The following is a 1,153,433-nucleotide window of genomic DNA, read 5'->3' as shown; positions in this document are numbered from 1 at the left end:
CTGCCTACGAAATAATAACGTCAAAGCTGTTCTTGGACAACACCACGTATTGTGTTCCCTGTAGGGCTTCTGTTATGAGTGATGCAGGATGTTTCACAATTAGCTGCACGAAACACCCTTCTCTACTTCGCACTGTATGGACTGGATTGTTATGTGTTAGCATTAGTAGAGTGCCTTCCATCTCCCATGCGAGGCACTGCATTTTTGTATTTTGTATAATGCATGTAGATTAGATCAGAAACAAAAGCAATGTCAATGCAATACTGAAGTCATGCAAAATAGTCCAATATAGCCAGCCGTAGTGAGCTATACCGGCCATTAAAGGCTCGCTCGAGTGTTAAAGACTAGGGCCATAAACAAGGGAGCAGGCCTTTAATGCTGGTATAGCCCAGCTACGGAGGGCTCTAAGGCTAGTAGAACATTCCGCCACTAGAGGGCAGAATGTTCTGACAAATAAAACAAAGGCCTCATGGAGTCCGAGGGGATTGAAGCTGCGAACAATAACATTGGAATGTCGGAGCTCCGGGCTTCTACCGGCCATTAGAAGCCCGGAGCGTTTCACTGTTTTCAATGGAGCTCCCAACATTCTAATGTTCTAATAATGTATAATATTTGCAACCAAACATATAATCCAAGATAAAAATAGACAATTAGATTAGGTCTCCTCCCCTGCTACCAAATATAACTTGAATGGGTGACATTTCTGTCCAGTGATGTCACTGTACCTTGGATTATGTCCATGCTCACTCTGGTTCTCCAAACCGACAGCTGTACGTAAAGAAAAGTGTTTGGCGCTTGTATCCGGGAACTAGCGTGTCATCAACTCTGGCTAGAGGATATACACATGATGTGGCTTCAGGCTGTGGTAAAAAGGAATGTCAGTTGTTACTTTGTGGGACTTTACATTGCATTTTTTCACTATGCGTTTTTTCTTTTAGATGCCTTCACATCAAATTATAATGTACTAGTATGTAAATTAACACTGCAACACATACCATTACATTGCATTATATTTGAAATATGCATGTTTCTAAATAGGTAGTTCTTAAAACATAAAATACCTAAAAACAATGTATTCCATACACGTCCATAAGTTAAATTAACATGGGTGCTATCAAAATGTTTTAAGTAATGTTGAAAATAAGAGCAATTAACGAAAAGCTCAAATATGTAGATTAAACAGTAAATTTACAACAAGAGATTAAAAATAGATGTCTGTCAGAAATGTACCTGCAAAAATAAACAGATGACGGTAAACATTTCTGATTAGAAAACAGTGAAACATACAAAAATATGCAAATGATCAACCATATTCTGGCCACGCATCCAGAGATCACTCTCAGAGGTGAGACTGTGTCACAGAACAGTGCCTTCTGTTTCCCTCTGAAGGTAAGATTAGAAAGGTTAAAAAGGAACATTTTTCGAAATTACTGTAAATTAAAGTACCTATTAGCAATTCATTGCATTTTTTTGCACGTGCCCCTTTTCTTCTGTGGGAAAATACTTTAACTATGGTAAAATTGGCAGACAAACTAATAAGAACCAGTAACATCAGAAGAGGAGAACCAAATTACAAACCTCGACATACATCTTATAGTGGCAGCTGGTGAAATTCGAAAGTGGTGAGGCGTAAAAGTTTGAGATGAGAGGCCGGTGGTGAGCGAGCGCAGTGAGCGAGCCCAACAGCCATAATGGGAGTTTGGGGGGGTTCTGCACCCAGAAAAGTTTGAAAAAAGAGCAGGCCAATGGTGCATTTTTAAGCATATTTGAGAAAGCAAGAAGGTTAATAAAGTAATTGTTAAATTCTAGTTATGACATCAATAATGCTCACTAATATTACTGCAAATAATCTCTGCGACGCACTCACATTTCTCATATGTGAGGTCCTGTTTTGATCTAAAACAAACTTTTTATATTGATGTTGCATGAAATAAACACAGCATTTCACTGAAAAACGTCTATAATAGCCTCTCACACCATCTACATTCAAAATAAATTAATGGAAACTCGTATTTAAAACAGTTTGTTTAAAAATTATTCATTGTCATTAGGGCAAGAATCTCTGCAGGACAGAGCTGGCTCTATGAGGGGACCCATGAAATTTTGAGGCCCTGGGCCAGAGCTGAGCCCACTTTGCCGATTAAAACGTCTCTGACGAGGCTTGGTGTTTTGTTTATGTCCTGACACATGGCTTGCATTTTATATCTTTCATTTGGAAGCCCCTGCTTTCATCAAACCAATTCGTAGGCTGTAAGCCATTTTTAGGCCAAAAACAAACACAGCATGCATGTATTTGTTGCCACTGGTGAGGCACAGGATCAGGAAGCACTGCACAGGGAGGGTTAATGGAATAAACACCCCCACGAGGCACAAGTATGAGTCTGAGTATGTAATATATAATAGATACCAGGCTGCATCAAACATTGAGCTTGCTTGTGACATGACTCTGCCTGTGGTCTCATCCTATGCGTTGTCACAGACATTGTCAGGCGCTCTTTGCAAACAGACATGCATCTTACAGTTCCAGGAACAGTATCCTGTGTTGTCATTACACTCAAGGAGCCGAAGTGGGATAGCCACAGAAAGGATTACCGTGCATGTGAGCTACTGCTCGTTTACAGAGTGTAATGCAGTAATAGTATTACCAATAGCGTGTTTCATTCTCAGGCATTAATGAATAATCCACACATCATTAGCAACTCATTCATGGCATCCATTCTGATTCTACATACTTGGAGGTGGCATCAAATCTGTACAAATGGGATTTATCTGCGCATGGCACCTCACCGGCCTCAGTGATCTGTGATGTCTGAAGCGAGGCAGGATGTCACCGGGCACCTACCTGCGCGCTACATAGATTGACAAAAGGCTGTTAGATCTTAGTACCAAACAGTTACATTTACCAGTTTGTGACATGATTTTAGGCAGCTTTTACTGAGAAAGAATCAAACACAAATAACAATCACTAATTTGAATTAATGCAAAACATGTTGTCAATGTTTTCAGGTTTTTTGCAGTTTTATATAGATTGAACGTGGCCCGAAGGTATCAGCGCACTCTATATGAGAGCAGTTACGTTACACAAGGATATATTCTTTTTAGGTCTCGCTGAGCCAAAGGCTCGAAGAGACATTTTGTATGTGGGATTTTCAAAGTGCTACCCACAGTCTTTTGGCTGGCCTAAACCTTGAGTGCACGACCACATGCACGTGCACAGCTGCTCCCACTCCCCCCTCCCTTCTCTATAGCTTTCTTTCACTTTAGCCGCTTTGACCCTTGCATTCCCCCCTCCCTTCTCACCCAGCCCTTAGATGCTCTGCTCGATTACTTTCACTTTCGCCGCTTTGATGTTTGATTTTTATTGCCTTTGTTTATGTGACGGAGATCCATTGCATTTGGCAGAACATTTCTGGGGCCGTATTGCATGAAATACACCAGGTGGCGCTAACGTGTTTTACAGAGCACCATACAGCATTTTGTTCTGCGTTAAAAAAAGACGCTTTAGGAGCGGAAAGGAATTATCCCTTTTACTTGTATTAAAATGTATTTTTAAAGGTGTCTCAAAGGATCCTGAACATAGTTTATACTAGCATGCTCCAATACTGTCCGTATTTCACTCCTGATTGCACTGGCCTTCCAGGTCCTAAGACTCAGACTCATGATTTTACTGTTATTTCAAAACCAATCTAACATTTGTTTTGTTTTAGGTATTACCTTAGTAAAGCATACCTATGTGATCTTACTCTCCTTGGTCAGTGTTTTATTATGGATGACAAGATGTTTTCTCATTAGGACTCGCACCATAAGCCTCTTTCATTCCAAACATCTGGAAACGCAATCCTCTCTGTAACTATATAGTAATGACTTTCAGTTACAGCTGGCGGAAATTATGCTACACACCTATTTATTGCCTTCACCAAACGATTCTGCTTTCACTGGTGTGACCATAACTTGCCAAAATATTTTACTGATGCTTTCGGCAGTGTCTCCACTTCTGTCTGATCACTCCTCAAATGACACCTTCCTTAATCCCACCCACAAGCAAGGTAAGCCACTCAATTTTATGCTAATTTCAAACACTTTATCCAAATCTAAACCCATCATCGCTCCATCTGACATCACACATTTCACATGCAAATCAGTTCGCCTCCTTGTAGATCGCTCTCTCATGTACCCATCTGCTGTAGAAAACAGGACCCCACTGCTCTCACTGCTTTCCACGTGATCTTCATAAAGACCTCACTTCAGTCTTGCACTACAGCTCATACAACTGCTTCATTATCCACCTTGTACCAAAGATAGGCCTCAGCCATGAATTACACTTGAAATAAGAGCGCATAACAGTAAATGAGGGCAGCAGTACATAAATGGCGAAAGCACATATTCACTGCTAACTTCTTGGTTAATAAGCAAGCCCTTCATACACTGCATAATGATCTAGGAGGTGTCAAATCTATCTATTTCCAGGACCTCATTACCTCACCACCCACAAGCGCTCTGTGCAAACCTTCAGCTCTTTACTCTCTCCATCATCTTCAATTATCAGCATTCTATTGCTCATCCTTACCTGCTCATGACTTCACCCTGCTACATCTGCTCCAAGATTAACACTATAATTAGTCCACAGTGCTCAAGTCCTCACTCGCCTCAAGCCTGCGCAGTTACATTATTACGATTTAACACAACATCCTCCTAACAAACGTTTCCTCTTATGAAAGTAGCTAATCCACCCTGTGCCCCCCCCTGTAACCATTTCGTCCTCCCTTCATCAAATCTTTGCCTCTTTCATCCAACAGTTTCCCCTGCGTTTCCCTTCGCACTGACTGCCTGTCCTGTAACCGACTACTCAACCCTCTCCTGTGTTCGGGACCCTTCATTCCACTATCCTATCCTCTCCTCTGTTCTTGTCTATGCTCATACTCTTAGATCGTTCTGCCTCTCCTTTGATATTGCTGGTCACCCCACACTTTTCTCAATGAGCGCACGGGGCATTAGCTGGGTACCAGCCCTTATGCTCCTCAATAAGCAGCAGCAATCGTTTCAGTTTCACCAAGGTGAGTTTAGTAAAAGTTTATTTTACTACTTTCGATAACACATTTGTTCTTAAACGACATCCATATCTTAAATCACACATTTTATGATTTTGACATTTGGAATTTCATGTCATACCCTTCACTTGTGCCCATTCCCGACTTCTTATACCCTTGTTATCTTTCAACACCACAGACCATCAAATTCTGGACGGAACGGCCCTAAACGGTTTCGCCCATACCTCTATAATCACACTCAAATGCTAACAAGCATTGGCATAGCCAATAGGTCTCGCCTTTGGGACAGTTTAAGTGTTTAGTTATCCAGCACAGTATCCTTGGTGCAGTAACATTAACTGTTGCATAGCTAAACACTTATAAGGTCCCAAAGGCGAGACCTATTGGCTATGCCAATGCTTGTTTTTTTTTTTTTTAGTAGGCACGGGTAGATTAAGTGATCTGCCCAGAATTATCTCTGCGGGAGGAATGGGTGCACACTGTTTTGTTTTGATCAGCTAGACTGCTGGTGGGGTGGGGGTTGAAAAGACACATGGGGGTCTGGGGACTCGGGAGGGAGGGAGCTGAACATAATTAATACTACAAGAGGAGAGAATAAGGCAATCAAGGACTTTGTGACTGGGAGAGGCGTCGCATCAGGCTCTGCGGCTCAGAGCAGGGGGTCAGTCGGGTTTCCTCTTTCTCTGTATCTGATCAATTCTAAAGTGTAACCTCATTATCATGATCATCATGTACTTGGCAGAAAAATGATGAAAAAATAGAATCTATAGTATAATGATGGCATTTGCACACTTTCACGGCCAGCAATGTGTAGAGCAAAGCAGCACTTTGCCGGAGCCTGCACGTTGCGTCAATGGAAAATGTAAAGGCCATTGCTCAGATGCATCAATCCAGCAGAAATGTAAATAATTTATGAGTGGATGGGTTAACTAACTTTAAGGCATGCTGCTGCTGCTATCAGTGTGCTATGGTCAGTCACTCGCCACTGCCTACCACTAGGCTATCACCGGGTCGGCCTTCTCTCTCCCAGAGACAGGGCCCAGGGGGTTACATTATGCATACACTGTTTTGATCTGAAATGCGCAGCGGGGGTGAAATGACATGGCGCCAGTGGGTGGTGCCAGGGACTTGGGAGGGACGGGACTAGACATAATTAGACTAGAGTAGTACTTTACTGCTAGTACAACCAGGCTAAACACAGACTGCTTAGCAGCCCTTCCCATGCGCTGAGTCCAAACACGCTGCAAAATGAAACGCAGAACAAAGGGCTTTGGTGTAGGGGCGGATGGATACTTATAGCTAGGGGTGCTTACACATATGTTCAAGCACCAGGCCTCCTTCTCACACGTAGGCACACACACGCGCAATAACAATCTTTTTAACTTTTCCACCGATCCTGCTCTGCCTTTACTTCTCACATTTCACCCAGACCTGCACTGTCGATCATCACACGTAGTGTGAGTGCGTGACCAGGCGCTGCTTTGATCCTGGACTTAACGTGTGCTGCGTGAGAGTGGAAGTCCCCAATTTTAGGCCTCAGGTGTGTCTCAGAGTGCTGTGCTAGTACCCACACACCAAACAATTTTTTTTTTCGAGCCGGTAGCCCTGTTCAGGGCTGCACCGTCAGCAAAAACGTGTCCGAGATCAGAGCCAGAACAATCTCTAATGTCGGAAACAGGACAATTCCTGACTTACCAATAAATAGGGCGATTGTGGGAATGCAGACAGACAAGATGGCGCAGCAGCTACTGATCACGGAGGGAAGTCGCGCAGGGGATCGCGCGCGCAGGGGAGGTTAATTTAAATTAAAAAAATAAATAAACATACCTTACCAGGTCCCGCGGCATCTCAGCTCCTGGCCGGTCACGGGAACAGGAAGCAGGCAGCCTCCCTCCCCTTCCCTAAGCCAATCACAACCCTGCAATGGCAGCGTTGTGATTGGTGGGGACGGCGCCCAGACGGCCGCCTGTAGGGAGGCCATTTTCTCTATGTAGGCAGCATGCAGCCTACATAGACAAAAGGGGGAGTGCGCATGACTGCTTTGGTCGGCCCCAGAGGGCTGACCAAACAGTCTGGGCCCACAACAGTGGGCAAGCCACCCCCCCCCGCTCTCGAGCAGGACCACCCACCTGCTCACCCCAACCAGGCACTTCTGCTTTCTCACAGTGCGAGAAGCAGAAACATAAAATGGTAGTTTTACCATTTTACATTTCTGCTTCTCGCACTGCGAGAAAGCAGTGGAACGACACTCCTCACATCTTATCATCAAGACACAATATAAAGGACAAATTATAGTAAATTATACAATCATGTGAAATTTGGATGATGGCTTGGACATTTAAACAACACTCCATCTGTACACCCAAATTTACACTGAGCATGCTAATATAAACAACACTCACATGGCACTTACACACAGATTACTGTCAGACAATCACTCTTCAACATGTAATGACATTTTAACAGTGATTCAAGAATAAACTGACCCTAAAAGACCTGGGAAAATTATAATTTACTTAGAATTGGCAATGATAACAATGATTAGAAAAGGCTACACTAACACCCAAATTCAGGGATTTTTTTCCACATTACCCAGAGTATCTGGAGGGGAGGGGCTGGGAGTAAACCTGTTTTGGCAGTCTTCCCGCCCGCCGCTGTGGCGGTCTGCCTGCCTGATTTGGTTGTTGGTGGGTTGTGGGAGAAAAGACCGGTGCAGTCCACTGCCTCCACTGAGACTCCTGCTCCCCTGTCAACGGCGGCGGTGCCAGTAGCAGCTTTTGAAGGCAGCCCGACCACCTTCCCACCATCCAGATTACGATGTGCTTTTCTGACGAGCCATTTCTGGAGCAGTCACCGCCATGCATGAGTCAGCATAATGGAAGGAATAGAGGTGAAAACTCACCTTTTTCCAGGGTCCCACTTTGGAATCTGTCTTGTATACCATTTTCCAGGTCCTTCCTGTGCTGCTTCTTCCTGACCACAACGCTCAGCAACACGGTTGTCATTGGAATCGAAAGTAGGCTTCTGTGTCACTTGTCCCATGCAGTCAATGTTAACATTTACTTTCGCCTCTTGATATGTAACATGCAACAAAATGTACAGTACACATTACCTACATATACATTCTGACACATACACAACATATACATGTGTTTTAGGATACTGATACGTAGTACTTACCTGTTTTTTCACGAGCAGGACCTCACAAAATCATGACTTCACTGCCAGGAGACCGCCAGCAAGGCTGTACATCTAAATAAGCCTGGCTGGAAAACTTCAGCCCGACGGCAGCGGAATACTGTCAGCCAGAAGAGACGACCGTGCGGGAAGCTGGCTATAGCGGCAACATCTAAATACAACGGTCGGGCCGCCATGGGCTTGATGATGTACTTGGGACCATCACGGTGGTGGGACGGCGGTAAGACCGCCAAGATCTAAATCAGGCCATAAATGACTGATGTTATAATGCAATTTGAATTTAAAAAATCCTCTCTGCTTTAGCTTTTGTACCTCCTGAACAGGTAGATGATTTCTACACAGCAATTATACAATCCAATTACTTTTCAAACAATGCAGAAATATTGGCACCTCTATATTAAAGATGAATTGGCCATCTAAACAAGTCAGGAAACAGGAGAATTGCACATTTCCATTTTGTGTAATGTAATTGGTACTTGACCTACTTAGAGGGAGGTGTAAAAACTAATAATGCCATTGATGGTTGGAATAATTCATTTTCATCTTCTATAGGAAAACCACATCCCACCTTCTATCATTTACTGGAAATGTTTTAATGTCCAGAAAATGCAACAACACAATCTACATCAGGAACTCTACAAGCCAAAATTTGTCAACCAAAAAACCCTGTAAGAAATGAGGGAATAACTACTTTATAAGGATCAACAATTTTGTATGCTTGGGGGTATATACTACCTGGAAAATATTTCATATTTGTTATATTATTAATAAGCCATTGACAATTGTCTTACTCACCTGTCTTCACCTTTTAAAACGCAAATTGTCTAAAAAAGCACTCTTACTTCTCCCCCTTTCCAACTCAATAAGGCATACATACTACAAAACGCTGTTAATTTAGAAAACATTTTTTAAGACAAGTTTTAGTTCAAAGTGTCTTCTTTCTTTCACTGAAGGTGGTTTTAGCATACTCCTCTCACCTCCACTTTTGAGCCCAAATCAGAGATGCACAATCCAAAGTGTAAACTATACAAACCCTGAAGATATGTTATTATTAAAAAATAAAACTGCTCCAGGAAAAGCTGTAAAAGAAAATCACATTTAAATAGAATGTATATTTTGGTGTTAATAGCCCTCCATCATTCCTCAATTATTATTTTTTAAACAACTCCACGCCTTCATAATGCAATCCATATACGATACCATTAAAAAATCTGAATACAAATTTAGTCCTAAAAGACTATATTACAAAATGCTTCACTATAAATGGAGAAAAGAAAGTGGAGAGAAAAAAAGATTGGTTTAATACAGACACACCCTAAAATCAAATCCAACATGCCAAGAAATCAGTACAAAACCATGATAACCTTTGGGAGAAAAAATATCAAATAATACATAAAATCTGGTAAAGAGTATAGGAGAAGCATAAGGTGAAATAACCCTTCCCTGCTGACTTTACCAAAAAACACTCCCAAAAAATGTGTTCAGGCAAGATGTCCGGCAACCTTGATAAGGAAGAAAAGCAACACAAAACCCCCCAAAAATAGTAAAACTGCAGTTACTAACAAACATGACCGCTCTTATCTTTGCCCTACAATAAAGGTACCCCTTATAACTACTAATCGTTATTAAAAAAAAATTGTTTCTTATCTGACGGCTGCAACCACATTTCTCCATCCTACAACACTCCATTGACTGCAGAAACACTTGCGGCAGCCGGAAAACATAAATAATTGTGGCATTAAAACAAAAAAATTCATTTTCTGAGTAGAAAATCAAAGGTAAACTGAGAAAAAAGATCAAATAAATATTTGAAAATGTTATTTGTTTAAAAAAATCTACAATTAAGTATGACATTTTTTAAACGTTTTATGTTTTTAGAAAAATGCTTATCAATGAATGTAATTTTTCAAAAATATTTGCTAATATTAATGGTAACAAAATAAATTTAAGAAAATATAAAGATCATGTGTGTTTACTAAAATTAATAAAGTATGTTCTACATTAAAATGTATAATGCACAATATAAAGTTTATTGTATGTTCATAAAGAATGCATCCGCTAACCTTAAAATGAAAAAATAAAAAACATCTTAAGAAATAAGGCTCAACCCTCCAATGATGAAAAATACAAATTTAAATCAGCCCCCACAAAAAATAAATACCCACCCTGAGTTCTTAAAATAATTAACCCTATACTTAAATATTAACCCTCTCTCAAAATAGCTATACAAAAGTAATACACAACCCACCAAAGACCCCTGTCACCCTTGCAACCAACCTCTAACACTTAACACACTAACTAAAACTTATATAACATAAATACCTTTGCCAATAAAATAACTACCACTAAAACCTACGAATATATCACCCCCAATCTTAGATTCTAACCCTCTCTGTCACACAGCTACATAAAAATAACACTATCCATCTAAGGCCCCTATCACCCTTGCAATTCCTAAAACTTAACCTACTAACAGAAAATTAAAAATAATACACACACAAAACAAATACCCACCCTGTACACTAAACCCCCCAACAATCCCCTTAGTACCCCTATACACATACCAAATCCTTTTTTTAACATATTTTTATTGAGAATGTTAACTTCAGCACGATTGTACAAGCATAACATAAAAATAATTTGGTATATTTTTAATTGACATTTAGGCAGGTCTACATACATTTCACTCTGGGGGCAAATTGCAGCTTCCCACATCTCGTGGTAGAGCTTAGTTACTTCTATTTCCAGCTTGGCTGCTAGCCCCCAGCCCACGTTTGCCTACTGTACCCACGTCCCTTACCTATCGCTTCTTCCCCGCCCTGTCTCAGTGGGCATAATCGGCAGCAGACCTGGGTCCAGGTATTGTCCTCATCTGATTTACTCAAATTTAAGTAATCATGAACATTTACACCAATAAAAAAAAAGGGAAACAAAAAAAGGAAAAGGAAACCACTAACGGAACTATGTGCGTAATGGGGGAGCAGGTGAGCCGGTTCTGAGGATGCATATGTTATTCAAAATAATGAAGTGACTCTTCCTCCTTCAGTGTATGTGTACCATGGTAAGGTGTTGGGGGGAGGGGATTTGGGAATTTGTTACCGCTTTTAGGCCTTAATCTACAATCCTGCAATGGTCTATCTCACCTCTAGGACTGGGCACTCATGCCCCTCTCAACAGTAGTCTGTGTATGTCCCATTCCTCCAGGGTCTTGTCCTCCTATATGGCTATGTATGGATCCCAGTCTCCTCCCCTATATCTTGCTCTTGTTCTGGGTTTTCCCATGTCACCAACGCCTCCTTCCAGCGATCCGCTATCGGCCGTCTCCGGATGCCTCTTGTTTCCTCCCAACTCAAGGCTCTGCCCTCTGCTCCTGCTCAACTAATAACATCCCTGTTCCAGCTGACTACCTGTGGCCCAGAAGGGGATTTCCACGCCAATGCTATTCATCTTTTAGCCAGGCCTAAGGCAAGATCAATTTATCGATTCCCCACTTTTCATTTAGGAGGTTGTGGGAAGAGCTCTAGTAAGCATGCCTCTACGGTAGGCTCCAACTGTCTCCCCGGTGCGTCCTTGATCTCAGCCACGATCCCTTCCCAATAAGCCTTTACGATGCTACAACTCCAGGTCATATGTATAAAGTCCCCGTCTGTGTAAGCACACCTTGGGCAAACCCTCACTTCGCCCCCATATGTAACATTGAGTCTATGGGGCGTCATATAGATCATATGGATTTAGTTAAACTGCGTGGACTTAAGTCTGGTATTCCGTGATATTTTCTTGTGAGACCGTAGGACCTTACCCCATTCTCCATCTGTGAATTCCCTGCCTACTGCCCTTTCCCACTTCCCCCGCAGAGACCCCATGTGGCTGGTAGCCGCAGTGACCAGGGCCCATGGTGCCACCTCACCTGGTGTCTTGCAGAAACAAGAGTGATCAGCACCTGCATCACCGGGTGGATTGCCGGCTCATCCCTACCCATTCCCCATATCTGCCCAAAGGTACGAACCAAGGCTTCATACCGCAGGAACTGGCAAGGGGGAAGACCGCAACTTTCCACCAGATCCGCAAAAGGGACTAGTGATCCATCCTGATATCAGTCCTCCACCGTGTCTAATCCCACCTCTGTCCATGACTCCAGCTGCTTGGGCGTAAATGTTGTCACCGGACTTCCATGGGGGAGCCCGACCAACGGCAGCAAGGGGGAATACCACGAGGTCCCGCCCAGCCTACGCAAGCAATGTTTCCAAGTGTGTATAGCTGTAAGTTGCAACACTGACCTGTATGGGGTGACAACTGTGGGTCTCTCCAATTTGGCTAACAGTAAATCCGAGTTACCATTTGGCTCCGTCAACCAGGCTCCTTCCTCGTTCACGCCCTCTACCCACTATGCCAGCCACTGCAGCTGAGCCGCCAACATGTACAACTCAAAATCCGGCACACCCAGGCCGCCCTCCACCATCGGACATTGTAATGTCCGCAGGGAGACTCTTCGTCTACCATCGCCTATATCAGGGCTCTCATCTGGGCATTCAGAGGTCTAAACCATCCCCGGTGCATCTGGGTCAGCAAGTTAATGAAAAAATACAATAGTCTAGGCAACATAACCATCTTAAGCAAAGAGGTCCAGGCAATAATCAGCAGTTGCAGTGTACACTGGTCCGGAGAGACCTCAGCGCCCTGCCCAGGTTCCCTTCCTTTAAGTCATCCAAAGAATGAAAGCCATGTATTCCTAAATATTTAAATGAGTGGGAGGCCCAGTTGATATCAGCTGGTCATAGTGTCAGCCGGGGTGCCGGTCCCACCAGTGGGAACAAGTAGGTCTTTTTCTTGTTAACCGTAAGCCGGACAGTGTCTCAAACCGCTCTAAAAGCGCTAGAGTTGTTGCGGTGCCAGGTACTGTTGTTCCTAAGTATACCAGCAGATCGTCCGCATACAACGAAATTATGTGCGTCTGCCCAACTTTTCAAAGACCCATCCCCTCTCCACCCTGCCGAATCAGCTCTGCAAGGGGTTCAATGGCCAGGGCGAACAACAAGGGTGAGAGGGGACACCCTTGCCGGGTTCCCCGTTGTATGCAATACCGAGAGGACACAAATTTCCGTATCCTGACCCTCGCCATAGGTGATGTATACAGCAGTTGGTCCCACTTCACCCAGTACTCCCTGAGGCCCAACCGCATCATGACCTCAAAGAGGTAATCCTACCCTACCGTGTCAAAGGCCTTCTCTAGATCCACAGACAGCGCAGCCGCTGAAGGCATAGACCTCGTCTCTTCATGGAATGGAACATAGTACAACCTACGCAGACTATAAGAGGTGCTACGGGAGGGGATAAATCAGTTTCGGTCTTCATGAATGATGGAATGCATGTGTGGGAGCAGCCTGAGCGCCAGTGTCTTGCTAAGGATCTTAAAATCGATGATGAGCATAGAGAGTGGGCTGCACTCTATTACTGGGGCATTGGCCTCTTTAGTCTTGGGAAGGCGTATCACCAACACACTTTAAGTTGACTTGGGGAGGCCTCCCCATTCCAGGGCCTGTGCATATAGAGTCACTAACCTTAGCGCGAGTAGATCTACATATGCTGTGTAAAACTCTGCCGAGAGTCCATCAGGACCTGACGTCTTCCCCCTTCACCACATCCTCAATGGCAGCTCTGACTTCATGCAGGGTTACTGGACCTCCCAAATTGTCTTGTACCTGCTCGACCAGCGTGCGCATAAGCAGTGTCTCCAGGAAATCCCGGATAGAGGAACGAGTAAGTAAGAGTAAGTGCGGAACAGTGTATTAATGGCATCAGGATAATAGACCAGTTCCCCGGAATCCGTCTGGACCTGCGTAATCGGAGCCCCTCGACTTTCCGGCTTAATCAGCATGCCAGTATGCGACCTGCCCTCCATTCTTCTCTCTGCACCCTGTCTAGGTATTCCTTATAATAATAAACAAACGTATAAAGCGCATGGCTACACTAACTAGTGTGTCCCCGCGCTGTGGCACAAAGAAAATCAAGTCCAGGGCAGAAGAATGAAGACAAGAGAGATTAGACGGGGGCTTAAAGAGGGAAAGAGCCAGGTCTTTAACTTTTTCCGAGATTGTCTCCGAAGCCTCCAGCCGGAGCTCCGGGGGGAGTTTATTCCAATGTTTGGCTGCTAAAAAACGAAAGGAGCGACCACCCATCCTTGCTCTCCTGATGGTCGGAATGCTAACCTGCCCCGTCCTACTTGATCTCAGTCAACGGGTCGGAGAGTATGGGGTAAGTAGGTCAAGCAGATAGGTGGGCCCCTTTCTCTGTAGGATGCGGTGGCTGACACAAAGAGCTTAAAAAGAATTCGCTCCCTTACCGGAAGCCAGTGAAGGGAAGCTAGGGCCTTATTGGAAGGGGCTCTCCTGGGTAGCATTAAAATGAGACAAGCCGCTGCATTCTGAATGCGTTGGAGTCTCTGTACACATTTGGTACTAGCTCCCAAGTAGAGGGCGTTCCCATAATCCAAGCGCGACGTCACCAGAGCGTGGACCATGGTTTTCCTCCCTGTAACCGGCAGTACTTCTAGAGTCTTCCGGAGTCCTCGCAAAACCCCAAAACATTTTCCCGCCACTCGCCTGGTGTGGTTCTCAAAGGAAAGCTTGGTATCCAGCCACATCCCTAGATTCTTTACCTGATCACAAGGCAAAGGGGTTGGTCCCAGTGTCTGAGGCCACCATGCTAAAGACCAGATCGAGGGAGCTTTGCCTATCACTAGTACTTCAGTTTTGTTACCATTAAGTTTAAGGCAGTTGTTAGCCATCCAGGATGCCAGTCCTTGTAGGCACGTTGAGAAATTGATGGCTGCCTTCTCATGAGCTTGTGTTAGGGACACCACCAATTGTGTGTCATCAGCATATGGCACAACACTGACACCAAATTTTTCAATAATCTCTGCCAAGGGGGTGATGTAGAGATTAAAAACGGTGGCGCTGAGAGTACAGCCATGTGGGACCCCTTGATTCAGCTTAATACTTTTAGAATAGTAAGACACCTTGAAACTACGATCGTGTAAGAAGGACTCCAGCCATTCCATGGCTCGGCCCGCCAAACCTCCTTTCCTAAGGCGCTGAAGTATGGTATATTGGGCCACAGTGTCAAATGCGGCACTGAAGTCTAATGGGACTAAGGAAACCATCTGTCCCTCATCTACATATTTGCGAATGTGGAAAGGAGCAGAGCTGATTCGGTGGAATAGGATGCCCGAAAGCCCAATTGAGTGGGATGAAGTAAGCTATATTTACTAATGTGAGCTGTCAATTGGATGTTAACCACCTTCTCTGCAATTTTGGCAAAGTACGGCAGCAATGAGATTGGACGTAGGTTCTCCAGTTGGCTCATGCTAACTTTCGTTTTCTTTTTTAAGGGGAGAACGATCGCTTCTTTCCATCTTTTAGGGACAGTTCCTGAGGTAAAAGAGAGCTCAAGGAGGTGTCTCAAGTATCTCAAGGCTTACTCTTAGCACCTTCGGCGTCACAGGGTGTCTGGGTGAGCCTGACTTGATGCTTAAGGCTACATTATTGAGAGTGTCACATGAGGGAACAACAAATTCACAAAGACATTCTGCCTCCACTATATTGGACGTCTCTTCACCATCCAAGCGCACGTTGCGTGCTGCATCAGGGAAGGTAGAATAAATCTTCCCCACCTTCTCCGCAAAGAAGTCGGCCACCAGATTGCAAGAATCCACTGAGCTGATGTTAGGAGCTGTGGCTCTTGCTAGTGACGAGATCTCTTTAAAGATAGTGAAAAGTTACTTTGAAGAGTGCTGTCCTGGTCCTCTCATTGTAGTAGGTGGCCCGAGCCTTCCTAATAAGAGAGTGATAGTTTTAAAGACTGGATTTACATGAACTTTTCCTAAGATCTGAGAAATTTCTCCTCCATGATATTTCAAGGCGTTTACAGGCTGATTTGGCTATTCTAAGTTCACTGCTAAACCAGGGACCTTATAGCTGTGGCACCTCAGCCTCACCAGCGCATTACTATATTTAGCGTGGGACTCTTGTAGACGCGCTGCAGAGGTGGCCTCTTGTCCCTGAATATTGTCCAGTTGCCTGATCTGAGACTCCTTGTCCAATAGTTCTTGCCTGATTACTCATTGCACGCCAATCGATTGCCCTAGACAGTGTCCCCTCACCACCACTTTAAATGCCTCCCACTCCACCAACACCGAGGATGCAGAGTGAACATTCATTGAAAAGTATGTCTCAATAAGGGCCCTCAAAGAGTCGCGGAAGGGCGCATCTTCTAACGCAAGGGGAATCAATCTCCACAATGGGATCGGGGGCCGTCTCCCAAAGTGTTGTTGTGTCAACAGGAGGGGACTATGAACTGAAAGTGTCCTACCCAGGTACTCTGTTTGTGTAACTGAAGCGCCGGATTCCAGCGTGCACAAGAAGAGATCTAGCATACTATGTACATGATGCAATGGTGAGAAGTATGAGCATTCCCTATCATTTGCATGCTGTACCCTCCATATGTCTTCCAATCCCCAATGCTTAATCCAGACTCGGAATCTCGCTGCTACCCGGTGAGTCTGCGCTCCTGGGAGAGGTGGATGTGAACGATCTACTGCGGGGTCCACCACACAATTAAAATCACCTCCAATAACAGTGTACCCTCCCATATATTCAACCATCTGAGCTGAGAGGGAGGTAAGGAGCGTCACCTGTTCTGTATTCGGTGCATACACACTCCCAAACATCACTTCTTTCCCTGCCAGTCCCGCAGCTACTAGATCATGCCTGCCTTCACTGTCAACCTTGGTACAGATGTGCTCAAAAGGGACCCAGGGTCGTACCCCGCTAGCAAATTCACAGTTGGTAGCAGCGTATATTCGGCCCATCCACCTTCTGCGCAGTTTGTCCAGTTCGCTACTAATCAAATGTGTCTCTTGCAAGAGGGCTACATGCACATCTCTCTTCTTTAAGTAGGCGTATATCTTATACCTTTAGGCCATGGACCCCATCCCTGTTATATTCCATGGTACAAACTTGAACGGGTTATGCATTAGTTGGGGTGTTATCTGGACCCCCCTTGTCAACCCTCACCGCACCCCGGCTGCCAACACTCCAGGATTCACCCCTTCAATCCCCTGTATACGCACAGAACAAAAATGTATAACAAACATCCCGAATAGGGCAACTCCCCAATTCCAGGACGGTCTAGCAACGGCTATCCGCACAAACCACAGACAGAACTGCATCAACAAGTTGAGGCCCAACGCTACTAGCGCAAGGACCTGAGGGGAGCGCGGCTGTCACCACAGGTGCCCCTACAGCAGGTTCGGTATGGACACATGGCGCGTCGGCCAAAGGTAGCCAATCCAACCCTCACCCAGTGGCGCACCCGGCCGCCCCGCCCACCTTCCTCAGAGCCCCCAATCAAAGAGAAGAAAAGGGGGTTTAAAGTGTGGGAGAACACAGATGAGAGAGGAGCGAAAGGGAAAGAGGGGAAGGGGTGAGAGAGGAGGGTGGGATTGGCAAGTCTCCAATTATACAATCTCATCATCTGTGTTCGGGGGCACAATTGGCATCTTAACACGCACTGAGATGTGTCTGAGTCCGACCCATCAGTCCCTCTCTTTGATCCAGAGCCTCTCTCCAATGACGATCTTCGTCCCTGCATCATGGCCTCCATCGCCTGTAATGCCTCTGCTCTTTCCTTTTCCATCTGTGAAGAGCTCTGCTTCTTTGGAGCCCCACGCCGTTACCGTCTCCGAGGTCTTTTCCCTGATTCCCGTTCGCTAGACTGGGTTGTCGGTTTTTGGGTTGCAGGTGGACCCTCTGTTTTGTAGCTTTCAATCCAATCCCATGCTGCTTTGGGATCATCACAGAAGTGTGTCTGCCCATCTAGCATTATCCGTAGTCGGGCCGGGAACATCAGTGAATATTGGATCCCTTCTTCCCGCATGGCCCTCTTAACTTCGAGGAAGGAGGTGCGACGCCTCTGAACTTCCAGGATAAACTCAGGGAATAAAGACACTTCACTGTTTTTGACCATGAATGGCCCATTAGCGCGTGCTTTTGGCAATAACGTGTCCCTATCTTTAAAGTGGAGCCGTCTAGCCACCATGGGGCTCCGGGCCTCCCTTGGGCCGGTGGCCTGGCAGGAACAGGGTGCGTCCTTTACAATGTGTAAAACTGGGACAAGCCCTCTGGCGCCACCACGTCACAAAGCCAACTCTCTAAGTACAAGATCATGTAGTTGCCCTCCACTTCTTCCGGTAAACCCAGGATCCTTACATTATTCCTCCGATTCCGCCCTTCGGCATCCTCAGCTCTCTTTTCCAATATATTAACTCTGTTGGATATTTCCCCCATCTGTTTGGGCAAGGCCTGTTGTGCCGGTGTAATCTCTCCCAGAGAGGACTCGGTCCGTTTCACCCTGTCTGCTAGTTTGGCGTGTTCCGCTCTCAGCAGACCCAGACCCACTGCCACAGTAGTTATGTCTTGATGGAGCGTCATCTTGGTGTCGGCAATGGCCTCTAGTATTTGGGTCAGCTGTTGCTGGACTGGGTTTTCCAAAGGTTCACGACTTGGCTCCTTCTGCATCTGGTCTGGTGCGGTTTCATCTAGCTCCGGGAGAGACCCTGTCTGCTTTCCTCTGGGCTTCCCCATCTCCAAATGGTTATAATATCTGACTAAGGATCTGGTTCGCCCCTCTATGGACCACCGGGAACAGATTATTAGGGTTTCAACCTGGCTCTACGCCTCGCACCCCACCAGAGACGAGCCACCACACTTTTGTGGCGGCCTGTTTCGTCCCCACTGCCTGTGTCTGTTACACGTTCTTCTCCAGTATCACCATGGGGGGCCCGCTAGTTCTTTTTTATCTATTCCCCTCTACAATGGCCCGTATGGGCAGTGCCTGAGCCCAGGCTTCGTCCGCACAATCGACGCCTTCTCCCCTTAATGGATTCATGGAGGGCCTCACACTTCTTCCATACCTCCCAGCGTCTTCTTGGTGTAGCTCCTTTTTGGCCAAGTGGTTAGGTTGCGGCCTACGTGCCAGGTCAAGGACCCCACACAGTCCTTAGTCCACCCTACAGGCCTCCCGGGGTCACAGATCGAGTCGTGGCCATCTCTTCTCCCTAGGGTCTCCAGCCCCCTCAACAGCTGCCTTCGCTCTAAGCCACAGTTCAACCGGCCTCCTGCCCTCTGCGGTCCTCCAGTTCTACCGGTTTGACCCCGTCTCCCAGGGGTTACTGGTCACTTCAGTGCCTCCTGGCGTGCTAGTATCTGCCAGAAATTGTACACTAAGCGCCTCCAGCGTGGCGTCCCCTGACTCGATCGGACCCACCTGGCCTCTGGATGCCGGTGCATTGCTTCTGCGCTCAGGGTTCCTAGACAGGACCAGTTTACTCCACTCTCCAGCCCCAGCGCAGTTCCCAGCAATGATACCACTCCCCACTCCACTAGTTGTCTTCCTCTGGTTGCGTCCTGCTGTTGCCACATCTGTACTTGTCGCCTCTCCTGCCAGGTCCTCGGAGCCTCAGGCCACCATCTTGTCCGGTCCGCGGCACCTCACACACTTTTGCTGCTCCACTCCACCTATCGCCCCTCAGCCTCAAAGTGGTAGACTTGTGTTATGGGGCACCTCTGGCACGCAAGGCCCACGCAAGCACCCCCCCCCCCCCCGGCCCCGGCTGTCACAGCGGCAAACAGGGAAAGGCACTCTACCGGCAGGTTGCCTCAGTCTCACCAAAAGTGCAGGTCACCCTAGCGCCTCCCGGCATATTAGTGCCTGATGGGAGTTCTATACCGGTCTCCTCCTGTCTGGGGGCTACAGACGGCTTCGGCGCTGGTAAACACCCCGGTGGCAATCTCCGGTGCGGTGTTCCCAGACTCGTCAGGGCCCACCTGGCCTCAGGATGTCAGCACGGGTCTTCTGTGCTCAGGGTTCACAGCCAGGGCCAATTCGCTTCACTCTCCAGCCACAGCTTGGCTCCCCGCGGTGTCATAGGCCTCCGGTGCCCCTCCCCACTCCACCAGCTGTCCTCCACTGCTTGCGTCACTCTGTTGCCCAGTCTGGGCTCGTCACCTCTCCTTTCAGGCCCTCGGAGCCTCAGGTCGCCATCTTGCCCGAGCCGCCGTGTCGCACATACTTTTGCTGCTCCACTCCTCCCGTGGCCCCATGGCCTCAGAGGGGTCGGTTTATGTTCCGGTACACCTCTGGCGAGCGGGGTCCACCCTTGCATGCCCCCAGGCTTGGGCCGTCACCGCGTTAAGCAGGATAATTTACTTGGCTGGCGCAGAGCTCTCGGCTCACATGTCCGCCATCACTGACTCACAAGCCACTATACACATTCCATTCCTGAGAGCTAAAACTCTCTTACTACCCAATACTCCACAATACCTTAACTCTATAAACCCCTTACTACCCCTATTTGCAACCCATTCCTTAGCCCTAAAAACTCACTACCCTTATACACGACCCACGACGGAGCCCCCTATGCTCAACCCATCGCTGAGCACTAAAAACTCCTTACTGAGCTCGACCCATCCCTGAACCCTACAAAGTCCTAACTAACCCTATAGACAACCCATTTCTGAGCCCTAAAACAACCTAACTAGAACTAAAGACACCCTATTCTTGAAGCTCAAAAGCTTAATGCTATACTTACCTTCATGAAGTAACAGCTCACGATGTAAAGTAAAGCAATTCCCAAAGTACAAGTTATTGTCATGTAAAATATCTAGTTAATGGTACCACAATGTAATGACTGCGAAGTAATGCTAGCACACCAGTCATCCAAAGCGGTTGTGTGAATACAGAGAATACATAGAAGGACATTCGTATTATGCGGTTGATTGAGTGGCTGGAAGCTGCAAACATGGGACCAGCCCTTGAGGTTCTGCTGGAGAGTGGAGGATAATGAGTGAGCACCCATGTGTGCAGAGGATAGACACTGCCTACAGTAGGCTTACAGTGATCTGTTAGCAGAAAGGAGCACTGACGTGTACACTTAGGATGAAGATGCCTAGAGTGCAATATTGGAGCTTTGGACCTGCACCCAAGGAAACTGACACTACAAGATGGAGGCCGTGACCGAGTCTTGGAGATAGAGAATTACCATGAGGGTTCCTTCATGTTCAATATCGAAACGTCGATCTAGAAACATCACTCTGGTCTTAGTGCACACGAAAGGGAAGTGCATGTGGCATTTAAATGTGCTATCGCCCTTTTCCTGAGCTGATTGTTCTTCATGGCACAGCCCTGTGGAGTATTTGCTGCAATTCAAATGCTCTGAGACGACGCCTGTTGAAGTTTTTAGACTGAATTGTTTAAGCTACCTTCTCTATCTATTGAAGTTCGAGGTCTTAATTGACTGGTGATTCAATCATCAAAGGGATCCCCCCAAAAAGTGATGAAAGTGAAAACTACAGAAATAGTCTATTTCTTGATCACGGTACATGATTCGTACTGTGCCTTCAGTCCAAGCTAATGATCATCGGTTTTGCACCGAGTGGCAGGTCAGATTGGGAGGATCTGGCTCATAAAACCCCAGGGTGTTCCTCCCAGTTGGTGGTTTTCTCTGGTTTCTCTGGTGCTGCCTGGCTTGTCCACAGAACCACCCACCTCTGTGTCCAAGGCCGTGACACTGCCACTCCTGTATGGTCTTGTGGCCCATCCCATCCTTCCCCTTGCTTGACATGCAGATGGCACACAGTTTAATTCAACACAGAAACTGATCTGCATAGGCAACAGAACTCTTAGAGCTGGATAACTAGCAGGTGTCTCCATAGTTCTCAAAAGACCCACCTTCAAGTACTGCTATCCTTTCTGAACTATTGCCATTTAATGGCCAACTTCCAGATGTGATCCTTCAAAACATGTATCTTTTCATAAACGCTTGAATTAGTAAAGCATATAATCACCTGAAGGCAGCCGCAGCCATGCAGGTAAGAGCGGTGGGACCGGGTGACGGGGGGATTTCGACAGACGATGAAGAGGGAAAATTAAATAAATAATACATTTTTCCTCGTCGTCGTCTGTCGAAATCCCTTCCCCCCTCCCGACCCCATCACTCTTACCTGCACGAGCCGCGGCTGCCTGAAGGGGCATATTGGCAGCGACAACCCAATATATATTGCCATCCACCTCAACTGTACTCATTTTATAGATCTCATGAGGACGACAATTTTAATTGACCTCCGGGTTTCGAGCTGGTGATGATGAGGTTAAAACACATTTTTGCAGAAGATGTATCAGTCCACTTCAATTGACCTTGCCAATGCATGTTGATGGAAATATCGAACTGGGCTAGCATGTTAATGTCCAAGGACTCGCAAATGTTGAAACGTTGAAAGCTTTGTACATGAAACTACAAACATGCAGAAAGAGCTACTGATGATAGCCCGACCCCACAAACCAGGACAAGGAGATGAACTCTAGAGGGACAGAACTCTTTTCTTAAAGTTACTTCCTCTAAGGGGCCTTCGAGGATTGGGAGTCTGGAAAGGGCATGAAATTCTGCATGGACAACACATTAATATCCTAGATAAAAATAGCACATACCAACGGTCCTATTATGGGAAATAAAACCATGCTCTGAGTGCAGGGTCATGGTCTATGAAACAACATGTGCTCGTGAATCAACCCTTGAGACATTATTAACATTATTGAGCACCACGCAAGAACATCTTCTACAAGAGTGAGACGAGCAGGCGAGCCAGGAAGCAGGGTCAAAATGTCAGCTCCCAGCGGCAGCAGAGATGTTAAGAACTGCAAGTCCAGGCCCGAGAGACCAGAATCATGAGAAAGTGCAAGAACTACACACTGCAGAGTCAGCTGAGCTGGGCTCTCAGCCTGAACTTGATTTCTGTGTTCAGCAGCAAAATAAGAGGCACACACAAGTTACCTTCCTATTTCATAGCCACATACACTATTGTCCAGTGCACGTTTTTGAAATGTAAGTCACGAAGGCCAGGATCCGCGCCAGATTTGCAAGATAACCAATATGTAAAGGACTTCCATTTAGATTCACTGTATGTTATAGTGTCTTAGATTTACTGTATGTTATTGTGTCTTAGATTCACTGATGTTATTGTAGATTATGTTATTTTAGGATGATTGGAAAATCTAGCTTGGATCCTACACTCCTGGATTTGCGTTGGACACCCCTGGTCTAGTTTCATAGACACGCTCACAAAATTAAATTTAAAAGACTTACCTTACGACGTCCTCCGGAGCTCTTCTTTTATTTTTTTATTTGAAGAGTTTTATATAGCGCTGAGGTATCAGAGCGCTTTACATGAGGATCAGTGAGTTACAAGTTACACGTTACATCTATTACAAGAGCATAGTTAAACATAGGACAAAAAAAAGCAATCTTACGGTAATTCGTCGGTGGGAGGGGGAGGAAGGAGACAACAGGGAGACGGGGAGAAATTGTGCCCAATATCCGGCTGGGTAGGTGACGGTCGAAGGGGTGAACCAGGGCCGATCTCCTCTATAGCTGTTTAGGCATCTCCACCGGGCATCAGCCATATTGCTCGGACTCCGCTGTCAGGATAATGATCAGGGTTAAACATAAGACAAAAACAAAAGCAGTGGTACGGTAATTAGTAGGAGGGAGGGGGGGAAGGAGACAAAGCAGAGAGATGGGGAGAAACTGTGCCCAATGTGCGGCTGGGTAGGTGACGACCGAGGGGGTGAACCAGGGCTGATGTCCTCTAAAGCTGACTAGGCAGCTCCACCAGGCATCAGCCAAGTTGCTCGGACTCCGCTGTCAGGATAGTGATCAGGGTTAATCTGAAAAAGTCGAGTTCATACGTGGGAGTAGGAGAGATGAGAACCGCAGTCGGATCTAAGCCCAGGTGTGAGTGGGGGTTAATGTTTTGATGTTATCAAGGCACTGTCAGCGGGAGTCTCGACGTCCGGGAGTGGTAGCCGCCAGAGAACCAGAGAAGACTGCGGGCAGTACGGAGTCAAAGGCGCGGGCACCATCTTAAGGTCAGGTGTTGTCCAGGACCGTCCTTACAGTGGACACCCCGGTCTTGAAATGCCCCAAGAATAGAGCACCATCGCAAGGGGGGATCAGCTAGAAAGCCCCTAACGCTAAGTTTGGGAGTGCCCCGAAGCCTCAGCAGACCCCGCGGTGGTACTCAAAACTGGCCCCATCCGCTATCTTGAGGTCAGGCACTGCCCTGAGAAGGATCCTCGATGAAAAAATCGGCCTCATACAAAGTCCCCGGGCCAGCTCGCTAAGTCAGGGGGGATTCCCTGTAATGCCCCCACTGCTCAGAACAGAGGAGCTATATATCATACAATGTTAATTTTCAAAAATGTTAGGTGCCTGCATTTACATCCATATATAGTTAAGCTATATAGGTTATTCAATCCAAGACAGGATTTAGACTAAATTACACTGCCAACACACCTGAAATCGTTCAGCTTTACTGAGGAAATAAGGTGTTGGTAAACAAGATTGGGGTCCTTTTCCAACAGATACTTTTTCAAAGAGTGAATAATTATTAGGAATGTATCCTCTTCCAATTTGTTACTTAAGAGGATTGGCAAATCCTTTGGTTCAACTGTTGTTAAAAGTTTTGCACAGGCAGCTGTATTTTTCTCTGTCTTTATTGCAGTCATAAGTTGTTTAAAATCATATGCATTTGTAGGTTGGGAAACAGTCAGTTTCATGGCCACAGGGTCCTTGCTGTTGACTCCTTCACTTTCAAAGTAATTTACAAATGTCTTCACTTCTTCTTCGCCATTTTCATCCACCTCTTGTATTTGTCTCTTTTTTTTGGCTTTTCGTGGCTGTTGGCTGTGATGTTTGTTGCTTCTGTGTGACCTCTTCCAAATCCTTTTGAGCTTCAGAGACATTTGGATCCAATTGGAGTACTTTACTGAGATCATTGATACTGGCTTGGTAATTCTGTAATCCTTTCTGAGCAAGAGCTTGTCTATAAAATGCTTTGACATTTACGTCATCTAGCTGAAGAGCACGATCACAATCCTGTCTGGCCTCATCAAACTGGTGTAACTTCAAGTAACAGAGGGCTCTGTTAGTGTATGTAGAGCTCTCTTCAGAATTTAACTCCACACATGAACTATACTTTCCAATTGCTTGCTTATACTGTGCCTTTTTCACAAATCCATTCCCTTCTTGTTTGAGTGTCAAAAACATCTCTTCAGCTTTTTTACTTCTAATCTGTGGGTGATCTTTAGCTCTACTGGAGGAATTAGAATTTCCAGTCCATCGATGTGACTGATCTGACACAGGTACAGCTGAAATGGGGGGGTAGCTTTTCTTTCCAATTTATTCCATCGAGGTGCATTCAAGTTCTTGTTATTCTGTTAATACTATCATTTGCAGAATGGATTCCACTGTCTATTTGTAGAACTGTTTTAAAATCAACAAAGGCTTGCCTGTATTTCTCCACAGATTTGTATGCCATAGCTCGACGAAGCAGAGGTTTAATAGAAAATGGCTGGAGTTCCAAAGCTCTGGTGCAGTCATAAATGCAGGACCCGCAGTTGCCATCCTTCAAGTAGCACGCTGCTCTATTGGAGTACAGGATGCTCAGCTCTTCCGGGATTGCCACTCCGGTGCTCTCCAGGCTGTCGATGGCCTCCAAGTACTTGGCCAACGCCTCTCTGAACTGGCCGTGCTGGAAGAGCTCATTGCCATCGCTCTTGAGAGTCTTCTTTCCCTGACGCCCACAGGAACTGGATGCTGGAACTCCCTTAACCAATCCTGGTGCTGCTCTCATGCTGTGAGAGCAGTGCCAGTATTGGTGGGAGCAGCCTCACTCGGTGCTCCACAGTGTCCTAGAGGCCTGCACTTACTCCGACCCAGCTGTTTTAAGACAGCTGGGTTAGATGTTTCAAATTGCCCATGTCTGGCTGGCCGTCTCAAGACGGCCGGCTCAAGGGACGTGCACACTTTGACAGTGCATTGCCAGGCCACCTATCTCCCTGCTGCTGTCACTCAGCAGCAGCCCTGCCCCTGTCATGACACTCTGTTCGGGACGGGGGATGAAAAATAAAATGGTAATAGCTATCTTCATTTTCCTCACCCTTTCTTTTCAGGCCTCTGCAGCCCAGGTTATTTTATCAGCCATCCACCTCACAGTGCTGGGGGCTTCTGAAGATTTCCACGCCATTGTGGCCCATCTGTTACCTAGTGATGAAGCACTGGGCCTTCCAACGTAATCTCTTAGTCAAGTCATCAAAGATTTTTCCCCATTGGTCGTAGGGACCTTTGTTAGCCGACACAAAGCATTGAAAGGGAGGAAACATCAACAATACATTTTTAAAACTTGTGAAGCCTATGTAACTCCACAATAAGAACCAGGAATCGCTTAATTTAGCTAAGGGTTTTATTTTTGGAGACTCAATCGATCCAATACATATACAAAGCAAAAGTGCGTTAAATAAATGCAGGAACACAAAAGGTACGCTGAAATTTCTCAGTAGGTTGGGGCACAACTGAAAGACAAATCAATATGCAATAACCACAATTGTATAGACACAGATTTAAGCAAACAGGTGTTCCATAAAGAAACTTCGCCTCTCTCTTTTAAACATAAATCAAATATAGGGTCATCTATCAAGTGTCTCTAAATCAGCAGCATAGAAGGTGTCAGCATAATCAGATTCCAGTAGAAATCTTTGGGAAAACATCTTTGGGAAAAAAGGATATAAGTGTTTAACATAAAGCTTCACACCTGAAAGAATACAGCATGCAGAGAGGTCTGTACCTCTCGAAGCCTAGAGGGACTCACTCCTGACTCTAACTGGGTGAACACCAATATAAGTCTAGTTTCGAGAAGAACTTGGCTCCATTTAGGCGAGTGATCAAGTCTCGATACATTACCACTTTCACCACACATCAAGAACTCTTCCGATACAAGTGCCTCAATTTCGGAATTTCCTCGGCAGTGGGAATCTTTCAAGAGGCGGTATGGCGCGTCATTCAGCATATCCCGAACTGATTCAATTACAGCGACGATATCCTGGTATTCATCGAAACTCGCAAGGAACATGACAAAGCACTTGATCGCGTATGCCATGCCCTCCTCAATGCCAACCTCACACTCAACCAAGACAAATGCGAGTTCCACAAGTCCACTCAAAAAATCTATGGTCACATCTTCTCCAAAGATGGAATGAGATCAGATCCTGAAAAATTCTCGGCGCTAGCTGACACGCCACAGCCCCGAGATGTCAGTGACATATGATCCTTCCTAGGCATGGCTAGCTACTGTGCACGCTACATTAAACACTATGCGACCATCAGCTATCCGTTGCGAGAACTCACAAGACAAGGTCAAAGTTTCACTGGTCAGCCAATTGTGAGCACACCTTCAATCAAATCAAAACAACAGTGAGTACCGCCATCAACCTAGCATACTTCAACCCTCGGAAAAAGACAGAGATCACAGTAGATGCGAGCCTTGTCAGACTTGGAGCTATCTCAGCCCAGTCACATCGTGGCAAACGCTAGTCGCAGCATCACCGACACGGAGAAAACATGCTCGCAGCCTGAAAAGGAGAACCTGGCGGTCGTATGGGCGAGTGAGCATTTCCATCGGTTTGTCTATGGGAAACACTTAACGATCATCTCTGATCATCAGGCCCTAATAACAATCTTCGGAAATCCCTGTGCGAAGATGCCACCACGTATCAAAAGGTTGGCAATTCACCTTCAAGACTACACGTACACCTTCATTCACAAACCGGGGAAGGCAGAAAACTCGGCAGATTACATATTGCGACATCCGCAGGACTCAACGCGGACAAGTTGCTCACTGGTAGAAGAATATCTCCATGTTGTCATTGATCAAGCACGACCACCTGCTGTCCCACTCAATGCCATCATAGAAGCCACAGCCAAGGATGTCACGCTCCAAAACGTCATGCATCGAATCCGCAAAGACTCGTGGAGACATCTAGAGAGCTCGCCTTGTGAAAACACGGTTAACATGCAAGATCTCATATCATTCAGACAGGTCAAGGACGATCTCACAATCAGCGCCAATGAACTACTGCTGAGAGACAGGAGAATCGTCATTTCTCAACAACTGAGACAAGAAACTGTCAATTTAGCACACGAAGGACACCAAGGTGTGGTGGTGACAAAGAAAGTGTTCCGGGAGCGAGTCTGGTTCCCATCCCTTGGCCAGATGATAGAAGCCACACTCCAAAACTGCCCTAAATGTCAACTCGTAGGACGTGAAGAACTGCATCCCTCGCTGCAAATGTCCGACCTCCCAGACCAGGTGTGGCAACAAGTAGCTGTCGACTTCTTTGGTCCACTGAAGTGTGGGAAATACATCATCGTCATCATGGATGAACATTCCAGTTTCCTATTGCACAACAAGTCTCATCCACAAGAGCAGCTGCAGTCATACCAGTCATTGATGAAGCGTTTGCTGCGTGGGGAATCCCCGCAGTAGTAAAGACAGACAATGGGCCACCATTCAATGGGCATGAGTTTGCAGAGTTTGCTAATCACCTGAACTTCAGACACAGAAAGATCACTCGCCTGTGTCCTCAGGCCAATGGGATAGTCGAAAGGTTCATGGCCACTATAAAGAAAACGATACAACAAGCCGAATTGACTCAACACTACATCCAACCAGCGCTGACTGAAGTGTTAAGAGCATACAGGACCATACCACACAACACCACCAACAGTTGCCCCGCCACTCTGATGCCTGGAAGAATGCCACACACCAGAATACCAACTGCAGACGTTGCCATGCAAGCCAGATCCCCGACCTTGGACCACGAAACCCTAGTGCTCATTGACAAGACCAAGAAAGCAGAAATGAAAGAGTATGCAGACGATCGTCGACATGCCAAGGTATCCGACATCCGAGAAGGAGACTGGGTACTAGTAAGACAGGAGCGGAAGACCAAGGCCGACAGTCGATACGGTATCCAGTCATTGCAAGTGACAAGGCGGAAAGGAACCATGATCGTAGCCGCCTCTGGAACCAAGAGAACACGAAATGTGTCACACTTCAAGAAATGCAATCCTGCAGTGTATACCCAAACAAACGAACCTGAATGTGACACAGACGAATCAAACAGAGAAAGCGAAGAGCAAAAAGAATATCAACAGATGGTGAATCCAAGTGAGCTGAGAGAAGGAGGGCTCTCTCACCGACCACGGAGAACATTCCGTAGACTCCCCGGCTTATCGAGGAACTGTAAGAAAGCACAACCTAGAAAACTTAAAATAAAAAAGGAGAAGATGTAGTGTCGCTGTGCCTGACCTGGCATGTGACATCATGGTTAGGCATGGCCGGAAGGGGAGGAGAAAGAGCGGGGGAAGAAAAGGCAGATAGGGCTGCCGAGAGCTAGAATGAAGACGTGTTGAAGCGCAGTTAGTGTCGGCGTCTTTCTTTAAAGCACCCGACACGAAACTCCCCAACTGATTTCACATGTGAAATACTTCCTTGTTCATTCTATCAGATCAGATAGACACATCCAAAGAGCCAGTAGAAACGAGCATTTGCACAGCAAATAGGTCTCTCCTATTTGGGAACTATTGGCTTTGTTAATGTCTTTTAGCCATATTGTACAGCCTGGTGGCTATTGTTCAGCATGGATACAAAATTAGTGGCATGACCTAGAGGAGAGTGTAGTACAGTGCCATGATGTGGAGTGGCATATAGTAGCTTACAGTGGAGTGGAGTGCCATAGAGCCAGTGGTATAGGGAATAGTGGAGTGGCATTGAGTGGAGTGGCGTACAGTGATGTAGACTGGACTGGAGTGGTGTAGAGTTGTGTGGCATACAGTGAGATGTGAAGGGTGGAGTGGTGTGGCATGGTATAGAGTGCAGGGGAGTGACAGAGTGGAGTGGCTTGGAGCAGAATGCTGTAGATTAGATTGGTATAGAGTAGTGTGGTGTAGAGTATAACGGCATAGAGTGGGATGTAGTAGAGTGCTGTGCAGTAGAGTGACTTACAGTAGAGTGGGGTGGATTACAGTGGCATATAGTGGATTGGCATAGAATGCCCTAGAGTTGCATTGTGTAGTGTGGAGAGGAGTGGAGTAGAGTGATGTGGTGTAGAGTAGAGTGGTATTGCACAGAGTGGAGTTGACTGGTGCAGAGGGGTGTAGAGTAGTGTGGCATAGAGTAGAGTGACAGTGTAGAGTTGTGTGGGATAGAGTGGGTGTGGTGCAAAGTGGCATAGAGTGGAGTGTCATAGAGTAGAGTGGGATAGAGTAGAGTGGCATGGAGGGTAGTGGTATTGAGGGCAGTCGAGGGGCTTGGAGTTAAGTGGCATAAGTGAGATTGGTATAGAGTAGTGTGGCATAGAATAAAGTCGCATAGAGTGGGATGGAGTAGAGTGGTGTACAGTAGAGCGGCATACAGTAGATTGGGGTGGAATAGAGTGGCATAGAGTGACGCATAGTGGATTGGTGTAGAATGCTCTAGAGTGGCGTTGTGGCGTATTGAGGGGTGTGCGTTGCCATAGAGTGGGTTAGAGTGGAGTACTGTGGTGTACAGTAGAGTGGCATAGAGTAGAGTGGTGTCGAGTGACTTAGAGTGTCACTGTGCAGAGTGGCATAGAATAGAGTGATGTGGCTCAGAGTGGCATTGAGTGGAATGGAGTGGCATAAAGTGGAGTGGCATAGAGTAAAGTGGAGGAGAGTGGAGTGCAGAGGCGTAGACTGGAGTAGCTTGGCATAGAGTGGAGTGGCGTAGAAGGGAGTGGCGTAAAGTAGCATGGCATATAATGGAGAGACATAAAGTGGAGTAGCATGGAGTGGCAAAGAAGGAAGTGACACAGAGTGGCGTAGATTACATTGGTATAGAGTGGAGTGGTGTTACACCTGTCATCCTTAGAGTGTTCTTTCCCCCAACTTTTTGCCTCCCATTTTTGCTGATTCTTTTTGTTGGTCAAATGACTCTGAGCACTTTACCACCCCCTATCAGTGCTAAAGTGCAGAAAGAAAGGAAAGAGAGAGGGATGGAGTAAGGATTGATTTTTAAGAGCGAGCAGGAAGGGAAGGGAAGCACGAATGGTCTTGATTTTGTTCCTTTGCGGTCGTTTTCGGCATTTCTCATCACTTCATATGAGGCATATTTCTTGCACTGTATCCTTGTAATGTGGTATACCATATACCCAGGGCCTTTACTTCAAATGCTAGTAGGGGGCCGGCAGCACTCATTGTGCCACCCACAGATGTAGCCTTTCAAACCTGTCTCAGGTCTGCCATTGCAGTGACTATGTGTGCAGTTTACTGCTACTTCGACGTGCCATTTAAAACTACTTGACAAGCCTTAAGCTCCTCTTCTATTACATAGGCGTCACCCCAAAGGTAGGCCCTAAGTAACCCTAAGGGCAGGGTGCTATGTAAGAAAAAGGTAGGACATGTACCCTTATGTTTTGCATGTCCTGGTAGTGACAAACAGCCTATTTCATTTGTTTACTACTGTGAGGCCTACCCCTCTCATAGGCTACCATTGGGAATTCCTTAATACACTTTTAAGTTATAATTCCTGATCAGAGAGGAATAGCTTTTTCAAGTTTCATATGTTTGGAATGATAATGATAAATCCTCTTTATTGGTGAAGTTGGCTTTAACATTACTGTTTTAGAAATGGCACTTTTAGAAAGTTGAATATTTCTATGTACTTACTGATCTTTGTACCTGACAGCCTTCCTCAAATACACGTCTGGGCTGGATGACAGCTACACTTTGTGCATTTCCCCTAGACCACCACAAACACAGGAAGGTGAGGCTCATCTGCATTCTGAGCACTCATCTGCATTTTGATGGGTCTTCTTTAGGAGGGAGGAATGGGAGAGGCTGGCACTTACATTTCAAAAGGTAGTGTCCTTTCCACACACAAAGCACTGATTTACCCTCCAGGGTTATCCTGGCAGACAGGACTGGGCTAAGGGGGATATGTGGGCACTTCAGAGAGTTCCTATGAAGTCACCCACTACATCAAAGTCACTTTTCAATATAGATACTGGGTCTCTGATGCCCTAAAATAAGACACTTCTGGATCTTGAACTGAACCTCTGTCAGAAAGACTTCTGTGCTGCTTAAAGGGCCAAACTGGATTGCTTTTCTAAAAGGACTGCGTGTTGCCCTGGTGCCTGCTGCTCCCTGACTCTGCTGGAAGGACAGTTGGACTCTGTCTTCCCTCCAAGTGATTTTCAAGGGCTTGCTGGCTTGCATCTTGTTTTCTGAATCTCAGGGACACAAAAGACTTTCTACATTAATGCTGCAATAATGCTCTGCAGTCTGTGAGTCCTGCCCTTGTCTAAGGTGCCCGCTCCAAGTTCTGGGTTTCAGAAGGGGGTTCTGCAGCTGTTGTTTACAAAAGACTTTCAACTTATCACCTACAGCTCCTGGGCTTGTCTTCAGCTCGCCCCTGACCCCCAAGAGGCACCTCCACTGTCCTGGGCCCTTGGAAATAGGTTTTGGGCCCCTGAACTCAACTTTTTAGGCTCTCCGTGACCGCAAACAGGCCCGTTCACACTTGGGCTGGGCCGGCTGGTCGAAGGATCAGCGTGAGCTGCCACAGCATCATCTCCTCGCACAGCAGTCATCTCCGCCTGTGACCGCCAGGTTCCCGTCTGCTGTCCACGACGCATGGCCCACTCTTAAAGCCCATAGGATCACCACTGACAATGCTCTACTTGCTCCCGGCAACCGTATCCCTGCTAACAGGGCTCTTGGCTCAGCTTGAAAAGGTAAAATTTCAGCAGGACCTGTCTAGAACTGTGTCCGACCTATGGTCCATCATGATTGGCCTGAACTGTAGATTTACCCTGGAGCGACCAAAAGTATCCTTTTAGCGATATTGCCTTCTAAGCACTGTTTTTGGTTTATTCTTTAAAAAAACCATAACTCCATTTCTACTTATTGGATTTTTGTTGTCTTGGTCCTACTTTATTAATAAAAATACCATCTATATTTTTAATCCTATGTGGAGTATTTCTGCGGTGTATTCATTGTGTTACTGGGTGTGTGTGTGTGTGTTGCACAAATACTTTACACATTGCCTTTGAAGACAAGTCTGACTGCTCTGTGCCAAGGTCTCAGAGGGTGAGCACAGGTTATCTTATTGTGTATCTAGCTTACCCTGACTAGAGTGGTGGTTCCTGTCTGGCCTGGGTGCATACTTCAGCCAACCAGGAACCCCATTTTTAACAAGTGACAAAGAGTGGAGTGGCATAGAGTAATGTAGAGTGGAATGGAGTAGCATAGAGGGTGGCATGGTGTGGAGTGGAGTGGCATAGAGTGGAGTGTAGTGGCATACAGTTGCGTAGACAGAGAAGTGTAGAGTTTAATGGCATTGAGTGGGGTGGAGTAGAGCGTGGTGGAATATGTTGCATAGTAGAGAGTGGCACAGAGAAGACTGGCATAGAGTAGATTGGTATATAGTTGATTTGCATTGAGTCGAGTGACGTATAGTGGAGTGGTGTGGATTGGAATGGTTTGGGGCGAGTGACATGCAGTGGAGTGTCGTAGAGTAGCAGTATGGAAATTAGTTGTAATTAAGAATTATTATTTCTGTGTTTGTAATTACTCCAGTTATATTGAGAATTAAAATATTTAAGACAGGTTTATCTAGTAACTTTCATCTGATTGCAATGTGTCTATATAACTGGAAAAGCGCATATAAAATGAGAAAGTGTACTTTAGATTTTCACTTGTGTTGCCTAGGGATGGCAATGGAGAAACAGAGGTTCTTGTGGCGGGCTCCCAGCCATCCACCCTCCCTGGTCCCAGAACGGGGCAGCTCTACTGATCAAAGGAGCCAGGACAAGGACGCTGCTGTTGTGCTGCTGGGAATGCCAGTTTCAGCATAAGGATCCAGAAGAGCATCAACTAAAAGGTGGTCAAGATAGAGCTGCACATGTGCGTGAGCGCACAGCCCTCTCGAAGCTGTGTACAAGCTGACACTGCAGATAATCCCGCAAAATCAGAGTGCTGCCAGCAGACACTGACTGCAAGTATTAACTTATTTTGCAGCCGTCAAATACTTCTTTCTCACAACTGCTACTAACAACAACTGAGGGGGCGATTCCGATTCTGGCCGCAAAACGTACTGACCGACACGGACCCGGAACGGAGACCGACCGACACGGACCGGTGCTGTACGACCCGTGCAGTACGATGCAACGCGTGTGAATTACAACCGACACATACGGAATACAAGCCGTACGACCGAGCCGTAGGGAAAACAGTGCCTCACCCGGAAAACGGACGCGATTTGCACTGACCGTCACGCACCAGAAATGAACCCGACCGACACATACCCGCGATGTCCGATCCGCGCAGTATGATGCAATGTGTGTAAACCCAGGCCGACTCGCACGGAGCCCAAGCCGCATGACCGACACGCACAGAAAACAGGGAACTGAAGCAATAGAGATCTCTGCGACCGACGCATATGAAACACAGAAGAAAGTCAGCGTGAAAGAGCCAGAGAAGCCCGCACGAGCCAACATTAGCGTCCGTCTCGGTCAGAAGAACGTCTCCTTCATGCCTAGAAAACCCAAAGGAAAAAATACAAAAAAAGGACCAAACAAGCAATGACAAAGTCAATAAATATCACCCAAAAAAAATTGGAACAAAGACACACCCACAACTGCACCTATATAAAGGACACCAATCACTACCATGATCCTTTGCAAATTGAATACAACAGCCAGCAGAAAACACCATCACACAGCAACCACAGACACACTCACAACTCACCCATCACACAACTTTCACACCATTAGCACCTCACCAAAAGCACCCACACATACAGCTGGCAAAACCGACACTCACCCACCCTCACTTGCACCCTCACACACACATCACTCACCACCACCACCCATCACCATGCCCCCAAAGAAGAATCCAAAGTTCACAGATAGTGAGTTAAGAAGTGCTGGTAGACGAGATGATAAAGAGTAGAGCAACATTTGTTTGATACATTGGCCAAAGGACCCCTATGTCACAGAAAACAAAGATGTGGGCGAGGATTGTGGACAAGGTGAACGCACAAGCACCAACGTTGTGCACAAAGGACGATATCCAGAACAGGTGGTATGACGTGCGCAGGAGGGTCAAGAAACTCATCGAGAAAGATCATGCCTTGAGTCAGCGCACTGGTGGTGACCCTCCTACCAAACCAGTATACTTCAGGTCCTGGGAGGAGAAGGTGCGGGGCATCCTACCACCAGAGAGCGTCCATGGTCTAGCACACATACCAGAGCCTGGTGAGTACACAACCAACATATTCAATATTGTGTGGCTAGGGGACAGTGAAACCATGCACCGTTAGCAAAGCCACAGTAACCAATAGATAATCATCCCAAGATGTGTATGCTAGTCAGACAAACACAATACCTGCTATCTCATAGTGACTTGTAACTGTGTCATGACATGTACAAACCTACCAACAAATAGAGCAAGGCAGTGGCACAAAGCCTAATAAACACTGTCAGACAGTTTGCCACCACAAACACACTACCTCAGAGTGCAGCTGACTGACAGGAAGGAATAGTGGGAATGCAGGTGAAGTGAGTGTATCCAAAAGCATGATGGGGTTTGTAGTCACAAATAATGCTCCCCCTCCAATTTGGCCCATCAAGACCTCTCTGAACCATGCCCACATCACAGGGAGTGGAAAATGACTGACAAGACGGCTGACATTGGGTCCTGCTGTGGGGAGCACAAGGCCCTGGTAGGGGTTGTGTGCAAATCAGAAGCAGGACACCACTGACTGACATCCTGAAAGACAACTTGCACGCCCTCCAATGGAAGCACGTTTCATGGTGGGATGTCTGGCCGGGTGGGAAGGAGGACTGACAGCTCTGACCATACTTACCAGCATGTGGAGACACACACACCCCTCAACACAAACTCCACACAACTCACCGGGTAGAATGCATTGACTTACACTGTAGTGAAATATCACCCAAATATGCACCGCACTGGGTGCTGCTGTGTGAAGCACAGGGGCTCTCTTTAGACTTGTAGCCAACCAAACACCAGGAATTCACAGTCAGCCATCTTGCCATTGCTGTCACACTCCCTCACAGGGAAGCAGAGTCAAAAGGAAGGCAGTATGGGCATGCTGGGAAGGGGGTTGTAGCCAAGAGCATGATGGGAGTTGCAGTCACAGACATTCCCCACCCACCCACATGGCCCAGCAAGCTCACACTGAACCATGTTCACCTCTCAGGGAGTGGGAATGGACTGACAAGATGTCTGACACTGGGCTCTGTTGTGGGGAGCACAAGGCCATGCTGGGAACTGGCACCAACAAACACCAGGAGTGCACAGTCAGCCATCTTGCCATTGCTGTCACACTCCCTCACAGGGAAGCATAGTCAAAAGGAAGGAAGTATGGGCATGCTGGGAACAGGGGTGTAGCCAAGAGCATGATGGGAGTTGCAGTCACAGACATTCCCCACCTACCCACATGGCCCAGCAAGATCACACTGAACCATGCTCACCTCACAGGGAGTGGGAATGGACTGACAAGATCTCTGACACTGGGCTCTGGTGTGGGGAGCACAAGGGCATGCTGGGAACTGGGCACCAACAAACACCAGGACTGCACAGGCAGTCATCTTGCCATTGCTGTCACACCCCCTCACAGGGAAGCAGAGTCAAAAGGAAGGAAGTATGGGCATGCTGGGAAGGGGGTTGTAGCCAAGAGCAAGATGGGAGTTGCAGTCACAGACATTCCCCACCCACCCACATGGCCCAGCAAGCTCACAGTGAACCATTCTCACCTCACAGGGAGTGGGAATGGACTGACGAGATGTCTGACACTGGGCTCTGTTGTGGGGAGCACAAGGCCATGCTGGGAACTGGGTACCAACAAACACCTGGACTGCACAGTCAGCCATCTTGCCATTGCTGTCACACTCCCTCACAGGGAAGTAGAGTCAAAAGGAAGGAACTATGGGCATGCTGGGAAGGGGGTTGTAGCCAAGAGCATGATGGGAGTTGCAGTCACAGACATTCCCCACCCACCCACATGGCTCAGCAAGTTCACACTGAACCATGCTCACCTCACAGGGAGTGGGAATGGACTGACAAGATGTCTGACACTGGGCTCTGTTGTGGGGAGCACAAGGCCATGCTGGGAACTGTGCACCAACAAACACCAGGACTGCACTGACTGACATCCTGTAAGTTAACCTGCACCCACTGCAATGGTGGCATGCTTCATGATGGGATAACTGGCCTGGGGGAGAAGGAGGTCCTGACTTGAAAACAAATAACACCGATGCTGGCCATACACACACCTTTTATGTTTAAACACATTGCACACGTGGTACCAGTCAATCACAAAGATGATGCTCGGGCAAGATATCTGACATGTGGGCCTGATAAATGATGTGGCTGAAAATCACACATATGCACTGGCCAAACCAAACACGGTCGCACACACAGCCATTGCAACCATATGTTTAAACTCACTCTATGGGGATGCAGCATCCAGGGGTGCCCCCTGGCCTGGCTGTGAAGGTGTGTCTTGCAGATGACAAGTGTGGAGAGCCATATATAGTACATTGCACAAAACACACAGGAACTCACATATACATCATTGACAGGGAACAACCGACAGTGAATGGAATGGACACACCAATATATCCGACACCATAGCATGGTCTCATTCACACTCGGTGCTGTTGTGAGCTGCATTCCAATCTTACATCGTGCTGCAACATATGCATCCTTCACACAACACACTACTGACTGACATAGACACTGTAGACACAAGGTCTAACCTGGACTGCATTGGAGGAGACATGTTATTCACAGCAGCCAAACTGTAACACACACACCACCGGCTCTCACTGTCAGGAGCATTGAAAAGTCAGAGTGCTACCTTGCCCAATCCATGTCACCATGGGGAACATTGACAAGTCAAATCACATATGCACGTACAAAGCTCAGCACCAGACTCATTAACGATGGTGACATCATCACTTGTATGAAATGAGATGGGAACTAGGAACACTGTAAAAAAATACTTTCTCCAAAGAGATCACAGGCATACCGGACTGTGACCATGTCGTACCAATACACCAATGTGACACACAAAGACTAGCAAAATCTGCTGCCACACATGCCCCAATCTTGCAACATCTACTCAGTGGAATTGCACGTATGTCATTGTTAAAGGTCAAATGTGTACAGGGATGAGACACCTGTGTCAGCAACGTGATGACCCTTGAGTAGTAATGAGAAATAAGAAAAGAAGAAAAAGGTTGAGCCTGCAGGCTCAACCTTTTTCTTATTTCTCATACCCTAAGCCCACCCTTGAACCAGCCCCCACCAATTGAACATGTCATTCAAAGACATAGCAGACCTGACATCCAACCAGGCGGACACCAAGGCATATTCTACAGATGAAGCCGAAACAATCTATTCTTTAATACATGAAGTACGAACTTTTGGTACCATCACTGGAACTACAACCCAATTACTCAAACAATTGGAATACACCATGAAAAAAGAGATTAACCAACGCCTCCACGCCACCACTCTCATCGAGTACCATAAAGTCAAGCGAATTCCTAGGGGACTAAGAATTGCCTTAAAACCGATGCTATTTAAATTTAATAAAACATTCATGGCAAGATGGTATGCCATTTTGAATAAACGTTCCTTAGACCTCATCTTATTAATTATTGAAGAATTATCAACCATACTTACAAAACTCACGCAAGACATCAACCAACTCAAGGATGACATACAAGAAAAGATGGATCAAGAAAATTGGTCTAAAGTTCTGGAAGAAATCAATGGGAGATTGGACAACTATGCTAGAGAAGTCCATGAACGCAAGATTCGGAAATTTAGACGAGACACTATCGACTACAAATTAGACGAGGTGTATACATGGGCTGAAACCTACGCACAAAAACGGTTCTTTCGGAAACCAGACCACACTTCCTCCGAAGAGAGCGTAGTAGAAGACCAAGAACTCTCTACACGGAGACCACGGGCCAAACAAAGCACCCAGATGGATAAATCAAATATGGAAACAGCATCAACCTCAGGGGTAAAACTGTCTTTTTTAGCCGAGGGACAGTCATCCAATCTACCTCCAGACAGGAACATTCAACAACCAGACACCGTATCCGGAGGGGACAAAACAAAAAGAACAGTAGAAACAGGCAGACCACAGAGGAACCCGAAAAAGCCAACTCCCTCGCGAGAAACATTTCTAAAAAAAGTTTGAGTACAGAAGAACTACGAGTACTTAACAAAGGCATGTCCTTTGTGCCCACATACACGTCAAACCCACTGGAGACCGAAATATCACTATTCAAGTTCATGCGCAAGTTGAGATTGAGGTGGTTCTTTTCTCATAATACTCTAGAGGAGAGACCTACAGAACGTTTTCGACCAAAGAGCAAATTCATGCCTCCATTTTCACACAAAACTTTAGACAGTTTCGAACTACTGGTGAAAAAAGATTTGCAACAGATCAAATACGTCATGCCGAAACACAGTAATCTATCTAAAAAGGAACTTAGGACCTTGAACGCATTACAACAAAACACGGAAATAACCATCCAACCAGCAGACAAAGGGGGAGCTATAGTTGTCTTAGACACAGACTTCTATGAAGAAAATGTGAACACACATGTACACGATGGAGACACATATATACAATTGGACAGTGATCCCACCAAACAATTCAAAGATCTCTTAGGTACCCTGCTAACAAAAGCTATGGAGAATAGCTTGATTACTGAGAACACCAGAAAATTCTTACTGGTTGAAACACCTAAAACACCTCACATATACATGTTACCTAAGATACATAAGAATGCGACTAAACCACCCTTTCGCCCTATTGTGGCAGGGTGTGGATCTTTACATGAACCAATTGGACAGTTCTTGGATTTTCATCTACAACCACTAGTACAATCATGGGAGACCTACGTTAAGGACACAACTGACTGCCTACTTAAACTGGAGACCGTAAAATACCAAAATGAAGAAGATATTATCCTATGCACAATAGATGTGGTAGCCTTATACACATCCATAGCTCATAACGAAGGTCTCGAAGCGGTGGAATGGCGACTTTTGGAGTCTACGTTAGAACAGGACATGAGTGTGTTCCTATTGGAACTTTTACACTTTTCACTCTATCACAGTTACTTCAGCTGGAAAAAACATCATTACTTACAAAAAACAGGAACTTCAATGGGATTCCCCGGGGCACCGGCGTATACCAATACCTTCATGGCACATTTTGAATACCAACACATTCTTCAGAATTCCACATGGCGGAAGCATGCAATTCTATTGCTACGGTATATAGACAACTTATTGGTCATTTGGAAGGGACCAATACAAGTGTTAGAAGATTGCATTCAAGATTTGAATCAACATAATCCCCGCATTCAGTTTACCTCAAAAATTCAAACAAATGAAATACATTTCTTAGATATTGAAATTTCCAAAACACCAACAGGTCTTCAAACAAGGGTATACAAGAAACCGACAGATGTTAACAATGCGCTACATTTTTTTAGCGCACATCCATATTCCTTGAAAAAACATCTTCCGATGTCTCAATTTATAAGGATCAAGAGGATAACTTCGGAGGAAATACAATGCACCAAACTAATAGAGGAGCAAAAAATGAGATACATGGAACGTGGATACACGGAAGAAGTGCTTTCACAAGCCCAAAAGACAGTGACACTCAAAAAACGAAAGGAACTTCTCCAACCCTCACAGAAACAGACGAAACAACGCGAAGTGTTCGTCTTAAAATACTCAGCACAAACCTCTCAAATAAAGAAAATCATCCACAAACGTTGGGAGATCATCTCACAGGAAACGGACTTCGAGGACTTGTATAAAGGCCCTCCCTTGTTCGCCCACACTCTATCTAAAAACATTCGAGAATTATTGAAACCGAAAGATTTATCCAGAAGACAAACCTATAAAGGCATGCAAAAATGCCATAACTGTGGCCAATGTGGCAATGTCATCGTGGGCAACTTATTCTCACACCCACAATCAGGACAAAAAATCACTCTAAGACACTCCTCGGATTGTAACACTGAAGGCGTCATTTACGCAATTCAATGCCCTTGTGGATTAGTGTATGTAGGGAGAACTTCCAGGAAAATAAAAACAAGAATTGTGGAACATAAAAGCACTATACGCAATAAAAATTTCAAGTCATGCCTAGCAACACATTGGGTAAACACCTCGCACACAATACGACAATTATGCTTTACAGTGTTAGAAAAAATACAATCCAAGCCAGGCACTGATTTCAACACAACCTTAGCACGAAAAGAAACTGTTTGGATAAAACAACTTGGCACCCTAACCCCGGGGGGCCTCAATGACCATGTAGAATTGCTATGTTTTTTGTAAACAGCTCCTCTATCATTAACATCATAAATCAAGAGGCTTTTCCAATACAAACTCAGTATAGAAGAGGTACCTATCAATTGTAAAGGATTTGCACTCTCTTAAAATTTCGTTTAATCCCTTACTTTTCCTTTCTTTTATTCATTTTACTTCAACTCAACTTTCCTTTTATTCTCATCTAATTTTCATTTATTTTTCGTAATTCTGTTAATGATCCATAAAGTTTTTCAACTCGAGTTGTCTAATTGAAAGGAAGGCCCCTTTAAAAAAGTCTCGGGAACATATGCGTCATCGCGCACGTTCTCTGGAGACGACGGATTCTGCACTCGGCCGGAGCCTGCCTAGATCAGCTGGTAAGCGGCGTCCGTGTAATACGAAAATTCTGGTTTTGAGCCCCTAAATCTCTTCTTGAGTTTCATTGCATTTATATTTAATTCTCCACAGCTTACTTTTCTGTGAACGTGTGGAACGTGACCATTATTTAGGTAAGACTTCGGTTTAGACACTCGGGTGTTTGTTAAAGGACAACACAGGTCATAAGACTTAAGAGAGATTACATTTCGTATTCTGCTTCACAGATATTTACTTCCTGTGAAAGCGACGTATCCCTTAGTGACACTTATCCACTATAGACCTCGCTGTAAGTATATTACTCAGGGACACTATATTTTGTGCACTGGATCACTCAGTACACCAGTCTTAAGTAGCACTTTCCTTCGTTTCTTCATCATACCCACCATTGGCGTTAATCACGTTTTTACACGCGCATACTCTTGGCACGTTTGGGCGACTTTCCTACAACTAGAGCTTTTTCTTTACTATCTCCTTCTTTAAAAACCGCGCACTTTTTCACGGCTTGCTTTCACGAGTGTTATCAAGAGTGCAAATCCTATTCTTAGAATGTTGTATGTTCTTATACTTAGCCAATCAGACTTTCTGTTTCGTTGTAGCTCTCAGAATGGTGGACCAGGTTGAAAATTGACTTCTCCTCTACAATGTGTATCCCCTGAAGAAGGGTTTCGTTAACCCGAAATGCATTGGGAACTTTCATTGTAACACAAAAGAATATCATTCATGTTGCTTCTAGAGTCAGAAATTTACATGGATCGAACATGTTTATGATTCTTCATATTCTTAGAATTTTTGAAAAACAGTTGTTTGTACTCACAATGGCCATAATATGTTTTGACTATAATATGTTTTAACAAGTTGGCACATGTAAAAGTATTTACGTATTTTGATGTTTGAATTATTTAGAAGAATATTAAATCAAGGATATAGACTTTTACAGTCTTGTGTAGTGCGTCATGTAGGTTGGGGTCACTCCACTCCTCTACTTTTGACCTTGAGTAGTAATGGCCATGTACAGCCAAATCTATACATGAGCTGGGCATGCACACACTTCGACATGCACATTGACATTTTTCATTTTGGCTGGGCAATGTGCTACAACAATATCAATCTGTGTCCGTGACAACCTTGGACAAAGCAGTGTACACGCACGCATCCTGACGTACAGTAGAAAATGTCATGTATGTGAACCATTGATGCCTGTAGAAACATAACTTACATTGTGTGTCTGTTTCTTCCAAACACAGGTGGTGCTGGGGACACAGCTGCAATTGAAGAGGAGTCCCTATCCCAGACTCTGGTGGACCCTCAGCTCTCTGGTGTGGATCGGTCTCTGTCCTCTTTGGATGATGACGAACAACCTGGCACCTCCAGTGTGAGTCATCATGCAGCACCAGCAGTACCAACATCTGCACCCCCTGTACCCACGCCTCCAGCATCTGGCAACAGACAGGGCACCCCCGCCAACACGGACTGACCAGAGGCCAAAGAACACCGACAGCACAGGGACACTGGACCCCCAGGAAGCTACGGACAACACCACCAGCAACAACACCCAAGGGGGCCCAGTGTCACCTGTGCGTGCCGCCGCAGGTCCTGCCCGTGTGGAAAGGGGTGCTGGGAGGGGTGGTAGGCAGAGGGTGCGCCTTGCAGAGGGGTCTGGACTGCATGATGACCCCCAACTGGCACGCATCATAGATGCGTACCAGGATAGCACCGGAGGATTCGGCCAGGTAGTGGGGATCCTCAAGGACATTCAACAGGAGCAGGCTGCCCATCATGCCCGCATGGAGGCAAAGTGGGATGCAGTTATTGCGGGCATCGGGACATACTCCAATGCCTCCGCCAGATAAGCACCAACATGTCCACACCTCCCTGTGTGGCCACAACATCTGTTGCTGCACCATCTGCAAGTGCCACAGGAAGGGAGGATGACTCTGGCGGAGAGTCCTCTGCACCGCAGACGCCTGCACCTGAGGATCCCCCCCGCCCCCGAAGAAGAAGAGGGGTCGTCCGCAGAAAGACGAGTGAGACGCAGATGTCCCTGCACATCCCCCAGGGCCTCTAAACCTGTTCTGGACAATGTTCTTTGTGCGCAATCCGTTCACCTTGTCATATCTAACACAACTCGCCTACATGACATGGAGGGTTCATGTTGGTCCAATGTAGCAGATGACTGTGGACTTTACACTGGACATTTCAGCCACCAACACTTCCAACTCTACTGTGAACTTTGGATTCAAAACCCAATGTACAGCACCCACCATCCTGTGCACTATCCTCACACATGTTTGTAAATAAACTCACCAGTACACTATACTTGCCCCTGTTGTGATTCCAACTTGTCATGTGTCATGGAGATGTTGATCTGCTAAACAACACAGTGCATGCCAAATACTACAACAATGTGAGCACCGTTATGTGAGTCATGGTGATGTGACATATGTGAGGGAGACACACCACTATGGCACCACAACACATACTCACCATGTCCATGTATCTCATCCCACACAATGATGTTGACCTGAAATACATTGGTATGCAAAGACACCACACCTATCCACAGTCAGTGGTAAAAATCCCACAGGTGAGGTAAGCAAATGTCAGTCAGATGTGCGAAGACAGACAACACACCTAACAAAGCATAGCACAAGTTCATAACACATCATCAACATGTTTATTCCACAATAGTTGCAAGGTAATTCTACGTTACAGTGGACACACGTTCACAAAGTGTCCGAGAATTGAAGTCCAGGGGTGCGTGGCACATCACTTGATGGGAATTGACAACTTCCACACTGGTGTTAGATTCTGGATGTTGGGGGTCAGTGTTGACCAAACAACAGGCAAAGTACCCTGGGAAGGACAGACACAAGACACAGTCAAAAGCACAGCAGAACAGGAGATAAATGCAATACACATGCACAAAACATGTCCAAATAAACCTTACCAGAAACAAGTTAGCAGTTCGACACTATTGTGGAGTTCAGACCACCTGAAAGGAACATCACTGCACTCATCCAGTCAAGTGGCACAAGACACACTAAAACAGCAACAGACCAGCCCCAACACATTTCAGGCTAACTCAATACATTGACATAACAACCCTGTAAACTCACATTCAGGTGAAGAAGTTGTTGATGAGCTGTGTGCGGACGTCACCCTCATCATCATCATCACTGGCCTCGTGGCCCAGGCCTGGATCCTCCACAGGTGGCGGAGGTAGGTCATTGTCATCCTGGATGAGAGGCAGCTGCCATGTTGTGTAGCATGCAGCATACAAGGATAATTTTGCACACCTTTGCAGGGTCATATGGGAGGGCCCCTCCGGTCTTGTCCAGGCAGCGGAAGCGGCTTTTCAGGAGACCAAATGTCCGCTCAATCACCCTCCTGCTCCGACCATGTGCCTCACTGTAGCGCATCTCGGCTGGTGTCACAGGGTTCCTGAGGGGAGTCAGCAACCACGGCATGTTGGGGTTTCCCGAGTCACCTACATACAAACAATTGAACAATTAGCTGAGTTTTGAAAGAGGGTGGAATACAACATTGTCAAACACACACAATGGTAAACAGTCAGTACACACCGACAAGCCAGGCACGCTGGTCTTGCATCTGTGACATCAGCGTTGCAATGCGACTACTCCTCATGATGTTTGCATCATGCGCAGAACTGGGGAAACGTGCACACACATGTGTGATACACATGTCTGCAAGACATACCACCAGAGCATTGATGGAGTGGAAATGTTTCCTGTTCCGGTATGCCTGCTCATGTGCCTGTGGTGGTACCAGGGCCTCATGTGTACCATCACTAGATCCGATGACGTTCGGCATCCTCCCCAGTGTATAAAAAGCATCCTTTATTTCAGTGAGTTGACCTGGGCTAGGAAACTTGATGTACAGGTCAAGAAAATGCAACATCCCCTCCAAGACATCGCGTAGCACACGACTGAACATAGTTTGCGACATACCACCAGCAGTAGCAACAGTGTACTGGAAGGTACCAGTAGCAAAGAAGTGCAGGGCTGCCATCACCTTCACCTCTGGGGTCAGTGCTGTAGGGTATGTTTGGCCAGGTAGCAGATGTGGCGCCAACTGCTCCGCCAACTCCTCAATCAGTGGCCTGGTGAAGCGGTACCGTCAGATGCAGTCGCGTTCCTGCATGGTTTCAAGGTCTGGGAACGGTCTTTGGACAGCTGGTGCCCTGCAGTACAGAGATGAACAAAGGAAGATTGTCGATTTATCCAGCCATGTGGCTATGATCAAGCAAAATATCACATGATACATCATGACAATACACAATGTACTGAGGTGTGTGCTGTTGGGTATGGACACATATGTCACCTACATGCCCATCACCTCACATCTCAAGTACACATGTCTACATAAGTTACATGTAGTGCAATGACCAATCATTGGGCTGTGTCACAGTACCTATGTACTGGTGTCACGTTACAAACACACACCACAGTGACAAGTGAGGCCTGATGTCTCCCAGGCATCACAGATCTTTGACATGCAGATACCCAGGGTCCCTGTATTGCCACATGGACACTGGCATGACATGGCGTATCATGTACACGCCACAAGACAACCGTGAGTCCCACAGGTAATGGCCACTGTTCTCTCTGCAGGCCCTACATGTACGTCTCGTACACACACACACAACATCAATGTTGATACACAAACCACATGGATGTGGAGACTGTCTCCCATTAGGCACATTTGATCAGCCACATCTGAGACACAACATGCACACAGACTGTGGGTGTGCATCAGAATTGTGGCTATAGGTCTCACTGTGACGTACATACCATCACCCCCAGGACTCAGGGTGTATGTGACATGTCCTAAAAATATCCAACCTGAAACTGTGTCCATGACTCATGCCCATAACTGTACAGTTGCACATCACAGTGGTAATGTGCACAACACACAAAGGATTCTGTCCTCATGTACACGTGCACAGCCTGGGAGTGGCTGCACAAAAGATGCCCCCCCCTCAAACACACAGGGAATGCAGCCTTACATGCCATGGGACACAGTGTGGCACATGCTGTAGTGTGGTAGGTGTGCACCTGAGTCCCTGGCAAGTAATTGTGTGTGGAAGCCATCCAAAAGTCACACCAATGTTAACCGACGCGGGTGACTTCTACAGAGATGCATTGCACAGTTCAGGACCGAGCCGTGCGTACGCTTAGCCATTGACTTCAATGAGAACCGATGTTGGTGATTATCATGCATACGCGTTGCGCATGCATGGACTGAGCCGTGCGTACACTTAGCCATTGACTGCAATGAGGACCGATGCGGGTGACTATCATGCGTACGCATTGCACAGTTCAGGACCAAGCCGTGCGTACGCTTAGGCATTGACTGCAATGAGGACTGATGCGGGTGACTATCATGCGTACGCATTGCACAGTTCAGGACCAAGCCGTGAGTACGCTTAGGCATTGACTGCAATGAGGACCGATGCGGGTGACTATCATGCGTACGCATTGCACAGTTCAGGACCGAGCCGTGCGTACGCTTAGACATTGACTGCAATGAGAACCGATACGGGTGACTATCATGCATTTGCGTCGTGCAGGCATGGACCGAGCCATGCGTACGCCTTGGCAATTGAATCGTATGGAGACGGGTGCGTGGGTATTTTCAAACTACGCGTTGTACAGTCAGTTGACCGAGCCGTGCGCACCCATTGGCTCTAGACTGTCATGGAGACAGATGCGGATTCAAAACTTGTACAAGTCGTGCGCTGAAAATTCAGTTGGATGCCTACAACAATGTTGCAATTACTAGGGTTTTATGAAGGTGAAGATTTGAACGATGCGGAAGACGTGTACGAGTCGTACAATTCCATGGATTGGCCAGATTCATAGAATGCAACCGTGTTGGACCTATCACTTGGGACACATGGCACAGATTCTGCCTCTGCAGCACAGATATAAGGCTGGCTGGCCCCCAGGGAGCTCACTTGCCTGCACTACATGCTACTGGACCACGTCTCTGATACCACTGCTGCTGTCTCTGCATCCTTTGGCTACTGCTATGGCACGTACTCTGGAGAGGGCCCCAGCCTTCACTGAGGAGGAGAACCAGGCTCTGCTGGACGGGCTCCTTCCACAGTACAGCAAGCTGTATGGGAAACCAGGGGAGCAGGTGAGTGTGCAGTCCACTGCCTTCCTAATTGTGCATTTTGTCTGACTAGCAGTACTAGCAGTGTGTACACCAGTGGCAAGCATACTCACTGAGTACTTTTACCCAAAGTGTGTAGGTACATGTAATGAACAGGTGTTCTGCAGATAAAGTGCATTTGTACAAGCTTAAACTTCCCAGGCATTTTTAACATGTCAGACATGCAGGGCATTTGTCCATTTCCATGGGTGTACTACCTGTGTAACTCATTTTCTTTTGTGATGACGACATGTATATCCAACTGTGTGCAGCACAAATATGGGGCATGTGTGTTAATGGACTTTTAACTTTGTCATCCTCACAGGTTGATGCCCACCAGAAGCAGGAGATATGGCTGACCATCGCCCAGGCAGTTCTATCGGTGGGGGTCTACAAGCGCTGGATCCTCAACTGCCAGAAGAGGTGGCAGGACCTTCGGTGCTGGACCCGGAGGATCGCAAGGGTCCAGCTGAAGCTGTCACCTCCTCGTAGGAGGGGCGGACATCAGACCGTGACCCCCCACATGCTCAGGATTCTGGCAGTGGTCTTCCCGGACCTGGATGGGCAGCTGAAGGTCAGACAGCAGCAAGGAGGGGGTAAGTCCATGCATAATCTGTGTACTATGTCTGACATGCTATTTGCAGTCTTTTGGCCTGGTCACACTTCCACATTACGTCGGTCTTGTAGTCCAGGACTCATGTCCCTCAATTGTGTGATGCACCCTCCTCATCTGATCCACAAGTGTGGACCCTACAGTCTGTGGCTTGTGTCACTAGGGCTCTGTGTCCCTGCAGTCAGTTATGCTTCAGGTTCCGGACAGCATCTGTTACTGTGACTCTGTTTTGGGTTTCATGGGTGGGTCAATTGTTTACACAATGCCTGAGATCTGACATGTGATCTGTGTGTGCCCTTGATATGTGTTCCAATTGCTGGTCTGACTCACCACATGTGCCTGGGGTATTTAAAACACACCCATGCAGCAGGGGACTCCAATTTGTGGGCCTCAGTAGTATGTATGTCAAGTGTGTTACACTTGCTTAGCCACCTGACTACTGTCCAGGGCTATACACTGTTTCACGTAGACCTGGGCAGTCATGTCTACTCAAGGGCATTTAGAAACACTCTGTAATCCCACACCTGTGTATCAACTTACAGGATGTGCTTAGTGACATGTGCCTTCAGGTGTCTGCCTCTGTGTCATTGTGGTGTGGCTTCCTTTTCCGGACAACTGGGGTGTTCATGAGTTTGAGGGTCAGCAGGACATCTGACAAGACCTGTGTGACATATAGGTGTGTGATCACTTGACAGTGCATAATGGTATATGCAACTGTGAACTTCAGGCAGTTGTGTTTCATGCACAGCAGACTGTTATGTGCTCATGTACAGGGAGTTGTGTTCTCAGAGACTCATATGTCTGTTTTGTATGATGTGGGGTCTTCTGGGTCCGGGATATGTTGTTTGCAGGGGATGGACAAGTGCACTTGTCAGCTGCAGAGTTTGCTTTACCCATGACCCAGGATTGTGACACAGTGCATACAGTTGTTGTATGGATGCCCTGCCCCTGTGACAGGAGAGAGCGATGACTGACTTTCCAGGCATGCCAGTGCCATGGCATTTAACTTGCTATGAGTGATCCTGCATTGTGGTCAAATGTGCTCCATGCAACCAATTGTGGCATTGACTATCAGGACATGAGAACATCATAGTGTGTGTTGCTGGTATGCATCACAAGCATGTGAAATGAGACCCTGGCCATCCCTTTATCCTGACACATGTACTGAGTCAGTGGCAAGAGATGTGATGTGTATATACTAACATACTCCTACATGTTCACTTGCATGTTCAACAAATGTGTAGGTGGTGCATGTCTGCACATTGGGTTATTAGCATCCAACATGCAACAGACATATGGGTGCAAGTCCAGTAGGTATATGAGTGCCATGGTTGATGGTGAGACTGACAATTTGCTTATTCTAAACAGTGTGAGCACTTTGAGCATTGTTCAGCTGATGATGCCAGGGCTTGCCCTGTAATGTGCTGTACTCACTGTGGTGTGTGCGGTCAGTGCAGGTGACTGATGTTGTTCTGTGTTTCCTAATTCTATCCAGATACATACACGGCCACAGGAGGGGACAGCTCCACGGACCAGGAGGAGCCACAGAGCCTGACTGGGACAGAAGGCGAGGAGTCGGAGGGACCCAGTGGAAAGGAGGGCGAGTGGAGCCACACCGAGGAGTCCTCAGCACCATCCACCCCAGCTGAGGACCACAGCAACTCGGAGGATGACTCCCTTGTGGAGGCGGGTGTCAGCAGCCACCAAACCCCAGCTAGTGAGGCTGACCCCACCACCGCCACCACCACCACCATCTCCACCCTCCCATCGGCTCCCATCCCAGAGGTTTGTGGAGGCTCCCGTGTTCGGGAGCATGTCTCCTTTGTGCCAGGCACTGCACCCCCTGCCCCTGTGTCCCCTGATGCCCTGAGTGTGGAGGCTGTGGACTTGCTTCGACAGATCCATGTAGGGCAGACATCAATGCTGAGTATCCTCCATGCACACACCAGTCTGTTGACACAACTGGTGTCGTTCATGGAGGGCATTTCATCGGGCATGTCTGCCCTACAGAGGACAAATCAGTCCGTGGCCTCCTCCCTGACGGCAGCAGTGTCCCTCCTCCAACAGTCCTGCACCCCTCCTACCCCTGCCCCATCCACGATTCCTTGCACCCTACCTGTCCCAAGCATACATGCACCAGCACATTCACCCAAACCCACAGACACGGGCAGCACACAAACACCCAAACCAAGGGCTAGACGTGCACACAAGCAACCTCAGGGGACTGATACCACACTCTCAGGGGATGGTTTGCAAACACACACACACAGTCATCCACAACCACTCCGCAGTCCTCCGATACCTCTCCCTCCCAGCCCCCTTCCCTTGCCTCACCTGCAACCCCATCTCCCCAGAAGTTCTTCCTCTGTGACCTTGGACTTTTCCCTATCGACCCAGCAGATCCAGCTTACACACAGAGGGGAGTGCCCCTCACACCCAGACACCCTCCCCCAGGCACAGTCAGACTGAGGCCCCCACCCGCAAGTCCCCCCGGAGCCGTAGGAGCAAGATCCCACCCCCGCCCCGCCGCTCCACGACAAAGTCTCCGTCCTCCATCCCCCAGGCCACCACTCCACAGGTTCCACTGCCACACCCTGACCCAGGTTCCCCCACCCACAGTTACACCATCCCCAAATGCTCAGGCCCTCCCTCCCTACCACTTGCTCTTCCACCCCCACCACCCCCGGTCAGACAGTTTGTGCCACTGATGTGGGGACCGTGTCCCCCCACTGTCCTGCCGACCTCACCTGAACCCCATTCCGCTCCCATTGAGTTAGGTACTGCAGTGGAGTCCACGGCCACCACGCCTGACTTGGGCACTGCAGTGGGGACCCAATCCACTCCATCTGACCTGCCCACTGCAGTTGTGCCGGCACCCACCCCATCTGACTTGTGCCCCACAGTTGTGACTGCACCCACTACTTCAGTCAGCTCCACTGCAGTTGCCAGTGACTCTCCTGCATCCACCACCCCTTCACTGCCTCCTTCTGCTGAGCCCTGTCCCTGCGGTGCCTGGCCTGCCCCCATGTATGCCCCTCCGAGTGGATGTCCCCTGTCCTTATCAGTGCAGGCAAGCAACGTGTGACAGTTGTCACTCAAATCACATTGTTGACATTTGGATATGGACTGGCCATTGGCCTTTGTTTTGAAAGGACTTTGCATTTAAAAATTGCTGAATAAAGCATTTTTCTTTATCCTTGTGAATTTGATTTAGCTGTACGTTATGTTGATGATGTTTAGCATGACCTTGCAGTTGTAATGCTGGATTTCCAATGTTGAATACTGAGGTGTTGATGTGAGGTACTCCATGTGGTCCATGAGATATGTATCCTATTCTGGGCGGTATCCATGTCATCCTTTGCAGCTAACTGGGTGTGTCATGAATAACAATTTGTGAACATCTATGTAAATATTTCATTTGCATGGTCACATCTGTGGCTTGCACATATGCACATATGATGTGCTTCCCATTGTCCAATTTGTCTATTTCCCTGACTGTGGGCGCATCTCCACTGGACATGTAGGTGTGGGCATCATTGGTGTAGGAGCAACTGGGTCCTCTGTGCAACTTGCTGGACATATGTTTGAGTATGTGCAGATGACTTAAGAGACACTCCCGTACCCAGGCTGTTGTGACCAGAGCATTCATTGTGTGGTAACTGATGGCTGACTGACCAAGTGTTCTGCTGACATGACTGAGACCTGCTGGGACTATGTTTGGCACAGCTGAGCTTCCACAGGAGTTGAGTCCCCTCAAGTAAGTGTGTTGTTCTGTGACATTGCCTGGGTCCATGTTGTGTGTTGTGTGAGCATGTGTGTGTGTGTCCACATCCATTTTATACACAGGCAGTGTTCCCTTGATATGTTCCTGTTGTTGATGCTTGCTGAGTTGTACTGTGTTCATCCTACATCTTTGCCATGGGCTACCAGATGTGTGTGTGCATGACACACTACTGTTAATTGGTGTTTCATCATTGGGATTTGTCAGTTCTGAGTGGTGATGATGTGGTCAAACGCAGATGGGACACAGTCAGAGGGCCCCAAGGCACTTCTTTGTTCGCAATATCATGTAGTTGTCCCTAGGTGGTACCTTTCAGTGATTGAGACGTGTATGTGTGTGTGTGACTGCTCCCACTAGTCAGGTTCAGGGCTCCAATGTTGGCAGGTGTCAGCATGTGTGCCTTGTGGTTCTCCTTGGCTTCTGCATTGTCCTGGGACTGTGGCAGGTTTTCCGAAGGTTCGGGAGCTTTGACGTCATGGCCATGTACCGCATACTGTGCAGTATGTCTGTCATTCACCAGGGTTGTAGACTGTCCTTGTGTGATGAGTCTGTGCAACTTAGTTCCTCCCAACATTACTGTGTTTGTGATGGGTACATATGCAATGTCACCTGTCCATGTGGGCTTCACAGATGCACATTGGTGCAGTTCAGGGTGTGTGGTGTTGAGGGTTGACTGATGTAAATGTTTGCATGGATGGGCCCCTAGCTTCCGTTTGTCCATGGATGACGGGCCATGCTGAAGGATTTATGTTTGTATAGGTGTGATGTACGTTTGTGGCACAGGACACATGTCTGGGTTTCACAGTTTGTACGACATCTACCTTTGTCATCACAGTGGACGTATCATGCATGCTTGTGTCACCCCAATGTCTGGTCCCTGGGGATAGTGCTGTTGTGTGTCAGTCTCTTGCTGTGTTAGTTGCTGTTCATTCCAGCTTGTGTCACATGTGTCTGTTGTGCTCCCTCTCATCTCACAATGCCTGATTGCCCACTAAGGGGGGGGGGGGGTCAATGATGGGTTACTTTTGTATTGCACTGTGTCCACATCTGTCTCACTGTGGTTCAGCCCCCCTCATGTGTTGTGTAGTTCCCTGTGGATACTGAGACACACACACACATGTTGTGTCAGATGTGCAGTGTGGGGTTGACTGTTTGTGTTTGTGCATCTGCACCAGTGCATTAGTTTTGCTGTTGTGGGGCATTGTCTGGATGTTGTTTTTGTGATTTTCCCTGCTGTCCCTGTGAGTCATATCGCATCATTCGGCACATTCATCCTGGTTGTTAGGTGCCATTGCTGCCATGGAATGTGAGTTTGTGACCTGACACCTACAGTCTACACAGGATGTTTTGATTTGTGTGTCTATTTTCGAGATGTGTGTGTGCTTTTTGATGGTCACTTCTGCTTTTGTGTCATTGTACACTGTATGCAATGTCAGCCCTCACGGGTGGTGCTTGTCTGCACATGGCCGAGAGTATGTTAGTGTTTCACAGCACTGTTAGCCTCACCACATCTCTGTGGGTATGGGACACAACCACTACTTTGCCACAAAAGTGTTTTATGTGTTGGGAGCAGGAATCATACATGCTGTTTGGCATTTGCAGCTTTGACCATGATGACACTTACATTTTGGTCACTGTGATGAGGGGGGTATTAGACCCCATCACCACAATGCTCAACATTTGCTGCAGTTTGGAACTCCACAATTAACTTTTGTTCTACACAGTGAGGGGGTGTTAGTTTTACATTGACACAGTGCTATAGTGATGCCTGCCTTGTGTAGGTCACACTCAGTTTTTGGTCACACATGTGATGGTAGTTACATTGTATGTTCGAAGTCATAATCACTGTTGTGGGCATTTGTCACAGACTACACACTGTTGTCAAGATGTTTGGGCGGATGTATTTTGCTGAGATACCTAATGTTGGTGTGTGATGGATGTGTGGCGCATCACCCATCCTATGGGTGGGGGAGGCAGGGGTGATGGGCAACAGGTCCCCTATGGGTGGGGGTGGCAGGAGTGATGGGCAACATAAGCCCTATGGGTGGGGATGGCAGGAGTGATGGGCAACATAAGCCCTATGAGTGGGGGTGGCAGGAGTGATGGACAACAGGTCCCCTATGTGTGGGGGTGGCAGGAGTGCTGGGCAACATAAGCCCTATAGTTGGGGCTGGCAGTAGTGATGGGCAACAGGTCCCCTTTGGGTCAGATGGCAGGAGTTCTGGGCAACATAAGCCCTATGTGTGGGGGTGGCAGGAGTGCTGGGCAACATACGCCCTATAGTTGGGGGTGGCAGTAGTGATGGGCAACAAGTCCCCTATGGGTGGGGGTGCAGGAGTGATGGGCAACATAAGCCCTATGAGTGGGAGTGGCAGTAGTGATGGGCAACAGGTCCCCTATGTGTGGGGTGGCAGGAGTGCTTGGAAACATAAGCCCTATGGTTGGGGGTGGGCATAGTGATGGGCAACAGGTCCCCTATGGGTGGGGGTGGCAGGAGTGCTTGGCAACATAAGCCCTATGGGTGGGGGTGGCAGTGGTGATGGGCAACAGGTCACCTATGGGTGGGGGTGGCAGGAGTGATGGGCAACATAAGCCCTATGAGTGGGTGTGGCAGTAGTGATGGGCAACAGGTCCCCTATGGGTGGGGGTGGCAGGAGTGATGAGCAACATAAGCCCTATGAGTGGGGGTGGCAGGAGTGATGGGCAACATAGTCCATATGGGTGGGGGTGGCAGTAGTGATGGGCAACATAAGCCCTATGAGTGGGGGTGGCAGTGGTGATGGGCAACAGGTCCCCTATGGGTGGGGGTGGCAGGAGTGATGGGCAACATAAGCCCTATGGGTGGGGGTGACAGGAGTGCTGGGCAACATAAGCCCTCTGAGTGGGGGTGGCAGTGGTGATGGGCAACAGATCCCCTATGGGTGGGGGTGGCAGGAGTGATGGGCAACATAAGCCCTATGAGTGGGGGTGGCAGAAGTGCTGGGCAACATAAGCCCTATGAGTGGGGGTGTGTCAAGAATTCCTGTCATGCGAGGGGAGGAAAACGGTACCAGCGAAAACGGACTACATCTCCCAGGATGCTTAGCGGTTGAGAGGTTATGTAAACAGGAGAGCTGTTACATAACTCAAGGAAAACACGCCCTTATGTAAACAGGAGAGCTGTTACATAACTCAAGGAAAACACGCCCTTATGTAAACAGGAGAGCTGTTACATAACTCAAGGAAAACACGCCCTTATGTAAACAGGAGAGCTGTTACATAACTCAAGGAAAACACGCCCTATAAAGGGAGGAACCGGGAGGTACAACGCTGTCGGATATTGTGTTTACACCGACGTACCTGCTTAGTGAAGAGCAGTGTTCCGGAGTGGTGCTCCAGTAAGGCAAGAACGGAGGTAGGTCGAGTCGTTACTCCCTGGGCCGTGTCTTGCCCCGTTGTCACCTGTGAAGGACCCGGAAGCTCTACCGGATAACCATTGAGCTTCGCTTTTTGACTCGGCTGAGTCAAAGCGCAGTGGCGCTTTTGCTGGTTGGAGTCGTAACGACCAGAGATACAGGGACTGCCAGCTGTAATGCACACCAGGAGGTGTTTGCCGCGTTACAGACTCTGAAGTCCACAGGATCGATCGAGCGGCTGCTCTCGGTTCAGTCTTCTTTGCTTGTGATTGGGGTATCGGTGACGCATCACCAGGAGGTGACTCCGCGTCCCGGTGCAGTCTGAGGAAGAGGTTGAGCGGCTGCTCCCTTCAGGTAGAGACCCCGGCTGGGTGTTTCCCTGACTCCTCGATTCTCCCCAACACTCTTCGTGCCCCTCACAGCCTACCGATTGGCATTGTCGGCCATTTCATTTCTGCCCTCTGTTGGCATACGCCGGGATCGGCGTATATGCAGAGGACGGTTAGGACCATCCGTGCTGTGGGCTGGTAACGTACTTAGCCTGGAGGATTCCAGTGACTATAACCTTTGTTTATTCCTTGTATTATTTTTGCCTTCATTAAAATAACTAAACCTTCACAAGTGGTTGCGTTCTCATTATCGTGTCTGTTAAACGATCCTGAGACGTTCAGGGCGTTACAAAATATCCGACCTTAATAACACTAACTGTCTCCCGGTCGATAACAGACATGGCAACACTTGATGATGTGCTGGCTGCTTTAGCGACCGTGCAAATTGAATTGGCTGCCTCCAGGCAAGAAACAGCCGATGTAAAAGCCAGACTGGATGCTATCCAATTGGACCCGCTCACGCCCAGCACCTCCCTCACGAACCAGACCCCTGCGGTAGTAGTGAAAATGCCGGTAGCCGTCCCCTTGGCAACACCAGAGAGGTACAGTGGGGATCCTAACACAGTGCAGGTATTTCTCACACAAGTGGCGCTACATTTATCGTGCAAACCAAGGGCGTTCCCCACGAGTCAGGCTCGTGTGGCTTTCCTTATATCCTATTTGGCTGGAAACGCGGCACAATGGGCCGTACCTCTGGTGAGCAGGGACGACCCCATCTTATGTGATTGGGGTGCTTTTCGCGAGGAATTCCTGAAGGTCTTCGACAGAAGGGCTGACTCGTACACGGCGGACCGTGAAATGCTTGAGTTGAGACAGGGATCCAACGACCTGGTGCAGTATCTCAACGCGTTCCGAAGGCTGGTTGCGGAAACCAAGTGGCCTGTTGCTAAACAGACGGCGCTCTTCCATCACGGGCTGTGCGATGAGCTCAAGGACGCCGTGGCTCATATTGACCCACAACCCAAGACATGTGAGGGCCTTATCAACCTGGTATTACGGCTGGAACATAGGCTAAGTGAAAGAAAGGGGGATCATGGGAGAAAAGGAAAATCCCTTCCATCCTATGTGACAGTGGGAAGTCCTGAAACTCCCACCGCATCCAAGGGAGAACCCATGGACATCGGCGCAATACGAGCAAGCCTCACAGCCACGGAGAAAGAGTCACGCCGTAAACAAGGATTGTGCTTATATTGTGGCAAAAAAGGCCACTACGTACGTGAATGCCCTGCCAAACCGAAGACGTCACGTTATCGGGCCAACCGGTCGGTAACAGCCGTGGTGGACGTACCGGCGGAAAACTAGAGGACTCCCAGACCAAAGAAGGGGCATCTCGGAGTCACTCATCCATCCCTTCACTTTCCAACTCGGTCACTAAGGGACAACGACACCTGTTTCTCACGGTGCACGTGGGAGTGCATGACCAGTGGATACCCGTTGTGGCCATGGTGGATTCAGGGGCCACTGGCATGTTTATGGACCACAACGAGGCATGCAGGCTAGGGCTAGTGCTTCTTCCCAAAGCTGTACCCGAAGACGTCTATGCTGTAGACGGAAGGCGATTGGTGACGGGGCCCATCGGGCAGCACACGGGGGTCCTTCCGATGAGATGTGGGATGAACCATTTGGAACAAATCGATTTTAACATCATCCGAGCGCCCCAATATGGCGTCATATTGGGATTGCCGTGGCTACAGAAACACAACCCCTCTGTGGATTGGCCAACACATCGCATCGAACTGACGTCACCGTATTGCATCCTGCATTGTGGAATAAGAACGGAATCCCTTGACGCAGATGAGAGCGGGAGTCAGACGGTGGCTACAGCGGCAGAAAAAGATGTGGCTCTCCCCCAGGCTTATCACAGTTTTGAGGATGTATTTGATGAGGTGAAGGCGGAAGTGCTACCACCACATAGACAGTTTGACTGCCAGATCAACCTGGTGCCAGGGGCCAGCGTTCCCAGCGGCAGGCTGTATGCCCTGACGGAGCCTGAAAACGTGCATCTCCGGGGGTACCTGGATAAACTCCTCAAGCTAGGATTCATCCGCCCGTCCAAGTCTCCGGCCGCCTCGCCACTCTTCTTCATCCCGAAGGCTAATGGGGAGCTGAGAGCCTGTGTGGACTTTAGGGCATTGAATGCGATGACCGTAAAGAATCGGTACCCCTTGCCTCTCATCAGTGTACTTCTGGAACAGGTCAAGAAAGCTCGTATCTACACCAAGTTGGATTTGAAAGGGGCATACCATCTGGTGCGCATGAGGGACGGAGACGAGTGGAAGACCGCCTTTAAGACCAGGTTCGGCCTTTTTGAGTACCTCGTCATGCCGTTCGGTCTGTGCAACGCCCCGGCAGCCTTTCAGTACTTTTTGAATGAGGTATTCAGAGAGGAGTTGGATATCTACGTGGTCGTATATATCGACGACATCCTCATCTATTCGTCCAGTGTGGAGGAGCACGTACACCACGTCAAAGCTGTGCTCCAAAAACTGAGGGAAAACATGCTGTTTTGTAAACTCAGCAAGTGTGACTTCCACGTCACATCCGTGGAATTCCTCGGAGTGATGCTGAGTCCAGAGGGACAGGAGATGGCAGAACGAAAGATCAAGGCGGTGAAAGAATGGCCGGTGCCCCAAAGCGTGAAGGACGTCCAAAGTTTCATTGGCTTCGCCAACTTTTACAGGCGGTTTATAGATGGATTTTCAGGATTGGTGGCCCCAATCACACAGCTACTGAGGAAGTCCAAGGAGTTTGTCTGGTCCCCTGAAGCGAACAAAGCCTTTGAGGCCCTGAAAAGCGCCTTTGGTAAGGCGCCGGTGTTGGCTCACCCCGATCCGGATCTCCCCTACGTGGTGGAAGCGGACGCATCGGATGTGGCGCTGGGGGCTATCTTGTCCCAACGCAACCACGACACAGGGGTGCTTCATCCCGTTGCGTACATGTCCCGCAAACTCAACGACGCCGAACGCAACTACCATATTGCGGAGAAGGAGCTTCTCGCAATCAAGGACGCCTTCACCGAATGGAGGCATTGGTTGATGGGGGCAAGACATGTGGTATCGGTGTACACGGACCATCGGAACCTACAGTTCATGATGGCCACAAGACACCTTTCTCCCGGACAGCTGCGGTGGATGATCTTCTTCGCGGGGTTCAACTTCCGCATCACATATCGGCCGGGGACGGAAAACCGGAAGGCGGACGCCCTGTCCCGTCAATCTGCAGTTAAGGAACCATTGCCTGCGACCGAGCATTCCATCATTTCCCCGAGGATGGTATTGGGGGTTATCCAACCGGATACTTTCCTGAGGGGAATAAAGAGAGGGATCAGGTCATTCGCATGGCGGAGGTGGCTCCTCAGTCACAGAGAATGGCAGCTGAAGGACGGGATACCCTTGAAGGGCAGGTGCCTATTGATACCCACGCCTAGGCTAAGGAAACAAGCATTCATCTGGTGCCATGACTCTCCATGCGCAGGTCATTTGGGCTTTGAAAAAACGGTGGCTAGCATGGGACGGCATTTCTGGTGGCCAACCATGAGAGTGGATGTCAGGAGGTGGGGACAGGAGTGTCCTACGTGTGCTACCATGAAGGCCGACCATGGCCGAACCCAAGGGCTCTTACATCCACTTCCGACCCCGGATAGACCATGGGATAGCATATCACTGGACTTCGTGGTGGGCCTACCGGTAGACCAGGGGATGACGGCAATATTGGTGGTGGTGGATTACTTGACGAAAATGGGGCACTTCATCCCCTGCAAGAGAGTCCCTACGGCCGGGGAATTGGCGTCACTACTCCTCAAGAATGTGGTACGACTGCATGGATTACCTGGGGTGATCGTGTCGGACCGGGGGTCGCAGTTTACTGCGCAATTCTGGAAGACTTGGTGCACTGCGCTGCATGTTAAGACCGCCCTGTCCACCAGCTACCACCCTCAAACGGACGGCCAAACCGAGCGCCTGAACCAAACGCTCAAACAGTATCTGCGATGTTTTGTGGACCAGGGCAGAGAAGAATGGGTCGACTTGCTATGGGTTGCAGAGATAGCCTATAACAACGCCACTCACAGCTCCACACAGTCATCTCCGTTCTATAGCAACTATGGCCAACATCCCAGGTTCTTGCCATTTCTACATCCGTTCAGAGAGGACAGGATTCCCGCCACAGCTAACAGGGTGGCACACATAAAAGACACGTTGATGCGCTCAAGGGCTGTCCTAATAGAGGCCAAGAGAAGATACAAGGCTGCGGCAGACAGGTAGAGAAGGCCCGGGCCACTGTACCGCACTGGAGACTACGTCTGGATATCCACAAGAAACATGAGGTTTCGAAAGAACAGTGTGTTCCATCCCAAGTACATGGGCCCCTATCGAATTACCAAATGTATGGGTCCCGTGAACGTGAAGGTGTGCTTGCCCCAGTCATTGCGGATACACCCTGTCTTTCATGTATCATTGCTCAAACCAGCACCCTCCAAGCCGTCTGGGACACCTAGGCCGGTATGCGTGGAGTCGGAGGTGGAGTATGAAGTGTCGGGCATACGGGCGTCCAAATGGCGCAGGGGGAAGCTGTGGTACCTGGTTGCGTGGAAAGGCTATGGCCCGGAGGAGCAGTCATGGGAACCGGCTGAAGGGGTTCATGCTCCGCGCTTGGTCTCCTTGTTCCATCGGCGTTTTCCTGCCAGCGCTGGACCCGTGGGGAGCCGCTGAGAGGGAGGATGTACTGTCAAGAATTCCTGTCATGCGAGGGGAGGAAAACGGTACCAGCGAAAACGGACTACATCTCCCAGGATGCTTAGCGGTTGAGAGGTTATGTAAACAGGAGAGCTGTTACATAACTCAAGGAAAACACGCCCTTATGTAAACAGGAGAGCTGTTACATAACTCAAGGAAAACACGCCCTTATGTAAACAGGAGAGCTGTTACATAACTCAAGGAAAACACGCCCTATAAAGGGAGGAACCGGGAGGTACAACGCTGTCGGATATTGTGTTTACACCGACGTACCTGCTTAGTGAAGAGCAGTGTTCCGGAGTGGTGCTCCAGTAAGGCAAGAACGGAGGTAGGTCGAGTCGTTACTCCCTGGGCCGTGTCTTGCCCCGTTGTCACCTGTGAAGGACCCGGAAGCTCTACCGGATAACCATTGAGCTTCGCTTTTTGACTCGGCTGAGTCAAAGCGCAGTGGCGCTTTTGCTGGTTGGAGTCGTAACTCCCAGCCCGACCAGAGATACAGGGACTGCCAGCTGTAACGCACACCAGGAGGTGTTTGCCGCGTTACAGACTCTGAAGTCCACAGGATCGATCGAGCGGCTGCTCTCGGTTCAGTCTTCTTTGCTTGTGATTGGGGTATCGGTGACGCATCACCAGGAGGTGACTCCGCGTCCCGGTGCAGTCTGAGGAAGAGGTTGAGCGGCTGCTCCCTTCAGGTAGAGACCCCGGCTGGGTGTTTCCCTGACTCCTCGATTCTCCCCAACACTCTTCGTGCCCCTCACAGCCTACCGATTGGCATTGTCGGCCATTTCATTTCTGCCCTCTGTTGGCATACGCCGGGATCGGCGTATATGCAGAGGACGGTTAGGACCATCCGTGCTGTGGGCTGGTAACGTACTTAGCCTGGAGGATTCCAGTGACTATAACCTTTGTTTATTCCTTGTATTATTTTTGCCTTCATTAAAATAACTAAACCTTCACAAGTGGTTGCGTTCTCATTATCGTGTCTGTTAAACGATCCTGAGACGTTCAGGGCGTTACAGGGTGGCAGTGGTGATGGGCAACAGGTCCCCTATGGGTGGAGGTGGCAGGAGTGATGGGCAACATAAGCCCTATGGGTGCGGGTGGCAGTGGTGATGGGCAACAGGTCCCCTATGGGTGGGGGTGGCAGGAGTGATGAGCAACATAAGCCCTATGAGTGGGGGTGGCAGGAGTGATGGGCAACATAGTCCCTATGGGTGGGGGTGGCAGTAGTGATGGGAAACATAAGCCCTATGAGTGGGGGTGGCAGGAGTGCTGGGCAATATAAGCCCTATGAGTGGGGGTGGCAGTGGTGATGGGCAACAGGTCCCCTATGTGTGAGGGTGGCAGGAGTGATGGGCAACATAAGCCCTATGAGTGGGGGTGACAGGAGTGCTGGGCAACATAAGCCCTATGAGTGGGGGTGGCAGTGGTGATGGGCAACAGGTCCCCTATGGGTGGGGGTGGCAGGAGTGATGGGCAACATAAGCCCTATGAGTGGGGGTGGCAGGAGTACTGGGCAACATAATCTGTATGAGTGGGGGTGGCAGTGGTGATGGGCAACAGTTCCCCTATGGGTGGGGGGGTGGCAGGATTGATGGGCAACATAAGCCCTTTGAGTGGGGGTGGCAGGAGTGATGGGCAACATACCACCTATGAGTGGTGGTGGTAGTGGTGCTGGCCATGCAACCCCTATGGTGGCCTGTTGCTAGTGGCCAGGATATGGATCCTCTGGGTGTGTGTGACATTTGGCGGGTACATGTCATTTGTTTGTGTGGTGGGTGTCTGACTTACCGTCTGCGCCGTCCGGGTCTGTCCTGATCCGGTCATAGATGTACAGTACTGGAATGACCTGCGCGATGGGATTAATGATGTGTTCATCTCGTACACGCTGCTTGTTGCTCCGTCTCGTACCTGTTGCAAGCTGGTCCGTCTCGTAGCCGTGGATTGTGTTCTGGCGCGAATCGTACCTGATATTCTTCTTTTCTGGATGCTGTGACATGCTGTACGTAGCGACCCGTCCGGCGTGTATGATTTGCGCATCGTACTTATCCGGCCAGAAACTGCTGTGGATACTGCTTCGGGGCGACTCGGTTCGGCGTTCGGAGGTACGGCTCGGACGGAGAATGAAGCTTGAATCACAGGCTACGTGCCGGTCAGATTTGTGTCAGTTATGCGCATCGTACTTCATCGCCTGGACAGACCGGCTCCGGGTACGAGTCGGTCGCAAGGTAAGGCTAGGGACAGCTCTCAGAGAGCTGTCCGACCCGGATCGAAATCGACCCCTTAATGTTTTGCTTTCCCTCATTGATCAACCTTAAGCTTGTTGCACCCACCCCAAAAAGGGTGCTCAGACTTCCTAAGTAGCTATTTCTCACTGACATGCCAAACTAACTATACCAACATTCCATGACAAAAGACTAAAGAATTAAGTTGAACTTTAGTGGCCACCCAGCTGTAGATGTAAGAAAATGTTCTCGCTACTAGTAGTTAGTACGTCTTTGTGAATGGTCTGCTATTTGTTTCAGTGTGTTCTTGATATTTGCACTTCTTTTACATAGACTTTGCCTTACAATAGGTGTGTAGTGTTGCCAACAGAGGACATTTTTCACTTTAGGTGCCATTGTGCCTAAACGTTGATTGATTAAAGTTTCAGTGCCAAAAAAAAGCACCCAATTGTTTTATTTATTTTTAAAAATCACACTGAAGCAGGCATGCTGTTTTTAATGTTAAAGTGGCACAAGGAATAAATATTACCCACTGAGCTGATGCCAGAGGAAAAACGAGGCAATGTTGGAAAGAGGCAAACAATAAACTAGCAATTCTAGTCTTCTGTTAGTACGCAAATATAGCAAGTGCATATTTGAAGGATTTACACTGCTTTTTGAAACTATTGCTGTTCTGCTGGTTTATATGTAGAAGATGTAGCTTAAAGCGACATGGTTCCAAAATGTATTTATCTGACCTTGTTGAGGAACAATGACGCTTTAAAAAGATATAAAGGACAAGGCAGAAGGAGGAAAAGGAAGGTAGAGAGGAAGCAAAATAAATGTCCCATGTGTTTTTAAATATATATGAAATACGATAGGAGTCGGAAAGGTAAGTTGCATTGTGTATAAAGCAATAAGCAGACATTACAGCGCACTAAGGTGTTAGTTGAGCTTCTGAGTTAGGCAATTGTTAGAATTAACAAAATGGACTTTAAGAACAAGACAAAAAACATTGTCCAAAGTAATAAATTTTTTTGCATAGCTGTTGCCTTTAACAGTGATTTAGATATATGATACAGTACTAATGGTAAGATGCAACATGGCTAAAAATATGCTAAAATGTGGAATGGCTTTGTCTTTTTGTTTTATGTTTTAAAAAGCGAGAGGAGGTGATGTGAGTGACACAGAAAGCACAAAGTAAAGTGGGAGGGTGCATGCTGGAAGGAGGAAGGGGAGAAGCAACAGCTGGCACAAGTGTGGAAATAACAGGCATTAGCCAATGACCTCACAGCAGGTGTTCTCTTTACTGTGCTCTTTTGGTGTAGGAAGACCTATAAACAGTCTGATATAGATCTACATTTGCAGGAAGTAATATAATATACGTGATAAGGGAAAAAAGGAGAAGATGGTATCCTAGTGTAAATTGTTAGTGTTAACAAAAGCAACATGCTGTGACAATGCTGCTATTCAAACATTTAAAGATGCACCAACCGTTCATGCTTTTGGGAAAATACCAAACAGATGGTTCTTGGTCGGTTCATCTCTCTCCCTCACTATTGTTGAGGGTTGTAATGCATGAGTGCAATGTGTGAGTGCATCATTTGCCCTTGGTCTGAGATTAAGGATCCCCTCACAGTTCTTAAAATAAGGATTGCAAAAGTAGCAGGAAGGGACCAGCAGAGGCATTCTTCCCGGTTCGCCGGCAGTACTTGTTTACCTAAAGTAGTGTTCACAGATAAACGTTGTCATCCATCTTCATCACAAGTACCTTAGGGGCCGATTACGATGGCGGGCGGATCGCCCCCGCCGGGCCAGCGGTGGGGTAAAAATTACTATTCCCACTCCAATGAGTGCAACAGTAGGGAAAATGCTGGATGGCGGAGGGGTACACATTACTATTCCCACTTCAATAAGTGCAAAAGTAGGAAAAGTGTTGGATGGCGGAGGGGTAAAAATTACTATTCCCACTTCAGTGAGTTCAACAGTAGGGAAAGTGCTGGATAGCGGAGGGATAAAAATTATTATTTCCACTCCAATGAGTTTAACAGTAGGGAAAGTGCTGGGTGGTGGAGGGGTAAAAATGACTAATCCCACTCCAGTAACAGTAAGGAAAATGTTGGATAGCAAAGAAACAAAAATTAATAATAACATTTAAACAATTAATTTTTTTAATAATCTTAAAAATAAATAAACAATATTTTAAAAATATCAGATTAAATATAATAAACATTCACATTAAATATATTAATTACACATAACAAAAAGGTACAACTATTATCTAAAATATAATAATAAATACATTTATAAACAATTTTATTTAAAAGAAGCAAATATTAACAAACAAAAAAATATTTAAAACATAAATGTATTTATTTTATTTCCTACCTTATAACACCACACCAATAAAAAAGTCAACATTTTTATTTCAATTTATTTCCATAATTAACATAATTAATAATGATTCTAAAAATTATTATTAATGAAACAAATAATAAACATTCATTGAATACGCATTCTTTAAAACTATAATATGCACAACACACACTAAAATGAATTACACAATTACCATAATTAATTACTAATTAATTAATTTTAAATAATCAACAACTAATTAATAATTCATCAATTAAAAATAAATTACTTCCCACCCTTCCCACCATTTACACCTATGAACACCAAAACACACACCTAAAATTAATTACACAATTACCATCATTAATAACTAATTAATAAATTCAAATTAATTAATGACTTATTAATTCATCAATTAAAAATAAATAACTTCTCACCATTTTCACCTATAAACACCACAACACACACCTACAAAATTACAGAATTAACATGATTAATTGACAATTAATTATTTAAAATTAATTAACAACAAATTATTAACTCATCAATTAAACGGCACAGGGAACTGACCGCCAGAGGTGCGGCGGTCCCACCACGGCAAATAGGATGCCACCACCACGGTGGCATCCTGCATATATGACATTGAGGCGGGCGGTGCTGTAAGCAGCAGCCGCCACAATGCAATATATGCATGTTGTGCATTGGCATTCACAACGTAACAGGCACGGGAGCCCCCCACCATTCGACCCCCCTGGGGGCCCACAACGGGCCCCCAAAGTGAACTCCGCATGCCTTTCCATGGCGGAGTCTCCGCCATGGAAAGGCTCTAAAAATGGCACATCCTAATATTCAAGGCCTTCTCTGCCCGGCCGGGAATCTGACCGGCGGAAAAGTGGCGGACAGTCTTTCCGTTCGCCATGGTGCCCCTCGCCATGGTAATACGACGGGATGAAGATGGGTCATTTGGCCGGCAGTGGCGATCCGTCTGCTATGCCAATAGGCCCCTAAATTACTTCCCACCATTTTCACCTATAAACACCACAACACACAATAAAAACTAATTACACAATTAACATAATTAATTGCAATTAATTAAAATTATTTAACAATCAATTATTAAATAATTAGTACAAAATGTATTTACACTTTTAACACTATAAGATCTCCATTCAACCACTATTCCCCTATAAACCCACAAACCTCTACGGTACTAAAAATGCAAAATTCAAATAAAAAAATATAATAACTCCTAAAAATAATCAATACATTTTATATAATTAAATTACTTCCCACCCTATTCCCCTATAAACCAACAACCTGCTACGAAACTAAAAACGCAAAATTCAAACAAACATAACTTCATAGCTACTAAAATTTTAACACATAAAAAAAAACAATTCTTATACAAAAAATACATGCATCAGACACATATAAAATATATACTAAAATACATAACATTAATAAAAAAATCGATATTTTTAACATCTATACTTTTGCTAACGATATTAAGCACCTCGATATTTTTTTACATCGATATTACCTCCCAAAATCGATATTTTTGACCTCAATATTTTTTCTGTCGATATTATTGACCCACTATATTTTTACCAAGTTATTTGTGCAATTTGAAATTTCTCACTCAATATTCTTTCTCTGCACCCATGGTATCCATGCGCAAGGTAGGGATACATTATTTAGCCCTGACGAAGGCCCCAGACCCAGACGGGGTCTCAGTGTAGGCCAAAATATGTTGGCTTTGATGTGTTAGGGTTAATTGAACAATCAGAGTCAACAAAAAACCTGAAAAACGTTTTATTTATACCCCAGGTACCCTACAAATAAAGGAATCCTTTGGGTATACTTGTAGGTATTTTTAACTTCTCACTCTTTATCTGAATGCCTCCCTATCCAGCCAGATTTTATCTAGAAACTCCCATTCTTTTGGTTGAGTCCACCCTAGTGGTACAACCCTACCAGGGTGTGGATATGCGCTAATGATGAAGCATGTCACGATAAAGTGAGTGAGGCATCTTTTCTAATATCTTTTGATACCCAGGCAGACCTAGGAAGCAGCATCTTCTCCGGTTTGGGTCCATCTCCTTTCTTTTTTCGCCCATCTGCTCTTGTGTGTGAATAATAAATTCAGTGTACTCTTAATATAAAAAAAATAGGAGAGAGACAAGCATTAATTATTAAAAATAAACAATGCATGGAAACAGGCTAAAAAATAAATATGTTTACAGCTAAGTAATTACTCAAATTCGATCTGGCTGTTAAGTTTCTGTAGAAAGAGAAAAAACCTCAAAGCACACCTTCTTTATTGCATAAAACATTGTAATAAAGGACAATACATCTGAAAAATAGCAAAACTCAAATAACAACTTCATTACCAACTCAAAAAGTGGTTACTTAATATCTATAGCGCAAAATCATTAAAAAATCAGGAAAGGAAAGAACGCGGAAGGGAAGTGGGTAAAAGCAAAAGCACAAAACACGACCGACCAAAACAAGGAGGAGCAAAAAACAACACACACAGTTAATAAATTCTGCAAACAAAAACAAAATGTAAATTCCCAAAAACAAATGACAATAAAATGGAACACACATAATTTTGTCAATAACAGAAAATACGTTTATTAGACATCTTTGGGTCTCCCTTTGCGTACCCCAAAGGTACCAGTGTGCCAGGATTTGGCACAGAAAGGGATTGCCCGAAAAATTGAGAGTAGGCTGTTGATCTACTGCCACCGACTTTGGACAACAGTAGCTCTGCAATCATACCAGGTGTGATTAAAAGATCTTATGTCCCTTATATGTGTCCACAGAATCCCATGGTTGAAGTTTGTAAAATCACTGTTGGGGAGACTAGGGGGCTCATTAGGATGGCAGGCGGAAAAGCATCCCGACCTCCGCGGTCGCAAAAAAGTACCGTCCGCAGGTACCGCGGCAAAACCGGCGGTCAGATTAGGATGCTCTGCCTGAAACACCCTACCGCGGCGGTTGGATTCCAGGATTCACCGGCGGAAAAGTTGACCATCCTTCCGCGGCGGACAGATTTGCCGTGGAAAGGCCAAAGACCGCCGGTTATCCAGCGGACGCAAACACATGGAGCTATCTGTAGTGTTGCCACCGCCATCCCCGTATAGCCGGATTCTCCACAGCAGTGTGATGGGCTGTTTGAGGCATCATGATATGACCGGCGGTCTTCACCGCATTCCGCACGGCGGTAACTCTCTATTGGTTCCATCCGCTACCGGTGCAGATGGAGATTTCTGGCGGAACCACAAACACTGCAGCGGACGGGAAATGGGCTATCAATGCCCATCATAATACGGCGGTCGCAAAGACCGCCGATGGAGTGTGGAATAAGACATTTTCCGCGCCCACCAGCACTGCGGTCATGCCTCCGCCCGCCATCCTAATCACCCCCTAGGTTTGGAGAAATTCCTGGCCAGTTCTATTTCCAAAGCAGGTTTGAAAGAAATATAACGGAAATATGTGGTAGCTCAACGGGTAATTAATTGCAGAGGGACTATGACCTCGGAGTTTTTGGATGTGAAACCTTTCCCACAGGATGATTCAACAATAGATTGAATTATGCCCCTTCTTGCTCAAAAATTGTTTATTCAGTTCAGGTACAGAACTCTTCCAACAAAAGCTTCTGCATCAAATAATCTGTAGCTGGGCCTGAGACTAAACTTTATCCTGCTTGTGCAGAAGCATCATAAGCCTTAATCCATATTTTATTGTTCTGCCCAGCCTACCATTACCAAAGCATAAAGTGGATAATACCCCTATGTAGAAACTTGGGCATTACTCTGCATAAAGAGGATTTTATGATTCTTAACTAAGATACAAGTAGAGTGGTGGTTTATTTGATTGCCATTTTCCGTTTGTCAGCTTGGATCTAGTGATGTAAGTGTATTATAGCTAGTGATCAATTGGTGTAATTCTGTATATTAAGCAGATGACAAGTTTGTTTTTAATTTATATTTCCTTTTCAGAATTATTGGAGACTATTGCCAGTTCCAGTTTCCTAAATCGTGCTTTTTGCACAGTGTTTGGCATTATTTAAAGCTATGCTATTCTCCCACAAAACTGAGATCATCAGCTAGTTTCACGCCATTTCTGTCATTGCACTTTATTACCTTTTGCACAGTTTAAAGCAGTTGTGACATTGGAAGATAAGAATTATTGCATGAGAAACAATTTAAGCTAGTAGCCTACTGTTAGAATGGATGTAACTGTTTGCTAACTGAGGGGCTGATTACGATGGCGGAAGGCCCGCCACCGACAGCCATTTGGTGGCGGGCCTTCCGCCATCGTACTACTGTTTTCTCCCCGCCATATTATGATGGCGGGGGTAATTGTTGGGTATGCGTGGCGGTTGTAAAGACCGTCCGCCACGTTTCTGACAGGTGGTCCTTTTCCGACCGCCTGACGGAACAGAAACATAGCCCAACATTGCGGCGGTGCCTTGCAGCTACCGCCGTAGGGATTATGATATCACTTTCCTCCATTTGTTTTGCGGCAGACAAACAGCTGCAAAACGAATGGCGGAAATGGATTTGGGGGCCCGTAGCGTGCCCCCCTTAATCCCTGGGACTGGGTCAAGGGCACTGGGGGCACCTATGGTGACCCCTTACATATCCCTGCACCATGTAGCAGGCACCGCATGGTGCCTGCCAGGTTGTGTAGGGATCTGCAAGTGCCTTTAATTTTGCATTGCGGCAGAGGCTGTCGAACGCATCCCCGCCACAATGCAAAATATAGGTGATGCGACCGCCATGGTGGCAGTCGCATTGTAATTCTGACTGTGGAGAAGCCGCCTCATGGGTGGCCGGTCCCAAATCCAAAACGATGGCGGATGGACGGAAGTCTGTCCGCCATCGTAATGAGCCCCTTAATTTTTTTTTATATAAGCTGTTCCTCAGGCTATTGGATGTCTGTACACAGCTACTTGTTCTGTGTTCTCAAGCTCTAGAAGATTGATTTCTATACATTTGCACTTTCCGTCTTTGGCCTAATTAGATTATTTTAACTATGTTCTTGTATTTTTATATGAGGTTATTAGATATCTTTGTATATAAACCTAAAACTAATGAACTTTAGCTTTTGCAAGGGAAGGTATGAAATATTCTTTGAAACATGAACTATTGTTGATTTTACCTACCAAATTGCTGAATTTTTTGATTTGTATAAATATCTTTTCTAATTAGATTTTAACAATGGAGATTTGTATTTAAACAGCCAAACTGAAGTATCACCTGAAGGAGACATATGAAATTAGTATTACTGGTCCACTGAATTATGATTTGTGCAGGTGTATAGTATTGTGAACATTTTATGTTTGGTTGTACTTTTATGATAATTTTGATCAAATTAAAGTTAATATGATGATGAACAGACAAAAGCCAAAACAGGAAACACGACCAAAATTAAAACAGGCTACAAGCACACACACACTCTTAATAAATGCTGAAAGCACAACAAAAAGTTAAATTGGGATATACAAAAAACAATAAAAAAAGATGGCGGCATTGAGTAGCGCTCCGGAGGTCAGCAAGCCCTTTCCATCACAGCAGTGGCTCCTCCCTTTGCCGCACGCCATATCCTCATCTGGCGGTGATGTGGTCAGAGCACTGTTCTAAATCATTTTGCAGCCAAACGGTATCCACAATATATATTTTTTCATGCTGCACATCTCTTCCTCACAGTGCCCGCCATTTTCCTCAGTGGTAATGACGGATCAATGAGGCAGACAGAACGGGTTGCTTAGGGAACATACATTAGTAGCTCTTATACACACCTGCTTGCCCCAGCATGTAAGTTTCTTGTGATGCATCATTTTTTCAATACTTCTGGCACTTTGAACACAGTGTATTTTCTATGCATAGCTCAATATGCCTATTTCTGTCGTACATTGTTTCTACTCCAGTATTCTCCTCAAAACACTAACACACACAGCTTTGTGGCACTTGTAGACTGAAAACAACAGTGCTTGTCACTTCTTTTTCTACATGGGCCGACAGAAAAATTATCTAGAGCACTTTCCGAGTACCCCTCTGGTTCTTCGCATGAGTTTATTTCTTAATTTCCTCATTATTCAGTGTATTTGGAGATGAAGGAGCCCTGGTCTTCAGCGACTCGTAGTTCGCATTCCTCCTGTTGCCATTATTCTACCATCCATGGCTGGGAAAACCTCCACTAAGAGACTAAAAAAGGACCCTCCATCCTTTACTAAGCTGCCTCCTATAAAAGGTCTCAATGGACCGTTTATTGGGGGAGATTAGAGCATTATGTCCTCACACGGAAAAAAACAATGCTAAACTCAAAACCCATGATTACAAATAGAGAATCTTGACAGCTGAACAACGTATTTCAACCTTTAATACTACTACGCCTGTAGTTAATAATCTTCAAACCCAAGTCCCCTTGCATTAAAAACAAGTAGAGGATTTGGAGAATAGAAATAGAAGGAATAACCTACATATTTATGCACTGCCAGAGGATTTTGAAGGATCCAATTTTATTTATTTTTCAAAACATTACTTTTTAAACTACTTCATTTACCGGAGTCACCTTCGCTAAATATACAGAGATCCCACAGACTAGGACACGTTCCTACTACTGCGTCTACCTCTAAGGAGCCCAGAGTCGTCAGGCATTACTTTATTGAATATACTGATTTGTTTAAGGTTCCCTCAGCAGTCTTGACATTGAAAAGGATCTCTTGGTCTGGTAACAGCGTTTACTAAAAATACTACAGACAGACGCAAAGAATTTTTATCAAGGAGTTCAACTCTCCGAACACTCTGCTCTCATTTTGGTCATTTCCATCCATGTCTGTTTAAAGTGGCATCTAAAAACAAGACGTCTACCTATGAGGACGCTTCTTAATTGAAGGTATTTCTTCAAGACTGTAGACTTGAAACTATGGACATTTCCAGATCTGTTAAACCTTGATATTCTTAGTTCAACCCAGTGTTAATCATTTAAAATTGCTCTTCTCTTATTGTGTTGTATGCTCTGGCTTGCATGCGTGGTATAGGAATGTTTCTTAATTTTTGGGCTATAAAAGTTATCCCAAGTCCTTTTATACTAATATTATTCTTCCTTACACAGGTATTAGCTTTTCTGTTTGAACTGTGCTGTTCTTCGTTTACCCATTTTCAACAAGTCTCCCTGTTGTCCTCTTCTTGGAGCCCAGTTATGTCATCTCTTCCATGTGGGCTCTCCATCCTCATCCTCCTTTGAAATCATCCTTGGGTATGTTTCCCTTCTATCATGTGTTTTACATTTTGATCTCAATTATCATTATCTTTGATACCCGTGGTTACTTCCCTCCTCTCTTTCCTTTTCATTATCTGTTCTCTTATCTTTTATCTTTTCTTTAATCCTTTCTATCTTTCTTTTCCCCAATTATTTCTCCATACTTGGTTACTTTTTTACTTTATGTCACTGGACATATTTCTCCGTATTCCCTCCCTATATCTATAAGAATTGTATCTGTTAACATCAAGGGACTGGGTTTGCCAATTAAACATCAACGTGTTTTAACTCATCTCTCACAACTTAACACTGACATTGCTTTCATACAAGAATCTCGCCTTACAAAATCAGAATCCTTGAAATTAATAAAACGGGGTGGAATGTTAATGTTTTCTTTTCACCAGGTGTTGAGTAAATCCAATAGTCGTGAGTGGAATTAAAAGAAGATTTAATCCATTGGTAAGAAAAAGGAAGCACCGCTGGTTACACAGCTTCCAGCTCCAACAGCACTCCAACAACTGTCGCCTCTTGGTTCATGGGACCGATCACATGTTCTATTCTAGAGCACTGTGATCGTGCCATGAACCAAAGGGTTTATAAAATAACATGATCTCGTGCATGCAAGCACGAGATAAACAAAGGAACAGGTTATTACATGTAACACATCTTCCCCCTAAAGTAAAATAAACAAAAATTTAAAACATTTAATACACAAATCTGTTTCTGATAAATGAAACAAAATCAGCCATCCACCCTGGTTTTTTCCGCTGTCGCTTTCTAGAATCTGCATCACATTCCTCATCATTGGAAACATTCACAAATTCGGCATTGCTGATAGGACAATTGACAAGATCTTCATCTTCGAAGTTGTCAACTGACTTTGTTTCATCCACAGAATTGGAATAAATACTTCTGTCCCCTTTGAGAACAGCAATCCTACTCAAATTCCAAACTTTATTATTGGTAAGTTTGACAGAGTTCTTAAGTACCTCCTTTATTTCAAAAGGACCCATAAATTGGCTTTCACCTTTTTTGACCCTCCAGGGTTTTTTTACTTTAACAAGCATCCCTACATTAACAATAGGATCATTAACAGATCCTCTTTTCTTATCATACCGTTCTTTATTAACATCATGATTTTTGATGAGGTTTTCCTTTACAATCTGAAAATCTAAACTAGACATGGTGGACGGGGCTAACCAAGCAGGATTGCATTTGGTTCTTGGAAGTCTACCCCTCATTATTTCAAACGGGGAGTAACCCGTCATAGCATTAGTGGAGGTTCTGTACATCCAGACCGTTTTTAAAATTTGTAGTTCCCATTTATCATTTCCAATTCCCGTAACTTGGATAGCACTTTTGAGAACCCTGTTAAACCTTTCAATGACACCATTACCACTAGGGTTGTACAGAGAAGTGGTACAATGAATTATGCCTACTCTATTGAAATACGCTTTAGCTTTATTAGATAGAAATTGAACACCATTATCTGTGATTAACCGCACTGGTAACCCCTCCTCAGTGAAAATTTCGTCCAGAAACAATAAAACCGAATCAGTGTCCACCTTATCTACAATTTTGACCACCGGCCATTTAGAAAAAACATCAATGGTAGCAAGAACAAATTTAGAGCAAGGACCAACAGGACCCATAATATCCATGGCAATAGTATGCCAGGGAAAATCCGGAATGTTATGTTCACCTAAATTAGGTTTGAGAGTAACCAAAGTCTTGTCAGCATTCGCACAAGTGATGCAATTCCTGATAATACGTTCAATAAAAACATCCATGCCTGGCCACCAAAAATTGTTTTTCACTTTTTGCTTGGTCCGGACAATGCCACAATGACCCTCGTGACCATGAGAAACGATATTATGTCTTAATTTGCATGGAGGAATGGCACGATCACCTCTTTTTAACACGCCATCCACCAAAGAAAGTTCATCCTTGATCTCCCAAAAACCTCTAAGGTCGGAATCAATGTTCTTTTTATTTGGCCAACCTGATAAAATGTACCCCTCCACTTTTTTAAAAATGGGATCACTTTCAACTTCCTTAAACCAAACCTTTCGGTCAATTGGTGAAAGTTCTTCATCATGCACTAAAGCAATATGATAATCATCCCACTCATTGTATGTGCTTTCTCTCAAAGGCAAAGGCATTCTTGATAGAAAGTCAGCCGTTACATTATCTTTTCCAGGAACATACACAATGGTGTAAATAAAATCCTGAAGACGCATAGACATACGAGCTATGCGTGCTGAAGCTTTCAACAAGCCTTCAGTGGTTAAGAGGCGTACTAAAGGTTTATGGTCACTTCTCAGTAAACACTCCTTGCCCCACACAAACACCCTGAAATGCTCAAGCGCCCAGACCCACGCTAAAGTTTCTCTTTCTATAGTAGAATATTTCTCTTCAGCAGGTGTGAGTGCCCTGGATGCATGCGTAATGATGTGTTCATACCCATTATTAGATTTCTGGGACAGCACTGCTCCTAAACCCTTCGAACTAGCGTCTGTAGTGATAATACTAAGGAGCGAAGGATCAAAACCTGAAAGTGCAGTAGCCGTACAAATGGCATTCTTGACATCATTAAATTCATTCTCGCAATCTTTACACCACAAAAATGTGCTTTTGTTTTTAATCAATTGTCTTATGTTAAATGTACGACAAGAAAAATGTGGCACATATTTTGAATAGAATTCGGTAAGACCTAAAAAAGATCTAACGTCATCCTTGGATTTGGGATGAGGAGCAGATCTAATAGCCTCAACCAAATCATTTTTAGGTTTGACTCCTTCCTCACACAATTCATGACCTAGGTAAGTCACTGACTTCACTCCAAATTTACATTTGGAATATCTAATTGTCAACCCATGGTCAGAAAGAACTTTGAGTACATTCTCCAGTGCTGACAAATGCAACTGGAACGTACTACCAAAGACAAGAATGTCATCTTGAAAACAAATCGCATTTTTGCAATTTTTGAGAATATCCTGCATTACGCGTTGGAAAATGGCAGCGGCAGACGCCAAGCCAAAAGGCATTCTGTTGTATCTGAAACATCCAAAAGGAGTGATAAATGCTGTGTAGTCCTTGCTATTCTCATTTAATTCAATTTGGTGGTACGCTGCTGATAGGTCAATTGTAGAAAAAAACTTTGCCCCCCCAACGCTACTCAGCATTTCAGAAATGCGTGGTAGAGGAAACTGATCAATAATGATGTTATTGTTCAGATGGCGTAAATCAATACATAACCTAATTTTCCCATTGGCACGTTTAGCAACGTCAATGGGCGAAACCCACTCAGAAGATTCAATTCGCTCAATGATGCCATCTTTCACTAATGATTCTAACTCTACTTTAACTTCCTCACGGACAGCTAGAGGAATGTTGCGTGCTTTATGAATTCTTGGACATGAATCTTTTTTTAAACGGATCTCGTGTTTAAAATTGTTTAATTTGCCAATATCAGTGCTGAAAACACTGGGAAATGTTTGTAATAAGAGTGCACTAAGGCCATTAGACTCATCAACTACCATGACTGGTTCAGAACTATTGGGGTTAAGAATAATATCTAGTCTGCCCTGATCGAACCAACTCAAGACAGAAGGTCCTTTTTTAGACACGTATAATTTGGTGGTGCACTCCCTATTTTTGAACCTGAAGATGAGCGTTCTATAACCCAGAATGTCAATTCTTTCACCTGAATAACCCTCTGGACTGATGTCCGTCAACTCCAACGTGCTACCTAGTTTTGGCACGAATTGCGATTTCCATACATTCTCATTCACTATGGAGTACGGGGAACCTGAATCAGCATACATCTTGGTATTAACACCCCCGATAACCATATCACACAAAGGTTTTTTTCTGATGACTGAATTGTCAATATTCAGAATAGGATTATCTGAGTCCTTAATATTGAGAAGATAAGAACATACTTCACTGTAATCGGAGCTAGATTCTTCGCCCTCACTATCATCAGTTTGATCAATACACTTTACTTTGTTGTTAACCTTCTTTTTGTTGCAAGCTTAAGAAAAATGACCAATTAAACCACAATTAGAACATTTCTGCTTGATAGCTGGACAAAGTTTGAAATTAGCCAAATGGGTTTTACTTCCACATCTATAACACCTCAAATTATCTTTTTTTTCCTCATTCTTATTCTTAAAAGAACTAGAGGTTTTATTAGATTTAACGTCCTGTTCTTTGAAGCGAGTTTTAGCATTAACTTTAGCGATAGTATCTTTATTGGCACTACTAGATTCCCCCTTGACCTGTTTTGCGCTTCTGCATGACATTTCAGATTTTCTTACGATGGCTAGGATATTCTCCAGATCCGAATCCCCATTGACCCATAACCTTTCTTGAATAGTATCATTGTTAGCATGCATTACTACCTGATCTCTAATGAGTTCCTCTTGTAAATTGCCAAACTTACAATCTAAAGACAAAGTTTTCAAAATGGAAACGTAACTATCCACAGATTCATCTGTGAGCTGTTTCCTTTGAAAGAATTTGTACCTTGAAATGCCAACACAAACTTTAGAGGAACAGTAGCGATCAAAATCTGAAATAGCTTTTTCAAACACATTACCATCACCACTGCTTTCTACTCTGGGTAATTGATTAAACGCTTTGAGTCCTTCAGGACCCAAAGAATGCAAGAAAATGCCTTTTTTCTGGAGGTTTCATTTTACCATTGGAATCTAGCGTCTCAATATAGTTTATGAAATACGCTTTCCATTCTACCCAAGGCATACAAGGAGAGCTACCAGCTGACCAATAAGGTTGGGGAGGAGCAAGAGTATAACCTTGTGCACACATGTTAAAATTTTACAGAAAGAAAAAACTGTAAGTGTAAGCTATAAGTACCAAAAAAAGGACTGTAAATGCACAAAAGCAAAAAAGATAACGTTCTTATATCTAAAACACACTTCAAATTGTCAAAGAAAACATTTAAAAGGAGAAAAAAAAAATTGAAGGAATCATCCCTGAAGACTTTGAAATGCAAAGAAGAAAGATATCTTACATGCAAAATAAATTACCATTTTAAACCACTAGGTGGCATAAATGGTTAATCCAAAATCAAACAGAAAATAATATAAGTAACAATCTGTTTCACGAATACGAACCAAACCGGAACAGAATGAATTAGAATACTGTTCGATGGTAATCCTTTCACAAGGGTGAATTAGTCTCCTTAATGATGATATATTTTTTTATATTATAAAAAACGAACGAACAATACTGAATCAGGTAGACAGAATGAAGAAATCCGTAGGCTGTTGAAGTTCTGCCGATCTACGAGTAGCGTGGCACGTGACCTCACGACGCATACGCCATCACCGTGGTTACGTAGTCAGAGCTGGAAGAAGAAAAGAACTCTGGACGGAAGAACGACGCTGGAGCTTCTGGGGCGAATTCGGTGAGAGGAGCGTTGGTTATGTTTTAAAACATAACAAATACACAGATGCTAGCTACAAGTGTTCCGCATGTCCTAAAGAACGATGCTTCAATTGTAGGTTCCACAACTCTGTAAAGTACGAAAAGCTCGTCCACCTTTTTTTTTAAAATGTGTTTCCCCGCTCTTAGTCAAAATCCGTTCAGACCTGAATACAGCATTAGAGGGAAATGAACTCGAGAAATGAATACTCGATCTGCTCAACTCCCACGAAGTGGCCAGGAACTATGTAAATCCAAACGAGATAGTCAATTAACTGGAAACAAGGCATATAAAACGATGAAATCCTTGAAACATGTTTTCCAAGAAAACAAAATCCAGCTCGTAGGTTCGAATAAAAGTACTTCCTTAGGTCGTCGCCAGTTTTGTTGAGTAAATCCAATAGTCGTGAGTGGAATTAAAAGAAGATTTAATCCATTGGTAAGAAAAAGGAAGCACCGCTGGTTACACAGCTTCCAGCTCCAACAGCACTCCAACAACTGTCGCCTCTTGGTTCATGGGACCGATCACATGTTCTATTCTAGAACACTGTGATCGTGCCATGAACCAAAGGGTTTATAAAATAACATGATCTCGTGCATGCAAGCACGAGATAAACAAAGGAACAGGTTATTACATGTAACACCAGGTAATGGTAAAAAGAATGGTATTGTAACCCTATGTCATAATTCTCTCAAAGCTATTTTGATTAATCAGGAAACAGATACTGAAGGATGTTGGTTGCTTACTAATGTTTTGATAGACAATGTGCTAATATCTTTCTTTAACTTAGTTGGTCCAGTTAACACTGAATGTTCAGAGGATCAATTCGTTCTTGCAGAAGATTGTGATCAGGTTGTCGACCATTAAGTGACAGAAATTCTGACTTAATTAGTGTACCTAATAAGTCTCAAAAATTGTTTGTTCATACCCTCAAACAGCACACACTGATTGATGCATGGCAAATTTCTAACCCCAGTTTACGTGAATATACTTATTTTTCCCCTGCTCATCATACACAATCGCGGATTGACTATATTTTTATCTTGCATACCTTATCTCAAACCCTACACTCTGCTGACCTAGGTTCCATTTTAATATCCGACCATGCCCCTGTCATGGTTTAATTGGTCACTTTGCCTAACACTTTTAAATCTAACAGGTGGAGATTTAATAATTCCCTTTCACTAGATACTTTCTTCACCTCTGCCTTGCCCTCTTTTTCCATTAATTTTTCCATCTTAATTATACTGATGAACTTGCTTTTCACACCATGTGGGATGCCTTGAAGGCATCTGCTCGCGATTTTGTTATAAGGTTTGTCTCCAACAAAAAGAAAGCTCCTACTATCAAAACCAATGAAAGTTTTGCAAAAACTACCACACACGTTTTACACTTCCAAATCTAAGGATTGTCTACAAGAACTTGTCATTGCCGAACTTCAGGTTGATACATTTTCCATTAATAGTGCATCATAAATCCAGTGCTAAATACAATGGCGGCCAAAATAAATCAGGAAAATTGTTAGCGGATTAGCTTAAAACCAAGAAGAATAGGAATAAAATATAATCCATCACAGACGTTGGTTGAAATTTGTTACAAAAAAAGACACTGACATCTTAGGAGAATTTGCTCGGCTTTTATAAAACACTGTATAACCCTGATTGCACCCCTTCAGACTTAAACATCTTGAATTACCTTTCTTCAGCACAAAAATCCTTTAATACTCAGTTAGATTTTCCATTTATGGAGGCACTTATATGTCTTATTCCCAAAGATGGAAATGATCCACAACTTTGCAAAAATTACAGGCCTATTTCTCTTGTCAACATCAACTATAAGATTTTCCCGAAAGCTCTATCCTTTCACTTGCAACCCTTTTTACCCAAACTTCTTTGAAAGGAGCAGTCTGGTTTTGTGAAAGGGAGAAATATATCTGCCAACACTCGTCTGTTGTTCAAAGTTTTATCAAGTCCACACATTTTCCTGATTCTCTAGCAGCAACTCCATTAGACGCTGAGAAGGCCTTTGATCGTATAGATTGGCCCTTTATTTTCCATACTCTTCATTGGTTCGATTTTGGGATGAAAATCATTAAACTAATTTCCCTTTTATATACTACTCCTCAAGCAGCAATTTTGGGAGTGGACTTACTTCCCATTATTTCACTTTGGGCAAGGGTTTTCATCAAGGTAGCCCTCTTCCTCCCTTCCTCTTTAACCCAGCTTTAGAGCCCTTCCAGGATCAGAAATCGCTCTGACATACAAGGCCTTTAATGAAATACTCAGCAGATTAAAATGGCCCTTTATGTCGATCTTATTCTTTTATTTATTTCACATCACCAAGGATAGATTCCAGCCTATTTCCACAAAGTAGCCTCTTACTCTAGTATCTCCAGCTATAAATTAAAACAAGACAAGTGTGAAATCTTAACTTTCAGCAAATTTACTTTTACATTTTTCTACCACCAAATTCTCCTGGAACACAACAAAAATCTAATACCTAGGATTATGATTCTCACTTTCACTCAAAACTTCTATCTCATTAAGCCTAGACAAATGCATAAATAAATTAACATCCTTAGTTAATCGTTGGCACCCTTTGCAATCTCTCCTGGTGGGGTTGCCTCGATACTATAAAGATGGTATTGGTACCCATTGTTTTATACACCATTTTCAACATTTAATTATCTATCCCCTCTAATTTTTTTTAAACAAATCAATTCCATACTGTCTTCATTTTTTATGGCATGGGAAACAATGCTGTATTTATCTACTGAAAATAAAACGTCGTAGATCAGATGGTGGTGTTAATTTCCTTGATTTTCTTAAGTATCACTCAACTTTTCTTTTAAAGCAATCAATTACTTGGCGTTTAGAATCCTCTGAATTTTCTCCTTTATGACAGACTTGGAGAAATGCTTTCTCTTTCTTTTCAGGTTTCATCAATGCTGGGCTTTCTCCAGAAAACCTCAGACTGTCTCTATATCTCTTTTAACCCCTTCAGCGAGGCGCGGATTTCCGCGCCACGCTGAAGGTTCTGAGCGCGGGCGGGGCCATGACGGAGCGGTTCCGTCATGCGCACAGCGCAACCGACGTGCATGACAGAACCGCTCCGTCATGCGCGTCGAAGGGGTTAAAAACATATGTGCAATTTACTAGAACCTTCATTGTCATATACACCAATTGATGTTACTTCTTTCCTCAGTTCTACAATTTGGCAGAACACTTCATTACTACATATTAGAACATTGGAATGTTGGAAGCTCCATTGAAAACAATGGAGTGCTCCGGGCTTATAATGGCTGGTATAAGCCCGGAGCTCCAACATTCCAATGTTTCTTTGTTCACAGCTGTGGCTGTGAACAAAGGCTTCAGGGAGCCTGAGGGGATTTGAATCCCCTTGCGCTCCCTGAAGGCTTCGTTTTATTTGTTAGAACATTCTGCCCTCTAGTGGCAGAATGTTCTAATAGCCTTATAGCCCTTCGTAGCAGGGCTATACCGGCATATAAAGTCCCTCTGCTTTGTTAAAGTCCCTCACCTTCGGCTCGGGCCTTTAACGATGCAGCGGGCCTTTAATAGCCGGTATAGCCCGCTACGGCAGGATATAAGGCTATAATAGCAAACCCCTTTACTGGAAATCATGGAGAAAATCTGGACTAATATGGGTCAACCAGCTCTTTATCAATAACTCCTTTCTGATCTTTCCACAAGCTCAAAGTATTTTTCATCTTCCATTCTCCTTTCAAAATATACTAAAAACATTATAACTACTGCTCACAATCATTTCCAATCTTGTATCAACCAATCTGCATCACCCTTCTCCACATTAGGTAATCTTCTTCTTACAAATCCAAAAGCTTCCACTATTTATCGATACTTACACGAATTCCGATGACCAGGCCTAAAACTGACATTGAATTAGCCAGGGAACATGATTTAGAAGTAATTTGGCCTGTCTCTAGTTGGTGATGCTTCTGGATAAGATTACGGAAAACGCCTTGTGCTGCTAACACTACATAAACATTATTATACATCTACAACAGACTTTTCTTTTCTCCTACGAAACTTCACCACGTGTACCCGGATATACCTGACAGTTGTTGGTCATGTCAATCACATTCTGCAGACATCAACCATTTATTCTTCACTTGTCCCCTAGCAAATTAACTCAATTTTTAACTCCACTCTACACTTTTCCACAATTAATGTTTTCTTGGGAAGTCTGGCGGGAATGCAGATTCCACACACACAAAAATTATAGATTTACTGTTAGCAGTGGCATTTCAACAAATAACAAAGATCCTTTCAAGCTTGGTGGTAGCATTTTTCATAACCATAGACTTGACACTTCATACTGTCATCCTCTCTCAAAATTTTCTAAACGCTCTGTTTTGTGGTCTCTTGTCACAATTTTCTTTGGATAAGCAAGCACAATCCTCTTTTTAACATCACCCTAATACAGAGGAAGTTCTTAAACCTACCTTTATTTAAACCTTAGAATGATGATTTGTTTCTGTCTCTTTACTAGTACTTATTAATGCATAATAATATTTTATATTATCCTCAGATTATTAAAATTGACCAATTATGACTATATGTTATATTATCCCCCTTTTCTCCTCCTTTTTCCCTCAAGACCATCTTTCTTATTAGTTTGAATGTATTACTATGCTGTAGTTTGTTTACTATTAATAAACCAACTTGTAAACTAAAATAAAACAGGTAAATGGCAAGGCAAGGAATGGAATCGAGGAAGAAATGCTGCAAAAGCTCAAAACAAATTAACATTAAAGAATGCAAACACGGAAAAAATTGGGAGCATGTAAGCGAACCATGCAAGGGGACCAAGGCAAACTACAAAGACTTGCACTCCTAATGAATGCTGCAAGCAAAACACACAAGTGCTATGGAGGAAGCAGCAGGCAGGCCAACTGAGAGGGGAAGTAATAGTACCTGAATCACGTCGGGAGCAGTGGATGGGCCCTTTTTCAGTTTGAATAATCTGAACTTGGTCCCTGCTCCACAGAAAGGATCAGAAATGACACTTGGCCAGCACTGGCCAATTAAGATGGCTGCAAAGAAGGACGCTGCAGCCAACAAATGGTAAGCAATAGGTGGGCTTCAAGCCCTTTGTGTATACAATAAGGTCTCGTAAGCGAGACGCATGCACTACGGCATGCTCTCGCAGGCTCGACCCTAAAAGGGTGAGACTAAAATATTCTTGTGGGCTGATTTAAGAGGTGCCTAACAGTGTCCGAAGCAAATGCCTGAAGATTTGAGACCAAAAGAAGCCAATGACAAAAGCTCCTCAAAGTATGTAAAGAATACAATATGTTTGCCATGAACGCCAAACCAAACAAAACTGTCATTTAAGAATTCAGGAAACAATGGTCTTTACCATCATTTGCAATTTCAGAATTGTTGTAAGTCCAGCTCTGGCAGACTACAGCAGAGATTTGTGGACTGAAATAGGAAAGGCCTTTCTCCTGTCCACGTCTAATTCACCCTTGTGACAACCATCAGACAGTTCTCCTCAGATTTGACCTGTCTGGATGGAGGTCTGAAGGAGCGGTCCCATGATGCCCTATGTGCAAGAGTAAGCCATATGAGTGAAATACACCCTTTAATTCATTGTTATGCATAGCCAATGAAGTAGGTTTTGTATCAGATAGAGAGAACGTGGTTTGTGTGTCTGTGTGTGCATGCATGTAGCATACCTTTAGTCATGCTTCTATACAGTTTGGTGTAATAATTCAGTGCTGTGCCAAAATGTGTGTGGGGAAAGCAGACAAGTGATTCTCAGATGAAAAGGGTTGACCCTTTTGAGATGTTTTGTGGGGTAGTGTCTGTGATGAGTGTTGTGCATCACTGCAGCATACACCCTATTAACTTGTCTAAAATCAGAGTGCACTGAAGCTGAGCTAGGGGTACAAAGTGCTATATAAATTATTAAATCAAACCAGATGCTTACTTGACCATTCTGAAAGTCACTTGGGTAATCGGTACTACTTGGCTCTGTTTAGTTACCCCCTGGACACTTATAAATGTAAGAGTACAACAGGCATTCTGACCCATCTTTCAACAAATAATGTTCTTGGTGTTTAGGGGCTTGGGGTTCACTAATAGTCAAAGAAAATGCTTTAAAAATGTTTTGTAAGTGCAAAACCAAAGAACATGAGTTACACATTGGACCAGCCTTTAGGGAATATGTGAAATAGTTGTCCACACCGCTGGTTACTCATAATGATAATTTGTTTTACACCATGTTTCATACTCCAATTTGTGCTTATCCACACACTCTAAAATAGAGGTGTTTCTATTATTCACTTTAAATGTACTCAATTTACTGATGTCGGAGGGATGAAAGGCTGAGTTGGGCTTACTGGGATTTGAACCTGTAAGCAGTAGGCCACAGAATAAGTCAGCACTGGCCATTCAACTCACTGGAGCCATCTTGCTGTCTGATAGATAGGATGATCACACAATTCCAAGTTTATTAAAAACAAAAACATAGAACATAAGGTGACAAAGGTAAGTTGACACTGGGCACATATCGTCTTAGAGGATGAACTTCACTGCTGAGACTGCTGCTCTTATTTTAAGGCTCACTGTTTTTCCAGCCACAAAGTGACAAAACTTGAGACTGCTTCCAAAACCTGTTTGCCAAAGCCTATGCTTTGCCTCTGCATGCGTATGTGGCCATGCCCCTTGCCTAACCTAGATTTATACGGTACCCCTAACATTGTGTTCACCAAGGAGCTCATTTGTGTATTGCTCTGAAGATGGTAGAAGATTTAGTGGGAGTGAATTGGAGATAGGCGAGCCTCACAAACTAGGAGTAACAGAGTCAACCTGAAGGTAACCTTACTCTTAATCTAAGTCCTGGCTCTCTCTTCCAAGAAGCGACTAAATATCCAAGCAAGAGGAAGAAATTTACAGAGGAAAATACAAGGAAGCTTCTGACAGTCAATGACCTTAGTCGAACCTGTTTCTGAAGACTTATTGGTGGACTTGTCCATTCCTCCTAGATGCCATGCATACAATGGCCATTGGCCTGGAAAATGCCACTAAAGCCGCCTTGCCTCTGCAAGAGTGTGCATAGATGTTTGCAGAATTGGATGCAATCTTTGCAGCAGGATAAATCATTTGGCAGAATATGATGACCACTAATAACATACATTTCTAGGAATTACGAGGTAATCTTTGGCCCATCTTGCCTTAGAGCACTGCAACTTTTCTCTTGAATGCCAAAATCAGGGGCCAAAATCTTAAAACATCACAGCATTTACATGCATGTAAGGGCAGACTATACTTTCTAATCAATATGCATTGTGAATAAGGAGGAAGAAGGGTCATTATTTTATTTAGGTGTATGTCTAATCTGTTGCCTTAAATCTCTTTCTGCTTGCCAAACTAAGGAGTGACTCCTCTTGTATGGTTTTGAGTTATGACAATAAAATTCAGTGAAATGTTTGAAATCAAGTTGCACAGCTTCTCTTGAGGTTTGGCAATCTATGAACTACTGTTTGTGTTCAGTGCATCCCTGTTACTAAGCATGAGGTGCTATATAGAGGCCAAGTCCAACCAATGAGTAATGAGGATCTAGGGTGGATGAGCTAGATATAATTGTTTATCCAAAATGTTCACCTTCAATCTAACCTAAAACGTTCAACTCTGCATGCAATGATCCAACTCAAACTAAATCTACCTGCAATCCAGGTGGCTTTTTTGTCTCCAAAAATCAATTTCTTCTGTGACTGCACCTCTACGAGTACAGAATCTTTGGGAGGTCTGATCTACCTTGAGCTCACACAGAAACCTAGCAGCAGTTTTTCTTTGTCCCAGGCTCAAATTACCACTGCATTTCAGGTCATAATATACCACCAGTACCAGACCTTTTGGCCATGCCAAAGTCTACCCACAAACATGTTATTAGAAATGGCCAACCTGAGTCCTAGCGAATAAGAGACTTACTGAAGTAACAGAATATAAACTCACAGGGCTCCTGTTTAAATGTTACTTTTAATTCAATCAACAACACTTTGAGGCAAGGCAACATTTTTAAGATTCCACCTACTATATATTCCTCTGAAAGAATTTGAAAGGTCCTGGAATTTTAATTCCCGCTCTCACACATGCAGGCTTTCTAGATATTCCAAAGAGACTCTTGAGCATAATTTATGCCCGTGCTTGGGCTTGTATGATCTACGTAGTAAGGGGCAGATTGTTCAAGCACTTGTGTCACCCATGCGCCATGCAATTGGAGTGCAGGGTGGACGCAACTGCTAAGTAAGATTTATCAAACCACGCAAGGCCACCATGTGTGGCCTTGTGCGAGTTGATAAATCTAGAGTAATGCAGCTCAGTGCAAATCACGGCAATGCGTTACCCTGTCCCAGGGAGCCATTCCATGGGTGCAGCGTGGGTGTTCCCACACAGCCACTCATGGATTTTGGCACATTCCCACATTTACCATTAGTAGACCTGGGACTGTGTCAAAATACTACGCCTCCCTAGGTGAGGTGTAACGAAGAGAAATATGTTTACTTCTCCTTGTTATTTCCACTTTCTACGTGTGCTGCTTTGTACAGCACCATAGAACAAGCATTGGCATAGCCAATAGGTCTCGCTTTTGGGACCTTATAAGTATTTAGTTATGCAACTGTTGCATGGCTAAACACTTATAAGTTCCAAAAGGCGAGACCTATTGGCTATGCCAATGCTTGGTTTAAATAGTGGAGAGACCTTCATTGTTTTTAGGCAGTCAAGGAAAATGCCTTGTTGTAAGGAGATGTTTATAATTTTAAACAAGTGGGGCATAAGGGCATTTCACATCTCTTTAGCTAAACGGGTGCAGAGTCAAGGAAGTGGCTGGAGGTGTTTATATGAGCGATGGTGTTTCTAAATTCAGAGTTGGTAATGTCTCTAAAGTTTTAGAGGATTTTCTGGTCGGAGTGGCACTCATGTTGATTATCTGCACAGGAAAAGAGGCTTTAATATATATATATAAATATTTATTCATTTTTATGTCGAAGATGTGTGCAAATTCTTCACATCTATCCAGTACCGGTGGTTTAGGATTGGGGTCAAAGTTTTGACGCTGCTTTAACTATACTTTCTACATCTATTTTGTGCAGACTAACATTGTTTGGAGTCAAGGACAACTAGTGTTCATGTTTGTTTTGTTCATTGGACAAGTAGACCCAACCGCCTGCAGAGCAAACCCTTTGACTGACAATTTACAGTAGCACAGTCTGTGGAAGAGAATGGTCTGCCACTAAATGCAAGATTTGAGTTCATACGTACAAGTTCTTCAAATTGCATAGAAGTCATTAACACAAACGTTTTCACTACCAGCATGCGCACTCTAAGAAAATGCTGTGAGCTCAACTTGCTAGGCATGTGGTTACTTGCTCATGCGAAAAGCGCGGAGTGATTGGCACTTCTGACTCCTCTATTTGGATTAATAACCCCTTCCAAAGTCCATACATTTCTGGAGTAACAATCAGGAAAAGAGATGATCTAAAATCTTAGCTTTACACTTTAGACATGGGTCCTAACCCCAGTTTTCACTCTCAAATTATGTGATTCAGGACACTTCCAAGATTCCCCAATCTGCCTAAATTTTAAGTGTCTCTGGAAATATTGTCCAAAATATGTACTATGGACAAAAAGATGAGGGTTTATGTATTTTATGGGACTATTTTTAGACATGTTATGTGAATGTATATTTTAAATAGGCAGACTCTTATAACTTAAAAGATGAAAGAGATCGCTTGATATCTATCTGACCATTTTGTTTAAAAAAGAAAATGTTTTAAAATGCAACAAACATAAATTGCTGTATTGTTTAAAGGCCAATGGTCTAAATAACGATATCTTTTGATTGATTGATTGACAAAGATAGACAATTACTAAATATAAAAAATAGTTCACATGAAATCTTCTATCACATATGCATGCTCCAGTCTGCAACCAACCAGACAAGGAAAAGAAAAAGTAACAGACACCAGTGGGCGAAGTGCGCAACAAAATGACAAACAACACAGCAACAAAAATATTACATTTGACAGTGTATTGGAATTACGCAAACAACAAAAACAGTGTTTATTCTACTGAAATCAGTTGGTTTTGTAATGACAAGTCTTAACAGATAAACCTTTATGTAAGCATTTCAGAAAGACCACCTGCAATTCCAGTGACTCTTCCCAAGTGTTTGTAAGCGATGCACAATCAATCAATCAATCAGGTCATTTGTAAAGCGCACTACACACCCGGGCGGGTTTCAAGGCGCTGGGGGGGGTGGGGGGGGGAGGGGAGGAAGTTACTGGTCGAAGAGCCAGGTCTTGAGTTGTCTCCTGAAGGTCAGCAGGTCTCCGGTTTGGCGTAGGTGCTGTGCATGGCCTGTAACAGTGGAACATGTGTACCACATGGATGTTACTAGAACACTTCAACATCTTGAGCTGCTTCCAGCCTGTGTCATAAAAGCTTTCATATGCCCCAAAAGGCCATGCAAAGGGGCCTTTGTAGGCTCCAAAAGTGTTAAACTTTTCCCAAACGTGCCATCAAATGTCCTTTAAGTGTCACTGTTGTCTCCAAAAGTGTCACCATATGGGCCAAAACAGAGACCCAAAGTGCCATATATCCCAAAAGTGGCATCCTGTATATCAGTAATAAGGCCATCGTATGTCTTCACAGCTCACTGTACTGCGTACATTTCAAGCCCCGATGAAGAGGTGGTGATTTCCAATGCAGGGAACTTCAGTAATTTAGTCCTGCGTGGCACCATCAGGTTATTTTACATGGATTCTTTTATTCGGCTAGCAAAAACATAGGGTGTTAAAATACAGTACCATTGTAAAGCATCTCAGCCAATCCAGGCATTGCGCAGGAGCCGGGATACAATGTAGATACCATGGTGGGGGAGGTGTAACATACAGACCCGGAGGTAATTTGGCCAAGTGTGGTCTGCCAAGGTATTGGCAGCATCTGGACAGTGAGAATAAGGATGCCACAAGCTGAAAGATATATTTTTGAGGCATTAGCACTAGTCTTACAACAATAAAAAAAAAGTTACTGAGAGGTCATATTGTTGGACTTGGCCCTTCTGGCCGGTTCACCCCGAAACTTTTTGCTTAATATTGTGACTTGGTTTAGTGATTTTATTGACTTCGGCGCACTTTACCGCTGTGTCCCAGGGTAAAGTGCGTGCGTGTTGTGAGGTTGGCCTGCCCTCCCATAGGAATGCATGGGGGAATGTATGTGTCCCGGTAGTTCCTGATGCGTGGGGTGTGCAGGCCCGTGTTTGGTATGTGCGGACTCGTGCGAGTGAATGCTGCGCGATGATGTGTGCGGCGTGCATGTACCTCGTGTGGAAGTGCCACTTCTAGAAGTGGGCACTTCAGTGTGCAGTCTGAAATGTGTGGCTTGTCTGGCGATTGGCTGGTGAGGTCAGGTGACGGACTAGGGAATTCCCCAGAGTCAGGAGGAGTCACCCAGTGGTGAATGGGGAGTTAGCATGTTGATGGCTGGGGAGGAGTGTACCTGGGTCCTGAATAGGACAGGGCTTCCCCCACACAATGCTGGCGCCAGCCCCTGTGGTGCGTCTAATGACCCTAGCCCTGCCAGTGAATAGGGAGAGGGGCTGAGCAAAACAAAGTGCTCAGGAACCAGATGTAACTGGTTCGCCCCTTCCCTGCACCTTAGACAAAGCCTTGTACCGTATAAAAAGGGGCTGTGTCCCCTTACATAGTGTTCTCTTGCAGGATCCACTTGAGGGGGGGCCTGCTGCTGCTGGGCGCCAGGAGAGACCGCCACTGGGGACTGCCTCCCTGCTGGAGGGCCCTGTGAGCTGGCTCTGGGCCCAGCCTTTGCCCCCCTGCTCTCTGAAGGAACTTTTGATGGCTGGACGTTGCTTATAGCGCCTGGGAGCGCTTTCTGGACTTCGTAGCGCTGCGCGCGCTGTTTTCCTGGACTTTGCCATCTTTATAGCGCTGGGAGCGCTGTTTTGCTTTCTAGCGCTAGGAGCGCTTTTGATTCTGCTTGCGGGTGTCCCCCCCTGCTTATTTGAGTACTCTTACGGCGGGTGCCCACCCCGCCGTACATCGCACCTATCGAGGGAGCCTACCCCTCTTATCGCCGGGAAGATCACCGCCGCGGCCCCGGCGAAACAGGAAGTCAGGCGGCCGAGGGCGGGCCTCCGGGACAACCGGAACTTAGAGAAGGAGGGCGGGAGCCTACCCCGCCTCCTACCAAGCGCCGCGGTTGCAGTCTGCTCGGGGAAGTCAAGATCCAGGCGGGAGCCCACCCCGCGCTGGACCGTGAGGAAGGAGGACGCGAGGCAGCGAGACGCTGCTGCCCCGACCGGAGTGCTGACGAGAGTAAGAGGACTCCCGAGGAGCGGGAGCCCTCCTGTGCCCGGAGCCGAGAGAACGAGGAGACGACGCGGGAGTCCCCAGAGCAACAGCCCGGTGAGTGTTTAAAAGGGCTGGGGGACTCCGCGCATGTGCTGGGGGTGCGGGGGCAGTGTCCACGAGCCCCGTGAGGCTCCACCAGTGGGGGCATCTCTGTCGTGCCTGCGCAAGGCACCCGGGCAGTGCTTACGAGCCCCGTGAGGCTCCAACGTTCTGAGGGGGCAGTGATTGGGTCCCAGAGCCTACGAGGCTCCACTGTATACGGGGGCCATTCCTTTTTGTGTGACCAGAGCGGCCCCGGAAGGCAGCGGGCCGCTCCAACATAATTGGGGTCAGTACTCTTCGTTGGTTCTCGAGCCTGTGAGGCTCCAACGTGCCCCTCATTGATCAAAACCGAGCGCGAGTGCGCTCCAGTGGGAGAAGGTTTGTGTAGAGCCCCGTGGCTCCCACAAAGGCCATATTTGTTTTCCCAGGCACAGTGGTGCCCACGCTCAGTTCTACAGCTGCCCAGCACTTAGTGGGCAGCTGCCACGTTTAGGTGGGGGACCATTTCCGTCGTAGTCTGCGCAGCTGGCGCAGCTTGACTGAACACAGAGCGTCCTAGCCTGGACAAGGCCAGTTGGCCTAGGAATTGCCACAGGTGGTGGCATATGAGTTCTTGCGCAATTGCTCCTTTCCTTGCACCTCTGAATGTGTTTTGATGCGTCATGTGCCATTGCTTTACACCTCTGAATGTTTTAGGCATCATGTGTTTTCCTTCCCTACACCTCTGAATGTGATGCATCATGTGTAACGTTCTATTACCCCTACAGGTATTGTAATACTCAGGTGGTTGTTGCTTTCTCCTAGTGCAGGTGGTGCTAGTGAGGTTCTAGTTCCCTGCGTGACAGTCTCCTAAGGTAGTTAGGGTTACGCAGGTGGTACTTCCCCGATACCAGTAAGTACTGGTTGTGTGCTATATAAATATTATTTTTGTGCTACAGTGATCTTATATATTTTTGTGCTACGTTCTAAAAAGTGCTAATTCCTGACAGTGGTCCAGGTGGCCCTGTCTTGTACATAATCCCTTGTAAATTCTGCCCGTGCCTGTTGGCACATTGTAAAGTGTGTGTTTTTATCTAATGTGTTGTGTATAATACAAAGGTGATTTTTATAGAATACCTTGTGTGGAGTTTCCTTTGTGGTGGGCCTTGGGTGTTGTTGCTGGGTGCGCGCGCAAACGCTTTACACATCGCCTCAGAGATAAGCCTGACTGCTCGTGCCAAGCTACCAAGGGGGTGAGCAGGGGTTATCTTTGGCGTGTAACTTCCTTGCCCTGACTAGAGTGGTGGTTTCTGCCTGGCTTTGGCGCAAGCCCTAGCCAACCAGAAATCGCCAGGTCTAACACATATTCAAACCTATACTAAAATGGCATAGACCGATAAAGCATAGACAATGCAAAGGTGTGTGATGCCATCTAACAAAAAGTCAAAATAGAAGGGATGTCAACAAGCGAGAGGGCAGGAAGGACAGTTACATCAGGTGCTGATAAAGAAAGGGCGAGCAATGCGACCTTGTGACCAGGGAAGGCAGAGTGAGTCACCATGTGCCAAGGCCAAAGTGATGTCATTGGCATCAAGACAAAAGTAAGTTATTTCACCAAGTGTAAGTAGTTCTACCATAGTAGGCACGGCTTTGTGATGCTCCTGCGAGCAAAGTAAGTGAAGAAAAGGGTTTTTTACCACCTGGCATCAAGCCAAGGGGGAGCGGTTTCATCAGGTGAACAAGTGTTCATACATGGGGGTATCACTGAAACCCAGTAGCAGGGTGACTGGAGATTAAACAGCTAATGGCATTAGAACATCGCTCTGAGAATGATGAAAATGACAACTCCAACATCACATCGTAGGATGAATTAATTACTGATGCTTCAGCCGTGGGAAATTCGTTTTAGATTATGTGCAGCATATACTAAAAAAAAAATATGAAATTCCACAATCTAAAATAAAGGATGCCACAATCCAATACTTTGATTTTAATGCACTACTAGCTCAGCAATTCATTTGCTTTTACTTCCGCTTGGCTTTAATCATAGCGCCAAGATGCTCCTTGGAGTGGAGGTAGCGCTTTACAAATAAATTCATTTATTCATTCATTCATTTACAAATAAATTCATTCATTTAATGATTAGATAGGAGACCGAACAATCCAGTTTCGAGAAAGTGTCTAAGATGCTTCACGTAAAGATTCCTTCCTCCCCTCGCCCTCACTCCAGTGCATCTCTCGTCCCTTCCAATTACAGATGGAAAACAAACTTTACTGAGCCTTCCAAATATTTAAACCAAAACTCCGATCCGTAGCATCCAGGATGAAAATGGCTAAAAACAAAGTTGGCAAGGAGTATGCCATTACAGGGGTAAAGTACAGAGAGTGTTTTAATTAGAATCATCCGGAGGCATGTGTACAAAACGCCGAATGAGTCTGAAGGCAAACTGTTCGTGGGGACATTCAGATCCTATAAAAACATCCCGGCTCTAAAACCACGGGAAGGAAATGGCTAGCATTCTTTAACAAGCATTTACAATGCAATGGTCTCGGCAATATTATAGGTAGAGCTATTGGTATTGCTCATTATTTTTTTATCATTTTTGTATCCCTAAATAAATGGCATTGTCATTTCTATTGGCATTAGCTTTTTTTTTGCATATGTGATACCTATTGCATTAGCAGAGATAGAGTGAGGTAGTGAGATAGAGAGAGAGAGTGAGGTATTGAAATAGAGAGTGAGGTAGTGAGAGAGAGTGAGGTAGATAGAGAGTGAGGTAGTGAGGTAGAGAGTGAGGTAGATAGAGAGTGAGGTAGTGAGATAGAAAGAGTGAAAGTGAGTTAGTGAGATAGAAAGAGTGAGGTAGTGAGATAGAGAGTGATTGAGGTAGTGAGTGAGAGAGAGTGAAGTTGTGAGGTTGTGAGCTTCTAATTCTGAACTCTGCATCTTATTGATTTTCGGTCAATGCATATACGCTGTTCTCTTAAACCTACTCTGCACATTTCTTTGAAACCTCGCTGGATTAAGGTCGTTCTGTGTAACACAATACATTCATAACATAAATTAAGCAGTGTGTCCTGCTAAGGAGATCACGTCCGAAGGCCTCACTTGGAGCAGTTTGTTCTGCTCTGTAGTGTTTATCGGCAGCATTGCCTCGTGGTGTTTTTTTCGGATGCCCATCTGAAATACTAGCAGTTGGTAAAGCCGGCGACCATGTAAAGCCTGTGCGTCGCAAGGCTGCAGAGAAATTAGCCAATTGTCTTTCTTTTTTGGTTTCATGCTGCCGTGGCTTGCGTGCTATTGTTTTTACTGCACTGACATTTTCAGAATTCTGCACATTTCTTTATCGATCTGAAAGGTGGGCCCTGCCACCCTTCAGAGTCGCTGGGGTGCTTAACTTGCTAAAATAGTGCAAAGGTCTAAAGTTGTTCTTAGGAGCCCGCCGCTGCCGAATGCCAGGGCTGCAGACTAGTACTATTCATGCCAGTTCTTGATTCTTTCTTCCCTAAACCCACACGTCCTCTCTTTTTAGTTCACTCTTGCATGTTCTTTTCCCCCTGCTTTCTCCCCACGTAGCTGATTTATGTTATCGTTATCTGCGTCCTTCTTTCAAACTCTCTTCCTACGCTCCTCAATTTTGCTTTAGCTCGGAGTCGGATACTGTAAAACAAACCCGCTCCCCAAAACTGCTCACCGCCTGTCCAACGTGAGCACCGGACAGAGCGGGCACGTTTCGTCATTTCTGAGGCAGGCCCCCACTGCCCCAGCGCGCGGCGTTGCAGTGTCCTATTGTCCTCACTTTCAGCCCTTAATAGAAGACTCCGGCCTGCAGCCTTTTGACGCTCTGTTGCATATCTCTCAATATGTAGAGCACACGCAACAACAGTACCAACTCGCCTCACATGCAGAACAAATGTATTGCACCCAGAAGCAGTGACACTTCCCACGCACACGTGACAGTGGCAGCCGTTGCACCAGATTCTTCCAAAACAGACAAGCTTCCCTCCCGCACAACAGACTAAAGTGGGCAACAGAAGCAACGCAAGCATCATTCATGGGGTAAGCGCAGCATGGTCACCCGCACACAGCACACGGACCGAGCAGATATTTTAAGTCCGTATATGTTAAGTTCCTGCGTTGCGTAGAGTTTGGTTAATTGTCAAGTTTTGTCATCTGCAGACTCAACACATTTTCAATCGAAACCCCAGTTGAAGCCAAGTTAATCCCGTCAGGCTCGATTCCTCTGCGGCTTGTCTTTGTTTTCTGCTACGGCCAGCAGTCACTTACGAAACGAACTTCGCCGCCGCTTTCCTGCTGCGGCGTTGCAAGAGCAGTCTCCCGCCTGACGTTTTCCGTGGGAGTGGATTTGGGGCGGGGGAGAGAGCCGCTGTCTAACTCACTACCAGGCTCACCTCTTCTCCGGTGTTCTTTCGAATGGGGTCCAAGTTTGCGCCTGCGCTGCCCGGTTCCACCAGCTCTACAAAACAAGATCCTCACAGCCAGAGAACAATCGTCACAGCTAGAGAACAGCAAAACAATGGCGGCTGGAAGAATCGTATCTTTTTCGGATTGGGGGCGTGTTCATGCTGTTTTAAAAGGGCGTGGCTAAAAAGTGGAAAGAACAGCAAGGAACACGCCCCCGAATCTGAAAAAGACGGAGCCTATTTGGAGGGACGGCTCTCTCCTCCAATGCCTGGCCTCCGTTTAGGAAGCCAGCCAATGGAGGAGAGGCAAAAAGAGAGGCGGGCTAAGGAGCCACTCTAGGAAACATTAAATCTCGACTTCCGGTTCTGCCTTCGGCAGACCGGTAGTCCTCGACCTAAAAAGCATTGGCTGCGCGGCCGTGAAAATGACACGACCACGCGGCCCGCGAAAGAGAAAGTGATCGCGGTCGCGATCAGGCGCGGCGGAGGAAAGACACATGGTGGCTGCGCACGTGCACGCTCACGTGCACGCAAGATTTAGGCCACAGGCAGCACTTTGAAAATCTGCACATAAAATGTCTCTGCCAGATCAGCGCATGCGCTGGATCAGACGAGACCTAAAAAGGAGAATGCCTCAAAGTATTGTTTTTGAGCAGGAAGGTACTCCTTCCTGTACAAAACCAATATTGCCTGCAAGGGTGCTTGCGTTGGTGCGAGGCAGCAGTTTAGGCGCCAGTGCAAGGAAAGGACAGGTATGTGCCGCATAATGTGGCTTGCTGCGCTGCGTGGAAGTTTGATAAATGAGGCCCTAAGTTTTTACTATCATCTTTTAGGCAGGTCTCACTCCAAACAGTAAAAGAAACTACTTCAGCACGTTTTGTGACACAATCGAACGCTTTTACCAGAAAGTTGACAAGATTGCTGGATAAAACCTACGAGACATCAAAATCAAAAGACCCTGTCACCATAGAATCTGTTGAATAATTGTTTTAAATAGGTTTTAATTAAACTCCTATGTATTTTACCAGTAGATGTGGGACAGCCCAATATGAAACTCACATTGTTTTTTCAATGGTTTTAACAAACAATGTGGATATTTTATCATTCGGTTCAGGCCATAAATTAATTTTTAATTGATTTTATAGCAGTGTGTAGATGTAGTTTAATAATTACATCTGCTTGAGGGTCTTATGGATATTGTCTCGAATTTTATAAATGTATACAATAAAGCAATTGGTTAATAATATAAGCCGCAGAGAGGCCTGCATGCCCAGTTGAAATGCAATGCTGAGAGGCTGCCTGACCAGGTATTTTAGTTCGGCTGTCAGTACGGTATCAGAGATAAATCCAAATTGGCTGGAGCAGGAGTTTTTGCCCAAATCAGAAATACAAATACAATTGTCACAGAAACGGCCCAGAATGAAGGAAATAGCACAGGAATCACGTGCCTAAACACTGATTTCCAAGGGAATTTCCCATTTTTGAGTACTGAGTGCTTCCCGCGCTCCTCTCTGTTTTCTTATGGCTTTCCATGTTTAAATCTTATCCACCTCCTCTATTGCTCCTCCTCTTTTCCTTGATCTTGTCCCTGTTGTCTTTTTTCCCTTTTTTAGAGGGCCTTGCAGCTGCAATTTGCTGCCACCCGCTCCGTTAGAAATGATTTGCTTTTGTGCACTTTTACATTTTTCTAATTTAGCGCTCCAAGATGCGCTTCCACTATATTGAAATGGCACATTTAAAAAAGTGATTGCCAAACCATCCTGAAACATATATGAGTGCATGTGTAATTTTTATACATCAACGTGCTGTGGCTTTGCCACTGCTTGTTTAGATCAGCTTAACAGTGCAGCTGTCTCCATGGCCTACTGTTACCAATGCTTTAAAACCACAAAGCATTCTCTTTGGCTCTGCACAGAGGAATATCACTCCCTCACCTCAAGCTATTAGCAGTTTGGTGTCTAATCCTGGAGTGCTTACATTGTTGCATGCGGGACAAGAGTAAATGGAATTGTCACAGAAAACATTCTCTGGGTCTTATGTACAAAGAATACATTTGGTAAAAAATTGGGCAGAGTTTCCTTACCGACTTTTACCGCATTCATTGATAGTTTACTAACTGACCTATGTACTAGTAGGTTGGTTCACAAGGTGCAGAATCCTATTGGGTCACAATGGGACCTACTTCATGACATCATTACAGAGATGGTGGCCTGCTGGTGTCAACAGGGAACCTTGTCTGTGATTGCTTTTAAATAAAGCAATATTTTTTTTATGTAGCCCATTTTGTTAAAGAAAAAAAGCATGCTATTAAAAAAAACTACTTTGACAAACTTTGTTCAGGAGTATGCAGTGATCCCATTGACCACTGCCTACTATTAGAAATGGTTTGTCAACATTCACAAAAGGGAAGGCATCCCTTGATGATCCCTTCCCAATTGCTAATGGGTTACCACCTTCTTTGGGTGTCAATAGCCTACCAAGGGTTTATGACTGCAATTGCTGTTTCAAACCATTGATGCATGCCTTAAGACATTGTTAATTGGATGGGATGCCCTAATCACGCCCCTTCCAATTTGTGATTCAGTTTCCACTCCGAAACCTACTGAATTGCAATTTAGGTTTTGCGCATATCCAAGCTATTTTGGAGTCTCTTTTTAATTTTTTTTTTTATTATTGAGATTTACTGGTGTCATACAAAAAATATATACATATTCATTACATTACATGAGTGTTCCTTTTAGACATTGAAACAAAAGTTTAGACATTCGAGCTCCTCCAAATTGCAAGTGGTGCCCAAATATTCCTACCTAATTCCCTTAATTTTTTACCTTTTAACTCATATAGGCAGGATTCTATATTGTGCAAACCAAGCAGCCTAGTAATCCACATTTGAAAAGTGGGAGGGGAGGAATCTTTCCAGCCTGCAGAAATAAGGATACGCAGCACAGCCGTAGATATAAAAACCAAGGCTTCGGCAGCACTGCCCAACTCCAAATTCCTGTCCACGCCTAGCAGCATCAGGGTAGGGGATAGAACAATCCTACATTCTAACAACCCCTCCAAAAAATTAGAGATTTCCCTTAACATCATAGCAAGCTTATCACACTGATAGAACATGTGGATTAGATCCGCAGGACCATTTTCACATCTAGGACAATTATCATTCTCCACCAGGCCCCAGACATACAACTTTGCCGGAGTAAAATACAGATTAAACACAGTTTTGTAGTGCTGAGCCCGTAAATTAGAAGATCGAAACAGTCTCTTATTTAATGCAAGTGCTAGATCTACATCCACATCGGGATCACCTAATTTCCCTGCAATTGCAGATTCTGTTTTCTCCAAATCGTCCTGCAAACCTACCAATAGATGCTTATAAACAAATTTGATTTTATTACCCCCATTCCCTAAATATTCAATCAGGGGGAAGCAGCTTGTTACGGAGATCCTTGGTCTAAATGCCATCAGCGTTTGGACTAACTGTCCGTACAAAAACCAATGATTAGACGGAATCCCAAACTTAAACTGAATCACTTCAAACCTAAGGACCTCCCCACCCTCCATAATATCCCCTATGGTTCTAATTCCCAGTTCTTTCCAAATCAGGCAATTCCTATCCATACCCAAATGAGGGAACAGATTAGAATTCCAGAGGAGGAGATGTACATTGATCTTAGGGATTCCTAGCAACTTTTGAATAGCCTTCCAGGTCCCCCAGACCCCACCCAGAATCTTAAACCGGGCCTTCTTATAATATCTCCGGTCCACCTCACTTAAAAGTAGCCCAACAGCCTTCTTCCCCAATAAAAGCTCAAAAATAGAAGGGGGATCCTGACTCTTTCCTTGGGCCACTTCCGAGCTAGGGACTGAATAAAAAAGTATTGACATTTGAGCCAGAAGGCAAGATAAATGGTATAAACGAAGATTTGGTAGAGCCATGCCCCCCCTTTCATACGGGAGCGACATAAGGTTCATGGAGCGCCTTGTCTTCCCGTATTGCCAGATAAACCGGTTAAATATTGGTTCCAGCTTTTTTAATAATTTTTCCTCCAGCAGTAATGGGATAGCCCGAAACAAATAAAGAACCTTCGGGAATATTGACATTTTGAGGACGTTTACCCTCCCTACCAGAGAGAGGTGTAAAACATCCAACCTTTTTAATTCTGCTTCAATCGATCCCATAAGCGGACAATAGTTTTCTATGATGATCTTATCCACTGAAGCGTTAATTCTTACCCCTAAATAAACTGCTGAGTCTACATATCTACTGTCTGATTTAATAATGTTCTTCGTGCAGATAATCTGGGTCTTCCCCTCATTTAGAAGATACCCGGACCTACTGCCGAAGTCATTCGCCAGCTCTGCAAGTACCAGCATCGCCTGCTGCGGATCGGTAGTGAAAACCGCCAAGTCATCGGCATATGCTAACAGTTTATTTTTATACCCATTCACCATCACTGGACTGATCTGAGGGCAGCCCAATATTCTTTGAATCAGAGGGTCTATATAAAGTGAGAAGAGGATCGGAGAACAGGGACAGCCCTGACGTGTTCCTCTCTTGATTACAATTTTCTCCGAACTCTCTCCCATTACTGACACCCTGGCCACCGGATCTTTATACATGGCTCTAAGGGCTCTCATAGCCCTAGGGCCGAACCCCCTGCCTACGAGGATACCCACAGATACTCCCAGACCACGCGGTCAAACGCTTTCTCCGCATCAAGGAGGATCATGGCCATTTCTCCCCCCCGGCAGCATGGGCATCGAACAGTGCTATAGCTCGGCGAATGTGGTCCGTTGTGCCGCGCCCCGGCACAAACCCATGCTGCCAAGGAGAGACAAGACCGCCAATGACCCTCCCCAGCCTTTTGGCCCAGATTTTTGAATAAAGTTTGGTATCCGCATTAATGAGCGAAATAGGCCGGTAAGAGCCTGGGTTCTCCTTGGGTTTGCCCTTCTTATGAAAGATAATTATGTTGGTCTCTTTCCACGAATCTGGAATGTCCCCTGTGCACAGTATGCCATTGAAGAGATCCAACAGGATAGGGGCTATCTCAGATTCGATACTCTTATATACTTCCAGGGGGATTCTATCGGGCCCCGCTGCCTTACCGGCAGCCAGTTCCCGTAGGGCAGCCTGAATCTCGCTTCCAGTTATATCCCTATCTAACTCTTCTCTAGATAGTGCGTCCAGCATTGGGCCACTATTACCATTCTCCGGCGTTTGTTGTCCTTGACTGCTCTCTTCTTCATACAGTTTTTGATAGAAATTTTTAAAAACCTTTAAAATTTCTGTTGACTCCGAGTAGTTCTTGCCATCCTCTTGTATACTCGAAATGATGTTCCTCGTTCTGTCTTGTCTGATACGGAGTGCTAGTGCCCTGCCTGCCTGCTCCCCTGTCTCATACCGCTTAGCTCTTGATGCCTGATAATCCCCGACTGCCTTCTGTGTAACCAGTTTTTGAAGTTCAGCTTTAATAATCGCCAGACTTCGTTGGCTCTCCGTCCCATCCACTCCGCTCCCGATGTCCCTAATATGCAGTTCCTCCGCCTTATTTAAATCTCCCATAAGCCTGTCTAGCTCTCCCCTGTCCCCCTTCCTTAGTCCTGCTGAGCAGCTAATGGTTTCCCCCCTAAGAGCCGCCTTAAAAGTATCCCAGACGCTGTTTCTGGATGTACTATAGCGGTTTGCGTCAAAGAACTCCCCTGACCATTTTTTAATATGTTCCAAAAATCTTTGGTCTGATAGTAGCCTTCTTTGGAAGGTCCAACTAGTATGACTTTTTGCTGCTAAATCTATTCTCCAAAATAAGATCAGCGGATTATGGTCGGAGATTACTCTTGGGGCTTTCTTTATACTAACCCTGCTCAATTCTGATGTCGATATAAAAAAATAGTCTAATTTAGAATATTTTTGAAACGGGTATGAAAAATACGTATACCCAGGGTTCTGCGGCTCTTTTTCACCCCAAACATCCTTTAGCCCGTGTGAATTTATTAGAGAGGACATAGCCCGAAAAACCTTTGGTTTCCGTCCTATATAATTAGAGACATTATGCCAGCCAGTGGATATGTTCAGATCGCCACAAACAATCATTGGGGTTGACCAGCCAGCTAACTCTTCTTCAAGGAAGTCAAAAACATCAGGATCATCACAGTTTGGCCCATAAATTGAACAAATTGTATACCCTAATCTCATCTCTACAATGACCCACCTACCCAGACTATCGCTTTTAACCCGCCTCGACCCCCCTAATGATGATCTACCTAGAATTGCCACCCCCCTGGTTATAGATGTCTGTGATGTACAGGCTAGCAGGTCAAAACCCCTGATGCAGAGTAGGTTCCGTCTGGCCCACGGCAGGTGGGTCTCTTGCAGACAAAGTACATCAATCCCATTATAATTAACAAAGTAATCCAACTTTTGACGTTTCTTCCAATCGTTCAAACCACTAACATTAACTGTACAAATCCTAATGTTTGACATTATATAATTTTTGATTATCCTTGCCACTGTATACCCGGTTTGTCTCAAAAAATTCAAACATCGCCATCGTCATCATCCCTACTAACAAAATTACAGCTCTGAGCCAACCGAATTCGTACCTACCAACCTCCATACAACACCATATGACCATACAACACCAGCTTATCTCGTTTTTCCCTTTTTTCCCCCACACCCAATAACCCCACCCCACCCCCCCCACACCCCCTCCTACCCCCCATCTCCCCGACCCCCCCCCCACACCCCCCCAAGACCCCCACAATCGAGGCGCACAGACCTTGTCTGTGCATATGATGTGAAGCAGTGATCACAATGAGAATTCATAGAAACACCCATCACCTATAACCTATAACCAAAACATCCTCGCTAGGGAAAGTCCACATATGAATCAAAGAAGATGCTGAGGCCTATATACCCCAACCTAACATAGTAGCCAACTAGTTCACCAATCCCGCAATAGCCTAAATGCCCAGAGAGTCAAGATACTCCTTCGCCTTTATCTCGGAAGCAAAATAGTTGATCTTCCCCTCATTGATGACCTTTAGCTGAGCGGGGTTTATCAGGTAGGCCTGTAGTTTCCATTCCTGGAAGGGTTTAATGAGCTGCCGAAGTCTCCATCTCCTTTCTACCGTAGCGTGGCAGAAATCTGGCCGAACGAAGAAAGAAACTCCCTCACTAGACCTCCTCGCATCCGGTCTTGCCTTCTCTGCAATTAATTGCCTCAGTACAAAATTACCAAAAAAGATTAGTATAGCCCTTGGCTTATCTCCTTCCCTCGCATTTTTCCGTACTTTAAAAGGAGTACGATGTGCCCTCTGTATTTCACAGGACCATGAGGATGCGGTTGCGGTCCAAGTTTTAGATCGGAGCATATAGGAGGGTCAAGTCAGCATGGTTTTACGTGTGGATCAACTACCATCAACGAAGGAATGATCCTTTTGCTCACCTGTAGCCGCTACGAAGGATTATTTCTCCGGGTTCTGGCGTCGGCTGCAACGGCTCTCTCTCCCTGCCGTAGGCGTTCAGAGATTGCCTGTGGGCGGGGCGCCCATACGAGGAAGCGGAGTAGAGTGGAGTTCCGCGCAGTGTTGAAGATCAGGAGCGGAGTTAGAATCTGCGACCTGGATCTAGGCTCTAGTAATCCCTGGAGCTTCATGACAAAGAAAAGAGGTTGCCAGTTGAGATCAGACGCAATGGCTCCAAAAGTAATGAATACTAAGACAGTGGCCCCTAAGAAGAAAGGAGGGGGTGAGGGGGGAACGGTGATATCGGATGGAACTGATTTACAGAAACAACAGTCGCCCTCAGTAAGGAAACAACAGCAGCTGGCCATTAAGACACGTCAGGCCACCGCTTCGATTGCAGATCTGTTTTCAAAGAGTGGCAAGGAGAAAGGGGCAAAGGAGAATTCACTGCAGGCACCTGCTGGGGGAGCACAGGAAGGTGGGGCTCAACCTGCGTTACCCATCAGTTCTGATGGCATCAAAGAAAGGGCGGATGTGGCATTAACCCAGCAAGTCCCAGTTGAAACTATGGTTAAAACTCCTCCAGCCAGCAGCAGCGGGCAAGTTGTTAATTCTATCCAGGCAATTGCAGCAATAGCAGCGGGAGGAACGCCTAAGAGTCATGAAACCCGGGTAAACAAAGCAGGTGCTACCTCTAAGGCAGTCCAATATACCAGCAATGGCCCTCCCCACGGGAAAGAGGCTGAGCAGTCCGAGATGGGTGACCCAGCTGTGAGCGAAGCAATTCCAGGTGTAATGGAGGGGGGTCAGGCTGAAAAGGCCCCTAGTGAATGTTTCTTCTCAGTGTCTGAGAACGCAGAATCGACAGACGAGGACGAACACAGCTCCTGTCTGGAAGGCAGCATGCAAGATACAGAAAGTGATTTGGAGCAGGAGCCCCCTACTACAGCTGTCAGGTCTGCGGCGGGTTCAAAGGACCAAGCACACTATGAGCTGAGTTGGGATCATTCATCAGCTATGCCATTGCAAGGGAGCCCTATTACGGAAGCATCTCAGATGTCGCTCCTGGAATTGATACATCAGGAAATTATCGCTCATCGGGAGGAGACTCGCCAAGACAGCAGGAAATCACAGGCTGCTATGAGGAAAATGCAGGGGGTTGTGAGGAAGCTGTCTAAGGCATGTACGACCCTGGGCGACAGGGTTTCGAACCTGGAGGAGAGGGTTGTCTCAACTGAGACCGAGGCAGCTGCTGCTGTATCTAAAGTGGATGCCCATTGTTCACAGGTGGCAGATATACAATGGAAGCTCGAGGACATGGAGAACAGACTGAGACGGAATAATCTCAGGGTCCTTGGGATCCCGGAGGGGGTCGAAGGCTCAGACATCAGAGCGTATATCATCAAGCTATTTGACTTGGCATTCCCAGAGATATCTAGCTGGAAGCTATTTTGGAGTCTCAAAGGCTCCAGATTTGCAAATTGGAGCCTTTGCAACCTCAAAATAACTTTGTACATAAGGCCCTAACTTCTTTATCGCATGGATGCACTGTACACAGAAAATAATCTATTTTTGCTTTTTGCACTGCTGCAGGCTAATTTAAGGCTTGCCTAAGACAGCGCATTTGCTGTCTGTTGCGAGACATTTTGTGTGTTTACAATGGACTTAGAGCCTGCCCATTGCATGCCAGAGGTTGGCTTTGTTGGCTTTGTTGTCACTCTCATTTGCTTGCATCTAATTTGCTACCGAGTGTGGCTTCCCTTCCTCTAATCTTTGGTTTGTTCCTCCTCTGGAGCAAGGACCCCATTACTTTTATCGTTCTACTGCTCAGTTATCAGGCGCTACTTTTATCTCTTTATTTGAGCACTCTATGAGAGCGTATGTGTTTTCCTGCTGTCTTCCCCGTGTACGTCTCTCCCTCCATTGCACTGGCTGCTCATGTGCGTCCACCTGCCCTCATCTGCTTATCCCACCCCCAGCGTTCCTTTTACACCTGTGCACTTCTCCCCACCTCCGCTCTCTCATTTGTTTGCTTCCCAAACATTTCTCTTTATCTACTGTTGCTACCCCTCCTCATGTTACTTCCTCGCACCCTTCATGTTTCTTCCCCACCACCCACGCCCCCTGTGTTACTTCATGCAGCCCCTCCTATTGCTTCCACTTTCTAGGTTGCCTACCCTCCCTCGCTGTTGCCCCCAACGTGATGCTTCTTCCTCCGCATGTTGCCTCCCCCACACACACACCACTTTTCTTTTTGTTTAACAATATAATTCGAATTACCAAACAAATAAGCATTGGCATAGCCAATAGGTCTCGCTTTTGGGACCTTATAAGTGAATAGCCATGCAATACTTGATGTTGTTTAATGAAGGATATTGTGCTGGATAACTAAACATTTATAATGTCCCAAAGGCGACACCTATTGGCTATGCATTGGGGGGCCTTATAAGTGTTTAGGTAGAGCTATTGACTCTTGCAATGTTACTAAGCTGTGCTGTAGAGAAGTGTGGCTGCTGTGCAGTATGCTGAGAAGTTGTAATTAAAAAGTGTAAGAAGCACTGAGTGATGCTGTGGTGTTGTTGAGTGATGATGTGCTGGCCCTGAGTTATGCTGTGGTGGCGTTGAGTGAAGCTGTGTTGGCCCTGAGTGATGCTGTGGTGGCCCTGAGTGATACTGTGGTGGTGCTGAGTGATGATGTGGTGGTGCTGACTGATGCTGTGGTGCTGCTGAGTGATGCTGTGGTGGATTTGAGTGATGCTTTGGTGGTGCTGAGTGATGCTGTGGTGGTGCTGATTGATGCTGTGGTTGCGCTGAGTGATATTGTTGTGTCCCTAAGTGATGCTGTGGTGGTGCTGAGTGATGCTGTGGTGGTGCTGAGTGATGCTGTGGTGGTGCTGAGTGATACTGTCATGTTGTTGAGTGATGCAGTGTTGGCCTTGAGTGATGATGTGGTGTCGCTGAGTGAAGCTGTGGTGGTGCTGACTGATGCTGTGGTGGTGCTGAGTGTTGCTGTGGTGGCGTAGAGTGATGCTGTAGTGGCGCTGAGTGATGTTGTTGTGGCCCTGAGCGATATTGTTGTGAACTTGAGTGACGCTGTGGTGGTGCTGAGTGTTGCTGTTGTGTATGTGTATATGAAGTATTCGTTCGTATTTTGGGTATGGTTTTTCTTTGTGGTCCATGCCACATTAAGCACATAGATACCCAGCTATTCAGCATGTTCTGTGCACTGTTTTTAGTATTGTGGATTATAGTGGAAAATAATAAAAATCTGACTGTACTGGGATGTAATGAGCAGATAGGTGTCGTATCCCACTATATTCTGCGTCTTTAAGTAGTTTATAAAACCGATTTCCCGCCGGGAAGCATTTTTAATTTCTCAGATGATCATCCTTTCCCTGATGCTTTGAGCCAAAGTCCAGTGGTTCAACCTCCACTTGCCAGAGCATGCGAATGGCTGAAAGCCTACAGATTAGGTCAGAGATTGGTGGAGGACCACGTTTACAAAGGGGTTAAGGAGCCCCTCAGAGATTACAAACTAAAATCATTGGTTTAAGACTTTTGTATTGAAAAAGCGTATTGGTAAAACGTAGAAAACAGCACTATAAGAGCAGCAGCAGTGAGAGCTTCAGTCGGTTTGTAGGAAACGTAAAACCACTCTGTCACGGATGGTGCAGCAATATCACGGATGCCGGCAGCTAAATGCTTATTTCCAGCTATGCTCTCAGTAATGGTCAAGCAGAGAGCAAAAAATAAAGGCACACACGCACATAGCCACTAAACAAGCACTAAAACACCTGGGTAAATAAATTTTAAAAAAGCAGAAAAGGTAGAAGGAAAGAGAACAAGCTGTAGCCCGGTAACTAACGAGGAGGGAAGGGGAGAAGGGAGGGGTTAGTAGAAGGGAGGGGTTAGTGAGAGCAGAGAGCAGGGGGTGGAGAAGCATAGAAGGAAAGAGAACAAGCTGTAGCCCAGTAACTGACAAGAAGGGAGGGTGTAGTGAGAGCAGAGAGCAGGGGGTGGAGGAGCATAGAAATAAAAGTGATTTGTGCGCTGTAAGGGTGGTAAGGCTTAATGAACAATGACAGAAAGCCAGATGGCGGCTCTGCGCGTAACCGCGCACATAACCACAAGCTTGAGGCCAGCAAAAGCGTGTGGTCGGACTTTTAAAAGCCCACTTACTAAATGTCTCGCCAGTGCAGCACATGTGCTGGCTCAGGCTAGACCTAAAAAAAGTGTACCTCATTTTGTAGTTGTGCACATGCTTGTGGTGCGTGCCTACAAAATGACATTGCTGGCCGCAATTATTTTTTTTGTTTTTCATAGCCATGCCGCTCAGCATCGGTGATGTACTGCATGGTTAGAACCATTGGCAAAGCCAGTCGCTCCCAAAGGGGGATCTATTGTATTTGCCAATGCTTGCTAATATTTTAGTCAAGGCTCAAAATGCAAGCCAGAGCCAATAGTATTGGCAACGCAATGCTTGTGTCTTTGATTGAATCTGGCTCATTGTTTCGATAAATAGCGCCAGAAGTTATATTTTTTTTAGAAGGGAGGGACTTTTAGCCTCGGGTACAACAGAGGGCGCTGACAGCCTCGAGATCCATGCATCTATTTATAGCCCTGGTTTTCCTAGGTTCTCTCTTGTGTACTTTTACTTTTTGTGTGGACTAGTTTGAGTTTCCCCGCGGGTCGCCGGGATTTCCCGTATTCCGTCTCCCAGGCCCTTCATAAGGCGCGAGCGCTCTTCTCTTCACTCGCAGTCTGGTCACCTCGCGCACTCCACGCCCCTGGTTACCGACTCCCGGCTCCGTGCGCCTTCCCTTGTCAAGAACATGAGGGTTGCTCGGATACCAAGGGCATCTTTAGCTCTCTACGTGTTCCTGCACGGAATACTAAGCGGTGAGTTTGGGTATTTTAAACAGGCACACATTTAAGTTAGTTTCTGATCAGACGCCCTTATTGATAGAATCATGACTTACTTCTTTATGTACAGCCTGGTGTGGTGCTAATTCCTTAACATCATATTAACCCTTTAAAACCACGCTGAAGCAAAATGTGTCCTTTACATTCTTCGCTGGAATGAACTCTTAGTGGGCTGAGCACTGTTCTCTAAGAATGTAGGGTTAAAGTCCTGGCTCCCTATGGGCATTTTGTGTGAGCTTCAGCAGGTTGGTTTACTATGTAATGATCAGTAAACGTTCAACTCTTAAAAGCTGCTGTTAGTTTCTCTGTTCAAGAGGATAAGGAGCTGGTATTGTTGCTCACCACATAGGAGAATGTTGTGTTATCTTGGAAAAATCATGAAAGGCTACAAAGGAATATTTAAGACATTTTAATGATGCGATTAATGAGCTCATGTTTTACTTTTCACGTACCTGGATATTGTTATTTTTTGTATTTTGCATTGGGTTGCATCACCCCTTTCCTTTATGTTTTCCGGTTAGTGTTCCGTTTTATTTGTATTTTAAACAGAGATTTAAAAAAACTTGCAAGACAAATTGCCTTGTGCATTAAGTCTTCTGTCCTTTTTTGTGCTTTTAGCGGAGGGTTTTAAGGCCACGTTACTGCCGAAGAGCTGGGTTGCTGTCCCTCGTGGAGGGACGCTGGTGTTGGTCTGCACGGTGACCGACTGCGAGGCCGACAAGCCCGTATCCTTCGTCTGGAGGGGGGCCGGAGACTCGTCCCTCGGCGGGGCCATCAGCACAGTGGAGCGCCAGTCCACCCTCACCGTGGCCCCCGTTGGCTTCGATAATGCTCAGAGGCACATATGCCTCGCCTCCTGTGGGTCGGAGACTGGGAAGCGCCAAACCAAAACCGACGTGGACGTGTACTGTGAGTAGGATTGTGAAGACATTGAAGTAAATATGCTAGACGCCTGTGTATAGCGCCCAGTCTGCCAGCATCCTGTTTTTATGAGCTTGACACATTCTGACTATCCCTGGTTTTTAGTGGGGCAATGGCCGTTTGATCGGGGAGCAGTGGTCTGGTAGCGCTGCTGATGATTTTAAGGTTTCCATATTATGTTATAATGTTATATGCCTCTATAAGGCACTCATTCTGCTAGTCGTATAGCCGTGCGATGGCATTGCTGTTAGTAAATTCATGCCCAGGTTTTGAAAATTCCATCACAGAAGTGAACCCGTTGTGAAATGCAGTAATTGTTATCGTGGGAATATTTGATGTTGACAATTAGATGTTCTACCGTCGGGTGAGATTTTGCTACAAGTCTGGCAGAGTGATTCGTTGTCATCTATGTTATTTGACTCCTGCACTGACCAGTGATTTTGTATGTGTGTGAAGTAAATGCAAATAGGTATGAATTCTGGTTAGTGGTGGGCGGTTGTGTAAGTGGTATGTGGTGATTGGATGGGTGAATTCTGTTGTCAGTACACCGATACCTAAGTAGTATATTGACTGTGTATGGTGGACTGTGTATGTGAGCTTCGTTGGATAAGGTGTTGGAAATTCATGTAGGTTATTGTAAGTGCTGTTGCGACCAGGTTGACTCCCATCCGTGTGGCATGTCTGCATGCGTCGTTTGCTTCTGCAGAGTTCTGTCTCATGCCATAAAGGGCTGTGGTCGCTTTGAGTGCTGCTGAGGGCCCAGGGCAGTTTTTTATGGCATGTCTGAGCGGTGTTCTGTGTGATGCACTGGTCCTGTACAGTTAAAATAATAAAATTACAATACGAACATGGTCAAAATGACACATGGCATACATTGGGTGGTTAGTCGGGAGGAATCTTTAAAAAGGTTGCAGCCTCAACACATCTTTCTCTGCCACCTACCAGTGCCAGTTTGGTGGGGGCGCTCATGCAGAAGCATGCCCACAATATTTGCACTTACAGACTTTTTCTTATTAAAAAGCAAAAGTGATGCCAGGATGAATTGTTGCATTTTGACAGAGGCAACAAAGTTCACAAAGTAGCATTTACCAATATAATTTACTGTACCAAAAGATAACACACAAACACATTATTGTGAAAGCGCCAGTTTATTACATGCAGCCATTGTTCACTCTCCTACACAACGTCTATTCATCTTGTGATATATTATAACTGAGAACCCAAGTATTAGTATGATCCGTTATCCTCATTTTCAGTTGGCCAGTGTTAGATCTTTCATGCAATCACGCTCAAAATAATGTCCATTCATGTTGCTCTCCAAAAGAATTTCCCTGCATGTTGCTCTCCAAAAAATTGTCCATGCGTGTTGCACTCCAAAAGAATTTCCCTGCATGTTGCTCTCTAAAAGAATGTCCATGCGTGTTGCACTCCAAAAGAATTTCCCTGCATGTTGCTGTCCACAAGAATGTCCATGCATGTCACTCTCCAAAAGAATGTCCATGCATGTCACTCTCCAAAAGAATGTCCATGCATGCCGCTCTCCAAAAGAATGTCCATGCATGTCACTCTCCAAAATAATGTCCATGCTTGTTGCACTCTAAAAGAATTTCCCTGCATGTTGCTCTCCAAAAGAATGTCCATGCGTGTTGCACTCCAAAAGAATTTCCCTGCATGTTGCTGTCCACACGAATGTCCATGCATGTCACTCTCCTAAAGAATGTCCATGCATGTTGCACTCCAAAAGAATGTCCATACATGTCGCTCTCCAAAAGAATGTCCATGCATGTTGCTCTCCAAAATAATTTCCCTGCATGTTGCTGTCCACAAGAATGTCCATGCATGTCACTCTCCAAAAGAATGTCCATGCATGTCGCTCTCCAAAAGAATGTCCATGCATGTCGCTCTCCAAAAGAATGTCCATGCATGTTGCACTCCAAAAGAATGTCCACGCATGTCGCTCTCCAAAAGAATGTCCATGCATGTTGCACTCCAAAAGAATGTCCATGCATGTCGCTCTCCAAAAGAATGTCCATGCATGTTACTCTCCAAACAATGTCCATTTATGTTGCTCTCCAAAAGAATGCCTGTTAATGTTACTCTCCAAGAGAATTCCCATTGATGTTGTGTTTTCAATTGGCCATGTTATATCTTTCATGCTGCCACTCTCCAAAATAATGTCCATTGATGTTGCCTTCCAAAAGAATGTCCATTGATGTGGATTTCGATTGGCCAGGGTTTTATCGTTCATGCAGCCACTCTCCAAAAGAATGTCCATTCATGTTACACTCCAGAAGAATGTCTATTCATGTTACTATACAAAAGAATGTCCATTCATGTTGCTCTCCAAAAGAATGTCCATTTATGTTATTCTCTAAAAGAATGTCCATTCATGTTGTGTTTTCAATTGGCCATGTTGTATCTTTCATGTAGCCACTCTCCAAAATAATGTCCATTGATGTTACTATCCCAAAAAATCCATTCATGTTACTCTTCAAAAGAATGTCCATTGGTGTTGCTCTCCAAGAGAATGGCAATTGATGTTACTCTCCAAAGAATGTTCATTCGTGTTACACTCCCAAACAATGTCCATTCATGTTGCCCTCAAAAATAATGTTCATTTATGTTTCTCTCCAAAAGAATGTCAATGTTTCTCTCCAACAGAATGTCCATTCATGTTACTCTCCCAAAAGAATGTCCATTTATGTTGTGTTTTCAATTGGCCATGTTATACCTTTCATGTAGCCACTCTCCAAAAGAATGTCCATTCATCTTACTCTCCAAAAGAATTTCCATTCATGTTACGCTACAAAAGAATGTCCATTCATGTTACTCTCCAAATGAATGTCCATTGATGTTGCTCTCCAAAAGAATGCCCACTGATGTATTTTCAATTGGCCAGTGTTATATTTTTCATGCAATAACACTTCAAAAGAATGCCCATTCATGTATTGTTGTTGGTTTCCCTGACTCTGGCTGCAGCCTTTTCCAGTGATCCAGTGATTTCCAGCACCCCGCTTCTGGCCGGGGTACCTGCTGTCCTCACCTGTGAAGTCAGAGATGTCTTTCCTTCTCAACTCTGTACTTTGCGGCTCATAAGGAATAGCCAGGAGGTGGAGAAAACGACCGACAAAGATATAGATGACTCTGTGGAAGACACAACAACTACTTTGAGGCTGGAGCACCAATTTACTCCTTCCGTGGAAGATGATGGCACAGAAGTTTTGTGTCAGGCACAAATGTCTTTTAAAGACCCACGTATGGAAATGAAACCAAAGAAAAGGCAACGCTCAATGACGCTCAATGTGAACTGTAAGTAGATTTTAACTTGTTTTGCAAGTCAGTTGCCAAAATCTTATCCACCAAAATGGAATCTTCTGTGACCCCCCCAAATAATAGTTAGAGCATTGACTGAAGTGTATTTTCTGCATACAAAGCATTCTGTGAACTTCTCTACCTATAATCTTGATATAATGACCAAGAAAATTTGAATGTAGGGAGTGGGGTGAAAGGGAGCGGGAGTGGGTGGTTTCTCTGAAATGAAAAAGGCAATGTTGACAAGCATCATTATAATATGATTGGAGTAAGAGTTTCTTGGTAATGTGGTTTCATTATTAAAAGGAAGAGCACATGCTAATGCCAAATTTCAAAAGTTCTGCTATATAAATGTATCATAACATTATCGTATCCGGTTCTTGTCTGTGATGAATAGTACTGCAATCTGAAACACCGTGTCACATCAAAGCTCAATATTTGCTTGTATCAGGGGTAAATAGGCGTTTGTCATTACTGAGAAACAGCCTTTACCACGCATCCTTTACCATGCGTGCCTTTACCACACAGGTAAGTACCACGCAGTGAAGTATTTCTAACTTTACTGTGCAGTACTATAACATGCATACTTTTTATGTTATTTAAAAAAAAAAGTGATTTAGGTGTGTGTAAAGGGAGGTAATGGTAGTTGTATGGTTTGGGGTGGGGTGGGTAGAGGTAAATCAAGGCAAGGGTGGATTTAGGGTTACAAAGTGGTTAAAGGTGAAGGGAGGAAAGGGTGGTTTTAGTGATTTGGGTGGAGAGAGGTGAAGGGAGGTAGGAGTGATTTTAGGGTTTACGGGTGGGTAGATGTAGAGGGGATGAGGGTGTCTATAGGGTTTAGGGGTGCGTAAAAGTAGATAAGGGTGATTTTAGGGTTTAGGGGTGACTAGAGGTAAATGGAGGGTAGGTTAATTTTACGGTTTATGGGGTGGGTAGAGATAAAGCGAGGTAAGGGTGATTTTAGGGTTTAATGGTGGGTATAGGTAAAGAGAGGAAGGGTAGTTTTAGAGTTCATGGGTGGGTAGAGGTAAAGGGAGGTAAGTGTAATTTTAGCATTTAGAGGTGGGTAGAGATAAAGGGAGGTAAGGGTGATTTTAGGATTCAGGGGTGGGTAGTGATAAAGGGCAATTTTATGGTTCGGGGACGGAATAAGTAATGGGAGATAAGTATGTAAAAGGTAGCTTTTTCATAGAAAGAGTGTTTTTTGCTTTACTAATAACTTTGGCGAATCGTCATAAAACGTTCCAAAAAGCAAAAAGTTTTTCCACCTCAGCTCCATATCCGTCAGGCGGGGGCCGAGCAAAAAATGGGGTCCCAAAATGCAAAATTCCCTTGCATTTTCCATAGATTTCTTTAAGGTGGGCTACAGTAAAAACTGCTGAACGCAATTACACTAAATTTGGACGAAAGCTAGATCTTGGTCCATTGATTGGGCTTTTTGTGATTTGATGTAAATCCTTTCAGTAGTTTTTGAGAAATGTAGGATAAAAATAATTGTAGATTTTGGCATTTGGGTAAAAAATAATTGTAGATTTTGGCCGTTGGGTGTGCGAGAGTCTTGCAAGTGTCCAGTGAGAGCGCTAATTAAAAAATGGAGCCCTGTGATTGGTTAAGAGGCACGTTTTTTCATTGAGCCTTCACACTCTCACAGGAGCGAGTGCCTCATACGAGATCCACAAGTGGTCTGATTGGCTGGCTGTTCGAATTTTGGAAATGAAATGGCCACCATTACTGTTTACTGTGAAAAATTGCAGGTGTTGTGGGAATGAAGGTAAAAAGCTATAAATGGGAATAGCAGGAACGCATCCTGTCTCTCTAGATTTGGAGAGGAGGTCTCTAAGGCATAATTACTGTGATAAAAATATATGTATATTGTTATAAAAAAAAAAGCTTACGATCTCACTGGACACTTGTGGGATCGTGCATGGTAAAATGGAGTAGGTGAGTTCTTAATACACTACTAGTAGAAATGCGTATTGTGATCCTTGTTATTGAGAGGAAGTTTGAAAGACATAAGTACTGTGATGAGTAGAAGGTTAATTCTTTTTTTAAACATTTTTACGATCCAGTAAGACTCTTGCAGAATCGTGAAGAATAGGAAGGAGTATGTGATCTTTGAATACATTCTGGTATGCACACTTGTTACTTTAGGAAGGAGTCTGATTGGAAATTGTGTTTATCAGAGTCTACTGTTCACACCTATTGGCTTGGGAAGAGTTGCAAGTAGAGTTAAGACTCTCACCACACCCTACTACATACAGCCATCATACAATAGAGGGGTCTCAGTGAAGAGGCCAGTGTCTCCACACACCCTACTACGCACACCCGTCATCCGAAACAGAGGTCTCAGAGGACAGGCCAGTACCTCCCCACACCCTACTATGCACACCTGTCATCCAAAAGTTAGGTCTCAGTGGAGAGGGTACTTTCGCAAATCTCAACCACGCACACCCGTCATTTCAGAGAGAGGTCTCAGCGGAGATGCCAGTTCCCCTACACACACTACTATGCACACTGGTCAATCAAGAGATGGGTCTCATTAGAGAGGGTACTTTCTCTGCTCACCCTACTATGCATATCTGTCATCCCATCGGAGAGAGAGGTCTCAATGGAGAGGCCAGTTCCTTTACTCACCCGACTATGCACACCCATCTTTAAGAGAGAGGTGTGAAAGGAGCGGCCAGTCCCTCTTCATTCCCTACTATGCACACCCGTCGTCCGAGAAAGGGGTCTCAGCGGATAGACTAGTCCCTCCCCACACACTACTACTTATGCTTATCTCACTGTGGAGGGGTGTTAGTGGATTGGTTACTCCATTTTTATACCCTACTACATACACTCGATGCCCTGGGAAAAGCTGTCAGCAGAGAGGCTAGTCCCTCCACACACATTACTATACACACTCTTTATCCTAGAGAAAGGTCTTAGCAGAGAGGTCAGTATCTCTCTACACCCTACTATGCCGCCCGTCGTTCCAGAGCGAGATCTCAGTGAAGAGATCAGGCGCTCCCCACACCCTACCACGCACACCGGTGTGGGGGGTTGGCTCTGCGTATGGTAATAAAATATTACTTTATGTTAAAAAACCACAGAAATGCACTGAAAAAACCCAAAGGTTGAAGTAGCGTTAAAGTTATATGTGATAAAAAGATATGTTTGATGACATCACTGATGACATTATCCAATGAGTGCGTTAGTTTGTTTTTCTAGTTTACATAGTGGTGGGTAACTACCATATCACTTTTCTGGCTAATTTTGGACAGCTTGGGCCAGCTAATGAGTGTAAGTGTTTGCAAAACACATGTGCTCCTAATGCCCCATAGGTGGGTAGAGGTATTGTACATGTTACAGATATTTGTATTCAAGAGTATCTCTGTGTGCAGGTGACAGTTGACTTGTGTTCATTATGTTCCACACAAGTATTTTTGTTCTGTTGAAAAAGTTGTCAACAGGAGAATTATTCAAGATAGTTGATACACAATTTTGTAAGTAGCCTTGAGTTATTAGAAAGAATTGTAACAATATGACAATTTCTACAAAAAAGCTGTAAGGCAGGCCAGAATTGCTTACCTCGAGGAGAATATAAAGACTACCCCAATTCCTCTAAGGAAATATTTAAGGTACTCAATAACCTCATGACTCTTCCTTCATTTTCCATGGGCCCCCGCCTTCAAGCGAACGGTGCAATATGCTCGCTAGCTTTTTTATTAACAAAATATAAAACAAATTTGGATCTTCAACCTCCAGCTATTATACCTAAAGTCAGTACTCTAGGAATGCAGAGGTTTGGTCCCATCCTGTCAGATTTCCCCGCTCTGAATCGGGAAACTAGGGCTACACTCAAATGGAAATTAAATCAGGATTTTCTTTGGACCTGGCACCTCCTGATATTTTCAGTCAAGGTGGCAATTCTTTATTATCCTTCCTTATGGATATTCTTAACCACTCACTCAATACCGGCCTTATTTGCCAAACATGGAAACACACAATAGTTGAGCCACTTCTGAAAATATTACAGTGAATCCCAACTTGGCAGACAGTTACAGACCCTTCTCCCTTCTTCCGGTAGTGAGTAAATTACTAGAAAAGCATGTTAATATACATCGGTCCTGCTTCTTGGAGACCCATGACGTCCTCCACCCCACCCAGACTGGGTTGCAGTACAAAGACTGCACTACTGGTAGCCACCGAGGAACTCCACTCTAGTCTAGATGAAGGTGGTTGGTTCAGCAGCAATGATAATGCTGGATCTAAATGCTTCTTTTGACACGGTATGGCTCTCCATGCTTATCCTGAGCATGATGGAAGTTTTCATTACTGGGGATGCCATCAAGCAGCTGAAAACCTTCTTGAGGAATAGGATCTTTTGAGCGTTCAAAGGTCCATTTATTTAATCTGTTCACTCTCTGCAGTGTGTAGTCCTACAGGGATCCTCATTGGGCCTATACTTTTTAATAGGTATGTCCTCCCTTTAGCAGAAATTGTACGGTCTCATGGTCTCGCATTAGTGTCGTATGCAAATGACACTCAGATCATCTTGGCCCTTACACCCAATGTTAGCCAAACCTCCACCCAACTAAACTCTTGTCTTAGGGAGGTCACAGACTGGATGTCTGCAAACAGTCTGAAACTTAAAGGTGACAAAATGGAGGTACTGGTGGTAGTTAACGATAGCTCAAGGTGTCTGGAACTGTCCTGGCCAGAACAACTAGATGAGCTACCACGGCCAGCCAAAGTAATAAAAATTATAGGCGTCTGGATAGACGACATGCTCATGATGGAGACTCAGGCCAAAAAATTGTCCGGGTCCTGTTTTGGCATCCTGAGATCTCTCAGGAAAATCTTACAGATGGTACCAGCATCCACAAGGAGGGTAGTGGTACAGTGCTTAATAAATTCACTGCTAGGTTATGGTAGCTCCATCTCTCTAGGGAGTCCTAAATATGAGATAAAAAGTCTCCAAGTGCTAAAACCACTGTGAGAATTCTGCTCAAAATACCCCAGCACCAATCACACGATCTGGTCTATCAGCCCTGCATTGGCTGCCAGTCCAAAGGAGAATTCACTTTAAGGCTCTATGCATTGCACATCGGGCCATCCAAGCAAAGTCCCACTCATCATCAGGAACTTACTCACCTGTGTGTTCCGGGTAGGTCTCTGAGATCTACTAATCATAGAATCTGGCTGGTGCCAAGATCAAAAGTGTGTGAAACCGAGGCTGCTCCTTTGTGCACCTTGTATCTGTGCCTTTGGAACGCCTTTCCAACCTTCTTAGAAGTCATCAGTCAGAAGTATGTTTTAGAAAATTTTAAAAACACATTTTTTCTGAAAAATTGACTTAAGTTAATTGATTCATTATGTAGCTATGTGCTATTTAAAAACAATTGAATTGAATTGAATACTGAACAAAGAAGCCTGTGTGCTAATCTATGTGCATGTGCTTATTTTGATTCAGAATATGGGATATCTGTATAGTTTTCACCAACATATGAGAGGGTGCAGTTAGTATGATCTTTAGCACTTTCAGATCTTGGATACTTTTTGCAAATAGTATATTTTTTATAACTGTTGCATAGAGTGTACACTATCATTTGTATATTATCTTTAATACTCTTGGGGTTTGCAAAGTGTGGTTTAGTATAAACTCTCTCCATAGAGTAGATACTGGTTAGACTACCCAGTTCTCTACTGATAACTTCATTTCTCAATATAGGTTCACTGAGTGTCAGGGGTTTGATGCAGGTAACAACTGTTCATAGTAGGGCATTTGTTTTGGATCTGGCATTCACTATTTTTTAGAAACTTTGCTTTCTGTGAACAGATGTATACAGATTGAACACCATAGTCCATGAGGGCTTCCCATATATATGTGGTTGATTGTTAATGGGAACTATGCTACCTGTAAAGTGTATGGTATGGGGTGAATGTTGCACATAATGCTTGCTTTCTACACCTAAGGGAGTTGTATCTGTGATGGCACTAATGATGCCTGATATTCTACTTAGGTATTTTGTACTTACTGTCAGGCCTTTTTTGCCATAGTAATTTATAGAGCAATGTGCAGGAAAGTAAAGATTCCATGATGTCATTGATGATGTCATTTGAGATGTTATCAGTGATGTCGTATATGATGTCATAGAAGATGTCATGAGTGATGTCATATGTGAGGTCAGAAGCAGTGCATGGCGGAGGTGCAAGTTATAGTTACTACTGTTAACTATAACTGGTGAATTTCTGAGTCTTTTTATTGGTTTAATAGTTTATTGGTCCATGTTTTATTGACAATTCCTAATCAGCTTTGAGCATAATGCAACTCTAGTATTAAGGCAGCATAGTGGGCCATCTTGCCCACTTTGGAATAGGCATTGGCTTTTGATGGCTTGGATTTCTAGGCGCACCTATGTTTAACACATCTTTCTGATTAATTTTAGATTATGGTTTGAAGGATTTTTTTTATTAAGCTAATAATGCATTCAGTCTGTTTTTAATCGCTTGTATGAACTGTATTGCACTTGCACTTTTGTGGTCTTCGGTCCGAAATACAGTTTTTATGATGATGATGAACTTCTGTGTCTTTTTAAGTTCAAAAGATTAATATTGAGACTGACAAACCTAACTATAAAGTTACTTTAGTTTTTTTCATATATATATATATATATATATATATATATATATATATATATATATATATATATATATATATATATATTCACTGAAAAAACCATAGGTTTCACACATGTTATAGTTAGCGGAAATTTTACTGATAAAAAACCAATGAAATTGCCCCGTTATAGTTAGTGCTGGCAACTATAACTCACACGACCGCAATCCTCTGCTGATGCTAATACTGTATTTAGACACTTATTTGCCCATGTCTTCTTCCATACATTTTTAGCTATACATATATTACAAATATTTTTTTTTCATAAAGACACATATGTCATCAGCAGAAGATTGCGGTCGCGTGAGTTATAGTTGCCAGCACTAACTATAACGGGGCAATTTCATTGGTTTTTTATCAGTAAAATTTCCGCTAACTATAACATGTGTGAAACCTATGGTTTTTTCAGTGAATTTGCAAGGTTTTTTAAATGCTAATTCCTAACTATAACGTGTGTGAAACCTATGGTTTTTTCAGTGAATTTGTACGGTTTTTTAAATGCTAAGTGACTTTACGCCATTCGTGGCGTGCGCGCCCACTTAACGCAGTTCGTTCCGTGCGCGCACGGTGCGCTTCGCGCACCGTGCGCGCACAGTGAGCACGCGGTGCGCTTCGCGCACCGCGCACCCACTTTACGCAGTTAGTGCCGTGCCCACGTTACGCTAGATGGGCCATGTACGCACGATGCGCTTCGCGCACCGTGCGCACATGGAGGACATATTATGCGCTTCCTTGTGATAGGTAATCTGTTGAAATTTTTTGGGAAATTTCTGTGCTCTGATAAGCCATGCACAAATGGTGGCCTTCGGCCACCATTTGCACAAGGGGTGGAGAAAGTGTGGATAGTGTTTTTTTTATTTTTATTTTTTTACCGTACGCTTACGGTAAGCGTACGGTAAGCGTACCCCGCGAAATTGCCGAAAAAAAAATAATGCCGTTTTTGCTCTTGGGGGATGTTTGGGGACTCCCTCAACATGACTATGTGAGAGGGAGTTGTCAAAACATCCCCGTAACATGTTTTTGGCCATCATGTTTGATACATAACACTCAGTGCGGTAGACAAAATGGCGGACGCCGCTTCCTGGTTTCTGCCGATTCGAATGTTTACTAAGATCTAAGAGCCAATCAGAATCGCGCTCGCGCACGCCACCGTACGCTTACCGTAAGCGTACGGTAAGCGTACCGTAAGCGGGCTCAGATATATATATTGATTTAAAGGCTATTTTCTCAGAATCTACTGAACAGATTTACACCAAACCTACAAAAGGCACTTCCTTGACCTAGGGACTACCTCTCTGCCAAATTTCTAGTAATTCTGTTCAGCCGTTCGGGCTGTAGCTCGTTCTAAAGGTCCTATGGAAAAATGCATGGGAAAAACGCGTTTTGGGACCCCCCTTTTATCTCAGCCCCCGCTTGACGAATCCCCCCGAGACTTTCAGGGTAGGAGCGGAGCGTAGCGCCCCACCTATTTTGAGAAATTCGCGAGGATTCGTCGACCGGCGCCAAAGTTATTCAAAATAGAATGTTGAGGTTTTCCTATGGAAACGTGGTCCTAACTATAACTACCTACTGGCGACCGCCAGTAGGTAATATATATATATATATATATATATATATATAGGAAATTCATTTTTTGTGTTGCTAATACCTTTGGCACTGTTTGATGAATCTTCAAAAAGTTTGCTCTGTTTTGCTAAGTGTGTGTTTTTAATCGCTTGTATGAACTGTATTGCACTTGCACTTTTGTGGTCTTCGGTCCGAAATACAGTTTTTATGATGATGATGAACTTCTGTGTCTTTTTAAGTTCAAAAGATTAATATTGAGACTGACAAACCTAACTATAAAGTTACTTTAGTTTTTTTCATATATATATATATATATATATATATATATATATATATATATATATATATATATATATATATATATATATATAGGAAATTCATTTTTTGTGTTGCTAATACCTTTGGCACTGTTTGATGAATCTTCAAAAAGTTTGCTCTGTTTTGCTAAGTGTGTGCATGGAAAGTTTCGGAGTAATCCGTCAAGCTGGGCCCTAGAAAACAAGGGCACCCCAAAAAGCGAAATCCCCGCGCATTGTAGCAACCGCTCCTGCAAAAAATGCTTAACAGAATTACACCAAATTTGGCAGAAAGCTAGATCTTGGTTCATTGGTTGCGCATTTTGTGGTTTGGTGTAAATCCGTTCAGTAGTTTTTGAGAAATTAAGGTTTACAAATATTGGAAAATCTCAATCGTGGGGTCCGCGAAGGGCTCTCGAGAGTCTCCAGGAGCAACAATTTAAAAATAGATTGTTCTGATTTGCGCAGGGATCTTTTTTAACCTTAAGCCATCTTGCTCCAACAGGAGTCAGACTTCTGCAGGAGGATCGCTCTGACTGGCTGTCAGCAACATGAGAAAAATGTTGCTGGCAGTTATTAGAGGACTCGGTGACTTAATCCCCTGTCCTGAACCTTTTTCAAAAACAATGATATAAGGGGCTGGCTAGGGATACCCTGCCCACCTAGGCCTCATGGGGACCCATAGGGACATCCCCTTCGGCCAAAATGAAAAAAGCGTCTGCGTTTTTTCATGCAATCCTGCAGGACTCCCACAGGATTGGGGCAAAAACAAAAAAAATAAAGAAAATGGCAGACACCATTTTCTTTAATATATGTATGGGAAGGGAGCATCGGTGATGTCATTAGTGATATCCTTTGAGATGTCATCAGTGATGTCATGAGTGATGTCACTGATCATGTCATGAGTGATGTAATATGTGAGGTCATAAGCAGTGCATTCTGGGGGCATAAATTATAGTTACCCAGGTAACTATAACTGCCAAATTTCACTGGTTTTGTATGAGTGAAATCTGAGCCTAACTATAACGTTCCTATAATCTTTGGGGTTTTTTCAGTGAATTTCTAAGGTTTTTTTAAATTCTATTTGCTAACTATAACGACCCTGTAACCTTTAGTTTTTTAAGTGATTTTCTATGGGTTTTTTTAACTAGTAGTCGAGTTAGCAGAGTGGGGGAGAAAGGGGGCAGGGCCTTTGACCAGCTTTCAGGAATCCTGCTGTGTCGGACTTACTAGAGATAACAGGAGGGCTTTTGGGACCCAAAGAACCCTCAGCATCCAAAAGGACTTCATCCCCAACCAGCAGTGCACCAGGATGCACATTTGGAGAGGGGTGGAGAAAGGGTGCATGGCCTCCCAAGAACTCTCAGCAATTGTGCTCTGTGGGACTTACTGGAGGTAACAGGAGGGCGTGTTGGCCCCCAAGGACCGTCAGCATCCAATGAGACACCATCCCCCAACCAGCAGTGCGTCAGGAGGCGCGTTTGCAGATTGGTGAGGAATGGGGGCGTGGCCTCTGCAATCCTGCTCTGTGGGACTTACTGGAAGTAACAGGAGGATCTGTTGGCCTCCAAGGACCCTCAGCATCACAGGGAACTTCATCCCCCAACCAGCACTGCATCAGGAGGCGCGTTGGCAGAGTGGTGGAGAGAAGGAGCTTGGCCTCCAGCGACTTACTTTTTTATTTATTGGGAGACCACTCCCCTCCTTGGACTGATTTTGGCCCCATGGACCCCATCCTTGGGCCTTGGATTTTTAAAAATTTATTTTTTAACATTAAGGGAGGGGATCGAGCAGCCAACCCTCCTCGGGCCAAATTTAGTCCCAGGGGCCCATGCCCTTGGGTCTGGCCTCACTTGTGGGTGCCCTGGTCCCACCCACGGTGCCCACTCTGCTGGGGACTGTGGGGAGTCTCAAGGCCCCCGTGTTCCATGCCTCATGTGGGAGCAGGCATTGCATTGACATATAGGGAGCTGCTAACATGGAGCTCCCGCTCTGTCAAAGCAATTGTGCTCGCTTTCAGCATGGGAAAGCGTTTTCAATGCTCTTGCTTCCTGAAAGTGAGCACAGTTTACCATGGCCTTGCGGGAGCAGTAAAGCTCCCGCCAAGCCATAGCAGACAGCTAAGTCCTGAGGCTGGGTACCCCAGGACATAGCAGGAGCCGGCCCTGGGGGGTGGCGGTCCCCAGGGCCATCTATGGCTCCACGAGGGGTGCCTTGTGGCCCTCCACCATTGTTTCATTTAGCCCCGGGGAGATGGCATCCCCGAGGCTTTGGGGGTCTACGTGGCCACACCCGCAATATTTAAAATAAAAGCACAAGGGAGGTGGCGCCTCTAGGGCTGTGGGTGCGGTCCACACTGCCCCACCTGCATTATTTAAAATTTAAGCCACTGGACGGAGGCACCCCTGGGGCTACAGGGGTCCTCCCATTAGTTAAACACAAAACCCAGGGGAGGTGGTGGTCCCCTTAAGCCCTACCCCGCATTTCTTTTAATAACAAGCCATGGGGAGGTGGTGGCCTCTGGGACATCAGTAAGCCCCAGGAGGGGGGCCATGCACCCCCCTCCTATAATTACAAATGACCCTGGGACCTGGCCCACCCGGAGGCCGATTAGAAATGAAGCATGGAAGCCCGCTCAGGCTCCGATGGACGGCAAACCTGCAGACTGAGGACAACATTGATGAAATGGGACCCCTCCTTGAAGGCTGTGATGCTTCCAAGTACCTGCTGGTGGAGCAGTTTCAGCCTTCCCTCTCGTGCTAGGACTCCCATCTTACAGGAGTGTTCTGGAGGCCCTTTTTGCCGGGCTGTCACACGACTGTGTGGACTGTGCGGGCCACTTGTAGGCCACGCAAAGGCGTTGCAGAGGAAGTGCCGACAGGACCACAACCAAGTCACCCTTGGAGCCACAAAGAGTGGTTGTCACAGAGTCTGTGTGCTCTGGCCATCAAGAATCAGGTGCACGGACTTTCATAAGGTAGCCTTTGGATGACCAGTCTCTGTCGTCGACCTCTATGCTTCCTGGTGCCTGTCATGGAGCTGCTGCAGATGCACCTCTGGATTCCCCTTTCACCTGAATTCCTTTGAGGCCCATGCCCCTGGATTGCTAGGTGACTGTGTGGGCTATGCTGGGCCTCTCGTAGGCTGCGCAATGGGGTCACTGCGGAACTCCCACATCCAATCCTCGTGCACCACCAAGGGTGGATGGTCTAATGGGCCAGTATGCTTTCTTCTGCAGGCTTTGGGTTTACTGGCCTCACAGAAAGTTCCTGGGTGGCCAACCTCCTATGGTGCCAGGGATGTGTTATTAGCCTCTGGTTGATTTGCAGGTATACAGCTCCACCCGGGTGGTGTGATGCTCCTGAGATGACTTAGGGTTATGCACCTGTAAATGATGACTATCATCACTGGACAACCCGTGCTGCAGGTGACAACGTCTTATTTGGTGCGATGACGCTTGTCGCTCTTCTTACTTCCTCCTGCACACCTGTGGTTGTCAGGATCTTCCATGTGACAAGTCTGTCACACTCTTGTCTCACCTCTTCTTCTTTCCCAGTTCTCTTTGCGAGTTGTTGCTGTGGCCTTGTGCCACTCTTTTCTCCCCTTCTTTCATCTTCTTCATGACGTGGCAATGTAACACCTTGCCACGCTTTTCACTTGGATTCTTCCATGATGTGGCATCGTGCCATGCTCTTCTCTCTTTTCTTTTGCACTGTGGCATTATGCCAAGCTCTTCTCTCCTTCTCTTCGACTCCTTCGCATTGTGGCACCATGCCACGCTCTTCTTCTTTGCGCAGAACTCTCGCAGTTATATTCCCTTCCTCCGGGATCCTCTTGGTGCATCACTGCCTGGATGGAGGGTCACCTTTCCTCCTTCTTCTTTGCTCAAGGACATTATGCTAGTGCCTTGAGCCTGAGCCGTTGTGGTGTCTGTTCCTGCCTCCATTCAGGCATGCTTGGCAGGGTCGGTCACTTCCTGTGACATACTCAATTTTGTGCCAACAGTGGCCATTCTGTGCTGGGGTTGCACACTGGTGCAGCCTCTTCCATTCATCATTGCTTCTTCTTTCGCAGTGGTCGCTCTCTCCTGAGGATCTGCCCCTGCTATCAAGTTTCTGGATTCAGGCTTCTGCACACCTCTGACTTTGCCTTCTTGGTCCTTCTTCAGGGCGCCCTCTTCTGGCACTTGGCATGCCCATTTTCCTGGCTTGCAGTGGTGTCCGTTTACCACTGGGGGCGTGTGGCACAATCTCCTTACTTGCAGTGGCAGCAGATAGCCACTGGGGGCGCGCACCCTCCTCGTGCCTTTCGTGGAGCTTGCTGCCTTTTGGTGGGATGCTTTGGGCGGGGGTTCACAGTCTCTCCCCTTTAAAGGATAACCCACTCACAGGGGTGTGTGGTGCATTCTTGGCAGTCTCTTGCTGCGGTACAGAGTCTCTTTTCTTGTCCTGCTTGTGACTCACTGCTCTTGGGGCAGTGCTGCTTCTCATCACGGCAGGCTAGTTCAGTGGGTAGCCAGAGCATAGCAGGAAGGACCAGTTCCTTTTTTCTCTACACTTAGCAGAGGCAGTAGGCAGTGATCTCGTGTTCCTCTTGCAGATTCCTGGTTGTGGAGGGAGAGTAGCAGTGGCCTGTTGCCATTAGGGGGCCTGCTGTACTCCTGTTCATACTGGGCAGAGTGGCTGCACACTCTGACGTGTACACAATATTGCTGCTGCAGACAGTGCTAATCCTCCGAGCCCACCCTTCTCTCCCTCCCCCTGTTCAGCGCCATGGCTTCTCCCTCCCCAGTTCTGTGCATTACCAAAAATAGATGTACATTGTACCCTTGTTTAACCTACAACTATATTTAATGTCACTTCCAACCTTTCTCTGTATTGTATTTTGGCCACGTCTGTGTGTTAAATGGAGATCTAGTCAGCTATTCGGTTTGAAATAGGAACATTAGTGCTAACACATCTCGCATTTTGTTTTCTTAAGATGCTCCCCAGAGTGTGGTTATCTCTGAATCTCCGTCCGCCACTGTGAGAGAAGGAGACCGTCTAACGCTCAACTGTGCCGCTAAGAGCAATCCTCTGCCAAGGATGACGTGGACCAAAGAGTCTGAGAAGGGGCGGCCGCCCCTCGGAGAAGGCGATACCATCACCTTCAATCGAACTCACATGAGTGACTCTGGAGTGTACATATGTGAAGCAAACAACGAAGTGGGGAGTCTCTCTACCAGCACGGAAGTCATTGTAGAAGGTATATGACTTTTGGCGGGTTTATGTTTCCATAACTTTTAGAACCGGTGAGATGACTGAGACAAAACAGGGCCCAGTGATGTAGAGGAACTTACTGTGAGATTCTTAAAATGACTGTATCCCAAGCACCTATGTTCAGTGGCTCTAACATACCCATCGTAGCAGCTATTAGCATGTCACTGTTCATTCAGTCACATGTCACTTCTAGAAACCCTCACGTATAGTAACTATAGTAGTACGTTTTTACCAGTGCCTGGGACCCTCACTTTTAATGACAGTGTAGTTCTGGCCAACATGCATTGTCTGGTGCCCTTGAGTGGGACCTATGAGTACATGCCCCTGAAGGGTTTAGCTTTACCCCCTCCCTCCAACCATCGAAGTAGTGTATGTTCTCCTACCCTAGGCTAGCAAAAGTGCGAGAAAGAGCAGGAGAGTCAGAAAGGAAGGAAACTCGAAATAGCATAACGCATGTTGGAAGTGCCAGTAACATTTGGAGTCTAGCCTGTGCTTATGATTTTTTTATTTCCTTGCCATTTTATATAGCGCAAACTCACCTTTCTTAGGCACAGGGAGATTAAGCGATTTGCCCAGAATCACAGGATGTCGAGCTGATGCCGAGACTCAAACCTGGTTCCCCAATTCCAAAGTCAGTGGCTCCATCATCACAAACACCTACCCTCATTGCTTTAAATCTGAGGTTGTTATGTCCCTTTAAAAAAGTAATCATTAGCTCCTCTGCTAACTATCGCCTTGTTTTTCTACTTCCATTCTTCCCCCAAAAAAACATCCAACAGTTTTTGAGTGGGATAACCTCCTTCCTCACTACACACATTGAACACTTCCAATCTGGATTCAGGACACTGTGCTTCACAGTATCCGCCCTCTCACATATCCAACTTTGTAACCTGCGCCTGCCACAGTCATCTCCTAATCTCATACTCCTTGACCTCCCGCACCATGTTATACTGTTGACCACCCCGCTTTGCTCGCTATTCTACCCAATCCCGGGATTACAGATCCAGATACCACAAGGTTTTCATCCTATCCCTGAGAAACATTCTTTCTAGTCTCTTGGAGCTCCCAACTCAAGTTCCCTGCCAATTGGAGGTCCATTACAAGTTGAACGATAATCTTATTTCGGACGAGAACTTCTGTAATCTGCAAAAACAAAAAAAATAATGTACATGCATAACAATCCCTGTCCTCTATCCGACCCAGCTCAATCTTCTTACTGTATCCATCACTGGTGTTTATAATTACATACATCAAGACCTGCTCAAGTTAAACATTCTAACAATGGAGAACATCTCTACACCCCAGTATGGTAGCATTCATTTGAGAACATGTAATTCTGGGTTTTTGTTTTCCTTTTATTTATTTTACCCCACTCTGGTGGGGTCAATTCCATCAAGTTGTTGCGATACGGGAGAAGCGTGCATCTCAAGCAAATAACTCTTGAGGGGACACCAGATTTCTTTTGGGCGAGACACCTGAGGCTGGGTGACAGCGTAAAGCTCACTGTTCGTATTGCATTATGTTAGGCTGTGGAGCCAGGCCTTCACTGTAGGCGAGGATCTACAGCCCCATTTAAGAGCTATCTCCATCTTCGCGAGTAAAAAAGCTAAGGCAGTGAATTTGCATACCCCCTTGGGGAAACCAAGCACATAACCCAACAGTGCAGACTCAGGTGCAAATTTTACCTCTAAATTAATCATCTTAGCTATTTTGTTGCACTCCGATCGCCAATAGACCCCAATCTTAACACAGTTCCAGACAAGGTGTGCAAAGTCAGCATGTGGTCCCCCACACTTAAAGCAGGTATGCGGTCTGTCGGGGTCAATGGTGTGCATTTTCTCCAGAGACATACACATTCTCCACAGAAATTTGAAGTGTAGTAATTTGTGTCGACTGTTTAAGGAGACCTCCCTGATTTGTGTGCCGCAGACAGCCCAGTGTGACTCCTGAATTGAATACCCTAAATCGCGCTCCCACGCCTCCCGGATCCTGTTGTCTCTGATAGGGACTAGAGCAATGCACGCACAATACATTTTAGAAATTAGGTGTTCACCCCCGGGGTTCGTAATCACAGTGGTTAATGGGCCAAAAGATATGGGCTCCTAGGAGATCTCGGCAATCTCCGCTGGTAGTGCACAGTGGACCAGATTCAGGATGAAATGATCCATAAATTTTGCCTCACTGAATCTTCCCTCTTCTGTACTAGAAAAAACGTGACTTCCGGTGTAACGGTGCCCGACTTTGCTTGTTGGGTATTTTTTGAGCCTGCGGTGTACTATCTTCTCTTGCGTAATGGGGATCCACATGTTATTTAATATTGGGATCTCAGGAGAGTATAACCAGTTTCTGCCATGCCCAAATGGTAATAGACAATGTTTGAATATCCCAGGAGTCTCTTGGACATCCCCGCGGTAGCACGGTGTTCAGGGAAGCGGGCAAAACTAAGGCAGCTTCAGGTCTAGTGTAAGGAATCCAAGCATCACGATGGTACCAGGAGTATGCAAAGCTGCACTGCGCTACCAGGTAATATACCTGAAGATTAGGTACACCGAATACCCCTCTGTCATAGGGCATGGTCATAGAGTCCCAACTGACCCTGGGTCTCTTACCTTCCCATACCAGTCTGATAAGGTGAGAGCGCAGTGTAAGGAAAACACTGTTTGTAAGCGGGATGGGAATGTTGTTCAATAGGTACAAAAACCTCGGTAGCACAATAATTTTTATTAACGCCACTCGACCCGCGAGTGAGCGGGGGAGTCTCAGCCATCTTTCTTCTTGTATTTTTTTTTGTAAACCTTTTTATTAAAGTTTTCTTATGCGTACAGAGTATACAAGCAGAAACAACATCATTTGCAGTTTGTCATCAAACAGTTACATTAAATTGCCAACATGGTGAACAAGTGGGTATGTTAAGTGTTTGAGCCCGCTTGTTGTCTTCTATACATGGCTTGCATGTGGCTGGGTGCATTTGAACTGTAATGATGCGCTTGGTTATGAGGATCTCATCTGAGTAGCTCCACCGCAGTCCTGGGAGCATGCAGGTGTCGTTTTTAGCACATCAACTAGGGGAGTAACTTGGGGCGGTGGAATCAGGGAAGGAATAGCCATCTTTACACTTGTAACTCTAATATATGCATCGCTGGGCCATAGTTCAATCGAATAATTTGTTCTGGGTCTTTGTGGATGTGGATTCCCAAATATCTCGCCGAGTCCACACACCACTCAAGAGGGAATTCACAATTCCATTTCCTGGCACATGGAGTAAGGGGAAATATTTCTGATTTGCTCCGATTGATGCCCAGGCCAGAATAACCACCTAAAAGTATAATTTCCCTAATTAGAGGTTCAAGATTCTCTTGAGGGGCGCGCACATAGAGAATAATATCATCCGCATAGAGGGAGATGAGGAGAGGGCCCGTCTTAAACTGAAGTCCTATATGCATGTGTCGCTCTTGGAAATGCCTAACCAGGGGGTCCATAGCTAGGCTGAAAAGTAATGGGGAGAGTGGGCACCCCTGTCTAGTGCCACAAGAGAGTCGTAATGAACGTGATAATGTGCCATCTAAGCGAAGTCGGGAAGTAGGGGCATTGTACAGTAAAGCTGTGAGGTCAATAAAACCTATTGGCATACCTATCCTTCTCATCACTGCAAGGAAGAAAGGCCACTCCAAGGAGTAGAAGGCCTTTTCAGTATCAAGCAGTATTACCGCTGCCGGCACCTCAGGCAATATTCTATGTATAATTGCGAACAACGTCCTCAAATTGAGGCCAGTCAACCTATAAGGGACAAATCCCGACTAGGATCCGAGAAATTATCTGGTCCAGCAACAAGGCCAGCCTTAATGCTATCATTTTGGCCAACATTTCATAGTCAAGGTTTAAGAGTGAAAGAGGTCTGTATGACCCACAGTCTATTGGATCCTTCCCAGGTTTGGGCAGTAGTATTATTCCCGCTTTTCGCAAAGTAGGGTGCAACTCCTTAAGCTCAAGGGCCTCATTGTAAACCTCAAGTAGGCGTGGTGCCAACAAATCCTTGTAAGTCTTATAGAAGTGACCTGTAAAACCGTCTAATCCAGGGGCCGTGGACGTTATTAAGCCCCCTGACATTCCAAGTGATGAGCTACAGGTCAGTAAATGTGGATAGGTTATCTAAGACTGACATTTATACTAAAAAACAGTGATTGCTGTTGTGTGTCAGAGCTAGCCCTGATCAGTGTACAGTGAGTAATCTGTAATGTCAACGAATGTAACCATAAGTTGTGAACTTCCCTTCCACCACCCCCCACCCATCCCTTCACCAAACCTTCGCAGGGAACAGCCCCATAGAATATACAGTCACATGCATCATGCAAACATTTCAACAACGTAAGTAGGTGATAAGCAAAATACAATACAATCATATGATACATTTAACAAGCTAAACAGGCAGGGGGTGGCAACGCCATGCCGGAGACCCAACTTTGCAACTAACTATATTGACTAATAAACATCCCATCTCAACCTAAGAAGAAGCTATACTTAAATGAGCCAAAGTAACCTGGAGCGTAACACGTGCGTCATTCAGAAGAAAAAAGTTCCACACTGGCCACTGAGCCGCTGTGAGGGGGAGAAGACCTGACTGTGTCTTTACTCCTTTGGCTGCCACTGCCTTTATAGTCCCTACAGAACTCCTGAATCGCTGTGGGGGAATAAAAGATTCAGGATCTGCCCTTGACGTCCACCAGAAGTGGCGCTGGGTTTAACATACCATCTCTGAGTCCCAGATTCCGAAGTGTTGCCATGGCACCATTATATTTGCACCTCGCCTCCTGCACCATTGCTGTAAAGTCAGGGTACAGGGCTAACGCAGATCCCTGCCAGGTGATAGCGCCCAGCTCTCTTGCTAGGCATAGCACAATGTCCCTGTTGTGAAAGTTTAGGTGGCGCGCAATCATGGGCCTTGGTGGACAGCCTGGGTTAGGGCGAAGGCCCAAGGACGGATGTGCACATTCAATAATGAATCCAGGGGTGAAGGCATCTCTTCTGAATATGTCCGCCAACAGAGTTTCCACAAATAGGTCTATAAGACCGGTATTGGCCGATTCGGGGACTCCTAGTATGCGAAGGTTGTTGCGCCTGCTGCGCGCTTCTAAATCTTCATTTTTTATTGCTACCTCCTTAAGGATCTTTTCAACTCGGCCCAGACATTTGACAGACTGGGCAGATCCATCTTCAAGGTCAGACACCCTACCTTCAACTGTGTCAAGGCGTTTGTCACGCACATCTATTTTAGTGCCCAGACTGTCCAAGCGCTTTTCCAAGGTGTCAAATCGGCTATCCAAAGCCCTGAATCCAGATCTCAATTCCTGCAATAGCGAATTTGAGCCTGTACGTGGGTCCCCAGTGGAGGCTGCATCTAAGCCCCCCTCAGCCATGTTAGTGCTCGTCTCTGGCACTTTCTCAGTAGTTGTACTAAACTGCAGCAGCCGTTGTTTAGGGTCCTTATGCCCCATACCTCCCTGCCCTCACCCACTGAACTGCAACATCTGTCACAGGCTGGGCACTGCCAAGGCGGCCAGGGAGCGCTGTATTCTGTTCAATTCAATAAACCCTCAGAGAACAATGCTTGCGGGACTGGAGGTTCCTTTCGCCAGGTATTAAGAATAATCCGACCCTGACGAGTCCACCATGTGCACTGGGTTACGTTCTTTGCTGTAGCTACAGCCGCCAGTAGGAGCTCGCTGTGTTGGCTCGCTGTGAAATCTTTACAACACTCATGGGGCTTTCCTTAAAATCATTTGCCATGCCCCTTGATATGTGATATCTAAACAAATACTGGTTTTTCAATGTCGGGGCACAGGCGATGTATCCTCTGTGCATCCCCCCCCCCCCGCCCAGCTCGATCAGCCAGATGGCTGTTTACCAGGCTCACCCGTGGCCCCTATCACCGCAGGGCCTTCGGGAACATGACGGGCTGTTAACAGCAGTTAGAGCCTGTTGTGGCGGGCAGCAGAGGAGAGGAGGGGGGGGAGGGAGGGAAATCCGTCACGCTCACCTGGCCGGAAGGAAGCAGTATATCGCACCAACTGTGACGTTTCACCGAAATCCTCTGCCTGGAGGTCACGGTCGGCGCAGCCTTCTTCCAGGCCTCGCTCCGTCTCAGCAGTCGGCTCCGCCCATGAACGTTCACAGGCCTTGGAACAGACCGATTTCTTAAGGTTTGGCTACACAATAAGGCTCCGCTATCCCGCCACTTCTTCTGTTACGTGGGCCCACAATGCTTTATGGTTCCATTAGTCCGGATAGGATGTGTTTGTCGGGATCCTCCGGCGGAGCATTAGCTTTGCGTGGCCATCTTGTTCGGCAGCCTGGCCACGCCCCCCATGAAGAAGAAAAAAGAGTTTTGGTGAAATAAAATATTTGCCCAAAATCACACGATTTAAGTGGGGAAAGTGCTATTTATCCAGGTTTTTTTAGTTTCACTTTACGCAAATCAACCAGGAAATAGGTTTCTATTTGTCAGTCCTTATGTTAAGGCTTTGTCTTACCTCTGAGCATTTTGTCTGCAGTTTATATATAAAGTGAATTTGACCCAAAGGCAATGGAGCATATTACATGAGCACTAGTCAATTACACAAGGTCACATCGATTGTTTATAGGCATGAGGAGATTAAGTGAGGAGTCCAGAATCAATGGATTCAAAAGTCATATCGCCACATCCTGAGTGGGGTAAGGCAGGTAAGAGCCACATGAAAGCTTGGCTCGTTCAGTGCTCGAGGTTACAATGGGACCTCAAGCTGAGCCAGAGCCAGGCTTCAGGTTCAAGCCTGGCTCGAGCTTTCAGTCGCTCGCCCACTTCTACTCCAAACTGCCTCACAGTCATACGCCACTGGATGGCTATCTGTTCACATAGGTTAAATTCATCCAAAACATTAACAGATTTTCTGATGCCTCTGCATATAGGTCCCTACACCCTACACTATTAATTTCCCATTAACCATTATGACCACTACACCTTCATCCAGGGACCTTGGAGTACACTTTAAAGACTTCAATGATTACAAATAACAGCCAGAGCAGCCAAATTCCAACCACTGAACATACGGAAACATTTCCTTCTAAACAGCCTTTCTTCCTGCATTTGCTTGTAAACTGCCAAGACAGTGATCACCTCAATAGTGCTTAGTAAACAGGACTACTGTAATTGTCAATTAGTAGGTCTCCTTCTGTATTCTTTGACCCCACTGGATAAAGTTACACATTTTGCCACAAGAAAACTCTGTAGCTCCCATGAAGGCCACACTTTAGCAGCCATGAGGGTAACAAAATACAGACCTGCTTCTTTTACTTTTTAGAAGCTTACTGACTTACTGAGGCCTTTCCTCTTGCTCAGCAAGTAAGGGAAGTTGAGCAGCTCCCTATTTTAGGTGCAGCCTGCCAGACATTCCTAAACACCTAATGTCAGTGTACCAGCTCTTACATAGGGCGTACAGCTTGCCCACTGCTTACCATTGGTTGACATTATCGTCACTCTCATTTACTTGCTGCAGATTTGATGGCTTGCCTTGGCCATCTTGTGTCTGTTCCTCACCTGGAGTGTAGCCTCTTTACCTGTGCTCTTCCACTGATCACTTTTAGGGAACTACTTTTTTCCTTATGCTTCACCGCTCCACGAGATTGTTTCGCTCCTGTGTTCCTCCCCTGCTCTGTATTGCTCGCTCTCATTTGTGTGCTTTTATTTCCAACCGCAAATCCCTGCCACACTCCAAGTTTCTTGTGTGCTTTTCACCCCTGCACCACCGTACTGTCTCCTTTTTCTTTTGTCCCTTGTGTGCATTACTTCCCTCAAAACACCCACCAACCGCCTCCGTGCTCCGTTTTCCTCTCTCTCTCGTGTGCTTTTTGACCCAGGAGATAATGTGGCCTAAAGCCTAGAGCTGCCACCTTTGGAACTGGGGAAGCAGGTTCGAGTCTCGGCGTCAGCTCAATTCTATGATACTGGTCAAATCACTGAATCTCTTCATGCCTTAAAAAAAAAAAGTGTGTCCTTTTATAATGTAACTGGTGCTCATGTAAAGCACTCCAATACCTTTGGGTCGAGTTCGTGCTATATAAAAACTGGAGAAAAGTAAATAAAAAACTCTCGCCCTTGTTTGCTTCTCCCGCTCCTAAAAGTGTGCAGCAATAATTAAAGTTTTTGATTGAAGGGGAAGTTGTGAACTTCAAATTACAAAAATTGCTTTCAGTTCCTTATGACTGTACAGAGCATGCACTCTGCTGCACAGAAGGGAAGGACTGTTCCCATGAGGCACAGGGTCAAGACTGATTTGCATATGGCTGGGTCTAAACCAGTGCTTAATTTGAGCCGGAGCTTTCCGGTGCTCAGCACCGCCACTTAATTGGTTTCCGGTGCTCGGCACTGGCACCTAATTGTCAAAACCACACTTAGGGCAGTCTGCCACAAGGTGGCGCTGCTCATGTAATTTAGAGATGAGCAGTGTAACAGTTGTTAGGAGAACAATATACATTAAAAAATGACTAATACCTGCCTCCTAAGTCATTCCTTTAGCTTTGGGGACCTGGAATAATCGGAACTGTCGCATTTACAAGTGAGAGAGATGGTTAGTAGTTGTTTTGGCAGCAATGACAGCGGCGATGGGAGGTACAAGCTGCAGTGGCCTCCTGGTCAGAGCCCTGGCACTTAATATTTTACAAATTAAGCACTGGTCTAAACTGGGGTGGTATAGTGAGCAAAAAATATGGATTTAACCCAGATCTCTTGACTCGGGGTGAATGTATGATGTATTCAGCATTCCATCCATCATTTGTTTGTGTAGCACAATGTTTTTTTTTTTATCAACGTCTTTAGTTCGACAGTTCTTTCAGCTTGGGCAAAACGTAGGACTGGCTAAGCCATCAGTCAGCAAGAGGAGTCTTACTAGCTTTGACAATGCTTAGTTTTTGCTTTACTTGCTTGAAGGAAACAGCTGCTTGATACTAAGTAATGTAGGCGGGACAGAGATGTGTGCAAAGGCGCTGCGGCTGAAAGGCTGTGGACGGGAATCCAGAGCACTGTCTACCATATTGTTACATATGGTGAGCAGGGGCCTCGATATCTTGTACGCAGGAGTGGGTAAAGGTGTCAGTACTTGGATAAGCTGTAGAAGGGAAGTCTACGCCACCCCTGTGGGATTTGTTCTAAGCATTTGAACCTAAATTAAATTGTATTCGAAAGCAGAAGTACTGTATTTTACTGTTCCTTACTGCAGAACGTTTCTTTTCTACTTTACCCCACAGTGGGTGTATCGGGTTGTCAGATTTACCAGTAATATGTCTAGTTAATATGCGTGCAGCCCACTCAAATTCAGAAGTAATTATAAAGAGGGTATCTTGTCCTCCAATCTTGTGGTGCTGATGTGTTGACCGAAAAGTAGTGCTGGGGATAGTCGACACAAGCAGGGAACTCATCACAAGCTCTCTGAAGCAGGCGCTCAACCAAATGAGCTATCCTATCAGCATACATGCCAACATTTTGGAGCAGGAAAGTGGGAGATTTAAAAAAAATAATCAGGGGAATGTTTTTTTCCCATTGACTTCTGTTGCGGCCTGCATAAGATCGATTGGCACATATGGGATTTACAAGTGCACTGCTACAGGATCGGATATGAGAAATACAAATATATGTTTTTCCTTACCTGTCACGACCTTGGAGAAAGCGCTATGGCAGGCAGAGAGAGCGTAACAAAAATGTGGTGCACTGGCTTGCAGGAGCAGGTTACTGGCAGTGCATAATCCGAGTTACTCAAGACCAGTGCCTGCAGTCAGAAGCCCGCCGAGGAATCGGGTTTTGCATGCAGGAATTGGGAGACGGGATAGTAGCCTTGAAATCGGTAGTCTCCCACCTGAATCGGGAGGGTGGGCATGTATACCTATCAGAAACCGATATAGGCAAGGCGCACCATCCCTGCCGAGGTCCATTTGTTTGTTTTGGGCACCTGCTTCACAGGGACCTGTTTTGTAAGACAAACTTGGCAAAAAGGGTTTACTTCTATGCCCTTGTGTAAGGTATTCAGGTGGGAAACACAGGGAAGGACAGTGAACTAGAGCCCTCCATAGCAGACCAAGCTTTCTTCTTACCCTGCTCACCAGCGAGCTCCTCGGATGCACAGAGGTAGCTGGGCATCAGACTCCTCTTCCATTCTTCGCTCAGCCGGGCCCTCTTTGCTGCGATGACAAACACATGTGCCACATTTTGCCTTTATGATGACGATTGAGATAAACTTGGCATATTCCAAATTTAGACAGGCGCCATGAAAATGATTTGAAAGCCTACTAATGACTACGAGCCACTTGGGCTCCAGGCCACCGGTCACAGATCACAGTATGCAAGTGATGTCATCAGGGTGAGCGAAAGTAGAAGTCTGCATGGGTTCAGGACGGTGGACTCAAAACCAGGGATGGTTGGAAACATCACATGGTACGTGGCCACATGGCAGCACTAACTGAGTTACTGTCTGAATCTCAAGTACAGCATTTCCTGTCTTTAGACAGGTTACAGATGATGATAATGCAAGTGGGGGAGGTGAGGCTCCAGGGGATCTCACACCATGCCAAGAGCCAAAGCCTCTGTTCCGCTAGAGGCTCATTATGAGCATGAACAAGAAGACTGGAGAGGAGGATTTATTCAGGGCCGAAATAATCTGACATTTTTCAACTTTTGAGAAAAAAGTAATTCTCATATCATTACCTGATTCCCAGGGTAGGGAGGATTTCTTTTTGTATTGCCTTAAAGTTCTCATATTGCATGAGACTGTTTGAAATGTAATGCCTTGTAATGCCTTGTGGAGTGGAAAGAAGTGAAACCTTCTTATGCTGCACGTTTCTGTCGAGGCATTACCCTTTGGAGCAATTTACAAGGAATTTCCTTCAGTTGTGACCCTTAATTTTGGAGGATGCCACTCTCTCTGTTGCAATTGGTAAAATGAGAGCAGTGGGAATAAAGAGATTGTATTCTGCATTAGTATAGAATTTTGGTCCGCCACTTATTTGAATTATACAGTGTGGAGACTTTCAGATGCTGTCAGAACAAATGCAACAAGGAAGAGACTGTTCATCTGTTTTGCCAATCACTGAAAAGAAGGTCTGATTCCTTTTGGATATTTTATTGGGTGAATTGTATGTAGCTGCTGCTGCCTCAGGGGCTTCCGTGGTGGCACAAAGACAAAGTTGGAAGGCAGGCGCATCCCAAAAGCCTTCGAATACACATCTTCCTTTTACCAGAACTAAACCGTCTGATCATTAGCTAGAGTACCTGGTTAAAAAGTTCATAGAGAATCGTAAACTTATGGTACCAGTTTCTTCTATTGGAAGGGGGGATGTGTTTGACTCCGAAAGATATTTTGGTCTTTTTATCAACTCCTGAGGGTATGAATCAGCCCTCTCAAGGAAGTGACCCAATGGCCCCTTCTCAGAAGAGCCCAGGCAAGCTCCAGCCTCTCCACTTCATGCCTCTTCAAAAGTATGATTATCTGCAGGGTCCAATGAGGCTTGTGGTAGGACATCTTATAGGAGTTTCACAACTTGGCAAAGCCTGATTACAGACAGTTAGGTGTTGCAGATCATGAAGCCTAGCTGTTAAATTCTCTTCTTAGAACCTCTGGCCCAGATCTTCTGATCCACCCCATTAACTCAGTGTCCTCTTTGTCATCGGGTTCTGTTTGGAGCCATTCAAGACTTGCGGAACAAAGCAGTCTCTGACTCAGCCCCTTGTTCAGAACTCATGATGTTATTCAATTTTATTTCGGGTTCAAAGTCCATCTGGCTACTTTAGCTGGAGGGAGACTTGAACAAGGTCAAATCTTTCATCAGTCATTAAACATAAAAGAGAACTACACTGCAGATGATTATACCAGTGGTCATACCAGGACACTATTTAGCTTCTATGTATAAATTAGATGCATACCTGCATGTACCCCTTTATCTGGACTCTAAAATATTCCACAGGGTTTATCTTGGTACATTTCCTGATTCAAGTGCTTTTGTTTGAGCTAGCTCAACTCCAAGAGTTTTTACAAAGGTCTTTGTTTCATTGGTAGGTGTATTGAATTCTCAGGGAATACAGATTAATCCTTTTCTACTTGATTGGTTGATGTATGCCTCTTCTTTCCCAAATTCTTGTGAGGATTGTGCTAGGGTTATCCAGAACCCTGGAACCCTGGGTCTCCACTTGGTGGCCCTCAGGACTCTGTCCAACTCCATCACCCACCAACTATGCACGAAACATGGGGATAATATTACAAATATTGATAAACTCAACTTGGCTACACAGGTGAATGCCGTAAGCTCCTCCTGCTTCCACAAGCTACGCATCCTCAAACAAATCTTCAGATGGATTCCCAAGAGCAGCAGACGTACTGTCACTTAAACTCTCTAATCACCAGAGACTTGACTACGGCAACGCACTCTATGCCGGACTCCCCAACCACCTACACCACCGTCTTCAGTCCTTTCAGAACACCGCTACCAGACTCGTCCTGGACCTCCCTCAATGAACCCAAATCATGCCTCACCTCAGAGATCTCTACTGGGAGCAGATACACAAACGTTATCAATTCAAACTCCTTGCACACACATACAAGGCACTGCACAACACTGAACCAGCAAACCCCAACTGCCACCTTCACTTGCACCAGCCCACCAGCCCACCAGCCATCTACACTCTGCCTCTCCCTTTCTTGCACATACACCCCGCTTCCACAAAAGCAGAATAGGAGTTCTAGATTTCTCATACCTCACACCCAAAACTTGGCACAACCTCTTTCTACATCCAAGGGTCTCCTCCTTGCTTCTCTTCACACCTGCTCCAGTGCCTAGATACCGCTGGGGTGAGAAGTCATGCTTTACAAATCCTGCTAATATAACATAACATGCCTTCAGGAACATGGTTATCTTCGCAATCAACAAACGTCTCAGCTTCTGTTAACTCAGGACCTTCAATTCTTCATAACAATCTTTGGAACTGACTTGGGTTGAGTGTTTCTGCCTCCCTCAAGAAAGATGAAATTGCCACCCAGAATGTAACCTTTGTTGTATCACAGAGAAGCAAGGTCCAGGGGCTGGTTGTGGGTTTAGGGCGAGATGGATGCTTCCCTACTGGTGATCCCATGGGCTCAGCTGCATTTGTTACCTCTGCCCAGGCATCAGTTGAAGCTGTGAATTCCTACTTTAAAGAATTACACAGCCTGGTCAGTGTAACAAGTCAAGGCTCTTAAACGTTTCAATTGGGGGAAGACTTTGGTTGCCTCTGTGGTGTCAATGAGATACATGAAGGGCAAAAGAAACATAATACCCCATTGACGAGGAAAGAATCCCCCGTATCGCAAAATGGACTAGGGGAATGGATCATTGTGCCAAAAGGGAAGAACTGGTATACAAAAGCTGGGGTGTGTTTAGGAAATACATCAATATATGGATCCACTGACTTGAGTTTGATTCTGTTTTGTAATTTACTATTGGCGGATAATGGTTTTTATGTGTTTCTGTACCACAGACATATCTTAACACTAACATTCCCTACGATTGTGTCATTACACACTGGACTGAAATCCAACATGACCATGTTTTTTTTTAATGCTGGGAAACCAATAGAGTTTTAACAAAGGTTGCAATTGGGGTTGGTTCCTGAGCATCTGGACAAGGGTTTGCCCGTAGTCATTCCGCCACCTCTGATAATCACCATGGACACAAGCACATTCGCATGGAGGTCAACCCTCAGAGAACATTCAATCCAAGACCAAGAGGAAGTGGACAGTTCCTCCATTTGGAGGGAACTAGCAGCAATTTATCAAGTGCTTTAGCACTTTGCCCCTCTAATGCACACAGCATTTAAATGTCACAACAGAAAATCAGATAGAGAAGGCTTATATCACCAGAAAGAGAGGCATGCAAGTTCCAAGTTTGGTAGCCCTAGCTCAGAAAGTTTGCATATGAGCGTAGTCCAATCTCCTTTATCTGATGGCAGTCTATAATCTGGGGAAAGGGAATGGACATTCAGACCAGTTGAGCCTGGTGTTTCCATCCTCAGTAGATCTTTGCCTGTGCCTTATTCTTTTAAGGAGTGTGAATTTGGTACAGCTGCCCTTATCTGGATCTGTTTGCCACAGAGGAGAATGCTCTTCTTCCCCATGTGTTGCAGTCTTGTTTCATCATCAAAAGCTTTGATGATCTATGCTTTATACTTTTAGGGTCCTTGGGGGTCTTTTGTTTGCATTCAATCCATTCCCATTGGTACCTCAAATGCCTCAGAAATCAGGAACAGGCTAAATCCTTCTCCTCCCATGGTCCTTGTAGTGCTAAAGCAGTGTCTTCAGAGGCCAGATTTGTGGGGTTGGCACTTGAAAGGTTAAGCCTAAATGCTCTGGAGGGTAAATGAGGTTGCTTTAAGTATTCCAAATATCCCCTTCCCCGACTCCCACCTCCCCATCCATACATTCTTAATTGAAGATAATTCTCAACATGATTTTGAAGTCTGGTGTATATCAACAAAACTCCAAGCTGCCTCATGTGAGCCTGTTGACATTCTTGAATTTTTTTGGAAATGGGTTCGTCTTGGGGGTTAGCAGTTTCTACCCTGAAAAAGAAGTGGGCAGTTTTACAGGCCTTTTGGTGTCAGAAATATCTTCAGTTTCAGATTTGTTTTTTTCATCTACTGAAAAGTTTTTTTTCTTTTGAGCTCTATGGTTCAATCCCCATACCACGACGGGATTTTCCTTGGTACTGAAGTCTCTCCAGTGTCCTCCATTTAAACCACTTCAGCAGGTTGATCTGAAATTTTCACAGCTAAAACTTTTTTTTGGTGCTATTTGCTCAGATGGGTGATTTGGACAGTTAGCTGCTCTTCTTTCCTCCCATCCTTTTTTATGATTTTGCATGTCAGAGTCATCTGCACTCTGAGGCGACTCTAGCTTTTGGCTTAAACCGCCAATTTCTCTTGCTCATAATTCAGCAGCTGTTGATCTTCAAGCTCCTGTTCAGGGATTATTTACCAGTAGAGAATCAAACTCCTGGCTTCCCTGTAAGACATTTGCAATGCTGCCACGTGGCCCTCAGCACTCTATAGATTACATGATCCAGGTTCTTAGATCTAGGAATTGGTATTTGTAAAGCTTACAATCACCAAAGTATCTTGGCGCTCCCATTTATGGCAAAATCTGGTATTATACTATCGGACAGCCGCTAGTTTGTTAAAGCCAATGGAAATATTATCAGCAGTAATTAAACAGGTGTGTTTTCAGTACCATTCTGAATTGGAAATAGTTTTGCTCAGCCTGGAGACCAAATGAAAGGTTATTTCAATATTTAGATGCTGTAATAGAAAAAGCCTTGTCATCCAGCTTACCTGACTTGGACTTTGAGGTCTTTAGACAATATTGTTGGCTGTAAATTTAGACTTCAGGTCCAAAGGTAGACTTTTGGTCTAGCGTTACCTTTGTGAATCGAACCATGGTCTAGAGTGATAAAGATGCAACCCGTTTTATCACTTTTTAATCCATAGCTTTTTTTTTTATAGTACATATATATATTTGGTATTATCTTTTTTATCTTTTTATGTTTGTACACTGTTACCTTTTATGGTATTTTATGAACCTAAATAAAGGAAATGAATGAATGATTAAGATTTCTGGTAAGTAACCTGTTTATTTGCACTGATCACTGCACAAACAAATTTTTTGCACCAGGCAAAGTTAATTTCGTTTTTCACAATCAGTCGGTGTCAATATCCTTTTTGCAGCAATCGGTCTGTGCTAATTCCGTTTCGCACTAATCAGGTGGGGCCAATGTTGTTTTTAGGTCGAGCATTCAAGACCTCTTGTATATACTTTAGTACATACTTATATGTGTATGTACTTTGTGTGCTCTGGAGATCAGCCCTAGGACTTGCTGCTTCCACTTAGAGACTTTTTTTTCTGTTCAACTGCCTCTATTTAACTGTCTTAATAGAAAACGACCAGCAGAGGTCAGTAAAATACCAGAATTGCTTCCGGCTTAGGGACTTTCTATTTTTAATTTTTCTGGCAACTGCCTCTATTTAACTTTTTGATAGAAAATGACCAGCAGAGGTCAGTAAAATATCAGAATCACTTTAGCATTCTCTAGATTCCAGTCCATAGAAATTGTCTTCCATGAGCACCAGAAGACAATAATATTGTTTTCAAATCTTGTATTTTCAGTGATATGATCACCGAAGGCCCTGATTTTATATTAAAAACAGAGCTTTGGACTATACCATTTCCAGCTGAAAGGCAATATTTCTCTCTATGTGTTCCCATACCTGGCGTGTCACGCAGTTTTGTGCTTATTTTCCCTCCATGTTAACGAACAGTAGATGTTTTAGCACCCAGGCTAATGTGCTGCATATCTAAATACATATAAGGTCTCAAAGGCGAGACTGATTGTATTGCAAATGCTTGTTTCACAACTAGTTGGTGCAAATTCTAGTGGAAATCCTGGTGCAAAAGTGAACTGCACCAGTGCAAAATGTATGTAATCTGCCCAGTACCTTCACTTTCATTTTATTGTACAGTAAATATAACTTTCGAGTGCTAATTTCATCCTTGTTGTTTTAAACATTGCATTCTTTAGGTCCACCAAGAAGCACAAAGCTTGCAGTATATCCTAATGCCACTGTGAAGGTGGGTGACAAAGTGACCATCACTTGCACGTCTCTCGGGGTGCCTGCTCCACACATCACCCTGAGGAAGAAGAGCGAGGCGGGATTCACCACTGAACAGCATCCATACATAGTACTCAAGGCTGAAGAGGAACATACCGGGGTTTATGAGTGTGAATCATCCAACGACCTAGGAAGTCAGAGAACAGAACTGAAACTTGTTGTACAAGGTCAGTAACTGTGGAAATGCGTCCTAATCTGGTCATATAGACAAATAAAATGTGCTGTTTAAATAACAAATGTGAAAGCACAAAGACCAAGTTCTGCATTCAGATGTTTTTTACAGCTGGGAATTTTAGGTCTTGTCAATGAGCCTTTATGGATAATATGCATTTGCACTCTCTTCCACATTGTGCAGTTAGCATACAACATAATCTTAAACCTGCACTTTCTTGCTGTGATTGCACTCATCATATATGTGCAACCTCCATTTGTAAGGCAATTGGTTATACACATTTTTAGAATGGCTTTCAGACCTATAGATTTCAGTGATACAAAGTGTTACATTCTATTGTAATCATCCACTCCACATCCACATTGTTCCCTGTCCAGTTCCTATACTTACATTTTTTGAAAATGTTGATCAGTGTTTTTATGGCCTTTGTTTCAATCAAATAACGTTGACGAAATGAAAGACACCTTGATTTTCAAAGTTATACACTTTGACCTTAAATATTTAGTTGAGCTTTTCCATAGTCTAGTGTGTATAAATACTCAGAAGTACTTACAGGTGAAATACTCATACATCAATTACTGGGATATCTATCGGAGTTGGGATCAGGTCTTTACTATTTTGTCTCTCTTCCTTGTCCAAGTACTCATGAATTGATGTTCTCCACCCTAGGGACAGGTGCCTCTGTTGCCTCATAGATTAGAAACACAACTCTTGCAAAGATGTTTTTGTGAGCTTCCTCTGTTGGGCAAGTGTGAAACAACCAACTCCCACTTCACTTCCTACATGTTCGTGTTTCCAGTGGGACAGGGAGCTACACAGTATACATCACAGGTGTTTGCATCTAAGCAGATGTAGGTATAGATTGCTAGTTATCTCAGACTTTTTTCTTTCAGCGGGTACTACTTTGTAGAGCACACCCCTAATGATGAAATAAGAACATACATGCTTGAAGGGGATGTCTATGTGGTTACAAATCGAGTGGCCTTGTGGGCGATGTTGTCAGGCACCCCAAGGGAAACGCAGTTTGGGTTTCCATCCCCCTCCATCCACCCTGTGGGTTGATTCAGGAGCAGCAGTTCACCAGGATGGTTGGCTGAACTGATGTTATCCTGTAATAGCACAGACCAGCAGCCCATCTAGCGTTGATGATGACTGCCTCATGTAACATAACTGAGGCTGAACCAGCATGCATATACGTCATTCCTGTAAGATGTTACAATGAAAACCCACCTATTCTGCGCCACTGGAGAGTATTTTACAGAGGCTGTTTCTGAGGGTCTGCCCCATTTACAGAATGGAAGTCTTGTACAACAAAAAGCCATGGATGCATGCAGTGATGGAGAAGGCAAAGGTAAGGGGCAATGCCTGGTCTCCAGTATGCATGCTTCTCCAACCTCAGCAGATCTGTGAACAGAAGAGGTTGGTGAAAAAGCAAACAAAGCACAGAAAAAGGATGGGACTTCTCCACATGTATCTATTGACAGTGGCCCATGCAGGCTTGTCAACTGAGCAGCTGAAGACTATGATTGGCAACACAGTGAATACAGTCATCTTCAGACTCTTCTCATGTGAGCCAAGTCCAAATATCCAAACATGAAATATTAGGGCCGGAGACATAGTGGATGGCACTATGGACTCAGGAAAAACCATTTTAAACAGAGGTCCTGCATGAGTGTTTGGAATACATCAAGCAAAAATAGCCTATCTAGTTAGCTCCAGCCATCCGTGTTTCAGAGGAATATTTACCTGAGACAGATATACTCACTAATTACAGGATTGCCAAAGCCTCCATCAATTAAAGACATTCTTCAAAAAGCTGTAAGAATCCAGATAATGTGTCTTCTACTTATTGATCTAGACTGTGCACCATGGAAATGTTTGACAAAGACTTTCCTGAAGCAGCAAAATCTTTACTTTTGCTTATCTACTCTTTCTGTGTGCACCTCTGTAACATCTATGGATGCATTTCTGTAGCATCTGAAGATGCAACCATGTAGGACCACCTAGATAAATGTGCTGAGGTGGCATGATAAAACGTTTGCTGTGACACTGACATTCAGACACTGCTGAAGTCCACATTCTTGAAGCTGCCATTCTAGGACCACAGGTAAATTGGACCTCGACCTCAACTGAAGAAAACGGTGGACCTCCCATATATACTGCAGGCTTCAGCACAGCCTTATGACTCCAACACACCTCTTGTTACTCCCATCTATAAGGTATCGTGCCTCACAATCATCATTTTCAAGGTCAAATCATCTGTCAGTATTTGATTGATATGTTGTGCAGTAGCAACTCTATCAAGTCGTGCTTCAAAATCATCCTTCCTGACTACACATGAGCCCTACGCTCAGACTCTGCTATGGGACAGCTGGTTGAAGGCTAGATTTGAAACCTAGACCCAAATGGTTTTCGAAACAATGGGTCTTTGAAATGATTCAACTGGATAACATGATTATCGTTGCTTACTTTCCGCCTGACTGCTGATTGCTAATATGTCATCTTCCAAGAACCCACAAAGGAGATGAGCTGTGTGGAGTGAGGTGCAAGATCTTCTGAGGAGCGACTGATTATCCAAGTACCAGTGAGAAACAAGAGTCAGGAAGTCAATTTCGCCTGACCAGTGTGGTGAAACGTTATTTATTGATGGTATCATTCAAAAAAACAAATCCTTCAAAGGATTCGTATTGTGGTAATACCTGTGATATTTTTGAAGTTTGCAAACCTAGAAGATGCATCTTTTTCCACTTTCCCATTCAGACTTTCCAACTGAAATTCCAGGATTTGCAGCACATTGGCGCTACTCCTAATTTAGGTCCAATTGCGCCCTTAAGTTGATTTCCTGCATATTAACAAAGGTCCTTGCTCCTTTGGTTAGTCTGTTTCATTCACACTGAACATACCTTCATCCTAATCTTGGTAACTGTTTTGTCCATGTGGGGGCACCAAACCATGAATTGCTGTGCAAGCAGTGGGTTGGACACATTTTACAGGACCATAGCTGAACAATGAATTCGAAAAAGTCAAAGAAAACTGTGCCTTCTGCATATCTGGAGTGTGAGAACTTTGGGCCTTAGGCTAGCCTATCCCAAATATTTTGCCTTAATCATCCATTTTAATTTGCTGTTTCGTTTTGGTGGCCTTAGGACTCTGAGCACTTTACCACTGCTAACCAGTACTAAAGTGCATGTGCTCACTCCTTAAACCATGGTAATATTGGGCTATCCACAATTGCCATATTTATTTTCCTTGTAAGTCCCTGGGAAAGTGGCACTACATGTGCCCAGGGCATGAAAAATTAAATGCTACTAGTGGGTCTTCAGCACTGGTGTACCACCCACTCAAGTGGCCCTTTAAGCATGTCTCAGACCTTCCATTGAAGCCTATGTGTGCAGTATCAAACTGTCATTTTGACCTGGCAAAATAACCCTTTCGCCAGGCCCAAACCTTCTATTTTTAATACACATGTCACCGCTAGGGTAGGCACTGGACAGCCCAGAGGGCAAGGGGCAATGTACTTATAAGGTGAGACATGTCATTTTAAATGTTACTTGTCTTGGTAGTGTAAAACCCATAACATTTGTTTTTCACTACTGCAACACCTACCTCTCCCATGGACTGACATTGGAGTTACCTTATTACATTTAATAAGCTGTAATGTCCAAATGGGAGCAGGTTACCAGTTCATGTTTGGTGTCTTTGGAATTGTAATGAAAAATCTCAACTTATGGTGATGTCAGATTCTAAATTACAATTTTGAAAATATCACTTTCAAAAAGTTGACATTTTCCTGCTTTATTCATTTAGTGCCCAAGGTCTGTAACTGAGTCACATGACAAGCTGTAGCTGGTAGTTGAGCTTTGTGTATTCCTCCTAAACAGCCACACACAACAGGGAGCTTAGGTGCTGCTGGATGAACAGTCACTGGCATAATTGGAGGAAGGATCTGGGTACTGCCCCACTTAGACTTGGTTATTTAAAATACTTTATTAAATTCATGATATACTGCATAACAACAATACAATAAGATCAACAATAATAATCAGAGGTGCATATGCAGTATTAAACCCTATCAAGAAAACCATAAAAGTCTTTATAATTTTAAGAGGTAGGAGAAGAAAAGGAAGGAAGGGGAGGGGAGGGAGGGAGGGAGAAATTGAGGACTTAGAACAAATCATAAGTGTTTAATGTAAATAACAAAATATTGCCTCTAGGTTAACCTTTTATGATAAACAATATATCTATAAACACACCATAAAATGTACTATAATATAAAAGGAGGACAGAGAGAGAAATTCATAGAGGGCGGAAACTTTGGTAAAATTCAGAAACAGTATGTGATACATCACTATCAACTTGGTAAAGATATGAGGTAACCATACCAATTGCACATTGTAGGAAGATGTGCATTGTATAGCATACATAGTAGCTAACTTATGACAATGAGCACACCGAATCCCACCATGCTTTATAGGATAACTTATCTGATGATTTCAAGTTTAAAGGAATCTGCTAACAGTATATCTAAAAGTTTGTTATTAGGGAAAGATGGAGTGAGCCAACTGAACAGTGTTCCCAAAAAAAGATAAATAATATTGAAAGGGCTATCAAAATTAAAATCCTCTTAATCTGAGCCCAAATTTTGTACCAGAAATTACGGGTATTGGCCCAATTGAATAAGATATGCATTAAATATGCATCAGGAAAATCACAAGACCAACATTTAGCAGGGGTATCGGTGGAGAATTTGGAGCACTGCAAGGGAGTAAAATATAGGCGATGATAAACAAAAAATAGAGATTGTGTAATACCAGCAGACCACAAGATTTTTATATATGCGTTCCCATACCATATTCCAAAAAGGGATTGTCCAAGAAACTCTCAGATCTCTCTCCCATAAAAACTCAGACTTGGATTTGGTTCTGGAGGGATCAGCAAGGGAGAAATACTTATAAATCGCTGAAGCCCTAGGGCCTGTTTTCAGAAATATTCAGTAATGCCAGAAGAGAAAGGAACCTTCTTCGAAGAGTTTTGTAGGGAGAAGTCAACATCAAAAACCATGTTCATTAATGATAAAAAGTGAGTATAAAAGGACCTAGAGCAGTAATAAATAAGACAAAATTGAGGAAAAGAGATAGGGGAATCTTTATTAAAAAAAGTTGAGATACCCACATTAAGCCTTTATCCTTCCAAGTACACCAATCAAAGGGTCTATCATTTATCTTGCGTAAGGGGTTGTTCCATATCGGCATTTTCAAAAACAAGGTCGTATCAAGAGTAAGTGGAAGAAAAGTGGATTTGAGCAGCAACACGCTGTTGCATAATATAGGGAAATGAAGAAGCGACCTCCTAGTAGTAAGAGATAGGACCTCTTTAAAGCTAAAGGGAAGAAGAGAAATACGCTCAATATCTAGCCATAAAGAAGAAAAGGATGAGGATAAATCATAAGTCCAAAGCGCCGCTTGGCGCAAAGCAAAAGCTCTATGATAACTTTAAAAGGGAGGAAAATTAACCCTCCGCCCCACCAATTTCAGTTATTGTAAAGTAACTAATACTACCCTTGACTTTTTATGTTTCCAAAGAAATTTAAGGAGTAGCGTGTTGATTTAAAATAGAAAACTATTTGGAAATATGAACTGACAACATAGAAAGAAGATGTAACAGTAAGGGAGAAATCATCATTTTAATAGAGTCTAAACAGCCCCACCATGATAGAAATAGAGGATTCCAAGAGGAGAGAATCTTATCAATTTTGATACTAAGTTCCGTAAAATTAATTTTAACCGTGTCAGGGATGGAGTTGGTAAACCATACCCCCAAGTATTTAATTTTTGCAGAAGTGGACCACTGATAACCAGTAAAAGAACAAGAGTTACTGAATGTGTATTAAGTAAGTAGGAAATTTCCGTTTTATCCTTATTAATTTTATATCCAGAGACAGTAGAAAATAGAGAAATTTATTGCAATAGAGAAGGTAGCGACTCCTCAGGAGAAAAAATAAAGAAAATAATATTGTATGCATAAGCAGAAAATTTTAAACGCCGGTCTCCATAAGGAAAGCCAAAGATCGAAGGATTAAGACAGATCTGAGAAAGAAAGGGCTCAAGAGCTAAAACAAATAATAAAGGAGAAAGTCAGCAACCTTGTCTAACCCCCCTATTAAGAGGAAAATATGAGGAAATCCTGCCATTACCATTACTGATGCCCGGGGTGCATGATTTAAGAGGGAGATAAGAGCTATAATTTTAGTGCCAAATCCATTGCCATTTTAAAGAATGAAAAAAAAAATCCCAGTTTACTCTATCAAATGCCTTCTGAGCATCAATTGTTATGGCTGCGAGAGCAAATTTAAAAGAAGGAGCTTTACTAAGAACATTCAGAAGCAACCTTGCATTATCCGATATAAGCCTTGCTTTGATAAACCCTGACTGTACTTTACCTATAAGGTGGGGAAGAAAAGCTTCTAACCGAAGAGCTTAGCAAAGATTTATAATCAATGTTCAGCAAAGAGATAGGCCTATAATTTTTACATTCACGAGGGTCTTTACCATCCTTATGAATAAGACATATTATAGCTTCTGGAAAGTGCCCGAAGTAGAAGAAGATGTAGTAAAATGAATAAATAAGTGATACAGATGAGGAAGAAGGATATTGGAGAAGTGAAGATAGAATTCTACTGTGAAACCATCTGGACCAGGCGCTTTCCCTAATTTAATTGTTTGTATGGCTGCAGCATTTTCTTCAGTAGAGAGGTAATTCTCTAAAGAATCGAAGTCCAAATCAGGAACAGCAGAATGAGGGGTGTGATGTAAATAATCCACAATCGCAGAGGAAGGAGGAGTTGATTAAGGCGTGTAAAGAGATTTGTAAAACATAACAAACTCTTCTAAAATAGCCTGATGGCTAGTAATAGATTTATCGGTCGATGTGGAAACTGAATCGATAATGTGCTGTTTTTTTCATCCCTTGAGATAATTTGCTAATAACTTGCCCAGCTTTATTTTTCCCTCCATAATAAAGTGCATTTTTCCGAAGAAGCACAGAAGAGGCCTTTTCAGTAGAAATAGAATTAAATTGCAATTTGGCTTTAAACAGGGCATTAAGGTCAGATGGCAGTTTAGAGAAGAAATGCTTCCTTTCTAAAGATTTAATCGATGAGAGAAGACTAGTATGTTCTTTTAGCCACATCTTCTTCTGCCTAGAGACATAGTTTAGAATAAAATCACTTGCCGAGGCCTTGAATTTATCCCAGACCAAGGAAGGTGAAACTTCTGTTTTGTCATTGAAGGAAAAAAAATCTGAAGCAAAAGCGATAAATGAACTAGAGAACTGAGCATCTTGTAATAAATAATTGTTGAATTTCCACTGATGCAAAGGGGGACAGGGAGGAACCAAATACAAGTCTTTAACAGCCATAGCGGGGTCAGAAAGCACAATTGGAGAAATATATGACTGTATGATAAACTGTACAAGGGACTTAGAAATAAATATATGGTGCAGTCATAAAAGTGAACCATGAGAAGAGTAAAAATGTAACTCTCCGGCATTTGGGTTAGACAGTCTCCAAGAGTCTACCACTGCTCCCTTGTGAATAACAGAGTGAAATTGCTTATGCATTTTATGGGACGAAAAATGAACTGAGGATTGTCTATCTAAAAATGGGTCCATTATTTGATTACAATCTCCTCCAAGAATAAAGTAAGAGTCATGATATTGTGTACATTTTTGTGCAATGGAGGGCCAAAAAGCAGTATCAGGTTGCGTAGGGGCATAAACATTCATTATAGTAAAGGGGACATTATCTACATTAAGGCTTACTACTATCCACCTACCCATAGCATCTATTTTTTGAGAAACTAAATTATTATTGAGGGATTATTTACCCAATATCACAACCCCATTCTTCTTATTCACCGATGGGGAAAGAAACACATAACTAACCCAGGCTCACTTAAATTTCAGAGCTTCAGATTGTGTAAAATGAGTTTCCTGGAGAAGAACCAGATCAGGATTAGATCTACCTAGATGGGATAACACTCTCTGTCGTTTAATCGGCGTTAGCAATCTTTTAATATTCCATGTGATTACTCTGAATTATATACAACGAGAAAATAAAATAGCATTGGAGAACAATGAGGCGTATATAAAAATTCCATCAGATAAGAAGGAGAGGAGGAAGGGAAAGGATGAAAGAAAATACAGAATAGAAAAAACAGGTAAAAAAGAAAAGAAAGAAGCCAAAAGAAGAGATAGTGCATATCCATGAAGGACGACTGAAAGAACATACCTGTAAAAGACAAGAACGAAATAGACCAGGGGTGGTGACGACACATAAGACGATGACACGCCAGAGGGTCGGGGAGACCAAGCCACACCAGGACCAAGAACACTTAGGAAAACGGACCGAACGTACTGAATTACATCAGACGAATCTGCAAGGAGAAAAAATGAACAATATAAGACATATCATATACAATAAAACATATGAAGAATTACAGTCTGAGATATATTAAGGAGTTACAAAAAAATACAATTCAAATTCTTTGATGAATCCAACAATGAGAGCAATAACAAACAAAGACAAAAAGATCAACCATTAGATGGGCCAGCAGTATCCATACTACTCAAAGTATAGGATTGAATAAACTTCTTAAGTTCCACTGGATCTTTAAACATCACAGTGTAATTTTATAAAGTTACTTTAAAAATGCAGGGTTGAAAAATACCATAGCTTGCCTTAAGTGAACGGTGCGGTGCCAGAAGATTGAGAAGTTTTTTTCTTCTGGTTGCAGTGGCATTGGAAACATCCTGAGAGAGGAACATCCTTTGACCTAGCCAAGAGACTTGACGCTTAACCTTGGCTGCAGTAAGAACTGACAACAAGTCAGTAAACTTGAGAAAAAGAAAAATAATGATAATAGCTCTCTGGCTATTGAGTGAGGTTGAAGAGGGCCTATCCAATAGTTCAGGCAGAAAAGAGGTGAAAAAGGAGACAGGGTCATCCCTCTCCAAAGCTTCTGGCAGACCGTAAATGCGTAGGTTGTTCCTTCTATTCCTGTTTTCCAAATCCTCTGTATGTTGTTGAAGCTTGCGCACCTTTTTTTCCAGGGAGTGAATTTTTATAAGTCTCACTCTGTACCAGCAGAAGTTGTTGCTCTATCACAGATATGCCATTTTCCATTGATGACCATTTGTCATCTAGAAGCTTCATTCTATTGTTAGTTTCCTCTACGAGAGGGCACAATGCCCGAATCTCCTCCAGCAACAACTCTAAGGAGATAGGGGATCCTGATTTATCAGGTGTGGTTGGGTCTTGTTTCAACCATTTAGATGCAGAACAGGGCGTTAAAACCTTATTAACAGCAGAATGTAGCGAGGACCTGCGAGCAGGGGTCGAGTGAGCCATTTCTCCAGCAGCTAGGGACTGACTTTTGGTTGATGAGAGTGATGCAGGGTTGTTATTCAGACCTGCCAAGGGTCGCCCTTTGGGTGGAAAGGCAAATTGTGGTTTCCTTAATTTCCCCATACTAAAAGAACCAGTGTTAGATGACGACACAGGTGTTCCTCAAACTGAATCTGCACTAAGGAATTACAAAAATTCCAAGCATGAAGCCCTTAAAGGCAGCATTAAAACGACCTTGAGTCACATTAAATCATACTGTAAGGGACATTGGTGAACTTCAAAATGCAGAATATGCTTGTCAAACTCTGCATTCTCCAACTAAGCCTGCATCAAGGAATTGCCACTTCAAAATGCCCAAAACCTCCAGAGGTGCAAAACTTTCAACCATGAATCCATAAAAGCCAGCATTAAAACAGCATGAAGTTACATTAAATCATGTTGTAAGAGTCATTGGTGAATTTCAAAACACTGGATATGCTTGTCAAACTCTGCATTCTAAACTGCTGCATACACAGACTCTTACTGTGTGAAGTGCGAGTGCAGGAAGACGAGTTTCAGGAATCCAAAATGGCGGCTGCTCCTGAAGACACCGCCATGACAACTAGAGGACGAAGAGAAACTCACTGCACTTCACATAAAAAAGTGGCTTGCCTTCATCCCGATAGACTCCTTCCTGGTACCTAAGATTTGGACCATTGAAACGGTGCCGACAAGTACCAAAACGCTGTGACTCGTCAGTGGTGCGGCGGACCTCCTCCACTGGGCGGCCATCTTGAGTGACGCCAAAGCCATGTCCCTGACCCACTTACACTTGAATAGGCTGTGTCCTGCCTCCACACAAAAGGCTGCATAACCCCTGTATCTACTCTGGAGCCAAGACTGGGAAGGCAGTATGCCTAGATGACTTAAAAGGGAAACCTCTAGAAGCTTCTCCCCCACTTCAAATTCACAACTGGGTATAAAGAGTGGACCTAGGACAACACCACTTCAGTACACTTCTGGACCTGTGGATACTCTGCCAGGAAGAAGGACCGCTGTGCAGCTGAAAGGACTGCTACTCTGCAGGATTGCTGCCCTGCTCTGTTGACCTGCTGCCCTCTTGCCTGGGTGAGAAGGACTGGACATGTACCTCTTGAACCCAAAACTCCAAAGTGACTCCAATGGGCTAGTTGGCCGGTCTCCTGATCTGAAGCCTCAGGGACACAACTGGCTCCCAATAACCTTGTACCTGGGCTCTGCCATCTGTGAGTCTACCCTTCCAAGTGGTGCCATCCCAGTCCTGGACTCTTGGAAGTGGGCCTAAGATGCTCTGTGAGTGTTTGATTGGTTCTGATGCTCCGTCCATCACCACCCCCTTTTGTACCGCTTTGTTCGCCATAAGTTGGCAGGGTATGCTCAGACGCGAGTCGCTAGCTCACTTTGCCACTGGATTCAAGCAAGCTTGGCTGAAGACGGCTGAAATGCCAGAACCAGTCCTAGGAAGCTTGTTTCCGGTCCAGGGAAGGCATGGCTTGGCAGTTCGGGCTGGACTGTTCCCATGAGGCACAGGGTCATACTGATTTGCATATGGCCATGTCTGAACTGGGGTGGCAGAGTGGGCTAAAGAACGGTGATGGATCAAACCCAGATCTGTTGAATGGGTGTGAGTGTTTGATTGGTTCTGATGCTCCGTCCATCACCACCCCCTTTTGTACCGCTTTGTTCGCCATAAGTTGGCAGGGTATGCTCAGACGTGAGTCCCTAGTTCACTTTGCCACTGGATTCAAGCAAGCCTGGCTGAAGACGGCTGAAATGCCAGAAACCGGTCCTAGGAAGCTTGTTTCCGGTCCAGGGAAGGCATGGCTTGGCAGTTCGGGCTGGACTGTTCCCATGAGGCACAGGGTCAGACTGATTTGCATATGGCCATGTCTGAACTGGGGTGGCAGAGTGGGCTAAAGAACGGTGATGGATCAAACCCAGATCTGTTGACTGGGTGTGAGTGTTTGATTGGTTCTGATGCTCCGTCTATCACCACCCCCTTTTGTACCGCTTTGTTCGCCATAAGTTGGCAGGGTATGCTCAGACGTGAGTTCCTTGCTCACTTTGCCACTGGATTCAAGCAAGCCTGGCTGAAGGCGGCTGAAATGCCAGAAACCGGTCCTAGGAAGCTTGTTTCCGGTCCAGGGAAGACATGGCTTGGCAGTTCGGGCTGGACTGTTCCCATGAGGCACAGGGTCAGACTGATTTGCATATGGCCATGTCTGAACTGGGGTGGCAGAGTGGGCTAAAGAATGGTGATGGATTAAACCCAGATTAGTTGACTGGGGGTGAGTGCTTGCAATGTTCAACACTCCGTCCATCATTTCCTTTGGTTTTTACTTTGTTCGCCATAAGTTGGCAGGGTATGCTGAGACGTGAGTCCCTTGCTCACTTTGCCACTGGATTCAAGCAAGCCTGGCTGAAGACGGCTGAAATGCCAGAAACCGGTCCTAGGAAGCTTGTTTCCGGTCCAGGGAAGACATGGCTTGGCAGTTCGGGCTGGACTGTTCCCATGAGGCACAGGGTCAGACTGATTTGCATATGGCCATGTCTGAACTGGGGTGGCAGAGTGGGCTAAAGAACGGTGATGGATTAAACCCAGATCAGTTGACTGGGGGTGAGTGCTTGCAATGTTCAACACTCCGTCCATCATTTCCTTTGGTTTTTGCTTTGTTCACCATAAGTTGGCAGGGTATGCTCAGACGTGAGTCCCTTGCTCACTTTGCCTTTGGATTCAAGCAAGCCTGGCTGAAGACGGCTGAAATGCCAGAAACCGGTCCTAGGACGCTTGTTTCCGGTCCAGGGAAGACATGGCTTGGCAGTTCGGGCTGGACTGTTCCCATGAGGCACAGGGTCAGACTGATTTGCATATGGCCATGTCTGAATTGGGGTGGCAGAGTGGGCTAAAGAACGGTGATGGATTAAACCCAGATCAGTTGACTGGGGGTGAGTGCTTGCAATGTTCAACACTCCGTCCATCATTTCCTTTGGTTTTTGCTTTATACATCTAAAACCAGCCAGGACTATTGGCTTTGTCAATGTTTGTTATCTGTTTAATATAAATGAGTAACAACAATAATAGTGTTGTAAATAATATTGAAAATGTATTCATTATGAAATTATTAGACGGTGAGTTAAACATTACTAAGGCTGGTGGAATGGATATTGGTCTTTGCAGTGTGTCAGTCACTTCTGCTATGTTCACTTTCGTAGGCATATACACCCTTTTTCCAGTCGCTGCTTCTGCCTCGAATCAATAGTGGGGCAGGGAGAGGATGGGTGAAGGGGGGAGAAAAACAAATTGCCTCGCTGCCAGCCAGGCTGGCTGGCCGCCACCTCTCTTCCGTCCTCTTCCTGGCTTCTATTAGAACAGGAAGCACGATAGGCTCCCCAATCCAATCACAAAGCTGCAATGCAGATAGGGAATGAGAGCTAGGTTATGTTCTACACCAAGTCTGTAATGCAGCCTGGGTGGAGAACATGCAGAGTGTGTATCAATTTTTGGCCAGCCCCAGAGAACCGGGCCAACATCCTGCACACTCAGGAGGGTGCCACCACTTGTATCCCCTGCACAGCCTAGCCCCGCCCCCAAAACTGCCCCACCAAAGAAAAAGTAAATGATAATAACATTGTGTTATTATCATTTTATTTTTCCTTTTTTGCCGTGCTGAAAGGAAGTAGGGCAACGCTCCTCCACTTTACCGGAGGAGCCACCCTGCCTTTTTCTCTACACATCTCCTCCATCTGCATATTTTACACCTTATTTCTTTCCTGTTCTGCGTCCTCTTTTCATGCTCTTCTGAATGCACTTCTTCGCATCTACTTCACTTCACCATCCCCCAAACAATCACTGCTCACCTGCAAGCAATGTATTTTCTTTTACTGTTGCTTTGTCAATATTTTGACATTGGCGTACCTCCTTCGCACACTTTTGCACAGAATCACAATTGCAGCTGGAATAGGTGATCATTTCCTTGTGCACCCCGCAGGAGAGCCAAGGATTGGATGACCATATATTCTGAACACCTTTTTGACCCACTGACATGCACTGTGTCATCACTTCAGAGCTCTCAATTGTGTCCCGTTATAAACACTTGGAGGCGACTCCGTCCATGGTATGCACTATACCACTGTAAAATGCTACTTGAAAAAATAAAAGAAGCATAACATCCTAGCAATAGGTAACATTATAATTAAGTCCATGAATATAGGGCCCAATAAGGACCCATTTTAATGTCCATTTTTAATTTTTACCGGGTGTGAGACCCGGGCAGACCGACCCAATTAGGCCGATGTTCAGGCTCTCTGGTGCAGGGGTTTCCTGGATGATTATCCCCTCATTGAGCAGTCCCCATTTCCCAATAGGCTGGTCAAGAAGAAGGTGGTCCTCATAGTGGATTTTGATTCTCCACCCCCATGTTTCTTTCTGTGGATGCCAGCATTTTGTGTTGAGTTAGGTCATTAAGTTACTAGTCAACTCTGACTTTGGTCACCAACAGAGGTAGTGAGTTCCTCAAATGTATGTTAGTTTTTACCTTTTCACAGTGCTTCTGACATTTGTTTCATCTTTAGAGGGAATGTGGTAGCTGATGAGGGTGAACAGTTACCAAGTGTCACATCAGTAGGATAAGGGAACAGCAATGGACGAAGTAGTTCAAATACTGGGTATGTGGTTAGAAATGACCATCCAGTTCCTGAGTGCAGTCTCCATTTCCAGAATGGAGGATGCTCAAACAGTTCAATTAAGTGGGATCTTTCTAATTCCCCCCGGAAATTTTTCTAAGAATGAATTTGTTTATCTACATTTGACAGTGAATATACTCCACTGGTTGAAAACATTTGTAGTCTGAGAACATCTTCTCCCTCAGTACTGTCTTATCCTCCTATTAAATATCTCACTGCAGAGGCAGTTATACTTGATTATGCTCTCTTTTACCATGTGCCTCTAAAAAAATTTGAAACTCCACATTCCTATTTTACCTACCACAATCCCAGGAAATGCCTCTTTGAGACAAAGTAGTACAGAAATGCAAATAGCACCATTGTGCATTACTTTAGGCAACTTTCCAATTTAAATCCTGATTTGCATTTAAAATTAAATCCCAACACAACACTTGCCCCATGTTTGCATCACTTTTGTGAAACAAGCCCAGGACAAAGTTTTAGTAAACTTCCCCCAAAATCCCTTTGGTTTCCATCAAAATGCAGCATGGAAGCCATTACTTTCGAAATAATGGATGATATACTCAGAACCTTGAATTGAGGAAACTCCTTTCTCTTATTCATGTTAGACCTTCCATCAGGATCTGATACTATAAATCATGAAATCCTTTTAGCCATTTGATCTACTGGAACAGAATTTGAAGGTCAAGGTCTGAAGTGGTTCTCCGTCTTCTCATCTAGATCTTCATTTGTTCAAATGGTATCATTTTGCTAGTTGAAAATACTCTTCCACTACTTGTGCTTCCCTGCTTACCTTTATTTTCCTTTAAGAACTTCGTATGGGCAACTGTGTTTTAGCTCAGTATTGGATGATTGTCCTGGAGGTAGAAATGGTTTCAGTTTAGCTATTCAACACATTTTGTTTTCATGCCATGTGTGTTGCAGTGTATCTGTCAGTCAGAAAACTTTATTTCAGTCATACTACCATAAAAGTGTAGAGTGCAGTACAGCTCAAATATAAATACATTAAATGTAATAACAAATAAAATATACAGTAAAATTGATCCACAGTGAGTTAAGACAGGATTACAATTAACATAGTGAACAGAACTCGCTGAAGGCCAAATAGGGCAGTGGCAACAAAAACCTCTAAAAGCAAAAAATACTAACAGGGTCCACAATGTTGTCAATGATCTCCTATTGTACAATTGCTGCAGATTCTTGGATTCATCCACAATTAAAATCTTAGAATCATATAAGTTAAACAAATAAAAACAGTTAAGATCATCATTATCTCGGTTTCATCAGCTTCCGTCTGATATACTACATGTGACCCAAAAACTTGGCAACAGAACAAGCAAACATGGGTCTTGGGTCGGATCGAAGAATTTGGAGAGCTTCACCATAGTTTTGTGTCCCTAGCAACTTGCATACTGTCATAAGCCACTGAGTTCTTGTGTATGCATATGTAGCCTGGGCAAGCAAATAATACATGAACAGGTGATTCAATTGCAGTAGTACAAATATAGCAAAACTTTGTTAACGCCGATGTGCTGTGCCAAGACCTTATGAGGGAGTTCAGGCGGAGCATGCCAATCCTGAATTGCATATATAATGTTTCCTGTCATTGGGAACCTACATGATATCAAGGTAGCTTTCCAAAGAGCTGACTGACTTGAAGACCATAAACTCCAGGGTTAGACGACCCCATGATGGATTGGTAATTTCAGACTTAGATACCCAATCCCAATATTGCCCTTTGATGAAATCTTTGGTAGGGAGCAAAGTTGAATCCTTTTTTACCCAATAGCCCTCTAGCCCTATGTCTGCCAATAAACATTTCACATTTCTTAGCCAGCTTATTTTGTGACACTTATTTAAGGAGTTGACTTCCTCAAGAGCAGAAGCCTAAGAGCATAGTCCGGGGTGGCCCTGATTCTCTGCCAAAACAGCAACGGTCTCAGCCTAGCCTTTTCTGTAATGGATTTCCTGCCCAGATCTAGCCTTAGGGGGAGAAGGAGTGTACTCTGGGGTAACAGTACTAAGATCCACATGAACTTATTCTCAGATCTAGAGAGGTCGTTCAGCTTATCAAAGCCCCACAATTCACCCCCATGTAGGTCTGAACTTACTGCTTTAAACTCATATATCTGCAGTGCTACTGCAGCTGGTTTACTAAAGGACGTGCTGTGTTCTTTACTCAAGGCCCCAGATATTTGCATGTGCTTCAGAGTCGAATTAGCCAAATGGGGCTTCCAGGTCATATCTTCCAATAATGTTATGTCCAAATAGTCAAAGGTTTTTATTCTCTCAAGAGGGATGCCTCCCAAGGTTGTCCTTCCTCTATATGATTTGTGAGGGTTGATCATCAAAAATGTTGTTTTAGATGTGTTGATCTCTAACCCTCGCTCGCCACAAAGGTCATTAAAGCGATTGAGGAGTATCTGGAGTCCCCTGGTATTTTAGACACTAGCAACGTGTTGTCTGCAAACAGAGGTGCCACCATTTTTTCTCCTCCCAACGAGGGGTCATCAGCTGGTACCTGTAATAAACCCTGCACTACATTAATAATGGTGAGGGAGAAGAGTGTGGGAGCCAGAACACACCCTTGTGTATTTGTGTCTGTGTCATTTATCATGTCAATGGTTTCTGCTTGGTATAACTCATTTATTTGGTAAGGATTAGTAGGAGGAAGAATATCAAATTAGTCGTTCCCTGATTATTTACCAGTAATATTCAGTACAGAGAGGCCTACATATCAGTACTGGCTCCTTTCATCCTTTGAGTGCTTTTAGGCAAGGATGATGATTCTGTGGCTGTGGCAAAAGATAGATGAAATGTAGGAGGGAGACTATCATATATAGTATTCAGCAACAAAAGGCAATTTCACACCAAAGGCCAAACATTGAAATGTTGCCAAAATGAAGACCTAAAATGCAAAGTTTGAATTTCATCACTCAGTCACTTAGCACTTCTTTTTGAAATGTTTTATGGCTGAAGGCTATAAAAGGATGGCTAGTCTGAAACATTTGATCCTCTAGGCTTCTTCTGCGTGAGTCGTGTCACTGAAATTTCCATGATGTAAGTTTTATAACTTTGCATTCAAGTTCTTTTTAAATGTGTATACCATACAGGAATACCTCCTACACCAGCAGTTGTTAAACCTTTGACTTCTGTGGACCCCACTGAATTATTGCTGGAAGTCGGGGACCCTAGCCTTAGCAGTTTCTAGGATCTGCTCCTCAAAACAATACAAACAATAGAGAAAAACGTAAACATCAAACAAATATGCAAATGATGAAATATTTTACTTAATTCACAAATAAGAAAATCTTCAAAAATCGAAATTCTAATGGAAAGTATGGAGCCTCTGAAAATGTAGTTTTATGTCTAAAAGATTACAAGATATGTTAGATTCTAGCATATCACTTTGTGTTTTTCACCCAAATGCATGGTCTCCTTTCGCCCGTGCTTACCAGTGCTTCAATTGAGGCCACCAATGGCCCATACTAGATTCTGTTTGCTGTACGGGTGCCAACTTAGATTTAGCCTCCAATTTCAAATTACTTCACATTTACGGATTGTTCTAACATTTTCTATTTTGCTTTTTATATAATTTACTAATCGACTAATATTGTTCAGCTTGGCCTGGACCGCGGTTTAAGAACCGCTGCCCTAGACTAATAGGGCCTGAGTCACAGACATCTTTTTGTCAATTGATCATACCATGTTTGGCATACCCTCTTTAAGTACATCAAACACATTAGTTCTAATTCACAGATCGCCATGTGAAAATGTAGGTACACCACCCTACCTCCCTGGAGTAATGTTAAGCCCTAAATGCATAATATAATGCATTCAAATGTTACTGCCAAGTTGAAAATGTAGATATTTCAAATTTATTGGGCTGGAAAATCTTGAGGAATATCATCTCCAGAATGTGAGTGCCATTGGGGAAAAAGAAGCATAGAGAGAACATTGAAACCAACTGGCCTGCCCATAAATGAGCAGGTTTGCCAGTAGGAAGCATCTTTCACCTAATGAAAAACACTTATCTATTCAAGTACCTCTCCAAGGCTGGCTTGCTAAATATTACCACTGCCATTCCTTGAAGTAAATCACACACCACACAGCCCACGCAGTGAAATTACAAAGGTGTCAAACAGATACAATACCTGCATTGTATTTCAGCCTGCAAGTAGAAAGAAGGATTCAACAAACTGGACAGAACCTGCGTCTTTCCAATAACATCACACCTCTAGAAATAGCATATTATAATAATAGCAAAAAAGGGTTCATTCTCACAAAATTTCTTAAAATAACTGGTTATATCAATGTAGACTTAGAAAGGACAACGGCACACCGTTCAGACTTCATGAACAAAGCCTTATTGCATGTCATTGACACACAGCTACACCCATCATCATATAAGTGCCAACATGCTAAGTTTGAATATTTCTGATATGCCATGTCCAAAGAAACCACACATATCAAAATTCTAGAAAGATGGGGCAATAAAGTCTCAGGTTGAACACCCGATACACATCACAATCCAGCTGCTGCAATCTACATACTGACCAATAACAGTGGTAATGACCATAAGTAAGCTACTCCCCCCAATCGAAACAAAGGTTCCATTATGTCAGCAGGCTTTACAGCAATGATCGTAATCATAAGGAAGATAAAGCTGAGGAGGCAGGGAGCATAAAGAGGCGTAGGCTCATACTCTTAGAAATGACTTGCTAAGAGGAGATAGGGAGAAATCTTGTCCTTCCACATATGATCCTGGACATGTTTAGGGAATGGAAGTTGAAGCTACCCTCACCAAAGCCAGTTCCCATGCCAACCCTACTCATGTCAAAGGTTTTGCTGTACTGCATTACCTCACTAATAAGATCATTACATGTGACCAATGGCATCATGAATGGCTTTCAGCCAATCAGGGTGTCTGCTCCAGGTATTGAGACCATGCTGCAGCCCCAGCATGAGGAAATATTTGACATGACATTTCTATGTCATGGCTTATTTCCTAAGAGTTTCTATGCGCTCCTATGTAATATTACAAACGTAAGGTCATCCTGTATGGACTGGCATAAAGCAACATCGTGCAACACACAGCAGACCAGGCTAATCATGCACTCCTGTGTGATTAAGATATCTGATTGTGACTTCAAGACACCACAATTCTGTTCCGTGATACCACATGTTTGTGAGTTTGCTCAGTTGAACCTCAATTGAGGTACAATGATTGGCCAATGGAAGGGAGTTGAGTGATGCAGAGACAAAATGTCTGAAGAATGACCTGCGTACAGAAGAAATACATTAGGTAAGCATGAATCACTGTGATCAATCACTAAATGCAAGATTACAGAAATATTTGATTGTGACACCCTATGAATGAATACAACAGTGTGTCCGTGACCATAATTGAATGCATTGTGTGCAGTCATTAAATCCATGCACCTTGTTCAAATTAATAGGGAGTCCCTTAATAAACTGCTTTAAAACCTTGAAACGAAGGTTGGTATCTTTGAGGCATCTGTAAAAGCTGTACAGATTGATAGACTGTGCAATAGAGTTACAGTAGTGGAACAGCAATTACCAAAGACTATGAATAAAATACAAACAGTGGAAAGATAGAAGCTGGAGAATAAAGTATGTTAGGAAATTAAAGGTTTCAAAAGTTGTGCAAAAACTTTTAGGCTGGGCTTAAGTACAGAGATGTTTGATAACCTAAGGTCAAACGTACAGTTCTCAGTATTGTGGTTACCACCGAAACGCTAAGCAGTGCTGCTTAATTCTCATTTACAATAGGTTATGGTGAGTCTGGTTTAGCTACAGTAAGGGGTGGGAACACACTGATTCCCCTCCCAGCACAGTTCGCCCCTTAGCATTATGGTAAATGTGGTTCATGTTACATGCTTACTTGAAAATTTCTTGGAGTATTCCACCAAACTTGGTGTAGGTTAGTGCTTTAAATCTCTAGACACAAGTTTCGGGATATCATCCATCATCAGTAGAGATAAAAACAAATTCAATCTGGGGTTGCTGAGCAGGCTGCCACAATCCTTTCAGGTCTCAGTACCTCTCACAGGCGCACAGGTGCATCTTCACAAGCTTGTCATCTCAATGGCTCAAGGGAGCCTTTTCAAACAGGAAGGGGTGGGAGCTCACTGCTTCAACTCCCAGCACAGTTCGCCCCTTAGCATTATGGTAAATGTGGTTCATGTTACATGCTTATCATTATTATGTATTGTGACATGTCGTACAGTTGTAAGTTTGTACAATACATACCATGCCCCCTCGTGCATCTTTGTCTCTAATTTTTTGCAGCAAGAACAAATCAAGCAGGGGAAACTACACAATCAATTGGCGGGCAATGGAGGATAACAACCCATTTGCAGGCAACCACCACTATGGGTTCAAAGCAAGGAAAGGAAGGCAGAAATGAAGAATGGCACCAGCCCACAAGTAGCACAACCAGGAAGAGCAACAAGCATCTCCAAAACTCAGAAAACCAGGGAAAGTTGGCCATCAATCGCACCAACCAAGCCTTTGAGGAAACTGACGAGGCAGAATCTATTGTTTCAAAAGGCACTGTGATACCAACAAGTGAGGTCCCAACATCCTCTCACACTATAGGCAGTTCTCCTGTCCCTCCTCCTCCTCCTCCTCCTGCACCTCCACAACCATGTGCCCTCCCCAACAAAGGGTGCCAACTGCTGAAGGCCTTCTTTTCACCTGGCACCTCCACTGCCTGTAGGGTCTCTGCCCACCCTTGTAGCCATCCACCCCACCAGAAAGAAGTTGAGGAAGGACTTAAGAATTTGACATATGGACAGCAAGCACTCCTGAAAGCCATGTTAGATCTTACTAAGGAGGTTCATGATGGTTTTGCTGGCCTTCTGGAAGCACAGGCTGCCCAGCATAGGAAAATAATATGCCTATTATCCTTCTGGACTGCAACCTAGTTCTCACCTAAATTCCACATCTGTGCAGTATATCAGCCCTGCCTGTCACTTAACCATGCCTCCAAACTTTGTGTTTCATTCCCATGGGAAGGTGCTGTGGTCAGGTTATGGAAGTGCCTTTGTCTTCTAAACTGGAATTGGTTGAATTTGCTGTCGGTGACTTTGCAGATGATGTCATCAGCCCACACTGGGGCACATTCCTACAAGAGGAAGTGGACTGACTTTGGTTTTATTATTTTTCCTTTTTTTTATGGACTTTTGTTTACTCATATTTGAACATATTTCTACTATCAATTTTTGGACTTCTGAGACTGCCTGGTTTACAACCCCTTTTCAAACTGTGAATGTATTCCTGTTTTTTCCAGGCTATTTTTATATTATTTAAGATTATGCATTCTGACCCCAAATCCTTTAGTTTTCTTTTCTGAACATAACACCTTGCGCTGGTAAACTTAGATAAAATGCTTTAATATTTTCAAACTCTTAAAATGTCTCTGTTACCCAAGTGTAATAACCATATCTATGTTGAAATATGGATCATGGATGGTCTGTTTGCAAGTAGGTGTACCTTGAGGGAAGGTTACATTTTGGACACAACCCTTCCTACATATACTGATACATTTGAAACATCTCAGTCACCTTAGACAATGTCACATTTTATTAGCCAATGGCTTTTAGAGGGGTTTGCAGGTTTATTTTCAATCCATTTGGGAATAGGGAGTGATATACAGGATCAGTGTGGCATGTAGGATTATATATGATAGTTATTTCAAGGATATTTTACAAATGAGTGGCATATATGTTCAAGGGGTTGAGGGTCATCCACTTTTTCATGAATATATCCAGTGTCTTAGGGTATGCAAGACAGATTCAGGTTGCAGAACCTTTTTCTTCCCGTTCTAAACCATTCGAGGGCCCCCACCATTTGAAAGAGCTGTACAACCTCATTGTCTTGTGTTCTGCTCCTTTATCATTACAAGTGCCCACTGCTGCTCCACTTTAGCATGAAGGATTTGGGTTGATCCTACATACCGATGTACATTCTTTATTATTGGACTAGGGCCCACTCCTTGGTCTTCTAGTCAGGTCTCGCTACTAGTCATAGAAATCCTTCTCCTGAGGTGTGTCCAGCATCTAGCCCCAGCACCACACATGTATGTATGGTAGCCTGTGATGATTAGAGGGCAGCACAGGGTTGAGGTGACCAACCGGTCATTGAAGCTATGGGGAATGAAGCATAGTAGATGGCCATACCTTTCCTGGGGAGTCCTGTTTCGGAGATGTTGGACTGAACAAAGGAGTTTAAAAATGGAAGATATGGGAGGTAGGGAAAGCATTCTGGTCCCAGTCAGGAATGGGAGAATCAACAAATGAGTCTTGTGTTGGGAAAAAGGTCCCATTGAATGGCAATCTGAAAGATTATCTACCCAGGAAGACGTTCATACTAGCTATCAGCACTGTATCAATTGGCTGCTGAATGAGGGCTGAGTGGTGTGATGACCCTCATCGTTTGCCTGAAGCAGCTGAAGCACAATGCCCTTTTTATCCTGCCTGACATGTCTTGCAGGGATGGAGTGGTGGAATCTCTTCCAGGATCACTAAGCAAACCCCTCTGACATAGCTGCCAATGTTTCAGATTGCTGTGTGACATTTTCATAACTTCAGTCCAATTATGAGTGGCATTTCAATAACTATGAGTAACACTTTCTCGCTAGCAAAATCAAGCAATGAACATATAAATATCAGAAATTACACCCATTTGAGCAACAACTTCTGTTGTAGTAGCAATCATGAAGTCAGTCAAAGTCTATCTCGAGTCACAGCTGCTGGCTAGAGGAGCTGCTATTTGTTGCAGAACTGGTGGCACTGTGATGCAGATAAGGATTAAGAACTACCTGATCAGCTCTCTCTCAGGCTCAGGGCACATGTTTTTAGGAATATGTTGAGAAATGTCTACAGTTGCCAGGCGAAAGCACCTATTCTGGAGAGGGGGTCCAGGCTGGGGCACACTAGCTGAGGCAGGAAAACATTGAACCTGGGCTGCACAGCCTAGTGGGACATCTCTGTGTTGCTGGGTGGGCTGGCTGAAGCAGATGCTGCCTTAGCCAGCCTTTGCCGACTGGCCCCTCCCTCACAATTAATGATGCTGTCCCATGTGGTACCCGACCCAATTCCAAACAGGATATGAGGCCCCAGGACAAGCCACTCTTCTCACTGGTGCCTGCCTAGTGATGCTGGTCGGGCCGGCAGAAAAACAAATTAAAACAGAATGCCAAACTTTGCCCCCGTCTTCCTGTCGGAAATCAATCAAGAGAGCATCAGGACTCCAGCCCCTCTCTCTGTCCACAAGTTGTTGGGACCCCTAGCCCAGCAGGAAGGATGTGCAAGGCCCCAACATGAACAAGATAAGTTACACACGGATCCAGGCATCTCAACTGCCTCAGTGTCACACAGTGTAAGTCATCTGACTCGCGAGCGGACAGGCTGAGCATCATTTTGCATTATCCTCACAGGCTGAGGATGGCTCACTAATCTCCCAGACAACATAGCTGAGTCTGTCAGAAACCTGTTAAAATTACTCCCTGCGGTTTTGAGAAATAAACCTCAAACGTAAGGGGGCCAGAATTTAAACACACACGCTTGTCATAGCCCGGGCGACGCATTAGATGCAGGCACATTCCCAATTCACTTGCCAGGGGCACGAGACCGAAGTGTTACATGAGGACCAGCCCTCATAAAACGTGATCACATCAGGTCAGATCTTACCCAACAGCACAGCAGTCTGAGACGTGCTGTTTCATTCTCCCAGCCTGAAGGAAATAATTATTAAACAAAACACACACACTCGGGTGAGTGGCTGCACTCCACACTGACTCTGTCTCTGTGAATTACCAACTTCACTTGCACCGCGACTCACTCCCTTTCTTAACAATTGAATTTGGCATGGTCGGAGGTCAAATTTACTGCAGCTGCAGCTGAGACAGCTGAGTCATGCGGCGGCGGCTGGCGGTGCAAGCAGGCAGTGCTGCCGGTGCGCCATCATGATTTGCCACAAAGTAGCCCACCAGGCCCTCAGCCTCCTGCCTTCCACAAGTTAATTGAACTCCGGCAGCAGGACGTAACGTCCGGTCCCTGTGGCACCTAAGTCAGTGTTATATCACACAACCTGACTTGGCTGTCATGTCTCAGCAGTAGCCATTGGACACTACCGATGTGATGTCATCTGAGAGTCGCAATTGGAATCACAATAAAAAATGAGCTAGCATTCGCGCCAAGTATTTTCAATTCTATTAAGGACAGGGAGACAAGGATTATGCTTTCTCTTTCTGTTTATTGCCACTCACAGCAGCCAATCAAAACTTTTTTATATGCACAAAACACTACACATCCCATGATGCTTAGGATACATCACTTCCTGTATGACCCTATAAAAGCCACCATAACTTTTACATGAGCCTCTTTCTTTGCTCGAACGGTTTAGTCCCAAGAATAATACAAGTCCAAACAAAAATCCTCCAATGTGGAAGAACAAACTGGGAAGTTAACGTCTTCTTAACGAGAAGTACCGCTACTCCATCTTCTTCTCAGAAGCTGGAAGGAAGGAGATACAAGAAACCCGTAATTTCTGCCAAAACAGAATAATCAATACATACGGGTAGGTAAACATTACATATACTGTAATACAACCGGGTGGGATAATCCTCGCCTCCGTGTCCTCAATAGAAATGAAAATTCTTGACGCGAATGCTAGCTAATTTTTTATTCTATTACAGGACCGGAGGCTTCGGATTATGCTAGTTTAACGCTTATCAAATATAACTGAAGCTATATCACCCACCGGTTTATAATAAAACTGTTTAAAAGTTGATTCAGTAGACCAATCAGCAGATCGCATGATATCTTGGACAGTGGAACCCAACATAAAGGTTTTGGAGGCCATAGCCCCACGCATAGAATGCACACCATACATCTGGGTATCAATACCCGCTTCCTGCATGATAGATTTTAAGCATAGGGCTATAGTAGCCGCAGATACAGGTTTATAAGATTTCTGCAGTGCAATTAGCAATTGAGCCACACCATCAGGTCTGACCGACCTTGTACATTCTTCATAAGTTTTAAGACATTGAATAACACATAACTTTGCATATACCATGAAAATCATGATATTCGACACATCTTGACAAAGTCTTAGTTCTGGCTGTAATGTTAAAGGAGACTCCTTCCGGAGTAAATACTCTACCTGTAAGGTCCAGAGCTTTCACTCACATTGGAAGATCACCGACAAGCAGATAAACATAAGAGCATAGCTAGTTTACACGATAGTTGTTTCCGCGTCAACATGTTATTATGAGGCCATTTGTCAAATAAGGAAAGGACTAGAGGTACATCCCACAGAGAGGAATACTTAGGTTTAGGTGGATTTGCTACCCTAATACCTTTTAACAACTTACAAATTACTGGATGCATACCTACCGGTTTGCCATCTATCTGAGAGTGACCAGCTGAAATGGCCGAACGAAAATTATTAACCGAACGGTATGCTAGACCCTCTGATGCTTTTTCGGACAGGAAATTTACAATGTGGGGTAAGTCGGCCCCCACGGGATCCACATGCCGTTCCATGCACCAACAAACCCAGCCTTTCCAGGCCGAAGAATATCGTTTCCTGGTGGAGGGAGCCCAGGCTTGGTTGATGAAAGCCGCAGCTGCGTCCGAAAATCCCGGCAATTGCCATTGTTGCATGAAAGTCTCCAGGCCATCAATGACAACTATCCTGTTAACCTCATCGGATGCATCTCTCCATGAGGGCCCTGGAGCGTCATCGAGGATGACGGAATCATCCTGGGGCAGTCGCAGCTCATCTCCAATAATATTGGGAACCAAGGCTGTGACTTCCACATGGGGGTTACTAGAATCACTTCCGCCAGATGGTGAGACACCTGGGTAGTCACCCTGGAGATAAGTATGAATGGGGGAAAGGCATAATTCAGGCCCTTAGACCAATCCTGATAAAACGCATCCATCTCCAGTGCTAACAGATCCGGTCTCCAGCTGAAGAACTTCTCCAACTGCCGATTCAGTCTGGACGGAGATAGGTCTATTTCGCAAGTGCCCCAGATCGTTTGCAGCCATTGGACTATCTGTGGCTGGAGTTGCCAATCGCTGTAACCCTTGAGGTGTTGGGAATTCCAGTCCGCCACTATGTTCGACTGTCCCAGGATATATTTGGCAATCACCGATATCTGATGACTTAGGCAGTAATGCCAGACGTCCTTCGCAATCTCCGCCAACAGAGAGGACCTTGTGCCTCCCAATTTGTTGATGTGCTTCACCGCCGAGATGTTGTCCATCCGAAGCAGGATGCAACAAGAGAGTCTTTTGGGCGATAGAGTTCGGATCGCGAACAATCCCGCTAAGAGCTCTAGGCAATTGATATGCAGATCGAGTTCGCATAGGGACCATCGTCGGCCTGTAGAGATATCTCTGCAACGCGCTCCCCAACCCCAATGGCTGGCATCGGATTCTATAACTACTTCTGGCAGACAGCCAAAAATAGCCCTGCCGTTCCATGTCTCCACATGACTTAGCCACCACTGAATTTCTTCCCGCACTTCCTGAGAGAGAGGTACGACGTCCGTGTAGGAGTGACCTCTCTGAAGATGTTGTATCTTTAACCTCTGAAGGGCTTGATAATGAAGAGCACCCGGGAAGATTGCCTGAATGGAGGATGCCAGAAGACCCACGATCCTGGCAATTACTCTGAGTGAGACTGTTTGTTTGGAAAACAGGCTAGAGAGCTCCTTTCTGATTGTCTTCAATTTGGAGCGGGAAAGGCTCAACTGGGTCGTCCTAGAATCTATGACGAACCCTAGAAAATCCACAGTTTGCGAGGGTGAAAGGGCTGACTTGGGTTCGTTGATCACGAACCCCAGGCTTTGCAAAATAGTTATGGTCCTTTGTAAATGATGGGCAGCTATCAGAGACGAGTGGGCAATGATGAGTATGTCGTCTAGATACACTATCATACGAATACCTTGCTCTCGTAGGTGAGCTATCACCGGTTTCATCACCTTGGTGAAGCACCATGGTGCGGAGGAGAGCTTTCAAAAGGAAGGACCAAGTACTCAAATCAATAGTTCCGCCACTGAAATTGGTGGAAGCGGCGGTGAGGAGAAAAGATAGGTATTGACAGATAGGCGTCCTTCAGGTCCAGCCGGACCATCCAGTCTCCCTCTTTCAGGAGATCCGCCAAAAGATGGATGCCCTCCATCTTGAAGTGATTGTAGGTCATGAATTGGTTGAACTCCTTCAAATTCAATACTAACCTTTGACCTCCACCCTTCTTCTGTACTAAGAAAATACTGCTGCAAAAACCACCGAGGGCCCTCGTCGCAATGTGCTATCGCGTGTTTCCGCAGCAATTCTTCTAGTTCGGAATCGATAAAATCGCATTCTAGTTCGGAAAAAGAAAGCTAAGGTTTCTGATAGAAATCTAGGTGGAACCCCTGAATCGTTTGCAGGATCCATGCATCCTGAGAGATTTGACACCAATTATGATAAAAAAATTGAGTACGACCCCCCCAAGGGTAGTAGACGATTATTGGGAGCACTCACCTGCAGTATCCGGGGTTTGGAAACCACCTCGATGGCCACCTCTGTGGAAACGTCTCTGATTGAAGCGTTGCTTGGTAAGGTAGAGGTTTCCCCCACTGGTGGAGTCCCACTCTCTGCAGCCCCTTCCGTAATCTCCTCGATGAGGACCTTGGGAGAATTGTCAGCCTGGCGAGCGTCCTCAGCCTCGCCCGGCCTGGCGATAAAGGCCAGCCTGAAAGACTCGCTTGATGCCAGACTGGGCCTTATCCAGAGTCGTGAACGTGCCTACGTACTTGGAGACATCTTTGACAAAGCGTTCTCCGAAGAGATTGCCCTCTGCCAGGGACCCAGGCTCCGCTTCCACCAACTAAGTAAGGTTGGAGTCCATTCTCATGAGAAGCGACTTGCGATGTTCCGTCGATATGGCACACTTCGCGTTACCCAGTAAGCAAATTGCCCGTTGGGTCTATCCTGCAAGGACGTCTGGGTCCACAGCTGTGCCCGACTCCTGAGCCTCTAAGGTCATCTCTAAGATTTTGGCGAGAGGGCCAGCCACGTCCAGGAGTTTGTCCTGGCAGCCCCGCCAGGCCCGGACAATACCTTTCTTCGGGTCCTTGGCGAATTTCTTGAGGAAGGTAAGTAGGCTTGTGTCGATATCCGGGGTATCAGCAACTTTGTCCAGGATATCTGGTCTGGGACATTCAGAGCGCAGTCTATTATGCATATCTTTATCAAAGCTCCGTCGGAGGTTATCATGCAGATATGCCGCCACTTCAGGTGCGGGACCCCAGTCCGAAGACTTAGGGTGGACTATGTCGGAAGGATTGAAAGTGAATGGAGTAGACATAAACTGAGATAGGTCTTGCTCTGTGTTGGCCTTTTTCTTCGGGGGGGGCTTCATCAGGGGTGTCAGTCCCTGTCGTATCAGTACCCATGTCCGTATCAGTGTCAGGGCATTTGACTTTTCCAGAAGAAGGTAGGGAGGAAAGAGCATCGGCATGCGGCCAAGACTTAGACTGAGGTACGCTAACTGCGGCGTCCTTAGTTGGATCATCATGGGAGGTAAAGCTGTGACGTTTAGCAAAGCGTTCCAATGGTTTCGTTATCGGCTTCAATGCAGCAGCCAGTGCCTGCTGCACAGTCCCAGGGACTGCTTTGTCAATGGCCTTATTCACAGACTCCTGGACTGTAGTGTCTAGACTAGGCCTGGGCTAAATTTCCGTTCCGCTCGCGGAAATTGCGATAATTTGACATTTTCGCGTTCCGCTAAGAGCGCGAAAATGTCAAAATTTCCGCATTCCGCAGCTTAGCGATAATTTGTTTCTTGCTCGCGCTGTAAAATAATACATTCTCGCGCGCGCGCGATCGCCTTACCTGAATCCCCGCGTTCGCCGACAAGATTTCCCGATCCGGTCGCGTTCTCCACGAGATTGTTGGTAGCCATTTGCGCTGTCTCGCGACAGTTCGCGCCCGCAGTAATGTCATTGGTCGCGCGATCACGTCTTTCTTCTCGCGATCATGCACTGCGAGAAGAGTGAAAACAAGATGGCCGCGCCCGCGAGCAACCGCATGGGTAAGTTGGCGAGCCGCGACCACGCAGAAAATACCGCGAACGGTCGGGAAAAAAACTTCTGCATCTTCGCGATATTTTCGCGTGTTTGCGGAGATTCTTAACATTTTCGCGATAATTTGCGAAAGTCACTTTCGCAAATTCCGCCCACCCCTAGTCTAGACTCCACAATATTATCCTCCAAGGAAGGTGTAGACACTTCCTCCTCATATAAATTATCATCCTCGTAACTGACCCAATCATCCATTGTAAGGAGAATTAAACTCAAATTGAACAGATCAGAGGAGTAGCAGGGGGAGCCAACCCACGAACAAATAAAGAAATAAGAGTACCTAGCTCCTCAGCAAAGCTGTATAAGTATTCTTACAGCCCACAGGGTTTAGGGAGAGTCAAGAGCCAAGTTCTAAGGAGTTTGTGCTCACTCCAAGACCAGATATTTCTTGCAGCCACCTCAGGCGTAAAGCAGGGTGTCTCTAGTATAAATATTGCCGAGCTAATAAGCTTCGGAACAATTCCAAGGAAGAATACGATGTGTGTAACCCAATCCTCCTAAAAATAGCCCAATTGGTCTACGCATGTTAAATCTGCAAGGCTCTCAAAGATCAAACGCACCAGCTATTAGGGGGGGGCTGTAGCGTCAGTGTGGGCACTGCTGACGGCAGCGCGGTACCCCAGAGCCTTGTATAAGCACAGTATTGCCCGATCGGGCCGCCCGCATTCAGAATACAATTTGCGCCACTCAGCGCGATCGGCGGGGCGCCCGGGTCAAAACCGTAGGGGGGTGATCGCGCTAGTCTGAAAAGAATGAAATACCCCTAGCGCAAGTCGCGCTTCAATTGTGAACACACCGCGTGAGTCGCGCTTCATGAAATAAACTCACAGCGCGAGTCGTGCATAATAGGGGTTTAAAATAACAATGCGAACATAAATAGCACAGTGCTGTGCACGCGCGGAAAAGAGAAACACATTAAGCCATCAAGAGCGCAACGCATGCAGTAATTAGGCCATATAAAACATAATAGTGAAATAAATCATTGAGCATTTAACTTTCTGCTTGAGCAGCAAAGAAAGAGGCTCATGTAATAGTTATGGTAGCTCTTATAGGGTCATACAGGAAGTGATGTATCCTAAGCATCATGGGATGTGTAGTGTTTTGTGCATACAAAAAAGTTTTGATTGGCTGCTGTGAGTGGCAATAAACAGAAAGAGAAAGCATAATCCGAAGCCTCTGGTCCTGTAATAGTAGCTTCAAGAACTCAACTTCATGATGATACATTGTAGCAGCATTAAGCAGCAGAGCGAGCGCCAAGCCTGCGAGAGCAGCGTGTGCATGCCACAGCAGTATATGTTTCACAGATGTACATTATCCAAATCCAGAACTAGGTGGCATAATGCATATGTTGTCGTGGTTCATATAGTCAATATTGGTAACATGAGATTGAGATTTGATGATGGGGTGTGAAATCTGAGTAGACCATATAAGTGTATGAACATGAAGATAAACACCTATTTCACTCTGCAAGAATACTTCACTGTAATGGCAATTGCATCTGCACTTTGTGTTAACACCCCTTGTGGTAACAATGTGGTCCCACCTTTGCAGTACAAGAACTTGAAAAGTACATATAATTTCAGAGGTGCTATTTATGCTAACACAGTTTTGAAGGGATAGCAGATCAAATATATCACACGGTATAACATTCAAACAATGATAAATGATGTGTAATTCTGTGCCAACAACATAGGAGGCACATTAGTGCCAGTTTTGGGAGAAACCCTTTTCTTGTGAGACAGTCTTGCAGTCAATTTAGGTGGCATTTTCCAAGCTGTCATACAAAACTGAAGTATTCTGTTGTGGCAGGGGCGCCACATCTGACACCACAGATGTAGGATCTCGGCAGTGTCGTCAGCCGCAGAAGTTGACATATTTCTCTGGTACAGCTACATGTCCATTGCAGTAGGCTGTTTGTGGGGAACCTACAAAGACAGGTTTCTTTCCCAGACAGAGAGGCATGGATAAAGCTTTAGCACTTATTAATGTCTAGAAGATGTAATCCAGAATTGTGGAACTTCGCCATAAAACACAATCTCATGGTCCCACAAGTGCTGGGGTAGAGGCACAATATGCTAGTGCCATTTGCAAGTGTTTCGGTAAAGACTCACCATGATATCACTGTCAGTAGAAAACAGCAAGTCTGACAGAAATGTTGCATATGTGCCAATACCCTCAGTTGGGTAGCAATTCTGATCTCACTTCTGTCATCCCAAGTAATACACAGTCGCGTCTTCCAATGGCAGAGCAACTCTGAACATTCCACCAGTGGATAACTTCATTCTCCTTCAACACAATTGAGTGGAGGAACATGCAGGTAGGAACACAGAACATTCACCAATATTTGTAGGATGTTGTTAGAAATTGGGTCTCTAGTTGGCAGAGGTATGCACCTTGTGCAAGTAGGGACCACAATTCTAGTCAGGGTAAGCTAGATGCACACTAAAAGATAACCTGTGCTCGCCCTCTGGTAGCTTGGCACAGAGCAGTCAGGCTTATCTAGAGAGGCAAATGTGTAGAGTATTTGTGCAACACACACACACTAACACAATGAAAACACCACAAAAATACTCCACACAAGTTTAGAAAAAATAAAATAAGTAGAATTGGACTTATGATTTTTCAAAGAATAAACCAAAAATAGTGCTTTGAAGTCAATAGCGCTAAAGGTTAACTTGAGATCGTGCCGGACTGGGGTAAAGCTAAAGTTCGGGCCAACCGCGATGGAGGGCAGGCCCTGCGACAGGACTCAGCCAGGTTCTGCTGACAAAGTACCTTGGGTGGAGCAAGCGTCGCATCGAAGAATAGCTGCGAGGAGTTGAGGAGGCACCATATCGTCATTAATCCTATGGATGGAGGCGAATCATCTGCACTGATTTGCGCAGTTGATGAATGCTCCAGTTCCGATCGGTGCAGAGCTGTCACTGCACCAATTGTGAAGCAAACACACCTGCAGAACCAACTTCTGAGGTCCAGCACTGGATTGGCACTTCTGGCAAGCGAGGCAGATGGCAAAGTCTAGCAGCAGCTGGAGGGTTGTATGAAGTCTTTGATGGCCCTGAGACTTCAGAACAGGGGGCAAGCCATTGGAGTCACTCTGGGTTCAAGTGAGATGGGTCCAGTCCTTGTCCGCAGGCAGAGAAGCAGTTCCTCCAGAACAGTCACTCCAGTAAACTGGCAATCCTTGTAGCACAGCAGTCTTTTGTTCCTGGCAGAGTTCTTCACAGGTCCAGTAGTGCACTGTCTTGTACAGTCTTGGTAGGGTCAGAGCCCCAGTACTTTTACCCAAATGTGCCTTTGAAGTGGGGGTAACTTCAAAGTAAGCCCTTGCAGTGCACAGGTCCCCTTTCATCCCAAACCTGGCTCCAGACTATCAGTAGGGGTTATCAGCCCTTTGTGTGCAACACATACACTGCCTATTAAGGTGTAAGTATCAGCTCCTCCTCAGGAAGAGAAATCAGAATTTAGATTAATGAAGATGAGTTCTCGTTCACACCCACCCTTTCTGTGCTTGTGGGCTGTATAGAGGGAATTCAGAAAGTGTAGCTGTCACCCACCCCAGGGGTGTATTGGAGACAGGCTGCCAAGCACACAGAGCAGTAAAAGCAGAGAAATGTCCACTTTCTAAAAGTGGCATTTCTAAAATAGTAAGGTTAAACCCAACTTTACCAGTAAATAGGATGTATCATTACCTTTCCAAAGATATGAATCATGATGCAGTTACTTCTTTCTACATACGTATTCTATATTTTACTTACACAGCATCCTACCCTTAGGGCTCCCTAGGGCCTACCTTGGGCGTGCCTTATTTGTAATAAAAGGGGAGTTTAAGGCTTGGCAAGTGGTGTTAAATGCTAAGTCAAAGTGGCAGTAAACGGCACACACACAGGCCTTGTAATGGCATCCCTCAGACTGGTTCGAAAGGCTAGTTGTCTGGGTAGCACAACCAGTGTACCAGGCCCACTAATAGCATTTAGGTTACAGGCCTTGGGTATATGGTCTACCACTTTACAAGAGACTTATAAGTAAAACTAAATTTGCCAATTGAGTATATTTCAATGTCACCATGTTTAAGGAAGAAGGACATACACTTTAGCACTGGCTAGCAGCCGTAAAGTGCTAAGAGTTCTACAGCCAACAAATAGAAGGTATGAAAGAGAGGAGGAGGAAGGCAAAACGTTTGGAGTGACCCTGCAGAGAGGGCCATTGTCCAACAGATGTTCCATAACTGCCCACTTCTAAAGGACCTCTTTACATGAAATATTGAACTGACTCACACAGCGATGGACTGCATGTGCAGGCTCAAAGTCAGTGCGATACCAAAGGGGATGATGGACGGAGCGTTTGAGCAAATCAAACACTCACCCCCAGTCAAATGATCTGGGTTTAATCCATCATCATTCTTTAGCTCACTCCACCACCCCAGTTCAGACATGGCCATATGCAAATCAGTCTGACCCTGTGCCCCATGGGAACAGTCCATCCCTAACTACCAAGCCATGTCTTCCCTGGACCAGAAACAAGCATCCTGGGACCGGTTTCGGGTTCATAACCTTCATCAGCCAGGCTATCTTGAATTCAGTGGCAAAGTGAGCAAGGGACCCACGTCTGAGCATACCCTGCCAACTTAGGGCGCACAAAGCAATACCAAAGGGGATGATGGACGGAGCGTTTGAGAAAATCAAACACTCATCCCCAGTCAACTGATCTGGGTTTAATCAATCATCATTCTTTAGCTGAGTCAGTGTCATGAGACATGCCTTAGTGGTGGTTTTCAATAAAAGGGGATTAAACAGAAGTGCATCTTTGTAATGGAACAAGAAGTGGATATTGTTTGGATAGTGAAGGCATTTCACTATGTTTACATAAACATTGATGCCACAAAGAGTCGGGAATATGGCTTGTTATTTAGAAGTGATGGTAAGCATCAGCAACACCCAGGTGACTAAAAATGGAAAGATTTAGGAGTTGAAGGGAAGTGAATGAAGAATATTACATGATGTTGAACCCCTGCAGGTTCTTTGTATGGCCTGTTGCTGTGATAAGACAATAGTAGTTGATGGTGGGCACCTTTAATGCAAGGCAGATACATGCATATACTCATGAAACATTGCAGGCTACAGACGACACATGATGTGTAAATAAGAGTAAGCGAAGTAATGGAAGGGTCAGAAAATTTGTTGAGGGGACATGTGTTCTCTTTTTTGACATATTGGGGTTAAGTGTGTGGATAATGCAATGAAACCTCCACATCTATTGGGCTATGTGATAGATGGGACATATGGCACGTCTGATGTAAGTTGGTGCTTCGGTGGGAATTTGCAAATGCAGATGGTACATCATAAACTACCACTGTTGTAAATCGCCATGCATAGATTTAAGCAGATACGGGGTTCACAATATTATGCATCTTTAATATTGTGCTCACAGATTTTTCTTTGTGTATTGCAACCAAAATATTTTAAAGGCTGTAAACTTTCTTTTAGAGTAATAATTTCAATACCACCATAGTAAATTCCTTTCCTGCACGAATGTGATCTATTGCTGCACCACTATGATTGTGGTAATCTGTTTATTTCTCAAATTGTCCTGTTTGCAGCTACCTACCCAAGTACCACCATAAGATTACCACTAGCTGAAAAAGACCCAAAAGAAAAAAGCATGACAGTGGCCCCTTCAACAATTGTATGGTCAGAAGATGAAGCACTCATCGTTTCCAGGAACTCCACTGTTGCATCCTTTGGTGTGTTGAATGATGACGTGGGCACCAAAACCGCTGACATTTACAATATACCTGGGAATGAGACTCAGGAGGTTAAAATACTTCTTTCAGGTGAGTATCACATGCACCTAGCTTTGTGTCTGGCCCTAGTGACCTCTGTTAACTTTATACTTGACTTCACTGAATACCACAGAGATTTGATACTCATTTAAAATCTTAAGGATGCTGTGGTATACACCGAGCTACAGGACACTGGTCCCCAACTCTACACATGGCCCCATGAAGTATGCATTAACGGAGGTGCCCTTGACAACAATTTTCATGTTCAAGGGCAAGCTCACAACACAAAGTAAACTCCTCCTCACCTAATGGGTGGGCATTTCGAGAAAATTAGAGGTCAAAGTGGCTAGAAATCCGGAAACTTTAATAACCCCCTCTACATCATTTGATTTCAAAACCTCTCCGGGACATCTATGTGAAAAGAAATTACTCGCCATTTTGGTTGTTTTCTTTAACCAATTAGGTGCTGAAAAATAAAGGCATGTACTGTGGAGTGGTTGGAGCAAATGTCTTCCTGTGATGAGGGTGGTATTAGTGGGGACGGTTGTAGGATAGATGCTGTGTGCGGGCAGTGCTTAATTTGAGCAGGTGGTTTCCGGTTCTTGGCACTGGCACTTAATTGTCAGCTCTGGTACTTATGGCAGTCCACTACATGGTGGCGCTGTCTGTCCAATTTTGAATGAGCACATCAACAGTTGTTAAATAAATATATATATACATTAAAAATGACTAATACGAGCCATCCAAGTCATTCTTAAAGCTTTGGGTGTGTTGGAATAGTCCAAATTGTCACCTTTATATAAAAGTGTCATGGTTAGTACACGTTATAGCCAGTGTAGGCAGAGGCCACGGGTGGTGCAAGCTGCCTCCTGACAAGGGCCCTGGCACTTCATTTTTCAAAAAATTAAGCACTGTGTGTGAGGGAGGGGCATTAACAATGTGTTGAGGGTGAGGAGCACCTGAGAATTAATTAGTGAGAAAACAATATTGCGTTGCTGGGGAGGTTGGGGTAGGTGATATATTCTATCACTTTAAGCATGTGCCCTTGGCAGAAAAGGGTGTGTGTCATGCCTGCAGGGAGTTTATCCCCATAGCTTGCAGTTTAAGCGTAAATTGGTGCAGCTGGTTCCCATCTGTGTTGTACTTAAACAACTTTTATGAAAAATAATCTGAGCACCTCAGGGCTAGTTCACTATATAATTGGCCAAAAAAAAAAAAAAAAAGATTTAGGAAGAGAATGCAACCTAGAATTTTAAGTTTTTTGCTAATGAGTGGATTCAAAGGCACCTGCTTTGCTGCCCTACGTCAAAAGAAAAGGGCAGGAATGCACTGTATCTATGAGACATGCATGTCCTCTTTCACAGCGCTGGCACACAAATGGCGGCCATGCGCCAACGCAGGGACCCTTGCACCGTGCAAGGGTGTCTTCATTGAAATCAGGTTGTTTTGTGGCGGAAGGGACACCTTCCTTCACAAAAACAACCCTTACACCACCCCTGGGGAGGCATATGCTTTTGATGCAAGTCAGGTTTACAGCATGTTGTAAATCTGGGAATGTGCCAAATGCCATGGGTGTTAACTGGGAACACCCACAGTAACACCCATGGCATGCCTCCCCATTGCAGTGTGAGGCAACGTGGCGACTTGTGCTACATTGCCTCACACCATATCTACAAGGCTGTGAAAAGCCATGCAGGGTGGCTTTACATTGCCTTGCAGATATGGGTAAGCCAAGTGTACCGCCGCAACGTCATAAACAGTGATGTTCCGATGGTGCACTGGTCTTGTAAATAAGCCCTGCAGTGCAATATACAGTAAGAGTGGGCAGTGCTTTCTAATTATTTTATTTTTTTGCAGAACAAGAATCACTGAAAGACGTCTACGTGGGGATTTCTATTCTTACCTGTATTGCAGTGATGTCAGTTATGGCCATCATAGCAGCTGTACATTTTTCAAAGCAAGCTAAGTCGAAAGGATCATACAGCCTTGCTAATACTCTGAAGACAAAGGTGTGACAATCCCATGCAGTAAGAGGAGGATCTGAGAAGGAGAGTATCTTCTGTGTGCCAGAGTGCTGCTCTACCCCAAACTTGACCCCATTGGAGCTGCATTGCAGAGTCTCTGGAGTTTGTCTGGATGATGTTGAGTACATCACAGATGAAATGCATTGGATCATTGGAGCATGCGAAGGACTGTCACACTGCAAATAGAAACAATGTTCAGTGTTAGAGATGTGTACATATTTAGTAATGTATAAATAAGTACATGTATGTGTGTACATTATTGTAGTAACTGTGAAATGAATTAGGCACTCAAGAATCTGAAGTTACTAGAATTGCTCTACATTTAAGCATTAACCTTCCACTGCCAAATGATATGCGAAGAGCAAACAATTTAAGGCATGATTTCATATGGATCACAGTGTTCACCAGGAAAATGTAGTAGAAAACTGATAGAAGCTTAGGGTTATAGCAAGGCCTACCTTGTCAAACAAACACTAATAATAGCCTACAGATGCATTCATGGAGAGGAGCATGACCATTCTGTTCTCAGTGCTGATCTATAGCCTGGAAGCTCCAAATCCTATATTTCGTTTCCCCAATATGATTATGTCTCATTTGTAATGTCCTGCCTTTTGTAGAATGAAATTCCTTTAAGTAGGAGACACTGCTCCCTTCTCCCACCCTATACACTTCTGTCACTTTTCTTTCTTCTTCCCCCTTTTATCATCTCAGTGCCATTTCAGTTATTCCACTTGCAGTGCTGTTCCTACCTTCACCTGCATCGCCTCTCTCCCCACCATAATGTTGTATCTATTCACTTCCCCCTTTTTCATGCACCTATCTTTCTTTTGCATCCTCCCTCCTGGGTCCCATAATACTCTATCCTTCTCTGCATCCACCCCCATCTCAATATCCCTGTTCACTTCCTGCAGACTCATCGCATCTGCCTGCCCTTCTTCTTGCCCACTGCCATATTATGGTTCCCTTCCTCTTCACAACCAGTACCCACATCTCCAAGCCCCTTCTCACAGTTGCCTCTTTTCTGTGCACTTTGCTGCCTTAGGGCCGAGCCCCATACTGTCTACTCTTTCTGCCACTTGCTTTATCTTCTGTCCCATGTCTTACACGTTTCTCCCTACACGTATGGCTTCCATCATGACTAGGGCACCTGTCAGCTCCTGGGTGTTTACCCTCATTGCCACAAGTGGCAAGTGCAGACTCTTTCGGTAGCAGAATAGAGAAGTCAATCCTACCAACGGATCCGCCGAATAAGACTGTAAAGATTTGAAGGCTTCAGTTCCATAAATTGGTCACCTGGTACCTATGAGATTTAACAGATCCTTCTGTACACCCGCTATTATCTATTCAGGGACAGTCTTAGCTACTCTGGAAAAATACACAGATCCAGCACTCTTTAAGTCCGTGGCCTCTGTGACTGTGAAAGCTAATGTGCCAATTGATTGCTGCACTGAAGCTCTGGTGGTGGCACCCCTGGCAAACAAGCTTAAATTATGCTTAATCCATAGAACAAAATTCAGTGCCGATCTCGTTTGATCACATCTACCATGGGAATGCTTTTGATCTAGTGATCTAGAGGTAAAGGCATTTTTACATCTTCCTAAACTTGTTTATCCATAAAATGAGCAGCCATGGTTTTTAACATAGAATTGTGATGGTGGAAAGAGTTTCCACTGTGATGTCAGTGATTCAAACAATGGGTGAGTAAAATAATACTTTCAGTATTGTATAACATGCATACGATCTCCTACTCCTAAGCGTTTTTGATCGAAATGCCAATAAGTTATTTTGTGTGTCCTTTGTGAACAAATAGGGTATTAAAACACACCTGCTTATTTTATGATCCAATAACCCTAAGATTCTTAGGTCAGGTTAACTACATGTTGTGAGGTTGCAAGTCTAGCAGTGTGTGTATACCTTACTTCAGAAGATCTCATGCCCATAGGAACTTGCAGTGTTTATTATTAAATAAAGGTTTGTATGACAGAGGCACGCATGGCTAAATCATGTGTGCCTCTACTACTCTGCTTAAACACATAATGCATCTGAACAATGCATGCCTTTACCACGCATGCCTTCAACATGCAATTTTATGGTAAAGGCATGACTGGTAAAGGGATGTGTGGTAAAGATCACACCCAAGGCCACCCACCCTGAGTCCTAAAAAGTATCCGCCCTGAGTCCAAAAAAGTATCCCCCGAGCCCTAAAATCTACCCAACCCCACCCTGAACCCTAAAAACTACCCGTGCCCCCTCCTGAGCCCTAAAAACTACCCCAAACCTTAAAAAACACCCCGCTCCTCCCCATAGCCCTAAAAACGACCCCGACCCCCGAGCCATAAAAACTACCCGACCACCCTATGTCCTAAAAAGTACCCCAACCCCCCCAGGAGCCCTAAAAGCAACCTGACCCCCAGCCCTAAAAACAACTCCACCCCTGCAGCCTTGAAAACAATCCAGACCCCCAACCCTGAGCCCTTAAATCTACCCCAACCCTTAAAAACTACCCCCCCCCAAAACCCGGCCTGAGCCCCGCTTACTAGTCCTCGTCATCTCCAGATTCTTCCTCTTCCTGTGCCTGACCATCCCAGCATCTAGACTGCACACTGCCTTAACCACGCATATGCGTGGTTAAGATAAGCGTGATTCCGCTTGAGGGTAAACGGCACATATGGCTCAGCACGTGTTGTTAAGGCCGTTTCCCTAAATAAAGATGTAACGTTAGGACCGGGCATCCATCGGTGGGCATTGATTTCATTCCCACCCACTATTTGCACTTAGTGTTGTCAAAATGGAAATGAATTCCCTGCCTTGGGCATTTTTGATTTCTACTCTTCATTCGACAGTGGATAAGTTGGTCCTACTTTTTTGACACCTTCTAACATAGGACATCAAAAGTTATCAGCCTGTCAATGAACTTGGTTACAACTCTCTTTCACTGTATCATATCTCAGGTACTATTAAATACATTTGTGACTTTGCTTTTATGTTGGATATATGATAAAAATAGCAATATTTTTGTAACATGTTCCAGTTACCGTAGCACGCAAATAATAAACAATAAAGATAAAGGGGATTTCAATATTTTGTTTTGTAATCTATATTTTTGTAAATACACCTGTAAGGTACCATTGTGTAACAAGCCTTTATTACTGAGAATAAAATCCAGAATTTGTTAACTGTTAAACTGCTGTACAGCCTCCTTCTCCCGCTTCCTCTCTGATGATCTCTCATGTAGACTGCAAATGTATTTGGTATCATGGTGTTTCAGTGATACCATCCACTTGAGCTCATGGCCCATTCAAAAGAATAGCTCAGATTCTGACATGTGACCTGCTCCTTGTTTTTTTTTTAAGTTTGATTTATTAAACGATTGCAAAACAAACAAACATCAATAAAATTGACAAATCCATCCTATTTAACAATAAAATGATTACTTAAAATAAGAAAAAATATAGGAATGAACTTTATACCTATATATAAAGAAGAAGAAAATATTTGGGAGAACAAAAAGGGGGGAAAGGGAGGAGGGAGGGAACAAAAGGGGGAGGGAACAGAAGCTTTTGATATAAAACAGTTAGAACATCATATAATTATACAGATAATATAACATTGCAAGCATATCAGTAAATGAAAACGTGAAAAGAATACTGTAATAAACTATCAATAATTAAGAAGAATCAACTAAACAAACATGCATAAAAAGGCAAAGCAAACAAAATTAAGGTGGTTTCCGAATGTCATCCGGTATATTTTTACGGGCGACAAAAGAGGAGGCAGATTGAGATAAATAGGTTGTTAATGGGAGCCATAAAAGATCTCTTTTAATTGCTAGAGATATGGGAGAAACATAATTAGTATCTAGTCTGTGATGAAAACAAACAGCATTCCACCATGCTCTAAAGGTGACCTTATCAGGCTGTTTCCAATTGGAAGTTATTAAATGGAAGGCCATAGCTATTAATAAATCCAAAAGTTTAAAACATAGTGGCGTTTGAGGCCATTGGGGAGATAGAGTACCTAAAAATATATTAGTAAAGGAAAAAGGGATTTGGACCTTAAAAATTACCGAAATTTAGGACCAGACTAATTGCCAAAACTGATGGATTGAGCAACACTCAAATAACATATGTTTTAAATCTGCATCAGGGCAGGGACAGGACCAACATGCAGAGGATGAATCTGGTGAAAAAGAAGCTAAAGACATAGGGGAGAATAATAATCTGTGGTAAATGAAAAAAAGGGTTTGTGTGGTGTTTGCAGCTTGAGGGGTCTTATGGAGTTTAGACCACATTTTATCCCAAGTAGCAATCGGCCATTCTTTAGAAAAGTCCTTTTCCCACATTTTCTCAGTTTTTGATTTACCCCTTTCTGAGGAGAATAGTAAAGATTTGTAAATTTTAGATGCTGAAGGAGAACCTTCTAGAGTTGAGAGTAGAGATTCAGAAGATATAGGAGAAGCAGGAGAAGCAGGTAAATTTGGGAGAAAATGGATGAGGGAAAAATGAAGAGCATTATATTGAGATCTAAAGGATGGCAGTAAAGAAAATTTAGATTGAAGATCAGAAAAAGAAAGGGGCTTGTTGCCAGATATGAGTTGTGCAATCCAGCTTAAGCCTCTAGAATGCCATGTTTTCCAATATATAGAGCAGTTACGAATCCGTACAGATTTATTATGCCAAATAGGCTGATTATGAAGGGAGGTAACGGAGGGAGGTGACGAAGATAACAAGGGAGATACGAGTTTACGAGAGTGAGAAATGACCGGGGAACGAAAAGAGGCAATTTTGGCAGTAAAAATTAAAATTTCTTGATAGCCAAAAGGAGTAATAAGATCTTTTTCTAATTGTAGCTAGAGAGTTGGATGTAAGGGAAGATCCATAGATATCCATTTAGCAGTTTGTTTTAGTGAGAAAGCAGAATGATAAGTCTTAAAGTTGGGGAACTTGAGGCTGCCACTAGGTCTATCCTTTTTGAGAGAAGATAAAGCTATGCGCGAAGATTTACCTTTCCATAAAAACTTTATTAAAATTGAATCAATTCTTTTGAAGTAATATTGAGGGATATGAATAGGAATCATCGAAATAATATATAGCACCAGAGGGGAAAGCATCATCTTGATAGAGTCTAACTGATCCCACCAAGAGAGAAATAGAGGATGCCAACGGCTAATATTATCATTTAATTTTTTAATAATGTAATCAAAATTTACCTTAAGCGTGTTGGATAATCAAGGTGTGAACCATAAACCAAGGTATTTTAGTTTAATGGGCTGCCAGAAAAAAACAGATAAATTAAAGAGATGTTTTGGACAGAGAAAATTTAAAGGCAAAATTTCGCATTTATCAGCGTTTAGACGATAACCCGAGAGTTTAGAAAATGAGGATACCTGCTAAAGAAAAGGATTAAGGGAGGTTTCAGGATTGGAGCAATAGAGAACAATATCATCATCATAAACTGACAACTTAATTTGATGGGAATCAGATTGGAAGCCTGTGACACGTTCATCTTGTCTAATTTTAGTTAGGAAAGGTTCTAGGCATATGACAAATAATAAAGGAGACAGAGGGCAACCTTGTCTCACCCCCTATGAAGTGAGAAGAAGTCAGAAGTGTTGCCATTAGCGAATACGGAAGCACGGGGGTCTGAGTACAATAAAAATATTAAAGTTATCAGTTTAGGAGGAAAACCGGCTCACCTTAAAGCTTGAAACATAGGGCCCGATTCACAGAACTAACTTAAGACAAAATCCTAAACTTACTACTTTTGGTATTCACAGAAGTTAGGATTTTGTCTTAAGTTTGTCTTAAGACAACCTTAAGACAAACTTAAGACACACTTAAGACAGACTTAAGACAGACTTAAGACTGACTTAAGACAAACTTAAGACAGACTTAAGACAGACTTAAGACAGACTTAAGTTAGGATTTTGTCTTAAGTTTGTCTTAAGTCTGTCTTAAGTCTGTCTTAAGTTTGTCTTAAGTTTGTCTTAAGTTTGTCTTAAGCCTGTCTTAAGTCTGTCTTAAGTCTGTCTTAAGTTTGTCTTAAGACAAACTTAAGACAAAATCCTAACTTCTGTGAATACCAAAAGTAGTAAGTTTAGGATTTTGTCTTAAGTTAGTTCTGTGAATCGGCCCCATAGAGTCCCAACCAATCCTATCGAAAGCTTTCTCAGCATCTAGGGAAAGTGCTGCAATCGGATGATCCAAGGAAGAGGCCTCGCTTAGAATATTGAAAAAGACTCAAGAATTGTCAGAAGTAAGTCGTCCTTTGACAAACCTGCTTGCTCAAGACCAATGAGAGCAGGCAAAATGGGATTGATGCGTAAAGCCAGAATCTTCGCAAAAATGTTGTAATCAGTGTTAACTAATGAGATAGGTCGGTAATTCTTACAAAGAGAGTAATCTTTATCATCTTTGGGAATTAAGCAGATCAAAGCTTCCTGAAACGTACTACTGGAGGTGCCAGTAACTCCAAAGGATTGAAAGAGACATAAAAGCTTAGGTAAAGAATATTTGCAAAATGTGAATAGTATTCGATGGTAAAACCATCGAGCCCAGGTGCTTTCCCACGGAGCAGTACTGAGACAGCCTGAGTTATATCTGCTAGGGAAATGTCAGCTCCTAAAGAATCAAAATCTATGTGATTAGATGGTGGAGAAGGAATAGTCCAAAAGTAGAAAGAAGATCAGAGTTATCCGGTGAAGATTCAGGAGTATAGAGATTTTTATTAAAAGAAACAAATTAATTTAAGATGTCCTTATCTTTATAAATAGGGGTACCAGCAGGGCCTTGCAAAGATTCTATTTTAGTTCTATCCTTCCTTACTTTTAGATAATTAGCCAATAGTTTACCCATCTTGTTTTGACCATCATAATAACGAGAACTACTTTTCAGGAGGTAGTTGGAAGCCGCATCAGTAGACAATTTGTTAAAAGTAATTTTGGGGTCAAGAAGATTTTTCAGATCAGATTCATTTTAGAATGATAATACGAGTATTCCAATTGTTTAATTTTATTGACTAGTTAAGAAGACTGAGCTTCAAAAGACTTGTGATACAAAACTCATAATAAAACCTCTGGCGGCTGTTTGAAGGAATCCCATACCATCACAACTCAGGAGTGTTGTTGGTGGCAAAACATTCCAAGGCAAAGGATTTAAACTGTTGACAAAAACTAGGGTCGAGGAATAGGGAATTATTAAAACGCCATCTACCAGGGTGAGAGGAAAAGGGGACCAAGTCAATATCAACAAAAACAGGGGCATGATCAGATATTAGGATTAAACCAATCTCTGAGCGAATGGCATGTTGGGACAGGGATTTACTTAAGAAAAGGTGATCAATACAGGATTGTGAGTGGTGAGCAGCTGAATATACACTGTACTCTCTAAGGTCAGGATGGCATAATCTCCAAATATCAACTAATGCTTTACGTCGAATTGAGGAAACAAATTGAATGTGCATTTTAGAAGGTGTAAACTTAACAGTAGAGTGTCGATCAAGAATGGGATCTAGAATTTGGATGCAATCTCCACCAAGTATAACGTAATCATCTTCAAATGTGAGTAATTTCTCTGATAAATTAGGCCAAAAAAGTTTATCAATCGAAGTAGGACAATAGGAATCTTATCTATAAGCAATTTAACAATAATCCTACCACCCTCAGTATCAACTTCTTGATGAACTACAGAAACATTCAATTTCTTGTGACATAAAAGCAAAACACCATTTTTCTTACCTAGGGCTGGGGAATTAAACACATGACCCACCTAGCATCTTTTTAACTTGGAGGCTTCATTATCAGAAATGTGAGATTCTTGAAGTAACGCAATGTCTGTTTTCAACTTTGCCAGGTGAGATAGCACCCGTTGCCTTTTAATGGGATTATTCATGAGGATCAGGAGGAAACAAAATTGTTGAAGGAAAAACACCTGAGAGTGAGAAGAAAGAATTAATGGAAAGAAATATTCACAAGGCAATAAATGTATGAAAATGATGAAGAAATAAAAGTGGAGAAAAAGAAATAACAGTATAACATCATAGAGGCATTACAAATATCTAAACAGAACTAACAATCACTGAAACAACTTAGAACAAGTAAAAAGAGAAAATAGCTTAACATGAAACATATATAATATTCAAGCAGGTCTCGAAGTATCCATAGTATCAGCTCCATGAAGAGTAAGAAACTTCTGCAGCGCTGCGGGGTCATCAAATGTTGTAGTCCTTTCTTTATATGTAGACTTGAACATACATGGATGAAGAAGGCCATATTTGGCGTTGAGTGAACGTACCAGAGGACGAAGATCAAGAATTTTTTTCCGTCGATCTGCTGTGATTTTAGCTACATCTTGGGAATGAAGAGACAATGACTTTCCCCAAAAATCTGTTTCTTGGACTTGACCGCTGAAAGAACTTGAAGAAGATCGGTGTACTGCAGAAAAAGCATAATCACACCACGAGGTTTCGCTGACATTTTCGGACCAAGTCTGTGAGCTCTTTGAATATTGAGCAAAGTAGTAGCAGGTAAATCCAAGAGTTTGGGCAAGAAGGACTGAAAAATGGTGGTGAGACTGGAGCCTTCAATATTTTCAGGAAGTCCATAAAGTCGAAGGTTGTTTCTACGACTCCAAAGAGGACCATTTATCGTTTAAGAATTGTAAAGTTTTATTGGTTTCCTCTATGAAGTGTTTTAGAGCTCGGATTTCTTCAAGTATAACCTCCATGGCTGACGGGGAGGATTTTTCAGGAGAAGGAGGATCTTTTTTTGGGTCTTTTGGTAGAAATTGCAGGTAGTTTACTAGAGAACTGCGCCTTTGAGATAGCGCCTGAAGAAATATCAGGATTTTGAGAGAAAGGGCCCTCCATTTCAGAGCTGTTAGGGTTTGAGTTGGTATCCGAACACATAGACACTTTAGAAACTTTAGAGGATGCAGCAAGTTTAAGATTCCTCAACTTCCCCATTAAAGATGTGGTGAAATGCAATAAATGTCCTTAAAGCACTTGTGAGTGAATGGGGAAAAAAAATCCATAAATAATTATCAGTAAAAGAAGTAACACTAGCTGCAGGCTGCAAGCTGTAAAGTCCAAAAAGATGCATTCAGTAATGCGGAATGAGAAACAGCAAGCCAATAAAATCCACCATGGAGGTAGTGAAAACCATCTCATGAAGAAAAATAGGCAGGAGTTAAAATGAAGGTAGCTCTGTGACTAGGTACAAAAAGAAAAACATTTTCCATATTTAGATTCCAAGTTTAAAAGGAAAGTTCCAACATTCATGAGAGGAGAAGTCTAGTTGTGACAGGAAAAACGACCCTCTGACTTAAAGGAACAAATATGAGCAAAGTCAATGTGAAAAAAGATACCAATCATGATATCTTTGGCAACAATTAGAAAATGGTAAGTAATTGGAGCTTGTAACACTGCTCAGAGCACAACAGTGCAAAAAACGGCAATAAAAGATCACAGACGCGTGTTTCCTGAGGCGTCATGCAGGGAAACTCCTCAGCGCGGAAAATAAAACAAAGTCGCATAAATAATGGAGCCACCTCGCATCTTAAAACGGGAAAAAGGGCAGCTTACGGGTTATCCAAAGGAATAAAAGTTAGCTCAATGTGTGCCACCTCTCTTCATGAGGATATTCTTTCACCCCGGGTTCCACATGGGAGCCGGTTACCGCGTTAGGTCCGCCAATAGCTATCGCTGTCTCCGCAGAGTCAGGGACCAGCCACCATCTTCTCTGGGCGCTAGCCACGCTCCCCATGACCTGCTCCTTTATCAGATTTTTTTCAACCTCAATTTATACAAAGTGGATCCAAAACTCCTATCTAATAAACTCCACAAAGGTGCCCAAAATATTGCATTTACTTGAAGCAGATGTATTATCATCAGCATCGGTTCTGGGAAAGATTTACTTTTCACCTTTGAAATTCCGAATTTTTTAATTCAAATCTTACATAATAGACATTATGGTCTGGGAAGACTTCTGGTGTAAAGAAAGAGAAGTCATTGTCACTAATCAATTTGGGTACTTCTAGTGTGTACACCATCTCACCAAAGAATAAATTGGTAAGTGCATCCCAAATACTCTTGTTAAATATTGTCTGAGCAGGGACTGCTGATCTTAAGCCATCCTTCACTCCAGTGTCTTGGCAAGGTTGTATAACATTGCAATCAATGCCTTTAACACACATGCCTTTTTCACACATTAAAAGTATATTTAAGGTAAGTAAAACCCATATGTGTGTGTGTGTATGTGTGTATCTGATTTTAATTTAATATTAAATGTAATTGTTTTTTTTTTCTTTTTGGAGGGGGTAACCTCCACACACCTCCATTTTTTATATTACTCTTTCACTACCACCATCTACCCCAAACCCCAAATGTAATACTAGATTTTTTTTATTTGTTGGGGGGGGACCTCCAAGCCCCTCTTTATTTTAATCTACTCCTAAACTGGTACCTACCCCTAGATCCTGAAATTACTTACACTGCTCTTTACCACCACCCACCCCTAAACCCTAAATTTAATATTTAATGTAATTCTTTTCTTTTTTTAGGGGAAACCTACCAAACCCTTCCTATTTGAATGTACTTCCAAAATACCTTTACCACTATCCACCACTAAACCCTAAAAGTACCCACACCCCCTTTATCAATACCCACTCCTAAATCCTAAAATTGCTGTGCACCTCCTCTACTTGAAAAGGAATACAGCACCCAGGGGATTGGGGTAAACTGGGACTGTAAAAGCATGGAGAGGGGAAGCTGCGTGCCCCCCTTTCCCATGAAAAAGAATACAGTCTGGGGTTGGGGTCCGCTGGGCCTGTAAAGGCTCAAGGAGTGGGGTCACATGCCCCCTCTCCATTATCAATAAAAATAATGAAAAAAGAATTGCCAGCTCCCGCTGGCACCCACGATGGATGCTGGCAAGGGAGCCCAAATAATATCTGGGTATCTTAATGGGCACCAAGACACCTAAAATATGAAAAAAGACAAAAAATTGATAATATTTGAGCGTTCAGAGCATCTCAACTCTTATTCTCTACTCCAAGCAAGGAGCGCCTCATAATGCCCTAGGGCATTTTAACATGATATATTTTCATGTTTGTGGTGCTTCTATAAGAGGACTGGTCAACACCCAAAAACTTTTTAATGTTGGCCGGCTGCAGGGAGTGCAACATCCCCCAAGCAACATTAAAAATAAAAACAGTAAGTCTCTTGGGTCATTAAATCCATGAACCTAGGAGAGTTTATCATATTTTTTAAAGCACTCCTAGCTGGAGCTCGTCAGCCTTAGTGCAGAGCCCCCTTTTTGAAGGTTCTGTAGCTGAACTTTGTAACTTAAAAATGTTTAAACAAAGAGTCAAAGACATGTGAATGTTTTTCTTTTTAATAAAGCTTTAATAAATGTTTCAATTACAATCACTTTTATTAAATATTGAACTGTGTGAATTAATCAAATCTACAGTTTATTTTAATTATTGGCTTTTTTCTGTCAAAGGCAATACATATGCTTTATATCTGTTGATATTCTGATTCGTTCATAAAGCCAATAGGCCCACATTAGATATTTTGGTTTTCTGACACTTTGACAAAGTCAGAAACTCTGCCTTACTTAAAATGACACCTCTTACATTCAGTTATGTGTCCCTGTGGGAGTTTGGGTACCAGGCTATGCACCCTACCACCTGGGGGTTGCTCTCCAGACCTGGCTCTTAGCCAACCCCTCGCATGACTGAAGACCATGCAGGGTGTGGGTTGGCTGCCAGCGAGGAGTTGGACATCGGACTTGGCCTCAGTCCAGGCCCTTTGGCCAACCTGACACTGCGCACAGCAGAAGGCTATGTGCGGCGTGGGGTTACCTGCCCGTGAGGGGTTGGTTGCAGGGCCTGGCCATAGGCCAGGCCTTGTGGTAAACACCATAACAGATCACGGCCAAAGGTCACGCGTGGCGTGATGTTGACGTTACTTATAGTGATAAAATATTACGTTACCTTAAAATAAAAATAGAATTTTCACATAAAAAACAAAGTTTCAAGTGATGTTATAGTTAGGAAGGGTAATAATATCTTACTTTACATTAAGAAACCCTTGGAAAGTCATTGAAAAAACGCAAAGGTTAAGGGAACCTTATAGTTAGGTGAAAATGTAAGTTAAAACATACAATTCCAAACTAATAAATCCACTGAAATGTACCAGTTAGATTTAGCTCAAGTAACTATATCTCATGCTCTAGTCTAAAGTAACTATAGCTCATGCTCCCACCATGCACAGTCTTGCTGTGATGTTATCAATGATGTCATAGATCATTTCATGAGTGATGTAACATGTGGGGTAATTAGCAGTGCATGGCGAGGGCGGCACAAGTTATAACTACTTTAGGGAATGAGTTATAGTTATAGTTACTTTACATAACTATAATTGGTGAATTTCAGTGGTGGTTTACTTAGTTTTTAAACTATATGTTTTAAATAACATTTTCACCTAACTATAATATCCCTTTAGCCTTCTGTTTTTTCAGCGACTGTATATACACTTACTATTTAGCATGGGTGGTAAAGACATCTGCGTGGTAAAGGCATGCCTGATAAAGCCATGCATGGTAAAGGCATGTGTGGAAAAGAGTGGGTGGATACCCAGAAATGATGCTTCCTTCTTGGCAATGTTTTGAATGCACAACTTGTGCTTCATATTTTAGTGAATTGTGGTGGATTCTGGTACTCTGTGTAGAAGTGTGTTAAACGTTGAACTTAAAAATACCTTCTATATAAAGACAACATGGCCTCATCTGACATTTACAAATTAATGACTAATCCTCTTTCTTACTCCCTCTTGCCAATGTTTAGGGAGTTATTGTAAAAGAAAAAGTCAAAGACGTGTGTTACTTGGTAAAAACTATTTTCATATCACTAGATGTAAAAAGATTTAGATGCACAATTATTTTACTGCAATAAATGAAGAATGGAAATGATGATTTAACTAACCTTATGTATGGTTAAATTTCATGAGTTTCTTAAATAGAGTAGCTCCATTCATTATGCAATCCGTGAAAGGGGCTCAAATACATGTTTTATGGGCTACAAAAGTTGCACAAAGTGATCCAATTTACAGATACCGCACCAATTTAGTTCCATCAGGGGTATTTTTCATGATATGCATGGTATGCAGCCTATGAAATCTTCTATGAAATGGGACACATAAGCTACTTGAGAATTTTAGATACATTACTTAAATTAAGAAATAGCTGCATATTTTGCACTGAAACAAAACTATATATGCTATGGCCCAAAGGAAACACTTCCAATTTGACCACATCAGTGGAAGAATTCTTATGGGGCATTTTCTGTGTCTTTGCCATTCTGTCTAGTAATTGTAACTCTTAGACTATATGCCAAAATTGCACTGTGGCTACATCTATGTGAAGCAGAAAGGATACTTCTGAAAGTGAACTTAGGGAGTGAAGAAACTAGAGTGTGATGTTTAACACCTCATACTTTACCTTTCGAGTGTAGTAGTGAACGCTAAGCTTAAAAGCTACCAGTGAATTAGATAGTATAGCCTTGCCTTTAAGAAACAAATGGTAGAGGAAATATCTAAAATATAGACTTTTCTTGAAGATGATATTATGGGTTTCATGTTTCTTGGCTACATCCTGTTTTGGCATGGTAGAAAGCATATTGGTCCTGCCATACCTTAAAATAAACTAGAACACAGTAAAAAACAAATGGGCTTGATTCCTACAGCTACTTGTGTATAAAAGCCAGAATTAAGGGAGGAGACATCTGCCTCATGTTTATAAAATGACTTCAAGCAGGCACGTTAATTAGAGACTCTTGACTTGATAAAATTTACCCAGTACTGTAGATGATTTCTGTCTTAGACGTTCTACAATATTTGACCGATTTTCCACTTAATTCTCAAATTTCAAAATAAACATGATGCAGGAACAAGCTATTAAGGTTCTCAGTAAATCATGTTGTGAGTTCCTAATGCTAAACAATAACAAATGCTCTGTTTCAGATCAAAGCTATGTGGTCATCTGAAAGAAGAACTAGTTCCAAGACAACATTGACCTCTGAATGGATCCTTCCCCAGAATCCAATAAGAAAGCATGGAGTTGTGTTATCAGTGTGGTCTGCAAGGGAACATGGCATGCTGCAAAGATTGTTCAAGCCATAAAAGTCAAATGTGGAATGAGAAGTCATTTATGAAGTACTTTAGAATGGGTAATTAAAACAAGAAGAGAGAAGGTGTGAAGGAAGTTTGTTATGAAATAGTATTTATTTATTCATTTGAAGGTTTTATATAGCACAGAACAAGGCCATGACGGGTATCAGAGTGCTTTACACATGTTAAAGAACAGAGAAATATACAATCAATATTATAATAGTCAGGAAACAGTACAGGATTTGGCAGATCTCCTATGAGGGTGGGATCACCTCAATGACAGGACAGATTGCGGTGACCATATCCCAATCGCAATACAAAATATAGGGAATACGACAGCCGTGGTGGCGGTTGCATCGCAATATGGTATGTGGGACTGCCGCCTTGTATGCGGGTGGTCCCAAATACGAAACGATGGCAGACGGACTTCAGTCCGTCCTCCATCATAATCAGCCCCTTGGTTATTTTCATAGACCCCTATGTCAATTCTCAAGTTTAAGATCATATGAATGATGATGGGTGTATTGATGCAGACAAATTGTATCCTGAAGTGCTTAAAGAGGATCATGAATGTCTTTAGTTATACGCAGTTGTCAATAGCAAGGGAACCTGAAAGTCGGAAGGGTGGATTGAATAAACAATTATCTCACAATAAAGATGGTTCCTAGACATAGAAAGTAAGTGATGTTTTCCAACCAAACGGTACATTTATTACCAGTAATCAAAAAGGCAATTTCAAGAAACATAAACGACGGTGCAGTGGGTGCAGGTGAAAAATCTGCTCAGTGCTCTCTCATGTATTATACACGCATGTGACAATGGTAATCAGACAGCATATCTAAAAACAAGAATAGCACGTTCACCAATTATAACCAATGTAGGAAAGGTCTGCGATTCAAGACACAGTTTGATCCCAAAATAAATATCAGTCTCATCATCCGGACTCTTGGCATAACTGAGCCTAAGACCATGAGATGAAAAGGGTCTCTGACACAACTCTGGGAAGGAGTGCACGGCAAGTCTGCACTAATTATGGAGGGTTCAGAAGACTGATAACCTGAACATATCTGTATCCTTGGATGGCTCCAACTGCCCCCAAAAGCCACAAAGCAAAGTGGGAAAACTCTTGCGACTGAGGAATATATGGCTGAGGAGAGTGGCTGGGCCAAAAATGGTGCGGACTGTGCTCCATCAAAAGAACTTGTGTGACCGGGTAAACGATATCACCACCAGAAGAAATTGCAGGACCTTTACAGGAAGGACAGCATTTGGAATATGCTTACAAATACCCCATTTGCTATGTTTAAATGTGACAGTGTTTCTATATTACATTTGTTGGAAGGCCTTGAAGTCTTGTCAGTGTGAACTAATATCGTGTGTACACCACGAAGGCAGTAATGCCTGATATTAATTTGTTAGACAGTGGCCGTGAAAGTTATAAAGACAGTTGAATTCAGATAAAACAATGTCGTTTAACATTTCATTTCACTTACTTTTAATACTTTGAATATGGTTTAATGGTGGACATTTGGTAGTATTGCTGGATCTGGACCATCAGTAGAAAAGAAGGTAACCCATCACTCTTAGACGTAGATAAGAAGTTCTGACTGATCATCTGGACCCATCTGAAGACAGGTCTTCTAAAGTTCAGATGTGTTGCAATTATGACTTGATACTGTCAGGACAACACAGTAATTCCTTCTACCACAAAAAAAAAATATTCAGCTCTTAGCAAGCATATACATTAGAAGATGCACATAGGAAGGTTTACCCGTTTTATCCAAGATTGTTTACTTTGGCGATAACGGTGAAAAGAAATCGCCTAAACGTTCTGTTTGAGGCTGCAATAATTTTCAGCACCACATAAATTAGATGTATTTGCAAAAAGCATAATGTGCATATTGTTTTCATAATCCAGGACTCTTGCTCCTCATTCCCCGGTGTGCTATAGGAGCTGGAGCACTTCCAACAAGACTCTGGGCCATATTATCAAGAACGGCGCAAACATTATCGCAGCTTTAGCGGCAGGAAACTGCCGCTAAAGCAGCGATAAGGGGCTTGATAATATGCCCTAGAGAATTCCAATAGAAGCCCAGGTTTGATGTCCTTGACTTCAGAACCTGGGCTTCTATTGGAATTCTCTAGGGCATATTATCAAGCCCCTTTTCGCCGCTCTAGCGGCAGTTTCCTGCCGCTAAAGCGGCGATAATGTTTGCGCCGTTCTTGATAATATGGCCCTCTGGGTCCAAAACACGACACACTGTGATCAAAAGCTTAAATCACACTCAATAAAAACAATTAATAGAAATTTCTAAAACTATCCATTTTCTTTTGTAAGCAGAATTATTATTATTATATATTATTTGTGAGTAAACATGGGGTGAACATGAAAGGCATAAGTGGCCAGCTCAACCTATTATCTTATAAGGTCATTGCAAGAAATCCCCATTAAAAATCTTTGATGAAATGTGTCAAGACTCTGGGCCCGATTCACAAAACTAATCTGAGACAAAATCCTAACTTTACGACTTTCAGTATTCACAGAAGGCATTTAGGAGTACTAAAGTTAGGATTTTGTCTCAGTTAATTTTAAATTTTGGTCTTAAATTAAACTTAAGACAAACTTAAGTTTAACTGAGACAAAATCCTAACTTTACGACTAGGATTTTGTCTTAGTTAATCTTAAATTTGTCTTAAGTTTAACTTAAGACCAAAATTTAAGTTTAACTGAGACAAAATCCTAACTTTAGTACTCCTAAATGCCATTTGTGAATACCAAAAGCCGTAAAGTTAGGATTTTGTCTCAGATTTGTGAATCAGGCCCTCTGACTGCAGGGGGTCGGTTCTTATCTGTCGGTAAACTCATTTAGAGTTTGGAGGAGCTGCCGTTCCACCAAACGTTTGGTTTCCGCCACATGACTTGGTGCCCTTTCACCAGAGGTCATGGTTCAATGAACAATGGAAGCCCACTGAGCATTTTGACATCCAATTTTTCCTGCCTGGGACCACCATGCACTGCATGCCAGACTCAGGCAGTAAAAGACCGAAACCTCCCTGGGACATTTCCTTTTTTTTTTTAATCTCAGACGCAACCCCCTACTTTATACAGTTTGTTTCTGATGAAGAAAAATTCATATCATGTGGGCCACCATGACATGGTGGCCTGCCCTTCAAGCATTTTAATTGAATTTGCTACTTCTGCGTTGGTGGGAGAGACTTTAACGGAAAAGTCTACCATGGGCGATGTGAAGTCTAGCTACAAAAGGATTTAAGCACTTAATATGATCGTATTCCTTATACAATCAACATTATTTAGCATCTTCTTTGGAAGCAAAGGTAGAAACGGTCTTTCCTCACCTGTATCTACTATACATCCCTATATTACAGTGTTAAGGCTCATGGAGATGAATCACCGAACAAAGTCGTGTATGCCACCTCTGTGCCCCCTGCTTGGAGACCATAGACCATCTGACATGTCTTATCCTGCACTATTAGATTTGTGGAAACATTACTTCGATTAGCCTTCACTAAAGAGGGATACAGCACCATCCAATCAAAACACCTGTAACATCATTCAAGTACTGACATTTTGAAAGGTTGCCACACAGACACTCAGGTGCCAATTACGATCCGGTAAAAAAAATTCCCGTACGACTCGTATCCGGTCTTTTTACCGTACGAATCGTACAAGTGCCGTACGAACTGGCAATCACGATTCGCATGGTAAAAAGTCCATACGAACCGCCTTGGGAATTAGTCCCCACACGTCCTCGGGTCGGAAAATGTGTCCGACACGTCCTCGGACGATTTACCGTACAAACGTGAACAGTCAAGTCCGACCGAGGAATCACGATCCATCCCGTGCGTCCGATGTCACAACCGTATGGCTAAAAGACCATCCGCACCGAACTCCAATAGCAACCATGGAGACGTCCAAACAGGTGCCCGGTACGCGCCGTACCCCCCCCCAGCCCCCGCATGTACGCGCCGTCCCCCCCAGCCCCCGCATGTACGCGCCGTACCCCCCCCAGCCCCCGCATGTACGCGCCATCCCCCCCCAGCCCCCGCATGTACGCGCCGTACCCCCCCAGCCCCCGCATGTACGCACCGTCCCCCCCAGCCCCCGCATGTACGCGCCGTACTCCCCTCCAGCCCCCGCATGTACGCGCCGTACCCCCCGTGTATGTACACCCGAGTACGTGTCGAACCCCCCGTGTATGTACACCCGAGTACGTTCGAGTCGTACCCCCCCGTGTATGTACACCCGAGTACATTCGAGTCGTACCCCCCCGTGTATGTACACCCGAGTACGTTCGAGTCGTACCCCCCTGTGTATGTACACCCGAGTACGTTCGAGTCGTACCCCCCCGTGTATGTACACCCGAGTACGTGTCGAACCCCCCGTGTATGTACACCCGAGTACGTGTCGAACCCTCCCGTGTATGTACACCCGAGTACGTTCGAGTCGTACCCCCCCGTGTATGTACACCCGAGTACGTGTCGAAACCCCCCATGTATGTACACCCGAGTACGTGTCGAACCCCCCGTGTATGTACACCCGAGTACGTGTCGAACCCCCCCGTGTATGTACACCCGAGTACGTTCGAGTTGTACCCCCACCCGTGTATGTACGGTGCGTACCCCCAGCGCGTAGCGCTGGGGGTACGCACCGTACATACACGGGGGGGTTCGACACGTACTCGGGTGTACATACACGGGGGGTTCGACACGTACTCGGGTGTACATACACGGGGGGTTCGACACGTACTCGGGTGTACATACACGGGGGGTACGACTCGAACGTACTCGGGTGTACATACACGGGGGGGTTCGACACGTACTCGGGTGTACATACACCGGGGGGTTCGACACGTACTCGGGTGTACATACACGGGGGGTTCGACACGTACTCGGGTGTACATACACGGGGGGGTACGACACGTACTCGGGTGTACATACACGGGGGGTACGACTCGAACGTACTCGGGTGTACATACACGGGGGGGTTCGACACGTACTCGGGTGTACATACACGGGGGGGTTCGACACGTACTCGGGTGTACATACACGGGGGGTTCGACACGTACTCGGGTGTACATACACGGGGGGGTACGACACGTACTCGGGTGTACATACACGGGGGGGTACGACTCGAACGTACTCGGGTGTACATACACGGGGGGTTCGACACGTACTCGGGTGTACATACACGGGGGTTCGACACGTACTCGGGTGTACATACACGGGGGGTTCGACGCGTACTCGGGTGTACATACACGGGGGGTACGACACGTACTCGGGTGTACATACACGGGGGGGTACGACTCGAACGTACTCGGTGTACATACACGGGGGGGTTCGACACGTACTCGGGTGTACATACACGGGGGGGTTCGACACGTACTCGGGTGTACATACACGGGGGTGTTCGACACGTAATCGGGTGTACATACACGGGGGTTCGACACGTACTCGGGTGTACATACACGGGGGGGGTACGACACGTACTCGGGTATACATACACGGGGGGGTACGACTCGAACGTACTCGGGTGTACATACACGGGGGGTTCGACACGTACTCGGGTGTACATACACGGGGGGTTCGACACGTACTCGGGTGTACATACACGGGGGGTACGACTCGAACGTACTCGGGTGTACATACACGGGGGGGTTCGACACGTACTCGGGTGTACATACACGGGGGGTACGACTCGAACGTACTCGGGTGTACATACACGGGGGTTCGACACGTACTCGGGTGTACATACACGGGGGGTTCGACACGTACTTGGGTGTACATACACGGGGGGGTACGACACGTACTCGGGTGTCCATACACGGGGGGGTACGACTCGAACGTACTCGGGTGTACATACACGGGGGGTTCGACACGTACTCGGGTGTACATACACGGGGGGGTTCGACACGTACTGGGTGTACATACACGGGGGGTTCGACACGTACTCGGGTGTACATACACGGGGGGTACGACACGTACTCGGGTGTACATACACGGGGGGGTTCGACACGTACTCGGGTGTACATACACGGGGGGTTCGACACATACTCGGGTGTACATACACGGGGGGTACGACTCGAACGTACTCGGGTGTACATACACGGGGGGTTCGACACGTACTCGGGTGTACATACATGGGAGGGTTCGACACGTACTCGGGTGTACATACACGGGGGGGTTCGACACATACTCGGGTGTACATACACGGGGGGGTTCGACACGTACTCGGGTGTACATACACGGGGGGGTACGACACGTACTCGGGTGTACATACACGGGGGGTACGACTCGAACGTACTCGGGTGTACATACACGGGGGGTTCGACACGTACTCGGGTGTACTTACACGGGGGGTTCGACACGTACTCGGGTGTACATACACGGGGGGTACGACACGTACTCGGGTGTACATACACGGGGGTTCGACACATACTCGGGTGTACATACACGGGGGGTTCGACACGTACTCGGGTGTACATACACGGGGGGGTACGACTCGAACGTACTCGGGTGTACATACACGGGGGGTTCGACATGTACTCGGGTGTACATACACGGGGGGGTTCGACACGTACTCGGGTGTACATACACGGGGGTTCGACACGTACTCGGATGTACATACACAGGGGGTTCGACACGTACTCGGGTGTACATACACGGGGGGGTTCGACACGTACTCGGGTGTACATACACGGGGGTACGACTCGAACGTACTCGGGTGTACATACACGGGGGGTTCGACACGTACTCGGGTGTACATACACGGGGGGGGTACGGCGCGTACATGCGGGGGCTGGGGGGGGACGGCGCTTACATGCGGGGACTGGGGGGGACGGCGCGTACAGGCGGGGGCTGGGGGGGGACGGCGCGTACATGCGGGGGCTGGGGGGGACAGCGCGTACATGCGGGGGCTGGGGGGGGACGGCGCGTACATGCGGGGGCTGGGTGGAACACGGCACATACATGCGGGGGCTGGGGGGGGCGGCACGTACATGCGGGGGCTGGGGGGGGTACGGCGCTTACCGGGCCACCTACTCTGGTCATTTCGCGCCGTACTTCGCATTTCCGGCACTTTTTGGGTGCCGTAAAAATATTGCCGTCCGGACTGCTGTCGGTTCGAATCGTAATTCCTGGTTCGTGAAACGCGGCCTGAGAGCGTCCGGACGTCACGTCGGCGCATTCCCCGGATCCCATTTGTATGTATCTTTTCGTCGGCCGGTGTTTTGTACGACTCGTACGGAAATGGTGTTTCCGTGCGAATCGTGATTGCATGTTTGTAAAGTTTTACGACCGGGTACGAGTCAGACGGAAAAAAGCCTCCGTCCGACGGTTCGTACCCGGTTTTTGCTGGATCGTAATCGGCACCTCAGTGAAGTAAAGAAAGTTGAGATATATTCTCCTTGGCAGCATCTCCTCTATAGGAACTAGTCAATTGGGACTTTTATTTTAAATGTTTCGTCTTGTTTTGGCTGATTGATTTCAAACCAAGCATGGAATAACAATTGTATTCTTTTCCTCTTCTCTTATTCCATATTTGAACAGTTTTAAAATTTTATTTTGAAGGCCTAACATGTTCGGGCTTCTAATGATGCAATTTTTTTAAAACAATTCTTTAATAATTTTTTGTGTTATATAAAACCAACTACAGTTTCAAGTTAAAGTATATACATGGCCTGATTTAGATCTTGGCGAATGGGTTACTCTATCACAACAGTGACGGTTATCCCGTCCACTGAAATATAAATCCGATAGGTTATAATGGGATTTATATTTCGGCGGACTTGATATCCGTCACCATTGTGACAAAGTAAGCCATCAACCAAGATCGAAATCAGGCCCACAGTCCTTTGATAACAAACGTAAATCCTCAATAACTCCTTAATATGTATCTCGTACATTACCATTAGTTTCCAAACATGAGTGTCCATAACACCCTTCCCTGATCTTTCCAAGGAAATTCCAATCAGGATAGGCCAGATGCATATGCATATGCAAGTCATATGCATCACAGGCCGTTCTTGGCCCCGGTGACCACCCCTTTCCCCGGGGTGACCTGTGAACGAGAAAGGTGAGGGGCTGCGCTCCTTGAGCCATACATTGCCCTGGGTACCACCACACCCCAGGGCCTTCTCCTGCTATGTCCCAGGGTGCCCAGCCCCAGGACATAGCTTATTGCTTTTGCTTGGCTGGAACTGTGACTGCTCCTGCCAAGCCAAAGCAAACACTCCGGTTCCAGCGGACAGGAGCTGTCAAAGGGCTCACACTCGCTGGAAGCAGAGGTTGCAAAGATTGCAGTGATATTATCAATGATGCTATAGAGAAGATGTCATGAGTGATGTAATATGTGGTGGTAATTAACAGTATATGGCAAGGGCGAGAGTTAAAGTAACCTTATGGCATGAGTTATAGTTACTTCAGATAACTCTAACTATAACTGGTGAATTTCTATGGCTTTATGTGTGTAAAATCAGAACCTATCTATAACGCCCTGTAACTTTTGTTTTTTTCCAATGAAATTTTGACAGTTTTTTAATGCTATTTCATAACTATAACATCCTTCTAACCTTTTTGTTAATGTAAAGTAATATTTACATACCATACATTATTCCAACTGCTGCCGCTTTTGGCCTTGGGTACCCAATCCCCCGGGGCCCGGTAACATATTTCAAGGGGAGGGAGGCACATGGCCGCCCTCCCCAGGGTGATTTCAGCCCCAGGAATATATCCCCTGGGTCACGGCACATTTTGTGGAAGACGGGGGCACGCATCCTCCTCCCTGGGCTGAGTTTGGCCACATTACCACATACCCTGGAGATTGTTGCATTTTTTTAGGGGCGGAGGTATGTGGCCCCCCTCTGCTGGCTGTTTTTGGCCCCAGGAACATCCTCCCCTGGGGCCATCACTATATTTTCAGGGGAGTAGGGCACGCTGTCCCACTCCACGAAATTATTTTGGCCCTGGTGATGCCATCTCACAGGGCCCAGTCATAGTCTAAGGGTGGGGGCATGCAACCCCCTCCTCAAGTCAGTTTTGGCCCCAGGGACCGCTTCCCCCTGGCCCAACCAACAAAGGGTGGGTGCTCTGGTGTCCACCCAGGGCACCCACCACAGTATGGTTGGGGGTGTTGGGGGGGAGCCCTAAGCCTCCCACAGCCCCAGCAGATTCAACGCCTCCAGCGGGAGCCAGCATTCCTCCCGCCTGCAGTGAATAGCTAAAAACGTTGCTCCCTGCGGGCCGCAGCAATTTTCCTGTCCATTTTAGACAGACAGACAGACAGAGAAACAGATGAAAAGTCCGCTCCCAGCGGGTGGGAGCATTTTTCATGTTTCCTCCAGCTAGGAGACGACTTGGTGTTTTCTCCCACTTGGCCTGAGTTTTGAAAGCGAGAGCAAACACAAGTTTCCCTGCCCACGCCAGTGCAGGCAGGGAAACCACTATGTCCTGGGGTGGGGTTCCAGGGACATAGCCTGAGCCGGGCCCTGGAGGATGGGATCCCCAGGGCCACTAATGGCTTTGGGAGGTGGGCCCCATAAACCCCTCCCCATTTCATTAAAAGCCGGGCCCCAGGGGTTGAGGTCCCCAGGGTCGAACGCAGTCCGGGGAGGGGGCCTACATGTCCTCCTCACCCTCTATTTAGCGCTTTGGCCCCGGGGGATGGGGTCCCCAGGGCCAAAAGTGGCCGGGTATGGGGTCTTCCTGCCACCTTACCCTTACTTTAGTGGTTGGGCCCCAGGTGATGGTGTCCTCTGGCTGAAATCCACCTGCAGAGGGGGGTCACTTGATTTTTTCCCCTCATTGCTCCTGGTACTGGGGGTCAAGAGGCGCGCTTTTCGATTTCCTGCTTGGCACCAATCACAGTGCTTGATGATGTGCGGATATGCCCTATTCTCCCCATCTATTTGAGAAATAATAAAGTATACAAGGACTTTGGATTAATTGATGGAGGAGATGTTGTTAATTCTCTAAATACCTTAATGGAATAATCTGGGAACATTTATGCCTGGATCGACAGTTCAAAAAGATGTACCTAATAAGGGTGGATTACACATTAGACTTTTTAACTTTTTTTTGCCCTGAAGAAGTCCATTTGTATATGGATGAAACGTGTTGGCTGGCTTTTTACTGTGTACATATGAAGCAACCTTAAGAAAAAGATAATAAAGATAATACAAATTCCCTTATTGATTTTGGAACATTTTTTAACACATGTATTGATTGATTATTGTTATTTGTTGTAAATGTGGTGCACCTCTGTTTTTCATACTCATAAAAATAGATTATATTGTACATAAAACCAGACCAAAACGACATAAATGATATATACTTTGCACACTATGTAGTTGTTCAGATAGTACTCATTATGCTGCTCAAGGCAAGACCAAAACAACATACATCATACCATTAGTGCATGTAATGCAAGTTAGGTTAGAGAAAAGCACATGAAACACAATATGCAACCATAAAAACATAGGGCACAGCACACCTATTACATTTTATATGGTAATCAGGCACAAAACGTAGGGCACAGAAGCACCTGTGTGTCTACTACCTTTAATATGTTGATCCAATGCCTCCCTAAGTAATGCATTTCTTAGCGGCGGTGTTTCTTTGCACTCGAGGGCCTCCTCTGAGGATTTACCGTGCAATGTCAGAAACAGAGCAAGTGCTCCCAAAACTCTTGTGAGTCCAGGTCCCTCCGGGCCGCTCGACACATGCTGTCTTGCTGAGTAAAGCAGAGTTGCCCTTGAAGGAGCACGGGGTGTGGGTACAGGGTAGCCGGGCTTGAGGAATTGGCAACGGCCCAGCGAGATAGAGCCGCCCATGAAGGAGGATGTGTAGGTCTCACCCCTCTTCCGAGATGTCAGCACCCGCGTCGTTGGGCTCTGGGATCCTGTGTGGGTGGGGCAAGACAGTGCTGAGGTCGGCAGGGGCTTCCCCATATGCTGCGGCAACTCTCAGCCTTCTGGAGAGTGCAGCACAGATTGGGGGACGACATCTCCAAGAATGGTGGCAGGTTTCAGGAATTGAGACCCGCATCTTTGGATTCCAACCCTCCTGGGCCGGATACACACAGTGCTGCCTTGGGGGGGGGGGGGGGGGCAGGCTGACAGGTATCGCGTTCCTGGCCTGCCCTGGGTTACTAGGCAACACATCTTCTCTCTGAAAGGCGGCTCGGTGTGTAGTTTGTGCAGCGTGAAGGGGGCATGCCGGTCCTTGGTGCCGTACTTCACTCTTCATTCAGAGTGCTTGGTGACACCATAGTGCTCAACAGCGCTGGCTGGTAGCTTCTTTCAAAAAGTGACCACACTTCAAGTTTCCACAAAACTAAGGACTCCATACGAGCTGTATAGAAATGAGGCACTCACCACTCGCTGACTCTGAAGCTTGGAGACATTAATCCCAGCTCCTGGGTAGAAGGTACACACTACGGCAGGACTCTCCAGTGACGGAGCACCACAGCAGAGATATTCCAGTGCAATATTTTTTGGCCCTCAGATTGCAGGAACAGGGGGCAAGCCAACAAGCCCTTGGAGAACACTTGGGGCACAAAGGGAGGTGGCAGGCAGCAGGCCAGCACATAAAGTCAGATTTCAAAGTGGCAGTCTCTCCTGCAGCGCAGCAGTCTGTAGGCAGCAGGCCTGCACAACAAAGGAGGTAGCCCAAATGTTGGTTCCTCCTGGCAGCACAGCAGTTCTTTTGGCTTGGCAAGTAGTTTTACATGCCAAGTCAAAGTGACCGTAAACTGCGCACACATGCCCAGCGATGGCAGGCATGCGACCGGTTTGAAAGGCTACTTCTGTGAGTGGCACAAGCAGTGATGCAGGCCCACTAGTAGCATCTAATTTACAAGCCATGGGTATATTGGTTGCTACTTTACAAGGGACTTACAAGTAAATAAATTATGCCAAACAGGAGAAAACCAATCAAACCATGTTTAGAGGAGAGAGCACACTCCAGAAATGACTTCAGCGCATACAGAACGCCTCCGCACGACTCATCCTCGACATCCCTCGCCACAGCCACATATCCGCCCATCTGAGACACCTGCACTGGCTCCCCGTCAGCAAGAGGATCACATTCAGACTCCTCACCCACGCACACAAAGCACTCCATGACATGGGCCCCGAATACCTCAACAGCCGCCTCTCGTTCTACACTCCCACCCGCCAGCTCAGCTCCGCCAGCCTCGCCCTCGCCACCGTCCCTCGGATTCACAGAACCACTGCAGGAGGAAGATCATTCTCCTACCTGGCAGCCAAGACATGGAACTCCCTCCCCGCACACCTACGACTGACCCAGGACCATCTTGCCTTCAGGAAACACCTCAAGACCTGGCTATTCGAGCAATAGCGGCCCCCCCCCCCCCCCAGCGCCTTGAGACCCTCACGGGTGAGTAGCGCGCTCTATAAATGTATTGATTGATTGATTGTTTGTTGTGCTTTAGTTTAGCACTGATTGCAGGAAAGAGATGCTTTTTGCTTTGACTTGATGTACCATGGAGCCCTGCCAATCAGGTTGCCAGGGCCTGTGTTCTTTCCCAAAACGATACCTTTTTACCAACAATTGACGCATCTCTGGCCACAGGTAAGCCCCTTGTAAAAGGTACCATGGGTACCAAAGGCACTGTGACCAGGGAAGGCTTCTAAGGGCTGCAGCACCTATTGTGCCTCCCTTAAGGGCCCTGCATCTTAACACCCACACACTGCCATTGCAGGCTGCTTGTTTGGGTGCAAAGAAAAGTGAGGAGTCGACATGGCACACATTCCAGTGAGTCATGCCTGCAATCCACTGCCTGCGGCCAAGGAAAGTCGCCCCTCTAGCAGGGTGTACTAGACCACAGGTGAGGGCGCAGTTGTAAGAGCACTGTATCCCTACAGTGTCTAAGTCCATTCTTAGACATTGTAAGTGCAGTAAAGCCATAAAGATTATATGGTCTGGCAGTTGGTCACTATGAACTCCACAGCTCCATAATGGCTCTACTAAAACCTTGAAAGTTTGGTAGCAAACTTCTCAGCACATTAAACCAACACTGAACTCTGTGGGTTTTAATGTAAAATGCACTCAGAGGGCATCTTAGAGAGGCCCCTGAAAAACGACCAGGCCTGGTGTGGTTCCTGAATGGCTACTCCCCATTTGTCCCCACCAGACAGGTTTCTGGACCCCTGGGTAGAGGGCCTCTGCTCTCAGGGTGCAGGAACAAAGCACATCCTGGGCAGAGGTGTCATGCCTCCTCCCCCAGGATGGGCTGGGTCCATGAAGGGGAAGCTTCAAAGGCCTTTGTGAGCTGACCCTGCCTTGTGCTGGCCCCAGCTACTGGCTCCCACCGGTTTTGACCCCCCACTTTAGGTGGGAGAATCGTTGATAAAACCAAGTGCCCACCTTTGTCAAGACCACTCCTCAGATGGGGGAGGCGAGGTAAAGCAAACATTTCAGTTCCCTCCATCTTGAAGATGAGGGGACAAAGCTAATTCCCTCCCACTGGAGAGTGGCATAATAGGGGGTGTACTCACCCCAAGGAAGAGACCTGTTGGTCCTGACCTGTACAACCCTGTAAACGCTCCTAAATTTTGTATTTAGGGGCAACCCTGAACCTTGCCTCCTCAGATTTGAAGGAGAAAGAAAAGGACTGAAGAGCTGTGCTAACCCAGGAAGAAGAGGACACCAACTGCTTCTACCCCAGCCCTACCGGCATGTCCCAACTCTGACCTGCTGACAGCGAAATCCCCGCGTGTCCAGCAGCCAGCAGCCATCCAGAGGCTGGAGGACCTGCCCTGCCTTCATCTAAAAGACTCTGTCTCCCATTAGCACCGGATTTGCTCAACCAAAGACTCCAACACAGAACCCGGATTCAGGCGGCTCTTCATCACTCTGCACCAAATGCCCACGGCCCGAGTTTGAGTGGCCCAACACCACAAGGAGGTCTCCCCAGCAAACCTGACCTGGGATCTCGTGATCTCTGACCTACCTCGAGCTTCAAGCCGATGCCTGCAACCTCAACCTGAGGGGTCCTCCCCAACCACAACCGAAGCTGCTAAGAAGATCCGATGCCTAAAGACACACCTGCACCCGATGCCCCACAGCCTTGGGAGTCCAACTGATGGTGAACAGGCATCTCCCAAGACCCCAACTTACCTCTCCTGCTGGTGGTCGCCATCAGGAAACTTCCATGGCTGAGCCTGCAACATCTTTTCTGAACTGGAGATCTCCAATGCAAACCATAGGCTTCCCAATGTCTTCTTGGCATTCTGCATCTGGCTGCCTCCATGCTGCTGGTGGTACAGCTCCTGTGCTGATTGTTGGCCCCTGTAGTGCTGATCTTAACGCCAGGAGCTTTGCTCCCACAACCGAGTTTCCTGCTCAAAAGCATCGCCTGACCGAAGGCCCCCTAGACCCATTGGCTAACATCGGGCCCCTGCACTCTGCACCCAGCCGCCCTACTGCCGCTGGTTGTGTGATTTGAGTGCCTAACTGACCTTGGGGAACCTTGGTTCTAATCCACAAAAGCTATTCCTACTTACTTGCTAACCGATAATCTTCTTTTCTCCAATTAGAGCCGATGTTATGATTTTTGTCCCAAAAATGTTCCAAGTGTTGAACTGACTTTTTGCATGAAAACCAAAGTAACTCTCTTTGAACCAGACACTGTGGTACTTACCTGTATTTTGTAAGACCCATAGTGTGATATTGTGGCATATCACCCAAAGTAGTCAAAGTACCAGAAAAGTTATCTAAATGTAATCAAATGTAATTTCTATGTATTCTAAAAGGTTTCAAAAGCAAATGCACACCTGTAACTATTCCAATTCCATTCACAATTGCATTTCCTTGTACAGTTTTGCATTTGAAAGTATATTCTTCTTACCTGTGCCAAGTTCTGCTTGGTTCTAGAAATAAAACATAAGTATACCTTTTTATACTTACCTAATTGGTCTGAACTCTGTCTCTAAGTGTGTGCCAACAGTTTTGATGGAGTGAATACAATAAATGCTGAACACACCCTCCTGATAAGCCTAACTGCTCGACCACACTACCACAAAGAGAGCTGTTGGTGATTATCTAATTTGTCCTCTGCTGTACCTCTGGAAATTCCCTGGACTCTGCACACTATACCTTACCTTGATATAGTATATACAGAGCCAACTTCCTACACTGATTAGCAGTGGTAAAGTGCCCGACAGTCCCAAAGCCAACAAAAAGGTCAAAAAAGTAGGCAGAGGAAGGCAAAATGTTTAGTGATAACCCTCGGAAAGGGCCATGCCCAACATCCCCCAACCTCCCTTTGCAGTGGTCAGGCTCGCTCGCCATGCATGTAGTATGTGGACTGACAAAGTTGGCCAGGGCTACTTTGGATTCTATCCCTGCATACTTGTGCATTTGGTTCATTCAGCCTTCCAAGAACTGAGCTTTGAGAAAGTCACCTGGTTCGTATATTTCTGGAAATAAATACGGAGAAACACTGCAGTCACGTTTGTTAGGATAAGCAAAGAACAAGTTAATGCCAAAATAATTTGTATAAATAGCAGTGGATGGAGAGATGTGAGGGCGCACGGGGGCGCACATTAAATTCCAACACCTCGTTTAATTTCACCGTTAATGCGCTGCAGAGACAGCTTGTGATAAGGCGCCATTTTGTTTCATTGTGAGCCATTGTCCAGCACACTCTATTTTAAACACGCGCTCCAGCAGAGCAACAGCCTCGCCAAATCCTAAAGTTAGTTACATATTTTACAGTTCTTCATAGATTCAATGTCAGAGTAAACGTTGTCGCAGTTAAAGCAGCTCAGTCGTTTCCACAAGGACGTGACATGTTGGATAGCTTTCAGATTTCATAAGTGTTGAAGGGCAGCAGCTATATCAAGTTGGCAACATATCCTCGGCTACTTATCTATCCGCATGGCTTTTCGGAGTGGCTGACCCCTACTGTAAGAGAAACAGTTGAGGTGGTTATCAGACGCCTTTCATCACCAGGGCTGCTTACAGGGAGCACGGATAGCGGTGACCTCTGTGGGAATGCATTCTGCGCTCAGTCACCGTGTGCTGTCACCACCTGGCTGCTCGGGTCGCCCTCACCGTTGAGATCTCACTTTGACACTCACGCCGCCATTTTACACTCTTGACTTCGTTGGAGCCCGTTTCCATCCATATACGTACCCAACAAAGCCTTAGTGTAATTAATTATGCGCTACTTATATTTTTCCACCCTGTAGTAACTGAAGCAAAATGTTTTATCAATTGCAACAGAAGTCGGGCAAAAGTACTCAAATCGCAAGGTATGCTGTGCCATCCTGGACAATTCAACTCCATTACCACTGTATTTATTCTTTAAAGCTCTCAGATCTGTCCGTGGCTACTGGTGGGAATTGTATTTCTATACTTCCCGTGAAAATTGGAGGAGAGGTATGGAGGTAAATATACAGTCAAATATCTGAGGAAAGGATACGTTAATATTCGACCTCCAGTCCTCACATATTTGCGAACAGAGGGGCAGATCTACAAGAAACTAACGCAGCGCGGTGTCGCAAGTCATTTTGCTGTGCCACGCTAAGTTAGTTTCGAAGCACAGGGATAGGACATATTTACAACAATATGTTGCATCTCTGTGCTTCCCCTTGTGCTGGCGCACAAACTGCTGCCATGTGCTGGCACAGGCACCATTGCACCATGGTGCAAAGATGCCTGCGTCGTGGGGCGATTGTTTTTGTGCAGGAAGGGGCACCTTCCTGCACAAAAACAATACTTTGAGGTGATTTCCTTCTCCAATGTGTGCTGTAGAATGCAGCACGCATTGAAAGAGGAAAGAATTGGGGGGAAAGGAAAAAATCTCTCCTCTTTGCACCTCGCTACGCCACCCCCAGGGTGTTGTAGCATTCTGACACATTGCCAGATTAACGATTCCTCGTCAATCTGGAAATGCATCAGGGGACATGTGTGTTGCGTGGGAACACCCACATCAACACCCATGTCACACCCCTAACAAGCAAAGTGTTGCATGAAAAGGAGCGATATTTACAAGCATAGGTAAAGTCACGCAGGGTGGCTTTACCTGTGCTTGCAAATATCACTCAGCAGGTTGTGACGCCGTGCGTCACGCAGCTTGACACACCGGCGGTGCAAGGGGCTTGTAAATTTGTAAATCTGCCCCATTGTGTTTTTGGGACTCTTGGCATACCTGGCTGAGTGGGGAGAGTGAAAGTCTGGACATATCAGCAGAAGTGGCGTAGCTAGGCACTTTGCCGCCTATGGCGGTCCCTGCGTTTAACGCCCCGCGGCCGCGCTGTAGAGCGGGGGGTGCTGCCCGGGGTGGACCGACCCCCCGCCACACCTTGCTACGCCACTGATCAGCAGTGCTGAAATCGGAAAAAAATTACACTGGGCACCCATAATTTATAGGGCAAAGTGTGGCAGAGGAAAGCGGGTAGAGTTACGCGGGGAGGAGCTTGAATAGCAGGGCCTGACAGTCATTATATCTCTTCAAGCTTAATTGGTCACAAACAGGTTGTTTTTTATTATATCTTACAGGGTTAAGACAACCACTGCAGAGATCTTTGCGCACCTTGCAACTTTGAGGGGATTATAATAGAGGTAAAATAAGTCTGGAGAATAATGCAGTTCTGAGAGAGTTCTGTGTATTGTCCAATCACAGTTTTGACTCGTAAAGTAGCACAGATTATTTGCTGCAAAGAACATAGTGTAACACTCAGATCACAGGTTTGTATTTTATGTAGGTAGGTAAGTGGGGCTACTGCTTTCGACAATGATATTATTTTGTTACTCCCAGTCCATAAATTGCAGTTGTTCTAATATAGCACAGTTATCTATTAACCAGCATCAAGGAGTTGCATATAAACTGTATGTCATGGCTTTAGATCATCATTGTTTTTTTCTCAATCTGTTTTTATACTAAGATTGCAAAGAAGGGCTCCTCTAGGAATTAATAAAGTCTCGTTAGTACAGAGAACCCCAAATACTGTGTTATGCTTTATATCCTAACTTTGTGTTTCTCCCGACCTTATTCTCTTAACATATGTCTAGTAGTCTCTACAAAATTGGATTCCTACACCTTACACCCCGTATTGTCCAAAGTAACATTTTCTGTACATTAATATATATACACTTGTGTGTTTTATTGTGTATCTGTGTGTGATGTACAGCGCTCTGATGCCTTACACTGGGAGGAGTAGCGCTATAAAAGAACTAAATAAAAAATACATGAATAGTAGCCCTTTAAATCCTTATAAGTGAAAATACATATACACACAGTTAAATCTTGCATTCTTACAGTGCATGCACATCTCCTACATGGGGTGTTGAACAAAGTTAAAAACCTACCTCCAAGTCATAGTTTTACTTGTGTGCCTGTTTCCTTCTATTGTATTGGCATGTAGGCACCAGGCTCCAGATGACTCCAAGCCAGAATGAAACTTGAACAAAAGAAGCACTAATGACCCTTTAAATCAGGCCTTTGTTTGTGCCCAGCTGGATGTTAAAATAAAAAAGCCCCGTCACTGTCTACAGGTTGCGGCACCAAAAGGATGCAGATAATGTGTGTGTGTTCTTGAATTATGTTCTGTGTTGGAAAATGCCACCCGAACAGATTCAACATATTTCCCTGGGTTGGTCGAGTCCCAGATGCGGCCCAGAAATTGCTGCTGGAACGGGAATCTGGCGAGATCACCCTATTTTCCCGCACTGCAAGTCAGTACCCATGCTCTCAATGCTCTTGCATGCACAGCAGGGGAAATGGAGGACTGCGCCACCCAGTCCCAATAGTATTTCTTGATCAGTGCTTTGCTGGGAAGAAAATCTGGATTATTAATGTCCCATGCACCTTCCATCCCTAGAGTGGACATCAGAGACTTCACCTTGGTCAGCCAGCCAATTTCTTATGACGGTCCAGCACATAGACCTCGTCCAGAGCAGCAGCATATGGATGTAACTCAGGGGAAGTTTTTACGCATTGCCAAAAGAGCAAGGGGCGTATCTCGGCTTTTTTTCACAATCGAAGATCTGCCCATATCTCATCTCAATGGATGCAGGGGAGTAGTCTGGGGGAGAGAACAAAGTGATCTTAAAAATTTGTTTTTGGTCACAAGTAGCGCATCCAATTTTTCAAACCCCCAGAGTTCCGCCCCATAAAGAGCAGCAACCGCTGCTTAGTGGTCATAAATGCAAAGGAGGGCAGCTATTGGCTTGCTCGATGAGATCTTGTGTTCTTGGATCAGAGCCCCTGTGATGTGCCTAAGCTGGAGGTTCCACCTCGTGACATGATGCTTCCAAGACAGGTCGTCAGAGAGAGTGACACACAAATAATCAAAGGTGCTCACTCTCTCAAGTGGTTTCCCATCAAGTAACAACTTCCCCTCAAAAGATCTGTGTGGATTTATCTTTAAAAGTTTGGTCTTTGAGGTGTTGATGTCAAGGCCTCTTAATGCACAAAAAGATTCAAAGCATTTTAAAAGGGATTGCAGGCCACTAGGGATCTTGGAAACTAGCAGAGTGTTGTCTGCAAAGAGTAGAGCTGTCACCTTGACCCCCCCCCCCCTAGAGTCGGTGCGTTGGCTGTGCTCTAAGTAAGGTACTGAACGGCACTGTTGATGAAGAGTAAGAAAAGAGTGGGGGCCATTACGCACCCCTGGCAGACGCCCTGTCCACCCTAATCGGGTCGGTCAGTTGGCCTTGGTTACCCCAACGAACCCTTGCATAGTTGTTCTCATGAAGGCGAACAATCAATGCTAGTATTTCGCAAGGGATGCCCATTCCCTTCGAGACACACCAAAGTTTATGTCTGAGAATGAGGTCGAATGCAGACCATAAGTCAATAAAAGCTACGAATAGGCTGCCCTGACAGATGGTCATGATCTTCCAAGCTAATAGTAGGAAGCGGAAGACCTGACCGACAGTGCTAACTTTCTGTCTAAACCCTGCTTGAAAGGGGGACAGAATATTTTCACCAATCCAAGTTTGGATTTTCATAAGAAGTGCTCGGGCAAAGACCTTTTGAGAACTGTCGATCAGGCTGATGGGTCTATAATTCGAGGGCAATGAGCGATCACCCTTCTAGGACAATGGAAATACCTCAGCTCCTCTCCAGGAAGACGGAATTGGGGAGCCAGTGGCTATTCCATTGGCCAAAGCTAGAATATACCACAACCAGTTATCAATGTTGCTAAGAAATACTTAGCCGGGGATGGTGTCCGGCCCGGGGGCTTTCAATCTAACAATTGCATTGATACTGGTTATAATTTCGGCTAAGGTAAAAAAAACCATTAATCTTGAGACTATTATAATCAGCTGTTAAAGATTCGTTGGCGGGGTCGAGCTCTCCTGTGTAAAGTGACGGTAAATGAAGGTGCCACGCCTCGACAGCAATGTTGTTATCGGGTGGCTGGGGTCTATCTCTATCTCCCCTTGTTACTAATAACCTAAAAAGTTGTGTTGTGTTTTGGAGCAAGCTTCACTGATCAGTGACCAACGCCCAATTTCCCAGTCCTTTTTAGCCTTGAATATCGCTTTCTTGTAGGTTCTCCTAGTTTCCCTCACTGCAGCCACATTGTTTGTTCGAATTGCAGTAGCCAGTTTAGATCTAAGTTCCCTACACTCTCGAGTGAACCAGGCAAACTGTGGTTTTAAGCTTTTAGTCACACCCTGCATACGTCGTGGTATTTTAAAATAAGAGGCCAACAGGTTAAAAAAATTGGTGTGACAGTCAGCAATATTAGCCAGATCACCCGAGGGTTCTAGCAGACTAAGAATCTGCCTGTTACTAGCCTCCAAATTGGTGTTATTTAAGTCTAGCTTCTCCGAGTCCATAGCTACGCGTGCCCATTTAAGATGCCTGTTATCATTGGTGGGGAAACCACCCTAGTGGTAAGAGTAGTAATTGGAGAATGTAAGTGTCTGGCCCAAGGTGAAATTATAATGAGCTCAAGGGGGCTGTGGTCGCTATCCGTAGTGGTCCCTATAACCATGTTAATTACTTTGGGCCACAACCTCAGGTCCAGCAAAAAATAATCAATACGGCTCATGTTGGTGGTCCGGTTAAAAGTGTTTGCTCCTGACTTGTCAGAATTGGTTGGCCCATTTGTGGCCCTCAGGCCAAATTCAAGGGTTGAATACAAAAAAGAGGGTTTTCGTAGACAGGAAGTAGTGGCGCTCAGGCTATCTTCACGTATGGTAGTTTAGATGGCAACAATTTGGTATGGTGCTAACAGGAAAGGGGAGACCCTAAAACCCCTTAATCTGTGAAGGAAAACCCTAACACATAAAATCTAACAATAATCCCGTGCACTCATACAATATTATAATACATCGTGTGGACGTGTATTGAAAGTGAATGGAAATAATCCAGCGTTGCAGTCTTTCATTCCTTTAATTAGTCATCATGTAAAAAGCACACAGCCAGCCGACACGTGTTTCATCAGAGAAACAATAATCTCTGACTCTTCAGGGCTTGATAGCTGTATCCAAAATACGTAGTGTCCCCAAGCCGGTGATAATTCCAACCCGGTAGGGTATGATAATTCGCTTGATAAATACGAGAAGGCGAAGAATTCAAATGGCACTCTTGTCAGTCAAAGGCGAATTTAAGTTGCGGTATTATCTAATAATCTATTCCGAGTATTAGTAACGGTCTCGACGCCAGTACGGGCCCACAAAGGGAAAGTCCTCCCAAATTACACAATTACGTGTCCAAAAAGAAATACACCGTATTAGTCCTATTTAAAACACGTGTGTGTGTTTCAAAATGATTTTACTCAAAAGGCAGTCCTGACGTCCTGGCGTTTACAATTCAAACGGGAGTGAAGAACACTACGGGCCATATGTAGGTAAATTATTTTTACCGATTCTTAAATACCGAATTTTACCGAATCGGTATTTAAGAATCGGTAAGTTATATGTAGGTCAACAATCGGTAAACATTACCGAATCGGTAAAATTCGGTAAACATGAATCGGAATTTACCGATTCGGTAAATACCGAAGCGGTATTTTCCGATTCGGTAAATACCGACGTGGTATATTCCGATTCGGTAAATACCGATTCGGTAAATACCGAATCGGCAGTTCAAAAACACATGACTTCAAGCAGCCAATCCTGTGCAACCTCAACCCCACCCAACCAGGGAGTGGCCACACCCAGGCAGGTGCACACAATTAGCAGACTCTGGAGAGGCTGGGAGTGCTGAGGAGAGGAAGAGAGCAACTGCCAGATTCAGACCTGGAGACTGCAAGAATGGCCAGCCAGGACACAGAGAGGGAAGGAGGGGAGAGGAAGCGAAAGCTCAAATTCAGCCCAAAGGAGCTGCAAGTTCTGGTGGAGGAGGTCGTGAAGCAGCACCAGAAACTATTTGGAAAACTGTCACAGCAGAAAAAAGAAAGATCTGGCTTGGAATCCAGGCACAGGTGAATGCCGTGGGAGTGACCCCCGGGACATCAATGTCCTGAAGAAGCGGTGGTATGACATCCGCATCATCACAAAGAGGAAGGTGGCAGATTTAAAAAAAGAGGCCAGCCAGACAGGAGGTGGACGCAATAGAGCACCAGCCCTGACAGAACTGGAGGAGCTAGTGGAGACAACGATTGAGCCAGAAAGCATCGTGGGGATTGGGGACGCTGACAGCTCCGCCAGAGGCACCTCCAAACAAGGTAAGACGCTTGCACAGCAATGTGCCCCCCCTACCCCTATCCCAACTCCCAAAATGTGCCATGAGAATCCCACTCCAGTACAGGTATTAGTGCATGCCTGCAATGCATCATGGGAGATGTAGTCCCTGAAAGGCCAAACATGAGACGAGGACATTGATATACTGTCTAGAAATTGTATTGTCATGTCATTCTAGAAAAAGCTTCAGGTACACTTAGCTGCTGTCGCTTTTCTGTCCACAGGCACTACTGCGCACAGAACTGGCCATGAGAAGGGAGAGAGGGCACACCACACACCCAGCACAGAGAAGGCCACCACCAGTTCCGCCCAGGGAACGGCACCACAGGCAGTTACACCACCCCAGCCAGCATCGCCGCTCCTGCCAGCATCCCCAGTCCTGCAGGTTTCACCACCATCTTCACCTCCTGCATTACACAGGTTGAGGAGGCGTCCTGCAGCCAGGTTGGATGTGACCGACTCATCATCCGAGGAGTCGAGGGGCCCGGAAACGTCCACTGTACCCCAGAATTTAACCCATGCCAGTGTGCCTTCCGAGTCTGAGGGAGAACACACAGTTGGCAGACGGCGCCGCAGGGCTCGGCCGCAGAGTCCACCTCCCCTTGGACAGGGCCATGGAGTGTTCTCAGGTCTTGAGGGCACCATGGTGAAGATACAACGCGTCCAGGCAAGGGCAATGGTGTCCGTACAGCGACAGATGCGTGGCCTCAACAACACCTTTGGTAACATTGAAAAGGGCATCACCACCATGGCAGGGGGCATTGCTGATATGGCAGCGGGCATGCGGGACATGTCCCAATCCATCATGCTGCTGTGCTCGAAGTTCGATGAGGACAGGGCCACACGGCGCAGGGGACATCAGAGGAAGGATCAGACCTCGAGGGCAGTGAACCGGCTGGCGACTGCCACATCGCTGATCTGCAGGCGCTCTGTGGCGATGCAGGAGGGCCTTGCACAGTGCAGCACAGATGTGTCCAGGGGGATGGTTAGGGTCACAAGTGCACTAGAAGTGCTGCTCACCAGCCAGTCTGCAGCAGCTGGCGCTTTGGATGCTGGCGACACAGAAGACACGACCAGCAGGAGCAGCATAACCCCCCCTGTCCCAGACACTCGTCGGAGCAACAGGCGTCAACGTGGTGCCACTGGTACCCCAGCCAGTGAGGACGACCTCTCAATTCCATCCCGCACTGCTGCGCGTGGGCGCAAACATTAATGCGTCATGAGAAACAATGACACATTTGGGTGAAGTAACCCTTAACTCAAAAAATTTAATTTTTCATTGTTGTTGGAATACAATTTCCTTAGTGTTGTGGCGTAGTGCTGCCTGATTAAACTACGTTATGGCATCCAACTACAGGCTGTGTCCCCTTACTCATTCAGAAATAGTTGCATGTGATCTCTGCCCGTCTCACTCTTCCATCTGTTGCTGTATGTACTCCTGCTGCGTTGGCCTCTGCATGTGCAGACTCATCATCAGTGTCCTCAGTATATGTAATTTCGACCTCTGTGCCTCTCTTTGTGGCAAGGTTGTGCAGCATTGCACAAGTGGCAATAATCTTGCAGCAGAGGATGGGTGTGTACTGGCGTGCACCTCCACTCTTATGGAGGCAGCGAAACCTGCTCTTCAGTAGTCCAAACGTGCGCTCCACCACATTGCGAGTAGATTTGTGTGCCACATTATATCGTCTCTCACTCTGGGTTGATGGGTGTAGGTAGGGAGTGAGGATGAATGACCGCACGGCATATGCACTGTCCCCTAGGTGAGTAAAAGGGAGACATCAGTCACATGCCTCAATACACTATGATTTGCACTGAGTACTATGTAGCGTCACTGTTACTTACCTAAAAGATATCCTTCTCCAAATTCTCCCGCAAGCAGTCGTGTGTAGATCCCACTGTTCTGGAAGATGTAGGAGTCATGGGTGCTCCCAGGGAATTTGGCAACGATATCAGTGATGATGTTCCCTGCATCGCAGATTACCTGCACATTGATGGAGTGGGTGGACTTTCTGTTTCTGTAGATGTGCTCAGTGGCAGCTGGTGGGCAGATTGGGATGTGTGTGCCATCTATACAGCCAATGACATGGGGGAACTGTGCCATGTGATAAAAGTCAGTTTTAGTTTTCTGCAGTTCAGCCTGTGTGTTTGGAAAGCTGATGTAGTGGTGCATTCTCTGCATCATGGCATCCAGGAACTTCCTGAAGAAACGGGACAGGCAACTCTGGGATACACCGCCCACCGCAGCTATCACCCCCTGGTAACTGCCAGATGCAAGTAGGTGTAGGCTGCAGAGCACCTGCACATGTGGTGGTATGGCATGCGCCCTTCTTGTTGGCTGGTCCAGGAGTGGGTGCAGGTCCCTTATCAGGTCCATGCTGGTTTGGGGGTGTAGCCTGTACCTTTCATGTATCTCTGCGTCAGTCAGTTGGAAGAGTGTGATGCGCTGTCTGTAGATGCGTTCCTCCCGTCTCCATATCCTCAGTCCTGCAGCCTGTAGACGTAGCCGCCTTGCAATGACATACAGAGCGGCCATGTTGTCCATGCTGTTGCATTTTGGGATTGCTTAAATGCACTGTTGAAAATTACCACCTGCTTTCTATCAGTGTTAATTACCGACTCTTATTTACCGAATTTGAAGGATTTCTTAATTACCAAATTTACATACATATCATTTTTCCGTATTACCACTTCATATTTACCACTTCATATTTACCGATTCGGAAAATATGTATTCGGTAAATTTGAAGCGGTATTTTTGAAGTCGGTAAATTTGAAGCGGTATTTACCGATTCATATTTACCGAATATGGGTTTTTGGCCTCCTACATCTCAACTATCTAAATACCGGTCGGTAACGGGTTTTTTACCGAATTTCGGCCGTTACCGACCGGTATTTGGCTACCTACATGAGGCCCTTAGTATTTTAGATACAGCTATCAAGCCCTGAAGAGTCAGAGATTATTGTTTCTCTGATGAAACACGTGTCGGCTGGCTGTGTGCTTTTTACATGATGACTAATTAAAGGAATGAAAGACTGCAACGCTGGATTATTTCCATTCACTTTCGATACACGTCCACACGATGTATTATAATATTGTATGAGTGCACGGGATTATTGCCAAATTCAAGGGTTATTGCATTAAGTTGCAGTGCCGTTTGAGACCATTTTTTAATGGGAGTAAGGTCTAAAAGGGGAATGTGCCACAACTCCTCCTCCTCCCCACTTCCCCATAGATCCTCCTGCCCTAGTTATTCGAAGGTGAAATTGAAGTCACCTGAGACTATTAATGGGGAATGGGTATCTCTAGCATCTAGAAGATTCTCCAACTCCTGAAAAGTGGATGATATGGTTCCCGCTTTGGTCCCTCTGGCATAGAGATTAAAAAGGTCCACCCATAGCTTGTCTTCCCCCCCTGATCTGAACCGCTAATATGTCTGGGATGTTGGTCCTAAGCTCTTTGACAGAGCAATGAAGGTCGATTTTAATTAGAATGAGTAGGCCCCCGGTTGGACGGCCGAACTTGTTAATGATCGCAGGGCGATGAAAAATGACGTGCCCAGGAATAAAAGTGGGGGATGGAGACCATGTTTCTTGTAGGATACAGATGTCGTATTTTTTTTTTCGTATTGGATGCAATGATCAAGGGTGACTTTCGACCTCACCCCGGCCATGTTCCATGATAGTTAGGTGAGCTTTGTCGAGTGGTCTTGATCTCTTATGAGGAGGGGATTTTCACCTTCTCCCTGATCCCCATCATGGGATCCTATCCGGTGTCCCAAAGGACTACCCCCCTCACTGTGGCTATTTGTTGAGGTTGAGCACCATTCATTGGCCATAGGGAGAGGGATCAAGGCTGAGGATGGGGTTGAAACAACATGATAGCTGGTTTCATAAGATGGGTATTTGAGATAGGAGGATATAATATGGAGCCTGATGAAGAGGTTTGATGTGAAAGTCAATCATTTGTATCGAGCAGCGAACCAGGGCCCTGCTGAGGTACCGAGCTATGGATGGCTAGCAACAGTGGGAGCATAAGTGGGCGATATTTCAACTGTAACCCAGTATAAGTTGGTGGATTAGTCCTGGCCTCCAGTGCAATTAAGTTGTGGGCCAGGTTCGGATCGCCAAGGTGCAGCTCCATGCAGTCCGTCTGCGAGTTGACTCCGTTAATGCTTTTTGCCCCAAGAATATCCAACCCGTCACATGGTGGATCCTATGTATAAATTTATTGATTAGGGAGTCTTAGTTTTTGTGTCTCGTGGGTGTCAGCAACCTGGGGACGTTAGTCATGTAGATGCTCGTGGTGGGTCCTAGTGGTTTGTCTCGTCTACCAAATAAATCTCGATGGAAACATTTGTCAGTGGGGGAAAGCGTGGTGGGCCACTGGCTGGTAACAGGCCAGGTGTGCGATAGCGGGAGGGATTGGCGTAAGATGTAGTGTTCCTAAGGATAAGGTTAGAGGATTTCTTGTGAATGCTATTTTCAGCCAATCCTAGGGACATTACAGTTGGGCTGTCAGGGTTAATAGTACGGGTCAGAGGTTTTGCAGGAAGCTGCTTAGGTGGATCAGCTTCAGGGACACCTTTGTTTATTAGTGATTTAATTTGCTCCATTAGATCTTGAACTGCCCTTTTTAAAGAATCTACCTCGGTCCTCAGGTCAACTATAATCTTCAGGGTATCCTGACCCTTCAGGACCTGGTCATTAGCATCATGCTCGCTTGTGGATGATGCTGGAGTGCCTTGGGGCCCTGTGTCGACTCCCAATTCCTGTCTCCCACGTCCTATGTTGTGAGACACGCCTAACCCCTCTACCACTAGAGGCTCGAACATATGCTGGAGTGGGAGAAACGTATTGGAAAGGGTAAGGTCAGTAGCTAACTTGTAGCAGCTGTGACATTGTCTATAACCCTAACGGGGAGGTCAAGAGAGCTTGTCACCTCCTCTTCAGCAACGGTGGTTGGGATTTGGGACACTATCGTATGGTTGGGAGAACAGTTTTTTGCGCTACGCATTTTAGGCTTCCTAAACATCGATGGAATGCGTTTTGGCTGGCTGGACTTTGAACTACTAGAATGATTAAGTGAACGAGGGGAGCAAGAGGTCATGGGTAAATCGTCTGGTGGTGCTAAAATATCCTTGCACTCGACGAGGCGATCGTCTATGCGATCAAGGACACAATTCCTCCTACAGACTTACGAACTTGTTTAGTTTTGTTAGATTTGGGTTGAAACCCCTCCGTCCCCACTTTCAAAGTCCCTGGATTTCCTTTTCCCCATGGTGATACGTAAAACCTTGACTGAAATAGGGCTAAATCGCTACTAGGCTCACTCCCCCGAATCCTTCCCTGCCACAAATTAACAACTGTTCTGCACAACAAAAAGACTGGGGATGGCACCAGCAATGCCCAAAAGCAACGATTAGGACTAGCAATCATTTAGTTGTCTTTGCACCCACTCAGTGAAGAATCAACCCTGTGCGGGTTCCAACATAATACAGAGTTGTGGGACAAAAAGCCTGAATGTTATTTATTGGAACAAATACCAGATACCAATCAACCCAAAGCAGCCCAAGGGCCAGAACCAAATACCCGAAGGACTGGGCAAATGACAAACGGGGGGGCCAAGGGCAAAGTCAAAGTCATAGTCAAGATAGTTCGTAAACTCACACTTTTGATTCCATGCCCCCGAATCAAAGGGGGTGGACCTGCCTTGCCTCTTCCTGGCAAGGACGGGCAAGGACGGGCCTGCTCTTGGCCCGGGCTCTGCCTGTGCATCGCCTGGGCGCGTCCGGTGCTGCGGGAGCCCTGGTGTGCTTTTATGCAACTCCTGGTGTGTTCTGTGTGCCGGCGGTGGCGCCCAGCCCTGAGGAGCTCTAAGGGATGTAGTTCTGCCCCACCCCACCATCAGGATGGAGCAGTGGAAGAAGTGTTGCAGCAGCAAAATGGAAAACTGGTGTCCCGTGCTGCGGGAGCTCTGGTGTGCTTTTGTGCGCCTCCTGGCACGTTCCCGGTGTCGGCGGCAGCTCCCAGCCCTGAGGAGCTCTAAGGGATGTAGTTCTGCCCCCCCACCATCAAGATGGAGCAGAGGAAGAAGTGTTGCAGCAGCAAAATGGAAAACTGGTGTCCCGTGCTGCGGGAGCTCTGGTGTGCTTTTGTGCGCCTCCTGGCGCGTTCCCGGTGTCGGCGGCGGCGGCTCCCAGCCACGATGAGATCTGGGGAATGTAGTCCAGCCCCCCCACCCCACAATCAAGATGGAGAAGAGGAAGTAGCGGTGCAGCAGCAAACTGGAAAACGTGTGGCACTTAATATAATTCTTACCAAGATTGATGTTCCAGGACTACTTGCTGCTGTGCTCTCTCTCTGTATCCTGCATGTTATAGATTTAAACCCTTGTAAGCTGAAAGACGTTTTCAGTGCCTGCTGCAGGGATCTTGGTTTACTCTGCAGATCACGGGCTACAAATCTCATTAGATGGGTCACATGGCAAGTGTGAAAGCAGTTAGCATGTGTATCTAACCCACATAATAAAATGTTAAGTCCCTAGAGGGCAAACTCAAACTTTCAGCATTTAAATGTATGCAAAAGGGTATGAATGCAAAACGTCGATGTTAGATTAGCGTATGACATATATATTGTCATAAATATCGATTACAAGAGTATTACCTAACTGGAGTAAATAATACAAAGTCTGAATCCAATGGGATGATTTTTTTGTAAATGATATGTGGTGTTCTACCATGTTGTATTTTCATCTATTATTTGTTATTCGTGTGCCTCTCTACTGCTTGTTTTACGGTTCAGAATGTAAGCACTCTGTTGGTGCTTCTACTATGTGTTTTGCTGTATTAAGAATGTTGGGTTCAGTGGATCAGAATTCTGATGTTCAGTTGGTGCTGATCCTCTGGGCCCATTGTACACATATGCTGATGAACTGAACAAACTTCAAGGAAAAGTCTTCACGATTTGTATATTTTATATTTATTCTTTTATAGAGCGCCTGGTTACACCAACGGTGTGTCCCCGCCCTGAGACACCTAAAAGAGTAGACAGCTGTACCTACATGGCTGCGAGAGCCGTTCAGTATTCTATTTTGTGAACAGCCATGTCTTCAGATCTCTGCGAAAGGTATTTTCGCTGGGTTCTGTTCTCATGGTAATTGGCAAGGTGTTCCATAGTTTAGCTGCCAGGTACCTGAATGAGCTCGTCTTTACAATTTGGCGACAAGCTTAGGATCAGGACTTGTGTTCTTTCCCGTGTTCAACCTGCCTTTACGCTTCATCAAGGTACTGTTTTTTTTTTCTCTCGTTATTTTTTTTAAATTCCGCTGACGGGCCCAGGGATCTACTTTATCACCCCTTCTCCAGTTATTCCATTTCACCCAGCGGCTTATTTACTGCTATATGTTTTCTTCAATTTACCGATACAAATAGAAAACCTCTATCTAGACCTATATTTCTTTAGACAAGACCTCTTCAGGTTCTATCCTGCCAATGCATGATATGTATCTATGAAATCATAAAAAAGATACAAAAAAAGTTTATTTATTTTAAACTCATTTGTAGTTTTTATTATACAAAATATTTTTTCTTTTTGTGTATTTTTTAACTTTAAAATTATGTTTCTAATAACACATTTCTCATTAGTATGTTATTTTAATCAATTAGAAGAACAATGTATTTGTGTACAAATAAACAACATCTACAAATATTACAAGAAGAGAAACATCAAAAACATATAATCCCAAATTTTAATTGTGATGACCCCACAACTAGAAAAACTAAATAATATACATCATACACACTACTTCATGCATTCATCAGTCATCCTCATAATCATAAAAACAACATGGCGTAAAACATGCCTTCTGAGCAGATGCGTCACTTTGTAAACCCCTGCGCTACATTATACCTGCGTCAGGTATAATGTATGCAGGGTGGGCGTTCCCACGTAATTAAGCCTCATAGAAGTGACACAGTGAAATCTACGAGATTTCACTTCACCACTTCTAGGGTGCTAATGCGTCAATATCTTACGCCTGCCACACAGCAGGCGTAAGACTGACGCAGGCCCTATCACATGAGAATTGCCCCGTGTGAAAGGACACATTGCTGGAGTTGCGTCACTTTTGTGACACACTCCAGCAATGCGTCACTTTTGCGCCTACATATACGTCAGAAATACTGATGTATCTGTAACTCCTTGCGACATGATGCGTCATACAGTAAATATGACGCATCATTGGTGTGGCAGGGAGGGCGCACTGAGAAGTGACGCATCGCTGCTTTCATGCAGCGATGCGTCACTTCTCATAAATGAGGCCCTTAGACTTTAATACTACTGTAGCCAAAGTTAATCTTTCTGGTAACAGTCCTCAATCTTCTAGTTCCAGTGATGTTAAGCTAAAGAAAGGAAAATAACTTGTTGACAGCAGCACCAGAGGAGGAAACATTGTAGAGCCTCGACGCAATATTTCTGGTTTCCAATGTTTTAGATGTGGTTCTCCATCTCATTTATCTAATTATAAAAATTGTCCAGCTGTCTCTCAAGAATGTTGGAAATGCAAGAAAATTGGTCTCTTTGGAGAAGTATGCAGGGGTGGCAAGCGTTTTCTGATTAGAAGTGTTCATGAGAATTTAATCTCGGATATTCAAGATATTGTCGAAAAAAGAGTGGAAGAATTAGAGCTATCTGTGGTTTCTGGTGAATACTTAGAGATCAATAACGTGTCCACGGAAAAGAGATATGGGGATTCTTTAGTAAATATTAAAATCCAACAGGCTGATATTCCCTTACTCATTGATTCTGAATCACTATTATTTCAATTGACAGGTGCAAACAATCTTGGTCACATATGGTTCTGCTATCCCCCGATGTTATGATGACTGCATTTGAAGGCAGCAGAATTGATTTGGCTGGCTATTTTTGGGCTGACATCACTTTTGAAAACAAAACCATTCATGGCAAAGTTTATGTAGCTTACAAAGGCATTAATGTATTAGGATGGTGGCACCAAGCTGAGTTTGGTATGATCATCAGACCAGGCCAGAAAAACCCCGTCTCTTTAGTGAATTATGTTTCTGTTGGTAACCAATGGATACAAACATTTGAGAATGTTTTTCAGGATAATATTGTCAAAGTCAGTGATTTCGTTCATATCATCAAAGTTAAAGATGGTGCTTCTCCCATGAAACATAAACTTAGAAATGTACCACATAGTATAAGGAGTGAACTTACAACAATGCTGAACAAAATGCTGAGCGATGGTGTTATTGAAAGAGTTGATGCTACTCTCTGGTTATCTCCTATTGTTTTGGCCAAAAGGAAATATGGGGAACTTCGCGTATGTGTTGATTTAAGATCCCTCAACAAGGCTATTTGGGTGGAGAATTTTCCCTTACCAGATATCAATGATTTGATTACAGCTGTAGGTCGGTCCAAATGGTTTTCGAAGTTGGATTTGCGGTCAACGTACCATCAGGTAGTTCTAGATAAGCAGTCTCACATTCAACAGCTTTTGTAAAGCCTGATGGTATGTTTCAATTTTGTCGCATGCCATTTGGACTGGCTTCAGCTGCTTCTGTGTTTCAAAAAGTTATGACAAAAATGTTTCAAAATGTAGCAAATGATGTAGTGTTTCAAGACAATATTCTTGGCCACACTGAAACAGAATTTGAACACAACCAAGTTTTGGAGCAAGTTTTGCAAACAATCCAAAACAATGGTGTAACGTTGAGGGAAGACAAATGCATTTTTGCAGTTAATGAAATTGAGTATTTAGGCCATGTTCTCACTAAGAATAGTGTAAAACCCAAACCCAGCATTATAGAAGGCATTGTTAATGCACCACATCTTGTGGGTAAAGATCAGTTACGATCTTTCCTTGGATTGTGTTAATTTTATGCAAAATTCATAAAGAACCTTTCCTCTCTTACTGAGTGTTTTAGGAATCTCATGAAAAAGAGATCTGATTTCATTTGGACAACCAATTGTCAAGAACATTTTATTCTTATCAAGGAGTGCATTTTATCTGCACCAGCACTTCGGGCGTATGTTGAGGGCAGGGACACTTACGTTACAGTAGATACCAGCTCTTATGGTATGGGTGCGGTATTATCTCAAATGATCGTGAACAAGGAAGTGACTGTTGGTTTTGCTTCAAGGAGAATGAAAGATGTGGAATTGAGGTATTCCGTAACTGAAAAGCAAATGCTAGCTTGTGTGTGGGTTAAAAATTTAAATCATATGTATGGGGAAGGAAATTCTGGTTGAGAACCAACCATAAACCTTTAGTTGACATTCTCTCTGGTCTCAAAATTAAGAAATCCACAGCTGGACTTGCTAGGTTGGCCACTAAGTTATTAGGATTACATTTTTCTGTGCATTACATTGCCGGTGGCAAAAACGTTAAAGCTGATTTTCTATCCAGGCTTCCTGTTGATAATGCTGATTTGAGTATGGAAGTACTAGAGGACATTGAAGAATGTATCATTGCCAACGGAGATGATACTGTGATCTGTTCTAACATGGAGATTTGGCAAGATGTCTTAACCAATGACTCCATCTTGAAACAAGTCATGGAGTATGTAGTCAAAGGTTGGCCCAAGGAGAAGTCTTTGGCGACTGAATTACAACCTTATTCCAAAATTGCGGATGAGCTTTCAATCGAAAATAGTTTACTAGTGAAGGGAGGTAAGCTCATTCTTCCTAATAAGTTCAAGCTCAGAATAATGGAAATAGCTCATTCTGGTCATCTAGGTATGACTGCCACCACACGTAGAATTAGGAATGATTTTGGTGGCCCAGTATGGATCATGATGTTGAATCCATGGTGAGAGATTGTGTACAATGCTATTATAGCGATAAGCATTTGACAACATCTACGCCTGTGCCTTAACCAGTTCTTTGTCCAGACAGAGTGTGGAAAAGAGTTGCTGTGGAGTTTCTTGTTCCTTTTCATATTCTACCCAATTGTATGAAAAATGTTATTGTTTTAATTGATTATTTATCTAGATGGGTGGAAGTAAGAGGCATTTCTGAGCCCACCACCAAGTCTGTCATTTGTTTTTTGCTAGATGTGTTTAGCAGAGAAGGGATGCCAGAGGAATTGCTCACAGATAATGGTGTGCAGGTTACTTTGTCATGTATGCAAGAGTTTTTAATAAAGTTAGGGGTGAAACATCTACACACTCCTCTGTACCACCCACAATCTAATGGAAAAGTTGAGAGGTTCAATAGGGTTTCTAGTTGAATGTATACAAAGCACAGTCAAGGCAAGAGGAGACTGTGAGACAGTTGTCAGAGATGTGGTTTGGGCGTCTAGAACCACTCCCCATTCTGTTTCAGGTGCGGTACCATTTGAATTAATGAGAGGAAGAAAAGCTTCCTCTTCTCTTAATCAATTTTGGAAAACAAGGGCACTTGGAGGGGTTTGCGATGTTTCATTTCAATCTAGAAAGGCTAAATGTACTAGTGACCATGTTATTTGTGAAAGATATGAATAGAACAGAATTATAAGGAAAGGTAAAGAGACAAAGTTTGCAGTGGGTGAGTACGTTCGAGTCAAAGATCCTTTGCTCCTCCAAAAAGGAAAGTCTAAGTTCAGAGAACCTAGTTGCATTGTGAACATTAAAGGCCACGCTGTCAAACTTGGTAATGGACAGTGGTGGAATGTTTGTTGTTTAGCTAAAATTAAACAGTGCAATGATAATTCAAAGTCAGAATTATCTAATTCTGATGTTGAAAATGTACGAAGGAGTTTCAGAATGAGAATTACCAAGAAGTTTTATGACTAGGTTGTTTTGTTGCATTCTCTTTTATTTTTTTTTCTATTTTATTTATTTGTTATTTTTTTTGTTTCTCAAAAAAGTGGAGATATGTGGTGTTCTGCCATGTTGCATCTATTATTTGTTATTCGTGTGCCTCTCTACTGCTTGTCTTACGGTTTAGAATGTAAACACTCTGTCCTTCTACTATGTGTTTTGCTGTATTAAGGATGTTGGGTACAGTGGATCGGAATTCTGATGTTCAGTTGGTGCTGATCCTCTGGGTCCGTTGTACACATATGCTGATGAACTGAATAAACTTCAAGGAAAAGTCTTCGCAATTTGTATGAGCTCGTCTTTACATGATATTTAGGACGCAATATTATATTAGGCAATATTTCTTTAGATAATATTCTGATCTACAGCCAGAAGTAAGAGTATGCTAAACACAATATGGACACCACTTGGTTTTAGTAGTACATAAAAACAAAAGAGCTGTGTTTTCCCTTAAAATTCAGTTGTTCCTAACTTTTTTATGTTAAAAGCAACAGACCTTTCGGTATACAATTTCCTCTAAAATGCATTGCTTGTGTCCGAAAATGTTCAAAGAGGATACTCACACTAATGTAAAGGAACAGCTTCCAATCGTTTATTTAATTTATTTTCCATTTCTTGAATAGCGCATGGCTACCCACATGAGCAGAAATGGTGAGCAGTGCAATGATGCAATAAAATTATATCAACAGGATGGTTTTCAAATGGTTCCTATAGTTGAGCAATTCCCAAATGAAACACAATGGTGTTGATTCTGATCCGGGTGGGACAGCTCTCCGAGAGCTGTTCGTAGCCTTACCTTGCAACTGACTCGTACCCGGAGCCGGTCCGCTCGGACGATGAAGTACGATGCGCATAACTGCCAAAAATCCGACCGACACGTAGGCTGTGATTCAAGCTTCATTCTTTGTCCGAGCCGTACCTCCGAACGCCGAACCAAGTCGCCCGGAAGCAGTATCCATAGCAGTTTCCAGCCGGACAAGTACGATCCGCACATCATACGCGCCGGACCGGTCGCCACGTACGGCACGTCATAGAATCCGGAAAAAAAGCATATCAGGTATGATTCGCGCCAGAACTAAATCCACAGCTACAACACGGACCGGCTTGCAACGGTTACGAGACGGAGCAATAAGCAGCGTGTACGAGATGAACACATCATGAATCCCATCGCGCAGGTCATACCAGTACTCTACATCTATGACTGGATCAGGAACAGACGCGGACGGCGCCGACGGTAAGTCAGACACCCACCATACAAACAAACAACACGTACCCGCCAAATATCACACACACACAGGGGATCCATATCCTGGCCATTAGCAACAGGCCACCATATGGGTTGCATGGCCAGCACCACTACCACCCCCACTCATAGGCCCTATGTTGCCCATCACTACTGCCACCCCCACCCATAGGACTTATGTTGCCCAGCACTCCTGCCACCCCCACCCCTAGGGGACCTGTTCCCCAGCACTCCTGCCACCCCCACCCATAGGGCTTATGTTGCCCAGCACTTCTGCCACCCCCACCCATAGGGCCCATGTTGCCCAGCACTCCTGCCACTCTCACCCATAGGGCTTATGTTGCCCATCACTACTGCCACACCCACCCATAGGGCCTATGTTGCCCAGCACTCCTGCCACCCCCACCCATAGGGGACCTGTTGCCCAGCACTACTGCCACCCCCACCCATAGGGGACCTGTTGCCCAGCACTACTGCCAACCCCACCCATAGGGGACCTATAGCCCAGCACTCCTGCCACCCCCACCCATAGGGCTTATGTTGCCCATCACTACTGCCACCCCCACCCATAGGGGAACTGTTCCCCACACTCCTGCCACCCCCACCCATACGACTTATATTGCCCAGCACTCCTGCCACCCCCACCCTTAGGGGACCTATTGCCCATCACTTCTGCCACCCCCCATAGGGCATATGTTGCCCATCACTACTGCCACCCTCACCCATAGGGCCTATGTTGCCCAGCACTCCTGCCACCCCCACTCATAGGACTTATGTTGCCCAGCCCTCCTGCCACCCCCACCGATTGGGGACCTGTTGCCCAGCACTCCTGCCACCCACACCCATAGGGGAAGTGTTGCCCAGCACTCCTGCCACCCCCACCCATAGGACTTATGTTGCCCAGCACTCCTGCCACCCCCACCCATAGGGGACCTGTTGCCCAGCACTCCTGCCACCCCCACCCATAGGACTTTTGTTGCCCAGCACTCCTGCCACCCCCACCCATAGGGGACCTGTTGCCCAGCACTCCTGCCACCCCCACCCATAGGGCTTATGTTGCCAAGCTTTACTGCCACCCCCACCCATAGGGCCTATGTTGCCCAGCACTCCTGCCACCCCCACCCATAGGACTTATGTTGCCCATCACTCCTGCCACCCCCACCCATAGGGGACCTGTTGTCCGGCACTCCTGCCACCCCCACCCATAGGGGACCTGTTGCCCAGCACTCCTGCCACCCCCACCCATAGGACTTATGTTGCCCAGCACTCCTGCCATCCCCACCCCTAGGGGACCTGTTGCCCAGCCCTCCTGCCACCCCCACCCATACAACTTATGTTGCCCAGCACTCCTGTCACCCCTACCCATAGGGGACCTGTTCCCCAGCACTCCTGCCACCCCCAGCTATAGGGCTTATGTTGCCCAGCACTACTGTCACCCCCACCCATAGGGCCCATGTTGCCCAGCACTCCTGCCACTCCCACCCACAGGGCTTATGTTGCCCATCACTACTGCCACCCCCAACCATAGGGCCTATGTTGCCCAGCACTCCTGCCACCCCCACCCATAGGATTTATGTTGCCCAGCACTCCTGCCACCCCCACCCATAGGGGACCTGTTGCCCAGCCCTACTGCCACCCCCACCCATAGGGGACCTGTTGCCCAGCACTACTGCCACCCCCACCCATAGGGGACCTGTTGCCCAGCACTCCTGCCACCCCCACCCATAGGGATTATGTTGCCCATCACTACTACCACCCCCACCCATAGGGCCTATGTTGCCCAGCACACCGGTCACCCCCACCCATAGGACTTATGTTGCCCAGCACTCCTGCCACCCCCACCCATAGGGGACCTGTTGCCCAGCACTCCTGCCACCCCCAACCATAGGGGACCTGTTGCCCAGCAGTCCTGCCACGCCCACCCATAGGACTTATGTTGCCCAGCACTCCTGCCACCACCACCCTAGGGGACCTGTTGCCCAGCACTCCTGCCACCCCCACCCATAGGGCTTATGTTGCCCATCACTCCTGCCACCCCCACCCATAGGGGACCTGTTGCCCATCACTCCTGCCACCCCCACCCATAGGGGACCGTTGCCCAGCACTACTGCCACCCACACCCATAGGGGACCTGTTGCCCAGCACTACTGCCACCCCAACCCATAGGGGACCTGTTGCCCAGCACTCCTGCCACCCCCACCCATAGGGCTTATGTTGCCCATCACTACTGCCACCCCCACACATAGGGGACCTGTTGCCCAGCACTCCTGCCAATCCCACCCATAGGGCTTATGTTGCCCATCACTACTGCCACCCCCACCCATAAGGCCTATGTTGCCGAGCACTCCTGCCACCCCTGCCCATAGGACTTATGTTGCCCAGCACTCCTGCCACCCCCACCCATAGGGAACCTGTTGCCCAGCACTCCTGCCACCCCCACCCATAGGGAACCTGTTGCCCAGCACTCCTGCCACCCCAACCCATAGGGGACCTGTTGCCCAGCACTCCTGCCACCCCCACCCATAGGGGACCGGTTGCCCAGCACTACTGCCACCCCCACTTATAGGTGACCTGTTGCCCAGCACTACTGCCACCCCCACCCATAGGGGACCTGTTGCCCAGCACTACTGCCACCCCAACCCATAGGGGACCTGTTGCCCAGCACTACTGCCACCCTTACCCATGGGGCTTATGTTGCCCATCACTACTGCCACCCCCGACTGAGGGGACCTGTTGCCCAGCACTCCTGCCACCCCCACCCATAGGGCTTATGTTGCCCATCACTACTGCCACCCCCACCCATAAGGCCTATGTTGCCCAGCACTCCTGCCACCCCCACCCATAGGACTTATGTTGCCGAGCACTCCTGCCACCCCCACCCTTAGGGGACCTGTTGCCCAGCACTCCTGCCACCCCCACCCATAGTGGACCTGTTGCCCAGCACTCCTGCCAGCCCCACCCATAGGGATTATGTTTCCCATCACTACTGCCACCCCCACCCATAGGGCCTATATTGCCCAGAACTCCTGCAACCCCCACTCAAAGGACTTATGTTGCCCAGCACTCCTGCCACCCCCACCCATAGGGGACCTGTTGCCCAGCACTCCTGCCAGCTCCACCCATAGGGGACCTGTTGCCCAGCACTACTGCCACCCCCACCCATAGAGGACCAGTTGCCTAGCACTACTGCCACCCCAACCCATAGGGGACCTGTTGCCCAGCACTCCTGCCACCCCCACCAATCGGGCTTATGTTGCCCATCACTACTGCCACCTTCACACATAGGGGACCTGTTGCCCAACACTATTGCCAATCCCACCCATAGGGCTTATGTTGCCCATCACTACTGCCACCCCCACCCATAAGGCCTATGTTGCCCAGCACTCCTGCCACCCCCGCCCATAGGACTTATGTTGCCCAGCACTCCTGTCACCCCCACCCATAGGGGACCTGTTGCCCAGCACTCCTGCCACCCCGCCCATAGGGGACCTGTTGCCCAGCACTCCTGCCACCCCAACCCATAGGGCTTATGTGGCCCATCACTACTGCCACCCCCCACTCATAAGGCCTATGTTGCCCAGCACTCCTGCCACCCCCACCCATAGGACTTATGTTGCCCAGCACTCCTGCCACCCCCACCCATAGGGGACCTGTTGCCCAGCACTCCTGCCACCCCCACCCATAGGGGACCTGTTGCCCAGCACTCCTGCCACCCCAACCCATAGGGGACCTGTTGCCCAGCACTCCTGCCACCCCCACCAATAGGGCTTATGTTGCCCATCACTACTGCCTCCCCCACACATAGGGGACCTGTTGCCCAGCACTCCTGCCACCCCCACCCATAGGGGACCGGTTGCCCAGCACTACTGCCACCCCCAACCAAAGGGGACCTGTTTCCCAGCACTACTGCCACCCCCACCCATAGGGGACCTGTTGCCCAGCACTACTGCCACCCCAACCCATAGGGGACCTGTTGCCCAGCACTACTGCCACCCCTACCCATGGGGCTTATGTTGCCCATCACTACTGCCACCCCCACACAGAGGGGACCTGTTGCCCAGCAGTCCTGCCACCCCCACCCATAGGGCTTATATTGCCCATCGCTACTGCCACCCCCACCCATAAGGCCTATGTTGCCCAGCACTCCTGCCACCCCCACCCATAGGACTTATGTTGCCCAGCACTCCTGCCACCCCCACCCATCGGGGACCTGTTGCCCAGCACTCCTGCCACCCCCACCCATAGGGATTATGTTTCCCATCACTACTGCCAGCCCCACCCATAGGGCCTATATTGGCCAGCACTCCTGCCACCCCCACTCAAAGGACTTATGTTGCCCAGCACTCCTGCCACCCCCACCCATAGGGGACCTGTTGCCAAGCACTCCTGCCAGCCCCACCCATAGGGCTTATATTGCCCAGCACTCCTGCCACCCCCACCCATAGGACTTATGTTGCCCAGCACTCCTGCCACCCCCACCCATAGGACTTATGTAGCCCATCACTCCTGCCACCCCCACCCATAGGGGACCTTTTGCTCAGCACTCCTGCCACCCCCACCCATAGGGGACCTGTTGCCCAGCTCTCCTGCCAGCCCCACCCACAGGACTTATGTTGCCCAGCACTCCTGCCACCCCCACCCGTAGGACTTATGTTGCCCATCACTCCTGCCACCCCCACCCATAGGGGACCTGTTGGCTGGCACTCCTGCCACCCCCACCCATAGGGGACCTGTTGCCCAGCACTCCTGCCACCCCCACCCATAGGACGTATGTTGCCCAGCACTCCTGCCATCCCCACCCATAGGGGACCTGTTGCCCAGCCCTCCTGCCACCCCCACCCATACGACTTATGTTGCCCAGCACTCCTGTCACCCCCACCCATAGGGGACCTCTTCCCCAGCACTCCTGCCACCCCCACCTATAGGGCTTATGTTGCCCAGCACTACTGTCACCCCCACCAATAGGGCCCATGTTGCCCAGCACTCCTGCCACTCCCACCCATAGGGCTTATGTTGCCCATCACTACTGCCACCCCCAACCATAGGGCCTATGTTGCCCAGCACTCCGGCCATCCCCACCCATAGGGGACCTGTTGCCCAGCCCTACTGCCACCCCCACCCATAGGGGACCTGTTGCCCAGCACTACTGCCACCCCCACCAATAGGGGACCTGTTGCCCAGCACTCCTGCTACCCCCACCCATAGGGCTTATGTTGCCCATCACTACTGCCAACCCCACCCATAGGGGACCTGTTGCCCATCACTCCTGCCACCCCCACCCATAGGGATTATGTTGCCCATCACTACTACCACCCCCACCCATAGGGCCTATGTTGCCCAGCACACCGGTCACCCCCACCCATAGGACTTATGTTGCCCAGCAGTCATGCCACCCCCACCCATAGGGAACCTGTTGCCCAGCACTCCTGCCACCCCCAACCATAGGGGACCTGTTGCCCAGCACTCCTGCCACCCCCACCCATAGGACTTATGTTGCCCAGCACTCCTGCCACCCCCACTCATAGGGGACCTGTTGCCCAGCAGTCCTGCCACCTCCACCCATAGGACTTATGTTGCCCAGCACTCCTGCCACCACCACCCTAGGGGACCTGTTGCCCAGCACTCCTGCCACCGCCACCCATAGGGCTTATGTTGCCCAGCACTCCTGCCACCCCCACCCATAGGACTTATGTTGCCCATCACTCCTGCCACCCCCACACATAGGGGACCTGTTGTCCGGCACTCCTGCCACCCCCACCCATAGGGGACCTGTTGCCCAGCACTCCTGCCACCCCCACCCATAGGACTTATGTTGCCCAGCACTCCTGCCATCCCCACCCATAGGGGACCTGTTGCCCAGCCCTCCTGCCACCCCCACCCATACGACTTATGTTGCCCAGCACTCTTGTCACCCCCACCCATAGGGGACCTGTTCCACAGCACTCCTGCCACCCCCACCTATAGGGCTTATGTTGCCCAGCACTACTGTCACCCCCACCCATAGGGCCCATGTTGCCCAGCACTCCTGCCACTCCCACCCATAGGGCTTATGTTGCCCATCACTACTGCCACCCCCAACCATAGGGCCTATGTTGCCCAGCACTCCTGCCACCCCCACCCATAGGATTTATGTTGCCCAGCACTCCTGCCACCCCCACCCATAGGGGACCTGTTGCCCAGCCCTACTGCCACCCCCACCCATAGGGGACCTGTTGCCCAGCACTACTGCCACCCCCACCCATAGGGGACCTGTTGCCCAGCACTCCTGCTACCCCCACCCATAGGGCTTATGTTGCCCATCCCTACTGCCATCCCCACCCATAGGGGAACTGTTGCCCATCACTCCTGCCACCCCCACCCATAGGGATTATGTTGCCCATCACTACTACCACCCCCACCCATAGGGCCTATGTTGCCCAGCACACCGGTCACCCCCACCCATAGGACTTATGTTGCCCAGCACTCCTGCCACCCCCACCCATAGGGGACCTGTTGCCCAGCACTCCTGCCACCCCCAACCATAGGGGACCTGTTGCCCAGCAGTCCTGCCACCCCCACCCATAGGACTTATGTTGCCCAGCACTCCTGCCACCCCCACTCATAGGGGACCTGTTGCCCAGCAGTCCTGCCACCCCCACCCATAGGACTTATGTTGCCCAGCACTCCTGCCACCACCACCCTAGGGGACCTGTTGCCCAGCACTCCTGCCACCCCCACCCATAGGGCTTATGTTGCCCAGCACTACTGCCACCCCCACCCATAGGGCCTATTTTGCCCAGCACTCCTTCCACCCCCACCCATAGGACTTATGTAGCCCATCACTCCTGCCACCCCCACCCATAGGGGACCTGTTGCTCAGCACTCCTGCCACCCCCACCCATAGGGGACCTGTTGCCCAGCACTCCTGCCACCCCCACCCATAGGACTTATGTTGCCCAGCACTCCTGCCACCTCCACCCGTAGGGGACCTGTTGCCCAGCACTACTGCCACCCCCACCCATAGGGCCTATTTTGCCCAGCACTCCTTCCACCCCCACCCATAGGACTTATGTAGCCCATCACTCCTGCCACCGCCACCCATAGGGGACCTGTTGCTCAGCACTCCTGCCACCCCCACCCATAGGGGACCTGTTGCCCAGCACTCCTGCCACCCCCACCCATAGGACTTATGTTGCCCAGCACTCCTGCCACCCCCACCTGTAGGGGACCTGTTGCCCAGCACTCCTGCCACCCCCACCCATAGGACTTATGTTGCCCAGCACTCCTGTCACCTCCACCCATAGGGTACCTGTTGCACAGCACTTCTGCCACCCCCACCCATATGGCTCATGTTGCCCAGCACTACTGCCACCCCCACCTATAGGGCCTATGTTGCCCAGCACTCCTGCCACCCCCACCCATAGGGCTTATGTTGCCCATCACTCCTGCCACCCCCACCCATAGGGGACCTGTTGCCCAGCACTACTGCCACCCACACCCATAGGGGACCTGTTGCCCAGCACTACTGCCACCCCCACACATAGGGGACCTGTTGCCCAGCACTCCTGCCAATCCCACCCATAGGGCTTATGTTGCCCATCACTACTGCCACCCCCACCCATAAGGCCTATTTTGCCCAGCACTCCTGCCACCCCTGCCCATAGGACTTATGTTGCCCAGCACTCCTGCCACCCCCACCCATAGGGGACCTGTTGCCCAGCACTCCTGCCACCCCCACCCATAGGGGACCTGTTGCCCAGCACTCCTGCCACCCCAACCCATAGGGGACCTGTTGCCCAGCACTCCTGCCACCCCCACCCATAGGGGACCGGTTGCCCAGCACTACTGCCACCCCCACTTATAGGGGACCTGTTGCCCAGCACTACTGCCACCCCCACCCATAGGGGGCCTGTTGCCCAGCACTACTGCCACCCCAACCCATAGGGGACCTGTTGCCCAGCACTACTGCCACCCCTACCCATGGGGCTTATGTTGCCCATCACTACTGCCACCCCCACACAGAGGGGACCTGTTGCCCAGCACTCCTGCCACCCCCACCCATAGGGCTTATGTTGCCCATCACTACTGCCACCCCCACCCATAAGGCCTATGTTGGCCAGCACTCCTGCCACCCCCACCCATAGGACTTATGTTGCCCAGCACTCCTGCCATCCCCACCCATAGGGGAGCTGTTGCCCAGCACTCCTGCCACCCCCACCCATAGTGGACCTGTTGCCCAGCACTCCTGCCAGCCCCACCCATAGGGATTATGTTTCCCATCACTACTGCCACCCCCACCCATAGGGCCTATATTGCCCAGAACTCCTGCCACCCCCACTCAAAGGACTTATGTTGCCCAGCACTCCTGCCACCCCACCCATAGGGGACCTGTTGCCCAGCACTCCTGCCAGCTCCACCCATAGGGGACCTGTTGCCCAGCACTACTGCCACCCCAACCCATAGGGGACCTGTTGCCCAGCACTCCTGCCACCCCCACCAATAGGGCTTATGTTGCCCATCACTACTGCCACCTTCACACATAGGGGACCTGTTGCCCAGCACTCTTGCCAATCCCACCCATAGGGCTTATGTTGCCCATCACTACTGCCACCCCCACCTATAAGGCCTATGTTGCCCAGCACTCCTGCCCCCCCCGCCCATAGGACTTATGTTGCCCAGCACTCCTGTCACCCCCACCCATAGGGGACCTGTTGCCCAGCACTCCTGCCACCCCCACCCATAGGGGACCTGTTGCCCAGCACTCCTGCCACCCCAACCCATAGGGCTTATGTTGCCCATCACTACTGCCACCCCCACCCATAAGGCCTATGTTGCCCAGCACTCCTGCCACCCCCACCCATAGGACTTATGTTGCCCAGCACTCCTGCCACCCCCACCCATAGGGGACCTGTTGCCCATCACTCCTGCCACCCCCACCCAAAGGGGACCTGTTGCCCAGCACTCCTGCCACCCCAACCCATAGGGGACCTGTTGCCCAGCACTCCTGCCACCCCCACCCATAGGGCGTATGTTGCCCATCACTACTGCCTCCCCCACACATAGGGGACCTGTTGCCCAGCACTCCTGCCACCCCCACCCATAGGGGACCGGTTGACCAGCACTACTGCCACCCCCACCCATAGGGGACCTGTTGCCCAGCACTACTGCCACCCCAACCCATAGGGGACCTGTTGCCCAGCACTACTGCCACCCCTACCCATGGGGCTTATGTTGCCCATCACTACTGCCACCCCCACACAGAGGGGACCTGTTGCCCAGCACTCCTGCCACCCCCACCCATAGGGCTTATATTGCCCATCACTACTGCCACCCCCACCCATAAGGCCTATGTTGCCCAGCAATCCTGCCACCCCCACCCATAGGACTTATGTTGCCCAGCACTCCTGCCACCCCCACCCATCGGGGACCTGTTGCCCAGCACTCCTGCCACCCCCACCCATAGGGATTATGTTTCCCATCACTACTGCCACCCCCACCTATAGGGCCTATATTGGCCAGCACTCCTGCCACCCCCACTCAAAGGACTTATGTTGCCCAGCACTCCTGCCACCCCCACCCATAGGGGACCTGTTGCCAAGCACTCCTGCCAGCCCCACCCATAGGGCTTATATTGCCCAGCACTCCTGCCACCCCCACCCATAGGACTTATGTTGCCCAGCACTCCTGCCACCGCCACCCATAGGACTTATGTAGCCCATCACTCCTGCCACCGCCACCCATAGGGGACCTGTTGCTCAGCACTCCTGCCACCCCCACCCATAGGGGACCTGTTGCCCAGCTCTCCTGCCACCCCCACCCACAGGACATATGTTGCCCAGCACTCCTGCCACCCCCACCCATAGGGGACCTGTTGCCCAGCACTCCTGCCACCCCCACCCATAGGACTTATGTTGCCCAGCACTCCTCTCACCCCCACCCATAGGGTACCTGTTGCCCAGCACTTCTGCCACCCCCACCCATATGGCTCATGTTGCCCAGCACTACTGCCACCCCCACCCATAGGGCCTATGTTGCCCATCACTCCTGCCACCCCCACCCATAGGGGACCTGTTGCCCATCACTCCTGCGACCCCCACCCATAGGGGACCGTTGCCCAGCACTACTGCCACCCCCACCCATAGGGGACCTGTTGCCCAGCACTACTGCCACCCCCACCCATAGGGGACCTGTTGCCCAGCACTCCTGCCACCCCAACCCATAGGGCTTATGTTGCCCATCACTACTGCGACTCCCACCCATATGGGACCTGTTGCCCAGGCACTGCTGCCCCCCCACCCATAGGGCTCATGTTGCCCATCACTAATGCCACCCCCACTCATAGGATGGGTGATGCTCTACACATCCATCATACACCAACATTAGTTATGTCAGCAAAATACATCCCCCCTAACATCATGACAACAGTATGTAGTCTGTGACAAATGTCCACAACAGTGATCATGACTTTGAACATACAATGTAACTACCATCACATGTGTGACCAAAAACTGAGTGTGGCCTACACAAGGCAAGCATCACTAGCACTGTGTCAATGTAAAAATAACACCCCCTCACTGTGTAGAACAAAAGTTAAGTGTTTGCTTCCAAACTGCAGCAAATCTTGAGCATTGTGGTGATGGGGTCAAAAACCCCCCTCAACACAGTGACCAAAAGGTAAGTGTCATCATGGTCAAAGATGCAAATGCCAAACAGCATGTATAATTTCTGGTCCCAACACATGAAACACTTTTGTGGCAAAGTAGTGGTTGTGTCCCATACCCACAGAGATGTGGTGAGGCTAACAGTGCTGTGAAAACCTAACATACTCTCGGGCATGTGCAAACAAGCCCCACACATGGGGGCTGACAATGCATACAGTGTACAATGACACAAAAGCAGAAGTGACCATCACAAAGCAGACACACATCTCGAAAATAGACACACAAATCAAAACAACCTGTGGCGACTGTAGGTGTCAGGTCACAAACTCCCATTCCATGCCAGCAATGGGACCTAACAACCAGGATGAATGTGCAGAATGATGTGATATGACTCACAGGGACAGCAGGGTAAATCACAAAAACAAAATCCAGACAAAGGTCCACAACAGCAATACCAATGCACTGGTGAAATTGCACAAACACAAACAGGCAACCTCACACTGCACATCTGACACAACTTGTGTGTGTGTGTGTGTGTCTCAGTATCCCCCATCAACTACACAACACATGAGGGGAGCTGAACCACAGTGAGACAGATGTGGACACAGTGCCATACAAAAGTAAACCATTAATGGTCCCCCCCTTAGTGGGCAATCAGGCATTGTGAGATAAGAGGGAGCACAACAGACACATGTGACACAAGCTGTAATGAACGGCAACTAACACAGCAAGAGACTGACACACAACAGCACTACCCCCAGGGACCAGACATTGGGGTGACACAAGCATGCATGACACATCCACTGTGCTGACAAAGGTAGATGTCGTACAAACTGTGAAACCCAGACATGTGGCCTGTGCCACAAATGTACAACACAAACACAAATCGCTCAGCATGGCCCGTCATCCATGGACAAATGGGAGCTAGGGTCCCATCCATGCAAACATTTACATCAGTCCACCCTAAACACCACACACCCTGAACTGCACCAATGTGCATCTGTGAAGCCCACATGGACAGGTGACATTGCACATGCACCCATGACAAACACAGTAATGTTGGGAGGAACTAAGGTGCACAGACTCATCACACAAGGACAGTTTACAACCCTGGTGAATGACAGACATACTGCACAGTATGCGGTACATTGCCATGACGTCAAAGCTCACGCAACCTTCCGAATACCTGCCACACTCCCAGGACAATGCAGAAGCCAAGGAGAACCACAAGGCACACATGCTGACACCTGCAAACATTGCAGCCCTGAACCGGACAAGTGGGAGCAGTCACACACACATACACATGTCTCAATCACTGATAGGTACCACCTAGAGACAACTACATGATACCCCTGACTGTGTCCCATCTGCATCTGACCACATCATCACCACTCAGAACAGACAAATCCCAATGATGAAACACCAATTAACAGTAGTGTGTCATGCACCCACACATCCAGTAGCCCATGGCAAAGTTGTGGGATGAACACAGTATCACTCAGCAAGCATCAACAACATGAACATATCAAGGGAACACTGCCTGGGTATGAAAAGGGATGTGGACACACACACACATGCCCACACAACACACAACATGGGCCCAGGCAATGTCACAGAACAACAGATTTAGTTGAGGGGACTCAACCCCTGTGGAAGCTCAGCTGTGCCAAACATAGCCCCAGCAGGTCTCAGTCATGTAAGCAGAACATTTTATTAGTCAGCCATCAGTTACCACACAATGAAGGCTCTGGTCACAACAGCCTGGGTACGGCAGTGTCCCTTAAGTCATCTGCACATACTCAATACATATGTACAGCAAGTTGCACAGAGGCCCCAGTTGCTCCTACACCAATGATGCCCACACTTACATGTCCAGTGAAGATGCGCCCACAGTCAGGGAAATAGACAAATTGGACAATGGGAAGCACATCATATGTGCATGTGTGCAAGCCACAGATGTGACCATGCAAATGAAATGTTTACAGAAATGTCCACAAATTGTTAATCATGACACACCCAGTTAGCTGCAAAGGATGATATGGATAACGACCAGAATAGGACACATATTTCATGGACCACATGGAGTACCTCACATCAACACCTCAGTATTCAACATTTGAAATCCAGCATTACAACTGCAAGGTCATGCTAAACACCATCAACATAATGGACAGCTAAATCAAATTCACAAGGATAAAGAAAAAAGCTTTATTCAGCAAATGAAAAATGCAAAGTCCTTTCAAAACAAAGGCCAATGGCCGGTCCATATCCAAATGACAAGAAGTTAACTTGAGTGACAACTGTCACACGTTGCTTGCCTGCACTGGTAAGGACAGGGGACATCCCCTCAGAGGGGTATACTCGGGGGCAGGCCAGGCACTGCAGGGACAGGATCAGGGCGCAGCAGAAGGAGGCAGTGAAGGGGTGGTGGATGCAGGAGAGTCACTGGCAACTGCAGTGGAGCTGACTGAAGTAGTGGGTGCAGTCACAACTGTGGGGCACAAGTCAGATGGGGTGGGTGCCGGCACAACTGCATTGGGCAGGTCAGATGGAGTGGACTGGGTCCCCACTGCAGTGCCCAAGTCAGACGGGGTGGTCGTGGACTCCACTGCAGTGCCTAACTCAATGGGAGCGGAATGGGGTTCAGGTGAGGTCTTCTGGAAGCAATTGGGGGGGGACACGGTCCCCACATCAGTGGCACAAATTGTCTGACCGGGGGTGGAAGAGCAAGCGGTAAGGGGGAGGGCCTCAACATTTTGGGGATGGTGTATCTGTGGGTGGGGGAACCTGGGGCAGGGTGTGGGGGGGGAACCTGTGGAGTGGTGGCCTGGGGGATGGAGGACGGAGACTTTGTCGTGGAGCTGCGGGGCAGGGGTGGGGTCTTGCTCTTCCCTCTCTGGGGAGACTTGCGGGTGGGGGCCTCAGTCTGACTGCGCCTGGGGGAGGGTGTCCGAGTGTGAGGGGCACTCCCCTCTGTGTGTGGGGACTTCCTCTTCCCCTTGTAAGATAGATCTGCTGGGTCGGTGGGGAAGAAGCCAAGGTCACAGAGGAAGAGCTTCTGTGGAGATGGGGTTGCAGGTGAGGCAATGGAAGGGGGCTGGGGGGCTGGGAGGGAGAGGTATCGGAGGACTGCAGAGTGGTTGTGGATGACTGTGTGTGTCTGCAAACCATCCCCTGTGAGTGTGGTATCAGTCCCCTGCGCTTGCTTGTGTGCACGTCTAGACCTTGGTTTGGGTGTTTGTGTGCTGCCCGTGTCTGTGGGTTTGTGAGAATGTGCAGGTGTGTGTGTGCTTGGGACAGGTAGGGTGCTAGGAATCGTGGGTGGTGCAGGGGTAAGAGGGGTGTGGGACTGTTGGAGGAGGGACACTGCTGCCGTCAGGGAGGAGGCCACGGACTGATTGGTCCTCTGTAGGGCAGACATGCCCGATGAAATGCCCTCCATGAACAACACCAGTTGTGTCAACAGACTGGTGTGTGCATGGAGGACACTCAGCATTGATGTCTGCCCTACATGGATCTGTCGAAGCAAGTCCACAGACTCCTCACTCAGGGCAGCAGGGGACACAGGGGCAGGGGCGTGCAGTGCCTGGTAGGAAGGAGACATGCACCCGAACACGGGAGTCTCCACGGACCTCTGGGATGAGAGCCGATGGGAGGGTGGTGATGGTGATGGTGGGGGCGGTGGCAGGGAAAACCTCACTAGCTGGGGTTTGGTGGCAGCTGAAATCCGCCTCCACAAGGGAGTCATCCTCCGAGCTGCTGTGGCCCTCAGCTGGGGTGGATGATGCTGAGGACTCCTCGGTGTGGCTCCACCCGCCCTCCGTGCCACTGGCTCCCTCCGACTCCTCGCCTTTTGTCCCAGTCAGGCTCTGTGGCTCCTCCTGGTCCGGGGAGCTGTCCCCTCCTGTGGTCGTGGATGTATCTGGATAGAATTAGGAAAAAAGAGAACAACATCAGTCACCTGCACTGACTGCACACTCCACAGTGAGTACATCACATCACAGGGCAAGCCCTGGAATCATTAGGTGAACACTGCTCAAAGTGCTCACACTGTTTAGAATAAGCCAATTGTCAGTCTCACCATCAACCATGGCACTCATATCCCTCCTGGACTTGCACCCATATGTCTGTCGCATGTTGGATGCTAATACCCCAATGTGCCGACATGCACCACCCACACATTTGCTGGACATGCAAGTGAACATGTAGGAGTATGTCACTATACACACATCACATCTCTTGCCACTGACTCAGTACAGGTGTCAGGATGAAGGGATGGCAGAGTCTCATTTCACATGCTTGTGATGCATGCCAGCAACACACACTATGATGTTCTCATGTCCTGATAGTCAATGCCACAATGGGGTTCATGGAGCACACTTGAACACAATGTAGGATCACTCATAGCAAGTTAAATGCCGTGGCACTGGCATTCCTGGAAAGTCAGTCAACACTGTCTCCTGTCACAGGGGCAGGGCATCAAGACAACAACAGTATGCACTGTGTCACAATCATAGCTCAGGGGTAAAGCAAACTCTGCAGCGGACAAGTGCACTTGCCCATTGTAGGAGAGTAGGATCTGCACTTATGTTGCCCCCACTTTTTTTCTGATGTTAAGACTGGTTTCTGGCTATATTCTGGCTGGGTCCCTGCTAATCAGGGCCCCAGTCTCTCTGTTCTCTCTAAACAACTTTGAGTGCATACTAGATGCACTAGTGATTGGATACTGTGGTACCTTATGAGCCCCTAGTATATGGTACCCTAGGTACCAAGGGCATAGGTACTTAACAGGCCTACCAGGGGCTGAAGCATGTATTATGCCAACCCTGGGAAGCAGACTAAATCTGGCACCACAGGCCTGCTACTGCAGCCTGGGTGAGGTAGTGTTAGCACTCCTCACTGAGGTATAGGTTCCTATATCTCACCATACACACACATATAAACCTATCAGTCACCCCTAAGGCAGGCCCTATCAATCCTGAGGGCAGGGTGCTTGGTTCACCAAGTGAGGGGGTGCCTCTGCCTGAGCAGGGCCCCTGTGCAGCTGGCAGGGTCTATTCCCTGTGGCTGTTTGTGGATGCGGTTATACCATATACTCTTAAGTGCATTATAACCTCCCGGTAAATGCTAACTTTGGAATGACTGCATCAAAACATGTTGTGTTTGGTGTCAAACAATTTGGAATCATACCCCAACACCAGTAACTGGTGTGGGAGTATGATCCCACCCTTCTAGAGGGGACGACATGTACCCACTGTGGAAACACGGTAGAAATCTGAAAGAGCCCTGGCATCACAAAATGGATGCCACCAGCACAGACACTGGGCTGCCCTCCTGCTGCTGACTGAAACTTGCAGCGGAGGGGTCCCAACAATAGGCATCCTGTCACAGGGAGGTGTTACCACCTCCCCTACCCTGACCCTCCCAGAGGAGTGGTCATAGAGCTAGTCCCTCCCTGTCTTTTAGTATAAGATAGGGAACCCTTGCCATTGCAAGTTAGATATCCCTGGACAACGCTTTACAAGAAGAATCCTGGTCCTTCGACGTTCCACTACCTTTGGTAGACGGAAGAATCTCCCTTGGAGTCAAGGAGTGACTCCCCTGCTTGGCAGGCACCAAAACTTTGAATCAACGGTCGCAAATTTCCCGCTCCCGCTGGAGCCCGAAGTCCCTGCAGCCCCGGAAGCGGATCTCCTGACTTCTCGACGGCCACTGTGAGTCCCCAGCAGAACTGAGTGGACCCCACGAGTGACAAGGAACAGCAATACCCGGGTACCGTGCACTATTGTCGAGTGCAACCCCTTCACGACATTCTACGAACTTGGGCTTTGGACCATTTGTGGCCCAAGTCTCTAGCAGGTAGTGCACCGAAAATCAGAGGCCTACCCCATCCTGAGTGACCGTGGGCTCCTGTGAAGCATTTCCTCACGAGGCGTCTTCGCGATCCCTTGCCCATTGGCTTGTGGGTCCCCTGAAGACTTTCTGATCAAACCAAAGGGTTTCCCTGGTTGCTCCAGGCCTGCCCTCACTTACCCTCGCTGGGTGAGTCCCTCAGACCTTGCTGGTCTGCACCATTGACTTAATTCACTTTTCACAAGACTTGCTGTTGGCAAGGCTTGTTGGCTCCAATCCGGTTGCCGACACTGCAGTCAGCTGCAGACGTCATGGGACACTCTGAATCCAGCTGCTGGTCATCGTCGATCCCTCCTGGTCCTCGTGAGAGAAGAGTCAAAACACCCTTGATTGCCTGAAATCACCCGACATCCGTGGGCATCCATCTTCCTGGCCCCGGGTCACTGGCAAGTGACTGTGAACACTGTCCCTTCTGCTTTTAGGTCATCTTCATCTTGAATCCAGCCTTGGATTCCACCGGACACTTCTTCAGTCTTCGCAAGCATCAAATTTTCTTTGTCTTCCATAGAAAACAGCGACGCGACCCGACACCAAAAGACACCTATGCACCCGGCTTCCCTGGGTGAGGTAACTCGTGCACTCCAGTGCCCTAGTGTGTGTTGGTCTTCGAATTACTTACCTTGTAAGTGGCTTGCTTGTAGACTTCCTCGAAGTACCCTAAACCTTTAAAAATCAAACCGCGACTTGCTCCATTGAAATCAATAGGGAACCCGCGGCTGTGTTCTCACACTGCACGCGCCACCCGTGGGTCTGTTACTTACCTGCGTTTGCTGCATTAGAGAAGCCCCAGCGATTCTACAGGCCCTAGGCCTTGTCCCCTTGCAAGTCGATTTTCCTAAACCTCTTTTTTAGTATATGGTCTGGTACGCCCCTAGGGCTCGAGCCATATTTGTGCTTTACTTATTGTGAAACGTTGATATTTGAATGTGTTCCTGACTTCTAATCTCATAAAGAGATTAGTAGAGTGTGTCTAGAAATAAATACATATATATTTGCTATATATACCTGTGTGGTGTCCTTTCATTTGGTAATTCAAGAGATTATAAGGTAAAACAAGCTGCTTTACATTCCTCTGAGACTTAGCCTGAAGGCTGATCTCCACAGTTACCACTAGGATAGCTTTCTTTAAAAGGTTGTCTTAAACCTATCTACCATAAGAGTCGAATTGGACTGGTGCAAGGTGGCCACTATAACTAGTGACCAGCATTTGCCAGGCCAGCTTCTCACACCCATCCCCTGCAAACAACATATCCCGGACCCAGAAGACCCCACATCATACAAATCAGACATGTGAGTCTCTGAGAACACAACTCCCTGTACATTAGCACATCACAGTCTGCTGTGCATGTAACACAGCTACCTGGAGTGCACAGTTGCATACACCATTGTGCACTGTCAAGTGATCACACACCTATATGTCACACAGGTCTTGTCTCTCATAGTCACATCTCAGATGTCCTGCTGACCCTCAAACTCATGAACACCCCAGTTGTACGTAAAAGGAAGCCACACCACAATGACACAGAGGCAGACACCTGAAGGCACATTTCACTAAGCACAACCTGTAAGTTGATACACAGGAGTGGGATTACAGAGTGTTTCAAGTGCCCTTGAGTAGGCATGACTGCCCAGGTCTACGTGGACAGTAGTCAGGTGGCTAAGCAAGTGTGACACACTTGATATACATACTCCTGAGGCACACAAATTGGAGTCCCTGCTGCATGTGTTTGTTTGAAATACCCCAGCCACATATGGCAATTGTAACACATATCAAGGGCACTTACAGATCACATGTCAGATCTCAGGCATTGTAAAACAATTGACCCACCCATGAAATCCACAACAGAGTCACGGTAACAGATGCTGTCCGGAAGCTGAAGCATAGCTGAATGCAGGGACACAGTGCCCTAGTGACAAAAGCAACAGACTGTAGGGTCCACACCTGTGGATCAGATGAGGAGGGTGCATCACACAATTGACAGACATGAGTATTGGACTACAAGACCTACGTAATGTGGAAGTGTGACCAGGCCAAAAGACTGCAATTAGCATGTCAGACATAGTACACAGATTAGGAATGGATTTACCCCCTCCTTGCTGCTGTCTGGCCTTCAGCTGCCCATCCAGGTCCGGGAAGGCCACCACCAGTATCCAGAGCATGTGGGGGGTCAGGTTCCGGTGTCCGCCCCTCCTGCGAGGAGGTGACAGCTTCAGCTGGACCCTTGTGATCCTCCGAGCCCCGAAGGTCCTGCCACCTCTTCTGGCAGTTGCGGATCCGGCGCTTGTAGACCCCCACCGATCGAACTGCCCGGGCGATAGTCAGCCATATCTCCTGCTTCTGGTGGGCATCAACCTGTGAGGATGACAAAGTTAAAAGTCCATTAACACATATGCCCCATATTTGTGCTGCACACAGTTGGATATACATGTCATCATCACAAAGGAAAATGAGTTACATAGGGAGTGCACCCATGGAAAAGGACAAATGCCCTGCATGTCTGACATGTTAACAATGCCTGGGAAGTTGAAGCTTGCACAAATGCACTTTAGCTGCAGAACACCTGTTCATTACATATACCTACACACTTTGGGGGATGAAAGTACTCAGTGAGTATGCTTGCCACTGGTGTACACACTGCTAGTACTACTAGTCAGACAACATGCACAATTAGGAAGGCAGTGGACTGCACACTCACCTGCTCCCCTGGTTTCCCATACAGCTTGCTGTACTGTGGAAGGAGCCCGTCCAGCAGGGCCTGGATCTCCTCAGTGAAGGCTGGGGCCCTCTCCAGAGTTCGTGCCATAGCAGTAGCCAGAGGATTCAGAGACAGCAGCAGTGGTAGCAGGGATGTGGTCCAGTAGCATGTAGTGCAGGCAAGTGAGCTCCCTGGGGGCCAGCCAGCCTTATATCTGTGCTGCAGAGGCAGATTCTGTGCCATGTGTCCCAAGTGATAGGTCCAACACGGTTGCATTCTATGAATCTGGCCAATGCATGGAAATGTACGACTCGTACACGTCTTCCGCATCGTTCAAATCTTCACCTTCATAAAACCCTAGTAATTGCAACATTGTTGTAGGCATCCAACTGAATTTCCAGCGCACAACTCGTACAAGTTTTGAATCTGCATCCGTTTCCATGACAGTCCAGAGCCAATGGGTGTGCCCGGCTCGGTCAACTGACTTTACTCGCGTAGTTTGAAAATACACATGCACCCGTCTTCATACGATTCAATGGCCAAGGCGTACGCCGGTCTCGGACCATGCCTGCCCGACGCATATATGTATGATAGTCACCCGCGTCGGGCATCATTGCAGTCAATGGCAAAGCGTACGCACGGCTCGGTCCTGAACTGTGCAATGCGTATGCATTGTCACCCGCGTCGGGCCTCATTGCAGTCAATGGCAAAGCGTACGCATGGCTCGGTTCTGAACTGTGCAATGCGTACGCATTGTCACCTGCGTCAGGCCTCATTGCAGTCAATGGCAAAGCGTACGCATGGCTCGGTCATGAACTGTGTAATGCGTACGCATTGTCCCCCATGTGGGACCTCATTGCAGTCAATGGCAAATCATACGCACGGCTCGGTCCTAAACTGTGCAATGCATACGCATTGTCACCCGCGTCGGGCCTCATTGCAGTCAATGGCAAGGCATACGCACGGCTCGGTCCTGAACTGTGCAATGCGTACACATTGTCATCCGCGTCGGGCCTCATTGCAGTCAATGGCAAAGCGTACGCACGGCTCGGTCATGAACTGTGCAATGCGTACGCATTGTCACCCGCGTCGGGCCTCATTGTTGTGACTACTTGACGGCTTCAACACACAATTACTTGCCAGGGACTCAGGTGCACACCTACCACACTACAGCATTGGCCACACAGTGTCCCATGGCATGTAAGGCTTCATTCCCTGTGTGTTGGGGGGGCAACATTTGGTTTGTTGTGTGGCACTTTTGTGCAGCCACTCCCAGGCTGTGCACATGTTCATGGGGACAGAATCATTTGTGTGTTGTGCACATTACCACTGTGATGTGCAACTGTACAGTTATGAAGCGGTACAAAAGGGGGTGGTGATGGACGGGGCATCAGAACCAATCAAATACTCACACCCAGTCAACAGATCTGGGTTTGATCCATCACCGTTCTTTAGCCCACTCTGCCACCCCAGTTCAGACAAGGGCATATGCAAATCAGTCTGACCCTGTGCCTCTTGGGAACAGTCCAGCCCGAACTGCCAAGCCATGCCTTCCCTGGACCGGAAACAAGCTTCCTAGGACAGGTTTCTGGCATTTCAGCCGTCTTCAGCCAGGCTTGGCAGTTCGGGCTGGACTGTTCCCATGAGGAACAGGGTCAGACTGATTTGCATATGACCATGTCTGAACTGGGGTGGCAGAGTGGGCTAAAGAACGGTGATGGATTAAACCCAGATCAGTTGACTGGGGGTGAGTGCTTGCAATGTTCAACACTCCGTCCATCATTTCCTTTGGTTTTTGCTTTGTTCGCCATATGTTGGCAGGGTATGCTCAGACGTGAGTCCCTTGCTCACTTTGCCACTGGATTCAAGCAAGCCTGGCTGAAGACGGCTGAAATGCCAGAAACCGGTCCTAGGAAGCTTGTTTCCGGTCCAGGGAAGACATGGCTTGGCAGTTCGGGCTGGACTGTTCCCATGAGGCACAGGGTCAGACTGATTTGCATATGGCCATGTCTGAACTGGGGTGGCAGAGTCGGCTAAAGAACGGTGATGGATTAAACCCAGATGAGTTGACTGGGGGTGAGTGCTTGCAATGTTCAACACTCCGTCCATCATTTCCTTTGGTTTTTGCTTTGTTCACCATAAGTTGGCAGGGTATGCTCAGACGTGAGTCCCTTGCTCACTTTGCCACTGGATTCAACACTCCGTCCATCATTTCCTTTGGTTTTTACTGTACAGTTATGGGCATGAGTCATGGACACCTGGGGGTGATGGCATGTACGTCACAGTGAGACCTGTAGCCACAATTCTGATGTACACCCACAGTCTATGTGCATGTTGTGTCTCAGATGTGGCTGATCAAATGTGCCCAATGGGAGACAGTCTCCACATCCATGTGGTTTGTGCATCAACAGTGATGTTGTGTGTGTGTCTAAGAGACGTACATGTAGGGCCTGCAGAGACAACAGTGGCCACTACCTGTGGGACTCACGGTTGCCTTGTGGCGTGTACATGATACGCCATGTCATGCCAATGTCAATGTGGCAATACAGGGACCCTGGGTATCTGCATGGCAAAGAACTGTGATGCCTGGGAGACATCAGGCCTCACTTGTCACTGTGGTGTGTGTTTGTAACGTCACAGCAGTACATAGGTAGGGTGAAACAGCCCAATGATTGGCCATTGCACTACATGGGACTTATGTGGATATGTGGACTTGCGATGTGACGTGATGGCCATGTAGGTGACATATGTGTCCATGCCCAACAGCACACACCTCAGTACATTGTGTATTGGCATTATGTATCATGTGATATTTTGCTTGGTCATAGCCACATGGGTGGATGAACCGACAATCGTCCTTTGTGCATCTCTGTTCTGCAGGGCACCAGCTGTCCATAGACCGTTCCCAGACCTTGAAACCATGCAGGAACGCGACTGCATCCGACGGTACCGCTTCACCAGGCCACTGATTGAGGAGTTGGCGGAGCAGTTGGCGCCACATCTGCTACCTGGCCGGACATACCCTACAGCACTGACCCCAGAGGTGAAGGTGATGGCAGCCCTGCACTTCTTTGCTACTGGTACCTTCCAGTACACTGTGGTTACTGCTGGTGGTATGTCGCAAACTATGTTTAGTCGTGTGCTACGCGATGTCTTGGGGGGGATGTTGCATTTCCTTGACCTGTACATCAAGTTCCCTAGCCCAGGTCAACTCCCTGAAATAAAGGATGCCTTTTATACACTGGGGAGGATGCCGAACATAATCGGATCTATTGATGGTACACATGTGGCCCTGATACCACCACAGGCACATGAGCAGGCATACCGGAACAGGAAACATTTCCACTCCATCAATGCTCTGGTGGTAGGTCTTGCGGACATGTGTATCACACAAGTGTGCACTTTTCCCAGGTTCTGCACACGATGCTTACATCATGAGGAGTAGTCGCATTGCAACGCTGATGTCACAGATGCCAGACCAGCGTGCCTGGCTTGTCGGTGTGTACTGACTGTTTACCATTGTGTGTGTTTGGCAATGTTGTATTCCGCCCTCCTTTTAAACTCTGCTAATTCTTCATTTGTTTGTGTGTAGGTGACTCCGGATACCCAACATGCCGTGGTTGCTGACACCCCTCAGGAACCCTGTGACACCAGCCGAGATGCGCTACAATGAGGCACATGGTCGGAGCAGGAGGGTGATTGAGCGGACATTTGGTCTCCTGAAAAGCCGCTTCCGCTGCCTGGACAAGACCGGAGGGGCCCTCCCATATGAGCCTGCAAAGGTGTGCAAAATTATCCTTGTATGCTGCATGCTACACAACATGGCAGTGCGGAAGAAGTTGCCTCTCATCCACGATGACGATGACCGACCTCCGCCACCTGTGGAGGATCCAGGCCTGGGACACGATGCCAGTGATGATGATGATGAGGGTGACGTCGGCACACAGGTCATCAACAACTTCTTCACCTGAATGTGAGTTTACAGGGTTGTTATGTCAATGTATGGAGTTAGCCTGAAATGTGTTGTGGCTGCTCTGTTGCTGTTTGAGTGTGTCTGTGTGCCACTTGACTGGATGCGTGCAGTGATGTGTCCATTCAGGTGGTCTGTACTCCACAATAGTGTAGAACTGCTAACTTGTTTCTGTGTAGGTTTCTTGTGACATGTTTTGTGCATGTGTATTGCATTTCTCTCCTGTTCTGCTGTGCTTTTGACTGTGTCTTGTGTCTGTCCTTCCCAGGGTACTTTGCCTGTTGTTTGGTCAACACTGACCCCCAACACCCAGAATCCAACACCAGTGTGGGAGTTGTCAATTCCCATCAAGTGATGTGCCACACACCCCTGGACTTCAATTCTCAGACACTTTGTGACCGTGTGTCCACTGTAACGTAGAATTACCTTGCAACTATTTTGGAATAAACATGTTGCTGATGTGTAATGAACCTGTGCTATGCTTTGTTAGGTACGTTGTCTGTCTTCCCACATCTGAGTGACATTTGCTTACCTCACCTGTGGACTTGTTACCACTGACTGTGGATAGGTGTTGTGTCTGTGCATACCAATGTGTTTCAGGTCAACATCATTGTGTGCGATGAGTTACATGGACATGGTGAGTATGTGTTGTGGTGCCATAGTGGTGTGTCTCCCTCACATGTGTCACATCACCATGACTCACATAACGGTGGTCACATTGTTGTAGTATTTGGCATGCACTGTGTTGTTTAACAGATCAACATCTCCATGACACATGACAAGTTGGAATCACAACAGAGGCAAGTATGGTGTACTGGTGAGTTTATTTACAAACATGTGTGAGGATAGTGCACAGAATGGTGGGTGCTGTACATTGGGTTTTGAATCCAAAGTTCACAGTAAAGTTGGAAGTGTTGGTAGCTGAAATGTACAGAGTAAAGTCCACAGTCATCTGCTACATTGGACCAACATGAACCCTCCATATCATGTGTCAGATACGACAAGGTGAACGGGTTTCGCACAAAGAACATTGTCCAGAACAGGTTTAGAGGCCCTGGGGGATGTGCAGGGACATCTGCGTCTCACACGTAGCTTCCTGGGGATCCTGTGTCCCTGTGCTGTCGGGGTTCTGTGGCCTTGGTCTGTCTGTGTTGGGGGGGTGCACTGTCTGTTTCCAGATGCTGGAGGCATGGGTACAGGGGGTGCAGATGTTGATGCTGCTGGTGCTGCATGATGACTCACACCGGAGGTGCCATGTTGTTCGTCGTCATCCGAAGAGGACAGAGATAGATTCAAACCAGAGAGCTGAGGGTCCACCAGAGTCTGGGACTCCTCTTCATTTAGTGCTGTGCCCCCAGCACCACCTGTGTTTGGGAGAGACACACAATGTAAGTTAGGTTTCTACAGGCATCAATGGTTCACAAACATGACATTTTCTACTGTACATCCGGATGCCTGCCTGTACACTGCTTTGTCCAGGGTTGTCACGGACAGAGATTGATATTGTTGTTGCACATTGCCCAGCCAAAATGAAACATTTCAATGTGCATGTCGAAGTGTGTGCATGCCCAGCTCATGTATAGATTTGTCTGTACATGGCCATTACTACTCAAGGGCCATCACGTTGCCGACACAGGTGTTTCATCCCTGTACAAATGTGAGCTTTAAGAAGGACATAAGTGGTATTCCACTGAGGATATGTTGTACTATTGGGGCATGTGCGGCAGCAGATTTTGCTAGTCTTTGTGTGCCACATTGGTGTTTTGGTACGACATGGTCACAGTCCGGTATGCCTGTGATCTCTTTGGAGAAAGTGTTTTGTTACAGTGTTCCTAGTTCCCATCTCATTTCATACAAGTGATGATGTCACCATCGTTAATGAGTCTTGTGCTGAGTTTTGTACGTGCATATGTGATTTGACTTGTCAATGTTCTCCATGGTGACATGGATTGGGCAGGGTAGCACTCTGGCTTTTCAATGCTCATGACAGTGAGGGCCGGTGGTCTGTGTGTTGCAGTTTTGCTGCTGTGAGTAGCATGACTCCTCCAATGCAGTCCAGGTTAGACCTTGTGTCTACAGTGTCTGTGTCAGGGAGTGGTGTGCTGTGTGAAGGATGCATATGTTTCAGCACGATGTAGGAGTGGAATGCAGCTCACAACAGCACCGAGTGTGAATGAGACCATGCTATGTGTCGGCTATATTGGTGTGTCCATTCCATTCACTGTCAGATGTCCCCTGTCAATGATGTATATGTGAGTTCCTGTGTGTTTTGTGCAATGTACCATATATGTCTCTCCACACTTGTCATCTGCAAGAGACACCTCCCCAGCCCAGCCAGGGGGCACCCCTGGACACTGCATCCCCAGACAATGAGATCGAACATATGGTTGCAATGGCTGTGTGTGCGACCGGGTTTTGTTTGGCCAGTGCATATGTGTGATTGTCAGCCACGTCATTTCTCAGGCCCAGTGTCAGACATCTTGTCAGTCCATATTCACTCCCTGTGAGGCGGGCATGGTTCAGTGTGAGCTTGATGGGCCATGTGGGTGGCTGGGGATTGTCTGTGACTGCAACTCCCATCATGCTCTTGGCTACAGCCCCCTTCCCAGCATGCCCATACTTCCTTCCTCTTGACTCTGCTTCCCTGTGAGGGGGTGTGACAGCAATGGCAAGATGGCTGACTCTGCAGTCCAGGTGTTTGTTGGTGCCCAGGTCCGAGCAGGGCCTTGTGCTCTCCACAACAGAGCCCAGTGTCAGACATCTTGTCAGTCCATTCCCACTCCCTGTAAGACAGGCATGGTTCAGTGTGAGCTTGATGGGCCATGTGGGTGGGTGGGGATTGTCTGTGACTGTAACTCCCATCATGCTCTTGGCTACAACCCCCTTCCCAGCATGCCCATACTTCCTTCCTCTTGACTCTGCTTCCCTGTGAGGGGGTGTGACAGCAATGGCAAGATGGCTGACTGTGCAGTCCTGGTGTTTGTTGGTGCCCAGTTCCCAGCATGGCCTTGTGCTCCCCACAACAGAGCCCAGTGTCAGACATCCTGTCAGGCCATTCCCACTCCCTGTGAGGCGAGCATGGTTCAGTGTGAGCTTGATGGGCCATGTGGGTGGGTGGGGATTATCTGTGACTGCAACTCGCATCATGTACTTGGCTACACCCCCCTTCCCAGCATGCCCATACTTCCTTCCTCTTGACTCAGCTTCCCTGTGAGGGGGTGTGACAGCAATGGCAAGATGGCTGACTGTGCAGTCCTGGTGTTTGTTGGTGCCCAGTTCCCAGCATGGCCTTGTGCTCCCCACAACAGAGCCCAGTGTCAGACATCCTGTCAGTCCATTCCCACTCCCCGTGAGGCGAGCATGGTTCAGTGTGAGCTTGATGGGCCATGTGGGTGGGTGGGGATTGTCTGTGACTGCAACTCACATCATGCTCTTGGCTACACCCCCTTCCCAGCATGCCCATACTTCTTTCCTCTTGACTCTGCTTCCCTGTGAGGGGGTGAGACAGCAATGGCAAGATGGCTGACTGTGAAGTCCTTGTGTTTGTTAGGCTACAAGTCCAAAGAGAGCCCCTGTGCTTCACACAGCAGCACCCAGTATGGTGTATCTTTAGCTGATATTTCACTACAGTGTGAGTCAATGCATTCTACCCGGTGAGTTGTGTGGAGTTTGTGTTGAGGGGTGTGTGTGTCTCCACATGCTGGTAAGTATGGTCAGAGCTGTCAGTCCTCCTTCCCACCCAGCCAGACATCTCACCATGAAACGTGCTTCCATTGGAGGACGTGCAAGTTGTCTTTCAGGATGTCAGTCAGTGGTGTCCTGCTTCTGATTGGCACACAAGCCCTACCAGGGCCTTGTGCTCCCCACAGCAGGACCCAGTGTCAGCCATCTTGTCAGTCATTTTCCACTCCCTGTGATGTGGGCATGGTTCAGAGAGGTCTTGATGGGCCAATTTGGAGGGGGAGCACTATCTGTGACTACAAACTCCATCATGCTTTTGGATACACTCACTTCACCTGCATACCCACTATTCCTTCCTGTCAGTCAGCTGCACTGTGAGGTAGTGTGTTTGTGGTGGCAAACTGTCTGACAGTGTTTATTTGGCTTTGTGCCACTGCCTTGCTCTATTTGTTTGTAGGTTGGTACATGTCATGACACAGTTCCAAGTCACTATGAGATGGCAGGTATTGTGTTTGTCTGACTAGCATACACATCTTGGGATGATTATCTATTGGTTACTGTGGCTTTGCTAACGGTGCATGGTTTCACTGTCCCCTTGCCACACAATATTGTGTATGTTGTTTGTGTACTCACCAGGCTCTGGTATGTCTGCTAGACCATGGACGCTCTCTGGTGGTAGGATGTCCCGCACCTTCTCCTCCCAGGTCCTGAAGTAGACTGGTTTGGCAGGAGGGCCACAGCCAGTGTGCTGACTCAAGGCGTGATCTTTCTCGATGAGTTTCTTGACCCTCCTGCGCATGTCATACCACCTGTTCTGGATATTGTCCTTTGTGCGCAACGTTGGTGCTTGTGCGTTCACCTTGTCCACAATCCTCTCCCACATCTTTGTTTTCTGTGACATGGGGGTCCTTTGGACCAATGTACCAAACAAATGTGGCTCTACTCTGATTATCTCGTCTACCAGCACTTCGAACTCATTATCTGTGAACTTTGTATTCTTCTTTGGGGGCATGGTGATGGGTGGTGGTGGTGAGTGATGTGTGTGTGAGGGTGCAAGTGAGGGTGGGTTAGTGTTGATTTTGCTAGCTGTATTTGTTTGTGCTTTTGGTGAGGAGCTAATGGTGTGTAAGTTGTGTGATGGGTGAGTTGTGAGTGTGTCTGTGGTTGCTGTGTGATGGTGTTTTCTGCTGGCTGTTGTCTCCTATTTGCAAAGGATCATGGTAGTGATTGATGTCCTTTATATAGGTGGAGTTGTGGGTGTGTCTTTGTTCCAGGTTTTTTTTTAAATTTATTTATTGGCTTTGTCATTGCTTGTTTGGTCCTTTTTTTGTATTTTTTCCTCTGGGTTTTCTAGGCATGAAGGAGACGTTCTTCTGACCGAGACGGACACTGATGTTGGCTCGCGCTGGCTTCTCCGGCTCGGTCACGCTGACTTTCTTCTGTGTTTCATATGCGTCGGGCGCGGAGATCTCTATTGCTTGAGGTCCCTGTTGTCTGTGCGTGTCAGTCATCACAGGTACGTGTCGGTCGTGTTCATTCCTGGTACGTGTCGGTCGGTGCAACTTGCGTCGGTTTTCCGGCCGAATCACTGTTTTTCCTACGGCTCGGTCGTACAGCTTGTATTCCGTACGTGTCGGTTGTAATTCACATGTGTTGCATCGTACTGCACGGGTCGTACGGCACTGGTCCGTGCCGGTCGGTCTCTGTTCCGGGTCCGTGTCGGTCGGTTCGTTTTGCGGCCGAATGGGAATCGGCCCCAATGTGTACAATGAGGGCCAGATTGCCTAAAATTTTACACAACGCAATGCAGCAAGGAAAATTGTTGTGCTGTGTTGCGCCACAGGCAGAGAGCAGAAATGAAGCAGCTCTATGAAGATATGGCACAGTTCTGCTCTCTCCTGGCGCACTCCTGGCTGCCTAGCGTCAATGCAGGAACCTTTGAACCACAATGTAAGGGTATCTTCATTGAGGTCAGAATAACCCTGCGCAAAAACTATTCTTAAAGGATTAGTCTTCTTTGTTTGTACTGCAGAAAAAAGATATTTCTCTTTGTTAAACCATCATTGTGTAGATTCAGCATTTTGGGGCAAACTCAAGTTTACTGACTTTAGTAAATAGGGGTTTTCGTTAAAATACAAAGGTTGATGCACCGAAACGCCCATGCTCCATGCACATAATGCTTCCCCGATGCATGGTAGAGCGAGGCAGCGCTTTGTGCTGCGTTGTTACTTTTGGGACAAATTCCCACACATGCCTTGATTTGCGTGGCTTGATAAATCCCAACATGGATTTTGCATCGGGGCTGCAACCACAAAAGTATTTTTAAGTAGAACAAAGAAGTAAATTTTGCAAATTGTGCTCATTATAGGTCTGAAAGTACAGTCTGTTCCTCCTAAAGAGAGACATCGTAGACGTATACACAAATCTTTGCTTTACACTAGGAGTACAAAAAATACGAACTGGCTTATTTTGAGCCTTACAGTTACTCAAAATTCGGGTGCATGTGGTGTTTATGCCCAATTCCGGATTCTGAGTTGGGCTAGACATGTTTTTGTACCAGTGGTATTTCCCCAATCAGATCTCTCTATGCATTACCTGGAAGAATGTTTGCAGGAAAACAGGTCAGAAGTGTCAATTGGATGCAGTTTTAGTAAAAGCAAAATCATCCAATAAAATACCATGACCATGCAGTAGTGAATTTGGAGGTAAAATAGCTCGAGGTAATGCCATAATATGCAGTAACAGTAATTTCACTGGGCAGTTTTAACACCCGATAACTTCGACAAACTCAGAATGTGGAACAACCTCAACCCTATCCTGAGAACACAATCACAGGCCTTCCATAAAGTTCTGAGGACCAAACTATTTAGACTTGCTTTTTGTTGAGCTCTCCTCTAAACAGACGTCACAACTGGAGAATATTGGACATGGTAATTTACTCATCCGACCTGGTTCTAACTTCCCCTATCACTAACACACTCTTTAATTGCATTCTCTATCATTTTCTGCACTATAAAGTAACTGCAAGGCTATATGTAATGCTTTATTCAATCCCAACATAAATGTATAAGCAAATAAATAAACAATAAATAAATTGGTCCTGTGGATGCTGCACTTAATGCATTCTGTGCTGGGCCCATACTTTCAGGAGATCTTTCAAAATATGGCGGGGTAAAGGAGTCAGGAGGGTTACAAAATGGGTAGTCCATACAGAACAATTGTAAGGAACTCTCTTCCACCTCTTTCCTAAATGTCACCAATGGTGCAGACACAGAATATCGATGCAAAAATATTGACATGCACAAATATCTAGGTAAAAATATCGTGGGTCAGAAATATCGACAGACAAAATATCGTGGTCAAGAATATCAATTTTAGGTAAGTAATATCGATGTTTAAAATATGGAAGTGTTTAATGTCGTTTGCAAAAATAAAGTCGTTAAAAATATCGATTTTTTTTATTAATGTTATGTATTTTAGTATATATTTTATATGTATGTTATGTATGTTTTTTGTATAAGAATTGTTTGTATTTTAATGATATGTGTTAAAATTTTAGTAGTTATAAATTTTTCTTTATTGGAATTTTGTGTTTCTAGTTCCGTAGTGGGTTGTGGGTATAGAGAAATAGGGTGGGAAGTAATTTAATTATATAAAAAAAATGTTATTTTTAGTTGTTATTAATATTTTTTTATTTGAATTTTGCGTTTTTAGTTGTGTAGCGGGTTCTGGGTTTATAGGGGAATAGGGTGGGAAGTAATTTAATTATATTAAATGTATTGATTATTTTTTTATTTATTAATATTTGTTTGATTGAGGTGTTATAGTGTTAAATGTGTAAAGTAATTTATTATGAATTAATTAATAATTTGTTGTTAATTCATTTTAATTAATTAATTGGCAATTAATGAAGGTAATTGTGAAATTAGTTTTAAGTGTGTGTTGAGGTGTGTATAGGTGTAAATGCTGGGAAGAGTGGGAAGTAATTTATTTTTAATTGATGAATTAAAAATTAGTTAATTAATTTTAAATAATTAACTGGCAATTAATTATGGTAATTGTGTAATTAGTTTTAGGTGTTTTTTGTGGTGTTTCTAGGTGTAAATGGTGGGAAGGGTGGGAAGCAATTAATTTTTAATAGATGAATTAATAATTTGTTGTTAATTCATTTTAAATAATTAATTAGTAATTTAAATATAGTCATTGTGTAATTAGTTTTAGGTGTGTTTTGTGGTGTTTATAGGTGTAAATGGTGGGGAGGGTGGTAAGTAATTTAGTTACAATTGGTGAATTAATAATTAGTTGTTAATTAATTTAAATTAATTAATTAGAAAGTAATTATGGTAATTGTGTGATTAAGTTTAGGTGTGTGTTTAATGAATGTTTAATATTTTTTATTAATAAGATTTTTTTGGTTGATTATTAATTATGTTAATTATGGAGATACATTTAAATAAAACTTTTTAAGTGTTTATTTATTGGTGTGGTGTTATAGGGTAGGAAATTAAATAAATACATTTATGTTTTAAATATTTTTATTGTTTGTTAATATTTGCTCCTTTTAAACCATTATTGTTTATAAATGTATTTATTAATTTATTTTAAATATTATTTGTAGCTTTTTGTTATATGTAATTTATATTATAATATGTGTTCTTTTTATATGTTTAATATATTTAATTGTATATTTTTTATATATTGTTTCTTTATTTTTCTGATTGAAAAAAAAATTCTATTGTTTAAATGTTATTAGTAATTTTTGTTTCTCTGCTATCCAACACTTTCCCTAATGTTGCACTCATTGGAGTGGGAATAGTAATTTTTACCCCTCCGCTATCCAGCACTTTCCCTACTGTTGCACTCACCGGAGTGGGAACATTCATTTTTACCCCTCCGCTATCGAACACTTTTCCTACTGTTGCACTCACTGGAGTGGGAATAGTCATTTTTACCCCTCTGCTATCTAATACTTTCCTTCTGTTGCACTCACTGGAGTGGGAATAGTAATTTTTACCCCTCCGCTGCCAACATTTTCCCTACTGTTGCATTCACTGGAGATGGAATAGTAAATTTAATTCCTCCGCTATCCAACACTTACCCTACTTAGGCACTCACTGGAGTCGGAATAGTAATTTTTACCCCTTGGCTATCCAACACTTTCCCTACTGTTGTACTCTTTGGAGTGGGAATAGTAATTTTTGCCCCTTCGCTATCCAACACTTTCCCTTCTGTTGCACTCACTGGAGTGGCAATAGTAATTTTTATCCCTTCGCTATCCAATACTTTCCCTACTGTTGTACTCTCTGGAGTGGGAATATTAATTTGTACCCCTCCGCTATCCAACACTTTCCCTACTGTTGCACTTACTGGACTTGGAATAGTAAATGTAATTATTTTGCTGTCCATCATTTTCCCTACTGTTACCTTTATTGTTTTGCGAAATGTAAGTATTATTTTTTTTAAATAATTTAAAGTTTTAATTTATTATAGATTGTCTTTATTATTAATATATATATATATTTTACTTTTATATAATTTGAAATTTTAAAAATTAAACAAGATAATAGTTAAATATATGTATATACATAAATTATTGTTTGTATGTTTATATTATTTTATTAAGTTTATTTGTTATATTTAGTTAAAATGTATAATACATTTCTTGTATTTTGTTAAAAATAATATTAAAATGTAATATATTTAATACATTTTATTTTATATATATTTTTAAATCAATATTTTTTACATCTCTAATTTTTTACTTCGATATTTTTGATTCAATATTTTTGTACTTACCTGTTTAAATATAGGGAGTCGATATTTTTGTATTCTATATTTTTTCATCAATATTTTTGTCATCGATATTATGTCAATGAATTGTCACAAATGATTGCAGCTAAGATTATTGTGAGGGCCACACACATTTTTAGCCCCTGGAGAAGAGGACTTTACTAACTTTGTCCATGTTGTAGTTATTCAGCCAGCTATAATTGAGGTGTGTGTATGTGGTGTTGTTAGACATGGGAGAGCAGTTTTTTCTGTTTGTATTATAAATGTCTTGCAACATTGGAAGAACATGTGTAGAGAAGAAGGTCCTCACATGGTTGGCAAAATTGCGCCACACACCCTTAGTTAATGTTTCCCTTATCTGCCTTATGATTTTTACCTACTTAACACTACACCCTGGGCATCTGTTGGAGGTGTGGCATGAGTTTCGTGATAGGCATCAACAGAACAACAGGTTCTGCTGCAAAGACATTACAAACAGCCTGTACCACATTCACACTGTTGGTTGGTTATTGCTCCCTAATGCCAGGCTGAAAACTGAGACTTGGTGGCAGATGATCCCGTTATCTAGGTATGGCTTTCCTTGTGACACTGCCTGAACACTCTCCCCCCACCCCTAGAATTGCGCTGGATGTTGTCTAGAAACCTATTAGGCCCCGATTTAGAATGGTTTGTTTCAGTCATGTGTCCCCTCAGCAGGATAAACGCTGACCTGGTCAAACCAGTAGTAGCTTTTTTTCTGGTCTCGGGTGGATATTTGTTTTACCAGCAGATATTTTTTACTTAGGAAAGAACTGTGATTATTTTGTTACCACCTTGACAGCAAGAGTAAGGACTAGGAGCTAAAAGAAACCCCAAAGAAGAGATCTTTTGGAGAGGAGCAGGCCGCAACCATGAAGATCCAGACGCGAGGCCTGGTAGACAGAAGCCTGAGCAACTCAGCTGGCCTGACCCAACCGATGAATGCCTGCATCACTCAGTGAGTTGAACACCTGCAGAACGCCTTCCAGGACTGTGAGACGGCGACCCTGTGATTTTCTGGAAGAATGTATCTGCCCCTTTACAGCTTGAGAGTGGCAAGGGTTTTCTCTCCAGACTTTGCCTTTGAATAGTGGTTAATTTAAGGAGGACAGTGACTCTGGTTCTAGTACCACTGAAATGATCCTTAAAGTCCTTCTGGCTGTAAAGTTATCATCTTTTGAGTTTTTGGTTGGATTGCAATTCTACTGTCCCGGTGGTGAATCAATGAGCCCAGTTGGTTTCCTAGTTCTGTCTTGTGCTCACCAACCAAAAACCTTTACTGCGGATAAACAATTTATGGAAACAGGCCTGGTGCTCCCGGGGGTATGTGTTTTGCATCCTAGTCACCTGACCAACTGTCAATGTGTGGCTAGTTTGACTCCTGGCATGTCTTCTCTAAGCTGAGCCCAGTGTCTCAGGTACAGGCTACTTAATCTCCTGTATCTCAGACACACCGGCAGATCAGCACTTTTGCTTGGGTGTGGTTGTGTTCATTTAGATGATGGGGGTTTGGGTGGCTTCATAACTGTTTAGAAAAATGTCAGCTACCAGGAGTTAAACACACTGATATGTCATGCCTTTAACTCAAGGTTATGAAACAACTATGGCAAAGGGCAGATGGATGAACAAATCTGCTACATTGTAGCATTCTGTTCGGCACCCCCACACACCGTAGACACAAGCGCATAGTACTACATTTGAGACCAAAGAGCTTCTAGGGACACCTGAGGAAAACCAATCCTCTGGCTGTTTTAAATTACTATACACAGACACTTACTGCTGAGAGCTGTGGAGTCACATCGAGAGAACCTTGGGGCAGATTTACAAGCCCCTTGCGCCACTTTCACGTCACTTTTCCCATGTTAAAAGTGACGTAAAAGTGGCGCACAGGGCTTGTAAATTTGCCCCCTTGTGTTTCAAGGAGGCAATGTAAATCTCAGAGGAAAAAGATGAACCAGATGTGGAATGGAAATCTACATTTTATAATCCATACATTTCCACTTGCCTCGGGGCTGATGGCCACTTGCTATATTTTTCACCCATAAACGTTATTTGAATGAATTTCATTATTATTTGTTTGAAAGGATCAAGACCCATCCATATCAGTGGGGCGGACAACTCTGATGGATACAAGGGAGCCGTCAAACACAATGATTCAGTTTCCCTCTGTAGTCATTCTGAGAACCCTTTAATGCTGAGGACTTTTCTACATTCTGGAATTAATGTATGTGTAATTTAGTTAGCATGTTACCCTCCTCTCACCTACACTTATTTGGTAACCTTAAGAGCTGACCTTATCTTGTTTAATACTGGGGTTGTATACGTGAGACTTATGGAATTCTTTAGATGTTGAGGAGGTAAAATGGATCAGACCAGGACTTCTGTTTGTAGTTCAAAAAGAATATGTTGCAATTGAACAGCAATATGTGATGGTGAAGTGACACTGGGAATGGGTAACCACCAGCATTATTATACGCTAACGCAGAGTGGTACGATTTCTTGAACATCCTGATCCCTCCGGCAACATTGCGTCATCCACCATTGTTGGTCAGAGGGGGCTCGAATTATACATCATATGTGTAGTTGGGCAGATCACAACCACAGCTATAGACCACATACTACACTGAACCTCAATGACGGTATACACCTAGGGGTTGGCAGCAAGCCCTGTACCCAACTCACTGCAGGTGGGCTCACTCTCACTTTGGCACAGCCTTGCATCCAAACCTCTGCAGGTGGCCGCCCCATGCTGCACATGGCCCTTGGCTTAGCCTGTTTCCTGGCCCTGTAATGTTTGCTTCATTTATTTTTAAGAGTTTGCAGAACCTGTTTTGGGTCAGTGGTCCCCAAAACTCCTGTACCCTTGGCATCCTGTGAGGTTCATCGACCGTGCCACTGGGTCCTCGAACCACCACTGGATGTCCAACAAAATAGCCCAGGACCCCTTGATGGGTGGTCTGTAAATCCCATGGTTTGGAAATCAGAGGGTCTTTCTCACCCGAGCCAGCAGATCAAAGGATGCTTCCCGTAACACCTTATGGCTCCTTCAATTTCTTTTTCAAAACACAGTGACTGAATCCCCGGTTCTTGTAATGTCAGATGGAACATGTTTGTCCAAGTTGCTGCCAGCCACAAAGGGAGCTTTGGGTCCACAGATCCAACTTTAGGTTTGCAAAATGGTTTGTGGGAGAAGAAAATCCTTCGGCCAACTAGATTTGTTTACCTTTTCAAATGTTGTGTCCACTGATGGTCTGTGAAACCAGGATAGTGGACCATCAGCAAATTAACTGTCCAGATAACTGTATTTTGATTGACAGACTGACTCAACTTGAAGGCTGCAAAACACTTGTTTAATGCTAATTTCTTGAAAACAACAACATTACACCACACTAAGCAGAGGCAATTCTTTGAGTAAAGTCCTGCTTTCATGCCGACTTTGGTGTATTTGCATTCAGCCGTTGTTCTGCAGTCAATTCAATTATATTGGAATTAAAATACGAAAATTCACTTTTTTGATTTCCTCTTTTTTGCCCCTCGCTTGAAAGATCTTCACAAAGCTTGCAATGCCAAAACCAAATCTGACAAGCATTTTTTTGGAAGGTTTCATGCAGATTTGTGAATGGCGCCAAGTGTATTAGCAAAACAAAAATTCCTTTTCAATGGAAAGTGTGACATAGCCATAACTACAGAGGCGCTATCGCTTTTGACTTTTGAAACTCTGAGATTGTTGTTGATGAAATGGTTGCAGCATGTATAGATCATTATTTCAATATTTATACTGGTGCATATTACGGATCCTAATCCCCCACTCTATGGATTTTGGCGGGAGGCCATACTGAGATTGCTTTGTAAGTGGTGGGGCCAGGGCAACATTCTGTTGAAGGTTTATTTATGCAGAAACGTTCACATCATGCAAGCAAAATGTTCCATGAGAAGTGTGCAGTGTTGACTGCTACAATGATACAACAGGGGGAAATGAGTGCAACAATATTTTTTGTGATAACAAGCATCAGCGCTGTCCTTCCATATGCATCTCTGTTTTATTAACTGTTATCATAATCCCCAGCAATTACAATAACAGCAGCATCCTATGCGCGATAACATGGAGGAAGTCTGGAAAAGGAGCTTGTTCTCTTCAGGAATCATGTAAGATACACATGGGGTTAAGTGTAACAATGGGGTCTTAACTTTAGGAAAACATTCAGAACGCAATTATATTCTGCCCCATATGCCTTTCTGAAGTAATGATGCAGTCAAACTTAAAAATTAGAAAGATTGGAATCCCAGAGTAACATCCAGTCAGAGAGTAACCAGTCACTCAGTAGTGATGGGCAACAAGAGAAGTTGCACAGTTCTGACGTCTGCAAAGGGTTATTGCCTACCATGATCTATGTCTTATCCTATGGCTTATTATCAGATATTTCCACTAAAGTTCTGTTCTGGAAAGGTTGGCCCACCTGCAAAATCCAGCTACATGCAAATCACGTTCCTAAAACCTAGAAACAGTAATAGTAGTAAGTAATTTATTGTATTTGATTATTTAAAACCATTACAAAAATACACATAAAAAAATCATACTTATTAAGCCAAGAGAAATGCATTTCTAAAAGCTTAAAAGTCTCTATTGTAAAAGCACCTTGTTCGGCTCATTCTGAAAAGGTTCAGATGTCAGTGCTAAAAGTTTTCAGTTGTGTGAGGAACAGGGAATTTGTTTTTAAGAAACGTTCCATTGAGGGCCTTTGCTTCTATTTTCTGATTTCATTCTTGAAAGTATAAGGGAAGGTCTACACAAAATTCATGTGAGGATTGGACTAAAGAAATCGACATTTTTCATGTAATCAGGCAGGAATCCGCCCAGTATTTAGTCCCATCAATCACAGGTAAGTAAAATGTTGGGCCCTACATGTGATTGTTTAAGCTTTAAAAGAGGCTTTTAACGCAGTCAGTGGGTCAAAACTCTGGACAAATGTTGACCTTTCAAATGTTTAATCATTCCTCTTGGGTCTGACTCGATATATCTCTACAGACACCTCAGCATCAACTAAGTGAGGCAGGCTTACCAAGGGGCATATCAACAAGCGGCTAGCGCTGTATTACCAATGCATAGCGCAATGGCGATAATTATTCCAGTGATAGCGATGTTTTCTATGGAACACGGCGATATTCTTGGTGATAGGGCCTGTGGTCTTAGTCAAACAATCAACCCCCCCATGGTAGGTATGCCTTAGTCAGGAATTTAACAGACGTTAAACAGGCATACTTAACGTGATTTTAAATATCGCTAACCCTCGTTGTTAATATGAGGAAGCTGGGTTAGCGATATTTACCCAAGGGAGTTTGGTCAAGCACACCTCCTTTGCATCTCATTAGTGATGCGATGGGAGGCGTGCTGAGAAGGGGCACTAATGTAAGGATACACGCGCTAGCGTGTCCTTGTTGATAATGCGATAATATTATCGCAGCTTTTCGCCCGAAAACGGGCTCTAAAGCGGCAATAATATTATCGCCGCACCTTGTTAATATGCCCCTAAGTCTCTGAATTCTTGAAGGTAACCAGGGGTGTGAGAGGGCTTTCCATTAGTGCTCCCAATTCTGTATTATCCTTCTTGCAGATTTGGGGCCCGATTCACAGAACTAACTTAAGGCAAAATCCTAAACTTACTACCATTTTGGTATTCACAGAAGGCACTTACTCATTTCGGTATTCACAGAAGGCACTTACTCATTTCGGTATTCACATAAGTTAGGAGTCCTAACTTTAGGACTCCTAAATGCCTTCTGTGAATACCGAAAGTCTTAAAATTGGGATTGTTCTCAGTTTAGTAGTAGTATAGTTAGGACTCCTAACTTTAGGACTTCTAAATGCCTTCTGTGAATACCGAAAGTCTTAAAATTAGGATTTTTCTCAATTTAGTAGTAGTAAAGTTAGGACTCCTAACTTTCGGACTCCTAAATGCCTTTTGTGAATACCGAAAGCCTTAAAATTAGGATTTTTCTCAGTTTAGTAGTAGTAAAGTTAGGAGTCCTGGGTCAAGACTGATTTGCATCTGGCCATGTCTGAACTGGGGTGGTGGAGTGAGCTAAAGAATGATGATGGATTAAACCCAGATCAGTTGACTGGGGGTGAGTGTTTGATTTGCTCAAACGCTCCATCCATCATCCCCTTTGGTATCGCTTTGTTCGCCCTAAGTTGGCAGGGTATGCCCAGACGTGAGTCCCTTGCTCACTTTGCCACTGAATTCAAGATAGCCTGGCTGATGAGGGTTATGAACCCGAAACCGGTCCCAGGATGCTTGTTTCCGGTCCAGGGAAGACATGGCTTGGCGGTTCGGGCTGGACTGTTCCCATGAGGCACAGGGTCAAGACTGATTTGCATATGGCCATGTCTGAACTGGAGTGACAGAGTCGCTCAGGTCTATAGTGGTTACGATTGAAGCACCATTATAAGATGCGCCAACGCTGGAAGATTTGTAGACCCTACAGAGGAATGCTCACTTGCCCTGCCCAGGAGAGTGTCTTCGTCAGGCAAGGGAAGAATTTTTGACAAATGGGGTCATGATCGAAAAGGTACCAGCATCGGTAACAATTTTAAGAAATATGTCAAGGACAACATTCTATGATAAATGCTTTTGTGGATAGAAGCCACTAGGAGGAAAGTGCAAGCTGTATAATGAAAGAATGGGCAAGGGAAAGGAGTAGGGAATGAGATAGGAGAACGGTTATTGCAACTGACAGATCAAGAATTTCTTTTTTTTATCAGGCAAGTTCGACGTGTGTATCCGTTTTCATCTTTAAGCTGTTTGGGGCCATTGTTATGACGCTCTTCATTGGAGCGTTAAGCGTTCCACGGTAGAGGGGCCTAAGCTGGTAAACACCCAAAATATCGATTCCAAAATATCGACTGCCCAGAATATCGAAGTAAAAATATAGAGTGAACAGAATATCGAAATTGGGGTACAAAATATCGATTACCAAAATATAGACCTTAAAAATATCGAATACCATAATATCGAATTTTAAAATATAGATTACCATAATATTGAATTTTTTTTTTTGTGTTATGTATGGTAGTATATGTGTTAAAATGATGTATTATTTTTGTAATGTATGTTTAATTTATTTCAACAAATGAATGTTATGTAATTTATTTATTGCGTAATTTAATTCCGTAGCGGGTTGTGGGTTTATAGGGGAATAGGGTGGGAAGTAATTTAATTATGGTTAATTAAATGTTAATTATATTTATATGTTTTGATAATTAATTAATTGATAATTAATTATTAATTGGTAATTTATTTGTATTAATCGGTAATTGATTTATATTAATTGATTAATTGATAATTATGTTAATTGTATTTGTTATTAATAGGAGCGGGTTGTGGGTTTGTATGGGAATTAGGTGGGAAGTAAATTAATTGTAATAAAGTAAATAATTAATTTTTTATTTATGTGTATTGATAATTAATTGATAATTAATTAATAATTGGTAATTAATTTGTATTAATGGGTAAATAATTTGTATGAATTGCTAAATAATTTTTATTATTTGCAAAATTATTTTTATTAATTGATTAATTGATAATAATGTTAATTGTATTTTTTATTATTGGGAGTGGGTTGTGGGTTTATAGGGGAATTGGGTGGGAAGTAAATTAATTGTAATAAAGTAAATATATTTTTTTTTATTTATGTGTATTGATAATTGATAATTAATTTGTAATTAGTAATTAATTATTATTAATTGGTAATACATTTTTATCAATTGATAATTAATATTTTTAAATGGTAATTAATTGTTATTAATTGGTAATTATTTTTAATTAACTTTTTATCGGTATTGATAATTAATGTCATCTTATTTTTAATTTAAATTATTACTTTCCCTACTTTTGCACTCTCAGGAGTGGGAATAGTATTTTTTACCCTCTGCTATCCAACTCTTTCCCTACTGGTGCACTCATTGGAGTGGGAATAGTAATTTTTACTCTCCTGCTATCCAACGCTTTCCCTACTGTTGCACTCTTTGGAGTGGGAATAGCAATTTTTACCCTCCCGCTATCCAACGCTTTCCCTACTGTTGCACTCACTGGAGTGGGAATAGTAATTTTTACCCCTGCGCTATCCAACGTTTTCCCTAGTGTTGCACTCTCTGGAGTGGGAATAGTAATTGTTACCCTCCCGCTATCCAACGCTTTCCCTACTGTTGCACTCTCTGGAGTGGGAATAGTATTTTTTACCTCTACGCTATCCAACACTTTCCCTACTGTTGCACTCTCTGGAGTGGGAATAGTAATTTTTACCCCTACGCTATCCAACCCTTTCCCTGCTGTTGCACTCTCTGCAGTGGGAATAGTAATTGTTACCCTCCCGCTATCCAACACTTTCCCTACTGTTGCACTCTCTGGAGTGGGAATAGTAATTGTTACCCTCCCACTATCCAATGCTTTCCCTACTGTTGCACTCACTGGAGTGGGAATAGTAATTTTTACCCCTGCGCTATCCAAAGCTTTCCCTAGTGTTGCACTCTCTGGAGTGGGAATAGCAATTGTTACCCTCCCGCTATCCGACGCTTTCCCTACTGTTGCACTCTCTGGAGTGGGAATAGTAATTTTTACCTCTACGCTATCCAACGCTTTCCCTACTGTTGCACTGTTTGGAGTTGGAATAGTAATTTTTACCCCTACGCTATCCAACGTTTTCCCTACTGTTGCACTCACTGGAGTGGGAATAGTAATTTTTACCCCTACGCTATCCAACGCTTTCCCTACTGTTGCACTCACTGGAGTGGGAATAGTAATTTTTACGCTCTCAGTATCCAACAAAATCTCGACTTTTTTAAATTACTTAGATTATGTTTACATTTAAAGCTTTTTTATATTATATTATGTATGTTTTATTTAATTGTTTTTAATATTTAATTAATTTTAATACATTTCAAAAATTCGATATTTTGGCTAACTATATTTTGACAGTCTATATTTTGGAATCGATATTTTAGTACTTACCTGTTTGTAGATAGGGAGTCGGTATTCTGTCCCTCGATATTTTGGTGTCGATTTTTTGTATAGTCGATATTTTGTCCCTCGATATTTAGTCACTGAACCGTCTAAGCTCAATAGGGATTTGTGGGACACAATGTGCATTAGGCTTTAGAAGTCCAAGACTGACCAGAGGAGTGGGGGAACATAGATAACATTCAGGTTTTCAGATGACAACAGGATTGGTCCAGATAGTGTATATAGTAGTTATGTGGAAATGAGGGAAAGCATGGATGGGGTGAGTTTTCAGTATGGAGATGCGCCATGGAGAATGACAGACAAGTGTTGGGAGCACTGAGGAAAGGTTTGAAGGAAGTGTGTTGGCCTTCTGGCAGCACTGGCACACATTCATTCAGGATGGGGACAGCCTTAGATGGGTACGATTTGGGATGGAGAAAAATCTGATTGGAAGTGTTGGGACAATGGAAGTAGAGATTATGTGCACTCTGGGGGCCATGCTGAGGGCCTGTAGTTCTAATAGGCCTAACTGTTATTACCTCTATGTGCCAGATTTGGACCTGATTAAGGTGATCAAGACGGATCTGAAGGTAATTCATGACAAATGGGAAAAGGCTGAAATGTTTTGTACACATCTGTTGCCCATTATTGTTTGGTGTAAAGCACAAACCAGTAGCCATCAACCTGGTGTGCAAAGAGCTGAAGAGGGAAGGGTATGGACATTTTAACTTTAGGAACATGTAAGACATGTTAATATAATTTACAAGTACCTGCTTATGTTCTGGAATGGTGGCATACATCTATTCCCTTTGGGCAATAGATGTTATATAGAGAAGGTGATGGAAGTATTGGATGATTGGTGGAAGAAGGTTCAAGCGTAAGGGGGAAAACAGAAAGGACACCTTGGGGGAGAGTCTTTCTGAAGGCAGAGAGAGACGATTGGAACACATTAGTGTAGGAGCATAGAGGATTAAGAGGATCAAACGAGGGGAGGAGAAAGTGTAAGATTGAAATAGGTCACAGTCTCTACCTAGAGTGGGCAGACTGAAGAAATTCATGGTGTGAAGCAGGAATAAGGTGAGAAGAATGAGTGGGGACCAGGAAACTATGAGTGATGAAATATGTTTCCTTCCGATAATGCACTCTTTATCACAACACAGAGGGTGTGATGGTGGTTTGTCCTTCACCAGTTTGTAACCCCCAGGACCCCTCTGTACCTCTACTTAAAAGGCCGAGAGCTGGCCTACATTGTGGCCAAACTGGAAGCATTGAACACACCCTGCAGAACTGCCCAAAACTGCCAGGATTTTAGGTACCCTCACAATAAAGCAGCATCTCAACAGTCTGATTCATCTTCTGCTTCAAAGATGGGAAGAGCAAGGGACTCACGTCTGGGCATACCCTGCAAACACAAGGAGATGATGGACGGAGTGCTGAAACTTTTCAGACACTCACCCCCAGTCATAGATCTGGGTTGAATCCATCATCATTCTTTAACTCACTTAGCTACCCCAGTTCAGACCCAGCTATATGCAAATCAGTCTTGACCCTGTGCCTCACTTTGCCACTGGATTCAAGCTAGCCTAGCGAATGAGAGGTGTTACCCCGAAACCGGTCCCAGGATGCTTGTTTCCGGTTAGGGAGACCTGGCTTGCCAGTTCGGGCTGGCCTGTTCCCATGCAGCACAGGGCCAAGACTGATTTGCATATGGGTGGGTCTGAACTGGGGTGGAGAAGTGAGCTAACCCAGATCTGTGATTGGGGGTGAGTGTCTGAAAAGTTTCAGTGCTCCGACCATCATCTCCTTGTGTTTGAAAGCTTACCCCATGGCAAACATTAAGCACAGACCAAAACAGGAAGACCACAAAACAGGAAGACCATACCAAACAGGACAGCAATGTGTGGAATGTAAAAACCATGCAAGACACACATGAATGAGCTATGGAGCACCACATTCCAATCAAGCACTGGAAGAGTCAATAGGATTTATATTTGTATGGATGCAGATCAGGCATGTGCTTGCTGGACAAATATCAAACATATTTCATAAACGCACAGACAAAAGTATGTAGGGCCTCATTTATGAGAAGTGACGCATCGCTGCATGAAAGCAGCGATGCGTCACTTCTCAGTGCGCCCTCCTTGCGACACCAATGATGCGTCATAATTATAATATGACGCATCATGTCGCAAGGAAGGACAGATACGTCAGTATAACTGACGTATCTGTCGGCGCAAAAAAGTGACGCATTGCTGGAGTTGTGTCGGAAGTCTGGCGCAACTTCAGCAATGTTCCTTTCACATGGGGCAAGCTCCATATGAAAGGGCCTGCGTCACCCTTACGCCTGCCATGAGGCATGCGTAAGGTTTTGACGCATTTGGCGTCGGAGTAGTGGCGCAGCGAAATCTCATAGATTTCAATGCGCCACTCCTACAACCCTTTCTTGCGGGGGTACGCCCACCCTGCATACATTATACCTGGCGCAGGTATAATGTAGCACAGGGGTTTACGAAGTGACGCATCAACCTAGATGCGTCACTTCGTAAATATGGCGCGACATGGCGCATGTTTTACGCCACTGGTGTGTCACAAAAAGTGACGCACCGGTGGCGCAAAAGTGACGCAGGGGCTCATAAATGAGCCCCATAGAATGTTTTTTCAATATGGGGAGCCACATCTGCCAAAATAATCTGAAAAATGAATGCTGCAGAAAAGAAAACAACCAATTCAGCATAATTTTTATATCATTTGGTCAGGGTTTGCTGTCCACTGCTACTGGGCTGCTTGCCAACTGACTCACGATATAAAATAGTCCCTCATACATTCCAATGGAGGCTAAGTGGCACACTCAAAGAGCCAAGAGAAAAGCAATGAGACTAAACTACCCCTGTGTACAGGTCCACAATGTGATAGACAATGTCTCAAGCCAAAGGCTGAAGTTTCTTGGGAGCAAAAGCAACTAGTGACAGCAAGAGGCTACACCAAAGCCTCCTAACGAAAGTATACAATACGTCATGTTCCAACATCATGTGGAGGTTCATCCAAAGCCCCTTAAAGCAAGTATAGAATACAATGTTACCATGAACGTCACAAGTGCTACACACCAAAAACTGTAAACCTGAAAAACACTTCTGAGCTGCATATTTTGCTTTGTAGAGAATTCAACTCTAATCCCTTGAGTCAGGTTTCAGGGAGTCGATTCATTCCTTCAGATAACCGTTTCCACTGTATCATGTTGCTCTGAACACTACTTCATAGACTACAACAGAGCCCTTCCTGTTGTAGTTTGACCCATTCCTCCACTCCCAGGCAGTATAACAGTAAAAATCAGCAAAGGGGCTTCCTTTCCCATTCTCTTACCCATGCATGGTATGGATATTAACTATAGTCGGGCAGTTCCTTCATACAATAGTGTTATTCCAAATAATGGATAGGAGCGTGACCTTTTGCACTTAAGTGAATACTATTGTCACACAATACCTTTTACAACTTTTATATTGAATTATTTATTATAAAGCACGAATGCCAATGAATGTAATAAATGCATGTGCATTTGAATGTTAATTTTTCATTTTGAAGTAATAACAAATGCAGAGCCATGATAATGTTTAAGGTACAAGTATTGCACGCTAGTAAAAATACAACAAATGTTAAAAAAAAAGGTGAGTAGTGCTTGATTTATTGGCTTGAAATATATTTACTTCATTACTGCCTATTAGCCATAGCTTATTACTGATAAAACACATCATTTACAGGATGCACTTACTAAATTGTGCTTTTTGAATATCCATACATTTGCAATTACTCGTATATGTTTCCTTCCAACAGCAGTGCTGGGGAAAAGGAAGATTGATTTTGAATTTGGCAGGCAGCCATGTGACCAGGGATATGTTATCAGTAAAAGGGCATTTTCATTTAACATTTTTTATAGACCAAACCATTGTTTTTGAAGAAAGTGAAAGTAAAAGGCCAAGCCTGACAAAGCATCACACTTGCACAAAACCTTTACTTGGCCGTGCAGCGGTGGTTCTGCTCAAAGGCTAAGACTATTCTGACTTAAAAGGCTTCTAATGGTTGAGAGGTTTTCCAAAAGGTTTATAAGAAGACACTGAAGAGAACAGAGGACTTTCGGAGTTAGCGATGGGCAGGTTTGGCAACCTACCTAAATCATAGACTTCGAACTAGTTAAAGAAACACTATACAGAGCCAATTGTTTTGGAGTTTTTCTAGAGAAAAAAGGCATTCACAAGGGACACTATCCACACAGGAAAGACATGATGCAGCAAGCAGCACCACACGCTTCCTTTCCACAAAAAAAGACAGCTTCTAGGCAAGCTACCCAAATACACACATATACAGAAAAGGCATCAGTCGTGCAAAATTCCCTCACAATCACAAAGGAGAGGTGCAGCATCAACATTCTTACCAACTCTCTGTGACTAAAAAGAGATAGGATTTTTCAGGTTTCGAAAATGTTAAGGATCATAATGATGACATCACAGAAAATGGTACTTAATAACCTTCCACCTGAGGATGACATCAAGTCATCAACATCTAATCAAATCGCAGGAAATAGCCGGAACAAGCAGCTGGAAAGACACTTCAGTGGGTTAATGTTCCTGTTGTATAAAAATGTGTCTATGTCAGCACAATTTGTTTGTTTAAGCTGTATGAATAGTAAATCTACCAGAATGTAATTATTTAGTAGTCCTGGACTGGAATCCATGTTTCTGTGAAGTCTAGTATTTGGATTAAGAAGGGAAGCATGCCCTTTGAGTACATAATACTAGGCCTAAATAAATTCAGAAATATTGAACATATTGTATGTGCGCAGTACAGTGCAACATACATGCAATGTGAGGAATGTTTTGAGAAATTGAGACATTTCTCCTTGTTATTGTCTTCTACAAAGAGGTGCTAGTTAGGTAAATTAACCATAGCTGATGTCCATGTCATGCACTGCATTTGTCCTCACATATGACATCACTCATGACATGTTAAATTACATCATTGATATTGATGGAGCGGGTAATGCAAAATTTTGTATACCTCCTCTATTCTGCATGAAAATACTAATTAAATAATCTATTAACTATAATATTATTAATCGAGTTTGCATGTTTTATTAACCAACCTTATTAACATTCGAATTACACGTGGGATTTGCATTTGCATGGCTAAATAACTTGTATAACTAAAATCTGTACGCATATTAACAGTAGTATATGTGGTAATTAGAATACTGCATGATATATGTTGCTTTTGTAATGTTGCCCAAGAGGAGGACCGAAAAGGTGAATATAATGGCTTTAAATGTTGCTATATGTTAGATAAATACAAGCACATAGAGGGATTAGTAAAGGGTTAACATTAGTTTAATTATTTCTATGTATTAATTGCTCTTTTGTGTTTGTTTCGCTTAAGTTAGCATTTGAGGCCTAAATCCAAGATGGCCGCTGACACCACACAACGAAGTGGCCACTGTTCCATGAGGCACGGAGTGAGCTGCGCAAGCACAAGAAATCTCCTAAACCTCATCACGACCTTTGCTCACCATGTACCCGAACAAGGACAGAGTGGGACATCAGCCAAAAACCAGAGAACAATCAACCTTACAATAAACCGGAACAAGCCGACTTTTGGACAATCTCATGACATCACCCTCGAACTGAACTGAAAAACTGACATCGGACGATCTCAACCAGCCAATCACGACTGATCTAAAATATCATATTGTATCTTCTTGACTTCATTTTATTATAAAAGAAGTAGTAGAATAAAGAGGGTGCGTTCGCGTTCGCTCTAACTTTTGGGTCACGTCGCTTATGTTGCCTTGCTTCGTTTTGCGCGTTCTCCTGAATCCTTGAAGGTCCGGATGCTGCCCGATCATCTGATGATTGCGAACTTTCCCTAAGTCTACGGGCAATGATAGATGCTTGCACGTCTCTGGTCCTTTGCCAATCTTTGGGACTGTAGCGTGCTGAGCAAAGAACTTTGAGCTTTGGCTTGCTTTCGAACAATTTACGACAAAATTATGCAGAACCAATGAATTAGAGGACTCCAAATAGCCAGATTAGGTAAATATGATGTTCTGCAATTTACTCAAATTTTGATATAAACTTTCTAAACTTTGACGAGACAAATGCGAATTTAAGTCATTAGGACATTTGGATCCTAGGTGGAAGTCACCGAAGTTAGTTCTACTTACCACAAGGACAGCTGTGAAAATAGAGGGAAGGAAAGGGTGGTTGCACTCGAGTCATATCAAGAAATTTTATGGACTACCATCCAGCGTAGAGACTCAACCCTGTATTCCCTCACAAACAGACTCAAAGCTCCCTTTGGCTGAATTAACGAAACCAGAACTGTATAAACTAAAATTGAGGTCCAGTAAGTCAGACAATTTGATTGTTTAAGTCCTCTCCAAGGTGAATAGGTTGAATTTGTCTCTGACATGTATCCTCTGGACCGGAATAGAGAAAGAAATAATAAAATGCTGCTCAAGAAGCATGCGTATTGTAAATTATTTCGTAGTCATTGTACAGTAACATTATTAATTTTGTTTTTTCTAAGTCTTCTGATCATCATTGTCAGCATCCTATTGCACATGTATTACCCTATTCCTAAGCGTGCTTATATTATAACTGCAGAACATTCTTTTAGTGAATTACCTCCACATGAATTGTCTTATAGATTTGCGCTGCGCAACAACACATTCATTAGTATGTTACATCATTCCCATCAAACAAGCAATGCCACAAATTGTTGAATATGTGGCCGACTCCCTCCCTATCAGAACTATAAGGGAGTTTTGCCCCTCTTTCCCTATCCGTTCACACACAATGGCTCCTGTGGAGCATGGTTTAGTTTGATCAATTCCCTAGATTCGAATTCCGCAGTTTATCAAGACAACTGGGTATGGGGAAACTGGAACTTAGTTTTGCTTAAGGTCTGCTACCCTAACAAGGAGGGACTTCCCAAAAGAACAGGAACTGATCTAGAAAATGAAGTATATGGATTAGGTAATTTTACACTTAACGTCATGATCCTGAACGTTGAATATGAAGCTACACCAATCTTGCCCGCCATGTCCGTATTCCCAGTAAAAGGGGAACTATGTATAAGAAAGAATGGCTCCATACACATGGGCCATAGTAAATGCACCACTGTAATAAAATTCAGTGATCAAGGCAAGTCTACATTTAGAGCTTCTCGTCATTCCTACTTTATATGTGGCCAGACCGCATATATACGCCTACCTTTAGATTGGGATGGTACCTGTTACATAGCATTCCTCCTACCACCTGTTTTCCTAGCTCCTCCTGATTATCATAGAAATACTCATTTAGTACACAATAGACAGCAGAGAGATCTCCCAATTGTCGATTACACTGAAACAGCATGGGAAAAATACACAGATTTCAATAAAGGTTTCTTTCCCTATATAGGTACAGTCACTAATAGTAAGCTGATACGTAGATTAACCAGAACACTCGAAGCAGTAGTGAACGAAACTATTTCCGCCTTAGGCAATTTAACAGAAGAGCAGTCTGCTATGCGGATTGTTGTGCTTCAAAATCGTCTTGTCCTTGACGTCAACTTGGCCGATAGGGGCAGAGCTTGTAGGGTCATCGGATCAAGTTGTTGCATTTTCATACCAGAAAATTCACCGTCAGTATATAAAGCCATAACCCGCCTTCATAAGATTGTAAGCCAGATACACCAGAGTCCAGGCACCTGGACTTGGTCCGGTTGGTTCTGGGGCGTGTTGTCAGCCTGGGGATGGAGAATGCTCTCCTTCCTAGGTATTGGCTTTCTCATACTATTCAGTTGCTGCTTATGTCTACAATGTGGGCCAGCGATTTGTGGTCTGTGTGCCACCTCGTGTATCCCACATCCAAGTTTTCGCTCAAGATCCCGGAAGAAGAAAGAAGAACAAATGATGCTATATGAACAGATCGATGGATTGATGAAGATCGATATCTCCTAAGGGTCCGAAGGGGACAAGGAGGGAATGAGGAAATATGAATTTTGTGATCAGTTATGTCCCCTATCGTAGACCCCAACGGCTCCATGTACATGCTATAAGTACATGTATGTTCCCTCCTGCTCCAGTTCTGAAGACGCAAATATATGTGCGTCCACCGTCAACATGTCCTCTTTCAGATCCACTATGAATGGGTCAGATATTCCTTTTCTAAGTATGAAAGGCCACCGACTTTATGTGGTTCACTTTCCACATTTTTACAGATTCAGGCGAGTGGGCCCGAATTCTGTCATCAAGCCTTTTCCTGTCTTCTGCCTCTGAAAGCTCCAGTCTGAGCCTGCATCTATGACCATGAACTTTGTCTTACTCCCTGCGCGGCTAACGGTGCCTGATCCAGCCCGTAGCCTGCCAAAAAACTGTATTTCACCTTCAAGATTATCTCCTCCGCCCCTCATCCGATGCATTCCTGTCTAGCAGTTTAGGTAAACATTCCTCCAGCTACCGTGCAAAGGGGCCAGGCCTCGCTGTCCTCATGCAAGTAATTCATAGCCCTGTTACCATGGAATATTCCTACCCCCTCGCATCTAGTGTAGACACTTAGACGCTTGTACACGCACTAACAGTCCATATAGTCAGTATAGAATAAGATTCTATCCTAAGAGACCTCTCTTTTTGGATAACACAGTTCTTTAAACATAGGATACTAGATATGATTTGGGATTAGGTTGGCATAACTCCAGACTTCTGTCTCCACATGTAGAGCTAAATGTCAAGTCCCTTTCTCCCTCTAGTCGCACGTCAATAACACGTCATGCGGCTGCGCACGCATCTCTGCCAAATATTTCTGCTGACATTGCCGGATTCTCTTATGGATCCACCCACTTATGTCATCATGTATAATGACGTTTTCTAGTTACGCCTATTGTAGTTACGCATGCATAGTTTATTCTGTCTTATCAGTTGATACGCCTACTGCATCTGTTTTACTGTAATGCCTTTTCTATAAAAATGATTACCTGTCAATAATATATGCCCTTCCTTCCTGAACTTTCGTGGTGATGGAATAGAACGCCAACAATTCGAATTGTGTTCCTTTGTATAGGAATAAAGCCTTTTTAAACATAATTAACGATTAACGAGAATTCATGAGTTGTGAGTTTCATTTAAGAGATAGATTCTGAAGTCTTAAAATGTGTTTTAGCTGGTTCCAAATCACCATCAACCAATCCAACTAATTTGGTCCATTGACCGAAGTGGGAGGAGTGCCCCACCAATGACTGCATGTGTGAATGAGTTAGTGTGATTTCGGGTCTGTGACGCAGGGAGGATACCGATACAGGTTGCTTTCCCATTGCTAGGGTTTTTGCGCTGGATCAATATCACTAATGACATCTCAAATAATATAATTTATAACATCATTGATGAGATCACTGATGACATCATCCATGATACCATTATTGAAATTACACTGCGAACCCTAATAAAATGTAAAACAATCTAAAATAATGAGTCTACTGTCATATGCTTCAGAGGCTGACTATCTGCACAAGGGTCGGTGTATGGACAGGCAATAATACAGGCCCTGCCCCACTGAGCATGGCCAGTCACTGTGCACATTGGAGGCTGGCTACCCATGATGGTCTGTACAGCAGGGTTTGTCCACTGGCAATTTTGTGGTGCAGGTCTTATCCTGAAGCCAGACTCTAGAGCCAACCACCACTGCACACAGTTAGAGATTATGTACAGTGAGGATTGGCCACACATGGGGGGTTGGAAACAATCCATGCTATGTACAGACAAAGACCATGCACAGTGGTAGTTTATCACCTCTGGAGGGATGGGTGCTGGGCCTGGCCAAAGGCTAGTCTCTGCTTGCAAGCTGTGCTACACATGACCAAAAGCGTAGTGTCGGCCATCAGTTATGGAGAGTTGTGCACATAACCCAGGTATATGCCGGGCTCTGTGATAACCCCCATTATACTGAGCTGATGGTCTTATGTACTGAGGATTGGCTGTCCGCAGAAAGCTAGCTATATGATCTGGCTGAAGGCCAGACTCTGTAAACAACTCCTGCTACACATGGCAGTAGGCTCTGCACAGAGTGGTTTTGTTGCTCACTCAAAGTTGAGCACAGGCCCTCGCCTTATGTCTAACTCCGCATGTAGGTATAAATGTTCCATTTAGTTGTGCAATGGTCTGTTGGGTTGTCTGTTACAGGAATGGAAAACTCTCACAAATATGGAAAAACTATTGGTTTATCTATTGCGATTGCTATGGATCAAGTGGCTATACACTGGAAAGATAATAGTATTTCTTACATTGCTTGGGGAATGGTATATGATTTAATTAGAAACTTTATAGGTTCAGGTTGAATAAATGGGATTGGCATGACAAGAGAGAAGTAATGCGGTCTCATTTTACTAGGAGTTTAAATAATATTTGTTAATATTGACATCAAGTTATACAATACTTGTATTAATAACTCACATTTGGTTTAAAAATGTACAGGTGTTTAAACCACCTTATGATTTTTTTCTTTCAATATATTGTTATGCATATATTTTATGGATTGATGTTTTGTTAATATTGATACCAAGTTATACAATACTTGTATTAATAACTCACATTTGGTTTTAAAATGTACAGGTGTTTAAACCACCTTATGATTTTTTTCTTTCAATACATTATTATGCATATATTTTATGGATTGGTGTTTTGTTAATGTTGATACCAAGTTATATTAATATTTTCTTTTTCTTTCGTTCACTTCTCTTTCTTTATCGACAGTTTTATTGCACATAAAATTGATTTATAGATTTTCTCTATTATGCTGTCAATCAAATATGTTCCCTTTGTGAATACTATGTTTAAATTCCAGATCATATTTAATGATATATATACATATATATAAAACATTTACATATATAACATATATAACTTCAAAAGAGTTCCTTCATCAATAAAAACAAAACACAGAACTAGTTTAAGTGCTTCATGTGATTTATTGGAAAAGCCTCCACCACATGGGTTTCAGCAGTAGCATTTTTCACGAGTCTGGAGTGGTTAGTTCTCAAAGGCATAAGAATATCTTATGCTTATCATAGACAATGGACAACACCAATAACATACAAGTAAAAAGTGCAGAAGGTAGCGCCAGTCGAAAGAGGAAGTACCTAGGAGAAATAAACATATTTTATTGTTTGCCTCACCTGTGATAGATTAGCATTTTGACACATTCCCAGATTTACTAGAAGTAATAAATCTGGAAATGAACCACACTCCATGGGTGGATGCTTAGAAGCACCAACGCTTCAACCATGGAACGCTTTTCCAAAGCAGAGAACAAGGCAGGTACTTGTGCTGCCTTGCATTACCCCAGATTAACTAAACTACTCAGAGCCATGCAAGGGGACTCTGCGTGGCTTTGTAAATCTGACTTAAGGGCTTGCGACACAAGAGCAATGCAAACCCTTAGTAAATCTGGGCCCTGGTTCAGATACAGAACAACCTAAACAGCGTAGCCCAACCAAATGCATTGCAACAAAGTTATTCACTGTTGTATCTGCCTGAAACATGGTCCCTTCTTTGTCCTGAGGTCACGTCTTATCATGGTTCTGTGTGTGATGTCATGTGCTTCTTCAGGCTTCTCTGTTTGTCAGCTAGAACAAGGTAATGCCACTGTGGGACTGAGGTAATAGCTTCGCGTTTCTGGTAGTGTACTGACTCATATAACTGATTATCAAATTACTGCACATGGTAATAAATATTTCAACATATATACCTACTTGACTCCATGATACAGATCACAGACTTAAGTAGGTATAGATGTTGAAATATTCATTACATGTGTCCAACCATCTTGAAGTGCAACACTGGTGACGAGGTTTTAAAAAACACTGAGGCTGAGACATTTAAGAGGGAATTGAGAGGCAGCATTGGAAGGCATAAGATCCCATGAGTGCATTAGGACATCTGGCAGTCACTAGGTGAAGATCGTCTATTGTGTGGATGGCGAAACAGGCCAAGGGACAATGTGAAGAGGCCTTGCTCAGTGGAGAAGTGTTCACCACTGGGGAGATATCCTGGCTGAGAAAGGCATAGCATAGAAATGCTAGGCCTAGTAGAGAGTGCTTAGGCGTCAGGCTAAAGAAACTATAATAAAAGCCATAATGCTGTGGATGTTTATTTGTGCCTATCATCATGAACTTTTATGCTGCAGTATTCAAGAAAATTAGAGCAGCTGTCATTTATTTATTTGCAGTTTTATCCAGCACGTACTCAACCTGAAGGTAATGGAGTGCTGTATGTGAGCATCAGTTACATTACACAAGGTGACATTCATTTTATAAGCACAGGAAGATAAAGGGATTTGCTCATAATCACAGGATGCTGAGTGACGCAAAGACTAGAGTTTGGCTCCCCAGGACTGAAGCAGTGAAGTGCTTTACACCAGGTTGCATGCTGCTCTAGAACCCATAGTTAGTGGTTAGTCCAGGGGTTATTGTTAGCTGTTGGGATTAGCCATGTGCCCTGAAGGAGGTCATTCCACACATTTACTGCACTGTCGTTGGAGTGGATTAAATTAGTAGGATTTAGGTGTGACTACTAGAGTGGAGTATGTGGCTTCATGCAGAAGGTTGATGGGATCAGTAGATCAGGTGTTGGTATATTACAGGGTAAGACTTTCAAAGAAGGACAGGTAGTGATCTGTGAAATGAGTTGTGGGAAATTTGCAGAAATGTAATATGTAATGCAAAATTTCCTAGCTAACGTGCAGGAAAGTTTCAATTCTATTAAGGACGCGGAGGTGAGGATTAGCCCACCCGGTTTTTCATACCAACCCGCCCAGAACATCTGCGTACCCATGGTGAGTATCTATTTACGGTATTATTTACTGTTAAAAAGAGGTTGGTTATGCCACCGTGGTTTATTTGCTCTTTTGGACACGCCATGTTGATCACGTTTGTTGCATAGAGTTCTATTCTCTCGGACTTACCTAAATTTTTCTTGCCTTAGGATCGGAGACTGGCAAGCAAGAATAACCAAAGACTACCTTGATGGGTCGCACGAAGAAAGAGGAAGATAGAGCGTACGTGGGGGAAGTTATGGGACGTCCTCGCACAGAATTGGCTGCCTCTGAAGAACTTTTCTTTGCTTCCACTTTCCCTGTGATCATGGGAAATGTAGTTTTTCTATATGGATTGTGGTGCTTTGTAAGGCTGCTGAAGCTAATAAATGGAAGAAAGTAAAGCCTAATCTTCGCCTCCGCGTCCTTAATAGAATGGCAGGCATGGCAGAATGGCTTCTGATTAGGCTGGTTTAAAGCTTGTTCACCACCAAAGATCCCAGAGACACTACTGGTTTAAAGTAAAATCTTTTGAAGGTGGAATCCAAGGACCAGTCCGTGGCATTCAAAATATCTTCAAGCCTCGCTCCCAGGGAAAAAGCCTTGGATGCCATTGCACCCCTCACCGAATGAGCTCCAAAGCGGGAAGTATCTATGCCTGCTTCCTGCATCACCCAGCGGACCCATCTCGCAATCGTAGGGGACGAAACTGCCCCGTGTGGCTTAGTACGAGCAATAAACAATTGGCTCATGCCCTGTGGATGTATATCTATTGTCACCACCTCGTAGGCTTTGAGCGCTCTGACCACACACAATTTTGGGGTGTCAGGGAAAGCAGGCTGGACACAGATCGTGAATTACACTTTGTGCGTCTGGAAATGTGAAAAGTAACTCCTTCCGGAGTGAAGACCCGTCCCATGAGATCTAGGGCTCTCGCATCCGAAACCCTGCAACATGAAATCAAACACAGTAACATGGCAAGTTTAGCAGACATTTGCTTCCTCGACAAATACTGGTTGGATGGCCAGGACCGAAACAGGTTTAGAACTTTGTTCACATCCCATAACACCGAGTAACGTGGTTCTGGAGGCGCTGACAACCTGATACCTCTTAATAATTTACAAACTAGAGGATGTTCGCCAATCGGCCGATTATCCAATGGAACATGAACCGTGAGATCGCTGAATGAAAGGTGTTGATCGAACTATAGGCCAGTCCCTCCCTTGCCAGCGAGGCAAAAAAGTTAAGGACGTAGACAATGTCCGCCCCCATGGGATCCACTTGTTGTCGCAGACACCAACTCCCCCACCGTGATCATGCGGACCTGTATCTCTTATTGGTGCTCTCGGCCCAGGACTTAGAGAGCAACCTGGCAGCCTCCTCTGAAAGGCCTGGGACTTTCCAGCAGTGCTTGTAACCCGCCAGGTCATCAAGCACAGGCTGCCTGTGACCAGAAGATGGTGGGGATTCCCCTGAGGATCCTTGAGGAGATCGTGACCGGGGGGGTAGAGGGAATGGAAAATCCCAGGAAAGTTCCATCAGAACTGGAAACCAGGCTTGCAACCTCCATTTTGGAGTGATAACCACTAGGTACGCCTGTTGTCTCCTCACCTGGGTTGATAACCTCATGATCATTGTAAAGGGGGAAACGGGTAACCCTGTTCCTTCCTCCAATCCTGGAGGAAGACATCCACGGCCAATGCTTCCAGATCTGGGCACCAACTGAAATAACGTTTCAGTTGGGTGTCCAGAAGGGAGGCAAAGAGGTCCAACGAGAAGGGACCCAAATAAGACTGGATCTCCCGGAAAACACTGAAGTGTAGCTGCCATAAACTGGTATCCTCCCAGTGACGAGAGCACCAGTCGGCTACTAGGTTGGACGAACCCGGGAGATGCTCTGCTGACAGGGATATCTGGTTGGATAGACAATACTCCCAAAGATCGCGGGCAAGATTTGACAATGCCCTGGACCGTGTCCCTCCAAGATGGTTGATGTAGTGTATCGCTGCCACATTGTTCATCTTGAGTTGCACGCAAGTCTGGATCTTGTCCTTTGTCCAGCACTTTACCGCAAAAAAGCCCGCCATCAATTCCAGGCAATTGATGTGGAGGGCCTGTTCAGAAGAGGACCAACTGCCGCCGGTAGACACTTCGATGCAACGAGCACCCCAACCAGAACTGCTGGCGTCCGACTCTATGACCAGATCCGGTTGAGAACTGAAAATCGCTCGACCGTTCCAGGCCTTCATATGATCGACCCACCATTGCAACTCCGTCTTGGTGTCCTCTGTGAGGGGCACAACCTGAGAGTAGGTGAGGCCCTTGCGCAAGTGATAGGCTTTGAGGAGCTGAAGGGCCCTGTAGTGAATGGGCCCCGGGAATATGGCCTGAATCGAGGACGATAGAAGGCCCATCACTCTGGCTAAGTGGCGTAGTGAAATCGTGGGACGTGCCAACATACGCCTCAGCTCGTGCCTGATCTTGGATAACTTCCGAGAGGGCAGGGCCAAGGTAGCCGCCACCGAGTCTACCATGGAACCCAGAAACTGCATCTTCTGAGAGGGGGTCAGGTCTGACTTGGTCTGATTGATCACAAATCCCAGAGACTCCAGGAGGGACACAGTTTACTGCAGCTGTGCAAACAGACGTTGGGGACATTGATTCATGATGAGAATGTCGTCCAAATAAATCATCAGCCGGACGCTCTCCAATCTGAGACGCTCCACCACAGGCTTCATCACCTTGGTGAAACACCACAGAGCGGAAGACAGCCCGAAAGGAAGGGAAGCAAACTCGAAAATCTGAGAACCCCAGTGGAACTGCAAGAAGCGTCTGTGAGGGGGAAAAATCGGGATCGTAAGGTACGCATCCTTGAGGTCCAGGCCGACCATCTAGACCCGCATCTGCAGCAGATCCCTCAGGAGGTGAATAACCTCCATTTTGAAATGGCGGTAAATGAGCCACCCGTTAAACTCTTGAAAGTTTATTACGGGGCGGTAGCCCCCGTCCTGTTTCTCCACCAAAAAGATATTGCTGAGGAAACCCCGGGGATGCAGACTGGCAGGGGTAATTGCCCCTTTTCGTAAGAACTCTGAGATCTCTCCATCGATAAGGTTCCTTTGCTCCTGCGTGAAAAGGATGGGTCTGGGGCGGAGGGTCTGAGTAGGTAGGTTGGAAAACTCTATTTGGAACCCTCTTACGGTTTGTAAAACCCAAGCGTCAGAGGTGAGCAAAGACCAAGCGTGAAGAAAATACTGCAGTCTGCCTCTCAACCTCACCTCCCCAAAACTCTGGACGCTTACCTCGTTGGTTGTTATAGGAACCATCTCCACATCCTCTGCCACCCCTGCAATGGGGAAAGCTCCTGGTCAGAGAAAAGTTCCCGAATGTTTCGGGGTCCTGGTACTGTCCTCTATGGGACTCGCCCTGCTGAAAGGAGGCTCTGTTGTAAGGGTGGCCGGTCGAGCGCCCCCTGCCATGACCGGCTGCGCCAAAAACACGTGGGGTGAAAATGATCGCTCTGCACCCAACTAGAGAGGGTATCTGGAGAAATCAGAGTGCCTGAAACCTTGGCATCTTCAGCCATATCTAAGATTTTTGCCAAGGGGCCCGACGTGTCCAAGAGCTTATCTTGGCATGCTCTCCATGAGCGATCAATGCCCTTCTTGAGATCGCGGATGAATTTCGCTAAAAAGGTGGACATCTTAAGATCCACTTCGGGCGTAACTGCTACCTTACCCTCTAGGGTAGGTCTCGGGCACTCAGTTCGCAGGCAGCTTCGTACTTCCTGGTCGAGTGGCTTGCGCAGTATGGCTGCCATGTAGGCTACCACCTTGGGGGCAGGAACCCACTGCGAAGAGCGCTGGTGCAAAAGATCGTCAGGGTTAAGCATGTCTGTACCTAGGTCATGAGAGACTGGCTGGGCAGACTGGGATGGGCGCCACAGTCTCTCCGATTCCCCGTCACCGTCGGAGGTCTGAGGGGATTCGTCTGGGTCCACTGTAGCGACATCATCAGGAACTCCAGAGGGTTCCCCCAGAATCTCCTTTGGTTGGCTGGGTGGCGCAGGGTCTTTGGCCTCCATGAATGCCTTCTTGAGGCGGGCAAATGCGTCTGTGTCCACCCCCGCGTCGTCTGGACGCTTACGCTTATGCTCCATCACACTAGTGGAGGGTTGGCCTGGAGGTATGGGAGAGTTCCCCATCCGATCTTCCCTCTGGTCAAGGGGTAGTTTACACTGTGCTTGCAAACGGTCAATTTTCCTCTCCAAAGGCGCAACCACTTGGGACACCGCTTTTAGGATGGAGGAGTCCATGACCTGACAGAAATGGTCATCCATTGGTAGGTACATGACCTCCTCCTCCGCTTCATAGTAATTGTGATACTCCATACTGGCCAATACCAGAACCAAAACAGGGGACAGTAACAGGGGAAAACCCTGACAAGAGGAGCACAGAACGTGCAGTTAATAGGCACAAGTCTTGGGACCAAAATCGCCCTCTTTATTCTGAGGGTAGTGAAATGCCTGCCTGGGCCGGTCCCCTCCTATGTCCTACAAACGTACTCGCAATGCAAGTGTTCAGTCTCCAGGCAGGGGCTCTCAAGACAGTATTTAGCACAAACGCGCTTAAACGGCAATACCGGACTTCTCCCGCAGCTGTAGCGAGTCCATCTGAACCGTGCTAATGCCCAAAGGCGGAACTAGATGACTCGCTGCCGCGCGGGGGGTAAACGCACTGAAAAGTGCGCAGGGTGCAAGGGCGCACGGTCCCCTAGCGGCAGGAGGCCGCACCTCGCGGAGAGCGTGTGGGAAGTTGCAACAGCCGCGAAGGAGCGAACAGCACTCCCGTGGCCGCACCTGTAAAAGAAGCTGCAATACAGCAACAACAACAAAGCGAATGCAAGGATTAAACTTTACAGGCGCCAAAGAGGGAAAAAATACAGTCAAATCAGACACATAGGTGCCGATTACGATCCTGGAAAATAATTCCCCGTACGACTCGTATCCGGTCTTTTTACCGTACGAATCGTACAAGTGCCGTACAAACTGCCAAGTACGATTCGCATGGGAAAAAGTCCATACGAATCGCATTGGGAATTATTCCCCACACGTCCTCGGGTCGGAAAATGTGTCCGACACATCCTCGGACGATTTACCGTACAAATGTGAAAAGTGAAGTCCGACCGCCCTAGTACGATCCATCCCGTGCGTCCGATGTTACAACCGGATGGAAAAAACACCGTCCGCACCGAACTCCCATAGCAACCATGGAGACATGTGCCCGCATACGCGCCCAACACTCCCCCCAGCCCTCCTATGTACGAGTCGAATCCCCACCCATGTATGTACACCCGTGTATGTACGAGACGTACCCCCACCCGTGAATGTACACCCGTGTATGTACACCCATGTATGTACACCCATGTATGTACGAGACGTACCCCCACCCGTGAATGTACACCCGTGTATGTACACCCGTGTATGTTCACCCGTGTATGTACAAGACGTATCCCCACCCGTGTATGTACACCCCCGTACCCCCACCCTCGTATGTATGGAGCGTACCCCCACCCCAACCGTGTATGTACGACCTGTACCCTCACCCGCGTACGTATGGAGCGTACCCCCACCCCAACAGTGTATGTACGACCCATACCCTCACCCGCGTATGTATGGAGCGTACCCCCACCCCAACAGTGTATGTACAGACCGTACCCCCACCCCAACCGTGTATGTACGGCTCGTACCCTCACCCGCGTACGTATGGAGCATACCCCCACCCCAGCATTCTAAGTACGGAGCGCACCCCAGGCCCCAACACCAGCACCTTCACCCAACATCGCGCATGTACGAGTCGTACCAAGCCAGACACAAGGACAGCACTGTACAACAAAATTGCCGAAGTACACACCGTACACACGCTAAAAACGCACGTACACAACCAGGACAAAGCAAAACAACACAAGAATACACTATTCGAATGGCACAAAGCCACAAAACATGTCCAACAAGCACAAATACAACACATTCACTCACCTGCAACTGCCAAAATCCCAAACAGAGGCCCAAAACACAACCACTCCTTATAACACACCCACCCAAAGTTCAAACACAGCCACACCCACCAATGGACCAATAAAAAGGGCCCACAGACACAAACCATGAGCCTTTGCAACAGACTCACTGCTGCCAGACCCCACAGACAACCTACAGCACCATACTTGAACATTTACTACACCTTACACTTGCACACCTTCACACACCCACCTTCACAAACACCCCCTCATCACATTCACACACACACCTGCACAACCACACCCACACACCCACAACCATCCACACCCACACCCCCCACAACCATCAACACCCACACCCCTCACCATGCCCACTAACAAGAATCCAAAGTTCACTAGCCGAGAGTTGGAGGTCCTTGTCGACGAAATCCTCAGAGTCGAGCCACACCTCTTTGGAACATTGGTCAGACAGACCAGCATTTCCGAAAAAACAGCCATGTGGCAGAGGATTGTCGATACTGTGAATGCTGTTGCGTCCACCAGAAGGACCAGGCATGAATGCCAAGCCAGGTGGTACGATCTGCGGAGGAGGGTCCGAGCCAAAATGACCGACGACCACAACCAGGCCAACATCACTGGAGGAGGGCCGCCCCGCAGACGCGTGCAATATCATCCCTGGGAGGAGAGGGTGATGGCCATACTGCCGGTGGTGGCAGTGGACGGAGTAGATGGACTCCGAGAGCCGGGTGAGTACACAAACAACTCACCTCACATGGGGGGAACGTCATCCACAACCAAACTCACAATCATGCACGCAACCACCCCAAGCTATCGCATGACTCAACCACACTCCATGAACACGCACATGCCACTAGCGCCACCATGCCCCGTGCACCCAGCTGGACAATGCCAAGTCACAGGCCACAGAAAACACCAACACAAGACACGGTAAGCCGGATGGCGGGAGTGTGGGCCCCAAAAATCACATAGTGCAACTCAGAAGCAGACAACAATGCCTTCTGCCCATATGGCCTAGGTCACAGCCAGACAAACAGTGTGTCCCCACACAGGAATGACTTGCCAGCAAATGGCGGACGCCTTGCATTAAGACATGGGGGTGAAGGCACGTTTTTGCACATGACAGCAGCTAATTAACAGCCAACACTGTGAAAGAGTGGCAGCACACACCACCACAGCAGCAGCGCAGACACAGGCACTACACCCAATGTGTGCCTGGAGATCAGAAACAAACTCACATCAACAAGCCAAGGGCCATTCAAAGATCTGCAAAAAGTGTGTGCCTAGGAAGCTGGGCTGAGGTGACAGAGGGTGACACACAGAGGGAGGGAGAGGGGGAGAGAGAGGGAGTGAGAAAGGGACACACAGGGAGACCAATTCAGCCTTGGGGGGTGTGGGAATGTCTGCTCGTCAGCAGGTGGACTGCGTGCATGTAGACAAGGGTGGGCAGTGCCTGAATCCCCCTCTCTTCTCCATGGCAAAACACTGGGCCATGTCTCAACCTGTGCACGAGCACAACGCCAGCTACCTGCATCATATAAGTGTGTGGAACAACTCCATGTGCCCACGTACAGTGCAACACAGAAGGCGCCAATGCATGGCTCGCCACACCTGCTCACTCCACTGCTGACTTCAGTCACAATTGACGCAGCAAGTAAGACTGTGCCACACATAGGTAAAGTCTCAAAAGCTGTTGCCAAGGGACATACCCATGCACAAGTGCACTGTGAGTGGAATGCAAGACATATCCAAATTCCCAGAGGAAACGTGCCAACTTAGAAACGAATGAAACATGGATGTTGCATGGAACAAAATTAACATTGTCTCTCTTACACACAGGTCAACGTTGTGCATCACCCCCCAACACTGGGGGGGAAGACTCACAGGACCCGGCTCTGCGGGATGACGGACCTACCGGCAGCGATGACTATCACCACTCTGTGGACGACCCCGACCAACCTGGCCCCTCTGGTGTCCAACCACCTGCAGCACCTGCGTCAGGTACAACTGGGCCAACCACCACCCCCACTCCTGCCACATCCCAGGAGACACCCAGGATCCCTGCCCCACCACCACAATGCAGCCAGGCTGACCAGGAGGGACACGGTGTACCGGGCACCCAGGAGGAGGCAGGCGACAATGCTAATGCCACCCCTCAGGGGTCCCGGAGACCCGATGTGCCCACAAGGGCAGGCCAGGTGCAAGTGGGCAGGGGTGGTGGGAGTGGAGGATGGCGGAGGCGCGAGCCTGACCAGTTGGCTGCGGAACCGGTATATTCCCATGTCAGAAACATCTTGGACACATACCGGCAGGACACCACGGGCATGGCCCAGGTTGTGTCCACCCTCGAGGAGATCAAGACCCAGCAGGCCCAGCAACATGCGGAGCAACATGCCTGTCTACTGCGACACCAAGGGCAGATGGAGGACAGACAGGCTGAGCTTGTGACGGTGTTCATGGGAATTCACCGTGCACTCCGTCGGATAGCCGACAACATGGGCAACCCTCCCTGTGCCACCAGGCGTAGAACATCACCACCCACAGGGAGGGATCAGGAGGAGGAGGAGACATCCGACGGAGCATCCCAAACATCGTCACGGCCTGCTTCTGAGGGTTCCCGCAGGAGGGCGGGTTGTCCACGGAAAAGACCGTGAGGGTCGGCGCAACAGCACCATCTCCCAGGACACCTGGCCTGGCACCTGGCCCACTGGACCAACAGCAGCACATCAGCAAAAGACATTCTCTGCCACATGGACTTGCTGGTCACTGTCTGACCAATGTTGACAAAGACTGTGGCATGGACTCTGAGGATTTCCAATGGCAAGGACACCAACTCCCCTAGTGAACTTTGGATTCCACACACTTGGAAAGCCCCTCATGTCATACCCCCCCCCCACGTACCCCAACAAAAATAAAAAGTTACACGATAAAGAGATGATGCCTACATTTTGCATTATTACCTTACATGTGTCTTGTAAAGTCTAACCATGCCTGAGTTCTCATATGACTTCAACCATCCACACCCTGGGGCCTGAGTCTGGCACAGGACACACATGGGTCACAATGTATTAGGCAACACAGACATGGAGCACCATACACACCCGTGATGGGCCCAACCAGCTGAGGGGGTGGCCCCACCACCGTGCCGACAGACATATTGAGTACAGCGACAGCCATGCGCAGAGGTCAGGGATCATGTGGAGTGTCCTGGGGGGCACCCAGGTATGTGTGGACAGGTGGCAGAACCATGTCCTGCAAGCTTGAGTCAGGTGGATGCAGAGAATGGTGGCCTGGCCAACGTTGGATGCATGGGGATGGCACATGTCACAATACCCACACAGTCATGGACATCATGCACAATACACAGTCTAATCCCACACAAACAGCTTGCATCTTGCTACTCGACACATAGACACATAGCCACTATCACGGAAAACCATGCCAGACATGCCGTATGCACCGTGGCAACACACCAGCATTGACTGAGAATAGGCACCTTGGAGGCATAGGGACACCTTTATTATTCATGTATTCGGGAATGCAGAGGCAACTCGGAGTACACATACACAGGTCATGTGGAGGAACATGCGGGTCCAACACTGGAACCCCCCTTCTGCAGCACAAATGTGTGATAGCCATGGAACTGGCACACAAGTGTCGGCTAACAGCTAAACACCCCCTGCTGCTCACAGAGAGGCTGCCATACACCATTGATCCTCTGATGTGGAAGTCCCACACCATGTCAAGCCAATGCAAACCGTATGTGTCCGAGGGCAGTGTTACACACATTGATGCCATCATCACAATCCACTATCCCATCACAGATGACTGTCAACAAGTCTGACCATCTATTCAGGTGTACCCAGCTACATGTCATGTGTCCCATGGTGATGCGACATGTCTGCAGAGGAACCAAACATCGACAGGGGCAGTGTGCACACATCGTAAACAACTGCCACACCCAATACACCCCTGATGCATCCCTTACCCTAAGGAGACTTCCAAACTTGTCCGTGCGTGTAACGCTGAGTCAGCACACGATGACGTGTCCATGAGGAATAGCAGTGCCACAACAATGCAACCAGCAGACGGCATGCGCAAGTACCTGGGGATGAGAGACACACAAGAAGTCAGCCACAAAAAGCACAGCCACTTGCATGTGCATGTACTCGACACATGTAAGGATGACAACATGCTAGGTCACAATTATGACTGGGGAAATACACTCATCACTGGCACCATCACTCCAGTGACACATCCACACACACCTCTGACTCACGTGGCATACATGCAGATGGACACACACAGCGCAACACATGCCACACGGGGACCAATGCGTGCACACTCAGACACTGGTACTCACCACTAGGCAAAGAAGTCGCGTATGAGCCGACTCCGAATGTCCTCTTGTGGAACCACATCCTCCACATCACTAGCCCCATTGCCAAGCCCTTCGTCCTCCACGGGTGGATGGTCCTGATCATCTTGATCCAGGATGAGTGGCACAGCTTTCTCAACTGCCATGTTGTGCAGCATGCAGCAGACCATGAAGATTTTGCAGACCTTCGCCGGGGCATATGGGAGGGTGCCGCCGGTCTTGTGGAGGCATCTGAATCGGCTCTTCAGGAGGCCAAATGTCCTCTCTATCACTCGCCTTGTCCGGCCATGGGCGGTGTTATAGCGGAGCTGCGCCGGCGTGCTGGGGTTGCGGAGAGGTGTGATCAGCCATGGCATGTTGGGATAGCCAGCGTCCCCTACATGGAAACCACATGGACATAAGTAGGACAGGAGAAGCGGTCGTGCTGGAAGTCTTCACAAAATACAGGACAGACAGAGTGTACCCACCAACAACACATGCTCGTTCGTTGCACAGCTGCGTCATCATTTCAGGCACCCTGCTATGCCTCATGATGTAGGCATCGTGTGCTGATCCTGGAAAACGAGCACAGACATGTGAAATCACCATGTTGGACAGACACACCACAAGGGCATTGATGGAGTGGTAGTGCTTGCGATTCCTGTACGCTACCTCCTGTGCCTGTGGTGGTACCAAAGCCACATGTGTCCCATCTATGGACCCAATGACATGGGGCATCCCTCCCAGGGCATAGAATCCACGCTTGACCCCAGTCAACAGTTCAGGAGTTGGGAAATGGATGAACTCATCCAGGTGAAGCAACATGGCCTCTAAGAAATCATGCAGCACACGGCTGAACATGCTCTGGGACATGCCACCAACATGAGCTATGGTATTTTGAAAGGTACCCGTGGCAAGAAAATGTAGGGCTGCCATTACCTTCAGCTTGGGTGTCAGTGCCGTAGGATACCTGTGCAGCGGTTGCAGGTGTGGTGCCAGCCTTGCCGTCAACTCCTCAATCAACGGTTGGGGGAAGCAGTAGCAGCGTATACAGTCATTTTCCCGCATGTCAGCCAAGTCCGGAATTGGTCGGGGAAGAGGCGGCGCTCTGCAGTAATTTGGAAGTGACAAGGAAGAGTGAGTGCACTACAACAATTTTTTTGTACTGAGCACATGTTAATCTGTCAATACACATATGCTACATACGGAGTCAGGTAAGTGCCACATGCCCTGGAAACGTATGGCTGCCAGGTGACACTCCTACCAAGACCCAGCTACACACGGAGATTGTGAACCTCCACATGCCATGGCATGGGATTAGCTGTGTCCCAGTGTAAGTGAACAGCCAGACGCAACACAGGAGTAACATACATCAACACATCAGCAGAAGTAGGATGTCGATTTCAGAGACAGGTAGCGGAACACTAGAGCCACAGGTCACATGACATTACACTAGGACAGCCCACACACCTTGCCAATAAGGTGTACATGTAATGACTCACCACACATACATTGAGAGGATGCAGACATGTCCTTGTTACGCCACTCCATGTCCCATGCATACATACGCACCTCACATCCGATACCACATGTGGCCTGGTGTGCGTAACAGTGTGCCATGTCCATCTACACACAGACACATGTTGGTTGCTGCAACAGCTGATGCCTTTGAGGGAACACCAACATCAAGCTAATGGGAACACACCACATATACATGACATAGACACATACCGTGGGTAGTCACATGTCTGGTGTGGTAACCCCTGTAGCAGGGATCAGGGGACACTTGCGTGTGTTGTTGACTGTGCCATGCCAGTGACGCTCATCCCAAGTGTGCAGTACGACATGCACACATGTCAAAGGAGTTAAGGGCATGCCTGGCACATATTGCACCGTCACACATAACATCTGTACACATCTCATCATACATCTATTGCCTTCTCGACTCAGGAGTAATGTGCCACATCACAGCCTTTCACACCTGTGCCCCACACATGTAGTACTGCCCAGACAATGCCTTGATGTCCATCCATGGACAAGTATGTCAGCTCTATTCCTTCCTGTGTGCTGCCTGTCACCACTGTGATGTGTGAAAGGCACCGTACATTCGCTCAGAGGGCCTGTGTACGTTCCCTATCACTATGGGAGTGCTGCCGTATGCGTACCCATAGTGATAGTGAGCGTATGCACGCATGTACGGTCCGTATCACTATGGGTACGCATTCGCGAGCACACCCATAGTGATAGTGAGCGTACAGGCGTGTGTACGGTCCGTATCACTATGGGTACACATACGCGAGCACACCCATAGTGATAGTGAGCGTACAGGCGTGTGTACGGTCCGTATCACTATGGGTGTGCTCGTGTAAGCGTACCCATAGTGATAGTGAGCGTACAGGTGTGTGTACGGTCCGTATCACTATGGGTGTGCTCGCGTATGCGTACCCATAGTGATAATGAGCGTACAGGCGTGTGTACGGTCCGTATCACTATGGGTACGCATACGCGAGCACACCCATAGTGATAGTGAGCGTACAGGCGTGTGTACGGTCCGTATCACTATGGGTGTGCTCGCGTATGCGTACCCATAGTGATACAGACCGTACACACGCCTGTACGGGCCGTTGCTATGCATTTGGGGTGCCCTAGGGCCCCGGAACGCACCGTACCTGTGTGTGAAACTCCAAATTACATAGGGGACACATGAGGGACAAGTATAAAGGCCTACATGCATGCTGGTTGTCATGGAGACCAAGTTTAAAGTATGATTTTTTTCTGCAGGTGCACACCAGAAGTCAGTTTGAATGAATCTACTTTGTTGCAATGTGGTTCTGGAGTTGACATCATGCTCAAGAAAAAAAACAATAAAAACCCACTGACTGTGCTAGGTTTGAAGGGATTGGAGGAAACATAGGATGCAAATGTGAGTGACCAATCACTCTGTACTCCTGTGCATGAAACAGGCCAGCAAGGCAGATATAAGGCAGCCAGGTCCCATGAGGGAGCACTTGCCTGCACATCTTTGGATTCTACGACCCAGCTGCTGCTCCTGATTCCCTGGAACCATGTCAAGGTCTGTGGAGAGGGCACAGCCTTTCACCCTGGAGGAGAACCTGGCATTGCTGGATGTGATCCTTCCACAGTACCCCCTGCTGTATGGGCGACCAGGGTATCAGGTGAGTGCAGAGTCTACTAGCACAGACTGTGTCCCTTTTTTGTGACTGTGACTTCTGGCATTGTGTCCAGGTGTGACACACATGCAATGTACTGTAGGGGGGGGCCCAGGGGGGGGAATGCCTGATGTCTCCCAGCCAGAGCATGCTGTGGTGCATGTCTGCCGTCCTCACTTGCATTGTGTTTACTGTGACAATCACTGCATGGTGCATGCCACATTCTGCCTGTCTTATCCTCCTGGGAATGTAGCCTCTACAGTCCTCGTGTGATTATGTGGTCAGCCCAGTGTGACAGGTGACTGTACCCACAGATGTGTGTTAGTTCTGTGTACCTGTGCTGAGAGTGTCCACATGATGTGTTCGTACCCTGGACATCGGTGTGTGTGTAAGTCCCCTGTCATGTGGGTGAGTGCATATGTGGAGTGTAGCACCCAGGCTGCATGAGGGATGGAGATACCCTGCCCATCTGATGTGAGCAGGGAGCAGTGCTGTGTGTCTGACATGCAGAGCCAGCCACACACCTGTGAGCCCCCCCCGTCTAGTGGCACATGTGCAGAGTGAGGTTTGTCGCTGCATTTGGCAATGGCAGGTGAATGTCCTGTGCCTGTGTGTGTCTGTGTACTCTGCTGAGGTAGCGTCAGTGGCCTGTGGCATGTGACTGCTTAGAGGTGCTGCACATAATCCTGGTGTAGCTTGTGATGCACAGTGTGAGCCTGGATCATTGATTGTGTCGTTGCCCTCATTCCACCTGTGTACTTTCAATGGCACGTACTGCTTTTGCCCTTCCCCAGAGGATCATGTCCCTATGACAAAGGTGCAATGCGTTGGATGCATACTATGCCTTGTTGTAAACAGCAAATTTGTTCTAATATGTGTCTCTGTGACATGTGCCAGGTGTATTGATGTAGCGTCACTTGTTCATCCTCACAGGTAGGCGCCTCTGCCAAGAAGCAGATCTGGATGAACGCCGTCAGTGCCGTGAGGAGGACGGAGGGTCGCAAGCGGCGCCTGGCCCAGGTGAGAAAACGCTGGCAGGATATCCGGTGCTGGACGCGGAGGATCGCACGGGTCCTGCTGGGGGACTCACCTGAGACCCATAAGAACCGCGGGCGCCGCCGTCTGACCCACATCCACAACCGTGTGCTGGCGGTGGTCTTTCCAGACTTGGACAGGCGCTTACAGGAGAAGCAGCAGCAGGAAGGGGGTAGGTACATGTGTGTTTGTTCTGTGTCACCAGCATTTGTAAGTGCACAGTTGCATGGATACACTGCCAGGGTTTAAAGGTGCTGTGCAGATCCGGTTATCCACAGTATAGCGGTGCTCTCTTGCCTCCCTTCCCCTCCTTGCAATGTGTTCCCTGGTCTGTGTGTAGTCACTCCTTCACAAGGTTATCTAGGCTGGCACTTTATCCACATGAACAATGCCTGTAGCATCATGTGTGGGGGTGGTGTGTAACAGGTTTTGGGACCTTGCCTGTGCCCTGTCCAGTTCAGTACTTGTGGGTTCCATGTCAGTTGGCACTGATGCTGAGTCCAGACATGGGAGTTAGTCTCTCAAGTGTCATGCCTTACAGCACGCATGTCCTATGTTGTGGCCTGTGACATGATGTGCATGAGTGTGCGATACGCATGGTGCTGGGATGGTGGCGTGTGTTGCAGTCATTCCCATTCAGGACCATGGAGTTGTGTGGTCACTACTGTCCCCTGGGGCATATTTTCCTAGGTGTCATGTGTGTCATCACAAAATGTGGACACTCTCAGTGTCTACAGCATAGGTTGTGCTCTGTGCCATTGTCCCCTGGCACCATGTATATTGACGTAAAATGTAGTACAAGTGTCCACTGTACAGCCTGACCTGATTTTCCTTGTTCATACTCACGGTGGCCAGTGCCTGTGTGTCTTGTTACAATCATCTGATGATGACCATTTGTACATGATTATTTGGACAGGCGCACCTTGGGTATTTTGTGTCCAATCTTGCATTTATCCAGCCCATGTGTATTTCACCCAGACTAAGAGATGTAAGTGCTTCCTGTGTCTCAACAAATTGTCTCATGTAGGGGGTGGTTGGTGCGGGCAAAGCCTACATGTCAAAACCTGATATCTCCTTGCTAGGTCTGGCCAGTGTGTGATGTTTGTCTGGACATACACTCAAGGTGCAGTGAGCCAGTCATGGTGGGCATGTTTTCAGTATTACCTATGCAGCATGTGCCTCAAATTAATGGATATGGTCCCTGCTCATCCCTATTTTCGGCAACGCTGTGTGGTGCAGATGCAGTGCTGGATTGTCCCCAGAGCCTGGCTCCTCTGTCAAAATCCATTTCATGTCATTTGCTATTGTGTCATGCTCTCCATCGTTTTTCAGTGGCATGGTGGTTCAACCAACTGTGTGTTGCATGCCCTACATATGTACCTTGTTTTGTAGATGTTACTCATCTTTCTTTTCAGGCTATGCACTGTAACCTATGTAGATTGGACTCATGTGACATATGTATACAGGTGTATGATTAGTTGCTGTCTCTTCACCTTGCCCACAGCATCGTCGGGGGACACGGAGGGAGACATCAGCACAGACGGAGCGGAGGGTCCGAGCACCAGTGCCAGCGGTGACATCTTGGCTGGCACATCGAGTGGAACTGAGGCAGAGGAGAGTGAGGCCGAGGACCTGTCCAGTGCCACCACAGAATATGAAGCTGACGGGTCCGAGGATGAGCTCTCCGAGTGGGCGGCTGACAGTGAGCAGCTGACAGCGGCACAACATCTCTCCCCGCCCCCTCCATTGCCATCAGCCGCCTCCCACTTGCTCGTGTCCCTTCCCAGCATGCCCGGTCACCACATGTCTCCTTCCTGCCAGGCACCGCACCCCCTGCCCCTGTCTCCACTGCTGCCGCCAATGCCGAGTCTGTGGACATCCAGCGGCAGTTGCAGGTTGGTCAGGCTGCGATGCTTAATGTCCTCCATGGCCACAGCCAAGTGCTGAACAACATGGAGGCATACTTGGAGGGCATTTTCTCATCGCAAGCTGACCAACGCAACTTGCTGAGGTCCATTGACTCGACACTGACTGCAGCAGTGGGTCTCCTGCAGCGCTTCGTCCAACCCCCTACCCCTGACCCATCCACACTTCCCACTCCCATGCCTGTCCCACGTACACCCAGACGTCAGCATGCACCCACCACAACAGACACAGGCACCACACCAGCAGGGAAGGTCAAACGCACACCTCCTGGCACGCACACACAGGGTGAAGTAGGCACACCCACTGGGTCGGGGGGCAAACGTAAGACACGCAGCCAGAGTGGGAGTCCGCATTCCACCAAATCCACTCCCTCCAAATCCCCTCCCCTCAGCTCTCCTGGCCACATATCCAGCAAAGACTCCTTCATGGCCGCTCTGTCCCTGAGCCCCACAGTGACACCACCCCGCAAGCGGTCAAGGGAGTCCCCGGTCAGGGTGGTTGAGTCCCCCCCCTGTCCACACCCTCCCCCAGTGGCGCTGCGACCCGTCCCTCTGACCCCCCCCCCGTCCTTGGGGCCTGTGGTTCCTTCGGGTGCAGGGGAGTCGCTGGAGGACCTTGCTAAGGTGTGCAGCGCCATCCTGGCCTCCGCCTTTGGCACTGCCCCACCCCCTGTGGTGGAGTCCTCCGTCCCTGCACCCACGACGCCTACCCTTCGCCCTCATGTCCCTGCGGTGCCTGGTCCTTCCCCCCCACATGATGCCCCCCCCCCTCTGGAAGACGAAGGAGTCTGACTGTGCAGGCAAGCTAGGGGACACGCGTCCCACTGTGTCCCCCACCTGGATTTGAACTTTGGATTGCCCTATGGGCATTGTACATTTTGAACTTTCAAGGGACATACAGATTTTTGGATGCTGAATAAAGCAATTTCTTTTTCCTTAGTACACTACTGTCTGTCTGGTATTGCTGTTGGTGGACCTGCTCCATTATTGTGGGTGGTGATAATGTGTTGGGTGTGTGGGAATTGTGGTCTTGTGCTGGTCATAGGGTGGATCCTGGTATCTGTGTGCCATCACAAGCTGTTGGCTTTGTTCATGTAAGCAGTTACTGCATGGTGACATCGTCCCAAGGTGTGTTCCTTCCTCTGTGTAACCTGACATCTTCCCTGCAGGGTGTTTCCAATATGTGGTGCTGAGCTGTGTCTACATCAGCTGGGTGTGTGACGGACTCCTTCAACTTTGCACATGCATGCTGAGCGATGTCTCCACCTGCATCATTCGTGGCATCCTTGGTGGTCACTGTACTTGTGTATGTAGACTGTTGACATTGTTGACATGACTTCATGTGGACATGTTCTCTTTTAGGCGCTATGCATGTGTGTACTCCCAGCCTCGCACACAAGTAGTACATGTGCTGCAGGGTCTTTGTGCACCTGACTGACATTTGTGGGCATTGTATCTGTGGGTACTCCACCCTTTGCGTTCCATGGGCACTGCTGGGAGGACTCTACACCCACCCCTCCTGCGTCTGGGCACTGCTGGGAGGACTCTGCACACACCCCTCCTGTGTCTGGGCACTGCTGGGAGGACTCTACACCCACCCCTCCTGCGTCTGGGCACTGCTGTGAGTGTTAGGCACCCACCACTCCTGTGTCTGGGCACTGCTGGGAGGACTCTGCATACACCCCTCCTGTGTCTGGGCACTGCTGGGAGGACTCTGCACACACCCCTCCTGTGTCTGGGCACTGCTGTGAGTGTTAGGCACCCACCCCTCCTGTGTCTGGGCACTGCTGGGAGGACTCTGCACACACCCCTCTTATGACTGGGCACTGCTGGGAGGCCTCTGCACACACCCCTCCTGTGTCTGGGCACTGCTGGGAGTGTTAGGCGCCCACCCCTCCTGTGTCTGGGCACTGCTGGGAGGACTCTGCACCCACCCCTCCTGTGTCTGGGCACTGCTGGGAGGACTCTACACCCACCCCTCCTGTGTCTGGGCACTGCTGGGAGGACTCTACACCCACCCCTCCTGCGTCTGGGCACTGCTGTGAGTGTTAGGCACCCACCCCTCCTGTGTCTGGGCACTGCTGGGAGGACTCTGCACACACCCCTCCTGTGTCTGGGCACTGCTGGGAGGACTCTGCACGCACCCCTTCTGTGTCTGGGCACTGCTGTGAGTGTTAGGCACCCACCCCTCCTGTGTCTGGGCACTGCTGGGAGGACTCTGCACCCACCACTCCTGTGTCTGGGCACTGCTGGGAGGACTCTACACCCACCCCTCCTGTGTCTGGGCACTGCTAGGAGGACTCTACACCCACCCCTCCTGTGTCTGGGCACTGCTGGGAGGACTCTACACCCACCCCTCCTGCGTCTGGGCACTGCTGTGAGTGTTAGGCACCCACCCCTCCTGTGTCTGGGCACTGCTGGGAGGACTCTGCACACACCCCTCCTGTGTCTGGGCACTGCTGGGAGGACTCTGCACACACCCCTCCTGTGTCTGGGCACTGCTGTGAGTGTTAGGCACCCACCCCTCCTGTGTCTGGGCACTGCTGGGAGGACTCTGCACCCACCCCTCTTATGACTGGGCACTGCTGGGAGGACTCTGCACACACCCCTCCTGTGTCTGGGCACTGCTGGGAGGACTCTGCACACACCCCTCCTGGGTCTGGGCACTGCTGTGAGTGTTAGGCACCCACCCCTCCTGTGTCTGGGCACTGCTGGGAGGACTCTGCACACACCCCTCTTATGACTGGGCACTGCTGGGAGGCCTCTGCACACACCCCTCCTGTGTCTGGGCACTGCTGGGAGGACTCTGCACACACCCCTCTTATGACTGGGCACTGCTGGGAGGCCTCTGCACACACCCATCCTGTGTCTGGGCACTGCTGGGAGTGTTAGGCACCCACCCCTCCTGTGTCTGGGCACTGCTGGGAGGACTTTGCACACACCCCTCTTATGACTGGGCACTGCTGGGAGGACTCTGCACCCAACCCTCCTATTTCAGGATATGTACGCTTAGAACATACACGGGTGTGGGTTCGCTCCATGCATAACCGGGTGGGGGTATGGTTCGTACATACACTGTTGGCATGGGGGATACGCTCCATGCATACGCGGGTGATGGTACGGGTCGTACATACACGGTTGGGGTGGGGGTATGCTCCATGCATACGGGGTGGGGGTACGGTCCGTATGTACACTGTTGGCATGGGTGGTACGCTCCATGCATATGCGGGTGAGGGTACGGGTCGTACATACACGGTTGGGGTGGGGGTACGCTCCATGCATACGCGGGTGAGGGTACGGGTCATACATACACGGTTGGGGTGGGGGTACGCTCCATGCATACGCGGGTGAGGGTACGGGTCGTACATACACGGTTGGGGTGGGGGTACGCTCCATGCATACGGGGTGGGGGTACGGTCCGTACGTACACTGTTGGCATGGGTGGTATGCTCCATGCATACGCGGGTGAGGGTACGGGTCGTACATACACGGTTGGGGTGGGGGTACGCTCCATGCATACGTGGGTGAGGGTACAGGTCGCACATACACGGTTGGGGTTGGGGTGGGGGTACGCTCCATGCATACGCGGGTGAGGGTACGAGTCGTACATACACGGTTGGGTTGGGGGTACGCTCCATGCATACGCGGGTGAGGGTACGGGTCGTACATACACGGTTGGGGTGGGGGTACACTCCATGCATACGGGGTGGGGGTACGGTCCATACGTACACTGTTGGCATGGGTGGTATGCTCCATGCATACGCGGGTGAGGGTACGGGTCGTACATACACGGTTGGGGTGGGGGTACGCTCCATGCATACGCGGGTGAGGGTACGGGTCGTACATACACGGTTGGGGTGGGGGTACGCTCCATGCATACGGGGTGGGGGTACGGTCCGTACGTACACTGTTGGCATGGGGGGTACGCTCCATGCATACGGGGTGGGGGTAGGGTCCGTACGTACACTGTTGGCATGGGTGGTACGCTCCATGCATACGCGGGTGAGGGTACGGGTCGTACATACACGGTTGGGGTGGGGGTACGCTCCATGCATACGCGGGTGAGGGTACGGGTCGTACATACACGGTTGGGGTGGGGGTATGCTCCATGCATATGCGGGTGAGGGTACGGGTCGTACATACACGGTTGGGGTGGGGGTACGCTCCATGCATACGTGGGTGAGGGTACGGGTCGTACATACACGGTTGGGGTGGGGGTACGCTCCATGCATACGGGGTGGGGGTACGGCCCGTACGTACACTGTTGGCATGGGTGGTACGCTCCATGCATACGCGGGTGAGGGTACGGGTCATACATACACGGTTGGGGTGGGGATACGCTCCATGCATACGCGGGTGAGGGTACAGGTCGTACATACACGGTTGGGGTGGGGGTAGGCTCCATGCATACGGTGTGGGGGTACGGTCCGTACGTACACTGTTGGCATGGGGGGTACGCTCCATGCATACGGGGTGGGGGTACGGGTCGTACATCCACTGTTGGCATGGGTGGTACGCTCCATGCATACGCGGGTGAGGGTACGGGTCGTACATACACTGTTGGGGTGGGGGTACGCTGGGAGGACTCTGCACACACCCCTCCTGTGTCTGGGCACTGCTGGGAGGACTCTGCACACACTCCTCCTGTGTCTGGGCACTGCTGTGAGTGTTAGGCACCCACCCCTCCTGTGTCTGGGCACTGCTGGGAGGACTCTGCACCCACCCCTCTTATGACTGGGCACTGCTGGGAGGACTCTGCACACACCCCTCCTGTGTCTGGGCACTGCTGGGAGGACTCTGCACACACCCCTCCTGTGTCTGGGCACTGCTGTGAGTGTTAGGCACCCACCCCTCCTGTGTCTGGGCAGTGCTGGGAGGACTCTGCACACACCCCTCTTATGACTGGGCACTGCTGGGAGGCCTCTGCACACACCCCTCCTGTGTCTGGGCACTGCTGGGAGTGTTAGGCACCCACCCCTCCTGTGTCTGGGCACTGCTGGGAGGACTCTGCACACACCCCTCTTATGACTGGGCACTGCTGGGAGGCCTCTGCACACACCCCTCCTGTGTCTGGGCACTGCTGGGAGTGTTAGGCACCCACCCCTCCTGTGTCTGGGCACTGCTGGGAGGACTTTGCACACACCCCTCTCATGACTGGGCACTGCTGGGAGGACTCTGCACCCAACCCTCCTATTTCAGGATATGTACGCTTAGAACATACACGGGTGTGGGTTCGCTCCATGCATACGTGGGTGGGGGTACGGTTCGTACATACACTGTTGGCATGGGGGATACGCTCCATGCATACGCGGGTGATGGTACGGGTCGTACATACACGGTTGGGGTGGGGGTACGCTCCATGCATACGGGGTGGGGGTACGGTCCGTACGTACACTGTTGGCATGGGTGGTACGCTCCATGCATACGCGGGTGAGGGTACGGGTCGTACATACACGGTTGGGGTGGGGGTACGCTCCATGCATACGCGGGTGAGGGTACGGGTCGTACATACACGGTTGGGGTGGGGGTACGCTCCATGCATACGCAGGTGAGGGTACGGGTCGTACATACACGGTTGGGGTGGGGGTACGCTCCATGCATACGCTGGTGAGGGTACGGGTCGTACATACACAGTTGGGGTGGGGGTACGCTCCATGCATACGGGGTGGGGGTACGGTCCGTACGTACACTGTTGGCATGGGTGGTACACTCCATGCATACGCGGGTGAGGGTACGGGTCGTACATACACGGTTGGGGTGGGGGTACGCTCCATGCATACGCGGGTGAGGGTACGGGTCGTACATACACGGTTGGGGTGGGGGTACGCTCCATGCATACGGGGTGGGGGTACGGTCTGTACGTACACTGTTGGCATGGGGGGTACGCTCCATGCATACGGGGTGGGGGTACGGGTGGTACATCCACTGTTGGCATGGATGGTACGCTCCATGCATACGCGGGTGAGGGTACAGGTCGTACATACACTGTTGGGGTGGGGGTACGCTCCATGCATACGGGGGTGGGGGTACAGTCCGTACATATCCGTACCCACGCTGTGGAATGCTTGTGCGGGCCGTACCCAGGCCTTTGCCACGTGGGTACAGCCATCCCGCCATTGCTGGGGTGACGTAGGTGTGGGCGTGGTACGACTCATACCCACGCTCTTAAGGCGTGGGTACGGGACGTACCTGTATTGTTGTGTTACCGGTTCGTGTCGTCAACCACTTCCGTTGTGGCGGACGCTGGCTTTGCTGGACACGCCCCCACCCCCTCGTAGTGACCAGGGCCTGGGGGTCAGGTATGTCCAGGGCATGTGTGCTGTGTGACTTTGGTGGGGGTTTTGTGGCCTGCCCCAGCTCCTGCACCCCCCCCCCATTTACCCCCTCCCTTTGTTGTTCTGGCCTTCTGCAGCGTCTGCTTCGTAACCTGTAGAGGAGGTCGACTGCTATGAGGGCCGGGATGACACGTAGGTTCGGGTCCATGTCTGTCCGTCCCATGCAGGTACTCCTTGTTCGCGTCGTCCTGATTTCCCGGCAGTTTTTGGCTGCCGGAAAATATTCTCCGTGCGGGATGACGTCGGTGCGAATCGTACTTCCTGGTTCGTGAATGGCAGGCTGCGTGCGTCCCGACGTCACGTCGGCGCTTTCCCGGATCACATTTGTATGTATATTTTCGTCGGTCGGTGTTTTGTACGATTCGTACGGAAATAGTATTTCCATGCGAATCGTACTTCCATGTTTGTATCTTGTTAGGACCGGGTACGCGTCGGACGGGGAATATGCTCCGTCCGACGGTTCGTACCCGTTTTTTACAGGATCGTAATCGGCACCTTAATCACCATTAGGACAAGAAAACAAAGTCACTCATCTAAATGCTGCTGCAGCTGCGAAGAAAGAGGAAGATAGAGCATCTGCGGGGGAAGTTATAGGACGTCCTCGCCCAGGATTGGCTGCCACTGATGAACTTTTCTTTGTTTCCATTTTCCCTGTGATCATGGGAAATGTAGCTTTTCTATATGGATTGTGGTGCTTTGTAAGGCTGCTGGAGCTAATAAATGGAAGAAAGTAAAGCCTAATCAGAAGTCTCCGGTCCTGCCATAGAATCCTATTTTCTGGAAGTTAATATTTTCTACATGAAGGTGCCCTTTGATCCCGCATACAAAAGATACTTGTACCAATTGCAACTAGTACCTTGTCCAGCCAAGTAATGACATGGGAAGGGTGACATGTTAGCCATGGGTGTACATGAGAACATCCCTTGATCATGAGAGATAACTTGACTGTTTCTGGCAGGCCTGAGACATGTTTGTTCTTAAGGATATATGTACTGTATGATTTTAAATCCTGGATTCACATGTCAGCATTGCTAGCAATCATTTGGTAAATTGAATTTAATATGCAATTCTTACTGTGACAATGGTTAGGGGAAGATATGTGCTGAGTGAGTTTTTCCTTTCTTTTTTGGTTATTTTTCACAGAATGACTCTCCTAACTGGGTTAGAATTATGATAGGGATTGTTTGCTTAAGCCAGTCATGTATTTCAGTAGGTAACTAGGTATGCTCCTGGAATGTATTTATTATTTCGGGTTTTGGAATTAATGTTAAGTTTGTTAATTTAGGAAGAATGCGCTTCAGATTGAGGAAAGAGAAAATAGTAACAAGGAAGGCACCTTCTATCTCTAAGTTTTTTTGTTTAAGGCTGTCAAAGGCTGTCCAAATTATTCTTGGGACTAGTTGTTGCAGCATAATGAAGGTCAAAACATGCTTACTTGGTATACTAATGGGTTTTGTAACAAATAAGTTATATTATTCGATAAGAAATGTTTTTTACACTATTTATACACAGATCATGTTACATTATTTGAAGGGAATATGTATGGAGGAAAGAAATGTAAAGTGTTCAACTGCAATATTCATCATTGGCAATTGTATTCAATTTTTAGATAAAAATAATAAATGTATATCAACAATACAAAATATACAACATATCATTTGAGAAATACAACATTCTCCTTCAGATGCAGAATACATCAAATACATAGCTAAAAACAAAAATCTCTTAAAATCACATGTTAATAGAAAAGCTAAAAAATAAAATGTGATAAGGTAAATAAAGTGTACCCGACATCAAAAATAATACATAAAACAAAACAGAAGTTTAAAGTACACAATCTCATAACTTGTAAAAGAAACCAAGTCACATTAAAGCATATAGTGGGTGTAGATAACAGTTGCAAGAATAAAAGTGCTGGTCTCGCCTATCTAAAATCCATACGCAGTAGGAGCAGCCTTCTAGATTTGAATCTAGAGCAAATAAAAACGATGTGCAACATATTTCAGGCTGAAATATTATCGCACTCACACACAGGGGGATTAGACTTTTTAAACCAACTTCCATCTGGGCGCAACAGCTGGTGAAACATACCTAGTCTGTAATAGTTTAGGAGCCGATGATGTTGACTAATCATGACTGTCCATAAAATCTGAAAAAATATCTAAAAGTCGCTGAAGGCCCGGAGACGTACGAGCCATCAGGACTGCATCATCGGCATACAAGAGGGCAGGTAGTAACCTGCCCCCCACTCTCGGAATGTCTAGCCCTGGCTCATCTCTGTCTCAGATAACGCTTGTAAAAGGACAACTTTGACGGGCACCACTTTTTAAATTAAAATGCTGGGTACATTTCTCATTTGCTCCATCTTTATCAATGCCGTCAGACCATTATGGAGATCTCTCAAAAATGCAACAAGTGCAGGTTCGACCCCCTTGAACCCCATCTCTCCCCTGAGCTTAGTTCTATTTACCCTTTCAAAGGCTGAGCTGAGGTCCATGAAGGCCAGATGCACAGATCCTTCTCTTTGCTTTAGTATATTTGGATACAAGCAGGTGTAAGTTGAGATTTTGCTCAACAGTGTCCCGCCCTGTTCTCAACCCGTACTGGGCTTCTGACAAGGTGTTCTCATTTGCCCATAAGATACGTACGTTGTTCCAGGATCATCCTCCCTATAATTTTTACCTCTGTTTTCACTAGTAAAATTGGCCTGAAGAAGGCAGGGTACGATCTATCAACCTTTTGGAATATGGGCACTATAGCACAGCGGCGCCATCAAGTGGGTAATGGGCTTCGAATAGCAGCATTTATATGCCGAGTTAAGATAGGTGTCCAGAGGTCCACGAGTGAACATCTGCAATATTCAATGAGAAGAGGTGTATGAGACACATTTGTATCAGTGATGAAAATCTCTGTAAAAGCTTTATAAATGTTTAATGTTTTATGTTTAAGTCTTGGAATGCACAGTTTAAAAATGGGATTTGGATGCACTTTTGATTTTCTGTTAGTCATTGTCAATTTGGAGTATTTTCTATAATTATGTATAACATTATTATTGTGATTATATTGAGTAGTATTTTTTGTCCTTTAAACAGCCCTGAGGAAGCGACTGTGTCACGAAACACATGTTGGCTGTCTCATGAATCTGATCATATGTGTTCATAGACAGAGAAGGCTTCACCATTTTGTTGTAAATTGGAATAAATCTCCTTATCTGATGACATACGGGTCAATCTTGATGGGCATTGAGTTATTTTTCCAGAACAATAGGTTTATTAAATCATAAACTATGAGTACAATTTAAGATGAGCCTAGAAACATATGTCTCTGGAATGTGAATAGGCGGAATGTGGCTTAAATTCTGCTTTTCCACACTGTAGAAAGGCATTTGTTCTGGACCCGTGTTTGGCTTGTTGCTGTTAGTACTGCTTTCTGGAATTTATGTTGTTCTCCAGCCAGTGCAAAGTTAAAAAGTGTTCTCAGTGCTGCTGATGCCATCGTATACATATGCATGGAAATCATTCAGGGGTGGTCAAGGATAGCAGCTGTTACCTTCAGCTTGACCTTGGGTATTGTCGCTCCTATCCCTGGTCTCAAGCAGCAGAAAGTCAGTGACAGGCACAAACAGGCCTCAAAGAGCTGTTTTTACTTTTTATTATTTTTGTTACCTTCCTTGCCCCTAGCGCTTCACAGCAAATAGGAGGTTGCTGAGGTGCAACTAGAAGGATAGGAGTCAATCTTGTGATGCATTCAGAGGATAAACAGGCGCATGATGGTTTAATCCACTATCCTTGGTATTTAGAGAGTCGATGTCTATTGCAAATAAGAGTAAAATGTTGTCATAATCGAGGTGCCAAGGGCAATCTCTTTGAAGATTAACTAACACATCACCCAAGAACTATGCCCTCTTGCATGAAGAATAGAGTTGGTGTCCTCCTGCTTCTTCAAGTACCTCTTCTCTCATGAGACCAAGTACCATACCATATAAACCATACACTAAGGGGCCTTCTTTAGTCTCCCCTGTGTCTTTTTAAGTGCCCTCCACTATTTCCAGGGTCTCTTCATAGCAAAGCTCACCAACCAACTCCCTCATACCTGCCTGCCCTCTTCTATTTATATTTTTCAGCATGTGCCTCCATTTCTGCTATTGTACGCCTACTGACACGACCTATGTGAAGAGAAAGAGCAGATGCCACATAATGCATATGCCAAAAACAATTATGTGACGGGGCATGGCCTGGTTGAGCACCAAGATGGTGGCTTGACAGAGAAGCTCATGAGCGGCCATGCTGCTAATCAGGGCCGGCTTTAGCGCTGGTGGCGCCCGGTGCCACAATCACTTTTGACGCCCCACGTCCCATGACCACCTCCTCAAATTCTCTCCCTACCACCTGCAAAGGTGCCCTCCATCTCTCCTATCATAAGAGATTGCTAAACACAGAGTCCCCCTGAAGTCACAGCGCCCCCCTTCACAGGTCGGCGCCCAGTGCGGCTGCACCAGTCGCACTGCCATAAAGTCGGCCCTGCTGCTAATGCTGCATACAGACGCATTAGCGTGAAGAGCTGAGCCCCGAGGGGTGGCACAGGTGGGCTGTGACCTGCGAGCATGCGGGGAAAAGTGCGGAAGCCGTGGTAGTGCCCTGAAGCTTCTGTAGCGGCTGCCTCACGATCGTGGCATGACGCAGCCCTTGGAGGCCCCACGACGTCAGGGGTCGCGGGCGAGCCTGAGGGTGAGGTCGCGGTCGTCGAGTGTGGCCGCAAGAATCACTCCAGCCCAGGGAGCGGCAGCCTCCGCTGACGCCGCCGCGAGGTGCCAGCTCTCATCTGGTCCCGAGTCAGTAGGCGGCGGTGTGTCCAGCATTGGGATGTGGGGCCTCCCCCCATCCCCGTAATCTCAGGGTGCATGAGAGGGGAGAGAAGTATCTTGCATAATTTATGGCGGTGAGCTGCTGGCTGTCATCTCTGGGCTGAGCAAGGAATCGTTGAGGAGGTCCCTCAGGGTGAGATTTGTGTGTGTGAGCCCCATTGCTTTCCTGTATCGGCTGATCTGGACGCAGTTAGCATTGGAACAATAAAGAGGAGCTGCAAAGCGGAGAGCTGCCAGAATCACAAGCAGCAGGGTGGCGGGGCTGTAGTGGTCCCCCCGTGCATTGTGTCCCATACTGCTGAATGGAGTGACGATCTGTACCCCTACCTCCCTCCAGCGTGCGACTGGTAGACTTGGGTCGGGGCCACCCTAAGCAAAGGCAACTTACCTTCGAGGCCTCCAAGACCCCTAGGAGGAAGGGTGGAGACAAAGCGCCGCATGATGGCCCCCCTGGTTGCGCCAATCCCACAGGTGCTGGTGGAGCAGTGGCGGAGGAAGGCACCGCCATTATGGCTGAGCTGCGTGCTGGATTTAAGGCCATAGATGCGCGCTTCGACGAGTTGTGCGCACGGCCGCCTGGAGCAACATGACGCCCGCATAAAGACTGCTGAGCAACACATTTCCGATACCGACGATGCGCAGGCCGCAATGTCTAATCGCCTGGACTGTGTTGAACGCCTGCTGAAAACAACAGCGGCAAAAGTGTAGGACCTTGAAGCGCGATCAAGCCGCAATAACTTACGTATCACAGGGATCGCGGAGTCCACCAACACCGTCCCCATGGAGGCTTATGTGGAGCGGGCGTTATCAGATCTCCTTGGTAGAGACAATTTCTCAACTACATTTGCCACTGAGCGGGCTCACCGGTCCCTGGCCCCCAGTTCTGCTCCTGGTGCGCCCCCTCGACTCGTCATTGCGCGATTGCTGAATTACCACAACAGACATGTTGCATTGAGAAAGGCCTGGGAGATGGAAAATCTACAATATCAGGGAATTACCTTATCGCTCTACTCAGACTTCTTGCCCATGGTGCAGGAGGCCCGGCGCAAGTTTCAAGATATCAAACGAACTTTGAGGAGTGAGAACATCTGCTATGCCATGCTGTATGCGGCGCACCTACATGTTCTACTCAACGATAAAACTGTCATTTTTGACACACCTGTGGAAGCAGCAGACAGATGGAAGTGCCTCAAATCGTGCAGAGCTGACTCTCCTGGAAGTAGGGCCTGCATGGGCTGAGACCGTGGAATTGCGGATGTGGCATTCTCCAACTCCTCAGAGAAACACCGCCTTGGCGCAAACTCAGGAACACTTAAGATACTGGAGGATGGGATTCTATCCCCCTTCCCTCTCTTTCACCAAAGACACGCTCATTGTATCGTTATTTTATACAAGCAGCTATGTACTGATGTAGCACTGTTATCATAGATCCTGATATGCTCGGGCGTTGCTGTCCCCCTAGGAGAACTCCTACTAACGGCACTTGGGGTGGTGCTATTTCTTTGGTTGTCTTTCTTCTAATTAGTTCAAATGTGCTGGGATTTACCGGATATAGGTTGAGTAGGTATTCGATGTGGGTGGGAGGGTGAGAGTTCCGGTTGAATATGTTTGTTTTGGTTTTTTGTCTACAGACCATGGGAACTTATGTCGCCTGGATAGCCAAGCATGTCCATAATGCCCCAATTGACTGTATAGTGTCTCGCCTGCTATAGAGGGGGCGGGGGCGATCCGGAGCACTTGAGCTGCACTGTATCTCATGGAACGTTAGTTGGACTGTTAAACCTGCGCAAGGGACGGCAGGTGCATGCATATCTAGCTAGGCACAAGATACATGTAGCAATGCTACAGGAGAAACACTGCGCCCCGAAATCAGACAACAGATTTGCAGCTAGCTGGGGTGATAACCAGTTTTTCGCTGGGTATAGTACTTACTCCCGGGAAGTCTATATACTGATTCATAAATTGCTCCCTTTCATGATGCAGACTGTGATCAGGGATCCGGTGGTCCGCTATCTATGTCTGCGGGATCTATTGGTGCACAGCGCCTGTTATTCATAAATGTATATGCCCCTAACATGGATGCCCGAGGCTTCTTCGCTAGCATTTCAACTCACATTATGGGCAATCCATTCGACTCTGTAATATTTGGTGTTGACTTCAACCTTACATTGCCAACCGGGTCAGACACCACAGGCACTGGACACAACACAAAACCTTTTTCAACGAGGGAGCTTCAGATACTAGTACATACACATCTCCTGGCGGATGCCTGGTGGCACCGGTTCCCAGCTACGCAGGGATAATCGTTTTATTTGGCGCCGCATGGTAGTTAGTCCCTTATAGACCAATAGTATGTTACCCCTGACTTACTCCTCAACATACATGATGTGGACCACCTGCCGTGCACTTTATCGGACCACTCGTCAGTGCTGCTGTCCCTGCCTGCTGTTGTGAGACCCTCCGCGGCTTGGCGCTTTCCTGCTGAGGCTCTTCTTGATGCCATTTACAGGGGTGAGGTACAAGACGTGATCGTTGAGTATTTCCAGATAAATACTGTCTCTGTGTCTCACTATGCCACTCTGTGGGAGGCGTTCAAACTATACATAAGGGGCATCTGCATTGCTAAACAGGCAGGGGTGCTCTGTACGATTTGTGGAGAGCTTGAGGCTACTGAGCACGAACTGCGAGACTTGGATGCCCGGACGCTGACCGGTGTGGACCCTTCTCTGCTGCATCACCACGCTAAATTACTGGGGGAATCCACAAGCTGGCGCAGCGGGAAACGGCTTACCTGGGGAAGTATGCTCGCACCTGGGTATACGGGGAGGGGAAGAGGCAGGTGCGCGCCTTGGCACATTTACTCACTCCCAAGCACCAGGCTACATATATTACGCAGCTCCGGGCTGCAAACGGGACGCATGTCACAATCTAGCTTTTTGTCCTATTACACTCGACTCTACACAACGTGCTCACCACCCACTGGCGAAGGACTGGCAGATTATCTAAATGAAATAGCTATGGTGTGGATAGAAAGGGACAACAAGCGTTCCTCGCTTCGCCTATTGGTGCAGACGAGATTATTGAGGCCGTCGATTGCCTGGATCTCTCGCCGTCCCCTGGCATGGACAGGCTCACTGGCAAGGGTTATAAAACATACAAGGAGGAACTTGTCCCACAATTATTGGAGGTTTATGCAGAAGCTCTAGAATCTGGTGAACTCCCCCACCCACTATGCGCAAGGCGATAGTAACTTTGCTCCTGAAACCGGGCAAGCCGACTGATCATTGTTCCTCTTATAGGCCACTTTCTCTCCTAAACCAGGATTTAACAATATTAGCTAAAGTTTTGGCCACACGTATTTTGCTTATAATTGGGCAGATTATATCCCTCTTTCAATCAGGATTTATGCCGAACAGGTCCACCTCGGTAAATTTACATACATACGCCGCTTGCAGTCATCAATCAGCACAACCCAGCGCTCCCTGCCGCGGCGATAGTATTAGATGCCGAAAAAGCATTTGATTCCCTGGCGTGGGAATTTTTGCATGCAGTGCTAAATAAACTAGGTTTCCCTCAACATTTTCAGTCACTAGTCCTCCTACTGTGTACTAGTCCAGCTATGTATTAATGGGGTATTATCTGATAGATTCAATTTGTCAAGGGGCACCCGGCAAGGATGCCCGCTCTCGCCCTTACTTTTCATCATCGCAATGGACCCCCTGGTGTGACATCTACAGGAGGGGCACGTGCAACGGGGAATAGGATTTTACCAAGGTCCATTACTTGCGTCACTATACTCGGACGACATCCTTTTGTGCATTTGAGAGCCAGCTTTAAACCTTCCTCGTATTGTGAGAGAGATGGTGCGTTTTGGCATCTTTTCCTGCCTGGTTTTTAATTGGACAAAATCTGAAATATTCCCTCTGACAGATGTCACTACACCATTTACACTGGAGTTCCCGTTGCGCTTGTGTGACGATCCCCCCAGGTATTTCGGAGTAATTATCCACCGCACGGCCTCGGAGGTAGTGAGGCTAAATTCTGGTCTGCCATTGAGCGACTATCTGGACGAATAGATCCCTGGATTACACTGCCTTTATCAATAGCAGGACGCATCGCGATCATTAAAACGGTCGTGCTGCCCCCATTTCTATACCTATTTTTGAATATACCTATTCCACTCACAGTCTCCTTTTTAAAACCCTCAGAGGGATGCTGACCTGACTGATTTGGGCGGGGGGGCAGGCGCGGGTGGGTTGAAAAATTCTCATTCAACCCTTTGAGAGAAGGCGATTTGGGGTACCTGACTTCTACCTGTCTTACCTAGTTGTGCAGGCCCATTATGCCAACCTTTGGTACCATCCGGAGGCACGCTTATAGTTCCTGAGACCTGAGCACATGCAGGCCCACCCTTACCATCTCTCCACTATCCTCCCACGCGGGCTTAGGAGAACGGTGGCTGGGATACATACCTTACAAACCACGGGATGGGCGTGGGATCACTTGCGTAGATACCTGGGGGCACATTTACCGATTCTCAATAATCCCTGGCCAGCACCCACGACTGAAACGCTGACGCAGCAGGCACTCACCTGCTGTCAAATACAAAATATGGGCGGCATGTTCAGAGACGGTCAATTATGTACGTTGGCATACTTGACAACGGACCGGGACGTAAACAGGTTGGACCACTTTCTTGTGCATACATAGTGGCACTGGTCACTGCGCTGCATCCTGAGACAGAGGAACCTACAGACTTCCCCCCACTAACAACGATTATCACCATGCCCGATGGTGTGCATTTAATTTCCCGGCTGTACCGACAGGCGCTCCGAATAATGATGGGTGGTGGAGCACGCGTGGCATGGGAGAGGGACCTAGCACAGCCTATAACTGAGAAGATGTGGGCCTATTGTTACGATCGAAGCCTACAGTATATACTAGGGTCTAAGGGAAAAGTTTAAAGACCTGCCACAGTTCTATTCCCCTGATCCTATAATAACAAAAACAAATAGAACTGGGGGTCTAACGAAAACCTATAGTGTATGCAGATGTATAGGTCCAGGGTAATTAATCCAAATTTACAAAGAGAGTAGTAGAAAAAGGAGAGAGAGACACATCCAAAGACAATCGAAAGAGGACCCTAGAACAGAGCCTGGATACCCATCAATTGTCTGTGTGATCGATCCTATCATCTGGTCATCCAATCCAGAGTAAAATATATCTCTTGATCATAGAGATTATCTTGTTTGGAGTGAGCTCACTCACATAGGTCCAAGATCATCAAAGGATCGGAGCAGGAAGATCATATAGTACAATAGAAGAAAGTGCAGTGCTGAGAATAAAGTGGTGTATTAAAATAGAATTGTGAGAGGACGCTAATGCTTTAATAATGAAAAAAATAAATCTCACACTCTAAGTAAAAACAACAGTGCAAAAAAGCAGTGTTAAACAAATAACTGCTGTCTAAAGAGGTCGACATGTTTCAGCCACACGGGGACCATTTCACCCTACGGCTTTCTTCAGGACCCTTGTTGTTAAATATTCGCTACTGCATTGGTGTATCAACAAAAGATGAGAAAATAAAACGTGCTTCTCTCGTTATCAAACGAAGGTTGGACTTAATACAACCTTGATGTGATCCTCCACTTCAAAGGATGCAGTAGGCATCTGTCAAGAAAACATATAGACATAGTCTCACTCTCCAAAGAAAACAGTAGAATAATTATCCTCCCAAATATTAATCATTCCTCTTCTCAAATGAGTGCTTACCCGTCATGAATGGAGAAAAGACCTCACCTCGCCTGGAACCTTACTCAGGACTAAGAGGCCCCGCTCTCTATGAAAAAAACAGAGTAAGCCTCTAGTAAACGAACAACAATATAAGAAAGCTGTTCAGCTTGGAGAAAATGCTAGTGAAAAAAACTACTAGACACTCTACACTTAATGTATAATCCCATTATTCACACATACGTAAGCTAAAGTGAGAAAAAATCCTAAGTGACGGTGCTGTGCTCAATGTCTGTAGTGAGTATAGAGATATATAACAAAATGGAAAACTGGCCATCTTTTGTTAATCAAGATATTAAAAACCTAATGATGAAAGTCACATGTTGTGAATCAGATGTTGTGTGAGATTTATTTTTTCATTATTAAAGCATTAGCGTCCTCTCACAACTCTATTTTAATACACCACTTTATTCTCAGCACTGCACTTTCTTCTATTGTACTATATGATCTTCCTGCTCCGATCCTTTGATGATCTTGGACCTATGTGAGTGAGCTCACTCCAAACAAGATAATCTCTATGATCAAGAGATATATCTTACTCTGGATTGGATGACCAGATGATAGGATTGATCACACAGACAATTGATAGGTATCCAGGCTCTGTTCTAGGGTCCTCTTTCGATTGTCTTTGGATGTGTCTCTCTCTCCTTTTTCTACTCCTCTCTTTGTAAATTTGGATTAATTACTCTGGACCTATACATCTGCATACACTATAGGTTTTCGTTAGACCCCCAGTTCCATTTGTTTTTGGCCTATTGTTACGAGCAGACAAACTTAGTGTCCAATAATTATAAACATAAACTCCTGCCCTTCAAATACCTACACAGAATCTCCTGCACTTCAAATACCTACACAGAATCTATGTCCCCCCTGTGCTACTTGCAAAGATGGATTGTACGAAGACAGGTAGCTGTCAGAGATGTGCGATGGCGCAGGCTGATTTCATTCACTTGGCATGGAATTGCCCTCATGTGCTGGCCTAATGGGAGGTGGTGTTTGGGCATCTTGTACAAATGGTTTAAGTTGAACTCCCACACACACCCTTGCTTGCCATGCTGGGGTATGTACTCCTGTTAAGAAAGAGGATAAGACGCTTTACCGCAATTGCGCTGGTGCTGGCTAAAAGGTAGGTGTCCCTGTCCTGGGGTGGCACGTCGGCGCCTCAGGCTGGGGCATGGCTCAGAGTTATGATGTACTGTGATATGACTAGCGATGTATATGCGTACCTACTCCTGCTGGCCTCCCGCCTTAAAAACGTTTGGCAGACGCACTGCTCCTATTTATTATCACATCCCGAACTCACTGACTGAAATGTATCAAATGATGCTATGTTTGTTGGGTTAGTCGATGGGACCTCTGGATCGAGAATGCCAAAATATTTCTGTTACATGAGCCTGTATTGTATCATTGTTCATAATAACTGAACTATCGACGCTATGTGTGGTCAAATGTTTTTGCCACTATTCATCAATGTGTGGTTTGGATGACCCACACTGCGATAATGGTGTAATTCCATCTTTCTTTTGTATAATTTCTCGAAAAATGCAATAAAAACAAGTTTAAAAAACAAAAACAGTTATGTGATGATGAGGATGCATGTTAGGTGATGAAGATTCATGATGTGTGATGAAGATGCATGATAACTGCTGAGGACACATGATGAGAGATTAGATGAATGATGTCTGAAGAAGCATCATGATCAGATATGAGGAAGAATGATGGATGCTGTCAATGCATGATAGCTGATCAAGATGCATGATAACGGGTGATGATGAGGAGGCATGACTGGAGATGAGGCTGCATGATGACTAATGGCTAATAGGGGTGCTTGATGGTGTTGATGATGCATGATGGTGATGAGGATGCTTGATGAGAGATAAGGATGCCTGATGGTGATGAAGATTCTCGATGACCAATAAGGATGCATGATGAGAGAGGTAGATGCCTGAGGGGCTATGAAGATACATAATGTGGATGAGGACGAATGAAGACTGATGAGGATGCATGGTGGTGATGAGGATTCATGATGACTTATGAGGATGCCTGAGGAAAATGAGGACGCACGACGAGGTATGAGAATGCATGATGGGTGAGGAGGATGCATGATGGGTGAAGAGAATGCATGATGGGTGAAGAGGATGCATGATGGGTGTGGATAATGCATTATCGTGTGGATGATGCATGATGGTGTGGATAATGCAGGATGGGTTAGGAGGATGCATGATGGTGTGGATGATGCATGATGGGTTAGGAGGATGCATGATGGGTGAGGATAATGCATGATGGGTGTGGATGATGCATGATGGGTGAAGAGGATGCATGATGGTGTGGATGATGCATGATGGTGTGGATGATGCATGATGGTGAGGAGGATGCATGATGGATGAGGAGGATGCATGATGGGTGTGCATAATGCATGATGGGTGAGGAGGATGCATGATGGTGTGGATGATACATGATGGGTGAGGAGGATGCATGATGGGTGAGGAGGATGCATGATGGGTGAGGATAATGCATGATGGTGTGGATGATACATGATGGGTGAGGAGGATGCATGATGGGTGAGGAGGATGCATGATGGTGTGGATGATGCATGATGGGTGAGGAGGATGCTTGATGGTTGAGGAGGATGCATGATGGGTGAGGAGGATGCATGATGGGTGTGGATGATGCATGATGGTGTGGATGATACATGATGGGTGAGGAGGATGCATGATGGGTGAGGAGGATGCATGATGGTGTGGATGATACATGATGGGTGAGGAGGATGCATGATGGGTGAGGAGGATGCATGATGGGTGAGGAGGATGCATGATGGTGTGGATGATACATGATGGGTGAGGAGGATGCATGATGGGTGAGGAGGATGCATGATGGGTGAGGAGGATGCATGATGGGTGAGGAGGATGCATGATGGTGTGGATGATGCATGATGGGTGAGGAGGATGCATGATGGCTGTGAATAATGCATGATGGTGTGGATGATACATGATGGGTGAGGAGGATGCATGATGGGTGAGGAGGATGCATGATGGGTGAGGAGGAAGCATGGTGGTGTGGATGATACATGATGGGTTAGGAGAATGCATGATGGGTGAGGAGGATGCAATATGACTGATGAAGATGCATGATGAGGTAGGAGGAAGAATGATGGGTGATGGTAGTGCCCCATGGTAGATGAGATGGGAGTTGACTGCCCAGCGCAGATTCAAAAAGGTCCCTATAATATTTTTTATTGAACTGATTTTGCTCACTCTGCAGTGAGCCGGCACACAGCTAGTGTAGGAATAGTTTTAGTTTGATTAGAAATAGGGCACTAGTGGAAAAACCCTCAAAAAGCCCCAAATGTTCCAGGATCTGCGAAACAATTAACAGCTATCAAAAGAACCAGGAAGTGAAACAAGCTTAATTTCCTCAAAATCAGCTGTGCTTGGAATAGCTTTCAATGCGCTGTGAAATCGTTTCTGATTGGTTTGCAAAGAAGGGAAAAATAACATGAATCTTTGTAAATGTTAAAGTGAACAGTGCTGGAGGATATTTTGACAAGTAAAAAGCAGATAGTACGAAAGGCTTTCCCGGTTCAAGTTGACAGTTGAATCCATAAATGATCATAAAGAAATCTTCCTAATCTTCAGGCTTACAAAGTTTGCATCAGGACCCAATTTGTCACTCAATGAAACATCTACCAACATAAACCACTATTTGACATCATACTCATGCATTCATACATTTACGTGCATACACACACCCACACACACATGCACACATTCACAGACACAGCGAGCCACATATATCTCCCCAAGAAGCATTCCCAATGGAAACTCCTTCCAACAACTAACCATCAGTTTCTCAGTAAAAGCCATCAAGTAGCTGAAAGATGCCAGCTACAAAGATTCGATTCTGCAATAAAGGGGATCCAGTTGGATTCGGAATCTGGCCAGAGGCGTAACACACTGAGGCATTATATCTGATGAAGATTCATGATGAGGTAGGAGGAAGAATGACGAGGGATGGCAGTGACCTATAGCAGATGAGGGTGCATGATGACATTGTATGATAGTACATGATGATGCATGATAATGGGTGTAGAGGAGGCATGACTGACGATGAGTCTGCATGATGACTAGTAAGGATTCATGATGGGAGATGAGTGTGCATGATGGGAGATGAGGATGCACGATGGGAGATGAGGATGCACGATGGGACATGAGTGTGCATGATGGGAGATGAGTGTGCATGATGGGAGATGAGGATGCATGATGGGAGATGAGGATGCATGATGGGAGATGATTGTGCATGATGGGAGATGAGTGTGCATGATGGGTGTGGATGATGCATGATGGGCGAAGAGGATGCATGATGGGTGTGGATAATGCATGATGGGTGTGGATAATGCATGATGGGTGTGGATGATGCATGATGGTGTGGATGATGCATGATGGGTGAGGAAGATGCATGATAGGTGTGGATAATGCATGATGGGTGAGGAGGATGCATGATGGGTGAGGAGGATGCATGATGGTGTGGATGATGCATGAGGGGTGAGGAGGATGCATGATGGGTGAGGAGGATGCATGTTGGGTGAGGAGGATGCATGATGGTGTGGGTGATGCATGATGGGTGAGGAGGATGCATGATGGGTGAGGAAGATGCATGATGGGTGAGGAGGATGCATGATGGGTGAGGAGGATGCATGATGGTGTGGGTGATGCATGATGGGTGAGGAGGATGCATGATAGGTGTGGATAATGCATGATGGGTGAGGAGGATGCATGATGGGTGAGGAGGACACATGATGGTGTGGATGATACATGATGGGTGAGGAGGATGCATGATGGGTGAGGAGGATGCATGATGGGTGAGGAGGATAAATGATGGGGAGGATGCATGATGGGTGAGGAGGATGCATGATAGGTGTGGATAATGCATGATGGGTGTGGAGGATGCATGATGGGTGAGGAGGATGCATGATGGTGTGGATGATGCATGATGGGTGAGGAGGATGCATGATGGGTGAGGAGGATGCATGTTGGGTGGGGAGGATGCATGATGGTGTGGGTGATGCATGATGGGTGAGGAGGATGCATGATGGGTTAGGAGGATGCATGATGGGTGAGGATAATGCATGATGGGTGTGGATGATGCATGATGGGTTAGGAGGAGGCATGATGGGTGAGGATAATATATGATGGGTGTGCATGATGCATGATGGGTGAAGAGGATGCATGATGGGTGTGGATAATGCATGATGGGTGTGGATAATGCATGATGGGTGTGGATGATGCATCATTGGTGAAGAGTATGCATGTTGGGTGTGGATAATGCATGATAGGTGTGAATGATGCATGATGGGTTAGGAGGATGCATGATGGGTTAGGAGGATGCATGATGGGTGATGATAATGCATGATGGGTGTGGATGATGCATGATGGGTGAAGAAGATGCATGATGGTGTGGATGATGCATGATGGTGTGGATGATGCATGATGGGTGAGGAGGATGCATGATGGGTGAGGAGGATGCATGATGGGTGTGGCTAATGCATGATGGGTGGGGAGGATGCATGATGGGTGAGCAGGATGCATGATGGGTGTAGATAATGCATGATGTGTGAGGAGGATGCATGATGGGTGAGGAGGATGCATGATGGGTGAGGAGGCTGCATGATGGTGTGGATGATACATGATGGGTGAGGAGGATGCATGATGGGTGAGGAGGATTCATGATGGTGGATGATACAGGATGGGTGAGGAGGATGCATGATGGGTGAGGAGGATGCATGATTGGTGAGGAGGATGCATGATGGTGTGGATGATACATGATGGGTGAGGAGGATGCATGATGGGTGAGGAGGATGCATGATGGGTGAGGAGGATGCATGATGGTGTGGATGATGCATGATGGGTGAGGAGGATGCATGATGGGTGAGGAGGATGCATGATGGGTGAGGAGGATAAATGATGGTGTGGCTGATGCATGATGGGTGAGGAGGATGTATGATGGGTGTGAATAATGCATGATGGTGTGGATGATACATGATGGGTGAGTAGGATGCATGGTGGGCGAGGAGGATGCATGATGGGTGAGGAGGAAGCATGATGGTGTGGATGATACATGATGGGTTAGGAGAATGCATGATGGGTGAGGATAATGCATGATTGGTGTGGATGATGCATGATGGGTGAGGAGGATGTATGACGGTGTGGATGATGCATGATGGATGAGGAGGATGCATGATAGGTGTGGATAATGCATGATGGGTGTGGACGATGCATGATGGGTGAGGAGGATGCATGATAGGTGTGGATAATGCATGATGGTGTGGATGATGGGTGAGGAGGATGCATGATGGGTGAGGAGGATGCATGATGGGTGAGGAGGATGCATGATGGTGTGGGTGATGCATGATGGGTGAGGGGGATGCATGATGGGTGAGGAGGATGCGTGATGGTGTGGGTGATGCATGATGGGTGAGGAGGATGCATGATGGGTGAGGAGGATGCATGATGGGTGAGGAGGATGCATGATGGTGTGGATGATGCATGATGGGTGTCGAGGATGCATGATGGGTGTGAATAATGCATGATGGTGTGGATGATACATGATGGGTGAGGAGGATGCATGATGGGTGAGGAGGATGCATGATGGTGTGGATGATGCATGATGGGTGTCGAGGATGCATGATGGGTGTGAATAATGCATGATGGTGTGGATGATACATGATGGTGTGGATGATACATGATGGGTGAGGAGGATGCAATATGACTGATGAAGATGCATGATGAGGTAGGAGGAAGAATGATGGGTGATGGTAGTGCCCCATGGTAGATGACATGGGAGTTGACTGCCCAGCGCAGATTCAAAAAGGTCCCTATACTATTTTTTATTGAACTGATTTTACTCACTCTGCAGTGAGCCGGCACACAGCTAGTGTAGGAATAGTTTTAGTTTGATTAGAAATAGGGCACTGGTGGAAAAACCCTGAAAAAGTCCCAAATGTTCCAGGCTCTATGAAACAATTAACAGCTATCAAAAGAAACAGGAAGTGAAACAAGCTTAATTTCCTCAAACTCAGCTGTCCTTGGAATAGCTTTCAATGCGCTGTGAATTCGTTTCTGATTGGTTTGCAAAGAAGGGAAAAATAACATGAATCTTTGTAAATGTTAAAGTGAACAGTGCTGGAGGATATTTTGACAAGTAAAAAGCAGATAGTACGAAAGGCTTTCCCGGTTCAAGTTGACAGTTGAATCCATAAATGATCATAAAGAAATCTTCCTAATCTTCAGGGTTACAAAGTTTGCATCAGGACCCAATTTGTCACTCAATGAAACATCTACCAACATAAACCACTATTTGACATCATACTCATGCATTCATACATTTACGTGCATACACACACCCACACACACATGCACACATTCACAGACACAGCGAGCCACATATATCTCCCCAAGAAGCATTCCCAATGGAAACTCCTTCCAACAACTAACCATCAGTTTCTCAGTAAAAGCCATCAAGTAGCTGAAAGATGCCAGCTACAAAGAATCGATTCTGCAATAAAGGGGATCCAGTTGGATTCGGAATCTGGCCAGAGGCGTAACACACTGAGGCATTATATCTGATGAAGATGCATGATGAGGTAGGAGGAAGAATGACGAGGGATGGCAGTGACCTATAGCAGATGAGGGTGCATGATGACATTGCATGATAGTACATGATGATGCATTATAATGGGTGTAGAGGAGGCATGACTGACGATGAGTCTGCATGATGACTAGTAAGGATTCATGATGGGAGATGAGTGTGCATGATGGGAGATGAGGATGCACGATGGGAGATGAGGATGCATGATGGGACATAAGTGTGCATGATGGGAGATGAGGATGCATGATGAGAAATGAGGATGCGTGATAGCGATGAGCATTAATAATGATTGATAAGGATGATTAAGGCGAAATGAGGATGCACGACAGTGGAAGAGAAAGCATGATCATATATTAGGATAAAAGATGCGTGATGAGAGTGAATTATAGAATATGAGGATGCATGATAGGAGATGAAGATACGTCAGGGGGGATAAAGATGCATGAACTGATACGAAGATGCATGATATATGATGGGACATGAGGATCCAAAGTGACTGATGAGAATGAATAATGGGTGACGAAGTTGTATGTTGGGTGATGAGAGGGCATCAGGTGAAATGGGTATACATGATGGGTAAGAAAAAAGAATGATTACTGGTAAGGATGCCTGATGAGTTATTTGATATATTTAAGAAGAGTTATGTCGCACGTTTGAGGATTTTATAAAATGGAAGGTGTATTAGCGATTTAACAAATTAGTCGCATGCCCATTTTACATTAAAATGGTCTTAAAGTGTTATCAATAAAAAAATTCAGATATTTATAGGTGACTGTCCAACGCAAATCTCAAATAGTTATCTAGAATAATTTTTATTAAACTGATTTTGGCTCACTCTGAATTGAGCAGGCACACAGAAAGTGAAGGAACATTTGCAGTTTGTTTGGAAATACAGCACTGGTAGAGAAACTCTGAAAAAGTCCCAAAGGTTCCAGGCCCTATAAAAAAATGAACAGCTATCATAAGAACCTGGAAGTGAAACAAGCTTAAATTACCAAAAAATCAGATGTCCTTGCATTGACTTCCAATATTCTGTAAATTGGTTTCTGCTTGTTTTGCGAGGAAAGGAAAAATAACATAATTTTTTTAAAATGTTAAAGTAAACAGTGGTGGGGGATATTTTGACAAGTAAAAGATACATCGTACTAAATAGTTCCTAAGCGGACAGTTCAATCCATAAACGAACATAAAGTCATCTTCAGGGTTTTAAAGTTTGAATCAGCCCCTCCAGTTTCTCACTCAATAACAAATCCATCAATATAAACCACCACACACACACACACACACACACACACATACGCATGCACGCACGCAAACACATACACACTTCCTTCAGCTTTCTTTTGTAACTTCTCTTATTTGTTAAAAATGCTTTATTGAGGAATATAGCAAAATGTTAAAATGTACATAAAAATGAGACATCACAGACATTTTAATAGAAGAATAAAGTAAATTTTGCAATACAATAACTTGACCTAGGTAAAATAAGACATATCTCTCAAAATATTAGAGAAACTAATTTTGCAACATAAAGCTAATATAATTTTATGTGTTTTTATATGTCTAAGGTGTGGGGGAAATAAAAGGGGAAACAGCCTATAACTCATATGTTTTGAAGACTATGGTTATAGAAACCAACCAAGAAACATACAGTGAGGTATGTAGTGAGATTGAAGGAACAAGATAAAGTATAACGTAGGGGATTCAGAGAGGTTTGAAAACTTCAACATTTCTAATGTTGATATTGTCATGGTTTGATGAGTAAGAGGTCACAGGTGGCCATAGCACATTTCTTTGAATGGCTACTTGTAATGTGGGTGAATGAGCAGTGTTCAATCTGTGATTATGACGAATCAGGGTCCACCAAGTAAGAAAAGAAATATTATTGAAGTTCTTCCGATTGGAGGTAATTACTTGAAAGGCCACTGCCAAGAGAATTTCCACCAACATAGTCTTAGCCCTGTTACCGGATCATATATCCGAGCAACCACCAAAAAAGATATGGACCATGTTTTAAGGAGTAGAAATAGGGAAGGTTTGTGCCATACCTCTGCTTCCAAAAGATGGAGACCTTTGTACAGTGAAAAAACATATGGAGAAAGTCTTCGCTAGAGGCATTGAAGGTCCAGCAATTATTATTGGTCAAAAGTTTCATTTTGAATAAAGAACAAGGAGTTAAAAACAACCTGTTGTAAAAAAAAAAAACATGGTCTGATTGGTGCTGGATGAGCTAGAGGTATGGGCTATTTTATGCCATATTTTGTAACGGAGAAAATGTACTGTAACTCCTGTTCCCAAGATTCTTCAGTTTTAGTTTTAGCCCTGTCAGAGTCTGAGGTAGAAACCTGTTTGTATGTAAAAGAAGCTTTGACTTCGGTGGAAAAATCATTGGGAGTAACAGGATCGTTGAGAGAATGAGATGGAATAGGAAGGGTCTGTGACATTTTGTCTAAGAATATCTAAGAGGAAGGAATATTTAGGCCGATATGAAGAAGAAATATGTAAGCGTGTGTGTAATTCCTGACAGTAAATAAACTGATTGTCAGAAATGATCTGGGATATCGATATGATTCCACTGGCAGGCCAGAGAGACCACTTGAGAACCTTGTTAGCTATAGTGATATTGACATAATGCCAAATAGGAGATAATAACAACAGCTGAGAGGGAGTGTAAATCTGGAAAATACATTTTTTGACAATATGACTGGAATTATTAAAAAAAGGAGAAGACATTGACCTAGGTTTTTGAGTGATAAGGGAAAATTGAAGAAGTGAAAAAGGGTAAATTAATGAACCAATTTAGAGTAGAAGTTGACCATAAAACCATCCAGACTTGGTGCCTTGTTTTTTGGGAGTCTGGAGAGGGCATGCGTATCTCAGCACAGTTGATATCTGCCTCCAGTTGGGGAAAATCAATCTGTGGGGCTTGTATTTTTGGGATTGTGTGGAAAAAATAATCAAGAGACTCATGAATGGAAGGTGTGTCTTCTGTGTATAATTTGGAGTAAAATGTAGCAAAACGAGTCCTAATCTGATCTTTAAATAATTGATTACTGGAGGCATCGGATAACTTCTATTTTGAGCTATGTTTTTTTACTTTTGGATAATTGGCTAACAATTTGCCAGCCTTATTGGAACCTCCATAGTACTTAGCTTTGATTTTTTAAAGAGAGTTACAGGCATTCTTAATGGCTATTCTGTTCTCCAAGAGAACCAGGTTTGAAAACTTCAACATTTCTAATGTTGATATTGTCATGGTTTGATGAGTAAGAGGTCACAGGTGGCCATAGCACATTTCTTTGAATGGCTACTTGTAATGTGGGTGAATGAGCAGTGTTCAATCTGTGATTATGACGAATCAGGGTCCACCAAGTAAGAAAAGAAATATTATTGAAGTTCTTCCGATTGGAGGTAATTACTTGAAAGGCCACTGCCAAGAGAATTTCCACCAACATAGTCTTAGCCCTGTTACCGGATCATATATCCGAGCAACCACCAAAAAAGATATGGACCATGTTTTAAGGAGTAGAAATAGGGAAGGTTTGTGCCATACCTCTGCTTCCAAAAGATGGAGACCTTTGTACAGTGAAAAAACATATGGAGAAAGTCTTCGCTAGAGGCATTGAAGGTCCAGCAATTATTATTGGTCAAAAGTTTCATTTTGAATAAAGAACAAGGAGTTAAAAACAACCTGTTGTAAAAAAAAAAACATGGTCTGATTGGTGCTGGATGAGCTAGAGGTATGGGCTATTTTATGCCATATTTTGTAACGGAGAAAATGTACTGTAACTCCTGTTCCCAAGATTCTTCAGTTTTAGTTTTAGCCCTGTCAGAGTCTGAGGTAGAAACCTGTTTGTATGTAAAAGAAGCTTTGACTTCGGTGGAAAAATCATTGGGAGTAACAGGATCGTTGAGAGAATGAGATGGAATAGGAAGGGTCTGTGACATTTTGTCTAAGAATATCTAAGAGGAAGGAATATTTAGGCCGATATGAAGAAGAAATATGTAAGCGTGTGTGTAATTCCTGACAGTAAATAAACTGATTGTCAGAAATGATCTGGGATATCGATATGATTCCACTGGCAGGCCAGAGAGACCACTTGAGAACCTTGTTAGCTATAGTGATATTGACATAATGCCAAATAGGAGATAATAACAACAGCTGAGAGGGAGTGTAAATCTGGAAAATACATTTTTTGACAATATGACTGGAATTATTAAAAAAAGGAGAAGACATTGACCTAGGTTTTTGAGTGATAAGGGAAAATTGAAGAAGTGAAAAAGGGTAAATTAATGAACCAATTTAGAGTAGAAGTTGACCATAAAACCATCCAGACTTGGTGCCTTGTTTTTTGGGAGTCTGGAGAGGGCATGCGTATCTCAGCACAGTTGATATCTGCCTCCAGTTGGGGAAAATCAATCTGTGGGGCTTGTATTTTTGGGATTGTGTGGAAAAAATAATCAAGAGACTCATGAATGGAAGGTGTGTCTTCTGTGTATAATTTGGAGTAAAATGTAGCAAAACGAGTCCTAATCTGATCTTTAAATAATTGATTACTGGAGGCATCGGATAACTTCTATTTTGAGCTATGTTTTTTTACTTTTGGATAATTGGCTAACAATTTGCCAGCCTTATTGGAACCTCCATAGTACTTAGCTTTGATTTTTTAAAGAGAGTTACAGGCATTCTTAATGGCTATTCTGTTCTCCAAGAGAACCAGGAGCACAACCAGAGCGACCAAGAACAGGACTAAGGCCCAGACCTGGAGGATCACATGACCAGAGGAACCAGAACTGAGAAGACTGGGAGGCTCAGGATCAAGAAGAAAAAAAGACTAGGACTTGAAGATCAGAACCTGGATGAGCAGTAGTTCCAGGAGCAGAAGGACCTTTTCGGAACTAGGAGGAGGACAACTTGGGAATATAGTTGACAGAAAAAGGGACCAGTAGAGGGAATCAGGCCGGTAGAGTGCCCTGCAGGACCTGCCCCATGAAAACACCGAAGTTAAATCACTTGCCGCACAGATCTATATGTATCCAGAGGGCACAACAGTAGTAGGTTACCTCTGATGGGTAATCCACTTGCTAGAGAGATATGCCTGGCACCTCTAGTAACAGGTTTAAAACACAAAAGAGCACAGAGGGTTACTGTGCCTGCTTTAGAGCATATGGTGTAATGTTGACCCTGTGACATCAGAGATCTGATCCCCATCCCCTGTGGCCGACTTCCGGTACAGCAGTTAGTAGGGAGTGCTTATGCCCAGGGCACTATGGAGAGACTGCTGCCCCACAAAGAGATGTACCGACCAGCCTGCCACATATCGTATGAAGTCCTATAACCCTTGATTGGAGGGTGGTGGTTGCAGGGGCAAGGACCCAGCGACTGTCGGTGGAGTCTCTCAGGTTGGCACACCATGGTTTCCCTAAAGTCATCAAGCTGGAGGGGGATGGCACCACTCACATGGAGGCTCGGAAAGTGATTGATTTTCTCCATGGGCAGATTGAGGCCTCGAAACACACACGACTACCATCCTGATGGCCATAAAGGAGATCAAGAATGGCCTTGGAGGTTAAAATTGTCTCATTCTCTCAGGAGGGAAACTTGCTTAGGGCAGATCACAAAAAACTGGCAGAGCAAGCAAGGACACAAATGGACAGGGCAAAAATAGTGCTGGATCTCTAACACCAAACTTACCTTGAGATTACCAACAAGTGGGACGCCCTGGAAATAGATCAGGGGAGATTGTTGGAAGTGAAGATGGTGTGATGCAAACAGGGAACTTGGATGCCCCCTAGGGTCACCATGATCACCTCAGCTGAGATAGTGTAACTGGATTGGATATGGCTGCGGGATGGGAAGGGGGAGATGGTGGCTCTGGTGAAAATAGAACTCTTTCCTGGTGCCTGCCAGGGTGGGATTCGGTTGATATAATGCGAGACGGTGTTACTCATGGGCCAATGAAGTGATGCTTTACTACCTGCACTGGGGTCTGGGGATATGTATTGCAAATGATGTCGTTCAGAAGGATGTTGTTCTGATTTTTTTAGTGTGTTGGGCGACGGACATAACATGCAATAGGGCGCCGGCCAGTTTCAAGACAGTGGCATGGTAAGGTAGGGTGGGTGGGGAGCTGGGTTACTGTTGTGTTTATATTATTGTTTTTGCAGCCACGGTGCGGTACAAGGGTCAGGGACAAGATGCTCCCCTACCCGGAATGCCAATTTCCCCAAGTGATGCAAATTTGTAAGGTGCACAGTGAAGACACACGCTCTTAGGCAGCTCAAGCGGAACTTCCATGGGTTGGGCTGTGTGAATAAGAGGGGGCTGATGGCCAAGGTTCTTACATGCTACGCTGCAGATGTGTTGTTCCTACAAGAGACACATTTAAAGGGGTCCATCTGTAACTCCTTGGGAGGGGATGATACATTGTAGTAGGACACTCAGGTTATACTGCAGGATCCGGAGCGGTTGCGATACTGGTCAAAACATTCTTCCTATTCCATGTGACGCAGATGTGTTCAGATGACCGCAGCTGCTACACGGTTTTCATGGGTACGTGGGAGGAGGAATCCCTGGTGTTAATTAATATGGAAGTTCACCCTGGGCTGAAGGCGGAATCTCTGCATCTCTTGGGCCAATTACTTTGTGATCTCCAGAAGATGCTGACTATCACTGGGGGGACTTCAATATGACGATGCACGCACAGTTGGATAGGAACCATCCCCCGCAGTTCCGCAACCTCCATGGAGGAAATTTAGGGCAATATGAAAAGGCCATGGAGCTGTGGGATATTTGACAGTCACTGCATTGTGTGGACAGAGGGTATTCCTACTACTCAGGGCCATATAATACTCATTCGCACCAAGATTTCTGACACCACTGACGACCCGAATCTGATGGGAGGCCTACAAGGCCAACCTCTGGGGTGTCATCACTGCTGGTAAGTTTGGGGGAAAAAGGTTGGGGGAAAAAGGGAGCGGGCCCGCCTCCAGCTAGAACTAGAACAGAAACTTATGGGCCTGGAGGTGAACTATCATTTAGCACCATCTGCTCATAAAAGGCTGAGCCTTTTGACCAAAATGGAGGAATTCTGCTCCTTGGTCACAGAAAAGGTCACACGGGCACCTATTGCCAAGCAGAAATGCATTAATGAGATACGGGATAAAGCAGGGAAACTTCCAGTATGGTTGAGTGCTGTCAACTGGGAACAGAGCCATATTAGAGACATTGTTGCACTGGATGGGTCGGGGGTTACAGGTAGTGAGGAAATTGCAGATACGATGGCTGATTATAAACAGAATTTTTATGATAGTCATTTATGGGTCCCAGAGCCAGAAATGGAGAAATTTGCAATGTAATGTACCTGTAAGCAATTAGAGGGCACTGTGGCTCTAGAGTTAGAGGACAAGCTCACGTGAGTGGAACTACTCCTGACACTCATGCAGCTCCATGTCGAGAGGACCTCCAGCCCGAATGGCCTTCAGGCACAGTTTTTAAAAAAGATGGTGAGGAGCATTGCAAGCCCCTTACATGAGATGTATTTCACTGCTCATAGGGTTGGGGCGCTGTCAAGAGATCTCCGCACAGCTACTATTCTTCTGATTCACAAGGCGGGCAAGCCCCGGGACCGGTGGGACTCATAAGGTTTATCTCTCTTCTATACGTGGATACCAAGATTCTGGCCAAGGCACTGGAGAATAGAAGGCAGGAAATGATATCGGATCTGATCCACCTAGACCAGAATGCGACCAAATTAATTCTACGACACTTATACAATGGTATAGCGACAGTGCAAGGTCAGGGGACTCCCTTTGCAATTGTGTTCTTGGATGCATATAAAGCCTTCGACTCCATCCAATGGCCCTTATTGTTTGCAATTATTGAGAAAAGGGGTTTTGGGCCCTGATATTTGCAGAGGATCCACCTGCTTCATACGAGGGTCAGGTTCAAGGTGAATGGGTTTCTCTCCCAGGACTTCTCCATCCGGAAGGGTGCATGACAGGACTGTCTCTTCTCACGATGTGGTTCTCCATCACCATAGAGACACTAGCTGACTGGATGAGGTTGGACACTAAAGTATGGGGCTGGCGATGGAGTGACTCATGGGGGACCTGATTTCGCTGTATGCAGACAACATCGTGCTTTACATAGTGGACCCAGATGTCTCCTTGAGGCACCTGGTGGACATATTTACACTTTACGGCACTTGTTCAGGGTTGAGGATTAACTGAGAGAAATCCCTAATTTTCCCGATGGATGGATGGTCGGCGGGGGGAATTTTACCCTTGCTGTTGAAAGTGGATCCTCTACATTTTCAATATCTGGGTATATGCATCTCCAAAGAGGGTGGTATGCATTACATGGACATTGCTGGCCCCCTGTTGCGGAGATTGGAGGGGGACATGAAACACTGGAGGGTCCTACCTCTGTCGCTACTGAGGAGGGTGGTGTTGTTTAAAATGATTGCATTACCTAGGTGTAACTACATCTTGCAGAAGAGCCCATTTTCTATCACAGAAACCTTTTTCTGGCTATGGATGCACTGCTGTGGTCCCTCTGGTTGGATGGCCTGGCATGAATTGCGATATCCACATTGCAGAGATCGGTCTTTCGGGGGGGGGGGGGTATACTATGAGGCAGCGCAGGTGCATATCATCAGTGAATGGGAATATGCCCCACTGATGGACCCCGAGTTTCAGAGGGGTTACATGCATGTTTTAGATAGGGGCAGCTACCATCGACTGCACCCCGGTCTACTCCCATGGACATATCCATCTGGCGCAAACTGACAATGCAGATGAGGTGAGAAAGGAGGAGAGGGGCATGGCTTGACGCCGATGTAGGGAGAAGCGGACCTCGGAGCTCCTCTGTGACCTCCCTCCATTGCAACTGATCCTAACAAACTGTGGGGGCCCCTTGTCGCTCATTCTGTGGTGGAATACCTGGTGCCACTGTGGGAAGTCTGACGATGAACGAGGTAGCTGTGGCATGGAGTTAAAAGCAATTCCTTGCTCCGCTCGTACTCCGATCGCGACGACCTAAGATGGCGGCTGCGCCCTGACGAGGAGGTCTCTGCGGGCTGCGGCGCTGGAGTGTGACTGGCTCCCTCTGGGCAGTGGCGAGGAGCTCCGGACCCGCACTCAAGCCGGAGGATCGCGAAGTCACAGGAGAGCGCACTGGAGTGGCGGAGCATCGGGACCCAGAACTGAGAGGCGACCCCAAGATGGAGGCTCCGGGAGCTAGAAGGGAGGCCTGGTGAGCGCGTGAGCAAGTTGGGGAGTGCGGTGCAGTACTGGGGGCCGTTGCCTCTGAACGGGAGAAATGCCGCTCCCGTACAGATCCCTGGGACTGGTGTGGCTCCGCGGTCAGCAGGGCAGGGAAAACACTGGCAGAGCTCAGCCGAGCCAAGACCCTGCTGGGAGTGTAGAGACCTGTGAGCGGGCTGGCATCTGACGAGGAGGTCTCCGCGGGCTGCGGTGGCGGGGATGCAGCTGGCCCCATTGAGGTAGCGGAGAGGTGCTGTAGACCCATACTCGAGCCGGAAGAAAACAAAGGCACAGGTGTGGGGAAAGTATGCTGGAATGGCGGAGCATCGGGATCCAGCGCTGAGAGGCGATCCTAAGATGGCGGCTCCGGGAGCTAGAAGAGAGACCCAGTGAGAGTGTGTGCAGTCGGGGAGTGCGGCGCTGTGCTGGGGACCGCTGCCTCTGGGCGGGCGTGCTAACGCTTCCATAGCCTTTCCTGGGACTGGAGTGGCTTCACAGATGGCAGGGCAGGGACGATATCAGCAGAGACGCGCCTGGACCGGACCCTGCTTGGAGCCCAAAGACCAGTGAGTGGGCCGGCATGCGGGGGCGTGGAGCTTAAATGAAGAGCGTGCAACCCCTAGAATCCACCTGGGACATCGGTGAGCTCACGGGAGACTTGACGCCCACCCACCTGGTTACGGGCAGACAAGAGGTACAGGTGAGGGTGGGGACCCCTCTGCAGACATAAGAACAGGACGCGGGTGCTCACTGAGAGAGACCAGGCATGTGGACTAGATTGCTGCGTTGGTGGCGTGTTGCAGAGGACTTGGCGGATTGAAGGGTCTCGATGAGTGTGCGCTGACTCGCCTGCAGTGGGGACGGCCACCCTGTTTTCCCACTGAACTGGCGCTCCTGGGCAGTGCTTACTCCCCGCTGTGACATCAAACGAGAACGGGTTACTGCGCTGGGGTGCATCCCCTGATGCTCCCAGTGCTCCCGGCCCGCATTGAACTTCCCTGTGATCTCTACCTGAGGGCCCGGCGCGCCCCAGCACAAATGATCAGAATGGGCCGAGTGTCTCGCCGGAAGGGCTTCATGGCCTTACATGTGGAGCCAACGGAGCACTTAACTGATGATGAGGAGGAGGAGGTAGTCACTCGGAGAAACGAGGCAGCAGAGGACCATACACTGATGAACATAATGCAAGCAATCACCACTTTGAGGGAAGCCTTGGAGACCAAAATGGAGCCCATAGGGGTGGATCTTAATCTGCTGAAGGACGACCACCGCAAGCTCAAGGAGCGGGTGAAAGCCACTGAGAAGGCCTTAGAGGAGGAACTGGACTCACTTTCTACCTTACAGCGTTCCCTGCCTCCTAAACTGGGTGCACCCCCTACGGCCGAGGATTGTGCGCTTGCTTCACTACCACGACATGGACCATAACAAGCGCTGGGAAAGCAGAATCTCCACATTGCGAATGCCAGGGTAATGATCTTCCCGGACTTCACCAGGGAAGTGCAGAGACAACGATCTTCCTTCCTTGCGCTGAAGCGAAAACTCCGGCAGCTGCAGCTACCATACGCCATGTTGTTCCCAGCACGCCTCAGAGTGATAGACGGACCCACCACACACTTCTTCACCATCCCGCAGGAAGCTTGGGAATGGCTAGAGGTGCGCAAACCAAGAACAAGGCCTGATTCTCCGTCGAGCACTGCGGATTGTGGGTCGCCTGCACGCTTGGGGTTGCAGAAGCCCATAACGCTGCCGGATCTTCAGCTTGAGAGGACCAGGGCTGTGCGGGCAGTTGCAGAAATCAGTCGCGGTGGGGCTAGCACAGCCTCTGCTGCCGCTAGCCCTGGCATGGGTAGCCTTGAGACTTCTTCTACCAGCAGCACGGCTGGGGACATTGAGACTGAACTTCCTGAGGTTACACCCCAGACAGCGGACCTACTCATTTAAGGTGGGAGCAAAAAGTCGGGTGAGAGAGGGCTCAGTTGGTGACAGGGACTGGCTACTGTTTATGCAATTCTCCGGGAGGGGCAGGAAGATGGCACCAGACTTGAACTGAAACTGGGGGCTCACCTGTCTGGTATGAGCGGGGGGAGGGCCGGGGGGGGCTTTGGGTCCTACTGGGTCAGCACACGCCTCACCACGTTTAGCAAACAGTTGATTGTTGCACTAGTTTGGATGGGAGCTAGTTCAAATGTACCTGTCCTGGGGAGTGGGAGTTGGGGAGTTCAAGGGGTTGATGGGGTTCTTAACGGGGTCAGGCCTGCCACTGAGGGGGGTTCAGAATGGGAAGATGCTGCAGAAAGTGCCATGGGATCTACCGTAGGTATTAAATGTATTACCTGGAACGTCAAGAAAATGCATACTATGTCACGTCGCCATAAGATACACTCGTACCTTGTGCGGAGAGGGGTGCAGATTGCACTCCTGCAGGAGGCGCATCTCACGAAACAAGAGGGGGAGGCTCCACAGCACAGGTGGTGGGGGCAGGTGTTCTGCACAGCTTATTCGGCCTTTGCCAGGGGCACCTTAATTTGGGTTCGTACGGGGGTTCCATTCCAGAGTACTAGCCAGCTGATTGACCCAGACGGGAGGTATGTGGTGGCTGCGGGGCACCTTGACAGCAGGGACATTGTGTTGGGCAACCTATACGCCCCTAATTTAGATCAGGCTGCAGTTTTTGCACGTCTCTCGGGGCAACTGGCGACCATGCTAACGAGGTCGGTATCACTGGGGAGGGATTTCAATTGCACTGAGGATGTTGACCTGGACCGCTCGCATCCCCTTCTAGTGGATGCCCCAGCGACCAGGCTAGCGGCGGTGAGACGGGCATGGCAACATCAGTGGGGACTGATGTATACTTGGAGGGCATCACACCCAGGGGATAGGAACTACTCTTATTTCTCTTCATTGTATGACTTACATGTTCGCCTTGATTCTATACTCTGTTCGCCTGACATCCACGGAGGGGTCGCCCACAGTGAATACTTAGCTAGAACAATATCAGACCACAACCCGCTGTTGATATCGCTGAATTGGCTATGGGGTCGCCCCGCTATTCCGACTTGGTGGCTTCAGCCGGAAACATTGCAGGATCCGGTGTTTTGGAATACAATAGGCGCAGCAATAGAGGGCTATTGTTGGTCAACGCTGGGTCAGCGACGAGCCCACTAACGGAATGGGATGCCTTTAAGTGATCAATTGACACTGCATAGGGGAAGTGGTGGGAGTGCGGAGGGTACTGCTACGGGAGGTACAAAGTGCAGAGCATAAACTTAGGGATGTGGAGAAAGAGAGACCGGAACGACCTGATAAGCAGGAGGATCTCATTGAAGCTCGCGAGACTCTAGCGGTACACATAGAACGATTGAGATGCTTTGACTACAAGGCTTATACTGCTCGGGCACATGCCGACCGAGACAAGTCTGGAGCGCTACTGGCATGGCTGGCCAACCCAGAGAGGAGGGGGACATCGATAATGGAGTTGAGGGACCCCGGTGGTGATACAGCATATACTCAGTGTGCTATTAATGAGCAGTTCCTGCGGTACTACACGGGTCTATACCAGAGTAAACTTACCCTGGGGCTCCCAGGTGACGAGGACTTCCTGGCCAGTGTGGAACTCCCCAGGATTGAGGAAGAGGAGGTGGAGGAACTAGGCAGGGACATACAGGTGGGGGAGGTTCGCAGCGCCATCAAGCGCATGGCTAGGAACAAGACGCCGGGCACTGATGGGCTTCCCGTGGAATTCTACTTTGCATATATCGATGCACTGGCCCTGTGCTTGGTGGCACTGTACAATAGAGTGAGACAGGAAGGCGTCCTCCTGACCTCTACGTGAGAGGCAATAATTGTCCCCCTTCTGAAGCCGGGTAAACCAGCATGGGATCAGACTTCTTACAGGCCACTGGCCATGCTCACCTTGGATTACAAGATACTGAGCCGTGTGTTAGCTAGTAGATTGTTGACCCATATGTCAACCTTAATACACGTAGACCAGACCGGGTTTATCCCGTCTCGGAACACAGCGATGAATATTCAGAAACTTCTACGCATTTTAGGGGCCGATACCTCCTGCAAGGAAGAGGCCTGTATTTTCACAGTCGACATAGAGAAGTCTTTTGACAACCTGGAATGGCCGTACCTTTTTAATGCGCTTCGGGCGCTAAAGATTTGTTAAACACACTGGGGAGGATTGCGGGGCTCCGGGTCAATTGGACCAAGTCATGTTTGTTCCCTGCCAGTCCTGGGAGAGCTGAAATGCAGAGTGTGGAAGGGGTTTCATGGGAGTCCAATTGCTTGCCGTACCTGGGAACTCGGATCTAGCACGACCCCATGGATCTCCTGGAGGGTAATATAGGGTGCGCGGTGTGCAGTGTTAAGAGCTGCTTTGAATTCTGGGGGACACTCCCGCTGTCTGTGGCAGGTAGAGTCGGACTTGTGAAGATGGTCACCTTACCCAGGCTTCTTTATCTCTTTGGGACGCTACCTATCTGGATCCCGCGTAAGATCTTTGTGCAACTCACCTCCTTGCACACTGGGTTTCTATGGGAAAGCAGAGGGCGCAGAGTAGCACTTGTCACTATGCAGGGGGTTTTGCTCTGCGGACCTTGAGGCCTACTATCACGTAGCACAGCTCCAGTGGTTCACGAAATGGGCTGGTGCAACGAATCCGGAATCTGGAGGATTTGGGTTGGCAGGACCCCAGTCTGGCCCAGCTTTCTCGGGTGCTGCTGCGGTTGACAGTGAGCGATAGAACGCTTCCCGCTGACTTACGAACGGTGAGACAATGTTGGACCTGCATGGCTCGGAGGGCTCAGGTATGAATCCCATACGTGGCAGAGATTCCGCTGTGGATATGGGAAGCACTACCTCATGGAGGTGACTAGAGCAAACTGCGCCAATGGGAAGATGCAGGGGTCATCACTATAGGAAACTTGTTAGAAGAGAGTAACCTCCTCCCCTTTGATTACCTGTCAGAGCGCCACGATCTCCCACGAGGGGACTTTCTCTTCCATGCGGCACTGACGGCAGCCATTAGAAAGCACTGGCAAGAGGGGTTGGTGGAACCTAAAACGTTCCTGGCCTACTAATACATGGTGATGGCAGCAGGGACTATCAAGGCGGTTACATGTCTCTATAGGCGGATCACACATGACTTGCGTCAGCGCCGTAAATGGGAGGCAAACTTGGGGGAGGCCATTGGGGAGAAGCCATGGGGAGAGATATTAGAACGGGCCTGGAAGGGCAACAGGAACGCGCGCTTTCAGCTAATTCACTTCCATGTGCTACACAGGGCCTACCTTACACCTGGGAAAATCAACGAGTACTTTGGGGTATCGTCCACTTGTCCAAGATGTAACCTGGAGGGGGCAGGGTTTTTACATATGTTTTGGGAGTGCCCATGCCTGGGAGATTACTGGAGAGGGGTGACGACTGAACTGGCCACAGTGACGGAGAGAGAAGTAGCATTGATGCCTGGTTGTTGCCTGTTGCATTGATTCCCACATACTGCTAAGGCAAAAGTTACTAGTGAATTTATCGATTTGGGGTTAGTATTGGCTAAGAGGGAGCTTACTCCAAAGGCAGAGACTGTGCGGCAGGACACACAGAAGCCACCTCCCCTCACAATCCCCCGTCCATAGCTCACAGTGTTGTTGGGGCCGCAGAAGAAGGGAGGGAGGAATTCTGCTCAGCTCCTGGGTCTCCCTGGCTCTGTGAATGAGGAAAAGCTGTTTAGCCAAGACCAGGGACAACCAGGGCTGACCTCTCCCTCCTTAAACAGCTATTGCTTTAAACATTCAACAGCCGTGGCCTTGAGTGCAGCTGTTAGCTCTTGAACATTCACAGGAACAGCTGTGAAACAAAGGCCTCAGAAGCGCGGTGTGTGTGTTTCAACTGGGCCTGGGCGGAAAGTCAATTACGCTGGAGTAATTGAAGTAATTTCAGTAATTCTGCTTTACTCCTTGAAGCAGAATTAACGATAATTACATGATTATACCTCCATGGGTAGTTAAAAGTAATTTGAGGGAAAAAATCCTAATGCAAGATCACATATTCACGTTCTGCTGCTTTAAGTGCTGTTTTTTAGTGCAAAGTGCATCCAAGTTTCCATTTTGGACGCGAGGGGGAATTTTTGCTCCAGCAAATAGCACTAAATGCACGGTTACTCTTCTCGTGTAATTCAAGTGTATTCTTGCATAATTTCTAGGTAATTCTGTATGACTACACTACACTGAATTACACAAGTTATGCCCACCTCTAATTTCAACCCCCTCGCTCTCCTAGAGACCTTTGAATATTTTAATTAGGACCTCATAAGACTTAATGTTCTAACAGGCTTATAGCTCACCGTAGCAGGCTATAACAGGCATTAAACGCCCACTTCTGTATTAAAGGCCCTCGCCTTTGGTTTGAGTCTTTAATGCTAGTGCAGACCTTTAATTCCAGCTATAGCTGGTTGCAGCAGGCTATAAGGCTATAGTATAGATCAAATCAATGAGTGAAACTAATATGTCACTTCCACCAAATGTAACAAGCATTGGCATAGCCAATAGGTCTCGCCTTTGGGACCTTATAAGTGTTTAGCCATGCAACAGTTGCATAACTAAATACTTATAAGGTCCCAAAAGCGAGACCTATTGGCTATGCAAAGGGGCCGCGAAAGTGAAAGTGATCGCGATCACGATCAAACATCTAAGCGAAAGTGAAAGTAATTGCAGTAAAGCGCGGCGCGCGCGCCCGCGCACATGCACTGTAGCTCTAGGCTGGCCTGGTAGCACTTTTTGGAGCCCTCTCAATAAGTCTCGCCAGACCAGCGCATGCGCTGGGTCAGGCGAGACCTAAAAATGAAATCATGGTGCAAGGGTGCCTGGGTTGTAGGCAGGATTATTTTTGTGCAGGAAGGGACAACTTCCAGCACACAAACAATCCTGAGAGGCTTTTTCCTCTTTCTATGACTGCTGCAGAATGCAGCACACATAAAAAGGGGGAAAAACTAGGCAAAATAACAATATTGCTCCTCGTTATGCCTCACGTAGGGATGTGTATCTTTTTGGTGCATTCCCAGGTTTACCAGGTTTGGTCAATCTGGAAATGCATCAAAAACCATGGGATTTGCATAGGAACACCCACTACAAGGCCCATGGAACGCCTCCCTTATGCAGAGTAATCCAACGCAGCAATTTACGCTGTGTTGCATTACTCCATATCTTTTAAGCCATTCAACGTCACGCAAAGCGGCTGTGTGTGGTTTCATAAATATGACTCAGAGCTCTCATAAATATGCCCCCATGAATGAGAAACAGGGTATGTTATACCACAACAGGAGGTGTAGACAGCAGTGGAAGCAGCAGAGCAGGAGGAAGAAGAATAGGAGTATTATAGCTCTCTCGCACATACCCACAAAGTAAACAAGAATGGGGTTTTCCCACGTCCCCAGCCACTTCCCACACATAACAGGAAGTAGCAGTTATCTGTTGATTGAAACATTGCTGTTGTATCCCCAGGTAAAATGACTGTGGGACAGTAGCAAAGGAGATTAGCACATTCACTTCATATATTTGGTAGTTCTTATTGCGGTTTGAGCAGCACCTTGGCATATTATCCTGAATTCAGAATCACCACCCCATTGAATATCCACCATGGGCACATTGAGTATCTAGCCCCGGCACATGAAACAGGACCTGCCATAATTGGTAACATCACAGGCACCTCGATCAGCAAATGTAACACTCCTGGCATATCGATCAAACACCCCTTGCATGCTGATTAGCACCTTTGGCATCCTGAGCAGTACCCCGACGTATTGATCACCTGCTTGACATATTTAACTGGAACTGAGGTATTGCACATCATGTTGGCATACTGAGCAGAATACTTGAATGTGGAACCACATCCTGGCATAGCAAAAAGCTCCCTGCCATTCTGGGCACCCACCCTCTCTCATTGGAAAGTATGAGTAGGATATTGAGCAGCACTCAAGTCAAGTGCCATTTAGAAGCAGCCCGCGACATGCTCTTCATCTATGTTGTTATCTCATGACAGATGAATACCACATAGGAGGAACATGTCCCTCTCACTGTACAGATACTCCATTGCAAAGCAGGATATCTCCTAAAGTGCTCCGACAAAGGGTGCAGACCCTCCTGCCATGGCCCCCCAAAACCCACTGCAACTTCCTCCTACTCCTTTCCTTTTTTTTTTTTTTTAAATATTTTTATTAAGCAGCTTGAAAGTAATGCAATGTTTCATAACATAGTAATACATCATAGGTGTCAATGGGCATGAATAAGGATTAATTTTTTTTTTTTTTTTTAAATTATACAAATCACAAAGCACAGAAAAAAAATGCAATTGCCCAGTGTTGGGGCTGAATATTACCATCAACTATTCAACCATTGCGTTACGGGTGCCCAAATTCTTACCCCCCTTTCACGTCTCCTCCTGCCACCCCTCATAAAGACAGCTAATTCTAAATTATGGAGAGCTAACATCCTTGCTCTCCAATTCAAAAAGGTAGGAGGAGCAGAGCTAACCCATTCCGATGTGATACACAATCGTATGACAGACATAGCAATAAATATTAGAGCTGTAATATGGCTTACTCTTACCAAAGGATCTGTCTCACATCCTAGTATAACTAATTCGGAAGATAACTCCACTGGAATTTTCAGACTTTTATTCATAAACGCCTGAACATCTTGAAGAAACTGAACCAATTTTGAGCAAGTAAAAAACATGTGTACATCGTTAGCTGCCGCTAAACCACATCTCGGGCAGCTGTGCAGACCCCTACCACCCCATTTAGATATTTTAGCTGGGGTGTAGTAAAGGTCAAATAGGGCCATATAGCTTTGGGAGCGTAAGCTCCCTGAAATTAAAACCGTACTGGACAGCTCTAATGAATGGGTAATATCTATACTAGCCTTGCCTAGCTTAGTTCCCCATTTGATGTTATAGAGGGAGAGATCATCGGGAAGGCCTAGCAATACATTTTGATAAAGCGGCCCTATCCGCGAGTTCTTCAGGATCAGGTCCATAAGATTGTGCTTAACAAACAAAGTAGGAGTATTGTATGAAAATGTAACTAAATAGGATTGAAGCTGCAAGTACTTTAAAAATTCATGCGTATCTAGACTAAACTTATTTTTTAATAAAAGTAAAGATGCCATAGTGCCCTCATATGCTAAGTCGCCCAAAATAGTAATGCCAAGCTGTCTCCACCGAAATGTAATTTGATCTTGGAGGATAGAGGGTAGCAATCTAGCTGCCGACAGAGGGGTGAAATAATTAACGTTAGCGATAGACCATCTACGCCGTACCTTCCTCCACACTGAATACATTGAGATGATCACTTTAAACTTGGTTTTTTTGTAGTAACTGGGTTCAAGAACTGACAATAGAATTCCCTTGGCCTCCTCTCCTAATCCAATTTCAAATATAGAAGGTGCACGCCATAGCGGAAGTGTTGCTCTGTCGCCAAACAGTGGGACAGCCAGATGTTGCAGTAGAGCTGTCCAACTATATAACAACAAATTAGGGACAGACCACCCACCCCTATGCACTGGTAGTTGCATCCATTTAGCTGCCCTACGAGGCTGGCGGTATCCCCAAAGAAATCTATTGCAGCTTCTCTCTGCATGGACAAGACTAGACTGAGCAAATTCTAATGGAATAGTCCTAAATAGGTAGAGAAATTTAGGCAGAATTAACATCTTTAGGACATTCCTTCTGCCAAAGATTGATAGATGTAAGTTATCTAATCTTTGTAGAGTCAGGTCAAGAGTATCTATAATGGGCAAGATGTTCATATTAGGTAGCTTGTCAACTGATGATGTAATTAATATCCCTAAATACACGGCACTTTGGACCACTGGAGCGTCAGAGGGGGCCATTGCTGTTTTCTGGGCGTTAAGTTTGTAGCCCGAGCACCGACCAAACTGTTGTGCTAAATTCTTAATAGCAGAAAATGCAGTGGAAACCTCACTAGTCAGTACCAAAATATCATCGGCATATGCCAAGATTTTAAACTCATACTTATTGATACTAACCGGAGAAATATTTAAAGAGAGCTCGAGTTTGCACAAAAATGGGTCTATATAGAGTGCAAATAGGAGGGGTGAGCAGGGACAGCCCTGCCTGGTGCCCCTACTAATATCAAACGGTCTCGATATAAGCCCTGATACAGATAGGGTTGCAAAAGGTTTGATATATAATGACTGCAGGGCATAGATGAACGCAGAACAAAACCCCTTCCAATGCAAAACTTTCCAGAGGAACCCCCAGGCAACCCTGTCAAACGCTTTTTCGGCGTCTAACAGGATTGCACCGAGGGGGGAACCCGTGACTTACGCCCAATCCAACAATGCTATAACCCGACGAACATGGTCCGACGTGTCTCTACCGGGAATGAAACCATGTTGGCGGATAGACACTAATGGTGATATCACTGATGCTAATCTTGTAGCTAAAATTTTTGCGAAAATTTTGTTATCAGTATTAATCAGTGATATCGGCCGGAACGATGCAGGATTTAGCTCTGGCTTATTCTTCTTTTTAAAAAGAATAATAGTTGTAGAACGCCAGGAGTCCGGGATACAGCCCTCCTACTCCTTTCCATGGTGATGGCTACCCAATACTCTATCCACCTGCACAACCTACACCTTGACCTCCTCAGTAACTCATTGATCTCTGTTGTTATGCCCACATCCCGCTTTCCTCTTTGCTCTCACAACCTTCTCCTGCTCAGCATGATCGATGCTGGTGGCTTCGTGACCACTCTCTCCATAATCTCAGCTACTCTCACCCTCAACAATTCTCCTTGCCCTCCTCCTAGAGGCTCATAGGAATGAATGTGAAGACCTTCTCAATTTGCGATTCTCAATTAGAGAATCTCAAATTGCTCATGCAATTTCAAGGGTGTCAGGGTGTCAAAAGGACACCCTGTTGCACCCCTGAAATCTGCATATGAGTACATCTTGCACACACATATGCCCCAAGGGCATGTGTGTGTGTAAAATGGAACTTTGAAAAATGCATTTTAGTGTATTTTTCAACGTTTTTGCAAATTACCATGAAGTTCAACTTCATGGTAATTTTCTCCCCTTATTAGCGAAATCACTAATTTTTTTACTTTAGTGCATTGCATTTAAGGAATCTCAATTTGAGATTCCTTAAATGCAATCGCAATTTAAGTAATCGCAATTTAGAGATTACTTAAATTGCGATTTTTGCATTTGGGATGATGCATCCCAAATGCAAAAATACCGGTCGCAAAGGGGCAGATTCTGAGAATCTGCCCGTTTGCAGCCGGTTTTTGCTTTGATGCATGTGGGCCTATATCTTCGGCAAATTCTATGCCAAGCACAAAGTAAACTTCAGCAGTTAAAAAAATATGGTTTAAAACTAGAATGGAAATAAACTTTCTTGTGGGACCTGGCTCTCGTTACGAAATGATAAAACACATTAATCAACAGTGGAATCATTGGCTTTTAATCTGTAGGCTAGTCTAAATTATTCAAAATTGTTGCCTTGAATGCAAATCAGCTTAATTACCATGAGCTTTTTTACCAGCTCTCTACCAAATTACTGGTCACAGAGATCTTTGCGTGAAAGTCCAAACCACCTGTCCATCCATCTCTCTCATGTCCCGCCTCTGTTTTCACAGTGAGCCATGTCTTGGAGTCTTGCCTTTTGCTTCTCTTTCCTTGCGGCTACTGGTGCTCCACTGGCAGTCATGCAAATTTCACTTCTACCCTTCTGGACACAGTAACCCTTACCAACCAAAGCAGCCCATCTCCCTATCCACTCCTGGACTCACTGATGCCTGCTTGCCAGTCTCTCTTATTACATGCACTCTACCTGCATATACTGATCCATACCTGACTGGTCAACCCAACTCCTCTCCCACATCACTGTTATCTGATACATTTTAGTGTTTAAAAATGAACACTTCCATGGCAACTTGGTGGGCACAATTATCTCCAGCTACCCCTTCATGCCTTCAACACTCCAAATCTTCTTTCCAATAACGCCTGCCTGGCAGTCCCAGGTACCTCCACAACCTCCTCTTCACTCTTTTCTCTGACACAATAGTTTCTGTCTAATAGCCAAGTGCACTTCCCTAATTTATCTAACTCCCAGCACAATACATCGGATGTATGACGATTCAACGCAAACAAACACAACGCACACCACTACATCGCATTCATTACATCGCACACACCGTTACATAGCATGCATTCACCACGCAAACCACAACATCGCATGATGCCTTCACACGCATGCAAAAGACATTTACAACGCACACCAAGACCGCGCATTCCAGCACTCCGCCCGACACTCACGGCAAAACATTACCGTACACTAACATAAACCCTAAGCCCTAACCCTAAAGCCTAAAACACGTACATACACGCCCCCTAACCCTAAGCCCTAACCCAAAAGCCTAAAACACTAGCCTATATGCCCCCTAACCCTAAGCCCTAACCCTAAAGCCTAAAACACTAGCATACACGCCTCCTAATCCTAAGCCCTAACCCTAAAGCCTAAAACACTCCCATATACAACAATTAACCCTAAGCCCTAAAACCTAAACCCCCCCCTCCACTGCACTACCCATAAACTACCCTAAACCCTAAAACACCGTCGACCTTACCTGGTTCCAACGGTGTCTCCCCTGCCGCCCGTGTACCCGCGCCTGCGTTCTAACAGCGCCCGCGATGCAATGGCACCCGCGATGGAACGTCGTGCGTAGTGAACGCACGTGGCGTAACGTCACGTGCGTTGTGATGGCATGCGATGTAAGCGCATGCGATGCGACGCATGCGTTGCGATGGGTGTTCCCCAATACATCCTGTAAATCACTGCGATCTTTGCCTGATAGCCTAGACGATCTATGCCCCGTCTACATCTCCAATATCTTTCCAGTCACAGTAATCTTAGTCTGACAAACCTGTTCAAGTTTGTGTTATCCCTGAAGAGGAACAGTGGTCCCATTCAATTCGAGTAAATTAGGGTGCCACAATTAGTACAATGAAAAATTGGGTTTTATGTTGGAAGACAATGCAGAAATAACTAGTAAATTACAGTAAATAGTGAGAAAAGTAAAGGTAGCCTAGTGGGGAGGCTACCTCCCAGGCAATTAATTGTCATTCTCTTGTCCTGAAGAGATCCCACCACTCGTTAAGGGATCGAAACGTCGTCGACAACCATTTCTAAACTCCATTGTATTACAAATTGAAATGTCGGAGTATGAAATGTTTTACTGACTTTTTGTTAACAATTACCTTTGAGCACCAAAAAGTCACTTTTTAAATCACTTGCCTGGGTACCGGAAATCGGCTGATTTCCTATTACCCTGCCACCAACTCACTCACTGTTTTACTTTTCTCACTATTTACTGTAATTTACTAGTTATTTCTGCATTGTCTTCCAACATAAAACCCAATTTTTCATTGTACTAATTGTGGCACCCTAATTTACTCGAATTGAATGGGACCACTGTTCCTTTATAATAATGTTTACACCCTTGGTCCCTTCTGACTCCTAGGGTCTCCTTGTTCCTTATAATCATCCCTGAAGAGGAAACAGATCAGAGAATCACTCCCCACTTTCACAATCTTCCCAGTGAAATTGTAATATGTATTAGAAGATGGACCTATAGTCAAATCATTTCTATCAGATTTCTGGAGAGAACCATTTGTGCCTTGGAGAGTGAAATAGAGCAACCTCCATAGCTGTCCCGAGCAGCCCTGCTCATGGATTTAAATGCAGGATTCAGTGCAATATTTCACTAGCTTACTTTGTCAAATTCCCTTAGATTAAGAGACAAAAGCATAAGCTGTTTGGTGGCTAGAACACCCCAAGGCTTGGAACAGAAAGACAATTTTTATTTCTGCCCCACATCTGCAAGTTCATCAAGATGGTGCATAGTACAGCCTGTTCTCGTTTGGATACTCATAATCAGCAATGGAGTTTTTTCTGTATATCAACCATATAAAGCTTTGTGCGGACTCCTTTGTGATTCAAGTTTTCCCAAAACAACTACAACCACTGCTCATTTATTCTGAGAATGGAAAATGTTACCGCAGTCGAATACATGAACCATTTGGAATGTCACAGCAATAGCAGAATACCTCCACCGTCACCTCAACAAGATCTTGGATTAGAATTCTCATCACCTAAAAGACCACAGAGAATGGAAATTACAATCCACCATTTTTCCAAGTTATGCATTCCCTTTGGAGTCCTTTCTCAGTTGAGCTTTTTGCCTCCAGATTAAACAATCAGATACACCAATTACAATTGGAGGCTGTATCCATTAGCCCTGGTATTGGACACATTTGCACAACCTTGGAATGTGGGTCTTCCCTATTCCTGTCCTTCATTTCTAATGATTGTTTATTGTCTAGTCATATCTCGGTAGAAATTCCCTATTCATTTCCTGATGTTCATTACCTAATTGGCCTGCAGTAGGTCTTTTGGAAGAGTCTATCAGGCTCATTAAAACATGCCTAGGCTCATGGAACACCAAGAGTCTACCGTTCAGCATGGTCAGCTTGATCTCACAGGGGTATGGGCTCAAACACCTCTCCCTTTTCAGCAATTAATGCACTAATAGCTAGTTTTTTGAGTCCCTGAAGCTCATCAGGAAAGTCCTATAGAACCGTCAAAATGCTCACATCATCAGTCTCCTAAAACCACAAACACATAGACAGAAAGCATATTGGTGAAGACCCCATCATTTGGAGACTTCTCTGTGGAACAAGGATGGATATTTCTCTTACTCTTACTTTTGAACAGTAGGTGAACACTAATACTTTGTCACTGAAATGCGTTTCTGCCAAGATTACAATGTTACTTTGTTTGATATCTTTTAAAGGAGTTTCAGACATCAGACCTTTGGAAGGATCGGTCAAGGAATACACTCCTAATGGTGTTTTCCATTTCCAGAAGAATTAAAACCTCATCTTCTTAAGTGGAGTGTGCATCTGCTCTCAAAATCTAAAGCTTTGCGTTATTTGTTGTGTAAAGGAATGTGAAGTCTGCACGGGCTCGCTCGGGTCCTCTTCCTTGCAGTTGTTAATATCTTACATTAGACCTCATACAGATTCTCCTCAGCTCTTGTGAGGTAGATCAAATGGGTCATGTCCCAAACTGGTAACAATGTTTCTCTTTTTGGAGCCCTTTCCTCCAGAGGAACCAGGGCAACTAAAGCCTTTAGTTCAGGGGCTAAATTGGAGGATATATTGAGAGTGTTCGCTTGGTCTTCCTCATCGAAATTTAAATAATTTTACTTTGAACCTATTTCTCATGCATCTCTTTCTGTTGTTAATGCACTTAAAACTTGCATAGTATTACCCTCCAATCTTGACATAAAATGTGGAGTTTGCAAGTTCTAATGAGGGAAAGTCCTAATTTTATAAAAGATATGGAGGCGGGTATTTTTTTAATACTATCCTGTAGTCTAAATTTCTTTTAGAGTTTTCATCAGTGGTGGTTCCTCTCTTAGGAAGGAGGAGCATCGCTCCATCTGCTGCGAGTGAAGCAGTAACCCAACTTGAATTAATAAAAGTCATTACCATTTGATGTGTGTGCCAGGGCAGGGGCGGGCTGCTTCCGGCTGATAGATTGCCTGCAGCAGGGATGACAGTCAATAAAGTGTGGAGTGCGCATGTCAGCTGGCTGCCTGTCTTGCGACGGGCAGACTGACAGGTGCACTTTGGACCACACCAACGCAGCTGTGTTAAACAGCCGGTGGATTTCAGACACAGGCCCCCAGTCTCAAAAGGCGCTCTGGGTTAGCCTGCTCCATCCAATCCTGACACTTCTCTCTTGTTGAAAACAGCATGAGAGCAGCTGCATGATTTGTTAGGTTCACATCAGCATGAACCGTAAATTCCTAATCTTCATCCTCGAGTGGAGGTAGAGCAGTGCACGAGCTCTTGGAAGAGAGGGAGAAAGAGTTTAACACAGGGAACGAAGCCTGCAAAGCGCAAAGTGCAAGCAAGAACTCTGAACAGATGCAACAAAAAGGAGTAAATGGAGCAAGAACTGGGAATGCACAGGGAAAAGAAGGTTCGATAGAATGTATGGCATGAGATGCAAAATGGTGGGCCCAAATCAGCAGCAGATGTTTCAACACAAATTCACAAAGCGGATGCTAATCGGGCAATTGAGAGGTGGTAAAGCTGAGAATGTAATAATAACTTAATCACTGCAGAACTGGGAAAGTTCCAATGTATGCCATTTGGTGCTCTCCGAGGTTGTCTCTGTTCCCTTTTCAGTAAGAATAGGAAGTATTTCCAAATAAATGAGGATTAGGCGCCACATTAAACAAGCATTGGCATAGCCAATATGTCTCGCCTTTGGGACCTTATAAGTGTTTAGTTATCCAGCACAATATCCTTGGTGCAACAACATCAAGTGTTGCATGGCTAAACACTTATAAGGTCCCAAAGGCGAGACCTATTGGTTATGCCAGTGCTTGTTTTGAGTGAGTGGCTCGTCCAGGTTTGACACTGTGAGGTAGAGATGCTGCAAGTGCTTTTACAGGAGCCCCTAAAAAATGTGCGTTTTAGTGTTTCATTTCACACATCCGTATTTCTTGCAGCAGGACTTGTTAGCAAGCTATCTGATTTTAACTGATACCATTTCAGAAAACAGGTGTTTTTATTGGTGCCCGCTTTACAGCAAAGATTAGTTTGAATGAACACTGTCACCTAGGGGATGGTTAGGTTACCAACAAGTAAGTATCCAAAAATCGATATACAAATGAAAACTCCATTCTATCTCACTTCTGCAAAATTGTTCTGTCTCGGACATGCACACATGGATGCCCTTTGCTTGCACAGGATTGGTAGTTAACCTTCATCTCGCAGACGACACCAAATGAGGCATAGATGCGCGTGAGATAGTTTCTGTTCTGTGAACGAAGAGAGTGTGTTTGAGCAGGCGTGGGCTGGAATACTCCTTTTGAAGGGAGGGCAAATGGTTTGAGGGTCCCATTCATTAACCTTGTATTTACTAAACATATTTTTCCATAATTCATCTTTCAAAGCAGTTTTTACAATAATGTTGTGCTCTATGTCTGCTATCAGGGTGACCGAAGCACGTTTTATGGCAAATCGCAACTTTACCTTAACATGTTTTCATTTAATTTGTCTTTTCGTAGTTTAGACGTATGTTGTGGCTTTAAAATATGAGTGGTCATAAAAATGGGCAAATGCCAACAGCCTTTGCACGATGTGGAGCCCCCTGGAACAAGCCCATTTATCTCTATTATTCATAATTAGGGGAGAAGCTTGAACCCTTATGCGTGCATCTCTCATTCCAAACACAATCTTTAAAATTCCTATTACCTCTATGCACTTTACTCCTGTAGGTTTGTGCATAACTCACTCCTAAATGGGAAGTAACAAAAAACGTTGCACAAATTATATTTTTTATTACCACAACAACCTCATTAAACTCCCTTTAAAACAAGAAGTCATAGGGTCGAAGTGAGAGGTAATGCTGCTCAATACAATACTCACATCTCTCATGGGTGACAGCAAGCCTTTTCATTTGCTTCTCATCTGTCAGGCACAAATATCTGCAGCTTCTTTCTTTCAGAAATATTTGTAATTGACCCTTATTGGTTTTGTTAAGGTAGTTCAGTGGATGACTGTGCCTGTTGCAATGATCGCTGTTTAACCTCCAGAATTGAAGAATTGGGGCTCACACATCTCATGGTATTCAGAACAGTGCTTTACGCCTAACCACTTTTTAATGTCACCAGTTGCCACTGGTTTTCATCTAGCAGTATTTTGTTAATTTCCATAGTTATTATTTTCCCACCATTCGAAGCTACATTCATGAAACAATGTTTTGCATATGTATTTATTTCCTTTAATTTTCTTGTCTGTTTATTTCAGTTGTGCAATGTAGATTTTCCTAATACATTATGACGGAAAGTCTTAATTTTATTAAAGGCACGGAGGCGAGTATTATGCTTTCTTATCTTGCTTTATTTTCAACAGCAGCCAAGATAAGTGCTAAATACTACAGTTCCCAGAGGGCCTAGCGAACTGCTGGCCAATGGGAATGCACAAAAGCACAACACCATAACCAATCCAATCCTAGTAACATGTAAAACGTCTTAACTGACTGCGAACAGTCCTCTTTTCGCTGACGAGCAGCTCAGATAAAGTCAATAAAAAGTGGAACAATAGATAAAACAATACAAAAGGCCAAAGTCCAGGAAAAAATATCTTGACCAAAATTCAACCATGTCGCAGATGTGGGAGAAATCCATGTTGCGGAAGCAGAACAGGAAGAAGAGGTATCATGAAGAGTAGCAAGACACTTTTGTAGAAGACGAAGCCCATCATGAGGAAGCGGGAGGCAATGCTGGAGCCGCTGTAGAGAGTGAGAAAACACAGATTAGAAGTGTAGAGGCGGGATAATACTCGCCTCCGTGTCTTTAATAAAATTAAGACTTTCTGTTATAATCTATTAGGAAAATCTACATTTTATGGCAAGACCAGAGGCTCCTATTATGCTTGTTCAAAGCATATCAATAACCAAAGAAACAGCAGAAACAACCGGTTTGCAATAAAACATTTGGAACACATTATCATTAGACCAATCTGCGGATCTCAGAATGTCCTCCAAGCGAGAGCCTGCCCAAAAAGCTTTGGAGGCCATGGCTACCCTGGTGGAATGGCCACCGAAAACAGAAACATCAGTGCCCAAAAGGGACATAACCCAACAAACCCAACGGGCCAGGATAGCAGAAGAAATGGGAAGGTGGGGTTTGTGAAAGGAAATGAGAAGTTGGGAGTGAGAGGACGTTCTGAGATCATAGTTTCTTTGTTCGTATACCTTGAGGCATTGACCTACACATAACTTAGGATGGGAAGGGAAATAGGGATAAAAAACAGAATTCAAGTTAGTCTTGGCACGTTTAGTAACCTGAAACGAAACACCAGTAGGAGCAAACTGTCTAGAAGAAACATTGAGTGCTTTAACATCTGAAACACGTTTAATGGAAACCAGACAAAGTAACATAGTAAGTTTTGCAGAGAGCATTTTCAGAGAAAGAGCAGAGTTGTCTGGCCAATCAGAAAATAACTTAAGAACTAAATTAACATCCCATAAATTAGAATACTTAGCCAACGGAGGTTTGGAAAATCGAACTCCTCGAAGAAGACGGCAAATGAGAGGGTGGACTCCAACCAGTTTGCCATCAATAGGGCAATGATTAAGGTAAATGACTGATCTATACAAATTGACCGTTCTATAAGGGATGTATGTCGTTACAACGCACACTTTTACAACGCATGCACTTACAACGCATTTTTTACAACGCAACATCCATTACAACGCATTCCATTACATAGCATGACACTACAACGCATTTTTAAAAAGTACCTTTACAACGCATTCCATTACATCGCATACTACCTTTACAACGCATACCATTGCAACGCATAATATTAAATTGCATTTAAGGTAAGTATTAGATAGTATAGGGGTAAAAATTACTTTTCTAACTCCAGGGGGTGCAACAGTAGGGTAATTGTTGGATAGTATAGGGGTAAAAATTACTATTCTAACTCCAGGGGGTGCAACAGTAGGGAAAGTTTTGGATAGTATAGGGGTAAAAATTGCTATTCTAACTCCAGGGGGTGCAACAGTAGGGTAAGTGTTGGATAGTATAGGGGTAAAAATTACTATTCTAACTCCAGGGGGTGCAACAGTAGGGAAAGTGTTGGATAGTATAGGGGTAAAAATTACTATTCTAACTCCAGGGGGTGCAACAGTAGGGTAAGTGTTGGATAGTATAGGGGTAAAAATTACTATTCTAACTCCAGGGGGTGCAACAGTAGGGAAAGTGTTGGATAGTATAGGGGTAACAATTACTATTCTAACTCCAGGGGGTGCAACAGTAGGGTAAGTGTTGGATAGTATAGGGGTAAAAATTACTATTCTAACTCCAGGGGGTGCAACAGTAGGGTAAGTGTTGGATAGTATAGGGGTAAAAATTACTTTTCTAACTCCAGGGGGTGCAACAGTAGGGTAATTGTTGGATAGTATAGGGGTAAAAATTACTATTCTAACTCCAGGGGGTGCAACAGTAGGGAAAGTTTTGGATAGTATAGGGGTAAAAATTGCTATTCTAACTCCAGGGGGTGCAACAGTAGGGTAAGTGTTGGATAGTATAGGGGTAAAAATTACTATTCTAACTCCAGGGGGTGCAACAGTAGGGAAAGTGTTGGATAGTATAGGGGTAAAAATTACTATTCTAACTCCAGGGGGTGCAACAGTAGGGTAAGTGTTGGATAGTATAGGGGTAAAAATTACTATTCTAACTCCAGGGGGTGCAACAGTAGGGAAAGTGTTGGATAGTATAGGGGTAACAATTACTATTCTAACTCCAGGGGGTGCAACAGTAGGGTAAGTGTTGGATAGTATAGGGGTAAAAATTACTATTCTAACTCCAGGGGGTGCAACAGTAGGGTAAGTGTTGGATAGTATAGGGGTAAAATTACTATTCTAACTCCAGGGGGTGCAACAGTAGGGTAAGTGTTGGATAGTATAGGGGTAAAAATTACTATTCTAACTCCAGGGGGTGCAACAGTAGGGTAAGTGTTGGATAGTATAGGGGTAAAAATTACTATTCTAACTCCAGGGGGTGCAACAGTAGGGTAAGTGTTGGATAGTATAGGGGTAAAAATTACTATTCTAACTCCAGGGGGTGCAACAGTAGGGTAAGTGTTGGATAGTATAGGGGTAAAAATTACTATTCTAACTCCAGGGGGTGCAACAGTAGGGTAAGTGTTGGATAGTGTAGTGTAATATTATGCGTTGTAATGGTATGCGTTGTAAAGGTAGTATGCGATGTAATGGAATGCGTTGTAAAGGTAGTTTTTAAAAATGCGTTGTAGTGTCATGCTATGTAATGGAATGCGTTGTAATGGATGTTGCGTTGTAAAAAATGCGTTGTAAGTGTAGTGCGTTGTAAAAGTTGCGTTGTAAATGTTGTTCCCCTTCTATAAGACTTACCTGCACTGACTTCAGAAGCCAAAAAATGAACCACAAAGTTTAAAGGGGCTGAAAAGGGATCGATATGTCTTTCCAGACACCAGCTTGCCCATAAAGACCAAGCAGACTTGTAGGCTTTGGAGGTGCCTGGAGCCCAGGTTTTGCTGATAAAGAGAGAAGCTTCTTGTGAAATGATGAGGTCAGAAGGGACAGACTGGAGACTTTCCAGGCTAACAGAACCAAGGAGTTGTCCAGGATGAGACTGTGAGGATGACCCAAAGGATTCAGAAGCAGATCGTTGCAGACAGGGAGAAGAACTGGGAAACCCACCGTCATCTCGAGAAGAGACGGAAACCAAATCTGTGATTGCCAGAAGGGAACCACTATGACCAGGAAAGTCGATTGGCGTTGAACTTGAAAAAGTACTCTGTTGATCATGAGGAAAGGAGGAAAAGCGTAATTGAGATTCGAAGGACCAGTCCTGGAGAAAAGCATCGGTCGCTAGGGCCAGAGGGTCCGGCCGCCAACTGAAAAAGCGAGGTAATTGGGCATTGAGGCGAGAAGCAAAAAGATCGACATGAAAAGGGCCCCATTTGTGAGAAAGAGATTGGAAAACGGATGGAAGAAGCTTCCAATCGCTGGAGTCTCGAAGGTAGCGAGAATGCCAATCTGCTATGGAGTTCAGATCTCCAGGAAGATACTCTGCTCTGAGAGATAGTTTGTTTGACAGACAGTACTCCCAAAGACTGTTCACTAGCTCTGCAAGAGGTTTGGAGTTGGTGCCACCTAGATGGTTTATGCAGCGGACTGCAGAAACATTGTCCATGCGAAGGAGAATGGAACAACTGACTCTGTTCTTTGTGAGGCTTTGGATTGCAAAGGAGCCTGCCAGCATCTCTAAACAATTGATGTGCAATTTGGACTCCTCGTGAGACCATGTACCGCCAGTCGAGATTGGACCACAACGGCGCCCCAACCCGACAGGCTAGCATTGGATTCTGATACAAGATCTGGGGCTGAAGCGAAGATAGTTCGTCCGTTCCAAGCATCTAAATGGTCGATCCACCATTGAAGTTCGATGCAAGACTCCTGATCCAAAGCAATAAGTTCGGAGAAGGCCAAGCCTTTGCGAAGATGCCGGATCTTTACGTGTTGGAGAGCGCGATAATGAAGGGCCCTGGAAAGATGGCCTGAATGGAAGCAGAAAGAAGACCGACGATCCGAGCAAGAGATCTGAGGGAAACGAGAGAGGACCGAAGAACGTGAGAGATTTCTGACTTTATGGTGGAGACTTTTGACTGTGGCAGGAGAAGAGACGCCGTGGAAGAATCCACGAGAAGGCCCAAGAATTCGATGCTCTGGGAAGGAATGAGCATTGACTTTTCGACATTGATAAGGAAACCCAGGTCTAGAAGAAGAGACCGAGTGGTGTTCAAATCTGACAAGAGATTCTGTATGTCCGAATTCATAAGCAGAATGTCGTCTAAGTAAATGATTAACCTGATCCTGAGGGACCGTAGATACGACAACGCCGGTTTCATGATCTTTGTAAAGCACCACGGTGCTGACGATAGGCCAAACGGCAGGGAGAAAAACCAGTAGGCTATACCTAGCATTGGAATTGGAGGAATTTGGAGTGAGAAGCGTGAATGGGAATGGTGAGATATGTGTCTTGCAGGTCTAACCTGACCATCCAGTCATTTGGACGAACAGTGTCTCGTAAATGAATAATAGTTTCCATTTTTAAGTGGCCATACACCACGAAATGGTTGAACCATTTTAGATTTATGACGGGACGCATTTTCTTGTTTTTCTTTTGGACAAGGAAAATTGAACTGAGAACACCTGAAGGATCTAGAGGGGCTATCTGAATAGCTGTTTTTGAAGAAGACTTTTCATCTCCATGGAAATGAGAAGAGACATATCTGCTGAAAAGACCGGAGGAGGAGGGAAAACTGTTTGGAAAGGTGGTGCGTAAAACTCTATAAGATAGTCTTGGACAGAGTTTAGAACCCAGGGATCTGCGGTTAGAGTGCGCCATTTTTGGATGAAAAGTTTCAAACGACCCCCCACAGGGGGAAGCAAAGGACCTACCTTGTTGGTTGTTGAAGTTGTTGTGGCGGAAGTTCTTTTGGCCACGACCTCTGTACCCACGTCCTCGTTGGGGGTAGAATTGGGGTTTGTACTCTTGGTAGCCTGAGTTGGAAGCACCTCTGGAGCCTTGATAAGGATAGGTGCGGCCGGAAGAGCGACTCCTGCCTCTGCTGGCCCACCCAAAAACCAGAGGAGAAAATACCTTTTTGATAGACTGTTGAGCCTTATCCAGAGAGGCAAAAGTAGTGACAAATTTACTGAGGTCTTTGACAAGGGAATCTCCAAACGAAAGACCATCCGCCTTGATGAGGGGATCTAGGGGCGCCAGGTCAGCTAACTTAGGGTCAAGCTTGATAAGATGCCCTTTACAGCGCTCATGGGTAATAGCTGCATTGGCGTTACCTAAAAGACAGAAGGTTTTTTGGACCCACAACAAAATGTCTTCAGCATTCAAGTCCTTACCTTCCAGGCGAGCGATTTCTGCTAGATCAACAATGCGAGCCAAGGGACCCACAACATCCAAAAGCTTGTCCTGACAGGTGGTCCAAGCTTTGTCCACCCCTTTACAGGGGTCTTTGCCAAACAAGAGAAAAACGTAAGAAGAGGTTGGTCAATAGAAGGGACAATGGTAATATTGGAAGGTAAGGAAGGTTTGGGACATTCAGACTTCAATTTAGAATGGGCAGATTTGTCGAGGTGAAGCCGAAGTCTGGTTGAAATATAATCACCCACATGAGAAGCAGGGAACCACTCCGTAGAGTTGGGGGTGACGGATGGTAGAAGGATCAAACATGGGGACTCCATCAGAATCTAAAACAGGAGAAAAGGCAAAGGAATCGAATTTGCATTTCTTAGATGGAGGGAAATGAGGGTCTGCAATATCAAAGATATCAACCAAATCATCATCTGTGTCACCCATATCATCATCTGTGTCTAGAATGGTGGAAATCACCAATTTTTTAGGTACCTCAACATGTTTTGATTTTAATTTCCTTTTTCCCTCAAAACAAGACAACCCCTCCTTGGATGGAGGCCTGGGAGGAACAGAGTCTTCAATCTGATGCGATGGGGACTCGCTAGCCAAACGTGATGCAGTTTTAGAAGACAAAGAGGGTACCAACTTTATTTTTCTGATATCCCCCGCAGAATGGGCCAAAGCTTTAGACAACAGACTTAACATAGAATTTTCCATTCCTTTGGAAAAACGCTTCATGGAAGCTTCCACTGCATTTTCTACATAACTATTAATGAAGGTATTCAAATAACTTTTAAAGGCTTCGCCTACCTCATTATTTAGGAGGAGCCACACGGTGAGGAAGAGGTTAACTGAAAAAACAGGAGAAGCTGGAAACTGAAAGCGGGCTGAAAAAAAGCACCGGGACACTCCCACCAGAGGCAGCGGTAAAGGGGAAGCAGAACGAGGCTCCAAGAGGCAACCGGCAATGAGAGACATCGTCTGAAAGCAGACGCGCTCTCCAAGAGATGAGGAGACAATAAATAAAAGCAGCGTGACGCGTTGAGACCAACTGTCAACGCGCGTGCGCGAGCAGGGAAGACAGCTGAGCGCTAAAAAGTGGCTGAAAAGGCAATAAATCGGCAAGCGAGGGAGCACAGAGCATAAGAATGTAATATCAAAACCAAAGTCACTAAATTAGAAAATTAACAATAACAATGCATTTAAACAAAGCGCAACAAAGAGAAGGCACTTATCTGACTGCGAGCAGCAAGAAAAGAGGACTGTTCGCAGTCAGTTATCACGTTTTACATGTTACTAGGACTGGATTGGTCCTCAGTTCGCTAGGCCCTCTGGGAACTGTAGTATTTAGTACTTATCTTGGCTGCTGTTGAAAATAAAGTAAGATAAGAAAGCATAATAGGAGCCTCCGGCCTTGTCATAAAATTTACAGTTCCTCAATCTTAACTATGAATCATTGGACGTCCTGAATGGATCACTTTTATTCTGTTGGTTGACATCTTTACTTATTTCTCTCTAATCCCAGTTTTCTGTAAATTTAACTTACTTCTGAGCAATAAGGAGGAGGAAGGACTAGCGCCAGTCAGACATTATGTATAACTTAAGAATGGAACACTGTAGTTTATTCCCTAAACCTGCTGGGATTTGTAATTTTCGTGTATGGATCTTTCTTCGCCTGCAATTACACATGTTTTTACTGGTTGCCATGAGAATAAAGCAAGGGGGTAACACAGATATGAGACTCGTTCCTTGTCATAAAAGTTTGCTCCTTAAGCTTTTCTTAAAAAGTATTAATTTTATATGATGCCAAGGCTGAAGAAAAATGAGCTTAGTGCTGGACTTTCTATAAGACCAGAAACAGCAAGCGACCTACATAATAGACCACTGCGCCACCACAGAGTAATTGGAATCACGTAGGAGGATGTGGCGAAACAACCAGAGCAACTGACCTTGGAGCTGGGGAACCAGATTCGAGTCTCTGCGTGGTTTCAACATCCTGTAATTCTGGGCAAATCACTTAATCTCCCTGTGCCTATCAAAAATGCCGGTGTCCTTGTGTAATATAACTGGCACTCATCATGTAAAGTGCTCCAGTACCTTCGGGTCGAGTTCACGCTATATAAAACTGCCCCAAAAGAAATTTTAAGGGAGACACTGGACTGCTTAAGGGGTCACAGTGTGAGGCAAAATCATGGTGGAATGGTGGGACTGTAGAACATGAGGCAAGGCCCCATGTGAGGTGGGACCCCATGTGAGGCACACTATAGTGGACTGGAGCAAGGGAGAACACAGAGTGGGTAGGATCAGAGGGCAGAATAGGACCCTTCTAAAGAGCACTGTGTCTGACCACAGCAAATGGGCTCTAGGGAGGGTAGAATCAGTATTTGATGGGATTGCTCCAGGAGCGCTGTGCCAAGCAAGAAGACCTGCTGGCGAGAGGCACCTGAGGACATCAAGAGGTCCATGCAGGGAGCACCATGTCAGTCCATAGCAACTATGCTTATTGCTTGCCCTTCATCAGGAGCTCATGCTGGCCTGCGGAGCATGGGACAGGTATTTTTATTTTTTATTTTACTGAGTTTCATATAGCGCAAACACGACCCGAATCGGGTATCAGAGCACTTTACATAGCACCAGTTGTATTACCTGAGAACACATTCATTTCTTTTTTAGTTTTGTTTTTTTGTTAGCCACGGGGAGATTAAGTGATTTGCCCAGAATCACAGGATGTTCAGCATCACTGCTGAGACTCAAACCCAGTTCCCCAGAGTCGAGGTCGACCGCCCTAGCCATTCGGCCAGCTCCTCTCCCCTAAGGTACCCTTAAAAATGAGCAAACACACGCAAATCAACCCTTGAATGATCTCTGGAGATCTTAACCTTTATGCTAGTGCACCACTTGCATATACCAATACCACCCTGACCACTGGGGTCCACCTGCTCCTAGAAGAACACTTCCATCCAAACTGCTGGGGTGCTGCTGAGTTCCAGGGAAGGCATGGCTTGGCAGTTCGGGCTGGACTGTTCCCATGAGGCACAGGGTCAGACTGATTTGCATATGGCCATGTCTGAACTGGGGTGGCAGAGTGGGCTAAAGAACGGAGATGGATCAAACCCAGATCTGTTGACTGGGTGTGAGTGTTTGATTGGTTCTGATGCTCCGTCCATCACCGCCCCCTTTTGTACCGCTGAGTCATGCGCAACATAGACAGATGCATGTCGTCTAGCCAGCCTCAAAGGCAGATAGTGGCCCCATGATAAATGAATCACCAGTTGTTTTTTATTTAATGCGTTTTTATATAGCGCGGACTTTACCCGAAGGTGTCAGAGCGCTTCACAATAGGCAAAGTAATGATACATAAGGAGAAAAATTACAAGTGAGCATGTTACAAAAACAAACGTTACGTTACATGAGGCAATAGTGACAATTGTGCAAGTATCAAGAGCAAATAAAATACAAGAGGTAGCAAACGATACGTTACAAAAGGAAAAAGTGACGTGTGCAGGTTACAAGAGCATACAAAGAACACGTAGAGGTAAAAAAATTGCAATAAATGGCAGACACTCAAAACACTAAAACAAAAGTTACGTTACATGAGGCAGTGGTGCCGTTGTGCATGTATCAAAAGCAAACAAAATACAAGAGGTAGCAAACGATACGTTACAAAAGGAAAGGTGACGTGTGCATGTTACAAAAGAGTACAAAGTACAAGTAGAGGTATAATACTGCACTAAATGGCAGACACTCAAAACACAAAAACACACTGGGAAGGCACTTCTATAGGCATGGAGAACAGAATTTCCTATACTGGAAGGACTTTCTTCAGAAAATAGAGGGCGTGAATTATGATAGTTGTGATAGATTTTTGGATGGCACACATTACAAATGTCTGTGGGACAATAATAGAGCCTCCTAGAATCTGCTGCATCTGGATAGCTTGTGTAAAGATTAACACCTGCTTTCTAATACAGCAGCTCACTGCTAGTTGGCTATGATATTCAGCTCTAGGCACACACTGAATATGTGCCACCAGCCACGCCCATTGGCTATATTGGATAAGAAACTCAGTGCTTAAGTTGTACTACATGAAGAATGCCCCAAGTTTTCTGATGAGGCCTCCAACTATTGTCCCTGCCCTGTGTCCTGTCAGCGTTGTCCCTTAATTTGCATCAGCGGTGACGTGAAACGGAACTAACCAGTGCCGTTAGCTAGGCGGAACTCTCCCGTTCCAGCATGCCAATGCCAAGATCAGGCAAAGCCAGAGACAGCCATTAGAAGTATGCCAGCTGAAGAGAAGGCAAAGCCGCATGCCAAAGGGGTAGCAGGGCCATGCCTGTTCAAGGCTGCTCCAGTGCTTTGGAACATATTTAACACAACACGCTTGTCCTAACTCATCGTTTATTCCATGATGTTAGAATGTTAAGTCTAGGTATGGTAAACCTAATAACTGTTACAATTCCTTGCTGTTCAGCATGACTCGACCCTGCATGGATTTACGCACACTTGAATACTTTTAACTTAACATACGTTCTCATCACGTCAATCCCTCTGATTTTCACATCTAACTGCTAAACCAACGTTTGCCAGCACCAGTCCCCGTCTTCGTTCTCCCCTCTCTTCCAAACACTCCCCTCTCTCTACTATACAATCTTGTCCACACAAACTTTAGCTCACATTAGATTCACTCCCCCTCCCTAAGGATTTTAGGGATATTTGGTTTTAAAAATTTTTTTGTCTCATAACCCTTTTTTGTTTTAACCTCTATACCTCACATACTACACTTTTTCTTCTTCTTCTTCCATCACTTCGCACACTTGGATGATGTCCCCTTTTTCCTGGGAAAACTCTGTGCCTGATTATTGACACTCTCTTCTCTCTTCTCCAGTGCAGCCTTGAGAAAGCCCTGGCTGTATTAGTCACATAGAGCGAAACACGTGTCGGTTGTTCACTTTCCCCAAAAAAGTTTTGCTTTATGAAAAACCACAACAAGTGAAATGATCATGATAATGTGGTGAATAAAAAGAACTACTTTCACTCAAATCAACCTGGATTAATGTGTGTTATTTGAATAAGGAATTACCCTTCGACAAAATACTCATTTGGAAAAGAGGAACACCTGCTCACAACCCTACCTTTAACCAGATGAGATTACGTATGGTCTTAATGTTAATACATTTATAGAGCACACGTATACCTGGAGGTGTCTTGGCGCTAGTTTTTATGTGAGGATGACCTTTGAGAGCAAGATACTTTTTCAGAGGATTCACCCGAAATTATTAACTGTATTAAACCGCTGCATAGGTGAATCTGCTAAAGACCCAGGAGTAACCCTTGGTGGGAGATTCAGAGGGCAGGGGTCATGCTGAAAGGACACTTCCCTGTGCCAAAGCAACACAGAGGAGCCTGGTACTGTGAGGCAGCCTGAAAGGCCCTGAGTTTGGAAAACCTAAGCCAGGGTGTACAGCCAAGGCCTGCTTCACGTGGGAAACAGAAGACCAGAGGCGTTAGTATCCAGAGAGCTGACTGAGCCCCCAAGCTGCATGAGCAGAGTGGCCCCTGGTCACCCTAGCAAAAAATGGTGCGCTGTGATCTGACTCTGAGCTGGTACGTATGGGGAGCATCACCTGTGGCCACGAGTTGAGACCTCGGTGCTCACGGTCAGTTGGAGAACGTCTGAACTCGAAGGAAGAGTGATACCAGAGACTCAGTGGGGCTTACTTGGCCCAGATGAATGAAGGACTGCCTCGGAGTAGAGGGAAGGATTTGCTGCCTGTGAGGTGTTCTGAGTGATGCCTCCTTCATCCTTTGTGCCTGGGGACCTAAGGTGAGCAGCACTGAAGATGTGGAGGGAAGATCGTTACTTAAAACCTTCAATTTGAGGGCATTCCATTGCATGCTGAAGGGGAGGAACCCAATAAATTCTTGGAACATTGGCTCCGTATGGAGTAGAACCCCAACAGTTTATTTGCTGTTTTCATAATTGAGAGGACTTATGGAGCCCTAGCGCCTAAGACACATCCAGGGCTCCCCCTTAGTACCTTTATAGAAAGGTTACTGGACTATTAAGGCAGGGAGGTATTCTTCAGTGGGCCCAGTAAAATGCCCAGTAACTCACCGGTAGTCTTCATTACTCCAAGTCCTGGTCTTCCCATTCCTTAACAGTGAGCAGCTTGTCTGCTCCCTAGAAACCCTATACCTAGCAGAGTTTTTAACACTTCCCCCAATATGGCGCCACCTAGCAGGTGAGCATAAAGGAGAAAGTGCGTCACACAACATCCTGAGAATACCAAAGAAACCCAGAAACAAAACCAATCACCAGAAAGAAAACCCAGGGAGGGAACGGCTCAGGAATGGGACGGGAAGACCAGGACTCAGAGTAATGAAGATTACCGGTGAGTAACCAGGCATTACCTCCTCGTCCGTCTTCCCGTCCCATTCCTTAACAGTGAACCCATACCCAAGCACACGGTGATTGCAAGAAAAAAGACCAGGAATTGCAGCAAACAGGTCCATTTTATCAAAACGAAAGCAGTACAAATCACAAACCATGTACAGCAGACAAAACATGAGTGCCAACGGCAGCTGAGGCTGCTATCCTCAACTGAAGAAGGTAATGGGAAACAAAGGTATGGGGAGAGGCCCACGTGGCAGCATTACAAATGTCATGCAAGGAGGCACCTTTAAACAAGGCCTAGGAGAAGACACCCCGGGTGGACAAAACAACAGCACACTTCACCCAACGAGTTAAGGTGGACAAGGAAGGACAAAGCCCCTTCCCAGAGACCCCATATGTAACAAACAAGGAATCAACCTTCCGAAAAGCACTGGTCCGATCCAAACAGATGCGGAGAGCCCTCAACACATCCAAAGAATGCAGAATCACCTCCTCCAGGGAGGAGGGGTCTGGAAAAAAGACAGGGAGGACAATATCCTCCTGACAGTGGAAAGAAGACAAAACCTTGGGCAGAAAAACTGACTAGGACGAAGAATCACCTTGACAGAGCAAAAACGTAAAAAAGGGGGGGGAAGCCACTAAAAGGACCAAGCTCACCAACCCACTGCCCTGAAGAAATGTCCAACAAAAAAAAAACCTTAGCTATAAGGAACTTAAGGTCCACAGAGAGCAAAGGCTCAAAAGGGGACCCAGTCAAGGCCTGCAGAACCAGGGGGGAGATCTCAGGCCAGGACAGGAGAGCGAGAGACAGGACGCTGAATCAAAAATCATCGCAAAAGGCGAGCCACCAAAGGGGAGACAGAATAGAACGAACAGGAAGTTGTGTGATGCACTTCTCCCTTTATGCTCACCTGCTAGGTGGCGCCATATTGGGGAAGTGTTAAAAACTCTGCTAGGTATAGTGTTTCTGGGGATCAGACAAGCTGCTCACTGTTAAGGAATGGGACTGGAAGACAGAAATTTGAAATATGTGGGCCGGCCTATTTGGATATTCCGACATTATTCCTTGAGAGTACATAAACTGCTCTGATCCTTCACAACTGTCAAACAGAAGTTACGAGTTATTAACGTGAAATATATGTTTACCGGGGGATATTCATAATCCTAATCATTGTAAAACCCAATACAGGGTAACGTCTTTGGAATTGTTTTTGGGCAAACGAACAATTGCAATGCACTGGCTGCAACCCCTCCCCACCCCCGCATCCTGGGTGAGATCATGTTGGAATGGGCGGGTGCGGAGTCCTGATGGAAGGCGGAGGTTTGGACAGACCAGAAATTGATGGATGATCTGGAAATCTGGACAGACATGACTGGTGTGATGACTGCCCTACCGGATTCAGGAGACTAGTTCAAGTGGAAGCTCCTCTAATACAGCAGGGACGGATGCATGTTGGTCACTGTCGTTGGTACACAGTTAGAGAATGCGTGGAGGTTCGAGCCCCCTCTGGTGATTTTGTCGTAGATATGACATGAGACAGTGCAAGCTAAGCTATTTGTATTTATGTATGGTCGAGGGTGAGCGCAACAATATTGCATATGGTGACAAAGAGCGTCGCAATGCAGGGGCGGGTGGGAGAGGGAGTTCATTTGTAGTTACAAACGGATTTCAGTCCAGTGTCTGACGAATTCTCGTCTATTATGGTGGTCTTTGAAAGTCTGTGCTAGGAATGAATCATGAGAGGAAAATCTATAACGGAAAAAGTGTTTTACCGCAGATGTGACCCCTCTGGGTAGCATGTGCGCTCAATAAAACCCGATGACTATGACTATGTATCATAAGGGTAGCTGGAACTCTTTGCCCCAGACCTACGCTTTTAGTGGCTCTACATTGCTGTTCTAAAAAACATTTATAAAAAAATAAATAAACATGCCTACCCTATTAATTTAAATGCAGCTGACGTTGCCAACCATTAGATGGAGCAAAATACTGTTTATTTTCTTCTCCCAGGGAACGTTTTTTACTAATTATAAAGAGTCCCTTGGATTAAAAACCGGAGCGGGACCCCTGAGACATTCTTGCCCCCACAAAAGCATTTGTGAGGCCAAGTCTACCAACATGGAACGATCAGTCAAACTTAAAGGTAACTTTCAGCAAAAGACCTATTTACTCTCTGGTAGCTTTGGGGCATATTATCAAGCACTGCGTTAAAATTATCGCCGCTTTAGCGGCAGAAAGCTGCCGCTAAAGCGGCGATAATGGGCTTGATAATATGCCGCAGAGAATTCCCATTGAAGCCCATGTTGACACCAGAACATGGGCTTCTATGGGAATTCTCAAGAGCATATTATCAAGCCCATTATAGCCGCTAAAGCGGCGATAATTTTAACGCCATTTCTTGATAATATGCCCCTTTCAGTCTAGGTCTTCGTCGTTGCTGTCATAACATTATTAGGTTTTGCCTCATCACACAGAATCCACTACCCTACCCAAGCATATATGTGCGCATATATATATGATTTATACACTTAAAGCAATCGGTCAATCCTTCCTCCTTACCTTAGGTTTCTCCTTATCTTAGGTTCCTGTCATTCCTTGGTAGCCTAAATTAGACGGGGTACAACCTTCACACTTCCTGTCATATCCTAGCAAAGTAAAAAAAACAAATGTAGACGGGGAGGGACAGAGGGAGATTATGACTCTGAAGAGGAAGAACCTGTGGCCCTGTAGCCAACCCCCTGCCATGCACAGACAAGGCTGTGTGCAGCCTGGGGTTGGCTGCATGTGGGGGGTTGGTTTCAGGGGGCTAGGCCCTGGAGCCAATCTCCTGCCAGGCACGGCCAAAGGCCATATGTGCCGCGGGGGTTGGATTTACGTAAGATAATTAAATATTATGTTACGTAAAAAATAACCCTTAAAATTTACTGAAACAAACAAAGGTTAAAGTAATGTTATAGTTACGTGAAATGTTCAGTCAGTGGAGTAGCTAGGGGAGAGGTGGGGGTGCGCCCAGGGCAGCACTGTTTTTGGAGGGCGGCGGAGGTGAGCAAGTCGCATCTGTCGACTACAACCATCCCCCCACCCCTGAGAACAAGTCGCCCGTCCGCTCTTACCTGCAACTGGCGGCAAATTTGGGGGCTGCCCCGGGTGGCAGTAGGGCTAGCTACGCCACTGTGTTCTGTATCAACGTAACATTTAAAACTCTAATAACCATAAAAATTCACCAGTTAGAGTTATAGTTATCTCAAGTACTATGACTCATGCCCTAAGGTAACTATAACTCGTGCTCTCGCCAAGCACTGCTATTTACCCCACATAATACATCTCTCATGACATCCTTGATAATAGCACTGCAACATTTGCAATTAAGTTATTGATGAGAAAACTGTGCATGGTGGGGGCGCGAGTCATAATTATCTTAGGGCACAAGTTATAGTTACTTACGATAACTGTAACTGGTGAATTTTTTTTTTTTTGTGTTTAAAACATTGCATTGTTACTGAGCATTTCACCTAACTATGATGTTACATTAACCTTTTTGTTTTTTCAGTGAATATATCTATATATCTATATATCTATATATATATATGTATATATATATATATATTCAGTGAAAAAACCATAGGTTTCACACATGTTATAGTTAGCTGGACATTTTACTCGTAAAAAACCAATGAAATTGCCCCGTTATAGTTAGTTCAGCTAACTATAACTCGCGCGCCCGCAATGCACTGCTGATGACGTCACATATTACATCACTCATGACATGGTCAGTGACATCACTCATGACATCACTGATGACATCTCAAATGACATCACTGATGACATCACTGATGACATCATCCAGTGAATGTGGGTTTTTCTGAAAATTAAATATGTTTTATATATGTATATCTCAAGGTCGATGGAAGAATAAATGGGTATATAAGTGTCTAACTGGATGATTTGTTTTTGAAAAATTGATTGTTTAACTGACTGATTAAGTGTATCATAGTGAATACATGTTTTAGTGAGTAATGTTTAAATATGTATATATCTGTATCAGTCTCTCACTTTGTGTATAAGTGGCTGCATGGGTTGGTGAGTAGCTACATGGGTGTCTATATAGGTAATTAGTTGGTTATTTGAGTATCAGTCTGAGTGTCTGCATGGTTCGGTGGGGGGTATTACGTAGTGCATAGGTGCATGAATGAGTGACTCACTGTTTGTATGTGTTGAACAGACCATGTGTGCAGGACTGCATGGGTGGATGAGTGTGTGTATGGGTGTGTTAGTGAGTGAATGACTGTCTCAATAGTGTCTTTATGAGTAACTACATATGTTTAAAACTAGTATATGTGACTATTGGTGTATATATGTGAGTATATGCAAGGGTGAGAGATTGGAAGAGTTCCTGTATGAATAAGTATGTGTTTCTATAAGTGATTGTTTAAAAGACTAAGTATGTGTAAGTTTCCGTAGAAGTAAGTATGGTGGTGTGTGTATAACTGTATATGCAAGTAAATGTATGTTTGATTCTTTATTAGTACGAGTGACTATGTGTGTGAGTAACTCTATGGATGAGTGGCATTGTGTAACAGGATGTATAGGTGTATGAGTACATATGATGAGTGAGTACATGTATGAGTGACTGTATTGGACTGTTGGTGAATGAGTGGATGTGTATGTGGATCTTAGAATTACTGAAGAGGTTGTTGTAACTGGTATTGGTATGTCCATTGTTTTGAAAATTTTAGTCTCTATTTTTGAATGTGTGTGTCAAAGGATATATTAGGGTGAGAGGAGGTCTGCCACTCTATCACAAGGATGATGTCATCAGTGATGTCATCAGTGATGTCATTTGAGATGTCATCAGTGATGTCATGAGTGATGTCACTGACCATGTCATGAGTGATGTAATATGTGACGTCATCAGCAGTGCATTGGGGGCGCGCGAGTTATAGTTAGCTGAACTAACTATAACGGGGCAATTTCATTGGTTTTTTACGAGTAAAATGTCCAGCTAACTATAACATGTGTGAAACCTATGGTTTTTTCACTGAATTTCTAAGGTTTTTTAAATGCTAATTCCTAACTATAACGTGTGTGAAACCTATGATTTTTTCACTGAATTTCTAAGGTTTTTTAAATGCTAATTCCTAACTATAACGTGTGTGAAACCCATGGTTTTTTCAGTGAATTTGCAAGGTTTTTTAAATGCTATTTTTTTTTTTTTTTTTTTTCTAACATATTTTTAATTTAATTATCTTACCTTTTATAAAGACTATGATTAAATTTTTAAAATTCTTTAATATGTTTTTTTAAATATATTTTTTAAAATAAACATGTAAAATTTATTTGCAGTACTTTTTTTTAAAAAAAAATTTTTTTTTAGTACGCGTACCGTAAGCTCACGGTAAGCGTACGGTTTACGCAACGTCCGTAATCTATCTACGCTGCTTGCGTATAGTTACGCACTTTGCGTAGCCGCGCGTACTGCGCGTGGGACGCGTGCGCGCTTACGCTACACGCGCACGTTACGCGGAAGTGTCGGGTAGTGACTGTTATGCGCATGCGCGCAAGCGCGTGTCTTTTTTACGCGCATGCGCACTTTTGCCGTAAGCGCACCGTAAGCGTACCGTAAGCGTACGGTAGGTCATGTGATCATGAAACACAACTTTTGATTGGTTGAAACTACTTTCAGTTCTAGAACTCTCCTACACCACACCCATTCCCCTCATTTCTGCTTGTGATCCCTTGGGAGAAGGAGCTGGTTTGTCTTTGGGATACGATGGCAGAACAGCAGAGCTCTTCTGAGAGTGAGGCTAGCACTAGCAGCACTGTCTTGAGGCAGAGATCGAGGAAACAAAAGCCCTCTTATGTATGGGATTATTTTACTTTTCCAGAAGGCCAGCAAAAGGTAAATGCACCCTTAGTGACTTGTAAGCTGTGTAAGCGTGTACTTTCTAGAGGTAATCCTAACAGGAAGTATTCCTTTGGGAATCACACCATGAAGAGACACCTCCAGGATGTACACAGAAGGACACATGGTCATCTTTTTGGAGGTAACTCTTCAGAAAGACGAGCCAGTACATCCACAGTAGCTCAGCCTGGACCATCATCTGCAGGGCTGACTCCTTCTTCTGCAGGTCAGGTGAGCCCTTCATCTGTGGGGGGAGAATCTCCTTTTGCTGGCCCTCTGGAAATGAACCCTCGATTTCGGAAGGTTGATATTCATTGCACATTTTGTAAAGATCTAATTTGCCATAGGGAGACCAGTGTTTCCCTAGTGAACAACAAAATAGATCAGCACATTTGTCGCTTTGAATAATTTTCCCATGCTTCCTTTCCTCTGTCCCTGCATGAACACAACGGTTCTTTTAAGAGCCAACCTTATCTTTCATCTTTTTTTTACATATGTTTTTAAAAACTTTTTTTTATTTTTTTTTTACCGTGCGCGTACTTTTTTTTTTTTTTTTTTTAAAAACACTAAAAATAATTTATCACATTACATTGTCCTTGAGAGACTACAATTATTATTATTGACTTACCATACTCACTGAAAAAATATTTATTCATTTGTTTTTTTTAAAAATAGTTTTAAAAATGTTTGTAGTTTTCGAAAATTTTCTATATCTATCTGGAAAAAAAGAAAAAAGTATTAATATTTTTAAAACATTTTATAATACAGTACACATATTTACATTTTTTTCCCAAAAATATTTTTGCCTTATTTTTGCTGTTTTCAGAATATATTGCATTTCACTATAAATTGTGAAAGCAATTGCATTCATCATTTTACAGCGGGCAAAAAAAAATACCAATCACAAAGATTGTATTAAAAATGCCCTGATTCTTTTTTTACTTAAACTTAACATTATAGAAATGCATAATATTGTAAAAAAAATATCATCTAATACCAATAGTTATTTCTTTAAAATACCGTCTGATATGTTTGTTTCAGAAGTATAATCACAATATTATATCTCAAATAACTCCAAAATACATCTGATTTCATTTCCTTTAGACCAAATAGTAATTATAAATTTTTTTGGGGAATAAATTTCCAACGGTAATCCAATAAAATTCTAAAGTTTAATTTGTCCAGATCTCACCGATTCTCTGTAACATTTTGGTTCACGAAAATTTTTTGAATAATTTATTAAGTCCACAATAGAATTGGTTACTTTTCCACATGGCCAAATAGTAATTTTTTAAAACATTTTTGAAAAAATTTCCAATGGCAGTCCAATAACATTCCAAAATTTAAAATGTGCAGAAGTTACCGATAATCTCTAAATTATTGGTTTTTCAAAGTATCATTAAAAATTAAAAAAGTCCACATTACAATTGGTTATCTTTCCATTAGGCCAAATGATAATTTAAAAAATCTTTTTTTTACAAAATTGCAATGGTAATCCAGTAAAATGGTAAAATTGTTTTGTCCAGATCTTGCCAAGTCTCTCTAAAATTTAGGTTTCAGGAAGATTAGATAGGAATTTGCTAAATCAAAAGGCAAACGTTGTTTGAAAATCAATTGGGAATCATTACACAGTGTCCAGCCTTTTTCACATTTAAGATAAACTGTGTAATGTCCAGAAGTAACAGTAGGTCCATCATGGAAAATTATTGCAACAGTTACAAAAGTTTTTCCTGAAATTGATAATTGCTGTCCTGTAAACTTCTTTATTAAAGTATCCAATTTTGAACCATCAGCTCTACATCGTTGCATCATTAAAATTACATACTGTCCGTATTCCTTTAAAATTAATGTAGAAAACATGTCAGAATTACACTCACCACATTTCATGCTATGATTAGCATCTTTAACTAATTTTGCAAAAGTGACTGTTTTACTCTCTGGCAATGTCAAATAAATAAACCTTTCATTATCAACAATAGAGCCACATATATTATAACAATTATCACAACTATGTTCCCATTTATAAGAGAGACCAAAAAAAATGTCAATGGGAACTCCTTCTTCTTCCACTACCTGAAGAAAATACATCAAAAATTCATGTGCATCTTGCTGTTCATTTTGAGAAAACTGTGTTCGTCCTGAACATACATCTAAAAGTTTTCTAATGTCAGTAGCACTTTCTATTTGAGTTTTATCTTTACTCAGCTTTTGAAAAAGGAGACTCAGCTCTGAACAGAATCTTTTTCCCTGATTTACTATTATCTGCTCTTGCAAACTTTCCAGATAAAATGCAACATTCAGCACTACATTTGCGTAGCAGTTGACACCAGAGCTATTTTCAAAATGACATCCTACAACCTGTTCTTCATTTTCCTTTTTCTTTTTGCTTGCAATTACATCACTCCTCTTTTTTTTCCTCTTCTCTACATCTTCACTACAGATATTCTCATTTTTTCTTTTACGAGAAACTACACGTTTCTCCAACACAGGATACTGACCTAAATGAGGAGCATAGCTTCTTCTTAATCTATTATACTCCTTTACACAGTTTGTATCAGCACTAACTTTTGACTCATCAAAGTCTTTCATGAATAAACCTGATAATGTTTTGACTCGTGACAAAGCAACATATGCCATACCTTCTTTGAACACAGTTGAACCAATGTTCACAAATGCACAATCTACAGTCAATCCTTGAGACTTGTGAATAGTTACAGCATATGCTAGAGAAAACGGAAACTGCTTCCTACGTACATATAAGTCTTTCACAAGCATAAAACGAACTGTACAACGACAAATATCTTTAACTTCATCTATCTGATCAAATTTTATTTTTAAACATTCAACTCCTTCTTTTTTCTGGTAATTAATAAAACCCACAACTCTTCCCATCGCTCCATTAACTAAACCTTTCTCAACATCCAAATTTCTCCTTAAAAACACTCTACAGTTCATGCAAACATATAGATTTTTTTCTAATCCAGCTGTTTTGGAGATGTTCTTCTCTAGTGAGTCCAATTTATTTTTCAGTTTGCCTGTTACTGTGACAGTAATTCTTCCATCCTCAATTTTGTCCACTGCTTCCAATTTCCTGATCTCTTCCTTTTCCAATTTCAAAAGCTCCTCATTGAATATTGAGCATTCACGTAGAGTTGGCATTAAGCAGATGACACTTTTGTTTTCTGCAATGTTCTTGTATATCTTCTCTGCAACTATTTCTTCCTTTGGAAATAAATTATGTAGCAGCCGACTCTGTAATGCTTTTTTGCCAACTTCTGTCAGTAGTCCAATCCTGATATCTTTCAGAATACTTCCATATTCTTCATCGTTTGCTTGCCTCATATTAGTAGTAAGTTCCTTGTACTCAAAGAAGGACCAAATATTTGTATTTCCGATGCTTCCCAATGACTTCTTCGTGTCTTCATGTGTCACAGTATTAAACACTGGTTGTCCTTTAACTGGAGTAAGTTGCAAAAGATCTCCAAAAACTATGACGTGTTTTCCACCAAATAACATGTCATAGTCTGTCTTCAAAATTTGCTGCATTCTTAAATGCACAAAGGCAAGCATTAGGTTTGATACCATGCTCACCTCATCAATAATGAGAACTTGCATCTTCTTCAATACTCTTGAAACTTCCAAGGATGCTTCTCCAGTTAGCTTGTTGAATTGTATTTTGTTCTCATGCTCCACTGGTAACATTAGCAAACGATGTAAGGTGATTCCTTTTATGTTATATGCTGCTAACCCAGTTGGAGCAGTAACCACACAAGACAAAGTAGAATCCGTTTTTTGCTGTAGGTAGCTTCTGATGACTTTTATTAGGAAACTTTTTCCAGTTCCAGCTTGTCCGCTTACATACATCCTGATTGGATGAAATGATGTGCATGAGCACTCTTTTTTTACATGTAGAAATCCGTGATCAATTTTGTTTTTGATCTCTTCATAAATTTGTTGCTGCTCTTGATTCAGTTGTCTTTCCAAATTTTCTAAGTCTATAAATTCTTCTTGAGCTTGATTCATAGCCGTTTCCACTTCATTCATGGCTATTGATGCTTCATTTTCAATGATTGGTTGTCCTAGGGGATCTTGACTGTGTGTTCCTGAACTTTGGCTGTCCTGAGAACTGTCTCTAGCTATTTCTGCTGCAATTGTAGTTTCCTGTTCAATTTCTTCATTTAACATTTGCAGATAAGATGTGAATGTATTGCATTGTATGCTGTCTTTGCAAGCATTAAATGAATCTTCATAGCTTTGAAATTCTCCCAGTAGTTCATCCTCTGTACGCCATGGTTTAAACAACTGTAAAAGAGCCAAGTAGTAAAATTCTTTCTTGTCAGTAGTGTCGCAACTCAGCTTCCGGTGATTTATCAAACTTCCTTTTGTTTGCTTCACCAAACATCCTTCTTCACCAACGACTTTATATTTTCCATTATTGATGTCTTCTGTGGCTTTCCTTGAATAAATGTAGTTCTGCAGCACTTCATAGAGACACATGTTCTCCAGATGTTGACTTCTCTTGGGATAATATGTGTCCAACATGTTTGTTTTCAATATATCTGTACTTTCTGGGTCATTCTCGACCAAATATTCAATTTCTCCTACAGATTTCAGTACCCGATTTCTCATTGCTGCAAGGCCTAAACTTGCCCAAATTATTCTTCTTGACTTCGAGTAGAGACTTGCAGAAGATAACCTATCTGAACATTCGTAGGATCCAATTTCTCGATGCGATAACATCTTCAAACTGAAACTGTACAGCTTCTTACTGACAGTCTTCTCGTGAGAAATCTCTTCCCACATTTCCTTCAATTCTGTTTTTTCTGATTTCGTAATGTAAGACGTTACATATCGTGCAACAGCAATGGAATTGTCAGCTACATACTGTATATCCATGTTAGCGTTCCACATGGATAAAATGACTGGGTTGTAGTCATTTATATTTTTTGATTCTTCTTTTCTTTTAAGGTTGTAGGTATTCTTAGGTGATTTTCTTGTGATAGTATGTCTCACAGCTGACATAAAACTGTTTACTCTTCCATTTGAAAGAACAGGTCTAGGAAATCCAAATCGACATTTAGTGTAGTATTTTTCTTTGCTCTTGTATTTCCGTCGACAGTATTTTCCACACCGATGACTTTGGAAACGTAAAACTTGCTCCTTTAACTTGTTCTCTTCTGTGCTTTTTGGTATAGCACATGTTGCATATTCTTGAATGTAAGATAACACTGCTTCATCAGCATCTGTTCCAAACTTTGGGGCATCCTTGATCCACAACAGCATATGAATATGAGGAGCACCTCTTGCCTGGTACTCTTTTCTCCAAAAGAAATCCACTACTTCTCCAACTGGTGGATTTTTTTTATTGCAGATGAAGGACATCATAGCCTCAAATCTATGATTGAAATATCTGCAAACATTAACCGGATCCAATGAGCACAGTTCTCCTGCTGTCTTGTATTCGATGTTTTTAATGTTTGAATTGGCCTCTCGTAGAAAATCCAGTAAATCATCCCAAGCGTACTCGGCACAGCTTAGGGTAAGGAACCATGTTGGTGTTCCTAAATTCCGTAACATGCATTTTAGTTCACCATGGCGTCGGTACCAATATTCATTTGTCCCACGCTGACAAGCCATCAGATTGATCAGTTGTGTTTCCAAATGATCATCTCGGTGCTGCACTTTCTCCATAAAATCCTTAGCAGACACATTTTGTAAATGTACTCCACTTTTTAAAATGTGATTTACTGCATAAGACAGTGCAGACAAGTCGCTTTCAAATAAAAGATGGAACAAATAAGGAATACTTTGTCGAAATCTGGGATCTTCAGCATATAGTCTTGTAGTCCGATACTCTGAAGCTGGAATCTGTTCTGGACGTTCATCGTATCGTCCTCCTTTTCCTTTAGGAAACAGCTGAGGAAAACATCGAGCTTCCAAGCTCTCCTCCCATACACTCACAGGAGTTCCTTTTGCTTTCTTCATCTGAAAGAGATCAATATTGTCTCCCATAACTTCTTTCGAATGAAGAGGATGTATGCTAAAATGTTCATAAATTTCTTCTTCCTTTGACTTGTCCACTTTTTCAATTTGTCCAGTTGGTGTTTCTGTGTCTTCTTGTAAATCTTCTTCTTCTTCTTCTTCTATATAAATTGATTCATACCATTTGTTATTTTTTTTCAAATACAAATTTGCTCTTTGTACTTTCCGCACATCTACCAGCTCCTGCCAAATCTTCTTATTCTTTGTAGGTACACCATTAACCAGAATAATTAATGGTTCAGTTTCCAAAGTATCCGCATCAATAGTTTCCATATTTTTTTTCAAATCCAAGGGCAAATACACCACTCTACCTTTTAAACCTCTCAGTAAATCTGAAGGAGGTAATTTACCAGTTTTGGGCTCCATACGTACTATGGTCTGGAACGGATGAACACATTGAATGAGTATAGACTCATATGTATTTAATTCAGAAAGTTCAGCAGGAATAGCATCCAATTCTAAATTATTATGTACAGCTCTGGTCGGCATTCTATTTTCCTCTAACTTGTTGTAACAGTATCTACAAATACGCTGATCTTCACCCAATTCAAAACAATTTTCTAGAAATATATATGTGGCAAAATCCTTCCACTTATAATTATCTTCATTTTCACTCTTTCTGTAGAGATCAACATTCCTAGTTTGTTTTCTATAATGAGTTCTGCGGCAACAAATACAAGTAACATTTGGTCTTTCATTAGAGACTATTGCAAATTTTGTTATGTGATCATTAAATGTCTTACTTACAGAAGGTTCTACATTCTCTTCCACTTCTTCCTCATTTACTGTGTCCTTCTCTGCACTGTTTTGTTCAGGACCAAAGTAACAAAACTGAATTTCATCAACAACCTTCTCTACATCTGATACCGTTCCTCGGAACAGAGCCCTATTCAATTCATTTAACTTTATTGCTGGACTTTTGGCAAAATACAACCGTCTCACAAACTTTCTCATTTCAGTATGATGAACAGCCAGCATCCTAAAATGATGGAAAACACTATTGCACACTTTTCTAGATAGACAAGCCAGAGAATGACCCTGCAAACCAGTATTCTCTCTCACTCTGCATGGATCCAGACTTTGAAGCACCTTAATCTTCTGTTTTACACTTTTTTTACTATATTCTCTAAGAAACTCTCGAAATTTGTCAATAGAATCCTGACGCACAGTGCAAATACTACTACAATTCCAAGTGTACACTGGGGCTTTAGGACGTCTCCCCATTGCCTCATCTGCCATCACTTGTACCTCATCTCTTGGAACCATTATCTCCTTCTCCATTATGCAACCATTTTTCACTTCGTAAGCACGACCTCTGGTGTCAACTGCATGCAGCAAACTATTACTTTGAAAATAGCTCTCTTCATTAAAAAAAGGTTCACTACTTGAACTATGCATCCACTTTCCTAAAAACACTTTACAAAAGTTTGTTCTGTTCACTACTCTTTTGCTTTTGCTTTGTGATTTCAGTACATTAACCATTTTATCTAATGTACGCATCCTATTCAAAATTAATATGAATAGTTTCCTTTTTAATTCTAATGCCTTTGCTGCAATGGCTTCAATTTCTTTTTTTCTCTTGTAATATTTTGCCTTTTGCTTATATTTCTTCACATCCTTTATCAAATTGGACATAACTCTTCTCTGAAACATTTTTCTACGTATCTCTTTAAACGCTGTTTTTCTGTTTATGTAAATCTTTTCAGTTGCAGAAGGTATATTTGCATTAACTAAATTCTCAATTTTTTCCTGTTCTCTTCCTTTTGTAACATTCTTTCCAGTACAGACATTTTGTACATTTTTCTTTGTTTTGAATATATTTTTAAGAAATTGTTTTTTCTGCTTACCAGAAGATTTTTTCTTTTTCCCAACATGAGCATCTTCTACTAACTTTGGTCCTCCAGTTGTCTTCAAATATAGTTTTTTTTTAGCGTTTTTTGAACTCTGGATTTTGTAGGCATCTTAAATTTTGTTCACTGCTCTTCAGCAATACCTGAAAAAAACTAAAAAAAAAATCCTTTATTGTATTTAAATATATTACTACATTTCTTTTCACAATAGTCACAAAACGAAATTTCTTTGCCAATTTGAATGCACACAAACTGCTCTTTTTTTTGGGCAAGTGAAAATCACTTTTACAAACTGTCACATTATGAAACCACTTTTCAGATTTTTTAAAAAGCCCATGTCCAGAGTGCTACACTCCAGCAAGGGCAACCAGCCTTAGTGATGCTGAATGTATTTGCATTACAGACTGAAACCTGAAAACCCCACTCGCTTGTAAATACTGTGCATGACTATACATGGCAAGCACATGGGTGTGTGCTAAGACTCTGCTTCTTCCCCCAAAAATTCGCTCCCCCTTTCCATCTAATGCAACTGTGAAATCACCAGAGCAAGAAGCAATAAATCTCTGCCTATAATTCCTCTCTGCACACAGAGTCATGTTTTCACATTAGTCCCAAAACGAAATTTCTTTGCCAATTTGAAAGCACACTTACTGCTCTTTTTTTTTTCGGGGCAAGTGAAAATCACTTTTTACAAGTGAAAATCACTTTTACAGACTGACACATTATGAAACCACTTTTTTTGATTTATTTAAATGCACATGTCCAAACTGTTTTTTCAGACCACCACCATGTGTATTCTCGGTGACTGCCTACACTCCAGCAAGGGCAACCAGCCTTAGTGATGCTGAATGTATTTGCATTACAGACTGAAACCTGAAAACCCCACTCGCTTGTAAATACTGTGCATGACTATACATGGCAAGCACATGGGTGTGTGCTAAGACTCTGCTTCTTCCCCCAAAAATTCGCTCCCCCTTTCCATCTAATGTAACTGTGAAATCACCAGAGCAATACGCAATAAATCTCTGCCTATAATTCCTCTCTGCACACAGAGTCATGTTTTCACATTAGTCCCAAAACGAAATTTCTTTGCCAATTTGAAAGCACACTTACTGCTCTTTTTTTTTTCGGGGCAAGTGAAAATCACTTTTTACAAGTGAAAATCACTTTTACAGACTGACACATTATGAAACCACTTTTTTTGATTTATTTAAATGCACATGTCCAAACTGTTTTTTCAGACCACCACCATGTGTATTCTCGGTGACTGCCTACACTCCAGCAAGGGCAACCAGCCTTAGTGATGCTGAATGTATTTGCATTACAGACTGAAACCTGAAAACCCCACTCGCTTGTAAATACTGTGCATGACTATACATGGCAAGCACATGGGTGTGTGCTAAGACTCTGCTTCTTCCCCCAAAAATTCGCTCCCCCTTTCCATCTAATGCAACTGTGAAATCACCAGAGCAAGACGCAATAAATCTCTGCCTATAATTCCTCTCTGCACACAGAGTCATGTTTTCACATTAGTCCCAAAACGAAATTTCTTTGCCAATTTGAATGCACACAAACTGCTCTTTTTTTTGGGCAAGTGAAAATCACTTTTACAAACTGTCACATTATGAAACCACTTTTCAGATTTTTTTAAATGCACATGTCCAAACTGTTTTTTCAGACCACCACCATGTGTATTCTCGGTGACTGCCTACACTCCAGCAAGGGCAACCAGCCTTAGTGATGCTGAATGTATTTGCATTACAGACTTAAACCTGAAAACCCCACTGGCTTGTAAATACTGTGCATGACTATACATGGCAAGCACATGGGTGTGTGCTAAGACTCTGCTTCTTCCCCCAAAAATTCGCTCCCCCTTTCCATCTAATGCAACTGTGAAATCACCAGAGCAAGACGCAATAAATCTCTGCCTATAATTCCTCTCTGCACACAGAGTCATGTTTTCACATTAGTCACAAAACGAAATTTCTTTGCCAATTTGAATGCACACAAACTGCTCTTTTTTTTGGGCAAGTGAAAATCACTTTTACAAACTGTCACATTATGAAACCACTTTTCAGATTTTTTTAAATGCACATGTCCAAACTGTTTTTTCAGACCACCACCATGTGTATTCTCGGTGACTGCCTACACTCCAGCAAGGGCAACCAGCCTTAGTGATGCTGAATGTATTTGCATTACAGACTGAAACCTGAAAACCCCACTCGCTTGTAAATACTGTGCATGACTATACATGGCAAGCACATGGGTGTGTGCTAAGACTCTGCTTCTTCCCCCAAAAATTCGCTCCCCCTTTCCATCTAATGCAACTGTGAAATCACCAGAGCAAGACGCAATAAATCTCTGCCTATAATTCCTCTCTGCACACAGAGTCATGTTTTCACATTAGTCCCAAAACGAAATTTCTTTGCCAATTTGAATGCACACAAACTGCTCTTTTTTTTGGGCAAGTGAAAATCACTTTTACAAACTGTCACATTATGAAACCACTTTTCAGATTTTTTTAAATGCACATGTCCAAACTGTTTTTTCAGACCACCACCATGTGTATTCTCGGTGACTGCCTACACTCCAGCAAGGGCAACCAGCCTTAGTGATGCTGAATGTATTTGCATTACAGACTGAAACCTGAAAACCCCACTCGCTTGTAAATACTGTGCATGACTATACATGGCAAGCACATGGGTGTGTGCTAAGACTCTGCTTCTTCCCCCAAAAATTCGCTCCCCCTTTCCATCTAATGCAACTGTGAAATCACCAGAGCAAGACGCAATAAATCTCTGCCTATAATTCCTCTCTGCACACAGAGTCATGTTTTCACATTAGTCCCAAAACGAAATTTCTTTGCCAATTTGAAAGCACACTTACTGCTCTTTTTTTTTTCGGGGCAAGTGAAAATCACTTTTTACAAGTGAAAATCACTTTTACAGACTGACACATTATGAAACCACTTTTTTTGATTTATTTAAATGCACATGTCCAAACTGTTTTTTCAGACCACCACCATGTGTATTCTCGGTGACTGCCTACACTCCAGCAAGGGCAACCAGCCTTAGTGATGCTGAATGTATTTGCATTACAGACTGAAACCTGAAAACCCCACTCGCTTGTAAATACTGTGCATGACTATACATGGCAAGCACATGGGTGTGTGCTAAGACTCTGCTTCTTCCCCCAAAAATTCGCTCCCCCTTTCCATCTAATGTAACTGTGAAATAACCAGAGCAATACGCAATAAATCTCTGCCTATAATTCCTCTCTGCACACAGAGTCATGATTTCACATTAGTCCCAAAACGAAATTTGTTTGCCAATTTGAAAGTACACTTACTGCTCTTTTTTTTTTCGGGGCAAGTGAAAATCACTTTTTACAAGTGAAAATCACTTTTACAGACTGACACATTATGAAACCACTTTTTTTGATTTATTTAAATGCACATGTCCAAACTGTTTTTTCAGACCACCACCATGTGTATTCTCGGTGACTGCCTACACTCCAGCAAGGGCAACCAGCCTTAGTGATGCTGAATGTATTTGCATTACAGACTGAAACCTGAAAACCCCACTCGCTTGTAAATACTGTGCATGACTATACATGGCAAGCACATGGGTGTGTGCTAAGACTCTGCTTCTTCCTCCAAAAATTCGCTCCCCCTTTCCATCTAATGCAACTGTGAAATCACCAGAGCAATACGCAATAAATCTCTGCCTATAATTCCTCTCTGCACACAGAGTCATGTTTTCACATTAGTCCCAAAACGAAATTTCTTTGCCAATTTGAAAGCACACTTACTGCTCTTTTTTTTTTCGGGGCAAGTGAAAATCACTTTTACAGACTGACACATTATGAAACCACCATGTGTAACTACAACAAAAACAATTTCCATTTCTATTATTCATTTCTTAAGTTACCACATACATCCCCTCTCAAACTGTAAACTCACCTTTAAAATTAGTTAGTTGTGAAAGAAATGTGACACTCAAACAGCAGATTATCAGAGCCAGGATCTCTGTTGTGTTCACCTCTCTCCTCTCAGCAGAACCAGATAATGGCAAACTTTCCCTCTATTTTTCCACACATATACTTGTAAGTTTCAAATCTCAGTGCTTCCCCCTTTTTTTCAAATGTAATCACACATTTCTATTGGTTGAAAACCAACCCTTTTCCAAAAGTACCCTTCCCCCAACTTGACTTCTGCCTAGTACCCTTCCCCCAACTTGACTTCTGCCTGCTACCATAGCAACAGCTCATGGAACACTGCTGTGTTGAGTTAGGTCAGAAGTTCGCCAAACAATGTTTCAATTCCACAGAGCAAGAGTGCTTGACTTTTCAAACCTAACAGCAAATCCATAGTACTGTTCTTTGGTTACACATTTTTTTTTACCAATACAAAACATGCTTCTATTAATTTACACATACAGCCTAGTTTTTATTCTAGAATGGTATGAAACAGCCAATCAGTTCTTTTTGTTTTGAAAAAAATATGTATGCCTCCATTTCCAAACTGTCTTTCTTTTCATATTGCCATTCTACTGAAAGACACCTCCTGAGTGCATCCAGTTCTCCTTTGAAGATGTTCACAGTGTGGATTGTAGGGCACAGCTATGTCTTCTGGAGTGAAAAGTTTGCAGAGAAAACAGGTATGGTGAGAGACCTTGCTTTGCCAAATGTAGACATTAAATGGATTGGTCAGAGAGGGTTAAAGTGGCACCAATTGATGCCATTGGTGAAATCCTTCATTCAAATCCAACACCCTGACCTCATAATAGTGCACTGTGGTGGCAATGACCTAGGCACTTTGACTGGGGTAGGTCTGGAAATGCTTATGAAGGACACCTTTGCACAACTGTTTACACTTTTCCCTAAAACTGCCTTTGTGTTTTCCAACATATGCCAAAGGCAAAAATGGAACTGGTCCAATCATTTCTGTCCACAGATTGACAAAGCAAGAAAGCACGTCAACAAATCTGTTTCTGCTTTCCTCCGTGACTATGGTATGGGTGCCATTTACCACAACAACTTGCGTTATGACATGCAAGACATTTATAGAGGAGATGGTGTGCACTTCAATGATGAAGGGAACAGAGTCTTCCTCTTGAACCTTAGACTCTGCATCGGTACTTACTTGTAGGTACCACAAAAAAAATGACTTCATAAACACAACAGCTCTTTTTAGAGCTCCCTAATATCTAAACTCTTAAATCTGCTTTTCATTTATTTATTTTTATTTTTTTTACCGTACGCTTACCGTAAGCTTACCGTACGCATACCCCGTGATTTTTTTTAAAATCAATAAATGTTTTTTTTGTACTTTTCTGTCCTTCTTTGACCCCCTTACAAATGTTAGGGGGTCTGTAACTCTCCTCATTGCCCCCTTTCCTTGTTTTCACTCTTTTTTTTCAGAGTGAAATACACAAAATGGCGGCCGCCGCTTCCTGGTTTCGACCGATTCGAATGTTTACTAAGATCTAAGAGCCAATCAGAATCGCGCTCGCGCACGCCACCGTACGCTTACCGTAAGCGTACGGTAAGCGTACCGTAAGCGGGCTCAGATATATATATTGATTTAAAGGCTATTTTCTCAGAATCTACTGAACAGATTTACACCAAACCTACAAAAGGCACTTCCTTGACCTAGGGACTACCTCTCTGCCAAATTTTGAGTAATTCTGTTCAGCCGTTCGGGCTGTAGCTCGTTCTAAAGGTCCTATGGAAAAATCCATGGGAAAAACGCGTTTTGGGACCCCCCTTTTATCTCAGCCCCAGCTTGACGGATCCCCCCGAGACTTTCAGGGTAGGAGCGGAGCGTAGCGCCCCACCTATTTTGAGAAATTCGCGAAGATTCGTCGACCGGCGCCAAAGTTATTCAAAATAGAATGTTGAGGTTTTCCTATGGAAACGTGGTCCTAACTATAACTACCTACTGGCGACCGCCAGTAGGTAATATATATATATATATATATATATATATATATAAATATATATATATATATATATATATATATATATATTATCTACTGGCGATCGCCAGTAGATAGTTATTGTTAGTGTTTCCATAGGAAATCCGCAACATTCTATTTGGAATACCTTTGGCGCCGATTGACGAATCCTCGCGAAATTCTCAAAATAGGTGAGGCGCTCCGCTCCGCTCCTACCCTGAAAGTCTCGGGGGGATTCGTCAAGCGGGGGCTGAGAAAAAGGGGGGGGTCCCAAAACGCGTTTTCCCCATGCATTTTTCCATAGGACCGCTAGTTCGAGCTACAGCCCGAACGGCTGAACAGAATTACTTGAAATTTGGCAGAGAGGTAGCCCTCAGGTCAGGGATGTGCCTTTTGAAGGTCTCGTGTAAATCTGTTCAGTATTTCCTGAGAAAATAGCATTTAAATCAATATATATATCTATGGGCGCGCTCCGAGCGCGTACCGTAAGCTTACCGTACGCGCACGCCGCCGTGCACGAGCGCGATTCTGATTGGTTGTTAGATCTCAGTAAACATTCGAATCGGTCGAAACCAGGAAGTGTCGGCCGCCATTTTGTCTCGCGCAGTCTGAGGGGGTGAAAAACAAAGGTGGAGAACGTGAAAAGGGGGCAGGGTGGACAGTTCCTGACCCCCTAGCCTTTGTCAGGGGGTCCCAGAAGGACCCCCAAGGGCAAAAATTAATTTTAATTTTTTTTCAAAAAATCGCCGAATGCGCGTAGCGTACGCGCACGGCGTAAACGGAGAAATTCCGCGAGGAGAAATTCCGCGAACTTCGCGTAACTATTCCGCAATTACGCGTATTGTACGCGCACGGCTAAAAAATGTTATCAAAAAGGAAAGCTTAAAAAAAAATAAAAAAAATTGTGAGGTAAGGTTGGCTCTTAAAAGAGCTGTTGGGTTAATACAGGGATGGAGGAAAGAAAGAATGGGAATATTATGAGCGTCTACAAACGTGCTGGTCTATCTTATTGTTAATAAGGGAAACACTGGTCTCCCCAAAAACAATAAGACCACAACACGTTGTACACCTCATTGAAACCCTCCGAAATCGAGGGTTAATGTCCAGAGGAGCAGAAGAAGGTGATGCTCCCACCTCAGAGGAAGGGCTCAGCTGAGCTGCCGATGATGTACTCGGCTGAGCTTCTGAGGTTGGGCTCTGGTGACTTACTGAAGAGTTTTCTCCAGTATGTCGAGCAAAGGTCCTGGGATGTTTATCCCTAAGGTGTTTCATCATAGAGTGATTTCCAAAGGAATACTTCTTCCTTGGATTTCCTCTTGATAAAACACGGTCACAAAGTGTGCAAGTGACCAATGGAGCATTGACCTTTTTCTGCCCCTCTGGAAAAGTAAAATACTCCCACACAAAAGAATCCTTTTGTTTCCTCCTTCTCTGTCTGATGATGGTGCTGCTAGGCTCACTCTCAGAAGAGGTCTGCTGCTCTGCCATTGTATCTCAATGTCAATTCAGCTCCTTCTCCTAGGGGATCTCAAGCAGTAATGAGGGGAATGGGTGTGGTGTGGGAAGTTTCTTGAACTGAAAGTAGTTTCAACCAATGAAAAGTGTTCTTTGTGGATCACATTACCTACCGTGCGCGCTCCGTAAGCTTACGGTACGCGCTCGTAAACAAGTACGCATGCGCAAATGTGACGCTTACGGAGCGCTTACGGAGCGCGTACGTAAGACGCACTCGCGCATGCGCATTACACGCCCCTGCGTAACCGCGACGTTGCTTCCGCGCAACGCGCATGCGTGTACGCGTACGTCACGTACGTATCACGTAAGCGCACTGTACTTATGACGTACGGAGCGCGTAGCGACAGCTTACCGTACGCGCATCGTATCACGTAAGCGCACCGTACTTATGACGTACGGAGCGCGTAGCGTCAGCTTACCGTACGCGTACGGAAAAAAATGCATAAAAAAAAAAATTAACCATTCCATAATGCAGGATATAGTACATATATTATTTTATACATAGGTTTACCAAAAATCTCAAAAAAAAAATTGCATTTAAAAAACCGTACAAATTCACTGAAAAAACCATAGGTTTCACACACGGTATAGTTAGGAATTAGCATTTAAAAAACCTTGCAAATTCACTGAAAAAACCATAGGTTTCACACATGTTATAGTTAGCTGGACATTTCACTCGTAAAAAACTAATGAAATTCCCCCGTTATAGTTAGTGCAGGCAACTATAACTCACGCGCCCGCAATCCACTGCTGATGACGTCACATATTACATCACTTATGACATGGTCAGTGACATCACTCATAACATCACTGATGACATCTCAAATGACATCACTGATGACATCACTGATGATGTCGTCCATGTGATAAATTACCACATCTTCTTACACCCTAATATAACCTTTGATACACCGACTCAAAATTTCAGAGTTCCGTTCTCAAAACCATACATACTCCAATACCAATAACTACATACCCACTTATTAACTCTTAGGTCTACATACACCTCCACTCATTCACCTGTACAGTCACTCATACTTACAGTCACTCCATACAAGACTATCATATGCATTTATACACCTATATAGACACTCACACACCACCAATCATCCATAGAGGTACTCTCACACCTAGTCAGTCATGCAAATAATCACACTCCCATTTACTCACATATGCGGTTATACACACTCAAGTTCACTTACTCATAAAAATAGTACCACATTCTTACGCTCTTATAGAATCATTGATACAAGCACACACTCATCCATACAGTCACTCTCACAATCACACACTCTCACATCTACCCACTTATATACTCTTACACGCATATATACTGCCTTTCACACATGTAGTTAGTCACAAATGTACCACTGAGATATACATTCAATCCCTAACACACCCATACATACACTCACTCAACCATACAGTCCATCACAGATGCACTCTTAAAACCATGCACCCATAGAATCACCCACTCACATCTATGCATAGAGTCACACACACCCTACCCACACAAACACTCAGGAACCCATACAGATACTGAGACAAGCAATCAATAACTCATATAGACACTCATATAGCTATTCACAAAACCATGCAGCCACGTATACACCAACATACAGACACATACAGACATTTACACAGTTTAGTCACTAGTCTGCAGTAAGATACATTTAATGACTCACTTATAGAGTCAGTTATGCACCACAGAAGATCATCCATTTACACACTTGTACACCCACTTATTCTTCAACAGGTCTTTCCCTATATATATTAAACATATTAAAATTGTTCAGAAACACATACTCAATGGATGATGTCATCAGTGATGTCATTTGAGATGTCATCAGTGATGTCATGAGTGACGTCACTGACCATGTCATGAGTGATGTAATATGTGACGTCATCAGCAGTGGATTGCGGGCGCGCGAGTTATAGTTAGCTGCACTAACTATAACGGGGGAATTTCAATGGTTTTGTACGAGTGAAATGTCCAGCTAACTATAACATGTGTGAAACCTATGGTTTTTTCAGTGAATTTGCAAGGTTTTTTAAATGCTAATTCCTAACTATAACGTGTGTGAAACCTATGGTTTTTTCAGTGAATTTGCAAGGTTTTTTAAATGCTAATTCCTAACTATAACGTGTGTGAAACCTCTGCATCGGTATCGGTACTTACTTGTAGGTACAAAAAAACACTCAATGAACACAACGGCTCTTTTCAGAGCCAACCAACATCTAAACACTTAAATTTGATTTTTAATTCTATTTTTTTAATGGGTATTTTTGCCGCCATGCGCGCACTGTGCGCGCACCCCGCAATATTTTTTTTTTTTTTTGGGACCTAAGGAGTCTTTCATGGTCCCCCTGAAAAGGCCTAGGGGGTCAGGAACTCTCTACCCTGCCCCCTTTTAACGTTCTCCACTTGTGTTTTTAACTCTCTTCTGCCTCTAAAACTCAAAATGGCGGCTGGGGGGGTGCGCGCACCGTGCGCGCACCCCGCGATTTTTTGAAAAAAAATAAAATGTTTTTTTCACCCTTCCGGGTCCTTCAGGGACCCCCTGACAAAGGCTAGGGGGTCAGGAACTCTCTACCCTGCCCCCTTTTCACGTTCTCTACCTTTCTTTTTCCCTGTCACACACACAACACACAAAATGGCGGTCGACACTTCCTGATTTCGACCGATTCGAATGTTGACTGACATGAATCCACCAATCAGAATTACGCTCGCGCACGGCACCGTGCGCGCACCGTGCGCGGCTATAGATATTTATGTGCTTTTAACTGCAATTTTCTCAGGAACTACTGAACAGATTGACACCATATATGCAAAAGGCACATCCCTGACCTGAGGACTACCTCTTTGCCAAATTTCAAGTAATTCTGTTCAGCCGTTCGGGCTGTACCTTCGACTAAAGGTCCTATGGGAAAATGCATGGGGAAAACGCGTTTTGGGACCCCCCTTTTTTCTCGGCCCCCGCTTGACGAATCACCCCAAGACTTTCAGGGTAGGAGCTGAGCGGAGCGCCCCATTAGTTTTGAAAATTTCGCGAGGATTCGTCAACCGGCGCCAAAGTTATTCAAAATAGAATTTTGAGATTTCCTATGGAAACTCCCCCGTTATAGTTAGTGCAGGCAACTATAACTCACGCAACCACAATCCTCTGCTGATGACATCAGATATTACATCACTGATTACATATGTGTCTTTCTGAAAAACAAATATTTGTAATATATGTATAGCTAAAGATTAATGGAAGAAGACATGGGTAAATAGGTGTCTAAATACAGTGATGTAATATCTGACGTCATCAGCAGAGGATTGTGGTCGTGTGAGTTATAGTTGCCTGCACTAACTATAACGGGGGAATTTCATTGGTTTTTTACGAGGGAAATGTCCAGCTAACTATAACATGTGTGAAACCTATGGTTTTTTAAGTGAATATATATATATATATATATGTCCAGAGAACGGAGTTCCAATCGTGCACTCAGATCTTAAAGAAATCACCAAAATCCAAGGGTCATTCAAAAGGGGGTTTATTCAAGTCATAAACCCTGACGTGACGCGTTTCACCCTCTGGGGGCTTGTTCACACAACATGATGTTCGTCGGCCCAGGCTTACATACATTTCCGGCTTGCGCATTACAATAGACAGAGGACTGGGTGGTCCATTTCAAGCGCCATTTTGAAATGGTACATTTGTCTATAAAATCCACAACACAGTTAATAAATTTTCACATTCAATACCGATAAATATAGATGTACGTTAGTCACTGTTGTTTTTTGTATATTTATGACCAGCGAGGGCGGGGAACTTGTTAGATACATGTTTTGTTTAAACCCCTGCGCGTTCGCTCATGTCAGTGTTGCAACTCTATTAGAGCATATCGTGTGTGTTAGTACGTCTCTCAAGCATCTTGCGCTGAACATGCAATGTGATATGGGATATGTAGTACTGAGGACACCCTCATCCTAATTGATACCTTGGGTCAATTCCATTCAATGCACATCAAACCTTTACTGAGGGGTCATGCTTGTTGTTGCCCCACTCTCCCATAGAGCACAGGATAAGATACAACTGTGTTTTTTGATGCAACTATTATTTAAAATTACGCTGCAAGTCCCTGTCATGCCAGTGTTGATACATATATATTCAGATCAACAAAACTAGGTATCGTACTCAAAATAAATCTGACAAAAGGACTGTTGCTGTCGATATCAATCCATCAATATAGCGCTAATATGACCCTGAATAGTGGGTAGAATGTATCATACTGGCTCATTATGGGACCTCCCTCCCTCCGTCTGTAAATACAATAAGGCATTAGTGCAGTGTGTGCCTGTCGCCATTGTGTCCCTGTTCCCGTGGTTCTCCCCTTTGTCCAAACTCAAAACCTGTGCTTAAAAAATAACATAAACTTAATTAAATTTAATAAAAATTTAATAAAATTTGAGTGAGATCTTATCTGTTCACTGGGATGCAGCTGAAGAAAGGGTTGGGATCCTATGTTACGAGCCCGAGACATGGTCCCTTCCTTTCCTCCTGTAAAAATGAATAAAAATGTTTCAGTTAAGCTGTCAGATATACAAACAGAGTAAATAGAAATACATTTTGCACAAACTCTAGATCAAACATGCACTAGTGCTAGTTATAACAACTAAGACTTGGGATTCATGAGAAAATCATATATCTTGAGCAAGTATCCAGATACGCACAAGGCAATTGACCATCTAGTTAACATCAAGTGAATCTATGTGTTATCAAATTATTCTTTCTGTAAATGAATGGCCATCTCCTCATCAATGTTATGCCCGTTCGGGTAACGTGTTCCCATCCCTACAATGTGTCTTGACTCACGTTGCCTAAATAAATGTAGGTATATATGTGTGCAGTAAGGTTTAGAAAATATATACTTACTGATCTGTTGATATTTTGGATTTAATATTCTGTGCAATTGATATATTGGTTGCAATATTCACGGGGCGCACATGTTAAATACATTTTGGTAGCTGTGACAATAACTACAAGATTTTGCACAGTACTCATCCAATCAGGGTAGAAATTCTACAGAAAGAATACTTGTTCAGGACCTGGTGCTACCACAGTATGCGCCTCCTATCTGTAAGGGCAATGATGATGTTACTCCAAAGAATAACAAACCACTAAATCATAAAACAATACACTAGATCACTCCAGCAATTTGTTTAAATAACACTGTTTGAGGACAAATAGCCAGAAAAGTCAGTCCATAAGTCCAAGGTCATCTGATATACTGTTGTCGTCTTTGTTGTGTTTACACTCTTCCAACCAAGTACATAATCATCAGCCAACACTTGTTTTGTCCCCAAAAGGACTTTTTCAAGGTGTGTGACTACAAACTGGATTTCTTATTCCTCTAACAATAACACATGAAGCATGACAATATAGGTACCAGAGTACCAGCTTCTTTTAGGTGATCTCTCCTATGGTCTATTTGACTGTTGGGTTCTTCCTAATAACAAATGTAGTCATCCTTATCTGTTTATCATCAATATTTTCAAGCTCACAATGAAGTGGTGTTGCTATTCAGTCATGGGCGACACTGGTGGATATAGCTCCAGTATATTGCTTTATGATTCATGGTGCACACTGTTTGATTCTTTTTGAAGGAGTATGTGGATTGTTTACCGGTACATATTAAAGAACACTCAATCAACGTTACACAATCGAACTTTAAATCCTATCAATTGGATGGGATTTAAAGTAGAGGGGTCTAAAGTTGAAAAATCAGCTGACTCGAAAACTTGTGTATTTTCTAAACTGGTCAAGCTTTGTGAAATGAAAAGCTTAGGGAGCACTGTTTTAAAAATAAATTAGCTGGTCTTAGCTTAGAGCCCTCCCTCCCACACCTCTTATGTCCAAAAACCACATTCAACATTTGTTTGTTGGAGCATGTCCTACCTGAGACACTCTGCATCAGGAAATCACCACACCTAGTCAGCCCGAAGGGATAGACATTGCCTCAAGTAAAGTTAGGAAACTTAATCTGCTTTGTAAAGTGTGGAGTCCCCTATCCCACACAACTTAATAAGTGAAGTTTAAATTTAAATAACTTTAAAGAGAACTCGGAGCATATCCATCAACGACATTGCGGGAAAATAGCGGCAAACAATGTGTTTTAAACATTTTAGGGCTGCAAAAAAGTGAAAACTAAATAAAAGTTGCATGTCATTTCTCAGGAGAATTTGGAAAGGTCCCACAACGAATTTGAATATAAGGTTTGGAGAAAAGATGGATAGTTTAATTATATTTGATCAAAAGCATCAGTCAGAACTACATGAACTTGTAGCAAGCTTCATCAGTGGCATACACCCCATATAGTTACAGGCAGTTTGTATGAAAGGTGCTGTACAAAAGGTTCATTAGGCATCAACCAGCAAGACAGGAAGGCATGATAAAAGAAACATGATTGTGTGAGCCTGGAATGGGTTCACTGTGAGGCCTGCGGCCTGGCGTAGGACACCAGTTAGAGGATATGTGGATGGGTAGATAGCAGCACTGCCTCTAATGCTCTGAGATATGGTTTCACGGTTTGCATTTAGGAGCCTGCTTTGTGATAACTTCTCTCTTTGATGCTGTTTGCATGATATCTCCCATTTTGATGCTACAGAGTCCTGCACCTCCAGAATTATGGACATTCCCCTCTTTTACATGCAATTCACTCCTTGGATAGAATCCTCAAGATGGCACCCTGTGAGTGCCTAACATTACTTGGATGAGAATCCACATTTTGAGTGGCTAATGTAGAAAGCATGGGAGCTTTCCAAGTGTACTAGAAATGGAAACTATTTACTTGCAGAGGGAGTTTTCAGCTTTACTAAAAGTTCAGATAAAAGTCAGGTTTCATGTTATCAACAGTTAAGAGACTGGCAGAAAGGATGGAGATGCATACAACAGACTTTGTTGCATTGAGGAGTTATTGAGGGGCAGACCTAAATGAGGGAGTAAGTAAGTAAAATATCTAATGACAACAGGCTTAAGGTTCAGTGTTTATCAGACAGCAGCATGGTGGGGCACAATGTTGATGTATTGTTCAAAGGCATCGGTTTTCATCTATTTTATGTTTCACAATATCCTAAAAGTGGCACCTATCATATTTTTAATCTAGCCCCTAAGCTTACTCCATTAAATAATATTTTAGGTTTTGGAGGTTATTTTAACTCACCAAGATTTCCTGCCTTCACTCACAGTTACCATAGAACTCCGCTTACAAATGCGTTGAGTCCACTCACACACCTTATGTGTGTGAATGAGGGTCCAATAATGAAGCAAGCCAAGGGTGGTACCTGTGGGTGAGGACCCTAATAAAATATATATATTTATATATATATATACATTCATGTATATATCTATAAAAACTTTTCTTTATTTCAACACAGGTCTGACACAAATGTAAGGTGAGCACCGATTTACCTGGGTGCAGTTACTTACTGGTCTCGGATATACCACATACATGCACTTTATGAGACTCAAGATATTTCCTCCCTTAGTTTGTTGAAGCATATTTACAAGCCCCTATCGCCACCGTAGCGTCATTTTTTCTGACGCTTAGGTGACGTTGTGCTAATTTACATATTTACAAGGTTCCGCTAAGCCGCTTAGCGTGGCTTAATGCCACCTTGTAAATATGACCCTTTCTGCCGCATACCTCTGCGGCAAAGGGGCATGTAGTGGGTGTTGCTGCAGGCGGTCCACTGCAACACCCATTGCTTTTTTATGCTGCCCCAGATTAACTAGGCTAAGGCAGTGAAAAACACTAACACCATGGAGTACTAGGTTTAGAAGGGCGATACAAGGAGAAATTATTAATATCTCCTCGTTTTTTGCTCTTTTCATGTATGCTGCAGAACACTGCACACATAGAAAGAGCAAATCTCCATTATTGATTGTTTATGTGCAGGAAGATTTCCCTTCCTGCACATAATCATCCCTGCAGAGCAGGTACCCTTCCAACATGGTGGTAGGGTGCCTATGCTGGCGCTAGGCAGCTTTTTTTGCGCCAGCGCTAGGGGAAACACAGAGGTGCATCATATTCTTGTGAATACAGTGCATCCCTGCATTTTAAAAATGTTGGAGCGCGGCACTGTCAAATTTGGCACAGCTCCGCGCTATGACATTTTTGGGTAAATATACCCCTGTTGCACCTGAGAGAAAACGGCCTCTGATAGAGATACGTGACACTTTTAACTGAGGTGATAACACTGGAAAACTGGGTCAGCAGCGAGAAGGACATGATCGCCAGTAATTCTCCACTGAAATATCTTTGCACAGGGTTTACCTTGGGGAAGGCACTGGCGGGAAAGAGAAAGGACAAAGGTACCCCGTGCCTATCAGATAGCACTGGCAGGACACTGATGTGCGTTGTGCTTGCTATCCAGTACCAAACAGAAATTCTATTGTTCTGATCCTTGCCAGTTTCATCTGAATAAAGAACACACTGTTTACTTCTATATTGTGCTGTGACCTTACTACTTCCATCTTGACGTGTGTGCACTTCCTCCTGTGACGGAAACAATATCATTAATGTAATCAGATATAAATGTACCCAGGGTCAGCCAATAATACTGTGAACGACAACTAGCAAACAAAGGCTCCATAATATTTTGGACTTGTTAAAAGTTCATGGTTTCGAATTTAGATATTCTCTTCATGTTGGTTAAATAATTAAAATAAACTACTAGACAAGATTGGTCCCATGCAGCATATACGTGCTCTGGCATCTTATCACTCCCAGCTCCAACAATGCACTTCAATTTTTTATTTCTGTAGTTGAATTTTAACCAAGATGATGTTCCAAAATTGTGTGAATGCGTAGGAGACTTTCATGTGGTCACTAAAATGATCAGATGAGGTGCTCTCTAGCTATAGCTAGTGGTAAACATTCCGAACACACTATAAGAAACAGAAAAATCTTGGATGATGATTTACCAAAACACCATTGGTAGCAGAAGAAACATCACCACCATTTGAGATTCCACTGATGAAATCCCACATGTAACACCATATTCCACAGTTAGTACACTCAACAACTTCCTATGTGCTTGCGGTTGAGGGTGTATGTGAAGAACCGGGACTGTAAATTGCAGAAACCATAGATGGTCCTTGGAGTCCTTTTTACTTTTTGTCCTGGCCTCTTGCTTCCAAAACCAGATGTAGCAACGGTAGTGTCAGGAGTATCAAAGTATAAACCAGGGGCAGCAATTCCTACCCTTATAATCTACATAAAGCTACAACTTTATCCAGTCACAACTAGGTTGAGATTATATTTTTATTTTAAATAAAGTAAAGAGACATGTTCTGATTGTGAATACCTATATAGCTTGCCAATTAAGAGCAAACCAGGCTGGTGGAGTTAGGTCAGTGTGTAGTGTAGTTCCTATTTCCCTAATAGGCTCTGCGCATTGGAATAATATACCCTATAGATTTGGCATAGGACTTAGGTCAGTATGCCCCTATCGAGTATATTAAACTTAATTACTTTGTGCCAGCTAACTCAGAGGCCACTAGAAACTCCTTGTAAGCAAGAAGGGAGTAGTTTCTGGCAACCGCATAAACATGACAACTTTGTTTTCCTTTAGAATCGGCACACTCTAAGAATCGTGGAAACAACAGATAATAGTTTCACTCAGCTAATCGTGCATGCTTAGTTTCTTCAGAGTTACATAGAAAGAATAGGCGGGTGTTTCAATAAAAGGATTTATTAAACAGTTTTATTTCTTGTGTAAGAGATATGAGCTGTTACAATCGTAAGACAGTATGCAAGATATATTGTGTACAGCGTAAGCAGTAGAAAGAAATAATACTGCGCTAGCATTATCTTTTAGCTATGACACATATATTCATATACATAAATAACATAAGCTAAAAATGCAAGTACTCATAAGATTCTTCTCTAACTAGTTCTACCCCAGTGTACCTAACCTAAGTGTAGTACAAGGTAAGAGGTAGGTGATGTATTCTATAGTATGGTAGGCTATAGTATGGTATGCTATCGTCTGGTGTGCCAAGTCTGGTATGCCAAGAGTCCCTCTAGGTTCTAGTCAGCTCCATACCTTGAGGATCAGAGAGGTGGGAATCTCTTTCCGGGTCTCGGACTCTAACATCCCGCGAAGGGAGTCAGAACACTGAAATCTGGATTCTCTTCGAGCAGGGATGACAGCATCTCTTGTCAGTGCACCAGGCCGGGACACGGGCTCCTCTAAAGTCGAGGTCTCCTCCTACTTGCTTGGGCAAGAGAAGGTATATTTATACCTGGTAGGTGCCTTGGAATGTTAGCATTGACGTAAAGTCAGACAGAGGAAGATGTCAGGAATGAACCCTTAAGGAATAGCGGTTCATGCATAATAAATGAGTTCTTGGAGAAATCAATAATCCTGTGCTAGGGGGAACTCCCAAGAGCTTAAGGGTCTGGTTTCTAAGAACTCGTTGTAACGTTGGGGTGGACGGATGTAGGGGACCATGCCTGTATTTGGATAGCATGGCTAATGCCTAAATAAGGACTGGGATCTTATGCCTATATAAGGGCAATGCGAATTGTGCCTATATAAGGACATGTATCAGGAAAACCTATAAACGGACACCTAAAGCGGAATACAACAAGTGACTGCCTTCGATAGCCAATTACCAGCACCACTGGAATTATGTGATGTTGCGGCCACAGAGTTTTCTGATTGTTTATGTATTTTCTACATTTGCCACATAATCCATTTTTAGACCTGGCATCCTTGGTGTGGTTTACCCCCTAACCTTTAGGCTTCAACCCTTCTGTTTTCTGATTTTCTTTTTACTGGCTTTAGGACTCTACAACACTTTACCATTGCTAACCAGTGTTAAAGTGCTTGTGCTGTCTCCTTAAAACATGTTAGATTGGCTTAAACCCAAATTGCATATTTAATTTACTTGTATGCTCCTAGTAAAGGGGTACTACCTGTACCTAGGTCCTGTAAATTAATTGGAACTAATGGGCCTGCAGCACTGATTGTTCCACCCACTTAAGTAGCACTTTAAACATCTCAGGCTTGCTATTGCAGCCTGTACATGTGCAGCTTTAAACTGCTATTTTGACCTGGCAAAGTAAACCTTTAGCCAGGCCCAAACCTTTCTTTTTAATACGTTAGTCACCCCTAGAGTAGGCCCTGGACAGCCCGGAGGGCAGGGTGAAATGTATTTAAACAGTCCGACAGGTAGTGAAAAAGTCTTAAATTTGTTTTTCACTACTGCAAGGCCTACCTCGCCCATAGGATAACATTGGAGTATCCTTATTGCAATTAATAAGCTGTAATTTCCAAAAGGGAGCTGTTTGACCTGGCATCTTTTGGCATGTTTCCTCAGTCTTTTTGCTTTCTGACCTCCTGTTTTGATGGTATTGGACTCGATTTTTGCTGGTTTAGTGTCTCTGCTCACTTTTTCACTGCTGTTCAGTGCTAAAGTGCAAGTGGTCCTGCTGTAAATTGTGTTGTGATTTGTTTTTATTTACTAGTAAGTCCCTATTACAGTACACTGTGTGTGCCCAGGGCCTGTAAATCAAATGCTACTAGTGGGCTTGCAGCACTGGTTGTGACACACATATAAGTAGCCTTTCAGAGGTGTATCAGACTTCCCATTGTAGTGTCTGCATGAGCAGTTTGTACCTGCCATGTCGACCTGCAAGTGCATCCATTTGCCAGGCTCTAACCTTCCCTTTTCTCACATGTAAGGCACCCCTCAGGTAGGCCCAAGGTACCCCTATGGGCAGGGGGCAATGTATGTGAAAGGTAGGCAATGTACTTGTGTGTTTTACATGTCCTGATAGTGAAATACTGTGTATTTCGTTTTTCACTGTTGAATGGCTGTCTGTCCCATAGGCTATCTTTGGAGCTGCACTGTAAAATTTTACTTGTGTAACTTTCAATTGGGACAACATTGGAAAATGGAGTTTAGGCTCTCTGAATTCAGAATGTAATAATACACCTTTTAGTCATGGTGGTTTTAAAATTGTGTGTTTGAAAATGCCACTTTTAGAAAGTGGGCCTATTCTTACTTAACCATTCTGTGTACCTCTGCCTGTTGTGTATTCACAGTCTGGTTTTGGAGTGACAGGTGCAGAGGATGTGCATTCACACTAGACAGTCACAAGGGGGGTTGAGGTGTATCCTGCAATTCTTGGGTGGCTCATAGCTTGGCTGAATAGACCTTTCTGCATTTAGAGTTGTGGGAGGAGTTTTTCACTAGCACCTAAATTGACTGTGTCTGCTCTGCACAACACTGTCTCCACCTCATATAGCGAAGCTGGCACAGGGAGGACAGAGCTGTTTTCTACTGAACTCAGAGACTTTCTGCTTAGAACTTCAAGAAGAAGAAGTATAAATAATGGGGGGGGTTACAACAAACAAATGATGGACGGAATGCTGACAATGCAGACATTCTCCCCCAGTCAAGAGATCTGGGTTAAATCCATCGTTCTTTTGCCCACTACGCCACCCCAGTTTAGACATGGCCATATGCAAATCAGTCTTGACCCTGTGCCTCATGGGAACAGTCCAGCCCGAACTGCCAAGCCATGTCTTCCCTGGACCGGAATCAAGCATCCTAGGACCGGTTTCTGGCTATCAGCCGTCATCAGCCAGGATAGCTTGACTCCAGTGGCGTAGTGAGCACGGGTCCCACGTCTGGGAATACCCATCCCACTTAGGGAGAAAAGCGTTACAACAAACAAATGATGGACGGAATGCTGACAATGCAGACATTCTCCCCCAGTCAAGAGATCTGGGTTAAATCCATCGTTCTTTTGCCCACTACGCCACCCCAGTTTAGACATGGCCATATGCAAATCAGTCTTGACCCTGTGCCTCATGGGAACAGTCCAGCCCGAACTGCCAAGCCATGTCTTCCCTGGACCGGAATCAAGCATCCTAGGACCGGTTTCTGGCTATCAGCCGTCATCAGCCAGGATAGCTTGACTCCAGTGGCGTAGTGAGCACGGGCCCCACGTCTGGGAATACCCATCCCACTTAGGGCGAAAAGCGTTACAACAAACAAATGATGGACGGAATGCTGACAATGCAGACATTCTCCCCCAGTCAGGAGATCTGGGTTAAATCCATCGTTCTATTGCCCACTACGCCACCCCAGTTTAGACATGGCCATATGCAAATCAGTCTTGACCCTGTGCCTCATGGGAACAGTCCAGCCCGAACTGCCAAGCCATGTCTTCCCTGGACCGGAATCAAGCATCCTAGGACCGGTTTCTGGCTATCAGCCGTCATCAGCCAGGATAGCTTGACTCCAGTGGCGTAGTGAGCACGGGTCCCACGTCTGGGAATACCCATCCCACTTAGGCAGTTCGGGCTGGACTGTTCCCATGAGGCACAGGGTCAAGACTGATTTGCATATGGCCATGTCTAAACTGGGGTGGCGTAGTGGGCAAAAGAACGATGGATTTAACCCAGATCTCTTGACTGGGGGAGAATGTCTGCATTGTCAGCATTCCGTCCATCATTTGTTTGTTGTAACGCTTTTCGCCCTAAGTGGGATGGGTATTCCCAGACGTGGGACCCGTGCTCACTACGCCACTGGAGTCAAGCTATCCTGGCTGATGACGGCTGATAGCCAGAAACCGGTCCTAGGATGCTTGATTCCGGTCCAGGGAAGACATGGCTTGGCAGTTCGGGCTGGACTGTTCCCATGAGGCACAGGGTCAAGACTGATTTGCATATGGCCATGTCTAAACTGGGGTGGCGTAGTGGGCAAAAGAACGATGGATTTAACCCAGATCTCTTGACTGGGGGAGAATGTCTGCATTGTCAGCATTCCGTCCATCATTTGTTTGTTGTAACGCTTTTCGCCCTAAGTGGGATGGGTATTCCCAGACGTGGGACCCGTGCTCACTACGCCACTGGAGTCAAGCTATCCTGGCTGATGACGGCTGATAGCCAGAAACCGGTCCTAGGATGCTTGATTCCGGTCCAGGGAAGACATGGCTTGGCAGTTCGGGCTGGACTGTTCCCATGAGGCACAGGGTCAAGACTGATTTGCATATGGCCATGTCTAAACTGGGGTGGCGTAGTGGGCAAAAGAACGATGGATTTAACCCAGATCTCTTGACTGGGGGAGAATGTCTGCATTGTCAGCATTCCGTCCATCATTTGTTTGTTGTAACGCTTTTCGCCCTAAGTGGGATGGGTATTCCCAGACGTGGGACCCGTGCTCACTACGCCACTGGAGTCAAGCTATCCTGGCTGATGACGGCTGATAGCCAGAAACCGGTCCTAGGATGCTTGATTCCGGTCCAGGGAAGACATGGCTTGGCAGTTCGGGCTGGACTGTTCCCATGAGGCACAGGGTCAAGACTGATTTGCATATGGCCATGTCTAAACTGGGGTGGCGTAGTGGGCAAAAGAACGATGGATTTAACCCAGATCTCTTGACTGGGGGAGAATGTCTGCATTGTCAGCATTCCGTCCATCATTTGTTTGTTGTAACGCTTTTCGCCCTAAGTGGGATGGGTATTCCCAGACGTGGGACCCGTGCTCACTACGCCACTGGAGTCAAGCTATCCTGGCTGATGACGGCTGATAGCCAGAAACCGGTCCTAGGATGCTTGATTCCGGTCCAGGGAAGACATGGCTTGGCAGTTCGGGCTGGACTGTTCCCATGAGGCACAGGGTCAAGACTGATTTGCATATGGCCATGTCTAAACTGGGGTGGCGTAGTGGGCAAAAGAACGATGGATTTAACCCAGATCTCTTGACTGGGGGAGAATGTCTGCATTGTCAGCATTCCGTCCATCATTTGTTTGTTGTAACGTATAAATAATGGGGCCTAACCCCAAAACTTTGGAACTCATTTGGATTAAGGAACCTGCCAAGAAGAAGAGCTGGAGAAGCTGTGAGGAGGAACTACCACTTTGATGTGTGCTTTGCTGTGATAGTCTGTAGTGGCTTCTTCTGTCTTGGGCAGTGAAAGACCTGGACTGGACTTTCTGCAACTTATTTTGTTGAGTGTCTCCAAGGGCTTGAGGTAGAGCTTGCCCCCTGTTCCAGAAGTCTCAGGAACAGCAAAGACTTCAAGTTCGTCTGCTACCAGCACTGGGAACTGTGTGTTTTGTGCTGCTGGCTCCTTGACCCATTTTCACCGTAGAGATTATCGCCCTGCTTTACACGGCAACTCTGTCTCATCGACGACACTGACCGACACTGCCACCGAGCCACTGCTTGCACAGTGACTTGAAGGCACCGCACTCCGCACCACCTTGCTTCACATCGCCGGCCTAGTATCCACGACGATGAGGCTATATGCTTACATCAACGCCACTGCCTGCACCGTGACCTGAGGACACCGCCTGTAAGTTACTCAATGCACCGCCCCGTCCCACACCGCAGTCTGGGCCTACCGATGCCGGCACCATTGACTCCTGATCGTCTGCTGATAAGAGCTCTTCAGCAATGACGATGACGCTGCCAGCACCATGACCTGCCAGCTGTGCAACGAGTATCGCCCCGTTTCGTACTGCAGCCCTGGTCGCACCGACTCTGCTGGATGCCATCACTGCATTGCTGCACTTTGCACCACAGCACCAATTTGGAAACTGCCACTTTTAAAAGTCGGCAATTTCCTGCCTTAGCCATTTGGTGCCTGCAGCTTGTCTCTGTGTCAGATGACTGGGTGTAGCTGAAAGTTGGGCTTTGTGTATTCCTCCTAGACAGCCATACACAATAGGGAGCTTATGCGTGCCTGGATGTGCCATCACTGGCAGGATTGGAGGGAGGAGCTGGGCACATCCCCACTTACACTTGAATAGGCTGTGTCCTGCCTCCACACAAGGGGCTGCACACCTCCTGTAGTTAGTCTGGAACCAGGGCCAGGAAGGCGGGTACCTGTTCACTTGAAAAGCCTGCCTCTAGAAACTTCTCCCTACTTCAAAGTCACACCTGGGTATAAATACTGAACCTCAGACACCAAGGGGCATATGTACAAGCCCCTATCGCCACCACAACTCCACTTATGGTGACGCTGTGCTTGTGATACGGGCTGCGCCTTATGTACAAGACAGCGTTAAGCCACTTGATGTGGCTTAATGCCGCCTTGAACTCAAAGCCCCCTCTCATGCTATGTCCTTTGGATCTGGTTTAATTTAATCTATATTTCTAACTTGATGTGTTTTTCACCTTATTACTATTGGAAGTGTGCACAAATATTTTACACATTGCCGTAAGTTAAGCCTGACTGCTCTGTGCCAATTTATCCAAGGGTTGAGCGCAGGTTAATTTAGGGTTGACTTGTGCCTCACCCTAACAATGATTGTGGTTGCTGCTTGACCAGGTTTCGCACTCCAGTCAACCGACAACCCAATTTCTTACATACATCATCTGCTGCATAATATACAGATTTTAACAAAATCTGTTTTTTCTCTAGCTCAATCTGTTGTAATGCAGTAGAATGCCCTTCACAGAGTGTTAGAAATGGGATCTCTGGTTGGCTAAGGCTTGCGCCAAAGCCAGGTAGAGACCACCACTCTAGTCAGGGCAAGGGAGTTACACGCCAAAGATAACCCCTGCTCACCCCCTTGGTAGCTTGGCACGAGCAGTCAGGTTTATCCCGGAGGCCATGTGTAAAGCATTTGCGCACGCACACAACAACAACATCCCAGGCACATCACAAAAGGAACTCCACACAAGGTTATATATAAAATAGCCTTTGTATTATCATAACACATTAGAATAGTAATCACATAATATACATGGTGCCACCTGGCACTAGATCATATTTACAAGGGATTATTTACACCTGACAGGGCCAACTGGACCACTGTCAGAACCATCACAAAGTGAACTTAGTAAATGTAGAACTTATCATAAACAGAACACAACCAGTAACTACTGGTAACCACTGTACTTAGCATCAGCCTGTAACATAAATCACATTATGCACAGTATCACATTAGGCGCGAATTACATTCTACTCCAACCTCACCAGCATAAACACATTATGCAATCATCTCACAAGTCTAAACGCATTAGACCCTAACCTCCTAAGTATAACTCACATTAGGGGCATAAATCACAGAGTGGAACATAATCTCACTAGCATAAACCATGATATGCAAAACAACCTCATAATCCTAAAAAACACATTTAGAGGTATAGAACAGGGTGCGTAAATCATATTACATGAATCACATTTCCTAGCACCACATAATCACATTAGGGCCTGGCGCCCTACAAACCTAATAGTCCTCCTGGCCAACTGGTCATCTCTAAGGGGTTTAAATGTCCTATGTCCCAAAGTCAGGGCGTGCCTGTCTATGCAGCGAAAGTCAAGGGAGCGCACTTTGCGCAGGCCTAAACGTAGCAGCTGGAACTAAGTGCTGCGCAGCTGGGAATGGGATGGGGGCAAAGAAGTGCGTCTCACTCCTAACTTCAACATGCCCCCCAAGGAATTAATAACCTAAGCGGTGCATCTGCCCACTACTTGCTGGGCAGCTGGGAATATTAAAATGCGGCATGGGCTCTCAGTGGCCCTTAAAACAAATGTGCCCCCTTCGTTGGAGCCACACGGGGCTCTGTAAACAACTAGCCAAACGTTGGAGCCACACGGGGCTCTGTAAACAAATCATGCCCCCAAGCACTGTGGCCCTCAGGGGCCCCTAAACTATTGTGCCCTATATTAGCAACTCCCTTTGTGTCACAGCAAAGGGTTTAGGAATACCAGTTAGAACTGGTATAGGGGAGTTTTGGAGCACATTGTTTTGCTCAGCTCCTCTCTCCTTTGTCAGGTGGGGGCTCAGGGATTAGACGCACCACAGGGGGCGGAGCCGGCATTGTGGAGGGAAGGCACAGTCCTATTCAGGTCCCAGGTGCAACTCCTCCCTCCCATCTGCATGCAGATCTCTCCATTCACCACTGGGCTGACTCACCCTGGCTCCTGGAATTCCCCACACCATCCAGCACCTGTCAATGACAAGCCAGACATGCCCTCCACATCAGGCAGGCAGACACACAGCACACAGAAATGCCAACTTCTAGAAGTGGCACTTCTCCACCAGTTACCATAAATCTGCGCACACCATTGCGCAGCATTTATTCTCACGAGTTCGCACATACCAAACTCGACCCTGCACTCCTCTCACACCAGGAAATACCATGGACACACATATCCCCCATGCATTCCTATGGGAGGGCAGGCCAATCTCACCACATGCACTCAGAGAGCGCACGCACTTTACACTGGACCATCAATGCCAGGTCATTTCACTAGATACGGTGGTATTGGTTATAGGTAATAGCCGCCTGTAGGTAATTCCACCAGGTATTCAAAGAGATTATATTAGTGACGGTGCTCAAGGGTTAGAGAGAACCACCTGCCTCCCTCAGTTATTGTGGCAAAAGCAACAAAGAGTCATCAAATAAGCACACGTAAAATTTCAATTCACAGTTAGCGAATTAGATCACACATGAAACACAATAAATCAATCTTTGGTTTCTTTCTCGTTTCTTTCTTCTTTTTAATTATTCCGTTTGCAAAGTAGTTCCCAAGCCAACACGTGTTTCGTCGCCTCAGTATGATTGTACATACGACTTGTTCACGGCTGAACACTTTTGCTGTATTGCGGTTTATAGCGCGGTGATAATTCCAAGCCACACTAATCCTGTGGCGTGAGGGGAATTCCTATTAAGGGCTGAACTTCGATATCACGAAAACTCCAAATTTAAACTTGTGGTCTCCAATCTCTGGACTGTTTAAACTGCGCTGCCGAAAGACGCAGCTTCCTCCTCACACCGGACTCCAAATGCGAGTCACGCTATAAACCGCAATACAGCAAAAGTGTTCAGCCGTGAACAAGTCGCATGTACAATCATACTGAGGCGACGAAACACGTGTTGGCTTGGGAACTACTTTGCAAACGGAATAATTAAAAAGAAGAAAGAAACGAGAAAGAAACCAAAGATTGATTTATTGTGTTTCATGTGTGATCTAATTCGCTAACTGTGAACTGAACTTTTACGTGCGCTTGGGCACATATTTGATCACCAATACCAGGTCACAGGAAAGGCAAAAGGTTTAGGGGTGAACCTGCCAAAAAGGGCCAAGTCCAACTCAAAGGTTGACCTTTCTTTTTTGCTTATTGCTGTATTTGTGTTCTAAACTGGTACTAATGAGATGAAAACTCTGCACAGATAGTGATAACGTGTAAAAATGACAAAATAATAAACTAATACTATCACACAATGAGCTGTATCATGCTGCATTATTTCCTTATTCTTGCCACATAATATAGTCAACCATGTGCGTGTGAGAGAAGAGGTCACCAGTGTAAGCATGTGCAGGCGTATAGATAGATTTCTAAGAGTTTCAATAACCAGGAGCACAGACATTAAACACTCAAGAAGACTTGAATTTAATCATTTGTGGCCGCCACTTGGGATCTTTATATTAAATACCCACTAGGCTGGTCGTATTGGGATAACTTAATATCCAAATAAATCCTGTGGAAGTGTTAACTCACTTAATGTATTAAACAGCTGCTAGAAGAGGCGGTTGTTATAAAAGGATAGTTATCTCAATAACTTTTCATCGGTGCTTAAAGAGAGCCGGTGGTTGCCGGTGGCGCCCACTGGCACTCCTTGTTGGGGACCAGCACGTATCTTTCTTCATCGGATATTGACCACGAGCAGCGGAAAATAAAACACACAAACGGGAAAAGAGAAGGAAGAGAATGACGGGAAAATAGACGCAAAAGGAGAAATCAGGGATTGGAAAGTCAGATAAAAGGGCAGCAGAGTCCGGTAGTGGATTAAAGAGGCCTGAGGTAAATTCAACACTGGGCAGCCCTGGTGTTTGGTGTGCCGATTTTTAAGAGCACCGCTATGCAATGTTTGAGGCATGTGAACCAATTCTGTCACACATTAAGCACCGGTTTTCATCATGTTCCTGATACATTTGTTTAATCGAAGGACCTTACTGTTTCCATTTTCTGGACTGCCTGTAGTGGAGAAATAAGTAAATTACATAATGGGTTGACAATGGTAAAGGAATTATTTAGGTTTAGGTTACTTTGACTTGTTTGTGCCACCATGCAATATATTCTCACATTTATACATGCTATGGTTACACTTGGATTGTTAGGCTCATCAGCAATATTCAGTTTTAGATTTCCCCTGGCGCCTCTGACATTCTGGCGTTCTTAACAATTCTAGAGCCCAAAGACAACCGATTGTCTATTAATGGAATTAGTGGCGAGGTTTACAAGACACTTTGATGTGCAAGAGCGATTCAAAAGGGATCACATTAAAGAGTCATTCGGAGAAATAGTCCCTAGATTCACCTTGGAGTTGTATTTACTGTCAACATCCCAATGAGGCATCTGCCACCTTTCTTGTAAGATAGTTCCTGTGAATGGTAAAGGTATGTAGTCAACAAGGGAATGGAGTCCCACCAGGTAAAACAGGCAGACAGGAAAGGCAACGACAGGGAATCTGTGTTGCTAGTGGAGGGCTGAATATTACGTACGGGAGGAGAGAGGGCCCATTTATAGCTGAACTAGCTGCGAGCAGGAGATGGGATCAAAACAGACAAATTCACAGAAAGGACACAGAGAGTGCAGGTGCTGAGTTAGATCAAAACAATTCAAATGCCAGTGTTCTATACCTAATGACTGCAAGCAGAGAACTCACAAATGTCTGTATCAAAAGATTGTCACCATGCCATATACAATACAAAATGCACATCTTTTAGATGCAAGGAGATGGGCTATAGGAGGCAGGAGATGTGGATGAGGAGCTTCTTGGAAGAATCTCAAACCTATTTTAAACATTACTCTTTTTCCAATAAGATATTCTTTTCCACATTAGAACATTGGAATGTTGGGAGCTCCATTGAAGCCAATGGAGTGCTCCGGGATTCTAACGGCCGGTAGAAGCACAGAGCTCCAACATTCCAATGTTGTCATTCACAGCTGTTACTGTGAACAAAGGCCTCAGGGCCCAGACCCGAGGGAATTTCAATCCCCTCGGGCTCGGTGAGGCCTTTATTTTTATTTGTTAGAATATTCTGCCCTCTAGTGGCGGAATGTTCTAATCGCCTTATAGCCTCCAGCATTAAAGTCACACTCTCATCTTAAAGGCCCTCCTAAACGCTGGAGCGAGCCTTTAATGGCCGGTAGAGCCCTCTATGGCAGGCTATTAGGCCATATCAATGACAAAGATTGGATAAAGTATATAGGAGAACTGGAAGGAGATTATTGCCACTCACACGCTCTCTTTTCTCCACTAATTTTAGCGTACTGCTGCTGATTTCTAATGAGGATTAGCCGTGGCATCATATATTTAGAATTACAGCCTGTTCCTTTTTATGGGATCTTGGCGTATCCTCAATATGTTATTGTATGCCATTAATAAATTGTTCTAAGATGGCAACTCCATTATACAAAACTGCACGCCACTTTCCGAGAGTCATGGTTGAGAACACAGTGCTTAATTTGTGCCGGTGCTTTCCGGTGCTTAGCACCAGCACCTAATTATCAAGACCGGGTCTACATGCATTGCTGCACGTAATTGATTTGATAGTAATTTACCTCGCTACGGGACTTGGCAGTGGCACAGAGTGTTACTGTTGAACTTGTGTCACTAGTGAGTCAGTCTGTCTGACTTCTTCTCAATAATGTTGATGCAGTGGCAGTGGTACTGGCGGCCCAGCGGCCATGCCTTAGTTCAGTGTTGCCGGCCCAGTGGGCGAGGCACTGAGTTGGGCTGGATTTTGGTTCTCTGCGGGGGTTGGGGCTGTACACGGCAGCAGGCAGCGTGCGCAGATTTTTTCAGATTGTGGATTGCGCACGCATTCACCTCATTGCCACGCCCCAGCATACCCGCATGTCCGCACCCGACCACCGAGTCATCATGGTTCAACGGCCGCAGTGTCTTCAATTAAGTTTGAGCACAACCCTGACGACTTTGGCATTGAACCTTGAGTAGCCAGTACTGACAACAGCTGCACCAGGTGAGACAGGGCCTGGCAGGCCCAATCAGTTAATAAAGCTGCGCAGCAACCTAAGGCAGTGCACAGAGTCCCAACTCTGAGTGAGTCAGTCTCACTCAATTTACTGGTCCCATCCCACTCCCAGCGAAGTGTGTTGCGGGCGCACCTGTGAGCCTCAGCTTGGCCTGTTCTGCCCTGGTTGAGCCAAGAGGAGACAGGGAGATTCATGAATGAATGTATCTCAAATCTCAATATCTGACTATTCTGACTGATATGTTGATGGCGTGGTGGCAGCCGTTAGTTCGGTGATGCCGGCCCGGGATGGATTTTGGTTCTACAAATCTGCGGGGGGTTTGAGATGTGTGCGGCAGCAGGCAGCGTGCGCTGATTTTTGGGGATTGCCCATTCGCCGCATTGCCACGCCCCAGCATACCCGCGCACGGCCGCACCCCACCACTGAGTCATCCTGGTTCAATGGCCATTCAACGGTTCAAGAGCCGTTCATATGAGTCTGAGAGTGCCTCACTGCCAGCCCGCGTGACCCAGACGACAGTGCATTAGCGTTGAAGTCACTGCCAGTGAGTACTGGCATGCAACAGCACCAGGTGAGGCAGGGCCTGGCAAGCCAGTCACTGTGGCAGGCCTAATCAGTTAATAAAGCTGCACAGCAGTCTAAGGCAGTGCACTGCAGTCAGTGTGTGTCCCAAGCCGGCCGCCAGGCCCACCACGAACGAACCTGTAACTTAAGTTTTACTAAACAAACAGTAACACAGTACTGAAGAAGTTAAATTAGTAAAGTAACTTAGTAGCGTAGCCGCCATGCCACCATGATCATGAATATGCCGCCCGTGTGTGGCGGTGGCATGGCCCATGCCAAAGTAACCGTTCAACTAAGTCTGAGAGTGCCTCACTGCCAGCCAGCGCGACCCGGACGACGTTGCATTGGCGTTGAGGAGTAGCCGCTGCCAGTGAGTACTGGCATGCAAAAGCACCAGGTGAGGCAGAGCCTGGCACACATCAGGTCACCACCAATAAAGGAGGCTTCAAATGTGCATCGCATTATCTCAGTAAATCTGTTGATTTTGGAGTCCAACATCAGCATTTTTACTAATTTTGGCGGTAATTAGCGTGTACCCACCACATGTAACTGTTTTACAAACCACAGTTAAACTCTTTAATGGTGTTTGTTGTCTTATCAGGAGACAATGAAGGTCTGTCAGCACCGAGACATTTGTTTAAATCTTCTATTTGCACCTATCTTTCTGGCAGCCTCACGCTTTGTATCTGTTGCAATTTCTGTGTGAGTGAAGATGAGATTACTCTATTTGTAATTATTCAGGCCTGTGCCTCTGAATTGAGGTAGTTTCCCCGAGCATGCCTTCTTTATGTGCATGTTTGTATAGCATTCACTGTACAACGTAGTTCCTTCTAGGCACCAGAGCATCGACTTGACCAGCGAGTTTGTCATGGTTAAAATAACTGGTCCAGGGCTAGGGGTTGCAAGAGACATCCACAGTTGCAATTATATCGGTGAGCAGGGTTTGCAAATACAGCAGTTTCATACATGTTCCGAGGGGGAGACAGATTGCGAGAGTGGCAACATAACATGACAATAGTTGAATTAAATTGCATTATTTACAGTGAGTTACAGTACACAGAAATATGATGAGTTTGAAGTTAGTGTAGAGGTTGGCATGAGGCGTGGAGTGGTGCGGATGTCTGGGGCAAGACTGTCCCAAAAGGAATGTGCTATGACGGCCGATCTCCTGTCACTAATGTTCGTGTTTCTTGGTGTTACTAAGATGTTTTTTTTCCTGCAGTTTTATATACCGCGAACTCGACCTGAAGTTATTGGAGAGCTTTACATGTGCACCAGTTAAATTACACAAGGACACATTTAATTTTTTTTGTTTGTTTTTGGTAGGCGCGGGGAGATTAAATGATTTGCCCAGAATCATCGCATGTTAAGCCGACGCCGAGACAAAGTCAGCAGCTCTGACCGTTATGCTTCGTTGGAGCAGAGTGGGCCTGTGGAGGTCTTCACTGATTTACTTCTCAACTGACTATAAGTTGTAAACAATACTATAAGCTTTTCGGTACACGGTTTTGACGGGAAACATCCTAAACAACGAAGTTTTAATTACGACTTACCGGAACAACGAAGTCCGAACAACGACAAATCCTGCTCAACGAAGTCCTGAACAACGAAGTCCTAAACCACGACTTTTCGCGGACTGCAATGCAAAACTATTCGTGGCATCTCTCCGCCCCCATTCTATGGCTGTGCATTGAACGTCACTCTTCTCCGCGGTTTAGGCAGCAGTTGTTCAATCATACAATCGGTTTTGACATCTGCTTATTATTGGTGGTTGGATATTTTCAAGATGGCAACTTTTATTTAGAAATAAACATTAGTTGTTTATTGCTGTGTTTTATAAAAGCAAAAAGAACTATTGATGGACAGAATGCAGAACAATGTCATACATTCACCCCAGTACAGAGATCTGGGCCTAAATCCATCGTTTTTTTGCTCACCATGCCATTCCAGTTTGGACCCAGCCATATTCAAATCAGTCTTGACCCTGTGCCCAATGGCCCGAACTGCCAGGCCAGGTCCTCCCTGGACTGGAAACAAGCATCCTAGGACCGGTTTCGGGGTTTCACCCCTCTTCCGCCAGGATAGCTTGATTCCAGTGGCATGGAGAGCACGGGACTCACGTCTGAGCATACCCGTCCCACTTGTCTGTTTCCATCTGCTGGTGTTTTTTGACAGTGTGACAAAGGCTGTGTGAACAACATGTACCAGATGCTTTCCAACATGTAGCACGGTGGTTGGGTCTACTTTGGAAAGCTTGATATTGGGGGCGAGAGTCTTCAAATGGAAATCCTCGTCTGTGGCAGCTGACTCTGTGAGGGGGTATCTAACCTTAGTTTAACTTGAAAAGTCTTGTACTCTGTGCTTAATTTGAACCAGTGTTTTCCGGTGCTCGATACGGGCACCTAATTGCCATCACAGGAGTTTATAATAGTCTGCAACATGGCCAGACTGGCTAATTTAGGTATGAGTACAACAGCTGCTTATTAGTTCAGTTTACATTTACATTTTTAGTTTAGTTTACATTCACAATTACGTTTACATTTAATACCTGCTTCCCAAGCCATACTTACAGCTTTGGGGGCCTGGAATAGTATGAATTGTCACACTTGTAAGAGTGTGATGGTTAGTAGCTGCTTGTACTGTCACTGGCAGCTGGCAGGGACAATGTGTGGTGCGAGCTGCAGTGGCCGCCGACGAGAGCCCCGGCACTTATTCTTTTACAAATTAAGCACTGCCTGAACGTTGATAAAATCAGAGCTGCGTTCCCACTCCCTGGTTGAGCTTTGTTTCCGGCAATAGGATATATTTCCCTGCACCTAGTTTTACTTTGATACACAGGTGTCACCATGCGCACGATTACTCAAATACTGGTAGGATATTCACTTGTTTGTCATCCCTTTCCCGCTATCAGATTTTTTTTACGTGGGTGTACATTTGTTTTATGAGTCTTTAGTTTTGCTTTTTCCTCTGTTTACAGATTGATCCAATTATGGATTTCATAAATTATATATATTATTTTAATAAGGACTTTTCAAGCTTATTTTGGTCTAGACATTTACCGATTCTGTTTTTTTTCGGATTAGGTTCACCACGTAATGGTCTCATCACTAACATTCATGTCGTCACATGCCGCTTTTCAGAATTTACTCTCTAAGTTTAATAGGGTTCACTGCATGGTTCCAGATAAGCGGTGTGATAGCTTCTTTTAGGTTGTAGGTCTTTCACGTTCCTTCTTCAGCTCATGGGATCTTTTCTGGTTCTTTCTTTCTTTTCTGCAGCTTGTTTGTTCGCAGGCTGATTCACATCATGGTTTTATTGGTGGCGTGCTTTGAGAAATGTTTTCGCTTTTATCATATTGTAATTATGGCATGTGTTGTTCTACATGTAGGTTGTATTATATGTAAGGGGTATTATATATATTTCAATATTGACCCATTGTCCTGAAGATGGTGTGAAGTACTCTTTTGTTTTTTTGGGGTGGGGGGATATTTCTTTATTAGCTTTTTTAAGATACAATAGGTACATTGTACATAGCAATATTATGCAGTAGTATGACATATCAGCACAACGAACTGTTCCTATTTTCCTCTGTACAAAATGCAAATACAGTGATATTATAATGCACAGTATCTCATCACTCATTTGTTGGCAAGCGCAGACTGGAGTAGGAGTTACATCTGCTGTCCTATTCACCATGAAATACCCAATAAATAACAGGAACAATATATATAAATAAACAAAAAACATTGATGGGAGGGAGAGAATGGGGCAGGGGAGAATCTCTACCATCAGTATAATATGCAGTATATTTCAAGTGGGTTGCCATGGTCTAATAACAAGCCATTGCATACAGTTCGTGTGGCGCACGGTCATGGACACCTAGTGAAACTATAATAGTGTCTGAGAGCAGGTGGGCAAAGCAGTCGGAGGGGACGGTAAGTGGGGTAGGCTGGCTGTTTCCATTCATGTCCCCCCATTGGTGGAGTTCATGACTCAGTTACACCGGAGTGGTGGCCAACCGTAATACCAGGAGCTGCAGGTGGGGTGTCCACCAGCTTGGCCTCGATGGTGGTGATATATGCCCTCCAATCAGGAGGGTTAGGTATGCTCGGGTGGACTGGCGCAGTTCCCTGAGAGACCTCCAGTTTGGCTATAAGGGCTCTGCGTGGATCTTTGAGCAATAATTGTATGGAGGGAGCCAAGTGTGACTTCCAACTCATGGCCAGTCTGGGCTCAGCGACCACCAGGGCAATGTCCACAAATGTATTCAAAGTCTTGTGCTTTGGCGAGTGTTGGGTGATCTGCGGTGTCTCAAGTACTCTTTGGATGCCTGGAGACTGAAACGTCGACAGACTGACCACCACAATTGCCAATAAATGAACTTGACTCTCTAAATGAAAGCATTTTCATGAACTATTGAGGAGCGGTTGGGTGGGGACCCTATCTCTCTCAGAGCACTCTCTGTAAATAATGTACATTTTGAGATCACTGTTAAACAGAGGGCCTGTGCTGCCATTTTGACACGCTAAGATATGTGGTTGGATAACAATTGAAAAGTATCGTGAAAGTAAAGAAGCACGCCTTACATCGCTTTTGTGGGATTGAGTAATTAATGTATTATTCTCTTTCTGTGATTAATTTCGTCAGTGGGATTGTATGTTTGCCAACAACAAATCCTCTTAACACTTAAATAGTTTGCTAAAACATTTTCCTCCTTCATGGGGCACTTTCTGCTCACATATAGTTGTACCCATTCACCTATAGAATTATTGTGTTGCCCCATTGTGTCGCACATTATTCACACTAAGGTTCACACAGCCAATTGTGTACATAGGCTTTTTCGTACTGTCTATAAACCGTTTAATAACAAAACTGCCATCTTCTGGAAAAGGCATCTTCAAAGGTGTAAAAAGAGACGGTGTGTGGTATAGCTGATGTCTGCTCACAGGGAGCTTGCCTTTGACTGGCTATAAGAAATAAGGAATATCACAATCTTACAGAGAAAACACATCTTTCAGATGCAAGGAGATTGGCAAGCGGTGGCTCAGCTGAGAGGAGCCTTTTCTTGAAATGAACTCAAACCTAATTTGAACATTACCCCATGTCTGGTGAGAATTACTTTTCCATATCCTACTGATAACATGAATGGTACAGACACTAAGCACATGGGAAAAAATGCAAGCACACATACATAGCAAAGAGCAAGTGTAGGTTGCAGGGAATGCCAGGCCTGTGGGATAGTCCAGAGAGGGCTAGTGAAGAAGAACTGGTTAGTGTAAAAATCAAGTACTGGGCGTATGTGGCGGAAGGGTACTCTATGACCATGGCCATCTTTCCCGTAACTACCCAGTTCCTATGCTTAAAGCCTTGCCCAAAGGTCGAGCCCTTTCTGGATCTGCTCTCACCAACCCTAGCAAAAAGTTTGTAATGTTTTGTTTGGGATGTTTACCAATAAGTACTTTTAGCTACTGGCCCGTTGACCCAGTTTCTGTAACATGCCCTGCATGTGGCTTAGCACAGGAATCCGAGGAACATATCCAGTTGTTTTGCACTAAATATCATACAATTCACATGAAGTGGATCTGACTAATATGGCTTAACTTAGCAGTCAGACAGTATTGGGTTGCTTACAGATTCTTGAAGACTGATACTTCTGATTCCATCGTTTTCGCTGTAAGCTGTTTTCTACGAAGCGTTTGGCTTAGGCGTCAGAAGTTTGTGACCTGGGCAGATAAGGGCGATAACACGTCCCACGAAATGTATATATTTTTATTGTTTTATCTTTCTATTTTTTTTTTTTTTTAAAGAAGTTTTATTGTTTTCACAAAAATTACAACAAAAGGACACGGAATCAGATCGTATACACATTGTAATAGACAAAACACCATACATAATCATCATTTCTCCAAGTAGACCTAGATCGGGCCTCCTGAGGCCATCCGTATCAGCCACCCTCCCCTTCTCCCCTTCAGTTTCTCTAGTCATCTGAGTCAGAGGACTCCTCATCAGAAAGAGGTGGCGGATCACATATGTTGCCCCTATATTTGTTCCATGCTCCCCACACTCTGACCCACTTTCGAGGACAACCCCGCCTGATAAATACGAAACGCTCAGCAAACATAGCCCCATCCATTTCCTTTTTCCACATCGACAGCAGCGGTGTCTCCACCGCTCCCCATTTTTGAGCTATGATCCGTTTAGCCATCATGTTCCCTAACGTCACCCAACCCTGCGCCTGGCGATTAAGATCCGTGGGCTCCTATCTTTCTATTTTTAAACTATTGTTTTTATGTTGCTAATCTATATAGAATGTTATTTACAAGAGTATTTTTTATTCAGAATAAGATTGTTTAAATGTATAGATTTTGTTCACTTTGATGGTTTGAAATAGCACCAATGTGTCTGGCATTATCTGCCGCTGTTTTGGCTTTGTCTATGGGCCATATTATCAAGGAACGGCGATAACATTATCGCGGCTTTAGCGGCAGGAAACTGCCGCAAAAGCGGCGATAATGGGCTTGATAATATGCCCTTGTGAATTCCCATAGAAGCCCAGGTTCACACCAGAACCTCTATTATCAAGCCCATTATCACCGCTTTAGCGGCAGTTTTCTGCCGCTAAACCGGCGATAATTTTAATGCCGTCCTTGATAATATGCCCCTATGTTTTTTTGTTTTGTCATGGTTTTGTGAAAAAAATAGTTTGGGTGCTGATGGACCCTCAACACTATAAAAAAAAGAAAATTGCATAAAAGCAAAAATATATTTTGGTCTCAAAAACAAAAATTGCTAGAGTATCCCAGGCCCTGAATGGAACTGCATTATTTGCAGATGTGCTATTTGTGAAAGAGTAGAAGGCTGTCACGAACAGTTACGTTAGTCAGTGGCTGAAATGGGCTGCCACATTGCCCCATGCTGTGTGCTATAGTGGGGGGAGAACAATGGAGGAGGAAGGTTGGCGTAAAACCCCTACTATCAAGTATATTATATATGTAATTTTACTAAGATCAAAGGGGTATATTTACAAGTCCCTATCGCCACCACAACGTCACATTTCAGAACGTTGTAGTGGCGATAGGTGCTTTGCCTTATTCACGAGGCAGCGTTAAGCCACTTAACGCTACCTTGTGAATAAGGCCCCCTTTCACGCTATGTGAAAGGGGTGGGCAATAGGTGTTGCGGTGGGTGTTCCACCACAACACTCATTGATTCTGATGCTGCCCCACATTTACAAGGGCAGTGTAAATATGAGGCAGCGCCAAAATAAGGACCATGGAAAACCTGGTCTTAAACAGGCGCATGTTTTTGCTGTTTCTATGTGTGCTGCGTTGTGCAGCACACATAGAAACAGAAAAAGGCCATTGATTGGTTATGTGCAGAAAGGTGACCCTTCCCCCACATAAAAAATCTATTAAAAAAATGAAGTTTTGCAACTTCTATGTGTGCTGCACTAAGCAGCACATATTGAAGCTATAAAACACCATTTAAAAAATAGTTAACGTGCAGGACGGGAGACCTTCCTGCACTTAAACAATCTTCCCCAGGGAAGCTATGGTGCAAGGGTGCCCGCGTTGGCGCAAGGCTGCTAAATTTAGTACCAAAAAGGCAGTGGAGGTAAGGGGTGGAGGAAGGGCTGGCAAAATAGGGACTATAGTTCAAAGTATATGTTGAAGGGGCTGGTTGTAATGCTGACAAAAATAAGTCAGTCAACCAAAAATTATGTATTTCATCGTTATCCATACAACAATTAAAAAAGCACAATTTTTCATCAAGGTAAGTTTACATGTGTTGAATAAAAACAATGATTTTGACAGAACCTTAAAAGATTTTGAAATTTTAATTAAACAGTGATATATATTCACATCTAGATATTAAATCCATGTTTGTTTATTTATTTAAGGTTTTATATAGTGCTAGCTAAACCCATAGGTATCAGAGCACCTTACAGCATGCCGAGCAAGGCAATACTCATTGGTTCAAGGTTACATAGAATAATAAAAAAAGGGAAGTGATAGTCAAGAGAGGAGCACACAATAATATATACAAAGAAACAATTGTAGTTACCGGAAGGATGGAATTACTGAAATGAGGTCATAACAAATAACAGTTGAGGGACCTATAAAGCACTGGCTGAGCTGGAGCCGGAGGTATCCGAGAGCTGTACAGAATCAAGAGCTAGGATTATAATCATAGGTTCAAGATTAAATAGAATTAGATAAGGGAAGAAAAGTTACAGAGGATCACACATTTACTGTGTACAATTATAAGGCTATGGAAGATGGAAAATTACTGAAATGAGCATTCAGGGACCATGGAGAGAAGGACATCACGAACAATAAAGGTGTACACACGGGAAGAAAGGCAAACAGGTTAACCGAGGTATGACCAGACCACGGGAGCCTAATAGAAATCAGGTTCAGTTTGATTCATGGGCTCCGGTATTTGTTGAGGAGATGGCGTTTCAAGTCTCTTTTGAAGCCAGGGTAGGAGGGGTTGCAGTGAATGTCCCTCAACAGGGAGTTCCAGATGCTGGGAGCATTACCTGAAAAAGAGCGAGTCTGAGTGGATTTCCTTTTTAGTTTCGGAGGTACGAGGAGAAGACCGGTTGAGCTTCTCAATGGCCTGGCACTTCCTGCTCTTGTGAGTTTGTAGTCTAAAGACAGGTGACTGAGAGTGAAGTGCTTTGTGTGTGATGCAGGCAGTCTTGTGGATGCACCTTCCTTCAATGGGAAGCCAGTTTAGGGACTTGAGTGCAGGCATGATGTGTTTGTACTGTTTGCAGTCTGTTATAAGCCGGGCTGCCATGTTGAGTATTGCTCTGAGGGGGGCAAGGTGAGTTTTTTGGTCCCGGTGAGTATAGCCTTCCCATAGTCCAGTTTAGGGAGGACCAGTGATTGAATGACCCATTTGAAATCGTCTGATGGGATGAAAGATTTGATTTTTTGGAGGTGTTTAAGTGTGTAGAGCGCTCCTTTGGCTGAGTTATTGATATGGTCCTTCAGTGACAAATCTTTGTCCAGGGTGAAGCCTAGGAATTTCGCCGAGTAGGATAAAGTGAGCAAACAGTTTAGGGCTTTGAGGTCAGAGAGCCAGCCTTTGATTGGGAGGTGGTTACATTTGGGGTAGAATAGAATGATTTCAGTTTTGTTGGGGTTGAGTTTTAGATGGTTGGAGTAGAACCAGGACTGAATCTTACTCAGTGTGATGTTAAGATGAAGGATGTCACTGTGAGATTTGATTTTGTAGTAGAGTTGTGTATTATCCGCGTAGAGGTGATAATTGATCCCTGCTTATTTCAAGATGATAGTAAGGGGTTGAATGAAGAGGTTGAAGAGAGTGGGGAGAGAATTGAGCCCTGGGGGGCACCAAGAGAGATAGGAGTTGGTTTAGAGAGGCAAGATTTAATTTTAATTTGTTGTGTTCGATGTTGGAGGTGAGACGAGAACCATTTTAGGACTGTGCCATTGAAACCATAGCATGTCTTCAGAGATTCTAGTAAGGCTGAGTGGTTGATTGTATCGAAGGCCGCTGAGAGGTCCAGTAGGATGAGAAGGCAGGCATCTCCATTCTCTAAAGAACGATGTATGTTATCTGCAATGTTGAGCATGGCAGTTTCTGTGCAGCAGCCTTTCCTGAAACCAGATTGGAAGGAGTCAAGTAGGTTGTATTAGTCTGTGTGTCTGTCGAGTTGTTGTAAAACACATTTCTCCATGGTTTTTGCTAGGAACGGGAGGTTAGAGATAGGTCGGGGGTTGTTGGGGTCGTTCGGGTCTGCCTTGGGGTTTTTAAGTATAGGTGTGATTTGCCCTAATTGAAGGGACTCCGGTACACACCCTAAGGCAAGGGAGGTATTAATGATTTTTGTCCAACATGAGGTGATGATGTGATTTCGGTTATGAACTAGTTTTGCCGGGAGAGGATCATTGGTGTGTGGGGGTCGGCTTTAATTTCACAATGATATTGAAGATTCAAGCTTCGTCAGGGTTTGAAATTTGTCCAGTTGGCATCGTTTTTTCAGTGGAGAGTTACAAAGTTTGTCCTCTGTTCCAGTAGGAGTTGATAGCTTATTGAAAGACTCAGGTGGTTGGGTTGTCGTGGGGCGAGGGGTGTCATTAAAAGATATTGATACAAAACAAGGTGGTATGCCGTTCCTACTGTGTGGTGCAGGTAAATGTATGTGTGGAGAGCACAGAAGTACTCACTCAGGGCAGGAGAAATTTTCTCCTTTCGGAAAAAGACCCTCACACACCCAGCCAGCTAGGTGTCTTGCTTCATCATTGGGTCTGCTCCTTATCGGGTCGTCGTTGCAATACCTGATCGGCACCCATGATGGGGCCTTTTGGCGGAGATCTTTTTTCCATTAGCTTTTGCGTGCAGTGCGTGTGAGGGCTCTAGTGAGTGTAGATGTATAAATGTGGAATGTGTGAGGCTAAAACAGGAATTAGTGGTCCACTCAGTACAACTTTACTGAATGTGGCCACTAGCCTGATTAAAAACAATAATGCGCGCACACCTGCTCTAAGGTTACATGGTTTTGCGCTAGAATATCAGGCCAACATGTTTCTTGCCTTAGGTCAAGTAGACGACAATTCTTCAGGACTCATGTAAGATCTATCTACACTTTTTGGTGGTGGTCTGAATTAGTGAAAAGTTAGTGACCACCCATACAGCACCCTAAAAAGTGGTACCTGTAGATTTACGACATCACCTGCAAAGAGAAAGACTCATAAGGATTAATGTGTCATTATTCAACAGTCTACAATTCAACAATAATGGTGCAACACTGCAATTGAAAAATGTGCAAAAACGCATGCTTCACACTCAAGTGTCTGTGACCATGCGCAAGGCGTTTTAAAACTATAGCAACAGCAGCGGTCAAGAACTCATTGTGCGTAGAGCACACATTTGAACTCACCCGACTCAGGTCAGCAATGTGTGACAATGAGTACCGGCAGGTGCAGACACTGAAAAGTGCAGTGTCCTAACAGATGAGGAGATTAAAAGGAATAAAACGTAAGTATAAAGGAGAAATTGCCTGCAGGCAGCTACTTATCAATGGCTGAAACAACAACGTGGGACCTAGTAGGTGTAAGTCCCCTCACAACAACTCTCAGCCTGGATTTGGAATCAGTGTGCTCCCTGGGTGTTGTTGATTAGGAAAACCAGGTAGGTATCCCTGTAGCACGCCCCCAGGAGCCCCCTGCACCCAAAGTTGGGTGTCAAGTAGGTCAAAAGCGCATACCGCAGGTCCTCCCCTGGGATTCCCATCAGGCAACGAAAGTGGGGTAATCACATGTCAAGTAAGCATCTTTCAAGCGCGCACATAAACCAAGAGGCAAGATCGGGTCTCGTCCTCTCACTGCCCTGCAACTCTAGGCTGTTCGGAACAGTTATCAATCCATGGTAAGCCGTGTTTTGGGCCCGGGCAGGGTAGGAGTGGAGAGACACCTGCTGTGTAGTCTCATGGGGCGTGCACGCTAAAAAATCACAGAGCAAGTAATCCTGTGTCGGGAGGTGTAGAGTAAGGTTAATGCACCTCGGTTGTACCACCACACGTCAAATACTCACGTTTTGAACTCCATCGTACGGCGGTTGACCTACCCCTCACTCTGCAGAAGCCCCGTTTGCAAGGGGTTTCCCAGAGGCCACTGGTGAGTGAGAAACAGAATGGGTCCACAGGGACACGAGGACTGCTCTGCCTACATGAAAGAAGATAGTGCTTGCTGCGAGCAGGACGCAGGAGTAGCCGGCTTTGCCCTGCGCGGGTCACGGAGGACCTGTGCGATATTTGTTTTTTGGCTGAAGGTATTGTGTGGGACTGGGGGAACTGGTGCACCCATCCTACACAGAAGGAGCGCCTCGCGAGAGCTCGGGTAGAACTGCTGTACTCGCGTCAGAGGGGCAGGTTGAGGGATCCCTGCCACCCGATGCATTGGCCTGAGGATCGGGCCCTGTGTAGTCAAAGGACAGTTGTCAGAGAGGCCTTGGATGGCTCCGGATGCGCTACCTCTTGAGGAGTGGTGTAGGAGCCTTCAGGGGTGAGCAGCTGCACCGCACGTTCGCGGGCAGCTATGCTGGGTTAGTCTGCACACAGGGGATCCCGGCTATAATCTAGGGTGTCTGTGATCCCCTATGGTGACCTACCTTGGGAAGGGCACAGTGATTTGTTGGCTGCTGCACCGCACGGTTGTAGGCAGCTGCCTTCAGGTGATTACGCATGCAGGGGACCTAGCGAGTCTCCCTGCCGACGTGGGGAGGGTGTGTAACCCCCCCAGTGTACTTGGGACATAATGGGGGCCTCTTGCCCAGTCATCACTTGCTGCATAATCCTGATAAAGGGCACGCAGGAGGTCTGGTGCCCACATAAAGTTACCGAAAAAAGTGGTGTAGGAGTGCAGGGAAGCTGCACGCTATATGCTCATGGTGATATTTGGTATTTATGTAGGACTTATTTAAGCTCTGCATCTAACTACTGCCTTTTTATGTCCTGATGTAATGGGGTATATTTGGATGGCATGATATGCACAGGAATGGTGCCTTTCATATTGTTTTCATGACATGTGCAACCAAGGAGAATTTGCATTTTTGCACTACCTATGATGTTATGACAATTGCCTAGTTGGCAAAGTAATTGTGATTTATGTGATTGTAGTCTATGGGTTTTATATACAATATATGAGATATTTTGATATACTACTGTGTGGAGTCTCTATTGTGGTGTATGAAGTGTAGCACTGGTGGGTATGTGTGAGTTGCGCAAATGCTTTACACATTGCCTCTGGGATACACCTGACTGCTCTGCCAGGCCACTAAGGGGGTGAGCAGGGGTTATCTTGGGTGTTTAACTCCCTTACCCTGACTAGAGTGTTGGGTTCTGCCTTGCTGAGGTGCATACCTTAGCCAACCAGAAACCCCATTTCTAACAAGCACTAACAGACTTAGCCCCACCTAGTCATCATACAATATTTGTGAATCTGGCCTACAGTCTTCAAGAAAATTTCCATCTCTACTAGGATATTAATCTCAGAATTAGTTTTCTCACTGGACTGTCACATACCGCCTTTCTTCCTTTCTCATGTCTCCGATTCCAATAAACAAAATGGTGTCCAGGCTGTACAACTATCTCAGAATGTAAATTAGAGCATGTAGGTGCATTGTATTCTAACCAAGGTATCAGTCTTAGTCTTAAGTGCATGTCAAATACCTCTCCCTCATGGTTACACTAACTCAAACCCAGCTCTCTTGGTCACGTGAGGAATTGAATAGGGGAATTATTTTCAGAAGACCTAATGCAACGGGAGATTGGACCCTGACCACCCAGCAATAACAACATTTAATCGGGCAAACCAAACATCCATCATTGATTATGTAATGGTGGATGCTAAAAATTGGAATAAGTTGAAGGAATTCAGAATTGTACAAAGACAGGACAGTGATCATAATGCCCTAGTCCTAACTCTTAAGCCAGGGTCTTTTGGGCTAACTAATCCTGACCCTAAATTTGCTATGGCGATGCCCCCCCCCCTCATACTGACTAATAATAGAAGGAGGGTTAAATGGCCTCATTTTGTAGATTCACCCTCACAGCTTGCAAAAATTTATCAAATTGCAATCCCCCTTATGGCCCAGATGGGCGATTCGGCTGGACGACAGCAGGCACTAGACATACATAAGCAGTTAGTTGCGGTATTTGGGGATGTGTTCAACCCTGTAAGTAGAATCAAGAGGTGTGTGCTGAAAATGCACCCCTGGTTTGATGATGCCTGCAGGAAATCAAAAAAGGAGCTCCTTGCGGCAATTAAATCGAAAGATAAAGTGAATATCAGGGTTACTAGACAGATGTATAAGAAGGAGCTGTCTAGGGGCAAGAGAGAATGGGAAGAAGCTATGTGGGAAAAACTGAGGGGTGCCCTTGTGGCAAAGGATGCTAAATTATTCTGGGCATTGGTAAACTCTGCTGCAAGAGAAAGCGGGGAGTCTTTCTTACCAAATATTGCTCCCTCAGTGTGGGAGGAACATTTTGCTGCACTCTACACTTGTCCTCTGATCGATATACCTGAATACTCAAATAGAATTACGATAGTACAACCAGATGATCCTCTCTGCATTTCCACAGCCCTAGACCTCCCGCACGAGTATCGACTGCGGGGAGCCTCGGACTTGGGAAATCAGACAGGTCAGTGGGATACCGGGGTAAGGGCGGTTTCTGGAAGTGTTGAGAGTATCTCAGTTAAGGAAGTAGAATCTGCAATTGCCAGGCAGCTCCCTAATAAAGCACCAGGCCTTGATAGGGTACCGGGGGACCTCTTTCGTTCCCAACCAAAAATTTGGGCACCGTACCTGGCCGTATTGTTTAACGCGGTCCTGTTGGGAGCCAAACTGCCGGACACCTGGGTGGGGGCTGAGATCGTCCCCATTTTTAAAAAGGGTTGCCCTTTAGTGCCCTCAAATTATAGGCCTATCAGTCCCTTGGATACCACCCAGAAACTAATGGGCCGGATCCTTTTGGATAGAATACTTAGGTGGGCGGATGAGAACGAAGTAATGACCACTCTTCAGGCTGGCTTTAGATCTGGGATCTCGACCCTGGACCAACTTTTTAGGCTGCAGGTTCTTTATTGGAAGACTGTAAGCATTGAGGGTGGCAGCCTCTACCTGGTCTTCGTAGTCCTGTGTGCCGCCTTTGATCTTGTGCCCAGGGAAAACCTATGGAGGGTCTTGAAAGAACTAGACCTCCCGCCCTATCTATTGGACGTCCTGAAGCGCTTCCATGAAGGGAATTATGTCCAGGTTAGGTGTGGGAAGAACGGGGAATTATCGGCCCGCTTCCCTGTAACTAGAGGAGTGCGCCAGGGCTGCGCCCTGGCGCCAACGCTCTTTAGCTTGTACATAAATGGCCTGGTGGGCGAACTAGATAGTGTCAGGGATTGGTTGGCGTCTGGTCGGGTGCCTGCTCTGATGTTCGCAGACGATACCTTATTGTTGTCTCGAACATCAACAGGCATCCAGCGGGTTCTAGACGGTTTCGTATCATTTTGCGCTTCGCGGGGACTTGAGATCAATCTAGAGAAGACGAAGTTCATGATCTTTGGTCCCCCCAAACGCACCCGCCCTAGCCCTGTGCCAAATGGTACCCTGCTCGAAAGGGTCAGAACTTTTGTATATCTGGGTGTTACCCTGACTGAAGATTTCAGCTGGGGTCCCCAGGTAGCCAAATCTGCCCTGAGGCTTACACAGATAGTGGGGGGTATTAGTAAGTTTCAGAGAACAACCCAATTTAAGCCAGTCTCCCCAGTGCTTGAAATTTACGGCGCCCAAGCTAGACCTGCTGCAATCTATGGTGCAGAACTCTGGGGCCATACGCGCACATTGAACCTTCTTAGGGTCGAGCAGGCATTTATGAGGAACTTGTTAGGCCTCCCCCAGAGTACCCCGCTCATACCTTTGAGATTAGATCTAGGTCTAGAGTCTGTCTCAGAACTTTTAGCCGCTCGACCCCTTTTGTATTGGAGAAGACTCTGGACAGTACCTGAGCTTGGTGATTATAGAGCTGAGTTCTCTGAAATTTGGGGGCAGCTGAAGAGCAAAAATATACCCTGGCTCTCCCACATTAAAGCTGCTGTATACCAAATAGGTTTGCCCCAACTATGGGAGACCCCAGAGGAGAGTTGCCCAGTGGTGCGGAGAACTGAGTTGCTGGCCTCCTTGAGACAGCACAATTTAAGTTTGTTGCACAGCTCGTCAGTAATGGGTAGGCTGTCCACAGACTTTCTGCAGGTAAAACTGGTGCCCAGGAGGGAGGAATTTTTAGATTTAATCCAACCCCCCATGGCAAGAAAATTATATATACAATTAAGGCATGGCTCCCTCCCGATTGGGGCATTGACCTGCAAATGGGCTGGACGAGAAGAGGGAATTTGCCCAGTTTGTAACAAAAGCAAAGAAGATATGGTCCATGTCTTATTCTTCTGCCATGTCTACAGTGCAATATGAAGATCTTGGTTGGCACCATTATGTAGAAATCTGGGCCTAAAACAATGTGCTCAAGCATGCAGGGTTTTAAGATATGATACTTCACCTCCCATTGTGTTTGCTGTCTCTCGTTTTTTATATGGTATGTGGCGCCGAAGGTCTGCTTTGATTAATTGTCCCAAATAGTGATAAATTGTAATGCTTGTCATCTCTTGTTTGATAACTTCTTGTTTAATAATTTTTTTTAACTAAGGTGTTTAATTATTTATGCATTTTCTCTTGTATGTATATATTTTATCTGTACTTTTATGGTCTTCGACCGAAATAAAGTTACCAAACAAACTTTAGATTTCTCAGTGCCTCTCCCTCCACCCCTATTTACCATAAATTTGAACCACTTAGAACACATTATTCCTCTTTTTTAACTGGCTGTGCTTTCTGATTCAACTCTCCACACCAACTGTATAAACTCTTACCTCAACACCTTAACCTTCCCAGAACTATCAGTTTGTATCAGGGGCATTTGTAAGACATTCCAATATAGTTGAATCAAATATGCTGTGTGACTAAAGAATGTTTGCAACAACGTGAAACTAGTAATGAATTTCGATTCCTTTCATTGGCTTTTTTTATGCACAGATTCTCAGACAACCAGTAATTTAGCTAAACTATTTTATGCCTTAGCGATTAGGACAACAAATGCAAAAAGTACAGATGATGGATGGAATGCTGAACAAATCAAACATTCATCCACAGTCACAGACCTGGGTTAAATCTATTTTTTTAGCTTGCCACACCATTCAAGTTTTGACCTAGCCATATGCAATTCAGTCTTGACCCTGTTCCCCGTGCGAACAGTCCAGCCCGAACTGTCAGGCCAGGTCCTCCCTGGACCAGAAACAAGCATACTGCGACCAGTTTCGGGGTATCACCCGTCATCAGCCAGGCCAGTTTGAATCCCGTGGCATAGCGCCGTGCTCGTCTGGGCATTCCCTTCCCACTTAGGGCGACAAATGCAATAAGAACAGATGATGGACGGAATGTTGAACAAATCAAACATTCACAGATCTGGGTTCAGTCCATATTTTCTTTGCTCACCACACTATTACAGTTTGTAACCCAGAAATATGCCATTCAGTCTTGACCCTGCGCCCCATGGGAACAGTCCAGCCCGACTGCAGGGCCAGGTCCTTTCTGAACCAGAAAAAAGCATCCTGGGACCGGTTTGAGGGCATGACCCCTCACCAGCCAGCTTAGCTTGAATCTGATGGCATAGCAAGCATGGGACCCATGTCTGGAAATACCCTTCCCACTTAGGGTGACCATTGCAAACAGAACAGATGATGGACGGAATGTTGAACACATCAAACATTCACACCCAGTCACAGATCTGGGTTAAGTCCATAGTTTTTTTGCTCACCCCGCCATTCCAGGTTGGGCCCCGCCATATGCAAATCAGTCTTTACCCAGCTCCCATGGGAGCAGTCCAGCTTGAACTGCCAGGCCAGATCCTCCCTGGACCAGAAGCAAGCTTCCTGGGACCGGTTATGATGAGACTTGAATCTGGTGGCATAGCGAGCACGGGACTCACGTCTGGGCATACCCTTCCCCACTAAGAGTGACCATTGCAAAAAGAACAGATGATGGACAGAATGCTGAACAAATCAAACATTCACCCTAGTCACAGATCTGGTTTAAATCCATTGTTTTTTGCCTTCCACGCCATTCCAGTTTGGACCCAACAATATGCAAATCAGTCTTGATCTTACTCCACATGGGAACATTTCAGCCCAATCTGCAAGGTCAGGTCTTCCCTGGGACCGGTTTTCAAGCAAACAAGCGATAGGTTAAACCCAGATCTGTAACTGGAGCATGGTCAAGACCGATTTGCATATGGGTTGGTCCAAACTTGGGTGGCGTAGTGAGCAAATAAACAATGGATTAACCCCAGATCTGTGACTGGGGGTGAGTGTGTGATTTGTTCAGCATTCTGTTCATCATTTGTTCTTTTTGCTTCTGGGAATTAGGGTGGAATCATCTGCATAAGGTATCAGAAACAAATGACACCCACCAACCTTCGAAATGTGTCTACCGCAGGTGGAGTGCTTTCAAAGACACTGGAAAAGCTGGAGCCAAAACCTAGACTTTGTGGGGCATTTGGAATTAAATCCAAAATAACATTCCCCAGCTTTGACAAAGTCAATAAGCCTGGATCATTATAATCCATGCCGGCAAAAACTTCCCACAACCAAGCCCACATCTATATAAATCCATGTATACATTATACCTATATGAACTGACATAGATGCAAACATCTACGCACATGCAGAACTCAAAGGCACCGGCAACAACTATAGATACAATCATTCTAACTACATACAGACGTCCATACATTCCCAAACAAAACACATATAAGTACACAGATGGAGGGAAACGGATGGATGGATGGACAGATAAGCGAAGGTGAATAAAGGAATGTGTGGGTGAATCAATATTGTATTTTGAGGGAGGGATAGATGAATACACGGGTGTAGATGAATGGAGAGCTGTGGGGCTGGATGAGTAAGTCGGTGGGTAAATGGATTGAATGACTGTGTTAGTAGGTAGAACACATGCATAGATTGATGGATGAATACCTACATGAGTATGGATTTTGGAAAGCTACGTAACATCCTGCTTGTCCGCCTATATTGAGGAGAATTCCCTTTTGGCCTCTCATCAGGCGGGCTTTCGCCCAGGCCACTCCACTGAGGGAGTGGTTCTCGCAGTCCTTGATGAACTCAAGGGGATGGCGGACAAAAACCTCCCCCAAGCCCTGGTTCTTCTTGATCTGTCCGCTGCGTTTGACACGGTCGACCATGCCATCCTCATCGATCGTGTCAGCGCGGCGGGCATCCAGGGCCTCGCTCTATCTTGGGTGGCGTCCTTCCTTCAAGGCAGGTCACAAGCGGTACAGCTTTCTGGCTTTTCCGCCCCCCCGCGTCCGGTCACCTGCGGGGTTCCCCAAGGTTCCTCCCTTTCCCCTCTACTCTTTAATCTTTATATCCGTCCCCTCATCTCCTCACTTTTGGAGCTGGGGGTCTCTGTGTATAATTACGCAGACGACCTCCAGCTCGTCTTCGATCTCTCTTCCCCTCTTGATTCTCTTCCCAAATTCTCTTCTACTCTTATTTTTATCTCCCAATGGATGAGCTTCAATCACTTGAAGCTCAACCCTGATAAAACTGAGCTTGTCCTCACGGGTGGTCCCTCCAACCCTTGGTCCCCTTCCCACTGGCCCCTTTCCTTCGGTCCTTCTCCGTCACCGGTTTCCTCTGTTCGGACCTTGGGTATTAAGGTTAGCCAGGATCTATCCATGCACGCCCACATAAGTTCCGTGGTGTCTTCTTGCTTTCTCTCCCTTCGTCTAATTCGTAAGATTTCAAGGTTTTTTTCTGTTGATGCCCTCAAAACCATTATCACTGCCCTCATCACTTCCCACCTGGATTATGGGAATGGCCTGTACGTTGGCATTCCTGCCTACGAAACCCGCCGCCTTCAGGCCATCCAAAACCAGGCGGCTCGCCTTATCCTTCGTCTTCCCAAAACCTCCCACATAACGCCCGTTCTTAAATGCCTCCACTGGCTCCCCGTGCATTTCAGATCCTATTTCAAACTTGCTTGCTTTGCTTTTCGGGCTCATGCCCGTTCCGCTCCTTATTTCATTAACTCTCTCATCGTTCCCCACGCTCCCAGTCGCACTCTCCGCTCCTCATCACTTTCTCTTCTCCATGTCCCTCGATTCCGTAAATCCCGCATTGGTGGCACTCGTTTTTCAGTCCTGGCCCCCCGGTTTTGGAACAGTCTTCCTCTTTTCCTTTGCTCTATTCCCATCTACACCCATTTTCGTAAGGCCCTCAAAACTTTTCTGTTTTCCCAAGCCTTTCCTAACTAGCTCTCTGGGATTGTTCTTGTGAGTCTGGACGAGGTGTCAGCGCCAGGAAGCCGCTTGGCAGCAGTGCGCTTTAGTAAATTCCTTTTTTCATTTCATTTCATGGAAATGTTGATGTATGAAGGCCTGGAAGCTAGCAGTTGAGTGTGAACGTTGTAGGGATAGGGGACAGATGTGAATGTATGAGTAGAGGAATCAATGCGTGCGTGCTGATTAATTAATGTATGGACGTGAACATTTATGAACCAACCGCAATAGCAATTCGTTGTGTGCTTCACACTCCGGCAAATTGATTCATACTTTGAGCAGCTTATTTAGCTTGCCATCCTTGGACTGAGGTTAGTCGTAGGTCCGCCTGTCACCTCCTTAGTTCTGTGCTCCGTCAATTGCAAGGGTGCAGAGGACTGCCTGTGCCGCGGGAGTGTGTGTGCTTTTCCCAGGCTGCTGCACATGCTTGCTCAGAATGTTACCCAGACTGTTAAAGGTTGCTTCATCTGTCTTTGCTCTACTCTTCCAGCCCCACCAGCAAAGGTTCCTTTGTGTGCTGCGGATCCTACAGGGAAGCATCTTGTGCCCTCCTTAGGTCCAGAATCACTGATCATGGCGAGAGTCAAACAATGCTCCACTGTCTTCAGTGCAATACATGCTGACCAAGACAGTCAGTATGAATGAGCAGTGAAGTTTAAATGTACAGTGTGGTATCTAGATATGTGGCCAGCATGGTATCTAGATCTGTGACCAGCCATGGTTCTGTTGCCATGTGGTGATGCGCTGACTGGTATCCAGCACATCATCACTGGAATGTATGGGGGTTCAATGAGTGGCAGTCACGAGGAGAGAGCTGGGAGCTGGATGTTTATTTATTTTAATTATTTATTTGCAAAGTTTTATATAGCACTGGCTAGACCCGGAGGTATCAGAACGCTTTAAATTAGGATCAGTGAGTTACAGGTTACATAATTACATAGACAGGTATAGACATAGAAGGGAAAAAACATGAGAATTACACAATAATGTGAGTTAATACATCTTATGGGGAGTGAAAAGGTGGAGGGGGAATGGTAAACAGGGGTCAGGAACGCAGGTAGGAAACACAATGGGGAGGTGAGGAAAACAATGTCCGATGTCCGGCTGGGTAGGTGCCGGCCGAGGGGTGGACCAGAGCCAACCTCCTCTACAGCTGCATAGGACAGCTCCACCATGCATCAGCCAAGGTTGCTCGGGCACCGCGGTAAGTACAAACAGTTATGGTTTCCGCCCAGGGGGCATCGTCAAAGTTCCATCAAGAGCACCAGTCACGGTGTTGCTGGGAAACGCCGTCTGCCTTATCCTCCAGCTCGTCCCCAGGTCAAGAGCGGGGAGAGGAGAGGTGGAAGGGACAGTTCTAAAGTCAGCAGATCTTCCCCATTCCCAGCGGTAGTGGTGAGTGTGGGGCATTTGAGCATTTGTCCCTGTGGATATCTTTTGCATTTCTGGGTCTTTATACCTGTGAATTTAATAAAGACGTTTAAGAAGCTTTTCCGAATTTGAGTACTTTAAATATTGGCGATGAGCAACTTGCGCAAGCTGACATCTTTCACAACTGTCTGATGAAACCACTACAGAAGGAATAAAGGGAGTAGATGAGGACATTGACCCAACGTGGCACCAGTAAAGTGTTTGTGCACCCTTGTCAACGAATATCATGGTGGGCCTTACATTGGCAAGCCACTGTTTCTTTTTACCTTCTACTTGTTGGAAAAAGCTTCCTGCTTGAGTGCAACGCTTCTCGCTTGAGTGCACTCTCGTGCCTCAGGCAGTGGCTGGCTCGAGCACTGTGACCGCAGCGCTACACAGAGTAACATTCTTTACGTAGTGTGATGCGACTCCTCCGCTCAGCTTACCCGCCCCACGTCTTCATGTTACTGCATCCAACGGCACCGTGAGGATGCCATCTTGGATCGTGCCAATCATCGCTACTCTGAGGCATTCTGAAATTTAAGGCGTGCTTCGGTGACATGCACACCGCTCTATCTTAGAAGCCCTCGATTTAAGTGTGCAAGATGTTTAAAAGCGCAGCAAGGCCCTGAAGCTTCCAATGTGTGTCTCAGTTACACGCACACCCTTTCTTTGTCTTCCTATTTGGTGGTCCATTATGTTCAATCAGAAGCAAGGTATCGATCAAATCTTGAGCCACATTCGCAAGTGTGTTGTGGCACTTCAGGAATTTGATTTTGAACTGTGACGTTTGCCTGGAACTGGCAATTTACAGCCTGATTATCTGTCCAGGTTGTGTTTGGAATCTGAGGCTAATGATGATGTCACTGAAGATGAGCATTTTGGTGGTGAAGAATTTGAAGAGGAGATCTATGTCTGTGTTGTCATGGGAGGTGTTGTAAAGGAAAACGAATGGAAAAGTGGGCTCCAAGAGGATCAGAGTTTACAGAAAGTTGTCAGGATGGTCTCAAGTGGTTGGGTGGACAAGTGTGATGAACACATGCTAGTTTATTTGCAGGTACGAAATGAGATGATAATGGTTGATGGAGTGTTGTTGAGGGGTGGAAATTTGATCCCTCCTTTGAAGTTGAGAAGAAGATTGGTGGGGTGTGCCCATGCCAGCCACATGGGCATCTATGAGACAAAGGGAGAGTATGGGAAAGATATTGGTGGTCGGCTATGCATTTAATGATAGAGAGAGAGGTAAGAGACTGTGTTGAATGCAAGAGAAGTGACAAAGTGTTAAAATGTAGAACACAGCCCATGGTCATAAGGGAACAAGCTTCGGGATCATGGACTGATATTGCCTTGGACTTTCTTGGACCGGTTAGAGTTTGTGTAGATATGTTCTCTCAGTGGCCGGAGATAAAGGTGGTGAACTCCATTAAGTCAAATGATGTGGTTTCTTTTCTTGATGAGCAGTTTGAGAGAGGAAGCTTTCCATTTAGCATACTCACAGACAATGGAGTGCACCTTACCTCTGGATTAGTTGAAGGTTATGTGAGGATGAGAGGGATTCAACATAAGAAGGCTGCACTTGATCACCCTGAGTCCAATGGAGTAGCAGAACGCTTTATTAGGGTGTTAAACGAAAGCTTGCAACAGTCTTTGGTGTGTGGAATGAATTGGGAGGAAGGAATTAGAAAAAAAGTAAGGGAATACCACTTGACACCTCATTTAGCCATGGGGTGTCTTCTTTTCGTTTGATCAGAGAAAGAGTGCCCACTTGTGAAACTGCCCCTGCTCGGGTGAATAGAGGTGGATGGGAATGCTGAGGAGATATGTGAGTGGAGAGAGAGAGAGGGAGAAGAAATTGAAATCCAAAGAGCTCCATCACCAAAGGAAAGCTGTAAAGGAAATTGTTGTGCAAGTGCGAGACTGAATTAAAATAAAATCTCCACAAAAGGATGGGGGAGTGTTGAAGTTCAGTCAACCCACCAGGGTGAGAAAATTGTTTAGGAATGCAGTGAAGACTGATGATAATAGGATTTGGAATCTAGGTAGGGTAACTAAGTGTAGCTCTGCAGTTAGTGGTGCCTTTTCATCACTGGAGGAGGATGCAATTGTGGTTTCCAAGCACAGACCTCAGCGGGTGAAGAGGAGGCTGACTCGCCTGTAGGACTATGTCTAATTCGGATCAGCTCTGACGTTCTCTAATATTTTGCTTTTTGGGATTGTTTCATTTAATATTTCCTTTTGAGTTTAGTTATGTTGCTGTTTTGTTCATGTAAAATGAGGGAGGTGATGTGATATCTAGATCTATGAACAGCATGGTTTCTAGATCTGTGACCAGCCATGGTTCTGTTGCCATGTGGTGATGCACTGACTGGTATCCAGCACATCACCAGTGGAATGTATGGGGGTTCCATGGGTGTCAGTTATGAGGAGCGGAATGTCTTTTGCTGTGGCTGGGGTCTTTGTACCTGTGAACACATACCTGTAAAGAAGTTTAAGAAGCTTTCCTGAAGTTGTGTACCTTCAATATACAGCTTTCAAACACCATAACAAACAACATATTTTGCTCCACAAAAGAAAAGGGGCTACCCCAGTTCCCAGCACCTTCTGCAGTGTTCCCCAAAACCAACTGCTGTTAGCATAACATAATGTGAATTTGCCGAATCGGGACGGTTGCGAACTGCAAAAAGCATTTTTAAATGTACAAAGCCATATTTGTTATTTGGTAAGCTATCACCGAATCGCAAATTGGGTTTGCGAGTCGCTATTGGGAAGGGGTGTGAAAGGGCATCCCTTCCTAATAGCTAATCTCACTGGTAGGTAGGAATGTTATGCAACCGGGAATGTGGTCGCAAAACATTTGAAGTTAACTCATTCGCAAACAGGAAAGGGTCCCCATGGGACTCCTTCCCCTTTGTGAATGTGGGCACCAACATGTTTTAAGAGCAGGTATTTGGCATTACCATCTGGTCTCAAATTGCGACCTGCCTCATGAATATTAATGAGGCAGGTCCCTTGTGACCCATTAGGAATCGCAAGCGGTGTAAAACACACTGTTGTACATAGCTGTTAGCGATTACCTAATAGCGAATCGCAAAGATTTGCTATTAGGAAATTGCAAACAGAATCCTATGTACATCTTGCCCTCAAAGCCCGGTTTTGGTAGTGGGACTGTGCTGTGATTATTGCTTTTGGAAATGTCTCAGCTTTAATGATCTAGTGGCTCCTGGGGCATAACCACCAGGGCTGCCGACTTTGGAACTGGGACCCAGGTTCGAACCTTGGGGTCAGCTCAACATCCAGTGATTCTGGGCAAATCCCTTAATCTCCACTTGCCTAAAAACACAAATAAATGAATATGTTGTTGTGTAACCTAACTGGTGCGTATGCAAAGCCTCCACTACCTTCGGGTCGGGTTCACGCTATGTAGAACTGCAACTATAAAAAAGCAACAATTTATACCCTATAGTATGCCACAGCCTGTACATGGCCATGAGTCTGGAGTTCCATAGCAACAGGTGGGGCACAGTTTAACACCTGAATAACAACTGCATGGTATTTGCATGCTGACTGCTCCACAAGAGCTTGCACAATACTGGGGGACAAGTGTAACACTTTCATGGTCCTAAACTCACACTTTCAGCAGGAGTTGTCACTTGCACTCATTACTGATTGCTCCGTTTGGAAATTATGGGCACACGGGAAGAAGCTGGCCATGCGGCTAGACCACCAAAAAACACTATTTGAAAACAAAGGGCAGTGAATACAAGCAATCACACCTTCCCTTGAGTTTTAGGATATAGTGGGGCTGTGAGCAAAAAACGGGTGGCATGGCCTGAAAATAGGGAAACCATCTATAATTCACCACATTGCTGACAACCCTGTGCTACTCTGCAGGGGCTGCAACATTCCATTCCAAACCCCCATGCAGTAGAAACATAGGGCTGTGTATCTCTTCCCCACTCTTTTTCCCGACGTGCAAGATACCCTCCAGATTCGTGGCCTCTTCGTATGTATCTCTGGGCGACCTAGGGTTGCAGCACAGACCACTGCAGTCCCTATACCCTCTGCAGTGCAGGCAGCCCCCAACCCTTCAGCGAACCGCCATTCCTTCCAGGGGGCCCTAATTCACCCCATGCCCAGTTAATATTTATGAGACATGGGAGACTCAGGCCGCTCATGATATTCTGGAGGGGAACTCCATCATTTTGTTTGCAACATTGGGGCTACCAGTCCCTCAGCCCTACCTCCTTTGCAGAACCCTCTATCCCCCATTCTCAGATCTATAAATGCAGTACATCTTGCCACAGAGATATTAAAATGCTGACAAAATATCCCCTCCGCTAAGATGTATGCTTCCAGCACTAGGTCATAGGTCTCTGAGAATTGGCTAAAGGGGAGATGGTGGTCCAGCCGCCACTGGGAAGTTACCAGTGCTCATGGGGCATGCCTTTGTGCTGCAAGCACGTCCCTTGAAGCATCGTGCATTCAGAAGATTTGCGGATCTTAAAGTCTAATATTTAATAGTTGTTGGACTTGGCCCTTTTGGCAGGTTCACCCCGAAACTTTTTGCGTTCTCCTAGCCTTTTTCTGTAACCTGGTGTTGGTGATTTTAGGTCTCTGAGCACTTTAGCACTAGGGTCCAGTGTAAAGTGCATAAGTTCTGGGTATGTGTGGTGAGATGGGCCTGCCCTCCCATAGGAATGCATGGGGGATATGTGTGTCCCTGGTAGTTCCTGGTATGAGAGGAGTGCAGGGTCGAGTTTGGTATGTGCAAACTCATGAGAACAAATGCTGCGCAATGGTGTGCGCAGATTTATGGTGACTGGTGGAGAAGTGCCACTTCTAGAAGTTGGCCTTATTGTGTACTGTGTGTCCGCCTGCCTGATGGGGAGGGCATGTCTGGCTTGTGATTGACAGGAGCGGAGAGGGCTGGGGAATTCCAGGAGCCAGGGTGAGTCTGCCCGGTGGTGAATGGGGAGATCTGCATGTAGATGGGAGGGAGGAGTTGCACCTGGGACCTGAATAGGACTGTGCCTTCCCTTCACAATGGTGGCTCCGCCCCCTGTGGTGCGTCGGATGTCCCTGTCCTGTGAATAGAAGAGAGGAGCTGAGCAAAACAAAGTGCTCAAGCGCTCCTGAACCAGTTGTATCTGGTTCTCCCCTTGCCTGTGCTGTGTCACAAAGAGAAATGTGTGTATAAAAGAGGGGGCTGTGACCCCATGAGGTTGTTCTGCTTTGGATCCTGATTCCTGCGGGGCGTGCTGCTGCTGCTGGGGCCCAGGAGGACTTGCCAGGAGGGCTGCCTCCCTGGGCCTAGCTATGCCCTGGAACCTTTTCACTTCATCTCTTTCAGCCTTATGGACTTTAGGCTGCCCTAGCGCCCGGTGAGCACATTGCTTTATGAGCACCTGGCTCTTTTCTGCTAAGGGGAGCTCTGTGCTCCTTTACCTTGTGTGTTTCCAGAGGAGCGTGGGCGGTGCAGCGTGGTGCTGCCTGTCCCTTTAGAGGGAATCCCCCACCGGAGGGATTCAACCGTGATGGCTGCCCAGCGGGAGCCCACCCCGCACAGTGATCGTGCTTTCGCGGGTGCATACCCCGCTTCATCTTTGCTTTGGGGCGCAGGTGTCCACCCCGCTTTGATGCCGTGGTGACTCTTGGGAAGCGGTGGGTGCCCACCCCACATTTTCCGCTGTTTCGCGGGTGCCCACCCCGCTGTTATGCCGCCGAATACTTTGGTTCTCAATGCGGGTGCCCACCCCGCGTTTCACCGCTACGGCCCGGGAGAAGAGGAGCACCGGATACAGAAGTCCGGCCATCCGCCTGGTTGTGGGCGGGGCTGGCGACGCAAGTCGGAGCCTTGCGGGCTCCATTTCCGCTTCCCCCGGCTGGGGAGAAGCCACGCAGAGCCTCGCGGGTTCCTCCAGCTGACAGTCCAATGCCGCCAAATGAAGAGGAGCACCAGAGGAGGAGTCCCCAGCAGACGTGGTGAGTGGGGCTCCTCCGTTGTCTACGCTGAGTTGGTGCTGAGTGAGGCACAGGACCGGTGCTTGAGGGCGTCTGAGCGGACCCACCGATGCAGGCCGCTCCAACGAGAGGGGCAGTGTCTAATTCGTTATAGGCCCAAGTGGGGGCTCCATGTTGTTGGTGCCCTGTGAGGCACAGTGCCATTTCCACATTTTGAGTGGCCCCGTCTTGCAGCGGGCCGCTCCAACGAGGGGCTGCATCGTTGTTGTTAGAGCCCCGTGTGGCTCCTGCGTTGGGGGCATGATTTTGCTAAGCGCCGGTGCGCTCTAAGAGGGGCATATTTTGTCTTGGGTGGGCCTAGAGGGGCCCGTGCCGTTCCCTGTGGTGGCCCTATATTGCCTACAGCTGGCCCACTTGCAGAGGGCAGCTGCACCGTTGGGCTAATTTGATTAAAGGGGCCCCAGTGGGGGTCCCCAGGCACAGTGGTGCCAGTTCTTTATTTTCTACACAGCGGCGCTGCTGTTGTGGGCCGCTGCAACGAGGGGGCTATATTATTTTTGCCGTCCCTGAGAGGGACAGAAGCGGCACAGTGGTGCCAGGCCTCATTTGGAGGTTCAAAGCTGCCCAGCAAGTAGTGGGCAGCTGCAACGTTTAGGTTGTTCTTTGGGGGGCATGGTTGTTGAGTTAGGAGTGAGATGCACTCCTCTGCCCCAGTACTTTCCCAGCTGCGCAGCACTTAGTGCCAGCTGCCGCGTTTAGGTTTGCGCAGTTGCGCAATTGGTTTCCGCTGCTAGGCAGCGCGCCCTGACTTTGGGACATAGGGCCTCCAAGCCCCTAGGAGATGGCCAGGGGGACTGTTAGGATTGTAGGGCGCCAGGCCCTAATGTGATTTTGGTACTAGGAAATGTAATTCATGTAGTATGTTTTACGCACCCTGTGTTATACCTCTAAATATGGTCTTTTATGATTATGAGGTTGTTTTGCATATCATGGTTTATGCTAGTGCGATTATGTTCCACTGTGTGAGTTCTGCCCCTAATGTAGTTATACATAGGAGGTTAGGGTCTAATGCGTTTAGACTTATGAGAGGATTGCATAATGTGTTTATGCTGGTGAGGTTGGCGCAGAATATAATTCGCGCCTAATGTGATGCTGTGCATAATGTAGTTTATGTTACAGGCTGATGCTAAGTACAGTGATTACTAGTGTTTACTGGTTGTACGTTTATGATCTGTTTGACTTTTACTAAGTTCGCTTTGTGATGGGTCTGGCAGTGGTCCATGTGGCCCTGTCATGTGTACATAATCCCTTGTAAATATTGCCCAGTGCCAGTTGGCACAGTGTATATTGTGTGATTACTATTCTAATGTGTTATGAGAATACAAAGGCTATTTTTGATATAACCTTGTGTGGAGTTCCTTTTGTAGTGTGCCTGGGATGTTGTTGCTGGGTGAGTGCGCAAATGCTTTACTCATGGCCTCCGGGATAAGCCTGACTGCTCGTGCCAAGCTTTACAACAAACAAATGATGGACGGAATGCTGACAATGCATACATTCTCCCCCAGTCAAGAGATCTGGGTTAAATCCATCGTTCTTTTGCTCACTACACCACCCCAGTTTAGACATGGCCATATGCAAATCAGTCTTGACCCTGTGCCTCATGGGAACAGTCCAGCCCGAACTGCCAAGCCATGTCTTCCCTGGACCGGAATCAAGCATCCTAGGACCGGTTTCTGGCTATCAGCCGTCATCAGCCAGGATAGCTTGACTCCAGTGGCGTAGTGAGCACGGGTCCCACGTCTGGGAATACCCATCCCACTTAGGGCGAAAAGCGTTACAACAAACAAATGATGGACGGAATGCTGACAATGCATACATTCTCCCCCAGTCAAGAGATCTGGGTTAAATCCATCGTTCTTTTGCCCACTACACCACCCCAGTTTAGACATGGCCATATGCAAATCAGTCTTGACCCTGTGCCTCATGGGAACAGTCCAGCCCGAACTGCCAAGCCATGTCTTCCCTGGACCGGAATCAAGCATCCTAGGACCGGTTTCTGGCTATCAGCCGTCATCAGCCAGGATAGCTTGACTCCAGTGGCGTAGTGAGCACGGGTCCCACGTCTGGGAATACCCATCCCACTTAGGGCGAAAAGCGTTACAACAAAAAACAAATGATGGACGGAATGCTGACAATGCATACATTCTCCCCCAGTCAAGAGATCTGGGTTAAATCCATCGTTCTTTTGCCCACTACACCACCCCAGTTTAGACATGGCCATATGCAAATCAGTCTTGACCCTGTGCCTCATGGGAACAGTCCAGCCCGAACTGCCAAGCCATGTCTTCCCTGGACCGGAATCAAGCATCCTAGGACCGGTTTCTGGCTATCAGCCGTCATCAGCCAGGATAGCTTGACTCCAGTGGCGTAGTGAGCACGGGTCCCACGTCTGGGAATACCCATCCCACTTAGGGCGAAAAGCGTTACAACAAACAAATGATGGACGGAATGCTGACAATGCATACATTCTCCCCCAGTCAAGAGATCTGCCAAGCTACCAAGGGGGTGAGCAGGGGTTATCTTTGGCGTGTAACTCCCTTGCCATGACTAGAGTGGTGGTTTCTGCCTGGCTTTGGCGCAAGCCTTAGCCAACCAGAAATCCCATTTCTAATATTGGTTGTCAGCGGTGAGGATAGGACTTGCGTTTGCGCAGTACCACAGTGACAACTGGCTACACTACAAAGCTCTGCATTTTAGATAGTCACATGTTGGGGATTATTGTTTATGATTTTGTTTTCTCCTCGAGTGTTATTTTTAAATGGTGTTTTCTGCGCTTTTATGTTGTGTGACAGAAGAGATAAAATTGCGGGGCGCCAGTAGGTGGGGAGGTTCCCATAGATAGGGTATCCCTTGCTGGGTCCAGTGCCCCATCCCTGTTCCTGTCCCCAGAGGTGTGGGTAGATAGGAGGGAAGAGAGGGAGTGTGGAGGAGAAATAGCTAGCTTGGGAGGGTGGTTATCCCCTTAGTGTAGTGTGAGTGTCTGGATTCACCAGTAAGGTGGGATCCAGTGGTGGCAGCAGAAGTGTGTCCAGTGCAGGAAGCCCCATTCCCGTTCCCAGAGTATGGTACCTGGTGCTCAGTAAGAGGGGTGCAGGTTGAAATTCAGGGGCAGTGAGGAACTGTCTCACCAGTCTGGGGGGGCGTGTGTGGATGAGTGATGTATTGCACTGGACGAAGGAGTGCGAGTTCTTTTTTGTGATAAGGAGCTTGCATGGAAGGTGGACCTCTGGCTGTGTGCTAGAGGTCTTGCAGAGGCATTGGGGAGTGATTCCAAAAGTAGTGGCTTCGGTATCTTCTGTTCCTGTGTGGGGGAAGAGGTTCAGTGTAGCCTAGCTAGATCCCAGTGGAATGGGAGGGGTGTAGGGGCTCACGTCCAGTCTCAGTGGAGATGGAGTGAGTGTGGGACGGTGTGTCCCACGGTGGCCCGAAACCCCGTCTCAGGGCCTGGAGGGTTCCCTAAGGGAGCGCCAGGTCGGGGGCCTAGGCTGTACTTGTAGGTCATTTGAGGAGGATCTTCCAGTGTTTAGAGGACGTGGAGTGTCTGTAACCAGAGCTCCAGGGGTCCTGGTGTTGGGCAGTACCTCTCCTAAGTGGAGGGTGCAGAAGTCCTGGTTGAGGGGTGAGAGGGGGAAAGAGTCCCCAGTGGAAGAGCCATTGGGTCAGGGGCCAGCCAGAAGGGCTGAGCCACCAATGAGTGACCATGGTGACGCCACTTCTGTCCTGGGGGATCTCTGCGCCCTGTCAGGTGGACAGGAAGTCGCGAGATTAGAGCCAGGCAGACTGTCACATGACCCATTAGTTATATGTCACCCTCAAGGGGGGGCATACGTGCTCCCCTGGAAGTCCTGGTTCGCTGGGCAATTGTCTGACCAAAGGGTTAAGCCCCGAGGTTGGGGAGGCCAGGTTCAGGTTCAGCCTGACCTGGAGGGAAGGGCATCTGTAATCAGTGTCCTGACTGGTTCGTCTTCCAGGGGTACCGCTCCTAGGTGGGAGGGTGCAGAACTCTGGAAGGGGGTGCAGAGAGAGGGCGTCCTCGCCTCTGACCCCGGTGCAACCTGAGGGTTTAGACCCTAGGTTGGGAGGCTTGGAAACTTCGTGGTCAAGGGGGAATCCCTGCCAAAGAGAACAGCTGAATAGACTTAGGAAAAGCTACGCCTTGGAATCCATACAAGTATCGCCTCACTCCCCATACAGACCGAATTCGTTGCACACGCCCGCTGCGTGCAGCGGGGTTGTCGCATCGCCTCCCTAGGGTCTCAGGACAGATGCTGTTGCTTGTTTTTCGATGCTGAGTGCCGCCATTGATGTGTGTCTGGGGGCTGACCTATAGTTTGTTGTTTCTGCTGAGGTAGAGGACTAAGGGACTTTGCTGTGTGCTGTGTCCCCCCAGCTTGAAGAGGAACTGTGCTGTGTGCTTTGTTTTTCCGAAGACAAGAGTCTCCAGATCCCAGGTGGTAGACCAGTTGATGGAGAGAGGTCCTGAACTGGTGGGAAAGTGGTGTTCTGGTGGGTGCTTCCCTGGGAGGGTGCGGAACCCCAGAAGTAGAGGTAGGGTGGGGCACTCTTGCCCGTGACCTCTGGTCAGCCTGAGGGTGCGGACCCTAGGTTGAAGGATCGGTGGTAGTTTGTGACTACACTGACAGGGAGAGTGGAGAATGGCTATTGTGTGCCAGGGGTTACTGCCCCCCACTCTGTGGATTGGCAAAGACCTGTGACATCTGGATGGCCTAAGGCCTGGTCCTGGCCGTGGACAACTAGGGAGTACCAGTTGGGTATCCTAATGGGGCCGGGGGGTTCGTTTTCAGAGGGAACCACGTGGGTTCAGAGTGGCGTAGAACCGGAGGGTGCCCCTGCCGTTGCCGGCCCGCGTCCGTGTTCTATCGCCCAAAGCAGGGAAGCCCATCAAGGGAGTGATTGGTATGCCCTGTGTTTTGGCTGGAAGGGGGTTGTGTTGGACTTGGCCCTTTTGGCAGGTTCACCCCGAAACTTTTTGCGTTCTCCTAGCCTTTTTCTATAACCTGGTGTTGGTATTTTAAGGCCTCAGAGCACTTTTGCACTAGGGTCCAGTGTAAAGTGCATACGCTCTGGGTATGTGTGGTGAGATGGGCCTACCCTCCCATAGGAATGCATGGGGGATATGTGTGTCCCTGGTAGTTCCTGGTATGAGAGGAGTGCAGGGTCGAGTTTGGTATGTGCGAACTTGTGAGAACAAATGCTGCGCAATGGTGTGCGCAGATTTATGGTGACTGGTGGAGAAGTGCCACTTCTAGAAGTTGGCCTTATTGTGTACTGTGTGTCCGCCTGCCTGATGTGGAGTGCATATCTGGCTTGTGATTGACAGGAGCGGAGAGGGCTGGGGAATTCCAGGAGCGAGGGTGAGTCTGCCCGGTGGTGAATGGGGAGATCTGCATGTAGATGGGAGGGAGGAGTTGCACCTGGGACCTGAATAGGACTGTGCCTTCCCTCCACAATGCTGGCTCCGCACCCTGTGGTGCCTCTGATGACCCTGGCCTGTCCTGTGAATAGAAGAGAGGAGTTGAACAAAACAAAGTGCTCAAGTGCTCCTGAACCAGTTGTATCTGGTTCTCCCCTTGCCTGGGCTGTGTCACAAAGAGAAATGTGTGTATAAAAGAGGGGGCTGTGACCCCATGAGGTTGTTCTGCTTTGGATCCTGATTCCTGGGCAGGGCGTGCTGCTGGGGCCCAGGAGGACTTGCCATGAGGGCTGCCTCCCTGGGCCCAGCTATGCCTTGGAACCTTTTTACTTCATCTCTTTCAGCCTTATGGACTTTAGGCTGCCTTAGCGCCCGGTGAGCGCTTTGCTTTAATTTTGTGAGCACCTGGCTCTTTTCTGCTAAGGGGAGCTCTGTGCTCCTTTACCTTGTATGTTTCCAGAGCAGCGTGTGCGGTGCAGCGCGGCGCTGCCTGTCCCTTTAGAGGGATTCCCCCACCAGAGGGATTCAACCGTGATGGCTGCCGAGCGGGAGCCCACCCCGCACAGTGATCGTGCTTTCGCTTCATCTTTGCTTTGGGTCGCAGGTGTCCACCCCGCTTTGATGCCGTGGTGACTCTTAGGAAGCGGCGGTTGCCCACCCCGCATTTTTCGCTGTTTCGCGGGTGCCCACCCCGCCGTTATGCCGCCGAATACTTTGGTTCTCAATGCGGGTGCCCACCCCGTGTTTCACCGCTACGGCCCGGGAGAAGAGGAGCGCCGGATACAGAAGTCCGGCCATCCGCCTGGTTGTGGGCGGGGCCGGCGACGCAAGCCGGAGCCTCGCGGGCTCCATTTCCGCTTCCCCCGGCTGGGAAAAAGCCATGCAGAGCCTCGCGGGTTCTTCCAGCTGACAGTCTGATGCCGCCAAATGAAGAGGAGCACCAGAGGAGGAGTCCCCAGCAGACGTGGTGAGTGGGGCTCCTCCATTGTCTACGCTGGGTTGGTGCTGAGTGAGGCACAGGACCGGTGCTTGAGGGCGTCTGAGCGGACCCACCGATGCGGTTCGCTCCAACGAGAGGGGCAGTGTCTAATTCGTTATAGGCCCAAGTGGGGGCTCCATGTTGTTGGTGCCCTGTGAGGCACAGTGCCATTTCCACATTTTGAGCGGCCCCATCTTGCAGCAGGCCGCTCCAACGAGGGGCTGCATCGTTGTTGTTAGAGCCCCATGTGGCTCCTACGTTGGGGGCATGATTGTGCTAAGCGCCGGTGCGCTCTAAGAGGGGTATATTTTGTCTTGGGAGGGCCTAGAGGGGCCCGTGTTGTTCCCCGTGGTGGCCATATGTCCTACAGCTGCCCCACTTGCAGAGGGCAGCTGCAGCGATGGGCTAATTTCATTAAAGGGGCCCCAGTGGGGGTCCCCAGGCACAGTGGTGCCAGTTCTTTATTTTCTTCACAGCAGCGCCGCAGTTGCGGGCTGCTGCAACGAGGGGGCTATATTATTTTAGCCGTCCCTTAGAGGGACAGAAGCGGCACAGTGGTGCCAGGCCTCATTTGGAGGTTCACAGCTGCCCAGCAAGTAGTGGGCAGCTGCAACGTTTAGGTTGTTCTTTGGGGGGCATGGTTGTTGAGTTAGGAGTGAGATGCACTCCTCTGCCCCAGTACTTTCCCAGCTGCGGAGCACTTAGTGCCAGCTGCAGCGTTTAGGTTTGCGCAGTGGCGCAATTGGATTCCGCTGCTAGGCAGCGCGCCCTGACTTTGGGATATAGGGCCTCCAAGCCCCTGGGAGATGGCCAGTTGGCCAGGGGGACTGTTAGGATTGTAGGGCGCCAGGCCCTAATGTGATTTTGGTGCTAGGAAATGTAATTCATGTAGTATGTTTTACGCACCCTGTGTTATACCTCTAAATGTGGTCTTTTATGATTATGAGGTTGTTTTGCATATCATGGTAAATGCTAGTGCGATTATGTTCCACTGTGTGAGTTCTGCCCCTAATGTAGTTATACATAGGAGGTTAGGGTCTAATGCGTTTAGACTTATGAGAGGATTGCATAATGTGTTTATGCTGGTGAGGTTGGCGCAGAATATAATTCGCGCCTAATGTGATGCTGTGCATAATGTAGTTTATGTTACAGGCTGATGCTAAGTACAGTGATTACTAGTGTTTACTGGTTGTACGTTTATGATCTGTTTGACTTTTACTAAGTTCGCTTTGTGATGGGTCTGGCAGTGGTCCATGTGGCCCTGTCATGTGTACATAATCCCCTGTAAATATTGCCCAGTGCCAGTTGGCACAGTGTATATTGTGTGATTACTATTCTAATGTGTTATGATAATACAAAGGCTATTTTTGATATAACCTTGTGTGGAGTTCCTTTTGTAGTGTGCCTGGGATGTTGTTGCTGGGTGCGTGCGCAAATGCTTTACACATGGCCTCCGGGATAAGCCCGACTGCTCGTGCCAAGCTACCAAGGGGGTGAGCAGGGGTTATCTTTGGCGTGTAACTCCCTTGCCCTGACTAGAGTGGTGGTTTCTGCCTGGCTTTAGCGCAAGCCTTAGCCAACGAGAAATCCCATTTCTAACAATAGTGATTTGAATAGTGCTTTTTGCAGGGCCACTGATTTCACCGTCTTTAGATTCCAAAATATTTGGCGGTATATTCACCAATATTTCACGCAATGCAGCAAGACAACTCATTGTACTGTGAGAGAAAGAAAGCAGGAAAGCACCATATCTACTAAGATATGATGCATTTCTTCTGTCTCCCAGCACTGGCACACTTGTGGCAGACTAGCGCCAATGCAGATGCAATGCAATCATATGAAGCATCCTCCTCTTTCTATGTGGTTGAATACAGCATGCATGGAAAGAGGAAATAATGAGGAGAAATAAAGATATTTATCCTCGTTACGCCTCGGTCAGTGATGCGTTGCATTTTGGTGCAATCCCAGGTTTACTCACTTTATTAAATCTGGGATTGGCTCAAAAACCATGGGTGGATGCGTGGAAATGCCCACGCTCCATCCATGGAATGCCTCCCTGCTCCAAGGTAATGCAAAGCAGCGACATGCACTGCCCTGCGTTCAGTGGCAGCTCCTCTGCTAAGGCGGAGGAGCATCGCCCCACTGCCCTTAGAACAGTGAAAGAGGGCAAAATAAAATAATAATAACAACTTAAGTTACTAACATTTTATTTTTGGTTGCTGCAGGCCTGGGTTAGGGCGGGGCGGGCTGGTGACTCTGGGAGGAGGAGGGGACTGTGCACACTAAGTGCGCAAGACTGCTTGGCTGGCCGTTGTGACCCGGCCAAGCAGTCATGCGCACTTTATATTTCCCACCAGGCTGTAATGGACAGCCTGGTGAGGAATATGCACAGGCTCCTTGTCCCAATCTGAGCACTGATCCACGGCGCTCAGACCAATCACAACGCTGCTAGCTTCCTGCTTCTTCTTCCGGACTGGAGAAGCGTAGATGGAGAGGCGGCTGAAAAGGTATGTATTCTTTTTTAACATTTTCAACCCCCCCATCCCACGGCCCCACTACCCCTGTTCCCTACTAGCTTCCACTGCTTGCACTATTTTGGATTTATTAAAGCATGCAGAGCCACTCAAGGTGGCTTTGCTTAGCTTAGTAAATACCATGTAAGGACTTGAGTTGCCTTGAGATCACTTCGTTACGCAGGGGCAACACAAGCCTTGGTAAATATGTCCCTTGATACCCATTTCTGCATCCTGTCTAGCCCATAGAGAAACTAAGCTAGCCTCTGAGGTCAAGCAGTCAGAACCCCAACATGTTTTTATAAAATATAAATGCTGACAAACAAATGAAAGTTAACAAAAGTAATCATATAGAAAACATGATGTTATTTACAAACATGAAAGGCACCATGACGAAATGCATGTGCTGAGGATTTTAGTTGTTACTTAGAGATCCAACAGAAATTTTGATTTTCTTGTGCCCACGTGTTCTTCTGGATAAGGCACCGCACATTAGCCTTCTGTCGTGGGCAGTGACCTTCACAATTGCAGCACTACATTGTTCAACTTCCTTTTCGCCTGTGTACCCATCTAAACACAGGACTGGCTTATCTAACGTTGAGGCCAAGGCCTTCCGATAACAGGAGTAACACAATCACCGTAGAACAAAGTGTCATTGAAGTTGACAACTTACGATATTGGTCATTTACAACTGCTTCCTCCTACAATCTGAGGTACACTTTATTTTGGTCATTTTAAATCTTTCAAACTCGTCGAAGGAACTAACCGCAAGCAGAACAAATGAGCTGAAAGGGCACTTGACCTCACCCGGTCTTTGCTGTGCCCGCGCCACAGCTCTTGCGTTTTTACCACATTGTGCAAATGTGAGTGGTAACTTCTAAAGTAATGTGTGGCTATGTTCCCCGAATCTGCACAGAGCACATCCGATACAAGCCTGGCTTGTCTGGAGGGTGAATTTCCACCTGGATCTTGGCTTTTTTAAATGACTGCAGACAGGATTGTAGAAATCACACCACTTTCGCATGTTACCCCAGCACCTTTTTTTAATGAAAGAACCATTATTGTACACCTTATTGGAGCATTCCACAGTTCACTTTGGTCGGATATATGGCAAATCATTACAGTATAACCTGGTGGCCACTTTGTGCCTCTTGCATTTAATGTTAACCCTTTGAGTCTCTACTAACTTAAGAGGTTTTCGGAGTGGCAGGTACAAGTTTTTGCAGAAAGGTCGTCATGTTACTGCAGATGTTTTAGCACAGAACTGGAGTTTCCTTCACCCTATCATTAGTTCATCAGCTTCATGCAGAACTTCAGATGCACTGATACACTCCTGAAAGCTCCCAATGAATTCTATTGAAAGGCAAGATTGACCAGTGAGGTGCCTAATGGACCATCAAGCCACACCCACACCGAGAAAATAAAACACCAACACACACCAGAGCCATGTATTGTCCTTGGGGCATTGTGGAGAAGCACAAACATCTCTAGATACAGAAAGTCCCTGGGGCGGATCTCATTGACGTCAATTATGGGTAGCCAGGGGTCGCTGCTGCCCCTTGTGACTCCTGGCACTGCCTTCGCGACCCCTAGCATCAGCAGTGTCAAAATCAGTGGCCTGGGACAGAAGCAGCTCGTCCTTATGGACGTCGGTGGGGGCTTCACTTACCTTGTTTTTTGTCAATTTTTGATTGTAGTATTATATAATATTACATTATTCGCTACTACTTTAATAAAGAAATTGAGTACATGTTTTCATTGGAGGATGTATATTGTACAGTTGAACTTTGTAAATCAGGTCTGTTAAAAAGATTTATTCTAAGAAAATTCCCCTCTGGTAAGAGATGTCACTGGTTTCCCTTACACTGAAAAAAATCGAAATGCAGATCAGGAAATAACCCTTTAATAAATGTTCATAAACCATGAGGAAGTTAGCTATCTGTCACTCTGTCACTGTACAGAAATACAGGCCACAAGTTCACATGCGAATCCATGAACAAAGATGTCGCCGGCATGAACTGGGTGAATGCGTTACTGTTCAGAGGAACAGTGAAAGGAGAGACTGTTATCTTCAAGGGGCAAAAATGCAGAAGAAACCCTTACTTTGCTATCAAGAACATATTTCCAAGACAATATGCGACCCTGGATTCGTTGTAACCACATCTTCTTATTTAGATATTACACTACTGATGGAACTTGGTTCAAGCTTTATTAGTTTATGTTGTTTGTAGAAAAAAGATAAATAAATAAATTGTACATTGACTAAGTCTGGGCGGTGCACTCCGCTCCGCATGCGGAGTTTGCGGAGATTTCCGCACTCCGCATTACGAGGAGCTTGAGTTTTCTTCATTGCTCACGTTCGTCAACGTCAAGTTGGCGAGCGCGAGTGAGGAAAATCTACTCCCCGGCGAGATTTTTCCTCGTTCGCGATCGTCAACATTAAGTTGGCGAGAGCAAGCGTGGAAAATCAACCTTGTGGCGAGATTTCGCAATGCAGGTGGTCAGATTTATCATTTCTCACGTATACTTGCGACCGCTCGCGTTGAGAAACTGTCTGTTCGCGTTGAGAAAGCTGCAGCTCGAGTAAAAATCTACTTGAGTGGCAGAAAGGATGCAGCGCCCGCTTGCACTGTGCATGGTGCCGTTCACGATGATTGCACAGTGCAGACAACCACCTGGCAATGAAAATCACTACAAACAGCATTTATCCAACGCACTCTGCCGCTTGAGGAGCACCACGTAGCGCAGCAAAGTTTTTTTGCACCTTGCGGAGTACCGCGTAGCAGAACTCGTCGAACTCCGCCCAGGCTTAATGTTGACATCCTGTGAAGAAAGGGTTTATCTTGGCATAGATTCGGTCCAGCGCCAACGCACGTACCAAATCACTAATTTATGGACGTCCTAAGGGGCATATTTACAAGAGCATTGCACCTCCAGAGAGCCACTGTTTGCGAAGCTCCAGTGGCGTTGTTCATATTTACAAGGCGGAGCTAAGCCACTTTGCGTGGCTTAACAGTGCATTGTAAATATGGTCCTCCTTGACGCAGTTTTCTGCGGCAAAAGAGCATGCAGTGAGTGTTTCTGTGGGCGTTCCCACACAACAGCCATTGCTTTTTGACACCGCTCCAGATTTACAAGGAGCTGTAAATCTGAGGCAGCATCTAAAACATACGCCTCCCCATGAAAGGTGTAAGAGTGGCACCACGAGGAGAAATACTTTGGGGCATATTCACAAGAAATTGTCAGAGTGAGGAGCTGCACCAAATTTGGCAGCACCACGCTCTGACATTTTCAAAATGCACCGATGTGCTGTATTCACAATAATACAGCGCACCCGTGCTCCCCCTAGCGCTGGTGTAAAAAAAGCTGACTAGCACCAGCCCAGGTACCCTACTGCCATGTTGCACGGGTGTCTGCTCTTCAGGGACGATTGTTTATGTGCAGGAAAGGATACCTCCCTGCACATAAACAATCAATAATGGTGATTTGCACCTTCTATGTGTGCTTCAGAATGCAGCACACAGGAAAGAAATAAAAGCAAGGAGAAATCAATAATTTCTCCTTGTTGTGCCATTCTAAAGTCTGGCATTCCACAGTGTTAGTTTTTGGCGCTGCCTCAGCCTTGTAAATCTGGGGCAGCATCAAAAAGCAATGGGTGTTGCGGTGGAATGCCCACAGCAACACCCATCGGACACCCCTTTGCCACAGAGGACTGCGGTGGAAAGGGGAAGATATACTAACATATTTTGCAATGCTAATCAATGTATCAAGACAATTTGCTGTGCTGTGTCAAATGAAGAGGGCAGAAATGTGCCATATTTACTAAGATATGGCGCATCCCTGCTCTCCCTGAGCGCTGGGCACTTGTGGCTGCAAATGCAGGCACTTTTGCACTGTGGTGCACAGGTGCCTGGTATACAGCCAGGATTACGTTTGTGCAGGAATCGGCACCTTCCCACACAAAAGCAATTCTTTAATGCACTTCCTTTTCCATGTGTGCTGCAGAATGCAGCACAGTAGAAAAAGGAAAAAAGCAGTGGAGAAATAAACATATTTCTTCTTGTTACACCTTGTGTAGAAAGGTGCACCATTTTGATACATTCCCAGGTTTCCTAGTATTAGTGAATCTAGGAATGCAGCAAAAACCATGGGTGGCTGTTTGGGAACACCCACACTTCACTCATGAAACGCCTTCCTGGGGCAGAATAATGTAAGGCAGCGACTTTCGCTGCCTTGTGTTACTTCGGATTTACTATGCCACACAGAGCCAAGCAAGTTACCTCTGTGTGGCATAATAAATCTCACTTCAGGGCTTGTGTTGCTCTTGTGTCACCTTGTGTGACGCAGGGGCACGCAAGCCCTTGATAAATCTGGCCTCAATGTCCCATATCATAACATTACACAACAGTGTGCAAGATTGAGCCAATTTGTAGAGCATAGGTGAATCCTGATGGGGTTCTTGGCACTTTGGACAATTAACTGATGTTGCTTGTTATTTATTTTGATGGTACTCATACTTTTTAGATTTGCTGTGTCTGGCTTTGGGTCAGGGTCCTTAAGGCTTTGGGTCCATTTGCCTGGAATTCCTCAGCCATTGTTTAACTACATTGTCAGTCATATCGTAAATCAGCGATCAGACATATTTTATAGGGTACAGCTGAGTCAGTGATATTGACTAAAAAAGTTATTGGCTGCAGGGTGGAGGGGTGAGATAACCAAGGATTGGAACAGACATTTCCATGAGGGACAGGGTTGGTACTGATTTGTATTAGATGGACTTCTGTCAAGAGAGCCACTGTGGGTGAAAAATGATGTATTGAAATGCTACCCTGAGCGATTTACACTGGTTAGACTATTTGCAAGAATACATCCCATCACCTTTTTTGGTGGTTTGATCGCCAGTAGCCTAGTTCAGCCAATGTTTGTGAATTCCCAAAAAGTACTACTTTGGTAAACTAGTCACTATATATATTTTAAGATCCTGATCCAAAAAATGAAAAAGTAAAAAACTCCTAGTGAAATGAGAACGATGAGAAAAACCACCACAGACAAAGCAGACTCAACTCGGGGACCCCAGATCCCAACTACAAATTCAAGATTGCATTTGAGGGGTGTCACACTCCCAAACAAAAACCAATGAAGATACACCCCTGCCCGTCCCATGCGGGCCTGATAGTTCTCCCAGAAAAACCATGGATACAGTAATTTAGAACATAATGGCCTGGAGTCTCTGCCCTGGGAGCACTAATTTAAATGTATTTTCACTAGACACGCTCTTGTACGTCTCTGCTACAAGAAGCCTTGATGGCAGAATTGTCAAATGCTTTTCGGCAGTGCTCCATGTTTCTAGACCTTAGCTTTTACAAATCATTTTTTAAGTGACTGACAGTCCCATATACTAGGCACGATTCTCAAATAGAGAAGGGCACACAAGCAAATTGATAGGGTGAGCCGAGCCACAGCTGAGTCATGGGTCTTGCTTGGCTCCAAGAGTCCATGGAAGAGCAGAGGCAAGCCAAGAAAATGCTTGTGTATATCGTGCAATAAACATAATGTAAACAATATGATATTGTTTCTTCAAAAGTCATAAACATGATTATTTCTTCAAAATTCATAAACATGATTTTTGTTAACATGGGTAAGTGTTTCACCTTAGTACATCAGAGCATATCACTGCATATACAGAAATGTATTAAAGTGATAGTTTTTAAAAACATTCATGGTTCGCTCCCCAACGACAATGCGATTAGTGAACTAACGTGCAAGTCAATTGTTCTGTAAACCCTAAAGGTGGTTGAGATTTTGATGTCACCACTTTTCTCTTAACTATTTAGGAATGTCCTTTTAGTCCCACTAGAATGCACGAGCTTCCAATTTATGGCCTGTGACAGGTCTGCTAGCACTGGAAAGTGAGCACTGACAAAAGAATTCGAAAGCAAGAATGAGCAAAGACAATAGGTCTCACCTTTGATACATTTTGGCTTTGCCAATAGTTTTAGGTGATGCTGTACACCATGGGTACTCAAACATTTTCCCTGGGGCATAAAAGTTTGATCTCTGGTGCAGAAGCAGGCTGCACTGATGCCAGCAGGGTAAGGGTTGGGGACAGGTGGATGTTAGGTGGGTGTAGGTGAAGTGAAGTATGTTCACGGTGCACACCATCAGTCATGGAGTTTTTGAAAATGATGCCCCTGTTCTCAACAAGAGACAACACTGTGCTATGCTGTATCTGAATTGCTATCCCTCAACCACACTCTAGTGCATGCTATTGCTACCTATAGTGAGTCAAGTATGCGAAAGAAGTGACTTAGTTATTGAATTGGAATGAAATAGCATCCAAGTCCTCCCAATCTTCATGCACCTTTAATCTATTCTCTTTAAATATTAGAAATGCTTAGAAACAGGCTCTGTTAAGGTAGCAAGTGCTATAAAAATCCCCTGCTTGGTGAAGACTTGCACTTTAAGTGTTTATGGTAAAAGGAGCATTTTGGGTGGTTCTTCTAAGTATTGTTTCTAATGTCCATGGCACACACTTCCTTTATTGCTTCTGATTATATCACTGTGTGGTTTTAAATTCTTGAAAAAAAGCCCTCTGAATGTGTCCCTGCACTGTTTTCAGCAGATCCTATTAAAATCTGTTAGAACACTGTTGAGATGTGAGTTACAAAAAATACAGTTATCTTACTATATGTTTCATTGATGAAGTCTTGTCTTTTCCAGCACCTGTGTGTTAACACTAAATACTGAATTAAAAGCTGAGAAGTGCGCTTCAGACATTTGAGTGAGCGAATGCTATTTAATGAATGATACGCTCCTTCCTTCAAAACCTACGTAGAAACAGGATCGTTGAAAAGAAGTGTTTTAACAAAGGTTGATGCGTGAATTCCACACTTGGCATGCACCAGAGTGCTGGAACAAATTTCAGAGTGGGAGCGCCGCTAATGATGTTACATCAGTGAAGTCACAGTGATTGTGAAAAATCTGTGTCACACAAAAACAAGAGTAGCAAATGTATGCAGTAGGAGAATTGCAACTATTTTGGAGAACACTCTTGCAAATATATCACTAAAGCAATTTGTGGTGTGTACTGTCTTTTACATGCAACACATTTTCCATTGAAATGACAGCAAATTTTGCACAGTCATACAGCTTTACTCATAAAACTACAGAGCACACAAATGATAATGTGTGGAAATCAGCATCATCAAGTGTATTGATTTGTTTTGATTGAATTGAAATCTTTGTGTTTAATTGTGTTTCTCTAACTGCTGATATATGCCTAAATATGTGTACAGATCATTTACAGGCATCTAGATGTTGTTGTGTGCTAGGCAAAAATGACATCCAACATCCTTTCTTTTCACACTTCCAGTACCCAGCAAGATTGTCACATAAATCCCTAGGAGGCGGCCCCTGACAATCTTCACCACCTGGCAAACACTAGAAAACGCACGACAGAGTCGCGCAGTGCAGGAGACTCACCAGCACTTACTGCAGGGGACTACTACATCCAGCATCTCCAGGAGGCGTCCCCTGACAATCTTCCCACCTGGCAAGCTCTATAAAGGGCACTACCAAGCCCCGCAGCGCAGGACGGGCCTGCGCAAAGCCCAAACTAAGGGCAGACCCATATGCACCCGTCCATGACTGTCCAGGCTGGGCTGCGCCACCCCTCTGCATTGCAGCGCTTTACATATCTGGTCTTCCACAGTGAGTAGTCTCTGGCCTTAATTGAAGGTAAGCCACAATGGTCAAGGTGAAACACGCTATGCACACTTCTAAAGAGTGCCCCATCTCTGCTTTGAGAACGAGTTTTCTTACAAATGTAATGGGCACCATAAATAATTAAATAAATTTGGTCGAGGAAAGATTAGGTGCTATGAGAAAGGATCTACAACCAGTTCAGAGTACTGTTACAAATGAGAATCCTAGCATCGCTATTCAAACCACAAACAAAGGGATTCCTTTAGCTCAAGCTAATTTGTGCGTTTTTGAGTACCTGATAATTGATGTCACTATGACTGAAACTGATTTTAATGAAAAAATAACTTCTCCCCTACAGGAAAAGGCCAAAGGCTCCATCAAAAGCTCTACCAAACCAGCTACTACTCGATCAAAAAATTTACAAGCCTTGGGAAAGCGATCACTTCAAAAGGTGCAAGGGAATTGGAGATGGACTTTCCTTGGATTTATTGACAGCCAGCTTTGAGGCAGCTCTTTAAAAAGTCTTTGGGCCGCTAATGACTACCATGAGCAATGGCGACAGTGCATTAAAGAGTCTGATTAGTCAAGATCATTCCATTCCACTGGCTTTATGCGCACCTACTTGGATGGAGTTTACGCATCAACAATAGTACCATCTTGTGTGGAGCTTATCTCAAGTAAAAAGTGTATCCAACGCTCTAATGGAAAAAATCATTCTCCTCCGCCTAATACGAAATTAAGGAATGGCCCTCCTCAAACCATTACCAGTTTGAAAAATCCTACACTACTTTTAAGTTCCTTGCACACGTACCCAGGGAAAACTGATAAAGCCAGTGCTACTCTTACTAATAAAGGTCTTGTGCAGCACGGATCCAACTTGAAAATAATTATTCAGCTCCCTCTAGAGGCCACACCATTGGCAGTGATTCTGAAAAATATTCCATCTCTCACTCAGGACCAAGATGAGGACTGACATCAGTTAAAAAGCAAAGTGGTGCATTGGTTGTCTAGAATTTTAGATTTTCAATGCCATGATTTTTTGTTTGATATTATTTTTAATTGTATACACTGGCAATGCTCTGGAAATGGAAGCGTAGTGTGCCATGGTAAACACACCAGTAAGGTTCTGGAAGTGGAGCATTTCCAGTAATCAGAAGTGGAAGCGTAGTGTGCTATGGTATGTAAACCGGTAATGCTTCAGAAATGGAAATGTAGTGTGCCATGGTAAACACACCAGTAATGTTCCGGAAGTGGAAGCGTAATGGCATGCACACCGGGTAATACTCTGGAAGTAAATGCCTAGTGTGCCATTGTATGCACACCGGTAACGCTCCGGAAGTGGAAGTGTAGTGTCCATGGTATACACACCGGTAAAGCTCCGGAAGTGGAAGCATAATGTGCCATGGTATACACACTGGTAATGCTCCAGAAGTAGATGCCTAGTGTGCCATGGTATACAAGCCGGTAATGCTCTGGAAGTGGAAGCGTAGTGTCCATGGTATACACACCAGTAATGCTCCGGAAGTGGAAGCGTAGTGTGCCATGGTATACACACCGGTAATGCTCCGGAATTGGAAGCATAGAGTCCATGGTATACACACTGGTAATGCTCTGGAAGTGGAAGCGTAGTGTCCATGGTATACACATGGGTAATGCTCCAGCAGTAAAAGCCTAGTGTGCCATGGTATATTCGCCGGTAATGCTCTGGAAGTGGAAGCATAGTGTCCATGGTATACCCACCGGTAATGCTCCGGAAGTGGAAGCATAGTGTGCCATGGTATACACACCGGTAATATTCAGGAAGTAAAAGTCTATTGTACCATGTTATACACCAGTAATGCTCCAGAATTGGAAGCATAGTGTCCATGGTATAAACACCGGTAATGCTCCGGAACTGGAAGTGTAGTGCGCCATGGTAAACACACCAGTAATGCTCTGAAAATGAGGCATTTTTAGTAATCGGAAGTGAAAGCATAGTGTGCTATGGTAAACACACCGTTAATGCTCCAAAAGTAGAAGCGTAGTGTGCATTGGTATACACACCGGTAATGCTCCGGAATAGGAAGCAGATTGTGCCGTGGTAAACACACCAGTAATATTCTGGAAGTAAAAGCCTAGTGTGCCATGGTATAAGCCGGTAATGCTCCGGAAGTGGAAGCATAGTGTGCCATGGTATACACAAAGGTAATGCTCCAGAAGTGGAAGTGTAGTGTGCTTTGGTATACACACCGGTAGTACTCCGAAATTAAAAGTCTAGTGTACCATGGTATACACTGGTAATGCTCCGGAATTGGAAGCATAGTGTCCATGGTGTACACACAGGTAATGCTCTGGAACTGGAAGGGTAGTGTGCCATGGTAAACACACCGGTAATGCTCTGGAAGTAGAGCATTTCCAGTAATTGGAAGTGGAAGCGTAGTGTGCTATGGTATGCACACCGATAATGCTTCAGAAGCATAGTGTTCCATGGTAAACACACCGGTTATGCTCCGGAAGTGGAAACGTAATGTGTCATGATAAACACAACGTTAATGCTCCAAAAATGGAAATGTAGTGTTTCATGGGAAACACACCGGTAATGTTCCGGAAGTGGAAGCGTAATGGCCATGGCATACGCACCGGTAATGCTCCAAAAGTAGAACCGTATGGTGCCATGATATACACACTGGTAATGCTCCGGAAGTGGAAGCGTAGTGTCCATGGTATACACACTGGTAATGCTCTGGAAGTGGAAGCGTAGTGTGCCATGGTATACACACCGGTAATGTGCCTATCTCTCGGATCAAGAAAGGATAAACAACCTCTGGCCACTGTTATTAATACCCCTGTAACATACAGTAAAAATAAGAGGATCAAACGCAGTTGGGCCATAGTAGACTCTCACCTTGTACTTGAGGAATTGCTTAGGGAAAGTGTCGGCCAAGTATTAGTCTACCTGAACGCTGACCCTAAGCCCAAGATTTGTTTAAATTCATTCACATAAATTTCTCAATCAATCACTGACCTCTTGGCCACCCATGCAAAAAATACAGAAATTAAACCGCATCATCGGTTGAATAGAAACTGTTGCAAGTCACACAAGAATCTTATTTATGCCTTAAAACAGGTACCCCGTGATAAGAAGAAGGTGAGATCCTGTAGACATTAACATAAACAGGCTATTTCACAGAGTAAAAAAGATATTACAACTGAAGCCTGGAAAAACCTTTATGTAGCAAGTACCAGTAAGGATCCTTACCTGTTCTGGAAGACTGCCAACGACCCATTTTTTAAAGAATATCAGAACACACGTATGACATCACCATTCCGCAACAAGTCTGAGTTGATTATAGTCCTAATTTATTTAGCTGTAGTGAGGGAACGGATAGGCATTCTGAAACAGGTACCTTTATAGAGATAAGCTGTAATTTGATAGATCCACCCTCTTATGGGAAGGTCATTTCCGCTTTGAATCATACCCGGAGAAACATGGCCCCTGGTCCAGATGGGGTTCCAGATTATCGTTTTCTAGACAATCCTGATTTATTGGCACCCCTGTTGACAAACGTCTTGAGAAGCGCAGCTATAGCGGGCGCTCCGAAGTTGTGGCGCTGCTCAAATGTAATATCTGTCAGAGCTTCAAAGCAATCGCCCAATTTCTCTAATTGATACCACAAGTAAACTTATGGGGAGAACTTTACTTGATCGGTTGAAGTCTTGGGTAACGAACAAGGGGTGTTTTTCAGATGTACAATATGGGTTCAGGCAGGGCCGTGGCACTGTTGAGCAGTGCCTTAATCACCACCTGTCATTTCTAAATATACAGCTGTTAATGACAGTAGTATCCATCTAGGTTTCATGGATTTAACAGCAGCAATTGACTGGGTAGATAGAGGGAGATTATGGTCAAACATGCATGACATTTGACTGGGTAGACAGAGGTAGATTATGGTCAAACATGCTTGACATAGGCGCTGATTCTGCATTGGTCAATTTTTTGGCCCAGATGCATGAGGGAGTGGTAGGGCTGGCAAGGAATGGGAAAAATGGAGAGCTTACTGAAACATTCAAAGTGAAACGTGGCGTGAGACAAGGTTGCGTATTGGCTCTGTACTTATTCTGCCTTTATATTCATGATCTGGAAAAACACCTTAATCTAGACGAGTAGATCCACCGAGAGTTGGATCTAGCAAACTACCTGCTTTATTGTATGCAGGTGATTGTGTTATATTTCAAGAACAGGATTAGGTCTCCAAAATTGTTAAACAGATTTTACTCATTCATGAATGGTCTGGGTTTAAAAACTAATACCACTAAATCTCATCTAAAGGTCATAGTGAAATCCTCCAAATCTTTGAAATCCTGTCATATTAATGGGAAAAAATATCTAAACGTCACCACCTTTTCTTATTTAAGAATTCCCTTTGATCAGGAAAGTTACTGTGCACACCTGGTTAAATGCAGGAGGTTAAGATTTGACCAATTTATTGTAGCTCTTTTTAGATTAGCAGGGAAATTGGGCAGTTAGCCTTTGTATGTTATGGCTAACATGCACTCTATACAATGGTTATCCTTGACTATCCAAGGTGCAGTAGTATGGGGCTATTGTGACCTTACTGGCCTGCAAGTTGCTGAAAACACCTTTTAAGCAAAACTTCTTTCAGTCCCAAACAGCCTCCCTATTATCCTTTGTCACAGAGACTCTGGACTAGTGCCACTAGAGCACAATGTTAAAGTAGCTCCCCTGATGCTCTGGAGAGTTGTTTGGGTTAAGCAGGAGACTTGACTTAATCAGACTATAATTAATAATTATAAATCTCCAGATAGAGCATCTAAATTTATTTGGTTGAGATCTATGAAGGAACACCTTGCCCTGTTGGGGAGAGAGGACTGCTACCATAACCCACTGTTTGTGGTTAATATCTCTAAACAACAGCTAGAACATAAGTTTCTCACCATAAAGGCTCAACAAAGACATGGAAAAGAGATTTAAAAAAGAGGGATATCTCCCCTTGTTACTACCAATACCATGGAACCATATCTCATGTTCACATTTTATCATACACAATGGTTTAACTTGATCAGAGCAAAAAGAACAATTGATGGACCAATTTCGGGGTATCACCCCTCATCAGCCAAGCTAGCTTGACTCCAGTGACAAGGAGAGCACAGGACCCCTGTGTGGGCATACATGTCCCACTCGGGGTGACGACTGCAAAAAGAACAATTAATGGACAGAATGCTGAACAATGTCAAACATTCATCCCAGTAAAGATATCTGGGCCAAAATCCATCATTTTTTGCTCCTCAAACCATTCTAGTTTAAACCCAGCCATATGCAAATCAGTCTTGACCCTGCTCCCCATGGGAACAGTCCCGCCTGAAACGTCAGGCCAGGTCGTCCTGGATCGGAAACACGCATCCTGGACCTGGATTTGGGGTATCACCCCTCATCAGCCAGGCTAGCTTGACACCAGTGGCATGGAGAGCATGGGACTCACGTCTGAGCATACCCGTCTCATTCGGGGTGACAAATGCAAAAAGAACAAGAAAAGTGGCAAGGGTATGCCCAGGCATTGGTCCCTTGCTCGCTATGCCTCTGGATTCAAGATAGCCTGGCTGACAAGGGGGAGAGCTGAAAACACATGCCACCTAATGGAGTGGCTCTCAAAAAAGAAAAAAGAGTGACCAGAAAGCAAGCACTTGTGGAAGAATACAAAGAGCCAGTCATAGAGGTGATAAACAGGCTATGCTTCATTGGGGGGACTAAAACATGCTGGTGATCTAAAACAAATAAAGCCAGCAAATAGAAACCAATCAGCTGTGAGTTACAAAACACAAAGCCAATGGTAAACAATGTGTGGAATGCATTCCTTGGTAAGCTTTCAGCATGTCTCCAATATGTCTTTGCATCCAGACAGCTGTGCTGTCTGGTAGGCTTCAATCTAAAATGGATGCTAAATAAAGCAATGCAGTTCACCACAGTAAAACTGACTAATCTTAGAAACAAAAGGCAGAACACATTGAATGCTCACTTGTCTTCATTACAATCAGGTTATTATTTGCGTGTGAAATGAAGGATGATGACATGGGAGAGGGACATGTTTTTTTATAGCAGCAGAAGATAGATGGTGTATATATACTCAATGAAGAACCAAAGGTTTATGTGACATTATAGTAAGTTGAAAGTGTCAGCTGAAATGTTACATTTTGAACTCACAAAAACCCTAAAATTCACAAGTTACATTTAACTATAACTCGCACCCTCGCTACGCGCTGCTCATTGCCTCACATGTTAAATTACAATGACATATTCAATAACATCACTGATAACATTAATGCGACATCTCAAATTACATTATTTATTTTTTTTTTTTTCAAAAACCTTTATTCTTTTAAATCAATGACACAGCTATTCAGCCGACAACCCGGAGGTACGGCAGCTTTAGAAACACAACACATGCGAGCGTCCACATTTCACTGACAGGAGAATCAAAGGTTCTGTTTTAAATAAACACAAACCCAAACCTAAGCAAGGCGATAAGTACTGAAAGCACAAAAAGGGTTCCCATCAGGGGGAGCGAGCCCCATTTCGTCCATCAGAGACAGGTCTATAGTAAGGGAAAGGAGGGGAAGTCAGAGACTCAAAAAGACAAACACATACCAGCAAGGAGTACAAAGCCGGAAAGAAAGCTAAGGGGAGAGCTGCTCCTCAGGCGGGTCCGGGTCTGGGGGCGGGCATATGCCCCCTCTGTACTGGTTCCATCGCGCCCATACAGAGTGCCATTTCCGAGGGCGCCCTCGAGCACAATACACTGTCTTCTCCCTAAACATGCTCCAATCCATGTTTTCCATCCACTCTGTCAATGTAGGAGGCCTAGTAGAGCCCCACAGGCGAGCGATGTCGCGCTTGGCCACCATGTTCCCTAGGGTCACCCACTGAGTCTGTGCCGCGTCGTGGTCAGTAGGACCCCAAACATTCAGGAGACAACACCGCGCCTCCGGCTGCATGACGATGCCTGTCACCTCCCCCATCACATCATGGATTCGCGCGCTGGTGGCTTTCGACCTCACGGAAATAACTGGCCGGGACCAAGTCAAGGGTATTCTGCAGGGCATAGAGGAAACGGGGAAGAGACATCATTTTAAACAGGGCGGCACGGCCAAGGAGGGAAAGCGGCAACCGCCGCCAGCCCGCCACGTCCCGTCGCAGGCGTACCAAGGGAGGGAGCAAGTTCTTCTCGTATCTTAAAATGGGGTCGGTGGAAATATAGATCCCCAAATACAAAAAGCCCTGCCGGGCTATCTGGATCGAGCAGTTGCGCGGGACAGGCGGGACATCCCCACACAGGACATACAAGTATGACTTCCCCAATTAATGACAAGACCAGAGTTCCTACCGAAAGAAGTCAAGACGTCGCAAACCACTATCAGAGATTTCTTAGGCGAGGTGAGGTATAGCAGAATATCATCGGCGTAAAGTGAAATACGGTCTTCGTGGTCAGGCGACCAACGAATCCCACGTATATCCGGGTGCCATCGTATCCACGCCGCCAGTGGCTCAAGAGCAAGGGCGAACAACAACGGCGACAGGGGACAGCCCTGCCGGGTGCCTCTCCCGAGCTCGAACGGTGTCGATGCCCGCCCGTTCACCACGACGCTAGCAAGAGGCCCCTCATAGAGCAACCTCACCCAGCCTACAAATCCAGGCCCAAAGCCGAACTTGGCTAGCACAGCCCACAGGTATGCCCACTCCACCGTATCGAAGGCCATCGTGGCATCGAGGGACGCCACAATAGCCGGTTCTCGCATCGTGCCCGTCCTAGCAATTACTCCATGAAGGCGTCTAAGATTCAGTGCAGTGTTACAGTGCGGGATGAAGCCCGACTGATCCGGGTGGATCAAGTCGCCAAGCACCCGGACCAGGCGGTTAGCAAGGATCTTAGCAAGGATTTTCGGCTCGGCGTTGAGAAGTGATATCGGCCGATAGGAGCCACACTTGTCCCGTGGCTTACCGTCTTTATGTATTACCACAATCGTCGCCAGCCGTTGATCAAGCGGAAGAAACCCATTCACCCGCGCCTCCACGAACATGGCGCGCAGGTGAGGAGCCAACTTATCCGGACGAAGCTTATACAGCTCAATCGACAAACCATTTGGGCCCGAGGCCTTACCGGAGCGCAACGCACGGATAGCTCACGCCACTTCGTCTACAGTTATATCTCCATCGAGGTCATCCCTATCAATGGCAGAAAGGCAAGGCAGAGCGATATCACGCAGAAGGTCACACGAGTCCTCAGTCGGCCTATCCGAAACCGAGGTGTATACCGTACGAAAATAGTCCGAGAAACACTGAACTATACCGTCGGGGTCAGTGACAACCTCTCCCCCATCCATCGACAATTCCGGCACCACTCGATTAACACGCTCTTTTTTATCCAACCACGCCAGCAATTTCCCGGCCTTATCACCAACGTCGTACAATCGACCCTGCTGCCCCCTATTGAGGGTCTTGGCAGCGTTCGTCACCAGATCCCTAAATTCCAATTGCTTCAAGCTCAAATTATGCAGTGTGGCCGTTGCAACATCCTCTTCCAAGGCCACTTCTAAAGCCGCTATCTCGTCCTCTACTTGTGTCACCTCGGCGTCTCTCCGCCGCTTGGCGGCCACTATCAAGGAAAGGGCCTCCCCTCTCAATACAGTCTTAAAAGCTTCCCACAAGGACACCGCAGATTCAACTGAACCCTGATTATCTTGAAAATAGTGATCAACTGTCTTCAGCAACGCACTGCGCAGCTTGGGGTCACGAAAGTACCAGGGGTTAATGGGAGCCACCCTGCCCCCCACCACCCGGCCAATATCCAGACGGGCCCACACCGGCGAATGATCAGATATGCCCCGTGCCATGTGCCTAGCCTCAGATACCAATGAGGCGTGCGCAGCCAGAGTGAGCAAGTAATCAATCCGAGAGAGACTCCCGTGGGCCCCGGAATGAAAGGTATATTGTCTCTGAGTGGGGTGGCGTAGCCTCCAACAGTCTACCAGGCCAAAAGTATCTATAAAGTCGGGAAGCCACTTCTGAGCACCCCCGGTGTCCCTGGGCGGGTACCTATCGAGCATTCCAGATCCAACCGCATTGAAGTCTCCTCCCACCACTAACATCCCTTCGGGGAGTTCCAACAAGGCCTTGCCCAGATCAGCAAACGTGGAGGCCTGCAGGGCAGGGGGGACATAAACAGAAACCAATACCAACGTTCTGCCCTCCCACCTCCCCGCCACAGCCACAAAGCGCCCCCTGTCATCAGCGATGGTAGAGTCAACCTCAAATGGTAGGGAAGCCCTAACAAGTATGCCCGCACCCCTGGAGCCCGAGGAGAACCCCGAGTGAGCAATGAATCTATAACCCTTTCTGTTAAGTGCATAACATGTATTCCCTATAAGGTGGGTCTCCTGCAGGAGGACCACATCTGGCGAGGTCCGTTTCAAGAATTGCAGGACTATCCCCCGTTTAATACGATCCCCTAAGCCGTTAAAATTCCAGCTGATTATGTTTAAGCCCCTATCCACCATCCCCAAACACAAAGAGACCTCCACCCCCCCCGGAGAACCATGATCGGACAATACTGACAACAATTGCTACGCCTTGCGAGAAAAAAACAACCCCCAACAACAACCCCAACATCCCGAATCCCCCCCCCTCCCTGCACCCCTGCGTCAGCTTACAAAGCCCCCCCAACTTGCAGTGTGCCTGTCGCCCTATCAAAAACAAATCTACAAAAAGTACCCCAAGGGAGGAAAGAGCTCCTATCTTCCCCCCGCCGCCCTCCCATTACTGCAGTAGGGTGCGAGTCACTGTCCGGGGCTGAGTCAAAATAGACCGACACCGGAGGTATCACTTCTGTCCATCCCGGTCGCCTTCCGCTCCATCCACGCGGTCCCGGCCGGGCTGTCGCCGAGGGAGCGCATCCAACCAGTCCCCTGCCATGTCCGGTGATTCGAAGAAGAAAGTCCGGTCCTCATACACCACACGTAGCCTGGCGGGGAAAAGCATGGCATACTTCAGGTCCATCTCCCTAAGCCGCCGCTTCACCCCCAGGAAACTCTGCCTCTGTTTCTGCACCATCTGGGTGAAGTCAGGATAAAAGCTCACAGAGGCATTCTGAAAAGGCACCGGGCCTGTCACCCTCGATGCTTGCAGGATAGCGTCTCGATCCCGAAAATTAAAGATCCGGGCGACAATCGGCCGCGGGGGGGCTCCCACCTTAGGCCGTCCGCCAGGCACTCGGTGAGCCCGCTCAACCGCAAAAAACCTGCCGAGGCCCTTAGGCGCAAGATGATTCACCACCAAGTCCTCGACGAGTAAATCCACGGAGAGCTCCTCCGAAGTTTCCGGGACCCCAATAAGGCGCACATTGTTGCGCCGGGCCCGACCTTCAAAGTCTTCGAGCCGGCGGGCGGAGAGGTCATTCGCGGTTCGTAACTTACGAACCTCAGCCTGGAGTTCCGAGACATCGTCCGCGAGGCCAGTAGTCTTGAGGTCCAGGGATTTGACCCGCTCATTAGTTTTGCCCAGGTCCGCGCGAATCAAGTTGACATCAACCAAAATCATGTCCACCTTGTGCGCCAGGGTCTCGAACTGTCGCCCAATCGAAGATTGCATCCCATCTATCGCCCCCTTGATATCCTGCAATGATAACTCCGAGGCTGGGGATGAATCAGCCTTCTGTGCTTCCAGCGACTGTCCCGATCCACCAGGCGACCCCTTCTGCTGGGCATAGCGATCCATATTGTTGGATTGGGTATAGCCTCCCCGCCTGGTAGTCTTAGACTTCGGCTTGTCTGCCTCCGATTTGGTCGACATCTCGAACAGCAGGGCGGTCAGTCGCAAAAAGACGTCCCTCACTCAGCCAGAGGAAACTGGGTCAACTAGGACTTCAGCAGCCAGCCAGGGTCGAGTGGAGGTCTTCCAGATAACAGGGGCTCGGCACGAAGCACTCCCAACCCAGAACAATCAAAGGGCGAGAAAGCGAAAGTGAAAGTGCAGCGGCACCCGTCCGCCAGTTCACACCTCCCAAGGCCGCTGTTGTTCAATTAGTGGCCGGGCATCCTGCCAACGCAAGCCCCTGGCATCCTTCGGAGGTAGGCCGCAATCTTCCGCCATGCACAACTTCGGTCCCCGGTGGGCTATCTTAGCCCGGACAACGTCAATCGCCCCAGCTGTGACTCATCTGCAGGATTCCGTGCATGAAAATCAGGATTTAGGACAGGATGATTGCAGGAGGGCGCGAGGGTCGCGGGAGCTCAAGGCTCACGCGGCCATCTTGGTCCTCAAATTACATTATTGATGACATGGCCATATCACACCACTCCACTTAGAACTTTCAAAGTTGAGGTACAAAGATGTTTGTCTGCATGTACATATACATATATGTATGTGATCACATAAAAGTCATCTCATTCATGTCTATTTGATAGTCAGTCGGACACTGCAAAGCAGTAAACTGTTGAGGCAAAACACAAACTTCTCTTTAAAAAGTCAAGTGTTAGACCTGACATTCTTGGGGTGGTATTCCTCCGAACTTTTTCCCTTACTCCTCCTGTTTTGTTGAATTTGTTTTTGTTGGTGTTAGGACTCTGTAAACTCTACCACTGCAAGACGGTGCTAAGGTCCTTGTTCTCTCTCTCCTTCAAACATGGTAAAATTGGCTTACACCTGATTGGCACATTTAATTTACTTGTAAGTCCCTAGCAAAGTGGTACTACCTGCTTTCTGGGCCTGTAAATTAAATATGATACTGGTGAACCTGCCACCAACTAAAGTAGCACTTTGAAACATGTCTCAAGCCTGCCATTGCAGCCAGTAGTGCAGTTTTCAACTGCCATTTGGACCTGGCAAAATAAATTTTTTGCCAGGCCTACATCTTGCTTTTATAAGTCACCCCACGATGAGCCCTGAAAGCTCATAGGTTAGGGTATATGGTATTTAAAAAGTAGGACATGTATGGTTAAGATTTACATATCTTGGCAGTAAAAAACTCAAAGTAATTTTTCACTGTTGCAAGGCCTATCTCTCCCATTGACTAACACTCAGTTACCTCATTGCATTTAATAAATGATAATGTAAGATTGGGAGCAGATAGGGCTATGCTGTTTAGACTCAAATTAATTGTAATTTAAATTCCTCTTAAACGGTAAAGTTTGATTTTAAGCTCCATTTCTGAAAATGCCACTTTTAGAAAGTTATCATTTTCTTGTTCTACCCATTTGTGCCTTCTGCCAGATTCCTGGGTCACACAGTGGCGTCACTAGGGTTGGTGTCACCCGGTGCGGGTAACTCATGGTGTCACCCCCTCACGACTTACCGCATGGACCTTCTCCGCCCCAAGTCCGCCAGTGGACACAGTTGGCAAATAACGGGACCATACAGAATCCTTAGTAACGTTTGTAAATGTAGGTCCTATATTTACAAAATGTGCCTGTTAACAACAGTGTGATAATGATTCATTAATCAGGTTGTACAGTGGGCTACCTGCTAGTCAACAGTTTATTGGAATTTATAATATCATAGGTATTGTACTTTTTACTGGTGTGGTGTTCCCACTATCCAGCAACATGATATATCAGTGGTCGAAGTGGGGGAAAAAAAGTAGGGGAACTGTGGGCGGAGAATCAGTGGGCCGGAATAACCCAAGGATTGGATCAGTGGGCAGAACCAGAGGCGTGGCCAGAATGCGCAAACGTTCCAATTTTTTGTATTTGTTTGGTTTCACTGCCCAGTTTTATCAACCAATGGATACACATGATTATTTAAGGTTATAATGAGTTATTGCATACCAAGAAATTCTAGGGTCTAATCACATATCCATAGCATACATGAAACGATCATACTCCTTAATTAAGGATGCATCAGTAAACCACAATGGGAATAGAAAAATTGCTTATGGGGTCACCTAAGGGCAGATCCCTTTAAGGACGTAATCCCTCACTCACCAAAGGTGACATGCTTCATCATAGGGACTCTCCTCCCAAAGGAAACACCTAGTTCCTTTGAGGGCTACAACTCTCTCACTGTGAGAGAGGAGCTCAGGGATGTTTTAATTGAGTGTATGGGTATTATGAAACCCCCTATAATGAGTCAAATGTGTGAGTGAGAAAAAGCAGCGCAAAGGAAAAATCTACCAAGTGTGATGAAGTGAATAAATGTTAAAACTGGCTATTAGGCTATGAGGATCAGTTTAATCAGGATATGCCTAATGTCAGGATTAAAAGAGCAATGTAGGGGGGAGGAGCCTAGCGCTTGACCAAGATGGCCGCGTGAGCTTAGAGCTCCCGAGACCCTCGCGCCCTCCGTCGACTATCCTGTCTCTAATCCTGATGGTATGCATGGCACCGTGTTGCTGAGTTGTCAGGGAGGCGATTGATGCTACCCACGGTCGGATCGCCCATCGGGAACCGGACTTACGACTGGCGGAAGATTGCGGCCTAACTCCCGGGGATGCCAGGGGCTAGAGTTGGCAGGATGCCCGACTCCTAGTTGATCAACAACGGCCTGGCGAGGTGTGAACTGTCGGACGGAGGTCCTCGCTCTTTCACTTTCGGTTTCGTTCCCTTTGTCTGCCCGGACACTGTAGAGCTCTGGGTGGCTTTATTACCCCAAGGACGCTCGGCGGGCTATTCTGGCAGCACAAGGCAGACCTGTTCACCCCTTATTCCTCTCTCTGAGAGGGAACAGTCTTAACTGCATTGGACTGCCTGGAGTCCATTATGTCGGGCAAAGCAGAAGGGGATCGGCTGAAGACTAAGTCCACCAGGCGGGGAACGTATTCCCAAGTCAACAGTATGGACCGCTACGCCCTCCTGAAAGCATCGCCGAGTGGATCGAGCCAGGCGCCGGATGCCCAGAAGGAGGACTCGCCTGGGACACCGGAGCTCTCCCTACAGGATGTCATGGGTGCGCTCGACGGGATGCAGTCCTCGATGGGGGGACAGTTCGAGGCCCTGGCGCATAAGGTGGATGCCATCCTGGTAGATGTCAATCTGATCCGCTCGGACCTGGGCAAGACGAACGAACGCGTTAAGAACCTGGACCACAAGACCACGGGCCTCACTGATGATGTAGCGGATCTGCAGACCGAGGTTCGGAAGTTGAGGGCCGAGAGTGACCTAGCCGCCCGCCGGCTGGAGGACTTCGAGAGCCGGGCCAGGCGCAACAACGTGCGCGTCATCGGGGTCCCGGAGTCCTCGGATGAGGCTTCGGCGGACCTGCTGGTGGAGGATTTGGTCCTCAATCATCTGAAGCCTAAGGGCCTTGGAAAGTTTTTTGCGGTGGAAAGGGCCCATAGGGTGCCGGGCGGGCGGCCCAAGGCGGGTGCCCCGCCGCGGCCGATTGTCGCCCGGCTCTTTCATTTTCGAGATCGGGACGCTATCCTGCAAGCTTCGAGGGTGACGGGCCCAGTCCCCTTCCAGAATGCGTCGGTGAATTTTTATCCGGATTTCACCCAGCAGGTGCAGAGACAGAGACAGAGCTTCCTGGGGGTGAAGCGGAGACTTCGGGAACTGGATCTGAAGTATGCCATGCTTTTCCCTGCCAGACTACGGGTGGTGCATGAAGATCGGACATTCTTTTTTGACTCTCCTGTTATGGCCGACGAATGGCTGGACGCTTTGCCCCGGCGACGGACGGGGGACGACACAGCCGAGCATGGAGACAGTGGCCGGGATGGACAGGGCTGATATCCCATAGCCGGCCTGACTTGATTTGACCATCCTTGAAGATTTGAACAGAGTGCAGTAACTGTGGAGGGTTGCGGGAGGGCGAGGGGTGCTCTTTTCCTCCCTTAGGGTACTTTTTGTAGATTTTTTGTTTTTGTAGGGCGACAGGCACACTGCAAGTTGGGGGGGCTTTGTAAGCTGCAGCAGGGGTGCAGGGTGGGGGGAGTTTTTGGGATTTTGAGTTTGTTGTTGGGGGGTTTATTTTTGCAAGGCATGATGATTATCCTCAGGGCTGTTCCATGGTGGCTCCTCGGGTGTGGGGTGGGCCTCTTTCCGTTTGAGGATGGGGGGTAGAGGCTTAAGTGTTATAAGCTGGAATGTTAATGGTTTGGGGGATCGCATCAAGCGGGGGATTGTTTTGCAATTTTTGAAACGCTCAATGCCAGATGTTGTCCTGCTGCAGGAAACGCATCTCATAGGTAATACGTGCTATGCTCTGAATAGGAAGGGGTATAAATTCATTGCACACTCGGGATTCTCTTCTGGGTCCAGGGGTGTGGGCATCCTCGTTAGAGCATCGTTGCCTTTTGAGGTGGACTCCACCATTGTTGACGATAGGGGGAGGTTTGTGGCGGTGGCGGGGCGGTGGGAAGGAAGGACTTTGGTTTTGGTTTCGGTTTATGTCCCGCCGGCCCTGCAGGCCTCCACATTTGCTGAACTGGGCAGGGCTTTGCTGTCTCTTCCGGGGGGAATGCTGGTAGTGGGAGGGGATTTCAACGCTGTGGGCTCCGGACTGTTGGATAGATACCCGCCCAGGGACACAGGGGGGGCTCAGAAATGGCTTACAGACTTCCTGGATACGTTTGGTCTGATAGACTGCTGGAGGCTCCGGCACCCCACACAGAGTCAATACACGTTTCACTCCGGGGCGCATGGTAGCCTCTCCAGGATTGATTACCTGCTCACTCTGGCCGCACATGCCTCGTTGATATCCGAGGCGAGGCACATGGCACGCGGTATCTCTGACCATTCGCCAGTGTGGATCCGGCTGGATCTAGGTCGGGAGGGAGGAGGGAGGGTGGCCCCCATCAACCCATGGTATTTCCGGGACCCCAAGATGCGCAGCGCCCTGGTAAAGAAGGTAGATAATTACTTTAAGGACAATCTGGGAACCGTGGACTCGGCGGTGTCGCTGTGGGAAGCTTTTAAGACCGTCCTGCGGGGGGAAGCCCTCTCCCTGGTGGTGGCTGCCAAGAATCGGAGGGACGCAGAGGTGCGGCTAGTGGAGGAGGAGATCGCGGCCCTTGAGGGGGATATGGAGGAGGAGGTTACGGAGTCCTCACTGCATGAGCTTTGCTTGAAGCAGGCGGAGTATAGGGACCTGGTGACGAACGCCGCTAAGACCCTCAGTAGGGAACAACAGGGCCGCCTGTATGACGTTGGTGATAAGGCAGGGAAACTCCTGGCGTGGTTGGACAGGAAAGAACGGGTCAATAGAGTGGTGCCAGAGTTGACGGGAGAGCGGGGAGAGGCGATTGTGGAACCTGAGGGGATTGTGAAGTGTTTCGCGGAATATTTTCGTAGGGTTTACTCCTCGGTGTCGGACAGGCCGCCCGAGGACTCGTCTGACCTCCTCCGTGATATCGAGTTGCCCTGCCTCTCTGACATAGATAGGGACGATTTGGATGGTGACATAACGGTTGACGAGGTGGCGGGGGCGATTCGTGCTTTAAACTCGGGTAAGGCCTCTGGACCGAATGGACTGCCGATCGACCTGTACAAACTGTTCCCGGATAGGGTTGCCCCTCACCTGCGCGCCATGTTTTTGGAGGCGCGGGGGGATGGGATCCTTCCGTTGGATCAGCGGCTGGCGTCGATCGTGGTCATACATAAAGAGGGTAAACCCCGAGATAGGTGCGCCTCCTATCGGCCCATTTCACTCCTCAACGCTGAGCCGAAAATCCTGGCCAAACTCCTGGCTACCCGTTTGATTAGGGTACTTGGCGATTTGGTCCACCCGGATCAATCTGGCTTCATCCCGCACCGAAACACAGCATTAAACCTTAGGCGTCTTCATGGCGTCATCGCCAGGGCGGGCACGCTGCGTGAACCGGCTATTGTGGCATCTCTTGATGCCACGATGGCCTTTGACACGGTGGAGTGGGCATACTTATGGGCCGTGCTGGCCAAGTTTGGTTTCGGTCGCGGTTTTGTGAGTTGGGTCCGGTTGCTGTACGAGGGGCCACTAGCGAATGTTGTGGTGAATGGTCGGGCATCTACTCCGTTTCAGCTTGGTAGGGGTACTCGGCAGGGTTGCCCCCTGTCGCCTCTGCTGTTCGCCCTCGCCCTTGAACCGTTGGCGGCGTGGATACGTTGGCACCCGGATATACGGGGCCTTCGGTGGGCGCCTGATCACGAGGACCGTATTTCGCTTTATGCCGATGATATCCTGCTGTATCTTGCCTCACCTAAGAAGTCACTTATAGTGGTCTGTGATGTACTCGCATCGTTCGGTGGGAACTCGGGGCTTGTGATTAATTGGGGCAAATCGTACTTGTACGTTCTTAGTGGCGAGGTCCCACCGATCCCTAGAACATGTTCGATACAGGTTGCCCAGCAGGGCTTCGTGTATTTGGGGATTTTTATATCCATGGATCCTGCTGTGCGCTATGAGAGGAATCTGCTCCCCCCCCTTGGCACGCTTGAGGCGAGATGTTGAAGGTTGGCGGAGGCTGCCGCTCTCCCTTGTTGGGCGTGCGGCCCTGTTCAAAATGATGTCTCTTCCCCGCTTCCTTTACGCCCTCCAGAACACCTTGGACTGGGTACCGGCCAAATACTTTCGGGAGGTCGAAGGCCTCCAACGGACGTTGCTGTGGGATGGGCGGCCGCGAATAGCTATTTCAAAGTTGACGCTCCCATGGTACGATGGGGGCATTGCGCTCCCAGACATCCGACGGTACTATTGGGCCACGCAGCTGAGCGCGATCAACCATGGGTTTTATGGCCCTGCCCTCAGCCCTGGGTATGCCATGGATAGGTGGCTCTTGCGTGGCGGCAACTACTACAGGGCGTTGTATTCGCGGTCCTTAGACTCGTCCCTCACGGGGCCCACAGGTGTGGCGGTGCGTGTATGGAAGATGGCGACTGACTCGTTGGGCTGGAAGGATAGGCTCACCCTCGCTACCCCATTGTTTGAATCGGAAAGATTGGGAAGACTCTGGCATACGAAGGGCTTTGATAAGTGGGACCTGATAGGTATATCCAAGGTGGGAGATGTGCTGCATAAGGGGAGGGTGAAGTCCTTCGAGGAGTTGCAGACTGAGTATGAGCTAGGGCCCTCAGAGTACTTCAGGTATATCCAGCTGCGTCACGCCCTCCGATCAGTCCTCGTGGAGGGTGAGAAGGTGCCGGAGTCCTCTCCCCTTGAGGACCGAGTCCTTGATGGTCATATGCCCGAGAGCACGATCTCGCTCATATATAAGAAGTTGATTAATGTCCGGGCAGACATGCTTTTGGGGCTGAGAGAACAGTGGACTAGGGATGGCCTTGAGTTGGATAATGAGGACTGGCAGTCAGCGGTTTCTTCTCCTAAGGAGGTTGCGATCCCGTCGCGTCTGAGGCTGGTGCAGCTTAAAATACTGCACCGGGTGTATGTGACGGGGCCACGGCTGGTCCACATGGGATTCTCGGAGGATGGCCTGTGCAGAAGGGGATGTGGTATGGTGGGTACTTTCCTGCACATCATTTGGGAATGTTGTGTCATTGTGGAGTTCTGGAGGAGAGTCCATGCAGTTATGGGGGAGGTGACGGGCACTGCGGTACAGCCGGAGGCGCGGTGTTGCCTCCTGAACGTCTGGGGGCCCACTGACCTCGATGAGGCGCAGACCCAATGGGTGACTCTGGGTAACATGGTTGCTAAAAGGGACATCGCGCGACTGTGGGGCTCCTCGGGACCCCCTACCCTGACCGCGTGGAAGGAGAACATGGACTGGAGCATGTTTAGGGAGAAGACGGTCTACTGCTCTAGAGGTCGCCCCCGGAAGTGGCATGCCATCTGGGGGCGGTGGAACCAATACAGGGGGGGAATATGTCTTGCCCCGGATCTGGAACCTCCCGAGGAACAGCTTTCCCCCTGACCTACTTTCCAGCACAGTTGGGTTCTAGGAACCGTTTTGGGCCTCTGCTGTCCCCCTTCTTCCTCCGTACACAGTCTTGTAACTAGTAGATGAGTGGGGTCCGGCCTCCCCTGGGAGCTTTCGCCATGGGCTTTCAATGTCCTTGCCTTGCTGGGGTTTGTTGTGAGTTTTTTCTGTATTTACTTAAAATTGGACCTTTGCATTACTCTTTGAACTGTATTGGGGACACATCACTGTATCCAACTCTCAATGCTGCCGAACCTTCGGGCTGTCGGCTGAATAGCTGTGTCCTGAATCTTGAAATAAAGGTTTTCAAAAAAAAAAAAAAAAAAAGAGCAATGTACACACGGTATGGATTTAAACCGTTATGGTGTGTTGACAAATGGTCGACATGTTTCAGCCGTATTGATCATTGATTAGATCGGGCTTTCATCAGGACCTAAACATATGCTGCTGCTGTGAAAAACTAATACAGTGTAAAAGGATATCCACAAAAACCAAACTCTGGTGTTCCAGTGGAAAAGTTTCATCAAACCCGCGACAGCTGGGTATGAGACCTCACCTATTACCTGGCAACCGCTCAGGAAGGGAGCACCGCTCTGTCCGTCGGTACTTCAAGGCAGCAGCCCTTAGGTGACCCCATAAGCACTTTTTCTATTCCCATTGTGGTTTACTGATGCATCCTTAATTAAGGAGTATGATCGTTTCATGTATGCTATGGATATGTGATTAGACCCTAGAATTTCTTGGTATGCAGTATGTTTGTTAGGGGACGTAATTCGTAGTGGTTTTTAAAATTTGTCCCTTGAACCCCCCTCCCTTGAACTGTTGTAGTTTTAGAGTATAATGAGTTATTGACAGTAAAATGTATTCACAAAGTGGGATATGCTTCTAATCACAGAATGTCCCCAAATACGATAAAATGTGGAAGCACAAGCCATTTGTCTCTGACTCCGAGCCATGGAGTTTCTGTCATCAGCACTTCTCCCTTTTCCAAAACAGCAGTTCAAACATGAATGGCTAAAAATCCTAGTTTGCAAATGTTTTCTAAATAATAATGGCTCTGCCATATTTGCCTCATAATGCAAGATCTGCAGCATTATCTGACCATTTAAACTAATAAATTGTTTGTAGCTCAAACGTATCAAAAGTTAATAAAAAATGTGACTTGTGTTGCTGCGGAGTAGATGACAGTTAATAGCTCACTGTTCTCTGACAAAGCAGTAGCCCACTGGCCTATTTACATTATGTGCACTTTGTGATCTGCATGGTCCATGTTCTTTGCAGCAGGTACATTAACCCTCTGAGCTACCTTTCTATGAGTCAAATCTTCCATTAGACAAAATTCTGATCTCTCTCTACGAAGAGCATTAATCACCAGAGTCATCATGGCATTTTTATTGTTACCGAAAATTGCTGGAGGCCAGGAAGGAGGCAGCAAGCGCTTTTAAAACCATAATATACTTGCAAAAATTATGCCTCCACCTAAAGTCAGCACCTGGTGCGGTCACACCGGTTGTACCGGCCTAGAGTTGGCCTGGCCCTTCTCAAGGGTCCTGTGATCTCAGTGACAGGGTCACTGTTGTTCTAGGGTGTGCTGCTTCATAGGCCTGCCCTCAAGACTGGAGGTGAACTTCAGTATGAATAGTGGTGGACAAGCCTTGAAAGTTAACCTACACTTGTCATACTAGGGTCCACCTGCTGGTGCTACGACACCGGGGCTTCTAATGTCTTGCGAAGCCTTCTTCTCTCCTCTGTTGCCTCCATACACTGGGCAATTTGTCATGGTTACTGTTCACAGATTTGTTTCAATTTTGTTCTATTTAACTCACTTTTTTGTTAATGATGTGTTGTTTCACGTTAGTGATTCAATTTTAGCGCATGCATCTCTGTTCCGGCCTCACCCAGCTGGCGCCGTGGCCCTTCCCGAAGGCCCCGACTTGTCCCCGCGTGTTGTTTTATTTTCATGAAGGCCACCTCATTTCCCTGGCATTAAACGCCACTAGATCTGATGGGTCCCACAAATCCCCACGTTATTTATCGATTTTTGTGGAACACATTCGAGCATTACACAATTTCCCATCATGCAGAAATATAGAAGGCTGAAGTTCAAGGTGCAGGCCTTAGAGCACAACAAAGGGCAGATCCATAATTGATGCAGGGAGGTTGCCCCGATGTGCATAAAACTCGGTTTGCTGGTGAAAAGTTGCTGAACCTAAATCATTGATTCAAGATCCGACTTTGTGAATAATCCTGAAGCCGACTATAGGAGCAGAGACGTAGCTAGAGCTTGTGGCGCCCGGGGCTATCCCTCAGATTGCCGCCCCTGGGGGGGGGTTGCTGGGGAAAAAGGACGGCAAGCACTTGAAAGAGGACCGAGAGACACGTAGTATCGCCGCTAATAATTACCTCGATCATGCAAGTTACATGCACATACATGACACGGTCTAAGGCTACACAGTTGAATACTTACTTAACAAAAAGATCCATCTCTTAAGGGGAGAAAAGAAGGAAATTCAAACCTGGGTTATATGGGTGTAAATGTCCCACAATGGTTGGACATACACAAAGGTGTTTAAATACCCCTCACACACCAAGAATGACCAGTGGTGTCATGCTTCATCATAGGGGTCTTCCCGCCCCGCTGCGGGACGGGGCGTGCTACGACCTACGAATACGTGGGAGCACTGATAATAAAGTGCTATGTGTAGTGCAGTGGGAGGGTCTGAGATAGGTGTGAATGTGAGTTAAAAAGGACCTGGCCCCTAGGACAAAAAAACTTTTAATAAGTTGGAGGGGGCTGGTACTAGTAAAAGGGTGGTGCGGAGACTTCCTACTCAATGTGTGGTGTTCTCCTAGTATGTTGTCGACATGTTTCGATGCTAGGCATCTTCTTCAGGACAGGGTTAAGATCCCTCCTATGTGCGCATATTGGTACTCATGATAAGTTTATCAATATAAGAGAAAACATGCGTGAGTATACAGTACCTAATGGTATTCGTATTTAATTCTGTAAGAAAAATAAAGCAAATTACTCGTTCAGATTCCCAGGAATTGTGAACATCGTACCTGCAAACAAAAGAAGTGTGCCACGAAGGTGACAAAAAACGTGATAGTTTTAGCCATAACTCTAAATGGTTGCAGAAGAAGGTGCAGTGACCTGTAAGAAAAGTAGAGACATACAAGACACTACAAACAAAAAACAGAAAACACACACTCTAAAAATAATGGACGTTACTCTTATTAGGATATGGAACCAACGGTGTATTGAAAACATACTTAAGTGTATGTGAGGTATTGCCTCATGGACCTTAGGGTTGATGGAAAAACAATAAGGAGCCTCAATGCTGAAAAAGATAATAAAAAGGAGAGATGCCTGTTATCTACTGACTACTCCTAGAGAAACGCCGTTATCGATGTCCTCCAGCGGCTAAGCCGTACTCACGTATCCTTTAGCAGCCACTCGCTACATGTGCATCCATCCCGATGTCCGGTCGTACTGTGGGGAAATCCCTACTGTGCTCAGTTTAAATACAGCTGGCTTCTATCAATTTGCGGGGGAACTAGTTGCACCTGGTGAGTTTCAGAAGACTTCCGGTTCAAAGGGTGCCGGTAGACTAGACCGGATCGAGTAAAAGATCTATGTCAACCGGAAGTGAGGACCCAATACGGGTATTTGAAGTGGTACGATCACATGCGCCCACTGATAAATGTAAAAAACAAATAATAAACCAAAAAATGAGGATAGAGGTCTCCCAAGTGTATCGCCTCAAAGCCTGTTTGACGGATCGAAGAGATACGTGCCGGACTTAGTGAGAGCGAGAAGCGTCTCTCGTATGTCGAGAGGTGTGATAACTGAATTGGCTCTCGTGTGTCGAGAGGTAGCTGAATCACAACGGGGAGAGAAAGAAAAGGGCCAATGCTGAGAGGAGGTGGGACTTATCCGAGGGCGGGGGTAAAAGGGTGTCAAAATATGAGGATTGACACATGGTTTAGTAATCCATCCTAGCCCTTCCTGTCATTCAACAAAGACAGAAGAAGTTCTTCTGACGGTAGAAAGGATGCTTGGGTGGTTTGTTGTGAATACAAGTACAAGCATCCAAATAGTGCCAGGAAAGGAGTGTCATAATTGATCTCGTTGGTCATAAATGACAATGAAAGGGGTGAGGCAAGTCACTATGACAGCTGTGACCATGGTATGTCATCGTTCAGACCAAACACGTGAGTGCCCAGACGGAACACCCAACGTTGTTCCTTCTCGAAGAGTCCATGCTCATTCTGTAGTTGCTCTATGACCGTCCATCTGAGATCGTCGACCCCATGATTCTCAGTCAGGAAATGCGTCGCCATCTTGGTCGTGCTTTTCTTGCATCGAATGTTACTCTTATGTTCGCCCATTCGCACCTTTACTGGTCTGGTGGTCATACCCACATATTCCATTTTACAGGGGCAAGTAATAAGATACACAACGTTTTTGCTGTTGCAATTGGTAAATTTTCTCTGTTCCCAGACTGTGCCGTTGGCAAAAGTGATACTGGTACTCTTCTTAGTGAGTGTGCAAGTGCTGCACATCCCGCAAGGATGGTGCCCTTTGACAGGTGGTAGAATAACTCTTACGATCTGTTGGGCAGGTGGTTTTCGTGGTCTGGTGTGAACCAAAATGTCCTTTAAATTTCTACCCCTTTTGTGAGAGAACATGGGTTTCGGTAGATTGAGGCCTCCACAATTTAGAATTTTCCAATTCTTATTTATGATCTTGGAAACCTGGTTTGAATGTGTATTATAGGTTGTGACACAGATAGGCCTGGTTTTCTCTTCCTGTGGTGGTCGATTTTCTAAGAGAGAATCCCTATTGTTGTTCCTTGCTCTCTTGAAACCCTTTTTGACAACTGCCTCTGGGTAGTGTCGATCCAATAATTTCTTCTGCAGGTCTTTTGCCTGGGCCTTGAAGTCTGTCAATTCTGAGCAGTTCCTACGTAGACGTAGGAACTGGCCAAAGGGGAGATTATCACGAAGGTGTCTGGGATGGAAACTATCATATAGCAGCAGGCAGTTCTTGGCCGTTGGTTTAAAGTGTGTGCTGGATTTCAATCTGCCTTCATCTGCATAGATGTTAAGGTCTAGGAAAACTAGGTTGCTGTTGGATGATGTATGCGTGAACTTTAGAAAGGTATTTTGTTCATTCAACCAATTCATGAAGGTGACGACTGAATCAGAGTCTCCTTTCCAAATCACTAGCACGTCATCAATATAACGTTTCCACAAGATGATGTTCTGTTGAAACGGGTTGTGAGGGTTCAGTATCTTTTGGGACTCCAGATGGTGGACATATAATCCCGCTAGGCTCGGCGCAAAGGTACTACCCATGCTGGTACCGTGTTTTTGGAGGTAGTGCACATCATGGTACAGAAAATAATTCCTCTTGAGGGCCAGGGTAATACATTCCATCACGAGGTTGCGAGGGGTATGATAGTTCCAAGGGGTGGAAAAAAGAACCTCCTCAATGATATCCAAGGTGTCGTTGTGCGGTAGACTAGTATATAGGCTTTCCACATCCAATCCTATTAATAGGTGTTGGGTAGGATCAAAAACCAGATTTTCAAGAAGTTGTAATACTGCTTTTGTATCTTTTAGATAGGTATCCGTACCTTGGACTAGTGGTCGAAGAAATGCATCCGCAAATTTCGACAGAGGCTCTAATATTGAGCCAATCCCAGATACAATGGGGCGTCCAGGGGGATGTTCCAGGTTTTTGTGGATTTTTGGGATTGTATAGAAGTAGGGAGTTCTAGGTGCCTTCTGTACTAGGAAGTCCGCCTCCTTTCGAGTGATCCAATCATGTGCAGTGGCCTCTTCCACCATCCCCATTATGTGAACCCGAATGCTCTCTGTAGGGTCATCATTGAGGACCTCATAGTTCCTCTGGTCACTCAATAGTCTCTTACACTCATTGTCATAGTCAGTAGTTGTTTGTATAACCGTTGCTCCGCCTTTATCGGCCGGCTTAATGGTGATGTTAGTGTTGCTGGCTAGTTGTTGTAGTGCTTCCTTTTCTGCTCTAGTCACATTCTGGAATGCCTTGTGATCCTTCTGGAGTACATTGTTAATATCCTCCATTACTGCTTTCTCGAAAGTTAATAGTTCGATGGGTAGAGTGGAGTCCGCCGGGGTAAATGTGGATTTGGGTCTTAATCCCGTGTCAGATACCTGGGTGGGGACTGTAATTTGGTCAGAGAAAAAGACTTTGAGTTTGAGTTTACGCATGAACTCCTTTATTTCTAAACAAAGCTTGAATTTATCAACTTTGTTGGTGGGGACAAACCCCAATCCTTTCTCCAAAGCTGTCATTTGTTGATGAGTTAGGGAAATAGTTGAAAGGTTGACCACTAGTTGTCCTTGCGGCTGGTCGATGGCTGGTTCGATGCTGCTGTCATACTCCGTGTTGATACCCTCGTTGGGTCCTCTTGGTCGCTGCTCCAATGGACCTGGTTGCCTCTCCGGTTTCTTCCCCTTTGTGGTCCTGGACGCATCCCTAAAAAAGGAGGTGGGCCATAATAGTTGTAGTCTTGTGGAGGGGGATTCCAATGTTGGAAAGGTACTCCCATAGGTGGAGGTCCAAAGGGATATTGGGCATATAGTGGTGGGCCCTGATAGCCACCCCAACCCCAACCCCAAAGGCGGAGCAACGGTTATACAAACAACTACTGACTATGACAATGAGTGTAAGAGACTATTGAGTGACCAGAGGAACTATGAGGTCCTCAATGATGACCCTACAGAGAGCATTCGGGTTCACATAATGGGGATGGTGGAAGAGGCCACTGCACATGATTGGATCACTCGAAAGGAGGCGGACTTCCTAGTACAGAAGGCACCTAGAACTCCCTACTTCTATACAATCCCAAAAATCCACAAAAACCTGGAACATCCCCCTGGACGCCCCATTGTATCTGGGATTGGCTCAATATTAGAGCCTCTGTCGAAATTTGCGGATGCATTTCTTCGACCACTAGTCCAAGGTACGGATACCTATCTAAAAGATACAAAAGCAGTATTACAACTTCTTGAAAATCTGGTTTTTGATCCTACCCAACACCTATTAATAGGATTGGATGTGGAAAGCCTATATACTAGTCTACCGCACAACGACACCTTGGATATCATTGAGGAGGTTCTTTTTTCCACCCCTTGGAACTATCATACCCCTCGCAACCTCGTGATGGAATGTATTACCCTGGCCCTCAAGAGGAATTATTTTCTGTACCATGATGTGCACTACCTCCAAAAACACGGTACCAGCATGGGTAGTACCTTTGCGCCGAGCCTAGCGGGATTATATGTCCACCATCTGGAGTCCCAAAAGATACTGAACCCTCACAACCCGTTTCAACAGAACATCATCTTGTGGAAACGTTATATTGATGACGTGCTAGTGATTTGGAAAGGAGACTCTGATTCAGTCGTCACCTTCATGAATTGGTTGAATGAACAAAATACCTTTCTAAAGTTCACGCATACATCATCCAACAGCAACCTAGTTTTCCTAGACCTTAACATCTATGCAGATGAAGGCAGATTGAAATCCAGCACACACTTTAAACCAACGGCCAAGAACTGCCTGCTGCTATATGATAGTTTCCATCCCAGACACCTTCGTGATAATCTCCCCTATGGCCAGTTCCTACGTCTACGTAGGAACTGCTCAGAATTGACAGACTTCAAGGCCCAGGCAAAAGACCTGCAGAAGAAATTATTGGATCGACACTACCCAGAGGCAGTTGTCAAAAAGGGTTTCAAGAGAGCAAGGAACAACAATAGGGATTCTCTCTTAGAAAATCGACCACCACAGGAAGAGGAAACCAGGCCTATCTGTGTCACAACCTATAATACACATTCAAACCAGGTTTCCAAGATCATAAATAAGAATTGGAAAATTCTAAATTGTGGAGGCCTCAATCTACCGAAACCCATGTTCTCTCACAAAAGGGGTAGAAATTTAAAGGACATTTTGGTTCACACCAGACCACGAAAACCACCTGCCCAACAGATCGTAAGAGTTATTCTACCACCTGTCAAAGGGCACCATCCTTGCGGGATGTGCAGCACTTGCACACTCACTAAGAAGAGTACCAGTATCACTTTTGCCAACGGCACAGTCTGGGAACAGAGAAAATTTACCAATTGCAACAGCAAAAACGTTGTGTATCTTATTACTTGCCCCTGTAAAATGGAATATGTGGGTATGACCACCAGACCAGTAAAGGTGCGAATGGGCGAACATAAGAGTAACATTCGATGCAAGAAAAGCACGACCAAGATGGCGACGCATTTCCTGACTGAGAATCATGGGGTCGACGATCTCAGATGGACGGTCATAGAGCAACTACAGAATGAGCATGGACTCTTCGAGAAGGAACAACGTTGGGTGTTCCGTCTGGGCACTCACGTGTTTGGTCTGAACGATGACATACCATGGTCACAGCTGTCATAGTGACTTGCCTCACCCCTTTCATTGTCATTTATGACCAACGAGATCAATTATGACACTCCTTTCCTGGCACTATTTGGATGCTTGTACTTGTATTCACAACAAACCACCCAAGCATCCTTTCTACCGTCAGAAGAACTTCTTCTGTCTTTGTTGAATGACAGGAAGGGCTAGGATGGATTACTAAACCATGTGTCAATCCTCATATTTTGACACCCTTTTACCCCCGCCCTCGGATAAGTCCCACCTCCTCTCAGCATTGGCCCTTTTCTTTCTCTCCCCGTTGTGATTCAGCTACCTCTCGACACACGAGAGCCAATTCAGTTATCACACCTCTCGACATACGAGAGACGCTTCTCGCTCTCACTAAGTCCGGCACGTATCTCTTCGATCCGTCAAACAGGCTTTGAGGCGATACACTTGGGAGACCTCTATCCTCATTTTTTGGTTTATTATTTGTTTTTTACATTTATCAGTGGGCGCATGTGATCGTACCACTTCAAATACCCGTATTGGGTCCTCACTTCCGGTTGACATAGATCTTTTACTCGATCCGGTCTAGTCTACCGGCACCCTTTGAACCGGAAGTCTTCTGAAACTCACCAGGTGCAACTAGTTCCCCCGCAAATTGATAGAAGCCAGCTGTATTTAAACTGAGCACAGTAGGGATTTCCCCACAGTACGACCGGACATCGGGATGGATGCACATGTAGCGAGTGGCTGCTAAAGGATACGTGAGTACGGCTTAGCCGCTGGAGGACATCGATAACGGCGTTTCTCTAGGAGTAGTCAGTAGATAACAGGCATCTCTCCTTTTTATTATCTTTTTCAGCATTGAGGCTCCTTATTGTTTTTCCATCAACCCTAAGGTCCATGAGGCAATACCTCACATACACTTAAGTATGTTTTCAATACACCGTTGGTTCCATATCCTAATAAGAGTAACGTCCATTATTTTTAGAGTGTGTGTTTTCTGTTTTTTGTTTGTAGTGTCTTGTATGTCTCTACTTTTCTTACAGGTCACTGCACCTTCTTCTGCAACCATTTAGAGTTATGGCTAAAACTATCACGTTTTTTGTCACCTTCGTGGCACACTTCTTTTGTTTGCAGGTACGATGTTCACAATTCCTGGGAATCTGAACGAGTAATTTGCTTTATTTTTCTTACAGAATTAAATACGAATACCATTAGGTACTGTATACTCACGCATGTTTTCTCTTATATTGATAAACTTATCATGAGTACCAATATGCGCACATAGGAGGGATCTTAACCCTGTCCTGAAGAAGATGCCTAGCATCGAAACATGTCGACAACATACTAGGAGAACACCACACATTGAGTAGGAAGTCTCCGCACCACCCTTTTACTAGTACCAGCCCCCTCCGACTTATTAAAAGTTTTTTTGTCCTAGGGGCCAGGTCCTTTTTAACTCACATTCACACCTATCTCAGACCCTCCCACTGCACTACACATAGCACTTTATTATCAGTGCTCCCACGTATTCGTAGGTCGTAGCACGCCCCGTCCCGCAGCGGGGCGGGAAGACCCCTATGATGAAGCATGACACCACTGGTCATTCTTGGTGTGTGAGGGGTATTTAAACACCTTTGTGTATGTCCAACCATTGTGGGACATTTACACCCATATAACCCAGGTTTGAATTTCCTTCTTTTCTCCCCTTAAGAGATGGATCTTTTTGTTAAGTAAATAATTTGAAGTGGAGGACGCATCCATCTCTGAAGCCCATGAAGGGCCATCCCTCTACACTCCCCAATCTTGTTACTAGTAGGTATACAGTTGAATACACCAGTGACTGGCAGTACAAAAGAGAACACACAGACTGCATGATCTATCAGTCAAGCCAACAGTTTTCCAGCATAAATCTCTTGGCTTCTAACACGTTCCTCTGAGGTGACACAAGATGCTGGAATAAGAGAGGTATAACATCAAGAAGAATATAATGCGCACAATACTGCTGCTATCATAAAGAAAAGACAGGAGAGAGCACTTGAGAAACCTGCACCTGAAAAACGGTAAAATTAACAAACATAAATGTGGAGTCTGAATGGGAACTTTCTCTGATTCTACCCCCCAGAAAACGTTGCTATAAGCATAATATTCTGCAGACATTTACACTCCGCATTCAGCATTAAACCCTTTAAGGAAACATTGGTTCTGGCACAACAACTGCTCAGACCCATCCTTCTTCTGTCAGAGGGATGAACGCGTAATGCTGTGGTTTATAGCCTTGAACTTGAGAAGTTAACCTCTTCGTGCCCTGCATTCATTATGAGGTGAAAAGTCTTCTTCTCCCGGCCTGTGGGGAAGACGGCAGCCCTGCAGGCCCATACCGGCTGAGGGAGGGTATTTGAAGAAATGTGATTTGCCATTATGCCATAGTATATGACTTAATTTAATTGGGTACAAAAGCATATACATGAGCAACATTGCTTTCAGCTTTTGTTTAACTTAAAATAACACAACGTTTCCTGTGAATTCCTTGGTCAGAACGCTAACCTAGGAATGCTCCATATAAAGTGATCTTTACATCTTAATTAGTTTTTTAAAACTATTGCTACAGGCCCAATGTGCACTGAAATGCCTCTTTTGTCACTTAAAATAGACTGCATAACATGCATGGAGTTTTTTTTTACCCGGGCCCCACAAAGGAAACATACATACCATTTGGGCATATCTATTTAATTGCCAAGCTGTTTGCTCATGTGCATTTGTTGTAGACTTAAAATTAATAGTCGATATTTTTAAGGGTCAAATGTTTAGGGCTGGAGATGACAGATAATGGGTTTAAGCGTGTTGAGGTCTGTGCTGAAGAGTTTAAGAGTGATGGGTTTAGGGGTGAAGTGTTCCGACATAAAGTATTTTCTATCCATGAAACTCATGGTCTGTCCGATACGCTAAACCCCATACGTAACAAGTTCCTTGCAAAGCTGCAATCACAACGTTTGAGAAATGGCCATTAAACCAATATCGACCAATCGTTAAAATAATTATTCATTCTCATCTTAATATTATGTACAGTATTGTGAACTGTTACCGTTACGCGCGCCAACCCCTAAATGGCGCAGCCTCTGGCCCTCCCTCGCACTGGCAAGCTTGTCTGTCAATCAAACTCAAACGAAGCAGACATCAGGAAATTCGCTCATTTGGAACCTTACCGGCATGCCACACACTGACTTGCTTGCTGCTGACAGTGCTGAGGTTACGGGAATATATAACTCATGCAGGCCCGGCTCCAGGAATTTTTATTTGGGTGGGCCAAAGGTGCATTTGGGTGGGCCACTGCGGGCTCGATTTGTCTCTTATATGTCTAGCCAGGCCTGCTTCCGGGCACTCCTTTAACTCTTCTTAGTCTTACAAGGGCCAGTTTCAGGCACTCTTTTCCAAATCTCTTTCTAAATATTCCCTCATCTTTACGTAGCCCCTCTCCTTTACGTAGCCCCTCTCTCATATGCATTTCATTTGTTGTATAGCGCTACTCATATCAGTGTAGTGTGTCAGTACTTTACACCACGTACACATTATACAGAGACAATGAATCATACAAGTATGTAAATCAGTCTACAGGGAATGTCACATAAGCCAATGAGGATTACAAGGTGTATGAATCACATGTCATCCATACTGGTGGGCTGGATATTTTAAGAGGGTTTGGTCTGGAGAAACACAACCTTATGATTTAAAGAGTATTCCGTGGGGGTCAGCTTTACTGATAAAAATGTATATCTGCCAAACATACTCATTTTAGCAACATTAGAATAATAAAAGACTGGGGAAGTTCTAACTATATCACAAAACAAAAAAAGCGAAGTTCTAACTTTAAAACTCACGTTTGTAGGCAGCTCTTTGATTACATATCATTGGTCACTGTCCTATGTTAGGATTGTAACTTCTGAACTGCAAGTAACACAAGGATCTCTGTGACAAAGGCAGTAACCCACTGAGCTTCCACATATAATACAGTTCATCTCCATTTAAAAACTACTAACAGACAAATGATTGCTCTCCAGCAGGATCATTAATCACCAGCGTTATCTGGGCATTTTGTATTGTCTAATCGTTGTCCTGCATCAGCCATGATAATGATAAAAACTGTTTAAATGAAGCACGCACGAAGTATGTGTCCTGCTGGGTCTGTGCAGATTTTAAAAAGAATAGTAACACATTATCTTACCTACTCCATTAGTCAAACTTTGTGTCACAGCCTGATGTGATAAGCAGGGGTCAGGAAAGGTGAATAGGAATAAACACATTTATTTTCTCTGCTGCATAGAAAAAGAAATATCCACGCAGCAGAACAGTAGGCAAAGGTTACCGGGGCCAATGAAAGGATGTGTCCCCTTCACCATGTGGAGATGAAGGGGTGAAAAAATGAACAAAGCCTCGTTAACATGTAAATGGTCTTTTAAAGACCTGTGAAGTACTGGGGTGCGGCTGCGATAATCACTAAAACTGTCTGTGCGCGCACCGGGGAAGGTGTCTCGGCCCAGCCTGACACACACGACGGGGTGGGGGGTATTCGGGGGTTTGAAGCACTTTGAGCCAAATGGTGATGCGCGCCTGCCCTCAAGCCCTCACTGCGAGGGCCAAGGCATCTGTTTGGGTGAGCCAGAATGATGTTTGGGTGGGCCCTCTAGAACCGGGCCTGAACTCATGATAAGGCCGCGGCGCTCAGACCAAGTAACAAACGGCTGTCTTGACCGTGTGCAGAGAACTTTGCAGCCAGGAATTAATTACAAGAAGTACTTGTGTGAATAGGCAATAGGCCACTCACCTGAGTTGGTGGCAGACAGCGGGTGGGGGGGGGACTACCTCGGTCGGCGCTCGGCGGCTAGCCTTAAACCAGGCTCCAACAACATCACTGCACCCCTCTAGTGACGACGTCACTGCCGAGGCGCGCAGACGCTGCGGAGGAGGAGACAGTGCACGCTGCGCACAGGCACCTCCTCGCTCCTCCTGCTGCATAGTTAGGTTCCGTCGTTGCGTTGCTCTGCAGTCTGCACCACAGTGACCGGCCCTTTGGTGTCACCCCATGTGAGGGTGTCACCCGGTGCGGTCCGCACCCCCCGCACCCCCCAGTGACGCCACTGGGGTCACATGACTGTGAATGGCTATGCTGTTGGGGTTTGTGTATTGCTTCCAGACAGTAACACAAAAGGGGCTTAGGTGTCGACAGGATGGGCCGTCCTGCCAGGATGGCTGGGGATGGAGCTGTGCCTTCCCTCATACTTCAAAGGGTTTGCCTCCAGTGCACCAAAAGGACCCTGACTTCAGCCTTTTGTCTCCCCAGGCTTCTTTGAGCCTTGACAGGAAGGGGAAGAACTGTCCAGCACCAAATAAAGGGATAGGACAGGGTGAACCCCACTCACAACAGCTGGCATCAGGTATACATATTGGACCTCCTGAGCCACTGTTCAGTGCACTCCTGGACCTGTGGGCATTACAGAAGAAGGACGGCCCTGCCCCCAGAAGACTGCCCTGCTGTTTGAGAGCTGCCTTTCTCGCTGAGAAGGAAAACTGAACCTACTCCCTTCATCCCAGGCTAACCTGAGTGACTTGATGGGTCAGATGACTGACGTCTAGTCTGAGCTACAAGGACACAACATTGTCCAGAGGCCTCCCAGTAGCTGCCCAGCTGACCTGCTGCACTGGACTTTCCCAGACCTGCTTGAGTCCTGCTGGCCTCTGCTGGAGTGAGTATCTGAACCACAAGCGGTTCCTCCGCAGGTCCTGGCCCTTGGCTGGCATTAGTTGAGCTTCTCCTGAGAAGAAAAGAGAAATCTTTTGAGACTCTGATGCACACGACAACCACCAGCATGACACTCCAGTGAACCCAACTCTTTGCGCTACAGCAACCACCAGCGATAACTGGCAACGCAACTTCTGCACTTCGCTCTACAGCAATGACAGACCACCGTAGCTGCCAATGCAAAACTCCAGCAACAGCCGTTCATGACACCCAACCAGTCCTTTCCGCTACTATGAAGAGAGCCCACACTTCCCGGCATGCTCTTCATGCAACAGCGAGTACCATTCACAACACTCTCCCTGCTTGTTGCGGCCTCCTCCAATGCGAACGAAACCATTTGAGTCAAACTTTGAAAACGTAACTTTTTCAGCTGGATTAACTTGGTTCCTGTATCTGACATGAGCTCCATCGTGGGCAGCCTAAACTTGTGACTTTCCCCCATCAAACATGACCAGATGACCGTGAGTGGCGCTTTGTGTTTTTAGGCGCTATGTCCACCTACAACTTTAAAATTGCATACCTCCGGTTCTATTGATTAGATTTTTGTCTTTCTGCTGTCATTTTATTTATAAAAAATGTATATTTTTTTCTACATTGATTTGGGATTTTCGTTTTGTTTTGTTATCGCTTTATTACTGTTTGTGTGCTGCATAATTACTTTACACTTTTCCTTTAAGTTAAGCCTGACTGTTTTGTGCCAAACTACCAGAGAGTTAAGCACAGGTTAATTTAGTAACTTTTTTGGTTCATCGTAACAAGGATTGTAGTGGTTTCCTGCATCGGGCTTTCACTCCCCTCAACAAATAACCCAATATCTTACACCAAGCATACATTATTTTTTGATACATTACATAAAGTATGTAATGGTACAGGAGTGCGGTTACATTTGTATCATGTTCTGTTTTTATTAGTACGCTGAAGAGGCCTCATAAATATATGGACACTAAACAAAAACATTAAGGAAAACAGGCATTATCACACATGAAAATGTGAAAAAAACAATCCAGGTAATTAGCAATAAAATATGGAGGCCTACTACCTTTTTGACAGTCGAAATCCAATAGATTTATTGAGTTGGACCGTGACTATAAGAGCATGAACGCCATGGCCATGGAGTGCACTAAAAAGTAACTAGGAAATAAATAGGGTACACTGTGTCAAAATCTATTAGCCAACCACTGAAAAGCACTTGTTAGTGATATTGTTATGGTTGTTTGTTACTATATCAAGTGACAGAATAACAATCTGCAACAATATTGATTACAGAACATAGACTACCACTACATTTACGAAATAAAAAAATATAGGTATGTAAAGTTTACTATTACCAGTCACATGAGGTTAAAAGGGAAATCATGGTCCACATTGGTGAGAATGAACATAGGATAACCCATTTCCATCATAAAGGAAAATCGTCTAATTAAGATTAACCCACAAAGGAAAGATTTATTTCAGCTGAATTATCTGGAAAATCAAGTATCGCATAAATGGATAGAAACATAGGAGCCTTGTGTGAAACATATGTCAACTGTTACCCCAAAAAAACACATATAATAGGATTGAATGTTAACTTGAAGATCTCTCTGAATGAATATATAATTTAATAACTTTCTGAAGGCTTTGTGTTGCTGACACTAGGAATAAGCACCCAGGCTCCATTTTTAAATGCTTCCATTTGCACTATTAGGGCAAAAGTACATATTTTGGGTGATTTGTGTGTGCTGTAAACACTATGCTTCAGATACCCTGAACTTTTTATATAAAAGAGAAGGTGATTGGAACTCCAGTCAGTACCATCCTCACGTTCTCTCAACAACCTTCAATAATCCCACCTTTGCCCTCAGCCTCGTGAAGCAAGAGGAAATGCCAGCTGTCCTTGCCAACACTGCATTTCCATTCGTCAGTATCAGATAAATATTCAGACTAAAACTTGAGGAAACAGAGAGCTGTGACTGCTCAAAAATGATTATCTCCCTTACAGCGAGGGTTCTGTTTTCACCGTATTCACCAAAGTGTATTTATCTAAGACAGTCCAACCCTACTTTACTAACTGAACAAGGAATCTCGTATCAATTCTTAAAATAGTCTTGCATTTTTTTTTCTTCATAAGTCTTCTTTGTTATGTTAATTGGTTGTATTTTTTGGCATTACTGAATGTAAAAATCTAATGGAGCCCTCGTTGCAGCAATTAGCGTCTAACTCCTTTACATAGTATTACACACAAAGCGACAAGCGTAAAAGACAATTTGAACCTATTATACAATAAATTAGTTTAAGTGTTCAGTTACTATAGTAACAAGTGACGCAGCTAAGGCTCGAAATATAATTTTATTCAACAAAATCAGGGGAGGAAAGGGAAAAATCAGATCTTTTTTTTCTAGAGCACCCCATGTCCGCATAAATGCACATGGCTGACTTTACATAAAGTGTGAACAGGCATCCATTCACAGGAGTTCTATGCGAATACCTTTGTTGTTTGTCCAGTTATTGTTGCCAGAGGGAGCTCCATTCCTAGTATAACTATAACTATAATTGTCATTGTGTTATAGTAAACATGTTCATATGTGGGGTAAATATGGGTTGTAAGGATTGTATTTGCCTTTTCCAAATCCTATATTGTCTGGGCTGTTTTAGCTGCTTTAATGGTTGTGAAAAGGTTGTTTTGCTGTCTTTTCCCTCACCATCCTAAGGCTTTCATCCCAAGCTGGGGTCTGCCTAGGATCAAAGTTTTAATTTCGACCTGCTCTTACATCCATTCTACAGAATCAACAATCAAGATATACTCAAGCTAAGTAGATATTGAGTAAATGCTAAATCTATACTTCCCTACATATGCTTATTCTTGATTATGCATTGGTAGCTGATCATATGGACATGGGTGTTTGCAGGAAGGGGCAAGACGGGAGCGCTATCCCCTTCCTGGATTTTTCCCTTTCCCTTATATAGTATAGTATAATACCAGCAGCGCAATCCTGACATTGTAATTATGCCCTCCCTTGAAAAAATCTTGATTTTTTAAAATTATGACCCCCTGAAAGCTTTTCTGCAGACACCTATGCATATGGAGTCGATATATGTGCAGGGCACTATCATTGATCTCGATATTGTGACGTACAGCCTCCCAAGGTTTGACTGTTTTGTCCTCATTGCAGGTGGAAGGACTAGAAAATTCTTAATGTTGCTGGTGGGAGTAATACATGAAATAGTGGGAGATAAAAAAACATAAAACAGCCAGATTTTAATTGATAGTGAGGGTCTTTACTCAGTGTGGTTGAGGTCCAAATACATTGCCACAGCCTGTCACCAAAATCCAAGGACAAGCCAAGAAAATTAGCAAATCATACATCAAAGGTATATATGAAAGAGTAACTAAAAAACGTTACAGGAGAATCCTTAAGAGGGCAGTCACATGGGAGACTCATAGTCCATTATTTGTCTACCATGAGACAGCCCTACGCCAACTGCCCGTTCACAGGTAGCAGTGATCTGAGGCACGACACCTGCATGCAGGTCCCTCCACTGTTGGCCTGAAGAAGGACCTCTCCGGCAGCTGCATGCAGCTGCCACTACTTCATGTTACCGGTATGTAAGAGGGTCAGTGGCATGGGAGTGAAGATCTGTGACTTGATCATGATGACACCACTTCCTGAGCAGGTGGGACGCGGATAGAAAAAAGCTGCGATTCTATAAGCCCTCTCCTGCAACAGGGGCTTAATGAAACCGGAAGCGGGTACACTGCGAAGTACGTGGAGGGATTCATCTCATACTCAGGCAGACTTTCAGGGTTGAAGATCACAGGTGGTTCACAGGACTGGAAGCTTAGGGGCCACCCGTAGTGCAGAGAATGCAGGCGTTTTGCTACGCCCTTGTCCTACATATAGCAATCTGCTTAAACCACCACTAAATGTTCAGATACCATGTTTAGGCTTATTTACAAGCCTCTTGTGCCGACTGTGCATTACTTTTAATATGGGGAAAAGTGATGTACCGGCGGTGCAAGGAGGTTCTAAACAAGCCCCCATGTAACCTGAAGCAAATTAAAAAGAGAGGTAGGTTGGATGAGATGAGATTATCACACAGCACAATACCTTGTACCATGAGACTATCACTATAAACCTATGTTGTAGCAAAATGCTAGGTCAGGAGGCATGAAAGCTGTTAAGCCAACATTCTTAATCAAAGAGGTTCTTGAGCTCTTCAAGACAGAATTAGCAAGAATAAATTAAGGTGCCCGCAAAAAAGAAAAAAAATAACAGCAGAACAAGTTAAAACGTGATTTCACTACAAAGAACCCCTCTATGTGGAAGTGCATTGTAAAAGATGTGTTGCAGAAATTAAGGATGCTTAAATCTGGACACACTTTTTTATTATGTTCTAGAGGATAATTGATTCTATTCTACCAATCAATTTCACAATATCAAAAATTAATTGCCGTTTTTAGGGTCACGAAACCATTGCCGTCACACCAAAGTGTGGATAGGACAACACCTTACTGCTGAGTACTCAATTTTTCCCTGTTGGTGCTCTCATTCCACGTTTGTGGTGCAGAGGTCACCTGACACTAACACTACTCTCAGACTCTCTTGTACATGAAAAGAGATAACCTGATTCTGGTAATGCAACATCTCTCAAAATGAGTTCAGGTGGCAGCCATAACATCATAAACGCTGTCTGACCTAGAGCCTCCATTCAGATCAGTATCACTAGGACATCATATTTCCAGTCCTGGGCTTTCATCTGCCAACCAAATTAGTCATAGCCAAGGTTTACTCCATTTGAAACAACAGGAATTTTACTTATAGTAGAACATTGGAATGTTAGGAGCAGTGGTGTAGCTAGCCCTATGGCCGCCCGTGGAGGCCTCTGCTTTTGCCACACGCGGCAGGCCCATTGAAGAGCACGGGGGATGCTGGTGACTGCCGCGGGGGGTGAGAGGAGAGATTGCCACCCCCTGAGACAGCAGGTAAGAGTAGGACTGCCTCCCCCCACCCCCCTTGCTACGCCACTTGTTAGGAGCTCCATTGAAAACAATGAAGTGCTCCGGGCTTTTAATGGCCGGTAGAAGCCCGGTGCTCCAACATTACAATGCTGTCATTCACAACTGTTGCTGTGAACAAAGGCCTCTAGGAGACCAAGGGGATTTCACCTACCTCTGGCTCCCTGAGGCCTTTGTTTTATTTGTTAGAGCATTCAGCCCTCTAGTAGCAAAATGTTCTAATCGCCTTATTGCCCTACATAGCTAGGCCATACCTGCATGAAGTCCCACACCCTTGTTAAATGCCCACACCGGCTGGAGCGAGTCTATAATGGCCAGTACAGCCTGCTGCGGTGGGCTATAAGGCTGTAGTAAGGTTCCTAGAAGCTGCTTTAATGTTCTTCAGGTGTCCAGGACACAGGACAGTTCAAGGGAGCCTGATCCATGAGTATATTTGGCTGGGCACAGATTCCTGCATTGAATCCTACAATATGTTGATCCAGCCTGTGGTTGGGCCTTTGTACAATCATCATGATTATGATAGTAACATCTTTGTCATGGGGATAAAGAGGCACCATCTTCTTATATAATAGCTTAATGTTCGAGTAACTTGGCATTTGACTGGCCAAGAAGGTGAAGACCACCGATTGTAGGTATATGTGATATAGGTGTTACTTCACAGATAATCCAAACGTATGCAGATATGTATCATATAGATTGATTGCTTGTAGTTCATAAATTGGCGTATTGATTTGAATAGCTGATGCTTAGGAAAAAGCGTAATATCGTTCGGATTTAACATGAGTAGGAAAGAGAATTCTCTTGTTATTTCTCTCACCAGTCAACAGGGTCATAGGACTTATTTTTCGCAAAATAGGCGGTTTAATGAGCGAGTATAAAAGTGCTGTTTACATCCCTCTTGGGAAGAGACAATGGACTTCGATATTCTAGGACAAATAGGGAAGAATGACGTCTCATAAAGCTGATTCAGGGTCATCTTATCACACCAGTCCTTTCTGCAAAGACATCATTTAGCCTCGTCTCAACATTAGGCCTTGGAATGGCTTTTAAATAGATAAAGGAATGCATGTGTGTCAGCTGTATCAAATTAATGAATCTTCACGACTGCAAACCTTTGATGCTAAGGTTAGGCATGTTGGGATCCTTAAAATTACCTCACGTAGTATGCTGCTTTCAAAATATGTACATGCTATGCTTTCACATTTTCCAAAATAATATTGATTTCTACAATTATCAGGTTATATTTTTTTTTGCACTAAAATATTCTTAAAATAAAGCCTTTATGTTATGTTATGTGTTTGTTTTGTTATGTTATGTTGTGTTAAGTTATGTTATGCTTTGTACTGTTATTTTTACTTGAGAGCATGCAACTCACTCGTAAGGGTATCCTGGCGCTGGAGAGAACGGGCTGGGGTGTCCTAGCCAGGTGACTAAAGAAAGAGCCAGGTTTTCAGTTTCTTGCAGAAATTAAGGAGTGAGGGGGTGGCTCTGATGTGTAGGGGGATGTCATTCCAAGGTACGAGAAAGCGCACCCGCTGGATCTGGCACTTCGGATGCAGGGGATGTGTGCGATCAGGCGTCCAGCGGAGCCGAGGTTTCTGGCTAGAGTTTGGAAGTTGATGTGGCTGTTGAGGTAACAGGGGTCTAGATTATGTAGGACTGTGTACATGTGTGTGAAAAGTGCACGTTTGTGGATGGGGAGCTAGTGAAGGTCTTGAAGATGCAAGGTGATGTATACGCGGGGTAGAAGTCTTGCTGCATTTTGGATGACCTCTGGTCTTGTGGTGAGCTGGGTGCTGTGCTGACATAGAGAGCATTGCCTTAGTCCAGTTCCTATGATGATAAGAGCCTGAGTGACTGTCCTTTGTGTGTTAAGCAGGAGCCATTTGAAGAAGATTTTTCTGAGGGTCTTGAGGATGCAGAGCAGGTGAAGGCGACTAGGTTTCTGGCTTGGATTGTCAGGCTGGCAGCTGGGCAGAGGTCGGCTGGTCACCAGGGAGCATTTCATAGTGAGTTATCCTTGCACAAGAGAACTTCTCTTTTGTCTGAACTGGGTCTTCATCCAACTGATGACCTCAGGTATTCAGGTAGTGGTTTGGGTATTGGTGGTCCATGGAAAGAGAAAGGATTAGATGGGTGTCATTGACGTATGAGACAATGCTGATTACATGGGTTTTGATGATGTTGGTGAGGCCTTAAACAGCATGGGTTGAGTGAGGATTCTTGGGTGACTTAGCGGTGATGTTGTTGGCAGTAGAGGTTTAAGGAGCCAGGCTGACCAACTGGGTTCATCCGATGAGGAAGGAGCAGATTCAGCAGAGAGCTGGTCCTTGTAGGCCGGCTTTGTGGAGGCGTTGAATGAGAATGGGGTGGGATACGATGTCGAATGCAGCCAGCAGGTCAAGCTGGATGAGTGCCACTGTGCATCCTCTATCCATGATGGTGCGAACGTCATCAGTAGCAGCATTTAGGGCAGTCTTGGTGCTTTTTGTTGGGCTTGAAGCTGCAATGAGAGGGCTCCAAGAGGGTTGTTGTTGAGGTAGTCGGCCATTGTTGATGATTTTTTTCATGAATTAGCCTGGTAGGTAAGCAAGGAGATCAGTCTTAGTTGGCCATTGTCTTTGCATATGTTTCCAGGCATCTGGGAAGGTGGCTATGGTGATGGAGTATCAATGTCAGCATGGAGTAGATGGGGTCCAGGCCTAAGGTGAAGATGAAGTGTGGGCAGTGATCAAATGGTGCTCCTGAGTGGATGGAGCGCATGGTTGATGCAGTTTCTGTTGCAGTTATGGTGGGCCAGCAGGTCATAGGGACTCAGGTGTGTTCATCTAGTTGAGTTGGAGTGCTGCAAGGGTGGATGGGTCCAGCTGAGGGACAAAATGGTGTAGTCTAAGTTTCTTCTGTTATCCTGTTCCAGTCGAGTAGGACAGTTTTGGGAGGTGCAGTTCTGCATTGGTTGGGGATGTGAAATTAGAAGCGGATGACATAGTGGTCGGTCCATTTGTGTGAGGTGGGCTTGTCCACCATGAGGTCACTGAAGGTGGTAAAGATGGGCGTTAGGAGATGTCTTGCAGCATGGGTGGTGTCCTTCACTCGGGTGAGTCCGAGTGGTCAGGTCCTCCAGGAGGTTGTTGGTGTTGTGAGGTCTTAAAAATGGTAGTTGAGATCGCCAAGTAGGAAGAAGGAGTTAAAGTTGGCTACCAGTGGGGCAGTGAGGTCTGTGATGGTGTGGCCACAGTTAGAATGTAATACAGGAGGTCAGTAGAGGAGAGTTCCTCCCAGGCAGGGGTTGACGGAAATGTGTATTTTGAAAGCCAGGTCTTCCAAGTGGTCCCTAGTGCTTGCAGACGTGATAGAGCAGTGGATGTTCTTTTTGAAGATTATGGCTAGTCCTTCTCTGGTTTTGTTGGTTCTGTTCTGCCCTTTGGTTTTGAAGTGGGGGGAGAGGATCACTGCTATGATGTCAGGAGCTGAAGTTGGGGTGAGCAGAACAGGAATAACAGGTCTGGGGCGAGGTTGTGTAGGAGGTCCCAGACTTCGATGGAGTGTCTTACAAGCGAGCAGGTAATGAAGAGGTGGCAGATCAGGGTAGAGTGTATGCTGTGCGAGGGAGGGTTTGTAAGGAGTTTGGTTGTGGGCTCACTTGTGGTGAATAGTTGCCATAACTCTAAACTGTAAATGAAAATGCCCAACAGCCCCTGATAGGTTTGTTATGTGCCCAGTACACGGTTCTCCAGGTACATTTGAGAGAAATGTGTGGATCATAACTTATTCATTCTTTGTGCTCACGCTGGTAAGTTGGTCCATACGTACGCTTGCCTGATGGTTCGGAAGGATCTACTAGTGCTGTAAATAAATGTGACAATTTCACACGTGTTTTGCAGATAGACCAATGGGCTCATTCAGAGTTAGTAAATCAGGTACAAATGTTTGTGCAGTTCATTGTAACTATGCTCCGATACAGGGATACTGCTAATTGCGCTCACTTCTGATAAGAACTCGTGCAACATTGTTGAGGTACTACATGGTGAAAATTGCTGACGCAAAACAGTGCATTAGGTGCAGTACTGTGAAAAAAAATATCTAAAATAGTTTTGTCACGTAATACTCACATTAGCTACAGCAAGAGTAATACTTGGGTGCAAAAATCACCCAATACCATGTGCATTTGAGAAGGGTGCTCGATATTACCATGGTACCTGGACTGCGGCCGTAATAGTCAAAACATGGCATTTTAATTTACAAAAATATACATTTTTGTCTTCTCAAGTAGAACATATATATCACTATAACAACATTTTAGCTTCCAGGTCAGATTTTGCAACACCCATCATCATTACAGTCACTCATTCATACACTGTTTAATGTAATAATCTAGCGAGGCAACAACCAATGATCCATCGGTAATTAACTAGTAGCAAAAAACAGTGGTTCTAATGGTTCTTTCATAAAACTTTAATTTAATTGAAGGTTAATCAAGTTTTCCCTGAGAATTATTCATAATCAACAAAAACATGGCATTCATTCGTGGCCTGAATAAATGCTTCCCCACAGTATTACTCAGGAATAACATAACACACGCGGTTATGTTCAAAACAGACAAATGTATCATTTATATATGTCTTTGAAGAGGAAAAATATGGTGCTCCGACTAAAAGGACTGCACAGTGTACGTGAACTGTGACAATGGTCATAAATGCAGCGCAAAATCAAAAACGAACGTTGACTTGAATGGCCAACACGTTTATAAATAACCTTACATTCCTAATATTTAAGAGTCCATCTGAATGCCACTCCCAAGTTTTTAAAAAGTTGATGTGTTGACCCGCAATCAAATTTAACACCCAGATTTCATCAGGACTGGTTGGATTCACCTCTATTCAAAAGAGTGTAAATTACTATTATACCATAACAGCCAAATAGGACATTAGTAAACAAACCTGTAAAATGGGTAACTGATGCCCATAGCTTAGACCTTATTGGACATGCACTGCTTTTATTGGTTTGAAGAACAACTGCGGCTCCGCCCTGGATACCATTAATCAGCCTGGCCCCAACAGTCTTTACAGCAGTGCATGTCCTTTAGGTACTATGGCAAACGTGTAGTGACTACCATTCTGATCCCCATTGCAGGAAAACTACCCACAAGTTTAAAATATAATGTCAAAATTGTTTAAGCTAGGAGAAATAAATGTATACAAGTCTTCTTCCATTACAAATGTTATAATCAGTCTTGAAAAGTTCGACAAAATTGCTATTCATTTTGATGAGGAAGACCCTTCTTGATGTACCTAAGGGGATTATTGGTTAGGATGATTACTGACTGGTATAAGGTGCGAGACACTTTAAGTAAAATAGAAATCCCATGAGGATATACAGCCCTTGGGTTTCTGAAGCTTGGGGCAGAACAAAACAAGGTTCTGCAAGATGAGTCGTGCAAGCTCACCACAAGATCCAGTCGATGGGGTCAAAAAGAATATTGGAGAACTGAAAGCAATTATTTCTGGAATGTGTTTGTAAAACACAACGTGTTATAGGATAATTCTGACAGAAATGCTAAGTTGAGGCACCTGTTGCTTAGGTCCTTCTTCAGCTTGACAGGAATGCTTTACATTTCTTCAGATTCATAAAAAGGTATGAGGGAAATACAATACATTTGACTGGTTTCGCAAGTCATTTTTCTGCTGGAGGAAATACTTCGCTCAGAAAAAGTATGGCAAGGTATCAACACGAAAAAATGTCTTGTCGACGAGAAAATATCTGTCAGTGAGACACTGTCTACTCAAACCAGTCTACAGCGACCAAAAAACATTCATATTTTCTCACATTTTGCATAATACGAATTTCAGAAACTTTGCTAGATTAGTGGTGTAATGAACATTTCAAACACGCCTTAAACAGAGGGATTTATGTAGGACAGCTTAAAAAAAAAAATGTGTTTATTACCATTTAAAAGCAACCACATACAGGCACACATGAATCATTAGTTACACTGAATATACATTCATGTTTCGTTAGCACTGCATCTTATTTATCCATGGAACGTTTGTAGTCCTTACCCGTAACACCAAAAAACTGTGAAACTGGTCCCACATGATCCCCAAATCTTTCTATGCTTTTGGAGACAATCCCTCATTTTATATATTGACTCCTCTGCTTCGGCACAGTAATCCATTCGTTGACGCAGTCGGGCAGAAGTGAAGCTTTGCAGTATTAAAACAAGCCAAGGGCCTCGGGGTTGATATATTGCTGATGCAAAAGACCCACATGATCGGCAATAGAGCCCCTTGCCTGGCGCGCTATGGATTCGGCCAAATATACCATTCTGGATTCGCCCGGGGGTCACAGGGGACAGTCATCCTTATCCATCGCACGATCCCCTGTAAATGCACCCAAACTTGGTTGGACTCTGGCGGGAGATTCACAGTAATGACAGGTACACTGTATGGGGAGACCCTGGTTTTAGGCAGTTTCTATGCCCCCCCACCCACTAGGGCATACCTTTGTGAAGGCCTGTCTGTGATGGGAGGGGACTCGACTGACACCATGCAACCCATCGATAGGTGGCACCTTGATGAACCGCCCGCATTACAAGCGAATCAAAGCTACATCGCCTAGCATCCTTATTTGGGTGGTTTGATGTATGGAGGGAATATCACCCAACTGACACCAAGTACACCTTTCTTCTCGCTAACACAGGTTTCCCTATCCCAGCTAGACTACATGTTTCTTCCATCGTCGTAAGCCCAAAGGGTCGCGTCTACCTCTATCCTCCCGCGGGGTCTTTTTGATCACTCGCCCATGACATTTAAACTGCACATAGGACCTCAGTGATCCCGATTGGGTTGGAGAATGTCACCTTAGCATTTAAGAGACCCCAAGTACGTAGCAACCCTTCATGAGGCCGTCACAGACTACTTTACACTCAACACAGAGTCCACGTCCTCAAATGTAGTTCTATGGGTGGCCTTTAACCGCACTATACGCAGAGTTGACATCAGTTACTGCATGTGGCAAGGCAGCCTTGCACAGATTGTTGATCTGGAGTCTCATCAACGAGCTTTCGAAGACGAGATATGGGCGGGGGTGGAGAACAGGCCAATCACCAGATCCTCTTCTCCCAACAACAGATTAATCAATTACTTACAAACGAAGCCCAATAGGCGTGGCATGCAACGCAACACAGAATATACCAGTGGGGTGACAAGTCGAGCAAGGCATTACATTGCCTATGTCAAGCAACACAGACACAAGCCCCAATACCAATACTTTGGGGAGCAGAAGGCACCCTATGTACAGATCCCCAAGTGGTGACCCAATCATTTGCAGTGTACTACACAGACCTATATAGGAAAAGGGAACTTCTATCCTCAGATTTAATTAGAGAATTCCTGTGGGGTATACCACCGAAACAGCTCGCAGATAACATACGCGACCAAATGGAAGCCCCTGTCACACTGGAAGAGCTCACCACCGCTCTCCATTTCATGCGCCCTGGATGGGCCCCGGTCCAAATGGGTTCCCAAGCCAGTTCCTTATAGGATGCATTTCCCAGATGGTTCCTCATCTCCTTGGGGCACTACAGGGGTCCCTTGAGCAGGGGATTCTCCTACCCGATTGGTGCCGCACCGAAATTGTGTTATTTCTCAAACCAGGGCACCCCCTTGACTACCCATCTTCCTATTGCCCCATCTTATTATTAAACCTAGAAGCCAGACTCTTGGGTAAGATCCATTCCAATCGTCTCCTACCACACATAGTAGAACTTGTTCATCCAGACCAGTCTACCTTTATGCCTCAACGGTCCACACACCACAATATCAGACGAGTACACAACGCCTTTGCATGGTACCAAAGCTTGAACGTCCCGCGACGGTCCTACTTACAGACATTGATAAAGCCTTTGTCTCGTTGGACTGGGAGTATTTATCCCTCCTCTTACAAGCCCTGAACCTCGGCCCGAGATTCATATCTTACACTCGCCTCCTATACACAGATCTCTCTGTCGTGGGAAATTGGAAACGCCACACATCTACTAAGTCCAGTGCTTCGAGAAAGTCGGCCAACCAGGACTGCATGCGATGTTGCTGTCGAGGGGGCATTCGATCAATGGCATCATCACGTGTGGCATTAAAGTCACCCCCTACTATGAAATCACCTTCGGGGAGCTTGAGAAAGAATGTACTCAGTGCGGGCAACGCTATCGAGTGTAGAGCTGTGGGGATATATACTGTTGCTATATTAATTATACGTCCCTCCCATTGGGCAGAAATGGCCGAAAAACGCCCCTGATCGTCGGTCCATGTTTGTTGAACAGTGAGTGGGAACTGTTTCCTGACCAGGAACCCCAACCCCTGTGAGCCCGTTGTATTCCCTGAATGCGCCACCAGGCGAAAACCCCACCTATCAAGGGCCTTACATGTTGTTCCCACCAAATGTGTCTCTTGGAGTAAGACTACTGCTGGCACCTGCCGTGTAAGATATTGTAATATAAGCCCCCTCTTTAGTTTGTCTTTTAGGCCATTCACATTCCATGTAATGAGTGGTAGGTTTTGTCCCCCAAGAGAGTTAATCTGTTGTGTAGGTCTGGCGTGACTAACCAGCGTCATTGAATGAGTCATTTGGTCTGGCCATACGGGTATGTTGGACATGATTTCGAATATGGAATCATATGCAAGATTAATTTGTGTCGTCAACAGTGTTAAACAAAAACAATAACATAAACTATAACTATATGTCCCCACCATGCCGCTCCCTGCCTCCCTGCATGACGGATTCAGAACTACCCGCCTCCCCAACAGTGCAGAGCACCTGTTACCCATTCCCCGATACCTTGGTGGGGGGAGCTTTTCTGAAGTTGCCACACTTCCCCCCTCATGTCTTTATCGTAGGTTGGCGGCGTTGTCATATCCATTACAGCCATGATGTGTGGTTGAAGAAATCAGCAGTAGCCATGAGTCCACACATAAGTTCAAGTTTGGTTCTGTTGACAGCTCCGACACATAGCCGGGGTTGTGGCCGACACTTCCAGGCTGTACCTTTACTGAGTAAGTTCTATCAAAGTAGCGCCTCATGGAAAAATGTGTCGTGGCTGAGGCTCGTCAGGTCTTTCCTCTGTGCCTTGAGATGGGAGATCCTTCACTCCGACCAATCGGGGTCTCCTGTGGCACTTCCTTGCACTGTCTCCACTGTTGCTGCCAAAGTCATTGCCGATGAGTGCCTGTTTTGTTTCTTCTCGCCGAGTTTCCCAGGAGTTCCGACTCAACGCCATCCTTCGTGCCATTTCTGGGCCTCCTCCGGAGTTGTGAAGAACGACACCTTTCCTTCCGCTTCTACTCTAAGCTCGGCGGGAAAGAGCATGGAGTACTTAAGCTCACGGTTCCTGAATTCTTTCTTCACCTCAAAGAAACTGCACCTTTACTTTGTTACCGCGGCGGTGTAGTCCGGGAAAAAGGTTTATAGTGCTCTGTTCAAAGCGCACTGGTGGGCCTACTCGGGGCATTTGGAGAATTACATCGCGGTCTCGAAAGTTAAAGATCCGGGCCAATATGGGTCTCGGAGGGGCTCCCGGTTTAGGCCTGCCAACTGGCACGCGATGTGCTCCCTCCACTGAGAAGTAGTGCGAGAGTCCTCTTGGCTGTAGGTGTTTCTGAATGAGTTCCTCCACGAACATATCGGTAGCTTGCCCCTCCGCCTTGTCCGGTACGCCAGTAATTCTAACATTATTGCACCGTGAGCGGCCTTCGTAGTCATCGAGCTTTGCAGCCATCCCTTTACTTTCAGATTGCAGCTGTTGCACCTGACGTTTAAGGATATCTGTTTCTTCGCGTAGGGTCGCTGTCTTTGTTTCTACTTTTTTCGCCCTTGCATTCATATTCTTGAGGTATGCTCGAATCAGCGACATTTCGGCGGAGACTGTGACTCTAAGGATGTGTGCACTGTATTCAATGTGGCCATAATGTCCTGCAGGGTTACTTCCTTTGCCGCTGCTGCTGCCCGATCTGTAAGCTTTGTGGCTGTGTGGTCCGTCATCTGCAACTGCTCTTTAGCCCAGGCATACTTGTCCAATTTTGTCTGGTGGGAGGAACGTTGACCCCTTCCCTCCGACATTCCTGGCCCTGTGCTGTGGGAAGTGCTTTGTTAACAGTTCTCGCTGCTGCCTGGCTGTGTGGTACGTCGCCACAAGCGACCTTTTGGCTTTCCTGTACTCAATTGATGTTGCACTTACTTATAGACCTGGAAGGATGGTAGAGGAACACTGCACACTACTCCCTTGGCGCCTACAGCCTCGGGTGTTCGGGCACTCCTGGAATGTGGAGGATCTGCTGCAGTGTTGGTTTCTGTTTCCTCTAAATGCTCTGGCTGCGTAACTGTGCCCCTGCATAGTAGTGCCCACTCCGTGCCGTACACCACAACTTGTCAAGGTGTATCATTAACAGCTGTGTGTGTCTCCGGGGAGCAGGTTGTGTCTGAGGGTGAAAACTCGTTTATTAACCTGTTGCCACTGCTAATGTTTACTCTGGGCCGGGTTGTCTCCCCTCTATTGCTGCGTTCTTTATCACGATGGTGCCCCGCACCCAACTATGTATTAGCAGCATAAATGCCACCTGCCCACTCTGCTGAGGACCACTGAGTCTCCCGGGGCGCTGCAAGGCGTGTCCTCCTCATCTCCACCCCAGTTCCGTGCCTGCTGTTCTTTCTGTGCCTTCTCGCCCTTTCTTGGAACGCTTACACGGTGGAGCACCTTCTCTGGGACTCAATGAGGTCTCGTTACCTCAGCCTCTCCACTCCTGTGTCTCAGTCTGTCCGGTGCCGTATCTGCGTGAGCGGCGGCCGCCGATGCGCCGGAGCCGCAACTTGCGCAAGGGCACTGGCTGCCGCTCCCAGTCACCTCTCGGGGAGAGCCTGATAATTCAGCACCCCGGCCAGTCCGCCACTTGAGGCCCCGGCTCCCGGTCTCAAGGTAGGCAGCACTCGCGCACTGATGCGTTGATGGCCGTCCGTGCCTCGATTGTGTCGTGCAGTCGGTTCAGTCTGTTCACCCGTTTACAGGTCTCGCCGGTGGAGTAGTGAGCGGATTTGTGGGGGATCGTCTGGGGATATCCGGAGCTACTCTAGGCATTGGCCATTTTCTTCGGCTGCCAGCCCCTGTTCCCTTTATTTGATCATTTATATGTGCTTGTTACTTAGTATTTCATTCTCTATGTTCCTAGAATTTTTGGGAAATTTTACTGTGTTGTTTTCTTAACTTTAATGTTTTCTAGCACTGCTTAAAATTAACAGATATTTATTTATGACCGGACTACTGATTGTGCCATAGCTACAAGGAGTTGAGTCAAGATTCACTAAGGATTGTGCGTTGGGCTAAACAGAGCGTATTTATTAAGTTGGTAGGGTAACCCCTTCCAAAAGAAGACCCCAATTTCTGAAAGTACCCTTTTCGAACTTTGGTGGCTTGACCTGAACTACAAAGTGAACCTCAGAGCAAATCAAACCACAATGCTGAGAACACATATAGATTGTAAGAAATACACAGCATGCATTTAAAAATATAAGATTATCCTATGCAAAGAGACAATCAGAAATAGTGAAGTAAAGTGACACGAAAACTGTTTGTTTATCCTTGATATAGACCAGGAAAAAGCTGAACATTTGGATTCTTAGTAGAAAGGAAGGAGCTAACCAGGGATATGCTCCAGACAGACGATGAGTAAGGCAGGGTCCTTACTTTAATTTGATTCATATTGCTCTTCAGATGGAGACATTGTAGACAAGTTCTAAACATTTTTCAAGGTTATAGCACAGTCCAGACATTGCAGGGCGTGTTCCACATTAGCTAACCTCTTTCTCTGCAAAACTGTTAAGATCATCCCATAATCTCCCAGGGTGTTTCTATTTTACCCAGCAACCCACGAGTCATCAACAATTCTTTCAGGTCAACAGGACTGTCCCTAGCTTTACTGGCCCCTTCAGAACCCAACTAATGGGTATTTAAGAATGTTTTTCAGCTTGCAGCCCTCTTGGTTAAAATTTCTCTGTGTGTGGTACCTTGTACTCGACCCAGAACCTTTGCTATAACCCTGTGAATAAGATCATGAAACTGTCTCTCCTACTCAAGAACAAGTCCTGGGCACAGAGCTTAAATAATGGATTAGAACAATCATCCCGCTATTGTTTGGCATGCAGAGAGTCTGCTTGCGGGAGCCAGAAAGGTTTCTTCTTCTGTAATCTAATGAAATGAAATGAAATGAAAAAAGGTATTTAATAAAGCGCACTGTGGCCAAGCGGCTTCCTGGCGCTAGGGACCTGAATCAGAACTCACAGGATCAGCTCGAAGGACTAGGAAGGGAACGCCTGGGAGAAAAGAAAAGTTTTGAGGGCCTTACGGAAGTGAGAATAGATGGGAATAGAACGAATAGAAAGGGGAAGACTATTCCAGAACTGAGGGGCCAGGACTGAGAACCGCGTGCCACCCGTTCTGGATTTACGAAAGCGGGGAATGTGCAAAAGGGACAGAGAGGAAGAACGAAGAGTGCGACAGGGAGCATACGAGGAGATAAGAGAAGTGATGAAAAGAGGGGCAGAACGGGAATGAGCCTGAAAGGCTAGGCAGGCCAATTTGAAAAAAGATCTAAAGCGGACAGGGAGCCAGTGAAGAGACTTGAGCGCAGGAGTGATGTGAGAGGATTTAGGGAGGGAAAGAATAAGTCGGGCAGCTTGATTTTGAATGGCCTGAAGTCTGCGGGATTCAGAGGCGGGAATACCCACATACAGACCATTTCCATAGTCGAGGCGGGAGGTGACAAGGGCCACGACTATGGTTTTAAGAGCATCAGTAGAAAAGAACCGTGAGATCTTCCGGATAAGACGGAGGGACAGAAAACAAGAGGATACAACAGAGCTGATCTGGTTGTGCATTGAAAGGTCGTGGCTGACTTTGATACCAAGAGTACGAACAGAGGCGACAGGTAAGGGAGGGGGACCGAAAGAGAGGGGCCAATGTGCGGGAGACCAGGGATTGGAGGGGCCACCAGTGAGGACAAGTTCCGTCTTGTCCGGATTGAGTTTCAGGTGATTGGCACTCATCCACTCAGAAATAAAAACTAGGGTAGAACAGAACTTAGGGAGAGAATCAGGGGAAGAGGACAGATCGAAGATGAGTTGAAGGTCATCTGCGTAGTTGTACACAGAGACCCCCAGCTGAAGAAGAGATGTGATAAGAGGTTGGATATAGAGATTGAAAAGAAGGGGGGAAAGAGAAGAGCCCTGGGGAACCCCACAAGTGACCGGGCGGGAGGGGGCGGAAAAGCCGGAAAGATGAACCGCCTGGGATCTCTCACGAAGAAAGGACGCGAGCCAGGAAAAGGCCGTGCCCCGGATACCCGCTGATCTGACACGGTCGAGAAGGATGGAATGGTCGACCGTGTCAAACGCAGCGGAAAAATCGAGGAGAACCAAGGCTTGGGGAAGGTTAAGATCGGCTTTTCCCTTTAGTTCGTCCAGAACCGCGAGAACCACTGACTCCGTAGAGTGGCCCGGGCGGAAGCCCGCCTGATGGGATGCCAATAGGCCGTTCTCCTCAACGTAAGTGGAGAGGCAGGAGGTGACGTGGGCTTCCAGGATTTTACCAAGGTATGGAAGAAGGGAAATAGGTCAAAATTAGAAGGAAGAGAGGGATCCAGACCGGTTTTTTTTAAGATGGGAAAGACTATGGCAGATTTGAAAGAAGAGGGAACTAATCCGGAGGCCAGAGAAGAATTGAGAAGAGCAAGAGGAGGGGCGGGGCAGTTAGTGAAGAGAATTTTGAGGATACGAGCTGGCGCGCAGTCCGCAGGAGAACCAGACCTAACTTTAGCTAGGAGTTTAAAAAATAATTCAGGGGAAATGGAAGAGAAAGAGGCAAAGGAAGAACGAGGGGGGGAGGGAAGACCGGTAGAGCTAGGTTGGGCCACTGTGGGAATGTTGGCTTTGATCTTCAGAATCTTGTCTATAAAGAAATCATTGAGTGATGAGCAGAGGGACTGTGAGGGAAGAAGACTGGGGGTGGAGCGATCAGAGGTGGCAAGATTGTGGACCAGGGAAAAAATTTCCCGAGATTTATTGGCGGCAAGAGCCACTCTCTCAGTAAAGTAAGAGGTTTTTGCCACTAAGATCGCCTTTTTGTATACATTAAGGAGTGATTTGTATTTAGCGCGCAGAGAGGAGCTGTAATTCCGTCTCCAGTGGCGTTCCGCCCTCCTGAGGTCGAGTTTAAGTACTTTTAGCTCTGGGGAAAACCATTTGTGCGCGTCGTAAGGACGGACCGCTTTGATCTTACCAAGCGGGGCAACTAGGTCGCAGGAGGAAGAAAGCCAGGTGTTGACAATCTCGGCCTGGGATTCTAAAGGAAGATCATTGAGGACCGGGGCAGAAGAAGCCAAAGTGAGAGAGAGGGAATCAAGGTCAACCTGATTCCAATTGCGGGCTGAACGGTTTTTAGGAAAAGAAAGATTGTCAACCGCACCCAAGTGAATAGAAAAGGAAATGATGGAATGGTCCGACCAGACACAAGGAAGAATAGAAGGGGATGAAATAACCGAGCGTGTAGACCAAATTTGGTCCAAGATGTGTCCTTCAACATGGGTGGGAGCTGTGACGTGAGATATGAAATTCAGACAGTGAAGAGTGGCAGAGAAATCTTTGGAGTGAGAGTCTTCCCTAATATCTCCCGGCCAAAAATGTAAATCGCCGAGCAGGAGAACAGAGGAGTTATTGACCACCAAAGTGGCCAATAAGTCCTGGAGGGAAGCGACAAAAGAGGGCATGGATTGGGGGGGGACGATATACAAGAACAACAGTAAGAGGGGCAGAGAGATTAAGTGAACGGGCCACCAAGTAGTCGACATTGGGTATTGGAGGGTAGGTAAGAAGTTGAAATTTAAGAGATGACCGAATGATCATCGCCACACCACCCCCAACCTTGCCAGCCGGGCGGTCAGCTCGAAGAGCATAATAGGAATCGGGGAGGATAGCCAAAAGATCAGGTAAGGAATCAAAGGAAAACCAGGTTTCAGTCAGAAACAGAAAATCGGGGGAATCCGTGGACAGAAGGTTAAAAAGTGCTGATTGGTGTTTGACTGCCGAACGGGTGTTAAGAAGGTAGGCGGAGGCAAGAGTGGGAACGGGAAGGGAACGAGGGGTAGGGAGGGAGTCGGAGGAGCAGGGAATGGGGCAATGAGTGATGGGTACAGGGTGGGAGGGGGAGAGGAAACGATGCCATGGGAATCCAAATGTTTGAGTAACGAAAGAGGAGGAGGGAGGGAGGACGACAGAGCAGTGAGTTGAGCTGCAGTATAGACCAATGTAGGAGTAGTATGTATAGCCCCTAGTCCCGGCCCGTCGCGGACGGGCGCAGACGGGCTTAACTTAGGCGCATCTTCGGCGCACCTTCGACGCGCCCGCTGCGCTCGTCCGCTGCGCTGCCGAGGGTGGGTGGCCATGTTATAGGGACACATGAGGGGGATGGTCAGTGGGCGTGGCGGGGGGTGGAGGAGCCAGAGAGCTGCAACGCGGCACCCAGACCCGCCCAAGATGGAAGACCAGCCCGTCTCGCACCGAGAGCCAGGTGAGGAGGGGGCGGTCAGCAGCGGCGGTCTGGGGCGCGTGCAAGGGACGAGGCAGCGATCCAGGAGCGCTATGGCAGGAGCGCGGAAGGCACAAGTGCTGACAGGAATGCAAAGTTAAAAGAGACTAGCAGTCTCGTAAAAGCAAGGCGTCGCTCCCGGAGGTGCTTCGGGAGATCAGGAAGTTGATGCAGGGCTGGGCGTGCTATCAGCCGTCAGCCTGAAGTACTTTGCTGGGGGGGAGGAGCCAGAGAGCTGCAACGCGGCACCCAGACCCGCCCAAGATGGAAGACCAGCCCGTCTCGCACCGAGAGCCAGGTGAGGAGGGGGCGGTCAGCAGCGGCGGTCTGGGGCGCATGCAAGGGACGAGGCAGCGATCCAGGAGCGCTATGGCAGGAGCGCGGAAGGCACAAGTGCTGACAGGAATGCAAAGTTAAAAGAGACTAGCAGTCTTGTAAAAGCAAGGCGTCGCTCCCGGAGGTGCTTCGGGAGATCAGGAAGTTGATGCAGGGCTGGGCGTGCTATCAGCCGTCAGCCTGAAGTACTTTGCCGGGGGGGAGGAGCCAGAGAGCTGCAACGCGGCACCCAGACCCGCCCAAGATGGAAGACCAGCCCGTCTCGCACCGAGAGCCAGGTGAGGAGGGGGCGGTCAGCAGCGGCGGTCTGGGGCGCGTGCAAGGGACGAGGCAGCGATCCAGGAGCGCTATGGCAGGAGCGCGGAAGGCACAAGTGCTGACAGGAATGCAAAGTTAAAAGAGACTAGCAGTCTCGTAAAAGCAAGGCGTCGCTCCCGGAGGTGCTTCGGGAGATCAGGAAGTTGATCTAAGGTTCTTTTGAAGTGCCAATGAGACAAACAGGGATTTAAAAAGCCTGAGCTAGCACGCTAGTGGTCGGGTATGATAAATCAATGTGTAAAAATGTTCCTGCATACTCTACTTAAATTTATACTACAGAGTGATTAATTGTGGGACCAAAACCTTGACAGTCTGCTCTTAATCCTAAATTATGACATGATACCAGAAATCTATAAGGCTAAGGTGCTCTTCTCACTCTAGTTCCTCCCAAGATCAAGCAGGTCAGGCCAATCCAATCAAACAGATCCCAACACCATCTGTCAGCACTATGCCAGGAAGTCATGTTGGGCAGAGGAGTCGCTTGGTCCACAAAGGCTCTCTCTTGAAAGGAACCATCCTATTCAGTTCCAAGTGTCTAAACTTTGCTTGTGGGCCAGTGCAATCTTTCCTTCCTCGCTGACGTGTGTTCCATTTGAAACAGAGAAGCAGATGTCTTTTAGGAATCCTGTTAAGAGGTGTGAATTGACATTGGCTCTCCCAAAGAGGTGTACAGCAAGCCTAAGAAGGCGTCAAACGAAATATGCTTCTCGTCTGGTCAATCTTGTTGGAGAAAACCCACAATTGTCAATTTTTCCGAATATTTAAAAAAGTTAACTAGATAGTTTAAATGTTTGCGATTAGTCTGGGTAAATTAAATCAGATGACACATAGGGTTTGATTTTAGTGCTGGTTGCATGTTCCAAAATCGAGATAAACACTAATACCAAAGGGATGTTTCTTTTACAAACCACGGGCCATATCATCAAGGACCGGCGATAATTATTGCTAAGCGCACTTAGCGCTAGGATAATTATCGCCGGCTAACGTGGATTTTTATCGCTGAGATAGCGTGCTATTAGCAACGCTTATCTCAAAAGCGATAAGAATCCTAGCACTAACTGCCAAACGTGAGATTATCGCTGGAAATCCAGCGATAATCTCACAAAGTTTGGCATTAGCTTGATGATAGGGCAAGGCAAACGTAGTCATGATATCCACCTTCCATAAGATATCATGGCTAAGTCAGTCTTGAAGCAGGCGTAAGGAAAGTAGCGATAACTGGGGTTATCGCTACTTTTCTTGCCGCTATGCTTCTTAGGGTGGGGCTTGATGATAGGAGAAATGTCGCTTAGCGACATTTCTCCAGTCATGTCAGGCCAGGAACGCTCACTTTGCATCTCATTAGCAATGCAAAGCTGGGCGTTCAGAATTCAGGCACTAATGCAAGGTTTCACGCGATAGCGTGACCTTGCTGATTTGGCGATAAAATTATCGCCGCTTTTCGCCCGAAAACGGACGCAAAAGTGGCTATAATTTTTTATCGCCTCGTTGATGATATGCCCCCACATTAGTAATCAAGTTCATGCAAGGGGAGAAGGTAGGAAGAATTGTGTGTCGTGCATTCATGCTGCCATAACTGTCCCTTATGCAGCAAGGGAGACTTCCCTGCACTACCACTGCTGAATTACAATAAAGAATTTATTAATATATTGACCCACTCAGCGGCAGTCTAGTGCCCTAAAGGATCAAGGTTTAGATATTTCTTTGGGACCCACTGGTCAGTTAGTGTGTGCCCGGGTAAATGTTCAGATATCCTCTACCTAGCTCCAACTTCAACTGAGCCTCCAGCCTCACATATCAGGTTCCAATTCCTGCTGGAAAAACAAGGTTGCTTGAAAGACAACTTGGAAAAATATTTTCCCTCTGTTGTTCCTTTTCAAGGAAGACCAATGGACGCTGGGAAATAAGTGCCAGGAATGAGTAAATACTCACATTCCTATCTCTTTATTAAAAGGCTTTCCCTTCATAAAAGATGTACTGATTCCTTTTCTATTGTACAGTGGAGCAGTCCTTGAAATGTTCCCAAGATGTGTACGAGGAGGATTGCCATTTAAGAGAAAACAATACAAGAGGAAGCAAATGTAAGAATCAATTATTTTACAATTGTTTTAATTTCCTAACCTTACTCAGGCATGAAGTACACAAAAAGGACTTTATGCAATCCTAGAAACTGAAAAAGGTGCACGTCACCATTAAATGTAAATATCCTACATTTACAAACTTAATATATGCAAGGTGTATATTAAGCGTTTGCGCTACTTCATGCTCAATGAATCAGCAAAAAAAAGAATGCAATGTACACATATATAAATATATAGTTACGCTTTGTACATTTTAACCATTTTTGACCTGATCTTGTCTACAGCCCCAGTGGGCTTTGGAAAATCTGTGCTGAGCTAGCCTAGCATGGATAGCTAACCGATTATGACATTCGGGTACTATCCCTCCGGTTTTTTAGCTGCGGCACGCCTTCTGCAGTGCAGGTTCAGACCCTTGTAGTAGTCTCACAATGCACACGTTGGGCCATCTTACATGCACAGGTTATGTTTGTGAGAGACCTGATGCATGATGCTCTGCTAGAGAAGCATCTGCCTGAAACCCCAGCCAACAACTCTTCAACAGAGTGCTGTTTGTCAGGAGTCATAGACAGTAAGGGGCCAATTCACATGGGTAAATATATACTTGTTTATTTACTTATATGTATATTTACTACTACACTTAGAGGTGTAACTCTACACTTTTTTGCTATTCAGCATTTTCAAGTGTAGATTTTCACTGAGGTGTAAGCTTATATGTTTCAATCCCTTCAAATCAGGGGGTGGAGGCTCCACTATATATATATATTTTAGCTATAGTTAGGTCAGAGTTTCCAAAGGAAGAATTTTTTGTTCTGCTAATATCTTTTGCATCATTTGAAAATCTGCAGAAAACTTCCCAAGAAAAAAGTCATTCCCCTTGGCTCCTTCATGAAAAGTTTCACACCGATCAATCAAGTGGGAACCTAGAAAATGGGAGGGTGAAAAAACATTGATTTTCCATGGTAATTTCCATAGGAAGTGTGGCTCTCCAATACATAAAAAAAGTCTCAACGGAATTATACCAAATTTGCAAAAAGTCAGGAATTTACTCATAATGCATGCTTTTTTTAGTTTGGTGGAAATCTGCTCAGCAGAGCAAATCTGCTCAGAAATCAGCATTCAACGAGGATCTCAGGCTGGGCTTGAAAGGGTTAAAAGGTTAGGTATAGCTGGACCTGGACCATTGGTGTCCGGAAATGTGTTGATTGGTGAATTTCCAGGGAGCTGGATTGGCTACACATAATATAGACAACATGTTGTGGTCCCCATTACAAGACTAGGGACATAGTCCCCATTGAAATGCATCGTAGTGAATGGCAAACTTTGAGGGTCACAAAAAAGAACATAAATAAAAGGTGATAACAGATTTTACTCACCGTATAAAACATTTGATGGTGGTGTTAGTCTCATATTAGGAATTCTGGTGAGTTCTTGGGTAGTTTTACTGTGCGAAAGACATAGCTAAGTTAAAATACAGCAAATTTTTAAAGTGCAACCTTTGAAAAAATAAATATACATTGCTAAAAATACCTACATACACCATAAACCATCTTATAAATACTGTATAAAAGGGCGTTGGGGCTTATCCTAATGAAACCCAACAAACTGAAACTTCCATATAAGGGGCCGCTATGTAAGAAGGGAATAACAGGAGCCACCTGAAACCATTAATCTAATCGAATTTTACATGACCAGTACATTTATAAAATAGCTCAGTATCACAGGTAATTTCTCAGGTTAGCAAAATACACCCCTGCTAAAAATCGGGATAAAAAGAAACAGGTTTTTGGCGAATCCAGAAGTTGCAAGTAACGTAAGGCTGGTCTTGCTTGATAGAAATCCAGAGGTGCAAAACGGTGGCAAATATACTTTTGCCTTAAGGCTGACCAGTTAGGGCAAATAAAAACATTATGCAAAGTTTCTAGTGCAGAAATCATGTCACATGGGGAAAAAGGACAGTCTAATGGCTTATGTCGCCACATCAGCAGCTGTGGAAACAGATTTAAATGGAAATAAGTTAGTAGTATTCTATGATGAGCAGTCATGTATCCAAAGTTAAGTACATTTCCATTTTATTCATGGATTTCACCATCATAAAGTGCTTATAACTATATTTGAATTGAGCTACTTGTAGCCTAGCTTTGCAAGTAGCTAATCTAAAAGCCTCTTTTGCCCAACCTATGTCCAATTTACCGATCAGCTCTGGGGTACTGAACAACTGAGGTTTACCTAATACCCCCAGGACTGTTTCAATGTAACTAAAACATGGTATGTGAAGACATAGTTCCAAATTTATACAGTTAATCGCAATCCTTCCGTTCAATTCCAATTCACTCTTAAGCCATATTGAGAACCAGAGAAGTACTGGGAGAAGTCGAATTAAATCAGTTATAAAATTTGCTCCTATTTCTTCTTTTAACAATTTCCTCTGGAAAACTCTGGGGAATTCTTAATAGATTTCTAAAAATGTGGTTTTCAGCAACTTGAATTGAACGACAAGGTTTGTATCCCCAGATTTCTGCACTGAATGCCACCGTGGGAACACACTTTGCATTGTAAAGATGTAAAACAGATTAAATATGACTGTGTCCTAAGCGCCTACTAAAGGAATCTATCCCATGAGCTACCCTATTAAGGGATTGTATATGTGCTTTAATCAGTGGACCCCAAGTCAGTTGGTTGTCCAACAGGATACCAAGGTAACAAAACGTTTCCACTTTTCCTAGACAATGATCCTTGATATGGTATGCTTTTAAAAATAAAATATATATAAAATGCTTCCATCTTCATGCAACCAGCCGTTGCGCCACATACAACGGGTGCCGCTTCATGTAAGGATGAACCCAAGTATATTTATTTCACTGTCCCTGGAGTACATTTACACCTGTTTTGACACCTTTAGGACTGTAGTTACTTCAGAAGTGTCTAATGCGAATAGCAATGTTATTACTCTTTTGTGGGTGTATGTTTATATTAGCCTGTCCCTACCTAAGCTCCTCCTTAAATTTACCTAAACCCCTCCCATTTAGTAGTATGTATTTCCCATTTTCCAGCCACTCCCCCTCCCACATTTACAATGAAACGTATACCTAACGCTGCGGAAATTTCCACTCGTAGGTTTGTGAAAAGCATTTTGTGGTACAGGAGTAGTAATACTGTGGTATTACAAAACACAGTTTATGAATAGGCCTTATAGTGGGCTTGTCAGAGTAGCCCATTTAACCAGGCCAAGCAATGTCAATCACAGTGTACATTTATTATAGGGACAGCCATGTGACTGGAACACAACTATAGAGCAATGGGATTCAGCTTAACAGTGCTTGGAAGGCCAAATCAGCAGAGCGAGCAACCAAAGCGGAACAGGGGAAAGTATAAAAGTATGAAAGAAAATAGTCTTGAATCCCTTTGCTCATGCATGAGTGTTTATTTCTCTATGTGTGGTTTTTTTTTTTTGCATGAGTAGCTGATAGGCCTGGAAAATAATTTCTTTTAAAAAATCACTTAAAAAGTGTAGTTCATGTTCTGGATTTGTTACTTCATAACCTTCCACTTAGCAGCGGGGCTCTCCCTGCTGTTGTATGAACCAATTGAATACTGCATTATTGCTATTTTTTACAAACATACTCCATAATAAATTATTTAAATTATCAATTAGCGTCAAACGGGGATCATATGGAAATTCAGTCCAGTCACTGAATTCCTACACCTGGTGCTAGGCCTGATATTTGACCATGATCTTAGAAATGTAGCTTCGATGTTGTACCTCAGGCTTGGTAGTTATATTCCTTACAGTAAAAATACATATTGACATCTTGCAACCATTGAACAACAGTAGGCGCTTCCCAGTTCTAGCCAGCCATGCTTTATCAAGTACAAGTCCGCCTATGGCTATAATGATAATAATAATAATAATATGTGCGATAAAGTCCCTCCTGACGTACATTATAAGGATATTGCAAGTCAACGATGAATAGTTTTATGACCAGATAGCAGAACAAGGATAAAGGCAGAGTTCCTTTATAAAGTCATGGAACTCTGAGGTACACTGTGTTAATCCATGGTGTTTGGATCTTTCATAACAAACAGATAGTATGTTAGGCGACACGAAAAAAAAAAGTTGACTCTGTAGTCAAGTAAACACACCACAAATCGATTAGAAATTTGTTAGAAAAAGATATTAGAAACAGTTTAATGTGAGACAGATTTTAAAAAGGCTGCAGCTCAGAATGAGTAGAAACATGCAGATAGAATCTATCTTTTCTGTAATTAATTATAGTGTGGAATTATTAATCATACTGCCATGGAGATCTCCTTTCTGCTCACGATTGCTAAGAAAAACAGATCAGAAGAAGGAAAAGCTAGTTCTTAAGTTTTGTTGTTGAAGCAGCAGCTGTAATGATGCTCTGTGACCTGCCCTTCACCTTGGCTGCTGACTATGGAAGCAGACATTATGTTGTCACAGCTCAACTATAACAACTTCTTACAGGTGACTATAGACGTAACATCTCACCTGTAATAAGGACACTAGAAACAGCTTTTATACAGGGATTTCAGACTTCCGTGTATTAAGATAATGATTACAAAAGTTTATTTAGACATAGTTGTCCATTTAAACGTATATACAATGATCAAAAAGCCGCGACGCAAAAACAATGTTAAAATAAATCCAAATTATGAACAATGAAGACTAGTCCCACAGTTGTAGCTACTTCGTTGGCTGTGGCTATAGCCATGCATCAATTACAGCATTGTTATTAGAGTTGAATGTATTCATCTGCAGTGTTTTCCTCCTTTACGCCTCTGTGCCTAGAATCAATTCAGTTCTTCAGCATGTGCATTACAGGTAAAAGAAACTAACATCAAATATACAGCGGCTATTCCAACCTGTAATTTTTGGATCATTAATACTACTACATATGTCAGTCTCATATACTGGTGACAAATGAATCACATCACTCTATATTTCAAGCGGATTCTTTGGGACTGCGTCCATATGTAGACTATTCTGCGCTGGATTTTTGTGGGTAAATCGATAAATGTACCGAATGACCACAGTTGCTGTTTTGGGATCAGTAGTTGTATTGAATATTCCAAGCGATACCTGTGTACCACATGAAACACGACTAAATATTCAAAGCTGCTCTTTTGCAGGTTAACCAACAAAGTTACTCATTAACACATGCTGCTTTTGTGGTGTTAAATAAATCAATTTACTGAAAAGTTATCCAGATTCAGCACTGGGGGTGTTCAATCAATACATTTGCTGAGTATTCCAAAGAGATACGACCACACTTTTCAGTTTACTAATTATTTGACGCTGTTTTTGGGGCACCAATAAACATGTTTACTGCATATTCCTAGCGTATAATTTGGGACCACATCAAAGGTCCTGAGCCAACATTTTTTTCCAATCGGAAATCAGAGGCTTGACTGGAAAATATTCTAATGTGCGTTGTGCATGTTATGCATAATTCATAGAGGGTGAATGTACATATAATGTAGGCGTGAGAGGGACTTCTGTGTTTTTATATTAAGCATTGTGTACATTACGTGCACAAACATTTTGTATAAAAAGGTGAGCATAAGCAATCAAGTGATGTTTGTCTGGAACATTTTGTAAAGTTCAGTTGTACACATTATGCATGAACAAACGCGACTGTGCGTGTATGCAAGAGTGGGTCGGCGTCTGTATGATACACGTCGTGTACTTTAAAGACACAAAAATAGCCGTGCTACATGAAGTGGGCATACACAATCAAGTGCCATTCTCTTATCAATTAACTATCATTCCCAAAGTAGCAGCTTTTGGGCAGTCTGAAATATGCAGCAAGGCAACCACTTACCTTAAATGTGCACTTACGCTAGACTGAAAGACATAAATGGTGCACAAGGTGCACACTTAGCACAATCTTCAGTTTTAACAAGCTACCTTCTGAAATTACCATCATCTGTAAAGCGCTCTGACACCACACGCATGCTTTAGAAGCACTATACCAAAACCAGCAGTGCTTGAAATGGGACTATAGAAGTTGCAGGCACTCACTGTCTCACAGTCCCTGTTTTCTACTGAGAAGTGCGGGAAGCTCCCATTATGTGTACTGCTCCTCTGTTGAGAAGTGCAGGTCCTCTGGTTTTTAATGATCGAAATGCAGGTATTCAGTAACTGAAAATACCTGCACACTACGGCCAGATGTAGAAGGAATTTACCCAGTCACAAACAGCCCATCGGGCCATTTGCGATCGGTAAAATGCATTTTCCTATGCACCAACCCTATTTTGCGTGTTATTAACCTATTACCGACTCGCACAATAGGATTTGCTAGTCACTATTAGGAAGGGGTGTGTTAAGGGCATTCCTTCCTAATACCGGGTTGCACTGGTATGTATCAATGTTTTGCAATTGGCAATGCTGTAGCAAAACATTCAAAGATTACCACCAATTTCAAATTGGTGGTAAGCCATTCGCAAACTGGAAGGGGTGTGAATGGGAGCGCCAACATTCTCTCAGAGCAGGCAATGGCCCCAGGGACAACTGCCCACTCAAAAAAAAAAAAAGTTGCATTTTCATTTTTGAAAGGCATCCCGTCTTCCTTTAGTGAAAACTGGCTGCAATAAAAAAAAAACTGCTTTATTTAAAAATAAATTGTGACCTGCCTAATGAATATTAATGAAGCAGGTCCCTTGCGACCCAATTGGGAATCGCAAACAGTGTATGAGACACTGCTGTACATCTGGTTTTGCGAGTCGCAAATTGCGAGTCACTAAAAATCGCAAATTGCGAGCCGTCAATCCTGACGGGCGGACATGTGTCCCTACATGCCAAATAACTCTCGCTTTACGCGAAACAGATGGCAACAACATTATAGTTTAATCTGTCCACAGTCACACACTTTGAAGGTGAAGTACCCTCATCAGTTAGGGAAGGTTACTGGGAGCAATTGCTAACCCTAAATTCATCCCAGGCATATATTGTGTACTGTGTATATAACAAAATATATATTAAGGTACACACAATTCATATACTTACCTCACCAGTCTTCTGTACGTTTTTATGTTTCTAGGACTTGTGTACTTTGTGGCATCTTCTGCAAAAGGCACGGGGGTAATTAACTGTTTGTTTGTCCTGACCTTTACCATAAGGATTTATATTCATGTGTATAATTCAAAAGAAGGACAAACAAGCTATGTATTGTAGGTGTTTTAATGCGAATCAAGTTTATGGTGTCTCAATGTGAAATGGCAGACCAGTTCCATTATCCAGGCATTGGGCGGGAAGCTGATTTCCTGAAACTTTCAGCACGCTTCACAATAGTGCATTCTCTATATGCAACTAGAAAAATAAACTAGCATGAGTCTTCAAATAGCTATGCTGATTCTGCAACGTCACTGCGGCACTGAAGTGAGTGTTGTCTAATTGCATATCAGAAAAACGGAAGAATAATGTTGCTTTACAAAAAAATCTCAGTATTCAACTATGCTAAACCTAAAATATATAATTTATTTCGAACCTGAACACATGACAAGTTTTAAAATCAATTGTTGGTCTTTTTGAAGTATCAAATGCCACAAGTTAATATTCAAATTAAGAAAAATATGTCTACCAACCTTGATATTCGAAAATGTAAATAAAAGTTCTCAAATAGTTTAGAAATGTTCCGACCACCCAAAGTTAGGTGGTGATTTGTCCTAAGTAGAGTTCGCAGTTCTGGCTCATTGCGGGACACTGCGCAGTTCACAGTCTCAACATCAGGAGGTCAATCTTCCCAAAACTCCAGTTCAAACATGGACATAATGAACTCCTCATTATTCAAGGCGTACATAAAGGGGTTGACCACAAACAGTTGGGTTTGTAGTTATGGCTCATTGTGGGAGACTGTGCGTCTGACAGTCTCCACACCAATAGCGGGACCATTCCAAAACACTAGTTTGACAATGGATCTGAACGCCATCCAGGCCACAAAACAGGGCTGACCACAAAGAGCAGGGTTTGTAGCTATGTCTCAATGTGGGAGACTGTGCGACTGACAGTCTCCACGCCAACAGTGGAACCCTTCCAAAACTCCAGTCGGACAACGGATCTGAAGGACCTGCGGAACTCCTCGTTCTTCCAGGTGTACATAAAAGGGTTGACCACAAAGAGCAGGCAGAAGACCATCCAGCTGGCTGTCTGCAGTCCTTCAGCGATGGGTCTGGCCAATCCCCACAAGATGACCCACACATACGGCTCAGTGGACACAATGAAGGTGCAGCAGACGCAGAGGACATAAACCCCCAGGCGCTTGTCCTTCCTGGGGCAAGAGTTGGGGAGATGGGGCATGGTCTGAACATTTAACACGCTGACCCTCTTCACACTGACCTGCACCTTCCGGAAAATTTTGAAGTAGCAGTAGATCAGGACGGAGGTCTGACCGAGGATGGTCACTGCTGAGAGGACCGCTGTGTATGAACTGGACAAGTGGACCTCCTTACCCACAAGAACCAGGAGCCTCTGGCTGGGACACTTAGCAGGTGTATGGAGTTTCTGCCCGAAGATCCAAGGCAGCAGGAAAACTATAGGGACTACCCAGGACATGGCTATCATCCACTCGGTGTTCCTCTTCTGATAGATGGTCTGATAGACTGCAGGCAATTTCGTGATCAGTACATACCGGTTGAGGGCAATGAGCGAGTGGGAGAACAGAGAGACGGTCACCCAGAGGAAAAGGAGCCCCTCCATGAGCATCCAGTAGAAGGCAGAGCTCACAGCCCAGGACCTGGAGATGAGGATCACCCTCTGTGGCATCCAGAAGGCGCATACCAAAAGGTCGGCCACACATCCATTGAAGATGAAGGCGTTGCTGGTGGTCTTCAACTTCTTGAAAGAGAAGATGAGGTAGATGACCAACAGGTTGCCCACGGTGCCCGCGACAGAGAACAGGCCGTAGAGTAGGGACACAATGACTTTTGCGCCAGTGGAGTCCCCACACAGTTTGGACGGCGACGAGGAGTTGGTCATGGTTGGGGTCCCACAATCCCGATACCCACCTCAGCTGCAAAAAGGGGAGCCCCATGTCGGAACCAAAGCCATGGTCTCCCTGAGAAGACGCGCTGGAGATGATGGGTGGATGGGAAACTTGGAGATAGCTGGCTTCTGACAGATGAAATGTTGACATCAGAGCTGAGCGGACCGAATGACGAAGCCCCTAAGCAGTGCCAGTTAACATCACTCCAGTCTCCCCGGGGGAAGCCGCCGAGCTCTTATCTGCCTCATTACACTCAACATTTCAATCACTCCACGTCCCATGAATTATTCAGCCTATTTCAAACTTGAGGGAGGGGGGCACTTTCATGTGGAAATAGTGCAATTACAGTCAGTTCTTTCTTTTCTCTCAATCGGCTCGCGCGCTCACGGTGCAGCCGTTTCTATGGCTGCCTTTTCCATTCAGCGAGCACATTTCAGCCTTCGAATGGAGATCTCCCAGTAACAACTCACTGCAAATTAACTCACCTTGCAATGTGAAAAGGCTACTCTAGCCTGCTCGCTTTTATTTCAATAAGCTTTATTTTTATTTTCCAGAAAACATTCCCTTTTTCCTAGACAAGACAATTTTTTTCTGGAGAGGGTGGACAGAGTCCGGTGATGGCAGTAAACTCATGTGAGTGCGCGTGTTACTTTCTCTTTGGGACCAAGAAAGGCGTGGTTCGTAGTTTACTGCTGTCAAATGGCCCCTGTCAATAGTTCGACTTCAACCAGCCCTGATTGTTTTCAGCTAACTGCTCTAAGCCTTCTGGGTAATTGTAGGCACATACTTACGATACTCCCATCTTGCATCACTTGTATTTATTTTATTTTGGGCGGGTGCTGAATTTCACCCTTAGGATACCAATTGACACCTAATATATCATTGTCCATGGTAGTTGCTCCTGAAAAGCAACTCATCTTTCTCTGAAGGCTCCAGAGCACTTATTGGCAGGCAGTTTGCATGCCGCTCTGTTCATTGTGCTTGACTGGAAGAGTGCAGGTATGTTGTGTGGCCTATATTGAAACACCTTTGGTGTCTGACTCGTGTGGAAGGACTGGAGCAAAGTCCTATCCTAATGTGGCATACATGTAGTTGTGCTCAAGCTTAGACAGGAGTAAAGATTGTGAGTTAGAGTTTTTTACAATTTGTATTATTAATTAGCATACGATGGTTGTGTGTGTGTGTGGTAGAGTGTGGGTTTTTAGTGTGGCGTATAGAGTGGCCAGTGTGGGAGGTGTCAGTGTTCTGCGAGGTGGACAGCGGTGTTCTATTGTTTTGGGTTGAAATTGTAGCCAGGCTTAAGCTTGAAGGAAGAGGAATGAGAAATATACTTGCAAATATTTATTGCCACCATGTTTTTGTGCAGGAGACTTATTCTGTCCTTATGCGATGGCCAATTTATGAGGTGGGGATCAGTGGCGTAACGAAAGTTGAGGGCCCCCCCTGCAATATATGTGGAGGGGCCCCCTCCAGACTCAATTAGGAGCTCCCGCCCAGAGTACTGTGCTGCGGGGGTGCCTGTGTTACGCCACTGGTGGGGATGTCATTTGCTAGGATAGGGTGCTCTTAACTGCCTTTCTGAGTTCCAGGTGAACAAACATTCTACATACATACATGCATACATACATATATACATACATATCTTTACTTTTGCTTTCACTTACAACCATTCACCGGAAGATCCATTGAAACAACATTTTGTCCAGCTTGTAGTGTCAGTCCTGTCTGCGTAGAGACCGCACCGTGTGCAAAGGGCAGTTCCTTGCAGTCACAAAAACAATTATATTTTGCGAATATTTTGCCTAAATTAAGCAATACGAGTCACGTAGACATCTTGGGCCAGATGTTCGACCATTCCATTTTGCAGGTCACAAATTGTGGGTTTTTTCGACTTGCATTTTGCAACTTGCAAAACCGAATGTACTAATGTGTCTCACACATTTAGTGATTCCCATTGGGGTCTCAAATTACCTGTCTCATCAATATTCATGAGGCAGGTCTCACTTTGCGACCCATTGGGAATGGGCTACAATCACAGGGATGGTGGTCTGCAGGGGACAGCAGACCACCATGTCTGTGTTTGCTTTTTAAATAATGCAAAAAAAATTTTTTAATGCAGCCTTTTCCCTTAAAGAAAAAACGGGATGCGTTTGAAAGAAAAAAAGAAAAAGTTTTCTTTTCTTTTTAAAGGGCAGATAGTGGTCCGTGGGACCACTGCCTGCTCCTGAAAAATATTTTCTCTGCCAAACACAAAGGCGAAGGGGCCTCAGCCCCTTCCCATTTGCGACTGGTGTACCACCAATTTGAAATTGGTGGTAACTGTGATTGTTTTGCGACCGCATTTGTAGGTTGCTCTTAGAAAGAGACACACTTGGCATTCCCCTTCCTAATAGCATCTTGCAAGCCCTATTTTGCGACTTGGTAATAGATTACCGACTCGCAAAATAGGATTGGTTCATGCTACAACCCTTTTTAGCGGTCGCAAACGGCCCGATTTTCCGTTTGTGACGTATATCTGGCCCCTTGCCTGGAAAGAAGGCTTGTTGCTTATTTTATTTTGTACTTATCAGTTTCATTCTCATGAGATGACTGCTTTTGAACAGATGCGCAATAATGGCTGCAATCGTGTCTGATTAATTGGTTTTTGGAGTTGAAGTGTACATTCAAAAAGCTGCTTACTGACGCAAGTGGCTCCATTTTCAACTGACAGATAACCACTAAAGGCTAACTGCCAAGTATAAACAGCTTTAATGCTGCATAATTCTCTGACGCCAGTGCTTTCAATTATGTAGTATTACATCCCACTTTAGGGGAGGGGGTGTGAAGAACAGAAAATGGTTCACTTTGTTAGTCGTGATCGCCCAAATGCATGTGAGTTTGTGGGCAGTCACTAACTCCTAACAGACCCTTTCCCACCTGCGTACGTTCAGAGATTTACTCCACGTAAAGGCTAAAGTAACTTCTCCTCCAGAGTGTAAATGGGAATGGATAAGCCTCAAAGCTCTTAGGGATGGTGATGAAGGGGTTTCTCTGTAGGGAAAATTTCTTACCCGCTAAGATTGGGGTTAAAGGAGGGGGTTTAAATAAATATATCCATTTGGTAATTGGGCTGTCTTTCGACAGTGCACAATTGTATTCTGTACCTTTAAAATGCTCACACTGGGTATGCTCAGAAGTGGGTTCTCTCATGCATTTTTGAGTAGCTGTGCACTCTACAAAACCCCAATAACATAGGACTCAAGCTATACCTCACTGATGATAGGTCTCAAAACCGGTCTGGGGTTGCTTGTGTTCCCATCTGATGGGGAAGAGTCCTGGCAGTTCGGACTAGCCTGTTACTATTGGAGCAGAACGAAGACTAATTTGCATAAAGTGGGTCCCTGACTACAAAGGTAGGTGAAAAATTGTCTGGAATGCAGCCCAAGCGATCACCAGTAGCTGATATTAATTCAAGCTTTCTTTCCATCACCTTGTTTGTTTGCAGTAGACACTCTAAGTGCGACCGGTAGGCCTAGATGTAGGTCCTGAGCTCCTTGTGTCATAGGACTCAAGGTATACCTCACTGACGAGACCCAAATAGATCAAAACCTGTCTGGGGTTGCTTGTGTGCCCATCTAGAGGGGACCTATCCCGGAAGTCCGTACTGGACTGTTCCTATTGGAGTAGGACTAAGACTGATTTGCATAAGGTGGGTCTCTATCTAGAATGGCACAGTGAATGGAAAAACGTTTAGAATGTGGATCCGAGTGATCAGCTGTGGCTGAGATTTTTTCAACCATTCCTTCCACCATCTTGCTGTTTGTACTTTAAAACAGACATTACTTAAACAGTAGTAAGTGCGCACGGGCACTGTGCCTGGCACAGCTTTCCAGGTGTGTTATTGCTGTGTTTTGTGTAAGAGGAAAATTGTAAATCTGGGAAATATCACTTCTACCTCTGTATATTTACGATTCCCTTTGTTGGGGGCCACTTTATTTTAATCTCTTTAAGTGTTTTGCATTTAACTTCATGCAGACTTAATTAGCAGTAAACGCATTAGCATTTTGATCAAAGCTCGTACACGCTTTACTCATTGCCTTTTATTTTGAAGCCCATCAATTCAAGGTTTTGATGTGTTCATACGGATTTTAATAAGAATGTGCATTTATGGAGAGCTGCTGCCTTTTGGTAAATGCAATTCAAATGAATAAAAAAGTCACATTACCATGTCAGAATTAAGAGCGCATGGAGTGTTGTAAACATCTGGTCCCAGGGGAGCAGAGGCAGTGGGAGGTACATTGTCTAACCTAAGAATTGTCATCCTGCAAAACTTTATACAAACGTTAAATCTACCGAAATTCAAAATGAAACGTTTACATTTTATGGACGCAAGTGCTGTATAAAAAAATACTAGTGATCATTATAATAATACACCTAGATAGCTAGCTCTAATGGGGCTCAATTTACAAAGCTATTTGTGTGAGTAAGTTTAACTTACAAGCGCAAATATATTTTTCTAGCAGTGTAAAACGACTTTTGTAATTCACAGAAGTCAGATTTGTACTTATGAATGGATTTATGCGCACAGGTTTGAGGGTAAGCATATTTCATCGTGTTTGAGAGGGGTGGGTGTTTCAGGGTGGGAATGCTCTGACAGGCTGGAAACACACAGAAACTTACACATGTGGGCATTCAGAAACTGTTTTCGTACACTTCACACCCTGGATTCTGCAATACTTGTCAAGCGCAGAACTAAATCCCTTTCCAGGGAGTAAAGAAGGAACACACCCCACACTTGGGGTGCAGGATGTAGGGCTCTCTGTACAAGGAAAATGCTGTCTCCATGTAGAAATATAATGCATATGTGTATTTTATAGCTGGAGGAAAAAGCATTCACCAAAAACTCTTCCGGGCGTACAGCTGAAACTTGCGACTAGCGCACTTTCCAGGTATGGTTTTGGAAAATATTTAAATTCATGTAAGTCATACATTTGCACCCATGTGACTTTTGGGTGCAGATTTACAACTTTCATGGTCTTTAGCCCCAGTTTAGTCTTCGCGGCACAATGCATTGCTACGCCTCGTCATGCAGGGGAGAACGCTCAGGCAAGGAGATGATCTTGAAAACATGGAGGTATTATGCACCATACCCCCCAGAAAGAAGACCCATGACAGCAGATGGATCTCATTATCGGGCAACATAAGAAGAGGCAGGTAGCCACCAGGAGGAAGGTGCTTGATTTCATCATCTAATATTGACCCCGTGCTTGTGGCAAACCCTTCCCTAACCATGCTGGCAAGCCCTAGTCAATCATGAGCATACCTGTATTGCAATACACAGCTTATATAGCACTTCACTACCACTGGCGTGGCCTTCAAGCGCTGTACTGTAGTTGTCTAGTTTGGAGCAATCCTACCTATTACGCATGGTTTGGGAAGATTATAGTGTGACCTGTGTGGGAAACAATCAGTGTCACATGGAAGAGGACCAGTGCTACAGTCTTTTTGTTTCAGACCGCATGTCAGTGATGTGAAAGAGTGTAAGACTGAAAGTGCTGCACTTATAGACACATAACCTTACCATAGAACAGGACAACTCATTATGCTTTATGAAACCAAGAGCATTCTCAGCAAATGGTTTCTGTATTTCCAATCAATTTTCTGCAGAAACTCATTGTTGGAGCAGGACCATGCCACTCTTGGATCTGTCTAAGAATCTTTGGCAATGCTCCTATAAAAGGGATAACATGTGTTGCTGTACACCAGGGGTTCCCAACCTGCCCACAGCCCAAGGGGTGTGAGAGGGCATTTCAATGGGTGCAACAAAGAGGGAAAGTAAGTACTGTATGCATAATAGGAATCCGGTGAGAGTTCTGTAGGGGGTGCAAACAATAATCAAACATTTTCTAGGGGATTGGGTCATAGCAAATGTTGGGAACCCCTGCTGAACACAGTGTTGCAAATAAACTTCGATAGGACTGGTATTGTTGGGGAACAGGGGGGCCATCCCATAAGGAGACATTCATTATTCTGTGTTTTCCTCGTAGTGTAGAATGACGGTACACTGTCTTAAGTTGATGTGCTTTCATAATGATCCAGAACAGACTCTCATTCTGCTTGGTCGGGCAACACCCCATTATTGCTTTGATACTTTATGGGTTGGTAGCAGGTGTTGGTGCACAGGTAGGTATCAGAGCTGTGACTGCAGCCTCAGTACTTCAATGCTGTGACATAAGTTCTCAAGTTGTCAATGCATTTCCATAATTGCCCTTAATAGTTCCCTCATTACAAACACAATTTGTCGGTCCCTTATGTTGTGTGGAGTATAGGAAGCTAACACCATCCACGTCTGTTATGTTAAAGTTAAGGGTCCCAAACATATAGCATGTATAGTGTTGAGAAGTCTTGCAAGAACCTCTGGGCTCCTCCCTTTCTCTTTGGGCTCATATTCAGGGCATTTGCGACAAATGTGGCGTTTCAGAGCTGTTGCAACCCGCAGGTCTATAAGAGTCGTATCCTGGGGATACTCCCAGTAACACAGTGGCCACTGGAAGTCTCTACTACCTTCAGAGACAATATAATGAGGTAGAATAGCCTACTGGTGCTCCAGACCTTATTTTTGATAGTTGTTGGGATAATAACAGTCTCTTCAATGTCTCTGGTTGAGTCTCGTTATCCCCTAAATGGCGGCAATTCTACAGGTTTTTCTACATTGACAGCTATTTTTCTTTTGGAGCTTGACAGTCGCCAACCATGACTGAAGGTAATTGGGTTGATACCTATCTACAGAAATGGTGTGTACCTCCGCTGTGACAGCTGACGGATGCCCTAAGGTGGCCCTCCAACAGTGTCCTGAGTCTAACCAGCTCGCGCTCAAAGTCCAGGGGTCTTAATATCTTAATTTATTTCTGATACTTGGTCTTGGCTTATAGTAAAACAGTCATGGAGGTATGTAGGAATTACCTGATGATTTATGTTGCTCCATGGCTTTGTAAGTAGGCCTGTGACTTCTTCCTGTAGCTTACTTCTGTATACAATACCATATTTATATTATGATTTATTACCAGTAATCGTCATTACACTGATCTTCTGGAGATTTTGGGTCTCAGTAGCGAGGTGCTCTTGGACAATGACACAAGATTACTTGCCGGTAGGCCCTACATTTATAGCACTTCTTTGGAACCTTTGGGTTTTTTGCAACAGGGTGCCTGTCAAATGAGGTGGACACATCTCCTACCTGCCTTCAATTTTCAGAGTCCGCGCCCCTGGCCTCTGCCTCTCAACAGTATCCCAATGAACAACTAGATTGCTAACATTCTATATTTATTACAAAAGTGTGGAACGCCTGACGTCATCTTGATGTAATCAAAACTGTAATACCGAGTTGATTGCCCCCTCACCACATGTGTTTTCAGGGCTTAGTTATACAGTAGGTAGACTCCACCCCTATTCACCCACACACTTTTCTAACAAAGTGGCACAGAGACACCACAGAAGAAATCTCCCCGAAACAATAGGAGCAGCTCTGGCGAGACATTCCTAGGCTGTCTAGGCGCATAGCCCAGCTTAAAATCCACTTATAAACTAATGACCAGGTGGCACTATACTGTTATATCCTAGCGATATTGTAGTTTATGTCATCCATCGCTCCACCAGTGGAACCCTGTAAGTATGATGTAACATGGAATGTTGCTGTATGAAAACCACAGTTGGATAAGGGCTGAGCACCATGCTGGCTGCTCCTGGTGGGGCTGTATTACTGCTGTACTATTGATCTACAATAAATACTCCTAAAACATCTCAACCAGCCTGGAGGGATTACTACATATACCTTGTCACACCTACAGAGAATGTTCCCCACTTCTTCCCCCTGCTGCTGGCGTTGTCAATCAGAAACCAGCGATTTCATTCACATTTGGTGGTCTTGCCCCCTATTAACCCTATACTGGAAGGATTTCCTGAGCCACACTAAGGGCACCATAGGCTTTGCTATTTCAAACTCATACACCACTGTCATTCTGGGCATCTGGCCCACAACACTTACTATCATGGCCCATGCTGATTGGCACCTTGTAGCACAGATGCTAAGTGCAGCTAAATAATTGCTTGCCCTCCACTGGAAGAAACCCGCTGCACTGTCTATCACCTTGTGGTTCACACGCCTTTGGCATTTCATTGCTATGCAACTTTTATCATGCAGGATAACACACACCGAATCCAAGTTTTTCCGTATCTGGTGTAGTGTAGTTCCTATAGTACCCCTGCAGGACCTGCACTTTTGGACAACATAAACTGTGGGTCGGGTGGTAGACTGACTCTGTGCACCCCCACCGCGTATGTTATCCTTGTTTTGCATTAGCTAGCTCACAGTGCCACTAGAATCTCCTTTTATCAGAGAGATTCGTTTTTGACAACCTCAGAATACAACAAACCCTGATTCCTCAGACTCGTGGAAACAATATACTACTTTTCACCCAGTCACTCGTGCTTGCTCATTTTGTCTCAGAGAGATACACGGAAGAAACAGTCGAGCGTGTTTACAATAAGAATTTATTGTACCGTTGTTCTTCTAGTGTAAAATATATGCGTTGCTACAACTGTTACACAGTAGCAGAGATATAGGATCAGTAGTGCAGTGAATAAAAAGGAATAGTACAGCTCTACCATTTTGCAATAGTCATGAACATATACATGAATATAAAATGCATTTATAAAATAAAGCCCATACTCCTATGATGCCTGTCTAGATGTACCTAAGTGTACCTAGCATCTGAGTAGGAGTGAAAGAAGCCTAAGAGCCAAGAACCCCGCTGGGATTTAGTCGAACCACATGAGAGTATGGGACCTCGTCCTGGTCTCGAGTTGGACACCCTGCAAGGGATGATCAGACCACTGCCAGCTGGAGCGACTGCATGCAGGAGTCTCAGCGTCTCTGGTCAGTGTGTCGGCCTTGAAGTCTTGGTTCCCTCCTGCCTACTGATAGCAAGAGGTGCTGTATTTATACAGTCCTTGTGCATGTGTTAGCCATTGTTCAGTATGAGGATGACGTTGGGGATTAAACCTTGTGCGTAGAGGTAAAGTATCCCCCCCTGGGTAGTGTTCTCATAAATTATTCATATGTGCTAAGGATGACGGCTTAGCAATATCGATTGGGAAAAACCCTCCTTCTGCATGGAACTAGGTGAAAGGTTTAGTCCATTATGTCCCTATAAGGCATTCTGTCCTCATTAGGAGTTATGTTCTCATAAGGCTCGTTCATATGAAATGAAGGGGAGATGATGTAGGGAAAGTGTACAATGTTCCCTGGACTTTTATTAGGGTACAGATATGAAATATAACACCCACTCCTCCTAATACTCAACAATAATAATACACAATTTGAGATACGCATTTATAACAGTTTCAGTGCAAAAGATTATCAATGAGTCATTTAAAATGTTTCTAAAGATGTTAAAAAAATCATTTAAAAACAGTTTAAAAAACAAAGAGAGAAAGAAATGTTCTCTTGAAATATGAATTTTTGTTGTAAAGGTCCGCAAATCACAGTTCTAAATGAGTTCGATCACACAAGTTGTACTTCTGCAAGCGTACTTAGAAGGCTATACTTTGTTATGGAAAGTGTTAATTTGAAAAAGTTGTTTGAAGAAAAGGGAAATAAATAAATCTGAATTTTTCTCAGCACACGGTGAGCCAGATTTAGATTAAATGTCCTGGATTGGAGACACATCATTATCACTGCCTGCTGCCGTAGGGGACAAACATTGTAGTACCTCGCATAGCACGTCAAGAGTGCACAGATGAAATTCAGCGCTGCCAACGGTTGTTGGAGAGGCAGCCGTGGAGTAGTCGATACCTCGGTGCCAATGGTGGACCTGAAATTCAACTCAGTTGAAAAGGGCACCTGCGGATCCTCGGGGAATGCATTTGTCAAGATGGGAATACGCTAAGGACAGAGTCGAGCGTGGGACCGTAGTAGTTCCAGCCTGGAGTCTAAGTCCGCTGGCATCTCCATTAGAGGTGTTAGACAGATGTCCAACTCGCTTTCTCCTCCGCAAAACAGGCATCAGAAAGCAGGTAATATGCAGTCTTCAAAGAGTGGTCTGAATGATATGAACCAAGCAGCACTTAGTTCTCGAACGTGAGGTGCACCCAGATGTTGTACCATGCGCTCACGGTAATATCTCTCTGGGAGAGCTTTTGCCATCTCGCTGGTGGTTGGTCCGTCCATTGTGTAGCAGGTAAACGACAATCAGGATTCCAGCTATTGCGAGCAGGACCAGAGGTAGACCCCCAAAAATGCTTCCAAATATGGAGTGTATAAAGTTAGGAATAACTCAGAGGATTGTTTGAAAGGTGCTAAGGAATCCTGACCCTATGGTCTTAAATAGGTGTACAATACCTCTCGTATTTGACATATTAAAGATACAACCCACCATTTCTACAAAATGTAGGGGGCAGTTGGAACAAATAAGTGCCTACCACTCGTATTTGACATATTAAAGATACGACCCACCATTTCTCCGAAATGTAGGGCGCAGTTGGTACAAATAAGTGCCTGTATCTCAGTTGAGGTCCTTGCGATTTGAAGTTCAAAGGTTTCTCGAGCGGAGGTTAAGGGTACGGTCTGTTGTAAAAGCATGGCTTTCATTCTGCTCAAAGCATCAAACTGTATAAAGGAAACATTCAGTGAAGGCCATAGCAGCGCCTCCCTGACTGTATTTGTCGGTGGAAACAATACTTGCATACAGCAAGTAACCCTGGTGTTCACGGTGACCAGATATGCGATGCCCGGAAGCATCAAGTAACTCCCATTCAAAAGTAACTCAAATGGTGGCGTTATCACGGCAGCTGGTGTTCCCTTCATGTGGCAAGACAGATTCACTATTGAACCATTACAGGCTCCGTGCAAAACGATATCTTGGCACATGAGAGAACCGCTTAAAACGTTCTTGAAGTTTGTACCACTAAGAAACACATCTTGATCCCCATCCAGCATCGAAATCTATATGGTAAATCCCAGGATTTCTTAATGTATTCTTTACCCAATTTTTCATATCTGCCTGCCTGCCTGCCTTTGCTCAAGGCAATAATGAAACTGAAAGGTCATGACCGGGAGAGTGATTTGGCCGTGAAGTAGCCATTCTGTTGTTGGTAATTCCACTACTGTGAATGGAAGCCTATCCAGTTTTCAATTTGCAGCATTGTATATTTAGCTCCTCTTTGTGCCATTTCTCTCAGTGTATCTGTTAGATTGTATTCTGAAAACAGAGACGTACTGTTTATAAAATGCCAAGGCACAAAGCCTGCATGCAAAGATTGCAGCATCCAGCTCAATAACATAATAGAACGTAACTGATATTGTCCATGTTGTAATATGGCTAAATCCTGTTCCAGTATGTCAATAGCTGATGATACAATGTTGCCCAATGAATATATCCTGGAGGTCAAAGTTGTTAACCCATTATCTACCACAGCTAAAGCTTTTTCTAAGTTTATACGGTCTATTTCCTGTATTCTCTCTGCGGCTTCCTGCTGGGAAATCTTCCAGATTTCATGATAGGCAGCATAAATGCCTGCATATATGAATATGACGTTGTTTCCTAGATCTTGATCAGAAGTCCCTAAGATACATGTCTTGTGAGAGTAAAGAGAAGTGTTGTTTAACATCTGCAAGTTTTGAGGTTTTTTAGCCAATCTAGGCACAACTTCCCAACACTGTAGGATGTCACTACCCCTGGATGTTCTCTCTGTACATAACGTGGGTCTGGCCTATGGATACTGAGTCCCTTGGTGATGTGCAGGAACCATTTAGGACAGGTCTTTGTGTCTAAGGGCCAAACCACCCACTCCTTCCAATTTGGGTCTGATCTATTGTACTTTAGTATGTTATCCATTGTTGCCCCTTCTTTTGTAGTTGAATTCTGCCACCCCTGTATTGATGTTGGAAACCTAGGAGTGTTCAAGTCCTTGATCTTGGCTAGTCCAAGACAGGTTGTCTGTTCACAGTGTCATTTAAAAAGATCATCTGCTGTGGAATGAGGCATGCTCTAAATAGTGCCTCTGTACCCTGGACTTGCCAGTCCCTCGAACCCCAAATTGATTTTGAGTCAATTTCATCTTTCCATAGGTTGAAACCTGTTCAGACAATTGGGCCAAAAAGGAAGCAGAGTAAATCGGTTTAGTATTGGTCAACATAATTTTCAATGCTGATGTTGGTGCAACCTTATAGTAAAATGAGGCTGGATCAGTGGTGTTAAACCCTGAAAAGTATGCACATTTCTGTGCAAAAACTTGTGAACTACTTTTTGGTGGTGTTGGGCAATATTCCCACCGATGGTATTCAAAAGCATTTCTAGCTGAAATGGATTTGTGCAGGGAATTATGAACATAATGTTGGTAACAGTACAATGTGTCATAGTCTGAAGAACCCTCTAACATTTCATTATTAGAAAATGCAGCAGTTTTCTCTAAATCAGACATGTTATTTACTGTTTCAGTGTCCCAATCATCAGAAAATGTACTTGAGGTAATGACATCACTTAATGAAATTTTAAATACATGATTAATTTTTAAAAGTTCGGTCGGGCCGAATATGTTAAAATCAACCTTGTCCCATACTATACCATCCGGTATTGGAACTGCTGTAATGTTCACTGATGACAAGTCTCTCTGTTCACGATGCGATGATGGATGTGGCTTCAGTAGGATGTTGACCTTTTGGGCTGTGGAACTTTGTTGAAGATAGTGTCCATTAATAAGCATACTAAAAGTTAGTACTAAGCCTAGCCTGAAAAGAAAAAGAAATATCCCAGAAATTACCCAGAGTTCAATCCAAGGTGATACCAGGTATGTCTTTTGAAGAAAGAGAAGAAAGTTCTTTAATTGTTGCTTGAATGGTGTTTTGGCTGGCGTCGTTTTCGGCTCGCTTGGATCCAGAGAAAACGTCTCAAAGTTCATGAAATAGTCAGAAGCAGTTCGATCAATTGTAGGAATTGCATCGGGATTAGTTGAAATGTTATTTTCCTCTCAACGAGGCATGTTGATGTAGTCTTCTGTGTTTGGTTTAATTGCAACTTGGGTGTTGCTTTGAGCTTGATTTTGAAGCTCGGGTTCAAGAGGAACGAGTACTATAGCGTTGTTGCATAGTCCTTCATTCCTTACAGGTGTCTCTTCAAACGTGGTGATTCTTTCTGTTTGAACTTCTTGGATGGTAGTTAGTGGAGGGCGTCTACTACAGCGGAGTCCACAAGGCCTACTGTTTAGTATTGGCCACATAGTGTGGTTTGATTAAGTTGATTGAGACAAATCTTTTCTAATTTTTTCCAGCAAGAGGCGGGAGCAGCACCATTCTTGGTCCGTGTACTGCAAGGACTGATACAGGTTTTCTATATGAAGGTCCAAATTCTTTTTGTCCGCAATTTTCTCTCTGACCAGATCCCCGACTTTTGGGTCCAGACAGTTCTTGCCGTGACTACCTTGACTTCCTCAGTGGCGGTCTGCTTTAGATGGACATTGCTTTGTTTTGTCCTGGATTCATTTAGATCCTGTAAAACAGCCAAACGATCATGGATATCAAATGGTTTTTCATCCACCACTGTGCCTTCACAATCAAGATCAGGAACCCACATTTGTGTCCCCAAGAGGACTTCATATGGAGTGACACCCCCTAGAGAGTTTCTTGCCTGGTTGTTTAATGCCCGCTCTACCCCATAAAGGTGTGTGACCCAACTACCGCCCTTGCCTAATACCCCAGCTGTTAAAGATTGCTTTAAGTCCCGGTTTTTCCTCTCCACAACCGAATTTCCCTCAGGATGGTACAGAGAGGAGTACCGCAATGCTACACCCATTCCTTCCATGGCCTCTTTTTAAGCCCAAGAGCTAATCGCAGGGCTTAAAAATGTAACGTGCTAACTGCGTATGTGCCGATAAAGACTTGCACATCTTTTATAACAGTTCGAGCATCAGCCGAGCGCTGAGGCCATACCCATAGGAATCTCGAGCAGGAATCCACTGCAACCATAATATATTTGTAAGCCCTGTCCATTTGTATGGGGCCGCAGTGGTCCAAGTACACACATGCAAGAGGTTTGTCTGATTTTAATAATGGCGTCTGTGCCGGGCGTGCAACGGTGGAGCCTTTCATCTGCTGGCAGATGTTGCATTTCAAGACATAGTCTTTAGTTTGCTTAATTAACCCTGGCCACCAATATCGCTGTTTCAGTAAAGAAACAGTCGCTGTAACAACTGTGTGCGCAGAGCTCAAACCCTCGTGTGCAGCTAGTATTAAACCTTGCCTGCGATTCATATTTGGTATTACTCTATCCCCCCACTCCAGGAATCTGAGCATATGGAATGTTTTGTGCATCTAACTTGTAGGAGTATTTGAGTGGAAATTTTTTAGGTACTGCTGTGCTGCATTTGCATGAAGCGATGACAGCTACCATATCTCCGTCTATTCTCGTTTTTGAACGAGTGAGTGCAGCTACGAAAGCCATGCAAACAGCTCCTTTTGCGGCTTCATCAGCCAATGAATTCCCTGCAACATGAACGCCATCATGTTTGTGACTCAGTGTGTGAATCATGTTCCCATAGCATTTTATGCTTAATTGTGCCACCTTTCACATCTTTGAACCCGTTTTGTTCCCAATGTTGTAAGTACTCATTGTACTACTGTACACAGTAAAAAGAATCACACACGATTAGTGTGGGGAATTCGTGATCCGTATTTACAAGTGCCAGTATCAGTGCTTTAATTCTGTCAACTGAGCCGTGCAGTCTCCTAAAGATTGCGTTTTTGTGCAACTAGGATGGAATTTGCCATCACGCATGCAACCTTTAACAATAGCACACACCAAACTGTATTGCTGCTTACTTCCTATGGCCAATTGAGCAGATCCATCAGTATAAATAATATAGTCATACTGATCTAGAGGCAAGATTTAATTTGGTAGAGGATATTCTTGATCGTATTGCAGGAATGCTTGTGTTTTTAAACTTGGATCAAATGTGTATTCAATGTCTGTTGCAGTAAGAGAATTAGCCCATTGTATCCATCTTGGATGTAAGGCTTTCGCATTTGAAATTCTGGCCTTTGTAACAGCTTCTAAAGCCGGTACCGGGGTTACGACAATAATGCGTTTCTCCTGAGCCAGTGCTCTTTCTCTTGCTACAGCAGTCTCAACAGCTGTAAGGATTTTTTCAGTTGAAGTGAAACGCATTTGTGTACAGGTGTGATTTGTATGTGACTGGTACCATTTCTCCTACATTGAAGGTCAAATAAGTGTACCCGCATTGACCCGCAATTATACAGATCACCAAGTAGCGTACGTTTACGAGTGTTTGGAAGTGTTTGGAAGCTATCATGTCTTCCTGGAGTGAACGAAGAATATTAGCATGTTCTTGTGTCCAATTTCTGGCTGAAAAGTCAGGTTTTATTAAGCCATAGAAAGGTTTTACCCTTTGTGCGTAATCTAAAATGTATGTTCTGCCAAAATTTAGGAATCCTATTATTGATTGTCAATTTTTAAATGATTTTGGAGGCTGGAGCTGCACACACTTTTCTAAAAAGTTTGCTGCCAGACTTTTGCCTTCACTTGACAGTTCATATCCCAAAAATAGGACATTGAGGTGGGCTATTTTTGATTTTTTAAAGTTGCATTTGTAGCCCTCAGTGGCAAATCCCATAATAATTGTGCTTACCCTGGTCAAGTGCCTCTTTAAGTCATTGTCTGTCAGATAAATATCATCCACATAGGACAATGCTTCTTCATCAAATTTTTGAAGTAACTCTGTTACTCTTGCTGAAAATACCCTGAGGCTATTCTTATACCCTTGGGCGGGTCGACAAAATTGTCGCTGGGACCCTAACGTACTGAATGCTATCAGATACCTGCTTTCAGGCACTATATTTTGACAGAAAAATCCATTTGAGATATCAAGTGTTGTTTTGTCTTTTTTGCGCACAATGTTATATATTAATGCGGCACTATTTGCATTTTGGACAGCAAATGTCTTTGTGCATGATTTTTAAATGTCTGTAATCTAAAACTAAACGATATGTATTGTCGGGATTAGAGACGGGAAACAAAGGATTGTTCATTGGAGAGGTACATTTTTCAATGACTCCCTGGTATTCAAGTTGATATACGATCTCCCTGACCTGTTTTTAGCTTCTTGCTTTATTGGGTATTGCCTCTGAGCATTAGGTAAAACTTTTGACAGGATCACGTGGTGGGTTGAATCCTCATCCCACCCAGGGTGATTTTCGTACAGTGCTGGAGCTTGGGCTACTTCCCACTCCCGTGCATATGTATGTTTAAGGTGAACAGGAACATGTTCAGAAAATGCAGGAAAAATTATACTTTCTCCCCTTAGGCACTCAATTACGAATGCAGGCGGCCAATCTTGTTCTGCTAACAAGATGTCATAACCAGATGATAAGTTCTTCCAAAAAAAGACCTTTTACTTTCCTGGGATTGTCCCCCTCCATTCGGAGTGTTATTTCATGTAACTTATGTGGGACGCTCACCCTGGTGTCTGGTGTTTCCACAGTGATGTAATAATTCAACTCCGCTGTCACCAGAAATTCCTTCAGGTTCTGGCGAGCTATTGTTACTTCTGCCGTACTGTCTAGCATCGTCAGACCCATTCCCCGTTCAGAAGTTGTGTCCTCAGAATTCTGGGCATGTCTGATTTTCAGACCAGCAACTTTCATTTTCTTAAATTGAGGTTTTGAATTTTGCTTATCTTCTTTTTTAGAAGTATAGTCTTGAGTGCGCTGCTGTGTGCGCTCCTTTCTATGTTCTGACTGTCCTTCTCTTTCTGAGCTTTTCTTCAAGCCCTGAAAGGAACGAGAGGAACGTGTATCAGTATCCGGATAGCTGTCAGGTTTCCTAATATGATCCCTATTCCTAAGGTTGTACCTCTTTTCAGAGGGCTCCTGCGGAGGAGACCTACCTCGGGACTGAGATCTCTTGTCTTTAGAGTTTTGCTTTTTTACTATCCCACTTCTTTTTAGAAGAAGTAGGTGTCTGCTTAGAAGTGTCCTTTTCAGACTGTCCATTAGTTGAGGTTTTAAACCTTTTCCCCCGAAACTATCCCTGCCTAATTCTGCAGACGCAGTTTCAATTATTTTGGGTATTTCATTCACCTGGTCTAGTGGAGAGAACTCACATAGGCGTTGGCGGATTGACACTGATGCTGCTTCCCCTTTAATGTTAGCTAGTATTATGGCTGATACCTGGTCGTAGTTATTTAATAACTTCATCCCTAAGTTTAGGGCAGGTTCTGCTCCGTACTCATTTTGTATTTGTGTTAATACATCTGGTATTACTGCTAATGAAGGAATACCATGAGTTCTGGTATATATGGCAGCAAAGACTGTGCCCAAAGAGGTAAAATCCTCTAACTGGGATGTAATCCCCATGTGCAAGCAGATTGTTAACATTGTGTTTTTCAAATGGTGGTGTATTTGGGAATACTGCTTCTAACTGGGTTATTTTCTGAGCTACACAGAAAGGAATTTGTTCACGTTTTGTGGGCAATTTACCCATTACTGCGTGTAATGTTTGTGGAGTAATTTTAGTAGCTGTGCTCTGTGTAGGAGCTGTTTTTGTTGTAGTTACTGTAGGTTGGACAGCAAGTGTCCTCATGACGAATTGTGTCATGTTTCTGTAACGTTTTATCAACTATTTGTGTTGAACAAGCAGTTCATCACGTGGCATTGTGTCAATGTCAGGATGTGGTGCATAGGTTGCTAATGTTGCATGTTGCTCCTGGTCTTCCTAAAGGACCAAGCCTTGTTCTTTTTCTTGAGTGGGGTAGGGTGCCATGAAACCAGAAAATATATTCCTTGTAGGTAAGCGGAATTTCAATCTCCTCAAACGGAGTGTAGGCCGATGGAGTCTCTTCATGTAAGTAACAATGAAAAGTGTTTGCTACAGCATTTGCTGCTGGGAATGTAACCCAGGAATAGAATATCTCTGTTTGGAAATCTTCGTGTGCCTTTATCATGAATATTACTACACCTCCTCTGAGTAGTTTAACTGTCAGAGTGTGTCTTACATTGGCTACAATTTGTATTGCATCGTCATCTTCCTCACCTTCTGACTGATTAAGTGCCTGTGGCAAATCTCCATTTTCGTTAGCCATTGTGTATAGAACACAGACTACCTGTCCAAGGAGATTAACATATGGTTTTACGCACAATTTTGGGAAACATTCCTTCAAGCTTGATTAACCAACAGCCAATAAATAGGATATCTCACCTACTCAGCTGGGGTGGAGTTTTTGCCCACTCTCTCCAGACGTCTCTGGTTTTTGTGAGTAGGGGTCTCTGAGAATAAGCACGACTGAGCTACTCAGATTCTACTGTTAAATAAGTACCAAACCAAACGTTGGTGGCGCCATGTAGTGTAGTGCCTATAGTACCCCTGCAGGACCTGCGCTTTTAGACAACACACACTGTTAGTCGGGTGGTAGACTCACTCTGTACATCCCCACTGCGTATGTTAGCTTTGTTTTGCATTAGCTAGCTCACAGTGCCACTAAAATCTCCTTTTATCAGAGAGATTAGTTTTTGGCAGCCTCATAACACAACAAACCCTGATTCCTCAGACTTGTGGAAACAATATACTACTTTTCACCCAGTCACTCGTGCTTGCTCATTTTGTCTGAGAGAGATACACGAAAGAAACAGCTGAGCTTGTTTACAATAAGAATTTATTGTACCGTTGTTCTTCTAGTGTAAAATATATGCACTGCTACAACTGTTACACAGTAACAGAGATATAGGATCAGCAGTACAGTGAATAAAAAGGAATAGTACAGTTCTACCATTTTGCAATGGTCATGAACAAATACATGAATATAAAATGCATTTATAAAATAAAGCCTATACTCTAAGATGCCTGTCTAGATGTACCTAAGTGTACCTAGCATGTGAGTAGGTGTAAAAGAGCTAATAAGCCTAACGGCCAAGAATCCCGCTAGGATTTAGTCGAACCCCATTACCTGAATAATGAGTGTGGGACCTCATCCTGGTCTCGAGTTGGACACCCTGCAAGGGATGTTCAGACCACTGTTAGCTGGAGTGACTGCATGCAGGAGTCTCAGTGTCTCTGGTCACTGTGTTGGTCTTGAAGTCTCGGTTCCCTCCTGCCTACTGATAGCAAGAGGTGCTGTATTTATACAGTCCTTGTGCGTGTGTTGAGCCATTGTTCAGTATGAGGATGACGTTGGGGATTAAACCTTGTGCATTGATAGGAGAGGTGACGTATACCCCCTGGGTAGTGTTCTCATAAATTTTTCATATGATGACGTCTTAGCAATATCAATTGGGAAAAACCCTCCCTCTGTATGGAACTAGGTGAAAGGTTTAGTCCATAAAAGGCGTCAGTCCTTATAAGGCGTCAGTCCTTCTAAGGCGTTATGTCCCTATAGGGCATTCTGTCCTTATTAGGAGTTATGTTCTTATGAGGCTCGTTCATATGAAATGAAGGGGAGATGATGTAGGGGAAGTGTATGATGTTCCCTGGACCTATATTAGTGTACCGATATGAAATATAACACTGGTAGCCACTAGTTGACTTTCTCAAAATTGAAATACTCCTGTTTTACACCACCCCGGCTCCGGGCCCTCCAAGTCTTTGAACACGCCTCCCCAAACTTTGGAGCCAATACCCCTCAGGGGGATGACCAGCCCTATACCGCAGGTACAGGGACACTGATCCCCTCCCCCTAGCTCCCCACGGGGCTTACACTTTCACCCAATCGGGGTGCCCCCACTCTTCTCATTCCTAACCTGCACATGATCCAAACTGTTATAACCTGGTTCCCGCTTTCCCTTCCACTTCCTCTCTGTATCCATACATTCTTGGCATACGCTTTGATGCCCCTTGAGGGTTTTCCTGTCCCACAGGTTAGATGCTGCTTTTGCTTACAGTGCTCCTATTGCTGGACATGTGGTACATAACAGTGTCTGCCTCTATAGTATGGCCTCACATGATACAGTGGTATCTTGCATTGTTGACTGTCCATCATATGCCTTGTACTGTGGGGCATTTTCCTGTCCCTTCTTTCTAATTTTTTGCATTTCCATAATAAAACAAAGAAAATTGCAAGTAAAAAAAAACAACAAAATACAGTGGGTATGGATTACTTTATTGAGAACCTGTCTTGGTGCGTTACCCAAGAGAGGCAGTAAGAAGGCTGCAAACCTGTACTGAAACAAATTCAATATGGGGAGGTACAACCCGATGAAGAAGCTTGTCAGGTAATGTGACTGAGGGTTACTGTTCCTTTTAAAGCAATCTCCAGGACAATTATTTTTTTTCTAGCCAATACCAGTAATAGACTATATACCAGCCGACGCTGGCCAAATTTTCGCAGGCTCACCTGAACTGCTATTTTAATGATGCCCCAATAATTTTTGTGTGATTAATATTGTTGGTAAGGTGTTTTAAGGCAGAGGGTGGTAAATGAACTTCCATCTATCTTTTCAATATTGCATTTATAATTCAAGTACGTACCAGCCCGTAGGCCTTTCTGAGGCACTTACCTTTTGTTTAATCTGCTTCATCTCGTAATTGAAGATAGTTTCAATAAACAAGTTATAAATTACCATCAGCAGCATCGTCAATGCTTAGCTTCCAACTGCCACTGTTAACACACACAGAGGGGCCGATACGATATCATTCGGAAAGGCTCCGAATGGGATTCAGTGTTGCAGAATCTGATTCAGAACCCTTGTTTCTGAATGAATCCTACACATTTCCCAACAACCGATTACTATGCCCGAAAACCGTTTGGGCAGTTCGAATTGGTTCCGAAAGGCATTCGGACAGCCCGAGTCTTTCGGAGCCGAATCGTATAGCTCAATGGACATGGTTTCTGAACAAGCGATTACGATGACTGATTCGGACAGCCGTTCCGATTCAGTCTGCCTGACACAAAATAGCTGTCAGAATCTGTCTCTGGGGGCCCGTTGTGGGTCCCCCTTCACCCAGAGGCATCTGATTGGGGCCCGTGATGGTACCCAAGGGACCCCTCTTCCCAACCATGCACAATGTGGCAGACACCATGGGGTGCCCGCCACAGGGTGCAAGATTTTTCCCAACCACACCTTTTTTCAATGGGAACCTGTGTTCTCCTTCGGAACACAGGCTCCCATTGAAGTCAATGCGGGTCTGACTGAACAATGCTGGGAAGCCTCGTAATTGGTCGAACTCGCAGATTCATATGGAAACGATTGCGGGACCCATTTGTTCAGAACAGTTTCCAAACGACATCACAATCGGTCCCACAGTGTACTCACCACACTCCATTCATCAAACCTGGTGACATCACACTCCAGTCTTAGAAGAGTAGGAAAAAACTCAGGGGCACAGTTACAACTATTACCAGTAGGCCACACCAACTCCCTCCATATACCTTTTGAGTCATGTTACAGGCTACAACCATGAAGCTCAGGCTAAAGTGGAGTAACAAGAAGCCCCATTCAATTTCCATGCTGCACAAATTCCTAGACTGTAGTTATATGAAGGGAGTAGCACTCATAAGCTTGTGTTTTCAGGGACCGGACTCAGTTAGCGTCTCAGCTAGTGCGACTAAGCTCCATGGAAGCCAGAGGAATAGCTCAATGAGCTGAACTTTTGCCGCTGTAACAAAGGAGTGATCAGCAGGTCAAGAGGTTGAATTCCTTGCGGACTCATCCTTCCACCTTCACTCCCCCTGAAGCTAGGTAAATTGTACTATAGGTGGCTAAGAACATCTGATATTGACAGTGCTTAGAATGAGCAGAAGTGTGGTATGAATCACTATGTACAAATAAGTTATTATTTGAAGTTGTAATGCCTGGTGTCATTCACTGACGCACCAACTGCCCACTAGATACTCTCACGTCCCCCTTCCCATCTTTCCTTAAACTCCTCTCGTTGTCCTTCACTCTCTCATCCGTTTCTTCACTTATCTCCTCTCCCATCTGCCTCTGCTCTTTCCTATGCCCCTTCCATCTCTTCCTCTCCCCACATCATCCCCATTCTAAAAATCCAGTTAAGTCATCTACCTTCTATTCCTTCACCTCTGCTCTATTCGATACCCTCCTCTTGCTTTCATCCCATCTCCCTTCTATGTGTGTTGCCTTCATCACATGCTCTGCCTTCTCTACCCTCTGATCACCACCAGTCTCCTACTCTTTCTTCCATCACCTCCACCTACCCTCACTTCAACTCTCTTCCATCTCTTCTTCACCTTCCATCACTATTCCTTTCCACCTTCAGCTCCTTTTACTTCCCACTTCTCCACAAATTCTCATCTTTCAACCCGTCCCACTCTTCTCTCTCTTCCCAGCCCTGCTTTTTCTCCCTATCCCTGGTAACCCTGCCTTATCTTGTGGAAATATGGATTTTTCTGGTCAGTTATGTCCCCTATCTTGGACCCCAACGGTCCCATGTGCATGTCACAAGTACATGTATGTTTCCCTCCAGTTCCAGTTATGAAGACGCAAACACATGTGCGTCCACCGTCAACATGTCCTTTGACAGATCCGCCATGAATAGGCCGGATATTCCATTCCTAAATATGAAAGGCCACCGGCTTTATATGGTTCACTTATGCCACTTTACAGTCCAGGCAAGTAGGCCCTGATTCTGTCATCAAAACTCCTCTTGCCTTCTGCCTCTGAAAGCTCCAGTCCGAGCCTGCATCTGTGACCATGAACTTTGTCTCATTCTCTGCGCGGCTCACGAAGCCTGACATCAGCCTACTCTCTGCCAAAAACTGTATTTCACCTTCGAATTATCTGCTTCCCCCTCAGCCGATGCATTCCTGCCTAGTAGTTTAAGTAAACATTCTTCCAGTTACCAAGCAAAAAGGCCCAACTTCTCTGTCCTCATGCAAGTAATTCATAGCCCTGTTACCATGGAATATTCCTACCCCCTCGCATTCAGTGTAGACACTTAGACGCTTGTACACGCACGCACAGTCAGTATAGAATAGATTCTGTCCGAGAGTCCTTCTTTTGTGGATAACATAGTTCTTTAAACATAGGATGTTAGATATGATTTGGGATTAGGTTGACTTGACCCCCCAGACTTCTCGTCTCCACATATAGAGCTAAATGTCAAGTCCCCGTCACCCCCTAGTTACACGTCAATTACACGTCATACTGCTGCGCGCGCATCTATGCCAAGTATTATCTTATAGATCCACCTATGTATTACATCATAACCAATCATGTTTCTTTTTACTCATTATTACACCCATTTTCGGTTACGCAGACCAAACGTCAATGTCCTTATCAATTGTTACGCCTACTGTATTCACTTCATTATAATGTATGTACTATAAAAGTTACTTCTTGTCAATAAAGTATGTACTTCACTTCCTGAACCCCCGTGGTAATGGAACTTGAAGCATCCGATTATAATCGATTATTGGAATAAAGCCCATTCCGAAACTCTAATATCACGGATTCTGCCTCTCATTTTACTGAGCTATTTTATAATGTTTCTGTATCAAATTCAGTCCCGGTAAAGGAATTTTTATTTACCACATGATGGCGCCCGAATAGGGACACTTTCTCATCTCACGCGCCGGCGGTGAGTTGCAGGCCCGGTCTCCTGCCACAGCTGGACGGACAATAACGCGTACCAGCAGGATTTCCTGTATCTCCCTCCGGTCAAGCGGGGGCGACTGAGACTGCGATCAACACCCAGACGAGGCGGTGAGAAGTGCGAAGTATCCCGACCAGAGCCTAGCTGAGAGAGCAAGATCCGAGGTATACAGAGACCCACCAGTCCGAAGTCAAGCCCAGTGTCCGACGAGTCGAGTCGAGTCGAGTCCAGTCCGGTTCAAGTTCAAGTTACTGAGGCCTTCCGTTTCCGAAGCTACCCGGTGAGTACCATTGCTGGGGAGGCATTTCTGACGTGCACATAGGTTGTGCCGGTCAAGACGGGTTTGGGTACACAAATCCGGACTGCACTGTTTTAGCAGTGTATCTGTACTGTTTAGCAGTATATCAAGTGTTCCGAAGTATCTAGTAAGTGTCAAGAATTATGCATGGTGATTTAGTTATGCAGACGATCATCATTGTTGTTTCAGTTAAAGGTTTAATGTTTAATGTTTAAAGTGTTTAAGTATGTTCTGTATATCGTGGTATGAATGACTGTTCATTATCGTGTTTATTGTATTAAGTCTGTTCAAATTCAAGTATCAGGTCAAAATCAAGTATAAGGTCAGTTCTCAATATGCCGCTCTTTTCGAAATTAAGACAGATCACTACCAGAAAAGGGGTTCTCGAAGAAGCCGTCCCTATTCCTCCTAGGGACACTCCAGGGCACTTTATGTATCACAAACATGGCTTAGACGCTATATTATTTCTTGATTTATGGGTAGACTACACCAAGGGATTACCAGAAAGTCAGAGGTGGCCCACAGCGGGGACCTGGGATGCAGAGTGCATCATGAAAGTCGAGGAGGAGTTATGGAAAAGGAAAGTCAGACAGTCACAGAAAGACGCCGTTGAGTTATGGCGTAAAGAATCTCATAGACGTACAGAAAAAGCACGTAGACAGGAAGAGAAGAGTAAAGAAAGTTCAAGCAAAGTTCGAGAGAATCTATTAATTGAGGAAGGTATCCGAGTGAAATCAGAGCAAGTAGACAGACAAAGAAATGCCCTTATGAATGGTATGTATCCCCTTCTGGCCGAAGGATTACCTAAGGCTACTCCAGAGATACCGAAAGACTTGCCACCCCCATTATTCCCAATCAAGGTACATCCTAAGGGGCATCCTAGAACCGCAGAGGATGTTTTTCTTTCCTCATATTTAGATGACGCAGCTCCCGAGTATGCTAATTCCGCCCCACGTAGACCGCATACCAGGGAGGTCCAACGCCAAGATCCAGCACCCGTATCCCTACAGCAACAAATCGAGTCACAAGTTCCGGCAAGCACATCTGTTTCTGCATCTGTTCCTACAGGTACTTCTATAGCTGAGTCCACGCCTATAGTTGCTGTGTCACGTTCGACGAATCCTTTCACACCCGACGCCCCAGACGGGGCCACGGGAGGTGCTACCAATATTTTTTCTACGCCACGTAGAATAAATAAACTTATTTTTCAAGAGTCAGCGCATTCACGTACACCCAAATTCGTAAGTGATCGTACGCTTAAGGAACTTCTTATAGATTGCAGATATGACCCGGTGCTCGGTAAAGAGGACGAAATGATCCTGGCATCATTACGTATCAGACGAGCCGCAGGGTATTTAGCGAAGCTACCAGGAATGACTGCGCATCTAGATAAAATATATCATTTTGTTCAAACAGGGCGAGATCCAGAATGTATTAACAGAGCTATGGAATACCAGAAAGTAGAGATACAGGGGGAACTGTTACGTTTCCTCATAAACTGTGTGATCAGAAATCAAGACCGACCGGGGGTAGATCCGGAAGCAATGAAAATTCTTACAAAATGGAGCCAGAATATATCAGAAGGGAGACACGATAAGCAAAATTGTATAATAGCCATGTGCCGAAAGATCCGTAAAGAAATAGAACGCCTACACGAAGAGAGATTAGAGACAGACGAGTTCGAGCAAAGCGAGGAAGAAGGGTCAGGACTGCCCGCAGGACAGTCGGACACCATAGCCTATGTAGGTAGAGGAAGATCTTGTAATAGGAATCAGACTAGATGGCATACTGACCAAATACGTCCAATATGTCCAGATAATGACAGGAATTTCCAAATACCTATAATTAACATAAGGTCTAACGAGCATTCGTTCCAAACCGCCGACAAACTACTCCGAGAACGAAGGGGTTATCATTTTCTCGATTCTATGGATGAACAAGATTTAGCAAGGGCAGCTGTTCATTGGGTGGACAGTCCCGGAAAATATAGTGATGAGACAGTAGTACGCACATTTTTGAATCTCACCCCAGATGAGCAGAGGTTAGCTGGGATTTATATGATTCAACAACTCATTATACTATATCAGAGTCAGCATTCGGACCCTGGTCCCTTACCTGACATATTGACTGAATTGCTTATGAATAAATGGAGAGGTCCAGGTACTAAATTAATTAAAGAAATTCTAGTATCAAGAAAGCAGTATATTCTTTTTGTATGCTCAGAGCATGTCTCATTGCCTGTCAAGGAAAGAACTACGTATCACCTGGATAGACAGAATCCCTTACGAGAAGTACACCCAATAAAAGGCGAGGACAATCAGTTTAAACGCGTATTTGTATATACGCCCATATCGAAAATAGAATTGTTAGAAATGAAGAAAGTGGTACCCAGTCATGACAAAGACCCAGCGGGTTTTCACCGAGAAATTAAAGACATGTTACTCATGGGAGAGTATACCTACCCCGACATCATGACAATATTAAAGGTGTTGATGCCTGCTGGCATTTATGAGAAACTCAAGGAAAAAGAGTGGGAGGTAGGTGACCAAAAGATAGAATGGTCAGCATTAGAAGCAGAAGAAAGGGCCCGAGGTCCAGGTTCGGGGCTTGGGGACAAAACTAAAGCACTACCAGGTCTACTAGTACAGGTACTGCCACGTTTATTAACTACGAAAAAGGAAGATTGGGGTACAATTTCAGCCTGTAAACAGAAGCAAGATGAAGACACTAGCGATTACTATGCCCGATTCGAGAAATGTTTTGGTATAAATAGTGGCATAAAAGCAAGTAGCGAATCATACCCGCATCTGTTTGTAACAAAATTAGTGGAAAATGCCCTGCCCCCAGTAAAGAATAGAGTATTAAAATTCGAGAGTACCTGGCAAGGTAACACTCCAACACAAATGTTACAAATGTTACAGTACCACCACAATAGAATTAGAGAGGAACAAGAACATGAACACAGACGCATGAAAGACACGAAAATGAAAATGCTAGTTTCCCAGACAGTTCCAGCTGAAGGACATAAAAAGGGTATGACACATTCCGATTCAGCAGGACCTGTAAAAGGGACATGCAATTATTGTAAAAAGCCAGGTCATTACGTACACGATTGTCCAGTGCTAAAACATAATATCGCCATAGGTAAAACACAAGAAAGATCACGGCCACTAAGACAAGATCAGAATGAACAAGGAGCTCCGCAGCATGCCCAGGCCATGCCAGCCGCACAACAGCCAATACAGTTTGTGCCAGCTGCACCACCGTTGCCTGTTGCTGCCACACAGACAACAACACGACAAATGTATCAGACCGCACAGTATGAATATCCCGAGTATCAGCGTTACGCATGAACTAGCCTAGAGAGGGAAGTTGACTTACCCCTTATCGAGATTCCTGTAGATCAAGAAGGACCTTATGTACATAGTAAATTATTAGGTCAAGATAGAAAATTTTTACTCGATACAGGGGCAAGTCGAACAACTATAAAACGTAGTGAAGTTCCAGGGGCACCCCTCTCAGGCTCACAGAATATTTCCCTTGGTTTTTCAGGAAAACCTATTGTTAATGAAGTGTCACAGCCTCTTCCACTTACGATAGGACCTCTGACCCGAACTACAGATCTATTGCTTACTAAATCATGTCCAGAAAACTTGTTAGGAATAAAAACGTTGAAAGCCCTAGGAGCCATAATATGTTGTTCTCCGGAAGGAGTAAGGTTGTTTTTACGTGATTTTAAAGGTCACTATGTATCTAGAGACATGGATCCCCGACTGCAGACTTTACCTACACATCTATGGGCACAAGGCCCTACTGATGTTGGTTGCATGAATATTACACCATATCGAGTCACACTAAAGGCAGGAGTGGTGCTACCACGAATGCGACAATACAAGCTACCACCAGATGCTGTAGCGGCTTTACTACAAATCATTAACGAGCTCATTGCCCAAGGAGTAGTTGTAGAAACAGACTCCAATGTATGTAATTCACCGATAATTCCGATTCTTAAACGAACAGATCCTACAGCGCCGCCAGTATATCGATTGGTTATTGATCTGCGCGAGTTAAACAAATGCATTGTGCCACAATTTCCTGTGGTCCCAGATATCTCGTCATTATTGACAGCTATTGATTCCGAAGCAACATTCTTTACTGTAATTGATCTCAAAAATGCCTTTTTCAGCGTCCCAATAGATCCGGAAAGTCAATATTTGTTCGGATTTAGTTTAAATGGGCGTAGCTTTAAATTCACCCGCGCACCTCAAGGATTTACAGAAAACCCCAGCATCTATAGCTAAGCACTGAAACGAGAACTTGACAGTATCCACATGCCAGTTAACACCGCCTTGCTTCAATACGTCGATGATCTGCTGATCACCGCCCGAAGCGAACCCGAATGTGAAAAAGCATCACTGACAGTTTTACAATTTCTAGCCGAAAAAGGGCACAAGGTGTCCCCTTCTAAGCTGCAATTCTGTGTCCAGCGAGTTGTTTATCTTGGACACTCGCTGGACAAGGAGGGAAGGCAGCTTACACCCGACCGCATTCAGTTGATAGCTAACATGTCAATACCCAAGACACAAAAGGAGGTGCGGGCTTTCATAGGCCTCACTTCATATTGTAGGCAGTGGATCCCTCAGTATGCATTTCTAGCAAAACCCCTCATTCAGTTAACCACACAGGAGGCAGCCACATCGACTGTTCTCCCTTGGACTCAGGAACACACACAAGCTTTTGAAAGCTTAAAGAAAGCTTTATGTCAAGCACCCGTTTTAGCAACGCCATGTTACAGAAAACAGTTTACACTTTTTGTTACAGAGCGCGAAGGTACTGCCTTGTCAGTACTCACACAGGAACAAGCAGGAGCACACAAACCATGTGCTTATTTTTCTAGTACATTAGATCCCGTAGCTCAGGCTTTGCCTGCATGCCTAAAATCAGTAGCAGCAACAGCTTTAGCAATCAGACAAAGCGATGCCATAGTGTTAGGACATCCATTGACAGTTCAAGTACCACACGCAGTAGAGGTTCTTGTAAATAGAACGCAAACACAACACTTGACTATAGCGCGACTTACAGGATACGAGCTTACATTGTTTCAGCCACATATAGAAATCAGACGCTGTAACACATTGAATCCTGCCACACTTTTACCAGTAGTCGGAACAGACCCACTAGCCCACGACTGTATTGAAGTTATTACTATAACGACAAAACCCAGACAAGACTTGACAGATGTCCCATTGTCAGATCCAGACCTGACCTTGTATGTAGATGGTTCATGCATGAGAACAAGTACAGGAGAGTTAGTAGCCGCCTACGCAGTCACAACAGATACTGAAGTCATTGAAACTAATCGTATAAATACTTTGTCAGCTCAAGCCGCAGAACTTATCGCTCTGACACAAGCCCGTATTCAAGCCACGAATAAAAAAGTCAACATATACACTGACTCACGTTATGCATTCGGAGTTGTACATGACTTCGGCGTGCTGTGGCGAGAGAGAGGTTATTTAACTTCCCACGGTGCCCACATTCAGCACGGACCCCTCATTCATGCATTATTAGATGCAATACATCTACCCACTGAAATATCAATTATGAAATGTAAGGCCCATACGAAGGTTACTGATATCATTTCCCAAGGCAATGATCTAGCCGACAGAACAGCTAAACTGACTGCTCAAACTCAAACCCCCGACATGACAAAGACAATAGTCCCGACACCGACACATTGTATGACAGTTAAAGATCCTACTCTTGACGTAATTGACATACAGACACATGCTACACCAGACGAAATAAAGAAATGGACTGAATTAGGAGGGATCCAAACGGACCAAGGATGGATGATGAAGGAAAAGTCTGTATGGTTCCTTCCTGATTCAATGGTCCAAGTTATAATTAACACTATACATAGTCCAGCACATCTAGGAGAAAAAGCTATGCTAGACAGCATTCAACACATTTGGTTCAATAAACATTTACGAGCAGCAGCAAAACAAAAGGTCCGTACCTGTATGATCTGTTGTCAGTTCAACCCAGGAAAAAGCGTTCCCGTAGAACAGGGTGGATTTCATACTCCTAATCATCCTTTTGAAGTACTCCAGATGGACTATATCCAGATGGAACGATGTCGAGGATTCAAATATGTTCTCGTAGTTGTCTGCGCTCTGTCCCGTTGGACGGAGGCATACCCGGTTTCAGATTACACTGCCCCGACTACTGCCAAACAGTTGGTTCGAGAATTCTTCCCACGATACGGTTTACCACGTGCTGTTTACTCAGATAACGGCCAGCCGTTCTCATCCGAATTAATGAAACACGTTTCACTTCTGTTAGGATATCAGTGGAAATTCCACTGTGTCCGACATCCCGAGGCAGCAGGTCTCGTAGAAAGACATAACCAGATACTGAAAATTAGAATGTCCAAAATATGCAGAGAGAAAGGTGTCGACTGGGTAGTAGCGTTACCAGTTGCACTCTTTTACATGAGAATGGTAGCACACTCTCGAACAGGGCTATCCCCGTATGAGGTGATCTTCGGTAGACCACCGAATATGTGGGGGACGCCCGTACCACGCAAAATAACTGATATTGACTGTAATATGCTGACAGATTACTTGGCTTCCTTGATGTCTGCACTACAATCTTCTCGTTCACAGGTAGCTGCAGCCTTTCCCGACAACACTGAGGTGAAACCCCATGACGTTGTTCCGGGTAATCTTGTATTTGTGAGGAATTTCGACCGAAAGACTCAGCTGGAGCCCAGGTGGAAAGCACCCAAGTTGGTCCTGTTGACCACAAGAACAGCCGTGAAGATCGAGGGCCGCAAGGGCTGGATTCATTCAAACCACATCAAGAAATTTCATGGACTATCTTCGGATATAGACATTGTGCCCTGCACCCCCTCACAGACTGATACAAAACTCCCTTTTGTTGAACCGAACAAATCTGAAAATTACAAACTAAAGCTTAGGCCCACCAAGTCGAGCAATTTGATTGTTTAAGTCCTCTCCAAGGTGAAGCGGTTGAATTGTCTCTGACATGTATCCCTTGGACCTGAGTAGAGAAAATACCCGAAAAATGTTGAAACGACAGGCGTATTGTAAATCACTGCGTAGCCACTGCATAGTAACATTATTAATTTTGTTTTTATTGAGTCTTTTAATAATTATTACAAGTATGTTGTTGCACATATATTACCCTATTTCTAGACATGTTTATAATGTTGCTGCTGAACATTCTTTTAGTGACTTACCTCCGCATGAATTGTCTTATAGACTTGCGCTGCGCAATAACACTTTCATTAGTATGTTACATCATTCCCATCAGACTAGTAATGCCACCAATTGTTGGGTGTGTGGCCGACTCCCTCCCTATCAGAATTATGAAGGAGTCCTGCCTTTCTTTCCACATCCATTTACACATAATGGCTCCTGTGGAGCATGGTTTAGCTTAATTAATTCCATAGACTCAGACACAGCAGTTTACCGAGATCATTGGGTATGGGGAAATCTGAACCTAGCTTTACTCAAGGTCTGTTACCCTGACAAGGAGGGTCGCCCCAAAAGAACAGGAACTGATCTAGAAAATGAAGTATATGGATTAGGTAATTTTACACCTAATCTCATGATTCTAAATGTCGTATCTGAAATTGAACTAGTCTTACCCACCATGTCAGTATTCCCAGCGAAGGGTGAATTGTGTGTAAGAAAGGTTGGTTCCATACATATGGGCCATAGTAAATGCACTACTATAGTAGAATTCAGTGATCAAGGAAAATCTTCATTTAGAGCTTCTCGCCACTCCTACTTTATATGTGGTCAGACTGCATATATGCGTCTACCCCTAGATTGGGATGGTACCTGCTACATTGCATTCCTTTTGCCACCTGTTTTCCTAGCTCCTCCTGATTATTACAGAAATATTCATTTAGTACACAACAGAGAACGGAGAGATCTCCCCATTGTCGATTACACTGAGACGGCATGGGACAAGTATGTAGATTTTAATAAAGGCATCTTTCCCTATATAGGTACTGTTACTAACAGTAAGCTGATACGTAGATTAACTAGAACCCTTGAAGCAGTAGTGAATGAGACTATTTCCGCCTTAGGCAATTTAACGGAAGAGCAGTCTGCTATGCGGATTGTTGTGCTTCAAAATCGTCTTGTCCTTGACGTCATCCTGGCTGATAGGGGCGGAGCTTGTAGGGTCATCGGATCAAGCTGCTGCGTATTCATACCAGAAAATTCGCCATCTGTATATAAAGCCATCACTCGCCTTCATAAGATTGTAAGCCAGATACACCAGAACCCAGGCACTTGGACTTGGTCCAGTTGGTTTTGGAATGCGGTATCAGCCTGGGGATGGAGAGTTTTATCCTTCCTAGGTATTGGCCTTCTCATACTATTCAGTTGCTGTCTATGTCTACAATGTGGACCAGCGATTTGTGGTCTGTGTGCCACATCGTGCATTCCACATCAAGATTTTCATTCGAGATCCCGGAAGAAGAAAGAAGAACAAATGATGCTATATGAACAGATCAATGGATTGATGAAGATTGATATCTCTTGAAGGGCAAGTAGGGGACAAGGAGGGAATGTGGAAATATGGATTTTTCTGGTCAGTTATGTCCCCTATCTTGGACCCCAACGGTCCCATGTGCATGTCACAAGTACATGTATGTTTCCCTCCAGTTCCAGTTATGAAGACGCAAACACATGTGCGTCCACCGTCAACATGTCCTTTGACAGATCCGCCATGAATAGGCCGGATATTCCATTCCTAAATATGAAAGGCCACCGGCTTTATATGGTTCACTTATGCCACTTTACAGTCCAGGCAAGTAGGCCCTGATTCTGTCATCAAAACTCCTCTTGCCTTCTGCCTCTGAAAGCTCCAGTCCGAGCCTGCATCTGTGACCATGAACTTTGTCTCATTCTCTGCGCGGCTCACGAAGCCTGACATCAGCCTACTCTCTGCCAAAAACTGTATTTCACCTTCGAATTATCTGCTTCCCCCTCAGCCGATGCATTCCTGCCTAGTAGTTTAAGTAAACATTCTTCCAGTTACCAAGCAAAAAGGCCCAACTTCTCTGTCCTCATGCAAGTAATTCATAGCCCTGTTACCATGGAATATTCCTACCCCCTCGCATTCAGTGTAGACACTTAGACGCTTGTACACGCACGCACAGTCAGTATAGAATAGATTCTGTCCGAGAGTCCTTCTTTTGTGGATAACATAGTTCTTTAAACATAGGATGTTAGATATGATTTGGGATTAGGTTGACTTGACCCCCCAGACTTCTCGTCTCCACATATAGAGCTAAATGTCAAGTCCCCGTCACCCCCTAGTTACACGTCAATTACACGTCATACTGCTGCGCGCGCATCTATGCCAAGTATTATCTTATAGATCCACCTATGTATTACATCATAACCAATCATGTTTCTTTTTACTCATTATTACACCCATTTTCGGTTACGCAGACCAAACGTCAATGTCCTTATCAATTGTTACGCCTACTGTATTCACTTCATTATAATGTATGTACTATAAAAGTTACTTCTTGTCAATAAAGTATGTACTTCACTTCCTGAACCCCCGTGGTAATGGAACTTGAAGCATCCGATTATAATCGATTATTGGAATAAAGCCCATTCCGAAACTCTAATATCACGGATTCTGCCTCTCATTTTACTGAGCTATTTTATAATGTTTCTGTATCAAATTCAGTCCCGGTAAAGGAATTTTTATTTACCACAATCTTCATCACGCTTTCCTTTAAACAAATTACATCCCTTGTCTCTTCTTCCTTCCTCTTACTGCTATCATTGCATCTATCTTACTCATGCACAATAACTTGACTTTATTTTCATTGATATCTTTTCCTTCTTTCACCTCTGCTCATGCGTCCTCTCCTTACTACCTGATGTCTACAATCACACCACCAGTGATCAATTACAGAATCTGATGAATGATGTTCTTTCGGGATATACATACAGCGGATCCTGTTGGGCTTGGCATATGAATAGGATGTCTTCTATGATATGATGCCCAGTGTTCCTTTATCAGCAGGGTCACAGGTCCTGAGGGATGACGTACATCTAAATCTGCCCTTGGCAGCATAGAAAAGTGACCCCATCCCGGTGTTTCCTCAGTAGCTGGTAGTGGGTGGCAAATACATCTGTTAAAAAGGCATAAGTGAAGGTGATCCAGGAGACACTGAAAACAAAATCCCATCTCATCAAAATCAGATGATTAGATGTGTTATTGTTCTGTGTATTTGTAAAGCGCATCATCATCGGCAAGGTTAACCTGAAGCTTGTTAAACACATTGCACAGGTCGTGCTCCAAACAACGTTAGCGGGAAGGTGCAGAATAAATGTGAACTTACACTACTCCTGGTTTTCAGATTTTCGAATAAAGCATGCTAAGGCTCTCATATACAAGCAATGTTAAGGTCTCCAGGGGCACCATTGTTCAACAGGCTGTCAAAACACGATATGCGGCTAACCTCAAGATGAATCCTCTTGTTTGAGAATACGCTCAAAAGTTCTCATTCATGTTCCTGGTGTATCTTGTAATTAGTTAACAGGTTACCGAACATTGGGTTACAATGTAGGTGAAACATGAGAGAAATGTTTACAAAGTTTGAGTCAAATAAAGTCTTTGACCGGTTTAGCTTGGTTGCCAATTAATGTTAAATTACCAAAAGAAATCTTTAGAACTAAAGCCATTGTGGTTAGTTATTCGTTAAGTCTGGTTCACTGCATTGTTTGACTTGTGTTTCGCAATGGTGTCATTGCCTGTCTTGCACTGAGTAAGCATGTCAGATATAAAGTATAATCATTTAATAGGCAAAATTAAGAAACTGTCTAAAGTGAAGTCTAAGGACCTTAGGTATAGTTTGGCACATGGAATACTCTGTTACAAATATGGAGGCTTTGCTGTCTGTCATATTAGAAGTGCATTACAGACTATGATAATTGTAATATGGTGGCTGAGATATCCATCACTGTTTGATGGAGCATCCCGTTCACCGAATTACAAGTGTCATAGAATAAAATGCACTTGCAATATGGGGAACGGGATATCCATCACGTTTTGACATAGTATCTAGTCTGCTTTTGCATGGAGCAGTCTTTGCCCAGGGTTATTCCTAGGGTTTTGGCATAGTCAATGATGTGTGGGGTACAATTCAAGGCACTGAGAAGAGGGAGCCAGTCTTTGATGTTAGGGGTGGTGGTGGGCGGTGAGATTCAGTTTTGAGGGCATTGAGTTTGAAGTGGTTACGAGTCAGCCAATGTTGCACTTTTGTCAGTGGAGGGAACATTTTGAGTTGCTATTGGTGGTGATCTCGATCCTGAGGTATTCGCAAGAGGAGAGAGACAGTGTGTGTGAATGTTTCACAGAGAGTTAGGATCTATACATGCAGGCTAGGCCACTCACTGAGAGTCATGAAGTGTGTCCAGAATAGGTGCTGAGGATTCATTCAAACAAGTTTCAGGGAGCATGAGGATGTTCAGGTCATGCTTAAGTATAAGATTGGCTATGTCAGCCATGTGTTTTCACGTCTGAACTGCAGTTTAGTAACGTGCATTTCAGGGCGGTTTCGGACATAGTTGTAGACATATGTGAGATTTGAACTTGTGTGAGGTTTGATTTATTTATAAAACCTAGTGCTAGGGTGAAATGACCTGATAGTGAAAATAGTCTCTTTTTTGTAGCTGGTAAAGTGTGCTTGGCTGGAGCAAGAGTGTAGGTTTCAAGGAAGGAGAGCATGTCATTGTTTGATAGCTGTCTGACTAACCTATTGGGTTGGGAGGAGTGCTTAAGGTTGGGCGTGGATTTCCAGCATGGTTGTGAGTCCACTGTGTATGCAGGGATAGGGTCAGAGTGGCAGTAGGAAATTAGGGGATTGTTAGTCTGGAGAGGAGTGGTGTGAGGACCACTTGTGTTCAAGTTTGGAGGTGATGGGGGGCGTGGCTAAGCAGCCAACAGGAATGGCCGCAGCCTGAGTGAGCTCCGGCCTCCCCGTATCGGAATCCTTACAATATCCGCAGCCATCCACATATAAATCTATAAAAACAACGACAGTACAGTATCTTACCCCTCTGGAGTACGCGACGAGAGCGGTGACCCGCAGGGTGCCTCGGGCTGCTGATACGAAGCTCCGGCATCGGAGCAAGCATGGCGGTGGCGGCAGACTCCCGCTGCAGAGAAGATGCAGCGGTGGCCTCACGGTGGCTGACGAACCCTGGCTGCGGAGCGGTGCGAGACAAGCCCCGGTGTGCCCAGGTGCTGGACTCTGCAGGTGAAGCGCCTGCTCGTACTGGCGCCCGTCGCTGCAGCTGTGGCGGAGAAGATCGGGCGGAGGCGCTGTCTACCCGATTCCCCGGATGAGATCTAGCACCCGGCGAGGTGAGGAGGCCCGGGCGGGAACACGGTTGTCGGCGACGGTGGAGAGGGGGCCCGGCAGTGGGACTTCCCTGCGTGCTACGGCCCTGATTCTCCCAGTGGATTGATCGCAGGGGAGGGCGGGCGGCCCTTTGATCCTCCACGGCTGCGGGACTGGAGCTACACGACGCCCCGGCTTGAAGGTCAGCGAGGCCTGCGGGTGGATGGGCGAGGGGCTGCTTGGCGCCCTCCTGTTTCCGGAGTGATTTGCGGCACTGCAACTCGCCTAAAGAGTTGGCACATTAGTGGAGAATAGGCACTGACTGGTAGATTGGTAGACGATTGTGCAACACCGAGAGACGGAAGGAGCAGCTACTCCTGTCGATGCTGGGGGGAGCACAAGCTCTGCTAAGCCTTGTCTGCTGACTGAGGGGCTCGCCCAGAAGATATCTGGGGCCTGGAGGAAAAACGACTGGGAATATACGGCGGCCCACCGGGGATAGCGTCGATGGGTGTTGCTGGGGCTCTGGTGCAAAGAGCGCGGGAGTAATCCAGGCGGCTAGACATAAACCCTGGTGGTCGGGAAGCCCGAGCTGAGGCGGCTTGGACGCTGGGCCCCCCTCCCCCGGATCTGCCTGTCGGGGCACAGCGGCTGGTGAGGTGCTGTCCTGGAGCGGGAGTGAAGACGGAGCCTAGATAATACCACAGACCGGAGGTGTCCCCTGCGGTGGGGGAGGAGGGGCGGAGGACTTTTTGAGTAATGTTGCAGGCCCACGTATTGAGGCGCATCGGAATGGAGCTGCTGGTGTAGGACCGACACTAAAGAGGCCCCACGTTGTCAGAGAAACGCAAGGGGTTGGGAACTTTGGCCTGACAATCTGCTACCTGGGACCGGATCGAAAGCGAGGTATCATCAGCGGACACCCCAGCTTCTCTAGCTGCTTCCTTGAGGATTCTGCGGGAACCATTTGAGGCGGCCTTAAAAAAAATCGCTGGCGGCACAGGCTGCCGCCACGCCTAAATGGCAACGGGAGGGAAAGGCCCTAGGACCAACGCGCAGAAACAGCTTGCCAAGTTTGCCTGGTCCAAGACCGGGGATAAAAGTGACCCGCCACCGATGGAGAAAGAGGGTGGGGGAGCTGCCCCTAAGCAAGACCCTGAACCGACCTTGCATGATGTTATGGCGGCTATCGGTGGAGTGCGGGCTTCGCTAGACTCAGTCACGGTAGAGGTCTCTCTTATCAGGGCTGACTTTCGGAACATGGATGAAAAGGTGAAAGAGCTGAAGCTGGTCACCGGCACACTGCAGGCGGACACAACGGAACTTCAGGCCCAGATGGCTGACTTGCGAAAGAGTCAGGAGAGGATGGTCCAGCAACTTGATGACTACGAAGGCAGGGCGCGTCGTAATAACATCCGCATCCTAGGCGTCCCGGAGCGGGCGGAGGGACCGGCAGCTGACCTCTACGTGGAGGACTTGATCATGAAACACCTCAAACCCAAAACTCTGTCCAGCTACTTCTCCATTGAAAGAGCCCACAGAGTGCCAGGTGGCAGGCCAAAGCCGGGGGCGCCCCCGTGGCCACTCATCACCCGAGTATTTAACTTTCGCAATAGAAATATTATCCTCCAGACTGCTCGATCTAGTCCCCCACTAAAAATAGAGAACTATGAGGTAACATTCTTCCCCGACTTTACGGCCAAAGTCCAGGCCCAGCGTCGCAGTTTCCAGGCGGTAAAGAGGGAATTGCGGGACCCAGAAGTGAAATATGTAATGCTTTTCCCAGTAAAGCTACGGGTGGAATCGGATGGGAAAACATGGTTTTTTGATTCGCCGGAGGCTGTATGGGACTGGATGGAAGGCTGGAACAGAGTAGGTGGGCAGATACGAGAGCAAGCGAGTAGACCTGGCTTGCAGAGAAGCGCTGCGGCGGAGGTGCGAGGTGCAGGCTCGGTGGCAGAGGGCAGCCAGTTCGCGGAACAAATTTGAAGAACTCCTATCGCTACTGTGAAGAACTGACACCCTGTTGAGAGCGCAAGTATGGGGGGGAGATAAGATTTAATTTGACTATCGATGCCTGACATGGGAGTGGGGATAGGGATGCCCCGGCCCGGATGGTTGGGTTAACCGAAGGTGATTGGAAGGACAATGGACTATTTGGCATAAGTGGATGGCTGAATGTATAACCTTTGTGATCTGTGTCAGCGGGGAGGTGGGCTGACCATTGATCATGAGAGGAGACTACAACATGACGATGGACGATACTATAGATCGTCACCCACGAGGGCTAGAGCCACCTCCGGTGCTCACATGGCTGACTTCACAACGGCAATGGGGTTGAGGGATGTGGGTCGAGAGCTTCAACCCACTAGCAAACAATTTACATATTTTTCTAATGTCCATCAGAGTCTCTCACGTATCGATTACTTTCTTACACATGTGTCCTCGGTTGGTGACTTTGCCCAATATAAAGTCTTACCCAGAGGCATTTCAGACCATTCCCCTGTCTGGGTGGAAGATACACATTGGGAGAGACAGGCGCGCACTACTATTATTCTTAACACATGGCTCTTACGTATACCAGATATTAGGGAAGAGTTGCGTACGCAATCGTTGAATTATTTCACCGAAAACGTAGGCTCGGTCGATTTGGCGCAAACACTCTGGGAAGCTTACAAAGTGGTTATGAAGGGGCAAGCTTTGTCATTAAAAACGGGGTATTTAGCCAAAAAACGTGAGCTCCTGACCCAGGTTGAGTCGGACCTCCTTGACTCGGAACGAGAACCTTCACAAAATCCCTCACTGGAGGCGAGCCATAGGCTTTTAATGAAGCAAGATGAATATAGGATCAAAACCAGAGAACACATGATGGCCAAGAACCGTGCCACCAACCATAGACTCTATGAGCTAGGGGATAGAGCTGGTAAGACACTGGCGTGGCTGGAGAGGCGAGAACAGGGTTCTAGATGGGTACATGCGTTGACGACTCCAGGGGGTACAACAGTCATGCATCCATATGACATAGCTGAGGAATTCGCTGCACATTTGGAGAGGGTCTACTCCCCCTCGTCCCACTGCGCAGCCGAAGAGGCCCAGTCAGCTCCTCCGTGACAGTACTATACCCAGCCTTACGGAAGCTGAAAGGACGTCCTTGGAGGCAGACCTCTCGGTCGAAGAAATCAGCAAGGCCATAGGGCAAATTAAATCCGGTAAGGCCATGGAGCCAAATGGCTTACCAGTGGAATTCCTGAAAGTTAACGCCTCTCTGACGGTGCCACACTTAAAAACTATGTATGAAGAAAGTCTGACGGTCGGGAGGCTGCCATTGGACTAGAGGCTCGCCACCATTGTGGTTATCCACAAACAGGGAAAGCCGACAGATAGATGCGGCTCATATCGGCCGATCTCACTGATCAATGTGGAGGCAAAAGTGCTTGCCAAAGTTCTGGCGAATAGATTGGCGACGGTTATTACGTCACTGATTCATCCGGACCAATCAGGCTTTATGCCGGGAAGGAATACGGCCCTCAATATAAGACGCCTAAATAATGTGATGGCCCGGAGGAACTACATTGAGGAGGATGCAGCGGTGTTGTCCCTGGATGCCTCGATGGCATTCGACTCCATAGAATGGCCATATCTATTTGAAGTGCTGGAAAGGGTGAGACTGGGCCCGATATTCATAGCTTGGGTGAAGCTTCTATACACGGGGGTGCTGGGACAAGTGAGGGTTAATAGCTATACATCCCGAACATTCCAGTTGAGGAGAGGTACTAGGCAGGGCTGCCCGCTTTCCCTGCTGATATTTTCGCTTTTGCTGGAGCCCCTTGCGGCTTGGGTTCGCGGGGATGTGATGGTGAGTGGGTTGCGGTGGGCGGACGGAGTGGAAGATCGCATCTCCTTATACGCTGACAACATACTGTTATACCTAGCCTCCCCGTCTAAATCAATAAGGGTGGTCCTTGACATTTTCACCAATTTTGGTAGGTACTCGGGGTATGCGATCAATTGGCACAAGTCGGTATTGTTTATGCTAAGGGGACAGGTCTCCCGACTCCTGGCTGATTGCAAGGTGGCGGTAGCAGAGGAGGGGTTTCAATATCTCGGGGTTTTCATCACATCAGACCCAGTCTGCTTCTACAGATCCAATTTGCCCCCCCCCCCCCCTTGGCTCGGCTGCGAGCGGACGTGAGGCACTGGAGATCTCTGCCTTTAACACTGGTGGGGCGTGCTGCACTCTTTAAAATGCTGGCCCTTCCTCGTTTTTTATACATACTCCAAAATTGTCCACATAAAGTCCCAGACTCGTACTTTAGGGCGATTGAAGGTGAAATCCGAACGCTGTTGTGGGATGGGAAGGCCCCCAGGATAGCATTGAAGAAACTGACTAAAGGTTGGTATGATGGGGGCATGGCTCTCCCTGACCTGTAATTATACTACTGGGCAGCGCAGCTGGTGACCGTTAACCATTGGATGTATCGCTCACCAGGCGACCCAGCGTATGCTCTCGACCGTTACCAAACTGATAGATCTGGATTTCTAGGGGCCCTATACGCCAGTGATAGGAAGAGTAGAGGGAAATTTTTTGGACCGACCCAGCATACACTGGAGGTATGGTGTGTAGCTAATGCTAGACTGGGATGGGCGGGAGTTCTTTCACAGGTGACTCCGTTATGGTACACCCAGATGCTGGGCATGCTATGCTATCAGCCCGGTTTCGACAAATGGGACCTCATTGGTATCTCCGCGGTGAAAGATTTGGTGAAGAAGGGAGCCGTGCTTACGTTTGGGGACCTTCAGAGGCAATATCACCTGGCCCAGGGGGAACAATATAGGTATTTACAAATCAGCCATGCGATACGGGCGGCCTTTCCGTCCCTCAAAGATATACCATACTTGTCCCCACTAGAAGATCGACTGTTGGACGGGCCCCTGGTTTCACGGGCGATATCCCTGACTTAAAGGAAGGCAAGTAATAATCTACCGAACACCTTTCCAAAACTCAGGGAGCGATGGCAGGGCGATCTAGGCCCGATAGATGAGGAAGATTGGCAGTCGGCTCTCATGTCCCCCCGAGAGGCGGCCGTAACCCTTACATTTCGGTTGATCCAGCTTAGGATACTCCACCGATCATATATCACAGGGGTAGTCCTGGCGAAAATGGGAGCTAGACCGGATGATCTCTGTGTGAGGGGATGCAGACAACAGGCCACATTCTATCATATGATATGGAGTTGCCCAAAGATACGTACCTTATGGGAGGGAGCGTCAACCCATATGCAGGCAGCTTTAAGGAAGGAAATAGTATTGAAGCCACAACTGGGTATATTGAACATATGGGAGGCGACTGACCTCACGGAAGTTGAACAGCAATTCACAACATTGGGGTACACATTGATTAAACGTGAACTGGCAAGGAGCTGGGGGGGGGCGCAGACCCACCATTCGTTACCACATGGGCTAAGGAAATGGACAGATGTATGCTTGCAGAAACAGAGGTTTTTAAGATGAGGGGATGCCCCAAAAAATGGGATAAGAAGTGGTCACAATGGAATAAATATAGGGGAAAGCCCTGTGTGTCGCCTACAGTTGAACTGGAGCTGAATAGACGTGTTGCATGAGAAAGTCCTACTAAATGGTTCTGTACATCTATGGCTGTCCAACTGCATTGTTGTATATCCTGAACATATTGTCCACGTTTGTGTCTGTGGCTATGATGAAAAACCAATAAACAAAGTTTAAAAATAAAAATAAAAAAAAGTTTGGAGGTGATAAGAACTAGTTTGAGAATGTCAGCTCGAATCAATTGCAGTTCAGATTTTATAGCGGCGACCTTTGAGTCAGAGAAGAGGTTTCTAAGAGGTCCTTGGTCCGGGGAAGCACTGGACAGTAAATAGTAAATCATTGACAGGAAATAATCAAGAAGTAAATGTCAGTCATTGTGTATGTATGAAAGTAGATTTAAGCAGCTGGTGGGTGGTGAAACGTGTGTGAAAGAGACCAGTGCAAGACAGGCAGTAATATCTTGCGAAGGCATTGCGCAATAAAAGGAGAATAGGAGATTTAGAGTGACAGAAAATATTTTTGCTGTATACACAGACTTCCTTCTGCAAAATAGCACAGTCGACATTTTCATGTACGATGCATTTTTCAAATGCATGGCCATCAAAATCTTCTTTTTGTACATGCTCTGGCATTATGGACTGGCTTGACAGCGCAGCTGTCGACAGACAATTATGTGTGTATAACCAGGAGAGGGGCTTTGGCTATGCCCAATTGTTGGGAGCCTGGATGTTTCATTTGGGCAGAAGATGTGTGCTTCCACAAAAAAAGTGATTTCCCTCCACACAGCTGTGATTGTTTTGTTTATTTATCCAGCTTTGTGAGCGTGAACTTTTACTGGCACACAAATGCCATTAAAATCCTATTAACATGTCAGGTATAACTAGATAATTTATGGTGCATCTCTTTGGGAGCAGCACAGATGAGAGGAGGGTAGTCATTAGCGTACATTAATGTTTTGGTCTGGCTTAACAGTGCATTCAAAAGCCAGACCTATAGGCATTGCCTCTGTTGATATGTCTTGGTCGAAGCGGCTGAGGTGGCTTGAACTATTTTAAAAGGAATGGTCAAGCTACGAATCATTACTGGTTTTTTTGGGGGGTGGATAATTGAAAAATATACATTATCAAAGTTTCATGAACGCTGCGGGCCCATACTCCTCGTTCTAGTGATGGTTTTACAAATGCCCTGAACCTACACATGATTAGTCAATGCGCTAACATGCCAACTCTCCACAAAGAGAATCAGTAAGACTAGGACCGAAACTTCTAGACGATGGTGACAGGTCTGTCAATTCGCAAGAAGCCCGAGCGTAAACCTCCTACGCGCAGATGGATGATGCCAAACAACATTGGTTAACATATGAGAATTATAAAAATGGAGCTCAGACTATCTTTATTTTTAATCAAATGATATAATAGTAGAGTCATTGTGAAACTGAAAAAAATAAATGCTAGTGGAATTAACTTAAATTAAATTCTCCAGGATATCTCAAAGGACACATGGCTTTTGCATACTTTAGAATGTCACCTTGCCTGACTTCTAACAACCCTTATACCTATAGGTCAGGGAATATGTATACTGCAGTAAAAACAAAAAAGTGAACAACAAATATGTGAGAGGCTATCTACAAACACCTCTGCAAGAGTATAGGGGTCAGGCCAAGATTAAAGCTAGAGCATCTAAAACTACACGTGCAATGAGACTAGGGATTATGGGCAGGAATATTATGCATATCTATACTTCAGTAGAAACAAAGAAAATACTAAAAAGTGCATAGAGCAAAGATACTTGATCATTTTGGGAAAATGCAGGTTGGGGCAAATGAATGCACAAGACTGTGAAGGATTGCCATTTGTTCGACTGGTCAGATCAGAGACGGAGTAAAGTTACGCACCACGAGAAACCTCTGGAGGCAGGTGGTGGGCTGTGCACTGACAGAAGAATGAATGTGCAATTGAACACCTGCTTTAAAATTAGAATCCCAAATGTGAATTACAACGTGGAAAATATGAAGGGAGTGGTACTACACACACAAGAGTTAGAGAAACAAGCAAATGTGGACTGGGGCTGCAGAAGGAAGATCCTACTGGCAGAATGTAATCTTTTAACCTGAAGCCTCAAGATGGTCTGTGCAGAACAGTAGCAATAAATGAATAAACATGTGCAGTGCCAAGAAGAATTTGTAGGAAGTAAATTGGGATAAAGGAAATAGTTATACAACGTTGCCACAGCACTGTAAAGTGTCCAAGTGTGAAACTGCAGAGAAGAAACAGCTGGTCATGTCGCCGCAGGGTGACAGGACGCCACATCCTATTGGCTCCCCTGCTAGATACGATGGCATGGAAGCTGGCGTGCAAGTTGAGCAGCAAGCTCCACTGCATTTTTAAAAGGTTCTCACCCCCTGTTTTAAGCCTAGTAGGGTCGGGGGGAGGAGTGAAGCCAGAAGCAGATATTATAAGGGGTCAGCAGATGGGCTGGGCCTCTTTGAGGTCCATGTGAAACAGCCACACAGAAGTGGACGAAACAATGGAGGATGCAGAACGGGGGGATTTAAAGGCGCACTAAACTCTTGCACCATTCAAATGAGCCTAAAACCATAACGGACTTGGTTGGCCATAACTCAGAGTTGAGAAACAGGGATTGGTTAACAGTTCAGTAAATGACAGGGCGGAAATCTGTTGGACCTCTAGCTGGGGTCAAAGACTGAGGAGGCGTCTACTCGTTGGCCCTCAATCTCTGCAACTGATCTGTGTGATACGGGAACAAGTCTCTTGCTCGGGGTGGCTGGTGAAATTTCAAAGTGGTAGGGCGTAAAAGTTGTGTATGAGTATTACGCACTAGAGTAAATAAACTTGAGAGGGGTCCCCCTGAAAACTACACGTAGTGATTTTGGTGGGGGTACTCACTCATGAAAATTTTGTAAAAAGTAAGCTACAAATGTTACATTTTAAAGGAAATTTGGGAAAGCAAGAAGGGTTTTAAAGCAATTGTGAATTTGTACTCTTGAACCATATAAAAACATTTAAAAGTGGATGAAGCGTGGAATGTGCTGAATGCTGAAGGCCTGGAATTGTCACCTTTAAACAGCAGAGAGATGGGCCTGGGTATCCAGCTGCGAGGCGAGTGTGCATGGCTGGACTGGGACAAGCCCCAGCCTGTCCTTTGATGCGCATGCCACTCTTCCATTCTGGGTCTGAGGGTGCTGATGGAAAGTGCACCGGGTCTATCGATCTGGACTGTTATGGGCTTGCAGTGTACATGAATAAAACACCTACCGCTTGAAGTCTCTCTTCTTGTGCAGTGTTCAGTGTTTCAATAAACGATGTTCCCCTCATCGTACAAGTTTCGTCCATAAATCAGTTTAGCACCACATGTCCAACCAGCAAAACAGTGACGCTACCTCTTGCATTACGCCAGTTCTGTTTGACAACATTTCAAAACTTGTTCAGAGGCACTAAATAAATTAAAGATTTATGTTGCTTGTGGTTGAAAATAAAACTAAAATGCATTTCTCTTACTAATTACACACAAATGTATGTGGACTGAGCACAGTACTAAAACTAGCCCATTACATGGACATGCAGCTAAGCAAAGCGGCTCAGGTTCTACTAGATTTCATTAAATGTATGCTTCTACGGCTAGTTATGTGACATGGAAAGTCGCATGTATGCTTCACTACTGCATGGCAACATAAATACGGCTGAAGTCCTTGAACCAAACAAACCTCCCATGAAATGGTCAAGTGTGAGCTACACCTGCACGAGTGGCTCACCCTTTAAAAGCGGGTTTGAAGTGCACTACAGAAGAAAACAGGCAGCTCATTAAGCTGCTTGTTAAATAACAATACGGTTGTAAGTTGCAAACAAAAAATAAAAACACTTGCCAATTAAAAATTAACCAGCATACTAAAACAGCGTGCACCCGCAGTCCAGTACTCATGTCTCTGGGTTTCGGCTGGATTCGATTTCAGAGCATCATGGGTGATAAGAACAAGCATTTACAATGCAATGGTCTCGGCATTGGTAAAGTTGGAGCTATTGGCATTGCTCATGACATTATTTTTGTTTATGTTTTTGTTTTTAAAACATTTAAAGAAACGGCATTGTTATTTACAATGTCAATAGCTTAATCACTCTCAAATGCGAGACCTATTGCATTTGCACCCACACACAGAGCCACCTACACACACACTGATTAAGCTATTGACATTGTATATAACAATGCCGTTTCTTTACATGTTTTAAAAACAAAAACATAAACAAAAAAAAATGTCATGAGCAATGCCAATAGCTCTAACTTTAACAATGCCGAGACTGTTGCATTGTAAATGCTTGTTATCATTAAAGTGTACCAGTGTGTAACCGTCTAGTAATCTATTTCCTGAACTTTCTCAACCCCCATTGTTTAGCTCTGTTTGAAAATAGCTGTCTGTGATGCAGCAAATTGAGACCAGCTACTTGCCTGTGTGAAGACAGTCGATCTCCCCATCGCAACAGTAAAGAGCTGTTTTTACATTGTCCAAGAAGAGTCTATCTTTTCTTCAAATTTAAGTTACCCTGCAATAAAGGTTTGAGTGACTTCCTATGACAATTTCCCTGTGTGAGCTGCTTTGCCTTGGAAAGTGCCCAGGGCCAGAATCTCTGCAATTTATGTCGCCTGAAGTTCCTTGGCTCTTATAATCCTGACCCCTTTCTTGTCAATAACCTATATTACTTCAACAAATAACGGATATATGCTTTCTCATATTTCACAGTTCCCAGTTTATATCCCCACATACTGATACCGTTGTTGGTATTTCTGGGGAACTGTGCTTAGGACTTTCGTGGCCTGCACCTTCCAAGCTTGTAAAAGAAACGCACAAACCTATTATTGAGGGTCTGGGGATTTACCGAGACTGTGACTTCAGCACTTTTAAATTCAGCAATGAGTAATTTACTTTACTCCCTTAGTGTTAAATGACTACCGCATTGACAAAGGGGTAGCACACCAAGCATGATTCTGCCATACAATCAGGAATAAACGTTGTGCAATGCACATCATATTTCCTCGCTACCTCTATTATACAATGCATGCATACTATCAGCATCAACTTTGCTGCGACACAAACAGATCAGATGTTAGTCCCGTGTGTACCTCTAGCCACTCTTTCCACATAGGCAATATTACAAACACACATCTCTCCAAACAACTACCTGTAATCGTTCTGAACAGTTGGCACTATGATACCACCATTGGTAGATGCACACTACACAAATGCTAGGTTACATAACATAACTTGACAAGCGTCACTTGTGAGTCCTACACATTGAAAACGATAGAACAAAAAACATAATTTTTATGTCAAGACAAAGTTGGGGAAAATCTAAGAACAAAGCGCTATAAAATGTTCTTCTGCAAAAAAAAGTGCGCCAAACAACATCAGCTCGGTCTAATTTCACTTTAAACAATTGTACGTGAAAACATAAGAATTGTACGGCCGCTTACTTTGAAAAGGCTCTGGAGCAAAGACAGACAATGTCACTGTCCTCACCGGGCTCATCTAAATGCAACACGATCTCTGCCACCATGCTCCACCATTCGCACAACATGATGGTTCCCGCGGAGAACAGCAACCAAATATGCCTTCTCTGTACGCGGGGGTGCCACACAAATGCCCCAGTGCCTCTTGGCGACAAGCATCGAACGTGTGAGTCGTGCCAAGATTGCGCTTTATCACCGGTAAACACGGTAATCACTGCGCACGAGGACCGAAACAGCGGCTCCAAGTAAACACACTCAATCAGGTAAAAGAAAACATATTCTATTTAGATAGGGCAGTACTGTGACAATCAGGGATTGGTTTGTTGAACTTTTGTCATGTGACTGGCTGGGATGCTATTGCCAACTGTTCATTGGCCAATAGTGCTCTGAAACTACACGGCTGTGGATTGGCTGAGAGACGTCTGCCAATTTATTACTGGATGAGTGATCCCGGAAGACTGCACTCAGCCCTACGATTGGATGACGGCATGCCTGTTTTCTTCTGCGCGGGCAGTGTGTTTTGTTTGCAGCCCACTCGGCCTGTACTGTCGTCATAGGCGTGTCATCTTCTCCTTCTTTTCCTACGGCAGCACCGGCCTCTGTAAGAGCACCTTTCGTAATTTACGCCACCGCACCCGCTCTGTCTGTTGCGCCCCCGCAGCTTTTCACTTGGATTATTTTCTGCAGGCGGTTCAGGTGAGGCTGCTGCAATGTGTAGTATCACCTGACATCGGACCAGTTTTGGTACCGAATGGGGCTAGGTTGCTTATGATTTAATCCCACTTAGGTGCCAGTGCAGAGCTGGCTATGCGAAATTGCCCAGATGCTGTCTTCCAAGCCCCTGTACGAACCAATAGAAACACCCCCCCAACCTATTTAAACAAGAACACCCTTGGAGAGGTGAGGAGACCAGAGCAGCAACCGGACGAAGGGGGAGCGGACGAGCACACGACTGCCTTTCTCCGTGGCAGAGCAGAAATGCCTCGGAGAAAGGCACCGCCCTTTTCGGATTCGGGGGCGTGTTTTGCTGTTGTCTCCTCCCTGAGACTTTTCGCAAAAAACACGCCCCCCGATCCGAAAAGGACGGGGCATAATCGGAGTGACTGGACCTCTTCTCCAGTGGCTGGCCAGCATTTAAGAGGCCAGCCAATGGAGAACAGGAGAGAAGAGGGGCGGGTGCAAGCCCCTCTTCTCAAAGTCACTCAAACTCATTAAATCCCGGAGCGAGACTGCGCAAGCGCAGCCTTTCGCAGCCGAGACCTAAAAAGCGTGTGTGAAAAGCACAAAAAATACAAGGGCTTAAACTTGATAGAACAAAGTTGAATGAGCCCTGAAAGTATTCAACTTCATGCTAGGTCCTGGAGAATTGCTCTGTCCTTTTAATTGCAGCAGGAACACAAGCACATAAAATTAAATGAAAACGCCCGGCAGATTTAATCAGGGCTGTGTGACAAAGTAAGGCTCCGGTGTTTGAATTTCCATGTACTTCACATAAGTCATGGCAATTCATCAACCATAAGTCAAGCATAAATGAATTTGGATATTGGGAGCACCAGGCGCGCAACGCCCATAGGGCTCAAAGGGCTTCGGCACGTCTCGATGGTGCTCCTTTGCTGTTTGTTAGTAAACAGCTTGAGAGCAGCAGGAGAGTTGGCTCGGTCAGGCGAACCCAGCGCTCCGGAGGACACCTGGGGCTGTAGCTGAAATCACCAGGGCTCCTAACATTACACAGGTGGGAATGGGTTCAAGTGCGCATGTCGGGCTGGGCACATCAAGGCACTTGTCCAACCTGACATGCGCATTTTACCCCAAGGCCCAGCTGAACTTGACAATTATTCCCCACTAATCCACATCCGCCCTCACTAATGCAGAAAGCCACCTAACTCGGCCATGCAGAAATAAAAGCACTGCGGCTAGAAAATAAAACATTGAATCATACATTTAATATGTGGCCCGGGGACAACAAAACAAGGGGTCACTGGCAAAAAGCTCTAATAGAGAAACCGCCACACAAGAAAGCGAGGTGCAGAAGCGAAGCTTCGTCAGTAAGATTGGGGGAGCTTCAAATTTTCAAACAACCACGATGGCAATAAATGCTCAAATACATGATATGACAAGCACGGCGCATGAGAGGGACTTAAGGGGCAGTGGAAATGAAAGGATTTGGATTGATAGGGGTATCAATATCTTGTAAAATAACGAACAGTTTAAAAGACTTTCAGAACAGAGGTAGAAAGTATGTGTGTGCTTCTCTGACTGTTTGAAAAAATTCCTGGGGAAATCCGGCAGACACCCCACTATACCTGACTGAAAGCACTTGTACCCAACCATTTACCAGAAAATATAGTTAGTGTGGGGGGGGGTAACACCCCAAACACCCCCTCTGAAGCTATGCCCCAGGCAAGGTGCAAGTGTATCTAGCATTTCTACTGCTCGTCCCTTTAACTCCTAATCTGGGAGTGCATTGGCTATCTGGAAGACGGTGACAATGGCATTCGCCTGGAAGAAAAACACTAGACCAGTAGCAACTGGACATTTTCTTCAACAAACTCATATGAAACCTCTTCCATGTGACTAGTGAGTGTAGAAAGCCCTCCATACTGAGGAGGTTAGTGCGGTTGCATAGAAAACCCACAAATACTTGCAGCTGCACACTCTGCTGTAGACCTGGAGTTGGGGAGGGTTCATGCAAGTAGAAACTTCAAACTGGTGACCGAAGACGTAGGCGTTTACTCATCAGCTACTTTTAGGTTTAAATCTTTATTTATTATTATTATTTCCTTGTACACAATTGCATTTAGGTACATCACAGGTTGCTAAATGTAGCTATATTATCACTTCCATTGAAACAGTTAGATATGGCTACATAATAACATGTTCGTCGGTTAACATGTGATGCTGTGAACATTGTAGATATTGTAATTATAAAACCCTTCCAAAAAACAAACATCTAAACAGCCCCCCCCCCCCAGTATTCACATTGCCCAATAACAGTATAACCAGGTATAAACAAATGTATGGAAGTTGGGTGATTGAGGAATGGCTTCCATACGTCCTTGAATGAGTCTTCTGAGGTGGTCAAAGTGGCATTGATTCGTTCCATCCCCAGGATGTACAATAATCTATGGAGCCATCCCAGGTACGTTGGTGTTGTTGGTGTCAACCAGTGCAACAAAATGTTCTGAAGAGCTGCCCCCAATGCAATACACATCTGTCATCCCCCGCAAGATTTTAGGGGTAAAGTCAGTGGATTTGGCAGTCCTAGTATTACTTAAGCCAGAAATCTTGGTATCTGCTTGTCAAACTGCTAATCTATCTCGTCTAATATTTGGGGCCAGTATGATGCTAATGCGCGGCACTCCCATAGTATATGTAACAAGGTACCATCCTCCCTGCATCCCCGCCAGCATGTGGGAGTTCTTTCTGTATTCCCCTTTTTGAGCCGCATTGGCATCAGGTACCAATATGTTACTATTTTGGTAGCAGTCTCAGTACTGGATGCGTTTCGCGCTGTATGCCTGGCCCTATCATAAATTTCTCCCTATTCCTTACGTGATAGGTCCCTCCCTATCTCCTTAGCCCAGCGACTCTGGCTCGGTGTGGGTTGCATAGGGGCAGATAGGGGGAGCATGGCGTAAAGATCAGAGATCAATTGCTTATCATTGCTCTGTGTAACTAACCATTTTTCATATCTTGTTAATTTTTTACTGACTTGTGGGTGTATACTAGGTTGGAGCAGCCAATGCTGCAATTGCAAGTATCGGAACCATTCAGACTCCGGTAGTATATAATCTTGTCGTAGTTGTGTGAACGGTATAATACCCTCTACATCGAACATGTATCCCGCCGCCTTGCAAAATGTGGCTTGCCATACCGCAAATGCCGTGCTCCCAATTCCCTGGGAAAATTCCTAATTTCCAAACAGTGGTGTCATCGGGGAGGGGAACGTCGTCGATTTTTGTTTAGTTGCCGCTCCGGCCCATGCCTCCATCACCGATTTTGCGATGGGTGACCGCTGAAGACTCTGTGGCCTGTCTGCTTTCTGTAAGAAGGGAACCTTCCACAGCGAGAGACCCCTATCTTGAAACAGCCATCTTTTTTCCGATTCCTCTCTACCCCATTCCACCAAATATCTCATCTGAGCTGCTTGGAAGTAGTCCATGAGATTTGGGATCCCCAGCCCCCCGGAGTCAGGTAGCCCAGATCCCGGCGCATACACAGTTGTGTGCCCGCCCAGACAAAGTGGAGTGTCTTTTTGTAAAGACGATGTTGTTCCCTTAGGCGGAGAGATCGGGAGTGTTAGGAACAAATATAATGCTTTAGGAAGGGTGGACATTTTGATAGCTGCAATATGACCCAGGAGTGAAAGGCGATGATGTCTTCAGCCGTCAAACTCCCTAATCTGTCGGGTCAATTTGGCATAGTTCAGCTTAACTGTTTGTTCGATGCTGGAGGCCAACTCTATCCCCAGGTATGCGATTGATTCACTTGCTTGAGCCACAGGTAGATGCCTTCCCCCAGTCGTTGAGCCCTCGGGAGTCCCAGATAGACTAAGTGCCTGCGATTTGCCCACATTCCCCCCAAATTCCGAGGTCTTGCCAAAAGCCTCCAAATCTTCTAGAAAAGCTGGCAGTGATCTCTCAGGCATCTCAAGAGATGCTAGTATATAATCTGCATATCAATGTATTGAGTGGTCTCCCCCCTCCCACGAACGGAATGCACTTGATTTTAGGATTATCTCTCACACTTTGGGCCAACTGTTTGATGTATAGAGCAAACAGGAGGGGCGACGGCTGGTGGGAAGAGACACCATTCACCCTGATCAAGGCTGTAGGAGAGCTGTAGCAGCTCCCCACCTAGGATCTGAATCACTCCCCCAGACCAAAGTGGGCCAATGTTTTTTCCAGATATCCCCAGTCCACGCGATCAAACGCCTTTTCGGCATCGATCGTTAGCAAGATCGCTTCTCGATTTGTACGGTGGGCCTTATCAATCAAGTGCAGAATCCGTTTGGTATTATCACCACTTCGGCGATTCTGAATGAATCCTGCTTGGGCCAGTTCAAATATACCTGGCATAATGGGGTAATGGGGTCTAATCTCGTGGCTAAAATGCTTGTGAACAGTTTTAGATCCACGTTAAGCAGGGAAAGGGAGTGATAAGACCCATATATTGTTTTGTCTTTCCCCGGTTTCGGTAGCACCACAATGGTCGCTGCTAGCATATTGTCAGGGACCAAAACCCAGATCCCCGAAGCAATTAACTAGCCCAGTCAGGACCGGAGCCAGGAGATGACAGAATGTTCTATAGAAAATCGCAGAGAATCCGTCCGGACCCAGCGACTTGAGTGGCTAGAGGCGCAATATCGCCCCTATCACTTCTTCGATCCATATTGGGGCATCTAAAGAGTTAGCTTCGTCAGTGGTTAACATGGATGTGTGTACGCCCTCCAGGTACGAGGTCGCATGGTATTCTGTCAGGTTGTCCCCCTTATATAATTCTGTGTAAAAGTCTCAGAATATTTGTGCTATATATTCATCCTCCATGGCTTCCTCCCCGTTGCCCCCCACAATTGATTGGATCTTTGTCTGTTGACTCCTAGCTTGCTTGCCAGCAGGTGCCCTGATCTAGCCCCACCTATGTAGTAAGATAGTTTTAGCGCAGCGCTACATGCTCCGCCCTATCCAGGTCTAGCCCAGCCAATTGTGCTCTCGTTTTTAGTTGTCGCTAGGCCCTTGGTGCCCCTGTACGGCTGTGTAACCTCTCCATCTCCTTAACCTGAGCCGCTAACTGCTCCCTTTTCTCCCTGCACTCATTATTCTCTGCTGCTGATGCAGCTATAAGCTCTCCTCGAATTAATTACACTTTCAAGGCCTCCCAGAGTGTAGAGATGGTTATATCAGGGGAGTCGTTTGTATCGAAATATTCAGATATGCATTTAGTGAGTTGCTTTTTCACTGCAGCCTTGTGAAGCAAACTTTCTCTCAAGCGCCAATTCCCTATGTGCTTCCTTTGTGGTGGTAGCTGTATTGTGACCCACACTGCATCGTGGTTCGATTTCCACTTCCCTGACTGCTCTGCTAGCTTCCTTCGTTCCTAGTAGGTGGTCTTGGCGCACATAGGTCCCATGAGCATGTGAGTAGAATGAATATTGTGAGGGCTATGGATGCCCCCCTCTCCACAGATCCACCACTCCTTCCCTTTCTTTGACATCTCTCCCGTTTGTTTAAAGCGACTACCTGATCTATCTTTGGTCACGTCCATGACGATATTCAGGCCCCCTCCCGCCACTATCATCCGTGATGGGGTATTCATAATGTCTGGTATTGCTGCCTTCAGAAACTGTTCCTGACCACAATTAGGTGAATAGATTGAGCCCACCGTGATGGGATGTCCCTAATGTTGTGTGTAAACTATTAATCTCCCTTTAATCTCTGCCACTTGGTCTCTAACTTCCCCTCTGAAGCACCTGCCGATTAGTATGGCCACTCCCACCTTCTTGTTCGAGGAGAAAAATTGATGGGGGAATGCCCGTGCCCTCAGGAGGTGCCAATCTTTGGACAACAGACGAGTCTCCTGTAGGAGGCAAATATCTGCTTCATAGTTTTCTAGGTACAAGAGGATGGCCCTCATCTTGATGGGATTATTTAGTCCTTTCACGTTGAATGTTAGGACCTTCAGCGTGTTATGTGACATTGCAGGAGGAAGTGAGTCGCACTAACCTGGACAAAGTATGCCCCACTGGAGCCTTTATCCGACCCCTCCCAAGGATCTTTACTCTTCCCGTAGTTCAACCTAGATTTCTCCCGTAGTACTTTCTATGTGAATACCTCCCCCCATCCCCCAACCCTCCCTAACCCCAACAAGAAAATAAATGAAAAATACCCAGTATCAGTCCAGGACCCACAGGTCGAGTCCAGGTGTCCCTGGAAAACCTCTTAGTTGGGTGCATGTTGTGGCCGTTTGACCCCACCCTCTGTCCCTCCGCCTGCTGCACCTATTTTGATGCAATTATCTGTCCCCCACAGGCTCATTTGTCCTCTGTGGAATTCTTCTCAGAAGTCAATGAATCTATTACTGCTTATCGTTCCAGTGCTATTGTCTCTGGATCCGGTTTCACCGCATGCTCTGTGGTGCAATCTCTGCGAACCCGCTGCCACCGGTCTCGGGGGCTGTGGCTCCTCCTTTCCCAGATTCTTCTTCTTGTGGGTGGTCGATGCCCAGAAACCGGCATGTTTCCTGTAGTGACCTGAGTTGGTGCAGCTGGCCCACCAGAAATTCAATCTGAAGGGTTGACCCCAGGCGTAAGTGATTCCCAGTTTATGCAAGTGTGTTGTTGCTGGCCGAAAGTCTATTCTCTTTTGTAGCATTATCGTTGTCAGATCCTGGTACAGTGCAATGGGGTGACCCTGAAATTTAAGTGGTTGTTTGTCTCTGGCTTTCTTAAGGATGAGCTTCTTCAGCTGGAAATCCGGCTGAAAGGCTAGTATTTCCGGCTGTGAGGCCGGAGCTCGACGCTGTATGCCTACCCTGTGCGCTCGTTTTATTTTAATTTCGAAGTCTGATGTTTCCTCCAATATGTCTCCAAATAAGTTCTGCTTTGAATGGAACACCTTTCACTCTGTTATTTTGTCGAGAACAGTTCTACAAATCTTCAGGGAGGGCTTGGAGGTCGATTTGCTGGGCTCTCAGTCGCATTACTTCTTGCTGTAACTGCTCCACCTCCTCATCTCGAGACATCCCATGTTCCTCTATGCTTGCCATTCTTTCCCCCACTGCGTTCACATCTCTTCAAACCTCCTTCGGCTCTTTCGCAAACTTCCCTTTGAGAGACTGGAGGTCATCACGCAATGTGCTGAACAGCGTTTCCTGAATATAGCTAATGACCGTCTCTTACGCGCCATCTGAGACCTGTCTCACCGGTATAATGGGCTATACCCGTTCTTTGCCTCCGCTCGACGTCAAGGGTTTGCTCAACAAGTCTTTCAGGGTTCTGTCCTTTTTTTCACCCTCGCCCATGCCATGTCTGTCCCCAGCTCACATGTCGTCCCCCTAGTGGCCTGTGAGCATCCGAGTGTTGGCCCAGGATTGCCGTGCTATCTGGTAAGAGTGGAGAATCGGGAGTGTCTAGTAGTGCCACTCCCCGAGGAGCTCTCCACTCTATTCACCCCCTTTTCGGAGTTCCGCCCTCTCTGGGTTAATATGGATGTATTCTCTGCCCGTGAGGAGCTAATCGCCTCTTCTGGGGCCCCAACTCTAGCTTCTTGGCTAGGACCGGTGTGACTGGGATCCGCGGTCTCACCCACATGTCAGCGTCCGAATTGGATGCGTCTTGAGGCCTACGGGTGGGGCTTCTCTCTCCTCACCTTCCCATACGTGGGCAGCTCAACGGAGCTCACCAGCCCTCACGCCGGTCTTCAGCGTGCCTCCTTGCAGCCACGTCTAGGCAACCTCTTTGCCTCTTATCCACCGTGTCGGGGGCCCAGAGGGGTCCCTCTTCTATAACTGCCCTTTTCCTTTTGCTAGACCTGAGCCCTCTACATCACTGCTTCAGCCCCTTGGTTTGCCGATATCACACACCTGCCCCTCGGCGGTCGACTTGTGACCGAAGATCCTCCACCGACTCCAAGCCCCCTCTCTGGGGCTTTCGTCTTCCTTTTCACTCTTGCTCTGGGCTCCCTGGCCCCCAAGGGCTCCAGTGTGCCAGTCCGCTCTTCTGGCCGGCTCCTGCACCTTCCACTGCCTCAGCAACGAGTCCTGCAGCTCACTCCACCATCAACCTGGCGTATCGACACCAGCTCAGGCCGACGCCGCCATCTTGCCTCACCAAGTCGCAGCTTCCAAGCAGCTGCAATGGGCTCCTTCGGCTTCTCTTCTCAGGACCTCCGATGAGCCCTGCAGGGTCCCCCTCCGCTGTGGGGCAATGTATGCCGCTTTAGCTGTCGCCAGCGCCACAGCAGGCAGACAGGGAGACTATCAAGGCACGTCTTGCCCGGTCGCCATCTTGGCCACCCCCCTCCCCCCCCATCAGCTTTTAAACAAAAAAATAGCGGTTACAATTGAGTCCAACTACAGTTTTAAAGGCAATCATCTTCTGGTCACTATTCTCTTATATCCGGGGGTGGGGATAGGGGACTTTGCTTTCTTTCAATGCCAAAAACGAATGCATTGCTGACCACCAGGGGCCTTGTGTTGAAAACCACAGCTAATAAGCTGGCGTATTAAATTTTTACTTCCAATCATTGCTTTCGACTCAAAGTCCCTACATCAGAGTTGCATTATTTTGTATCATTCATAAAATTAGACCGAGCTACCTTAGGTTGGAAATGTTACACTTGACTTAGTTCATTATTTATAGATTGCTTACAATCCAAAGGCAGCTCAGTAATGGGAATTAATGCATCACGACTGGGGGTTTTGTACAGAAATCAACGTTTGCACACTAATTCAAAACATTTGTGTACGGGAGTTGAATTATTGTGTTGTGTAGAAGCTCACCATACATGCAAAGTCATGATATGACAGTTCCTCAAGCAAAATGTTTATTTGGCGCTTGCAAACAATTTCAACATGAAGTAGAGATATTTAATAACAACATATTAGACTTATGAAGTGCCCAGATATAGAGAGAACTTAGGCTCCAAATTATCATAAATACTGCTTGGCTTACACTTCTAAATGTGTTAATTTCTGGTTCATGTAACAAAAGGAAAGGCCACTATATTGAACCTTTGGATATTATGAATGTGGTTGGATTTGTGGTTGCAATACTTGAAGTCGTTAGCAACTGAAAAGTGCAATCCACGTTTCATGTATTTTGTCTAAAGTCTTAGGATCTAGTAAATAATTGGTATGAGTCTACTTGGTCCAGTTGCAGGGGAGGGCCTTCATGAATTGCATATACAAGAGATTTGAGACCAAATAATTCATGGGTTGGTTATATTATGTAATTGAATGGAGGAAGTATGGTCCATAGAGCTCTTCCAGGGAGCCAGCTTAAGAGGTACATGCAGTTAGTTAGATATATATATATATATATATCCATTCCAGCTAATCAGAAAAATCTGGCACTTACGTCTCAAAGGTGGGATGGCGATCTTTGAGAGAGGATGGAGGGCTGGCAGGTCATAAATAAGGCTTTTAATCTTTACAAAAATTAGCATGCATAGAGACTGGAGACTCTGAACATGTTATGAAGGTTTACATTGGTCTGTGAAGCCAGACACAATCCAACGTTACATATAGCAAAACAAGAAAAATGCATCATCATTGGAGAATGCAAGTCGATGAATAAGGACACTTTGAAGTGAGGGCTGGTGGTAAGTCAAGCAGAGGATGTATGCATGGAAGCAGAGGATGTATGCATGGAAGCGAAGCAGTGTTGGAAGCTGATAGATATATGGGCACTACCTGCTGTGTTCTGCACTGATGAAAATGTGAATCATGCCAGCATCTGGAAGATCATCAGGACTAGAATGGAGCCTTGCAACTTAAAGAACAAGTTACTTACCTTCCGTAACGCTCTCTCTGGTAGATATTTTCTATAACAGCAGATTTCTAAGACTCTTCAATATTCGCCGTCCATCAGACTGGATATGGAATAGTTTTAAGCATTGCTCGTGCTGGTATGTTGCATATTAGGCTCCACACCTACAGGGCTTCACTCCAGGAGTGATAAGCAGAACTGCTTTAGGTGCCTCAGTTGCTTTCTAGGCTATCTGCGCCCCCAAAGACAGAGTTCAAAAGCAAATTGGCTTTGACAAGTGCACAGATCTCTATACTCGGGACCTTTTTAGATGGAAGAGAGTCCAGCTCACAAAACAGGAAGATGGGCGGTTTGTAAGGAATCTGCAGTTAGAGTATCTACCAGAAAGAGCATTAACAAAAGCAAGTAACTTGTTCTTTTGACACATACTTTTAACCGCATATTCCTCATCTTTTCAATATATACCAATGCAGTACCTCCAAGATGGTGTCGGTGAACTGGCTCAAACCAAAAAGTCTTGCAGGACTTTGTGGGCAAAAGTACCATCTCGATGGACCTGGCTTTCCAGATAGTGGCGCTTTATGAACATATAGAATGACACCCATGTAGCAGCCTGACAAACATCCAGAACAGGCATGCTACGTGCCAGTGGTAGCAGCCTTGGCTGTGGTGGAAGGATCCCACAAACCTTCCAGGGGGCTACTACTTGGCCAATACATTGCAGATTCTAATGCAGAGCACAACCCATTGAGAGATTGTTATCCTCCAAACTTTTTTTTTAACCTATCTTCCCTTCAGCGAATCCCACAAAGAGCTGATTGTCCACATAATTTTCCCTAGTACATTCAATAGAAAAGCTAAGAGGTCATAAGATCCGGCCAATGAAGTCTCTCCTCCGCTTAGGGAGGGGTTATGGAGCAAACAACACCAATACAGTGATGTTTTGCCCGATGTGAAAAGGAGTCACTGCTTTCATCACAAAGTAAGCTTAGCTATCAGGCCCAACTTGTCAGGGAAAAATGTAGTGTGTGGTGGGTTGATGGAGAGGGCTTGGAGCTCACTCATTTGCTGCACCAATAGCATGGCAAAGAAAAACACTGTCTTCAGGGAGAGAAGTTGTAATGGGCAGCTTTGCATCGGTTCAAAAGGATTACACATCAGGAAGGTAAGGATCAAGTTAAGGTGCCACTGAGGCATGATAAAGGGAGAAGATGGAAACATAAAAACACATCACAACAGGTGAGTGAAACAAAAAAGGCTCATCCAGCAACCGTAAAAAGGCCAATAGAGCAAACAGGTATCATTTATCTGTGCCCAAAGCACGTCTTTGCTGGGCTAGGGAAAGCATAAAAAACAATACTTCAGATAAACTGTCTTGAAGTGGGTGAATCTGCCAAGTATCGCATCAAATCACAAACTTTTCCTAATGGCAGGTGTATATGGTTGAGCAAATTCATCCACAGCATCCTATCACAATCACCGTCCCAATAAAGTATGCAAAATTTGGGCACTCCCTCAAGGCAGGGGCAAATGTTATTGCAATTTATAGAGCGCAACGCTTACCCAAAGGTGTCCTGGCGCTGTGTGGAGGCCTAAGGGAGAGAGACTATTCACGTAGTTTAAGTGGAGAAAAGCCACGTTTTTAAGGCCTTCCTAAAAGAGAGTACATTTGTCATGGATCTAAGATGAAGCGGAAGGCCATTCCAGGCCTTTGCTGTGCAGGCCACAAAACTTCTACGCCCCCCCCCCCTCCCCCTCCCCCTCCCCCCCAACTGGCTTTGCGCACTCTGGGTACAGATATCAGTTTTGCCTCTGCTGAGCGTAACGATCTTTTTGGTACATACCAATGAAATTGTTGTTTGGGGAACTCAGGGCCGGCTCCCTGGAGGGCTTTGTGGACCAAGCATTGGGATTTAAACTGTACCCGTTTTCTTATCGGCAACTAATGAAGCCTTTTGATCTCAGCCGAGATAGGGGCATATTTTGGTGTACCTGTGAGCAGTCTAGCTGCTGCATTCTGAAGGAGTTGTAGTTTATGCATGAGCCCCTTCTGCAGGGTGAGGTAAAGCCCATTACAATAGTCTAGCCTAGACAAGGATAGGGTAGTAATAACGGATTGTGTATACTGTCTTTGGGAGGTATGGCATTATTTTCCTGCATGCTCTGAGGATGTAAGAGGTAGAGGAGACCATCGCATTGACCTGGTTTTTAAAGCGAAGTTCATTATCAACCCATACCCCAAGGTTTTTTGCCTTCATGTTGGGGTGGGGAGGGGACCCAGTGTGTCCGGCAACCAGGCAGGAGTCCAGAAGCGGGGGTCATTACCAAACAACACCACTTCCGTTTTTCCAGAGTTAAGTTTAAGACAGTTCTGAGCCATCCACCCACCCACGGCTGACATGCAATCTTGGAGACGTGATGCTGTTCCCATCATAGACCCTGGCAACGACGACACCACAGTTTGGGTGTCTTCTGTGTGGGAGGTTAGAGAGAAACCATATGATTTAATAAGTGGAGCCAGTGATGAGACATAAGTATTAAAAAGAGTCGGGCTCAAGGAGGAACCCTGAGGGACTCCACATGGCAAAGAAAATGGTTTGGAAGAGAATTCCCCTAGTGCCACTGTTTGAATTCTATTAGAGAAAGGATTCAAGTAATTTCCAGGCGGTGCCTTGGATTCCAATCTCCCGCAAACGGTCCTTCAATAAAACATGATGGACCGTATCGGAGTCCGATGCGTTGCCCAAAGGATGCGGTCCAAGTGTTTGAAGTTGTGGTCTCAGCTAAGGTTGAAGCGGCATCGACTCAGAAAGCATAATAGGTCATCTGGCATCAATGTCGATTGTCTAGAGTCTGGTGTAAGTCACGGCACCAGGATTGTGAAGCTGATTGGAGCTTGTAGAAGGTTCAGAGGGTGCAGAGGGTGGACCAGCCTTTGCAATCCCAGGTGGAGGCCCTAGCTGTTTCTTGAGACCCGGAGGTGCACCAGGGGAAGCCAGTGATTTACCAAAAATTTGCAGCATTGCTTCTTGGAGTTCTTTGATTTCCTGAGGCATTACTGACAGACCAGCACATTCAAGTTGCCTCAGGGAAAGGGTCTAAATCGGCTCCTATGGGAAATGTCTTCTGGAACAAACCCGGAAGGCGCTTTGAAGCTTGAGCGCCTTCTCTGGAGTCCAGCCTAGACTTTTTATGCTCTTTATTTGGCTTACCCGAACACTTCAACTGGAACAATGATCGGCCGTGGGAATGGGACCTTCCCTTTGAGTTCGACCAGTCAAGGCATAGAGTCTTTCTGTGCTTGGTGATGTAGAGCTTCACCTCACGTGCCAGATGGCCTTGGGATTAATCAAGGCACAGTCATTGCAGGCTTTGGAGTTACTTTCTGGTCCCAGGCACTACAGACAAACCTTATGGGGATCAGTCACGGACATTTATTTGTTAACCCTATAGATTTGGGAGGTGACATTTTCCCTTGCACACTGGATATTACGGACAATTTTGGAGATAAATGTACCATCAGAAGAGGGATGTGTCCAGATCCGTATCTAGTGGCGCCGAAACAAAGGAACTGATGCCTGTGTGCACAAGTTGTGTCTATATGTGGTCATTTCTAGAGCAGAACAATGTTGGCCTGGGGCCGCCTGATGCCATTTAGGGGCTTGCAAGGCTACGGCTTAAAATGTTTCTGGATCAAGCCTAATGCCCGGGGGATATTCAAAAGATGAGGTTTGTGGTGTTACAAGTATCTATCGGGGGGCGTGGCTTGGAGTACAGGTGTATTGGCGGCTTCTCCCTGAGCTCTTCGGAGGAGCCTCTTTCTCAGATGCAGTCATGGATCCCATACTGGGCCAGGAAAGAGTAACGTTCTGAAATTACGGATCTGCAATTAGTCTCGGAGTAGCGTTAATAGCTTTCCTTATTTGGAAATTAATTTCGACTCCTTGGGTGCTTGGCAGTCACTGATTAGGAATTCTTGCCTGAAATTACCTAAAATCTGCAGGTGCAATATTCAATCTCCCACAGTCCGGAGGAAGATCAACTCTACCCCTTGCTGACCATTTTATAAATCCTAATGTTCAGCAGCAGCTCGGTATGATTTGGGGGTTCTCACATCTTTTCTTTGCAGGCAGAGGAAAATTGTATTTCTAGATGGCTCCTTTGTCTTCTTCCATCCAGCTCTCATTATGCTATCCAATCAGAGTTAAACCTATAGGAAATGTCAGAAATAGTGTAGTTGGCCTCTTTCTGGCTGTGGACAGTGGAGGCAAGCTTACACAGAGAAATAATAAGGGACTGTATAACTTAAGAAGGGTACAAAGATTCATTGGATAGGATACGTGCAAATCACTTTCAAAAAATTAAATTTGTCAAAATGTTTGACTCAAACTCTCTATTAAACAAGGCTGATAAGCAGGTAGCCGAGCGTGGTTTCCTAGACTTTAGCCAAACCTAGAGATTGCACACAGAGCAGCAAAAGTTCCATGAGGGAATACATTGCTATCAGAACTTGGGGAATCTTTGTTCTATGTAACCTTAGATCCGACACGGTGCGAAAGGACACTCCTGTTTGGGTTTAGAGCAGGTATGGCGTGACATCTTCTGTGTTTTTGGCAGGGTCAGAGTCCTTTCAGCAGTACGACAAAACCCTGCCCATGCGACGGGTATTCTGACCAAATTTTGTTGCACTTTGTTTTTCTGTAGATATTTAAGACCTTTTATTTTTTTAAACCTACTTTAAAGCGTTTAAAGTTTAAAAAGTGCAGGGATATTTTACCTTCAACTTGCTTTAGAGTGTGTTCCTTTTTGAAAGCGGTAGTGAGGTCACAAAAATCAATGGAAGGCGGTGCCCTTTATCCCAGAGGTTTTACTATATTAGTTCCATTTCTCTTAGGGCCAGACAGATGTACGACCATTTTTTGCAGTCGCAAACGGTAAATCGACATGTTTGTAACTGCAAAATAGGTCTGCCCTATTTACAAACCCTATTTTGAGAGTCGCTATGAGGAAGTGGCTTGCCGAGGGCACCCCTTCCTAATAGTGACTCGCACTTCAATGTAAGATTGTTTTGCGGCAAGCCACTGGGTGGTAAGCCACTTGCAAACGGGAAGGCGTCCCCTTTGTGACTGGCATTGAAAATATTTTTTTAAGAGCTGGCAGGGAGCCCACGGACCACTGCCTACTCTTGAAAAATGAAAGAGTAACGTTTCATTTTTCTTTTTTAAATGCATACGCTTTTCCTTTAATGAAAACGGGCTGCATTTTAAAAAAAAACTGCTTTATTGATAAAAAAAAAAAACAGGCCACCATCCCTGGGAGTGCCAGTGGTGTCACAAATCGCACCTGCCTCATGAATAATATTGAGGCAGGCAATTTGCTACCCCATTAGGAATCACAAACAGTGTCTGAGACACTGTTGTAAATTCCAATTTGCGAGACGCTAATTGGAAGGGTCGTACATCTTGCCCCTAGCACCGTGAGAACCTCTTAGGATTCTATACATACATCACGTGGTGAGATGCATACTTGAAACTCAGTCGGTTGCCTTAGGTTTTTTTTTTACTGGTAGACTTATAGCGGACCCTGGTGGTTCTGGATTTCTATTTAGTTGATAATCTGTAGGATATTTTACATAAGAATTGATTTGTTACAACGGTGTTCGAACATCTATTATGCACTTCTCTTGCCTAAGAGTGTTTACTTGTGCTATTTGCACTCCCTGTTTGCACTGACCTTATGCACTTTATTATTGATAATTAGTTTATGTGCTGCTATTGAACATAGCCTTTAAAACTATTTTCATGGAGGAGGAGCCTAGCGCGCAACCAAGATGGCCGCGTAGGTGCGAGGCTCCCGAGGACCTCCGCGACCTCCTGCATAAATCCTGACAGAATCCTGTCCCAGATGAGGGGACTGTATTTGTGAGCCCGAGCAGAGGTGACGCCCGTTTTCCGTTTTTAAATCGGACCTCGGACACCGGCAGGAGCATCGATTGAGGTTTGCGGCCTTCTCCACGCCGGCCCAACGTATTGGAGTTGTGGGGCGATCCGGACACAAAGTGAACAACAGCGGCGGGCGAGGCTGGGTGGCTCGCGTGCCCCGCACTTTCGCTTTTGCGCCCTCCTCGCTGCCAGGCGAGGTTGGGTTGCGGGGCGGTGTGCGGTGCTGTGGCCTCGTTGGGCTGCCCTGCCGGCCCGCCGGCTGCGAACCGTCCTGAGGAGCGGTGGTCGCCCCCCCCCCGGCGCCCTTGAACGGGATTGTCTGCCCCCTTTTTGAGGAGATTGGCTCGATTTGGGGATTGCGACCATGGCCACAAAACAAGATGGCGACCGGGCCAAGGTGAAGTCGACCCGTCGTGGCACGGCCCAACAATCCAATAACATGGACCGCTACACCCTCCAGAAGGGATCTCCAGAGGTGCTGCGTAGGTCCCCCACGGGCCCGACTGATGCTCCTGTTCCGCCCACGGACCTGACCCTCCGGGACGTCATGGGCGCCATCGCCGAGATGAAGGCCTCGGTGGACCAGCGCTTTGACACTCTGGCGCAGAAGATCGACTCGGTCCTCGTGGACGTGGGCCTCGTGAGAGCCGATCTGTCTAAAACGAATGACCGGGTCGATTCTTTGGCCCACTCTACCTCGGGCCTCACAATTGACGTGGCGGCCCTCCAACAGGAGGTGCGCAGGCTTGGCCAGGCGAGCGCCCTGATGAATCGTCGACTGGAGGATTCCGAGGGTCGGGCCCGGAGAAACAACGTCCGCATTATCGGGGTGCCAGAGGGACGAGAGGCGGAGGCAGCGGATCTGTTCGTGGAGGACCTGGTCCTCACCCACCTACAGCCTCGGGGGCTGAGCAAATTCTTTGCAGTGGAGCGGGCCCATAGGGTCCCCGGGGGTAGGCCTAAGATCGGCGCCCCTCCGAGGCCTCTCATCGCCCGGATCTTCAATTTTAGGGACAGAGACGCTATCCTGCAGACTTCTAGGCTCCAAGGGCCAGTCAGACTTGACAACATGGATATTAATTTCTATCCTGACTTTACCCCGGCGGTCCAAAAGCAGAGACTAAGCTTTCTGGGTGTCAAACGTCGCCTACGAGACCTGAATCTCAAATATTCAATGCTTTTTCCAGCTAAGCTGAGGGTGGAGGTAGATGGCCGCACGCACTTTTTTGATCGTCCCGAGGCGGCCGGGGACTGGCTGGACACTTTGCCCGGGGATCGGGGCCGGGGGGGGTGCGGTTGGTGGGGAGGGCCCGCCGGGTCAGGCCTAAGGGACTAATGGTAGGCCTTGCTCCGGGCTGTGTTATTGTCACCATTGTCACCATTGACTGTTAGGGTAAGTTCCCCTCCTGTGGAGGTCGTGCGGGGTCTGTTGGGGGATCTCCCTCCTCCTCCGGGGGACTAGTTAGTTTTCTTTCTATGGGGCGACAGGCACACTGCACTTTGGGGGGGCTGTTTGGGCTCATGCAGGGGTGCAGGGTGGGGGGAGTTCTGTTGGGATGGGTGGGTTGGGGTGGGGTGTGGTTCGTTTCTACCGCAAGGCAAGCCCTTTATTGTACTGGTGTTTTTGAGTTGCTCTCGGGGGGACAAATGATGGCTTCTGTATGTGATGGGGGGTAGGGACCCGACTTTGTTGTCCTGGAACGTTAACGGGCTGGGGGATAGGATTAAGCGGGGTGTGGTCCTGCAATATCTGAAACGGATTTCGCCTGATGTGGTCTTTCTGCAGGAGACACACCTTATTGGTAACTCCTTTTGTGCCATGAATCGACGTGGTTATCGTTTGGTGGCCCACTCGGGCTTTACGTCAGGCTCACGAGGGGTGGGCATTATGGTCAAGACCTCGCTCCCGCTAGAAATAGACGAGGTGCGCCATGATGAGAGGGGACGCTACACTGTTTTGGTGGGGAGAATGGAGGGCAAAGTAGTCGTCTTTGTCTCAGTGTACGTCCCACCGGGGTTACAGTCCACCACCTTTGCGGACCTGGGACGCCTCCTTCTTGACCTTCCGGGGGGGCTTCTGGTGGTCGGGGGGGACTTCAACGCGGTGGTTTCTGGGACTATGGATCGTTATCCCCCTAGGGACCTCCCCCGGGCACAGGCGTGGCTGTCGGGCCTTTTGGACACACTGGGATTGGTGGACTGCTGGCGTTTAAAGCATCCCACTCAGCTGCAGTACACCTTCCATTCGGGTGCCCATGGTAGCCTTTCGCGGCTTGATCATATCCTTGTCCCTGCGGCCTATGCCGGGAGGGTGGGGGAGGTGCGCCATTTGGCGAGGGGCATTTCAGATCACTCCCCGCTCCTGTTGCACTTTGGTGTCTTCCCGAGGGGGGAGGGCAGGGTAGCTCCAATCAACGCTTGGTACCTGCGCGACCCCACTATTCGCGCTGACTTGATTAAATCCTTGCAACGGTATTTCGAGGAGAATGTGGGGTCAGTCCTATCGGCTATCTCCCTGTGGGAGGCTTTCAAGACAGTGCTGAGAGGGGAGGCCCTCTCCTTCATTTCCCATGCCCGGAGGCGCGCACAGGAGGAGGTGACCCGGATGGAGGCCGAAATTACTGAATTGGAGGGTGATTTGGGGAGTGGGGTGACTGACGCTGCGCTCCACGTTCTGCACCTTAAGCAGGCGGCCTATAGGGCCCTCGTCACGGAGGCGGCCAGGGGCCTCAGCAGAGAGCAACAGGGGCGATTGTATGATGTGGGTGATAAGGCGGGCAAGTTGATTGCGTGGCTGGATAAGAAGGAGAGAGCGAGTCGTGTGGTCCCGCTGATTGAGAGGACGGATGGTGTGCGTGTCATTGAGCCGGAAGGCATTGTTTCTTGCTTCGCGGATTATTTTCGCGAGGTATATTCCCCGGTTTCTCCCTGCTCGGAGGAGGATTCCCATGCCCTGCTGCGTGACATCGCGCTCCCCTCCCTTTCTGTGGAGGACAGGGAGTTGCTGGATGCAGCCCCCACCTCGGACGAAATCGCCCTCGCCATCCGCTCGGTCGCTTCTGGCAAGGCCATGGGCCCGAACGGCATTCCCATCGAGTTATACAAGCTGCGACCGGATGTACTGGCACCCCACCTCCGCGCAATGTTCCTTGCGGCCCACTCGCGGGGCTCCCTCCCACCGGACCAGCGTCTGGCTACCATCGTGGTCATCCACAAGGAGGGGAGACCTCGAGATCGGGTCACATCCTATCGGCCTATCTCGCTCTTGAATGCGGAACCTAAAATCCTCGCCAAGGTGCTCGCCAACCGGCTGGTCGGCGTGGTGGGCGACCTGGTCCACCAAGACCAGTCCGGCTTTATCCCCCACCGCAATACGGCTCTTAATCTGCGACGCCTGCACGGCGTGCTAGCGCGTGTTCCGTTCGTGCGGGAGCCGGCCATCTTGGCGTCTTTGGACGCCACTATGGCGTTCGACACACTCGAGTGGCCGTACATCTGGGCGATGCTGGCGAAATTTGGCTTCGGGCCGGGTTTCATCAGCTGGGTCAAATTGTTGTACTCGGACCCACTTGCACAGGTGGTGGTGAATGGTCGAGTCTCGGCCCCATTCGGGCTGGGACGGGGCACGCGACAGGGTTGCCCCCTGTCGCCGCTCCTGTTCGCACTAGCCTTGGAGCCCCTGGCGGAGTGGCTGCGGTGGCACCCTTCTATCCGAGGTCTCCGTTGGACCCCTGAGTATGAGGACCGAGTGTCTCTCTATGCAGACGACATCCTTTTGTACTTGGCCTCCCCGAGCAAATCACTGATTGTCCTGGTTGATGTTCTGCACTCTTTTGGCCGCAATTCAGGCCTTGTCATCAACTGGGCCAAATCCTGTGTCTATGTGCTTTCCGGGGAGGCTCCTGTCCTCCCGCGGGGCTGTCCGATCCAGATTGCCTCGGAGGGATTTCGATACTTGGGTGTCTACATTACGCTGGACCCGGTGGCCCGCTACGAGCGAAATTTGCTTCCCCCCCTCCGGCGCTTGAAGGAGGATGTCGCGCGCTGGAGGCGCTTGCCACTCTCGCCGCTCGGCCGGGCGGCGTTGTTCAAGATGATGTCACTGCCGCGCTTCCTGTACGCTCTCCAGAACACTATGGACTTGGTCCCAGCGCGCTACTTCCGTGAAGTGGAAGGTTTACAGCGCCGCCTGTTCTGGGATGGGAGGCCGCGTATAGCCTTGGCAAAGTTGACGCTCCCGTGGTACGACGGAGGGATCGCCCTCCCGGATATTAAACGGTATTACTGGGCCTCCCAGTTAGCTGCAATTAATCAGGGCCTCTATGGGCCCGCTCTAAACCCGGCATTTGAAATGGACAAGATGCTCCTACCCGGTGGCGACTACAATCGAGCGCTCTACGCTAGTGTGCCCGATTCCCGCTTGACGGGACCCACGCGGGTCATGGTGCGAGTATGGCACGCGGCTAATGCAGCTATGGGTTGGAAGGACCGTTTGACCCGGGCGTCACCGCTGTATGCGTCTGAGAGGTTGGGCTCTCTGTGGACCTCGAAGGGCTTTGAGCAGTGGGACACTATAGGCATCAGTACAGTGGGGGATCTCTGGACGAGGGGAGGATTTAAAACATTCGAGACGTTGCAGGCGGAGTTTCAGCTGCGGGGCAGTGAATACTTTCGGTACCTGCAGGTCCGTCACGCGCTGGGCTCCGTCTTCCCAGACGTGGCCTCCATCCCGGAGTCCTCCCCCCTGGAGGATCGAGTGCTAGACGGCCATGTTCCGGACAGCACGATCTCCCTCATTTACAAGAAATTGATAAATGATCGTTTGGGCTTACTGACTGGCCTCCGCGAGGCCTGGGTTGCCGATGGGCTGGGGTTGGACGACGAGGACTGGATTTCCGCGGTGGCCTCTCCGAAGGAGGTGGCCATCCCGGCTCGCCTTCGTTTCGTCCAGCTTAAGATACTCCACCGGGTGTACATGACGGGGCCAAGGCTTCTGCGTATGGGCTATGCCGAGGACGGATTGTGTAAGCGTGGGTGTGGTGCTTCAGCGACCTTTTTGCACATTTTGTGGGAATGCCCGAGGGTGGAGCGATTCTGGCGTGGTGTGCATGAGGTCCTGCGAGCTGTTACGCATGTCGCGCTGTTGCCTGAAGCGAGGAGATGTTTGCTGAATGTGTGGGAACCGACCGATTACTCGGTTCCGCAGACGCGATGGGTGACTCTGGGCTATATGGTGGCTAAACGGGACGTTGCACAGCTGTGGGGATCCCAGAGGTCCCCGGCGGTGTCGGCCTGGAAAGAACACATGGATTGGTGCATGTTCCGAGAAAAGGTGGTGTATGTGGCGCGGGGTAAGCCTGGGGCATGGGTGAAGATATGGGGCCCCTGGAACGCCTACCGCGGGGATATCTGCGAGCCGCCGTTGTTGCCTCCCGCTTCACCAGCTCCATCCCCCTAGTTTGCTCCCTCCCTCAGTTCCGAGCACAGTATTCTCCCGGTCCCAGACCTGTTTCCCTTCCCCTCTCGGGGGTTTTCAGTGGATGGTTTGGGGTCCCCCATTTGAGGAGCACGTGCTGCCACTTTCGATCGTGGGTTGCCTTGCGGGTGTGTGTTTATTTATGTTGTTGTGTTGTATAAAATGAATCCGTATTGTGGGCTCAGAGCCACATGGCCCGCGTTGTGGATACCTCCTGCTTTAGTGTCTATGTAAAGCTAAGTGCCTCACTGTATGTATGTCATTTGTTATCGTCACTTTAGCGGCCGGCCAGAAGGTTGTAGGCCCCTACCTGTATATATTTGAGATTGCAATAAACGGTTTCAAAAAAAAAAAAAAAAACAAAAAAAAAAAAAAAACTATTTTCATTCCAAGTGATGTATTGCCTGTTCTTTTATGATTGCATTTGAAATCGAATAAAGCTGTCTGGACTGGGCAGACACAATAATTGACTGTCCAGTCAAATGCTTGTTTTAGTAAAAAGAGAACCAATTTAACAATAAAGCAAAACAAGATACTACACACATTAATGGAAGTTCAGGTGCAGGGTTCTACTAAATACAACTAGAGTGTCAGTGCCAACTATAGTGTTCTAATAGCTGCTCTGTTATGGTTCTTATCCTACCACAGAGTTCATGGGTAGAAACCGGGCACTGGGCAAGTTTGTTATCAGGCTCTGTGAACAAATACTAGAGAATTTCCCTATACTACGGTGAATAAGGGCAGCTATCTGCCCTTACTCAAAGTAGTATAGGGAAATTCTTTTACTATTCCTTGTTCCAGGGGGCTACCATTCCCGCCCTGAAGAAAGTCCAGCACCCTTCATGGGGCAACAGCGGACTAAAACATGTTGGCAATAGCGTCTTAGGACCAGAATATCCCTACTGACCCATTTCTCTGTTTTTATTGTCCCTGGCTGATCCAAGAATAAAGGGAAACTGGGATCTGACAGCGGATTTTTTATCTTTATCCCCTGGCCAAAAACATCTCATTAAGTGCTCATTAAGTGCTCCCTGAAAGATGGTCGAGCCCACCATGACTTCTAGGCTTCAGGGTGTCCCGATGATGAAGCATGACACCTCTAGAGTGTGTGACGGAATATAAAACAAAAGGACGTGCCTCCTTTCCCACTCGATAGTGGTGTTATATTCACAGCTTCACATAGAGTTTCCCACCTAATGTTAGTTCAGGGATTGTTCCAGGAAACGTAACCATTTAACAGTGGTTAGGTAATCAGGGGAGTACTTTTGGTGAAATATTGGTGATGGGGCACATGCATGACACACCCTTCTTCGTAATATTTATGGCCCAAACACAGATAGCCCTGATTTCTTTGATGCACTTAGGATCAGGTGCCATAGATTTGTCCAGTCGCCAATGATTTGGGATGGGAACTTCAATTTAGCTATATCTAGGTATTGTGAATGATCCACAAACGCACACCGTCTGCCCCCACAGGCTGTTTTAGCACCTGGCAAGATAATGGAACTCTACGAGTTTTCAGACGCATGGAGAATGCTCCTCCTTCATACAACAGACTATACGTTTGACTCAACAGTTCCCGTATTGGCTACTGGCACCCTCAGCTATGGAGGTGGCACGAGCAGCTGACATCCTAACAGAACATGGTCTTACCACTCACCAGCCGAATTATAGTTAGAAATTCCCTGCTCGTTCTGAGTTCATTGACTGTGGTGATCGATGGGCAGTAACTTGGTTTTTAAAATTGAGGTCGGAGACAGTCTCAGACTATTTTATAAATAATGAGGGTTCGGAGTCCAAGAAGGGCATGCACTTGTATGCCTTTAAGGTATACATGCAGGGAGTGTGCCTATCTAACGGTGCTGGCATCCTTAGATTTATTTTACTTATATAGCGCTAGCTAGACCTGAGCGCTTTACATGCTCATATCAAGATAACGAGTAAAATCAGTCCAGTTCAGATTAAACTATTTTCTAGCCACAAGGGAGAGAGGGTACATGGAGAAACTAGGATGTTAAGGTCCGGAATCGTTGGTCGGTTGGCGTCCACTAGTTCAGATGCTGGTTGAGGAGGTGATCCTTTAGCCATCTCTTGAAGCTCAAGAAGGAGGGGGTTCATCCTGATTTGTGTAGGTATGGAATTTCAGATTTTGGGGGTGCTGGCTTGAGAAGGAACGTCACTGGACACACTTAAGCACAAGATTAAACAATTACAAGTGGACTATGACAAAACTCATGACTTCCTTGTTGAACTCTATACAAGAAAATATGGAATAATTCCTTGACACTTCCGAACGACAAATTCTCCATGTAGGGAAACAGCTGCGGGGCTCAGCATTTGGGGAAAGGGACAGGCCAGGCAGACGCTGGCATGGGTATTATGTGCAGAGACCACACACAAATAGTGAGTATACAAGGCCAGGATGGGGACATGAAAACATCCATTGGGGATTTCTCATCGACCTTTTGCAACTACTAAAGGGAATTGTACTCTTCTAGAGAGGGGCATGCGCAACAAGAAATTGCTCACTACCTTGATAATGTGGCAATTGCATGGGTGGAAGGGGACATACGCGAGTTGCCTAACTCCCTCATTTCCTTAGAAGATATGAAACTGCCGATAGTAGCATTGGCTAATGGCAAAGCTTCCTGAAGGTGGCCGGGGGGGGGGGGGGGGTACGGTTGAGGTGGTTTACTGATGGAATTTTATAAAGAGGCCGTTCGAGGTATATAATCAAGCTGTAGAGGTGGGTACGCTAACGCGATCACTATTGAGGGCTGTCATAACAGTACTCCTGAAGTCGGGTCAGGACCCAGGACTCTGCTCCTCATACTGGCCTCAGTCACTATTAAATGTAGATAAGATTCTTGCAAAGATATCGGCTAAAAGACTGCAGCCTCTGATGAATGGACTGGTTCTAGCAGACCAGGCTGGTTTCATCCCACAAAGGTCCAGGGCCTTCAATCTTTGCGCTCTGATGGATCTTTTATATAGAGTGGATCCGGATTTATGAGCAGCTGCGATCCTACTAGATGCCAAAAAACATTTTAATCGTTAGAGTGGACTTTCATGCAGGAAGTGCTGCAGCAGTTGGGACTCGGGCATATTTCCTTTGGGCCGAACTGCACGAGTACAAGTTAATGGTGTTTTGACAGAGCAATTTTCAGATTGCAGGGGGTACACAATAAACTTGCCCGCTGACACCTTTGATTTATGCTTGAACAATGGAGCCTTTTGCATGTTGGTTGAGGGAATTCGACTCACACATTGGGATACGGGTGGGGGCTGCAGATGATGTTATCTTCAACACCCAAAGGAGAATATAAATCCTGTCATTAGATGTAATACGGTTTGGGAGTTACTCAGGTTTACAATTTAACTCCGATAAATCAGAAATATTCCTGTTGATGGAGAGGGTCTCACCATGGCAAGGGGGATATTCTTTGTGATGGATGGGTTAGAATACTTTGATATCCACGTAACAAGAGATGTTGGTGTTAGCAAGACGGAACTTTGTGTTAACCCTTGAATCGTTTAGAACATGAGTGGAGAGATGGATGTCTCCCTATATAGATGCTGGGAAGGATCTCCCAAATTAAATTGGCGATTCTACGGAATTTCCTTTATCTATTACTCAATTATTCAATTGACCTATCTAGGAGTTTTTTTCACCAGTTTTCGGCAGGTACTCACCAGGCTTATTTGGGGAGGACACCAACCACAAACTTGATGGTTGTGCTGGTACACCAGTTCGAAAGCAGCAGACTGGTTCCCGACTTGTATCTTTATTACTTAGTAGCACAGACCAATTATGCAAAATATTGCATTAACTTCTGCCGCTCATGTAGATTTTTACTCGAACTGCAGCTTTCTCAACTTGAATGGACAGTTTCTCAACGTGAGTGGTCTAGAGCATACGCGACCACTCGCAATGAGAAATCTGACCCCCCGCGTTGAGAAATCTCGCCGGGAGGTTGATTTTCCGCGCTCGCCAACTTGATGTTGACGATCGTGAACGAGGAAAATTCACACCGGAAGGTGGATATTCCTCGCTCGCACTCGCCAACATGACCTTCACGAACGCGAGCGAGGAAAGAAACTTCGCTCCGCAATGCGAAGCTGAGTTTTTTGGAACTCCGCGATCTCCGCGTAACGCGGAGTGCGGAATATTTTGCGAGTGGAGCAGAGTTCACCGCCCAGGGTCAGAAGCCATGTGAAGGTGGAGAGAACTCTTGCTCAACCAAATTCCTTGCTTACCGTAGATGCTTACCAGCCTCATCGACCTCGAGAGGAGGTGGACATAATAGCTAATACCACATGGCCGTGGTAGCACATTGCAAAAATATTTAGGTATCAATAGGATATACTCCCCTGCCCCCTGAAAACAATCCCATCCTTCTCCCATCGCTTGAGCATTCAGTGAGCACAGTACTGAAACTGTTGTGGATGGAGACACTACATGATATAGTTCCTGAGGGGCAGTTCATTCCATCTCAGGCATTTCAGGAAGTAGGGTGGGGGGGGGGGGCAATACTGCCCTAGCGGTACTACTATATCACAGGTTATACTGTGCGGCTAAAACTGAACTGGATGAATTAATGGTACTCACTAAATTGATATCAGGAGGTGATGACTGGCATGGCACCATATTCGTATGCCACTAGAGGGGAGTGGGAACTCTACTTTGAGAAGGGCGATTCCAGACAAGGATTGGCAACATTGTTGCACCCAAGTAAGAGAGACACCCTTCACTTACCGACACAAACTCCTACATTTTACATTTCTGCAGTCTATATTATACACCAAAATGTATTGCCCATTGTACACCTGTCTGTATTATACAATGTCCGAAGTGTAGGACGATCAATGCTCCATTCCAGCCTATGGCATGGGACTGCTCTGCCCTCTCTGCATATTGGGGAGCGGTATTCACCACACTGACAAAGATTCTGGAGGTCTCTCTGGTTCCCACCCTGGAATTGGCTTCATTAGGCCTTAGTAGAGATTTACCTAAATTGATCCATCAATTCATGTCAATAGCTGTATTGATCGCCAAACGACAGGTAACGATGCGCTGGACGACCCCATGGAAAGAGCATGGTTGAAGGACCTGACATACTGTCATACAAGTATTGAGGTATACAGTGCTTTTATTCACCCTAAGGCGCAGTCAACGGACTTCTGAGAGCCTTATAGGGTATACTTGTAATTGCTGAGTACTCCTTCACCATCTACACAAGGCTCGGACACTGGGGAGGTGGAGCATGTGGAACCATATACTTAAATGGCAATCATTGCTCGTTGTAGCTCCAAAATGGAAAGATGGATTGCAGTTTGATTCTCAAAATCTTACATGCCTGTATAATTATTAATGTGCAGTTACCCTAGATTAACTGTGGTATATTTTTTAATGTGTCACAGGTAGCCGAGATGAACACCTGTCTTACTTTTTCTGTTACTGTTTATGGAAAAATGGAACAATAAAATGAAGAAAGAAAGAAGCCACTCTGGATTTTATTATCACAGAAACCGATCATGCTCACTGATGACCCCTTTTGCAGCTGACTGGTGAGGGCACATCCTAACCCCCGTTGAACTCTTCTAATTTAGAACCGAGGCCCAACCCAGACAACTCTAAAAATGGACTAGAGACACAAAGATCATCATTCACGAAACTCTAAAATCTTGTTTATCAGCCAATATCCCATACCCATCAGCACAAGAGGATAGAAATACAGTAACCACTAGCTTCAACAACTTCATGGATCACATTGCGCCCTTAAAAGAAAGAAGATTCAAGAGGAGAAGAACACACCCAAGCATTACTAAAGATTTTAATGAATATAGCAATCTCCCCTCAGTCTGTGGGAACGCTCATGGTCAAAATCCCTCCAGGGACAACCTCGAAGTCCTGCATGATGCAAGATCCTACAAAAAACAAATCTATGAAGGTAAAGTTAAATCCATAAGGTTCCAAATTAAGTTACCAAACACAGACAAGAAAGCTTTTTGAAATAAGTTAGCAGCATCCAAGCCTGGTGCCACTCAAGAGTACCTGAACCCAGAGGAGAAATGCAGTAACTTGCACACTTCTTTGTCACTAAAATCAAAAACATCCCTCCCTATATAGACCATGAATACTGACACCATGCTGAATGGAAAATCCCTTCAAACCTTGTATAACTTCAAAGACATACCCAGAGGTAGCTTAGAAATGTATCTAAAATTAACCTATTCAGTCACTTCCTAGGCTCATTTAAGGCCAATCTAGTGAAAAAGAAGAGCAACACCATGCTACCTCAGTGATCTAACTTTAGAAACCTGTCCCTATATAAAAGCACCTTCCTAGACTGCCTAAAAATAGGACGCCTCTTCATTGCTTTAACAAAACAAAAAAAAAAGCACACAACTGACCACATGACCTCAACTACGGTCTCAGGACTTCCATTCTTTGCCAAAATAATACAATGCTGCATCAAAACACACCCTAATCAATTCATAGATCACAATTTACTTGATTAATTCCAGTCGGGCTTCAAGAAGATTGAAGCACTGAGATAGCCCACCTACAAATAACAGATGACACCATCAAGATCATGGATATTGAAGACTCATACTTGCTCATCTTACCACACCTTTCAGCAGCCTTGAATACAGTCAACCATAAGGTCCTTATCTACACCCTGAGAGACTGCATGGACCTGAAAGAGAAAGTTTTAGAATGTTTCAAGTCATACTTGGACACCCACTTACATCGTTAGCGCATCCAAGGTATCAAACCTTTCATACCTGCGCAAGACCTAAAGAAGGGGATATAAGCTACAGTGCTATCACAACTTGACTATAGAAATGTCATTCTAGCCACGATCATCAAAAACCCACACTGCCTCTATGAAATCCTGACTATGTGCCACTGTGTATCTGGCCACAGGGACTAACCACTTTTATCATATCGCATCAATTGTGTTTTCCATAAACTGGCCATCTATTGAAGGGAGATCCCTGTTTAAAATTGCATGCCTAACTCATTCACTCTGACCAATCTCATTAACTAGCTTAGAAGAACACGTTCCCTACCTTTGGTAACTCTTTCTGGTAGAGACTGTCTAACCATCGATTCCTCACCTCCTAAAGGTAATAGACTTGAATCGGAAACATTTGAGCAATACCTCGGAGTGCCAGTAGGTTGTGCCCCATAGGGCTCCCCATTGGTGCAGTTCCGCTCTGGAAATGATGCGCAGGGCCTATAGAGGCACCAATCCCCCACACTGACGTCTTTTGTTTTCGAGGCTGTCAGCGTCCCCAGATCATAGAGCCCCTGGGCTTTGACCAGTGTGCAGATTCCCAAACTTGGGATCTTTTTAAAGGGCAGAGCCCAATTCATAGAAAGGGGAGGATGGTAGCGTTGGTGAGGAATCTTCAGTTAAGAGTCTCTACCAGAAAGAGTGTTTTTGAAGGTAAGTAACTTGTTCTTCTGATACAGACTTCTAACTGCAGATTCTTCATCTTTTGAATAGATATCAGAGCCGTACCTATTAGGAGGTGGGTCTGTGAAGTGGTTCAAACCCAGAGGTACTGCAGGACGGAGCAGGCAAAATGTCCTTCTGGGAACCCGGCTGTCCAGACAGCAGTACTTTGTCAGCATAGGGAGCAACACCCATGTAGAAGCCTGACAGATGTCCAGGACAGGAAATCTGCAAGACAATGCAGTGACAGCAGCTTTGACCCTGGTAAAGTGGGCTCAAAGACATTCTGAAGGGTGTTTTTTGGCCAGTGCACAGCAGATTCTGAAGCAAACTATTAACAGGAGATGGTCCTCTTCTACACAGACTTGCCTTGTTTGCCCCTGTGGAAACCACAAAGAGCTGATCACCCACACGGTGTCCTACAGTATGATAGATGCAAAAGCTCAGTGCCCTTTATGGGGTTCAAGCTATGGAGTCTCTCCTCCTCCTTAGAGGGGTTAGGCAAAACACAGAATGCCAACAGGGTGATTGTTTGACGAACGTGGAACAGTGTCACAAGTTTTGGTAAGAAGGATGTTCGCATCAGCAGAACCAGATAGTCTGGGAAGAAGGTGGTGTACAGAGAGCTTGGAACTAACTAACTAGCCGAGGTGAAAGGGACAAGGACCACAGCCTCTGCGAGGAGCCGTAAGGTACAGCTGTGAAACTGCTCAAAGGCAGCGCACATCAAATATGTGAGGACCAAGTTACGGTCCCACTGAGGCCTTACGAAAGGAGAGGGAGGAAACAAGTGTTGGAGACATTTAAAAAAAATGCATCACAACCAGAGACTTAAATAATGAGGGCTGGTCCGGCAACCCTAAAAAAGCTGAAAGAGCCGAAAAGGTACCCCTTAACTGCACCCACAGAAAATCCTTGCCAAGCAAGAGACAAAACTATGTCAAATAACTTTGGTCTGGAGGGGGTCAATCTCATGTGTGCCACGTCAAATCAAAAAATTTGACCAAACAGGTGTATACAGTTTTTGTTAAGGGACACCTCACTGTCAAGATGACATCAACCACCTCCGGAAGAAGGTCAAAGGTGTTAGCTGTCGCTGCTTAATCTCCATGCATGAAGATGGATTGCAATGGCCAAGGTAGTGAAGCCTACTCTGTTGCGACACCAGGTCCTTCAGGAGGGGCAGCATGATCGGAGGACAGATGCTCAAAACCAGGAGTTCTGAATACCATACTCTCCGTGCCCAATACAGGGCAACTAGGATGACTTGGGCTGTCGTTCCTGATTGTCTTCAGAACTTAAAACAGATGTAGTATCCACAGGAAGGCATACAGGAGTCTACAGTTCCACTTGGTCTTAATGCGTCCCCTAGCGAGAGGCGCCTTGGAAACTCAAATGCCTTCTGACATTGCGCATTCTCACCAGTAGCGAATAGATCAAGCCAAGGTTCTCTCCATTCACAGAAGAGATGTTGCGTCACCTCTGGGTGTACCTCTCATTCGAGAATCACTAGGTATTGACGGCTGAGTTCATCCACCCTGGCATTCAAAGAGGTTGTATGACGTTACAACGCATGCTTTTACCCAGCATGCTATTACAACAAAAAATGTTACCCCGACTTGCAGTCGGGGTGCGCTGTAGTTTGGAATACTGTAATTTACTATTCCAACTCCAGTCTGTGCAACAGTAGGAAAGGTGCTGGAATATATATTCAACACCTTATACCACCTACAGCAAGCCATTTTTGTTGTAATGGCATGTGGGGTAAAAGCATGCGTTGTAATTCATGCGTTGTAACGTTGGTTTTCCTTCAAAGATATTGCCAGGTGGTTCACCACCAGGAAGATCACTTGATGGTCCAGCCATTTCCAAAGGCATAGTGCCTCCTAGCACAGGGTCCAGGACCCCACATGGCCCTGCATGTTGCAATAACACATAGCAGTGATGTTTTCCATAAGCGGTTGCACCACCAGCCTCCTGTTGATGGATGAACTAAGGATTTCAACACCAAGCAGATGGCCCTCAGCTCCAAGAGACAGAAAAGTATCCGGACCTCTAACCGACACAAAATGCTGGCGATCTCCACCTCTCAGATGGCTGCCCCAACCCAGAAGGAATGCATTGGTCACCACTGTCAACTCTGAGTGGGGTAGGGAAGAGAGGTCTGCCACTGATCCAATTGTGGTGCAGTAACCACTACTGCAGATCTTTTGCAGTCTTGCACAAAATCTGGATGTGGTCTACGAGATCCTCTTGATGTTGGGCCCACTGAGACTTCAGATCTCATTGCCAAGTCTGCATATGCCACCTGGCATGCTTGATCAGAAGGAGGCAGGACACCAGCAGTCGAACTCCCTGAAATCCAGGACAGAGGCTGAAAGATAAGGACCACAGATTGAATGTTCTGGACTCTTTTTCGCAGGGAAAGGCACAAAACCAAATTGTGTCCAGAATGGCTCTGATGAAGGGGAGCATCTGAGAAGGAGTCATGTGTGACTTTGGCATGTTGATTGTGAACCCAAAGATGACAGGATGTTCAACCGTAGACTTGAAGAGGTTGGAGACTGCCTGGGGTGAACCCGCCTTCAACAGCCAGTCATTGAGGTAGGGGGAAGACTGGTATTCCTGACCTCTGAAGGGTTGCTGCTACCACTGCCATCACTTTCATGAACACCTGAGGGCACTCTGGTGACCAAAGGGGAGCACGGCAAACTAAAATTGCCCAGATCCTATCACAGACCGCAGGTAGTGCGGATGGCCCTGCAGAGTGGGTATATGGAAACAGGTATACTGCAGGTTTAACACCACCATATAGTCTCCAGAGTCGAGGGCAGTCAATTCCCAGGCCAGTGTCAGCATCTTGCATTTTTCCTTCCGGAGAAAGGGATTGAGAGGGTGCAAGTCTATGTTAAGATGGAGACCAATGTCCTTCTTCATCACCAGAAAGCAACATGAATAAAAACTTCACCCTACTTCTATCACAGTCACCCTCTCAATAGCCCTTTGGTTAAAAAAGCTTGCGCTTCACATTGTAAGATGGACAGGTGGTCCTCTGTCAATTGCTCTGGGGACGGTGGACGGTGTGACAGAGTAGCAAGATGTACTCCTTCCAGACTATGTACAAACTGGCCTGAATCGTCGGAACAGGCGTCCAACCAGGCAGCTATGCTTCACTAAGGTCACTTTATAGGGGTTTGACATGTGGGGATGCGAGGGGGCAGTGAACTGAGGCTCGCTGACCCTGACCACTGGGGTGGTGGGCTCCACAGGCACAAAACTGCTGAGCACCTTACTAGTACTCAATTGGCTGAGGGCATGGGGTAGCTCAGCCTATGACGCAAAAGGAACGGTAGGGTCGAGTCAGCTGGTGAGGCAGGGAAGATGAGCTCAGAGGACCGGATCTCCTTGAACTGCTCCACAGTGGAAGTTGCATGGTCCCCACACAGTCAAGACCTGTCAAAGGGCATGCCCATGAGGGACGGTTGGACATCTTGTGAAAAAACAGTTGAACTGCAGCCAAGTGTGGCAGCGAATGGCGATGCTGGTGTCAATGACCTGCCTAATAGCATCAATGGCATCCAAGCCACAACGAATAATGAACCTGGCCGCATCACAACAGTTGTGGATGGTTTAGGGTAGGACTGGTTGGAGGTCTTCTGGGACACTTAGTACAACTTGAGCCACTGAATCCCAGAAAGCATGGGAATAGTGGGCCCAGGAGGCAGCTGGCATTCATAAACCTAGAAGCCAAACTGGTGGAAGAAAATACTCTCCTCCCAAAGGTCTCCACCTGTTTGGACTCCCTATCGCAAGGGAAGTAGTTAGGAAGGTGTTCAGGTTTGTCAGGCTTGCAGACCCATGCACCATCAAGCTTTCAGGGAAAGGTTAGAGAGAGGAAAAAATGTAGGGTCACCAGGTACAGGGTGGTGGCGTTTTACAATCTGGAGATTTACCAAGGGACAACAGCAAGGTTTGGCCCAAGCCCCTAAAGGGGTATGAACAAGTGCCTCAATTAGGGGCAGGAGGGGCTCAGTGTATGTTGCCCTGGCTGGATACTTCAGTCAAGACACTTGCTTTAAAAAGGGGTGGGTGGAAGGTTCATTCCGCCCATGAAGTTGGCGGAATTTAGCAACTCTGCGTTACCCCTGTAACTCGGTGGAATTTTTTCTAGTAAGATTTGGTGCCCTTTAGCGCCACTTTCTAAGGTGGGTGGTCAGGGTCAGAGAGCTGCTTCTTGATTAGATTTGCTAATGCTCAAATAGATTTTCAACTCGATTGGCAGCAAAATCAACTAGAATGGCGATTTTAATTTCTGGCCCTCCGACTCCGCTGAGTGCCCTTCCTCCAAGGAATTCTCCGATACCCTTCACTCCCTCAACTTCATTTCCCATGTCCATTCCCCCACTCACATCAAAGGTCATATACTCGATCAGATGTGGTCCCTGAACTGCTCGGTGGATTCACTCTCTATTACCCCTTGCCCCTGGTCTGATCACCACTTGATCTCTTTCCTTCTTCCCATCCTCCCTCCAGCCAAGCCCCCCCGGCCTAAAAACACCTGGGTCCGATCATGGGGTCGTGTCAACCTGGAGAATCTCTCTTCCCTCCTTACTTCATCCCTCCCCCCCCTTCAGGGTCTTCCTACACTTTCCCAGGTCAATGCCATAGATCAGTGGCTCTCCCACGGACGCGACGCTTTTGCCCCGCTCAAGCGCATTACCTCCAAACGCGGCAAGGACGCTAATCGGTGGTTCACCGAAGAGCTTAAGACCACCAAATTAACAGTACGCCGCGCGGAGCGGGCATGGAGAAGAAATTACTGCCCCACTCTAAAACTGGATTTCACTAACATCCTAAGCCAGTATAAAAAAGACATCTTGGAGGCAAAAACATCCTACTTCTCCTCCAAAATTTTAGCCGCGGAAAACCAGTCCAAGGAGATATTCACCATCATCCACAACCTAGCGTTCTCGGACAGATCCACTCTTAAGCCAGCCCCGTCCGAAGAACTCTGTCTTTCTCTCAACAACTATTTCATTCACAAAATCATCACTATCAAGGCTAATATCCCGCCACCCTCCCCCTCTTTTGTCGACCCTCAATGTCCCCCCCCTAAAGGTGTGCTTACCTCACTTCCCCCTATCACTCGAGAGAGCCTGATCACCTTGGTTCCCCTGGTCAAATCCGGCTCTCCTTTAGACCCCTGTCCCGCTCACATTCTCCGCCATATCTTTGTTTCCTGCCCTGACCCTCCCCTTCACCTTCTTAACAGCTCTCTTGCCCAAGGCATCGTTCCTAAACCCTTGAAATCGGCGGTAATTGTGCCCATCCTAAAAAAACCCGGGGCAGACCCCTCTGTCCCCGCCAATTTCCGTCCTATTTCCCTCCTACCATTCCTGGCCAAGTTGCTCGAGCGCCACGTCACCTGTGCTCTGAGCTCTTTTGTGGAGAATCATGGTGCTCTTGCCCCCCGTCAAGCCGGTTTCCGCCCTGCACACTCTACGGAGTCCGTTGTCCTGTCGGTCTTGGACACCCTTAGGGAGGGCATGGACACTAATCAGCACCAGGCCCTTGTACTCCTCGATCTCTCAGCCGCCTTCGATACGGTGGATCACACCATCCTTCTCTCCCGTGTCGGAGCGGCGGGGATCGGGGGGACTGCCCTGGTCTGGTTGTCCTCCTTCCTGAGTGACCGCACCCAGGCTGTTCGCCTGGGTGACTTCACGGCGGACGTCCGGAAAGTTCAGTGCGGGGTTCCCCAGGGTTCCTCTCTTTCTCCCCTCTTGTTTAATCTGTATATTGCCCCCTTAATCTTCTCGCTTCAACAGATGGAGGTCGGCGTATTCAATTATGCGGACGACCTCCAGCTTGTCTTCAATCTATCCTCTCCTTCCTCTGTTCTAAACTTTCAATCTGTTATGCTTCACATCAGGGACTGGATGAACCACAATCACCTTAAACTCAACCCAGACAAAACCGAGTTGGTGTTGACGGGTGGTTCATCCAGCCCCTGGTCCCCTCTCTTCTGGCCCCCTTCTCTTGGCCCCCCTCCTACCCCCGCTTCCTCAGTCAAGACACTTGGTATAAAACTCAATTCTCAACTCACTCTGCACTCCCAGGTGAGCTCTGTGGTGTCCTCTTCTTTTCTTTCACTGCGCACTATACGCAGGGTGTCCCGTTTCTTCACTGTCTCTGCTCTAAAACTCATCATCTTGGCCATGGTGGTTTCCCGCCTGGATTATGGCAACGCCCTGTATGCCGGTATCCCCGCCTACAGCTTGCATCGCCTACAACAGGTCCAAAACCAGGCGGCCCGCCTGGTTTTCAAACTCCCCAAATTTCACCACTCTACCCCGCTCCTAAAATCACTTCACTGGCTCCCTGTGCGAGCCAGAATTCAGTTCAAGCTTGCCTCCATCACCTTCCGGGCCCGACACGGACTCGCACCTGCGTTTATCTCCTCCGAGATTGTTTCCTATGTCCCCACCAGGGTACTTCGTTCATCCTCCCAGTCCCTCCTCACCATCCCACGCTTCCGGAGAAAGAAGTGGGGAGGCTCCAAATTCGCTACCCTCGCCCCCACCCTCTGGAACTCCCTTCCCCTTGAACTCCGTACCATTTCTCTCTACCCACAATTCCGCAACCAACTTAAAACCTACCTGTTCACAAAATATTTCGATTAATAAACTTGCCTGTCCCCCCAGCTTTTTAATTTAGGATCCGGTTAGTATCAGCGCCAAGAAACCGCAGGTATACGTGCGCTTTATAAGAAATTTTAAATTCAAATTCAAATGGTTGTGCGCTCTTGCGCACAGCATGGTTCTGTTCGTGCTAGACTTTCAGCGCTGCTCTGCGACTAATGCTATATTGCAGCACAACATGCATATTTTCTGCACGTTGGGGGAAGTTCATGGATTCTTACCGAGTTTTTATGTAACTCTTCGGAATTCCATTAAGTGCAACTCTGCAAGTTAAATCTATCCCGAGTGTTCACCTCTAAGGTGGGGAGCTTGCGATCAAGCAGCTTCGGCTAGCCTATACATGACCATAGCACAAGAAGCAATCTCCTTGGCGACAAGACCATGAGGTTGGAAGGAGGTCCGACTCAGGGGTACTATCAAGGCTACTGGCTTCATGTAGGCCATCATATCAATTTTCCTCATGGTATAGTTACCCTATTTCATCACACGCATCAAAATCACTGCACGAATCCATGCCAACTAAGGGATGCAACATATGTTTCCTTCCTTGTGGGGATGGCAAGTCTAGTGGGGGAGGTGGGGCTTCATTGGAAGCTAAGCATGACCTCGATTGAGGTCACAGCAGCACCACCTCAGTCAGAAAGCACATCTTCTGGCGTCGATGAAGTCAGCATGTAGCATGGTGCTGGAGGTGGAGTTAGAACATAATCTGGTGGCCCAGTGGTGGATTTGGAGGGTTCAACTGGCGCTTAGGGGGAGCCCGCTGGTGCACTCCAGATGAAGGGCCTCTCTGCTCCTTGGGGCCCGAAAGCACACTAGAAGGAATTGGTAAGTATGCAGAGTGGGAGCACAGCCTTGTGGAACTCTTCAATTTGCCTGTGTCACAGATAGCTCTGGGAAATCAGGTTGCAGCGTTTGACTGAGGGAGAGAGATTGAGTGGCATGATGATGCTCTTGCACCTTCTCAGTGGTATGTGCGTGGTAGGAATGGGCAAAGTCCCACTTGGATTTTTTTGTCTTTTTTCTTTGACTTACCTGATGACTAGGCGCCCGACGATAACGAACCTCAGGAATGACTCCTGCGACTTCTGGACTGGGAACTGGACCAGGACCAACCCTTTGACTTCAACCGGTCTCCACACAGAGTGCTCAGGAGCTTGGCATCAAGAGTTGCACCTCATGGTCTCCGGTCCATCGACAGTCACTGCAGGCATTATTACTTGCAGCTCAACCCCAGGCACCACAGGCAAATCAGATGATGACCTGTCACAGATATTTGTTTATGACAGTCCCTACAAGGTTTGAAACCTGTCATCTTAAGAGGTGACATTTCCCTTGTACACTGAAAAAGTTTTGGTTGAAAAGCTGTCACACAGATTAGCGGTAGCCCCAGATTGCGCATGGTGGCAAGGAAAGAAAGGGAATGACATCACACTGGCACCTAAATACGTCCTGCACATCACTTCCGGAGTTGAGCGGCATCAGTGCAGAGCCACATGACACCACCTACCGGTGAGCATAGGTACTGCTCAGAAGTGGATCCAGTATGATACATGTGGAATATTCAAAGGTGAGCAATCTGTGGTTAGAATTCTCTATCAGAAACCAAAGTGCTGATGAGAATCATGACCGATGAGCACAAACTCCCTCCTACTTGAAATCTGGATGTGGCCTTAAAATAGGATACTATTCCCCCGGAAGGTCAAATGCCCTCCTCACTTACAGTTTTAGAATACAAATCAAAGCCTTCCTACTCAATAAGTTCATACCCAACCACACACCACTGCAGGCAGACCGGTAAGTTTGTGGATGGACACTATCAACACAGCCTCCGCTTGCATCAGCCTGGAGACACAGACTTGGATTAACTAATATTAACCCTTGATAATAGCCACTCCAGAAGTCATGGAAATGGCAGAGACCCCCCCCCCCCCCCCCCACCACCTCAGGTCCTCTATGACTGAGGCAGGAAGGGCTACTATGTAGTTGGCCTTCTTAAAGGACACCCACTACATAGGATATTGTGATTTGTACCAAGGTGTTTTGGACTCCTCTTCCAAAAATAAGTGCTCTTCTATTGTTATTTACTGCCCTGGATAAGTGTGTACTATGTTGATGTTTGACAACGATCCTGTGCTTACTTGCTTTTCTGTTGCCTTCTTGTGTAAAGAGATCTGATGCTCCAGGGACTAGCACGCACTACATATAAAAATTAAATAAAGCACAGCAGCTAGTGATGTTGCGGACTCCAAGCAAAGTATCTGCTTAGAAACTGTCCAGCCTAGAAACATCTCCTAACAGATTCAGATGACTCACACCTATTTTACTACCATCAGACAAATGCCAGTGCTTAGAGGCTCTCATTGGCTTCCTAAGGAAATCTCAGTCTCCATCCTCCCACACTTCAGTTTCGAGAGCTTCTAATTTAATTCCTGGAATGCAGACAATACACTTTCACTGTCTATGGAAACTGTACTCCATTCTCCGCGATGTCTAACCAGGTAAAATCCCAGAATGGATCCCTCTGGTCCCAGCAACCACTCTCTCTCCACTACACAGTCTTAGCTACCAACAATTCTGACTCGCATGCACAAGGGATGTTAGGGCAGGGGTCTGAGTATCACGTATCAATGGAGCTTTACACATGTGGGGCCAGTAGGAACTGTACTCCATCAGAACTAGAAAACAGATTTGTCAATCAGGGACATGGACAGTAGTCCTATGTTAAGACAGAGGGCACACCTTGTGTGCCCCTTCACGTCACAGAACAGGTTTTGGACGTCAGAATATTATGAACAGGTCTAGGACTCAATGTGCTAGATTAGCATTTTGGCAGTGCCAGAGACAGTCAGGATACCGATTATATATGCAGTCCTGTCACTCCGGGCAGGGATATACACACAAGTATACCATGCAGGTGACATTTCTATCTCAACACTTAGCAACATCATCAGTGCCAAGGGGCAAGAAGAACAAGTTACTTACCTTCAGTAATGAGCTTTCCGGTACAGAATCTATCTAGCCGCATATTTCTCACCTTTTGAATACTTCCTTAGGCACATGAAACTAAACTTTTGAGCAGCATCTCTACATGCCGCCAGGTGGTGCAGTGCTACTCCCGCACTGATGTTGTTCCGCTCCGGAATTGACTTGTGAAGCCAATATAGGCACCATCCCTGTGCGTTGATGTCCGTTACTTTCTTTCTGCGCCACAAGACACAGAGTTATCTCCCATCTCTTTCGAGACCCATTTTACCTCAAATCTACACTGGGTGCAAGGGACAGGTCACCTCCAAGATACGAGGTTTTAAAACCTGAAAGGACTGTCGCAGGCAAACCCACATTAGGTGTGCCTGTGGTGCCTGAGGACGGGACAGGATTAAGGCCTGTAATGACTATGCATCCACAAATCCGAAGGCCCTTCAGGACCGCAAAGCTACACATCGCCAAGCAGATCAAGACCCCGCGTTGGGACCGATCAAAGTACAAAGGTCGGCGTTAATCCCGTTCCAGAAGTCAATCCAGTGGTTGTCATTGCGCTCCAAATCCTAGGGTAAGTTCAAGAAAAAACTAAATCCAAGCTGGACTGCCAATTCCCGCCACTCTCCTACACTTGAGAAGGCATGCGGGTGTCACCATGCCTCTAGATCTCCCGTCCGATGTCAGTCGATGCCTGTGCCAATTCCGCAACTTGTCCCAGCAGGAACAGAGTTCCCGGGGCCATCCCAGACTCTGAGACAGATCCAAAAGTACTGCGAGGTCATGTTGTGATGCTTCAGATCCCCATTGACTCCCACTGGCATGCCTGCTAGCCCCTGGAGCCAAGAGGTCCTCCTTCTCGGATACCGCTGGCGGGTCACCCGCAGCCTAGTTAGACCCTCCAATACCATTGTCGGACCTCTACCACACTTTTACCAACTTCCTCAGGCTACATGTCCCATGCCGGTTCCCACATCAATTCAAACTATATGGACGGAGGAGGATGAGTGAAGCACATCGTACTGTGATTTCCGACTCGGTGTTGGCACTGCCCTGAATTTGACGAAGGCCGCACTCAGTATGCATCAGGCCATGCTGATGGCCCCCAAATTGTACAACCCACCCTGGTTTCAACCTATAATTTAAGACATTTCTACAATGGCGCCAGTTGTGAACACAACTGGGAAAGGAACTGCAGTAGTTTGCAGAGAGAAGACTGTGTACTTGGGACATGTGTTGGGTCTCTATAAAGTTTACTGGAATGTTTTTCTAACTTTTTTCCTTGCCACAGAAGGAGACAATAAATCAAGTTTATTCCATGAATGCGTTTGCCACTTGGTGTCCCTCGTATGCCTTGTTCGGTCATTTATTTCTACAGATGTGTACTATACGGTTATATTTACGTTAGGTGTCTGCTGCTTCATGCACATCCAGCTAGTCTCTTTGTAGAAACATTATGTCTGGTAGTGAAGCCTATTAGCCCTTCTAAGTGTCAACAGCAAAGTAAAAGAAAAAGTATGGAAAGACTCTCCTGGATGCCCTATTTTTTTCTGTCATTTCACCATAACTCGGAACACTTATTTCTTGCCACCCAAACTATTAATAGCAGAAGAGCAAGGCGGTAAACTGTTTGCTCTACCTGCGACCCTCTGCTCAGTCATATTTTGGAAGCCAGGTCACATCCATGCTGAGACAGAAAAAGGTTTCTGAATCCAGTGCACATAGAGCCCAGTCACAGTTGTGCACAGCTGATGAGTGGGGAGACTTTAGGACTGACTCCAAACTTCAACAGCTTTATAGAGAGCAATTTGAGGCTCACTGGCTCATCATGCCTAAGGTGAGAAGGAGAGACTAAACTAAGAATAGAGAGAAAAGGTTCCCCAGGTGATACGAACAAGTCCGAAAGAGAACACAGACATCCTGGTAGAACCACTGGCATCCAACACGAACGCATTTCTTTAGGAACTAGGATAAGGATAAAACCTCCCAAATTCTCTTCACCAAAAGCTATCAAAGGCAGCCTCTTCTTCTGAGGAGTAGCATAGGAGCTCTGCAAGGAATGACTCCAACTCAGAGCCATGTATCCCAAAGGAAGGTCAAAGCAGTAAGGACCTTAAAGTGGAGTGAAAAAGCATCTCTTGCTCCAGAAATTAAGCCACTTGGAGGAATTCTTTGGATACTGTTGAACCAGCATTTGATCATTCTGGCCTGTAATCTGATGATACAGGAGCAACCAGCTTGGCATTGAACACTTATCTCAACTGCAAGGTTATGCCATAGGCCCATTTTGCACACTGCAGATGGAGAGTAATAGTGAACCAATGTTTAAAGGTGAGTCAGTGGACACACTGTACAGTGAACAATTCAGAACTATGAAATTACAGATGGCTCACGGGCCCACAATACTGAAGGCTATGGCTGGTCATCATAAGGTACAGTCCAAATAAGATAGGCCGGCCAAATATTAATTAAATCTATAGACTGTGCTGAAACAAGCTAAGGTCCTACAAATGACCCAGCAGGAAAGCAACAATCTAGAGGGGGCCAAGGAGCACTGGCTTTTTCCACAGAAATGTCCCTTGAGCCACTAGGGTGCCTAATGTAAAGTTTGAGGAGATTTTCTTGCCTTAAGCTGAAGAATGATCAGTAATTCAGCACGGAGGGAAGCCCAGTGATAAGACTAATCACTTGTGTGAATAAACAATCTAAATAGAAAATGAACTGGAGAGAAAACTTTGAAGCCAAAGTTCACAGATGTGGCCTACACCAGTGAAGAAAGGAGAAACAGAAATCCACCAATAAAAAGAAGGGTACAACAGCTAAGCAAAATACCAGGTGCACATGACAGCATAAAGACAACATTTGGGAACTGGCAACCTGAGAAGGTACTTGGAGAAGGGGGATGTGTGTGTGGTGGAGCAACATACACACATTGAGGGTTTTTGATGTTTTGCTTCTTACCAGATTTTGGACTAGGTAAAAGTGCATCTATGTTACAACCTCACGACAAGGACATTGCATGCTTGTTAAAATGGTCAGCAGATTTACCAATAGATACGTAATTTCAGAGTTATCTTTCAATAGTCTTAACTGTTTCAGGGAAAGTCCAAGTACTTTAAGAAAGTTTTAAAAAAGAACAAAATACAGGTCAACATAAAAAACTTTATTAGAGGTAGCATTATCTGTCCATCAATCCTCTTATAGGAAACATGTTTAATAGTCTGTGTGTACAACACATACAGTATTTTCCAGACAGAACCTTTATACAATAATATTTTAATAGCTGCACTCAAATGATACGATAAGTAAACTAAATCATCTTTATAAAATAACACCAGAAAAACGACCTGGTCTTTTCCTTCTTTGAATTAATATCAATAAAACTTCAATTATTGCAATGGTGCAAGTATCCTCGATTTCACAGTGAGCACTATTTTTAACAAACCCAATATACTTATTAATGGCCTTTCACAACAAGAGAAAGTTAGTAATTACTGCTCAATCTGCATTTCATTTATATCTGTTGTTCAATAATAAAACGAATTCTGAAATAAGTGAAAAACTACTGTGCATTTTCATATTGCACAGAATGCACTTTGCGGAAATAGTAGGAATCTTCATATTGTGCCTGCGCTATCTCAGGCATCTGCTCAAAGCACACACACAAACACGCATATAAAAAGATTTACTACTGTAGCTGCCATTCCAAGGATTGAAATTGTATCCAATTATATGACACAAGTATGTAATTTACAAAATATACATGATTTCCCTCCTTGTTATCAAGGAATTATACTTATGATTTATGTTAAAAGCACTTAAAAAGGTCATCGCATCACTGAAAAATATTCCAACAACCAAAAAAATTACACAAACCCTTATTTATCGTGAAACATGTACCACATAATTTTGCTGCCAGGTAGCATTTTAGCAGAGGTTTGAGAGTAAGAGAAGTATGCGGTCTGAGAAGGTCACAGAAAGAGTAAAAAAAACTACTTCATACAAAAATACACTCATAGGCGGGAATTTGCAACAAATCTTTTCCAATGTCTTTAAATTTTACACAAACCCGGTTTGTCCTTTTTGGGGAAACCTCACGAAAATCTACACACCAATGATAGAAAAGCACACTTGAAAGTTCCCAGGTGCATTGTTTTTTGGGAACAAATTCAAATCAAAACCAAAAAATGCATTCATTTCTAAAGGTATTCATTATTGTACCCATAATATTGTGATTATTCAAAGTTATCACGTCAAAATCAGATTCCCACCATATAGGTGTATTTTGTAGGCTATGATGCATATTGCAACATTATTGAAAAGAGAAAAGAAACCTAGCAGAATATATTATGTAGAAAAAGTAACCAGATCAAATTGCAATGTCTAAAAAAAAATGGAAAAACAGTGAAAGCACTATAATGTTCTTACAATGCTGAGCAAATAGTGTACAGGTTAGTTTAAATGAAAAATTCCATAAAGACAAATAATTCAACAGTAAAGGAGCCTGTGCTAATCTGTTGAACCTTTGAAATGATAAAGTAAACATTAAAATGACAACATCCATTTCAAAGGATGTTTAAACAATCACTTTCATTAAAAAAGGGATGCCCATTTAACCAGCATTCAAAATGTCTTGCTGACAATCACTAGTATGTGGTCACAGGTTTCGACAAAGTTACTTACAGTAGTAGAACAAATAGATAAAAACAATAACTAATTTATCCAAAGCTGCAATTCTCCACAGATTAACCAGCGAAAATATGGTTCTGGAAGAAAGTTAATTTACAAACCATAGTTAAAATGACTAAGAAAAACAATCCCATTTTTCATATTTTTGGTAGCAAAAAAACAAACATTTGAAAAATTAAAATATATTCAAACTTTATACATTTGTGTATATATAGATTATATATATATATATATATATATTTAGGAATATCAAAATAGTTTTTTTTTTTTTACTTGACAATACATACAGTTCATGAGCCCACTATATACAAATGATAATCATTTTCATTCAATTTGTTAGCAGAAACTCCAATAATGATATGAAATTAAAATTAAATCCTGCACCGGTGTATAAAATAATAGTGATTTCAGGGCACACAGCTGGTCTGTGCATTTGCAGTAGTCAATTGAGCAACATCTGGTTATTAAAATTCCCTCCTTGATTTCTGAAAGTTTTTTTTTATATGAATGGAGGACTCTCCACCCGAAGGGTAGATTCCTGCTTGCTCCCCTGCTCCTCCACCGGAGGGTACTGTGGTAAGGAATCTAGAAGCCGAGTTGCTTTCACCGAAGTAGCAAGGCCTTAGTATTGAACATATTCAGACTGAAGGGACTGCAGAGAAGAGAAAAATATCAGTCAAGTAAATCAACAACAAACAATAAAATCTTGTTATCACCAAGTGAACAAACATGTTTGACACCAATATTGAAATAAAAGAAAGTTTTAAGAAAAGGAAAGCATTTGATTAATTGAAATGTATGTATTTGCATGATGCTTAATTTTAAGAAGGTGCATGCAAAGTGAAGACAAACAATTATTTTTCTGATGTACACAAACAGACATGCTGACTAACCCTACTAAATGGTGGAATGTAACAGACATGAAGAAGCTTCAATGTACATAAAGTACTTCCCTGTACTGGGGAGCAAGTTAGCACATAACTAAAAAACAAAATAATGAATGAAATAACCACCCACGATATATATGGTGCAATTAAACAATGTATTGACAATTGGCACACAAATCCATTACAGGGCTCCACAATATTAACAACAAAAAGACACTAAGTCCATAAGCATTTGTTGGTGTCCGTCTACTGATCTCCAGATTGTTGTTTAGACTTCAACTCTTGATTTATTTTTCTGAATTACAACCAGCACATTTGCTGTCAAATAAGCCTAACTTTCTCTAGGCTTACGAATGAATGCTGCACTTCCAATTACATAAACCCATATATTTGCAAGTACTTTAAGGGGTCATTTTGTTATCTTCTTTTTAACATAGTACCAACATTTTATTTGTTAGGTTAGGCAGGAAAGGATGATGTTATAAATATTAGATGTAGAAAGACTGTTTTTTTGTCAGCCAGATCATTTAATATCCATGTTTAAGGTTCATTGTGTATGAGATAAAGGAGATGCTTATGATAGGACTTCCACAGAGTACTTTATGGATCCTACACTGAGATGCAGATTTTTTAAACTGTGGCTATGTATTTCATTTGTTATATTATTTCTGCAGGCAAGTAAAAACAGGCTCCCCCTATATAGAAGTGTTTTATGTATATGGCATGTTCAATCTGTCTAGTTGGTTTGGGTTACTGGCCTTGGGGGTTTAGTCAGACACTGGCTCATCTCAAACAGGTTTTCGGTTATCCTCTTAAAAACCCATATGGTTAGATGCGGACAGAGCTTAATGAGGAGGCATAAACTACTCTATGAAAGCCCTTTGACGCTCATTTTTATTATCTTGCAAACAGAGAAACTTAAATACAGATATAAAACGATTATGATCCGGCTGACACAAAACACTTTCATCTGCATATTATATTTGAAAATCTAACCATTTCTTTCTAAATTAAATATGATTGTTGAGCCATGTTAAAAGAAGACAATAAAAGGACACCTTAAGGTACATAGATAGTTTTATGTAACTGGCAGTGCAACATTAAATCTTCCAAGCCCTGATGAAGGTGGATGACTGACTGAAACATGGGTTGGCTGAAATTTTGAATTAAGAAAAAAAAAAATGAGTGCACTCTCATCAACCAGTTGGAGACCAGTAGACACACGCCTACACATGGATATGGACTTCTTAAATGTTTAATGTTAATATTGTGGAGCATGGAAATATATTTGTGTATCAACCTCCAACACATTGTTTTAGTGTACCTTATAAACTGATTGTGCATTTCATTGATTATATTTTTCTTTAGACAGATGTTAACAGGCTCCCAACTACATTGAAGTACTTAATGTACATAGCATGTTCAAACCGTCTAGCTAGTTTGGCTTACTGACCTAGTGATTCAGACATGCACAGGGTCATTAGAAATAGTTTCTCCTCTTATAAAACCTCGAGTTGGACATAAACAAGAAGCTATTTTAATGTTTGGCCATTGATTAAGAGTGGAGCTTTTACTTTTGAGTTATTAAAGAAGCATTCCTGCATTTTATATTTTATTTGAGCCATTAAAGAAGTGGGACCAATCTCATGTCCAGCCCTGCCACATAAGAGCAAAATGAAGCACATTTTTGCCTGTAAAAAGATCCTGTAGGCATAAACCTCATAGGAAGTAAAGAACAAACAAACCATGAATGAAACTTCACAAATTCAGGAGACATTTAATGCTGTGGCAGTGCCATTTCTAGGTATTAAGCTACTTGCAAAAAGGTACCTAATGATGATGGTATAGGTAGGATAGTTATTTTGATTTTATGGAATTGGATTCATATATGTAGGTCATGATTTGCTTGATAAAACACTGGACATTTTTGGGAAAGTTAACTTTAAAATGACAAATAAAAGGGCAGAATAAATATAGAACACAACTTTGTTTGCATCAAAATACATCTGTTTCAGGTAAAAGTGTGCGGGAAGTGGTCTAGGCATGGTGTTTTCATGTGGGGGGATGGGATGTCAGTTTGCTTTTAGGCCCATCCTAGAGACTGCTTTAGCCGTCTTTCCAGCCTCATCCAACAAACAATCTCAAATAAAAATAACATACCTACAAAGAGATGCTCTGGGTCAGTCAGCCCTTCCTCCATTGGGCTGTTCAACTGTGATTCACATGTTGCTTTCAATCACCACAGCATACACCAAGGGACAGTGGTCAGTCTATTTAAACCACTTGTCCTTTTGCAGTGTAAGTAACAACACTTTATCAGATCACATGTCAACGTGCACATAAAAAGAAGTCCAGCCAGGACTGGCTGGCCAATACCTTATATTTCTAAGGTGTTCTTCTTTCCATTTTTCTTTTCTTCATTTTTTTTTAGCTGTTCTGGACTCTTTAAACTACATTTTAGGATTATATTAATTCAAGGCCAGTAATAATAGGAATCGTATTTTCTCTAATACGAATTACGGGCATCCATTTGTTTTTCATTACATAAAGTGCTTCGGAAGTTATTACCTCTTCTTCTGGCCGAACATATACCATTGATTGTCCAACCCACCATTCTTAGTTAGACTATGGGTACTCTCTGTTCCTAGGTTTTCCAGACTTTTTGATCAAACACCTCTTTTGTAGACAAAATGCTGTGTCTCGCCTGGTCCTCTCACTTCCACTTGTCTAATCAGCCTCTTAGCTAAAAAAAATAAAATATAAAAGGATCCTCTTTAAATCTCTTCGGAGTGTTCATAGGGCCTTCTATAGGGCTGGTCCCGTGTACCTGTGGAGCAAGTTTACTATGTATTGCGAGCAGCTATTTGTTATCTCCAGTGGCCAGTCTTTTGATACAGTCAAAGGTTAAAACTCTCTTGGGTGTTGGGGTAGAGTGTTCTCAGTACAGGCTGCTTGTTTATGGAATGGCCTGCCAATATCTCTTCGAAGGACCGTGGACCTCAGTCAATTCAGGAAGCTGCTCAAAACCTTGTTGGTTACTGTGTGATTGGTCTTAAGGAGGAATTGCTGTACTGTTAAGCTCAGTGCCAGGACACCTTTCAGGCAAGCACACCTTATTTAGAAATTATTTGAGGTGTTAAGGAGGAATTGCTGAGCTGTTAAGCTCAGTGCCAGGACACCTTTCGGGCAATCACACCTTATTTAGAAATTAGATGATTGATTCTGCAGCTTATTTAAGTACTTCTATCTTCTAGAAAGAAGCACATTGTACTATTAAAACTATATGGCATGTTTAATTATTCTGTATTGTAAGTGTATGGTCACCACATTTAGGTGGCACCATGATCATCTTCGTTTTAATTCTGTGGAATATGCTTGCAATAAAAAATGTAACCATTATCCAAACTTGAGAAGGCCAGATCTATCGGCTTTGCCAATGCTGGTTTTTCACAGAGATCAATGCAAGTGTTCATCAGCAAAGGTTTGCTTAACACCGACTGCTGCTGGTCTATATTTGCATGACCTCTCTAAAAAAAACAAGCACAGAACAGGCCCATTAAATGTTGACGACTGTCATGTCCAAGTTTTAACAGTCATCCAATTATGTGTTGCTGTAATGCATCACCACAAAACCCATAAAATACTGGATAAAAGTTTAGTGAGTAGGATATAATTACCCAGTGTGAACACCAAAAGACACTTCTATGAAAATATATATACACAATACATACACACGCACATACATACACACAAGTATACATACATACACACATACACATATGTATACTTGGCAAAATGTTTGTATAAATAAATCTGTGTCAATGGAATTCTGTGCTGCGTCGGTCTTGTTCCTCTACACCTGGAGTAGGAGTGGGAGGAATACACACAAGTCAGCGCCAGACCAGCTTTAACTGCATTTTTCTGTAGAAAACTATTGTATTGTAATTAAACCAAAATCACATTGCATCATTTAGTGCACAAATGGTTTATATAATTCAAATAACCTGAAACGCTTCTCTAACTGAAAAATGAAAGGAAAGGTGCCAGTCAGATCAAAAGTTAAATAGCTGTATTCACCACACACTAACTTTAAGGAAGGGGGCATGCATTGTACTGGCAGTTTGCCTCACAGCCTTAGTTCCTTTTGAACGGAGGAATGTGATGTCGTATAGGAGGATATGATGAGACTCATTGACAATCAGGGGGAAGGGAGTGTTGTTTGTGACATCTGTGAGAATACCTTTGATGCAGAAATAGGATTATAAGTAGGGGTGGGCGGAATTGGCGTAGTCGCGCTACGCAAAGATCTGCGAAATGGTAAAAAATCTCCGTGGGCACGCCGAAATTCCGCGAACACGTGAAATTGCTAGTTTGCGATGCTTTTTGCGTGCTTGGGGGGAAATATCTCGCGAACACGCATTTTGAGAATGCGAACAAGCAAAAAATTCCGCGAAGCCGCGGAACGCTGAATTTTGGGCAATTGCGCGTTCTCTGCGGAACACGAAATTTCGCAAATTCCGCGAGCAGAGCAGAATTTACCGCCCAGGCCTAATTATAAGTAACATTTCCATCTGCATTGTAGGATTCTCTCTGATAGTCATAAGCATAGAATACAGTAGCAAGCATATCTCCACTGCAAGGTTCTCAATTTAAAGAGAACTCTGAAGTAGGGCATAAACATAAGTTAGAAGAACTTTAGGTAAGTTGATTAGATAAATTACATAGAATTGCCTGACCCACCAATGTGTCAGCTTCATCAAGACAGTAATATCTAGTGAACGTATGACTAGATTTCCAGATAGCTGCCTTACATATATTTGCAAAACTGGAAACATTTTAACCTCCGTGGTGGACACCGCTTTTCCTGTCATGAAGTGTGCCTCGAGTCTAGCAGGGAGAGAATTATTTGCTAAATCTTAAAACGTAATGCAGGATTCAATCCATCAAGCAATAGTTTGTTTGGTGAATGCTAATCCTGTCTATAGAGGACCATAATTTACAAGATGACTCATCTGTTTGTGTTAAGTTTTATCTAAAAAAAAAACCCTAGTACTATTTTTAACCGATAAGGCAAGATCGGTAAAGCAGGGGCTGCCTTCATTCAACTGAAGATCTAGAGCTCCAAGGACCTAACATAGCAAACCAAGATCAGTTTCTTTTTATTTTTAACCACTAACGTAAAATCAGTCATTCTGTCTGGAGCAGAAACTTGGAGGACAACAGTGACCACCATCAACAAAGTCCACACCTTCATTGAAAGCCTGTCTCCAAATCCACTGACCACTCTGAGCAAAAACAACCTTTGTCGCAGATTTTCCAACTCCCTGGTCATGAAGAAATCCTGAAGATGCTGGGGCTGGCTAGGTCACACCCTCCGCAAGCCCACATCACACCACCAGGAAAGCCCTGACCTGGAACCCTGAAGCGAAAAAGAAAAGAGGAAGGCCAAGAAACACCTAGTGCGGAGTCCTTGAGTCTGACTGCAAGGTGATGGGCTACACCTGGAGACAGTTTGAAAACAAAGTACAGGACAGAGATGGCTGGAGAGTCCTAGTTGGTGGTTTATACCCAAAGAGGGGTAGTAGGTATACGCAAGTACCACTTCTAGCACTAGTGAATGTAGAGATCTGTCCATTGGCGATGATTGCAATCAGAAAAAACACAGGAAAAGAAAAAAACTTGATTAAAATAAAAGTCTGATACATCTTTGGACAGAAAAGTAAGTGTGCCCTTTACACTATTCTGTTTTGATGGGACATTAAATTGGGTTCAATAGCAGATAAACCCTGTATCTCAATAATCCTCTATGCAGATGTAATGGCAACTAAGAAAGCAGCCTTTCACAAAAAAACTGCAATGTGGCCTTATAAATAGGCTCAGAAGGAGGAGTCATGAGTTTAGAAAGAACTAGATTTAACTTCCATGGCAGAGCAGACCTTCTGGGAGGGTAGGTCTTTTTAGTCCTTCCAAAAGGTTCTTGATCACTGGGATTGGAATGAACAATCTGATTTAAGCCTTAATGTTAAGCTGTGATGGTGGTTATGTGAACTTTCAACGAGAATTACAGATTGAACTGTGACAAATGCACCAGATAAGAATAAACGTTTCCTGGTTTCAGAGTGGACTGTGATTATTGTTAAGGCACCAAATAACACATCTTTTACACTTGAAACCATAGGATCTCCTGGTGGGTGGATAGTTTCTCTGCTTCCTTATGAATCTTCAAAAAGACTGGTGGTAGATTTACGTGTCCATACTATATCGCTTTAGGGGTATCGCTGTCAAATTTATGGATTGTATGTTGAGGTGGATGATCTCCTCCCACCCCCCACCCCCAACCTGAATAGTAAATATCGTAAATTGTGGTTGCATGGCAGCCTTTTCTGGGGTTTGAGTGACAGAAGAAGCAGCTCTGTGAAGCTACACTTTCTCTGCCACTCGGAGAACCTTTTGAGCTTCATGCTGATTGACTGTTATTGGTATAAGTGGAAAAAAAACATACAGAAATCGGTGTGACTAGAGAATTGCCTAACGACTGTGGGTCCCACATTCTGGATCTGTAGTTTGGGAATTTTCTGTTTAGTCATGTGGGAATTAAGTCAAATTTTGGGAAATCCCAGTCTAGAAACAGAGTGCAAGATGTTGTTGAGCTCATACTCGTGATTTGATTTTCGTAAAGGTGTGTGCTGAATAGTTCTGCTTGATGATTTTGGGAACCTGGAGGGTTACATTTCTCACAAGCAGCAAATAACAGATTCCTTGGACTTCCAGTGCCCAAATTCTTGATCCATCCAGTTTGCTCAAGTAATACATGGTCTGTGTGTAGCACTGATGGCGAAGTGGACTGGCTCGAGCTTGATAACATTTATATGGTAAAGGTGTTGTTGCAGAGACCACTGACCCGGACTTGTGAAATTGTCTAAATGTTCTCCCCGTCCAGAGAGAGAAGCACTGGTTACTACGGTCTGAGTAGGAAGATCCTGATGGGGTGGGGCTCCCTTGAGTAAACATTATTCTGTTGAGCCATCACTGAAAAAACTGTTGCATTTGCTGATTCAGGTAGATTTGGTTTTCCCAGTCACTGTGATGTTGTGATCACTGATCTTCCACGCTCTGTTGCAGGGGCCTCATATTGAGACAGGTATCGGGCACTAGAAAAATTAAAGAGGCCATGGACCTTAGAAGGGAGGTGACTTGCCTCACTGTTGGCTTTATGACATTTAATAACTGGAGACATCTTTGACATTTGGAATACACTTTCTCCTCCAAATGAGGGACTTCTCCTCTGATGGTATGAAGTGATTCTCCTACAAAATCGGGGTTTAAAACTGAAAGTTCAGAGTTTAAAACTGAGATGTGGTTGATTTTTCGAGATTCCCACAAAGACCTAATCGGTCTCATAGTGTGACAGTCAAGTTGAAGTCCCTTTACACTTGACAAGCTCAGTGGGCCCTTATCAGACAGTTGTCTACTTAAGGGTAGACAAAGATTTTATTTTTTGCAAGGCAAAGCTTCAACCACTGCCATGCACTTTGAGAATGTCCTTGAGGATGGCTTGAGGCCGAATGGTAGGACTTTTTACTGCTAGTAAGCTTGGCCGAAAAGGAATCTGAGAAATGATTGGTGTTTTACTGCTATCGGGAAACAGCAATAAACATCCAGAAGATCCACAGAGCACATCCAGTCTCCTTTCATGAGCTGTGGATAGCTCTAGTGCAGTGATAACATCCTGAATTGTTCTCTTTTGATGGACTTGTTGGCTTGCCTCAGGTGTAATATGGGACAGATTTTTCATTTATGGGCTTTCTTGTGTACCAAAAAATATCTGCAATAGATGCCTTTTCCTCATTGAATCAGTGGAACCAGTTCTATTGCTTATTTTTGGAGCAATTATGTAATTTCCAATAGAAAATGGTGCTACTGGTGTTGTGGCATTAGTTTTGGTGGAATAATGGGCGGAAGCAATTTGAATTGGATGTTGTAGCTGCTCTAAATCATTTTCAAGACCCATTTGTACATTGCAATTTTTTTACACTTCTCCAGATTTTTTGATACATTCCAAACCAAAGGAGTGTCGAACAGAGTAGATGGAGTGAAACTGGTTTATTGTTATGGCAGCGTGATTTAATCTTAGCCTAGTCTCTCATATGACATTTGTGGCTGTTGTCTGCCGCAACTCTTTGTTCAAAAGCACTGGGGCTGATGATTAACTGAGTGATGCCCTTGTGATTGCGGATATGGCCATTGAGAGAGTGGATCCCTCTGCAGCTGGAATTGGCCATGTGTGTCTGCATTGAAAATGGGAGTCAAAAAACAATTTTTTCCCCTCCATGCCCACTGCTTTAAGAGTTGACTCCGCCATCTTCTAAATTTCTTCATCTGCAAATGAACCAAACAGGATGGGGTCTGAAAACAGCATATTCATTATTTTTAATTGTGCATCAGGTTTTAATGATGTGAGGGAAAGCCATGATGCACGGTGAACTGCAATGCCATGACAAAAAGTCACCATGAGGTCTGCTGCGTCGATGGCTGCACTTATCACTTTGAAGGAAACAACTTGTCCCTTATTAAAGATTGCTAGAAAATCCTGTTTTCAGTCATTGGACAGATCCTCTACAAACATGAGCAAAGATTCCCAAAGTGCCCTCTTATACTTGCCGAGAGGTGCAGAGTCATAGGCTGTTTTCAGGGTTGTAGCTGATGTGCCACAAATTGTTCTGCCCACTGCATCCAACTTTTTACACTTCCATTTTGGTGGTATTGATATCGCTGGTGCTGATTGTATCATAAGGTCAGGTTCTTGATCGAAAAATTAATAAATACAGGCTCATGCTGCACAAACTTGTATTTCTTAAGGCGGTGTGGAGTGGTCGATTTTAAAGTGGCTGGTGGTAAGGACTGCCAATTCATTAAAACCTGGTGCTAACAGGAGAACATGTCTTGGAGAGGCTCTAGGTTGTAAAGTGTCCATAATGACCGGGACCTTGGTGTGAGGAAACTACCTAGATGTTAAGCTTTGATTTTGAAAAGTCAAGTTGATATCCACTCGTAATGAAGATGCCAAAGGCGAAGTTGGTGTGTATACGACTAATCCAAGGTATGATACATGGACAAGCTTAGGTTTTTGGAAGGTGCTTTTCTGCATTTACGTCTGTCAGTGCTATGTGGTTGACGGGGCATCATCAAGTCTGAGGTTCTGGACCAATGGAGTTGATGTTCTTTGTTGCAACGGTGTTGCTGGAGCTGGTGCAGTGATGACCTGGTGTGGCACCACATGCTTGGGAAGAGGCGGTAAATCCAGAGGTCTACAAGAATGACCAGTCTAGGGCTTATTGGGAAAGTGGTTTCTTGTATGGGAATAACTATGTAATTTCCAACAACTGCATCAGAGTGAACATCATATGCCAAGGGAACAAACTGCTGAATGTCTCAACGTCAACCTCCTCAATGTCAATCTTATGGTCAAGTGCCAAGATATGATTGTTTCTCATGTTGAGGACAGTGCAGTGGAGTGTCGGTATCAAATGATGGTGTCGTGGAGTTACCATCTTCAGGTGAGTCATTGTTGGTCTGTAATTAGTCAACATTATAGCTTGCTCCACAGATGATGGTGTTGCCAAAGGAGGAGACCTTGATGTCAAGGAAGCAGTCATCATGGAACGTGGAACCACAGACAAAGTCTCAGGTACCGAGGCTCTGTGTTCCTGTTGACCTTTGATAGAGAGCACGTTGGTGCTAAAGGTCTTGACGTCAATAGATGCTCCTGTGAAGGGCAGTAGTGAAAAATGATTTTCTGAAAAAAGAAACACTGTTTCTGGTTGAAAACCCCTGAAGTATTCTGGGAGCCAGACAGCACAATACAGAAAAAAGAACTAAGGCTGTGAAGCAAAATGCCACAACAGTGCATGCTGGGTAATGGAAGCTTAGATTGTATGCCAAATACAGCTAGTGCATATTTTATTACCAGACAGGCATCTTTCCCTTCATTTTTCTCTGCAGTTGGAGGATTTCATGAAATTTTAACTATACAGTGCATTACACGCAAAATGCTTTAATGTGGTTTGGGTTTAATTACAATACCATAGATTTTTACAAAAACAGTGCCGTTAAATCTGGCTCGTCACAGACTTATGGGTGTGTTATCGAGATATATATATATATATATATATTCACTGAAAAAACCATAGGTTTCAGTCACGTTATAGTTAGGAATTAGCATTTAAAAAACCTTAGAAATTCACTGAAAAAAACCATAGGTTTCACACATGTTATAGTTAGCTGGACTTTTCACTCATACAAAAACATTGAAATTCCCCCATTATAGTTAGTTCAGCTAACTATAACTCGCGCGCCCGCAATGCACTGCTGATGACGTCACATATTACATCACTCATGACATGGTCAGGGACATCACTCATAACATCACTGATGACATCTCAAATGACATCACTGATGACATCACTGATGACATCATCCTTGTGATAGAGTGGCAGACCTCCTCTCCCCCTAATATAACCTTTGATACACACATTCAAAAATAGAAACTAAAATTTCAAAACAATGGACATACCAATACCAGTTGCAACCTATTCAGTAATTCTAAGATCCACATACACATCCACTCATTCACCAACAGTCCTATATAGTCACTCATACATGTACTCACTCATCATACGTACTCATACACCTATACATCCTGTTACACAACACCACTAATCCATAGAGTTACTCACACACATAGTCACCCATGCTAATAAAGAATCAAACATTCATTTATATGCATATACAGTTATTCACACACCACCACACTTACTTCTACAGAAACTTACACATACTTAGTCTTTTAAACAATCACTTATAGAAACACATACTTATTCACACAGGAACTCTTCCAATCTCTCACTCTCACATATACTCACTTATATACACTAATAGTCACATAAACTAGTTTAAAACATATGGAGTTACTCATAAAGACACTATTGAGACAGTCATTCACTCACTAACACACCCATGCACACACTCATCCACCCATACAGTCCTGCACACATGCTGTCTTCAACACATGCAAACAGTGAGTCACTCATTCATGCACTTCTGCACTACGTAATACCCCCCACTGAACCATACAGACACTCATACGGATACTAAAAAAAACAACTAATAACCTATATAGACACTCATGTAGCTACTCACCAACCCATGCAGCCACTTATACACAAAGTGAGAGACTGATACAGATATTTACATATTTAAACATTACTGACTAAGCCATGTATTCACTAAGATATACTTAATCAGTCAGTTATACAATCATTTTTTCAAAAACAAATCATCCATTTAGACACTTCTATACCCATTTATTCTTCCATCGACCTTGGGATACACATATATAAAACATATGTAATTTTCAGAAAAAAACACACTCACTGGATGATGTCATCAGTGATGTCATCAGTGATGTCATTTGAGATGTCATCATTGATGTTATGAGTGATGTCACTGACTAGGTTATGAGTGATGTAATATGTGACATCATCAGTTAGCTGAACTAACTATACCGGGGGAATTTCAATGGTTTTGTATGAGTGAAAAGTCCAGCTAACAAGAACGCCCCTGAAACCTATGGTTTTTTTCAGTGAATTTCTAAGGTTTTTTAAATACTAATTCCTAACTATAACGTGCCTGACACCTATGGTCTTTTCAGTGAATATATGTAGATATATATATATATATATATATATATATATATATATATATATTCACTTAAAAAACCATAGGTTTCACACATGTTATAGTTAGGTGGACATTTCACTCGTGAAAAACCAATGAAATTCCCCCGTTATAGTTAGTTCAGATAACTATAACTCGCGCGCCCGCAATCCACTGCTCATGACGTCACATATTACATCACTCATGACATGGTCAGTGGCATCACTCATGACATCACTGATGACATCATCCTTTTGATAGAGTGGCGGTCGCGCGAGTTATAGTTATCTGAACTAACTATAACGGGGGAATTTCATTGGTTTTTTACGAGTGAAATGTCCAGCTAACTATAACATGTGTGAAACCTATGGTTTTTTCAGTGAATTTGCAAGGTTTTTTAAATGCTAAGTTACTTTACGCCGTTCGTGGCGTGCGCGCCCACTTCACGCAGTTCGTTCCGTGTGCGCACGGTTAGTGCCGTGGGCCATGTACGCACGATGCGCTTTGCACATCGTCCACACACGGAGGACATATTATGCGCTTCGTTGTGAAAGGTTATCTATTAAATGATCAGTTTTTTTTTTTACCGTACGCGTACGGTAAGCGCAATCGGCGTTTTTTCAAAAAAAAAAATAAAATGAATTTTTGGCCTTGGGGGTTCTTTTGGGACACCCTAACCATGGATAGGTGGTTAGGAGCTGTCTAGCCTGCCCCTTTTCATGTTATCCAACTTTGTTTTTCCTCCCCCCCTCAGAGTGCGAGAGAGAAAATGGCGGCCGACACTTCCTGGTTTCGACCGATTAGAATGTTTACTAAGATCTAACAGCCAATCAGAATCGCGCTCGCGCACGGCACCGTACGCGTACGGTAAGCTTACCGTAAGCGCACGGTAAGCGCACGGTAAGCTGCCACAGATATACATATTGATTTAAATGCTATTTTCTCAGGAACTACTGAACAGATTTACACCAGACCTACAAAAGGCACTTCCTTGACCTGTAGACTACCTCTCTGCCAAATTTCAAGTAACTCTGTTCAGCCGTTCGGGCTGTAGCTGTGTCTAAAGGTCCTATGGAAAAATGCATGGGGAAAACGCGTTTTGGGACCCCCCTTTTTTCTCAGCCCCCGCTTGACGAATCCCCCCCGAGACTTTCAGGGTAGGAGCGGAGCGTAGCGCCCCATTAGTTTTGAAAATTTTGCGAGAATTCGTCGACCGGCGCCAAAGTTATTCAAAATATATTGTTGCGGTTTTCCTATGTTAACAGGGTCCTAACTATAACTACCTACTGGCGACCGCCAGTAGGTAATCTATCTATATATCTATATATCTATATATCTATATATCTATATATATATATATATATACACACACATCTACATATCTATATCTATATCTATATCTATAGTTAAAACAGAAGAGTGTTCCTTTTCTCAAACGAACAACAGGCATGTAGAAAAACCAATTAGGTTTTTTAGAAAGCCCTCACTCACCAACCTGGTTGGTGACATGCTTCATCATCGGGCCCCACCAGGAGAGGCCGAATGTCACCCTGGTGTGCTGCAACGCCAGAATTCCATCGGAGCTGGTAACAGGTGAATTGTGAAAGGTGAAGAGTGAATTTCAAAATGTGTAGACCGTCAAAAAAATATTTTATTAGTTTTGCCAATCAGACATGAATTAAAATATAGTGTGGGATAAGGAACTAAAGTTAATTGTTCAGAAGTCTGGTCAACATGTTTCTGCCTATGTGTGATTATTAATCAGGCTTTCATCAGGACCAAAGTGTAACGAACCTCGGTGGTATGGGCATGCTAAGGCCCACCCTAACCAGAGGCTACTTGTGTAAAAAATTCTCACACTCTCACACTCTCACACTCTCACACTCTCACACTCTCACACTCTCACACTCTCACACTCTCACACTCTCACACTCTCACACTCTCACACTCTCACACTCTCACACTCTCTCTCTCTCTCTCTCTCTCTCTCTCTCTCTCTCTCTCTCATTATCTCTCTCTCTCTCTCTCTCTCATTAGCTCTCTCATTTTCTCTCTCTCTCATTCATTCTCTTTCTCTCTCTCATTCATTCTCTCTCATTCTCTCTCTCTCATTCTCTCTCTCTCATTCTCTCTCTCTCTCTCTCATTCTCTCTCTCTCTCTCTCTCTCTCTCTCTCTCATTCTCTCTCTCTCTCTCATTCTCTCTCTCTCTCTCATTCTCTCTCTCTCTCTCATTCTCTCTCTCTCTCATTCTCATTCTCTCTTTCTCTCATTCTCCCTCTCTCCCTCTCCCTCCCACCCATCCCCCACGTTCAGGTGGGATTATTCCTAGTTTAGTACTAACAGTGAGACTACTACGACACAGAAAAATATTTATACTGTGTTTCTCCTTATATTTGTTTCTGGAAACTGTGATTTCTGCCATAATTTAACACTAGTGGTTTACAGTGGACTGTGGAACTGCTTCCTCCATATTCTGCTTTTGATATGGGCTAGTGTGTGGATTGTAATGCTTTTTTCAAGCCTGTGGAACATTTGTTATATGAAATCCCATATATTACTGTAGTAGGCAAGTGTTTGATGTTGCTTATCCCCTCTGAGAAATCGGTAAGGGCAGAAGATTAGTCTTCTGACATTCCTTGTTAGGCGTGCTTAGGAGAATTTGTATGTTGTTTTGACAGCTGTAAGTTTGTAAATAGTTTTATTTTTGCCTTGCAGGAAACCTTATGCTCAATACAGTAGGCCTGCTTTGGTTATTTTCACATGTGAATGAAGGCTATAGACCGGATTGGTTCATTAGGAAAAGTTACGTCTGATGTTACAGGTCTAATTTGCTTATAATGAAAGGTAATTACAAAGGCAGCAGGCCCGACATTTTTATTAAAAGAATGGTTTAATGGCAAAAGGATTTTAATGGTGGATACACCTTACATATGTTAAAGCCTGTAAACCTAGGTAATTTGTCTGATTGGGCTGAAAACAGTAGGACTGACTGTCATGCTGACACACCAATTCACGACTGGGAAATGAAACTCCTGTTGGCAAACCAATTAGGAAGTATAAAGGCCGGACAGATTCATTTGGGAATTTTTTATCAGATGCCACAGTTCTGATCTATTTGGTTTAAAAGTTACAACAAAGGCAGTCGGACTGATTTTTATTGTGAGAAGCATATGTTAAAACCAATAGTCCTTTTAGGGTGGACTGTTTTTACTCTGTATTAAAACCTGTAGACAGGAATGTTATTACATGGAATCTGACAGATTTCTCCAGTGGCCAGCCATCGTGAAGGGTTCTTTCACTACACACAATACTGTTCCTAGATGGCCGTTCGCTGCTATGCTTATTTAAAAAAATTTTTTTAGATATTCTTATCTGCGAGCACATGACTACCACATTTCTGTGGTAGCATTTTTCTTTTTTTATATTCTCATTCTTCTCATTTATCATTCATATGGTTGTGGCATATGTGTGTGTTTTCTTTTTACTGTGGATGGGTGAGTGGATGAATTTCAGAATTAGTCGGTGGATGAATGGGTGTATAACAGGGCTTATGAGTGGCAGAGTGCATGCATGATTAGATATTCAGTACCTACATCCGCCAGTAACTGAAGAGGCACTTCCAGGAATAAGTCAGACCTATTGGAATGGACACTGCTTGTATTTTTACATTGTTTTAATTGGTGCTGCCTGTCAGTCTACTTTTACGTGGCAGACCTGAAATTCCTTTAAACATTCTGAGGTTTAGTGAATACATTTTATAATTGACTAGCATCAGAGCAGTAAAAAGAACCCATTTAAATGTTGCCAGTGATTAAGGCACCGAACTGGACTTAAAAATGTCCCTTCTCAGATCCAAACGAAAAAATGGCTCAAATGCAGAAATTGGAAGTTTTCTGTGCTGAATACTCCAACATCCTAAATTAACATAGAACCAAATGTATTTCTAAAACGAATTCTGATCTCTTTGAAATATGTATTTATCATCACAATAGTCAAGACACGAGTAAACTACAAAAAGAAGGAAATTGAAAGAAAAAGAGGTTTAGCAAAAAAGGCAGGCAATTGGACATGTGCAAGTTTTCATAGTTTAGAAAGTGTAGTTGAATTAGTTTAGCAAAAGAAGAAAAAAAGTTAAGATTAGTACAGGCATCAACTACAGAATCAGAAATGTGAAAAAAGGAATTACATGATTAAGACCATGTGGCAAGACAAAAAGATATTAAAACAATACGATTATATTTTGAAGGTGTACAGGTATCAGGAAGCCTTTTGGGTTGGGTGAGGCGTCTTTTCAGATACCCTTTTGGGAAGTAGTATGGAAGATAGCTTTCGTCCCCGCTTCCACTTTTCAAGTTGTATCTGGAAACTTACAGGAATGGAACGGCTCAGGTACCGCGTCGCAGGTGTGTTTAGCCCAGTGTATGCGGGTCGGTAGGAGCTGTAATCGTCAGTCACGCAGCTGTGAAGGTAGGTAGGGCTGTTGAAATTGCTGCTGCCATTACCGCTGCTCCCTCTGTTGTGCTGGTTGTTGTTAAGCTCTTGGTGGTTTCTGGACATATGTTGAGAGTTGCCATTCGAGTAGCTGGAGGAATGACTCTGGGAATAACCTGTCCTACAGGGTGAAGATGTCACTTTGCTGCCTGCATCATCTGAAGCATCTTTCAGGTTCCCTAGAGAATTGGCTAGTCTTGAGTTTATGGAAAAGCTGAATGGAAACAGGTGGAAGGAAAAATACACAATGTATGTATACATGTATCATGCAGACATGGCACAGTAAGACAAATGGTAGGACAAGGATAACCGGCAAAATAAAAATTAACATGCTCAAAATTGACAAAGCACAAAGAAGCAACACATTTGACGAACTGTTAAAGATAAAATGTGTGCCTTTTTATATTCTAGATCAAACTTAATGATGAGACCTATCCACCAAATTTAAATACATGAATCCATATTATTAACTTAAGAACCTATTTAAATATAGAAATGGCTCCGGTCAAAGAGCCAAACATTTTTTACATTTTGCAAACAATATTATTGTGTAAATGTAGTTTGGACTTTACTTCCGGTCATAACAATTACCTGCCATAAAGCATTAGTGTTTACAAGTGGTCAGACAGACAGGGCTTCTTAGGCAACAGCACCCTCCATACTGGCATTTGCTGTTTCACATTTCTTATTTTATCTATTGGTTTAAAGTCCCAGTATGCAAAGCGCCATTGACTAAAAAGCCCTGCTGACTGAAAACGAAACACACAAAACGGGTCAAGAAATAAGTACACAGTAAGGTAAACTGGGCCAAAACATTCTGATTGGAGGAAATCCAAGTGATTTCTGTTGCACTTAGAGCAGGGTGACCCACGTAGTTCCTGAAGTGCCAGATCCCCATCAGATTTCCAGGGCAACTGCTGACAGGGTGATTGAGTTTCATTTAGATCCCTTGTATATAGATCTATCTTATGTGGATTTCCTGAAAACCTGATAGTGATCCCACCCTCATGGTCCTACAATGAACAACTATTCTGCAGGTTGTTGCTGTACAAGTTGAGGATTAGGAATCTTTAGTTGTAATGGACCTCCTCCTTCAGGATAAGGGAGGACATTTTCCAATTTCAGCATGCCAATAAACCTTACCCTTTTAATCTGGAGTTGGCAGATGTAGAACTTCTGCCTATTCTTTTAGCAGCGGCTGAAGGAGCTGCTGTAACTTTGGATGACTTCAGGGGAGACATTGACCCTTGTGCGGCACTTGAAGTATTTACCCTGAAACACAGAAATATATCAGTTTCATTTTTCATTAAACACTGAAATTTGAGTTTACACCTGTAAACTTGATCACTTTAACAGGACCTAAAAGTCCATCTTGCTTAAAAATTTAAATTAAAAAATTAGCTTCAAATCAATTTAACGGAACACTACATACTTCCAAAAATAAGAGCAGTCTCATAATAGCCTAGATTTTCCCACAAATCGGATTTGTAATATTGTGGGGAAAAAGAAAGAGAATACTAAATAAAGACATCTATTTCTCGTACATGAAACAATTGCACATATAATGATGTTCAGGTTGTGGGTCTCTGACAATAATATGGCCCTCTCACTTCCATCCTGAAGACTAATGAACATGGAAAGTAAAGTAATTAAAATAAAGAAGAGCAAAATGAGAAAAATGTAAAAAGGACAACTAAGTAGAATATTGAATATAAAAAACTGTGCAATAATGAAAAAATAAAACTGTTTATGTAACTAGAGTTACTTTAGTTAATTAGGTTAAAATACAATATACTGCATAAAGCAATTTGTTTTCACTAAATAATGTTTGTATTTTATCAAAAATAAATGAAATAAAGTAATAAAATTCCTAATGCAGCAGTATGTTAAATACTTCAGCAGTGCAATTATATTTAAAAGTTCAAAATAATGAGAGGCCTCGATTTTAAAGACAGTTCACAAATTGGAAGGCAAAGAGTTCAAAAATAGGGGACAATCAAGTAGCAAAGGAGTAGTCTAGAAATCTGGAGCCAACAGAGGACTTTATTTGCCTTTTCATGCGTGTTTTTTTCCCCAAGACTTTTTTCATAAAGGAGAAACTTTTAACAGTCCTGAACACAGTGTCTAATTCTGAGGTGGCGAATAGAATCTGATGTGCACTAGCAATTAATAATTCTGGGTACAATTGTTTTTCTTCCATTTGCATCTCATCCCTCAGTAAGTGGGGGGCATCTAGTTTATTAGAGACTTTACTTATGTAGCACCTCTGATGCCTGCAGAAATCCCAACTATCCTTACATTATTCCATCTTGAGCAGTTTTCTGTTGACTCAATTTGCATTCTAGGCTCTTCATGCAGAGAATTTGCTCTGTTTCTTTCTACGATTTAAATTCCAGTTTCCTAATCTGTTCTTCTGTCTGGGTTATTGTCTCACCAATACCCGACCGTTTTGAACTGGACATTATCTTTTTATTTAATGCTCAAACCTTTTCATGCGTTAATTTTGTGTAGTTAATCTATGTAACCTCCTCTTATATTAACAAGCCTTTTCATATAGGTTTCATGGTATTTTGGGTGATCCTTTTGGCACTGAACTTGCCCCTTTGGTTTATCTGTTCTTACTAATTGCCATTGATTAGTTACTGGTTGTTCACGGCGGACATCTTCCACATCGCTTGTAGCAGATGAATCAGTGGAAAGATATAGATGTTAAAACATCGAATGATCTAGCTTGACTATTATTTCTATAAGAGATGTTTCCTGGTTATGGACATGGCTCATTACTTCTTGCACTTTCCTCGAGCTCTTCATCAGAATTTCTACTTGCAGAAGAGCCAAGCATTACCTTTCACCTATGATTTTGCTACGACAGGCGACATCAATCCCTTTGAATTCAACATTTCTTTATCAGTTTCTACATGCTCTCTGCACTTTCTTGGATACCCTATGGTTCCTTGGGATGCTCACTATTACCTACATCAATCACAAAACATGATAGGGGGAATGCCTGCAAATTGTATAACTACTGGCAATCATTAAGGGTAGCATTCCAAACCACCATTTGTTTTGCTCACTATCTCAGATTAGACCCAGTCATATGCCAATCAGCCATGGTGCTGCTGCAAGAAGAACAAGTGCACAAGCAACCCAGGACTGGTTTTGGTCTAGCTGGGTTGCTTCAGTTGGGTGCAGCTGGTTTCCAGTGGCAGACTAAGCACAGGTTTCATGTCTTGGCATACACTTTGTCATTTTACGGTGTTCCATCAAACACACAAAAAGTGTTGGCAAAATAGTCGAACCACTAGCAATCACTTGGAAGCATTCCAACACATCAGGTTTTGTCCACTATGCCACTTAGCATTCCTTCCATTGCTTTGTGTTTCTGGCGCTAATATTTAAAGTCAGGTCAGCTGGACTGAGCTTCATTCGAGAAAGCTGAACTGCTGTCTGCTCAACGAGAGGCCTCATGTTCAGAGTACGACCGTTTGCCTTGGTGGCTGGAGGTCTATAAATTATCTGCTCTTTTGATTTTTTTAGGTTCTTCCTGTTATCAGTTTCCTTGGGAAAAACCATGGTTTTAATAGTGCTCCTTACTGTAAAGTCCCTCTTAATTAAGCCAATTGAAATTGTACTGCTTCCGGGGAATAACCTATGTCCTTTACCTTCCCCCTCAACTGCATTTTTTTTTCTAGGAGGTTCAGCCTTCTGTTGCACCCGTGAGGAAGATGAATGAGAGACCATGTACTAGGATCTTTGTTCTGAGCACAACCTCACTTTCTTTTCAAACTCTAGTTAAGACACATACTGCAAGTGGATTAGCGGACGACCAAGGGAGTAAAGTGCATTTCAATTACTTCAATGCTATTGTTTCTAGATGTATGCTTTAGCTGCACCTTTTTGTTTTAGTATATTTGTAATGTGTTGTCCAGCTTGCCTTGGGCATCAATCTCCTCAGGCGTCAACATGTGCAAAGAAGGTGGCAATTGGCAGGGCACAAAAGTGGATGGCCCATCGAGGCATAAAATGAGTCTCTTCATTCAGTTATTCCTCATGTCAATAGTGGCACCACCTTGCCCCTAAAGTGCTGGCTTGAAGTCATAATATATTATGGATAAAACTGGCCCTGATCCTTTATCAAAATGCAGCATGCAATTACATCAAAGTAATGGAAAAGGCACACCGCAAGAAAAAAGAACTACCAGGAGCCTAACACAAACATTTCATTACTTTACAAGATGGAAGGAAAACAATATTGCTTACAACATGTTATCAGTTGATTCTGGACTCTTAAGTTGTGTTTTTATAATAAGGAATGTATCAGATCGACATTAGAATTGTTCTATATTAGTTCTTTTTAATCCTTTAGTTTGCTCAAATTATGCATAAAAGGAATATTAGGACGTTGTTTCCATTTGACTTGGATTCCATACTGGCGTACTACAGACTTTAGCAGATATCCATTGCCTAGAAGTGGTTTTCTTAAACTTACCTTGTGTGAAATACAACATTTTGCCGATTTTCTCCCACTGGACAGACCATTCATATAAATACAAGGTTGCCAAATACCAATTTCTCAACTTTAACTCATTTTTTATTCAATCTTGATAAGGTCAAGGACCAGGGAGCTTACTCAATCACTAGTTTTTGCACACAAACAACTGGTCTGTACCTTGTTACTTAGCACACCTTGCCCTGAAAAAGTTTCAGGGTTAGACACACATGCACAAGCTGAAAAATAATGCTAGTTTCATACTAGTCCCAGTATGCATAATTTGACCAAACTGAAGGAATTAGAAGAACATTAACAAAATTTACTGCAGGTCCCAGCATGCACCTCACATCGGGGATACATAACGAGCACACCGGAAGCAGCACACCGGAGGCGAGTTTGATACCGTGCATGGGACAGTGCAGTGCATGTATTTCGGCAAGTTGCTGTATTTTCGGCCTCTGAGGAAAGGGAAAGGAATTCCCTGAAACGCGTCAGGCCTTGGGATTTTAAAGAAGGGATGAGAAGCTGCCTGTGTTTGTCGAATAAAGGAGTGTTTCCAACCTGTTTGGAGTGCGGCCTCGTAACTGGGGGAAAATTTGGTGAAGTCATTAATCACGGCGCTCCCAGCCGTGGAGGCAACGCACCGCCCGGATTGAATAATGGGTCTGCGCGAAAGAAATCCTTTCTTTCGTGATCGGCAGAACAGATGACTTTAAACCACACAGACAGAGTCTCATTCGGGCTCATTGAAGAGCGATTTAATTTTGTCCTAGAATGTGCAAAATGAGCATTTAACCCATTGAAGGGTACACCCACTGGAGGGCATGAATGAAATTTACTGCAGGTCCCAGCATGCACCTCACATCGGGGAAACATAACGAGCACACCGGAAGCAGCACACCGGAGGCGAGTTTGATACCGTGCATGGGACAGTGCAGTGCATGTATTTCGGCAAGTTGCTGCATTTTCGGCCTCTGAGGAAAGGGAAAGGAATTCCCTGAAACGCGTCAGGCCTTGGGATTTTAAAGAAGGGATGAGAAGCTGCCTGTGTTTGTCGAATAAAGGAGTGTTTCCAACCTGTTTGGAGTGCGGCCTCGTAACTGGGGGAAACTTTGGTGAAGATATAGATATATAGATATATATATATAGATATATAAATATATATATATATATATATATATATTTTTTTTTTTCTAAACTGGCCAGACAGGCAGTGGGAAGTCCATTACTATGCCTGTCCTAAGGAAGGGAAGGAAAGATCACAGGATCAGACAAGTGTATAGTGGGTCACAAGAGGTAGGGCTGCAGATAAATACAATTTCTTTACCTCCTAGCAGGGAGTAGGCAACAAGGGGTGATATTACACCTAAAAGGTTATCCATTGGTGAGTCTCAAGAGATGGTGTCATTGGAGTTTCTGGATGTAACACAGGCTTAAACTGTTGATTGATCGGAACCAGAAGTGTGAGATTGGGACCATGTTAGGACAGAAGTCATCTAGATGGTTTGGAACAGCTGTGCCATCCTGCTGGACCATAGATTTCTGATTTGCTTAGTTTTTTTCTCCAGGGCACTTGACCATCTAAATTCACTGGAGGTGGTCCACATTTCAAAGCACGATGCTCATTGATAGAGACTAGCTCAGTTGAAAGATGATGAAGCCAACATGTACCCAACCCATTGTGAAGGTGGCTACTGTACTCTATGATGTGACGGGAGTGGTGAGAATGGATAAAAGCCCCTTTAACTAAACCCCTAGCGGGAAACGGCCTAAAGGTCCTCCCTTACAAGGCTCTCTCCAGGCTTTCATAAATGGGTCCTTGCTAATCCTCATGAGTGGTTCACAAATGTGATATGCGAGAGTTCACTATTGTTCAATATGGATGTTGTGTGCCCATTTCGGACATAGTGCACAGGGCTGATGGCTGTCCTTTGTCCACAGCAGACTAGAGAGTCTGACTGATACATTGTTCATGCCCCCATCCAGACACTCAAGTACTCAGGTGGGAGAGGGCATTTTTAAGTGTAGGTTCCACATTTAGGTCAGTGAAATTCACCTCTTCCTCTTTTGCAGTGTTGCCGTCCCCAATCTGAGCTCTTTAGTTGCACCAGCTTGGCTTATATACTGATCCTATTTTTGCCCAATTCCAAATCTCCTCGCCCAGGACTCCTGCTGCATGCCAGCAGGGCTAGCAAGTTAAGGACAATGGCCAAAATGTACTTCCTGTGTATCAGATGAAGATTCTAAACTTTCAAATAAACTAGAAATTTGATTGATCCAAGAATCCCACATGAGCCCTCAAAGTTGGATAAATACTGCTCTGCGAGACAGTAGGTCATACTTCACCAGGACTTTAAGAAGCTACTTCATACCAGTGTTTGGAGGGACATTTGATGGGAATTAAGCTTTGCTGATGTAATAGACCTTTTAGGTTAAGGGGATAACCCTGGAACCTGGAGGATCCTTACTGCTTTGGGCATTTCAGTTCTTGTTCTGGTTTGCCAGAGTGGAGAGGAGCTAAACAGACTGCCAGTTAAAACAGTGGGTACTTAGAAACAGTTTCATTTATCCCCATTCAACTTAACAGCAGAGGCTTGGAGATTAGCAGAGACCTTAACTGACCTCTTCAATTGCATGCTGACTCGAGTAAAAAACTACTTAACACCAGGAATCCCTATTGCACTGAATATCAAGACTGGGAATTTACAATTTTTATGAAAGAAACACTTTTTGTAAAAAAATATTTACTTTGTTAGGGTGGTAGATGTTTGGGTTACTGTTATCAAAAACAACTACATTGTAATGCTTGAACTGGGAATTCAGTGCCATTGACTAGAACTCTTTTTAAACACTTCCAAACATCATATTAAATCCATCAGGTCCACAAATTAGCCCCAAACATTGCCACGCTTTCTAAAACTGGCTACAAAGTTTGCTATTTACAAATGTAGCAGCTTGTGTGTAAACATTACAATTATTTGTGGTCATATTATAGCCCAACAAGGTGTTCACACGTTCTCTCTTCACTGTGCATCATCAAATTCCAATCTTTGCAGTTGCAGCACAGGCTGGGTATTTACTTTATTGTATTACTTACTGTGTTATACTGTATCTGAGTTTCTATCACCTTTTACAGCCTAGCCTAGAGTAATCCTTGACTACTCATCTCGTCCCTGGAGAGTCAAGTCTATTTCAATAGTAAGGTAAGGGATGTTGAAAAATTAAGAAAACCCCCAAATTATGAGCACAGTGTCTAAGGCAAAATTATAGTTACCAAATCAAAAAAGGCTAAACAGAGAAAGAGGGGAATGAGTCAAGAAAGCAAAAGTATGTTTAGAGAAAACTATAGATCAAGGCAAAAAGAGCAGACTGTTTTCCAGCCACAAAATTTCTGCTTTTAGGTATAAAGCAATAGAAAAGGCTATGTGTTCCTATGTACAGTCACCAGATTACCATGCCTTTTCGGCACTGCACAATGCTATAAAGTTTAACTGCAAGCATAAGGCAGAGATTAGAAAAATAAGTGGCACAATCTTGTGTTTCACAGATTTGTGACAGGACATCTAATTACCAATAGCATTTAATTTGATTAAGGTTTCCTTGAATGCTAAAAATAACTTGCAAGAAATCAGAAAATTTGGTCTGTTATATGTATTTGCAAAACACTATTAACAGTGAGGGTATCCTGGCGCTGTGCGGGTGTCGTGCACTGCCTATGGCAGGTTGGTTAATTGAAAAGCAAGGTCTTAAGCCTTTTGTGTAATTCAAGAGAGGAAGAGGCTCTGATGTGGAGTTGGAGGACATTCCACACTTTAGGATCAATGCAAGAGAACACCTGTCTTCGTGATATGGTTCTGTGTATGCGTGGGACGGGTGCGAGCAGGAATTCAGCAGAGTGGAGGTGCCTAGGTGGTTGGATAAAAAAGATGCAACTGTTCAGGTAGGTAGGTGGTCTCCCAAGATAATGCATGGAGCGCTAAAACAAATGTGGATTAACACAAACTAAAGGGATTTAAAATGCTGGCAGTTGGGTGGGTACTCGAAAAGATTTCCAACGCATTTTCCAAGGACAAAAGCACGCGTCAATGTAGATCTAAAAACTGTGTTTAGAGTAGTGATCTTAACAAGAGTAGGGTAAGTAAACCGATTTCCTAACAATTAAAAATATTTTCTCTATTAAAAAAAGGCAACAATGTGTAATTGTGCATTTTCTCTGACCCTAAATCGCCAGATTGTTCAAATAGGTTTGTGAATCCTCAAAAACTTAATATATGAAAATTACACGCTTCGGCTGGCAGCTTGTAGATTTACTCAGTGTTTTGAAAACTGAGCTAATGCAGTGGGGAGTCATAAATGAACAATCACAATACTGCCGATGCCTTTACTCACAAGCAATGCAACAATGAGGCTATGACGTTGGCAAACATACCTGAAAGGCTGAGATGTTGATCTAGTGTGCATTTTCATATCATCCATCCTAAAGAAACCATGACACTGTGGTTAATCACGAGTGAAATGTAAAAGTATATTTAAAGATTACAAAACATCATATTTTGATGCATTTCCCTGATTACCTTGACATTTTTTTTTAAAGAATGCAAGATAAAGTCAAATAACCATACTTTGACAACTCACACAAGTCACTTAATTTTTAGCATCAACACTATTTTAGAATATAGTTATGAGTCACTTGATCAATAACATTTTCCTAATGAAGAAGAACATGTTTCATGAAAGCTTAACTCAAAACATTTTTGTTTTTTCCATTAGCTTTCATTGAGATCCAGAAAGAAAAGGCTTTTGGGCTGGCTCCTACTTGGTGATGTCAATGCTCAGAAATCAGTCAGTTGTGGTATCATCTAAAAGATGACTAAGTCTGCCAGGGAGACAAGCAAGTTATAACTGCAACTCAACCATCTGAAGGAAACATCAAAAGAGAAGGCTTGAAACAGGGATTGACAATGCCATGCATTAGTTCATTAGTAACATGCAAGCCTCGAAATCATCAAGGTTCACAACATCCGTAGACAATCCCTTTTGAAATATCGTCAAAAAACCCCACGCTCTTTATATAAGACAACAAAGAAATACATTTTGCCATTTGATAGTTCCATCTTGCCAAGGGAACGCACCTATGAATACATACCATCCTGCTCTCGGTTCCCATAGAATATTACACTTGTGAACAAATATACTAAGAATACAACAGCTCACATAGGTGTGGTAAATTGTACAGCAGATGAACCTAAATAGAAGAAATGGATGATATTTCTCATAGTTTGGTAGACAGAAAGTGATAACATTACATAGCACTAGCATTTTGCAAGGTAGCCAACATGAAGTGACTTGTTTCTATCGAATGTGTAGTTGTAGAAACATCTTAATTGGCATGAATTTCAAACTCTCGCTGACATTTTCAGAAGCAGACAGCCAACTGAGGGAGCATGTGGTCTGCACTCCATGCATAAGCAAGAACGTTTGGTACACGGTAGAGAGCATCGCATGTTACACTGGCAGGTATTTTGAGAGAACCTACTTTGCCGGGAGCAACTTTCATTCCCAGCAGTCAGAGTACTACACATAAATCTATGAACTGCAGACAAGTGTCTCATCAAACTTTGAAACATGGGATCAGAGTGTGACAATGTCTTGGTATTTAATTTTTCCGTTTTTTATTAAACAATTCTACACCTTCAGCATACCAAACCGGCGTACAAATTCTAAAGATTCCCCCAGGTGTTGAACAAACATTTCCTAATTAGGGAGCCTTTCTCATCTTTCTATCAAATAGAAGTTCTACATATTTGTCTCTTGTGCATATGAGGACAAAATCAAAAAGGAAAACATCCAGGCATACAACACTCCTACCATGAAACAAAGAAACAAACTTAAGTATTGGGAAGTAGCCAGTCCAAAGTACAATACCCCACAACATCACAATTCTCTGTAAAGAGCTAAGATTTACCTTGATGTGCTGGAATCAGTCCTCTGCCATTTGACACAGTCAACTGTAATTCTAGACCAAACTTTCCTTATAACAAACTCACTCTCTCCCTTAATTTCATCTGTGGACTGAGGTGCAGCGATAGCGTTTTGCAAGCCAAGCCTATCTGGCAGGTTTTACATTGTTAAAATGTAAAATCTGATTCTTTCATTTTTTGATTAAGCTGTGCTTCATCCATTTTCACCCCTGCCCTACTTTCAGCCTGGCTCTCTTTTTGACACTGCATCTGTATAAACATGAGTAAAGAATTGCAGGTTGGGACATTGTAGGCTGTGTAAACATGCAGAGTCAGCTTGCTCGAAGGTTTTCAGGCAATAGTTAATACTCAAGTAAAGTCTACTCAGAATAGCATATCTTGTTGTTCAGCCTTTAAACGTAGCAATTGCACAAGACACAGAGGCTGTCGATTCTTGCCTTGCCTCATTTGTGTGTTCTTTCCAAAGTTCTATTTATCTCTGGGCGTTCCTTGTCTGTGGTTTTCCCTATATAAACCCATGTAACCATTGCTCAGTGTGCTCTCTCCTTGGGTATCTTTTTTTTTCTTTTTTTTTTTTTAAATCTGTTTTTATTTTTATTTAACATTCAAAGAATTACATTTATTTGAAAGACATCATTGCTTGCGCACTTTCCATACACGGTGACTAGACACATTAAACACAAGTTCTCGCCACGTGCATGGTGGATCCTGCGCTCGTCCTAGACACAGCCGCAGCGTCTGATTAAACATAAAAATAGCTTTCAGTTCTGATTGCATCTAGAATATGTCCCTGTTCAGGAACTGCTTAGTGCCGAAAGTTCAGTTTGTGTAGTCCTCCCGTTGGTGCCATATGGACTGCCAAACAGACATAGTAAAAAAAGGACAGTTAATCTCCAACATTCCCAACGATCCCAACTCAGCCCGGCGCTAGTGGTGGCGTCCCCTTCCCCCCTCATTTTGCCTTTTCCATTAACCTCGTCTAGCATAATATATAGCTTGTTATCCCCTTATAGCGATACACATCTTTCCCCCTCCCCCCTTGCTATTGATGCAAATCAATACATGCAGGGGACTTGCAACGTAATATATGAAACACACGAAACGCACAGGCACACCCGATTGTAAACTCTAGTGCTTACCCTGGACCCATGCCTCTCCCCTCAGATTGTCCCCGCATATGCTCCTCCTCTACCCCCTGGAGTGCCTGGAGCAGACCCTCCCCTCGAGTGGCTATTGGCTCCTTCCTTAGGCCCAACGTTTCCTCCCTTCAGATGGCCGTCCCTTCTGCCCTCGCTCAGGCATAGATCGAGTGTCTCCACGCCTGTACATGGGGAGGCTCCTGCGCTTTCCACCTTTTGGTGAGCAACCGTTTGCCAAACCGGTATTCCCAGGTCTAAGAACCGGGATGTCCCCTTCATGGCCGGTATTCCACGAAATTGATGTAGTAGGTATACCTCCCATTCAAATGGCAAGCTACGGACAGTACTTCTATGTAGCAGCTCGCTTATCCTGCTCCAATAGGTATATATCCTCTGGCAACTCCATAGCATGTGAATCAGCCCCACCCCAGGTTCCATACATCTGGGGCACACTGCGTCTATACGGTGAAAGCACCTGTTGATGGCCTCCGGTGTAAGGTATGCCCTGTGTATTATGAACAACTGGATCTGTTGGAGCCTCATATTCCTAGGGATGCACACTGGGCCCTTCAATACCTTTTCCCACTCCTTATCTTCCAATGGCCTCCCTAGGTCTGTCTCCCACTTGTGTCAGAGTGGCTCTAATGTGACCGCTGCATGCGTGCGTAAAGACCCTGCAAACCAACGTACCAGGTGCCTGCCTCGTCCCATAACATGGAGGTACTGTATGGTGAGATGTTGCTTCGGTTCTGTGGACATGTCCCCCCCATATAGCCGTCAGAGTTGCAACTAAAGAGCGGTGCACAAGGAATTGTCCTGGCGGCAGCCCCCCCTCCTCCACCAACGAGTCATACGGTGCTAACAAGCCTTCCCGGTACAGATCTCCTAGAGTCTGTATGTCCGCATCCCTCCAACACTCCAAGGCCAAAGGAGTAAGTGTCCGCACCCCTCTGGGGGTGCCCTCTGATGGTAACGCAGGTGCGTATGGTATCAGGGTTCTAGTAATAAATAAACTTCTGCGATAACATTTGTACGCCACCTTTAGGAGGAGTGGTGTCGGTGTTACGTGCTTGACCGCTGGGTGGAAGAGCGCGAGGAGCCGCTCCTCAGAGTAGGGGGTCTGCACTGTCGCCGTGTCGTCCCGGCCTCTGTCAGCAAACCAGCAGGCTATCCACTGCAGCTGCGCTGCCAAGTAGTAATGTTCAAAGCAGGGCGCCGCTAGCCCCCCTTGATCCGTGGGTAGGTAAAATTTCACCAGTGACAGCCTCTGACGGCTACTCCCCCAGATGAAATCGCAGAGCAGCTTAGAGAACGCAGTAAAAAAGGCCGCTGGTATGTATATTGGCAGGTTGGCAAAGTAGTACAGTAGCCTGGGAAGGATCACCATTTTGGCCAATGCCACCCTGCCCGTGTCAGCGGCAGCGTACCTCAGAAGCGCATCTGCGACTTGAGAGCCGTAAAACGCTCAACCCACATTCCCGTCCACGATATCCTGCGTTTGACGGTATATCTGTATACCCAAGTATCTGAAGGTATCCTCTTTCCACACCACTCGTGTTCCGTTGAGTGTTTCCCGGATCGTGCCTTCCCCCTTCAAACGCATACAGGCAGGATTTGCTAGCATTTACCCGAAGCCCCAAGACAGCTGCAAAGTCTCGCAATATAAGGGCCAGCTGGGCCGGGATATTCTCTATATCCCTCACGTCCACCAGCAGGTCATCTGCATATAGTGACACCTGATGTGTTGCGTCTCCCAGCGGTATACCCTCCCCCTCCAGTGTGCAAAGTGCCGCCGCCAGAGGCTCATTTGCCAACGCAAACAGTAATGGCGACAGAGGACACCCATGCCTGGTGCCCCTGCACACCAGTACCGCTTCCGATATGTACGGACCCAGCCTGACCCGTACCGTGGGGTTTCTATATAAGAGGCCTATCTTTTGCAAAAATTCCTCCCCCAGATCATAGCGCCGCAGCAGCATCGATAAGTACCTCCATTCCAGACAATCGAAGGCCTTTTCTAGGTCTAGCATTAGGCAACCCGCTTTTGGCCAATCTTTAACACCTTCCGCCGCGACTCTAAAGAATCTCCGCAGGTTCAGGGACGTACTCCGCTTAGGCACAAACCCATTCTTGTCGCTGTGAATAAGGGCTGAGACCACCGGTGCCAAACGCTCCGCCAGGACTTTGGCGAATATTTTATAATCAGCATTCAAAAGCGCCATTGGTCTATAAGACCCCAGAGCTGTCGGGTCACGATCGGGCTTCAGCAGGGACATCGGGTACGCCTCACGCATCGAAGGGGGAAACGTGCCTTCCTCCAGTGCCTTTGAATAGACGGCGTGTAAGTGCGGCACCAAGGACTCCTGATAAGCTTTATAGAATTCGCCCGGTAGGCCGTCCGGCCCTGGAGCTCTCCCGGATGCCAGGGATGCAACTGCCTCGCCTATCTCTTCTAAGGTGAGGGGGCTATTAAGCGCCTCCTGGTGCTCAGCCGAAGCCGCAGGTAACTGGACCCTCTCCAGGAACCTCCCTAGTTCGAGATCTGAACGGACCTGGGACCGGTACAGCTGTGCATAGTGGTCCACTATTACCTTGTGGATCTCTCGTGGCGTATATACCAAATCTCTCTGCGGTGTGCGTATCGCCGCTATCGGGGCACGGTTAGTCTCTGGCCTCATCAGCCATGCGAGCAAGCGGCCCGCCCTGTCTGCTGCGGCATGCGTGCGGGCTGTGTGTGCTGTTATGTTATGTTATTTGATTTTATATAGCGCACGGCTGCCGCAGCCAAGAGGCGTCCGGCGCTTTGGAGATAAAGAAACACAACACCACAGAGATAACCAGAGGGGAAGGAGGCTAAGCTGTGGAAAATAAGAAGGTTTTTAGTGACTTCCTAAAAGGAAGCAGGTCCGGGATAGCACGAAGTGAGGCAGGCAGAGAGTTCCAAAGGGTGGCTGCCAACACCGAAAAGGAACGACCACCTATTCTCGCTTTTTTGAAGCGTGGAACAATAGCTAAGTTGGACCCTGCAGATCGGAGGGTTCTGGAAGGAACATAGTGGAGGATAGTCTGGGTAAGAATAGGAGGGGAGGCTAACTTAAGAATTTTGAAAGTTACGCAGAGTGCTTTAAACTTAATTCTCTGGCTTACTGGTAGCCAGTGAAGATCTTGGATAGTACGACGGACAGAGACAAACTTAGGAAGGCCGACCAGCATTCTGGCCGCTGCATTTTGAACCCGCTGAAGGCGAGCTAGTTCTGCCTGATTCACACCCAGAAGCAGAGAGCTCGCATAGTCCAATCTAGTAAGAACCAGAGCTTGCACTATGATCTGCCTGGTGTCCGCATCGAAAAATTTAAAAATGGGCCGAAGGCACTGCAGGGCACCAAAACCGATACCAGCTACGCGTTTGGTATGGGGGGTGAAAGAGAGTTTGTCGTCAAGCCATATGCCAAGATTTCTGACTTCAGCTACAGGAATGGGAACAGGACCCAACACCAATGGCCACCAATTGTCTCCCCATAGCCCAGTTTCCTTACCAAAAATGATAACCTCGGTCTTAGTGGCGTTAAGTTGGAGTCTATTTTTAGCCATCCAGCCTGCCACTGCCTTAAGAGCTGACTGAAAGGTAGAGGCATCCATATTGGAATCACCATTAAGTGCCACCGCCAGCTGTGTGTCATCGGCGTATGACACCATGGTGAGACCAAAACTATGGGCTACCTCCGCCAGTGGCTGAACATACAGATTAAATAGGGTAGGGCTGAGAGCCGAACCCTGCGGAACACCCTGGAGAATGGAGCGAGGGGCAGAGACATAGGGCGGTAAAGATACCTTGAAGGTTCGATCCATAAGAAAGGAGCGAAACCATTCAAGAGCCATCTCTCCAACTCCTGCCTCCCCAAGACGCTGTAAAAGGATATGGTGGGAGACCGTGTCAAAGGCGGCACTGAGATCCAATAGGATCAGTGCCGCCGTCTGACCCTGGTCCAGCAATTTCCCAATATGTTCCACCACCACCAAAAGAGCAGTCTCGGTACTGTGGCCCGCACGAAATCCATTCTGGGATTTATCCAGTATGTTAGCTTCCTGCAGGTGAGAAGATAGAATGCAATTCGCATGAGCTTCAGCTAATTAGGCCATCCAGGGGAGAAGGGAGATGGGTCGGTAATGCTCTGATTTTGTAGGGTCAAGGGAGGGTTTTTTAAGAATAGGTATAACGGTAGCCTGCTTCCAAGCAATGGGGACACTACCAGTGCTAAAAGAGAGATCAATAAGACTGTGCATAGCCGGATAGCAACACTCGGCAAGTTCCCGAAACGGAGTTGGTCTCATAGGGTCATCAGGTGACCCGGATTTGACTTTAATCGTCAAAGCTTTGAGCTCCTCTTGCGTAGGGCTTGGAATAACCTGAAGCCGTTTGGAAGTCAATGGGGCTCTAATATTCTCGCTGATGGGGAGCTGAGAGAATGACCTGTAGATGGCGTCAACCTTTTCAACAAAGAACGAGGCCAAATCCTCACAGTGAGCCATGGAAGCTGAAAAAGTAGTAGCGGTCTTTCTGCTGGTGAGGTCCTTACATACCCTGAAGATAACCTTAGTCGGGTTCGTACTATTCTTAATCTCCTGAGAGTAAAAGGCTCCCCTGGCTGTGCATAGGGCCCAATGGTACATTCTAGTGCATGTCCTAGAGGCTGATTTAAGGTCAGCATCATAGGTTCTGCACAATGCGCGTTCCGCTTTTTTGCAGGAAGATTTCATCAGCTTAAGGGAGTCGTTGTACCAAGGGCTGGAGGGACTTGATCTAGTCTTACTCCACCTAGCAGGTATAAGAATATCTAATGAGTGGTCCAACCACTTACAAAAGCTATCGTAGCCAAGGGAAACTTCCTTAGGAGGATGAGGATGGTGCTTCATCAAAAGATGATGAAAGTGCTCTAAATTCAGGTTTCTCCAGGGACGTTTGAGAATATCAGGAGTGTTGTTCCTAGAGGGAGGAATATTAGTGATGATATGCGTCTCAATCAAATAATGATCGGTCCAGGCCATAGGCTTGGGCTGGAGCACTGAGATATTAGTGGAGATATTCGTCAAAAAGGGGTCAAGCAAATGTCCGCCAGTATGAGTGGGTGATTCTACCAGTTGGAATAATTGAAAAGCTTCAAGATCAGCTAAGAAACTATGGACCGAGTTGGAAAAAGGAGCATCCATATGCAGGTTAAGATCTCCAATGATCGTGAAATTGGCTGTTTTCATGACTATGGAGGAGACCACCTCCAAAAGACTAAGACGGAAAGCGCTCTCGGGACCAGGAGGCCTATAGATTAATAGTCCCGACAAAGTAAAGTGAGGATTTACTGTGATGTTAAAATGCGCGCTCTCGCATCCTGCTATAATGGTCGGATTCCAGGCACACGGATAACATGTTTTAACCGCAACCGCGATGCCTCCGCCTCTAGCGTGACGGTGATGCGAGTGCATGGTATATCCCGCTGGGAGGGCTAAGTTTATAACAGCCGTGGATTGGTCATGAAGCCAAGTTTCAGTAAAGAAAAAGATATCTGGATTCTCATCAGTAATCAGAGAGAATACTTCATGAGAATGAGACGCCAGTGATCTCACGTTCAGGTGAAAGATTTTGAGGGCAGGATGGATGACTGAGCCCAAAACAGAATCTGACATATGAACCCTAGAAGCTATGGGTTGGCGACTCACAATAGGCAATGGTGTCGAAAGTTTGAAGGAACAGGTGGGACATTGATAAGGTCCACATAAAGGATCCAAGGCACCATAATGGCAACCACTTACCACACTACGCAGTAGACACAAGTCTCCGGCGGATATCATCCTGGAACAGCCAAAGAGCCCTGCCCTAGCCCTGCCTTAGCGCAGACGGGCGCAGACGGGCGCAGACGGGCGCAGACGGGCGCAGACGGGCAGGACTCTGGCGAGACTCAGGCGTAGGGAAGGCGTGACCGCTACGCGTGACCGCTTTGCTCCAGGCGAGCGTTAAGTAGGTGAGTGGCGGTGAAGAGCGCTAGCGCGCTAACCCCCAAGAAGGGAACTACCTTCCCAAGATGGCGTCGTCACGTGACCCAGGAGCCCCGGACCCGCAAAAGAGCAGTGGTGTTACTCCAAATTATGTGCGGTAAGGGGCGGGGGGGGTCGCAGCAACGGATTAAAAGCAGGGGAGATGAAAACAAATTAAACATAAATACAAAATAGGGAGATTAAAAATAGCGCGAGCCACAGTACAGCGCTTGTCCCAATATCACTGCAAACGCGGTGGTCACCTTCTCCAGGCTGACCCCGTGTCAATGCTCACCTTAAGTAGGTGAGTGGCGGTGAAGAGCGCTAGCGCGCTAACCCCCAAGAAGGGAACTACCTTCCCAAGATGGCGTCGTCACGTGACCCAGGAGCCCCGGAGCCCGGACCCGCAAAAGAGCGGTGGTGTTACTCCAAATTATGTGCGGTAAGGGGCGGGGGGGGGGGGGGGGGGGTCGCAGCAACGGATTAAAAGCAGGGGAGATAAAAACAAATTAAACATAAATACAAAATAGGGAGATTAAAAATAGCGCGAGCCACAGTACAGCGCTTGTCCCAATATCACTGCAAACGCGGTGGTCACCTTCTCCAGTTATGGCAGCGCAGCCGCTCTAACAGCTCCGCTAGTTGCGTCCGGAGGTCCTCCAGGCGACCCGCCTGTCTACCTTCCCCCTCTCCCCCCCCTCCCCCTTTCAAATTGCAGCAGCTGGGATTCGATTTGGGTAATAGCCGCCGACAGTTGCCTGCGTACATTCCAGGAGGCACCCAAGCAATGGCCTCCGATTGTTGATTTGAGGGCGTCCCATTCCACCAGCACGTCACTGGCCGTGCCTTCGTTAAGTTCGAAGTATGTCAGGATTGCCGTCCCTAGTGACGAGCGGAACTCCGGATCTTCCAACGCATTAGGCTGTAGACGCCATGTGGGAATAGGGGGCCTATCAGCTTGCCAGCTGATGCGGACCTGCAGGGGGTTATGATCGGAGTGTGTCCAACCTAAATATTCCGAGGCTTCAAGCAGCGGCAAGAGAGACCGTGACACCACCACCCTGTCCAGTCGGACATGCAGGTCGTGCGGAGCGGAGTAGTAGGAGTAAACACGGTCTGCTGGATGGAGGGCCCGCCACATATCTAATAGTGCCCAGCGCGAGAGCCAGTCCACAAGTGCCTGTGCATTAGACCTCGCCGATGTGACCCTGAGGGGGGTGAAGGAGCTATCCAGGTGAAGGTCGAGGACGGAGTTGAAGTCCCCGCCCAGCAGCCAGGGGAGACCAGCATACGGAGTCAACACTCACGACAGTCGCTCCAGGAATGCCCCTTGACCAGTTTTTGGGGCGTAAACGGACGTCAACAATATGTGCTGTCCGTTAAGCACACTGCGCACTAGTGTGTATCTACCTTCCAGATCCACTACCGTGTCCATGCTGACGAATGGATTGCCTGCCTGCACCCATACAAGTGTGCCCTTAGCATGTGCAGAGTACGCGGTGCCGTACACCTGGCCTCTCCAAAGCCTGTGTAGTCGGTCTAGCTCCAGCTGTGTTAAGTGTGTCTCCTGCAGTAAGGCTATACCAACGGAATGTCTTTGAAGATAAGCAAATATGGAGTACCTCCGTGTGGGTGTGTGCATACCCCGTATGTTCCATGTGATTACATTAACACTGGTCATCGCTAGAGTGTGTAAACTGCTGCGAGGTCAGGGATGGGGCGCCATTTCGTAAGTACCGGGTGTACCCGGATATATGTGAGCCGGACTGTAGTAACCAGAACAACTGGAGAACTTAGAAAAAAACAGAACGTACAGGGCGGATATCTCGAAGCTATCCATCCAAACTATGTGCCTATGGATGTGGTAAAGCAGGGAACTAGGTCAGTGTGCAGCCTTGTGGGGCGTGTGTGCAGTGAGCAATCCGCCATTCCCAACCCCCTCATTTCCCAAACATACGGTGCGCCACTCGGGAACCCGGTACCTCCTCTTGCCGTGGCTGCAGACTCCCAACACCCATGTGAAGCAGTAGCATGCGGGTAAGGGCCACCCCGAGGACACCCCATTATTTTTGCCCTAAGCGGAACAAAGCCCGAGCCTCTGCCCATCAGGGAACCCACACAGAGTTCCGCCAGTCCCCCTACCCCTCCCGCCCCCTCCACATCCCACACAACCCAATTCAGTCCTCAGTATTGTACTTGCGTGAGGCAGGCATCTCCAATGTGCGTACTATCAAGCTGCTCAACCAATAATATCATCCGCCATCTGCGGCGTAACAACCGGCATACAAAGTTCTTCAGAAAGTTCAATCGAGGGCATCGAAGATCCACTGGACACCTCCGCATGCTGCGCAGAAGACTCCAGACAGGTCCGCCTGCTCGGGGTACCAAGAGTAGTGACCGCTTCCAGTACCTCTTGCCGCTCCTTTCGCATCTTCTCCGGACTTGGGGCCCCCGTTCTGGCCGCCGCTCTGCGGGGCGCCCTGTTGCGCGGTCGGCGCCTGCGTCTCCTGCCAGCTGCCTCTCCATAATCCGGTTCTGATGGTCTTTTCCCGGTCCATAACCCGGACTCCTCCAGCCAGTCCCTTGTCTCTGCAGGCGTGTCGAAGTGTGTTTTACCCTTTGCTACCACTCGTAGCCGTGCGGGAAACAGGGAAGCTCCAGTTCTCAGAGTTGACGTTTCACCATCATGTAATTGCTTCTGCGACGTACCAGGGCAGTGTAATCAGGGAATAGCATAATGCGGCTGCCTCCTATGGATAGTTCTTCCATTTTCCGAGTTTCGCACAGTACCGCGTGCCTGTCTCTGTAGTTGAGGAGTTTAAACAGGAACGGGCACGGCCTGGCTCCTGGCTGAGGTTTCTGGGGGCACTCGGTGGGCCCTTTCCACTGCGAAGTGATTGGACAGTGTCCCCTTCTGGAGTGGATCTCGCAGCCAGTTCTCTATGTACTGTTCAGGGCGCTTGCCTTATTCGCCTTCCGGCAGCCCCACCACTCTGATGTTATTGCGGCGCGTCCGCCCCTCCGCATCCTCTGCCCTATCTTTTAAAGCATGTATCCATTCCATCATATCTTGCACTTCCGGTTAGAGATCTTGGAGCACTTGATCTTGAGCAACCACCCGGTCGGTGAGCTTTCGGTGATCCGTGTGCAGGAGTGTAAAGTCAGATGCGACCTTGTCGATTCGCGTTTCCAGTGACGTTCTGGTGTGCTCCGGCGCAGTCCCAATTCTCTCCACAGCTGCGAGGACGGAATCCATCTTGGTTGCCAACGCAGCAGAAACGGGCTCCAGGTCAGCTTCTTCCCTCCGATTCGGAGAGTCCAGCGCGCCGGTTCGCGGCTGTCCCTGCTTCATTTTGGCTCTCATGCACCCCATCACGTGTTGCTGCGCCGAGGGCATTCGCGGCGTCCCCCCCCCCCCCCACAAGGCACGCAGTGAACAGAGCACCCGACGGAAGGGCGCGTAGCGGGGGAACCAGCCGCTCTTCAAGCGCGTACCTCCGGTGCTACCCGCCTCGTGGTTGTCGCTTATCGCAGCCTCTGGCTACGAACTCCCCGCTGCCTCTGCTTCTCGTTCCCCGTGCTCTCCTCCTGCCCCGGCCGCAGCAGTCAAGGTGCTTGTTCCGCACAAGGATGCCCCGCGTAGGCGTCACCACAGAGAGTAGCGTTCACTTAATGGGGTCTGCTTCAGAGGCGTCAGGCCAGCACAATTCTCTCCAGCAGTGCGTATACAGCTAGCGTTCCCTCCTCTGATTCAGAAGATTCAGATACCCGCCGCCGACCGTGTCGCTTTGCTGGCTCCCTTCACCTCTGCACCTCTTGTCAGATGCGTGTCTCCGGGGTTGGGGCCCCCTGGTCAGCGAGGTCTGGGTGAGTTCCAGGCAGTGGGGGGCGGAGGGCCCGTTAGGTAATTCCTGCTTCCGACATATATATGGCCGAACTTACAGGTCCTCCGCGAGGCCCCTTTAAGGGCTCCCACACCACAAACCGGTTCATGCCTCGCCGCCTGTCTTCAGGCAAACTTCCTTCCCTCCGCACTGCCGAACAGGTCAGTCAATGTCCCGCGCAGGGTCTAGGTGCACTAGAGGTGTTGTCATTAGTTGCCACCTCTCCCTGTCCACCCCATGCAGAAATTCCGATGGTGGCTTCAGTTATGAGTGCCCCCTCCCACGCGCGCGCGCTCTCTCTCTCTCTCTCTCTCTCTCTCTCTCTCTCTCCGTCCTTACGAGTCGCCCCCCCCCCAGGGTTCCGTAACAAGTCTCCCGCCCGTGTTCATAGGTAGTGTCCATGCAGCATGTGGATCCCCAGCCTCTCGCAGCCCCGGCTCTCCATCCACCTCTATATCCACTGTGGCCCTTGGTAGTGGTGTGTTTCCCTTCGCCAAGTCCCTGTGCCTCAGTATGGGCCACTCGCCCGCAAACCAAGACTTCCTCAGCAACCCTGCATGGGTACTGGCACGTATCAACTACCAACTGTAGTTCCTGGCGCCTCATGGAGTCTCATTTGCACCATCTCCCCCAGCTGTCTGGACCTCCGCTGCGCCGAGACCCCGACGGGCTCCCCCCCGGATCCAGGCCAGCTCCTGCTGGTTATGCTGCTGTCTAGTGGGTCCGGCACCCCGTTCGCACGGTGCTCGTCTCTCCAGGCCAGACGCTGCACGTTCCCAGGGCCCCAATCTCACCGGCTTACCCGCGCCAGCTGCTTATCTGTTTCCTGCTCCCAGTCCACTGGTCGCTCCTCCAGGCTCCCCGATGATTCAAGCCTGTGCCAGAGACCGCAGGGGGGCGCACCGCTGCTCCCGCCGTGCTCGCTCCAGGTACCCGCCCTGCAAGCTGGCCGGCAATACGATAGTCTGTCTGCCGCTAGGGGCCTCTACCACACGGCTCCGCCTCCCGTAGGACGCAATGCCGATCCCTGCCGGCGGCTCCTCGCCCAGCCTCCACAATACCACGGCTCATGAAGAGCACACAGTTCCGGTGAGTCTCGCGGCCCTCTGGGGATCAAGCGCTTCCCCTACCACATCTCGATGGTATCCGGGCGGGCCTGTGCACTACGTCGGGGCCTCCCGCTCTCCTCACCGGCATAGGAGTCGCAGTCCTCCTTTCCACCAGGGGCAGCGGCTCATGCGCCGCACCCCACCTCCTTCCTGGGTCCCCTGCACAACGGGCTGATTCACTGCTCTGGTCCGGGCAGGTCACTTCAAGTATGCCGCTGCTCCCGCTGTCTCGGCACCGGTCACTCCACTGCACTTCGCCCAGCGGCGTGGATCGCCGCCTCTCGGCAGAGCTCTTCACCTCTCGTCACCTCCCGCAGGCCACATTTACTTCCCGCCTGCAGCTGCGTCTATCACTCTCAAGACGGCACCAGGAGGGGTTCTCCGGGTTGCACCACACCTCTGCCGATAAGATTCCCTCGGTGGCGGTCCCAGATGGCACACTTCAAGGAGAATTAGGACGAATTACTGGGGCCTTCGGTCAGAGCCTTACAAGCTCGCGGCCGCCATGATGGCCGGCTAGCCATGCCCATTCTCTCTCCTTGGGTATCTTGATGGTACTTGTCGGATGGAGACCCATTCATGAATCATTAAATAAAATGACCTATGGTTTGACTTCGCTGCAGTGTCGTTTCCTCCTTACTTGATAAGAACCCTAGCGAAGTGGTATGGCCCTGCACCAGCAGATTATTAATAATTTGCTCCACAACATGTCTGCCAGATCCTTCGGAGTTTCTAGAATAGAGCTCTTGCTGAACAAACAAATAGCAAATTCTATTGATGTGTTTCTGAAACTCTTCATAGCCCCATTCATTTAAAAAAAATATATATATATATAGACTGAAGAGTTTCGAAAGTCAAGGCATTTGATTCAAACTGATATGCACACATTTCATGTTGGAAGCCTATGCATATAGACATGTACCCTACTTTTTCATTCTACCTGAAGCAGAGTCAGCGGTATGCAGATTCAATCTTAAATCTTTCGTTTTTGTGGGATACTTTCAATAGAGGTCTCTCTCTTTAGAACAGTCTATGTTGCATTTTCTTCAAACGTGCTCCTGCATTTGAAACAAGGGTCGCCTACCTTTTTGGTAATATTTATCTTCAATGAAAATCATTCTGAGCTACTATTATTATTGGAGCTGTGATAGCGACCACATCAGACAAGATTTTACTCATCACCATATGCAAGAATGTAAAAAATGCTTTGTCAATGTGGAATGCCTCTATAAGGGTAATAAATAACAGCTACTGCAAAGCCCCCAGGCACCAAATCAATATTATTGGTAATAAATCTTCCTGCTGCATGATTTATCACTCAATTAATTAGATTTTAGAAATGCAGCCATTTTTCTACAAACATAAGCTTATAAGCTTTGAAAATACACAAACTTCAAACTCAAATACATACTTTTCAATTTTGCCATACATATAGTATTTCAAACAATATAAAACTTCTAATTTATTATGTTGGGCTCTATAAAGGAAAGCTACTTACACATAGCTGGAGAGCTATCAGTGCCTCACAAGCTACTCATTGGAGAAGCCTCACTTCGAATATCCAGTATTTGTCACCAAGCATAGAAGAGCTTGAAGGGAGATCACCAAGGCCTTCTTGTGGAGAGGGCCATCATTTCTTGGAGACCCCTTTCCAGAGACTGATCTTGAGAAGATACACACCTCATTGTGGAAAATTTGTAAAGGTCAAGTCAGGCAGTACTGGACTCATCCTTGATTCCAAGAGCCATAGGTTAATGCCCCAGCCTTTTTCAGGCAACTTGCCCTTTAATATACTATTTTGTCACAGGATCCTGCTAAGTAGACTCCCCCCCCCCCCCCCCAATTCTGTCTTTTCTGTTTTGTTCATACACTCAACATAGCCCTACCAACAGCCAAGCTGGGGTTCCCCTGCACTCACTAAAGGGTGTCACTAGCTGCCTTCTAGCTAGACCTCCTACAGGTCTACCATATCATCTGCCATCAAAACTCAGTTCACCATAGAGCCATAGTAATTAAAGCTCTACTGTGAATTCCCAGAATGAACCAATAGCCCTCCACAGGCAGAAGGAAAATCAGTTTTGCTCACATAAGAGTCATCTAAGGTTTCCTAGGAATAGATGTCTCCATAAAGATGGCCTGATTTCTCTAGCAAATATTTAGTATTTCAGAATGACCAACAGGCCCAGGAGGGGTAGACCAATCATGTAGCTGCACATGTATCCTATGCCTCTTCTGCACTGTTCCCATGCCCAGTATATTCCACGTTATTATGGTGTAATTACCCTGCGATGTCATTGCTATACCTTTGTGTCTGTGGGAGGATTAACGCGACTCGCAGGTGCAATAGCCCACCCAACTTTTTCCGTACCGTGAGACCGTCCCGCCCCCCCTAGCAACCCAATACTCGGTCTGGTGGCCCAACTATACCGGACCATACAACTTAACTGAAACAAGAAAAAAAACTCAGTGGTCATGCATAGTGCCTTTGCCATATGGGGGACATGGCTAGCGCTCCACATGTGGGGTACTCCCGTACAGCAATACTGTTAAGCTTACTACGGAACCTGGGCCAACTTAATAAAGGATAATGTGAGTAGGCCCGCCAATATCGCGGACATGTTACAGAAAACCATTCTACAGTTACAGAAGATATACTTGCGGGTACAATCAGCCATATAAGTCTTTGATGACTTGCGGGGTCGCAGATGGGAACAGTGCAATGCTGCTTTCAGAGTCTGATTCGTGCGTGGCTTCTTCTGGGAGGGCAGAGCCGACACCTCCAGGGTGTTGGTGAGGGTGGCCGCGGCTACTAGTGCCTTTGCTTTGGTCTGTTCCATCTGCTGTTTCGTGATATACTGCCTCGCAGGAGTCCTGCTCACTCTTCGCCGTCTTTTTCCAGGTGAGGTTGCAGTGTTGTTCCCGCTTTTCGCAGAGATCGGTGCAGCGTTTGTTAGTTCCATCACTTCCAGTCGTCCACGTCTCCTGGGCTTTCAAAATATTAGGATTTTTGTTCATGTAGGATTTTTAACCGCGCCGGGAAAAGCAGGGCATATTTCAGGCCCAGGTCTCTAAGCTTTTTCTTGACTGCCAGGAAGGAGGAACGCTGTCTCTGAACCATCATTGTGTAGTCTGGGTATAGTGAGATTTTCGTGTTTTCAAAATTTATCGGAGATGATTCACAGGCTTTCTGCAGTAAAAGGTCCCCGTCTCGGAAGTTCAACAATTTCACTATTAACGGTCTAGGTGGGGCTCCCGGTTTTGGGTGACCCATAGGTATCCTGTGCGCACACTCTATACAATATTGCGTGGAGAGCCCTTCGTTGGTGACATGATCTCGGAACCACTGTTCCATATATGTTGACGCGTCATTCCCTTCACTTTTTTCTGGTAGGCCAATGACTCGTATGTTGTTCCTCCGGGCTCTTCCTTCGGCATCCTCCACTCGATCCAACAGGGTGGCTACTTATTCTTGCAGCTGCGTAACCTTAGTTTCATTCTGTGCTGGTCTCGGGGCGACATCCTCCAGCGTCGCAGTATTTACCTTCACCTTGTCTGCCAGTTTAGTATGGTCTGCCCGGAGCAAGCCAAGGCCAGTAGACAGTGTCCCTATTTGTAGCTCTATCGCTTTTGAGTCTCGTACTTCTTGCAGAATGAGATCCAGTTTATCTACAGGGGCAGACATCGCAGACGACACCGCGCACCCAGGTCCGGCCTTGTTACCGGTAGGGTCCGCCGTATCAGGGACATAGTCCTGTCCTCCCTGGTCGTGCTGCCTTACTCCCTTACGCCCCACCCTGCAGACCAATTCAGCAACAGGTAGCTTAAATGCCCGCATTCCCGCGTTTTAGCGTGCTTCTCCTGCGTCACTACCACTCCCCGTAGCGTCCTTCTCAGCGTTTCCACTACAGCATCGCTGCTTCTATATAGGTCCAGCACTGGTTCACGTCATTCAGGCTGGCTGCTTACCCTTGTCCCCTACGCCCGCATATATACTGCACGCAATGCTGTCGCCCCCTCACCGGGCGGGGCTCCGATGTGTTCGTTCTTTGCCACGTGGCAGTAGTAGGCGCCGTAATCCTTGCGTTAGTCCACACAAAGTGCCAATTCAACGGCCTTGCGTTACATCCACCGTGGTTGCGGATTATTAAGCTGTTGCCCACAACATTCGGTGGGCCTCTCGTCATATGGCCTCCTTCCGATCTGTCACAAGTCACCCTCTTGCATTCTCGTCACGCCGACGTAGTTGGGTCCGTGGTGTCTCGTTTCAGCCGGGAATCTTCACCGGGTGATATTAGCTGCCCTCTTCACTGCCACGGGCCATGTATATGCTATTCCACCCTTTATGGTCTAACAGGCTCTCTCTTCTATGCAAGAGCCTCGGGCACCGCCATTTTCAAAGCATTGCCCAGTACTTTCTTGCTGCACCATTTCACTCCCAGCACACCACCTCCAGGCCGGCGTCTCCCGCACTCACCCGGTAGAGCTCAGTGTCCCGTCTGGCCGTGACCTAACAAGGCTCGCCGCTTTGTTTCTCGCTGCGCTGCGAAGCAGCAGGCCGCCCGCATCCCCGAGTTTGCATAGCTTCTGGCCCCGCTTGCCTGTCTCCACCTCTTGCGGAGTTCCACAATCGCGGTGTCCACCGCATCCGCTCTCCTCGGATTCTTCCCACAGCAAAGCCGCTCTGGGCTGCCCGGTCCCGCGCCAGTTGCAGCGAAGCGTGGCAGCTCTTCCAGGCGCAGGCTGGTGTCCCGACTCGGCCCTCCGCTCCCCACTGCCCTTTGCTCCGCCCGGCCTCCGGGGATGTATCCACCGCCGATCCCGGTTCTTCCGGTATGCCGGCTGCACAGAGTCCTCCCACTCGCCACCGCAGCCTTTTCCGGTCTTAGGAGGCTGCCCTGCGGCGGTTAGCGGGTACGATTCAGGATGTTATGCGCCCAGGTCCGGAGCTCGTCTAAAAGACGACCGCCATGCTTGGCTGCCAGCCACGCCCCCCTTCCATGTGTGTTGTGGATGTTTTGAGAAAGTGTCTTCATCAGCCAGGGCCTCAGTTATTCAGGAAGTTTCAAGCTATACTTGTTAAGATGTACCCTAATCACAAACTAAATATAGTCTGATTCACAAACATACAAGAGATGGGGGTAGATATTATCAACCTATCTTCCTTTTCACTTTCGGATGATATGATCTCCCTCCTTAAAAAGGGCTTAGGCTTTTGCCCCACAGAGAGGGGAGATGTGCGCAAAACTAAAGTTGACTTGTTTAAATTTATAAGGAATTTAAAATTGAAAAAGACGTTTGAAACTAATCCTAGTGTGAATAAACATACTAAGAACATTCCTGCTTGTGGTGCGTCTGACATTCTCAACATTCAGGAGCTATACGACACCCAGTTACTACTTTCTATTACTAACCAGGAAGCTTCACCTGATGATTTAACGGAACTGTTATTAGATCTAAACGTTGATACTGACTATACCATAGCGAGTGGTTTGAAAACAAAATCTAAATGGACACCAATTTTACCAGGGGGCAACACCATAGACACCTTTCATAAGCTGGTCTTACAAGATATTGACAAACATGAGGCTAGGAGTAATTCAGGCAGGGTCTTCACACATGGAAACCTTACCTCAGGGGAACGTAAGGCACTGACACTCCTTTCTTCCAACACCTCCATCATTACCAGAGAGGCCGATAAGGGGGGTAACATCGTGGTGATGAACAAACTTGACTACGACAGTGAGATAAAGGGCCAACTGAATGATGTTACATGCTATGAATCCCTCACCAGTAACCCCATGGGCACTCTTACCCTTCTTATCAATAAACATCTACAAGCTTGGCTTAGAGAAGGACTTCTCTGCCAGGAAGAATATATGCATCTCAAAGTTAACAGACCAAAATTCCCGATCTCATACACTCTTCCGAAGATACATAAGAAACTACCATTCCCCTCTGGCAGACCTATTGTCTCCAGTATAGGGGGTCCAACTGAAAGACTTGCGGAATATGTTGACCTGTTTTTACAACCCTTGGTCCAGAATCTCCCCGCTTACATAAAAGATACCAAACATATTCTCAGCCTTTTGTCTGACGTAACCTGGCAAGATGACATCATCCTAGCCTCTTTAGATGTAGTTTCCCTCTACACCAACATTGACCCAACAATAGGCATGGAAGCTTTGAAATGGCATTTTGGGAAATTACCAGCCACACAGTGGCAACACACAACAATGCTAGTGTCTATGACTGAACTTATTCTAACTAATAATTGTTTTTTGTTTGAGGGCCAGTGGTACAAACAAATACGAGGAGTAGCCATGGGTTCCAAATTTTCCCCGTCATTTGCCAATCTTTTCATGGGGTACTTTGAAGCTAAATGGCTTTGGGGTGACATGGGTAGTCAATTTAGTCAATATATTGTTTATTGGGGGCAATATATCGACAACTGCCTGTTACTCTGGTCTGGCACTGAATCCATAATACATGACTTCTATCGCTTCCTGGATTCCAATACTCTGGGGGTTCAATTCACTCAACATAGCAGAATTGTACCTCACAGACGGTGTCCTACAAAGTAAGTTACATCGCAAGCCAACTGCGTGCAATGCGGTGTTACATGCTACCAGCGCACATCCCAAACACCAGATTAGGGCCATTCCGTTTGGTGAATTCACAAGAGCAAGACGTAATTGTAGTGAGGTTAGAGAATTTCACTCCTGCATGCATGCCATGAAGAACCGGTTTAAGGTTCGAGGCTACCAACAAACCACCTTAGTGAGGGCAGAGAAACGTATTTTGGGTCTTCCTAGAACAGATACACTCAAGACTAGAAAGCCTGATAACAAACTCACTCAACCCATCAGAATCATTACTAACTACAATCATAAAACCGAAGTTCTGACGAAGAGTATGAACAAACATTGGAACACACTCAGAGCCGACAAAACCGTTTATTCACTCACTTCACACAGACCCCTAGTTACTTTCAGAAAAGGCACCCCACTAAGATCTATCCTGAGTCCCACTATACCGAGAAAAGCAGAGGTGAGTGATTGGCTCACCACACGCATACAAGGTTTTCATAAATGTGGATGCAGTGGGGTTTGTAGGTGGGCTGCGCAACATACTAAAACATTCTCAGGGCCTGATGGGAAGGAATACAAGATTAGACAGAATATTAATTGCTCCACACATTTTGTCATATACATAATTACTTGCATCTGTAAAAAACAATATGTAGGCAGTACGATTAGGATGCTGAAAGAGCGAATTAGTGAACATGCGAGGGCGTTGAAACAGAATGATAGCAGATACCCTCTGGCGGTCCATGCCAATAGCTGTGCTGCTCAGGGCCAGTACAAACAATTCACGTTCTTTGGTATAGAACCAACTCTGTCACACCCCAGAGAACTGGCGTTACAACGTTCTGAAGCAACCTGGATCATGCGCTTAAATGCGGTTGAGCGGGGACTCAACACAGACCATGAGCTTCAATTTTTCCTAGGAAACTAGTCTGCAGATAGAGTTAGAGCTTTTGGGTAATATATGGTTTATGTTCCAAGGACCGCAAATATTTTTTTTTTTTCCCTTTCAAATCCATCTATAAAAGCCTCAAATGTAATGAATGTTATACTGGAATTTGTAATTAATTTTGTAGCATGTACCATGATTGAGGTAGTAACTATTTTCGCTTACAGAATATCTCTTCAGATGATTGCATTTCTCTGATTTAGTGATATTCTACTAATCTTCGACTTTCAAGAAATTTTGGTTAACTTTGCCTGACATGTTCTTAATATATGCAGAGTTTTTGGTAGCCAGTAATAATTTGGAGATGTATTCGGTCTTATATTAGACGCTCTCTGTACTAAGGAGCCGTGACTGGCTTGTCTGATTGATCACATTATGTATGCAGATTTCTGAATAATGTTATGTTTAACTTCCATTCTATGCCTTTTTGGGTTTTCTTCTTTAATTTATCCTCTCAATGTCTTGCCTTTCATATTCATTTTCTATTCCCCGTTGGACGATACCACCGGGTGATCAATCCGTTTCTGTATTCAGGGTAACGCTACTTTTTCTGTTTTGCTGACAACATAGAAATAATTATGCATTTTGGTGTGGGCACTGGTGCCCGTGTATACTTTCAAATCTACTTACTACTTTTGATTTAAATTTCTATTTTCACATTGTATGAGAATTATGGGCTGGGGTAACAGTAATTGTTACAAGGCTTACTTTCACGTTCGTACTCTGTCTATCTGGATCTCAGAGATAGCGAGTTGTTTTCCTCCCTTCCGGTATGAATAGCGGACTTTCGATATGCGGTCTAGTCTTCCGCACAGGATTGACGTTATAACGTCAAGCACTGCTACTTCCGGTTCGCTGATTTACTTGATTCCCACTCACTTCGTGGCGTACTCGTCCTACAGGTAACTTTGGCTCTATATTTGGTTTTACTCTTTAGCTGTCAGGGAATGTGTCATGACAATTTAAAAATGGAGACTTAGATGTGATGATGCCTACACCAGTCATTGGTGTTTTTCGTCAGTATTGTTATTTTTTGTTGGTAGGCTGGTGCTACCAACTAGGTTGGCTAAACGTTTGCGGGCGCATTGTGGTTTATTTTAAACGGACAGGCTGCATTGATGATTCATATAGCGCTCATAAGACTCTACTGTCTGGGCACGTTAATTTTTATAATACATTAGCTCTTCTCTGTACACCTCCATTTAACGTACGAACAGGAGGTCTTTTGGTGATTTCAAGTGTGTATTTTTGATCTGATACTGTGTATTATACTCCACAGTGCTGACTAGTCTTGTCATGTTTTCTCGCAGGTCCTTATTTTGAAGGGGTACTTACCGGTTTTAACATATATTGAGTGCCTCATACTCACTTTTCCCGTGCAGCCAGGACGGAATTACAACCGGCGTATAGGTGAGCCGGTTATTTTCGTATGGTTAAGATTACTCTGACACCGAGTTTTGGTTGTGTTACTGATCAAGACCACACCCCTTCTTGTGATTACAAATCATTTACACTTTCCCCGTTCGCCTGCTAGGGAAGACTTTTTTCGGCTCTTTTCCTGAGGACCCCTTGTAAAACGGATTGATGTTCACTATACACCACTTTTTTTCACTCTCCTGTCCCTTCCCTCATTTGTCCTCTTATGTACTGTCTACTGAGGGGATCCCACTTGATCCTAATCGTTTCAACACCAAGCTTTAATACTAGTACTATTTCATTGGTTCCTACTTATACTTTTAGGATTGCATTTGAAATAATGATAACTCATAATACTTAACGGCTTATTATGACCAGAACTCCATTAATGCATTGATTGTCACCATCTAGATGTGAAGTTGACAGTGTACACATACACAGAGGACTTTAATTCTATTTTGTGATGGTTTTTTACTGCACTGTCATGTTATGCACCGGTTTTGTGGTGTCACAACATAGGCTTTATCCCACAGAGGATCTTTTTCGTTTTCATGGAACCGATCTTTCTATCTCATGGGTTATACAGTGTGTTTATTCACAGTCACAGTGTCCGATGTTTGCACATTGTGAACTACTATTGTATGATTGTACTGTATGTATCTCTACATTGTACCCTTAAATGTTTTTTGTAGCCCTGAAGAAGTCGTGGGTTCACACCCAGACGAAACACGTGTTGGCTGGGCAACGGATCCATATTAAAACAAGAAAGATACACTTTATTGTACTCATTAAGTGTTTTTTTGAAGTATTGTTCTCTCCACTACTGTCTGTACTTACACAGTATTATTCGCTTACGTGTGCATAGGCATCCTATGTTTAACTGTTTTAGACCTCTGTCTACTTGGGGGGTTTAGGGTTTGTTTTCCCCCCGTCCTATTTGCACCGTTAGATTTCCACCCTTAGACTCCTACATACACACTAGTGGGCGCCATCGCAATACCGCAAATCTTAAAACCCTTCACAAGTATTTCTCCTAGTCTGATTAAATGGTTACCAATTCTGACCCTCCTCTGGATTATAAACAATCCTGATTAATCACAGGCAATGTAGAGGTCTCATTTTACATGCTTAAGTTAGACACCTGCCCAGGTAGGCCAATCCCCAAAGAAGTGCAACGTTCAAGTGTGCCTCGGCAGCTGAGGTTGTCATGATTGGTTTGATGTGAAAGACTTTAAATGCCTTCTCTAACTCTCCGGCTATAACCCACCTTGAACGTCTACTTGGCTCAGTAGAAGGACATTAGATGAACAGCTACAAAAGTAATTGGTTCTTCTGATCAAATCAGTTTAATCACATTGGTCAGTTCTCTATAATTTGTGAGCATACAGGTAGTTTTATGATAAGTAAGCATTTAAAATATAATTTACTACGACTCTTGCATGCATGTATACTTTTTTTTTTTAAACCATGATACACCATCAACTATTGACAAGTAAGTTTTTGATTTTGTATTGTATTTTTTAAGTAGCAATGTGAAAACTACAAAAAAATTAAAAATGCTAAATACAAAATATTAACTGGACAAATGATTAGGTTTACTTTAGTCTGTTGAGACTGCTTTAAGTAAGGCGTCTTGTTTTAAAAGTACAAAAAAGGAATATTCAACAAACCATTATAAAACGGTCATTGTATACTACAGAATTACTCAGTGAGAATGTTAAGTCGCTATCCAAATGGGATTGGAATATTTCTGGAAATGAATACAAAGCAGGTCCTCTAAATCTTATAGCAAGCGTGTGCTAAATATCAAAGTGAAGCTAAAACTGTTCAGAAGATACCCTTTCCCATCACTCTGGGGAAGCTTCGTCCAGTCAAAAGCCAGCCTCCGTCCTTGAACCTCTTGCATGGCTTGTAAGCGGACGTCTCTGGTCTAGGAGAACATGTCTAAGAAACACTGAAAAAGGAATCACAAATGCCATCTCTGGGTGGCCGGAGAAATCATCTGTGAGGCATTTTCTGAACCTGATGTCGACATAAGTGATGGTACCTGGAAGGAATTATTTGAAAACATTCCATTTGGTTATTCTGATGGAATTAGCAAGCCAGAGAGTTGCAACCTTCACCAAAAGCACAAGGTTTGAATAAGGTTCCAGCTGACCTATTCGAGTCCCGCACTATTATATGGGCTATCTCAGGCATTGCTGAAAAGGAGAATGACCAGAATTTGTTACATTATTCAATAAGGAGGAAGGGCAACAAACGGGTGATTATTGCTCAGTGGGCCTGGTATATGGGCGAGGTAACATGAATGGGAGGCTACTTTTAAGTGGCGTTCATAGATCTTTAATTGAGGAAAGACATTCTCTCACCCACCAGTTGGGTTTTGTAAGGGTGTGGTTTCAACGGAGCAATCATTTCACCTACGGTAAATGCACATGAAAGGAAAATGCTACTTACCAATATGCATCTTTTCTTGGCATGTAGAGCTGCAGATTCACACACTGTGCATAGATCGCCATCTGGTGTTGGGCCCGGATGTTTGCACTTTGTTGTTGTATTGGAACAAGTCTTTGGAAGTCACAGGATAGGTGACTCCTCCTTTGGACAATAGTACCCAGGGGCATCTTCAGATGGTTTTTTTGCCAAGAAGGGAAATGATAGAGTTTTGTAAGAAACAGAAATAGATGCCCATGTATCTTGTATCTAATTAAGATAATACTGGAACAGATAAAGGTAGCCGGGGAGGCAGGTGGGCGTGTGTGAATCTGCAGCTCTACATGCGAAGAACAGATGCATACTGGTAAGTAGCATTTTCCGTTCGAGGCATATATGAGCTGCAGATCACACACAGTGCATAGATTGCATAGCAGTACTTCTCCTTAGCGGCGACCACCAGTATCTGTTGCAGTAGTTTGAAATAGTGTTTTGAGTACAGCCTGGCCCACACTAGCTTGTTGTTTTGCCTCCACATCTACACAATTGTGTTTTGTGAATGTTTGCGGTGTAGACCACGTAGCTGCTTTGCAGATATCAAAGGAAAAGTTCCCTAAAAATGCCATTGAAGCCCCTATTTTGCGGGTAGAGTGAGCTTTAGGGGGAATAGATAGTGTACGTTTTGCTTTGTGATAGCAAATTTGTATACATTTCACAATCCGCCTTGCAATCCCAGACTTTGATATGTAATTGCCTTTATGTGGTGGTGAGAAGGATACAAAAAGTTTTTTTTTGCGAAAGGGTTTTGTTCTGTCAATATAGTAAAGGAGTGCTCTTTTTACATCTAGTGTATGAAGAGCTCTTTCTGCTACCGTTTGTGGATGCGAGAAGAAAACTGGCAGCTCAACAGATTGGTTGAGATGGAAGGGAGAGATAACTTTAGGAAGGAATTTGGGATTTGTCCTGAGAACCACTTTGTTATGATGGAGTTTTAAAAATGGTTCTTGAATAGTTAGTGCCTGTAACTCACTGACTCTTCTAAGAGATGTAGTGGCCACAAGGGAAGTGACTTTCCATGAAAGAAATTGTAGCTCGCATTTATGCAGAGGTTCGAATAGAGGACCCATTAGTCTTGTATGGACGATGTTTAGATTCCTCACTGGTGAGGGTGGTACCCTGGGAGGAATTATTCTTTTGAGGCCTTCCATAAATGCTTTAATGGCAGGTACTTTGAACAATGACAGATGTCTGCTTTGTAGGTAGGCTGCTATGGCAGCGAGATGTAATCTAATTGATGTGTATGCTAGATTACATCTTTGAAGATGCAGCAGGTAACATATGATGTGTTGAGTGGAGGCATCTGAAGGATTGATGGTGTTGTTGTTACAGTATATAACAAATCTTTTCCACTTGGCTGCATAGCAGGCTCTACTGGTGGGGCGCCTAGCCTCTTTGATAACGTTCATACAATCAGGTGGAAGATTGAGGTAACCAAATTCTAGGACTTCAGGAGCCAGCTCGCCAGGTTGAGCTATGCTGGATCGGAATGTCTGATCTCTCCATGGTTCTGTTTTAAGAGCTGTGGGGAGAGGTGTAGTTTTTGGTGGGGGACTACTGATAGTTCCAGCAATGTTGTGTACCATGGTTGTCTGGCCCATGTTGGAGCAACTAGGATCAGTGTTCGTGACTTGTTTCAGCTTGCGCACCACTAATGGAATGAGTGGGGGAGGCGGAAAAGCGTACGCAAAACTGCCTGACCAATTCAGCCATATCGCATTGCCTTTGGACAATAGGTGTGGATATCTGGCGGCGAAGCTTGGGCATTTTGTGTTGTAATGTGTGGCAAAGAGATCTCTCTCTGGCTGCCCCACATTTAGAAGAACTTGTGGATGAAGTTCCCACTCGTGAATCTGTTGTGTCTGACGACTTAACAGATCTCCCATGTGATTTTGAATTCCTGGAAGATGTTGGGCTAAAAGGAATAAGTTAGGAACAGCCCACCTCCATATGCTCTGTGCTAGTTGAGAGAGCTGCAGAGTGTCCCCCCTGTTTTTGTAAATAGTACATTGCTGTCATTGTCCGTGCAGACTAAGTAAGCTTTGCCAGATATCTGTTCCTGGAATGATTTTAATGCCAGAAAGATTGCTAGTAACTCCAAATGGTTGATGTGGAATAGCTTTTGCTGAGGTGTCCATGTGCCCTGTATGGTGTGATGAAGTAGATTAGCTCCCCAGCCTGTGAGCGATGCGTCTGCTGTTAGCACAATCTGTGGAACCGGCTCTAGGAACGGTCGCCCTTTGGAAAGGTTTTGGGTTTTCCACCACTGCAGAGAGCGATGTGTGCGGCCGTCTACCAACACCAGAGATCTGTTAGCGGACCTTGAGCTTGGTTCCACTGACGTTCCAAGCATTCCTGTAAGGGCAACATCTGGAGTCTTGCATGAGGTTCTTTGAATATACAAGAGGTCATCATCCCTATTAGTTGCATGAACACTCAAGCTGGAAGTGAGTGATGCAACTGGAATTTTGTTAGAATGGTTTGCATGCTTGCTATCCTGGCTGGACTGAGATATGCAAGGCCTATTGAGGTGTGTATTGTGGCACCTAGATATTGTTGGATGTGGAACGGTTGGAGGTGAGACTTTGTGAGGTTTATGGTAAACCCTAAGTCGTGAAGTAGTTGGATTGTGGTGTGTGCGTGATTTACACACTGGGTATGCGACTTGGCTTTTATGAGCCAGTCGTCCAAATTTGGGGAGACTTGAATTTGTTGTCTTCTTAAGTGGGCTGCTACCACTGCTAGACATTTTGTGATGACTCTGGGTGCTGTGGTGACTCCGAATGGGAGAACCTTGAACTGGTAATGTTGACTGTATACTACAAACCAAAGATATTTCCTCTGAGCAGGGTGAATGGGAATGTGGAAGTAGGCGTCCTTGAGATCTAAGGTGGTAAGGAAGTCGCCTTGTTTGAGTAGAGGAAGGACCTGTTGAAGGGTAATCATATGAAAGTGGTCTGATTGTATGTAGAGGTTTAATGGTCTGATGTCCATGATGGGTTTCAGGGTTCCGTCCTTCTCTGGAATGAGAAAGTACAGGGCGTAAACCTGTGTTTTGGTGATGCAGGGGAACTGGTTCTATTGCATGTTTCTGTAGGAGGGAAAGCACCTCTTGTTTTAAGAGCGTTAAGTGGTCTGTTGACATTGGGCGCTGTTTGGGTGGTATGTTTGGGGGAGTTGAAGTGAGTTCTAGGCAATAACCGGATTGGATGATTTGTCTCACCCACCTGTACGTGATAATGGTGTTCCAGACCGGTAAGAACTGTAGCAATCTTCCCCTGATCGGAGTAGAGTGGTCTGGGGGAGTGGAGGGAAGTCATTGTTTGGGGGTGGAGGCAGTGAGAGTGTTGGTAGTTTTGCCTCTACCCTTGTTATTGCCCCTGTAGCCTCCTCTGAAATAGCCTCTAGATGAGGTCTGGCTGGGACTCTTGTAGGAAGTGGAGGGGTTGTCAATGGTAAAGCCTCTAGAGGCACCCCTATAAGAGGAGCGACGAAAGGAACTTCTGGAAGATTGCGATTGCAAAGCTCCCATTGATTTGCCAGTGTCAGTATCTTTTTTCATCTTCTGCAAAGATAAATCTACACTAGGCCCAAATAAGTGTTCCTGGTCAAACGGTTGGTTTAATATGGTAGTTTGAACTTCGGGTTTGAAGCCGGAAATGCGTAGCCACGCAGGTCTGCGTAAAAGGACACTTGAATTAATAGCTCAGGATGCTGTGTCTGCTGCATCCAGAGCGCAATTAATGGAGGTATTAGTTATAAGTTTGCCTTCCTGGATGAGATCATTGGCTCTTGTTTTATATTGATTTGGAAGGTGTTGTAGTAGGGTCTCTAGCTTGTCATAGTGTGCCCTATTGTACCTAGCCAGCAAAGCCTGTGTGTTGGCAATTCTCCATATGTTGGCTGCTTTGTGACGCTGTTCTTTTGCCAGATGCGTCCAACAGTTTTGACTTCTTATCAGGAGGTGGAGCATCGCCTGTGGTTTGGGAGTTAGCCCTTTTCTGGCATTGGAGACTACTAGGTAATCCAAGGGTAGTTGCCCTTTAATATAAGTTGGGGCAGACTTGTACTTCTTTTCCACCCTAGGGCTAATGGCTCTGGCCCTTACAGGATCTTTAAACACTTCAGGAGCGTGTTTGATTACCCCTTTTTGCATTGGGAGAATGGAAGTGGACCTTTGAGATGGTGCAAAAGTGTCCAGGAGGAAATCCTCTTCTACAGGGTCTGTGTGCAAATTCACACCGTGGTATCTACAGCTCTGTGTATGAGCTGAGTGAACCCTATAGTGTCCTCTGGAGGGGTTGGTCTAGATAGGTAGATATCATCTTGTGGTGCATTAGGGACATCTGGTGTGCCATAATCTTACCATGGGTCCTCTTGGGTGTTAGAGTGACTAGGTTCCCCTAAAGGGTCATTATCAACTTCCTCCCCAGAGGTGTCCTCATTATCCTGTGGAGGAGGTGATTGTGAGGGTACTGGGGATGGGATAGGAGAGATGTGGTTTAGTGGTGGAGAAGAAATTCTCAAAGGAGAAGAGGCAATGTCTCTCTTCTTTGGGTGTGGAGCTGGTACAGGTTTGTCCATTTTCCTTTTCCTGGAAGGACTAAGTATAAGTTGACCTGTCTTTGGGTCTATTTCAAGAGTTTTTTGGGTTGGATCAGGTCGAAAAAGCTCCTCCTCAGGAGTGTGTTTCGGTGCCGATTTTTTTGGGTCCGATTGTTTGTGTGGCACAAGTTTTGGAGTGGTTTTCTGCTCCTTAGGCTTGGAATCAGGAGTTTTTTTGGGTTCTGTTGGGGTCTTCAGAACAGACTGTTTCTTTGGTTCCGTTGATATTTTCAGATCTGAAGGTTGAGCGCCAGTGGTCTTGGGAGCCGGTTGCTTCTCTGGTTCCGATGCTTTTTTGGAAGATTGAGCGTCAGTCTTTGGAACCGGTTGTTTGTCTGGTTACGATGATTTTTTCGGAGCAGAGACGTCCGTACCAGCGGTTTTCGGTGCCGAAGGCGCCAATGTGGAACCAGGTGTCAGTGCGGATGAAGACAGTGGTTTCTTCTTTGGTGCCGGGGATGGGTTTTCGGTACCGACGGTAGGCTGACTCGATCCCAAGTGGCCTGAAGGCTTATGTATCGACTTCTTTGCCGAGACGGAAGGCGGGGGAAGTTTTGTCCCGGTGTGCACCTAGGCCCGAAGGTGAAGGTGTGACCGAACCCTTCTTGTGAATGGGTGTGGGGGAGGGGTCGACGTCAGTACTTACGACCCGCTGCTCTGGAGTGATGTCTTCGACTTCGGAGTCGTCGGCGCTAAGGTTGCCCTCTTCGATCTGCTCCAGTACATTGATGCCTTCTTGGAAGATATCGTCCGGTATCGATGTTGAAGATCGAGCCATGCTTCTCCGAGCTAGACGATCCCGAATTGTTTTCTTGGAGCGGAAAGAGGCACAAGCGGGACTGTCCTTGGCCTCTGGAGCGCGACTAACACATCTGAACCCGATGGCGGAAAAAAAAAAACAATCTGAAGATGGAGTCGATGCCCATGCGCATTATTGTCAAAAGGAGGAGTCACCTATCCAGTGACTTCCAAAGACTTATTCCAATACAACAACAAAGTACAAACATCTGGGCCCAACACCAGATGGCGATCTATGCACAGTGTGTGATCTGCAGCTCATATGCCTCGAACATTCTTTTCAGTTGAACAGAACTCATTACTAAACCTTAGATCAGTTTTGACTGCATACAGATGACCCTTTTGAGGGGTGAGGGACCTTAATGAAGGAAACTGCAGAACGTAGATATGCGATGGGGAGTTGAACCACCAGCTTTTTCCTCTCTTCTTAGGAGTTCGACCTGGGGGTGTCTTTACAGGCATCAGTGTTCTCAGGGTAGCATTTTTGTGCTTGGACCTTCCCATTCACAACTTATTGCATTCTCGTAGCTGTGTTCTTGGTTCCCTTTGAGTAAGGAAACAGTTCAACACTTGAAAATATTGGTTTGGAAATAGAAGGTCAAGGAATGTAACATGGTGTACCAGGTGACAGAGGCATGTTATGTTACGTGCATTTGTAAGGCACACTATTACTTGCGAAGATATCCCGACGCTGAGCAGGTGTGTGTGGCTCGCTCTACCTACGATAGGGCGGTTAATTGATAAGCATGGTCTTCCGCTTCTTGCAGAGAAGAGGATGCTCTGATGTCGAGTGTGAGGCCACTCCACGCATCTGACATTGCGTGTATGGGTCTCAAGTCTGATTTCAAAATTCTTCATTACCAGTGTACATAACCTGCTGGTCAGAGCACAAGATTAGGTGCAAGCCATAGTGTTTACTCCACTTGCAAGCAGAGCTGTTCTAAATCAGTCATGCCCTGAAAATCCCATAGAAGTATTTGTCAGGGCATGTAAAGATAAGGCAGCTACGTTGTCACTATCAGTCTGTAGGCTCTAAATGGCGTTTTAAAAAAAAAACACAACAAAAACACAAGCAACCGTCATTGCCTGTTCCCTTTCCATTAGACGCCCCTCAAATTTAAAACACTACTGTCTGGATTCAAAAGGCTCTTTTCAACTGTACTGATAGATAAATGGTCAACAGCTTAGTTCCTCTATCAATTAATAGAACAGCAGAAAGCATTGACTGACATGCTTGCTCCATTGTGCCTATTTCTGAACAACCAACAGGTAAAAAACAGCCCCGCACGTGCTGCAGCCTTTGAGTGCCTTGTTGTTCAGCCTGACAAGGCAGAATAGATCTCCAAAAAAGAACTGCGCGTCATAAGCCTTTCACCAAGGAAATCGTGATACAATTATTTCTAAAAATAAAACAGAAGGTGCTCTTTGGTGCAGGGAAAACACGATTAAATGCACTTAAATGTAGGAAGAAGTCTTATTGTTTCCGATTTAAATTGCGTGCAGTAACCAGGCCTTCGAAAAGCTCACACGGCGTATAAGTGCAATACACCTACTTCACAAAGGGCTTCAAATATACGTCTGAACAGTGACAAATGTTCACAATGTTGTGGTCATCTAACAGATGGAGTGAGTGAAAACGAAACTTCCTAAAAATTATTTGACAATCTAACTTTCTTACAATGCAGTAAAATATGGTTTTAAATGTATTTTAGTTGCATAACAATTTTAAAATATGATCAACTGGATTTTCAAATCCAGCGCTATCTCTGGTGTGGCCAAATGCCACTATGCAGATAGCCGGGTTATATTTGAGAATATGTGCCAAAAAAAAGATAATACAGAATGTGTGAAACTATAACATCCATGTTGAGTAATAAAAATAAAGAAATCCCTCTTTTAAGGTCTGATCTACAGAAATCTTTAGCTGTAAACAGAGCTCCATGTAATAAAGGATCATCACGACTAAAATATGGATGCACAGATTCGTATATACAGAGAGGGGCTTTGGGTCCGCCCTCTTCATTCATTGCTCTAATCAACCGTCATTCCCATTCTGCTTCTGCGCATCGCTGCACACAGTATGGAGCAAAGGTCAGCCCACTTATGCCATTGGCTCTCTTGCCCTGCAAGTCACTGCATTTTTTATGATCATATGCACACATCCAGTGAAAAAGGAGTTAGCGCATTCACGAATAGAGGAGTGCACTTTACTGCCAGGGTTTATTGTTTGTACATTTTTAATTGATTATTTTACTGAAAAACAGCATCAGTTTGTTTTTTAAAACTCTTATTGCCATCATTTCCAAACTGTACTGTGTACCACTGAAATGATTTAAGAGCAGTGTTAGTGATACTGTGTAATGCAATATTTTATTATTGATTTTGTGTAGGTAAAAAAAATTGTAAAAGTTAGCCACACCTTTAAGACATTTTCATCAGTGGTACTAAACAAATTGTAACCCCAGTGCTTGACCCTACACCTCATCCACTTAGTTATATTCTCCAAAACTTTAACCTGCTAACCTTAACTCTATAAATAAAAACCTAAAGCCTTAACCACATACCCATAACCCATATAGTACCTACCCATAACTCTATACACAAACCTTTTAACACCCACCATAATCTTAACCACCATAACCTGTAATCCTATATTCATAAACCTTGGCCCCTTCTGATAACACCTGCACACCAAATCCATAACCCTTAACCCTAAACTCTAAGAGCTAAACCTTCCATCGCTAACCCACATCCCTAACCCATATATCCTTAACTTTATACTACAATCCCTTACCAATATGCCACACAACTTTAACTCTATGTCGCTACCTTTTAACTAACCCATATCCCTATATGTCAAATTCTTAACCCTATACTTTTAACCCCTGGACACACAACCTAATACTCTATACCCCAAACCTTTAACATATACCCCAAGCCATTAATCCAAAACTTTAACCTTATATCCCTAACTCCCAACTTTTAATGTTAACCAATATGACCTTGCTTAACCTATTCGGAATTTTCACATTGTCCTTACTTCAATATATGTTGAATATGTTGTGAATAAAGACTACGAGGAGTGTTCCTTTTCTAAGTATATATATTTAGCAGATAATAGGGAGCAATATTTATTTAAGAACTATTTTCGAAGTTTTGATGCAATACTGGTTAGTGAGCTTTAATTTGCTAATTCTTTCTTCTTTCCATTCCTTTTTTATTTTAACCATCTGTTTGTTTAACCGAAGTCTTCAGGTTACAGGAATTCAAATCCAATAGGGCCTTTTTTGTCCAGAATCAAAAGAAACATTTTCCTCTGATGTGAATTAAAAATAAAAATGGTTTCTATGCCAGATTTAGGTATAGCTTTAGTATACTTTTCTATTAAAACTTTGTGACATAATTTATTCTACAATTTAAGATTTGTATTGCAAGCATATGGCCACGATGTACAAGTGCCAACATACTCCGTTTTACTTTTACAACATACGCTTGCAATTAAAAAACTGAACAGGTAAACTTATATTTCGGAAGGAAAACAGAGCCGAGGTAATAGAAGCGCTAGTTGCTAACTATGATGGGTAAATGGACTGAGGATGTGGACTGGCAATGGCATGCTGATCAGCAAGTAGGACTACCCTTTCATAGACACGGATTTAAATTCAGTATAAAGTCAGATGGTATTATTTCAGGATACTCTGTAATTAGGAAGCAAAGCCATTCTCATTGAGAGAAGATTTGATAAAGGATCACACTAGCATCTTTTTGGGCCAATCTGTAAATTAGGGGGGGGGGGGGGGGAGGAAGAGAGGAAACACACACACACCTATATATATATCTAGATAGATATACACACACACACACATATAATATATATACACACACATATATATGGGTTAAAGTGCCTTCTGGTGTACATTACAAGGATATTGCAAGCCATCGAGAAGTTCTGTAACCAAACAGAGGAATAAGGCCAAGTTCTTTTGAAAGGTAATGGAACTTCAAGATGGCTTGCAATATCCTTAAAACGTAGCTCAGGGTGATTTTATTCCTTACAATACAAAGTCAAAACACCCTTGCTTCAAACCACCTAAATACTGGATGTCTTGCGCTTTCATGAGGTGGACATAAAATAGTGCAGACATAAAAAAATAAAAGTAGAATCTAGTGCAAAAATAAAAACTGCACAAAGCACGTCCTCGACCCCTGCCCTGGAATCCCCCTCTTTAATTTTATTTCATTTCTTTACTCATGTCCCCAGTTATATGTTGAAAGACAGATATAATCGTATGCTTTACATAAAGACAGAATTTATGCAAGTTTCCGAGGCCAATGTTGTGTCGTACTGCATCTTGTCTCAATGCCTTCATCTTGCTTTGTACAATTGAAAAACCTTTTCTTCAATAAATAGATTTGAAATTAAAAGCAGTTTTAAACTGGTTATAGAAAGATGTAACAATTTGTTTAAACTTAATCAGATTAAAAAATGAGGCTCAAAATGTGCATGAAAAAGCACACATTCCATTTTTCCTTTAATGACCTTTAGTGTGCAAAAAAGAAATATTGCCATATGTAGATCTGCTCTGTCCATCACGGCTTGTTTTAGAAAAACAGAACATAGGAACGAAAAGCTTAGTGTCTTAACTTCAGCCGCAATTATTGTCCGTGACCTGCCCTTTATCTTGGCTGCTGGTTCAGTCATCGAGCATTGTGATAAACTCACTCATTGGCCACAACTTACTACAGTTGAACAGCTACGTCATTTCATTAGCACAGGTGATTAGAGATGAACGTCGCAAATTGCCTGGAATTATTAAATTAGAAGTGTATACAGGGATTACGGCCTTCTATGTATTATGGGAAAATAGTGACAGTGAAATGCAATACAAGGAGGGGGACTTTGCCTCATTTTCCAAAAATCTATTTGGCTCTACTTCCATAGAGAATGTGGGGAAGACAAAAGTAATAACTTAGAATAATGGTATGGTGGCAAAAAAATTATTCACAATGAAATGATAAAACGAGAAGCCACCAACATTGGTAATGTACACAAGTTGAATGTATTTACTGATGTACAAGTCAGATCTGACTTTCTGGAGGTGGAGAACAAATAGATGGGTTTTCAATTAATTTCTTAATCTTAAGAAATGCACGTCAAGTCTTGGGGAGAGAGGTAAAGAGCTCCAGAGAGCTGAGACTTGAACTTGAAAGGTTCTTTCATCAAATCCTTGTTGAACCAATAGTATATACATTGGGGGGGGTTGGTTGCAAAGGCCTTCGAGGCGGATAGGTATGATGTTGCCCGATAATGGTGTCAACTGCGGATTAAGCAAACTGTAATAAATTGTAACCTCTCCTAGGTTGGGAACCAAGAAGTGCAGGGTTGATCTGGACAAAAAAGTGACAAAAGCGAATTTGAGAAAATCCGCAGACATACTTTGTGGTACATGACTGTGTTCCATTTTCTGCATCTCAACATATGGTAGTGCGAACGTTGCAACAGGTGTTAAGGAGAACATAACAAAAGTAGATAATTCCTAACTTCATATATTATGACGGCTGGAAGATAGGCAAATACAATATCTATACATAACTATATTTTACGTTATATTTGACCTAGAAGAGCAAATCCGCTATACTCCTTTAAGTCCTGTAAATCTGATTATCTTCATGTTAAAATAAGGGTTCATACAATTCTAGAACATAATACTGAGAAGAAAAACAATATCAAAACGGATGTATTACCTAAGCGCCCCTGTTGTAGCAGACCGTGGCTGCCTTCGGCCTTTTAAGGCACGTAGTTTGTCTCCTTGAGTCATACCATTCCTAGACTCCAACCCGCCATCATCTTCATAATCATTCTACAAGGAACATTTATAGGAGACGTACATCAATCTATAATGCTGTTCACGAATGACATCACAAGGTTCATTACATTTCTACATTGAGCTGAGCAATCAATCAAATGTATCACAACTGAAGGTCAAAGACTACCAAATTTTTATTTGCTATCATGAAACATTTGAGACGTAAATCCTAACAATCATGTATCAATTTGCATAGAAGTAAATACAATTCCACCTTATTTATTTATTTATTTATTTTTGCAATTTATTAAGCGCGTACGTATGCCCTTGGGCGTCTTGGCGCTGAGACTTTAACAGAATCCAGATAAAAAGGACTTATCATTAATGGAAAGGAAAGCAGGGGGTTAACAATGATTATTGATTAAAAAGCCATGTTTTCAATAGTTTCCTGAACTGAAGCAGAGTGTGGCTTAATTTAATATGTAACGGTAACACATTCCACATTTTTGCGGCCGCTACCACAAAGCGTCTATCTCCCCAAGACACGGTTTTTGTGCGCGGGACTGAAATTTGGAAACTTGTTGTTGATCTCAAGGATCTTGGGGGTTGATATAGAAACAATTGGTCTTGAAAAACTTGTGGACCTTGCTTATTTAAAGCTTTAAACGTGAGACATAAGGTCTTGAATCTAATCCTATTCCTGACAGTAAGCCAGTGAAAGTCCCTATTAGTTTGACTAATGGGATCAAATTTAGATGTTTTGGAAAGCAGTCTTGCCGCTGCATTCTGAATTGATTGCAATTTTGCTATCACCCGGAATTGAGCATTAGCAAAAAGACCACTGCAATAATCCAAGGAAGATAGTACTAAAGTGCTGACAACTATTTTTGCCACATTTTCAGGTAGGAACGGGATGACCTTCTTAATAGTACTCAATTTCTGAAAAGCAGATGAAGCGGTCTGATTTGCACGTAAGGCAAAATTGAGTTTATCATCAAAGATGATACCCAAGTTCCTAACTTTAGATACCGGAGTCGGTAGGGTGCCCATAGAAGGAGGCCACCAGACGGAGGACCAATCAGGCACTAGTTTTCCAAAAATGATCACCTCTGTTTTCTCCGAGTTTAGTTTGAGGCAATTACATTTTATATTCACAGTCAGACCATTTTCTCCCCCTAAAACACATAAATAAGGTCAGTTAACTATATCGCATCATACGATGCGTAGGAATGAAATTATAACAGCAATTAAAAGAAAACACAATTTGATTGAGACTTTGCTGGAATTATTAGTCAAGTATTAAAGAAAACAGTCATCTCAAATCTGGGGCGCAAAGTTCACTCAGGTAGTTTATACATAAATCTATATATAAATCTCAAGATGTACTAAAACAAAAACACAGGAAATCAATCAGATGGGAGTTTGCAGGTCTGTACATCTTATAACGAGTGAGGAAGAGAATGGATTTAGAAAATCAGCTCTACAGTCTTCTTAAACTAGGAGAGGAAGAGATGGTGGTTTTGGTAGTGGTCTGGCACAGACATCAGCACTTCTTAGCAGCAGACTGCCTTACAGATAAGGAGCAAGGTTTTTTTTTGTAAAACAGAACTTCTGGCCTGTTATCTCTTAAGTGCCATCATTTAAGGCAGTGCTACCCAAACATTTTAGAACCAGGACTCAATTTTTAGAACGACAAACTTTCGCAACCCACCTGGCTTTCATGGATTTGAGGCAGGAGAATTTTTAATATGACTAAAGCACTGAGTACTAGAGCATTGTCATTTAGACAGCGCATCTTCCACTGAAATGTCTGCTAAATTTCCGCAGACACATTTTTACTGACAAAACTATATTTCAAGTAAGTGGAACTCTGGTTTAACCTAATATTTATCATTTCTGCATCTTCAAGTAAAGGTCTTCATTTGGTTTGATCCTATTAAAATCTTTGTTTTCATCACATTTAAGAATTACGAAAAAGTGCTTCATTTTTCCTTCCATAACCGCTGAATGTGTACAGTTGACAATATCGCCGTATTTACGTTTTGTTGTGAAATACTTAAAAAATGACATCCTACAGCATTACCTTCCACATTCTATGTACTTCAGCAAGATTGTCACGTAATTCACTTCTCTTTCACTGACTGCAAGGTGATCAGAGTTTCTAAACACCAATCTTCACGTTAAAAAAACATAAGTTGCACTTTTTCAGAAGACATAGCCTGATGTTTGGCCTTTGTCTTTGAAGTGCAGCAAATGTAACAAGATACATTTAGAATTTAAAGGTTTCTTTATTTATTGCTTGGGCTTTAGCGAACCACCAAAAATCGACTGGCGACCCACTGGTGGGTCACAGCCAACAGACTGGTAAACGCTAATTTAGGGGAATTCGCAGCCATGTGAGTACCAAAATCACAGTGTTTGCCCTCAAAATCCTATTTTCTCATTTAGTTAGTCACTTTACGAGTTGGTATAGTCAATAGTTTGAGATCGTAATGCTGGTCGCAAATTGATAAACAGTTACAGACTCCCTCTTTAGGGTGGTAGCTGAATCTTTGGACCCCTTTCCCTTTGGGAATAAGGGTGGCAGCTTCACAGGGAGAAAAAAAGTTGCCCAGGGGACCACTGTCAACTAAAAATTCAACCAGTATCATTTCCTACAAAACATTTTCAATTTTGAAATGCAGTCATAGGGATAGTGGTTTGATGCCCCTTCCATTCCACAATCCCTCAGCTCAGAGCCAGTAGTAATTATTATTCTTTTCAGCAATCATCTTTGGTAGCATATTTTGAGAACAGAGCTACTAGTACATTGGTAAGTTCATAAATTAAATAGCTAGCAAAAAGTCTGTTCCCAATTCAACACTTTTTGCAATCGGTATCTTAGTAGATCTGGCCCATGGTCTTCGATGCCTAGTACAAAAATGTGTTGCTCTTGCTTTAAAATTGAGAAAGGCAATTGAATTTCAGCAGTTTTTAGGTCTCGCGCCTAGCGCTGCAGTGCGCAGCCCTGCTCGCGCAGGCGAGAGTCCTTTTGTGGAGGGTTCCAAAAAGGACCCTGGAATCGCACACGTATTGGCGTTTGCGGTCGTCTTTTTCAGAAAGACAGCACACAATAGGCCAAAGGCGGTTGCATTGCTCCGCCCATGGCCTATTGGCATCTGTTACCCGCACACCGACATCTGTTTTCAATTATCGTGCCCAGACACGGCGCGATAATTGACAACAGATCGCTCGCTGTGGCGCACGCACGCCACTCGTTCTGCTGGTTGTTCTCAGAGTACCCTCACACATTTCAACTCCCCTTGACAAGTTATCCACCCCTCTTATCTCCTACCGCCCGTGCGTTTCTTGCTTTCTTCACTCCGCCGCTTTCAGCACTTCTCTGGTAATCTGTTGCCCACGCACCCTTCACATCTGTCCTTCCCCTCTACCCCCGCCTTCCCTCCTTCGTCTTCCTGCCCATCACGCTGTCCAGTCTACTGTCCTTTTCCATTTACGATCGCTCCCCCACCATGGCCCTGTGTGCGCATCTCTCTCTCTGCTACAAGCCCCCTTGCGGTCCGTCTCTTCCCTTCTCTCTTCCTTTCCCCACCTCCCCCTGACGCTGCCCTGGCTCTCGGGCTGGTTCCGCATTCCCGGCCCCTCCCCGCTCAGGGGCCGCTATAAACCGGGGCTGATGCAACCCGGGGCCGCGGGAGATGAGGGTGGTCAGGCCGTGCCCGCGGGAGCGGAGGAAGTCCGGGGGGACAGGAGCAGTGACAGCACGGGCCAGGAGTGGTACTGTAGGCCAGCAGTGAGTGGTTGCAAGGGAATGGGGCAGGGGAAGAGGAAGGGAGCTTACATAACGCAACAGGGCACCGAGCAGGGGTCCCGCAGCCCTACCCTGCCTGGCGAGTACTGTAAATGTCACTGCCCTTCTGCACAGACTGACCAACTCATGAGTGAATACGCTGGTCAGTACCAGTACCCTCCTTCCCCAGAGGTGTAGACGGGGGGCAGGCACCGGCTCATGGGTGAATACAGTGTAGCTGTCAGTACCCCTATGGTTCAATTTTGCAGGTATCTGTACCCCTCACTCTTCAAGAGTGCAGAGTCAGACTTCAGTAATCCGTAACTTGCCACCATGCATGCTGTTGTGGGTGTGAGCCTCGCCCCCCTATTGGTAACCATTGGGAAGGTGGATTTGCCCCACGGATTTCGGTTGAAGGTAACGGCATCTCCTCTCAGCAGTGGCGTCATCCAGGCCCCTGCAGCCCCTATGGGGGTGGGTGGGAGTATTGGGGCGGTGTTGGCTATTCAGTGGATTTCCGTCCACCTCAAGGCCAATATATATTTGTGAGGTATGGGAGCCTCCAGGGCCTCATGTTCTGAGGTTGGTCATTTTTGAGCTACGTCACTGCTCTTGCCCCTCCATTTCAAACCAAGGCCTGGCAACATTCTCGCTCAACCTGCATTACTTCAAGTTCCGAGTTAGTCAAAAACATAGTTACTTACCCAACATTATTTTTTAAACATTTATTACGTTTTCAGGATTTCTATTATTTCTTTTTGAGCAAACTAAAACATAAATTACATTATAAAACACAATTTATTATATATTGCTTATACAATCAAAAGACACAGTATACACGCATTTGCAATGCAATAGGTCTCGCATTTGCGAGAGTTTGAGCTGTTGACATTGTAAATAATGCGTTTTATTTATGTGTTGGTTTTGAAATGCCAATAGCTTAAATTCTCGCAAATGCGAGACCTACTGCATTTCAAATGCTTGCTAATTCATTGTTCAGGAGCAAAGGACTGAAGGGCTCAGCTATTTTTGCGTTCCAATTCTCCATTGTTTGAGTTATATTTTTAAACATAGATCTATTACAACCAGTTTAATTTTGCCTAAAATTGGTACACCAGTTGTATAGGGATCATAAGATTTAGTAATATTTATTTACTGTTCTTCAAATTTACCGTTTGGTGCAGCCAATGGCCGTATTTCCTCCCAAGTGCATTTGTTGGCCATTCGCAAACACCAGGGAGGGTTAGAAAGGCCCCACTGGGCTTTGTCCCAGAGGGCATCATTCCAATCCCCGAGACTCAAATTGTTCAAGTAGAGCTTCCCGAGTTTTTTTTATGTCTGCAATGACTATCAGTGCACAGGGCTCGCTGTTACTACATTCCTAAACTGAAAGTAAAAAGAACCAATGGGCTTGTTTTACTTTCACAGAATCAGTACTCTGGGACATCTCATGGAAGACGTATCGTAAAGGGGACAATCACCCCTTTCCAAGGGTACCTTTGTCCAGTGGATCCCTGCTTGGGGTTAGCCACAGAAGAGTAATCCCCAAGCAGGGATCCACCAACGAGACACCAGGGCCGTGGTGAGCAGCTCCCTGGGCTCGGGCTTGTGCTACCCACTAACCTCCCCTACAAACCTTCAGTCTTTTTGCCCAATTTGACCCCCCCCCCCTCGCCAAACTCCCCAACAAGGAGACACCAGGGATTGTTTTCTGAAGACAAAATATAGGAGTCATGGCAGCCCACCAGGGTATGGCCACCACCAAAATAAATGGCACAGTCATGCTGTCCCGCCATGAGAGCAGATGAGATGGTTACTCCCATCTACCCCCCGGGTGGGCAGAAAGCCCACAAACAAGCAAATATTTTAAAATCAAAATATAGGGGTTGTGGGCTGCCCAACAGGGAATGACAATGTCCCACCCCTAATATATATTGTTTCTAACCCCCCCCCCCCCGCCCCCAGTCACAAGGGTAAAATTTACAATATAAACATAGGGGTGGAGCGTGCCCACGATGGACATGGCAATACCACACCCAGAAATGGCACAGACAGCCTTTCTGCCCCCTAGATATCAGGGGAAAGTACATAGGAGTGGGGGCTGTTCAACATGTGCATGGCGATGGATAGCAACCCAAAAAAGGGCTCAACGGTCTTTTTGCCCTCTTTGGAGGTGGATGGGGGCAATTTTTACTTCCCTGCGGGGGGCAGAAAGCCCACTAGACAAGAGGGCTGCATTTATGCAGTATTGTTTGAGGGGTGGAGGGAAGTTCCCCCTTGAGCATGGGCCTGTGCCCTCCCACCCTAGGATGGATAGGGGTAATCATTCCCAATCTGCCCCCCCCCCCGGTGGCACACTAAACACCGTAGATTTAAAAATGGCACCAAAACAAACAAAAAGAGGCGGCAGCTATCCTGGCACTGAACCATTTCCCTGCATCCGAAGGGGCAATAGCGTCTTTCTGACCCCTGGAATTTTTTCTTTATCTATAAAATAATGAGGTGGGTCTTGCTCATTCCAACATCAGGCCCCACCATCACGCCTAAAGCCTCAGTCTTTTGCTCTCCTGGGGCCTATAACATCCCATCCCACAGAGAAGAGAGAACATTTGATTATTTTGGGTGTTTTTCCATATAGACCAGAAGAGTGGTGCTAAATCCCAATTTCATCTCACTTGTCATGGTGAATGGCTGCACTTGTTGGGCCTGGGTAGGCCACCACCTGGAGAAAACTGCCAGACCCAGACAATTCAGAAAAGTAGACAATGAGAAGAGGCCAGGGTGGTGTGCTTTGAATGGATACCAGGAGGTTCTTACCCACAATGCCCTGCAAACCTCTTCTCTGTTTTGATAGAACATAAATAAAAGGCATTGCCATTTACAATGCCAATAGCTCAAACTCTTTTAAATGCAAGACCCATTTCATTTCAAATAAGGGGCTGCCATTGTTCCGGGATGCTTGTAAAGTGAAAGCGGGAATGGCGCGTTTAAAGGTGCAGGAAAGCATGTCGTGCCCGCAGTAGGAAAAACTCATTAAAGAAAATAGTGCTTACAGACTAAATAAGAAATACCGTGTAACAGAAGTAAAAGGGCCTGTCCTCATGGGAGGTTACTAATGAAGACAAAGCGGTACTAATAAGGGACTGATAAGCCTATTAACGAATTAGAAGCCAGCATTTACGTATGACACTGACGCAAGTCAATGACAAATATGGGGGGGGGGGGGGGTGTTACATTCTATACACAAATCCAGCATGCAAAACACATGCGCTGTCCAGGCTCTACCTAAAAAAGGGTCAGTTTTGAGAGGAAAAAAATGTGGTGTCCAATGTTGCATTTTGGGCCGTTTCCTGTCATGGGCACTAGCCGTACACACACAAGTGAGGTACCATTTAATTCGGGAGACTTTGGGGAATGCTGGTTGGAAGGAAGTTTGTGGCTCCATAGAGATTCCAGAACTGTCCAACACAGAAACGTGAGGAAAATGTCTATTTTGTTGTCAAAGTTTGAGGTTTGCAAGGGATTCTGGGTAAAAAAAAAAAAAACTGGAAAGAGCCATGCAAGTGACACCATCTGTATTACCCCCAAGTGTCTAGTTTTAAAAAATGTGCAATATTGCTAGGTTTCCCAAGGAGCTAGATAAGCTAGGGTCCAAAATCCACACCTACCTGCTTTAGAAAAAAGGGTCCGTTTTTAGGGGGAAAATGGGATTAGTCCATGTTCTGCTGTACCCATTTCCTGCTGCGGGGCACTAATCCTACGAATACAAGTGAGGTACCATTTTTACTGGAAGACATGTGGGAGTATAGCACAGTAGAACATGTGTTATGACTAATGGATTTTATTGCATTTATGCCTGCCTAATGTAAGCCAGTGTGTAAGAAAGAAGAATTTTAAAAAACAAAAATTCGGAGATGTACAAATAACCACTACTCCTAAACTCATTATCTGGTTGTCATTTCAGAAATAAGTAGGTTTCTTTGAGAACCATTTTTCACTTAACATATTTCCCCGTAGGAGTTGGTCTATACTTGGTACACAATGATAAATCATTGTAAGGTGCAGCTCAGTTGTTGGCTCAGTGTACCTTGGGTTCTTGTAGCACTCACAAATCCATAAAGTCCTAAGTCTAGCGGATGTAATGGTATATCACAAATGGCCATTGTTTTCCTAATCATTTTCAATTTTTTTTTATTTCAACAGTTAGCTTTTTGGGGAAAACCTTGAGGGATCTATATATGACCCCCTTACTGAATTCGGAATTCTGCCTACCTTACAGAAATCTATAGCTTTCCTGGATCCCCTAGGGGGTTAACACTGGTTTCCACCACAAACTGGAAGTAGGTTGAGAGCACGAAAAACAGGAAAAATGGGCTACCTCTTTGAAAAATGCCAAAACTGAGGGAAAAAAATTGTCTTTTAAATGCAGCTCTGCATATTTCTGAAAGCTGGGAAGATGGGGACTATCGCAGGAAACTGTTATTTTATGCTATTTTTAGAGAACAAACCAGACACTTATTCGGACCACTTTTTCCTATTTTTCCCAAAAGACTCCAAATTTTGCTATATTTTGCCTATTTTCTTGGTCCCCTCCATGAGTATCCAAAAACCCTGGGTAGCTTTAGAATCATCAGTATGTTGGGAAAAAAGGTTGCAAAGTTAGAGTGAATACCTTATGTGGGAAAAAAGCTTTAGTACTCCACACTAATCTGCATTAGGCAATTATTTTTCAACCAATCACTGCACTGTCAACTGTGTATGGAACTGATTATTACGATTTCTGTAATAAAATGTAATAAATAGTGGTCCTCTCCAGGGTGAAAATATCCTCTTTTCCGTATTCAACATGATACAGGTTTGATTTTACCCCTACACTGAACACCGCAATTCAGTCTTCTGTGATTCTTTTTTTTTTTTCTTTTTTTAAATCACCGCAAAGTCCTAATTCTGACTAACCAAATTGTTCTTAATCCCAATGCTTAATGTCAAAATGTGAACTCCTAAGCACATGTTTGAAAACTAGGATAAAACCTAGATTGGGAAATTACCTACCAATAGCACATACCAGTAAAACAAGCATTTGCAATGCAATCGGTCTCGCCTTTGGGACCTTATATGTATTTATCTATGCAGCATATTAGCTTGGGTGCTGAAACGTTTGCTGTACTAGCAGTACCACCCTTCACTACCCTTGATACAACTGGGGTGGGGGCCGGAATGAGTGGGAAGAGTGCTAAGGAAGAAAGATGAAAGCCTGCAAATGCACTAATATAGTGTTAGTTAGCAGATAAGACTTCACTTTAGTAGCACTAAAAGAAATATTGAAGTAAAAAACTGATTGCAAAACGTCCTGCCCAGCCCTAATGAGTGTGTGTCATTCCGGATGAAGGGGTTAGGTCACCCCTGCCAAAGTTACTGGGTACTGGTGTTTACATCTGAGAGCGCTGATAGGGCAAGCCTCACACATGTGTTGGTTGTAGGCAAGAGACAGAGATGCCTCACTGTTGCAAGTCGCTCAACAATGTTGTAAAAAGGGGCCCAAGTGTTCCCCCTAGTTCAGATAAGGATATGAATGGAGCCTCACTTCATGCACAGAGAAAGGATGGATTGAGGGAAACGTTGCATTTATGCTTGGAGGATCATACTGCACTCTTTCTCTCTGCAGGATCCCAGCTGTGGTAAAGCGAAGGTGCCATCAAGGAATGCAAGCCCTCCACTCCCCCCCGCCCCTCCCAAGTAGTTGGGTAGTCAAATACAGCCATGATTTGAGCACCACTGGCCCCTCGATGGACACGGTTCCAATGTACCTGCTGCACTATTAGTAGCTAGGTTGCTGTCACCACCTAGCCAGGGCTGCTCTGCCTGGGCGTGTATCTGTCTGGGGGGCCAGGTGGGAAATAAAAGGAGGGATTGAGAAGCATTTAGAGAGAGCAAAATGTGCATCCCTTTTTACTTGGGTCTGGCCAGCTCATAAATAAATTACCGTGCACTTCTGTGACGCTGTATTAAACTAAAAAAAATATATAATCTACAAAGTAATTATTAATATGTTATTGTGGTTTATAAAAAGTACTGCGTCTGGCGCCAAAGCGCATCTTTATCGCAACAGTATTGTATTATTTATATTGTAACTGTATTTTTATAGCGCTTAGTAGCCTTGACGAGGCGCTGAAGAGCGTTATCCCAGCAGCTTTAGAAATCGGGGAAACCATATGCATGTGACAAACAAAAGGTGCACTTTTGCACCACCTTTTTTCCCTGCTCCCCGCCATCCCTTCCCCAGATGCTCAACGTGCCGCGACTTGTCGGAACGACGTGTTCTGGTATGACAACAAAGGCAACCCGTCCGCTGCTGCATTTGAACTGAGCCCAACCGCCTTTAGAAAAAAATAAAACCACCGTAAGCAAGCGGCGTCAAGGAGACTGAAATCTTATGTGAACGGTCCGAAGAGAGTTACATCTGAACAGATGATTCGTTCTGACGGCTTTTCCAGTTGGTCATGATGTACACATTATGTGAAGTTCCCATCTGCACCGGTGTCTGCCCACCAGCCACCCTGCCACGTTGGCAGAAGTGGCTTGGGTGCGGAGCAGGATCTGAACAGCGCTGCAGAGTTTTAGCCCAAATTCCTTTTGACAATGTTCATATTCAGTTAGGGCCCAAAGTGCTTGTACTTGTCAGATGGGATATATAGACGGAAGTGGGGCCTCCTGCGAAAGGGAACAGCATCGCCAAAGGACGCACAGCCCCCGCTCGGGGTTGATGCCATCGCGACCACGCACTACAGAGTAAGAGGTTTGGCGCGCATGTGCACGATGTAAAGCATCACACGCATGCGAGAGTCTGGACAGGTCAGGCAAAAGAAAGTGCGAATGCAGGCAGCCAATCGTATGAAAAAAAAGCATTTACAAATGCAATAGGACTCGTATTTACGCGAGTCCTTTGCATTGTAAACAAAAATGCGGGCGCCAAAGAAGGCAGGAACGGGAGTGGGTAGGGGGGGTGGTGGTGGCCAGAGAAGTCACGGACTGCGGGAGGGAACAGGGGGAGGCAGGGGAACGAAAGAGTTGCTGAAGTAAAGGGGCTGATCGACATGGATGGATAAAAATGACGTCATTACAGTAAGGAGGCGGGACTAATACGCCGGCAAACAATCAGAATGCAGCATTTCAGATTTGATCCAATCAAAAGCATCGGCAGAAAGTGGGCAGGGCTTCCTCCACAATACTGTATACAGCATCTCTCCACGAGACAGCGCATGTGCTGCCTAGCCAAGACCTAAAAAGGAAACTGCCTTTCTCACAGGAAGCTCCTTTAGACAGGGAAAGTGCACCTCTAACGATCTGAATTTGTTGACTATAAAGAATCAAACTTCAGCATTTTTCCATGATTACGAAAGTTAGATGTTAAGTGCATTCTTAAACCCCAAACTAAATGTTCTTAAACATATGTTCATTGTTAAACGGCAGTTCCAAAGGCAGACAAACTTCTCTAGCCAGTTTTCGAACAAGACTAAAGATGCACTATGTAGTACACAAACAACAACGGTTTGTAAGAAATAAGGCATTAGTGCAAAGGTAGTGCAAGGAAAATTACGTCCTTTAGTGCAGTTTGCCTTGCTTGTGCATGTTCAGTATGTGATCGCTTGTATGTTTAAGTGTGTGGTTCAGTGCTTGATTTGTTAAAAAGTAGGTGCCAGGTCCCTTGTCAGGAGGCCACTGCAGCTTGCACTATCAATTGCACGTGCCAGCGCTGCCAATGACCGTACCTGCACACCTACTAATATTGCACTGCTAGGAGTGTAAACATTCAGACTATTTGAGGCCTCCAAAGCAATAAGAATGGCGTTGGTGGCAGGCATTAGTTGGTTTTAATGTATATTGAATTGATAAACCTACTATTCTGCTACTTGTACTTTAAATTGAATTTGCTGCTAAACCCGTTTTTTAGAAATCTGAAAGAAAAACGATCACGCACTCCCACTCACCACGAATCATGGGGAGTCCCGGCTGTGCAGTCTAGGCCGCCATTTTGCTGAGGGCGCGCTCTAGTCGTTGGGGGTATACGTGCATAAATTATGCGTGCTGCGCGGACTCGAGCAGCGGGCGTGCCGAGGGCGCGCCTAAGGCCAGCCCTTCTGCACCCGTCAGCGTCCAGGAAGCGGCCAGCGCCAGCCATGCTGCCTGCATCCAGGTTGAGTTTCCGGCCGGGTGGCAGTTTTACAGCTGCGCACATTTGCTAGCTTTAGACATCCAACGCAGTGAGTGTGAAGGGCATTGGCCGGTTTTAGACAATTTGGACAGGAGGTGAGAGAACTGCAAGCTTAGTTTCTGTACCGAGCTGGGTGATGGCATTCCTCCGGCAGTTCCCACCTCAAATACTCCGAAAGGTAAACTCATACAGGCGGCGTTAATCAACACCCGCTCATTAGTTAAACATGCCCCGGATATATCCAAGCTCCTCTCAGACGAGCAGCTCGATATACTATTTGTGACTGAGACATGGCTGAATGAGTTCTCCGCACCAGCTATCGAGTTAGCCATTTCTGGGGGGGTATAAAATAGTGAGGGCCGACCGCAAAGAGGGAAGAGGCGGAGGAATAGCGGTGGTGTTTAGGGAAATGTGGGTTTTTACCCGCGAAGATACTCTAGGCTTTGGCGACGGGGAGGCATTAGACTTCTGTATTACCATATCCCCGCATTTTACACTGGGCGGCACACTGGTGTACAGACCGCCCGGCCCCTTGGGAGCCTTTTTGAAAGCCCTAGATGAGTTAATTGTCCCAAGCGCCCTTCGCTTTTCAAACTTCCTGCTTCTTGGAGATTTTAATATTCATTTGGACTGTGTGGAGGCTAGTGACACCTGGGAATTTTATGATTTGCTTCACATGGTGCAACTTACTCAATGGACTAATTCACCGTCCCATAGTGGGGGGCACATTTTAGATCCAGTATGTTCAAATTTCCCTTTATATATTATGGAACCCCTTCAAGTATCCTGGTGTGATCATTTCTTGATACAGTTCTCTTGGACCATTGTGCTATCTCCCTTATCTAAGGGATTTCCTCAAGGCAGACCCTTGCCAAGAATCGATTCTGCTGCCTTTTGCAAGGCACTGTTGGACACATGTCCTACTCTCACCACTAACCTGAATAGTGCGCTGGAGAGATTTACTAACTGGATCTCCCAGGCAATTGGATTCCTAGCCCCGCCCCATTCGAACAGACGAGCTAGAAATGCCCCTTCAAAACCCTGGTATTCTAGCGAGCTTAAGGAATTAAAACAGTCTTGTAAAATAGTGAAACGCAGTTGGAGACAGGCATATTGCCCCTGGGCTAAAACAGCACTAAGGAAGGGCCAGAGGGTATACTATGCTGCTATTAGAGAGGCTAAAAGTAGCTTCTATGCAGAACGTATTGCCAAGTCACAAAATAACTCGAAGGAAATTTTTGCCATTGTCCAGAGTATTTTAATGCCCAGCGCCGAGAGTACTTCCCCTCCTGCCTCCACCGAATGCTGTGAGAAGCTATCATGCTTTTTTTATTGACAAGATTCAGGCCGTCCAGGACAGTTTGGAGACTAGTTCCCCCAGGTAGGTTGGGTCTGCCAGTTCGACCATTTCTGTTTCTACCCTGCCAGTTTCCCCCCTGACAGGGTTCTCACCCATTGCCCTGCTTGACACACTGTCCATTCTTAAATTGCTTAAGTCGGGCTCACCGACCAACCCGTGCCAGGCTAGGCTGCTTGCAGGGGCAGCGGAGGTGGTCAACCCTGAGGTTAATACCATCATAAATCTATCTCTCCAGACTGACACAGTTCCTCTGAACTGAAAGCAGGCTAAACTACTACAGCGACTAAAAAAGCCCTCTCTAGACCCCTCCACACTTGCTAGCTATAGACCTATATCTCTCCTTCCGGCTGTGGCGAAGGTGTGCGAGAAAGCAGTTTTTAAACAGTCATCCACCTTTGTTGAGGCATCTGGCGCCCTCCATCCAGCTCAATCGGGATTCAGGGCATCCTATAGTACAGAGACGGCTCTAGTCAAAATGTCTGAGGCAATAAGGGAATGCTTGAATGCAGGCGGCAGAGCAGCTCTGATTTTATTGGAACTCTCTGCCGCCTTTGACACTGTGCCCCACCATCAACTGCTTGCTTGTCTCAAGTATTGGGGTTTCTGGATGGGCCTGGGACTGGCTCAAATCCATCTTAGAGGACAGAACCCAGCACGTATGGCAGCCTCCGTTCTTTTCGGTACCCAGAAAGGTGACTACGGGAGTTCCGCAGGGCTCCACTCAGCCCCCCTGCATTTTAATATTTATGTTACTCCCCTGATTTACTTAGCAGAGGAGCTGGGAGCCAAGATCATTGCCCATGCTGATGATACCCAGCTCCTTTTCACCTGGAAGAAAAATGACCGGTCCCCGGACAAAGCGAAAAGATGTCTCTGCTGTTTTTAAATGGCTTGCACTGACACAGCTGAAGTGCAACAAGGACAAGTCGGAGGTACTTCTGTATGGATCCTTTCCCCCGCTTTTTAGGGAGGCTCTTTGGCCCACTGAATACCCCCCGCCCAATTCTGTCGGTAACCCTGCTAAGAACTTGGGAGTCTGGTTCAGTGAAGACTTCAGGTTCTCCATGCAGCTAAAGAAACTTGCGGGAGTGTGCTTTGGCATGCTGAAATCACTTTGAAAGTTTTTTCCCCTGTTACCATGGCCAGCTAAGGAAATGGTGACTCGTGCTCTAATCCTGTCATGCATTGACTATGCCAAAGCTTTGTATATTTGCTTGCCTGGCTACCATCTAACACAATTGCAAACAATGCGGCTGCTAGGGTTCTGCTCGGTATCCCAGGAAGATCAAGCATGAATCAACACATACGGGATCTCCACTGGCTTCCCGTGGCACGTCGTGTCCAGTTTGAAGTCCTTACTTTGGCGCATAGAGCTCTACACGGATTGGGGCCACTTTACCTTAGGAGACGCTTCGCCTTCTATGTTCCCCGAAGGCATCTGCGTTCCGCTGCTCAGCGTCTGGCAGTCATCCCCCGCTTCCGCCTTACTCGTATGGGGGGCAGCTCCCTATCTGTTAAGGCGGCTGAAGCTTGGAATTCTCTTCCGCTGAAACTGTGCAACATCCAAGATACTAGGCTGTTCAAGAAGCATCTCAAAACCCTGCTTTTTCATTAAGCCCAGGTATGCTTAGCCTCCTCTGCTTCCGACAATAGCACTCTGCGCCGGGACACTCTTGAGTATCCGTGTGCGCTATAAATTCATGATAACATAACAAACAACTGTTCTGCTCATCTCTAAATTTAAGAAACCTGCGTTACCATGTGGCAGCTGTCATAAGTGCAGGTGTTGACAATTAAGTGCAGGTGTTGACAATTAAGTGCCAGTGCCGAGCACTGGAAACCACTGGCTCAAATTATGCCCTGGTGTGGTTGAGGTCTTGTTTGTTTTATCGCTTTGGTAAACATTCGGAGACAATTCTGCAATTAAATAGGTTTTAGGCCACTGATTGTGAATGATTAAGTAAAGAGGATAGTAGGGAAAATATGGGGAGCAATTGTGCATCATATGAAAGTTTTTTTGGACCATACATTAACTACATCACAGCATAAGATTATTTTATTTCCATTGAAAAACACCAATGTCAGGCAAATGTTACAAGTGTCGGGATGCTTCGGGAGGAAAGGTTGAGGGAATATGTTTATAGGTTTAGGAGAGAAGTTCTCCATAAAATGACCCTAACTCATTTCTATGCCTTATCGATTTGGCAGCGGCTGGAGATTTCTATGACCTTTACTGTTACAATAGAGGTAATGGGTAGCATAAGAGGTACAGCGATGGCTAAAAGAAAAGAAAAATTGTGTCTTGTGTATATGGATAATAATGCAAACACATTTGTGATTTATAACAGGAAACGTATTACTTCCTAATAAAATATGTAAGCAAAAAACATTTTATTGCATTCCTACACCTAATGTGAAGTTAAAAGACCATTTCTTGTCTTAGCTCCAAATTACCTGCTTCACAAAACCTGAAGAGCTCCAAGACATGGAGTGCACTCTCAGTAAAGAGGAAAAATAAAAGTAAGCTATTGTGGCAATGCTAGAGAAGGTGCGAGGGTGGTCACATTGTCCCGGATGTTCCAAGCTAGCAAGAAGGCTAAATGTCTCAGTAAATGAATGGTATGCATGCTTAGTTTTCCAGAAATGTGAACTCCTGAACAAGAAAGATGAAAAAACACGAATGTGGTACATACACCAGTTTTGGAATCGCAACAGAAACGTTGGCTCACAATTATTGTCTGAATTATTAATAACAGGCAAAAAACTTTGCAATTCATATGGATGCTCAGTAGTTGAGATATGTAGACACTATTGCTTTCCATTTTAGGGAAAGAGTTCTTTAATACGCAGTAAACAAGTTACCAGCACGCCAACTGTCAAGAAAACAGTATCGCAGCAGTATATGATTAGTTCTTTGTCTATGTTACTTCAAATGGTATAATTCCAGCTGGCCAACACATGTTTCGTCACAGAAGTTGTTAATCATTGACTTCATCAGGGTTTTCACTACCTATAGACATCAAGACTTGCTAATCGTGCTAATGCTTCAAAGTACTGAAAATCTGGGGAATGGTATCCCTTGAGCATGTTCCTTAGTTTGTGCTCGCGGACCATTTTCACTGACTGATCTTATTGTACACTTCCACTAAATTGAGAGAAAGGTTCACCTGCACAGGGCATTTCCTCTTGGTATCTGAGGCTGGACTGTGGTGGTTACTGGTCTCAGATATTCTAGGGATATTCAATTAATGTAATTAACTCTAATAAGAGCAAGTGCAAGGTCTTTCACCCATTATAAGTGTTTGTATTACCTCCTGCAGAAAAGGCAATGAAAAGCGGGGTGACCTAGCGACACGTACAGGTAAATTATTGTTGCAGTGACTTTTTATTGCTCTCATGAGCCTTTTTGTATAAGCCCTCAAAGACACAAATGATTACAATATTAAATAGTGAATCCTGATGCTCACTCATTCACAAAGTGTCTCTCATTTACCTTTAAACAACAAAATGTGGGTGGTTGGGTTTATTAGTATTAATCTAAACCATTATTACTACTCTGTATGCATTCCATTCCACCATTTACAATATCAGAAAGGTACCAGTGATCTACAAATCAGTCTTGGCAAACCGGTCCCAAAATGCTGTTGCATTTTGGGCTGCATGTTGGGAAGGTAAAAGACAGAACTGATAAGTGTTCATGGTCAGATGTTGCCACTGAGCACTTTGTCCACTTCCTCTTTCTTTGCTTGCAAAGGCTGGTTCAAAACTGATGTCGTCAAAACTCTTACTAAATATGTACAGGTGTCACATCGTCCATTGGGACATTGTCGTTTTGTCTAAGTTAGCATGAGCACACTGCAGCTTGCCTGCTGCTCTGCACACGTTCCCACACAAAACTTTATTTTTGCAATAATTTCTATGCTGTTTTACAAGAGAATTCATCGCTATGTTCACTGTCTGCAAGTTCCTGGATTTTTGAATGAACATTGTGAGCAAGGTCGAATAATAATACCCCCGATATTTTGTTCTGGCCAAGCCTTAGCCCTTAACCTCTTCAGTGCCCATGACGAGATAGTCTCGTCATGGAGCACGGTCGCGCTGTGCCCATGACGAGACTATCTCATCATGAACCCCACCCACTAATAAAACGCCCGGCACAGGAGGGGGAAAGGGCGTGGCACAGAAGGGGTTAAACAAAACATACCGATACAGCTGTTTGGACAACATACTTTGGTATTATTCGAATACACGAATAGGTAGCACACACTTGGAGAGGGACCTTTCCAGGGAGAGCGAGACCGCACATATGATATAGATCTATCATCTATAGGATGTGGTCTGCTGACAAAGCCCAGAGATCTTATAATGTATAATAATACCGCTTTGTAGCAAGGGGAGGAAGGTTAGGCTCTATTGTCTTTTCTTGATATATGGGACAGCTGCTATGCTATGCTGACTGTTAGAGCACGTTAGTTAAAATAAATATTTTAAACTGTTTTGTGTCTCTGTCAGATCTTATTGAGGACAAGTACAAGAGTGAGAGCGAAAGAGTGTCTTGTTACTGCGATTCCTGAGAGATCTGGGAATGTTGTGTTCTGGAGTATCAAATCATTTGTTTTCTGTGAGTGAGTAGGAGAGAAAGTGAGACCCTATAGCTAGTCGGTCCTGGGCTCATGGGTAATAAGATGGTAGGATGACTCAGTCCCTATACACCAAGGTCCTATAATCCTGCACATAGTTCTGTGCTTGTTCGGAATCCTTGCAACACAGGATACACAAAATAGTGAAGGCTTCAGATTTCTTTCAAGTGACAAACACACAGGAACCAATTTTCTGTTGCAATGTTTCTGAATAAAATTTTTAAAATTAGAAATACAATATCAGCTAGTAGATGGGAATATACAGAATTAATCAAAGAATTATTTAGTGAATAATTCTTTTAAGCAAAGCTATGCGAATTTGGTTTTAAATGTAGCAATACTATATATGGAAGTTGGGTGGTTGTTAAATATGCTTAAAAGTTGTATTATCTAGGATTTCTACAATGTACAAGTAATGAAAGCATTAATATTTTAAAAAAATAATTCCTATCACAAAGCGGTCTATGAGAGTGGTGCTTTTTTTAACAAGAACAAAGATAGTGTGCAATGATCAATGATGAACTGATCAATCTGAAACGACCAATGTAATTTTTGTAGAAAGGATAAAAAACAAATCTTACTTCTCCACCCCTATCCAAACTCGGTATTCTGTTATAATTGCCACTAATGGAGATGTCCTCAAATCCAGTAAGGATCCTGGTCATGCTGCCATCCTCCTGTCTTCTTTGTTTCTGCTTCGATCGGTAGATATCCCCCTGGATCCACAGGCCTGCTTGCTTTCTGTTACACAACAATAAGAAATGTTTGTGCCTTTATTAAAGATCAACAGGAAGAATGTTGTTACTGTTTCTTTATTGAAAATATACATACAGTGAAAGGTGCCATAGGAATTTGAGTGTTGGAGCCACATTGCAAAAGCATAACATTAAAAAGCATTCAAAGTATACACCATTGGGGGAACAATTTGAGAACTCAAACCACAGGATTGAGGAACCAATGCAATTGTGAGACAAAGACCAGAGAAGATTCATAAACATAAGCACATGGAACCTAATGTTTTCAGCAAACAATGTTCTCTCAAGGACCCTTAACTATGGTAGCACTCAGTGGCGTAGGAAAACCCCCCCTTGAGCAGTTTACGCGGGGGTTGCCACTGGGTCCAGGTGCTGGTCAAATGAGTTCCACTAAAACTTTAATTGGTAGTTTTGTAGCCTCTTTGGTCTGCAGATCTGCATACAAGATGCTCATAAAAACACTGCTAGGAATACCAGGTCATAGTGGTATGGGAGATAGACAAGCATAAAAAATGAGCACAAGAAAGATGAGAAAGAAAGTAAGGATGCAAGACAATAGATGGGTAGGTGGAAAGAGCAAAGGAAGCAGGGGGAGAAAAGAAGGGTGGAGGAAACTTGAGAGGAAATAAGGAAGAAATGGTGAAAGGCAGTGTGGAAGGGTGAAATAAGTTAAAGACTGAAAGGATGGAAGTATGAAAGGATAGACAGGTGGACAGGTGAATGGTTGGGTAGATAGATGCATGGATGTATTGATGGGTGGAACAGTGAAAGGATGGAAATTGACAGATATACAGATGAATGCAGGAATAGAAGCAAGGGTAAAAGGATGGATGGATGGAAGGATGATGAAATGGGCGAAAGGAACTCCTCTAACCAGGGTCAGGTTGGCTCACTTTGTATGCTCAGTGTTATTAGTGGTATGGTTAGTGATATGGTTCAAGTGGGGCGTCTTTATTTTCTAGCCACTCCCTTGGTATCACGGACACTACAGTACTCCAATTTACTGTTTTTAGTCATTGTTTGACACAAATACATCAAATAATTTCTGGGGCTATTAAATGGAAGTGAGGCAGGCACCCACTGGGAGTAAGTCTCACTTCCTGGAACCGTGTGTACTGCCACCTTCCACACAGCTCCCCGTCTGCTTCCTTTCCTGCCCTGGCTCTCAGTAAGAACATCTTCCTGTTCAGCTCTCAGCCTGCCTCTCAAACTATGATTTTACTACTCCCTTCCAAGTGGTTCTCACAATCAATGCTCCAGCTCAGTCTGCTCCACCCATGCATTTATCAACCCTGGTTAATTTGCTCTTCTGCTCAGATAGTTCTCAACCCCTGACCCTACAGCCCATGCTCTCGTCCAATATTCACTCAATCGGCCTACCTATGCAAGTCTCGGAAACGGAAAGAAGCCTCCAGAGGAGGTCAGTCTCACTCACCTATGAGGAAGTTCCTTTACTTGGTGTGGGCCTTACTCATTCACTAACAGGAAGCATCGATACCACTGATTAATTCGTTCACTGAGCCCAATATTAAGAGGCCCTGACAGTGAGTCTATCTAGGGGTAAACAGTGGGAATGGTCTTACTTACATAGTGAAAATGTGTAGTCCTCTTCCTCGTAGGCCAACTTATTTATCATTGGGAATGGGTCTCTACCGCTGTGAGCAAACCGTAATGAGCATATCTTTCACTAATTGGGAATTAGTGAATGTACCCCTGGCTCTTAGCCTGCTCCATTTACTTTCTCCTTTCTCTACTCAGACTGCCTCCCGGTGCTCTCCCCACTCTCTCATCAACACTCAATCTATGAACTGCCAGGAGGCTCCACTACATGTGACATTACGAATCAGATTGTGTCTTTAGCTGGGCATGTTGGCACTTGTAGCGCTTCATTACCAATTAATGAATGGGTCCAAGTATCCCAACGTGCTGCTGGCTAAAAAGCCCCAGCTATGCTCATGCTATTTTGGTTCAGGCAGGACTGCTTCTATTGGGGTAGAACAAAGTTTGATTTCCATGTGGCTGGTATCAGTCTTTTTTTTAATTTCAAAGTTTATTAGTTTTATACAAACAAATACAATAGCATTCTGTCACAGGGTTAGCCAAACGTAGCAGTCTTGAGCGACAGTGCACAAAACAATGATCGCCTGGAAAGTGGCACAAGTAACCTCCAGTGTCTGGGATTAAATCAAGGCTTATACCCATAACATTTTCGTTTATTCCGATGTGAGACATTATACATGTGGTGGGTATGCCGCGACTTGGACTCCAATGCTCCTTTTACACAGGACTTGAACTGCACCATACAGAAGAGGCCCAAGTAGGCCAAAACCAGTCCGGAGTTGCTGGTATTCAAAGCCTACACGATACTTGCTCTAGTAGTTCCTGGTGGACTATTCCAATTGGGACAACACTACGTTTTATTAGTATGTGGCTGATCTTGGTCCGAAGTGGCGTACTGGGCAAACAAATGATGGATTGGAATGCCGCTCGAGTGAGTACCAGTGGCTGAGATTAATTGAGGCACTACCAATTGCTTTTTTGTTTTTCCATGGCAATTACACACAGTACTACTCAAGAAGTGAGATGTCCGCTTTACATTTCCTTCATTCTGACAAACTCAAAAATAAATATAAATCCTACCAACATTGTACTACAGTAATGTAACAATGAGGTCACAAGTCATGCTCCAGTGATTTTATCTTTGACTTACTCTGTACTGCTATCTTGGAATGTAACTGCCATTACCTGCAATCCGAACACCAAGGTTTACATGCACATTCCTAAGCGTGCCTAACGAATATTTGATTACCGATTTTTGCCCAGATAGGCATGTTGGTGATTCATTAAGACAAATGAATTTAAGACAATGGCAAAGCCTGCTTTGCATGCTATTCCCAGGCACCAGAATAGCTATTTGTAACACCTGTATCATCAAGCCTTAATGCTCTTTCAAATGATTCAGAGCAGGTCTAAACCATTATTTGTAACCCATGAAAGATGAACTAGGTGGTAGTGCTGTATAACTCCACTAGTGACAAAGTGTCTATTAGTTTATTGGCTTAATCACAACAGGGGTTCCTATGCCAGCCTGCACAGTCTACCTTTGCCCTAGAGTTTTTTCTTGTCGGATTGGATATTTTGCATGCCTGCCTGTTTTATTTTTACAGATTGTTTCAGTGGAAAGTCCTCTTCAGCTAGAATTCCATAGTGTATACCATTAGGTCTTAAGCCAAAAAACGTTTTAATGTAGAGGCCATGTTTTCAAACATAGTTGGCTTTGGAGAAAGTGTTCCCGAAGGTAACAGCTCTGGCCATTAGTACGGTTGTGCCTGTATTGCCTTCCTTGAAGACCCACCAACTAGTTCACAAGAAGTTAGTAAAAGGACCTTTAACAGTCCAGAAATCTACTTGTGCGTTATAGTAAGTAGGGTGCAACTACAAAACTTTGTTGTGGGTCACTGTCTTTAGTCTATAATAGATTACTGTTGAGCTTAGGTTAGCTCCACCACAAACCAATCCACCACTCAATGATCCACCACTCAAGAAAAAATCCCACATTCTGGGAATTAAGATACGATTATTTTATGCACATTATTTTTGCCTTCTTCAGAACGACCTGGTTTTCCATGCCTAAATCTGGGTGTTGAACACCAAACATACTAGCTATGGTGCATCAACAAAAAAAAAAAAAGAAAAATTGGCATATGGCACAGGACTAGCCAAATCAGAATCCTGTCTGTAAGCTAAAATACTTAAAGATAAGATTGATGTCCATCACACATACCATAAGAAATCCAATTTCCCAAGATAGTTCCCAAATATATGGGCACAGAGAACCTTGACACTTCACCTCTATTACAGTTCTCATTGAGTACTTCTTTTTAAAATACCGCTCTCTGCAATCCCAGAGCATCTATGTTAAAATGAACCAAGTCCAACATATAAACCAGTTTCTAGGCTGTCTCTGGCAATGGTCAACATTTTCATCCAAAGTATACTATAAGTTGACAGTATGACTACAGGGCCACTCCTGCAATGGAATATGATTATTTTGGCCACATAGTACTCACCCTGCAAAGTTGGAGTTATTGGCATTATAAACGCCAATGTTTTTTACATCTAGCCATGTTGCAGGCTGCATACCATATGTGGCCAAAAGAGGTGCCATCAGACCTCTTTTGGCCACATACGGTACTGCACCCTGCAGAAGATCTGGTAAATCCACCCTTCTCATAATGCATTGCATGCAAGAAAGTACCACAAGTACATTCAAATAACTATGTCCATATACATAATTAGTAGCTTTGAAATGTGGCAAAATAATTATATTAATTTTGGATTAGGTTGTACGCTGTGTGGAACTGATGAAGGGAAATTTATAGAAGGTCTCATAAATGTGAGATGTGCTAGTGAGTAAAGTAACCACTGCCAGCCTTACTTAGGACCAAGTGCGTATCCTGCCTTTAGCCCTTTAAGAAATTAGTGCTTTGAGGCAGTAATTAAAACCTAGGGAGTAACAACATTTGTAACAGGGGATGTCCTCATTGGAGGTTAAATGAAGACCATGCAGTACTAAAGATGAACTACTGAGCCAATAAAAAGACTATTTACAAAGGACAGGGACACAAGCCAAGTAAAGAGATGGGCGGAAAGTGGGCGGAGCTTTATGCCCATATCTTGAATACAGCATGGCTCAAAGAGACCGCACAATCGCTGCCTAGACAATATCTTAAAAGGTAGATCCACTGAACTTCGTTCAAATCTACTTCTCAAACTAAAATCAATTAAAAAATGTGATGTCTGCACCTTTACCTGAACTTCTGCATGAAACCTCTTCCAACCAGCACAGCTGTGGACAGTATTTAGAAAGGTCTCACACAGACAGCAGAGTCAGATCCTGTAGGCTGGATTTTGATCTGTATCCTGCCTTTCAACTCCAAAGGTGCATGAAAGCTGAACCAATGCCTTGAGGCAGGCTCTATAGTCGATAGGAGGAATTATTTTGCCTGGCTGGAGGAGGAGCCTTAAGCCTTCTTTCCTAGAGGACACAAGTGACTTGAAAACCAGTGCTATAATCTGTGGCCATCCTACTGAAGATGTGTGCAACTGGCCTTGACCAGAAAAACATGCAGCATTTAAAAAAAAAAATAGCTCACAGACAGAAGAGTGGCTAAGCACTAAAAAAAAGCCTCACTTCAAGCCTTGGCAGCAGAAAGTTACCTTCCAAAGATATTTTCTTCAGTAGAGCAAATGGCTCCGAATTCTGCATCATCAAAGCCATCTTCCACATATAGCCTTTTGGTTCAGCCCTCTGGGCATTTTTCCAAATAATGCACTGCAAGTCCAAAGGAAAAATCCTTAACTGTCCAAAGACTCAACTTCAATCTAATTCCATGTACATGCGGGTCAGACTCACAAAGTCGCCAGGTCTGACTGAAGTCCCAAAAGTGAACTCTTTTTAGAGCATTTTCCACCCTAAAGATTGACCAGCATTAAGTGTTTGATTTCAACCAGTGCTTATGGGAATTTTTTATGGTTTATACTGAACCATTGAACCAATTCTATTATTGTGGTATTCAAAACTTGCATACTTATCTTTTTAATTTCTCTTGGTGTGCAATATTGTGTTGCTATATTGCATATCTTGGTCATATTTCTCTCATACCTTTTGCACTGCTAATTAGGGCAAACTACCAAAGAAGGGTCACAAACACCCTAGGAAACATTGGTTTACCCTCGAAGGTTCCCCTGGTCAGGGAGTGTGGGAGCTCAGGCATAGACTTCTTTCAGGACCGTGGCCTCTCTCACCCACATCCTACGTACTGGATTTGGTGCACACATGCTTCATTGTGCTATACTGCAGTATTCTACTTCAGGGTTGGCAGAAAGGTTTGTATTTCATACAATTTATGCTACGGATAACATTAAGGGGACAGCCAACAACTGAAAGCGCTTGACACCATTTTTGCGCTACTATACTTACTCTTCTAGAAAATGCTGCTGCGGTCCAATGATGGAACCTGGACGACATATTCGAATCCAAGCAATCGCTTCAGCGTGAGTAAATCTGTAGTGCTTCATCATATAGCATGCTATCAATGTACCTGTCCTTCCTAGACCCGCTGCAAATGAGACATGTTTTTTTATTAAAATGCATTTGCATCTACTACAATCATAATTCATTAGGAGTGTAAAACTGTCTACTTCAGGCAACTTACATGCACATTAAGCAAAGGCAAGATTTCACATTCAAGGCAGAAACATCTACTGACATGAAAGTGGACAGATTTTACAAGGAGAGAATCTAAATGGCATTGGATACCGGAGTTTAAGAAATTATAATTTAACACGGCTGATCAACACAAAAAGTGAACATTGCAGGAGGATTCGTGAGAATTTTAAGGTGTGGGTACAGAGACAAAGGCACTAAAGCAAATATATGGGGCTTCAATCGAATTAGACAACACCCCTCAAAGGCTGCAATAAGAGTTACAAAAAAGATATTCTTTGAAAAATAAAAGGCTGCTACACAGAGGAATTAGAGGAGTTCTCTATAGTACAGCATCCAGTTAGGACATTTCTAGCTCTCGTCGTTCATTCCTTAACTCCTCTCATTCTTCATTTCCCACACCTCGTTGCTCATCCCTCTCTAATTGGCCTTCATTGATTATACTTCAACCGTAACATCTCCTCATTCCTTAATCCTTTTTCAGTATCCTCAACCTCTCATCTCTCCCTTCTCGTTCTTCAGACCAAATCCTTGGTTACTCCACACCCCTTCTTCATAGTCCTCCTCTCCTTTTCCCCCATTGACCCTCACTGGTCATCTTTTACTCTGCATCCCTCATTACCCCGTTATTTCACATCCCTCACTCTTCGCCCCACTCCCCGGTCAGTTGTAGATCATTCTCTTCCCTCACTCTTCAGTTCTTCTTCCTCACTCTACACCTTTGAATCCGCAATCCTCGCTCCCGCTCCTCATTTCCCTCTCATATAGGGTCTGGTGATGAGAGAAAGTACTTATGTATTTAGTTGTGGTCGAAAAACAAAAGTATTCAATGCTGGAAATGATTTACATGCACACCAAAGTAAAAAGGTGTTTTTATGTAATGTGTGTTCAACTGATTCACGAAATGCTATTAGGAAGATGGTATAATTTGTTTTTAGGTAATAAATGATTAAAGGCACATCAATAAACTATCTCAATAATTCAACTTCAATAGAAGTGAACCCTGTTTGTCGCACGGCTCCACCTGCCCCTTGTTCTCGGTTTCCAAGGAGTAAATGTTTCCCTGATTCTGAATATGAATGAATCATTACGACTCCCCTTGAATTATCTGTCAAAATATTGGTGAAAACTGTTCTGAATATTGTGCTGTAACACAGCAAAGAAAGATAAGTTTATGCGCATGCGAATAAGAACTGAAATGACCGACCGTGCAAAGGAAGCAGAATATGCAAATATGTAATGTCCACATACTGTGCGCCTGCATATGGCTTTCAGGCATCTGGTTCGCTCCTGTTGATTGCAGGGTCTATAAAAAATAATGTGTACCTTCTTTCTATATACATGTGTGTAGGAAGCTGGCTCTTTATAGGATTTATCAAAATGAGATCTTGTAGACAGTTCAGGGGTTCCTTTATGAGTGGACAGGGGGCTTGCTATGGTAATCCCAAGGTGCCCTGTTAAGGGGAAGTGTGGTCGAGCAGCCTTTGACACTAACACAGAGGTGTGCAAGACATCTGAACATACAAACAATGGTCAATAAATGAGCCACGACTCAAAAAGGAGATCCGCACGAAATTATAAAAATAGCAAGTAACTTTATATATGTTCAGGCATCAGAAGAAAACTGTTCAGGTAAGTAGGTTTTTAAATAGGAATATTTTTTAGTTTGAAAAGTCGACAGTGCAATTTCAAAGTTCTACAATGTTAACCTAAGGGAGGAAAATCATACGCGGTTTATCGGTTCTTGTCAGCGACTTACGGGACCTTTTCCCAGGAGTTAAGGTGAGTGGTGGGCAAGGTCCAAGTCAGTACCAGCAGAAGACCACCAGTGGCACTAGGGCGAACGGGTGCAGACGTGCACAACGGCGGTGTGTGCCTAATGCTATCCAATTGATTGAGAACGGCCGCAGTACAAAGAGGTTGCAGGAGGGGACTGAGACTAGTCCGGTAAAACCAAGTGGCTTTGGGTCTTTTGCTGTGGGGGGACGTGGGGACACATTTGGTTCTCTACCCCTTGGGACGAGGCATCCGGTGCAGAGGTTCTATGGGGTGTTGTGTTTCTCCGTCCGGAAACACTTGCGGTTGAGGGGGCTTGCCAACAGAGGCTGCAGGCGACGTCGGGGGTTCACAAGGAGTCACTTCACAGTGGACTCGGTACCTTGAGGACCAAGCTGACACCGTTGTCCCACTTTGACACTGGCTGGGGGGCTCGAGTGCAGTGGTGCTTGGCAGCAGGTTTTGGCAGGGTCGAGTCCTCTTGGTCTTTCTTTTGCTGTCTGCAGGAAGTAGGGGACAGTTCCGCTGTCTCTTTGGAGGTCTATGTTCCCGGGAGGAGTCTGGCTGTTCCCCCATGGTTTTGGGGACTTGACAGCTACAGGTTAAGTTAACTTTTGGGGCAATATGCGAAATCAGCAGGCAGGCCAGCAGGGTTGGCACCAAGTCAGTTGCAGTGTCTTCTGTTCTTGCTGTGCGACTCTGATCAGTCTTCTTTCTTCAGGTCATCAGGATCTCCTCTTCTGCCAGGAACTCCCCTAAATACTCCATTTAGGGGTGGCAGGCAAGTGTAGGTTAGTAGCCAATGGGCTACTGACCCTTGGGTTTACTACATCCCCTATTTAACCACTTCCTGATAAAAGTGGGCATAACCTTGTCCCAGAATTCCTAAGTATGCAATCAAAGATTTCTACTTCTGAAAAATCATGTCCACCTCAGTTTAGCCCACCTTAGGGGTTGTACTACCCTGGGAGTGGCACGCCTACCTGACTGACTAATCTTCCCCACTGTCCAAGTGCCAATGGGGCTCTGGACAAGGCAGTCGGCTTCCTCCCCTGTGAGGTGGAACCAGTTTCGCATTTGAAAGGCGGCAGCTCTATGAAGCTTGCCGGCCTAGGAAGGCTAATCAGCATGTCATCCTGTGGGAGGAGGTGTTACACCATCTTCCTGGGCATGCTTTTCTTCTGGGTCTCCCGAGATCAAAGGCTCTCACCTTAGCAGATCAGACCAGTGTCTCAGGCTGGCAGAAACCAGTCAGAGAGCACACCAGAGGCTGGTAGGTTTTTAGGGGGTACCTCTAGGGTGCCCTTTAGGTGCATGTATTGGTAAATCCAACACTGGAATCAGTGTGGGTTTATCAATACGAGATATTTCATACCAAACATCCCTATCTTCAATGAAGCCATCATGTAGCTGGGGAACTCATTTTCACCACTTTCCAGCACATGTTTTAAAATAGCTTCCCAGGTCACTTCCACTGGCAGCAATTGGACTGACCAGCACAGGAGCACATCTGCACATGCAGGTATAACCTCACATGTAATATTCAGCACACAGCCTTAGGGACGTCAGGAATGCTGCAGGGGTGACTTACAATTATCACATGCAGTGTTAGGCAACATGGCACACAGGGATGTGTGACATGTTGTAATTTCACTACATCAATAGAGAAGGGTTTTTGAAGGCCAGGGAATGTGGGTGCTCAGCTGTGTAACGTAACTTCTTGCTCCAAAAAATATTAGGATGGTGCTAGTGGGAGAGGGGATGAGCCCTATAACCCCTCAATATTGTGTGGGAAGAGGTTCTCAAACTTACAAAATGTACATCCAAATCCAGGCACACAGAGTAAATCAACAGTATGTAAAGTCTCTACACAATTTGTACACAATAAAAAGAAGATGTTGCTTCGTCTTTAATTCAGTATTTCATTGGACCAAAACAAAACCAGCCGACACGTGTTTCGTCGCATTTGGAAATAGTTCCACGACTTCCTCAGGGCTGGGAAAGATACAAAGAATATGTATGATACATTTTTAAGTGTGAATAGAAAGTATGTACGTTCGGATTGTTTTGTGACAAATTGCTACCAGTGGAATCCGTATAAACTGAAAAGAAGGTGCAGGAACAAGTTACAATTGTAAAGATTCAACATTTGTCAGAGTGGTGCGTCGCTTTGGGGAACACTGTCCCTTGAAAGTGACAAGGCTAGTGGTGCCCATTTAATAACTTGCAAACACAAATTATCTTACATATTAACACCTGGCGTTTTGCAAGTCCCAAATGTTAAGCAAACTTTTACCAGATAGATAATGCTCTTTAAAAATCATTTAAGGAAAAGAAAATTAAAACAGGCTTGTGCTAATCAAGTTTGTTAAAGTACAACCTTATAGAAAAACAGAGATAGCTTTGTACCTGAATAGAGACGATAAAGGTCTTTGTAATCTAGAGAAATATAAAGGAAAAAGGAAAGAAACATAGGAGAAACCGGGTGGGGAAGATATGGAGCTACTCCTCGAAGAACTAAACATAGAATCAGATTTTAGTATAGCGAGTGGTCTCAAGTCCAAATCCAAATGGATACCCACTCTCCCGGGGGCCATCTCCATCAATAACTTTTACAAACGGGTGCTAGAAGACATTGATCAACACGACAAGAAATCTACTAGGAACTCTTTTAAATACAAAGATAACCTAGTGAAAGGAGAACGTTTTGCTCTGAAAACATTAAGTATGGATCAAGAAATTCTTATTAGAGAAGCTGACAAGGGAGGGAAAGTGGTGATCATGAACCATGAAGATTACACACAAGAGATCATGTCCCAACTTAATGACACCACATGTTATGAATCACTCTCATACAACCCTATAGGTTCCCTCCCAATAGAGATTAATACATATGACTACATGGCACAGTGCTGGCCTACTTAATGTAGAAGAATTTCTGTACTTGAAAGTTTTCAGACCTACATACCCATAGCTTTACACTCTTCCCAAAGTTTACAAGCACCTCCCATTCCCTCCTGGTAGACCCATTGTATCAGGGATGGGAGGCCCCACTGAGAGAATAGCAGAATACATTGACCTTTTTCTGGGACCAATGGTGCGAAATCTACCCTCCTACATCCAGGACACAAAACATATTCTGAGCCTACTATCCGATTTACAATGGCAGCCTGGAACTATACTGCCACACTAGATGTAGTATCCCTATATACTAACATTGAACCAAACATAGGACTTCTTGCAGTTACCAAACTCTTACAGAATAGACCCACCACCCAATGGCAACATACTAATATGTTGGTTTCGATGATGGAAATCGTCCTTAACAATAACTTTTTTCTATTTGATAAACACTGGTACAGACAAACCAGGGGTGTTGCAATGGGTTCAAAATGTTCCGTCATTTGCGAATCTTTTTTTGGGTACACTAGAAGCAGACTGGATTTGGGGTACAAAGGGTGCACAATGGATCAATTCGATCATATTTTGGGGGTGCTACATAGATGATTGTTTACTTCTATGGTCAGGAACACAGAATGAGTTACAGCAATTCCATACACACTTGAATAGTAACTCTTTGAATATGAAATTCACCATGGAATCTAGCACTTCAAAGGTTACTTTTGTGGACTTAGAACTGTACATTAAAGGTGATCAGGTACACAGCATACTGTTTCGTAAAGAAACATCTTGCAATGCAATTTTGCATGCAAACAGCTCCCACCCGTCCCATCAGATTAGGGCCATTCCCTATGGTGAGTTTTTAAGAGCTGGGAGGAACTGCAGTGATGACGGGGATTTCCAGACCGGCTTTACAGCCATGAAGCAAAGATTTGGCAAAAGAGGATACAATTCACAAATGATCAGAAAAGCTGAAGAAAGAATGGCCAAGGTCAACAGGTCAGACACTACGCACTCGCACCCATATCCAGAAGCAACTCCCTCCAGTCAGAATGATTACAGATTTTAATGATTTGCACCATTTGGCCAGGAAAAGTTTCACTAGACATTGGGGCATCTTACAATCGGACAAATCACTTTCTGCCTTTATCACGAATCACCCGCAAATCACATTCAGGAAAGGCAGAACACTAAGAAACCGACTTAGTCCAACTGTACGGAGATGTACAGATAACTCTACATGGCTTAGACCTCACACCATAGGTTTCTACAAATGTGGTTGCTGTAACATATGCCGATGGGCCTAACATGGTACCAAGAGTTTTATGAATTTTGACAACTAAGCGATATGACAGACACAACATAAATTGCAACTCTAAGTTTGTGGTATATATCATTGAATGTGTATGTGGCAAATCCTATGTGGGTAGCACTATCAGAGCATTGAAAGACAGGGTTACCAAACATATCAGAGCAATCCACCAGCAAGATGCTAGATACCCAGTAGCCTTACACGCAGCAGCTGGTCCTTCACAAGGTACTCAAAAACGAGTCTCATTTTTTGGTATTGATGTGACCCAACCAAATATACGGGGAGGTAACAGGGAACTTAAACTAAGACGCACTGAAGCCCTGTGGATCATGCGCCTTCTAACCGTAGAGCATGGTCTTAAATGTGATCACGAAATGCTATATTTTCAGGGTGATGACTAAGGAACATATTCATATACCTCCACACTGAATTAGTTAGTCAAACACCAAAAGTACTTGATCAGGCGCAACGCTGTTTATGCAGTGCAATAGGGTCTTTAACAAATATATGCCGCTCCCAACTAATAATAAAATCTGCCTCTTACACACTGAAATATGCCCCACCTAAGGGGTAACTAGCCACCGAACTGGCAGAACACTTGTGCACTTGAAAGACTTAATGTGATTCAATCTGTTTAACACCTGAATATTCATCTTATTCGATTCTATACAAGTGTCAATGAATAGCAATTTACTATAAGCTTATTGTGTTTTTATTTCATATAGTTCACGTGCGATACAGGGCATAGCCTTGTTGTATTCTACCAAACAACTATGTCACACGGAGCCCTACTATGCCGCTGAATTTAAGTGAATTGCAATTTGAATCGAATTCAGTTTTATTCTAGGTGATCTTATTAACTTTAGCTCTATGTTTTAGATTCTGTTGCTATAAATGTTAAATGCTGACGCCACTTTTGATTTTATATTGTGACATACTTTTACACCACGACAGCTGTGAAGTCTAAGATTCAGCAATTATAATAATTAATCGTCACTGATATTTAGGCATGTGACACATTTGTATACCAGGACAGCTGAGATGTCCACGATTCTTATATTCTATCTTTCTGACATGTCCACCATAAATGTAATCATCATGTTGGCCCTCGCATCATTTTCTTTCTCTCTCCGTCTCGCCTCCTTATTTACGTTTTCACTCCTTTTTCTTGGGGATTATGAGTTTCCTACACCATTAGTTTAGATCATTAATTCCTAGTAGATACGCTATACTTATGCGATATGGAGACGGTGTAACTGGGCGCCCGCAAACGCCCGATATCTATGGAGTGGGCGCAACTCCTCATCCTGTTTAAGCAAACAGATGCGACGGGGGAAGCCCCGGACATGACACAGCCCACCCCCCACGCCCCGGCGGCCTCCCCCGACCGCCACGGATCGGCGGAGGACACGAACGGCCCATAGGATAGGCAACATACCCAGATACGAGGGCGAGTACGAACCCAGTCCCCTGCCTAGCGACTAGTGGCAGACCAGCCCCCCCCCCTTCCCCTAGGGGAGCCCTAGAGCACACCACATACACCTACCACCAGCCCATACATACTCTGTCACAGGAGCTTCTCGTCTGCCGGCCCCGCGTCCTCTCCCCCCCCTCCCATACTTCACTCACTGCCTCCTTCCCTCCCCTACATTACCCAGTTTCGGGGCCCCCCCCTACCCCAGGGCCCTTTCCAAGCCGCCTCGTAGGCGACAATAGTCCCAGTTGGCAGTTTACATACCGTTGTTCTAGTTACACGACATGATAGGGAATCTGAGAAAGAAGGGAACGCTAAATAGACCGAGGTGGGGAGGTAAAGTTAACCCTGATCGAGACGGTAGGTGTAGGCATGACCAGGACGATCTACATGGGGGCCAGACGGAACCGACATAGGGGAAGACAGGCCTCTCGGGACATCACAGGAGGTCTCCGCAGCTAATGGACTACAGTTTACACGCACTATAGCTTTTTCAAAGGCCCATGATGTTAGGATACAATGATTCAGGTTCATAATTGTGAATGTTTCTTGTGATGCAATATATGCTAAACCCTAATAAAAACATGTCAATTAATGGAGACGGTGTAACTATACTCGAGCTGCACACCTCCATCTACATATATTTTTCTTTATTTGCCATCATGAATATATTGTTATCTTGACACAGTGTCAATCAAGTTTACATCGCACCAACTTCATTACCCTCAATTTGGACAGCGTTCCTCGTGTTTTTCATACTTCTGTTTTTCTTGATTTTTATCGAACTACCGGTCTAGTCTTTTAGCCGGTCGAGCAGGGGCTTTAAAATGGCTTCCAGTTTTGAAGATCACGTGTCCGTACCCGGAACACAGTGATCATCCGTGAGGCAATCCTTAGTATACTCGCTACAGGTAAGAACTATGTCGTCCTATTTATCCGTGTTGTTTAAGGGAATAGAGATTGTTTTCCTCCATAGTTCTGACACAGACTTCTTTCAGGTCTTGGCTTAGCACGGCCACCGTCCAACGCTCTGCACCTTCATGGCACCCGCTTCAAGAAAATTATTCTAAACTGGTAACTAGTTCATAAATTTTTCTTCTCTAGGACACCAGACTTTGTCATAAGACCTTTTGAATTTTGGATAGTCATTCATATAAAGGCCCGATTTGGATTTACATGGGTGGTCTTCACAAAAAGCGAGGTACGCGCTGTTGCACTTTTGTCTAAGTTAGGAGGCCAATCACCTTCACGTGGGCTTGTGATCTCGCTTTTCACTTTTTAACAAGGCACTACGATACCCTTAACTGTAGGATCTCGAGTTCTCTTATCTCTGGTGCTGGCACCGACGTATCACATTCACGCACAGATTTGGAGATCCCGTTTACCTCACATATCTAGGAAATCACCTAACCGGTAGTGCGGCAGGAGCACTTTTCCACAGGTTGCGCTCCCTATGCTAATTTAAGAGCTTGTACTAGTTAGATCTTTTCTGATACCATCAGCGTCCCTGTAATGTTTCCCGTTTCCATCTTATCCTCAGACGCGTTCGTACATTTATCGTTATTACCTTAAGGACATAGCCCAGCCGGGTTGGAATTATCACTGGCAGCACGGCAAGTGCCCTTCTTATTTTCAGTTTCCTCTTTGGTTTTGCTTCATTTACCGTTGTCCATCATATTTGTTCCATAGTTTCAGAAACCTAGATGCTCATAATTCCCCATTTTTTCTTCCCCACCCTGTTTCTCCCACGTTTCTTTCCTTATTTTCCCACTAGATTTCTCTAGATTACAAAGACCTTTATCGTCTCTATTCAAGTACAAAGCTATCTCTGTTTGTCTATAAGGTCGTACTTTAACAAACTTGATTAGCACGAGCCTATTTTAAATGTATTTTCCTTAAACGATTTTTAAAGAGCACTATCTGGTAACATTTTGCTTAACATTCGGGACTTGCAAAACGCCAGGTGTTAATATGCAAGATCATTTGTGTTTGCATGTTATTAAATAGGCACCACTAGCCTTGTCATATTCAAGGGACTGTGTTCCCCAAAGCGACGCACCACTCTGACAAATTTTGAATCTTTACAATTGTAACTTGTTCTCGCACCTTCTTTTCAGTGTATAGGGTTTCCACTAGTAGCAATTTTTCACAAAACAATACGAACATACATACTTTCCATTCACACTTAAAAATGTATCCTACATATTCTTTGTATATTTCCCAGCACTGAGGAAGTCACAGAACTATTTCCAAATGTGACGAAATACGTGTCGGGTGGTTTTGTTTTGGTCCAATGAAATAATGAATTAAAGACGAAGCAACATCATCTTCTTTTGATTGTGTACAAATTGTGCAGAGACTTTACATACTGTTGATTTACTCTGATGTGTGCCTCGATGTGGATGTACATGTTGTAATTTCACCTTTGTCTGCACCAAGACATGCAGCCTGCACTGGCAGCCTTGCATGTGCTTGGTGAGGAGTGCCTTAGGGTTGCGTAATTCATGCTGCTGCCCTCATACCCCTCTTCAGTACCTCATGCCCTAGGTACCAGGGGTACCATTTACTAGGGACTTAGAGGGTGCTAAAGGTTTTGCCAATTGGGGGAAATAAATGCACAGTTTTGGGAAATAGTTTGGCACTGGGGGATCTTGTTAGCAGCAACCCAGTTCACTTCCCGTCAAAATCAGATCAGAGACCAGGCAAAAAGTGTGTGTGTGTTGGGGGGAGACAATGTCAAAAAGGGTTACTTTCCAACAATGGGTTTAAATAACTAATCCCAAATAAACGTATTTCTAAACTCGATAATTGTTTGTGTTAAGGGACATCATTTCCAGCATTAAACTCGTCTAGTTTGGAACTACAACAATCTGCACTTTCTCCCATAACTAGAGGAGAGAAGGATGGATAGAAGGTGAAAGGAATAAGGATGTCCTAAAGTAGAAAAGTTAACTGTAGGAAAATGACCCTCTTTGAAGGGTCACCCCAAACTAGTTGCTTTCCTCCACCTCTTTCTGTACTCATGTCTGCTGGCATTAGGACTCTGCACATTTTACCACTGCTAACCAGTGCTAAAGTACTTTTTGTCTCTCTGCTTAACATGTTAACATTGGCCCATACCTAATTTGCATTTTTAATGTACTTATAAATCCCTAGTAAGGTGCACTACATGTGCCCAGGACCTGTTAATGAAATGCTACTAGTGGGCTTGCAGCACTGATAACTGTGCCACTCACATAAGTAGCTCCTTAACCATGTCTCAGGTCTGCCATCGCAGGGCATGTGTGTGCAGTTTCTGCCACTTCGACTTGGCATTTAAAACTAATTGCCAAGCCTTAAACGCCCCTTTTATTAAATAAACGTCACCCCTAAGGATGGCGCTTGGCAACCCAAAGGGCAGGATGCTATGTAAGTAAAAGTTAGGGCATGTACTTTTATGTTTTACCTGTCCTGGTAGTGATAAACAGCTAAATTGTTTTTCATTCATGTGATGCCTATTCCTCTGATAGGCTAGCATTGGAATTCCTTAAAATACCTTTAAGCTGCAATTACTGATCAGAAAGGAGTAGCTTTTTCATGTTTTATATCTTTGGAATTGTAATGATAAATCCTCTGGTAAAGTCTGATTTAACATTACTATTTTAGAAATGCCAATTTTAGAAAGTGGACATTTCTCTGCTCTTACTGCTATGTGTGTCTTACAGCCTTGTCTCTAATACAAGTCTGGCCTAGGTGACAGTTCCCCATTGTGTATTCCTTCTACATAGTCTAAAACACAGGAAGAGCTGTGTGTGATTGGGAACCAATCTGCATTCTGATGGGTCTTCCTGGGCGGATGGGATGAAGGGGCTCACACTTACACTTCAAAGGGTAGTGGCCTGATACCACACAAAGGAAGGGATTACCTCCCCCCCACATCCCCCACACGTGTAGTCTAGAGCCTGGGCTGGGTTGAAAGGTATACTGGTGCACTTCAAAACCACTCTTTGAAGTTTCCCCCACCTCTAAGGCACATTTGGGTAGAAGTACAGGGTCTCTGACCCCATCAAATCAGAAACGCCTGGATCTTGCACTGAAACTGTCAGAAGAACTGCAGTGCTACCCAAAAGACTCATCTGGACTGCTTTTCTGTGTGTTGCTGCTGGCAAGTCAGAGAAGTGAGTCCAGTGCTTCACCTCATCCCCGTACAGTCGGAGAAGAAGGTGTGGGGCTCCACCTCACAACTCATCCCTGCATTGTCCGGAGCGTGCCTGTTGCCACTGGCAAGTTGGAGAAGTGAGCGCAGTGCTTTATCTCCTCCCAGCACAGTTATGAGCAGGCCAGCCCGCCTTTCTGGCCGCCCCGAAGGTACTGAAGGGAAGCGCTGAGCCTCGAACAACATTTGTTCTATTTCTCTGCAAGTTTAAAGGATTAGAGTAATGGCTCTAAGAAGCTTACTGGTGCCAGGTACTGACTTTTGACCCTTGCCATTACATAGGCATAACTCGTAATATTCTGATTGGATTTCTGTCATCTTGGTTTTATCCTGCACAGTTAAAAAATCTTTATTTTTCCTACATGGTGTAGAGTCTCATTTTGTGGTGTATTTACTATGCGGTTGTATGAGATATAGCACAAATACTTTACATATTGCCTTCTGAGTTAAGCCTGCCTGCTCAGTGCCAACCTACCGGGGGGAAGGAGCACAGGATAAGCTAGTATTGTGTTTAGACTTACCTTGAATAGGATCGTGGTCCCTATTTAGACATAGTGCATACCTGTGCTGACTGGAGACACTGTTTCTAATAGTAACATACATTTAAGGCTATAATAATTTGGTCAGTTCACTCACCACTTCTGAAGGGAGGAGGAGAGGTGAGCACAGAGACTGATGTGGAGGAATGAGGCCTGATGAATGAAGCCTGATGGATGAAGTGTGGAGAGTGCAGAATAAAGAGCGAGGGATGACGAGTGAGTAGTGATGAGGTAGGAGTGGTGAGACACCTGAATCATGACGATACCAAAGGGGATGATGGACGGAGTGTTTGAGCAAATCAAACACTCACCCCCAGTCAAATGATCTGGGTTTAATCCATCATCATTCTTTAGCTCACGCCACCACCCCAGTTCAGACATGGCCATATGCAAATCAGTCTGACCCTGTGCCTCATGGGAACAGTCCAGCCCGAACTGCCAAGCCATGTCTTCCCTCGACCGGAAACAAGCATGAGGCACAGGGTCAAGACTGATTTGCATATGGCTGGGTTCAAACTGGAATGGCATGGTGAGCAAAAAAATGATGTACTTCGGCCCAGATCTCTGTACTGGGGTGAACGTATGACATTGTTCTGCATTCTGTCCATCAAATGTTGTTTTTGCATTTGTTACCCCGAGTGGGACGGTTATGCCTAGACGTAGGTCCTGTGCTCTCCATGCCACTGGAATCAAGCTATCTTGGCTGAAGACCCCGAAACTGGTCCTAGGATGCTTGTTTCCAGTCCAGGGAGGACCTTGCTTGGCAGTTCGGGCTGGACTGTTCCCATGAGGCACAGGGTCAAAAAAAACGATGGCTTTAGGCCCAGATCTCTGTACTGGGGTGAATGTATGACATTGTTCTGCATTCTGTCCATCAACTGTTTTTGCACCTGAATCATGAGGCATTAGACATGAGTGATAATCAAAGTGTGAGAAGTGAAGTAGCAGAGAGCAAGTGAGGGATAAAGAGAAAGGTTGGTGAAGTAGAGAACGACTGAGTAGTGGACGAGGGATCAAGGCTAAAGCATGAGGAACCAAGCAATGAGGAATGAAAGATGAGAAATGAAGTTTGAGGAAACAATAGATGAAAAATGAATACTGAGGAATGATGATTGAACAGTGATGGATGAATGAGTTGTGAGAATGGAGGACTCGTATCCTCAGAAGTGAGGGATGAGGACTGAGGAATCATGGGTGAGAGAAGAGGGGCGAGGACGGGACGTGAATTGTAAGAATGTACATAATAAGGGCATGTGCCAAAACCGCAATGACTGCAAGCATTGGTTGATAGTACACACCTGTCCCTGACCCTCACGTTCTCAGGACTATTTAAAATCGATGACATCTCAGTTCCTTGCAAAACAAGTGTGTGTAGTCTTATTTGATGAAGTTTGCAAAATACTAAGCTACAGTTAAAGCATGTGGCAAGATGGGTATTGATGAAATGAAAATGTTTTGCTACCCTGCTTGTGTTTGCTCTTATTTTAAGTTAGCATTCGTGGCACCATTTTATGTTCAGCCGCCAATTTTAATCAGGTCATGAGCTGCGTATTCCCTTCTCAAGAAGCAGGCTGTGGAAAGTTCCATTTCGTCAAGGTTAGGCCTTGCTCTACTAATGAATACACTGTTCTTATTAACGCATTCCTTTGCCATAGATAGAGGCTTTCACCCACTGGTCTAGCTATAGTCACGAACAGGTGACCTTGGTACAGAGATAACGTGTGCCCGGCATCAGGGTCGAAACTCATCCTACTGTACTTCTTTGTTTTAGCTGCACCTGCTAGTAGAATTCCATTATGGGCATGATGTATCTCTAGGTTTGCTGAAGTCAGTCCCTCTGTTAGACTGGACTCCGCTCGAGTGTACCCGAATAAAATGTACTTGGTTTGTATTCTCTGTCTGATCGACTCTTCATTTGTATGGTAGGCTGAGAGGTGGTCGTGAGTGACCCGGGTGGCCCTAATTAAGTCAATTCCTTCAGTATCCTCTTGTGGTCCTAGAATTTGTAATTATTCATAATAGAGGTAGATGGCTAGATCGAAAGCTGTCCCGTATATAACCTCTAAATGTAAGAAATACATAAAAATATCAATGTTTTCACAAAAGTAATTGGTACATAAGAAAGTACTTTGTTTAATTGCTGGACGTTTAATGTGATGTGAAAACACCGCAGAATGTCAGGGGATGTTAAAGTTTCACATGTGATTCTCCATATGAAGGACGGTATAATGTTTAAACTAAAAAAAAGTCTACAATGTTCCTAAACCAAATTAAAAAGTCAGTCTTTCACCTTTCTCTAAAATGTGCTTTCTCAAACACCTCCTACTCCAAAGCGGCAAGAGATTAAACAATTCATTTGCCCCGACATATTGCGTCCTGTATATAGACACCACTGCGCCTCCTGATCCTCTGGTACCTTTCCCATGCACATCATCACTGGTAGAATTAACATGCACCACAGGCTGCAAGGTATAATGAGGCAGAGAACCAGGTATACCAGTTTCATGTGGGAAGATACTACCAAAAACACATCCCATCATATGGCCCCATTACCTAGTTCTCTTGTTGAGTGACCAGATCCTGTTTGGAAGTGGCTATAAGAGATGTGGCAAACTCCAGGAGATTGTCAAAAGGCATCCTTCGTATTTCAACTCTACAGTGTCCTGTGCGGGAGAGAAGTAGCATGCTCTTGGGTGCAGTCACAGAGGCTGCAGATTTCAGGGGCTCGCCCTTCGACTACAGCATCACCAGTTTTAATGACATTCTGAGAGGATCTGCACATTTGGTGGCAATTTCAGAGAGCAAAGCTGCTCGTATCTTTTGATAGATGCAAAATAAATTTTAATTTGGGTTAGAAGCTTGTGAAGTGTGAATAATAGTTCCCATGCTGGTTCAATGTAACACTCCAACATTCCAGGGTTTGACACTGGATCAGCTAATAATAATGCCAAGATGATGCAATGCATGTGCTTATTATGCATTGGCTGCAGACCACTTTAGATGGTCAGACCTTTTGTTTCCAGTATCCACTGACATGTGGCTCAGACTCTTACTCATGATTTGATGGCTTTGTTGTCTATCTCAGTTGTCTCCTTATCATTGGAGGACTTTTCTCCCCATTTTTGCCGACGAGCATTTCAGTCTTTCAATGTCTGCATTGGTTAACTTGTATCCTTCTACTGTCAACATTGCTACTTTTTCCATTTACTTTAAGCACTCCATTAGATTGCATATGTATTCTTGCACTCGTTCCCTTGTGCTGCTTCTCCCTTCACTTTGTGTTGCTTCCCTCACTCCTCCCGAGCTCATTCATTTCTTTGCCTGCCCCATCCTATGTTTAAAAAAAAAAAATATTCCTCCAAGTCCCCACTCCTACGCTACCCATCTCCGCATGTTGCACTTTGCCATGCAACTCTCTCATTTGATATTTACTCTAACTTTTTGGCGCCCATGCGCTATTGGGAAGTAACCATCTTTAACCATTTGGAGATAGTCACCTATGAGTGTGCACATGTGGCTTGCAACTAGAAATAGGTTACATGATTATAACAAATCCATTGAAAGATGGACAAGGTTAGGCTATTAGGATTTGCATGGTGCTGCTAATCTCCTGTGGCACTTGAGCAGGCGTGTAGGCGTAGGACTAGGGTGTAGGGTTTCCACCCCACAGAGTTAGTCGAAGAGCCAGGTCTTCAGCTTCTTGCTGAATTTTAAAAAAAGCAAGGAGGAGACCCTCACGTGTTGAGGGGTGTTGTTCCAGGTCTTGGGTGCAATGTATGAGAATGCTCAACCTCCTGCTCTGCTTTTGTGGGTGTTGAGCGCAGTTGTCTGGTGGGTTGGTGAAAGTGAAGATGGTTGCTCAAGTATGTTAGTCCAATGTTGTACAGTGCCTTCTATGCGTGCATGAGGAGTTTGAATTGGTTGTGCTTATGGATGGAGAGCCAGTGGAGCTCCTAGAGGTGTGGGGAGATGTAGGTGCATCATGGTAAGTCCAGGATGAGTCTTGCTGCAACATTATGGATGGTTTCGAGTCAGTGTAGAAGATGGTTGAAAATCTTGATGTAGAGTGTGTTGCCGTAGTCTAATCTGCTAGTGATGAGGGCTTGTGTGATGGTGCATCTGGTAGTTAGGGGTAGCCATTTGAAAATCTTGCAGAGCATGTGGAAGCAGAAGGAGCCGACCACACTTGCCTGTGCTGTCATGCTGAGCTTGTTGTCCAGGATGATTCCCAGGTTTCTGACATAGTCAGTAGGTGTGGATCTAAGCTCTACTGGCCACCAGGTGGCGTCCCATGGAGAGTTCTTGCACCCAAAGATCAGCACTTCTGTCTTGTCTGAGTTAAGTTTCAGGCAGTTAGATCTCATCCAGTCTGCTACGTTGATCAGGCAGTTGTAGAGATTGGCTTTGGTGGTGGTGGACTTGTCAGTCAGAGAAACTGCAGATGTATGCGTTTCCATATCTGGACTGAATTTATTAAAATACTACAAATGCATTCAAGGATAACCGCCATGGAAGTGCTAACCTTCATCCTGAAATATTGTGAGGAAAGTTAAAAATTCCCCAGGAACTTCAGGAATTTTAAAAAAGTGTTTAGGAGTTGTCATTTTGCACTACATGGAAGTGCTGCCATGAGGGCTCCAAAGCATCCAAATAGAAGTACCTGGATGTGTTTACATCCACGGTTATCATATGAATGGTATTTGTAAGCCTTTTGTCTTTGCAGTGCTAGAAACTATTCCACAAGTTAATAAGGACTGAGTAACTACTACCTCTAAGAAACATCAAACTTAGCATGTTGGGGGTTAAATTCTGAAAATATTTTCTATCTTATAAATAATCCTCAGCTGAAAGAAAAAATAGCAATGTATGTTGTTGCAGAAGGCGGTGCCCGACTAGTATTCAAGCTGCCTTTGCACTGCAACAATGGTGTTTCCATCATGCCTGATGGAAGATTCCGAAATGAGGGTACAAGACTAGATGAGTATGTACAAATTATCAAACTTAAGCAATAAAGTGTGGGGATGTAGTGTTGCAGGGATTCTGCTTATGCGCAGAACTATGCGCAGGAACCCAGGCCCTCAGTGAATTGTGGTGTACCAAAAACTCACCTCAGAACCCAGAACCCCTTATCCGGCCAGCATCAGTGTCACATTCGTTATCCGAGGTTTAGCTCGGCGGTCCCAATGTATAGACAACCCAGAACAAGCGACTTAGTATATTTCTCAGGAATGGTGGGAATCAGAAACACCTTTTCGTAATTATTCTCGTACAAGTCCACAACAGAATAAACAGAGACACGGTAAAAGTTTAAAGAGTTTATTTTATAAACCTTGAGTCCTAAGATGCAGCAGTTTGGCTAACATTAGCAGACAGACTATTAAAATCAAAACCATCAGCATAGTTACAATACCATAGAAAATGAAAGGAGTAATCATACTAAAATGACAGTGGCTCTAGGCCACCTTCCTTTCTCGAACACACTAATAGTATTATTAGACTAATAAAAGGTCTCTAGGCTTGAATGGGGAACCCCATACCGTAAAGATCAGCTCAGAGAGTTCACATCACAGGATCAGCTATGCTCTGCTCCTAGGAACGCTCTTCTTCCGAATGTCATGAAAACATGTAACACTGCAATATTAAAAGCACTCGACTTTCAGGTATTTGCAGCTGCGTGCGTGTTATGGCTAAACTAGTGGGCCGATCAACCTGAACTCAACAACATGCACCGTCTGGCGACCCAGACTGTTTCTTTTACACTGTGTACAGAACAAGGTCGCTGCTCACTGTTTGGGATGTTAACAACAGACAGTTCTCATGTGAAGCAAAGTCGAGTAAGCATTTCTCAATTGAATAACATGTGACTACAGTGTTGTGTACAAAAGCGGCAAGATGGCATTCTTACATCTAACGCGGTTGTGCTAACTTAGCATTGTACATATGTAGATAACAATCTTCACTTCAGTAGAAGTTGTTAAAAACAATTTCTCAAAATGTGTTGGAAAAACCTTTCTGACTTCCCAAATGGGCTTTGTAATCCATTACGAATAACAATGAGGGAGAGGGAAAGGGGCACCCCCTCTGAATTGTGAGTCATAATGGTGTGCATCAATGGTTTGCGATGGCAAACCTTCATCAGCTAATGACACCGCGAAAGAGGTGGTAACTGATTCGGAAAGGGAAAGTTTCCCCTTAAGACAGTTTCTTCTTTGCGAAATGTGTCGGAAGCCTCAGTGGGAGTAGGTAGCAGCCCCCGGGACCTACTGCCTGCTGCACACCGATGTTTTCCACAATTACAAACTTTTTTTAAGGAGCTCCTTTAAGAAAAACGGGCTGTATTTTCAAAAGAGAAAAAAGTTTCCAGTTTCAGAATACAAATACCGGGATGGTGGTGGTCAACTGTTCCTTGCAGGCCACCATCCCTGTGCTTGTAGCAAACAGTGACCTGCCGAATTGATATTCATTAGACAAGTCATTCTGCGACTACGCATTTGCAATTTTGTAATCTGATTTATTAGAACATGGGTCTAATAATAAAAACGTCAATGCACAATTTGCGACCACTTGTTTGAACCCGTCCATTAGTACATCAGACTCTTTTTCACCAGAATTCAGTATTAACGGACTGGAAGTCCATTCTACGTTTAAGACGAAATTTCTATAAATTGAATGAGCATCATATCCTTGTTGGCGAAAGAGCAGTGGGTAACATGTTCAGGCATTGATCATCCAAAGTCGAACATTTGTAGGGACTCGTATGACCAGAAAGAACTAAGACGATAAATGAATGTAACTGAGCTGTGATCTTCTAAAGTGTGTTATTCTTCATTCTACCACACGATGGTGCCATTTCAATTTCTTAGAAATATTTTTTAGCTTCTCCGCATGACATTCATGGAGATGGCATTCGTCTCAACAGGTCACCTCCGAACGCTAATCACCAACCGTCCTGTCCTCGCCGCACACTCAAGCCTATCTCCGAGTCCAAGCCGGTGCCCTCTGGCCACAGATTCCTTAGGAGGGACGAGAAAGTCGGTTACAACGGTACTGCATGATGTGCACTGAACGCTCTGGTTGGCTGGGTCGCATACAGGAATGTCCGAGTGCGCAACTCTGGCTATCCAAAGAAAGTTTTGCATTGAGAGAGAATTTACGCTGACTGACTCAAATTGGGCTTTATTTGGCAGAGATTTTCCATGTTCACTGGTAAATGAAACAAAGTACAGCAAGCAAACATTTTAATCTGCAGCCACCTGGCATCCCTACGGGAAACACGGAAGCCAGAGTTGTATAGGGACAAAAGTCCGACATCTTTAAATCCAATCGACTATTTCGGCCACTAGGGCCATCAACGTACAGTTCACAGTAAAACAAGTATAATACATTTTGTAGTTAAAAAATTATAAATTTCTCAAATTCATATATTAAACAAATCATCCAGTGGACATACACAAGTTAAAAATCTCACAAATAATAATAATAAAAAAAAAAGCTTATGATACAATCATCAGCCGATTAAAAAGATAAAAGATAGAAGCAGCCGACTAGGGGAAAGCAGCACTCTAGGATTAATACATAGCTAAAAATGTGGGACTATGTCACTAAACCCAGAGCATGCATTTAAATCCCGTTGGTGACCAATTCAGTTGCAGGAAAAAGCCGCGGCGAGTCTCTAACAACATAAACAAATTATTACGAATCTAATGCTGACATCCTAGATATTAACTGCTAATATTACAATTCCATGGAGTCAATGCAAATCTCATTTAAAACCAATTGATTTACAAAACCAGGCTGAGACTTCTAAAATTGCATCTATAAACTTCAAGTGGATATGGTGGTGCGCAGATCTGGAGGATCAGCCTCCCAAACCTCCGTATAGGGACACAAATCCCCAAACTATTTTAACACAAAAGGATCAACACTCACTGTACACTCCTTACAAACGTTATTGTACATTTCATATAATCTGGGTTACACAATGCACAGACTTCATTCCAGTTTGCATCTATAAAAACGTGAACATTTTTATAGATACAGTGCTTTAAATGAGCCGGTACAGAGTACCGGCACTTCTCATTTTTATCACTGAGTACCGGCACTTCTCTACTGCTGAGAGTACCAGTACTCACGAAAGGGTTTGCTGCTAGTGGTGGTAGCTTGACTGAATAGCAGCCAAAGCACTTCTGTAGTGCCGAGTCCCCGCTGAACTATTCAGCTTGGACTCATTTGCATGATAATCTGGGTGTTCACCATAACGCTGTGTTGCAAGGAATTGAGGCAGCCCAGTGACAGCGCAATGAAGAGAGCCGTGGTAGGTAAGGAGGCTAAAACGGCTACAATCCCACCCGATTCTTGTGTTAGTGTCAGCTTATGTTTGTCTGTTTACTTGCTTGCCTGTACACGTTTTGTGTGAGAGAAAAGCGAGAGAAATATTACAACACAAGGAAATGTTTTAATATCACTGAGTTTTGTTTTCGTTTTGTATAACGAATTAACCTGCTTTGGTTAAAGAAACTCATTTCTCATGTTTTTTGGTATGTGCTGCAACTAGTATAGAAGTCAATCAGCATCAGCATGTCTTGCCTTTAGCCCCGCCCACTCGCCAAATTTAAATGAGTGCCCACACTATTTTTTACCCATTTAAAGCACTGTACAAACTGGAATGGAGTCTGTGCATTGTGTAACCCAGATTATATGAAATGTCCAATCATTTTTGTAAGGAGTGTACAGCAGTGCTTAATTTGAGCCGGTGGTTTCAGGTGCTCAGCACTAGCACTTTATTGGCGGCACAGGCACTTAGGACAGCTGCTCATTCAAAGACGAGCAGAAAAACAGTTGTTTATTTATTTAATATATGTTTAAAAAAACGAATGCCTGCCACACAACCCATTCTTAAAGCTTTGGAGGCCTTGAACAGTCTGAATCGTCACACTTGTAGCAGTGTGATGCTCTTAGTTGTGTAATTTCTGTCATTGGCAGCGCTGGCAGTGGCAATGTGTGGTGCAAATTGCAGTGGCCTCATCATGAGTGCACCGGCATGTTTTTATTTTTACAAATTAAGTACTGGTGTACAGTGATTGCTGATCAAGTGTGTTAAAACCCATTTAAAATCATTCCTTTAGGGTGCAGCCTACTAGACATCACAGTGGGCTGGTTTGCTAAAGACGTCTTCAGAAAGCTAACCTAGGAATGCTTTCCGCCAGTTTACGATTGGCTTTGTGGTCTGTAACTCACATTTCCTTGCTTTCTATTTACTGGCTTTATTTGCTTTAGGTTGTCCAGCTTTAAATAGTCTCTCCAGTTGCCCAAACCTTCTTTACTTTATTCTTCCATGAACTCACTTTTTGAGAAAAAAGCCCTTTAAATCTTGTTCTCATCTTTTCACATTTGCTGTGCATTCAAAGACAGAGGCCAAATGTCAATCTTTCTCTTAAGACCAAGATTATGTTTACTTTTCTTTTTCGAACTTAAAAGTGAGAGAAGGTATGTGATAATCCTGCAGAGTATCCATGTAAGAGGAGAGGGAGTAGGATGTGTGTTTTATTCTAGCACACACCAAAAAATTAACTATGCTAAGGTTTCAGAATATTTCAGTTAGAACAAATGAAGCACATTTGAGTAATTCTAAAGTGTGGTGGAAACAAATATTTGAATACAATCAAAACACATCAATACACTAGGTGATGACATTTGCACACATTGTAGTTTGTGTGCAGTAAAACTGTATTTCGGTGCAAATGCAATGGTCATTTCAATTGTATATGTGTGGTCTAATCGCAGTGTGCTACCACCCAACGCACACTCCACGCCATTCTGCGACACTCCACTCTACACCCCTCCACTCTAAGACACTTTACAACATTCCATGGCACTCCAATCTACACCACTCACTTCATGAAACATGACACTCCACTCTATGCCCCTCCACACACCCCACTCCACTACAATCCAATCTAACCCAATCCACGCAATCTAACCCCATCAACCCAGCCCTGCTCCAATCTACCCCACCCCGCTCCACTCTACCCCGCTCCAATCCACCCACCCCACTCCAATCCACTCCATGCAACCCCACTGAAATCTACCCCAATCCTCCCCACTCCAGTGTACCCAAATCCAATCTACCTCACTCCAATCTACCCCACTCCAGTCCAATCCATTCCAATCTACCCCAGTCCAATTTAGCCCATTCCAGTACAGTTTCCTGGACTCCACTGCAATCTATCCCACTCCAAACAACAACAATCTACTCCAATCTGCCCCACTCCACCCTCATCTACCCCACTACACCACACGCTGAACCACCCAACACACGCCAAACCCTGTACCAATCTTTGCCAATCTACCCCATTGTACTCTACCCTACTCCACACCACTAAGTGTTAGCCATGCTGAACAGCCACCAGACAGGTGCAAATAATGGCTAAAACACATTACCAAAGCCAATAGCTCTCGCATAGGCAAGACCTATTGGCTTTACCAATGCTTGTTCATAGGCTACACATACCTTCAAAGGATACACATACCTTTACAATGCACCGCAACGGCACCCACAGCATTTTCACATATATTCAGGAACCTTCGCATGATGAGGTCACTAGGCGTGCTTCCATCGATAAAGAACAACTCATGGTGGTCAAAGCCCGCATCTGTGAAGCGTTTCGCATCGTAGATTTTCTTATTCAGTCTTATGATTGTAGTGACATTGTGCTTTCTGAAATAGGAGAAATAAGCCTCGGGTGCATGGAGGGGGTAACCTGTTTTAAAGAAAATGAACAGGTCAAAACAGATTGAAACATGCGGGACGTAAAGATCATATGGTGCATTACCACAGCAATACAATAATTGTACAGCTACATTAGAAAGACAACCATCTAAACAACAAAATGCACTGAGACCCAAGCTGATTTATCTTTAGTCTTGTATTGTGCTTGTAGTGAAATAGCTTTCAAATGCATGTGGGTTCGAGTGGAGAACTCAACTACATCGTGGCATTCTCACTAGCATAGGGGCCCGCAACCCGTACCTACAGCAACTGAGTGTTTGTTGTGGCCCCAATGAAGACTGCCCGGTGGGACAAGAGTTCAGTGAGGCTCTACACATCTCCTACAGCTATTACCAGGTAGGAACTAGTGTTGTGCAGGAAGCCACAGGTGCTTCATGCTACCAGCATGCTGAAAACCGTAAAACTGAGCGTCTGTCTCTTACACTTCATCATCAAACACACTGCCATGCGCTGCGTCGCATAACACAATAACTGCACCTGAGTGGTCATCACACACAACATGGAAATACTTTCTACAAAGGATCAAAAAAAATATATCATCCTTCCAGCCACACAACCCACATGGTGTTATGTGCTACCCGTGTAGGTAAGTGCTTCAGGGCCCCAAATAACTGCTGCAATTCATTATAGTACAATTTGATATGGACACCAAGTGGAGCCACAGAAGACCAAGCTCTGTCGATCATACTCTTCTTTCAAAGGAGGGCAGATTGGGTATCCTTGCATTTGTGGTGCAGAATGCTACCTAGCAAGTGTCAGCGCGCTCCCCACAGAACAGACGCATCCTTGTATACATGCAAGTTCAGCAGATTGTCTTTACTCGTCAAGCTCCAATCACCCATTCAAAAGAAAGTCTAAAAATCTGCAATCTCAGTAGAGACAAAAATGCAAGCCAAACCTTGAGCGATGCAAGTCTCCTCCGTGAATTCTAAAAAAGAGGTCTCCAGCCGCGTAAGGCAAATGGAAGAAACGGTGCCTGTAGCAAAGTCATCCTGTTGCTAGGATGTGGATTTATACAAGAGTTATTCTATGGTGACTGCTCTGAGCCGTACTTTCTGGCCACAATAAATGAGGAGTGGGTTATGCAAATTCTGATATTGGCATGCCTAGATTTAGAGGCAGGTCCTTTCCATGATCAACCTGATATTTGGCCATTTCTAAGGAAAGACCGAAGCTTAAGTTCTTTCCGTACGTCAGTGTACATAACATTAGTAAGACAGTAGGTACAGTTAAAGCAGCCTTTCAGGATCAAGCTGTTTTCATCCATCACTATCCGTGGCAACTGCACGATTGGTAAGCTTCTTTTCCTTTGAGTTTCATAATATAAATTATTAAAGCAATATTACATAAAATAGAAACATACGGTATTAATAAATGATTTCAGATTTCTTGATTGATTGTATTCCTCTTGTATTTTTGTGTTTTGTTTCTCCTGAAAACTCAATAAAAATTCTTATAAAAAAAAAAAATGATTTCAGTTTCAGTACTAACAGAAAGGCATAGATTTTTTAAGAACAAGGGGAAAAATAAATAAGAGGAAAGAAATTATTAAAAGAAGAAGAGGAAATAAAACAAAGTAGAAGGACTGAATAAATCTATTGATACCTATGATTTTTAAAGAGCAGTCCAGTTGGTTAAAAATGTAGTACGAGGGAACCATAATAAATCGATAATAATTTTAGTATCGGTATCTAAAGGGGAAGCGGTTTCTATTTTAAGATTATCACATACGATTTAACTACGATTTGCCAGCTTATACATGACAAACTGGCCTCAGAATGGCAGTGCCCAGGTCGGAAATGCCAGAAGCATCTTAGGACAAAATAACTCCACTCAGCCTGCTCGGGGCGGCTCCTCTGCTAAGGTTGATAAGCGTTGCCCCACTGCTCTCGGAGCAGGGAAAAGGAAAAACAAAAGGATATCATTTTTTTTTGTAGCTACAGGGCTGGGTTAGGGCGGGGCTTGAGTCACAGGGTGAGGGGTGGTTTGTGCACAATACGTGAGCATAATTGTTTGGCCGGCTGTCTTGGGCCCTCCAAACAGTCATGCACACTTTGCACGTTCTCCCCCGGGCTGTAATACACAACCTGGGTGGAGAACATGCCCGACTCCCAGTCCCCATCTGAGCGCCGAACCATGGTGCTCAGACCAATCACAACGCTGCATTGCAGCATTGTGATTGGCTTAGGGACGCCTGTGTTCTTCCTGCTTCTCCGACGCATAAGGAAACGAAGCAACGACGGAGGAAGGACAGCATCCATGAGGAGGTAAATTTTTAAACAAATATTTTGTCATCCCTCGCCACTCCGGCTCCCTGCCAGCTGCCACTGCAGTCTGCACTTCCCAGAATTAGCGTGAGAGCCGTGTTTCTTATACAGTGTGCGACAATCCGTGGAACAGTCTTGCTGCATTATACTCAAAGCTCACTTATGTAGGACGCTTACTAATGAAAATCTGGAACAGCTGGCATTTCATTAAGAATGCGAGTGAATGCTTTGATGATCTACTCCCCCCCCCCCCCCCCCCCCAACTGGTGAAAACGGACTACATTGATTTAACAGCATTACTCAGACCTACACTGAAACGTGCCTATTAACCACACTTTTTTCTTCAACTCTTGAAGTTATCTGCATTCACTGGAGCTCAGCATATCCATATCCTACATTATACATTACCCACAGTATGCACGTAAAATAAATCCATAATTCATAGAGGAATTTCTGCCTTTTAAGTAAAGAAATGTAGAATTCCATGTTCTGAAACTACAGCGGTGCCTCAAGGAGGACATTCTACCCACCTCATTGGAGTTAACGGCCCCTTCAAACACTACAGAACAGCAACACAGTCTGAAGAAGTGTTACCGCTGGGTGAAAATCACCTGGCATATAAAACGGTTATAAAACACACAATGAGACCACACTAAAAATCCCAAAATGTCAAACACCTTACCATTTTCGACTTTGCTTTTTGGATGAGGTCCACTGAATGCTAAAAATTTCCCTGGAACAATCCAGTTGAAGTCGCCATTTTCTACACGCTAGAGGGAAAACCGAAAGAAAAGAATTAAGCAAGAATCTGCCAGCAGCCTGCAGAGAACGATGGTCTCCTAAAAGACCAATGGGCTGTACTTATTTCCTGCTCTCAAGTCACGCTGAAATATCCCATTACAGGTAAACGTAACCCCATTTACTGTCCACGCCCTTTTTGAGATATAGATCAGTGCACTATTATATATCTGAAGCCCCTTATTGCCCAATTTATTTTAAGAATCCAGAACTTTATCGGACCATATTCCCTATTGTCACCGGTCCTCTGTGCATATAATGTATCCACCTTCCTCCCTTCTGATGTATACTTTGCAAACTTTACCATACTGTCAAGCTTCTGCTGTAAATCTAAGCAACAAAGGTGCAAATGTAAAAGGGGATGGCTCGGGTTTGGGGAATCAAATGTCATGGACGCGAATCACCACAGCTTATATGGTGGTAAAAGTAGCAGTCTGCACAGGAAGTAGGCGGCCTTTCAGCAACAACCACAAACTCTGTAATAAGACATACAACAATGAAGAGCGCATAGAAGCATTGCTGAATGAGCAGAAGGGGAGACTGGAGTAAATGAGAAACTGGGTCAGAAAACTTTAAGAAGATACTGAAGGAGGGAGAAATCCATTGCTCATGAACTTCTGACATGCCACATATTTAATTGAATTTATGTACGAGGCAAAGTTTTGGAACGGTTAAATACCAGGGCTCTTTTTCATTAATGAAATACACAGAGGACAAAGTAATGGCTAAAGTTGCAAATGAGTTTGAGTGTTTAAGGTTTTGAAGATTCAGCACTTCTAATTTTAAGAGGTGGAAAAAAAATGGAAATCCATCTCCGGTGGTTCTAAGCCGGACTGTGGAAGCGCGGCCCTTTCATGCTATTTATGGTTTGTGTATGGGATCCAAAGCCGGGCACAGGACTTACAGGAGCTGAAACAGTCCTGAGTGTGCATTAGGCACACCGCAACCTTCAAATAAAGCAGCTGCCCTACACCGTCTGTGGGAAGACGGTCAGAAGTTAAGATATTTTAATTATTGAATCTTATTTCTATCATTTCCTTCTGATGCAGGTGCTAACGGACTCACACTGATCCTCGCAGTCGCTCTCTCCTTGATGCCATGAGAGACTCAAAGAAATCCTTGCTGAGTTCAAGGTTCTGGAGCACGGTCCAACTATGGCAATGAACTAAGGGCTCTGAAATCCCAAGATTATAGTTGTCCTTGCTGTAGTGCTTGTCCATGGCTGCAGGTTAGATTTCACCAATAGAATATCAACACTCAAATGTGTCTCACAAGATCTACAATGCTGAAAACGGGCTACAAAAGACATTTTTATATGGATTCCTTAATAAAGAATCAGTGTTGAGAATTATTCATATTTCTGTTCACAAAGCGTAACCGCAAATGAGAGCCCAATATACAACCTTTTCCTCACCACAGGGAGAAAGAAGAACAAATTATCTTCTTCATACATGGAAATATGACCACACTGAGTGAGTCGGAGCCCCACGGACGCAGTTCAGAAAAAGAAGACAAACACCCAAAACATAGAATTTGCCACTTAGATACCCCAAAAGGGGGCATACGCAAATCTAGCAGCGAACAGCAACTCGGGAGCAGATACAAAATTTGCTTAAAGTTTGACAACGCACTGTTCTCAAAGACATGGTTCCTCCAATGAAAAGAGGAGTGACCTGGTAAATAATGGGATTGATGGAGGTTTAATCTGCAATGCACTCAACAGGGAAATCTCAGGCACAGCTTTCAATACTCCTCTAACAAGCCGATGATGTCAACAGCCCGAACACCCATGAAAAAAGCATGAGTATATTACGCTGCTAAAGATGTGAAGGTGGATGGTTCCCATGCCCTTTGACACTGCAGATGGAACGGTCATGGCACAACGCCTCGTCAGTTAGGAAGGAGATCGAAAGGGAAGAGTGCAGTACATTTCCAAACCTGGGGATCAATGGAGTCTCCAGCGTCACAGGGGCAGGTGGGCAAGTCATATTGGCCAGGCTAAGACTGAAGCACTGATTATTGAACATTGGTCTCGTGAATCTGCCAAAGGACCACATGTTCACAGCTGCAGCCTTTAATGGAAGGGGGTGGAGAATCCAGGGGTCCTTCTGGTACTCTGAGCTTTGGTGTAGCCAGCAGTACTATCTTATTGTACCTGTTGCAGCAAGGGTCTTTTCACTTGCAACTCCTACTGACGTCAGCATTTCCATTTCTGCTGTAATTGGGGAGCACTTTAGCTGGGTTATGAATGCCTGGTGTTCCAAGGAGTTGCCAGGGATGCAGGCCAGTGCATATACCAAGCAGCAAATGTGTCGAAAAGCGCTTCAGGATATATTGTGCAGATTTCCCTCACACTGTGGATGATTGTATTGAGGTGTATGGGTCTCCTTAGGCCAAAGATGTGGGTGTCTATGTTGTGCACATGCAACGGGGAAAAAACCAATCCTGCCAATACAAAACACCATGAACGTTAGTAAACCTGTACAACAAACACTAGCAACAATGAAATAATCCCAAACACCTCTTAATGACTAATCTTAGAAGAAGACAGTCTTTATTTAGTGCAAGTGAACTACTAAGTACATACATATAATGAAACAAAAGATTAACACTAGCTTGGGCATGGATCAGTTGTCCTTGAAGGTTTCTCCATGGACACTGATGTGCATTCTACCCTTCACAGATCATCTCTACGCTGAACGTGGACATAAAGGGCATCAGTGTGAAATCTATGGACGCTTGAGCCGTGACCTCCAGGAATGACCTCCGGATGCTGTGGAATCAGAGTTTTATGCACTGGGTATCACTAGGGAGGTGTGTTTGATGCATAGTCCAAATGACCTTGGGGAACCTCACCCATGTGGATGGGCATGAGGAAATAAGATCGCCTTTTCCTTCTCGGATAGGAAGATTCGAGGGGGGGGGGGGTCAGAAGGGAGGGGGTTGAGAGTAGTTTTAATTGTCCATATGATTGCAACAATAGGCCTCAGCTGAGATGTTAGCAAGTGCAGAACCCACAGAATACAATGGGGAACCAGTGGTATCTTGGTTCCCATCACTGTGTGGTGTATGAAGTGTAGATATACCACGCGAGAGATCCATCCTCCCGTTGGCTCTCAATGTGACCTCTGCAACTGGTAAAACAACCACATTCTGCTGACGAAGGAGCATCAATGGGTCTTCACTTCTGGGGCAGAGCCACAGGGAATGAAACACTTGGCAGTAGGGTCCTCAAACCCTCCTCTTCCCAGACTGGGGACAAAATACTGAGAGAGTAGAGTAAGCATCTCCAGCCCAACCAGCCTCACTGAAGCCAAGGGTGATGACAGTCTAGTCTTTTGAGAGAGATGCAACTGACAGTAGCCAAAATGTAATGGCCCCTAAGATCGCCAAGAGAACAGACGCATTTACTCCTGGACATGCGATCACAACGAGAGCAGTCTGGAGCTTGGCCTTCTTTGCTCAGGGAATACCACAACGGAACAAGTTGAGACATCAGAACCTAATGCATACACTTCCACTTGTGAGCTGTACCAAAGTTTATAGCCGAATGCCCTAGATTTAGCCACAAGGTGGCAGAAAAACACAGGCACGTCTGAATACTAAGGCCCTATTCTTATCAGAACGAGTGGAACACAGGACTGGCAAGAATTCCCAGACCGTTACCTAGGTTTTAGGCAGGGTCCTTGTAACTATGCGGCAAGAGGGACAAATTATTCAGCAAGGTTGACTAAACTATGTATACACACCAAAAGGAGTAGAGAGTGAAGATCATGGTGTAGTAGTTCGGTGGTGGCAATAGGGTAAGGAGAGACCAACACAACATAAAAGACAGAAAACAATACTTTCAATCGTGACTGGGAACGCCGGAAGTGAAACTGCTGTGTTGTGTGAAACTAGCTTGGAGGTATCTCTATACTTCCACTTTATTTCTAAATTCTCTGGACAGGATTAAAACGTGCCGGTTGGTGGTGATAGGGAGATATAATGTGCTCCTTACACCCCTCCTTACTGCCCAGTAGTCGACATGTTTCGTCCATGTGCCTGTGCCCAGTACTTGGGGTCACGCCGGCCTTCTTCAGGACTCTACCGGTCCCAGTGTATTATGTACTGCTCCAACCTCCGTTCGTGGGTGTCAAAAACCCTAACGCTTCCGTTGAGGAACTTCCTCTAGAAAATTTGTGGATTTACTGCAAGGAATCAGAACAGGAGACATAAGAGAAAAGGGGGATTAAGGCGAAATAATTCCCTCAATACTCAGTTATAGGAGTATACATCCATGCGCGCACACTCACACGCATGCTCTATACAATTACCAGTACCACCACTGTACAGTGTGTATCACCCTAAGAACAGGAAATACATTCCTCATGGTCAGGTAATTCTTTCTTAGATGAACCAATCAGAAATACTACCCATTTTGGTAAGTGTAGCTTCAGCGCCACTAGCGTACTTTAAAATCATAACCCTTCACGTGCTCTAGAAGGGGGCTCGGATTGTTCTTCCTTACGAGTTTACCCCTAAATCATGTTAAAACTGGCAGTCCGCAAGGAGACCCCCACTTGTCACACTCTGCGGGAGGCAAAATCATAGGGAGGAAAGACATCGTAGTTGTTATTATTCTCAGAGTCACAATTACATGGTGCAGGTGTTCACGGTGTGAATGATAAACACCTCCAATGTTACCTTCTAGTTCCCTCAGACCTGTATCAGGGTTGTAAAGCACACGCGCAGCGGTATAAAATCCACTGTGGGAGCTCTCGTATAGGGTAAAAAATGAGAGCTACCCAGTTGCATAACAGCGTTATAAGGCCCGTTGCACTAGCCCAGCGTCCTTAACAGAATATAAACAAAATAGTGCCACTTTTAAGTTCACCCGATCTCACCATGTGCCCCCGTAATTGACGTGCTCATTTTGAAAAACGGCGATATATCGCCCGATATTCGTGCCCCCTCTGCGCAACCCTCTCTCTGGTTTCAAGTGGCATCAAAAGAGTAGCGGCTGAGAGGTCCTTACGACGGGGCCCCATAACCCCCACTGTTAAAAAGTAACCCATTACGAGAACCTAAGCAGAGTTAGAACTATGTGCCCCCTTCTCTCTCTCTCCCCTTCTCCTTACTACTCCAAGGGTGGTGGTACTCCTCATTGGTGCTCGCCTACTCCTGCAGTGCAGGTATGCGGCCTGGGTTTCGTCTCTACAAACCAGTTGGAGCACTTTCTATTATGTCAGGAACTGGCCACATTCTTCGGAAGTGTGAGATTGAAGGTGTTTTTCGAGGACGCCAAAGAAAGAAACACTACTGGAGGAGACACCTCCTTTCACCCCAAGTCAACATTCAACCCCCAAATAACTATGTTACCACAGGTGACGTGGGTACAATGAACAAGCGGTCATATATAACCTGGAAAATCTAAAGAGACAGAACGGATGTTCTTTTGCCAATATGAGCAACATAGAGAAAGAAGCACTGAAGGAATTAAAGGAGAACCCCTCCATTATCATAAAGTGGAGAAGTGTGGCTCAATGATTAGAGCGGCAGACCCTGATGCAGAGGTCTAGCCTGGGACCAGGGTTCAATTCCCCGCCTTGGCGGGTCTTGGGCTCAAAAATTCCACGGACCTGATAATTCTCGCCTCGGTGCCATTCCAATCATGGAGTCCCACTCTGCAACTCTGGGCAATAGCTTGCTTAATCTCCACAACAGCCCCCACAACGCTAAGGATGCCTGGCCTCCACCTTGGGGGTGCCCAGGAGTGGACACCTCACAGGGAAAGCCAGGATGGGTTCCACAGCGGTATTCGTACAAGCGCCTTGAGACCCTTGCGGGTGAGTAGTGCGCTATACAAGTATCAATTTACAATTTACAAAGCCGGCTGACAAAGGAGGAGCAATTGTTGTTTTGGTTATAACGACCTATTACAACGAATGTCAATGCCTCCTATCGGATAGGAGGAACTACCAAGTGCTAGGAAGGGACCCCACAGCATAGCTAGCCAAGGACATTGCCACTCTGGTGGAGGAGGGAGTGGCTAAAGTTTGGATTTCAAAACATGAGGCAGATTATCTCATCAAAAACCAACCGAAGATGCCGTATTTTTACATACTGCCTAAAATTCATAAACCTACCAGACCCCCACCAGGCCGACCCATTGTCTGCGTACCTAGAAGACACCTTAGATATCCTCAACTGCATTGAGGAGATGGTTTTCAATACCAACAGTAAATTCCCGATAGGCTTCGACATCGAGGCTCTATATACCAACATTCCCTTGAGGGTACTGGAGGATATCCTGTTTGAAGAAGAGTGGAGATTTCAAACACCACAAACCTTTCTTTTGAACTTGGCTGAGCTAGCCTTGACTAAGAACTTTTTTTAATACGAGGGGACCCTTTACCTGCAGACCCATGGGACCTTGATGGGCAGCACTTTTGCCCCGAGCCTGGCGGGTCTGTATTTAGGTGCCTTCAAGAAGACTGAAATCCATGAAACACGGTGCCCTTAGTCGGAGAATAGAAGACTGGCGGCGTTATATAGACGTCCTGGTGATTTAGAAGGGTGACGTAGAATCAGTCAGTCAATTCCTGGACTGGTTAAACCAGAGAAAGCCGCTGCTTCCCTTCACGTCCACTGTAACCAAGACAGGACTCCCCTTCCTGGATTTAATGATTGAACCTAAAGAAGGTAAACGCCACACCAGGGTTTATCACAAGCCTACGGACAAAAACGTCCCGTTAGCCTACGACAGCTTCCACCCCAAATCCCTTAGGGAGAATCTGCAGGTTGGTCAATTCTTTCGATTGAGACGGTATTGTACGGAGAGACCAAATTTTAAAGAGGAAGCAACACTCCTCTCCAGAAAACTCATTCAGAGGGGATATTTTGAACGCACCATCACAAAAGCCTGAAAAAGAGCAACCAATGCCAATAGGGCCAACCTTTTGGAGAAAAGAGAAAGATCAGTAACAGACAAACAAGTGTGTGTCACTACTTTTAATACGGCTTCTCACCAAATTAAACAGGTGATACTAAGGCATTGGAGTATACTGAACTCAAATGGGGTGAACATAGAAAAAACACTGTTCTCCTTCAAAAGGAGTGCCAAACTTAAAGATCTGCTAGTGCACACGAGACAAGTCGCACCACAGCAAAGAAGAACAGTAACACCAGGTCTATTACCGCAGGTACAAGGTCACTCACGTTGTGGATCTTGCAACGTATGTCATCTGACTAATAACATGAAAACCATCGATATTGGACTCACTTACCCATGGGAACAGAGATCACAGACCAACTGTAACTCCGATTTTGTGATCTATCTTATCACTTGTCCTTGCCACATGCAGTCTGTGGGCATGACAACCCGCAAGGTGAAGACACGCATCATGGAGCATAGGAGTACGATAAGATGCTTGAGGTCCAATACGAAACTCACGGCCCACTACCTAGAAATTCGCCACACTCCAGATGACCTGATTTGGACTGTAATCGAAAAAACCACTATGAACCCTTCCATTGGGATAGGACAAGGGCCCTCCTCCTGAGGGAGCAAAAGTGGGTGTATTGTCTCAAGAGTCACTCTGTTGGCCTTAATGATGAGATACCGTGGCAATCCCTGAACAGATAGAGATCACTCTGTTGACCAATTAACTCAGGAGTCTGGGGTTGCCAACTACCCTTCAAAACAACTACATCCACATTATTAGTTGGGAAGGGGTGTTGGTAGGGCGACAGTACCGTATACGGTAAAGTATGGTTCCATCTATTGAGGGGATCTGTAGAATTAAGGCATGAACACCGCCAGTAAGGTACCAAGACGAATTTCCCCATTGGTATATGCCCCACACACCTCGAGATGGAGAGACCTGAGTAATGGACCGGAGGTTTTTTTATGAAGAGCTGACATTCATTTGAATAATATCCAGGAAGAGGCCCTTCCCATCATCAGATACCAATTTGTTCCCTGTTTTCTTTGCTTTTCAGCGAGGAACGCAACTATGATTTCGAACATAAAAGGGGTAAACCTATGCGAAATTTATTGGAGCAGCAGGACTCTTTGTCCCTAACAAACAAGATATGTGAGAGCTAGAACCTATGTTTAGAGAGAGCGCTCTCAACATAACACTGCGGCCAAGTTTCCATGTCAATGGGCCGCTCTGCATCACAGGAGCCGGCCCGTGGTTACTATCGTGTTGCGAAGATGCCCTTGGAAGACCATCAAGCCACCCACGTGACCGTAACTGTTCCGAGACATTGGGAACGGTCTCGCGGCTCCCCCACATACCTACACGGCAGGAGCAGAGGAGCACCGATAAGGAGGAGTACCACCTTTTGAGTAGTAAGGAGAAGGGGGAGAGAGAGAGAAGAGGGCACATAGTTCTAACTCTGCTTAGGTTCTCATAACGGGTTACTTTTTAACAGTGGAGGTTATGGGGCCCTGCCGTAAAGACCTCTCAGCCACTAATCTTTTGATGCCACTTGAAACCAGACAGAGGGGTGCGCAGAGGGGGAATGAATATCGGGTGGTATATCCCCATTTTTCCAAATGACGTCAATTACGGGGGCACATGGTGAGATTGGGTGAACTTAAAAGTGGCACTATGTTGTTTAAGGACGCGACGGTAGTGCAACGGGCCTTATAACGCTGTTATGCAACTGGTTAGCTCATCTTTTACCCTATACGAGAGCTCCCACAGTGGATTTTACACTGCTGGGCATTTGCTTTACAACCCTGATACGGGTCTGAGAGAACTAGAAGGTAACATTGGACCACATATAAGAGGTGTTTATCATTCACACCGTGAACACCTGCACCATGTAATTGTGACTCTGAGGATAACGACTATGATGTCTTTCCTCCCTATGATTTTGTCTCCTAAAGAGTGTGACAACTGGGGGTCTCTCCTTGCAGACTGCCAGTTTTAACATGATTTAGGGGTAAACTCTGTAAATAAGAACAATCCGAGCCCCCTTCTAGAGTATGTGATGGGTTACATGATTTTAAAGTACGCTAGTGGCGCTGAAGGATACACCTACCAAAATGGGTAGTATTTCTGATTGGTTAATCTAAGAAAGAATTACCTGACCATCAGGAATCAATTTCCTGTTCTTAGGGTGATGCACCCTGTACAGTGGTGGTACTGGTAATTGTATAGAGCATGCCTGTAAGTGTGCGCGCATGGATGTATACTCACATAACTGAGAGTAATGATGGAATTATTTTGTCTAATTCCCCTTTCTCTTATGTCTCCTGTCCCCCCGATTCCTTGCAGTAAATCCACACATTTTCTAGAGGAAGTTCCTCAACGTAAGGATTAGGGTTTTTGACACCCACGAACCTCGAATGGAGGTTGGAGCAGTACATAATACACTGGGGCCGGTAGAGTCCTAAAGAAGGCCGGCGTGACCCCAAGTACTGGGCACAGACACACGGCCGAAACATTTAGACTACCTGGCAGTAAGGAGGGGTGTAAGGAGCACATTATGTCTCCCTATCACCACCATCCTTCATGTTTTTAATCCTGGCTGGAGGATCTAGGAATACAATATAGGTATAAAGATACCTCTGAGCTAGTTTTAAACTCAGTACATTTTCACTTCTGGTGTTTCCAGTCACGCATGAAAGCATTGTTTTCTCTCTTATGTTGTGTTTGTCTTCCCCTACCCTATTGCTCCACCCCAGGTGTTGGCTGCGCCGGGGTGGATTGTAAGTAGCCCTATGATGAAACATGTCACACACCTGTGTGAGTGAGGGCAGTATTAGAACACACAGCACATGCCACCACCGAACCACCACACCACGATCTTCACTCCCTACTCCTTTTGGTGTGTATAAGTATTTGACAGGGGGTTCGGAGTAGGTGAGTTACATACCCTCTCCGCTTCTCATTTGTGTGCTATAAGACTAAACTATGTGACATAATGCAGCACATGTTGGAATGGGGGTTCTTCAATATTGTGTTATTTTTATCCATGTTAACACTGCCTTATCAAAGGTTTCACATCAGGAGAACCACTTTAACACCCAAATGCAGCAATAGGCTATTTAAAGATGACCAGCCAATCTTTGCAAACTGCTTTCTACTGCGGGTAACACATGATGCTGTTTTGAGGTTTTGTTTTGTAACTTTTAATCAGTTTGAGCTATAGACAACCATTTTTTTGTTGTATGAATAATGCAGCAGATGATGGGTTGTAAAACAAGTGAGGCAAATCCATAATTATGCAGAAAAGGCCACGGCTGAAGAATCGCATAATTCCAATGCCCCTGGTTTTAGGGCTGAACAGGCCATCCGCTTTGCCCTTTTAGAACCCAAATTCCTTTACTAAATATTGTGGACATGAATTAAACCTTACTTTAAGAAAGTGTATTTCGACTGTTCTCCGGATTCTTAATATGCAAGAGAGAAGAGAAATGTTTATCAATTAACTGTGATGAGCACCCACCGCTTCCTATATAAAATACTACATGCTACATGCCTGCAACCGGGCTATTATTACCAAGGACCATTAGTGCATGCCGCAAACACAGCAGTTGGGCGTATTTCACTGTTGACTTCAAGAACGCACTTCTGTTTCATAAACCCACCTGCCATGCTAGCACAAGCCATTTTTAAAACGCCTGCTAGCGTATTTGTTGGCAGAGTGGTAGACCGGGGGACTGGGCCAGCTATTCATATGCCAGAACAGGTCCCAGCCCCACTGAAACACCCCTTGTGTGCCCAGGTGCAGGCAGTAACAGATGGGGGCAGGTGCGCCCTGTGTGCTGTGCCATGGTCGAGAGGCCTTCAGAAATTGCTGCAACAGTAGCACCTCGCACAGGTGGGGGGGGGGGGGAGACAGGGCGGGCGGGGGTGGTGGAAGTCGACAGGCGACGGGATGAGTAATATTAAATAAATAAATTCGCTGATGTGGCAAGCGCAAAGTAGGTCGTTTTTATTCATTTAATATTACTTATCCTGTCGTCAGTCGACTTTCTCCACCCACCACCCCACCTGACCGTTCTTACCTGTGCAAGCTGCCATTGAAACTGGGTTTACCCCACGACTGTGCAAGTCTTCAAATACCTCACTGCAGGGGCAGCCAGCAATCTATTTTGTAAGACTGTCCTTGCTAAGAGCAAGTAGCAGAGGTTAAAGCGGCCGCAGCAGAAGAGTTTCCCGGCTCAGCAGCCAGTCAGGAACAGCAAAGATACACTCGGCCTGCCCCTTCGGAACATGGCCAAGACGCGAACCGAGCAATGCACTGCAAGTGTGCACATGAAGTTAAACTAACACTGGCCCTTCAAATAGCACCCAATACAAATTTAATGAAAGTGTTATTTATCTAATTAGTACTCCGCTAAAAAAAAGAAACACTGATTTAACACCTTTAACAAGTCACGCTTGGGCCTTGCAGACTGTATTGAAATGTTTGCCACAGGTGCGAATCCCAGTGACCGGTCTTATGATAGAACTTGGTCGGCCAAGATCTCTGCAACGGCATCATTAACCACTGTACCTTAACTGAAGCCACCATTACCTTTCAAGTTCTGTTGTAATAATTCATACTGGCAAACCAGCAGACTACACAGAGCTCTCTGCAGCAAGCACATTAACCCACTAAGCTACCCACCGATGTGTTCGGTGTCAGTAAAAAACAATACCAAAGCAGCATTACTACCGCATTCCCCTTCCGGACAATATCTTTGGGGGTTACCATTTGGAAAAACAATGATGCTTCCTGCTAGCAGAATATTGGTTTACTGTCGTGCTTTCACCCCTCAAGACCCTGCATGTTCTCATGTCTGCTGTCATCACTCATTTGTGGGTTTCTGGAGCACGTGTTAACTATTTTCAGTTTCATTCAATGTGCCAGATTCTGAAAAATAAGCAATCAAAAAACACATGAGCCCTTTCAAAAACTTTCATGGGAACAGGACGCAGACCTTGTCTGACAGTCGCAGCAGACAAGGGGGAGGCTTCAGGTGAGAAAGACCGGAGTGAGGAGGAAGAGAAAGATAGAGAGAAAACGACCAGCGGGAGAAGCGAAAGAGGAGAGGAGGACAGAAAATGGATGGATAGAGAAAGGCTGCGCAAGAAACTAAGGGAGCGGGGCTGGTTGGAGCATTTTCCTCAAATCGTTCCCCAGTCCCGTCCTGCTGGGCGACCTCCTAGGAAACTTTGTGCCGCTACACTTTTTTTTTCATAATTAAGCACTAGGTGGTAGGTACATTACGTCATCACACAAACCTCTTAAACCGCCTGAGCCCGTACGGCTTGCATCCAGCACGCACATAAATAGAAGTGAGGGGGCGGCCGCCAGCGCTGCCCCCGCCTCGCGCAGGCACCTATCCACAGGCACACTAATTATACCCTGCACACAAACAGGGCGCGAGGCTGGCAACAATGGCGCAGATTTCCACTCAAAGGGGACCAGCACTTTCCATGCATTTAATTCAGAATAATCACGGTGTCCGAACGAGCCCTGAACAAAACATTCCACTTCAGAGCAAGACAGAGAAAATGCGCCCACCTCGTAGTGCTCATACTCCTCAAGATTAAACGTCTCGAAGTCGAAGAATCCATGCTGCAAAGCCTGAAAAAAAAGAAATTATGATGAATTTAAAATAAAGATCACATATCATTAAGCAATGGTACACACACACTCCCCCCAGCAAACCCATTCAGCCCAAAGCGATCGACAGGCCAAAAGGAATCAAGCGCGTGGGAACCGGATGTGTCGATTCTGTTTCAAGCACAACACAAAACGACAAGCAATATACATTGGCTATTAAACCCCAGCCGGTAATCGGATCTTGCAGGCGGAGGGTGTCAATGTTTAAAATTCACAGTGTGCTAAATTGCCAAGTGCGTCATATGGAATAATAAATGCAGGTCTCCTTGTACCAAAGTCGAGAACCTATCATTGACCCACACCCCCTGCGCAGTGCGTTAGGAACCCGTTTTGTGACACCTGAAATCGGCTGAACTGCTGGGGGGCAATCTTGGATGTTGACGCATGGCCGCTGACGTTTAACTCCGTCAGCACAGCCCCCTCCCTCTTCCACCTTCTTTTTGGCCAGACTTCAGTCACGTGGAGTTACGCTTCCCTGACTGGGGGTACACTCTGTCTTTTCGCCATTCATGACCCTTCTCATTAAGTACAGAAAACCCTTCCATAGTATCCTTCACGGCTCAGTTTGCGCCAGCTATGAACGGCATGTAACAAAGCAAGCAACAGGGTAAACCCCATAACCCAGAGAACCAGGGTAATTCCAAAACATCCAGTAAATTGTTCACTCGAGGGAAGTGGGAACAGCAAATAAGTCAAGTACAAAACATACCGATCAACACAAACAACGGGTAAGCAAACAATACTGGCCTAAATCAAACAAAATACCCTGACAGACAAAAATACAAAAGTAAACTTATCGATGAAAAATGTGAGTTAAAAATATACCTACACACCATAGCATCAGGCAGATATATACAAACAACGTGACGGCGCAGTGCCACTAAGTGAAACAAGATGAAAAAAAAAGTTGTACAAAGGATAATGAAAAGCTAAGAGTCAGCCAGAGAGCAGATCATATAAATATTAATTTGGACAGAAACTTTTTTCAAGTCTGAGTTTAAAAAATAGTGCAGATCCTATTGTATAAGAAACAGCCGGCATTGTAACACCAATTGTTAACTTGTCCGGGGTCGTCATCAGGCCATATGTCGAGACGCTTAGAATGGATCAAGCCAAAAAATAATTTTGGAAGCAAGGTCCAACTTACAAATATACAGGTAGAACCTGGGAAAAAAACAGGCGCTTCTTTTCTACACCTGTGGGGTATCTTAATCTTGGTTTTGGAGCAGTCAGCAAACTGCTTACATTCCATCTATTGTGGACTGTAGCGGAGTGTTCGGAGTGATAGAAAATTGCAATTTGCCCCTACCTGTAGTCTGTTGTCCCACGTACTTTGCCTAAGACATTGGACAGGCCCCTCACGCATAGTTTCCTTTGGATGATGACGCTTTACTTGTGACCGTGCGGCTGTTTTTTTTAGGTCCATACGTATATTTGTACGTTGGACCTTGCTGCTGAAATATCTTTTTGGCTTGATGCATTCCATCGGATATCGATTAGGTTGCGTTTTTTGAAGCGTCTCTCTACTTCTGTCCTGATGAAGACCCGGTCAAGTAAACCCTTGGAGTCGAACCGTCGACTATTTCTTATAGAATAGGATCTGCACTATTTACTCAACTCGGACTTCTGAAATTTTTCGGTGTCCCAATTAATAACTATATGTTACATTCGCAAGCAGACTATTGTTGGTTTGTTTTTCATTATCCTTTGTACAAGTTTTTCTGCACCTTGTTTCACTTATTTGCACTGCACCGTCATTTTGTTTGTGTATACGTAGGTGTGCTGCTACTATGTGTTGATTTATTTTTAACTCCCATATTTTGCATAAATAAGTTTAGTTTTGTATTTTCTGTCATGGTATTTTGTGTGACTTAGACCAGCATGGTTTTGCTCATCTATCTTTTGTATTGATTGGTATATTTTGTACTGACTTATTCTTTGCTGTTTCCCCTTCCCCCGAGTGAATCAGCTATGACGAGTAGGCACTGATAGAACAAAGACTTGGAGAAATCACAAAATATTTTATACTAACCTTCATTACCATTCAGCTAAAGCTAGAGTTGCAGTTACCTAGTCTGATAAGAAAATCTTTGACAAACTACCACCCTTTGGTGTACAGGTACTTATGGACTGTTTAAAAGTTTTGCTATCTCAGGTTTCCAGAAGAACCACTGGACGTGCAATTTACCAATGGTTGACTTTTTTGTCACTCATTCGCTTGCATGTTCTTCAATGGCTTGCCTTCCTCTTTTTGATTTGTCCTCCCATGGAGCATATCCTCTTTACCATCCTTTTTGATTGGCTGAGTTTTATCCTTCTCTGCTCGCATTTAGGGAACTAGCTTTTTAGGTCTCGCCTGACCAAGCGCATGCGCTGGTCTGGCGAGACTTATTGAGAGGGCTCCAAAAAGTGCTACCAGGCCAGCCTAGAGCTACAGTGCATGTGCGCGGGCGCGCTTTACCGTGATTACTTTCACTTTCGCCACAGCCGCTTTGATGTTCTCCGTGAGGCTTCAATTGATTGCAGCAGTTAAAACAAGCATTGGCATAGCCAATAGGTCTCGCTTTTGGGACCTTATAAGTGTTTAGTTATAACACTTATAAGGTCCGAAAGGCGAGACCTATTGGCTATGCCAATGCTTGTTCTTTCTTTCTCCATGAGAGTGCACGTATTTTCTTGTTCAATAGTAGTAAGAACTTTTATGGGTTCAGAGAAGAGCAGAGTTGAGGGGTAGCAAGGGCTTTTTAGGATTCTGTGGAAAGTAGCACTAAGGTGTACTAAGGTATTTTAGGATTCGGACACGAGCACAGTTAGTAGGGAGCAAGGTGTTTTTAGGGCTCTGGAAAGGGTAATGTTAAGGGGCAGTAAGGGTTTTTAGGGTTAAGGGATCCACAGCGTTAATGAATATTAAGACGTTTTTATGGGTTAGAGAGAAGTAGCATTACACTGTAGTAGGTGTTTTGATGGCTCAGGGATGGTAGCTGTAAAGCAGGGGAAGAGTTTTTTAGGACTCAGCAATGTGTAGATTTTTAGGGTTCGGGCAAGAGTAGTGTTAAGTGTTAGCAATGGATTTTTAGGAGGATAGCATTAATTGGTAGTTAGGGTTTTCAGGTTTGAGGGATGGATAACAAAGGTATAGTAAGGAGTCTGTTGGTTTCAGGGAAGGACCACATTAGGTGTAGTAAGGAGATTTTAGAGTTCAAGGAAGGGAAACATTAAGGGGTAGTATGGTTTTCCAGTTCAGGGATATGTAGCATTAAGGAGTGTTATGGTGTTTACTGATGGGTAGCATTAAGAGGTAGTAACAAGCTTTTAGGGTTCAAGAAAGGTTAGTGTCAAGAGATAGCAAAGTACATGGAGTTCAGGTTATTGCAGGCGCTGCACCAATATGTGCACTGTCCATGCAGTCAGGCCCTAATTTGCATACTTGGAGAAAAACAGGCCAAACGTTTAACATGCTCAATAAGTGCGCCAGAAAAACACATCTAGCTTATTACTGGTGGAGGTGGCCATGGTGAAAGGATATGGATGCTGAAACTATAGTTGGTCAATGTATTCCTTTAACTTAATAGGGGGGGGGGGTTTAGCTACATTCGTACTCTCATCCAGATAGCCCAAGCTATCAGAGGAATTGCTTTATACAAGCCCAAGTAAGAGGTGAGTATAGCACCCTAAAAGATGGAAAAGGACGATCCTCGGGGAAGGCCGTCTAGATATGGGAGGCAGGTGCTTTCCAAGAGCCTTGCATGCTATTACCAAATCTGAAAAGTTATTAGAAAGACCCGGCAGAGTCAGTCTGCTGGATTCCTGGAGTCTAGGACTCACTTTATGATATGGACTCCTGACTCTTATGTAGATGGCAGATCTCTTATTTTTAGCCAACATCACAAAATTTAGTAGCCGGGTATTTCAAATCAGAACCTTAACAATTAATTCTTACATATCTGGGGATGGGCTCATAAGTGCACTAGAAATCAAATTGGGTAGATGCATGTAATACTGTCTTTACATACTGTGGCTCTTGGATTACCTGAAATTTATGTTTTTCAGCACTGTAAGAGAATGTAAGGTATATTGTGTTAAATATGAGCACTAGTGATCCTGGCACCAGCTGGAGTTAGTCAGTCTGCAAAAAGTACTTTTACCCAGATTTAGAGGATACAAGCAGTCTACTGTAAAAAAAATCCCCAATGCTTTTTCACTTTTAGTCCACAAATTCTGTAGCTGTAGTCAGATCAAAAACATCCAATTACCTACCCATCCTCTTAACAGCAGACAAAACAAACACGTTACTTATCTACGGTAACACTCTTTAAAGTGTATTCTCTATCCAACTGCGGATTCCTCATCTTAGAATACTTCCCAGGCACCAGGCAGATCTCCAAAGCTTTCTCCAGCAATGCTTTTCTAGGTGGCGCCGAGCAGCTGTGTTGACCCCAAATGGGCCGGAAGTGAAGGAGCAGAGCTACCTATAAGCGGCACCTTGAACGCGGACGTCCATTTCTTGCTCGTCGCTCTCGGTGCACTCAGTCATGGAGCATGAACAATTGGTAGTACCAGCGTACCGCTTCTTAACTGGAGATCTTTTTAAATGTTTAAGGGAGACCACGCCATAGAACCGGGAGGTCAGTGAGGAATCTGCAGTTAGACAGAGTATCCATCAGAAAGATGGACTCAAAATGAAGTAACATGCTTTTCTGATAAATACTTCTACCTGCAGATACCACACCATAGAACAGATACCAAAGCAGTACCTATCCCTTTTGTGGTGGCGTTCGAGATTGGCTCACGAAACAGAAAATCTAAAATTGAAGGATGAATTCATATTGAATTTTGTAGGACTCGCTGTGAATCTACAACAGCCGGGAAGCTGGCGAGCTCCGCTGGTAATTTGTTTGCGATTCTGGTAGAGTTGCTCCTACTTATTAGACTTAAACCTCTGCACTTCAGGGAGGCGAATCCAGCGCAGGCAGGCACTTTGTGAACAACCTTGGCATTTACTGGGGTTAGAATGCAAATACTTTGAACCAGATATGTGGTTGTCCAGCAATAATCAGAGGGAAGTTTGTGACACACTGGGCAGTGACCAATGGACTATGAAACGACAGTCCAGGTGACTCATCTTCAATGGAATTTCCTTCCTGCTGGAAGTTTTTTTCCTTCTGCAGTAGGCGTGACAACCACCATTTCTTCACTGTGAGGACCCCCCTCGCCTTTTATCATGAACACAGTAAGCCAGACACACAAATACAGCTCAGTCAGCTCTCAAGCTTCTTTTCACTTTAACACTTTAAGGAACGGCTCTGGCACCTCAAATCAGTGGTTACAAAACATTTCTTATACAATGCCAAGAAGTAGCCAAATACAAACAACCACGCAAAATCAGTAACATTGCTTATTTTACTGAGGGTGAAATAATGTAGATTTATCGACGTGTACTTGCTCACAAAATAAAAGCAGTTTCCACCTCCCAACAAAATAATTCTATGGCAAATTGACAGGCAGCACATATAGTACAACTTGCATATTACTATAGCAGACAGAGTTAATTTCTTTCGTTGTTCAAGTCCTACCGAGCTCAAAAACTTTACGACTTTCTCAAGGGGAGGATGTACGCGGTGGCTTGAACTTGAAGCGTCGGAGTGTAAAGGAGCGTGCGCGCGCTCACAATGTAAACAACAGATGTGCAGCCCTGGTGTGCGGTCCCAAAACTGCACGCAACAGCTTAGACGTGGGAAGCAGGGACTTGGAAGGCCTGAAGCTTGTCAGTCAGACCGGGTAGAGGAGCAAACTCGTGGATTTCAATGCAAGTGTTTTCATGGAGTGAGTCAATGCTCAATGTTTCTAGCTCCTTTACACAGGGAAAATAAGAGAAAAGTGTGAGAATATTCCTTCACTTGCCCGAATACAATACCAAGGGACAGGTAAACTGGGGAGCTAGACAGTAATAGTTCTAAAATGAATGGAACTACAATATAAATTATCTATTTTTATATCTCTTCCATGAACACGGCAATTAATGCACGTGATGACATACAAAACCCATGGCATTATCGTTTGGGAGCAGAACGCCGCACAGGAAGACTTCTCGTGCCACCCGGACAGATTCCCATTCTAGTCATGGCTAACAAGAGGCCCATGTCACGTGTAACACTGTGCTCAGCACGGAACACGAAAGGAGAAAAATCCCTGACCATCTGGGATGCTAACATCTCCATTCTTAGGTCCAGCCTAGCGGCAGGGCGCATGCGCTCTTCGCGCTGCAAGGCATGCTGTATTAGAGTATGAACTAGCTGCCCCGCCAACTCTCCACCCATATTTGTCGTCGGCTTGTGTCATTGTCCTTCGTAAATGCTGGCTTCGGATTCGTAAATAGGCTTGTTAGTCCCGCCTTAGTTCCGGCTTGTCTGCATTTGTTAGCTCCCATAACGACTGGTGGTTTTACACGGTCTGCTTTATAAGTTGGTTAGCACTATTTTCTTCAATGTTCTTCCCCTATTCCACCCATGGCATCCCAGCACCCTCCCACTTTTAAAATTATTAAAGTGCTTATTTACTTTACAGCACGGTCTGCTTTAACTATAGCCGCCGCGCCTATTTATTTTACGGCACAGTCTGAACTTGCTCCTTTTAGAATGTCTTATTTACAAAATTTTAAAAGCACAGCACACAAACGTATTCTTGAGCAGCGAGTGTAAAGTAAAGCGCCTCGAGGCTCTGGCCGGTAGTCCTGCTCGAAGGGGGATGAGCAAAGAGCATGTGTTGTTTGTGTTGCTAAGTAAGATCCTGAACTGCTGACCGTGTGCTTTGAAGAAGGTTTAGTGATTTGCTACTGTGAGAAGTTGGCCTGGCATATGCTGTCTCCTAGTTATAGGGACACCTTGCAGCAGTCCAATTCGACTCTTATTGATGATAGGTTTAAGACAACCTTTAAAGAAAGCTATCCTAGTGGTAGCTGTGGAGAGCAGCCTTCAGGCTAAGTCTTGAAGGAGTGTTAAGCTTATTGTTTTACCATAATAACCTCTTGAATAACCAAATGAAAGAGTAGCCCACACAGGTATATATATAAAATATATGTATTTATTCTAGACAGAATCCCACAGTCTCTTTATGAAGCTGTGGCAAAGTTACAATATCAAACAAGCATTGATAGACACAATAAATAGCACCATTAACATTGGGCCCCAGGGGGGGACCAAACCATATACTAAAAAAGTGGTACAAGAAGCACGACAATTCTACAGGCAATGCCTAGGGCATTCAGGATCGCTGGCCCCTCCACCCCAGGTTATGAGGAAGGGGACCCACGGGAGGCGCGTGCAGTGCAAGTAGCTGCTATCGGGATCTCTATTACAGCCTATGGAAAATGTCGCGGTTGGAAATAAACAGTTTAAAAATACTTCTAGCAGGAGTACAAAGTTAAAACTTTAGACTTAAGCTTTTAAGGAGCCCACTACCACGAGAGTACCGAGGTACCACTGTTACCTGCCCCAGGGAAGCCGGGTGCATAGGTCGTTTCTGCGGTCGGGTCGCGGGCTGATTTTCAATGGGAAAATAGTCAAAAGTTCTGCTAGCCAAAAGCGTCGATGATGCCGTGAAGATCAAAGATGTGAAGATTGTAGAGAAGAACCTGAAAGCAGAGGGGACAGAGTCTGGGTCACGGCAAAGTGACCAGGAGGCTCAAAGCAAAGAGCCCTTCGATGTCGGGTGCTTCAGGTGGAAAAAGGTGTAGCTTGGATCTGCAGCCACGGGCTCCGGGAGGCTTCAAGGAAGGCCAGCTTCAGGAGGGCGACTGTCCCACGTCGGATGAGGGTCGCTGCGGTGTTAGTGTCCGGATTGGATCCACTAAGCCTTGGCAACCGCAACCCACGAAGAATAAACAAATCGGCTACAGTGCAGACCCACGAGGTCTGGGAGAGGTCTCCTTCAAGGAGACTGTAGAGCAGGCCTGGAGCAACCAGGGGAACTCTTGATTGTAGAAATAGACCTCCACTAGGGCCCACAAGTCGAGAGATAAGGGACCGCGGGAGGCGGCAATTTGGAGTGCATAAAAGGGCACCCACGGGCCACCGGAGGGGGCTAGGGCGCTGGTTTTTGGCACAATTGCTGTAGAGTGGTTGGCTCGAAAACGGGCCAAAGCACAACTTCCCCACTGGTCAGGGTCGGGTGCTACGCAAGAGGTGGCCGGTGTCCTGGGGTATTGGGGATCTCGGCACCCACGCGGTGCACGGTGCCCAAACTCGTTGAGCACACTCACTGGCCTCCGAGATGCGCTGGAAACCCACCTCAAGGTTTCTGGAAGTCAAAGTTCGTGAGAGCAGCGAAGTTCCAACAGGGGCACTTGCAGTGTTTCAGGTGCCTGCCAAGCAGGGGGATAACTCCTTTATCCCAAGGGAGATTTCTTCCGTCAGCTGGGCAGCAGCAAGTCGAAGGTCAAGACTGTAAAGTTCAAGATTAATCTGAGGCTCTGGTGCCACGTTATTCACCTTTATCCCCAAGATTAGGGGAGTGTCCAGAGTAGTGTCCACCAATGGTAGGTGAGGCGGGAAAGGGTGGCTACATCCTCTCCCCTTTGTGTGTTTCCCGCCTGGGAGAGGGGCAGGATGCCCCTGAACCGGTTCCAAGCGGTGTATGCAGAATGAGGCTTCTGCAGCGGCCTACGTGCAACTCTCAAAGGACATTTGGTGCACCCACCCTGTTCCAATCCACATTATCCTGTCTGGGGAGATGCTAGCACCTCCCTGCCACAGGAGTCCCATTTTCCAGCTGGCGAGGCTGGGGTTTTCCCCAGCAACAGCCAGCCAGGGTCGTGTAGGTGGCGGGCAGGAGCCATTTTGTGTTACTTGTGCACTTTTAAATTGGTGTCCGAAATCTACCGCTTTTCCCATATCGCCCCTCTGGCAGGGGGGAATCGTACCCTCATGCCCATGACTGGACTGGGAGTATGATTCCTACATGTTTGACACCAAACACGATATGGTTCTGTGTAGCCATTCTCAAGTTATCACGCTATCGCGATAGACTTATAATGCGGTTAAGAGTATATGGTATGGCTACACTACAAACAACCCAGCAATGATTTTATGAGGGTTGCAGAGAGGCCCTACTCATGTAGGGGTCCCCCCTCACACATACCTCAGCACCCTACCTTGTAGGATTACCAAGGCCTGATATAGGGGTGACCTATGAGAGTATGTGTGTTGTAATGGGGTGGGATATAGGGTACCTATATCCCTGTAAGGGGTGCTAGCACCACCTTACCCAGACTACAGTAGTGGTCTGGTGGTGTCAGTTTGTATGGCTGTCCCAGGGTGGCACAATAAGTGCTGCAGCCCTGGTAGGCCTACTGAGGGACCCATGCCCTGGGTACCTAGGGTACCATCTACAAGGGACTGTCAGGGCATCCTCAGCATCCAATTAGTTTGTACCTAGGGTACTTCACATTCGTTTTAGGGAGAAAGCAGATAGGCTGGGGTCCTGGATAGCAGGATCCCAGCCAGACTAGTCAAAAATCACTCAAATACCAGGCAAAAAGTTGGGGGCAACCATTAGTCAGATTTCACCTTCCTACAGCTACATTTATACAGCGCCTTCTACCAGACGCCTTTATGTAAACCTTGGTAGATAGAGCAGAGTATAATGTGCTGTTTGTCACCATTAGCAGGAACATGTTGACCTATATGATGCAGAAGGGATAGCGCTTCTAGGCACCCTGACACCAACGTTAGCCATCCCCTTCATTCTTCAGCAATTAAGTAGTATCCTTGAGAAACCTTGGGAGATTTTTACTCTGGCATTCAGAAACTCTCACGTTCACTCTATATCTCATAAATATTTAACATTTTACTACAAATCCCCGAATGTCTTTGCTTGTTTCCTAAGTAAGGAGACACTCTCCCCTTGCCCTCAGGGGCAGAGTCTGCCGTGAGAGGAAAACAAATGACTAGTGCTGGGAAGAGAGTGCTGACTAAGCACAGTACCCAAAAGGCCTCAAAAGGGCCCGAAGCGAGCCTTGCGGTGGGGCCGTGGACAGGAATATGTACCCCATGTATCTTGCACCTCAACCACTCCTTAGCCAGGCTTCTTCGCATCCTCTCCCATACCCTTACAAGCATATATGATGTAACTTAGCATACCCTTACTCCGCAGGTATTTACTTCGCAAATACCTTTACTACACATGATTTTAGTGCGCATGCTTTTACTTCGCAAATATACAAATACATAAAAAATGCTTTTACTTCGCTGTTTATTATGCATACCTTTACAACGTGTTATTGTTACTTTAAAACAAAAAATTAATCAGAATAGTAACCTATCCCCGGGCACGCACCCTGAACCCTAAAAATATCCCCTACACCCCAAAACCCTATCTCACCCTGACCCCTAAAAATATCCCAGTACCCCAAAAACCTAAACGCACCCTGAACCCTAAAATTACCCCCTACACCCTAGAAGCCTAACCCGCATTGACACCTAAAATTACTCCAGCACCCAAAACCTAAATGCATCCTGAACCCCCAAAATACCCCAGCATCCCAAAATCCTAATGCACCCCGACCACTAAAATGACCCCTGTACCCCAAAACCTAAATGCACCCTGAACCCTAAAATTACCCCCACACCTCAAAACCCTAACCAACCCCGACCCCTAAAATTACCCCAGTACACCAAAACCTAAAAGCACCCTGAACCCCAAAAATACCCCAGCACCCCAAAACCTTAAATGCACCCTGAACCCTATAAATACCCCCTACACCCCAAAACTTAAATTTGCACAGTAACTCCATTATGCGTAGTAAGTGCATGCTAAGTAATGGAACATGCTAAGTAAATGCATGCTAAGTAAATGCATGCTAAGTAAATGCATGCTAAGTAATGGCATCTGCGAACTAAAATATGCGTAGTAATTGTAATACGAAGTAATGACCGCGTAGTAAAGGTAGAATACCCCTTATAAGCTCCTTTGCCCTTTGTTTCCTCCCTCCTTGTACGAGTGCGGCCCAGAGCCCAATGTTTCTGCCTGCTTTCAAATCTTCTTCCTGCCTTTACCCCCCACATTCACTGCTGCACTTCACTGGTGCCTCCCTGGCATCATGTCATCTGTCTTGGGACTTCATTTGATAATCTGTAGTGCTCTGGAAAATGTAGTTTTCTTTCCCTTCTCTTGAACCTGAGGAGCGTTGAACCAGATAGCCATGACTTGTACATGAAAGTGCCAGATCTGGAAACGTGGCCTGCTGACCAGGGATATTCCGTCTAGTGGCCTTCTCATTCCCCTTGATTCCTGTACTTTGCCCCTTTGAGTCTGTAAGCCACTCAGGACACCTTTCATCCCAGTGAAGCCATGAGTAGGTTTAAGTATTGTCTTTCAAAGTTAGTCTTGAAAGATATGTTCCTCCTGGGGTGATTCTTTGCCCTCGATCAAGGAAACACCGTCCCTCCTAAACAGGCATTTGCAATGCAATAGGTCTCGCATTTTTGAAACTTTAACCTATTGGCATTGTAAATTACAATGCTATTCATTTATGTGCATTTTGTACTTCTAGTCACTGCTTGCAGGTTTTCAAAACACATACATGAAAGGCATTGTCATTTACAATGCCAATAGCTAAAAAGTTCGCAAATGCGAGAACTATTGCATTGCAAATGCTTGTTAGGTCTGGCATTGGACCAGACACTTTGATTTTTGCAAAACTATATATATAGTATACCTACTTGTAGGGGCTTTCAGCAAGCATTCTTCATCCACTGGTCTATTGCACATCTTACTCCACCCACTACAGCAGTGTAAGGAAATGAGCCAGCCCACTTCAGCCATTGGCTAACTTCACTGTGACTGATGCATTCTGCTCTTGCACAAGGTGCACTTACATAAAGGAGTAGTTCCCTTTAGTGTCAGAGAATAAAGGCCAAATGTGTGCTTTCTGCCGAAACAAAAATGGTTTTTGTAATAACATTTTACAAAACCATTCGCAATAAAAAAAAAAGACAGTTGGGAAAACAAATGTCCGTCACAGGCAGACCTATTGGTTTTGGCAATGCTCGCTTCCTTTTGGTATAAGGTGCCCCCTGTATTCTTGACTTGTATGCATGGTTTGCGTGGCCCCTTTTAAGGAGGGACTGCTCGAAGTAGAAATTTGCTGCTCCTAAAGACGGCATCGCGCTCCCATTGGTTCCCCCGCCCTGCAGTGATGATGGAGTAAAGCCCCAAGGCCCCCTTGCACAGCCACTGGCTGGCTTGAGTAAAAAGGTGATGCTTACTTCCATACCACCTTGAAATTAAGACCGGAAGAAGAGGAGAAAGAGGAGGAAGAAGAAGAGGAAGAACAGAAAGAAAGAGGAAGAAAGAGAAAGAAGAGGAAGAGAAAGATGAGGAAGAAAGAAAGAGGAGAAAGAGAAAGAAGAGGAAGAGAAAGATGAGGAAGAAAGAAAGAGGAGAAAGAGAAAGAAGAGGAAGAGGAAAAGGAGGAGGAGGAGAAAAAGGAGGAGTAATGTGCAATTGTTTTGCACTGTAACACGTGCACAGGGATAGGTATTTTGAAATGATCAAGTCAAAGTAACGCCATTAAGCAGATGTGGCAGAACCGAAGAGCTGTGCATACACAGATGCCATCCAACATCATCAATATTAAACAGATTTGGAACGACAGGTGGTCCGCAGTTCCTTCCAAGCGATTGATAAACATCTATAGCAAAGGTTTGCTCCACGTTACTGTTGCTTAAGGGGGCTCCACATGTTACAGAATCACGGGGTGCACTTCTTCACTCAAAGCTACTGAATGCATAGTATTTTTATATAAATGAGGTTTGATTTACCTAATGTTAGGACTTGGTGAGGGCCAATAGAACATTCTTCGACATCTCAAATGTGGATTAAAAGTACACTACAGAAACTATATTGTTTTTTTCTGTCTCACAGAACGGATTTGTAATTCAGTGCTTTCAGTATTCATTATTGTGTGTATCTGAAATGGTACAACCTAGATAAGGGGAGCGGAACATACACGTAGAAGGGCCCAAACAAGGACAGATTTTCAGGCTTTCCGGAAACGATTTATTTGTATACACTTTTTCTAAATGGAACTTAAGAGTCAGTGACTAGCCTGAAAATCTGGAATGTACCCACCCTTTGGGGTCCAACACAAGACGACCCTAACCTGATTGTTCAGGTCTTGTGAGGTACCAGGAATGGGATGGTAGAATTAACCCAGTTTGCTTTCCCTTTTCTCTGCATCACAAGAAAAGACTTGCAAGGTTATGTTACATAAAACTGTGTTTTGCCATAATTTTCTTGCATTTTGTAACTTTGCGGTGGGAAGAATGGGTAGGAGAGGGGACCAGGACCTCAGCGCAGCTGTGCGCTGGTAGCCACAATTTGCTCCTTGACTTTCCCAGTGTACCTATGTGCCGATTCCAATCCAAACAGGATGGCGGTTACCTTCGAAACAGTGGGAGAGTATAGCTGTCATTAGTGTAGCGGCACCGGGTTCCAGAGGTGCAAGTTGCCCGCTACATCACATTATGGCTGACTTTTTCCACCCAGACTGGGGTGGGGAGGTTTTTTGCATGCTTGCATTAGGGCCTAGGGCACCTTTGCAATGCCACTGCCTACAAAAAGGTCTATAATACAGAAGAGCCGTGCTGCTTTGATATTTTTGTTACCGATACATACAGTGTATTGATTTTTCTTTAATTTACCCAGTAAGTTATTTTCAAAGATACACATGCACAGATGTAGTTCAAAGCAGGCAATGAACACTCTGCACCTTTCCAATTTCCAATTACCATCATTTAAGATGCACTTAACTTATTACATGTGCACTTACAATTAACTGATTTAAATCAAATCCTCTATCCATGCATTGCCCACTTAATGCCCCATAAGCCTTAGTCGCATAAGGTGACATTGTCAAGCTTAAAGTAACTGCACATTACTTTCCCGACATTTATGACAATTAACTAGACCGTGCAAACTAATGCATATACATTAGAACTAGTTACAGTTAATAAAAGATAGACAAGTTGTTTTTAAAGTTTAATAAGCTTTATTGAAACATAAAATAACAATACAACATAGGCCTAAAGAATAACAATGTAAACAATGTAAAAGGTAACTTGTAAGCAAAAAAGGGTAGGCAACAAAATCAAAGTAGAAAGTGTTTACATTTTGGGGAGAATAAGGGAAAAGGGAGGAGAGGGAAAGAAGGGGTAGAAAAATATATTTATAAACAGTAAATAGATATTAATATTATGCTTCAAAAAACCATAAGATATGAAAACAATTTTGCCAAATATGAGAAAAAGTGAAAGAGAGAATAAAGAGGAAGGGATTCAAGGGGGTTGGAAGTTTTCAGAACGATGATGAGAAACAGTATTGATTGAAACCTTATTTAAATAAGTAGTTAATGGCAACCAGAATACATCTCTATTTACATGTGGTTTACATTGGGAGGCATAAGCAACATTTACCCTGTGACATTGGCATACAGTATTCCACCATGACTTAATTGAAATTTTGGACAAACTTTTCCAGTTCATCGTAATTTGTTGAAATGCTAAAGTCAACATGAGATCAAATAACGCTTTTTCATAGGATGGTAAAGTAATGGATTCCGATAAACTTCCCGTAAAGAGAAGAGTGAAAGGCAGACTAGTTTAATGAGCTGAAATCTATATTTCCATCATATAGCCAATATCACCTCTTGGGCCATAACAGCCTGTATGGCACTAATACGCTTCTGGCAGCGTTTAGGGGCAGAGGAGTCTCAAAGTTTCCCAGTGGTGTAAAGCAGAAATTGCCACGAGTGAGCTGTCCTGGGCAAAAGAGGCAAAATCTGTAATAAAGGAAGCGTATGGAATATTAGGTTTAATGCTGGATCCGCAGTTAGGCCATCCCCGAATAGATAAGAAAGAACTCAGGTCATTGGGATTTGATACGTCAAGTATACATGACCGGGAGTATCTCTCACGAAAAACATCAGTATCACATATGACTTTGGCTTGGGAAAAGGATGAACATTACCCTTATATAGATAGGTTACCAAGTCACTATTTACGACGTGAGGTGCTAAGAGTGCGAATGGGGATAAATCCCCGTTATATGAATAATGGGGTGAAAAACCTCATGATAGATCTTAGGGGGAAATGCACTTGCACTTTGGGGACCCCCTGTGATATTGTACACATTTTATTGGATTGTATGAAATTTTTAGATCTACGGAAGGAGATTCTACGCCCAATATTTATAAAATACAGAATAATGAGTAGCACGCAAGCTGTTGAACTTTTAATGGAAATGAGCAATTTAGACATAGCTTGACCCATGGGGAAATTTATGTGTAAGGTCAAAGCGATTCTTAAGGGCTCAGAGTAACCTATGTATTGGTACGCTAACGTTGTTCTGAGTTGGCACAACTAAAAGACATCAGTCCTGTAATTGATCTATCGGAAATACTGGACGTAAAGGTACGCACGCATGAATCACCTGGTTTTATTAAATTTAGAATATTTTATAGGATATGGATCATTCTAGTTATGTTGAATATGTGATATATTTTATATATGTATTTTATTAGACGAAACAGAAGTAATGTACACTTTTATGGTTGTAACAAACTAAATAAAGTTAAATTGATTGACTGACTGACACTCCTTTATATATTTCAGTACACAGCCGTCCTTTAGCTTTGGAGTCTCACACACACAAAAAAAAGAAAATTACTGAAAAAACAGAGCTAAATGATACTACGGGTTCAGCGATCACAAATTCGAAAAAGCCCAGAAATTACGTAACGCACTGCGCAGCATGTTTAGCTCTTGGTAGGGAGCTTATTTTTCATGTGCCATTAGCAGAGTGGTGTCCTGAGCATGGCGAGTGACATGAATCGTGGCATGTTTTGGAGGCCATAACTGGAACAAAACTCTTTTTTCCAATTGTTTCCTAGTTTGTGTTCACTAAACCGTAACTAACCTATAAACTGGCAATCAAAACACAGCCATGGGAGCTACTTACAACTGCAGGGAGCAGCAAGGTTTCTATTGTGAAATCTCTTCTGTGCAGTCTCCTTTCTTAATGGGATGTTCAGCCAGGCTCCATTTGTACGTATAATTGCCATCTGGCAAACACGTCACCAAAGGAATAATTTCCTCAAAGGCAAGAAGGCACATTAGTCCAATACTGGGCGGGTCAATGCCACAAGAGCCTTTCAGTGGTAGAATAGAGTCTATTTCCCATACCTCCCCCACTGCTTCACATGCTCAAGGAGGGTACTGCCAACATCTACACTGATATCAATATTGCTTTTTCATGTGCTTGAGTTTACTATAGTTTAAGCCCAGGGCAAAGATGAAGAAATCGTATGTCCACACGCTAAGAGTTTTGTTGAGTTTTTTTGTTTTTTGTTTTATTTATTTTTACAAGAAATCAACATAGGAGAAGTTGGTTTTGATGGGGGAAGAGTTCATATGGTCAACATTAGTGGCGTGGCATATGAACGGACTCACTGTATGAGTAAACCCTGCTATACTTCATGTCTGTATAGGAGTTGCATTTCGTGAGCTGGAGCCCCAACAAAGCCTGTTCTCACATTTCTGGAGTTACTTTAAGCATGCATTGTCTGGGTGCGGCCTGAAAAGCCTTGATTAATACATGTCCTTGATATTCAGGACTTCTTCGGAGATGTGTTGCCTGAGTTTGTAACCTCCTCTTAACCCCTTCGATGCGCATGACGGAGCGGTTCCATCATGCGCATCGGTTGCGCTGTGCGTATGACGGATCCGCTCCGTCATGGCCCCGCCCGCGCAATAGAACCTTCAGCACAGCGCAGTAATCCGCGCCGCGCTGAAGGGGTTAACCTTACCAGCCTCAACGCAAAGCTGGTAAATAGTATTTTGGGCAGGAAACACTGACAAGTTCTGAAGCTAGTTTCATCAATAGTTAATGGAAAGCTCAAGATATTGAATTTTGATATTGAATAAGGATTGTGCTAATCATTGTTTGTCATTTGTTTGCTTCAAGTAGTGCAGCACTTGAACAGCTTTCACACCATGAAAATGAGCCGCTTGAAAGGAATCAAAGCAGTGAAAAAGAGTTTACTCTTACGTCATGTTAACCTCAACTTCAAAACCCACTCTGGATTATGTTGGCCAGGCTGCCCAATCCTGGCTAGCCAAAGACGTGTGTTCCCGATTTTAATGGTAACCAGCGAGAGCTCAATAACTGCAGCAGGTAATATGGCAGAGACACTTTGGATCCATCAGTAGGGACAGGTGAAAATTGAGACCGCTCTACCTCTACTTGCAGCAGAACAAAGTCACAGAGGCTTTAAGCCTCTTTTTGAACCCACTCAAACATCCTAAGACACTGCTTAGCAGCGGCGGCTCCTCTGCTATGGCGGAGGAGCATCGCCCGCCCCGCTGAGAGCCATGTAAGGGAAACAGGAAAAATAAAAAAAGAAATTGGTTTTATTATCATTTTATTTTGCATTTTGGCCTCTAGAGCCAGCCAAGTCTGGACGGGGCCATGAAGACAGCAGGGGAGGAGAAGTGCACACTTTAAGTGCACATGACGGTTTGGCCGTCCGTCTTAGGCCGGTCAAACCATCATAAACACTTAGGTTTCGCCAACACAGCTGTGAAGCACGAAACAGCACAGACTCCCAGTCACTGTCTGAGCAGCAAATCAAGCGGCTCAGACCAATCCTGGCACTGCTCTCATGCTATGGAGAGCAGCGCTGCGATTGGGTGGGGAGCCTGTGCTGGTGTCCCAGGGATTGCTGGCAGGGAGCGTCGGAACAGGTACGTTAAAGAAAATATATATAATTATTTCCCTATATCCCTGTCCCGCCCCCACTGCCCGCCCCCCCCCCCCCCCTTGAGTTTTGCGGCAGTCGCTACGCTGCTTAGCAGGATATCCGTTCAGCTTCATTGTTTTTTAACAAGGTATGAGCAGGAAGCTAGTAAGGGTCAAGCTCTCCACTTGCTGCAGGGACTGTTCTCCACTTCATCGTTCTCCATCATGCAGCGCGGTGGGCAGAGCTGGTATTTTTGAAAGACAGCAATGAGCTGCATAGGTAATTATAGGTAAGGAAGTTATCAATCCACACTTATTTGCAGTGGAGTATTGAAGAGCTCTGCTAGCAATGCAGGTCACACAATGCATGCGGCCTGCCGCTTCTGGCATTCTCTATTACTTGTCTGACTGCTCTCGGCACCTGCAGTGAATGACCTCAGGTGAGACCAGGTTACAAGCAGGTGAAAGAGGAATACAAAACGAGTAAGCTTATAGCACAGTTTTATTCTATGTTCACCCCTGGTGCACAGTCAATCTTCAATCAGGCACTAAACCGTATAAGTAACAGAGGATGGAGAGGCAAAATGATGTGTTATAAAATTGAATACAGCAGCAGTAAGTTCAAGCAGGAGATACAAATTGAGAAATTGATTATTTTTTAATTTTGCTCTGATTTCTTAGAAGGGCCAACAAAAGGTTGCCATAACAGATATATTACACTGGAGGCGAGAAGGAAGAATAACCCCCCCCCCCCCCCCCCCCCCCCCCCCCCCGAGAGCAATAAAAATAATTAATCAATCTTCCATAGAAAAAATGATTCACTTGTGAGATTTTTCTTATGGATCCATATACTACTATTCTGGCCAAGAACAGCGCACTCTAAACCCTTAAAATATAGGATAAAAAAGCTAAATGTGTTATGGCCGGTGCCGGTGGCGAGTTCTCCCATCCAGAATGTCACTATACCTAAAATCATGCCTTCTTTTGTAGGGGTGGGGGATGGAGCTAGATCTTTTTTGTATAATTCATAGCTAAAGGAGGTTATTGTCTGCCCTCACTGTAGGACAGTGTTTCGCAAAGTGGGGGTTACAATCCTGAAGGGTCCTGAAAGTCCAAGCAATAAATAAAGAGGTTTTTAAAATCCATATTTTTTTATGTCACATTTGCTGCACCTCAACAACCGAGGTCAAATGTCAGGATATGTCTTCTGACTAACTGCTGCTAATGTTTTTAACACGAGGATTAGTGTATACAAACTCCTCTCACTTTGCAGTAGGAGAAAGAAAAGTAAAGTGAATTATGAGAGAATTTTGCTGGGGTACAGGGAGGGTGAAAGGAAAGGCTGTAGTATTCTTTTTTTGGCAATACCTAACAACATTTTAATACCTGTAAATGAACATTCAGGAGTTATGAATGCAAAAAAGCACATCATTTTTTGTAATTCTGAAGTGTGATGGAAACAAAGATTTTAATAGGATCAAAACACTATCTTGGTGATGCACAAATGATAAAGAGTCACTGAAACCTCACTTCCAGACATCATTTGAATACAGTCTAGTTCCATCAGTAAAACTGAATGTCTGTGAAACTTTAATGGCCATTTCAAAGGAAAATTATGTTTGTAAATGACAGTGCACTACTACACAATGCTTTAGAAAATAATTTAAAAAATCACCACTTCAGGTCCATTAAATTTAGGGGTGTTGCGGAAGTTTGTTCTAAAAAGTGGGTCATGGTTCTAAAAAGTATGGGTAGCACTGCTGTAGGAGCATAATCTTGTTTCAGCAGTATCTGCAAACACGTAGAAGGCCGCTGGAAGTGCCAGGACACCCGGGCTGAGTTATAGTGCACTATATTGGACACACAAAAACCAACACAAAATGCCATTAAGTAGCACAACTCATCAGATTCAGGAATTCTTATAAAGAACATGGACTTTCGTGAGCATGACAATCATTGATGCAGGCAGTGCAGTGGCACCAGAAAAAAAAGCATGCCGGAGACGAATTGCACCCCACATGGAAAGCAAAGAGCGGATTTTCCTTGCTGGGATTAGATTAGGGCTCATTTCACCCTTGCTTTGAAGCTTCCTTCACGCTTATGACTTTCACAAGTGAGTTGTGGCATGATTTTTTTAATGTGTTTAGATCATCTTACATATGACACAGTCCAGCTGTATTTTAACCTGCTCATTAGTTATGCACTAAGTGAGGTTTATGACAGAAGTTTAGAGCACAGGAGAGGCCTGTTCAGTTCTAGTATGGGCCTTTTAAAATGTATGTAGCCTTACAAATGATAAGAGCTCAAGGGAAACGTATATTTCGGTTGTTTTTAATAATACACCAGAGAAGGCATGTTTCCACTCTGCAACATTTTCCATTTCACAGTAGCTAGGGATCGGTTTTTCACGTCGAAGCGACATTGTATAATTCCATGTCAGAGGAAATGGAGAAATAAAACAGTGGCAACATTTTGTCGTTTTTCCTAAAATCTGAATGGAGGCTTTCCTTACCGTCAGGTGCATCACATACAGGAGCAGAGTAGGAAGAGACCACCCTACCTCTTCCTCCAGGGAACACCATGTATGAAACGGGTCTAAATATACTAGTGATTGAGGAAGGAAGGTGGACAGTTTACAGAGAGAGGTTCCCAGATTAAGTTCTTAAGGCATAAAAGTATGAAGGGGGCTTTACATGACTCTGCATATAATATCATGGAGTAACCAGGCTGTAAGTTATCCAACTGTACCTTGGATAGGTATTAGACTAATTTGCTGGGGCGGTGCAATGATATATGACTGGGGTGTATGTAGCATTCAATCTTTTATGCATTTTATTCACTGAGTTAATTAGGGCAATATTTTCTGCTTACATTATTTGTTGCGAATATCACATGATAAATACTACTGTATTTTAAAATACCTATACATCTGTGTAGTAATTTCAGGGTTCAGGTAGAACTCTGCAAACTCACCTGCAGACCAGAGGTTTCGAACAGGTTTGGCTGCCTTGTAACATCCTTGCCCACAAGAGTGTTATTCACCAGGAGGGGTGAGAGCAGCGGCGTAGCAAGGAGGGGGGTTTCGTTTTTTTTTTTAGAGCGGCTTCCCCCCGCTGTTACGTGCAGCTGACGTGGCAAACTCCTACCAGCGGCCTTCGCGGGGCAGCAAACACAGGGACCGCCACGGGCAGCCAAAGGTCTATCTAGGCCACTGGGTGAGAGACACCTGCCAATGTTCCTTTTCTCCAAAAATGTCAGTTTCTTTTTTAGCCTTAGGAAATCTACTGTGGGTGTCCTCATTAATTTGATGGAACATGACAAAGATGGTGGTATGTTTTCTGGATGCAAGTGGAGAGCACTACTTGTGGGGATACGAAGAAGCATATTCTTATACCTGTAACATGTGGTTTCTGCAGACTTCCAAAACCAGATTTTGAAACTAATTCTAGTGTTTTCCCTGCATGCGTATATATAGCGCATAGTGAAAACCAGCCACGTACCTGCCTAGTCTGCTATTCAGAGAAAATATGAAGACAAGCTGATTCAACATCAGAAAAGGAGACGGGGATTGGGTTTAGTTAGGAGAGAGAGCCTTGGCTCCATTTTTATCATGAAGTGCATTTCTTACTATAAACATTACTTTTCAAACATTTTTAAGAACCTGCTTTTGTAAGATAGCCTGTAAATACCCAATATAATAAACAACACAGAAGGAAGAAGACTAGAAACTCATCAGAAAGAATTATATCCAAAGTTGTACGACCCACTATAACACATTTAAAGTTTTAAAGTGCACATATTTCTCTAAAAACTCACTAACTTTTGCATGTTCAAACTTGGGAAATGAAAAGCATTATTTACAGGAGGATTCATTCCTGTCATACCTTCCTTAGTCCTTGCAAACAGTCCAATATAGTGAGGTTATACGTGCAGTTTCCAAATGAGGCGTCTCTAAAAATGAAAACGAAAAAATCCATAAATTTTCAAATAGAATAACACAGAATAGTACAAAATAACCGTGCAGACAATACCATCTGTGTTACAGCATTAGTCAGTGGAGGATAGATCTCTGAATCAGTCCATGATGAACGGGATTCATTTACAAAGTAGGATCACATACCACATCATACTACAGTACAACTACTAATGAGAAGAGAAGCACAAACCACAAACATTGCCAGGCTCTGTGCTGCCAATAAAAGGCATTTCAACTACCAGAGTGAACTAGCAATTCCTACCCATATATGGCTGAGGGCAAGGGTTGCACTATTTATTTTACAAATCACAAAGATATTAGATTTAAAAAAAAAGACACCGAAGCGGACTGGCTCTGGAAATTTGGACTAACTTTGACAGACATTTCAAAATGTAGGTTAAGAGGTGGAAATAAGAAGTAAAGATTGGGCAAGGGACAGAAAACTGATATACCTGAATTGGGAGTAGCTCAATACAATTCTCAATGTATTAAACATTGCAAAATGCCAATGAATTCCACGTAAAGTAGACAAGATTGCAGACCGATTGTCGTCATAGTTGATGGAACAACATGGTAACTTTCAATATTACCAATATATACATTTGCTAGTATTTTCATTTTTGTACCACTCAATTCATAAAATATATTTCACATGGATAAAAAGTAGCATAAGAAAATAACACTCAAATTCTCCAGATGTACACCTTTTAGAAGCAGTCTGCTTTGCCAGTTGCCCATTTAAAAATATGAAGTTTAGCATTTGCTAACAAAATGCTGGAGTAAAATTGGACGTACTTAAGTCTATAACCACGAGATTCTGAAGACTTATTTTAACGACTGACAAGGACAATGCTATCTTGTTTCTGTCAAAATGCTATGATTTTATCCCATGTGTACATACTAGAGCCAAAAACTGATAACTCGGATAGAAAGGTATCACATAGAATAAGTGTCTTTAAGCAACAAATTGAGGACAATTGGTTCGAGGTACTATAGTATTTCACAGAAGGGTCATTCACATAAGGGAACTTTGTAACCAGAAGGAGGAAATGTAATTTTGTCTGACGAGTGACTGGAAAATAAAAGCACAGGAGTGCTAGGCAGACCTGCCTGTCTTCATACTTCGTTTTTTAGAACAAGGTGGAAATGTGATTGGGTTTTGATCCAGTACAGCATTCGTGGCTGAAGGGACTTTGTAATATAACTCACCTGTAACAAATTATTACAAGCAACTGGTGGTTTTATTCTGTTTGCTATGGAGTGATGACGCAAGAACCATGTAGTACTAAGAAAATGACTGACAGGCTTTATAAGGATTGTGAGAAGCTGGCCTGGTATATGATGTCCACTAATGTAAGTGGGCACCTTGCACTAGTCCAGACAACCCTTATGATGATTTAAGAGGTCTTAGACAACCATAGAAAGCTCTCTAAGTGGTAGCTGTGGAGAGCAGCCTTCAGGCTTAGACCAGAAGGAGTGTAACGCAGCTTGTCTTACTAGAATGCAATCTTATAGTATAGATTAAGTGAAAAGAACCGCACCAAGCATTTATAAAAATATGTATTTATTATATAATACTCTGTTATACGTTCCAATATCTCCAACACGGAGATAAACACAATGCACACAATACTTGAACAAAGAAACACAGTAAATAGCACTAAGTACACAATGGACCCCGGGGGGAACCAAACCATATACCAAGAAAGTGGTCTAAGAACCACGACTTGTATCAAGACAGTGTCGAGAAGACGTAGAAGTGCCGGGGACCAACAAAAGGTGAGTGACTGGGAACCCCACATTATATATACACAACATTAGACTATAAAACTACATGAAATTACTTTAAATATCAATTGTAAAGCCACTCAAGGAAACATGGGAATGTATGTTAAACACACACAAGGGGAATACAATTTTGCAAACATTATATTATCGGGGACAAGGATATATATATATATATATATATATATATCTGCTCCAGGTGCCCCTCTCATAGAAACGCACTCGAAAGAGTTGATGTAGCAATCCTTTATAAGGCAAACATCTCACAGCGCTGATGGCGTTACAGCATGTCAAAAAGCCTGACGCGTTTCAAAGCTAAATTGCTTCTTCCTCAGAGGCTTGACAAATGCAAAAGGACACACCCACAGTTTTAAATCACATCCCACGCCAATCATAGGGCAAAGCATTCTGGGTCCTGTAGTGCGTCCATAAAATTACAGCCCATATGGGCGCATCACTGTTTCATTGCTGTCCATAATCAAAGCCCACAGATGGGCCCCAGCGCGAAGATGCATCCTGCGCCATCAACAGACTCCCACACATGAGGTCAGGTGAATAGCCCGCCACGTGGCTCCCAGTTATCGGGGTGGTGCGTTTCTCGCGGCAGGGGCTGCCGCGTGTTCAATTACTGCTCCAGGTGTCCCTCTCTTAGAAACTGATAACTGGGAGCCACGTGGCGGGCTATTCACCTGACCTCATGGGCTTTGATTATGGACAGCAATGAAACAGTGATGCGCCCATATGGGCTGTAATTTTATGGACGCACTACAGGACCCAGAATGCTTTGCCCTATGATGGGCGTGGGATGTGATTTAAAACTGTGGGTGTGTCCTTTTGCATTTGTCAAGCCTCTGAGGAAGAAGCAATTTAGCTTTGAAACGCGTCAGGCTTTTTGACATGCTGTAACGCCATCAGCGCTGTGAGATGTTTGCCTTATAAAGGATTGCTACATCAACTCTTTCGAGTGCGTTTCTATGAGAGGGGCACCTGGAGCAGTCATCGAATTCGCGGCAGCCCTCGCCGCGGGGAATGCACCCTCCTGATAACTGGGAGCTACGGGGCGGGGTATTCACCCGGTCTCATGTGTTGAGTGCATTTCTAAGAGAGGGACACCTGGAGCAGTAATATATATATATATATATATATATATATATATATATATATATATATATATATATATACACATACATACGGAAATTCGCCTTTAGTCTCTGCCTCCCACGGGTAGGAAAAGACGGAGAGCGGACACAGACATCAGTGCCAATCAAGTTTTACTTTATTGCATATTTGTCAAGCCTGTCCGTCATGACGCGTTTCGACCCCCACTCGGGCCTTGATCACATGCCGCGTTGCTGTGGGAATGAGCAGCATTTAAAGTGCAACACAACAGGAAATGACATCTGCACAAATCAATAGACAGCGAAAAGTTCCGCTTTAAAATCTACTTCCCACCATTTAGAAGAGGTACTGTGCACAATCCAAACATATTATCACTTTCATTCATCAGTAACTATATAAATATATAAATATATAAATACTCTTGTTAAATAGATATTAAGATCCCTTTAAATACATAAAAACATCAATATCAATTAAACATCACATCTGTGCTAAAATGAGCCAAATGTACATGCGTTTAAAAAAAAAAAAAAAAAAATTTATAAAGGATTGTGCATCTTATTGGCTCCATAAATTAGGTTACCTCAATACAGTACATTCTAAGTTGGTCTGGATTCAATTCGTACATCCATTAAATGTTGCCCCAGTGGGCTGATGTACGCTGCGCTAATCATATGACATCCTAAAAGTGTTTACCAAAATAGCCACTAAAACTCATTAGGCGTAAATAGTGCAAAAGTTTGTTTGTATATATATATATATATATATATATATATATATATATATATATATATATATACACACATATATATAAATATATATATACATATATATAAATATATTACCTACTGGCGGTCGCCAGTAGGTAGTTATAGTTAGGACCACGTTTCCATAGGAAAACCTCAACATTCTATTTTGAATAACTTTGGCGCCGGACGACGAATCCTCGCGAATTTCTCAAAATAGGTGGGGCGCTACGCTCCGCTCCTACCCTGAAAGTCTCGGGGGGGATCCGTCAAGCGGGGGCTGATATAAAAGGGGGGTCCCAAAACGCGTTTTTCCCGTGCATTTTTCCATAGGACCTTTAGAACGAGCTACAGCCCGAACGGCTGAACAGAATTACTCAAAATTTGGCAGAGAGGTAGTCCCTAGGTCAAGGAAGTGCCTTTTGTAGGTTTGGTGTAAATCTGTTCAGTAGATTCTGAGAAAATAGCCTTTAAATCAATATATATATCTGAGCCCGCTTACGGTACGCTTACCGTACGCTTACGGTAAGCGTACGGTGGCGTGCGCGAGCGCGATTCTGATTGGCTCTTAGATCTTAGTAAACATTCGAATCGGCCGAAACCAGGAAGCAGCGGCCGCCATTTTGTGTATTTCACTCTGAAAAAAAAGAGTGAAAAGAAGGAAAGGGGGCAATGAGGAGAGTTACAGACCCCCTAACAATTGTAAGGGGGTCAAATAAGGACAGAAAAGTACAAAAAAAACATTTATTGATTTTAAAAAAAATCACGGGGTACGCGTACGGTAAGCTTACGGTAAGCGTACGGTAAAAAAAATAAAAATAAATAAATGAAAAGCAGATTTAAGAGTTTAGATATTAGGGAGCTCTAAAAAGAGCTGTTGTGTTTATGAAGTCATTTTTTTAGTGGTACCTACAAGTAAGTACCGATGCAGAGTCTAAGGTTCAAGAGGAAGACTCTGTTCCCTTCATCATTGAAGTGCACACCATCTCCTCTATAAATGTCTTGCATGTCATAACGCAAGTTGTTGTGGTAAATGGCACCCATACCATAGTCACGGAGGAAAGCAGAAACAGATTTGTTGACGTGCTTTCTTGCTTTGTCAATCTGTGGACAGAAATGATTGGACCAGTTCCATTTTTGCCTTTGGCATATGTTGGAAAACACAAAGGCAGTTTTAGGGAAAAGTGTAAACAGTTGTGCAAAGGTGTCCTTCATAAGCATTTCCAGACCTACCCCAGTCAAAGTGCCTAGGTCATTGCCACCACAGTGCACTATTATGAGGTCAGGGTGTTGGATTTGAATGAAGGATTTTACCAATGGCATCAATTGGTGCCACTTTAACCCTCTCTGACCAATCCATTTAATGTCTACATTTGGCAAAGCAAGGTCTCTCACCATATCTGTTTTCTCTGCAAACTTTTCACTCCAGAAGACATAGCTGTGCCCTACAATCCACACTGTGAACATCTTCAAAGGAGAACTGGATGCACTCAGGAGGTGTCTTTCAGTAGAATGGCAATATGAAAAGAAAGACAGTTTGGAAATGGAGGCATACATATTTTTTTAAAACAAAAAGAACTGATTGGCTGTTTCATACCATTCCAGAATAAAAACTAGGCTGTATGTGAAAATTAATAGAAGCATGTTTTGTATTGGTACAAAAAAATGTGTAACCAAAGAACAGTACTATGGATTTGCTGTTAGGTTTGAAAAGTCAAGCACTCTTGCTCTGTGGAATTGAAACATTGTGTGTCGAACTTCTGACCTAACTGCACACAGCAGTGTTCCATGAGCTGTTGCTATGGTAGCAGGCAGAAGTCAAGTTGGGGGAAGGGTACTAGGCAGAAGTCAAGTTGGGGGAAGGGTACTTTTGGAAAAGGGTTCGTTTTCAACCAATAGAAATGTGTGAATACATGTGAAAAAAAGGGGGAAGCACTGAGATTTGAAACTTACATGTATATGTGTGGAAAAATAGAGGGAAAGTTTGCCATTATCTGGTTCTGCTGAGAGGAGAGAGGTGAACACAACAGAGATCCTGGCTCTGATAATCTGCTGTTTGAGTGTCACATTTCTTTCACAACTAACTAATTTTAAAGGTGAGTTTACAGTTTGAGAGGGGATGTATGTGGTAACTTAAGAAATGAATAATAGAAATGGGAATTGTTTTTGTTGTAGTTACACATGGTGGTTTCATAATGTGTCAGTGTGTAAAAGTGATTTACACTTGCCCCGAAAAAAAAAAAGAGCAGTAAGTGTGCTTTGAAATTGGCAAAGAAATTTCGTTTTGGCACTAATGTGAAAACATGACTGTGTGCATAGAAGAATTATAGGCAGAGATTTATTGCGTCTTGCTCTGGTGATTTCACAGTTGCATTAGATGGAAAGGGGGAGCGAATTATTGGGGGAAGGAGCAGAGGCTTAGCACACACCCATGTCCTTGCCGTGTATAGTCATGCACAGTATTTACAAGCCAGTGGGGTTTTCAGGTTTAAGTCTGTAATGCAAATACATTCAGCATCACTAAGGCTGGTTGCCCTTGCTGGAGTGTAGGCAGTCACAGAGAATGCACATGGTGGTGGTCTGAAAAAAAAACAGCTTGGACACGTGCAATTAAATAAATCAAAAATAGTGGTTTCATAATGTGTCAGTCTGTAAAAGTGATTTCAAATTGTAAAAAGAGATTTTCACTTGGCCCGAAAAAAAAAGAGCAGTAAGTGTGCTTTGAAATTGGCAAAGAAATTTCGTTTTGGCACCAATGTGAAAACATGACTCTGTGTGCATAGAAGAATTATAGGCATAGATTTATTGCGTCTTGCTCTGGTGATTTCACAGTTGCATTAGATGGAAAGGGGGAGCGAATTATTGGGGGAAGAAGCAGAGGCTTAGCACACACTCATGTCCTTGCCGTGTATAGTCATGCACAGTATTTACAAGCCAGTGGGGTTTTCAGGTTTAAGTCTGTAATGCAAATACATTCAGCATCACTAAGGCTGGTTGCCCTTGGTGGAGTGTAGGCAGTCACAGAGAATGCACATGGTGGTGGTCTGAAAAAAAAACAGCTTGGACACGTGCAATTAAATAAATCAAAAATAGTGGTTTCATAATGTGTCAGTCTGTAAAAGTGATTTCAAATTGTAAAAAGAGATTTTCACTTGGCCCGAAAAAAAAAGAGCAGTAAGTGTGCTTTCAAATTGGCAAAGAAATTTCGTTTTGGCACTAATGTGAAAACATGACTCTGTGTGCATAGAAGAATTATAGGCAGAGATTTATTGCGTCTTGCTCTGGTGATTTCACAGTTGCATTAGATGGAAAGGGGGAGCGAATTTTTGGGGGAAGAAGCAGAGGCTTAGCACACACCCATGTCCTTGCCGTGTATAGTCATGCACAGTATTTACAAGCCAGTGGGGTTTTCAGGTTTAAGTCTGTAATGCAAATACATTCAGCATCACTAAGGCTGGTTGCCCTTGGTGGAGTGTAGGCAGTCACAGAGAATGCACATGGTGGTGGTCTGAAAAAAAAACAGCTTGGACACGTGCAATTAAATAAATCAAAAATAGTGGTTTCATAATGTGTCAGTCTGTAAAAGTGATTTCAAATTGTAAAAAGAGATTTTCACTTGGCCCGAAAAAAAAAGAGCAGTAAGTGTGCTTTCAAATTGGCAAAGAAATTTCGTTTTGGCACTAATGTGAAAACATGACTGTGTGCATAGAAGAATTATAGGCAGAGATTTATTGCGTCTTGCTCTGGTGATTTCACAGTTGCATTAGATGGAAAGGGGGAGCGAATTTTTGGGGGAAGAAGCAGAGGCTTCGCACACACCCATGTCCTTGCCGTGTATAGTCATGCACAGTATTTACAAGCCAGTGGGGTTTTCAGGTTTAAGTCTGTAATGCAAATACATTCAGCATCACTAAGGCTGGTTGCCCTTGGTGGAGTGTAGGCAGTCACAGAGAATGCACATGGTGGTGGTCTGAAAAAAAAACAGCTTGGACACGTGCAATTAAATAAATCAAAAATAGTGGTTTCATAATGTGTCAGTCTGTAAAAGTGATTTCAAATTGTAAAAAGAGATTTTCACTTGGCCCGAAAAAAAAGAGCAGTAAGTGTGCTTTCAAATTGGCAAAGAAATTTCGTTTTGGGACTAATGTGAAAACATGACTTTGTGTGCATAGAAGAATTATAGGCAGAGATTTATTGCGTCTTGCTCTGGTGATTTCACAGTTGCATTAGATGGAAAGGGGGAGCGAATTATTGGGGGAAGAAGCAGAGGCTTAGCACACACCCATGTCCTTGCCGTGTATAGTCATGCACAGTATTTACAAGCCAGTGGGGTTTTCAGGTTTAAGTCTGTAATGCAAATACATTCAGCATCACTAAGGCTGGTTGCCCTTGGTGGAGTGTAGCACTGTGGACATGGGCTTTTTAAAAAATCTGAAAAGTGGTTTCATAATGTGACAGTTTGTAAAAGAGATTTTCACTTGCCCAAAAAAAAGAGCAGTTTGTGTGCATTCAAATTGGCAAAGAAATTTCGTTTTGTGACTATTGTGAAAAGAAATGTAGTAATATATTTAAATACAATAACAGATTTTTTTTTTTAGTTTTTTTCAGGTATTGCTGAAGAACAGTGAACAAAATTTAAGATGCCTACAAAATCTCGAGTTCAAAAAACGCTAAAAAAAAAAACTATATTTGAAGACAACTGGAGGACCAAAGTTAGTAGAAGATGCTGATGTTGGGAAAAAGAAAAAATCTTCTGGTAAGCAAAAAAAACAATTCCTAAACAAAATATTTAAAACAAAGAAAAATGTACAAAATGTCTGTTCTCGGAAAAATGTAACAAAACATAGAGAACAGCAAAAAATTGAGAATTTAGTTAATGCAAATATACCTTCTGCAATTGAAAAGTTTAACATAAACAGAAAAACAGCATTTAAAGAGATACGTAGAAAAATGTTTCAGAGAAGAGTTATGTCCAATTTGATAAAGGATATAAAGAAATATAAGCAAAAGGCTAAATATTACAAGAGAAAAAAAGAAATTGAAGCCATTGCAGCAAAAGCATTAGAATTAAAAAGGAAACTATTCATATTAATTTTGAATAGGATGCGTACATTAGATAAAATGGTTAATGTACTGAAATCACAAAGCAAAAGCAAAAGAGTAGTGAACAGAACAAACTTTTGTAAAGTGTTTTTAGGAAAGTGGATGCATAGTTCAAGTAGTGAACCTTTTTTTAATGAAGAGAGCTATTTTCAAAGTAATAGTTTGCTGCATGCAGTTGACACCAGAGGTCGTTCATACGAAGTAAAAAATGGTTGCATAATGGAGAAGGAGATAATGGTTCCAAGAGATGAGGTACAAGTGATGGCAGATGAGGCAATGGGGAGACGTCCTAAAGCCCCAGTGTACACTTGGAATTGTAGTAGTATTTGCACTGTGCGTCAGGAATCTATTGACAGATTTCGAGAGTTTCTAAGAGAATATAGTAAAAAAAGTGTAAAACAAAAGATTAAGGTGCTTCAAAGTCTGGATCCATGCAGAGTGAGAGAGAATACTGGTTTGCAGGGTCATTCTCTTGCTTGTCTATCTAGAAAAGTGTGCAATAGTGTTTTCCATCATTTTAGGATGCTGGCTGTTCATCATACTGAAATGAGAAAGTTTGTGAGACGGTTGTATTTTGCCAAAAGTCCAGCAATAAAGTTAAATTAATTGAATAGGGCTCTGTTCCGAGGAACGGTATCAGATGTAGAGAAGGTTGTTGATGAAATTCAGTTTTGTTACTTTGGTCCTGAACAAAACAGTGCAGAGAAGGACACAGTAAATGAGGCAGAAGTGGAAGACAATGTAGAACCCTCTGTAAGTAACACATTTAATGATCATATAACAAAATTTGCAATAGTCTCTAATGAAAGACCAAATTTTACTTGTATTTGTTGCCGCAGAACTCATTATAGAAAACAAACTAGGAATGTTGATCTCTACAGAAAGAGTGAAAATGAAGATAATTATAAGTGGAAGGATTTTGCCACATATATATTTCTAGAAAATTGTTTTGAATTGGGTGAAGATCAGCGTATTTGTAAATACTGTTATAACAAGTTAGAGGAAAATAGAATGCCGACCAGAGCTGTACATAATAATTTAGAATTGGATGCTATTCCTGCTGAACTTTCTGAATTAAATACATATGAGTCTATACTCATTCAATGTGTTCATCCGTTCCAGACCATAGTACGTATGGAGCCCAAAACTGGTAAATTACCTCCTTCAGATTTACTGAGAGGTTTAAAAGGTAGAGTGGTGTATTTGCCCTTGGATTTGAAAAAAAATATGGAAACTATTGATGCGGATACTTTGGAAACTGAACCATTAATTATTCTGGTTAATGGTGTACCTACAAAGAATAAGAAGATTTGGCAGGAGCTGGTAGATGTGCGGAAAGTACAAAGAGCAAATTTGTATTTGAAAAAAAAAAACAAATGGTATGAATCAATTTATATAGAAGAAGAAGAAGAAGAAGAAGAAGATTTACAAGGAGACACAGAAACACCAACTGGACAAATTGAAAAAGTGGACAAGTCAAAGGAAGAAGAAATTTATGAACATTTTAGCATACATCCTCTCCATTCGAAAGAAGTTATGGGAGACAATATTGATCTCTTTCAGATGAAGAAAGCAAAAGGAAATCCCGTGAGTGTATGGGAGGAGAGCTTGGAAGCTCGATGTTTTCCCCAGCTGTTTCCTAAAGGAAAAGGAGGACGATACGATGAACGTCCAGAACAGATTCCAGCTTCAGAGTATCGAACTACAAGACTATATGCTGAAGATCCCAGATTTCGACAAAGTATACCTTATTTGTTCCATCTTTTATTTGAAAGCGACTTGTCTGCACTGTCTTATGCAGTAAATCACATTTTAAAAAGTGGAGTACATTTACAAAATGTGTCTGCTAAGGATTTTATGGAGAAAGTGCAGCACCGAGATGATCATTTGGAAACACAACTGATCAATCTGATGGCTTGTCAGCGTGGGACAAATGAATATTGGTACCGACGCCATGGTGAACTAAAATGCATGTTACGCAATTTAGGAACACCAACATGGTTCCTTACCCTAAGCTGTGCCGAGTACGCTTGGGATGATTTACTGGATTTTCTACGAGAGGCCAATTCAAACATTAAAAACATCGAATACAAGACAGCAGGAGAACTGTGCTCATTGGATCCGGTTAATGTTTGCAGATATTTCAATCATAGATTTGAGGCTATGATGTCCTTCATCTGCAATAAAAAAAATCCACCCCTTGGAGAAGTAGTGGATTTCTTTTGGAGAAAAGAGTACCAGGCAAGAGGTGCTCCTCATATTCATATGCTGCTGTGGATCAAGGATGCCCCAAAGTTTGGAACAGATACTGATGAAGCAGTGTTATCTTACATTGAAGAATATGCAACATGTGCTATACCAAAAAGCACAGAAGAGAACAAGTTAAAGGAGCAAGTTCTACGTTTCCAAAGTCATCGGTGTGGAAAATACTGTCGACGGAAATACAAGAGCAAAGAAAAATACTACACTAAATGTCGATTTGGATTTCCTAGACCTGTTCTTTCAAATGGAAGAGTCAACAGTTTTATGTCAGCTGTGAGACATACTATCACAAGAAAATCACCTAAGAATACCTACAACCTTAAAAGAACAGAAGAATCTAAAAATATAAATGACTACAACCCAGTCATTTTATCCATGTGGAACGCTAACATGGATATACAGTATGTTGCTGACAATTCCATTGCTGTTGCTCGATATGTAACGTCTTACATTACGAAATCAGAAAAAACAGAATTGAAGGAAATGTGGGAAGAGATTTCTCACGAGAAGACTGTCAGTAAGAAGCTGTACAGTTTCAGTTTGAAGATGTTATCGCATCGAGAAATTGGATCCTACGAATGTTCAGATAGGTTATCTTCTGCAAGTCTCTACTCGAAGTCAAGAAGAATAATTTGGGCAAGTTTAGGCCTTGCAGCAATGAGAAATCGGGTACTGAAATCTGTTGGAGAAATTGAATATTTGGCTGAGAATGACCCAGAAAGTACAGATATATTGAAAACAAACATGTTGGACACATATTATCCCAAGAGAAGTCATCATCTGGAGAACATGTGTCTCTATGAAGTGTTACAGAACTACATTTATTCACGGAAAGCTGCAGAAGACATCAACAGTGGAAAATATAAAGTTGTTGGTGAAGAAGGATGTTTGGTGAAGCAAACCAAAGGAAGTTTGATAAATCACCGGAAGCTGAGTTGCGACACTACCGACAAGAAAGAATTTTACTACTTGGCTCTTTTACAGTTGTTTAAACCATGGCGTACAGAGGATGAACTACTGGGAGAATTCCAGAGCTATGAAGATTCTTTTAATGCTTGTAAAGACAGCATACAATGCAGTACATTCTCAACTTATCTGCAAATGTTAAATGAAGAAATTGAACAGGAAACTACAATTGCAGCAGAAATAGCTAGAGACAGTTCTCAGGACAGCCAAAGTTCAGGAACATACAGTCAAGATCCCCTAGGACAACCAATCGTTGAAAATGAAGCATCAATAGCCATGAATGAAGTGGAAACGGCTATGAATCAAGGTCAAGAAGAATTTATAGACTTAGAAAATTTGGAAAGACAACTGAATCAAGAGCAGCAACAAATTTATGAAGAGATCAAAAACAAAATTGATCACGGATTTCTACATATCAAAAAAGAGTGCTCATGCACATCATTTCATCCAATCAGGATGTATGTAAGCGGACAAGCTGGCACTGGAAAAAGTTTCCTAATTAAAGTCATCAGAAGCTACCTAAAGCAAAAAACGGATTCTACTTTGTCTTGTGTGGTAACTGCTCCAACTTGGTTAGCAGCATATAACATAAAAGGAATCACCTTACATCGTTTGCTAATGTTACCAGTGGAGCATGAGAACAAAATACAATTCAACAAGCTAACTGGAGAAGCATCCTTGGAAGTTTCAAGAGTATTGAAGAAGATGCAAGTTCTCATTATTGATGAGGTGAGCATGGTATCAAACTTAATGCTTGCCTTTGTGCATTTAAGAATGCAGCAAATTTTGAAGACAGACTATGACGTGTTATTTGGTGGAAAACACGTCATAGTTTTTGGGGATCTTTTGCAACTTACTCCAGTTAAAGGACAACCAGTGTTTAATACTGTGACACATGAAGACACGAAGAAGTCATTGGGAAGCATTGGAAATACAAATATTTGGTCCTTCTTTGAGTACAAGGAACTTACAACTAATATGAGGCAAGCAAACGATGAAGAATATGGAAGTATTCTGAAAGATATCAGGATTGGAATACTCACAGAAGTTGGGAAAAAAGCATTACAGAGTCGGCTGCTACATAATTTATTTCCAAAGGAAGAAATAGTTGCAGAGAAAATATACAAGAATATTGCAGAAAACAAAAGTGTCATCTGCTTAATGTCAACTCTACGTGAATGCTCAATATTTAATGAGGAGCTTTTGAAATTGGAAAAGGAAGACATCAGGAAATTGGAAGCAGTGGACAAAATTGAGGATGGAAGAATTACTGTCACAGTAACAGGCAAACTGAAAAATAAATTGGACTCACTAGAGAAGAACATCTCCAAAACAGCAGGATTAGAAAAAAATCTATATGTTTGCATGAACTGTAGAGTGTTTTTAAGGAGAAATTTGGATGTTGAGAAAGGTTTAGTGAATGGAGCAATGGGAAGAGTTGTGGGTTTTATTAATTATCAGAAAAAAGAAGGAATTGAATGTTTAAAAATAAAATTTGATCAGATAGAAGAAGTTAAAGATATTTGTCGTTGTACAGTTCGTTTTATGCTTGTGAAAGACTTATATGTACGTAGGAAGCAGTTTCCGTTTTCACTAGCATATGCTGTAACTATCCACAAGTCTCAAGGATTGACTGTAGATTGTGCATTTGTGAACATTGGTTCAACTGTGTTCAAAGAAGGTATGGCATATGTAGCTTTGTCACGAGTCAAAACATTATCAGGTTTATTCATGATAGACTTTGATGACTCAAAAGTTAGTGCTGATACAAACTGTGTAAAGGAGTATAATAGATTAAGAAGAAGCTATGCTCCTCATTTAGGTCAGTATCCTGTGTTGGAGAAACGTGTAGTTTCTCGTAAAAGGAGAAATGAGAATATCTGTAATGAAGATATAGAGAAGAGGAAAAAAAAGAGGAGTGATGTAATTGCAAGCAAAAAGAAAAAGGAAAATGAAGAACAGGTTGTAGGATGTCATTTTGAAAATAGCTCTGGTGTCAACTGCTATGCAAATGTAGTGCTGAATGTTGCATTTTATCTGGAAAGTTTGCAAGAGCAGATAATAGTAAATCAGGGAAAAAGATTCTGTTCAGAGCTGAGTCTCCTTTTTCAAAAGCTGAGTAAAGATAAAACTCAAATAGAAAGTGCTACTGACATTAGAAAACTTTTAGATGTATGTTCAGGACGAACACAGTTTTCTCAAAATGAACAGCAAGATGCACACGAATTTTTGATGTATTTTCTTCAGGTAGTGGAAGAAGAAGGAGTTCCCATTGACATTTTTTTGGGTCTCTCTTATAAATGGGAACATAGTTGTGATAATTGTTATAATATATGTGGCTCTATTGTTGATAATGAAAGGTTTATTTATTTGACATTGCCAGAGAGTAAAACAGTCACTTTTGCAAAATTAGTTAAAGATGCTAATCATAGCATGAAATGTGGTGAGTGTAATTCTGACATGTTATCAACATTAATTTTAAGGGAATACGGACAGTATGTAATTTTAATGATGCAACGATGTAGAGCTGATGGATCAAAATTGGATACTTTAATAAAGAAGTTTACAGGACAGCAATTATCAATTTCAGGAAAAACTTTTGTAACTGTTGCAATAATTTTCCATGATGGACCTACTGTTACTTCTGGACATTACACAGTTTATCTAAAATGTGAAAAAGGCTGGACACTGTGTAATGATTCCCAATTGATTTTAGAGCAACGTTTGCCTTTTGATTTAGCAAATTCCTATCTAATCTTCCTGAAACCTAAATTTTAGAGAGACTAAGCAAGATCTGGACAAAATAATTTTACCATTTTACTGGATTACCATTGCAATTTTGTAGAAAAAATATTTTTAAAATTATCATTTGGCCTAAAGGAAAGATAACCAATTGTAATGTGGACTTTTTGAATTTTTAATGCAATTTTGAAAAACCAATAATTTAGAGATAATCGGTAACTTCTGCACATTTTAAATTTTGGAATGCTATTGAACTGCCATTGGAAATTTTTTCAAAAATGATTTAAAAAATTACTATTTGGCCATGTGGAAAAGTAAGCAATTCTATTGTGGACTAAATAAATTATTCAAAAAATTTTCGTGAACCAAAATGTTACAGAGAATCGGTGAGATCTGGACAGATTAAACTTTAGAATTTTAATGGATTTCCCTTGGAAATTTATTCCAGGAAAAAAAAAAAAAATACTATTTGGCCTAAAGGAAATAAAATCAGATGTATTTTGGAGTTATTTGAGATATAATATTGTGATTATACTTCTCAAACAAACATATCAGACGGTATTTTAAAGAAAAAAGTATTGTTTTTAGATATTTTTTTAGAATAATATGCATTTCTGTAATGATAAGTTTAAGTGAGAAGAGATTCTGGGCTTTTTTAATACAATCTTTGTGATTGTTAATTTTTTTTGCCCGCTGTAAAATGATGAATGCAATTGCTTTCACAATTTATAGTGAAATGCAATATATTCTGAAAACAGCAAAAATAAGGCAAAAATATTTTTTGGTAAAAAATGTAAATATGTGTACTGTATTATAAAATGGTTTAAAAATATTAATACTTTTTTCTTTATTTTCAGATCGATATAGAAAATTTTCGGAAACTACAACCATTTTAAAAACTATTTTTTTTAAAAACAAATGAATAAATATTTTTTTGAGTGAGTATGGTAAGTCAATAATAATAATTGTAGTCTCTCAAGGACCTTGTAATGTGATAAATGATTTTTAGTGTTTTTTTAAAAAAAATAAAAAAAAGGTACGCTTACCGTACGCGTACGGTAAAAAAAAAATAAAAAAAAGTTTTTAAAAACATGTAAAAAAAAGATGAAAGATAAGGTTGGCTCTTAAAAGAACCGTTGTGTTCATGCAGGGACAGAGGAAAGGAAGCATGGGAAAATCATTCATAGCTACAAATGTGCTGATCTATTTTGTTGTTCACTAGGGAAACACTGGTCTCCCTATGACAAATTAGACCTTTACAAAATGTGCAATGAATATCAACCTTCCGAAATCGAAGGTTCATTTCCAGAGGGCCAGCAAAAGGAGATTCTCCCCCCACAGATGAAGGGCTCACCTGACCTGCAGAAGAAGGAGTAAGCTCTGCAGATGATGGTCCAGGCTGAGCTGCTGTGGATGTACTGGCTCGTCTTTCTGAAGAGTTACCTCCAAAAAGATGACCATGTGTCCTTCTGTGTACATCCTGGAGGTGTCTCTTCATGGTGTGATTCCCAAAGGAATACTTCCTGTTAGGATTACCTCTAGAAAGTACACGCTTACACAGCTTGCAAGTAACTAAGGGTGCATTCACCTTTTGCTGGCCTTCTGGAAAAGTAAAATAATCCCAAACATAAGAAGGCTTTACTTACCTCGCTTTCTGCCTCAAGACAGTGCTGCTGGTGCTAGCCTCACTCTCAGAAGAGCTCTGCTGTTCTGCCATCGTATCCCAAAGACAAACCAGCTCCTTCTCCCAAGGGATCACAAGCAGAAATGAGGGGAATGGGTGTGGTGTAGGAGAGTTCTAGAACTGAAAGTACTTTCAACCAATCAAAAGTTGTGTTTCATGATCACATGACCTACCGTACGCTTACGGTACGCTTACGGTGCGCTTACGGCAAAAAGTACGCATGCGCGTAAAAAAGACACGCGCTTGCGCGCATGCGCATAACAGTCACTCCCCGGCACTTCCGCGTAACGTGCGCGTGTGGCGTAAGCGCGCACGCGACCCACGCGCAGTACGCGCGGCTACGCAAAGTACGTAACTATACGCAAGCAGCGTAGATAGATTACGGACGTTGCGTAAACCGTACGCTTACCGTGAGCTTACGGTACGCGTACTATAAAAAAAAAAAAAAAAAATCTGGAAATAAATTTTACATGTTTATTTTAAAAAATATATATAAAAAAAATATTTAAGGATTATAAAAATTTAAGCATAGTCTTTATAAAAGGTAAGAAAATTAAATTAAAAATATGTTTGAAAAAAATGAAGAATAAAAAAAAAAAATAGCATTTAAAAAACCTTGCAAATTCACTGAAAAAACCATGGGTTTCACACACGTTATAGTTAGGAATTAGCATTTAAAAAACCTTGCAAATTCACTGAAAAAACCATGGGTTTCACACACGTTATAGTTAGGGATTAGCATTTAAAAAACCTTAGAAATTCACTGAAAAAACCATAGGTTTCACACACGTTATAGTTAGGAATTAGCATTTAAAAAACCTTAGAAATTCAGTGAAAAAACCATAGGTTTCACACATGTTATAGTTAGCTGGACATTTTACTCGTAAAAAACCAATGAAATTGCCCCGTTATAGTTAGTTCAGCTAACTATAACTCGCGCGCCCGCAATGCACTGCTGATGACGTCACATATTACATCACTCATGACATGGTCAGTGACATCACTCATGACATCACTGATGACATCTCAAATGACATCACTGATGACATCACTGATGACATCATCCTTGTGATAGAGTGGCAGACCTCCTCTCACCTTAATATAAGCTTTGATACACACATTCAAAAATAGAGACTAAAAATTTCAAAACAATGGACATACCAATACCAGTTACAACAACCTCTTCAGTAATTCTAAGATCCACATACACATTCACTCATTCACCAACAGTCCTATACAGTCACTCATACATGTACTCACTCATCATATGTACTCATACACCTATACATCCTGTTACATAATGCCACTCATCCATAGAGTTACTCACACACATAGTCACTCATGCTAATAAAGAATCAAACATACATTCACCTGCATATACAGTTATACACACACCACCACACTTACTTCTACGGAAACTTACACATACTTAGTCTTTTAAACAATCACTTATAGAAACACATACTTATTCATACAGGAACTCTTTCAATCTCTCCCTCTCACATATACTCACATATATACACCAATAGTCACATATACTAGTTTAAAACATATGTAGTTACTCCTGAAGACACTATTGGGACAGTCATTCACTCACTAACACACCCATACACACACTCATCCACCCATACAGTCCTGCACACATGCTGTCTTCAACACATACAAACAGTGAGTCACTCATTCATGCACCTATGCACTACGTAATACCCCCCACCGAACCATACAGACACTCAGACTGATACTCAAAAAAACAACTAATAACCTATATAGACACCCATGTAGCTACTCACCAACCCATGCAGCCACTTATACACAAAGTGAGAGATACACTTAATCAGTCAGTTACACAATCAATTTATCAAAAACAAATCATCCATTTAGACACTTATATACCCATTTATTCTTCCATCGACCTTGAGATATACATATATAAAACATATTTAATTTTCAGAAAAACACACATTCACTGGATGATGTCATTTGAGATGTCATCAGTGATGTCATGAGTGATGTCACTGACCATGTCATGAGTGATGTAATATGTGACGTCATCAGCAGTGCATTGCGGGCGCGCGAGTTATAGTTAGCTGAACTAACTATAACGGGGGAATTTCATTGGTTTTTTACGAGTAAAATGTCCAGCTAACTATAACATGTGTGAAACCTATGGTTTTTTCAGTGATATATATATATATATATATATATATATATATATATATATATATTTATATATATATATTTATATATATATATTTATATATATATATTTATATATATATATTTATATATATATATATATATATATATATATATATATATATATATATATATATATATATATATGTTTATATATATATATTTATATATTTATATATTTATATATATATATATATATATATATATATATATATATATATATATATATATATGTTTATATATATATATTTATATATTTATATATTTATATATATATATATATATATATATATATATATATATATATATATATATATATATATATATATATATTTATATATATATATATTTATATATATATATATATATATATATATATATATATATATATATATATATATATATATATATATATATATATATATATATATATATATATATATATATATATTTATATATATATATATATATATATATATATATATATATATATATTTATATATTACCTACTGGCGGTCGCCAGTAGGTAGTTATAGTTAGGACCACGTTTCCATAGGAAAACCTCAACATTCTATTTTGAATAACTTTGGCGCCGGTCGACGAATCCTCGCGAATTTCTCAAAATAGGTGGGGCGCTACGCTCCGCTCCTACCCTGAAAGTCTCGGGGGGATCCGTCAAGCGGGGGCTGAGATAAAAGGGGGGTCCCAAAACGCGTTTTTCCCATGCATTTTTCCATAGGACCTTTAGAACGAGCTACAGCCCGAACGGCTGAACAGAATTACTCAAAATTTGGCAGAGAGGTAGTCCCTAGGTCAAGGAAGTGCCTTTTGTAGGTTTGGTGTAAATCTGTTCAGTAGATTCTGAGAAAATAGCCTTTAAATCAATATATATATCTGAGCCCGCTTACGGTACGCTTACCGTACGCTTACGGTAAGCGTACGGTGGCGTGCGCGAGCGCGATTCTGATTGGCTCTTAGATCTTAGTAAACATTCGAATCGGCCGAAACCAGGAAGCGGCGGCCACCATTTTCTGTGTTTCACTCTGAAAAAAAAAGAGTGAAAACAAGAAAAGGGGGCAATGAGGAGAGTTACAGACCCCCTTACATTTGTGAGGGGGTCAAAGAAGGACTGTAAAGTACAAAACAAACATTTATTGACTTTTAAAAAAAATCACGGGGTACGCGTACGGTAAGCTTACGGTAAGCGTACGGAAGAAACATGGCGTGCGCGAAGGAGATTCTGATTGGCCCATAGATCTTAGTAAACATTCGAATCGGCCGAAACCAGGAAGCGGCGGCCGCCATTTTGTGTGTTTCACTCAGAAAAAAAACAGAGAAAACAAGGAAAGGGGGCAATGAGGAGAGTTACAGACCCCCTAACATTTGTAAGGGGGTCAAAGAAGGACAGAAAAGTACAAAAAAAACATTTATTGATTTTAAAAAAAATCACGGGGTACGCGTACCGTAAGTTTACGGTAAGCGTACGGTAAAAAAAAAAAAAAAAAAAAATGAAAAGCAGATTTAAGAGTTTGCTCTTCATATGTCCTCCATGTGCGCACGGTGCGCGAAGCGCATCGTGCGTTCATGGCCCATCTAGCGTAATGTGGGCACGCACCGTGCGCGCATGGAACGAAATGCGTTAAGTGGGCGCGCACGCCACAAATGGCGTAAAGTAACTTAGCATTTAAAAAACCGTACAAATTCACTGAAAAAACCATAGGTTTCACACATGTTATAGTTAGCTGGACATTTTACTGATAAAAAACCAATGAAATTCCCCCGTTATAGTTACTGTAGGCAACTATAACTCACGCGACCGTAATCCTCTGCTGATGACATATGTGTCTTTATGAAAAAAAAATATTTGTAATACATGTATAGCTAAAATTTAATGGAAGAAGACATGGGCAAATAAGTGTCTAAATACAGTATTAGCATCAGCAGAGGATTGCGGTCGCGTGAGTTATAGTTGCCTACAGTAACTATAACGGGGGAATTTCATTGGTTTTTTATCAGTAAAATGTCCAGCTAACTATAACATGTGTGAAACCTATGGTTTTTTCAGTGAATATATATATATATATATATATATATATATATATATATTATATATATATATTTATATATTTATATATATATATATATTTATATATATATATATATTTATATATATATATATATTTATATATATATATATATTTATATATATATATATATTTATATATATATATATATTTATATATATATATATATATTTATATATATATATATATATATATATATATATATTTATATATATATATATATATTTATATATATATTTATATATATATATATATATATATATTTATATATATAAAGTCCAAAAGGTGCTGGCTTACGTGTCACACCTGACCGAAAGGGCGTGCCGGTTACCAGTGCCTGCTTACTGGTTTGAATATACAGTCCAACACTCATTCACTCCTTGGAATGAGCCCGACACATGCAGGGATTAAAACAATTTGGATTTTATTCAGCGAATCACTTACAGCGTGTAGGGATCAAAGTTCAAGAAACGCTGTGGCAGACGCGTTTCAGCCGTAAGGCTTTCCTCAGTGCCTGGTTTTTTCAGTGAATATATATATATATATATATATATATATATATATTTATATATATATATATATATATATATATATTTATATATATATATTTATATATTTATATATATATATATTTATATATATATATATTTATATATATATATATATTTATATATATATATATTTATTTATATATATATTTATATATATATTTATATATATATATATATATATATATATTTATATATATATATATATATATATATATATTTATATATATATTTGACCTGACTATTTAGAGGTAAGTGGATATGGACGAGAACTACTTCGTTAAGGAATGGCAATGTTTCTAGGAACAGTAGGTTTTTCCTCATACAATATTACTATACAAGTGGATTATATATATTGCCAACTGCTATATTATTAAAATGGGCACTGTATTTAGGACAGATGTCCTAGTTACACATCTGATACAGCAAACGAAACATGCATCACCTAGAAACTTGATGCAAACGTACTGGACAAAGGGTAATGCAAAAGAAAGATTTTACTGGAAGGTGGGCACTGCACTCACCTGAGATGCATCACACTATGTTCAAAGACACGTTTTCAGGCTTAGCCTTTCAGTTCACAATCAAATGCATTCTGGATGTTGTAGTCTTGGTTTGTTTTCACAAAACTAGTTCGAATTATGCACTGGATCCCAATGATTCTTATATTCAATGCCCAGGACGGGAAACACTATCCATGTTGGCTTGGAGTGAGATGCTCAAGTCTACTAATGTTTAGACATTTGTGTTTAAAACAAATCCATAAACAGTTTAAAATGTCTTTAAAATGACGTGAGATGGTCACCCTAGTTTAATAGGACTCCTGCCAGAGGAACGGCAAGAAGAGCACAATAAATAGACTCCATTGTTGGTAAAAGAGGGCAACAGCCTGGATGGCCCAAGGGTTGGCATTCATTTGGGCTTAACAGAAATCAACAAATTAGCCATCACAGAGCTACTACCTGTACGGATTAAATTATGAAGCAGTTAATACTGGGACACTCACAGAAGCACAACACAAACATCAAGATGAATGACTAGCCCACGTCGGTGTACTCCAGATATATTTTTACTGTAGGTACAGCCTGCACCACCTGAAATCTCTGCGGCAAGCTATGCTATGCAAGATGGACACGGTCTGCATCAGTTTCTGGGTTGGAAAGTCAATAAATAAACATTACAAGCTACATATCACAATAGTTCAAGGTTGGCATGGCCAGATGTTAATTCACAAGACATAGTAATAGGGTTAGCTACCGCCATCTTTCAAAAGTGGTTTTCCTCCCATACCCCATCAAACTTCCTCCACCCTTGACTAAAGGATTCATTTTTTTAATCCTCTTCACAATAAGGAGATGTAGAGGGAATACACCAGGCCGCCCTCCCCTCACAAATCATCATTTTGTTCATATTTTTTAATGCCAAAGAAAAAATTAAAGGACGAGACAGCAACTCAGGAAAAAGCTCATAATTGTAGAAGGTGATGTAGGATCTCGAGTTTTGCTATGCATGAGCTACCAGTGGCCACTCCACCACTACTGACCTGTTTCACATTCCCTGAATGGAGGAAAAGGCTTGCAGAATCTGGAAGACCCTGTGAGAACTGCCATGCATTCAGATTGCATGACAAGCAAGAATTACACTGCCAAAGTTACCACTTTAGAGAAGAACAATAACTGAAGCTAGGGCATACAGCAACGGCTCAGTCTGACAAATTGGCTGATGGGGGTCTGTAATCTGTATCCAGTACATCTTGTTACTGGACATCAGAAAAGAGGTGGCCGGAGCACAGCAACATCTCTGAGCAAACACAGCCCACCACTTCCCAGCCCAAAGAATAAGCAGACATGAACCTCTAATTTAAGGAGACTGAATTAGGATGCTGTATGCCACCAGATGTTCTGGGACATTAGGTTGGCTTCGAGGAGGGATCTATTTGCCAATGCTAGCTATTAATACTAATATTTGTGCACTTATTGGGGTATTTTTTTTTTTTTTTTGCAAATCGCAGTTAGGGCCCTTAAACAATAGGCCTATTTTTGTACCAACGGCAAACAGATTTCACGCATTATCGGACTTGAATGCCAAAGACTGACAATCACTTGCACCTCAATTGGTTGGAGCACTGGTTGTCGGGTCATAGGCCCCCTACATCTAAGATGTCTGTAAACAATAAATTAATAAGGAGTATGGACCAAGTTGGAGACGAACCAGTGTTCAGCATCCCAACAAAGGGGGCAGGAAGGCCAGATCTAAATAATAGCCATCAGAATAGAACTTGTAACTCTAAAGATGGAGAGAGAGCTATAGCACAGAATTTTAATGATCACCAGGAGCTACTCGTGGTTGATGAGAATGGGCTACTTTTGGTCAAAGATAATGGACTGAATAATAAGCTAGCCAATCCACTCAAGAACCATAGAAGGGATAATAGAAACTATCATCATACCTTTATAATTCCGAAATAGAAGATGTGCAAAAGGAACAAAGTAAGGCGGAATGCCGAGGAGAGATAAAATTGATCTCCTGGAATATTGCAGGGCTTAAAATGAATATGGAAGATGTTTTATGGCAGGAATATATTGGGCAGAGTGATATAATTCTGTTGCAAGAAACTTGGGCCTTGGAATCTCTTTATAAAGTAGGCTTCAAAACCTTTAGTATAGACGCCATCCCCTCAGTTAGAGGGAGGCCCTCAGGAGGTCTCTCTATTTGGGAAAAAGTGACTTTAGGCATAGATGTTAAATTAGTTGAACCCCCATTGCAGGATATTCTGGGAATAAAATGTATCACACCTGATAAAAAAAGAAGTTTACATATTGAACATATACTCTAGGCCATATTCGACAAGCAAAGAATCAGAGGTCATGGAGTACTTAGACAACTTCCTAAGTTCCATAGGCTTTGATAATTTTGGGGGGCAATTTCAACCGCAAATTCGAACCTGCGGTTGGATTAGAAAATATCTTCGAAGAAGATCTGGCCAATAATATTCCACTACTGGAAAGCACCCCGTGTAGGACCCTGAACAACTGCTGTTGCGCAGTTACTAAGACTCGTCTCGGGGCACTGTCTACGATCTTGTAATGGCCGACTGCCTTCTGACGGTCCAAACGCCCCTACATTTAGCAGAAGCAACTCAAAGAGCTGTATAGATTACATACTAGTTTCGATCGAATTGTGGCCAATGGTTCATGACCTAGTAGTCTATGCTAGAACTGAAAGCGACCATTACCTATTATGTTTGACACTGGCGGTACATCTCTTTCAGCTGGTTGCTTTGAGGGCTAGAGAACTTGATAGCGGTAATTTAAAGCCCCTACTAAGCAATAACCGTAGAGCTCTAAAATGGCCCTCGATAGGGGGAAATGTAGCAGCAATGAAGCAGATTTACGAAACTTTTGCAAATATGGTTTCCCCGTATGTAGATTTACCCACTTCAGAGATCCCAATTGTGGAAATTCACTGTAGATTGGTTAAAGATCTGACACCTATATTAAGTAAGATTCCGAAGAAATCTAAAAATGGGATCTTAGTAGCCAGTGAGTTGAGCAGTCCATGGTATAATGAAGGTCGTAATATAAAAAAGGAGCTCATTCTGTCAACTAAAACTAAAAATAGAGCGGCCTTAAGGTACAAACGGGCTAAATATAAGAGATTACTAGTCCACACCAGAAAAGAATGAAAGGACAACATTTGGACCAAATTAATTGTTGCAGCCAAATCAAAAGACCAATTTGGCTTTTGGTGTTTGTTATCGAAGGGCAACAAGAATGGGAGATGTAGCAAAGACCTTTTCCTAGACGCAAATATTTGAGTAAAACACTTCCTGTCCATACTCTTCATCCTCGAACGATGTTGACTATTGCCCGCAAGACTATGAAACACCTTAAGCGTGGCTCCATTATCTTTTAGTCTGAAAGAAACAATGGCAGCAATAGATGTAGTAAAACCGGGGAAGGCTCCTGGTCCTGATACCTGGCGACTTATGGAAACATGACAAGGAGGTCTGGGACCCTTATATCAATTTGTTGTGTAACTCTGTCACCTCGGTGCGTTCTATACCAGAAACATGGAAAGGGGTAGAGATGACAACTATTTTTAAAAAGAGTGATCGCCATAACCCTTCACACTACCGACCAATTAGTTTAATAGACGTTTTACAGAAGATATACGCAAGGCAAATTTTAAATAAATTGACTGACTGGATTGAGGAACATATTATATCACCGGATTGAGGAACATATTATATCACAATATCAGGCAGGTTTTAGATCAAAGACTAGTACGGCTGACCAAGTTTTTAGATTCCTTTGTATAGCCTGGAAATATACAATATTCAGGAATGGTCACTTATACATCGCCTTTGTGGACTTAAAGGTAGCGTTCAACCTCATCCCCAGAAATCTCCTCTGAAAAACCAGGGGGCACCAGGAGAAATTCTCCTGCAGATAATAAGACTACATGAAAATAACTGGGCAAGGGTTAGATGGGGTCCACTGGGTGAACTTACTGAGCCTATCCAGGTTAAAAGGGGCGTAAGGCAGGGATGTGTGTTGGCTGCTACTCTATTCTCGCTATACGTCAACGACATCCCTGAATACTTTTTGGGTTGTGAAAATGACTCTCCCAAGCTAGGGGGGGGGGGGTGCCCGTACTGCTCTTCACTGATGATACGATTTTAATTTCCCAAACCCCCTAAGGCCTGCAAAGTTTAATAAACACTTTTGGGATATACTGTGAAGCTAAGGGTTTAGAAATAAATTCTAGTAAAACTAAATATATGGCAGTTAACCCACATAAAACCTTTAGGAAAAACTTAACTGTCAATAACCAGAAGATTGAGTACGTGCACGATTTCATCTATTTAGGTATTACTTTGGACACAAAAATGACTTGGAGACCACAGTTAGAAAAAAGCAAAACTATACTACTACAAAATACCTTCCCAATAATAAGAAAAGTTGAAAGTAGTTTGTCTAAAGCAGTTTCACCCGCTCTTGAAATATACAAATACAAGGCGCAATCGGCATCATTATACGGGGCAGAACTGTGGGGCCCCATGACGAATGATACATTCAAGGTGGGTGAAAATAAGTTCCTAAGGAAACTTTTTAGCCTCCCGACTCGTACACCATTAACTCCTGTTTGAATGGACCTAAATTTTCACCGTACAGACGATCGGGAAAACCTAGGGCCATTACTATTTTGGGTTCGCCTGTGGTCCACAGATGAACTTATTCATTATAGAGAGGGGCTTGAGGAAATTAAGACTTAAAGAAGGTACTGGCTTGACTTGACTGAAGCATATATATGATTGGATTTTAAAATTGGGACTTAATCACTTTTGGGAGGAGCCCTTTGGCTTGACCATGGCTTCAAAAAAGCTTTTAAAGCAAACCTATTGGTCTTTTATACAAGATTCTTCATCTCACTCCTCTATTGTGGGCTCATTGACAACACGGTTCCTCCTAATAAAAACAATTTGGAAGTTTGAGCCTTTCCTAGACTAAATACAACCACAGTTAGCCAAATCTCTATATTTGAAATTTCGGTATGGTGTTCTGCAGATAAAGGCAAATACAGTGAAATGGATGTCAGGTGTAGCAGAGGAGGGTAGATGCGTCTCATTTGATTTAGACTCAATAGAGAATGAATTGCATCTATTGTTCTTCTGCCCAGCCTATTCACGATGTAGGAGGAAATGGATTAAACCCATATGCCGACTTCTTGGCACTAGATCCTGCCATGAGGCAGAAAGATTACTACGATTGGACACCACGAAAACAGTGGTTTTTAGCGTCAGTAGGTACCGGTTAGGTGTAAGTTTAATTAAAAAAAGAGAAGGCCTGAAATTCTAGGTTGTTATACTAGAAACAATTAATTTGGCACATGCACTTTATGGTCATAAAATGAAATGTATAATAACCTACAGACAAGTCTTTATACTTATTACTGAATGTATTTATTGAATTGTATAGCTGAATTTCATTTGTAAGCCTGAAATGAATATTCCTCATACCTATTTTTAAACTGAAATGTCAAATTGCGAAATTTTTGAATATTTATTATTTTAATGTTAAATAATGGTCGATTACTTTATAGAGTGTCTAGTGTGGTTGGCGGTATTGTGTCCTAAGTTGTCAAGACTTCACGATGATCTCTTGTATTGTACTTTTTTATTTGTCAACCTTTTATGGATTTTTTACCGAAATAAAGATTGAAATGAAATGATTTATACAGAATAATTGTCAAGACTACCATTAGGCACAGATGTTGTCTGACCCCATCTTTCTAAGAACTGAAAGAGTCAAGCTATCCAATTGATGACAGATACAACATCTGATGCAACATTTGTCTGGGTCAAATGTCTATTCTTCACCATGTCGAGGTTAAATACGAGCACAGAGTCACATAACTAAAATAGTGTAGTCTGAATTGGCGTCCATTTACCTTATATGTTCATAAGGAAATGTCTGTGCGCGCACCTTGATGCAAATAATCTATGTCAGACATTTCTAAACTTATGGCAGAAATTCCAATTTCTGATAAAAATTAGTCCATAAGGACTGCCACTTGAACACTCTTCAGGAGAGGTCCTTCTCCCAGATTAACGAATGAGAATCTACTGGAGAGGGTCTCACCTACTTTCAGAGCACTTCGCAGATGTTACATCTCATCTGAAGCGGATAAAGCAGAGTCCCGGAGAAACATTGTGTGTCCACGCTTTACAGGGAACAGACTTCAGGCCTCTGCTGAAAAAAAACTTTACTGTCAAGAAGGTATGCAGTGCCTCCCTTCCTCCTAAGAAACTGTAGACTGCAAGTTGCTCTGTCTTCCATGCTCTTAGTACAGTACATACAAATAGGCATTAGGGTGTTAGCTTTTAGAGGACATTTTAAAACAAGTTATAAATGTTCATTTTATTGTTATTTATAACATGCCTTCTTGCAATTTTTACAATATTCTGTGCAGTTGTTTTAGAGGCACTGAGAAACAGTTTGTTCCTGTACTAATAAGTTCTTTTAACTTAAAAGTGGTAAATCTTCTTAGCAAAGTGTGTCATACTGCGAATAACAAAACGAAGTGTGTTGCTGTTTCCACTGTGCCCCTAATCCTTTTATGGGATTGGTAGTAACCCAAAAGTTACACCACTATGTCAATTGCCAGTTGAACAGCATCTTGCGGGCTGCAATAACGTGTCTTCCACATTCATTGTTGATGCATTGAACCAAGTTCACCAGTGGGTGGGAAAGCACACCTCGTAGAGTTATGCCAAAGTCGTAACTTGCACAACAGGTTAAGAGATTGTGGATTAGAACACATATTTACTAAAATAGAGCAATGAAGTCAGCTAACTAAATATAACTGTGAATCTCTGGAGTGCCTAAGAAAAAAACGATGTATGTGCTCTGTAACTATAAGATGTCCAATGGGGTTTGCAAGCACACTCGTGCTGGTCATACTGTCCAATAAAACCATTTATGCTACTGCGTAAATTTACAGTATTTTCATCAAAAAATAGGACTGCATTCAGAGCATATGACCAGCTAAATGATACGCATATTAAGTGAACATAAAACCCGACTAGTCCTTAATTCTCATCAGTCCTATGGCCCTCAACATAACTACAGACTGAAATAAGAACACAATTAAATAAAATTAGCACTTAGCTTTGTCATCTAAGCCATCTTCTCTTTTGTGATGCCAAATATTGCTATTTTTTTCCAAAGACAGAATTTCGCTGGAAACTTAGTAGCACCGCTCTGCCAATACATCTGCCAAACCCCCAAAAAATGTATTAATTGGATTGGGCTCTCAGCATACACATCCCTTCAGCCCATGATTGATAGTTCTAACTAATCCCCTTCCTTTGATCGGAATATTATGAACTTTAGATATTAAGAAATATGGCTCGACAGCCACCGACCTTGGAGATAGCAAGGAGTTTAAAGATTAGAAGAGAAAGTTTTTGCTTCTGTACCGCACAGTAAATCCATTGTTCGAACACTATGCAACTGCAACAAAATGGCAGGATTATAAAGTCATGAGAAGACAAGCGAATTTGGCAAGACAACAATCAGTGACTTGGTACCAAAATAGGTGGCATGCTCTCTGAAGTTAGGCCTCCAAGATCATCTATCTGATGTGGAAGATGTTTCAAACAGAAAGGATTTACTATAGAAAGAAAAAAAAGACCACCACTTCCCATATCAATCTTCCCTGGGCAAAGAAGTGTGAGTGTGGAAACAAGCATTGTACAGGCACAGTAGTAGTGCCCCTTTACAGAGCAGCAACAATGGGACACACACGAGCCAACAATGCAAACAGGTTTGCCGTTACCGCCCGTCACAAAATGATTCTTTGCTCATGCCATGCAAATAATGCTAACAGGCTGCCCTTTTTGTTGGGGTCTTGCATACCAACTTTGGTTTTGTTTTAATTCCACTTAATGGAGTTTGGTTTACTTTTTAGCCAGCATTTACTCACTTTTCTCCAATTCATAATACATTGGCTACATGCATGCAACATGTTGGTTATTGATAATGCTCTCATTTATTATTTTTTTCACGGTGAATTGATTATAACCGCAAAGCTTATTCTCATTTCTACAATGTACTATGCACAATTATGCTCCATGAAAGGCATCAAGAGTGCTCCGATATAGAATTAACTAATTTAAGATGAATGATTTTTATCTTTGATGAAATTGCCTCATACATAGGATTTCTGGCCCCCTGAGTATTCACAATACTTAGAGTAAGATTTCCTTCACAAATTTATAATCAGGACTAACTGATTGTACTCACAATCTAGAATTAACTTTCTAAACAAAAAAAAATGTCCATCCCTCCACCCCCTTTTCTTAGAAGACATCAATTCCAACAGCCGTATCTTAATGACTGCAAAGCGACACTGCATTTTTGAACACTTGGTGACTCCTTTTTCAGCTGTCTGAATTCATATTTCTCCTGATGATGACCCACAGACCTACAGGTATTGGGACTGAAACATCAAAGTAGAAAAATAAATCGCATTACAGTTTAGAATCCGAAAAATTAAATAATTCAGACCCCCTTTTTACTGTTTAAAAATATTAATAGGTCGCTCGACTTTGTGTACATACACCAGACTATGCACTGCACATCACAAAAGCACTGCGCCGAAATGTAATATTCACCTTTCTGTAGGACTAATCCAATACAGATTTTCACACCCCAGATTTTGCTCATACTGACAGACGTTAGCTATACTGTTTAGAGGAGGGGTCTCCAACCTTTTCTATAATGAGATCTACTTACAATAAACAAAAAATTATCCTGAGCTACTAATGTTGCTATAGTGACTACATCAGATAAGATTAAGTTAGTGCCCACCCTATGCAAGATTACCAGCAGTGTTCTCCCCGGTGAATCAGGCATGCTTGGCAGCAGTCGTGTACAAAATGCTTTATCAATGTGGAATACCTCTACATGTGTGATATATAATCAGCATAGTCACAATGCCCCTGGCGCCACATTGATATTAGTAACGGGTCTTTAATGTCATATGATCTTTCATTCAAATATCAGTTTTAAATAATTAAACCATTTTTTTTGCAAACATGGAGTTATCAATTCTGAAAATAGCCAAATTTTTATCTTGAAAACACACTCTTCAATTATGGTATATGTTATTAGCATTTGTAGCGCGCTCGGCTACTCAAGAGTGTCCCGGCGCGGGAGTGAAATGATAACAGGAGCTAAAGGCAGAAACTGCAAATTAAATTAACAGAGTTTTAAGTTCCTTCCTAAACAGCCTAGCGTCTTGGGTGCTACGCAGTGCACAAGGAAGAGCGTTCCAAGCTTCTGCAGCCTTAAAGGAGAGGGAGCTACCCCCCCCCCCTAGTCTCCCCGACATGTAAAAACTAAAAAAGTATCGTGAGGTAAAGCGGGCCAAAACCATAAAGGGCTGCATGGGCCAAGGTCAGGGCCTTGAATTTAACCCTTTGGGCCACAGGGAGTCAGTGCAGATCAAGCAAATGGTTTTTTACGTTATCCCTTCTTGCAACATTAAGCAGAATTCTGGCCGTCGCATTCTGTATCATTTGTAACTTACTCAATAAGTATCCTGGCAAACCAATGTACAGAGCGTTGGCATAGCCAATGCATGTGAGATTCAGGACGCGAGTAACCATTTCCTTCACATTCCTAGGTAACAAGGGTAAGAACTTCCTCAGAGATTTCAGAGTTCCAAAACATTGACCTGCTAATTTATTTATGTGCTATACACACCAAAGCAACAGATTTGTATTTACTAGATTGGGCTGCACCTAGGAGAGCTACTTGCAGGTACCTGGAGAGCTACCAGTAGCTCACAAGCTACTCGTTGGAGGAGTCCGGTTTAGAGTAATGAGATTAGTTCTACAGAAATATACTCAACTTTAAATACTCTCCACACAAAGCACCGTTCTTTCCAAATAAGATGCGCAGGTTAATCTCTGGTGTAGAGGGTAGTCCTTGAGGCTGTTGATTGTCAATGGCATTTCTAATCATTTGGACAGCCAGCAAGAAGGCCAGTTGCACACGCTTCAATTTCTCCGTTTTAACATGGTTTGAAATTATTACGCTAGAGCATGTAACAAATCTCGATTAAAATTTTTATGACCAACAATTATTTTGTTTTCCTTTTCTGCTCTTAATCATGGGTCCCATCCCCTCAACACAATAGTGACCTGAATTATGCACACTGATGACCAAGGCACCTAGGCCAGCCATGTATCGATTTGAAGTCTGGGCCAGTGTAAGGCTGTTTTTCTGGCCCCCATAAATCATGTATTCTCTTTATGCCTTAGTTGTCGTAGTTCAATTTTAATAGCAACTTGTTTTGTACTCCCACTTGAGGGCTGGGAGGAGACATCTTCAGACATGTCTGAGCTGAATAGCAACGTTTGTGGTGGGAAACATTGGCAAGATAGAGGTAAACCTCCGTTAACCCACAGCAATGCATGGGTGAAAATGTGCCATGATATCCCAACCCCCTCATAAGCCCACTGCTTGAAGATTCACATATTGGAATTCATCTCCCCCCATTTCAATCAGCATTTTCCAATGCACTGGAGGAAAACCTGCAAACTTATTGACATGGAAATATGATTTCAAATTTGCTGGCACTGTAAATTGAATTCAGGTCACAAGCCAGTGATATATTTTTTTTTGTGAAAATATTTTTTTTATTGAGTATCACATTGATATTACATTTACAAAATGCAATTAGTCATCTTACTGGAGACATTTCTAGAAGTGCAGTGGTCCAATAGCGAGCTCCCTGATTGTAGCCCCACAGTCAGAGAATAATAGCAGTTCCCAGCGATTGCAGCATTTTTTTTTTTTTTTACAACAGAGGTAACCAAACCGTTACCCCAGGCTGCTAATGACAATTCTGATAAATGCAGTTTAGTGCAACACCCATTTCAACCCCCTCCCACAACAACCCTCCCCCTACCATACCCTAACAAAACAAAGAACCTAAGTGCCGCTGAGTGGTAGAAACACCCCGCCGATGTACCTGCGTCAGGTGCGCGGCAAGCCCAAGAACCCTAACTAGGGGTCTATACCGAGGGTGGGGGGGGCTAAAAGGGGGGACAGTGGGGGGGGAAAGGAAGGAAGCTAAAAAGGGGGGGAAGCAAGCGGAAGAAAATATAGGAGGTAGTGAGGAAGGGAAAGAATATAAATCCCAGCCGGGGAAAGGGGGTAACAAAGAAGGCACCCACGCAGGGCACCGACTAACATGCGTCCACCCGCTTTTATACGTCTGCCCCACTCTCTCGCAGACCATATTGCGATATCTCTGGGTCCAAGACTTCCATCGCCTTGAATCGTTCCACTAGATGAGCCCAATCCAGTGACATCGGTCGTTTCCTCAGGCCCCTATACTCCTCCTGGTATAAGGCCTCCCTTTCCGCCACCGCCCATCTGCCCACTTCCTCACGCCAGGCGTCAATTCGCGGTGCCCGGGTAGCCTTCCAGCGTTTCGTTATCATGCGTTTCGCCAATATCAGAGCCAACCCTGCAAATCTGCATTGCAACTTTGCTTTTTTAGGAAGGGGGAGTAGCCCTAACAGACAGGCCTCAATGGTGTCCCAAGGAGTGCGCCCCGTCACCACCGCAAGCCCACGAGTTACCTCTGACCAAAACCCCCGCAGCCTTGGACAATTCCATATAATATGTATAAAATGAGCGTCTGGTGCTTGGCATCGCGGACACGCCGCAGATGCCGTGGGGTACATCCTTCGTATCATTGCTGGGGCAAGGTACGCTGTATGGAGGATAAACAACTGGATCGTTTTCAAGCGGCAATTCCGGGAGACTCTTCGGGGATGCTCCAGCACATGTGTCCATTCCCTATCGTCTAAATTCCGTCCCAAGACCAAGTCCCATTTCTGTCTGAAATGCAGCAATGGAACAGACAAATGCTCTCTCAAGCCACGATAGAGCCAGCGCACCAGGTATCGGCCATGACCCATAATGTGTAAGGACCTCAGCAATTGGAAAGTTGGGGGCTCCACGCGATCCGTGTACCAGTAAGTTCGAATGAAATGTACTATGGTGGCATGCGTGAGGAATAAGGTGCCAGGCACCGAATTGGCATGCGTGAACTCGTCATGCTGCATCAGCTGGCCCTCGAGAAAGAAATCCCTGACTGACTCCACTCCCTCCAGAGTCCATCCATGCAGTTGATTCTGAGTCAATACCCCTCTCCTAGTCGGTAGCCCACATAGGGGGACATTCGGGGCGTACGGAGATGGTGACCTCGCCATCCTCTTTGCCTGTGTCCAATACTGTAATGCAACTTTCAACAGGTAAGGAGGATCGCGCAATTTCTGTGCACCTGGACATAATTGCGACTGGAGTAGCCCACGTTGTAACAATTCCGGGGTATATCCAATTTCGAATAAGTTCTTACCTGCCAACCAATACGCCAGCCATTGTAATTGCCCTGCTACACAATAGGACCTAAAATCCGGAGCCCCCATGCCTCCCACAGCAGTGGGCAGTTGTAGCTTAGCCAGCGCCAATCGACGCCTGCCCGGCCCCCACACCAATGATATTAATAATGTATCAAGCAATTTAAAAATCCAGGCCGGCAGTACTACTGGTATATTCACAAAGTAATAAAGGAGGCGGGGTAGCATGACCATTTTCGACACTGCCACGCGGCCCGCCACCGTCAATGGCAATGAAGTCCAGAAGGCAATCTGGGAGCGCAACGAGTTAACGGCGCGAACTACATTACCATCTATTGTATTAGCGTCCAATCTATAAATATGGATCCCCAGGTATTTAAAAGTAATAGGCTCAATTCTAAAATGCAGGTCACCAAATTGTAGGGTAGGGGCCGCCGGAGTATTATAAAAGGCGAAGGCCACTGATTTTGTAGCATTAAGACCCAGGCCCGATATGTCCCCAAACCTGGAAAAAGTCGCAGCTATTAGGTGTTTATCGGCCCCCAGGTCGCGAAAATATAACATGTCATCCGCGTATAAAGATACCGAATGCCCCTCCCCACGGAGCGGAATGCCATAAGGGGCCATAATCTGTCGCAGATGCTGTGCTAAAGGCTCGAGGGCCAGCACAAACATGGGGGATAAGGGGCAACCCTGACGAGTGCCCCGGGATATCGAGTACAAGGGGGAGATAGCCTTACCTGTCTCAGCATGCGCCATGGGCCCAGTATATAACAGTTTAATCCATGCACAATAGGACTGGGGCAGGCCAAATTTAGATAACACCGCCAACATATATGCCCAGCTTAGGGTATCAAAAGCTTGACGCACGTCTAAGGACAAGCAGCCAGCAAGCGGGAAGGAGGCCGACACCGCATGCATCAGAGCATGCAGCCGGCGAATATTCAATGAGGTGCTGCGGTGGGGTATGAATCCACATTGGTCAGTGTGGATTAAGTGGGGCAGACAGGGCAGTAGTCGCGATGCCAAGACCTTACTGAGTATCTTATAGTCGGTATTCAGAATAGAAAGGGGTCTGTAAGACAGAAGATCAGTCGGTACCCTGTACGGTTTCAGTAAGGACGTGACGATCGCCTCCTTGGTAGTAGGTGGCAGAATTCCATTTTCCAGAGAAGTAGTATAGAGTTGTAACAATCTCGGGACCCTTTTATCCGCAAAAGTGGAGTAAAACTCCACTGGAAGGCCATCTGAACCCGGCGTCTTGTTGCGGGCCAGTGCTTTTATTGCCATCCGGATTTCCGCTGCTGTAATCGGAGCAGCCATCTCTTCGGCCACTGTATCAGAGACCTTAGGAAGCTGAACCTCAGCCAGAAAGGCATGCGTGGGCGCTAGGCCATCTACACTAGGGGCCGTATATAAGCGAGCATAATGTTCCTGAAATGCCATATCAATCTCCCCCTGGGATGTAACCAAAATATTGTTAACCGTGTTCGCTGCCAGAACCGGAGTAGGACTCAACATCGGCTGGATCAACCGTGCTAATAAGGTGCCCGCCCTGTCTGCCTTAGAGTGCGTACGCTGTGTATAAGCAGCAAAGTCCAACAGACGTAGGCGCTCCAACAACTCTGCATATTTAATCCTAGCAGACCGCAATGGCTCCGCACCGGCTAGGACTCCCTGGGCCTCAACCTCTAGAGCCTGCAGCTTCCCTTCCAAGTCAGTAAGGTCCCTGATCGCCTCCCTCCGTGACCCCGCCAGTGTCCCCATGGCAACCCCTCGGATCGTCACCTTGAAGGCCTCCCATTCAAGAGCTCTAGACGAGGCTGAGCCGTCATTTTCCACAACAAATGTGTCCACAGCTGTAGACAATGCCGCCCGATATACCTGGTCCTCGAGTTGTAGCGGCTGCATCCTCCATACTGGAATTGGAGTCTGGGAAGGGCCCCAGGACAATCGCATCTCGATAGGATTGTGATCAGGTATGGTCTTACCCCAAAACTCACAATGCGTTACCACAGTGGAGAGCTCTGGAGAGCAAAGAAAATGATCCAACCGCGTGTGTAGTTTATGGGGGTAAGAATAAAAGGAATATTCCCTCATACTCACATGTAGTGCCCTCCAGATATCTATTAGACCCCAACCCTGCGCCCAGCGGGTTAAGGCTGCCGCCTGCGCCCTCGCTGCCGTATTGAGTAAGGGAGGATGGGAGTGATCCATGCTAGTGTCAAATACTGCATTGAAATCACCGCCCAAAAGCCACGGGACATGGGACCAGCCCACAAGCGCCCGGGACACCCGCGCTAAAAACAGATCTTGGTCTGTGTTTGGGGCGTAGAGGGACCCCAGCACAACCTGTCTCCCGTCCAATGTACCCAATATAAGGACAAACCGGCCCCGGTCATCAACTCTACATTCAGTAAGAGAAAAGGGGATACCCGCCCTAATCCAAATGGCTGCCCCTCGAGAAAAGGCGGAGTACGCCGTCGCGTACAATTGACCACGCCATCTCCTTTGCAGCTTCGCGGTTTCAGTGGGAAGCAAATGTGTCTCTTGGAAGCAAATGATTTGAACTTTACAGCGATGCAATTGCGCAGCTATTCTATGACGCTTAGATATGGAACCCATGACCCGCACATTCCACGAAACCATGGTATAAGAATTAACAGCAGACATCATCGGATAAAGACAAAAGGGGAGGTCCCCCCCGGATCCCAGCCCAACCCACCCAACCCCACCCCCGGGAACTTCAGACTATGCGGCATAAATACAACAAATTTAACTAACTCCCAATACTGGGTCCAACCACAAACATCGTTCGACCAAACCATGCAAACAAAGTAAGCATTCCACTCATCCAACCAATGCTACCGCCTTTGGGGGAAGGTCGCTAACTCCATTAACAGTCGCGTATTAAGCAATAAGGCACACACGTGAGAGCCCATTACGGAGCCCGGGCCAGGGACTTAGTCATCAATTCCCTCCTGCCATAACTGTGTTCATGGTCTATGATGCGTTGTTGAACAGGCTAGGCGCGTGTAACGCACTATGACTCTTCAGTCCAGACAGGATAATGACACTAGGCGAAGCATATTCCATGAGCTCGAGGACTTGCAATTAGGAGTCTGCTGAGGCTAGAGGATCATTGCTAAGCCGCGAGGCTGCCGAAGGAAACAATGCGATGCTACCCTCAGAGTCAGTGTCTGTATGCACACCTTCAGATTGGCTAGGGCTGATGTCTGGGCGGGAGGCGCGCAATGTGGAGGCACCGCGGAGGGCCCCTCGCCTGCCCTCCATAACCTGCTGGCGGTCCAGAGTGTCTGAGATCGAACTTTGTGTGAGAAGGCCTTTCTTACGCCTGCAAGGGGACCTTGTGATTTGGGCAATGAGGAGTCCATGCGTCTCATGGGGTGCACTTTGGGGAATATCTTGTCTAGCCACTCCCACGCACTGTCAGGGGTATCAAAAAACAGGGACCGCTGTTCATAAAGGATTTTCAGTTTTGCAGGAAACAATAAAGCAAATGATAGGCCCGCCGCTCGTGCTCGTGCCTTCACTTCCATGAAGGAAAACCTTTTGCGTAGTACTGCCAAAGTGTAATCCGAAAATATTGATACCCTGGTATTAGCAATCAGCAGAGGGCCCCGATTCCGTGCTGCCTGCAGTAGATGATCAAGATCCCTATAATTTAAAATCCTGGCCAGGATAGGGCGAGGGTTTGCTCCTGGTACTGGGCGACGCGCAGGGACCCGATGCGCCCTTTCAACCATGAAATGTGCAGAAAGTCCGGTAGGGGCCACAGTCAACTTTAACCAATCCTCTATGTATTCTGTGGGTGTAGATCCTTCCGTCCCCTCCGGCATCCCCACTATGCGGAGGTTGTTCCGGCGCGCCCGCCCTTCCGCATCATCAGCCCGTGCCTGAAGGGAGTCAATCTGCTGGCGCATATGTTGGATCTGCTCATTGTGGGCCTGCACCTGGGGTACCATGGTATCCACCTTCTGATCAGTCATACGGGCCCTCTCCACCAGTTTCTTATGATCATCCTTTAACAAGTTGAGTTCCACCGAGACGATGCCCAGCTGAGCCTCCAACACAGAACGGGAATCACGAATCTCCCGCAGTATCATGTCCAGCTTGTCCCTTGGCGTGCCAGTCTCTGCTGCCCCCTCTGCCTGATGGGACAGGGCAGATGAGTGCCCCGATGCTGGTGAGAGGGACCCCGCCCCCCCCGGATTGCGGTGGTATCCTAGGTCTTTCCTTCCCCATAGTCTGCAGTGTATGGGGCCCAGTGCCAGGTATCCCGTGGCAGTGGTAGAGCAGTGGCCACTGCACGGCCTGCGATGTGGTGCTCCAAGCGTGTATGTGGCCCCCTCGGAGCGACTATCCAAGGCAATGGCACGGAAGCCCCCGGATCGAACCCTGGGGCCACCCCAGCGTCCCGACTATGGCAGCCGCGTTCCAGCAGATCAGTGACCCACCATTAACACCCCAGTCCGAAACCGCGTCAAAGGCCTCCATAGGGAGCTCAGGCCACTCCCACAGCATCCAGGGTGCGCAGTTCAATACAGTCCCCACACAGCCAGCGTTCCGCGACGTATTCCCCAGTCACCGGTGCACACCAGCCGCAATGTACCTCCAAGGGCCTCTCCTCTGCAGACTCCACCAGGAAAGGCTGGGCACCCCCGCAGCAACGAAGACCAATATGGGTCCGACTGGCAGCAGCCAGCCGCCCGTCGAGTACTGTTGAACCCTGCCCTCCGGACAGGCTCCACTCCACGCAGGGTGGGGATGGGGGGGGGGGGCGGGCTGGGAAGGCCCACCAATGCAGCTTTCCACTGCACGCTCCCGATCCGGCACAGTCAAGGAGCACCCCCGGGATCACCGCCGCTCCGCTGTGCAGTCCAGTCTCTCGTGCAGGGGGCCTCCCGAGGAACTCCTCCCCGCATTAACCACCACAGCGCCAAGTCATACCTGCTGCGCCCCCCCTGGGCGAATCGCAGCCGGAATTCTCCTCACACCAAGTCCCCCGGGGAGAGCGCCACTCTGCGTCAGTGGCGGCGTTCAGGTCCAGATCTGTGGTCCCACGTGGGCGCTGTCCGGACGAAGCAGCCTCCACAGCTCCACCAGATCACCTGAAAGGCCGGCGATAATAGCCCCCAGCAGGTCACAGCCAGAGCCCTCACGTCTCTACCACCCCCGGGCAGGGCACCACGCAGGAGGAGACCGCGACAATATCCGCGACCAGGCCCAGCGCCGGGGGTCTCGCGTGGGCGCCGCCCGAGGGAATCAGCTTCTCCAGCCCCGTCAGGCCTTAGGAATGTCTGCCGCTCAGCCCTCCGCTCAGGCCCCGAGCAGGCCAGGAAACAACTCCGGCCCAGGGGACGTCCCCCGGAGGTCCAAATCGTCGGAAAACTCTAGACGGAGCTGCCCCACCGATAGAGCACGCCAGCCGCACTCCGCCTGCCGCCTGATCAGGTAGCGAGTCGGATAACCTGCCGGATTGTATGCCCTGGCCCAGAGCTCGTCGCTTAAGCGACCGCCATCTTGGGCTGCAGACCACACCCCCCCACAAGCCAGTGATATACAAAGCAATTATATAAATGAATTAGACAAATACAAAATGAAAACCGGCATCAGTTCAGTAGTAATGGATATCAGCACTCTTGCACCAATTACCACACGAGTAGATCCACATTTTCAAGTATGTCAGCATACCATGTAGCATGCATTGAGCATCCATCCTTTCTGTGCATGAAGTCACCATCCATTCCGCAGTAGTAAATTCCTGCGTTTGGGATCATTCCTGCATGTATGCTTCAGAAATAATCGAGCATTCTCATTCATAAAGTGCACAATTTAACTTATTCTCAGGGTCCCAAATACTATGTATAAGGATTTGGAGTTTGTAAGTAATATGTTACTTGCCCTGTAAGCATCTGTTCGAAGCACATAGTGCTGTATATTTACATTCTCTGCATACTCCTGTCACTTAGTGCTGTGCTCAAACGTTTGTAAGTTTTTCTAGTCAATCAATCGATTGAGATTTATAAAGTGCGGCTAATCACTCGATAGAGTATCCAGGCACTTGCAGGCCCCAGAGGCTTATTCGAACAGCCAGGTCTGGAGGTCCATTGGGAATTCTGAAGTGAGGTGATGGCCCGGAGGTGCGTGGGGAGGCTGTTCCAGGTCTTTGCTGCGATGTGGAAGAAGGTGTGCCACCCACTTTTGCTTCAGATGATGCGGGGAGTATGGGCAAGTGAAAGGGAGGCAGAGCATAGTCTTCTCGATGTTTGGTGGACGTTCAGTCAGTGTCTAGTGTAGGCAGGTCCTTGGTTGTGTAGACCCTTGTGTACATGAGTCAACAGCACGAGTCATGAGGTATAGCGACTACACCTTTGGCTAGTAATGCTCATGTGCACCAGCTCCATTGTTAGTTTGTTTTCCGCTCGTCGGGAAAGTGTAAAGATTAAGCGTAGGACAGAACATCATAGTGATAATGCAAAAGGTAAAAAAACTTAGAAGTGAGATAGAGTATGAATCTGTAACAACCAAATGCTTCCGGGGAGTGGGTGGGTGCATGTGAATCTATAGCACAACATGCTATGAACAACTGCTTAAGGTACTTCACATATTCCGTTTGTAGCATGTGTGGCTGTAAATATTCAATGTGCGCCGCGGCTATGCCACTGTAAACGTGCCTGCGTCAATGATCTTTGTTTGGTTATTCTTTTAATATGTCAAAATCTATAAAAAATACATTATTAAAACAGCCTGGCCAACATGTGCTTAATGGTGGTAAGACATCCACACAGTTGTGTTTGATGAATGTGTGTGGAGTGGACCAGGTAGCTGCTCTACCAAAGAACACCACACAGGCTCCTTTCTTGCGAGTGGAATTAGGCCTGGGTGGGACAGGCAGATTTCTTTTAGCTTTGATATAGTAAGACTGTATGCAAGTGACCGAGCCATGAAGCTATGTCTTCCTTTGAAAGGGCAGAACCTTTGAGCAGTTTGGCAAAAGCGACAGAGTTGCGGAGTTTTGCAACACAGCCTTGTTCTATCGATGTAATACATGAGGGCATGCTTAACATCAAGAGTGCGAAGAGCCTTCTCTGCTACAGAGTATGGTTGTGGGAAGAACAGTGGACGTTCAATGGTCGGAGATTGAATGGAGGTATCACTTTAGGAAGGACATTGGAATTCGTTTTCAGAACAATCCTGTCCTTGAGAACTTGAAAGAATCGCTCCTCCAGAGTGAGGGCCTGTGACTCACTAACACATCATAAGGATGCGATAGCGACAAGGAAGAGCAACTTTGTGGAAAGGAACTGTGAAAGGCATGAATGTAAGCATTCAAAAGGATGATCCATAAGTGTGGTAAGAAGACATTAGGGTTCTAAATTGGTGTGTGAGGTATTCTGGAAGGTAGAAAAAGTTTTACACCCAAAACGAAGGCCTTCACTACAGGGATTCTGAACATGGAGGTGTTTTCCTCGTTTTGCATGTAGGTAGCTATAGTGGCTAGGTGACAGCCTATGGATGTGTTGGCGAGGCCTGATTTTTGTCAGTGATGAATGTAACAGATAACAGATGATTTTCTTGATTGAAGGCTGAAACGGGTGTATGCGCTTAGCAATGCAGTAGAGGATATATCTTTTCTATTTAGCAGCATTGCAGGCCTTCATACTGGTTCTGCAAGCAGTTTTCAGGATGTAGAGGTTTTAGGTTGCAGCTAGCTTGATGACCAGCCACTCAAGGTAACTGATGTGGAGGCTGTTGGAAATGGCCCTTTTTGCAGGGTCATCCCTAAACTTGTTGCCTTCCTCCTGTATTTTTTCTGACCTGTTTGTGTTGATTTTATGACTCTGGACACTTTACCACTGCTGATCAGTGCTAAAGTGCATATGCTCCCCCTTTGTAAATATGACATGTGAATTGTATATCCATGATTGGCTTATTTGGTTTACCTGTTAGTCCCTAGTAATGTGGCCTGTGTGTGCCCAGGGCTGGTCAACCAAATGCTGCTGGTGGGCCTGCAGCGCTGAGTTGCGCCACCCACAGAAGCAGCTTGTAAAGTGTGTCTCAGATATGCCACTTAAGTGTCTGTGTGCAGTCTAGAACTGCCATCTTGGCTGTGAAGTGCACCCATTCCCAGCCCCTGAACCTTCCCTTGGCATCATGTAAGCCACCCCTATGGTAGGGTGCATTGTATGTGTAAGGTAGGACATGCTCTGATGTGTGTAGCATGTCCTGGTAGTGAATTACATCCACTTTCGTTTTTCACTACTGTAAGGCTACCTGTTCTCCATAGGCCAGAATGGGAGGTTTGGCTATTACTTTCTATAGTCCTAACTGACCCATAGAACATGGTAGAAAAACGAATTTGGTATGCCTGAGCTCAGAATATTAAAATACATCTTTTAGTGAAGTTTATTTTTATATTCGGCGTTTGAAAATACCACTTTTAGAATGTAGGTACTTTCTTGCCTAAGCCTTCCAGTCTGCTCTGCTTTTATGTGTATTGGCCGTCTGGTTTTGGAGGGACAGGGCAGGCTGAGTCAGACCTAGGTTGAATAGAGAGATGTGCCTTGGAGTGAGGGGAGGGGTAGCTCCTGCACTTGAATAGGGCTGTGACTGGCAAGGTGAATGCTGGCTCCACCTCCCAATGTGCGTCTGAGGGCAGACCCCCATCTTTCTGAAAGGAAGGATGCAGCCTGGTAAACAAAGTGCTCCAGGGCTGGGCAGAACTGGTTCTGGCTGGGTTCAGTGACTTGTGACTCTTTAGAACAAAGACTTTTGGAGTATAAATATCTGTGCTGAAACCCCTACAAATTGTATTGCCCCTGGATCTCAAGACCAACCTCTGTCCGCGGAACTGAAGAAAGCTGCAGGGGAGGACTGTCCTGGTGTTGTGTGCTGTTCCCTGGATTGGCCTGCAGTAGTTTTCATTTGACTGGGAAAAGGAGCTGTAAGAGAACTTTTTAATCTTGAACCTGCAATCACCCAAGGGTTAGAGAGAGCTAGCCCCTGACTGAAGTCTCAGGACCAGTAGACTTCATTTCGTCGCTAAAGCCTCAAAATTATCGCTAAAGCCTAAAAATCATCGCCCCGCACGTTTGCGGCCAGAAAATCATCGCTACAGCTGCTGAGCGTAAAAAAAATCGTTGTATCACTGCCGCTCCTCGTTATCTGGTCTTGCGATAAGTCTCTATAAATATAACTATTTTCTTGGATAACTACCTTTGTTGTGTCCCTTTGTAGTGTTCCTCACTGTATTTACTGTGTATGATCATCAACGCTTTACACACTGCCTCGGAGATTAGCCTAACTGCTCGTGCTACGTTACCACAGGGAGGAGCAGAGGTTGTCAAGGGGGTGCAGCCCTTCACTCTGACTTAGAAAGAAGGGTCCCTGCTTGGACAGTGGCCATCCACTGACAACCAGAGACCCCCATTTCTAACAGAGGCCCTCTACTGCAATGATCACATGCCCTGGACAGTTAGATGGTGAAGATGCACTCCCCGCTCATAAGAGATGTATGGTCAGCTCTGAGGGTTTCGGTCAGTGTCGACCATGTCCCAAAGGCAGTGGTTGACCAGCAGGGCACTGTGCGCGTTGTAATTTTGATACAAGGTGGGGTTCTATTTCTAACATGTACATCGGTCCATCACCTCATGAGGCATTGTTCAAATTACAAAAAACAAGAAACATTAAGTAAATGTGCTTTCATATTTAGTCTTATTTGTAATGGTATAAAGTAAATGCATGCACTGTGTGCCACTCAGAAATGAACTACTTTTTGTTGGCTGGGTGTTGGCTCACATCAATACAACGTTTGTGAAGCCCTGCTACAGAGGAAGGTACGCATTTAATGACTAAGCCTTTAGCTCAGCCTTTAGTTGGCATGCTAAACACCAGGCTAAGGCCAGAAAAAGGAAATGGGAGACCTGATGTCCATTGATAAGAAATCCAAGCATTACTCATGAGGAGCTGTGGAGAAGAGCCAAGAGAGCGAGTCACCACGCAACCTCTCGCAAAGCACTTGAAATACGTTCCTGGTCTGACACTCAAGATAAGGCAGAGTATAAATAACTGCCCATAAGCCTTTGAAAACCAGGTGAAGCAGTCATAAATCACAGCTAATATATATGTATGGCTGTTCTAAAGAGCTATGACTCACTCATTATCTTTGCAAATAAATACTCAAATATATTTTAAAGAACTTTACACAAACCTGTTGTCTCCCATCAGTTTGATTTTTTAGAGCACGAGGACCTTCAACCGTGTTTTGTAGCCCGCACAATTATAGGAGTCGTATTGTAATTTCTTGGTTGGCAACAGTTTTGCCAGTCTGTGTATAAAGATAGATCCGTATTTGCAGCATAGAGGAAAGAGAACTGCTTTGCAGCTACTGGCACCTATAAGCTCCCAGCATTAATGTGCTTTAGCTAGTTTAACTTATTGTCACATAACCATTTGAAACGGGTCCAAAACACTTTCTCAATATCCAAACCCTTTAGAAATTGTTCCCTGGAAAATGGTTACAACCAAAGACCTGCAACCAGTAGTCATACTACCAGTAGAGCAACCCCTCCAAACAAAGCAATACGTTCACATCTATTAATTTGGGTTACTAAAAAAACTCAACACTGAAACATTCAGATGTAACATGGATTAAAGTCAATTAATTCAAGCCTCCAGTAAAACTACAAAATTTTGTTTCCATAAGGCTACAATAAACATGCACCAAAGTAGTACACAACGTAAAACTTACATTCAATGAGAAGTGGTAACATCTCATTGAATGGAGCAAATAAGGAAAATGCTACTTACCAGTATGCATCTGTTCTTGGCATGTAGAGCTGCAGAATCTCACATTGTGCATAGATCTCAATCTGGAGTTGGGCTCGGATGCTTGCACCTTATTGTTGTCTTGGAAGAAGTCTTTGTAGTCACGAGATAGGTGACTCCTCCCTTGGACGACAGTGCGCATGGGCATCGACTCCATTCTTAGATTGTTTTTCGCAATGAAGGGAAATGGAGTTTGTAAGAAACAGAAAAGATGTCCATGTGTAATGTATCTAAGTAAGATAACACTGGAACAGATACAGGTTCCGGGTAGGTGGGTGGGCGGGCGTGTGAGAATCTGCAGCTCTACATGCCAAGAACAGATGCATACTGGTAAGTAGCATTTTCCGTTCGAGGCATATGAGCTGCAGAATGCACACTGTGCATAGACTGTAAAGCAGTGTCTCCCATAGCAGTGGTCGCCTGTATCCGTTGTAATGGTTTGAAAAAGTATTTTAAGAACAGCCTAGCCTACTGAAGCTTGTTGCTTTGCCTGCACATCTACACAATAGTGTTTGGTGAAGGTATGTGTGGTAGACCATGTTGCTGCCTTACAAATGTCTTCTAGGGGAATGTTCCCTAAGAATGCCATGGCAGCCCCTAGTTTGCGTGTTGAGTGCGCTCTAGGGGGAATGTCAATGTGCGTTTAGCTTTCTGGTAGCATATTTGAATGCATTTAACTATCCACCTGGCAATTCCGGTTTTGGAGATGGGATTGCCTTTATGAGGGGGAGAGAAAGCTACGAACAATTGGTTAGTTTTCCTGAAATGTTCAGTCCTATCGGTGTAATAAAGTATAGCTCTTTTGACATCAAGTGTGTGAAGAGCTCTCTGCTACGGAATCTGGGTTTTGAAAAAACACTGGTAACTCTACAGATTGATTAAGGTGGAAAGCAGAGATTACTTTGGGAAGTAATTTTGCATTTGTCCTAAGAACCACCTTGTTACGATTTATTTGTAAGAATGGTTCTTGTATGGTTAAAGCCTGGACCTCACACACTCTCCTGAGAGGTGATTGCGACAAGGAAAGCTACTTTCCATGTAAGGAACTGCAGTTCACATTTGTGTGTAGAGGTTCAAATGGGGGACCCATGAGCCTAGTAAGGATAATGTTTAGATTCCACACTGGAGAGGGTGGCAGTGTAAGAGGTATTAATATTTTAAGGCCTTCCATAAAGGCTTTGATAGCGGGTACTCTAAACAATGACAAATGTTGTATGATTTGTAGGTGGGCGGCAAGGGCAGCCAGATGTAATCTTATAGATGAGTATGCTAGATTGCATTTTTGTAGAAGCAGCAAATAGCAAATGATGTTCTGAATTGAAGCATCTAGCGGGTCAATTTTGTTATTGCAGTAAATGACGAAATCTTTTCCATTTAGCTGCATAGCAAGCTCTAGTAGTGGGGCGTCTGGCTTCTTCAATAATGTTCATACAGTCGGGTGGGAGGTTGAGGTAACAGAACTCTGGGAGTTCAGGAGCCAGATTGCTAGATTCAGTTGTGTTGGATCTGGGTGCCTTATCTCTCCATGGTTCTGCGTCAGCAGGTTTGGGGAGAGACAGTTTTTGGTGCGGAACTACTGAAACTTCGAGAAGTGTTGTGAACAATGGTTGCCGTGCCCATGTGGGAGCAACTAGGATCATCTTGAGAGGCTGTTTGAGCTTGCGTACTACTAGCAGAATGAGCGGAAGTGGCGAAAAAGCGCATGCAAATCTGCCTGACCAGTTCATCCATATCGCGTTGCCCTTGGACAATGGGTGTGGAAAGCTGGCAGCGATGAGACAGCTGCAAAGAATGTGTCCCTCCTGGTTTATGTATGTAATACATTGCTGTCATATTGTCGGTGTGGACTAGGACAGTCTTGTTGAGAAGATGTGCTTGGAATTACTTTAACGCTGAAATCTTGCCAGTAATTCTAGGGGATTGATGTGGAGCCGGTGAGTGATTCGTCCACTGTAAGCACTATCTGTGGAACTGGCTCTAGGTACGGCCGCCCTCTGGAAAGGTTGTGTGTGTTCTACCACTGCAGAGAGCGATGTGTGCGGCCGTCCACCAACACCAAATCTGTAAGTTGACCTTGAGCCTGGTTCCACTGACGTGCTAAGCATTCCTGTAAACGCCGCATCTGAAGTCCTGCGTGAGGCACAATGAAAATGCAAGAGGCCATCATTCCTATGAGCTGCATAAACACTCGAGCTGGGAGTGTGTTGGGGTTGAAATTTTATGATGAGGATTTGCATACTGGCTATCCTGACTGGATTGGGGTATGCTAGAGCTTTGGAAGGGTCTATTGTGGCTCCTAGATACTGATGAAGGTAGGAGGGCTGAAGGTGCAACTTGGTGTAGTTTACTGTGAACCCCAAGTCGTGTAGTAGCTGAATCGTTTAGCAAGTGTGGAGAACACACTGGTTGTATGACTTGGCTTTTATTAGCCAGTCGTCCAAGTATGGAAACACATGTATTTGCTGCCTTCGCAGGTGTGCTGCTACTATCGCAAGACACTTTGTGAATACCCTGGGTGCTGTGGTGACCCAGAATGGGAGAACCTTGAACCGATAGTGTTGTCCGTCCACTGTAAACCTTAGATATTTCCTATGAGCAGGGTGTATGAGAATACGGAAGTAGGCGTCCTTGAGGTCTAATGTAGCAAGCCTTGTTGAAGCAGTAGAAGGACTTGTTGAAGAGTGATCATGTGAAAATGATCTGATTGTATGTAAAAATTGAGAGGTCTGATGTCCATCCTTTTTGGGGGATTAGGAAATACAGGGAGTAGACACCTGTTGCTTTATGCTCTATAGGGACTGGCTCTATTGCACGTTTTTGAAGCAGTGAGAGAACCTCCTGTCTGAGGAGCGTCAGCTGTTCTGCGGACATCGGACGGTGTTTGGGCGGTATGTTAGGGGGAGTTGCAGAAAGTTCCAGGCAGTAACCATACTGGATAATTTGTCTTACCCACCTGTCTGTAGTGATGGAATTCAAGACTGATAGGAACTGTGAGAGTCTCCCTCCGACTGGAGTGGAATGGTCTGGAGGGAAGTCACTGTTTTTCAGTGGGAGAGGTGCGAGTGTTACCTCAGCCTCTTCCCTTGTTATTATTTCCCCTGTACCCTCCTCTAAAATATCCACTGTTGGTGGATGTTTGTGTGGGGTTTTTATAGGAGGAAGAAGCAGTGTCTGTACTGATGGTTTTGGATGGGCCTCTATAAAAGGAGCGGCGAAAGGCTCCCATGGATTTTGCAGTCTGTGTCTTTTTTCAATTTTTCTAAAGCTGTGTCCACAGCCAGGTCAAAAAGTTGTTCCTGATTGAACAGTTGATTCAGGATAGCAGTTTGTACTTCCTGTTTGAACCCAGAAATGCGCAACCAGGCATGCCTTCTTAATAACACACTAGTGTTGATTGATCTAGATGCAGTATCTGCTGCATCGAGGGCACTTTTAATGGAAGCGTTTGTGATTAACTTGCCTTCCTGAATCAGATCATTGGCTTTGGCCTTGTATTTGTCAGGCAAGTGCTGCATGAGGGTCTCAAGTTAGTCATTGTGAGCCCTGTCGTATCTGGCAAGTAATGCTTGTGCATTAGCTATCCTCCAGTGATTAGCTGCCTGGGAGGCAACATGTTTGCCCGAAGCATCTAGTAATTTCGGCTCTGTCTGGAGGTGGAGCATCACCGGAGGTTTGAGAGTTAGCACGCTTCCTAGCATTGGACACTACCAGGGAATCTAAGGGGAGTTGGCCTTTAATGTAGGTGGGATCATTAGGGGCGGGTTTATATTTTTTATCAATCCGAGGATTGAGAATTCTGGTCCTGACTGGGTCTTTGAATACGTCTGGAGCATGTTTGATGACACCTTTGAGCATGGGCAGTGTCTGTACTGTGTTTTATGACTGTGCAAAAGCATCCACTAGGAAGTCTTCCTCTGTGGGGTCTGAATGCATTTGGATGCCATGATATTGGGCAGCCCTATCAATAAGCTGACTAAACCCAATATTGGCATCTGGGGGAGATGGCCTCATCGGGTATGCATCGGGATCAGTGAAAGGGTCATTATTTCCTCCCCCACCCCCTAGGTCATCATCATCCTGTGGTGGTGGTGAATATGGGGGAAGTATGGGAGACTTTGGAGGAGAGAAAGGCTTAGTAGGAAGAACAGGAGAAGAGGGTCTTAAAGGTGAAGTTACACAATCTCTTTTCTTCACAGGCACCTCAGGAATGTGTGGGGTGTCCAATTTCCTCTTCTTGTGTGGAATGCTGACAATACGGCCTGTCTTAGGGTCCACATGGAGAGTTTTTGTTTCGATTGATGGGATCCAGCAGAAATAGTTCTTCCTCTTCGATGATAGCTTTCGGCACCGATTTTTTCGGTTCCGAACATGGTTTAGATTTTGGATCTGGAGCCTTAAAAGGGTTTTTTGTGACCTTCGGCTTCGTGTCTGAAATCTTTTTCAGATCCAAAGGTTTTCAAGGTGCCTTCAGATCCGAGGCCTTTTGTTCTTTGGGTGCCAAGGTGCTCGGTGCCGAGGCCTTCTGGGAGACCGTGGGAGCAGGATGTGCTCCCGTTTTCGGTGCCGATGATGTTTTGGGGGCACTGGCGTGCGGCTTGCTCAGTTCCGAGCTGCCAGAAGGCTTCTCCGATGTCTTCGGAGCCGGTCCCGGGGGCGGAGCTTCTGAAGTTTTTTTTAGGGTCGCAACTAGGGCCTTCAGACTAAGTCTTGACCGGAGCCTTTTGTTTTTCGGGTGGGGTTAGGACAGGGACAGTTGTACTCACTCGTTGACCTGGAGTGATATGGTCATCGGAGTAGGAGTCATCTGCTTCGGATACGATGTCGAGATTCTCCAAATCCTCCGCCTCTGGAACATCGGGGCCTTCATCGAAGATGTCCTCTGGCACCGGAGCAGCCTGTTGCACAATAACGTGTCGTCGAGCCAGGTGATCACGGATAGTCTTCTTGGAACGGAAGGAGGCGCAGGCTTGGCAATTTCTCCTCGTGCTCGGGCGAGAGACAGAGTTTGCAGACCTTGTGTTGGTCACTGTGTGGGAATTTAGCTCCACACTGGGGGCATTTTTTAAATGGAGTCCTTTCCATTAGCCGTAGGCCTGAATGGTGTCGATAGGCCCAGCGGCCCGAGTCGCCGACCAGAATTGAGTATCTGAGTTAGCGCGTCAAAAGGCACGCGAACAAAAACAATACCGTCGAGTTTGCGATGGTTTGCGCGTCAAAAGGTTTGCAAAACACAGTACTGAACTGGAGCGCTGAAGTTACATCCGAACCCGATGGCGGAAAAAAACAATCTAAGGATGGCGTCGATGCCCATGCGCACTGTCATCCAAAGGAGGAGTCACCTATCTCGTGACTACAAAGACTTCTTCCAAGACAACAACAACAAGGTGCAAGCATCTGAGCCCAACACCAGATGGTGATCTATGCTCAGTGTGAATTCTGCAGCTCATATGCCTCGAACACTCCTTTCCTGAAACGCCTCCATCTTGCGAATGGAGTCCCATAAAATTCATGCAATTATGCAAAATTATTCGCACCCACAACTGACAATTCCACATTTGTGCAAAGTCCAAACCAACACAAAACCATTGTAGGCGTCAGAATTTAAATCACAAATTTAAAACATTAATATTAAAAGCTAGAGACTATCCGAGTCAACACACTGGAGTCACTGCATACCCTGAGGAGAAAGAATTCCTCAGAACAATTAGTAATATATTCTACTTGGCCAAAGACTTTCCAATGCCCCAAAGCCAAACTCTACAGTCACGGAACAAACCACCAGCATGACAAGATCAAAAAGACGCAAACCAGTGACATGTTACCTCGGGCAGTGCCTGTAAGTGCTGTCCATATGGCAATTTAGTCCAGGCAGCATGTCACAGGAAAAGCTTAGGCAAGTTTAAAGCCACTTATTGTGAGGCTTGATTCTCAGGTGTCTTTCAGAACAATATTTAGACCTTTTATCCGAGTAGCTTTAGTATTTACTAAAGCACACACACTAGGTTAGAACAGGACAAGGTTCAACCATCATTACTGAAATATCAGCATTTGCAAACAGCGGGTAAGCACATTACTTTTGTCATGGTTACTCCCACCACCTTTGTCCTGCCTAGTTATCATGGCTTTAGGATATGCTACTGATAAACAGCAGCATACAGTGTGTGTTCCCTCTAAAACAGGTACTGTGCATTGGTTTCATCCAATTGGCTTATCTTTCCATAAAGACAACTGTAGCAGGCGCAAGAAATTCACCAGTGTCATGGACGTCATATGCGGGCTTTGGTGTGTACATAAAAAGCAAAAATACATGGCTGCAGTGAACGCCCTTGTGCCCTGGCAGAGCCGCAGTTCAATAGCACTGAAAAGGAATAAATAAGGATATTGGTCCATCGAAAAATCTATTTTATATTTTAGCTCCGTCACGCCTAGAGTGGGCCTTTTAAACAAATATGGCCGGGTGCTTACTATATAAACACTGGGCATACTGGGCTTTGAGAAAATGATGCTCTGACAATGAACAATTGCAAAAAGGCTTTTCAGTGTTTGAGCAAAGCTGCATTTCTGCAAACATGCCAGTTATGAATAAGACGACGTTCATGAGTGGAAACATCCCAAAACTTCAGTGGAAATGCAATTTGAAAAGTGTGTTCTTTTTGCAGCCTGAGAGTAAACTGGTTAAGAACTGGTTTGCATCTCATCCCTGCTCCAGACTGAATGCACATCATTGGCTGACTTGTTAAAGGTCCGCCAGTTGAAAGACACCGAGGTGGCCCCTGGCAGTAGAAAAGCAGGAAGGGGGACAAACGTGACCAAGTTAGAATGGATTAGCCATCTCGAGGGAGGACTGGACCAGCCCACAGCAAAAAGGGTTGCCTTCACGGTGCCTCATTTAAGAGTAAATATCAAATAGAGCTGCAACCATAGGTTTCCAGAGTAACTGAAAAAATGTTATCTGCATCCCCAGCAGGAGGAATAACCAGCTCCACCATCAAAAGAAAGGACACCTCATATCCAAAAAGGAGTGACTAGAGGCTCCTTCAAGTGAAGAACGGCTCAGTCCATTTTGGTTGAGAGTCTGTGGGACAGTTTGCAGCAAACCAAGAAAGGAAGCGCTGAAAAAGATCATGGAAGTCTGCAAGAAAGTAGCCAGGATTGGGTCATGGAATTCTCCAATTTCTGGAAAGTGTGACTGGTAACTGGATACGTCAGCACCACCTCAGAACCAGACTTGTAATTAAGAACCTTGAAGCAATAGGACTATGCCTGACCACTGGAAGGTGACATGAAGATTGGTGCCGACATCCACTGACTGGAGCGGCTCTCTAGGGGTAAAGTGCTTGCTATAGGGATACTAAAAGTGAAAGCACAACTGACTCAAAGAAGAACCATGTGATCACCTAGGACTGGACTCTACAGAAGCCCCAACTGGAAAAGAGATAGTGGGGTTGCAGTAATGACCAGAAGAAACTTTCACATTAGTTGCAAATCAGCAGGCATGGTCATTTTCCTGCAGAGAACCAGGCAAAGGAGCGGAGGGTTCTACATTGAAGGCACACATTCAGCCATAAGGAAAACCAGGTTCATAATGCTCGGAGCTTTTTGTGGCACTGAAAACCACTGCAAAGGGACTTGGAAGCCAAGGTATCTAGCTTTGTCGTGCCTTGTCTGACTGCAGCTTTCAGCATTAACTTTTTTAACGATTTTAGAACCGAAAAGTGACAGAGTCTAAAGTTAACACTGGAACAGGGTGAAAAATCTACTATATTGGTAAGGTGGCCTTCTTGGTGGTTGTGGAATTACGCTTTGCATCACTAGGACCTTTTGGCGCAAAGACCAATGGTTTCTCTGTGATATAGGGCTTTTGGTGACTCTAACAGGCTTTAGCTTCTTTCCTGCCCCACCTAGAGGACTTAGGTAAACATTTTAACTAGTGCAACCTTATAAGATTCTAATTCATCATGGCTGGCCCAAAACAGCAGAGATCCCAGTCCACCAGAAACTGACCCACTGATTAGCATTTTGTTTTGATGTTTGCCTAATTGATATCTTTGATTCCCTTTATACCAGATTGATCATTTTTGAGTGTTGTTGCTCATCAAGTTGGTTTAGGAATTTTATTGTGTTATTTTCTTGACTTTAAAATTCTTGCTACTGCTTCACCTTAGTAGGCAACTTCCTGGAAAATGCTTGTTGCTTGTGCTATGGTTTATGCCACATCAGTGTTTGGTCAGAATGTTTCTTAGAACTGTGTTGTGACCTAACCATGGTGCATTTATTAAGTTGTAAGAGTAACCCCTCTAAAATTAATAACCCCCTTTTAGACATGGGTACAGTTTAAGACATTCCATCTTCTGGACCAAATCACTCTAGGATCCACACTCCCAACATGAAGGAGATGTCTTGGTTGCCATCAAAGACAATTTAGCGCTAGGTACACTTGCAAAATAAGTACTGTGAGAAGCTGGCCTGGTATATGATGCCCACTAATGTAAGTGGGCACCCTGCACCAGTCCAGACAACCCTTATGGTGATTTAAGAGGTCTTAGACAACCTTAGAAAGCTCTCTAAGTGGTAGCTGTGGAGAGCAGCCTTCAGGGTTAGTCCAGAAGGAGTGTAAAGTAACTTGTTTTACCAGAATGCAATCTTATAATATAGATTAACTGAAAAGAACCACACAAAGTATTAAAAAAAAATATGTATTTATGATAGAATACTCTCCAACATGTTTAGATATCTCCTACCCGGAGATAATCACAATGCACACAATACTTTGCAAAGAAACACAGTAAATAGCACAGAATACACAGTGGGCCCTGAGGGGGGGTGGGGGGTACCAGACCATATACTAAGAAAGTGGTATAAGAACAACGACTCGGGTCAAGACACGGTCAAGAGGACGTAGAAGTGCTGGGAACCCAAGGAACCACCTAAGGTGAGTGACTAGGAACCCCACGGAAAGCATGTGCAGTGTGGGAACACGACCACATGCTCCGTACAACTCTGCGTGCAAGTCGTGGTTGGACTTTTAAAGATTAAGGACCCATCCCAGTGGACCCTGAAGAAACCCCGTGGAAGACAGAAGGTTGGAGAGCCACCTCACCAGTGGCTAACCTAGTACCCATGTTACCTACACCATGGAAGCCAGGTGCATACGTGTGGAGGGGTGTTGGAAACCGCAGTCGAACTCAATGAAGGACTTCTGATAAGTGCCACGGCTGAAGGAGGAGAAAGTGTCTGGTGGAATCCGAAGGTGGATTCTAGATGAGATGTACCTGAAAGCAGAGGGGATAGAGTCTTTGTCACTCAGGAGTGACCAGGAGACTTGGAAGACGAATGCCCTTCCGATGTCAGGTGTTGCAGGATGGATGACAATGACCATGACTCTGCAGCTGTGAGGACCAGGCGACACAGAGAAAGACCAGGAGCCATGCATAAGCTGTCCCACGAAGGATGTCGAGTGCTGAGGGCTCGGTGTCCGGCGGGAGCACCAACTAGCCTAGGCAAATGTAACCAACACAGGAGTTGAAGAAGGAGCAACGTCGGGACCAGCAAGGTGCAGGGAACTCACCACAAGCAGGGGAGTAAGGGTAGGCCCCGAGCAAGCAGGGAAGCCCAAGAGAAACAAGGGTCACCCTCAAATGGACCCACAGCCCGGAGGCACTGGAGTCGCAAGAGGACCTCAAGCAGCTCACCAAAAAGATGCAGGCCTTGATGCACACAATGCGGTGTGGCTGAAGAAGGTTGGGGCTACTTGGAGCCTGAAGATCTTCTTGGAAGACAGCCAACAAGCCTTTGCAACTGCAAGTTGACGCAGTGCTCAGGGGTTTGGTTATTGCAACTCCACAAGGGATACTGGCCTCAAACTTGGTGAGAGGGCAGGGGAGGCCTCAGAAGGTGTGGAAAACCACCACTTGTGTTGCAGATTCTTACAGAGTCTGGAGGAGCTCAGGATCAGCAGACCTGTTGACTTAGTTGCTGTGCCTGCAAATGCAGGGGAGTGACTCCTTCCCTCCAAGGGAGATGCCCACAGGCATTGGAAGATTCCTGTGTGGTGCACAGGCACAGATGATGCAGCAGACTGAAAGGGACACGAAGTCGAGCCCAAACGAAGTCCAGAGTGCCCAGATGGAAGAAGAGAAGTGGTGTCTGATCTGAATCTTGTCCCACGAGAATTTAGGGACCTACACCCAGGTAAGTACCCTAAGGAAAGGGTTGGGATGATTCAGGGGACCCTCCCAGGGAGGAGGTTACTCCCATGTCCTTTGTCCAGTTTTGCGCCAGAGTGGGAGCCAGCAGCTCCCAGGACTTGTTTGAACTGGACTATGAACTGGAACACCAAATGTGCCCCTCGTGCAGACTGAGAGGCGTTGGCAAGCGCACCCACCTTGTCCCAATACACTAAATCCTGTCTGGAAGGAGGTCACACCTCCCTGTGACAGGATGCCTATTGTTGTATCTTCCCCTGCTCGAGCTTGGCTGAGCAGCAGGAGGGCAGAATTATGGCTCTGGTTGGCAGCAACCATTTTGTGCTGTTCGGGTCAAGAAGGCTGGTACCGGGAACACAGAGCCTAACTGAGGGCTCTTTCAGTGCTTGGAATCATACCTCCCACACCGTTTACGGTGTGAAGGTAGGATTCCAACATATTTGATACCAAACATGATCGGATTTGTTGCAGGCAGTTTCAAGATGGTCATCGCGTAATTATGCGGTGCCCCTCTATAAAGTATATGGTTGCTTCACTGACAACCCGGGAGAATGGACTCTGTAGGCTGTAGGGGTGTCCTGCTGATGCAGGTGCACTCTCTCACTTAGAACTAAGCACCCTGTCTTCACGATTGTAAAGGCCTGCTATAGGGGTGACCTATAGGTTTTAAGTGCAGTGACCCTTGATATAGGAAACCTATATCGTTTGTAAGTGGTGCATGCACAAACGTACACAGGCTGCAATGGTAGGTCTGTAGTTCCATTTTGAATGGTCTCACATGGGTTTCATAATACATGCTTCAGCCCATGGGATACCTCAGGGGTACCTATGTCCTGAGTACCATATACTAGGGACTTAAAGGGCACCCAAGTACTGAAGACAACAATTTAGGGAGAAAGCAGATACTGTGGTCCTGTTTAGCAGCATCCCAGTCAGACTAGTCAATAACAGCTTAGCACCAGGTAAAAAGTGGTGGTAACTATAGCAGATCCTACTTTCCTACAAGTACTAAATGCTACCTTCGAACTACTAACCATTCAGGTCTTTTGACAAAGCAAAACAGTAGTTTTCCCCCAAGCTTCAAGCCACCAGGACACTGCAATATTAATCCAGGGCTTTTCGTTGCAAATTACTTTGATCAAATCAGTCAGTCCAACGGGATCAATCGAACGAGTAGAGGACTAGGACTCTTAAAACGCATTATACGGCTAATGTATAGAATCGGGTAACAACTGGAAGAGAGGAAATACAAAATAAAAATGGTAAAGCCGAGAGGCTATTGGGTGGTAGAAGAAGTGTTATGGGATTGTTTTCTAAAGAGTAGATGGTGGCGGGATTCCCTTAGAGGCGAGGTGGGTTGGTAACCAGCAGGTCAAACAAGAATGAGGTTGTTCTCCATCTGGTGGTAGAGGAATGAAGGGTTTGTAGAGCAGGGAGTGTACCTGCTAGATCAGAGAAGATATAATGGCCCAAACCCCTGATCTATAGCAGTAGTAGATCTAGTCTATAGATCCCTCCTTCCTGCACATTCTAGTCTTCAGACTGCTGATTTGTTCTACACCTACAAACTGAACAAGCATTGGCAACGCCAAAAAAGGGCACGCCTATGCAAGAGCTATTGAATTTGCCAATATATTTTAGCAATGCTGTACACCACAGTGGCTACTGTTCAGCATGGCTAAAAGTTAGTGGGGGTAAAGTAGAAGGAATAGAATTGTGGGTCGTAAAGTGGAGTGGATTGAAGTGGAGTGCCATGGAGTAGCATACAGTGATGGAGTGTCATGGGGAGAGTAGAGTGTCGTAGTGTGGAAGGGCGTAGAGTTGAGTAGCATCGAGTGGAGTACAGTCTCGGAGTTAAGAAGAGTGTGGTGGAGTGGCATAGAGTGTTGTAGAGTGGTATAAAGGGTGTTGCATAGATTGGAGCAGAGTGATGTAGAGTGGAGAAACGTCAAGTTGGGTGTCATAGAGCAGAGTGGAATAGAATGGAGTAGTGAGTCATAGAATATAGTGGAGTATAGTGGCAAGAAGTGGCATAGAGGGAGTTGCGTAGAGCATCGCAGAGGGGAGTAGTGAAGCATAAAGGCCTAGAGCGGAGTAGTGCAGCAGAAAGACCTAGAGTGGAGTAGAGTGCTGCAGAGTGGGATGGCACAGAGTGGAGAACCGGGTCAGTGGAGAAGAGTTTATTAGACTAGAGCATTATAGAGTGGGGTAGAGTGCACTGGCAGAGTAGAGTGGTGCAGAGTAGAGAGGCGTACAATGAAGTGTTATTGAGTACAGTGACAGAGTGCAGTGGTGCACAGTAGATTAGAGTGGCATAGAGTGCAAAAGGATGGCAAAGTGTTGCAGAGTAGAGTGCAGCAGCATGGAGAAAAGTGGTGCAGAGTAAAGTGATATATAGTACAGTGGTGCAAAGTGCAGTGGAAGAAAATGAAGTGACAGGAAGCGCAGTGCTGTTGAATGTTGTAGAGTGCAGTGGTGTAGAGTGCAGTAGAGTGGTGCTGAGTAAAATAACAGAGTGCAATTGTGTGGCGTAGAGTATAGTTGCGTACAGTGGTGCAGATTAGTATATAGTGCAGTGGCATAGAGTGTGTTGGTTTTGAGTAAAGTGGTGTAGAGAGCACTAGTGTAGAGTACAGTGGCATAGAGTGCAATGGCATAGAGTGCAGCAAGGTAAAATAGAGTGGCATAGTGTGTTGTGGCGTAGAGTGAAGTGCTGTAAAGTGGAATAGAGTGAAGTAGACTGCATTGGCATAGAGCAGATTGTCGTACATTGCAGTGGTGCAGAGTCGATTAGAGTAGATTGGCGTAGAATACAGTGGTGTATAGTTGAGCGAGTGGAATCTAGTGCATTGGTTTTGAGCAAAGTGGTGTGGAGTTCATTGACAGAGTGCAGTGGCGTAGATCGGTGCAGTATCTCGGAGTGCAGTGGCATAGAGTAGATTGTTTGAGTAGAGTGCAATGATGCAGAGTAGATTAGAGTGGTGTGGAGCGCATTGGCATAGAGTGGCATGGAGTGGTGTAGACTGGAGTGGTGTAGACTGCAGTGGTGAAGAGTGCAGGGGTGCATAGTAGAATAGTGAGGGGTAGAATGCATTGGCGTAGAGTGGTGTAGGGTAGAGAGGCATAAAGTGGAGTGGTGCAGATAAGAATGCAGTGATACAGAGTGGAGTAGAATTGTGCAGATTAGAGTGCAGTGTGGAGTAGAGTGCTGCAGAGTGGAGTAGGGGGAACATGAAGTATGCTTGGTATGGTAACGTACTGCCATTAAAGAAAACACATCTTCAATTAAAATGACCATTAGATTTGCACTCCCATACAGTTTTACTGATTAACATATATAGTGCACACACGGTAATGTGTGGAAATGTCATCACCCAATGTATTGATTTGATCAGCACAATTTATTTACAGACATTTAAATTTTGTTGTGTGCTAGAAATAAAGGAAGCATTGATGATGGACGGAATGCAGAGCAAATCAAACATTTACTCTCAGTCAAGCGATCTGCGTTAAATCCATCATTCTTTTGCTCACCATGGCACCACAGTTTAGACCCAGCCTTATGCAAATCAGTCTTGACCCTGTTCCTCTTGGGAACAGCCCAGCCCACACTGCCAAGCCAGGACCTCCCTGGACTGGAATCAAGCATCCTGGGACCGGTTTCGGGCATCATCCCTCAGCCAGGCTAACTTTAATCCAGTGGCACAGTGAGCCTGGGACCAAAGTCTGGGCATACCAGGCGCACTTAGGGTGAGAAAGCAAAAGACACACAGATGATGGACAGAATGCAGAGCAAATCAAACCGTTATCCCCAGTCAAGAAATCTGGGTTAAATCCATTGTTCTTTTGCTCATCAAGCCGACCCAGATTAGAGCCAGCCATATGCAAATCAGTCTTGATCTTGTTCCTCATGGAAACAGTCCAGCCCGAACTGCCAAATAACATACAGCCTTGCTCATACCCCCCCTCCCCCCGAAAGCCAACAGGATTGTCACATAAATCCTCTCACTTTGAAGTCAGAGAAAGAAAGAATAATTAAGACAAGCTCCTGGAAGACACAGCCTGACATTTGACCTCCATCTCTGAACGCACAGCAAATGTGACATAAGATTTAAAGACCTATTTACAGAAAGAGAATTTTTATGCAGTAAACAAGGCTTGGGCAAGGGGAGGGACGAACTTGAGCTGGACAGCCTAAAGCAAATAAAAACAGCAAATAGAAAGCCAGAAAATGTGAGCTACAAACCACAAAGCCAATGGTAAGCAATGGGTGGAATGCATTCTTAGGTCAACCATCTGAATATCCCAAAGATTTCTTTAGCAAACCAGACAGCTGCAATGTCTGGTAGGCAGCGACCTAACAAGGACTGTTGCTTACTTCTATTGGAAGGGAAAAAAGAAGAACATACCACTACATAAACATGTCTGCCAAATGCTTGCAATAAAAATATTTTAATTTTAGAAAAGGAACCTTCAGATTATATATATTTTTTTATTAATAGAACAGTATGACTGCTTGCAAGCAAGACCAGAAATAATTTAGTTTTAATGCACAACACAGGAAAACTGAATTCTTATTAGTTCAAAGAAACGTTTTATTAGCTTTGAATTACTACAACCTGAAGGGAATCTTTAAACACAACAGAACAATAAAAAAAGATTAAAAAAGGAAGGATGAAGAATAGAAAGAAAAAAACATTGGCAAATTAAAGTACTAGCCCGCTAGCCCTGGCACTGAATTGCAGTTCTTTTTAGGAGAATATGCACATGGATCGGAAAACGTGCAGCCACTCACAGTGGAAGTGTTCCTGTGGCCTAAATGGGCTTATTGCCTGGCCCCACGCTGTAAGGTACGGTGAGTAGAAGCAAAATGTGAATGACAGTTGAACAGACCAATAAATGGAGAGGCTTGACCCAAAGCCCCTCTTTGTGTATTTATGTATGTATTTTTATTCATAAACTGTTTTCGTTACAGGAGGCTGGCAAGACAAGTAAGCAGTTCAAGACCAGACCTGAAAAAAGCAGAGACCTAACCACCACCCAAAGGTGGCCCCTCAAGCAGAGGAAAACATTACAGAAACTGAAAAATCACCCATTATTCAAAAGGGCCACAGTCCGAATTACAACCCAGTTAGGCAGGTTATTAGTAGGTATTTTAAACAGTACACCGCATCTCCTCAGCAACAAACGCTAAATAAATGAAAATGTGTTACAGCCAACAAGTTGAAAGACCCAATGCAAGTGAAATAAGCATGGGCAAAGTCAAAAGGTCTTAGTTTTCTCAGTCCAATGTGGGTAGTAAATGGTCGAGAGACGGACGGTAATAAAAAAACAAAAAAAACAAGCATTGGCATAGCCAATAGGTCTCGCCTTTGGGACCTTATAAGTGTTTAGCCATGCAACAGTTGCATAACTAAACACGTATAAGGTCCCAAAAGCGAGACCTATTGGCTACGCCAATGCTTGTTTTAACTGCTGCAATCTATTGAAGCCTCACGGATAACATCAAAGCGGCTGTGAAAGTGATCGCGATCAAACATCATAGCGGCCGCGAAAGTGAAAGTAATTGCGGTAAAGCGCGACGCGCGCGCCCGCGCACATGCACTGTGGCTCTAGGCTGGCCTGGTAGCACTTTTTGGAGCCCTCACCAAACGTCACGCCAGACCAGCACATGCTCTGGGTCAGGCGAGACCTAAAAAAGCCATGAAGCTGACAGTGCTGGCCATGTCAGACTGTTTTTAGGTCTCGCCTGACCCAGCGCATGCGTCTGGCGAGACTTATTGAGAAGGCTCCAAAAAGTGCTACGAGGCCAGCCTAGAGCTACAGTGCATGTGCGCGGGCGCGCGCGCCACGCTTTACCGCGATTACTTTCACTTTCGCGGCCGCAGGGCCACTTTGCATAGCCAATAGGTCTCGCTTTTGGGGCCTTATAAGTATTTAGTTATGCAACTGTTGCATAGCTAAACACTTATAAGGTCCCAAAGGCGAGACCAATTGGCTATGCCAATGCTTGTTTCTTTTATCCGTTGGGATGAGGCAAAGAAATGCGCGGTGTGGGGAGGAGAAGAAAAAGTGACAGGCGAGTTGGGGGTTCGGTGAAACTGCGACTTTGCAGCTGATGGCAAGAAGGAGTTAACTGCATAAAATTGACCAATCGCTTCAATAGTTATTTCTATAGCAAACAAAGTGCAACTATTGAATGCCTCCACCACATATGCCCTGTCGTATACCTTGTCTCCACCACATATGCCCCGTCGTATACCTTGCCTGCACCGCGTGTGCCCTGTCGTGTACCCTCCCTGCACCATGTGCCCTGTCGTGTACTCTAACTGGTCCCTGCAAACTTTAGCAGTGAAGAGATTGAAGGGGCAGCCTCGATAAACTCTTGCTACAGATGTATAGTCGAGAAAGTTGGCGCTGCTTCAGTAAACCAGAATACAGTAACTTTACCTTCTCTGGGGAAAGATGTAATTTGCTACCTTTGTGCTTTAGTTATTTCATAATGTTTGATTTTTCCAGTAGCCGATTTTTATTGTGCACTTAAACTAACGCTCTCTGCGGCGTGCACAGACTGCAGAGGCATAGCAAAAAATACAATTTCAGTAGCAATGCTCTAATCACTTCTATGCCAAACAGCTGCCTGGCAATTTTTTTTCACCATGGCAGAGTAGTAGGTGCAAGAAAACACGCACCCAGCTGGAATTTAGGAACAGAAAAGCTAAACGCAGCAGAACATTACAATTTGTGCACGTGCCATTTTGGTGCAGCTCAAACCAATGAAAGCAAACTAAGCTGGTGCAAAATTAAGTATTAACATACCATAAAAAACTACAATAAATTGTTCTGTGCAAAGGTCACAGGGTCCTTATTTAGGGAGAAAGGCCAGTTTAGCCAAGATTTTGCCAAATATGATGCAAGGTTTGCACCAATTTTATGGTACGCCACATCTACATGTATACCACCTTAATCGATACACATGCATAGTGACAAGGATGGTATACAATTATCATGTGGTTTGTCGGGTATGTTTTTTTTTCTAATTTGTAATTAGTTTTGAAATACGTAAATAGTTCAAAATTAAATAACAGCCAAATTGTACTTTCAGATAAAAAGGCTGCACAGAGGGGGAACCATTAAAAATAAATCTGCCACCAGAAATGCTGCAACATGGGCACGTTCACTGTGGACATGGTGTCAATCAATGGTCTAAAATTGGCCCCAGACGTGCTTTTCTGAATAGGTAGCACAGATGGGGCACTATGGGCGGTGTATATGTAGGCGTCGCCACAACACCTTGTGATTCTGGACAAATCACTTAATCTCCCATGTCTCAAAAAATAACTGTGTAATGTAACTGGTGCTCAAGTAAATAGTCCCATACATTCCTGGTCAGGTTGAGTCGAGTTTGCGCGGTTTAATTTTTTTTTTTTAAAAAGGAATAGTACATCAATCGCAGAGCGAGGGGCGAAGGGATACTATTTAAGCTAAATTAAGCAGTACTTGGTCCATGCTCCACACGGAGACAAGTAAGTGATGACACCACACGGGCTACTGAACTAGAAGGCAGCAAACAAGAGTGATAATGGTGCCATCAAATCTTAAGTAATAGGCGGGCTAAAATTCTCCTTTAAGGAGAGTTTTTTTGTTTGTTACATTTCATTACTATAGCGACAGCGCAAGTGTGCTGCCTGCAGGCTCGACTTAAAAAGTAATGGCAGCAACTTAAAGAAGAGTAGGGAGAATAAATTCCCAGTAACTACACACTTGTGCAGAGTAACGGCAGAAAGTAGTACCTACAACTTAAAGGGTAAGCAGAATGTTGAGTGCTATGACAGTCAATATTCCACTGCAGTAGCAAGAAAACACTCACTTATGTGGCTGGTTTTCTAGTTAACATTTTTACATAGCCTTTCAGTAAAACCATGTTTTTAAGTATTATTATTTGAGACTGCGACAAGAATAAATGACCGCCTAACTAACCGCACACAAATTTCAGGCAGCTACAAAGTTACAATGTCACAAACACTTGATATCAGCAACTTTAACAACCACTGGTAAATGCATTAGGTTTCACCAATGTGATGAATAATAAGCTGTTTTTTGTTGCAAGTTGTAGCTTGCTGAGTAGTTGTATAATATAAGTTACAGAAAGACATCCTGCTAAAGTGTTATGACTTGTTTGTGTACACAAACACAATATAACGCGCAGTTAACAGTAGTATATATAGTATATAGTGGTGAAGTAGTACCGAAATTAAGAAAAATGAAAGAGGGAAATAATGGTATTAATTGATGGATATGGAAACTAAATGATTAACTAAACTGCACCCGAGGTCCAGGCACAATAACTCAGCCAAGTTTTAAGTTGATATAAAGAGGGACATGAAAGTCTTACTTTGAACCCTTGAATAAGGATGAGGAAATGTACTGTGGGACATGAGAATCATTCTTGCCAGTGAAAAAAGTTCAATAAATCCTTTAAAAAAGTGTTACTAAAATCCTGAAAAGGCCGCTCTCCTTATTCACTCGCTTGCAGGTTGTAAATGGGGTTACTCGTTCTCCCTCCATCCCTCCCACAGACCACGCCACAAGCACCGGGCTAGTGTGTGTTCTGACGAGGTGAACCTCGCCAGGCCTCTCCTAAGCACACAGGCTTGGGTATGAATGGCCATATTAAGTGCGGTCCTGAAAACACCAGCAGCTTTCACGGAGGGTTACCGCGGCTTTGAGCTCACTGGGCGGCGCGCCTCTCCCCACGAGAAGCCTGCAAGTGCTGGCATGCCCAGGCGGCCTGCAACAATGGCCTCTGCAGGCCCAGTGCCAGCATGGCGTGGTGTATATCCGAGCAACGCCTCAATGGACAGGAACAAGACTGGACGCGAGCGTCGCTACTCGGGGCACAGGGGAGCAGAAAGACGCACACATTACACTTCCCACAGCAAACACTGCTTAAGGACCGTAAACATGATAAGATCTGAAAGAGCAACACAGCCACCACTTTTCCCAGCATTTATCACCAGTACGATAAATACAAAATGGACAACTTGGGCAAACTGCACCCGTTGGAAAGAAGGGTTGCAGGTTTTTGATGCTCAGGGGGAAAGAGAAGTCGGTGATTCGCTACACTGGGAACACAGTGCAGTGTTTCCGTGGGATTCCTTCATACTGGCGCAGTAAATACCTCAAAACCCATACCCAACCAAATCACGCAAACCGAACACATGCAAACAAATATACACACGATCCTCTCCATGTGATCACAATGATTCCATATTCTTGTTCTGTAGAGAATCAGCACTGAATAGACACGTCTTCCACCGTCTCGCTAGATGTACTGTATCCAGCGGTGATCTATACAGCTCGACTCTAGAGAGCTGAATCCGCAGTCTTTGCATCCATTATCTAACATGCTATTGATTGATGGGCCAGACGCCATACCCCACTTGGTGAATATGAATGTCTACTCCTGAAAAGGATCGGCATACAAATAGCTCTTGTCCTGATGAGACCCCCAGATTGACCCATTTGAGTCAGAACATCTACATTATACATTGGGATGTCTTCTGATTATTCAAAATTGAGTTTTGAAAGATTGTGCTGGAATTCTTCTGTTATGTATTGTTGGCAACCCGGGGAATATGTGTATCAGATTGTGTAATTCACGTATTCACTACTTTGAGCGCCGTGCCGTCTGCACTACTGGCTGTGTACTGTTAATTAACTGCGACATACAAATACAGAATCTTTCTGGTGACAGAGGGTCTTGCAAGCACCTGCTTGAATATTTTCAGTTGGGTTGTTTAACTCTTATTGCTTTCGATACATGTACTGTAGCTGTGCGAAAACTTCCCACAGAACCATTCCATGTTCTTGGAAGTTACCCTGGTTTCGTTTCAGATACAGACATTAGTTCTGTGTAATTTACTGCTGTCCTCTTTGTTGTAACTTAGGCGGAGCAAAGAAGAAGAGACCAGAATTGTAGTGAAAGGAACAGAGAATGCTGCCTCCAGGTGAGGTGGGGAGGGGTTCCTTACCTAGTGCTGCTGTAGGAGCACACTGCACCTCGCCAGCAAACGATGCTAGAGAGAAACCAAATACCTGGCCGGGTCAGGTATGAATCAGTAGGCGGCCACAAAGTACGACATATGGTCACACCTGTGCAACAAATTAACAGAACAGAGCACACCGGGCAAACCAAACGGAATAAAAACATGCATGAAGCAAACTGGATTAGTAGGACGCAAGCATGATCAGTGCAACAGTGTAGTAAACTATATATATATATATATATATATATATATATATATATATATATATATATATATATATATATATATATATATATATATATATATATATATATATATATATATATATACTGGCCATTTACCACGCCAGATGGGCATTCACTTTATTCTATTGGCAGGTTAAAAACAAAATGCCGGGGGCATGGCCAATCAACATGGCCGATCGGACGTGAATCCGATCGGCTCCTTCCCAGGCCCTGCTGTAATCGCATATTAAGGCACCTTCTGAAATAAACAGCACTTCCCAGTGATGCCAAAGATGCGGTGATATCGGGCAGCCACTCCGCAACATCGAAGACTCCTGTGCGAAGATGGAGGGGCTCCGGCGAGAGGAGGGACGCGTGCCCGCGAGGCGGAGAAAATGGCTGCCACCCGGGCACCGTCTTCAAGGTAGAAGAGACTAAGTCCTCGCGACACCTTACCGCTGGATTATACCGAACCCTGAGGCTTTCAAAATGGCGGGCTGCTGCTGCATAGAATCTGCGATCCGCCGCTGAGGGAGGCCTTGATCCTGGCAGCCTTCCCTCTTTATAGTGAAGCGCCCCTCCTGTTCCGAGCCAGCCTCAAGAACGAACAGCTGTTGGACAACCGCAATCTGCCACGGGTCCCTCACCAGCAAGGGCATTTCTCGTTTGCTGACCTATTGATCCTTTGGTAATCCCAGGGGAGCTGATCGCCTTCCTCTCTCCTGCGGATCGAGGTTATCCAGGTAACCTGGTGTGGTGAAGCGGGATGCAACCCTGGGATCGAGGGCTCCCTCGAATGAGTGCTTTCTGCTCAATGCCTGACCCTAACATGGCCGCCAGGGCAGTATCTTCTACCAGCAAGCAGCTAACACAAGGAACTTGCCCAAAGGGTCTTGGCACACACCTCAAAAAGTCGGAACACCGGCTACGCCATAAAACGTATCCCATCATATTCCACTCTTCACACTCCTCGAAACAAAATAGGGTGGCTCTGCTGTTCCACTCGGGGGTTCCCTTCCAAGTCCAGGATACTAAAGCAGACAAATGTGGGAGGTTCCTTATAGTTCAGGGGCACTTAGGGGCTGCCAATGCACATTTGCAGTTCTTTATTCTCCTAACACGGGTCAACAGGAATTCATTCTCTCCTTTATGACTCTGGAGAACTTTGCTCAAGGGGACAATTTACTCTTGGGGGACTTCAATCTAGTCTGGGATCTGAGCATGGACACAACGCACTCACAGAGGGCATCGGGAGGGACGTTTGGAAAGGTGCTTTGCTCCCAGCTTCAGCACATGAGGTTGGTGGATATGAAGAGGGAGGCTAATCGCACGGTGCGCGATTACTCATTCTTTTCTCATTCCCACAGAACTTATTCCCGTATTGATCACATCTTCATGAGCCAATCCCTGCTTCCTTCGGTGCTGCACACTCAGTTTCACCCGATTTGCCTATCGGATCATGCCCCCCTATAGGATCACGCCCCCCTAGAGATGACAATCACTTAGCCGAACCCGTGCCCAAAACATGCACGATGGTAGTTCCTCAATTTCCTATGCAGTGATACACTTCTCCGTGACCACCTTAGAAAGACCATTAGGGAATTCATCGAGCAAAAATGACCTTGAGGCTACTTCCCATGCAACTACCTGGGATGCCCTCAAAGCACCACAAAAAAAGGATATGCTGTTCCCACAATCGGACAACGTGATAAAGGGTAAGAAGGAGGGAAGTCCTCCTTATAGGAACTAGAGTCCTCGGACACCCAGCAAGCTAGGTGTCATGCTTCATCATATGGACTTTGCTCCTCGTCTGGTCGGCGCTGCAATACCAGACGGGCACCCATAAAGGGGCACTTTGGCGGAGATCTTTTGTTCCTGCCATATGGTGCGTGTGTGTGTGTGTGTGTGTGTGTGTGAGAGAGGGCCCTAAAGAACAGTGTAGATGTGGTGCAGGTGAGTGAAGTTAATAAAGGTTGGATAGTCCACAGACTCTTTATTTGGCTGGTAAACCATCTTCTTAAAAACAAACTGAATGGCTGATCTCTGGCTCTATGGTCCAGGAGAGCTTAGCCTAACAATATCAAAAGACGATTGGCGAAGGGTTGAGGAGGTGTCACCTTTTCGCTGCACAACTAAAGAGATTACCTACTTAGGTGTTAAGCTCACCCCTCCAATACAGGATCTGTATAAAGCTAACTTCTCCTCTCCCCCCCCCCCCCCTTGCTGCGACAACTAAAGACCGATTTGGGTAAATGGAGCGTGGCATACATCACTTGGTTGGGTAGGATTAATGCCATTAAGATGAATGTTCTCCCTCGCTTACTTTACCTTTTTCAGGGGTTGCCTATCCCAGTGGAGGGAGGTCTCTTTAGGGAGCTGCGACATGTGCTTACCAAATTTATTTGGCAGGTGAAAATGGCATGCCTTCCCTATAATTTGCTCATACGACCACGCAAAGAAGGCGGTCTAGCATTATCGGACTTTGTCATATTACCGAGCGGCACAAATGCGAGTAATCATGGAATGGTCATTGGGGGCTTCGGAGAAGCACTGGCTACATATAGACAGATAACGGGGCACACCATCTGGGATCTTCTATGGAAACCAAAGCAGGACAGACCACTCAATGCCTACATTAGCACGCGTACATCCACCACACTGAAGGTTTGGGATATCCTCACTAACAGATTGCACCTTATGACCTTCCCCTCTCCTCACACGCCTATACATTTTAACGCTGCATTCCCTCCTGCACTACTAGAGGGTCCGTTTGAAGCTTGAAGCTTGGAGGGAGGGTGGTTGCCACATGATCTCTCACCTGTTTGACAGAGGAGAACTCCTCACTTTTCAGGAATGTAAGAAGCAATTCGCATTGGCTGCTAAAGAAGAATATCACTACTTGCAGCTGAAACACTGGGTGCAGCAGCCCCTGGTGCGGCTGGCCACCACTAGGGAGTTGCTCCCCATCGAGAAGTTTGCTCAATCCGGGTCCTCTTCCAAAGGATGTATCTCTTATTTATATGCTCTCATACAAGCGATGAGTCCCAGATCGATCCCGCGTTTCAAACGCTTTTGGGACGCACTCACGGATATCCCTTTGGAGGATAAGCATTGGGAACATTTAGGCAGGGACATAGTGAAATTCAACCACTCAATGTACCTCAGAGGGGCACACTATAAAATTATGATTGATTGGTACCTATACCCTCAGAAGCTTCACACGATTTTTCCCAGTTTCCCAGTTTGTCGGACAGGTGCTGGAGGGGCTGTGGGTTGTTGGGCGATTTCAGACATATTCGGTGGGATTGCCCCTCCATACAACCATTCTGGAAGGAAATTTTGCCCCAAATTAAGATTATCCTAGGCTACCCTATTCCCAGCAACATGGAACAGGTCCTGTTGGGGGTTTGAGATCCCAAATTGAAACGCCAAACACAGGGTGACAAATCAATGATGTGGCTTTGTTTTGGGGCAGCCAAAATGGCAATTGCCGCTGTGTGGAAAAAACAAGAGGCCCCATCCTTAACCCAATGGCACGCAAGACTATGGAAGGCTTTGGTGTTGGAGTGCATGGCTGATATAGTTGATACTTGGAAAAGCTTTCATAAAATGTAGTCTCCGCTGGTAAGCTACCTATCAGAGGGGCTTCCTTTGACGGCATGCAGCCCACTACTTAGGGCCCTGAACCTGTTCCTTATCTAATCACATCACAGGAACGGGATCACTGAACAGTGCGAGGCACACATGAGTAGAGGCCCTGGTAGCCAATCCCTCATGCTCACTTTATTCTAAATTTGCACCATGACATCGCAGTTTTTGTTCATTTTTAGGTATACTTAAGTTTCCTTTCTCGGTTACTCTCTTGGGAGGGTAGATTGATGCTCAGAAACATGGGCCTGAAAGCAATATGTTTTGAGAGTACTGTTCTATGTATCATAATTCATTCACCACGGTCCTTGTGGAAAAGCTGTAACCTTCATGAGCGATCTGGGCTGAATGTTTTTGTGACTGATGTTGCCTATGTAATGCTTTTTGTTGCACTCTCGGAAGGAGAAATTTCAATAAACAGATTTTGAACTAAAACAAAATGCCATGGACAAAGCTTAGTTGGGAACCGTTGTAGAAAGCAACAGAGGTAGTTCAGAGATAGATTGTACAGCTTGAGGACACCAGCAGTGTCAGACCATGGAAGTTGTTCTCATTGTAAGGCACTGCCTTGTCCACACCCACCAAAGAAGGCAAATCAGAGTTAGGTAGAGGAGAGTAGGATCAGCGAAGCATTGCCGAAGGTATGCTAAGGCAAGCCTACATAAAGGAGTAACTAATGGCTGACCGGCACTGCAGCGAATGAGGTGCCAGGAAAGAAGAGGATAACGTACAGCGAAAGATGCCCTTAAAGAATTGGTCAGCGACTGAATAGTGACATAGAAGGTTGATGAGAGGTCCAGGAGGAGTTACCTGGTGGCCAAACAGTCCTGTGCACTTCAAGAGTGAAAACCCCTCCTCTACCTACTCTGCTAGCCCCGCCCCAGAGCCACTGAAGTATATAGGAAAAATAAAATAATAAAAATAGTTATCATTTTATTTTTTCCTTTTTTTTTTTTTAAAGTGAGGAGATGCTCCTCCGCTTTAGCGGAGGAGCTGCCACTGGTGAAAAAGCCTTACTTGCCCTGTGGGTTGAGATGAAGCAGGATTTACAACTGCAGATGTCACAACACAGCGCGGGAGCAATGGGTTCACAGGTGCCTGAAGGAACATGCTGCCTGAGAGATCCATACTCGCATAGTTACATCTCAGGTAGACTGCACAGCTGACATAGTTGGTTTTAACGGACTGTGCAAGCACAGCTATAGCAGCTCTCTTGCGTCCCTGCCCAATTGCACAGGCTGAAGAAAGAATCCCCCCGAGAATCCCCCCCCAGAAGAGGAAAAACCTGGTATGGGGAGTCCACCTATTTGCTCCACTTTCCAAGGATGTCCGACCCCAGAACAGACAGTCCAAGCAAAAGGCGAGATTTCCCCTTCAGGGAGTGAAGACCGATACCACCTCTCCAATGGGTCAGTCGATCATCTTTACGAAGGTGGGGGGAGGGGAGGGGGGTAATCCTTCACTCTGGAACAATTCTGTGAGGTCAGAAGCCTACCTGGATTCAGACGCCAAAGCAAGCAGCCAGCTCGTTTCTAGTCATGCTCAGCTCCAGGTGAAGCCTTGCCGTTTCTGGAACCTCTAAGAAAACCCCACCTTTCCTAGTACTGGAGCCCATCCAGTGAGTTCCCCTAGCAATAGGTTTGTTCCTGTGTCTGCAGTCTAGCAGTTTAGCAGTACTGCTGTGCATAATATCTTGTATAGTGAGCACATTCTTCAGCCCTTCACAGCTGTGCTTTGCCTGGAGTGTGGGCACAGAATTCACAAACCACAGCCATACCCCCATATCTAGGCATGATGCCAACCTGGTCCTTGGGGAGAGCAGACAAAGGACGGCAGAGGAAGGGCAATACTGTAAGTGTTTCCAACAACAGACACCACTGAGAGTGGTAACTCATATTTTAGCAAGTGGTTACATTGCTCCCACTGGGTGATGCTCTCCATGGGTTCACAAAACTATTGCCCAATTATCAGGATCTTGGCACCCAATCAGAGCCCAAGCCCTCCTCATCACAGCCAATCCAGTCAATTCTCCTAGAGCACTACAATACAGTCAAAGTTATCACCAATGGGTAAGCAGATAGTCACGGTATCGAAAGAAGAAATACACACATTTTCTCTCCTGAACATGGCCACAGTGCCCATTAATGAGGGAAGCAAACTGCCATACAAAATCGAGGGAGGCACCGGATAAAAAAAAAAAGCCACTCAATTCCATTGGAATTAAGAGAAAACAGTTCTTTTTAAGGCAAAAGTGTGTCACTAATCTCCAGGGGTTGGAATGTGTCCACTTGGTGTCAATATAACGAGATAGTATAGCCAGGGGAATATTCAAATTTGCGGGCTGAATGAGCCCCCCCCCACCCCACTATGTCTAAATAGATGCCCCTGTCCCCTTTAGCCCAGGGCTGAGGGAGGCTCTTCATTATAAAGCTGCACATTGGCAGCTGAGCTCTCTGGTGCAAAGACATTAGTTTTGAGTGTCCCTTCAGACAACCTGTGGCTTCTTTTAAAGAGCTTATTCACAGCAGGGGTGGGGTTCACATGTGGTGCAGGGTCTAAATGCCCAAGCCCCTGTAGCCTGTCGCTGTTCTGGGAAGTATCATGGCTTAAGCATGCATCTAGTATTTGCACATTTACAGGGAGATGGGAAGATTTGCATTTTAAATGCCCTCTCCGCCCCCTTTATATTTGATCACACTGCTCTTCAGAACCACTGGAGTCCTGTTGGAACAGGGGTCAGGGCATCAGTCAACTGGAATGCAGGGCACAGGCTTGAATCATGAACAATTTTCACTATACTAACTGCGAACAAATCTGAACCCAAATAAAATTCACAAATTCCATTGAGTTGGGGAGTGTTGGGGGGGGGGGGGGAAGAAAGGCATAAAACAACAAATTCCATTTTATTTTGCTTTTCACACTGCTGCCACGTGGCTCCATGTCATATGTGATACCTTCAGCCACTACTGACGTTTGAACCAACAGCCTTTAGCACTCCGGGGCTTGTAGTTTTGCAGTTGACGCAGAAATTATGGAGTGAAAAATCATAGCAGTTAAAGAAATGTTGGTTAAAAAGCAGAGACTGTGTCTGAAAGGGTATTGTGTGTTGCAGTCCATTTTCAAATGCAAAACCAAAATCGACCTTTGTTCAGGTGTTTTGTGAAGTTCACTTTTTACACCATGCATTAAAATAAGCATTTGCAATTCCAATCGTTCCGCCATTTGTCTAACGGAAATGTTCATATCAAGCTTCATTTGTACATAATATAGCTACTGCATGCTGTTAGCAGTGCAAGCATACACAGCACAAACAAAGGGTCCACAACAGGTGAAGTATCACAAGGTTCCAATACACAGAACCGGAATAACAGTGAAAGCTTGCTTCTCAAACAAGCATTTGCAATGCAATAGGTCTAAGCTATCTTTACTTTATCATGGGTTGTCTCTTAAGCAAGAACTTGTGCTGCTTTGCTGTAAATATGATTGGCTGTTGGCACACTGTGTCAGGCGTGATCAAAGTCACTAAAGAAAGACAGTGGTAAGGAAACCAGAAGCAGCAATAAAACCACCCTCTCTGCCCCATACATATTAGCCCCATATATATAGCCCCATCACACCGGAGCTAGGCCAGTTATATTAATTTCATAGAGCACCAAATACTTGCAAACTGATGTTTGGAGGAACTTTTGAGCAAAGCAGAGGAGAATGGAATCATGAGGAAGGATATGATGGTACTGGTATCACCTCCAGCCTGCCAGCTCCATCCGGCCAATGCAGCTGTGACGTTGCTTTGGACCATCAACACAACAACCACAAGAAGCGTTTCAGAGGCTGCAAATGCAGGCACTGCACGAGAGGGGGGTCTCACCTTCTGAATGGGAAACAGGGTTGTTGGCACTGTATAGTCTGTTATACAGCAGAGATGAACAAACACACACACACACACACACACACACATCAGCAAACACACGAGCGCACACACACGCCACTGCGCGCGCGCACACAGAAAAATCACACACACATACAGTCACCAGCACACACACAAACACACACTCCAGGTGCTGCATGAGAGGTGGTCACACCATCTGAATGTGAGTCACAGTTGTCGGCATTGTATAGTCTGTTTTACTGCAGAGATGAACACACACAGACACACCCTCACACACACCAGTGCACGAATACACACACCACCACATACACCACCATGCACATGTACAAACACCACCAAACACACACCAGCGGCAGCGCATGCACACACACATACAGAGACAAGCGCATGCACACACACCCCCAGAGACCAGCGCGCGCACACTTCAGGTGCTGTACGAGAGGTGGTCACACCTTCTGAATGTGAGGCACAGTTGTTGGCATCATAGTTTAATATATTGCTGAGATGAACAAGTGGACACACGCACACAGACACACCAGCACATACACAAATAGACATACACCAGCGCGAGCACCCCCACACACACCAGCACACTTTATTACCACCTTACAGGTTTCCTTCTGATCTCCACTGCTTGCACAGTCATGCACCACGTGAAACTGAAAACATGCTTTATGACACAACTGCAGCCCTCACTTCAACATCCAGAACCTGGTTAAAGTCAGTTTAGAAGTAGCTTCACCTACTCAGAGCATCCATGCTAGGGGCCCCTCTTTGTGACCGCTAAGAATCCACTACTGTCAATCACTTCCGGATCCTCCATTGCTCTTGCAATCAGCAGCAGCCATCTGTGCGAGGGCAAGGAGCCCTTCAGAGTCAGGCAGCCAATCAACATGAAGATAACCATCTGCATAGGAAAGTCCAAACTACTCAGAACACAGACACTTCTACAATTATACCCCACAAGCTATCTACTCTGTGGATCTGTACACTCAAAGAAGCGCACAGGTATTTTTAACTTATATGCGGACAACATGTAACTTAAATACTGCACTCAACTCTGAAAGCTTAGCTGCCTGAATGCACCGACACTGCTTTTTATTGTATGATGTTCCAGATGTTTATTCTTATGAGGTAAAGAAAAACATCCCCTCCTCCCCGTCGGTACTCAGGTCAAAACACCACCCAGGCCGGTGTTCTTGAACCATACGCTACCTTTCTTGTACTAACAAGCATCACTGCCCAGAGCCAGTGGGAGGAGGGTGCTCGTGGGAGGGGGTGCACCAGCGAGTGCAACAAGGGGGTCGGGAGTGGCGACGGCGGCAAGCACACGAGTAGTGCGCGCACGCCACAGCGAGCCAAGTGTTTTGCATTATCGTGCACACATCTGTGCACGATAATGCAAACCACAGGGAGATTAAACGGATGCGTCAGAGATCCATGCTCTTTCTATCAACCTGGAGCACTGCTTCTCTCAGAGCACCTTTCCAAGACGTCACTAGGCACTACATCAACTTTTCTTTCTCTCACCTTGCGATGACGGAGTGGCGCTTCCACATTGACAACTGAACACCGCCTCCTCTTCCCTCTTCCAAGCTCTCTCTGGAGAAACATGTGGCCCACACTCGGCCAAGTGGCTTGATCACCCACTCAGCACCAGGCACTTCAGATACCTGGAAGAAACCATTCATTCGCTGAATGGGCGTCCATGGGAGCCGCCGCTCCGACACGAGTTTATTTCAGCCTGGAAGCCAGTGTCAGCGGCGAAGACTAGCATTCATTTCCAGGCTTGAAGAGGTGTACAATTCAGCACTAACTGCGGAGTGACACAGGCTTACAATTAAATGCCAACTGCCTCCCTTATGCACAGCAACGGAGAATGACTTCTTCAGACAATGGTACATTCTGCAGCACTTTCCGTGCTTAATAGCTACATTCTGGCTGACACAATCAAACCTCCTTAGGAAACTCACACATAATCTGATACACCAGAGACCAAACTAATAGGCAGCAGGAGAAAAAAAAAAAAAGCGGCAGTGAAAAAAAACACACCCGCCAGTGGTGCACGCGCGAGCCACAGCGAAACACGTGGTTTCGATTATCGCGCCCGTGCCTTTAGTGCGCGTAACAGACACCAATAGGCCATGAGCAGTGCAATGCGCCCACCTTTGGTCTATTGCGTGCTGTCTTAGTAAACACACACGCAAAGGCCAATAGCGTGTGCGATTCCAGGCTCTGTTTCTGAACCCCGTGCAAAAGGACTCTCGCTGCGCACTGCATTGCTAGGCGCGAGACCGTAAAACAGGTACAATTCCGGCATCATCAGTGCTTTACTTTCTCACAAAACACCTACAGGTCAAGCAGCAACAGTGCAAGCTTACTTTCTTTATTGAATAGATACATCGCAACAGCAATAAAAGCTTACCTTCTTTATTGAATAGGTAAATCACAGCAGCAATAGTTCAAGATTTGCTACCTTAGGGAGAAGGTACACCTTCCTTTATTAGGACAATCTTCCCTCCATATAGACCATTTACACCTTGGTTAGCAGCAGGGCAAGCTTCCCTCCTGCACAGAACAGCTAAGAATGGGGGTGGGCCGGCAATAGAAGTTGCGTTTCCTCACAGAATAGACAGCGCCCTATACAAATGTTGATTGATTCAAGACCTGGCTGTTCGAAAAGCCCCACCTCACGCAGCGCCTGTATACTCACTGGGGTGATTAGCGCTCTATACAAATGCTGGTTGATTGACAGCATGATAGAGCAAACCAAGTTTCCCATTCTCTCAGAAGACTGGCACGGTGCACGGATCCATTTACTTCAGAACAGCTATCGCATAGCAGTGGTGTATGCTGCCAATGATTACAGGCCATATGCAGCACAGGCATTAGTGGTAAGTAACCCTTAGCCGTCAGGAGGAGGTGCTTAATCCACTTCCATGAGAATGCGCGTGGATGAATAGGTAAATGTGTGAGTGCTCATGACCCTTTCATTCAGGTGGAGTTTCCTGTCAATACCCACGTTGTCCTTCATTTCTAGTTTCAGTTGTGTTGCTCAGATGTTTGTCAAATTCTCAAGTCCTGTTGAGGCCACATTGTTCTGCTGCCCCTTCAATAAAGCCTGTTGTCACATCCCGCAGTCTTACTGCAGTCACCAAGTGCTGCTGTCTTTGCCTGCAGGACTTCCAGCTATCATGTTCTAGTGGTCCTGCTTCGGTCTCTCTTGGGCTCTATCATCACTTCATGTTACTTGTGTCACCCTTCGGGCTTCATACAATGAGCAAACACCAAGGTTAACAGATAGAGGTAGGCTACAGGGAGCCGTGAGAGCAGCACAACATCAAGGATACAGAAGAACAGATCCAGCAGCCCCCTCTACTAATTTGCGAGTCCCCATCACAGGATGTGGCTCAGTACAGGAGACCCTAGGAGTCAAAGGCTCTATCCACACAGGCTGTTGGTAGTATCTCCCATTTCTCAGCATTAGAGAAATCCACTGTCTGTTCACAGGGACGGCTGAAAATAAAGAGCCAATTTCAATCCATTGCTTTGGCGACCCTCTGCCCACACCCCTCTCCAGATTTTAATAGCAGACTTGCGCTTTCTAAATAGCAATAACATAGTAGTACATTATATTTAAAGGACATGATGGAGCAGTGTTGTGACTACAGTCACGACATGGCGTACTTTGAATCCTCACAAAAAGATGGACGGAATGTTGAAAGTGGAAGCAACACAGGGGGTGAAAGGAATCAGCATGGAGGGCAAGGGTAGGGGAGTAGGCAACATTGAGGGTGTGGAGGAGGAAGATAGAAGGCAGGGCTGGGGGAAGGAACACTGAGGATGCAGGTGGGTCAGAGAGCAGGGGCGCGAGAGCATGCAATGTGGAAATGGGGGAGGAGAATCAAAGTTGAAATGCAACATGAGGGGCAAAGCAGACGTGGGCCGGGAAAAGCAGACGTGGGCCTCGAAAAGCAGACAGCCAGGCAAGAGCAACATGAGCATGGAGGAAGAGAAGTGGTACACGAGGAAGACTGCAGTTATTTGAAAACACATGTACTCTAGTCAAGTGCTTTAAGAAGAAAAAAGTAGCACCTGGAAAGGTGGAAGGACAGAAGTAATACATCCATGCTCCAGGGAAGGGACAAAGAAGATGAGCTCACGTGCACTAACAAATGAGTGGCAAAACAATCAATGGTATGCTGTGGGCAGGCTTCAAGCCCACTGAATGCTAACAAAATGTCTCACAAGCGACAGCACATGAGCTGTCTTGGGTAAAACTGAAATAAGGGCAGACCCAAAGCCCAGTCCATGTACACTGGAAACAATATGCTAGTTTACACAGCTGCATGGTTACATTTAGATCTAAAAAAAGAAAGGGGCAATAGAGAAGCAAAAGAACAACCCAGAAACTAGAGGAAGAGAGTGATAGGGAGTACTAAAGACAAACCGATGAGACTAAGAATTTGAGAGTGCAGAGAAATTAGAGTAACACGAGAATAAACTACGACAGACCAGTAAGCTATCTTCTTAAAACAGGCAGGTGGCTTTTGATAGTGGGACATGTTTCAGGTCAAAATAGAAGCATGCCATAAGACCTCAGTCGGGCATGCCAGTATCAAATTTTCTGAGCAGTTTTGCCAAGGTATCTCAACCATGACCTAAGGTAGGACCCAAAGATCAATGTACCACAAAATTTACATACAACAACCCCAGATATTTTGGTACGGAGATATATGCAAATTACTTTTTTGATAAATGTTTGATCTGACAGACTGTAGGTACTATTACACTTTTACAATGGCTTTCCCTATTCAGAGAGTTCAAGGAGCTAGCGGGAGAACCAGTACCCAGTGGGCCATTTCAGAACAAAATCTCACAACCTCTCCTTTAATCTCCCCTACTCTGCTTCTCACATTTATGTGTTCAACTCCTCAGCTATCATTTATGAGTTTCTCTCATTTCATTTGACCAACCTTCCTCTAGTTTCACCTTCATCTATTTTCAAACTTTACTATTACCCTCACCACCACACAATCTTCTTTCTTGCACCTCACTCTCTGCCTCCTAGTCCACTGACTTTTCACACACTCCTTGTTGCCACTCTTTGATCCCCCCTCTATCTCTTGACCACCTTTTTTTTTTTACTTCCTTGTAGACCTTACTTTTGCTCCCTGTATCGGTAATATGAAGAACTTCATGTTATCCATCTATTATTCCCTTCCCCCAAAACAGCATCCCTCCTCTGTCTCACACAACATTCTCCTTCACACAACTTCTATGTTGAACTCTCCCTCCTTCTTACACATAGACTACCATATACTTATTTTTCTAAACCTCATCCTCCCCTTTCTTAATCTCGTATACTCTCCACTCATCCTCGTAGCTAAAGCTCTTTCAATTTCATCATCCTCGCACTTCTCTAAACTTCTTTTTCCAGAGTCTTCTATTTTCACTTTCTTTTTGCACCATTCACTATATAATCCTTTTGTATCCCAAACCCTGCTCATAAACCTGCAGTCAAACACTTTCACTCCTACATTCTCACACCTAAAGCCCATTAAAACCGCCCACTCACATGCACACTGCCTTCCGTCTAATTCACCTTTCCTTTTTAAACCACTCTCATATAATCTTACTCTACTCTTTCACAGCCCTTAGCTTCCTCACACCCTGCCTTCGCTCTTTTATGGTCCTTCATTTTCTCAGCTCCTTTTTCTCATATGGACTTTCACTCTGACACTCTCCATCACACACATTCCAAGAGTGGCTGGGTTTCCTATACTGCCTATTTCTACGGCAAGTGTTGAATTAGAGGTTCACAAAATTTCACTGGTGAAAAGAAATCTGCACTCCAGAGTTAGGAAATGTTAACAAAGGCCTTGCCGATTGTCAGTTGAGAAAATACTGTGCAGGACTCCAGACTTAAATCAACACAGTAACTGCCCAGATATTGAAGCGATGTATCTATACATTTGTAACCTACTGGGTCAGTGTTACCTGGTGAAGCCAAGCCAACTCTCGAGTAAGTAGTCTCAAGTTAGACACAGCCCTGCCAACCTTTCTGAAACAGATTTGAATGCAAGTGCACTGTGCCATCACACACGTGTTGTGCGCCTTTCCAAATTTGAGAGCCACCACTGCGGCTGCTTTGTTTGCATTGATGAAGCTTGGGCAGCAGTCACAGGAGGTGGACATGGAGGGCATGAAAGACAAATTGCCCATTCTGCAAGATTTGAGAAGACTGACATCAAGTCCTCTTACATAACTTCCTGTGACGTTAAACCATAAATCATCATTCACAGATTATGCAAATTAGCCTCCCCACTATTTTTTAGACCTTTTCCCCTGGATAAAAGTTGTATGGGTTGAGTGGGCAGGTCTTAAATATATTCAGTATTTAAAATTGTACTGTTGAAGTGGTCATGAAGGAACACATCCTCATGGAAAGTCTGCCAACACACCAAGGGTACCATAAAAGGTAAATGTTTAGGAGTCAGGAGGGAAGTAGGATTAAGTCAAAGAGCATGGATCAGATAAGCGGTGAATCTCAGTTTGAGCAATTTATCAAGAGAGGCGGTGTCATCATACAGTGAAAGACGCGGGAGGACAGTTACTCTTCTACAGGAGGGGTAAAAAAAGGAAATGAGAGATTGGCCTGGAGTGTTGTCAGCTTAAAGATGGTTCTAAAAACTGAATAAAGAGATCATTTTTCCAGGGAGGTAGTGTACATTTAGAAAAGGAAGTGACGGAGAAAAGAGACCTGAGAGAACCCCACTGGGAGTCGGGTCCCTCGAGTGCCACAAAACCTAAGAAATAACTGTCTAAGAGTAAAGATTTAATTGATTTGTGAAGGAGGCGTATAGAAATGTGAGAGGACAGAGTAAGATGGACTGTGTCAAAGGCAGCAGATAGGTCTAGAAGTATTACGGCAGAGGAATTCAAGTGTGATGAGCAGAGGTGATAATGCTGGCTAGAGAGGAAGGGGATTAGTGTAGGAGCACGGGAGGCCAGGAGCAGCTTGTTAACATTGCTTCACCATTTCTGATTATTTTCATTTTGCTTAGAATGCATTTTGGCTAAATGCACTACAAAGATAGATTAAATAGAAGTCCGTTGCAATTAGCTTTGTGAGAGTTAGAGCAAACACTTGTGCATTTTGCCAGCATCCATGGCTTCAGAATACAGTCTGTCAATCGTACTGAGCATTCATTTCCCTAGTGTCAGGGGCAAGTAAGCACAGCTTTTCGCAGAATACAAAAACTAATCAGAAAATGAATATTTTTGCTGTCAAATTAATAATAAAACAAGCAAACAATAATGATTAGTCAAGAAAGTACATTTATCACCTATTTGGAATGTAATAGTAGACATCTCCATCTCAAATCATGTGCTCTTGCATGATGACTTCCCACACCCAAATAACAAAGTTGGCAAGTTAGCCATTGTCCTATTAATGCCAAAGATGCATCAATTTTTGGGGTTTGTGGCGTCCCTGCAATGTTGCAAATGACACCACTGCTTCATCCTCTGTATTCCCTGGTTAACAACATCGATCCCTCTTCTGCACGCTAGCCAAGGGACATTCAACAGTCGTCCCATTTCCAACAGTACTGCATACACACTGTCCATCCTTGAGCATTACTGCCGAACCGGAAGCGAACAAGGCACCCACACAAGATTCCCATTTCAACAATGGGCAAAGGTGAAAAGGTTCCGCCTATACTGCTGATTAAGAGCTAGGACTACAATGTTGGCATTGATCAGGCAAGTTTCCACATAACATTTCAACAACAAAATGTAAATGAGCCTTGTCTAAGAACACGCGGTGAGGCCAAATGGTGTGTTTGGCACACAGTACCAAAACTGACTCACCGCCTGGTCGAGAACTCTGAAAATGCCAAGTATCAGTGTAACGAGAGAGAACTTGGCATGATTCATGCCAATTGTTTTTGCTGTACTTGTCTTCAGCTGGCATGTCTGGCACACAGACACCTCTTGCTAATGGCCCACTTCCTGCAGTCTGTGGTGTGTCACATACTGTACTGCATGCGGTGTCAGAGCAGCCAGGCAAAGACGGAGATCATTAAATAATGTGACATTAACTTGCCGCCCCAAATCACAAAATGTTATCCATGGGAAAAATCCAAAGCATTCTTCTCCTTCCAGGAGCAAAGAATGGGAACATTAAGCTGGCTTTCAAAACAGTGTATCTGTCACGTCGTATGTGTACTCGGGTTCAACTCCTCAATTACTGTAAGCATTAGAAACTTGTATAGACATAGCCACACAGACCAGAAAAAAGTGGATTGTTAGACGGAAGACCTATTTGTAGCCAACATGCATCATATGCAAAAAAACAAGTGGATGTAAAAGAAAATAAAGGCATGTTGATGAAATACCTTCATATAAAACTATAGTTTTAAGTAAATAATATCATAAAGGAAGTACAATGTTACTTACCCAGAAAGCATCTGTTCTTGGCATGTAGAGCTGTAGATTCACATGCTTTGCATACTCCTGCCATCTGGTATTGGTTCCAGATGTTTGCAAGTAGTTTTTCTTCTAAGTCTTTCCAGTTTCGAGGTAAGGTGACTCCTCCTTTCGGTGATAGTGCGCATGGGCAACGACTCCATTGTTTAATTGTTTTCGCGCAGAGGGTGAGAATGGAGTTAGTAAGTGTAGAATAGATATGTCCATGCATATGTATCTAAAGTGAGAACTGCAACAACTACAGGTGCCCAGGGAGGCGCATGTGAATCTACAGCTCTACATGCCAAGAACAGATGCTTACTGGGTAAGTAACATTACCTGTTTGAGGCATGTGCGTTGTAGATTGCATGCTTTGCATAGACTATACAGCAGTATACTCCCAAAGCGGTGGCTAACCTGTAGTTGTTATAGTGGTTTGAAACAGTGTTTTAAGTACTGCCTGGCCTACATTAGCTTGTTGCCTTGCTAACACATCTACACAATAGTGCTTGGTGAATATGCGTAGTGTAGATCATGTTGTTGCCTTACAGAAGTCAGCTAGGGGAATATTCCCTAAGATGGCCATAGTAGCCCCTATCTTGCAAGTGGAATGCGCTCCAAGGGGTATTAAAGTTCTTTTTGCTTTCACATAACATGTCTGGATACATTGCACAATCCATCTTGCAATGCCAGATTTAGATATAGGATTGCCTTTGTGTGGTGGCGAAAAAGCAACAAAAAGCTGCATTTTTTTTGCGACATTCTTTTGTTCTTTCCACATAATATAGTAGAGCTCTTCTAACATCAAGTGTGTGTAGAGCTCGTTCTGCTACAGAATCAGGTTGAGGAAAGAACACGGGTAACAACTGATTGATGTGAAAGGCAAAAACTACTTTAGGAAGACATTTTCAATTGGTTCGAAGAAACACACTCTTTGTGAAGCTGAAATAAGGGCTCTTGTATAGTTAATGCCTGGAGTTCACCAACTCTCCTTAGTGACGTTATTGCAATGAGAAAAGCATCCTTCCATTAGAGGAATTGTAATTGACACCTATGCATTGGTTCAAATGGTGGACCCATTAGCCTTATAAGTACTATGTTTAAGTTCCAAACTGGTACAGGTGTGACTTTTGGTGGTAGCGCTCTTTTTAATCTTTCTATAAAGGGTTTAATCACTGGTACTCTGAATAGAGAGAAGTGTTGTCTGTTTTGTAAGTGTACAGCTACTTCTGCTAGATGTAAGGGAATGGCTGTGTCGGTTAGTCCATATTGCTGTAAATATAACATAACAGTTGATGTTCTGCACAGAAGCATCAAGAGGATTGATATGGTTACAATAGATACCAAACCATTACCATTTTTCCTGCATAACATGCTCTAGTAGTAGGCTTTCTAGCCTCTTTTAGGATGTTCACACAGTCTGGTGGTAATTGTGTGTATCTTGGTCTCCTTCGATGTAAAGGCTCTGTACACTTCAATACCACTAGATGAGACGTTAGCGACAGTCGAGATGCTGTTACAATCAAAATCAAGAGATAGCATCACCCCAGTCCACTTCATAATGATGTGTGCACGAATGGCAATGAAGGAGAATTTCTTTAGATTTGAAAAGGACTTGTTCTTGCAGATATCTGGAACATCTATGGGCAGCATTTTTGCGCCGAGTCTGGCGAATTTATATGTACACGCCTTTGAACAGTCCTTTGTCCTCAAAGAAGATAATCCCTTCAGGAGCCATGTACGCACTTGGAAACGTTACATCGACGATGTGTTCGTCATTTGGAGAGGACCCCCAGATACCATTGTGGCTTTTCATACCTGGATGAACACACAAAATCATTATTTGAGATTCACAGTTGAATACTCAAATATCAGTTTACCATTTTTGGATATTCTGATTTTTCCTGACAACGGAGGGCTTGGCACAGAACTTAATCGCAAACCTACAGCCCGGAATTTGTTGTTGTCTTTCGAAAGTTTTCATCCTAAATCCCTTAGGGAGAACCTTCCCTTTGGTCAATTTTTAAGAATAAGGAGGAATTGTTCAACAATTGACAAATACAATGAACATGCCAACCTACTGAGTATTCAACTCAAAGAGAGGAATTACCCTAACAAAGTTATCCGTATGTCCCAACAAAAAGGGGTGCCAATAACAACCGGGAAGCCCCGATTGATTTGCCCAGTCCTAAAGAACCCTCCGGTAGACTTACCTGTGTGAACACTGTTAATACTCATTCTAACAAGATCAAGAGTAGTATTCACAAGCACTGGAAGATTCTCAATATTGGCACAGAGGTTTTAGCTCCTCCACTCTTTGCTTTCAAAAGAAGTGCTAATATTAAAGACCACATTGTACACACCAGACCTAGAATCGTGCATAGTACCAGTGAACAACAGTCATTATGGGGTTACCGCCAGTGGTAGGACATTACCCTTGTGGTTCTTGTGCAGCTTGCCCACAGACTTCACACATGACAGAAGTTGACATTGGTACTGCCAAACCATGGGTCTTAAAGAAACACACCAACTGCAATAGTGACAAGGTTATTTATCTTATCATGTGTCCTTGTTCCATGCGATATGTGGGTATGACCACACGCAAGGTCAAAACAAGAATTCTTGAACATAAGAGCACCATTCGGTGCAAGAGGAGAGCAACCAAAATGACAAATCACTTTTTAGATTTTAACCGTCAAGCACATGATATCCCTTGGACAATTTTGGAGCAACCTCCCATACCCCAACACATTACAGACATTTCTTAATTCCTATTTAGAAAAAAACAGCGGTGGGTGTTCCGTATACAAAGTGACACATTAGGGTTAAATGATGATATTCCCTGGTTGTCCTTATAGGGTTAAGTACCCTTCATTTCGGAGATATCATTTTCTGTAGAATTAACGAGCTTATGACAAGATCATTCCCACGTAAATCTCTAGTGTGGATATGGCTAATTATATTTATGTTTCAGAACTGGTAATTTGGCCTGTTTGGTAAAGAGGGTAGTTATCATCAAAAGATTATACTTTCAACACGTGATCTTCTGATCTGATAACCATCTTATTAAACTGAGTTCACTTGGCCTTGAATGATTCCCCAAGTCTGTAAATAATAATCAAGAACAACTCTTGATAGCATTGTGTATCTTGCTATTACTTAGTATCATTTACTTTTGGTCCAGTGTTTGCCACCTTGGGACTCTAAGCTAGATACCAATAAAGTTAGCGCTCATGTTTTTTTTTTTTAAAAACCCTCATGCGAGTGCCCTAGTTTCTATCCAATGATTATTCGTTTATGCAGGCTTTGCAACACTGCCGTACGGTATTGGTTGCTGTCAGTTTCCACATCATTTTTACAACTCAATGCGGCTGTAATACGCATGCGCTATTCTTAAACACTACTCTCCTACGAGGTATCGTCAGAAATGAGACAGGCACTCCGTGTAGACATCTATGGGGTCCTGATCTACGATCACGTAGTTGAAGATACACGGGTATTTAACATCACTCCACCACCCCCGTCGGTACCTCCGGTTGCAACTTTTGTACTACGACAGAGTACCGACGGAGCGATGAGTTTGGAAGTGCTAGTGATATGCTATACTGTTTTTAGGTCGAGGACCGTCCGGTCTGCCGAAGGCAGAACAGGAAGTCGGAGATTTAATGTTTGAGAGTGGCTCCTTAGCCCGCCTCTCTTTTTGCCTCTCCTCCATTGGCTGGCTTCCTAAACGGAGGCCAGCCATTGGAGGAGAGAGCCGTCCCTCCAAATAGGCTCCGTCTTTTTCAGATTCGGGGGCGTGTTCCTTGCTGTTCTTTCCACTTTTTAGCCACGCCCTTTTTTAGGCGTGTTTTTCTCTCCTCCAGCCAATGGCAAGAGGAGAGAAAAAGAAACACGCCCCCGAATCTGAAACCGCCGCTGCGTTTCTCCGAGGCATTTCTTCTTCGCCTCGGAGAAAGGCGGCGGTGTTCATGGCGTCCTCTCCCCCTGCTCTTGGTTCCCCTGTTCGGCTGTCTTACGTCTGCGAGCGTCGCATCCACGGGCCGTTTGTTGTTGCTGCTTTCATTCTCCTCACGTAGGTTGTGGCGCAGTTGTTGTGTTGTGCATTAACAAGGAAATGTCGCCAGTCTTAATTCCGCGTGTCTGATTACGGACGGTGAACAGAGTCGATGAAAGAAAACCCTTTTATGGCTTCGAGGGAAAAACGTGCTCTTCAAGTTTTAAGACTGAAAGAGATGGTTTGTATTCTTACAAGGATGTATGCTACCACTAATCGTTGATGGCCGGGCTGCCGAGTCACTCAACGAGGGCTTCACTGCCCAGGGCCCTAAAACAGGCATGTTGTTTCCTGCTGAACCCAACACGCCTGAACTGCGAGCAGCAAACATCCCCTCCTGCGTGATCCAGCAGGGGGCAAAGTCAGCACAGATCCAGGGACGCCAGGCGAGGGCAGGTACTGAACAACCAAAACCAAGGCACTTACACGTCCTGATGCCCACTTATACCCGGGGCCGCTAGAATTATGCAGCATCGGAGGACCGAATTATGAGGCATCGTAGATTAAGGCGGTGTAGATTAAATTATGCAGCAAGAAAAGGACAATTGTGTGGCTTAATGAGTCATATCTGTGGCAATATTGTTTCACTATTTTGTCTAACATATAGTAACAGTGTGCAAATCCTTCACCTTATTAGTGCTAGTTTAACGCCTGCACACAGCAATCAGCAACTGAAAGGGGAGTAGCTACACTTTCTGTTGCTGTACACCGTGTGCGATGCTTCATTGGTACCCCGAGATCCTCTGTGCTACAAAAAAGCCCACTTTTTAATTCTGCAAGTGATGTAAAGCCATAAATCCGTGGACAACGCTGAGGCCGCAGAAATGCAAAATTCCAATGTCCTGCTGTGCTCCCTTACCCACAATCACTGCAAGCAACCACTTATTCAACCTGCCCAAAAGCCGGCAGTCTGCAGGCTCGAATCGAGGCTGGGCTGGCCCTTCTGCTACTCTGGCATTTCCCAGGAGGCTGCAGGCTTGGCGGCTACTTTCAGAGCAGGACAGGCTGTTGTGGCCCAATCATGTCGCCATTACCCCATTCCGGTTTCGGCCTGGGGCAATACGAGGCTGATTTGAACATTCCTGGCCCCTGAATTTGCATAGAGGGCTTTGTGTAGCGTACTGCAGTCTCTGTAATACTTCACAGCCACCGATAGAAGAGACAATTTAAACAATCTTGAAAGTGTGACTGGAATACAAAAGAAAATGTCAGAGATGGACACCAGGCACGAAGGGAAGTACAGTTTCAAGGCCAGTGCCAGATGGAATAGGTGTAGTCCTTCTTTGCTTATCACAGATTCAGAGACAGGTTGGACTAGGCCATTCAATTACTGGGGAGGGGCACAGGGGCGAGACTACACACCTAGATGTCCTGGTTGACCGAGAGACGATGAGCTTCCAAGCCGGCCAGCAGGGCACGCACATGGCAGCACCGCTCCATAAGGCATATTGGTTCCGCTCAGTAAAGTATTTACCTCTCACCTAATGCGAGTGGCTGATTGGGTGTATCCTTCCTACCTCTACCATGTCAATCGATGTATTGAACTGCATGAGGGATTACTTTACAACAATAATCCTCTCTATCCACCCCTACTGGCTTCCCTCTGTAGTCTCACTCTAATATTCTAATGCTGCCTGCATCGGTACATTAAAAACAGGCCTATTGGCTTTGCTGGAAATGGAACAATATTTACTCTAAAGTCGAATTAGAAGGAGGTGGAGTCATGGGGAGTGGAGTCATTAAATGCAGCGCCGTGATGGGTGGAGTGAATGACAGCAGCAATAATATTTAACAAACTCTGTCCCCAAAACACGGCAACAAAGAAAAAATGTGATAATAAAGCATTCCCGGGTCACAATATGAATCATCATAAAATAGAATAAAAAGTTAATGTGCCCACTAGAATAAAAGGTTAATGTGCCTTCGGCAAAGTAGAACGTGTAAGTGACAGATTTAAATTTCATGTAATGCGGCACAGTGGGTTAATACGTTTGCTGCAGATATCCTCATTTCACCTGCTGGTCGTAAGTTACAATCTTTGTAACATACCTCCGTTATTTATGTGCTCATGTAACCTGCTAGGCATCACTTTGAAACCCCGCTGGTTTAGAGTCAATATTTAGTTAGTCTAAGGGTCATAATGTTTAGTAATAAACATATTAAAAGCCACATTATCCAGTTTGCATTAGGTGCTATGTAAATTATTCAGATTAGTGTACTTACACACACAAATGCACTGAAAAACATATCTCGTATAAGACCTACAGTGTTGTGAGAGCCAAACACTCATTAAATCTGTTTAGCTCCAAATAACTTTTGAACTTGGACGGCGGGACATTCTTTGTTTCTCATAAATGACTGCTGAGTTGGTCAGAGAGGTACGATGTCTCAACTGTGATTTGTTAGACACCATACTGCTCCCAGGAAGAATATCTCTTGGCCAAAGGAACAATATTGTCTGTGAAGAGAGGCAAACATGCTGCCAGTTTCCCTGGAAAGGAAACGCATATTTAAAAGGCGTAGGCATCGCTGCAGGTGCCCCGATGTAAGCACATTTCCATGGGACAATACAAAGGAGGCCATACCTAGTTCCTATTTAAAAGTAATGGTGCACTTTAGTGGAGCGGCTGTGGCGAAGACCGTAAAGTCGAAATCGAATTGCGATGCAGTGTATCAAAAGAACACTTAAAGATGGCTGCCGTATTTGTCTCAACAAAGGGAAGCAAGAGAATTTGTTTTTTTACAGTTTTATATAGCGCGAATTTGATCCAGAAGTGTTGGAGTGCTGTATGTGATGAGCACCAGTAACATTACACAAGGACACATTCATGTTTGGTAGGCACAGGAAGAATAAGTGATTTGCATAGAATCACAGGACATTGAGCCGATGCCAAGACTCTAACCTGGTTCCCCAATTGCGTGGTCTATAGTGCTTTCTTTATGTTGTGTTATTGGTGATTTAAATTTGCATGGTTAGCAGGCTGACTCCTCTTGAACCGTGATCAAGGCTACAGCCGAAACGCGTTGGGACTTAGCTGCATCTCAAGGAGCAGGAGTCCCCTAACTGAGAATACAATATATATATATATATATATATATATATATATATATATATATATATATATATATATATATATATATATATATATATATATATATTTATCACTTAAAAAACCATAGGTTTCACACATGTTATAGTTAGCTGGACATTTCACTCGTAAAAAACCAATGAAATTACCCCATTATAGTTACTGCAGGCAACTATAACTCACGCGACCGCAATGCTCTGCTGATGACGTCAAATATTACATCACTGTATTTAGACACTTATTTACCCATGTCTTCTTCCATTAATCTTTAGCTATACATATATTACAAATATTTATTTTTCATAAAGACACATATGTCATCAGTGATGTAATATCTGACGGCACCCTGCGCGCACGGTGCACTTCGTGCACCCTGCGCGCGCTGTGGGCGCTCGGTGCGCTTCGCACACCGAGCACCCACGGTTTGCAGTGCGTGCCGTGCGCGCGCGGTGCGCGCCCCTCGCGTCCGTCTGTGGCCCCCTGACCAAGGCTAGGGGATCAGGAACTGTCCACTCTGCCACCTTTTCACGTTCTCCACCTTTTTTTTTCACCCCCTCAGACTGCGAGAGACAAAATGGCGGCCGACACTTCCTGGTTTCGACCGATTCGAATGTTTACCGACATCTAACAACCAATCAGAATTGCGCTCGCGCACGGCAAGGTGCGCGCACAGTGCGCGCACGGTGCACGCGTATAGATATTGATATGCTTTTAAATGCTATTTTCTCAGGAAATACTGAACAGATTTACACCAGACCTGCAAAAGGCACTTCCTTGACCTTATGGCTACCTCTCTGCCAAATTTCACGTAACTCTGTTCAGCCGTTCGGGCTGTAGCTGCGATTAAAGGTCCTATGGAAAAATGCATGGGGAAACGCGTTTTGGGACCCCCCCTTTTTCTCGGCCCCCGCTTGACAAATCACCCCGAGACTTTCAGGGTAGGAGCTGAGCGGAGCGCCCCATTAGTTTTGAAAATTTCGCGAGGATTCGTCAACCGGCGCCAAAGTTATTCAAAATAGAATTTTGAGATTTCCTATGGAAACTAGGTTGTAACTATAACTATCTACTGGCGACCGCCAGTAGATAATATATATTCACTGAAAAAAAGGTACAGGCACGCTATAGTTAGGCTCAGATTTCACTTGTACAAAACCTGTGAAATTCAGCAGTTATAGTTGCCTGAGCTATAACTTACACCCCACAATGCACTGCTTATTACATCACTGATGACATGGTCAGTGACATCATTGATGACATAATTAAGTGGTGTGTTTTTAAGAGATTATGGGTGTTAAACATATATACTAACCTACTACAAAAGTTAATTTAGTATACTAGGTGAACTACTACTGAGTGATACTACTTCTAACATATATCAAGTGAGTAGATGTGTGACTGTATGTATCCTTGTATGTATGGGTGTGTAAGTGGCTTTATGGGGCACCTGCAGCGATGCCTACACCTTTTAAATATGCTTTTCCTTTCCAGAGCTCGCCACCCGGTGAGAAGTGTTCATTAGGGCTCTCTATCTCACTACCTCTCTATCTACCTCACTCTCTCTCACTACCTCACTCTCTATTTCAATACCTCACTCTCTCTCTCTCTATCTCTCTCTCTATCTCACTCTCTCTCTCTCTCTATCTCACTACCTCACTCTCTCTCTGCTAATGCAATAGGTATCACATATGCAAAAAAAAAGCTAATGCCAATAGAAATGACAATGCCATTTATTTAGGGATACTAAAATGATAAAAAAAATAATGAGCAATACCAATAGCTCTACCTATAATATTGCCGAGACCATTGCATTGTAAATGCTTGTTAAAGACTGTTTTGTTTGGCGGTATGTGTGGTTCACAATGAATACCCATTAGCACATTCCCTGTTTTTAAGATGAGTGTGTCTTTAAGAGCATACGTATTTCAGGCTGAGTTTCTCTTTGGGTGTTCACTTAATTATGAAGTGCATTTTGAATCCTAAGTCCTTTGATTCACATTACTATGCCTTAGCTGAGGACAACGATGAGTTGTTTAGCTTACTATTAATTTTCCTTTCGTGACCACAACGTAATAAGGTTAAGTCTTGATCTATCCAATCATGACTTTTCTAACTATGGTCCTTTGGATTTAATTAGTGTTATATTTGTCAGATCGTATGCCTTCTCCTTTTTGATCAGTATTGTTGGTGAATATTCACATTACTCACACTTCCTTGCACTTACAGAATAGCAAAACGTATTGATTATCCTACGTTTGCTTATTTTTTCAGAGCGGGGCTCCCTTTCCTGAGTTGTAACCAGGTTGAGGTGGGCCTACTTGTCCCTCAGATTGGGTGAGTTAATATAACTTGAGCGTCTAATAGGACTCGATAATGACTTATGTTTGAGACATTTACATTATTTCCTCAAACATTATCAACATTTAGAAAAGATCTGGATGCTTACATTATCTCTTTCTGTGTTTTTCTGTTCTGCTTCTAGACAAGTTCCAGCGAGATTGAATCTGCAAGAGCATAACTGGTTTGGTTTTTTCAAACTCTATTTTCACGTTTAGTTATAGTTTACACTTTATTGCAGCAGCTTTGTTTTGGTTCTGACGAAAGCCATACATACTCTCGAGATGGTTATTGGCTGAAACATGTTGACCTTTTTTCATCAAGCAGTTTTCAATAGTTACTGCTTTGCACTGTTTTTTATCTCTGGCAGGGCTAATGAGCCAATAAAACTTATTTTTCACTAGCACTAGCCAGTTTTAGATCACATTCACTTTTTTTTTTTTTTAAAGAAATTTGCGCTGCACCCTCATATCACACAATTGCTCTTCTTTGGGATTTTAGCATCCTAATACTCCACACAATTGAAAACATCCCTGAGCTCCAACCTACCTCTCAGTGGGGTGGTTGTAGCCCTCAGTGGGACTAGGTTGTCCCACTGAGAGGAGAAAGCCCAAATGATGAAGCATGTCACCTTTTGGTGAGTGAGGGCATTCATCCTTAAAAGGGATTCCTCTTCCTTATTAGGGCACTGCTACTCCAGACACAGATTGATCATAGCATTCTTCCTTTCCATGCTCATGTTTTAAGGCTGTTTAGACCCGAGAAGTTTTGTGTGTTTTGTGGCAATTGTAAATAACCAAACTATGACTTCAGGACCCAGATCGCTAGGTTGAGTTGTTTGGGATTTGGATGACTGATTTCTCCATGGCTCTGAGTGAGGACACTGGAGGTGAGATGCAGCTTTTGTTGCGGAACTACTGACAGTGCCAGCAGGGTAGTGAACCAAGGTTGACGTGCCCATGTGGGATCTATGAGAATCCTTGTGAGAGATGTTTGCCTGAGCTTCCGAACTACTAACAGAATGAGTAGGAGAGGCGGAAAAGCGTAAGCAAATCTCCCTGACCAGTTCATCCACTGGGCATTGCCTTTGGAGAGCAGGCGTGGGAACCTGGAGGCAAAGCTTAGGCATTTTGAGTTTTGCGCTGTGGCGAACAGGTGTATGTGAGGAAACCCCCATTCCTGAAAGTAGGGGAGGAGAACCAGAGGATGAAGTTCCCACTCGTGAATTTGCTGCTTTGGTCTGCTGAGAAGGTCTGCAATCTGATTTTTTACTACTGGAAGATGCTCTGCTAGGAGATAAATCTTGTGGTGCATAGCCCATTTCCAAATGGCTTGTGGTAGGCGTGACAGTTGGTGAGAGTGTGTCCCCCCCCCCCCCGTTTTTGTATATAGTACATAGCTGTCATGTTGTCCGTGCGGACTAGGATAGCTTTGCCTATGAGGGGAATTTGAAAGTCTTAGAGCACTAGAAACACTGCTAGGATTTCTAGATGATTTATATGGAGACTTTTGTGCTTCAGACTCCACAATCCTTGGATTGTGTGATCGTGTAAGTGAGCCCCCCAACCAGTGAGCGATGAGTCTGCTCTTAGCACTGTCTAGAACAGGGTCGATGAAGGGCCTTCCCTTGGATAAATTTTGTGGGTTCCACCATTGCAGAGATCAATGTGTGCGGCCACCCACCAACACTAGATGCGGCTGGTTCCACGGACTTGCTAAGCTTTCTTGATGGGGACGCATGTGAAGTCTTGCATGGGAAACTATCACGATGCAAGATGCCATCACTCCTAGTAGTTGCATGAAGACTCTTGCTTGTAATGATTGGTTGGGCTGAAACTGGGTGAGACGAGACTAAATACGGAGACTTCTGGCTGCATTGGGAGAGGCTAAAGCTCTTGGAGTGTCTATGGTGGTTCCCAAATAAGTCTGCACGTTGGAAGGCCGCAGATGGGACTTCAACACATTCACTGTAAACCCAAGTTGGTGTAGTAAGTGAATTGTGGCTTGAGTGTGTTGGAGGCACTTTTGGTAAGTGCTGGCTTTGATGAGCCAATCGTCCAGGTATGGGAAGACATGGATGTGCTGTCTTCTCAGATGAGCTGCAACTACTGCCAGGCATTTGGTAAATACTCTGGGAGCAGTGGCGACTCCAAACGGTAGTACTTTGAATTGGTAATGTTGACCCTCTATCAGAAATCTGAGATATTTGCAATGAGCAGGGTATATTGGAATATAGAAATGTGTCCTTTAAGTCTAGAGTACACATAAAGTTGTCCTGCTGTAGAAGTGGGAGCACTTGTTGCAGTGTCACCATGTGATAATTTTCCAGACAGTATGTAGTGGTTTAGTTCTCGGAGGTCCAGAATAGGTGTTAAGGAGCCATCCTTTTTGGGCATTAGAAAATAAAGGGAGTAAACGCCTGACCCTTGACAATGTAACGGTACAGGCTCTATGGCTCCTTTTAGCAATAGAGACTAGACTCCTGTTTTAGCAGTTGTACATGTTCTGGTGACATCTTGTGAGAACGAGGTGGAAATGTTTGGAAGATTGGTGGTAAGGTCCAGGCAATAACCAAATTGGATAATGCCTAAAACTTATTTGTTTGTAGTTATGGATTGCCAAATAGGGAGGACCTGTAGAAGACGTCCCCTGACCGGTGTTAAATGATCAGGGGAAGGATAGGAACCCTTACCCCTACCTCTGCCATTGTTCCCTCTGTATCCTCCTCTAAAGAAGCCTCTTGTGGAGGATGCTTGACTGTCGGTAGGAGTGATGAAAGGAGCCACGATTTGAAGAAGACATTAGGGCTCCCATTGATTTAGCTACCTCCATGTCTTTTTTCATTTTCTCCAATGCCTGATGTACTTCGGGCCAGAAGAGATGCTTTTTATCAAATGAAGTATTTAAGATGGATTGTTGGACTTCAGGTTTAAAACCGGAAATCCTTAAACAGGCGTGCCTCCTGAGTAACACACTAGTGTTAATTTCTCGAGCTGCGGCCTCAGCAGCATCTAAAGCACATCTAATAAAGGAATTGGAGATGATCCTGAGCTTCCTCTTTGTTTTCATCTGAGAAATATTGGAGCAATTGCTCCATTTTGTCCCAGTGTGCTCTATCATACCTGGCTAATAGGGCCTGCGAGTTAGCAATGCGGCAATTATTCACTGCCTGGGCGGCTACTTGTTTACCAGAAATGCCTAATAATTTTGACTCCTTGTCCAGAGGGGGGGGCATCCCCTAAGGTTTGTGAACTGGCCCGGCCCGTTTACTGGTATTAAAGACAACCAGAGTCCAGTGGTAATTGCCCCTTATTAAACACTAGATCAGACGGAGCACGCTTATATTTTTTGTCTATTCTAGGAGTGAGAATACGAGCACGAACAGGGTCTTTGAATAGATCGGCATGTCTCATCATTCCTTTGAGCATTTGAGTTTGACTGGATCTATGTGTACTACTCAAAGTTTCAAACAAGAAATCTTCTAGGGATTCTTTGTGTATTTGTACCCAGTGATGCTCTGCAGCTCTAACAAGTAATTCTAAATAACCCACATTGTCGTCAGGAGGTGAAGGCTTTGCAGGGTAAAAGTCTGGGCCATTGTCTGTAGGTGAATCAGTATTGTAGTCTTTCCAGGGATCTACAGGTAAAAGTGGAATTACTTTTCGGCACAGAAGGTTTGGGTTCTGAAGCAGTTTTCGATTTCAGCGTCAAGGGTTACGGCTCCAAAGTAGTCTTCAGCTTCGAGCCCGAAGGTTGACTCGTTGCCCGACTTTGGCTGACTCGATCTAGAGCCGGAAGGCTTACAGATGTGTTTCGGTGCCGAGCCGGGAGGAGGGGCGTTGGAAACATCTTCTCGGTGCCGACCATGGCCAGAAGGCGGAGGTGGAACCGAAGCCTTTTGTTTGGTTTGAATTGGATTTCGGGGCAAGCGGTTTTCGGTACTCATGGGACGTTGAAGTTGTGGTATGTCATCTTCCATCTTGGAGTCTGATTACAGAATAGATACAGGTTCTTTCTGCTCCTCTTCGGCCCCTTATGCATCGAATTCTTGCTCGGATCCTTCACCGAAGAGGTCTGGCGTGTATTCGAGGTTTTGGCTTTGCATTTCACGATGTCGAGCCAGGCGATCGCGAGGCATTTTATTTGATCGAAACAATCTGCACGCGTCACAGTCTTGTTCGTTGTGCTCCAGAGATTAGCACAAGTTTCACACTTCGTGTGAGTCGGTGCGAGGATAGTTTGCGTGGCACCGAAGATAGAATGTGAATGAAGTCCGTTCCATCGACTGCGAGGTGGACCGATATGGTGAGGCCCAACGGTCTTCCACAAGTATTCCGATCAAAATAGAAATTTTCTTTAATCAATACAATACGCAGAGATGTGGGATATGCATACAAGACAATACCAACACGGGCAGAGTGGATTGCGCACCGAGGGGAACCCAGAGAACTGTGTAAAACTGGAGCAGAGCAATACACGTCTGAACTCAATGGCAGACAAAAACAGTCTAACGGAGTCGATGCCTATGCACACTAACACTGAAAGGAGGAGTCACCTTACCTTGTGACTGGAAGGACTTATTCGAAGAACAAAAACTTGCAAACATCCGGAACCAACACTAGATGGCAGGAGTATGTAAAGCATGTGATCTACAGCTCACATGCTTCAAACATATCATTATACTAACAGAGTAAGGCAACCTACTTGTCCCCAAATGTTCATTCACTCCAGATGGCATATCAGAAATGAGTACTTCATACGAAACCATCCCTTGGGGAATTAGATAGGATACAGCAGGAATTTGTTGCAATACCTTGTCCAGAAAAAAATACTTTTGTTCTAGAGACCACTCACCCGCCAGGGTTGCCCCTAGGTGGCATGCTTCATCATTTGGGTTCCTCTCAATCCTCTACGGATTGAAACGTGCTGCAACTTGTGAATTATGTAGGAGCACTTTTTATTGTTGACTATGTGTAGTGCAGTTATGTGGAGTGGAAAGGGAAAGAAAATCTAAAAATACCAAACTAGTTGGCCACTATTATTCCCGCCCCTAGTTAGTATGATTAAAGGTATGCGGTACCCAGGGAGAAAAGTAGGTTACTGTACCAGAGGAGACAAATGCAAAAAGAAATGTTTATAGACAGAATGCAGAACAATGTCATACATTCACCCCTGTATAGAGATCTGGGCCTAAATCCATCATTTTTTTGCTCACCATGCCATTCCAGTTTGGACCCAGCCATATGCAAATCAGTCTTGACCCTGTGCCCCATGGGAAGAGTCCAGGCCGAACTGCCAAGCCAGGTCCTCCCTGGACTGGAAACAAGCATCCTAGGACTGATTTCGGGGTTTCACCCCTCTTCAGCCAGGATAGCTTGATTCCAGTGGCATGGAGAGCACAGGACTCACGTCTGAGCATACCCGTCCCACTCAGGGTGACAAATGCAAAAAGAACTGTTGGACAGAATGCAGAACAATGTCATACATTCACCTCATTACAGAGATCTGGGCCTCAATCCATCGTTCCCATGAGGCACAGGGTCAGACTGATTTGCATATGTGCCATGTCTGAACTGGGGTCGTGGAGTGCGCTAAAGAATGATGGATTAAACCCAGATCAGTTGACTGGGGTTGAGTGTTTGATTTGCTCAAACGCTCCGTCCATCATCCCCTTTGGTATCGCTTTGTTCACCCAAAGTTGGCAGGGTATGCCCAGACGTGGGTACCTTGCGCACTTTGCCACTGGATTCAAGATAGCCTGGCTGATGAGGGTTATGAACCCGAAACCGGTCCCAGAATGCTTGTTTCCGGTCCAGGGAAGACATGGCTTGGCAGTTCGGGCTGGACTGTTCCCATGAGGCACAGGGTCAGACTGATTTGCATATGGGCATGTCTGAACTGGGGTGGTGGAGTGAGCCAAAGAATGATGGATTAAACCCAGATCAGTTGACTGGGGGGGGGGGGGGGGGGGGGGGGGAGTGTTTGATTTGCTCAAACGCTCCGTCCATCATCCCCTTTGGTATCACTGTACCAGAGGCGGCGTTGATTAAAGTGTGACTACAAGGCCCTCTACCCCCGGCTTTGACCATGATGCAATAGTATAGCATCTACAGAAACACAAATCACTAGAACCGTATGTATACAGTGCATATTAGGTGTGCATAGTTTGTGTCCTTATTACAGGATTTACTAGGAGTGGTACACATAGGGCTGGACCCCATGGAGTCCTGATGAAAAGCTATCAGGGGAACAGCTCGAAACATGTTGACAAAAACATTACTGAGACATCCAGACTCATTAAGGTCAGGTTTCTTCTCAGTAAACGACCCCAGATTTTTAACCATACCAACTAGAAAAGGTTCTAGCCTTACGATATATTTATTATATTTAAATTTAGATTCAATGATGAATGGTATCAAATCTATTTTACATCAATGATTGATGGAAAGCTCCGTTGTAAATGTACCTATATTGTTCAATCATCTTATTAGATACAACAACAACAAAAACAATCATTATCCTTTTTACCTGAAAGACAACAATGCCATATCTATTTCCCCAAAGAAGAAATTAAGATAATTAGGTCTGTCAGCAACATTTTCATCACATTTCAAGGCCTGTCAGTAATATGAAATAAGGATTGAAACCATAGGCAACCAAACAGTGCCATAAAAGAGAGACTTATAACTGTCTTGATAAAGATGGGATATCAATAGAACCATCGAAACGCGTCGACGCTTCATTCAACACAATCCGTGGAACTAGCTTATCCTGCAGATAAAAAGAATAGATTATTTCCAGGACTAGCTATTATAGTTTTCAGACCGGAGGTGTTACTAGAAGACAAAATGTATTGTCCGTTTATGTCTCTGTTGACTGTTTATGATTCTTTAGTTTTCCTTTTTCTTGTGTACAAGACTCATAATCTCGACTGTATAGGATTCTAAGATTAATGTTTGTGCCATCATTTGGTTCTCTGTGTATGAAATTGATGATTTTAATGATATAGGAATTCTTGGAATTTGATGTGAGTAATTTTTATAGTGTCTTTTAATGCAACATTCTTTGTTTTTTAAATAAAAAATATATTTTAACATTTATTCAAATTTGTAATAGTTGTATGTACCACCTTCTATGATCTAACATATGGGCTAATAATATTGGTGTGCTGGGTACGTTGAGATCCAGCATTGTATTTAGTGCTTGTAAAAAATATGCTTTCCACCAAGGGACACGTATTTCTACTTATGGTATATACACCCCAATGGGATGCAGGGCAGTTATAACTCAATTTTCTTTCCACTTCGTTCTAGTCATGTGTTCCATTTGTGTGCACATATGCACTCTTCTGCTGATACTGCATGAACTTTTACATTCTAATCTTGTTTAACTATAATCTGATCTAATCGTTCTAATCTCATTTTCCTTAAATCATGGGATTCCTTTTAATTACCATCATAACATAAGGTACATAAGACATTTCCAGGGACAATGGAGGACGTCCTCTCTAATTTTATTCTGGATAAGTGCTCAGGAAAATGCACTCTATTTTTTGGTTTCTTTATTGCAGTCAAAAAGTTAGATGTAGCTATACTTAACTTTGAAACGCCTCATTTCGTTTACAGTGCTCATTTTCTTTGAAAAAATATATTGAATTTGAATACACCCTTTTGCTTGCAATTGGACTTTGACATCTTTTAAAACCTTTGTAGAGGTACAAAGATTCAATGAAATCAAACCCTTCTACCAAGCCTAGCCCTTAACCTTACATTTGACCATACGCTTAACCTCACCCTAATCCATCTCGTGTTTAGGTCCCATCTATGGAGAGCTGCCTTATGTCGAAGACCCATTGTTTGTATTAAATTACGTAGAGGGGGCTTTGGTTAGCTAATGTTCAAGATTGGATGGAATTCACTGCTGATGGCCTTCCTCCCCATTCTTGTGTTTCCTCAGTCCCTGGAGCATAGTTGCTTTACACTGCTCTGACTGAACTAGTATGACAATGTAATTTTTGGGGGTTTTGTAATCACAACCAGTGTTTATACATTTGGCCATTGAAGGAAGGTTATTTTGAATAGATGCAAGGACAAATTACTTCAAATGGCATTCTATGTTTTACTAAACTCTAAGGTGTTTTACATATCCATTTTAAAACCTCTTTTTGAACAAGAGACATTTAATGGAATATTGATGTATCATCCTCCTGGCCCCAGAAACAGCTTCTTGACCAATGTTCATCCTCTATTAGAGTTAGGTCTTCAATTCAAATATTTCACTATTTTAGGTCTAAATTTTCATCTTGAAATATTAGATGATAGGGATACACAGGAGCTTCTCGACGTCACATCAGAATTAGGACTGCAGCAGCTCATACATCAACCAACCAAACTAGCAGGACACACTTTAGATGGGCTGTTTACTAATAACCCTGCTATTTCTAGAAGATCTATTCTCCCCTTGACCTGGACGGACCACTATGCCATTTTATTCATCTATAATTTACCTCGCTCCAACATTGATAACACGTCTAGCATTAAGACCTTTGGTAGATCATGGCAGAATATGAACCAGAGGGTACTGGAAAACCAGTTAGTACAAAGTCAACCAGATTTGGAAGAAGGTCTCAGCCACAAACTACGCAGAGTGGCTGGAGTCCCACTTTGCCATAAGCACCTATCACAGTGATCAATAAAAATATAAAGATCCCTTCGGCCCCCTGGTTCTCGGAGGCCCTACGATTAGATAAACAAGCCTGCAATAGGCAAAAAAGAAGGTGGAGGAAAACTACGAAGCACCAGAAAAGGATTACAAGAAAAAGTTCATTGCGGAAAAAAGCCAGTATTTAACGTTGCAAATTGAAAAGGCTGGTAACTCCAGTAAGGAACTTTTAAGACCATAAAAAAACTCAACCACAGTCTCTAAGGACAACACCGCCAATTCTAGTCAAACGTTTTGCAACACTCTTGCCTATTTCTTCATATCTAAGGTGGCCCAAATATACGACCTATTTGCCAACCACAAACTAAATGCTAATGGAACAGAACAAGCAGGTACAGGCTAAGTGTCGTTTTTGAATTTCTCCCAGTCTCCTCAGCTCAATTAGCTACACTCCTTTCAACAACCAAATCAGGATCCCCAGACGATCCCTGCCCTCCCAGGATCCTTCAAAGCATTAGTCCTATTATTAGCTCATTGCTAACTAACATGTTTAATCTGATGCTATCAGTAGAGCATGTCCCTTCTCGGTGGAAACAGGCCTGTATACTGCCGCTCTTAAAAAAAAAAAAAAGAAAGAAAATGAATTTGGACATAACAGATCCAGCCAACTACCGTCCAATTGCAAGGGTCCCATTTCCCGCTAAAACCATTGAGAACCTGCTAAACACTGAACTCTCTATTTTCATTACAGAGAACAACATCTTAGACCAGAGTCAGTTTGGTTTCAGAACGGGTCATAGTACCGAGACTACTAATAAAAACTACAGAGGAAATCCGTAAGGCACTAGACGGTGGAGGGTCGGCAGCCTTCGTTATCCTCGACCTGTCCGCGGCGTTTGATACCATGGACCATACACATTTGGTCGAACGCCTAAAAACCATAGGGATAAGAGGAAAGGTCCTTTCCCTTCAAACTTCATTCCTTTCAGACAGAACTCAATCTGTGCAGTTTGGCAATTTTAAGTCAGCACCTTTTACTTTGCCTTGCGGGGTGCCACTGGGGTCCTCGCTAAGCCCTACGCTAAGCCCTACGCTTTTTAATATTTAGGTCTCCGAATTAGCTCCCCTGATTAGAAGTTTTGTTTTAATACCCACCTCATATGCTGACGATACTCAGTTGGTTATCTCAGCAGTCGACAAGGATATTAATTATTCCACCAAACTTCATGACTGTATGGACACCCTGAGCAACTGGATGGGCAGGCATTGCTTGAAGCTGAACTCAAGCAAAACTGAGGTGGTGTTTGGTAACCTTTCACCTCAGTGGTCGCCAGTTTGGTGGCCAGACACCCTGGGCCCTCTCCCACGCCAGTAGCCAAGGCAAAGCATGTGGGGGTCATTATAGATGAAAAACTCAATCTTAAGTCCCTAGTCTCTAAAGTAGTGACCTTTCCCTTTCTACCTATTAGAATTTTACGCAAGATACTGCCTTTTATCCCCTTAAATACCAGAAAAACATACTGACCTCCCTGGTTATATCCAAACTGGACTTTTGAAAATGGGTTATATCTTAATTTGCAATCCAATTTATTTGGAAGGTTGCAGGCCGTACAAAATGCCACGGCTAGATTGGTCTTGGATGCTCCCAAATACCAGTCTATCAGAGCAGGGATTCAGGAATTGCATTGGCTACCAGTTGGTCAGCGAGTCAAATTCAAGGCGCTTTGCATTGCACATAAGGCTTTGCACAGAGAAGGACCACTATTTCTTTGGGACCTTTTTAGCTGGTACTCGAATAGATTGCTTCATTCTGCCAATGCCTACGTGATGTCCACCCCCAGAGATAAAAGGACTAATGGGGGGCGGGGGGAAGAAGTTTCCGTTACAATACAATAAAGGAATGGATCTCCCTTCCGCTCTCCCTTAGGAAGACTTCCTCCCTACTTGAGTTCAGGGAACTGATCAAGACGGCTTTTTAGAAATTAGCGTTGCCTGACACAGTATGGTAGACCATGAGCGCCTAGACACATGCGGGTATTAGTGCGCACTATAAATTGTTATAACATAACAAAATCCCAAAACAGGACATAGGTTTAAGGGCATTTGCAGAAGGTGGCATCGACTGCAAAGTATACAACTAAAATAATTGCTGTTTAGGCTAGCGCCCAGTTGAGTACCCACTTCAATTGAGTGCTGCTAATGAAAGGTTTCTAAAAAGGATGCTAGAAAAGGTTGCAAAAGAAGAACTTCGGTCAAGGCTTCCTTTTCTGATCAGACCAATGGGCCGCTTGAACTAACTGCTTTAGAAGGAAACTTTACAGCACTCTCAATTGGCTGCAATAGGACAAGTAGCGCAGTACAAACGCCTCAAATAAACAGAAGTAAAGTGCTATTAAGGACCCCATGACAATATAAAGATAATATTTAGCATTGTGCTGGGAGAATAAAACCACGTTAGTTGAAAGCATTGGGGGGGGGGGGGGGAGGGGAGGTAGCATTAAATAAAAATAAATGTCGGGTTTTAACACAAGGTTTTTAAAAGGTGTGCGGGGATATGAAAGATGTGAACTGAGATGCAATTCTCTAAAAGCACCTAGTATACTAGACAAATTACATAGCCCATAAATCAGCTAAGCTTTATCAATGCTCGACAAAATCTCTCAATTAGAAGCTTTTGGACTCAACAAGCAAAGTGCGTAAAGTTGCCAACACATCAAAACACAGCACAAAAAGGTTGGGTCTGCATCCTAAAGGACAGCTGATAATTGTGTGGGAGGACAGAAGAAATAATCTATGACTGGGAACAGAAAAATGGCAGAGGACAGATGAAAGTGATTGCAGATGCTTAGAAAAATCAAGCCTTAGACCGATCAAAGCCAGAGAAAGGACACAATATGCAAAAATATGGAAATAAATGAGAGCTGCAGCTGGATGGTATGAAAATCTGTAAGTGTGAGGCTAGCTTGATTAAGCTCAACTTTAAAGAGAATAGAGTCATAATTAAAATGGATTCACGATGACTGTTTAATGGGCAAATCAACAATATCGGCACAGCATCTGTACCCCTATACAAACTTCAGACGAAGGGGTAATAGTAGTAGCTTGCAACTAAATAGGTGTACAACCGTCACTACAATCTGCTAGAAGGAAGCACATTTTTTTAGCTGTATATTGTTGGTTAAAAGAATCATTTGGCCTGAAGTGGTGGCACTAAAGGCTATAGGTGGAGCCACAAATTAGGCATTTTAAATTGGCTTGTCACTGATCACCTAGAAAGTAACTTTATGGACAAGCAATCTAAACCCCTACAGTAGCATACAAGCACCAAAATATCTAGCAGCAGAAAAGCTGCCCCTTCTGTGCAGGACTTAGCCAGGGTTCCGGCCAGACTGCCATTTTAGAGGTAAAACCATATTTTTTTAATTCCAAAAAGTGAATAATTATTATTATTATTTTTTTTTTTAACAGACGTTCAGCAGGGCCTTACTGAAAGGGTGTGCGCCCTGAATCACTGGCGTAACGAGACTGGAGGGGCCCCCCTGCAAGGTACATCAAGGGGCCCCCGCTGGACTCAAGCGGGAGATCCCCGGCCAGAGTACATTGCTGAGGGGGCCTCCTGGAGCTTGGGGGGCCCTGTGCTGTGGGGGCCTGTGTTACGCCAGTGCCCTGAATATCGAAACCAGAAGAACAATGGCACTATACAGTGAGAACAAATCATAGATATTAAATATTAAAGGTCACCTAACTTCACATATATGCACCATGGAAATCTATATCTGTTCAAGGTACGTAGATGTGGTGTTAGGAATAGTAAATCTATGCTTCCCTATATGCACTGACCTTTCAATATTTTGTTCCTTGATATTAAAACTACAAGATTCTTGTAGGTAGATATTCTGTGGGGTGATATTCAGTAGTACAACCCACTGCAAGATCTGGTTTTTTCTGAAAACAGAGAGCCTATGGCATTAGAGTTTGGGCACGTTATAATACAAAACCCAGTGAAATCAAACTATGTTAATGAGGCAGTTGCTGAGATCAATGTGATCCGTGTTATGGAGTCATGGACTACTGAAAGGTGCAAATCAGTCTTTCGTGAAATTATACCAGGCTTATGGTTTCTAACTTCACAATCTTTTAGGAAAATGTGTGGGACTGGGGTCCAAACAGAGAAATTACAAAAAGAAAATCAATTCAATTCAAATATCTTTATTCGATTCACACAAGGTGTATCATAGAAGAGTATATATGATTAAAATGTCTTTAAAAAAAAAAAAACTACATATAAAATTAATTGATCAAAAAGAATTGCAGAAGTGCAATTCACATTGCAGTCAAGAATTTAAGAGCTAACACATTGCTACTATTGTTTTTCTTCTTACTTGGGTCGCCCTAAGAAACTTTGCAAGTACCACACACGTGTAAAGGCTTGGCTGCCACTGTAAGTATAAAACGCCCGGCCTACATTGTTTAAAATGTAATGATTTCAACAAAGGTACAATAAGGTAACTTCTCAGATCTTTGTAAAATTTACAAAAAAATGCAATGTGCATAGTTGATTGGTTTGATACATTATCACATGGCAACGTTGTAAATCTTTTGACCAGTCATTGGGGTTTGGAAAGCTTATCAAGCGGTGGAAGATATTTAATCTAAAACGAGTTAAAACAAAATCGATGTTGGGCATTTAAACCATTAAAAAGGCATGGTTGCATGGAAAAAGTAGTTAGGACCATTTGATTGTATTTCACAGTTAGTTTGCCCAATTCCATGCATAATCGTAAATCCACCAGATGGTTTAGAGACTGTTTTTAGTCCTTTCCTCAAGATGTTTAACAAGGCTTCTGGATGGTCGTAGGATTCCAAACGGCCCATATCGATCATGGAATTCTTGATAAACTTTAGCCAGGGAAACTTTAGGGCCATTTCAGAGTCACAACAGTCCTTAACTATGGCACGATTCAGGTCCATATGTTCCGAAGTCCATATTTTGTGCCATAGCAAGAGTGGTTGAGTCCTTACCAAGTCAATTATGTAATTAGTCCCCAGCTCAGAGTGACATACATAACTGGAGGGAAGTGCTAAAAGGTTTTTAAAAAATGCATTTTCCACCGCCTGTAATGATTCGACGTTTGCATAACCCCAAATGTCCGAGCCATACATTGAAATGGCTCCACACGTTGCATAATAAATTGATAACATTTGTTTGAGTTGATGATTCCCCTATTTTCTAGCAAAAGTGCGAAGTGTCGAAATGAATCTTAAAAATTGCAATCTCCTTGATTCATTAGCTCTTTTCCATGTACCGTCACTATCAAATAGAATACCCAGATAGGAAAACATTCGAGTTTGGGGTAAAGTTTCGTTTTCTAAGTGAATATTGTGACATTTCGTCCCCCCCACCCATTTTTATAACAAAGGTCTTGCTTGTGTCAATTCGGAGCCCTAAATTTTCCATGAACAGGGTAAATTTATCAAGTAGACGTTGCAGAGCTAGAGGGGTATGCGCCATAAGAACGGCGGCGTCCACGTCAAGTAAAACCAGGATTGGTCATTGTTTTACCTGTGGCAGATCCGCACACGAACTAGCCAGAGTATTACCGAAATTGTTTATATAAAGGTTGACTAGAAAGGGGGTGAGCAAGCACCCCTGACGGACACCTTTTTCTATTCTAAATGGCCGGGTACAATCTCCTTTAATGCCAAACCGTACCCTTGCATGGCTGTTCGAGTACAGATGTCTTAAGAGAGCAATAATTGTACAGTCGATACCCATTGAACTCATCACTGACCACAGTTTATCAGGGATAACGCAGTCAAAAGCTGATAAGTCAACGAATAACTTGTACAAATTACTATCTTTAATGCACGTGTATTTGCCCAATAGCAAGTTCAAGTCAATAGCTTGTTCAGTAGTGCCAATGCCAAGCTTTGTAACTAGACTAGAATTATCCGAGCCACCACCTTTACTAACAAGTCAAGTAGGGAGATAGGTCTGAAGTGTGATGGACAGTTTCGGTCACCTTTTTTAAATATAGGTAGAATTTGAGACTCGGCCCAGGTCAAAGATAGCCCAATATTGGTGAGATCTAAAGACATTAGTAAGGAGGGGTGCCCAGAGATCAATATTAGCTTTGAATAAATCAATTGGGACACCATCTGGACCAGGAGCTTTGTTTCCCCTACTGGATCTAACAGGAAGGGAAACTTCTTCCACTTTAAAATTTAGAGCAACCCAGTCGGGTGCGGGGGCAAGCACCTGTGTGGCAACCTCGGCATTTAGTATTGGATGATCAGTTGCACTGGTTGCATTTGACGAATGGAGGGCAGAGAAGTGTGTTATCCATTCTTCCTCAGTCACAGCAATCTCGATTTTGGGTGTATCATTTTTACTGAGGAATGGGGAGTTAACCACGCGCCAAAATGCAGTGGTATCATTACTCCTGCTAGCCTCATGCAATTTCTCCCACATTTCCTCTTTTAGTGTTTTCTTACTTTTTAAAAATATTTTTTTAGAGTGAACCTGTATTCCCGCCTCAAATACTGTATCTCCTCCGTGTTTCTGGGTTGTTTCTTCAGTGCTCCTATAAGCTTTATACAGGTCCTGCTGCATACGTGATCGAACCATCCCTTCCTGTGTTCTGAACCTGCCTTCTGCCGTGATAGGAACCCCGCCTTAATGGCGCCAGTTATTTGTTCGAAGGATTCTGTAATAACCGTAGCCTTCTTTGTGTTATCCAGACAAACGTTAAAGGCACTTCTGTTTCTGAATTAGATTCTCTAAAAAGACATTTGGGTTAACCATCGACGAGCGTAGTGCAAATCTGTTTCGAGTGAACTCTAATTTCTCCACTGCAAAGGTACGGGAAGGATCCCTCTGCTCCCTTACTAATCCCAGGTTTAACGAAAGACTCGGAGGGTAGTGATCACTTCGAGCACAATCGTGTATGGCGAAATTGCCAGTGCGAGTTGAATAACGGGTTGAGAAAAGCAAGAAGTCAATAACACTTTTACCCATAGTGCTGTCAAAGGTACAATGTATCTGGTAGGAAACTCACCAAGCTCATTGCAAAAGCCTAGATCATATTTGAGAATGAGCTCGTTGAGCCTCCTACCATACTCCGAATGTGCAAAATGGGTGGTATCTCAGTTTGTTGGTGAAGTCAACCCACAGAAGGATTTTGAAGGCAGTTTGCATAGTTGGATATCAAAATCCCCCACACAGAGTATTCTTTTCTCCCCAGCCCCCTGTAGAAGAATGGCTTCCAAGTCACTTTCAAGGGATGACAGTGTGGCCAGTATACCAGAGCCGCAAGCATGGTTATAAAAATGTTCCAAACAAATCATGAGCCGTCCCGAAAGAACGATGCTAACAATTTGATAAAAAGGAGCTACTGGCTGATCAAGTGACGCAGATGGTCTGCTAAAAATTAGCTGTGGTTGGAACTCGGAGTTTCACTCCACGGAACTACATAATAAGTTAAGCAGATTCTACAGGGTGCTGCCAATGGGTGGAAAATATGCAGCTCGTGCTTCTCACACTGCAATTTAGTGCAGGTAGAGTAAATAGTGCTGAAAATTTTGAACAAACGGCACTGTGTTGCGCAAGAGCACACTGCCATTCAAGTTGATTTTGCAATGGCTAGAGTAGAAAATCTACTTGGGCTGCATCAAATCTACTCAAGAGATAACCCACTGACCATGACTGCCCACATTAGAAAAATCGCACTAGGACACCAAATCTCACCCGCCAGCTTGCATTTTCTGTAGCCTAGTGGGAGAAAAATTCTTAGACGCCGCAATTGCCAGACTTTGGCCAGAACTCCGCATTCAAGAGTAACACGGAGAGACCCATCAATTCCACTGCTGGAACAAAACATTCCGCCAACCACTAGCAAAAATGTTCATCTTGCTTCCCAGACACTCCTAACCACCACCCCCCCCCCCCCCCCCCCCACTCCTTCCCTAGTCTACTGGCCACCAGGCACAGATAGAAATTTTGCCAAAGAACTTTTGGAAGCATCTGCTTGTCTACTTCTAAAGGCTTGAGGCATCGTGGTACTAGAAAAGTTCTAGCACTTGTAGAAGATAAACTCCTTTCCTCACACATTGACTCCCTGAGACTCACTCAGATTACCATGGGAAATAATAAAGACAATGCAAGGAGTTGAACCTTTTGCTTTGCCTCAAGCATCACAGTTGACAGACCCTTTGCCACATTCCTGACCCTGGCAATAGTCACCTCAAAAAAAACAACAACAAAAAAGAGAAAAACGAAAGTATACACAAGTTGTTTTCCAATAGACGGGAACCAAAGCTGTGATAGTACAGTTCATTGTCAACTTTTGGGTTATGGCTGGGATTAGGGATCCACTGCTGCAGGTTTATGAGCAGTATTAGTCACCCTGAACCACAAAATCCTATCACAAAGAGTACGACAAGCAGATGTTAGCAGAAATAATTTCTTAAGAACTGAATGAAAACTATCAGATACATTCCAGTCGGTACTACTGTACAGGTTGAATTCATATGTTTCAGTGAGTGTGTGGTCCATGAGGGATCTTATTTTTCCAGCTTTATATCCAAATAAACATTGCTACAGGACAGCTATGGTTAAGTAACCGGAAAAGCAATAATGTTTGTAAAAGATAATTCCCAGAGTTTGAAAATGTGGTGTTTTCACATCCAAACAGGCAGAGTGCCTTAAGATATCTGGGGCAGCATTCATGATGGTTAATCTACTTCGAATCACGATTTGAGGTATTTCTGAACATGCTTTCCGCTATACAAAAAGAGCCCACATGAAGCATTGTAGACTTTCCCAACGAAGCACTGTAACTATATGACTGGCATGGCAACAAATACCCCATGTTGAACTTCTTCTGAACCCATGCACAAGTGAAGGGGTCATGCTCCGACAACCCCACCCCCCTCCCCCCCTCCGAGGGCTGCAGAATGTTGAAAAAGCAATACAGCAAGTTGTATACTGTTGGACCACTCGAGAGGCTCAGCAAAGCATAGTAAAACACAGTAGAGCATCCTGTCAGCAGCTAGAGTCCTTACACTTGTACAGCGTTTCTGGAGGTACTTTTTTTATTTTCATTACTGCACTTCATAAGAGTGCACGAGTTTGCAGTCTGCTACATATTTGTGGTCCTAGCGAAACTTGGCTTTGGCCCTAAATTCAGGGCATGGGTCAAGCTACTCTACCAGGCCCCAATGGCAAGGGTAAAGGTACCATCTCATGCAGATTTGAGCTCAAGAGAGGCACACCTAGCAAGGGTGTCCACTGACCCCTATAATATTTGCTCTTGCTCCTGAACCATTAGCAACATGGATTCGCCGAGATCCTCTAATCTTGGCCATACCCACTTTGGGAGGTTGGGAAGAAAGAATTTCCCTGTACGCTGAGGATGTCCTGTTTCTAGCCAGATCTCAACACTCAATAGTCCGAGTAATTCAAATATTCTGTATATTTGGAGAATCCTCAGTCTGTACAATCAACTGAGCAAAACTGGTATTATACCACTTATCGGGAGAGGCCCTGTGCTTACTCAGTGACTGCCTGGCCCTGATGAGTCCGGATGGATTCAAATATCTAGGGATATAGATCACTCAAGACCCTCAGGACTTTCTCAGGCGTAACTTGGACCTGAAACTTGAGTGACTAAAAGCGGATGTGTCACATTGTGAATAACTCCCACTAGTAACAGTGGGCAAAGCATAAAATGATGGCCTTCCCACGACTGCTTTATGGGACGCAAAACACGCCCTGCAAGATCCTGCAAAAGATGTTCAGGAACATTGACCAGGCAGTTTGTAGACTACTTTGGAAAGGCGGTGCCCCAAGAATCGCTCTGGCCAAGTTACAAAAAGGGGTATATGACTGAGGACTGGCAGTCCTCAATGTCCAAAAATATTACTGGGCCTCACAACTTCTAGTAATTAATGACTGGGTCTTTGTGGACCAGCAGGACCCAGCGTACAGGGTAGACAGGATGGACATGGGCATGGGAGGGTACGAATGCTTGCTGTATGCAGAGCGGGGGTGCCTGACCTCAACATACACAGGTGACTATAGATGTGTGGCACGCGGCTACCCAGTTCCTTCGTTGGAATGGGAAACTAACGGCACAGACACCATCATGGTGTAGCGCAGTGATATAAGTTAGGAGGGCTGCACAGTTTCTGTGGGTGGAGACTTCTTGGAATAGAGCACCTAAGAGACGTTTGGAGAAACCAAACTTACGTAACATTTACTGACCTACAATCAGAGTTTAACCTATCGGAATATGAACACTTCTGACATACTCAGTTGGGACATGCACTACACTGCCAGCAGGGGAACAGGTGCCTGAGGCCTCACCATTGGACGACCAAATACTGACCGAGCCACTGACAAAAAAAGGAATATCACTAATTTATAAGAAGTTAATAAACAACTCCCCCCTAAAACTGGCAGGAGAGAACGACCTGGGAGAGACTTTAGATGACAGCTATATGGACGCCCTTCAGCCCCCCAAGAACTGTCCATTTCAGTACGATTCACATAGATCCAACTTAAGGTACTCCACGGACTGTACTATGCGCAGACCCTCCTGTGCAGAATGGGCAGAGCAGACTCACTGTGCAGAACGGGATATATAAGCGAAGGATCCTTTTTCCACACCCTGTGTGAATGTCAACCGATTCAATTCTATTGGGTATACAAGTTACAGCAGTGATGGCAAAGGTGGCACACCTGATGGTCCCTGTAGAACCCAAATGGCTACTCCTGGAAATAAAAGGTGAACATGATTGGCCTAGGCTCCAAGAAATCTGGCGTAAAATGGCAGCAGGGGTGACAAAACAAAATATAGGAAGAGCATTGGGGGCGGCGGATATACAGACAGTCGAAAACTGGGAAAGGGACCTCGACTGGTGCCAGAAGGCAGAACAAGTGAAGTGGTCTATGCAGTCAGAGGTAGCCCCAAGAAGTGGGAAAAATTGTGGGGGAATTGGAGAACCTACATCGGTTAGAAAGTCAGAGAGCAGAATTGGGGTAGTAATCTGGTATGCAGGGAAAACAAATACTGAATTGCGTACCGGGCATTGACGGGCCGTAAAAGAGTCAAACTTGTGAGTCAGTATCCCGTGCCGGGAGGGGAGAGGGAGATCATGTCAATATTTCTGTGTAATAACCTCATTATGTGATGACAGTATGATTTTTAAAGCCGATTGTTTTGATTATCAATAAAATAATAATAAAAAAAGGTTTGCAGTCAGCCTCTGCATTCTTGCTTGTCCCAGCACCCCAGCCACCGTCATTGGTATTGCTTTCTCCCTCCCGCCCTCTGTTGATACGTGGACCATCCCCCCCCCCCTCCCCCCCACCCCATGCCAACATCAGTGGCTTTGTTTACTACCGGTCTCCCTCCCTCCTCCCACCATCCATGGTCTTGCTTGCCCCTTGTGTTGCTTGCCCATCCTGTTCTACTCCCTACTGTGCATCATTTTGTGCCCCCAAACCACTGTGTTCTACATTGCTGTTTTGAGCCTCAAGGGCAATGGTAGCCAGGCTTCAAATCCGGTTGTTATTCTTTCACCCCCTACCGTCATGCGTTGCAGATTTTCGTCCCTACATAGTTCAGTCAGAAATTTTGGGGGGGGGGGGCGAATCCAATAGGTCTCACCTGCGTGACATATTGGCTTTGTTAACATTTTTAGCCATAATGCACAGCAGTCTGGTTGCTGTATAACAAGGATGAAATAAAAAAATTAAAAGTTAAATGTGCTGCCTTTGTAAGAGGGATATGATGCGGTCAGCACTGGCCACTTTGTAGAGCTTTATTGTATTATTTTACTTTAAAGCATGCTGCACAGCAGCTGAATGACATGGCGAAAACACATTGACTAAGCCAACTGCTCTCACTTAGGCTAAACCCACTGGCTTTGCCAATGCTTTATACCTTAGCCACAGCTAGACCGTTCTAGCTCAGATTATTTGTTGGATCCTTTTGGGACAGTGATTCCTCAGCGCCATGATACTGTCAGGCAAACATTTGCATTTTATGAATGGTTACACAAACATACTAGATAGTGACAGATCAACAGACCATTGACTGAAAGGGACTGACCCAAATTCCCTATTATGCATGTAATGTGTATGCTTTTTCCATTTATCACACAAACCTGAAAATACAACTAAAGCTCTCTTGGCCAGACCTAAAAATTAAGAACTCATGAAAAAACAACCTTTGAAAAACAAGGGAATAAAAGGAAAAAAAACATCAATGATTCATTCACAAGCAAAATCTTTCAACCTCAAGTGAGTTCGTCCCTGCCTGGACCACCAGCGATTATGACCATCCTCCACCATATTCTTTCCACTGTTGAACATTACACTTCCAACCCCTCCATCATTACTCTTACTCATAACATCCTCCATTCTCAACCGCTCCATGTTTCCTTATGACCTCTCTTCCATTAACGAAGACTTTCTCTAACACCACACTCTAGACACTTGCCTTTAGCCCCCACAAACACCTGCAAATGCACCCGCATATCCTCCTGTTTTGAACCACCAGCATGAACCAAACTCGCTCAGATCCTCTACCTCTTCAACGTCCTCTTTCCTTCCACAACCTCGTGGACCTAGATCACGAAAAAATTCAAATAATTCACCCTCCTTTTCAAATGCAATGAACATCACTTTGCCTCTTTTTCACCAAGTTCCCTTTGCACACAGCAACATGACTAAGAGGCAATTTGCTTACATTGCCCAAGCTCACAGAATTCTGCAAGCCTAGTCTGACCTCTTGGTTACGAAAACCGATTCATTTTTCACATCCTAGATGCTGTCCATGAGTGATGCTCATCATCCCATTTCTGAGACACATGTGCACCAGTTTTGTAATACTAAAATGGTTTATCCATTCATCCGATACTGTCATGTTATTCCCAACTTTAACAGGGATCCTTTGTGACTTAATTGTTTCGTGCTCCCTGGTAGTAACCTTGAAACTGGGAACCCTTTCACTCAGTCCAAAAGTTCAAAGTCCCATTGTTTCATTTGTTGTGGTTCCTTGTTTCAACATCCTTCTAATCTCTTGTTCCCAGCACACTCGGCACTTCAAGACCAGTTGAATAATACCCTGGGCCTGAATAAGAGTTTGGCGGTATGGGGCGGCACCACATCGCACCGTTCCTGCATTGCCAAACTCGATCCCTAGCTGCCCGACAGATTACGAATTTCCTTGGTGTCTAGCGGGCGATCCTTTGGCGTTCCCACAGTGGTGCCTTTGAAATGCCGGCATGCCAAAGCAAGTTCCTGCATGTCACGGACTGTTAAGTCCATGCCATGCAGGAACTGGGCTTGCATGCAGACATGGGGACACCATGTGCCCCCCTGCATGCATTCCCATGACCGGAGGCGTTTCCTCACCTCCATCAGTTTTATGGCATGAACACCGCCATGAGACCGCTGGCAGTGAGGAAACTCCTAATATGCTTGACTGACTGCAGCAGCCCTACCAAGCATATTGCAACCTCACACCGCCGCACCACCACCAGGGATCGCAGATCACTGGCAGTTGCGGCGGTGCCATGGAGGTCCGAACACTGTATTTGTAATATGGCGGTCGGACCACTGGTGCGGCGGTTCCCAACCGCAACTGCACCTCTACCACAGGTTCGGCAGTCCAATGAACTGCTGAATCAGGCCCTCAGTCATCAAGTTAAAACTCTCTGCTAAACCATTCTGACTGGGATGACAGATTATTCTTTATTTCCACAACACAAAAAAAGTTGATAATTTTAGACAACTGCACTCTATTGTTCCTTGATCAAAACAGTGGGAGACCAATCATGCACAAAAAACACATCTTCATGAAAATAGGAACCGTGTGCGGTATTCAACACATCCACAATTTCTACTTTGGGTTTTCCACATTCAATGTGAGCAGGCCAGAGTCTGGCTATCTCAACCTCTCCTCCCAAACCCCTGTAATCCAAAGGCCCCCAAAAAAGTGTCTTAAAATTCCCTCTAAGCTTCCAGAACAATACAAGGAATCATTCAACTTCTGGTGTGTAGGAAGATATTTCTGAAAGATGGCATTAACTGTTCTTCTGATATGAATGGTGTGGCTACAGACCTACCTGCTTGGTGGCGATTGTTATGGGTGAAGCACTGTGATTTTCACTTTTCCTCTTTGACATCTCCATTTGTCAAATAAATGGGTGAATAAATTATACAAAGCACTTGCTTTAAGAATCATGTTAGGGAAGGCAAAGCCAAAACAGACGCATTTGGAAAAGAAAGAGGAACATTAGGAAGACGGTGTTTGGGGAATAAAATCCACGAGAGCAATGTCTCAGGTCGCATGAGAAGTTCTGTTCATGGGCAAGGTAACATTTTGAAGACCAAACATCGATGACCGAAGCCAGAGAGCATTTGCCATTTAAGGATTGGGAACTCCCAGTTTGCTTGCCAAGTAGCAGAGAACTGAGTCACTGATCAGTGTACGGTAAACCTGTCAGCAGAATCTTGAGTATGGACAAAGGATGGTAGATATGAGTTAGAGTGCCATTTTCTTCTTAGCTTAAGACGAAGCACCACAATATTAGCTTCATAGTTTGAACTGATTGGAGGTGCAACCTTTCTTAGCAAGATCCACTTGGCAGGTTTACTAGTGGTCGACCTGAGGCACATATGATGGAAACAAGCTTTTTAGTGTCAGTAGCATGCATAGCTGGAGACCAGAGCTGGACTGACTCAATGAATGAAAAGCCTAATCCAACACTGTAATGTGTTGGTAAGATACCACTTTAGTACCATCAAAGGGACCTATGGCAGATGGAGGCCAGTGCTAGCACGAGTTATGCAAGAAGTTACTTTATCAACACGTTGCATCACTCCCTACAAGGGTACTCGAAAAAGCAAGAGAAGATGCCTGTCCAAAAATGAGAGTAAAGCAAAGGTTCTCTAGCAAAAAGGTAAATTCACAGAGAATATCCAAAATTTAGACAGGGAGCTAACGAGTTTCAGGCAAGAAACTCAACTCAAGCTTCTTGTTCAGAAGCCGTCTGAACGTCACAAACCCTTAATCTGTGTGGCGCAAAAAGAGCTAGTCTCCTGCTGCCCTTCAAACTTTCATAAATGTATTTACACAAAAACTAGATGTAAAACCGGCTGTTGTCAGTTATTAGATATATAATATAAAGATATGCGCTCTTATCAATGGTATATTTTTGGAAGATTTAATAGCATACAACTATATACTTCCTAATGGAATAACTGCATCTGGTTACAACATAAATAGACTGCATCTAACGATAATTGGGAGTACCTAGCATCCTCAGTGTGACCAGAGGTGCATTTCCTATTGCATACCTGACAGCATCCTCCTTTGATGTCCGGACAGGTAGCGGTGGGCACTGCGAGGTCAAATTTCCTAATTTAACTCCAATCCTAGAATAGATGTGGAAAGCGCAACTATCCCAAAAATAGTTCAGGAGGCTTATTTACTATTCCAGCTGCAGTCCAGGAATATTTGGTGGGAAAGTTAAAGATACCCAAAATATATTAAGAAATGTTAATAAGTGGTCATTTTGCATTGACAGCAGTTCTGGCCTGAGAATGTGACTCAAGAGAAAACTTGGAATACTACAGTAGCACACTGCTCTCAGTAGCAGTAACTCACTACCCTTTGCAGTCACAACGCTGTGCAAGACTTGCCACATGATTGACCATTTCGATGTTGTGAGTTACAATGCCTTTCATTTGCGCAACTATTCTTGGTGTGGTAACGGAGCCACCCGGCCCGTTCAGCCACGCTAAGCACGCACCCACGCACCCGGAGGGCGGGCACGCCCGAAGGCATAAATAAACGGGCGCAAGACCGCTCGTGGTCTTTGGCCCACTTCAGTGACCCTGACTGCTGTGTCCGTTATTATCCCTAGCTACTCCCTGCCCTTAGGCCTACCCTGTACCCCCGCCCCACGATATCACATTGGCGACGAGAGCGGAGCCTACCCGCGCCTCGCCCCCCCCGTGCACCTGCCGATCCAGCTGGCGGTGCTCCAGGCTGTCCGCGGAGGCGGAACACGGAGGATTTTCCTGGGCGCGCCCTCGCGTTGGCTGGCTGGGGCCGCGCGCGCGTTGTCCTGGTGCCTGGAAGAGGACCCGGCGTCCTGTGCTGTGCCGGTAAGCTCTGTCGGAGGGGGGTGTCGGCCCTCGTGAGCCCAGCCCGCGTCTGAGTGGGGAGAAGAGAGCACGCTGCTGCTCTAGTGTGCAAGGCCCCGAGAGTGAGGCGAGGGGCAAGGGCGTCCAGGCAAGTGCCTGCAGGGAGAGATCGTATGAATAAAGCTTGGTGAATAAAGAAGAAAGGCTCCGGTGGTCTCGCCCTCGCGCAGCACCGGCCAAGCAGCCCATCTGCGTCACGGTGCACAGCCGTTGGTCTCGCCTGCGCGCAGCGCCATCCCGGCAGCCTACATCTTCCCTAAGCGGGGGGAGGAGAGTGACAAGGGTCTCGCCTGAAGAGCAGACCGGCAGCCACGGCCGGGGTGGTGGAAAGGTGACGAAGAAGGGCAGCAAGCATGACCACCCCTGTCACCAGCGGAGGTGGCTCCGCGCAGCCACCACAGCAGCGGGCCGCGCAGCCAGCAGCCGCCGCACCTGGACACAGTGCGGTAGCCCCGTTGCCACCGTTCAGCGAGCTGTCGGACCCCTCTACAGCGGCGGTGCGATGGCGGTCATGGATCGGACGGCTGGAGCACCACTTTGTCGGGGTGCGGGAGACGGACAATACAGTCAAGAGGTCTCTCCTCATGTGCTACGGTGGCGAGGAGCTGTACGACCTCTTCGAGACCCTACCAGATAGAGGGAACGACAACGACTATGCGGGCGCCATAAGGGCCCTAAATCGCCACTTTGACCCCCAAACCAACCCCGACTTCGAGTGGTTCAAGCTCCGACAGGCACGACAAGAGGAAACAGAGCGTCGACGTCTTCTACGCCCGCCTTCGAAAACTCTCGCTGTCATGCGAACTACCGGACCAGAGAGCAGAGATTCGGGCGCAGCTCATCCAGGGGTGCAGGTCGGTCCCGTTGCGGCGCCTAATCCTACGGCAGCCAGGCATCTCGCTGGAGGACATCCTAATCCTGGGCCGGTCTCACGAGCTGTCCAACGCTCGGGCGGACGTGATGGAAGCCGCCCTCAACCGGCCGGCTGTGGCCACGAAACCGCCGGCAGTCAAGGAGGAGAGGGTGGATGTGCTGCAGAGGCGGCCGAACCAGCAGCGCGGAGCCGCGAGGGCTCCACAAAGAGACACCTGCGGCAACTGTGGCCTAGGACACCCGCCTGGCGGGCGGTGCGTCGCAAGAGGACAAACGTGTCTGAAGTGCGGACGAGCGAACCATTTCGCGAAGGTCTGCCGTGGCGGACGGATGCGCGGCGGTGCTGGGGGCCCGCGAGGTGCAACGGCGAGCGTGCACCAACTGTCAGAGGAGGAATCCGCCGCCCTGAGAGACAACACCAAGGCGGAATTCGTGGAAGAGGTAGAGGATGATGAAGTGTTCTTCGTCTCGTTCGTTGGCCGGGAAGGCACGAGGCGAAGGCCGCCGCCCATGTGTGACATCATGGTGGCAGGATCCCCAGTAAGCGCTCTCATCGACACGGGGGCGTCGGTGAACGTAATGGACAGCTGCCAGTATGAGAGGCTGTCGCCACGACCACCCCTGAGGCCCTCCAAAGCCCAAATCTTCACATATAACAGTGACAAGCCGCTGTCCCTGCGAGGGGTGATTGACGTTGAAGTCGTCAGCGACGGTAGGAAGCTGGCCACGACGTTCCACGTGGCGGAAGGCAAGAGGGGCACCTTACTGAGCTGTCACACCGCCGAAGATCTGGCACTGGTGTTTTTCGCGAATCAAGTGCATGATCTGCATGCCAGGGAGATGTTGAAGGACTTCCCCCATGCTGTTCCGAGGTCTAGGGTGCCTACGCGGGAAACAGTTCAAACTACACGTGGACCCGACAGTCCGGCCCATGGCGCTGCGCCACAGGAGAATACCATTCCTCCTGAGACCACGCGTGGAGGAGGAGTTGAAGAAGTTGGAAGACCTGGGGGTGATCGAAAAGGTATCCGGCCCCACCCCGTGGGTGTCCCCCCTAGTCGTGGCGCCCAAACCCAAGCAGCCAGACGCCATCCGTTTGTGCGTGGATATGCGCCTCCCGAACAAGGCAGTAAAGCGCGAAAGACAACTCACGCCCACCATGGACGATATTGTGGCTGACCTCAACGGCGCACAGTGGTTCACAAAACTGGACCTCAACGCGGGATACCATCAGCTAGAGCTCCACCCGGACAGCCGCAACATCACCACCTTCTCCACCCACGTTGGCTTGAGGAGATACAAGCGGCTGAGTTTCGGGATTTCGTCAGCGGCTGAAGTGTTCCAAAACGCCATACGGGAGACTCTCTCGGGGCTCCAGGGAGTCATCAACTTGAGCGACGATATCTTGGTGTTCTCGAAGACTCTGGATGAACACCATCGGCATCTTCGGGACACGCTGCAGCGGCTGGCGGACAGTGGCCTTACCTTGCACGAGGCCAAGTGCTCCTTCTACCAGGAGTCGGTCGAGTTCTTCGGCTAGGTCTTCGAGGGAAGGCCTGAGAGTGGATCCGAAGAAGGCGGAAGCAATCCGAGCAGCCCCGAGGCCCACCTCCGCCACCGAAGTCAGGAGCTTTCTAGGGATGGCAACCTACTGTGGACGTTTCATTCCCAACCTGGCGTCCCTGTCGGAGCCGCTCCGGCTTCTCACGAAGAGTGGCCAACCCTGGTCCTGGGCAGCGAAGGAAGATCTCGCGTTCCAGGCGGTCAAGGACGCGCTAATCGACGACAAGGTCATGGCGTACTTCCGGCCTCAAAGGCGCACGGAGGTGGTGGTGGACGCGAGCCCTGTTGGGCTGGGCGCAGACCTGATGCAGGAAACGGAGGCGAAGGAATGGGTCCCGACCGCATACGCCAGCAGAGCTCTGACGGCCACCGAGATGCGGTATGCGCAGATTGAGCGGGAGGCGCTGGCCATCAAGTGGGCCTGTCAGCACTTTCATCTCTACTTGTATGGTCACGACTTCAGGGTGGTCACCGACCACAAACCCCTGGTCCCGCTCTTCGCTGGCACGGCACGCCTGGGCCCCCCGCGGATCGAGCGCTGGGCAGTCCAATTGCAAGCCTACCGGTTTGAGGTCGTCTTCCGACCTGGGGCCAACAACCCGGCGGATTTCCTGTCCCGGCACCCGGGGCCGGCCCCATCACACCCTGATCAGTCGGATGAAAGCGGCACGGAAGAGTTCGTCAGGATGGTGTCGCAGGCGGCGTGCCCGGTGGCACTCACGCTGGAGGACATCGGCAGGGCCACGGAGCTGGATGAGTGCCTCGTAAAGGTGAAGCGCACGCTGGCGAACCGCAATTGGCGGAACTTCCTGGACGGGGTGCAAGCCCTCACCGAAGACGAGACGGTCTTTCGCCAGCAAGTGTGGAACGCGCAGAGTGAGCTCAGCGAAGGGCCGCATGGCGTGGTCATGAGAGGCGCAGCACTAGTCATTCCGAGGAGTCTCCAAGGGGAGGTGGTTCGGCTGGCGCACCAAGGGCATCAAGGCGTCTCCAAGACCAAGGCCAGGCTGCGGAGCAAGGTGTGGTTCCCTCAGATGGATGCCATGGTTGAGGAAGTCGTCCGCAACTGTCACTCGTGTAATATCACCGGGGGCGAGCCCGCACCTCATCCGGTAATCACGGAAGAACCATGCCTAGAACCCTGGTCCAAGCTGTGCGTGGACTTTGGATCCTTCCCGGACGGGCGACACACCCTGGTGGTGGTGGAGTCGCACTCCAAGTTCCCGGTGGTGGAAGTGGTCTCCTCCACAGCGTTCAGCCAGGTGAGGGCGGCGTTGGACCGCATATTTGCCATGATGGGACTACCTGAGGAAGTCCGGTCGGACAATGGGCCACCCTTTCAAGGAAGGGAATTCCAAGACTACCTAGCAGCTCGAGGGGTCAGGCACAGGAAGATCACCCCGCAATGGCCCCAGGCGAATGGAGAGGTAGAGCGGTTTATGCGCACGATGAACCGGGCGCTGAGGATCGGAGTCGAACAAGGGGAAGACGCGGATCTATGCCTCTCACAGTTCCTCAGCGCGTACCGCAGGACACCTCACTGCACCACTCAGTGCGCGCCAGCGCATCTGCTGTTCAAGAAAGCCCCCAGGGACAACATCCCGGCGAGCCAAGTGTGGCAGCCTCGGCCGCTAGATCAAGGGGCGGCCCAAGAGAGAAGGCGGACATCCAACGAGAAGGCCAGTCGGGCGCGGAGAGCCCAAGCGAGGAGTCTCCAGGTGGGGGACGTGGTCATCATGAGAGACCGGTACCCAAGTTGGAAGTATCGCACCCCGTTTGAACCGGAAGTGTGGGAGGTGACCAGAGTGCAGGGCACCATGGTGTCAGTCAGGAGAGGAACACGGACAGTGACTCGAAATGCGTCCTGGTTCAAACAGGTCACCTCAGCTCCCCCCGAGACCGACCCGCAGGAGGAGGAGCTCAAAGCCGGAGACGGGGGCAGCTCACCAGGAGGGCAGGCGAGCACCTCGCGGAGCGCGCCCCCACCGTCCGGCGTAGGAGAACGAGAGAACGGGTCCTCCGAAGATGTGGGGGTACCCAGTGAGAAGGGAGCCTGTGGGACCGGACGAGGAGACGTCCCCCGGAGCCGGCCGTACGGCCTTCGGCCAAACCCGGCCCCCAGTCAGAGACTGAGAGACTTTGCGTGGTGTGCGCAAGAGCCGAACTGTTCTGTGATTACTGATCTCTGTATCTGAAAGATTGGAGGGATGTGGTAACGGAGCCACCCGGCCCGTTCAGCCACGCTAAGCACGCACCCAGAGGGCGGGCACGCCCGAAGGCATAAATAAACGGGCGCAAGACCGCTCGTGGTCTTTGGCCCACTTCAGTGACCCTGACTGCTGTGTCCGTTATTATCCCTAGCTACTCCCTGCCCTTAGGCCTACCCTGTACCCCCGCCCCCACGATATCACACTTGGTAATACGATACTAACTTGACTCATTACAATAGTAAGCATGGATGTTTTTGTAGTCCCAGAACTTCGTTCAAAACAAACGCTAAAAATTCAGGTGTCTTGAAGGTAGATATCTAAATATTATGATGTTCGTGAGGGAAGGGAAGGCAGCCCCCTTGCTGCTCCACCGGAAGAGTGCCACAGAGCCCCGGGTAGCAGCAAACCTAGCCCTTTAACTGTGGAGAGCGGTTGAGGGGATTAATTAACAGGCAAAAATGCAAACAAGCCCCGTACTGATGCTGCTAGCACACAATTTGTTAACATTCATAACCCAGGAGCTTTGTAATATCTGTAGATACGCACAGAACCCTCGGTTAGTTGGAGAAGGGCGCCGCGACATCTTTCAAAGGTTGTGTTTTAACCAACGCGTGACCTGCAGTTGCATCCTTGCTCGATTGTTGCTACGCTACCCTCGCGGCTCTGAAGAAACGCGCGCTGTCGCTCATGCTGACAAAGAAGATACGTCGGTGTTGCAAGCGATCTAATCACAGATTTATGGGCATGTTATACGGGAATCCTAGTAACCAGCCCAATAAAAGCGACCATCGCTGTGCGCCGAAAGAGAACTGAATCTAGGAGCGCTTTTTGCAGAGGACTCGGCGAAAGAAACTAGCAGCACAGTAAACAGATGAGGCGCCAACATTGTACGCTTTACTAACGAAGCGCACAATATGACGCGGGTTGGCCTGGTGTCCTGCTTGTCAGAGGAGTTCGAGTGAGTGCGGGCGCTGGCAATGAGCGGGAAGTTGCACAAAAAAGCTGAAAGTGGGACCACCGGAGGAGTGGAAGTCAGAGGCCGGCTTCAAGAGTAAGGCTGTACACTTAATAGGAGTGAAGGAGAATGAGTCAGTCTTCCAACGAGGAGGAAGCGAGTTCACAATGGGCAGGAGGAGATACTCACCACAAGACCAGAGAGGAGGATAAAATATATTTTTTATAGACCAGTAAAATCCACTGTGGAGTGCAAACACAGTAAATGGGTGTAGTTGGCCGCAAGGGGATGTTCTGCACAAAGGGAAAGGATGTGGAAGGGCTAACCACAGATGGGGACAGAGGGCCATCAACAGCAGACGGGGGCGAGAGGACAACAAGGAGATGAGACCGGCGACTGTTAAATTCATCTCCCTTCGCTGATCCTGAACACTAGCCAGCCCCTCCCCCCAGCACCTCCATAATGCTCCAAACAATACATGTAAATTCTTCTGGTGTTAACAATTGTTTCATTCATTCATTCATTCACCTCCCACACTTGAACACAGATCGACCTTACCACACTCACTCTTTGCCTCCAATAGAAAGTTTCTATCTAAAACTAGTAACTCACAGAACGGCACGCCTAGAGGAACCTAAATCTCCATTTCTTCTATGTTCGTACATACACCAGCTTGGAAGAGCTGCAAACAGTTCACAAATCGTGGAATGCGAATGCATGGACTAATGTGCACTACACGGTTCACTTGCAAAGGTAATATTCATTAGCACAATACAAAATCTAGCCTCAATTTCTATGATGGGATCGAAGAAAGCGAAGGCTTACCTTTCATGTACACACACTATGAACAATATATCACTGAACAGCACCATCTATATATCAAAAGTGTTCCAACTTGCAGAAATACCTGAAAGGGAGATATGGTGGGTTAGATCCAGACAAGAGTGCTCTGTAGGCGTCTTCAGGTGTCTTCCGTAAATAAATGACCTATGAAAAACAACATCTCAGAATAAGCACATGGTCTCAGTAAAGTAATCACACAGGGCTGATCCTGATGCACCTTAATGTGTGCATTTTTACAACAGATTGTTAAATGCAAACTACAGGGCTTCGTGAATGGATGAATAGGGTTTTGATTTTCATTACAGGATGCACCAATTAAATTTGTGGTCTTAAAACAAAATGACATGCAATTCTTAAATGGCAACATGTATAGTATTCAAAATAAATCTACAAAACCCTCAAGAGGGCATAGAAAAGGTGAACTCTAATGAAGAAGGAATAAGGAGCAAACAATTCCTGTAATGGCGGTCTTCCAATAGAAATGCTCAAGAGATTTGCAATTAATAACCATCATCTATAACATAGGGCCAAATAGTTTATGTTTAGACGTGCCTGATCTTGGCTTTGGCGGCAAAGTACATTTCTGAAATTTCTGAAGGAAATTCTAAAAGCAGAGGTTAATGAACAAGTTACTTACCTTTGGTAATGCCTTATCTAGTATAGACTATCCAGCTGCAGATTCCTTACCATAGGATTATCCCCAGGCGTCAGACTGGATTAAAAAAGATTAGTGAACAATACCGCTGAGCGCTGGTAGGTGGCATTGTTCTGCTCAACACGGTGACGTTGGCGTCGTCCGCGCCAGAAGTGACGTTAGCTGTGCCTATATAGGCACCACTAGGTGCGCTATCAGTTACTTTTTGCGACTTTCCACGCCAGAAGAGCATAGTCACGAAGTACACTGACCACCGGTGTGGAAAACCAGGCCCCCGAAAAGGAAAAACCCGGTGCTCGGAAAACTGTTCGCAGAGCAGACCAGATGGGTTGGTCGGGAAAGAATATGCAGCTAGATAGATTCTCTACCAGATAAGGAGTTACCGATGGTAAGTAACTAGTTTCATCGGAGAGAGACATCTAGCCGCAGATTCATTACCGTATAATAGATACCCAAGCAACACCTCCCAGAGGTGAGTCTATGGACCAATGTCACACGAGGAAGCCCTGCAGGATCGAATGGGCAAAAAGCCTTTCACTATGGACCTGACTGTCCAGGCAGCAATGTTTGGTGAATTTGTTCAATGAGGCCGTGATTGCAGCTTTAGCTCCGGTGGAATGAGCACGCAAACCCTCGGGGGGGTTGCTTTTTGACCAATGGATAGCAGATTTTGATGCAGAGCACAATACAATGGGAAGTGGTCCGCTTCGGCATAGTGAGGACAAGAGTGGGGCATAATGAAGGGAGTGGGAGGGAGCATATGTTGCAAGCCTTTGAAAATACTATGTACAATAGGGGATTGGAAATGGAAGAAAAGCAGAAATTGCACATAGATATCCCTTAACAGAGCCAAGATCAGAGCCCTTCTGGGCTAGAGAAAGAAACTGGAGCACCTGAGAAAGGGGAGCAGAAAGCGGATCAATGCATCTTTCTTAACACCATGCCACAAATGTATCCCAATGGCAAGAGTAAACCTTGGTAGAGTGACGCCTCTCTTCCAAGTTAACATTACAGACTACAGGCGAAAGGTCGAAGGCTACCAACTGCTGCAGTTCAATCTACACACAAGAAGGAGCAGCTTAGACAGGTTCGAGTGGAGAACCCTTCCCTGCTGCTGCAACAGAAGATCCTCCGAAGGGGCAGCCTGATTAGAGACCCGTTGGCCATGCTTAACAGCTCATAATACCAGAATCTCTGTGTCAAGTCTGGAGCCACAAGGATGACCAGAACGCTGGGCAGGAGTGGTATGGGTGGAAAGGCATACAGGGGGCCTGAGCTCCACTCGAGGCGAAAAGAGTTTCCGAGCAAGAGCCACCTTGGAAACTCCAATGTGCAGAACTGCTGACATTGTGCATTCTCGGCAGTGGCAAACTGATCTTACCAAAGCTCTCACCACTGCTGAAAGAGACCTTGCACCATCTCTGGATGGAGATGCCATTCATGATCTGCTAGGCACCTTCAGCAGAGTTGGTCAGCTCTGGCGTTCAGATAACTAGGGATATGCACTGTTCCGGCCATGTCCAGAGATGCAGGGCCTCTTGACAGGATTCACGACCCCCACCCTGGCCTACTTGATGCAGTACCACAGGGTGGCGGTGTTGTCTGTGAACACTTGAACTAGCCTTCCCTGGATGGAGGTTAGAAAAGCTTTCAATGAAAATCAGTTTGCTCAGCGCTCCAACAGATTAATGTGGAGCCCGGATTTCACCGGAGACCAGAGTTCTCGGATCTCCAACTCTCCCAGATACCCACCCATGAGTGATGCAGTCACTACTATCAGGTCTGGTTAGGAAAGGGAGAGGGGTCTGCCACTAAACAAATTGCAGTTCATAAGCCACCACTTCAGGTAATTTGCAGTTCCCTCTGAGATCTGGACCATGTCGGAGACATTCCCCCTGATGCTCCGCCCACTGGAGCTTCAGGTCCCACTGCAGAGCCCACATATGCCAACGGGCAAGTGTCACAAGCCGGATCCAAACAGCCATGAGGCCCAGCAGCCTAAGAATCAGTCTTACCAAAATACAGGTTAGAGGCTGAAACATTGGCATCATAGCCTGAATATCCTGGACTCCCATTCAAGAGGAAAGGCCCGAAACTGCACCGTGTCCTGAACAGCTCAGATTAAAGAGAGCGTGTCAGGTGTGACTTTGGCCAAGCGATAATAAACCCCAGCGAATGCAGGAGGTCCGTCAAAGTCTGGAGGTGGGAATACGACAACCTGGGGTGAGCACGCCTTCAACAGCCAATCATCAAGATAGGGGAAGATGGACACCTGTGATCTCAGCAGATGAGCTGCAACCACCGCCAACACCATGGTAAACACATGAGGGGTGCTGGTGAGGCCAAAAGGGAGCACAGTAAAATGAAAATGCTCTTGGCCCACTGTGAACCGCAGGTAAAAGCCTGTAGACAGGAGGGACAGGAATGTGAAGTATGCATCCTGCAAGTGAAACGCCATCATCCAGTCTCCAGGGCAGGAAGGACCTGAGCCAGAGTGAGCATCTTAAATTTCTCCTTTTTGAGGAAGAAATTTGGATTGTAGGTCAAGGATACGACAAATGCCTCCGTCCTTCTTAGGCACTGAAAGTAACAGAAATAGTAACCACGACCCACTTCGGTTGCGAACACTCTATGGCTCCTTTGGCCAAAAGAGCTGTCACTTCCTGGCGGAATAGAGACAGGTGGTTCTCTGTGAGTGTCATAACTGGGTGGCAAGGAGGACTTGGTAGTCTCGAAGGGGAGGAAGTAGAACCTTCAGACAAACTGCAAACCCCACTTGTCCAATGTTACGGACTGCCAGTAGGGCAGATAATGGTGAATCCTGCTGCTGACTGAGTGCCCATGATAAGAGGGCAGACTAGGAGGGTATGAAGGTAGCAGCAGGGGTGGGGAGGGAGAGATGAGACTACTGGACAACCAACTTATGAGGATGGTAGGAACCATGTCCGCGGCCATGCAGAGGCTCGAAAGTGGCTGGGCAGGTAAAGACATGGCTGCATGCCCCTTTCGTGGCCACAAAAGGAGTGAAAGGTGGATTGAGGGTGCCAACGGGCCACAGAAAACCCCAAGGACCTGGCCGTAGCCCTGCTGGTCATAGTGTTCTAGCGTCAAATCCACCTGGTCTCCAAAGAGACGGGAGCCATCAAAGGGCATGTCCATGAGTGAGGACTGGACATCCCCAGGGCCACTGCCGACAAAAGCGATCTGCCTAATGAGTCGGTGTTGTCAAGTTCACAACAGATGGTGAACTTCATTGCATCCCTCCCATCGGCAATAGCTTGGGAGAATACAGCCCAGGTCTCGTCCAGAACTGTTGGCAGCACCAGTGCTACCGTATCCTACAGCATGTGGGAATAGCCACCAAAAGCATGCAGTAAACAGACCACAGTGCCAGGTTGGCGGAAGAAAACATTTTCCCAAGATTGGCCAGCCTCCTAAATTCCCTGTTCGGGGGTCTGGTGGAGAATGCCCCAGGATTTAGGTGGGACGTCGCGGCTAGGACCACCAAGCTCTTCGGGTTTGGGTCCCGTGGAGTGAGGCGGTCGCAGCGGGCAGTCGTCCTGTTCACAGGAGCCCCTGTGTTGGGCTTGGACCAAGTCCCAAGCAGGACGTCCATAAATGCCTCTTGAAAGGGACAAGCGATTCTGATGGGGACACTCTTGGCTGAAGCACTTCTGTCAAGACATTAGTCTTGACTGAAACCGAGGGGACCTCACAGCTGCCGACCGCACCACCACTGCAAATGAAGCTCCATCCTCCATAGCCATGGTAGGGTGAGAAACCATGCCAGTATCTGGAGAAGTATCCAGTCCACTGACTTAACCAAGATCCTCAGCCCAGTCCAGCTGTTCTTCATAAGGCTGGTATTCTTCAGAATTCAGTGACCCCTCCCAATCCTCCCAGAGTCCTAACCTGTAAGAATAGGGCTAAGGCTTCGGACTGGAAGGCATTGTGCCAGTCAGTGCCAATGCTGGGCGATATCCCTCCAGCTCCATGTCCGAGTCGGGGAAGAGAATGGGGATGGTGACACCAAGAGCATCGGCCTCAGGATCGCCACCGCGGAAGGTTGAGGGGTGTGAGAAGTTGGCCTGGCATATGCTGTCTCCTAGTTATAGGGACACCTTGCACCAGTCCAATTCGACTCTTTATTGATGATAGGTTTAAGACAACCTTTAAAGAAAGCTATCCTAGTGGTAGCTGTGGAGAGCAGCCTTCAGGCTAAGTCTTGAAGGAGTGTTAAGCTTATTGTTTTACCATAATAACCAAATGAAAGAGTAGCCCACACAGGTATATATAAAATATATGTACTTATTCTAGACAGTCTCTTTATGAGGCAAAGTTACAATTCAAACAAGCATTTATAAACACAATAAATAGCACAGGAATCACAGGGCCCCAGGGGGGGACCAAACCATATATCAAAAAAGTGGTATAAGAACCACGACAATTCTACAGACAATGCCTAGGGCATTTAGGATCGCTGGCCCCTTAAGAATCCACCCCAGGTTATGAGGAAGGGGACCCACGGGAGGCACGTGCAGTTGAAATAGCTGCTATCGGGATCTCTATTATAGTCTATGGAGAATGTCGCGGTTGAAATTACACAGATTAAGTCACTTCTAGCAGGAGTACAAAGTTAAAACTTTAGACTTAAGCTTTTGAAGAGCCCACTACCATGAGAGTACCGAGGTACCACTGTTACCTGCCCCAGGGAAGCCGGGTGCATAGGTCGTTTTCGATGTCGGGTCGCGGGCTGATTTTCTATAGGAAAATGTTCAAAAGTGCTGCTAGCCAAAAGCGTTGATGATGCCGTGAAGATCAAAGATGTGAAGATTGTAGAGAAGAACCTGAAAGCAGAGGGGACAGAGTCTGGGTCACGGCAAAGTGACCAGGAGGCTCAAAGCAAAGAGCCCTTCGATGTCGGGTGCTTCAGGTGGGAAGTAGTGTAGCTTGGATCTGCAGCCACGGGCTCTGGGAGGCTTCAAGGAAGGCCAGCTTCTGGAGGGCGACTGTCCCACGTCGGATGAGGGTCGCTGCGGTGTTAGTGTCCGGATTGGATCCACTAAGCCTTGGCAACCGCAACCCACGCAAGATGAACAAATCTGCTACGGTGCAGACCCACGAGGTCTGGGAGAGGTCTCCTTTGGGGAGACTGTAGAGCAGGCCTGGAGCAATCAGGGGAACTCTTGATTGTTGAAATAGACCTCCGCTGGGGCCCACGAGTCGAGAGACAAGGGACCGCGGGAGGCGGCAATTTGGAGTGCGTAAAAGGGCACCCACGGGCCACCAGAGGGGGCTAGGGCGCTGGTCTTTGGCACAATTGCTGTAGAGTGGTTGGCTCATAAACCGGCCAAAGCACAACTTCCCCACTGGTCAGTGTCGTGTGCTATGCAAGAAGTGGCCGGTGTCCTGGGGTATTGGGGATCTCGGCACCTACGCGGTCCACGGTGCCCAAACTCGTTGAGCACACTCACTGGCCTCTGGGATGCGCTGGAAACCCACCTCAAGGGTGCTGGAAGTCGTCGAAGTCCGTAGGAGCAGCGAGGTTCCAACCGGGTCACTTGCAGTGTTTCAGGTGCCTGCCAAGCAGGGGGATAACTCCTTTATCCCCAAGGGAGATTTCTTCCGTCAGCTGGGCAGCAGCAAGTCGAAGGTCAAGACTGTAAAGTTCAAGATTAATCTGAGGCTCTGGGCCACGTTATTCTCCTTTATCCCCAAGATTAGGGGAGTGTCCAGAGTAGTGTCCACCAATGAGTGGTGAGGCGGGAAAGGGTGGCTACACCCTCTCCCCTTTGTGTGTTTCCCCCCTGGGCGAGGGGCAGGATGCCCCTGAACCGGTTCCAAGCGGTGTATGCAGAATGAGGGCTCTGCAGCTGCCTACGTGCAACTCTGAAAGGACATTTGGTGCACCCACCCTGTTCCAATCCACATTATCCTGTCTGGGGAGATGCTAGCACCTCCCTGCCACAGGAGCCCTATTGTCCAGCTGGCGAGGCTGGGGTTTTCCCCAGCAACAGCCAGCGTCGTGTGGGTGGCGGGTAGTAGCCATTTTGAACTACATGTGCACTTTTAAATTGGTGTCTCAATTCTGCCGCTTTTCCCATATCGCCCCTCTAGCAGGGGGGAATCGTACCCTCATGCCCATGGCTGGACTGGGGGTATGATTCCTACATGTTTGACACCAAACACAATATTGTTCTGTGTAGCCATTCTCAAGTTATCGCGTTATCGCGATAGACTTATAATGCGGTTAAGAGTATATGGTATGGCTACACTACAAACAACCCAGCAGTGATTTTATGAAGGTTGAAGGGAGGTCCTACTCATGTAGGGGTCCCCCCTCACACATACCTCAGCACCCTGCCTTGTAGGATTAGCAAGGCCTGCCATAGGGGTGACCCATGAGAGTACATGTGTTGTAATGGGGTGGGATATAGGCTACCTATATCCCTGTAAGGGGTGCTAGCGCCACCTTACCCAGACTACAGTAGTGGTCTGGTGGTGTCAGTTTGTATGGCTGTCCCAGGGTGGCACAATAAGTGCTGCAGCCCTGGTAGGCCTACTGAGGGACCCATGCCCTGGGTACCTAGGGTACCATCTACAAGGGACTGTCAGGGCATCCTCAGCATCCAATTGGTTTGTACCTAGGGTACTTCACGTTAGTTTTAGGGAGAAAGCAGATAGGCTGGGGACCTGGATAGCAGGATCCCAGCCAGACTAGTCAAAAACCACTCAAATACCAGGCAAAAAGTTGGGGGCAACCATTAGTCAGATTCCACCTTCCTACAAGGGGGTACGACCGGCGCCCATCCGGATCCATCGGTGGATCCTTAGAGTCTGACTGGTGCAGATCCAGTAGAGGCCCCACCCAAAACTACAGGCCCAAAGGCATGCCGGAGAGAAGGGGCTACCCACAATAAGGTGCATGGCCTCATAATTCTCTCACTTGGGCAAGGGTCACTCTGGACCCTGGAAACTCAGGGAAGCGCGAAGTCGACCCAGATGCTGGCTCAACCGCAGAGCCAGGCCTAGAGTGGCGACACTCTGTCTCGTCGGTCAAGGTTATGTCGAAGCAGGCTGCGATGACTTCTTCTTGTGGGACTCGGACATACAGGAATGGTTTGAGGACTTTGAGACAATGGCCTCAGGCTCCGTAAGCACTCCCGGGACCTAACTTTCAACCGGGATCTTCACGGGATCTCAAGGCATTCGATGCATGTCGAGGCAGGCCTTCGGGGCATGGTCCCTCTCGAGACACCAGAGGCATATAAGGCTCAGGTCAGTCACCGACATCTGTTGGTGACAGGCACAGCAGGGCTTGAAGACGGCCTCATTGGACAACATCCCTGCCACACCAGGAAGTAAACCTTAAAAAGACTTCAACAAAACATTGAAAAAACCCTGTGAAAGAATGACTTAGGGGTAGCACTCTTCCCAAATCTGCGCTGGCTGGCGCGGAAAGAAAAGAACTAACTTCAGCACGCTTGGGTGGCGCTTTAAAATGCACAGACATCAACAATGCTCCCTACCGGTCTGCAGGGGTACTGTTCGCGAAAAATGTCCAGATCCAGTCTGACGCCAGGGGATAATTCTAAGGTAAGGAATGAGGCTAGAAGTCTCCATCAGATCCAAAAGATACATTTGCTCTGGATTTTCCCATCACCACACAACTGAAAATCAGGCCTTTACAATTCTTCTGTAATGCACTAGATCAAAAGTTCTGATTAGGGTAGGAGATTGATGTAAAAGAACCAAGTTTCAATTTTTTGTTTGAACGTAGTTTTCTGGCTTCTCAACAGGAATATCTTGCAATAACATATTTGATTCTACAAGCAGTTGCACTTGTGCTCCATAAACACCAGAGATCAGTAAATATCAATGTTTGAGTGTATACTTTGATTTGTGGTTTGCCTTTTAAATTTGGATGGTTATCATTTTGGCACTCTACCAGAACATGCAAGTAATCCAGATTAGCTGCCTCATAGCTTCAATAGTATCGTTTTCCAGATGGGATTTGCAAATTTATTTACAGATAGCTCATGGGCTAATTGTGTACAAATAAAATTTCATTACACTCTAAATCTGAAATCAATCAGTTTAGCGGATAAAAAAAAATCCCTGGAGCACTCTGCATGGGCACAGTCAATTTGATTTTTGGATGGGCAACAGAGGTGTTTTCCTATAAATCTCAGTCAAATACCTGAATTACCATGAAAGCTAATGTTTCAAATTTATTAAATAAGGGAGAACCAGTAGTTATCTGTTTTAGCCTTCAATAACTTCACATTGAAGTTTACTGTAACTGATCATTAATTTGCCGCACTCTCATTCATCCATCTGGCTTCCAAAAATGTTTTCGGTAATCTCAACTAAATCTCAAAATGTTGGTAATCTCAATAGGAAACTGCAAATATTTTAAGATAAAGGAAGAGGTTTGTCTTTTTTCTTTATATTCTAGTTTGAAAGTGGATCTTTTTTGTATTGAGTGGATTACACATAAATAGAGACAACACACTTACATAATACATCATATACCCAATAAAACAGTCAATTCCTGAATACATCAATAAAGTGCTAGTGCAATGAAGACAAAGTGCTAACAGAGTCGAGGATAAAAGCCAATATCAGCAAATCAAAGAGGAACAACTGCAATTGTTGATTATCACTTACAAACGATTCATTAATACATCAGTAGAGTGCTAGTACCATGAGAATAAAGTGGCAACAGCAAAAAAAAGGATAAAGTACAAATATCACCAAAATATAAGAAGCGGCAACCATTGTTAATTATGTTGACCGCAGCATCTTACTTTACATCAAATTTAAACCAAAACGCTAAAGTGCAGCTCAGTAAGCAAAATATTTGATCCCCTCTAGACCCGATACAGCCTATCTAATGGCCTAGCTTTATGAACCTTGGGGATGTGAGTGTCGACAAACATTTTACAATACATTGTTGGAAAACCCTGACCAGGTCTTACAAATCTACGAAGAGACCCTGTACATTTGGCATAAGCTTCCTCCCAAATGTATGTCTTGGCCATCTTCTCTTGCCAATGCTGGATCGAAGGTGACTTATCAGACTTCCAATTCTGAAGAATTCGGGACCTAGCCACTGCTATAGAGCAAAAATATTGCTGATACTTTGACAAATGCTGGACCTCTATTGATCACCCAAAAATAGCTCCTTTAAGAGAAGGGAAAATATGGACTGCTAGTGCTAATGATTGATTAATTCTTTGAAAACTATCAGACCAGAATGGATGTACACTAGAATAAAAAAAAGTGGTTCCAAGACCCTAACTCTAGGCCCCTGCATCTGAAACAAAACTCTGTGGAAGCCGAGAACATCTTATTCAGTCTTTTTGGCGTATAATAGGTTAGCCATCTTGACAAAAAGGCAATTCTTTTGTAATTGGTGGCTCTCAAAGCTTTATGGTCTGCAAGACTGTCATTCTTTTTTGCTAACACTACAACCGGTTTCTTTTAAAAGTTTAGAGAAAAAAAAACGATCGAGCACTTTGTTCCCCCAACTGCGCTTAACAGGAATACCAATTAGCAACTCCACTTAGGCCCTGAACATATAGTTGGCTTAAGATCTTTGAAACTCCATTATTGGGGACCACATAGTTTGTAGCCCTTTCATTTAGCTTTAATCAAATATCAAGCTTTTTAAAAACAAACCTAGGGCCCAGCTGCTGGGACAACATTTCGCTGGTAAGCATGTTAGATATATCAAAAAAATCACCTAAGCATTCAAAACCTGCCTCTATCCATAATTGCAAGGACCCTCAAGAAAGCTGCAAGCTGAAAGCCTGGCATTCACTGATTTTTTAATATAAGTGATATCTAGAAATTGGATGTAATTTGAAAAATACTTGTACGCAACAAGCTAAGTCAGATATTGACATATCTTGATTTTTTGGACAATTTTGGGGAACGGAGAAAGATTGGTAGTGGAGTTGCACTCTCATCCAACATAGTATTTAACATAACATTTTTAAATTTAGATGTTAACATTGGGAGCTGTACCAAGAAATTCAATAATGCTGCCTAGTAATATAGCTCGAAATTAGGGAGGGCGAGCCCCCACTGAGTTGTATCTAATTGTAAAATTGCTAACAAAGCTCTAGGCTGTTTCTGTGCCCAAATAAAATTCCAAATTAATTCATGCAGCTCGATAAAATAAGATTTCGGAATTTTAATTGGGAGGCGACTTAACAAAAATACACAAAGGTAAAATAGACATTTTAACCAGAGATACACGGCCTATTAAAGTTAAAGGAACAAGAGACCATCTGTATAAAAGCCTCTTATCTTTCTCCACTGTACTTCCATAATTTAGCATAAAAAATTGATCATAAGGACTAGTCACAAATAAGCCTAAATATCTAATAGGTTTGGACACAGTCTGTTGAGGAAGAAAAGGCAGCGATAACGAAGGAGCATTAAACCAAAGCACCTCAGTCTTTGCTTGATTTAACCTGTACCCACCTATTCGTCTAAAAGCTGCTACTTCAGCAAATGCATTTAGGATATTAGATGGCTCTGCTGATAAGTAAAGAATGAGATCTTCTGCAAATAATTTAATCTTTGGCATGGCCGCACTATCTGGAGATTATTGCGAATTTGTATTGCCACAGGCTCTATAAAAAGCAAAAATAAGATGGGGGACAACGGGCATCCCGGTCTACTCCCCCACCAGAATTTAACTATACCTACAGTTTCCTTATTGATCAGAATTCTAGCCTCTATACAGCTCTTAATATTTTGACCAAGTGCTCAGGGAGACCAAACTTTGACCACATAAAAAACAGAGCCTGCCAGTCAACAAGGTCAAATGCTTTTTCTGCATCAAGCATCAAAATTGCTGCCTTGACCCAGTTGACTGACAGGTACTCAATTGTTTGAGTCAAGAAATGTGTTAGAGACCATAGATCTGTGACGTATAAAACCGGTCTGATACTGATGGGCCACCTGTTGTGCAGCCGGAGCCAGCCTTGCTGCCCAGATTTTCATGAAAATGTTATAATCTAGGTTTAAAAGACTTATGGGTCGATATGAGTGAGTAACATTAGGATCCTTGTCTTTCTTGAGAAAACAAACCTTTGAAAGTAGTTCTCGTTTAATTTGAGATTTCATGTGACATTTTTTCACTAACCATGATATATTTGAATATAGTTTACCCAATATACTTCTGCCATCCACTCTGAAAATAATGCAACATTTATCAGGATAATGTGGGATTCGGAAACTTCAAAAAAGAAAAAAGAGAACTGAACCCACAGGGAGAGGGGAAAGATTGAGAGATTTTCAGGAAAAGATAAATCTCTCCTAAACAGATATATTTACCATTCACGTGAATGATCATTGGAGGCTTATTTCAAAGCACTTCTTCGAAAGAGGAGTGGTTATAACCATATTTCAAACAAAGCTGTTTACAGTGAATTGTAGAAAGGATGACATACATAAGCGTTTGCGACTTTGGAAGATGAACAAAGTCGTGCAAGCCAAAGTAGTCCATGAGTGAGTGCCATAATATGGGTGTTGAGTGATGGAGGCAGACGGAGGTAATGCTAGTCCGAGCATAAAGAGGAGATTCAAATAAACAAGTTTAACAGTTGTGGAACAGCTTTTTGCAAAGCCAGGATGAGTTCAATAAATATTTACAAAAACGGGCAAAAATAATTTAAGAAACACCTTATTCACAATTACTCAAAATAAGAATTTGTAAAAGACATGGTTCAGAACACATTTTTTAGAATCAATTGCAAAGGAGGGTTTGCCTATTACCTCCTCACCAAGTTAATTGTAACATTTGACAAATCTTGCTTTTAAAAATCCCAGTGGTCCAGAGTTTTGTCAAGACAATATATATTTAAAATAGTATTCTAAGGGAATACACAAATTGGCTTAAAAAAAGCAATTTGATACATAGGGATGAATAGGTCGCGCCAATCAATTCACACTTCGAATTACAGCTTATTTTTTAGCAACATTCTCAGGTATTGACCATCCCCTATACATTTTTCAGCTATAAAATGATAATAGCAATGCAGGATAACATTATGTAAATTAAAAATATTTATTTAATGATTCTTGTGCAGAGATGGTGATCATCAGACATTTTTTATCGAGACAAATGACTGTTTTAATTAACTGTAGCCAATATGGAGCCTCAAAACCCTGCCCGCTCTTTTCCAAACTGTACCCTACGTAAAATGAACAGAAGAGGAACCCAGTTCCCTAACTACTTACTGTAGCCCTGAACAGATCATTGGCACTGCCTGATGGATCACAGTTACTTCCCCGATTCACTCCATCCATGCCCAAAAAGCTTTCCTGTTCTTGTCAAACTTCACTTTGCTAACCACGATTTGGGACTCTGCTCCATCCCCTAACGGGTAGAGTTCATCTCAAAAGGATAGTGCGGAAGAATGGCAGCTATTACCTTTCAAAATTAATAAAAAAGATATCTATTTAAAGGTTTAATTTACGTTTCTCGTGAGACTACAGCACGATTAACAACTGTGCTAATAATTGTAGTTTTCTAATTACTCCAGTCTCGCCCAGAGGTTAGGAGCTGAAAGTCTGTCGGGGAGATTTGCAGGGGGAGCACACATTGAGCAGATGCTGAACATTAACCAGTAAGTTAGCAAATTTGGTTAGAGTTCTAAAAAGATAAAAACACTTCACTGCAACCAGATTCGTGATGGGAAAACAGCAATTTGGCTAGGGGACGGCGCAACATTTGTTCCAACTCTAATGCCCTCGTTAAATAGTTATTCCACTGTTTTCAATGAGCTTGTTCAGTGAAAGTGATATTTCCAGGCAAAAATCAGGAGCCTGCTACCATAAATATCAGTTTCACTGAACAAGCTCGTTCAAAACAGATGAATAATTATTTAACGAGGGCATTAGAATTGGGACAAATGTTGTATCGTACCCTAACCAAATTGCTGTTTTCACATCACGAATGGTTGAAATGCACGCATAATTCAGAGAAACACATGCATCGTGTTTCTACTTTACATAGTGTTCCACCAGTCTCACAATCTTGACCCATTGTCGTAAAACCTACTCTAGATCTGCATGGACCAATGTAGGATGCTTACTTTGTTCTCTGGAGACAGAGCACCACCAACTGCGTGTGCGTGCGTGGTCATTCCGACCTGCCGCAAAGCTGGGCAAAGCATTGGTACAATAACAGACATTTCTGAAAAGATAGACACGGGCAGTGCATCAATCAGCTTTTCAAGATATGTAGGCCAGCAGGTCAAATGCTGGCTAAAGTGCAGGGGTGGTAGAAAAGCTCGCCATCATGCACCCTCCCTGTATCTGAGATGGTATGTCCGGGACTTTAAGTGAGATGCCACTCACTGGCAATCGGTACCAACACTTGTTAATGCATTCATTGCGTATTATAAGTTCTCCTTAGACACGCTGAGAACCAGTACTCATGGAGGCAGCAAGGGTGCACTACAAGTACAGCCTTGCGTCAGCGTGGTCCTGCACAGTCTCGCTTCGGAATGATTCACCAATGGCTCACTTGCTGCGTGCTACGGAAGCTTGGGGATTTATCACAACGATTGGCAGCATGGTTTGCATGCTATGAACTACAATGAACATGCGAGACAGAATCCTGCATTCTGCCGTTCTATTCGATACTCGGGAAATCCTTACCACAGCATGAAAGTTTAGGCAGTCAGCCTACAGCACGAGTTGTGACACCAGTAGGATTCTAAAAAATTGTGGCAGAGTAGAGGAAGGCACTAAAGAAAAAAGGCTTGCATGGTATCAGTGGGGAGGTGTCTGCAGGAGTGTGTGTAAGCATGAGTAGTACTGTGTACCCTTAGAAAATGATGCCCCTGGTATACTCAAGGTACTTCTTATAAACTTTGGGTCTCTATGGCATTCAGCACACCTCTGTTAACCATTCCTGGTAAAACGCTGCCACTGGAATAATGGTGATAATTAGTTGCAACTTGTGGGCATTGAATGCAAGACTACCCCTGGCAAAATGTTGGTCCTGGCATACTAACACATTAATCACAACTTGCGTTGCGGGCATCCATAATGACCATCCAGGCAACATATTGGCCCTTGTATAATTGTGGTAATTCTTGACAAACAAAGGGCATACTCATGGCATGATTCCAATCCATGGTAAAAATATGTGTCCCTACCATGGCATAATGCTTTCCATCGGCTAATGCTTGTAAATCTTAGTAAATTGCAGCCATTCATGGCATTATGCCCACTCATAATAAACTGATGTCCATTGAATAATGGTGATAACTCCTTCCTTGGACAGGTGACGCACAGCATTTTCATTCAAGCTTTAGTTACCAAAACGTGGTTTATTAGCTAGAGAACGTCTGCCTTAGATGACATCATGAGGTATAATCCGGTATCGTCAGCATACTATTGGATCAACACACTATGCCAACCCAATATCTCCAAATACTACCCCAAGATCTTCACCTAGATCCTGAAGACGAGCCACAGATTAAAAAAATAATGGATGAAACGATAAATCTCTGGAGCGGTCCGCATGGAACAGCAAGCGAAGACTACTTTGGTGAACCCAACTGGGCAAACTAAGAACCCAGAGGCTAGAATATATATTTAATTTCCTCCCTAAAAGCACATGTGCAAAGTTAGAAAGGGCAGCAGTGCCCCTTCATGGACTATATATCAACACAATGGGGTGACCCTGTGTCCCTAGGAACCTGGGTATTTAACGTATAAAGAACAATGGTTCCCTTGGGTAGAAACAATGCGTATTGTAGTTAGCCGTACTTACTTCAGCATAACATATAATACATTTCTGAAAGCAAAAACATTTCTTGAACAAAAGGGGAAAGAGGAACAAGAACACAGAGAAAGGATTTTCATTGATTTATGTATCAGAATTGATAACATTCGATAAACAGAAACACATTGCAGAATTTTATACTTCCAAATTCATACAGTGATACAAAATAGTGAGATAGTGGTGCTCAGTGGTGATATAAATACATAGTGCAGTGAGGTGAGGGTGGGAGGATGTGGTTTGTTTTTGAAAGGCCAGATTCAAAATGCAGTAACAAGTAAGTTAAACAAATTAAATAGTTGGTAACAACTATTTCCTGCAATCTGTGCCACAATAGATCGTCGACGTTTCAACCCTATGGGCGCTTGGTGGAGTGTCACAAGCGGGTCTTCATCAGGACTGTGGAGGAGGAGGCCCTAGGATTTCAAGGGCGGTCAAGGCAAATTGATTGGAGGGGTATGGTTATTCTAACAGGATGTCAACTGTGAAAGGAATTGCACAGAAGATCAAAGAATGATTGTTTTCTTGGGCTGGTAACACGGAGTCCTCACGAAACACTGCTTCCTGGTTGCACGTCGACGATCTATTGTGGCACAGATTGCAGGACATAGTTGTTACCAACTATTTAATTTGTTTAACTTACTTGTTACTGCATTTTGAATCTGGCCTTTCAAAAACAAACCACATCCTCCCACCCTCACCTCACTGCACTATGTATTTATATCACCACTGAGCACCACTATCTCACTATTTTGTATTACTGTATGAATTTGGAAGTATAACATTCTGCAATGTGTTTCTGTTTATCGAATGTTATCAATTCTGATACATAAATCAATGAAAATCCTTTCTCTGTGTTCTTGGTCCTCTTTCCCCTTTTGTTCAAGAAATGTTTTTGCTTTCAGAAATGTATTATTGGTTATGCTGAAGTGTTGGAAACAGCCCACCTCCACTCCGCAGGGTGGTGGTGGACCTTCCCGACACACTGTGGTAGCTTGGCTCGAGTGGTCAGGAAACAGGCGCAGTGCTAAGCATACAATATACCCATACAATAACCATGCGTGCATCCGTTCCAAAAACGACTCTACACCGTAAAAATTATGAAAATACGTTTTCTTTATCTTTCTTCTCTTAGTTGCTGATTGGGAAAATAAATAACAATCACAGTATATACATTTTAAATAGAGCAGGTCAAATAAATATTTGCTGTTTGCTGAAATAAATAGGGGTGATCATAAATAACAGGGCATAAATACAAGTGCAATATATACAGACAATTAAATACTTTGAGGTAATAAATACTGTACCAATAAATACCGTTCCAATAAATACTGTACACCAACAAGTCCTGTGGACCTATAAATACAGTGCAGCATTAAATAGATAAGAACTTAATAAATACAGTATCCCCAATAAACAATTAGAAGTATACAGTACACTTTGTGAATCAGATGGCACTTCAATTCTTAAGGGCTGATTTGGCCCAGGTACAGCTTGTAGGGTGTGGAAGGCTTGAGGGGGGCTACTCCCTGGCTGAGGCAAAGGCTGAGGCCTAAACTGAGGTAGATCAAAAAAGGGGGGAAATACCAATGCCCTGGCTTTCCTTCTCCACACAACCTCTCTAGGTTAGTCCCAGTTCACCCCAGGCACAGTCAGGTGGGTTTCAGCACCTCCCTAGCCCCTTAGAGCAGTCTCTCAGGTCTCCACAGGGCCTTAGGCGCCCTCTACTCCACTTACTGCCCTTTTCTGATGTTCCGACGCCGCTGGAGTCGTGTCGACGCCGTGAGGCGGTTCCGGTTCGGTCTCGGCGGCCTCGGCACAGTGTCAGTTCTTTGTCGACGCCGGTAGGCGGTTCCGGTCCGATGTCGGTGGCCTCGGTTCGAACTCGACCTCCGATTCGACGGCGTCGGGCAGTCTCTTCACGATGTCGACTTCGGGCGGCTCCGGTCCGATGGCGCACTCGGCTCCGATGACGTCGGCCGGCCTGGCCTCGCTGTCGACTTCCGGCGACTCCGGGGTGCGATCCTCACCCCCGACCTCCGGTGTTCCTCCTTACAGGTTCCGGGCGACTCCGGAGTGCGATCCTCACTCCCGACCTCCGGTGCTCCTCGACCTCGGTCTCCGACGACTCCGGAGGGCGGACTTCACCCTTCCGATGACGCCGCTCACTCGACCTCGGTTCACTTCCTCCTCGACCTCTGGTATTCCTCTCGACCCCCGCCGGCGCCCTCTTACGACCTCAGGCGGCTCCGGGTACGACGTCTGCTACCTCAGTCAGCGCCGCTTCTCCACCTCGGGCTCCAGGTCTTCGGCTACTCGACGCCGGACTCCAGGGAAACCAGTTCTCAGGTCAGAATCTTGCTGTTTTCTGGGTTCTAAGGCCTGTTCCTGCTGTCCAGGTCCTTAGGATGGTTTTCTTCTGTCTTCCTCCCTCACAGGGCTATAGGCTGGGATCCATCAGTAGGGACAAGTATCAAGGGTGGGTTTATGGACCCCACTCCAGGCACAAGTTTCCACCCCTGCTGCTTCACTCCTTCCTCCTTCACTGTTGTGCTCCTCTCTCTTCACCAGTCAGGTGCCAACTGCCAGCTCCAACTGCCAACTGCCTCTCTTATCCTCCCAACATTCTAAACGGTTTCCAACTGTCACATAGTTCTGGAATCTCCTGGAAGGTTCTGGAAGGTGCTGGTAGGTTCCAGTGGATGCTGGTGATGTCACAGGAGGCCACCATTTTGTGCTTCAGGCCCTCAGACAGAAGTTTCAGGGGTAGCTAAAATGGTTCCCTGAATCTGTAGCAACACTAAAAAGTCTGGTGGTTCCCAAAAAGGAAAAATTCACACAGGGTTTGAGGCAAAAGTGGGACAAAATAAATAATGATGAGGAGGGACCACCCAAAGGGCTGACAGGTCTAACACGCGTCCCCCCCAGCTGAAAGTGGGGAGAGCTACCCAACCCCTTGGGAGTTCTCATCACTAAGGCGGAAATACCTTGAGAGACCGTCTGCATTGGCGTGGTCCACTCCAGGCCGATGTTCCACCTGAAAGTCCATCCCCTGTAGGGAAATAGACCACCTCAACAACTTGGGATTCTCCCCCTTCATTTGCATCAGCCAACGAAGGGGTCTGTGGTCGGTCTGAACTAGGAAGTGCGAGCCAAACAGGTATGGCCGCAACTTCTTCAGAGCCCATACCACTGCAAAGGCTTCACGCTCTATTGCACTCCACTTCTGTTCCCTGGGAAGTAGTCTCCGGGATAGGAAGACCACGGGTTGATCCAGACCCTCTTCGTTGAGCTGCGATAACACTGCCCCAATGCCATGTTCTGATGCATCTGTCTGGACAATGAACTCCTTGGAAAAGTCTGGGGCCCTTAAGACCGGGGCCTCGCACATGGCTTTCTTCAATCTCTCAAAGGCTTGCTGACAAGCCTCCGTCCAGACTACCCGTCGAGGTTGTTTCTTGGACGTGAGCTCCGTGAGGGGGGTTACGATGGTACCGTACCCCTTCACGAAGCGGCGGTAATATCCCGTGAGGCCCAAAAATGCTCGGACCTCAGTCTGTGTCTTGGGGGGTTCCCAGGCCATGATGGCCTCGATCTTCGCCTGGAGGGGTTGCACCGTTCCCCTACCCACCAAGTGTCCAAGGTACACTACCGACCCCTGCCCGATCTGGCACTTGCTGGCCTTGATCGTCAATCCAGCTTGTCTCAGGGCCTGGAGAACAGCTTGCAGGTGACGCAAGTGATCCTCCCAGCTGTTACTGAAGACGGCTATGTCATCCAGATAAGCAGCAGAGAAACTCTCCATTCCGGTGAGGATCTGGTTTACCAGGCGCTGAAACGTGGCAGGTGCGTTCTTGAGCCCAAAGGGCATCACACAGAACTGGTAGTGGCCATTGGGCGTGGAGAAGGCTGACCTTTCCCTTGCTCCATCAGTCAAAGAGATCTGCCAGTACCCCGAAGTAAGGTCAAAGGTACTTAGATATTGGGCAGCTCCCAGCCGGTCAATTAATTCATCCGCCCTAGGGATCGGATGCGCATCAGTCTTTGTCACTGAATTCAGTCCCCGGTAGTCCACACAGAACCTCAGTTCTGGTTGGGCACCCGGTGGTGCAGCTTTCGGTACTAACACCACCGGACTGGACCAGGGGCTGCTAGAAGGTTCAATCACTCCTAGCTCCAGCATCTTAGTGACCTCACTATGAATGCTGGCCTTCACCTTGTCTGACATCCGGTAGATCTTGGACTTCACAGGTGGGCTGTCTCCTGTGTCCACGTCATGGACGCACAGGTGAGTCCTACCCGGGACAAGGGAGAACAACGCAGAGTACTGCCCCAGGGCCTGGCGACAGTCCTCCTGCTGTTCAGGAGTTAGAGATGGGGAGAGAATCACTCCCTCCACCGACCCATCCTTTTCCTGAGACGCAAACAGATCAGGGAGAGGCTCGCTTTCCACGTCCTCTCCTCCGTCAGTCACCATCATCAAGATGACTTCGGGCCTCTCGTGGTGGGGTTTGAGGCGGTTGGCATGCAGCACCCGCAGGGGCTGACGAGGGGTCTTCAGGTCCACCAAGTAGGTAGCCTTACCCTTCTTCTCCAACACCTCAAAGGGTCCTGACCAGCGATCCTGGAGGGCACTAAGCTCTCCTGGTTCGATCACCCACACCTTCTGGCCAGGCTCCAACTCCACCGGGTGAGCGTTGTGGTCATACCACGCCTTCATCACTGCTTGGCTGGCTTCCAAGTTGTCAGAAGCTTGCTTCCACAACTTAGCCATTTGGCTCCGGAAGGCCAGCATGTAGCTCACCACATCCTGGGGGAGCTTTCTGGGAGTTCTTTCCCATCCGTCTCTCACCAGGTTAAGAGGTCCACGTACAGGGTGCCCATACAGAAGCTCGAAGGGGCTGAAGCCCACTCCCTTCTGTGGCACTTCCCTGTAGGAAAAAAGTAAACAGGGTAGGAGGACGTCCCATTTCCTCCGCAGGCCTTCAGGCAGACTTCTGATCATGCCTTTTAAGGTTTTGTTAAACCTTTCCACCAGACCATTGGTCTGGGGGTGGTAAGGAGTTGTGAACCGGTAGGTCACTCCACACTCCTTCCACATTGCCCGCATATATGCTGACATGAAGTTGGTCCCCCTGTCGGACACAACTTCCTTGGGAAAACCCACTCGGGTAAAGATTCCCATCAGGGCCCTAGCCACAACAGGTGCTGTTATGGTCCTCAGAGGTATTGCCTCTGGGTACCGTGTGGCATGATCCACCAGGACTAGGATAAACCTGTGACCAGCTGATGTTGGTGGATCTAACGGACCCACAATGTCGATGCCCACCCTTTCAAAGGGGGTGCTAACGACAGGAAGTGGTTCCAGGGGAGCTTTCAGCTTCACCCCTGTTTTCCCACTGGCTTGGCAAGACACACATGTCCGGCAGTAGGTATCGGACGACACTTTCATCTGAGGCCAATAAAAGTGTGGGACAAGACGGGCGAAGGTCTTGTCTTGCCCCAGGTGTCCTGCCAAGGGGATCTCGTGAGCCAACTCTAAAAGGAAGGCTCGATAACGTTGAGGAACTACCAAGGCTCGTGACGATCCATGTAGGGGTGCCTTGGGTTCACTGTAGAGGAGGCCATCCTCCCAGTAAACACTGTAGTTCCCTTCAACGTTCCCTGCTGCCTGGGCTTCGGCCTGTCGCCTCAGCCCCTCAAGGGTAGGGCACTCCCTCTGGCCCTGGCAGAATTCCTCCCTGGACGGGCCTCCCTCCACGTGCCACTCGGCCGGGATGGGTAGGTCCTCCAGGTTGGTAACGTCCCCCTCCGCAGACTCCTGGCCCACCACCTCCGGTGGCCTATCCGTCCTACGGGGTGGAGACGCCGAGGCAGGCTCCTCCTGTCCTCGGTTCTTCCCTTGACTGGCAGCTGGCTGGGCCTTTGTTCCAGGCTCCAGCCGGAATGAACTCCCTCTTCGGGTAGTCGCGGACCTTGTGCTAACACAGGCCCAGTCAGGTGTACCCAGCATCTCGGTATGAGTCCGGTATTCCACCTCCTTCCAAGCGTTGTGCTCCATGTCATTGCCCAGCAGACAATCGACTGGCACGGCAGGGCTTACGGCAACTCGAAGTGAACCTGCAACCCCCCCCCATTCAAAGGGAACCTCAGCCACGGGATAGTGGCCGGTTCTGCCGTCAGCCATCGCGGCTGGGTGGAGTACATCGGGAATGACTTGCTCTGGAGACACCAGTTGGCTACGTACCATAGTCATACTGGCTCCTGTGTCTCTCAGAGCCTCCCCTCTTTGGCCATTGATGGTGATCCACTGCCCATACTTTGCGGTATTTGCGGGCACCTGGATCTTAGGAACCATCTCCCGTTCTCCCAGGGACACTAAAGTGACACCCGCCCACTCCCTTCCCTTAGTTAAGGGCATCTCCTCCCCGAGCACGACACTAGCTACTCCGGGGGGCTTTCCTCCAGTGGGAGGGGGTGATCGTTTCTGACACTTCGGATCTCCTTTATAGTGTCCAACGCCACCGCACTCGTAGCAATGGACAACCCTTGGCTGCTGACTCTGGCCAGGATTAGGGTTTCTGGGTGGGTTAGCCTTAGAGGTGAATCCTGTTCCCTTCCCTTGGAAGTTATTTTGGGGGCCTTTGGAGAACTCCTTTTTCTTTTCCCCTCCTTCTTTCTTCTGGGGGGCGCCCTGTCCGGCCTTTTGAGTATCCCCTCCAGTCCCCCTTGTGGACACCCGGGTACTAGCCCAAATGTCCGCCTCCTCAGCAAGCTTCCGGGGGCTGGTCAGCTTGCTATCCACCAGGTGTTGCCGCAGTTCAGGGAAACATTTCTCGAGTAGGTGTTCCTTCAGTACTAGGTCAAACAGCTCCTCGTAGTTCCGTACTTCACTGCCCTGAATCCAACCTTCCAGTGCCTTCTTTGCATAGTCCAGGAAGTCCACCCAATTCTGTGTGCCCAGTTTGTGACTACCCCTGAACTTCTGTCTGTACTTTTCAGGTGTTAGTCCAAACTTTCTGATGAGCGCCAGTTTCATGGTGGGGTAGTGGGTCTGCTCATCCTCTTCGAGGGCCAATAAAGCATCCCTACCAGCTGGAGGCATGTATTTGTACAACCCCCCTCCCCAGTACTTCACTGGAACCCCATGGGCCCTCAATGAGACCTCATAGGCTGCGAGCCACTTGGCGATGTCGTCACCCGCCCCATAGCTTGCCACAATGTCCTTTGGCAGGTAAGGTTTGGATTCCCTAGTGGACTCTTGGTTTTGGCTGCCACCATTAGGAACAGTTGGTGCCCCAATTCTTAGGATCTGAAGCTCTATCTCCTTCAGTCTTATCTCATGAGCCATCCTCTCTTTCTCCGTCTCATGAGCCAACCTCTGTTCCTCCTTCTCCTTCTCCAGCTTTGCTAAATCCCATGTGAGCTGTCTTTTCTCTCTCCGATCTGCTAACTCCACGCTGGATAAGCCCCCGCTAGAGACAGTGCTGCCCTTCCTAGAAAGTGTCCTGGGCCCTGCTGACAGGTTCCCCACCTCAGGTTGGTACATCTCAGCCCCCTCGGGGTCAGGCTCTCCATCCCTGTCTTCCTCCTCAGCCTTGCTTTCTCGGCGTGCCTCCCCCCAAGCCCTTAAGCTGGTTTGGAGTGCACCCTTCTTTGCTCCTGGGGGACAGTACACCCCCTCTCGCTGGCAAAACTCCCTGAGTTGGGCCACAGTGTATGTTTCTAAATCTTCAAGAACAAACTCCATCTTGCCCACTCAGGTTAGAGGATAGGTTTTGTGCAGTAACAATGCAGGGTGGTACCTTTAATAATACCTCCTCCCACCACCAGAGTAAATTTGGAAAAAAACAAAAACCCACAATTTGGAAGGCCGCTGTGAGAAAACTCCCGGTGTAGGCCTATGGACTACCCACAGTTATTGTTGAGTATATGTAGGCACAGCTCTATCCCACCACTGAACACCAATTTATGTTGGAAACAGCCCACCTCCACTCCGCAGGGTGGTGGTGGACCTTCCCGACACACTGTGGTAGCTTGGCTCGAGTGGTCAGGAAACAGGCGCAGTGCTAAGCATACAATATACCCATACAATAACCATGCGTGCATCCGTTCCAAAAACGACTCTACACCGTAAAAATTATGAAAATACGTTTTCTTTATCTTTCTTCTCTTAGTTGCTGATTGGGAAAATAAATAACAATCACAGTATATACATTTTAAATAGAGCAGGTCAAATAAATATTTGCTGTTTGCTGAAATAAATAGGGGTGATCATAAATAACAGGGCATAAATACAAGTGCAATATATACAGACAATTAAATACTTTGAGGTAATAAATACTGTACCAATAAATACCGTTCCAATAAATACTGTACACCAACAAGTCCTGTGGACCTATAAATACAGTGCAGCATTAAATAGATAAGAACTTAATAAATACAGTATCCCCAATAAACAATTAGAAGTATACAGTACACTTTGTGAATCAGATGGCACTTCAATTCTTAAGGGCTGATTTGGCCCAGGTACAGCTTGTAGGGTGTGGAAGGCTTGAGGGGGGCTACTCCCTGGCTGAGGCAAAGGCTGAGGCCTAAACTGAGGTAGATCAAAAAAGGGGGGAAATACCAATGCCCTGGCTTTCCTTCTCCACACAACCTCTCTAGGTTAGTCCCAGTTCACCCCAGGCACAGTCAGGTGGGTTTCAGCACCTCCCTAGCCCCTTAGAGCAGTCTCTCAGGTCTCCACAGGGCCTTAGGCGCCCTCTACTCCACTTACTGCCCTTTTCTGATGTTCCGACGCCGCTGGAGTCGTGTCGACGCCGTGAGGCGGTTCCGGTTCGGTCTCGGCGGCCTCGGCACAGTGTCAGTTCTTTGTCGACGCCGGTAGGCGGTTCCGGTCCGATGTCGGTGGCCTCGGTTCGAACTCGACCTCCGATTCGACGGCGTCGGGCAGTCTCTTCACGATGTCGACTTCGGGCGGCTCCGGTCCGATGGCGCACTCGGCTCCGATGACGTCGGCCGGCCTGGCCTCGCTGTCGACTTCCGGCGACTCCGGGGTGCGATCCTCACCCCCGACCTCCGGTGTTCCTCCTTACAGGTTCCGGGCGACTCCGGAGTGCGATCCTCACTCCCGACCTCCGGTGCTCCTCGACCTCGGTCTCCGACGACTCCGGAGGGCGGACTTCACCCTTCCGATGACGCCGCTCACTCGACCTCGGTTCACTTCCTCCTCGACCTCTGGTATTCCTCTCGACCCCCGCCGGCGCCCTCTTACGACCTCAGGCGGCTCCGGGTACGACGTCTGCTACCTCAGTCAGCGCCGCTTCTCCACCTCGGGCTCCAGGTCTTCGGCTACTCGACGCCGGACTCCAGGGAAACCAGTTCTCAGGTCAGAATCTTGCTGTTTTCTGGGTTCTAAGGCCTGTTCCTGCTGTCCAGGTCCTTAGGATGGTTTTCTTCTGTCTTCCTCCCTCACAGGGCTATAGGCTGGGATCCATCAGTAGGGACAAGTATCAAGGGTGGGTTTATGGACCCCACTCCAGGCACAAGTTTCCACCCCTGCTGCTTCACTCCTTCCTCCTTCACTGTTGTGCTCCTCTCTCTTCACCAGTCAGGTGCCAACTGCCAGCTCCAACTGCCAACTGCCTCTCTTATCCTCCCAACATTCTAAACGGTTTCCAACTGTCACATAGTTCTGGAATCTCCTGGAAGGTTCTGGAAGGTGCTGGTAGGTTCCAGTGGATGCTGGTGATGTCACAGGAGGCCACCATTTTGTGCTTCAGGCCCTCAGACAGAAGTTTCAGGGGTAGCTAAAATGGTTCCCTGAATCTGTAGCAACACTAAAAAGTCTGGTGGTTCCCAAAAAGGAAAAATTCACACAGGGTTTGAGGCAAAAGTGGGACAAAATAAATAATGATGAGGAGGGACCACCCAAAGGGCTGACAGGTCTAACATGAAGTAACTACGGCTAACTACAATACGCATTGTTTCTACCCAAGGGAACCTTCATGGACTGTAGCATATGATGGTGAGACAGTGACACATGGGTGTTTTCCCTACCCTCCTCTCATTAGCAGGCAAAGTAGATCTTCCCACAGAGGAAGAGGGGCAGCCTCAAGACTGTGGCATAGAAAAAAGTCTGACTGCTAAGGTTGCCTTACACCGAATAACTTCATACAAGTCTGAAGCTGCTGTGCATATTGAGCTTTTTCAAAAGAAAAAGTATATAAACTCCAACTGAAACTGGGAGGCAGCAACTCCATTCACAAAAGTGATACTCAAAAAAAGTAGCGGTTATGGAATATCAGAAAAGCACGTTGGTTTTAAAGATCAGGCTAAAGCAAAGTCAGGCAAATAAATACACCCAAATGCCTCCCCGAAAAGGAAAAGTCTCAAAGCACTTAGTTATGATTATAAATTTCCTCCTTGATTGGTGCTATTCTACCAAGAACTAGGATGTGCTAGCGTGAAACGCATGAAGATCAAAATGGTACAATGGTCAGCAACCTGAAGACGCACATTGGGTTTATGCGATTTGTTTGGCGCCAAAAATTAAAAACCTTTTTTCTTCCTTCAGAAAGCAGCATCATTGTTTATGTGCTTCTGAGCATAAGACAAATGTGGCTTCAGAGAAGCACAAGCCTTTAGTTTTGAAATTCTAGAAATCCCAAAGTGTACGTGTCTGAATCCAAGGATGATGGGAACGTATTCTCGGACCAATGCAACCATTGTCTCCTGCTGTGGAGAAGGCATAAGATCAACGCTGCTTTGATCATTCCCAAGAGAAGCACAATGGATAAATATATATGACAGTTATACAGATAAGTATAGGAAACATAGCGGCTGAACTTGCACAATTCAAATTAGATATTTTTTTTAAAAAAGAAGCTTTGACAAAGCCATTAAGTCTGCCTTTTTGTTAGGGAAAATGTTTGGCAATAGTTGGGCACGTTATGCATGTTAACCCCAACAGACAGAAGAAAATCCCATAATGAAGGAACACCAGGAGCTCCTTCAATAGTGAAGCTGGGAGTTAAGAGCTTAACTGACCATACTGCATTAGTAGAGATAAACTGAACCCGCAAATAAAAGTTATGAAGGAAGCCACACAATTAATTTTGCACAGTAAATGGTGTACTTAAAAAGCATTCACAGCAAAACACTGCTTAGGAGACCCTGATAAAGAGCCAGTATTTTCACATTTAAGGTTATGCATATGCATGTCCAAACGATGTGAAAAAAACAGTACATCCAAAAGCACGTTCTCATGGCAGCAATGAAAACAAATGAACACTCAATGGGACTAGTTAATGGTTCAGCGCGGCGCAGATTACCGCGCTGTGCTGAAGGGTTCGTGCGCGGGCGGGGCCGTGACGGAGCGGTTCCGTCATCCGCACAGCGCAACCGATGCGCATGTCGGAACCGCTCCGTCATGCGCATCGATAGGGTTAAGACCAAGTGAGGCGTCCAAAACAGCAACACTTCCTAAACAAAAAAACCCACACCAGGATTTAATGACATGATGTCAGCAAAGTAAATACATCAAAGATTACACACCAGCTTTTAATTACAAGCTCCAGGTCATGTCACATATGCAATCTAACAAAATGACTAATTGATGCCCCATCATCCAATTCTAATGGAACACCAACAAGACAATGTAACTATTATCCAAAGGCCAGGCCCTGGGGATGTATAAGCAATCGCAACCTATGAGAAACACATGGAAGCTAATGTTGGAAGATTGCCCAAAGCCCACTAACGTTCTGTTATTCTTATTGTACTTTTATGAAGAAATGGCTCCATGAATATTCCAGACTACTAAAGGTTTTTAAAGGCAGCCCCACAAAAATCCACTAACATGACCTGTCCCGTCTAAAACACAGATTACGAGAATAATTTCCTTATTATGGGTATGTGGCAAACAAATTAAGATACAATAAGTACCGTTGATAAATCATGAAATCTACTGACTACCTAAAATCTACAAGCCAAAAGCATAATTAATTACCCAGAAAAAACATTAAAAGAATAGCAGGGGAGGAGGGAGTGGGAGGAGCGTCACCCTACTGCCGAAAGGCAGCAGATTAAAAATAAAACTATTATAAAACGATTTTATCTTTTTTTTTTATTGTTGACTTTCTTCATCCTCTCTATCTCAGCGTGTCAGCTGGGGAAAAGGAGTGGTAGGCGCACTTTAAGAGCGCATGTCTGTTTGGCCAGCCGACTTAGGCAGGCCAAACAGATGTGAACTTGGCTTTTCTCCACCTGGCTGTGTTGCACAGCTGGATAGAGAACCAGCGCAGGCTCCCAGGCCCTAACTGAACGGCATTTCAGCCCGCTCAGGTCCATCACAACGCTGCTCTCGTGGCAGCAGCGTCTTGATTGGGTGGGGACTGGAGCAGAGAAGCATCGAGTCGGAGGGAGCAGAGGAGCACCACGGTGGCGTCAGGCAGCAACAGGCAAGTTCTTTTAGGTTTTTTTTTTTATTATTACTGCTATATAGCTGCTACTGGGAGAGGGTGCTTGTGAGCTGGCTCTAAGAATGCAACTTCTGGATGTCAGGACCAATGCTGGCATGGAATAGTGGTAGCATTACAGATTTCCTTATTGCACACAACTTAAGCAGAAAGCTCTAGCAGGTTTAAGAATTGAAATGTATCCGACAGAATCGAGCAGCGCTGGAGACCTGAGTCCTACGGAACACTAAAGGGCTAACCAGTAGCAGCCACTATTTACCATGGGTGGCAGGAGGAGGGGGGGGGTTATAAATCAATATAATAAAAAGGAAAACACCTACCTTCAGGCCGGTTGCCGCTTCTCGGTCGCTCGCCGCCACCTTTTGCTCCTGGGAAGCAGATACCAGGAAGCACTCAGGAGCCTGACTCCCCTAGCCAATCACAACGCTGCTTTGCAGCGTTGTTATTGGTATGAGCACCATGGTTCGGCACTCAGACAGGGAATGGGGGCCTGCTCATGTTCTGCACCCAGGCTGTAATGCAGCCTCGGTGGAGAATATGCAAAATACGCACGACTGTTATGGTCGGCCCGAAAGGGTTGGCCAAACAGTTATGCACACTTTAGAGTGGGCAACCATTCCTCCTCCTGGCGCCTGCCCTGGAAGTCCAGCCCCGCCCACATAGTAAACGGAAAACTAAAATGATAACGCTGGTTATGATAATTTTACTTTATCTTTAACTATTGCTAGCAGAGCAGTGGGGCGATGCTCCTCCGCCTTAGCGGAGAAGCCGGCCCTGGCCCTAACCACAGTCATCGTTCTGTCCTGTGCACTTAGGAACCAAGAATGAGTCAGCAGCTATCACACCAAACAACATTTCTAATTTGGCTAAAGGTCCTTCCTGGGGCATGGATCCTGTACCAAGGGAAGGAGCCAAGCCCCTGATGTGGAAGATTGAGGGAGATTTGACAGAGTTGTGCTCCATAGCTGTGATATTCTGTGAAGGAAGCAGGATCGATGCATGTGGGGTGCTTGCTTTGGATCACAATTACTTTGGGTGTCAGAAGAACCAAAACGGAGAAGGGAGCAAGACTAGGCCCTATAGTTCTGCTCTCTAGTGTGAGACCAACCGCAGACTGACATCACAGGTGCAACAGTTTAAATAAAATAGAAAGGGGACAAACATTTACAACAAACATGAATTAGAACTCCTTAATAGCAGCCTGATTGCGATACAGGCTACAAAAAATGAAAAGAAAAAGTAACATGAATGAACTCGGATTTAACCTGCTAAGCACCATGAAGGACCAAGCCAGCAACAACTGCACTACTACTGATCAAGAGGTGCTGAATTACATTAAGTAATTAAGCATACCACATATCACAACTAAACAGTTCCACCTACCAAAAGACTGCACATCTGTAATACTAGGAAGAGATTAACAGCGGTATTAATGCTTACACCTGCACTACCAGCCTCTTGAAGAGAGTCACCTGCACCAGGAGATGACAAGAAATCACACAGTTTAAATGCATTTTCTCTCCATAATCAAAGGATGGCGAACTACTCCAAGATTTGCACAATTAATTAAAATAAAGATTACCAATGACGGCTCTTCAGGTAAATTGGTAGTCCTTGATGAGGAAGAAAACTTGTTGTCTGTAAACATGTACATGGTTCTTCAGTCCATTTAGTGAGATATTACCTTGATTGAAAATATGAAGGGAGGATCTACAAAACGATCCGAAGAAGGGAAGAAGCAGAAGCCAGACCCTCACAAAATGAACATCGTTACAAGGCTCAGGAGATGAAGTCCACCAAAACTGGTAAATCTAATAGAAGCCATGTCCAAAGGACTGGAAGACTTCTAAACCAGGGAACAGAGAAAATAGTTGCCTGTATTCTTTAAGGTGCAAATGCAGGTGACGGGAAGAGATGTGTAATACAACGCATATACAAGTTTAGTATACCTTGGAAAACTCACCAAGAGAAAACATTTTACAGTTCGCACAGAAGAAGAAACACAGCATATGATTAGGGTGCACAAAAGTTTTTTTTTTTTTTTTTTTTTTTAATCAAGATCTTACCCTTGGAACGCTAAACAAAGGAAGAAAAATTACAGCAGTGAAGATTCAACTGCATGTGGAGAACTCCAATGCACCTGGGACTTTGGACTGGAACGGGTTATGTTCTGCATCAAGAATAAACCTTGTGACATTAAACTGGACAGCGGTCATACCACTTTGCAAGAAGCCAAGTCTACACAATTTAGTATCAGATGAAAAACAGGTGATGAGTAGATGCGAGACATGAAATAAGACCCAAAATTGAGTGCAATGGAGGACAAACTTAATTGCAGCCACGCCGGCTTCAAATCTGACAAACGCATGACGAAGCAGGGCCTTCTGCTAAAACTACTCCACATCAGAGATGAGCAAAGCGTGGCGCCAAAAATTAATCTATAAACATTGACACATGGAATATAAATGGAGCAAATAAGCCAATTAGGAGGAACAATAATGCATGCAACATAATGATGGAGGTGGCTCTCCTACAAGAGGCAACGCCTGGCACAAGAAGAACATGATAAAATTGGGAAGAGATGAAGAGGCAAGATATTCTACACAGCGCTATGAGACAAGAAGGGTGCGCTCCTAGTATTGAAAGGCATGTCATACTAGGAAATGTTGAGGGATATACTGGGCATATGGGTGGTCATCACTGGAAAAATTGAGTTCACCTTTGCTTTAGAATATGGACTCCGCCAGGTTCATTCTACCTTTTTGTTAGTCCTCAACATGCTCTTGGCAAAAGTGATTGTGAGGTTAGAAGTGGCAGGAGACTGCAACAAAGTTACAGATTCAACACTGAACAGCTCTAAAAGATGTTGAGTAGAGGACTCCTAAAAAAGTGGAGACATTTTGCAAACTGTTACACAACAGAGGCCTGTTAGACATATAGAGCCTACTATTCTCCCGGCAAAGAATTGTGCATTTTTCACCCTGGAAGAACAAAACCTCCTCAACAATGTTGGGCTAACACCAAGAAGCTATCAATATGGAAATACAAGACTTTTCTTAGAAACTAACGGCTTGAAGGAAAGGACAAGGGAATATCTCAACATCCACAGACCTAAAGATGCATCGAAGGCAATTGTGAAGGTAGTGATCACTCTGATAATGCCACCATTTTTGCAAGTTCAAGTTTAAGTTATCAGGCCTGGGATAATTGAGAGCCTCAAAACAAAACTACAAATGGTTCATCGCTTTTCTAGTAGAACGCCATGCTGCAGTAGAAATTGAGGGGGCTAAATTACAATAACGGCCGGTATAGCAAGGGATAAAGTAGGGCTTGTACACATCACTTTTTTTCTTTATATACCTGGCCTACCCAGGATCTGTAGTGTGGGTCCAAGTTTCTCCTTCATAATGGGAGAAATGACCAATTGTTTTACAATTTACTAAAAATTATACTCAAGATCAATGCGAAGTCAAACTTCCACAAGTATAAAAGAATAGATGTGTGAAATCTGGCTGAAAGTCAATTTGGCAAATAGGGAATTATTGTGGAATCAGAACATATGGTTAAGAAAATGAGAGCTACATACAAGTCATTTATAGCGGATGAGAGCAATACCCTGACTATAGTCAAAGTGAAGGCTCTGGTTGTTGCACTTGACTTGTATATATTGATGGAGGGTCAATCCAATGCAATGGTAACCATATGCCATTACCATCCAAGGCTACTCTCCCTAGTGAGACTATTTCTCAATGAGTATAGTAAAACTAAGCTAGCTCAAGTCCCTGTGGGTGCCAAACCAGTCGATTGATAATGCCCATCACGCTGGTTCCACCAAACATATATCAAAGCTGCAAGTAGTAAGAAATAGTGTTGTGGCAGTGAAAAATATAATCTCTTACAGCACATTACATGTCTAAAGAGATACACGTTGATTCCCCATCCACGTAACAGTAACATTCAAAACACTCACAATTGCTTCTAAAGTAATCTATTGTAAGGCCCTAAACTACCTTAATTGTACGCCTGGGCTGGTCCATACTTCTACAAAATCGGCCTATGTCCAATGGAATGAATTACCTGGCTATCTTTGACATATGACTCAACATGAACCCTTCAGAAGGAATTAAGACAGTTTTGTTCTGAAGTATCAAAAGCTATTTATTTTGAAGTCTCCTCGATGCACACAAAGTGCTTGGCTGTTCTGGCACTTAAAAAAAATATAATGATGATGTGGATTAAGAAGATGGGAATAATAAACAACCAATAAAATTACCAAATACTGACCTTAAAATAAATTCAAACATCGCAATGAGGGAGCAGAAATCGATCTACCAAATAATGATTGTAGACAAGGTTGGATTTATTTTCAGAAGAATTTCTTCACACGTAAAAATAAAAAAAAAAAGGATTTAAAAAAAAAAAAAAACACAAAACAAAAAAACTAAACACAAGAGCAGCAAGATTGAAGGTATACTAATTCTAGACTCAATCGATATTAGGAACTTTTTCAATTGTGGAGTGGCCATTCCTAAACATAGTTTTAAAATAACTTAGATAAGCAAAAGCATTGTCAGAATGGATTAAGGGACTGTAAAAACGGCCGGAGCAAAAGTACATGTAGAGCAGGCTTCTCCAACGAGAAACTCGTGAGCTACTGGTAGCGCTCCAGCTACCAGTAAGTAGCTCTCCTGTGTCTTCTTCAGCCTATTAAATTAGAAGCTTTTGCTTAACTGAAAATACGTAAACAAAAATTGTAAACTGTGTATTAGAGACAAAAATATGGGTATTTTCAAAAATAGGCAGATGCTTGAATTCCAAAATCTATTTAAAGCTGATATTTGAGTGATAAAGAATTTAGCATTAAGAAGGGCTTAGTACTATTATTATTACCTTGGTGCCAGGGGCATTTAAACTACGACAGCTAAGTATTAGCCACATAGAGGCAAGCCAAATTGACAAACGCCGTTTTTTTTACATTACTGTTGGCAATTGTGTCTGATGAACTGAGCTGACCACTGCGGGTAATTTTACATAATGTGGCCACTAATGTAAATCTGTTTGATTTCACTATTAAACCACTATTTAAATTTGCAGCTCGGGATGATTTTTATTGATCATAAGTAGCTCTTATCACAGAAAAGGTTGGAGAGCCCTGATGTAGAGGTTTGGAAAGGTCAGAAGATTTGTACAAGCAGCAGGCAAGGGGGTTTGTCATTGTTGCACTTAGCCATAGCCCCTAGAAGCACTGGCTTGCCAGAGCTCACATTTGTCAGAGATAACTAGCATACCAATGGGTACAGGAATGTAATAAGCTAAAGCTGCTCATGGACCACACTGAATTTACCATTGCCAACCCGGAGACAGACCGCTGCAAAGTCCTAAATAGCTCAACAAATTTGGAGCCCTGTCAGGATATAAAATAAACAAAATGGAACTAATGTTAAAAAACTTGGGATTTAGACTGAGTCCATAAGGCACTATAGAATTGACCTGAACAGAGATCTAAAATCCCTGGACTGAGACAACACTATTAAATTGTGGGCTCAGATTAATTCCGATTAAGGGTTAAGGATCAGTCATTGATGGGAAGAGTACACAAAAGAACATGGCTACTCACAAGCAAACTCTGTTCAGTGAAACTGAACAAGTCTTTCTATAAGAAACTGGAAGCCGAGTTCATCAGAATAACAGCAAAGATGATGCTAACCATGCTTTTGCAATACAAAACAACTGGTGGCATGAAATTATTAAATATTGTAATGTACATGTGACCACAAGATAAACATGTACATGGAAGTCAGATACAGCTGGAACGTGAAAGAGTCTGCTTGAAATCATTTAATACCTTGAATTGGGTCAGAACAAGATCTACTCTACTGATCATTGATCCCTTCAGTAAAAAAGAGCAATGCATTTCAGTCAGATACTAAATTTTACACTGTTGCATAACCCAAATAAACCGATGTATTATTATTAATGAATGTGGCCAAATGCCAGAGGTCCAGCTTCAAGACCAAACGCATATTTGGCAAAAAAAAAAAAAAGTTTCTCATGGTAGCAAGATAACATTGATAATAGTAAACAATAAAAGTATTGGGGTGTTCTGTTTAAAAGAAGGATACAATAGACTCAAAGGAGTTAAACTTGGGGGCATAGATGGAGAATGATTAGAGGGTCAGAACATACAGAGTAAAAAGGTGATTGCAAGAAATTATAGGTCAGAAGATAGACAGACATTCAACGTTTAAAAAGTTAGAGATGGTGGAGTCATGAAGTAGAGATCTCATGGGAACGAGAGCATGTGAGAAGAATCAGGAAAACTAGTTGGAGTTACTCTGTTTTCTGAAGTAGGATTGATGGATAATTCTTGTGTTGGGTAGATGTTGCTTAATGAGTTTTTGAAGGATATGTGGTCATTCAGTAGCCTGACTTCTATAGGAAAGTTGTTCCAGAGTTTTCCTTCAGCCTTTTTCAGGGGTATGCCGCCAAATTGTGTTAGTCTCCATTTTGGGATGATCAGTTTGCGCTCGGAGGTAGAGCATAGCACCACTGTTTGATAGAAACTAAAAAGGTCTGTTCGGTATACAGGAGATTTTGTGTCAATCGATTTCAACATAAGACAGAGGACCTAGTGTTGCATTTGGTGTTCAGTTGATAAACAAGATAGTTGTACCATGAAAGGGGAAACCTGGTCATTTTTCTTCAGTCCAAAAATTATTCTTATGGCTTGATGTTGAAGTTTTGAAATCTCTTTGGGAGATTTAGGTATTACAGAAATGCAATAGTATAGCCTTGGTAGGACAGCTGCTTAGGCCACTAGGTTTCTGTGTTGGGTAGTCATCAGAGGGCTGATTTTAGTTATAGCATATTAATGGTAGTTTTTTCATTTGATAGTTGCATGAATTTGAGTGCTCAACGATAGTTGCGCATCGAATAGGACTCAACGGCTGCGTACCAAGTCTACTGGGCAAGGGAGCTGGTCAAATGAAGGAGGCAAGAGACAATCGGAAGAGGAGAATTGTCATTACTCAGTATTAAGATTTATGTCTTATCACCGTTTAGGTAAAGGACACTGAAGTTCATCCAGTGTACTTTAAAAAAAATAATGATAATTAAGTTAATCCAGAGTTTGACAGAGAAAGCACTTGAGGGGTGCTTCTGTGTTGATGTTGTTGCTTAGATCAGCTAGAATCTGTAGGTCATCAGCGTTCAACCAGAATTTAAGGCCTTTCACATACTGATCAGACGGTCCACAGGAAAGTGTGAATGTTGAAAAGGAGGGAGAAGAGTGTTGATCCTTGGGGACACCACATAAAATAGTACACTCTGAGACAAATAGATTTAGTTTAATTTGCTACTTTTATTCTTGGAGGAAATATTTAAATCACTCCCATGCCTTTCCAGCAATGATAAATCAAAGTTTCAGGTGGTTTATGAACGTTTCATGATCTAATGTGTCATATGCAACTGAGGAGTCTAGTGCCAGCACCACCACCACCCCCCCCCCCCAAACCTTTGTGCAGCTCTTGCCTTGCTGCCTGCTTCTGTTGCTTTCCTTGCGTCCCCCCCCTCCCTCTAGTCATCCGTTTTCCTTTTTGTATAGTTTAGTTGTGCCCCCATTCACCCGCTTGTCAGCCTTTCTATTTTGTATTAGTGAGGCCCACCAGTTATCCCGCTGTTTCATTTTTCCAGGCCTTCACCAGTTCCCGCCTCCTAGCAACCCTCCCACCCCAAGGCCTACTTAATGGAGGCTGCAGCACAGACGCACGCCAAAGGCAAGCCCAGCTATGCCTGGACCACACCCAGGGCCAGGGCCCCAGGCCCTCCCTTCCACCACCGGTACACCTCCAACAAACTACAGTCCCTCAACCCCAGACACCAACAGCTGCATCAACCACTAGAACCACAGAATGCCCCTTCACCTGCAAGAACTGCCACTTCACCTGCAACATTCCCTGCCCCCACTCCAACCCCCTCCCCAGACTCCAAAGCAGCTGCCACCGGAGGCTCCCTTACACGCTACTCAACGCTGGATTCCCTCAGCAAGCACGCCACTGAGGTCTGGGACACCATAATCACCCTCGCCCCTGACGTGATGCTTATCACAGAAACTTGGCTCTCACGCGACGACCCCCCAGCCGCAAGCTGCTACACCGCGACTGTGCCAGCAGTCACAGCGAAGGTATTGCCATCGTCCGCAAAGGCACCCTCCAAAGCACTGCCCCAGACGACAACAGCATGCAGATCATGGAACACCTCAACTTTCAGATCAACCTTGACGTAAAAACAACCATCAGAGGAACCCTCGCATACAGACCCCTGGGCCCCCGTCCTCTCTTTTATAACCAACGCCATCCCAGACTTAATCGCTCCCCTGGCAATTGAATCCAATCACTACATCTTCCTAGGGGACCTGAACTTCCACCTCAAAGACCCCAACGTCGCCACCCTCCTGGAGAACATGAGAAACATCGGCCTCTCACAGCTGGTCTCCACCCCCATGAACATTGCAGGACAAACTCTGAACCCTATCTTCTCCTCAAATACAGAATCAAGTTCTCCCACACAACCGAACCGACCTGTACAGACCACAGCTTCATCCGCTTCCCCCTCCCCAGAAGCCCCAACCAGATCACCCACCCGACCGTGCCAAAAGTAGTACAAAAATCACAGAATCCCTCTGGACCTCAGCACTCAAAACAACCAGGCTTAACACCCCAACAACCTCAAATCCCAGATCTTCTCAAACTGGATCTCCGCTGTAGACACCATCGCCCACATGCAAGACACTCCCTGCAACAGACCCGCAAAGCACGCCAGCTGGTTCGCCCGCCAAAGTACGGACCCTCAAACACAACTGCAAGAAACTAGAGACGTTAGCACTCCCGTAAGAACTCCTCTGATCTCAGCTCATTCAGATCAGCACTCGTCAATTACCACCACCACCACCTCAGGGAGACCAAGAAGAACTCCCTCACCCACTGCATCGAGGCTAGCGCCAGCCACGCCAAGGAGCACTTCACCATCACTAGAGAGTTCTCCTGCCCAGTGGTTACTGCAAACTCGATTCACCCCTCTCAAGCTTTCTGCAACACCCTTGTGGACTACTTCCACTAGAAGATCACAGACATCTACAGCAGCTTCGAACCCCCAATCCTTTGACTTCAAACACCTCCTCGCCCTTACCGACACCAACACCACCCACAAACTAGCCGACTGGAAGCAGCTCTCAACCCAAGACCACCACCATCCGAACGCCATCCACTCCGGTGCACCCACAGACCCCTGCCCATACCACATCTACAACCTAGGGAGAGAAGAAATCAGCAACTTCCACACAGAGATCCTCAACACTTCCATCACGACAGCCTCCGTCAACGCTGCATGGAAGCACGCAGATATCAACCCTCTCCTGAAAAAACCCTCCACTCACCCCAGCGTACTTAAGAATTATCGACCCATTTTGCTAGTCCCATTCTCAGCCAAAATCTTGAATAAAGCCATAAACTGCCAGCTCACAAATTTCCTCGAAGAGAACAACCCTTGACGTCTCCCAATCAGGCTTCCAGGTCAAACACAGCACCGACACCTCCCCTGATCACAGCTAAGGACGAGATAAGACGCCTCCTCGACCAAGGGGAAACGGCAGCCCTAATCCCCCTCGACCTCTCGGCAGCCTTCAACACTATCTCGCCTCACACCCTCATCACCAGACTCCACCACCTGGGCATCCAAGTCAACGCTCTCAGCTGGATCACTTCCTTGCTCTCCGGCCAACCACAGAGGATCCACCTACCACCTTTTTCCTCTGAACCCAAGATCATCTGCGGCATCCCCCATGGCTCCTCCCTCTGGCCGACCCTCTTCAACTACATGACACCTCTAGCAGACATTGTCCGCACCCACGGACTCATCTCATACGCTGACGACACAGCTCACCCTTTCCCTCACAGAGGAAAACGACACCACCGAGCCAACTTCCTGAACACCTTGTCTGACATCGTCAACTGGATATAGGCCAACTGCCTGGAGCCCACCTCAGAAAACTGAGCCACTCCTCTTCGGAAACAACCCCTCCCTCTGGTAAGACTCCTGGTGACCCAGCGCACTCAACACGCACCTGCTCCCTTCAGCCAGGAACGCACCCTTTGAATCATCCTGGACAGCCAAATAACCATGAAGAGTTAAGTTAACTCTGTCTCTTTGATTTGATTTAGTTGGATGAGAGCTACAGGGGGATTTTGGTCTCTTAAGTGTTTTTGCAGATGTCCAATCACTGTGGTTTGAATATCGTCTTAGAGGGTTAAAATCTGATTGTGTGTTGACAAGTAGATTGTTGTATTTTTTATATTTCTGGGAATTATTTGGCGGTGTCTGCTTCAATGATCTATAATTGAAAATAAAATGCTGAGATGGGTCGTGGTTGATTGGAGCAGAGACGTCAAAGTTCAGTTTCTTGAGTAAGGGTATAACAGTGGTGTGTTTTAGAGCATCTTTGTAGAGAGGCATTTGTGATGCAGGCAATATTTTTGGCTAAGGCTTCAATATTTAAATGTATGAATTTGTCGGTCCATGCATCTGCCATTATGGCTTTGAGGATGTTAGATGAAAGCTAACTTTCAAACTGGAGACAGAGGACTGTATTAGAAAGATTGGGGTGCAAAAGGCAGGAACATCTATTGAATAATCCTAAAATGAAGAAGCAATGGAGTGATTTGAAGAGCCGAAAAAAGAAATTAAAATCTCATAGGATTTCTGGAGGGATCTGAAACTATGGCATCTGAAATGTTGCCTATCCTAAAGCTAGTGGAGCATGGAGTCACTATAATAGGCAGGAGTGTTATAACACTAGCTAGATATTAGAAAAGTCTCTTCAGGGTTATGGAACCCTAAAGTCTGAGGAGATAAACCCAATGCACCAGCTACAGGAACATTTGGAAAAAGACTTGAGCTGCGGATCTGAAGACAAGGAGTGGAGGGGGATCCTGAAATTCTGGCATAACCGCACAGAACTTGTTTCTTGCAACAAAATATTACCAACATTCTGGTGTACTGCCACAACAATTAGGGGACTGTCCTCACAATGGTGACGAAAATGGGACGATAGGACTTGCACATATAGTGGGAATCCATGACAATTATTTGAGCTTTTGTTTACTGATTTTACCAAGATTAACTCTTAGACAAATCAGACGCATAATGGGCAGCAGCAATGCAAGTTTTTCTAACACAAATCATCACATGGCAGCTGATAGCAGCAATGCAAGACCTTTGTCGCACACAAACATACTGAGGAATCCAATGGATGGAATGCTGAACTTCATCTCAGCCACAGGGCTGCATCCCAATCCATTGCTTTTTTACCCACCATACTAACTCAGATTAGACACAGCCACATACAAATTAGGATTGATTCTGCGCCAATCGTAAAAGTTAAGTCGAACTGCCAAGTCAGGCTTCTCTCAACCTGAACACAAGTAACCGAAGACGAGTTTTGGCATCTTCAGTGGAGTTTAACTAGGTTCAGTGGCACAGTGAGCACTGGACATACCAGTCACACTTAGGGTGTCTACTGAAAAACAACAAGGTGAGGGAAGTAATGACTGAACTTGATTTAATCTCAGCATCGGTGAAAAAACGTGGATCATTTCCCTGTCTATTTTTTAGAGCTCCAATGCTGTCAAAATAAGTAAACAAATACAGCAAGTAACAAGCAAAGGTTGGGTGCAGGGAGACTGCTATAACCAGCAGAAAACCAATGCTGTCTTCATCAAGAGTGTCTCTGCTATGAAAAGAATCGCCAACAAGAATACCACCTTGTTTGGAGAGCTTTTAAAAAGTACACCACTAGTTAATGCAACACCTATCGAGTACTGCGTCCAGTTCAGGAGAACTAGTCTACAGCACAGAACCCAGTTATGGAGGTCACCTCACTGTGTTTAGGACTAGAGTACTCATCTAGTGTTTTAAGAGGTATGGGGCCGTATCATGTAATGCATCCAATTTAGGATGCCACATTTGTCAACGTGTCTAGTTCTAGAGTCCACATCTGGAGCATTGTGTTAATTACTAATGGCCACAACTGAAGTGTCTTCGGTTCTGATGGGAGAAAGAGTAGATGTTCGACTGAGTGAATGAGTTTGCAAGCAAATGAGAGAAGTGAGTGGATGGTAGACTGATTCGAACGTTGAGTGAATATCGATAAGAAAAAAGATGGATGGGTAGTGAACGTGTGACTGACTAGGTGATAGTGGATGCAGAAAAATGGATGCTGATTGAACTAGAGATTGCACTCACGTAGCACGCTCTACTTCAAGCCTGAAGGATAGGGACCAGATAGTGAAGGAACAGTGAATGGGGGAAATAGAAACTGCAGAGTGAATGGATCATGTTCACTCCTATTTTATTTCAAAAAGACTATTGCTTTTGTCACTTAAGCGCCATTGTCGGTCACATTTCTGTAGCAGTTATTTGTTTGTATGTCCTTATACCTTAATCGGTTGTGTAACGAAATACAAGGTGTCGTGTCAGGTAGTTCAAACCTCTTGGCAATGAAGGGGTTAATGTGCATGCTACAGAGCATAGTGTGTAGGTCACAGACTTGCATAAAACTTAGTGGGGTGTTACATTTATTCCAGTGATTTTGGGGTTGCAAGTTGTAATCCTGATAAAATGGCTCATTTAGTAATGCTCTGCCTTTAAACGGGCCCACGTAACCTGCAAGGCGCAAGTCTGCTACCTGGCTTGTTTTAGCCCAAACTTTAGTTTTCCTAAGGTACGTAAAATGGGTTAGAAGAGGTAGTAACAAATACATATTAAGTGGCAAGTAATGCACTGACATAGATGGAGATAGCTAGCATCTCCACACCATACACAGACCGAGACTAGAGAAAGTCAAAAACACTAACATTTCATTTTATCTCAACTTCTGAAGTCCACTACAGGGCATCTCTTTCTTGCTTCTAATGGTCTGTTTAGTGTGGCCGCTGAGTGGTAGTTATTAACTGCTAACAGCTTGAAAAACAACCACTTGGAGCAATAAACATTGGCAAAGCTAACCGGTCTTGCCTACAAGAATGATATTGACTTTGGCAAGGTCTTTGGCAATGTCTTTTAGCCATGTTGTACAGCAGTGCTCCAAGTTATAAATTACACAAAAAAAGCTCTAGGACGTCTCCAGCGCTGCTTTTTTACTGCTGCCAGGACGAGAGGAAACAGGGAGGGTGGGCATCATAGAGTACCATCAGACTATGGAGGGTGCGGGGAAAAAGCAAAAAATGTGGCTAGTGCTGGCCTTGTCACGGGGCAAGTTGAGGGCAACACAGACAATGAGAGGTGGGAGAGAGGGGCAGGGAGCAAGCACAAGGACAACAGGAGTGGAAGGGTGCAAGCTGACAGACAGAGGGTGGGAAGGATAGGGCAAGCAACAACAGAAGGAGGAAGGAAGTGCTGGGGCAATGGATGGGGCAAGTTATACTTACGCAAGCGGGAAGAGCACGGCGGGGGTGGGTGCACACAAGGGGGACAGATGAAAAAAGATGCACTCTGGTAGAGTGCTTAAACACAAAGAAAAAAGTAACAAAACAAAAAGAAAAAAGAGAAAATGAGCAGTGGAAGATCCCTAGTAAGCTCTCCAAGCTCCAGGGGATGTGCAAACACTCAAAGAAGGAGCTTATGGAGGCTGACCAAGAAGAAGCAATAAAGCTACCTATGATAAGTAACGGTGAGTCTCTAAGCTCACTGTTTGAAAACAAAAGGGCTCAAAAGAGACAGCTTATGCGCGGTCGACGAAAGACCTAAAATGCCTTAAAATAAATTCTCTGAATGGGTGTAATTTAATCTGGTGCTTATGAAAAGAGTTGTAAAGAGATCTAATGCCCTTGGGCCAAGTTAGTGCAATATAAAAATGCAAAAAAAGAAATAAATGTATGCATCATGTGTCCTGGTTGGCAAAGGACAGTCGGTAGGGATCGCAGCAATGGTTCCGAACTCTATTCCACTCAAGAGTAGCTGTCAGAACCAGAAAGTCACAGGCACCTTTTTTACGGCTTATAACGGCCAAACTCGCTATGAAAAAAAAAGGTATACAGTGGGAAAAGAAGAACTCTTCATTACTTGTCTGTATGGGGAATATATTTACATTGTCAATTGGCTGTTTTATTCAAGACCAAATATTAACAGCACAAAAAACGACTGCAATTAAATTATGTGCGGGTAGGAAGGAAGAAAGATCACATTGATGCAGTTTATTATCATATCTGATAAGGTTAAGAACGGACTTAACCAGAATTACCTGCGCTATCGAGCACTTACAACCACACACCATACCACCGACCCAGAAATGCTGCAATTCTTAAAGCATTCAACTCGATTGATGTTGCATTGCTATAGTGGATCAATGTAAAATGTGTACAGGCCACCTGGATTGAATGTATCCATCAAAGTATTTACCAAGTACACAACATTGTTGACCTAAATGAATAGTACTTGGATGAATTCAAAGTAGATGTAAATGGAATTTTTAGGGGTTTGTAGAAGAAGATGGCACAATATGTAGCTGTACCGAAGTGCTTCAGAGGGGGAGATGCAAGGTAAGTTTCATAAGCGGTACGGGAGATGTGGCACAGGCGTCAAATGGGAAGAGAGTTCCACAGGTGCAAACATCCAAGTGAGTGAAACAATAGTACACGAGAAGCAATGCAACAGGACTTAGGAACCACAAAGAGGTGTTAGTTGCTAGAGTGAAGCAGCACGGGGAGAGTGTACTGTCTGAATAGGGTCTGTGTCCTGTGAATAGCTTTAAAGATTAGGTTGAGGAATGTCTGTTTTCCACTTAAACTGGCAGACAGCCAACCTAGGTGGTGCATATGTATTCAGCATGCTATCTTCACACCTTTAAAATGCAAAACTATCAGGTGTCTTTATTTAGGATGCCACTTTTGCTCTTTAGTCTTCAAGTCTGAAAGGAGAACGCCATTGCAACTGATACATCTGGGCTACCAACTGGTCTGAGCAAATCACAAAAAAACAAAGAGGAAGAAGGGGTCAGATTGGTGTGTCAGTGCCACCATTGACTGCATGATCACAGAGGGCATTAATTTTGAAATTGGCATCTAAAGATTGGTCTCTAAGGAATGCATGTGAACTTGAGTTAAGTGCCAGTCCTACTGACCAAAAAGTGAAATTATTTTGGGAAAGCAAAAGAAAATACTCTCCTGCCCTGATGAGTATATGAATCCCTAAGAAAATGTAAACGTTCAATCCAGTGGGAAAATGAAATCTCTTTCACAGTCCTCCTTCAGTACACAAGAAAAGACTCAAATTGGGTAGCGTGCTTGTAATGAAGTAGGACTTCCTAAAAATAAATGAATATGCCTTAAAAGATATCAGAGGAGCTTGAAGGGTTATACAGAAACATGAAATGATCTAAGTACCAACGTTTCACTTTGAACAGTTCTGAAGCATCATGCGTCTGGAGAGGAAGAGGACTTTTAACCACATAAGCAGCCAGAGACTATTTACTAAAGAAGTCACTTTCCTTGTCAAACATCCCATGAACAGAGACTTTGGCAAAATTGTAAGAAGGATAAGCTGACCGCACCTAGGGGTGGTTGCCACATTGGAGAGACCAACTAAACAAATACAAATTCTCTTGATAACACAACTGGACAGTCAGCATGATTGAGAATATAATTTCTGTGGGCACCAAGAACATTCAAATAGTGCCCAAAGCCATCTACCTTTTTCACTGAATAAATCGGGTGAAAAACAACAAGAGGTTAACAGGAATTTGGATTTAAATGGGCAAAATAGTCCCTACTTATGTAACAAATGCACAAATCTAGCCCCAACTCCAAAACAGCTTGCAAAAAATCAGGATGACCAACTATGCCATTTGTTTTAAGCCCCAATCATTCAATGGAAGTGCACCAGTAAAGAGGCACTGGTAGTAGTAGATGTCAGTAAGCAATGACTACCTCAGGGTTCCAACACAAGCATAACAATGGTCCACTTGAAAAGTCAATTTGAGAATGCTCAAGATATTCTATTCAATTGCCAGACGACACGGAGAATTACTATTTGCACTAGTGACATAATGGTGTGTTAGTGATGTTTTTCAATAATGTGTTAGCATTCAATGAGGAAATAGCTTGTTGTGGAAACGCTCATTAAAACTACTCAAATATTTGTGTATTGGAATGTGTCCTTTAGTTTCAGGGTTTTAGTAGGAGTAACAAAAATGCATTTTTCTTTTCATAAAATTGTGAAAGCTGAGGCCCTTGTGGAGTTTGCTTGAATTCTCAGCATCACGCTATGTTAGTTTTCTTTTCTTTCATTATCAGCAGGTGAAGCACTTCCAACCTAAATGTTATATTTAAATAATTCCAGTGGGTGCTTTTTCTTCTATGTTTAATCAGTGGACATATCAAGTGAAGGTAAAATGAAGAGCATTACTTTTTTACACAGATTAACTCTACACCTAGAGCAAATCATTCGTCTGTGAGCAGTTTTCTGCTATTGTTTTCATTATTGACAGTGATATACAAAGGCTCTTCACAAATCTAGAATTCAATGTTTATCTGTACATGCCGCCCTAGATCACTGGATATAATTAACTTGAGTGGATTGTGGATATCTAGATTCTTAAACATGTTTAGTTTTGTTAGGCTTTTTTCCAACCAATGTAGAGCATGGTCTTACTAAAAATACATAATCCTGTCCTCTACCATATTTTCAACATGTATATGGCCCAGTCACATCAGTGCCTAGATCATTTTAGGGTTACTAAAAAGTCTTACATTATTTTCTGCAGAAATTACACATCTCACCCTTTTTACACAAGTTTCTGGATGAATTATGGTAAACCAGTTCAATGTTCTTGTGTGAAATTCACTCCCATTTCAAGATTTCAATCTCTTCTGGTGCAGATGTGTGTATTTGCATGCATTTGCAAAGAATGGTTTTAACCTGGGCTTTTTCCACTTCTTCACATTACCAGTGAAATGTCCATCACATGTTTTGTTTGACTATATTTATTACATACAGGTTTGTAATATTTTATAATGGAAGTAGTTCAATAGTTGGGGGTTTCCAAGTTCAAATTGTCTCATGTGCTGCTGATTAAGATTTTAATTGTTCACTACATTGGCAGTTGTTGAACTTAAATTTTCCATGAAAGAGGCTTTTACCCAATAAATAAGGATTATTTCAATGAGGGACATTATCAACGTGAATATAGGTGCAATGTCCCTTTCACCGCAACATAAATATGATTTACACTTGTACAGTCCCTTCAGCTTCACACTCGGAATTTGAATTCATAACCATGTCAATAGGAAACATCTGCCTAAAACACCACTGAAGTGTCTTCACGTCCAAACTAGAAACCTGTTTCAACATGAATTACCAGGCAGTTTGAACCACCCTTTGCAAATCAATGTCTGTAGGTGATAAATACCTAAAGGGGGCTTAATGATCTTGAGGAAATCTTGTTTATGCATCAGACCAGCAAGTTTAACTTCACTTAATGAGAGGCTCTTTCTAACAAAATCGCTTTACGTCTGTCTCTGAAAGCTTATTGTGGCTTGTGAGAGACATGTTTTACCATTAATTACACTTCAGACACAAGTTTGACTCGGGTATTAGTGAAATACACTGACACTGTTGGAATAACACATCTTTTGTATGACATTTACCCAGATTTTGCCATGTTTAACTGAATCCATTTGATATAATTTGTATATTGGAACAATTAATTTACTTAGAAGTCCCTAGTAGATGGTACTACATATACCTAGGGCCTGTAATTTAAATGCTACAAGTGCTACAAGTGGGTTGCAGCACTCATTGAGCCACCAACTAAAATAGCACTGTAAAACATGTCTCCAGGCCAGCCGTTTCAGCATGTGGTGCAGTTTTACACCGCCATCTTGACCCGACAAAACCCGTTTGCCAGGCATATAGCTTCCTTTCTAATTCTTCTACGTCACCCCTAAGGTAGGGCCAAAACTACCCATATGCAGGGTATTTAAAAACCATGATATTTAGAGGTAATGTTTCACATATAGTAGCAGTGAAAACCCTCCACAGCAGTTTCACTGTAGCAAAACTAGCCCTCCTACAGGAAAACATTGGATTACATTATAACAATTTATACTGCTTAATGTCAGTTTGGGGCATATAGGGAAATTATTTAATAACTCATTTTAATAGCAATTCAAAATCCAACTTAAAGGTAAAGTTGGAGGTAGGAGGCTAGCTTAGTATATGGTGCACACGTATTTAAGTGAAGCACCTTGTACTAATACAGCCTCCTACATTGATATACAGCGATTGGGATTTAAACCTGCTAATCTAGGTGTAGATTAAATCTTTATTGAAACAGTTCGTTCTACTGAATTTTTAGATTGGTTGTTAAGGGCCTAGCACAACCCTTTCTCCAATCTTTGGAAGTTTAGTTTAGTTTACACTAGGGTAGGTAGGTGCAACACACACACTACACCTAGTCACTATGTCTTTAATGGTGGCTCCCAGTCCTAACCCTCTATATACAGTGGTGTTAAGTCTCAGGAACTAAGAACCCTATGTGACTCAAGAAAGTTAAAGACAGGTAGCAACCCTAACACCAAGCAACTCTTGAAGCGGTTTCCGCTGAATGACCTCCAGAATCCTGATGGGTCAGACGGGCAGGAAAAAGTGGGTGGGGATGGTCCATAAGATGGATCAGGAGGCGTTACCCCTAGTGACCTTAATTCTGAGCATGACCAATATGAGTGAGGACTCCACACTGGTGAAGTCTGATCCCCAGGGAATCGTACAGATGGTACAGAGGGAGTCCCTAGAGATATATCCCCCTTTACTACTCGTGGGAGTGTTCAGAGAATGCAAGGGAGGTCTAGGTCCCCCTCTGTCAATTACAATGCTTCTAACAATTCCATAGGGCCTTCCATCACTAGCAAGAGGGAGGAATCCTTAGAGAGAATACCACACCTGCTCAAACTTGTGGGAGCCAAGCTCAAGCAAGAACAGTTAGCCCTTAATAAGGAGGCTCTGGAAGTTCAGTGGGCTAGGAAGAATGTGGGCTGTAGCCCAATGGTGGCAGCACTAGTGTACCTAGAGTCAGGGAAACTTCCTTTGATACTAGGAACCTGAGCAGGACAGTCCCTCCTTACCAGGAGGGGGATGATATGCATAAATGAGTCACTGCTTTGGAGAAGGCCTGTAAAGTTCAGAATGTCCCTTAAAGGCAGTGGGCAGCTATCGCGTGGCTCTCCTTTGCTAACAAAGGTAGAGACAAGCTCCTCATGGTTAGAGAATAGGATGCTGATAACTACTCAGTCTTGAAGAGTGCCTTTATAGATGGGTTTGGTTTAACCACTGAACGATAAAAAGGTTACGTTTAGGGACACACAGAAGGCACACACCCAAGACTGGATTGATTTAATAGACAATACTATTAAGGCTGTGGAAGGCTGGCTTCATGGAAGCAACACAGGACTATGAGGGATTGTACAATTTGTTGATGAGGGAACACATCCTTAATAGTCAAAATCAGCAACTGCACCTGGTGGACTCTGATCTGACCTCTCCCCAGGAATTGAGAAAAAAGGCAGACAAATGGGTCCAAAACAGGGGTAAGCAGACACATAATGGTGGTGGAGGGGACAAGAAGAAGCAAGATTCTTCTAGGGCCCAAGAGAAGGGTGGGGAGAAGGGTAAAGACAAAAAGGAGTCTTCACAAGATCCCCAAAAACCTGCCTCTGGTGGTGGGTCCTAATCCTCCACTTCCTCAGGAAAGAAACACTGGTGTTACCTGTGTAAGGAGAAGGGCCATTAGTAGGGCTAAACTTGGGTTCTGGAGTGGGTTCTGACCTAGTCAGAACACCCACTTCGGCTGTCCTAGGCTGCGACGGTGGCATGGATCTTGCCACTTTACTAGTCCCACTAACTGGGGAAAGTACAGACAACAGCCTCTGACACAGGGGCCAGTTTCACAATGGTGACAGAGAAACTTATGTCCCCTGAACAAATCATAATTGGTAAAGTTGACCAAGTGACCAACGCCAGCAATGTCCGGACTGATCACTCCTTGGCAGTTGTTAATCTCAGCTGGGGAGGGGTAACTGGCCCTAAAAGAGTTGTGGTTTCCCCAGACCTACCTGTAGATTGTGATGATGGGAATCTGTGCCAGTGCATTTGCTGGCACCAGGACTCAGGCCAAACAGCTAGGCACCGAGGGAGCACTGGTTCCTGAAAAAATGGGCCAGCTGGCTCCTAAGAGGAGGATCAGGAAGTGTAAGGACGTATCCTTCTCCCAAACTCCTAGTAAGAGTCCGTCTCCTGAGGGAGATGACCTCAGCTCCTGTGAAGGAACTGTCCCAGAGGAACTTGGGTCTGACCAGGCAGAGTTCTTGGGGCAGGGGGCCTTCTAGGGCAGACTTGAGTTTGGAGCCTAAGTCCTGCCCCTCTCTTGTACAGCTCAGACAGCAAGCTGTTGCTGAGGAAGCAGGGAATGTCAGTGGGTTCCAAAGGATCTATTGGTAGGGTGGGCTTCTGTTCTCAGAGTGTAGAGACCCCAAGCCTGGTGCCACCAGGAGGTTGGCAATACCGCAGACGATCAAGGGTTTTCTTTTATCTCTAGCACATGATATTCCCCTTGCAGGAAAGCAAGACGTGGGACAGGCTTCTCCCTCATTTTCACTGGCCCCACATGTCTGAAGACACAAAGGAGTTTTGTCGCTCCTGTGTCACTTGCCAAGCCAGTGGTAAGTCAAGCGGCACTACAAAGGCCCCCTTAATTCCACTCTCGGTGGTCGGAGTTCCCTTTGAGAGGGTAGGGATAGACTTGGTTGGTCCCTTAAACCCTCTAACATCTGGATACAGTTACATCCTAGTGGTGGTGGACCATGCCACTAGGTATCCAGAAGCTGTTCCCCTTAGGACCACTACAGCTCCTGCAGTAGCTAGGGCCCTTCTGGGAGTCTTTCCAAGAGGGGGTTCCTTAAGGAGGTCTAGACAGACAGAGGTACAAACTTCATGTCTAGTTACATCAATGCCACGTGGGAAGAGAGTGGTGTAAACTACATGCTTACCACACTCTACCATCAACAGTGCAATGGGTTTGTTGAAAGGTTTAACAAGGCCCTCAAGGGTATGATCATGGGGTTCCCAGAGATGCTCAGGCGAAAATGGGATAAACTACCCTGCCTTCTCTTTACTTACAGGTAGGTTACTAGGAAGGTTGGTGGGCTATAGCCCATTTGAACGTCTGTTTGGACATCTAGTTATGTATCCATTGTGTCTGGTTAAGGAGGGCTTGGAGCAGCCTCTCAAACCTCCGAAACAGGACATTGTGGACTATGTCCCCGGTCTGCGTTCACATATGCCAAGTACATGATGAAGGCCAGCAAAAACCTTGAGGCCAGCCAGAGCATCGGAAAGCTTGGCATGACCAAAAGGCTGTACTGACTTTACCAGTGAGGACAGAAAGTGTGGGTTTGTTGTGTCTGTGGCCCCAGCAGCTCTCCTGGAGAAGCAGAGTGGCCCCCACACCATTCTTGAAAACAAAGGTGAGGTCACCTACCTGGTTGACCTAGGTACCGCTAGAAGTCCCCACAGGGTACTTTATGCGAACCACCTAAAGCCTTTTGTTGACAGGGCTGACATGAGCTTGCTCATGGCCACCGATGAGGGACAGGAGGAAGAGTGACCTTCTCCCGATCTCCTCTCCCGGATCTCCTCTCCCAGGACCCTGTTGATAGATCAGCTGATGGCATAGCCTTGCCAGACAGCCTCACTGACCATCAAAACCTGATTGCAGGAAAGTCCTCCATCAGTTTGCACACTTGTTTTCTCTGAATTCCAGTCAGACCACCTGCTGTACCCATAAATGGAAACAGGTAACTGCCTTACTGTGGAGAATAACTTTTACAGACAGCCTGACCATGTCAGATTTCATCAGGACTGCAGTCCAAAATATGCCAGAATTGGGGGTCATTGAGCCTTCAGAATAGCCCTTGAGCTAGTCCAGTAATCCTTGTTCATGGTTACCCCCACTTTGTGCTGGTGTTATTCTGTTTTCCGACTAGTCTGTCTGGGATGTTAAGAACTTTGGTACCTTCCCAATTGGCTACTGGTGTACCCATTTAAGTCCCTAGTATACTGTACTAAAGTACCAGGACACAGGTACACCTGGGGTCTCCCATGGGCTGCAGCATGCATTATGCCACCCATAAGAGACCACTCAAACTGTGACTACAGGCCTGCCATTGCAGCCTGTGTAAGAACCAGGTATCTTAGTATCATATACTAGGGACTTACATGGGTACACCAGTAGCCAATTGGGAAGGTACCAAAGTACTTAACACTGCCAAATCTAGGGGGAGAGCACAGTGACTGGGGTCCTGATGAGCAGGATCCCAGAGAGACTAGTCAGAAAACAGAATAACACCAGCAAAAAGTGGGGGTAGGAGGAACCATGAAAGCAGATCCTACTTTCCAACACTGGATCTTATATGACAATTAGAAAATGGCACTTTCAAAAAGTTCTCACTATCCTGCCTACGCCAAATGTGCCTGTCACTTTCCAGTGTCAGACTGTTTAATGGCTGTCTGTGGTGACTAGTGAATGCCCCCAGAAAATGGACAAAAGAGGTTCGGTGCGGAGAGGTGTTTTTCCTCTTTGAGCGGATGGCCTGGGGGCTGTGCCCAGGCCATTCCCAGGCTTTAAATGATGCCCACCCTGTCACTGGCAGATGTAATGGACACCTAGGCTTGCATCCCTTTGTCTTCCTAGTCAGCTTGGCTCAGAACCCAGTGGGAGGTGGCCCAGAACCAGTTTGGATTGACTACAGGGGAGGGTCGACCCACTTCCACTTCCACACCTCTCGGTGGGTGCAGGGAGCTCTGACCAGGGAAAGAAAGATTCTGCCATGTTGGATTTAGCTAGACAGGCGCACTGTGGGATAGTCTACAGTAAAACATTCAAGGAGTGCTGCAAAAATGGGTTTGGTCAACCCGGGATCTTTTATCCCATTGGTTAGGGAGTGACCAGGAGTTCCTCAACCTACAGAATGGCAATGTGCATGAATGTGGCACTCTCAGTTCCCTCCTCAGATCACTTTTGGACCTGCGGTCTCTGACCTGATAAGAGTCTGAAAGACTGTACCTGCTCTCCCTATTGTACTCGGGACGAAGAAGTGGGCTCCAAGGGTCATAAAGCTGGCCTCCTGTTTGGGCTACAGGGACACAAAAAACTCCAAAAGGGCTTTTAACTGCATTCCCAGCTGACCAGTTCCAACTGGACCAGCCTAGGACCACATTGGAGTGAGTTTTGGCAACCCCACTACCCCTTAAGTGCTATTCTGAGGTCCTGGACCATTGGCTGGTGTTAAGGTGTACTCCTCCTGTAGTTTCCTTAAATCTGGGACTTTTTACAACACAAAAGAAACCCCTATTTCATGCAACATGTACACAACTGCTATGCCCGTGCCAGCTGTCTCCTACAGATCATGGCAAGCCTAATGACCAATTGACATTTGGTTTGAAAAAGGGAGGGCTGCCTTATCTTCAATCAAAGAAGAGACAACAACAAATGTGATGTAAAGGACTCAAAGACGCTGCCCGTTAGGAACAACTAGGTGCCTAACTTGTTAACAAGTCCAACCGGCCGGGCTCCTATGCATACACAGACCAATGACTGGGAGTCGTGATGTGAAGGTTCCTATGCCTATGTCGAAGGCTAATCATAGTAGATCCCCGGGGTCGGAGTGCTAATCTACTCCCACGTGGTCTGATGACCACTCAACTAACAATGTATCCAAAAGGATACATATTAAAACATTCGGCACATGATTAAAAGCAAAAAGTAAATGCTCTAGCCGGTATGTTATGGTGCAGGACCTCTTCTGGGAGTGAACATCAAATTTCTTGGACTTTTCCCGCCAAAGGGCAACAGCTTCACCAAGACCTTGTCCAAAAGCTATCACACAGCATGGAGCCCTCTTCGGCCACAGTTTTCTGCCTTGCTGAGGGTTTTTTTTTTTTTTTTAATATTTTTATTAAGTTTATCAACAACACAGAAAATAAACACCACTCGTTTAGTGCAAGGCTTAGCATACAAAAGCTCCGAAGGTATCTCAGCAATGGCAGCACAGGTGTCACATAGAGAAATAAACAGACCAAAGGTATCATACCATCGTTCCCCTCCCCGCCCAGCGCCAGCGGTGGAGCCACTAGTCATGGTCACTGAGGTCAGATTCTGATGCATCAGGTGGGGGCTCACAGATGTTCCCCCTGTACACATTCCAGCCACCCCACACCTGGGACCATTTCTTGGGGCACCCTCTATGAACATATACAGTTTTTTCAGTCACCATTACAAGGTCCATGTCTCGGATCCAATGCGCCAGGGTAGGCACCTGCCCCGATCCCCATCGCTGGGCTATATTACGTTTTGCAAGCATGAGCCCCAATGTCACCCAAAGCTGGGCCACTCTATTGTGGTCAGTCTGTTCCCAGACATTGAGGAGACAGAGCCGAGGTTCCGGCAGCGTGGGGATTTTGGTTACCTGGGAAAGAATACGCAACACCCCTTTCCAATAAAGCGCTATGATAGGGCACTCCCATAGGGTATGTAGGAAGGTTCCTTCGAGGCCACAGTTCCCGAGACACAACGGGGACTCCACCCGGTGGAGTTTGAATAGGAGTGTACGGGTATAGTATGTGCGGTGCAGAATTTTAAGTTGGACCAGCCTTAACTTGGAAGATATGCCCACCTCCCTGGGGGACGAGAGCGCGGAACGCCAATCCGTCTCATCGAAGTCTCCAAGTTCTGCCTCCCATTTCCCTTTAAGGGTTGAAAAAGGGTCAGGGCGGTTATTTATTATCTTCCGGTACGTTAGGGACGTCGCTCTCTGGAGCAGATGCTCCATGAGGAGCCGGTCCTCCAAGGGCGATGACTCAGGGAGCCGAGTCCCATGTGGAATCGCCGTCCGAAGAGCGTGATGGATTTGTAAATATCGGAAGTGTTCGGTGTCTGCCAAGTCGTACTCTGCCTGCAATTGGGCAAAAGTGATCACCCCTCCCCTCTGCCAGAGGTCTCCAACCCTGGAAATACCAATAAGATCCCACTGGTGGAATCCCTTGGTAGTGCGCAGTACCCCAAGCTGTTTAGTGTCCCAGAGCGGCGTTGCCTGGGTAATCCTCCCTGCCCAGCCCATCGCCCGCTGTGCCGCGAGCCATATCTGGAGGGTATGTGCTGCGGGCCCTGCCGGAACGCGACCTCTTTTTGGGTTGTAAAGGGCTCCAATCACCCCTCCGGGGCCGAGCAGTTGTCTATCCATACGGTATGCAGGGTCCTCCCCCGGCACATGGAGCCACTGATTGATAATCATGAGGTGTGACGCCCAGTAATAGGTTTTAATATCTGGGAGGGCTATACCTCCGTCGTACCAGCCACTGGTAAGCTTGTGGAGAGCAATACGCGGCGCCTTGTCCTCCCAGAGGAGACGAGTGATCTCAGCATTGACTGCCGTGAAGTAAGAGGGCGCAATCGGGAAGGGGGTATTTTGTAGCGCATAGAGAAATCTCGGGAGGGCGAGCATCTTAAAGAGCGAAGCCCTTCCAAGCAATGTCAGGGGCAAGGCGCGCCAGTGTTTGACGTCAGTGCGAAGCCGTTGGAGGGGCTTCATTAGATTTTCCGCAACAAATTTGTCCCGATCTGCAGTGACGTACACGCCAAGATATTTGAACCCGTCATGAGCCACTAGAATGTTACAGCCTCTCGGAAGCCGAGGCGGGGAGCCTCGGAGCATATATAAAATGGATTTCTCCCAGTTTATTTCATATCCTGACCTCCGCCCGTACGATTCACATATGTTGAGGAGACAGGCGATAGAGCGCGCCGGCGAGGCAAGATAGAGGAGCACATCGTCCGCATAAAGGAAAATGCGATCTTCCCAGTCCAGCGTCCATTTGAGCTTGCTGAGGGTTTTTGACTTCCATTTCATAGACAAAGTCTGATGGTAAAACTTTTCATAGGGACGAACCTGGTCCTTGTATCCAAACCACGCTCCAGCACGATTGGCCCTAAACCTTATCCTCGTCTAGGCCGAGTGCGAACAGAGGAACATGGTTGGCGCTTAATGCTTTTTGACACTATTTTTTTTTTACTTTATTTTTTATTTTGATGATTAACAAACAAAACATACAATTGGGAAAAGGAGTCGTTAATGCATGAAGTATGCTCAATTGCGGGCAGCAAGATACAGAAATGGGTGGGAAGTATTGCAGCAGACTTTTCAGTGAGAAACAGTTACATCAACATCGCATATATGCAAATCTATAGGTCCATTCCCTTACTGTCAATCATCAGGCATAGGCTAGGCATCACTGTTATTGATGACTTGGTTCTGTCCTGCCGTGTGAAAGGTCTAGACATCCCCATCTGCGTCCAAGTCCAGATTGTAGTATTTTATCCATGGTTTCCAAATTTTTCTGAATTAACGCGGTCAGCCCCTCGCCTTGTAAATCACTTTCTCCGCCACCATATATAGGTCCACATTAGACTTCCATTCCGTGAGTGTAGGAAGTGGCTGGGCACCCCAGTACTTGGGTATGTCTCTTCTAGCTACTACTAATCCTAGATTAGTCAGCAGGAGTCTGTCGCGGTACGTCAATCTCTGTGGGAATACCCAGATGCACGAATTTCGCGTCTTAACTCTAGTTGAGCTCCCAGTATATTGTTCAATTCTCCCAGGATCGTGTGCCAGTAGGTTTGGATGTGTCTGCACTCCCAAAGGGTGTGTATGTACGTGCCGCGCTCCACATGGCATCTGAGACAGGCTGGATTCTCCACCCTCCCCATTGTGTGTAGACATGCCCTGTCAAAGTAGAATCTGTGGGGGATCTTATATTGTATGAGACGCAGCCTCAGTCTGATCACTACTTTGCGTGGGTGCATAAGGGCCGCCTCCCAATCTATATCTTCAAGTGGGCCGGTGGGGCGTTCCCACTTGGCACGCAGCAGAACAAGGTTGTCGGGCATATTGTTGATTTGTGTCTTGTACGTCAGGGATATCGCCTGGGTTGGGATCTCCTCCTGTAGGAGCCTACCTTCTAGTGGGGCATATTCTAAAATCGTCACACCATCCAACCGTCACACCGTCCAACCCTTCAGCATGCCAGGCATGTTTAAGTCTAAGGTATGCATAGGCTTGGGAACTATGAAGCTGATATTTAGAATGAAGGGAAGAAAATGGGGCTAAAGAGCCCCTCTCTAACAGATCCCTATCTTAGAGATGCCTATGAGGTCCCACTTCCCAAAACCCCTCAACTTTCTGATCTCAGTCAGTCTAGCGCCATCCCACAGGGAGGGTCTCACGCGTAGGTTTCCCCTCCCACTTCATCTGCTTTTCCACACTCTTACAGGCCGCTAGCATGCATTGGGTTGCTGGGAGGGGACATGTACCCCCGGCACCCCGTATACATAGTGTAGTGGAGTGCGTTTATGGAATTGCAGCCTTTCCAATCTATATGTAGGGTGATCACCTGGTGCGTGGTTCTATTCGTTAATGACTATGAGGTGGGCCGCTCTGTCGTAGGCTCTAATATCTGGCCAGGCCAAACCTCCGTTATACGGGTTGCGTTGTAGGGATCGCAACGCTATTTGTGGGTGGGCTCCGTCCCATAGAAGGAGACGTAGTTCACTATTAATGGAAGCAAAAATGGCGTCTGGTAGTTTGTGGTATGTGTTTTGCAGAATATAAAGGAGTTGAGGGAGTGTTACCATTTTATACATGGCGGCCCTCCCATGATGGTCAGAGGGAGTTTCCTCCATCTCTTCACATCCGCCTGAAAGTTCAGTAATACACACCTGATATTACGATCCAGTCTGACCATAGGGTTGGTGGTAATATAGAGCCCCAGATAGCTAAACCCCTCCATAGATGGCTGCAAACAACTCTGGTAAGTATGAGACTCCGTTCCTCCACTCAACGGGTAGAGGGTGGATTTATTCCAACTGATCTTATAGCCCGCGTGGCTACCATATTCTTCAAATATTTGCAGTATTCGGGGGGTGGGGGGGGGGGGGGGGGGAGTGTCTCGACTGATTGTGAGACATATAGCAGAATATCATCTGCATATAATGATATGCATTCTTCTTCGAGAAGACATGAGTCGTCGAGGAAGCCACCCAGCCCTGGTCGGGTTCTAACCACACAGGCCAGCGGTTCTAATATGAGGGCAAACAAAGGAGATAAGGGGCATCCCTGTCTGGTGCTGCGTTGTATCGGCCATCTGGCAGAAAGAGTTCCATTTATTCGAACTCTCGTTTCAGGTGTATTATACAACAGCGCCAGCCATGCTCGGAAGACTGGGCCGAAGCCCACATTTTCCAGAGTACACCACATGAAGGGCCAATGAATCGTGTTGAACGCTTTCTCAGCGTCCAGTGACCGAAGCAGATGGGGGCTATCCTGACCCTGTACCGTGTCCATCCAATTAGCTAGACGGCGCAGATTGAAACGCGTGGCACGCTTTGGCATGAAGCCGGACTGAACCCTTTGTATCAGCGGGAGAATCACGGTCAAGAGACGTCTCGCAAGGATTGTGGCCAGGATCTTTGTTTCAATATTAAGAAGGGATATGGGGCGGTATGACCCACAATCTTCTGGGGGTTTCCCAGCCTTATGGATGACCACCACCGTGGCTAGACGGAGGTCTCGTGGCAAAATTCCCCGTTCCTTTGCTTCCTGTAACATCCTCAGAAGATGTAGCGCCAACAGTGCACTATTCAGTTTAAAAAATTCACCCGGAAGGCCGTTAGGACCCAGAGTCTTGCTCGCCTTCTGTCAGCCAATGGCCTCGGTCACTTCCGCCAGTGTCAACTCCCCCTCTAGGCTGTCTTTCTCGTCCTGTGTAAGCAAGGGTAGGTCAATGGTATGCAGATATTGACAAATCTGTGGTTCTGTCGCCTGGGTGTGTGCTGTATATAGTGTTGAGTAGTATCGCGCAAAGGCTCCCGCTACAGCCTCAGGAGTGGTGTGGGTGACAGCATGTTCCCTAATAGACAGTACCCATCGCAACTCTATTTCTTTCCGTCCCAACCATGCTAGTAACTTCCCTGCTCCATCCCTGGTTTCGTAAAGTCTGTGTTGGGTTGCCAGTTGTGTTTTCACCTCGTTGGTGGCAAGGGCTAGGTAGTCACGCTTGGTGATTTAGAGTTGGCGTAAAGTGTGCTTGGTCACTGCGGTGGGGTCAGTTGCCTCCAAGTCTAGGAGTTTATGTTCTAACTCTTCAATCTCCTGAGCTTCGCGTTTCATTTTATGAGCTATTACGTTCTGTGCTCTATCATGTAGTACAGTTTTATAGGCCTCCCATAAAGTAACCGCGGATGAGACAGAGCCCTCATTTTCACTGAAATAGAGCTCGGAGTCTACCCAGAGCTCTTCGGTGATTGTCTCATCCCACAATGCCCACGCATTCAGTGTCCATTGTGTTATGTGAGGACCAACCCTGCCACCCACCTTCATAAGTAGGGGAGAATGGTCAGATATGCCCCATGCCAGGTAATCTATGGTCTCCACCTGACGCACTTCTCCCGCCGGGGCGAGAAGAAAATCCAGTTGTGAGAACACCCTGTGGGCCCCAGAAAAATAAGAGTATGCCCGTTGATATGGGTGGTGTCACCGCCACAGTTCAGACAGTCCCAGGGTGTCTAAAAAGCGGGCCAAAGGTGTGGTATCGGGGGAATCTATTTGGGTGCGATCTTTGGCACTATTTTGAACTTTAAACTTCAAAAATTCCGAACTCTGTTTCTACTTATTGGATTCTTGTTTTGGGGTCATTTTATTTACTAAACTATACTCTATAATTGTCTTGGGATGTTTGTGTTCTGTTTTCACTTTATTAATGTTTGAGGGCTGCACAATACTTTACACATTGCCTCTACGTTAAGCCTGACTGCTTTGTGCCAAGTCACCAGGGACTTATGCACAGGTTTATTTAGTGACAGTTGTATTTCACCCAGACAAGGATTGGGATCATCATGCAAGATGCATTGGTCCCCCTCCTCAACTAGAACTCCAATTTCTTACAGACATGTCATAAAAGTTCTAGCTGCATGAGGCTAGCGGCCCTCATAAGTTTCCATAATGGCCCTTCCCTTCGCTGAGCTTCAAATTGCCTGACAGCCAGGAATCTAAAAGTATGGTGCAAGGACATAAGTATGGGCAGCAAATATCCATAAAACAATTTATACAGAGAAAAGGTGATCATTTTGTCAGTGTATGTTAACTTGTTAAAGAAGCTAAGAATAGTAGATTGACTTGGAATATATCTGACACTGCTCTGAAGCGCTATCAAATCAGAGTTGGTAGGTGAACTTTACACAAATCGTGTTAATCACAGCTCTAAAAGCCTTTTGGCATTTTCTTTTCATAGGAATAGTCGCATGCAAAGAGTGAATGGATATCTGAACTGGATGACTGTTTAGAGATCTTCCTATGGATGCACACAGATGAGTCTCATAAAGGCAGGTTATTTAAATAGAGTGGAGTGTTGTGTACATAGTAGGTTATGTATTACAGTTTACACAACAGTTGGATCCGTGGGACAGAGCCCCAGGTAGATATTTTGGATATTTGGAGGGGTAGACCATGGGAACCCTTTCCATCTACTCAGCCGGGATCTGGAACAATAATCCTATATCCATTGGACTGCCTCAACGCTGCTCCAAGTTAGGGATCATTTTTTTGCTCACCATGCCATTCCAGTGTGAACCCAGCCAAAAAAACCGATGGATTTAGGCCCAGATGTCTGTACTGGGGTGAATGTATGACATTGTTCTGCATTCTGTCCATCAACTGTTTTGCATTTGTCACCCTGAGTGGGAAGGGTATGCTCAGACGTGAGTCCCGTGCTCTCCATGCCACTGGAATCAAGCTATCCTGGCTGAAGAGGGGTGAAACCCTGAAACCGGTCCTAGGATGCTTGGTTCCAGTCCAGTGAGGACCTGGCCTGGCAGTTCGGGCTGGACTGTTCCCCATGAGGCACAGGGTCAAGACTGATTTGCATATGGCTGGGTTCAAACTGGAATGGCATGGTGAGCAAAAAAACGATGGATTTAGGACCAGATCTCTGTACTGGGGTGAATGTATGACATGGTTCTGCATTCTGTTCATCAACTGTTATTTTTGCATAAGTAACATCTTCGTTTCTGTTGGCAGCTAGTTGTCAAATTAGAAAATCTGCTTCAAAATGTTTAAAGAAAAAGTAACTTCATACACACAAGGGAATAAAGCGCACAGAAATCATGTGTTAACCACACAAAAGTTATAGAATTTATGCAAATACTTACTGCATATGCACCTATTAAAAAAGCTGCATTGGCTCGTTTCCGTTGGTCAAAGCAGGTATAGTGAACAATTTTCTTCTTTGATAAACTGAATGACTATTGAAGAAAAAAGGAAGGGAAACAAATAATCAATGTTACTTGTTATCTGAGAAATTTTAACAGGCAGTTTCTCAAAAAGCAGCTTTCTGGAGTTTAAAGGTTTATTAGAGACAAACATCATACATATAAAAAGCAATTAAATTGTTTACAAGAAAACAAAATACACAAAAAATAAACCCTTACTTACATGTGTAAGTAAACTGGAAGCATTTCTACGGACATAAAAATTGAATTGGTGAAGGTAAAATAAAGAGAAAGGGGGGAAAGTAAAAAGGGGGGTAGCGAAAAAGTGACATTTGAAGAGAATAGTCTAATATTGTAGTATAAATATGAAGCAACAGTGCTAATAAAAATGAGAAGGCAGATATTCAAGAATGCAACATATTAGACGAGTTAATCTAATGAAACCTAACTGGCAGAATTTATAAACATTAATTCCCAGTGGTTAACTAACTTTTCAGTTCATGCTGCTAGTGAACTAGATTTGTTTAGAAACAGTGTTACTGGAAGCTTTAGCGTTTGCATTTTGTAAGCAAGAGATAAAGGGTTAACATAAGCATTATCTAACCAATGATTATGCCAAACAATAAACCACCAAGCTTTGAAATTAACATTCGCTGCGGCTTTCCAATTAACTATAATTTGTTGAAATGCTACAGATGACAGTAAGTCAATTAGTTTGTTTCCACAATAACAGGAAATCCAATTTGTCGATACATTTCCTAAGAAAAGGTTTAAAAATTGTAAATAAATATAAACAGGAAAATGCATTCACTTGAGACCAAAACTTAACCCATAAGTCATGTATTTAAGAATAAGATGATCACTTATGGTATATGTCACCATTTGTAGCATCAGAAGCCCAGCAAGCCGTTATTATCGCGAGACAGATGCCAGAGTGACTGCTACATGCTTAATAATGAGCTCTAATTAAACCGATGAACTATATGGAAACCAAATTAGTTTAGATTAGTTTCGCTGAATGTTGGCTCTGAAATGTATTCACAGAAATAGAAAAGCAAACATTAAAATTTCATTTCAGAAGGAGAGACCCAATTAAATAATCTGGGAAACATTTCATAATCACGAATGCTACATTTTACGAAACTGTCAAGATAAAAATGCATTTATTGCACCAAAATAGGATTTAATAACACCGACTCTTTTCATCGGGGCTCACCACGAAAGGAACAAAAGCGATTCTAAACTTTCTTTTGGGCGAGGGGCAACAATGGCTGTTGCTTCCTTAAACATTCATGCTACCAGAGACCAGCTACCATTCTGCAAAAACACGACACACCCCCTTGCGCTACACAGGTTCGTATAAAAATCCAGACAACTGACGTGTGCACCTTTAATTTAAACTATTTTACAATTCTTAGTCTTCCCGCACCCGCAGAAATATGGATTGTTTCAGGCTACAGAGGTAGTGTATAGCAGCTGTGGTAATAAAATAATAACTTAAAGGTAGGGTCTGTGTTTAGCCGTATTTTCCTATTCAATCTACGTTGTTTAGGTTGTACGTGATTATCCAAAGCGCGCCATTTCTCCCGCATCACGTGATCAACGTTGAAGTGTTGAGTTGCAAACCGAGAAAATAATCTGCTTAAACAATCATGGGAAGGGCCTCTAGGTGGACCGTCATGTGTTAAAGTAACTAGTACTTCCTGAACCTACACAGTTCTCTACTTAACAGGGAATCTGTAGGAGATTCCATAGAGGGGGTGGCTGCCAGTTGTAGTGCATTGCACCTCGCGAGAGGTAAAAAAGAGCTTTATATAAATGTTATTACACGTCGGAAATCCATGTCTTGCTGCTTAGCACAAACATACGAAGGCCAAACAATTGTCCTGTGGGGCTCATTTATCACCGCCTCTTCATATAGTTTAGAGGTATGCAAACTTAATTGATCCCGGATATCATATACAACATTTAAAGAGAGCCTTCTGTAAACATGTTGGCAGTTTGACACATGCAGCAATAGTGTATCTACTCTGATAATTGTCACCGGTCGAAACGTCAACATCCCCTCTCTGCATTGCTTTCGAGAATTGCAGGGTTTGCTAGGAGATACTGTGTATTTGCAGATAGGATCTCTACTTAGGCTTATTTCACAAAAATGTATATGGAACCCTGGGTTCTGTTCAGTCTTGTTTTATGTAGTTTTATAGTGTATATTGTTTCTATACCACAATTGTAAGATTTTTATTTTTTTTAGTCAAACACAATGTTGTGTCCTGTGCCTCTCTTTAAATCCCGAATATGATACAAGGGATTACTTTTGCATAGCTCTAAAGTAGAGCAGGTGATGATAAATGAGTTCCAGGGGACTTATTTTTAGTCTAGATAACGTGTTCCCTGCAATTTCATACAGGCAACACACCAGGCCGGACTGAAAACAACAATTCGCCATAGGGAAAAATATTCTGAGCAGTCTCACACTGTAAAAGGCTGTGACTGGAAAAGGGGTGTGGATACGGCTGCATCATGGCTGTCCATCCTGCTTAGAAAGCAGCCTCCGCTTGTCTGGGAAATGCCAGAGCGAGCCTTACTCAACAATTGGAAACATTTCAGGAACTAGATCGACATGGTTTCTGATGTCCTCCACTTTTTATGGAGTCACCAGAGGCAAAAGTGACCCAACTACTCCGATCATTCTTTAGAATCAAAGGTAAATGAGTTCCCGAGTTTGAAAGGCATTGTTAATATGCAATATACGATGAATGCATTACATCTTGGCAAGACCTAGTCAATCCCTACATCTAAGGAAGCCCTAATGATCCTTTGTTAACCGACCTAACACTGGTGTACAAGCGTGAGAGCAAATAACTACATGAATTTGTACATTGTATAAAGCACTCCAAGATGTCAATATGCTATATACAGGAAGCCATAGTGAAGTTGTGCTTCAACATACACAATCAAATACTCTGAACAAGTAACCCATGAATAAACCGAGGAGAAAATAATTAGACAGCATTTATGGAAAGAATAAAGAGAAACGTGAAAAGGCTCACCTAGGTGTGCCTGGACAGAGGTAAGGCTAGAAGGTAAGGTGCAAATTAGATGTGGAAAAGTGATGTATATGAAGTTAACCAGCGTGTACATTCACAACCCCTTCCATCAAATTTTGGAAAGGGTCCAGTTTGGGTTCAAAAAAACTTTGATTATAGCTACTTGTCATATCCTCTTTTCCCTTAGTTTATCCAGGTTACACAACCTCATGAATGCTGTGCAGTGTGGATAAAAACCATTGACGAAGCCAATAGGTCACACAAAGGCAAGACCTATTGGATTTGACAATTCTTGCTCAAAGAGGGTCGACATGATAAAACATTCCATGCAGAAAGTAGCTTTAGGAGGGGTTGGAGGGGATTAAGAGCGGATGTAAAAGGATAAGCAAGTTCTAATCACAGAAAAGACATGCACACCGGAAGTCCCTACCTGCCAACTCCCTTTCTGAAAGCTCCAGAAAGCGAGGTTTTATTTGCCGGGTGCCTGTATGAGACGTTCTCCGGTTCATCCATAATTAAACTAGCTCTTGACTATGACAGAGACTTCCTGTTAACATGGAGACATCCTTCCGGAAGCTGTTGACCAGTGTTTCCTCTATCTACCCATTTCTCGATGTAGTTAATGTTCATAACATGTAAATGTTTTATTCCGAGTGGCAAATATTGCAGTCAGCAAAATAATAAAATCCAGATATCTCTTAGGCTGCACTAAAGACAGGCTGCAAAAAAGGACTGACACGGACTAAGTCATACAGAGAAATGTTGGTTCAAAATTCTGTTTCGACAAACATTAAAATCAGTTTGACTTCAGTAAGCCAAGTCATATCTGTTTGAAGTGTTGACAACTTAGAGAGTGCCTTTTAAAACAATATTTAACTAACAAAAGTCCAGGGTTGTATTATAAAAAAATAAAAAAGCTGCTTTAAATAAATGTTATTTTCAGTTAATATTTACGTTCATACGTGGAGCAAGCCTTGACTAGGGACGCACTCGACAAACATGGTGCTAAGCACAAGACGATAAGGGTGAGTAGTATTCGGCACATGAAGTGAGCAAAAATGGTTTCATGCACAGCAGGCATGATGATCCTCACCCACAGTATAATCTGCTGAGCGGTTGCTGTAGAGAGCCGAATGCAACCTAAACGACAGTTCCAAGTCGACTCCCTTTACCTACTTACTGAGGTTGATAGAAAGGGTACTATAGTTTTCAGGGCTGGTAACAATGAGAGCCATGGTTCAAAGCATTATAAAACCACAACCATTCGGAAAAGTAAAGTTTATTATAGAAGCACTGGCAACGCCAAAAGGTTTGAGTTTTATATGCTGAACACAGACAACATTCAGAGCTACATTAATCCAGAGCAGAGTTTCTTAACCTTTTGAGAAGCCCCATAGAATCATTATTGGAAGCCAGGGGCCCGCTTAAGAAATTTGTATGACTTGAGCCTCATAAGAGAATACAGAACAAATATTTCAAACAAACACACACTTTCAAAATGTAAATTCCATTTGGAGGAACGTCTGGTCTAGTTTTTGTAGCGTTGCGGTCTAGCCTTCCGACGTCACGTGACTCACCGCAAAGCATTGTGGGAGTGACGTGACGCAGACGGCCATTAGGATTGCAGCGCGAAGGCGAGCAGTCAGCTCTCCCCTTGAGGATAATAAAGAAGTTGAATAAAGAAATGTGAGAAGCCTACCCTCCTGTCTATGGTCTTCATTCCGGAGGGGGCATACTCCCACACACCACAGTGGCAATGAGGCAGCAGAACCCAGGCGCCATTCCGGCTACCGGGGAGAGTCGGCGAAAACTCTGCGGCGGGCGCTGCCTGTTCACAGCGTCCACTGAGGCCTGAGTGCAAGGGAGGCAGCCAGTTCCACACGTGAGGGCCCGGCACGGACTTCGGGACGTACCTCACAGCCCCCACACTGTCCTCATCACCCGCCTTCAATACTTGCTCCAAGGGGCTGTGTTGTCCACTATCCCCCCCCCCCCTCGCACGAGGGCCTTCCACGGCCGCACCTCAGGCACCGCAACCCCACAGCCAGCCAACTAGCATGAGGGGCACCCAGTCCACAGGACCACGTGGTCCTACCACGCAGCGGGCGCATCAGGGAGCACGCAGCAGCAAGACAGCACGAGGGGCACCCTGCTCACTACAGGGTTTGTCCCACTACTAGGCAATAAGGGTCTCCACGCAACTTCCGCCCCAAATCAAGGCGCACCACCTTCCACGCCGCCCTCACAATGTGCGCACAGACCTTCTCCCTAACCAACCCGGTACCCTTCCTACCGAAACCAGGGGAACAGGCCATGAAATGGGCTGACTGGAAGGGGTACTTCTTGAACTATCTCTCGGCGCTGGAAGATGAAGGTGAGGAGAAGTTCTCCAGTAAACGCCGAAAGAAGATCCTCCTACATAATCTGGGTCCAGAAGAACTGCGAGTTTACAAAAACATGGTGAAGCAGCCCAGGGCATCTACAGACTACGTTTTCCAACATGCCCTGGAAGACCTAGATAACCATTACCAGCCAGTAATTTGCACAGCCATCAACCGGTACAATTTTTTCTAGCGCAAACAGACCGAGTCGTAAACAGTGGAGGACTACGTAGCAGCCCTCAAGAAGCTGGCCATCAACTGCAAGTTTGCCACCCTGTACGACGACCTCATAAGAGACCAAATCATAATGCACACTACCCACGCAAGCGTCCAGGAGAAACTGTGGGTTAATTGTGGAGCGTCTCTCCCGGAGATCATCGCAATAGTCAAGAGAGCCGAGCAGTCGAAACGGTGCGCACTCACCGCCAAGAAGGAACCTGTTCAACAGCCCACAGTGTGCAAAGTGACAGACCGGAGGGTCCAGACCGCAAAAGCTACGACAAATACCGGCTCAGCCTCCAATAGACAGTCTACGTCTAGACCTAAGGGGCCCAGCCGCGTTCCCATGGACAAGCAAGGAACCTGTTACAGATGTGGCAGCCAATCCCACATGGCAAACGATAGGAAGTGTCCAGCATTCCACATCAAATGCTCTTTCTGCGGGACATTTTAGCAAAGTCTACAGACGGAAGCCCAGAAAATCCGAGGTCAAATATGTCCAGGATGACTCAGACGACCAAGATGGAGCAGACCAATCCGACCACGATTGCATACTCTGCATCGAGGACCAAATTCTAGGCATTGGCGGCGTCACCAAAAAGAAGCCATCCTGCATGTTATCGATTGGGGTGTCCAGATCGCCATGGTGGCGGATTCCGGTTCGCCATACACCATCATCCAAAAACAGCTATGGGACAAAGACTTCGCCCATGTGGTGGGAACTACCTTCATCCCACTGACGTCCACCCAGTCACATACACGGGGGAACGAATCCCCATGGTGGGATTCTGGCGGCTCCTGTTCGAGTTCAAAGGCAGGCACACGACAGTGAAGTTGTACGTCGCGCAGAAAGGCCCCTCAGTCCTGGGGTGGGTGGACCAGGGAGCGCTGGGCATTCAACTCAACGCAGGCGGTGACACTCAAGTGCTTCTGATGGATGACTCATCCACGCCAGCCTCGTTAAAAGCAGAGCTCCCAGCAGTCTTCAGCGACCACATTGGGAAGATGTCAAAGTGCACCCACAAAATCATGCTTAAAGAAGGAGTGGTGCCAGTCTCCCACAAGGTCAGGAATATCCCATTTAACTGCAGCGAGGCAGTACAGCTAGAACTTAAACGGTTGGAAGACAACGACATCATCGAACCAATAGAATGAGCCGAATGGCTCGCGCCCTTGGTGGTGGCGCGCAAATAGAGCGGGAAGATACACCTTTGCATTGATCTCCGAGAACTCAATAAAAACATCATTGTCGACAAGTTCCCACTGCCCAAAATAAACTAACTACTAGCCCAGATCAAGGGGGTCAAATGGTTCTCCACCATTGACCTCAAAGCCGCATACCACCAAGTGTCGCCCCATCCATCGTGCCGGAAACTCACCCCTTTCACCACGCCCTTCGGCTGCTAAGACGGCTGCCCTTTGGTCCCGTATCCGCGGCGGCAGTCTTCCAAAAACTCATGCACACTCTTCAAGGATGTCCACGGAGTCCTCTAATTCAAAGGACGACATCCTCGTCATGGGGAAGACAAAGGTCGAACATGATGACATCCTGCACACCATACTGCATACACTTGTAGCCAACGGTCTCACGGCAGAACTTCAAAAGTGCAAATTCGGCTTACGCAAGGTGACCTATCTGGTACACGAGATCAGCTACACCGGCATCTTCCCAAAAACAGCCAAAGTGGAAGCCATCATGTCCGCACCCTCCCCTAAAAGCAAAGATGATGTCTTCTCATTCCTGGGGCTGGCAACATTTGATAGCAAATTAGTCAGGAACTTCGCGACCAAAACGCACATCTTACCTCAACTGCTGAAAGAAAAGAACGCCTTTGTCTGGTCCAACGAGTCGGAAGCGGAATTCTCGGCCATTAAAAGACATTTGCGGGTCGATTCCCTTACACAGCTTTGACGGCACAGTCCCCAGCATCCTGACCACAGACGCCAGTGACAAGGGTTTGGGCGCGGTCCTCTCTCAGAAAGCAAAGGATGGTATGGAGACCACCGTGGGGTTTGCCTCGCAATCCCTTACGCCCAGTGAAGAGAAATACAGCCTGATCGAAAAGGAAATGCTGGTATCCATCTGAGCGATGGAAACATTTCGACAATATCTGTGGGGATCCAGATTCACGCTCCGCACCGACCACAAACCCCTGATCAAGGTTCTCACATCCATTGGCAACGTGACAGTCACCCCACACATTGCGAAGATGACACTACGTCTTAGACTTCGTGTACGACTTTGAATACATTCCCGGCCCACAGAACAGGGTCGCGGACTTCCTCAGCAGGGCAGTTGCCATGGAAGGAACAGTAACGCAATCGGACTGGGACGAGTACAGCGTCGCATATATGATGGACCACGAACACCATCAGTGCCCAGGACTGGGCAGACGCCTATACGCAGGACACCAAACTCTCGCAGGTCCACTGTACGTCACACACGGCTGGCCAGAGAAGAAGCACACAAAGGACAACTTCAGAAAATACTGGGAGGTCTGCGACAAACTCTCCATTAGCGACGACTCTATATTCCTACTGCGAGGCGACAGAGTGGTGCCCCCAAAAGAGCTGTTCGATCACATACACCACATCAACCACGAAGGCCACCAGGGCATCGTAAAATCAAAAAGAAAAATGAAACTACTGTACTGGTGGCCGGCCATGGACAACCACGTAGAAAGTTTTGTGAGAGCATGCGAGCATTGCGCCAGAGCAGACAAAACACTCATCATGAGACCCCCCCATGGGGGAGTTCAACACTCCCAACAACCCTTGGGAGGACCTATCCATTGACATCGTAAGCCCCAATCTGGATTCATGGGGCACCCCCAAACACCTAAACGTCTTGGTGGATCGATACTCGAAGTGGCCAGAGGGCGAAATCAGCAAATCAGTGGACACCAACACGGTCATAGCCTTCCTCACCAACATCGTCCTGAGGGAAGGCATCCCAAAAACCATCACAAGCGACAACGGACCCCAGTTTACATCAGTCAAATGGACAGCCTTCACCAACCGCAACGGCATCCAGACAAAACACACACCCGTCGACCACCCGGCGGGCAACGGCCAAGTGGAACACTTTAACTGAGTGATCATGGGCTCAGTCCAAGCAGCCATCAGTGCCGGAAAGAACTGGGAGACCGAAGTCAAAAGCACAGTGTGGGCATATCGCATCACGCCCACCCTTACAGGCTACAGCCCTTTTAAAGTCCTGAGAGGCAGGGAACATTTTACCAAAGACAATGCAGCCTGGATGACCATGCGACTCCAGAGCAAATGGTCCCCAGCCATCGTCCGGAGCAACATAGAGAAAGCCCAACACATCTACAAATCACATTACGATAAGAGGCATAATGTACAGGAAGCCATGCTGACGAAGGGCGACTGGGTCCGAATCAAAAAAGGCCACCCAGGACAAAAAGGAGACAGCAAATTCAGTGAGCCCCTGCGAGTAGTGGAGCAATACACACGTTCGGCTTTGTTGAGCGACGGCAAGGTGTGGTCACAATCCAGAATGGCCAAATGCAACAAAATCCTTCAGTGGGGCGTGGACAGTAGCAACAGTTATCTGGAAGAAAACAGCGCCACTGGGATGGAAGCACCGACCACAGAACCAGGACATGGAAGTTACCAACAGGAGCAAGGCCAGCACAGTAGCAAATGCAGAAGGACAGACAGCCAAGCGACAAACACCGCGCTTGCCCAGCCAAGACACAGACGATGCAGGTATCCCACAAGAGACTTCCGATACACAAGACAGAAACCCGGAGTAGAGTACAAGGGAGGCCTGATCCAATGGAGGAAGAGAGCAAGGGATCCGAGCATCCGTCACGCACACCTGCAAGGGCCGTACAGTGAAGCTTCCGAAACGATTCAGTGAATTCCAATTGTGATATCTATCTCTCCCCCTCCCTCCCTCTACCTCCCTCTCCCTCCCTCTCCCCCCCCAGTTACAGTTCTTTTGTCATGGTTGTTAAGGGGGAAGATGTATAGCGTCGCGGTCTAGCCTTCCGACGTCACGTGACTAACCCCAACGCATTGTGGGAGTGACATGATGCGGATAGCCATTAGGATCGCGGCACAAAAGCGAGCAGTCGGCTCTCCCCTTGAGGATAATAAAGAAGTTGAATAAAGAAACATGATAAGCCTACCCTCCTGTCCATGATCTTCATTCCGGAGGGGGCATACTCCCACACACCACAGTTTCCAACATAGAAATCATGGACTGTATTACACATTATTATTGTTTGCGCCCGGCGCACCTTTCAAAAGGTGTGCCCGGCGCAAACAAGGGTAATGCGCCTTATTATGGTGTATGCGCTTCGCCCAGGGCAGCCGCAAACTCGCGCTTCGCCCAGGGCAGCGCATTCATGTGAAAACACAGAGCAGATGCTCTGTTTTTTCACTGTGCAGGCAGCACCTGCCTGCACTTTCAAAGGGGATTAGAGGTCCCCTTGCAGGTGGGTGCAGTCAGTGACTGCACCCACCTGCAATGGGATGTCTGGGGGGTCCATGGGACCCCCTTTACTCCCTGCAGAGGTCACCCATAAAATGGCGCACTGTCAGTTTGTCTCCTGCGGGCTTCTTTGACTCTGCGCCCAGGTCTGTAATATGGCGCGGGCGCAGAATCAAAGTAATTCCCTCATTTGCATAGGGTGTGCCCCTATGCAAATGAGGGACACACCCTCTGAAGGTAGCACTGGCGCATTAAGTGCTCCAGTGCTATAGGTATTTTAGAAGGGGATGCACAAGCGTCTGTGCCCCCTTCTATAATACCAAAGTACCACGGCGCGCGCAAGGCGTTGCGCCCCCGGGGCACCTTCTGTAATACGGCCTCAAAGTAGCAAAACTGTGTTAGTGATCATAATCCTTTAATCTTAACATTAAACCTGTATGTCCCAATGCACAAGAGTTTAGCTAGAATAGGAAACCTCAATCTGGTTGGGAAAAACAAAATTAGAATAAAATGTTAAGGCGTGCTCTCCATGCCACTGGAATCAAGCTATCCTGGCTGAAGAGGGGTGAAACCCCGAAACCTGTCCTAGGATGCTTGTTTCCAGTTCAGGAAGGACCTGGTATGGCAGTTCGGGATGGACTGTTCCAATGAGGCATAGGGTCAATACTGATTTGCATATGGCTGGGTTCAAACTGGAATGGCATGGTGAGCAAAAAAACGGTGGATTTAGGCCCAGATCTCTGTACTGGGGTGAATGTATGACATTGTTCTGCATTCTGTCCATCAACTGTTGTTTTTGCACCGATCCTGCTAACTATACCAGCATTAACAACAGAACAAATACCATATCTTCTCCATCCTGGATGGAAAAGCAAATAAAGCTTTGGTTGTTGATGCTCACAAACTGATCTCCAGATCAATTAATCAAGGTTTGAGCAAAGTAATTAGAGGCAAAGAACCAGGGTCCAAGGGATGTTTTAACACAATTGTGCAAAGGGATCTGATTAAGCAGTTGCATGTTAATCCAAGAGATCGTGTAGCAATAAAAAAAATAAAAAAAATTGTAGAATAGGTTATAAATGGCAATTAGAGCGCAAAAGAAAGAACTTCAAGGGACAGCTTGGGCTAGTTTAGTAAAAGTCACTGAAACTAAGGATAACATACTATTTCGGAAAACTATTACTCCGATTCTTAAGGACAACTCTGCACCTAACCTTGAGAGTTCAATCCTGGCAGAGACATGGGTGGATCATTTCCTCTCAATCATTATGTCCTCTACCGATTTACCTCAAGAAAGAGGAATGCTGACCGACACAAGTCAAATCAACATTACTTTTACTATAGAAGAGATCCAGAGAGCACTTCCTAAATCCTCATTGGGTAAAGCACCCGGTCCAGACCTCTGGGCCCCTTTGCTTACAATTGTCTGGGTCGGGCAGAGCACCATCTACTTGGCAGGAATCTCTAAATATTCCAATATTTAGGAAGGGCTCTAAACTAGATCCAAAATATTAAAGACCCATCTCACTGCTCAACTCTTAAGCTAAACAATTAGGAAGGACCCGGATGGAAAGATGAAAGGATTGGGCAGAGGAAAATAACATTCTATCACGAGCACAGTATATCTTCAGAATAGGGACCGTGGAACAATGCCTTAATTTAAATCTCCTGATGAGGAAGTATACAAGGGCTAGAGCTGGCAATCTGTACATGTGCTTTATGGATCTAAGCAGTGCTTTTGATATGGTGAATCATAAGCTATGGAAATGTAGGATTGCTCTAGGGGACCCGAAATACATCATATCACAGCTTGCTCATATGTATAGTAATCTGACTGCAAGATTACGGTATGGATCGCAGGGAGAACTACTAATCATAATTCAAGATACGTAGAGGAGTAAAACAGGAATGTGTATTAGCTCCCTTTCATTTTTCAATTTATATTAATGAAATAGAGGAGGAATTGCAGTCAATTGGAGTTTATTCTCCCACAGCAGGAACTCGATCCATATCATTTCTGCTATATGCAGATGATGCTGTTCTTTTGGCTTTAACCCCAGTGAGCTTGCAGGTCCTTATTAACCCTTATTATGTTTTTATAGAAAGCACTGATTTGAAGATAAACCAGAGGAAAATATTCACAATGTTGTGCCAAAGCAAAAAATGAAAGGACTATCCTTTTTCTCAAAAGGCACTAAGATTTCAAAGAAGAAAGCAATTTTGCTATTTAGGCTTTCCACTGATGGGGGCTGAAGGTGCATAGTGAAGTCAGTGAGGCTTACATGGCAAGGAATAATGAGGGTATTCTGATTTGCTGCTCAATTCGGCACTAAGCCTTTACAAGAAATGATAACTTTTATAAAGCCAAGACGGCATTTGCTGCAACATATTGAGCGGGTGTTTGGGGGTTATTATCCTGCTTTGACAAGAAGATTCATTTTTTAGAAGGTTGTTGGCAGCACCGCAATCAACGCTTAGAATAATAGTACATATGGAGTTGGGTCACAGTCTATTTCAGATATCATAGAGGGCAAATCATTGCTATTATGGCATTCTATCTGGACAAAACCAGGGGCCCAACTTACCCAGGAAATACTCAGGGACTGTATGGTATTGGATCAGGCCCATACAAAAACATGGTTATCCTATGACAAGTGGCTACAATTTATAGCAGTTAAAGATAGGAATTAGTGAGAGATGCCAGAAGATTTCACAATTCCCTAAAACCGCACTAAAGCATTATGTTTGGGATAGGTGTTTGAGAGCAACTAAATCTAGGGAGGAGACAAAGTATTGTGAGGACTTATTTATCATATTGTAATCCAGGCTTATAGAGTTATCGGAGAAGGGTCGGCAATGTTCACCATAGATTTCTTTTGCTCGGATTTCAATTTTCCATCACACATCACTTGGTAGCCATTCCGAAAGGAACAAAGTGGGCTGCAAATGAGGTCAAATGTCCATCCGATAACAAATCAATACAATCAATTATGCATGTAACACTTTTTTGTAGATTATATCTTGAATGTAGAAAAAGTACTTGAAGCCTCTGTTTTTATGTTAAGATCTGTTTGATTATCAGTTAGTTACGCCTTAGAAAAATATTTTGCAAATGCAATAAGAATAAGGATAGGATTGTCGGAAAACTGATAGCACTTTAACATTATCATGTGTAGGTCATTTCCCTTCTCAGCAACGTGTACTTCCAGTTTCGACATGTGAAAAATCAATGGTTAAGAATGAGATCGATGTTCCCTCATTGCTTGCACTCGAGCAAGAAACTTCCTTTGGGAAAAAGAATTAAATTGGTTTCATTTTACTATTTACACCATATTCAGGAATAGTTTATTTAAAGATGAATTTTAGGATTTACTTCGAGTGGAGCCATTACTAAGTTGGAATGGAGATTTTTTATCTTTACTATGATGGATTATTTTAAGATGTTGTGCTTTTATGGTTTATATATGCTATGAACAAATCAAACTTTGATTATGATAATGAATGCCTTCACAAAATTCGCAAATAAAGAAAAAAGCATTTTCATGGGAAGGTTTGACCTTTTCAACATTCATTTTATTTCTAAATGAGTAAATAATATGCTAGACATTTACAGACCACTTTGTCTTGTAACTCCTATCCTACTGCATTTTCTTTTTGTGGGCCAATACCCGTGCTGTGTCAATTGAGGCTACCTTTCATACATACTAGATTTGCTGTATTTCCGCTGCTCCCACGAATTAAGATTAAGGATACCAACTTCAATTTTAGCTTCCAAGTTGAAGTTCTTTCACATTTAATGAGTTTTAGAACATTCAATTTGCTTTTTTTTAAAGTCTAAGTAAAATATTAATTCGCTAATATTTAATATTCTAAACTGTTGCAGACCCACGGAACTCTTGAGCAGGCATTGTGGACTCCCAGGGGTCCACGGACCACAGGTTAAGAATTACGGATGTAGAGCACATATATGTGCAGAGACAGTCACGCCTAAAGACACCCATTGTTACAAAGCACAAACTTTGACACACCACAAGATCTGCACCCACCCATTCACACTGTCAAGCAGACTGACTTTCAGCCACTAAAGCACTCAGACCAACAGACCTACAGCTACACCTACAGCTACACAGAGCAACAGACACAGCTACCCCAGCACAGAGAAGAAACCCAAATACAGCAACCAATTGAAATAAAGAATTAATCACTGGTTAACAAAACACTGAAGTCAATATGAAATGCAATCTAGGACAACACGACTGCCAACATAGTATTAATTGATTCAAATGATTTATATTGTGCAGCTGATCCAACTAGCAATGGACCGTTTTACAGGTAACAAGTATAGAACAAGCACTGGCAAAGCTAGTAGGGCTGGCATCGCTGCCAGTCTTTTGGCTTTGCAAATACTGGTTTTGTTTCGTCGATTTAAATTATACAACAAGCATTGCATTGGTAAAGCCAAGAGAACTAGTCTGTGTGACTTACAGGCTTTGCCAATGGTTTTAGCAATATATTACTCTATAGGCACTGTATATTTTAAATAAGTAAAGACTTTAAAGTTGTTAACATTTGTAAACTTTTTGCTTTATCTCAATTTTGTATTGTAAATGGAATTTACAATACAAAAGTACTGACAAAAGGCAAGAGTTCTCAGCTCTAAAAGGCTGAACTATTCAGTCTTCCAATGCTTGTATGGTACATGTAAGCTGTGTTGCACTTAGGCGCCTGGGCGAGTTCTGGTTGTACGAGGGTGTTCCTAATGGTGTACGATTAAGAGTGGTGGAGCAGAGGCTGAAGGCAGTGTGAGATAGTGGGCCATAGCTGTGCTCACATTACATACTTATCCCATCCTTGACTGCTCTCCAGTGTACACACAGTGATGTCTCATGTGTACCTTTTGTAACTATTGATTCAAATTATTCACAACAAGTTATCGTTGTTAATCATTTATATCAAACTGCTAAGAAGCTCACAAAGCCAATAGGTCTGGCTAGTTTTAGGCATATGTTTATTGTTCTGTGATCTGTCTGGGTGCACAAGCAGAAAACTTACAAAAAAGTACATAAATGCTGGTCATGCAGCATGCTGTTTAAAGCAAAGGATTGTAGTTCACATGTTTTAAGCCATGCTCTTATTTAAGTCACGCCCATTTTCAAGACATCATCCCCCCTTGACCCCCACCCTACTTTTTTTCTTCTCATTTAAAGCACTGTGACCCACAATAAGCTTTTGCACACAGCCAACTAAAAGTGGTCTCGTAAGTGAGATCTGTGATGCTGTAAAACTGAGTCCTTGGAGTCAAAATCAAAACTTGGTGCAGAAAAAAGAACCAACCACTTTGCTCCTCTGCGGCACTCACTCCAGAGAGTCTCTCTCAGGGCTGGGGGGACAGCTGGTGTTAAGCATCAAAGGGGGTGGGGAAGTCCTGCACTTCACTGAAATAAAGTTGAGGGCCTGAACTACTCCACTGTGACACCTCAGGCTTTGATTGTAGGTCCCAGGACTCTTGGTGCCAGAGTCCCTTTAGAAGTTAACCTGCAGTGCGGTTCTCTAGTTGATCCAAAGAGCATGCAGATCATTTGTTCGCTGACGAAGCAGATCTGAATATCATCAGCCTCTCTGGACGTTAAGCACAAAGGGAGTTACACAGTGGAGCAAAACACGGTGTGCAGGGGGTGGGGGGAGAAACACTAGGGAGACAGTTGGAAAACACATGCACTCTTGTGCAGTGCTTAAACAGAATGAGTAGAGGAAGGACACAAATGGTTCATGCCCCTGGGGAAGAACAAACAAGAAAAGGAAGGAAAGCCCTCACAAACTAACAAATAAGAAGAAAGGAAATAAGAGTGACAATGAAACAAACCAATGGTATGCAATGGGCAGAAACCTAATCCCACTATAGGCTAACAATACGTCTTGCAGGCGACAGCGCATGCACTGTCTAGGAGGCAAGGCTTAAAACTTAGTTTAAATTAAATTGAATAGCTTCGGTTTTGTGACACTTTGTGGTTTGGAGATAGTTGTGCTCTCACCAACATAAAAAAAAATCCCGAAGTTGCTACTGGCATTGAGGAAACTACTTAAGCGGATGTTCTAATGCTAATGCTAATGAAATTGCAGAAGGCAGTGACACACAGCGATGTTGGACAATGGGTGAAGTGGGCTGACCAACTGCACCATGCTGTAGAGGGCAGAAGAAAAGTGTGAATGATAAACCAATGGATGAAGAGGGAAAGCTTAAAGCTCCTAAAAGTATAAAATGTTTGTAAAATCAAAAGGTCTTGGCTAAATGCTAGATCTAAGGAAAGATACCTACAGTTAACCATTTAGTCATCAAAGATACAGGAACAAGAAAAATGAACCAAGTCAGTTGCAGAGATAAGTCTGAAAATATGAGTTTTCAAGTCTTACCTAAAAGCAAGAAGGTTGGGATTCATGCTTATGTAGCCTGGGACAGAGTTTCCCAATCTGCAGGCTAGGCATGAGAACTTGTTTTGGCTTTCAGAATTTCCAGAACCAGACTCTCTCTTCCTCTTGTTTCTCAATGACAATCTGTGGGTTTGAGTTTATTTTTCAGATAAGGAGATCGGGTGGCATGGACGGTCTTGCAAGTAATCTTAATATTAGCCCTTCCTTCAAAGTGTAGGTAACAAAGGAGCCTTAGGATAGGGGAGATGTAATGACAGTTCTCTGTCCCAGCAATTAGCTGGGTAGCCGTATGCAGTACAGCTCAAAGGGGTGCTGGGGAGGATATTGCAAGGCCAGCTAGGATGACATTTCCCCCATCTAGAGGAGTGAGCATAAGGCCTCAAACCGCATATGTGAAGTCAATTTGTGCTGTGGCAGAGGGGGGATTGGTGATTGAGTTTTCTTAGTAGGTGAGTTGATAAGGTGCCACTTAAGTTAGTTTAACAATGTGGTAATTTAGGATAAGGTTATTATCCAGGGTTAACCCAAGCGATTTTGCTTAAAGTACCAAGAAATCATCAAGACTCATCAAATCTTTATCAATTCAGACTGAATATCATTAGGCAAATTATGGTCACTTTCCACGCTGAACCTGTTTAATATTCGCTCGGACACAAGAGGACTCATTGTTGAAGTGGGCTTGTTCACTTCAGCGACTGGTCAAATACTTCGAGATAACCCTTGAAAATCCAGCTGGTTTAGAGGCATTCACTCTTCATTAACTGTTTTGCTAAGTTACAAATATTTCTAAATGTTGTCTAAATTATTTAAAAAGTGCACCTTTTAGAATCGAGTGACTGTTGTACTCTATGTTTGGAATTTTCTTTTTAACAGAAGCAAAACTTCGAGAAAATGGTCATTTAAAATTACCAAAAGTAGCATTTTAATGATCCACGGGTCTGTATAACATTCATAGCAAACCAGGTTCTTTCACACAACTTTAGAAAATTCTCCTTTGGTGATCAAGAATACTACTAAATTTAGGAATCAGCTTCTCACATCAGCAAAGAGGAAGCGGTCAAAACATTTCAAAAAGGAAGCCACAGATATTTATGTTCTAAACATAACAAAAAAATTTTTTTTTAACAATTAATATAAAGTATTAAACAGAACATCTCTTCCTTCTAAAACTAAGCAACTAAGAAACCTGCGGAAGCAATTAGGAAAAGAAAAAAGTATTTTAAATTGCGAAAGCCTAGACTAAATTGTATGTTTCAATTAAAGAAAATCCAACAAGGTACTTTTGTAGAGGTGTTTGAGAAGCTTCAGAGTAAATGAAGGTAAAAAGACACATGCCCTCCTGTGGAAGCCACGGGATTACCAACATGTTTCATTTTCCATTTGCCCAAAACGAAGGCCTAAAGTAGGAGTCAAACACAATCCGTTACAAACAGAATATCTTCTTGCTGCATCTTGTCAGGAGGTGCTTGCCCAGATTAAAATTTTCAAATCACCTAAATCTTCTACGATCTGCCTCAGAGTATATTTCAGTTAAATCCCAATGAATGGGCCGAGGCTTTGACAAAAACACTTTCTGAAAACTATTTGGCTAAGACGGGTCTCTACATCCTTGCAGGGTAACCACGAATTAACTATTTATTTCTCATCTGCCGCTAGCAGCAGAAAATTACGGCCTAATTTCCCACTTGGACTCCAAGGGAACGTAGTTTGGAAAGTACTTGCTATCTTCAGACAAAAGGCATTGAGAAGAGGGAAAACTACCTATACAGCAGTCCGGTATAAGACCATATTTGTCTACACTGGATACGTAACAGCCCGGCCTGCATTAAGCTCTAAATATAATGGGAAAAACGTAAAAAAAGTTTTTTTAGATGATTGAAGCATTGCTCTGGAACTTGTGAGCTACATTCTACTCTTATCAAAACCAGAAATATGGGGGATACCACTGGTAAAGTTAAAATTAATAATCACTTTCCATTCTGAAACATCCTTGTGAGTAATGCTCGGAGGCTCGATTTACTAGAAGCAGCTTTTGTCAATGGTTCTGACGTTGTGCCTGTATGTTTTTCTTTATATAGTGTGGGTTGTCCGGAATACTTCACGGCCAATCCTTAATAAAAAAAATATTAAAATCACGGTTTATCACTCATAGAATATTCAAGTTTGCGGATGACATCGTAATCATGGATAAGACTATGGTTGGACTACAAAGTAACTTTAAAAAACTGGACAGTTTGGGACTCTAAACATGGTCTAAAAAATCTTTAAACAAAAACGATTGCAACAAAAGAGGAAACTACGTGCAGAGATGGTATTTGAAAGGAAGATCATTGGAAGTTGTTTAGAGTATAAAATACCCAAGGGGTGTCCTTAGCTCAAACTTAATTTGGAAGCAGCATGTGGCCAATGGAAAGGTAAACCTAGTTACCCATGGCCGTGGGCTTTAGAATTGTTTTTACAAATGCTGCTTAACACATACAGTACCTCCATGCTCCTCTATTTCTTAAAATGGCTGTAGAGTGTTTGGTGTACTTTGTAGGGAGAGGACCAGATCCAAAACAGTTGACTACTTGCTCAACCCAATAGGACTCTTAAAGGTTTCTTCTGCACAAGGAGCTTTATGTTCGCATACCAATAAGAAAACCTCTTTTAGAAATGCTGCTGGAATTTTTTGGGAAACAGACAAGCTTTCCTACAAAATGTGTTCTCAAAAGCTGAATGAAAAGCCACATAAGTAAAGTTTACCAATTAATTTTATATTTCTGCACAATTTTTCACCTAGCCCCACTGACGAAATCTGCAAAAATGGGGAAAATGCGGTTTAACCATGAGCCAGTTTGGCAAACGAAGAGACAAACTAACATAAGTTTTCAGACTGGTGGTGTGCGGATCCAATTGAACGACAGTGCTTGGAGGAAAAATCCTAAAAATAAAAGGGTATTTATGATGCGTGCAATGGCTTCAAAAATATGGCTCACATTTGAATGGTATGTGTTGTCTTGACTGATGCTGAAAGGAGAGCTTTATGAAAAGACATTGTTTCCACACACCATATTATGGTCAGCGCCGCATTTTGGCTACATAAATGCGTATGCCATGCCAGTGAAAACAAACATGGCTAAGTAAACACCATATTTGAACCAAGTCTACTAAAATATGTACTCAATGCATTTACTACTATGGTGAAAATGTAAACTTCCATGTTACTACCACAGTACAGTGTAACTGGTTTGAGAAAACAATGTGTATTGTCTCAAGTTTCTTTCGAAGAAACCTACACACAAAGGTAGACATTGCGACTCTCACTGCAGGGAATTAACCTTTTGTTCTCTAAAAACATTTATAAACCTTTTTTACTGCACATGAAAAAAACAGCATAGCATAAACCAGACCTGCAGGCAGCTGAATGCAGGATGCTATTAAATCATCACTGTTGTGGTGAAGCTTCAAGACCCAGGCGAGGCTTTGCCACTTGCGACCCATGGCCCATGGCTTCTTCCCACACTCAACAAGGGTCATTAATTGCACATTACCCTCTGTGCATTTGTACGTACGATATTTAGTTCGTTTTTAAGTGCTTGATGTACTGCAGGTTGACAAAACGTTTCTGTGGATGTCATGTCTTGCTAAAAATAAATACAAGTAGTGCGACAGAGAAAGAGGGGCGAACTGGCAGATGGAGGTAATGGCTACCCAACTATTCAGACTCGGTGCTCGCTTGGTATTTAGCCCTTCTGTGGTTTCAATGATGCAGCATCGATACCCACTAAATCCTTGACTTGCCCTTTAAAACGTCCATGTACTTCCAATCGGTTTCTTCTTCTTCAGTAATGCATACATGCACACTGCATACCTAGGCCATCCTTGGTATATCTGGATTGGTTAAATCACAAATGCAGCACTGCGCTTAAGAAATTACATCTGTACAGCACTGACAAATTAAAATCTAAGGTTATGCACCCAGCAGAAAAAAGATCCAGTCTTTGACTTTTGATTTGTAAATCATTTTTAACAAGTATGTTAGTCCAATTAAACCAAATGAAGCAAGCTTACGTTACCGCTCTGAGAATGCCCCAGTTTTTAACTGAAACAAGACCTGTCCAGGCAGGGAGAAGTACTTGCACAAGCTTAAGACTCAGGGGCCCATTTCGATGTCGATCAGAAAGCCTTTGATTTGCGGGAGGCATTTCAAACAACATCTACAGTTTCACTTCCGACCGCCTAACTGCAATCTAGGCGATCGAAAATTGAAACTGGCTGTTCATTCCGGCTGGATGTCAGACAGTCAGAACCGGCACGTACTCCCAATAGGATGGCTTTTACGCCGTCAGGATTACGATGTCTGTTTCCGACCGGCTTTCCATACTGGGCTTTCCAGGATGGAAAGCTTGTCGGAAAGCGACTATTGGGGGCCCCTAGCAGGGCCCCCTTCTTCCTGCAGATGCTGTAAATACCGGTGCAGGGATTTGCACAAACTCCCATTTCACTATGGGAGCTTGTGCTTCGGCCGGTTTATGGCCGCAGCACAAGCTCCCATAGGGAAATGGGAATATACGACTGCACCATGGGCGGTCGCATCGCAATCATGCAGTCAGGACCGGAGGTCGGTCGGTCCCAAATCCACGATGATGTCGATCAGAGGCAACTCTGACTGACATCATAAACGAGCCCTCAGTGTTTAATTTCATTTTGGCACTTTTCTGTTGAATACATTTGAATAAACAGGGTTTAGCGTCATTGTGATTGTCTGCCCGTCATTGGTATGATCTTACCTCCAACGATGAAAGTTATTTTTTTGTAATGGTCTGTGCCAAACAAATGCAAATGGTGGAGAATATTCATCAAGATGGTAACTGCTCATAGGTTAGATGGAATTTTAATTTCTGGAGACAGAATGGATGAATTTGTAATATATATATTCTTCAGTGAAAAAAACAAAAGGTACAGGGACATTATAGTTGGGCTCAGATTTCACTCCTACATAACCATTGAAATACAGCAGTTATAGTTACCTGAGCTAACTATAACTTACACCCCTGCAATGCAATGAGAACGTTTTGTAAACGTTTTAGACTTAAAGATACATTCTAAACTACTACAAAGTTAAAATACTGTACATTGTGTACTACTAATGAGTGATACTACTCATAACATATGTGAGTGGCTATGTGACTGTATCCGCGTGTAAGTAGGTGTCTGAGTGGTAGTATGAGTGTGTGGGTGTGCGAGAGTGTATGAGTGATTGTGTAGGGGTGAGTAGGGGTGGGTGTGATTCTATGGGTCAGTAACTGGGTGTGTGAGTGGTTGTATGGGTGAGTGAATGGCTGCATTGGTGGGTGAGTGATAGTGGGTTAGTGGCTGTAAGTAACCGAGTAGATGTTTGAGTGGGTTTTTGGTTAAGTGAGTGTGTGTGAGTGGATGTATTGGATAGGGAGTGTCTGTCAGTGGCTATATGGATGAGTAAGCAGTTGTGTGAGTGGTTGTATGAATGGGTATGTAAGTGGCTGTCTGGGTGAATAAGTGGGTGTCTGTGTAGGGGAGTATGTGGTTCTGTGAGTGGCTGTGTGAGGGAGTGGCTGTGTGAGGGGGCGAGCAAGGGGGCAGGTGAGTCAGTGGCTCTATGGATGAGTGAGTGGGCATGTGAGGAGTTGTACGAGTCTGTGAATGGGTATGTGGGTGGGTGTGTGAATGGGTGCATGAGAGGCTGAATAGGGGTGTGAGTGGGTCTGTGGATGATGCAATGGGTGATGTCACTGACCATGTCGTGAGTGATGTAACATATGAAGTCATAATTAGCTCAGGTAACTAGAAGTGCTGAATTTCTATGGCTCTGTATGAGCCAAATTCGAGCGCAACTTTAATGTCCTTGTAACCTTTGGTTTTTGCAGTGAATTTGTACTTTTTTTATTTTAATTTCCTAGCTATATTAAGTTGGCAATTTGGTTTTTTGTTACGCTTAGCGTCGAGAAACCCTTTTTGGGGAGCTGTGCACATTTCAAGATTCTAAATAATATTAATAACTATAATGTCCCTGTAACCTTTGTTTGTTTTGGGAATTTAAACACTAAAAAATGTATTTCTGAACTGTAACTTGTAAACTTTGAGAGTGGGTGTATGAGTTGCTGTATGGGTCTGTGGTTGTGTGAATGAGCATGGGTGTGTGCATCTGTGAGTGCATAAATGTCTGAGTGGGTCTGAGACTGTGTGTGTGAGTCTGAGTGGGACTGGCAGCGGGTGCAGCAAAAAAATAAATAAATAAAATAAAAAAAAGAAGAGGGGGCACACAGGGTCCCCATCCCAGAGCACCTAAAAAAATAAAAAAAAAAAAAAAACATTGACAAGACATAACGGGCCGGCTAGGAAAACCCATACCACTAGGTCTGGTGGTGGGGTCCCACAGGGACTCCGTTGGGGGATAAAACCAATTCTTTTTTTCTCAATTTTGCCACGAGATCACGGCTGGAACTGCGAATTCGCAGCAAAATAGGAGGGGGGGGGGGGAGCACAGTCTCTCATGCTCGTTTATGCAATAGACCCCAGGGGGCCAGGTTCCAGGTGCATGTAGGCATTAAACCCAAATATATCCTAGTGTCTTTTCAGCACCAGGGACCACCACCTCCTGAGGGCTTTATTTAATATATTGGCGGGGGGTGCACAGACCCACCTCCATTGAGTTTGAGGCCCGGGGACCACCATCCCCTGGGGCTTTATCAATGGAGGGGGGCAGTGTGGATCACCCTCCTGGGGCTTTACCATACGCCAGGCACCACTACCTCCCCAGGGCCTATAAAAAAATAATACTGGGAGCGGGATCACGTAGCCCTCCTCCCTGGGCCGATTTCAGTACCGGGGACCACATCCCTCCCAGGGCTAAGTTACGTCTCCCTGAATGCCCTGAAGCCCACCCAGGGCACCCAGTGTGTATCTTTGGGGCCCGCAGCGTAAGCCCCCGTGGTCCCAACCGGCTGCCTGCCTTCTGTTCGAGCCGGCATTGCTCCGCACACAGAGCTGCTTAATACGCAGCTCCCTGCTCCTGAAGCAATTGTTTCATCTGTTTCCGTGCCCACATTACAGCTGACTGGAAAACAGAAGGAAACTCCGCTCCCAGCAAGCAGGAGCAGTTTGACAGCTCCAGCTTGCTGAGAACTGAGTTCACGTTTGATTTGGTCTCTGCTCCCGCCAAACAAAAGCAAACTTCTATCTTCAGAGGGCGGCACCTCGGCAAATAGCAGGAGCTGGCTCTGGAGAGAGGGGGGGGGGGGGGGGAAGGGGGGGGAAAGGGTGGCAGTCCCTGGGGCCGAATTGGCCCCTCTCCTGTACTTTTCACGGCCCAGCCCCGGTCAGGTGGTGGTCCCCGGGGACATATATGGCCCAGATTTAAATAGGTCTTTGACCAAGGGAGATAATGTAATGTAATGGGTACTTGTATAGCACTCTGTATTGCAGGGAGTGTCCTGGTGCTCTGGACCACAGAGATTGACTGGTGAATGACGCAAATCCTGATTGAAGAGCCATAGCTTCAATTTCTTTTGAAATTTTGCAGAGTCTACTGGGGGCAGTTTGTTCCATGCTGATGGTCCTAAAGGAAAAGGACCTCCCGCCAGCTCTGGAGCTCTGGATCCGAGGGATTTTGGCCAGAAAAGTGTTGGCTGAATGAAGGCATCTGGTCGAAGCATAGGGAATAATATTTGCTCTCAGGTAGCCTGCACAAGATTGATGGAGAGCCTTCTGTACCAGTACCAGGGTCTTGAAGAGAATCCTCTTCCTTACAGGGAGCCCTCAAATATGAAAACACATGTTCTCAATGGTAGACCCAACAGGGTACGGACTGCTGTGTTTTGGACCACCGCCAATTTATTGATGTGATAGTCCCCAAGACCCAGGTACACAGAATTGCCGCTGTATAGCCTAGATGTTAGGGCCTGTATTACCAGTTTCCTAGCTTCAATGGAAAGAAAGTGAAGACATTTTCTTAGCACACACAGCAATCCAAAACAAGTCTCCACTAACGCATTGACTGGAGGTACAAAGAAAAGATGGTGATCAAATTTAATGCCTAGATTCGTTACTGCGGTACAAAAGGGGGTGGTGATAGACGGAGCATCAGAACCAATCAAACACTCACACCCAGTCAACAGATCTGGGTTTGATCCATCACCGTTCTTTAGCCCACTCTGCCACCCCAGTTCAGACATGGCCATATGCAAATCAGTCTGACCCTGTGCCTCATGGGAACAGTCCAGCCCGAACTGCCAAGCCATGCCTTCCCTGGACCGGAAACAAGCTTCCTAGGACCGGTTTCTGGCATTTCAGCCGTCTTCAGCCAGGCTTGCTTGAATCCAGTGGCAAAGTGAGCAAGGGACTCACGTCTGAGCATACCCTGCCAACTTATGGCGAACAAAGCGGTACAAAAGGGGGTGGTGATGGACGGAGCATCAGAACCAATCAAACACTCACACCCAGTCAACAGATCTGGGTTTGATCCATCACCGTTCTTTAGCCCACTCTGCCACCCCAGTTCGTTACTGAGCTAGCTTGAAGACCAGAGGGAGGGGCATACCCTGCCAAAAGGATTGCCAAAGCTTGACGATTGCCTTAGTACTAAAGAAAAGTAGCTTTGTCTCGTCTGCATTGCATTTGAGCTAGTGTTTTTTTAAGCCACTGAAAAACTGCAGTCAGACAGCCTCAGACAGCCTCCAATCTTTTCACCAGTGATAATTTCCTCCTACCCCAGGACAACAGCAACTGTGGCTGTCATCAGCCTAGGAGATAATATTTGCTCCCCAAGCCTCAGCAAGTAGAGTGAGTGGTGTAGGATCGAAATTGAATGAGGTAGGGCTCAGAGTCGAGTCATGCGGCACTCCCACTCTCACCTCATACGGCCCAGATGAGAAGGGAGGAATCCAAACCTCTTGCCCTCACCATTCAGGGAACAAAGCCAGCCAGCTCAGCGCATGGCTCCTAACTCCAATGGATTGCAGCCAGGCCAAGAAAGTGATGTAGGGTACCGTGTTGTAGGCCGCTGAGATTTCTAACATTATCAGCACCGACCTGTCCCGGACATCTAATGTGCCCCTGATGTAATCTGCCACTTCCACTAGCATTTTCTCAGTAATACAACTGGGATGAAAGCCAGACTGGCTCAGGTGTAATAAATTCTTACTTTCGAGGTATTGGGAGAGCTGATGATTAACATGGTTCTCCAGTAATTTAGAGAGCTGGGAGGAACAAAATAGGTCTATAGTGGGATAGAACACCCAGGTCGGCCTTGGGTTTCTTCAGCAGAGGTAGGTTTTCCCTACTTCCAAGCATGAGGCACTGTTGCAGAGGACAAATATGTATTTATGTGTTTATTGGCTAATGGCTTGATAATGCCCCCAATGCCAGAATATTCGGGGGGCAAGGATTCGAAGGAGGTCTGAACCTAAAGCCATATATAGCTGACCGTCGTCCAGAGAAAAAGATTCAAACCTATAAAGAGTCACAGTGGGGTTATGTACTAAGCTAGACTTTGTATCTCCCAACAAACACTTCTCCGGCTCTTTGCTCGGGAGAAGACTGGCCTGGATGTTCAAAATCTATTCCTGGAAGTAGTGTGCCAGCTGTTCACACCATTCCCTGGTAGGCGCCCGACACCTAGATCTAGCCTCTGGTGTCAAAGGTTTGCATTATTTTGAAAATTTCCCTGGATCAGCTTCCAGCCTTTGCAATGCTACCTTCCAAGTAGGCTTTTTTTTAGCAATTTTGATCTCTGTGGTATAGTTTTAAGGCATTCTTATATCTGGCTTTATTATGGCTGGATGTAGTGGCCACAGGGGCCGTGGGGTCCATGGGATCCCTCTTTAAAACTGTAATTTTAGCCCTGGGGATGTTGTGGTCCCCAAGGCCAAAGAAGCCAAATGGAGGGGAGTCCATGTGGCCCCCTTCAATATAATAAATAACGCCCTGAGGAGGTGGTGGCCGCTGGGGCTAAAGGGGGGGGGGCTTCCATTAATTATTTTTTATGCTCACATGCCCCCGGGACCTGGCCCATCCAGGGGCTATAGTGTAAACAAGCACGGGAGCATGCATTCCAGTCATTACCCCCCCCCCCCAATTTTGCCACAAACTTGCAACGAAATTGAAAAATGTTTAACAGCTGGTGGCGTCGCTTTGGGACCCTACCACCAGAACTAGGGCTTCAGGGTATTCCTACCCTGCCCCCTTTAAGTAATTTTTAATGTGTAGCAGACACCCAAGATGGCTGCCAACACTTCCTGGTTGAAGTGTTGGCAAGTCAATCAGATTTCAGCACTGGTATTGCGGAGGATTCGCACCCCTAGACATACAAATTTGGTTTTCATTTAATATCTCTGAAACTACTGAATGGATTTACACCAAATTACAAAAAACACTTTCTGGACCAAGAGCTAGCTTTCAGCCATGGTTGTTGTAATTCTGTCCAGCAGTTCCGACTGTAGACATGTTCAAAATCCCCATGGGAATTAACATGGGGATAACGTGATTTGGGACTCCTCCCTTTTCTCACTCTGATACACCCAACAACGCAGCTGAACTGAGCATTGTACTAGTTTTGAACGTTTTGTGAAGATTCGTCACATGGCGCCAAAGAAATTGACAAAGCAAAAAACACTCTTCCTATGGAAACGCGGTCTCAACTATAACTGCCTACTGGTGACCACCAGTAGTGTATATATAATCGCCATTAGAAGTTATTCCATTACTCCTGGACAGATCTGGGGCACACTGAATAGCCTCAAGAGCCTGTCGGGTCCTGGGAAATGGCCCATCAATTTGCAGAGGATATGATGGGTTAAGAACGGGCAATGCCCCCAATGCAGGTCAAAAGACAGCCTTAACAAAACATGGCAATCTGAACTGGTGCCCTACAGGTGAAAGGCTAGCTATGCCAAATTGCAGCAGTAGCTGGTTCTCGCCCCAGTCCCACAGAACATACTTTGTTTTCTCAAAGTGTATAATGCATGCCGGGCATTTATTCACTGGGTATGTTTGGCCACCAAATAACTTTGTGACGTCCAAACATCCGAGCATGGCTGCTTTGGCCCAGCGGCGCCAATCTTTTCCCACAGGTCTGGCACTGTGCCAGCAACAGATCCTGTCAAACTGGCTATTCTAGATCAATATGCCAACGCACAGTATATGAAACATTAATACATTGCCTTCCTGTTTTTGATCTGACTAAAGGTTATGTGGAAATCCTCATGACCAAACACATTATTAAGAAAAACGAATGGTTCATTATATCTGAGAATAAAAACTACACCGTGCACACACTAGGTATTGACCCAACAAAGTCTGTACATGAAAACTTCATTTAACCTCGTATACTGCTCCAGGATGTTACACTGCACATTTTCAATACTTTGAAATACAATCTTAACGCATTGATAGTAAACAACTTTGAATAAGCAATGGCATAGACAATAGGTCCCGCCATTTGGACTTTATGAGTGTTCAGCCATGCAGCACATTATCCCAGGTGCAAAGCCAATAGCTTTTGGCAACTCAAGAGCTATTGGCGGTGTCTATGTAAATACCTCTGGGCCTGTCTTTAGGCAATCCAAATATTAGTTGCAAACATATTGACTGCATAACAGCCATTAACTAGGGATCTAAAACAATAACAGGTACTGAGTAAGTGAATATCCTGGTACTAGTGCCCTCTTTTTGATAACACTCCATCTGATGAAACAAGACCCAACATTATGACCAAACCTACCAGCAGTTCAAAGTGAAGTAGCTCTGTACCAGCTCTTTTTTAGGTCTTGCCTGAGCAAGCGCATGCGCTGCAAGACATTTAGTAAGTGGGTTTTCAAAGTGCTACCACACGCTTTTGCTGGCCTCAAGGTTGCGGTTACGCGCGCAGCCGCCATCCAGCTTTTTGTAATGGCTCATTAAGCCTTACAGCGCACAAATCCCTTTTGTTTTAATGCTCCTCCACCCCTTGCTCTCTGCTCTCACTACCCCCTCCCTTCTCCCCCTCCCTCCCTCTCACTACCCCCTCCCTTCTCCCTCTCCCTCCTTGTTAGTTACTTTCACTTTTGCGCGCACTTCTACTTATCTCAGGACTCCGCCCCTTTCTAAAGACCTCTTCTGTCCCACACCCTACACCTCGCGGCCGCGATTACTTTCACTTTCGCGGCCGCGAATGCTGGTCTTCCTTCTGTTTATGCTCCTACAACATGCCTGCAGCTCTCAGGCACATTCCGCCTGCCAGCAACGAAGATCATCATGCAGGAACACATGGCCAAGGTCCTGTGTATTTAAAAACAGAGACTGTGTTGCTTTATTTTTTATTTACCATGGCAGCCGCAATGTGCATAAGTTTTATCTACACAGGTGCTGCGCTTTATATTTCAGCACAGCGCCTGGTGTTGGGGATGTGGCCGAGGCCAGGCACTGGGGCTTCTCTAGTGCCATCCCTGCTGCTGGTGTAGTGCTGAGACTGTGCTGCTATGTCTCCCTTCATCAAGGAATCATCTGCCCTCTACACCCCCTTGGAGAGGGCACTGCTGATGAGCATACCTCGGGAGCAGGCGTCTCTCCCGGCCCCGCTCAGTCTTTCCTCTCCCAGCAGCGTCTATCGTCCATTGGCCACCATGGTCACCTCAGTCACAAACAGTCCATGGTGCTCAAGTACACCCCTGGTGAGAAACAAATACACGGGCTTCCTTTCTCCTCAGGTTCCATGTCCTGCCATTGAAGTACACAGCGGAGTCCCTGCTCTGAGAAGTGTCTCTTGTTTCAGAGTATCGCTCCTTAAAAAATTTTTTTTTTTAACTTTTACATTTTAACACCCACACTGAAATGTTCTGGGTTTGTCCACAACAGTTCTCATAGTTTTCAGCAAAATTAAAAAAAACATTGGTGATTGGTTATTGACGACTGAATAATTGCCTCGGGCTGAAATGGAAGGAGTGACCAGAGACTTCCGGGACATTCACCCAACAGCAGCACCAGATTCTCTCGCCTTTAGCGCTATCAAAAAGGTCGACAATGAGCTACATTCAGTTGTACAGTAAGGTGAACTTCTCTGTTGACTCTGTGCTTGTTGTCATCAAAACACACCAGACCTGGCCTCTCAAGTAACCGAAGCTGGCCATGTCACGGACTATCAGGGGACCTCTGGGTGGTCTATACTGTGCAGAACCATAGGGAGGCTACAGCCTCTTCAAGGAAGGCAATTATGCCACTCGGACGGTTCTCCAACAACATTTCCTCTCTGTGCCAAGTGAAGGGCGGGTTCAGCGATCCTGAGATCTTACTCCTGAGTAAATCGATTACTGGGGCGATCCGCTGGCCCTAACAGCAGACATCCCAACACGGAGTACTTCCGGAATAGAAAAGAAGCCTACTTCTCTTCAAGTTGTCAAAGGAGCCTGCCAGCTCCTCGGTGCTGATAACTTCGGGGGTAATAATGTAGCAGGCCTGCCTGGTGACAATCTGGCCAACTTGCAGCCCATTGTCTGGTTAAAAAAAATCTGCTCTTTGAAGCCCTAATTGTGAAGGTGGCTTCAGTCATATGTTCGACGGAAGCCTCAATGACTCTGCTTTTTAACAACCAGTCTTTCGCCTCCACACCCTTCTCTCCACAAGACAGACTATAGCCGTGTTCACTTATTCCTCCTGGTTTTTAAAATTCTATAACTAGCCTCTGTTTACAAACAGTTCCTTCCTTTCTGAAAAGGAAGGAGGAGGTCTCCTATACTGTGAAGCGAGAAAGGGGACAGGCGGCAAAAGAAGAAACAAGTTCCAGGGTGCCTTCTATCTAAAAGGAACGTAAATATATGCATAAACCTCAAATCTAAAGGCGGCTTTGGACCCAGTACAGACTTTAATTCAAAGACTCCTAGGAAACCCTGTGGTTACAAAGTTTCTCATTATTTGAGAGGTACTCAGCAAAGGTGTGCACTAGGTACAGTGTGGGTGAGTATTCATAAAAACATATCTTTTGAAAGCACTGTAAGAACTAGAGTATCTTTTTTGCACGTTTTGTGGCAGCCTTTTAGTGTATTCATAATACATGTTTTTAAATGACCTACATATTCGCAAAGCTTTCTGTCCCAGGGTGGGGCCTCATGGCTGTATAAACACACAAGGCATTATTCCCTAGTGCACCAACCAGCGCAGAATTCGTATGAGTGACCATCTTATCTGTCGCTCTCTCCGCCTCAGTCTCTCACTTCCTTTTCTCTGCCTACTTTCCAATCTCCCTTTTTCTTTCTCTTTCTCTCTAGCTCTTATTGCTTGCACTTCCTCTTTTCCCCTCACACTTGCTCGACTGAAGCGGTTTCCTATTTCTATTTGTGTTATCTAGGTCTATGTTCTATTTGTGCTATCTCATAACTTACCTCTCTTCCTATCTCATTTCTCTCTAGACCTTGCCCCTCGGGTTGGCACCTTTCTTACCAGGCTACATTTAAAACTGCATGCCAGGCCTCTAAAAACCAGCATTGGCATAGCCAATAGGTCTCACCGAGTTTTTAGCCATGCAACAGTTGATGTTATTGCACCAAAGATATTGTGCTGCATAACTAAATACTTTTAAGGTCCCAATAGCGAGACCTATTGGCTATGCCAATGCTTGTTCTTTAGGGCGAACGACCTTTACATGGATGGCGCTCTAAACTAAGGAATAGTATGATTTACTACTCCAACACCTTCCCTACTATTACACACACTGGAGTTGGAATAGTAAATCCTACTTTTCCTAAGTCCAGCGCAAGTCGACTTGCGTTGTAATAACCGCGATGTAACGGACCGCGATGTACATGATCGCGTTGTAACGTCATATATTCTTTCTTTAGTGCTGCAAATGTGAGCATGAAGAAACGCTGGCAACTGAGGGCTGGTATGAAAAGCTACACACATGAAGTGCGAGGACATTGGCTCTCTGTACCTCAACAACAGGGGCAGGGCAACACAAGAGTAGCCAAAGAGCAACTTCCAGGCTTCGAAAGCTGTGTAAGGAAGCCACCCACCAGCCTACCTGTGAGAGCTGCTTTTAGGTACACATGATCAACAGCTTTGTAGAATGTTACTATAAGTCATAGAATGTGAACATTGTAAACCCCTTCATACAAGTGCTGGCCCTGCATCATAAAATGATATATAAAGTACTCCACCACCCTCCGGGGCATAGTTCACACTCTAGAAAGCCTAAAAATATTAAAAAAAGAACACATGTAGAAATCCAGATGATGCTTCCTGATCCCAGCCAGCAGTTGCATGAGAGTTCTATGCCCCTGAAATTCTTACCACGGTTTACAAACGTGCTGATAAGTTTGACACCAACTATATCGAGGGTCCTGGCCATTTTCTGTTGCAAGACATTAGATGCCCCTCCTGCTGTTACCTGTTTTTTGTCTGTCATATGGTGAACGTGCTTATAGTCAAGGGAATAGTGAGGGACATTCTTGTGAAGTGAGATAGTAGAGGAGCACTGCAATGCCTCAATAAAGGACGTGAAACATCCTGGCTCACAGGCGAAATGTTTATACAGCTAGCTATGTAATTTATGTGTCTTGATCATGGAGTGATGGGAGGATGGCAATAGTGGTGCAAGATGACAGTAAGAGTGGAACAGAATGAGCAAACAGGAGAGAGCCAGAAGAGAGAAGTCGAATGACAGGAGAAAGAAAAGACAGACTAGGGGGGTGGCACCAGAGAGAGCAGGAGGAAGTGCAACACAAAGTTAGAAAAAATGCATCCAGATACAAATATAAAGAGGCCAAGAGACACCACAGGCAATAAAGTGGAGAGCCCACAGGAGATTGATGAAGCTGGGATCAGAGGAAGGGAGAACTTGGGCGCGCACTATCATGCGTTTTTCTTTTTTTTTTTTTAATTCCTTGTCAGGTGAGTGCATGTTACTGGCACTCGAAAAGAAGAAATTGCCCATTGTTTTGTCTGCAAGTTAACATGACTCTAGAGCCCAATAGAGACCTGTTTCAAAGTCAGTTTTTAGGTCTCACCTGGCGAAAGCAGCGCATGCCCTGCTCTCGCCATGGAGAGGACCTTTTGGAATACATTCAGCCAAAGCTGAATGCACGCGCGTCCAAATGGACAAAGATGGCTGCTCTCTCATCCGCAAAAGCTAAACATGCACGCCTAGGGACAAAAAAAAATGCACGCACATGTGGACAGCCCGACACAATCTTTGTGCACACGAGCACGCATTTGTTTTTACCCTACGCGTGCTCGCGCGCATCCACCGCTAGACCCCAGGAGCTGGTGCGAGGCTTCCCACGAGCATTGCTTGTCTTTTGGAGCGCATTGATTCATCTTCGCCCGTCAATGGAAAGTATCACCAGACTCTCCCCATAGACGATAGCGGGTAACAAACTTTACTAACATGCATGCATACACGGTTTCCAAGTTTGTGCTAGGCAACACTTAGGCAAATGCTTTCCTGGCCTTTTACACACAATATTCTCCTTTCTCTCATTACTAACCCGAACAAAATGGGCAGCGTACAAGCAAGCATAAAATTGTGCTTTCTCGGCAGATAGGAAATTTAGCTATGTGAACATCTCTATAGGCAGGGGTTGTCACCCTGAGGCTGCATTGCTGGCGCTTAACTTGCTGTCGTCCATAGGGCCCTGAACTCTGCGCTGCTACGGCAGCTGCCGGTTATGATCTGCCCCTAACAACCTCTGAGTGCACCTGCACAGACCCACTATGAATCTTCCAGAAGCCTGCCGGCCCCTGCCTCTAAACCGTTTGAAGTCCTTCTTCTCTCTTTAACCCCTTGCATGCCCGCGCCTTTCCCCGCCCAGTGCCGCGCTTTTTATTAGCGGGCGGAGTTCATGACGAGCTGGACTCGTCATGGGCACAGCGCCACTGCAGCCCATGACGAGTCCAGCTCGTCATGGGCACTGAAGGGGTTAAAAGAAGGTTTGTTTACAATCTGACACAGAGAGAAAATATGTCAGAGCAGAAAGCAGGATGCGCAGATAACTCTGGGAAGGTGAGTCTTCTCTATTCACTAGAGTGGAACGAACATGACTGGGCGTGGTTTTGAACTACAACTCCCAGCAGCCAGCCAGAGAAAAGCAGAAACCAGCGGTGGCTGGGAACGTTAGTTCCCTAATGCGCTGTATTTTGTATTGGGAGTAGGCAGATAGAGGGCTCAGGGGCAGGTTCACACTTGCTTCAAAGAAGGGCACAACACTTGATGTTGGACATTATATACCGATCTTTCAGTTGTGGAAGTAACAGTCTGAATTACTGGAAATGGCATACGTAAAGGAAAGAGAATGTAGCCTTGAGGCCAGAGCTGCCGACGTTGGAGCTGGGGAACCGCGTTCGAGCTGAGGTTCGGCGTCTGCTCTGCATCCTGTGATTCTGGGCAAATCATTTAATCTTCCAGCGCCTACCAAAATATGAATGTGTCCTTATGAAACGTAACTGGTGCTCACGTAAAGGTCGATTTCGCGCTATATAAATCTACAACAAAAAAAGCTCTCAGGTTTCCCATTTGCATGGTTGAGAAGCTCATCTATTTCAGTTTTTTTTAAATTCTTGAACTCGACCCAAAGGTATTGGAGCGCTTTACATGAGCACCAGTTACTTACACAAGGACACATTCATTTTTGGTAGGCTCGGGGATATTAAGCGATTTGCCCACAATCACAGGATGTTGAGCCGATGCAGAGACTCAAACCTGGTTCCCCAGCTCCCCCGCTTTGGCCGTTGGAATTTGGTTGGGAGTGCGCTTACAGTGTCTTCATAAGTTAATTAGAACATTCAAGTATTTTAAAATATTATCGTTCTTTCCAGCTGTCAGAGGGTTTCCGTTTATCATACACATAGCTCAATTCAAGGCCAGCGAGGGTGCCACAGTTGTGGGTGAAATGCTGCTAAGTTTTCACTTTGCTATTGTGTGCCATTTCTTTGTTTTTAGATTGGCATGAGTGACATTTGAATTCTTATACATGCCACTTAATTGTGACTAGAACAAAGCATTAATTTCCTTTATTTGTATAATCTAATAGTCTAGAAACTGGCTTTGCTCTTACTGTAAAGTAAATAAATAGAAAAGCAAAGAAGACATACAATGCATAGTTGCCAACTGTCTTGTTTTTGCAGGGACAGTCCCAACAAGTTGTAGACTGTCCCGGGTAATATTGTAGCAGAAATTGATGCTCTTTATCACACACAGGTACGCAAACAAAAACAATGTGCTCTTCTTATTTGTACTCGGTTAGTCTGGACCAGTTGTGGATTCAGCTTCACCCTAGCACGACCTCTCCATCCGAACTCCACAATTGTGTTTTCAGCAGGAATAGCTCTTTTGAATTCAATTTGCTGCTCTTCGGGAAAGGAAACCTTCCTGCTTCAGCCAGACCTTCCTCGGTCTTCTGCTGCTTCTGCCAGAGCCTCAGGCAGAGTCGGCCTCTGCTCTAGACAGCACCCACACAGCATTGGCAAATTTTGCGCACTTACTGACGATCCTAAAGTTAGCCTCTGATTCGGTCAGTGTCTTATTCAGAGGCTAAAGTTAGTATCTCATTCAGCTGGCATCTTATTTACCGGCTGAAGTTAGCATCTAATTCAGACAGCATCATATTTGTTGGCAATATTTAAAATAAAACATTCCATTTAATGAACCTGAAATAATTCTGCCAACTCCAGTCTATCACACTTTGCATACCGGTACAACGACTATGTTGTTTTTCCAATCACAACACATACCAGTATTACATCTTTTTGTATTTAGGGCTGGATCTAGATTTTGGCAGACGGGTTGCTCTGTCACAACGGTGATGGATATCTAATATAAATCCCATAATATTCTTTGGGATTTATATTTCGGTGGGCGGGATATCCGTCACCATTGTGACGAAGTATCTCGCCTGTCGAACTCTAAATCAAGCCCTTAGTCTGAGACAATCAACTTTTCCACCAAATCATAGGCTTACTGTAACACCGGCAACATTCTTATTAATCTTAACAAGCATTGAAAATCCAACAGGTCTCGCCTTTGGTTAAGTTAAAGCCATGTGCTTTGCTAATGGTATTGTATAGCAAAGCAAATGGCTTTAACTTAATAAAAGGCGAGACCTATTGCATTTTAAATGCTTGTTAATTACTGCCAGTCCAAAACCTGCAGGCAGGCCCTGCACCACTTAAAGCTCTGGGGTGAACACGAGCTGGAGGCGGAATGGTAAGGGGAAGAAGTGAATTTGGGAAGGGGGTGCATGGAAGAAGCAGGGCAGCAGGACTGGAACAGCACAGACAGGGAGCAGGATGAGTGGAAGTAATAGGGGAGGGCAGAAAGGAGGGGAGAAGGGGCACAGGCAGGCCAGAATGCAGACGGCAAAAAAAATCAGAGGCTATATATAATGTAGAAAAGTGTTGCAGGACTCCTCAAAACTTGAAAGTATAACTGGGTACAAAACAGTAAAATGAGCAGCGAAGCCAGGACTGGTCACACTTGGTACGTATGCCTCTAAAGTTAACACTTGGTTTTGTGACGCAGACCATTATGCATTGTACTGCTGCACCCTGTCCTCTTGGATGCCCCCAAACGTAACCCTCCCTCTCAGACAGCATCCTCAAGCACTCTACCCTGTCCCAGCCCTTCTATCTCACTTGCTCTCCCAGGAGAAGCGACCCACAAACCCATCTTCTTGTCGAATACGACAGACTGCGGGGAAAGAGCCAAGCCAATCAGGGGGGGCGGAGCATGAGATGGGCACGCCTACTTCTACCGCTGACTTACTATCAGCATAGATGAAGAAACAGAAGAAAGACAGCTGCCATTGACGTTTCTCCGATGAAACACTCTTGGGGTTTCAGTAAAGTATCTCACCCGCTAAAAGAGTCAAATAAAATATAATGCAACACTTTTTTGTTTTTTACTGAGCGGTCATATACAGAATCCTTCGAGACAATATCCATAGGCTTGTTTACATTTTTCACATTAGAGCCCCGGTCACATAGCACAGATAAATACACTTTACATTTTTCATGGCTTAGTAGTAGACAGCATCATATACAATTAAGGGGACGCGCGCACCTGCGCTTACATACTATCGTCGCCATCTGTCTCAGCAGCCTGGTCACTTTCCATCCTAGTTAAGTTCAACAATTCTCTACATAATTCTCTCCAAGTTGCTGTATCCTCATCCAACCTTTCGTCCCTGCGGTAAGCTTTCATATGTAGTTCCTCCGCCAGGGACCACTCTCCCACATCTCTCAACCAGCTTGCAAAAGAGGGAGCCTGTTCCCCTTTCCCACAAATGGCAACCCGCCGCTTAGCCAACACTAGCGCCAGCTGCAATAACTTGTAGGCCATTTTCCTCTTCTTACGGAGTGGCACCAGCCCCAGAAGGCCCTGCTCAGGCTTCGCCTCCAACGCTATAACCACCCTTCCACGTAGTCGTGCCACTACCTCAAGCCAATACTGACGCACTTTCAAACATTCCCACGCCAAATGCATAAACCCAGCATGAGTTCCAAGACATCTAGGACATTCATGCGAGCGGGAGGCATCAATACGATGGAGTCTCACCAGGGTCATATACACCTGCTGCAGGAAATTATAGGGCAGAAACTTGAACCGGGCGCTGCAGGACACCATATGCATTAGTGTAAATACTCTGGCCCACTCCTTCTAAAGCAACAGTACCAGCAAGTCTGCATTCCAAGCATCCCATGCACTACGTGCCAAAGACCCCGAGTCTGCCCTCATAGCCTTATATAACAAGGACACCAAACTGCACCCCCCTCCACACGTTAACAAAATGTCCAAGGTCTCAGTGTTCAGGGGCATATCCGGATACGTGGGCCATGTCATCTTAGCCACTTCCATTAGACCAGCCTATTGGAGACATTGTCCCAGACCCAAACCAAATCCTTCACATGCCTGCTCAAATGTAAGGTAGGTATCATTGATATATAGATCAGCCAACACTCTGCAGCCACCCTCAGTCCAAGCCTGGAAAGACATGTCCGCCATCCTGCGCACAGGCGCCAACTGCCACACTGACAATTCCGGGTGAAAGGGAGCCCACCCCAGCGCTCGTTCCACAATTTTCTGCCATATATAGGCCGTTTGTCAGACAATGTATGTCACATCCGCGCTCACCCCTGCACCCTCCATGAAGAGCATAGGTAGATCCTCTGGCCGCTAATTTAACACTTTAAAGTCAATATGAAGGCTGACACATTGTAGTAAGTGACAAAACGTTATTATGGAAAGGATCTTGCAACAACTCCGAATAACGGTGGGCTACATTTCAGTTCTACATGCCAATAAAAGTTACTATTTATGTGCCACAAATTGATAGTTGGCATGTGTTTTGCATGTCTTAGTCTTAATCTTTATTCGATCAACCAAAAGTAGATCATAAAAGAATCACAGAAAGAAACAAGTGAAGAGAAAAAATAGTAATGTTAAAAACCTCTACAGTTAAATTCATGAATGACTACATTCCGAAAAGTAAAAGATCTAAAAATCAATAAAAGAATAACAATGCGTTGTTCAAATAGGCTTGCAGCCACTAACAAGCGCTATAAGAGATAAAGTGCATTAATTCAGAAATGACTTCATACCGAAGAACCAATTCATAATACATGTAGCTCTCTGTAAAAAAATATTATAACATCATACTCCTTAGAGCTAAAGTGCACTTAAAACAAACTAGCAACTAAGCGACTTGTATCGCGATCATATATTTGTAAAAAAAAAAAAAAAATAGGTCAGCCATACACTTTAAAAATGTAGGTCTGCGCAGCAATGGTAATAAAAGCCTCCCTATGAACGGCATATAATATCGACAAAAAAAATACTAAATGCTGTTAAGTTTTGCTAGAATGCCCAACGCAACGGGAAATACCAATAGTGGCTGAGTAGTATTGGCCCAGTGAAAAGCATATTAACCAACAAAAGGAACCTAAACTGAATCTAGCCAATAAGGTTCTCTCATACACATTTTCCAGGTATCATAAATAAGGGGCAATCGTTGGCACAGTCTGAATGATACAACAGTCCCTAACCATAAGTTTGGCCACTTCCAGGGGCGTGGCTTGCAGCCGAGCTAAATGGCCGTGGCTTAGAGGAGCTTCGGGGAAGACGCAAGTTCCCTCATCAATCCGGCACATAATCCGCCCATAAATCCTGCCTCGAAGGCACACACATCAATCTGAGCACGCGGGGAGCCCTCCGACCCGGATTCCAGCCGCAAACAATATTCCCCGTGACTTTGGGACTGAAGAGACAGTGACGGCCTAGACGCGCGGCTGACGCCAGGGCCTTGCCTGGTGTTGAGGCCCGACAGGGGTGTGCGCGGCTCGGCGGAGTCGGGCCCATAAATCCAGCCTTCAAGACGTACGCCAGGATCGGAGCACGCGAGGCATCCTCTGACCCAGATTCTGCCCACACACTGCACTCCCCGTGACTCTGGGGCCGTGATGAAGACGACGGCCTGGACGTGCAGCTGAAGCCGGGGCCTCGATTGGTGGGGAGGCCCGACCGGGGTAAGCGCGAATCGGCAGAGCCAGGCCGGGAAGGCCGGGCGCCTGAGACACCGCGCAGAGCCAGAGGGAAGAGACTATCGCTCCGACCGAGCAGCCCCTGCAAGCGGCGGTGTTGGGACGACATTGCGGGACCACTGTGAGGGTCCTGGGCCCTAAAGAACCACTGGTGACAAGCCGAACTGGGCGGCAGTTGTGAGGAGGCCAGGTGGCATATTTCTCCTGCAGTTCGGGGGCAGGCAAGGAGCAGCGATACCCTTGCCCTACGGGCTAAATCACTGGCATCTGCAACTGCGGTGTACCCGGAGGCCCACACGCCGTGAAGAAAAGAGACCGATAGTCTTGTTGAAGTTGGGCCGGTGGCCCACAGAAGGCACCGGGGAAGCATATTAACATCAGCGTCTGTCTCCCCGCATTTGGCCTGCCTTCATACGGTGTTGCCCGCCTCCATCTAACACTACCCACCACGAACACACGGCGCGGCGAGAAAACTGATAGGCAGCGCGTGGCACGAAGACACGCGGCGGTGAGTACCGGCCAGTGCCCAGACTACCAGCCACAGATGGGGGGGCAGAGGTCCACGCACGACCTCCCAGGTCAAGCTTGATAAATATGCCTACTCCAAGGACTTTCCAGCTCTTCCGGAACGGCAGGCCCCATCAGAAAAGGCCCTGCCGCCGGAGGGTCCAGCCAACTTCACGCTGGAAGAGATCATGTCTGCCCTCAACAATGTCCACAAGTCAGTGGGATCAATCTCATCTGATGTTTCCTTCCTAAGGGCAGAATTCAAAAAATGGCCACCAGGGTCACGGAGCTTGAACAGGTGACGACGTCCCTCACGAAAGACAGTACCACCCTGCTAAAGAAGGTCAGTCAATTGGAAGCCAAAAACTAGCTCATGGCGGCCAAGCTTGACGATCAGGAGGGGCGCTCCCGGCGCAATAATGTAAGAATTACTGGTGTTCCGGAGAGCGAAGGGGGCCCGACAATGGATCTTTATATTGAAGATCTCATCAAATCCACACTTCAACCCAGGGGGCTCCCTGCCTTTTTCCTCAGTGGAAAGAGCACACAGGGTGCCCGGGGGCAGGCCAAAGCCGCCCCCGACCCCCCCAGACCCATCCTGGCCCGCATTTTTAACTTTCGAGACCGGGATGACATACTGCAAACGGCACGGGTGGCTCCTCCACTACGTATACAGAACTCTGTGGTCTCTTTCTTCCCAGATTACACGGCAGCAGTTACGAAGCAACGAAGGAGCTTCTTAGAGGTAAAAAAGGAACTCAGAAGCAGAGAGCTAGCCTATTCCATGTTGTTTCCAGCAAAACTAAGAGTAGTGGCAGACGGAAAAACTTGGTTTTTTGAAACACTAGAGGAGGCCCAGGACTGTCTCGAGGGCTGGCGACAGGTGGGAGGATCATGCCGGACAGATAGATATCAACAGTGACTCAGGGAGGAAGACGACATTCGGGACCACAGACACGAGAGCGGGGAGGAAGCTTACTCGCTGACGGAGGCTGGAGTGTTAAACCAGGCGGCATCACATTATTGGGTCCGACCCCGACATAAAGGCACGCGCGCAGCTGGTGGTACCGCAACAGGGCGTGCTCACTTGGATGAAGTCGGATGGCTTGGTCAAACTAGTCTTCCAAGACGACAAACTGAAGCAGCACAATAGGACTCTGGAACTGCACCGACATGCTACAATTCTCAGTTTGATTGTCTTTGAGTAGGGGGGACGACTAAGGCGCCTCTCAGACTTTCTCACCCCGCACGCAAGTACTGTTTGATGGGATTGAAGCACTCTGCACGGGGGGTGGTGGGAGCAGGTCGTTGGGAATCCGTCTGGCATGGGAGGGGGGGAGGGTTTGTTTTTTGTTCATGGTTGCTCATTTCTCGATAGACATACGAGCTCAAGTACATCAGACAGAGTTAGTCACAAGACCGTTGCTACACACGCTTTGTATTCCACTGGTTGAGACCCACTATCATGTAGTGATCACACAATTCCCTATACTTTGGCATCTGAGGCCACAAGCTTACAGTTAGATAACACACATGCGCAGGGCTCGCCCTTGACCTTGATATCCTGGAATGTGAGCGGACTAGGCAACAAGATAACACGGGGTCTAGTATTACAGTACCTTAGGAGACACGGCCCATCAATCTGCCTTATACATGAAACCCACCTGGTGGGCACAGCCGTTAAAGCACTGGACAGATGGGGGTTTAAAATGGTGACCCACTCCGAATTTACCTCTGGTTCTCGAGGGGTCGGGATCCTGGTCCGAAAGAGCTGCCCTGTGATAGTGACTGGGTCATGGACGGATGACCAGGGGCGCTTTGCAGTGGCCTCTTGTCAGTGGGAGGGGAAGGTGTACAACTTTGTCTCGGTGTACATCCCCCCGGCACTTCACACACTCGCTTTCCCAGCCCTGGGTAGGTTCCTGCTCGATCTTCTCCCCGGGGAACTTGTAATAGGGGGAGATTTCAATGCCACAATGGATGACGCATGGGACAGACGCCCTCCAAGGGGGCGGGAAGTGGGCACAGCGACCTTGCGGGACTTCACTGACGCTATGGGGTAAGTGGACGTTTGGTGCATGCGAAACCCCACAGAACATCAGTATACACATCACTAAGGCGCGCATAATAGTCCTTCCCGGATAGGCCTTTTTCTCACAGCATCGACGGGTTTGGATGCCAAGGCATCAAACACCTCCCGAGAGGCATCTCAGACCACTCTCCAATACTATGAACATACACATCGCACCTCACGGGTAGGAAACGTATTTTCCCCATTCACCCTGAGTATCTCAAGGTACAAAACATAAAAAAGGCCATGCATAAGACCTCGGAACAATTCTTTCAGGACAACACGTGCTCAGTGGCCTCCCCAGTTGTTCTCTGGGAGGCGTACAAGATGGTCCTGCGCAGGCAGGTCATCTCCGTGATATCTGCCCACAAACGCGACTTGGCTCAACAGGTTTTGGGGCTAGAGTGAGCGGTGGACCAGGCGGAAGGCACGCACGCTACAGATCCCAACGACGACACTGCCCATGGTCTTCGTCTCGCCACACAAGCCTGCAGGGACCACGTATGGGAGGAGGCCATGGGCACGAATCACGAAGACGCAGCATACGATATACGAAGTGGGGGACAAAGCTGGCAAATTGCTTGCGTGGTTAGATAAAAAGGAAAGGGCCAGCCAATGGGTAGCACAACTTAGATTAACGAACGGGGAGACGATAACTGATCCAGACGACATTGTTAAGGCATTTGCACGCCATTACGAAACGGGTTACATGCCTGTGGCCACGACAACGGTTGAGGAAAACTTAGACTTCCTAAGAGATACATTTCTCCCAAAACGAACATCGCAAGATGCACAACTACTAGAAGCGGACCTCACGGGAGCCATTAAGGGACTTCAGCCGGGGAAAGCACTAAAATACTAGCTAAAGCGCTAGCGACCAGGCTACAGCCCCACCTCGCGGCACTCGTACACCCAGACCAATCCGGCTTTATGCTGGGCAGAAATACGGCAATGAACTTGCTACGGCTACATGGTGTTCTAGCTCAAGGGCCATATATCCAAGATGAGGTGGTGATTCTCTCACTGGATGCCAGTATGGCCTTTGACTGCGTGGAGTGGCCCTTCCTATTTGCGGTGCTGCGACATTTCGGTTTCAGACGGAAATTTAGCACCTGGATACAGCTGCTCTACACACAGCCACTGGCGCAGGTAGTGGTAAATGGGAGCTTATCGGAGGACTTTCCGCTGGGGCGAGGGACTAGGCAAGGCTGTCCCCTCACCCCACTGCTGTTCGCCCTGGTATTGGAGCCCCTTGCGGCATGGATACGAGGAGACCCAGTGATTCAGGGAATGAAGTGGACAGAGGGATGGGAGGACCGTATCTCCCTATATGCCGACGACATCTTATATTTGACACACACACACACACACACACACACACGACGGTCCCTCAATTGCCTACTCGACATTTGTGCGTCCTATGGTAGGGTCTCCGGTTATTCAATCAACTGGGCCAAGTCGGTGCTATATATACTTAAGGCCCCCCCCGCCCCCCCACGCCAGATAACACAGACCAGCTTTAAAAATGTTGGTATAAATATCACGCTCCACCATGTGCAATTCTTGGAGCGTAATTTGCTTCCCATCTCTGAGGAGGCTCAAGAATGATGTTAAAAGCTGGCAATCACTCCCACTGACACTGCTGGGGAGAGCTGCGTTGTTCAAAATGATGGCTCTCCCTAGGTTCCTGTACGCACTACAAAATACGCCCATGCCGGTTACCAATTCATATTTTAAAGCCACTGAGGTGGAGGTAGGCCATCTCTTTTGGGAAGGAAAGCCTCACCGAATAGCTATGAGTAAATTAACTCAGAGCTGGTATGACGGCGGTATCGCCCTGCCCAACGTTCAGCTATATTATTGGGCATCCCAGCTCATAGTTATTAACCAATGGCTGCACGACCCACAGGACAAACCAGCTCTCCGCATGGACAGGCACATTTTGGGTGTGAATGTCCCCCTGGGTGCCTTATATGAAAAACGAAAGAAAATCACGCTAATAGGACCCGCGGCCCACACTGTGCATGTCTGGTACACGGCGCAGCGCACACTAGGATGGGAGGGGGCGATAACTCAGCACACACCTCTGTGGGACTCCCCCAGGTTCGGCAAGCTGCGCATGAGCAAAGGTTTTACAAGGTGGGACCTCATAGGCATATCCAGAGTTGGCGAGCTATGGAAAAAAGGTGAGGTGGTTCCATTCGCACAGCTCCAGGCAACATATCAGATGGCAGGGAGGGAACAATACCGCTATACTCAAATTAAACACGCCCTGACGAAGGCCATACCTCCGGAAGCCGATCTGCCAGAGTCCTCTCCACTCAAGGACCGTTTACTAACAGACTCACTATCCAAAAAGGCAATCTCATTAACATATCGAAAATTGATCAATAATCAGAAGGATCCCACACAGACTCTTAAGGAGAGATGGCAAACAGAGGTGGGGGAGTTGGACGAACAGGAATGGCAGGAGGTGCTGGTGTCCCCGTGGGAGGTGGTGACCCCTTCCAGATTAAAACTAGTGCAACTTAAAATACTGCATAGAACGCACTTCACGCAAATCAACACTACACAAAATAGGGAGGGCAGACACGCCACTTTGCCTGAGGGGTTGTGGGATCACGGGTACTTCCTACCACACGATATGGGATTGTCCCCACATTACACAATGCTGGAGGGCGGTTATGACAACAATCACCCAGGTATGTGGGTTTGAGGTCCCCCCGGAACCTCAGATGTGCTTGCTGAATGTGTGGGAGCCCACAGATATAAATCCTGCGGCTCAGGATTGGGCAACACTCGGCATCACACTAGCCAAAAGGAACATTGCGCGACACTGGGGACCACAACACTACCCACTCACCAGCAGTGGTGTCGGGATCTTGATAGCGCCATGGTGGCAGAAAAGGCAGTCTATTAATAGGGGATGCCCCTGAAAATGGACACGAGTGTGGGGAAAATGGAACAATTTTTGGGGAAATATATGTGCCCCTCCACCCGAAGACTCAGATTCGGGCTTGAGTGACTGATAACCCGAAAACTGGCACGCCATGAGAGAGTTCCCAATGTGAGGTGAGGGAATTCGGCATTGTATGGCGATGGGGTGGGCACAACTGTATTCATATTTCTATTCATTGTGTACGAAATTATTGCGTGTTTGGCCACTTCCGTTAGTCCCGTTGAGGCCTGTATGCTTGACATAGCTATCCCGAACCCAATATTTGTCCTTTTTTCATGATAGTCTATGGGTGCTTAAACAAATGTGCACAGCCATGGGCTGAAAAGCAATCCTTGATATATTTTAGCCACGGGACAGCCAGCCCGCACTCACAAGACAGGCAAGCTCTAATAACTGCCAGATTAAGGTCCGCTCCCTTATTTGACCATAATGCGCAACAGAGAACCAAAGGGGCAGCATTAATGATGTCCCGCACGTACTCCATGCCTAGCTCCTGGTGCTAGCAAAAATGCGGGGGCGAAGGAGGGACGTCCAATAACAGACGACAAAATCTATTCTCCTCCCAAGTGCATGACACACCCACGTCCTTGCATCCCGAAATACCCATTCCAGATGTTAAAATTGGCAGACATTTCCGAATGTATATCTCCACAATCTGAGCAATAGGTTTTTTACTATTGAGTATAACGGATAATCCTAATGCTGATGCAAGTGGACCACGAAAACCTCTCATCGAAGTCAATACCCAGGTAAGAAAACAATCTTACCCTTTCCAATTTCTTGCCATCAATATTTAGGGTACGCGTTTTAGTATTTCTAGGACCACCGACCATTGTAAATGTTTTACTCAGATTGGTGTCCAGCGCAAGTCCTCTCATAAAACTAACCCAACTGGAGATTAAACTCTGGAGGACAGTTGCCGTCCTTGCCAGAAGAACCACATTATATGCGTATAAGAGCGATGGCACAGCCTTTTGCTAAACATAGGGAACATCAGCCCGACAGATAACAATACTCTTTCCAGGTCATTTGTGTAGAGCAAAAAGAGAATCGGAGCAAGGACGCATCCCTGACGTACCCCACGCTCTAATCTAAAAGGTTCTGTACGTTCACCAGCATTACTAAATCTTAAAAATACAGTGAAATCATAATGTAAACCTCAAGAATGAAACTAATTCCCCCTCGACACCCATACTCTCTAAAATGGTTCACAACTTGGGTCTACACACACACAATCAAAAGTACTTGACAAATCCATAAACGCCAAATGAGTAGAGGCGCCATTTGCATATTTATATTTTGCCACAATAAGATGGAGGCTGAGGCACTGTGGATCGTCCCAAGTCCCTTTCTAAACCCATACTGGGTTTGGGATGAAATGTTAATTTTTATTTATCCAGACAAGGAGGCAATCCACGACTACTCTACCAATAATTTTTGCTGTAGAGTCTAGCAGAGATATCGTGCGGTAACACTTTACATCAAGGACAGATCCCTTTTAAAAATGGGGGCCATGATATAAGTGCGCCACAACGAAGATACAACCATACGGCACACAGAATTAAATACACAAGTGAGAACCCTGGGTTTCCCCTGAATGAATCAAGAGGGATGCCGTCCGGACCAGGCGCCTTCTTGCACCAGCTGTCAACAACCGCCTTAAGCACCTCCTCCTCACTAAAATCAAGTTTTAGGCAAAAGAAGTCGGCATTGGCGCATCAATAGCCCTGTTGTCTGTAGCATACATGGGGGGGGGGGGGGGGAGATAAAACTGACCAAAATGTCTTCCAAAAGGCTTGAGAATCTTTGAGCTGACAGGCTCAAACTATAGACTTTTTTCGCCACCTTCATGGTCGATTCCGTTTTCTTCAATGCCAGGGATAAATGTTTCTATCTGCATGTAAAAGGCACAATCGTAGCAGTGGGGACAGACCTAGAGTTTCAAGGTATAAGAGGCTGCGGGAGGAGAGCGAAAATGAAAAAAGGCGCGCTGCGTCCCAAAGCGGCCGCTATGCTGTGTGCCAAAGCCCTGAAGCGGGCGGCACGCTGTAGCTGCAAGATAAAGCACGGCGGGCGCAGTGATGAGAATCAAAAGCAATGAATACAAAACACAAGCATTGATGGGAAGTGGTCGTCCCACAGGATCGGTAAACAAACACTGCGGCACCAATTCAAAGAAAAAAAAAAGTGTGCCAACTGAACCATAAACAAACAAAAGAGTAGAGGGACATGCAACAGGGGCATGAGCCATGAAAGCGAATATTCACCCAAAGGCGGGACAAACAGCAACATTTCACCAATGAAAGAAAGTAATTTAGAAAAGCACAGGAAGGAACCAATGAAAAGCGATGGGCGTGATGAATGTCCATAGAGTAGATACAGCATGTCTTGGAGAGACAGCGTGTGCACTGCCTAGGCGAGACCTAAAAACACTTTAGCAAAATGGCTCAATTACCATCAATAGCAAAGGTAGAGTGATTTTTGATGCTTAGTCTTATCCATGTGTACCCTGCATTCATGCAATGTGGAAACTGGGCCACTCCAGTGGTGCCTCACGCTACATTCAATGGCAGCACACGCTGTTCACAGGTGGATATAAGAGCAACACAGAATATGGCACCACAGGACAGCAGCAATGGGCAGAGCTGCCTCACACTCTGCCCGAACTTCTATCAAGGCTGTTGCTGAATGGGTCATCTGCGTTCTAGTAAAATTAAAGAAATCTTCCATAACCTCCTTGCGATATGACCGTGCACTAAAAACAACACTATGCAGAGATCAAAAAAACAAAGTCCATTAGCAAACATGATTGAAACATTAAATTATTGAAACTAAAAATAAAAAAGTACGGCCCTTTAGAATGCAACAGTAGGTGGAGTTAATATGAACTAAGTATTTGGATAGGTTTTTATAACAGTGCAATTAGTATTTAGATATTTAGATATCTTGAGATTAGTTCAGGGCTGCCAAAGCACATGGTACCACAGGATGACATGGTTTCTTCACGAATCACAGGGATACCTGATGAAGGGCCAATAACATTGGGCAGGCTGGAAACCCTTGAACAGAACTGTTTTCCGGCTCGGGCATGAATGCTCTGCTCAGCTGGAGTCCAATTAAAATCCTCCCCAGGAGCTGGACCAGAGGATTTTGTTATTTCTGTGGGGAGGGTAGGAGGTAAATTTGAAACGGTGGCTGCCTTAGGAGTGACAATATGAAACAAGCATTGGCATAGCCAATAGGTCTCGCCTTTGGGACCTTATAAGTGTTTAGCCATGCAACAGTTGCATAACTAAATACTTATAAGGTCCCAAAAGCGAGACCTATTGGCTATGTAAAGCGGCCGCAAAAGTGAAAGTGATCACGTTCGCGATCACGATCACACATCAAAGCGGCCGCGAAAGTGAAAGTAATTGCGGTGAAGCGCGGCGCGCGTGCCCGCACACATGCACTGTAGCACTAGGCTGGCCTGGTAGCACTTTTTGGAGCCCTCTCAATAAGTCTCGCCAGACCAGCGCATGCGCTGGGTCAGGCGAGACCTAAAAAACAGCATGTTGGCACCAGCCACATGCTTCTCAACCTATGCATTCACGTCAACAAATGTTGCATAGCACCATATAGGATCATCTACCAGAGAAGACTATAGTCTTAGATTTTTGAGGTTGCCACATAACGTTAAAATGGATAATACCCGACGCTGAAAATCTTTTCTAGCCAGGCTAAACCCTTTACTTTTTTTTTTTTTTTTAAATCAGTATTTTAGTGAGGCACGCATCTCATCAGGAGTAGTCTACTTGACTGTAAACTTAGTAGGACTAATTCTGCTGTAAGAATTCTCTCTACTTCTAGATGTCAGAGTGTTGGGTCAAATAAAGAAAGCACAAGCTCTAATTGTAATCATAGGCATAAAGCATACATGCCAACTGTATCAATTTAGGCGGAAGGACACCAATATTTCAGCCTCACGGTGTGCCTATGAGGTTTACTCTTACACCCTACCGCCTTTTGGCCCATTAGGGCATGACAGCAATTATTCCACATATAGTGGAAAAGAACAAACCAGCTTGAGTACAGCTAGCAGAGGCTGCCTGAGAATTATTAGAGTCTCCTCAGATAATGGGAATGCCAAATATTTAAAATGGTGGTACTCCGCCTTTTATAGGCCCCTTCCAGCCTATAAAATGGCTGAATACTTATATTACTATATTTCTGCAGCTATTTCAGATGATTATATTTTTATAAATAAATGTGTTCCTGAGTAATCAGAAATCTGCAGAAACCAGAGTTAAAAAAAAACAAAAAACATTTTTGGGCTGAAAGCAATGTAACAACACAGAAAACAAGCAATGGCAATTGGTCTGGCTTTAAACGATGTTTTATGGTAAAGTGAAGCATTGGGAATTAATGTGCATTTGTGTGGAAGCAAAGAACAGTAGAATAATACTGATGCAGATAAAAAGGTCAGGTGACAGTTGCACACAGACCTAAAAATTAATATACTTTAATGACTGCCCTCCTCCCATCTGTGCTGATGCCAGGGGAAAAACATGAACGATCGAATTTTCTTGGACACTTTTCATGGCATTACAGTGTGTGCGCGCCTCTGAAAGCTCATTGTGGCAGATTGATAAATAAACAAAATAGTCACAGCTGTGGAGAGGGCAAGAGCTTTTTTGGGGAAGTGCATGATTTCTGCCCAATCAAAACATGTACTCCTAGCTCCCAGCATGTGGGCCGAGCCAAAGCCTCTCTCTAATAATGCTAACATAATTGTCTGAAGCACACAACCGTGGCCCAATCACAACATGAACTCTAGGCTACCACATGTGGGTGGAACGAAAGCCCCTCTCTAGTAATGCTCACACAATCGTCTGTTGAGGGCTACGCTTTTAAGCCAGATCACAAAAACCAATACTTTTCCAGTTAATAATGCTTAGACCCACATTCCCACTCTGCGAGACAGTTTCCTGTCTGGCTTTCCGGTTACTAAATAATCATCTTTTGGGAGTTGTTACTTCAAAGCAATTAACTAACGGAGCTAGCACACTTTTTTTTACAATAGGAACATTAACCCACTGAGCTGCCCCACTCACTGGATTTTCTGGCCAAGTCTAGCTGCTTGTAAGGCGAGTAGATTAATACTCTTTGGAGGGATCTTTGTGGTAAATAATCTTGGTTACACAGTTTGTAAACCACCTTTGTCAAAGGAAAATTACAATCATGTCATCATGGTGCCAATTACCATTTCTGAAACCTCAAAAAATCCCATTTATGGTTGAAATCCTAGCAAGTCTCATCTAACTATTGACAAAGCACATGCATTTGGGGGTCTAAAGGTATTTGGATTACAGATCATTCAAATTGGATAAAAAAAGAAAGTATATTGAAATTATGGGTACTATTAAATACCTAGTTTTTATTATAGATCGCTTTATACCTCATTTCCAAATTGTCCGACGTTCCCAATTGCTGTAAGTAACAGTTAGTAGTATTACCAAATGTAATACTACTCAATTTAGCAACATTAGGAAAGTAAAGCAGAGTCGGTGTTGCAGGTATTCAAACTTTGACCTGCAGATAATCTAATGTTACAACAGCAATAATTCAACTCAGTGAGCTATCCTTCGAGCTTTGTAATGTGAACGTAAAGATCTCTTTAGAATGCAGGTAATATTTAGGATGTCAGTACTCTGCAAGGCTACATACAATAAGATGTTAAATACTTAGGTGAAAGCTTATTATATAAACAAATCGTACCAAAAGGTACCCAACAAAGGAAAATCCCAGGGTTTACCTTTAAGTGTTTTTATTGTTTATCTGGGTCTCTTTGACTAATCCAGCAAGACTATACATTAACTAAATAAAAATGGTCGAGTCCACCAAGGTGATATTTTCCTAACGAGGTGTAGGAAACCGCAAATGATGAAAAATGCCATGATAAGTTGTGGGCGGGGAGTCTTCCCCAAAATATTTTGGATTCCTGTAGGTTTGCCAGAACAGATTCACATCATCTGGAGTGATTTGTGACAAAAAGGGAGGTTATGCTTAAGCCTCTAGTGTGATTCCATACGCTATTTACTATACCAGCAAGTAAACCAATACCTTCTATTATGTATACATGCAGCACTGAAAATTAGGGAACACCATCCAGATTCTAGATCTGGGAGCTATTATTGAGCTGGATCTGCGCCTTATTCTGGGAAATGTGCCGATTTTGTCCCAGGGCCAGCAATTGTCACCAGGACAAAACCAGCGCCGCTTGCATATTGCCCGCTTTGTGTTCAGAGAAGCAACCTGCAGGGGTCGAGAGAGGTCTCTTATTTAAAGTGTCAGCTGGGCCAAGCGTCATTGTTAGAAATGGGGGTCTCTGGTTGGCAGAGGTAGGTACCTTTGACCAAATAGGGACCATTGCTTCTAGTCAGGGTAAGGGGAATACACACTTTAGGTAACTCCTGCTCACCCCCTTGGTAGGTTGGCACGAGCATACAGGCTTATCCCAAAGGCAATGTGTAAAGTATTTGTACCAACACTCACAGTAACACAGTGAAAACACCACAAATGGACACCACACCAGTTTGGAACAAGCATTTACAATGCAATAGGTCTCGCAACTGCAAGTTTTAGAGCTATTGGTATTGTAAATGGCAATGCCTTTTGAAAAATTAACTGGTATTGTAATTTATAATAGTAATTTTCCACCAGTACCATAACTACCACTATTTTTATTACTATCACCACAGAGTTGTAATAGTAATAATTGTAGTGGTGGTTATGGTACTTGTGGTAGTTGTAGCGGTGGTGGTATTTGTACTGGTGGTGGTGGTGTTAGTGGTGGTGGTGGTACTGGTCATCTACGTGGATTTTATTTCATTACTTATGCTACTGCTGGAATATTTTTTTACAAAAACTAACAAACATTATCATTTGCAACACCAATAGCTCAAACCTTAGTAATCCCAGCCCTATTGCATTGCAAATGCTTGTTTCATGTTGCAGGCATGAGGTGCATCATCTACTTTGCAAAATACAATCTTAGATTTGTAGACACTCATAACAGTTCTATGGTAGGAGGCAGTTGTTCAGCCAGTGTAAGGCTAATAGCTCACACAACTTTGCATTTTGATGCCCGAAGTTTTAAATTACAATAAATGTAGTAGAACTCAGGCAGGAGACTGGAGTTACCAGTAACTGTGGAAAGAGCAATAACTTTAGAAACTGGTGCTTTATTTCACCTTTTCCGTGGTGTGAAGGTTACATAATGGTTTTATTGCGTTCGAATGGGCACAATGGGGCTTATTTACAAGTCTCTTGCACCGCCTGGGCTTCACTTTGTGTGGGAAAAAGTGACGCAGCGGCAGCACAAGGGGATTGTAAATAAGCCCCAATGTCGTTGGCAGAATGCTTTAAAGATGCCAGTCGATTGCCGCTCACTCTATGCGCACACAAATATCCCAGAGAAAATCCTGCTCTTAAGCAGTGTTGCCACCTTTTGTTGTCCAGTGAAGCTTGAATACTTCCAACTGAAAAACGGTTGTGAAACCAGGAGCAGCTGAATCTGCGAGACACCTGGACCTACAGCCAGAAACATCTGGTATTAGCAAGGAATTTAATACATCATTAAAAAAAGCCCCATGGGCCTTAATGTTCTGTGGCAGTGGAAATCCCTCAGTCAGGGCACATACGTTGTTGCCAAACAGTTTAAAGCCAAGATGTATAAATAACCCTCAGAGCCTCATCAGAATGTAGCAGAAAAGTAGCACAATCAAGACATACACAGGTGGAAAAAGTGATCTTAAACATCCAGACCGCACCACAATGCCGCATAAATTCAACTAAATTCATGCTAACTGCCAGTGATACGGCATCTAAGTTTAATGAAAGGTTGAGAAACAAGAAGAAAAAAAAAAAGAAGAAAAGAAAAACATCCTAGTGTGAATGTATATACGGCATCTAGTATTTAATTACAACCAGGGTTCTCTGGCTCTACAGCAGCTCTGCTTTCCTGGTTCTCTGGCTTTGAAGCAGCTCTGTAGACCTGGTTCTTAGGCTGTACAACAGCTCTGCTGACTTGGTTCTTGGGCTGTAGAGCAGCTCTGCTGACTTGGTTCTTGGGCTGTAGAGCAGCTCTGCTGACTTGGTTCTTGGGCTGTAGAGCAGCTCTGCTGACCTGGTTCTTGGGCTGTAGAGCAGCTCTGCTGACCTGGTTCTTGGGCTGTAGAGCAGCTCTGCTGACCTGGTTCTCTGGTTGTAGAGCGGCTCTGCTGACCTGGTTCTCTGGTTGTAGAGCGGCTCTGCTGACCTGGTTCTCTGGTTGTAGAGCAGCTCTGCTGACCTGGTTCTCTGGCTATACAGCAGCTCTGCTGACCTGGTTCTCTGGCTATACAGCAGCTCTGCTGACCCGGTTCTCTGGCTATACAGCAGCTCTGCTGACCTGGTTCTCTGGCTATACAGCAGCTCTGCTGACCTGGTTCTCTGGCTATACAGCAGCTCTGCTGACCTGGTTCTCTGGCTATACAGCAGCTCTGCTGACCTGGTTCTCTGGCTCTAGAGCAGCTCTGCTGACCTGGTTCTCTGGCTCTAGAGCAGCTCTGCTGACCTGGTTCTCTGGCTCTAGAGCAGCTCTGCTGACCTGGTTCTTAAGCTCTAGAGCAGCTCTGCTGACCTGGTTCTTAAGCTCTAGAGCAGCTCTGCTGACCTGGTTCTTAAGCTCTAGAGCAGCTCTGCTGACCTGGTTCTTAAGCTCTAGAGCAGCTCTGCTGACCTGGTTCTTAAGCTCTAGAGCAGCTCTGCTGACCTGGTTCTTATGCTCTAGAGCAGCTCTGCTGACCTGGTTCTTAAGCTCTAGAGCAGATCTGCTGACCTGGTTCTTGGGCTCTAGAGCAGATCTGCTGACCTGGTTCTTGGGCTCTAGAGCAGATCGGCTGACCTGGTTCTTGGGCTCTAGAGCAGATCTGCTGACCTGGTTCTTGGGCTCTGAAGCAGCTCTGCTGACCTGGTTCTCGGGATGTAGAGCAGCTCTGCTGACCTTGTTCTCTGGCTGTACAGAAGCTCTGCTGACCACGGTTCTCTGGCTCTACAGCAGTTCTGCTGACTTGGTTCTCTGGCTCTACAGCAGCTCTGCTGACCTGGTTCTCTGGCTCTACAGCAGCTCTGCTGACCTGGTTCTCTGGCTCTAAAGCAGCTCTGCTGACCTAGTTCTCTGGCTCTAGAGCAGCTCTGCTGACCTAGTTCTCTGGCTCTAGAGCAGCTCTGCTGACCTAGTTCTCTGGCTCTAGAGCAGCTCTGCTGACCTAGTTCTCTGGCTCTAGAGCAGCTCTGCTGACCTAGTTCTCTGGCTCTAGAGCAGCTCTGCTGACCTAGTTCTCTGGCTCTAGAGCAGCTCTGCTGACCTAGTTCTCTGGCTCTAGAGCAGCTCTGCGGACCTAGTTCTCTGGCTCTAGAGCAGCTCTGCGGACCTAGTTCTCTGGCTCTAGAGCAGCTCTGCGGACCTAGTTCTCTGGCTCTAGAGCAGCTCTGCGGACCTAGTTCTCTGGCTCTAGAGCAGCTCTGCGGACCTAGTTCTCTGGCTCTAGAGCAGCTCTGCGGACCTAGTTCTCTGGCTCTAGAGCAGCTCTGCGGACCTGGTTCTTAGGCTCTAGCTGACCTGGTTCTTAGGCTCTAGAGCAGCTCTGCTGACCTCTACGCCTGGATTAACGTCTGACGGCCGTGCACATTTCCTGTCCGCGCTGGCACAGCGAACAGGAGACAGGGTGGGACTGGCGATGTTCACGTGTTCACTTCTCGTGTCCGTACGCGTGCACATCTCTTGTCCCCCTTCGGCCAAGACACCGACAACAATAGATCTCGCCAAGGCGAGCAGCGCATGCGCTGCGTCGCTAAGCGAGACCTAAAAATAAAGTATCTTTATCTAAACTACACAAGACCAGAACGACAAAATTCAACATAGACAGTTTAAAAATATGGCTTTAAAAAGGTTTCAAGAACGTGTACCAGAGAAATCTATGGATGTGTGACTTTTCACCAAAGTACCTGTAGATGCGACAAATGTTCCCAAACCAAACAGTTGCAGCGTCGGAAAACAAAGATGCGACACTTCTGAGACCCTGGGGAGGTTATGCGACTGCCCCGTTGCACACAGCGGACGGGTTGCATTGAGTCCGGTCAGTAGGGGGAGCGATGCGTCGAGTTTTCATGCCAGTTCCGGTTCGCAAGTGATGCGTCAGGAAAGCGTCTCGCACAGGTACGATGTGTAGATCTTCGGGATGCGACAGCAATCGATACCGTGGCATTGCGCGGGCATCGGTCCTCTTCAGCCGCGATCCCTCGATGCGTCGGTTCTTGCAACGGCGACAGGCGCTGCGACGAACCTCACAGCAGCACAACGGTGCGATGGAAACTTCTCACGCTGTAGAGGCACGCCGGTGAAACTTCCCGCAAAAGAACAATGAGACTGGTTTTGCCATTCTTTTTACGCTTCTTTTTCTTCCAGCTCCCAAACAGCAGCAACAACCTCCAGAGGCCCCATAACTGGATCAAGCACTCTAGGCAGGTCAGAACGCACAACCGAGTTCATGGGGAGCTGGGGGTGAAGTTCTTTTCTTCCTGGGACTTCAAAACAGGAGGCCAGCTCTCCTCAGGCCCTTGGAGATCTTCTTCAAGCAGGAGACACAGCACACAGCAAAGTCCTTCTCCTTTCCTTGGCAGAATAACAACTGCAAGTTAGCCCCAGAACACACAGCAAGGGCAGTCCTTCTTTTCAGTTTCTCCAGCTCTTCTCCTCGACAAAGGTTCCTCTTAAATTCCAGGATGATCTCAAGCCAGGATGATCTCAAGTTCAGGGGTTTCAGCACTCCTATTTATACCCCAAAAGTCTGTTCTCTAGGTGTAAGGGTCCATGGACCCATTCCAAACCAGTTCTGGGTGCACTCTACAAGTGCACAACTTCATTTGTTAGTGTGGATCAGGGCCATCAGACACCACAGGAGGTGAAGCCAGCATTGTCCAATGCAGGCACAGCACTATGCAGGCCCAGGTGCTACTCCTCCCACCACTCCAAATGCAGATCGGCATATTCAGCCTAGTGCTGACTCACCCAGACTCCTGGAGCCGCCCCGGTCACTCACAACCCAGACAGTCAACCCACAAACAGGCAGAGGCACACAAAGGTTGGACAAGAAAATAGCCACTTTCTAAAAGCACTATTTTCAAACACAGAACTTAAAAACAATCCTCCCTAAAAGATGTGTTCTTAAATTCTGTGTTCAGGGATACCAGATTCCAAGTTTCTATCTCACTCCTATGGGAAGATATTCTGGTAAAAATGTTACACAGCATTCCCCATTCTGTCCTATGGGCAAGTTAGCCTTTTAATAGTGAAAAACGAAATTGGCAGTATTTCACTATCAGGATATGTTACACACACTAGTACATGTCTGACCTTTCACATACACAGTACCCTGTCCAGGGGGGTACCGTGGGCCTACCATAGGGGTGTCCTATGTGTAAAAAAAGGGAAGGGTAAGGCCTGGCAAGTGGGTACACTGGCCAGGTCGACATGGCAGTCCTGGACTGCACACAGGCACTGCGGTGGCAGGCCTGAGACATCTTTTTAGCGCAACTCATGTGGGTGGCACAATCAGTGCTGCAAGCCCACAAGTAGCATTTGAGTTACCAGCCCTGGCACACTTAGTGCACTTAACTAGGGACCTACTGGTAAGACAAATATGCCAATCATGGATAACCAATCACAATAACAATTTATACATGGAGCACTTGCACTTTGACAGTGATCAGCAGTGGCAAAGTGCCCAAAGCATCTAAACCAGCAAAAACGAAATCCAGCAGTGTCAAAAAAACAGGAGGTAGAGGCAAAAAGTCAGTGGCAACCACGCCAAGGATGCCAGGTCTAACAGTCATCATTACTCCTTTAGTTTGAGTCTTGTCCTAGGTAGGAGCTATTCCACCTCAACAACATCAAGGAAACAAATGCACTCATCTTGTCACGTCAAAAGCACTTGAGCAAAACTATAGTACAAAGTCAGGTTTTTGAGTATTCCAAACTGTATGCAAAAGATGCATGAACTACATGCAAGTCAGACATGTCTGTCAAAACGATGAATTGCATCAAAATAATTATATAGTACTTACTGGTAACTTTATATTGATACCCAGAGGAAACCTTTTTTGGCAACCTTACATGAACGAAAGATAAAGAAAAAAGTAAGGTTCTACAAGTACGGTTTACAGTTGCACGCAGTTCCTTAATGCCAATTCATTATAAATTGAGCTATAGTGCAAGGATTAGAACTTGAGCGATGTCGGTAACACAAAGATCTCTCTGCAGCCGAAGCAGTAACCAACTGAGCCGTCTACATAAAATATAAACCTGCCGACCTACATGATACATGTTCTGCTTTGCAGCATGTAGATTAACCTTTTCTGATGACTAGACTGCACACAGATTTCTCCAGCAATTGCTTTAACACCATAGTTATTATACTGTTATATCCTGGAAATTGCTGGGGACACGGAGATCACTCTAGCCCTTTTCTTAAGCCAGAAGGTTTTTTTAAATGCAGTCTGTCTGTGGGGAATAAAGTAAGGTAAAACGGATTTGCCATTACATTTCTTTTGGGCAGAGTTTGTCCATATAATGTTTAGTTAGTTTTTTTATTTTTTATTATTTAGTTGGGTCAACAGTTACAGGAAACAATAACAGCCCTCGCATAAAGGAAAAAAGAAAGGGCAAGCAATAGCATTGGAACTGGGCATTTTCTTCATGCATAGTATACAGCCAGAGGGTGTTGCCAGCTTAACAAAGCATGTAACTTTCGTGTGTCCATGGGGTGAACAAAGGCCGCGTGAATGTCACTCTAAGCATAATGCGTTCAGCGTTAAAGAAAAACAAGAAAATATCAGAAAAAAAGGGGAGAAAAGAATTGTGGGACAAGAGAAAGGGGAGGGGGAATCTCTCTGGGTGCCAGCTAGAGGGCACTCGGACATTTGACAGCACGTTCACATCGTATGAGGGTGTTCTTTGTGCGCCTACTGGCCTGTATTGGTAGGGGTCGCCGCCTGGTCAGGCGGCAGAGCAGCAAGGTAACTCTGCAGCGGCTCTCAGATGTTCTTCGGGGACGACTGCATGGGCATAAGCTCCCAGAATTCCACCCGCTGGTTATGACAGAAAGCAGCGTCTTTAAGCCAGTCAGCCAGCTGTGGCTTCCAATTGCAGCCCCAGCATATCGCGACACGCCTCTTAGCAAGCAGAAGGAGCAAGGCCACCAGCTTCCTGTTGTCAGAGGGTACATTGCGGACACAGCGAAGCAGGGCAACTAGCGGGGATACCCAGTTATCGCCTCCAGTACATTGAAGATGTTCCCCCAGTATTCCATGATGGCAGAACATTCCCACGCCAGGTGTAAACAAGCATTGGCATAGCCAATAGGTCTCGCCTTTGGGACCTTATAAGTGTTTAGCCATGCAACAGTTGCATAACTAAATATTTATAAGGTCCCAAAAGCGAGACCTATTGGCTAAAGCAAAAGTGAAAGTAATCGCGGTAAAAGCGGCGCGCGAGCCCGCGCACATGCACTGTAGCTCTAGGCTGGCCTGGTATCACTTTTTGGAGCCCTCTCAATAAGTCTCGCCAGACCAGCGCATGCGCTGGGTCAGGCGAGACCTAAAAAGAAGCATCCGGTGCTCTGCAACGCACACAGCAGGCATCATCACTCAAACCTGCTTTATGCAACCACGTCGGGGTCCTATATAGCCTGTGGAGGAATTTAAAGTGAACCATGCACAATCTGTAATTAAACGATAGCTCCCTGGTCTGCACACAGCAGTATTCGCACACTCCCTCCCTAAAGGGGCTCCCAGGCTGTCCACCCATTTGCGCCGTGCCGGCGGGGTGCATATCGGAGACTCACGCTGCATGCCAGAGTACAAGCGGGTGACATTGGAACCCCACTCCCCTCCCTTAGGTCGATCGACCAGAAAATGCAAGCTGTGAGGCTGCAAAACACTGTCAGTTTACCAAGAATTTACAGATTACTTAAAGTCAGCCCTTTCTTTTTTTTACCCTGGATTGGCTTTGTCACTCAAATTTGCTTACTTCGTAGTCAATGGCTTGCCCTGTTCATCTTATGTTTGGCCCTCCCTTGAGGCATAGCCTCTTTGCTGTGTACTGATCACTTTTTAGGTTTTGCCTGCACAGCCCTTGCGCTGTGCTTGTTAGGATTCGTCTGCACAGCGCTTGCACTGCGTTTGAGAAATTTGTTTTTAAACTAAACTTAAAAGGGACTTAATCCCACCTCGTCTCTTTCCTGGCTTCTCACTGGATCCTGTGCGTGCCACTTACCTTTTCTCCATTTCTATCGGCTGTAGCATATTTTCCTGCATTTGCCAATGCTTGTTCCTACTCTGCTTCTCTTATCAGTTTCCCCACAGAAATACTGTTAACGTCCGCTTTGGTGGAACTATATTTTCATAAAGTTTTGACTTTTACTCTTGCAGCATATATATATATATATCTGACAATTTATCACCTGGAGAAATTAAGTGATTTGCATAGAATCACAGGATGTTGCGCAGCACCGGAGACTCAAACCGGGATCTCCAGCTATCGTGTCAGCTGCTCTGGCTGCTGCACTACATCCTCTCCACTCCTGTGTTATCTGTCAGGGAGGTCCTTCCTTCTCCCAGAAGACGAATGATCAAAACAGCTCCCTATTCACTACATTGGCGAAACCGATGCATTGCCAATGCTGGTTTCTTTTTGCTTAAGCACTCCACAAGAAAGCATAGGTTTTCCAGCTGTCTCCCTCATGTGCTTCTCTACCCCCCACTCCACGTTGCTCTGTCTGTGTGCTTTACTACTCTGTGCTGCTCTCCCTGGTTTATTTTTGCTTAAGCCCTCCAGGAATGTATCGTTTTTGGTTGCGGTCTCCCATATGTGCTTAGTTTCCCCACCCCACTCCATGTTGATCTCTCAATTCTGTGTGCTTCTCTCTCCCCATGCTGGCTATCATATCTCTGCTTCTGACCACAACCCTGTGTTCGGTGTTGCAGTCTCGCGCCTGTACGTTTGTGGGGTTCTCCCTTTTTGTGCTCCTCCCTTGACCCTCCATGTGCTGCTTTCCCCCTCCCCTTACCCCATGGATACTCACAAATATTGACCCAAGGGCCACAAAGTATGGTCTGAAGTGTGACCGAGGGCCGCACTGATGGCAGCAGGACGGCGGTAAGGGATCTTGGTCGAAGGAGCTCTCAAAACATGTTAAACAAGCATTAAAAATGCAATAGGTCTCGCCTTTCATTAAGTTAAAGCCGTTTGCTTTGCTATAAAATACCATTAGCAAAGCAAATGGCTTTAATTTAATCAAAGGTGAGATCTATTGCATTTTCAATTCTTGTTTTTAATAGTCGTTCAGTTGTACATAATGTCTTCTTGGTTATATGTAAGATAGCAAAAATATGGATAACACTTTATCATAACTTTTCAACATGCTGCACAGCAGCCACAATGCTCTTCAGAGCTTAAAGCAATTGGCAAAGCCAATAGCTCTAGCTAAACACTTATAAGGTCCCAAAAGGCGAGACCTATTGGCTATGCCAATGCTTGTTATGGCTGATACTGTGATAAGCTTAGAGATAGCCAGGTACATGGAACTTCCGAGTTGTATGAGATGTGTGTTTAAAGATTTGTCCAATGTGCTATTTTTGTAATTTTCAAAAACTTATACCTCACACAAGCTCCTACAAGTGGTTCAGTTTGCACCATATGCCAAATTAAAATGCGTTTATGGTTTAAGACTGCACAATAAAACTCAAAAGACCGTGCTGGCTAGGGCTTAAAACACAGTAATGCAATTAGAAGTTGGCAAACCTCTCATTATCTGCGGATTCACTGAACAAGTTCATGATCCCGTGAAAGTTAATAAGGGCTGTGAAACACCGGAGGTAGACTAGACAAGCCAGGGAAGGATAATGAAGGCTAGTTAGAGCGCGGTGGGGGGAAGCATGTCTTTATTATTGAAAGAGGAGGTGACCGATGAAAAATAAGTTTAAAAAAAATGTTTTATTCACCCACCAATATGACAAGCATTTAGCATGTGAAACATTTCGCCTTGGATACTGGAAATGTTTCCATCTGTTTGAAAGGCTTAAGATAGGCTGCACGCCAGGCTCAGTAATGACAGCCGCATCGAGTGACCCAGTTCTCATGCAGTCTGAACAATGATGTATTAAGATACAACGCGCATTATTCCAGTCAGAGGGCGGGGGGTGGCGGACTCCGCTACCTTTTCACTGACTTTGTTGGCATTACTAACAGAACAGACTCATAACTCTTTTAGAAAAATAAAATAAATGTAACCAAACTGCGGCTTTACGCAGGAAATAAGCCACCAAATGCACATTACTTTGGAAGACGATGGATTCAGCATAGTTGGAATCTCAGAAAGGGTTGGAGCATTTTGATCTGGTGCATAAATAGCGAACATTCATAGAATATTTGTTGCACAAAAGAAAGTGTTTTGGAGTTTACAGTCATATTAACCCCTTTACTGCTGGGGGCATGATGTTCACATCCTCCACACTCAGGGTATCTAAAAACAAAGTGATGGATGGAATGCTGATCGCTTGGGGCTGCATCCCAATCTATGGTTTTTCACCCACCATGCCACCTCAGTTTGGACCCAGACATATGCAAATCAGTCTTGATCTTGCTCCAATGGCAACAGTCCGGGAGGAACTGCCAAGCCAGGTCCTTCCTGAACCAGAACACAAGCAATCCAGGACTGGTTTTGCCCTTATTATGAGCTCAGAAGCCAGGAGAGCATGGGACGCACGTCTGGGCATACCCATCACACTTAAGGCATCAAAAAACAAAGCGATGGATGGAATGCTTGAATTAATGTCATCCACTGCCGATCACTCAGGCCCACATCCCAATGCATCATTATTCACCCAACATGTCACTTCAGTTTGAATCCAGCCATATGCAAACTATTGGAGCACTGTCAAGACCGATTTGCAAATGGCTGGGTCCAAACTGCAGAGGCACAGTGTGCAAAATAACAATGGACTGGGATGCACCCAGAGTAATGATCAGTGGCAGAGATTAATTCGAGAATACCATCCAACCCTTTTTGTATACTTTAGCACATCCATCAGGCTACCTTATCAAAATGGAGGATGTGAACTTTAAGTCCTCCAACAGGGTGGGGCAAACCTCTAGCGCTTACAATGGGAGCTTCATATTTTTTTCTCCCACAAAGTCCTTCCATGTTTGCACCCCCTCCCACAGATTAGTGACTTCAGCTTGCTGTCCTCATTTCTTTGTGGCCTCAGAAGACTGGTAAGTATATTGTGGTCCGTGCAAGGGTCCAGATCTCATCCCCCCCCCCCCCTCAGGCATGATAGGGACTGGTGCTTCTGTCTTAAGAATTCCTACTCATGGATCGCAGCATGGCTGCAATCCCTGAGAAGCAATCCTCCACTAAATACAAGAGATTTTTTATTTGGGTGGGGGTGAATAGGGGCGAGAAGCATTCCCCTGCCACCCTGGCAAAATGCAAGTGTACCATTTTTTTCTTCTCAGGGGAACCTATAGAGTTCTGGCTCTCTCTGATTGCCAAACGGTGGTCATGATATTTAGGAAAGGAGAGTCGCCCCCTTTCTAATGGTGCCCTTTACTACGGATTCCTGCTTGAGAATCATGTCCGGGCACATGATCCCCAAGCAGGAACTCTCCCCTAAACAATTAGGGTTTTTTTGGGTGCAAATATGCTTCCCTTCCTGAGGTGCCAGTGGGGCTGCACCACTTCTGGTCTGTTCCTGGGGACCTTGAGCCTCCTCAAGATCACAACTGTAGGGATGTCGGGCACCACTGGGAATGGTACACTCTCCCCAACCCGAACGTGTACCTTTCCTATACATTCATGCATGGGGATCATGACTGGGCCAGCAATCCAGTGCAGGAATCCTACACTAGCCATCTGATTTCTTTTTTCAGGGGCAGCTTCTCTGCCAAGGTCGAGGAGCATCGCCCCACTGCTCTTTGAGCAGTACAAATAAAGTAATAATAACAGTTAATATCAAGATATTTTCGCTGGTTCGTGCTCGGTTAGGGTGGGGCTGGTGGCAGAGGGGGAAAAAGTGGTTTGCACACCAAGTGCACATGAGTCATCGCAGACCGGCCAAACAGTCAGGCGCACTTTACATGTTCCCCCACCAGGCTGCATTACACAACCTGGTGGGGAACATACCCAGGCCCCCAGTCCCCATCTGAGTGCTGATCCACCGCGCTCAGACCAATCACAACGCTGCATTGGAGCATTGTGATTGGCTATGAGGAGCCTGGGTGCTTCCTAGTTCCAGGACTCGCCGGAGAAGCAGAGGAGAGACGCGGCAGACAGAAGAGGTAAGTGGTATTTTTTTTTATTTTGTCCCCCGGCCCTGGCATCTGTGTTGACTTCTCCCACCCACCTTTGGAGGCAAAGATAATTTTCAGCATTTTTCTTAGCCCGGGGTGGGGCAATCAGGCCACCTCCCTCCTGACTGGCCAACCAAGACATTCACAATGGTGACTGTCATTTTGTTTTTAAAATGCTTGCACCAGGGGCCTTGTGCTCCCCGGGACAAACCGAGTATTAAGAAAGACAACACAAAAGTGTCCCTCTCCCATGGATTCCTTTTCGCGAATTGCAACTATGTCCTTCCCACTTTTTATTTTTTTATTTTATTTTTTAAGAATACTTCAGGAAAGAAGGTCCAACCTATAGAAAGAAAAAGTGAGTAGTGAGTAAATAGTGACACAGTACACATGCAACATTAGTAACGCAAACATACTTTCACTCGGTTTTGTGTTTCACAGACGTTGTGTAAATTGCTCACCCACAAATTTTCAAAACCAGGAGAACTATATCAGTGTGTGGGCATTTTGCAGCAGATTATAGTTTGTGCATCGATATTTAGGTAAAGACGTGTCATCTATACATGTTGCTACCTATTACTGGGTTCACAAAATGCCTTCTTCTCGCCCACATTTACAACTGGATTTCCTAGCTGCAAATGCGGTGCACGTCCGTCAGGTGAAGTCTGCCCATGAATTGTAATCCTAGTTTGAAAACACATGGGAGTTTATGCCCAAACCGCTTGTTGTCATCCGATCACAAACACTGGTGCAATGTTGCTTTGTTGCTTCTCGGAATATTGGTATTCTAACTGCATTTCAGTTTGCCTTTCAGGTGATGTATGTGATGCAAGTTGAACTATTTTATTTCAATCTTCCCATCTAGGTTGGGTTTGAGACATTGCGAACCCTGTGCTTCTGGGACCATACCATGAAGAGCTGCCCATGAGGTGTCTAATGGCAATACATAGAACCATGAATTTTCATGAGTTAATGCACGAAATGCAGACGAAGTTGGAAACAGTGAGCAGGAATTGCTTCTCTGCGTTTGACTGGTACGGTCTGGTGTTTGTGCATTAACTCAGAGAATTGCGGAGTTAAATGTATGAACTTTAGACACCTCAAACACAAAACCGTGGCCTGAAGCTTTGTGCTGAACCACAACGGCCTCTGGAGTGGTTTGAATTTCAATTTAGATTTCTAGACTGCTCCCAGTGTTTTGCTGCCTCCAATTACACATTTCTGTTTTTTTAATACGTAATACCCTTCTCTAGCTTGCACTGCTTTAAACTCTCATATTCTGCTCAAATCAGAGACTCTTACCAGCATACTCGAAGCATAAACATTTCTATGACTATCGCTGCATGCTAGCATACAGTATGTCAGGCGAAAGGGTTTAGATACGTGATCCAACCAGAGGGCATGTTTGTTTCTATAGTAATGGAATAGAGCTCTGAGGCAGGTTCCAATAATGGGACTGTATCAGAGGGAGAGGATTAAAACCTGGAAGTGATTTTTCAACTGGTGAACAGATCACAGGTAAGGACTCCTCTTCAAATGAGTCTGAAGATCATGGCCATGCTGGGCAGCGATGCAGTCTTGAATTCCCTTCACAAGCACAATCTGTGTCGCTGAGGGACAACAGGAGTGTAGCACCATCCTAAGTGCAGTGCACAGCAAGGATGCTCACTTGGCAACCCCCTAAAAGATGACAGCCTCCGACTCGTACTTTCCCTGGAGATGATGGATTTAAAGTCAACACTGCATATATATTGGCAATTGACTAATTCCAACTTTTTGTGAACGATTGATTCCTTGAGGAAATTGTGCAGCAAACAAATCATGTCGAACAGTAATTAAAGGTACATGAGGACCCACTGGCACCTCATTCTAGAGCACACCTGTGGACTCCCCTCTCACTTGGGGAGTTGTAGAATGTTTGGATCCTTACACTGGTCATGGGAATATTGTGCAAACCATATGTATAATCTTATTGGTCTTCTGCTACCATCTAGGCAATTCTCAGCTTCACTTCTGACTGCGGCAGATGTTTTTTATTCTGCAACATATGCTGTATTACAGCGAAAACTCTGAAGCAATGCTACAGGATAATCCAGGCCAAGATAGCTTGTTCACAATTCAGCCTGTTGTGGAGCATTTCTCTACCAAGTTTCTAGAGATTTACATTCCAGAAGAATATAGCAGTTGGTGAGCCTTTCACCCTTTACAGAGGGCAGCTACTATTCAATGGCACTTCACAGGCACTGTAAACCAAATAGGAGACCTTGGAGTGGCATCAAGCATTATATATTGTGAAAGAGTTCCACACGCATCCTGAGAGGGTTTACTGGAAAGGTCTACGCTATAAATGGTTATTTAGGTTGCCCTTCCATATTATGAACTTGTGAAAAGATTTTGTGAGCTCTCTCTCAATCTTTCATAAAGTTTGGAGGAGAACTTTTATAAAGGGAGAGTGCTCTTCAATGAGCTGAATAAACTTGTCACAGTGGCGTGTGGGACAATGTAAAGACATCACAAAAGATGCTCTCAAGTGCTTGTTTGTAAGAAGCTCTTAAACGTTCCGTGCACGTGCAAGCTGTGAAATTCTGAGACAGATGGGAAGCATACCTACTCACTTCAATGCATGAGGAGAGTCACTTCTAAGGTCACGGTTTGCAGAAGTACATCAGCCCATCTGTATATTCTATTTTAACAAGTACTTGGGTACAGTTGACGAAGCTGACCAGCTGCTTCATCCATAGGATGTGAATCTTAAAATTCACACATGGTCTAAGAAGTTGGCTAGCCACCTATGTGGTAGCATATAATGAATGTGGGCTATTGTCAGATTACAACAGGAAGGCTGATAGCCTTCCTTGACTGCGATTTGACAGCTGTCGTAGGTCTCACTCCTGAAGAAGCAGTACCCTATACTAAACTTATTGTGGAGGACTTTAAGGCTGCAGCATCAACATTTTGCAGATTGCATTCCTACAACAAAGGAGATTGAACTATATTGAAGTTTGTACTCGGCAAGGACTAAGTGGTAGATTCATTACTACGCTGTGCATTGCACCCATCTAAGCCGTGCCTTCCACCTTACTTCACTTTATACCACACAAAGGTAACACTCTGGAAAACAGACTGAAATGAAGCAGTCACTTCAAGAGTTAGTAAATGGCCGTGCAGGAATACAAACCTTGCATAGCAGGGGAGAGTATTTCAGGGGGTGCCTCACCACTTAAGTGGTTGAGCTTTCATAAATACAATAGACGATCACTCTTTGGCAGCTGCATGTGGACTGAGGGGGGAAATTAGGAACTAAAAAGGCTATATAAAAGTCTTGTGAAAAGGAGAGTAAAGAAAGGAAGCAGACAAATTAAGTTACTTAAATTCACCACTGTAGCAAGTGTTAAGAAACATCTAATGGAGGAAATGTTCTGATTGTTTATTTAGAAGTTTTACACATTAAAAGTGGCTCAGGGTTAAGAAACCGGAGGGGACTGTCAAACAAATAGATCTGCAGAAGTAATAGACTTTGAGCAGAGAGCAGGTAAAAATGAAGACCGTCAGACATGGGAGCAGTGCTATCCCTGGAGATCAAAACTGGAAAACTGAGCGGGAAAACAGACTGCTGGGTTTTGCAGTGTTCACTAAACTTTGTTGTAAAATTTCAAAACAAACATTTTGGCAGTGTCTCGTGGCTAAAAGACATGAGCCATTTGAAAACAATAGTCAGCTTGTCATGGAAATATAAGAGTCCTATCTAGGAGCTGGGGATCACTCCAATCTCTAGTGCTGGGAAGAGAGTCAGGGGGGGGCGGCGAGGGGGTCATCGATGGGTGGGAACCAATTCTTAACAGAAGAGTTTCCAGAGAAGGTGAAATATGGTTTGGATCATCCTCCAGCAATCTAGCACCAGGATTTTCTAAATATCTACTATAGAAATACTCAGAAATAACACATGTAATTTAAACACAAGCAGTTACAAATCTGAAACTTATTAGACTCTGTTAATCAGTCAAAAAAGCTTTATTTCGGCTCAAAGCCCCAAAAGAAGGATAAAAACACAAATAGACATGTAAAGTTATAAAAACAATCATAAAAGTGAAATATTTAAAAGTAAATAAAAACATATGGAATAGTCTTTCCCCTATACCATACGATACAATCTACCTTCTATTCTTCAAGTAATAAAGAACAGGGACTAAAAATTCATCAGGTTTCATTTCATAAAGTGTCTTTTGCCTAATCGACTTCCCTAGGTAATCCAGCCCTTGTATAAAATACAGCACGGCATCAGAAAACACTCAATGTTAATTCATGCAGCACTAATGTCATTCGATGGGGAAGAAGTTCATAAACTTTGTAAAGTAACTCCAGATTCACCTGCCACTGGGTATGCCCTCTTATTCGGTCTAATTTTACACATGCCTATCAAGAATCTGCTTACCCCAAATCCAACTGGGTTACTTTCGTCATCTCAGTATCCTAGCAGCCCCCAAATGCTCTTTATTCCCAGGTTCTGCCATAGAGGAACACCCACCTTTTCCTGCAATTATGGTAGAAAGGACAGAACAGGACTTGCTTAACAGTTTCTATAGGGGTCCCACACAAAAGACAATGGGATTCCTGTTCATTCCGGAGATTATCCCATTTATCTGTGAAAAGGCCAAGGGCAGATTTTCATACTGAAGATGTATGTACAATCGCCTGGCTAGTGGCGGTTGGATTTCATCCAGGAAAATCTCCTTCTTGTAAGAGTCTTTAACTGCCAAAAAAGCCTTTATCAGGGAACCTCCACTCAGCTGGGAATGCGGTACAGAGTCCTTGAATTGCCAGTATTTCGTTTTAAGTAGGGTCTTAGAAATTGCCATTACTGCACCAGGTGAACTCCAGACTCTCAAGCTTTGTTTCCGGACAGGTGGTTTTGATATACCTAATCCATGGGATGTCAGCTGAACTAGGTATGGTCAAAAATTACCCCAGGCCTTTGTGGTATGAAGTGAGCTCTGGGGTGAACCATACTCTTCTCCAATAGAGTAGGGGGCGCAGCACTCCCTTGGCCGTGCCTGGTCTTAACCCAAGGTCAAGCCCAGGGATCTCCAAAGAGTAGCTACTGGTAGCTCGCCAGTACCTTCAAAGTAGCTCTCTGAGATGAATTCAAGCCCAGTATCAATTTCAGAGTAGGTGCCTATTAAAGAAGGCAGCACTGATCATCTCAAGATCCGAAGAGTGACAGCCAGCCAAACCTATCACAGTAACTCATACTAACACTCAAACACACACTGTCAGCTTATAGAACCTGCTATATGACAGTCTGTATTGTATCCAATCTCAATATAATTAAGCCACAAGGAAATTGATCATGTTGCAGTCCCTCCTTTATCAGTCACATGTGTGTGAACAGTGCACCATCAAAAAAGTATGGCAGCAGTAGCCTGAGCTGTAATCAGTGCTGACCCACCAAAGTGCGTGACTGCAGGAGTCAGAGTGCAAATGTGTCAGTTAGATGCAAGATCAGCTCAAGACCTGAGGAGAACAGGGTATGATCCAGACCAGAGAAAATTAAGAGATTCATCAACATTTATGTGTGTGCCCATAATAAACACTATTGCTTCCTGAAACTATGCCTGGTGTGTTAGAATCCGGGTTCTCTGGTTGGCACAGGTAGGTACTTGTGACAAGCAGGGAACCTTTCCTCTAGTCAGGGTAGGGGGATACACTCTAATAATAACCCCTGCTCACTCTCTAGGTAGCTTGGCGCAAGCAGACAAGGCGTTATCAGGGCGTTTAGGTTAAGCATTTGGGAAACACCCACACAGTAATACAGTGACCTTCCACAAATGGACTCCACACAGGATATATATCAAAAATACTTTATATAGAATAATCAGGCTTAGCACAAGACCAAATAACGTTTCAGCAGGCCACAATACTTATTTTCAAAGAGTTTTTAAGTTTAGCGTACTTTTACAATTCTGTGCGCGTCGTCCCTCTTCGTACGCGTCGTACACGGTAGACACAGGCTTTGGGACCGGTCGTACACGCACTGCAGGTGCTTCAGGTGAAGCGTACGCCCTACGGCGCGAACGGGCACAGTACCTTGATGCTTGGTGAGTTCGTCACGGACACTTCCTTGGCAGCAGGCGTACAGTACGGTGCGAAGTCCTCCGGGCGGCGCGTACTACGGTACGGGAGACCTTGGGCGTGCGCGGCTCAGGGGACTGTGCGAAAGTACGGTCCGCACTGCCAGACGTTCGGGTACGCGACGTACCGGGATCGCTGATCTTCACTTGGACTGCTGAGACAGGCGAACAGTACGCTCCGGACGGGAGACGTACGCAACCACCACACGTACTACGGCCTTTCCCAAAGCAGGGGAGAGGCGCGTACAGTGATAGTACGGTCCGTAGGGGGGTGCGAGCTGGTACGGTGATGTCCTTCAATTACGGTGCGAGCTACGGCTCGTAGGGGCAAAAACTTGCGTTGCTTGGGCTGGTAGTACCTTCCTTCGCGGTGCGAGCTACGGCTCGAAGAGGGGCCAAAGATGCGTTGTTCGTTCCGGACAGCGGGATATCAGCTCACAGGGAGTACGCCGCGATCAGCGAGGCGTACACAGCAGTTCGACGCGAAGATGGGCGGAAAACGGTCTGTTTTCCGCGGCGGTCAAGTCCACTGTTCCTGGGACTTCGTTCAGGGGGCAAGCTCACTCACAAGCCCTTGGAGATCTTCAGCACAAGTCAGATAAAAATCTCTTTAGTGTTTGTTCCTCTTCTTCAGCAGCAAGGCAACCACTGCAGGCCAATCCCCCAGGTCAGGGACAGTCCTCCTCCATGCAGCTTTCCCAGTTCCTTCTCGTCGGACAGAGGTTTCTCCTTGGCAGGACAGGATCTAATTTCTTGGGAGCAGGGCTCCTACATTTATACAGCAATTCTTTTGTTCTGCCAGGCCAGGGGGGGCCTTGCCTGGTCCAGTCCGGTTTCTGAGCTCTTTGTTTTTGCGATGCAGGCTGTTTCTTTCAGGGTGCAGGGCAGAGCCATCAGACGCTCCACAGGGGGCGGAGCCAGCATAGTGGTGGCAGAGCACACTCCTATTCAGAGTCCAGGTGTACTCCTCCCACCCATCTATCTGCCAATCTTCCTATTCACCACCAGGCTACCTAGCCCTGCCCATCTGTTTCCCCAGCCCTGTCACTCACACAAGCCAGACAGCAGATACACATCACGCAGAGGCGGGCTGAAATGGTTAGGCAAGCAAAGGCCAACTTTCTAAAAGTGGCATTTGCAAACGCAGATTATTAAAATAAACCTTACTAAAAGATGTACCTTATTATTCTGAGTTCAGGCATACTAAACTCGATTTTCTACCATGTTCCCTGGACATGTTAGGATCATAGGATGTAACAATCTTAACAGCCCATTCTGGCCTATGAGAACAGGTAGCCTTACAATAGTAAAAAACGAAAATGGCTGTAATTCACTATTAGGACATGCCACACACATCAGGGTTTGTCCTACCTTATGCTTACAATGCACCTTGCCCTTGGGCCTACCATAGGGGTGACTAATATGAAGTTAAGGGAAGGTTTAGGGACTGGCAAGTGTGTGCACTTGCGCAGTCAGCATGACAGTACCAGACTGCACGCAGGTTCTGCAATGGCAGACCCTAGATACATTTTACCAGGCCGCTTCTGTGGGTGGCACAACCAGTGCTGCAAGCCCACCAGCGGCATTTGTATTTACACGCCCTGGCACTCCAGGTGCACTTTACTGGGGTCTGATAGTAAACCAAATCAGCCAATCATGGAATCCAACCAACATATACATTTTACATAGGGAGCACTTCCACTGTGGCACTGGTTGGCAGTGGCACAGCGCTCTGAGAGGCCAACACCATAAAAACACATGAGGCACAGCGACAAAAAGTGGAAGGGAGACTCACGCCAAGGTGCCACGTCTAACATGGTGCCAAGAACCGCCAAATATTTATGCTAGCCCCATCATTAGAGTGTTATATTTGGCATAATTGTGTCCATTCCTGGCATAATAGTGCCAATGGTATGATTACGGTCATCTTTGACTATTTTAGTATTTTTGGTCTAGTTGTGGTATGCTGGCAGCCATCATAGACCTACTCTGAGCATGACTGGCCTATATGTACCTATTCCTGGCATATTAATGGTCATGACTGATATGGGTTCTTATCCCTGATCTTTTTGGTTTCCAGCCCTGGCACAACTGTGGCCCTAGTATAATGGTGGACATTACTTGCATAATCCAGGCATCCGTGTTGCTATGGTGAGCATTCATTATGATATAATGAGGTAACCCACAATTGTCCACGGACCTGGGTAATGATTGGTATAGGAAACAACGGTCCTAGGCTTCTTTAAAGCTACAATTCAGTTATGAAAAACATTCATTAGTCAAAGGGCATCCGGTACATGTAGAATTAGCATTGTATCATTAATGTACCACCATTTTCTTTACCACGCAAACAAGTATATCCTCAAAAGACACAAAGACACAAAATATCGCTCCAATAGTGACTGTTTATTATTTAGTTACTTTTATAACAGATCACCATATTCAATGATCCAAATAGAGAAAGAGGTTGTTCCAAGGGGAGTGTGAAAAAGGAAAGTGCTCCTGAAGGTAACAACTTTCCAATACAACAATTGGGAGTCTAAATACCTGGTCAATAGTACTGATGGAATCCCAGAGTTCTGCTTTCCATGGGGTTAGATCATCATTATGGGTCATTCACTCCTACAATCTAGCCAGGATTATTGTACTCTGTATATTCTTATTCCACAGGATTGTAGCGAGGAGTTCATGCATGGATTACTCAGGACTAACATTTTGCTGCATAGACAATCTTTACATTTAAAATGTTTTCAATTAATTGTTTAGAGACTATGATACTGAGGACCCCTAAAGTAGAACATATTTTCACCATCTTTTGATCCGGAGTTCTGAGCCCTGCTGATCCAATTTCTGTTTTGACTGGATTCTGTTTCCTTTGCATTGTGTTTGCCCACATTCATTAACAATATTCCAAGTATTTTATATATCTCAAAAACTATTTTAAGCAGCTTCTCACTACCACCAAGTAAATCTCTGTTTTTTCTACACTGCTTCCATTAGATTGCTTCATTCCATAGTCGGACTACCCCGGAGAAGGGATAGCAATGTTTGTGGATTTACAAGAACTTAGTTGTGATCAGAGTCCTGACTTTTCTATGCCTTGTATTATAAGGCATCAAGCGGATACAGAAACGGTTTAGAGTTCTGCTTAGAAATGACCTCGTGGGTATCGCAAAGAGTAGAAGACAAAATCTATTGAATGCAAAAATGCAAGTGAGTCAGAAAACACTATTACATCGACTGTTCTCCCCGTACGTAAAGCACAAAACATTTAGTGAGAGAGGTCTAAGTACTGAAACTTTCCAAATTTTCCTTAAGCTGATTTTTTACAAGCTGAAAAGATGCATTAGTAAATCAGGTAACAATCTGTAATTTTACATTTAAAGTTATTTTAACCTCCAGAAGCCTTTCTCTGCAGAAAAAATCCCTTCCCACTACACCGATGTAACATGTGGGATTGCTACTTACCTTTACTATTCTGAAAATGTGTTTTCCTGGGTTTGTTAAAAGTTTTTTGCACTTTTCCATAATCGTAGGATATAATCAAGTCAACATTTCTATTATAACTACTTTGGAGACAGGAGATTAATGCCTTGGTATTCTACAATACTTTACAGTTTTTTGTGAAAGTCCCACAATGAACGCACCCCAATTCGTGGATCATGGCACAGACTGAATGCATGCAAGGTACCCTGACAAATGTGCATCACACAAGCCATCGCTCCTCCCACCGGAAATACAAACAGGTGTGCGTGGTTACACTCTTTCTGGTGGTGCTGTTAGGAGGACTTCAAGGGTGCAGATCACACAAGCGTGGGGTGATTCACCGCAGTCGCTATGCGTATGTAGGTCAAAGCATTTCATACAAGTTAGGGTAGCAAACACTGCAGCCTCGTTAGGTAAGGGTGCATTCCTGCTCAGTGACATGCTGACCACACTAACAGCCGCAGTACAGCTCATCCCCATGGGAATCACTGCTCCAAACACACAAAGGTCGGCGAAAACAAGCAGGCCTGGCAAATTACCTTCAATCTTCTTAGAACAAGGAGATTTCTGAGCAAGTTCTTTTGCTGCACAAAATAAGACACGTTTCATATATTCACCCATCATCATGATTGCAAAATGCTATCAAAAGCAAAAAAGACATCAACTAAAATAAAAAAAAATACAAATTAAAACTTTACCCATCTCCCACCACCCCCGCAAACAGCACTACCTGGATTGAGCAGTCTTTCCTCTTTATAAATTGGTCACGCAAACAAACGTCTTTAAAAGCCCACGAGCAACAAAAAGTATAGATTGAAATACAACAATCAATGTTACACCCAGCCTGAAGTATTTACTTCCTTGACGATAGGATTATCTTTCTAAACAGCCAGAATAGGCTGCAGTACTTCAGAAAACAATTTGAGAGCCAAGAGTTAAAAGGAAAGCTGAGACACGCCTCTTGTACTCTGCATTCCTGTGGTGCAGCTAGCGTCACATGAAGGGGAAGCCCTGTGACTTTGGCAACGCCGCCACAAATCAGTGCACAATACTTAAGCTGTGCTATTGTGTGTGTGGGGTGGAACTTGCCCATTCAGAGTGGACTCGGCGATGTCACTGTACACCTGAATCATGTACTCTGGGGAGGAAGACACATTAAGTAAAAAAAAGTGTACCAGACAGTGTCACTTACATCAACTGTAGAGCACAGGCTTCTGACTTAGTCTGGACACAGTTACATTAATAGAAGTACTCCATTACTGGCATTATTTGACATTAGTGACTGTTTTGATTTGGGAACATTAGGTGGCTCTAAAAATGTATTTTGGTCCTTCCAGAAAGTATTGGAAACATTCATTTAGAACTGCAAGAATAGGCCACTCAATAAGACACACCAAACCTTTATTAACAAGCATTGGCACAGCCAATAGGTCTTGCCTTTGGGACCTTATAAGTGTTTAGCCATGCAACACTTGATGATGTTGCACCAAGGATATTGTACTGGATAACTAAACACTTATAAGGTCCCAAAGGGGAGGCCTATTGGCTATGCTAGGTTGGAAAACGTAAAAGTGAAGGACACGGCAAAAAGTCACACGGTCCCAGACCTAGTAAAATAAATTAAAATGATATTTTTTTGCACATCGCTCGGACTTCAGTATAAAATGAACTCGATCAAAATCACTGGGCAGCCCAACCATACAGACCCCTTCTTTAAGGAATCAACCCATGTAAAAAAACAATATTTGTGCTTAATATTCTCCGGTTGATACTCATCGTGGTACTGTACAGCAGCATTTATATACTGCCTACTACCCCTATGTGGGGCATTCAAGCACTTGCCTGCGGGAATGATTACTTGGGCCATTGTTAACAATGATGGTTGCTGTGGAGATGTCACAGCCGAATTAATAAATAAGCCCGATGGGGTTTGCCTGGTGGTCAGTAAAGCACTATTCATCCTGTGTCGGAGTGTGCTTTAATACATTGCCAGGGGAACATAGCACGCACGCGAGGCCAGCAACTCAACAATTGTGAATATTATTAACCGCAGTGGCTGCTTTCAGATCTCCCCTCCTTCAACAGCCGGTAGGACTGTAAACCACAAATACAGCTGTTTGTAAGACCTCGTTAACGAGCAAGACGGAATTTACTTTTCACCCAATCGGAGCATAGTTAAAATCAAAACAGACATCGAAGAAAGACATCAGAACACTAAGCACATGAACGGATGTGGCCTTACGGCTCGAACTGCCGACTCTGGAGCGGACCCGGTTCGAGCTTCGGCAAACCAATTCATATCCCCGTGCCTACCAAATAATGAATGTGTCCTTGTGTAAAGAGCTCCAATACCTTTGGGTCCAGTTTGCGCTATATAAAACAGCAACAAAAAAACAGGCATGAGAAACGAAAGTAAAGTCTCGTAGGAACTGCTGACGACACAAGTAGACAGAGAAAAAACACTACTCAAAGAAACCCGGTACCAGCGTGTGCAGACAAATAGATCTCAGCCCAGGAAAGAGACTGATATAAAGACACGGAAGAAAAGCAGCTGTGCGAGGTGCTGCATCCCAGATCAGTAAAAGGAGCACTCTGTGAGTGAAGGGCAGGAGCAGAGATGGAGGACGGAGGCGATGCACTGACTGTTGGCTTAATCGGGGCAGGGAAGATGGCATATGGAATCCTGAAGGGGATGCTGCAGTCAGGTAAACGCTAGTATTTCAGATCTGTTATACCCCTGATCAATCAATGCCAGGCAGCATGCCTTAGAAGTGATCAAGCCGGACAGTTCATGCGGTGAGACGAGCCTGGGGTCCGGCCTGGCTCTAAAATAGGAGTCGCTCCCTAAACATGCCTTGGCCGCGTGGCCGTGAAACGGACATGGCCTCGCGGCCCGCGAAAGTGATCGCGATGTAGCACGGCGGAGGAAAGAGATGGCGGCTGCGCGCGTGCACGCAAGCTTTAGGCCACCAAAAGCCTGTGGCAGCACTTCGAAAACCTAAATGTCTTGCAGCGCATGCGCTGGCTCAGCAAGCCCTAAAAATGGCTTTTGCCTCATAAGGCAGGAAAGAAACACAACTTGGGTACTGCAATTATGTCGAATACATTCTGCGGGCCTAATTAAGACTTTGGCAGCCTTGGAGCGGGGCAGCCACGCCGCCGCCCCACTCCAAGACCGCTGAAGCCGTACTGACACCGCCCACCAGATTACGACTTTGTCTCTGGTGGGCGGCCCCACGGCGGTGCCTATGAAAAAGGCACTGGAATGGGAGCATCAAAGGCAGTTCCTGCACTGCATGGCCTGGTGAAGTCCATGCCGTGCAGGAACTGGGGTGCATGCACACAGGCAGGCACAATATGTGCACCACTGTATGTACCCCATGGCCAGGAGGAAACAGGGGGCCCTAGAGGGCCCCTTTTGTTTCATCTTCGCCACAGTTTTCATGGCGGGCTCACCCAAGTGACCTACGGTTGGCAGAGCGACTCTCAGACACTATCTTACTCCTTATAGTCTCTGGACGCCACTTGGTCATCCCACTTCCTGTCCATTGTTCCCTCAGAATTGTGGAGTCAGGAGTCCAGCTGGTACGCTGACGAGCTCAAAGGTCACTCAGGATTGGCACAATCACAGTGACATGACAACACGGGAAAGTGCATTTCAATTCCTTTTATTGATAACACATCGCAGGTTAATTTAACCATTCTGAAAGAGTCCACAACCTTTGCTAATGTATATGAAGCGAGGATGGGGCAAAAATAAGGTCTCCACGGTGTCAATTGGTTGACAATGATTGAAGAAAATGAGCAGGTCTGACTGATGGCTTACGCGTCCCCGACCCCTCCATGCTGCCACGCAATAAGGTGCTCTCATTGTTGCCCCTCCCACTTCAGCACTCAATATCCCAGCCCTCACCTCCCAATGCCACTGATGGGGCCTAGTGGTGTCATTTACCTCATTGTGAGCTTTGTACAAACGTCCATGTGCCCTGGGCAAAGAAGAGAGCAAATACGCAAAGAATCCGTCCTTGGAATGGCCTAGCAGAGCTCACCCTGCTAAAGCAGACACTGGCTGCACCTTCCTGAAGAAAGAGCTCTTTCACCTGTGCAGCAATTCTCTGGACCAAGGCAGTAAAAGGATATCAGTAGAAACTCGAGTCGGTGAGGTACGTGAAACCCTACAGCATGAATAGAGCGCCTTAATTCAACTATTGTACAAGCTTTTCTTCTTTGAAAGGCCAAAACAAAACCGAAGATACATTTGGCAACACAATAGCCCTTTGTAAAGGCAGCCAACAACATACCCAACATGAATGCAATCTGCCTTCAGATACTTTTTAGCCAAAACAACCCGATAAATCCACTGTATTATCCCACAGACTGGTAAAATGAACATCATTTAGTGATAAGAGCTCATGTGCCCACTGCTATGCGAGCACTTTATTTAATTTGGGCATTTTTAGAGAAAGGGCCAAGCAAGGTTGGTGGACCAGAATACATCAACAACCCCTGCCCTTCTGCCGGACCACCAGACACCTTCGGTCTGCCGTCTCCACCACCGTCCCACACATCCATCAATCGCACCCGAACCAGAAGTCGCTCCTTCTCCCACCTCGCAGCAAAAGTCTGGAACGACCTCCCCACCCACCTCCGAACATCACCTTCCCTCGCTGAGTTCAATAGCAGACTCAAGACCTGGCTGTTCGAATAGACACTCCTCACGCTAGCGGCTGGATACGCCTCGGGGTGATAAGTGTGCTCTACAAAAAAGTGATTGATATCTATTGTATTAGTAAATTGGAGATGGTGCTAGAAACTGGTGTAATGATCTCAAAGCATTTACTAAACCTCTAGGGGTGGGTCGCAACCCACTGGCGGGTGGTGAGCTGATTTTCGGTGGGTCACAAAAATCAGAGCAACAAATAAAGAGGCTTTAAATTCTGTCTTCAACTTGTCACAATTGCCAGTGATTCAAAGACCGAGATCAAATGTCAGGCAGCATTATTCTTGCAGTTTCTCCAACTGGAAGCTGGGAGGAATTTTTAAAGTGAATTATGTGACAATTTACGATTTTGCTTTTTGCAGTAAACACAATGTAAATACTTGTAAATGAACTATATGCATCCAGCAGTTGAGAAAGAAAAAATAACTTATTTTGTAATTCTGAAGTGTGCTTGAAACAGATTTCAATAGCATCAAAGCAAATCAAGACACTTACTTGGAAATACACATGAAAAAGTCAAAAGAAACACGATTTCCACACATCATTTGTGTGCTGTAGTTTTATCTGTAAACTTTACAAATTTAGCGACCGTTTCAATGGAAAATATGCGGTCTGTAAATGATCACGCGCTACCACACGAAGCTTTGGCTGCATTCAAAAATCAGCCCACCTCATGTCCATTAAAGGTGGGAGGGTCGCGTTACTCTGTTCTTCTAAAAGTGGGTCGTGGTTCTAAAACGTGTGGGAACCCCTGCTCTGGGCTCAAAGACAATCGAAATGCACACAGTCCAGACTAGAGTAAACGAAATGAGATAACTTCTACTGAAAGATGGCAGTGGTCCTTTCAACCAAACACAAGCAAGGGGAAAGCAGCAACGCATCTCAGTTGTTATTATGAAACAATAACACGCTTCCAGGATAACAGCACATCCTCCACACATTCACTATGTGAGCTGACAGGAAGCAATGGAAACAATGAATAGTCTGCATTGTGTGTGAGATCAAGCAATTTTTTTTTTTTATGCGTGAAGACAGAATTTGGAAACCTTTTGCATTCCTAACGTTTTTGCAAACCTTACACACCCATCTTCCAGAGCAGAAACACAACAGGGAAACCTTTGGTAGGCTGAGGCTTATGGGCCTGCTCTTGGGGCTGAATCGACCTAGGGGTCCTCCTGACTCTATCTAGCTCTGATAGCAGGCCTAAGGGACTGTCAAACATTTATCGTTCTACTCTAGGCACGTAGAGGAATTTATTGCTGCTGGAGATAAATAATGCTGAAAGTAATACGCTCTTCAGAACTTCCTATAAAACCTATGCTTTTATAGCATGTATAGTTGGAAAGCTTGCTGTCCATTAATTGTGGAGCCCACTTTTAAACACAGAAACATTAGCAGCGTGAGCGCCTACATACAGGACCTGTTTTGTGCAATATGGCACTGCCATTCAGATAGTTTCCAGGGCTACCTTTAGATCCAGGTTCAGCTAGGTTTGCCATATTACTTCAGATCTCTCCCTTCGAAGTCCTAGGTTTTCACCCAGTGCTAGTCCACGATTCACTTTGCAGAGCTGGGCTGGAAACGCATCTGCACAACAAGGATTTCAAGAACAGCGCACCATGGCATGGAATTAAAAAAATGAAAACATCTGATACTACAAGGCATATGGGTTTGAGAATTATTGGAGTTCAGTAGTTCTCAAAAGAAAAACTAAATTAAGCAGAGGCATCAATGTTTAGTTCACCTCCCAGTGGAAAGCTGCTCAATGCGTCGAAAACCAGAAAGTGGGAGGGCGGGGGCTATTCTGTACCCCCACTAATACTCAGTACCCAGGTCACCCAATCGCATAAGTACCCTTCATGTTGGCCCTACGCTCGAAGAGACCTTTAACCAATCCTTGCAATCCACATGCCTACTCGGATGACAGACAGCTGCAAGCAGCTAGAGGTCTGTGCAACAGGAGTTTAAGAGGAATGTCACAACACTACACAAGTTTGAGGTTTTTAGGACAATAGGGTGGAAGGCACAGGCTGCTAGCATATGAGCATCCTTCCTAGAGCTTCCTCCGGTCAGAGTTTCCGTACGGACCCTCGTTTCTCCCAGACAAAAAGAATGACTATTGCGCTCTTGTTTATGACAAGTGTCTGGGGACCATGTTGTTATTCCCTTCTGGGGTGCTCGGCGAGTGTGCGTTGAAGCAGTTATCATAAGACTGCGTGATAATTCCCCAGAGCTGATCATCCTCCAATCTTAGCTGGCCATCAAATTGTGAAAGCTCGCCCCTGGGTGGGGCACAAGCACCCGTCTTTTCTTCTTTTCTATTTTGGGTTGAAAACTGTAGAAGACCTCAAGTAGGCACAGCTCACATGCCAAACTACCCAACTGCGAGAAACTCAGATCACCTAGACCTCTGCAGAGCAGAAACGGAGGGTGGGTTTCTCACTTTACCTCATACCCTAAAGCAAAAAAAAAAAAAAAAAAAATGTTGTGCCCAGTTAAAAAAAAAAAATACTTCTTGCTAGATTTTGTTAGCAAAGAACTCTAGTTCTCGGATTTCACAGAACTTCTGTAACCATAATAACACAAACTACATCATCTCCAATCCAGGTAAATTTCTGTCCTTTATCAGGTGCGCCACTCCCCCCATATGATATTCGCAACGACTTAAAGTATGTACATCGCGCAGCTGCTTTTTTTTTTTTTTAAGTAACAAATTTAGGGAGTGTTTGAAAAAGAATACAAATAGGGGTAACAGAAGCTGTGAGGGCTCGGATTGGCAACAATAACTTCGTTATGGGCAGTACTTCCCTCGTGCACATTAGCTTGACGGCGTTAGTTAAGGTGTTTGAATAAGCTATGATGCCTAGGGTAAAAAATAAAAATTTAAAAAAATTAAAAAGAATTGGCGTCACGTAGAGACCACCATTAAGACATTAATGAGGAGCCGAAAGATGATCCATGGAACTGAGGTGCGCGGAGTTACAGCAAGCCCAGAGCAGGTATGGAGAGTCATGGGGGTGGGGGGGGGGGGGGGAGAAGAGGGAGAAAGGAGGTGAGGTGGAGAGAGGGAAAGTGGGAGGGCGGACAGGACAGTGAGGTATGAAGAAAGGGGATTGTGAAGATGGGGTTGAGAGGAGTAGAAAAATTAAGAGGGGAGAGGATTGTGAAAAAAAGTGTAGTGAGGGAAGAGGGAATTGGGAGGGATGAGTAGAAAGAGAGGGGGAGGTGAGCGAATAGAGGGAGCGATGTGTGGTGTGGGTTTGGTAGCAAATTAAAGGCACTGTGTGAGTGAAAGGTGGTCTGATGAAGGGACATGAGGGAAAGTGGCAGAGCATGGGAAAGAGGAGTGCCAGTAAAACATGCTTTGAGTAAACTGACACCCAGAGGCAACAAGAAAAAGCAATTGCTTAATTTACATATTTAAAAAAAAAAATGTTCTGAGCTTTCACAGCAGATTACTGAAAAGGAAATGTTTCACAAGTATTTCAAAACCTGTGGTAACAGATGGCCGGTCCCTCATTTTTGACAGTTTGTGTGCCTGCACTCTGCTGGAGAAATGGGAACGAAAAAAATAAAATATAGCGAACTAAAAGCCAAGTATGCATGAAAAAGTAGACCAGTCTTTGAATTCAATATATGGTCAGTCTACTTTTTTTGGAATACTATAACCACAAGTTAAACAGAATCACAACAGTAACTCCAGCAAAAGGTCGGTGTATACAGTATAAAATAATCCTTCCCTTTTTATATAAAATGCAACAAACAGACATGTTGATATAAAATATGAGCAACGCCAAGACTGTAGAATTAGCTGAGGCACTACTGGAAAGGTTGAATACTATATCTACAGATGCTAGGGTACTGCCTCTACGATTATGTTACTTTTCAGAAATAGGACGTCCGCGGTACACAGAACAATGGCGCAAACCATCATAGTAAGATCTTGCATGAGGAGTGCTTTTTTACTGGGCATTTGTAGACTACTCTAAAGTCTGACGGTGTTCATAGGGCTTCACGCAATGGGTGGTCCCTCCTAGAGAACTGATCATAATAAGCAAGCTGTATTTTGCACAGGGACTTGGTTTAGGTTCAGGCAGAAAGACGGTATGCAACTGCTAGTCCTAAATGAGGACTTGGCACAGACCACAAAGTGCGGCATAAAAGCAATTAGGTGCATCTCGTGAGCGGGGGCATTTGTGGCTCCCCGAGCACACTCCAGTCAGATTGCCATGTGGATTAGGCACGCTGTTTGCCAATACTGAATGGACTCCTCTACTCTAAACTTCTCAAACACTTGGTCATGTATTTTTTGTGAAGCCCTTGAAGAATAAAAAGTGGTTCTTGGAAGGCCAGTAGTTGACTAGTATGACAAACAGATATGATTAACAATAAATTACGTTGGGAGCCGTTCTTCACCAAGGAACAGAGTAGCATATTAAGGGGAGGGCGTTAATACGAAGGTTACTCATCTAGACTATTAACAAAAGCATGTCCCGCAAAACTGGTCCCCATAATTACATATGGTGACACAATTTGGTTACCATATCTTAAAACATCCATAGATGAAAAGGAGGCAGATAGTCTGAAAAGACGTTACCCCCCCCCACAAGGCAGCTCCTGTGTAGGGGATTCACCTGGAAGTTGACATTGGATCCATGTTGTGAATGCCCTCTAAGTTACTTGTTTGCTCATTTAGGGTGACAACAGCAAAATAGAATTCCCTGTCCAGACTGGTCCTGGGAGGAACCAATCAGGCAGCATTAATGAGCTGTGAAATAATTATACCACCTTCTGTATTCAGCTGCACGAATCCGTCAAATAAGCGGATAATGAACCAATTTCAACTCGTAGATCCTGTGAAACATTTGCAAAACTGCCACATAGCAAACTTCTTCCAGGGGGGGCTGCTAGTGATCCAAAAATGAATAACGACTTCACAACTAGCCTTGGCAATGTCAAAACATCTGAGTAAATGAAAGTCTGGCTTGATATGCTACTTCAACAAGAATCTTGTGTTAATCAATCAGGCCAAGATTTCTCAAACTGTGCTCATTTGAAAGCTGTTAAATCAGTTCCTCGCATCATCTCAGTTGCTAACAAGAATATGTAGCGAGTACAAGTAGCTAATTAACTACAAAATGCTGAAGTGATGGCATATGTTTGAGACTATGTTAACGTTTACGTTTTGTACTACTTTTATTATACTACATGTTTTGATATGCTTAAAGTAAAATGGCCATTAAACTATTGCAATAAAAATATTCGCAAATCTAACCATATCACCTCAGTGATCTACCAGAGTAACAACTGCTCATGACCGCAAGAACCACAATCGGTTCAGCATACACTGAACAAGACAATCTGCAACTAAAAGATTGAATTTTATACTGGCTTAACCAAGGCTATTGTATAGTAATCTACTCAATAGCGTAGCTAGAGCTTGTGGCGCCCAGGGCTATCCCTCAGATTGCCGCCCCTGGGGATGTGGGTGGTGGGGGAGGGGGGGGGGGGGGGGGGAAGGACGGCGAACACTTTAAAGAGGTCCGAGAGACACGTAGTATCGCTGCTAATAGTTACCTCGATCATGCACGTACATGACACGGTCCTAGGCTACATCCTGCATGGTTTATATTGCCTACCAGGGTTCAGTGAAAAGTCCTGCAACACTGACTTGTGGTTTCACTCCCTTATTTAAACCCTGGGATTCTCCTGCCCAGAGACGAAACACTAAGACAAGGAACTGAAGACTTCACACTATGCCCTCATCAGCCTTTTGTGGAAAAAACAAGAGGACACACACACACCGCCTGCCAACTAGATGGCAGTCACACCTGAAAGAAACAAAGAATATGACATGGCAAAAGGCTATGACTGCAGTACTAACTGAACCTCTGTCTCCAAACAACAAACGCCACCTACTATCCTGATAGGGAGTACACCTCAAAGGAACCAGGAATAGGACATGGTAAAAGGCTATTCCAGCACGACTAGGACAGCTGCCTCCAGCCCTTTCAAACTCTAGAGGTTGGCTCAACACAATAGCGCCAGGAACGCCAACAATAAATATCACTCACCTGGAAGGTTACGTCAGACCTACATTTTATACATCTTCTCTGCAGTGGAGATCCCAAAAGTGGGCTTTTCTTTGTACATTTGTGCTTCTGCAACTGTATTTGGGTGAAAAGCCTGCACTACTGCTGACTAGTTCTTTTTTTCTCTGTCAATTAAGCAAGATGGTTATGCTACAAATTGTGCTGTACATGTTTCACTTCTGGCTGCTCCTCTGGCTGTCTTTGCGATGTGTTTGAGGAAAGCCGGCTCTAGGGCTTTAGGGACCCCGGGCAGAAGGGAATGTGTGGCCCCTTCTAATTTGCATCCACGTCAAATCACAGGAAATGACATCACAGTAAGTCCAATCAATTGACTATTGTTGAGCAGCTTTGCAAGAAGCAATTTTCTTGGTGCGGATATCAGTAAAACAACAAAAACATATATATTAAAACTAATAAAATAAGTGTATTTATTTTAATGTTCTATACCACATGGAAATACATTATATTAGTCCTGTGGTACACGTCCTGCTTCCCAGTTGTCATGCTGGCCAACTCTGCATAGTGGTTGGTCCCAGAGACAGTGTTGTGGCTTACTACTGGGATGGGCTGCTTCCAGGAATCCCAACTAATCTATTTGTTGTGCACCCACTATTGATTATCTTGCTTGCCTACATCAGTCTCTTGGCAAGCAAAAAAATTTTAGAAATTTGGCATCCAACAGGAGCTTGCAGTAGGATCCAGGACAAACATCTAAAATGAAGAACAATCCTGCCACTCTGCTTTGATAGGCCTCAGAGCACTAGACCATGGCTATGAGGTCCAGGGGAGAGGATGACTCTTGTGCCTCGCAGAACTGGATCATGCTGTGAGGTGCAAGAGAGCGGGACCAGTTGTGTAGCAATGCTGACATGGGCCATCGTGCAAGCAAGGTAAATTGTTTCTTCCCACTACCCTCTGGTCATTGACTGGACAGTAAAATACAACCATAATCTGGGTGCATTGGATCCATAACCCCACTAGACCATGGTCCTTGTGCACTTCCTACACTATGGCTACGAGGTGTAGGGTAGGGGCTTCCAATCCCTTAAGCCTCGTAACCATGGTCTAGTGCTGCGAGATCCAGGAGAGGAGACCTGGAATAGGGGAGCCCTCTTCCATGGGCCTACAACAATAGTGTAGCACTGCAGACCCAGAGGAAGGGTGTTCCGCTTTCGACTACCCCACTATGATCCAGAGAGGCGAGGCGCAGGGGAGGTTGGTCCCATTCCATTGGCCTCGCAGCTATGGTCTAGTGCTGCAAGGCCCATTGGATGTGGCCTACTGCCCTGGGCATGACATCCATGGTCTGGTAATGCAAGGCCCAGAAAAGGAGAGTCTTTTCCTAGGCCTCGCAGCCTTGGTCTCCAGACATCGCTGTGAGGGCAGAGTAGGCTGACCCATTTTCCATTATCACTTCACAGTACAATTTGTGCCTTTGGAGACACACTGCACGTGTGGAGATAGATTGTGTGTGTGCGCAGAGGCACCAGAAGCTGTGTCTTGGGGAACAGGGAAACTATGAGTCACATAGTGGATTTTGGGGGTTTCATTCTAAATCCCTCCATTTAAAGTAGGCCATATTAAAAGATAACTCAGCTGGAGATTGAGTTTATCAAGCTAGATTACTCTTCATACTATATTTAAGTTCTAATCCTTTTAATGCCTCCTGGAGTAGGCCTCGACTGCTCACTATTGCAAATTTTGAGCGACAAGTTTAGAAAATGAACTCTAGTACCTAAATGGAATGAAATAGTGTTAAGCTTTGAAACACACTGGTAGATATTAGTATCTAAAACGCACAAAGTCCAATAAGTGCTCTCTGCCACAGGATCTGGCCTAGTGGATACGCTTTAGACATGGATATTTGACATCTATTCTCAGCTTTATGATGGGAATAAGCACTGTATTCTAAAGTTGGGAAGCCCATAACGAAGTGACTATTCCCTCAGAGGGGCAGTCCCTTTCCCTTGCCAACAGAATCACTGACACCCCAGTTGTGGTCTGGTGAACTAGTTGGAAATGTGGAACCAGAAGATGGCGATTTTATTCTCGGCCTCCCATTTGGCCAAATGGTGTGCTCTTGGTCAATCACTTTTCTAAACGTATTGCTCCACTGCTCCCTTTTTGGCAAGATTGACAGTTTTTGGAATTCAATTTAAAAACTACTAGTCAGTGTGATTTAAAAAAGGGCTGAATATTACCTTAGACAAGAGAGGGTGCTTAGTTGCATGGTATAGTCCACTAAATGCAGTACAGTGGTTAATTTATAGCCTTTCTCCAAGCAGGAGTGTAGTGCAGTCCTGGTTTTAATAATGTAACCAACTGGTTGATCCTGGAAAAATATTTTTTTCCTGTTCCTCGTCCACTGATTTGACAATTTGGCAGCATTTTGAAACAGGCTTCATGTATAAAATAGATATTAAGAGCGTACACACCGGGCAGGTTCTGAGCATGGTGACAGGAGGGGAGAAGATTTAGCTTTACCTCAGACCTGCCGACTTCAAAAAACTCAGGCTCAACATCCTGTGATCCCGGGCAAATCACTTAATCTCTCCCTGCCTAAACAAAGGAATATGTCCTTGTGAAATGTAATTGGTGCTCATGTAAAGCACTCAAATACCTTTGAACAATGGGTTTAATTTCCTAATTCAAGGTATTTGCATCAAAATAATGGAAGGTGCACTTGACCCTGCATGGAGCATGACTCCCTCCTGTTCTGCAACACCTTCCTTTCTGCCACTGACAAAGGAGAATACAAAAAACTGTTGTTTACTAATTCAATATACATTGTAAACACCCAATACCTACCTCCCAAGCCATTCCTATAGCTTTGGGGGCCTTGAACAGTCTGAATTGTCACACTTGCACCAGAGTAATGGTTAGGAGTTATGTAGATACTGCGATTGGCGGCGCTGACAGTTACAAAATGTGGTGCAAGCTACCCTGGTCTCCTGACGAGGGACCTGGCACTTTTTTTTTTTTTTTTTTTTTACAAACTAAGCACTGGGCGGACTTCCCTGGGCCTCACAATGCTGCACCATAGGTGCGAGGCCCAAGAAGGTGGAACACTTGCGAGGCTCCATGTTGGTGTGCTGAGCGTGAGGCACAGGGCAGCTGCACTTGCTGCATATGCCTAGCGCCAGCCCTGCCTGAGCAGATTTGGCCCATTGTATGCTGAACCTACTTTGTGAATCCGAGCGAAGCTTGCAATGCCGTTGTCCACATCAGATCTACTCGTTATTCTGTGAGTCTGTGTAAGGGGAGACTGGTCTGCACTTTGTCCTGTGTGAGCCGGAAACGTACACTACTGGGTCCAGTAATGGACATAATTGGTGACCCAAGAAAGCTATAAAAGCTAATGCCCATGCATCTACATTTTCTGTGAGTCAGGGAAATGTCACTGTGGCAACACATGCCTTTTCTCGTCTGTGTGAGGGGTGTTTGCACTCCTGGTTCAGTGCATATTATGTGTGGGAATGTTTGCAGTGTTCCTGCTCATCCTGTTCTAATTATGTGTGTGAGGATGGTCTGCAGCGTAGCTGTCACTGCTCTACCAGTTTCATGTGAGGGAATAACAAATATTCAGCGAGCCTTGGTTAAGCTTGCACCTGTTCCGTGGGCATGGGAGAGGGCTCGGTCTATGCTGTGCATGTTTTGTGCATGTAAGGGAAGCTTGCAGCGCCATTGTTGGTAGTGCACATGCTATTTATGTGAGGGAAGAATGATCGTCTCCTGGTTCTGCGGCTACAGCAAACTTGATATACTTGACCCTGGATTTCACATAAGCAGTCTCCCAAGAAAGGTATAAGGGTGGTATCCATGCTACATACCTATTCTGTAAGTGAAGGGAAGTGGACTGCGGGCCCACATGTTCTGCTTGTTCTTTCAGTGATGACATTTCCAATACTGTTGCTCATGATTCACCAGATTTGTGTGAATGAAGTCTGCACTGCCTCTTTGCTGGTGCCTTGGGAGATTATTTCCAGGGAGGGTATTCCACACCCAGGTTTGAAGCGGGGTGCTAGTTGGGTGCACATAGGGGAAACTTGAAGCACATGCTGTGACTATAATCTGTTGGAAGCTTGCAACGTGGTAACCTTGGGTTTTCATTTTATGAGTCAAGCTAGGAAGTCTTTGACAGTGGTGAATGGCTGTGCTATATCGCCATTCTGTCTCTCACCACTCTTGATGCATCTCTTTATCACGCTATCTCGCTACCGATTGTACTGCTAATGAATTCAGCAGCTCTCGCTCATCTGCGGCTTATCTTCACGCGGCAACACAGGTCACACCGACTGAATGGCTGCTGCTGATGAGGCGCTGAGCGCGTAGCCCCGCCATCGGTGCACGCACTTCCTTCTCGCAGCTGTTTGTGGGCTGATGACGTCTTTGGTGCTCCGGTTTAAATGTCCTGCGTCCTCCCAAGCACCAGGAGACCCAAGGGCCCAAGCCAAGATACCCCAAGCTCCCCTGCACAGCACCGTCCACAGGAAGCGTAAGCACTACTCTGTGTCCCAACCTGGACCCCAGCCGGCGTGCACAATGAACCCAGGCGTGTGCGACGTCACGGGCCCCACGCTGCAGGCAGCAGTTGCAAGCAGCAGGTGGCGGTGCGCGCGGCACTGGTGGCCCGTGTTGCTGCAGCCTTTATAATTTATTTGGGGACACTGACACTACTGTAAAGACTGACAGTAGTGTCAGTGAGTGTCCCCAAATAAATTATAAAGGCGGCTGCAACGGGCCACCAGTGCCGCGCGGTTGCCACCCCAAAAATAGTGCCGCCTGGGGCGGACCGTCCCCACGGCCCCCCCCTAGCTACACCTGTGAATCAACTCCATGATCGATAAATTAAAAACAAATGGGACACATTGCACGCTCATCAAAGGCATTCTGGAGCATGTACAGTAGTACAATGAATCCAGGATTTGTAAAGCACGGCAAATCATCTGTGAGTGTCTCAAGGCGCTGAATTATAGGCACAGGGAGATTAAGTGATTTGCCCAGAATCACAGGATATTGACGCAGAGACTCAACCTGGTTTGCATCGGCTATAAAGTCGGCAGCTCAAGCCACACCATGGAATCCCTGGGGAAGGTGCTTTAGCCGTCTGCAAGGATAGGACACCGAAAAAGGCATGGTTGGATGCAGGAGAAGAGGCACGTCAGATCGAAAAAGGAGTGGGCGTCAATTAAAACATTTCTAACACAGCTCCAGTTTTAAATTCTATGCAGGCTCGCTGGAAGGACAGAATTAAAAAACAGAAATCGGAAAAATCTGTATACAATGCCTAAAGTGAACAACTGGTGTGCTTTTAATGTCCTAATACTGGAAACTAGAGGCCAAAAGTGCTGCACAATGTTGTAGGTCATCAGCTAGACTGCGGAAGACGCTGTGGAAAACCTTGCATACTATAGTAACATGGAGCTGAATATGCAGGCAAACGAAAGAAAATAATTTGTTTGACGCAAAATGGTAAATACACTTGCCAAACTCAGTCGACTGCATTCAAGTTGGGATATCCAATTGGCCACTATCAAAAGCTATATTCTTTTATCACTGTGTAATTATTATTGTTATTTTTTTTTTTTTTTTTAGGAAGTACAGCACTCCTCTATCTTTATGTTTTTATATTTATAATAATCTCATGTTCCAGTCCTGGCCAACAAACGCCCCACAAAAAACTGAAATGTTTGCCTATTATTTTGCAGACTTCAACATCACACTTACTGGTGCAAAATGTGCTTCACACGGCCATGCATCCGATATGCCTCAGAACCACAAAGGCAAACGTGTTTCAACAGAAAGGCAGAAATTTAAACAAGACCAAAACACACTTTGCCCAATGCACCGAGGGTTGAAATTTGTACTTTTTTTATTTAGTTATTCTGATTGTCGGCTACATTTAGGCATATGGAGAACATAGGGACTTAATATATGTTTTTTAAATGTGCTTCATTTTTCTCTAGAATGAAGGTTTTAACCTATTTCCAAACACTAGACATGCATGCAGGGCTCAGAAAATCCTGCGACTGCTTCCTTCTCCTTTTTAGGTCTCGCCTAGCGTTGCTGTGCATATGCGCAGCACGCTCGGCGAGATTTATTGCAGATGAGTACTTTTAGAAAAGGTCTTTAAGCTCCGCTCCTCATTTCCATGGGCTGGCTTCACCATTTATGCTAAACGGTGGCCAGCCATTGGAAATAAGCTATCTATGATGCCTCCCTTTGGCTTTTGTGCAGGCCCACCTGGTCTGGCTCGCCTGCTTTGTGGCTGTCATGAAGACTTTTCTTATCTGCTTGTTTATTTAACAAGCAGACAAGTAAAGTCTTCACAACAGCCGTAAAGCGGGTTTGCTACAAGTTTTATAGCTTTGTTTACTCTGATCCAGGCAGGCACGGAGCTCAGAGGGTCACATGGAGGACAGGGGGATCCCGGCAGACTGGCTGCTTTTCGGCCGAGGGAGCAGCGTGTTTTTCTCGAGCCAGCCTTTTCTCTGCAGGCCGGTCATGTGCGCACAGGACGCAGTCTCTCAATGCTGCTTTTTTTATATTCACAAGCTAGAGGAGCATCCCGCATACCGCATGGTATGTGCTGTGCCTTTCGTTTGTTACTTAGTGTCAAATTTGGTTATAAACCTGTAAAATAAATTCACAGCTCCGTGCAGCCTGCAGTGGACGTCCAAATTATTCCCTTTGACGGAATACAAAGAGGTCTATTTTTCGGCGTTAATTAGAATGGTAAAACCATGAAAACTAAAGCACACAGAACGCTTGGCATTTTTGGCGTGTGGCGTTTGCTTGTTTTTATAACGTTGGGTGGGTGTGCTGGTAGCTTGTGTCTTCTGTGGTTCGCAGCCACGGAAAGCGTCCGGCCCTCTCTGCGATCAATTGCCCCGCTCCTGCTGAATGGTGTGGGCAAGGCAAGCAGGGATCTCCCAGGGACTCTTACAGGGCCCGCGCCCTCCTCGGCCTCTGAGCACTGTCGCTCCGGTGCCCAGTTTCAGCCACAGCGATACCAATGGGGGTGATGGACGGAGCGCTTGAGCAAATCAAACACTCACCCCCAGTCAACTGATCTGGGTTTAATCCATCATTCTTTAGCTCGCTCCACCACCCCAGTTCAGACATGGCCATATGCAAATCAGTCTGACCCTGTGCCTCATGGGAACAGTCCAGCCCGAACTGCCAAGCCACAGCAGCACCAGGGTCTTTGGGTCGTCCGTCCCCCACCTCCCCCCCCCCCCCCTCACAGGGGCCCAGGCACAGCAATGCCTCACAGGCCCAGCTAAACCACCATCCCAACAATCATGGGGGCAGCTTCAGTCCGAGAAGCCATGAACATGGTGAGAAGCTCAAACCCGGCGCGGATCTTTGTGAGCTGCCCGGGGGACAGAAAAGAAGCAAGGCGAAATGAGTGTGTGCGTGTGTACACTCGCACACTTAGTAGGCTATGCACAAACCGGGACGGCCACACATATAATTAAGAAATAAAGGCTTTAGTCCTTCTTTTATGTCTTGTGTCCATCCCAGTGTTTTTGCTTCTTAAAATCTGGTCACTGTTCTACGGGTGTTCTCGGACCCGGCTGGTGGGCATGAGTTGCAAAGTATTTTGGTGGGAGCTCTAAGTGGTGGTGGTAGTATGTTTTCGGGGAGGGACCGGGACTCCACAAGGCCAGAGGGGTGGTGAGCTCGCTTGTATCTTGCCATCTCTTAGTGAAAGTGTTTCTTCTCTCTCATTCCTGGTTCTGTCTCCCTCCCCTCCGGCCCCCGTGGATCTCTCCTTCCCAAGAGTGTGCCTCTGTCTTGTCTATCCGGTGTCAGCCAAGCATGCTCTACTGCCTGGGCTTTATTAAGTGTAGGCAAAGCTTGCACTACGCTTGCGTTTTTAATGTCAAGTGTAAGCGAACTTACTGCATCGCCTCATCTGAGTACTCCACGCCGACCATAATTGCAGACACGTGGGGGCAATGAACTCTATCCGACCCACTCCATTGTTATCTGCAAAAACCTCCTCCTGCGCCGCCTGGTTCCCCCGCCTTACCCTTGTAATTAAACCCTTTGCTGCCCCTCCCTAAACGAGGGCCCCCATGCCTCCAACATTAAAAACGTTTCTTATGCCCCCGCTCCCCCCCCATTGCTTCACCCCAGGCCAATTCCTCTTTGCGAGTACTCTGACAATAATCCGCCCAGGATCACAGGATGTTGGCCCACGCGGAGATCAACAAGCATTTTTATTTTGCAGAGGTGGGTTTCGGCGTGCAGAGCGGACCTTGGTCTGTTAACCCCCATTCATGAAATTAAGGAGTACAGGGAATGGTGTGTGAGTTCAAAGCAGATCACAGGGAAGGTTTTTGTTTTAGGAAACAGGGGGCAGAGGGGGTTGTGGGCTACCAAAAGGGTTTGATTACGCTCACCCGTGTCTGTCCCAGCGCATGTTGTCACCTCCTACAAATGGCGATTCATTAAAAGGAATTAGCAAGGGACTGCCCTTTGATTTGAGAGCGGATTCCCCCTGCTCCGAGCAGTCCACTGAGAGGCCCCCCCCTCACTCTTCCCTTAAAAGCACAGCTACACCGTGAATGGCAAAATAAATGTGACCTCAGCAGCGAATCCTTGCTTCAGCCAATTAAGCAATTACAAGTTTTGCAAGAACTAAGTTACAAGGGTCTAAGAATGGCGCCTTGAAGAGGACCTCAAGTGGCGCTCTATAAATCTGAGTAATAAGTGACCACAAATTTTTGCGCTGCATTTCCAAGAAAGAGCCACAATTTCTAAATGTTTTGTCAGAATCACTCTACACTTTTAAAATGAAGTGTTATGCCCATGGTCACGATTTCTTGTCAGCATTTGTGCATTCCTGTTAAGGGTTTTTGTGTGAAACAAACTGAACTAAGGCTCAGGGAGTTATAAAATTAGTCTCTGCAGTATACACAATTAAAACGTAGGAAATACAAACTATGCAGTTTTGGGCCTCCAGAAAAAAAAACTATAAAGAAAGTGTGTCAAAAACAATGGTACACGAATTTGGCGTGGTGTGCACGAGGTCCTGCGAGTGGTTACGCGTGTCGCGCTGCTGCCTGAAGCGAGGAGGTGCCTGTTGAATGTGTGGGAACCAACTGACTACTCGGCTCCACAGACGTGGTGGGTGACTCTGGGACATATGGTAGCTAAGCGTGATATTGCTCAACTGTGGGGATCCCAGAAGCCCCCGGCGGTGTCGGCCTGGAAAGAACACATGGACTGGTGCATGTTTCGAGAAAAGGTGGTGTATGTGGCGAGGGGTAAGCCTAGGACATGGGTGAAAGTATGGGGCCCCTGGAACGCCTACCGCGGGGGTATCTGCGCGCCACCATTGCTGCCTGCTGCCTCACCAGCCCCGTCCCCTTAGCTGACTCCTTCCCCCAGCCCCGGGCACAGGGTTCCCCCAGTCCTTGCTCTGTTCCCCTTCCCCTCTTTAGACTCCTGTGGATACTTGGGGTCCCCCATTCGGGGAGCACGTGCTGCTACTTTCGATTGCGGGTTGCCTTGTGGGTGTGGTTTTTTCTTGTTGTTTGTATAAAATGAAACCGTATTGTGGGGTCTGACTGATATGGCCCACGACATTGATACCTCCTGATTATGCTCCTCTGCAACACCAAGTGTTTTATGAACGCATGTCATATGCTCCTGTCATTCCTAGCGGCCGGCCGGAAGGTTGTAGGCCCATACCTGTATATTCTTGAGATTTGTAATAAACGGTTTAAAAAAAAAAACAAAAAAAAAAAACCAATGGTACATCTCTAGTGCTTTGGGCTGAACAAATCGCCTCTATGCGCTATAAGCAAACATACTCGGGTCGGTCCTTGTGTTTCACGGGCTTGGTGTGGACAGTGACCCCTCCCGTCTTGAAGTGCGGCGACAACAGACTGTGCACATACAATGCACTTACTTCTCATCTGGGCAGAATATGGAAGCCTCCCCATGCCTACAAAAATATAAACCGTGCAGGGGATCTAAGTAGCTCATGTGAACACTCCTTTGCCCCACCCCCCTCACACACACACCTTATCTCTAATTCTGACAACACCCCGTGTAGTTGCAATAAACTATCGCAGCGCTCTGGGCTCCATGCGGCGAGAAGCCGCCAGCGCATTTGGTAGCTTCGCGGCACTTTGAAAATAAGCCTTTGCAATACAATAGGTATCGCATTTACGAGAGTTTAAGCTATTGGCATTGTAAATAACAATGCCTTTTATTTGTGTTTTAAAAACTAAAACATAAATAAAAGAAATTGTCATTTACAATGCCAATAGCTTAAACTCTCGTAAATGCGAGACCTATTGTATTGCAAATGCTTAGGTCTCGCATTTGCGAGAGTTTAAGCTATTGGCATTGTAAATGACAATGCCTTTTATCTGTTTTCAAAACCAACACACAGATAAAAGGTTTGTCATTTACAATGCCAATAGCTCAAACTTTTGCAAATGCGAGACCTATTGCATTGCAAATGCTTGTTGAATGGGGCACAAAGTATGCTGCGTTTGTTTTCAAGAAGTTTATGAACACTAGGAACATTCTACTCGAATTACTGGTTGCTCAAAGTCCCTCTGCCACATCTGCTCGTTGTTAAAAAGTAAGGAATACTCCTAGCGAGAAAGTCATTCCATTGCGCTACAAAAAGAATTAAAACAAGCATTTCCAAGGGTTTGCGCTATTGTTATTGTAAATGAAAATGCCTTTTATGTATGTGTTAAGAAAACCTACAAAGTGCGTGTTTACACACGTTTTTCCACTGAAAGACCTTGCAGAAGAAATATTTCTGCTTTGACTACCCTAACATCGTATGAGCCTCAAAATGTTGTAGCCGCAATTGAAGACACAACTGGTATTTAGGCAGGCAAAAATAGATTCCATCTCTCAGTTGATCAGTAAGACTACAAAGGGGGCCACTGCAAGGTTGCTTTCTGAATATGAAAGATAAATTAAGGATCTTCTCTGCAACCATAAATTATGAAAAGCCAGTCTTGCCTAGTGTTGAGATGAGGGACTTATTGGAAAATGCCACGTTCAAAACGAGCCCCAACTGTCAAACCTGCCGAGCTTGGGTCATGCAGTGTGACAAGCAAGCTAGTCAAGTGTCCACAAATGACTTCAAGGACAACTAACAAGTCAGTTTGAGTAGCTGAACTGAAACGTGTTTAATTGCAACCAGATATTTACAGTTTGCTTGCCGTTAACATAGGAAGAAGGGCAATCACTGACCATGACTCATCAATCCTCGTCCTATGGCCATGACCAAGTCATAGTAGTTCAAAAACAAAACTGCAATTAGAGAAAATTATCGAAAAGAAGGGAATATGCTATTGGTGACTGCAGAGAACACGTCCTCAAACCCGTCCTTTAACCAACCATCTAATGCCAATGTCCTTTAACCCTTGCACTGGACTGACCGCCTTGCCATCCCCATCTTCTTGCAGAGCATCCAAAAACACAATATTCAGCCTAAAATGATAATGACAAATCTTCAGATCCTTCAAGGACTTTTCCATTGAGAACCTAAAGTTAAAACTTAACTCAAGTCTCAAATGAGATTACCCAGAAGCAACTTTCAGTATCTCTTTTACCTATCTAACACCGGTAGGTTAACATGGGATCCTTCAGGTCCCGGAAGCTTCCTGACACTGGTGGAGTCCGAAAGGGTTCCATTCATTCTCCAGTCATCTGCAAACTCTATACTGAGGCCCTTTGTACTTTACCCACTGAACACCAAGAAAATGTAACAATAAACCGAAGAACCACAATTCTAATATGAAGTCTTGCCTCAAGCACTGCCTGCAGCTTACCTAGACTAGAAGTAATTTCCAGTACCTGATGTTCAACCCCTCCAAAAGTACAAGCTACTTACCTTCGGTAACGATGCATCTGGTAGAGACGATTCTAGCCGCAGATTCCTTAACGTAGAATTATCCCCAGGCGTGAGACTGGACCCGTAAAACTTTCTAGCCCAGCATCTCTGCGTGCCGGGGGGGGGCAGCACCGCGCGACTCCACCCTGACGTCCTCCGCCGGCGTGACGTCAGCGAGGTCCCATAAGCCCCACCCCAGCGCGTTGACGTCAGTTGCTTCGGAGAACTTTTCCACGCCACAACGCGTAGCCATCACAACAAAACTGAGGAGAGCATGGGAACAGTGTGCGAAAAAACCAGAGAAAGAAAACAGAGACAAAAAGGTGAGGAACAGCACCAGGTGGCACCAAGTCACCAGGAGGCCACGACAGGAAAAGAGCAGACCACCTCTTAAGAACAACTGTGCAGGCCAGGCAATCGCACCAGGCAGCACAAAAGTACCCAAAAGGCACAGCAGTAAAGCCACCGCAGGAAAGCATAAGGCACCCCTCCGTAGATCCACTGAGCAAGCCAGGGCGAGATCCAGGCTGTAGTCACAAGCAGCAGAAAGCGCTGGAAGAGAAAGAGACAACAACCATAGACCACACAGCAAAGGGCCACAAGCCCGGAACAGAGGGGCAACAGCAATCCATTCCCAGACTACACAGTCAAGGAAGGCCAGAGCCACTGAAAGGAGCAGGAGGCCAAGGACAGGCAAAAGAACCCCAAGCGAAGAAGATCACAAGGGGATCAGAAAATGTAACAACAAAGGGAAAAGGAGCAAAAGCAGGCCCTTACATTGGAGAGAATCCAGCTGGAGGGAAGCCCAACGGGCAGAAAACGAAAAAAACCTCCACAGAAGACAAGCCACCCAGAGGGAGGCGAGGACGGAAAACCCAGCTGAGGGTCCTCGCAGAGCGGGGAGGAAGGGCAGGTCGTGAAGGAATCTGTGGCTAGAATAGTCTCTACCAGATACATCGTTACCGAAGGTAAGTAACTTGTACATCTGATAGAGGCTACTAGCCGCAGATTCCTTACCGTAGAATAGATACTCTAGCCATACCCAAAAGGGAGGAGGGCCTGCGAGAGAGCCCCCCCCCCCCCCCCTTGGAAAGACCAGGGCCCTAGTAGGGGACATGGCGCAAAAACAAGGAAAGGCCAGGATCTCCTAAGCCCAACCAAGGAAGTGCGCCCAACAACCCGCAAGGGCAGACAGCCCCCAAAAAGCCTCAAGGAACACAAGGGCACGTCAAACCCAGGGAGAAGAGGCAGGGCCAGAGGCAGGACCCACCGGAAGAAAACAGAGGATAGAGCTGAAGGCACCGTGGCCGCAAGCAGCGGGCAAGGCCAGAACGGCTCCACCGCCAAGAGCACAGGCGGAAGAGGAAAAGCAACGTTGAACAAAGCCCCAGCAGAAGCAGGGGCGCAAGGAAACAGCAAGAGCACAGCAGTGGAGGAGAACAAGCAGTCCTGCGAGGGCACCCGCCACCAGCAACAGGCAACACCATGGAACAGCACCCCCAGGAAAAGGCAGATGCCAACCGAAGGAAGAGGCCAGAGAGGACCAGGACACACCCCAAGGGAGGGGCCGGGCCAGAAACACACACCGACCACGAAGTGGAGGAACCGGCCGAAAATAAGAGACGGAGGACGAGCCTGAGCCGGCCACCAGAACACAGAGGCCAAGGAAAGCCAAACCCTCCGGAACATCAGGCAGAGGACCAAGCCAGAAGACAGGACAAAAGTGCAGAACCGCCACAATATGATGCTGCAGACAGCAGGCCAAATCGGGCCAGCGGCAAGGCGACAAGGACGGACCCAGCTCAAGCTGCACCAAGACAAGTGGCAAGAAGATCGCACCTGCGACAAACCGTGGTGCCACGAAAAGAAAGGAACCCGAAAGGGGACCCCACCTCCCCAGCACATGACAGAGCTATGTAATAGCTACAAGTACCCCACATAGGGTAGGTTACGTCCCATACCCATGGGAACACCTCTTAGGAAAAAGTTCTGCATCAGAGGACAAAACAGAAGGCCTGCAGAAAAACCCGCAGACGGCTTACCAAGCAGCCACTAAAGAAGCGACAGAAGGCCTAATCTCAGGGCCCACCGGGCTTATCAACAGCCAAAATCACAAGTCAACAAAGGGCCGAACCAGCAGCCAACAGCACCAAGGGCCCAACAAAAGGACCCCAAGGCATATCAACCAGACAGAACACACAACCTGGTCTACCCTCCACAACACCCCGGTAGAACACCTGGGGTGGGGGGGGGTGGGGGGGGGGGAGGGGGGCCCCACAAGAAACCTCTGAATGGAGCACCATCAGAGGGAAGGTCAACCAGCCGTTCTCTAACGTTCTCAGGGAAAACACTATCCCGTAGCCAGGCATGTCGACGAAGAGCCACCAAAGTAGCCATGGTATGACCAAGCACCTCCGAAACGTCCAGAGCCGAGCGAAGAATAAACGCCGCCAGCTCCCGGCCATCCACTACATGGTGCCGCAGATCAACGCAGGAACCCTCCTGAGAAGCGGAAGACATAAGGGACTCCGCCGAGTGCCACAAGCAAAAAGTGGGTCTGGCCAACACACAGAGTGTTAAGGGCCCGCAAAGCAGCACTGGAGGAGGCGAAGATGTTGCGCCCCCAGGAATCCAACCAGTGGGCCTCCCGCAACGGGGGAGACAACACCAATGGCAAGGAGGTAAAGGCAGTCTGTAAAAGAGGATCCCTGGTAGAAGGGTGGAGGGAAAGACAGACAGGATCATGTGGAGCAGGACGGTGTAAAAGTGGCTGGGGCACTGGGTCCCCCGTGGCAGGACCCCCCCAGGTTCCCAAAAGAGATTTGTGGAGCGAAGCCTCGAAGGGAAGAAGCAGCTCCCGTCCACCAAAGTCCTGATGAAGAACCTCCAGCAGATGATCCGTGGGGAAATGGGCAGCTGGATCACCCATGCGCATAATTCCTGCAGCCGTGGAAACAGCCCGAGCGAAGGGAGCACTCGCCTCCATAGGGCCCCGCGGCGGGGAAAGCAGTTCCTCCGTGGGCGACGGCTGCAAGCTAAGGTGGTCGTCCCCCAGCCCAACCGGAGGAAGGAAAGGCCAAGCTCGAAAAGGGGGAGGGGGGGACCGAATAATGGGGAACCTGAGGCGCCTCCGGCGAAGACTGAGGGTGCGGTGATGACGAGGAGCTGTCCTTAGAAGACGCCGGGGAAAAAGCCACGACGCGGCAACCTGTCTCCAGAGAAAAGGAAACAAACAACTGCCGAACCTCTGGAGAAGAGGGGGGTCCGAAGACGAATCCATGACCCGATGCCGTAGAGTCTGCCACCGGCGTCAGGTGGACGTCGACCGGCACCGAAGGAGACGCCGGAACGACCTCCGCCCCAACGCACGAGACCGGGGCTGTAGCGGAGCCAGGGCAGCTAAGGAACGGCAACGAAAAGGCGTCGACCCAACCTCCGATGAGGCAGCTGCCTGCGTGGAGGGACGAGGGGGGCCCAGGGACACGCCCGACCCTTAGCCGGCCCCTGCGGCGCCGCCAGGGCCAGCAGCCGCCGGCCCCTGAGCGGCGTCACCTCGGCCAAGGCCGCCGCCTGCCCAGAGGGCCGAGGGGGACTCAAGGACACGCCCAGAGCCCCGGCAACCTCCCGCGACACCACAGGGACCCCCGTGGGGTTTGCGGCAAGGCAGAGGCGCCGTGGTCCGCAGGAGGGAACCCTGAAGGGCCGCACCCCGACAGCACCACATCCTCCGAACCTGGATCCGAACCAGTCGGCGCCGGAGCCACCGGCGACGCCGCAAAAGTCCCCACATGCGGCAAGGGATTCACAGACGTCCCAGGAAGAGGAGGAGAAGGAGCCAAAGAGGCCTGCAAGGCCGCCGCATAGGCCTCCATCTTGGCTCAGGTCGCCCCCTCGCCGGGGAACGGCGGATAGGGAGACGACGTGCGGGCTGCACCACCCGTGGAGAACCCACGCGCCCAACAGGCCAGGGGCCGTGCCTCAGAGACAAACTGCAACACTTACCAACAGGTGAGCGACGCCCTTGCGGCCTGGGAGAAAGACGATGTCGGAGACTGAAGCGGCGGTTCTTGAAGCTGTCCGCGGGGAACGGACGCGGCAGCGATGACGCCGACCTGGACATGTGTGCCAAAAGGAGATTCATCCAGCGCTCCCGCCATGACTTTGGCTTCATCTGCTGACACCTCGCAGTCCGTTGAATTGTGTTGCTCCCCAGACACCACATACCGAAGGGGTGAGGATCAGTCGCCGACATCTGTCTCGCACAAGACAAGCACGTCTTGAAGCCCGAAGGCATTCGCACACAGTACCCAGAAGCGCCAAGCGTAAAAAAAGGGAGGCCAGGAGCACGATCCGGGTCCGCGTTGCACGCGGAAAATAAGTAAACTGACATCAGCGCGCCGGGGTGGGGCTTATGTGACCTCGCTGACGTCACGCCCGCAGAGGACGTCAGGGCGGAGTCGAGCAGTGCTGCCCCCAGGAGCGCAGAGATGCTGGGCAAGAAAGTTTTCCGGGTCCAGTCTCACGCCTGGGGATAATTCTACATTAAGGAATCTGCGGCTAGTAGTCTCTATCAGATCCAAATTACAGCTATTTGCCTGGAACAACAAGCAACAAGGATAACAAACCTGAATAAACAATATGTACATATTTGATCCACAACGTTTACACAACACCAGGTCACTCAGATTGACTTTGGACACCGAAGTGAACCTCACGGAGCACACTGGTAAGAAAAACAAGACATCCTGGTGCCAGCTCCTCTAGAATACATGTACTCTTGCATCTGGGTGGCAGTCACACCCTGCTCCATGGTTCCTAGGCTCCACACTGCCCCTTCCCTAAGGGCATCCTATATGCTGCATGATGCCCAATAAAACGTCTGAGGGCATTTTATCATCTCATCCTTCTCCTTACACACTTGTAATGTATTCAAAACACCTGCTTCATCAACAAAGCCTTTAAGAATTGCATAACACCTTATCTAGCTGATCAGATCACCAACTGTGGTGACTCAACACACCTGCAGGTAGAACACTATCAGACTAGAAAACAAACAGTGCAACGAAGAAAAATGAATGCAAAAGGTCTTCTCCATATACGCACCCAGGCTCTGGAACAACATCACTATATCCATTAAGACTGCTCCAACTCTACTCGAAAGTAGGAACCAACTAAAGACGCACCTCACTAAAGAACACATCACAATGCAGCATAAGCCCCATTCTTTTCTGAGAATCAATCTACAAATGAAATCACTCGGACTATAAATGTCCCTTTGTTCACATACAGCACTCTGCTGCCTTTTGGCTAGGTTCAATCTATACAGCTTGCCATGGTCACACAACGTAACTGAAGACAACAGTCTTGATGGCCCATTTTATATTCCTTGCCTATCTGTGGGAGTGAAAATTGAGGATTCAGGGTATTTGGTCACCAGTGGAATCCAACCCAAAGATCATGCAATGGACTACAACTACAGATGATGACTCTGTATATGTGGATTGGTGTTAGAGCAAGAGACAACTGAACAAAAACTGTCACGCCCTGATCCCACCAAACGTGTGGGAGATCTGAAATACGCCAGTAAGAAAAATCTGGTGTTGCTCGAAGTAAAAGTGTCAGGAAGAGGCATATGAATGTGGTTGCAAAGTGTTTTCTGGTTATAGCAGTATAGGCAGTCTATCTTCAGCTACCCAAAAAGGTTGGCATCGAGACAGAAAAATATTGTGTTCGGACCTTTTGCGCAGAAAAGCACCTGAAAGCTGGGCTCAATACTCTAAGTGGAAGGAAGGCTTATGCTGGGAGAGCTCAAGACATAAGATATTTGGCACCTGCTCTCAATACATGGTACAAAGTGGCAGCACGATGCCCGGTCTGCTTGTTGGCCAGGTAGTATCTTTTAGACAAAACCATGGTAGACATCGAATTTGACACAAATATTGTTAGTAATACTTTAACTGTAATTTCAAAAACTAGTTTACATTCTTAAAAGTAGAAACAGAAAATTAATGATCAAGTTAGCCAAGATAGAAGATCAAGTTTTTCTGTATTAAAAAGCCAAGAAAGTTAAGTATTCCAATCTTTCCGGTCAAAGCAATTTCCTTCTTTTAGCAGTTATTTGAAGCACCGCCCAAGTTTTTGGTCCAACACGCTAGAGAACAGGACAGGGAGGCACTGTAATAGATGAAGCGTGGATGTGGTGGGAACAATGCTCATTCAAATTAAAAAGTCTTCTTTGCCCAACAACAAGGCAAATAACCAAAGAAGCACTAGCAGTGCGTGGGTTAGTCCTGTTAACTAAGGTCAAGGGGGGGGGGGGGGTGGACTTAAGACACAGCTCTATATCATTACAAACACAATGCTGATAGAGAACAATTAGGGCAGGTTGTACAGTACACAGTCTCCTTTCTTATGTAATTAGCACTATTGATCATGGTTAGTTAAAAGCACTGCTGTTCACCTCAATAATGGACTGAAAGTAAATAATTAAAAATTAGGAGGGATTATCAAATTAAAATGAAAGGAATTTGCAGTCTAGATTTGAGGAGGGGTCTGCAATTGACAATTGTGTGCTTGGAGAATTCCACAGAGGTTGAATGACGACTGCATTCATGTACCTTTCGTCATCAAACAAAACAAGCTCCCAAAACATGTTGAACCAAAAACACATGTCGACTAAGTAACGGGTATAACTAAACTAAGACAGATTAAGAAACATTGATCGGCAGTTAACCATTGAAAATAAAATGCATTTTATTCAACTTTGTACACACACAGAAAATGCATTGCAGTTCTATTTAGAAGCTACAGGTGAAAGAGGTGAGAAACAAAGCATATGAAGATTAGTTCAAATAATGTGATTTGCATCAAAATAGTAAGTATACCCAATAGAATTCGAATAGGATTTGTTTGTTGATTGGTACCTAGAAGATAGTTGTGCCACACATTACAGATATAAGTACAAAGTAACAAACATTACAGGGCTAGTGCAGCAGGACAAAAGCGAAATACATTTATAAACTCAGTAAACATGTAACAAAGAACAGGGCCTTCAGGTAAAATAAGAAACATTACCTCATCTATGTAAAAGGGATCAACTCATGCACAGACCCCAAACGCTAGGATGGTGGATTCAAACAATGAACACAGATTGGATTTGTTTTTCAGAACTGAGTCACAGGAGCCGACAGAAGGCAGTTCCACAATTCAAGAAAGAACATTCAAATGCAGTACGACAGACCAGATAGAAACCGTAAGATGCCTGGGCCAGAGCCAAAGACTGGAGGGAAAGGAACAAGCCGGCCGGCATTGTGATTCCGTCCTTGTCCAATTCCTCTTTCAAGCGCGATCAGGAGAGATTCACCTTCAGATTGAAGTTGTGCTGTAGGAAAGTTTCACACCAGGAATTTACCAGATGACTAAAGTATCATGCGAGCTCACACCTAAAAAATAAGCTTTACCCACTAAAGTGGACCACACTGTAGATGGACGAGGAAATTCTACTATAAGTAAGAAAGTAAAATTGCTTTAAAGGCTTAACAATTCCGCATGAATACAACTGATCCAAAGCCACACCTAGTAAGCAGGAAGCCCCAATAAGAGCCTCTACAAATGCGTGCTGAAGTACATGTTCTTGCGCAGATCCTTTCTGTGAATGTAATGAATGTATGTAGGTAAAGACTATAGGCCTGCACAAAAAACTGCAATATGATAGAAATCTGTAGACAATAGCACTTTGTAACGCAAGTAAGGATTTTGCTGCTCCAGAATTCACTTGTCTACACCATGACACAAACATAACAAGCATTGGCATAGCCAATAGGTCTCACCTTTGGGGCGTTATAAGTGTTTAGACATGCAGCATAATACCCTGCGTATGTGTTTAGCATTAAGCATATTACCCTGGCTGTTGTGCCATCATATCTGGATGCAACAACAGAAACAGCAAAATTCAAGTCAGGCAGCACACTATGCTAAGCACAGATTTTTAGCTTACGTGTTTTTAAGCCATGCCCCTTTGAGACACCCCGTTCTCCCCCCCCCCCCGCCCCCGTTTTTTCATCCCACTTAAAACCCTGTGTGTAGCTTCTGGTATTTATCCGTTTCCATGGATTTTATTGATCGATTTTACTCGCAAGAAGGTGTCACTCCAAGTGTCACACATTGGTCCTTGAATTTCCCTCAAATACACCGAAACTATAAAAATGCCACACATTAGCAATCTCAAACTTTGGCAGCTAAGCGTTAACTGAAATGAGAAAACTGTTTGAAACACCAGCAGTGACCCGAGGAAAACAGTTATACAACCAGCCAACTTGTGCAACATGGCTTTACGAAATATTTGTACATTGCTGAACAGAAAATGGATGAACGTGTTACCTGTAAATGGAGAAACAGCCAACGCCAAAATCATGCAGAGGCACAGAAACCCAGCAATCTTCCAGCCGCACCTGCTTCTGAAACCAGGAAGTGGCTGGCGTTCTACACAGTTCAGTGACAGTTACATGACACTCTAACAAGCAAGGTGAAAGTTGTTGTCGTTCCCTGTCTAAACGCATCCCGTGAATAATACGAAAGAAGGCATACAAACAAGCATTGGCATAACCAGTGGGACTTGGTTTAATGCGCTACCACATGCAGCGCTGGAGCAAAACATACGAGTGAGACAATCCCGGTGTTGCACAATTCTTGTAGCCCCCTCGAAAACCTGAAGTTCAGCTGTTTTCGGAGTCGAAACTCCACCCGAGCAGCAGCATCAGGCCGAAGCAGCGAATCTTTTCTCGGGGTGAGTTAGGGGATACGATTCAAGGGGAAGCTGAACTCAACTCCGGGTTTAAATTACCTGACACTTATTGCATTTGTTGTACTGCAGTGGGCTACAGCGGTACGAGTACAGACAGGCAGAAAAGAATAATATGAAATAAAGGGCGAATAAATTAATGCATACACACAGAGAAAGCAAGAAAAATATTTGATAGAGGTAATTAAATCATATAATGAAATAAACACAAGGGGAAGAGATCGAAATAGAAGTGAAACAATGGCAGGGGTTATAATAGAAACAAAAGCAAGCACGGCGACCGCGCTAATTGGGAACATGATCCCGAACAGATGGCGCCGCTGCTCCCTCCCGCAAGCTATAGGCCGTGGGCGGATACATTTACTGGTAAAGGTGAGACATGCACCTGCCTTTGCCCAATTGCGTGCTTTCTTTTTAGAAAGACGCACGCAAAGCCCAATTGAAATAATGTAATAGTGATTCCAAGAGGCCCTCTCCTAGAGCAGCGCATGCGCGCTGCACTAGGCTCAACCTAAAAATACAATGGCAATGAAATAATTTTATTGCCTTTAACACTTAAAGCGGCTGCTCGCAGCAGGCGGGGAAGGCGGTGACGCTCCCCAGCCCCCATTAATAAACCACTGCTGGTTACATTTAATATAACTTTGCATATGTTTAACTATTTTCACTTTTATATTATGCTTTAGTCTCCCATTTCAATAGAATGATCAGATGGTTGTATTATCTGAAACTCTTTATTAAAGGATTTAACAGAAATACTAAAATGCAGTTCTGTGCAATGAAACCGATTAGGAGTGCAACAATGTAAAAAAATCAAGGGAAAACATTAACTTCAGAAAAAGAGATATAAAGCCAAACAATGCTTAAAGAGAGGCCCAGAATCACTGGCACAAATCACCATGTATTTGACCAGCTTAGCACCTGTAAAGTTTCCCTGTAAGTTCTTAATGTTAGATAGCAGATAATGTTGATAAAGAGTGTAAATTCAGTTGGTGGGACCTACAGCAGATTAGACCGAGGACCAAAACTATGCAACATGTAAGCATCCAGATTGATCTTTAAAAGAATGTTTTCACAGTAACCATTTGCAAATTTGACGCGGAAAGTTTGGTAAAAAAAATCAAATTACATGCATTAGGTAAATAAACTAATCAGAAGTAAAGAGGCATCAACTAGAAACTCCGCACTCCAAATGTTAAAGAAAATGGGTTATAGATGACTTTTTTTTTTTTTTTTTTTTTTTTTTAATCAGGATCACTGCTGCGAAGCAACAGCTGCCCTAAAAACAGCTTTGGGTTCCAAACATTTTCATTTAAATTGTATTGGCTTTTTGGAAATTTTCACGTAGAGGTTTTCTGAAAAGATTTCAAAAGGGCAGGATGTAAAAGAGCAGCTAAAAATCTCTCAGGACTTGCCACAATACATATTTGTAGCACATCTCAGTTTGCTGCCATATGGAAGAAAATTGAGTGACAAAAAAACAAAATCCCCATTTGGTTTCTCACAGTGGTTTCCATTAAGGTCAAATATAAGGGGGTACCATTCAGGTTACTCAGACGTTCCATGGCGAATATGGTCTATGCTCTATGGTAAAATTGGGTGGGTGCCCGACTCTCTACCCCATTCCAGTTGTAAGCCATCACCAATTTCACAGCTCCTAGGCATTGGAGGCACATTTGTGGTTTGTCTTTGCGTTCAGATTTGATTGCCTAAGGCTCAGGAGCATCACCTCTGGCATGAAGGGAAGTGGAGAGGACAGCACCTCATGTAAGAACTTGTAAACGGCTTCCCAGAAAGCCTGGATTACTGCATGGCCCACCATATAGGGAGCACTTTGCCTTGGGCTCTGCACTCCCTCCAGGATCGAGGCGAAGTATTATGGTACATACGATACAGTCTGTGTTGAGTGTAGTGTGAGTCGTACCAGACTTTATAATGTATTTTTCTCCCTAAGGTGGAAGTAGAGAAGTGCATGTACCTGCTTAATGGACCCCACTGCTTGGCATCACTCTGTAAGCACAGTGATTATTATCAACCTCTACTGTGTCTCCAGGTTGGGGGACGGGGGTGTATCCTGAATGATAAGGAGATAATACAGCACTGAGGGCATACTCCGCGTTTGAGCTTAGGAAAAACCGTTACAAAGGATGTTTTAGCTCGAGAGGCTCCCACACTGCTAGAGGGAGGAGCTACCCAATACCAGAGGTGGGCATACAAGAGCCTCTCAGACTCCTGGAGATCAAACGTGGGTTTACACTGTAAAATATTACTTGGGGGTATTGTTATACACATCCACAATCATTGTACAGCCCATCATCTCTCAATTTGTGGAAAGTATTTACATTTTTACCTGGTTTAAATAATTTATTTCAAAATTATTTTAATGGAGTTTTATTTAAAGCCACTACTTTATTTATATTCTATGGGAGAGTGTTCCAGTAAGAATGGTTGGCCATATGCGGTGATGAATTTATCGAGCTACAAGCTGGTGTTCATTTACAACGGTTTCATTTCTTTTTTGGCTGTAGTAACTTTGTGGAGCCATTTGTGAATAGGATAAGCTTCCTCTGTTGAAGGTGGCAGCACGTCCCTCCTTACTCCTTCCATAAAGCCACCTATTTTGTAGTATGCATTCCACATTTTTCAGCCACTCTTCTGTACCTTCCACATTTACTACTAAAACATATACTAGTCTTCGGGAGACTTCGAAGTCAGTTCAGTGATCTCCACACAGAAAAAGATAGGCGAGGCAGAACCTCCACACATAGGTTTGTGAATCATCATACTCATCTTCATATTTTTTAGTCTGCACATGCTGCCATAAAAGTTCACATAAATACAATTCACATAAAAACAAAACCTGTAACATCCTTGAAAAGCAGCATATGGGCCATTTATTGATGAAGCTGTTAAACACTGATCATAACCATTGTTAGTCATAAAAGTTCGCGAAACAGCCTGCCGCCATGTTACTTGTATTTCTGGATTGCAGTAGAGAATAAGCACCTCATTAGGGAAGGCCATTAAATAAGAAGGTGGGGCTAAAGTGTTTATATGGGTCACGCTGCCAATAACAATGGACAGTACTGTATTCAGGGCCCCCGAAACGATATTTAATGTGAAGGGGTTCTGCCAAAGGGGGATTCAATGGAGTCAATGTATTTTTCCTTAAGGAAGGCATCTTTAAATTCCAAGTAGGCTAGAGTCAAAGTGCCCAAACTCCGGTTCCTGCACAATTCTCGATCCAGATACCTCCAGTAAATCACCTTAAATGCAACCTTTGGCACACTGGTCATAGTCCCCAGATTAGTCCAGAGGTGTTCACATCCCAACTTTGTCAAGTAGGTCTTGATGTGCCCAAACCCACCCGATACAAAACTAGGTCCACGGAGGTCCATACCCGTCTCCAATACAGCAAGGGTCCAAGGGATGCTTTATGGGCGATGGAACTTTGGCCTAGATCCAACAGTAATGGCAGGAGTGGGCTACTAGTTGGGAGGTTCGCCAACAAATTTGTGATTAGTATTTTGTATTACATTAGTAGCACTATTGTACTTTACCTAAACTGAAAGTTAAACCTTTAGTAACAGGGGCACACAAAAACAGTAGAAGGTTCAAACTTCATGGTGTCCACCAGTCAAACAGTGCCCAAAACAAAAACGAGCAAAAATTGATAAAGCACTTTCTTTTTTTAAGTTAGGATCTATATTCTCTCTGTGGATGTCTACCTCTCGTAGGAAAAAACATGCCATGGGGGACTTGTAGACTTTTGCCTAATATTAAAGATATATGCACATATCGGTTGAAATTGTATTATTAGTTGCCAAATATTTTTGATCACAAATATATCCCCCTTCCCTATTGGTGTTCATGCTACAGCAGCAACGGAAGCACTGCTCTGAAGATTTCTGGACATTCCTTTCGTCAACACCTAATAACTGTCTCCTACTTTCTCTTGCACTGCCTTGTTCCCCTTATCCTCTGCACTTCACTGGCTAGACAGTTACATGTGACCCTCCAGTAATATGAAGGGGCAGGATACAAGGGATTGAAAGAGACCTAAACCAATGTAGCAAGAAGTATGAAGGAGAGGGAGACGGGTGTACAGATAGAGATGATGTAGAGATAGATGTGAGGTAGGAAAAGAAGTAAATTGAGAATTATGAGGTAGTCACAAGGAAAGCAAAAGAGGAAAATATAGGTAGAGAAATAGGCAAGGAATTTGTGTGCAATAGAGATCGTGATAAGGAGAACAAAATAGAGAGGCAAGGAAGTACAGTACACCAAGAGGGGAGTCAGAGAAGTAATGTTGATAAAGAGGAGAATTAGAGACAGACTAAGGATAGAGGAAGGTAGACGCAGAGAGAGCCTTGGGGAAAAGCAAAGAGACGCACAGTGGTGAGAGCAAATGGAGAACAGAGATAGAAAAAACAGCCACTTAAAGGGGGTAGTGGGGAAAGAGAAAAAGGCAGGGATAGGGTTGAAGGGTAGGAAGAGAAACCTGGCGTAGAGAAAAAGAATGCAGAGGCATACATGAGACAAGAGGTGGAGAATTGTGAGATGGACAAAAAAAAAAAAAAAGATGCTGAGATAGAGATCTACAAAGAAAGAGGCTAAGCGAAAAAGTTGAGGTGGAGAGGGTGATCTGAAATGGAGGATGCCCAGAGAGATGAGTTTGTGTGAGACAGAGGTACAGAGAGGCAGGAGTTGATAGAGAAATGGGTAGAAGCAGAACAATACAAGTAGAAAGAAAATAGAAAGAAAAAAGTATGATATTTAGAGAGGTAACCAGAGGCAGGACAAGAAAAAGGGAAGGTGGAAAGATGTGTTGGTGAACTACTAGGGAGGTAAATCGAATGGTTAAGTAGTGAGTGGCGGGCAGACAGAGGTGAGGGAGATGTGAGCTAGAGTTATCAAAATGAGAGAGGTGAGGGGAGTGGTGAGAAAGGGCTGAGAGGGAGGTATGGTAGTAGACACTAGGAGGAAACGACAGATAAGCAGTAAAGATAGAGAGGAGGTTATGTGAGAAGTGAAATATATGGAGATTATGGGAAGTCAGATGAAAAAAGCCAAGTGAAGACAGAGATGGATACAGAGTTTAGCTCGACAGAGGGAATCTTGAGCGATTGATATAAATGTAGGCAAAAAGTGGATGAGGGGCAAGCCAAAGTTATGAGAGGTAGAGACATTAAATCGAATGAGGTATATTGGGTATTTTTAGAGACAGATGAGGAAGGCAAAGTTGAGGTAAAGAGCGAGGATCAAGGTACTTAGAGATGTAGAGGTATAGAAATGGTTAAGACAGAAGAGGTGTGATGAGGAAAGGAAAGAGAAATTACATTTAATTGCCATCAACTGAATGAGTGCGCAGGTTAAGGCTGGGCAAGTAAAGGCATGCACACTAAGGCAGATTTATTTTATGGCAACAGGGCAGCAACCAAAGATCTTGCGCTGTGTTGCGCAGGGACGAGGGGAGGAGGTGGGGGTGTAGAAAGCAGCGCAGTCATATTTCTTTAAAAAATTGCTTACTTTTGCACACTACCCCGGTAATGGCATGCAATCAGGCATGACACGAACATGTTGCAGCGTAATGCAGAGGTCTTGGTCTGTTGTCTAACACAGGATTTGCACTGGAAGCATACCCTTCAAGTACAAAAGCATGCGCTTAGACAAATTTTGAACCATTCCTCATTCCTGAATGTGTGCTGTAAAGTGCAGTACACATGCAATGTGTGAAACTTTTGGAGAAATTAACACATTTCTCCACGTCACCGCCTGCTTCAAGAAGCATTTTTTTATGCCCAGCTTGGCTATCCAATTAGATCAGAACTGTCTCACAAGCTATGGGTGCCCTTCCAATAATCTACACCAAAAAAACAACCCCTTGTCTGAAAGTGTTGCAAATCAATGTAAAGTAGCACAAGTCATTTGCGCTGATAAAAGGGCCTTTTTCAAAAGCAAAATAACGTATGTGCTGAAAATTAAATTCCCAACAAACCCTTAGTAAACCTATCCATAAGTTCAGCTAAGCATGCCCGGATGTCAAATAAGAAAAAATAACTTTTTGAGCAACATTATTCTTCCAAGGATTTCAACTGCCCCACCACCAGCAGCACCGTCAGAAAGAGGGGATTTGGGGGGAGCCATGGGCAGACTAAACATTTCCGATTCTAGTACCTATCAAAACACTTAACATGATACAGGAGTATGACATTTTTTATACACCGAAGTCCAGTTCAAATCATCTGGGGGTCAAGGACAAAAGGTATGCATATTTATTTTGTCTACTGGACAAGCTGACCCACCCTCTACAGGCAAGCCCACTGGCAGTCAGCAACAAAAATACCTCAGCATGGTTGTGTGGAAAAGGACGGTTTGTCTAATGATAAGGCAAGAGAAGCATCCTCATTAATAAGATGTTCAAAATGGAATAAGATTCATTTTTAGGTCTCGCTGAGCCCAGCACATGCGCTGGCTCAGAGAGACATTTTGTAAGGGACTTTTCAAAGTGCTACCGCTGGCATAGAGCTACAGTGCATGAGGCGTGCACGAGCGCAAAGCAACCATATGGCTTTACATCGCCGCCATGCGCTAGGCCAGCCACAGCACTAGCGCGTCATCGCGATCACTTTTGCTTTCATAGCGATCGTGATCGCAGTGACTTTTGTGGCCAATGCTTGTCTTCCTTTACTTTGGGTATAATCGCGACACCCGCGCTTTACTTATAACGTTAAAAGTAAAGCGCGGGTGCCGCGATTATACCAAAAGTAAAGAAATAGAAAAAACATCTATTTCTTTACTTTTGGTATAATCGCGGCACCCGCGCTTTACTTTTAACGTTATAAGTAAAGCGCGGGTGTCGCGGCTGCCTGGCGAGCACTTGTTGTGATAGGCCAGTAAGATTCTCACACAGCACACTACCTCGTGCCAAGTTTCTTGATGCTAGACTGTAGAGACCCCCTAGTCTTTTTTTTTTTACCGTAGTCGTAACAATAGAACAACAATTTGTTTTTAAACTGTCTACAAAACTTCGTGCCCTGTTTCTTAAACCTGCTGTCTCCTTTCATTTTACTCACTGGTTCTTTTTATTTTAATGAATATCATTCTTTATATTTACTGCTTCCTATGTTTTGCTCGAGTGCTCATGTCCTAGCTTTGTCTCCTTGTTCTGTCCTCTTCCTAATTTTTCCATCTATATTCCTCTTGGTCCTGTTGTCTTTCTGCCTCCCAAGAGCATGGATGAGTGCTGGGAAGGGCCACGCAGAATAGAATCCTCTTGACAGAACAGCTGATTCTGAACTGGAGATCGTAAACAGGTCAGCAGAAAGACTCTTCCCAACTTCGCCTACACCGTTGCATGCCCACCTTGTGTAGACACAAAACCTCATGAAAAGGAACATTCACAGCAAACACATCTTCCAAAGAATTACGCACACATGCAGGCACACTTACCCACTCTGCACAGACACACACATTCCAGCAGAGACAATCACCCTGAACTAACACTGCAGATACCAACACACAAGGATGTACATTACAGACCACGCTCCCTTCAGACACTCTAGGGAGATGCACACACCTGGTTTCTCATGACTGGTTGCCTGTGCAGTCAACAAATGGTAGATATAGATGGGCTTCCTACTCTGTCCCAGCAGCGTCTCTATGAAGCTTCTGTCCCTGTTGAGTGTAGAAGGGATTGGCGGCAGACAAGTTGCATCACCCTTTCATCCTAATAGGGACCGCTCTAATGCATACAGAGAACGGTTCTGTTTCATATCACTGGGGATACTATTTTGGTGTGTTGTCCACCTAATTTAAAGGATTGAAGACTACAATTCCCAGAATACTCTAGGTTTTTAAACAAAAATACAAGAATGAAAATGATAGCCACAAAGACCATTTGGCAACGCTAGAGAAGAAAATGTGCATACTAAACTGAGAGGAAACACACATGTAAACCAAACACCCTTGCCTGCTAGTATGCTACCAATGCACAAGAGCCTGTGTACCCCATCAACTGTTAAGGACTTACAGGTTGCAATTCAACAAGAAGCATCTCATAAAAAATAAAACAGCATTTAAATATCAGTCCATAAGGGAAGCCTTGCACAAATCATAGCAGATTTTGCAAGATACAACCCTGCCTGCCCGGAATGCCTTGTACTAAAAGAAAATAGACATAAGCGGCCCTGACCTGTACTCCGAGATCATTGAAAGGCCAGTGTAATGTGTACGCCACTGGATTGCGTTTCTTAAGCCTCGGGTGTTGCCACCAATTCTGTCAGGGTAAGTCATACTTTAAAAACTAAAATATCACTGTAGAATGTGTAGCCTAGTTTCATTGGGTACAAGGAATGGCGCTTTGATGTCCTAGAGTAGCAGGACGTCACCTGCTAAATGTCTGCGTTGTAAAAAATCTTGCTCGTTTCTATTTACATAAATTTTGATGTCAATAATGTGCTACTTGATTTGCTCTAAACCAGAATGATGCATGATCTCCAAGCATGCTGGATAAAGGGGTGCAGAGGTGGGGTGCAGAGGTGGGGTGCAATGGGCCTCAATCAGTGTTTCGGCGGGTCCAAATAATTCTTGACAAGGGAAAGTTAACTTATGGCTTTGAAAGTGCAGTTGAGCATCATAGATAGAATTTTACAAACCAAGGAGCTCTTCCATATATCGTGACTGGCTGCAAGAGTTAACATGAAAGGTGTACAGCTGGGCTCCTGCTCATTTCAGGTCTAGTAGTCCATCGGACAAAATAGACAAAAACACTCCTTGTCCGGGCTGGAAATCTACAGGTCTCGGGCGATATAGAACCCAGTCCCCTGACTCAAGCCTGTTTCCATACCTCTGGTGCAGAGGCAGAAGACAGAAATTTTACAGAGAGGTAAGAGCAGGCCTCAAGACATTCATGCCAAGTGTCAAGATATGGGGATAGGGGTTCGAGAGGTGACCCAGACACGATAGTGGGAATGGTATTCGTAACAAGATCCAGGTGTAACGGTCTGAAATTTACAAGCAAGGAGTTGCAGCGGACCCTTGATTTAAGGTTAACCAAGGGTTAGAAGTCTAGTGGATGTTAAGGATCAGCGTAAGTCCTGATCTTACTTTTACAAGCAAAGAGAGTTGAACAGAGTTTGTGAGAGGATTGCAGAATCAAACTACAGGACTTGGGTTGGATGAAACTCTTTATATTAGAAAAGATTTCACAAGAAGAATCTGCTCGCACCTTTGGAGACTTGGACTCCCGAGTCCCTTCTGCATTTGATCACTTGCACATTTGTGCCCCCGTGCTTGGTTTCATCTACCATCACTGCCTCCTTCTCTCAAGTGGCATCTTTCCAACGGATGCTGCTTTTACTTTCTATATGTTTTATCCTTTCTCACACTACTTTTTATCACGGTACTGGGCTCCAGTTTTCAAAATTATTTTATCCAACCTTTTCAAAAACTGGGACGTGCAGTCAGTCAGTGCGCCAGTTACCATGATGGCCACCCCCCTACCGCCCAAATACCTTTACGGACTACATAAGCAATGCTGCTGCATTTCTACACAGAGGATGTGCGCACCAGACTTGCCAAGTACAAGTCATTTCAACTGATCAACTCCTAATTCTGTAGACAGACTCAATACGAATGGTAACCTTCCCGCCTGCCGTATTGCTACACTAGCAACATGTCATGGCCCATTCAGCCGACATATTTGCAGTTTCTCTTGTCTCCATTCTCATGTACATCCTTCTTGTGATTCTCTCCCACCTCCACCTCTTCTTCTTCTAGTAATATCTTTCCAGCACCTCTCATCTCCTATCGCTACCTCTACCCACAACATCTCATTAGCTTACAGCCCACGCTGCTTTCATTAACAAGCATTTGCAATGCAATAGGTCTCGCATTATAAAAGTGTGAGCAGTTGGCATTGCTAATAATTATGCAACACTAGCTATTGGCATTGTAATTGATAATGGCATTTATTTATGTGTTTGTTTTATAAAATAGATAAAAAAGGCATGGTCATGACAATGGCAATAGCGTAAACTTTTGCAAATGCGAGACCTATTGCATTGCAAATGCTTGTTTTAGGGTTCCCCTGAGACAACAGATGCGCAATCAGCAAAATCATTTAATCTTTTGTTTAAAAAAAACACCCAAAAATGTTTTAATGCGGGATTAGAGCCCACCCATTATTTAACATTGGCGTCACTCTTGTTTCTTTGCTGCATATTGGTCAGTGCCTCCTGCTTCTTCCTGGGGCATCAAGTGTTTGCGCCAGCTGGTATTTTTGTGAAATGTTTTACTCTTTGTCTTGCACTTCATAAGTGTGCATGTGTCCGCAGTCCCTTCTCCCATCGTTCATACTCTTTCCCCAACCTACCTCCCTCATCTTGCTTGCTCCCCTCCACCTGTTGTGGTGCTGCTCGCTCCAACTCACCCGCATCTCCCTCATGTTGCTTGCTCCACGCTAGGAGATCAACATAACGAAGGGAAGCATGTGCTCAATAATTCAGGAAATGTTCTGTGTGGCTAACAGTTTTAAATGGGGAATCAGCGTAAATCCATTACTAGCAAAATGCAGAAAAACATATTTGGGCCCCTAATCTCAAAAGTCTAAAAGTGCACCTGAAGGTCAGACCTTGCATGGGTGCAGACTTATAACTTTCAGAAATTCAAAAGAGTTCAAAAAAGCAGGCCATTAAACGATCATCCAGCATACCTATGTGAATTCCATTCTTGCACGAGCAGATGATCAGCAGATGTTTGCATGAGCAAATATACCAATGAGTATGTGCAAATGTGCAGTCCTTCTCGAAGGGGAAAATATTTGCCCTTGAAGAATAAAACTCCTTTCTCTACAAACCCTCTTTTTGGGAGGATGTGAGGTCATTTCCTACCCTTGGAAATATTTGAATACTTCCCTTATCTGAAAGCATTTGACCCTTTTTCGGGTTAAAGTGTCTGGAGAAAAGTTGGGGAATACCCATAAGCATGTGCATTCCTGTAAATGGCGAAGATCTGCCTTTCTTCCCTGAAAAGTCTGTACAGTAACAACTACCTCAGTGGCTGAATAGAATCCTGTTCAATCATAAACACCTAACACCAATAGACCGAACCCATTCGTTGTCCCTTTAATATCCAGAACAAGGGAAGGCTTTTGAGCCACACATCTTTATGGCAAATTCTGATTAGGGTATGGTTTATTTCCAATAAAAGCTTTTCAGCAATCCGAGTTAATGTGAATTACTCCAGCATGCCCAACTAGCACACCAGATTATGCATGAACCAAAACAAACTACCGACACTCAAACTCCAGACTACAATCGAACATAATCCTATACTTAGTTTCAATTCATATACCCATATAATGGCATGAAGTACTATGGCACTGCAACTAGATTACAAACAGCAGGACAACTGCGGCATTTGTTTGCAGGATGTGAGAAATGGTGTGAAGCATCCCATATAACTACAGCTCATGATAATATAACATCCATATGGAATTGGCACTGTAGAATATTGCATAATCCAATATACTGCATGGTGTCAGCGTGACAAACCTTTAGGTGTGAAAAATACTTAAACTGGACTACTACACAGTAGTAAACTATACAAAAACACCCTTGTCAAGGGTTGTTAGTGCCATATAAAGTATCATACCTTCTAACACAAGACTCTCTTGCCCAATGTTAAAAGCGGAGTATAGGGTTAGAAAAAAAAAACAAGCATTGGCCGCGCGGCCATAAAACTAACAGCGAAAGCGAAAGTAATCGCGATCAAAGCGAAAGTGAGGACAGGATGCGCTGTGTGGTAAGCACACGAGTGGTGCGCGCGCAGCAGTGATTGGCGGCTGTGTGCATGCACACTCGCGTGAACGCAAGCGTTAGGCCAGGGAGGTGTGGTAGCACTTTGGAAACCCGTATACTAAACCCACTGTTCGCTCGTGCTGAAAACGAGATATTAAGGTGCTTAAAAGTCCAGAGACAGACAGGGGGAAACACATGTGCTTTGATCTCCAATTGTAATTCTTCTGAATCCCAATCAAATTCTGTAGGAGGGAGGATGCCTAATTTTGAGTTACACCACGAAGTAAAATCCAGGAGGAAGGAGTCCCTTTGACTGCCACAGCCGACCCTGCTCCTGCCTCAAATGTTCCTATCTATAAAGAGGGTATGCTAGCAAAATCTCCCCGCATCATCTTAAGAGATGTGTCAACTGCTTCAGCAGCTGGCTTACAGTTCAACGAAAGAAGGAAAGAGACTACTAAAAACAGGTCGCCCAACATCAACCTCACCTGCACTAACGGGTACTGGACTAGAAACCCTCTATAATAAAGAGCAAAATAAACTTAACAGAAGCAGCAAACTGAAGAGGCCCTTCATTAGTAGGAACTGAAGCAGAAACCTAAAAACACAATTTAAACATGATACAGGGACAGGTCTACTCCCAACTTCAATTTGTACATTGAGCTCCACAGAACCCAGCAGCAAAATGCATGCCCCAATAAGAGTCTATGTATTTTATAAAGGTGTAAAGTAGCTTGGGGCACAGGCAGTCCTCTGACATGCTAAGTGGACGCTTCGTGGTTCTACTTCTACAGGTAAGAAATCCTGCTACAGTCAAGGAGTTAAATGTTTGTTAATTTATCAGAGCCATATGCTGCTTGTTGCCTGGAGCAGTCACTTTAGCAACGATGTTACAATGACCCACCGAATCTGCCCCAAACGAACAAATATCTCTCTCTCTGCACTGACCCCGCCAAGGCCCAGCAATGCCACAAAGGAGAAATCTAAACTTTCTCCAGTACACTACACTACAATAACCTCCGGCGTACAGCCAGCAACAAGGCGTAGCTTTAATTGACTTACCACTAATCTTTGTGCATAAAGACATTTATAAATACACAGGCAGTGACAAATGCGACCGAGTTACATTATGAAAAGTGAAACACCATGTTGAGCAGAGCTAGTTACGTCACTGTGATACACACTGTTACTATACGATAGTTATAGTTTTTGATGTTTTTCAAAGTGAGACTTTGCGAATTAGTTTCTAGTCTTTATAACTGTACACTCTTCACACTTAATGCCCAGTTCGGAGGTTAAAAGCACACTTTTCACTACCAAACAAGGCAATTTGCACTATAGCTTGGTCAACACGTACATCTCTTAACAATACTCTTTACAAAGTGTTCCCTTAATATCGTGATTTCTTCCTAACAAGAATGAGCAAGCTAATGAGAAATGGGAGGATGGTGGGAGGGGGAAGGGGGGGGGGGGGGGGGAAGTGCTGCACTAATGAATGGCGGGAACCGGAGTAACCCTCATTAGCTGACAACCAAAAATAGCCTTGGCTTCCAATGCTTGGCTCCCTACTTCACTGACTCCCTTCAGCTTACATTACAACTCAACTGAGGCAGAGAAAGGGGTGAACATGCCCTCTGTGGTTCGCCTGCCAAACATAAAAGGCGAGGATATCGAGTTCTCGACAGATTCCAAATGGCGGCGAGACAGTAAGAGCTCTGTCGAGGGCTCAAGGTTAAGCCGCCCCCGACATGCGCGCGGCAGGCAGCGTTGCTTCCCCGCCCTGCAGCAGAGGCGCGCGCTGATTTCTGAAACCCAAGGCGAACCATTTCAATGCACATGCAAACAGATGGGAACGGCGCCAACTCACCTTAAACTTCTTGTTCAATCTACAGCAGTATCGATACAATAATGCCAAGTTTAGAGGGCCAAAATCTGCATAAAAACTGGAAAGATGCATCAGTTAGTCAAAATATTGAGAACAGTACAGTCTAATATAACGATATTTGCGCATTTACAAATGAAACATCCCAATACTGGGATACATTGCTACATTTTTCTCTGGCATAAATTCTATTATACATGCTTTTAGCAGCACACCAGCCTCTGCTTGATAAATATTAAAAAAAATATATATATATCATCAAATACATACTAAACGAGGCTAGAGAAAGCAAAACACGGTCAATGTTTGGAACGTCATTATAGTTTATTCCACAACCTAGGATAAGAACTCTCAAAGTCCCTACAAAGGGAGTGTGGTCGCACACGCTTTGCAGGAGTTGCTGCTTCCCAAGCTCTATGTGACAGTCAAGTGAAGCACTGTTTCTGCTACTTTAAGGGGAGTCTCGTGGCAATAGTCAGTTCTTTAAATGGGCCGGGGCTGTCTGGTACTGAGTACCAGCAATTTTTTATTTTGAGAAGAAAGTACCCGCACTTCAAGGTGACTTAATAAATTTAATTGAAGAATGCCAGCACTTCTAAGAAACAAACAGGTACTCTGGTACAGGATACCTACACTTCTATTTTTCTATTTCAAGCACTGGCAATAGTGACACCCCTTTAGCACCGGAGCCGGTGCTGCTTTCCTCGCAGCTTGCAGGAGCCGAACAGCGATAACAGACCGGATAAAACACAAGTGTTGCAACTACCTTGGTGCAGGTGAATCCAGGATGGCAGCTGCCCCTTCTAGGGAAGAGCAGAAAGAGGTCCTGCAGCTAAATGCAGCTGTTCATGCACAGTTGCAGTGGAGTTGCTCTCAGTGAAAAGGAGTGCGCTGAAACAGGTTGGCTCAGCAAATGTTCCCTCTGGTGTCAATTTTAGTCATAGGATCAGTTGTGTTCACGAGTTAAGGGTCTACTATATCTAAGGGCACATAAACTGGCTTGCCCAATGCCAGTGTGAGAGGCCTTGGGTTGACAGAGTCCCTTTGCCATGCTGAACTTTGAGGAGTGGATGTGTGCTACATATTTTCTCTGTTGGCTCGCTATACTGGTGCTGCTTAATTGCTTAATAAAGGTAAACCCAATAAAGGAAGACCGAACAAGGACACATCTGTGCTGAAGGCTGGAGTGAGAACCCCTAGTCTTGTGAATTTTAATTCCTTCCTTCAGTCAGGAATGGTTCCACTTTTGTGGAAAGAAGCACCAGTCACTCAGCTTTTGAAATAATCCTCTCTGGACCCTTTAACGATTTCCAACTATCAAACCATCTCCCCACTTTCACTCTGAGAAGATCACGGAAGTATCAAATAAACACGGAGTGAATTTTGGGAGAAAAATGAATTTCTACCTACAGTTCAGTCTGGTTTCAGAAAGGGTCTCAGTACAGAACCAGTGCCTGCAAAAGCCACAGATGACATACGATCCATTTTGGATGAGGATGGAACAGAGGCCCTGGTATTGCTTGACCCATCGGCCGCGTTCGCCAGTATCTCCTGCACCATATTGTTAGAGGCTGGCAGATACGGAGGGTTACAGGGACAGTCTTAGAAAATATGCAAACCAATGCATTGGGAAATATGTAAACAATCCACCTAGGTGCATCTCCTGCTAAATCCATCCAGGTAGGGGTGCTACAGGGATCAGTTTTGAGTCCAATACTGTTGAATCTACATGGGACTCCTCTGGAGAGACAAATTAATTATTTTGGTCAAGAAATTTTTGCATATGTAGAAACATTATTTAAACTCAAACTCAGCAGTTTTCTGGTTGTCTGGAAGAAGTTACTGGTTGGATGAGAAGTAACTTCCTTGCCCTAAAGGGGGCTAAAACCAAGGTGGTCGTCATTGCTAAACCATCCCTGTGGTCTCAAGACATGGTGGTCCGCAAAACTGTGCAGACCGCCAATGCCAGCACAACAGGCCAGAAATTTAGGAATCATTCCTTTACGATCTGACCTTTAAATCACAAATACTTACTGAAGTAAAGTGCCCCCTTTAACATGATCACTCCCACTCTTAGCCTGGCATTTGATGTGATTTTGACAGGAAGAGCAATGGGTTCCTGCTAACCAGGTTCCCAGTGCCAAATGTTTCCCAAAAACTGTGAAATTGCACCCCAAATGGCAATACCTTTAGCACTTCCTAGTAGGCGGTACCCCTGGTACCTAGGGCAAGGAGGCTAAAGCAGGTCCTTAAGGGCTGTAACACGAATTGTGCCACCCTAAAAGACCCCTTCAATACACACAGACTGCCCCTGCAGGCTGTGTTTCTTGGTGCAAACAAAAGTAAACAAGCATTTGCAATGCAATAGGTCTCGCATTTACGCAGGTTTGAGCTATTGGCATTGTAAATGACAATGCCTTCTTTATGTTTTGGTTTTTACAATGCCAATAGCTTAAACTTACGTAAATGCGAGACCTGTTGCATTGCAAATGCTTGTTTGCCCATTTTTTCAGGCTTGGTTTGGAGAGGTCAGCCATTCCTTTAGCTTTGGGGGCTTGGAATAATCTGAACTGTCGCATTTACATGCGATAGAAAAGGTTCGGAGTTGTTTTAGCAGTGATGACAGGGGCGATGGGTGGTGCAAGCTACAGTAGCCTCCTGGTCAGAGCCCTGGCACTTACTAGTTTACAAATTAAGCACTGCATAGCTCTACAATAAAGCACAGACCTCACCGAAACCGCATAAACCACCAATAAATTATACACCTGCCACAACACCACAAATTCACAAGAAAGCACATTCTGCCACGACTACCTACAAAGATGCAGTGCTTCTAAAAATATGGCAACAAACAAGTCACGAAAATCCCCAAACTAGGGAAAAACAACAGGCTTTCCATCGGACTCCTTTTTGACTCTGCGAATAAATACCGTGGAGTACATAAATAAAGAAAACTGTTTCAAGTGAAGAGGGTCCAACAAGTTATGCAACACTTTCACAAACCAATTGACCAACCTCCGAACAGTCCACTTCATCCCTCAAAAGGAGTCGGTCCATCCACACAGGCGCTGCCTTGACGGGGGACATTCTTGTCAGAAAAGAATATTTATCGCGTTTCCCTCCGCTGGAGACATAATTGGCTTGTTTTGGGTTTTCCTGTTTATCTTTCCTCTTGTAACCTTGTTTGCTCGCATTTAGTATCTCTCCGTGTCAAAAGGGCAGAATACACCGACATACCTGCCAACTCACATGATCACATCGTGTGACATGACTTCGGCTCCCATCACACGGTCTCCCGGTGAGGAGCCGATTTCACGGGGTGGCAGGGAAAACGAGTTGAAAACCACTTGTAATCGTGGTTTTCCAGCTCGTTTTCCGAGGCTTTGAGCTGCCGACGTCCATAAAGGGGTGTGAAAACACCCCAGGACATCGGCACCAGCCTCCGCAAGCTGTTTTTTAGGGGGGTTGGGGCAGAGTGGGGCTCAAAAGTGCCTCCTAGGTACTCCTCGGCACGAGGCGCCGTCCACTTCACACTGAGATTGTTCTGAAAGTTGGCAGCAGGTATGCACCGGGCTGCACTTTCGAACTCTGACCTTCTCGCCTCCCCCACACCCCCACCTCCTTCAAATAATAGACACCAATAGGCCATGGGCTGAGCAATGCGCCCGCCTCTGGCCAATTGCGTGCAGTCTTTTATAAAAAAGACGCATGCTATGGCCAATCGCGTAGCACAAAAGGAAACACACGCACGAGCGTGTGCGATTCCAGGGTTCATTTCCGAACCCTGGACAAAAGGACTCTTGCCTGAGCGAGCACTGCTATGCAGTGCAACGCAGGTCGCGAGACATAAAAACGACATGGAAGACATTCTTGCATGCCGTATAGATAAATGCAAAAACAACAATTGATGGACAGAATGCAGAACAATGTCATACATTCACCCCAGTACAGAGATCTGGGCCTAAATCCATCGTTTTTTGCTCACCATGCCATTCCAGTTTGAACCCAGCCATATGCAAATCAGTCTTGACCCTGTGCCCCATGGGAACAGTCCAGCCCGAACTGCCAAGCCAGGTCCTCCCTGGACTGGAAACAAGCATCCTAGGACCGGTTTCGGGCTTTCAGCCCTCGTCAGCCAGGATAGCTTGATTCCAGTGGCATGGAGAGCAAGGGACTCACGTCTGAGCATACCCTTCCCACTCGGGGTGACAAATGCAAAAACAACAATTGATGGACAGAATGCAGAACAATGCCATACATTCACCCCAGTACAGAGATCTGGGCCTAAATCCATCGTTTTTTTGCTCACCATGCCATTCCAGTTTGAACCCAGCCATATGCAAATCAGTCTTGACCCTGTGCCCCATGGGAACAGTCCAGCCCGAACTGCCAAGCCAGGTCCTCCCTGGACTGGAAACAAGCATCCTAGGACCGGTTTCGGGCTTTCAGCCCTCGTCAGCCAGGATAGCTTGATTCCAGTGGCATGGAGAGCAAGGGACTCACGTCTGAGCATACCCTTCCCACTCGGGGTGACAAATGCAAAAACAACAATTGATGGACAGAATGCAGAACAATGTCATACATTCACCCCAGTACAGAGATCTGGGCCTAAATCCATCGGTCCAGGGAAGACATGGCTTGGCAGTTCGGGCTGGACTGTTCCCATGAGGCACAGGGTCAAGACTGATTTTCATATGGCCATGTCTAAACTGGGGGTGTAGTGGGCAAAAGAACGATGGATTTAACCCAGATGTCTTGACTGGGGGAGAATGTATGCATTGTCAGCATTCCGTCCATCATTTGTTTGTTGTAACGCTTTTCGCCCTAAGTGGGATGGGTATTCCCAGACGTGGGACCCGTGCTCACTACGCCACTGGAGTCAAGCTATCCTGGCTGATGACGGCTGATAGCCAGAAACCGGTCCTAGGATGCTTGATTCCGGTCCAGGGAAGACATGGCTTGGCAGTTCGGGCTGGACTGTTCCCATGAGGCACAGGGTCAAGACTGATTTGCATATGGCCATGTCTAAACTAGTGGGCAAAAGAACGATGGATTTAACCCAGATCTCTTGACTGGGGGAGAATGTATGCATTGTCAGCATTCTGTCCATCATTTGTTTGTTGTATAGATAAGTCATAGCAACAGCAGGCCTAAAAGCTCTAAAGCAAGGAGCACTATACTACATGTGAGGACCTATTTGCATGGGCAGATATGCCCCTGTGCTGGTCAGCTCTATTGCTGCCAGTACAAGTGAACAGGGAAGCCATTTTGAGTCCATGGATATTGGTGAAAACAAGTTCACCAGTTATATGATGGCTTCACTGAAAATATCAAACATCTCATATGGATAAACCCACAAGGATGTCAGTGTTGGATTTAACAATACAAGCACACAGAGGGCACCTTAGAGGTGCCTCACGGAAACCTACCAGTTAGTTACTGGTGTGCTGACTGACAGGTTTTCACCATCCTGCCACCAAAGACAAGTTTCTGACCCCCAAGGGTGAGTGCCTTAAGCCTGCTCGGGTAGAGGGTGTTAACACCGCCTCCCACAGGATGACCGGCAGATTAGCATTTCAAGGTAAGAGCTTCAAAGAGCTCACCAACTTTGGTATGTGAATCTGGCTTCTCACAGGAGAGGAAGCAGACCCCCTTTGTCCAGAGCCCTGTGACACCTAGGCAGGCGGGAATATTAGCAGGTTAGATAGGCGCGTCCACCCTAAGGCTAGTACCACCCCTAAGGTGGGCTACCTGAAGTGGAGGCGGCTTTTCAGCGTTACCCATCTTGGTGTTGGTAAACGTAGGACCGTTGTTAGAACTGGGGTCTCTAGTTAGGAGAGGTAGGTACCTTTGACCAAATAGGGACCCTTGCTTCCAAGTCAGGGAAAGGAGTTTACACTTCTGGATAACCCCTGCTCACCCCCTTGGTAGCTTGGCACGAGCAGACAGGCTTATCTCAGAGGCAGTGTGTTAAGAATTTGTGAACACATACAGTAATACAGTGAAAACACGACAGATGGGACACCACACAGGTTTTTATAAAAATAAGTACTCTTTATATAGACTTCACACAAGACCACAAACGACAAAAATCCACAATACTGTAATCAAAATTGACTTAAAGATGGTAGAATTAGCATAGTTCAAGTTGTTGGTAAATGCGACAGTTCTCACAAAAGTACCTGGATGTGTAACGCAAAATAAACAAAAGGGCTCGCAGCGTTGGAGATGCATCAGTTCCTTGCTTCGGGGGAGACGATGCGTCGCGCCTCAATGCTTGCGCAGAGTAGGGGATGAGTCTTGATCCTTACCGGAGAGGAGGTGATGCGTAGATTCTCGTGCTGCAGCCCGGTTGCAATGCGGCAAGATGGCGCCTCGATGCGATGCGACAATCCGGTGCAATGCGATAACATGGCGCCCTTGATGTGACGACGTTGAGACAATGCGACACGCCCTGCAGCCTTGTGGCAACTCTCGTACTTTGGAGCCGCGACAGGCCCTGCGACACGCTTCTCCGATGATGCGACGGCGACCCTCACAGTTGCGACGCGCCTCAGGTGATGCGACAGCAGACAGCTGCGACAAAGGCACGCTTCTGGAAGATGCAGCGGCAGCACGCTTCTCCGGCGATGCGATGACTACAGCTGTGGCAGCGACACGCTTCTTCTCGGTGCGTCGCGCTTCCAGCTCCCAGCGACACGCAGGCTTCTGCAGATAGAATTCCCAGCAAGGAAATTCAGAGGGGAGCTGGTGGTGAAGTCTGTTGTCCCCGAGACTTCAGCAGGAGGCAAGCACAAGTTCAAGCCCTTAGAGAAATGTTATGCAAGATGATGAAAGTTCTGTAAAAGTTCCTTCTCCTCTCCTTGGTAATGAAGACACCACTGCAGGCCAACCCAACAACACAGCACACTGGCAGGGGGGCAGTCCAACTCCTACAGCTTCATTTGGTTCTTCTCCTTGGCAGAGGTTTCTTCTTGTTGTTCCAGAAGTGATCTAAAGTCTTGGGGTTTGGGTCCCCATATTTATACTACTTTTCTCTTTGTTCTCTGAAGGCAGAGAGGCCTTTGCCTAGTCCAAACCAGTTCTGGTCAGTCTTGGAGCACTTTGTTTACCTGACTCCTCCTTTCCTTTCAGAGTGCAGGGCAGAGACATCAGACACCAGGAGGTTGAGCCAGCATTGTGGAGGTAAGGCACAGCCCTATTGAGGTCCCAGGTGCAACTCCTCCCACCCATCTACATGCATATCTTCCTATTCAGCCATGTGCCGACTAACCCTCTGCCCTGGAATCCCCAGCCCCTGTCACTCACAGAACCAGACACACAATACACAACCTAGCAGAGGCAGGCTTGGGCAGTTAAGCAAGAAAATACCTACTTTCTAAAAGTGGTATTTTCAAACACAGAATGTTAAAACCAACTTCGCTAAAAGATGTATTTTATCATTCTGAGTTCAGGCATATTAAATTCGAATTTCTACCATGTTCCCCGTGTCAGTTAGGATTATAAGATGCAATAATCAAACTGCCCATTCTTGCCTATGGAGAATAGGTGGCCTTGCAATAGTGAAAAACGAAAATGGCTTTATTTCACTATTAGGACATGCCACACACACCAGGGCATGTCGTACCTTATACTTACAATGCACCCTGTCCTTGGGCCTACCATAGGGGTGTCATATGAAGATCAGGGAAGGTTTAGGGACTGGCAAGTGGGTGCACTTGCCAAGTCGACATGGCAGTACCAGACTGCACATAGGCTCTGCAATGGCAGGCCTGAGACACGCTTTACAAGCTGCTTCTGTGGGTGGCACTAACAGTGCTGCAAGCCCACCAGCAGCATTTGATTTACAAGCCCTGGGCACACATGGTATACTGTACTAGGGTCTGACAAGTAAATCAAATAACCCAATCATGGAGTCACTAATCAATACATCAATTTAACATAGGGAGCACTTGCACTGTGGCACTGAATAGCAGTGGCACAGTGCCCAAAGCATCTAAACCAGCAACACATATCAAAAACAGATGAGGCAATCAGAAAAAAGTGGAAGGGAGACTCACGCCAATGGTACCAGGTCTAACAACCGGGTTATGCCCACTTCCCTCAGAAAGTGGTCATATTGAGGGGTCATAAAGGGGGCATAGTGACCCCACGGGCAGGTTGCACCAGAACATCAGATCCTGATGACCTATGAAGGAGGACACTAAAGAGCTGCGAAAGCAAAGATTGAAAAGAGCAAATTACTTGGCACCACCCCTGCCAGCCTTTCTGCTATTCCGAGTCGAATTGCGCAAAAAAAGTCTCTTCCCGCAAGCTGTTGTGCCTCCAAAGACTGGGAGGACTGCCTGCCTTCAATAAAGACTCAAGAACTCCCATGGAGCAGCGGGCACCCAAAGAAGAACGGTGAGGACTCCAGAATTGCCAAAACCAGACGGCGCCAGTCTCCACTGCACAGAGCCCTCCAGCCCGGGTAGAAGTGGGCAAACTGTGTTATCATGGTCCCAAAGACTTCAAGAGATATAGTACACTTTGGGTTCACCTCTAGTGAACTCAGACGCACCCCTGCAGCCTCTGTTTGCAGGCCCCCCTCAACAGCGAGTGCTCCCAGATGAAGAAACCAGAAACATCAAAGACCCTCTACACCCGGCCGTCCTGGTTTGAGGCAAAGAGAACCACCATTGTCCCCAAGTCCCCTGGCATCGCAAACATTTGATCCCTTTGCTTGGTTCAACCAGACTGGCCTCCCAGTCAAAATCTGCAGCCGCTTTTCACGACAAATCCCCATGGACTAACATTGGGCACCGCCGCTATATTGCACCATTGCACTCGGCCGTCCTAGTGCTGATGGAGGTGTCCTGCTGGTGCTGCCTCAGACCTTGACCCATACTTATCTTAAGTACAGGAGATTGGTGTTGTAAGTCACTGTACTCTACCTGTATGCTGTATTTGTTGTTCCTCCCATAGGATAACATTGCAGCTTCTGAAAAACGCTCCGTTGATTTTTTAAACACAAAAGTATTTCTCTTGAAAAACATACTTACCAGATTGTATCGATTCTGGTGCCTTAACATATATAAAGATTTGTTATTTTTATTAATTGGTGTGGATCTCCTTATTGAGTCATGGGCATCATATATTGACTATTGTGGGTATTTGCAGATTTCTAACACTCCTCTGTTTTTTTTTTTTTTGAAAGACCTTTATTCAGAGATTCACGGTACACAGCAGAGAGCCTACAACCCTTATGGGCCGGCCGCGGAGAATATACTTGCATATGTCTCGGATCACACAGCCCTGTGCCGTCAACCCGGAGGTACAGCGGCGTTGAAGGATGCAGGAGTACCAAGGTGTAACCAGAATGTTGCAGGTCTAGTGTCCCTCAGAACATCCACAAAAGTATGGGCATAGTGCCCCAATAGGCATTAAGGTGCCAAACAATCAAACTCCCCCCCCCCCCCCTTAACTACCGGTCAACACTACGCTCGTCTTACGTGTCCATGGCTCGGGGCTGCAGCCTCCGCCCCCCTCCCCAGCACCCCAAGCCGCAGCAGCAGGATACTAGACATCTCCGGGTTCTTCCTGCGCGATGGCAGGAGGCTCACAAATGCCCCCCCTAAAATCGTTCCACTTGGCCCATACCTCAACCCATTTACGAGGGCACCCTCTCGCCACATACACAGTTCTTTCCTGCAGCATGCACCAATCCATATCGTTGTTCCAATCTGATAGTTTTGGTGGAACAGCGCTTCCCCAGAGCCTGGCTATGTTCCTCTTCGCAACCATTTGCCTGAGTGTGACCCAGAGCCTCCCTTTTGGCGGCAGGTCAGTTGGTTCCCATATATTGAGGAGGCACCTTTTAGCCTCCGGGCGAATCTCCACTTACCACACCTCCTCCATACACCGCACCACTCTTCTCCAATACCTCTGAATCTTCGGGCAGCCCCACACTACGTGGAAAAACGTTCCCGTGTCCCCACAAACCCTCCTACAGAGCGCTGTGTCTGCCCTCCCCATCATGTGAATCTTCAGTTGAATAAGCCGCAATCGGGCCGATATCGCGACTTCACGCGGGGAAGCCAAGGCATAAAGCCACTCCTCGTCATCTATCTCCAGCCCTTCAGCGACCCACTTTTCTTTGAGGGGAAGAAGCATATCTGGGGGGTTATTGATAAGTTTTTTGTAGGTGAGGGATATGGCGTGCTCCGCGAGATGTCCATCCAGCAGCCTATCTTCAAGGGGGGAGGCCTGTGGCAGTTTGGCCTCCGGTGGGATATTGGCCTGCAGGGAGTGACGTATCTGCAAGTACCTAAAATATTCGGTATCCGCCAGCTCGTATGCTTCTCGCATTTGGGCGAACGTGCGGATCCCGGCAGGCCCCCAGATATCTTTGATCTGGGAGATGCCGATCAGGTCCCAGTTGCGGAACCCCTTGGTGCGTCTTAGATTGCCCAATGCTTCGGAGGCCCAAAGTGGCGTGGACATCAACACTCCTCTGTTAAGCCTAAGGCTGCTTGACCATACTGTCCCCTTAGAAGAGCACCTGGGGATTGCTACAGCACGCTCATGTTCACTAGTAAGGGAATATCTGGACACTTTAAACAATATACTTCTTTTTGGTATATCATATCAAGAGCCAACTTGCTATACTTACACTTACCGCCACATGTATGAGTTTGTTGTGTTAGTCGAAAGATTCTTCTTAATGTCCCAACTTCTTTGAGAGGTACGATAGTCCAAGCTTTATTACGGTCTCAGCTGGACTACTGTAACTCCTTACTGGTTGGCTTCACAATCTATTTAATTGACCAAGTCTAGCTACTTCAGAATGTGGCGGCAAAGCAGCCCTTGGACTAAATCGTAGATTGTCAATCTCAAATCATCTCCGCAACCTTCACTGGCTGCCAACGATGACTAGGAGCCTTTTAAAAACGCTCCATGATACAAGAAGCGACAACTACATGGCCGCACTTTGCCGCACAACATCACAGATTTTGAGATCTGCATCTCAGCATCTACTTTGTGTTCAAAGATACAAAAAACTGAGGAGAAGATCTTTCTGTAATTACTGTCAAGGTTGGAACAGCATGCCTTTATCATTGAGGGTACAACATCATTTTCTGAGCTTTCATAATCAATTGAAGACTCACCTTTTTAACTTAACTCTGTAAAACGTTTTGGTCAGGCTGTCATTTTTTTCTTTTCCTTTAAAGGATAAGCATTTAAGTCACCTGGACACCTCTTGCGGAGGTTAATGCTGCACTATATAAACAGGCCATTCATTCATTGTTGCTGTTGGTTTGGCCCACCAGAAATTAGTGCAGAACTAAACAGAGATAAGGGAGCCAGTGTCACAGTCAATGAGAAGGTTCTCATAGAATCACAGGAGTATCTCTATAAGATGGACAATATAAAGACCAAAGTACCGGAGGTCAAGGTCAAATTGGAAGCCTCGGTGACTAGAGTGGCAGGGGTGGAGGCATCCACATCTGTGTTAGTGAACTGCAGGAAACAATGATGGCTTCACTAATTTTCACCAGAACACCACTGAATCTATTTTAAGTGTGGTGTCTAGAAGATGCCTGGAGAATAGGGATCAGAAGATGACTGAGATCGGATGATAAATGGGGTCCACCTTCATATGACAACTGAGGTTTTTGAACAAATAAGGGCCTCCAAGTGACTGTGCTTTCACAGCAGTCTTGAAAAGAGCACCATGCCTGCCACCAAGAGGTATGGGATGCAGTTATGTCCCAGTGCACATGATACTCACTTTATAGGAGGCTAAACAACTTGATATCGTAATGAAAAGGCTACTCGGAAGGGCAAGGTGATGCGAAATGGTAAACATATTCTATTTTTCCTAGAAGTTAGACCTCCATAATTGATAAGAGAAGTTACTTGCAGAATGTATGCCATCAAGAGCTCAAGCCAGGGTCCTCTACCTAGCCTGCTTGAGAGTTCTATCAAGAACAAGGCCTCCAAGTTTAGTTAGGTGGAACCCGGCCACAACAGACATTCCTATACAGCACCTGCGATTTGAGCACCATGATATCTTCCACTTTTCTTTCCTGCTCACTCCCTCACCTCCATCAGAATGTCATTCTTCCCTTGCAGTACAGTGAGTGGGATATCATGATAGGTCTCAGTCACTCTGATGTTGTCCTCTTGTTTGGGGAGATCAAATGACATTATGGAGTTTTAACATGTTTTTTACAAAACCACTGTCAAGTCCATGTTGTCTCCCCATGGAGGAGTAAATACTAGTCTTCCTCACAATCGACTGAAGTTGCTTATTGAAAAAAATTATATTTGTCTCCTCTGGTACCGGAGTAGGTTTTTTTGCTCACCATCACGTCTGCGGCTTTGTACAGATACACAACTTTCTAAAGCTAAATAAAGTCTTTTCCTTAGTTTGATTACAGCAAAAGTTGCTGGTAAAGAATGAACAGGTGGCCCAGACATTACTGCACAGTCACCTCTGCCGCACCAGGACCAAACAGAATACCTCAAAGAAAACAGCATACACTGCCCATGTGCACGTTTATTTACATACCATTTAATAGCACCCTTAAGCCAGTTTCCAAACAATCCTAAAATTTGGTATGCGAGGCAACTAAGGCACTGATACTGTTTTGCCAGCGATGTGTTTGCGTGTACCTTTGTGCTTTCACTAAGCAAATACACAAGATAGGTTTTCTGCTCTCAATCCCTGCAAGTTAGTTTGTGCATGTGGGGTACTTCATATATGTAACATTTGGAGACTACCACGTAGTATCAGTCATGCAAACCTACATAATTGGTTATGTCTGCGATAATCTGTCATACGACATCTTCAGTGTTAGGACACAGTACGCATGAGACCCTCTACAACAACAAAGTCTACAAGACAAATATGGAAATTATAAAACAGATTGCAAGTAGGTCTGAGCCGCAAGCAGTCAATCATTTGTAGTATAGCTATGTTATGTCAAGGCTTTGGTGGGAGAAGGGAGATGGCAAGAGCACGTCACACCATTAGAAATGCACGGTACACTGCACGTCATGCAGAGGACCCTCCGCTCAGCCAGAGGACCAAAAGCGTGCACCACACATTTCACAAGCTGGTAGAACACCCACACCACTAGCAAGAATGAAACACCTGGCCCTCCAAGAAGGAAGGAGACCATGTTGCATGCAGTTTCTTGCCTAGCTTCACCATTCCCATTGACCAGATTTACTCAAGGGGGGGGTAATGGGGACGTCAGTCTCACCTTATGTCTATTATGAGAAGGGACAGCCAATGAGTATTAACGCTTTTCAGACTTCTATTTGGGTTTGTTGTTAGCTTTGAGGTATTTGTATTACTGGAGTTACCTAGGAATCCAGAGTCCACATAAAGTGGCAACTTAATTCAATGAGTCACACATCAAAGCTACGCTTGGGCCACCCAGTCTCACAGCAGCATGCCTTAAAGAAGAACTGGGCTGGTGCGCCAATGTTCTTGGAAACAGATCTTAAAATGCTAAACAATACACAGGCTGGAGGACATGCAAAACTGTTTCTGGATAGAGCCCTTGAGAAGACTATTCCTGTATCATTTTTTCTGCCCATCATCGATCAAACTGCTAAGTGCTTCACCCCATTCCATGATAACGATACCTCAGTGGTCCTAAGTGCGACATGGATACACTGTCCACACAGGATCAAAACAAAGACAACACCTTTCCAACCACATACTCTATATGGTGTAGCATGTCACCCATGTAGGCAAGCGCTTCAGTGACCCACATAGGGTGGCAAAGCACTATATAAATCTTGCAATACAACACAAAACTCAAGAAGGCTAGTCTGCTTCAATCTTTACACAGCTCATTAGTTCTGAATCGCCTACAAGTAACCCAACCCTGTGCCTATTTAACATGTGACAGATAAATATCTCCCACATCAAAGATTGTATGGTCTCAACTGATTGCTACATGGTATTACCAAGTCAGTTCATGGGGACATACATTGCTGAGCCCTGGCACAGTACACAGAGGCAAAATAGCAAATTATTTATAGGGCAAGTGCAAGGATTCTTTGCATTCTGGAGGTGCAGTTTTTGGCATCCTCCCTCCCACATGGCATTAGGCCCTCAATGTATTTGTTTGGGTCATCTGGTGTCCCATTTCTGGTGACATTCTAGGTGACTGTCTCGCATTGCCTTGTCATGGCACCGGACCTGTACGTTCCTCTATCACAATAATTAAACAATGGCCCCACCAAGTTCACTCAAACGATTTCAACAATGTAAATGTGTGCGTACCTTGGATCCGAATTACCATAGCTTTAAAGCTTAGGGATTTACCTTAAGTGTAAGTGAGACACAGGGAGGCAAACTCTTCTTCCGAGGATCGGATCTGGTCATGAGACGAGAAGCATAAATAGAAGGCTGGTCTCCTTGCTTCAGACCAACGATTAACAGCATCCTAGAAAGTCACAGGCAGGACTCAAGTGTGGACCAGTAAGAGGACAACTATGGAAGCCGCAATAGAACTGCAGCCATTCAGTTGAGAGATCACAGCGTTCAGTGACTAGCTGTACTGCTGCAGCAGCACTCTGGATTTTAAGTATCAATTAGAATAAAAGAACGGAAGTAGAAAACTCATGTTGAAGCAGGCACAACGGATTAAGGTAACGTCTGAACTGGCTATCCAACGTCACAAAAAGACTACTGAAGACTACCGGCTGCACCTGTGTAGAAAGTAGCAAAGGACAAGATGCACTGCAGTTGGATCCCCTTACAGCAGCAACGGAAGTCATGGCCCGAGAGGTATTAATGAACTCTACAGTGAAAGCCTAAACCTGCTTTCCGGTGGAACACTGGTAGCATGCCGCAGTATGGGTCGAAGCAGCCTTCAGTCATTTTCTAGAAATCCATTTACGCTGCACCTGCGCAAGCACAGTGCTTTAGGATTGCAATCGGCAAGAGTGGCGCTGCACAATACCACAGACGTCACATAGGAAAACTTCACTACAGAGTGAGCTTTCTTTACCTCAAGTACAACCATATTTGTCTGCATGAGTGGAGTTCAGGACGAACACAAGGTCCAGGAAAAACCATCCCTCTCTAAAATCTATCTCCAATAGGAACCACCCAGACTCAATTAAATGTATGTGACCCAGTATCTGGTAGCATATTATACAAGCAAACACATGGTGGATGAAGGCTTTGGTTTGAGAAGAGGGAAAAAGTGAACAATGTTATTTCTCCATTTTGTTTCCTTTTGATTGGTCATTAATACTACAATATAGTTTTATTTGTGCACCTACTTCACAAATCTTTAGAGCCCTGGATGCTCAAGTTGAGTTGAAAGTCTGCAACATATATGCTCCCTGTTGAAATCAGCATCTCTATTCAGGGATAGGCCCAAGAACCCATTCTGCAATGGGGATGCTAAGCAATTCTGTTGCATGTACAAAGAAACCTCAGATGGCAGCCCGGACAACCACCCCCTCGGAGGTCCTGGATTATGAAATTCACAGGAAAGGCTCATTCTCATCCAGCCTGGTTTTGCTCATTGCAAACAAGTGTATGTTCACTTTGATCCAGATCACAGATGTGCATTACTTTCTATACAAATTTGTTAACATCTCAGAACTCTACAATTAACGTTCATAGGTGGTTCACTGGTAGCAAGAGGAGGGAAAGTACCACATGCACCAACACAAATTCTTGCTTGGCAGGGAACCCCACCTGCGTTCAACTTTGTTACTACTGTGCATTTTCCACCAGTTACCTCAATCTGCAGGCACAATGGAGGCGATCCATACGTTCTGTGACATCCACCAGTGGTGACCAAGTCTCTGCTGACCTTGATGGTCATTTAAAGTGTTCCCTTAACAATATTTGAGGGTGGCCAGTGGCTCCTGATGCTACAGATTGTTAAAAGACATGACTAGTGTCCCTGGAACTAATCATAGTCACAGGGCCACGGTTACTGTACCTGTACCACATTTCATTGTATTCTAGCAGTGGGTTACTGAATGCTCTGTGCTTAAGTTACCACATGCAGAGGGTCCAGAGCATCTCTTCGAGGTCATGGTGATTGCTTGCACAAAAGTAGGTTTGTCTCCCACTTAAACAGCACAACAGCCTGCATTCATCCAGCCGCTGGCTCGCCATCCAAAACTCTGCTGGGAAGCAGGAGTTAGGGGAGGAGATATACACATGTTCTATAAAAGCCAGTTTGTCTGCCATAACACCGGACTTGTTATACTGTGCCGGATGTTGCCCAGCCACCCTAAGATTTTAAAGTTGTTTTAAGTCAAATAACATACACATAGCTGGACCAGTTGATATTCTCAATTCTATAAGCTTGTTAGACAGTCTTGGAAGATGCACACTGCCTGAGAATTCAACAATATTCTACAAATCTTCCAAATATGGTGCCCTATTGTCACAAACTATCTTTGAAGGGGGATGCTGTACTGCCTGTTACAAGAAGAGGAGCAGGATACTGACCAGGGAGACAAAAAACAAGATGAAGCTCACTGATGCATGTGGGGGAGGTAATTTTGAAGACGTGAGCTACTTCAGCACCACAAGTACCTTGCAGCACAAAACTGCCCTAAGATTCACCTAAGTTCACAAGACTGCACTCCAGGAAGGAGAGGGTCGTGAGCATCAATCAACCCATCCTGCCGTCAGTGATTTTGTGACAGCCTGTATCAGTCAAATGTCAGTTTACGAGGGTCAGAGGTTTTCTCCCTTCAGCCCTGGTCTTGGGTAGTGACTTGTAGGCTCTGTTCAGCTGCCCTAGCTGGCTACCATATACGAACAAGTTACTTACCTTCGGTAACGCTTTTTCTGGTGGATACAGTATCTGCCTGTGGATTCCTCACCTTGTGAATATCCCCTGCGCCAGCATTCCACGGAACTTTTTACCCCAGCTCTCTACGCCGACGTCATAATGCATCGGCTCTGCTCGCGACTCCGTATGACGTCACCGGAGCCATAAGGGAGCCACGTCGGCGTGATGATGTCAGTTCCACCCATTTTTTCCGTGCCTCCGAGGCGCACAGGTGGACCAACGACAGATTCAAAGTATACATAGTATACAATATACAATCAAATATACATAGTACATAAACAAAAGGAAAGCTAAAGAAAACCAGCATTTCTTACCAATGTACCAGAAAGAAGCTACAAAGCATAACAACATCTTAAACAAGACATCTTTTAAGGTATACAAAGGTGGACAACGGGGAGGCGGGTGGGCCAGTGACGAATCCACAGGCAGATACTGTATCCACCAGAAAAAGCGTTACCGAAGGCAAGTAACTTGTTCTTCTGATGGATACATCTGCCAGTGGATTCCTCACCTTGTGAATAGATTCCCACAGCAGTCACACTCCCAGAGGAGGTTGTCCACCTTCCTATACCAAAAAGTCTTGCAAGACAGAGCACGCGAAGCGGCCCTCCCTCCTCATCTCAGAGTCTAAGCAATAATGCTTAGCGAAAGTATGGAGGGAGGCCCAAGTCGCGGCTTTACAAATGTCTGCCACAGGAACACCCCTGGCCAAAGCAGATGTAGACTATTTAGCTCTAGTTGAATGAGCCCCAATACCCTCAGGAGGAACCTTACCAGCCAGGGCATAGCAGATCTTGATGGCAAGGATGATCCATCTCGATAAAGTGCGCTTGTGCACAGCTCTTCCTTTAGAATGACCAACATAACCCACGAAGAGCTGATCGTCCAGACAAAAGTCTTTCATTCTGTCCAAGTAAAAGCTCACAGCTCTCTTTGGGTCCAGGCGATGAAGTCTTTCCTCCTCTTTGGAGGGATGAGGAGGTGGATAAAAAACAGGGAGAGTAACAGACTGCCCCAAATGAAACGGAGTAACAACTTTAGGCAAGAATGCAGCCCTGGTCCTGAGAACCGTCCTTTCAGCATGTAATGTTAAAAACGGGGGTTTAGAGCTAAGAGCTTGAAGCTCACTCACCCTCCTTGCTGAGGTTATGGCTACAAGAAAGACCGTCTTAAAGGACAACAGCCTCAAAGGACAACTATGAAGAGGCTCAAACCGAGTCCCCATCAGAAAAGTTAAGACAAGATTAAGGTCCTACTGTGGCATTACAAAAGGAGTAGGTGGAAACCTGTTTGCAAGTCCTTTGATAAAGCTTAGTACAATAGGAGATTTAAATAAGGACGGTTGATCAGGAAGACATAGAAAAGCCGATAAGGCAAATAGATGCCCTTGACCGTGGCCACAGCACAGCCCTGCTGAGCCAGGAAAAGAGCAAATTGAAGCACATCAGAAAGATGGGCTTTTAAAGGGTCAATGGATCTCTCTCCACACCAATTAACAAACTTAGACCACCTATACGAGTAAACGGACTTGGTGGAGTGTCGCCTGGCCGATAAAATAACATCCACCACATCAGGCGGGAGAGAGAAAGAACTCGGGTTGCCCAGTTCAATCTCCAGGCATGAAGGTGTAAGCTCTGGAGGTGGGGGTGTAGAACCTGCCCCTCCGACTGCAAGAGGAGGTCTGACCTCAGAGGGAGACGGAGCGGAGGGCACGAGGAGAGGTGGAGAAGATCTGTATACCACACCCTTCTTGGCCAATCCGGGGCGACCAATATAACTTGGGCCCGGTCTTGGCGAATCTTCCTCAGAACCAGAGGAATCAAGGGTATGGGAGGAAACACGTAAAGGAGTTGTGAGCCCCAACTCAACTGGAACGCGTCCCCCAACGCTCCCTGCATCGGAGACTGCAGAATGACTCGTGGTCGGCGGAGAACTGCCGACTGAGACTGTCCGCACGCACGTTCAGCACCCCGGCCAGATGATTTGCCATCAGACAAATCTGATGGTCCTGAGCCGAGGACCAGAGACGCAGAGCCCCTCTGCAGAGACAATGCGACCCCACTCCTCCCTGCTGGTTGACATACCACATCGCGGTAGTGTTGTCCGTCAGGACTTGAACGGACGGACCGCGAAGGGAAGGGAGGAAGGGAGGAAGGCCTTAAGTGCCAAACGAATCGCCCGCAATTCCAGAAGGTTGATGTGAAGCAACCTTTCCTCTGGAGACCAAAGTCCCTTGATCTCCAGATCCCCAGATGAGCACCCCACCCTAGGGAGGAGACATCCGTTATCACTGTGGCCACCGATGGAGGAAGATGGAAGGGCTACCCTTGAGACAGATTGCCCTCCACGCTCCACCAAGATAGATCCGCTGCAGCTTCTCCGGAGATCCTGATCGACTCCCTGACATCTCCGTTGTGCTGATACCACTGCCTGCGGAGGCACCACTGGAGCACCCTCATGTGCCAGTGTGCATGGTTGACCAACAGAATGCAGGAAGCGAACAAACCGAGCAGACGAAGGACCTTCAGAACTGGAACAACCGCTCCATTGTGGAATAAAGGGATCATCTCCTGAATGTCGAGAATTCTTGGAGGAGGAGGAAATGCTCGACACACAGTAGTGTCCTGTACCGCCCCTATGAACAGGTTGCGTTGAGGGCACCTGGTGAGATTTGGGCACATTGATCGAAAAACCCAAGTCGAATAACAGCTGAGATGTTACCTGCAGATGATGTTGCACCATCTCTGGGGACTCTGCCTTCAGAAGCCAGTCGTCCAGGTAGGTAAAAACCAGAATCTCCGACCTCCTGGGATGAGAAGCCACCACTGCCATCACCTTCGTGAAGATTCGAGGTGTGGAAGTAAGACCAAACGGGAGGACCACAAACTGGTAATGTTGCGACCCAACCGTAAAACTGAGATACTTTCTGTGCGACTTCAGGATTGGGACATGGAAGTATGCGTCCTGCAAGTCGATCGACACCATCCAGTCTCCTTGCTGCAACGCCTGAAGAACCTGAGCAAGGGTCAGCATCTTGAATTTCTCCCGATTCAGGTAAAAATTCAAGACTCTGAGGTCCAGGATCGGACGCAATCTGCCGTCCTTCTTGGGAATCAGGAAATACCGGGAGTAGCATCCCTGACCCCTTTCCTGCTCTGAAACCACCTCTATCGCACCCTTTTGAAGCAAAGCTAGAACCTCCTTCTGCAAAAGAAGCAGATGGTCTTCTGAGCAATAACCCTGGCAAGGAGGGTAAGGGGGAGGAAACTCCCGAAAGGGAAGGGCGTACCCAGTCTCCACGAGGTTCAAAACCCAAAGGTCGGTTGTAACAGATTTCCAACCTCGCAGAAAGTGGGACACCTGACCCGTCACAGGTCTCACATGATCTAGGATGGGGAATCTAGGGCTGCTTCCCTGAAGCTTCATTGGGAGCAGAGGAGGCAGAAGATGAAGATGGGTTGCGACCAGCACCTCTTCGTCCTCTTTGTCTTCCTCTATACGATCTATAGAGGGGATTCTGCTGCTGCTGCTGCTGAGGCTGCCGGAAGGAGCAGAATGAAGATCTGCCAAAGCCTCTGAATTTCCCAAGCCCTAATCCTTTAGCAGGAGCCTGCAGACCCAAAGACTTCGCCGTCACCCTGCTCTCTTTAAATCTCTGCAAGGCGGAATCCGCCTTTTCGCCAAAAAGTTTGTCCGTCAAAAGGCAAATCTACCAAGGTGGCCTGAACATCCGTAGAAATGCCAGAAGAACGAAGCCACGCTTACCTCCTAGTGGCTATCGACCAACCCATTATCCTTGCCACAGAATCAGCAGTGTCAAGTCCCGACTGAATTGCCTTGCAGCAGCCTGAGTGTCAGTGACCACCTCCATAAAAGAAGCCTTATCCCCTTCTGGCAACTTAGGGGCTAATGATTTCATGGAGTCCATCAGAGCATGAACGTAGCGCCCTAGCAAGCAGGTGGCATTAGTGGATTTAAGCGCCATGCTCCCTGAAGAAAAGGCCTTCTTAGCTGCCTGATCAGCCTTTTTGGACTCCCTGTCCGCAGGAGTCGGAGGGAAGGCTCCTGAAGCATGCTTCGAGCATGAAGCCTGCACCACCAGGCTTTCTGGAGAAGGGTGAGAAGACAGAAAACTTGGATCCCCAGGAGCCACCCTATATCTCCTTGCCACCTGTCTGGAGACTGCCGGCGAAGAAAGTGGCTTACGCCAGATATCCAAAACTGGCTCCAAAATAGCCTCATTAAAAGGCAACAAGGGTTCACTGGTCGAAGCTGGCGAATGTAATACCCCAGTCAGAAGGTTTGGTTTATACTCAGCAGAAGGCAACTGCAAGTCCAGCAACTCTGCGGCCTTCTTTATCACTAAATGAAAAGGAGCCAGCTCCTGCGGCGGAGAGGATCTAGTAGAAGAATGCTCCCACTCCGGAGTTGTATCAAGACCACTAGCCTCTTGGATCCCTTCAAAGTCTCCTCCCTATAGCGCTCCTCTTCCAAGACTCTGAGCTATTCAAAATACGAGGAACCAACTTGCACCTACCTAACGAAGGCTCGCCGTGAGGGGAACGGCTTTTGTGGGGAGAGTCTCCTTGCCCGCCTGCCACGAGGGACCGGGAGTAGTCCAGCACTGCCGTGAGGTGAACAGCCAGGAGACCACAAGCCCCAGCATCCTTAGCTCCGGGCGCCTGCCGCTGACGACATCAGGCAGCGCCCGGGCTCGTCATAAGGCCAGCAGGCTCCACGCAGCGCGGGACGCGCTATTCAAAACACGAGGAACCTACCTAACGAAGGCTCGCCGTGAGGGGAACGGCTTTTGTGGGGAGAGTCTCCTTGCCCGCCTGCCACGAGGGACCGGGAGTAGTCCAGCACTGCCGTGAGGTGAACGGCCAGGAGACCACAAGCCCCAGCATCCTTAGCTCCGGGCGCCTGCCGCTGACGACATCAGGCAGCGCCCGGGCTCGTCATAAGCCCAGCAGGCTCCACGCAGCGCGGGACGCGCGCGGGCAGCGGCCGGGCGAAGCCCGGGCCAAGGGCGGGCCCGTCCTTGCCCGTCATCGCCAGGAAGAGGCAGGGCAGGGTCCCCCCCCTAACATCGCTGGCCCGGGGGTATTTGGCTGTAAGACCATTATCGGCTACCTACATCAACACCCATCATGGGGAAAAAGATCTCAGCAGCGCCCAGAAAACCGGGTAAGCACAAACAACATGCTGCACCTACTACCCCATTGCAAAGTTTAACGGCCATAGACAAAATGTTGCAAAAAACAATAGGGGTCGTTGCTACGGCCATTCAGAATACTGAAAGACGCCTCTCGCTTCCACCTAGTCTACCCCTATTCATGCAACATGATAACTCCTTTGAAAGATCCCTTGACTCTTTACTTGCCACATCATACACAGGGCTTCCGGGCACAGCTACGAAAGAGAACCACAAAAATGGGAATACAGTCCCCCATGATCATCTGCCTACGGATACTAGGTTATCATCAACTCCCAGTATGTTAGAATCAAGCCCAAACAGGGACATGGTTTTATTGTCATCTTCAGCAGACAATTTGATTCACACAGAAGGGATCGACTCATATCATGATTCTGTTGCCCTTGACTCAGGTGGGGACAAAAGCATTAGCGGACCAATGCAAACAAGGGGACAGAAAGCAAAGAGGCAAAAAGCTAAAAGCAAGCGGAAACATATCGAGCCCCCTCAAAACAAAACAGAAGGGTGGGAATAGTCAACCACGGAGGTCTGTTGTACCCGTAGTACCAGACAAGGCCAAAGGGGAAGGCCTAGCTAGTAGGACGGACTCCTCCATTATAGAAATTAACACACTGTCAGGGGCTCAGGGATTTTGGGGGAGACTGGAGACACTGATATCTACTCTTTTGGGTCCTTTGAACTTACATGTATCAAACATAGAAAAAAGGATGAGAATATTGACTGATCATGTATCTAAATTAAGTTCAAGGCAGCATCAAGAAATTTTTCCCACTCCAGGGGTAACCACCATTAACGATGATGTGCAAATAAATCAGCCCAAAATGTTTGATAAAATTAATAATAGTGTCCCCTTGCTGCCCTCAATACCAAGTACAAGCAAAAACTTAACACCTGTGGAGCATCATCCCAAACGGGTATCTAAACCTACATCCCTCAAGGTTGCTACCCCTGTAGAGATGGCTCAAACTATCCCTAAAAGTAATATGGCATACCCTGGTCAAATCAATACTGATGCCGGACTTGAATTATCCCCACCCTTACCCAAGCCGGACCAGCACATATCAACCACTGCTAAGCTAATTCCGGCCCGTATTAGCCTACCCCCTGAGTGCGGACCCTACGTCCTGGTGTTAGCTAACGTCCCCAAGCTAAGGAAAGATCAAGAAGAAAATTTTGTTAGCCTAAAAAATAGAACTCTCCATTGGCTATCCAGATAGTCAATTTCCAATGGACGGCGCTGGGGAGATTATTCATACCCAAAGAGTGGGGTGGGTGGGCCCCTTAAGGAAAAAGTTTGAAGGAGACTGCATAATTATAAATTTCAAGTCTCCTTTATGGGCTCAATGTACGTTAGCAAAAGCCCCACAGCCCTCCCAATGGGAATATAATACCACCCTTCTCCCCCTTGGGTATTTTTACAGGCACCTAATAGATCTTAATCCTAGCATGGGTACTCATTTCTTGGGACATCGCCAGGACATAAACATTGATTTTAGAACCAATAACCGACGTTACCACCAGGGCCAGTACTCTGACACTAGAAACGCCCTTCCATTGACTAATGTGATTGCACTACCTGCACACCAAATGCCATATCCCCCATTTTTAGCCACACCCCAGCACGTCCCTAGGGAGAGGCCCTATGCAGAGACCCATCAAAATATTCGCCCGGTCGAGTACGAGAGGAGATACCAGTACAATGTCCCAACATACAATCGATTTGAACACGCCTTTTCAAACTTAGAGGAACTTGATTGACTGCGGGAAAGCCCCAGGAATATTGAACGTGCAGAGGTAACCGATGTAACTGAGGAACTCCTAGATCCCACAAAAATTACTACACCTCAATCTATGGTTGCACAGCCCACTATGGCTGAATCCTCAGTTGCATGCGATGGCGTAACAACAACCTTACAAATTAATCCCAGGTTGATTTCCAGGGACAAGCACCTAGGCAGCTCAAGTGGTTGCGATTTGTCAATCCTCAGCTGGAACGTTGCAGGTATAGAATCAAGACTGTCTGACCCTCAGTGGGTCCAGCTATTGGACGGCAAAGACATCATCATGTTCCAAGAGACCTGGGCCGTAGGGAACGTGCATCTAGAGGGTTATCATTGTTTCAGTGTGTTCGCTTCTAAGTCTGCTTTTGGTCGAGCAATGGGAGGGCTTTTTATTGGGATCAGGATACTGGCAGGTGGTACTTTTAAGGATCTATCATTCGGGAACCCAAATATTCAGGTTCTTGAATACAAGCGGAAGACCAAGATTTATTTAATTAACTTTTATAATAATGATTTTAATTCAATACCGAATAGGAACTATATAGCACAGAGTCGAATACAAACACAGGTCTAGACGAGAAGTCAGGGATCCTCATTGGGGGTGATTTTAATGCGAAAATTCCAGGAAAACCTCGACTAGAGGACAAAAGCTGCTCAGATTCAGCAGACCGTAGAGGTATTGAGCTTGTTAAAATATTAAACGAGCACATTCTTAGCAATGTAATGGAAGCAAGCCAATCCCCAAGGATGATCTGTGCCCCCACGCACAGAGGGAGAGATTCACATTCAACGATTGACTTTATTTTCACATCCCCCAACCTATTAGACTGTGTCACAGATTCAAATGTGGTAGAGACATTATATGGAGACCACAACCCGCTTACAGTCACTTTGAATTTAGGCCCTAGCCCAGTATACGCCACATTTAATGGCGCAAGAGATATTATGCCATCTGGTGACGGTCTCCGTCTAAAATGGAGGGGAATTGACTGTGAAGCCCTACTGGACTCCTTAAAAAAAGATCATTTAATATTAATAAACTCCTGTTTGTCACCTGATGGGGATTGCCACAGAATGGTTACCGACTTTGGTAAACTATGTGTGGCAATTAAAAATTACCTGCTAATCCCCCTACCCACAAAGGTGAAAGATCCGAGATGGTTTGACTCTGCCTGTTCTAAGGCAAATAGGGAATTACGTAGGGTATTAACCATTAAGCCAAGGAACACAGTGCAGGTACAAATAGCTAGGAAATTTTATAAAAATAAAATAGCTGAAAGAAAGTCGGCACTTTTAGTGGAACAGTGGGAGTCCCTGGTCGATAGCGCCGACCTGAAGAGCAGTGGGCCATTTTGGTCCGCTGTCAGGAAAATGCGCGATATGGGTAAACATTTATCCCCAATTGGCTGCAACATAACCAGTAGCAGCTGGGAAGCCCACTTTTCAAATATATACGCTGCCCCTTTGGAGGAAGTAATTATCCCAGATTTGGGACAGCTGCGAGACCTACGGATCGCTCTCTCCGAGGTGGTGACAGCCATCAGAGAGAGCCTTGGTAACAAGGCCTCTGGACCTGATGGATTTCCCATAGATATCAAAGCACAGCCCAGATCAATGGGCACCAATCTTACACAATGTTTTCAACGGTTTGTCAGGAGCGCCCATTCCTAATACATGGTCTCTCAGTATCATCGTTCCAATCTACAAAAAGGGTGATAGGTCAGACCCAGCTAACTACCGCCCAATCTCGCTCTTGGACAATACTTTAAAAATACTTGGGCGAGTTATTTACAACAGGGTGGTAGAATGGGCGGAAGATTGTGACCTATTAGATCCATGTCAAATGGGATTCAGGAGTGGAGTGGGTACGGTTGAGCAATGTCTGAACTTAAAATTAATAATTGATGAGTATACCGTTGCTCGATCGTCCCCCATTTATCTTGCCTTCATGGACCTCTCATCCGCGTTTGACCTGGTAAACAGATCAAAACTGTGGTCTATGCTTCTCAACTATGGATTGGACGAGCCTTTAGTGCACTTCCTGGCGTATCTCCATACTGACCTTAGGGCCCAAGTTAAGATCGGGTCAGGAGGTGAAGTTTCAGGAGCGATAAAAATAGGCCGGGGGGTCAGACAGGGGTGCGTTTTAGCACCCCTGTTTATTATCTATATTAATGGCATAGCAAAGGTTTTAAAACAAGCAACTAGAGATGTCCCAATTATTCAGGGACATCCTTTACCAGTCCTATTATACGCAGATGATGCGGTCCTTATGGGCCGCACTCCTAATGCCCTCCGTCTGCTTGTGGAAAACTTTGTACACCATATGGAGGGCCTAGATCTGCGGGTGAATTTTAAAAAATCTTTTGTTATGTCATGCGGACCCGGCAAGCGGAAACTTAATACCATGCATATCGGGTCTGACAAACTTGATTCTGTTAACTCTTTTATATATCTCGGGGTGGCCTTCGCTGCGAACAACTCATGGAGTGGGCATTTTGCCCACGCCACGAGTAAGTTCTCGAAGGCCATCAATTCAATATTGAGCCTCCCACGCCCTAAGAAATTAGGTGCAACCAGTGCTATTTTAAAAATTTTTAGATTGCAGTGTATCCCTGTTGCCACTTACGGGGCTGAAGTTTGGGCTCCTGCTAAAAACCCCGGTATCCAACGAGAAGAGACACGCTTGTGTAGGAAAGTACTGGGTGCCCCAATCTCGTCCTCAGAATTTATCTGTCACAAATAGTTAAACCTCCCTTACATCTGTGATTTTATTAGAAGCAGACCAGCCCTATTCTGGTTAAGAATCTGGAGGAATAATGCAGCCTCCCTAACACAAAGCATAATTAGAGACTGCCTTAAATGTGATCATGGCCTTTTAATTCCATGGCTAGCTGGAGTTTTAAAATCATTAAATGCCGTGAATAAAGGAGTTCTTTTTTCAGATCCCTCCAGAATCGGATACCAAGACAAGGCAGAGGTTAAACTAGCACTATATGCACTCTTTGAAGCAGAAAGGTTGGAAAGGGAAATATCCAAATCTACCGTTGTTAGGTATATGGAGAATGACCTGCCCAGGCAACCTCTCCCACTATATCTTACTCTTCCTATGTCTAGTTGGGAGAGGTCTTTGTTATTTCGATTACGGGCAGGCTCCATAAAATTTTTGTTGAGTTTCCCCTTGGGCTATAATCACATTACAGAACGTAACCCTTGCCCCTGTGATGGCACCAGCAAACAGAACGATCTGCATTTTTTATTTTTTTGCAAATTTTATCTAAAATATATTAACTGGTTTTTAACACCTTATTTTAGAAAACATAGACCCCTCTCACTGGAAGAGTCCCATCTGATGTTACTCTCCCTGAATTCAGAGGAACTGACCTTTCGTACCAGTACCTTTTTAAGATTAATAATTCGTGTACGCAATATGATGGAAAACCCTTGAAAGATTGCTGTTCTAGTTCCTTTTTAACTTTCAAAGTCATTATATTTGTATATTGTAATAATGAATTGTTTTTATGTCTGTACTTTTATGAATTTAAGTAATTCGAATAAAGGTCTTTTGATTGATTGATTGACTGAGCCTCTCTCCTTGAGCGGATCCGAGGAACCGGCGCCGGCGGCGCCGTACGCAGAGTCGGTGGAACCGAACGTGGAGTCGACGGCGCCGGATGCGGAGCCGAGGGAGTCGGCAACGGCGTCGAGGAGGGCTCCGAATAAGGCCGATCCAATCGATGTCAAAATGGATCCCCAGACGGCGCCGGAAACTGCCACAAAGGAGCCAATCGGCAAAAAGGGCATAAATGGGGCCTGAGCATAATGCTGCGGCACCCCCAAGGTGTACGCCATAGGACCAACGGGACCAGAATGTGCACCGGATGGGAAGGCAGCCCGTTGAAAAATCCCATACAAAGCATTTAGAAAATGCGTCAAATCCACACCCGGAGTTGGTAACTGTGGATAAGGGATCGATCCCGGATTCGGCTGAGGCGTACCTGGAACCGGAGCCGCAAAGTCCTCGACAGGAGCCACAGGATCAGCTGGCTCTGGAGAAGACTCCTTTTGCTGTTCTTGCTCGACCTCAGAAGCAGAAGACTTCACTGGCGCCAGAGACTGCGCCAGAGACTGCGCCAGAGACCGCTTCGGCGAAGGAGATCTCTCTGGAGACTTAGATGGAGAAGGAGACACATCCTTACTTCGACGTCGAGGCGAAGTCTATCTCGAAGCCTTGCTTTTCGAAGAACGGCGCCGAGAGCTATGCTTCCTTTTCTTGTGGTGTTTCTTCGACTTCGAAGAATGCGAAGTCAACGACTCCGGCCTCGATCTCTCCTTCTTCCTACCTCTCTTCTCCTTCTTTGCCTTGGCCATGAAGAGCTTCGCCTCTCTTTCCTTCAAGGCCTTGGGGTTCATCCTTCTGCAGCTGGAACAGTCCTCCACGTCGCGGTCAGAAGAAAGGCACCACAAACAATCTTCATGGGGGTCTGTCATCGACATGTGGCCCCCACATTCCCTACAAGGTTTGAAACCTGACTTCCTAGTCGAAGACATGGTGAATTCACCAACAGTAACCACTACAAGACTACAAAGTAGCAGGAGAGTACTGGAAAAACCGTTGCGCGTCGGCGGCGTGGAAAAAAGGGGACTGACGTCATCACGCCGACCTGACTCTCTTATGGCTCCGGTGACGTCATACGGAGTCGCGAGCGGAGCAGACGCATTATGACGTCCACGTCGGCGTAGAGAGCTGGGGAAAAAAGTTCCGTGGAACGCTGGCGCAGGGGGATATTCACAAGGTGAGGAATCCACTGGCAGATGTATCCATCAGAAATTTACTTTATAGCTCTAACAGTTCCAAAAATAACTTTGTATGACGGTAACCTATGGTTTTATCCTAGATCTCTACCATGAACTGGTGAGCCCAGTGGGTCCAGTGTGTGGGCGCTATCAGATGGGTGCCCTCAACCAAATCTGGTCTTCAACAGGTTCGCATCATGGTAAGGACCGCTGACATTGTGGCACCTCTAGGAGACATACTTTGGGTACTAGCCCAGTCTTAGTATTTGTAATCTCTCAGTTGAAATGAATTAGAGCAGTCCGAATGTACACTGGTGTTCTCCCAATGCTACAACTAAAAGAGGTGTTGGCTTGGCCCACTGTCTTCACTTCTGTATCCATTTAGGGTCCAGAGATTTGAAATTCAAGTTTATGGTGAGCAGAGTTAAACCCAAAGTAGGGTGAAAATACATGTATATGAATATATATTTGAAGAAGGTGCACCATTTTGGGAGCATCACATAGGGATCAATTATGATGCATGCTTGCATGGAATCCATCTTTCGATTTTTGCAGTTATAAGACTGCAAATACGTTTCTTTGGGCTAGAGGTACGTTCTAAGCCCTTCGTATTTCACCTCTCAGCTATATTAATCCTTTAATCCCTGCCCCTTCCTTTTGATCTAGATGCAGCATCCTGATGCAGCTAGGCCTGCTAAAACAGAAGCAGATTTCAAGACATTAGCTTGCGTCCACGCTTTTTGAAAGGTGGATGGAGGGAAGAAGGGAAGGTGAAAGAAAATTATTTTTTGGTCCAGTGGAAGGAGGGAGGTGTTCAAACTCCTTAGGCTGGTTTTGTGGTTTCAGAGCCAACCAATACCCACTAAGTTAGAACAGTGCCCTAACGAGACGGAGGCAGGTTATTCAGAATGAGTCATTAGCACCACAACCAAGGACGACTTAAAATAGAGTGCTTGCTGGCTATTTTTGCACTGAACGCATGATAGTCTTCTATGTGTTATTCCAAGTGCTGTGTTTTATTTTACACTACAAAATGTTCTTGACCAATATCACTCTTTTGACTCATTTCGTTAGGATTTCGTCTCTTTTATTAAAAAGTGACAACAAATCGTATTTGCCCTTCGTCACGGTTCTTACAGTATAAAAGAGAGTAAATGAGGTAATCAGCAACCTGACTAGATCTTTAATATTTAATATCTTTAATATTATATTTTCAAAACCAAGCAGCTTCCAGTGATTAAAAAGCCGCACCCATTAATCTAAAAGTCATATCTGATGTCGACTAAGCAGATTCTGCTCTGAGTCTAGACAAGTTCGTTTTCTTGGTCTACTTTTTAGCTGCACTTTTGATGTGCTATGAGGAGTTCCTTCTTCTGCAAATCTCTGATGGTCACATCTAAATTGTGTTTTTCAAGATGAGCTTTACCACACGAGTAGACATCCTAAATGCCTGGTAATCCCATAAAGTGCTATGGAAAACAGGGCAAGGAGCCACTGTAGCTGTGCCAGCTGGACAATTTGTTATTTGCCCCGGTTCCTCCAACAGTACAACCCATCAGTCTATGCCAGCAGAAGCAAGGCTGCTGCCATTCAAGGTGCTTATATGTGGTCTCTCCTCCCCTGCACTATTTACAGAAACAATGTATATTTTGGTGGGGTGGAGGAGAAATGCTTATAGCAAAATGTAGGCCTAACTACTACAATATACAGGGCCAAGGATTTGTGTTTTTGTTGAAACAAAAATGGAAGGCATGGCTGTGACCTAAATCTTCAATCAATCACTTCGGGTTCTACCAGGTTAGTTGCACCCAGTCTACGTGGTTTGGGGTGGCAGACAGCATCTGTTGAAACCCCAGATGACGTATTTTGGTATGAAGATGTTCATGGTCATCCAACACTGCTCATTAGAAAGTGAAACTGACTAGAGTTGTGTACATGACCTTCAGAATTGTTGCAGGATGCTTGGCTCTTCATGAACGATTGCTGTCCACTCTCTCAGGTTTTAAACTTCACAAATTGTGTAGCTTCCGTCTCATGCCTTATTTGTGAAAGGTTCTCAGGCAATGGAAACTGGAGCCCAAAAATGGGCTAGAGGTCTAATTCCGAACACAAGTGTCCATGCGTCACTTTCACCGTGGATGGAACCAAGGAATGAGTTATCAACCACGTTGCCAAAATTCACCTTGGGCCATATGATTGTTCCCATGCAGTGGTAACACAGATCACCAATGCCCTCTACTATGATCATAACTCTCCTCTCCAAACACATCTTCAATGCATGCCCCTGGAAGGCTGCTTTATGGTCCAGGTAAATAATTTCGATCGTCAAAAACCACTACGCATGAAAAAAGTTTTTAAAAAACACCTTTCCCTGGCTGACAGTTTGTCCTTATCTGCGAGCAGAAACGACTGAAGACATTTTCTGCTTCCATAACTTTCATATGTAAATTTATTTCCATTTTGCCAGGAGTTCTTAGCGAGCTGTTAGACGAACTCAAAGATTTTGAGAAATATTTTATCTAGTAATTTTAGGTTTGTCTAAAAGGTTTTGTTTGCTGGAATCATTGGCATGATCTGATATTTAATTGTGCAGAGCTTTATTGTTTAAAGAATTATCAAGCCAAATAATGCTCCAGTCTAAAACATCACTATCAGACTAGATTGTCTGGCAGACAGTCATTTGAAAAAAAAATTCTGGTGTGTCCAAGAGTAAAATGCTTACGCGGTCTTCTAGTTTTACAGTTGAACGTTGTTCAATACATATCTGGTGCATTGGTGACCGAGGCCGTAAGGACTGGGGTGGGGGGATGGGTCTCCGTTTTCTCTGAAATACACTTGGAAATAAATGTGCGCACTGATGAAATGTACAACATATTCCCTTATCCCCTCCACCCGACCCCGCCCCCCTCAACCCCCCCCACCCGACCCCGCCCCCCTCAACCCCCCCCACCATCCAACCAAAGGGGGGGAAAAAACCCAGATACCTAGATAACACGACTGGCGAGCCAGTTTACAAAGCTTCTGTGCATCAACGTGCGACTAACGCTGGGAAAAAATAATTCACAAGTAATGCTATTGGAATCCACGCTTTAACGTGTGTGCATATCGTACACATAGGACTTGTAGAGTATGCAAATCCTATGCTCGTGGTTGTGTAAAAGAAGTTCCGAGTAGAGTCCGTAGTGGCCAGTGCCATTTAATTCAAAATAGATGCCCTTCCACAAAGTTGTAACTCTCTACATTGGTAAAAAAAAATGTCATGCACCTACTACATTTGTCTGAGCATCTAAAGTGCACACAAAAGAATACAAGTTCATGTGGTGCAAGTAGAGGTGGGAGTGCACCAACCTTGGCCGGCTTTAGAGGGCTTTTGTAGGTGGGGGTGGCATGTATGAGAAAATAATCAATTTGAGGGAAGAAATTAGAAGTTTTTTAAAGATCAGAATCTACAGTGTACAGCTTACTGGGAAGTCCTGTAAATAGTTGAAACAGTTCTGTGGTCTGGTGAGAGGTGGGACGATTCACAGTCATGAATTTAGCTGGGGTAGCAGTGGTAGGTGTGGAGGTGGGAAAATAGAAGTATTTTGCTCCACAGCTTTCATAAGTAGATCATTATTCAAATCTTTAATTTCCAGGATCTACAAAAGTAAAAAATGTGTGTAATAATGGGCGGGATTAGACACCAGTCAACAGAAGACAAATGGGAGATTCGTATCAGCCTACCCACCTGGCAAAGGGCAGTCTATGCATCACGGTGCCGGACGTATTATGACTGGCTACCCAGAATCCAAACAAAATTGTCTACATATGGAGACAATTCTGATTGACTGAATGGCAGCCAATCTGAATTACTTAGGCAACCTTACGTTTCAGTAATTCGAATTGGCTGCTCCTAATTCTAAACAGTATATGGGGTAGCGATGTTGGCAAGGAGTTATAACTAGAGGCAGGTCTTCAGTCTTCAAATGAATTGACCTCAAAGTAGCTAAAAACACACAAGTAGAAGAGACAAACATTAGAATGAGGAGTTGGCATACCACTGTACAGAACGTGACCAAGGCCTACTGCGACCAGCTCTGAAGTCAACTGTAGAGCAAGATTAACACCGAACAGAGACTAAGATCTTGTCAAAACTGTGAGAAGTTGGCCTGGTATATGCTAACCACTAATTAAAGTGGGCACCTTGTACCCGTTCAAGCAACCCTTATTGATGATTAGGTTAAAGACAACCTTTATTGAAAGCTATCCTAGTGGTAGCTATGGAGAGCAGCCTTCAGGCTAAGTCTTGAATGAATGTAAAGCAGCTTGTTTTACCAGATTAGAACCTCCTGAATGACCAAATGAAAAGAGAACCACACAAGAGATATATAAAATATATGTATTTATTACTAAACACTCTCTACTAACCTCTTTATAAGATTAGAGAACAAAGCACACAATATTAAATCACTAGAACAACAGTAAATAGCACAATACACAGCGGGCTCCAGGGGGAGACCGAACCATATACTAAGAAAGTGGTATAACAACCCCGACTTGACTAGACACAGTGCCTAGAGCACATAGAATCGCTGGGAGCCTAAGGAACCACCCAAAGTAGTGACACAGGGGACCCATGGAGGACATGTGTAGTGTGTGAACACAGGCGCGAGCTCCGTACAATCCTATGAGAAAGTCGCGGTTGGAATTTTAAAGATTAAGGACACTTCGGAAAAGACTTTAAGCGAACCCAGTCAAACATACAAGGTTCTAAGGCCAGCACCATTGAGAGTACCGAGATACCAGTGTTATCTATCCCCGTGGAGCCGGGTGCATAGGGGTCAAGTTTTGTCAGGAATCTTTGTCGTTTTCAATGGCGTGATAAGGAAAAGTGCTGCTGCCGGGAAGAGTAAGTGTCCGGTGGGATCCAAGCCTGGATCAGAGGTGAGAAGAACCAGAAAGCAGAGGGGACAGAGTCTGGGTCACTTCGCAGTGACCAGGGGCACGATAGGCAAATGCCCACCGATGTTGGGTGTTTCAGGTGAGTAGAGGTGAAGCTTGACTCTGCAGTCACGGGGACCAGGAGACGCCAACGACGACCAAAGTCCAGAGGTGAGCTGTCCCACGAAGAATGTTGAGTGCTGGGGTGTGGGGGTCAGTGTCCGGATTGAACACCAACAAGCCTTGTCAACTGCAACCCACGCAGGCAGAGGAAAGATGCTTCGGTGAGGACCAGCAAGGTCCTGGGGACTCTCCAAGCTATGGAGAGTCAGGGCACGTCTGGAGCAACCAGGAAAGCCCACGGAAAGTCAAAGTAACCTTCACAGGGACCCACAGGTTAACGGACCATGGATCGCAAAGGGACCTCAAGCTGAATCACGAAATACCAGCCCACGGAATACTTGTGGGGTGTAGGCCGGAAATCTTTGGTGGAATTACTACTCGGGGTCAGAACTACAGGTAGCCCAAAGCACAGCCTCAGGGATCGCGGAAAAGCATATGCTGCTGCAAAAGTAAGCGGTACACAGGGGTTTCGGGTTCCACGGTCCCCACGAGGGATAATGGGCTCAGAATTGCTGAGAGCGCAGATCAACCTCAGACCTCGGGAACCCACCTCCTGTGTTGCAGAAATCTTAGGAGTCCTCAGGAGCTCGGGAGATGCAAACTGGTCAGAGGTGTTTAGGTGCCTGCCTTGCAGCGAAGTAACTCCTTTAATCCAAGGGAGATTCTTCAGTCATCCAGCAGCGTGCAGATCGTCAAAGTACTTGGTTTCTGTAGCAGAGTTTAGTCCAGGTAAAATCTAAAGTCCTGTAGTCTGGGGTTCCTACTTTATACCCAAGGAAGGGGTAGGACAAACTGAGGACCCACCTATGGGAGGGTCCGGACAAAGGGGTGGCTACACCCATGTCCTTTGCCCAGTTTCGCGCCAGAGCAGGAGCAAATGGCTCCTGCAACCGGTTTGAGCTGGACTATGAACAGGGACACCAAATGTGCCCCCAGTGCAGACATCAAAGCACTCTCAGAGCACACCCACCCAGCCCCAATACACTAAAGCCTGTCTGGGGGGTGGTCACACCTCCCTGTGACAGGAAACCTATTGTCAAGCCTTCCCCTGCTTGAGCTTGGCTCAGCAGCAGGAGGGCAGATACGTGTAGGTGGCTGGCAGCATCCATTTTGTGATACCCAGGTCAAGAAAGCTGGTACCGGGTAGCCCAGTGTGTCACATATGTCCCTCTAGGAGGGTGGAATCATACCTCCTCCGCCGCTTACTGGCGGGGGGTATGATTCCAAGGTATTGGACTCCAAACAAGACATGTTTCTATGCAGTCATTTTTTAAAGTTAGCATTTACCGCGAGGTTATAATGCACTTAAATATAAGTGGTTGGCTGTATCACAAACAACCCCGGAAGACAGGTCCCGAAGGCTGTAGAGGGGCCCTGCTCATGCAGGGGCACCCTCTTACATAAAACCCAGCACCCTGCCCTCAGGAATGATAAGGCCTGCGATAGGGGTGACTGATAGGTTTATATGTGCAGTGATATAGAATTGATATAGTGAACCTATATCTAAGTAAGGGGTGCATGCACCACCTTACACAGGCTACTGTAGCAGACCGGTGGTGTCATTTTGAATGGTCTCTCAGGGTTGGCACAATACATGCTGCAGTCCCTGGGAGGCCCCTGGGGTACCAAGGCCCTGGGTACATAGTATACCATATACAAGGGACTTCTAAGGGTACAGCCGAATCCAATCTAAAGTGTACCTAAAGTACATGCAATCAAATTAGAGGAGAAAGCAGCTAGACTGGGGTCCTGGATAGCAAGATCCCAGTCAGACTAAGTTAAAAACAGTGTTACATCAGCAAAAAGTGGGGGTAACTAAAAGAAGCGGATCCTACTCTCCTACCCCCCCCCCCCCCAACATAAGGACATTAAACTAACCTTGACCATTTCAGTCTTCATGTTCTAAGTGGAAAAATCTGGAGAGTGCATCTGCATTGGCATGGTTAATCCCAGGTCTATGTTCCACTGTACAGTCCATCCCCTGTAGGGAAATAGACCACCTCCAAAGTTTGGGGTTTCCACCCTTAATCTGTTTTAGCCATAAGAGGGGCTCATGGTCTGTCTGAACAATGAAGTGAGTGCCAAACAAGTATGGCCTCAGCTTCTTCACAGCAAAGGCCACCCTGTCAATTGCTGACCAACGTTTCTCTCTGGCAGGGGGGGGGGGGGGGGGGGAAATTCAGCCTTCTGCTAATAAAAGTTAACGGCTGAACCATGCCCTCATCATTCAGTTATGGTAACACAGCCCCTATTCCCAACTCAGATGCATCAGTTTGAACAATGAATTGTTTGGAATAGTCAGGACTTTGCAGAATGGGAGCAGTGCACATGGCCTGCTTCAGGTCATCACATGCCTTTTGACAGCTAACTGTCCACTGAACTTTTTTTGGCATTTTCTTGGAAGTTAAGTCATTCAAATGGGTCACTATGGATCCATATCCTTTGACAAACCTCCTATAGTATCCAGTCAGGCCCAAGAAAGCTCTGACCAGAGTCTGGGTGGTTGGAGCAACCCAGTCCATAATGGTCTGGATTTTGCTCTGCAATGGTGGAACCTGACCTCCACCCACAAAGTGGCCCAGGTACACAACCCGACTCTGCCCTAACTGGCACTTGGTAGCCTTCATAGTGAGGCCTGCTTTCTGCAGGGCCTCCAGAACATTTCTCAGGTGGACCAGGTGATCCTCCCAGGTGGAGCTAAAGACAGCAATATCTAGATACGCTGCACTATAGGCTTCCAGGCCTGTAAGGACTTTATTCACCAACCATTGAAAAGTGGCAGGTGCATTCTTCAAACCAAATGGCATCACCACAAATTGGTAGTGCCCACTAGGGGTTGAGAATGCTGTTTTTGGCTTTGCATCCTCAGCTAGTCTGATTTGCCAGTAGCCAGCTGTCAGGTAAAATGTGCTCAGAAACTTGGCGGAGGCCAAAGTATCTATAAGCTCATCTGCCCTGGGTATTGGATGGGCATTAGTCCTAGTGACTGCATTGAGACCCCTGTAATCCACACAGAACCTCATCTCTCTTACCTTTCTGGGTGTGATGTTTGGGTACCAAGACTACTGGACTAGCCCAAGGGCTATCTGAGGGTTCAATTACTCCCAGGTCCAACATTTTCCGAACTTCAGTCCGGATGCAGTCCCTGACATGGTCAGGTTGCCTGTAAATCTTATTTTTAAACAGGCAGACTGTCACCTGTGTACACTTTGTGAGTGCACCAGGTAGTCTGACTTGGAGTCAGTGAGAACATATGTGTAAACTGATTCAGAACTCTGCAATCAGCTTGCTGCTGGTCAGTGAGGCTGCCTGCCAAGGCTACACCATCAACTGAACCATCAGGGTTCTGTGAGAGCAGGTCTGGGAGTGGATCACTCTCTTACTCCTGACCATCAGTAGTCATGAGCAAGCCCATGTCTGCCCTGTCAACATATGGTTTTGGCCTATTCACGTGGAGCACCCTATGGGGGTTCCTGGGAGTTCTAAGTTCCACCAGGTAGGTATCCTCTCCCTTTTGCTCAATGACTGTATGAGGTCCACTCCACTTGTCTTGGAGGGCTGCTGGGGCCACAGGCTCCAACACCCATACTTTCTGTCCTGGCTGATAAACAGTCAATACAGCCTATTGGTCATGCCAGACTTTTTGCAATTCCTGACTAGCCTCAAGGTTTTTGGATGCCTTCTTCATGTACTCAGCCATCCTGGAGCGGAGACCAAGTACATAGTCCACAATATCCTGTTTAGGGTGTTTGAGAGGTAACTCCCATCCCTCCTTCACTAGACATAAAGGACTCCTAACTGGATGTCCAAACAGAAGTTCAAAAGGGCTGCAACCAACCCCTTTCTGAGGAACCTCTGTAGGCAAAGAGAAGGCGGGGCGAAAGTATGTCCCATCTATGCCTGAGCTTTTCAGGGAGACCTTTAATCATGCCCTTGAGGGTTTTGTTGAACCTTTCAACTAACCCATTGCATTGTGGGTGATAAGGGGTGGTAAATTTGTAATTTACTCCACACTCCTTCCACATAGCAGTCAAGTAACTAGACATGTTTGCACCTCTGTCTGATACTACCTCCTTAGGAAAACTCACCCTGGAAAAGATTCCCAGGAGGGCTCTAGCCACAACAGGAACTGTGGTAGTTCTAAGGGGAACTGCCTCAGGATACCTAGTAGCATGGTCCACCACCACTAGTATGAATCTGTGCCCAGATGCAGTTGGAGGATCCATGGGACCAACAATGTCAATCCCAACCCTCTCAAAGGGAACCGCCACCACAGGTAGTGGTATCAGGGGGGCATTTGTAGTACCACCTGCCTTACCACTGGCTTGACAGGTGATACAGGAGCGACAAAAACTCCTTGGTGTCTTCTGACATGTGAGGCCAATGAAAGTGAGGGATAATCCTGTCCCAAGTCTTGTTTTGGCCTAGGTGACCTGCTAAGGGAATATCATGTGCCAGTGTCAATAGGAAGCCCCTAAACTTCAGAGGTATAACCAACCTCCTGGCAGCACCAAACTTGGGGTCTCTACTCTCAGAGTATAAGAGTCCATCATCCCAGTAGATCCTATGGGACCCACTGGCACTCCCAGCAGCCTCAGTAGCAGCTTGCTGTCCGAGGGGTTCAAGAGAGGGGCAGCTCAGCTGCTCCTGGCTCAGATCTGCCCTGGAAGAGACCCCTGTCCCCAAGAACTCAACCTGATCATGTTCAAGTTCCTCTGAGACAGTTCCTTCTTCAGGACTAAGATCACCTCCCTCAAGAGACTGGCCTGTACTCTGAGGCGGGGGGAGGGGGGGGGGGTTTGGAGACACTGCCTTACCCCTACTGCTCCTTCTCTTGGAAGGCGCCTGGTCCATTTTTCCAGGATCCAGGGCCTGTTCAGTGGAAGACATTTTTGCCTGTGACCTAGTCATAGCAAACACATCTGCAGGGATCAAAATCCAAAACACTGTAGCACACCAAACTAGATTGTAGGTCTAGTGTAACCAACTTCATTAGAATCACGTTGAATTGATAACCATTGGCTTTTATTCCAGGTTCATAAAAATATAGTTATTTTCAATTCACAGCCAGCCGACGCGCGTTTCGCCCAATGGGCTTCCTCAAGGCTGCAAAGATCATATATAACAATCAGCATTTAGCCCTAACCTTCTGGAAGCTCTCTGGAGCTCTAGGGATTCCCTAAGGCCAATTGTTCCCTCTTGATTCTGAGTTTTGTCCTCTCATACTCAAGTAACTGACACTTCTCATAAGAGGAGTCCCTTTTATGAGAAGCAGACGTCCCTACAGAAGTACCAGAATGATTAGATTCCTGAGAAGGAGATCTTGATCTTCTTGGTATACTGTTAACTCTCCCTAGTGGAGTAAAGAGACACACTGGGGCCTTCTCTCCCACCTGAAGGAAGATTTGGAGTTTCCAGGTTAGAATCATCTTGATCCTCCTGGTCAGCATTTGAGTCCATCTCATAGAAGTGTTCACTTCCTAAGTCTGTCCTCGTCTGCTGTCCCATCCAACTTGCCTGCCTCATCATACCCTGGGTTCTTTCTGAGGTCATCTAAGAGCAAAACCTCTAGGAGGTGTTGAGTGCTTGTATTTCTCCATGTCCTCAGTTTTCTAGATGCACACATTTCTCAATTCCTGAAATGAGATATGGTCATACTTAGTTGGCAGGGAGCCACTGGCTTCTGCCCTAGAAGACATACTAGTGTTATGTGGTGTAGGCACCTACCTAACCTAGTGGGAACTGAAACTCTCTTGAGTTGGAGAAAGGGTGTGCTAGACCCTGGACTACCCAACTCCAAGTTCAGTAGAACTTACTTATTCTAGTCTTGATTTATATGTACCCAATACCTTTAGTGGTTTTCAGTACCCAATACCTTTAGTGGTTTTCAGTTAATCACTCAATAAGGTTTATCTGGTAAACCAATAGCAAGCCTGAATCCCAACCGCTGCACACCAATGTGAGAAGTTGGCCTGGTATATGCTGACCACAAATTAAAGTGGGCACCTTGTTCCAGTCCAAACAACCCTTATTGATGATTAGGTTAAAGACAACCTTTATTGAAAGCTATCCTAGTGGTAGCTATGGAGAGCAGCCTTCAGGCTGAGTCTCGAAGGAATGTAAAGCAGTTTGTTTTACCAGATCAGAACCTCCTGAATGACCAATTGAAAGGAGAACCACACAAGATATATATAAAATATATGTATTTATTACTAAACACTCTCTACTAACCTCTTTATGAGATTAGAGAACAAAGCACACAATAGTAAATCACTAGAACGACAGTAAATAGCACAATACACAGCGGGCTCCAGGGGCAGACCGAACCATATACTAAGAAAGTGGTATAACAACCCTGACTTGACTAGACACAGTGCCTAGAGCACGTAGAATAGCTGGGACCCCCAAGGAACCACCTAAAGTAGTGACACAGGGGACCCACGGAGGACGGGTGCAGTGTGTGAACACAGAAGCGAGCTCCGTACAATCCTATGAGAAAGTCGCAGTTGGAATTTTAAGGATTAAGGACACTTCGGAGAGGACTTTAAGCAAACTCAGTCAAATATAGAAGGTTCTAAGGCCAGCACCCTTGAGAGTACCGAGATACCGGTGTTACCTATCCCAGAAGAGCCGGGTGCATAGGGGTCAAGTGATGTCGGGAACCTTCGTCTTTTCAATGGCGTGATGCGGAAAAGTGCTACTGCCAGGAATATGAGGTGCCCGGTGGGATCCAAGCCTGGATCCGAAGTGAGAAAAACCTGAAAGCAGAGGGGACAGAGTCTGGGTCACTTCGCAGTGACCAGGGGCACGATAGACAAATGCCCACCGATGTTGTGTGTTTCAGGTGAGTAGAGGTTAAGCTGGACTCTGCAGCCACAGGGACTAGGAGAAGCCAACGACAACCAAAGTCCAGAGGTGAGCTGTCCCATGAAGTATGTAGAGTGCTGGGGGGGGGGGGGGGTCAGTGTCCGGATTGAACACCAAGCCTTGGCAAATGCAACCCACGCAGGCAGAGAAAAGATGCTTCGGTGAGGACCAGCTAGGTCCTGGGGACTCTCCAAGCTATGGAGAGTCAGGGCACGTCTGGAGCAACCAGGAAAGCCCACGGAAAGTCAGTTACCTTCACAGGGACCCACAGGCCAACGGACCAGGGATAGCGAAGGGACCTCGAGCTGAATCACGAAATACCAGCCCACGATAACACTCGTGGAGTGTAGGCCGGAAATCTTCGGTGGAATTACTGATCGGGGTCAGGACTACAGGTAGCCCAAAGCACAGCCTCAGGGATCGCCAAAAAGCATATGCTGCTGCAAAAGAACGCGGTGCACAGGGCTTCGGGTTCCAAGGTCCCCTCAAGGGATACTGGGCTCAGAATTGCTGAGAGTGCAGATCAACCTCAGAGACCTCGGGAACCCACCTCCTGTGTTGCAGAAATCTTAGGAGTCCTCAGGAGCTGCAAACCGGTCAGATGCGTTTAGGTGCCTGCCTTGCAGGGGAGTAACTTCTTTACTCCAAGGGAGATTCTCCAGACATCCAGCATCGTTCAGATCGTCGAAGTACTTGGTTTCTGTAGCAGAGTTTAGTCCAGGTAAAATCAAAAGTTCTGTAGTCAGGGGTTCCTACTTTATACCCAAGGAAGGGGTGGGACAAACTCTGGGGACCCACCTATGGGAGGGTCAGGACAGAGGGGTGGCTACACCCATGTCCTTTGTCCAGTTTCGCGCCAGAGCAGGAGCAAATGGCTCCTGCAACTGGTTTGAGCTGGACTATTCACAGGAACACCAAATGTGCCCCCAGTGCAGACATCAAAGCACTCTCAGAGCACACCCACCCAGCCCCAATACACTAAAGCCTGTCTGGGAGGTGGTCACACCTCCCTGTGACAGGAAACATAATTTTAAGCCTTCCCCTGCTCGAGCTTGGCTCAGCAGTAGGAGGGCAGACTCGTGTCTGTGGCTGGCAGCATCCATTTTGTGATGTCCAGGTCAAGAAAACTGGTACTGGGTAGCCCGGTGTGTAACATATGTCCCTCTAGGAGGATGGAATCATACCTCCCCGCCAGTTACTGGCAGAGAGGTAGGATTCCAAGGTGTTTGACATCAAACATGACATGTTTCTATGCAGTCGTTTTAAAGTTAGCATTTACCGCAAGGTTATAATGCACTTAAATATATATGGTGCGCTGCATCACAAAAAAAAAAACGGAAAATAGGTTCCGAAGGCTGCAGAGGGGCTCTGCTCATGCAAGGGCACCCTCTCGCATAAAACCCAGCACCCTGCCTTCATAATTGATAAGGCCTGCCATAAGGGTGACTGATAGGTTTATATGTGCAGTGATAAAGAATAGATATAGTGAACCTACTGCTGTAGCAGACCTGTGGCGTCATTTTGAATGGTCTCTCAGAGGTGGCACAATACATGCTGCAGCCCCTGGGAGGCCTCTGGGGTACGTAGGCCCTGGGTACATAGTATACCATATACTAGGGACTTGGTACCTCAGAATCCAATCTGGAGTGTACCTAAAGTACATGCAATCAATTTAGAGGAGAAAGCAGCTAGATTGGGGTCCTGGATAGCAAGACCCCAGTCAGACTAAGTCGAAAACAGTGTTACATCAGCAAAAAGTGGGGGTAACTATAAGAAGCAGATCCTACTCTCTTACAAAAACAGTGCATGAGAAATCTCAATTCGCATGCATAAGACATAAAATAGACCTACAGGTGACAAAAGAGGACCTATTAGAAAAATATTCACATTTCTAAAGCAACAAACACTTGGTAGATAACCAATACTGAAACTAAAGATCACTGCAATAGACTTGAGTAACTTTGTGTGTTGTGTTAGGCAATTCGCTGCCACATGCCTCTTCAAAAACAGTCCAATCAAAGTGTAGTCAAAGGTTATGAAAATAAAAAGCAGGCGTCAACTTAAACAAGTAAAAGCCCTAGCAGCCACGTAGCACGCCTGCACCTTGCGGCGTGAAATACCTCATTTGAAGGAGAGCACTGTGTGCCGGTTTCATAACTTGCTTCTCAGAGCAGAGTGGCTCACTCCAAGCCTCCTCACAGGAGGTCTTAAGCAGGGAGAAGGCGGCCGGAGTGGAGGTTCACCGTGGGACAATTTTTAAAAAGGACCACGTTTCATTCAGTAGCCCACTGAAGCTGGTAGCCATACAAAACAGCAGTAGTCCTTTGCTCCTCTCAACCACCAACATGGTGTAATTCCAGCCTCACAAGTTATGACAATGAAGCAAATAAAATGCAGTTGTATATTTGTTTTGCTCCAACACAATCCGTCTGATATACAACATTGTAACCTGCAGCACTGCTAAGGCTGAGGCGCAGAGCAGAGGCCTCCGTCACCCTCCCCTGGAGCAGCGGCGACCGCCAGGCTGTTCCTCGGTGGCTATGAATAGTGCACAGCGGGCCCGTCACTCTCGGCCGCTCCAGGTCTGCTGGGCAGATTTTCAGCAGGCACGGATTTCTCTCTGCACAACTGACAGCCAGCCCTCAGCGCCATGTACTCCGCGGGTTCTAGATTGACACTGAAGATAATAAGGGTCGCCGTGGTGTTAAAAGAGTCATTTGCTTTCCCGCGATGAGATTACCAATGTGTCTACTTTTTGGTAGCTACTGTTAGCAATGGTTGAAATGGAAACAGAAGTCACGAGCCCCAGCGAAGGAGAGGCAACTCAAACTTTACTGACAACTCTGTGGAGCAACTTCTTTGAGTGGACAGCGGCCTAATTGCGGCAGGGGTTCAAGTAAAGGTCAAAAAGTGACCCGACTCCCCCGCGCACACTTGTTGCGGTGTGCGTTTTGGCTACGTGCATGCAAAGGACGCTTGTCCTGCTGCTTTGGAGCGGTTTCACTCTGCACGTGAAGGAAGCTGCCGGATGTGCTAAGCCTGCCCGGCCCTGGAAGGTCCTTGGAAACTTGGGCACCATTATCCGGCCTGACTCAGTGCCAACGGTGATAACTTGAATGACTCTGCCTGCCTTCGAACTCAGAGGAGGTTTGTGCGCATTTATCACTTTACAGATGCTTTCATCAACTCCTGCCCTTGCAGCTCATGGAGTAAGCTGCAGGTTTCACGAAGTAGTGGAGTGGAAATGGGTTTGTCTCTATTTAGAGTTCACAGGTTACCCCTTTCCCTTTGTATGAAAGTGAGCTACAATCGAGCGCATCCCGTTTTAAACGAAAACACCCCCCATACAGGTTATCCACGCTATTGAAAACTCCACATTTAGTAAAGGGTGGCATGGCCCACAGCATTAGAAACTGTTTTTAAAATGCAGTACCATGCCAGCAACCGCTGTTAAAATACAGGAGCATCAGCAAGGCAAGCAGGTCAACATCACACAACGTCACACCTCCACAGTATTTCTTTAGCCCCGATATGCCAGAGGCGAACCAAAATGGGATGCCCTGAAAGGAAGACAGACCCGCCTAGAAAAGCTGCTGCCCCTCTGGAGGGAGCCAATGGAGTTCCCTGCAGCGACCCCACTAAAGTCCCACCTCCATCAAGAAATTCGAAAAGTGAAACCGCGGCCAATTCCTTTCCGATTTACAAGAGGATACGGAAAAGGAGAGGTGAAACTCATAGGAATGCAGGCAGAATTCAAAGCACTACAGGATCTTCAAACAAATCCGAAAACTGCACATTTCCAAGCAAAATCATCTGTTGGCCCTGGTGTCTGGCGGCAGATAGGACATAGGGGACCATACATTTGTGTGCAATAAACAAACAGCCACGTGCTTTTCCACATGCTTGTTTGAGGGTTGGCTTCATTGCCCCTTCACATGCCTCCATGCTACATCTACCAGCCATGTAAAAGGGGGCCTGACTTTAGGTGTCCTGATCACGGCTTGGTGAGGCGCAAATGGTGGTTGGGTCTTCCGCCACTTGCACTAGATGTTCACACATTGCTGGAGCTTTGTCTAAAGCAGGTCCCCTCCTTTCAATATTTGTTTTTTAATGCACATTTTACAGCATGCCCGAGGGGGAGTGAGTGATATACGTTGGATTTCCACAAACCCAGTACTGCCTCGGACTAGAGTAATTCATCTTAATAGCCGATTACCTGTCTTATGGCACATAAAAACAGCCTGCGCTACTGCTCGGTGCAGCAAGAGCACAAATATAGACCACAGATGAAGTGGTTAACAGTTACCGGCAGTCTGTAACCACTACCTAATAACTGCAGCAAAAAGGCAATTTAGTAAATGCACTAAACCTCTTAAAATCAGCAAAACATTTTCACCATGAATAGCAAATGTATGTGGTCATTTAACAATCCACCCATCCATGCAAAAATGCACCGCCACACCCATCCATCCGTCCATCAAGATACAAATGCCTACATATAGGCAAAGAAACAAGTCTTGGCAATACCAATTTGTCTGGTGCGATTGTTAGTGTGAACGTTCAGTAACAGTGGAGTGACGTTTGGTGGGTTACGCCCAGTTATCTTAGAATGAAAATCCCATAATGAAGCAACAAGGTGGATTACAACAACATGGGAGCTGGGACTAGGGCCCCATGCTGAAAAGATTGCATTAGCAGAGTTAAGATGGAAAGGAAAGAAGTTATGAAAGGGATCGGAAGATGAAGTCTGCATTGTAATAGAGGAACTTAAAAGGCATATTAAGCATATATTGTATAGTAGATACTTTTGACAAAATGTCAATATTTTCATTCCATAAAGCCTATGCGCACACAAGCCTTTACTATGTGAACACGAAATGCTGTAAATTGAAAGTTAATGTCACAACAAAGTAAAATAAATGAATGAGTACGCACTATTAGTCAATAGCACTGTGTCTATATGACAGGCTAAAATATGAATGTATCTAAAGCTGCCTGTAGCAAGACCTAAAAACATACAAGATTGCGTAAATCTGTGTTAGGCATGTGCATTGTACACAAGACCAAAGCATGCATAGACATGCCAAGCTAGGTAGGGAAGGGGACTGAATAGTCCAGTCAAACCTTTTGAATATCCAAAATGGCAGTGACCAATGGGAAGGCAAGCTCAGAGAACAGAGAGTAGAGTAAATGATTTGCTGTAATTTTTCCTGACTAACTGTCCTTGTTCACCTCGATAGATAGCAGCAGTTTGGTAGACGAAAGATCCAGTATGCAAGCGTAAGGAAACTAATGCCATACCCATGGGTCAAGCCAATCACGTTTCTTGTACAAGTCAATCATACTTGATTTATCGCTCTTGGGAGATGAAAGGCTGAGTGGACCCACAAGGACTTAAACCTGTGACGTGAGGTTAATTAAACATATAAAAAGACCACAGGAACTCTAGACTTTGGAAAATCACTTAGCTACAATTTAGCACTAGAAAGACTGCTGATCATGATGAGATACTGCCTGTCACTTTGAATTTCCTTCATTTGAACTTTTTCCATACATACCATTAAGAGGAGAGCATAAAAAATATTCTTAAGTTTATCATAAGGTTCAAAACCAGTGTCTTCACTTGGCAAAAGATTGTCAAGAAACCAAAATTTGGAGAAAAAAAAAAACAGATATATTCCACTCCCCCATTTCAAGTTAAAACATTGCATTTCAACTGCCAAAATGTGCATGTATAAGACTTCGAAATAAACACCGCAGTCGCACAACCGACCCGGATAATTTCAAGGTATGGCCTTTCCAGGGTGAAGATATATAGGGCATCAACAGCAAAAACTGCGTCTCGTAAAAAAACGCCCCTGTAGTAAATTTACAACAGTGAAACTTATGAATGTAATCTGGGAAAGTACAGTGGAATCTTTTTTTAGTCCAAAACCAAAGTCCATGCAGGTTGACGTGCTTCTCAAAGTAAATGCATATAGAAGGAACTTTTTCTTATTTCAGAACAGTGACCATTCTCTGTCCTGTAGTAATCCGTACAGAATCAGAAATCGTCAGACTCCAGAAGGTTTCACCAATCGTTATTGTTCAGAGACAAAGACACATAGCCAGCCAATGCATTTTGCTTGTAACCTGTTTGACTTGTACAGGGCAATTTTATTCAATCAAAGAAGATTCATAATGTTGAAGAAGATAGTTTAGGTAAGTAAGAATGTAAATACAAGTGTCTGTAAACTCCAAAAGAGACCTTGAAGACTAGTCTCGACATGTGTTCCATATGACATATAGGAATTTTATTATAACTAATCATTAGCAAAATAAAATTCTTGGCAAGAAGTGTGATGGCGTTGGACAGTTCAAGGCACACAAAAGTTAATTTTCTCAGTAATTCCCATCTTCCGACAGCTCTTAGCTAGAAACTTCAATTTTACAACAGAATTCTGTGTGCAGAATAATCATACACCCCGCTTACACCACAGTCGCCCTAGGCCAGAACTTAACAAGTTTAGGGACACGAGTTAAATTCTCAGTGATCTCATAAAAGCAGAGTCAGTACAAACCATGCAGGCAGCTTGCTCTCAAGTTATGGCGAAGCCACTGATGGGCCTTATGTATATGAACCTTGAAATACATTGGCACCTCTTATGAATGTCTGAAGACTTTGGGGAACATGAGGTGGGTGGAATTTTGTGGATCCACGCAGATTCCAGAACTTTCCACCACAGAAATGTGAGGAAAATGTGTTTTATTATTTTTATTTTGTGTACAAATTGAGGTTGTCAAGGGATTCCCTGGTAACAGAACCTCAGAGCCAGAAAAGTCACCCCATCCTGGATTCCCCTGGGTGTCTAGTTTTCAAAAATGTATAGGTTTGCTAGGTTTCCCCTATGTGCCAGCAGAGCTAGGGTTCAAAATCTACAGCTAGGCACTTTGCAAAAAAAGGGTCAGTTTTCACTGTGAAAACGTGGTGTTCCCGTTGCGTTTTGGGCAGTTTCCTGTCATGGGCACTAGGCCTCCCACACAAGTGAGGTACCACTTTTCTGACAAGACTTTCGAGAATGCGGGGTGGGTGGAATTTTGTGGATCCATTCAGATTTCAGAACTTTCCACCACATACATGTGAGGAAAATATGTTTTTTTGGACAAAGTTTGAGCTTTGCAAGGGATTCTGGGCAACAGAACCTGGTGAGAGCCAGACAAGTCAACCCCATCCTGGAGTCCCCTTGGTGTCTAGTTTTCAAAAATGTACATGTTTGCTAGTTTTCCCTATGTGCCAGGGCCCAAAATCCACAGGTAGGCACTTTGCTTAAAAAAAAAAAAAAGTTGCTGCCTAGTGTGCTTTCTGCTGCACTGGGGGGGGGGGGGGGCAGGGGAGGGGGTTAAATGGAGGGGGGGGGGAGGTTGCCCTGATATGCCTCCAAGGGGGCAGAAAGACTGTGGCTATTTTTTGTGGGGGTGGGGGCATTGGTATGCCCATTCTGGGCAGCCCCAATGCATAAACAAAGCCAGCGTAATCGCTGGCGCCTAGTGGGCCAGATCAGTGGCCCCCTGAGCATGTAGAAAGTGAAACTGTCAGTTTCGGTTTCTGTGAAATTACGTCAGCGCAACATGCGCGCTGATCGTCATTTCACAGAAACAGGGGGTGGGGGGAGGGGGGAGAATCGAGAGCCTCCCGAGTCTTTGGGGGGGGGGGGGGGGGGGGGAGTAAAAGAAATCCCTCTGGTGCTTGCACCAAAGGGATTTCATGTGCAATGATGTCGGACGCACAGGAGCCGTCCGACGCACATTAGCACTTATGCGTCGGACAGCTCCGACGCATACAAGGGGTTAACTAGCATAAAAATGGTATGTCTTGTGGGGTGTTATTTTCAACATTATTTTCTTCCAGTGAGGCCCAATATTGTAATTGCATTTATATAGCGCTTACTACCCGTGATGAGGCGTTAAAGCACTTTTTCAGCGAGTAGCACGCTACTCCAGGACCCATAGAGAATTAGTGTTGAATTAGCTTAGTGAAATATTAAAGTAATTTTACTTGGTGGATAAGTTAGTCAGATATTTGGATTTGGAAGGATAGAAGAGGAAACAAGCTTTTGCAATGCAATAGGTCTCGCAATTGCAAGATTTTGAGCTATTGGCATTGTAAATTAAAATGCCTTCTATTTAGGTGTTTAAAAAACCTACAATAATAAAAGGCATTGTCATTTACAATACCGATAGGTAAAAGTTTATAAAATGCGAGACCTGTTGTATTACGAATGCTCATTTTCAAGCGCCCCATAAAGCATTTTCACGCTAATAGAGGCCACGCCACTTTGTTTGGATGAGGGGCGTCTAAAGAAAGGTCCGCTGCCGCTGTTAACGGAAGGGTCGCTGTGATCTGTACTGGGAATATTTTCCGACCTATGGAGTTGCAGAAATGATTTGCAAATACGAAAAAAAAATCTGATTGAACTGCATGTAACTTTTCTGGTTACTTATTTTAGATTCGAAAATGTGCTTCAGGGTAAAAAAAATTACATGGATTGGGGGGTGGGTTGAAGGTGATCTAATGTGTCATGTGCCAGTAAAAACATGGGACACCGCATAGTGTCAACTATATTTAAAGATGTACTCCCTGAAAAAACATAAAAAAACATTAAAACAATTCACTACCAAAACCCTTATTCAAAAATGTCACCAAAACTAGTCAAAAAAAAGAGCTGTTGAACCTGGTCTAATGGCAGTGTCATTTGTGATATTTCCATGGCGAGATTGACACAGACATCTCTCAACGATGTTATAAACACCAGATACTACCCGTGTCCTGTCTGAATTATACCAAACTATCCAGGCCCTCTACACAAATTATTTTATTTGATCACTTTTGCTTTAGTTGTTGTTAATTAACCTATTCACAGAAAGAAAGCTTAGTGAATCGCTAATCTTTTTTCTGCAAGTAAGGGGTCTTTATCCTGAGAACAAGTAACAAAGCAGAAGGACAACATTTAAATAGAGAAAACGTGCCCCGAATTATGCCCAGAACTAAGAGTTTAATTCACGAATAAGGCACAACTAACCATCAAAAAAGTTTGGCATTTGAGCCATGGGATAATTACCATCTGGCACAAGGTTAGCCAACTCACACACACACAAAGCTTCTTTGCAAGGCCCATGAGAAATAGTAGTGCTATGCTACTCAGCCACTAAAAGCGTAACAGCTCTACTGAGAATTACAAGTACTCTCGACTAAAGTAAGGCAGTCCTGCGCAAAGTGTTAGTATTTTGTGGATGAACATTCAACAAGCACGCTGAGAAGTGCTGGTACTGTCCCATTAAACGTAGATTGGGCCGGTTGTAGTAAAAATAACGTTCTTCTAAAGGTTGAGCAAACTTGCTTTGAAGTACTCCTAAAACCACATCACGTGTATGTTGCACTCCTCGCAGCTGGTCTGTGGTGTTACATGCATGTGCATGTCGCACTCCTCGCGCCTGGTCTTGTGTTGCATGCTACACGTGCAGGGCGCGTGCAGCAGCTAAGGGGCTGTGGAGCTCATGCTGGCGGCCACTCTTCCCGCCTTTTACCTCAAGTCTGCGCAGGTGCTGTGCCCCAAGCCTGGAGCAGGAGGAGACAGGGTGGGATTCAGACGCACGCGATTGGTTTGCTGGGAGGGCAGGGGAGACCTGTAATTGGATCCTTTAAACAGGGAGAGAGGGGTTCAGGCAGAGAGTCCTGGAGAGGATGAGACATGGAAGAGAGAGATTGCAATACCAATGAGGGACAAAGGAGGGAGGACAGTGAGGGGTAGAGGAGGGAAAGAGGACAGTGCGGAACAGAGTTGGACAGTGAGGAGCAGAGTGAGGTAGAAGGACAGTGAGGGTCAGAGGAGGGAGACCAAGGACAGTGAGGGTCAGAGGAGGGAGACCAAGGACAGTGAGGGATAGAGGAGGGAGAAGGACAGTGAGGGATAGAGGCGGGAGAAGAAGGACAGTGAGGGGCAGAGGAAGGAAGAAGGAGGACAGTGAGGGGCTGAGGAGGGAAGAAGGACAGTGAGGAACAGAGTTGGACAGTGAGAGTTGGACAGTGAGGAACAGAGTGAGGTAGAAGATGGACAGTGAGGGGTAGAGAGAGGTGACCGGCTGTCCTTGGAGGGGGGTGTGGGGGCCCTCTGGGGGAGCGGAGGTCCTGAGCCCCACAGGTCACTCACGACCCCCCCCCAAAAAGGAGCTCCAAGAAGAAGAGGTGGCGCCTATAAGAGGCCTTGAGTCAGTAGGGAGCCTTGAGATAAGAAGCCAGTGTGGTAAAAATAAGGGCCTGTGTGATGAGGGCGAGGCGATCTCAGCCCCACGGGCTGAAGGGCGGGGGGCGGTGCTTCTGCCCCTCTGGTGAAAGGCCTGGTTGAGCCCATGTGATGGGGGCGGGGTGAACCCAGCCCCTCAGGCTGAGAGGGGGGGGGTGCTCCTGCCCCTCAGGTGAAAGGCATGGTGGGCCCAGTGTGATTAGGGGGAGGGCGTCTTCCTGCCCCTGTGGTCTAAGGCCTGCTGGTGAAGTGTGGTAAAAGCTGGCAGGGGCCCTGTGTGGTAAAGTCCAGAGTGTAGAAAGAGTAAAGCCTGTATGTCACGGGTGGCCTGGCCGCGGCCCTCACTCCCACTGGGTAACAAGGCCTCAAGCCCTGACCTGCCCCCAGAGCCCACGGACACCCTCCTGAAGGAAGCGCCATGGACAGAGCCGTTAGAGCTCAGCACTTCTACCTTCACCCTGTGTTTGTGCGCGTCCATATCCCCGGCCCTTAGACCTTATTATAACCCGCGGCCCTGCTGGCTGCGGAAGGAAGTGTTTTATTCCCCACTCTCTGCACTCTGGGATACATGCTTTTCGCGTAGGATATAGTTTCTGCCGGTAAAAGCCCCCTGGGGCACGTCTGTGTGGCAAAGTCACTGGCTTAAGATCCTGCATCAGCAGTGGATGTGAAACGACTGTAGTAAAAGGTGTAAATATCAGGTGGTAAATGTGGTAAAATGTGGTGGGTGCCGCACCCCCTGCTGTAAAAAAATCCAAATATGATGTGGTAAAATATCTTGGTGCTGCACCCCCTGTTGTAAAGGATGCAAATATAATGTGGTAAAATGTGGCGGTGCTTCACCCCCTGCTGTAAAGGATGCAAATATGTGGTAAATGTGGTAAAATGTGGCAGGTGCCGCATGCCCTGCTGTAAAGGATGCAAATATCATGTGGTAAATGTGGTAATCCATGGCAGGTGCCCCCCCTCCCCCGTGCGGTAAAAGACTGTTTGCTGCAGCCCCCCCTTTGGAGATGGCCGCCCATGGTCCACGCCCGTGGCTGCTGCCCTCCTCTGTAAACTTGTTGATTCTCCGCAGAGATGTTTCTGCACGGGATGCTCAGCGTTCACTCATGGCTTGCTATCGTCTGGGAAAGTGATATGCGGCAAACATTTGTGGAAAAGTTTTATGGCAAACGGACAGAACCATGTTCCTTCCCTCAGGGTGCTGGGCAGGACTTGCAAAGCATTCAAACCACGAGACAGTACCCGAATCTTTATCCCCGCGCTCATGTTCACACTTATGACGCACCAAGTATCATTTTATCGGCTCAGACTTCAATTTCTAAATTCAATGCTAGAAGCAATCGGTTTCTTTTAATGCCACAGCATTTCGCATACGTCAGCGCTTCGCAGAGTTTGATTTACAACTGTACATTACTCACTTCACGGACCACTGACATGGTTATGCTACGCTGTAACCTATGATGCCACTGGAAGAACTCAATGCCAGAGGAAAGTAGAGAACATGTTGGTTCGATACGGCGCTTCAACTTAGAAACAACTAAAGGGGTCATGGCGGTGCGTCTAACAGGAGATCGCAAACCTAACACGCAAACTAAAGTTAAACTAACTTTCATGTAACTGCACAACATTTATCTGGCCAAAGTTTTCTTCGTCTATACAAAACATGAGGTCCAGCTCCATTGGGTCGTTCTCCAGTATCCAACAGTTCTATAGTGAATCAAACATAAACAAGCATCGATCTCTTGTCTTTATGGGGCCACGTGTTTCTAATTGGAAACAAATGGCCCCATAAAGATAAGAACGTGCTTTGCGACAGCAGCAAAGCAGGCGAGCCAGTCTGGAACGGAGGCGAAAGGGCGTCAACAAAAAACCCTAATTTCCAATGGCAGGCCACCGTTTAGCATAAACAGTAAAGCCAGTCAATGGAAATGAGGGGCGGGGCTTAGAGTCCCTTTCTGAAAACCCCTCATTCACAAAATCTCTCGCTGAGTAAGCAGCAACGCCACGCAAGACCTAAAAAGGTTTGTATTTTTATAGCACTGGTTACTCCCGATGGGGTGTTGAAGCGCTTTTTTTGGCAAGTAGCACGCTACTCCGGAAACCCATAAAGGATTAGTGGTAAATTAGTATGGTGAAATATGAAAGTAATTTGAGTGGTGGATATTGTCAGTTATTTGGAGTGAGAAGGATAGCGGAGGCATGGAAGGAGAAGAAAGGTTTGCTTTTATATAGCACCTGTTACCCCTGATGTGTGTTGAAGCGCTTTTCTGGTGAGTAGTACGCTACTCCGGAACCCATAAAGGCGTAGTGTTGAAAATTAGTATAGTGAAATATGAAGTAATTTGAGTGGTGGATATGTTGTTCAGTTATTTGGATAGAGGAGAACACTACTGATTCTTCTAATTCTTCTAGAGTCATTCATGTGCCTATTGCAAATCCAGATAATTTTATCAGGAACTCTTAATAGCTTACAAGTCTTAATACAGTAGAGGACCCTCACATTTTCCATTTTTCCCCTTCCATGTTGCTTTAAAATATAGGTCTTTTGTTTTATATGTTATAATGAAAAAGATGCTGTGCTCTGCTACACCATCTGGCCTCAATGCTCCACCCCCCCCTTTTCCGCCATACACCCTTGAAGAGGACAGGCTCATTTGTAAAAAACAAAACTGAAGTCATAATTACCAGCCCACCCAAAAACAAGTCAACAGCTTATTGAGACTCCGTAATGAATTATTGCACTAAACAAACAGAAAATAAAAACAATAGACATAGCTCATCAATGTTCGTCGGGTGGTCTAGATTCTTCCACCACAGACATTAATGAAATCACATCCCATCAATCACATCTAACCAAGGAGCATTCACAACTCATCAGTTACGAGTAGCATCTACTTACTTTTCGTAGACCAGCTCTTCGTCCGTACAGAAATAGTGGGTGTTGCCAGTGCTCTTTGGCTTATTCCTCAGAGTTGCAAAATATAATCGATCTGAAAGACAGTTGATAAAACTAGATTGAAAACACAGTCGACAGAACTGTAAAATCCATGAGCATAAATTCTGAGAATTAATGTACGGAGTGGCCAGGGCCGCGACACGGTTTGGTTGGATCAATGCTTATTCCATTACACGGTGCATTGTTGACACCTGCAAGTTATACTAGAGGGAAACATGAGGACCAGTCGATGGCATGCTGGCTATAATTGGTTTCTTTCCTACAGTCTGTCTGCCTCGAAAGGCATTTCACTCTGCTGCACACGAGAAATTAAATCAATCTCATTTTCTGCAGACCATGTCTTCGCAGAGGCTTCGTATAATAAACTACATCTCCTTTACTAAGCATAATGAGCATGTGAACCGCAGGCGAGCCTGGCTCTGGGTACAGTTCACGCTCAGTCATACTTGCTTGTAAGCCTCCTGGTCTATATGGAGAAGACAGACAATGCCATCAGCTTACACAGAAAATGTACAAATACTTTTATATTATTCATCCTGCAATAAAATGTGCAGAGTACACAGATTTCATGCACATTACAGCAGATTTCACACTGCGGCATATGGGGAGAACTGCGGCAAATAATTATGTAACCAGAGTGACACGTAGTTTATTAAATGTGGACCTAACTCAATGAAGGAACTTTAATAACATTCTAAATTCGGGGGGGGGCATTCTGAGAACCAAAGAATGGTGGTCTTCAAATGGGATGAAGATGGAGCCGGTCAATGGTGTAAATGCTAAACAAGGACCCACCACTTTTCTGAAAACTTAGAAATACCGCCAAATATAGGTTATTAAAGCAAATTAGAGACTCCATGCTATACGAATAAGACTGCAAACAGCTTAAAACCAAAATAGGATTCAAGATCTTTAAAAAAGAAAATGCAGAACTCTGGGATCATGTTCTACAATCAATACTTAGTGGACACAGAGGTCAACAGTATACAATCTACGGGTCTGTCATTCATCTAAATGACTGTCTCTGCCTCAAATTACTCAGTCATATCCTCCCAATGTCCTCGCTTTTGTTCACTAGCTTTACTTTTTACCTCCTGCCTCAATCACCTAAAGCAAACAAAACACCCTTTGCTAATTACAGTAAATATATCCACTAATTTAGCCAACCCAACATGGCCACTGCTGCCTTTCCGGTGCAGAAAGGGAGGAAGATTGTGCAGCATCATAAAACAAGCGAGCTCCTCTTAGTACAGCGACTACTGGCCGTGCAACATGGTCTCATAAAATGAATTGTAATTGGATTAAAGAAACCCTTGGTGACTCACAAGATGAAGAAATGCAGGTTGGTGACTCTGAACAGCAGCAATGTTTTAGCCTAGCAGATCTGACCAACATCACAGATAAGGGTGAAACTTCATTTGTCGGATGTCAATCAGAAACACAAAGTTAAAATCCTCTCCACTGATGATAATGTACGGTCCATATCTGCTGGCTAGCTTGCCACAATAAAAACAAACTGAGATAGAGGCTGTAGCTATAACTAAAACGAAAAAAGACATAGTAGGTGGCCTCTTGAGGTAGGTTGTTCATGGCCTAGTTTATTAGTTGATGCAGTTTTGGTATCTTTGTGCTGATGCGAGTCACTGGGCCCACCCCTCCTTTGATTCTCATATTAACAAGAATGAAACGTAAATGAAATGGCATTTTATTTTGGGCAAATCAAGTCAAAATATACTGCAATATACCTGGAAACAAGTCTATTGTGTCTGAGAAACAAGAAGGGGGAAAGAGTGCAGTAACCTGAACCCTGGCCCAACAGTGGTGATCAGTAGGGTATGCACAACCTTGGATTTAGAATCATGTGCACGCAGAGGCCATCAAATTTTCATGACAATAGGGCAATACTGCTTCTCAGTGCCTTGATGCTTTTTATGCAAGCAACTACTACAGAAAAATATGAAAGCAGATATGATAAGAACAGTGTGCTTTTCAAGTACCTGGAAAACCACTGAATATTAAAGTATTTAATCAAAACCACGCTCTACAAGACGGAAAAAAGTCAACATATGCACAGTCGGATTGCAGTTATATTATCATGATCAACTACTACAGAGGTCTGAACGAGACTAGGCTTTTGTAAGTCCTCCCATGCCCCTTACACCCTCCCACCAATAGACCCTACAACTCAGAAAAATCAAACGTATCAAACAAACTTTGAGATGGCTTAGCATCCCAGAGCATGCCGCCCAATGGGGTATAAGGCATTACAAAACCGGTAATAACAAATGATGTTGCGAATGCAAAGTGCGCTGGGGCATGCAGGTTCGGAGTACACTGCCTCGTGGACACTGCCATGGCTGACTGGCTCAAGAGTCTCACTTCAGTACAGAGAATGCAAAGAGTGCTGGGAAATACAGTTTCACTCTTCTTCAGGATCGGTCATGCAACTGAGTAAGAGAGTGGTCTGTGGAGCAACCTCAATCATCTACCCAAATGTGCAGAAAATGTTAATAATTACGAGTTTCCATAATGAGCACAATGATTGCATTGCAAATGCCAAAGTAGCTAAAAACTAAGATGACCTGGTCTTGAGTCTACCTCATACCTTTTTCATCCAACACCTTACATCTTCGACCCATCTCTTAGGTTGTTTCTCCTCGCTGCTTTTTCCCTTTGTCACTGTTTTCCACCTTTTTACTCATTCTTATTTGTTGGCATTTCTCTCCTTTGCTTTGGGTCTCAGTCTGATGAGCAAGTCTTTCTTATACAATTATAACAGCCCTTATTAAACACTATGTAATAGGCAGTGATTTGTGAGAGAATGAGTCAGGCACTAGGATCATATGCTATTGAGGACTACTGGTTGACCCCTTTAAACGTCAAAGGAGAACATCGAAAACCTCCCAATACCAGGCTCCTAGCAGCCACACTAGAAGCTGGATGCAATACATTTAAAATGTATGGGAGTCAAAGTAAAAAAAGGCCTCAAATACTCCAGTGATCTACCCTTTGCTCAGGACCCCATGTGAACTACTCCAACAGAAAGGCACAGCCAAAATTACTTTTTCTAAAAAGCAGAGAGCAACTGCCAGGCACCTGAAACATATAAATGTAAATACATGCTCATAATAAGGATCAGAAATTTCTGTGTATTTATTCATTAAAGACGTAGAACTTTCCGACATGTGTCGATCCAAAGATATCAATATCTACCATTTTGTTAGCTATGGAAAAGCAAAAATTAGGTACTTCTGAACATTTTGAAATAACATTAGGAAAATTATAATTAATAGATTTAAATTTAGAAATGTTCAAAAACGTGACTTACCGCCCAAGGTAAAATAGGACACGTGGACGGAGACAATGGAAGTCACAGTGTGAAAGGCAAAATCATTTTTTGATCATACAAATGTATTTGTTTTATAATAGAACATACAAGCAGGTACCATTGCAATACAAATGTAGGATGGGCAAGCAAATCGATCGTGATCATATAATATATATTAGTATCATACAAGAAAATGCAGTGAGTCTAAATACAGTCATACAATCGTACCCTGAGAGGAGTCTAGGAGAATACACAGAGAAGTGGGTATGGAGCCAACAGTAACATGTAGGAATAGTAACACTTGAGTGTGTATGAACCATGAAGTGTATACCATATGCGTGTATCGCCTTAAAGGTCAAGAGAAGAGATAAGAGAACTCTGTGTGGGGGTGGGGCGGGTGAGTGGGATATCCGACACCTGAGTATTAGTGAGCGATTGGTCTCTGGGACCTGCCCGAGGTTAAGCTGTAGGCCCGTTGGTATTTAATTCTATATATTTATCTAGAGATCGCCATAGTGCACTGGAGATTTGAGTGTAGGACTGTAGTATCGTCTGAGATTTATGTGCCCCTCTAAGATATGAAACCCATGCCCGCCAGGTGTGATGAGAGATAATTAAATGATTTCCATTTGAAAAGGGTGACTATCACAGGAATGGTCAGTAGGAGGTCTAGCAACGCCATGTTGCTAGTATTTAGGCTCAGAGAGGTTGCTGAGGTGCAGGGGCCTAGTGCTACCATGGGGAAGTTCAGTGTTAGGAGTATGTTGAATATAACAGACAGCTGGTCCTGGATCGGGGGCCAATATGAGTCAAGAAGTTGGCATTTAAAGAACATATTTTGGTGTGAACCCAGTTTGTGGTTACAATTCCAACAAGTGTTGTTTTGCCTTAAGTTTAACTTAGGTACTCTGGATGGGGTCAAATGGAGGAGGTTTATTGTGATGAATGTGGATTGTTAAAGGGAAGGGGCAATTTTGTTGCATAGAGTTTTCCAATCTTTTTCCAGTATTCATCAGTGATGTAGTCAAATACATCTGTATTGAAACGTTTGGCCCATTTTGAGTGAAATATGGACTTTTGTGTAGGTCGGATATGATTTTGCAGACTCTAGGCAATACGACCTGAAAATTGCCAAGCAGCGAGTCAGGCAGACATGATCGAGTATTTGGAATGATTGGGTTTGGACAGTTTAACTTTGATCTTTAGAAAGGTGAAAAAGTCTAGGTTAGAAAGGTTATATGTTTTGGCCAATTCAGATAAAGAGAGTGGATCTCTGTGGTTATCAAATACATCCCAGATTAGCCCGAAGCCTGTGGAAGCCTAAAAATGTGCAATATTTGCTGTTACTTCTGCATTAATTTTAGAAATGTGCCAGAATGAGGCCAACTTAGAGTTATGAATAGATTCCGGCATACAGGTGTCAAGCAGTTTCAACGCATTAGCAGTGTCTGTAGGAATACGATGGGATTGAGAAAGTTTAAACCTCAACATTGTAATGAGCGATGAAAAACAAAAGTGGGAGCATAAGTCGCGTTCTATCGCCAGCCAGCACGGGATGTTTGGTGTTTCAGGGATTAGCCAGAATGTGCCCTGGGCTGTCAGGAAGACTGACTGGTAGAGGTTCCACTGCGGGAAGTTACAACCTCCCTGAAGGAAACTCTTCCTTTAGGGCATTATTTGAGATCCTTGCTCTTTTAATCACTCCAAAGGAATTTTGAATTTAACTGACCAATTTCTTGGAAAAGGAAGAGGATAGAGTCAGGGGTAGCATGGACGACACAAAATTCACTTTGGTGTTATCTTGAGCGTTTGAAGCCTACCCCACCATGAGATTTGTTTAGGCAACCAGGAGGCAAGCAGGTCTTCAACTTTGGTGATTGTCTGGGATTCGTTATACTGTGTTTAAGTCATTACAAAACCAAATTCCTAGATATTTAAATCGTTTGGGCTGCCATTTAAGACCTGAGTCGCCCAAGTGTGAGGGAAACCATAAAAGGCTCAGGGGAAATACCTTGGATTTGTCTTTGTGTAGGTCGAAGGATGTAGCGGTGTTGCAGTTTATCCCAAATTATCTTTGAAATTTGCATAAAGAGCCATAACCATATTAATAAGCAAGTTGCCAAGGTTATGGGACTCCAGCACTGCGTGGAGGAAAGGCCAAGAGATCTTATCAAAGGCCTTTCCGGTGTCAAGTGCGATCGCCGCTGTCAGGAGTGAAGAAAGGCAGGCCTTTTCTATTATGCGGCAAAATATGTGAATGTTGTCTCTGGCACAACTACCTTTGACAAAGCCCATTTGAAAGTTATGGATAAGTTTAAGGATGCAACTTTCTGATCTGTTAGCAAGTCCTTGGGCAAATATTTTGCCTTCCATATTCAGTAGTGAGATGGAGCGAAAAGTTTTGGGGTCAGAGTGGTCTTTGCCCTCTTTGGAAATCACCACAGTGGTGGCCTCGGAGGCTGTAACAGAGACATTCCCTTGAACAACAGAGTGATCAAGGGCATTTTTAAGACGCCTGATGACAGTTTGTGGATGTTTTATAGAGAATGATGGGGAAGCCATCTGGGCCTGGTGCCTTCCCAGAGCGAATTGATTTTATTGACTTAATCTCTTCTGTTTCTACTGGCTGATTTAGGCGCCTCCTTTCAGAATCGGAGTCTGAAGCCACAGGGAGGGAGTTCAGAAATTCCAGGCATTTTGTTTTGTCACATGACCTTTGTGGAGTGTAAAGTTTTTCGTATAAGTCTTTAAATATCTCAATTATCTCTTTGGTATTACATTTGAGACCCATCTTGGGCCTTAATATGTGCAATTTGGTTATTAAGGTTTTTTAATTTAAGAACGGAGGCAAGCGTGTTGCTGGCTCTATTGCGAAAAAGAAGTTGCTTGGATTTTTTAGCATGTACACAGAGGTATGCCCGTTTGCTGACAATGGAGTGATAGGTGTATTTTAATTGTTTGATGTCCTTAAGTAGGGACTTGTTGTTAGAGTGTCTAAACACTTCCTCTTTGTTTTTGATTTCAGCACCCAGAGTTTGAAAGGGTTCCTTTAAACAAAGGTCCCAAACAAATTGTGAAATTAATTATTTGTTTGCATATGTCACATTTAAATGCATCCCATAGATCTACAGGGGATGTGACTGAAGGTTTGTTTTCACTGAAGTGTTCTATTTCACTCTTTAGTTGTGCAATATCTGGATCATACTTCACTGTTCAAATGCCAGATTTGATTCTCACCTTTATCAGGAAGGTTAAGAATGTATAATGATGTTGCAGTGTGGTCCGAGACGAGGATGGGGTGAATTTTCGTTTTGGAAGTGGCCCTTCGAAGTGAGACATCAATAAGGAGATAGTCAATGAGGGAAAAGCTTGAGTGAGGCAGGGAGAAAAATGTGCAGTCATTGCCCTTTGGGCTGTGTAATATCCAAACGTCTAGGAGGCAGTGTGATGAGCATAGGCCGAGTATCTGTTTGTGTCACAGAGGTTCTGTATTTGAAGACCAAGTGGCAATTTAGAATGGGATCCATTGGTAGGTTAATTTCCCCTCCTAGTATCATTTTCGAATCTCGTGGGATGTCTGCTTACTTCTTATTAAGTGTTCGCCAAAATATTGGATTGCTAATGTCGGGAGTGTATATGTTCATTACAAAGACCATGTGCACTGTTGTTCAGGCTGGAAAGTAGCCACCTGCCATTGGTGTTGTGTTCTGATAGGATTATTGATAGACCAGATTTTCGGGAGAGAAGGGCAAGTATCCCATTCCCACCGCCCCTCCCCCCCCCCCCCCCCCCCAACATTCAGAACAGGTCACATCTGACACCCCGACCCTTCCTCATTAACAGAGTTCTTTAAAATCCATCTTTGTTTCTTGGAGGAGTACTATGTCCCCTGCTAGCTCCTAACAATAGTCTAGGATTTTGGCTCTAACTGGATGGTTCAACCCCATGGCATTTAAGGATACTACGTTCAGTGGAGGCATTGGAGATTTGTAGCGTTGCAGGTAAGCTTCTTGATTTATAGGGCCTAAGAGAGACCTTGGGGATCCGTAGCTGTCTCCTCATAGGTCCAGGGGGGCGTGTATGGATGAGAAAAACAATAACAATGGGAGCTCAATCAAGCGCTGGGGAAACCCAATAGAGAGCTACCACAGTTTCCCACCAGGGGATGTCTGTAGAAATAGTCCGTGGGGACAGTCATAGTGAAGCGTGGACGGAGCGGCCATGTCTGGCGGGAAAGGCCAGCTGGTGAAAGCCTTCTACACACTAGAATAGAAGGCTGTGTTTATCATGTACTAATTTGATGTTCGACTTTGTCATTATGGAAACCTTTCCTTTATGTCACTAAATGTCACACAATGTTTAAAAGGTTCCATGTTCACTGGGGGACACTACGCACTTATTTTTAACATAATTGTGATGATTTATGAATTTAAACATTTTTTGAACTTATTATGTTGTACATGGTCTTACTTCTTTTGGACAACCCCTTTTACCCCTGTTTATTGCCATTGTACTTAGCATTATTGTGTATTTTTACATTGTTCTACAGGAGCCAATGTTTGTTGGCAGGAAAGGCCAGCTGGTGAAAGAAAACATGCAAGGGAGGGTGAATGTAGTGCAGTGGCGGGTGGAGTGACATGTTTGGTACACTTAACTTGAAAAATGTAGCCATGCAACTGCATAAAGCAAAATATATGGCACAATCAGACCTAAATCTGGTAGGTCAACCCGTTATTGATTGAGTGCGTGAAAAGGGATTGAATCAAAGTAGAGATCAGTACACATTGAGTGTCTTTTGTATCTAAACTTGGGGCCATTTAAATACTTTAAACTTTCATCCATGATTTCTTTAGAGTGCAGGTCCGGAATTTCATCTGAAGAAAAACTGCACTAGCTTCCTTAAGCACCCGGTTACCGATAGACACAGATTTGAATTGTATATATTTATTTTTATCTGCCAGCCAATAGAGGTGGCTAGGAGACAATTTTTTCAATGCAAAAGCGATACAGGTGGTTCAATTGTGGATATCCTGCAGTTTGTTCAGTAGCTTTTTTTTTTTGGTAGACCAAACTACTAAAATAAAGTCTAGCTTGAATACATTTTTTAAATGGCTCTAATCATTTGCAGAAAAGAGAAAAGGCTGAACACATTAGAATTATTAAATGAAAAATACATGCCTTGGAGACTGGAATAATGAGAGCTAAATTTATTAACAGGCAAGTGTCGCTATAGCAATAGACCATATTGAATGGTTTAACTAGATGTTCTAATCTAGAAGGTAGATCCTGGTATTTAGGTTAAGAGATGCCCCTCAGTGCTCAGAGGAACAAGTGCCTGCATAACTGAAGATTCCAAGAGTTTAATTCAGATCTTTCCTTCCTGGAGGTCAACTCTGCTGTGAGTGTATCCATTCCTTTTGCCCCAGGTTTTCATTTCCCCTTTGTTCCTTACTCCAGGGGGTATGATGAAACCCCTAGTACCGAGGTAAAGACCCTATTTGTTCCTTAGAATACTGCACTCGTTCTAAGAGAACATATAATAATCATGAATAAAAACAGTTTTACTAATAAAAGATAGCTACAAAACAAGTCCTCGCCTCTCACATAGTCACAAGTAGTGTTTAATGAACAATCTATCTACAGCCGGACTGGGAACTGTAACCAGCCCAGGCAATCTGCTGGACCGGCCTTGCTAGTAGGAGGGAAGGGGGTGCTAGTGAGAAGCACTGATCCCGCTTTTGTTACAAGGGGCCAATATTGCAGCACTGCTGCAAAACTGTCCCGCAGGCACAAAACAGTCCCCCATGGGTCCAAAACCAGCCCTCAACCTTTCCCGCCCACTGGGAAAATCGCACAGTGCCCACTATAACCAGTCCGGACCCGATTCTCTCATTCCAAATGCTTAATGGCTGCTATTACCTGTATTATTATCACACTATATATGCCCTTGCTAAAATGTTTTCTTTTTTAATTTCCCTTAACAATATATCCAGTGGTCTGGCTGAGAAGCGCTTAAACGTTACATTTAAAATTACAGCAGTTCTGTTATAATGTTGCAAAACCAATGTAGTAGTTTAATGGATTCCGAAAGTACATTTCAGCAAGGCATCCTATGTCACTATAGTCCTGGCCTTAAGCCAGAACCAGGAACACTGACATTAAGCGATGTATGCCTTTTTATGCATAATGATGGCTCTAATTAACTTGTCACATCATCCACTAGCTGCTGCACAATTTGCAAATTTCAATCCAAAAAAACATTTTCTAACTCAAATGGGCCAAACGTTAGTAAAAAAAAAAAGTGCCAAAGTGATGTACGGAGTGCAAGGTTAACTGACCAGCCTTCAGTTGCCGATTGCTGTATTCACATGTTAGCTAGACACTTTACCACCCATGGCGGTCCCTCCCCTTGCTGCCAAATGGCGTCTGCATGTAAGAGCGGGGAGGTGCTGGCAGCTAACACATGTAAGGAGGGGTCGGGGTAGGTCAACACACACGAAACTCATGCCTCCACCTCCTACGCCACTGATGAGGTGACATTTTGGCATATACAGTATGGTGTGAAAATGAAAGAGTACCAAATATAGGGTTACAAATATGCTGAATTATAGCCAGGGCCACTGCAATTATGTGGCCTCAGCGATTTTCGCATAGTTATAGTTTTGCTGCAGGTGCCACATAATGCACCATCTGCCCCATAATATGCAGATTGTAAGGAAAAAATTGTTTCTACCTTTAACGGGTCAAAAGTTACTAACAATGCAGTGACTTGTTGCCGCACAGTGGAAGGCCCTTCGCAAAGGTTTACTAGTCACCTTTCTGTTTATAGCTACAATTGGGTGGTAAACTAGTACTGAGGATGTGCAACCAGTGCCCGGACTGTGTTAACAAGTTTAAAAAGAGAAAATAATGAAGTATTCTATCAAAAGTGTGCTGCATTACGTCACACAACTTGCCTTTTTTGCCACATAATTTACGCAACCATGCCACATAATTTGGCCCTCCCCTCCGGCATAATTCCAGTGGCCCTGATTATAGCACATAATTTCATTCGTTCCGAACGGTAAACTACATAAAGCAATGGCTTTCCAGACGAGTTTTACAAAAAGATTACAGCCTACATATCAAAGTATATAATTGAGGACGCAAATGATATTTGAAAAGGTGGTATGATTTCTGTAACCTCTAATACAGGCAGAAGTGATTTTTTAAAGCCTGGTAAAAACCCTGAAACCAGGCCCATACTCACACCGGCACATAACACTCCTTAAAGGAAAATATAGGAATATTGCTTGCTAATAAAGTCTCAAATTCCCTTGATCCATGTCGATGAAAACGGTTTTACAGCGGGTAAACACCTCAAAACTAATATCAAATGAAGTCCGTGACGTACACAGAAGAATAACCCAGCATAATCAAGAAGCAGCATGTTTAATCTGCAGCTGAAAGTTGAACTGGCCGATATGACCTTTTGAACAGAGGATTCTGACAGTAATGGGAACAAAAAAAGTTCTCTGAAAATGTCTCAGCGATCACTCAAGCACGCCAAAGACAATGGATGGGCGTTTCAAGCACGTCAAAGACCAGCATTGGCGGCTGGGCGTGCAGGCGAGGCTCGAATTCAAGCGATACAGAGCCAAATACATGTTGTTGAAAGTTCTGTTTAAAGGCAGATATTGTTCTCAAGCGATTAAGTCATTTTTCCCGTTTTTTTCACTTAACTCTTTATATAGCCTTTAATTTATGTATGCAGCAAACAGAAAACAAGTCTTTGTTGCAGCCCGGTCTCCTGCGTGACACCTTTATTTGAATTCACTCCCCTTTTACCAAGCATGGAGGACAGCTTCAAGGATTTTTTTTTTCCTTATAGAGGTAGCCCACCTGATGAAGTTGGCGCGGCTGCCCCTTTCTCTGGAGAGTGCCGTACATTTATTTTCAGCTCTAGGCTTCTGGCACTTGCCAGAATGTCTGAATCTGGGAAATTCCCTATCGGCCAGAGAGAGTCCGGAACGATAAGAGTGCCGGACTTCAGCACCGACTGCCAGCTCCAGGAAGCTCTGCCAACAGTCCCTCCTCCAATCAAAAGATACCACTGACAGGGAGGTGACCTGTGTGGTCTAGTGGGTAAGCGTCCCTGCCGATGATGGAACCTGCAGACTGGGCTCGAATCACGACTCGGCACTTGACCCCAAGAAATAAGCAATTCTGAGAAAATCACTTCCTATCCCGGTCACTAAAAATATAGATACGTAAAAGGGTAAAATCGTGATACGTGATGTAATTCTGTAGTTGCAAGACAAACACCCATTGGAACTACTCGGTCTTGTATAGAATGCTAACATCACCCACAATGAATTGTGCCCCAGCTAGGTTCATGCGCTATAAATAGCGATATCGATATAAAAACTTACTAACAGAGCTGCATATCTGTCGTTTTAGTTGGGCTCTGCTTCCATTTTGGCCTTATACTGGGTTTCTGGCAACATGGCCTCTAGCAGTTGAGGAACAATTATTGTCCGTTTACAATAAATGTTGGGTTTACGGTAAATGTTAGGTTTAGAGTAAAAACATAGGCAAAGCAATACCATGGTGAAGAAGCTCATGAGCAACTAAAGTTGGCGCAAGCTGAACGTTTTCCATCTCCTTGGCATAGCCTGTATAGAAGCAACCATCATGCGCACAAATTGAACAGAGATAGACAAGGACTTTCCCACTATAGTCCATCCACAATCACAATACTCCATACTTCAGTGAGAAATATTTAACTACAATCCAGCATCAAGGGGTACTTTATGGAGTTCAAGTGAGAAGAGGGGCTCAAATCGGCAATGTAATAGGGGAGCGTTTCTGGGAATTTTCTAGGACAGTAGCTCTGAGAAGTGTTTAAGATAGGGCAAAGGACGAGTCTGTTGATGAAACAAACAAACATCTCCACAGATCAAGTACGGCCATAACTTGAAAGGAGGGTAGTGGGCGAATGAAAAACTGAGGAGACTGATTGTTTTCATGAAGAGTGTGTGGATGAAGACTTCAAGACCAGAAGATAAAAGGGGTAGGCTCTAGGGTAAAATCCCTGCATGTGGCGGGAAGAATCAAATGCCAGGCCAGACACTTAAAGGGAGCCTAAAAAAAATGGGGGAATTCGGGGCTGACTTAGAGGAGGTGGTTGTTAGAGGGAGCATGCCTTCCCTGGGCCCAGAGAACAGAAAGGCAAATGTTTCCCATCTAGGGTAATATAGACTCCATAGTCTGGACCCTATCCCTGAGATTACATCGACAGGGGTTGGTTGGTAACCTAGCATCGTCTACAGAGGGTCGGGACACATACTTAAATTGCTACTATCAAGACAAAAAACAGGAACAGGTTCATAAAAAGGGATACATGTATAATAGAGCAAGAAGACCCCAGGATTACAGGCTAAGAATCAGAGGCTGCTGCAGCCCGCACAAGTAAGAGCTGTAGGGCCCGGTGGTTGTGGCATAGGGGATTGACGAGGGGCAATTTAATAAATAATTAATTTTCCCCTGGCATTGTCCGTCGAGCCCTGTGGAGCACGCAAACATGGAATAAACTCATTGGCTTACATATCAAACATCACAAAACTGAAAAGTGGAAGGTTTGCAAAAGTCTCTACCTCTGGCCCACTATTCCACTTGAAGCCAGAACCAGTCAAAGGTAAATGTGCCTTGGTGCTGCTCCAAAAGAACAGTCCACACGAGTTACTGGGCAGGTCCAACCCTGGGCTACCGAACTCCAAAGTGTGAGAAATGCCCACTATACCCAACATTTGCCCAGCTTTTAACATGGTCAAAGTACCATTTTCCTCGTTTGCCTTACAGGCCCCAGGAGGCAATTGGAAAGAAAGTAGAGGATTCTGGGTGTGAGGCATAGATTCTTGGAAACAGAAGTGACTGGCAGACCCATGGGATTTCACCAAGTGGCAGATCACTGGAGAAAAGGGAAAGATCAAAGCAGCGAGTGAAGAAACGAAGGGGCGCTTAGAACTGGGGTCAAGTTGTTCACAGAGGAAAGAGGCCATGGAATAGTGGCTGTGGCTTAGGAACCCTGGAAGCAGTGGAGTAAAACAAACTGTAAAAGGTGGAATGCAAAGACTGAGAAGAAAGAACTCGGTAGGAACAGCGTGTCAAAAGCCAAAAAGATGATATTCGAGAACAGGATCAGACAAATGTTTAATATAAAAAAAGTGTGGGGTCCAATCGTTTAGGAAACTGGATGCTGCAATACCGTACCTGGTGATGAACACCACCACCAGGAATACTCCGAAGCAAACCCTGGAATAGCGGGGTCAGTGGAGAGCAGCGGCTTGGAGGAGCATAAGAGGCAAGAATAAACTCAGAGACTGGAATAGACTTTGGAGATGAGGGGCGGGCAACAGGGCACAGAGGTTATATGTGAGAAGCAGGGGCTGAATGTGCGGCAGAAGCCAGGGGGCTGTGGAAAGTAGTAGGAGTGGCAGAGCTGGAGTAGCTGAAGCTGGGAGGGCGAGCCGAGGATGTCCAAATGAGACCCCGAGGGGAGAAACGTCTCACCTTTAATAAATTCTGAAGCCCCGATTAGCTCGGTAGATTCCGACATGCCGCCGGGGAGCCGGGGGCTACTGCCGCCGGCGGGGCCGTCCCGTATCATCAGTGGGGCAGCAGGAAGGAGGCAGCCCGCGAGGCACAGCGCGCACGGCTCGGCAGAGTCTAGAAGTCAGGCGGAGCGCTGGAACCTCGGAGCCGGCCTGGCTGCCGCCGCTCTGCCTCTGCCTCTGCGCCCGGGCGACGTCCCGGCCCCGCGGCTCCCCCTCACAGCCCGCTCCGCCGCTGCTGGTGCCCGCTGCTGCCCTCCATGATTTCACCCAACGCAAAGTGTCGGCGGCATCGCTCCCAGCAACATCCTAAAGAAACATCACATGGTTACCGGGCGCCAATCATGGGGTCGCTAGGGGGCCGTTGCTAAGGCTTTGTTTCGTCTGAACAGGCCGCGGCCCAGGCTGGGCTGGGAAAGTTTGTATCTCTCGGCGGCTTCACTCTGTCGCTCTCCCCGCCTCTGTCTCAGCCCAAGCCGGGGTAGGAGTGAAGGAACCGCTGTTTGGGCAGCCCAGCCGGGGTAGAAGGGAGGGAAGAGCCGTGGCTAAGGCCGCAGAGCTGCCAGGAATACGGCGGCGCTGTGTCGGCGTCTCGCAGCCGCAGGGCCGGCCGCGCTCTACGAGGAACACTGACATTCTACCCCTGAGCGTTTCCCATCATTTGTAAGAGTTCCGCCACTCTTCTTAACAACCACCCAGTCCAGCGCATTTCAATGGAATTTTCAAGACGATTTGGCATTTCTGGCCAGATGGGACCCCTTTCAGCTCTAGCAGGTGGTGACTGAAAGAGCTGTGGTTTATGACCTTCTCGTCCCTCGCTAAACGGAACGTAACTACCCTGGTGCCTTTGAACGAGCCATTTAACAGTTTACGGAGCCAGCTGTACGTGTTTAAAAATCAACACGTAAGGCGCATATTTATTTAGGGGTGTTATATTGCTCAAGTACGTCGCACAAGGCACTTCCATCAGAAGTTTCACACTAATGAAGGTTCAAGTTTAAATAACGTAAAGTATATGGTTCATGTTATTAACGTCTATGTTAGCTAACAGTGACACCACTTAGCTATTTGTCACGCACGAGACGCGTAATTTTCAGCGTTTTGACCACTTTAAAGCAACAACAGAAGATTCGTAAAAAAATACAGGCACGCGGAAGCAGCGACTTCATACCCGCCTAATCTCCATAATGATAGTTGCCTAGCTGCTTAGCCCCAAACACAACCCTCTTTTCTTTAGGCTTATTTAGTCTGATTTTCCTTTTTTTTTGAGGGACAGACAGCCCACATTTTACTGTGGACAGAATAACCACATTTCGTCTCAGTCTTTTACTACATTATTTGGTCCTACGTTAAACTGGAATTTGCAAATCACTTGCATGTTTATATTTTTTCTTTTCCAATAGTTTGACAGCTGTAAAACTTATCTTGTTCTCCCTCTTAGAAACAGTTTAACGACCTTTTTGTGCTTTTTCACGCAGAAAAGGTCATTCATTTTAGGCAACTGAAAATACTTAATTTCTTCATATATTTCAATTAATTTATCACTGTTGGCAATCATGCTAGGCAAATGAAAGAAGAAAGGCTACGATTTGTTATGGTTTGTAGCTGTAGACTGTGTTGGTTTGTCACATAATTTTGTGTCACTCCACTTCTGTAATTATGGACTTGTTTAAGTTATTTGTGCTCGTTGTGTGAGTTCCTTGAAAATGCAGGTGCCTTTCTCTTAACGAGTAGCCTTAGTAGCACACTTTTTTTGGAACCATTCTGATGCTGGATGGAGGATGTGCTCCTGCAGTAAGGGCGCCCCGTAGGGGAGGTGCATACATTTATGGCCTGGCAGTGACTTTTGTTATTCCACCCAATTACGTATGTGTGCTGGTCCAAGCATAACGATTGTCGGCCACCCTGCCCATTGCCGTGAAATGGAGTGCGCATGTCAGTTTGTCCGTTTCTTTTTCCATGGCCAACCTGACCTGTGTATTTCAGCTATTCTCAACCTATGCTATACAAGTGAGCTGAGAGAACATAGACACAGCCTCCTGGTCTGTATAGGAGCGACGTGTCTGCCTGCCCTATCCAATTCGGGTGCTGCTGTCATGCTGTTCACTAATATAAACCACATGAAAGCAGCATCAAGATTCGTTTAGTTGGCGGACGACATTATTATGCACATCTGCAGGACCGTGGCGTGCATTAAGGACACTGCAGGTGTTGCACGTCATGGGCTCTTGGGCTGGTGAGGAGAAGAAAAGTGTGTTTTGTTTTTGCATGCGTCCGGTCAGGACCAGACTGAGCCAAACGTAGCCGTTCCGGACCATCAAGGAAAAACAGAAGCGCATCTCAGGCTGCACGGCTCTGCAGCATGCAAGATGGCGGGGAAGCTGATGGAGAAACACTGCAGCCTGGCAAAAGTAGATGTCCTTCATGGTACTGTGTGTGGTGGCAAGAGAGAGGATAGGTGTGTTGGGCACAGGCTGGCCCTGTCACGACCACTGTGCCTGGCACTAGTAGTTCCCAGCACTCTACCAGCCCAGCCCACTTCAACAGGTAAGCTACCTGGCTGCAGCCATACATGCTGAAACTTAAATTAAGTACTAAGGTTGAGTCATTTTCTATGGGGGGTACTGCTATTAACTGAAATGTCACATGTTATAGATGATTGCAAGCACTAGCTGCTGAATATTTAATAGAATATGGCATCTGTTTATGCTCTCTTCCATTAAACTGTGCACCATGGTACAATGAAGGCCAGCATGAGGCACATTTTCCAGTAGTCAAAAGTTGGGTTCAAATCAGCATATTTCCATATGTTTTTAAGTTATCATTTTGTGCTTTATAAAATATATAGTACGCAAACGTCAATGTGTGATGTTTATAGCTCAGTCGAATTGTATCTGAACCCTGAATCACTTAATAGCATTCAATACCTCCCTCCACTGATGTATCGCACTTTCAATAAACCACTCGTCTTTAAAAAATCATTCCTTGGAAACTCTGTTGTCCCCCTGCCCTCTGTTATCCCAAGGCACAGTTCCAACCCAAATGCAAAACCACAGAGTTCATTTTCAAAGTCCTACTCATTTGCCCAGGCCTACTGAGTCTCTATACACAGCTGCATCGAATGTTAGATCAGAAACTTTTCTTTGAGTTACACTGGATGTGCATTTCAAATGACGTGCAGCCAATTTCCTTATTTATTTCGTTTTTTGTTTGTGAGAGGAAAAGCAGTGTAGTAGTCCGATATTAGAATCGTGCCGGGAACATCCTATGGATGCGGTGATGTCGGTATTAGAATGTTTGTTACTAAAATGTTTGAAGAGCTGAGCTGTTACGCCGAGACAACGTAATTTATAGCAGCTCCTTTTTCTCTAATATATATTTTATTTATTATATATTACAAAATGCACTGTTTGGTTCTGCGAAGATTACCACATCGTTTACTGTTCGTTATAAATATATTTTACTTTTACGCGCCTCACCACTTTCTAACGCCATCAGTCGTCATTGCAGATTGCATTATTTTACACAATGGTGTGGGACCTCCCTCAACGCAGTTTTATCTACAGGGCCATTTAGAACAGAACATTACTAAAAAAGTGGGAATGTTTGTTATTTTGCAGAAGCGCCTAGAACAAGCTGAGTGCAGTATATGTCTGCCGGGATTGGGACATGCTGTCACTTTCAGCATTTCAAATGGGGTCAAGTTAAAAGGCAGCGATTACTTACTGGTAATAGCATTACTCTGAGTCCTTCTCTCGCTGCGATGACTCACTCGTTGAGGTCCCTGTGCCTCCAATAACAACCCTTTCCCACATATAAAAATCCCATCCACCTCCTTAATTCCTGTTCCGTACCAAGCCCAAACGCCACAAAGTTCAACTGGCCACAAAGTACGGAAGGGATGGCCTGAGTCATCACGGCGAGAGAAGGACTCAGAGTAATGTTATTATTGGTAAGTAATCTCCAGCATTACCCCTTCGTCCCTCTCTTTGTGATGACTCACTCATTGAGATGTACCCAAGCCAAAAAGCAGGCCAGGATAACTGCACAGAAAAGGCATACACAAGTGCAAGCCCTAGGCAAAAAATTACGAACAACACAGAAGTCAGTCATGTGTAACCCAACAAAATCGGAGCCGCTGGATCCCGGACCACCGAGAAGGAGACCCAAAGGGAGAAGGAACTGCCCAATTGGCCAACTAAGAGTCACAGCAAAGAAGCTCCATGCACCTCAGCCATGGAAGCAGACATGACCCAAGTAGACCTTCTGTGTATCCCCAGAGGAGAAGACAGACCAAAGAGCTTAAATACAAGCAGAAGCACTACCCAATGCATTGGTTCAAGGCCTGAGTCAGAGGCTGATCCCCCTTACGAGTGGGACCAAGGGCACAAACAAATCATAGGAGATGCGGAACACCTACACATTGTTGGAATAAAAATGTTTTAGCTGTACTGTTCATGCATTGCACGTGTTAAGTTAGCATTTGCGGCACCATTTTAGGTTTAGCCGCCATTTTGAATCATGTCGTTAGCCATGTATCTCCTGAGTGGCAGGCTGTGGAAATGTTCTTTTCTCCAAGGTTAGGCTCTGCTAACGAATATCCTGTTCCTATTAATGCATTCCTTTCTCTACTGTCTGACAGACTCTTCATTTGTGTGGAAGGCTGAGAGGTGGTCGCGAGTGACCCGGGTAACCCTAATCGAGTCAGTTCCATCAACATGGCCCCGAAGAGCAGAACCGCCATCCACCCATTAAGCGAATGAAAAGCCACCTGTCCAGGAGACTGAAGATCTGCAAAATACAGAAAGGAACACCACCCTTAGGCAGTGAAACAAAGAAGACACAGTGGGCACACAGCCAAGGCCCAACCAAAGAACAACCCCATTCCCAAACTCCCGCAAGAAAGGAAACAGACAAGACAATGAGCCAACATCACCCAACATGAGAGTAGACGGTACCGCCACCAAAACACCATCAAGACCAGAATACAGGACCCCACAGATGCCAAGAGATCAATTATGGGACATGAAAGAGCCCATAAAACCAGCTGCAAATCCCCAAACTGACACATACTCAGAGGGACAGGACAGAGATTGGAAAACCTCCAGACGATCCTGGAGACCAGCCAGACCCCTCAAAGGGCCCAGAAGCCCTAAAAAGCCCTCCTGGAAGAAGCCCAGCACCTGAGGCAGACAATCAGAAAACGGAACCATGCGCATCTGATCACACCAAGCCTGAAATTACTCCCAGTGTGAACATGAGAAGACCTGGCAGAAACCTCCCAGATGCCTGCACAGAAGAGGAGACAGAGGCTGAGAAACCCTGCAACATAAAGTCCCCCTGCTCATTCTGCAGGTTGTCTTTCAGTGACCTGCCAGAGGGAGCTTCCAGAGACTCGGAAACCTCAGGGTAGATGGAGCCAACTAAAACTGTCACTCCAGACCTACCAACATCTCCATCAACAAAAGAAACAGACAGAATGGGGCCATGCTGAAGTCACCAGAACCTGAGCTCTCACTTTCCGAACCTGAACCAGAAAACCCTAAAACAAGGAAAAGGAGGGAAAACAAACATCAAGCCCACAGGCCAAAGACCCAGCAGGGCACCTAGCCCCCGGAGTCAACACTACCTTACCACCGGAACAACCAGGGAAAAAGTGTATTGCCAGGGGGTCGCAAACAGGACCACCCAGGTGCGACCCCACAACTGACATACCTTGGCAAACATTGGGGGGAAAAAGGCCAAAATCATAAGGGCGTGGATAGGCCCTGCATAGGCGATCAGCTGGATAAACCAGAACCCCCTGTTCAATAAGGCCCTGATCAAACTTACAGGTGACTGAGCCCATATAGACAACTTGTTTGCAGCACCAAGAAGCCATGACATGACCGAAGACCCAGCACTGTAAGCACATATAACACATCAGGAGAAAAAAGCCCCTATGGCCAGCAGCGGTTCAGAAACAGGAAGAAGGAAATCCCCAGCAGACGAAGAACAGCCGTCAGGGAAGCCACTGCAATGGGAAAAACACATGGATTGGTACACAGGCTGATCAGCAGGGTCAGGAAAGCTTGACCCGACAGTGAACTTCTGGAAACACTGAAGACATGGAAAAACATGAATGCATAGAAACACAACCTGTAGAATGATTGCAGCCACAAAGACCCCAGGAGACAACAGGAGAAGGAGCTGCTGCAAGGAGAGCATTCGAAGGGAAAGGACGCCACCCATCAGATGAGGCACCATAGCATAAACACTGGCCAAAATACCTCCGATATTTACAGGACCAGGAAAAGACAGAATACACCCATCAACCAACTTGCATCAGCGGGACCAGGATGACCCGCCAGGGACAGAAGCAGCGAGGCACCCCATAACTAGAGGAAGGAAGGTGAAACTGAAATAGCTGCTCTGAACGAAGCTCCACACTCACTAGACGGAAACCAAAGTGCCCATGCTAGAAGGAATGCCATTTCTGACCACCCACAGGCCATGTGCTCACCTGACAGCCCAAGCCAAAATCACTGACCCGAGGAACCCAAATTGGGGGAGACAACCTGCCACTCATCCCACCTGGCAGAGACCGACCCTTACGTAAGGATTAGGAATGGCCATTCTCACAAGAGTACCCCTGCCCCGCAACCAAGCAAATCCAAGACTTAGAAGAATTGCTGGAAGAGGACCTGCAGGACCAGGCGTGTAAACTATCCATGAAGTACAGCCAGGTAGACCATCCAACCATTCACTGAACACCTTGGTACCCTCAACGGCAACCAAAGAAACGAAGATGGTCAGCCAGAACCGCCTATCAGTCCCGCAACCAGAGGAATCGCCATGCCATGAAAGTTGAGGAGGATGCCACAGATGCCCTTAACAATAACTCTTGACACAACAACCAGGAAATCAACTTGTCTAACCATCCCAACACTGGCCATCCAACACACTCACCCCCTCCAGCATAGAGAATCCCCCCAGCCCAAAACAACCAACAGCATCACAAAAAACAACACAGAAACCAGAGGCAAGAGACCACATCATAGGGCAGTCACCCCCAGCACCAGGGTACCCGTTCCAGCCCAACTCAGTCGTAACCACACAGAATATCTGTGAAACCTTAAAATCTGAATCTCTCATTTTCTTAATTTAGCTGTGCTTCATTCATACTCACCTTTGATCTGTTTTCAGCCTGATTCTGTCCCTGACGCTACCTGTATAAACATTAGGTCACAAAGCTAAAGTTGAGACATTGTAGGGTGCGTAAACATGCAGAGTCAGCTTGCTCGAAGGTTTTCAGGCAATAGTTAATCCTTAAGTAAAGTCTACTCAGAATAGCACATTTTGTTGTTCACCCTTAAAACTTAGAAATTGCACAAAACACCGAGGCTGTCAGATTCTTGCCTTTGCTCATTTGTGTGTTCTTGCCAAAGTTCTATTTACCTCTGGGCGTTCCTTGTTTGTCATCTTCCCTATAAAAACCCATGTAGCTATTGTTCAAGTGTGCTCCTTTCCTTGAGTAACTCCATGGTGCTCGTTGGATGGAGACCCATTCTGAATGCTTAATAAATTACCTATGGTTTGTACTTCGCTCCACTGTTGATTCCTCCTTACTTGATAAGAACCCGTGGCGAAGTGGTGATCCCTGCACCAGCAGGTTATTAATTAATCTGCTCCACAAATTGGCGCCCAATGTGGGGCTCCATCAAGCGCTTGCACTCAGACCAGGGCAGGAGATCAGGTTGGTAAGATGAACTTCGCTGAGGAAGCGCCCCGCCTGATAAGATTAGTGTTGCTCGTGGTCCAAGGTGATTTTTCTGCTCTCCAACTCTGATCTTCCTGGCGGCTGCTAGCCTTGACTGGGGCCTTTCGTTTGGTGATTTTCTTTGGATCAGGGAGGATCGACAGGTGGGAGGTGAAGACTACGCATGAGGTAAATCTGTATTGAACCGGTTCATTTGGTTAGGATTTGTTTGGTATTTGCTTGACTTGATATTCGTCTTGACTTGGTATTTGTTTGGTAATCCGTTCGGAATTGGTACTCCGTTCGGAATCTGTTTGGAATTTTGAAACCTAGGATCAGTTTGGTATTTTGAAACTTAGACTGTGTTTTGGAACTTGCTATTTGTTTTTGACTAACATTTTTTCTTACAGGTAATGTGAGAATATTTTTTATTTCTCTCTGGATATAAGTTTTTTTCAAATCTTATATAACATGCCTGTGATTAGCACCCTTTGGAAGTTTTGTTGTTTCTGCTGCGATAAGCAAGTTAGCTGGCGCCACCAGAAGGTATGCCAAATTTAAAGATGTACATCAAATATGGTATTTGTTCCATCATGTATAAATTCATTTTGGAACAAATATACAAAAGGGGATCCCCAGATATAATGGCCATTAGAGGAAACCATGGACCCTCACAAACTCGAGTATTTAGAGAATCAATTGTTTTTGAAGAAAGTTAGGCCGGCTATGTTTGACAGTTTGTGTATGTGGAGAAAAGAAGTGAGGGAGCGGCAGCTCAGGCAGAGAAGGTACAAAAGAAACAGGAAAGGAAAACAGAGTATCAGAAGTATAAGGAATTGAAGGATAAGGAAGTTCAGGAGAAAAAGTAATGTTTAGATAAGGAGTATAGATTATTAATATCTAAGGAATATATAGTTAGACCAATTGTAGCAGTTCAGGTCCACCAAGAATATGTGGATTCAGATATTGATAGGTTGTTGATAGAATGACCTCCACCCCCATATGTACCTTTAACACCTCTTCCCCCTGCACCATTGAATGTTGTTCCCCTTGTACCCCCGGTTCCATCTCCTTTGCCTGCGGTTGTTAAGCCCCTTATTTTTCAACCAGTACCGGTACACTCTTTACCCTTTCCAACTCAGGCCACTGCACCCCCATCCCAAGCCTCTGCGCCTCCACCTCAGGCCATTGCACTTCAAATGTCTAATGATTCTGTACTTTCTGCATCTGTTCTAACCCCTCGAGTTCTTTGCTCTACTGTACCTCAGTTTTGTCAGGATGCGATAAGATTGATGGTATTAAATTGGTTAAGTGATTTTGAAATAGAAGTAGAAGACATGATAAACCAGATTCAGGATTTTTTCTGAAGGTGAGCTTCTTTGTCTTATAAATAAGCTCTCTCATCAACTTATGGTTCAGTGGGAGATGACTACAGGGCGAAATGGCCCAGATGATGTTAGAGCAATTAATAGACAGTGTCAGATAGGGGCCTTCCCTGTAGATAGAATTAATTATGCTATTGCAATGATAATTGGATAATTTAATGAACTTTTTTCCTCTCCTTGAATAAAGAGACCTATGAGGGAAGCTGCGCCACAGTTCATTCCTGGAAGAGGGAATGAGGATAATGATGACCCAAATAGTCCTAATGCTAGAGCCCATTTTTTATACAATTGGATCTATACGCCCTGGAAAAGGATGGATGTATTTACTTTAAAAGCCTCCTTCCCAGACATAAGGAAAATCCTAGGGGATTTTATGATCATGTATAGGCAGCCATTGATTCCTGTATCATGACTTTAGCGGATATCGATATATATATATTTTTTGGTATGATCCTGCCACTAGATATGTGACGAATTACCTGGATACAGGATAATGCTGTTGATTTGGGAGGAGATTGTACTGCCATTATAGCAGCTGATAGAGATCGGAAACTTGGTCAGAAACTTAGTCAGCTCATTCTGGATCTACCATGGTAACATACTTACTTATATAAAAACGATGGTTCCAGCTTGGAAAATAGATTGGACACTCCTTACTGCTTGTAAACAAACAGGGAGAGGCCGTCCCCGATTTCTTTACTCGCTTTGAGGAAGTTTCCTCTAATGTATGTAATAGCCCTATTCTTCCTGTCCTTAAAAGGGGGGATGAAATACAGGATACAAGTTTATCAATTTATGATTGATTTGAGAAAAAAGTAACAAGACAGTAGTCCCTCAATATCCTGTTGTTTCTCAAGTAAAGTTAATACACCTATGGGATTTACTGACATCCCCGTTCAAAGCCCTATTTCACAACAACTGAATGTTAGTACAAGGGTCTCCAACATTTTCTGTGACAAAAGTTACTAGTAATGTAAAATGAGCACCCCATTCAAGAGTATCAGCAGTGATCACATTGGTGCATTAGGCAGGGTTTTCAGCAGTAATGAAAAAAAAAGCAAGGCTTTGACAATTTAAACTGAAGAGCTGCATGTGTAGTGCATGCAAACCATAGCTACAATACCCTTTGCACCAAGCTATAAAAATGAGTAATAAACATGTCCAACTGAAATAATAGTTTTAATTTCATTTTTAAAATGTTACCTATTTTCTCTGTAGGCATCAGTTTATGAGTTGTGAAAATATAAAGGAGATGTTGTTTTGAATGCCAGAGTTTTATTTTTTAAAATACAGGTTGGACCGTACACTGGTAAGCTACTCGGAGACATAGCAATACAGCAGAAGGTTTGAAACAAGTTACAGTGAAATCATTGCATCACTTAGTATCCTTGGGACATAAAGTATCTCTTTTTCAATAACCGTATTATCAACAGAAGATTACCTATTTAGGTCTCTCGTGTCAAAGGGGGGGGGGTGAGATGATACAACAACATAGGATATAATTGGTGCAGAACTTGCAGAAACCACTGACTCAATCTAATATCTATGCGTTTATTACCAAATTTTTCATAAATTGCAAACCCCCTGCTTGCCTGAACATTAAAGCACGTATGCATGCCGTTTTCTTTGGACTAATCAGTGTGAAGCTGTCTTTTTGCAATTTAGAAATGCTTTATGTAATGTTCCTGCTTTAGGTAAAACTTGATTATTAATTTTTTTTGCATATAATGGTTGCAATTTGGCACAGTCCCATGTAAGAAGGAATAGGTCATGTGCATATTTCTCCTCCACATTGGACCCCACTGCGATAAAGCAATCTGAAGTGTATATTCAAGGTCACAATTTGAACAATTATAGTACCACATTTAGTGGATATCTAAAAAATTATTCAGACCCAGCACCTGACCAGTGCGATATTAACAGGGTACGAGTTGATACTTTTTGCTCCAAAACATCACTCTGAAATGCTGTAACATTTTGAATCCACCCACTGTACTACCCCTCTTGGAGTCCCAACAAGATGAGAAGCATGATTGCATATTTTATTACTGAGAAGGAGACAAAGGGACGGGTAGACCTGACAGATACCCCTATATCTGATCCACCAGGGGAACTGTCTGTGGATGGGGCATGTTACAAACTACCTGATGGCTCTAGTACAGCGGCTTATACAGTTACTCCCTTGAAATCTGTGGCTGAGGTATGTAAAATACAACAAATGTCAACGCAATTTGTGAAGCTGACAGCTTTGACTAGAGCTTGTGAATTAAGTTAAGATTTGACTGTAAATATCAATATATATACCTTTGGAGATGCCCCTTCATTCGGATGACTTTGAAGAGAAAAAAAAAAAGAGGTTTTATTTTATTTTGCATGGTGATAAGATACAGTATGGGGAATGAACAGTAAAGATACTGGATACCTTGATGTTACCCAAAAGAGTTGCTATTGTTAAATATTTTGTTCACAAGAAAATTATAGATGAGGTAATACCGGGAAATACTTTTGCCAATGAAACAGCTAAACGATCAGCCTATTTAGAGTATAGTTTAATGTATATTGTAGGGACAGTTAGATGGACACCAGAAGTGACTATGTTCAATCAAACTCTAGATTTCATTAGGGAAGTACAGGAAGAAGCTACGGAGGAACAGAAGGAACAACGTAAAAAATATAGGTGCCAGGATGCAACAGGATGTTGGATAGATCTGTCAGGAAAGCAAAGATGAATGCTTCCAAATTATTATGTGAATGTTATTGTTATCATGGCCCACAGTTCAGCCCATATCAGTGATAAAGGAATAGTGGCCATGTCAGATCATGTATGGTTCAATAATCTGATTCCCAGGGTGGCAGAGTTCTATGTCAAGAAGTGCATGATATGCCATACTTAAAGCACAGGAAAAGGTACCCCATTTCAACAGGATATTTTGCGCCCCCAGATCTGCCCTTTGAAGGTCTTATAACCAGTTGAGGTGGTCATGGGGAGGCCAGCAAATGTATAGGGTGTACCAAGATCAAGGACAATCTGACATTGAATTTACCATTCTTGTTGATTACTGTGTTGACTAAAGATCTGCATTTGATCCATTCACAGGTGAAGGCCAGTCTCTCTCCCAGTCTTAAAGGTCCAGGTCACAAGCTGAGGCCTAGAGACGGTGTCTTTACCCAACAGTTTCAGATGCCAGTGCAAGTTCTCTTCACCACCCAGACTGCTGTTAAACGCACAGGGCACAGGCACCAGCTCCATGCCAGTGATGTGGAGAAGTAAGCGCCACTCCCTTTGCCATATGATCAGTGGATAACAAGAGGAATACCTGAATATGATCAGATCTCTCAGCAAGTGCCTTTTGGAGATGCTGATCTTTTTTAAAATGGTGAAGTGGTGTCATTGGAATAATAACTTGCTGCCATCATGCCTGACCCAGATGAACAGATTCTGTTTGAACATCCTGACTTTGTTCAGCCCTGATACAAAGTGTGGCCAAGGGCCGAAAAGAACTATAGACTTTGATTGAAGAAACTATCTCTGGAGAGATGGCAACCCATGCCGGTGGTCAAGACCGCCAACGTCCGGACCAGTACATAAGCTTGCAAGTGAGGCTTTGAAGCAAAAGACACTTGGGACTTAATGCTCTCTGATAGTGTAGTGAGGAAAATTCGGGAGAATTGAGACTACATTGCTCTGTTTCTGGCTGATCGTTACGCTACTCTTTGTTACCTTGGCAATCAAACAACAAATACTACAGTAAGAGGAAGGAAGGTTAAGAAACATACAGGTTGGATATAAAAGATCAGTATAGGGAATAGTGTTAGGTGTTCTTCTGAAATAGGTATTTGTATATAGATTACATTGAAATAGGTTGAGTTGTCGGTCATTCAGGACCTTTAGGAAGGTGCCCGCTAAAAGCCGACAGTTTTGGATTAGAAAGAGAAAAATAGGGATATTTGTATGTTTTCTATTGTTAGTATTGGGATTTTTCTTTGGGTCTCTGTTAGACCTGTCAGCCCTTTGGGTGGTCCCTCCTCATCATTATTTATTTTGTCCCACTTTTGCCTCAAACCCAGTTTGAATTTTTCCTTTTTGGGAACCACCAGACTTTTTAGTGTTGCTGCAGATTCAGGGAGCCATTTTAGCTACCCCTGAACCTTCTGTCTGAGGGCCTGGAGCACAAAATGGTGGCCACCTGTGACATCACCAGCATCCACTGGAACCTACCAGCACCTTCCAGAACATTCCAGGAGCTTCCAGAACTCTGTGACAGTTGGAGACCGTTTAGAATGTTGGGAGGATAAGTGAGGCAGTTGGCAGTTGGAGTTGGCAGTTGGCACCTGACTGGTGAAGAGAGAGGAGCACAACAGTGAAGGAGGAAGGAGTGAAGCAGCAGGGGTGGAAACTTGTGCCTGGAGTGGGGTCCATAAACCCACCCTTGATACTTGTCCCTACTGATGGATCCCAGCCTATAGCCCTGTGTGGGAAGAAGTCAGAAGAAAACCATCCTAAGGACCTGGACAGCAGGAACAGGCCTTAGAAATAAGAAGACAGCAAGATTCTGACCTGAGAACTGGTTTCCCTGGAGCCTGGCGTCGAGTAGCCGAAGACCTGGAGCCCGAGGTGGAGAAGCGGCGCTGACTGAGGTAGCAGACGTCGTACCCGGAGCCGCCTGAGGTCGTAAGAGGGCGCCGGCGGGGGTCGAGAGGAATACCAGAGGTCGAGGAGGAAGTGAACCGAGGTCGAGTGAGCGGCGTCATCGGAAGGGTGAAGTCCGCCCTCCGGAGTCGTCGGAGACCGAGGTCGAGGAGCACCGGAGGTCGGGAGTGAGGATCGCACTCCGGAGTCGCCCGGAACCTGTAAGGAGGAACACCGGAGGTCGGGGGTGAGGATCGCACCCCGGAGTCGCCGGAAGTCGACAGCGAGGCCAGGCCGGCCGACGTCATCGGAGCCGAGTGCGCCATCGGACCGGAGCCGCCCGAAGTCGACATCGTGTGAAGAGACTGCCCGACGCCGTCGAATCGGAGGTCGAGTTCGAACCGAGGCCACCGACATCGGACCGGAACCGCCTACCGGCGTCGTCAAAGAACTGACAGTGTGCCGAGGCCGCCGAGACCGAACCGGAACCGCCTCACGGCGTCGATACGACTCCAGCGGCGTCGGAACATCAGAAAAGGGCAGTAAGTGGAGTAGAGGGCGCCTAAGGCCCTGTGGAGACCTGAGAGACTACTCTGAGGGGCTAGGGAGGTGCTGAAACCCACCTGACTGTGCCTGGGGTGAACTGGGACTGACCTAGAGAGGTTGTGTGGAGAGGGAAGCCAGGGCATTGGAATTCCCCCCTTTTGATCTACCTCAGTTTAGGCCTCAGCCTTTGCCTCAGCCAGGGAGTAGCCCCCCTCAAGCCTTCCACACCCTACAAGCTGTACCTGGGCCAAATCAGCCCTTAAGAGTTGAAGTGCCATCTGATTCACAAAGTGTACTGTATACTTCTAATTATTTATTGGGGATACTGTATTTATTAAGTTCTTATCTATTTATTGCTGCACTGAATTCATAGGTCCACGGGACTTGTTGGTGTACAGTATTTATTGGTACAGTATTTATTGGTACAGTATTTATTACCTCAAAGTATTTAATTGTCTGTATATATTGCACTTGTATTTATGCCCTGTTATTTATGATCACCCCTATTTATTTCAGCAAACAGCAAATATTTATTTGACCTGCTCTATTTAAAATGTATATACTGTGATTGTTATTTATTTTCCCAATCAGCAACTAGGAGAAGAAAGATAAAGAAGAATATTTTCATAATTTTTACGGTGTAGAGTCGTTTTTGGAACGGATGCACGCATGGTTATTGTATGGGTATATTGTATGCTTAGCACTGCGCCTGTTTCCTGACCACTCGAGCCAAGCTACCCCGTTGTGTCGGGAAGGTCCACCACCACCCTGCGGAGTGGGAGTGGGCTGTTTCCAACATAAATTGGTGGCAGCGGTGGGATAGAGCTGTGCCTACATATACTCAACAATAACTGTGGGTAGTCCATAGGCCTACACCGGGAGTTTTCTCACAGCGGCCTTCCTAATTGTGGGTTTTTGTTTTTTTCCAAATTTACTCTGGTGGTGGGAGGAGGTATTATTAAAGGTACCCCCCTACATTGCTACTGCACAAAACCTGTCCTCTAACCTGAGTGGGCAAGATGGAGTTTGTACTAGAAAATCTAGACACGTACACTGTGGCCCAACTCAGGGAGTTTTGCCAGCGGGAGGGGGTGTACTGTCCCCCAGGAGCAAAGAAGGGTGCACTCCAAACCAGCTTAAGGGCTTGGGGGGAGGCACGCCGAGAAAGCAAGGCTGAGGAGGAAGACAGGGATGGAGAGCCTGACCCCGAGGGGGCTGAGATGTACCAACCTGAGGTGGGGAACCTGTCAGCAGGGCCCAGGACACTTTCTAGGAAGGGCAGCACTGTCTCTAGTGGGGGCTTATCCAGCGTGGAGTTAGCAGATCGGAGAGAGAAAAGACAGCTCACATGGGATTTAGCAAAGCTGGAGAAGGAGAAGGAGGAACAGAGGTTGGCTCATGAGACGGAGAAAGAGAGGATGGCTCATGAGATAAGACTGAAAGAGATAGAGCTTCAGATCTTAAGAATTGGGGCACCAACTGTTCCTAATGGTGGCAGCAAAGACCAAGAAATCACCAGGGAATCCAAACCTTACCTGCCAAAGGACATAGTAGCTAGCTATGGGGCGGGTGACGACATCGCCAAGTGGCTAGCAGCCTATGAGGTCTCGTTGAGGGCCCATGGGGTTCCAGTGAAGTATTGGGGAGGAGGATTGTATAGGTACATGCCTCCAGCTGGTAGGGATGCTTTATTGGCCCTCGAAGAGGATGAGCAGACCCACTACCCCACCATGAAACTGGCGCTCATCAGAAAGTTTGGACTAACACCTGAAAAGTACAGACAGAAGTTCAGGGGTAGTCACAAACTGGGCACACAGAATTGGGTGGACTTCCTGGACTATGCAAAGAAGGCACTGGAAGGTTGGATTCAGGGCAGTGAAGTAAGGAACTACGAGGAGCTGTTTGACCTAGTACTGAAGGAACACCTACTCGAGAAATGTTTCCCTGAACTGCGGCAACACCTGGTGGATAGCAAGCTGACCAGCCCCCGGAAGCTTGCTGAGGAGGCGGACATTTGGGCTAGTACCCGGGTGTCCACAAGGGGGACTGGAGGGGATACTCAAAAGGCCGGACAGGGCGCCCCCCAGAAGAAAGAAGGAGGGGAAAAGAAAAAGGAGTTCTCCAAAGGCCCCCAAAATAACTTCCAAGGGAAGGGAACAGGATTCACCTCTAAGGCTAACCCACCCAGAAACCCTAATCCTGGCCAGAGTCAGCAGCCAAGGGTTGTCCATTGCTATGAGTGCGGTGGCGTTGGACACTATAAAGGAGATCCGAAGTGTCAGAAACGATCACCCCCTCCCACTGGAGGAAAGCCCCCCGGAGTAGCTAGTGTAGTGCTCGGGGAGGAGATGCCCTTAACTAAGGGAAGGGAGTGGGCGGGTGTCACTTTAGTGTCCCTGGGAGAACGGGAGATGGTTCCTAAGATCCAGGTGCCCGCAAATACTGCAAAGTATGGGCAGTGGATCACCATCAACGGCCAAAGAGGGGAGGCTCTGAGAGACACAGGAGCCAGTATGACTATGGTACGTAGCCAACTGGTGTCTCCAGAGCAAGTCATTCCCGATGTACTCCACCCAGCCGCGATGGCTGACGGCAGAACCGGCCACTATCCCGTGGCTGAGGTTCCCTTTGAATGGGGGGGGGTTGCAGGTTCACTTCGAGTTGCCGTAAGCCCTGCCGTGCCAGTCGATTGTCTGCTGGGCAATGACATGGAGCACAACGCTTGGAAGGAGGTGGAATACCGGACTCATACCGAGATGCTGGGTACACCTGACTGGGCCTGTGTTAGCACAAGGTCCGTGACTACCCGAAGAGGGAGTTCATTCCGGCTGGAGCCTGGAACAAAGGCCCAGCCAGCTGCCAGTCAAGGGAAGAACCGAGGACAGGAGGAGCCTGCCTCGGCGTCTCCACCCCGTAGGACGGATAGGCCACCGGAGGTGGTGGACCAGGAGTCTGCGGAGGGGGACGTTACCAACCTGGAGAACCTGCCCATCCCGGCCGAGTGGCACGTGGAGGGAGGCCCGTCCAGGGAGGAATTCTGCCAGGGCCAGAGGGAGTGCCCTACCCTTGAGGGGCTTAGGCGACAGGCCGAAGCCCAGGCAGCAGGGAACGTTGAAGGGAACTACAGTGTTTACTGGGAGGATGGCCTCCTCTACAGTGAACCCAAGGCACCCCTACATGGATCCTCACGAGCCTTGGTAGTCCCTCAACGTTATCGAGCCTTCCTTTTAGAGTTGGCTCATGAGATACCATTGGCAGGACACCTGGGGCAAGACAAGACCTTCGCCCGTCTTGTCCCACACTTTTATTGGCCTCAGATGAAAGTGTCGTCCGATACCTACTGCCGGACCTGTGTGTCTTGCCAAGCCAGTGGGAAAACAGGGGTGAAGCTGAAAGCTCCCCTGGAACCACTTCCTGTCGTTAGCACCCCCTTTGAAAGGGTGGGCATCGACATTGTGGGTCCGTTAGATCCGCCAACATCAGCTGGTCACAGGTTTATCCTGGTTCTGGTGGATCATGCCACACGGTACCCAGAGGCAATCCCTCTGAGGACCATAACAGCACCTGTTGTGGCTAGGGCCCTGATGGGAATCTTTACCCGAGTGGGTTTTCCCAAGGAAGTTGTGTCCGACAGGGGGACCAACTTCATGTCAGCATATATGCGGGCAATGTGGAAGGAGTGTGGAGTGACCTACCGGTTCACAACTCCTTACCACCCCCAGACCAATGGTCTGGTGGAGAGGTTTAATAAAACCTTAAAAGGCATGATCAGAAGTCTGCCTGAAAGCCTGCGGAGGAAATGGGACGTCCTCCTACCCTGTTTACTTTTTTCTTACAGGGAAGTGCCACAGAAGGGAGTGGGCTTCAGCCCCTTCGAGCTTCTGTATGGGCACCCTGTACGCGGACCTCTTAACCTGGTGAGAGACGGATGGGAAAGAACTCCCAGAAAGCTCCCCCAGGATGTGGTGAGCTACATGCTGGCCTTCCGGAGCCAAATGGCTAAGTTGTGGAAGCAAGCTTCTGACAACTTGGAAGCCAGCCAAGCAGTGATGAAGGCGTGGTATGACCACAACGCTCACCCGGTGGAGTTGGAGCCTGGCCAGAAGGTGTGGGTGATCGAACCAGGAGAGCTTAGCGCCCTCCAGGATCGCTGGTCAGGACCCTTTGAGGTGTTGGAGAAGAAGGGTAAGGCTACCTACTTGGTGGACCTGAAGACCCCTCGTCAGCCCCTGCGGGTGCTGCATGCCAACCGCCTCAAACCCCACCACGAGAGGCCCGAAGTCATCTTGATGATGGTGACTGACGGAGGAGAGGACGTGGAAAGCGAGCCTCTCCCTGATCTGTTTGCGTCTCAGGAAAAGGATGGGTCGGTGGAGGGAGTGATTCTCTCCCCATCTCTAACTCCTGAACAGCAGGAGGACTGTCGCCAGGTCCTGGGGCAGTACTCTTCGTTGTTCTCCCTTGTCCCGGGTAGGACTCACCTGTGCGTCCATGACGTGGACACAGGAGACAGCCCACCTGTGAAGTCCAAGATCTACCGGATGTCAGACAAGGTGAAGGCCAGCATTCATAGTGAAGTCACTAAGATGCTGGAGCTAGGAGTGATTGAACCTTCTAGCAGCCCCTGGTCCAGTCCGGTGGTGTTAGTACCGAAAGCTGCACCACCGGGTGCCCAACCAGAACTGAGGTTCTGTGTGGACTACCGGGGACTGAATTCAGTGACAAAGACTGATGCGCATCCGATCCCTAGGGCGGATGAATTAATTGACCGGCTGGGAGCTGCCCAATATCTAAGTACCTTTGACCTTACTTCGGGGTACTGGCAGATCTCTTTGACTGATGGAGCAAGGGAAAGGTCAGCCTTCTCCACGCCCAATGGCCACTACCAGTTCTGTGTGATGCCCTTTGGGCTCAAGAACGCACCTGCCACGTTTCAGCGCCTGGTAAACCAGATCCTCACCGGGATGGAGAGTTTCTCTGCTGCTTATCTGGATGACATAGCCGTCTTCAGTAACAGCTGGGAGGATCACTTGCGTCACCTGCAAGCTGTTCTCCAGGCCCTGAGACAAGCTGGATTGACGATCAAGGCCAGCAAGTGCCAGATCGGGCAGGGGTCGGTAGTGTACCTTGGACACTTGGTGGGTAGGGGAACGGTGCAACCCCTCCAGGCGAAGATCGAGGCCATCATGGCCTGGGAACCCCCCAAGACACAGACTGAGGTCCGAGCATTTTTGGGCCTCACGGGATACTATCGCCGCTTCGTGAAGGGGTACGGTACCATCGTAGCCCCTCTCACGGAGCTCACGTCCAAGAAACAACCTCGACGGGTAGTCTGGACGGAGGCTTGTCAGCAAGCCTTTGAGAAATTGAAGAAAGCCATGTGCGAGGCCCCGGTCTTAAGGGCCCCAGACTTTTCCAAGAAGTTCATTGTCCAGACAGATGCATCAGAACATGGCATTGGGGCAGTGTTATCGCAACTCAACGAAGAGGGTCTGGATCAACCCGTGGTCTTCCTATCCCGGAGACTACTTCCCAGGGAACAGAAGTGGAGTGCAATAGAGCGTGAAGCCTTTGCAGTGGTATGGGCTCTGAAGAAGTTGCGGCCATACCTGTTTGGCTCGCACTTCCTAGTTCAGACCGACCACCGACCCCTTCGTTGGCTGATGCAAATGAAGGGGGAGAATCCCAAGTTGTTGAGGTGGTCTATTTCCCTACAGGGGATGGACTTTCAGGTGGAACATCGGCCTGGAGTGGACCACGCCAATGCAGACGGTCTCTCAAGGTATTTCCGCCTTAGTGATGAGAACTCCCAAGGGGTTGGGTAGCTCTCCCCACTTTCAGCTGGGGGGGACGCGTGTTAGACCTGTCAGCCCTTTGGGTGGTCCCTCCTCATCATTATTTATTTTGTCCCACTTTTGCCTCAAACCCAGTTTGAATTTTTCCTTTTTGGGAACCACCAGACTTTTTAGTGTTGCTGCAGATTCAGGGAGCCATTTTAGCTACCCCTGAACCTTCTGTCTGAGGGCCTGGAGCACAAAATGGTGGCCACCTGTGACATCACCAGCATCCACTGGAACCTACCAGCACCTTCCAGAACATTCCAGGAGCTTCCAGAACTCTGTGACAGTTGGAGACCGTTTAGAATGTTGGGAGGATAAGTGAGGCAGTTGGCAGTTGGAGTTGGCAGTTGGCACCTGACTGGTGAAGAGAGAGGAGCACAACAGTGAAGGAGGAAGGAGTGAAGCAGCAGGGGTGGAAACTTGTGCCTGGAGTGGGGTCCATAAACCCACCCTTGATACTTGTCCCTACTGATGGATCCCAGCCTATAGCCCTGTGTGGGAAGAAGTCAGAAGAAAACCATCCTAAGGACCTGGACAGCAGGAACAGGCCTTAGAAATAAGAAGACAGCAAGATTCTGACCTGAGAACTGGTTTCCCTGGAGCCTGGCGTCGAGTAGCCGAAGACCTGGAGCCCGAGGTGGAGAAGCGGCGCTGACTGAGGTAGCAGACGTCGTACCCGGAGCCGCCTGAGGTCGTAAGAGGGCGCCGGCGGGGGTCGAGAGGAATACCAGAGGTCGAGGAGGAAGTGAACCGAGGTCGAGTGAGCGGCGTCATCGGAAGGGTGAAGTCCGCCCTCCGGAGTCGTCGGAGACCGAGGTCGAGGAGCACCGGAGGTCGGGAGTGAGGATCGCACTCCGGAGTCGCCCGGAACCTGTAAGGAGGAACACCGGAGGTCGGGGGTGAGGATCGCACCCCGGAGTCGCCGGAAGTCGACAGCGAGGCCAGGCCGGCCGACGTCATCGGAGCCGAGTGCGCCATCGGACCGGAGCCGCCCGAAGTCGACATCGTGTGAAGAGACTGCCCGACGCCGTCGAATCGGAGGTCGAGTTCGAACCGAGGCCACCGACATCGGACCGGAACCGCCTACCGGCGTCGTCAAAGAACTGACAGTGTGCCGAGGCCGCCGAGACCGAACCGGAACCGCCTCACGGCGTCGACACGACTCCAGCGGCGTCGGAACATCAGAAAAGGGCAGTAAGTGGAGTAGAGGGCGCCTAAGGCCCTGTGGAGACCTGAGAGACTACTCTGAGGGGCTAGGGAGGTGCTGAAACCCACCTGACTGTGCCTGGGGTGAACTGGGACTGACCTAGAGAGGTTGTGTGGAGAGGGAAGCCAGGGCATTGGAATTCCCCCCTTTTGATCTACCTCAGTTTAGGCCTCAGCCTTTGCCTCAGCCAGGGAGTAGCCCCCCTCAAGCCTTCCACACCCTACAAGCTGTACCTGGGCCAAATCAGCCCTTAAGAGTTGAAGTGCCATCTGATTCACAAAGTGTACTGTATACTTCTAATTATTTATTGGGGATACTGTATTTATTAAGTTCTTATCTATTTATTGCTGCACTGAATTCATAGGTCCACGGGACTTGTTGGTGTACAGTATTTATTGGTACAGTATTTATTGGTACAGTATTTATTACCTCAAAGTATTTAATTGTCTGTATATATTGCACTTGTATTTATGCCCTGTTATTTATGATCACCCCTATTTATTTCAGCAAACAGCAAATATTTATTTGACCTGCTCTATTTAAAATGTATATACTGTGATTGTTATTTATTTTCCCAATCAGCAACTAGGAGAAGAAAGATAAAGAAGAATATTTTCATAATTTTTACGGTGTAGAGTCGTTTTTGGAACGGATGCACGCATGGTTATTGTATGGGTATATTGTATGCTTAGCACTGCGCCTGTTTCCTGACCACTCGAGCCAAGCTACCCCGTTGTGTCGGGAAGGTCCACCACCACCCTGCGGAGTGGGAGTGGGCTGTTTCCAACAGTCTCTTTTTGAGGCTTAAAACATATTACCCTGTTCATAGCCTAGTGCCCCCTACTTCTTCCGCATCTGAACATTATCACTTCACCTTGTCCTCTCTTAAGGAGTCGCACTGTCAAATACATAAAACGCCCTTCATGTTAATTGAGCCACACAAAAGCTTCATCAAATAACTTCAGAATTACACCAGGAAAAAGGAACATGGATTTGGTCAGAATGGTTTTGAGGTATTGTTTCTGCTTGGGGCTGGACATAATTAAAGGGAATAGTGATTATAGGAGCCATCTTTCTCACTTGCTGTTGCTGCATTCAGCATGCCCCTGTGACATGTACAGCTTATATAGCTACCTGTAACAGTATCAAGCCTTCCCCAATTAATGTTCATGAATTAAGTAGAGAAATGATGATACAACTTGAAATTGATGAAATAATGAAAATGTATATATGTACCTTCCTTATGTATTCAGCACAGCTGAAAAGGAAGGACTGTGAAACCTTAAAATCTGAATCACTCATTTTCTTAATTTAATTGTGCTTCATTCATACTCGCCTTTGATCTGTTTTCAGCCTGATTCTGTCCCTGACGCTACCTGTATAAACATTAGGGCCCAAAGCTAAAGTTGAGACATTGTAGGCTGCGTAAACATGCAGAGTCAGCTTGCTCAAAGGTTTTCAGGCAATAGTTAATCCTTAAGTAAAGTCTACTCAGAATAGCACATTTTGTTGTTCAGCCTTAAAACGTAGAAATTGCACAAAACACGAGGCTGTCAGATTCTTGCCTTTGCTCATTTGTGTGTTCTTTCCAAAGTTCTATTTACCTCTGGGCGTTCCTTGTTTGTCATCTTCCCTATAAAAAACCATGTAGCTATTGTTCAAGTGTGCTCCTTTCCTTGAGTAACTCCATGGTGCTCGTTGGATGGAGACCCATTCTGAATGCTTAATAAATTACCTATGGTTTGTACTTCGCTACACTGTTGATTCCTCCTTACTTGATAAGAACCCGTGGCGAAGTGGTGATCCCTGCACCAGCAGGTTATTAATTAATCTGCTCCACATATCCACAAAAGCACTGTGCATCAGCCCTCACCTCTCATCAGCGTACACAACAGTGACCCCCTCGGGAGCATAGATGCCCTGGGAGACACCCACCGTTAGCCCCCACCTCCACTCTTTCAGCCAAGCAGACAACGTGGAAGTGTGGCAACGCAGATGAAAGCCAAACACCAGTTCCTTCCTTGGCAGCCACCAGGGGATGCCACAAGCTACATCCCTATCCTGCTGCACCGCAAGCAGGAAAAGAGATGGATCATAGTTCGAGTCCCGCGTAAGCTGCTCCGGTTTGCATGCACTGCAATGCAGACGATGAGCCTGTGAACAACACCAATAGAAGAATCTAAATGCAAAAAACCTACCCAGTCCCAGGCAGGCCGTAAACACCTCTCTGCTGCCCATGGATATGACATCCCATGTGCCACACCCAGACAGCATGTTGCTAATCCTGGGCGACTAATGACAGTGGATGCAAAGGTCAAAGTGCCTACAGCAGAGCTGGGCATAGATATGGCAACGACTCAGAAAAAAAGTCTACAGACTTAGTGAAAAAGGAGAGGCACTAGTCCAATGACAAGCAGACCATCCCACCAACCCCAGGGTAGGCATCCTGCAACAGTGACAAATCGCACATACAGGGACATGGCAAACGTACAACAGGACAACCGATCAGCAACGCTGCACGACATACCGGAGTGGAAACAGGGGAGCATCCAAATCAAGGGCAACTGTATCCACCTGATTTTCATCACATTGAATTTGACAAGAGTCAAACTATTAGCCCAAATATGCAGCTGCATGTGACCAGTTCATCAAGCTAATGTTCTGCCCCATCACAACACATGGAGCCCTGCGGGCCAAACAGCCGGATGCGGAGGAGCATGCAACCTCGGCACCCCAGACACGCCTATCCAAGCCGGAGAATTACACCGCAGACCTCCAGCTGCGCGATAGCATAGTTTTGAAATGTGCCCAGAACATCCAGAAGCATCAGTTACCGTAGGAGCCTTCTGCACCCCGGCAACCAAGACACACCCCCCCAACAGGCTGAAGGCAAGAACAGCAGACCGCCTGCCTGGGAGTCCAAAAGAGTGTGAAGGGAGGAAGCACAGATGCTGCCACACCACAGGCAGACGGCCCTTCCTCACTCACTGTAAACCTGTCAGCCCTCGCTGCATTCCTCATGCGATAGAAATCGCCAAAATAGGCCAACATGCATGCTATCATGAAACAGGTCTGCGTGGCCTCCCAAACCTGCCGATAACGCACGGCAGGAAAGGAGCCGCTTAATGTTGCTGGAACACGTGCAGCACGCCTGCCTATGGATTGTGTGAAGCACAAAAAAAAGGAACAGATAGGAAGGGGGAGGGATTCTTATGTACGGGAAAAGGTTGTAATTGGAGGCACCGGGGTGTCAATGAGGGATTCATCACGGCGAGAGGGATGAAAGGGTAATGTAATCAGTCTACAAGAAAAATCAGCGCAGAATCGTTTTGTTTTTTTACCAACTTGTAAATAGAGGGTAAAAACAAAAAAACATGTGCCCACTACAAAATAAAATATCGTTTTGCCACATCTAAAGAAGTATTTCAGGTACCAACTCCAGATATGGTGAAAATGTTTGGGCTAGCGGTCCATGGAATAAAGGACTATTCTGAGGAGTGCTTCTTTGCCTGAGGTGCTACGCACTGAGGAATTGGCTCGCTTTTTAATGTCTTACCACTCCTTGGCGGTGAAGGGGCGTTCACACACTTTCTCACTGCACAAGTGTGTTGAGGATTTGACAGGGTCTGTGGAGCCCTGAGAAAGACATATATATTGGAGAGGTCTGTCAGTATTTCTAGTGAGAAGCCGGAGTGGACGGCTTAAGTGAGGGCGGATGGAGGGCTGAGTGACCCAGTGTTGAATGGCTAATGTAGGAGGCTGGCTTAGTATATGGATCTCACTTATGTAAGTGTAGGACCCTGCACTAATCCAGACAACCCTTAAGGTGATTTTAATGGTCTTAGACAACCTTAGAAAGCTCTCTAAGTGGTCGCTGTGGAGAGCAGCCTTCAGGCTTAGTCCACAAGGAGTGTAAAGCAGCTTGTTTTACCAGTACTTAATCTTATGGTATAGGTTAAGTGAAAAAGAACCACAGTGTATTTATTAAAAAAAATGTATTTATTATTAACACTCACTAACAAATTGCAATATCTGCTACCCGGAGACCCGAAACACGTAAGTAGCATAAATACACAGTGGTCTCCAGGGAGAGACCAAACCATATACTAAAATAGTGAAATGCGAACCACAACTTAAATCAAAACTGGACCCAGAAGACGTAGAAGAGTCGGGGACCCAAGGAACCACCCAAGGTGAGGATCTGGGAACCCCTTGGAGGCCGTGTGCAGCGTGGAAACACGACCACATACTCGATGCTAGTCAATGGGTATGTCGCGGTTGCAGTTTCAAAGAAGGACCCTTCTCTGTGGACCCTGATGAAACCCCGTGGGTGATGGAAGGTTGTAGAGTCACCCCACCCGTGAATATCCCAGGAACCAGTACACCTACACCAGGGAAGCCGGGTGCATAGGTTCGAAGTGACGTCGGAAACCGCCGGAGACCACGATGGAGTACTTCAGAAAAGATGCCGCTGCCGCTAGCGAAGAAGTAACCAGAGGTTGCGGAGATTTGCTAACTATGCATTACATTGAACACACAGAATTCATGCAATAACTCTGACTCCGCCACGTAGCGGAATTAGCTACTGCACCCACAACTCTTTGATAAAACAACTTTACCTTTACATGCTAAAAAACATATTACCCATTCACAAAAGTGAGCTTTGAAAAATATCAGGCAATGAGAGAGGTGATGATTTTGGGTACCCCCTAACCTAGGGGAGAGTGACCAAGCAGATGCTTTGAACACAAAGAGCATATCATGCTGAACGATTCGGTGGTGGTCCCATCCTCCTAGGACCACCCCAAGCAAAGTTATGGGCTAAAATACAATGCCAACCAAAGGCCCAGCAAAGCATTATGGGGTGAGATTCTAGAGTGCAGTGAGTATTATAGAATTAGCTCTCAGCTGAGCCAGAAGAGCGCTGCCGCTTGATGAATGTTTTGATATTGGATACTATAATATTCACTGCACTCTAGAATCTTGTCCCATAATGCTTTACAGGGCTTTGGTTGGGATTTTATTTTTGCCCATAACTCTGCTTGGAGTGGTCCTAGGAGGATGGGACCACCACCGAATCGTTCAGCATGATGTCCTCTTTGTGTTCAAGGCATCTGCTTAGTTCTCTCCCTAGGTTAGGGAGGACCCTAAAATCATCACTTCTCTCACTGCTTGCTATATTTTCATTTTCACTTTTGTGAAATGACCATATGCATTTTAGCATGTAAAGATAGTTACTCGTTGTTTTACTAAAAGTATGTGAGGTTTCTGTTTTATTAATTGGGATGAGACTGAACGGAGTGACGGAGCTGTTCAGCTCCGCGGAGTTCCGCGTAGTGGTACTCCGCCAACTTCGCCCACTCTTACGAAGAAGGTGAAAGGGTGCGCTTGAACCCAAAGGTGGATTCAAGATGAGAGGTACCTACAAGCAGAGGGGACAGAGTCTATGCCTCTCAGGAGTGACCAGGAGGCACAGAATACGAATGCCCACCAATGTTGTGGATGCAAGAGAGTTGACGGTGCCCTCAAAGTTGCAGCTGTGCGGACCAGGCGATGCTGTAGAAGACCAGGAGCGATTCACGAGCTGTCCCATGTTGGATGTCGAGAGCAAAGGGGTCAGTGTCCGGCAGGGTCACCAACAAGCCTTGGCTATGGCAACTAATGTAGTCGCTGAAAAAGGTGCTGCGTCGGGCCCAGCAAGGTCCAAGTAACTCACCATGAGCAGGTAGGTCAAAACAAGCCAGAGCAAGCAGGGGAGACCACTTGAGCCAAAGAAGACCCTCAAGAGGACCCCCAGGCCTGAGGCACAGGAGTCGCAAGAGGACCCCGAGCAGCTCACCAAAAGATGAAGGCCCACAGTGCAGAGGGTGCGGTGTAGGCGGAGATCTTGGCTGCAGGAGATGCTTGAGGCTGGAGCTTCTTGGAGCCTAAAGATCTCTGGAGGAGAGAGTCAACAAGCCTTGGCAACAGCAAATCAATGCTGTGCATAGGGGTACTGCTCCAGCGGTTCCGACGAGGAATACTGATTTCAAACTTGCTGTGAAGACAGGGCAGGCCTCGAGGAAGTTGCAGAATCACTACCTGTGTTGCTGAACCTTTTGGAGTCTGGCGGAGCTCAGGAATAGCAGACGGTCAGCTTCATTGCAGTGCCTGCAGATGCAGGTGAGTGACTCCTTCACTCCAAGGGAGATTCCTTCAGGTGTTTTGGATGTCCACAGGCCTTGTGAAGAACCTGTATGGAGCACAGGCACAGACGTTGCAGAAGACTGGCAGGACGATGAGACCAGGAGCAGCAGGAGTTTTCCCAGTTGCAGTCTCGGTTCCCAAAGCAAAGTCCAGCGAAGTCCAAAGTGCCCAGACGGTTAAAGTTGAAGTGGTTTTGGATCTGAATCTTGTCCCATGACGAATCAATGGACCCGCCCACAGGTAAGCCCTTAAGTACCCTATGGAAAGGGTTGGGACAATTCAGGGGACTCTCCCACAGGAGGGGCTGGACTGTGGGGAGGATACTCCCATGTCCTTTGTCCAGTTTCACGCCAGTGCAGGTGCCAATGGCTCCCTGAACTGATTTCAACTGGAAATGCAAGGAGGACACCAAATGTGTACTTCAAAGCAGTCTAGTGGTGCTGGCAAGCGCCCCCACCCTGTCCCAATACACTAAGTTCTGTCTGGGAGGTGCTCACACCTCCCTGTGACAGGAAACCTATTGTACTGCCTTCCCCTGCTCGAGCTTGGCTCAGCAGCAGGAGGGCAGAATCGTGTCTCTGGTCAGAAGCAGCCATAGTTTGCTGTCAGGGTCTAGAAGACTGGTACCAGGAGCACTGAGGGCTCCCCGGAGGAGCTTTACAGTGCATGGAATCATACCTCCCACACCCAGATTCCAACATGCTTGATACCAAACACGACAGGGTTTGTTACAGCCAGTTTAGAGATAGCCATTGCGTAATGATGCATGGTCACTCTATGTATCGTAATGGCTGATGCACTTACAACCCAGGAGAATAGACTCTGAGGGTTGTAGGTGGTTCCTTCTCAGGACTGAAAGGCCTGCCTTAGGGGTGACTTATAGGTTTTAAGTGCAGTGACTTCAGATATAAGGAAACTTATATCTGTCGTAAGTGGTGCTAGCACCATCTTACACAGACTGCAATGGCAGGCCTGTAGTCACAATATGAGTGCTCTCTCATGGGTGGCATAATACATGCTTCAGCCCATGGTAGACCCCTGGTGTACCTATGCACTGGGTACCTTAGTACCATATACTAGGGACTTACAAGGGTACACCAGTAGCCAATCTGGAGTATTCCTAAGTACTCACCATGTCCAATTTAGGGAAGAAGCACTGGGATCCTGATTAGCAGGATCCCAGTCAGTAAAACATAATGACACCAGCAAAAAGTGGGGGTGACCATATGAAAGCAGATCCTACTTTCCTACAGCTAAGTACTGTCAGTGAACAGCGAATGGAATATTATAATGGCGCTGGATCTGAGCACAGTCCATTGGTCCCATGTGGTCAAAAAAATCACCTATTATTTTGCAATTGGCTTGTTGTCATTGTGTGTAGCTGGAGGTTTGGTATCCTGGGGGGGGGATGTCTGGATTTCCAATGATTAGTGTTAGTGGGGAAATGCAAGTGGGTAATTGTTTTGAGATCTGTACCCTGTCACAGGTCCCTATTCTAACCCTAAGAACAGGCGTGATATGGTCTGTGGTGTTAGGGCAGCCCAGGCACCTTGCAAATATGAACACTGGCAACTGCTTGGTCAATAAAGCACCAGTGCTTCTCTGAGAGGGGCCTATTCCATTCCACTATATACCGAAGTTGTGCAGCTTGATAATACCGCGTGAGTTAGGGGATCCAATGGCCACCCTCCGCTGGGGATAAGTAGGGCTGATATTTAGCTGTGCGTGCTTTCTTACCCGCCCAAATGTAATCTTGTATAAGATGTTGCATTTTATTCAGCACTTGTGGGGGGAGGGGAGGCCTGTAAAGGTAATGTCTGCATAACATATAAGATCTTAGGTAATGAACATCCGCAAGTCGTCCAAACCATGAGAGCATGTGGCCTTTTCAAATCTGTAAGTCTGATCAGTTTTTGACAGAAGGGTGCCATAATTGCTTTCCGACGTCTGTGCCAGTGTAGAGTGGATTTGGAGTCCTAAGTATACTACCCCTTGTTTAGCTCATGAGAAGGGAAAGAGGTGTTTAAGTGTGGTTCGATTGG

General features: G+C 45.3%; 3 protein-coding genes and 1 pseudogene across 5 annotated transcripts; 1 reads left to right on the top strand and 3 right to left on the bottom strand.

The window, feature by feature from the left end:
- Nucleotides 1–24,624: 24,624 nt before the first annotated feature.
- LOC146834510 (sperm-associated antigen 1 pseudogene) lies at nt 24,625–28,171 on the bottom strand (annotated as a pseudogene).
- Nucleotides 28,172–107,359: 79,188 nt separating this feature from the next.
- On the top strand, nt 107,360–182,764 carry VCAM1 (vascular cell adhesion molecule 1). 2 transcript variants are annotated; one of them, XM_085601901.1, is made up of 7 exons: nt 107,364–107,580; nt 108,223–108,513; nt 111,505–111,834; nt 125,341–125,604; nt 142,239–142,496; nt 177,374–177,607; nt 179,414–182,764. In XM_085601901.1, the coding sequence occupies exons 1-7, from the start codon at nt 107,514–107,516 to the stop codon at nt 179,569–179,571; spliced, it is 1,602 nt and encodes a 533-aa protein (XP_085458027.1). In that variant the 5' UTR covers nt 107,364–107,513; the 3' UTR covers nt 179,572–182,764. The 2 variants fall into 2 exon arrangements, with proteins under 2 accessions (XP_085458028.1, XP_085458027.1); XM_085601902.1 differs by lacking the exons at nt 177,374–177,607; nt 179,414–182,764 and adding an exon at nt 162,918–164,044 and having other exon boundaries at nt 107,360–107,580.
- A 333,950-nt stretch (nt 182,765–516,714) lies between these two features.
- Nucleotides 516,715–517,716, bottom strand: GPR88 (G protein-coupled receptor 88). Its single transcript, XM_085600114.1, has one exon. The coding sequence runs from the start codon at nt 517,714–517,716 to the stop codon at nt 516,715–516,717; it is 1,002 nt and encodes a 333-aa protein (XP_085456240.1).
- Nucleotides 517,717–609,103: 91,387 nt separating this feature from the next.
- Nucleotides 609,104–1,124,694, bottom strand: CDC14A (cell division cycle 14A). 2 transcript variants are annotated; one of them, XM_085601899.1, is made up of 17 exons: nt 1,123,819–1,124,694; nt 1,109,883–1,109,973; nt 1,056,148–1,056,223; nt 1,011,526–1,011,570; nt 938,281–938,373; nt 879,033–879,112; nt 756,551–756,617; nt 734,772–734,834; nt 722,143–722,230; nt 718,934–719,164; nt 695,962–696,100; nt 689,805–689,964; nt 671,160–671,275; nt 634,862–634,909; nt 627,084–627,212; nt 625,821–626,154; nt 609,104–609,497 (listed from the first exon to the last, which is right to left on the bottom strand). In XM_085601899.1, the coding sequence occupies exons 1-17, from the start codon at nt 1,123,913–1,123,915 to the stop codon at nt 609,468–609,470; spliced, it is 1,887 nt and encodes a 628-aa protein (XP_085458025.1). In that variant the 5' UTR covers nt 1,123,916–1,124,694; the 3' UTR covers nt 609,104–609,467. The 2 variants fall into 2 exon arrangements, with proteins under 2 accessions (XP_085458025.1, XP_085458026.1); XM_085601900.1 differs by lacking the exon at nt 1,011,526–1,011,570 and having other exon boundaries at nt 1,123,819–1,124,480.
- Nucleotides 1,124,695–1,153,433: the final 28,739 nt, after the last annotated feature.

Source organism: Triturus cristatus, chromosome 4_2 (assembly GCF_964204655.1).
Source record: "Triturus cristatus chromosome 4_2, aTriCri1.1, whole genome shotgun sequence".
NCBI lineage: Eukaryota > Metazoa > Chordata > Amphibia > Caudata > Salamandridae > Triturus > Triturus cristatus.
This window is presented reverse-complemented; position numbering and strand designations above follow the sequence as displayed.

What these genes read in the sequence shown, in the direction of transcription:
- VCAM1 (XM_085601902.1), top strand. Translation starts at nt 107,514, where the DNA reads ATGAGGGTTGCTCGGATACCAAGGGCATCTTTAGCTCTCTACGTGTTC. An exon ending in AACCGACGTGGACGTGTACT is followed by an intron (nt 108,514 to 111,504) that starts GTGAGTAGGATT and finishes CTCTGGCTGCAG; the next exon opens with CCTTTTCCAGTGATCCAGTG. An exon ending in CACGGAAGTCATTGTAGAAG is followed by an intron (nt 125,605 to 142,238) that starts GTATATGACTTT and finishes TGCATTCTTTAG; the next exon opens with GTCCACCAAGAAGCACAAAG.
- GPR88 (XM_085600114.1), bottom strand. Translation starts at nt 517,716, where the DNA reads ATGACCAACTCCTCGTCGCCGTCCAAACTGTGTGGGGACTCCACTGGC.
- CDC14A (XM_085601899.1), bottom strand. Translation starts at nt 1,123,915, where the DNA reads ATGATACGGGACGGCCCCGCCGGCGGCAGTAGCCCCCGGCTCCCCGGC. An exon ending in CGTTGCGGTGCATTGTAAAG is followed by an intron (nt 696,101 to 718,933) that starts GTATGTGTATCC and finishes TCTCATTTGCAG; the next exon opens with CGGGTCTAGGAAGGACAGGT. An exon ending in ACCTGAGCCGTTCCATTCCT is followed by an intron (nt 609,498 to 625,820) that starts GTAAGTTTCCAG and finishes TCTTCTCTGCAG; the next exon opens with TCCCTTCAGTCTGAATATGT.